We start from the raw sequence: 1,153,433 nt of genomic DNA, 5'->3' as shown, positions 1-1,153,433 counted from the left end.
AAAAAAAACAGCTTGCATCTGCTCAGGGTTTTTCAGACAATGGTAAAGCCTCATGTAAAGTTTACCCAGATAGCATATCTTGTTGTGCAGCCTTACGATGTGACGATTGCACAAGGCACCAAGGGTGTCGATTTTTACTGTTACCTCATTTGTGTGTTTTTCCCAAAGCTTTATTTACCTCTGGGTGTCACTTGTCTGTGACCTTTTGCTATAAAAACCCCTGTAACCATCATTCAGTGTGCTTCCTCCTTGAGTATCTCTATGGTGCTTACCGGATGAGGCCCCATTCATGAATGCTAATAAATAATCTTTGGTGGTACTTTACTCCAGTGTCGATTCCTCCTTACTTGTTTAGAACCCATGGATGAAGGGTGACCCTGCACCAGTGAGTTTTAAATAATCTGCTTACACAACACAGCCCATGGGACAAAACAGTATATAGGTTAAGTCTACAGAGCCCCAAAAGTAAAGACATATTTGTATCTAGGTAACTACATAATAGTTGTTTAAACATTAAATGATACCGTTTGGGCGACGAGAATATCATGCATTAGGGGGTGGCCAGTTTTAAATTCTTCGCATGTTAATGTAGGGTGGGTGGGAGTTTGAATAATTTCTACTGTTGGTGCAAGACATGCACAAATAAAGCTGTGCCAAGACAAATCAAAGGACTGAATCTTACAAACTATCCATTGCAATGACGCGAACATTAACCTGCCTGACGTGGATTGTCAATTTATTAGGCAAGAGAATTAAGAGGGGATTAGTATACCCAATACAATCCTATCAAAAATCACATCGTGAGAGATTCAGTTTGCTGAAAGTTGCGGCAAACATTGAGGTTAAAGAGTCTGAAGACTTCCTGTATCTAATAAATCAACGATTGGCCTGTTATCTGCTGGATTCATGTGTTTTACTCTCTAAGAGAGATTCAGCTCAAGTCTTCCTTAAACATGTGTGAGCCGCATTGTAAATATTCCACGCAGGTTTCATTTACCCTTGATCTTTAATAAATCTGCTTTCTTTACTTTCCCTGTAGCCAGTCAGTAGAAGCATTAGTACTATTAGGAGAGTCCACATAGATCAATGTTTATATTTATGTTTACAAATGCTGTAATATTTGGTACAATATGTAATTCTCCAGCCCTCCTTGAGTTAATAACTGCTTATATTCTGCTGTGAAATGTCAACAAAAAACTCTATGCAATTAGAAAAGAAAGTTAACAGGGATACACCGCATTGGGAAAACCACGAATGAATTTCATCTTGAAATTTTTATTTGCAAATGAGATCTGTAGTGGAGAATTAAAGCAGAGTGAGATTTAAGCATTAAGGCTATAAGAAGATATTTAAACGAATAATTCTGCACTTACTACAGGAGCAAATCATAGAGAAGTTGAAGCACATAACAGAGGAATATTTTCAAATTAACCATAACGGTGAAATTTCATTGCAAGGAGTGTGGGACACATATAAAGCCGTAGTTAGAGGAGTCCTGATTGGACTCGCTGCAGAAAGAAATAAGGAAACTAGACACATTATAACCCAATTAGAATCAGACATACTAGTTCAACACAGGAGTTATGAAGCAGCAACCCCTGAAATAGAACAAGAAAGAGTAAAAGATGAAATTCTTAGGAAGAAAATGAAATTGTCTTGCTATTTGGAAATAAGGATAATGAAAAGATGGGAGGCTAGTCGATTGCCAAATTACGAATATGGCAAAAATAACGGGAAACTCTTAGCGTGGAAAACTAAAACCGACAATAGCAGGAATAGAATAACAGCAATACATAGCAACTTGGTAGATGCGAAGGTAGAGAGCAGGATGGAAATTGAAAAAGCTTTTGAAGATTTTTTTCAAGCACTGTATAATGACGATCATACACCCTCAGTTAACATGGTAGAATTATATTTGAGGGAATCAAAGTTAGCAAACGTGGGAGAGGAGCTTAGTGAAGCATTGAATGCGGAAATTACATGTGAAGAAGTATTAGATGTTTTTAAAAAATTCAAAAAAAGGAAAAGCTGAAGGCCCAGATGCCATTCCAATGGAATTATATGTACTTTTAAGAGAAACATTAATCCCAAGATTAACAGGCCTTTTTAATAATATTTACCTGAAAGGTCTTGAGCTCCCTAAATCTTGGAATGATGCCACTAGTAGCCTAATCTTAAAATCAGGAAAAGATCCCCTCAGATGTGAGTCATACAGGCCCATATCACTCCTAAACTGTGATTATAAAACATTCACGCAAAAACTTGCTGTACGGATTGGAATTATTACTGGTAAACTCATACATACTGATCAAAAAGTATTCATAAGAGGGAGACAATTACATGATCTTACCCATCAACTAATCCGTGCTATTGATATAGCCACTTAAGGGAAGATACCACTAGCAGTTTTAACCTTCGATGCTGCTAAAGCATTTGATCGTGTAAATTGGGCATACTTGCCGGAAGCGATTAAACACTACGGTTTAGGAGGGAATTTTTTAAGAGTAATAAGAAACATATATACAGCACCAGCTGCAAAAGTACTTATAAATGGCAGCCTATCAAAAGCAATCCAATTGGAAGAGGGACGAGACAGGGCTGCCCCTTGTCTCCTCACCTTTTCAATCTGTACATAGAACCGCTGGCCAATATGATAAGGATATCTGAAGGAATTACCCCATTTCAATGTAATAGTTGGTCAAATAAAGTGGCATTGTATGCTGACAATTTAATGGCTTACACAAGTGACCTTAATAAGACCCTCCCCTTTAATATGAAGTTGTTAGCTGACTTTGGAGAAATTTTGGGCTATCAAGTAAACATTCAGAAAACAGAAATAATGCACTGGATAGTAGAAACTCCAATAGCGGAATCAAAAAATAGTATTAAGTATTTGGGAATAGAGGTCTCGAAAAATATTGATGAAATTGCTCAAGTAAATCTAAATCTAAGGATTAAGGAAATGAGGAAATTATTAAAAGCGTGGAGGTTCCTATCCTTGTCCTTTCTGGGGTGCACAAATGTAATAAAAATGTCTATTTTACCAAAGTTTACTTTTTTATTTAACGCTATACCGCTAGAGTTTAAGACCACCTGGCTAAAAAAGATACAAAATGAAATTAATGGCTTCATATGGACCTCAAAAGGAGTAAGGATAGCTTGGAGAAAATTGTGCCAGACGAAATACCGAGGGGGTATTGCAAGCCCAGACCTGCTTTCTTACTACAGAGCCTTTCATATTAAACATATAAGATTTGTTTTTAAACTTCATGTCGACTACTCTTCTTACTGGAAAGCCGTAACAAAGGAAGATCATTGTTTATACAAGTTTGGACATCCAAAATTCTTTAAGAAGATTAAACTAAAAGAACTTAACAATGCATACAAGTTATGGTATGAAATTAGAAAAATATGGAAGATCCCATATGACAGCCCGTTTGGATCTATTTGGAGGCCTCCAGGAACGCCAGAGTGTAAAAGACTCATTAGCAATCACACTTATGGAAGCAGGAATAACAAGATGGAGACAATTGGTTGACTCTGGGTCGCTAATAAGTTGGAAATCACTATTTGAAGCAACACAGGGTAAGATCTCCAGGTTTAAATACTATGTTACTGAATTGATCAACAAACCAGGAAAAAAGTTTAGAAACTACAGCGGAACTGGAGAACAAACTTTTAAGTGACGTACAGAAAAAAGAAATATCAAAATGGTATTGACATTTGATACAAACAACAGATGGCGAATTTACAGTCCCAGATGAAACATGGAGGAAGACCTTGTCAACCCAAGACTTGCATCATCACTTTTATGGCAAATTATAGTTTCTGCACCTCTCAGGAGAAATCATCTCTTTACTTTACATAGGTCATACAGGACACCGGAAAGACTCTCCAAACTAAACAACCAGGTGGTAAGGAAGTGCCCAAAATGTGGGATCTAAAGGCGAATGATATCCACATTTTTTTTCAGTGTCCCCAACTAGGAATCTTCTGGGAAGAAGTGAGTAAGGCTATTGATAAAGTCTTAGAAATAAACATCAAGGTAAGCCCACTAGCCATTATTTTTGATATTCTGGATAGCAATATTTCTATTACGGTATTAAGTAAAAGACAAAAAGTTTATTATTTCCTTTAATTATACTAGCAAGGCGCGAGATATGCATGAATAGGATTCTTACCACCCCCTAGGGTGATAGACTGGATTGGCTCAGTAAGGAAAGTTAGGATGCTAGATAAGCAAAGAGGGAACAGAATTAAAACCAGGTTTTGGGACCTATGGGATAAAAATATGAGGTAGGGTAGGGAGGAATGTCCAATGAATTCACACAACACGATGTTGCAGATCCGAATGATCGGCGTAGGGGCTCCATGACAGACATTCAAATTAATGTAAAGGTTTTAAGACGTCCCAATCCGCGGCACAACATCAAAGGGGGGTCTCCAGCCAAGTCGATCGGAATCATGAAAAGGGACCTTGTCTAACAGAACCATAAAAATCGCATAAATGAGGACATAAAGATTTTTTTTTTAATTCTGCACAGGCAGGAAACGTATTCTAACTTTTCAAAAAAGGCTGTATTGATCACCTATTTTTCAAATGGATTCTATTTGCAACATTTGTTTTGATAAACCTTGTGAGAAGTTGGCCTGGCATATGCTGTCCACTATTCTAGTGGGCACCTTGCACCAGTCCAAACGACCCTTATTGATGGTAGGTTTAAAGACAACCTATATAAAAAGCCATCCTAGTGGTAGCTGTGAAGAGCAGCCTTCAGGCTAAGTATTGGAGGAATGTAAAGCAGCTTGTTTTACCTGTCTATAATCTCATGAATGACCAAGAAAGGAGAACCACACCAGGTACATATATCAAATATATATATTTATTCTAAACACATCCCTCTAGTCTCTTTATGAGGCTAGAGGCAAAAGTGCATTTAATAAACTTATTTAACACACAGTAAATTAGTGCAATATATGTTGAGCCCTAGGGGCGTACCAAACCATATACTAAGAAAGTGGTATAAGAACCACGACTGACATAGATACAGGGCCTAGAACCTTTAGAACTGCTGGGGCCACCAGGAACCACCCACGGTAGTGACACAGGGGACCCACGGGGGACGCGTGCAGTGTCTAAACACAGCCGCGAATCACCATTAACTTCTATGGGGAAAGTCGCAGTTGGAAAATTACAGATTAAGGACACTTAGAAGAGGACTTGGAGTAAACCCCTTTAGAACTAGAAGGTTCAAGAGTCAACACCTGGAGCATCGGAGTATTTGAGTTACCTCAACCAGGGAAGCCGGGTGCATATTTGTCTTTTTGTGTCGGGTTTAGTCGGCGATTTTAATGGTGAGCTGCTGAAAAGTGCTGCAGGCGACCAAGTGGAAAGTGTCCGGGTGGATCCGAGGGTGGATCGGAGATCTGAAGAACCTGAAAGCAGAGGGCACAGAGTCTGGGTCACCTGCCAGTGACCAGGAAGATGATGAGAAGATGCCAACCAATGTCAGGTGATTTCAGGTGAAGAAGCTGAAGCGTGACTCTACAGCCACGAGGACCAGGAGGTGTCAAGGACAACCAGGAGCTGGGGTCGAGCTGTCCCACAAAGGATGTCGAGTGCTTTGGTGTCGGTTTCCAGATTGGACCCAAGAAGCCTTGGCAACAGCAACCCACATAAAAAGCAAAGATTGGCTTTGGTGCAGACCAGCAAGGTCTGAGGGACTCACCCTTTGGAGGGGAGTCAGGACACCTCTGGAGCAATCAGGAAAGCCCAAGAAACAGAAGAGTTACCTTCATGGGGACCCACCAGTCATTGGACCAGGGATCGTGAAGGGGCCTCAAGCAAAAAATGCTAGAAGCAAGCTCACGGAACACTCTCGAGAGTATAGGCCCACAATCTTCAGTACAGATGGTGCTCGGGGCTTGGACTATAAGTAGCCCAATGCACAACTTCGGGAAAGCTTGGAAAGTTGATGCACTTGTAAATGTGCACGGTGTCCAGGAGTTCTGGTCCCACATCAATCGTGAGGGCTGCCGGTCTCAGCTTTGCTGGGATCTTGTGTCGGCCTTTGAGAAGTCTGGAAGTCCATGTCCTGAGTCACAAATCCTTCAGGTTCTGGCGGGAGCCTTGGAAACGCAGACCAGCAAGATGCTTATTTGGTGCCTGTTTGAACAGGGGAGTCACTCCTTGACCCCAAGGGAGATTCTTCAGTCTTCTAGTCGATGTAGTATGTTGAAGTTCCCGGATATATGTTGCAGAGTTTTGTCCAGGTGTAATCTGAAGTCCTAAGGACTGGGTTCCCATACTTATACTAAGTTAGGGGGTTGGACATACTCTGGGGACCCACCTATTGGAGGATCTAGGGAGAGGGTGGCTAAACCCCTTTTCCTTTGTCCAGTTTCACACCAGAGCAGGGGCTGAGTGCCCCTGCAACCGGTTTGAACTGGGATATGCACTGGGACACCAAGTGTGCCCACAGCACTGTCTGAAAAGCATTCTCTGAATGCACCCACCAGGACCGGACTGGGAACCAAAACCGGCCCTGACAAAGTGCGCGGCCAGCCCCCTTCGCCGGTGGTTGGGGGTGTGGCCGAGCTCTTTGCCAGGGCCAGTGGCGTAACAAAACTTGAGGGGGCCCCCCTGCAAAAATACATGGAGGGGGTTGATATCTATCTTGGACAAATTGAAAACCTAGTTAACAAGGATAAAAAAAACATACTTCTACACAACATAAATACTTTGCTTTAAAAACAGTACTATATTAGTGTTTACATGAGTAATCGAGTGTAAATATACATTCTGCTCGTTATTAATGAAACGTGAGAATATGAAAACACATTAAAAAAAATCCTTAACACAATAAAATGTAAGGAGGTAGTCCCTCATATTATTATAATATAAATTGCTTAGACTTTCATAACAAATAAATTATATCAGGAGAGGCTAAGCACCTCAATCAGAGCGATTAAATACCTGATCAAAACAAAGCGGTCACATAGGTCCCACAGAGGTGGATCTTAGGTTAACCCTTTTCAATGGGACATGTGTGCAGTAGACAAAGTTTCGGTTACCTGTTCTGCTTTAAACAAGTTCAGGCACAAAAGCAGCCTTTCGGATTTTATTTAAGCTTATGCATAGTCCACTTGTTGCAAGCTTTTGGTCAAGCATCAAAGTGCGTTGGAACCTTGAAGGTGTAAGGGTGAGTGGCACTGGAAGGATTCTGGGCTTGACTCTTTTATTGCTGGCCAGTCTCAAGGGACAAGGACAACGCTAGAGAAACACATTTGGCCTGAAATAGGCTTGTGTTTAACTTGGCTTGCACACTATTCCATTAAACAATTTATTTTTTAATTATTTTTATCAGCATATTAGCAATATACAATTCAATTCAGGGCACAGATAGTAATACAAGTCAGGTTATTGTCCATTGGGTTTACACCCCCACAATAAAGATAGCATCAATGTGTCTCATATGGGGACCCGTCTCAAGAGTATACAATATGAATCACATTTGCATCAAATTGAATTAAGTTAGGAGAAAATGAACAAACTAACTTTCCCATCCCCCAGGGCTCCATCAATTATTCAAAGTGGAACTCAGGATGGCTCATGGTATTGCAAAGGAGACCCGCCATACCTTTCCTTAGTCAGCGTGTATGTCACATTCTCATTATCCACTTCCATATCCCCCCTCTCTCTCCTTTTCATTGTCCAGGACATGTACATCCAGGAGCTCCCCCGGGTTCACCTTAACCCACCTCACCTGGGTCGGCGCGGGCACTGGTCACAGTCAGATCATGGACCCTAGCTCTCCACCGCGAGAAGGTCATCAGCTAGTTTCTCATCACATATCACTCTTCTCATATGGACATCTTACATCCCGATCATTCAATCATGTCCCTCTGCCAGTCCACCGCTGGGGGTGGTCTCGGAATCAACCATCTAATCGCTGTGAATAGCTTAGTTAAGGTTAATCCAAAGCAAGGCAGATTTCCTGCTGAGTTTCCTATTTTTTTCCTTTCAGGTATCAGGCCCAATAGGCAGTGTCCATTAAACAATGTTAAAGAGAAACCCCTTTCATTGTGGACACCAAAAGAAAAAAGTACTTCAAATGATACGGTCTATGTTAAGGTTATCCAAACAAAAAACGTTTGTTCACGTGACCATCCTCGTGTCCATCATATGATCATTTCCAGGAAATATTTAGGAGAGGGGAGTCGAAGTCTTGGCTGGGACTGGATTCTTCTTTTCTGCTCATTAAGACACCGGCTATTGGTCTGACTCCTTTGCTCACTCTAACCCTGTGTTTACACCTCCAGAGTCCACAGGGATCCTTTCTGAGACCCCTGCCATACATTCAAAGGGTAATGCAAGTTACCGAGATATTAGAATCAATGTAATGTAAGTTAAGAAAAAGCTGTGGCTGAGCTCTGGCAGCAGGCATTGTGATGTCAGAGGTCAACTGTAACTTGCAGTTGAGTAGTTACATCATATAGATACGTTACAACTCGACTGCAATAAGGTAATTAGAGATGGGTTTTATACAGGGATTGCAATCTCACATGCAATATAATTGTATTAATGGGGAATGCTAAAAAGAGCCAGAAAAAGTCCAGTCTTTTTTAAATAGGGCCTGAGTGAAAGATTGTCTGGCTCACTAGTGCAAGCTGTAGGTCAGGGCTTGGCAATCTGTCAAAGTGAACAAAGCCATACCATTATTCTTACAATTTGATTTAATAATGGGTGGCTAAGGAAAATTCTCTGATTTGTGTGGGAAGTGGCAAGTCATCCACTATCTCTGTCAGTGGGGAACTACCCAGTGGAACTGCTGCCACCATGCAGTTAGTTCCATAACACTAATGCAGTCAAGGGATTCCCACCTGGAGAGAATCCCTAAAGGAGGGTTTAGCACAAGGGGCGGGAGGTCTGCTATCAGCAACTCTAAATTGCCTTCTTATTTTTCATTATAAAGCTCAAACTGCAGAGGTAGGTGTTGTAAATATGATTTTGATTTTACAGTGATGTGTAGTCTCTTCTTCATGTCATTGGTATTTCATCACGTCTAGAATACTGTGAATGTTCTCAGTTGTATTCTCACCCAGCTGGGATTCGTCTCGGCAGTTGGAGTCTGGTCAGATGGTGGGATGCATGTTTGTCTCTGTGCTGCAAATAAACTTATCATATCTTCATAAGAAGTGCCTACTGGATTGATTCTGCTATTTATAACAGTAGGCCAGGTTACAAAGCTTCGTCCAGCAACAGCTTCACAAGGTGAAACATGCCCATTGGGTCATCACGGTGTAGCCGCCTTAAGAAGACTCAATTGCTGCAGGCGGAGGAAGGTGTCTCTCAATTACTAATGTTAGGTTCATGGTTATCAGATGTTTTGAGAGGTTTCTCTAGGTTGGTTCTACTCTAGTGGAGTTCACAGAGCTTTTCTCTTAACAACGGATGGAGTAACACCTAGCAGAGTTCAATAGTCTCTGACTTTTAGGAGATATCAGGTGCTTAAGAAGGTGAAGGATATAGGGCCAGATGTACTAACCTATGTTGTGGTCACAAACACTCGAACTTACAAAATGGAAGAGTATGCAGCCACAAAATAGGTTTTTCTTATGTACAGATTCGATTTTAGGAGGCTTTAAACTTTTACCGATTCCTAAAACAAGATTCTGAATGGTTACAGAATCTCAGTTTGGAAGGAGCGTTTTATGGGCATCTCTTCCAAATTGAGATTCGGTGATATATCTATCAATGGTTTGTGACTTGAATTCTGGTTGCAAACCTTTGAAAAGTTGCTGACTTCCAAGTTGGGATGGTGACCTATTCGCAAAATGGTAGAGCCACTTTTGGGCCTCAGTAATGTACAGGAAGCTGGTGCTCTCTTCACTCTGGGCACAACAAACATTATGGAACAAGATGCAAATCTTTACTCTGATACAAACACGGTAATATATTTTTGCTGAGATTAAAAAAATACTAAAATGTATTTAAAAGGCAGAAACAGGGTAAGTCAAACCTACGGGGCTCCGAAAGCAAGGGTAAAGCCAGAGACCTTGGTATGTCTGTCGTGAGAGCTGAAGGGGGCGGTCCTCATTGCCACAACATTCTGTTTCTAAGTTAACTTTAAAGCAAGCTTTTGCTCCGCTCAAACATTCCTGGTGCATTCCTGGTGTCAACATAAATATCAGAAAATAGACCTTAGCACAGCTCACTCTGGCTTGTCAGATGGCTGAAAGAAAACATTAAATACGTCACTGCGTTTTAGGGCACAGCCTCTGGTGTTTGATGAAAAGGTATGCAGACGTATGAAATAGGCTCGTGCATGAGAGAGAAAGTAGAAGTTTTAGCCAGGGGTGGGGGGGGAGGGAGGGGGTGCAACACTGATTCCACCCCGATTGCTGGGCATGGAACAGACTACAGACAGACTCACGTGCGGGCGGCAGAAGAGAAGACGGGGCAAGGCTAGCCACTAGCCAGGGGCTAGAAATAATTCAATTATGGTCGGAGGTCGCACCGTACCTCTTAGTCGTCTCTAACCTCTGGGATGCTTCCTCGCCTCACCAGTTACGGCACGCGCACTTTTAATTGTGCGCAATTTGTGGTCATACCCTAACGGTGAAGAGTCAGACAGCGCAGGCGCGGAGGAGGGGACATCTGCACACTGCAGCGCCATCACCATTAACGCAGAGGGGGCCCCTCGAGCGTGCCCCTCCCCCGTTTAATTTATGAAGTCTACTATAGTGAGCTTCAGCGTATTTTAACATAAGTTATGTAACCTACGTAGTAATGAATTTCATGTAAAAAATTCAGAGACGGTCCCAGATGTCTGTGCAGTGCTTACTGGCTCGGTGCTGAGGGGCCCCCTGGAGCGTTGAGCCACCCCGCAACGCAGGGGCTGCGGGGGCCTGTATCCCGCCCCTGGCCAGGGCTGGTTTTTGTCCGATTTTGTTACAGGGCCGATTGCTGCAAAAATGGCCCTGTAACAAAAACATCCCCCGGGGCCCAAAACTGGCCCCCACCCGTGTGGCGCACCGGGGGATTGCTCGGTGCCCGTTTCGGCCAGTCCGGCCCTGGCACCCACCCAGCCCCTATACACTAAAACCTGTCTGGGAGGTGGTTACACCTCCCTGTGACAGAAAACCTATTGTCCAGGCCTCTCCTGCCAGAGTTTCATCCAGCAGCAGGAGGTCAGACTCGTGTCTGCGGCTGCAGCATCCATTTTGTGATGCTCGGGCTCTTTTAAACTATTACCGGTTAGATCAGTGTGTACATGTCTCTCCCTCTAGAAGGGTGGAATTCTACCCCCGCCGCCAGGACTGGCGGGGGGGGGGGTAGGATTCCAAAGTGTTTGACACCGAACACAACATGTTTCCATGCAGCCATTCCAAAGTTAGCATTAACCGCGAGGTTATAATGCACTTAAGAGTGTATTGTCTGGCTGCACCACAGAACAGCTACAGGGAACTGATTCTGAAAGCTGCAGAGGGGTCCTGCACATGCATGGGCACCCTCTCACACAAAAGCAAGCACTCTGCCTTCAGGATTGATAAGGCCTGCCATAGGAGTGACTTTTAGATTTATATGTGTCAGTGATATAAGGTAGATATAGGTAGCCTATATCTTAGTAAGGGGTGCATGAACCACCTTACCCAGGCTGCAGTAGCAGACCTGTGGTGCCATTTTGGAAGGCTTCCCAGGGGGTGGCATAATACATGCTTCAGCCCCTGGTAGGGCTCGAGGGTACCTATGCCCTTAGTACCTAAGGTACCATATACTAGGGACTCACAAGGGTAACCCAGTAACCAATCTGGAGTGTACCTAATGTACATGCAATCAATTTAGAGAGGAAGCAGCTAGGCTGGGGCCCTGAATAGCAGGATCCCAGCCAAACTAAGTCAAAAACCATCAAAACACCAGAAAAAAAGTGGGGGCAACCATGTAGTCAGATTCCACCTTCCTACAAACCTCTGACTTAATAAATGCATTTTCTTATGCTTGTTATCGAGTTGTCATTATATTTGCATAAATATTCCTTCAACTAGTTCAACAATTGTTTCTTTAACTGGTCTTTTGTGTGTAGTTTATTCTAATATTCTACTGATGTTAGTTCAATATAGGGTGAGAGGCCCCGTCCTTTTGCTAATCATCCCTCCTACTTGTGCTTCACGCTCCTTTTAGCTTTCTTGTTCTTACTTTTTTATTTTACTTGCACCCACCCCCCTCTCATAACACAAATCATCAGCATATTTATATATAATTTTTGTCTGACACTCAGCACTGCACTTCTACAGTTAACACAGGACAGATCAGCAAATATTCTTTCATTTAACTCTCCTTTTGATGTAATGGACAGGAGATGGAGTTCTTAAGGGGTTACAGAAGGCAGTGGTTAGGGCATGACTGTCCCAATAGGCTCGACCTCAGCCAGCCCCGAGTGGGAGTGTGGAATTACAATTCAGTGCAGCCTGTCTTCCCATCCATGTTAAGTGGGACATTGGACAGCAGGGAACTGCATGGGTGAAATTGAAACTACACATAGGTGAATCCGAGAATCAATTGCACGTCTTAGAAAAGTGTGAAATTCTCTGCCTTCCCACAGCAGTGAGAGTTGTAGCCTTTTTGGTTTGCCTACTCTAAAATAAAGATATTCTACTGATAGGGCTTGGCACAGGCATGGCAGATGTCCTCTTATTGATTGAAGCGTAAAAGCTTTACAGTTGTAAAAACTTTTAGTAATACTTCTCTAAATGCAAGAGATATTTTTAAATACAAAACATGAAATGAGTGAGAAAAAAATACATTTTTTTCAAAGATTCTTCATTAATACCTACAGAGAAGATGTTCTGATTAGGAACTTGGCACTTATTTGCTGGAAATAAAAGGGTAAGTGGGAAGTAACTTTGCATCAGGCCTTGTGCAAATCATCAATTATTACTTTGTAATGATTAATACCCAACTAATACTTAATCATTAAAACAAATGTATGTAATCAATAAATAACAAATTTCAACAATGTTGGTGCTCCACTCATATCCAAAAGGTCTTGCAGCTCTCAAAAACTGATAAAGTGCCGGCAACCGCAAAGCACAGACTGATCAAGATTAAGACCATCTCAGAGGTGGACAATGATACCAAAGCTAGCTAGCGTTTCCTGTTTCATTTCCTGTCAGTGAATATTACCTCACGTGTAATGACTGGGTCGAGGACAAGTAGGAGTAAGAGTAATGAGGATTACCAGTAAGTGATCAGGACATCATTAATGACTGCCATTAAATATGGCACAAACTCCTTTCATCCCATACTCAAATGAAAAATCTAAAACCACAAACCACCTGTCAATAAAATAAAACACCACGAGGAAACGCTTTGACCCTTCCGATCCCCATGTAATCTACCCTACTTAACATGCTCTACATCCGACCTGCACACTGAGAAAACTCAGTTACAACTGAAGGTTTCTTTATTTTCTGACAAACACCGTCCAAAGGACTACCTGGACATCATACAGACATAATTTCCAGCTGTATATCACACTTTTATCGGTAGGCAATCAAGTTTATTCTTATAAGTGTCAGCAAGCTCTAGCTCCAGATGATATATTGCTCAATAACATACATATACAAGGATTCCCCCTAAGCCTTCCCATGGGTAATAAATCCCTTGGCCTCTACCTTGATCATTGCCTTGTGTTCAAACAGTATATCAACCCCGAGACGGCTTGGTAACAGCTGCAAATCCTACAACAGATAAAGCGTTTCCTCCCAATAAGCACTTTTAGGCCCACTATAAAAGCTGCTCACCCTTTGACACATTGCTATGCCCTTCTCATTTGCTTCTCAAGGTCTGCCATCACGACCCCCTCATCCCACCCTATAATCTACCTATAAAACGGATGATCAATTAAAATATGACTGCCTAACCTCCAATCTCCAGCCCCTCTACTGGCTCCGAGCCAGTAGAGGGGCTGGAGATTGTCAAGTTACTCTGAAGGACATACAAGTAGCTAGCCACTCCAGTAAACCAGAATACTTAGGGGCAGATTTATGAGGCCCTTGCGCCACGTTTACGCCGCTGTTGCGTCACGCAAGGCGGCGTAAACGTGGCGCATCCCTACGAACGATTTACAACGTGACGCATCTAGGCAGATGCGTCACGTTGTAAAGCCCTGCGCCGCTTGTGGGCGTTCCGGCGCAGGGGGGGGCGTTCCGGGGCAGGTGCGCCTCGCAAAAGTGGCTGAGTGAAATCTATGAGATTTCACTCAGTCACTTTCAGGCCAATGCTGCGTCAAAAGCCTGCGCCTGCTTGAAGCAGGCGTAGGTCTTGACGCAGCATTGTTAAGATGGGCACCCCCGAGCCTTGCTGGAGCTGCGTCGCGCTTGCGACGCAACTCCAGCAATGCGCCACCTTTACGGCACAGATGCGTCACGCATCTGTGCCGTTTTTGCCCCATGGTGCGCCGCATCATAAATGCGGCGCACCATGGGTGGCGGAGCAGTGGCGCACTGTGGCGCATGTTAACTGGCGCATCCCTGGGGATGCGCCAGTTAACATAAATCTGCCCCTTAATTGCAAAACCATCTGGGGCAGATTTATGTTGGACTTGCGCCACGTTTACGCTGCCGTTGCGTCACGCAACGGCGCGGAAACGTGGCGCATCCCTGCAACCTATTTACAACGTGACGCATCTAGGCAGATGCGTCACGTTGTAAAGCCCTGCGCCACATGAAACCTGCTTGAAGCAGGCGTAAGGAGTGATGCACCACGTTATGTATGGGTGGCCTCTGTACATTGCAGGAGTTGCGTCGCACTTGCAACGCTACTCCAGCAATGCGCCGCCCGTACACCACAAGATGCGTCACGCATCTGCCCTTCCTTGCAGCATGGTGCGCCGCATTGTAAATGCGGCACATCTGTGGTGCCGCAAGGAGGGAATTGCGTGACGCATCAGTTCTGGCGCATCCCTGCTGATTTGCAGAGATGCGCCAGAACTCATAAATCTGCCCCTCTGTCTCTAACCCATAGCAGGCGACACAGAGAAGCAGCAGAGAAGAAAACCAGACCTTCTTCAGTTTCTACACCTGCAACGGTTCAGCACGCCTCCTAACGTCCCACCTAGTCATTGCGCTGTTGTAAGATATTTGCATGTCTCCTTAAGGGCACATTATAGTAAATTCACTCCAATTAACTTTTATAAAGGTCGAGCATAGCTCCTAGTGTCGGCATGAATCAGAATGTGCTTTCAGCAGCATCGGTTCTCCAGTGGGGCTTGGGACACAGAGTACAAACACCTGTAACAGAATAAAAAGATAATAACACGTACCAATTTCACAATCATGGTTTTAGATTTTGTTTGGGTTTTGGGCTTCGTTAAATGCGCTGAAGATCCGAATCCTTTGGCACCAGCAGCGCTAAGGATTAATGGCGGAAGTAATTGGCACCGACCGCATTCAATTAAACGAGATGCTGTTTGGGGGAGCTGGTCAATCCCCAGAGGCCCAACACACGCGCGTAATGAGGTAAAGTCACTGCTTTCTAAAAGCACTTGGCTCATTTGCCACCTGATTTGTAATCAGAGACAAATAGGCTTGCATGGGAATTGGCGCGCTCTGAACGCACGGAGGAATATAAATAACAGGGAAGTAATCCCCTTTACTGAGAACAGTAAAAACCCGTGTGCAGATGTTTTATCGTCTCTGTGCTTTCCATATGTGAGTTGTACGCCAACCTGAAATACATCCCCGCGCTGTAAACAACAAAAACGAGTTTTTTTCACAATCTAATTTATTCATACGCAATTCGTTTCCAGCAGCATCCACACATGTATGCCATCTTCGCATTGTTTCCACTTATCAGCATGTGCAAGGCAAAGCATAAATTCACTAGACCATCCCAAACCAAGATGGCTGCATCCTTCAAAGGTCTTGGAGAGCAGATGAGACATGATAGCAAACTATGGGGCATATTATCAAGAACAGCGTTAAAAATTAGCGACGAATTAGCGGCCGAAAACTGCCATTAAAGCGGCGATAATGGGCTTGATAATATGCCCTTGCAAATTCCAATAGAAGTCCATGTTCTGGTGTGAACATGGCCTTCTATTGGAATTCTCCAGGGCATATTATCAAGCCCATCATCGCCGCTTTAGCGGCAGTTTTCTGCCGCTAAACCGGCAATAATTTTAAGGCCGCCCTTGATGATAATATGCCCCTATCATCTTTACACATGCTTTGCTCTTCCACTGTGATAACAATCTATCAAATAAATGTAACAAACTATCACCAAATATTGCAAAACTAAGCAGCCTGAATAAGCCACCAATTGTCCTGATTTCTGTTGTAATGTTTCTTTAATTATAAATACTAATAATAATGATAATAATAATATTAATAGCAACAAAATGTGTCATTTCCTGCTAGTGACATAGATTATCAGAGCCCCCATGTTGCAATGTACAGTATATTCCAGTCCAAAATAAAACCTGCTTTTTAGGTGCATAGATCCAAAGGAAGTAACCCAAGAACAAAACGTCAGGAACATTTAAGTCTGTTCAGCAAAAATATAAGACTGGAATATGGGGCCTGTCCATGGTCATGCATACATAGTAAGTAGAAAGTGAAAAAAAGAGAGGACGTTTTCCTAATGCCTGCAAAGAGTTGGATTCAGCAGCCGTGGACGCTCTTTGCACTAGGCTAACTTGGTTGTCCGGAAATGACATCTTCGAAACAATCTGATGTAGGAAATTAAGGCCACACTACACAAAGATATGGACAAAGCAAAGTACTTTCAGTTTATGGAATAGGTTGCTGGCCCGTAAGGAGAAAAGGTTCAAATTACAGTCAAAGGGTGGGGGGGGGGGGGGGGGGGGGGGGAGGGGGCACCCTGAATGTCTAAGTCAGAATTTCAAGAGATGTAAATATCGAGGACAAAATATTAAATAAAAAATATTGAAACATTAGTAATTATAGATTTGTTATACCTAACTCCACATATATGTATCTTGACAACATATATATTTTCATGTTACGCAGATGTAGAGTTAGGAATAGTAAATTCATACTTACTCTATATGCACGTACCTTTCGATATTTTGGTCTTCGATATTTTTTCCACAATGTTGTTATACTAGGATATAGCCTCGATATTCTGTGATACAATCCAATCAAAGTGATTTTGTCCAGGATGGACCCTGGGTGGAAGATTAACGAGAGTGGAGGAACTGAAGATCAGAAAGAAGGAGAGATTATAGCAGGGCCTGTTACAGGGGAACAGAGAACAGGATTATAAACAAAAAGTGAGAAAAATGGAACTTTATATAAGGGCAGATTTCATAATGCAAGATGAGATGAGAGAAGAGAAGAGGGCATGGGGTACGAAGAAGGTTATATAAGGAGAAGGTTCAATGACGGGCATTGGTGATAAATCCAGGGCTCAAATAGGACGATTCATGATTGAAAAGAGACTAGACAAGTCTGAGGGACCTAGGCATAGGTAAGGGATGCAGGCAATGGCACGTGGAATGGCTGAAACAGTTCTGCAACATAAAACCCAAGACATAAAAACAATGAGCAGCAACTGGATGTTTCAAAGAGGAAGTTGTGGATTATGCTGTTGCACGAACCCAGAAGGGCAATGCTGCTGACTCTGGGAGCTTATTGTTGTTTTGGCATGGGGTGATGTTGGGAGGGCAAACCAGGTAACTCTATTTGCTTGAGAGTACTACAAATGCTACTTCTATCACCCTTCTTGTGTGGGGGCAACAGGTGATTCTCAGAAGCTAGTCAAATAGGGGAGACGCGCGAGCGCGCGACCAAGATGGCCACCGCCTGAAGAGCTCCGTCGCGTTTTCATCCCGTGTTTTCATTAAAACGATGAAAATCTGTCAGTTGCTTCATTTTTAGGAGGTCGGTGTGCTCCAAAAGCCCTTACCTGATCCTGGCAGCAGTTTCAGCCGCATTTCTGCAAGTCTAGTGAATTTTTCTGCCTCTTGGTTCCTGCTCCCAGTAGTGCTTCCAGTCACAGCCTGAAATCTCTGTCAGGGGGGCGGAGTGTCCTTTAGGAGAGGGCCTGGCTTTGGCCTAGCCACTCCCCCGATACAATTTAGCTGCTGCACCAATACTTTGGAGCTGTTTTGCTTCTTTTGCTTCTTTTCATACTCTTTGACTGCTATTTTTTCAGATTTTCGTAATTTTGAGCACTATTCTGATAAAATGGATAATAAAGCTCCTAACAAAAGAAAACAACAAGTTTCACCACCTCCTTTAAAATCGAAATTGGTAGAATCTTCAGAGCCTTCCTTATCTCTCATTTTACAAGAGATTCAAGCTCTAAAGGCAAATACTGACACTATTGCGACTGAAATTAAAATTGTGCGTAAGGAAATGGCTTGTTTATCGATGAAAACCTCAGATAACTCAATCAAAATCCAAGATAATAAAACCAAAATAGATGCCTTCACTCCACTTGTGGCGAAAATATCTCCGATGAGCTTGCACCTTCTGGACATGGAAAATCGAAATAGACAATATAATTTACGAATTTTTAATTTACCAGAAGAAGTTGAAGGAAATAATTGTCGCTTATATTTGGAGTCCCTTCTTCCTGGCCTTTTAAACCTCAAATTTCCTGAAAAATTCGAAATTGAATAGGCCCATCGAATTCCTTCACATCGTAATCCACATCATACCAAACCACGACAAATGATATTTAAGGTATTTCGTCATCATCATTTGGTTATGATCTGAAAGGCAGCAAGAGACATTCCTTCATTGATGGTTAACGGTCACAACATCTTTATTCATCAAGATTTTGCAAAGGACACTGTTGCAATACGTAAGGAATTCGCTGCTCTTCGCCCTCAACTACGAAGTCTTGGTTATAAATATGGTCTCTTTGATCCTTCGACGATGCGCATTTGGAAGGACTCATTCTCCAAATCTTTCCAGAGACCTGACGATCTTCGCCATTTTCTTGACCAGCAACTTCAACGTCCAATGGATACACATGATCCCCATCCTGACTCTTGAATTCTTGTTGTTCATTATCTGCTGACAGGTTTTTGAATTCTTATTTTACCTTGGGGCTCCAACGGTTACGGTCATGCTTGTAGATCGTGTGTGCGTTTCACGGTTCTTATTTCTGTTTACTGTTTTGTCTCTGTTGTGTCTTTTCTTTTATTTTTTCTCCTATCCTTCACATTTCATAATTCTGCGAGCTACTTGTACTCTTCAATTTCCTCTTCTTTTCTCTATCATCCTCTTCTTCTTCTCTTCTTTAACTCTTCACTATGGCTAATGTTAAAGTCATTTCATTAAATGTCAAAGGCTTACGACATCCAGTTAAACGTACTAAGATTTTAGATTATTTAGGTCGTTCTAAGGCTGATTTTTGTTTTCTTCAAGAGACTCATGTTGATGATAAAATATTAAATTATATGAAAAAGAAATGGGTTGACGGTATAGTTTCATCTCCTGCTATTGGTAAAAAAAATGGTGTAGCAATACTTATTGCAAAAAAGTCACATTGCCAAATATTGAGCAAAGTTGCTGATGTTGAAGGGAGGTATTTAATTGTATCAGTTAAAATTCATGACAATATTATCTTTTTGATAAATGTATATGGTCCTACTGCAGATGAACCTACGTTTTGGTCTACTCTTACTGCTGAGGTTCTTAAAATTGGAAATGCTCCTTTGATTGTTGCAGGTGATTTTAATGTAGTAGCTGACCCCTTATTGGATAGATTGTCACATTCCAAATTTCACACCTCTAAAGTTTATTTTGCTTTTAAACAATTTCTCCAAACCACGAAGTTAGTCGATATTTGGCGTCTCCATTTCCCTACAGACAAAAATTTTACTTTCTTTTCTAATCCACACAATTTGCATTCTAGAATTGATTATATTATAGTTTCACGACAACTCATTCCATCTATCACGAATCCCATCATTGGCAATATTGATATCTCCGATCATGCCATGATTTCCTGTATCTTAAATATCCAGTCAATACTCCCTAATCACTCTAGATGGCGAATGAATTCTAGCATTGTTCTCAATGAATGCAATAGACCAAGACTTCTATCAGCTATATCAGATTACTTTCAACTGAACCCTGAAGGCTCAACTTCTTTGATTAATCGTTGGGATGCGTTTAAAGCCTATATTAGAGGGACTGCGATTTCTGTTATGGCTCATGAAAACAAAACTTTTAATGCTAACATTGTTCGGCTGCAGAAACAAATAGCACATTATGAACGACTTTTTATTACCTCCAATGATTCAAAATATAGACATATATTGCAAAAACTACGTTACGAATTCAATACTATTCTTAGTAAAAGAGCTGGGGTCCAACTTTCCAAAGCCAAAGCTAAATTTAGTTTTAACGCAAATAAATCGGGTAGGCTTTTAGCTAATTATCTTCGTATTAAAACAGACAGAACTCGGATTGCTTCCATTCGTAATCCTACTGGTAAAGTTGCGATCTCACATGTAGATATTGTTAATGAATTTTTAGAATTTTACTCTACACTATATAATAAACCAGAGTTTAACGATGATTCTATAGTTGACTCTTTCCTTTCTACCTGCAATTTACCCAAACTTTCTCAAGCAGATAAACTAGGACTAGATTTACCCATTACAATAGATGAAATTTTATCCGCTATAAAATCCCTCAAACAAAATAAATCCCCAGGTCCTGATGGCTTACCAGCTGAATTTTATAAAGAATTTCACTCACAGCTTTCGCCCTTTTTACTTCAACTTTTTGCATGTTTTAGCTCTTCAGGAAAAATGTCTGGGTCCTTTTCAGAAGCCTTAATTATTGATCTTCCTAAACCAGATAAAGACCCCACCCTTGTTTCTAATTACCGTCCCATTTCTTTAATAAATAAAGATTGTAAATTATATGCCAAAATATTAGCTTCACGTTTATCTCCCATATTAGATTCTATCATACATTCAGATCAATCAGGGTTTATGAAAAATAGATATTCAGCTAACAACACCAGAACGTTATTACAAGTCATTGAACAAGCACAAACATTACATACTCCATCCGGTGTTATGGCTTTAGATGCTGAAAAAGCCTTTGATAAGCTTCATTGGCATTTTTTATTTCGTACCTTACGCTCGTTTAATTTTGGTGATACTTATATTCATATGGTTTCAGCTGTATATTCTGCCCCTACTGCTAGATTGTTTATTAATGGTCAAGTCTCTACTCAATTTTCCCTTTACAAAGGTACCCGTCAGGGATGTCCCCTTTCTCCTCTTTTATTTTTACTGGGTATTGAACCTTTTCTTGCTTCTATTCGACATTGTGATTTTATTAAAGGGATTAAAGTTAAAGATATAGTGGTTAAAACTCTGGCATATGCAGATGATGTGCTTTTGTTTATCAGTGATCCCTTGTCCTCTTTTCCTTCTTTATTAGACATAATTTCTAAATATTCTTTAGTTTCCGGGTATAAATTAAACTCCAATAAAATGGAGTTTTTTCCCTTAAATGTATATTGTACTCCTGATATGGTGACCATGAGGGAAATTAGTTGGCAAAAGAAAAGGTTGAAGTATTTGGGTACCCTATTTTCCTCTTCTAATAAATCAACAATGAATTTAAATAGTGATTTTGTTTTGAATTATATTAAAATATAAATCATCTAAATGGTCTTCATTACATCTTTCATGGTGGGGGCGAATGGAATGCATTAAAATGAATATTGCCCCTAAAATATTTTACACATTGACTATGATCCCCATCCAATTCCCATTAAAATTTTATAAAGCTATTGATAAACTTCTCTCCAACTTTCTTTGGAATAAAAAAGCTAAACGCATTAATTATAAAAAATTGAAGATGTTAAAAAATAATTCTGGTTTCGGCATTCCAGATTTTCTTCTCTATCATAAAGCTTTTATTATGAAACAAAGTGCTATTTGGCTTAACCACCCCTCTATACCTAACCCTCCTACTTGGTTCCTTATTGAAAAATCCATTGTAAATCCCTTTCCACTTCCCATTTTATTAACCATGTCAATTAAATCTTCCTATGTTCATAAATCTCATATCATTAAATCCACTAAACTCATTTTTAATGATCTTGATTCTATTTTTGAACACCCCATGTCTGCAACTAGTGATTTGTCACTATGGTATAGTTCTGTTATTACATTGAATAGACATATTAGTTTTTGGTCCTCATGGATCAAAGCTGGAATTTTTATCTTAAGGATATTTATAAGGATAATACGTTCATATCATTTCAACTGTTACAAACTACCTTTAAATTGGTGAATTCAGATTTCAGTAAATATGAATGTTTAATTAATTCTATCTTGGACTCATTTTCACAAACTATTCCCTCTGTAGTTCATGCTGATTTACTCACGTATATTCAAACTGTATCGTCAAATCCTCATTGTGTTTCTATTTTATATAAGAAATTATCTAATAATTTAGGTTCTAATATTAATGAGATTGCACAATTTTGGAACAATGAACTATCTCTTTCTCTGTCCATTAATTCATGGGAAACTATTTGGATTACCAATATATCTGGTTGGTTCCCTGTTTCTTTGTTTCAAACTAATTCTTATATTCTATTTAATTGCATGTGGACACATGTGCGTTTATTCAAAGCCAAATTACTTCAATCTGATACATGTTGGCATTGTAATTTACATTCTGGTTCATTACAACATATGCTTTTCACTTGTCCTTTAGTTTCTAAGTTTTGGACAGATGTTTGGGACATTGTTAAGAAGATTCTTCATATTCAAGAGGATTTAACATATAATCTGCTGATTTGCAAATCCATATTCTTATCTCATGATTTAACTACACTTGAATGTAAACTCTTTAATTTCCTAAATTCAGCTGCGTTAAAATCCATTACCTGTTGTTGTAAAGATGTTTCAAAGTTATCTGTTCATGCATGGTGGTCTTGGGTTATTTTTACGAGAAGAGGAGCGCAATTATCTTTATCCGGGGTTTGTCAAAACTCACCTTCTTTTCATTTATTTTGGGTTCCTATAGATATTTATTATCGAATTAATATCTAGTATTGTTTGTTATGGATTTCGTTCATATTTAACTATTGTATATAGTAGCTCAATTTATTGCCTGTTATTTATCTGATATTATAGGTTTCCTTCCCTTCCCCTCCCTCCCCCTTCTTTTAGTTGTTTCATTGCATTGCTTGTATTTATACTTGGAACCATGAATGTATTCTATTTTTCTGTATGTCTTGTTTATTGTTACTTATGATAAAAACCTCAATAAAATATTTTGAACACAAAAGAAGCAAGTCAAATACAGAAATATGATAGCCTAATATTGGTGATGCTCATTTGGAAGTACTTATCTCTTTTTATGTCAAAACAAATAAAACATATTCCTGCTGTTAGACTCCAAAATATGGATAAAGTCAAAGATCATCAGTACCGTGAGAAATTCGAATGCCCACGGATGGAAAAATGGAAAACTATCCATAGTTGCAAAGTAACCTAATGTCACATGTGGCACATTCAGCCAGTCCTGACTTTTTAGTTAGCAGCACAGTGCATGCTGGGATATTTTATCTAATCCGTGAAATGGTAAATTGAGGTAGATATCATAAAAGGACCATGTTGCAGGATGAAAGCGAGGACCGGTTGATGATGTTAGACATGGCACCCGGCTACAACCTATGCAACTTTCACACAATGCTGCTGTGCCTTCCTACCTGTGCCTTGAACATATGTGCTTGTACCCCTCATTAAGGGTGGGCTCTTTGGTCCCCATTTGATAGCTGTGTGATTTGCGTGAATCCTCTGAGTCTACCTTGGGCACAGAGATGGCAGCAACCAACATGGTGGCTTTTCCTTCTCTTACTCTTTACCCCCACTTTGAATGAAGCACGAACCAAGTACTGGCTGTCTTCCATGCCCAGCAGTGAGGCAAGACTCTATGCAGCGCTGAGCATGGAGGGGTTGCGAGCAGCGAAGATACAGCCTGACAACCACAAATGGGGTGCAGCGTAGACAAACTCCCAGGCATTTATGAGAGATCCAGTGAACCACAAGTATTCTCCGAGTTCCCTATGGCTCAGAACTGTTATCTAGCAGACTAGTAGCTTATATTATTAGTATATACTTATATACTAGTATTCATATACAGTTCTGATAAGTGGGAGCAGATTATAGCAAGCGGAAGGGAACATTTGATAATCTATTTTAAATTTAAAAATAATGTGACAATAAACGTTATACATTTTTAATAGTAAAGGTAATAATAGTTAAATATGTTTATTTATATTTGTGACTATTTTAAATAAGTTAATTTAACATTATTTCTTATAGGGTTTTATTTAAAGTCCCTACTTCTATTATTTTTAATGGGAGGATGTTGCACTGCCAGTGGTTGGTCTTGGGTAGTGCTGCACTTACAACAAAAGTGTAAGTTATTAAAAAAGTATAAGTTACTACAAAAGTGCAGTTTGTGAATACCAGAAACTAGTAAACTTACTTAAAAGTGTAAACGTACTTAAAAGTATAAGTTACCTTTTCTGAATCAGTCCCATAGTGTTTGTAATTGAACATTTTTCACAAGAGGGATTTAGTGTAGACGCTTAAGGTGTTCATTAACATGTGCCCTGCAAGAAAGATTCAAGCATCATCTGGCTGTCATGTCCTGAATGATCTGCAACTTCTAATGGTGTTATTTAATTAGTGACAAATAAAGCGCATTGCACTAGTCTAGGAGTGAGCGGAGTACTGCACAGATTGCTGTACAACCTGGCAGAGTAGAGGGAGAATTTTGCTTAATAGTTTCAGATCAAGAAAACCACCAGCTGATTATTTAGTATGTTTATGTTTAATTGGTTATAAAGTGCTCGAATGCCGAAGCGTCATGGCGCTGAGGTGTGAGGGTAGAAAATAAAATTATGACGAAGCCTATGTGGCTGTAAAAAGCCACGTATTAAAGCTCTTCCTGAAAAGCTGGAGGTTTGGCTGGCATCTCAAGGACAGGGGCAGTTTGTTCCAAAGCTTGACCGCACAGTGTGTTACAGCTCGGCCCCCCATCTAGCTTGTTTAAACTTCCACAGTTTCTATGAAACCTTGACTGGTCAATCTGAGAGCACGTGAGGGAACATATGATGTAAAAAGTTTTTGAAGATCAGGTGCACTACCCCCGTTTATTGCCTTATGTACCAGAGTTAAATATGTAAATTCAATGCGCTGTTTAATGGGCAGCCCGTGAAGTGATCTGATTCCCGCTGAGGTTGATTGTCCTCTGTGCAACCCCAGGAGAAGTCTGGCTGCCGCATTTTGTAGGGACTGCAGTTTTTGCAGATGGAATTTATCAATTTCCAAAAACAGTGCATTGGAATAGTCCAGTTCTGACAAAAAAAGAGCTACCATCACTGTTTTCGGGAGCTCTTGGGGTATGAAAGGTAAACTTTTTCTCAAAGTTCTTAAAAGGAAAAAACATGAAGAAATAAGGCTATTTACCTGCGCACCGAAATTTAGTTAGTTGTCAAAGATTATCCCTAAATTTCTAACCTTTTCGACTGGACGTGGGCACTCTCCGGCTTCCGACGGCCACCAGGCCCAGTTCCAAAGGGTTGGCCTGGCCCAAACTCCATCACCTCTGTCTTCTCTGTGTTGATTTTCAGATAACTCTGACACATCCAGGCCATGATATCAGTAAGGCAGGTGTGAAACCTGGCTGCTGTGGTCTCTGGCTGATTAGTGATGGAAACGATGAGCTGGGAATCGTCAGCATAAGAGACCAACCCAAACCCATGTCTCCTGACTAAGTTGGCCAAAGGAGTGACATACAGAGTAAACAGGGTTGGAGATAGCGCAGACCCCTGTGGCACTCCACAGGGGAGGCGAAAACTCTATGACTTCATGCCATCCCAAAACAGCCTCTGCTACCTTGCCCCCAGAAAGGAAGACAGTAGGGACAGGGCGGTCCCCCGACCCCTATATGCTTCAGCTGCTTGTGGTAAATAAATAATTAATTACCGGTACTATTTTTGACTATAATTAATAAATGGTTAGCTCAATAAATAAGAGTCAAGATACGAGGTAGCTGGAGTATACAGGCTTTAATTAAGCATAAAGGACTGGAACAGGACAGCCTGTACGGGAATGGGATGGCAGCTGCCTGGGGCAGGGACAAAGGAATGGCAACCAACTTTTAATAACAGTGCACAAGTATATATAGTTAAACAAAATACATAGCATTCAGTACAGTAGGCGTAGCAGTGGGCGGGGTTTGTAGCAGTCGCGAAAGATAAGGCATGAAGTAGGTGTAACAAGAGGTGTGTACAAGGCGGATACATAGACATGTGATGCAAACGTAACAGAATATGTCATAAAAGGGGTGGAAACATGGAGGGGGCTACCTAAGGAGCCGGGACCTCTGACCTAGTGGTGCGCGCAAGCTGGCAATGACGTGTTACCAGGAGGAGCTGGGGCTATGACTTCTGCACTAGAAGAGGAGACGAAAGTCTGGAGTGTCAGAGCGACATGTACCTAAAGCCTATCTAGTATCTAGTGTTTAGAGAACATGTTGATAGAATCCAAAAGTTATCAGGGCAAAGGCTAACAGACACTAAGACTGGTGCATGCATAATCCTATATGTAGTGTGTGTGCGAGGAATATTAAATAATACTAATACAGTATTTCTCTTACATGGAGACATAAAGGCCAGACCATGACGGAAACTATTGATGCGATTCAGTAGCTTTAGGAATGCAGAGAAGGAGGGCTGGACTGATAACTAGAATCATAACATACTCTTGGCAGACTGGCAGGCAGAGCCAGGCCGAGCCGGGCACTGTGAGGCATGAAAGTAAGCTAAGGGTCAGGGATACAGGTGGGGGCTGTATCGCTCCTCGGAGAGGGTTCAGGAGACAGGAGCTGAATCTGAGTCCGGGCCCTTTTTGAGGCCTAGAAACGGGGACAATTCAATGAATTAACGTGCACACTGTGAAACGTGGCAACGTAGGTTTACATAGGCCTGATATTCGTCGTATTCACGAAAACTGGAAACTGGCATACTAGAGATGGACACAACTATAATTGTGTCTTTAATCGATCATAGGGAATACATGCATATCGATCATGCACATATAACATAACATGGGGAACACGTAGGCACATATAACATGGCAAAATTTACTTTTCCACATTCCCTCCTTGTGCCCTACGTTTCCATCAGGAAACATCTATATTCATGATACCATCTATCATTTCATACAGTATCATTTGCTCGTCTCGAATTGTCTTGGAACGGGATTTAGAACGGGACTTAGGACTAGGAATACATGATGTAGCACAAATGCCGCGAATCGCAGGGCCACATTGTATACAGAGGCAGCAACTGAATATGATCATTACTGCAATACCTAGGAATGACAATACTTTCCATCCCCAGGCAGATATGATACTCCAGAGCCAACCGGACCATGTCCAGGTGCCTGGATTCTGGTGTAACTGATGGGCAATTTTATGAAGTCTGGTTATAGCTGAATAAACAGACGGCGCGTTATTAGGAATGAAAATGCAGCAACTAGATCCGATGACTCTACATGCTCCTCCTCTATCGGCCAGTATGACGTCAGGAACGAGACGATTTTGGAGCACGACAAATCTCATAGCAGATTGCTCTTCGGTTAAGTTACCTAGAGCAGAAGTAGTCTCATTCACTACTGCTTCAAGGGTTCTGGTTAACCTACGGATTAACTTACTATTCTGGACAGGTCCTATAAAGAAGAAGAAACCTTTATTGAAATCTTGATATTGTTCTAGAGCAGTTTCAGTTTGATCGACAATTGGGGACTCAATCTCCCTTCTATGTCTGACGTGTACTAGATGTGTGTTTCTATGATAATCTGATGGGGCTAGAAAAACTGGTGGCAGTAGGAAGGCAATGTAACATGTTCCATCCCAATCGAGGGGCAGACGAACATATGCGGTCTGACCACACACAAAATAAGAATGACGTGAGGCTTTGAAAATAGATTTCCCACTGTCACTATACTCGACAGTAGTAGTACATTCACTATGTCCTACATGTGCGGAACCATTATTTCTGACACATAATTCGCCTTTGACTGGGAGTACTGAAATAGCAGGTAAGTCTGGAGTAGTATCAGACTGAACATTCAGGACCATAAAATTCGAAGAATAATTACCTAAATTATAAACTTCATTTTCTAGATCTAACCCTGTTCTATGGGAGAGACCTTGCTTGTCTGGAAAACATGTTCTATTCAGGAGGGACATGTCATTTGAGGATGACGTTAACATGGACCATGCTCCACACGAACCATTATGTGAAAACGGATAAGGAAAAAGTGGCAGAACTCCCTTCGGTGTCTGGAAAGGGGGGAGTCGACCACACACCCAACAATTAGTGGCATTGCTGGTCTGGTGTGAATAGTGTAACATTCTGATGAATGTGTTATTTCTCATAGCAAGACGATAGGATAACTTGTGAGGAGGCAGATCACTAAATGTGTGCTCTACTGTAGCATTAGAAAACTTATTTACATGAGAAATTGGAAAACATAAATGCAATGCATAACTTGTGCAGGTAACCATAAGACTTAGAAACAATATGAAACTTAGAAAAACGATACATCTGATAGAGTTTTGACTAACTCTCTCACTATGGGGGTCTATCTCATACATGTCAGATACCTGTCTAACCGTTTCACCCGAGGGGGACTTAGACAATTAAACTGGCTGACTTATTTTACTAGACCGGAGCTTCTTCTTATACTCCTGCTGCGGAGTTTCCTCTAACAGGGGAGGCTTTGATTCAAAGTTTGTAGCGGGACAGTCCTTAGAAATGGAACAGTCTTTAGAATTCTGGCAGTCCTTTAAAATGGAACAGTCCAATGTTTTTATGCGACATCCATGGAATTTCTTGACGTGGGACAGGTGCACCCAGCCTTTGCGGCCTTCCAACTTCACGGCCGTGCGGGTGGTCAGAAGGACAAGTTGAGGTTGTTTCCAGCGAGGCTCCAGCGGACTTGAACGATCAAAGTTCCGGACAAGTACAAGACTTCCTGGAACGATTTCATGCGGTTTCACCTCGGTATTGTCTGGAAATGCAGCGGCAACCTGTGAACGACAAGAGTGTAGGGCAGACATCAAGGAAGCTAGGTAATCTGTCAGCATATTACTGGAAACATCGGTAATACTTCGGGGTCTAGGTGTACCCCACATATTTGGGGGGCGGCCGAATACGACCTCATAAGGGGACAGACCTGATCTGGAGTGTGCAACCATCCTCATGAAGAATAAAGCAACTGGCAGGGCAACTAGCCAGTCTACACCTTTCTCTTTACATGTCTTAGCAATACGGATTTTCAGGGTTTGATTATGTCTCTCTACGAGACCGGCTGCTTCTGGATGGCGTACACAATGAAACTTCCACTGGTACCCTAACAAAAGGGAAACATGCTTCATTAACTCAGATGAGAATGGCTGGCCGTTATCAGAATACACGACCCTAGGGAGTCCATAACGGGGGAAGAATTCACGAACCAACTGCCTGGCAGTGGTCGCTGCTGTGTAATCTGGAACTGGATATGCTTCTGTCCACCTGGACAAAGCGCATACAACTACAAGGACATACTTGAAACCTCGACATCGCTCCATCTGGATATAATCCATCTGGAGGACTTCAAAAGGGTGGTCAGGAGGCTGGAATCCACCTTGTTCCACCGGGACACTTTTACCTGGATTGAACTGACAACATATCATACAAGTACGGACTTTCTGCTTGGCTGCAGCTCGTAAGTGCTTGTTAAACCAAAGGTTCTGTATACTATCTAACATGGCTTTTTCTCCTAGATGTGCTGGACTATGTGCGGTATTGATAATGACTTGAACCATAGAGTCGGGGAGAAACCATGTGGCTTTTCCCTTCGTCACCCATCCCTGATCTGTCTGGACCCCTCCTTGTTCGGACCATTTCCTGATTTCTTCAGGAGTAGCATGTAACTGTATGTCTATGACATCTTGTGTAGGGTCCTTAACTGTCATACAAGTAGTCTGTTCTGGAGTGGATGTCTGTGTCTTGTTAACTGGAATGTCTGGTGTCTGAGCTGTAAGCTTGGCTGTTCGATCTGCTAGATCGTTACCTTGGGAAATAATGTCAGTAACTTTAGTATGTGCTTTGCACTTCATGATAGCGATAGCTGTCGGTAAATGTATTGCATCTAACAGAGCTTGAATGAGGGGACCATGCTGAATCTTGGTTCCATGAGAAGTCATGAAACCTCTCTCCTGCCAGAGCACTCCGAAGTCGTGTACAACTCCGAATGCGTAGTGTGAGTCTGTATATATGTTTACTTTCAGGTTCTTGGCACGTATGCAGGCTTGGGTCAGAGCAACTAGCTCTGCTGCTTGAGCAGACAGGGTGTCAATACGGTGTGTTTCAATGACTTCAGTGTCAGTAGTCACTGCATACGCGGCTACTAGTTCTCCTGTACTTGTTCTCATACATGAACCATCCACATAAAGTGTCAGGTCGGGATCTGGTAATGGAATATCTGTCAGGTCTCGTCTTGGCTTTGTCATGGTGTTAACTACTTCCACACAGTCATGTGTGGCAGAATGTGAAGTAACTGACGGTAACAGAGTAGCAGGATTTAAAACGTTGCAGCGTCTGATTTCTATGTGTGGCTGGAACAGTGTCAATTCATAACCTGTTAAACGTGCAATTGTGAAGTGTTGAGTCTGTGTTCGGTTTAAAAGAACTTCCACGGAGTGTGGAACTTGTACTGTCAGGGAATGTCCTAATACTATGGAATCACTTTGTCTGATAGCTAGTGCTGTGGCTGCAACTGACTTGAGGCACGCAGGCAGAGCCTGGGCTACTGGATCTAGTATGCTCGAAAAATAAGCACAAGGCTTGTACTGTCCTGCTTGATCTTGTGTGAGAACAGATAATGCTGTACCTTCACGTTCTGTGACAAAAAGTGTAAAAGGCTTACTATAGTTCGGTGTAGCTAGAACAGGTGCTTGGCATAAAGCTTTCTTTAACTCATTAAAACTAAGTGTATGTTCAGATGTCCAAGGGAGGACAGTCGATACGGCTGCCTCCTGTGTCGTTAACTGTATCAGTGGCTTAGCTAGAAATGCATACTGAGGAATCCATTGTCTGCAGTAAGAAGTGAGGCCAATAAAAGCTCGTACCTCCTTCTGTGTCTTAGGCTGTGGAAGACTCGCTATTAACTGGATACGATCTGGTGTCAACTGCCTACCCCACTTGGACAGTAAGTGGCCTAAGTAGATCACTTGCTGGACACAGAATTGAAGCTTCGAAGGGGACACCTTGTGCCCCATCTCGGCCAGAAAATACAGAACTGTAAGTGACGCACGTTCGCAGTCACGTTCAGAACGGGCTGTGATCATTAGATCATCGACATACTGGAGCAAGGCAGTGTCAGCTGGCATGTGAATGTTGTCTAGTTGTCTTTTAAGTGCTTGACTGTAAATACTAGGACTTTCTGTGAAACCTTGAGGAGCTTGTGTGAATTTATAGATCCTTCCATTTAAACAAAAACCAAAAAGGTACTGGCTGTCTGGATGAATTGGAACACTGAAAAATGCGTTCTTGAGGTCTATTACTGTAAAAAATACAGCTTCAGAATCAATAGCTGTCAATAGGGATGAAATATCTGGGACTACTGGATACTGGGGTATGATACATTTATTAAGTTCTCGAAGGTCAATCACTAATCGATATATTGGAGGTGCATTTGGATCAGTACGTTTCATGACTGGAATGATAGGAGAATTACATACATTGGAGTCAGTTTCTACAACCACTCCTTGAGCAATGAGCTCGTCAATAATTTTGGATAAGGCTGCTACAGCCTCAGGTGGCAGTCTGTACTGTCTGATTCGTGGCAAGACTATACCTTGCTTGAGAGTCACACGATGGGGTGTGATGTGCATGAAACCTACATCAGTTGGACCTTGCGCCCATAAATGCTGCGGTACATTGGATAATCTTGGATCAAAATCTCGTAATACATAGTGACCTTTAAAATCCCTTAAAAACAAGTGTATTCCCTCTGGGGAACAGCAAATAACTGCACCTAATTCTTTCAATGTCTTAATACCTAACAAATTTTCTGGACATGACTTCGTAAGTAACAAATCAGTAGTTCGGGACAATGGACCAACTTCTAGAGTAACTGGCTTTGATATCTCGTTAACTATAGGCTTTCCTGAAAATCCAAGGGAAACATTTCTAGAGCCTGAGAGCGGAGCCCCTGGAACCTCGTCATGACTGATAGTAGTCCTACTTGCCCCTGTATCAATCAAAAACTTTCTGTCTTTCCCTAATACTTGACTATGAACATAGGGACCCTCTTGATCTACAGGTATCTCGATGAGAGGCAAGCCTACCTCCCTCTCTAGGCTGTTTCATGAATACGGCTGGTACTCTGGATACTCGGACTGGGCATACTGGTACATCTGCTGTGTAACATGCTGTGTTGCAGCGATAGGCTGCGGTGCTGGAACTGTCTGTTGTGCATTCTGTGGTGACTGAGAAGTCTGTGAAACTTGCTCTTGTCTAGGCGGACGTGGTCTTTCTTTAGTCTTACCAGTGGCTATGTTGTGTTTCAGAACTGCACACTCGTTTATGAAATGACCTGGCTGTTTACAATAGTTGCATGTCCCTTTAACGGGAGCTGCAGGATGACTGGCTTGATTCGGACCCCTCTTCTGACTGTCTTGTGGAACAGATTGAGCAACTAGTACTTTCATTTTCGTGTCTTTCATACGTCTCCTTTCGTGTTCTTGCTCTTCCCTGATTCTGTTCTGGTGATACTGGAGCATCTGGAGCATCTGTGACGGGGTACTAGCTTGCCAAGTACTTTCGACTTTCAAAACTCGATTTTTAACTTGTGGACTTGAATTCTCGACTAGTTTAGTAACAAAAAGATGAGGGTATGACTCGCTACCTGTCTTCAAACCACTGTTGATCATAAAACATTTCTCGAATCTAGAATAAAAATCACTAGTATCTTCATCCTGTTTCTGTTTGCATGCTGAGATTGCATCCCAGTCTTCCTTTTTCGTGGCTAATAACCTTGGCAAAACCTGAATCAATAACTTTGGCAATTCTTTATATTTCTCCCCAAGACCGGTACCTGGTACTCGTATTTTATCTCCAGCTTCTAGAGCTGTCCAATCTATCTTTTTCTCTCCCACCTCCCATTCTTTTTCCTTGAGTTTCTCATATACCCCTGCGGGCAACAGGACCTTTAACATTTTAATAATATCTGGATACGTGTATTCTCCCATACGGAGCATGTCTTTTAATTCACGGTGGAACCCTGCTGGATCTTTGTCGTGACAGGGAATTAATTTCTTCATCTCTAAGAGTTCCATCTTTGTGATAGGGGTGTAAACAAATACTCGTTGCATTTCACCAGCCGGTGTCCTAACTGGATGTACTTCTCGTAACGGATGCTGTCTATCTATGTAAAATGGTTTACTTTCTGGAGGTGAGACGTGAACAAAATGCGGGTTCAGAAACGTTCTATATTTGTGGCGCTGTTCTAAAATGACACTAATTAAATCGGTACCTAAACCTTTCCATTTATACTGGAGTAACTCGTTCAGGACATCATGTAACGGACCTGGATCAGAATGTTGTCCCTCATACAGTGTAATGAGGTGCTGGATCATATACATACCCACCAGTCGCTGCTCGGCTGGGGGCAGTTTCAGAAACATTTGTGCCACTATTTCGTCTGGAAAAGTGGTAGAATCAGTAATCCATCGGACTGCTGATCGGGCGAGTTCTTGTTCATGCATGGTACTAAGTTCACTATAACCGATTCGTGATTTCAGAATGTGATCTGTAGCTTGAAATACTTGTTCTAGAGAACCTTGTTCTGGTGCTGGATGATGAATGACTTTCTTGTGTTCTAGGCGTAAATGTCGGTCTGGAAGTCTAGATTTACCTACATACGCTATTCTGGCGGTATTCTCGTCTTCTGCTTCTTCAGTATCAGAGTTACTTTCTTTCTCGCTTACTAGTGCCTCTTTGCGTTGTTCGTGTAACCTTATTATTTCTTTACGTATTTTCTTGTACATACTCTCTATACTACTGATGGTCCTGTGTTTACCCTCGGCTATATTATCACTCCACCTTGTCAGAACTTTCATTTCGGTCGGATCTTTAGTCGGACAATCTTGTTCCCTTATTAAGCAATTGATTAGAAACTTTAACAACATGAGCTGGGTCTCAGCTTTCCTGAGAGACATGATTTCGCCAACACTTTCTGGATCTTCTCCAGTACGGATGAAACGATACATTCTGTCTAGATCTTCTTTCATATTCGGTAGGGTGGCCAGATACTCGGTCACCCGTCTTACACGCAATGAATATAAAACCATATTGTCTTCGCCTGGGACTGGATCATAACAGCATTCGGTAAGAGCTCGCCTGATGTCTGCAACGGACTGATATTTGGGCGTACGCTGTAACGCACGTTCATGTAACTCGACTAACCCTATACGTTTATTTGGCGGCGGGGTGCCAGGAGGACCTCCTCCCGCGGCCCCTAAACTGGAATCGTCGACTAATACTCTTCGTGCTGGTAGAGTGACTGATGTAGCGGGAACTTGTACTATGGGCTGGACCGGGGGTACCGTAACAGGTGCTGTAACAGGTGCCCCGGTGGCTGGAGGAACAGGTATTACATTATTTACAGGAGCTGGCGGAGCAGGATTCGCATATTCTGGGACTGTGTCGTCCAAATAGGACGAGAGAAAAATATCAGCTGCGGTCGGTTTGTGACGTAGCTTAATCGGAACTAATGGCGGCGGGAAATTACATGGTGCTTCCGGGGTTGCTTTTGGCAAGCCCTCGGCAAGAAGAGGATACATTCCCTTAATGAGGGCATTTCTCTGTCTGTCTGACTGTTCGGATTTAACTTGTTCACCTACTTCGATTAATTCCCTTTCTTGGGCTCTTTCTAAGGATTCTCTACTTAATTCTGACTTTCTGATTTCTTTTTCGGTTCTTTTATGAGATTCTTTGCGCCATAACTCGATGGCATCTTTCTGGGACTGTCTGGCTTTCTTTTTCCATAATACTTCTTCTACTCGCATGATGCACTCGGCATCCCATGTACCTGATACGGGCCATCTATACTTTTCCTCTAATTGTTTGGTGTACTCCACCCATAAGTCTAGATATAATATGGCACTTATGCCATGCTTTTGATACATAAAATGACCTGGACTGTCCCTAGGCGGGACAGGAACTGCTTCTTCGAGCAGACCTTTTCTAGTTCTTAGCTGACGTAATTTTGAGAACAGAGGCATGACTAGCCTGGAGTCTGGACACAATACAATACACAAGGAACACAATAATTACTTGAAAGAACAATTCATTCATACCACGACATTGAAAACACATGGAATAACATTTAAAATAACAGTTCGGACAAGATACTACCTGAAATACTGAGAACAGAACACATGAATTTTCTCGAGAACAGAACTTACTAGAACAGACTAGATGCACTGCTGAAACAGTACGAAACTTACCGGTCCCATAAAAGAGACACGTCAGGACCCGCATCCACCTAAGTGGACACTTCGTGTTGGATCTGTGTACCCAAACCCACGGACCAGAGACAAATTAATTGACCCTGTCTAGATACTACCCCAGCAACGGTACTCACCGGGCAGCAAGAACGGAAGGCCTCGGACTGGACTGGACTGCTACGACGACGGACGGACGAACTTCGGACTTCAGTTACAGGTGGGCCTCCCGATACCTCGGACCTTGGACTCTCGGCTTGGGCTCTGGTCGGGACTCGCCGCGTTCCTCCACCGCCTCGTCTGGATGCTGGACCGCAACCTCCGTCTCCTCCGTGGGCCTGAGGGATACTTGAAGCAGAAATATCTGCCACTGCGCAGGATGGTTCCGTCACGACTGCAGAGGATCAGGGGGCTTGCGTGGCTTCTCCGGCGCGTGGGGAAAGGGCAAGTCCCTATTCGGGCACCATTATGTGGTAAATAAATAATTAATTACCGGTACTATTTTTGACTATAATTAATAAACGGTTAGCTCAATAAATAAGAGTCAAGATACGAGGTAGCTGGAGTATACAGGCTTTAATTAAGCATAAAGGACTGGAACAGGACAGCCTGTACGGGAATGGGATGGCAGCTGCCTGGGGCAGGGACAAAGGAATGGCAACCAACTTTTAATAACAGTGCACAAGTATATATAGTTAAACAAAATACATAGCATTCAGTACAGTAGGCGTAGCAGTGGGCGGGGTTTGTAGCAGTCGCGAAAGATAAGGCATGAAGTAGGTGTAACAAGAGGTGTGTACAAGGCGGATACATAGACATGTGATGCAAACGTAACAGAATATGTCATAAAAGGGGTGGAAACATGGAGGGGGCTACCTAAGGAGCCGGGACCTCTGACCTAGTGGTGCGCGCAAGCTGGCAATGACGTGTTACCAGGAGGAGCTGGGGCTATGACTTCTGCACTAGAAGAGGAGACGAAAGTCTGGAGTGTCAGAGCGACATGTACCTAAAGCCTATCTAGTATCTAGTGTTTAGAGAACATGTTGATAGAATCCAAAAGTTATCAGGGCAAAGGCTAACAGACACTAAGACTGGTGCATGCATAATCCTATATGTAGTGTGTGTGCGAGGAATATTAAATAATACTAATACAGTATTTCTCTTACATGGAGACATAAAGGCCAGACCATGACGGAAACTATTGATGCGATTCAGTAGCTTTAGGAATGCAGAGAAGGAGGGCTGGACTGATAACTAGAATCATAACATACTCTTGGCAGACTGGCAGGCAGAGCCAGGCCGAGCCGGGCACTGCGAGGCATGAAAGTAAGCTAAGGGTCAGGGATACAGGTGGGGGCTGTATCGCTCCTCGGAGAGGGTTCAGGAGACAGGAGCTGAATCTGAGTCCGGGCCCTTTTTGAGGCCTAGAAACGGGGACAATTCAATGAATTAACGTGCACACTGTGAAACGTGGCAACGTAGGTTTACATAGGCCTGATATTCGTCGTATTCACGAAAACTGGAAACTGGCATACTAGAGATGGACACAACTATAATTGTGTCTTTAATCGATCATAGGGAATACATGCATATCGATCATGCACATATAACATAACATGGGGAACACGTAGGCACATATAACATGGCAAAATTTACTTTTCCACATGCTGCACCAGAACAGTGTGGTTTATGGTGTCAAAAGTGGCTGATCGGTCAAGGAGCACGAGGACTGCCCTTCCCCCATCATCCACTGTCCTACGGATCTCTTCAGCTGCAAGAATTAGTGCAGACTCGGTAGAGTGCCGCGGACGGAAGCCATGCTGTGAGATATCCAGCAGGTTGTTTTCATCAAGATAGTCTGTTAGCACTCTACTGAGTTGTTTTTCTAGCACTTTTGCAGAGCAATAACATTTCTCATAAGATTCTAGAGATTCAAATGATACAGATCATTATTGCATGTGAATAGTGCTAAGATAAACATTGGGTAAATGTAACCCAAGGATTATATGAAGTTGGAAGGAGTTAGTCATGTTTAATTATATTTTTTCATCATGTGTTTTCATCTATATCAGTATTTCCATTTGAAGATTAACTATTACCCTTCAATAGCACCAGAAGTGAATAACAATCCACCAACTTGTCATACAGAATCCAGGTTAGACTTTAGTAACAATAAACGTATGGTGAACATACTTTTTTCTGCTGTTGCTACTATGTTGGATGAGGAAAGGCAAAGCAGAATTGTTATAGGTAATCAACGTTCTTGGCATTATTGTTACCATCTTGTTGGAAATGGCCCTCTCTGCGGGGTCACCCCCAAATTTGCCTTCCTCCACCTTCTTTTTGCTGAATTTGTTTTGTTACATTTGTGTCCAAAATGTACTCCCTTTCGATGGCGACTGTCGCCTTTGCATCTTAGGAACCAGTCCTTCAGTTCCATAACTGAATACTTCTCCCTTAATATCGATTCAGTTTTCTCCAAGACTACACTGTGGGAGGCCTTGAACCTCATGCTCAGGGGGGTAGATATCAGTTTTTGTGAGGGTAAGCGCAGGCCAGATCTCAGGCATTGACAAAACTTGAAGCACAGATGTTGGCAGTAGTAGACGTAGCTGTGTGAGGAGCAGTGGTTTGGGGTAGCGACAACTGTACCTGACCCAACAGAAATACCAATAATTGCTCCTAGACAATGCCAAACAGACATGGCAGGCCTCACAGAGCCGCATACATCAATGGGGCGACAAATCAAGTAGGATGTTGCACTGGCTGTGCCAGATTTCCCACGCGGCCTCCTCAGTGCCGGTGATCCAAGATACACAGGGGGGTTGATGTTAGGCCACATGGAAGTGGCTCAAAATTTTGCTGAGTACTATAGGGAAATGTAGGCTCAGAGAGAGAGAGTGACAGTAGAACAAATAATTAAATTCATTGAAGCCCTACCTCCTAGATCTCTGTCAGACGCTGCCCGCATGCAGATGGACGAGCCGCTCACCAAGGAGGAGCTGTCTATAGCCCTTGGCAGCTTCCTTCTCATATCATGGTCACAACATTATAGAAATGCTTGCAGGGCGAACCAGAGCCATGTAAAAATAAACAAATATGACTTTAGCCAGCAGGGCTTTGATTTGATTTGGCACACCAAGAAAGAAAAGAAAAGTTTAACAGCCGTCGCTCTTTAACATGTGTCCAATTACTGTCAAAGACAGTTGAATTCATTGCCAAGATCATAGGTAATCATGAGAGCCTACAAGGAAAAAATGTCCCTCAGTTTGACGTCCTGAAGAGAACCCTCTAATAGCAGTCACAGCCGGCATTTATCACTGGTGGAGGTGCGGGGGTCGCGCGGGGGGGGGGGGAGTAAAAGAATACATTTAAAAATGACCTGTCAGTCGACCGGCTGGGTCCCGCATTTTCTCGGCTCCAGCTTCTGTTCTCCTGCCTCCGGCAGTAACAGGAAGCAGGCAGCCTCCCTCCCCTCCCCTAAGCCAATCACAACGCTGCAATGGCAACATTATTATTGGTCGGGACAGCGCCTAGCAAGGCGCCTGTGAGGAGACCTTTTTCTACAAAGAGGCCCACAGGGCCGACCAAACCAGTCATGCTCACTCAGGAGCACACCACTCATCCACTGCCCAGCCCTCCTCGTAGAGCAGCCCCCCCACCTGCCCACCCGCCCCCAACCAAACACTTCTGATTTCTCTCAGAAAGCAGTGGGGTGACACTCCTCCACCCTAGTGGAGGAGCTGCCCCTGTCTAAAAGTTCAAGAGTTTGAAACACGTTGAATTAAAAAAAAACACCAGGGAGGCTTTTTCTTTAAAAAATCAACTGGTTTTTCAGGATCCCTGAGATGGACTTTGATGGGCTTTGTTTGAGAGTCCTTGTGTATAAAGCCTAATATTTTAAAATCGGCACAGCAATACCCCTGGGGTACATATTTGAAAAGTGAGTCTATAATATTGGTTGAGATACTTGAGGCTTGTTGATCTTTAAAAACGCCTGAACTGGGACATATTTGATGTTTTTGTCTATGTTGCCGTTTGTCTTGCATTGTATAATTTACTGTAATATTTTCATTTGGAAGACTGTTAGAAAGATGGCATTTTCTGCTCTCAGCCCAGTGTGCCTACAGCATGTCTCCAATACACGTCTAGGGTGGGTGACAGCTGGTCTTTGTGTATTCCCTCTAGACAGCCATACGCAGCGGGAGCTGAGGTGTGACTTTATTGGCAATCTACATCCTGATGGCCTATCCAGGGCAGGATGGGAGGGAAGAGCTGTGCACAGCCTCACATTTACACCTGAATAGGCTGTGTTCTGTCCCCACATACAGAGCTGCGTACCCCCCTGTAGTGAGTCTGGATCCAGGGCAGGAAGGAAGGACCTCGGTGCACTTCAAAGGCAACTCTTTGAAGTCTCCCCTACTTCAAAGGCACAACTGGGTACAAGAACTGGACGTCTGACCCTCCCACTTCTGTACACTTCTGGACCTGTAGATACTCTGCCAGGAAGGACTGCTGTGATGCTGAAGGACTGCCACTCTGCTGGACTATTGCTTTGTAAGAACTGCTTTCTTGCTGTGCTGGCCTGCTGCCCTCCTTGCCTAGGTGAGAAGGACTGAACCCACATCACTTGAACCCAGAACCAGAGTGACTCAAAGGGCTTGCTGGCTGGCCTCCTGATTGAAGTCTCAGGGACATAAAATATTCCACCTCACCTTCTACATTACCTGGACTCTGCCTTCTATATGTCAGCCTTGCAGAGTAGTGGCAACCCAGTCCTGGTGCCTTGGAAGTGGGTTTATAGTGATGCTCCAGCAGGATCCACTAATCACCATCGATCTAAAGGACTCGGAACAGGTGCATCCCCTCCACTGCAGAAGCATCATCAGAGTTACAAGGATCAAATCCGATGCACCACTGACTGTGTGGTGCATCTACTCCATTCTCGATGGATCATCCCCATTGCACAGCTCAGAGCAGACACATCGCCTTCCTCTGTGGACCGATGGCAATGCATCACCTCATCTACACCCCGCATCTCATCTTCAATGATGACGCAACCAAGGTACTTTGCAGTGGGCCACTACTGGTCCATGTATACAACCCTCACTCCATGTCGGTCGGCCTGAACTTTTGGATTAGACTGGACTAGGGGGATGCTGGGATTGCCTGTCTCTGGTGGGGATTGCCTAGGTCTGGTGGCTGCCAAGCTACTTGGGGCTAAGCATAGGTTAATCTAGGGTGTGTTTGTGTCTTACCGTGACTAGGATGGTGGTTCCTGCTTGGACAGGGTGCAGACCTCTGCCAACCATAAACCCAATTTCTAACACATCTCCTTTCTCTTCAGCAAAAGTACGAAAGGTTAATGAGATCTTTTAACCCATTCTCTGTAGTTGCAGCAAATATCACTCACAACTAACATATATTTAATGTCCCCGGAAAATAACATATAAAAAGAATGTTATGAGGCATTCTTCTGACAAAATAACTAAGGTTCCCAGTTATTTGAGGTGCATGGGAAAGTAAGTCAGAGTTACTCTTTTGGAGAGTTAGCATCTCACAATGGCATGTGTATTTTTTCAATTACTGCATTGAGTTTTACACTGGAATGAGGAAAAGTATCATCAAAGCTATTGAAGCATTAGTAGCATGCTACTAATGTCAACACCATTCATAAGCTAGCACTTTAGCTTACTATACTAAGCCTACTAAAATTATTGTCCTAAATTCTAAATCACAAATGCCACCTTTTACTGTCCAGCTCACTTCTGCACAGTACAAGGAAAAAAGAAGACAACTGGACTGAGACAGGTATAGTTTTCAATGTGTTCTGAATGGTGATGACTAAGGCTAAGGAAGAAAGAAGCCGGAGCTAGTCAAGGATGAGTAGAAACTACAAGAACCATGACATCTTGAAGACATTGGGTTATTGGTTGACCGGGTTGTGAACCCTGGTCAAGCTGCAACTGCAATCCTTGTCAGGGTTAGACACAAACAAACCACAAATTAGCCTGTGCTCAAACTCCAGGCACCTTGGCACAGAGTTGTCAGGTTGAATTTAGAGGCAAAGTGTAAAGGGAATAGTCTGTGAGAACTGCTTTGAATGAAGATAACTTCTGGCCGCTATTGTATGTGGGGGATTTCAGAGCTCTATGGCCTTTAAGTGTTTTTTGGGAAGATTAAAAAGCATTTATGTGTTAAGCCACGTCCAGTGTTGTGCAATGTGTAGAGTATTTGGGCAGCACTTTAGACAATAAAACAGTAACAACACCACACAAACAAATACCAGATTAGATAGAGCAAAATGTAATAAATAAAACAAAACTAAAATGACAAAGTTCCAATCGGTATAACCGGAGTTATGAATTTTTAAAGAGTAAAGTGTAAAATAACGGCTAACTAGTCGCCCTGGACCAAGTTAAATTCATAAGTTTGGGCTGCAGGTTGGAGATTAGTCCAGCTGAAGTTTTACCTTCTCTAGTTTTGTTCCAAGAGTTTTGTTCACATTGGAGAGGGCCAGGAAAAGGAAGGAGGCATTGCAGAAGTAAATTGGCAATGTGCAAAGAGCAGGCCAGGCGTCACGGACAGGTGGGTTGGTGCTTCGCGTTGGCTATCCCCCATGGGCAGTCCATAATGCTGTGTGAAGACATGGGTTGGCGGTAGCTCTCTCCAATTCTCAGTGTGAGTGCCATGGTCTCTGGACGAATGGGCCCGTTCACAGTCGTGAAGGGCCCAAAAGTTTGATTTGAAGAGCCTGTGAGACACACCAAGGGTCCAGGACCTAAGAAAAACTACTTTGGGGTCAAATGCGATGCAGCACGTGCAACGAAATTTGTTTTATTTATTTGTTTATGTACTTACCTCTGTGCGGCCGTATTCCGCAGTTTACTACCCTCTACCCTGCCCCTTCCCCGCCCCACGTCAGCACCCGGCAGCACGCCCACCAGGGCCGCTACTGAACCTATGGTGCCACTATGTTTTCCAAACTACATGGCACAGGATTTATCTGCTCCATAACGCAATAATTTGGAATAGCCAGCACTGCTGCTATTGTTTAACCTCAAATACAAGTCGATGAAACCAAGCAAAATAAACACCATTGTCACCTGGACACAGAAGGTATGCTTGAAATAGCATAAACCTCCTTCTGCATGGTCCTACATGCCCATTATTAATAACCACATCATTGGTTTACCATGTACATGAAGCAGAAATGTATTACGCACATGGTGACAGAGATATCATTTCACATCAAATACTTTCAAAGTATCTCTAGGGAAATATCAGCTTGTACATTAAGCTGCACCTCAACAGGGCAGTCAAAGCAACCTTCCATCATTACCTAAAGCCAGGCCCACTAGAATTATGCGATTCGGTGCGCATTTATGGACTTGCTGCATTTGCCACATGATCATCATCTGCTGTATAATAGGTAGATTTTACCCCCAAAAATTGTTTCTAGCTCAACGGAACAAAAGTTGCTAAAAATGAGGTGACGAGTGTTGCTGTGCGTTGGAAACACCTTTACAGGACTGGTCACCTTACAATTGATTATTGCTGTATTTGTATTTGAGTGTTAGGGCCACATGTGTCAAGCTATTTTGCATTGGCAAAAAATGCAAATTGCAAACTTCAGCCGTTTGCGCTTTCCTATGTAAGAAAGGCTTTGGCATTCACAATTTAGGTAATTGCAATTTTTAACGATTACCTAAATTGTGAACGCAAAAAGGGACTCACAATTTGAAATTCCCTAATGCACATGTAAGAAGCCTTTCCTAAATGTGAATAGGGCATTTAGGAAACACTATTATCATCAACTTCAAGTTGATGGTAACCATGTGCAAACTTTAAGAAATGCACAAAACTGCATTTTTCAATTTGGCATGTGGCTCACACATGTCCCCAGTGCATGTGTGTGCCTTACATGTGCACCTTTTTTTGTTAGGGGTGCTTCAGGGGAGCCTTAGGTCCTCGGGCACCCATGCCTTGGCATTACCTAATTTGTAATTACCAATTAAGTAATCGCAATTTAGGTAAAACAAGAACATTCTCACCTCTGGGCATTGAGACACATAGGAACGAATGGAGTCGCAATTACAAATAAGCATCCCCTAACTGTGTGTGAGAGTTTTTGAAGAACTCGCAATTAGGGAATCGCTTTTTCCTGTCTGTTTTGTTACATCACATTTTGCCATTACCAAATAGCTATTTCCTAAAAGTCGCCAATTGGTAAGCGTAAAATTATACTTTTATACATGTGGCCCTATTTCTCTTACTAATAAGGTGAAAACTTTGCCAAGAAACTGTTAACATGATTAAAAAAACAAATTAATGAAACAATATTGCCACAAAATGTGCCACATTAGGTTGAATAATTTGCCATATCTTGCCTGTCACATAACTCCAGTGGTCCTGCCTAAAGCTTATATTTGTAATGCAAACCATCAAGTGGGAGAGGGAAACCACATTATTTGGAAATAATTACCTTTCTATTGCAAATCTCAGCAGCAAGACCATCACAATGTATGAGTTATGTAATTGAAATAAAAGACATAAAGGACTCTGATATCAAAAGTGTGTATGTGTGCGTGTGTGCGTGTCTATTCACTTTCTTTTTGTGCCCATTGTTCCTGTCGCTCTCTTCTCCCCCTTTGCAGGTCTTGTATTACATCTGCATTTTAGTTTTAAACAAACTACCTTTGCCGTATGCAACTCTCGCTTGCATTTCCGTGAACATGAAATCAAGCTTTTTCTATTAGCATATTTGAGCATTTCTTTATTGAAAATGAATATAAATCATTTTGTTAAAGTATAATTGAATATATGAATTCAGTGATTTAATACACTTTTATTTTTGGTGTAATAGTACTATGAAATATTTTTGTAAAATAAATTTTTTTTGTGACAACCACAAACCGATCTTTCTCTGGTAGTTGAAAATGTGATTTATTATTTTTATTGTTAGGACACCAAAAGAAATGTAGGCATCATATTGCAGCATATAGGACCTGGATGCCTCATTTTAAAAGTTTATCATTTTTCAATCAGGGCATAAAGGGTCAGGAAAACCAATAACGTGAAAATTGGAACTGAGGTCTTTGTAGGTGTTGATGTTAGTAACTTGATTTGCTCAAGCGATATTTATCAACCCTTATTTAGTGCTTTAACTATTTTGGGGTTGGTGGTATCCTCTTGGCAAAACTCACTTCTTGAGGTCCTGTCCCTTATGGAGATGCAGCCCCTTGCCTTAGTGTCTAAAGAGGTCTCCACACCCCTCACGGCATTTGACCGCCTGTCACAGAAAGGTTTTGAGATGGACGTGTCTTCATTTTCTGAAAAACTGATTCCCCTGTTCCAACCCTAAAGACCTACTGAAATTGTGTTATGTTTTACAGTATTGGTGGTGTAATATATAGGGGAATATGGTGGGAGGTAAATTATTTTTTATTAATTAATTGTTTGTTAATTAATGTTAATTAATTTTCTGGAGTGGGAGGAGTAAATTATTCCCCTCTGCTTTCCAAAGCTTTCCCTACTGTTGCACTTGCTGGAGTGGGAATAGTAAATTATTCCTCTCTGCAATCCAACACTTTCCATACTGTTGCACTTGCTGGAGTGGGAATAGTATTTTTTTCCTCTTCACTATCTAACACTTTCCCTACTGTTGCACTCTTTGGAGTGGGAATAGTAATTGTATCCCCTCCGCTATCAATCACTTTACCTAATGTTGCACTTGCTGGAGTTGGAATAGTAATTTTAACCCCTCCGCTATCCAACCCTTTCCCTACTGTTGCAATCACTGGAGTGAAAATAGTAATTTTATCCCCTCCGCTATCCAACACTTTCCCCACTGTTGCCCTCCCTGGAGTGATAATAGTAAATTATTCCCCTCCGCTATCCAAAACTTTCCCTACTGTTGCACTTGTTTGAGTCGGATTAATCATTTTTCCCCCTATGATATCCAACACTTACACTACTCTTGCAATCTCTGGAATAGGAATAGTAATTTGTACCCCTCCAATATCCAACACTTTCCTTACTGTTGCACTCACTGGAGTGGGAATAGTAATTGTATCCCCTCCACTATCCAACACTTTCCCTACTGTTGCACTCCCTGGAGTGGGAATAGTAAATTTTACTCCTATGCTATCCAACACTTTCCCTACTGTTGCTATCTCTGTAGTGGGAATAGTAATTTTATCCCCTCCGCTATCCAAAACTTTCCCTACTGTTGCACTTGTTTGAGACGGATTAATCATTTTTCCCCCTATGATATCCAACACTTACACTACTCTTGCAATCTCTGGAATAGGAATAGTAATTTGTACCCCTCCAATATCCAACACTTTCCTTACTGTTGCACTCACTGGAGTGGGAATACTAATTGTATCCCCTCCACTATCCAACACTTTCCCTACTGTTGCACTCCCTGGAGTGGGAATAGTAAATTTTACTCCTATGCTATCCAACACTTTCCCTACTGTTGCTATCTCTGTAGTGGGAATAGTAATTTTATCCCCTCCGCTATCCAAAACTTTCTCTACTGTTGCACTTCTTCGAGTGGGAATAGACATTTTATCCCCTCCGCTATTCAACAGTTTCCCTACTGATGCACTCTCTGGAGTGGGAATATTAATTTTATCCCCTCCGCTATCCAACATTTTCCCTACTGTTGCAATTAAATGTATTTTAAAAAGATTAAGCATATTTTAATATTTTTAATTAATTATATATATATATATATTTTTTTAATGTTACAGGCGTATGAATATACATGTATATATATGTATTTATAATTTTTAATATGTTTCTAACCGTTTATAATGTATTCCAATAATTATTTATTAATATTATTAAGTACATATATATTATATTTTATATATACATGTTTAATTTATTTTTACATTGTATTTATTACTTATAATTGTAAACATTTTCTAATAATTGTAATTCTGTTTTTTTTATTATATGTATTATTTCACCTTATTTTTTAAACATTTAAAAAAACGATATTTTTAACAACGAAATTTTTAACAACGATATTTTTGCACTTACCATTCTGAAGATAGGAGTTAGATATTTTTTACAACAATATTTTTGTCAATATTTTTGTAGGTGGACATTTCTGTTGTCGATATTCTGTCAGTGATCCATACTGAGCATCGAGACCCACCATTGAAAATAAACTTTGTTTTACACCAGAGGTTGCCCAATAACCTGGGGCCAGGTGTAGGTAGCCTAATACAGGTGGGTAATGTCCGAAATTACCGAATTTCGGCCGTTATGACCCGTATTAGGCTTTTCAGATGTAGGAGGCCAGATTGAAGGATTCGGTAATTTACTGAATCGGTAATTTAAGGAATCTGTAAATTACCGAATTCTTAAAATACTGATTCAGTAAATTACCGAATCCCTAATGTAGGGAGCACTCAAATGAGTGCTTTTCCCATTTCAGGATTCGATATTTACCACCAACTACAAGTTGCAGGTAAATATCGAAAACCCTAAAAGAAGCAATTTTTTGCAATTCATAACACTGCCATGTGGCAGACATACATACCCTTAGGGCATGTATGTGTGCCAAATTTCACTTGCACTCACCAGCTCACATTTTTGGCGCCTCACCGGAAAAAGATTCTGTCATGTGGCTATTGGAGAAATATGGCCAGAGCTGCATGTTACCAGAGTATGGTGGGGGTCACCAAATTCCACCAATTCCGTGGGCCGAATTAAATATTTTGCCCACCCCTACCTGTAATATGGTCGCATAAGAAAGCAATAAGAGGGGGTGCCCATCACACATCCCAGAAGGGCTGGTAAGCAACCAGGAAAGGCCATATGTGAATCACTGCAGCCAGGTGACACACACAATGACAAACATGGACCTTGATTGTGGCAATTATCAAAAAAGCAGCCCTCAAAGAGTAGGCTAAGTTTCCAGTCTGTGAGAAAGTCACCTGTTTCCCAGGCCTTCCAGTCCAGGTGTCAGCTCACAAAAAAGGGAAGCTGACGATTGGCATGCAAAATGAAGCGGTACGGGGCAGATGTATCATCTCCATCATTTGCGATTCCTAAATAGCGTTTTTTAAGGAATCGCTATTTGGGAATTGCAAATTGGGATGTATGTAGAAATTCGCTATTTTTTAGCGATTTCTTAAAATTACTTAATTGCGATTAACAAATTGCTAATCGCAATTAAGGAATCATTTCCCATTAATTTCTATGGGCCTGGAGGCCCATTGGAATGAATGTGAAAATATTCTCAATTAGCGATTCGCAATTTGCTAATCACAAATTGAGAATAATTTCAAGGGTGCGGGGGTGTCTCAAGGACACCCTGCTGCACCTCTGAAATCGACATGTGTGCGCATATGGCGCACATACATGCCCTAAGGGCATGTATGAGCGTCACATGGCACCTTTACAAAATGCAAAAAGTGCATTTGTAAAAGAATTCGCAAATTACCACCAACTACAAGTTGGTGGTAATTTGCGATTTCTTAGTCAAAAATCACAAACCTGGAATGCTTAATACATTGCACTTAAGAAATCGCAATTTGCGATTTCTTAAATGCTTACGCAATATTGAGGAATCGCAAAATGTGCGATTCCTTAATATTGCGAGGCTTTTTGCATGATACATTCCAAATCCCGTTTTTTTGTCGCAAACGCTGCTATTTTGCGAATCGCAGCGTTTGCGACAAAAAAAACCTTGATACATCTGTCCCTATATTTCCAGAGAACCCCAAAGGCTGAAGATCACCTGGAAGATTTTGGGGTCCAGCATGTCACCTGTGCCATAGTTGGAGAGAGACCTCCATGTTAAAATACTCAGCTTGCTGTCATGGTGAAAATATAGAGAAGGTTAAACTTCTCAGCTCGAGTTTAAGCAACAGCATTACAAAAGTCACTTTCTTATTGTGTTGGGGGTTTTAGCATTTGGGTACAACAACAGCAATGTAAAAACAGCTGTATTGTTTACACTCATAGTACATAATGCAACTTAGAAGATTTCTGTGCATCTCTTTCTGTTATAAATGTGTATACCAGCTGAAATGCATTCATGAGGGGTTCAGTGGGTTTCTCTATGCTCACACCCACTTCTAGATACTTAACCCAAAAGAAAAAGAGGAATGAAGTTGGGCCCCATAGGCGATGGAAAAGTTGGTCCAGGGGGATAAGCTACAGCACTCCTAAATGAACCATGCTGGAGTTCTAAAGCTGAAGGAGCAATAAAGATGCCTTTAAATTATTTTGTACTTGTTACATTTTCTCTGTGTTAAAAGATAAGGGTCATATGGAAGGTTATGTCTGCAGATAAATTCTTTCTTATTCTTTTATGTGAAGTTTAGTGTTCATGTGTCTTGCAACTTGCAAAGTGAAGGGATTTTGTAAAGTTTGATACGTGTCAATCTTGCTGGGGACAGAGAGTGTGAGAGGAACGGCTGTAGGATGTAATTTATTTCTATCGAAGAGATAGTGGTTCACTATAGACTTATTTAAACATATATAGTTTCCCATCTCAAAATGCTTAATCTATCCATAATAAATGTAATTGCAGAAACCAACCAAAACTAAGAAAATACTAAATATGTTTGTTTTAATGAAGAGAAACCAAATCAAATAAGTCACTTGAAGGTGTTCACATGATGATCATACTATGCAGAAGGGGTGAACAAGTGATACTGCATATACATAAAAAGACACATTATTCTGGACTCCAAAAAGTATTTGTTATGGGGGGTCAATAGAGCTTATGTATCGTCTGTTGTTGACCGTGTCTCAGCCTCAGAGTTACTATGAGGTCATGATCAGGACAAGGGAGTGTTAGGTGAGCACAGGGTAATGGTCAAGGCTACAAAAAGTAATTAGTTGAATTCAATTGGTGACCCACAGTGAAGTAAAGGTGGGCTGGGCGAAATCACCAAACCTCAATCAAAAAGGGGTACAACTCATAATGTCCAGAATGTATCTTTACACCCAAGTAAATCAGGGTGCGGAGACATCTAATACTGAGGGGCCTAGGCACAAATTGCATGTTGTAGTACATTTAGTAGCATAGGGCCTGATTAGGATGGCGGGAGGACTCACATCCGCCCACCACCCTAACAGGGATGGGGACCGCCCGACATAGTGTCAGAGGTCCCACAGGCCGAATTACAATGCGACCGCCACGGTCCCTTCTGTTTTTTCTCTTGTGCTTAGTAAGCCAGCCTTATAGTATCGGAAAACTATGCATCGGATCCAACTGCTTTGTGGAAAGACTATCCTCATGTTCATATCCCCTTTCAGATGAAGTTTTTCTACATTTACCAGCTTGCATATTGGTTTTATGCTTTTTTGGCATCCTTAGGGTGACAAAAAAATTCTCCCCCTTCTCCCATTTGAGGCCAGACAAATAATTATACAGGGCCTTGTCCAATCCCGTCTGGATTTTAACAATGCCCTCTATCTCGGGGCACCAGACTATACCTTGAAAAAACTCCAGCGCAATCAAAATTGTGCTGCCCATGCGCTACTGGGAATCCCACGCAGAACTTCAATAAAAAATGGTCTAAGAACTCTACACTGGTTGCCTGTCAGGGATAGAGTGAAGTTCAAAGCTTTGTGCATTGCTCATCAGACCCTCTGGGAAACGGGTCAGAAATCAACCGCTCCCTGATTTCCCTTTACCTTCCCAACAAGGTGCTTCGATCTTCAACTGCATCACTGGCCAAGATTCCTAGAATCTTTAGAGCCAGAGCAGGCGGACGTTCGTTCTCGTATAATGTGTCAAAATTGTGGAACACCCTCCCTTTGCAGTTGAGATGTAACTCCAACTTAACTAGTTTCCGGAAACAGCTCAAAACTTTTTTATTTTAGCTACCACACACTTCCTGTTCCTCTGAAGGTACCTCTGTGTAGTTACAGCGCCTGGACGCCTCAGGGCAACTGTAGCGCTTTATAAATTTTATTTTCATTTCATTTCATTTCTAAAACTGTATTTCTAAACAAAGAGAAATGACGATATTCCTCAGCAGTTCGCCTTCACTGGCCTTACCTTTTTACATTGTAAGGAACTTACCTGCTGAATATGAATCATCTTGGTCTAGTACTACTGGTGCTTCATTATTTTTTTAGGTTTCTTCACCACACCTGCAGGCAATTTTACATCAGCAGTGAGAAATATCAGAAAGGATTTATGTTTGTTTGTTGTTGTACTTTATTCGATATAAAAATATCATAAAAGCATGTACAAGCATGGTTTAGGGATAAAAAGGAAAGAATCCATCATTTCATACGACTAGTAACAATATAAAATTTGTCTAAAAAATCCATTAAAAAACTTATGTAGTATGTACAATAAAAACATATATCATATACAGAGTAGTATATATACAACGTTTGGGCCCTTAGATCACTAGATCTTTCTGTTCTTTAGCAGCATAGTACGTATCAGCCAGGTGCTGCCCAAGTATTTTGCTACCGCACAGGTCATGCTGATGGAAGAGGCATCTGTTTTAGATGTGCGCAGTGCAGCCCTATAGTCCTTAAACCCCAGATTTGTACACGCAAAGAGGAAATGGGGGATAGATTCTGAGGGCGCCTGGCAACCGGGGCATCTCACTGAAATTGAACTATGATTTCTCCAGCCCGCTACCAGCTCGTTAAGAGGGAGAGTTCCTAGCCTGAACTTCATATAGAGCATTCTATCTCGTGGTGATTGTATAAAATTTAGATAATGTTCAAATTTAGCATCAGGCTTGTGCTCTAAAAAATGTTCTGTGAGGGTCCCCCAATTGGATTTTCAGGCCTCCTCCCCTTTTACCCATTCCCAGTATGCCTTCTTGATAATTTGCTTGGCTGGTGGGGTCTGACTTGCCCATGTCTCTCCGAACCCAATTTCTTTTACCAACTGCTTTAATTTACAGACCCATTTGATCTTACACCCTGTATCTAGACTAATGATCTCGCTCAATGCAGCGGCATAGTCGGCCAGTTCCGGGGTCCTTCTTAGGCGCACCCAATAAAGTAACGGTCGTAATCTTACAATCTCTGTGATGGAGTGCTTCCCAAGGTCCTTACGGAGCGGTGTTAAAGGGGTGGAGAGTGGAAGAGAAACCAGACCTCTGTAAAACTTGTTCTCTGATCTCTCTAATTTACTGACATTCTCGAATTCCCATAATTCCGACCCGTAAAGTGCAGAGGGCAGTGCTTTACCATCGTAGACCACGAGAGCCGGGCCTACTGGTCTACTAGATGAAAGCTGCTGCTCTCTTAAAATAGCCCCCTCCACCCGCTTATGGTTGAGGAGCATTTTGGCCAAATGAGTATTCCACCTCATCAGATTATTCATCCTAATACCCAAATAGTTAGCTATTGCTTTTGTTTTGGGATGACTACTCACTTTGATTCTCTCAATTGTTACTGTGGGATTTGGCTTCACCAGAGCAGATAATCAGGTTTTGGATCTCAACCTTGGAAATGTCAATGTGTTGGCTGTCAGAATCAGTATATTGGAATCAATTTACATAATAGCCTGGTGCATGTTGTACAACATCATCATGCATGAAGGGCGGAGTTGCTGCAGTCCAGGTAGACATCTCCACCTACTACAAAAAACAAGAAATTACATACAGTAAGACGAAGTCAGATGTTTTGTGATCATTCTGAGCCAGCCTCTCTTCAACACAACACCATCCTTCTCCATCCTGCTGCTCCTCACACTAATCTTCCCCACAACATTGCTGAGGGCCTTGAAGAGAAGGCCCCCCATTCACAGACCCTAAATTGGACATCATCCACAAGGGGGTCATTGACAAGTACCCTCAGCTTTATGGGGGTTTTAGTAACAGCTGACTAAGGCGGGCAAATACAAAAATCTGACAGGACATCACCACACACTGCAGTCACCACATCCTGTAGAAGAAGTTTGGCTGCAAATGCTCCAAGTAAAATTCTGAGACGGCACTATATAGGAGGATGCTGAGAGCTGCCTGGCTTACCCTCCATGCTCAGCTGGAAGAGTTTGAGCAGCAGAGAGATGGTAAGTATACTTTAGGACTATTCACTTAAGGATACACATGTTCTGAGAGTGGTATCCAGTCATGTGTTCACTTTGAGCTATGATTTACCCTTCCATGGTGTATTTAACATACGTTATTTGTGTGTTATGTGTGTTATGGAACGTTTTACATTGCTGACATTACATGTATACTAGCTTTTTAGTTTTGATTGACTCATCATCTAATTTTGACATTATAGAAATGTTGTTACAATTCTCTAGTTTGCTGGGATTATGTATCTTTACCTTACTTTATAAGTAGCATATATTTGTTATCCATTACATTATGAATTCACACAAATAATAATAATGTGTGAAATACATGGCTAAAGAAAGTGAAGAATTCATAATCATTTACATTGTTTTGTTCTTTGTAGAAATACACTTTCTTCTCAGGTAACCAGCGTGTACAAGAGGTTGAAAAGCATTAGTCAAATAAATACGCTCTTATCACAACACTTTCTCCTCTTTCGAAAACCTCTTTCCACAGATATTATAACAAATATTATTTCTAACTATTTTAAAGGCCACAACTATTAGTATCAAAGCATAGGATAGTGATATGTTTGTTAAAGAGTCCACAATATCAGCTCTTGTGTAAAGGATACATTATCCCTTTTATCTAAAGTGATGTTGGTATGCATTATTGAACATAAAGATTTCAAAATGTATCTCTTTTTCTCACTTTCCTTTACAGTGGATTGGGCTGACCAAGCTTTATCCCAGCAGGACCTGAGATAAGAAAGAAGTGTCTTGGCTGGGAGGCAGGCCTGAAGACCTTCGGACACCAGTGAGTTGGGGGAAGCCTCCACCAGAAGGGTTAGTGCACCTGTCCAAAGAAATACCTGATCTGCCGGCAAGAGACTCCGAGCTGGAGCTGAAGAGTTATCTTGGGGAGGCAGCAAAGGATGTGGACACCACCACCCAGTGCAAGGCAGATTTCAGGGTTCCTCTAAGCCTTAAGTAACACCAACCTGTTGTGTCTAAAGAGCAAGCCACACCACCATCTGGGCCTGTTCTCAACCTCTCTGTAACTCCAGAGGCCCCCATTCCACCTGGGCCTCAAACTGCACCCCCTTGCAAATGCATTATCTGCTCTTTCCAGCCCATCCAGAAGATCACCAACATTTGAGAGACACTTCTGCTGCCAAGACCCTCTGCCTTCTTGTGCAGCCCATCCCCTTCCCTTAGCATATGTGCCCTTGGCTGCTGTCAAGGGGGCCCTGAGGGCAAATGGAGAGGAACAAGAATGCATCTTTCTGGATATCCATGACTTAGTTGGAGAGGTCCAGATTTTCTGACAGATGGTCACTGAATAGCTCCAAACTTTATGCTCTCTCATGACCTCCTTGATATCAGGCTTTGCGTCACATCTGCCTCCCCAATTCGGCCTATCTCTTGTTTTCCCATCTCCAAATTATAACTTGTTCTATAGCTCCCCCTATGTTTCCTGCTAACCATGGGGTGTCTCATCCTGCCATCTCCAGCCAATTGACGTGTGGTGAAGACAGAGTGCAAGGATGACTAGGAACATTTGCCCCAAGCAAGGAACATGATTCTGACTCTCCATCTGGTTTAGGTAAATGACTTTCTTATGTTTTGGGACAGTGGACTCTTGCTGCTTTTAGACTATTCATGGACTATGGGCTTTTTTCTCTTTGGTTCTGGACTGGTTTCCTTGATATTATAGGACACGTTTTTATTATTTGCCCAACTCACTCAAAGTTAGCATAGAACTTTGATTTAAGACTCAATTTTATTTCATTTTGGCCCATTCTAAATTATAGTTTTTCGTTTTGCATATATTTCAGTGGCAGTCACCACTGTGTAGGTATGGTTAGGACCAAGTTTCTATTCAAAATAGATTTTTTATTTACTATTTTGTTCATGTGCTAATAACCTTGGCATTGTTTGAGTAATCTTCACAAAGCTTTTCCAAAAAGGGTTCTTCCACCTCAGCTCCTTTTGGAACGTTTCAGTGTGATTCGTCAAGAGGGGGGGAGGGGGGGAGAAAAAGGGGGCTGTCCTAAATTGGGATTCCCCATGCAATTTCACATAGGAACTTTAGCCCCAGCTAATGCCGAAACGTCTGAATGGAACTAAACCAAATTTTACAGAAACCTAGATCTTTACCCTGAAAGTGTGGTATTTGTGATCTGACACAGGAGTATCACGGGACCAGCAGGTTGAAGATAAGATCTGGTTGCCTGCCTTATATCAACAGAGATGTTTGGCAGGCATTCTAGGACTCAGTACTAAATCCCCCATCCTGAAAAAAATATATATGTGGCAAATTAAATTCTTATTTTTTTTAGAACAACCATATGACAACAGTGATTTTTGTTTTAAAAAATCAGGCTCACCCAACCCTTTTTAATTAAAATCTCCCTGGGGTGGACCAGGGACTGTGGGCTTGGCGTATTAATGATAAAAGGGGAGGGGGCATGCAGCCCCCTCCTCAAACCGTTAAATGTCCCCAGGGACCCCATTCCCTGGGGCCTCTGTAAATATATATTTTTGGGGGAGAGGACCATGTGGGCCCCCTCCCCAAGCCATTTAATGGCCCTGGGAACTCCATCCACTGAGACACAATATATTTTTTATTTGGGGAGGGGGCATCTGGCTCCCTTTTCAAGCCATATAGTTACACCCCGGGCCCCATGCCGCTGGACCTCATTTCTTAATTTTGGGGAGGATGCACGGAGCACGCCTCCCAAAGTTTAAAAATTTTCCAGAGGCCCAACGCATGCAATATCCAAAGGACACTGTGTTTTTCTTTGCCGGCGAGAACGCAAGCAGGGAACACAAAGTTAACTCTCTGCCCCTGCTCTCCTGGGCAGAGAACAGAAGTTTCCTCCCACCAGGGAGGAGCGGACACAAATGCTGCTTCTGTCGGGCAGGAGCAAACCAATGCAGCTGGCTCCTGCCTGCACCCAGTATGGGTGCTGTTAGGGGAGCCACCGTAGCCAAGGGCCTCTTGTGACTGAGTCACCCATAATAAAAAGAAAAGAAAAGAAGTAGTTGTTGTCTCGCTGTTTCACTATAAAAGTGGTGAGGTCATTCATCAAATATTCACTGCTCCCTTGCGGGAGCACCCCATTAAGCTTGCTTTGTTTTTTAAATGTTTCTTGTCGTGGGGCCCCCAGGGAGGGACAGGAGCACCACCATCCATTTACAAAAGTCTTGTGGGAGTTTCAAGGAGAACAACAGCCCCACATAAAAGTAAAAAAAAAAGCTGTGAGTCTCCTGGGTCATGGAATCAGGAGTATGATATTCAGCTAGAGTGGGAGGGCTGAATTTTGGAGCCTGATGAGTGTTAAAGAAAGACTTTAATACACATGTTTGGTTGCTTGGAATAAAAATGCTTTATTTTAAATATTTTTATGACAGTAATTATTATGCATTGCCATGTGTGTATTTATATTGATTACTTTGGAATATGGTTAGAGATAAATTATTGTGGTGACTTTATGACAAAACCAATGGGTCTGCTTTATACAGGTTGATGTACTCACACCTAGCTAAATTCAATAGAACAATTCTTTTATATTTTGATGAAATCTGCCTCACTTAAAATTACATCTCTTTATATTATTACTTTACGTTAAAAAACCTCAGAAAGTCACTGAAAAAAACATGTTTAATTCACTAAAAAAACAAAGGTTAAAGTGATTTTTTAGTTAGGTATTGTAATATTATCTTGCTTTACTTGAAAGAAAATCTCAGAAATTCACTGACAAAAGAACAAAGGTTAAAGTGACATTATAGTTAGGTAAAAATGTCAATTAAGCACACTGAAATTCACCAGTTATAGTTAACTGAGGTAACTACAACGTGCACCCTCACCATGCACTCCTTATGACCTCACTCATGACATTATAGGGCATGATCAATAAAATCACTGATATGAAATGTAAGCACTGATCGCAACACTGTGCAATGGTGAGAGTTATAGTTACCTAACTGGTGAATATATATATATATATATAGTATAACACCTCAAAATCCCAAAGGAAGCGGAACCTGCACTCAAATGGTTTTTTCATCTCGCTTTATTTGTAAAGTGGATTCATCCACGCTATCCGGCTGTTTCTCACAGCCTTGTTCATGATCACAGGCAAGTAATTTTCTCTTTCTTTAAATACACACTTACTCCACAGAACATGCCCATGGAAAGAGGACAAAGTTTTCCAATACCACAGTATGATTGTTACTAAACTCATGGCAGCCATCTTGGAACATGCAATAATGTCATCAAATACAATTAATTGCCCTCGAGGTAAACAAACTATTGTTCAGCAAACCAAAGATTACAATTGGATAGTTCCTTAAATGTATAAAGAAATAATATTTCCTTAATACAAACAATACACCTTGATGCATGTTTTTATAGTATACATGGACAGTTCCTAATTGTGAACTTTGTATTATACCTCGAGGTTTGTAAAGTGCAAAAGTGCTTTTTCATATCTATTAGATATTACCATACTATATTTCTGTATGTGCGAAACTTGCTTTGTGTCTACCTTATAAAGTGCAAGTGCCTTTAAAGTGCTCTCGTTGTTTTTAAAGTGCATGACCGTTCCAACTATGTAATTTTTGTAACCCTATTTCATTCCAAACAAAGTCCCTCCCCCCTCGTCTTCTGGTACATCCGTAAGTTCTAACTTATAATATAGGATAAATGACCTTTTCTAGTCTGGGTTAAAACCTTTTACTCATTAGGTAATAAAGAGAAGGGGCTTTAATAAATAGTTAACAACTGCCTCTTTAGTGAACTAAAGTGCTGGTGCATAAGTAATGTGTCCTCTTAAAAAATGTTTTATATTTTGTTTCATTTCTTCCATCTCTCTCACCTCTACTGATGAATGTGCAAACGTAGGTGCAGATTTTAATAAAGGCAAGTAAACAATTCTTTATCCATCTTAAAACCGTTAGGTTCCTTACTGTCCAATTCCAGGATGAAGTATATTTCTAGCTTTCTCAGTTTCCTTTCTCCATCTCCACCCCTTCTTTTCTACAGCACTTGAGCTAAACAGATTTATATCATTAATGATGGCTCACTCTGATGTTCCTTTTCAAAGTGCCTTGCTACCAGATAGCTACAGTCTTTATTGATGATGGCTCTTCTATGCTGCAGTATTCTTTCATGTACTGCTAAAGGTAGTGTAGTACTACCAACATATATTTTTCTACAAGGACATTTTAAAAAATACACTACAAAACGTATTTTACATGTTAAAAATCCTCTTCCTGTTACAGTTTTGTTGAACACTGTCTGGAGAGATGAGATATTTTACCCATGTTGGCATGCTTTACACTTAAAACATTTTTGAAATCTTTCTTTTTGTGTAAGCCAAGTTTGTTGGGACACCTCCCCTAGACAATCACTCCTAACCAGGTAATCCCTTAATGATTTTGATTTCCTGAATGTTATTTCTGGGTTCTTTTTTACTTCCTGTCCTATTACCGGATCTTCCTTTACAAAATGCCAGTGTCTCTTTAAAATCTGTCTTAATCTCTTGTATTCTGAATTATAAAATGTTAGAAATCTATGTGTACTATTCTGTCTCCTGTTCCTCTTTTTATGGGCTGTTTTCGAAGATTCAATTGTCTTGCTTTTTCTGATGCAGTTTTTAAAACTGAAATTGGATAACCCCTTTGGATAAAATGATGTTTCACTTCCTCTTCAATTTTATTATCATACTCTTTTAGGGTCCTGCATGCCCTCCTTGCTCTATAGAATTCCCCAAAAGGGATGCTTTTTATGAGGGGAACTGGATGTGAACTATTGGTGTGTACGTTTTATTCCACACCATTAGTGTCCTAAAAACTGTGTTTTCTTATCTGTCCCCCTCCACCCAAACCTTGATATCGAAGAATTCTATTGATGTTTTACTCTTGTGACCTACAAAATTCAAATAATTGATATTTAAATCACAGATAAATTGCTCTGCTTCCACCTCTGTGCCCTGCCACAGCATGAAGACGTCGTCAATAAATCTTGACCACATCAAAATCCTCTCAGACCATTGCTCAAATTTTGGACCCCTGAGTACATGCTCCTCCCACCAGCCAAGATGTAAATTTCCATAACTGGGGGTGAAGGAGGTGCACATCACTGTTTCTTGTTCCTGCTGGGATAATTCATTTCCAAACAGAAAGATATTCTTGGTTAAGCAAGACTCCATCATTTCTAGCATCTTCTGATTGTGAATCGAAAATCTCATGGGCTTCATTCTAAGAACGTGTTTAGTTGCTCTTAATCCATCTCTATGCCTAATACTAATATAGGGAGTGGATATATCCAATGTCATAAGAACCATGTTTTCTTCCCATTTCACATCATATATTCTCTTAAGAAAGTCTGCTGAATCTTTCAAGTGCGATGGAAGTGTTTTACAATTGTGTTTAAAAAGAAATCAATATACCAACCCAAGACCCAAATAAAGAGTCTAGGTATGTGGCTGGACTCAAAGCTAGACTTTAAACAACAGGCTACTGCCCTGTCCGCTACCTGCTTTGGCCTGATGCGGATGCTCAGAAAAGTGTTGCCTCTTCTTCCCTTCCAAGCACGTAGAATCATGGTGCAAGCCATCGTTTTGTCCCGTTTGGATTATGGGAACTCACTATATTTAGGAGCCCCTATTGCCACCACAAAAAAACTTCAGACGACACAAAATGCAGCTGCTCGACTCCTCCTAAATCTGGGCCGGCGCGACTCCGGTACGGCAGCTCTAAAGAAATTGCACTGGCTGCCCATCAAGGCCAGAGTTATGTTCAAATCCATGTGCATTATGCACAAAGCCATGTGGAAAACTGCTCCAGCCATGATTTGTTCCCTGGCAAACCCCTACCTTCCCAAAAGAAGTCTGAGATCTAGCTCAGCTTTCTTGGCCACTGTTATTAGAATCAAACGGGCAAGATGGGGTGGACGCTCCTTCTCCTGGAATGCCGCCAGAGCCTGGAACTCCCTGCCTGACACCCTTCGTGGTGAGCCTAACCTTTTGAAGTTCCGGAAGGAACTGAAAACGCTCCTCTTCATCTAAGTTGGCTCTCTGGCCTGCTCTTGACTCAAACAATATAGCGCTACGAGGCCTCCGGGTAGCATGCGCTCAATAAAACACTATTAATAATAATAATAATAATATCTTAACACATTTTCAAAGAGACTCCCTTGGGCTGATATTATTGGTCTCTCAGGTGAATTGTGTAATTATGAACCTTGGGAATCATATAGAAGACATGGATAACAGGGTGTTCTTGTTTTAAAAATTGATATTCATTCCAGCTCTATTGTTCCTGTTCCCTCCATATATTCAATTTATCAGTACATTTTTATTTTACTTCCTCATACTCCAATATTGTAATCCTTTTATAACATTCCTTGTTATTTAGTTGGATTATGGCTTCATTCTTATAGAGATCTTTCCCCCACTGAACTACATTTCCTCCCTTATCGGAGAGTTTTACAATTGCAACAGGTTCATTCTTGATTCTATATAACAGTGCGGGACATTTTCTGATCTTAGAATCTTTATGATCGTTATGATTTATTCATTCTTGTTAGAGTTGTCTCAAATCAAGTATGACACTCTCTGAATAAATATCCAAATTGTCTCCCGCCATCTGCGGTATATATCTAGATCGAGGTCAAAATGGAATATAATCCCTTGCTTGCAAAGCTAAGCCCAGTAAATGTTTTTTAAACATTGTATCTTCATTTTCGTTGTCATTCTGTAATGACCATATGTCTTCCAAAATTGTTAGATCGGACCCTGTTTCATTTGTTGGGACCAGTGGGAGAGGTGTCTCTTCTCTTTCGTGCTGATGGTGCGTTGTTTTCCTCATTGTGTGTAATTTCATCAATTCATCAATTTTGGCTTCCTTATGAATCTATACAGATTCATCCTGCTGTTGGCAGGATTAAATTCATTTTTGTAACAAAATGAGAAACCTAATTCCAAGGACTGTTTATCTTCACCGGATAGTTCTATTGAGCTCAAATTGATTATTGTATTGCTACTTGTTACTACTTGGTCTTTTGCCTTGAGTTGGAGTGCATTGATCTCACTGTTATTTCCCATTGTATTTCTTCTGCATCCATGGCCCCCTCTCCTCTGTTTCCTTTTCCTCTGGGTCTTCCTCGTCCTCTCGTAGGGCGCTAATCTGCTCTCTGATCCAATTGTAAAAAACGCAATTCATCTGCGTCCGTAAGCCTTGTAATTTCTGCCCTTTTCCTTGAGATTTCTTCCTGCTCAAATTCCGATCCTGTTGAAGAACCGGGTCAATCAGAACCGGCGGCGTCAGGGACACGCCCGATGTCTTCGAGTTCCACCTGTCCTGGCAAACAGAGACATGGAATACTTCTAGGTGGCGTCAGAGATCAAATTTATTAGCTGCAGCTAGTAACAGTGAACCAAGCAATACAACACGGTGTCCGACTCAGGAGACTGCTCAACTTTCGTAGAGCAAGACACTACTTTTTATGCTGTTTTCAATTCATTACGAATGCACACCCATTGCGGCAAATTCTGACTAATAGAAACACATTTCTATACATTATCACATTCCAAAAAGCTCACTTTACATTGTACCAACCCCACAAGTTAATTATTAGGACTGTCCCAAATTCGATTACCAAAAGCCGGACAAACCCATAATTGAAAGCACTACCCATGTAATGAAAAGACATAAAGAAAAGAGCAATTCAGATGTAGTGTAGGATAAGATATGTGCAAGAAACTAAAAGCTAATGACGTCCTGAACAATGATTACAATTATGGACAAGCTCAGCTAAAGAAACTGGTTTCGCGGAAGGGTCAGTTTCAGGTGAAGGGGTCAGCATCCTACAGTTCACTCGCAAGTCGAAAAGGCCCACGTTAAACTTTACATGGACAACGAGGCCCATGCAACTTCGTTCGTTCGTTTGTCCCTATGGCCTACGTGAGGGCAGCACAAAATGGCGTCGCAAACAACGTAATACAAAATGTCGTCCGGTTCCAAAAACCACGGAACCTCAGTCCCTCCTTTTGCCATTACGTAGGCAATGACCTACACTCACGTCAATCTGAATCCAGGTCTATATCTATTCTCATCAGATCATCAAGGTGTTGCTGTAACATCATCTTATTATCCTTCGCTTTTCTCGAGATGGGTCGTCTCACACAGATCGTAGCACAAAGGCCACAAATGGCAAGACCACACTGGATGCATAAGCAACACGAGAAAAGGATCGCTAAAGCCATACCAAGGAATATCAGAATCTTCCATCCCCATTTGGACATCAATTCCCAAAACCATCCCATTAACGACCAGTTAACTTCGTCCACATGTATAGACTCTGCAGACTTATGCAACTTCTGGATAGCTTGATACACCGTCGGGCATTATCTGGGATGAAAACGCAGCAACTAGATCCGATCAATTTACATACCCCACCTCTATCTGCCAGTATAATATCTAGAACAAAGCGGTTCTCTAATGTCATAAGGCGATCCGCTTGAAGCTCAGCAGTAATATTACTAAGGGCACCTGCAGTCTCATTTATAGTGGCCTCAACCACTCTAGTAAGCTGACGAATATTCCTACTATTAGCCATAGGACCCCAAAAGGGCAGGAAACCCTTAAAGAAGTCTCCAACTTCTTGTGCGACAGTATCTTTCGCATCGATAATACCTCTACCAAATCTTGTCCTATGGTAGTTGAAAGCAGCCGTGTACGTAGGGGGAAGCAAAAACGCTACATAACATGTGCCCGAAAAATCAGACGGCAACCATGTATATGCTCTGTCATAACAAACAAAATACGTGCCTTTCGCTGGCACGAACGGAGGAGATTTCTGGGACGTATAAACGTATGTGTGAACACACACACTCTTACCAAGCTGAGCTCTCGGATTCTGACCATTACCTTGCAGACAAAGATGACCTTGGTGGGGTACAATCCAAATAGGAGGAGATCTTCGCTGTCTCTCTTTCTCCGTCAAACTAACACTATATGTCGTCTTATTCCAACCAACATATGCTCGTACCTCATCTTTGGGGATAGCGTTATACGCGTCGATATCTCTAATCATATCAACTATTCCCCGTATCAAAGCATTATTACTCGCATTGTCTTTGACAGAACGTACAGACGAGGCTTCATTCGCATAGATAAACATTGATTGGAGTGCCCAAACTGACCCATTAGGTGAAAAAGGCAAAACCAAATATGGCATTCCATTATCTGTCGTATGTGGCATAAGACCACACACCCAACAATTCGTGGTATTTATAACTAGCTGATGCTGATGCAACATCTGTATAAACGAGTTGTTCACAAATTCTGATCTTCGTGTCTGTTCATGTTCAGGCAAAGTATGAAACTCATGTGGAGAAACAGTAGAAAAAGAAAGAGTAGGTTGCGTGGTAGATGTAAGCGGCAATTGTGTGACATAGAAAATACAACCCACACAAGCTAACGTAATATTCAAAAGCATAAGAAAACACATTATTAAAAAACATTTGCTATGGACCAAAATACACACTCTTATTTTAGAGTCATCTTTCTTAACAATTTTATCAGGATCAGAAAACTCCATCCTCTAACGTGCTGCTCACGGCAATTTTCCCTCTTCACTTAAGTGTGCGCCAAGATCGCACTAACGACCCTGAACCACAGACCTTGTGTCACTACGTGGCTCACCCCTTAAGAACTTATACCGTGACCCTGCAGCGGAGTGCGGAGGGTGACTCAAAAAAGGAAAAAGCAAAACAAAGTTTCCTGATCTGACAAAGTGTAAATTCACTCTATATAAAAAAATGATTTTTATTTGTCCATATGTACAGTCTTTCTTAGTCTCAAATTGTAGGGTTCTTTATCAGGCACAGTCTGATCTTTGAACAGAAGATCTGAATTGGTGGTGTCAATCTTCAAATGAGGAGGCACAGCAGCTTGCAGAACATCATCATCCTCTCGTTCTGACCGTGTCCATGTCAAATGAGCATCACTAAAGGGTACGAATCTCGGGACTTTTTCAGATTCAAAGTCGGCTATACCATCCCTAACCCACTGATCATACGGTAAAGGCAAAGGAACTTTCTTACAGTGGGTGGCATGCACCAAGTTCTTTTTGCCTGCTACTCTAACAGCGGTTCTAGTAACCGACAAAATCAAGTGAGGACCAGTCCATCTCGGTTCAAGATTCTTAGTGCGCTGGAAGTTCTTGATGAGAATATATTGTCCAGGTTCAAGTACGTGTCCTGGATCTGTAGTAGCTGTCGGCAAACTGTCATAGACCTGTTGGTGGAGAACACGTAATTTAGCAGTCAAGTCATGCAAGTAATCCACCAACATAGGGTATTCAATACTGCTGTATTCTCTCGGACGAGGCACACTCCAAACATTCGCTGGACGACCAAAAACTATTTCATACGGACTAAGTCCCACTCGAGAATGCACTGTCGTCCCTGTTGACAAAAGAGCCAACGGCAAGGCATCCGGCCTTGTAAGACCAGTGCTCGCTTGTACCTTAGCTAATTTCAGCTTAAGGGTACCATTGTAGCATTCAACAAGTCCAGCAGACTGGGGGTGATTTGCTGCATGGAACTTCTGATTTATTCCCAAACCAGCACACACTTTCTTCATGATTTGACCCACAAATTCACTCCCATTGTCCGACCATACAATTCTCAGCAATCCATACCTAGGGAAATACTCTTTCAGCAAAACCTTGGCTGTAGACAAGGCAGTATTATCCTTTAGGGGGTAAGCCTCTATCCATCTAGAAAAGGCACAAACAACCACAAGGACATACTTCAGATTATTGCACCTTTCCATGTGAATGTAATCTAGCTGTATCACATCAAACGGATACGTCGGAGGAGCAAAATGACCAGCTGGAGTTGGAGTTCCCTTACCAGGATTATACTGCAGACAAATCATGCAATGTTTCACCACGTTCTCTGCACATTTCGGAATTCCAGCATTCTGCCAAACTGGAGCCAACAACTTGCATATTCCCTTCGAACTGATATGAGCCAATCCATGAGCCATCGTAACCACTGGGAGCACATACGCATCTGGCAACAACCATCTCTGGTGCTCTGACAACTCAACCCAACAACCTGTAGAATCCAACATACCCGTAGTCTCTCTCCACGTACTCACTTCCTTCTCTGTAGCTTCAGCCTGAATCATCTTCACACTTTCTATTGTGTCTTCACACATTCCACCAGCCATAACCCATCTTGCTGGGCCTGCAACATACATACGACTCATCATGTCTTTCGCCGTTTCCTTCGCAACTTCATCCGCAAACGCATTCCCTCGACCAACATCGTCCACAACTTTCTTATGCGCACTACACTTCACGATTGCAATCTGCTTTGGGAGAGTTAGGGATTCCAAAAGTTAATTCACCAACTGTCCATGCAGTATTTTCGTGCCATGCGAAGTGAGAAACCCACGCTCTCTCCACAAACGCCCAAAACTGTGGGCAACACCAAACGCATACTGGCTATTGGTGTAAACATTCACTCGCGTTCCTTCCGACAACACACACGCTCTAGTCAGTGAAATCAATTCTGCTGCTTGCGCAGAATTCTGTGGTATTCGTGCTGTCTCAACAACTGTATGTAACGTTGTGATTGCATACGCTGCAGTTGTCTCACCATTCGGAAGCTTAAAACATGAACCATCAACCCACAGCGTACCATCAACATCCGTAAAGGGAGTATCCCTCAGATCCACTCTAGCTTTCGTTTCTTCCTCTGTACGAAGAAAACAATCATGCTGTTCTTGAGCATCCGTCTCTGTAGATATCGGCAACCACATAGCTGGATTCAACACATTACATCTTTTAATGTGAACATGGCTAGCCAACAGTGTCAACTCATAACCTGAAAGACGTGCACTAGTAAGGTGCTGAGTCTTAGTCCTGTTTAATAAGGTATCCACTGCATGTGGGACCATCACAATCAACGTAATATCAGGGACCATAGGAAACTGTGTCACGACAATCTTGTTGACCTCTCGAAGGTCGATCACAAACCGGTACACAGACGGCTGAGAAGCATCAGTACGTTTAAGAACAGGCAAAACGGGATGAGCCAAGATGGCGATCGGGATGGCTGCATAACCGCTTGGCTCCGTGAGCCCTCCCGCCCCGCACATATATCCTGGCGATAAACCTGAGCAGTATTTGCCAATTTAAGTAGGTGAAGGAATGCTTTCACTTACCATCTGCTTTTGAGGCTCCACAGCGCAGTAGACCCGAAGGAATGTCCCCGTCTCTTTGGCGGCCTTTGAGGTGCTGAGACCGGGATCTCGAGTGAGGAGAGTGACCGGCCGTGATTGCAACACCAGCGGCCTCTGGCTGCGATGGGAAGCCGGTCGGACAGAACCTGAGATCTGCGAGCCGGAAGAGATGATACCAACCCACTCCCAATAGTGGGTTGCCCTGCGGGAGGTGCGCAATAGCTGGGACAGAGAGAGTCCATGATGCCCTGTTCCCCTTCGGTGTGACACCCGGTTATGTTAACAGCCCCCACCGGGAACCGGTGGGTGACTCCCGGGCAGCAGGGAGCTTGTTTAGCCTTTTGGTGACTCTCCTTTCTGCTACCTGCCCCGACTGTTGAGATCCCGCTGTGGATCCTGCTGATTCCGGGGGTCGGACCCGATCCTTGAGGTGCGGTGGGGGGGAATGAGACCGTGACGGCTGAAATGGCGGATAATACTTTTCCGTGCACCCCTCACCCGGGCAGAGAAACCGGTGTACAAGAGAATCCCGGGGTCTGGCTACGCGAGAAAACGCCCACGCCCAAACTTATACTGGCTGCACTAACAACCCTGAAGACTGCCCTGATCCGGGAGGCCCGAGACTTGGGACAAAGAATGGCCGCCATTGTTGTCCCGCCATCTTGTAACGGCACGGATCGCTCTCAAGGAGGCACCGATGTGTCTGCCTCTGCTTCATCGACGTATTCCCCGGATGTGTCTACTTTCTTCGAGACGTGGATAGATTTGGCCCATGAGCTTACTGTGGATGCACTTGTGGCGCATGTGATTGTCTCACCGGGGCCTTTCTCTGATCGGCAAGTGGAGGAACAGCATCGGTACACGGCTCGGGGTTTTGGCGCTTCCCGCATCGTGTGCTTCCCTTTCCGTGTCTGGCACACTGTGTTCGGACTTGAGACTGTTGGCGGTGTTGACATTGTCACAATCAGACTTCCGCCATGCATCATCGGCGAAAATTCGGTGGCTGGGATCCTATGGAGCGGCGACACTGCCTGACCCTCCTGGTGCAATCGGACCCTTTGTGCTACTTTGTATCCTGTTTGAGGAATGGTTCAACGTTGGTACTATTGACAGACGAGGCCAGGGGTGAATTTGCTTGGAACATGGAGGGACTCATGGTTGGTTGATGTTGACTTGAGGGGCACTTAGCGGGGATGTCATTGATTGCGTTATACGTGATTGCTGCTATTTGTACTTCTTTTACCATTACTGTTTATACGATTTTTGCACGCGGAGGTGGGAGGGGCCGGATAACCAGATCGAGGGCCCTTCTCCTGTATATTTTCTCTTCTTTTTCTCTTTTTCTTCTCTGTATTTCGGGTTTCTTATTTAGGGTGACAGGCACGCTGCTGGGGGGGTATGCCGTAGCCTTTTGCAGGGGTGCAGGGTTGGGGGTTGGGGGCTGGGTTTGTTATTTTGTTCTATCTTTGTTTCTATGGCCCTTTGCCCTTTTCCTTTTTCGATGTCGTCGTCTTCCATGTCTCCCTTATTGTGTTTCGCCTTGAGGGGTGGGGCTAGTTCGCCATGATTGCTTTGTGTTTATTGCATCTATCCTGACTCATGTACCCCTCCCCCGTCTTTCTCAATCTGTGTACATCACTTGCGTAAAATCTTTTGCTTTTAGTTAGCTATATTAGGGATGTGTGTGATTACGCGACATTGATTTTCACTTTCTTTTTCGTTCTTACAAAATGAACCGTCTCAGATCCTTCTTATTGCATGGTACTTAATTATCTGATATATCCTGGATGCTACTCAGCCTTTGTACTCCGGACCGCTGTATGTTTTTATACTGCATTACTTGTTCATCGATTTGTATAGCGGCCGGCCGGAGTGGTTGTAGGCCCATGTTTGTATCTCCGTACTATAAAAATAAAGGTTCTTTAAAAAAAAAAAAGAACAGGCAAAACCGGGCTATTACACACGTTACCTCTCGTTTCTTCAACCACACCCTTCTCAACCAAATCATAGACAATCGCTAAAAGAGCTCTCTCACCATCACTCGAAATTTTGTATTGCGGTATGCGAGGCAATTTAGCATTCGACTTGAGGGTAACAACATACGGTGGAATCTGCAAAAGGCCAACATCATTTGGACCTGTAGCCCAAAGCGTATCAGGAAGCGAACACAATTCCAGTGGCAAACAATCCTTAGACTAATACATTGGAGAAATCACTTCCTTACCAAGGGTAAGTTGTACTCCCGAAGGAGAGCAATGCAATGTCGCATACAATCTTTTCAGCAAGTCCAAACCCAACAGGTTCTCACCACAACCAGTCGTTAAAATAAGTGGAGCTTCCAATTCACAAGGGCCAATGAAAAGGGACAAAGGACTAGAAAACGGATTACGAACTGGAGCGCCTGAAAATCCTACGGAAACATTGGTCAAGCCAGACAAAGGTGCGCCAGGAAGTTTAGAGTGCATAATAGAACTCTTTGTCGCACCAGTATCCAAAAGAAAAGGTTCTACCACACCTGATGTAATCACTTCAACATAAGGTCCACTCTGATCTACTGGAACCGACACTACTCCCTTACTTTGTCCTTGGCTGTCCTAGTAATCATTATAACCAGAATTCTCACCTTCGACATAGTAATCCTCAATATAGTACTGGGCAGACTGACTATTCGGAACATTCTGTCTGTCAAAATAATTCGCAGAATTCTGTAGGGAAGAAGAACGCTCATTCTGGGGGATCACACCACGTCCCCTACCCCTAGGAGCTTGCTGAAAACCACCACGACTTCTCTGACCAGACACACCATTCGCACGCTGTAACAAAACCAGACAACTATTCTTGAAATGACCTTCCTCTCTACAATAAGCACACTGATTAGGTCCAGGAAAGAATCGCTGAACATAAGGCTCAGGCTTCTGTAACAATCTCTGTAATTGCGGAGGTTGCTGAAACTGAGGCTGATTCTGACGAGGCGGATAAGCTTGCTGCAAAAGAACTTTCGTCTTTAAATCTTTCGTTTTCTTCTCCACTTTATCCTTCTCATCTTTATCTCTATTCTCGTAATATTGGGCAGTAGCCAATATCTGGGCTGACGAAGAAACAGCCCATGAACTCTCAGAGTCCTTCAACTTGTTGGAAAGTTCGGGAAGCAAATTAAAGACAAATTTATCCACGAACAACCTTTGACCACCTTCCGTACTCATGTCCTGACCACTGTGATTGATAAACGTCTCTTCAAACCTAGTGAAGAAATCAGACACACTCTCGTCTTTCTTCTGCTTGCATGCTGCTAACTTATCCCAATTCACTCGTAAAGCAGGCATCATCGTCTTCATCAAATTAATAATTCTACCTGGTAAGTCCGCAACTAAAGGATCAGGTTTAGCACCTCCCTCTTGTCTACCATCTGCAGCAACAATATTCGCCCAAGTATCTCCTAACTCTTGCGCATGATTCTCGTGACGAATTTTCGCCCACAAAGGTTGCGGAACTACATTACCCATCAACATATCGATGTCAGCTAAATTCATAATACACGCTTCAACTGTCTGGGACAACTCCTTGTAATAACCAGCAGGATTCTTACGAGGGTCAGGTAAGGTCTGCTTAAGAGCCAAGACCTCTGCTCTCTTCCAAGGGACATGTACCCATACTCGCTGAAAATGAGCCGGTGCGGCAACAATATTACGACCGGCATCAGCCTGAACTGCTTCCTTCCATACCAGAGGAACTTCTCTCATAGGAAACTGTTTAACTTTCCTCCTAACGAAGGAATCAGGTTCGTACAATGTCTGAGGCGGAAGTCCAGACCTGAAAACAAGTATCGTCTCTACTGCATCTATAACATCGGCTTCCACTATCGTCCCTCTAGCAAATTCGGACTGAACATCAAGTAGTTCCTGCGGAATCAAACCCAACTCACTATTTTCCCATTCCTGACGCAGAAACATACACATTACATCGAAAACATACCTTTGCTTAGGCGGTACCCATTGAAAGAAAACATCCATAATCGATTGCAAATTATACCTAGAAGCATTTGAAATCCATATACGAGCAAATAAATCTAACACAGCCCGTTCCTCGGGACCGGGAAGCTGACTACGACTCTGCTTACGTTCCGAAACAGGGGTCATATTCAATGACCCAAGCAATGGACTTAACAAGTTAGAAACAGTTTCTGTCATTCGTTTTCGAACAGAAGGAGACGAAGCAGACATAAGAACAGGAGAACAAGTATTTTGAGGCAAAGAGGGTGTAGGCATGAAAACAGTCGGAGTCGAAGATGCAGAAGTAGAAGGCAAAGGAGTTTGAGGCAAAGCTGGTAGTGATAGAGCAAGATTTTGCATCGCGACTTGCTCGATTCATGAACCTCGAAACCGTTGTAACCTCGTAACGAATTGTATGTTTTACTAATATCTTTTATTTCTGATATATATGTATGATAGAGAAGCTTGCTTATGTGTTTTACTAATACGATTAATCCGTGTTTTAAAAATGGCCGCTGCTTGACTTTCCTCTTCTGCGCATGCGTCAGTCACACTCTCGTGACTTCGTGTAGAGATAGTTTTGGAGGGAAAGGGTGCGCATGCGTAATAAGCAATAAGATGGCTATAACGTGGTAAAGCTTTGTGCTGCTGCTCTTGTGAAATTGTTTGTTGCACTCACCAATAATGCATAGTATATTTTTATAATGTTGAACCTAAAATGTGAAATCATGACATGTAATACATTCATTTATTTTTATGTACTAATTTGTTTTCGCTTACTTTTCATGTATCACGGGAAATGGGGGTCCAAATGGGTCGTGAGCCATTTTTGAAGGTCCTTTCTGCGCATGCTCAAAATGCGAGGCCAAAGACAACCTTGGACCGTGGAACTCAGCCAGCTGGCAGCCACAGTCAAGATGCTCCTGGGAGAATTACCTCTGACCCAGGAGGATGGAGCAAATGTCCCTATATTGTAACAAATGTATAAGTTTTCATTGTATTCCGTGCGACTTCTCGTGGGAACCCACATCTTGCTAGGCGGCACCTTAGGATGCAAATTAGGCCTTAGAATAGTCTGTTCTGATTGGTGTGTTAACCAAAGCCTACCTTGGGACCAACCAAAATTGAGGATTTCTGACACTTTGCAACATTGGGGGGTGGTACACTGTCCCAAAACAGTATAACTAGCCTAGGTTTAGCTAGAGAAATTGTCCGACTTGTCTGAATAGCTGACCTGTCACTGACCCAACGCACTCAATAGGTGACTTGATACAGAGGTGCTGCGGAGCTCTCTGTCCGAAATTTGACCATAGACTCTGAAGGTTTTACTGAACCTTAAGTGCTGGCGGAGATCTTTTTCTGGGAATTCGCTGACCCAATCGGGGTCCTGATCGATAGCTGCAGAGAGGGTGGAGCGCAGGCGTTGCTTCCGAACTGCGGGTGCTGGTCGTGTCCTGGTGGTCCTGTCCTGATCCGAATCTGGGTTTCCTGTCCTGTCCTGGGGTGTCCATTCTGCACCTGCTGTCCCACTGAGGGTTATCCTTCCTTGAGGGTTTTCCTGTCCTTAACTGACCCGTGGCCAGGGTTGGTTTTCACACCAGTCTAGGTAAATATTGCTCTGAAATTCTTAAAACTGCACCTTTCTATTTTTTCTGTCTTTGCTTCAATAAAGACATACCTTTGCACGTGAATAATTTTCCATGCTTTCTCCTGCAACCATTGCATTTCATAAAGTCATTTGCATTTGATTTCATAGCGTGTTCCTATGTTACCCTACCTTTTAGAAATCATTTTCTGTATTGCAGTTTGCAACTTCCTGATATGGTCTTGGTTTTTCTCTCAAAAAACTGACTAAGTAACTCAGATTTATAGCATATTCATCTTGCCCCTTATCTTAGTTTTCCTCTCACTTAGCGGGTTCCCTGTCGCACTAGTATTCTATTGATAAAGCTGTATGACTGCCCTTTATTTGAATTTAAGATAAACTTTTCAAAACTTCCAGTTGTCCGTGGTCATTTTATAAAAGTAAAGTCATATTTTGAATGGTGTATTTTGCTGCCTTTCCTTTTACAGCTAGCTCCCTGACCCATCGTGGTCATAGGTACCCATAACGGTGGATGGTAAGTTGGGTACACTGAAAATAAATCGAAAAGGAACTCACAATTATTGGTAGTAGATTGTGTGGGCACCTGATCAATGTATATGATAAAGTAAAGTATATGGGCCCGAAGCCAGAAGTGGCGAAATTATTGGTCGGGTGACCCGCGATCTCTAGCAGTAGCAAAGATGGCGACCCTAGAGCGGGTTGCGCATGAGGAGGCAAAACCATCTGTGGAGTACCGGGTGGCTGACCAACAGCAGGAGGTTGAACAACAAAGGGTGGAACAACCGGTGGTAATGGAGGCGCAGTAGCACCCTGCACATAAGGAGGTGGCAATCTCAACAAATGAGAGATCAAAGGATCTTTTTCAAGATCTTCAATCGCTTTCGGAGGAGAAGACGGCAAGGCCGGATAACATTTATCTATGGCCATGCATCGTTGCCTATCTAAAACTTCACTCGCTCGCTCCTCTCCATCATCCCTATACTGCCTAGCAGCTTGTATTACTGACATATTCTTATCTTTCCTGTCTCTTTTAGCCTGTTTAATTTCTCTCTGTTTGCCTTCCTTTCGCCAAAGGCGGAAAGAGTCAAACATTGCCGGCCGGGCTTTCTTCTTGAACAGCGCAACTTCCAGATTATCTAAAATATTTAATTCAAAACTACCTTATTGGGGCCATCGTAGAACACCATCTTTCCTAGTATAGCGGATCCATACTTCATTATAAGTAATAGGACCCACTCCGTGTTTTGAATAAAGCTCATAAGTCGGAGTTCCAACCGGAGGTATCGGGCACGAATCCTCCAATCGGGAATCCCTGTTGCAACCACAACTAAACCATTTCCTAATTTTGCTAAGACCAGGCATCTTATAGCTCACTAATCTAGCTTCAAACTTCAAGGGGTTATCGACAATCGATACACTCGCAAATATACGAGCCCCTCGGTTTCGATTGCTGCAGCAGCCGAATCAAACCAAGCCAAGAACTAAACCAAGAACCAAACAAATTTGTGGGAGCGACCCACTTATACTTAACCAAAATATCTGTCACGCCACCAGAAGACCATCTATCGTCTCGCTCTACAAATCATCTATCGAGGGTCCAAGACAGGGCGACAGTCAGGGCAGCAGTCCTTCGTAGCCGTCGGGAAAGCGGGAAGCCTCGCAGGTAACACCTTCGGTCCACGTCGACATGCAGGGGTCGATGAAGTGGCGGCCTTCCTCCAGAATTTCCTCACGTGGCTCCTCACGATCCTCGGGCTTGGACCGGTACCGCTGAAGTCGCCCCACGTTGGGCGCCAACTGAAGAACCAGGTCAATCAGAACCGGCGGCATCAGGGACACGCCCGATGTCTTCGAGTTCCACCTGTCCTGGCAAACAGAGACACGGAATACTTCTAGGTGGCGTCAGAGATCAAATTTATTAGCTGCAGCTAGTAACAGTGAACCAAGCAATACAACAAAGTGTACGACTCAGGAGACTGCTCAACTTTCGTAGAGCAAGACACTACTTTTTATGCTGTTTTCAATTCATTACGAATGCACACCCATTGCGGCAAATTCTGACCAATAGAAACACATTTCTATACATTATCACATTCCAAAAAGCTCACTTTACATTGTACCAACCCCACATGTTAATTATTAGGACTGTCCCAAATTCGTTTACCAAAAGCAGGACAAACCCATAATTGAAAGCACTACCCATGTAATGAAAAGACATAAAGAAAAGAGCAATTCAGATGTGGTGTAGGATAAGATATGTGCAAGAAACTAAAAGCTAATGACGTCCTGAGCAATGATTACAATTATAGACAAGCTCAGCTAAAGAAACTGGTTTCGCGGAAGGGTCAGTTTCAGGTGAAGGGGTCAGCATCCTACCGTTCACTCGCAAGTCGAAAAGGCCCACGTTAAACTTTACATGGACAACGAGGCCCATGCAACTTCGTTCGTTCGTTTGTCCCTATGGCCTACGTGAGGGCAACACAAAATGGCGTCGCAAACAACGTAAAACAAAATGGAGTCCGGTTCTAAAAACTACGGAACCTCACTGTGTCTGAGCTTATTTCGCTTTGCGAGTTCTCCTGTTGGATTCTGTTGCTGCTCTGCACCTTTTCTCTTCTTGCTGTATCAAACCGCTTTGCAAAGGTATATATTTGCCCATTCTCATAATCCAGTATGTCCCGCAAAAATTAGTGGCTTTTCTTTCCTTAATTCTTTTTTCATATTTCTCATATCACTCTTAAATTTAGTAACTCTAGCTTGAGCTCTTTCTTTATCCAGATATTGTGTTACTTCTTTTATTTTCTCAAGTTCTTAATTTCTTCCAATTTCCGCATCCTTAATTAAGATTCTTATCATGTTCATTGAACTTTCTGCATTGTTCTCTGCCCACTCCTTCAGGAGTCCAGGTGTAGGGTTCTCATTAGTTGGGGTTATCAAAATTTGCAAGTCTCTGGGTATCCGGGCCACTTGAATGTACTGTTTGAGTGAGGCGACCTCCCTCCAGCGTGAAATTTCCCTTTTCTTCAATTTTTCAAGCTGCTGTAAGTTTTTACCAACATCATTGTCCGTTACTTGTGTGGAAATCCCATACCCATCACTTTGTGCTCCAAGGGGGTGTTGAATCAGTAAAGAGTTTTAATGCCTCCTGCTCCCTCTCTGCACATTCATCTTCACTCATTATTACTTATTGCGCCAATGAACCCCCTCGTTACTCTGCTATTATTTCTCTCTCCTCGACTTCAGAGAGCCAATAGCTTCACACCTGACACCCGCTTCCAACAGCTTGCCTCACTTACCGGGAGTCCTAAGAATGCCGTCTTCATTGAGAATCCTCCAATTCCTGCCCCGGCAGTACTCTCTCCTCTAATCCATCGGCAGTCTCTAATGAGGATGCGGGCATGCCTGTCTCGTGGCTTTCTTATTGTTTTTGGTGTGGCTGCTACAGGCGTGCTTCCTTAGCATCAGTGGTGCCAGCCACAAGATGTCCAGCCCGTCTTCTAAAAATTGTATAACGCCTCATAATCCAAAAGGAAGCAGAACCAGCACTCCAAGGGTTTTTTCATCTGGCTTTATTTTTAAAGTAAATTTATCCACACTTTCCGGTTGTTTCTCCCTGCCTTGTTCACGATGACGAGCAAGTAATTTTCTATTTTATTAAATACATACTTACTCCACAGAAAATGCCCATGGGAAGAGCATAACGATTTCCAATACCACAGTATAATTGTTACAAAATATATATAGATATGACAGTCTCCTCCATCCACAAAGAAACTGCTGATCATGTCCACCTTGTGCATCAGTGCCCCTCCATGGGTTTGTGGAACTCATAATATGTATGTAAGTACAGCACAGTTCACAAATAAATCCAGGGCACTCCTCACAGTGTTAAATCCTTTAAGACCATGATGTCAAGGACAACCCGTTTCGGCCTTACAGCTTTTCTTAGGTAAAGTGCCTATTTTTTTAGAGAATATATGCCACCACCAATCAACATTTTATTAAAAGACAGAGAAAACATAATATGTTCAACACAATAAGCTCCACAATTACATCACATAGAATGAAATAAACATACAAATGAGAATCACAAAAACAATACAGGGCATTGATTGTGTTATATATACACATCCTGTTAAGCATAATTGCAACTTAGCATGTGGGGTCCATGGTTGAAACATATAAAAGTGAGCTTGATTATGAGACAGCCTGCATATAAGTACCAAAATGCATCTGTGTGGTGACGTGCGCTGTTCCTAATTAGAGGAACTAAATGCCGAAGATGGGCACAGCCTTGACAAATGCTGCGACATCAAAGTATACAAATAATGCAGAGTGTTGCAAACACAATCTCTCAAACATGGTTGAGGGACACATAACGTTCGGTACAAGCTTGAAAACCTGGACACGAGCTTGACTTCATGGTATTCAATCTGTGAGTACCGCATTGCATCTCCGTTGTGACTCATGCCACTGCCAGTTTGGGCAACTCAATGGGTGAAGCCCTGACAATTACTAGTGTATCCACTGTCAAATACAGTGTGTGTGGTATTTCATGTAACGTGGTTTGTAGGTGATGGTGAACATGTGTTTTCCAGCATGTGAGGTGTTGCGACTGCATGCAATTAGGGCTTCTGTTGCTAGCATACTGCACAAGGTGTGGGGACATTTATTAATACATGCAATTGAGTCGAAATTGGTATACAGGCATATATTTGATGTATCAGACTATAGTGCTGTAATATTGCTGTAATATGTAAACTGCATGATCAGTCTTACAATGGAAATAACCTCTCATTTTCTTTGTCGTTATAAGCAGTGGTAACTCATATTTCTTGCTGGCAACCTGGACTCTCTCGAAACCAGCTTTTCTTTTTGTTTTGTATTGACACCCAGGGCTACTCATCTCTAGATCCTCTCTCATTGATCTTGCTCTCCTGAATGTCACTCAAGGCATACGCAGGGCTAACTTGTCAATCACTGGATCCTTTCTAAATAAATACCAATATTTCTATATTATTTTCAGAATCACATCTTCCTGTCTATTAAAAGTCATGATTAGTCTAAAATTGGAATCCACTAAAGTCTCTTTCCTCTTGCTCCTCCTAAACAACAGTTGCTCCCTTGTATTCACCTTAGATTTACTTTTTGCTGCTTCAGTACAATCCTGTGAGTATTCCCTTACTAGAGCTTTGTCTTCTTTACACTCTTTGCTATAATTACTCCTGATTCGCAAACTCTCCCCATAGGGGATATTTTTAACCAGATTCTGTGGGTGAAAATTAGATGCATGCAGTAATGTGTTGCAAGGTGTTGATTTTCTAAATCGCCTAGTCTCTTATTTGCTATTCTTTACTTATATAGTTAGATGTAAAAAATTAACCTCTGTATCACTTACTGTGCTCATAAAGTGTAGATATAATTTATGTTTGCTGATCGTATCCATAAAAAACCTGGCACTTTCTAATGAACTCCTACACAGTAAGTAATGTTAATCAGTAGACATACACAAAAACAGTTTCTGCCCATTTTTTCTGATGCTTAATCTGTACCATCTGCTCCTCCCACCAGCTCATGTGCAAATTAGCATAGCTGGGGGAGAAGTAGGTGCCCATCGCGGTTCCCCTAACTGAGCACAAAAGCACTTTGTTAAAAAGAAAAAAAATATTTCCCAAATATCTTTGTATCATGATCAATGAAATGTTGATGTGTTTCCACAGTTTTATGTGGTTGTATCTATAGTCGTCAACATATATTCATCTTCCCATGGGATGTCACTTTTTCAGGAAGTCACCCATGCCCAGAATATAGGATAAACTAAACAACAGAAGAGGAATGCCAATACTGATACTCAATTTAAAACAAAAATTGATAACCCAAGTACAGGCCAAGGTTGAATACTTGTATGTGCTATTAAATAGCTGTTTATTCAACAATATTTCACTTATACACAATTTTTAAATTAATACTGCAATTCAAACAATATTGTATGACAACAATGAAACTCAGGACACAAAAGTGGAATAAAACCTCATACATACCATCACTCATTACTCTTCAGACATATCACAAACAAACAGCTTACATTCAAACATTCAAACTAGGTGCCCCACACAATCTGGAGGGTCAATACACCAATTGGTGAAGTACTAGGTCTGCTACAGAATAAAGAGCATTCCCTAATGTTCTAAGAAATACACTTATATACAATTCAATTAAATCATAAACTTTAAGACATAATCATCCAAATTCAAGTGTATACACGCAAATCAAGATGCAAAATAAATAGGCACCAAGACACAACCAGCAGACCCAACGGCCTACGCGTTTCGAATCCCTATCACTTTCGGGATTCTCTTCAGGGCCAGTCAGCTCTATAAAAAGAAACAGAAGAAACCATGTATCTAGTATCTAAAACCAAGAAAACTTGAGTGCGCTGTATAGAATGGCACGCTCCTAACAAAATCACTTAAAAAGTGATTCATATACTTGGGAGTATTTTCAAAAACACCCCCCAACACTGAGATTATTAGGCAGCCAGGAGGGTTTTCTCTATCTTTATAAACCTTTGGGATCAATTAAAATACAGGTGTCTTAGGGTGCTCAGTCCAGAAAAACTGATTTTCATTTGGGCTCAGAAGACCCTGATCACGCCAATTCAAAAATTCTTTGGTATATTTTCTTAGTACAAATTTCATTATAGTACTAAAAAAACTTATTTAACACAATTAATGATTCAATTGTTTATATCCCTCAGCCATATATTTATCCATTGACCACAACACCAAATTATCACCCTTGTCCGAATTCCTAATCACACATTCTGTTGTACTCTATAATTTATTTATCAGTTTTCGATGTTCCTTTGACTGGACATTCTCTTTCTTTTATTTCTTGTCCATATTCACATATAATATCTTAAGAACTTTGGTGACCAGCTCATTACATATACCAAGGCATCTTTGGGCATAGAAAGTTAAATGTCACCTATGAACTGCAGCAGTTATTGTGCAATTCACTAGGCTGACCAGGAAAACATAGTTTCAGACCTACATATGTAGCTTTTAACCCCCTAAATAGTACTATTAAAGAAGTCATCCCAAAGTAAGCCTTGTAGCCAACAAGGTAGATAGGGTGATTAGCCCCCAAAAGCTATTTTCACTGATAGGGCTGTAACTGGTTCTAGGAAGAAAAAGGTAAAGTATAGTTAAAAGGCTAATTCTGTATATCAGGCTTGGAACAAGATACAGAGATGGGTCATTCACAGTTTTTTATTTGGTAAAAAAATCAAATTCTATGAAAACATTGAATTTTTCATAAATATAGAGAAAAAGTAACTTTTTTAAAGTTAGACTTTCCTTGCCTGAAGCCCCTGCAGCGCAATTAGCACTCTCCTGTCTGCAGCTTGTCTGTCAGTGCTTCTTTGATGAGATTTAAAATGCTGCTCACAGAGCAGGGACAATGGCTTAGGCCTGGCAGGTTGCTTGGGGCATGATTGCAAGCCAGCTTAACCAACGCAGGAGTGTTTAGCAGTGTCTAGGAACCTCACTAACTTAAAAAGGACTGGGGAAGAGCTGTACTTTTATAGTAAGTGATATGAGAAGCCAAACACACTTCAGCATTTTAGACTTTAGATTCAGTGGAGGTAGGAGCTGGCCCAAGAACACACCCCTTGATGTGCCAAATGCTCCCTCCAGGTGAGGGAAGATTTTGCCATGTTAAATTTTACTAAAAATAGTGCACTGTGGGATAGTGTGCAATAAGGGAAACAGGATATACTGCAAATATGGCAAGGTGTGTCCTTGGTAAATGTTTGCCGACTGGCCAAGGAGTTTCAAGAAGTCACACCCAGATAATGGCTAGTAAATGGAACAAAAGTAACCCCTCACACCCAGCTCCACAGAACACTTTCTGTACCTGTGGCACCAGAGAAGAGGACAGGCCAGCGGTCTGTAACCTGTGAGGAGACCTGAAGTGCTTTTAAAAGTCAAGTTGCCAGTTATTCAATTTATCCAAGTCAAATTTTGCCAAGCAACTTTTGAGTATGTATTTTCCAAGACAAACGTAATGTTGGTATATTGACATATTGGGTAATCCAGGAAGGTATATGCTGAAACTGATTACACAAAAAAGAGCACATTCATTAAGACCACTTGCATTAAGTTTAAACAGGGAGATCCTACCCAGGATTTGGAACTGCAAAGTTTTCCAAGTTTTAACAACACAATTTAGATTTACACTACAATTAAAAATTCCAGGTTTTTTTTTCAATTTCTATCCTGAAGCAGCATTAAACATAAAAGAGAAAGAAGACTTTCAAAGAGTACATTAGTTGAATATCCAGGTATCAACAGTAAATGGTGATGGTTCTGTCTTTATTATCGTTTTACTTTTAGCCAATGCACGTCTATCAAACTCTTAATAATAGCACTTTAAGAGTCCTGTTCCTTTTCTGCACCTTGTTTATTTAGCATTATGTGGTCCGTAAACAGGCCACATCTTTTCATTCACATCCCTCAATAAGCTACCACTTACTAGCTTTCCTGCTTGCCTTCTTTACTGGTTCTATATAATTAGCATGAAGAACCAGCATAGGGGACATACCACTTCTGTGGCCCATTTTGAGTTCTACAATGTATACTCTATTTGTTGTTATCGTAACTCTAGTGAATTTTCAGTAAGCCTTATAAAAGTGCTTCCAACCACCATTTCATACACTAATGCACACCCAAATGGCCAATCAACTCTACAGAAAGTTTTGTCTTTACTTAAACTTTACATTTTCTGGGGTAGTTTTAACTCATTGAAAATGTCCACAAAATACAAAAAATCTTTCTGGGTGTCTCTTGCTATAACAATATTTTTAGACAATGTAATATAGATTATGTTTTAAAGTGATAGTGGTCTGCATGATGAATGCAATTTAAGGGCCTTGTTATATTTAGGAAAAATTATTTTATAGTGTTCTTCCGTGATCAGGGAATCTTCTTACCAGTGTGAATATACCTGAAACCTTAATAGGTGTTTCAAAATATCTAAAAGAAAACATCCCCTGGTCAACCATTTGGGTATGAGCCTTGTTAATTCTTAAATATTTTCTAATCTCTACCATCGTTTTTGTTCTCAACATGAGCTACACTCTCTGATAATTTCAGATTAGTTAAGTATTATTTCTTGATTTGGAATCAGAGCAGAGCTTCTACTGTGTATCCTGTAGGAGAATGTATTATTATTTGGAGTGGACAAGAGCTCAAAAAATAAGGTCAGCACCTGACAAATGTCACACAAATTAGATAACATAAACCTGTGATCAATCCCTGGTAATGTGACACAAAGCAGTCAGGCTTAAATCACAGCCAATGTGTAAAGTATTTAGACAGTGCATAAAAAGCAGAAAACATCACATAAAACAGAGAAAACGTCACATCTCATTTTAAAATATAGAGACAATTGTATGAGTAAAATTGTACCAAAATGACAAAAAAACAATAAGGGGACGAAAGATGTTGACATTTCTTTTAAGTCCCAATGCAGAATGGAGCTTTGTCACTTTTTGAGAATGAAAATTCTCTCTACGGATAATGCCTCTGAAACTGTAGCCAGCACTGTACTGTTGAAGGCCAGATACCCAAAGCAGGTTGATCCCAAGCCAGAATGGGACTTTTTCATTTCTTCAGAGGGGCAAAGATCTCTGTGAGGGATGAAGCAGAAATTCAATCCGACACTGTGGAACTGCTGGGCCCATATTACAGAAGTGCCCTGGGGGTGCAATGGACATTTGTGGCTGCTTTGTGAGCCCCCAGGGCACTAGGTATTACAGAAGGGGTCGCAGACACGCGTGCGGCCCCTTCTGTCATACCAGGGCACATGTTGCATCAGCGCTTTCTCAAGAGAGAGTTCTCTCTTTTGCATGGGGGTGTGGCCCTATGCAAATGAGGACATTTTATAACCTCTCCGCCTATGTCTTATTATGGATGCAGGCACAAAGGTAAAGAAGCTGTCAGGAGGTGCACTGACAGTGTGCCACAAAATGGTGGTGCACTGGTATTGCACCCCCTGAAGGCAACCCTCTGGAGGTGGTCAAGGGGGTCCTATAGACATCCCAGACAAACCCTTGCAGTTGGGTGCAGTCACTGCACCCACCTGCTAAGGGATCTCTCTCCCGTCTTTAAAGTGTAGGCGTGTGCCTCCTATACAGTGAAACACTGCTTTGAAGCAGCCGATCCGTATTTCAATTTAATGCATTCCCCCAGGGCAGCACAAGTGTGTGGCTGTGCTGAGGGCACCGCTTTGAACCTAAATGGGGCACATGTACCCTGTTTGCGCACAGTGCACCTGTTTAAATGTGCGCTATGGCACCAACAGGGAAAGTGTGCCCTATACGAAATAGGGATCTAGGTCAGATACTTTTTCCAACAGGTCCTGCTGAAGCTTTGGATGAAAAGTTTTCAAGTTTTCAAAGTTTCTTCTGGTGCCCAAACAAACAGAGGAGTACTCTTATAAGGCTCCAGGACCTCAGGGGAAGACACTTAAAGACTTTCAGGATGTCAGTCAGACACCACAGCAAATCCAGTCGTAATCTAGTTGGTCAACTGGGTGTCTTCACAAGAATGTCCTCTTCAGCTTTTTTATGTTCCTTGAGCAACCCAGGGGATCAGACTTTTGATCCATGGAGCTCTTTTTGTTCTAGAGTTTCAAGTGGAAAGGGTCCAACCTCCATAGGTCCTTCTCACAGGGCACAGATGCCCAATGCAACAGGTTCAGTCCACCTGATATCCTTTGACAAGTCAAGCAATGTTCTGAAGAAGGCCGATTGAGGGTCCAGCTTTGTAGGATTCACCAGCTCATGGGGGGGCAACCAAAAAACTCCTAGCTCTTCCCTGATCATAGAAGAAAGTGCTCCCAGGTCCTGGCCAACAAACATTTTTACAAGTTCCTCTTTACATTACTGCAAAGAGTCCACAATGCAATGTGTCACGGCAAATCCAAGATTATCAAAGTCTTAAACCACACTAAATTTGGGTTCTGAGAATTCTGGGTGTGTAGGGAGTGTACTGTGGACATTACTATTGTCCTCCCACACCTAACACTAAAATCCAGTCCAGTTGAAGCAGGCCCTGAACGCACAATATAAAATGAGACAAAAGGCTGGTAAGACAAAGCAGGGTCCTTCAGCAGCCAGACATGGGATACACAATAATTGTGATCTTGTCCTGTTTGATCCCTTTCAAGGGTGCAAAAGTTTAACGTATGCCTTTGACAGGCCTGTCATCCAGGAATTAACACTGTTGTTCAAAAAGGAGGGGCATTAGTCCCCACCGTGCATAATATGCTGAGCTCAGATGGGTCATATTTTCCCATTCAGGTAGACCTATCAATCAAAGTAGTCTATTGTGTGGCTCCTGGAAGGAATTTCACACCTTATTACAAGCAGGACAGCAGTTGCAGACTAAAGCTAAGTGGCTAGCCTACAGTGGATCAGGCAAGTAAATATAACGTTTCTAAAACATACTAACTAGTTCGAAACAAACTTTTAAAAAAACAGTTAGTAAAAGTTCTTGAACTTTTTCTGTAACTGGTTCCTACTGAATAATTGAGAGTTGGGGAATACCAGTATTTTCTATTAGAACAGCTATACCAAATACAGTAAATATAGCTTTTGGTGACTTCATCACTGTAGATATGTTAAAATTAATTTAGGGATATACCACTTTTAGGAACACGCGGCCACATGCATCATTGTTGCCGTTTTGCGATTTCTTACTTGTGAAAATTAAGGAATCGCAATTAAGAAATCGCAAAAGGCTATGCATTAAGAAATCGCAATTTTTTTTGCGATTTCTTAAAATTCCTTAATTGCGATTCACAATTTGCGAATCGCAATTAAGGAATCCCTTCCCATGAATGGAAAGTCATTTTCAATTTGCGATTAGCAATTTGCGAATCGCAAATTGAAAATGTAATTTCAAGGGTGCAGGGGGGGGGTCCAAAGGACCCCCCTGCACCCCTGAAATATAACTTTAAGTGCATTTTTCACACACACATGCCCCAATGGCATGTGTGTGTGTAAAATAAAACTTTCAAAAATGCACTTTTGTGCATTTTTGAAAGTTTTCGCAAACTACCATGAAGGTCAACTTCATGGTAATTTACCTCTCCCTATTTGCGAATTCGCAAATTTAAAATGTACATGCATTGCATTTAAGAAATCTCAAATTGCGATTTCTTAAATGCAATCGCAATTTTAGAAATCGCAACATGATTGCGATTTCTAAAATTGAGAAAAACATGATGCATTCCAATTTTGTCAATTGCATTCGCAAACGGCCGAAAATTGTGATTCGCACCGTTTGCGAATGCAATTGACAATGATGCATGTGCCCGTATGTAACCTACCTTATGTTCAGTAAGGTAATTTTAGGGGTCACTTATTTAGAGCTTAGAAGCTATTTTTTAGATCTGTAAAAAAGTGTATTTTTACAGGTCTGTCTGCAAATGCGAGATTGTAGGCTGCAGGGGACCAGGCCTCAGTGGAGGCCTGTGTCATGTTTTCAGAATCACAAAGTGGATGGCACAATATAGTACTTCAGTCAACATTTAAGTGACATTTAAGTTGACCTACAATAGGTGTATTTTTACATCATATACAAAAGACTTATAGTAAAATAAAAATGCCAAATGGGGTTTTGAGAAAATATTGACTTTGTTTCAGGGGTCAGAGCACATATACCAGGCGCTGGATGGCACTTTGCTGTTAGAGTACAAAATTACCAGCAGGTGAGTCGCCCCAAAAATTAAAAACTGGTAGTGACCACCCAGAAAGAGGCCCCTTTGCAGTATTTCCCTTTTTCTTTAATTGTGCAATGGTGAAAATGAAGGTCTGCACTCCAAATCAGTTGTGGTTTTAGCTGGGCAAAGCATAGTTCAATTCCTCTAGATGACACTTACCTTTTCTTCTCTGCACATTATGATTTGAATACCAGGCAATTGAAATTGTTCCAATGGGGATACCATGGTTGTCTTACTTTTAAGATGTCAGTTTATTCCTTAGCATCTAAATTATAGCTTATTGATCAAAAACCCAGCTATATATGAGTGTTTCCTATGAAGTTGTTCACCTAAGTTTTTCTAAGAAACTCCCCAACTGTGTGTGGATCTCTAACATTTTGTTAAGGAACTGTAACTAGCACCAGAGTGGGTTTGCCAACTACAATGTGCTCTCCAGTTAGAAAGCTGAGAAAGGAGAGCTGAAGGTGAAAAGGGACAAGTTTGGGATTCTGCTCTATTCTCATGAGGTTTTACGGACACAATCTTTAATCAGTTACGGAGCACTCTATCAATATAGCATTTTAATGCATTAATTAATTTTGCCCATAATTGACAGAACAGGAAATCTGGGCCCGTATTGCTGAAAGGAAGCATTTTCCCTGTTTGCTCCCTGGTGCACCATTAGGCAGGTGCGCCAGGTACAAACAGGGAAAGTGCACCCTATTATGAAGAATGAGCTGCCCCCAGGCCAGCCGCAAACTTGCATTGCCCTTGGGCAGCGCATTCAAGAGAAATGCAGAACAGCTGTTTAAAAGCTGCTCAGTGTTTCTCTGTGCAGGTGACAACCAGACTGCACTTTTAAAAGGGATAAGAGAACCCCGTGCAGGTGGGTGCAGTGAGTGCCTTGCATCCTATTGCACGGGCATGTCTGGGGGGCCCATGGGACCCCCTTTCATATTACAAGAGTACAGCCATTAGAGGGCCCACTAACAGCGTGCCATCTTGTTGTGGCTCATTGTCAGTGTACCTCTTAACAGCATGTTTGTTTCTGCTACCACGTCGGTAATACGGCACATGCGCAGAGGCAGTGTTATTCCCTCCTTTGCATGGGGCCACACTCCCATGCAAATGAGGGAATGCCCTCTCTTGATAGCAGAGGCGCTACATGTGCACCAGCACTATCTGTACCACAGAAGGGCCACACAAGTGTCTGCTACCCCTTCTGTAATATCAAAGTGCCCTGGGGGCGCAAGTGCCCCAGGTGCAAACAACTTTTGCGCCCCCAGGTCAATTTCTGTGATATGGCAACATGTGAAATTAGAATTTGAAGCTGAAATACTGTCTGATTCTAACTTTCTGCAAAGTAGGAACTATTTCCCCAGTGTTTATCAACCACAAGATATGATCTACGATGTACGATAACAAAAGCTAAATTAAGAGTACGAGGAAATGGATAGGGAGAGGATGGAGGAAAATAGACTACAGTGGAACAAGGCAACACATATAGTCAATTGGAGTACTGAAAATTTTTTCTTTGTACTTCTATAATGAGAAGATGGGTCTTCTCTGATTTCATGGCTACAAGTCAATGATTATTTAGTAAGTGTTCCACTGCTTTCATACTTCAGGTCTGTGGAGTAATGAAACAGAAAGACACAGGGGCATATTACCAACAACTAGCGATAATTATCGCTATGTTGGCTTAGGGGCTATAATTTTATCGCCCTGTAGCGACGATTTTTATCGCTTAGGAGCCTTGATATTATCAAGGTTTATCTCCTAAGCGATAAAAATCGGCCGAAATGCATGAATATCGCTGAAAAGTCAGCGATATTCATGCATTACTGAGCAAATGCTCTTAGCCATGTTATCCACCTTCCATTGGATAACATGGCTAAGAACTGCTCAGGCCAGGTGTTAGCTTTTGGAGATATTCGCGCTTAGCGCGAATATCTCCAAAAGTTGGTAATAGGGGATAGCGATGTTAGCGACTGTTTCCAGTCGCTAACATCTTGGCACGCCCAGTTTGCATGTCATTAGTGATACATTTCTCTGACATGCAAAGCGGGGCCCAAGATGGTCGCTATCTCCTACTAGCTGTCGCTAACTGGTGTTAGCGACAGCTAGGTAATAGGGAGATAATTTTTTCTCCGCTTTCTTGGCTTTTAAAGCCAAAAAAGCGGAGATAAATCCCTTGATAATATGCCCCACAGTCTTTGTGCCAGAAGCTGCACAGACCCTTAAAACATATCTGCACATCCCAAGTGAAACCCTATCCCTGATTCATTTGCTCCATCAGCCAAACCCTAAATCAAGCCCAAGGTGATTTGCCAAGCGTTGTAATGGTTTAAGTGTTTAAAAAGTACAATCTGACCCCATAGGGAGACGTATTATTTATTGTGTTATTGTTATCAAATCTCCTTTGGTAACTGATAGTCTACATGGCTTTTAATGCATGACACTGAATGGTGTCTTTCCGGGTTGTGGCTGACCAAGCAAGTTTCATGCACATTGTTTTAGGTCTGCAAATGAATTAGGGCCATATTATCAAGAAAGGGCGATACATTATCGCTACTTTTATCAGCAGGAAATTGCCGCTAAAGCGGCGATAATGGGCTTGATAATATGCCCTTGTGAATTCCCATAGAAGCCCAGGTAAACACCAGAACCTGGGCTTCTATGGCAATTCACAAGGGCATATTATCAAGCGGCGATAATGTATCGCCCTTTCTTGATAATATGGCCCCACGTAGTAGACATACAAGTAAATATGAGATCAGTGTTTTCTTAAATAATCAATTAACAACTTTACAAGAAGTCCTTTCCCTGAAGTTTCCAGAAAACAAGATTGAGGCAGTGGAAGGCCAACAGTGCATGAAAACGAAATGGGAGGCCTGCCCGAAGCACATTTTGGAGATAATGCTTGTAATGGAGTCTAATAAATTCCTCTTCCTAACAAAAGGTGGTGGCCTTGAAGGCCTCACACAGAGATTAAAAGCTTATAGGTCAAATCCCAATTAGACAAGCTGGTGGGAAGTAAGAAGTTGTGACAGAATGATCCTCTGGGGCAGAGCAGGAGAGACTTTATAGGCTCAAGGAATCTAGATTGTGGAGTTGAAAACAGAAGAGGATGCCATGACTATGGAAGATGGAATAGAAAAAAGAGTGCAATGGCTGAAAATCTAGTTACAACGAAGAGGCAGCTTAATGAATTAGACATTAGAAGAAGGGGTTATAGGTGTTTGCACATGAGAGACTATTCTATCAATCAATAGTTAAAGAGAACAATGAATAAGGAGTCCCGCCCTTAGGCCTATAAGAGGTGGCCTGACATGTGACTGTCTTTTCCAATGTCCTACCTGCAAGTAAAAGCTGTAACTAACATCTGACTGAATCTTCCTCTGCACAGTCTGCCTGTCAAATGGGCACCTGATATGAGATTGACTCTTCTTCTATTATATTGGTCTTTTCATAGTGTGTCTAGCACGTGATTGCCTTTACCCGGGCTCAACTGAGCTGTCAAAGCTGCAACTGACATGTGCATGACTCGCCCCCATCCCTCTTAGTCTTTAAGAGGGGAGCCTGCTGTGAGCCGACGCAGCCCCGGCCTTAACAAATTGTAAATGTGCGCCTATAATGTGGCTCATTCTGCTAAACCTCAACTGCCCTGTCAGGGGTGTGTCTCCCCTGACCTACGGGCTTGTGACAGTAATTTAATTTTCTGGTGTGTGGCGTACACTGATAACAGCTTATTCTGACTGAGCCCCCTCTCCCAGAGAACAGTCTTTCTTCCATCCCTGTTTGTCTCCAGCGCTCTCTTCTGACCCATGAGCACTCTTGAAAATGGGATATTAAACAGTGCATTTTATCAACCAAGATTGTCATGTTGTCTTGTAAAAAAAGAAAGGAGAGTTTATTCCTGAAAAGGATTTTCAACCTTATGCAGCCATATATTTTTAAAACCAAAAAATACAGCGCCGTGAAACAAAGAAAGCGCTGCTCATCATGAATGACATTTTAAATAAGGCACTGGGTAAGGGAAGTGATAATTGACACTTACAACTAATGCCAGAGGTTAGTTCCTATTCTTAGTAAAGATTCCAGGAGCTTTGTGAGACAACTCCAGGTGTCTCTGGCTTACAGATATGGTATTTCTTTCTCTCTTCCTTCTATCTCGCACTATTTGTGAACAGGAGATCCCAATGCCCTGAAGAGTCATATTAGTGAATACATCTTTTATAACCAGTGACTCAGAGGTCTTTGTGTGTTGCCACTTGATATGGAGGTTGCATAATATTTAATAAAGAAGATCAGTGTGTTGACTGATGCTCGCTACAATCTAGAGTTTTCCAATCTGTGGGTCACAGTAAGGAATCAATGTAAAGAAAAAAGTCAATTGCCTTTTTAATTTCACAACCACTTTCTTAATATTTTGGCCTTTAATTTGAGGATTTTAAATTAATTTTCTAAATGTTGGGCATATTTCTAAAACGTCTAGTCACAATGATTACGTTGAAAGCTGTCAGAAATGACCCTGACATTTTCAGATTCATTCCAAAACATCAGATGTTTTTTCAGAACAATTTCTTCTGCAAACATTGAATGGCATTCCACATTATCAGAAATGAATCATTTCAGAAAGAAATGCTAGTCCATACATATTCAAAGCACCTTGGGAGGAAGCTGCAGGCTCCTAAAGCGGCTGCCGGAAAAATGAGATAAATGCAGTCATTAAGAGAGCAGTCATGTGAGTTCTTTTCTCGCTAGAAGGCAGAGGTATTGTAGTGAAGGGAGCAAAGCCTTTTGTGTTCCTATCATAATCTCAAGAGCTGTCTTTGCTTCTAGGTTGCTCTCCACTCAACCCCCAGCAACGGCATCTCATTCAGCTGGAGTGCATTCGAAGGATGAGGACATGCAGGTCAATGGAATTTCTTTTTCCTTTGTCAGTAGAACTGTTTCAGCTTTTCATTCACTGTTGTATTTCTCTCCTCATGTTTGCCAAGGCTCTGATAAGGAAGTGACACGTATTTCTCAATCAAAAAAAGATAAAATGTGTCAGGTGGCCTAGAGTGCTTGGCAGAATGTCTATCTTCAAATGTTTGAATGGCATCCTAAACATCATAGATATTGTTATCAATCTGCTTGCGGAAGAGTTTAGTCCTGCTGTGACGGCCAGCGCTTCCAGCAAAGTCACTATTCAACTGAAGTACCTTATCAAATGTGAGTCGTGATGTCACAGCACCTCCCAACCTGCACGGCTGCCTGCGAGTTTTGGGAGCTCCCCACCTCTCACCCTGCCATTGCACCACCCGCAGGAGGAACTCTTCCATTGCTTCGGTTTCTCACATAGTGCCAACTCACACGGTGCCACAGTGTGACACACAATATAGGCTTCCATCACACGGTCTCCCGGTGAGGAGCCAATATCACACAGTGGCAGGGAAAACGAGCTGAGAACCACTGTAAATAGTGGTTTTTAGGTCTCGCCCTGCGATTGCAGGCCAAAGGCCTGCAGTCGCAGAGCGAGACTATTGTCATCATTCCGGCTTTCAAGGACTCAAGGGGAGCCGGAGAGGACAACAGACGCGCACGCAGCAGCAAGCACGCAGCAGCAGCCTGCCAGGATCAGGTCACGCGCTCCGATTCCGGCAGGCTCTTCACAACACACATACAGCCCCCCCCATACACACACACATACATACATACAGAACCCCCTCCCCTCCCGCATACACACACGCCCGCATACACACACGCACGCACACACATAGCAGAGAACCCCCGGCACTTACACACACATCCCCTACCTCGTCTCGGCGTCTTCGCGCTCCCTTGCCCCGCTCCTCTGGTGTGCGCGCGCACCACTAGTTTTGATTCCCGCGTCGGCTCCTCTGTGGTGCGCGCACCACAGGTTTCTATTTAAACAGCCAATCAGGAGGCAGAACTCCTTGCAGACATGCTCCCTCTCTGGTCCGTTGTCATTTTTAACTGCGTCATGTTTACCTTTGTCTAGTCCTTCTTTTATGTCTTTGTCTCTACACCCTTCCACCAGTTAATCTTTAGAGTAGAGCTTTTCTTGTCTGTGTTGCTATTATGATGTATCGCAAAAAAAAAAAACTAGAGCGACAGCTAGTAATGTAGCGTGGGCCTGCACTCAGTGCCCCATTGCGAGTGGGATTAACCTCTCGGCAGAGAAAGCCTTCCTAAGATGGCCGCTAGGTTGCACTCGCTCCTTAACCAAGCCTGGCGTCGAGCCCGGTGACGGCGTCAGAAAGAGACTCCAACCAGCGCCGTTCATGGTGCAAGATGGCGGCCTCAGGAGGAGAGTTTCATGCAACGTGATCAAGTTATTCGGCAATTAACATTGGTGTGCCGACCAGCAGGGATCGGTAGAGCCGATCCCGTGCCTTGCCTGATAGCCCAATGCCTTCGAGAACTTAAATGACAGGTAATGCTTAACTGAAGGAAGCGTCGCGAACCACCGTGGCACAACTGCCTACATTCACACGCTTAGATTGTGGGATTTAGATAATTGAATCACAACTGTCTGTTTAATATTAAAGCGAAACAGTGGCAACGCCGCGCTTGACCATACTTCTTTCAATAATCCTTCCTGTGCATTGTCATTTCATTCAAGCAGTCAATCTGGCACTGCTTCCTACTTAGAACAACATGATACTTCTGTGTAACCAGGGACTGGAGGCAGCGTTATGAGTCCTTGGATTAAAAAAAAAAATGCAAATAATGTTTATTGTATTAAAGACAACACCCCACTTACTTTATTTACCCGGGACTATACATTTAATGTCTTCAGTGACCCTGTGACCTAGTAGACATTGGTAACTACACAGCTCCAGCGAGTCTCGTTTTTGGGGTCTAGCAATTTGACGCTGTCACCAATACTCGCAACTTCTATTTCCACGATCATAACTTTGTATGTACTGTGTACACGTTACCTGGGGGGTTTGGGGGGGTATACATACGCTCCTTTTCTCCTGACATCATCTACGCATCTCATACGTCATCACCTTCCTTTCCATCTGTCTTTTCACTCTGCCCTGCTTGTTTGTGATGCATGTGTTCTGCTCTCGAAAATGCACATTCTTGAGGACGAAATTGCGCGTGGTTCTGTGTCGAGGATCCTGTCTATGCTTTGGAGATGGTGCAAACACGTCTATGTCTATGTCAACTGTGCCGGCATCTCATGCATATCCGTTGTTGTGGAGGAGAGGAAGTCTGCATCAGCCAGACTCTCGCACCTCCCCTCCCTGCATGCGCACCGGGGTAGGAGAGCATGGGTGGGCAGAGAGCAGGCAGAGCCAGGCAGTGGTGCTGAAGATTGCACGGGCGCAGTGACACATCCAAGGACAGGGAAGCACGGAGGGGCAGAGAGCAGGGTAGTGGTACAGAACCTTGCACAGGCTCGTGCTGCTGTGGCGCATATGCGGACAGGAGAGCATGGGTGGGCACAGAGCAGGTAGAAATGGGCAGAGGTGCTGAAGCTTGCACAAGCCCGTGCTGCTGTGACGCATCCTCGGGCAGGAGGTGGTCTCTTGTGGTGGGCAGAGAGCAAGCAGAGCCGGGCAGTGGTGCTGAAGCCTACACGCGCCCGTGCTGCTGTGACGCATTCGCTGGCAGGAGAGCACGGTGAGCACAGAGCAGGCAGCGCTGGGCAGTGTTGCTGAAGCTTGCACGAGCCCGTGCTGCATGACGCACCCATGCAGGAGAGCATGTGTCGGGTCGTCAAGCCCCATGGATGGGCAGGCAGAGTGGTGCTGAAGCTTGCACGGGATCGTGCTGCTGTGACACATCCAAAGGCAGGACAGCACGGGTGGGCAAAGAGCGGGCAGATCAGGGCAGTGTTGCTGAAGCTTGCACAGACTCGTGCTGCTGTGACACATCCATAGACATGGCAGGAGAGGAAGACGGGTGGGCAGAGAGCAGGGCAGGCAGAGCCAGGCAGTGGTACTGAAGCTTGCACGGGCTGGTGATGCTGTGACGCATTTATGGGCAGGAGAGAATGGGTGGGCAGAGAGCAGGGCAGTGGTGCTGAAGGTTGCATGGGTTCATGCTGCTCTGCCCGCCTGGTGGAAGCCCCTTGTTGCTGTGTATGACTGACGCCTCCTGCAGGTTGTGCGAGCCCCCGTGCGCCCCCTCCTGCTTTAATGATGCCTCTCTGACCGGCATGCACCAACAGACCCACCTGCTGCACTGGAGGCAGAGGAGGGGGGCTGACACTGCATCTTCGGCGCGCGCTGCCCTTGTGTGCATCTATCTGTGCCTAAGAACATGGCTGCACTGCAACAGCAGGTGTTAGTTCGCATTGATGGAGAAGAGGGTCTCACATGCCATCCTTGAGGCGTGTGTCTGTTTTAGGTTGTGTGCCTGCGCATCTGTGTGCAGCTGCCCCTGTGCTTCTTTGATGGCTGCTGACTGTCATGCATACTCGGTGGGGATCCGGCCAAGGGCCTTTATTGGCACTGATGCCGGCTGCAGACACTGTGCAGCGTGGCACGGAGACGTGTGTGCATAGGGGAGCAGTGACGTCACGAGGGTGCTTGGCAGGACACTGACAGCCTGTGTGTTTATTATCCACTGCATTAGCAGACGCTGTGTGTGATGTGCACTGTGGTCGGAGGCCTGGCACGGGTGCTGTGGTGGGCGGTAGACAGGACACCTTTAATGTGTGCCTGTGTTCACCCTTCTTGGCACTGAACTGAGGGCACAAGACACCATGCAGTGTTGCTGGCCGGAGTGGGGCCTGCAGGAGGGAGAGGGCGGTCGCCAACCTGACATTTTTGATTTGTGATTGTGGGAGCGCTCATGTGTGGCATCCCATGGGCTCCTGTCCAGACAATGCAAGATATGGAGTAGGGTCAGGCATTGCGCTTCGAGGACATTAGCGGGACGCCTGTGTGTGTGTGTTTGTATCCGGCCCACCTCCCCCGTGGCTTCATAGAGCGCCCAGGCACCTCAGAGTGTGTAACAGGCACTCCTGACCTGTTCACGTAATAGTGGCGGGATGAGGGGTCGCTGCTGCAGAGAACGTCGGACTGACCTTATGTTTGTTTGTGTGTGTGCGCGGGCGTGCACACTGCTCCTCACTGCGGGGGGGGGGTGTCAGACAAGTCCAGGAGGGGTCATCTCCCCAGGAGGGGTCAACTCAGGAGGACCAGGGACCCGCATGACTTAGTCACAAACACCTCTTTACTGTCAGATGAACCTCACATAAACAAGCATTTGCAATGAAATAGGTCTCGCATTAATAATGGTTGAGCTATCGGCATTGCTAAATAATGCAACACCATTAGCTCAAACTTTAATAATGCGAGACATATTGCATTGCAAATGCTTGTGTAACATGCACACACCACTCTGCCCTTGCAACACACGGCTGCTACCTCTCACTTGTCTTTACCTATGATACTTGCACAAGTGCCACCTTGCCCACGTAACGCTTGTTCCTGAGCCTGAGTGTCTAGCACTTATTGCAGGACTATACATCTAATTATACTCTGTTTTCTCTTATAACTGTACACTTGTCACTTTTCCTCTTGTGCACTTTTAACTACATGTATTTTTGGTTGCTCACAATTTTGACTACCTCATGTATTTTGTTTGCTCACAATGTCACTATTACCTTAGGTAAGTAACGTATGTTTTTGCAATCTGTTCTTTTGTAATGTTTCTCATTATGTTTCATTTCTGTTCCTATTGTGAAGCGCTCTGACGCCTTCAGGTAAAGTCCGCGCTATATAAAAGCGTGCTCTCGCTGAGAGCCTATAGCTGTCGGCCGACAAGGACTGCAGACAGGAGATGGCCACGCGCATTAAGACGGTAAAAGCTCACGCGCGCGACTCAATCCCAAGGCGCATGGCAGAGTTGGATTCCGACGCGCGTGACCCAATCCCAAACCGCGCGTCGGAATCCGACTCTGCCATGCGCCTTGGGATTGAGTCGCGCGCGTGAGCTACCGTAGACCGCTCACGTCACGGGCCTCGTATGTTTCAGTTTCGTTTTACGTGTGGCCGGTGGAGAGGAGCCAAGCGTCGGCGGCCGCAGAGGCATTGCTAAGTGCAGTGGGGAGACAGCGTCCCGGATACCAGCACGTCGGAGCCCAGGTAAAGTCCGCGCTATATAAAAGACTGGCCCGTTGCTCATTCGGTTCATGTTTGTTTTTGAAAAGGAAAGCTAGAAGCTGGTTTTGCCCCTCAGTAGAGACGACGACAGGCCAGGCACCTGAGTACTGTGTGCGTTTCTCCCCTGTGCCAGATTCCAACTTGTAATAGAGAGCCCTGGCATCGCCTGACCTTTGTGTGAAGCACGAGGGTAAAAACAATAAGTGTGGGAACTCACCCCTGATTGGTTGATTGAGGTTTTAACGAGGTCTGCTGAGAAGATTGTTCACAAATCAAGAAATGTTTAGTGAGTGAGCCATTTAGTGATACGTGAGCGAATCATTTCTACTCTCTTGCTACTAGCAAACCCTGCCAACATTTTTTTTGTACCCCTCTGACTGAAGTATCTGACAGCTGACTTGAGTATGTGCTTTGGTGGATGATTGTTCATGTTTTCATTGTGATTATGCAATTGCTCCGGCATCAACTTTGAAAACAAGCATTTGCAATGCAATAGGTCTCGCATTTACGTGAGTTTACACTATTAGCATTGTAAATTACAATGCCTTTTATTTATGTTTTAAAAACAAAAACAAAAATAAAAGGTATTGTCATTTACAATGTCAATAGCTCAAACTCGTGTAAATGCGAGACCTATTGCATTGTAAATGCTTGTTCTAGCTCGTTTTCGAGAGGCTTTGAACTGCCGACATCCATCTGGGGGTGTGAAAACACCACATGACATCAGCACTAGCCTCAGTAAGCTTTTTTTTGTGAGAGGAGGGGGCTTAGGGATGGGGTTCAAAAGTGCCTCTTAGGTACTTCTTGACACGAGGGTCCACCCCTTCAAGTCCCCGCCGCCTCCTCACACTGTGAGATTGTTCTTCAAATTGCCCGTATATATATATTGCTGCAAGGCCAAAGACACACAACGACTTGTGTCTCTTTACACATAGCACCATTGGCCCTTCCCATAATATGACAGGTTACAGGCAGGCCAGCAGATGTAGAGGAGAAAGGGCAATGCCTGCTTCCAACACTGGTCTGCCTGGCAATGCAAACTTGAAAAAAAGCGTGCAGGCGATCATCCAGCACCCTCAAGCCAGTGGAGATTAGAAGAGAGGCTAGAACTGCTTCCGACTGCCTGACTATCACATGCCAAAACTTGGACAGCCCCCAAAGCCAACAGTTCGAAGTGCTCCGGAAGACTTGTGGGCTCTGCCCGGTCATGACACATCAAAATGCTGGAGTGGAGCAAGTGGGCGCCTGCTTTGGGCGTTTTGTCACACTGCCACAATAGGCCAGACCAGTGACCTGGGACCGTATTACAGAAGTGACCCAGGGCCACAATGGGTGTTTGCGCCTGCTTTGCGCACCCCCAGGGCACTTTGGTATTACAGAAGAGGCCGCAGGCGCTTGAAGCTCTATTATCAGAAGGCATTCCCTCATTTGCATGGGGCCAAATAAGGGAATACCTTTGCCTCTGCACTCACGCCGTATTACAGACATGAGCGCAGAGAAAAAGAAGTTGTTAGGAGGCAGAGAAAGACTGACAGTGTGCTACATAACAGATGGTGCACTGTCAATCGCCCCTGATGGCAGCCCTCCCGAGGGGGTAAAGGGGGTACTATGGACAGTCCAGACATCCCCTTGCAGGCAGGTGCAGTCACTCACTGCACCTGCCTGAAAGGGGATCTCTAATCCCACTTAAAATTGCAGGCAGGTTACCGCCTGCACTGTGAAACACAGAGTGTCTTCAAAGCAGCACCTCCATTTTTCACATGAATGTGCTGCCTTCAGGGCGACCTGGATGCGCTGCTGCCCTGGGGGCTGTGCGTTCATCCTAATACAGTGCATTTTCTTTTGCACAAACAAGAAAAATGTGTTGTATGTATGATACGGCCCCAGATAGTAATGACTATCCCTGGATCAATGTGGATCAGAAGGTTAGGCAGGCGCTCTGTTGTAATCGGAAAGTCCCCTGCAGGGTATACAGTCATGTATCCCTGCCCTGAGAGCCCGACGGCATGTATGTATGGTACTCTCACTTTCATTTTTGGCCCTGGTGTCACTTAATCTAGCATGTGTGCAGAGACCTAGGTCTGTACCTTACAATGCGAGGCCCAGGATCTGTCCTGTGACCCACATGGGCACACCAACTGTACCATCAGAGTGGAAAGAGAATTATTGTCCCTGTCCCTGTCTTAGGTTTAGCACATAAGACAGTGATAGCAGCCTACTGTGTTTTATGATCTCATATAGTGGAGCAGACCTTTTTATCTGCATCAGTGAAAGTCCCCTCACTGTCCCCTCTTATGTAAAGTTGCACTCTTATGTGAAACCCATAACCTTGTGCTGGCATCCTATGTGTATGTCGTGTGCTTGTACATCTGTATCATGCATGTAGCACATGCATAGTAAAAGGATGGTGTGTGTGTAGGAGATTTAGGGCCATATGTATCAACATACCCTTTTTTCTTAATAGCGAATATTAAGGAATCGCTATTTAGAAATCGCAAAATGGTATGTATGTAGAAAATCGCTTTTTTTTTGCGATTCCTTAAAATTCCCTAATTGCGATTAGCAAATTGCTAATCGCAATTCAGGAATAATTTCCCATTCATTTCTATGGGCCAGGAGGCCCATAGGAATGAATGTGAAATTAATCTCAATTAGCGATTCGCTATTTGCTAATCGCAAATTGAGAATAATTTCAAGGGTGCAGTGGTGTCTCAAGAACACCCTGCTGCACCCCTGAAAATGACATGTGTGCGCATATGGCGCACATAGAAGCCCTAAGGGCATGTATGAGCATCACATGGCACCTTTACAAATTGCATAAAGTGCATTTGTAAAAGAAATCGCAAATTACCACCAACTACAAGTTGGTGGTAATTTGCGATTCCTTAAGGGCATTTTGGATTTTTTTTTTGCATCATACATTGCCTTTAAGGAATCGCAAATTTTGCGATTCCTTAACTGCAATCGCAAAATAAGGAATGGCAAATTTTGCGATTCCTTACTTTGCACCCAAATACTTTCATACATACCATTTTGCGAAAATGGGTTCGCAAACGCCGAAATTCTGCGAATTTCGGCGTTTGCGAACCCATTTGGCCTTGATATATATTGCCCTTAGTACTGAAACCAGTGTGATCCATTTTTGAATGCAAAATGTGGTACTGCAACATGACAAACCAGCATCAAAGGTTAATCAGTCACCTTTGTGGTGATGTTTGCTTTATGAAGAAGGTACACTAGTAATGTGATTTATAATAACAATGAGAAATAATACTGCAACAGTGGGCACTATCATACCACATCATTTGTATTTTCTCTTTTCTTGCCACATAATTTGTCCAATCCAGCCAAATAATTTGGCCCTCCATACCTGTATAATATCCGAGGCCCTGCGTATAGGGCGCCCTGCTGTTCAAAGTGTCCGACAAGTACCAGAATGCAAAAGTACAAAACAGATGTGCGACATGGAGCAATAGGTTATCTCTAAATATGTTTAAGAACATCATCTTATAAGTGCATGTGGCAACAGAGATACGATTGTTTTGCAGCTCTGCCGATTTGTCTTGTTTTTCTTATACTTTAAGAACCAAAACCAATTAAATACTTTTCAAGCCTGTTAACGTTCTGACGAAGGCTATTTCTCTCACCCACCACTTCCTGCTTTTCCTCCCCGCCTGCCTCTGTGGTCTTCCTATTTTTACCCACAGGCTGCTACCAAGTGCGTGGACAAGTGCCAAGTGAGAATTACTCAGGCAGCCATTATGCCTACCGCATATGAGGTCACGCTCCTTCTACCGAGAATTCCTTAGCGGCTGCAAGCTGGTAATTAGGCCCTAGTAAATTACAGTACTTCCCTGTCGTGTACAGAGATATTGTTGACAGTGTTGGTGTCCACAGAAGAGACGCGCTGTTTCTGTTTAGCCACTGCTATGTGTGTGTATTTATAGATGACAATGCACTTTTATCACAATATGCTACATTAAATTGAATTGTCCCGAACGGACCAAGTTTATCTTGCAGAAATGTGATATGGGGGTGCTATATTCAACTGAGCGACATTAAAGTATATATTGGGATAAGCATGTCAGGCCGTTTAATACCAATAGTTAATCAATGTTTTATTTGAAGTAAAAAAAAAAATAGTGCAGGTGGATTATTTTCTAGTGCAGCCATTGTTTGAAAGGAAAAACAAGAGACACTATGGAGGGGATTTACAAATAAGGCATGCAACCCAGTGCAGCCCCCCGCGAGGCTGTGCTGCATTGCGCTTCAGAGATATGTCTCTCTCCTCCCCTTTCCCTTGCGCCGCCGCGATTTCAGCGGCTGTGCGGCAATGCACATACCTTAGCGCCATAGCGCTAGGGTGTGTGCATGAGTCTAGCTTAGGTTTTGTACAGGAAGGGTACCCTAGTTGTACAAAATACTATGCTGAGTCATGATGGAAAGCTTTTCCCACTTTGTATGCGTGCTGCACAGTGCAGCACGCATGCAAAGTCAGATAAGCACAGAGAAATTGAACCTTTTCTCCTGTTAGAGCCTTCTTTGAAGGGGCGTTAACTTTTGGCGCAATACCATGTCTACAAATCTTTCCAAATATGGTTTTGCGTCAAAAGGCATGGGTGGTTGCATACAAACGCCCATGTTCCACCCATGTAACCCCCCTTGGCGCTAAGTAATGCAAAGCAGTGCCTCGTGTTACTTTGAGGGTGCTTTCCAGTTCAAAACACGTTTTGCGCTGGGAAGTACATAGCAAAAAAAAAAATTGCACTGGCTAGCATCACTTGTGTGATGCTAACCCTGAGCAAAATGTTTTTAAATCTCCCCCTAAAAATGGTGTAGTATAGTTGTTGGACTTGGCCCTTCTGGCAGGTTCACCCCTAAACTTTTTGCTTTGATATGTGATTTGGTGTTGGTTGTTTTTGGCTTCTGCGCACTTTCACTGTGTCCCAGTGTAAAGTGCTTGCGCACTCTGAGTGCGTATGGTGAGATTGGCCTGCCCTCCCATAGGAATGCATGGAGAATGTGTGTGTCCATGTTAGTTCCTGATGTGTGGGGAGTGCAGGGTCGAGTTTGGTATGTGCAGACTCGTGTGATTAAATGCTGCGCGATGATGTGCGCGCGTTAATGTGTCTAGTGTGGAAGTGCCACTTCTAGAAGTTGGCATGTCTGTGTAATAAATGTGAATTGGCTGTCTGGCTTGCGATTGGCTGGAGCTGGCTGGTGAGCCTGGCTCCAGGAGTCAGGATGGGTCTGCCCCGGTGGTGAATAGAGAGATTGACAGCCAGATGAGTGGAAGGAGTGCACCTGGGACCTGAATAGGGCTGGGCTTTCCCTACACAATGCTGGCTCCGCCCCCTGTGGTGCGACTGATGACCCTAGCCTGTCCAGTGAATGGGAAGAGGGGCTGAGCACAACAGAGTGCTCCAAAACCAGCTGCAACTGGTTTTTCCCTTAACCCTGCAGCCTAGACAAAGGAGTTAGGTGTATAAAAAGGGGCTGTGACCCCTTGCAAAATGTTCTCTTTCCTGATCCTAAGTTGAGGGGGGCCTGCTGCTGCTGGGCGCCAGGAGGAACCACCACTGGGGACTGCCTCCCTGCCTGGAGGGCACTGTGAGCTGGCCCCTGGGCCCAGCCTTTGCCCCCCAACTCCTTTTAGAACTTTGTCCCTGGACCTCTGGGACTTTGGTGGCCTCCCCCTTCTGAGAATAGTGAATTTGCACTGCTGGAGCAGTGATCCCGGCCCTGAGGGATTCCCCGGCGTAGGGATCCCCCTTTGCTGATTTACGGCGCGGTAGCCTACCCCGCTTATTTGCCGATTTATTATGTCCCGAGCGGGTGCCCACCCCACCAGGAACCTTGCCGCGTTATTATTCATCACGGGTACCCACCTCGCGTGATATCACAGTTTCTGAGGGTGCCTACCCCTCGGTAGCCCCAAGAAATTCACCGCCGCGGCTCGGGTGCCGGAGAGCACCAAAACCGGAAGTCAGGCCGAGTATTGCCTGAGGTGGGGCGGGACTTCTGTTTGTCCAAAGGAAGCCCCAGAAACAAAGAGAGGAGTGAGCCGCCGTCTCTCCCCGGGGCTCCCGAGAGCGAGGGAGAGCCCCGGGTGCTGCCCACACCGCAAAACCCACGGAGAAGTACTGCAGTGGCTGGCGGGGCCCCCGTGTGGTGGGAGAGTCCCGCGCTGCCGCACAACAGCCGCCGTGAGACTGGCCGGCAAGAGAAGATCTCCGACGACAGGAAGCCGGTGAGTGAAAGCCGGCTGGGGGAGAAGGTGGGAGGTCGCGCACCCCGCCGGTGCCGCTACTCGAGTGGCCCCACTTGGCAGTGGGCCGCTCCAACAGTGGGCATTGTTGTTGTTTAGAGCCTGAGAGGCTCCACCTGCACGGGGACATTTTGTTTATTTAGAGCCTGTCGAGGCTCCAACGATCCCGGGGGCATTTCTATTGGTAGAGCGGCCCCAACTGGCAGCTGGCCGCTCCCACAGTGGTGGCAGCATTTTCCTGGCAATACAGAGCCCCGTGGCTCCAACCCGGGGGCATTTGTTTATTTAGAGCCTCCGAGGCTCCCACGTGTTTGGGGCACAGTTGGTCCAGAGCCCACATGGCTCCCACATTGTTTTGGGCACTATTGTTTGTTGAGAGCCCCAGAGAAGAGCTAGGGAGCACACTGGTGCCCAGGCTCAGTTCCCCAGCTGCCCAGCACTAGTGGGCAGCTGCTACGTTTAGGCCTGTTCCCTTGCACAATCTTCTTTGGCTGCCGGTGCAGCCCGCCCAGACATTCGGGACATTGGGCCTGTAAGCCCCTGAGAGGCCAAGTTGGCCTGGGGTCAGTTCTGTGTACTTTTTGGCAAAAAAGTGATTACTTACCTAATGTGATTTATGCGATGCTTGTTGCCTGTACCTCTAAAATGTCTTTATGCCTAGGAGGTTGTTTTACCTAGTATAGTTATACTAGTGAGTTCATGGTGCCCTGCGTGATATATGCCTAAGGTGGTTAGGGTTGCGTAGGGTGTACTTAACTTTTACCAGTGGTTACTGGTTGTGTGCTACATTTGCTATTTGGTGCTACAATTATTCTATGTGCTAAATGTTATTCCTCTAAAGTGTTATTTCTACCAAGTGCTAGTTCTATCAAGTGCTCCTGACAGTGGTCCATGTGGCCCTGTTCCACGTATATAATCCCCTGTAAATTCTGCCTGTGCCTGTGGCACATTCTAAAGTGTGTGTTTATTATCTAATGTGTTTGGTATAATACAAAGGCTATTTTTATATATAAACTTGTGTGGAGTTTCTTTTGTGGTGGGCCTTGGGTGTTGCTGCTGGGTGCGTGTGCAAACGCTTTACACCTTGCCTCCGAGATAAGCCTGACTGCTCGTGCCAAGCTACCAAGGGGTTGAGCAGGGGTTATCGTGGCGGGTGACTTCCTTGCCCTGACTAGAGTGGTGGTTTCTGCCTGGCTTTGGCGCAAGCCTTAGCCAACCAAAAATCCCCATTTCTAACAATAGTACATCAAAAGACAAAAAGAATTGCTGAGAACTGGCAATTATCCAGGTACAGATTGGTACAGCCATGACATTACAATTGTACATAAGAGAATTATTATTATGATTCAAAACATTACTCCTTGGACGTCACAATACCCTGTTTCCTGCTCCTTCTTGCCTGACTCACAGCATATAACCATTTTAAAATGTTGTGTATGTTATTATTTATATTCAAAGAGAGGTGCAGAATGGGGAGTCTCCCAAAGCTGACGAGAACTGCAATGATAGGGTCAGAGTTAAAGACATGCTTCAGGTGAATTTGGCTTTTACTATTTTTGTGGAAGTTTATGTTTTGAGGGTGTGAGGGCAGCCAGAGCACCTCCAGTGTGGTCCCCATGAAAGCGAAGGACAGCATTATGGTCAGAGTTACCACAGAAGGAAGAACCCGAAGATAGAGGTGTGCAAGCAATGTCTGAGCTCATTTCGAAAAGAGACATAGGTTTTAAAAGATCTCTGCGGTTTTTTTCAGCTAATCGCAGTGTCTGGGTGCAACTGGCAGAGTCTAGAGGCTGGAGGAACTTTACGTGAGCTTCCACTACACCATAATCAACCTCTATTTATCTTGACATGAGCTAACAGCTCCTTGAAACAAGGGGAAGGAAAAGCTGTAGGTGGGTGAAAGTCGCCAGAACCATTTTAAGAAGTCCACCCAGGAAATGTAAATGTATGTATGTATTGCGACTTGTACAGCGCACGTATCACCCGAAGGCATCAAGGCGCTTGCCTTGGGAACCCGTCCTGGCTTTTTCCCTGTGAGATAACCCCTACTGGGTATCCCCAGGGTGAAATCCAGGCATCCCGCAGCGGGTGGGCCGCCGTAGTGGAGATTAAGCAACTATTGCCCAGAGTTGCAGCGTGGGACCCCATGATTAGAATAGGCACCGAGGCGAGAATTATCAAGTCCGTGGAAATTTTTGGGCTCAGGACCCTGCCGCGTCGGGAATTGAACCCTGGTCCCGGGCCAGACCTCTGCATCAGGGTGTGCCGCTCTAATCAGTGAATAAACAAAGTAGAATCCACTCAGAGTGGTGGTGATCCCTAACGTGATGGGGAACACACAGTGTTGTTTAAATGCCCCTCACACACCAACAGGCCCCTTGGTGTCATGCTTCATCATCGGGGCCTTCGCACCCCTCTACGGGATGCGGCGTGCTACGACTCGCGGGTACGCAGGAGCACTTGAAAGTGAACTATGTGAGGGGGTGTGTTGCTAAAGTGTGAGTGAGGTGAGGTGAAACAATGGTTAAAAGATACCTGGCGCGTGGGTGAAACAATTTTATTAAATCCCCGGCTGGTATTATTAAAAAAAGTGCAAGGCGTGGTTATAAGAATACGGATTAGGGTATTACAACCACTGTAAAATGTGTCAACATGTTTCGGAGCTCAGAGACTCCTTCTTCAGGACAAGGATAGCACTTACCCTCCCCTTACTCACATGTAAATGTAAAAGTGTAAAAAATAATTACAACAATGTGTAATATACCTTATATATGTAGGTGGGTGTTGTTGCGCCCAATTGGCGATGAAAACCTGTAGAGAGAAAGCATACATAAACACACTGGTCTAAGATGCACAGGCCATAGGAGAAGAAAACAACTTCTCTGAATACAACAGGGTCAATCCAAAAATAGTGGAACCCTGTAAGGAATAAAAAGGAAGAAATACACACACAAGGACATAACACAACGCTCACAGATATATATATATATATACACACACAGAACACAGAATTACTCTCTACTCTGATGGAAATAGAGCACAAAATAGGTAATTCACGGCTTACTTAAAGTTCTCAAATATAAGACCTCATGAGCCTGTGCGTGTTATTGGGGGATCCTTCCTTTCTGTTCAGAAAATGACCTATAAAAACATTAATATATGGGATTCAGTTTGTTGTAGGTACCAATGCACCAAAGCGCCAGAATCAAGCTCCTTTCTGTGACCCAAAACTCACGGTTACTGCAATGGCTAGTCGCCTGCCTTCCCTCAACGCGGCTCCGATTAAGTGAGCATGCATCGCGTCAGTACCCTCTTATGTACTTTGCCGTTTGGTCATTAACAATGGTAAATTGAATAATGAGGCCCGGGAGAAGCCCAAATACGGAATTAGTATACCGAGGAAGTCCGGTGCTGCGCGATTGGCCACCGCTATACACCGCGCATGCGCCTCCCCATCAGGATTAGTGTTGAATGCGCATGCGCGGAAAACAGAAGTCACCGCGCATGCGCAAAACAGCGGCACTGCCGCTAGGGTCAGAACGCATGTGGCAGAAACCTGGAGGTACAGCGAGCATGCGCGCTGGGGTGGAATGTCTCAAAATACATGAATATTCGAGCTTTCATTACAAGGTTACAAGAAGAGGCAGAAAATAGGCAGGGCTACGAGGAGATAATCCAGACAGTAGTTAGCCATATATTCTGGAAGGGGCAATGGGTTTTAATGTTGGAAATGGGGACTAGCAAAATGGACTGTGTCCACAAAAACCCAGAATTAGTTATAAATAGCCCCATCAGCTATGTCTTTCTTAATTCACAGGGGTACTGGCAGAGGAAGAAGGAGGGTGAGATTATCTCTATAGTGACAATATGACTAGATACAACCCAACATAATGATTCTCAGGAGTCATTTAGACAATGTTAAGTGGAATGACCCAATACAGTTTATCTCAAGAGATTCCAAGGAATGGAATCGTTAAGCCCAGTGGTATCAGTACCAAGACGGAACACCCATCTCTGTTCTTTTTCCAGGAGGCCCACATCTGAGGGCAGTTGTTCTATTATCGTCCACTGTAATTCGTTGACACAGTGTTGATTTTCGATAAAGTGGGCAGACATTTTTGTTGTAAGTTTTTTGCACCTGATGTTGCTTTTGTGCTCATTGAGTCTTACTTTCACTGGTCTCGTAGTCATTCCCACATACTCTTTTCCACAGGGGCATGTGATCAAGTACACAACGTTCTTACTGTTGCAATTAGTAAAAACACGTTGGTCCCACTTTGTCCCGTTTGAAAAAGTCAAAGACAGGCTTTTCTTGGTGAGATGGCAATTGTTACAGTTGCCACATGGATGGTGGCCGTGAATGCCCTGCAGTCTTGGCTAGTCACTTTTTTTAGGCAATGGTCTTGTATGGACAAGCATGTCTCTTAAGTTCTTACCCCTTCTGTGTGCAAACAGAGGGCATTCACGCTGTTTTGCGCATGCGCGGTGACTTCTGTTTTCCGCGCATGCGCATTCAACACTAATCCTGATGGGGAGGCACATGCGCGGTGTATAGCGGTGGCCGATCGCGCAGCACCGTACTTCCTCGGTATACTAATTCCGTATTTGGGCTTCTCCCGGGCCTCATTATTCAATTTACCATCGTTAATGACCAAACGGCAAAGTACATAAGAGGGTACTGACGCGATGCATGCTCACTTCATCGGAGCCGCGTTGAGGGAAGGCAGGCGACTAGCCATTGCAGTAACCGTGAGTTTTGGGTCACAGAAAGGAGCTTGATTCTGGCGCTTTGGTGCATTGGTACCTACAACAAACTGAATCCCATATATTAATGTTTTTATAGGTCATTTTCTGAACAGAAAGGAAGGATCCCCCAATAACACGCACAGGCTCATGAGGTCTTATATTTGAGAACTTTAAGTAAGCCGTGAATTACCTATTTTGTGCTCTATTTCCATCAGAGTAGAGAGTAATTCTGTGTTCTGTGTGTGTATATATATATATATCTGTGAGCGTTGTGTTATGTCCTTGTGTGTGTATTTCTTCCTTTTTATTCCTTACAGGGTTCCACTATTTTTGGATTGACCCTGTTGTATTCAGAGAAGTTGTTTTCTTCTCCTATGGCCTGTGCATCTTAGACCAGTGTGTTTATGTATGCTTTCTCTCTACAGGTTTTCATCGCCAATTGGGCGCAACAACACCCACCTACATATATAACATTGTTAGGTATATTACACATTGTTGTAATTATTTTTTACACTTTTACATTTACATGTGAGTAAGGGGAGGGTAAGTGCTATCCTTGTCCTGAAGAAGGAGCCTCTGAGCTCCGAAACATGTTGACACTTTTTACAGTGGTTGTAATACCCTAATCCGTATTCTTATAACCACGCCTTGCACTTTTTTTAATAATACCAGCCGGGGATTTAATAAAATTGTTTCACCCACGCGCCAGGTATCTTTTAACCATTGTTTCACCTCACCTCACCTCACTCACACTTTAGCAACACACACCCTCACATAGTTCACTTTCAAGTGCTCCTGCGTACCCGCGAGTCGTAGCACGCCGCATCCCGTAGAGGGGTGCGAAGGCCCCGATGATGAAGCATGACACCAAGGGGCCTGTTGGTGTGTGAGGGGCATTTAAACAACACTGTGTGTTCCCCATCACGTTAGGGATCACCACCACTCTGAGTGGATTCTACTTTGTTTATTCATAAAACTAGGGAGGCCGAATCCACTGACTCTCTCTCTCCCTCCTCTTGTTAAATTCTGCTCTAATCAGTGAGCCACACTCCTCCACCCTCCAGGAAGAGGTTGAGAAACATCCTTTGGCGCTACCAAGGAGGGAGCAGGGCCACAGCCAGTCTCCCCTCTTGGGACTTTGTGCAGGTTGCACAGCCCACACTGCCTGGGGACAGGGACAGGATGGAGACATTAAGGGGGCAGGGTTCTAAGGGTAGGGGTACATATTCAGGGAGTGTAGGGAGTTTCAGCCTCTTGCAGACTCCCTCTTTGGTCGAGAGGGAACACCTTTTTTCAGGGTGGTGTTCTTTCTGGATCATGGCTCAGAATCCTTATGAGGTGGTGAGGGAAACTGTGCATTTTATGCTATGCGGGTAGGGACAATTTTATTAGGCCACGTGTTCAGGGGCAAGCGTGGGTGGGTATGGTGGGGCCCGAAAACAAATGTGGTGGCAACTATCGCCACTAGCTCACTGACAGGCAATCATGCAGTGTTGATGCTACGGGGAATGCAGATCAAGTACTTATTCAAAGGGAAAATGTATTTATTTATTGCATTTCTAAAGCGCACTATCACCTAACAGGCATCTTGGCGCTCGTAACTCAGTCTGACCACCTCGGCAAGAACTTACTATCGCTAGGCCCTGGTTCTTAGGAAATAACCATGTTTTTAGATTCCTTCTGAATGGTAGGAGATCATTGATTTGTCTCAGCTCAAGAGGTAAGGTGTTCCAGAGCTTTGCAGCAGCGATCCCAAATGATCTACCCCCCGCTCTGACTTTTTTAAAATGGGGGACTTTTATCAATTTTGTTCCAGATGAGCGCAAAGTTCGACCAGGGGCGTACCATTCAAATTTGCGTTGAAGGGAAGTAGGACCCCTTCCGTGCAAGGCTTTAAAGACTAGGCAAAGTGATTTGAACTTAATACGTTGTATAACAGGGAGCCAACGCATCTCCGCCAAGGCCCCAGAGGCGGAGGACCATCTCGACCAGCCTAGTACCAACTTAGCAGCGGTTGATTGCATCCTCTTCATCCTATCCAGTAAAGATTTTGGAGAATCAAGGAGCAAGCTGTTGCAGTAATCAACTCGACTAAGTATGGTGCTCCGTGCTATCAAGGAGCGCGCCAGAAGGGGTAACAAAGGAAAGATCTTCCTGAGAGAGCGAATAATGGCCAAACAACAGCCCACCACTTTCGTGACATGCGCCTCTAGGGTAAGATTACAGTCAAATGTCACACCCAGGTTGCGAACTGTCTTAACAGGCTGGCCAAGGTTGGGAGATTCTGGGGGCCAGAAATTACTGGGCAGCACAGAGGGAGTCTTGCCCATAGCACAGTAAAGCACCTCTGTTTTAGCTACATTAACTTGTAGTGAATTTTCCCTCAACCACTGCAACATGTCTCGCAGGCAGCTATGAAACCCCTCTAAAGAAGTTGACTGCTCTCCCTCGAGGGAGAGAATTAATTGCGTGTCATCCGCGTAATTAACTATCTTGATGTTATAACGCTTGATGACCGCCATCAGGGGGCTCATATAAACATTAAAAAGAATAGGGCTAATGGCCGAGCCCTGTGGCACGCTATGTGAGACACAAGGATAGGCGGATTGTTAGGGGGAGAGGGACACTGCCTGCTGCCTCCCTAATAAAACGGAGTGGAACCACCTAAGGGCACAGCTCGTCACTCCCACCTCTCTCAACCAACTCAGAAGGATGTTGTGGTTAACCGGATCGAAGGCGGCAGACAGGTCCAGCAGAATAAGAACTGCTACCTGACCCCTGTCTGCTCGCCCCTGAAGCTCATCCATCACGGTCACCAAGGCCGTCTTGGTGCCGTGAGTCGGCCGAAACCCAAACTACTCCTCCTCCGGGAGCTTAGCTTGTTCTAAGTATGCAGACAGCATGGCACTCACCACCCGTTCTACTATTTTAGCAGGAAAAGGAAGGAGGGATATAGGTCTAAAATTTTTAAGACACTCTGGATCAAGGGAAGGCTTCTTAAGCAGTGGTGTCACCAGTGCCTGCTTCCATTGAAACAGCACTACTCCACCAGTAAGAGACTGGTTGCAAATTAGGCGGAGTGAGGGAAACAGCTCTGCATCAAACTCCTTCCAGATCTTAAAAGGCAACGGATCCAGGGGAGATCATGATGCGATACTGTCCACTACTTTAGAAAAATCTTCCGGCTGCAAGGGAGGAAGCTCAGAGAGAGAACCAGAGGCAGCCCTATCCATGCTAACGGTTGCTACCATCGCACCAGTGTCCTCCATGGCGGCTGACAAAACGTTCGCTCCCTCAGAGGGTAAGAAACCCTCCCCAGCTCCTCAATAATGTTGCCAACTTTATTATGAAAAAAGCCGGCAAGGTTATCACAGAGCACTTGAGAAGGAAGAAACTCATTTTTACAGCAGTCTGGGTTGGTCAAGCTGTTAATAATGTTAAAAATACTGCGTGAGCTATTTGGAGCCTTAAGTATCAGTGAGGTAAAGTAGTCGGCTTTCGACCTTTTAATGACCTTCCTATATTCTATGATTTTTGTTCGCCATAACCTCTTGTCCTCATCTACATAGCCACGCCTCCAACCCTTCTCAGCCCGTTTACACTCGAGTTTCAAGTTTTTCAGTTCCTCACTAAACCAAGGGGCAGAGGGTCTCCCCCTGCTCCAAAGGTGTTTAAGAGGCGCAAGAGAGTCAAGAGTCAAGGTGATTTTCCTGCAAAGGGCGGCATAGTTCTCCTCTACTTGGGCCTCCGGGGAGAAACAGTCTTCCACTGAGATCATCCCATCAGGAAATCTCTTCCGCATAAGAACCCTCCAATCCCTGCCTACAAATTCGCTCACTCGATTGCCTTCCCGCTTGTCCGGATTGGCCATGTTCAGATAGAATTTGACCAGAAAGTGATCAGTTCAATCCATGAGCAAAACTTCCCCAATGTACAACTGATCATCTTCCGCAAAAATAAGATCCAGCATATGTCCCCCCAAATGAGTAGCTTTGGATACTTGTTGACGAAGACCCAGCCCCTCACAAGTTTAAGTGATGTTGGCCAGGCCTATGTCAAGGGGCCCATTCAGCCAGAGATTAAAATCGCCAAAGATCAGCAGTCTCCAGTGTGTGGCAGTCATATTGGTAAAAATTTCCAATAGGAATTGCTGGAGCTGTGCACAAAAAGACCATGGAGGACGATAACAAATGATCCCTGTTAGGGACTGGCCTAAAGCACTCTTAATTGTAAACCGAAGGAGTTCAATCCCTGCAACCGTGTCAATATCAATGGTAGCCAGGTTCAGGGACTCTCTGTATATCAACCCAACCCCTCCCCCTCTCCCCCCCAGACTTGGTTATGGAGAATTTTATAGCCAGGGGGGCAGGACAGACCAAGGTCGACCTCGCAATCTTGACGAGTCCAGTCCAGGTTTCTGTCATGCGCAGCACTTCCAATTCATGAACTTCCAACAGTAGCTGAATTTCGGTCCTGTGTTTTGGCAGAGATCGAACGTTCAGCAGCCCACATGGAAGAAGGTCTTTAACCAAAAAATCAGACAAGGGAGGGGCGGTTTCTGCAAAACCGAGACCTCCCTTACAGCTAGCCCTTCTATTTATACTATGAAGTTCAGCCCCCGAGTACCGGAGCGGGCAACTTACTTCAACTGGGTTCCTAAAGACCAAGGAAGAGGCAGCAGGACCGGCACTGAGCGCGTCCTTAGATCGGACGGGCACAGACGGGCTTGCCTTCGGCGTGCCGCCGGCGCGCTCGCTGCACGAGTCTGCATCCGGTTCTATCCTTATGCCTCCTCCAACTAAACTGCAGAATCCCCTTCCGTGTCCAAAGCTCCTCCCCCCGGCAGTCCCAATAGTTAAAAACAATGCAGAGATTAAAAGTGCCCTCTCACGACACAACAATTAGTTAAAAGATACAATTATCTGAGGCAGCGCTAGTAACCCCCCTACCGAGGCAGCCACGAGTTACTTTCCAAACACTGCGTGCTCGCGCTTGCATCCGGTTTTATCCTTATGCCCCCTCCAACTAAACTGCTAAATGCCTAAAGGGCGGGACCGCTCGCACGGACGGTCCCCGCCAATCGGAATAGCGGCAAGAATAGCACCATGAAGAGGTGAGGAAAACAGAATCCCCTCCCGTGTCCAAAGCTCCGCCCCCCGGCAGTCCCAATAGTTAAAAACAATGCAGAGATTAAAAGTGCCCTCTCACGACACAACAATTAGTTAAAACATACAATTATCTGAGGCAGCGCTAGTAACCCCCCTACCGAGGCAGCCACGAGTTACTTTCCAAACACTGCGCGCTCGGGCTTGCATCCGGTTTTATCCTTATGCCCCCTCCAACTAAACCGCTAACTGCCGGAAGGGCGGGACCGCTCGCACCGACGGTCCCCGCCAATCGGAATAACGGCAAGAATAGCACCATTAGGAGGTGAGGAAAACAGAATCCCCTCCTGTGTCCAAAGCTCCGCCCCCCCGGCAGTCCCAATAGTTAAAAACAATGCAGAGATTAAAAGTGCCCACTCACAACACAACAATTAGTTAAAAGATACAATTATCTGAGGCAGCGCTAGTAACCCCCCTACCGAGGCAGCCACGAGTTACTTTCCAAACACTGCGCGCTCGCGCTTGCATCCGGTTTTATCCTTATGCCCCCTCCAACTAAACTGCTAACTGCCTAAAGGGCGGGACCGCTCGCACGGACGGTCCCCGCCAATCGGAATAGCGGCAAGAATAGCACCATGAAGAGGTGAGGAAAACAGAATCCCCTCCCGTGTCCAAAGCTCCGCCCCCCGGCAGTCCCAATAGTTAAAAACAATGCAGAGATTAAAAGTGCCCTCTCACGACACAACAATTAGTTAAAACATACAATTATCTGAGGCAGCGCTAGTAACCCCCCTACCGAGGCAGCCACGAGTTACTTTCCAAACAATGCGCGCTCGGGCTTGCATCCAGTTTTATCCTTATGCCCCCTCCAACTAAACCGCTAACTGCCGGAAGGGCGGGACCGCTCGCACCGACGGTCCCCGCCAATCGGAATAACGGCAAGAATAGCACCATTAAGAGGTGAGGAAAACAGAATCCCCTCCTGTGTCCAAAGCTCCGCCCCCCCCCGGCAGTCCCAATAGTTAAAAACAATGCAGAGATTAAAAGTGCCCTCTCACAACACAACAATTAGTTAAAAGATACAATTATCTGAGGCAGCGCTAGTAACCCCCCCTACCGAGGCAGCTACAAGTTACTTTCCAAACACTGCGCACTCTGTGCAGGTGGTCAAGAGGCAGAGGGTGGTCAATAGACGTGAGTGTGGAAGGTGACCTAAGAGTGGCTACACAAGACACAAGATCACAAACAACAAAAAATCCACATTACTATACTTAAGATTGACTTAAAGATGATAAAAGTTGCTTAGTTCAAGTTGATGATAAATGCGGCAAAGTTCTCAACAAAGTACATGGATGCGTAACGCAAAGTGAACAAAAGGCTCACAAAAGGGGAGATGCGCCGGTTCCGTGATCCGGGGGAAAGGATGTGTCGTGCCTCAATGCTTGCGCAGAGTAGGGGATGTGTCATGATCCTTACCGGTGCGGGGTTGATGCGTAGATTCTCAGCCTGTGGGCCTGGATGCAATGCGATGATCCGGTTGCGATGCGAGAAGATGGCACCCTTGAAGCGACGATGTGATGATGATGTGTATACGCCCTGGCAGCCTTGCGACAACTCTGTACTTTCGAGCTGTGGCAGGCCCTGCTACACGCTTCTCCAGTGATGCGATGATGACTCTCTCGATGGCATCACGCTTCTCCGGAGATGCGACAGCAGGCAGCTTTGACGAAGACTCGCTTCCAGGGAGATGCGGCGAAGGTTCGCTTCTCCGGGAATGTGAGGATTTCAGCTGCGGCGCTGACACGCTTCCTCTCAATGCATCGCGCTTCCAGCTCTCAGCGTCACGCAAATGTCTGTAGATAGAATTCCCAGCAAGGAAATTCAGAGGGGAACTGGAGATGAAGTCTTTTGTCCCTGAGACTTCAGCAGGAGGCAAGCACAAATTCAAACCCTTGGAGAATATTCTGTCGATGATGAAAGTCCTTAAAAAGTTCCTTCTCCTTTCCCTTGGCAATAAAGCAACTACTGCAGGCCAACCCAGCAAACAGCACACTGGCAGAGGGGCAGTGAAACTCCTGCAGCTTCCTTGGTTCTTCTCCTTGGCAAAAGGTTTCTTGTTCCAGAAGTGATCTAAAGTTCTTGCGACTGGGTCCCAATATTTATACCCCAAAATCCTTTGTTCTCTGAAGGCAGAGAGGCCTCTGCCTAGTAAAAAAACAGTTCCTGAGCACTCTGTTTACATGACTCCTTCCTTTCTTTCACTGTGCAGGGCAGAGACATGAGACGCCCCACAGGAGGTGGAGCTAGCATTGTAGAGGGAAGGCCCAGTCTTATTCAGGTCCCAGGTGCAAATCCTCCCTCCCATCTAGATGCAGATCTCTCTATTCACCACTGGACTGCTCCAGCCTGTCTCTGGAATCCCCCAGCCCTGTCACTCACAAACTCCAGACAAGGAATACACAACCTAGCAGAGGCAGGCCTGGATAGTTAGGCAAGAAAATACTTACTTTCTAAAAGTGGTATTTTGAAACACAGAATGTTAAAACCAACTTTACTAAAAGATGTATTTTATCATTCTGAGTTCAGGCATACAAAATTCGAATTTCTACGATGTTCCCTGAGTCAGTTAGGATTATAAGAATGTAATATTCTAACTGCCCATTCTAGCCTATGGAGAACAGGTAGCCTTGCAATAGTGAAAAACGAAAATGGCTGTAATTCACTACTAGGACATGCTACACACACCAGAGCATGTCCTACCTTATACTTCCAATGCACCCTGCCCTTGGGCCTACCATAGAGGTGTCTGATATGAAGCAAAGGGAAGGTTTAGAGACTGGCAAGTGGGTGCACTTGGCCAAGTCGACATGGCAGTCACAAACTGCACACAGGCCTTGCAATGGCAGGCCTGAGACACACCTTACAGGCTGCTTCTGTGGGTGGCACAACCAGTTCAGCAAGCCCACTAGCAGCATTCGATTTACAAGCCCTGGGCACACATGGTGCACTGTACTAGGGTCTGACAAGTAAATCAAATAACCCAATCATGGAGTCACTAATCAGTACATCAATTTAACATAGGGAGCACTTGCACTGTGACACTGAATAGCAGTGGCACAGTGCCCAAAGTATATAACCAGCAAAAACATATCAAAACAGAGGAGGCAATCCGTCAAAATCAAAGGGAGACTCACGCCAATGATGCCAGGTCTAACTCGTGTCCCCTTCAGCTGAAATGTGGGGAGAACTACCCTTCCCCATGGGAGATCTCTTCACTAAGGCGGAAAAATCTGGACATCAGCGTTGGCGTGTTCTGTACCGGGGCGGTGTTCCGCCGTAAAGTCCATACCCTGTAGGGAAATGGGCCACCTCACAACTTTGAGTTCTCAACGCTCATCTGCATTAACCATCTGAGGGGCCTGTGGTCGGTCTGAACCAGAAAGTGAGTCCCAAACAAGTATGGTCTCAACTTCTTCAGTGCCCAGACCACAGCAAATGCCTCACGCTCAATTGCACTCCACCTCTGTTCCTGTGGAAGTAACCTCCTACTGATGAAGGCTACAGGTTGGTCTAGGCCCTCTTCATTAATCTGTGATAGAACAGCCCCCACACCATGCTCTGAAGCGTCTGTCTGAACAATTAATTATTTTGAGAAGTTGGGTGCCTGAAGCACGGGTGCTGTGCACATGGCAGTCTTCAGGGCCTCAAACGCCTTCTGACAGGTGTCAGTTCAGTTCACTTTCTTGGGCTGGTTCCTGGAATTCAGCTCAGTCAAGGGTGCAACAATGTTGCCATACCCCTTGACAAACCTCCTGTAGTACCCAGTGAGTCCTAAAAAGGCTCTCACATGTGTCTGAGTTTTTGGGGGTTCCCATGCCAGGATGGTATCAATCTTGGGTTGCAGGGGCGCCACCTGGCCACTCCCTACCTGGTGACCCATGTACGCCACGGAACCCTGCCCGATCTGGCACTTCCTCGCCTTGATCGTGAGGCCTGCTTTGCGCAGTGCCATCAACACTTCCCAGAGGTGGTGCAGATGCTCTTCCCAACTGGCGCTGAACACTGCAATGTCATCCAGGTAGGCGGATCTGAAATCCTCCAGTCCAGCCAACACCTGGTTGACCAACCTCTGAAAGGTAGCAGGGGCATTCTTCATCCCAAAAGGCATAACCCTGAATTGGCAGTGTCCATCTGGTGTGGAGAATGCGGACCTCTCTTTGGCCCCATCAGTCAAGGCAATCTGCCAGTACCCAGATGTCAAATCAAATGTGCTGAGGTTCCGTGCAGCCCCTAACCGATCAATGAGCTCATCAGCTCTGGGGATGGGGTGCACATCAGTCCTGGTGACTGAATTGAGTCCTAGGTAGTCCACACAGAACCGAAGTTCAGGTGTGGCACCTGGTGCGGCAGCCTTTGGGACCAAAACCACTGGGCTGACCCACTGGCTGCTTGAGGACCCAATTACCCCTAAAGCTTGGAGACTTCCTCCTTAATGTAAGCTCTGACCTTGTCCGTCACTCTGTAAGCCTTGTGCTTTACAGGAGGACTGTCTCCAATGCCCACATCATGGACGCACCACGGTGTGACACTAGGAACCAAGGAAAATAGATCAGAGAATTGCCCCAACAGTTGGCGACAATCTTGCTGCTGATCAGGGGTCAGTGTGGCAGAGAGGGTGACACCATCCACTGACCCGTCTTGCTCTGTTGCAGACAGGAGATCAGGAAGAGGCTCTGTCTCCGCCTCCATTCCATCATCTGTCGCTAGGAGCATGCCCACTTCGAACCTTTCTAAGTGGTGCTTTAGGCGGTTAACATGCAGGACCCTCAAAGGGTTCATGGGAGACTGCAAGTTCACCAGATAGGTGACATCAATCTTGCCTCCACCACCTCAAATTAACCGGTCCACCAGTCCTGGAGCGCAAAAAGCTCTACAGGGGCCATGACCCAAACTTTCTGTCCAGGCTGAAGCTCAATCAGAGTGGCATTCTGATCGTACCACCGCTTCATTTCCTCCTGGCTGGCTTCCAGATTCGCCTGAATGAGATCTCTGAATCGCCGAGTCTGGTTCCTGAAGGCCAGCATGTAAGTATATACATCATGGGGAGGTTTCCTGGGAGCTCCCAGCCTTCTTTGACCAGACTCAAAGGTCCTCTTACCGGGTGTCCATACAAAAGTTCAAAGGGGCTGAACCCTAGGGACTTTTGTGGCACCTCACGGTAAGCAAACAGAAGGCATGGCAAGAGGACGTCCCACTTACACCTCATTGGTTCCTCAAGACCCATGATCATGCCTTTAAGGGTCCTGATGAATCTTTCAACCAGCCCATTACCTTGTGGGTGGTAAGGAGTGGTGAACTTGTAGGTAACACCACACTCCTTCCACAGAGACTTCATATAATTGGAAATGAAGTTGGTACCTCGGTCAGACACCACCTCTCTGTGGAACCCCACACGGGAGAAGATCACCATCAGTGCACGTCTCACCACGGGGGCTGTCCCTTTCCTGAGCGGAATGGCTACTGGGTAGCATGGTCCACCAAGACCAGGATAAACCTGTTGCCCATGGCTGTCTTGGGGCCCATTGACCCCATAATGTCAATGCCCGCCCGTTCAAAGGGGGTACTGACTACAGGGAAAGATTGGAGACGTGCTTTGTGCTTCCTTCCACTTTTCCCACTTGCCTGGCAAGTTTGACAAGTCCTACAATGAGTATCTGAACTCTTCCACGTCTGGGGCCAATAAAAGTGGGAGACAAGCCTTTTAAAGGTCTTGTTCTGCCCCAGATGTCCAGCTAAAGGAACGTCATGAGCCAAACCCAGTAGGAAGGCTCTGAAGGGTTGGGGTACCACCAGCACACGGGTTGACCCAGACTTAGCAACCATAGACTCTCTATACAGGAGACCATTCTCCTAGTAGATCCAATGTGATCCAGACTGATCACCGGCTGCCTGGATTGTGGCCTGTTGCCTCAAACCCACAAGAGAAGGGCACTTCTGCTGTTCTTCACAAACTCCTCCCTGGAGGGACCCCCTTCTTGCTGCCAATGGGTCAGCTCAGGTAGGTTCCCCAGTTCAGAAACTTGCTCCCCTGTAGGTTCCAGGGCATCCCCATCAAGGTCTGCCTCCTTCTGGACCGAGGGAACAATGGGGGCTGGTTTCCCACGCCCCCTACCTCTTCTCGTTAAGGCAGGTCCCTGGGCCATACTTTCAGGCTCCAGGGTCTCTTGAACACCCTTAGCTGCCATAGACCGAGTGGTCACACCCGCCCACTCAGGCAGACCCACCATCTCCAAATGAGCCTTCTTCTCCAACTTAACCCAAGGAGAGCTTTCTAAATCATTGCCTAACAGACAATCAACAGGCATGGCTGGCCTCACAGCTACTTGAAGAGTACCAGAGATCCCCCCACTCAAAGGGAACTTGAGCCACTTTGCAATAGCTACCGAACTTCCGTATCAGAGGCAGGTGAAGGAGTCACCCGTTTCCCTCGACCCTGGACTTCATCCTTACGTGCTCTGCCGGGCCGCTTTTCAGGCCCCTTATTCCCCGGGGTTGAAGCTGTGCCAGATCACGATATCTTTGGTGTTTGATTTCACCTCTCCCAATGGATGGCTCAATTCTGTTGCTCTAAGGTCGTTTTTCACTTGCGGCCCCGGTGCTACTAACTTTACTGCATCATTGATTTACATTCGTTTTGAGATACCTGGAATTTATTTCATTGTACTGCTTTTATTCTTGGTGCCCTCGTACATTTGGATCCCTTGTGGACCTATTCCAATATGCGCTACTCATGACCGATTTAACCCTTGGATTTTGAGCCACATATTTAAGGGGCCTCGTTATTATTGGGTTTGTAGAATACCCACACACAGCCTTGCTGCTACTAGGACCGCTTGTCAGGACCGTGTCACAGACAATATCTACTCCTTTTGTCTGTACAATATTTGAAGTGCGCCCTGATGAAGGAAGCCTCTACTGGCACTTGTCCGAAACGCGCGTCGGCGCTTTTCTTGTCCTTGTGTGTAGTGATATGGATGTGAATGTCTGAGTATGAATTTGGTTGTATAATAGGTATGTTTTGATGTGTGAGTGGATTTATTCTTCTGTCCGTTTAGAAGTGTCTTTGCGTGTCCTAGTTTTTAGACTGTTTTTGTAATTCTCTGATTATGTATATTTTTCCAAATGTTATGCATTATTCAAATTGAATCACTTTATTTATTATCCCAAAAAAGATCGTGTTGATTGTCAAAATGAAAATTAAAAACTTTTTTTGAATATATTCTCTCTTTCTGTGAATTGGTGGGCATACTGTTAATATTTATTAAACTTTGGTCTGTTCTATTTGGGAACACCCCTTTCATGTTGTTCTCTCCAGGGTCTCTTGAACACCCTTAGCTGCCATAGACCGAGTGGTCACACCCGCCCACTCAGGCAGACCCACCATCTCCAAATGAGCCTTCTTCTCCAACTTAACCCAAGGAGAGCTTTCTAAATCATTGCCTAACAGACAATCAACAGGCATGGCTGGCCTCACAGCTACTTGAAGAGTACCAGAGATCCCCCCACTCAAAGGGAACTTGAGCCACTTTGCAATGGCTCTCTGCGTTGTCAGCGGCAACAACTGGGAATAATGAATTGGGGACCACCACCTCTTCAGACACCAAGTGACACTTGACAGCTGTCACACTGGCTCCAGTGTCTCTCAGAGCTTCCACTCTATGGCCATTGATGGTCACCCACTGCCTGTATCTTTTAGCGTTATCAGGCAGCTGAGTTTTTGGGACCATCTCAAAGTCTCCTAATGAGACAAGGGACATTTCTGCGGGACCCCACCCACCTTGGGCACCCTTCTCCTACCCACCCAGGGCTACACTGGCCATATGACGGGGTGGTGCACGGGGTGGCACATACAGACACTTTTGGGGACACTGGGGATCATACCACCGGTGTCCCACCTGCTTACACTGAAAGCAGGTAACAGGCCCCCTATGAACAGGTTTACCTGTCGGGGATCCTGACTTCTTCTCAGGGGTAGGCTGGAAACCCTTACCTTGGTTCCCTTGGGCATTACTTTGGGGCCTTTTCTAGAACTCCCTCTGCTTACCCTTGTCCCCCCACTCTTCTGCTGGGACCCTGTCCACCTTTGGTGGAGTCTCCCACAAGACCCCTGTGGACCCTAATACTGATCCAGCTGTCCGCCTCCTCAGCAACCTTCCTAGGGTGAGTTAACTTGCTATCAATAAGGTGCTGGCGTAGCTTTGGAAACAATTAGCAGACAAGTGCTCCCTGCCAATGAAATCATAGAGCGCTTGAAAATTATCCACATTGCTACCCCTCACCCAACCATCCATAGCTCTGCAAAAGAAAGATACATATTCTACCCAAGTGGTTCCCTCCAGCTTCTTACAATTCCTGAACCTCTGTCTTTAGAGTTCTGGGGTCAAACCATATCTTGTCATCAGTGCTTCCTTCATGTGGGCATAAGACATCCTATTCTCACTGGGCAGGTCTAACAAAGTGTCCCTCCCCTCAGTCACAAATCGGCCCCACAACCCAGATTCCCAATCCTTCTCAGGGACCCTGTGGGCCAACATTGCTATCTCATAGGCTGCAAACCACTGCCTGATATCTTCACTGTTATGGAAATCCTTGATGACATCCTTGGGAATATATACCCTGCCTTCTGAAGGCACAGATGGTGTGCTGCCACTAGAGGGATTGATTTCTAAGCCCTTGGCCTTGATTTCTAATTCCCTCAATATCCTCTCATGTTCCATTCTCATTCTCTCTCTTTCCAAAGACAACCTGCTATTCTCTGCTTCCCTCTGACTTTCCATCCTAAGCTTAGCCAACTCCAGCTTGTGTGCCCTATTTCTCTCCCTGTCTTCCAACTCTCTGGGCAACAGGTCTTTGGAAGAGATACTGCTGCCAGGTGGAGAAAGTCCCCCTTCCCTGGCTGAAAACACTGGCCTATCAATTTGCCCATCTGCATCCCCAACTGGCTCCACCACAAGTTCATGGTCATTTCATGCGCCTTTTGGTAGTCATCCTTTTTAGAAATGCCTGGTGCAGCAACTTTTAATTTCTTGCAGAGATGCTTGAGCTGTTTTAAAGTGTAGGTTTCGAACCTCTCTTCCTCAAATTCAAGATCCATAGATACAACAGATGCTGGTTTGCTCATGGTAGTAAGAGTTGGGAGTATTCAGGAAAAAAAAGACATAACAGTCCAAGGAAAAAGATTTTACCAAAAAAAAGAATGTGGTCGCGTTTGGTCTGCACTCATTAGTAGTGTACACTAATTATTGTATATGAGTCACAAATACAGGTCCAAACCCTCACCGCTGACCACCAATGTTAGATCTAGGGGTCTCTAGTTGGCAATGGTGTTCACCTTTGTCCAAATAGGGACCCTTACTTCTAAGTCAGGATAAGGGGATTACACTCCTAAATAACCCTTGCTCACCCCCTTGGTAGCTTGGCTCGAGCAGACAGGCTTATCTCAGAGGCACTGTGTTAAGCATTTGTGAATATACACAGTAATACAGTGAAAACACTACAGATGGACACAACACAGGTTTTATAAAAATAAGTATTCTTTATATAGAATTAACACAAGACCACAAAATCCACAATACTATACTTAAGATTGACTCAAAGATGATAAAAGTTGCTTAGTTCAAGTTGATGATAAATGTGACAAAGTTCTCAACAAAGTACCTGGATGCATAACACAAAGTGAACAAAAGGTTCGCAAAAGGAGGATGCATTTGTTCCGTGATCCGGGGTAAAGGGTGAGTCGTGCCTCAATGCTTGCGCAGAGTAGGTGATGCGCCGTGATCCTTACCGGTGCGGGGTTGATGCTTAGATTGTCGGCCTGCGGGCCCGTTGTGATGTGCAAGATGGCGCCTGGATGGAATGCGATGATCCGGTTGCGATGCGAGAAGATAGTGCCCTTGAAGCGACAATGCGATGACGATGCGTAGACGCCCTGGCAGCCTTGCGACGAATCTGTACTTTTGAGCCGTGACAGGCCCTGCGACATGCTTCTCCAGTGATGTGATGGCGACTTTCTCTATGGCGTCATGCTTCTCCGGTGATGCGACAGCTGGCAGCTTTGACGAAGACAAGCTTCCAGGGAGATGCGGCGAAGGCTCGCTTCTCAGGCGATGCCACAATTTCAGCTGCGGCGGTGAGACACTTCCTCTCAATGCGTCGCGCTTCCAGCTCCCAGCTAGATAGAATTCCCAGCAAGGAAATTCAGAGGGAGCTGGAGATGAAGTCTTTTGTCCCTGAGACTTCAGCAGGAGGCAAGCACAAATTCAAGCCCTTGGAGAATATTCTGTAGATGATGAAAGTCCTTAAAAAGTTCCTTCTCCTTTACCTTGGCAATAAAGCAACCACTGCAGGCCAACCCGGCAAACAGCACACTGGCAGAGGGGCAGTCAAACTCCTGCAGCTTCCTTGGTTCTTCTCCTTGGCAAAAGGTTTCTTGTTCCCAATATTTATACCCCAAAATCATTTGTTCTCTGAAGGCAGAGAGGCCTCTGCCTAATCAAAACCAGTTCCTGAGCACTCTGTTTACATGACTCCTTACTTTCACTGTGCAGGGCAGAGACATCAGACGCCCCACAGGAGGTGGAGCCAGCACAGGGGAGAAAGGTACAGCTCTGGAACACTTTGTTGACATGATTCCTTCTCTCCTTTCACAGTGTAGGGCAGAGACACCAGGCACACTACAGGAGGTGGAGCCAGCATTGTAGAGGGAAGGCCCAGCCCTATTCAGGTCCCAGGTGCAACTCCTCCCTCCCATCTAGATGCAGATCTCTCTATTCACCACTGGGCTGCCCCAGCCTGTCTCCTGGAATCCCCCAGCCCTGTCACTCACAAACTCCATACAAGGAATACACAACCTAGCAGAGGCAGGACTGGACAGTTAGGCAAGAAAGTACTTACTTTCTAAAAGTGGTATTTTCAAACACAGAATGTTAAAACCAACTTTACTAAAAGATGTATTTTATCATTCTGAGTTCAGGTACACTAAATTCGAATTTCGACCACGTTCCCTGAGTCAGTTAGGATTATAAAACTGTAATAGTCTAACTGCCCATTCTAGCTTATAGAGAACAGGTAGCCTTGCAATAGTGAAAAACGAAAATGGCTGTAATTCACTATTAGGACATGCTACACACACCAGAGCATGTCCTACCTTATACTTATAATGCACCCTGCCCTTGGGCCTACCATAGGGATGTCTGATATGAAGCAAAGGGAAGGTTTAGGGACTGGCAAGTGGGTGTACAGACTGCACACAGGCCTTGCAATGGCAGGCCTGAGACACACCTTACAGGCTGCTTCTGTGGGTGGCACAACCAGTTCTGCAAGCCCACTAGCAGCATTCGATTTACAAGCCCTGGGCACACATGGTGCACTGTACTAGGGTCTGCCAAGTAAATCAAATAACCCAATCATGGAGTCACTAATCAGTACATCAATTTAACATAGGGAGCACTTGCATAGTGGCACTAAATAGCAGTGGCACAGTGCCCAAAGCATATAACTAGCAAAAACATATCAAAATAGAGGAGGCAATCAGTCAAAATCGAAGGGAGACTCACGCCAATGATGCAAGGTCTAACAGGAAGTTTCGTCTTTTTGGGCAGCATCCAGGAGATGCCAATGTCTGTGATGGATCTGCAATGGAGGAGGGCATACCACAAGTCATGAAGGTGGCTCGGAGGGGAAAGAAATATTGTCAAAGCAGAAGAATTGGATGAGATGTGGGCACAATATTGTTCCTTGAGATGAAAAGAAACAGCCATCCCTACAAAGGAAGATTTCAAGGGGCCGGAGACTGTAGAAGGATAGATGTTGAAAGAAGCATAAGCCGGCATGGAGCACAAAGTAAAAAATGGCAGTGGTTTCGTGTCCCAGAAGATGACGTTGTCCCAAAGGCAAGTAAATGTCTTCAATGGCCTTTTCTTTATTGAGGGATTGTATCACGATACATCTACCTCAGACATCTGGAGCATGGAGGGAATATCGTGGTGGTGTGGGAGGTGGTGTGAGACCGGGTGTGAGAGGATGGTGTGGAATGGCAGAGACAGACTTGTTGGAGCTGGATTATGGTGATGAGAGTGACGACTTGGGTAAGAGTGAGTGTGTAAGTGTGGTATTGTTTTGTGCAAGGGAGAGAAGGAAACATTTGGTGAAGGGCTCCGGGTGGACATAACAAAGAGGACTTTTTGTGCCTTTCAGAGGTCATTTGTGGATGAAAGGAGCACTGCCAGTTGTGCTGAGGAAGTGCAGAGACGATGGCAGCGACAGGAGAAAGAAACTGAAAAACAATATGTGACAGTGGTGGTCAGTTTGGGACAAAAGGGGAGATGGCTACATTAAAGCCCAAACAAAATATGTGGGAATAGGTAAGAATGTGATTGAGGTGGAGGGCCATGACAGAAAGGCCCCTGAAAAGAGTTTGTCAAGTCAGGAACTTACAGGTAATGGGAGCTTGAAGGTGAAGAAAATGATGTCTGATTATAAAACGCAACATGAAGGTAAGAAGGGTATTGAAAAGGAAGAATGTAAAAAAGTGAGGGTGGGGCGGACAGCCCACAGCATAGGAAACAACTGCAGCATAGGTGTATTGCGATGCCTTGAGAGTCTCATTTATCTGAAAAGACTAAAAATAAGATCTGGAAGTATGAATATGGGGATGTATTTAAATTGATATAAAGGGATTTGCAATTTAAAGAACGGTCCCATGAAGAGTGGGAGCTAGCAAAAAAGCCAAGGGTTCCTATAACGGTGGACAATTGGACATCTGCTTTTAAGATTTATGCTAGCATCCACTGTGAAAAGCATGAGGGCAGGGCAGTTTTACTTCTAAACTACATGGGCATAATTTGCAAGGCACAAATGCATTTTGGGGGATAAGCAAATGTAAAGCATCTGAGAAATGGAGAAAGAGCTATGCCCCTGATACTAAATTAGACTATAAATTGGCAAAAAGAAACTATCATGCGCTTTGTAAAGCTGCGCGAGTTGAGTATGTGACATCCACCATTACTAAAGCTTAAAACAACGCCAAAATACTATTCAAACTTGTAAAAGAATTATCGAGCACAAAGTGCTTGCCTAAATCTCTCGATCTCACTGAATCACAATGTGATGACCTTGCCAAGTTCTTTCTCAACAAAGTGGAAAATATCTATGCCACACTGAAGCAAGTTCAACCAGTTGATAGCCAACAGTACACGATGACTCCCAATCAGCCTATTATAAGTATTATCCCTCAGGCTAGAACATCTCTGACAGCCACTAGCAATCTAATAACATGGGCACCTCTAGACGTAAACTCTTTTAGGCAAATTTTGAATAGCTTGAAATCTGGTTCCCCCTAAGGACACTGTCCCTCTTTCTGTGCTCCAGAAATTTGAAACGCCATCCCTGATGTTAATTATGGAGTTGCTTAATGCCTCCCTAATGGAAGCCAAGGTACCATCTATGTGGAAACACACAATGGTTCTTCCACTTTTAAAAAAAAGTCAATGCTAATCCTACACAACTATCTAATTTTCGGCCCATCTCTTTGCTCCCGGCCTTCTCAAAAATGCCAGAAAAACATGTCAACATTCAATTATCATCTTTTGTTGAATCACATAATTTCCTACATAGCTCACAGTCCGTTTTTCCACCAGACTTCTCTACGGAGACCACCTTATTAGGTGTCACAGAAATGTTATACAACCGTGTGGATAATGGTGATACCGTGGAACTTATACTCCTTGATCTAAGTGCTGCTTTCATTACGGTCTCTCATGTGCTGCTCTTGCAAGATTTACAATCTTTGGGAGTGACTGCTGTAGCACTCAACTGGCTAAAAGACTTTCTGGTGGATTGCACCTTCCAAGTTTTCTCTCATACATCCTGTTCAAAAACGGACTCTTCACCCTATGGTGTCCCTCAAGGCTCTATTCTGAACCCATTGTTATTTATTATCTATGTTAGGCCTTTAGCGCTTATTTTTGAAGAATCGGGGTTCTCCCTTTTCTCCTACGCTGATGACACCCAGATTGTCTTCTCTCTATCAGCTGACAGAGCATCCAATCCCATCCTCTCTCAAATTGGGTTTGAGAAACATCGCAGGATGGATGCAAGCCAATCTGCTTAAACTAAATGGAGAGAAGACTGAGGTGCTATTACTGAGCAAGAAAAAGGATTTATGGGGCCCTGATATTGGCCATCCGAAATGGGTGTCCTACCCCTACCCAGTCAGCAGGTTCGGAATTTAGGGGTCATAATCGATGAACAACTTTCAAGGAGGCAGCAAGCGGTGAAAGTGTCGTCCACTTGTTTTACCGTCCTTAAATGGCTCAGAAAAATCCTCTGGATGATGCCATCTTCCACACAACGTACTGTGGTCCATGCCCTTATTACATCTAGGCTGGATTATGGCAACATTCTATATCTTGGAGCCAATAGGGATGTAGAACAAAAGCTGCAACTGGTCCAAAATGCGGCAGCCAGGCTGCTCCGCAAGGTCCCCAGAACAGCTTCCGTTTCAGGATCTCTTCGCGACCTGCATTGGCTCAGGGTCGAGAACCGATTAAAGTTCAAAGCCTTGAGCTATATTTTCAGAATCAAAAGTGGCAAAGCACCTCAATATCTGAATGCTTTAGTTCATCTTTACCTTCCATCATGTACTTTACGTTCAGCCACACAGGCTAACTTCACGGTGCCAAGGATCAGGCTGGCCTGCATGGGCGGCCGGTCGTTTTCTGATCTCGGCCCACTGATGTGATGTGAAGTAGAGCCTATCGTCTTGTCCTTCCTCTGCCCTGACAGGCGGCGCTGGGAAACCCTTGGGTAGCTGTGCGCCTAATAAGACTTAATTAACAATAACAATAAGAAGGTATGGTGAGGAATTTAGGGCATGGGTATGAACCCTAACAAACAATTGGGGAACATAGATTCAGAATTATGATTGCAATGGATGTCATCTGCACACTCAGTGGCAACCATGCATACAGCTAACGGGCTTCCAATTATATATCAGCCCTTTCTATATAGGCCCGTACAGTAAGAGGTTGGTCTATCAGGTAGAGGACATGGTGTTAATGCAGGAGAGCGTTGGGGGTAATACAAAGGATTTTGCCCCAGGAAATGTTTCTGTTACAAACACAAGTAATCTAAATGTGGGGGAAAACATCCACTGGTACAATGGAATAATGCAAATTGTTGAGCAAAAATTGGCTAAGGAATTGAAGTGGGGAATTGAAGGAGTGCAGGATGGTGGAACGTTTCTAGGACTGTCTTTCTGTAAATAGATGATCTCCTGTCTTGGGTTAGTGCCAAAAAAGGCAAAAGGAGAGTTTCCCTTATGCATCATAGCTGGAGGGGGATTCAGTAAATCACTAAATTGCAGAGGAGGAGAGGATGCTACTGTTACTATCCACCAGTGGAGGATGACATGAAGTTGTTGAGGTATGGGTGTCTGAGAGCAGAGCTTGCCAAAGTGGCATTCAATCAACATTTCATCTATTGCCTGTATACCTAACAGATTTTCCTTTGTTGGGGATGCAATTTGGAGGAGCCATATTTGTGGATAAGGTTGGGCTGTGCGACTTCATGCTCACAGTTTGAGATGTTTAGCACCTTTCGCAATGGTTTTCACAAAACACAATGGCCACAGGGTGGTGTGTCATTGCCCGGATGATTTTGTGGAGAGGAAAGAGACAGGAGAATGGCTCAGGGCACTACAGTACTCTGAGTGATTGGCACATGAATTGGGAGTACCCCTGACATAACTGAGGGATCAACAACATGTTTTATATTTTTGGGAATTGAGCTGGGACCAGTGAACATGATTGCCAAGCTACTGTCTGTAAAGTGCAGGAGATCTGAGTCTTTTTGGACAGCGTGATTGGTGCGAGAAAGATTGATCTGAGAACAGTTCAAAGCTACTGGGTTATTTATATCTTGATTGTAGGGTAATTAGGACAGGGATGACCTATTATAGGCAGTGAGATTTTGTGATGGCTAGGGCTACTTTGCTCCATCACAGAATGAGGATCACTATGGCAGTGAGAGCAGACGTGTGCACTTGGAGGGTATTTTTGGACAATTTCAATGGAGCATACATATATTTTTTGGATGATGACACATTTTGGCAGGTTCAGATGTTTTTCTAATGTAGCAGGTACAATAGGTTTTGGCATTTTCTTGAATGGGTGATGAGGTTCTGAGAAGTGGTTAGCACAAGGGAGGATTATAGCATTTTTGAGAATTGTCTCTCTTCTTGTAGCTCTGACTATTTGGGGGAGGAACTAGTGAATAGACAGTGAAGTTTAATGTTGACAATATGACAGTTGCGGGACTAGTGAACATGCAAAAAAAGCAAAGGACATAAGTTCTAAGACTATTGAGGCATTTTATGCTGAGGTGTTTGAAGTTGAACATTGTTTTTAAAGCAAGGGATGTGCCTGGAGCAAGCAATAATGTAGCAGATGTTTTGTCTCGTTCTCAGGGGCAGAGATATTGCTTGTTGGCCCCTGGAGTGAAAGAGGAGAAGACGGAGCTACCAACAAATACCTGGGTGTGGGGGGAATGAGAATAGTGTATTGGATATAGCATTCACCAAAAGTACTTATTTGCAAGCATGGCAGGAGTTTATACAATTTGGATGTACTAGACACGCTAGTGCTGGGATGTAGAAGGAGAGCAAGAAAGAGGGTTGATAAGTGTTGTGACAAGTCTAACAGAAGAAGGTTTATTGCAAGCTACCATTGTGGAAAAAGTGGCAGGGATATCTTTTTATGGGAAGTTGTGATGGGGTTATGGCCAACCTGCAGGAGAACTGGTGAGAAAAGTTATGTGCAGTATGGGACAGGAGAGAATGGCTGGAGCCAGATTATGGGAACTGGTGATAGTGAATTTGTTGAAAGAAATAGTGACAACTTTGCCTTTGTATTGTTATGATGTTTTTGAAGCACAGATTTTTTGTTTGAGCATGATATGGATGTTCTAAAAGTCTTTTTTAGTATCAAAGGCCTAATTACGACTGTGGCGGTCTTTTGACTGCCGCACTCATGGTGGTGGTCCACCATCCACCGCCTTACGACTTCAAAAATCATAGCAGCATAGGACTACCAGCTGCGCCACCCAGGGAACAGTTGTTCCCTGGCAGAGCTGTGCCACAATATAACATGCTCAGCTGGACTGGCGCCGTCACGCTGAGCATATTAGGAGTTCTGCCAGCCATTTCATGAAAACACTGGCAGGGCAGGAACAAAGGGGGCCCAATTGGGCCCCCATCCCCCCGTAAAGTGGATACATTCAGGAGGGCACAACATGTGCCCCTCAGTCGGTATTCCCCCAAAGTTGCAGCACGGCATGGACTTCACCGTCCATGCCGTGCTGGAACTTTTTTGGCGTCCTATTACAGTGCCTTTTTTCCCAGCACTATCATAGGAAAGGTGTAGGACCGTCCGCATTACATGATTTCAACTCGTAATACGGCAGGCGGTCCGTGTCGTAATCAGCCCCTAAGTTGTGAGGGGCAAAAGAAAGACCTAGGGGAGAGCACAGTGAAGTTTTTTGGAGGGACAAAGATTGAAAATATGTATGAGAACATCAAAGAATGATCTAGTTGGGTGGGGTTTGGTTAAAAATGTGAGAGGGGCAATGATATACCTGGTTCAAGAGTGGGAGAGAAAGTTGGATTGGCTGGGTAAACAGGGCAACAAAATATTTTGTCATACAGATGGGTCCAGGTTTACATCATCTAATGTGTTGGCAGTGATGAGGGTTGCTTTGCCGTGTCTGGGTTTAGACAAAGGACAATATGGCATGCATTTTTTTAGAATAGGTGCCACAACTGTAGCGGCCAAATGGGATTAACATGATGGGAAATACAGAGGATTGGGAGATGTAAGTGCTGTGAGTAGTATGTCAGAAAATGAAGTTGGGTTTGATAGTAGAACACCAATGTGTGTTGATTTCTATTTATTATTTTTTCTACTGCAGGATGGATTCAAGGACCCACCATGGCCATAAGGGTGACACGGATAATCAGAAATGTTTTGACTTCATTTTGTGGATCAGCAGATTTATGTCAGATGTCTTGTTTTCCAAGCATTAGGCATGTAGTAGTAAGGTGGGGAAGGAGTGGAATGGAATTGGTGTGCCAGGGGGGTTATTGCCACTGCTAGAATAATTCTTTACAACTAGTGGAGGCCCAGACATACTTATTATTCATTTGGGGAAAATAATGTGGTCAAATTGTCCGGTTTGGCACTACAGACACATGAAAAGTTAAATGCTATCCATTTACATTCTCAATGGTAGAGTTGTTGACTCAAACTTTTTAATCCATCACTTTTTGTTTTCTCTCTACACGAAAAGAGCAACCCCACTGGATACCTAACATCCACCAAAATAAATAAAAACTTTTTCCATTTGTCTACACAAGAAATAACCTTAAATCAGTAAAATCATGAAGGGTGCAGGATGTCCCAATACCAAGCTGGAGAGGAAGTCCCAACCAGAGTAAGGCTGAAGAGAAAATATATAGGGGCATGGGAGGGAGGTAAAAAAATATGGGAGAAGAGGATGCATCAAAATGCAAGCCAAAGGACAGAGGTCATGAATTTCTAGTTCAGAATGACATTCATCAGTAGTACTTTCAATTCTTTTTTGAAGGATGTGGTTGAGGAATTCAGTCTGGTTTCAGGAGGAAGGGAATTCCAAATTCTTAAGGAAAATACCTGAGAAGGCACGGTTATACATTTTCTTTCTATGATATTCTTGAGGTTCAACAATAAGGTGCTGGAACTCCTGGAGGAACTGCAATCACCAGATAGTTCCAGTGTTTGCACGAGGTAGAGGGGGGGGTGTTGAAATGTAGGGCTTTGTAGGTCTTGCAGGTAATTTTTTATGAAATTCTGGCCTAATAGGGAAGCCAGTTTAGTGATTTCAAATCGGGAAAGATGTGGTTATTTTGTACGGATCCTGGGATAAGCCTTGTACCCAAGTTAGAAGAGAACTTAGTTGCACCTGCTTGTAGCGAGGTAGACCACAAAGGGTTGAAATACCATAATCCAACCTAGAGATGACTAAAGCTTGAACAGCTGACTTAAAGTCATCAGGAGGGAAGATAGGTTTGATTTTCCTTAGGCTGCTCATTTGGAAGTTCGCTCCTTTGGTGGCGTAGCTGATGTGCTCCTGCATGTGCAAGTTCCTATCTAGTATTATTTCCAATGATCTTATGGAATCTATGAAGTATGGTAAACAGTACAGAGCTGTCAGTTGTTTCATGTATACTTGAATAATGGGAGATTGCTTGGGTGGGGAGATTAGGAGGAATTCCATTTTGAGGGAGATTAGTTTGAGATGGTTGGAGGTCAGCCAGTTTTGGGTTTTGTGTAGAGTTGTGTTGAGTGGCCTACTAATATCAGGAGAGGAGATTTCCAGATTCAATTGTGTGTCATCAGCATACATATGATTGTGGATGTTAGATGCTTTGCAAATTTCAGTTAGGGGCTCCATGAACAGGTTGAAGAGCATGGGAGAGAGCGAGGAACTCTGTCGTACCCCTAATGTGATCGCAGTGGAATTGGAAAAGGACTGATTGACATCAATTCTTTGTATTCTGTTGTGGAGAAATCGGGTGAACCAGTTTAACTCTGATCCAGATAGTCTCACCCTATATTCCAGTAGGTCAAGGAGGTGTCATGTTTGACCGTATCAAAAGCTGACGAGAGGTCAATGAGGATTGGAAGGTAGGATTCATTCTGATTCAGCCTTTTTAATGCATCATCAACTATGTAGGTAAGGGCCATTTCAGTGCTGTGACCTTGACAGAACCCAGATTGAAATTGGTCTAGGAGATGGAATTGATCAATGTGGTTACAGAGCTGTACATGGACATATTTCTTGAGGAACTTTGCCAGAGTTGGATTTTTAGCAATTGGACAGAATTTATTTAGGTCCTTGTGATCTGCAGTGGCTTTTTTAGAATTGGAGTAACCTGCCCTGACTTTAGGCAATCCGGAATCACACCTTGTAGTAGGGAAGCATTTGCTATTTTGGTCCAGAGAGGGAGTAAATACATCTTCAAGTCCTTGAAGAAATTCGAAGGTAAAGGATCACTGAAGTGGTTTGAGGGTTTCAGTGCTGTACGAATATTGAGTATGGAGGTTTCATCGAAGGTTTTGAAATTGCTCCAGGAGGCGCTGTTTTTAGGAGTGTTTCCTAGTGGAAGAAGGGCCTGATGGGCAAGTGGAGAGGTGGGGTTGATAAGGGGTGAGACTGTAAGTTGGTTCATTGCTGTCAGGAGATCTGTTTCAATCTTATTCGTCTTTTCAAGGAAGAAGGAGGCAAAATCTTCGCAGTTTGATTGCGAACTGGACACAGTTGGTGAGAGAGTGGGATGATTACTGGATTAGAGTTTAATTAATTCAAACTGTTTTTTGGGTGATTTCCGTTTTTGTCTAATTGAGTTCTGAAGAAATTTGCTTTTGCACTTCTTATGTGTTTATTATAAATGCTCCTTCTCATACTCAAGAGCTTAAGGTGTTCAAGTGATGGAGTGCATCGCCAAGATCATTCAGGTCATCTCAGATTGCATCTATCTGTATTAAAGCTACCATTAAAATAGGGTTTAGGGTCTTTGATTGACATTCTTTTTAGCTGTAAAGGGGTGATTGTATGAAGGATGTTCAACATTTGTTGTAATGATTAGTGAGGTTGTGGATCTCAGATATGTCAACAAGAGGAGGTAGGGTCTTGTTGCTAAGGGATATAATTTCAATCTGTTTTGCATTGTGAATGGCTCTTTTCCAATGTCTGTTTCCTTAAGTTGAGATCTTTTTGTAGTCCAAGATGCTCTGATGCGGCAGGTAATGTAGTGTGGTGATCAGTCCAGTCACATGGGACTATCAATTCCAGTTGAATGGAGTTGAGTTTAGAGATCGAACCCAAGATGTGTGTGGGGCTGTCGCAGATTTGAATCAACTTGAGGTCAGTTAAGAAGGTCTAGAGGATATTTACTGCAAGGCTATTCAAGTTGTTCCAGTGTAGATGTAAGTCTTCGAGCAAGGTCTGGGAGCAATATTGTTCAACGTTACATGAGATGATTTCCATACTTTGTTCGACAAATGAGAGGTTGTCTACTGGCAGATGGTAAATTGCGTGCAGTTTGCATACATGCCTGTTGTTATTTGTGATGTCTATGCATAGGTATTCACAGGAGAATAGAACTGCAGTGTGAGCCTGTTTCACTATGAGACTATTATGGCATATACAGGTCATGCCACCACCAGATGTGGTAGTTCTGTCTAGTCTAATGGTTTTGTGACTAGCAGGGACTGGGGTGTCCAGGACAGGTCCAGAGGAGTCAATTAGCAAAGTTTCTGTAAGGATTAGGAAGTCATGATTATGGACTAGGATGAGGTCAGCGTTGTCAGCTGCATGTTTCACTGCCGATCTGCATTTGAAAGATGCAATTCAAATGCTGATTGGTGTCAGTGGAAGTAGTGAGTGTGTGATGGGAACTTGCTTAAGGATGGAAGACTTTATAGCATTAAGGCTGTGTCTCAATTCTCTATGAGTGTTTGAGGTAACTGTTTGTATGTGGCCTCGATTATCTGGCTTGTCAGTGTGAGTGGAATTGTAAGCAAGCAGGAGGGAGTAAATGTCACTATCATTAAATAATGTTTCAATCTATTGGGTCTTGAGGAGGCATTTGGGTAGTGAGTAGTTTACCAAGTCAGGAGAAGAGAGGCAGGTTTGAGGGAGATCACCTCAGTGGTAGGGGGAGGGGGAGAGAATAGCTTTGTGTGATGGTGAGTTTAAAGTGCTTGATTGTGTCTGTTCATCCCTGATGCCCTGTTAGACCACCGATTGTAAGCCCACTCCGAGGTGATGTTAATTATTCTTTGTAAGTCAGCCTTGAGTTGTTGTAGGTCAAGAGTGATTCTCATTTAGTCTGGATTCGAGAGAGAAGTCTTGGATTGGGTCAAGTGGCTAGGAGGACACGTGGCCTTCCTGGGAGTGGCGTTTGGGTACTGCTGACCTGAGAGGTCCAATAGCATGGAATTAGAGAGGTGGTTAAACTTAAAGGGGGTGGAGGAGAACTGATAAACTAGTTATGTAGAGACACTAGGGTTGTATGGGTAATGGTGCTGATTAGAATGAGGGATCAATCTTCCAAGTAGTCAGCATGTGATCTATGGGAAGTGCCACAGGCAAGTTGATGGGGTGTTTGCTGTTGCATTCGACGTATGCGGGTAGGTACAGTGAGATCCACTGCTATGTATATCAGTGAGCAATGCATTAAAGGAGTGATAAGGGTGTTGTCTGGTTTGGCAGATCACAGTGGGAGATTTAGACCCATCTCATAGTGGTGATGAGTTGGGGATGTGTGTGATGCTCGCGGAGGAAGGAGTGAGGGGGAAAGAGGAAGAGAGTTGAGTAGGTGGGGATATGTGAATAAGGGTGCTTGTGGCTCCTGTGGATTGGATGAGGGATTGGGCCACCTTTGAGATGTGTCGGAGTCATCTCTAGGCATAGAATTCTTGATGATGGAGAAAATTTGATCTAAAAACCCCTAGGTTGCGGTCTGAGGCTTGAATGAGGATAATCCAATTGTTATATATGGATATGGTAGCGTCAACTCTGTAGGGGCCTTGTGGGAATTTCTTGGTAGAAGTGATCAGGAAACATGTGGAGTGCTTTCCTTCATTGCACTCTTCTCTTCTTGTAGAAGATGAGATCACTTATTGTTGCTCCTTTTTTCGAGCACAAATATGGATCAGAGATTAGGGTTTCTGGATAGGATGTAAGAAGTATGTGTTTGAGGCATTTGGTTGCATTTTTTGATAGGTTAGGCGGATACTTAGAAGCATTGTGGCCCACCGGCTTGAGCTTGGCATCAAGTACTCACTTCAAGGTAGGATCCATGTCTGTGGGGTACGACAGAACTACGCAAACCAAAGTTGAAGGGAGGAGAGTGAGACGGCTCATGTGGGAGGCAGGGGGTGGAGAAGATGGGGGGTAGGATGGCTGCAGTCAGACCAAACCTAAGCTAATGGGTATGGGTATTAGTTTATTTTAACTAGCACCTCTGTAGGCTTATAGGAGCTTCATAGCATTGTTTAACTTCATTGCTTCTTTTATCAGTTTCTGTACCGGTTGTCTGCAGCGCGGAGATACTCCTACGGGAGTTTATTCATAGCGCTATATAAGCATGCAAATAATGGGTCACCACAATTTTGGATTGGAAACCCCTAGCGACTATTAGTTATTGTTGTAATCAAAGACTCAGTTTAATTAGGAGGGGAGGGATTTTCTTCTCACACAGGTAAGATGGCAAAGTGTTGGACTCAGTCAAACTTAGAGGTGGAAGACAGTAAGTTAGGGCATTTTAATAAAGGGGCGCTCCAAGAGCGAATGTGACTCCAGTGCAGTTGCTAATATGATAGTAAAATACTTTACTTTTATCCAAATGTGTGCAGTAGGATACAAAGTGTAATGGAGATGGGGTTAAGGTAGGCTCATTATCCGTTACAAGATGGCCTCCACATTAGCAATACAAAAGGAAGGATGTGCAGGGCAGTCCTTCTTTAGTTTTAGATGAGGGGAAATGGTGGCCATTTTGAAAAGGGATCCACATGTGTCTGAGTAGAGATGGGAATCACAAGATTGAGGGCAAATCCAGTATACAGGCCCCCAACAAAAAGGAACAAGGAGACCAGAGCATGCAGGAGATAGAACCAAGTAAGGTTGCAGGAGGCATGGTAAACCCCAGGAAATGTGGGCACACTGGCCCCATAAATTAGATCAACTTGTGTCATCCGGTCCAGACCAGATCAATAGAGAGACGACTTCGCGGGGGAGAACTCTGGGCCCAGAAGACAGAGCACATGCCCTGCAACCAGGAACTCAGACCCATGGAGCATCACTTTATAGTCCCAGACAATGGCGCACCCTCCCACATGTTCCGCTAGGCTGAAGTGCTGCCTCGCTATGGATAAGGGAGCTCCCGACTTGCGACGTCACCAGGTACTGCACCTGCCAGCGGGAGGTGGTGGGCTGACGACTCGAATGGTAGGCACTGTGACTCAGATGTGTAGAGGCTGCACTCAGGCAGCAGTCCTCCAGGAAAGGGCCAAAGCCTATTGAATTCATGGGGTAGAGTGGGTGACCAGGAGTGTGGCAGAAACCAAATAGAGGAACAGTCTGGCTTAGGAGAAGATCACTCACCACAAGTCGGCTGCGGGGTGTGCCATGATGGTCCCAAGGGAGCCATGGAGGTGCTGGATCTCAGAGGAAGATCAGGGGGCAAAGGGTAGTTCAGCTCCTTCAAGGTTGCAGTGCAGAGGCCAAGAGAGCCCCTTCAGTCACCCTCGTGGTCAGGATCTCACCAATCAGAAGCCACCCTTAATGCTGGATCATTAGCTCAGAGACAGGGGACAGCAAGCAGGCTCAGAGGAATGACAACACAATATTGATGTTCGCCGCGTGCCGGCCAGCTCGTCAGAGAGCCCAGGAGTTGATGTAGGGCGAATACACCATGGGTCCCACGGTGTCAGAGGAACATCAACGAAGATCAGCACATGAGTAGAGCAGGTCTCAGGCATAAGTTTCCAAATCAGTTTGAAAACTAGAGATGTCCAGCAAATGAGTGGATGGGAAAGCATGAACAGGGATATTAACGGATATAGGATCTCAAGCCCAAGAGCTTTCTTAAGCAGCTCCAAATTCATCGGCCATCTTGATCCTTGTATGAGGAGTGGCACCACATAGTGGCCTATAATATCAAAGGTTTTGTTTCTTCTTCTATTCATTCATTATTTTCATATACTGATTCAAACTCTCAAGGTACCATTTCAACAGTAGACAAATAGCAAAACAGTTTTTACATATATTAAAATCGATGAGAATCATTCTTTCTTTTCATGATCTGAAAATGCCCTTCAATACACCATTGTTGGATGAAAAGCCATGGAGAGATGGCAATTCAGGTGGAAGTGACCACTCACATGGATCTTATAAGAATTAAAGTGCCATTTGGCAATGCCTAAATAGAAACTGAAGCTGTTCAATGTGAGGTTGATGGTGGCAATCAGGGAAAGTGTATGGAAATGTAGTAGTGATAACACCCCAGGAATGGATGTTTGGAGGCAATGTATTGACTGATGCAATGCACATGGCCATAGAAATATCAATTTATGAAGAAAGTGGTGCCCCAAGAAAAGAGAAAAATGAGGAGCCAATGTAGTGATGGCTGACTTATGTACCAACATGTACCAACCAATTGTGTCATAGTGTGACCAATTACATTTGTCTTGTATGTTTGTTGAAGATACAGGTCATTGGTTTGGATACATTTTGGGATTTGTAAACATACACCACCAGACATGGACAGGGTTGATCTCATCATAAGGGGTTGGAGTGATTTGTGATTTCTTGGTATTACTTACTAGACTGTGTATTTAATTTTTGGGTGTTGAAATTAAAACCAATATAAAGGATGTAGCAATCAAATATACGAACATCACCACAAATTAATTTAAAATGTTTTGGGGGAGACAGCACACCCAATGAAAAAGCTTTCCTAAATATTCCCTCCCCATCCAGGTTTATAATAAATTTCAAATGAAAGAAAGCTCAACATTGTTTTCATGGGCAGAAAATGTTACACGTAACACCAGCATTTCCTGAAAATAAGTACATAAGAGACCAGGGGCCAGATGTACAAGTCTATTTTGCATGCATAAATGGGTTTTGCGACCTGTTTGCACATGCGAAATTCAATAGGGCCATATACAAACCCTATTTAGCGAGTCGCAATTTTTTTGCGACTCGCTAAATAGTATTTGTGACTCGCTATTAGGAAGTGGCATTCCAAGGGCGTTCCTTCCTAATAGCAACTCGCTACCCTATGTAAGAATGCCACTCGCAATTTACCGCCCTCTTCAATCGGTAAATACCGAATTCTTCAGAATCGGTATTCCAGCACATCTGGAATATCTACATATCCACCCTTTAGATTTACCGATTTTTAATTACCGAATCGGTAAAATTCGGTAATTAAAAATCGGTAAATCTATTTTACCTACATCTGGGCCTTAGTGCCTGCAGACTGCTTCTGGGCCACATGACCAGGTGAGAATGCCAGTTGACCTTTATGTAGTCCTCCCAGACAGGCACACAATAGAGATACTGTGTGATGGCAGGATAGGCCATCTAGGCAGGATGGGGACAGAACCTTCACCTACCACACTTGTACTTCAAAGGGTCTCCACTCACAAAGGACTTCACACTAGGTCAATCCGCCCCCAGACCATCTGAGAGCAGGGCAGGGAGGCAGGACAGTGCAAACCCCTCTGTGGGGGGTCCTCCAGAAGTTTCCCCCACTTCAAAGGGAATACCAGCTATAAAAATAGGAACTTCAGACTAACTCTTCAGTTCACTTCTGGACTTGTGGAAGGACTCTCAGAGAACTGCCTGCTGTATGTGAAATTATGCTGCACAGACCAAGGACCCAGGACATCATCTATAATCCTCAGCGGGCCAAGCTTAGTCCTGTGCCTGGCTTGCAATCCACCGTGGCCGGCCTGAACCTGTGACTTTGTCATGGTTTTGTTTGATCAGATACCCTCATTTGGCTTTCTGTGCCTTTTAGCTCTACTTTCATCTAAACCTTTAAAGTTGATTATCTCCATTTTTACTGATTCTATTTTTGTCATTTTGGTGTCAAAAATATTATTTCAATTTACTCTTGTTGTCTAATTTGGTGTGGGATTTCTCTTGTGTTGTGTTCTCCCTTTATTACTGTTTGTGTGCTGCATAGATACTTTACATATTGCTTCTAAGGTAAACCTGACTGCTTTTTTGCCAAGCTACCAGAGGGGTAAGAACATGCTAATTTAGTGACTGTTAGTAGTTGACCCTGACAGGGATAGTGGTTGTTGCTTGAGAAGGATTTTACCCCTCCTAAACCAATAACCCAATTTCTTACATTTTGAAATTAGAGCTGGTCTGGGACCTTTCTCACTGAAACATGAATATGGCATGGCCATTGATAATCTATTGCTACATAGGAATGGTATTTGTAAAAAGTGCCTTTGATCTCTGACCACTCCTTGGCTGATGTGTTTGGAGCCTGCATATGCAATTCAGAGATCATTCAAAACAATTCATCTGGTCACAAGACAACTGTGAATGCTTGCAAGTTCAGTGTAAAGTCAAAAGTGCAAAATGAATTTGCTCGTAGTTTCCTAGAAAGAGAACAGAAGCCAATGTTCTCAGTGTGTAGAAGACTTGATTCAGTTTCCACATTTACCTGGGTTGGTAGTGGGAGCAACGTTCATGATGGGTTCATTGTTCCTGGCATTTCTGGCAACAATTGAAGGCTGTTTCAAGTTTATATTCCCAATTTGTATGCATTAAGTGCTTTAAGTTTGAGTTGGTAAGAGGGCAACTAGCTCCTAACTGGTGACAGCCAATAGTCAGAAATGCAGTCAAATAGGTTAATTGTTTCCTTCACTTCCAGTGAGATCAGGATCATCTTTATAGTAGGAGGAGTGGTTGAAGGTCTTGAGAGTGGGCTGAAGTAGGTTTTGAAACATGGGCCACTATTATGGAGCATGGACAGACTCCTGCTTCCATGTTGATGAAAGAAGATGGGAAGGGTGAAAAGGGACACAAGGTAATGATTTTGGAACTTCGTTGCAGGAAAGATTAAATCCTTTCCAGAACTGCCTAAAGTGTTTTAAACTCTTCTAGCCTGCTTAGAAAGATAGAATGATGATTCTATTAATCTTAGAGGTTAGGTTCAATGAACTATGGAGACAGACAGATTAAACTGTGGAGGCCAGTCTTTTGGGTTTTAGAGACAATCTTTTGAAATTGTGAAAGCTAGATGAGCATTAGAAACAGCATGTTTGTAATGTGAAAGAGCAGCAAATGGAATGGGACACGAGTTTGAGGAGCTCAAAAGGTGGTGAATAATTATGAAAGTGTTAGGCGAATAAAATGTAGGTACTAAGGCCACCACAAAGATTGTGAGAAACTAAAATATCCTCCTGAGAAAGTGAAACAGTATATCTGTGCCTTCAGAGGACAGCACTGTAGCTCCATTGAAGGCACTAAAGCTTTGCTGTACAGGTGTACAGTAGGGGAAGTGGTCTGACATCCATTGATTGGCAGCCTAATGTCAGTAGATCAACTATTTCTGGTGGCGTAGTCAGTGGTGGCTCCACCGGTGGAGGCTCTGTCAGTGAAAACATGGTGGCTCCAATAAATCTAAATAGAGTGGGTTGAATGATTAATTTGGCAGTCCGGATAGTCCACTACAAACATCACCACTTTTCTGTATGTCAAACTGCAAATAAGACCCATAGCTCTATAGTGTCATTGGGAATCAATGAAGAAATTAAAGCTTGAGTTTACGACAACCACTGGTCATTTCTATTGGGTATCAGATGGGCAGATAAACATAACTCCGGCCATTAAACTGGGTGCTATATCAATTGTATGGGTTGGCCCTTTTTTAACAGTATTGACATGAGCAGCAATTGGGCCACCAGTGTCCCTATTTAAAAGTTTTATTTCCATTGGAGTACTTATGATTTCTTTTAGAGACTGAACAAAAAGAGTGGAACTGAGAATAGAGCCAGAGTGCATAGTAGGCACTGGAAGTTCAGTTGGCAAAGTGAAAGCAGGCCTGTTTTCATGTAGCTGCCAGGGCTGTCAAGCACAGTTCAGCTCCTTCCTACCATCTCCTAACCACTGAGTACAATCCATAAGAAGCTTGAGCTTTGACAGATGCTACATCTAGCCAATATGCAGATGTTAAATGGATTAACAAATTCAGCCTGGCAGGAACACAAAAATCAATTTTGATATAAAAACTCAAAGAAATACCATATGTTCACTTTCTAATCAAAGTATGTAAACATTGTGAACATTAAATAAAAAAGCCATCTAATAATACATTTTTTTCAGGTGATGGTGCTGTTCCAGGTTTCTCCAATTTTAGCGTGGTAAGCAAGCCTATTGGAGATCTAGAGAGACTGAACTGAGAAGGAACAGAACCTTATTTTTCAGGCTTATTCTTAGTATACAAATCACTTGAACACATTATTATGACTCATGCGGGGTTTAAAAAATATTAAAGATGTTATCCAAATGGAAATAAACATTATTCTTAGCATTCATGAAAGGACAAAGAGATTGCAGTTATTAATGCAACAAACACATGTTTTTGTTTTTTTAGGATTTGTATAGCGCAACAGCTGCTCAATGAGTGCTCCAGCACTCTGCATTAATATCTGATCCCAACTTATAATGGGTGCTAAAAAGCAGACTCGAAGAGCCATGTCCTAAGGAGTCTCCTGAAGATCCGAAGTCTCTTGAAGATCCGAATTTGTGGGGTGCTGGCAGGAGGGGCCGACACTCCTCCGCCATGGTGGAGGAGCCAACCCTGCAATCTAGCTATGATACGAATCAACATTCACAACTAACTCTATTAGGTATGGAGGATGCTGCAGCACCTCCATATATCCTCAGCCCCAACAATTTTTAAAGCTGGTAACCCTCAAATGTACAAAGCATGCATGGTATTCTAATCTCAGATGAAATTGAAGAGTCCAAGTAATTAAGGCAGCTTCCCGCCCTGTCAGTATCACAGTATGTCATGGAAAAAGGTTTTTTGGGGCAGATGTGCGTAGGGTTTTGTAGGTCTCAAACGGCCCAATTCGCAGAACTGGGCCATTTGCAAATGCAAAAATAGCTTTTTTAATGTATAGAACCCTATTTTGCGATTACCAAATTACAAAATGTGTTTGTGATTCGGTTTTAGTAACGGACATGTAAGGGGTGTCCCTTCCTAGTAGTGACTTGCAGTGAAATGTGTTAATGTTTTGTAACCAAAGTGCTGTCGTAAAACATTCACATTCTACCACCTACTTCAAAAATGTGGTAACCCATTCACATGGGAACCTTTCACCTTTGTGAATGGTTGTAAACACGTTTTTGGGAGCAGGCAGTGGTCCCACGACCCACTGCCTACTCTTGAAAAATGAAAAGAAAACTTTTCACTTTTCTTTTTGAAATGCATCCCATTTCCATTTAAGGAAAATGGACGTCATTTACAAAACAAGCATTTTCAATGCAATGGTTTCGCCTTTGGAAAAGTTTGAGCTATTGGCATTGTTAATGACAAATTTTTTATTTATGTGTTGGTTTAGAAAACAGATAAATAAGTGGCATTGTCACTTACATTGTTATTAGCTTAATCTCTGCAGTCTCTAGAACTCCATAGCACTCCCTAGTTACTCTACACTCCCTAGCACTGTGCACTTCCTATCACTCCCTAGCTACCCTACGGACGAGCTCAGCAGACAGCAATTACTACCACCCACACACACACCCAGAGCCACACACACACACCCAGAGCCAGCCACACACACCCAGAGCCAGCCACACACACCCAGAGCCAGCCACACCCAGAGCCACACACACACACACCCAGAGCCCCCCACACACACAAAACCACTGGAGCAGTCACACACACACACCCACTGGAGCAGTCACACACACACTGGAGCAGTCACACACACACACTGGAGCAGTCACACACTGGAGCAGTCACATACACACACACACACTCTGGAGCAGTCATATACACACACACCCTGGAGCAGTCACACACACACACACCCAGGAGCAGTCACACACACACTCTGGAGCAGTCACATGCACGCACACACTGGAGCAGTCACACACGCACACACTCGGGATCAGTCACATACACACACATACCATTTACTAGCCAGCATAAACCTTGGAATTGTAAAGATAATGGAGTGCCAGCAACGCCTGCGACCTAGGATGCCACTAGAGCAGCGCTAGGGTTGGAGGTGGGGCGGACTTTCCACCTTTAATATGCTTTGAAAGCTTACACAATTGAACATAATGACAAATGAGTTGAATGCACCATTTTCTCCCAAATTGTCTTGGGCGGAGAATCCCTAAATGCCCCCCTTTGTAGTAGGGTGGCTTACTGGGAGCTGGTTTGAAAATTTGCCAAGGGTGCTTTGGGTTCCCAGTTCGGCCCCGAGGCTGGGAGAGGTACAGGGGAGGTGATTAACTCAAAGGCTTATCATTCGCTCCGTTGACAGGTCACGAGTGCTTGGCCTCGCCTAAAACACTGCAGGATTGAACCACACTACAAGCGTTCCAAATCCCAGCAATAGACCGAGAACACAATATTCCAACGCTGCACAGGTGTGCATAGCCAGCAAAAGTCTACTTACCACTCTATACCAAAACACATTTTAAACACCGAGCAGCATCATGCCCTCAGCAATGTAACAAAACAGAATGAGCAAACAGCTGCCACAGCACATTCACGCCGTCCGCCACCGTAACACAAATACAACGACTGACAACCCCATCATCCAACAAGACACCATAACCATACAGTTGGTTAAGTGTTAACTAAATAGAATGAACTGCATCCTCTCATGAATCTACAAAATAAGCCTTTAAAACAAAGTCATACCACACCCAGAAGAGCACAGCACCACAAGGCCCAAAGTGAACAGCAACCACAAAAATCTGTGCACTCCAGCCTATAAGGAAAATCTGTGCACTCCAGCGTAAGAAAAAGGACAAGTTCTTGAGTAAAAACGTAATACCCCAAGCATAACACTAAAGTTGTGAGACCATTGTACTCGTCTATTGCGTTCAAATATTACATTATCGCAGACTAAATTGAACATAAAATCGTCAGCTGCACTTTTCACACGGACAGCGGGAGGGGGGCGGGCAGGCACATGGACAGCGGGAGGGGGGCGGGAACGGGGACACGAACAGCGGGGGGGAGAAACGGGAAGGGAGGGGTGTGCTGGAAAATCTGTGAACTCCAGCGTAAGAAAAAGGACAAGTTCTTGAGTAAAAACGTAATGCCACAAGCATAACACTAAAGTTGTGAGACCATTGTACTCGTCTATTGCGTTCAAATATTACATTATCGCAGACTAAATTGAACATAAAATCGTCAGCTGCACTTTTCACACGGACAGCGGGAGGGGGCGGGCAGGCAAACGGACAGCGGGAGGCGGGCGGGAACGGGGACACGAACAGCGGGGGGGTCAGGAACGGGAAGACGGACAGCGGAAGGGGGGTGCGGGAACACACGGAAAGCACTCACCTGGACCTGGACTTCCTCCGGCGGCGGACTGCAAAGAAAGGAACAAAAGGCAGGCCAGGTGCGAAATCTATATCATGTAGCAGCACGTGCAGGTGGTGACAGGATATCGAAGGGTGAAGTGGGGAGATGAGGAAACAGCAAAGAAAGACCAAGGGGCAGCATGACCATGAGTCATTAACCCGAACGGTCTTCAGCATCATTCCACATAATACTGGCCCGGGCAATTCCCCATAGGATTACATTCCCTATGACAATGCCACGGTGTGGGGATAGATTGTGCTGTTTGTTTCTGAACTGAATACTGCTTGCGTCCCGATGGGATGACAGCAACTGCTGGGTGTCGTAATTCTTTTGTTAACTCAATATAACCCGTCTTCGGCCAATATCTTTATTCAGTCTCGTTTACAAATAACAGTTCGTTAGACCAATAATACATCACAACAGCAATACCCAAACTCTTAATGTATTTTTTTTTAAGTGCGCTGTGGTCATGAGTGATCATGCAGATGTAGGGGTTTTAAGATTTCTGCTTGTACAGCCGGAGAGCAAAGAATGCAGATAACATGATTAAGACTAGGGTCCATTAATCTAGACAGCTTCAACTAGCACCACTCATTTAGTACAACGCACTTGGTCCAAGTGCTGAAAGGTAAACGATGAGAAAAAGCCAATAGGGGTTCGCATTTAAGTTAATGTCGATAGCTGAGCGAATGCAACACTAAACGAGAAGCGATCTCACAAACCTCAGAATATGGACGGTGCTTCAGCCAACCACAGATGGAAAACAACTCTTTATAAACCCCAGAAGTTAAAAAAAACTCCCCAAAAAAATAATATTTATTTTTTGGGAACATTTGCTGAGAATCCAGGTTTCTTGGTGCAGCAACTAACTGTTAATATTAACAGCACATAGATGCAAATGTTGTCGGCCTTAGAAGGATGAAGGGCGGAATCATTCAAATTTGATTCAGGATGGTGAACTCTGTGTCGCATACTTGTTTATCAATCATTTAGGCATTCTGCCAGTCTGATTTTCACACCTAGAACATGGTAAAAAAAATTTAAGAACTCATTACATCTAGTATTACAACACAGACCGATCCCAAATGTTAGGAACCTCATCTCTCAAAGGAACGAAAATAAAATAGATAAATCCATTCTAAGGCAGAGCCTGCCCCTCGCCTTTTCTTTTGTAATGGATGCTCTGTTTAAGGAACCCTCAGAGCCCTGGGGCACTGGCCAAGCTTTCATAGCTGCACTTACAACCTCCACTGAAGCAGAGAAGTTGCAGACTCTAAACTTGATCAACTCTTTTCCAGAACCACATATCCCCAAGCGTCTCTGGGCCACTGTAGAGTAACCCTACAGGACTGTAGCCTGTCAAGCAGAGAGGTTGAGGTGTTCACCTCATTTTGGGGAGCATGTTCCACGGCGGCCATCTTGGATTAACCCAAACAGTCAAATGGTACTTTTAAAAAAAATTAAATAAATTGACAAGTCAAATGGTACTTTTTTAAAAAATTAAATAAATTGACAAGTCAAATGGTACTTTTTTTTAAATTAAATAAATTTACAAATGCTCCAAGTTGTCTTGTCAGCTCGTTGCCAGTTTTGGAGACAGCGGTGAACCGCTCATGCCAACCATGGAGACGTGAGGCCTACCAGCGGGGTGTGTCTGCAGTGCCACAGGGCCAAACAGAACCTCACGAGCAGGGTAAAACCAAACCAGGTTCGGTAGAGTCAAGTAATCCATAACCAACAAATAAAGACATTTGTCAGGATTAATTTCTGAACGAGCCAAGTCATAAGCTTTCTGAGCATCTTTACAAAAGATCATTATAATGCATCCGCTCCTGCCCCCCTCCCTCGGTCATCGCGGGTCGTAGCAGTCCTCCCGCGGTGCTAACTTTACTGGCAAAAATAACAAAAATGCTAATAACGCCGCCACAGGCTTGTCTCTTCCAAACGCTGTAATTAACAAGAGTTACCTCAACAACTGTACTCATACTGTCTAGCTTGGGGGATAAAAGGCGGAGTTAGCCCCTCAGGGGTCGCATTTGAGTGGCTGACAGAATAAATTATTTTAACGCAAAGTTCTAAACAACCGTTATTAGGCGCTTTCTGACTCAACAGTGAGGCCCTGTTTTTTCCTCGGTGTTTAATCCAGCCTGTTGGCATGCTTTCTCAGTTTTGCCAAACATGATACCGATTATAGTGAAAGACAGGATGATGTGCGAAAAAATGCAAAATGTTGTCCTGAGCAAAGCCATAATTAAAACCCAAATTTAGTGGTTTCAGCAACTTAAGCATTGAACCGCATCTCTTCCATTCGAAGTCACATACAGATCTCAGCAGCAGGTGGTTAACCCACTGTGATGTCTCGCAACGTAGTTTGAAAACTAGAATTCTAACCTTAGCTACCCCCATATGAATTAATGAACGGTGTGATCTTAGGCAAATGACAATGCGTACAGTGTGTGTGCCTCACTTAATTCTATTTACAAAACTGTTAGCTCTTAAAACACACTAAAAGCTGGCAATGTTGACTACAGTAAAACCCGACATGTGCCCGACTCCCCCAGCCGCCCGTCCTCTGAAGACGACACTTCACCGCGGGTTCTCAAAGACGAGCGAGCGCTGTTGACCCAAGCCCAGTGTCGCCTGATAAATCCTCGGCGGAGGAGGGCCTGCACACAGCATTCATCTGCTGATAAGGCATGTGTGGAGAAGAAACAAACATGCATTTCCCCTGGAACAGAAAGCTCGCGCACACTCCATTTACAAACTGAAGGACAGGCTGGCCTAAGTAAAAACCCTGCGGCGGGAGGTCAGCGCCGCACAATGAATTTCATCTGATGGGAGCGGCAGCAGAGTGCCTGGCGCGGGGCTTAAAAATAGAGTGCTGTGAAAGGTACTGGCAGCAGCCGGGCCTGCGTGACCCCGGTTCACACCTGCGCTGGATGCTGACCACGGGTGGGGGTTCAGGAGGGAGCAGCTGGGGGTGTTTTGGTGGAGGGGGGCAGGTGTGGCCACCTTTGAATCTTTTCTAATTCTTTTTTTTTTTAAATAACTCAGGAAATGTAATATGGATTATCTCCACGTCTCTGTTTAGTTTACTGATTATGGAACCGAAAGATGCAGTTTCAGACTTGCAGCTCACTTTACCCGTCCCGCCGTCAACCCCTTTGACCTCCGCTGGGTCCGTCTTGCCAGTTCTGGGTGGCCCAAGCCTCGCTCCCCCCCCATGCTTTTAAGCCACCCACGAGGACATGTGCACGAGGGGATAAGGCCCCACCCCCTTCTAATGCCACCAATTACTCCACCCTAAATCTTCAAACAGTGCCCACCTCTTCCCCTCCCCCAACAAAAGCTTCAAGAGCGGCTGAAATCCGGCTGACCAGTCCACAGGGACAAACGTGTGACGTCATTGTACCTAGAAAAAACCTTTTCGTTAAACATACTTAAAGAAACACAAAAAGGTTCTACATTATCGATCTCACGGCTCCAAGGGCAACTTATCCTCCAGACGGACTGCTTGGCAGCAGGACAACGGACCACCTCTGCTTGGAGTTTCACAAGTATGTACACTACCCAGGCGAGGCCTTTCCTTCTGAGCCAACCATGGCGACTAGTCACGAGCTCAGGGGGTCACACGTATGCCAGGGGCGCTTCCCCAATTACAGCGCTGACTTCCTAAAACACAGACACAACGGGCCCCATCCACACAGTGAGCGGAGCACTATGCCACGTCACGCGGGCAGCGCCTTGAGGAGTTCCGGTTCTCAGGGAGGCGCTATAAAGCAGTCTTCAGTGCCCAGGACAGCCGCACAGAACACGCCAAGGGAAAGGAGGGTTTTTCACCGAGTGCAGCGGCCAGGGAGGCTGTGGGGGTATCCGATGGGCAAGGTAATATGTCCCGTAGCATACTCGGGAAGTCGAGCGGCTTAAAGAGCCAGCGGGAGGGGGGCGGGCGGGCACACGGACAGCGGGAGGGGGGGGGGGACGGCAAGAAAGCCACTCACCTGGACTTCCTCTGGCAGCGGTCGGCCGCGGAATGGGCAAAACAAACCTAGACGCCAAAAAAAACTAAACCCCGCCCGCGATGACGATGCGAAAAGGGTGGAGAGGGAAAAAATTGCAGGAACGTCCACGAATCTGGTCCGGCCATGACGGACAGATCTCTGTTCCAATGGCTAGCCTCCATTTATGGAGCTAGCCAATGGAAGCAGAGGCGGGACTAAGCCCCACACTGTAGGGACATAAGATTTCTCCTGGGCGGAGCTAGTAGCTCCAGCCCCAGGCAAAACCTAAAAAACATAGCTTCTTTTAAAAGCATTCACAGACATGGTGGTCTGCTGACCCCAGCAGGCCACCAGCCCTGTGATTTTAGTGATTCTTAATGGGTCGCAAATTGTTACCTATTAATGAGGTAGGTCTAGCTCCGATCCACTAGGAATCGCAAACAGTGTAAAACACACTCTACTACATAGCTGTTTGTGATTACCTAATAGCGAATTGCAAAAATTCCTCTATTATGTAACAAACAGCAAATACAAAGCTATGTAAATCTGGCCTTTAGTGTTTATTAGCTACAGTTGGCAATGCTAGCAGTATGATTCACTTGCAAGTAGACGGCAGGCCTAAAGCTTGCATATGGAGTATCAGGGCCATATAATATTGCTTTCATGTCCGAATTCATCATCAGAGTTTGCACATATCTCATTCACATTTAGCCAGTATTCAACTATTTCTGTTTAGCTCTATGAACATAGACATGTTATTTGCTCAAGAGTAGGAGAGAAGAAACATCCACTCCAAAACCTATTGCAAACGTGATGAGCAGTTATTGTTCAAATGGAGATTTATTTATACAAATTTTATTGGCGTTGAGACATCGAGACCTTTGCCCCAATATACAAAGCATTTTCATGTATAAGTAAATTTTACATGTGCAAGCACCTTGATTTATGAGTACAAATGAACATAAAGGGCATGATTCACAAACTGCCCTTTGTAGTACATTTTGTAGTTCTACAAAATGTACTACAAATTTTTGCCCATATGTATATGTGTGGAGTCCTCTGCCCAGACTCCAGAGGTCCTGCACCAATATGTCTAGATTTTAGTACAAAAATGTGGGAGGGACGCAGGGGAGTGGGTGGGTTGATGGACAGACTTACTACTAAGGGGATGGGATTAAGGAGGAGTAAGAAGGTTAATGTAGAGTCAGGGAGGGTTTTAGGAAGGGATGTCACCCATCCACACAGGTTTTAGCCAATAACATTACTCTGGGATGGAGACATGTAACTTGTTCTTTTGTAGTAAGTTTAAACTTGGAGTTTGTTAATACCAAAAGTATTACATTTACTACAAAATGTAAATTTACTCAAAAGCGTAAATCAGGCCTTATGTATTCATAGCTGCACTTGTAAATCAATTTATTTGCATTTTATATATTTTTTTTGTGTGGGGTGGTTTGCAAAGCACTGCTAACCATCCTCTGAAGGACTTAGTTTAGTTTCTGGTAAGGGTAAATCTAGGAGTGGTATTTGCAACAAAGTGCATGTGAAGGCACCCGGTAGCAGGAAACTTGGGACAAAGACTGCTGTTAAACATGATCCCAAAATGTTGACAAAACCCTGAAAGCCCAAAAAGTATACTGCTGGTTTAAGGCATCTGACCCGGTAGCTATGTTCTGTGCAGGTCAGACGGTGCACGTTTTGTATTTGCACAGACCAACAGTTTCAAAGTAATTTCTAAATATCTGAGCACCACTGCAAATTTGTCAAGAAACAGTGCAGAATTACCTTGTATTAACATGATCTTCTCAATATATTTTTGTCGTTTACTCTTTATTGTAACACAGAAAGGCACCGTTTTGTTGATGCCTGGGAAGGGTTATCCCACACTCAAAATAACAAATACAGTGTTTCCCTTTACTCTCTGCTTCACCATGTTCATAATTGATCAGTCATCCAAATATTTGTCCCAAATCAGGAGATCAGCCAGCAATTTTGTACATGTATTCCATATTCTGTTTCTTTCTGAAATCAGTAAGGGCGCACATTAAAGTAACTCCCCTGTTATGCATTAACTGGCTTATCTTTGTTGGCACCTTTTTTATGCTGAGATACTTTCTTGTACTCTAACTCTCTAAAGGTAAAGATAAAACCTGTATGGTAATAATTTAAAGCATTAGATCTTAATAACATTTAGCACATAGGCCCGTACTAAGAGACAGGTTTTAAAAAGTGGTTGCAACTCATGCACCGAATTTATGTGACCCATCTCTGAAGTTATAATGTGACCTGTGTACTAATAGATCGCACTGTAAAATCTCCAGTAGCAGGGGGCTGTAGAACAACTTACGTAATGAATCATAATCAAGCAGGTTGTCTATTTGCAATCCCTGTGATTGGCTACAGACACAGAGATAGTAGCCTCCAAGGGCCAGAAGACCACCATCACTGCATGACCACCATCCCTGTGTTTTCCATCTAAAATGCATTTTTTTTAAGGTATCATTCTTTAAAGGAACCAGTGATGTCAGCTACCTCCCTCTCAGTCTCATGAGGTTGCCTACAGAGAACCAGTTCCCTGTAGAGAATCAGTTACCGCCTCCATTGGGGTGGGAGTAACTAAGGAATGGTTTGATCTAAATTGCGGTCAGAAACCATTGATACATACCATTGCAATTCGCAATTAGCAGTCAATGTTCTTTTCAGGTGCAGCCCATGCAGGTAAGAGCGATGGGCATGGTTAAGGAGGTATTTTGACAGACGAGGGTGAGGGAAAATTAATTATTTATTTATTTTTCGCTCGTGGTCATCTGTCAAATCCCACACCCCCAAACCCGGCCCCACTGCTCTTACCTGCACGGCCCGTGACTGGCTCTTTTCATGTTCCATCCTACATGTGATTCGTAATGGATTGCAAAATGTGTTTACCAAGTCAGAAAGGCTGTTCAAACTCACAAAGTGGGATTTGTAAATAGAAAAAAAGCTATTTTTCTGTTGCAAACTCTCTAATTTTGTTAATTACCGGATTTAAAATCACAAATTGGCACTGTGTATCAGGCCCGTCATACTAAAATGCCTGCAACATTGCTATCTCATCCAACATTAGAAAATGTTGCTCTTCTGTCTATTGTCAAAAACTAATCTTTGAAAATATTATCTTCTTAAGCATGAAAGTTATGTTTTCGACATTCACCGAAACCAAACACCCATGTATAACACTCAAAAGTCTTTATAATGCAAAGTCTGAAGACAATACACCAAAGAGGCAAACACGAAAGCAAAAACTGCCAGTGTCAAAAGTGAAAGATGAAACTTAAAAAAACTTTTTTAAAAACCCCTAACAGAGAATTATATATGAGCAGGATGATGACAGTGGTCTACTGGCAATTATATCAATGTCAGCTCATTGAGACAAATTCGCACCCACTTACATTCTTTTTCAGTATATAGTTGGCATTAATTCACACTAACCCTGTAGTGTGGTTCCTATATTCCCAATAGGCTCTGCGCATTGGAATAGTGTATCCTATAGATTAAACGTAGGACTGAGGTCGACTAAGTCTCTATCGAATATACTAAACTTAATAAGGAGTGTGCCAGCTAACTCAGAGGTCACAAGAAACTTTCTCGAATTCACAAGAAGGGATTGGTTTCTGACAACCGCATAAACATGACAACTTTGTTTCCCAAGAATAAGAAATATATTTCTCAGAGTCGTAGAAACAATAGATAAGTATTTCACTCAGTCAATCGTGCATGCTTCGTTTCAACAAAGTTGTAAAGAAATAGAGAGACGGGCGTTTTCAATAAAAAGGTTTATTGAACAGTCTTCTTTCTCATACAAGAAAAGTGAACTACTACAATCGTTATGCAGACTGCAAAGTATAATGCGTACAGCGAGAATAGTATTATAAAATAATACTGTAAAAGCATTATATGGTTTCTAAGCCATATAAAAATACATACATAAATAAACAGGCTAACGTACTCAACTGGTGCTTCTAAAATATGCCTATCCCAATGTACCTAACCTAAGTCTAGTACGCGAGAAGAAGTAAGTATTGTGTAGCATAGGTTTAGTTTTTCTTTGCCAAGAATCTACCAAAGGTATCTCTAGGTTCTAATTAGCTCCGTACCTTAGTTAGAATGAAAGAGGTCTTCTATCTCTGTCTCTGGACTCGATTTCCCAACACCCCGCAAGGGGAGCTTTGAAACACTGGAGCTGGATTCTCGGCAGAAGAAAGGCAGCCTCTTTATCAGTGCGTCAGCTGGAGAGTCGGCTTCCTTCTGCACTTGCTGAAGCGAGCTGCGTCGGGCAAGTAGTTTGCCATAGCAAGTGAAGGCATATTGATACCTTTAAGGTGTTTAGCAATGCCATAGCTTGACGTAAAGTCAGGCATATGACCGTAAAGAAAGAACCCCTAGGGAATAGTTGTGCTTTGCAAAGTGCATGAGTTCTTGGACAAATCAATATTCAAGCAAGGTGAAGTTCCCTAACTGCTTAAGCTGATTTTCCAAGATATCGTTGTGACGTTTGGTACGGGTGGAAGTAGCCATGCCTGTATTTGGGTAGCATGGGCTATGCCTAAATAAGGGATTGATTTCTATGCCTATATAAGGGCAATGTGAATTGTACCTATATAAGGGCATGAATTGGGAAAATTCAGTCAGACCTCTAAACGCCACACAACACCCACTCCACTTTCTTATGTACGACATTACTAAGTTCTAAACATATTAAAACATATCTAAACATGATGGGTAAAAAAAACAAAATACATACAAATGCATTGGTACTGGTTGTACACGAAAGCATATGTGCTGCACGTATTTATAGCAATGTTTCATTCAAAGCATATAGATGACATTTGAAAATGCTATCCGAATGAATCACGAAAATACATTTTATGAAATGGCTCTTAAATACAGAAGAAAAGTCGAGACCATTCCATGGCAGATTACATAAACTGGTTGTATATGGACAAGGTCAAATATTGTCGCTTGGAAGTTTTCAGAGAATTCTAGTTCTCTATGTATAGTCCAATTAACATTTTTTAAGTAAAATAATTCTGGAATTTAAAACATTAAAATCTGAAAAGTATGGAAATTTACCATAAAATGTTTTTGAGATACCTTTTGGTGACGTTGGACAATGTTCCCATTGGTTATAAGTTAATACATTTCTAGGATTTGCAGATTTATGCAAGAAATGATGACTATAGTGATTATAACAGTACATTTGTTCATAATCCGATGAACCTTCTAAGTATTCATGATTAGTAAATTTTGCAGACATTTATAAGTCTGACATCATATTATTAACAGTCTCAAAGTCCCAATCATCAGAAAAGGTACTAGATGAAAGAAAATGTCCCTCAAGGAAATCTTGAATTGGTGTAGTATTTTCAACAGCTCCCCCGGACCAAGAAAGTCATATTCAGTATTGTCCCAAGCTATACCACCAGGTATAGGAACGTCTGTGATGTTCACTGATGACAAGTCTCTTTGTTCTCGATGAGATGATTTGTGTGGCTTGAGGAGTAAGTTGATGTTCTTACTTGCTGTGTCCTTTTTAACATATCTTCCATTTATCAGCATTCCCAAAGAAAATACAAGACACAACCAAAGTAGAAGAAAAAGCACATCCAACACAATCCAAAGTTCAATCCATGGTGAAACCAGATAAGTCTTTTCTAGTTGATGAAAAAGTTCTGTTGCTTGTTCTTTAAAAGTTCTTTTTAGTGGCATCGTTTCAGGTTCGCTGGGATCCTCGGAAAACGTATCAAAGTTGATCAAATAGCCAGAGGCAGTTCTGTCAACTGTAGGGATTGCATCAGAATTCGTTGAAATCGCTGGAACCACATGATCACTTGTTACATTTGTATAGTCAGATGCTATTTCATTGTAGACAGGCGTTTCTTAACAAACTGTTTTTTGGGTCTCAACAGGTACAAGTTCCATGGCTTTGTTGCATAGTCGTTCTTTTTGCACTGTAGATTCTTCAAAGGTGATGAGTCTCTCCGTTTGAACCTCTTGGATAGTAGCCAGATACAGGCGTCTGCTACATCTTTGGAGTCCACTTGGCCTACTTCTTATGATCAGCCACATGATGTGGTTTTACCAGGTCAATGGACACGAACCTTTTCTCCTTTTTACCAGCAAGGGGCGGCAGTAATACTGTTTTTGATCCGTGGATAGCTAAAACACGTACTGGTTGTCTGTAAGAAGGCCCAAATTCCTTCTTGTGCGCAATCTTTTCTCTAACTAGATCATCAATCTTTGGAATACAGACAGGTCTTGCTGGGACGGATGGCTTTTCTTCAGTGGTCGTTGGCTTCAGGATTACGTTACTTTGTCTGGATCTTGTTTCATTTAAGTCCTGCAAAACAGCCAGACGTTCTTTGATATCAAAGGGTTTTTGTTCTACCACTGAAGTGTGACAATCGAGGTCTGGCACAATCATTCTAGTACCAAAAAGGATTTCATATGGAGTGATATCCCTTAGAGAACTTCTTGGCAGATTGTTAAGACTACGTTAGACACTTATTAGATGTTTGACCAACCCATCGACCGAGCCTAATACCCTAGCTGTTATAGATTGCTTTATGTCCCGGTTTTTCTCTCCACTACCGAATTTCCCTCAGGATGGAATGGACTAGAGTACCGCAATGCAACGCCCATATTGGCCATGGCCTCCTTGTAAGCTCGAGAGCTAAACGCAGGACCCTGGTTAGAATGTAGCCTGCCGACTGCGTATGTGCAGATAAAGACTCGCAAATCTTTTAGAACAGTTTGAGCGTCAGCCGAGCGTTGAGGCCACATCCAAATGAATCTTGAGCGCGAATCCACTGCGACCATGATATATTTATAGTTACCATCTTTGTAGGGGACCGCAGTGATGCAGGTAAACGCAAGCTAATTGTCAAAATCAGTACCTGTTCCAGAATGCTCCACAGGAACCGAATGGCTGAAGTAGTTCTCGCAGAGTATTTCCCAACTCCCCAATATCCCTAAACCGGAATCTCTCCGATGTTAGAAACAGGGGGGAAAAGGGAATGGGAGAGAAAGAGAGACTGCCACACTGGTGTCTTCACTGGTTATCCTCAACACTATGTGATGTCTGCACCTGCAACAATAAGCACACTTTTACTACAGTTCTATACTCTCTATTTATCTCTTGTCAAATAATCAATCCTTTATCAGATTCTCATTTTACCATAGTATGTGTGGTATATTGCTTCTCTCTTATTAAATCATTATATATTTTGCAAGTTTTGAATCAATAACTTCCTTACGCTCAGGAATGCAATATTTGATTACAACTTTGTGTCTCTTCTTCTTTCTTTAGACATTTACTCAAAAAAAAAAAGATTTGCTGAATTTGCGGATAAAGGTTGTAAGTACGATTTATAAATATATATGTATATGCTCGCTTACCAAACAGGACCAAAACAGCAACGCATGTGAAGAAGGTTTCCACTGAGCTCTTCCGATAAAACTGAAATTTCTCTTTCTTGAAAATTGCTTAGAATCTTGTGAAGTCTCTGAATGAACTGGATTTAGTAAGTAAGAAATGTGCCATACTAAAATGTCCCAATACTAGATTTGTAATGAGTTAATTCAAAGTTCAAGACCCACAGAGAAAATTAGGTACAAAGGAAGTATTTTTTCTTCGTTGCAGCTCCAGCAAAAATGAAATAATATGAACCTACTTTGCTGAGTAATAAACTCTGTAAACACAATAAAGGATACTCTGGAGGATGAAAGGTCTAGGAGATTGACCTTTTCTCAGGAACACAAACACAAATACCTCACCGGAAAATATGAAGCTGAGAGCGAGATACAAACTCGCGTTTCCAAGAAAAGAATATTCAACTGAAACTCTTGCGGAATGAAATGCAATGAAAGCCTCGTCGAGAAATGTCTTCAAATGATGAACGCAGGCTTCAAAGTCTTTTCAGGAATAGCAGCTGGCAGGAAATAATTATGTGGCGCACACAGAATTTAAACGCATCCAACCGGCTGAATACTTCAGTTGAAGTGCGCCGAGGAACAGGTGAGCGCGTGCATCACTCAACCTGTAAAACATCAGCTCTAGGTTAGAGCGCCAACTAGTTGAAAGCGCCGCCATGTTAGGGGTTGTGAATATTGAAAAATCAGCGCATTCTAGGATCCAATAAAGGAACTTGTAACTTACTGGTTCCAACTTACAGGAGAGTACAATAATGAATAACCCTGCTTAATCTTAAAGGTATAACCAGAGTCCTTATGCCTGCTTATTCCTGAACCAATCCTGACAGTACCCCCCACTAAAACCCCCTCCCTAGATGTCTGTGGATGGGTCTTGTGGAATTCCTTGATTAATCTTGGTGCATGAATGTTTGAGTATGGTTCCCAAGATCTTTCCTCAGGACCAAACCCCTTTAAGTCAACTAAATAAAATAGTTTGCCTTTCTTAAATTTAGAATCCAGTATTCTCTTAACTTCAAATTCTTCATCAGATTGCACTTGAATTGGTACTGGAGGGGAGTCTTGACTTAACGCTGTAGGACTTATTTTTATTAAGGAAACATGAAAAGTTGGATGTATTTTGAGCTTCCTGGGTAACCTAACCCTTACACTTACTGGATTGATCATCTTGACCACTGGATATGGACCCACAAACTTAGATTGAAATTTCCTATTACCTCTCAACCGCATATGTCGAGTAGAAATCCAAACTTGATCTCCAGACTTAAAGACTGGACTGTCCCTCCATTTCTTGTCTGCTTGCCTCTTTTGAGAAACCTTAGCCTTGACTAAATTCTCTGACGCCCTTCGATATGCTTCTTGCAATTTCTGTATTACTTCTCCTGATACGGGAACATCCACCTCAACCTTCCCTGGAAGCATGTTTGGGTGTCTACCTGAGTTTAGATAGAATGGAGAATACCCGGTAGAGGAATGAACGGAATTATTGTATGCAAACTCTGCTGTGCTCAAGAAATCTGGTCACTCACCCTCTTGATCCATTAGATAAAGGCGCAAATATTGCTCTAGATCCTGATTGACCCTCTCAGTCTGCTCATCAGTCTCTGGATGGAAACTGGTGGACAAACGAGAATCAATGCCTAGGCCTTTCAAAAAGGATTTCCAAAATCGAGACGCATATTGTGAGCCTCGATCTGAATCACCACTTTTGGGATTCCATGTAGTTTCACTATGTTCTGAATTAATAATATTGCTAATAATGAAGCATTTGGCAAGGACTTTAAAAGGATGAAATGACTCATTTTGGAAAAATGATCAACAAATACCCATATCACAGTGTAACCTTGACTGGACGGTAGGTCCACAATAAAATCCATTGACACTGTATGCCAGGGATATGGAGCTACAGGTAAGGGCATGAGATGTCCCTGTGGAATTTGGCTATCTACCTTTCCTTTCACACACTGCTCACAAGTAGCGACATGCTGTCTCACCTGAGCTTCCATGCCAGGCCAACAAAATGATCTTTTCAAAAGTTCCAAAGTCTTCTTAACACCCTTATGCCCTGCCAAAGGGTGATCATGGAACACTTTAATTACTTCTTTCCTAAGATCGTCATTAGGTACAAAAGGCTTTCCTTGAAAGAAGGCGTTTTCCATCCTTTATTTCTCGTCCTGGTCCTTCCATCTTCCAACATTCTAACTCGCCCTCTGGGAGATTTTCTTTGATTTTCTCTTCCAGTTTTTCATAACCTGTAGTGCTCACAATTTTCTCTTCTGGGATAATATAGCCTTCCTACATCTCTTCTTTACACTGGCCAACATTTAAGCGGGATAAGGCATCCGCCTTTCCATTGACGACTCCAGGTTTGTAGGTTAGGACGAAATTATAATCAGCAAAAAAGAGAGACCACCTGAGTTGCCTAGGAGTAAGAGTTCTGGCTGATTTAAAAAATTATAAGTTTCAATGATCAGTAAAAAATGTGAATTCATGTCTTGCCCCAAAAAGGTAATGCCTCCACTCCTGAAACGCATCCTTGACAGCTAACAACTCCTTGTCTGCAATGCAGTAGTTAATCTCAGCAACTGACAATTTTCGAGATCGATAAGCAACTGGATGGAGTTGACCAGTGTCTTTATGAATCTGAGATAAAATTCCTTCAATAGCCAGATTTGAAGCATCTGCCTCGACAAAAAATGGTTCCATCAAATTTGGATGCTGTAAAACTGGCGCAAAAGTAAAAGCCTCTTTCAATAATTGGAAAGCCTTTTCTGAATCTTCGCTCCACACAAATTTCTCATTCTTTTTTAGCAACCGAGTGATGGGGTAACTTTTTCCGAGAAGTTTGGAATGAATCGTCGATAGAAATTCGCAAATCCCAAAAAACTCTGTATTTCCTTGACTGTACGTGGAGCTGGCCAATCCTTTATAGCTTTCACCTTAGAGTCATCCATGGAGACCCCTTCTGGAGATAAGATGAAACCTAAAAATTCCTCCCGTGTTGAATGGAAAACACATTTCTCCAACTTCACAAACAGCTGGTTTTCAAGTAGACAGTTTAAAATAGCCTGAACATGCTTTACATGTTCCTCCATATTCTTAGAAAATATGAGGATGTCATCAATATACACTACAGCAAAGCGATCCAGAAACTCTCGTAGGATATCATTAACAAAATGCTGAAAAGCAGATGGGGCGTTGCAAAGACCAGAAGGCATGACTTGGTATTCAAATAATACGAATCGAGTTCTGAAGGCCGTCTTCCACTCGTCTCCTTCGGCCATGCGAACCAAATGATATGCCCGGTGCAAGTCTAATTTGGTATACACCTGAGCTACCTTAACTTGATCCAACAACTCCGAAATCAAGGGCAAAGGATATCTATTCTTCTTAGTGACCAAGTTCAAAGCACGATAGTCTATGCAAGTCCTCATACTCCCATCCTTCTTAGGGATGAAAAAAAGAGGAGAGGAAACTGGTGACTGAGATGGACGAATGAATCCATTGGCAAGAAATTGGTCTAGATACTCCCTTAAAAGCTTGTTTTCAGCTTCTGATAACGCATAGATACGACTGCATGGTAGCAAAGCTCCCGGTTCCAATTCAATTCTGTAGTCATTCTCTCGGTGGGGTGGTAGCTTCAAGGCTTCTTTCTCATTGAACAAAGCTTCCAAATCTTGATACTCTTCTGGAATTTTCTGAACTTCCACTGTACAAATCATTTGCGCCTGTTCTGCCAAACAAACAGACGGGGATGGTCGAGAGTCAATTTTATCAGAAAGAAAACAATGTTCTTCACAATATTCTGAATTCATTTCAATAGTTCGCTTTGCCCAATCAATCTTCGGATTGTGCTCAGTGAGCCACGGCAATCCTAAAATAAATTGAAATTGAGGGTCGTCAATGAGATTAAAATATATTCGACTTTGATGCTTCTCCGGACCAATCAATGTGATTTCCTCCGTATCAAAAATAATTGGACCCGAAGAGAGATTGGTTCCGTCCACAGCCCTCACAGGTTCTGGCTTCTCTTTTTTTGACAAAAAAATTCCCAAAGACTTAGCAAATTGAATATCACAAAAGTTCCCAGTAGCTCCAGAATCAATCATTACGGAAATCTTTTCCACCTCCTTCTCACGGAATAAAATCTGACTGGAAATGATTAGATGAGGAGCAGATGACTGGAGAGTATTCACTAACTGCTGGACACTTGGAGTTGTCTCTTTTACTGCTCCCACCAGAGCAACTCCATCTACTGGTGGGGCCTGTCTTTTACCCATGATGAATTCTTGGGTTTCTTTGGACATTCTCTAACGAAATTACCTGAACCCCCACAGTTCATACACAACTTTCCTTGTCGCCTTTTTTCACGTTCCTCTTTACTCAAGGGCCCTCGCACAGTGCCAGTTTGCATGGGTTCCTCAGCAGTTCCAGCTTCACTTGACTTTGATGCTTCTGATCTACTCCTGTCAAATCTGGGTGGCATCGGCCAAATTTCCTTCCGTCGTTCACATCTTCTTTCAGACTGACGCTGATCAATCTGCAGCACAAGATCAATTAATTCAGACAAATCAGTTGGCCTCTTTGGAATTTGAGCGAGCCCATCCTTCAACTCATCACGTAGACCTCTATAAAAATAGCCGCTCGTTTAGCCTCTGGCCAATTTATTTCTACAATGAGTTTATTAAACTGAGCCAAATAAGCCACCAAATCCCGACTTCCCTGTTTCAGATCCAACAACTCGTTGTCCGTGGCCTGGGAGATGGTTCTGCGATCAAAAAATCGTAGAAATTCAGTCTTAAATTCTTCAAAGTTGTACAACACAGGATCATTGGTAGTAACTAGAGGCATGGACCAGGCTGCAGCATCTCCACTCAGTAAGACAGCATGAACTCCACTTTAGACTGATCTTCTTTGAAAATAATGGGCTTGCACAAAAAATGCAACGAACACTGTGTGAGGAAAACCTAAGCCTTATGTGGGTCTCCCTGAAATCTTTCTAGAGGAGCTAGAGGAATGATTGGGGACAAAGCATGAATGACTTGAGTGGTTAACTCAGAAGTCGACGGAGTAGGTGAAAAAGAGGAAGATTTCTGCCCACTAAAATTTGGACTAGGACTAATTGCAAGCTCATCTATTCTTTGCCTTAAATAACTAGCCTCTTGGTTTGATTTTCTCACTTCCTCCCTAGTTTCACTTAACTGCTTCTGTAATCCTTCTAATATAGATGCCAACGTCTTGACATCAAATCCTTCAGCCATTCTGTTCGGGTAGAGATTGACAAGGGCACTTCAATCTGTCAGAATCAGTACCTGTTCCAGAATGCTCCCGGGAACCGAATGGCTGAAGTAATTCTTGCAGAGTATTTCCCAACTCCCCAATATCCCTAAACCAGAATCTCTCCGATGTTAGAAACAGGGGGGGAAAGGGAATGGGAGAGAAAGAGAGACTGCCACACTGGTGTCTTTACTGGTTGTCCTCAACACTATGTGATGTCCGCACCTGCAACAATAAGCACACTTTTACTACAGTTCTATACTCTCTATTTATCTCTTGTAAAATAATCAATCCTTTATCAGATTCTGATTTTACCTTAGCATGTGTGGTATTTTGCTTCTCTCTTATTAAATCATTATATAATTTGCAAGTTTTGAATCAATAACTTCCTTAATCTCAGGAATGCACTATTTGATTACAACTTTGTGTCTCTTCTTCTTTCTGTAGACATTTACTCAAAAAAAAAAAAAGATTTGCTGTATTTGCGGCTAAAGGTGGTAAGTACGATTTATAAATATATATATATAAGTATATGCTCGCATATAAAACAGGACCAAAATAGCAATGCCTGTGAAGAAGATTTCCACTGAGCTCTTCCGATAAAACTGAAATTTCTCTTTCTTGAAAATTGCTTAGAATCTTGTGGAGTCTCTGAATGAACTGGATTTAGTAAGTAAGAAATGTGCCATACTAAAATGTCCCAATACTATAATTGTAATGAGCTAATTCAAAGTTCAAGACCCACAGAGAAAATTAGGTACAAAGGAAGTCTTTTTTCTTCGTTGCAGCTCCAGCAAAAATGAAATAATATGAACCCACTTTGCTGAGTAATAAACGCTGTAAACACAATAAAGGATACTCTGGAGGATGAAAGGTCCAGAAGATTTGACCTTTTCTCAGGAACATAAACACAAATACCTCACTGGAAAATATGAAGCTGAGAGCGAGATACAAACTCGCGTTTCCAAGAAAAAAATATTTAACTGAAACTCTTGCGGAATGAAATGCAATGAAAGCCTCAACGAGAAATGTCTTCAAATGATGAACGCAGGCTTCAAAGTCTTTTCAGGAATAGCAGCTGGCAGGAAATAATTCTGTGGCGCAGACAGAATTTAAACGCATCCAACCGGCTGAATACTTCAGTTGACGTGCGCCGAGGAACAGGTGAGTGCGTGAATCACTCAACCTGTAACTAACTGGTTCCAACTTACAGGAGAGTACAATAATGAATAACCCTGCTTAATCTTAAAGGTATAACCAGAATGCTTATGCCTGCTTGTTCCTGAACCAATCCTGACACTAATGGTTTGCCTGAAATCAATAGGGGCGTCTGCGCAGGATGTTTCACATTAGACACTTTCATCTTTTGGCAGAATTCACATTCCAAAACATAGTTTCTGGTTTGCTTCCTCATGCGCAGCCACCAGTATCTCTGTTTTAATAACGATACTGTAGCGGAAACACCTGCGTGTGCAGAAGCGAACCCTTCATGTGCTGCTAAAATTAGTCCTAATCTATGTTCCATGTTTGGAATTACTCTATCCCCCACTCCAGCGATTCGAGCAAACTGAACATTATTTGCATCAGTTATGTATGAGTATTTGAATGGGAAGCCTTTTGGTAATGTTTTACCACTGTCTTTGCTTGAAGCATTGACAGCTTGCATTATATCGCGGTCTATTTTAGTTTTTGAATGAGTGATTGCAGCTACGGAAGCCGTTTGCACAGCTGCCTTTGCGGCTTCATCAGCCAATTAATTCCCTGGAACGCCATCACGTTGATGACTCAGTATATGTATAATGTGAGGCTTTTGTAGTTCTTGTCGTAACTGAACTACTTGTTCCCAAAGCAACTTATGCTTGGTTGTGCCACCTTTTGCATCTTTGAAACCGTTTTCAATCCAGTTCTGCAAGTATTCATTGTAAGATTGAATGCAATAATAAGAATCGCACACTATGAGTGTGGGGAATTCGCGATCAGTATTTTCAAGCGCCATCTTGAATGCTTGTAGTTCAGCTCGCTGAGCTGTCCAATCTCCTATAGATTGAGTTTTAGTGACCATTGGTCGGAATTTACCCTCGCGCCAGCGACCTTTAACAATCACGCACGCAGCACTATAAGCTTGTTTACCCACAATAGCTGACTGTGCTGAACCATCAGTATAAATGATACAATCATACATGCTCCCTGACAAATTCAGGTGGCCAGTCTTGTTCAGCTAGAAGGATGTCATAACCCTGAGAGACCTTCTCCTAAAAGAGTGCTCTTATTTTTCTAGTTATGTCCCCCTCCATCTGGAGGGTTACTTCATATAAGTTATGTCGGACGTTAACCCTGGTGTCTGAAGTTTCAACTTGGATGTACTCATTCAAGTCCACTGTCTCCAGACGATCCTTCAAGTTCTTGCGAGCTATGGTGACTTCTGCTGCGCTGTCCAACATCGTTTGTGCCCATTCCCCATTCTTGAGTTGTGTCCTCAAGATCCCCGGCTTGTCTAATTTTTAGAACTCCTACCTTCTTTTTTGAGTTTTCTTATTTTTTGCAACGTGTTGATCATCTTTGGACTTCACGCGCTCTTCCTTGTGTTCTGATCGTCCTCTTCTTTTGGATTTCTGTGATGAAGTCTGAAAGGTACGAGAGGAACGTGTATCAATATCTTCATATCTATCAGGTTTTCTCAAATTATCCCTATTCCTGAGTTTATACCTCCTTTCAGAGGGCTCCTTTTGAGGAGACCTTCCTCGGGATTGAGAACGCTTCTCTTTAGAAGTTTGTTTAGTGTTCTTCCACTTCTATTTAGGAGGAGCAGGAGTGTTTTTAATAAAGACTTTTTCAGGACTTTCAGTCAGTTGGGGTTTCACTGGTTTATCACCCAAACTGTCTCTACCTAGTTCTTTATAGGATTTTTCAGTTATTCTGGCTAGTTCCTGAGGTTGCTCAGTTACATCAAATTCTCTTAACTTTTGGCGGATCGCCACGGATGCTGCTTCACCTTTAATATTAGCTAATATTATTGTTGAGACCTGTTTGAAATCCTTCAGTAATTTCATACCTAGATTTAAAACGGGCTCTGCCCCGTATTAATTTTGAATCTGTTTCAGGAAGTCTGGTATTACCGCCATAGATGGAACACCATGTGTTTTGGTGTAGATTGCAGCAAAGACTGTACCCCAAGTGTCGCAGTCCTCCAAATGTGGTGCAATCCCCATTGATAAACAGATTGTTAGAATTCTGTGTTTCTCATGAGGGGTAGTATCAGGAAATACTGCCTCGATTTGAGTAATTTTTTGAGCCATCCAGAATGGAATTTGTTCCCGTTTTGCGGGTCATTTACCAATGACTGTTTGTATAGTCTGTGGTGTAATTTTATTTGTGTTCCCCTGGTAAGGGGTGTGTTGCGGAATCCTAATTGCCGTTTGGGTTGTAAGAGTCCGCATGCCATACTGGACCAATTGTCTGAATTTTAATTAGCTCCTTCAGTTGAACTAATAGCTCTTCATCTGTCATTTCTTCAATGGCAGGATGTGGTGTATAGCTGGCTAATACCGGCCAGGTTGCTCCTGGTCTACCTAGTGATTTATATGATTTAGGGCACCTTTAAAACAGAGCGCATGCTCTTGGTATGTTAGTGGAATTTCAACATCCTCGAAAGGAATGTACTCCGTTGGAGCTTCATCTTCTTTGTAGAAGTGAAACAATTTAGTTACTGGATTTGCTTCAGGGAAGACTACCCATGAATAGAATACCTCTGTCTGATGATATTCATGTTCCTCTATCACACAAACTACCCTACCACCTCTTGTTGATAGGTCATTTCTTATAAGTTCTATAGTGATGGCTCTTCTTAGATTTTCTGGAATGCCTATAACATCATCGTCAGCGTCATTAAAGCCTGTTGCATCAAGAGCTCATACAGCATTTTCGCCTGTAGCTCCACCTGCCTCAGTGCTGTTACCGTTATTCGACATTGTTTAATGAAAGTTGCAGAGCAAGTTTTCAAGGAAATAAAGATGAGGTGCACAATACTGTGGAACACTGTATCCTTAAACGTTGAAAAACCAAAAACTAATACATAGGATTTTCGTCCTACTCAGCTATGGTGGATATTTTATCCCTTTACCCACTCCAGACGTCTATTGGAGTATTTACCGAAAAAGGGGTCTCTGAGAAAAGCACAACTGAGTTACTTTAGTATCTAGCGTTAAATAAGTGCCTTACCAAACGTTGGGCGCCATGTAGTGTAGTTCCTATATTCCCAATAGGCTCTGCGCAATGGAATAGTGTATCCTATAGATTAGACGTAGGACTGAGGCCGACTAGACTCTATCGAATATACTAAACTTAATAAAGAGTATGCCAGCTAACTCAGAGGTCACTAGAAACGTTCTTGAATTCACAAGAAGGGATTAGTTTCTGCCAACTGCATAAACATGACAACTTTGTTTCCCAAGAATAAGAAATATATTTCTCAGATTCGTAGAACCAATAGATAAGTATTTCACTCAGTCAATCGTGCATGCTTCATTTCATCAGAGTTGTAGGGAAATAGAGAGATGGGCGTTTTCAATAAAAAGGCTTAGTGAACAGTATTCTTTCTCATACAAGAAAAGTGAACTGCTACAATCGTTATGCAGACTGCAAAGTATAATACATACAGCGAGAATAGTATTATAAAATAATACTGTAAAAGCATTGTATGGTTTCTAAGCCATATAAAAATACATACATAAATAAACAGGCTAAAGTACTCAACTGGTGCTTCTAAAATACGCCTACCCCAATGTACCTAACCTAAGTCTAGTACGTGGGAAGAAGTAAGTATTGTGTAGCATAGGTTTAGTTTTTCTTTGCCAAGAATCTACCAAACCTTTCTCTAGGTTCTAATCAGCTCCATATCTTAGTTAGAATGAAGGAGGTCTGGTATCTCTGTCTCGGAACTCGAGTTCCCAACACCCCACAAGGGGAGCTTGGAAACACTGGAGCATATGAACGTCAGGAAAGAACCCCTAGGGAATAGTTGTTCTTTGCAAAGTACCTGAGTTCTTGGACAAATCAGCATTCAAGCAAGGGGAAGTTCCCTAACTGCTTAAGCCAATTTTCCAAGAAATCGTTGTGATGTTTGGTTCGGGTGGAAGTAGCCATGCCTGTATTTGGGTAGCATGGGCTATGCCTAAATAAGGGATTGGTTTCTATGCCTATATTAGGGCAATGTGAATTGTACCTATATAAGGGCATGAATCAGGAAAATTCATTCGGAGCTCTAAACGCCACACAACAACCCCACGTGTTGCTTCTGTGTCTGTTAACAATCTAGCCAACAGGATATACTTGCATTAAGGACACTTTTTTAATCCATAAACTAGGGTGCACCCTTCACAGCACACACTCCGTAATTCGCATTTAACACTGTTAATTACTAACAATAGCCTGTGGGTAGAGTAGCTCAAGGTATGAAAACAGACTTCCAACTCAAAGTCATAATTCTAGAGCGTTATCTCTAAATAAGTTTCTTCACGCAAAGCATCAACACAACTTTAGGACAAATTCCATTGCGGGCCCATAATTTAAGGAGTCACAACTATGAATGGGCCTTATATTCACTAATCCTTAGTAACTGAAAACACAATCATTGGTGCCACCATCTTGCATGCTCATGTGCTTATGTGTCATTTTAATCAGAAAATCGACTCCAGGTGAGGAATACACTACCAGAGCGTTGACATAGCTCTCTTCTTGCCCCAACATTTCACATGTTGTGAAAAATAAGTATTGTCTGTATTAGTTGCTGTTTGATCCACAATGATTGTGTTGGATTCCCTATAATGCTGCCATCTAGCTAGTAAAAAGTGTCAAATCCTCAAGAGGCTGATTAAGTTACCCGGTTCGGCCATTACTCCAGTGGAAGGGGGATGGTGGGTGCTCCTCCTTAAAACAACACTTGGCTTTCTGTCTGTGTGCTGCACATGGGGAAACGAAAGTCATTTTGAAGAAGTAGAAATGGGATGCCTGCCAAAAATGAATAGGCAGCTCCCCCCACCCTCCTCTCACTGAACTAAGAAACAATCCCCAAGAGGTGCAGGTTTTAGCACAGCACTCAAGCCACACTTCTTGTACTGATGTTTAAGAAGGTACTTGTGTTACATGGAAATGGAATAATATATAGAGACAAAGCTATTTGGGTTAAAATCACATTAAAAAATCCATTACTGGTATATTTACCAAATATTTTAGATGTTTGGCGATTATCCGATCAGCGGATTAGTCAGTTTCACAAATGAAATTTGCATTCAGGCAATGATTTAACACCTAATTTGAATGAACACATCCATACCTGAAAGCAACTTCTCAGGTGAAACAAAGAGAGAACAATCCATTGTAAAAACATCTGTTGATTTAACCCACTAATTAGGTCATTTATCGTTCCACTGGACAGTCGGATGGTATAAACACCTAGGGAAAATACCTTGACCAAAATCATGGTTACTGTTCTTCCCACGCTTCAACAAATACAACATCTGCCATTAAAATCCTTTCAAATGGCTAACAACGTGGGGCAATACAAAAGTACAAAGCATACTTGCTATTTCAAAGAAGCAATGGTAAACAAAACTCAACTGCAAAAAATTACTTATTTTACCCATTAACATCTGTAAAAATGTATCCACAATTTAAAACAGCAACAACAGGAGCATTATCTTACAATAGCTGAATATCTCACGCTTTCCCTACACCATTTTGTATTCCACATTACGCAATTAAACCCTCTGTAACTCTTTCCTAGACACAGCTTTAGTTGTCATGCCAGCTTCATATTTGCCAAAAACGTCATAGTAAGAATGTGGAGTAAAATATACACATAAAGGGGCTTTTGTCAGCCCTCTTTATCCCCTCATGACTTTTTTGTCAGTTTAGGGCAGCAGTTGGAGCTGGAACTTTGGGGCATATTACCAAGCAATAGAGATAATTATCGCTATTGCTTGGTCAGAGACAAAAATTTACCGCTGAGCTGCGGCGATTTTTATCGCAAATAAACCTTGGTATTACCAAGGTTAATCGCAAATGCGATAAAAAAACGGCCGCAATGCATGAATATCGCTGAAAAGTCAGCGATATTCATGCATTACCGAGCTAATGCTCTTAGCCATGTTATCCACCTCCGATTGGATAACATGGCTAAGAACTGCTCAGGGCAGGTGTTAGCTTTTGGAGATATTCGCGCTTAGCGCGAATCTCTCCATAAGTTGGTAATAGGAGATAGCGATGTTAGCGACTGTTTCCAGCCGCTAACATCTTGGCACGCCCACTTTGCATGTCATTAGTGATAAATATCACTGACATGCAAAGTGGGGCCCAAGGTGGTCGCTATCTCCTACTAGCTGTCGCTAACTGGTGTTAGCGACAGCTAGGTAATAGGGAGATAATTTTATCTCCGCTTTCTTGGATTGTAAAGCTAAAAAAGCGGAGCTAAACCCCCTTGATAATATGCCCTTTGTTTGTTTGGGAGGAACTGCGAGGTGTATCTGTATTTCTGTTTCAACAAAATGTGCAAAGGACATCTACTCGTTATTCTAACATCAGGGTGACCAACTAGGACCAGTTCAATTTATCATGGCTTACCATTAATACACGTATTCCTTTCAGGCGTTCTCTTTTACAACAGTGTAAAAACCAATGTGTCATTTCATTGTAATCCCTCTGGTTACCTCCACTGAGCTGACAACTTTTGCAATAATGATTCTAGTCCTTGTTTTGCTGTGTTTCCAACATCTAAGCTACTCTGCTCTCGGTTGCTTGTTTTCATTTCTTTTTTTTTCTGTCGAGAAAGAGACAAAAATATCCTCACCATTTTCGCTCTAATTATTTTAAACATTTTAAAACCTAACCCGACCCTTATTAACCAGTCCAAATAAGATATATCCGAAGAGACCTTCAGGAGGACTAGACTGGTCCTAGCTATTGGATTAATATCCAGCCTTGTGCATTTTTCCTTCTGTTGCTTCTCAGCAACATTTTCCATTGAGCATTCATCGCTAATTCATTTTAGTACCAGGAACAAAAAATGTGCTGTCAGGAAGAAGTAATTCTTTCTTCAAAATGGTGCATTGCATGTCCAGGCTGTGATAGGCTACAATGCCAAAGGGTTTCTGACCTTCAATGATTAATTGATAATTGGATGTTGGAAAAAAGAGCAAGGAGGAGGTGGGATAGATGTCAAAGCGTAATCTGATGCCCAACACCTTTCGGAAAGACGTATTCGTCAATTACGCCTGGAGATCCTTTGGCTGCTGATGATGAACCTTTGCAAATTGAAAGTGACATAGAGCCATTTCCGAACAAGGTAAGGCTAGGAGGAACTGTTTGGGTTCGTCTAATTTTACATAGGCACTAAAATGAAAAGATTTTAATTGATCTTCTTTTAAAACACAATTACCCTTTGATTTTTGGAACACCAGGATTGTCATAACATAATTCACACATTGAAAGTGTTATTTGATCAAACATCATGTTCAACACATTTTTTTTATGAAGACTTGTTCTGAAAACTAGACATCAGATACATGTGCTTTGAATAAATGTTGACAATAGTTAGTAACAAGCATTTGTAATGCAATCCAGCTCACCTTTGTGACCTTATATGTATTTAGCTGTGCAGCACATTAGCCTGGGCACTGAAACATCTACTGTTCTTTAACATGGAGGGAAAGTAAGCACCAAACTGCGTGACATGCCAGGTATGGGAACAAATGGCGAGAACTATTGCCTTTCAGCAGGAAATTGTGTAGTCCAAAGCTCTGTTTTTAATATAAAATCAGGGCCTTTGGTTGTCATATCGCTGAAAATACAAGATTTGAAAATAATATTATTTTCTACGGGTGCTCGTGGAAGACAATTTATATGGACTGGAATCTAGAGAATGCCAAAGTGATTCTGGTATTTTACAGACCTCTGCTGGTCATTTTCTATCAAGAAAATTAAATAGAGGCAGTTGCCAGAAAAATAAAAAAAGAAAGTCCCACAGCAGAAAGCAATTCTGGTATTTTACTGACCTCTACTGGTCGTTTTCTATCAAGACAGTTAAAGAGAGGCAGTTGAACAAGCAGAAAGCAATTCTGGTATTTTCTTGATCTCTACTGGTTGTTTTCTAATAAGAAAGTTAAAAAGAGGCAGTTGAACAGAAAAAAAGTCCCTAAGCATAAGCAGACAAGTCCTAGGGCTGATCTCCAGAGCCCACAAAGTACATACACATATAAGTATATACTAAAGTGTATACAAGAGGTCTTGAATGCTCGACCTAATAAAAAGGGGTCTCAGGAAACAGCTTGACCACTGGGAATAAAGAGTGAAGCCTTTTGAACTGTGTAATGCTGGGAAAGGAAATCTGTGGATTCACTTCCTCTGTGGATTTGTGTACGGATCTTCAAAAGATTACTATTCTTGTCACATGACTGACTTCTTCTACTGTTAAAGAGGTTCAGAACTTGATTTGGCAACCAGTCGTATTTTGGGGTGCCTAGCCTTTTTTGGAGTTCCGGCATTTCCTTCCATTTCTGCATTTGTGTGCAATTTTGATGTGCTGGTTATGGAGGAAAGTCTACTATGATGTTGCTAAAGTGTAAACCTTTGATAACTGTTTTATTCCACAATTTGTTCATGTGGCCTCCTTGCATACCCACCTATTCGATTAAATAAGTGTGATGCTAATTTGAATGTATATTTTGATTAGTGCTATCACCAAATTCTGTACTGTGCTTCGATATTGCTATCAGTATATTCCGATGGCAAACAAGTGGTAGTTTAGGAGGAGGCACCTTTTGTACCATACTGTATACCGCACTATATATTGATACATGTATCCATATTTTGGTAGTCAGTAGTCTGCCTAGCTTAACATTTCCCGCTATTTCCCCAGGATTTATGCTGCCATTCCCTGCCTTCCGATAACAAAGCAATCATGTGTTTTATTTTATTTTAATACCTCATTTCCGGATGGCAGTTCATCCATAGTGGATGCAAATGGGAGTTTGATTAGAACAAGTATGCAAATGTCTCCACCAACGTTATTGTCTTGTTCAATATTTTCCAGGCCAAATCTGCATTCAATATACCCATGTTATGCCCAATCACGAAATCCCAGTGATAATTTTTAATCTAAGTACAGAAGATTACAATATGACACTTTTGCCCAGTACACTAGGTATGGATGAGTAATCAAAATCTACCTCCCCAGTACCAGTGTTGTTAAACATTGATAATAAATCTCCAAATGTTCCCACAACCGACCATCGCAATCCCTCTCCAAGAGGAATCCTCAGTAGCCCCTATATGCCACCCACTGTCCCAATACCATTTCCGTGGGTATCTAGGGTTTTGATATATCATCTTCTCGACTGCACAACAACAATCAAGATCAGTTTTCCAATCTGCTACCCACAGAGGATTCTCACCACCCCAGCCTCTGGCTATCTTTTTCTTCACCACCATGACTGCCACCATCAGCCATATTATGAGATACTTCAGCCATGTTTCTTCCCCCGTCATGTACAGTGTATGCCACCTAGCCTCCGGCGGAATAGTCTGCCCTACTATTGCAGTCATAATCTGCATTATCTTTCACCAATATTTTGAGATTTTTGGGACAGCCCGATAAAATGTGTAAGAAGGAACCTACTTCTCAACAACCACTGGTGGATTGGTCTGTGTTGCAGCATCATAGCTGAAGCGTGAGTATTCTTGAGAAGGAGAATATACTTGACCCCTCCAGAAATCCCCAAGGTGATCTATACCCAAGAATCCCCATTTGTGGAATCGCTGCAGATTCTCCACTTCCTTTAGGAGGTCGCTATCACACAGTGGAATCCTCTTAGTTAGTTTGCCTTCCCAATCAAGGAATTTAATGGCCTCTCGCCACACACGGACTACTGCTTGTGTGTGTGCCTGCAATTGCTATTACAGGTTTTTGCGGTACAGCACCGCAGGGTATTCTTGGTGTTCCATCAAGTGGTGGTCCAAACCATAGGCTAGTTCTTCCCTATTTGCAAACACCCAATCATTAATTGTAACCAGCTGGGCGGCCCAGTAATATTTCCTAATGTTGGGGATTGCCAGGCCCCCGCCGAACACTCCTCGCTGGAGTTTACATAATGCTAGCCTGGTGCTACCTCCATCCCACAAGAGCTTTCACAGCTCACTGTGTACTTTGTGGAAGAAATTGAGTGGCATTTTGTGGGGGGATCTGTAGGACATACAGCATTGCATGGCAGTGTCATCATTTAAAATAAGACAGCCCTTCCCATCAAAGACACCGGCAGCTGTATCTAGTGAGTTACATCTCTTCGCAACCTTTCCAGCTGCGAGAGTAACATATTGGCTAGGAACTCATCACCATTCATCGATATTTGCATACTGAGTGATTTAAACGTATGTTTTATTATATTCAGTATTTTGCCAGCTGGCCGAGATGGAGCAACCCGAGAGAAGAAACAGGAGGGACTTATCCCAGTGAATTTGGTACCCTGAATAGCTACCGAATAATTGAATTTTATGAAGTAATCTATTAACAGTGAAGTGGGGCGAGTAGCATACAACAGTATGTCATTTGCGTATAGAGATATTCATTCTTCCCAGCCACATTCACCCATTATGCCCGACACTAGTGGGTTTTTCTTGCCGGACCCATGCTGCCAGAGGCTCTAGAGCAAGAGCGAAAAGCATAGGGGACATCACAGTGATAAATTAATACTACACCAGGCAATAAACAAATCTTGCTGCATCTTTAATTCCACATGCATTATTATTGATTTGTGGATGTGGAGTGATGGACTGGTTACTCATATTACTGCCCACAATTCCATAATCAAGCCTTCCAGTATTCAGATCCACTTGACAGTCTTATAGCATGTTGTCCTAGAATGCTTTCTTTTTTCATCGCCCGTTTGCTGAGTTTTGAAGTAGAAACGTTACTCTGTGTGTCTGTTGCAAATGGGACACTTGGCAGCACTACAACCACAATTGTTCCACCCTATCCAGGCATCAGTAAGGAACAAATGTTACATTGGTTTATATCCTTTCAACCTTCCCTTCACAGTACGTGCAAGTATGTATGCACTCCTTACCCATTGTACTCCTTTCCATGAAGTTCATATTAGGTCAAGATGCCAGCTAGAGAATAACAGAGGGGACAGGTGTAGGTATTTCCCACAATTGAACATGGTCAGCAGTTTCTACACATTGTTGCCAAGTGGCTATGCCATGTTTGAAACTTCAGTTAGTTGTGGCTTTGAGGCCCACAACATATGTATGATGGGCCTATAATAGGAAGAATGAACCTACAGGTCCCATTTTAAAAAGCCCTACTGTCTGAAGGTGTCACAAGTTATATGGGGCCCTTGGCAGTATTGCCTACAACCATGAGGACAAGGAGGAGATCAGCAACCAAACCTCCATTTTAAACACTGAGGACACAGTTCTTTATTGTTAATATTAATAACCAAAAAGTGAACCACAGTATGGCAACAATTAAAGAAGGACTTGATACGTAAACATGGAGTACTGTATTTTTAAATCAAACTGGCTATGCAGCCTTACTGCACGTCCTTGGAGGTGTAAAGGTAGACTGGTCTACTTCCATGATGAAATCAGGAGACACTTTAGCCAATATATTAAGATGTGTGATAACCAGGACATTCTGAGCAGCCGTCGACTGAACGATAATTTAACACGATGGCTCTAGCGCTAATGTATGCGTGAAACAAAGTGGTGCAATGTTATGTAAAGCAACCCAAGCAGCAGCGATGATCAGTGTTTGAATGACTTTCATGTTAAAAGTTTTTTTAACTGAAAGTCAACCCTCACACTGTGCCCAAACCTCTTTGCGCCAACCAACCCCCTATTACTATGGTGGTTTGTCTCTGGAAATCTAGCGCAAAAAAACATCCGTTTTGATGCAACGCTGCATAATAGTGTGATCTGGCTTTACCCCAAATCCAACTGAAACCAGGCACCAGCAAGGGGTTAAGATGAACGACGATTTATATACGTGTGTGTGAAATGTGTGCTTTACACAATCATTCACCTTACATATCTATCCCTGTGCTGTTGTCTATACATAAACATTTGTACTGGCAGGTGTACCTTCAGTACAAATTCTATGCTTCACTTCTGGATCACCATTGTAACAAGTGAAATTGATGGCAGAGGCCTGCTGGCCAATCCAAAGATGCACAGACTCCAAAAAGGCCCGTAATCCTAATAATCTTAATGTAGTTTCCTGCTGTCTGGAATGACTATTGCTGACGTGTCTGGGTCCCACTATGCTTCATACCTAAACAGATGGTCTATTGTGTCGCTTTTAGTTATCCCTTTTGAAGGGTCTTCTACACCCGAATTGCATTGGGTAATTTACAAGACTGGATTCTATTGAAGATATCAGACATATTTTCGAAGATGTATAACAAAGTGATATTGATTTCCTTGTTGGATGCTATTACATGGCTTTGAATGAATTTAAGATTCAAACATTGAAAAGATTTCAAATCGCGTTGAACTTGGCCTTCTGGACTGCCGGATACAGCATTAACTTGATTGAGCCAACGGGCCTTTTTGAAGTCTGTGCATCCTGGGACTGGCCAGCAGGATTGCTGCCAGCCCTTTCACTTGACTATTTGATGCCCTACAGAACAGAAAACACACCAAGACAACAGGTCATCAGTTGTATTATTTTGATTAAATTCAGTTAATTTAATTGCGTGCATTATCCGGGAGTTCATTCGATCGCCTTTGGTACAAAGCCCAAGACTGTACAAGCAGATGTAGGAAGAGCGCTACCAATGATGTCATCAGCAGGTGAGTGACTATTGCTAAATCTGGTCCTATGCTATAGTCAGTACTTCATGCAATGCAATGCAGCAGTCTGTCATACAGCACTCCATTATGTGCAAGACAGTAAATCTGGGCGGTTGTGTTTAATCCCAGTAAGGTACTGTCCACATCACTCTAATACAAAACACAATATGTAACCTGTTGGGGAAAGGGTTAGCTATCATTTGCTCATTTGTATTTATTTGGTTATTTATTCATTTTTTAAACTTGCATTTTCCACTCCAGCACGTGTGGCAGATATCAAATTTGTGACTTCATTTAGATAGAAACGAATAGCAAACACTACATTGCAGTGGCAAAATGCTGGGAAAGTAAGTCCAGACTTCACACCAAGATACAATCATACACTCAACTGATATCAAACATTTATACAAGTCAAGTCAAATAACTTTATTTCGATTCCATATAGAAATCATAAAAGTATACATTTAAAACATTTTCTAAAAAGACATAGCAATTAATACACCATAAAATCACAATAAATGTTTACAGAAAATCACAATACAGGTTTTTAAAGCTAATTTCCGTCAAGACTCAGTATCTGTTTCTAATCACCAAAGCTGATCTAATAAAATTTAAAACAGCATTACATATATTTGCAGTTGACAGAGATAATAAAAGGTCATAAGCTTCTTTATAATAACACGTTCCAAATGATACCAATAATGGTTTGATAAAGATGTTTCTTGGAACCTTATAGAAAGTACAGAAGAGAAGAAGGTGGAGAGTATTTTGCGAAACCCTATTATTACAAGGACAACAGGGTAATTTCTCCCACCAACCCCCCTGCTTTGGAAATGCAAACAAAAAGTGTAAAGTGCCAAGGCGAAATCTTGTGAGATAAAAACGCCATTGCGTGTTCATAATATATGACAAATAGAATGGGCGGACTAGTCTTCCTCGTACACGTAGTACCTGATCATTTGTCTTTGAAGAACCTAGATTAGCACTATGGGCATTTTTGATAATTTCCTTAGCATCCTTACCAAGCATTTCAGGATTTGTAAACATATTACCCAAACCTATTTTATAAAAAGTCTCTCTAACATATCGTAACCACGGGATTTGGGTATAGTGGTCAAGTTTGAGGCAATCTTGAATGATATCTTTTGTGAATTTCAGTTCTTCAGATCGCCAGACTTTAGACCATAATGTTAAAGGTGCAACGTGAATGATATCACTTATAAACTCAATTCCAACTTCTCCGTGGCAAAATGTGTTAGATGTGCCCAATGGTACGGATAATAAACGTTTTAGAAACTTATTTTCCATAATTTGTATTTTTTCACAGGTTTGTGATCCCCAAACCCCTGCACCATAAGTCAAGGCAGAAACACACTTTGCTTTATATAGCGATGTAATTTCAGCTACACGTCGCTGGTCTAATTTCCTAGCGAAACGAAAGAGAGCTTCAGTTGACTGTGTAACCTTCTGAACCCGGGCTGTCAACAAAGGTTCCCAATTCAGTTTTTTGTTAAAAAGGTTACCCAAATAACAGAAATTATCCACTTTCTCAATAGTAGCATTCCTAACAATATATTTCCGTATTTTAACATTTTTTTGACCACAAGTCATGGCAAAAGATTTAGTAAAATTGACACCTAGATCTAGTTTACCCATAAACATGTCAAAAGCATTCAGACAAATCTGCATGCTGTTAGGGGTAAGTGCCATTAAAACAGTGTCATCTGCATAAGACAACATTGGAATTCTTTTACCATTTATCTTTGGAAAGTCAGCAGTCGTTTCTAATAAGAAGCCCTCTAAGCCATTCGTATAGACTAAAAATAAAAAAGGTGCTTAAATACATCCTTGTCGGACACCTTCGGTGGATAATATAGGTCTTGTTTTCTCACCTCCACGGCCATATCTAATTCTAACCATTGTAGCGGTATGTAACCTGCGAAGCAGGGTGACCAGAGGCTCCTCAAAACCCATAGAATCCATCATACACCATAATTTGTCCCTGCACACTGTGTCGAAGGCACTGGACAAGTCCATGAATGCCAAGTGTATAGAACCATTCTTGGCACCCATGTACTTGCCCATAATCAATGCCAGATTCAGGCACTGCTCACTAGTTCCTTTCCCCTTCCTAAAACCATATTGGGATTCTACAATAACCCCCGACGACTCTGCCCATGTTTCCAGCCGTGCCAATATCACCCTACCCATTAGTTTACATGACGAGTCTATTAGTGATATTGGCCTATAACAGCGTGGATCATGTTTATCACCTTTTTTAAAAATTGGGACCAAGACGGCCTCTTTCCAGGAGGTCGGAATAGGCCCGAGTATTAATCCCTTAAAAACATTCAAAAGTAGTGGAGACCAAACCTCCCGGTTATATTTAAAAAGATCTAAGGGTACTGAGTCAGGGCCAGGGGCCTTTAAGGACGCCCCCTTAGTCAAAGCTAGCTCTACTTCTGAGAGCATTAGTGATTCGCTAAGCTTCTTGGCTGATTCCATATTAATATTACAGGAATCATCCTCCTCCAAGGTGGCAGTCTGTAATATCTCTTTAGGGTTAAAGATTTTATTATAATGAGTTACCCAGGTTTCCTCTGGTAAATGAACTCGAATGGTATTTTCTTCCCCTGATTTTAAAAAGGGTCTATTTATTACTTCCCAAAAAAGTCTGTTGTCCCTTAAATTGACTGCTTTATCCAGGTCTTCCCATGCTTTCGTTCTCAGTTCATTTTTTCTTTTTCTGATTGCCTGCCTGTATTGTTTCCTAGCCAGTATGACCATATTTCTATCTCTTGGATTTTGGCGCAATGCTTTAGTTAAAGTTGTTTGAGCAGAAGAGCATTCAGCATTGAACCATTTAGGCCCCTGGTGTTGATTCTTCCCCCTATCTTTACGAGTAAATGGGTCGCTACATTTTCCATTAGTATCCCAAAACTCGTAATTATATGGTCTGGGTCAGGATTAGATGCTAGGCAGGTTTCTATCTGGGCCATATTTTCCTTAAAAATATCCATCTCCAATTGCCTAATAGGTACTTTATTCCACCTTACAGTGACACCCTGGTTCTGAGTATACACTATAGGTTGTTCCGGGCATGGTTTTAGCTCAGAAGTAATATTAAAACTCAGAATTAGGGGATTGTGATCGCTAGCTGGGTTTGCCTCAATTTTAAAATCTTTCAAGTAGCTGAAAAATCCCATAGATACCATTACAAAATCAATTGTGGTTGTTCTGCCCCCCGTGCCTTGGAAGGTGGGTATATTCGCAATACCCGAAAAGCTAGTCGTATCGAGAATACATAAATTATTGTTTATTACAATACTATTTATGGCCTCCCCTTGTTTTGTATGAGAGAAATGAGCCATAGGATGATCATTTAAATCCATCAGACCACAGACCCTGGTCCCACTAAACTTACATAATTCACAATTAAAATCACCTAACCATATAATGAGGAGTGGGAAGACTCTATTTCTCACCTTAGCAATCTCTTCCTGTAAATTATCAATAATTGCAGTTTCATTACGATCAAATATGTTATAATACCAATTGATAAGAAGAACAGTTTCAGTAAAAAGATCCTTAATGATGAGTAATTGATACCAGGGTGTTTCCACCACTCTATTGACATATCTTAAGTTATGTTTTACAGAGATTGCTGTCATAAGCCCGCCCTTAGCTCGCCCTGATTGCGATGGTATTGCTGGGACGTTAAACGCTTGGAAACCATCCAAACTCAAATCCACAGTGCTCCAAGTCTCCTGTAAGCAGGCTAAGTCAAAAGAATCTACAAATTCTACCCAGGCCGGATCTTCCAGCCTTTGGCGAAAGCCCGCTATATTCCAAGAAAGTACACGGAAATTGCCAACCTTCTCACAGTTACCCTCATTTTCCGCATGCAATCTATCTGGCAAGTGGGCTTGCTCACACCCATCTACCCTACACCCATCTACCCTATTTCCTATGTCATTAGTTCTCAAATCAACAGCCTCATATATATATATGTATCCCTATCATCATTTCCCACTTCCACATCATCATCGCCCGTATTTATAACTCTATTAGTAACTATGCTAACACCCCATCTTTGGTCCGGATGAAAATTTACACAAGTCTCTACACAATTTGTATCATCATTAGTTGTTATTTTCCTATCCCCACCTAAAATAAGATGGTGATTAGACGGAGCGTGCATAGGCATACAATCCTCCATAAAAGGGGGAAAGGTTAATCTATTATCCCCAGCTAATATATTTTGTTGTTTAGGTAAGTGCAGTCAGTCATTCAAATTCATTGGAGTCAAAGGATAGAACATGTTTGACAATGGAATATTCCAAAATTCCCTAGGATTGGTGGAGTAATGATTTTTTGAACTAGGGCACGAATTTAAATGGTTTACCATAGGGTAAAATCTAGCATTTCTATTGGAATAGGTGAAAGTTGGGTTATTTATGAGTGGTTTTTGATGATGGATGAAATCCAAACCATAACTCTGCCGAGGTTTGTTTATAGGAAGCATCATATTTTCAGGATAGAAATATGTCAGATTTCGTGTTGACACTCCACCATCATTACCACTCACAAACCAATCACTTATATAAGATACCACCCTATGGTCCTTAAAATTCACTACAATCAGCTCACCCTCTATATCCTTAGGACGTATGCCTACCCATTGGCACCTTCTAACTGATACAATATCACCATTCAAGTGTGCAGGTAATGGCCTGTTCAAACGCAACCAGTGAATCACTTTATTTTTTAAGCTTATGTTCGATTCCGTATTTCCCTCCGGAACAACTGGAACTCCTGTTAAAACAATAACAAAGCCAAAGGACTCTGGCGGTAATTGTACCGTATTTTTGTAGTGTAGTTTAGCTTTATTAGTGTAAGTTGTTTGTGGGGTGGATGTAATATTAGTTTGGGTAGGCTTCAAGACCATGGCGGAAGGTTTTTCTTTAGCCGTGGTTTTAGAAGCTGTATTTACTGGTATATCTGATGTAGGAGCAGGGTTTTTATTAATTGGAAAATGTTTTGGTTTATCAGGGGGGTTAAGTTGTCTAGTTGGCTTATTGATGTTTTTATCCTTAGAAACAGTGACTGGGATAATTGGTGTTACATTCTCTAGGGCCATAGTCTCAGGAAGGAGGCAATCTAGTTTTTTATCCAACCTTTTTAGTCTTTCTACAAGAGGAAGAATAAGATCCTTTAACAGTTTTTCAACCGCCTCCAGGAATCCATCGTTAGAAATATCTTTGTGCTCCATATCTACACTCCTTTGTATTGCTTCTATCCCCTCTGTTGCTATATCCCCTATGTCTACTGGCAAGGTTAGTTTAGGGGCTACCATTTCTAAAGGTTTCCACGGATTGGTATGCATAGTTTTGTTTTTCCCTCCCTTCTTCCTTCTTTTCCTAGCTGGAGAGGATACACCACTTTTACGCTTTTGGTCGTAATGTGCAGTAGTCGTAATAGTGGTGGGCGGAGAAGGAAGCAACGTAATATCCTCTGTTTGTATCTTCAAGGGGGGAGGTATAACATTACTATGACAGTGGGTATCAATTTCCGGGGGCAACGGACTATCAAGATCTATGAGGTTGTTTGATATTACCGGGGATAAGTCGCTCAAACTATCCACCGTCATATCTCGATCCCCCAGGGATGGCTGGCTTTCCTGAAAAATTAAAGGGATGCTATCTGTATTGAAAAGCTCAGCATCCATCTCCATCTGTTCTGTTGTGGCCACAGAAGGAATCGCTTTACTGGAGGAAGGAGCCTGTCTCTTAAGTGCCTCAACAGAGAGGCGCCGTTCCGCCCTTCTTTCCGCTAGTTATAACTCACGGTCAATATCCTTCGTTGCTTTTGAAAAGAATTTATCAAGAGGACCGAGTATAGAAATATTCACACGGTCAGGGAGGGGGTTAGGAGTTAAGGAAGACATTTTAGATAAATCTGTAATTCAGCGCAAAAATAACCGAATAAGGGTAGCAATCAAATCAACTATGATCAATCTGAAGAAGTAGACTCATCAGAGGGGTGGCCCAGCCCAGCCACCCACGGCCCCTGACGGCCACAGACGGTCCCGCCCTTGTCCCGGGCTTCTCCCGGGACGCTCCCGCGCCGCGGGTGATGACCTTGTCTTAAGTAGGTGGGCCGTTGGGTTGTAGGCGGGGCGTGGTGGACAGGGAGAGCGGCCAGGTGTCGTGAGGCGCGGTTTGCAGAGGCTTCTGGTCTTGGAAGTCCTGCCCCGCTCGCTCGCAGCCCTGGTCCAGTGCACGCAACAGAGTCAAGCTTCCTGGGTGTCACAGGTGCGCAGCGGGACCCGCGAAGCTGGTTCCGCTAGTTGTGAAGCAAAAAACGGGTCTAGAAGAGCCCTCAGCCAGCAACAGCAGTCGATCAGTTTACAATGGTGTCCCACGTCGGTTCCTCCTTCCCAGCCTTTTCAAGATTGTAGGCGGGGCGTGGTGGACAGGGAGGGCGGCCAGGTGTCGTGAGGCGCGGTTTGCAGAGGCTTCTGGTCTTGGAAGTCCTGCCCCGCTCGCTCGCAGCCCTGGTCCAGTGCACGCAACAGAGTCAAGCTTCCTGGGTGTCACAGGTGCGCAGCGGGACCCGCGAAGCGGGTTCCGCTAGTTGTGAAGCAAAAAAAGGGTCTAGAAGAGCCCTCAGCCAGCAACAGCAGTCGATCAGTTTACAATGGTGTCCCACGTCGGTTCCTCCTTCCCAGCCTTTTCAAGATTGTAGGCGGGGCGTGGTGGACAGGGAGAGCGGCCAGGTGTCGTGAGGCGCAGTTTGCAGATGCTTCTGGTCTTGGAAGTCCTGCCCCGCTCTCTCACAGCCCTGGTCCAGTGCACGCAACAGAGTCAAGCTTCCTGGGTGTCACAGGTGCGCAGCGGGACCCGCGAAGCGGGTTCCGCTAGTTGTGAAGCAAAAAACGGGTCTAGAAGAGCCCTCAGCCAGCAACAGCAGTCGATCAGTTTACAATGGTGTCCCACATCGGTTCCTCTTTCCCTGCCTTTTCAAGATTGTAGGCGGGGCGTGGTGGACAGGGAGAGCGGCCAGGTGTCGTGAGGCGCGGTTTGCAGAGGCTTCTGGTCTTGGAAGTCCTGCCCCGCTCGCTCGCAGCCCTGGTCCAGTGCACGCAACAGAGTCAAGCTTCCTGGGTGTCACAGGTGCGCAGCGGGACCCGCGAAGCGGGTTCCGCTAGTTGTGAAGCAAAAAACGGGTCTAGAAGAGGCCTCAGCCAGCAACAGCAGTCGATCAGTTTACAATGGTGTCCCACGTCGGTTCCTCCTTCCCAGCCTTTTCAAGATTGTAGGCGGGGCGTGGTGGACAGGGAGAGCGGCCAGGTGTCGTGAGGTGCGGTTTGCAGAGGCTTCTGGTCTTGGAAGTCCTGCCCCGCTCGCTCGCAGCCCTGGTCCAGTGCACGCAACAGAGTCAAGCTTCCTGGGTGTCACAGGTGCGCAGCGGGACCCGCGAAGCGGGTTCCGCTAGTTGTGAAGCAAAAAACGGGTCTAGAAGAGCCCTCAGCCAGCAACAGCAGTCGATCAGTTTACAATGGTGTCCCACGTCGGTTCCTCCTTCCCAGCCTTTTCAAGATTGTAGGCGGGGCGTGGTGGACAGGGAGAGCGGCCAGGTGTCGTGAGGCGCGGTTTGCAGAGGCTTCTGGTCTTGGAAGTCCTGCCCCGCTCGCTCGCAGCCCTGGTCCAGTGCACGCAACAGAGTCAAGCTTCCTGGGTGTCACAGGTGCGCAGCGAGACCCGCGAAGCGGGTTCCACTAGTTGTGAAGCAAAAAACGGGTCTAGAAGAGCCCTCAGCCAGCAACAGCAGTCGATCAGTTTACAACATTTATACAGTATTTGTCATCATGCCTTGCAAGATAGCCACCCCAGGTCCAAACACAGCCAAAGTATGCAACTTAAAACAGTTTCTGCTTATGAGGATGCTGATTGGTCATTGGGGCGGTCCCCCAGCTCTCCCGACAGTCATAAGCACTGGGAAACTGATATATCTTTGGGCCTAGAACTTATAGGCTGCATATTAGCAAACATTTCAGTGTTGATGTTACAGACAGTGGGATATGTAATCCAGCTAATGTACTCATCGGACCGTTCATCCAGTGAATAGCTATCTCTCATTTAGTAAGCATCAATAGTATTGCCACAAGACGTCTAACAGGTTTTGGCATCTTGGAAACATAACCCAACACAGCCATATCCGGAATGCATGGAATCGCATATTCATTCACATTTGATATTGAAAGGGCCAAGTTCCTCCTTCCCAAATTACAATAGAACTCACGGCTGATGGACCTTTATTGCCTGCTGAGAAGTGTAGAGGGGAGAAATAAATGATTTAAACAAGGCCACAAGTCGTAAAACCATGACTCTGAAGAATCACAGATTTCGACTTCCAAGTTAGTGGGTTTATTACAAAGCCAAAAACAACTAGATATACAAACATCTCATTACGAGGTTGTAGAAGTACATGGCAACTAATACAAATCCAAACCTACGAGCTAACTTTATGCGATGGATCATAAACAGAATGACAATCTTCAGAAGCAGAATGCAGGCAATTATAGCCCCTACGTCAAGATCCTTCTTCATTGGTGAAGTATGAATAAAAAGCATTAGTCTGTCCCTACATTGTCACTACCGTGACATCCCTACATAGCATTTCCCAGGCAAGATCAGCAAAAAAGGTGTCAGCCTGTGAAGTCTTCCTAAGAAGTACACTCACGTTGTATGGGTCAAGTAGCCAAAGCAACAGTGATCATTCCAAGATGCTCCTTCTGTCTCCTTCGATCTCCTCACCCCTTCTCCTGACTCCACCCCAGGGCACTATCCCTAACACAAAACACAAGAATGTAGAACACACCCACAGATCGCCTCATCTCACCAGATACTTCCCATAGGTGATTTTACACATGGTGTCGATGCTCACAGCTCCTGGCTCGATGACCTTGATTCCCAGGCCTCCCTAAATTAGAAGGAACACCATCTCCCAATTATCAACGTTCCACAAAAACAGTATCTTCTCCTCCAGAGCCTAACTCTCCTAGAACAAAAGACATTAGTCTAACTGTCGTAATTTAGCAATGATTAGGTTAAGCATTAGCAGAAGACATCTTGTATTTAGAGACTATCTTGTCCGTTTTCCGGAATCCATTTTGTATTTCTGTCGGCCATTTTGTTTGCCATGTGCTCTGTCCTACCTTCCTGTTAACTGCTCTTGAAATTTGCCTAGCGACAAGATATATTTATCCTCTTCTGCTTTGCAAATGCTCAGTTGAGCATACAGCTGTCTCCAATTTGTAACTGTCAAGATGTGTCCACCAGAATTAGCTAACTGTCAGCCCTTCCCACTTCTTGCAAGCACACTCTCTGTATGACCTTATATGCATTTGAAACCAACACTCTGTGCCTTGTACCGCCTTCATTTCAGCCCCTGTGTGGGTATAAAAGGACCAAGCTCCTTCTAGTCAGTGTGCTACCTCATACTATACCGAAGGGTGTTGTGTGAATGTAGTTCCACCTCATGATGTTTAATAAACTCTGTCTTTTCTATTCCAGTTTCTGTGCCAACTTCTTATTATTGGTCTAAGGACTCTAAGCAGAGAAGGGCGAATCCCTTACACTAGTAGGCCTGGCTGAGGCTTGCTACCACAAATTGGCGCTTCCAACGTGGGACTCATCGGTGACTCGGATGCCCGAAGGACTGGTCGAGATGAAGGATTCGAATCCCGCTTTGGACGTGATCACTGCCGGAGGAGACCCGAGTCTTGGCATCCATGGTGTTTTCCCTTTCTTTCTGATCTGACCATCCAGGTGGTGCCAGATCTCGACGGAGATCTCTTCTGTTGATTCGCCATGCAGTGACCATTTGGTCGATTTGAGAACTTGGCAGTAGGAACCTGGACACCATTTGATTGGTAAGAGCCGTTTTGCGGCACTTGCTGTAAGTTTGACGCCTTGGAGTGGTAAGGTAGTTTAGAAACGCTTACTGTGGCATTTGTATATGAAATTGGCCAAATATTGAACACGTCCTATGAATATGTATATATATGTGTTGCAATATATATAGGCAGGTAATGAGGAGATTTTTCTCTACTTCTTAGAATATTTGAACGGCGCCACGTACGAAGAGTACTTTAAGCGCTACTTTTGATTATAATACTGCATATTTTGCACTACGTTTGGCATGCCTGTTTCCAGCACACTTCATAAGATGTGTTGCTTTTGTAGTGGTACCAATTTGAGAATCGATGAAGCACAACCAGCCCCCCGGAGAGGACGCCTAATAAGGACATGTATGTTAAATATGGTATTTCGTCCATAATGTACAGCACATTGTGGAATAAATAAGAGATAATCTATTCACCCACTTGGTTGTTTTTATGAATGTATTTTGTTTTTTATTTATGTATGTAAATTGTTTTTAAATGCATGAATAAGACATACTAAAAAAAAGTTGTATCTTGTGCTAAAAGTTTTTTAACAAACCTATGTCATGTATGTATAAATAAATAAGATTCATACTATACTGTTTTTCCATTTGTCTGTCTTGTACACTGCTTCATTTTATGCCCTTATCATTGTTGTGTCTTATTGTACCTGATATCCTTACAGGACCCCGTAGTTGCCTAGGAATTGTTATTTGGAGAAATATTGTGCCCTGACCTAGGAACTTGCCACTGGTTTCAGGGGGTCCCTTTCTTATATATTCGGAATAAATACACCCGCAAGGATCCTGAGTGTAAGAGTGTACATGCGAAAGCATTAGAAAATAAAATTAAAGAGATTAAAGAAATTAAAGAAAGAGAAGATAGGGAGCCTCAGTTACAGGTAAATGGCCAAGACGCTATTCGTAGGCATCTTTACCCTATTCTAAATAAACCCTAAGATGACTCTCTCTTATTAGATCGTTGTCCACCTCCGTATACTCTTCCCTCTGCTCCTGATGAGTCAGATGAGGACTCTCCTACAGAGCAGGATAAAACGGGGAACATCCTTTACAACGCGGATGATACACCGCAGTTCCCTTACGACGCAACTTTTACTTTTTACTTTTAGATAGCCACTGCTGTCTCAGCCCTCGGGTGGAGAGGCGAACTGTACAGGACATTAAAAAAAAGCATCCGGCTTACCCCACTGGAGGAGGATATCCTAACAACTATACACCCCCACTTGGTCCATGGGCTGCCTGTTAGTGACGTCCGCTACGTGGTACCAGGTAAGTGGAATGAAAAGAAAAAGTGCGTGAAGAGATTGTCTGTGTTACACTGTCATAGTGATCATGGAAATTGTCCAAAGTGCATATAAATATATGGTTAGTCAGAGACTCATGTGTCACCCACTACGTAGCACCACAAGTCCCAGAATCCTTTGCATCAGAAAAGGCTAATACCCCCCCCATCCTATTAAAAACATGTGCACACTACTGATGCCATACATACACAGCCCAGCTAATTCAATAACTGTACATATTGACTGAAAATGTGCAATGACAAATGGAAATTTAAAATTAAGTTAATTAAATAAGTTAGCTAAAGACAAACATTAGCAGGGAAGCGCCAGTACCAATGTAACATGCAAATCAACTCTTGCGCAAACACGGATGTGTCGTGTACATAAGGTGGTGCACTGTGGTGCAGGGATAGACAGATGTGTGTTGAATCTGATGGTGTCTGGGGGGGGGCTTTGCTGAAGTTGTGTCGCAAGAGCTTTGCAACTCCAACAATGTCCCTGCACTGCCCATACCTAATGTGCTGTGCCACTCCTTACGTCTGCTTCAAGCAGGCGTAAGGTTGCGTCGCAGCGGCCTCTGATAAGTGATACTGTGAAATCATGTAGATTACACTGACTCACTTGGACGCGGCATATCCCAAAGGAGTGCACACCCTGCCTACCTCCAAGCTGACGTTGCGCAGGGCCTCACAACATGACGATTCACCATAGTAGCGTCACGTTGCAAATAATCCTAAATGTGTTGTCTGTTGTACACCACCGTTGTGTCACAGAAGTGATGCAACAACAGTGTAAATTCTTTTTCTAGGGGGTCGTAAACCTGCCACAAAATCTCCAAAAAGTACTTCACCCTGTGCCAGCCTAAATCACAAAGCAGATGGTCAGAGTATCCTCTGATGTAAATATGTCCAACACATATCCTGTTGTCCAATTTCCACTCTACCACGCCATTACATCCCCAACACACCACTGCTCCTACCTGCCCCGTCTGCGGCAGTTCCGCGCAATACTGTTATCACACAGAAGATATGGGCAAATCCCGAAGCGTTACACAAGCACATTTCCCATTTGTCAACTTTTCTCTCTTCTCACCCATTGACACATCCAGCCAGAGCACAGACACCTGCAGTAGCAGAGGTCACCGCATCGCATAGGAGGAATCGGCAACGTACCGAGGAAGGCATGTCAACCACACAAACTGGTAAGTCAAAGTGGACAGGAGATGGTCAAAATGCATACATCGTCAGAAGACGACAGAGGGACAAATAGTGCCCAGCTATGTAAGTCAACCATTTATGCTAAATTTGCTGCATTACCATTGGAGTTGTTGATGGACATTCACCTTTAACATATGACATTTGTGAACAGCGAAAGACAAATCATAAAATGTCTTGGCTCATCATACCTTTGTAAATGTGGTACACAACATGTATTACACCAACAGACCCAGAACGGGGAAAGCAATCCTGTAATCGAGGGCCACAACAAGTCAAAAGGGTGTACACACCATATTGTAATAGTGTTTGTAGATCTAATCAAGAAATAGAATTTGCACCGATACGGAAATGAAGACCAAACATTGAGATACCAGTCTCTGTAGTATTGACAATGCATACACTGTCCAACTTCTAATCTGTCATGCATACTTCATTCAGCACAGTCCACACAGCTGATCATGTATTGCGTACATTGGATGGATAATTTCCGGACATCAACAAAACACGATAGTGGACTTTACCTCTGGATTCGTAGGCATGTCATTGTGACATAGGTAGCATCAAGGTAGTGGGTCCAATCTAAGTTATATGTGGGATCACTCATTACATAATGTATGACACACTTCTGCAACGGTGGTGACCATGACTGCTTGTGCCCGTCCTGTGCCAGAAATTGAATGCATCACATGTGGCAGCAGGAATGTAAAGTTGCTAAACAAACTTATCATTGTAGGTACAATGTTGTCCTCCAGAACCCCAGACGCCCACTGACTTCTGCTGCTAGGTTGGACTTGACATCTGTCCAGGGACCACCTACTGCTCCGGTGCAGGGCCACGGTAAGTCAAGCTTGCTGAATGCTTATTAATTGTGCCTTTCACCTCCACCATATGTGTTGTACAACACTGTTATCCTGCATCACAATATGCTCACATAGGGCATTTGAAGACATGGCCAATCAGAGCCTGGTGGCAAATGAGATGCTGACACAAAATGTATGCCAAGTGTGTGCACAATGGACATACAATAGAACAATGTGGCATAAGAAACGTCCACAACACAACAGGCTTGCAATTCAATGATATGCTAAATCCCTAGCAAAATTAACATGGTCAAATCAATATGAAATTGGTATGGCTGAGGCACACACTGGTGCCAGTTGTGTACCTGTGAGATGGGTGTAGGGGCTGCTAAGGTGAATCTTCATGCAGTTACACCTGCAAAATGATTTGGCTGAAGGGCAACAGGATAATCCATTGCAGGTAGGAAGATTCAAAGCTTCTCACCTCATCTGCAATGTGTGATCTAAACCAAATGTTGTCTTCTGCTTGCCTCCCTCCTACCATATTCAAATGTATAGGTGAGTGTATGAAATATGAGGTTTGGATGTCTGCTGCACAAGACACCATCTGTTGTCATTTAAGTAGTACCATGATGTTGGAAATTGAGCATGGGAACAGAGAACACTCAAAGGATGGACATTAGTAATCTGTGTTCTCTCATTCAAAAATGAGCTGTGTGGTCTCATGGGTAGGGAAGCACAAATGGGCAACATCAGGCCCCTGACAACTGCACATCTCACACATGAACTCCTTTCTGACTTGTCAACAGACAACATTACACCCATGAAAAAAGTCAGTCACAATGGTAAGGGTGAAATCAGTAACCTTCTCATACAAGTTCGTCAGTTGATGTGTCATCTTATTGATGTCAGTGCTGCATGGCTGTAAGCTAGCAAATGCTGCTTGCGAGCAGGTGCCCACATGTTAAGTCAATGAGCTACACATGCTGCACATCGTCCTTGATTATCCACAAAGGGCTAATGAGAATGTAATTTGATCTCATAGCTACAATCTGTTGTACTAAAATATGGACATGTATTTCTCATCACAGGTGCTGACAGGATGAGACCACTGCAGCGGACACCATCCCGGGGGATGCATGACATCCTGGCTGCAGCTGTGAAACTGTCGCGCACCTGTCCCTCAGGTAAATCGGGCATGAGGAGTGTCAACAGCTTAGATTACAAAGCCATAACAGAGATCGAGATCCCCTTCTACATGGAATCAACAGTTTTTGATTACAAAGTGAAATACAGACCAGGAGTGACACATATGCATGTCTGTCATTTGGTGAGGCAGATCGTCGAGAATGTTGTTTCTACCCTCTACAGCTATTTCTACAACAACTATGATGAGACAGGTGCAGCAGGATACACCAGGAGGGAACGCAAAGGGACAGAGAGTTGGGGCTGGAGTTGGTGAGTTTGCTAGTATCATGTAGATCTCCGTGTAACACCTCAGGGTTATGGTGAGAGCGGCCATTTGTGGTGGTACCCTAACCTGATCACATGATCCTCATCTGCTGCTGCAAAGTGCAGTAAATACAACCCTAGTGTTGCTGCACATGTAATACCTGGTCAATGACTAATACAGTTGCAACCTCTGTGTTTCAGATGATGCTGAGGGAGAGGCTGACAGACCGACAACCAGTGCTGGCCGACGGGAAATCCGAGGTGAGAATCCTCTGTTCCTCCAGGCAGCAATGTCGGCTGCAACTCATGCCCAAGAGGAGGAGGATCAAGATTAAGAGGACGATGACTTTGAGGAGGATGATGAGTACATTTGTATTGACTCCGGGGATGACAATACTGACGTCCCGGCCTCACATCCTCTGACAAGCAACGCCCGTCTGCCTCCTCTCAAACCATCAACAACACGGCATACATCAAACCATCCACGGCTCCCACACATCCACTCACAGACATCACTCACTCACAGCCCTCACGTCCGGGACCGACATGGTGGTTCCCCTACCCACTCTTCCCTACGCAGTTTATCCCTGCCATTCTCTCCAACAACTGTGGGCAGTACCAGCCCTGTTGTGGACCTGGTATCCCCTGGGCTCCCTACTCCTGCCACCCCCCTGTTGTTGGACCTGCTCATCTCATCCCTGGCAGACACCAGCAGAGGGGGCCTGCACATGGCGATGGTGGCCAGTGGGAGCAGGACTTCTTCCGACAGCAGGCAGATGTGAGGCAGGACATTCGGCCATAGGGGCTACCCTGTCCGACATTTCTGGGTCCCTGCAGGACATGGCCCAATTCCCTCAGGTGGTGGACAGGGTGGGCCAAGCTTTGGATAGGATGGATAGCACTTGGCAGGAAATGTCTAGAAATATGACAGACCTGATATCCATCCAAAGGGAAGAGAGTGCAAGACACCATGCCTTGGCCATGAAGATGATGGAGGGCATGGTCAGAGTGATCCAAAGTCTACCTTCATGGCCAACGCAGGGAGGGGAACAATCATGTCGGCCTGTAGGACAGCACATCCCCACACCTGTAACACCAACTGCACAGCACCACAGCCAAGGTACCCAAGCACGCCTGCACCCTGAACAGGCACGCCCACCACCCCCAATACCTGGCCAAACACCACAAACCTCTGGATTGTCACTCCCACCACCCCCACTACCTGGCCAAACACTAACAACCACTGGACTGTCACTCCCACCACCCCCACTACCTGCCCAAACACTACCAACCACTGGACTGTCACTCCCACCACCCCCACTACCTGCCCAAACACCACCAACCTCTGCACAGTCACTTCAACCACCTGAACAACCAGCCCTTGTCCAGCCACAGACACCTAATGTGCAGACACCATTGGCACCTGCACCTCTTGATCAGCCTGGACAACACCCACAGACACGAAGGCGACAACCTCAACCTCACCCCTCACCGCGTTCCTCCCCCCCACTATTGCAGAAACGCAAACATGACTGCCATTGACATGGCCAATTTGTTTTGGGCTCCTTAGGAGTATTTTGACAATAAATATCTACTAAAGTAATATCTTGTTGTGTACCATGTCCCTTCTGACGATGTAGGCATGTGTGTGTGTGTGAGAGACAGGTACAAGTGTAACACATCATAGCAACACGTTGTAATGTGCATAGCATGTGACTTACTAAATATGTGTTTATATTTGGGAATAGACATTCAAAATGAAGTCAAACTAGTCAGACAAAGTATAATTCTGCAAGTTATTTATGTAGGAACACAAACAAACCGTCCGTTTGGAAGGGAGAAAGGAAAACAAATGATGATCTTAATGCAGAAGGAGAATGGAACTTGGATTTGGGTGGGGCAAAACAAATATAATATGTCAGGTAGCGTCATGGGAACCAGTCTATTCACAAGGGGATAAAGAAATCTTCGTCCAAAACAATGTCCCAGTCCAACAGTCAAGTGTCTTTCTGATCATCCTCCAGGACCACAATGTCTAGATCCTCTGGGTTGGACACATCCACACGGCTGGCTGATGCAGGAACAGGTCACCACATGGGAACGAGAAACACGAGGAGTATGGGGGGAAACAGGGTGGGACAACGGACAGGGGGACACATTGACGGTGGTATGGGAAGGCACTTGGGAGATGAAAGACATAATGGCTGTGTTCAGGGACTGGACTTGGGTGCCGAGGTTGTCCATAGATCGGACTAGGTCCGTGTTCAGGGACTGGACTTGGGTGCCGAGGTTGTCCATTGATCGGACTAGGTGCGCTTGCATCGAGCGTATCTCCAGACACACCTGTAGCAAGATGCGAGCGGACATGTCAGGTTGACCCTCGACCATCCAACTCAAGTCCCCTGGCACAGCCACGGTAGGAACAGCACCGGCACTGGGGGGGGGGACAGAAGGGATCTGGTGCCTCAGGTCCGGAGCGGATGGGTTCGGCTTGGCGGCTACAAGGAGGGGGACAGGGGATTGAGCTGGAGCCCCCGATGGCATGGGGGACTGTAGAGGTAGGGGTGGGCAGATGGCAGGCCCAGATTGAACGTTGGCCTGCCCCGGGGACACCTCTTCGTGACCCACTGGTGATATATGTGTGGGTGAGTGGACATCCCCCACATCATGGTCCGAGGTGTCCGGTCCTTCACCTCCCCTTCAATGTCCACAGCCTCCACCCGGGACATAGTACCAGTGTCGTGTTCTTCTTCATCCCGGGTGGATGAAACCTCCTGGCCTGCAGATGTTGAGGGCCCCTCCTCCTCCTCCTCTTCCTCCTCCTCCGCCTCCTCTCCTTCATCGCTGGTGGAAAGAGGGTTTAGCCGCCGCCGAACTGATGGTCTCCTTCTCCGGACTTGTTCCTGCGGATCTCCTGTCTCACCAGCCGTGCCTGCAGAAGTGTAAGCAAAATCCTGATGTGGTGGTTGTTCCATGCATGACGCTACACATACATAGAATAGCCTTGGTCCGAATTTGTTTGCCTCTGATCACACTGTATAGTTATCAGGGGCCGATTTACAACTTCTGGCGCATCTCCGCTATTCAGCAGAGGTGTGTCTGATGAGTTGCAACGCATCAGCCCACCCGTGCGTCACCCCTGATGGACCGCATGTACAAAGCGGCACACAGTGGCGCTTGGGTGGCATATGTGTGATGCATCCCCGGTGGAATAGACGGGCTTTGCTGGAGTGGCGTGGCAAGTGCGAACCTGCCTCCAGCACGGCTCGGGGGTGCACGATCGCTAACATGCTAAGGCAATCCTTACACCTGCTTCAAGCAGGTGCATAGATTTGACTCCGCTTGGCCCTAATAGTGACTGAGTGAAATCTTGTAGTTTCACTCAGCCACTTTTAGGATGCGATCCTGCACCGTATGCGTCACGTTGTAATAATCCAGCAGCATGGCGCTTTGTGTGCTCTGCCGCTGCGTCACTAAAGTGACCCAATGGCGGTGCAAAGAGGCGCAGGTGCCTTGTTGATCTGCCCATCAGTCCTTATGGACTTAATGGTGGTTGGGAGCACACTGCCTCACAGTCCCAGCACAGTTTGCCCCTTTGCATTCGGGTAAATGCTGTTTACAGTACTAAGTTACTCCTGAATCATGTGTGTTTGCTGGGAATGCTGCCAAGTTCCTCTCAGGTCACAGTAACACTCACAGGCACACAGCAAACCCAGATGATTTACTTTGCTCTCTGAAACTGCTGCTCTCTACTGATGAAGCGCTCATTCCAGGAACACGTGTCTAGAGATATACAGCAAAGTCAGCAGCAAATTTGGTGTATGACTCCAGATTATTCCAAAGTAAGTTTGAACTGTGTACTGCATTTACCAGGATGCAAAGGGACAAACCGTGCTGGGACTGTGAGGCAGTGTGCTCCCAAACCCCATTTTGTCCATGCACTTACATTACATGTATGCACACTGTCATATACTGATTTGAGTTTGACATGGACATCTCATGTGTATTATTGTGGCTTGCGCAACTGCATTATCCAAACCTCAACCTTGGCATTGTTGTGATCTGTGTGTCGTGTCACTACTGCATGAGCCAGTTCAACTACAAGTCCATCAGAGGAGAACATGAAGAGTCCAGATATAATAGATATTGCCCATTGATATGGATTTGCAGTTATTTAACGTCTGGCCAAGTGTCATCTGCTTTGTAGCATTGTATGGGACAAGACAAATGTGGGTCACACATCCACGTGGGGTCTGGAGTACTCCTCTAGCTACATTGTGTGTCTAGCCTTTTGATGTCCCCACACATCTTCGGACAATCCGGTGCCACATAGTGGCTTACTTGACTTACAAGGTAGTGCAGTACACTGCAGAACAGTGGTGGGCGGTTGTGACAGCTACCTGTACATGTAAAATGTCGTATAGGCCACTGAGGGTGAGACGTCTGTCAGTGGACACACCTTGCCAACCTATGAAAACTTGTGAGTGATGCAAGGATCTCAAAATCTGTCTTGACTGCAAGGCACATGATGATCTGTCTCAATTGGAATGCAACGCTACAGGTGCAATGCTAATCACAACAACCAATCCCCTATGGCCTGCCATGTGCAGACTGGACAGTCTCTGTACCATCGCTCATCCAATGCACACATATGATTGACTTGGTTCAATTGTAGTGGTGCTGGCAGAGCAGAATTCAATATGGATGCATGAGTGTGGCTCATTTACCCAGTTGTCATGAGAAAACTACAACTCCCAAAATGCACTCTGGCCTGTATAGTACATATGCCACAGTGTGCCTCTTGAAACCTTGTGACTGCTGCTTGGACATGGAATTGGCTAATGGAGGCATGGGACACACAATGTTACAGCACTGTTTCACTCACATCATACTCCCAGACTCATATTGCATATGATGCACTTACTAGGTCCATGCTGCTCGTGCTCCTCCAGCTGAGCATGGAGGGTCAGCCAAGCTGCTCGCAGGACCCTCCTGTACAGTGGTGACAGGCGAGGATGATGTACATTGTACTGGGAGGACAGACCAGCCAGCTCTGTAGCCTTGCTACGGGCCCACCGCTTCATGTCCTCCCAGCGCTTGCGGCAGGCCCTAGCCCTCCTGGTAGCCACTCCCACTGCACTGCAGCGCTCGGCGATGTTGGCCCATAGCCTGCCCCGGGCTGCAGTGCTCAGCTGGTGCTCAGGGTCCCCATATAGCTGAGGGAATTTCTCCAGCACCCCCTCCACCAAGATGTCCAATTCCCTGTCTGTGAAAGGGGGGGCTCTCTCCTCATATTCCTCAGCCATTATAGGGAATTAGGTCAGATGAGAGCAGCAGGATGCCTGAGGATCTGATCAGTGATAGAGAATGACTCAGAATGACCACAAAATGTCTGCCAACTACTTCCTGTGATGTATTTCCTGTCTCCCACTTCATGTATTACCTTGCCTGTATGAAAATATGTGTTCAGGTTTATTTTTGTAATTTACGGCCCGAAATCCTGGTTTCCGGTTCCGGGGCGTCGTTTACACGCACGCGCATTACGATGCGGCGCCGGAAACTACGATTTTGTGCCGTAAATTACGAAAATGACCCGGAACACATTATATCATACAGGAAATGTTATACAGGTAGTGGGAGACAGGAAATACATCACAGGAAGTATTTTGCAGCCATTTTGTATTCATCCTGGGCCATCCACATTCAGTAAACAAATCCACTGCCATCCTGTTGATCTGATGTAGGGGAAAGTGAAATTACAATGCAGGTGTGATTCATGAACATGTATCAAAAGGGGGAACAGTTCATTTCAAGTCATTTATGCACTGACAGGGGGTAGGGGGCTGACAACATCCATCCCACTTTCCTATTCTCATACTTTGCAGTATGGGACATGTAGTTCATATTGAGTACTCAGTATCAGAGTTGAATGAAGTGTTATGTAACATTGGTGTGGAGAAGTGTGGATATATCAGATACATATGGGGGCCGCTATACGAGCCCTGTGTGCACCAATTGCGCCACAGTATCGTAACTTTGGTGGCGCAGCTGCGCTACGCCACCTCCATGCTGTGGGCTATCTTCAACATGACGCATCTGTGAAATGTGTCATATTGTAAGGCCCTGCACCGCAGTTGTGCATTCCTGCACCGGGGGAGGCCTTCCAGCACACAAACACCTCCGAACAGTGGCAAGGTGAAATGTACAAAATTACACTCAGTCATTTTCATGGCCATGCTGCATCACAACCCTGCGCCTGCTTGTAGGAGGCCTAAGAATTGATGCAGCATGTTAGGCATCGGCTCGCCGCTTGCCTTGCTGGAGCTGTATTGCGCTTGCGACCCAACTCCAGTGGTGCTTCACCTTTATGACAGCATATGCTTCACGCTTCTGTCTATACTTGGCCCACAGCGCACAGCTTTGTAAATGCGGCACATCCATGATGAAGCAAGGGATGTCTGCTGTGAGGCACAATTACTGGGGCATCCCTGCTGATATGCAGAGATGCAACTCTTATTGTAAATCTGACCCATGGTGCATGAATTTCCCATGACATCATCACTCGCAATCTGGGCCCATCATTTGTGGGGGAGTCAATTTTGTAGTGGTCATAGGCCTGAGTATGCAACCTTTTGTGATTTGGTGACCCATCCTTATGAGGTCCAGGTATGTCTGTCAGGACATGCATTGTTTGTCATCAGCGTGAATAGTTTGCCTAAGGGATATCCACTACGCTGCTTGCTGACATGGGCACATGACCTGAGGCACAATCCACCTTTTGACTTCTGTCAGCAGCTGTGATTTGCATGCAGTTAGTGTGGTTTGCAAAGTCGTCTCAGGGTGGCATTTATGGACACTGTTGTGTCTGTCCACATTTCATCATTGACAACAGACAGCAAACCACATGTTGGCCGTGACACTACAGGTTGCTCATGCGAAATACGTGGCAACGAGCTGATCACGGACTTACATGCCCTGACGTCGGTCATGTGCAATAGCCCGGTCTCCACCATTCAGAGCTAGTCGAGGTTCGAGAGGCATGTGTAAGCCATGCATTAGAGCAATGTTGTGCAAAACACAACAGGCTAGTATGATCTTGCACACGACTACTGGGGAGTACAGAAGCACACCCCCTGTACGGTCGAGACATCTGAATCGCAACTTCAACAGACCAAAAGTGCGCTCGATGATGGCTCGAGTACGTATGTGTGCCCTATTGTACCTACGCTGAGTTACAGTGTTAGCACGCCGGTAAGGGGTGAGGAGATGTGGAGAGAGTGCATACCCAGCGTCGCCTGAGGAGGGAAGAAAGGGCAGTTGTTAACATTTCATTCTTTGACTTTCACAGAACATGATCTATACGTTCATACATGCAGTGTCTGTTGGGCCATGTATCTTATTGTACAATCATTACTATTGGGGGGCATTCAGACATTTCAATGACGCATATCACTCATTTTCAGTACTTGGTACTTACCCAGTAGCCACATGCTACCAAATTCTCCAGCAGCCATACACCGAGCAAGAGGTGACATGCGGAATATGAAGCTGTCATGTGTACTGCCTGGGAACACTGCATGCACATTGATGAACCTTCCACTGGCATCACAGACTGCTTGAACATTGATGGAATACCATCTGTGTCTGTTGCAGAAGATGTGTGCAATGTGGCGGGGTGGCTGAAGGGCCACATGGGTGCAATCAATTGCACCCAGCGCACGTGGGAATTGTGCAAGGAGATAAACATCTCTTGCTGCCCTTTGTCTCATGGCCAAAGTATATGGCATTTTGATGTAGTTGGAGGCTCTATCAGTGATGCATCTCAGTACCTGATGCAGGCACCGCGACTGGCTCGCCTGGGAAATACCCACATGGTCACTGATGACCCTTTGGAAGGACCCAGTAGCAAAGAAGTGGAGGGCAGAAAGGATCTTGAGGTATGCTGGTATTGCATGTGAGCAGCAGATCACAGAGTCAAGTCATCAATGGAGCGCACACCGCTAGCCCCTCCTCCGGATCGCCCCTCGGGACTTGTAGTTCTTTAGTGGATCACCCAGGTGGGTGCAAATCGGTACTTGTTGGACTGATGAATCTCTAGACCCGATACATGTCCCGGGTTTTAGGATATCGCCCGAGACATGTCTCGGGTTTAGGGATAACTTCCCTCATCAGTAGAGAAAGATCGTTAGGGGTGGAAGAGAAGGCCGCCACACAACAGTCAAAGGCCTCGATGCCAGAACCGGCACGCTGGTGCGTCCTCCAAGAGCCCGTCGGCACAAAGCTCAAGGGAGCCATATTGTGTTTAGTCATCAATGGAGCGCACACCGCTAGCCTCTCCTCCGGATCGCCCCTCGGGACTCTGGTGCTTGTAGTTCTTTAGTGGATCACCCAGGTGGGTGCAAGTCGGTACTTGTTGGACTGATGAATCTCTAGACCCGATACATGTCCCGGGTTTTAGGATATCGCCCGAGACCTGTCTCGGGTTTCGGGATAACTTCCCTCATCAGTAGAGAAAGATCGTTACGGGTGGAAGAGAAGGCCGCCACACAACAGTCAAAGGTCTCGATGCCAGAACCGGCACGCAGGTGCGTCGTCCAAGAGCCCGTCGGCCCAAAGCTCAAGGGAGCCATATTGTGTTTAGTCATCAATGGAGTGCACACCGCTAGCCCCTCCTCCGGATCGCCCCTCGGGACTCTGGTGCTTGTAGTTCTTTAGTGGATCACCCAGGTGGGTGCAAGTCGGTACTTGTTGGACTGATGAATCTCTAGACCCGATACATGTCCCGGGTTTTAGGATATTGCCCGAGACATGTCTCGGGTTTCGGGATAACTTCCCTCATCAGTAGAGAAAGATCGTTAGGGGTGGAAGAGAAGGCCGCCACACAACAGTCAAAGGCCTCGATGCCAGAACCGGCACGCAGGTGCGTCGTCCAAGAGCCCGTCGGCCCAAAGCTCAAGGGAGCCATATTGTGTTTAGTCATCAATGGAGCGCACACCGCTAGCCCCTCCTCCGGATCACCCTTCGGGACTCTGGTGCTTGTGGTTCTTTAGTGGATCACCCAGGTGGGTGCAAGTCGGTACTTGTTGGACTGATGAATCTCTAGACCCGATACATGTCCCGGGTTTTAGGATATCGCCCGAGACATGTCTCGGCTTTCGGGATAACTTCCCTCATCAGTAAAGAAAGATCGTTAGGGGTGGAAGAGAAGGCGCCACACAACAGTCAAAGGCCTCGATGCCAGAACCGGCACGCAGGTGCGTCGTCCAAGAGCCCGTCGGCCCAAAGCTCAACGGAGCCATATTGTGTTTAGTCATCAATGGAGCGCACACCGCTAGCCCCTCCTCCGGATCGCCCCTCGGGACTCTGGTGCTTGTAATTCTTTAGTGGATCATCCAGGTGGGTGCAAGTCGGTACTTGTTGGACTGATGAATCTCTAGACCCGATACATGTCCCGGGTTTTAGGATATCGCCCGAGACATGTCTCGGGTTTCGGAATAACTTCTCTCATCAGTAGAGAAAGATCGTTAGGGGTGGAAGAGAAGGCCGCCACACAACAGTCAAAGGCCTCGATGCCAGAACCGGCACTCAGGTGCGTCGTCCAAGAGCCCGTCGGCCCAAAGCTCAAGGGAGCCATATTGTGTTTAGTCATCAATGGAGCGCACACCGCTAGCCTCTCCTCCGGATCGCCCCTCGGGACTCTGGTGCTTGTAGTTCTTTAGTTGATCACCCAGGTGGGTGCAAGTCGGTACTTGTTGGACTGATGAATCTCTAGACCCGATACATGTCCCGGGTTTTAGGATATCGCCCGAGACATGTCTCGGGTTTCGGGATAACTTCCCTTATCAGTAGAGAAAGATCGTTAGGGGTGGAAGAGAAGGCCGCCACACAACAGTCAAAGGACTCGATGCCAGAACCGGCACGCAGGTGCGTCGTCCAAGAGCCCGTCGGCCCAAAGCTCAAGGGAGCCATATTGTGTTTAGTCATCAATGGAGCGCACACCGCTAGCCCCTCCTCCGGATCACCCCTCGGGACTCTGGTGCTTGTAGTTCTTTAGTGGTTCACCCAGGTGGGTGCAAGTCGGTACTTGTTGGACTGATGAATCTCTAGACCCGATACATGTCCTGGGTTTCAGGATATCGCCCGAGACATGTCTCGGGTTTCGGGATAACTTCCCTCATCAGTAGAGTTAAGAATTACCTTTATATGCAATGTTTCCGTTTCTTTATGTACCGAGGAGCCACCGATTTTTTAAAATTAAAATCGAATAGCTGTAAATGAAACCAGAGGGAATTAATTTAATGCGCTATGTCCTATTTTCTCACATAACTTTATGAGCGCTATATACCCAAGGTTCTCTTAGTGCGGGCTTACCTAATTACTCAATTTCACACCGAAGATAATAACATCGGCAATTTAAACGCAATGTTTGAATCAATAAAGTTTTCTTCTCCGGACCAACATGAAGTAACAGGCATCACGTGGTTTCCAGCTATTCGATTTTAATTTCAAAAAATCGGTGGCTCCTCGGTACATAAAGAAACGGAAACATTGCATTATAAAGGTAATTCTTAACCCCTATAGATTGATGAAAATCACATTGAGATAAGAGGGTCTAAATTGTAATAAAGGTCTTTCTTTCCCCTTCTCTGTCTGCCATTATAGTTACATACCATCTTACTAAATGAAAATACAGTTATCTGATAAACCCAAAATTAAAAGAAGAAAAGGGAAGAAACTGTTTTCTTGAAGGTAAATATCCAGTAATTACCTGTAGTATAGAAAATGGACACCCAAGATAAAGATCCAAATAATGGGGGATGTCTTTTACATTGTCTCCAAAGGTGGAAGTGTTCTTAAACAACAGGACTTGGACAAGTGCAAGGTTCTGTTCAGCCTCAAAAAAAGTATATAAAATAATCAACCCAACTAATAGTAATACTCACTTACCGATAATCAATCGTGCAAAATAATATCTTTGCCACTGACACAGCTGAAACCTAAGAGACCCACTAGCATGCCGTGTAGAGTGCCCAGAACCTGTTGTAATACAGAAAAGAAAACAAGGAATATAGCATATAATGCATGCCATGTAGAAAGTTCATAAAAGTTGTCTGATATGTGAATAAAACCTGTGAAAGAGTAGCAAAAAATTCTGTTAATGTGATTAATAATTGTATGTTTTCTTTGATTAGAGAACTGTCCTGAAGAAGGTGTTATTGCAACATACCGAAACGCTGCGTCAACATTTTGTTTCTTTCAAGTGATCTTTTATTTTAAATTGTTACTGTGTATTCACACAGCTTTTAATGTTTTGTTGTAATGGCACTTATATGCATTAAATGTGTTTTTTTTATAAATTATTAAATGGAAATGTTTTAATATAAAAAAAAATTGTGGAATAACTTTTTATTACAATTGTATAACTGCAACATAAACCGGTAATCAGTTGGCTCTAGTGGGCTCTGTTATCAGCTGCCAGTCCTCTCTCCGATACTGGGCTCTGGGGACTTTTGTTTATTTCCTATTATTGGGTTTTTCACACATTGTTAAACCTTTGCTAGCACTCTTGACTAAGAACACTCCGATTCCTCTTCCTTGGACAGATGAATGTCAAAATGCCTTTCGCCAGTTGAAACAAGCTCTTTGCTCTGCACCAGTGTTAGGCACACCAGATTATACGAAGGCCTTTACACTCTATGTACACCAGAAAGAAGGATGTGCATTGTCAGTTTTAGTACAGACACACGGTGACAAGCAGCGTCCCTGTGCATATTTTTCTGCAGTTCTTGATCCTGTTGCTTGTGCGTTGCCTGGATGTTTTCGTTCAGTTGCAGCAACAGCTGTGTCCATACGTCAGAGCGAAGGGATAGTTTTGTCACTCAAACTGTTGGTGCTAGTACCCCATGCAGTAGATGCCCTTTTGAATCAGACCAAGACACAGCATTTAACTAGTGCTCGCTTGACAGGATACGAATTGACACTGTTAGCACCTCATATTACATTGAAGAGGTGTGCTACACTAAACCCAGCCACTTTGTTGCCATATCCTGCAACTCAGTCTCAATCAAAGGAGCCTCATGATTGTATATTCCTTACTGAGGAACAGACAAAGGGTCGCATTGATTTGTAAGATACGCCCCTTCCAGATGTTGATGGGGAGCTGTGGGTTGAAAGGTCCTGTTTGAAATTACCGGATGGCACAACCTCAGCTGCATATGCAATTACCACACTTGAGACAGTAGTTGAAACAGCTTGCATACCACAGAAGTCGGCTCAAGCAGCTGAACTAATAGCTTTGACACGAGCGTGTGAGCTTAGTACTGATTTATGTGTGAACATTTACACGGATAGCCGCTATGCTTTTGGAGTGGTTCATGATTTTAGCTTAGTCTGGAAGGAAAGAGGCTTTCTTACATCCCACAGGATGCAGATAATGCACGGAGAATTAGTACATAATCTCTTGACTGCACTTACATATCCAAAGAAAGTTGCCATTATGAAGTGTAGCGCACACAAAAAGATCACTGACAAAATAGGACATGGAAATGCCTTTGCAGATCGTGTAGCTCACGAAACTGCAATACAGCGAAGCACTACATCTATGTACGTAGTAAAATCACAAGCTGAGCATTGGCATGATGCTAGAGAGGAAGTATTGGATATACAGAGATCTGCCTCTGTGGAAGAACTTGAGCAGTGGTCCAAAGAAGGAATGTTAGACGATGAGGGTTGTTGGCGTAACAAAGAAATGAATAAGTGGAAATTGCCTGCAGCCTATGTACAACCTATGGTTCAAATGGCACATGGGCTGGCACATGTTGGAGCTCTAGCAATAACGAAATTGCTTACACAAGTCTGGGAGCATCCTGAAGTTGCCAGCACAGCTAAAAGAGTGGTACAGTCCTGTTTGATCTCTTGGCAGTACAATCCTGGAAAAGGGACACAAACTCCTACAGAAGGGTTTGCTACACCAACCGCACCTTTTGAAGTTTTGCAGATGGATTACATCCAACTTGAACGCTGCAATAATCTAAAAGATGTCCTAGTGGTGGTATGTGCCTTCAGTAAATGGATAGAGGCGTACCCTACAAAGAATAATACTGCTCTTACCACAGCAAAGGTGCTTCTGAAGGAATTGTTGCCTAGGTATGGTGTCTGCAAAATTTTGTGGAGTGACAACAGACCTCCTTTTATTGGGCAAGTTGTTGATTATGTCATGAAAGGATTAGAGATCAAACAGAAATTCCATACAGTCTACCACCCACAATCAGCAGGATTGGTGGAAAGGTATAATGCTACCTTAAAATTGAAGCTGGTAAAAATACTGGCTTCCACGTCCCTAAAGTGGCCGGATGCATTGCCTTTGGCACTGTTATCCATAAGATCAGTACCACATTCACGATCAGGTCTTACACCATATGAGGTAGTATTTGAAGGACCAATGAACATTTTGGGAGTTCCTAAGCCACGCCCCATACATGATGTACCTTGTGTTCTGTTGAATGATTATTTAGCACGGTTAACTCATAGTTTGACCTCTATTCATCAACAGGTTCGAGAAGCTCTTCCTGACAGATCTACAGGTGAGACCCATGATCTCCGTCCCTGTGACTACGTGATGGTCAAGGTCTTCGACAGATCGAACAGCTTGTAGCCGAGGTAGCGAGGTCCGGAGCAGGTGCTGTTGGCTACAAGGACAGCAGTCATCAGAAAAGAGGGAAGAGGAGTTGAAGTCCATTCAGTTCCCCTGTATAGATACTACGACAATCAGAATTGGAATGGACACTGGTATCTACTATAACCATTGGTTATATTTGAAAACCCTCATAGACTCTATGATCTTAATGATGCGGTGTATATCTTTTATCCGCCCCTTATCCAGCGTCATGGCATAGTCATCGGGTAATCAAATGACGTGCTATATGCCTGCCTCACCCGAGGCAACCTCTGGTAAATGTAGAAGTGTCCAGAAATTACAGGGACATCAAATGAGGGATGATGCGTAGAGCAGACAAAAAGGTTGTTAAAAAACAGTGTCACACCAAAACCAGAATTTATTTTAAAGAGGTGGGCACTGGTGGTTAAAAGATACTGCGATATATAGGGTAACCGAGTTACTGGATTACCATATGTCTCTATAGGTAGGTCATTTACAACAAGGGGTGGTGATGGACAGAGTCTCTGAATTAAGCAGAGTACTCTCACCCAGTCAAGAGATCAGGGCTAGATCCAACACCGTTTTTTAGCTCATTGCACCATCCCAGTTTCAGAACCTGGCTGTATGCAAATTAGTCTGTCCCTGGCCCAGTGCATCATGGGAACAGGGCAGACCAGACTACAAAAGCCAATTCTTACACTGGGAAGGAAACAAGCTTCCGGGGACCGGATTCTGCCATTTCAGGCGTCTTCGGCCCGGCTTGCTTGAATCCTGATGGTGCAATGAGCAAGGGACTCACATCTGAGTATACCCTTCCACGCTTAGGGTGGACAAAATTATTTACAACAAGGGGTGGTGATGGACAGAGTCTCTGAATTAAGCAGAGTACTCTCACCCAGTCAAGAGATCAGGGCTAGATCCAACACCGTTTTTTAGCTCATTGCACCATCCCAGTTTCAGAACCTGGCTGTATGCAAATTAGTCTGTCCCTGACCCAGTGCATCATGGGAACAGGGCAGACCAGACTACAAAAGCCAATTCTTACACTGGGAAGGAAACAAGCTTCCGGGGACCGGTTTCTGCCATTTCAGGCGTCTTCGGCCCGGCTCGCTTGAATCCTGATGGTGCAATGAGCAAGGGACTCACATCTTAGTATACCCTTCCACGCTTAGGGTGAACAAAATTATTTACAACAAGGGGTGGTGATGGACAGAGTCTCTGAATTAAGCAGAGTACTCTCACCCAGTCAAGAGATCAGGGCTAGATCCAACACCGTTTTTTAGCCCATTGCACCATCCCAGTTTCAGAACCTGGCTGTATGCAAATTAGTCTGTCCCTGGCCCAGTGCATCATGGGAACAGGGCAGACCAGACTACAAAAGCCAATTCTTACACTGGGAAGGAAACAAGCTTCCGGGGACCGGTTTCTGCCATTTCAGGCGTCTTCGGCCCGGCTTGCTTGAATCCTGATGGTGCAATGAGCAAGGGACTCACATCTGAGTATACCCTTCCACGCTTAGGGTGGACAAAATTATTTACAACAAGGGGTGGTGATGGACAGAGTCTCTGAATTAAGCAGAGTACTCTCACCCAGTCAAGAGATCAGGGCTAGATCCAACACCGTTTTTTAGCTCATTGCACCATCCCAGTTTCAGAACCTGGCTGTATGCAAATTAGTCTGTCCCTGGCCCAGTGCATCATGGGAACAGGGCAGACCAGACTACAAAAGCCAATTCTTACACTGGGAAGGAAACAAGCTTCCGGGGACCGGTTTCTGCCATTTCAGGCTTCTTCGGCCCGTCTTGCTTGAATCCTGATGGTGCAATGAGCAAGGGACTCACATCTGAGTATACCCTTCCACGCTTAGGGTGGACAAAATTATTTACAACAAGGGGTGGTGATGGACAGAGTCTCTGAATTAAGCAGAGTACTCTCACCCAGTCAAGAGATCAGGGCTAGATCCAACACCGTTTTTTAGCTCATTGCACCATCCCAGTTTCAGAACCTGGCTGTATGCAAATTAGTCTGTCCCTGGCCCAGTGCATCATGGGAACAGGGCAGACCAGACTACAAAAGCCAATTCTTACACTGGGAAGGAAACAAGCTTCCGGGGACCGGTTTCTGCCATTTCAGGCGTCTTCGGCCCGTCTTGCTTGAATCCTGATGGTGCAATGAGCAAGGGACTCACATCTAAGTATACCCTTCCACGCTTAGGGTGGACAAAATTATTTACAACAAGGGGTGGTGATGGACAGAGTCTCTGAATTAAGCAGAGTACTCTCACCCAGTCAAGAGATCAGTTTCAGAACCTATGATGTCCAAAAACTGATAAGGAAGAACTGGCAGATTATCACATCGGGCAACTACAATTGGCCTAAACCAAGATTCGCAAATAGGAGGACCAAGAATCTTAGAGATGTGTTAGTCCACACACGCCCAAGAAAAAGATTAACGAAATTCACCATCAGAGATGTAAATATGGCCCCTGTAACTGGCCATTACCCCTGTGGGACTTGTGGAATTTGTACATTTACCAATACTACCAAAACATTACAACTTACGGAGAATTTGGTTTGGACTCAAAGACAACATACGAATTGTAATTCCACACATGTGGTATACTTAGTCACATGCCCCTGCCAACGAAAATACGTGGGGATGACCTGCAGAAAGGTGAAACTACGTATAGGAGAACACAGGAGCAACATTAGACTAAAGAAAAATACAACTAAGCTCTGTACTCATTTTGTAGAAGCAGGACACATATTCGATGATCTAAGGTGGACCATCCTGGAAATGCTCCATGATAAAAATAACAATGCAGAACAGATATTGTTCGAAAAGGAACAAAGGTGGGTGAACCGTCTCAGAACCCACATATCAGGGATGAATGACAATATTCCATGGCATCAGTTCTATTAGCCTGACTTTATACCAATGCACACTATCCGCGTAAGGAATAGAAGGATGTAATTGGCATCAAGATGATATATTCCATGTCAAGTATGTTTTTCTTACATTCTTATATTCTTGTAAGATTTATAATATGCATATGATACATCATAACCCTAGAGTTTACATCTGTACAGGACCATGTATCTTTACTTATGCCTTAGTTCAGACTAATGTAAGCGCGTTAGTGTCCCAGCCGAAATGTGCATGATCTACCTTAAACATATGTTACAGTGGGGTCTGAAGGAGAATCCATCTAGATGATACTATCGATTTCCCTTTACAGTTTGCTGCTACTATTTTACTAGAAGTAAATTAAATCTATTAGTAACTCCAGAATGATCTGCTTAAAATACCCAGAGAATATTATCGAGGCTAGTATGTGGTAACATAACTACCTATAACTGATAATAACCCGAAGGCTTGATACCAATCGCTAGTATGAATAAAGTTTTCACTTCAAGAGCCACCATCTTTAAGGTATTCCTGTAGCCTATCATTAGCCCCTCGTCTATTTTTGTGCCACTTGTTAAAGACGGGGAGGAGTGGCCACCCCCACAACCAGGGGCAGAGTCAGCACTAGGAGCAAACGATCTCCTGCACGTGGGAAACGAATGGCGTTTTTCACCAACTAAACTGCCGTTTAGATTTCCCGTTCGAAAAGGCTTAATGGGGCTTTGCTAGCAAATTCATTTTTGTCTCCATTACCTTAGCACGGACCACTCAAAAGCGACCCTCAGCACCCTGATGAGGAGGAATTTACTTCTAACAAAGGTATTTACACCAGGTACACGCTGACAGTATGATTGTTGTCATTATTTTCTATCACACAGCGTACATGTAGATCACTGCGCACTGCACTATTGAATTAAGCAGGCTGTATATATCTCCAACACTGAATTTTGCGCTACTGGTGTATAACGCTATACACTGAGAGCAATGTACGATCTGATAAGCTTCAGATGAGCCACATTATATAGACTTTGGCATACTTTCGCGAGATATAAATGCACTTAACCTCCTTGTGAGAGAAATGCCCCTCCAACCAGACCCAATTCTAATTTTGTTCAATTGTGACATACAGTGTTTAGACTCAAACCCATTTGCTCTTCTCTTCTTAGCTCCATTCTGTTCCAGTGCTTATAGTGTTTTGCACACCACCAAAAAAATGTTTTTTGCGAATCACAATGATCGTTTGTATTTGTGCTATATGCAATTGTGACTTTCTCATTGAAAAGTATGATGTTGGTTTATGTTCCCACAATGCAGGAATTTCAGTATGAGAATTTCATACGAAAAATTGGAAACGACACAAGTTGTGTGAGTACCACTTTTTTTGTATTGTCCTGACGAAAGCTCCACAGACCCTGCCGGGCCAAGGGGAGCTGAAACATGTCGACCTACCTATAGAGACATATGGTAATCCAGTAACTCGGTTACCCTATATATCGCAGTAACTTTTAACCACCAGTGCCCACCTCTTTAAAATAAATTCTGGTTTTGGTGTGACACTGTTTTTGAACAACCTTTTTGTCTGCTCTACGCATCATCCCTCTGTTGATGTCCCTGTAATTTCTGGACACTTCTACATTTACCAGAGGTTGCCTCGGGTGAGGCAGGCATATAGCACGTCATTTTATTACCCGATGACTATGCCATGACGCTGGATAAGGGGCGGATAAAAAATATACACCGCATCATTAAGATCATAGCGTCTATGAGGGTTTTCAAATATAACCAATGGTTATAGTAGATACCAGTGTCCATTCCAATTCTGATCGTCGTACAAGGACAGCAGTTCGAGTGACGAACAAAAAGAATTGGCTCCACACCACGCACTGCAAGAGTGTATCGCCCGCCTTGGTGGAACCTGCTGCGCTGACTGACCATCAAGAAATTCTAGAGACGGAGAAGGGTCAAGCTATCTCATCTGACGAGTCTAGGGAAGTCTTCCCAGACCACACGATTCCTGGAACATCGCGATACAATTTGAGACCGAGGAAAGAATCTGCAGTTTTGAACGAGACTAGTTGAGCTAAAGCCCTGGATTTGTGAAACAGAGATCCAATGAGGCAAGGGGGGGGATCAGCCCTGCATTAGTGTAGTGACACCCGTCTTGGCCCGTGGTGAAGAAATCAATGGCTACCCAAGGGAGAAGAGCTCCAACGATTGTTTTCAACAGGTTCTTAGAAAGATCGAGCATCGTTGTCATTGAAATGAATAGGAAAATGATTTGTGCTGTAGGGTTTGTTGTTGCCCTGGTGGTTTTGTCAATAACCGCTTGGTTAATTGAGAAAGTAGTTCCTGCTCGACAGCTTTTTGTTGCAACTACTCCAGCTCCACTGGAACACTACTATTACACTCTTCCTTATCATGAGCAGAAACATCGACAGTCCTATCTGAATAACACATTAATTCAGATGTTGCATCATACCCATAATGCTACAAATACTACCAATTGTTGGGTATGTGGGATGATACCTGCACACCAGAAGAAAGGAGGAACACCTTTTATTCCTCTACCATTTTCCCATAATGGTTCATGTCAAGCTTTGTATGCCCTTTTGTTTGCTTATGGAAAGCCTTCAGTAGGTGAAATCATGTTTCAATTAAATGAAGAATGTTATCAAGATGAAAAAGGTTATCCTCAAGCTAAAGGGACTAAATGGGAATGGGATGAATACCAACCGGACAATATTTCTACACCGTATGCCTTCACAAATGTGAGGAATATGAAGAACATTGGACCCTTTGTGATTTCTGTAACAAGAGCAAAAGCGGATTTATGTATTGGCAGTGCTGGGAGAATTCCCATAGGACGAAGTGAATGTATAACTACGCTGAACATTGAGGGTGTTAATAATAGTAGTTTTATATCGTCGCACAACACCTACTTTGTGTGTGGTAATAAAGGATATTATCAATTACCTGTTGGATGGTCAGGGGTATGCTACATATAATTTTTGTTACCACCTGTGTTTTTAGCACCTGCATCATATCATCTTGACCTGAAGTTGTACAATGATATTTCTAAGAATAGATACAAACGAACAACAAGTACAGATGAGATTGACCAGACAGATACCGCTTTGCAGCAATATGTTGATTTCAATTTGGGTTTGTTCTTCCTTATGGGTGCTGCATTGAATAGCAGAAAGATCAGACGATTGACTCGTGTAGTGGAAGCTGTCACCAATCAGACAGCTATGGCACTTGGGAACATTACGGAAGAACTGCAAATTGCAAGAATTGTAGCACTCCAAAATAGGATGGTGCTCAACATGATTTTGGCTGATCGAGGTAGTGCATGCCTCATCATCGGTAGCAGTTGCTGCGTCTTTATACCTGACCACTCACCTTCAGTTTATGACGCAATCTCCAAGCTGCATAAGATTGCTGAAACATTCACCCAGAGACTGGTACATGGACATTTTCAAACTGGATATGGACACTCTTTGTTACTTGGGGCTGGAAGCTACTGACTATTCTATGTATACTACTGGTGATACTATTTACATGCTGTACTTGTATACAATGTGGTCCCATGATTTGCTCCATGTGCATCACTGCTTGTACACCTGCCAAAAGAAATATTACAAAAGAACAACAAATGCTAAATAGTGAAGTTACTGAGATGATGAACATCAATGTACAGGATGCAGATCCAGATTACCCCAGACAGACAAATGTCTACAGAAAATGCTAAAAGGGTTGTCTGTCGTAATTTAGCAATGATTAGGTTAAGCATTAGCAGAAGACATCTTGTATTTAGAGACTATCTTGTCCGTTTTACGGAATCCATTTTGTATTTCTGTCGGCCATTTTCTTTGCCATGTGCTCTGTCCTACCTTCCTGTTAACTGCTCTTGAAATCTGCCTAGAGACAAGATATATTTATACTCTTCTGCTTTGCACATGCTCAGTTGAGCATACAGCTGTCTCCAATTTGTAACTGTCAAGATGTGTCCACCAGAATGAGCTAACTGTCAGCACTTCCCACTTGTTGCTAGCACACTCTCTGTATGACCTTATATGTATTTGAAACCAACACTCGGTGCCTTGTACCGCCTTCATTTCAGCCCCTGTGTGGGTATAAAAACACCAAGCTCCTTCTAGTCAGTGTGCTACCTCTTACTATACCGAAGGGTGTAGTGTGAATGTAGTTCCACCTCATGAGGTTTAATAAACTCTGTCTTTTCTATTCCAGTTTCTGTGCCAACTTCTTATTATTGGTCTAAGGACTCTAAGCAGAGAAGGGTGAATCCCTTGCACTAGTAGGCCTGGCTGAGGCTTGCTACCACATAACTAACAAAAACGCCTTTCTCCACCTGCAAAAGAAACGTGAGAACGGAACAAATTCAGCGTGTACATGAAATTCTCCAACGAAACCCTGACTTGAGAGCTCCCAGGTAAAATACAATTCAGGCCTACAGAAATCAGCCAACATAAGACTGAAACACATGTAGGCCTTTTCAAATACACATATGAGTGAACATTTCATTTAGGCCTTTCTACATCATTACATTGCAAAACCACATTGGATTCATTCTAATTACACACAACCTATAAAACTCTACACGTTAAATGAAATGAATCACTTCTATATGCAACTTTAATATGGTGCATGTCTAAATCATATGTGTTACATCACATTATGAGGAACTTGTTAGGTAAATCACATCAAATACTATGAATTACAATGTTATAACATGAACGCTATGTTGTCTCTTTTATGTGAGACTATACCTTTCCTACTATTTTACATGTTCACGTTATTACTGAACTTTTTTTTTTGTAAATACATTTTATTGTCATTTGAAAAACATGGCAAGCAACATGCAGAATATCGTAGCAATGTAGCACATCAATATATCGTATAATGGTAACTGACATTGGAGCTCGCCAGGGTAAACTTAAACCTCCCTCCGCCCTCATATCCCACCCTCTGTCAGTGCGCCCAAAATCCAACTTAAGAAACCTTTCCTACAGGAGTACCCTCCCGAACCCATAAATCGTCTTCAGTAGGGAATGCAAAGGGGGCAACATATCAAGACAAACCCACGGTGAACTCTTCCCTTCGGCGTGCAAGTGCAATTGGCAGTATGTCCTCAATCCCTGTCCCCCTCACTTTCACTTGAACCCTCTGCCGGGGTTTGGAGTGTTGTTACCAGAGCCACCCAAGCCCTGGCTGTTTCCAGGGATCTCTCATTATCTAATCGTCGGGCTTGCTGCAATCAGAGCACTCCCTCAGCCTGTGCCCAGCGAAGCATAGCCGCCCTCCATCTCAAAAAACTCGGGCCCATGGCCGATTTCCAATGCATGGTGAGCTCCCTCTTGGCCAGAATCAAACCCAGGTCATAAAATTTGCTAGTGACTTTCATTCGGGAGGTATGTGGGAACCATAATAATAGACAAGTGCCCATGTCCGCCGTCAACTGTCGGTCCGTTATAGTATTCAAACAATCCACCACTGCCGTCCAATAGTTCGACAAGCCCGGACAGGACCAAAACATGTGGGGGAAAGCAGCACCATCAGCTCCACATCTCGGACAGCACGAGCATTTCTAGTACCCTTCCAGGCGCGTCGAACCAATTGGGGCCATGTCGACTCAGGGATGGGTTTTCCAATGTCTGTCTCCCACCTGCCACGCAAGCCCTCCAGGGGTAATAAAGTTTCAGTCGATAGCCTCCTATACAGGCATGTCACAGCTTTGAAAGTACCAGCCGCCATAACCACATATTGGCAGCCCAGAGAAGTTGGTGGCTCAGAGAGCCCCATACTCCATTGCTTCTGAATGCCGGTGATCAACGCGGCATGAAGTAGGTAATCTCCCCTCGGGAGCCCGTATGTGTCCTGCAACTCTTGGTAGGTCAGTAGGATCCCATCTTTATATAAATCACCAACCATATGCAGCCCGAGATCTTCCCAATTAGCCAACGCCGACCAGCTGCCACCATGCGGGAGAGCGGTACACATTCCCAAAGGAATCTCCGGGGCATACGGCTGGATGGTACCCGATCATTTGTGGCACCGATTCCAGCAGAGCCGAAAGGTACGTTCTTCAAGGGTGAGTTGGACTAAGTCTATTTTCTGACGCATTACTATGAAAGAAAGTACGTGCCTTGGAATTATCCTGCCCTGCGGACCATCCGGCCCTCTAAACTCCTGAGCAACTGCCTGCGTAAGCCATTGCAATTGCGCCGCCAGGTAGTACCATTCAGTACAAGTCAGGAACCGCTAGCCCCCCTCAACCCTTGGACATAGCAGGGTGGTCAAGGCGATTCGTCGCCTGCCCGATCCCCAGATGAATCCAGTGGTCAACGAGCGCAGCGTCCGAAAAATCAACGCTGGAATCCATATCGGCAACGTGCGGAAAAAATACAATAGGCGAGGGAGCGCTACCATTTTCAGCAGCGCCACCCTCCCTGCCACCGAGAGAGGCAAGGTGCGCCAAAACCCCATGCAACTCTTTAGGTTCCGGATTGCCCTGTTCACGTTGCCTTCCAACAGATCCAGTTGAGAGTGATAAATATGGGTGCCCAAATACGGGAGACACTGATGCTCCCACCTAAGGTTCCCGGTGATCTGGGGTGTATCTGCTCTGGGGGATATTGGAAATAGGCAGGATTTTCCCCAATTGACCTTCAGCCCCGAATGTTGGCCAAAAGTATGTAGCAGGTGGTTGGCCCCGAGTAGTGACTCGTCTACATCCGCCAAAAACATCAGCAGATCATCGGCATATAGAGATATATATTGGGCCTCACCCCTCAGAGTCAAGCCTTCATACGCCTGTCCCATCCGAGCATGAGATGCCAAGGGCTCGATGGCCAGCGCGAACAGGAGGGGGGACAGTGAACACCCTTGGCGCGTCCCACGACTCACTGGATACGCGGCTGACATCGTGGCACCCGTTTTCACTCGAGCCGTAGCAGCTGTGTAAAGCAATGTCGTCCATTTCACAAACCGGTCGCCCAGTCCAAGCGCCCTTGGCACTCGGAACAGATAAGGCCATTCAACACTGTCGAAGGCCTTCTCTATATCGATGGAAAGTACAGCGGCTTCTGGTAGCCCTCCGAAGTCTTCCCCATCAGCCGAATAAGCCGACGTATACATGTCGCCGTGGTGCGCTGGGGGATAAAACCGGCCTGATCCGGGTGGATCAGGGCCCTCATGTGCGTTAGGAGGCGCGTCGCGAGGATCTTACTCAAGATTTTATAGTCAACTGTAAGCATGGATAACGGCCGATAGGCCGAGCGAGATCCGGCATCCCCCCCTCGTTTCAGTAACGGAATTATAAGCGCTTCCCGGGTGGTTGCAGGCAGCACCCCGGTGTCCCAAGCTTCCTTGTAAATAGCCTGCAGTTGTGGAACAAGGAGGTCCGCGTAAGCCGCGTAGAACTCGATTGGTAAACCGTCCACACCGGGGGTTTTACGGCAAGCCATATGCTTGATCGCTGTACAAATCTCGCCCTCAGCTATCTCACCCCCCACGCTATCCGCCAGTTCCGAAGCTAGACGCGGTATTGGGCCGCCGCTAAGAAACCATCAAGATCACCAGTTATGTCAGGGATCGCACTCCTATAGAGGCGTTCATAATAAATAAAGAAAGAATTGGTCGTTAATTTCTTTCTGGGAATACACCAAACGGCCCTCCATAGTGGACAGGGACAAAATCGGGGGACCGCGGGCGGCCGGATTAGCCAACCAGGCCAGTAGGGAGCCCACCTTATCCCGCTCAGCGTGAGCCCGAACAAGGTATTCCTTATGGTCAAAACAGCGGAGTCGTTCCATTTGCACCGCGACCTCTTCACGAGCAGCCAAGACCGCAACCTGAGACCCTGAAGCTGCATGGTTGGCGCACTCCGCCAGGCGTAGTTGATCCTCACTCTTCGCAAGATCCTGCAACAGAGTCTTGCGAGCCCCTGCCGTGAATTAAATACAATCTCCCCGAATCACCGCCTTAAAGGCATCCCATTCGAGGGCCCTGCTTGATGCCGTCCCCTCATTTTTGGCAAAGTAACGCTCCACACCTTCCTGCACTCCTGATTTAAAAACTGAATCTTCCAACGCCAGCGGATTCAAACGCCAGGTAGGAATCGCCTGTCGCTGGCTAGTCCATTGGACCGCCACCAAACAGGGATTATGGTCAGAAATTGTCCTCGCTAGGTATTCACTGTGGCGAGCCAACCCCTGTATATCTGGTGAGCATAAAACACTGTCTAACCGGACATGTAGGGCATGTGGTGCAGAATAAAACGAATAATCCCTCCCAGTAGGGTGGTGCGTCCGCCAAGTGTCAACCAGACCCCAAGTGTTTTGCCATTCCCACCTACCCTTCGCCGCTTTATGCACCGGGGACTGGGCCAGTGGTGGGTGTGACCTATCCAGCTCTACATCAACTACAGAGTTAAAGTCTCCACCAAGTAAAATCGTGCCCGCCAGGACCGTTGCCAGTTTACCTGATAAGCGTGCAAAAAAGGCCGCTTGCTCTACATTCGGGGCATAAACACTACAGAGCGTTAAGTCCCTCCCATCCAGTCGGCCCTGCACTGCCACAAATCTCCCCTCGGGATCCACCATTGTAGTCAGGGGTTGGAATGGCACTCCTGCTCTCACCCATACCAGAACTCCCCGTGCATACGCCGAAAAGGTAGTATAAAACAATTGGCCCCTCCACCTGCGCTGCAAGGCCCTCCCCTCAGTTTGATCCAGATGCGTTTCCTGCACAAAGGCTACTTGGACCCCTCTGCGCACTAAATATGCATGCACCTTGTGTCGCTTTATCATGGAATTCAATCCCCTCACATTCCAGGTTATACATTTCAGTTCAGGTAGGGTCCCCATTCAAAAGTATATCTGCAAATCGTCTGTTCATCAAATCCCGGGGCGCACTGACAATCCCAAAGAACCCCGTTCAACATATGAAAAGTTTATTGTGTCAAGAGTTGCATCCTATGTACAAATAATTGACTTAACTGCTAAAAGTGTTGAACGATATTCAGGTAAAAATAAGAGGTTTTCCTGTGTCTTTGTACTTTTTGTTACTCCCACCTCTTGACCACAAACAAAATCGGAGTACCCCTGTTCTTATTGCTTAATCCCAAAGAACCCCAACACAACCCACCGAACCCCCTTCCCACCCACCCCCAGAACAGGCTCTAAACTGCAGGCACCCATCCAAAGTCAAAAATCCCCAATTAAAGAAAGTCTCTGGTAGCCACCAGAGTCTCACAACCAGTGTGAGAGCGAGGGGGGCTCAGCACCTCAGGAGTGTGGACAACGAGGCATTCGTAATCTGATCACCCAACCTCTCCTATAACTCCCCTGATGTCCCACAGTCCAAGGCAGCCATCATAATGACTTCGAAGTAAAGGTGTAACAACCTGGCGTTCCCGGGATCGGGGACAGACACTCACAGAACACACAACAACTAGTTAGATGGAGGGTTATTTAATGAATAAACCAAACAAAGAGACAAATCAAATAACGTCGCTGGAACCTCCAGCCTTGATACGATACCCTATCACAGCACCGGAGTCTCTCACCGTCCTCCGCATGTACACCGGTCCCGGTGTACTCCAACGGAGGGCACTGTGCTAAATAGAGGCCGACAATGCCGCTCGACAGCTGTGAGGGTGAGTAGTACCAAACGTAAGTTAAGGGTGTTTAAGGGGCGTGGGAGTCACCCAGCCGAGTTCTCAACCACTAATCCTGCATGGAGGACAGGGAGCAGTCACTCCACCTGTTCCTCTAGATGTTGTCCTTAGCAATGCCCCAATGCACGGAGACGCCGAACACCTCCGTGGTGTGCGTCGTAAGAGCCTTAACCCAGATGTCCAAAAAGCTGAAGCAGCAGAGCGAGGCCGAGAGCAGCCGCTCTATCGCACTTCTGGTCTATGCTGTACTTTCGCTGAGACGCGGAAAACACCTCCCGGCATGCGTCTCAGCTTATGGCAATTCCTCGCAAGTACGGGGGCTGAGAGCATCTGCTCTAACCAACCTCCGTTAGGACAAGCAAGCGGTTGTTTGTCTTTCTGACAAGACTGAGAGCTACCGCTCCCACCAGTCTCCGTCAGGTCTCTGCTCACCGCTGCACTGACTCGTCCGAGTCGGAAGCGCAGCTCAGCAGGGGTACTGGCGGTTAGGATGAGTTTCAAAGACACGGGGCAGAGAGCGTATGCTCCAATCTTACCTCCGTTCTCCGTAGAATACTTCAACGGCCACAAGGTTCCTGGACTCGAAGGACTCCGCTGCTCGTTCCGTCGGTGTTGAATCCGAATATCTGACGCAGCGTCCTGTCTGACTCCTCCTTATGTGGACGTTTCTACAGCATTAGGTAATCATGTCGATACGTGTTATCTAACCTCGATTCGCGCTAAGCGTTATGGGATCGGTAGTTCGCACCACTTGCGGCGCGTTGGCTATGGCGAGGCACGCTAGGGGAAGGGGATTCCTGACAAAAGGCTGCCTCCAGTACCACGTCAGGCCGCAACCCTCAAAACCGCACCCCCCCGCCCCAGGCACTGAAGCACAGTCTCGTACTATAGCATGTCGAGGGAGGCGCAAGGGTCACTCGTCCAAAAGGCCATCCGCAGTCCGTGGCGTGACATGGGGCAGCGGTTGATCGCCGTTCCCCGAGCCCTCAGAAGTTGCATCAGCCGATCCCCTTCGAGAACCGGAGTCCACTGTAGCTGTAGAGGACATCGCCTTGGAAATGGTGGAAACCGCCTTGAGGGCCTCCTTGCGCTCCAGTTCCGTCTGTGACTCCGAGGGCATCCGCGCTGTTCGTCCTCTGTTCCGGCGACTCCGTCTAGGCTTGGGTGCAAAGTTCTGTAGCTCCCCCGGCGTTGTGCGAGCATCCGTCCCAGCTTTATAAGATTCCAACCAGTGCCACACTTCCTCAGGAGTATTATAAAAGGAGGATTTGCCATCTAACATTATCCGTAGGCGGGCCGGAAACAAGAGTGAGTATCAGATACCTTCATCTCGAGGCACCTTCTTCACAGCGAGGAACGAGGAACGGTGGCGCTGCACCTCAAAATAGTAATCGGGGTAGATGGAGACACGTGCATTATCCACTTGGTAGGGCCCCATTGCCTGAGCTCTCTGCAGGATCAGGTCTCTATCCTTGTAGTGCAGAAGGCACGCTACAACAGGGCGAGGGGGTCGCCCCGGCGCCGGAGGGCGGGCCGGAACCCGGTGAGCACGCTCCAGTGTGTAAAATTGAGTCAGGCCCTCAGGAGCAACCACCTCGCGTAGCAATGTTTCCAGGTAGCTCACCATATCAGACCCCTCTGTTTTTTCGGGCAGACCCACCACGCGTATATTATTACGTCTGTTGCGGCCTTCTGCATCCTCGGCCCTCTTTTCCAGTAATTGCACTCTCCTCTGCAGGTCTCCCAGGGCGGCGTCCGTCGCTTTGTGAGCCGGCTCCAGCGAAGCCAGCGTGACTTCGGCTTGCGTGACACGGTCCACCAGCTTCCCGTGGTCTGCACCCAGGAGCCCCAGGCCAGTGGACACCTGGGCGATGTTGTGATGTAGGGCCTCCCTCGTGTCGGCAATCGCTTTCAGTATCTGTTCCATTTGGCACTGCTGCAGCCCCGCCGCGGGGTCCCCAGATGGGCCCAGGTCACGATACCCGGATAGGTCCACCACAGGGTCAGGGGGTATCGCGCCCGGTTTCGTACGCAGTTCCCCCATCGCACCGATGCTCATGAAGCTCCCGGCCCCACGTCTGTGATTGTCCTCCCAAGTCAGGTCTGCCTGGAGCGCCCCCTGCACAGCAACAGTTCGTAACCCTGATCACAAACGCGATATGGCTTCCCCCAACTGCGGGCTGCACTCTGCCGTCCACAGATCTCCAAAACAGGCCCAGCCGGCCAGGTGGATCAAGGAGACACCAGACCCCCGCCAAGCCTCCGCAACCGTGGCAATCTCAGTCTATCAGCAGTACCGCAAGCCCGAGGGAGCCGTGAGGCGCAGGCGTGTCTCTAGCCACGTAGGTGGGTCCGCGTCTGGCAGTCAGGGCCCAGTACCCACACCATCAATGCCCGCTCGGGGGTGAGTCCTCAAGTCCGCTCAAAGAAAAACCAAAGGTGATGGAGGACGCCCTCCAGTAATTGTGTCCCAGCAGAGGAGGCGAATCCCCGGCAGCACCCCCGGGTCACTCGTATTCAGCCCAGGCTGTTGAGGGGCTTCAGCAGGCTGCTCCGCTCCCAAACCAAGGTCGCACGGTCAAGCGCCGGCGCGGCACGTATGGCCCCCGCGCCCAGCGGTCGCCGGCACTCAAGGACAGTCACGGGGTTGAGTGGGCGGGGCAGCTGGGTAATACCGCCAGTGACCGCGGCCAGGGTCCCGGGCAAACTCCCCAGTCTGCAGAGGCACACAGCACCGAACTGCAGAGGCAGCAGCAGAGGCCCCTGTGCTACAACACACCCCCACTGCCAGGGCACTCACTTCCGTCACAGAAGCCGGGCGGCTGCCGGGGAGAAATGTTAACACAACAAAGGAATATATGCAGGTGCAAATTATCCGTGATTATGATGTACACCTACAAATAACAGAGCACCATTGCGCTCCATCAGTCCCACCCTCTGATGACAAATGTCTTCACAATAAATCACAACTCCCTGAAGAAAGAGCCTACCTAACCAGAAGTTGTAGCCTGTCAGAACTTCTCTAGACTCTTGAGATTTTCATAGTGACTGTCCTGCAGTCTCTCCATTCTCCTTTCTCACTCTCTAAGAGATCTCTCAGCCTGTCCTGCCTTATGCCACTTATAGGCTTTCATACCTCCCAACAAAATAATCACGCAAACCACAACTATAATGATGGGCTTCAAAATATAACCAAGTAATCCTTTTTCAAGGTCAACAAACCAATTTTCAACCTTCTGAAACCCCTTTCCAACCTTGTCCCAAACACCCTATGTGGCCAAATCATGTACTTCATGATGGATCTCAGTGATATTACTTATATACTTCTTCGGATCCTTGCTGTTATCAGGTATACAAGTAAAAAAAAGGGGGGTTTCCTTTCTGTGTTCTTCAGTTCATTCTTAACCATTCCGACATAGCAGATATTCTCAATCAATTTTTACATGGCATGTAGAAATATCAAGTACAAAAACTCTATAGATTCCTCATTTCTCACAAATGTATTATTAGGAAATGACCTGGTTAAAATGACAATACACAATTAAAAACAATATGAAAACAATATACGATCAATGGCTCAAGTCAATAATATTACAACTCTACACATTTCTAATTTGAGCTATGAGTCTTTGCTTGCATGTATTACATAAATTTAACATAAAACATAAAAATTAATACAATTGTATACAATATAGTTAAAAATCACATGGAGTCCTTATGTCAAGGACTCCATGTGATTTTTAACTATATTGTATAAAATTGTAATCATTTTTATGTAAAACATACTAAGCAACAAACTACATGTAATACCATAAGTCAAAGGAAGATGATGATAATTAATACATTCCTCCACAGATGCAGGCAATTGCAGGCACACATAGCAATCTCTCACATCCATTGTGTTAACGTATTCATATAATAACTTGGCATTAGCATTAAGTGTGTAAACACCTTTAGACAAATCTACGTGTAACATATGACTTGTCTGAGCTAGCATAGCCTTTTCAGCTCCTTTGATACCCTCTTTTGGGCTAGAAGTAACAGTTGTAGTTGTCCCCTTCACTTCTACCCCTTCAACTCCTGCATCATCGGAAAATTTAACAGAAACAATAACAACTAAGGCTTTTACTATTATCACTCCTACTATAAGTGTACCTATCACACATTTGGACCTACGATTCGAATTTCCAGACTCCATCTTTTCTTATCGGTTTACACAGCAACAGGATTCACACAAACTCTCTTTCCTTTGCCTCAGATTGCTGTTCAATCAGTTCAAACACAGTTCATTGAAGTCCTGGAAATTTGGACAGTTTATTACACATTTTTAATTTATACAATTCAAAAGACTTCCTTAGCCCTCTTTCTTCTTCTACAGAAAGTCCCTAAATTTGTTCTTCTTCCACTCGGGCCTAGGTTATCTTCTTTAAAGCAACCTATTTACAGTTCGCAGATCAATCAACAGTCTCTAACAAGGTCAGAACCAATTTCAATTGAAACGCATTGCAAAATCTCAAGACGAGCAGCAGCGATTTCCTGAGCTAGGGGCTGAAATCCAAAAGTTGGAAAAGGCACATCTCGCAGAACAAAACTTGCACTCTGCTCAATATCGGAGCTCTTGGCATTGTGACAGTCAACACCCCCTCTACTTCCAGTCCAGGAACTATTACCTCAACATCAATTTTTAGTTCAGGGATCCTGCTGACCACTCGTGAAGACCTCAGCCTCCTGGTTCCCCCTGCTCCCCGCATCAGTAGCCAGATAAGTCCACTCAAGTTTATTTATCACAAGTTACAAGTTTGTCCTCTCTGGGGCGACGTATCTCTGACAAGGCACTCTTGCCCTTCTCGACCTTCTCAGACTCCCCAGTTCTTGTTCTGCGTCACCTAGCTCTGATTCAGACATCTCAGACACAGGAGCATGATCTCTTTCAGGTGCTAATCTCAGATTTAACCTCCTGTGTCTCACAGGCCACAACTCCTCTGCAAACTCTGTTCTTCTTCTCTGCACCCGATCGCGCACCAGTTCTTTCAGCTGAGTTTGACTCTATATCACTCACAACGTTACCGTCTCCCTCAGAGTCAATATCTGGGCCTTGTGTAGCGTGACCCCCCTCAGCTACCTCTGGTGGACAACCAGCTTCGTCAGTAACCCTCACAGCTAGATGTGTCCTCTCCTGCGGCCTTACAACCCCAGCTGGATTCTCTTCTAGGAGAGGAGCTGTTTCTTACAAGGGTTCTGAAACTCTGCCGGTGTGTGAGGCATGCATCCAGTTCAGCAAGTCTCCACACTTAACAGCTTTATTTGTCACTAGGATCACCTGGTATGGACCCTTCCAGGAGCATCAAGGCAGCTCTTCCTCACCTGCTTGTGAACGAGCACCCAGTCACCCAGGCATAGGTTGTGATACAGGTCCTTTGAGGTCGGGGCAGTCGCAGCTTCAACCTGGTGAGACACAGAATGAACTAAGTCAGCCAGTTATTTACAATAATCAAGTATCAAATCGTCTGTGATGTTTATCAATGCTGTAGATGATACTGCTGGCAAGCGCATTGCCATCCTTATCAGGATTTCATGAGGCGAGAGGCCTGGCCTCTTGTCAGGGATACCGCGGATACTCATCAACACCAAAGGCAATGCATCAGGCCATTTCAGAGACGTGGAAGAACAGACTTTCACCATTCTCATCTTGAGAGTTCCATTAATTTGTTCCACAATTCCAGATGCCTCAGGCCTGTAGCTACAATGCAGGCTCGGTTCAACTTGTAAGGTGGCACAAGGCATCCTTATGATCTCACTGTGGAAGTGCGTTCCTCTATCCGACTCCAATGAGGATGGAAATCCGAACAATGGTATAAGCTCTCTAAGCAATAACTTCGCTACTGTGAGACTATCACACCTCCTTGTCAGATAAGCTTCCACCCACTGTGAGAAAACACACAGCACCACCAAGATGTACCTCAATCCATTGCACCTAGGCACCTCGACGAAGTTAAGTTGGATTCTATTAACCCCTTGCATGCTTGAGCCACGGTGGTCCGGTGCTCATGATGAGCTGAGCTTGTCATTACCTTTAGAACGCTCACATGCTGGGCTAATTCCCCTGCTGTGCGAGCGTTCTAAAGAAACGGGTGTGGTCCTCATGAGCACACCAGCACTGTGCTGCATGACGAGCTGAGCTCGTCATGAGCACCGGGGCGCGGTGCGCGCCCTCCCACCCCACAGCACAGCAGGGGAATGTGCCCAGCAGGGATGGGGTTAAAGGGTCCCCCTGACCTTCCAATGTGACTCAATGCATCCACAGTCTTCTTTCCAGCATTCATTTGTTGACACGTAACACATCTTTGACACACTGATTCAGCAAATGCACAGAATCGTGGATTAAACCACGTCTGCCTAAACACTCGCACCATGGCATCCCTTCCGATGTGAACTGCTCCATGAATCTGTCTTGCAATAGGGCTCAGTAAATCATCTGTTAACACTGCTCAACCATCAGCTAAAACTCAAATGCCATCATCTCTTTTTTCACACCCTGCCTTGATCCACCCAGCTTCTTCCTGTTCTGATACCTCTCCCTACAGGCGCTTGAGCTCGTCCCAAGTGTCTGCTATGGCTAACATCATGCTGAGCTCGGTTCTTTCTGGGCTTTCTCCAATATACGTTCCTGTAAAAATGCACCCCTGTTCAGCACAGAAATGGGGAACTTCGTCTGCATACCCGTTTCCAAGTGTGACAAAGTCCTGCCCCCTCCTGTGGGCGGCACATTTAACCACAGCGATTTTCTTTGGACGTTGCAAAGCCTCTAACAACTGCCTCACATGCTCCCCATTCCTGATCGGAGATCCTGATGACGTTAAAATTCCTTCTGTGACCATAGCTGTCCGAAGTCATGAACCACACCAAAACCGTACTGGCTATCAGTGTAGATGGTGATTCGGATTTCCTCGGCAACCAAGCAGGCACGTGTCAAGGCAATGATCTCCTCCACTTGTGCGAAGTATACTCCCTATAAGCAAGCAGCTTCCACAACTCCAGAAATGGTGCACACAGGAAAAGCTGCTCTCAAATGACCCACGTTGTCCCTTAAGCATGAACCATCTACAAAGAACAGTTCATCAGATTCAGGCAGTGGTTCATCGACAACGGCAGGCCTTGGTTTGGTACAAACTTCAGTCACATCAAGACAGTCATGGTCCTCACAATCTTCACCATCAGCACTTGGCAAGGGCATCAAAGTAACAGGATTCAATACAGAACATCTTTTCAGAGTCACATTCTCTGAGGCAAGTATGACTTGCTCATAGTGTGTTAGTCTGTTATTGGTTAATTGTTGTATCTTGGTTCTCGTCATCAGGAGCACAACAGAATGTGGAACGTGGAATGTAAGCGAGTGACCCCTTACTATGCTTTCATATCTTTCAATGCTGACACCTGTTGCAGCAACAGATTTCGGACATCCGGGCAACGCTGAAGCTACTGGGTCTAAGGTAGCTAAGAAATAGGCAACTGGACTATGGACACCTCCAAGAGTCTGCGTTAATACTGAGAATGCCAGCCTTCTCTCTCATAGCAAAACAGTGAAAAGGACTTATTATAATCAGGCATTCCTGGAGCACAGCAAAGGCTTTCTCTCAGCTCCAAGAAGGCAACCATACAGTCGTTATCCCATGGTACCGGATCATTTATGTCCTTGTGTGTCAACCTCTGCAAGTGCTTTGCTTTCAATGAAAAGTTGGGTATCCACTGGCGGCAGTACCCAACCATGCCCAGAACCATCCTAACTTCCTTTTGTGTGGTAGGCGCAGTCATACTCATGATCGCCTCAATGCGGCTAGTGGCACCTTCCTCTTGCCTTTCTCAATCCGATGACCCAAATACTGAACCTAATTCAAGCAATACTGCAATTTGCTTGATGACGCCTTGTGTCCATTCTCTGCTAGGTGATTCAACAGAGCAACTGTATCAATCTTGCAAGCATCTTCTGTCTCAGACACAATCAAGAATCATCAATATACTGCACGAGAACTGAATTCTGTGTCAGTACAAGACTCTCAAGATTCTTCTTCAAGATCTGATTGAAAATTGATGGAATCTCTGTATACCCTTGTGGAATACGACAGCATGTTAACACGATGTTCCAGACGGAAAGCGAATAAAAATTGGTTCACCTCGTGCAAAGGTATTGAGAAAAAAGCTTGCCACAAATCAATCATTGTGAACCACTCAGCTTCACACGGTATCTGGAATAGGATCACTGATGGATTCGGTACCACAGGACAACGTGGAACTACAATCGTGATGACCTTTCACAGGTCCTGCAATATTCTAAAGTTTCCACTTGGTTTCTGCAATCCCATTATAGGTGAATTACAAGGCCTCCCCATTATCTACTTTAGGATTCCCTGCTCGATCATGAACTCAATTTACAGGGTTAATCCTTGCCACCGTTTCTGGCGTCAGATTGTATTGAGGTGTTCTTTGGAACTCAGCGTTTGGCTTGACCTGAATCTTAACTTGCTCAAACCCTTTGATCAATCCTATTTCTTCCCCAGTGAAATCCCATACTTCTAATGAGACGGAATCTCTCAAATCAAATGGTAAATCCTCAACTGTCAACACAGGGAACATCTCTATACAGAGATTCTGGTTTGCCAGTTTAAATGCAATGTTATCAACATTAGTCTGCAAGCCACTCCTTTGGGCGTGTTACTCTCTTGGATACATAAGATGAAGATTACAACCATCTACATTTACTGAAACTTTTTGTCGCACAAATTATCATTGAAATAGAGCTGTAAAAATACAGCACCCATACATCAGTGCCCAAGGAGACACCTACACGTATGTGTTGGTGCTACCACTGTTGTATTTCTTATACTCCTGAGCGGGGAGTAATCCTTGGAGCACGATATACCTACAAGAATTGATAATCTTTTGCTGTGCACGGTCAGACCCTGGTTCTACTTCATGGTACCCACATCCACTCCTTTCTTTGGGTCTACAGGTTTCCCTTTTCTCTGACCTGATGAATTCTGGGCCCCCCTCCGGCTGTTCCCCTGTCTTCGTTCCAATGTTCTTCCACTTGGCTGTGCCTAGTCCACCTTCTTTGCATTCCTCATTTAGACCAGCATCAACTTATCCTTGAGCATTCTGTGCTTTGAGTCTATTTTATCACTATAGCATCTGGCACACCGTAGAATCTCATCCATAGACTTGTTTTGCCAACAGATCAAATGCTGTTGGATCATGAAGTTAATTCCCGGGTAGTTCGATCTATCTTAACCCAAGCGATATCTTGGGACGAGATCTTTGTCTGTAACCATGTGATTGCCTGCTCAAACTTTTTCATAACCACAGGTGAAGGACCATGGGTAATAGGATCTCGTTATGGTTCTGACATTGGCCATTCAACTGCAATTTTGCAAGCTGACCATAAGTCATTGGGTACTACAATGTCAAACAATGTGCTCAAATCAATCCATTATACCTTTGAGATTTTAACAAAGCGATCAAGCTGCTTGTACCACTCAACAGGTTTTTCCCTCAGCTGAGGGAAATCATTCATGAATGCTGCCAAATTACTCTTGCTCCAAGGCACATGCATATACCCTCTACTCGGTACCTCTCGCAATGGGTAAGCCTATACTCCTGCTTTTCTCCCTACTGGAGGTGGCGTATCAACTATACCCTTCTTAACACTCTTCTTCTTGGACCACCTCTCTTCCCACTTGTCAAGCATGCTCCATGCATGCATCCCTACAACCAATTCTTGAATGCGTGTTTTCAGTCCTATAACTCTTTTCTCTTCCAATTCCTGATCACTGTTTTTTAACCTATGACTTCCCTGCAACATCTTCGTTTTGGACAAATCTACATCATACCTCCATGCTAATTCCGTCAATGTCTCATGAGCTTTCCTTGCTTTACGAGTCAAATCCTTCGCCACAAACAACAGCTCATCTTGTTCATAAAGTTCCATCCTTTCCAAAGGCAAGTTCCTGCTTATAATTTTGTCCGCTTCTGCCTTCAACCTTACCACATCTAGGGCCCGATGTAGGTAATTCTTATTTACCACTTCTTAAATACCCAATTTTACCGATTCGGTATTTAAGAAGTGGTAAATATGAAGGGGGGAGATGTAGGTATTTCCAGATGTGTAAATACCGAATCTTTAAGATTCGGTATTTACCGAATCTGGAAATACCGAATCGGTATTTCCTATTGATTCCTATGGGCTGTGAAGCCCATAGGAATCAATGGACAATACCGATTCTGTAATTAAAGAATCGGTAATTACCGATTTTAGCAAGGGTGCAGAAGGTGTCACTTTGACACCCTCTGGCACCCCAAATATAGGCTTGGGTGCCATGTGGCAGGCATACATGCCCCAAGGGCAGGTCTGCCTGTCATATGGCAGAGGTGTGCATGCACACATGTGCATGCACACCGGAATCGGTATTTTACCATCAAATTGGATTTGATGGTAAAATACCGATTCGGTAAGGCTTGTGGGACTCAGAAGAGTCCCACCTACATCTCAAATTTACCGAATCGGTAAAAATACCGATTCGGTATTTTACAGAATCGGTAAATTTACCGATCGGTAAATTTACCGATTCTGTAAAATACAGGGCCCTACATACCATTTCTGACATACCGGTCGGTAATGGCCGAAAATACCGATTTTCGGCCGTTACCGACCGACCTACATCTGGCCCCTAGTACTTTGGCCTTCATAGCAGCTTTAATTGTTCCCTGACTTGTTGTACTGCTTTGCTCCCCACTTTCACTGCTCTGGTTTCCTCATTGACTCCCTTCAACTGTGGACTATGAGACACTTTGACAATCCGAAATTCCTTGATCCATTCCTCCTCCTATTATTCTCCCCATGGGAACTCTAACTGGGGATTCCCACGTCCTCAAATCAGAATGCAAGTCTGCCAACGACACTCGTCTTACCGCTCTAGACTCAGCATGCCCTCTTGAAGAGTCTGCAGTAGCTGGCAATGGAGTACTAGCCTCTAAAGGTCACAAAAGAGAAACAATTCCACTCACTGTACCATTTCCCTCAGAACCAATACTTCTCCTGCTATTGGTAACTGTGTTTGACTACTGCTTCCTGCTTGACCTGGATTGTATACTGACAAATGGGACCAATAGTAACCGGCACTGTAAGAGCATCCGGTAACCGCGTAGCAGCATTAGCTCCACTCATCTACGTATCTCTCAATTGCTGTACTCCTATGCCCTCTGTTCCTGTTGGAATATTTCTCACTATTTTCACACTAGGACTTGTCTGCAATTCTCCTTTTCCTTCTGCAAGCGCTTATCTTCCCTCCTCCAACATTGGGTTATACGGAAGAAGTCGCTCCGCTAATAACCTGTCCAACAAGCTGTCATCTGTATCACTATCATCTTCTTCTTCCATCTTCTTTTGGCATCTCCTACTTTCACTAACATCGGGAATAGCCTTTCTCCTTCAGTGGTCTCTACTCTCCATTTTTTCGCCAATGCATCCCATTGTGGCTCTTATTGACTTTTTCACTCTTTCCTGGCTCCTGTCTCTTTTCCTCACATGTGCTGCTCTTATGCATGTGTGTAAAGCCTCAAACTGTGTTGGTCTGGGTGGAGGTTGCAATGAAGCATCACAGCCCTCAACTGGTACAATTTATCCAATCTAAAGAACCATAACGTGGAAAAACCAAATCTCCCTCCTTCTCAGTAAATTTGTGCCAATTCTGAAGCCAAACTATTGTATAGAGTCCTACATTCGTGGCAATATAATGTGCTGGTGTGTCCTCGGGGGTAGCAAAAAACAGAATATGAAAGAGGGTCTACAGGAGAATATATTTAGAGGGTAACTGGACATAATATCGACTACATAATATCGAATGGACAAAATATCGACGGAAAAATATCGACATTAACAAAATATCGACTATAGGAATATCGTTGAAAAAAATATCGACTGCAAAAATGACCCAAAAATATCGAATACAAAAATATCGACTTAAAAATATCGATTAGACAAAATATCGAAATATAGTGAAAGTAAAAAATATCGAGAAAATGTTAGAAAATATTGATTTTATAAAATAATATATATATAATATATAAATAAATAGTACCAAATGTTTAGGAGCGGGCTGTGGGTTTATAGGGGAATAGGGTGGGAAGTAATTTAATAATAATTAATTAGTTAATATATGTGTGGTAATTGTTTTAATTAGATTTTAATTGGTAATTAATTAATATTAATTAGTTAATTGTTTAATTGATTAATTAGCATATAATTTCATTGATTAATTGATTAATTGATTATTAATAATTAATATTTTTTTTTAAAAATTGTATATGATTTTCATTGATACATTGGTTATTAATTAATAATAATTAGTGATTTATTGTATTAAGAATTAGTATATTATTTACATTTATTAATTGCTAACACATTAATTATAATTAGTTAATGATGTAATTAATATATTGCATATCATTTAAATAAATTAATTGGTAATTAATTTATAATAATGACTTAATTACATTAATTGTATACATTTAAATGTAATGTGTTAATTAATGTTGATGTTAATTAATTAATTGGAATTAAACAATATTAATTAATCTAAATTATTATTATAGCTAATGTGATAATATATTTTATAATAGTTTTTTGAAAAATATTTTTTTTTTTTATATATTTATGTTTAATGTTGTGTTCATTATTATTTATAGTGTTCTGGCTTAGTTTCATAGTTTTTGTTATAGGTTAATTGTTTAGGGTTCTGGGTAATTTTGGTAGTCGTGAGTAAAGGTGTATTTAGTGGGATTTGGGAAATTTTTAAGTTTGTGGGTAAATGGGTATTTTTGAGGTTGAGGGTCAGTTTTCTGTTCTTGTGTAAAGGGCTATTTGTAGAGTTCAGGGTCAGTTTTCAGTTTGTGGGTAAAGGGGTATTTGTAGGGGTCAGGGTCAGTTTTCAGTTTGTGGGTAAAGGAGTTTTTTGGAGGTTCAGGGTTAGTTTTCAGGTTGTGGGTGTAGGGGTATTTGTAGGGTTCAGGGTCAGTTTTCAGTTTGTGGGTAAAGGGGTATTTGTAGGGTTCAGGGTCAGTTTTCAGTTTGTGGGAAAAGGAGTATTTGTAGGGTTCAGGGTCAGTTTTCAGTTTGTGGGTGAAGGGCTATTTGTAGGGTTCAGGGTCAGTTTTCAGTTTGTGGGTAAAGGGGTATTTGTAGTGTTCAGGGTCAGTTTTCAGTTTGTGGGTAAAGGGGTATTTGTAGGGTTCAGGGTCAGTTTTCAGTTTGTTGGGAAAGGAGTATTTGTAGGGTTCAGGGTCAGTTTTCAGTTTGTGGGTGTAGGGGTATTTGTAGGGGTCAGGGTCAGTTTTCAGTTTGTTGGGAAAGGAGTATTTGTAGGGTTCAGGGTCAGTTTTCAGTTTGTGGGTGTAGGGGTATTTGTAGGGGTCAGGGTCAGTTTTCAGTTTGTTCGGAAAGGAGTATTTGTAGGGTTCAGGGTCAGTTTTCAGTTTGTGGGTGTAGGGGTATTTGTAGGGTTCAGGGTCAGTTTTCAGTTTGTGGGTAAAGGGGTATTTGTAGGGTTCAGGGTCAGTTTTCAGTTTGTGGAAAAAGGAGTATTTGTAGGGTTCAGGGTCAGTTTTCAGTTTGTGGGTGAAGGGCTATTTGTAGGGTTCAGGGTCAGTTTTCAGTTTGTGGGTAAAGGGGTATTTGTAGTGTTCAGGGTTAGTTTTCAGTTTGTGGGTAAAGGGGTATTTGTAGGGTTCAGGGTCAGTTTTCAGTTTGTTGGGAAAGGAGTATTTGTAGGGTTCAGGGTCAGTTTTCAGTTTGTGGGTGTAGGGGTATTTGTAGGGTTCAGGGTCAGTTTTCAGTTTGTTGGGAAAGGAGTATTTGTAGGGTTCAGGGTCAGTTTTCAGTTTGTGGTTGTAGGGGTATTTGTAGGGTTCAGGGTCAGTTTTCAGTTTGTGGGTAAAGGGGTATTTGTAGAGTTCAGGGTCAGTTTTCAGTTTGTTGGGAAAGGAGTATTTGTAGGGTTCAGGGTCAGTTTTCAGTTTGTTGGGAAAGGAGTATTTGTAGGGTTCAGGGTCAGTTTTCAGTTTGTGGGTAAAGGGGTATTTGTAGGGTTCAGGGTCAGTTTTCAGTTTGTGGGTAAAGGAGTATTTGTAGGGTTCTGGGTCAGTTTTTAGTTTGTGGGTAAAGGGGTATTTGTAGGGTTCAGGGTCAGTTTTCAGTTTGTGGGTAAAGGGGTATTTGTAGGGTTCAGGGTCAGTTTTCAGTTTGTGGGTAAAGGGGTATTTGTAGGGTTCAGGGTCAGTTTTCAGTTTGTTGATAAAGGGGTATTTGTAGGGTTCTGGGTCAGTTTTGGCCTTTAGGGTCAAGGGGTCTTTTTAGTGTTTTGGGACAGTTTTGGGTATTTTAGAGTGCTGATGTATAGTTTAACTTAACAGTGATACATTACATTTATTACACGAAAATAGATATTATTATAACTTTACATTAGTACACTTTATTTAGATAAAAACAATTTATGTATTAGCATGTTTCCAGACAGTAGCTAGAGTGGAGTTGGAATTCTAATTATTAATTGGTTGGTGTCCAGCACCATCAGTAATATTACCAACACTGGAGTTGGATTAATAAAAATACATTGGTTAGTCTCCACCACATTTTATGGTATTACCTTGAGTGTAGTAGGAATAGTAAAATAATTTTTGCTAGTGTCCTGCAGCTTCTATGATTTTAGATTGACTGGAGTAGTAACAATACATATTAAATTGGTCAGTGTGCAGCACATTTGTATACATTTGTTCATTACTGTGTTTTAATAATAAAAAATTATGCAACATAGATGTTTTCAAATTAGTTTATTAAACAATTTTTAATTTTTTTATTGTGTACTACAATAAAATCAAAAACAAATATAACATCACATTTTTTTTTACTTTTATTATTCACACAATAACATCTTTACATTTATATACATGTGGTCAATGTAAACAATAATTTGGATTACTAGATTCTTTCAGTAAATTTTACATATTCCCATCAGTCATTTACAATTTAAAGTATTTATATAGAAATACATTAAACAATGATTTGTTATATATTTCTTACATTAATATTTAATAATGTTAATATTAAATTTTAATATAATAAAATATATAATACATATTTCTTTTTAACAAGTAACATGACTATTATTACATTTCTTAGGATAAATTGAAATACCAAAATAAATTTTCTGGGTGTATATTTCACACAATGTTGTTTTTACATAAAACATATAAATCGCTTTGGTTGTAAAGTTTATAATTGTATAGGGAAACAATATGTTTAATTATAATATCTGGTATTTATCAAATATTAGTAAAGCAATTATATAATTTTGTTATAATTAGAAATAATTATATAATCTTTTTTTACTAATTAATAAAAATAATAATTATTTTAATAATTATTATTATTATTAATTAATAAACATAAACATTCATTGATTATTAACAAAAATATATATATTCACAGATAAAATAGAGACTTTTTTCAGGCCATTCTTTATATACTAAATGGTTCTACTTGTTATATTAATAACAATAAATAAGTTATATTATTTATCATTATTAATTATTCCCATAAACATTTATAATGTTTTATAAAAATTATACACAAAATTATTCATATAAATATACAGAATAACTAAATATTTACATCTTTTATTCAAAGTTTTACATAATTATTTTATATTATTAATATATAATACATATTATATATTAATTTATATTAAATATATTATTTTTTGTTAATAAAGGAAAATTGTCATGAGTATAGTGTATTAATTTGTTACATTATACATGTGTATGTATTATATATTTTTTATTTCACATTGTTTATTCTATTATCCTTTTACACAAATGGGTTAAGGGGACTACTTTTTTACCGCGTAAGGTTATTGCGCTCCATTCAGGACTGGAGAAGCTCGCGGTTGGGAGTTGCTTCGCGTGGAGAGAGGTAAGGTTATTTTTTAATACAAATTATAAGTAAGTGGTCATGTTTGAGGGTGTAATCAAACTCTGTAGTGTTTTTTGGTGTATGTATTATTAGTTTAAGTAGTGTTTGGGTGAAAAGTCTGCGTTATAGATGTGTCGTGCTTTTTTTCCTTCAAGTCTAATTTTAAGTGTTCGGAAATGTCTTCTTACATGGTTAATGTTAATTGTTAGTATATTTACAAATGTGAAGGGGGTATTTGTGGGTGGCTTTCGTTATGTATGTTATTTTACAGGTTTCGGTTCCTCGCATGAAAACTACATGGAAGGAAGCGTGTTTTTTAACGGAGAAACAAATGTTTAAGTTATTATGCTTATATTTTGACTTTTATCTCCTATTTTTCGTGTTTGCCTGGAGCGGTTTTTTCACTTTTTAAACCTTTTTCTGGTTTTTTGGAGGGTTTCGAATCGGATTGATACTTTGATATGCGTGACCGTTTTTTTAAAATTGTGTGTATATAACTTTAAATCCTAACGTGTACACACTACTGTTTTCGGGATTTCCTGGAGCGTTTTTTTACGTTTTACAATTTATTTTCGGGTTTTTGAGGGTTTCCCATATTGGAATTGTAAGATATTGGATTGGATTGTATGGATTGATTTTTCCTTGATTGCGTCTCTCAATTCCAAAAATTGTAAGTATTTATTTTACAATTTTGATTGGGTGGGAAATGTCGATTTCTAATGTTATGTGTATGTTATAAAAAATTATAAACATTGCATATTTGTTACGAATTTTTTTACATATTTTTTAAAAGTTTGTCAAACAAATATGTTTTATTTATAATTCATTATATATGTTTATGACATGTGATTTTTATTAGTATTGTAAGAAGACATTCGTATATTTACTTGACATTTTTATAGAAGACTTTTTGCTATTATTGCCAGGTATTCTAAACCTCTAGTTGTAGGGTATAATGTGACTTGACTTTGAAGTAGTCGGAACATTTGTTGGGTTTGTTTAGTGAGTTTGGGCCCTATTTGTGACACTGATTGTTCCATTCTTAGTTCCTGATAGCTTTGTTCTTTTTTCAAAGCTTCAAGAAGGTTGTGGAATGTGGGTTTGCCTCTGTTTGTAGTTGCTTGGAAAGCATTATGCCACCCTTCAACACTGTTGTTGGTTTTCGCCTCTTGGTTTAAAGTACTGAGATAGACATTCCACCAAGGGATTTGGAATTTGGGCTGGCGTCGATGTCCTGATCTGTGCAACCTTCCCACCCAAGTGTCTTCAAAATAGTCTAGCAATGGTGTTAGCTTATCCTCATTCCTCTTATAATATGCGCTGTCAATTAATAAATTGTAATGTTCAGCAACATCTGTAACAGGGACGTAGGCCAGGGCTATTAACTTTTTAACTTGATAGGCAAAGGTGCTATCTGTAGAGTATAGTACACTTAAAGTAGATTTTTGGAGATGCCTCCATATACTCTGATTAAAATGATAATAGCAACCCTGGATTGCTGTGTGGGGAAATGTTCTCAAAATGCTATTTATCATAGCTAATTCGAAATCAATAATTATTTTTTCGGGAAAATAATTATTGATTTCCGTTTTGAGAACATTTAAAATTTCGGTGTAGGTTGTTTGCTGTTTGTTGGGTAGCAAACAGTAAATGAAAGGTATGTTAGAATGATGGTATAAACCGTGGATGGAATACAGTTGGTAAAAAGGTTTTGGGCAGGGTTTAAATGTTCCATCCATCATCCATTGGGGACACTGTTGGATTTTTCGTAAATTACTTGCAGTTGCAAACATAATTATTCTGTTTGTACTGCTTTCATTATCAAAAAGAATAAATTTATCTTTATTGTGTGTGATGGCCATTTCGGGTGAAATAATAATTTCTTCAAAACAAGTTGGGTTGGGTTGGGTTGTGCTAGTGAGTCGTTTGGTGCGTGCAATTGTGCGTTTCAGGGAATCAATAGAGGGTAGTTGCCCTGAAGCATGGTTAGGGATTTTTACCAGTTCTTCTTTAAGTATTTGGGTGGTGGGTTTGTCACTTTGTGTGCTAGCACTTTTAATACTTTCTAAGGCATCTCTAATTTCAATTTCGGTGACATTTGGGGGATGATTATGTTCTCTAGTAAATAGCACATTAGTTTCCTCGGTAGTGGCCCTCCCATAACATTTGTTGGAGTAATATTGTGTACACTTCCAAAAAACCTTTCTACCACTTTGTCTCTCCTGATTATACACATAACCCATGTAGCATAATAGCAATTTATTTTTCTGAGACATGACAAATTCTGCACCTTCAGTCATTTTGATTTACTTGTTCTAGGAAAGAGTAGAAAGAAACAAAATCAGTACACATTTTTTTACTTATGTGGTGCTAACATCATTAGTGATGCATTTATACTTACAGTTAATCAAAGTAGTAGTCACAGAAGCAGAAATGTCTTTTGAATGATGTTCTTGTATGTATGTCTTTATTTGCTGTTGGTATGAAAATATAGAAAAACAACGTTAATGTTTATATATAACAAACGTATTTCCTACTCAAAAGCAGTTGTCATTTTTGTCTACTAGTGCATTTGATGTAAACATTACATATACTTACTTGTTTAAATAGTAGAATAGTAGTAATTGCTGGAGTTCATCAATTTAGTACAGGTATGATCTGTAGAGTAGATAGAAGAAATAAAAGCAAAATAATATAATTTTAATACTGAACCGTTTGGAAATGTAACAGATTTAAACGTATACTAACTTCTAAATATGTCGTTTTCTTTGTTGTAGGTAGAATAGCTGTATGATGTATTCAGAATATCTGTAGAGGAAATATAAAATAGATAAGATGTTGTTAAGAAGATAGACTGTGTTATTTTCGGCAGTTTTAGAGAAATGATAAATATACTTACATTTTTTACAAGGCGATTCTTCTATATTGGTATATTTTGTGTAGGATGTTTTCATATGATATGTAGAATAGATGTATGATGTTTTCTGAATATCTGTAGAGGCAATTTAAAATAAATAACATGGTGTTAAGAATATAGTTAGCGTTTTTTGTGCCCACATTTTAGCAAATAACAATTATACTTACATTTTTCTGAAGGGTATTTTTGTGTTTTGCTATAGTTGATCTTGGATCTTTCAAATGATCTATAGGGAAGATGTAAAAAGCAAGATATGTTGTTTAAAAATGTGCATTAATGAAATTGGCCGTTTTATAACAAACACATCTATACTTACATGTGTAATTAGGTTAGTTTTATCGTTTTTGCTGTAGAAATAGCACCATTTCTGTATATCTGTAAATATAATGTCAATGAAAAATAAATACTCTTGTAAATTAGTGTTTAAACAAAGCAGTTGGTGTGTAACAGAGAATTATTATATACTTACTATCTGATTTTGCACATGAAGAAATATGACCATGTAATAGGAATTGTGTTGGAGTAGTTTCTATCAGAAAAGTAGGAAGACATGAAAATAAAATAAGTCTAAGAGTTAGGAGATGTAAGGAAAATAGTGCACTTCTAATGTAGTTTTCTACTAAAATGCTGTGTTACTTACTTGATTAATTAGCTAGTAAGCTGGATCTTTAAAGATGTTTATTCTGCAACAAAATCTTCAAAGTGTTGGCATCTACTTTCCAGATAGGTAGCAGCAACAAATGGTAGAATGCATGTAGCCCTTTTATAGTATATGTGTTTTGTGTGCTTTGATTTGATTGGTTGTAGGATGTAAGGAAGCATAGTATAGGCTAGTTTGAATTTTTTTAAGTTAATTGGAGTGTTTGTTGATGTGAGAATGGTGGTATGTGGTTGTTCCCGCATTAAAGCAGGTTCGTGTTTAAATGAAATATATTTATATGTGAAAATAAGTAATGAAAATGTTATTTAAATGCAAAGAATAATAGAAAATGATAAAATGCATGTAATAGAATGTATAGTAAATGTGGATTAATAGTAATTTTATGTAAGAAACAGGTATTATATGTGAAAAGTTTTTTTTACTGAGAAATGACTTTTATTGATGATAAAGATGGTATTTTAGAAAGAAAAGTGTGCAAACATGAACTCGATATTATTTTTTTAACGATACTGTGGTAGTCTATATTTTTGTAGTCAATATTTTTGTAGTGTTAGGGTTAATTTCATGTCCAACGATATAATTGTAGTCGATATTTTTTTAAGCGATATTTATGTATTCGATATAGTTAGTACTCGATATTTTTTACTCGATATTTTTGTAGTTTGTGTAATAAGTATAGTAAGTCGATATGTTTGTTGTCGATAATTTGTCAACGATATTTTGGTAAGTCGATAATGTGTCCGTCGATAATATTTCAGTGATCCATTTAGAGACCTATTTGCATCATATCCCCTAATCGAACTAGCAACAAATACACAAGGGATGCTAAAGGTCTGTGCGTGGCTTAAAAATGTCTGCTTGCTCAAAGATAGGTGCATGTAAACGCTAAGTCAAGTGAGAAGGAAAAAAGATTTATAAAGAGAAATATATAAAGAAATATACTCATCAGCCCACCAGGTGGCAGAAACTAGTTTCTACATGTGAGAATTTTGTGACCATGTCTACATTGTCCTACTACTCAATATTAAATATACGGTAGGCTATCATTTTTGGGCACTGTGCCACTGCTATTCAGTGCCACAGTGCAAGTGCTCCCTGTTGTAAATTGTTGTAATGGATTAGTGACTCCATGATTGGCTTATTTGATTTACTTGTCAGACCCTAGTACAGTGCACCATGTGTGTCCGGGCCTGTAGAGTGTGGAGAAGTGTGGCTCAATGGTTAGAGCGGCAGACCCTGATGCAGAGGTCTGGCCCAGGACCAGGGTTCAATTCCCGCCTCGGCGGCTCTTGGACTCAATTTCCCCGGACCTGATAAATCTCGCCTCGATGCCTAGTCTAATCATCGGTCCCACTCTGTAATTCTGGGCAATATCTTGCTTAATCTCCACAACGGCCCCAGCAGCGCTTGGATGCCTGGCTTCACCTTGGGGGTGCCCAGGAGTGGACATTTCACAGGAAAGCCAGGATGGGTTCCACAGCGGTATGAATACAGTGCTACGAGGCCTCTGGGTAGAAGTGCGCTATATAAACACAATACATTTACATTTACATTTACATTAGATCAAATGCTGCTAGTGGGCTTGCAGCACTGATTGTGCCACTCACAGAAGCAGCTTGTAAAGTGTGTCTCGGGCCTGCCATCGAAGAGCCTGTGTGCCGTCTAGTACTGCCATGTTGACTTGGTAAGTGTACCCACCTACCAGTCCCTAAACCTTCCCTTTTCTAAATGTTAGCCACCCCTAAGGTAGGCCCAAGGGCAGGGTGCATTGTAAGTGAAAGGTAGGACATGCCCTGGTGTGTGTGGCATGTCCTGATAGTGAATGAATTACAGCCAATTTCGTTTTTCACTATTGCAAGGCTACCTTTCGCCATAGACCAGAATGGGCAGTTTGATTATAACATCTTATAACCCTAACTGACCCAGGGTACATGGTAGAAAAATTAATTTAGTATATCTAAACTCCGAATGTTAAAATACATCTTTAAGTGAAGGTGATTTTTACATTCTGTGTTTGAAAATACCACTTTTAGAAAGTAGGTATTTTCTTACCTGACGATCCAGCCTGCTAGGTTGTGTATTGCCTGTCTGGTTTATGAGTGACAGGAGGGATTGGGCTCCAGCAGTCTGATGAGTCAGGGCTGGGATGATTAGAACCTTGGCTGAATAGAGAGTGGGGGGGCAGAGATTTTCTTTCACTCTCCTGAGCCCTCATAGAATAGAGAGTAGGGGGAGGAGATTCCCTTTCAGCTAGCTGGGCCAGGTCTGCTTTCAACAATGCTGTCTCCACCTCCTGCCAGGAGGCTGCACAGAACTGGTTTTGGCTGGCACAGACACCCTCTGCCTTCAGAGGACAAAAGATTTACTGGTATAAATATCGGGGCCCAGACCCCAAGATTTTAGATCACTTCTGGGAATCAAGACAAACCTTTGCCAAGGAGAAGAACCAAAGAAGCTGAAGGATTTGACTGCCCCTGTGCCAACATGCTATTTTCTGGGGTTGGCCTGCAGTGGTTGCTTATTTGCCAAGGAAAGGAGAAGGAACTTTTAATGAACTTTCATCATCTTGAAGAAGACTCTCCAAGGGCTTGAAGTGTGCTTGCCTCATGCTGAAGTCTCAGGGATAAAAGACTTCACCACCAGCTCCTCCCTGAATATTCTTGCTGGGAATTTTTTCAGCAGAAGCCTGCGTATTCTTGGGAGCTGGAAGCGCGATGCCACGAGAAGAAGCGTGTCTCTGTCGCAGCTCTTTGTCATCGCATCACCGGAGAAGAGTGTCGCCACCGCAAGGGTCGCCGTCCTATCACCGGAGAAGCGTGTCACAGGGCCTGTCGCGGCTCAGAAGTTACCAAGTTTGCTGGACGCCGTCGGGCTTGCACGCATTATCTTCACATCTTTGCACGGCATCAAAGATGCCCTCTTGTCGCATCGCACCGGATAGTCACATCGCATAGAGGCACCATTTTGACGCATCGCAACCAGAACGCAACATGAGATTGACGCATCACCTCCTCTCCGGTAAGGAGCAGCCGCATCGCCTACTTTGTGCAAGCACTGAGGAACAGACGCATCGCCTCCCCGAAGCAAGGAACACTTGCATCGGTATACCTGCGAACCTTTTGTTTAACTTGCTTGACGCATCCAAAGGTATTTTGTGAGAAACGTGTCGCATTTACCATCATCTTTGAACTAAGCTATTTCTACCTTCTAAAAGTCATTTTTCTTAATACTGTACTGTGGACTTTTGTCATTTGGGTTTTGTGTTAAAACCTACGTAGTGTCCATCTGTAGTGTCTTCACTGTATTACTATATGTGTTCACAAATGCTTTACACACTGCCTCTGAGATAAGCCTTCCTGCTCGTGCCAAGCAACCACAGGGTTGAGCAGGGGTTATTTTAAGAGTGTAGCCCCCTTACTCTGACTAGAAGCAAGGTTGCCTATTTGGGCAAAGGTGTAAACCATTGCCAACTAAAGACCCCCGGTTCTAACATTGGTGGTCATCGATGAGGATTCTGGACTTGCATTTGTGACTCATATACAGTGATTGGTGTACAGACCAAACGCAACCACATACATTTTGGTAGAATTTTTTTTCTCTCTTGGAACTGTTATTTTTGCTAAAGACCGCCAGTTCTTTTTGCCATGAGCAAAACAGCATCCAACACATCTATGGATATAGATTTTGAGGAAGAAAGATTGGAAGCCTACACTGTGAAACAGCTGAAATTCTTCTGTAGAAAATTTAAAGTTGCTACTCCAGTCCTCACCAAGAATGATGAGTACCAAAAGGCGCTGAGGGCCTGATTGGGAGCTAGAAATGCCCCTGAGCATGTGGGGGGCTGAGGATACAGATGGGCAGCTAGATGGGCCATTGGGTCCAGCCGTGGAGAGAGTACCTTCCCCGCCAGGCAGCAGTGTTTCTTCCAAGGGCCTGACCCCAGTAGAGCTGGAGGACAGAGACAGATGTCGAGGGCATAAAATGGAGCTGACCAAGCTCAGTAGGGGCGGGGTCAAAGGGTCCTGGAGAATAAGAAAATGGAGTTTGAAAAAAACAAGTTACCATTGGAAAGGGAGAGAATGATATTAGAACATGAGAGAATGTTGAGGGAGTTAGAAATCAAAGTTAAAAGCTTAGAAAGTAATCCCTTTGGTGGCAGCACACCATCTGTGCCTGCAAAAGGAAGAGTATATTTCCCTAAAGATGTCATCAAGGATTTCCATAAGCATGAGGATATTGGACAGTGGTTTGCAGCCTATGAAATTGAAATGTTGGCCCACCAGGTCCCTGAGAAGGATTGGGGAGTGGTGTTGTGGGGCCGCTTTGTTAGTGATGGGAGGGATACTTTGTTAGACCTACCCAGTGAGAAAAGGAAGCTTTATGCCCACATGAAGGAAGCCCTGATGACTAGCTATGGGTTGACCCCAGAACTCCATAGACAGAGGTTCAGGAATTATAAGATGCAGGAGGCAACTACCTGGGTAGAATATGTGTCTTTCTTTTGCAGAGCTATGGATGGTTGGGTGAAGGGTAGCAAAGTGAGTACTTTTGAGGAGCTCTATGATTTGTCTGCATGGGAGTACTTGTCTGGCAATTGCTTTCCAAAGCTACGCCAGCACCTTATTGATAGCAAGCTAACTAACCCTAGGAAGCTTGATGTGGAGGTGGACCGCTGGGTGAGTGCCCAGGTCCACAAGGGTCATGTGGGAGACTTCGCCAAAGGTCGGCAGGGTCCCCAGCAGAAGAGTGGGGGGGACAAGGGTAAACAGAGGGAGTTCCAGAAAGGGCCCCAAAGTAATTCCCAAGGGAACCAAGCGAAGGGTTGCCAGCCTCCCCCTGAGAAGAAGCCAGAGGCCCCGACAGGTAAACCTGTTCACAGGGGCCGCTCTAAATGTTTTAAGTGTGGTCAAATGGGCCACCGCTGGTATGATCCCCAGTGTACCCAGCGGGATCCCAATGCACCACCCCATGCACCACCACGTCAAATGGCCAGTGTAGCCCTGGGAGGGGAGGAGGTGGGTCCCCAAGGTGGGTGGGGTCCAGCAGAAATGTCCCTTGTCTCTTTAGGAGATTGTGAGGTAGTCCCTAGGACCCAGCAGCCTGATAAGACTAAGAAATACAGGCAGTGGTTGACCATCAATGGCCATAGGGTGGAGGCTCTGAGAGACACCGGGGCCAGTGTGACAGCTGTCAGTTGTCAGCTGTGTCTAAGGAGCAGGTGATCCCCATGCATTCTTCCCTGTAGTTGCCGCGGACAACTCAGAGAGCCAATGTGAGGTGGCTCAGGTTCCCTTTGAGTGTGGGGGGGTCTCAGGTACCCTTCAAGTAGCTGTGAGGCCAGCCATGCCTGTGGATTGTCTGTTGAACAATGATTTACCGATGAATGATCTACCTGTCGGCAGCGTTTGACACGGTCAACCATTCACAACTCCTGGATAGAATAAAAGACATCGGCATTGGAGGGTCAATCCTCCAATGGATCAAGTCATTCCTGACAGATCGCACCCAAAAAATTCAGATGGGGGATTGGGTGTCAGAGAAGCGGTCTATCCCCTGTGGAGTCCCACAGGGGTCGGCACTGTCCCCTCTCTTGTTTAATATATACCTCAGACCTCTTATAAAAAAGCTTGCCCTGATGGACTGCCAGGTATTCAACTATGCTTCTATATCGTAGAAATAGATAACACCCCCCAAGCTCACTCTCGGGTAAAAGACATTCTGCAATTTGTGGTTAGCTGGATGACAGCCAACTCACTCAAGATCAACCCAGGCAAAACGGAAGTGCTGGCTGTCACCAATGACAGCAACCCCTGGAACCCCATTTCTGGCTGGACGAGCTTGGTGATACCCCAGCACCAGCCTTGGTTGTGAAAAGTTTGGGAATCAAGACAGATGCCAAACTTTCTCTTGCCAATCAAATCACCACTGTGTTTGGAACTTGTGTGAGCTTACTTAGGCAGCTGAGGAGACTCTCCCTGATTCTCTCCTTCTCCCCATGAGGACAGTGGTGACTGCCCTGATCCTGGCCTGGCTTGACTATGGGAATTCGCTTTATATCGGACTACCGGACTCACTGCTGGGCAAACTCCAAGTGGTGATGAATGATGCAGACAGGTTGATATTCAAGCTACCCAGGCGCACTCGGGCTTCACCTTTACTTCAACAACTACACTGGTTACCCATCAAACAGAGGGCCAAATTTAAAGGCCTCTGTATTATACATAAGGCCCTGTTTGGACAGGCACCCAGCTACATCAAGGAACGCCTGGAGAAATATGTCCCATGTCGCTCACTAAAGTCCTCCACGGAGGGCCTTCTAAAATGCCCACGATTTAGCTACATCTCTAAAAGCGGCCTAGCCTTCTCATCTCTCTTGCCGCAACTTTGGAACAAGCTGCCAGGTCAGCTCCACTCTGAAAGCTGCCTCCTGCCATTTAGGAAAAGACTCAAAACCTTATTATTCACAGAAGCCTGTGCATAACACTCCCCCAACGATACAACTCTTCCTGGTGCTTCCGTAGATCTGCTCAAAGCGCTTAGAGACCTGCAGGTATGAAGCGCTGTACAAGTCTAAATTAACAATAACAACAACAATTTAGAGACCTCTCCTTGGGCTAAGGTGGAGAGAATGTCTCATTTAGAGATGTTGGGTCTGCCTGAGTGGGCGTGTGACCACTCGGTCTACAGCAGCCAATAAGGGTGTTCAAGAGGACCTGGAGCCTGAAAGTATGGCCCAGGTACCTGCCTTAAAGAGAAGAGGTAGGGGGCGCTGGAAACCAGCCCCCATCATTCCCAGGGTCCAGAGGGGGCAGACCTTGAGGGGGGTGCCCTGGAACCTACAGAGGTGCAAGTGGCCGAACTAGGGGACCTGCCTGAGCTGACCCATTGGCTGCAAGAAGGAGGACCCTCCAGGGAGGATTCCAGTGAAGAGCAGATGAAGTGCCCTTCTCTTGTGGGTTTGCGGCAACAGGCTGCAAACCAGGCAGCAGGTGATCAGTCTGGATCACATTGGATCTACTGGGAGAATGGTCTCCTGTATAGCGAGCCTAAGGTTGCTGTGCCTGGGTCAGCCGTGTGCTGGTGGTACCCCAGCACTTCAGAGCCTTCCTACTGGGTTTGTCTCATGATGTGCCTTTAGCAGGACATTAGGGGTAGGACAAGAACTTTGAAAGGCTTGTCACCCACTTTTTTTGGCCCCAGATGCGCAAGAGTTCAGATACTCATTGGAGGACCTGCCAGACTTTCCAGGCAAGTGGAAAGTGTGGGAGGAAGCACAAGGCTCCTCTCCAGCCCTTCCCTATAGTCAGCACCCCCTTTGAAAGGGTGGGTTTTGACATTGTGGGGCCTCTGGATCTCAAGACAGCCATGGACAACAGGTTGCTCTTGTTCTTGGTGGACAATGCTACCCGGTACCCGGAAGCCATCCCTCTCAAGACAATGACATCCGCCGTGGTGGGACGTGCATTGATGGGGATTTTCTCCAATGTGGGGTTCCCCAGAGAGGTGGTGTCGGACCGTGACACAAACTTAATTTCCAAGTATATGAAGTCCCTGTGGCAGGAGTGTGGAGTAACTTATAAGTTCACCACTCCTTATCACCCCCAAGGTAATGGGCTGATCCAGAGATTCAACCGGACCCTCAAAGGCATGATTATGGATCTTGAAGAACCTATGAGGCGCAAGTGGGACGTCCTCTTGCCATGCCTTCTCTTTGCTTATAGAGAGGTGCCACATAAATCCTTAGGGTTCAGCCCCTTTGAACTGCTGTATGGTCACCCTGTAAGAGGACCTCTGAGTTTGGTAAAGGAAGACTGAGAGAAAGCTCCTCGGAAACATCCCCAGGATGTATATAGCTACATGCTGGCCTTCAGAAACCAACCCCGGCGTTTAAGGCAACTTGCCCAGGCGAATCTGGAAGCCAGCCAGGAAGAGATGAAGCGGTGCTACGATCAGAATACCCCTCTGATTGAGCTTTAGCCTGGTCAGAAAGCTTGGGTCATGGCCCCAGTGGAGCCTGTGCACTCCAGGATAAGTGGATCGGACCTTTTGAGGTAGTGGAGCACAAAAGTGCTGTCACCTACTTGGTGGACTTGCGGTCTCCCAGGAACTCTCTGCGGGTCCTTTATGTTAACCGCCTAAAGCCCCACTTGGAGAGGTCTGAAGTGGGCATGCACCTAGCAACAGATGCTGAATGAAGGAGGAGACTGACCCTCTTTCTGACCTCCTGTCTGCAACAGAGCAAGTTGGGTCAGTGGATGGTGTAAACCTCTTTTCCACCCTGACCCCTGAGCATCAAAGTGACTGTCGCCAACTGTTGGGACAATTCTCTGATTAGTCCTCTCTGGTTCGTGGTGTCACTGAGTGGTGCGTCTATGATGGGGACACTGGGTACAGTCCTCCTGTTAAGCACAAAGCTTACAGAGTGACTGACTGGGTCAGAGCTCATATCAAGGAGGAGGTCTCCAAGATGCTTGCCTAAGGGGTGGTTGACTCCTCTAACAGCACTTGGGCCAGTCCAGTGGTCTTGGTCCCAAAGGCTGCCGCGTCTGGTGCCACACTCGAACTCCGGTTCTGTGTGGACAACCGAGGGCTCAATTCAGTCACCAGGACTGACGCACATCTCATCCCCAGAGCTGACTAGCTCATTGATCGGTAAGGGGTTGCCCGGTACCTCAGCACTTTTGATCTAACGTCTGGGTACTGGCAGATCACCTTAACTGATGGGGCAAAAGAGAGGTCAGCATCCTCCACACGAGATGGGCACCACTAATTCCGGGTTATGCCCTTTGGGATGAAGAATGCCCCTGCCACCTTTCAGAGATTGGTCAACCAGGTGTTGGCTGGACTGGAAGACTTCAGTGCCGCCTACCTGGATGGCATTGCAGTGTTCAGAGCCAGTTGGGATGAACATCTGCACCATCTCTGGGAATTGTTGATGGCGCTGCGAAGAGCAGGCCCCACGATCAAGGCGAGTAAGTGCAAGATCGGGCAGGGTTCCGTGGTGTACTTGGGGCACCAGGTAGGAAGCGGCACGGTGGCACCCCTACAATCCAAGATTGATACCACCCTGGGATAGGAACCCCACAAAACCAAGACCCAGGTGAGAGCCTTTTTAGGATTCGCAGGGTACTACAGGAGGTATGTCAAGGGGTATGGCAACATTGTTGCACCATTGACTGAGCTGACTTCCAGGAAGCAGCCCAAGAAAGTGAACTGGACTGACACCTGTCAGAACGCTTTTGATGCCCTGAAGACTGCCATGTGCACAGCACCCATGCTTCAGGCGCCCAACTTCTCAAAACCATTCATTGTTCAGACAGATGCTTCAGAGCATGGTGTGTGGGCTGTTCTTTCACAGATGAATGAGGAGGGCCTAGACCAACCCGTCGCCTTCATCAGTAGGAGGTTACTTTCACAAGAACAGAGGTGGAGTGTATTTGCACGTGTGGCATTTGCTGTGGTCTGGGCACTGAAGAAGTTGAGACCATACTTATTTGGGACTCACTTCCTGGTTCAGACTGACCACAGGCGTCTCAGATGGTTGATGCAGATGAGGGGTGAGAATCCAAAGTTGTTGAGGTGGTCCATTTCCCTACAGGGGATGGACTTCACAGTGGAACACCGCCCTGGTACAGAACACGCCAATGCTGATGGTCTGTCCAGATTTTTCCACCTTAGTGAAGAGAACTCCCAAGAGGATGGGTAGTTCTCCCCATATTTCAGCTGGAGGGGACACTTGTTAGACCTGGTACCATTGGTGTGAGTCTCCCTTCCATTTTTCACTGCTGTCTCCTCTGTTTTTGATCTGTTTTTGCTGGTTACATGCTTTGGGCACTGTGCCACTGCTATTCAGTGCCACAGTTCAAGTGCTCCCTATTTTAAATTGTTGTAATGGATTAGTGACTCCATGATTGGCTTATTGTATTTACTTGTCAGACCCTAGTACAGAGCACCATGTGTGCCCAGGGCCTGTAGATCAAATGCTGCTAGTGGGCGTGCAGCACTGATTGTGCCACCCACAGAAGCAGCTTTTAAAGTGTATCTCAGGCCTGTCATTGCAGAGCCTGTGTGCAGTCTAGTACTGCCATGTCGACTTGGTAAGTGAACCCACTTACCAGTCCCTAAACGTTCCCTTTCTACATGTGAGCCACCCCTAAGGTAGGCCCGAGGGCAGGGTGCATTGTACGTGAAAGTTAGGACATGCCCTGGTGTGTGTGGAATGTCCTGATAGTGATTACAGCCAATTTATTTTTTCACTATTCAAGGCTCCCTTTCCCCATAGGCCAGAATGAGCAGTTTGATTATAACATCTTATAATCCTAACTGACCTAGGGAACATGGTAGAACAATGAATTTAGTATGCCTGAACTCAGAATGTTAAAATACATATTTTAGTGAAGGTGGTTTTTACATTCTGTGTTTGAAAATACCACTTTTAGAAAGTAGGTATTTTCTTACCTAACCATTCAACCTGCCTCTGCTAGGTTGTGTATTGCCTGTCTGGTTTGTGAGTGACAGGAGGGCTTGGGCTCCAGCAGTCTGATTAGTCAGGGCTGGGCTGAATAGGACCTTGGCTGAATAGAGAATGGGGGGGCGGAGATTTCATTTCACTCCCGTGAGCACTCGTAGAATAGAGAGTAGGGGGAGGAGATTTCCTTTCAGCTACCTGGGCCAGGACTCTTTCAACAATGCTGTCTACACCTCCTGCCAGGAAGCTGCACAGAACTGGTTTTGGATGGGCACCAGCACCCTCTGCCTTCAGAGGACAAAGGATTTACTGGTATAAATATTTGGGCCCAGACCCCAAGACTTTAGATCACTTCTGGGAATCAAGACAAACCTTTGCCAAGGAGGGGAACCAAAGAAGCTGAAGGATTTGACTGCCACTGTACCATCATGCTATTTTCTGGGGTTGGCCTGCAGTGGTTGCTTATTTGCCAAGGAAAGGAGAAGGAACTTTTATTGAACTTTCATAATCTTGAAGAAGAATCTCCAAGGACTTGAAGTGTGCTTGCCTCCGGCTGAAGTCTCAGGGATACAAGACTTCACCACCAGCACCCCCCTGAATTTCCTTGCTGGGAATTCTGTCTGCAGGAGCCTGTGTATTATTGGGAGCTGGAAGCGCAATGCAACGAGCAGAAGTGTGTCTCTGTCGCAGCTGTTTGTCGTCGCATCACCGGAGAGGCGTGTCACCAACGCAAGGGTCGCCGTCGCATCACCGGAGAAGTGTGTCGCAGGGCCTGTCACTGCTCAGAATTTACCATTGACCATTACCATTGGCCGTGCATGCATCATCTTCACGTCATCGCACCGCATCAAGGACAACATCTTGTCGCATCGCACTGGATCATCTCATTGCATCGAGACGCCATCTTGTCGCATCGCAACCGGAACGCAATGCAAGATCGATGCATCACCTCATCTCCGGTAAGAAACAGATGCATCGCCTACTGTGTGCAAGCACTGAGGAACAGACGCATCACCTCCCCCGAAGCAAGGAACCGACGCATCGCTATCCCTGCGAACCTTTTGTTTAACTTGCGTGACGCATCCAAAGGTACTTTGTAGATATGTGTCGCATTTACCATCATCTTTGAACTAAGCTATTTCTACCTTCTAAAAGTCATTTTTCTTAATACTGTACTGTGGATTTTTGTCATTTGGGTCTTGTGTTAAGTCTATATAAAGAATACTTATTTTTATAAAAACCTGCGTGGTATCCATCTATAGTGTTTTCACTGTATTACTGTATGTGTTCACAAATGCTTTACACACTGCCTCTGAGATAAGCCTTCCTGCTCGTGCCAAGCTACCACAGGGTTGAGCAGGGGTTATTTTAGGAGTGTAGCCCCCTTACCCAGACTAGAAGCAAGAGTCCCTATTTGGACAATGGTGCAAATCTTTACCAACTAGAGACCCTCCTGTTCGAACACTTCCTTATGACACTCCACCAATCCCAATGTGGCTTTACACCAACCAACCTATCACAGCGCGGCACCCTCCAACATCACTCTTCCTCCTCACTCAGCTCAGCACAGTGGTTCATCCTCCTTTGCAAACTCTTCATTACATATTCATGCACCTCATTCATAGAAGCAAGTAACTGTCTGTCCACCATACGACCAGACAGTCACTTAACCAACTGTCTGTCCACGAAACAACCGGACAGTCTCACAAATAATTGTCTGCCTCACCTCTGGTAACTGTCGGTCTGCGAAACGACCAGACAATCACCTCAGACAGTCTGCCCACGAATGGCCGGAAAGTCATATAACTAATCGATAGGATCCACTCGCACAAGATCACTCACACACAGTGACCCACGACCTGCGTTGACCACTCGAATCGATGTGGTCCGCCCCTTGTGGACTATCTTCCCACACGACTCTCTCAAGCTCTCTCACATGTTCCTATCTCCCAGTGGGTTTCTCAATGATGCCTCACGACACTCACAATCACTGGTCAGACATTTACAGCTCTGGATGCCTTCTACACCACAAATCTATCCCGGGATCTTAGGCTACTTGTCGAGCCTGACATTAACACAAATCGTATCACATGGACCAAGTGCTTTCGGCCGGAAACCACAATCACTTGACTCTCAACCCAACTCCGCAAGACATCACAGAATCAATTAATCACTGCAATCTAACATGCACATCCCTATTCATACTCACTTAACCATGAACTACTGTTCCTGCTGCACCGTCACCATCCATCGGTCTCCGCCAACATCCGTCGTCCTCCGCTCTCAATTCTCCGACCTTCCATCCTTTGGATTTTATGGGGCTCTATGACTTACCTTTCCCTAATATTCCAAGCTTCTCCCCTCACTGCAGAGGTTACCTTCACTCGGCTACCAACTGAAACTGGATATACAAGCACCTCATTACGAGGTTGTAGAAGTACATGGGAACTAATACAAATCCAAACCTACAAGCTAACTGTATGCGATGGATCATAAACAGAATGACAATCTCCAGAAGCAGAACGCAGACAATTATAGCCCCTACATCAAGATCCTTCTTCATTGGTGGAGTATGAATAAAAAGCATTAGTCTGTCCCTACACTGTCACTACTGTGACATCCCAACATAGCATTTCCCAGGCAAGATCTGAAAAAAAGGTATCAGCCCGTGAAGACTTCCTAAGAAGTACACTCACGTTGTATGAGTCAAGTGGCCAAAGCTACAGAGCTCGTTCTAAGATGCTCCTTCTCTCTCCTTCGATCTCCTCACCCCTTCTCCTGACTCCACTCTGGGGCACTATCCCTAATACAAAACACAAAAATGTAGAACACGTCCACATCCCCGGACACTTCCAGTGATTTTCCACATGGTGTTGAAGCTCACAGCTTCTTGCTCGATGATCTTGATTCCCAGGCCTCCCTCAATGAGAAAGAACACCGTCTCCCAATTAACAACGTTCCACAAAAAATGTATATTCTCCTCCCGAGCCTAACTCTCCTAGAACAAAAGATGTTAGTCTAACTAACAAAGACGACTTTCTCCACCTGCAACAGAAACGTGAGAACAGAACAAATTCAGCGTGTACATGAAATTCTCTAATGAAACCCTGACTTGAGAGCTCCCAAGGAATATACAATTCAGGGCTACAGAAATCGGCAACATAAGACTGAAAAAACATATAGGCCTTTTCAAATACACATGAGTGAACATTTTATTTATGCCTTTCTACATCATTGCATTGCAAAAGCACATTAGATTCATTCTAATTACAAGCAACCTATAAAACTCTACAGGTTAAATTAAATTAATCACCTCTATATGCAACTTTAATATGGTGCACATCTAAATCATATGCGTTACATCAAAGTATGAGGAACTCGTTAGGTAAATCACATCAAATACTATGAATTGCAATGTTATAACATGAATGCTATGTTGTCTCTTTTACATGGCACAATACCTTTCCTACTATTTTACATTTTCACTTATTATTACTGAACACCTTCTAATTATCAAATGTTAACACAACAAAAGAATATATGCGGGCGCGAACGATCCGTGATTATGATGCACCCCTACAAATAACAGAGCACCATTGCGCTCCATCAGTATCACCTAGTATGTCCTTCCAGTAGTCCACAACATATCTACACAAGATGAAAGAACTCAGCCTGGGGCTGGTGACAGTAGAGACACTCATTTGATATGGTGTTGTTGAATTCGAGTAATTTAGCCTGTGTAAAGCATAATATTCACCCAAAAAAATAAGGTGTAAGAGTTTATGTTTGTAGTTCATGGATATTGGTTCCATCTGGACACAGCAGTAGAACAACTTGCAAATGTCTCATAGTTCACCAGGTACAAGGTCAAGCTGGTGCTCAATAATTATGAGGATTTGGGTGTATTATATGGTATGATTGCCATACGGTACCTTGTAATGCACTAACAAAACCTGTCTTGGGTCCAATATGGCTCATTTGCAAAACCTTTAGCTCAACCCTGGGCGATTGTGGCTTTGACAGCAAGCTTAAACAAAGGAACTAGTGTAAAGCATTTAGAAGCACCAAACAACGAAACTAGAACATCACACAACACAAAAGAAACCCAACACCACTTTATAAAAAATATTATTTTTTAATGATTTTTTAGAGACCACGATGAGCAAAATCCACCCAAGGGTTCTGGAGATATCGATTTTTAAATTAAAACTAAATCTCAGTTCTTTTACTTGCAACAGCAAACAAACATTGGTAACTGTAAAGTTTGGAAACTTAAAAAGATTGAAAGAGTTGTGATTGGCTACTCTGGCCCGACTATGGCAACCAAATCTGGCAGAGAGAATGTCAGGGGGGCTACTTAGGAGTATTTGGACTGTTATCTGTTCATTAAAGCATTCTCCAGTCCGGTTTGAACTTTACATTGCAACCACCACTTGTGGATGTCCTTGCAGTTACTCCTCGGTCCACTGGTCAGGTGGGGCGACTTTAGCCACTGAGGTCAGGGTCTGTTAAAGTCCTTTCTGAGCCAGTAGAGGTCCAGCTGCAGCTAGGCTACTGGTCTCCGTCTACAGCGGCTTCAGTGGAATCCTTTAGTGGAGGCTAGTGTCTCTCTTGGTGGGTCAATCTTTTTTTTCTTTTTTTTAAACTCTTTTTATTAACAGTGCTCATACTGATTGACATATCCATCCATTGGCCACAGTGCATCGTACAAACAGGCAGTGTAAAGCATAAAGAATATGTGTTATCAAAAGAGACTAGCTTAAATATGACCAATATTGTTAGGACTCTGATTAGATTTGTCATGGGCACCTCGTCGGCGAGTTCATGAAGCCCTACTACGGGGACTCAGACTAGCTTTCTAGTCCTCTCTCTCTCTCTTGATACGCGCAAGCATAAAGAATAGTCACATTTAGTCAGCATCAGGACAATCAAAATAAAACCCATTACCCCAGGCCTCCCCCATTCCCCTGTACCTTCTCCAAGGCCCCCAGACCATCTTCCATTTTTTGGGGCACCCCCTGCTCTTATAAATGGCCTCCTCTGCCCTCTGACACCAGTCACGGTCTCTCTCCCATTGGTCCCACTGCGGAGGAGCCGACATCCCCCAGGCCCTGGCAATGTTCCTCTTTGCCACTCCCGCCGCCATGGCCAACCAGAGTTTCCCATATCTGCTCCAATCGGTAGGCCCCTTTATCATTAAAAGCAACCATTTGGGTTCCCTCGGAACTGGAGATCCCACCACTTCTGCCATTATGTCCGTGATTTTGGTCCAAAAGGAAACAATCTCCGGGAATTCCCAAAGTATGTGATAGAAGGAGCCTTCCCGTCCACATCCCCGCACGCACGAAGAGGACTGGCACCCCCCCAAGAATACAGCAAGGTATGGGGATAGTACACCCGGTGCAGAATTTTAAGTTGCACCTGTCGGAACCGGACACTAATTGCGATTTCCCGTGAGCTCTGAAGGACGTCCTGCCAATCGTCGTCTTCCAAGGGGCCCAAGTCACGCTACCAGGTCGCCCTCAATGCCTCTAACGGGTCGGGCATGTTGGGTCAATCTTGACTCAGATGACACTCCCAGGTCAGGCAGACTTGGGTGCAACTTTTGGGTATCAAGGATCAGTCTCTTGGGGCGCCCAGCGGCGGTTCTCCAGAAGTGGCTACTGACTTGCTGAGTTGGGCAACTTCAGCTTTGATAGCCTTAAAGCTGCTTATTAAGGGTCAGCTGACACTTGGAGTCACTTCTTTGGTCTGGGGCTTGGGAGTGACTTTTCTTCAAGCCAGAAGCCACAGGAAAAGTCCTCTCTTTGTTATCCCAAAGTGTAGCAGGTGCAGCCTGTCTTTGCCAAGTCCAGGGGTCAGAAGGGTAGTAATGTAATTATTTGGTCTTTTTTCCAGTTCTGTACCGATCTGAGGTCAGGGTGCCAGGGCTGCCATATTTATATCCAGAAAGTGCACTGGTGGGATGATGCGGTGACTAACCAATGGGCTACCATGATCCCTCCTGCCCTTCGAGGACTTACAGCTATGTGTGGGATCCCAGGGTGCACTATTCTGCCGAGTTCTGAGATGTCTTAACCCTTCCTTGGATAGTAGGAGCTTGGTGGTCCACCCTACTGTTGCTACCTGTGGGCTACAGGACCATGTGAAAACCAGTGTGGGTACTGGTCTCCCCTCTCTGTCCCCGCTGCCAGCCTGTCCACCTGAAAAAAGGGGCAACCCCTCAGTACTGTGATTGCCATTTGCCCACCAAAGGCGGCTTTGCCTTTAAAGCTCGCCTTTTGGGTCAACACCCTGAGTGGTTTTCAGCAAGGGGGAGGTAACACCTCCCTCTGTAGCAGGCTACCATTGTTCGGGAGCCTGGGAGTCATTCACAAATGAGGGCAGAAAGTGGTCTGCTGGCTGGCAACAGTGTGAGGGCATGAAACAAGCTAGGCAACAGAGTGACAACTTACAAAAAATGCCTTTCCTTAAAACTGACATTACATTTGACTGGGCATTAAGTAGGATTTAAGGCCACAATTAGTCTGATACCTTGAAGTGCCCATTTTAGTAGTCCCATTCAGAAGTTAGCTGGGCTGAGAGGTCAGCCAGTAACTCTGTGTTAGGCAATGGAGCTACACACTTTTCCGCAACAGAATGACAACTTGGAAGTGTTGCTGTCAGTGCGGATTTAAAGCATATGTCCTGCTTAATAATATATAGCACCCTGTTTCAGGGCTCCATAGGCTTTCCTTAGTGGAGACTTACTTATGAAGTTAAGAGAAATCGGGGCTTTGCCAGTAGTTTAAATGGCAACGTCGAATTAGCAGTTGAAAACTGATCTTCCAGGCTGCAAGGACAGGCTGAGAGATATTTTGTACTTTTTCCCACACAGGGTGGCACAACCAGTACTGCAGCTCTGGAGGGACACTCTGTCATACACGTCTTGGATACCCTTGGTACCATATACTAGGGATTTATACGTTAGCTTATGCCAATTGGGGGTAGCCACTGCAACATACACTTTGGAAGGGGTTAAAACACTGGCATTGGGGTCTGATTAGCAGGCCTCAGTGCACTCTCAGAGCCGAAAAACCAGCAGCATCAGTTCAAACCTTTGGCGGTGATCACGCAAAGAGAACCATTTTCTTACATTTATCACCATCTTGTATGTCTGTGAAGCACAGCCTCTAGTGTATGCAAGGGTAAGAAGCTGTTTCCTTGTAAGGGGATAAACTCCTGCGGTTCCCCCTTTATTACGTCTGTACTGTGTGGTAGAGTCTAAAGTTTGTAAACGTGTCAAAAATGCTAGTCATAACTCTGTTTTTAAATTATTTAAGAGTTAGGAAAGTTCCATCTAAAAACATATGCCCCATTGTAGTCATGCTATGTTTAATGAGGAAGTGCTTTACAACTTTTTCAGTAGTTATGGTATGGCTGCATTGTCCAGAAGGGGAATGTTAAGGGAATATAGCATCTGCAACCCTGACCAGGAGCATAATATATGCCAAGCATTATTAGCAGCCTCTAACTGATCAATGGTATCTCTGGGATAGAACATATTTTTTACAAGATAAGGGCATTATTTGTGTAGAACTGTTGTCTCAGTTTTCACGATGATATTCAGTATGAGTGACTGTTGGGGGGTACCAGTAAATGGAGTTGGAGCAGGAATTCTTGAATTGTAATCTACGGGTATAGTCGTCATGCAAATACCGCCACTGAACATATGGACCTTTGTTTGTCGACGTGAAGAGGTCACTAGGAGTTAGCATGTACATGTAATGCCATAAACAGTGAAATCATTAGGCTCCACAGGTAACAAGAGTCGACGTAAATTTAGAGAGTTTTATTAACACATCATCCAAATAAAGTAATTTGACAATAAGAACTTTTGAATCTTAGTATAACCATTGCAAACTTAAATTGTTTAAAAAACAATATTTTAATATATAGAAAAACATTACAGGCACCAAAATTAAAACAAAGTACAGAATATCAAGAAAGTGTGTTACATAAAGGAAACCCCTAATTTAATTTAAAGAACGATAGGTTGTGAAAATATTTGGTTAAGCAAATAAGTATGGTATCCGCTTCAGAACACCAATTAAATGCTTCTGGTTAAAGAATAAGAATGCTCAGACACGAATCCTTTGTACTCAAATTGTGGAGATATGAAGAGATAAGAAAGATTTTCTCATTTCAAAGTCAGTGCAAAGTGTCCAAGAGACTGCAAGGAAGTCTTGGAATCCAAGCATCCCTAGTCTAAGGAGCACCCACTAATATAATTCAACAAAACACTAGGTGCAACATTTCAACTTGTTCCCACTCTCAGGATCCAATAATTCTCCTACAAAAGCTGGGAGCAGGTAAATTCCCCAGTTTCAGGCGTCTTTACAATGGTTCATACATGGTTACGTCCTTGAGTTGTTACACTGGCTCACATGAGTTGTGCTTCATGGCATCTTCTCCTTCTCCCAATGAGAACCTCACTATCAGTCGTTTAATAGATAACAAAAGCCTATTCACCTAGCTAATAGTGAGATTTTGGAAAAACACAGCATCTGCATTGGGAAGAAAAATAAAACTTCTTGTACAAAACAATTGCGAGAATATGTGATCGGGCCTCTTAGCCTTAAATGTGTAAAGTCAACATTCAAAATGATTTAAAGTTAGGCCACCATAATGAATTTGAACATGTAACTCAAGTGTTTACTTATAATAGCTAAGTGTGGTTGTCTGTTACAAATTGAATTTGCACATGTTAATAATCGATGTAATTTGCATTTTCTTAATGAATGTGTTTAACTTTTGAAAGAAAATTACACTCCATCAATGGAAAAAATGAATTGGGCAAAAAAAAAGCAAATAATAGTCGGGGTCTGGCAATGCCATTCTCCCTTTAACTAGCAGCAATGCCATAATCTCCCATCTCAGACGAACCTGTCCCCAATCAAAATCAATCTATTGCTTTCGGATCGCTACCATAACTTATAACACCTTTCTTTGTGTAAAGCACTTCATACAACTCTTCTGCTATTCATAAGTTCGGTAAATAAATGTTTTACTGTTATACAAGTTAATGTCATTTAATTGACCCATCTTGGAAGAATGAGTAGGCTTTATTGACATTTGAAGAGGTAAATTGCAGATTACCGCATGTTTCAACAATCATTGTACTTGTTAAATGATTTAATTGCTTGCAACTTAACTTCGTATTTTTTGTTCTGCTACGTACTGGTATGTACGTAGTTTCTGTGAATCTTTTGACCACCGAGCATCAAGCATAGCGTCGGCCCGGGCCAATAGGGCCCCTTTTAGCCAGTCCTTTTTAGGTCGAGGACCGTAGGCTGCGCTTGCGCAGTCTCGGTCAGAGATTTAATGTCTTCTAGAGTGGGGCTTGAACCCGCCCCTCTACTCCATTGGCTGGCTTCCTAAATGAAGGCCAGCCATTGGAGGAGAGGGCGTCACTCCGTTCAAGCCCTGTCTTTTTCCAATTCGAGGGCGTCTTTTTTCGCTTCTTTCTTGTTTTCTTTCTCTCCTCTTCCCATTGGCTGGAATTTTACCTTCCAGCCAATGGGAAGAGGAGAGAAAGAAAACCACGCCCCGAATCGGAAAATGTCAGCGCTTTGCTGAAGCCATTTCAGCTTGACCGCCGCTGGAGAAGCAAGGGAGAACGTCGGAGTCCTCCCCCTCTTGGAGACAGGAATGTATACATCATAGGCAGGCACAACATAAAGACATGGTTAACACGGAGCAGAAAGATAGCTGCGAAGCTATAGTCACACTAAGGCAACATTGGTTTGGATTTAATGGTAGAGCGGACGATTTTGGCTGCGTGATAACAGGCCGTCCTCTTTGTAAGATCTGATGGAGTTATATTGGCCAGGTATCTATGAATGAGACCGAACACTTAAAATGAATCCTTCCCTCAATTGGTTCAGCCTGGGGTGGGGGGTTACGTGGTCACATCTGCGCTGGCTGGTGACGAGGCACACTTCAGTATTCTAGGCTGATTATAGCATTCTAAAATGCCTTCCCGACCTTAATTATAGATTGTTCTCATAATCCGTACTAGAGATCAGTATGGATCCAGTGATCATTTGTTGATGCAAAACAGTAACAAAAGGTTTGCTGGGCACCATAGCGTCAAAGTTGTTTTTCATAGTCTACTGTTTGTACATCACCGCCGCTGCCCGGGAGAAAGAACACCCGAAGAACCTCACTGCCATCAGCCCCGGGGCCGCTGATACCACCGAAGAGGCTGCGCTGCCAGTGGTCCACCGCGAGAGGAAGTCGCGCGGTGATTGGGCCCAGCCGAAAAAGAAGAGTCATGTGGTTGCGGGGCTCGTCGACAACACCGCGCTGGGATTGGCCCAGCACCCGTGATGGCCCAGCTCTTGTGCCCCCATCCTCGAGGAAGCCTCCCTCGCGGGAGATCGACAGCCAGACACCGGAGGCCAGGGGAACCTCGTAGGGGAGAAGCCTATATCAGAGGTTTCTAGTAAGTCTCAAGGTGATGGTGAATAAACAAGTCAGAAAAGAAACAGGTTTGGATTTAATGGTAGAGCGGACGATTTTGGCTGCGTGATAACAGGCCGTCCTCTTTGTAAGATCTGATGGAGTTATATTGGCCAGGTTTCTATGAATGAGACGAACACTTAAAATGAATCCTTCCCTCAATTGGTTCAGCCTGGGGTGGGGGTTACGTGGTCACATCTGCGCTGGCTGGTGACGAGGCACACTTCAGTATTCTAGGCTGATTATAGCATTCTAAAAGGCCTTGCCGACCATCAAGGGTAATGGCGACCAGTAGTATGATGTCATTGCACTGACAGCAGCACCGTCGTGGGGAATGGTGGCAGTACTGTAACGTCATCGCACTGACAGCCACACCGTCGAGGGGAATGGTGGCCAGTAGTATGACGTCATCGCACTGACAGCCACACCGTTGAGGAGAATGGTGGCCAGTAGTATGACGTTATGGCACTGACAGCCACACTGTCGAAGGGAATGGCGCCGGTAGTATGATGTCATCGCCCGGACAGCCGCACCGTCGAGGGCAATGGCGGCCAGTATTATGATGTCATCGCACTGACAGCCCACCATTGTGAGGAATGGCGGCCAGTAGTGTGACGCCATCGTACTGACAGCCACACTGTAGAGATGAATGGTGGCCATTAGTGTGACGTCATAGCACTAACATTAGCACTGCTGAGGATAATGGTGGTCAGGAGTGTGATGTTTGGTCTACTTGGCTGCAATGGAAATGCTAAAAGAGGAGAAGGACAAGCAGCAGGTATGCATTTTCAAAATATTGGTGACTTTCTTAAGGTATTCCTTTACGTAGATACCATACAGCAAACGGCAGTGTTAGACCCCTCTGACTTCGAGAAGCCAAAAAGTACATTTGGGTTGTGTATTGAAGTCTCTCACTGAAACTAAATTTTGTGACCAGCTTCGTCATAGAAATTTACTGGCAGTTCTGAATCACAAAAGCAAGGTAATGTCTGATCTGATAGAAGTGTTGACTGCCCTGCTTGTGATCCGGTTTTCGTGCCTCTGTGCCCTGCCCTGGTTGTGATCCGGTTTTCGTGCATCTGTGCCCTGCCCTGCTTGTGATCCGGTTTTTAGTGCCTCTGTTCCCTAGGGCGTTACTGGGCAGAGAGCTCTGTGTGTGGCTCTGTCTGTGTGTGTGTGTGGCTCTGTCTGTGTGTGTGTGGCTCTGTGTGTGTGGCTCTGTCTGTGTGTGTGTGTGTGTGGCTGTCTGTGTGTGTGCGTGTGTGTGTGTGTGGCTCTGTGTGTGTGTGTGTGGCTCTGTGTGTGTGTGTGTGTGGCTCTGTGTGTGTGTGTGTGTGTGTGGCTCTGTGTGTGTGTGTGTGTGTGTGGCTATGTGTGTGTGTGTGTGTGTGTGTGTGTGTGGCTCTGTCTGTGTTGTGTGTGTGTGTGTGTGTCTCTGTATGTGTGTGTGTGTGGCTCTGTCTGTGTGCTGTGTGTGTGTGTGTGGCTCTGTGTATGTGTGGCTCTGTGTCCGCTAATACTCTCTACTACTCTCTAATGCTCACCTATTGCCATTGTAAATGACAATACCATTTATTTATGTTTTTAAAAAAATGAAAAAATGCCATTTGCAATGCCAATAGCTCTAACTTTAATAAAGCCGAGACCATTGCATTGTAAATGCTTGTTCTTTAGCCAATTTAAGGAAGCAGGCAAAGACGCATGATAAAGGGATCAGTGAAACTACAAGTCCCATCGGCTTAATGCTGAACCATTAAGACAGTATAACCAACTGAAATGTACCCTCATTACACGGGCTAGTGGACAGCAGCCCTGAAATCCACAGAACTACATTAGCTATTCAACAGGGGCATCATGCTCCCTTGGCTTTGGCAGCTATTGTGGGGTGGGGCTCTTTAGGTGCTTCTGTATACACCTCAGCAGAAATAATCTCATACATAACATTATGAAGGAATATATCTTCAATAGCAAGCGGTAGCAACGAAACAAGAGATGGGTAAATAGAAAAGGGAAAGAAGGAAGGAATATTCATTAGAGAGAAGGGAAGCATGGAAGGCGGAGTGGGAGGATGATTGAGTGGGTGGAGGATGTGTGTGTAGATAGGTGAATGAGTGAGTGGATAGGTGGTTAGAAAGGATGTCAGAGAGGAGGGATAGATAGCAGAGTGGTTGGAAAGGTGGATGGATGGAAGAATGGAAGGATGGATGGATAGATAGATGGATGGATGGATGGATGGATGGATGGATGGATGGATGGATGGATGGATGGATGGATTGAATGGGGAGAGATTGAATGATGCATGAAAAATGAATGGATATAAGAATGTAAAGGTGAAATAGTGGATATTAGTGAGTGAATGGTAGAAAGGATGTCAGAGTGGAGGGATAGATAGCAGAGTGGTTGGAAAGGTGGATGGATGGAAGGATGGATGGATGGATGGATGGATGGATTGAATGGGGAGAGATTGAATGATGCATGAAAAATGAATGGATATAAGAATGTAAAGGTGAAATAGTGGATATTAGTGAGTGAATGGTAGAAAGGATGTCAGAGAGGAGGGATAGATAGCAGAGTGGTTGGAAAGGTGGGTGGATGGAAGGGTGGAAGGATGGATGGATGGATGGATGGATGGATGGATTGAATGGGGAGAGATTGAATGATGCATGCAAAATGAAGGGATGTAAGAATGTAAAGGTGAAATAGTGGATATTAGTGGGTGAGTGTTAGGATGAAATGATGAATGGATAGATGTTTGGATGCAAGAGAGAGTGGATCTCTTGTAGGGAGGGGTTGGTTCACCTGCTTTGTGCCATCAGAGCTTAATTTCAAAGTGCGGGGTACTTTAATTTTCTGGCTGTTCCCTTGGCTATCATTAACCTAAAATATGTTATACCTCAGGGATTGTTAATAATAATAATAACAATAATAGTGTTATTTGTATAGCGCAAACAGCAACCTCAAACAGAGGTGTCCTTGCGCTTAGCGGCAGTCAGGTGAGTAGATTGGGGCAGCGTCTACCTGTTGAGATGTGTGTGCTCCGCTGTTTGCAGTGGTTGGCGTTAGTTAGTCGGTCAGTGAAACACCGCTGTAACGTGCAAGCAAAAAAAAATATTTCTCAAGTTCAAGTCGTCTGCACTTCACGTACGCTGCCGCTAGAGGGGGGGCGTAGGACAGATAAATGGGTTTCCTCCCTGCAGGCTTTCGCAGTCATATGTTCTTATGCTTTCACGCTGGGAGGAGAAGGAGGCGGCTCATCCAGCCCTGAAAAACACAACTCACAGCAGCTCTCCCAGGGCTGCGGAAGGAGGTGCAAGTCTCAGAGGCGGCGAGGTTTCCAGCCGCTGCGTTCACCGGAGAAATCTATCCTAAGATCGAATCCATCTTGCACAGAGGGCGGAGACATTCGAGCGAATTAGGGGATATTTCATCTGCTTGCCATTTGGAGGATTGCGCCTTCTTGCGTCTCTTTCACTTGTTTTTGTCGCTGTGTCGGGCTGTCCGGGTCCCTGGAGACCGCCTTTACTTTCTTTCATTTCTTGCGCGGTGGAAATTGAGATAACGCCAGCAGAAACATCGTGCCGGGAATCGCCAAGCAGGCTGAGGGGGAGTGAAAGCAGCAACAGGAAGGAGCCGTGGTGCAGGGGTGCTGCTGAGAGAGGAGAGGGAGCCCGCTCTCCCGCGCCGTTTCCTGCTTAGCTCCGCACCTGGTACAGTTCACACCCTGCCTCGCCCCAGGCGGCATCACCAACCCGGAGGAGTCGGCATGGCGTCCCCAGCTACCTGTACGCGCTTCACAGACGAGTACCAGCTCTTCGAGGAACTTGGAAAGTAAGGAAACTGCTGAGATATGGTTGGTTGGGGGGGGCTCCCCCTCCCCCTCCCCCCACTCTCAAGCCTGGTTAAACTCTGCCACCTATCCATAGAATAGCTCTCCAACAGCTACCCTAGCCTATTAGCTTTACCACCCTCGCACGCGTAAGATTTTCAGGTCCATGTGTTTGTTTGTTTTTTTGTTGCATTCTGGGACTTGCAGTTTTGTGTAACCCATTATAAAACCAGGACCACATGTCCCAGAATGCAATGAAAAAACCGGGAATGGAGTAGCTAGGCATGTATGGGCAAGGAAAAGGTGACCGTTATGCAACCCTATCCGAGTTAGCTCTTATCAACGCCTACCTGAGTTAACTCTACATACCGCCTCAATGTAAGAAGACCAGGCTGTTGGTAAAGTTGGGATTCAGGCTATCCTTGTAGTGGGCCAATATGATGCTGGTACGTGCCCCACAAATGGCTACACCCAAAAGCCATTGAAAAAAGGTAATTTTAGGTATAGCGTGGAGGTTTGTACCCCTTAATCCTGAAGTGATTGAGAAAGGTAAAAATCTTTTATTATTTAGTTTCTTTATTATATTTTCCTCAATACATTCTTAAGGATCACGAGAGACCACGTTGCTCATTTCAATCAATCGTTTTTACAGCTTTCACGAACATTTTTAAGGAATATTGCCTTGAAAAAGCCCTTGGCCAACTGGCCACTGGGTGAAACACATGTCTGCTGTTTTTCTGTTCCTTTTTTCAACGTTACGAGGTGTCGCAAAGAAAAATAAAATAAAGGCGCTATATAATAAGGATTTTTACCTAACTCTACCACCTTAAACTAGCTATCTGTACCAATGCCACATAGGTAGCTTTACTCCCCACCCGAGCTAGCTTTACTCCCCACCCGAGCTAGATTTACTCCCTCAACTCATGAGCCCTCTACCATGGCAAACCCACCAATTCTACCTCCCATTTGGATGTTAGCCATACTTTCTTTAACCCCTTCCGCGCTCATGACGAGCTCAGCTCGTCATGAGTGACTACGCTCGTACGCTCATGACGTGCTGAGCTCGTCATGTAACCCGTGTTTTTTTTGTTTTTTGTTTTTTTTAAAGCGCAGCGGGAAAACCGCTAGCGCGCATGCGGTTAAGTGGATTAGCTGGGTAGCTATACCACCTCTACCTAGGTTCTCTGTCCCCTCTACCCATGAGAGCAATATCATCACTGCCATGGTGCCTGTGCAACCTCTAGATATACTATCTATAACTCTCCCATTCAGTACTTCCATCTTTGTGTAATCAGTTCAACCTTTGCCCATTTAGCTCTGCCATGCCTACCCGGCTGGTAAAACGACTTCTAACTAGGCTACCTCTATGTCCCACCCCGGGTTAGGCCTACCACATGCATGAACCTGGGAATCTTAACCGTTGTTCATGCCTATCTGAATTAGCACTTCTGCCCCTCTCTGGTTATTCACTAAAGCCCATTATCATTGCTAATTGTTAATCGCTATTGAGGATATCTCTATCACAGCTACACATATTACTGCGCAATCGCTGTCTGAATGAGCTCTGTGAACCCACTCCCCCTTGATCCATGCAAGCTCTACCAGGGCTACCCTGGTAGTTCTACCACCCTTACACAGGTTAGGTGTATCCCTAATTGTATTTGCTATACGATCTATACCGGGGTCGCGCTATAACCCTTGCCAGGGTTGGCTCTACCACTTCAATCTAAAGTATCTAAATCGTCCTGTTACGGTTGCTCCTAAACCTCCCCCCCCCCCCCTCTCAATAATGTAGCTCTACTAGCCCCCCTCAGGTTAGTGTTACCTCTCCTAACTGGATTATTTATTCACGCTCCACCCATTTAGCGCTACTATACCCTCCCAGGTTGTGCTTCGACCTCTAACTTCATTATCTCTCTGAGCCCACCCACCCGGTTAACTTTACCATTGCTAGCCAAATTCGCTCACACACCTCTGTTCAGAGGGTGCTCCTACCCCACAACCAGTAGCTTTACCATCCCACCCTTGGTAACTGTACCATCCTACTTAAGTTAGCTCTGCTCCTCTATCAACTGTAGTTCTACATTGGCTACACTACTGGTTCTATTGACTACATCTTTAGCTCTACCACCCTGCCCCCGGTAACTCTATCACCCTTACATAGATTGCTCTACCGGCCCTAAAAGAGTACCTTAGCTACCTTTGAGCTACCCTTGATTTATGTCCGTTTGGAGCTCAGGTGCCCGTTCTTTCCTGAGGGAGTAGAGATAACCTTCTTTTCCGGTGTGCGCTCTGCCACCCAATCCCAGACTGTAATGTAATCCCGACTACCTCACCCCGTGGCATATGTGGGACACCAGAGCAATCCCAGGATGGTACCTGATGCCTCTTTTTCCCTTCATGGGAGCCTTAGTCCCTGCTCTTGTGGTTAGGGAGAGCTCTGCAACCCATCTCCCCCTCTCAGAAGTTATGCCCACATTGCTGCTTAATCCACCCACCCCAGGACATACATTTCACTCCTTCAACCCTCTCTTAACCAGGAAGAACCTGACGTGTCATATCCTCCCCTCCCTCGTATAGCATGCATCACCCCCTCACCATCCTCTTTCCTTCCCAGGTCTTTCGACCCTTTACCTGATTCAGTCGAGACACCATACCTCACAGAGTCAGGGGAGTGCCTGTCCATCCCACAATTTCCCCTATATTAAGCTCGTAGCACTCCACAACCAGAACCTGATAATTATTGAATGAGACTCCACCTTCATTAAAGTTTGGTAGGTCAAACATGGCAAAATTTAACAGGGGAAAACTATATGGTAATTATTGTATCATGCAGATTTTGGTGCACTGGAAACCAAAATCCTCATGATATTCCTCAGTAACTCGTAATACGTGCTAATACCACCAGCTAAATAACAAATCATGTGGTATTGTTATTTAGCAGGTGCGATAAATGACGTCTATACTTCTAATTTGGCCCTAAATTGGGCTCATAAACATCTGTTGCTGAGTATCAAGATATCCACAGCACGGTTGCAAATGCACTTGCGGCATTATTTCACGTCATGTGCTGGGTGAGCTGTCCTACCACACACCAGGTGAGGGGTTCTTGTGGACTGCACTCCCTGATGCAGGGGGAGCTCGCCCACTCCAGCCACCTGTGGTAGATTAGGCACCCCTGCTTGTGCAATGTAAATCCTCGCCTCCATTTTCTGCTCCAAGAGGAGCTCTTGGTCTTGCTCACTACAGCATGGTCAATGGGGATTCCTGTCTCTCTTGGAAGCTCTGCCCCACACTTCCCTCGGTCGTGTTAGGGGGAAGGAGGAAATCACGCATTCCTAGGTATTTCTTCCTATGTGCGTTGCTGCCTCCTTGGGAGTACCCCCTTAGAAGGACTCTTGGGCTAATTCTTCCTCCAGAGGGGTCTGCCAACCCTCCCCACATTTAAACGTTACCCAGAGTGGCTGTTCTGATTAAATGATGCAGTACTGGTTGACTAATTATGCAGCACATCATGGGGCATTTTTATTTTGACATTAACATCAAAGGCACCCACGGCTAGAGAAAATGCAAAGGTATCTCAAGGAAAAAAATGTTCATATTCAACACATTCTTTGCAAAAATCAATTCACCAATAAATAATACTTTAGTCTTGTTTGGAAGCACAGAGACACCGTTTTCTTCTAATTCCAAGAGTAAAACAGTTTGTGTAAAGCATACAATTTTGCACTGTGCAGAGAATAAGCTTCCATCTGCAAGCTTCTGGTGATAAATGGTCTGCTTATTTCATTGCGGGTATCTTATATGCGTTTTTAAAAGGGGTTTGCAATTACATGTTGCTGTGTCGTCAATGTGTGTGTGTGTGTGTGTGTGTTTTTTTTTTTTTTTTTACTTACTAAGAAACTGCTCTACAGAACAATATTGAGCATTGCATATATGCCATTTAAGTGTCTCACTATGAGGCGTTGTATGATTCAAGACTTTTCTAAGAAAAGATGTCACACGTTTGCATTTCTTTCTTGATTGAGCAGTGTCGAGAAGTTTCTGCAGTGTCATATGAATTTGCATAGATAATGAAATCAAATACGTCGGGGACAATTACTGTTTATTCCCACCCTGCTCGAACGGCTTTTTAAGTATGCACGATTTACTGCAGGCGAAATCCCAACCCCAGTCCAACAACTGGGGATGTTGATAATATATGGATACAAAGGTTAACTCTTTACTGCCTGCATACACCAAGCATCATGTTAGTTACCAGCTAACTTTTGCAGTGTAATGTCTGCCAATGTGTTGCAGGCGTGGCCTAATTCTTTCTGTCAATAGTCTGTCATCTCCCTCCCCAGTTCATAGAATCGTACCACAACCAGCACCTACACATCTCCTTAACTATTATACCTGCCCCCTCCCCCCCCCCCCTTTTTCTTGCTTCCTGTGAGGGCGTCTGCTTCCATTTGCCTCTTACTGGTGTATGCCGAAGCCCTATTTCCCTCATGGTGACTTTTTCCGATTCCTTCTCTACCCGGGATTCTGCAATATGTCTGAATGATGATCAAGCGATGCCTGCCCCTACCCCCCACCACATCCCGGAGGTGGGGTTGGGCATTTCCTGTCCACCCTGCTCTGTCTGGTCATGGGCCACATAATTGAAACTTGAAGCTGATGCAGTAGGTTTCACTCGGGGGCATCAGAGCATGCCTGTTGTTTTTATTAGTAGACGTCCACAATTGTCCCATAAACAAGGAACGTAATTGCGCATCGTTCGATGTAACCGAGCCCAAGGGCCCCATCCTACAAGTATTTGCTTTAATTTGTAGGAGTAGTTTTGTGCCAAGGGCCCGATGAAAGTATTTTTTATTTTGAAAAAGCATTATCTTCCTTCCAAAATGTGCCTTTAATTTAAAGCAGAGTGAAGGCGGGGGAAAGCGCGGTGGGAAGGGAGCCTGCTGTGTTTCGAGTGATTTATGCACGTTCAGACAGGCTAATTAAAGACATTCTCAGCATGTCACATAACCCTCCTCTAATAGGTGGGTACAGCAGCGCGTCCTCCATAGATGCTGACAGAGACCTCCTTCCCAGGGGCATGGACGGCTGCTGAGGAGAGGCCTCTCCGGGCCCGCGCGCTCTCAGACAAGACTGCCTGTGATGGGTCACACATGCTGGTCGAGCTGCCTTTGTTTACAGCCTCAGCCGGCGCCCTGGGCGGCTCCCGCGCGCGCTTCTGCCCACGGGGTCAGTGTCTCCAAGGGCTGCAGCGTGTACTAAATAACACATTTTCCGTTGCTGCTATTTTAACCCCCCTTTTTTGGCCGGCACCATTCTGAAATCGCCGGAATTGAATGCAGGCTGAATGGCGGTGCTCGAAGGAAGGCCTCTCCTGCCGTGACGTCCACGTCTCGCGCATGACGTTCAGGAGTCGCGGTGCGTGTTAGGGCACGCGCAACGCTCCAAGGAGGGTTAAGCGTAGGGTGACCAGGCGTCCCGGATTTGCCTGGACAGTTCCGGGTTTTCACCAGCTGTCCCGGCAAATTTCGGCAATTTTGACTAATGTCCCGGTTTTAGAGAGGGTTGGAGGACACCAGTGAGAGGCACTTATTGGGTGTCCTAAAGCTGTGCTAGTTAGCAGTTGTTCAAATGAAGCAATGTAATTAACAGGTATGCTGCTGGTTTTAGGAATTACAATTTATTTATTTTCGTAGGGCTTCTTCTGTGTTCCTGTCTTGATGAGCGTTGTCATTCTGCGCAGCACCATTGATGTGAAATTGTAGTCCTTCTGTTCTGTTTTTGCAAAATGTCCCGGTTTTGTGTTTCACAAGATCTGGTCACCCTAGTTAAGCGTGGTATTTAATCATGCCTTACAGATTTAAGTCTTAAGCCCATGGAACCCATCAATAAAACTGCTGGGATGATACGGGGCCTGCGAAACGTTGAGCTCCCTCTCTCTCCGTTATCAGTTGCACGAGATGGTTGGATGGAGAAAGGGAGCGGGGACAGCGCGTGACCTGGGACGGCGGTTTCAGCTCGTGCGCACCAGGGGACTTCTTTTCATCAAATGACTGACAGGGAGCGAGCGAGAGAATGACAGAAAGCGGGAAAGGGGGAACCAGAGACTACAGCAGCCGGGATATAAGCAGGACAGATAAGATCCTGCAAGTGCAAATGTGGGGGAAATGGTTCAATATGCTACCACCATGATTTTCTGTTGCTCCTGTGTCTCCGGCTCTGTTGACACCGCCATGCAAGTTTTGCTGTTGGACTGAACTGACCCTACCTGTGCCTTTCATTGCTTCAGACCTACTACATATGTTGATTGATGAGCTGCAATCACTGAATTTTGTTTGTTTATGTGCATCAATAAAGTTGATTATCCCCAAAAAAAAATCCTGCAAGTGCACGGAATATTTGAAAGAGGCCGAAAATAGAAGCTGGTGGAATATAGAGGCTCGAGTTGGAATTAAAACTAGACATAGCTGGTTGCAGCAACCTCTCGTGCTCGCAGTGGGCAGGTTCGCGGGCCTTCACTTACTTCAATTGAAAGGGAGAGTTGAGTGCCTGCGCTTCCTAGCCGGGTTGCAGTACATTAAAATGGAGAGTAGCCAACAGGTTGTCTGGGATACGGAGTACCTACTCCTTTTTTATATTTCCATTTCAAGCCCTGGCATTCGGCCACTTCTGTGCCAGTGCAAATAAACATGTCGCTGTGACACGGTTATAATGCAAATATAGTTAGTTATTCACACAGTAGAGCGAAAGCTACATGAGAAAAAACACTTTTTCCTGCTGTTCATCCACACAGTAACTTAAAAAGGGGACCAAGTTATGCCAACTTTACTCTCTTTGCATTGACTGCATGTAAATAAGCAGTTCTGTTAAGTTTATGTACTTGATGCACAAGCAGTTTGTCGTCTCTGCAGCATAGATTTAAGTGGTACGCTCCTGGTTGCTGAGCTATAAGAACATGTTTTTCTTGAAGATTCCCAAATACTGAAGAACTGAGGTGGCAAGTTTTTTTGTTTTGTTTGTATTTATGGCGGCGGCATCTAGATGGAATTCCATGCCACTGCATACACGCCAGCAATAGGACTTGCTGACCTTTTTAAAAACCAACAAAATGCTTGGATATCTCCTACCTCCTAGTTTTATCTCCTAGTGCCATTTGGCATTGTGACATTTTTATCAGTAAGGTCTGATTTGTTTTGTTCTTTCAGTACCAGTGCACTTTAGTCAGGGTGGATGTCATGCTTTATAAATCCTAAATGCAAATACAACGGCCCTTTCAATAGTTACTAGACCTCTTGAAAGTGATTTTACTAACCTGAAAGTATGTTTTTTTAGTTTTTTTAACAAATACACATGCATGATAGAACCCATGGTATAAATAATGTTTACCGACGACCAGAGTACATTACTATTTTTGATGAAGGTCAGGCGCCTTAGGACCAACTGGCGGCATCACCTCTGGTGAGTTATGGCGCCCCCACAAACTCAACAATGGTAATAAACTGCATCATGCACAGGGTTCATCTGAATATTTAATATATCTGTTAAACAAATTAACCACTGGGGATCCACTGCAAATTGAGAGGAAAAATTAGATGTCCTACGGTGTGAAAGTGGGTATGGACAGAGGCTCTTTGAAGGCCATTCATCCATAATCCATTTTCACAAGTTCTCCAAATTCCCCAAAGTCACATGATCCCTTTTGTTTTTAAGCCAGAGCCAAAAAAAGGTGTAGCTGTTCAATTATAAAGACATAGTGGGGAAATGCTGAAAGCTTCTCTAGAAATACATACCATGCCATTGCTTACCATTGGCATTCTGTTTTATAACTCAAATTTGCTTGCTTTCTATTCACTGGATTAAATTTTTTTAGGCTGTCCAGCACGCCTTTGGCTCTCCCATGGAGTATAGCCTGTTTACCACCTCTCTGATTGGCTACTTGTATACTTCCACGAGTGCTCGCTTTCTGGCAACTTTTTTTTGGGTGCCTTTTTTGGAAGTCAGATCATGAGTCCATGTGTTGCCCTTGTACACTAATTCACGAAGCAGCTGCTGCATTAAATGTGCTGTATTTCTGTGAAAAGTTTTCCTGTGTCCTGTTTTGCTGCATGACAGATTCTACTTATTCTTCAATCGGGCATATGTGTGAGGAACAATGTTCTTCTAGGATCTTTGTAATATATTTGTAACAATGCTCTCTGTCACTAGCAGCATAGCACGTCCTTACCATTCTTCTGCTGAATACATTTGCTACACTTCTTCTCTGTGCACACATGGATTTTTTACAATTCTTATGACTTCAGACATGTAATATTAATGCACCCACTCTGAATATTGTCCCAGTACCACTGGTGCATGGCAGTTGCCAAATATAATTCATGTTCGGGCCCTTGTTGGTACACTAATTTTCAACTATCTGGCACACACTTCTCAATTTGTACTTCAGCACTGAGTGTTAACACAACAGGTGCTGAAAAAGACTAGTCTTCATTAATGAAGCAAATATGCAGATTACTGTATTATCAGTAATTCACATTTCAAAAACAGAAGCTAATAGGATCCATTGACAGTGCAGGAACACATTCAGAGGACTTTTCATGAGAATCTAAAACTACACAGTGATGAACTCAAAAGCAATTAAGAAAGAGTGTGTGCAGACATTATAAACGACAATTGTTTTCTTCGCCACATTGCGCAGTCTCCTCATTTGATTAATATGGACTGGTTTGCGACCCCGCATCCACTGGCAGGTCCTCACGCTTCCCATATGAACGTGGTGGCTTTGGTGTCCTCGACTTTCAACTTTATTTTTATGTTGCTCAAGCCCACAATGCTTTTTTACTGGTATCACCCGACCCCTGGTTGCCATTTCTAAAACTTGGAGGATCCCAATTATCTCAATTGTCAATGTCCACTATATTACCTCATTGTGTGTCACAATACCCCAACGCTATACACACGCTTGCCACTTCTAGTTGGGCCTGGAGCAAACTGCTCTGATATTTGGATGGCAACAGCCTTTATTCACCACGTCTCCCTCTGTCTGGCAATCCCTGGCTTCCAAACACCTTAGAACAGTTGGTAGAGCGTGAACTGAGTGCCCATGGGTTGGGGACAATGGGTGACTTGTTTGAAGATGGTACATTTGAATCCACCTCCGCACTTGCTCGAGGGGGGGTGGGGGACAATCCACAACCATGGAGACCTTTGTATCTCACCATTTGCATAGCACGCTTTGCGATGTGTTGCCTGTAAAACCCATCTGAGTGGGCTTATTTTTCTCTACTTTCTCTTGCGATTTCTCCCCCTGGCAATGGTCACCTATTCTGTAAAATGTATCATGCATCTTTGCAATTAAGGCCTACCGGGATGGAGAAACCTAGATCAGCATGGGTGCGAGATTAAGGCATTTCAATTCCTGATAACATGTGGTACTATTGCACACGCAGACCAAATTCATTTCGTGCAACCATAATTCCAAGTACCTACGTAGGGCCTACACCACTCTGAATGCCCTTCTTAAATTTGACCCAACCAGATCTTTTTGCTGCCCTGGGTGCCTAGAGGATCATGCCGATGTGTTTTTCCTTCCACCTGACATGGATGTGTGGGGTAATAGCAACCTTCTGGGTTGACATCTATTCGATTTTATCCATAATGATTGGTCAGACCTTTGCACCTAATCTGCTAACGGCTTTATTGGGTTATGTTAGGCCGCTGCCATTGGGAGTACGCTGCTTCACTGCTATTGCTTTATTACTTGCCAGGAGGAAATCTTACTACATTGGGGAGCTTCCACATCCCCTGCGAAGAGGACATGGTTAAAAGATTTATCCTACTGTGGCACCACTTCTGAAATATATGCCTCTTTGAAACAAGCTACTTGTCGACCCATGGATATTTGGCAACCATTAAGGAACTATCTATTGCGGGTGACTTTGATCAAGATTTGGCAAGCTATTTGGACTATTATTTAATGGAGGTGCTCCTTTTTATGAGTGGTAGTGCAGAACTGTACCCCCCGAAGTGATACCTTGTTGCGTGTTTATATGAGATTTTATGTACAATGTGTATTGAAATTCAATTTTGCTTTTCTCTTCCTCTTCGTGTCTCTCTATTCTCTTCCTCTAGAGACCTATTGTACCACTTAGGTGAAAATTTAAAAATAATAAGCGACAATTGTTCATTATAAATCAAATCTACTCTTTTAGCTCCAACAGTTTTAGTGTCTCAACAAAGCAGGGGTTCTTTGTCAAAGTGTTTTTATAACATTTGCTACCTTAACCCAACCTGCTGCTTAGCATTCCTAATATTTACAGATTAGACATTAAGGGAATACGGAGATTGTGAGGTCTAAGATTCCTTTCCATCCAGTTCAATAATGAAGTTGCTTCCTTTTCACACTTAACTTGCTAAAGGTAGAGGTAGTACGCAGAGAAGGCTTACCGCAAGGTGTGGTAGAGGGACAGTGAATCAGATATAGCATAGCACAGTATTGTCAAATGTGTCTCTTCTAAAGACATAATTTAGATGGCAGTATGGAACGAAAACCTTAAAATAACTACACAACTCGCAGTCCACACCATATACATGCTTCGCTCCACCTTGCATCCACCTGTTTGCTGGCATCAATGCAGCCCTTGGCCTCACCACAGACTATACTTTTTGGCCACTGGCAAAATGTTTACGAGTACCCATGGTTTACAGCATCTCTAAAAACCATTGGCAAAGGGGAGCCCTAATGGCTTTGGCAGTGCTCGTTAACAGTCCCGTCCTTCCTACCCAGTAGCTGGTTGTATGGCCCCATCATCCCCACGCAGCACAGCATTTCACACTCATTTCTACAGCTCTCTGACAAGTATGCCTTACAAACGTGATAAATACCTTAACGAATCGCATTTCTTCTTTCCTCATTAAAGCGCAACCTTGTGTGCATTAGCGCTATAGATTTGAGGTGAAGGACCAATCGATGATTCATCTAGCCGCGGATATGCTTTCATGGCGCAGCTGATGGGATCATTACCACATTTCATTTGCTGCTGGAGCAGAAAGCGAGCGCTCTGATTTGGCTCCTGCTGGTTTGCCTTTTGGACTGTATTCGATGTGTGTCCTGTACAGGCTCTAACCAAGGCCTTGGTTTTCATTTCTGTTTTGAAACATTCGTACTTGTTCAGGCCTCTTAAATCCCGCCAATCTGAAACTCATTTGTATCAACAAAAACGAAAAAAAAACAACTTTTGGCAGGCCTGTGATACAGCTCTGACTCATTTCTTTTCTGGTGTGTTTGCAGGGGGGCGTTCTCTGTGGTGAGGCGATGTATGAAAATCACGTCAGGACAAGAGTATGCTGCCAAAATAATCAACACTAAAAAGCTGTCCACGAGAGGTGAGCGTTATTTACAGGATGACTGACATCTGCACACTGTGTTGTCGACGCATGGGTTTTTGGAGGTGTGGGGATGTTTGTTTTAGATGGTTGCATTCTAGGAAATCTGTGTTGTGTATAATATACTAAGAAGATGCCATGAATATAGTGCCCCTTCCTTTTTTTAAGGTTTTTAAAAAAAATCTGCAGCTGTCTGTCCTTCCTGTAGTATGCCATCACATTCAAAATAGAACTAGGGTGACCATATACCTCAATGTTATGGAGACGCCAAGCTTCCACTTTACTTTATGGTCTATTAGATTTAACCCACACCTGTGAATTAACCTCCCGTTGACCCGGAGTCATCTACTCGGCCCGTGCCAACCTCAATCCCCGTCTCCATTCTTTGGTCACCTCTCGATTTTTGTTACCATTTAGACCAGTTGCCCAATGCCAAGGCTTTCTGGTATTTATTCTACTACATGCCTCCATCTTCCATCAATCTAGCCATCCAGTCTCTTTTCCTCGCTCATGCGGGTTCTTTTTCATCCCTGCTTTCTCCCTTTGTCAGTCTATCTCTTCTTCCTTTTAATGCCTTTCTCGCTCTTCCTGTTGGTCAGAGTCTAATGATGAAATTATGAGACCCAGTCCCCAGAATTGAGTGCTCTGCCTACCACGTGTAACGACTGGAACCTATTAAGGCCAGCCTACAGCTAGTGCAAATTTGAGTAGTTTCTTTGCTCCACAGACGTGTAGACCCCCCCCCCCCCCCGACCAAACAAGAGATGCATTCAGAGTACTATTAAGCATGCCAGGAAACGCTAGTCCTCTGTGTTGTCTAAGAAAAGGTACATTTAGCAAACTATTCCTCAGGTCTCAAACAGTGGATGAATAGTTGGTGAAAAATACTATTTATGAGACAACTGCTTTAAAATATCACTCCACATTGGGCAGTGTGCCAGTTAATTGAAGATCACAACCTTAAGCAGGGTTGGTAATGGAAAGGAAAACATACATCTTGTGTAAGTGGTGTCTGGTGTTTGACCTCCCCTTGTTCATTTATGGCATGTCTTTGTCTGGGACGGCATTGCATTCCTGTGGTTTGTGCTATTGAATGTTCCAGGGGGATACATATATGCAAAATAACTGGTCCACAATTCCAATGACCTTGTGTACGGACGCAGTCTTTAGATTTAAGAACTGTCTCTCCGAGGTCTTTCTATGGTTAAATAGCAACCACCTCAGATGCAATAGTGCCAAGACTGAGATTATACCCCTAGGGTAAGACTTGTCCTTCTCCCCAAAAGATTGGTGGCCAGAAAACTCCGATGCCCCTCCTAGCGCTGTCTCTTCGGCACGCAATCTCGGCATCCAATTTGACGCATCCCTCAGCTTTGATGACCATGTTCGCATCACTGCAGGGTGCTGCTTTAGCCTTATTAGAACTCTGAAGAAATTCTTCGACTTCCTCCCCATCTCCGCCAGAAAGTCAGTCGTGGTTGCCTTAGTCCTCTCCCGACTCGATTATTGCAACGGATTAATGGCAGGAGTGAAGAAGTCCACCTTGAAGAAATTGCAAAGTGTTCAGCATGCGGCTGCTAGACTCGTTCTCAAACTCCCCAGAAGGTCCTCAGCCTCAGCTGCCCTCAACACCCTTCACTGGTTACCTCTTCACAAGAGAATCCTGTTTAAACTCTTATTCACTGTATTTAAAGCCACCAGGAAAGCTGGTCCCCTGTACTTTACCAAGCGCTTTACGTACTACACTCCTACGCGCTGCCTGAGATCTTCGGGAACCCACCTTGTCGTTATCCCTAGATTCAGGTTAAAAACGCGCGGAGGGAAGACTTTTTCTTTCCTGGCATCTAGAGCCTGGAACAACCTCCCCGTCAATCTCAGACTAGCTGCCACTGAGAGCCACTTCAGGAAACTCTTGAAAACCTGGGTATTCCAGCAATCCGACTCCTCAGTCTTCGTTGCCATTTGATCTTTTTATCACCACGTCTCCTTCCTGCACGCTCAGCGCCAAGATGCTCCTCCCGGAGCGATAGTCGCGCTTTACAAATCCCATAAATATCAAATATCATTTGTAAGATTAATAACACGTTACTTGTTTTTTCACCTTTATGGAGAGCTGCCGTTATGTAGGCTTTGGAGCAGAGCACAACACAATTGATCAATACAGTCTGCTATAGTAGTTGTCTTGCTAAGCACTCTAGATAGTTCTAGACCTCTGCTTGTGATTATGGGTCATGCTGTAGCATCCCATTTAAGCTTGTTTGTCACTGTTTTTCCAAGTTTTTACAATTGATACTGTTTCTTTCCATCTTTTTTTAAATTTGGTTTGGAACAAACAACACTATTTGAAAAAATGTTTTTACTTTGTTTACTAGGCATATTTTATTTATTGATATGTTGATGATTTTCTTTTTTACATCTGTTTTTGGGAGTTTGAAAAGTAATGGGATGCTCCAGTTCCAATTGAGAACCTGATGGACATTTTATGCAAACAACGAGCAGCCTCATTACTGTCAGTGAATAGGTTATGGTGGTGCTGGCCTTTCACTTGTATACTAGGGTTGTCGGAGACCTCAGTAACTCGGTGGAAGTTAACCCCTTGCATGCTTCTGATGAGCTCAGCTCGTCATGCAGCACGGTGGCCGTGTGCTGGTGACGAACTCAGCTCGTCATGGCCTCCCCTAAACGCCCACGCAGGGATAATTACCCCGCTGTGCTAGGCGTTCCATTGAGCGCGCGTCGCCAGCACACGGCCACTGTGCCTCATGACGAGCCGAGCTCGTCAGCAGCACCGCTGCGCCGCGTGCGGCCCACCTCCGCACCACGGGGGAATTAGCCCCGCGGCGATGGGGTTAAATATAATTCCCAAACCTTTCCTATTGTTCCATGACGAAAGGAGGGGCTTTCATTTTCTCTAGATGAAATATTGTTTGATCTACTATTTTCTAAAAGTTCTTGAGTAGAAGATGGGGTTTGCCAAGCCTAGGCACTGTAAGCCCAATTCAGTATCCTTTCCTACAAATGAGCTGTCCTCTCGTATGTTTTTATTTTATTTTTTCATAAATTACCCTCTCAGTAAAGTAACTAACGACCCCAGAAGCATACTGCTTTGTGTGGGCATTCCTATTTCACATGTTAACCCTTTGTTAACCCCTCCCCCTCTTTGCTCATCCCTCTTGCCTGTCTTTTACTCCATTACCCTTCTGCATGTTTTGCACTGTGGTTGTTTGGATCTGACTTCTACTGGATTGTATTTACCTTCATGTTCGTTTGATCCAGTCTTTCACAATAACTATTCCCTGTCAAATATCTGTGCACAACTAATGCTGCAGCCTCTTAAGAATATACCTGCATTTCTACCCAAGCATTATGCTTTCCTATTAACGGGCGTACCCAGAGAAGCAAGAAGCGAGCACCACTGAGGTACATGCACACGCTCGTTCTGCACTTGGGCAGGCTCAGGGGAGTGCCCTTTTATGGTCTGGCTTGATAGCACAGCTGTCACAGACCATTATGTGAGCATCACTAGGGAGGGGTTTTTCCTCTGCCCACATGTTGGGAGCCAGGAGGGCATGTTTTGATTGGACAGGAGTTGTGTAGAGTGCGGCTAATCACCTGAGGGGGTATCCAAGCCTTGAGAAGGGCAGTGTTGCGAGAGGAAGAGGAGATCATGTCTGTTTTCAACTGGTAGAGCCATGAACTCCATGAGGAAGGTGAGGGTCTGAGGTCTTTCTTGGTCATTCCAGTTCTTGGATGTGTGGTATGAGGAGGAGCGTCGTCTGCTTCTGGTCTTCTTGATATAAGGAAGGTGTGATCTTGCCTGAGATCAGATCGAAGGTGTCTGGTGGGTTGGTAGAAGTAAAGGTGGTGGTTGAAGTGAGCTCGACCAATGTTGTTAAGAGCTTTGTAGGCATGGGTGAGTAGCTTGAACTTGCATCTTTCCTGTACTGGGAGCCAGTGGAGATTGTTGAGGTGTGGAAAGATGTGGTTATTTCACAGGATGTTTGGGATGAGTCTGGCAGGGGTGTTTTGGGTGGTTTGGAGTTGGCGAAGGACATGGGCTGGATTCCGATGCGGAGAGCGTGTCCGTAATCCAGTCTACTTGTAATAAGAGCCTGGGTGACTGTTCGTCTGGTGTTCAGTAGAATCCACTTGGAAATCTCGTGTAGCATATGCGGGATGTGGAAGCATGATGAGGATACGGCGTTGATCTGTTTACTAATGAAGAGGTTGGTGTCAAATGATTTGGAGGTTCTTGGCGTGGTCTACAGGGAAGGTGGGGTGGGGTCAATTTCAGAGGGCCACCAAGAGGTGTCTCAGGTGAGTGTTTGTTATTTCCATAGGTGTTTAGGTCTGGCTTGACAGTGCAACTGTCACCTGACCTTTTTAACCTACACCAATAATATTCTACATTTCTTTGCTTCCATTCAAATACATATCCATTCCCAATGTATTTACTTGCAATGTTGTACATTACCATACAACATTTTTTAAAGCCAGAGTTATTGGCATTGAAAATGTTTTTTTGGCATGGGAGATTCACTAAATGCAAATGACTTAACACCTTTGTCACTGCGCCTTTGCAATATTGGCAACATGGCTGCCTGTGTAAACCGGTTGAGAGGTTTCCTGTCAGTAGCCCACATAGGAACTGACGAATATCCAGTGTGACTCTTCTAGCAGCCTCTGGCAGGGTGTAAAAGGATCCCAGGACACTTTTCCCCTGGTACTCCTTCATCGGTGTGTCCAGTCATGCACTGCACCCCACTGCTGGGGCACACCTGGCATCCTCTTCAAAGTAATCTGCCATCCTGCAGCAAAAGATGGACTGCTAGTTTCAAACCGCTAGTCCATGTTTCAGTTGGTGCTGTTCCCAGCACATGCGCCAACTCTCGGCTGCGCTGATGAGGGTGCCCTTTGTAATTATTTGTTTTAGAAACATGGTACACAGACTTGATCTGCATCCATTTACTTGAAACTACCACTGTTCTTTGTTGAGGGGACTAAAGAGTGGACAAACTTTAGTCCTGGATAGAAGGTGAGCTCCAGGCTTTAGTTGAGGATATCTGTTAAAAAGAGGATGGTGGAACCAGTTCTTTGTTTATGTGGACTCTCAATATATGTCCCGTATCGTACAGTTTTAAAAGACAGGCTGGACAGCCTGCATCTCTGAAACCATCTAGCAGTGCTTAAGGAAGCACTCTTGCCCAATCTAAATGCTGTTCTTGGTTTCTGCTCAGATGCCGGCAGCTAAGAGGTGGACTTTGCATCCAATGACCTTCCAGACCGGGACCCTTCTAGACACGAGATTCACAAAGGGTAAACAACCTTTACAACGCAACTTGTACCACGCAGTGCCTTTACAACGCAACTTTTACAACGCAAACCATTACAACGCATTGTGCTGGGGGGGGCGCTCTAGGATAGGGAATGTGTTTAATGTACTATCCAACACCTTCCCTACTATCCACGGGGACTGGAGTTGGAATAGTAAATTAAACAATTCACTATCCAGCGCCTAAAAACATTATGCGTTGTAAAGGTATTCGTTGTAAATACCGCGTTGTAAAGGCATGCGATGTAAAAGCATGCGTTGTAATGTCATACATCCTTCACAAAGTATTAGGGATGCTTGAAAACAATGTTTGCTTGCCCAGCCTGAAGCTGTAATTCTCTTTGAACTCTGATTCTTAAAAGGCTGTATCATTAAACCATTTTTGTGTGAAAACCAATTCCTGGTTCCAAGTACCTTCTTGTTACCATAGTAATGAGTGAAAATGTAGTGTGCCTTGCTAGCATTAATGTAGTACTCCTCATCAAAAGTTGATGACTATACATATCTATGGTTTTCTGCAGCAAATGCAAAAACGTATAATTAAATGAGTCGCTAGCATAAACAGATGAAGAAACACTTAAAGCGAATGTCGAAAGCACAATGCACAGTATAGTCTGAGTATGTTTCTTCAGAGGGGCCAAAGTACACTAACTGTGTGAATTTAGTACCTAACAGGACGCATCAGAGCAATGGGTCTGAGTCAGAAAACTGCCTTCCGTGAGAGGTGTGTTTTACATCTGAAAATCCAGGAATAAGTCAGAAGTTTGCAAAGAGCAATTCAAACCTTGTCACAGAAAAAGCAGGATGCTCTTTGTTTGCAATGCGAGCTCTGCTTTAAAAATTCACAATTAAATCTAGGCGTTTGAACTCATCGAATAGACATTCATGCAGTGTCACTTGTCAAATCTTTTTCTTCTTTAGTTATATTAAAAAAACTTCGACACAATGATGCTGAAAGAAACTAATTCCATGTTCTCTGTCCAGCTGTCCAAATACATTTGTGGAACATGGGTATTATTTAGTGTGCAGCAAGAGTTTATCTAAGTCATGTATGCTCTGCCCCTAAAACTAGCAACACCTTTGCGCTGCAATTTGCAACTAAATAGCTCACCGAGTACTTTAATTGTGTTGTGTTATGATGTATTATAGATTTATATTGTGCTTACTACTGCAGAGGATGCTTTGAGCATTTTGTGGACAGGTATCGCCCTTCTCCATGGAGCCCAGAGTTAGTTGGTAGTGCTAGTTAGAAGTGTTGTAGTTAGTCACATTATGCAACATTCTTCTAGTGTTTTACCAATTAGTTGTATGCTATTTCTAGTTTAGAGGGAAAGTTAGTCTCTCGTTGTTACTGATGCAGATACTTTGGTTATATATTGATTTGCATTCCTAATTGTGTGCCTCTCTGATTAGGGTTAATGCCGTACAGAATGTGTTACTTTATATGTCAATATTACTTGGCATAGTACACTGTGTCATTTGTTAGTAGTGGTATTGGTGAAGAATACAATTGTATGCATGTTGGGATAGGCTTTAGCAGTAAATCTGATGGGAGGAACTCAGTAGAATTTAGTTTGGACAATGACTCCGAATAAGACCGGAGGAGAGATGGCTTGATACTGGGCCGGACTGGGAACAGCACCAGCCCTGGCAGATTGCTGCTCGACCGGCCCTGGGGAAGGGGGGGCGGTGCGTACTAGTAAAAAGCACCGCTCCCGCTTTTGTTACTGGGGCCTGCAGCAAATGCTGCAAAACCGACCCCCAGTGACAAAACCACCCCCACGGCCAGAAAACAAGCCCCCACCCCTCCAGCTCACTGGGGAAATACCTGGGCCCTGGCTTGATATAATGAAACGTCTGACATAGAAGTCCTGGTCAATGTGTGAGAAGTTGCGTGCCATGACGTGTCGAGGGTTAGAAGCTGTGCCTGATTCAACTCTGTAGAGGCCCCAGGCACCCGAAATTTCGGTCCCCCTTGCAAATTATCTTCTAACATGTTTTTAATTTTACCAACCAACAATCACTACTGTACATTACACATACGTAGTTTGCACCTGTGTTTTAAAACATTTTTTTTTTAATAAACTGCCAGCTTCCAGAAGATGAGTTTTTAAGAGACGAACAGTTATGTGAATCTGATGTCTCTGGTTTATGTACTTTAAGTTGTTAATGTGTACATTACATTAATACAGTATTTTCTCTATACAGTATTTAAAGTAAAGTTTTCGTTTGTTTGAGTTCATTTTTTTCTATCTTTTGGAAACAATTTAAGAAAGCTTGATTGTAAATTTCTTTCAATATCAAATCAATATTATTTTGATCCGCCGTCACAAGGTCCCTCAAAGGAGTAGGGCCCCTAAGGAAAGGGTGCCTACTTTGCCTATTTGGTATTCCGGAACTGGCTAAAAGTACAAATCATTTTTTTATTGATGTTTTTTTTTATTTGTGCAAACCGAGTTGTATGCTTCAGACTGTGAGTTTTGAAAGTTGTCCAAATTTAATTTATGCTGTTTTGACCGCTGTAGATGTGCACAATAGAAGCAGAACTTCGTCTTTGTTTCCAGATGTGACCTGGTATTCCATTTTTGTTAATGATGTGTTAGATATGTTCTGGGACACAGTAATTATTTAGTCTTGTACAGGTGAATTTGATCCCCCTACTTTCTCTGTATTACACCCTCTTCTCTTTACCTGTTGATAGTGAAATCCTTCCTTTAGTTTATACTCTGTCATTTGGTTTATCCAGTTTGAGGATAGCCTGGGTATCATCAGTGTAGTTACAGCATGTGAATTTGAAAGCACAAATGCGTTGTGGGAGTGTTTTGATGTAGCAGTTACAATTCATAATTGATCCATGCAGAAATCCTTTTCGATGCTGAATGGTTTGGTGGAGAATGGATGGTATAGAGATGATGCTTTAAGGCGTGGATCAATCCACTGATGGATATTTCCTTTGATACTCATATCTTTTAGTCTGCTTAGTAAGATTTCATGGTGTACAGTTTCAAATGCTGCGGATAGGTCCAAGAGGATGGTTGCAGACACTCTCTTTATCCCCTGTAGTTTCCAGGTCATCCCAGATGGAGCTTAGGAAGGATTCAGTGCATCTTCATAACCGGAAGCCTGTGTAGTGGTCCAATAACAAGGAGCATTCATCCAGCTGTTTTGTAATCTGGGAGAAGAATGACCTCTGACCAGTTTAATTGTAAATAGATCTTCATTTATTGTGGTCTTTCAAGTCTATATTCTTATTAAGTACCGTTGTATGGGTCATGTGAGTTCTGAAGAAACATATTGAGCTAGGTATTAGTTAATGATACTACTAAGTGTTGGGGTTGTTGCTGAGATTAATAGTAACATTTTTGTTGAATATCATTATGCGGCAAGGGTCTGAGGGTGCCAGAGTTAGACTTTTTGATCTCACTAGCTCGTGGAATTCCATGAGACAGTTGCTAGAAGGAGGACAGACCAGTGTGTTTTTCTACAATGGGCTTCCTTTTTGGCACTTTTGAATCTGAATACTTTTCCTTTTATTTAATATCTATACATCTAATTATCTGGCTTTAGAGATGAAATAGTCATCTATTTAGATGCAGAGAATCTGAGATTGAAATAGTGATGTCACTATGCATTTGCAGTATGGATTGCAAAATTCTGGTAGAATCTTGTTTAGTTCCTTCGAAGGACGTTTGATGTATGATTTGTATTTCCTATTTTGCCTTCATATGCATGGTTTGTCCAGAAGGCTGTTGGATTTGTTACATGCTTTTTGAAGGGTATGTATTTGTCCTTTTATCTTTTTATAGCCTTATTCATCTATTTGGTTGACTGCTGTGTTTTTTACAGCCAAAAACCTCTGTTGAGTTTATCTGGCCCATCTTTGTTCTGTCTTCCCTCTTACAGACTTCAATTGCAGTGCCCCACAGATCCCTAAAACTTCTACCCTCTCTCACTGTGACTACCATAACCCCCTCCAAACTTGCACGAGCTCTCTCTATAGTACAACACACCTCTGGGCTGCAAAACAGAAGCCATGCACAGCCTATTTTGGTAATCGAGTGTCTTATCGAATAGGGTTGACCAGGCCCTCCCAGAAGAGACCTCAGTGGCCCTGATAGGGCTGGTAGTACAGAGGCAGGAGGTGATCTGGGATGAACAAGGACTCTGAGGTCACAGGTCCCTGACACCAACTCACAGGTCTCTTGACACCGACGCTTTGAACAGATGGCTATTTATACGAAGTTTCACTTTGTTTCCGATTGAACAAAGATTGTTTGCAAATATATAACTGCCAAATTATAATTTCAGTTGAAACAACTGTTGGCCGTGTTACAAATAAACCAGTGAGGGTAGAGTGTGCAGTACCGAGATGCACATTTTGTTAATTGTATACACGTGTTGGAGCACAGTAGAGCTAAAACTAGGAGTTCTGTCCTTGATTTGGAGAAGTACTGAAAGCAGAGCATATTCAGAGTTGCACACTTTTGTTTGTGTAGTTTAAATATTTTTAAATACATTTTCCACACTTGCACATTTAAAACAGAGTGTGGATTAACCCTTGCACCCGTAACAGTCAGCAGTTAATAGGAGACCTAATAAGGAAAGTTTCCATTACTCGTCTCCTACATATGGCAATACAGAATGGAATTTAAAAATGAACCAGAACAGGCGGATTAAGTTTGTTGATCTTGAGGCTGGACTGTAAGCTTTCTTCATGGCAGGAGTTTGTGTGCAGATATCTTAAGCACATTCTGGTCTGATAAACATTGATTTTAATGTGGCTATTTACAACCTAGTCTCGTCTTTGCAGGAGTAAGCCATGAGTACTCCTAGAAAACCGCTCGGTCAATTAGGTCATATGCATCTATTAATATAAGACCATGACGAGACAAGCGTTGATATCTCCATTCATCCACCAGAAACAAACGGAAATTTGAAATATCTAAAGACGACGGCAAGCCCTATACCTCACATGGCAGACAGCGGGTGCTTCAACTCTCAACTGCTCTATTTGTGCCAAGGAATGAACAAAGCCAAATAATCAAACCTCAGTGGATTCTGGATAGTATTGCCTAACCCAACCTGTATGTTCATTTACTGTCTAGTCCTAATGCAAATGCCTTACACGGTCTTCTGGTTTACCCTTTCTAATTCAATCCTTTATTTTCCATCACTCAAGATATTTTGAAATGACTTCCTCTTCCAGAATGTCTGCGTCAGAGTAGTTAATCTGTATTTTCAGTTCCCTTTTCACGAAAAAAGTGTTTTTTCTGATCAAACTCGCCCCCTTCTAGAATGATGGTTTTATATTATTCTTCATCTTGCTTGCCTATTTCTGGACAGTTTGTTATAAGTCTGCCTCTTCCTGGAAATGGTAATTCCATAACTGAAGCCATTAGGTCTGGGAGTACATTTATAACTATAATTTCATTTAATTCATTTCCAAATTTATTTCGGTTCAAAGAACCATAAAAGTACAATATAACAACAATTCAATAAAATACATAACGGATAAAAAGGTATCTAATTCCTTAAGGTACAGGTCTGTAATACCTGTAAATCATAAATGATCTGTATACAAAAGTAGAACACAAAATACATCTCCACAACAAGGTGATTCTGTGTCAACTGATACACAATTCATTGTTGAAAAATAGTTTTTAAAAAAGGAAACCAATTACAAGCGTATTGCATTTGTTTATGCTAAAACACACGAGTAAGTCCTTGTTCAACAAAGTCCAGTACGGCAAAAACCTCAGAAAAGGACTACAAGTAGGCTCTAGGAGTGTCCACTATGCTGACTGTAATGTCTAGCAGTATGCACTAGTTCGAGATACATGGGCGTTACCTACATAAAGTGTGAAGTGCATAAATAAGTGTTAAAACCTCAAATGGGGCAGCTTTTGTTTTGGTTAGGATCATTAACATATAATGTAGAAGTGAGATTCCGTTCAACAATAACACAGTATAAAATTAACCCAAATTGTTTGCAGTTATTCGCAGTTCATCATTGTGGGGTGTCAGATGAACTGTGAGACAGTAAAACATAATGTACTCTACAAATTTTAAAATTTGAATCTTCTCTTCCTCCGTATATGGCTCACGGCAAGCAAAAATCGGCTGATAACAATTAATCGTGAGCTCACTATTTAAAAAATCTTAGGGCCTCTGAACATTTTCTAACCCTCAAACCTAAGCTCATTGGTTTTTATCCATTTCTTTCTAATGACAGAAAAAGAATGTGTGCAGTGTTTTCTTCAGCAACTAATGAACATAAAGTGCATTTGGATTCTCTCCCTACTCTTTGACCAGGCAACCATTTGGCTATAACTGAGTTGATATGAAGAACCTCGTATCGAAACTTCATATAAAGAGTTTTTGCTAACTGGTATTGGCTTTCATCCAGATAAGGTTCAAAGCTTGGCAATGTATTGAAGGTTAGGAATTGTGTAGGGAGTCTTCCCGTTCTGCAATCATGTTGATCCTTATCAGTAATGAATTCCCAATAAATGCACTTTACTTCATTCTTAGAGTTTCCGATCAGTCCAGAAACTACTCGGACCCATCTCAAGAAGCTAATTACGCATGTGATGGAACCAAGGAAAAGTAAGCTGGCTGCTGTCAAGTTCCAGTAGCTCCTTCAGTCCATGTCTATGTAGTTTTTCTGTGACCCAGATTCTTATCCAGCATAATAGGGGTCTCAGTATGGCTAAATGTTCCAGCCTCTTAATACCAGTATCATGGAACAGTGGAATCAAAGGTCTATTTTGCGGGAGACATGGTAACATCCAAATCACTTTTTTCCCCATAACAATCCAAGTCGAATTCTCCCCACCCCATAGTTCTGCCCGATAAAGGACTGCTCTCCGGGCTCTATATCTATAAACATCCAGAGCTGGAGGGATCACATTGGACTCCATAGCTTGCTGCTTTTTAACAATTGGCATAGCTTTTTGAAGCCGAACTACCTTTGCCTTATTAATGTGAGGTTTCCATGACAGTTTTGAATCTATTATTATACCAAGATTACTGAAATTGGGAGCGTGCTCCAGTGGTGTTCGTTCAATCCCTATATCAGTCTTGAAGCTTTTATGTGGTCTGATGGCAATGTATTTTGTCTTGCTGTAATTTATTTCAGGGAAGTTTTAGTCTACGGTAGTTGTTAAACAGCAATATTATGTCGTCTGTTAACATTAGGGCACATATAGGGGCCCCTTCCAATTTCAGTGAATCAGGAGTGCTATTTTGTAAGTGGTGGACTACATCGTTGACATACAATGAGTGTGTGCCAAGACGCAGCCCTGCCTCACTCCCCTAATGACAGGAATGGCCTCTCTGTGTTCGCCCCCAGTACCCATTGCACTCTTGCATACTTTTCTTGGTGAAGCCGGGTTATCTGTGTCAGGATTTCTTCTGGTACACCTTGATGTTGCATTGATTCCTATTGAAGATCCCTTGGTACTAGGTCAAACGCAGCTTTCAGATCAATGAAAGCAACTTACAAATGCCCAGCCTTTAATTTGGAGTATTTCCAAGCTATACACGAAGTCTGAACACCTGATCAATTATGCTTGTCTTAGTTCTGGAGCCCACCTGGCATGTTGAGAGAATATTGTTCTCTGTTATCCAGTTGTTTAATGTATTCAGTATCTGCTTTGCATAAACATTTTGGAGGATGTCAATTAGGCTAATAGGCTTGTAATTGGCTGGATCTTCCTTGCTGCCCTTCTTGTAACTTCAATTCAATTTATTTATTTTGTTTTGGAACTCCGACGGAGGTCCACAAAAACAAACTAACAATTTAAAGACCAACCTTGCATACAGTACAAAATTCCTTCCTTATACATTACTATAACATGATACCAAACGTAATGTGAAATGTGCCAATATTGCTATAATACGTAAAACAATCGCATTACCGGCCAATACAATTTCTTGTATACATACTAAGTGATGTGCAAATGATGCAATGAATACATGAAGCAGTTAAGTAGCCAACCAGTTGATATTAAATCGAAACCAGAGTACTACTGTTAGACAAAATTCTAATAAATAGGCAAAAATGTTCTGAAAAATTGGTATATCTTAAAACAAGCCACTTCTTGTAACTAAATACATATATTTTTCTGCTGCTGTTTCTTGACATCTCTCTTGCTGTTAATGTTGCTCTGTATATTGAGTAGCCATTTCTAATTTGTTTATACAGGAAAACCTGAGAACACTTTTACTGTTTGCAGACTTGCATGACCTCACCTGAACCCTTTACTACTATTCAGGGTGTCTGTTTTCTATGTGCAAGTCTAATCATCTGACTTCATCAAACCTCTGCTGCCAGCACAATACCTCTCTCCCAGGCTCTTTAAGTGCCATACTCGCTGCGTACACTTACTCCACACCACACACTGCTAGTTATTTCATGACTCTTCGCACAATAATGTCTCCCCATAGTGCCTCCTGGCAGTAAATGTGGTTAGAGACGGATTCCATAAACCCTCTTGGATGGTATTTGAGCTTGATGGCATCTTCCATCAAGCCAGCCTATGCAATCAAGATGTAAATGGCTGGTCTCAGGCGGAGGGGAGCAGAATTAGTCCATAGAGTTTGTGAGGCCCACCCTGGGAATGGAAGGATTTCCCAGCACCCTCCACATGCTTTTGGGTCTCTTCAAGACCTGTCAGAGCCCCTCCATAACTACCCAGGATATAACCTGCTAAATGGTGAGCTGGTCAGTCTTTTAGAGTCAGTAGACCGTCTTTTCTAACATTTGCATGTTGCACAAGCCTATGACCAATTGGCCCCCAATGGTGACAGGCTATGAATCCTATTGAAAGGGATCCCTGCTGGTAGATGACATGGCCCGTCACTGGTGGTTGTTATTGTATAACCCGGTTCAAACTTACACATGTGCAACTGGTCTTTTGCCTTGATAAAAATATAAATTGCATAATCAATAAAGTGCTCCAAAGCGAATTGCACAGACTGCTGCTCATGGTATAACCGTACAATTAAAAAATGAGTTAATATGCTTGTTGCACAGTGCTCTGTGCATAACCCATGCATGAACAATGGTCTGTCAATTACTTTGATCTAACTAAATGGAGCACATTTGCTGCTGTTCTTATGAACCTAATATATCACTGTTATCAGTGGTGGCATAAATCCAAGTGATTTCCAGGCATGAAGACATGCTCTTGGGTGCCATGTAGGAGAGCATTTTCAGACATAAATACGCACATACCTAGAATAACTTCATTTTTGGTATTCTCTGTTTATATATTTTTTAATTGTGTTCATTGTAATTTACTGGAAGCAAGATTTTGACTTTTCAAAACTATAATTGGCTGCAACAGTGGCATTAGTTTACAAGCTTCCTTTGCCAGGATCACAACCATTTTCACTCTAGCCACATTGTACTTTTGCTTTAAGATGGCAATCGTTATGTTTAGGAAATAATAAGTACGGTGCAACATTTCTGTCCATAATATTATGGAAATGCGTCCTGCTACAAATTTTCCTCAGTCATGTTTGCAACATGGAAAGCATTTTAATCCTCAGAATACCTACTAGACTCGACCATTTATAAAAAATAAGTGTAGGGGCACACATCGCAGAAAGGAGGGTAATTGTTGATTTCAAAATGTATTATTTTTTCAATTAGTATTAGGGAATTTGTAGGGTACAACAGCTACTCAGTGAGTGTTCCGGCCCTGGCAAGAAATCGTATCCCCTACTAACATGTGATTCTAGAAAGCTGACCAAAACAGCCAGGTTTTGAGAGAACGCTTAATGGGCTGGAGGTCCTCTGTTGCAGGAGGGCATTCCGCTTATTTGCAGCCAGGTAGGAGTAAGAGCTATCGCCACACTTTTTCCTTCTGAATTGAGGAATCCCCAGTAGGACCCAAGTGACCTGGAAGGTTGGTAGGGAATAAATCTGATGGACAGATACTGAGGGCCACTGCGGTAGAACGCACTACGTGTGAAGAACAGATCATTGAACCTCACACGGCCCTTGAATGGCAGCCAGTGTAGTTCTTTCAGATCAAGTGTATGTGGACTCTCCAGGAGAGTCAAAACAGAAGTCTAGCAGCGGCTTTCTGGACCATCCGTAGTCTCAAGAGATAGGCCGGCAGACCCCAATATGTCGAGTTTGTGAAATCCAGTCTTAAAGTGATTAGGGCCTGGATCACTGTTTTCCTGCTGCAGAAGGGTGAGCTGGCAGAGGAACTCTTTCAGCAGCTTTACAAGTCCAAAACGGGAACCTACTACGCCAGCCACCAGAGTGGCAAAAGATGCAGCACTATCAGGTTTCACCTTCCGATTGCGAGCCACGGTAGTAGTGAGTGGCAGGAGACGGCGGGACATCATTTATCCAGAGGTTGTTGTCCCAGCTGGGCGGCAGGATCCAATGAGCAGGATTTGTTTTTCTGGTATTAAATCGAAGGCAGGTATCACGCACCCATTGGAACACTATGGACATGCATGTATCAAAATTGCTTTGAACATTAGGGGCATTTTTATCCAGGGTGAGGAGCGGCTGTGTATCCTCGGCATAAGATACAATTTGCACTCCAAATGATTTCTATTGCTTCTAGGAACTGTTCCTTTGAGTAATAATACTTCATAGTATAGACAACCCCAATCAATCTGCCACATTTTAAACCTGGTTAGTTTTTCATATACCAAGCATTGTAAGCAGATAATGCCTGACAGTATTAGTATAAATGGCATTTAGCCTTCCTTGTGTTATGTAACACTTACTATACATTGACTTTCACACCTGTATGATTCATTGCCTCTGTATAATATGGGGGTATGATGTGAAGCACTGATACCTTAAATTGGGATGAGTAGTGCTATAAAAGAAATTAAATGTGAGAGAGTGACTATGGATAGGTGAGGGGGCATAACCGCAGGGTGGTAGGTAGGAAATCGATGGAGAAAGAAGTCATTGGGGGTGTCCCAAATATAATTGATGGACTGGGAGCCACCAGTGTAAAAATCAACCCTGATCATACTTTTAGCGGCTTTCAGCCAGCCTTCTGTACCCATTTGTCTGCGGTCATTCACATTTTGTTCCACTTGGTACAGCATACCACATGGGACAGTCGGTCAGCTCACTGAAGCCATTGGCTAACTGCAAAGTGAGTGACCGCATTCTGCTCTTTCATAAGGAGCGCTTCCACACACAAAGAAATTTCCTACCATGCCTGGGAAAAATATGAAAATGCGTGCCTATTGAGATTTTAAAAAATGGCCAGCATTTTTAATATATATTGATGAGGGCTTAAAAGCTGCCCTGAATCAACAAGTTTTACAAAACCCATGACACAGCAAAAATTGACAAAGCCAAAAGTCCGGAACCCAATGCCTTAACTATTGCCTTTGCCAAGGCTGTTTTCTTATGTGTTGACCTGTCAAACTACAGTGACATGGCACAGTTTTTCTCCCTTCTATGTTTGCTTCCAAACATCATATATCATATGCTCATTGTGCGCTGCTCCCTATAAATTTGTTTTAAAAATCAAATTTTTAGTTAGTGCCATGTTTTTTGGTGCATGGGTTATAGCCATGAATAAGCAAGGATGTTGTGGTTTGCACATTCCTGTAACTAGGAAGTAAGCAGTGACAGCAGGTATGGTTCGTGGGTGGCAGTACGGGCCCACTGGTGGGGTCGCCAGAGGGGGTTGGAAGGAATGGTAAAAAAAAATTTTTTAAAAACCTTGCCGCGCCGGTCCCACGTCTGCTCCTACTTTCCGAGGCACAGGAAGCACAGAAAAGGCTCCCCTGTCCAATCACAACGCTGCGTTGCAGCGTTGTGAGTGTCTGGGTCTGACGCTCCGCAAGGGAATGGGAGCCTGGGCTTGTCCTCCATGCAGGCTGTAAAGCAACCTGCACGGAGAATGGGGAAAGTGCACATGACTGGTTTGGAGGGCCCTAGAGTGCCGACCGAACAGTCACTGTGCACTTCGGAGTGGGCAAACTACTCCTCTACAGCCCTGTTCCGAGTGCAGAGCAGCCCCGCCCACAAAGCAACAGGAAACATAAAATGATAATAACTCAAAGTTATTATCACTTTTTGTTTCCTTTGCAGTGCACTGCTTAAAAGCAGTGGGGCGATGCTCCTCCGCCACAGCGGAGGAGCTGCCCCTGTAATTTCTTCCCTGCGATGAGTGTCCTTGGTTTTACGGTCATTTCTTTTCTGCATGGACGACTGCCTACATATCCACTGGCTTTTGCATTTCATTTATAGGAAGTAACAAGAGAAGAAAGTGTTCTATAATCTGTATAGTATTTGGGAGGCATAGGCATTCTAGTTCTGTTTTATGGCACATTACTTTTTCATCACGGGGCAGTGGAAATGGAAAAAGTCAGAAAGCATAGCTGCCCTTTTTATCTGAAAATGGCTGTTTTTTTAACTGGTCTGTTTCTTATGGCTGTTATTTGTGGGGTGCTTACAGTCAGGTGTTGCAGACAGTGAAGCGCTGTACTTCAACAGGATGCAGAGGGTCAAACAGTGCAATTAAGAAAAAGTAGATCTCTATTATACTGAGGTGATGGTGATAATGGCCCTCTCGAGACAGGTCAGTTTGGTGACAAAAATGGGAAGGATATACAGCCAAGCAAGAGATGTTGGCTGCGATTAAAGCAGGGCTGGGAATCCTGCGTTGAGCACATTCTCCTGTTTATGTTCAAATGGAATTACAGGTCGGGCTTGCTCTTTCGAGTTGCAGCAGGCAAAACCTAGAGCCAATAGCTAAAAATGCCGAACATGGAAAAAAATGCAGTATTTGTGCATTCACTCTGTTTTTCCTGTCTGCAATTGGGTGCAAATTGTGTACGAAACGCACTATTTCCCACACATTGTTCAATCTAATTATCGGGTGCAAAATCCTTGTTGATGCTTTGTGGTATTCACATTCTGGAGCCTGTCTTTTAAAAACTGATGAGATTTATGGAATCCATAGTTGGAGCGACCATGATTGTGCATCATCCGCTTCCGAGATATAACAAATAGTGATTCTAGGGCTTGAATCTTGAAACATTAGAAAAGGGACAGGCTAAAACAATACATAGCACGCCAGTGGAGGTGGATATATTCCGGATAGGTGTGGCCCTGGAGACCAGGATCATGGAGGCTCGGGAGTAATACAGACATTTCTCATCGAAGATAGCTGTGCGTAATAAATACATGGAAGAGCCTTGTAGCAGGGGCTGAAGGATATAGCCAGTAACGTAAAACAGTATAGGCTGATTCAGAAATAGTGCAGCAGTCTGATCAAGAGATCCGTGATCAGACACCAGGTTATGCAGAGTTTGTGGTGTTGTGGGCAAAGAGATTGGAATATATGCTGAACCTGGTGGCAAGTCCTTTCCCCATAATGCCTTCTGAAGAAAATCGTGTGGATGACTGGGACCTACGGAATTAGTCAAACTCCATTTTATGAATTTATTTATGTAGCAAGGTGTCAACATTGTATTTAGAGTGATGTATCAAGGATGACAAATAACATTTTCGGTGAGGTGAGGTTAGGTAGTCCCTAGTTCAGGTCACCTCGACATTGAAGGATTTGTTGCTCATAGGGGTGTGGGAGGGATGGCTTAATGGAAGTGTTCATCCCATTCCTGAGTGGGGTGGTCACAGCATAAATCCTTACAGAAAATTTGGGAGTGCCTCACATTTAAAAAAAAAAAAAAAAAAATGGGAGACCTGGGTGGCAGAAGGAATGAAGGCACTCCAAATGTGATAAATCGTGACTGCCTTTTGAAGTACTCCATACTGGTGCCATCAATCGGGGGTCAGGTGAACACCTTTTGGTTTTGTTACTTCCCCCTGAAACATTTGAATTATCCTACACATTCATACATTTCATTTACCTTCTCTCTCCATGTAAGATCCCCATGTCCTCCAACTTTCCTTTAAAGACAAACCATGAATCATTCTTGTCCATAGACACAAATTTACAAAATTGAATTCTTACAAACTGGTTAGTAGAACAATTCTATTATGGAGTAACTTACAATGAGTGGCCAATTGTAGTAGAGCTGATTGGGAAAAGTATCTTCCTTGTGGCAGAAACATGACCTTCAAAGTAAGGCAAACAAGAATTGGTATGCAGTTCCCGAGTGGGTCAATAGGGATTGTAGTAGAGAGAGGTACATATAGGATAATGTAGTCCTATATCTTGGAGTAGGGTGGGGGGGGGGGATAATCCCTTCACAACTAGGACCCTTACACACCCAGCCAGCTAAGGGTCATTCTTCATCATTGGGTCTGCTCCTCAAAGTAAGGCACCAGTTTTGAAGTTTGATATAGATTCTGCAAGTTTGACATGCTCCTTTCTCGTTGTGCTTGTGACACAATCATGTAGTCCACAGTTTATTAGGTGCAACACGCAGGCTTTTTTACTTCTCTTGTACAATTTTGGATAGTCTAAGCTTTGGCTGGAAAACAAGAAATTGTGGCCACCACTAAACGTATCCGCCTGCATTTGAAGGATGAAATTTAGCCATTGATCACTGAAAACTGGTTACAACTCCAATTGATTTACAAAAACAACAAAAATAGGTTGACAAAAATTTCTGGCGGATACATTTTACCACCCTGAAGAAAGTTGGAGGTTTGGATACCCCTGCTGACTGCAAACTATAACCTTTCAGATAAACCAAACGGTGAGCCTTGTTACTGTCAGTCTGGGAAACTGAGAAGTCCCTGCAATTTTATTTATTTATTTATTTTAAAGTTTTATATAGCGCGAACTAGACCCGATCAGAGCGCTTTACATAGCACAAGTTACGTTTTTTGTTGTTGTTGTTTTTTTTTTTTTACATGAGGACACACACTTTCATTTTTTTAGGCACGGAGAGATTAAGTGATTTGCCCAGAATCACAGGAGGTTTTTGGCGTTGTTACTCGAACCTAGATCCCCAGGTCCGAGGTCGAGCGCCTTAGTCGTTAGGCCAACTCCTCTCCCCATAAAGTTATTATGCCCCAGTGCGCCATCAATATTTTTCTCATGCACCACATCTATTTTCCAAAATGGACCACATTTCATAGGACAATAAACATATTTGTATTTGCAAAACAAATGAATATAGAACATACCAATGAACATAAATGTATTCAATGAAAACAGGATATCTTTGTAGTCATTCAAAGTTTCAGAAATAAATCCAGAAACAAATCTCTCTCAGACAGAATTTCAAAAACATATGATGGAAGGGGCAGCTGCTCAAAGTGTATGGCAAGGTTCTCGTCCATATACAACCCGTTTTTGTATCCAGGTCAACAATTAGGTTTGATTCTAGGATACGCAGTAAATTCTCCCTGTCTCCTCCTCTTGTTGGCTTGTCAATCCTGTCAATGCCTAAGAAATCGGAGGCGATCTGAGTTACTTTCATGTTTTAGTTGGAAATGTTTGGCAGCAGGATAAGTTACATCATGGTTTTTTATGACATAAAGATGTTCCAATATTTTATTTTTAAGTGGGGATGTTGTACTTCCCCCATACCATAATTTGCATGTACATTCCAAAATGTAAATACAGTTGTCTGTTTTACAGGTAATGAATTGTTCAATACTCTTTTCCTTTCCATTGGGCAGCAGATGATATTTATGGTTGTTGCTATGCTTAAAAGCTTTATACTTGCCACATTTATGGAATCCCCTTGTATTTTTGAGCCAGATCTACTTAGTCGATCTCTGAATATGACTGTGTGTGAGTCTTTCTCTCAATTATTTCGTTCTCCTCTAGATAATACCTGTATGGGGTCATACTATGAGTTTTAACCCTAAATCTGCTCTTAAAACTCCCCAATGCTTGTTCATCAGTTGCTTAATATCAACTGATTTGCAATTGCAATCCTTGATGGCTCTAATTTGATTCCCTTGCTGATTCTCAGGGTTTTCTTCTATTTAAAGAGTAGATACTCCCTCTTTAGGGATGCCACTTTTTCGTTTGCTGATCTGAGGACCTCAATTAGTCATAGAACTGCATTCTATCTCATAAGATTTGTAATTGGAGCAATTAATTTTGGCATACAGTAATTCACCAAATGGAATACTTCATTTTAGGAAGGTTCTATGATGACTGCAATGTCTACCAAGGGTGAAAACGATCTGCTGCCATGGAGGTACTTACCAATACTCATTTAGATTCCTGCAAATCTCTAACTAGGATAACAAAAATAGATTATCACCCCCCAGAAGGTTGACCAGTCTAAGAAAATACACAATCTCTAGCATCTAGTAGAATACCTCACACTTTAGTGTTGAGAAGCAAACTGAAATACGTGAGTTGTCATCATTGGGAGGCATCTTTTGGATGTATGCTACAGTGGTCGGTGATATCACAAACTTTAAATGGCATGCTTTTCAGGAAGCATGCGGACTTCATAACGATAGTGCCAGCCAGGTGGAGGCCTTACTGGTAGAGCTGCGAGGGTTGCTGTTAATGTTAACAGGGCAGTATTACTAGGCATTACAGGGTCATGTGTAAGTTGAACACTTTGTACCTTGGAAATAACCAACACCTCCTCATCTGAGCTGTTCTTCATCCCGCCTAGTTCCTCTGCTAGCTCCTAGTGGAAGCATGGAAGTAGTGTGTAGTTTATCATACTAAATGTATACCATGTGCTACTAATCATGATATGTCTGCCCCAGGTGTACTTTGTTGAATCTTAATGTTAATGTAAAAAAGTTGATTAAAATAACACAGGAGATAGGGAATGGTACTAGAAACCACACAAAATGATTCACCAAAATCCAGGGGCATCTGCATTAAGAAAAAAAAAAAAAAAAAAAATATATATATATATATATATATATATATATATATATATATTTATTTCACTGAAAAAACCATAGGTTTCACACCAGTTATAGTTAGGAATTAGCATTTAAAAAACCCTATTAAATTCACTGAGAAAACCATAGGTTTCACACCTGTTATAGTTAGCTGGAAGTTTTACTCGCATAAAACCATTGAAATTCCCACGTTATAGTTAGTTGGACTCACTATAACTTGCGCGTGCAATGCACTGCTGATGACGTCACATATTACCTCACTCATGACATGGCTCTACTTCTACCGGTGGAGCAACACCTTCTGTGCGTCGGCGTGAGCAGGAGATGATACCAAATATTCAGCCTGCTTTTAATCGGGCTATATTAAAATGCCGAAAATGTGACCATCTTCTTTGCTATGGGGAGCAAAGTGTCACACTCATGGTTCGAGCTCTCGAGAACCACCGCTGCCATCCCCAGGCCTAATTTTCTTTTTTTTTTTTGGCTCCTGTTGAGCTGTTTCCAGTTCCCTGTTTTTGTTAAAAAAAATGAAGAAAAACAAAAGTTTTTTTCAGAGCTACTTCCAATTCTCATCAAAGAGCTGTGTTCTTAAAAAAATGAAAAAGAACTACCTCCAATGTATTAAAAAAATGCTACATTTGTAAAGAAGTCTGTCATTGTTTTTTCTCCAGTGTATGCTCCCCGGGGCGCGTACCGGGCGCTCCCCTTGCGAAAATCGATTTTTTTTTAATTTATTTTTTATGCGGCGGGGCCATTTATGACCCCCGACATCAAACCTAGGGGGTCAGGGGGGGTCTACCCTGCCCCCTTTTGGTTATTTCCCCCTTTGTTTTTGCCACCTCTTGTCTCGATCCTACCGAGACACAAGATGGCGGCCGCTCCGGTCTGTTTGGAATGTTGACAGACACCCGTGAACCAATCAGCTTTCCGTGCGCAAGTCGCGTGGCGCGCCCGAAGCGCTCCCCAGTGCGCGTACCGGGGCGCGCTTATAGATATATATATTTTTTTGAACCTAAATTACTCAAAATCCTCTGGAGCACATATCTTGAGACATAGCAAAGGCACATCGGGCTACCAGTCCCTACAATTTTGCCAAGTTTGGTGAAAATCCATTCAGCCGTTCGAGCAAAAAGTGAGTCTGACCGCCCTATGGAAATTAACATGGGGAAAACACATTTTGGGACCCCCTTTTTATCTCGGCCCCCGCTTGACTAATCCCCCCCAATCTTTCAGGGAAGGACCGGAGCGCCGCGAGGCAAAGTTGAGGACAATTTCAACCGGCGCCAAAGTTATTCCCAATAGAATGTTGCGATTTCCCTATTGAAAACAATCCTACCTATAACTACCTACTGGCGACTGCCAGTAGGATATATAATATATTATATATATATATATATATATATATATATATATATATATATATATATATATATATATATATATATATATATATCCTACATCCTACTGGCGGTCGCCAGTAGGTATATATAGTTAGGATTTTTTCCCTATGGGATTTTTGAAAATTCTATGTCTAATAACTTTGGCGTTTGTGGACGGAATTGGCTGAAATTTTCAGGAAAATGGCACATTTTGTTTCTGAGCAGCCCTTGAAAATTTGGGGGGGGGGGGGGTTCGTCAAGGGGGGGCCGAGAAAAAAGGGGGGTCCCAAAACGTGTTTTTAACATTGAGTTTTCCATAGGGCGGTTGGCCTCACTTTTAGCCCGAACGGCTGAATGGATTTGCACGAAACTTGGCAAAATTGTAGGGACTGGTAGCCCGATGTGCCTTTTGTAGGTCTCAATATATGTGCTTCAGTGGATTTTGAGAAATTAACGTTAAAAAAAAGATATATATCTGTAACAGCGGACCGGGCAGCGCTCCAGTTCGTGTACTTTTCGCGCAACGGAGCTTTGTGAAGCGAAGCTGATTGGAATGTTTACAGACGCCGGAGAACCAAACAGTCCGTAGCGGCCGCCATCTTGTCTCTCGGTAGGATCGAGAGACAAGAGGAGGCCAAAGCGAAGGGGCAAATGACCATAAGGGGGCATAGTAGATCCTCGCTGACCCCCTAGGTTTGATGTGGAGGTTTTAAAAGGGCCCCGCGGGGCAAAAAAACAAAATAATAATAATCGAACGGCTGAATGGATTTGCACGAAACTTGGTAAAATATTAGGGACTGGTAGCCCGATGTGTCTTTGCTAGGTCTCAATATATGTGCTCCAGTGGATTTTGAGAAATTAACGTTCAAAAAAAGATATATATCTGTAACAGCGCTCCGCTTCGCGGAGATAAAATTATATCTGTATTACCTAGCTGTTGCTAACACCAGTTAGCGACGGCTAGTAGGAGATAGCGACCATCTTGGGCCCCACTTTGCATGTGAGTGATATTTATCACTAATGACATGCAAAGTGGGCATGCCAAGATGTTAGCGACTGAAACAGTCGCTAACACCGCTATCTCCTATTATCAACTTTTGGAAATATTCGCGATAAGCGCGAATATCTCCAAAAGCTAGCACCTGCCCTGAGCAGTATTAAGGCATGTTATCCAATGGGAGGTGGATAACATGGCTAAGAGCATTAGCTCGGTAATGCATGAATATGCTGAGTTTTCAGCGATATTAATGCATTGCGGTCGTTTTTTATCATATTTGCGATAAACCTTGATAATAGCAAGGTTTATCTGCGATAATTTCTGACGATGCTTAGCGGTAAAAAAATCGTTGCTAAGCATCGTTAGGGATAAATATCGCTTAACTTTGGTAATATGCCCCAACGTCTGTTAACGTTCGATTCGAAGGAAATCAGGAAGTGTTGAAAAACATTGTCTGCGCCATCTTGCCTTTTTTCAAATGCCACACTTTTGTCGTGCACGGCAGTCATTTTAGATGCCTTGACCAGACCCACTCTGTGCACGCTGTCGATCCTTAGCATGACTCCCCACCCTCGCAAGCATCTCCCCCAGGCAGTGGTCACCCCCGCTCTCTGTCTTATGCATGGGTAATAAACCACCCCCCATCTGCGCTGCTCTTCCCTGAGAATCACACCCTGTGCCCGCCCGACACCTCCCTTTCGCCCTATTCACTACCGCACCCTCTGACACTCCTTTTCCTCTGTGTCCGATTGTCCAGGCCGGTCCCAGGGTATCAGCTAGCCCTGCAGATGTAGTTTATGGCCCCAGCTGTAAAGAATCACCCCTCTTCAAAGGAGTTATAGTAGATCAAGGCCCACACTCGATGAGATCCGTCACAGCAGACGCGTTCCTATTATCTGAAAACCATCCTGTATTGTGATTGGGGAGGGGACCGAGCCTGAAGCTGAAGATTCCAGGGATGACTCTTTGTACATCAAAGTTTTTACAATTATGTGTCACATTAAAAATATATAGCACTCCAACAAAGTAGTAAGATTATAAAACTTTAATAACTTATAAATATATACAAGAAAACAAAAACAGTAATAACATATAAACATTTTTAGGGAAAAACAACGAAGTAGCGGTCGGCTGTGCGAATAGTCCCAACGCAGCACAACGTCCAGATTTCTGGCGTGGGGCGTCGCGGGGGGTGGGTCATCAGTAGCAAACTGCTGTGCGAATAGTTCCAAGGCAGCAGAACGATGGCACCAAGGTGATGTCCAGTAAGTTGCCGCACTGGTTTTGGTATCCTACAATGCTGCTCTGAATAACGGCGTGGGGCGCCCCGGGGGAGGCGGCGTGAACGGGCCTCTCCAGGTGGAGTCTCATCTGTTGTAGTGGGGCGCCCCTTTACCGTTTCAGTTGCCATTCCGTCCGCTTTTGGTCCACTGTGTCAAAAGCCGCAATTCAGCTGAGTTGCGCCCACTCTTGCGGTGCAGCGATAGGCGGCTGTCACAGGACTCTCAAAATGGCGGCAGGCTCTTTCCTTTTTGGGCCTGGTCCACTGAAATGGCCCTGGGACACCTTGGAAATCGGACGCTTGTCTGCTAGGTCTTGGACCCCATTCTCGAAAGTGTCCCCTCCGCCTTGAGGATTCATCAAAAGTTTTGGGGGCCCCCGACTCCTGTAGGCTTCTGGTGGGGAGCGGCTGCCATGATTGCTCGCGGAATGACCACGACGGAGCTACGAGATGGTGGTGCTCTCATGCTGACGCCAGCTTCAGTCTGAAACATCCAGAAACAAGGTGGGGCTTTCATCGTTTGGGGAAAAAAAAAGTTTTCATCCAATGAAAAGTGTTGTTTTTAGGTCATATGATCAAGCCTTCCATCATTAGGAAACCAAAAGTAAAATGAACCAATGAAAAGTTTTATAAACAAGTCACATGACCTGTTATGCGGCATAGGGTATAAAATGCGGAGAAAATACGTTGGCACGTGAGGCGGCGTCAGTAGCGGACCGATGTGCGAATAGGCCGAAGGCAGCGCAACAATATTTCCTGAATAGTAGACACCACAAGGCGCTGAGATGCCAAGATCCGGATGGCACCGAGGTGGTGTCTAGTAAGTTGCCGCACTGGTGTGGCAATCCTACAATGGTAAAAGTCGGCGTGGGGCGCCCTGTTGGCCTGTGAGATGGTGTCAGTAGCGGACCGATGTGCGAATGGGGCCAAAGGCAGCGCAACAATATTTTCTGTATGGAAGATACCACTAGGCGTTGAGATGCCAAGATCCGGATGGCACCGAGGTGATGTCTAGCAAGTTGCTGTACTGGTGTGGTCATCCTACAATGCTGAAACTCGGCGTGGGGCGCCCCATTAGCCTGTGAGATGGCGTCAGTAGCGGACCGATGTGTGAATAGGCCGGAACCAGCACAAGGCGCCAAGATCCGGATGTCACCGTGGTGGTTTCATAGTTGAGAGGTACTTCATCTGCAGTGGGGCGCCGAGATCCGGATGGCACCGAGGTGATGTCTAGCAAGTTGCTGTACTGGTGTGGTCATCCTACAATGCTGAAACTCGGCGTGGGGCGCCCCATTAGCCTGTGAGATGGCGTCAGTAGCGGACCGATGTGTGAATGGGGCAAAGGTAGCGCAAGAATATTTTCTGAAGAGGAGACACCACAAGGGGCTGAGATTCGGTTACCACCGAGGTGATGTCTAGCAAGTTGCCGCACTGGTGTGGCCATCCTACAATACTGCTCCGAATAACGGCGTGGGGTGCCCGAAGGGGGGGGGGGGGGGGGGCGGCGTGAACGGGCCTTCCTAGGTGGAGGCTCGTCTGCTGTAGTGGGGCGCCCCTTTACCGTTTCAGTTGCCATTCAGCTGAGTTTCGGCTGCTCTTGATGCTACAGCGACAGGCGGCTGCAACAGGACTCTCAAAATGGCGGCCTGTTCTTTGGATTTGGGCCTGGTCCACTAAAATGGCCCTGGGACACCTTTAGAACTCGGACGCTCGATTTTTTTTTTTTTTTTTTCCCTTTCCTGTACATGCAAAAAAAGGTAAATGCCCGGTACGTTACACGCTTCATCTGCCACGATGAACTCTCCAGAGGAACCGAAAAAAAATATAGTTATGGTAACTATACCATGCATCGTCATATGGAGAGGTGGCACCAATTAATTATAGTGCTGCATAAAAGAGAGATTTGGAGGAGAACCCCTGACCTGCTAGTACATTCATCAAAGAAGTGGCACTGACAGCATCAGAGGCAAGGGAAACGGTCCCAAATATTTAGAAGAACTTTGGAAAGATTAAAATGACATGTTTAGATTGTGGCAAATTAATTTCATGTGGACAGATGAGTGTTACTCTAATAAATACAGCATATGAACATCATCATAGTCTATGGTTGGTAGAGACATTTTGACTATATCCTGGACCTGCCCGTCCTCGCCCAAAATGGCGCCGGAATAAATGGGACTCGTAACTCCTTGTTGTGTACTGGTTGCAGAACCTTGAAATCACGAGATATGTATGCAGTTTTGAAGCACATGGCGGGCGGGGACGAGAATTGATTGAATATTTCGACATCCCTATTGATATTAAGTTCTGATGTGTTATTGATTACTGTACTGTTGAAAGTTCGAATTAACGTCACCCATGGTACTTGCCCGCAAATGTATATCTAGATAATTTTATTGTAACTGGCCCTGTCGTATTTTAATTATAAAATGTACGTCCACCGATTCCGTAACTGTTAGACACCTTAGTTCTTGCAACCTAATGGCCCGCCCGTTACGTTCCTCTACAGTGTAAATGTCTACTCATCATATACGATTACAGTTTGCTCCGTGGCCGGCCCACGTGGTTATAGGCTCGTATTTGTATAATGAAATTTTCACAATAAAGGTTTTTAAAAGAAAACATGGTAGTAGTATATACATTGGTAAAGTTTTTAATAATAGTCACTGTTTTAGAATCAGTAAAAGGCAAGTGAAATAAAGCAGACCAATTACATGAAGGGTAAAAGGTATAATTCGAAGGAACGCAGTAAAGCTAAATGGTCAAGGGCTGTTGTGTTTTCTACTCCTGCAACATAAAGTGATCGATAAGAATCTCATATTCAGGCGTATCGGCGACTAAGACAGCAGGTCGACCCTCTTTTGCTCAACGGCTCCGTCATGGGACGAAGAAACGCCCTTTTTCTCGAAAAAAGAATATATTTTACTTGCAGGACAGTTGTAAATTTTCCGGGAAAGTACATTAGCCTGGAACATTATAACATATATTTAAGAAAAAATAATGTTCGGAAGTAATAAAAAGCGTAATTTTTAGGTCATATGACCAAGCCTTTCATCATTAGAATAAGAAAAGTAAAATGAACCAATGAAGTTTTATTAACAAGTCACATGACTTGTTATGCTTACGTTACGCGCTGCGCGCCCCGGATGACTTACGGATGCGCTAACGCGGCGCGTCATATGACGCATTACGCGACAACGCAGGTCCAGAATATAGTCAAAATGTCTCCACCAACCAGCGGTTGGAACACAACCCCTTTCAGCAGGCTAAATAGTTCTGTTAAATGACAACAGAAGGGACAGGCAACAAGAACCATCAGTCAAAGAGGGGAGGGCTAGTTCTTCTCTACCGGGTTACATTGGGGCGCTACCGGAACTGATCGAATTGGTAGTCTACAGTGTTTCTGGATATTCAGACTGAAGTTGGGGTTAGCATGAGAGCAGCACTATTTCGTAGCTCCGTCGTGGCCATTCCGCAACCAATCATGGCAGCCGCTCTTTATCGTTATTTTGGGCGGGGTGGGTGGCGGAGCCAAGCTGTTTTGCAGCCATCATTGTGTGGAGTTCAGTTCATCTCACTAGTTTTGTATTTGTCATGAGGGGTTGTTCCTAATGTTTCTATTTTAGCGAGGTCAAAAAGAGATCCCATTAGTGGCCTACTGATTTTGCTCGATTCCTTTTCTTTTTTTTTTTTACACGATTTTTCGTTCTCTGCGAAGACTAAACAGAGTATTGCGACTCTGTGTTTGTTTGTAAATAGAGAAGGAACCAAAGAGAACCAATTCTAAAACAGTAAATACTTGGATAACAATCAATCAAATGGAGAGAGAAGCAGGCAAGACGTATTACAACGGGGGCAAAGGCCTGCGTTAACTACCTTTCACTATGTGCAAAGAGAGAGTACTCCTAATAGAAATGAGGGGGGGGGGCATCATTCAAAGCAGATCAGTGTGCATAAACACGAAAATGTTTTCACTTACCACGTACTTGACATTCGACAGCTTATGATATTTGCTATTAAAAAACCATTGAAATTCACTGAAAAAACCATAGGTTATAGACCATATATAGTTAGGAATTAGCATTTACAAAACCTTGAAAATTCACTGAAAAAAACATAGGTTATAGACCATATATAGTTAGGAATTAGCATTTAAAAAACCTTATTTTACTCACACAAAACCATTGAAATTCCATATATAGTTAGTTGCACTAACTATATATCGCGCACCCGCAATCCACTGCTGATCATGTCACATATTACATCATTCATGACATGGTCAGTGACATCACTGATGACATCACTGATGACATCTCAAATGACATCACTGATAAGATCACTGATGACATCATCCAGTGACTGTGTGTTTCTGTAAAGTTTAAATATGTTTTACATATTGAAGAATGAGTAGATGTATAAGTGTCTGGACGAAGGATTTAGTAGGTGCGTGACTGACTGTATGAGTGAGTGATTAAATGTGTCTCACTGAGTGCATGGGTTAGTGACTAAACTGTCTTAATTTGTGCATCATTATGTCTCTTGTTCTGTAAACTGCTGCATGTGTTGATCAGTAGCTATATGATTAACTATATGGGTTATTGATTGATTGTCCAAGTATTTGTATGGGAGACTGAGTGTGTGTGTGTGTGGCTGGCTGGGAGGTGTGTGACTCTGTGCAGATCAATGTGTACTTGTATCAATGATTGTATAAGAAAGTAAGTATGTGTTAGTATATGTTTGAAAATGTAAGGTGCTCTATGTTTAACTGTATAGACAAGAAAATGGAAGTGTGATTGATTCTTTACAGGACTGACTAGGTGTGTGAGTAACTCCATGGATGAGTGGCAGAGTGTGAGTGTCTGTATAGGTGTATGAGTGCATATGATAGTGTTGTAAAGATGAGTGATTGTATGTATGAATGATTGTATGGGTGAATGAGTGAATGTGTGTGTAGACGTAGGAATCAGTGAGTACGTATGTAGTAACTAGTATTGGTGTGTCAATGGTTTCAAAAATTATACTCTGTATTTAACACTGGGTGAAACGGAGGTTATATTAAAATGTGAGGAGATGCATTGTATTGTCACATGAATGATATCATCAGTGATGTGGTCATTGATGTCAAATGAGATGTCATCAGTGATCTCTTCAGTGATGTCACTGACCATGTCATGAATGATGTAATATGTGACATGATCAGCAGTGGATTGCGGGTGCGCGATATATAGTTAGTGCAACTAACTATATATGGAATTTCAATGGTTTTGTGTGAGTAAAATAAGGTTTTTTAAATGCTAATTCCTAACTATATATGGTCTATAACCTATGGTTTTTTCAGTGAATATATAATATATATATATATATATATATATATATATATATATATATACGCCATTCTTTTCTCCACAGTTTATTCCAAAGAATAACGAGAGTGAGCCCAGATTTTGTGCCAATTTCTCGGTGATTTATTTATTAATCACACCAGCCATCCGCCATAACGCGTTTCACCTCCCAAACGAGGCTTGATCACATATATGTATATGTATATGTATATGTATATATATATATATATATATATGTGATCAAGCCTCGTTTGGGAGGTGAAACGCGTTATGGCGGATGGCTGGTGTGATTAATAAATAAATCACCGAGAAATTGGCACAAAATCTGGGCTCACTCTCGTTATTCTTTGGAATAAACTGTGGAGAAAAGAATGGCGTATATATATATATATATATATATATATATATATATATATATAACACTGATGAAGCCTAACGGGTGAAACGCGTATGTCTAAGGGGGCAGGGGGAGTCTGCCAAATCTTTTTGAGTAAAAATCCGACTTGGAGTGCCGTCTATCTTTGACACCCGACGAAATTTGAGTGAGTGGCGAGATATAGATAGATATATAGATATACTCTTCAGGATTAATATGCAATCGAGAAGTGAATTAGACTGCGAAAGCTATATACTAGTTCTTTATTTGAAATTATTATAATTAGATTATTGATTCTATTAGGCAATGTAGCTGTCTGGACCAGAAGATGATCCGTGCGGTATTGTATCTCTGCATATCTAGAGCAAAGCAGGCACCATTCACTATTAATAAGTTCTAGAAAATGAAAACTGAAGCCTTTTACTAAAATTGATTTATGATGTCATCACACAGTGATAAAAAAACAATATGGTGAAAATGTGTCCCATTTTGGTCAGAGAAGATCGAAACCTTGCCAGATTTCAAGATAACGACTGACCTTCACACTTCGATTGTTTATGTGTAGATTTATCATATATGGAAATTTTGTACTCTGCGCTTTCTTGTGCCTGTGATGGAAGATCTTGGTACTGCTCATTGGAGACTCCTGGAAGCCCCATCTATCCATCTTCAGTCATTATAACTGAAATGACACTTTGGGTATCTCTAGTCAGTTGTAAATAATGAAACTTTCAAAGTTCCGTGGTATTTGGAAGAGGGAAGTTGCACTAATAGTATAAACGCTATTCATGTTTATTAATAATTTGATGAAACACTGTATCCCTAAGTGCATGTTTCACTTTTATGTTTGTCTCTACATATTGTGCTTTCTAGAGTGTTCTCGAAATGAATACATCCACATATGCATGCCAGTGTTTTGTGCTGAAATGAGGAAGATATTTACATGTGAACAAATATTTGGAGCACAGTTGGTAAACATTGTTTGCTGAAATGTAAGGTATGGCGACAACTGGAGGAGGAAAATGCATTGGGCCTCCTATTATGGGTTTGTATCTCCAGGCTCTAATGGTTTACGATTTTTCTTTTTTTGTGGTCTGAGCATCATTAATTAATTCTTTCGGTATATAAGTACACACCTATATCTGATAAGCTTAAGGCACATTTACAGCCGAAAGCTATCCATGGCTCATCTAGACACAACACAGTCTCTGAGTGGCTACAGGCACAGGAGCTGTGGTTTCTTGGACATAAATGGTGCAAGAAGTTTAACTTTATGGCAGGCTTTAAGGGCTACCACTGTGTTTGTGTGAGCATGAAGTTACTTTATCCGTCCGGCCACAGTTCACTGATTCAAAGCTAGATGTTTGTGAAATGACTGTTTGCTAAATGAGATGGTTGCTTGTGGGTAAGGACATGTATAGCAAGTTTGCATTTTCTCTATTGTCACCATTGATGTTTTGCCTCTTTCTGGGCACTATTGTGACTGGTTTTGGAACTCTGCTAATTTTTAGCACTGGTAAAGTGCACACACTTCCTTTCTAACACATGCTGTACATTGAAATTCACTATTTTGTCTATTTAACGTCCCTGTAAATGGTGCCTTAAGTGTGCCTTTGTGCTGCAGCAACATATGATGGATGGAATAATGAATCATCAAACATTAACCCCCAGTCAAGAGATCTGGGTTAAATCCATCATTCTTTTGATCACTACGCCATCTCAGTTTGGACCCAGCCATATGCAAATATGTTTTGACCCTGCTCCTCATGTGTACAGTCCAGACCGAACTGTCAAGCTGGGTCCTCCCTAGACCTGAAATAAGCATCCTGGAACCAATTTCACGGTATCGCCCCTCATCAAACAGTGTGCCTTTGGCATGGAAAGTTAATTGTCAAGTGTGGGCTGCAGTGTGTATTTATGTCGCACGCATATGACAAAAATGTATTTCTAACGAGAACACCGCGGTGCTGTGAAGTGGATTGGTTGCAATTACTGACCCACACATATTATTTTTCAATCCAATGTATGAAACATTATTTTTTACAGCTCTAAAATGGCTTTCTTTTTCATATGCATTTTTTGGACTACATAGAAATACTGTAATCAAAGAGATACAGAGGCCTCAAAGGATAGATTTCCGTATTTGGTGTTCTGACTAAGTGCATGGCAGCTACCATTTGGGGATTGTTAGCCAGATTTACTCCGATTTATGAATCTGAACAGTCACTTGAAATGTTATCTACATTTTCTTGTAGGGTCATATTGGCTCAGGGAGGGGCCATGCAACCACTCACACACCCAGCCAGTCCCCCACACACCTATGCAGTCTCTCACACACCTATCCAGTCACTCACACACCCATCCAGTCACTCACACACCCAGTCACCAACCCATACAGCCACTCGCACACCTAGTCACAGATCCATGCAGCCACTTGCACACCCAGTCACAGACCCATACAGCCACCCGCTCACAGACCGATACAGCCATTCCCAAACCCACTCACACAGCTGTTCACACATCCACTGACAGACTCACACTGCCACTCACATACCCATTCACAAACTCATAAAGCCACTCACAAACCCAATTGTACACCCACCCAGCCACTCGCAGGCCCACAAGCCACTCGCAGGCCCACACAGCCACTCGCAGGCCCACACAGCCACTCGCAGGCCCACACAGCCACTCGCAGACCCACACAGCCACTCGCAGACCCATACCCACGCCCACTTGCACATCCACAAAACCACTCACAGACCCATACAACCACTCACCCATCCACTCTCAAAGGTTACAGGGATGTTATTGTTAGGAAATAACATTACAAAACCATAGAAATTCACTGAAAAAGGGACTTTATAGTTAGGTTCAGATTTCACTCCTACAAAACCATTGAAATGCAGCAGTTCTAGTTCCCTGAGCTAACTAAAACTTACACCCCCACAATGCACTGCTAATGACTTCACATATTACATCACTCATGACATAGTCAGAAACATCACTGATGACCTCTCAAATGACATCACTCATGACATCCACACACCCACTCACAGACCCACACACCCACCAAACTAATCGCACACACCCATCAAGCTAATCACACCCCCTCAAAACCACTCCCACCCATGAAACCACTCACTCATGAAACCACTAACAGACTCATACAACTACTCACACACCCACCTGCACACCCACTCACCCACCTGCACACCCACTCACACACCTGCACACCCACTCACACACCTGCACACCCACTCACACACCTGCACACCCACTCACCTGCACACCCACTCACACACCTGCACACCCACTCACACACCTGCACACCCACTCGCACACCTGCACTCCCACTCGCACACACACCCACACAACAAACCCCTCACACACCCATACAAACCAACCACTCACACAACCAACCACTCACACAACCAACCACTCACACAACCAACCAACCACTCACACACCCACACAACCAACCAACCACTCACACACCCACACAACCAACCACTCACACACCCACACAACCAACCAACCACTCACACACCCCCACAACCAACCACTCACAACCAATTACTCTGACAACCAACCACTTGCACACCCACACAACCAACCACTTGCACACCCACACAACCAACCACTTGCACACCCACACAACCAACCACTTGCACACCCACACAACCAACCACTTGCACACCCACACAACCAACCACTTGCACACCCACCCACTCGCACACCCGCACAACCACCCACTCGCACACCCGCACAACCACCCACTCGCACACCCGCACAACCACCCACTCGCACAACCAACCACTCGCACACTCGCACAACCAGGCACTCGCACAACCAGGCACTCGCACAACCAGGCACTCGCACAACCAGGCACTCGCACAACCAGGCACTCGCACAACCAGGCACTCGCACAACCAGGCACTCGCACAACCAGGCACTCGCACAACCAGGCACTCGCACAACCAGGCACTCGCACAACCAGGCACTCGCACAACCAGGCACTCGCACAACCAGGCACTCGCACAACCAGGCACTCGCACAACCAGGCACTCGCACAACCAACCACTCGCACAACCAACCACTCGCACAACCAACCACTCGCACAACCAACCACTCGCACAACCAACCACTCGCACAACCAACCACTCGCACAACCAACCACTCGCACAACCAACCACTCGCACAACCAACCACTCGCACAACCAACCACTCGCACAACCAACCACTCGCACAACCAACCACTCGCACAACCAACCACTCGCACAACCAACCACTCGCACAACCAACCACTCGCACAACCAACCACTCGCACAACCAACCACTCGCACAACCAACCACTCGCACAACCAACCACTCGCACAACCAACCACTCGCACAACCAACCACTCGCACAACCAACCACTCGCACAACCAACCACTCGCACAACCAACCACTCGCACAACCAACCACTCGCACAACCAACCACTCGCACAACCAACCACTCGCGCGCACGCAACCACTCGCACAACCAACCTCTCGCGCGCACGCAACCTCTCGCGCGCACGCAACCTCTCGCGCGCACGCAACCTCTCGCGCGCACGCAACCTCTCGCGCGCACGCAACCTCTCGCGCGCACGCAACCTCTCGCGCGCACCCAACCTCTCGCGCGCACCCAACCTCTCGCGCGCACCCAACCTCTCGCGCGCACCCAACCTCTCGCGCGCACCCAACCTCTCGCGCGCACCCAACCTCTCGCGCGCACCCAACCTCTCGCGCGCACCCAACCTCTCGCGCGCACCCAACCTCTCGCGCGCACCCAACCTCTCGCGCGCACCCAACCTCTCGCGCGCACCCAACCTCTCGCGCGCACCCAACCTCTCGCGCGCACCCAACCTCTCGCGCGCACCCAACCTCTCGCGCGCACCCAACCTCTCGCGCGCACCCAACCTCTCGCGCGCACCCAACCTCTCGCGCGCACCCAACCTCTCGCGCGCACCCACCCTCTCGCGCGCACCCACCCTCTCGCGCGCACCCACCCTCTCGCGCGCACCCACCCTCTCGCGCGCAACCACCCTCTCGCGCGCAACCACCCTCTCGCGCGCAACCACCCACTCGCGCGCAACCACCCTCTCGCGCGCAACCACCCTCTCGCGCGCAACCACCCACTCGCGCGCAACCACCCACTCGCGCGCAACCACCCACTCGCGCGCAACCACCCACTCGCGCGCAACCACCCACTCGCGCGCAACCACCCACTCGCGCGCAACCACCCACTCGCGCGCAACCACCCACTCGCGCGCAACCACCCACTCGCGCGCAACCACCCACTCGCGCGCAACCACCCACTCGCGCGCAACCACCCACTCGCGCGCAACCACCCACTCGCGCGCAACCACCCACTCGCGCGCAACCACCCACTCGCGCGCAACCACCCACTCGCGCGCAACCACCCACTCGCGCGCACCCACCCACTCGCGCGCACCCACCCACTCGCGCGCACCCACCCACTCGCGCGCACCCAACCACTCGCGCACACCCAACCACTCGCGCACACCCAACCACTCGCGCACACCCAACCACTCGCGCACAACCAACCAACCACTCGCACAACCAACCACTCGCACACCCGCACACCCAACCACTCGCACACCCGCACACCCAACCACTCGCACACCCGCACACCCAACCACTCGCACACCCGCACACCCAACCACTCGCACACCCGCACACCCAACCACTCGCACACCCGCACAACCAACCACTCGCACAACCAACCACTCGCACAACCAACCACTCGCACACCCAACCACTCGCACACCCAACCACTCGCACAACCAACCACTCGCACACCCGCACACCCAACCACTCGCACACCCGCACACCCAACCACTCGCACACCCGCACACCCAACCACTCGCACACCCGCACACCCAACCACTCGCACACCCGCACACCCAACCACTCGCGCACACCCAACCACTCGCGCACACCCAACCACTCGCACAACCAACCAACCACTCGCACAACCAACCAACCACTCGCGCACACCCAACCACTCGCACAACCAACCAACCACTCGCGCACACCCAACCACTCGCACAACCAACCAACCACTCGCGCACAACCAACCACTCGCACACTCGCACAACCAACCAACCACTCGCACACCCAACCACTCGCACACCCGCACAACCAACCAACCACTCGCACAACCAACCACTCGCACACCCGCACACCCAACCACTCGCACACCCGCACAACCAACCACTCGCACACCCGCACACCCAACCACTCGCACACCCGCACAACCAACCACTCGCACAACCAACCACTCGCACACCCGCACACCCAACCACTCGCACACCCGCACACCCAACCACTCGCACACCCGCACACCCAACCACTCGCACAACCAACCACTCGCACACCCAACCACTCGCACAACCAACCACTCGCACAACCAACCACTCGCACACCCGCACGCCCAACCACTCGCACGCCCAACCACTCGCACGCCCAACCACTCGCACGCCCAACCACTCGCACGCCCAACCACTCGCACGCCCAACCACTCGCACGCCCAACCAACCACTCGCACGCCCAACCAACCACTCGCACGCCCAACCAACCACTCGCACGCCCAACCAACCACTCGCACGCCCAACCAACCACTCGCACGCCCAACCAACCACTCGCACGCCCAACCAACCACTCGCACGCCCAACCAACCACTCGCACGCCCAACCAACCACTCGCACGCCCAACCAACCACTCGCACGCCCAACCAACCACTCGCACGCCCAACCAACCACTCGCACGCCCAACCAACCACTCGCACGCCCAACCAACCACTCGCACGCCCAACCAACCACTCGCACGCCCAACCAACCACTCGCACAACCAACGACTCGCAAACTCGCACAACCAACCAACCACTCGCACAACCAACCAACCACTCGCACAACCAACCAACCACTCGCACAACCAACCAACCACTCGCACAACCAACCACTCGCACACTCGCACAACCAACCAACCACTCGCACAACCAACCACTCGCACACTCGCACAACCAACCAACCACTCGCACAACCAACCACTCGCACACTCGCACAACCAACCAACCACTCGCACAACCAGCCAACCACTCGCACAACCAACCACCCACTCGCACAACCAACCACCCACTCGCACAACCAACCACCCACTCGCACAACCAACCACCCACTCGCACAACCAACCACCCACTCGCACAACCAACCAACACTCGCACAACCACTCATACCCATATAACCACTCATAAACCCAGTCACAGACCCATACAGCCACTCAGACACTCACTCACACAATGATACAGTCACATAGCCACTCATGACATATGTTCGAAACAGTGTCACTTATTAGTGGCACAAAAAGAATAGTAATTTAACATATGCAGTAGCTTAGTTTATATCTTTAAGTTTCAGAAACTTTACATAATGCTTACACTCACTGGACGATGTCATCCGTGATGTCGGTGTTCATGTCATGAGTGATGTAATATGTGCTCTGCGGGGTGTAAGTTATAGTTAGCTCAGGTAATTAGAACTGCTGAATTTCAATGGTGTTGGATGAGTGAAATCTGATCCTAAGTATAACGCCCTTGTAATCTTTGTTGTTTTTCAGTGAAAAAAATACACACACACACACACACTTTGGTCAGCCATTGGGTTATTCCTATGCCATTCTCATTTGTCTCCCACCCACTACAGGATTGAGTTGTGAGCTAGACCAATTAATCCATTTTAAGAAATGTCTCTTGTCGCCGTACACATTATTTGGCCTGTACATCACCAAAAGCAAGTTTGTAAATTGCGTTATTCTACAGCACCAATTAACATTTCATCAACCATTTACTATTTGAGAGGGGAAAAAGTATATCCTGTTGTAAAACATTAATTCCCTAGCACGTGGGTGGCTTTTTGTTGAAAAAAAAAAAGTTTATCTTCTTTGGCAACGGTGGATTTTTTTTCCTGGCATAGTTGTATTTGCACCATTACACACCTGCAATGATGACCATATCATTAGGTGCCGTATTGCATAGTCAATGGCATTTTCCTTTTGACAGTGACAATTTAACATCCACATACTAAAATTTGGTCTCCAACTCTCTTTCCAGTGAAGACTAACTCCCCTTCTCAATAAGCAAAAACTGAAGCACTTGTTTGTCTAAATCTTTCCCCATCAATTAATGTCTTTGCAGATTACTCGCCTTTGCCAGTTGTTGTTTTCATTGTGGGCCCTCTTTCTATGAGTTCATATGCTTTTGTTTAGTGTTATTGAACAATTTAAGGGGTTTTATTCCTTCTTTTCATCGGCCTTGTTTTACCAGAATCATCAAATCGAGGCAGGCTTCTGTTTCAGGATCCAGTCCGCAGGACATTTGAAGGATTGCAAATCTCCTCCCATTCTGTCATTCGCAACACTATTGATAAGTGAGCTAATTAACGTGGCTGTCAGCAGCTGAAAATTAGTATATCACGTACATCAATCAGATGAATACAGGAATAGCAATCTAAAGGTGCCTGCTGAGGTGTGGTGAACTTTGACGTCAGTAGAAGTACTGCAATCCTGTGTAATCAATCCGTAGTGAAGCCGTCCTTTAATTGCTGCACAGGAAAGATGGGGATGCATGCCTTCGAAACTGAGCTATTGCATAGTGACAGAGCTCTGTGACGATCAGCTTTAGGCTACTCCACAGGGGAGAAGAGAAGAGGTTCTACAGAGAGATGAGTTACAAGAGGGACCAATGGTTGTCCTGGAATGAGTCGTAAACGTTTAAAATCATGATTCAGATCTTCTCTAGTAAAGTCATCCTTTTCTTTGAAGGTACCTTGATGAGATGGCTTACCAAGCAGCCAGCTGAAGGCGTGCCTGTGAAGTAAAATGTATGTTGGTGGTAGCACAGTCAATGAGTACTCGAAACTTGGAAGTATGCATTTTTCCCTGCCTTCAGTACTACACATTACACTTTTGTTTATGCAGATTTGCCCTTTGCGACAAGAATAGTAGTAACATTTGGAATTCATTACCTCTCCACATAATATGGAGTGTTCGCCATTAAAAAAATTCTCTAAAATCTATCCCACGTCCGTATGCTCTTGTGTTAAAAAGACGGTAAATGGAGTGCATAAATTTGAACTGCATAAATAGTTCTTCTAAATCCCTCATATTGGTAGCTGTTTAGTTTAAAATATAACTGAGAAATGACAGATTGAAGAACCAGAATAGGGTGGCTGAGTGCAGGCATGTGAGAAGAGGAGAATGTTGCAATGTAAGAGGTAATTTGTGTTTAATTACTTTTTTAATTGAAATTGCTGAGGCACGCATGAAATGCGAAAGAAAATGACAAAAAGCAAGTATTGAAAACGTTTACTTAGGTCTTGGATCAACAGAGAATATGCCAGCCAGAAGGGAGAGACAGTGACAGCTAGTAAACACTTAAAATGATAAGAATTGTAACCCACTCTGTACAGGGTGGAAAAGATTTTGAGAAGTTGGAAATCTTTTCAGCTGTCTACAGTCTCTCGTAGTTTCTGTGGTTCACTCCTATTTTGAGATGTAAGGAGTGTGGTTGGTGCACAGATTCACTCTTCTCCTTTGTCAACGTTCTATTTTTAATGTATACTATTAAAGTTTGTGACAACTTCTAATGGCGGTATTGTACTTAGTCAGACGAGGGATAATGGCTTCAGAGGTTCTTTCTAATCTTGTCCCTGCCAGCATTTACCTTCTGCCATTTTGTTAGACCTCACCTGCTCTTGCCTGGGATGGGTATCCATGTTTGAACGTTTGACTCGCACTTGAACTGGTGTACCACGATTGACTCTTGGTACATTCATGCTATGTAGAATACTGTTGCGTGTGCTATTTATAACCTAAAAATACGAAGAACAGCACACCATTTTCTCTCGGGGAAGATGTCCATTGGGGAACTAACCGTGGTTTTATGCAAAACTGAACCTTCGTATGTAAACACACTTTTAATTGAACAGACCCCCCAGGATATAGCCATGGATTAGCCAATTTAGCGGCACAAAAATGGAAATTTAGCGGCATTTTATGTGCCCATTTTTCCTACAACAAACACAGATATCTTAGCTTCATGTTGTTAAATAACTAAAAAAACTATGTATATTTGGTTTATTTACAGTGTAGATACTTTGTTTCCCTCAAAGCAAAAGACTGCCCGTCAGCAGCCCAGGGCAGCAAAACCGCGTTACAGGCATCCCGCGTTGTGTGGGACAAGGCGGTGCTTTATAGCGTGGTGTCAACGCCTCCCCAATTTAGCAGCTGTACCCAATTCAGTGGTGGTGCACCCTGGGACCACGAGTCTCACCAGGGCGATGCGGCGAGCGCAGCAGGTTCCCCTCGAAAAGCAAAAGACTGCCCGTCAGCAGTCCAAGGCAGCAAAACAGCGTTACAGGTGTATTTATTATGCCATTGTAAATCTACGCATCTACGCATATTTAATTACCTTGTCAATATAGTGATAGTATTCTTTAGTCCATATTGATGCAGCTCGATAGTGAAATTAAAAAACTATACTGAGGTACCACACTTAGTCATATATACTCACCTTGATATAGTGGTAGTAGATATTCTTCAGTCAATACTGCTGCAGTTCGATACTAAGAAACCCGACTTTGTTCTACAACACCAAGACAGACATGCACTCTGACTAGGCTAGTCAGTGAGTACATGTCTGTCTTGGTGCTAGTCTAGGGTACGTCGCTGAGAAGACTCCAATGTTTGGCCCCAACCCCAACCCCAATGTTTGGCCCCAACCCCAATGTTTGGCCCCAACCCCAATGTTTGGCCCCAACCCCAATGTTTGGCCCCAACCCCCACCTCCCACCTACTCGTCGGGCTCCTAGCAGTCCGAGCTATGAAGCGTCAAGGATGGCTCATAAAGCTAAAAAAGCACACACAAACTGATAAATAAACTATATGATGAAATAACCCTGGATGTTCACATTTATGCAGTGTACAACTTTGTAGATTTAAAAAATAAATAGAAAAATGCACAACAACATATTTAACTTTAGATCTTGCATGTCTTGTGTTTTTTGTTACCGCGCTTGACAGCGTTTTCTTCCTATCTGGTGTAGCGTTTCTCGTGGCGCCTGAGGTCCTTATAATAAAATGTCAAAAGAAGAGCTGGCTAGATTTCTTCAACATTCCTTCTGTCCCCGGCACTTTCTTGCTCAGCGTTTAGCATCTTACCAACATCTCCAGAGACTATGCTCCGAAAAAACAGCATTTCTAAGAAACATCTAAAAGTTGTTTTTGCATTAATCAGACCCCCCCCCCCCTTCCAGGATATAGTGGCATGGATTAGCTTTTGTAAAAATGCCGCGAATTCTGCAAAAGTGCCGATTTCGCGGGCACTTTTGTAAAAATCGGGGCATTTTTACAAAAGTGCCGATTTCGCGGCAAATTGCGAAATACTGGAGGATCTGAAGAAGGTGCACAGCCAAGGCAGACTCTGATCACAATTGTTTGCTCACCCTTTGACGCCTTCTTCATTGTAGAGCGCACATAAGCCAACACCTCTTAATAAAAGCATTTCTGTACATTTACTTTGACATACCTTACTTGTGGTAATGAACCATACTTTCACTCAGTTTTGTTTTGTGTGCACTTGTTCTACAGCACTCTCCACCCCCTTTCTCCTTTAAATGACGCTTCTGGAGTACTACTTCATGAATATGATGTAGCCACACTTCAGATTCGCTAGTTTTATAGGAGCGCAATGTTTGCTTCAAAAACACTCAAGTTGCTGTATGTAGCGTCAAGGTATGTGCCTCTGAGACCTTCTCAATTTGGAGTAGCTTTTTGAAGTGTAATCTTTAAAATAGAAAATAATTATAGGAATGGAGTGTGAAAACCCATTCCCTTACGGGACTTCCTGCTAAATAGTATATTAGTGTAGGCATTACGTTTATATCCTTGTTGATATAATAACATATTATGCATAAAGGCAATGCTAGCAACAATTCAAATCAATACTCCTTTCAATTAACTAGTGATATTTTACAAGCCAGCAACAGGGGGTGGAGACTAATGGGTTATTTGAGCTTTAGGATTTGACAATTAAAGAGCAGTTTAATATCACAAAGTGACTGTGCGGAGGATGCGGTGGCAGGTATTTATTAGATTATTTAATGTAGGGTGTAAGTTATGGACAGAACTATATTAGGAACCAAAGTCGTAAATTACTTTAAATAGGTGGTCAGTTGTCTTGAAATAATTTTAAATTGTGAATTCTGGATGCTTCCTTAGTCCACAGTAGTGGTGCATTTCAGAGGTAGCTGCTGGATTGCACTAAGGTATGCTGAATTTGCAAGTAGAAGATCAAAAGGGAAGGGCAAGAATTCAGATACACATATCCGGACATATGCATAACAGTAGGCAGAAGAAGTGTCTTTATATGGAGAGTGACTGTGAATTGGATGTTTTGCAGCTTATCTTTCATGACTAAATGTCTATTGTGATTGTGAGTTCTATGCTTGAATCACAGATGTCGCATCACTGTTATTTATAAGACCTATTATACCAGTTAAGTTGCCTCTTGGTGATACAATTTGTGATCTTCGATGGTTTGTCAATGCTAATCCGTGTCCCAAATATTCTCGTGTGCTTGGTTGTATTTTTGGATACCAGAAAAAAGAAATCTGTTCCATTAGTGTACAGATGTATGTAGATGAACCGGATTAGATTCTTCTGTGTGACTGAATACAGAGTGTACTAGTGGCTTGTTTTGTATTCCATTAGTCAGGAAAGAATTACACCCTACAGAAGATTGTGGTATTCACCCTCATTCAATGAGGCAAATGATTTGAAGATTTTTTTATATAGAACTGATGTGCTGAAACTTGTGTGTAGAATTCAAGCAATTGCCCTATGATATCGAGTAATAATTAGTAAGCACTTCAAGGTGCTAAAGTATTGTTGTAACCCGAAACCTTGACTGACACCAAGTAAAGGATGCTTCGAAATGGAAGTACATTTTTAGTTACTGTAGGTCCTATGAAAAGTTGACAGGTGTAAATTGATGGTTAAGTATATGCTAGAAAAAAACTTAGTCAACTGTATGAAATGCAGCTGAAACCACTGCCAGTATCTGGTCACTCACACCAGCCACAATTGAGTGACATGTATAGGTTATCAAATGGGGGAAAAAGCCCTCTTGTATCCCAAGAAAAGAACATTATACTATGCCTCCTTTATCTCCCTTATTCTCTATCCTTTCCCTTTTCTCCCATTCTTATTCTCTTAGCGGGACAGAGGATAGGGGGACAGGCAAACATATATACTGTATAACTGTATTCTCGACAAACACAGCCAGTTTGGGCTGCCACCCTGTAAAGAAAAAGCGTTGATGACTATATGTGTAAAAGAATCAATAAAAAATTATGTTGAAATTAAAAAATTTTAAAAAACGACTTGATAGAGTCCAAGGCAGTTCTTTTGATAAAAAAATCAATCGCTGTTGCCTGCCTCCGCCATGTCTAATGTACACCAGGTCAGTGATTGCTCTCCTGCTCAATGTGGTCATTTGGGTTAAAATTTGGTTTAGAAGTTGTGTGTTTGTGTACACAACAGCAAATTAGACGCGGTAAAGGACTGTACTCCAAAGAGACTCTGTTAGGGCACATTTGCTCTTCTACAACTAAGGCTCAAGAGCAGGTGGCTCATAAAGTTGAGTTATCCTTCAGCGATAATGGATATTATGATTTCAAGCATGCCTCACAATGTAACGTAGAATTCAATTTACAAAATATGTTTGTGCTTCAATATGTACTTCCATCACCTGGCACGTACGCTAGAAATATTACTTTTTCGGTCTTTTCAATATGCACGATCATTGCTCACTGAGACTTTTCAATTCAGTGCATCAGCGTTTTTCAAATGTCTTGACCCTGAGGGTGTCTTGATAGTTTTTCTTACCTGCTGTGGTGTGCATTATTTATATGAAAACAATTTATTTTAGGACCTTTGCTGGCATTTCTCTGAATGTAGAGGCACAGATGCAGAATTTCTTGCCACATTTGTGATTGGTAATGATGTGCATTAATCAGGTGTGGGTGGGGGCACAGTTTTTTTGCATTTAGCTGGAGGATAACTGTTTTGGAGTGTATGCCCTTTTTATTTAACCAAAGACTATGTCCCCCCATCCACCTTTTTCAATCTGCTTCCATCATTTCGCAGAATACATTGTGTTGTAAATTACATTTTGAAAAATGTTATTCCCTCTCAATGTGCAATAAATGGATCTAGGTAAAATTACTTTAAATGGGTTGTTTAGGTGGGAAGAACCTATACATTTTAAGATGCTGATGAAAGTATCCTACACAAACGTACTTCCAATAAAGGTGGGAATCGCAACTAATCACACATTTTGGAGCACCTTGTACTCAAATAACATACTTTGAAGGTTCTAAAAGTGTCTCCTCAAGGAATTATAGACTAAGAATAATTTTCAACACTTTTGCTTCACAAATCAGCTAGTTATATTTTAAATAGAAAAATAAACAAATAAGGCCTGAAACACAGTGCTACTTGCGCACCAAAGTAACACTTGGGTGCTAAAATGTGTGTGAGAGCACCAAATGCTATTTTGTGAATCAAAAATGGCAGGATTTCTCCCTCTGAGATGCAGTTTGCTCACATAGAAATCTCACTGTACTGGCAAAATATCCAAGTGAGCAAATCTCCTACTATTTTACCGTTTGTGGGCGTACCCAAATCGATTAACCAGCAAAGGCTGGTGAAGGCACACACACTCAATAGTTTGTTTCCTTAATCCGAAAACACTGGCACATTTACTCTTGTCCTTGGGAGAAGTTAATTGGTTTGTAATCAGCCCCCCCCCCCCCTTTACTTTATTGGAAAATGCCATCACTGACCCTCCGTCATCTCTGAGTACAAACGTAGCCCACGAGCATCATAGCAGCTGTACAAATGGAGGGCAGCAGACAAGACAATGAGGAGTAGTAGCAACATGCAGGCTGGGCATCCGGAGGGTCAGATACTGGGATGACCATATTTTCATAGCTGCTTGTTTGCTTTTAGTGCCAAGTCGAATCCTGAACGTTTAACAAGGGATTGGAGAATGTATCTCATGCATATCGGAAAAGAGTAGATTGGTAGTCCCTTGTGCAAAGCAAAGCATGACGCAGAGTGATGTGACATTTGAGCCTCCTGCAAAATAGCAATTACTGCAGCATTATGTGACATTGTGATCAATAATCCTTTTGCTTGTAGGATTTTCTAACATGTAATCTATCCGTAGTGCAGGTCCTAATGCTATTCTATCAATACTGACAGATACACTAAATGGCGCGATCGGTTTCAAGATACTACACATAGAGAAAGAACCGAGCCATAAAAAATAATTCAGTTATTTAAATAAAAAATAGTGAGTTCCTAAATTCATTAGGGAGTGTGCAACTTCATATGTACTACCTTTAACTACATTTTAAATTACACTTTTACTTTTGTGTAAAATCAACAAAGAGATGAGGGTGGTGGTCGCTCCCAATTAAAAAAGCATCCGAGATTGACCGACTAATATTATGCCTTTCGGCTGTCCAGACAAAATGATCCTGTCATGGACGGCGATTCACCAAATGTTAGGGTAACACAAATTCGATCTTTCAGCCTTCGGGCCAGTGTCGACCTTTGAATCCTCATTAACAGCCTCCTGTCTGCTAATGAGTTGCTGGGGTTAGAGCAAGGTGTCGAGACTACAGAAGCTGAAGAGACCTGTTTACAAGTTCGGATGCTTCTTTTCACGAAACCAAGACAGTGTTTTGCTGAGGCAGCAGAGGGCATGTAAGACATTGCAACCATCACCCCTAAAATGGCGCAATTCTCTTTTAGTATAGCAGATCCTCAAGATCATCACTGAGGCAAAACATTTATTTCTACTCCTTTAATGAGGCATGTCGTAATGTATTCTCTCGTCTGTGATATCCTGTGAAGGGCAGGAGTCTACTAGGTTAAGAGAGCAATTGTAGAACATGGCATGTCATGGTTTCCTGCCTTAATCACTTGACAGTCACCACTTACGAATAACAGAATAATGTATTTTATGCTACATGAGCTGCCTGCATTGTGCAATGTGTACATTGCTGATCTTCGCACATAGCCCTGTGGTCCCTGGCCACCAGTATACCGATCAGTTTTGTGTTGGCAAACCTATTGAATAATTGGCTTATGATATAAAAGTTGGAGCCACTTTCTCCTCGAGTAAGTTTTGTATATGCAGTTGCAGGCTTTCTCTGGTGTTCTGAATAGGGTGGGCCTGATAACAGATGAAGAGTCCAAAACCTTTGCCTTCTCAAGCTCCCCATTAGATCCATTCCCCACAAGAATTTGGAAAGATAGAGCTGATGAACCCTATCCAGTGCTGCAAAAAAATCTGTACTCCATCTTTAGTTACACGAGTGGTACGAGCCGCTTGGAAAAGAGTGCTTGGTACACCTCTGCTGAAAAAACCTCCAACGGACGTTAAAGGCCTCAGTAATTACTGTCTGGTTTCTCTGCTCCAGTACTGGGTCAAGATTTTGGAAAAGTATATCACTACAATTCTGGTGGGCTTTCTGGACATAACGATCTGCTTGAGCCAGAGCGAATGGGCTCTAGACCAGCCGATGGAAGCAGCCTTGGTCATGGCAATGGACCATTTAAGGTTGAGGGTTGGCAGTGGTCATATAGCAATTTTGATCTTGTTAAATTTATTGGCTGCTTTTGACACAGTCCACCATAAAATCCTTTTTAACAGATTAAAAGGAGGTAGGAGGTGCCCCCCGTTTAAGTCCGAATTTAAAGAACTTGCACATGGGGTACCACAAGTATCAGCCCTAAGCCCAATTGTGTTTAATGTCTATCTTCGGCCATTGCTGTCCTTGATTAAATCTTTTGCGTTGTCTTTTTATAAACTATGCGGATGACACCCAACTAACTCGATCTTTAAATAGCAATGATACCACAAGCTTTAAAAGTTCCATGGCAGCCTCGCAAGATGGTTAATTGGTGCAGCGATACACTTAAATTCAATGGAAGCAAGACAGTATTTTTTTGAACCTCCCCTGTTAAAAGACCATATCCACTTCCAAGCATGTTTTTGCCTTGGAAAAATGATGCAGATTTAATAACTCTATCAGTCCGAAATCTAGGAATCTAATTTGACGAGAAGGTTTCTATGGAAGCGCATTTGAACACAACTGGAGCTACCTGCCATGGACTTATGAGGTATCTTAGGAAAATCATTGCCCTACTACCTCAACTAGCCAGGAAACTGGTAGTGCAGTGTACACTTATAAGAAGATAACAACATTATTGTAACTCTTCTGCTAGGAGCCCCAGTTGATCTCTTCAAAAGACTTTAAGATTCAGGTGATGGCTGCTAGACTAGCTCTAAATAAAATAAGATGTGACACTGCATCAGGCACCCTAAAAGAGCTTCATCGGTTACCTAATGAGGAAAGATGCACCTTTCGGGCAATGTGTATATAGTTCATAAAGCCTTGAATGGAACTGGACCAAGACTGTTACAAAAGAAAATCTGCCAATACAGACCTTTAATATCATCCTCAGCAAATCTGGTCTGTACCAATATTTTAAAATGCTAGAATGGGTGGTAGATCCTTTCAGGTCATGTCAGCTGAACTTTGAAATAAGCTGCCTTATGCCTTGAGAGAGAATGTGATCCTGCTGAGTTTTAGGAAGAGCCTGAAGACTTGGCTCTTCCCCAAGTAGATTAGATAGGACCCTAATTTTCTTTACAAATCATTTTGAATAGTATTTACCTGCATTGACTGATGATCAGATAGCACCAAAATTCCCGATGGTTGCACGCTGCACATTATAAATATTTAAATATATATAATCGTGCAAAGTGTTTGTCGACCCAAAAGATGGATTCCCTTATTGAAGTTAGACATGGGTGCCAATACACTAACAGCAAAAGAAGCCACCCACATAATACAAGTAGATTCACTCTAGGATTTGTAGTGTACATTGATTTTTAGGAATTCACAAATCCTCCAGTTTGTATGTCTGGAAAGCTGCTCCATGGAAAATATATTAAAAATTGATTGATGGAATGCTTGAATTAATCTCAGCCACTGGTAATTACTTCGGTGCCGCATCCCATTTCATCTTTATTTTTTTTCTTCCATGCCACCTCAGATTAGACCCAGGGCAAATAAGACTTGACCCTGCTCGTATAGTAATGGTACAGTCGGAACTGCCAGGTTATTTCTGAACTGGAACATAAGCAATCCAAGACTGGCTTCAGCCTATTTGGATCTTTTCAGTGTTTACCATCTAATTGTTTCTGTTTCCCTCCTATTGTTTGCTTCTCCGTCCACCAAACTACCTTCCTTCCCCACTTTGTGTTGCTTTCTTGTATGTTTGATTCTCCCCCCTGCCATGCCCCAGCGTTGCTCATCCTCATGTGCAGTCTCTCCCACCTACTGTGTTCCCCTTTGTTTCTCCCACATTCTTCTCCATTGACCCCCCCCCATTCCCCCCCACCCCCGCAGATGGATATATATATATATATATATATATATATATATATATATATATATATATATATATATATATATATATATATATATATATATATATATATATATATATTTATATATATATATATATAATATATTTATATATATATTTATATATATATTTATTTATTTATTTATTTATTTATTTTTAAAGGTGCCCATGCCATTGAAACCGGTCCCAGGATGCTTTTTTTTGGTCCATGGAAGACCTGGCTTGGCAGTTTGGGCTGGACTGTTCTCATGAGGAACAGGGTCAAGACTGCTTTGCATATGGCTGGGTACGAACCGGGGTAGCTAAGTGAGCTAAAGAACAATGATGGATTTCATCCAGATCAGTGACCGGGGGGGTGGGGGGTGTCTGAAAAGTATCAGTGCTCCGTCTGTCATCTCCTTATGTTTGAATGCCATTTTGTAGACACGCATGTGCAATGACTTATGCATGCATGCATTAATGTAATTATGTATGTGCGCACCAACAAAATGATACCGTTGCTGTGGCTGCATCTCTATGGGTTGTGGGTTTGTTTTTTTAACTTTTGCCCATGTTGCACATAATCTTAGTAATGCTGTACAGCAAAGCCATTGGTACCAAAAGGTGAGATCTATTGTCTTTGCCAAAGCTTGTGATATGTTAGTAAGAGCACTCTTGAATGATGTGTGAGGGAAGATTTGAGTTGAATTCTCAATTTCTTTGATGCGACGACCCATACACTATATGTAGCCACTTAGCATTGATTACAGTAGTTTTATATTTAATTGGGCATTTAAAAGAACTTGAAACTTCTTTTGGCCAAGTGTTATATCTGCAGATTCTTTACGAATGCACATCAGTCCGATGGGAGAAACGCACCACATTCAAATGGAAACCTGTGAAGAAAACAAGGTTTCCCAAGAGAGCAGCCCAGGTTTTGTGTCAAGCAGTTATACATCACCTGACTGCCTCCAGAGAGTTCCTGGACCGTCAAAAGTCCCCAAAACAGTTCATGAAGTCAACCTATGCAGGAGGAATTTGATAAAGCTGACAGCTTCAGAAATGGTTCCAAAATTACTGTAATGAGATCCCTGGAGATGGGAGAGTTCTGGTTTCAGTACAGGAAACCTCCCCTTGAGGGACTAAATGAATGTTGTCAGAAAATATTACAACAAAGAGACAGTAGAAACTTGTTTTCAATGGCTGCATACGACGATGCCCTGCTTGTACTTGACTCGGGGGAGTTCTGTCTTCTGATTCTTCTTGACCTTTCTGCAGCCTTTGACACTGTTATTCACAGCACTCTCCTAAACACTTTAAAACGGAGAATGGGCTTGGAAGGCACCCTGCTTAAATGGTTTGCTTAATTCCTATCGGACAGATCTCAAGTGATTAAAATAGCGAACAGCCTTTCATCTTCATTGACGGTAGGTCAGTACGTTCCTCAAGGATCTATCCTCACACCTACTTTGTTCAATCTTTATCAGGAACCATTGGGAAATCTCCTAAGCAAATCTGGGATCCTTTACCATCTCCATGCGGATTACACTCTAATCTACCTTAAGGTGTCTTCTGCACACGACATCTCAATCCTTAACACTACTCTCAGCACTATTCAAAACTGGATGTTGGCTCATCAACCATTCTGAATCCTTCCAAAACTGAATTCCTCCTCCTTTTTACCTCACTCTCTCCTCTTCCTGTTCAATCTTAGATAGATAAGCTTAATTTACTTAACATCAAACCTATTGTTATCGACAGTGCTAAATCCCTTGGTGTCATTCTTGACAAAAGGCTTAATTTATTCTCCCACATCAATTCTATTGCAAAGCATGCATGTTACCAACTGCGCCTTCTCTGGGGGATTCGACGTTTCTTTCCGGAGCAAGACTTAAAAACATTGGTTCAATCTCTGGTTCTCTCTAGGTTGGACTATTGCAACTCTCTTCTTGCTGGCCTCCCAATATCCCACCTTTCCCCTCTTAATTTCATACTCCATTCAGCGGCTCGTTTAGTTTTTGTGGCCAAAAGAGGTGACCACATCACTCCCTTACAGCTTTCTCCCTTACGGCTTTCTCTTCGATGGCTTCCCATTGAAGCATGGTCAAGACTGCCTTTATCACCCATAAAGCCTTGCACACTTCTTCCCCTCGATACCTGGCGAATAAACTCAAAATCTCTGGAGGCTCCAGACCTTCACGTAATGCAGAAAATGTATTGCTTGAGCTCCCCACCTTCAAAAGGGAAAGATCGATGGCTCAATCCTTCTTCGGCAATGCGGTTAGAATCTGGTCTTGCTTTCTCCACCTCTCCGTACCCCCACCTCTATACGGACCTTCAAAACTGACCTCAAATCTCTTCTCTTCCAACGACACTTCCAGAATGAATACATCCCTTTTCATGTCCCTCAAGGAAGTTCTTACAATGTTGTTATTAAGTAATCTATGCCGGCACAATACTCATCCTTATGTGTTTGTTTTCTGTGTGACTGCCACCTATTGTTTTAATTTACATTTTCATTAATCTCCTTTTTATCTGTAACTTGTAAATATGTACATTATCCTCATATAACGTACTGGGTTCTATTGTGAAGTGCTCCGACACCTTTGGGTAAAGTCCGCGCTATATAAAATTGCATAAATAAATATCTTAAGTTCTCATCTTTCACTATACAAATTCACCACTAATACTTTATGGGTTCCGGAGTAGCGTGCTACTTGCCGAAAAAACATTTTGCTGCCTTGTCAGGGGTAGTAAGCGCTATTTTATAAATGCAATTACAATACAATATTATAGAATCTGTCCTCTTGGTAAATGGCTAAGTCAGACTGTGTAGTTGGTAAATGCAAACCTTTAAATGTGTGGCCTGCATCCTATATTCTTTAGAGTGGCTAGTGTCCGGCAACCTGGTTAGTTGATGGTTTTACCCCATGTACTTGAACCATGTAGCCTAATAGTATTACCTCTTATACTTGGGTGACATATGTCCTGCACCAATGTACACATATGCCAATACTGCTTACACTTGAACCCTGTACTACTGATATTGGAGTTATAGTTGCCTTGCACCCCTATAAAACATATACCTCTACTCCTTGCATAGGAGATTAGTGTTCTGTATGGCTGTAAATTGATGTCTGCACCCAATGTACCTGAACTCTGGCATTGAAGTGATCAATGTCATGCACTCCTATAAAATCAATCTTTGGCACATGCACTTTAAATATAGGAACCATACACCTTTCACCCCAAGACTTGAGTGACTTTTCTATGTTCCCTTCACTTTATCTTTCTTATCTGCATCACTCTTTTTTGTTAGTGGCCCATTGAAGTAAGCCCTGCTTTCATACTTCTCTTATGAACCCTCCCCAATTTCAGTATTTCTGTTCAACAACCACTTTGCATGTCATACCTGGAGGTGCAATCTTGTGTGTTTTGCCATATAAAACCTCACCAGGACTAAACGCACCATACACCCTCAAACTATTTGTGCCTTTCAGGTCCGGAAGTGGAGCCCAAAGTAGCCCAAGCAAATTTTGGCAGGCCAGCCCCTGCACGTAGCATAGAGATAGTATAGTAAATGATGACCTACAGTGCACCATGATACTACAATCTCTGTTGGGGCTCTTCAATGATTCCCTCACAATCACCCTTCAACAGTTCCCCCTCATTTCTCTGTAGCCCCTCCCTCACATGTATTTCATTTGTTTATAGCACCTCTCGTACCAATGTAGGGTATCAGAGCAATTTACATCACTCACATACATGGAGACAATCAAGAATTCCTGTGTAAACCATAAGATAAAAGGGACTAAGAGGTGTAGGACTCACATGTCCTCTATTCTGGTAGGCATTTTTAAAGAGTGTTTGGCCTGGAGAAGCACAAACCCAGGATTCAAAACGTTACACAGTGGTTTGGGTTGGCTTTGCTAATACGAATGTATTTCTACCCAAGTAAACCAATTCTAACAACATTAGGATAATGAAAAACTGGGGAAAGCACATAACCTTCTAACCTGTACCATGCAGTTTGCATAATATTCAAACTGTAAATCATGAACTGCAAGTAACAAGAGGATCGCTTTGAGAAAAGCAGCAACCCACTGAGCTGTGAACATAAAATGAAGTTCTGTGATCTATATAGTACACGTTCTTCTTTGCAGCAAGCATATTAACCCTCTGCATTAGACAAAACGCCAATATCTCTCCAGCAGAAAAATGAATCCCCAGAGATATCTTGACACTTATTGTTGCCTGAAAACTGCTGAATATTCAGGGAACTCTGAAGTGGGTGCTTTTAAAACCTTAATATATTTCAAAACACAGGGAGGCTGGAATCGGAAGTGAGTGCTGAGTGGATTATGCTGACCTTCTAATTGTGTTACTGGCCCCCAGTAATAGAACAGGCCCCCCTACTCCTCCAGCCTCCCAGAGAAACCACTGATGCTTGGTGCAGCCAGTCCGGCCTTGGAGCTTCACGGGTATAGAACTCAATACAATATCTACTTGTCCGTGGGGCAGCTTGCATCATAAATCTGCTTGTCCTGTAACAAAATCCCCTTTTGGTGCCATGTAGTGCGGCGACAAATTATAGCAGCAATCTCATTGTATAACAGCTCTGATATAATCTCTCTGATTATGCCAGGGCTCATACCATAGTAGTGGTTGAATACTTAAAATCCCCTTATGTTGCCACGTTTCTGCAGATCTACATATTTGGGCTGAAGGTAGTGGTACGCAATAGTTCCAGAGTTAGAATGCTCCAACTTGCATGTTTTAAGGGGTTTCAACAACTCTTCTCTAATCTTTTCCCATACTGAGAAATGTTAGAAATGTATCCTGACAATGGCAGACGTAAACCTTCCGTAGATTTGGGGAAAAATGTGGTTGGAGGGAAAGTAAACTTGAAAACACTCAGATTTTCGCATGAGCAAATTTACTCATGCAACTTTGCTCATGCTAAAATGCATTTCACAAATATTTTCTAGGAGTACTATTTCTTGTACTAATTCATTAAATTATTGGGAATTCACAAAAGCCATATTGCTGCACTTAATGCAAGGACATATACCATGGCTGCACTTTTGAGACTTTCTTTAATAATTGGGCACCAAATTTGGTCTGGCATTGACCATGACCTTTTGTGTTTTATTAAAAGTCTGTCTCTCTATTTCGGCTGCCTTCACTGTGAGTTACCTCATTCTGCTCTTTCACAAGGAGCTTATCGGCACAGAAAGTAGTTTTGCTCAGTGCCGGTAACTACTGTGGCAGTGTGTGCATTTTGAGGCCAAAAACAATTTTTGCTTTTGACAATGTTTGTTATAATGGTGAGAGGCCGGCACCTACCACACCAATAAGTTTTTACAAAAACATGCCAAAACAAGTCACACATTGACAAAACTAAAAAGCTGATCACAGATTTCAGACCTACTGGCTTTACCAGTGCTTGTTTATTTGTTTCCCATAATGTTATTGAAACTGGTTACAATGATTTTTCATTATATTTTCGGGAAATATTAGCATGCATCAACACATGTTACTAAATGATGCTGCAAAGAATGGTATCTGAAATTTTACAGTAGTTTAGCTAAATGTTTTTTCCTGCTTTCATTTTTTTTTATTTGATTTTGAAAGCAAAGAATCATCAATCTTGCATTCATGCTTCTGCAAATATTTGCATCAAGTCAGAGATTATTCTGGGAGCACTATACCTAGCCTCATATTGCTAAACTTTGAAAACGTGTGTACCCATTTTTATACTGGATCCGCTGGTGGTAGTGCAGTCAGAGCTTACAATAAATGAACCATAAATACAAGTTTGAACACCGTTAACATATGGACAAAAATATTCCCTTCACTGCAGACAGTGCCCTACCCTGATCCATAATGTGGTACTGCAAACTGGCAGCCAGAAAGTTTGTGCTGCAGGTTGTTGGGCCTGTTTGTCCCAAGAACAGAATAGACATCAACTTGTTACCCTTGACCTCAAACAATATGTCCTGAGTGTCGGGTTATAGGAATTCCACATCTTTGAGTCTTTTGGCATACCAAGTGTGTTACATCTTCCTTTAACCCTTTGAGCGTGGCTGTAATTCCCCCGCCGTGTGGGTGAATTCCCCACGTTCGCTAATCGGACGGCCCCCGTGATGCCGGACGGCCGGGGGCCGTCCCATGCATGCAGCGGGTTAACAAATGAGCCTAATTACAGATTATTCTCCCTGCACTTGCAGTCTCCGCTTGACCACCATTATAGAGACTTGCATGGATCCTAATGACTATGCTACACCTATTGCCGCTCAAATTATCCATGCCGCCTTCATATACTCACCGGTCACCAAACACTTCTCACAGAGAATGTATTATTGCACTGCTCACAAAGTAAGTCTCTAGTGACTACCTGCATTATCATCTTACTTTTCACCACCCTCTTTTAAATACCTCAACCGTCACTGCTCCCTGTAGGCCCCATCCAGTCATTCTGAGTGGACACTGGCGTCACCCTATACCACCTCAAAAACTCCCTCCCACCTCTCTCCTTGTTTCTATGATTACTCCCTCAACAACATTGCTACCACCCCACTCACACCCTTGAAACCATCTTGATCTAGAACTTATTTCTAACACACGTAATAGCACTCACCCACACTGGATCCCTCCTAGAAATGACCAACATTTTGTTGCTTATCTAGCAAATGCAGAAATTCTGCCATAGTGGTTGAATCTTTGCATTTTGAAGGTCCTTTTCAAATAGTAATTTTAGACAAATCGTAAATATATGAATCTGGATTAGGATTTTACATTTGTTAAGTTCCATTTTTATGCACCTTAATTCTTCCCTGGTGTGCAGAAATATTTGGGCATCAAAACAACTGTTCGAGGAAGGAGGATGGTTTTCAGACCCTTTCTTGGGAGTCTGCTCTGTGCATTGAGGGAAATAACACAAGTAGATTCTGCAGCCTAGGGCTGTTTATCTGTGCATTCTTAAAGGCAAAGTCTGTCGTTCATTTTTCCATGTCTTCTCCCCGTAGTATTTGTGCCTAATTGATGGTGTGAATGTTTCCCTAGAGCCTTTTCTAGCAGGTACTTATGTTCCATAGCCATAACATATAATGGGATGGAATGTGATATTGTGGGCAACAGGCGTACGTCATGGGACTAAACATGCTTTGTTTCCATCAACTAATGAATAGAGTGTGATACCATGACGTGAAGTAGACTGACGTGAAGTAGACTGTATTCATTGAAGATCTCTTAAGGATGAAAAATTCTTAGGTAATTTCCATAGTCTCCCAGTCTCAACCAAAGCACCATGGGGTGGGAACATATGCCATGTTTCTCATTTGCACTCATAGTGGCAGTGTATAGCTAGCTGCATATCAATGAATAGACTTAAATGCTTAATTGGTATGTGCAGAATCTTAGTAGAAGAACCTGTGTACTAGAAGTTAAGCAGGCATATAAGGCATGTCAAATGATAGCATCTTAAAGTTCCATACTATAGTGAGGACCTTAATAGTCTTCAGATGGAAAAGTTCTATTAATTTATTTGCAGAACACCATTCTCAGTGAGTTCCTATACAATTATTTTGTGAAAATATCATAACGTTCTACAGTTGTCATTGTTTTTATTTCTATCACTTTTTTCATAACGTAGTGCAATACTATTTTTTGACCTCATCAGTTGTGGTGCTTTAGGAAGGTGTTAAGTCTATGGTCTGCAGTAAGATTGTGTGAATTGCTCACACTGCATGTGTTTGCTTTTTTGTGCTGTCCACGCATGATTAGGAGAAAGCGTGAAAGATGGGTGTGACAGTGATGACTAAATGTCGTGGGTGCTACATTACCAAACCGTGTTTTTTTTACTGATTTAAACCAAGCCCTAAAAGCTGTGGTGTTACATATGCTTGTTTTGATTCTGTGTAGCATCTCTTGCATGGAAGGGCTGGGGGCTGAGCAGGTTACGTTTTTGTTTTGTCTTTGGCCTAGGTGAAATGCAATTATTTGTAATCTTTGTAAGTATTTGAAGTTAGTTTGGTGGTGTACTCTTGGCTTCACACATTTCCCACAAAAGCACTATGCTTTTTGGCACACTGGTGGGAAAAGTACATGTACCTTTAAAGAGATGTTAGGAAGGAAATACGGGGCAGGTTTAGCCATACACGGTGTCCTCTTGTGTAATAAATAACTTTTGGCCTCCTGATGTATAGGCTGCAGTAGGTGTGGCAAGAAGGAGCCCATTTGTCATTTTCTGGTCCAAGCTGGATGTTCTGGAACATACTTTAACATGCTCCCTATATTGGAGTGTGTGTGGTGATAAACCCTTTCTATGAGTGTTTGTGGATGATGGAGCGCATAATGACAATTTCCCATCAAATTAGCTAACGCTATGGAATCTCCCAAATATATTCCAGCACTTCAGTCTCTATCACAGTTTGCAGTAACATTGTTTCTCTGCAGAAGCAAATCCTTGTTCCAGGACTTCAGAGTCTGTCACAGTATGCGATAACATTGTTTCTATGCAGAAACTTTCCATGTCCCAGCACTTCAGTCTGTCACAGTATGCAGTAACACTGTTTCTCTGCAGAAGCAGATCCTGTCTGTACTTTCAAGAAGCTGTGTGCTGCCCCCAGTGCTTCTTTTCAGGATTGGATGGGCTGATGTTTTCTCAGCCCCTCCAGACTTGTCAACAGCATCTGGGTTGCTGAGAGTTCATTATGTCCACGTATGAAAGGACATTTGTCTTGGACTAAAATCCTGAATTGATCGCTGTGATAAAGGAGATTGTTTGTTTCCTGTTTTATCGCTGCTCACACAGAACTTCTCGAAAGTGCACAAAATCTACAAATCGAGAAAGAAGAAAATTGAGTATAATTACTTTAACATAGAATGCCTGCACAGGTTTGTTGGTTTACAGCTTTCGCTTAAACGGTATTGTTTTACCAACCCGTGTTACCATCAACATATGTTCAAGTATATTACGATTTGCTCACCACAAGGAAAATTGAAACTGAATGCTGTGCCATGTCGTAAAAGCACTTTGGATCTGATGTTCCAAAGAGTTCTTACCATGTTGTGTCTATGGGGAAATTGCATTAGTCCATATGGGCCTTTGAGTGCCCTCTTCTTCTTTCCAAGCGTGTATCATTATAATATAAACTGGTGGATTAGCCTCCTCATGCTTAACCTGTTCATAAAAGGAAAAAAACATCAAAAGATCAAATTCAGCGCCTGTTAGCTCTGCGACAGCCCAATCGATACCAAATGGAAAAATGTTAGTTTGAATAATGTGCATTAAACCGAATACATGCTTATCGTATTTAATTCATTATTTCCACTTAAGGTAAAATGTGGCTTTACGTCTTCACGAAGCCAGTAGCCATACAATGCCCCCATGCATTCAGTATCTCTGCTCATTATCAGGCTTTCAACTCTGAATTGCTTTGAGTGTCTTTGACTCATTGTATGGCTAACGTGCTGGCAAGCCATTAAATGACACCATTACCATCTGCCACTGATCTGCAGAAGTGAAATATCCCGAGGTTTACTCTTTAGACAGTTGTGCCCCCTGCCTCACTCTGAAAACACATTGTTATAACTTGGCACTCAAATGCGCTCTACTTAAAGAGTAAAATTGTACGCACTTTATCCATGCAGTGGCACACTTAAACTGTGTGCACACCAGCAGCAGCCCATGCAGGTAAAAGCGGTTCGGCTGGGTGGGGGGAGATGGTACAGACGACGAGGGAAAAAGAATTATTTATTTAATTTTCCCTTGTAGTTGTCTGTCGAATTCCCCCCGCCCTAACCTGCGTCGCCACTCTTACCTGCATGGGCCACTCCTAGTACACACAGTGCCACTCGCAAGGAATAGCCATGAATGTGCGGTTTTGAAGTCTGCGCCTGTCTTGAAGGTTGGGTGCCAATTGAATGATTCAAAGAGTGCCTGCAGATGAGGGCCACAGGCACATGAAAGCTGCCAATTTTCTACCTGCTCTGACACCGTATCCAGGGGCATATCTAAGCCTCCCCCTCCCCCCCCCACACACACACAGTGCGGGAGGACCCCCGAGCTCCAGGGGGCCCCCTCAGCACAGTACTATGGCCTGAGACCTCTGGAAGAAGTCTGGCAGGGCGCCCCTAAATACATTTAGCTGCGGGGGGGGGGGGGGTGCGGCTCAAGTTTCATTACACCACTGACCGTATCTACATTTCACAGTTGGTAGCTGTATTAATTTCCTTTATGCTCAAGTTGCCCAAAAAGTCGGTTTGTGTATCGCTTTGCAGTTTTGGGTAGATATTAACTATGGTCTACACCATGGATACTCCAAGTACAGCCCGGGCCGCATGCAGCCCTGACCTTTACATGCAACCCATTGATCAACAGGAGCACGGGCTGCTGTTTGCTCCAGTGACCAGTAACAATAAAACAGTGATTAAACAGATATGCAATGATTTATCTCAAGGTTAATTGGTGCTAAAGAAACGTTTAACTTTAGAAACACCTTCACTTTCAAAGACATTTTGCAGCAAAAGTGTAAAATTAGGAGTCTGTTAAAAATTAAAAAGTGCATTTAATTAACATGCAGAACCTTTTCACTTTAGTAAAATTAATTATATCCGTGTGTTGAGCAGTATTAATTAAAAGTGATAGTTTTCAAACATGAATTTGAAAACATTCATTCTTCCCCCTGCCAACAAAGCAAACTGTGAACTAAAGAGGCAAGTTATGTGCATTTTTTTGGTTGGCCCAGGTTCTTATTCTATATGAACAACATTATAGTTTATTTAATCAAACACAGGTGCAGGCTTCGTACATCGCACACCATGAAATCCTATATTTTTCTAGGTCCTCTTATATGTGATAATGAAGAAAAAGGAGGGAACGTGAAATAAAACAATTGCCTAGGACCACACAGTTTATAAAAGTGGGGAAGCTAGGATTAATCCCAGGTTTTCTGGTTTCACATTGTTCAATCCAGCCACTATGTGTATATCCTTCACTTCCCCAACACCTAAATTACCACCAATCCCTCCAACCTTGTTGCCTGACCGCCACCCTGCTGGTATCAATGGGCTCTCGGGCACATCACAGATCAGAATTTTTTACCCTTAGGAAAATGTTTGCAAGTACCCATGGGCTACAGTAAGAACCAACCTCTATTAAAGAAGAGATAAGGAAAACTAAACTGTAGAAGTTGGTCGGCAACAACTTGCTCATATTTGACACTGAATGAACAACTATCTAATGTACATTAATTTAAATAATGCAATTTCCATCTACAGCACTTTTGGACCAACATGCACACACTTTATTTCTGTTAGCATTCCAGCAGTGATATTGAATACTGATGAAGAAAACAATCATGATAAATGGACTTGTCTATGACTAAACAATGGTACTCATTTATAAGATACTGAATGATGGAAGACCGTCATGTCCCTGACAAAATTCCTACCTGTTGCCGACAGGTTCCGCACAAGTGCCTGCAGCAGCCTCTCAGGCCTCCATCTTAATCATGTAACTCAAGACCTGATGGCCTCTGTTTTAGTGGACATTAACATGCCGAGCAGCCAGCGTTCTCAGGTGAACTGAAATGTATTGATGGTCACACGCTCCAGCTCACCTTTATCCCCACAATAAGCTCAATGCAGTGTGGAATTGTGTGGCTCTTCCCAGTGTAAAAAAGCAGGTGTCTTGTTCCCATAGAGGCCGCCTCAAATTATAGTTACTGCTCAACAAATATAGGGCTTCAGGCGATTTATTTCAGCCTCACAATTCTGCTGTTCTATTTTTATTTTTTAGCGAACCTTTCTTAAATGTGGAGTTTTACTTCAAGATTCGACTGAGAAGCTTGTGGGCCTAATTACAAAAAGTGGAGATATCTTAAAAATGGATTAAAATGTCGCACAGGTGCAGCAAAGCAATTTTTCCATACAAATGTTGCTAGGTAAACGCGTGTGGGGGGAAAAACGTGATCTTTTTTTCTCTTCAAACTTGGACCTTTGGAAGTGACTGTTCTTACCACATTATACGCCATTCCTATGTATGAAGCACTGAATGGGAAGGGAGTACTGCATTCCCCCTCCCTCATCCCATTACTTTAAGTTGTTCCCCAGACCATACATACTACCTGGCTGCAAGTATAATTGCATATTTTGTAATGAGGACTTCAGACCTTGCTGCACTGTCTTCATGAAAGGCATAGGTGCGACTCCTTACTGTATTTCTTAGAACTGGCTCTAAAAGATGCTTCTCTTTAGAACAACGTCTAGGTCTGACTAGAGCTCTCAGTTGCGTAAAATGAAGAGCGCGCCCGGAAGGGGGGCTTGGGGGGGGGCAGCCGACCCCTGGGAGGTCCCCCCCCCCGGGCTGTTTGGGAGGGTCGGGTGGGGGCCATTTTGAAGCAGGCCAGGGGTTTGGGCTTCTTTTGGGCTATTTTTGGTTGTGGAGGAAGCCCAGCCTATAAAGGGCTTGGGCTCCTCCCCCCGGCCACCATTTTAGGCTTAGATGACCTGGTGGCCGGGTGTTAGAATAGCGAGTTTTTGTGTGAGGTGAATTTTAGTGCGTCATAGTCAGGTTTGTCGGATTATTCGATGGCAGGCGAAGATTATCGCGTCCTTGAGGCGATCCGCCTCCTTAGCGAGGCGGGCCGCTTGGATCTGGTGATTGGGGAGCGGCAGGTCGAGCAGCCGCGTCCCCAACGTCGTGCATCGGCGGGAGTGTCCGCCGTGGTGGCGGCGTGTGTGTCGCCCAAACGTCGACGGAATGAGTCGGTAAGTGAGCGGGGCCGCTCTCGTTCTCGCAGAGCGGCCCCGGCGGTGAAGGGGCAGCGGGGGAGGGGTGCGGGGAGCTCGGAGCCCAGCGCTGCAGGGTGTGTCACAGGGGAGCTGGCGAGTGAGGGCCTCAGGCGGGCGGAGCCGGTTTCAGTACCGGTGTCTGCACTCCAGGAGCGGGCAACTTCTGCGCCTTCTCAGCAGGGTCGCCGGGCCTCTGGTACACGTGGTGGTACTCGGCGCTCTGCCTCTACCTCGGCAGTGGCGCTTGGTGACGTCGCTGTGGGGGGAGGGGCGGAGGCCTTTTCAGAGCGCGACGCGCTGTTTTTTATGCCTAGGCAGAGCGTGTCTGTCAGACCGGAGCCTGATTCTGTGGTTTCTTGTCAGGAGGGGCTTATGCAGGATGTGTCACTAGCGCCGGGGGTGTCTAGGGGAGGGCTTTCCTTCAATAACCCTGGGCCTCATGCAGTTTCTTTTACGTCTGCTCAGGAGGTTGGTTTTTCTTTGGAAGAAGGTGGTTGGGCAGGTTACAGTAGGGTGCCTTTTAGCCCTTTATTGTTTTCCCCCCCTTTATCTGTTAGAGGGGAAGTTTTTTCGGTTTGCAGTGGTTCTGTGGGGGAGGGTGAGTGGGCGCAGACTGGGGGTCATGAGGTTTCTCCCAATTTGCGGCCAGGTGTAAGTGGTGGTGATTTTGTTTTTCCTCAGGTTTCTTCTGTTTCTGGGCCTGCAGATGAGGGGATGGTGGGATCCTCTACAGTGGGGGGTGATGGGGGTGGGGCTTCTTCGGGGGTTAGGGTTCGGTCTTTTGAGGGTCTGGATGTGTTTCCCTCTTGGGCTGAGGGGCTGCGTGATGCAACGCGGTTTGGTACTGGGGTAGCTCATGGTGAGGTGGGTTCGAGGTCTGGCGTGGTGCATTTCCCGGGACTACAGGTTGGCGGCCTGAATAGGGTGTCAGGTCTTTCGGAGGGGGCGCCACAGGACGGCGTGGCATTGGGTTCTCAGGTTCCGGGTACGGCGTCAGAGTTAATTCTGGCTTTGTTTGACGGCAGCAGTGATGAGGAAGTTTGTGCCCCTTCTCCCCCTCCGCTTCGTTTGAGCGCGGCTCTTAAGAGTAAGCGGCAGGTTCCAGTTGATTTTCAGGGGGGTAGTCAGGTTTTTGGTAGGGTAACTGGGGACGTGTTCCCAGCGGCTGGTTCTTTAGGCAGTTTGGACCCTGGCACATCAGTCCGGCCTTTTTCTTTATAGGATAGGGAGCAGTCGGGAGCAGCGGACTTGGTAGGGCGGAAGGCAGCCCATTTGCGCCAAGGTGAAAAGAGGGTGGAGCCTTGCGCGGCACGTCCCGTCACAACGAGGGATCCCGTCGTGGCCACTACAAGCAGGTTAAGCGCGACCTCAGTGGCCCCAACGAGGGATGTCGGCGCAGCTGGTTTTAGCAGGTCACGTGCGATCTCACTGGCTCCACCGAGGGATTACAGCGCAGTTTCCAAGAGCAGGTCCGGCGCGACTGCTTTGGCTCCGCAAGGTCTTCAGAATTTCTTGCCGGTGACAGGTGTTGGGATTGGTAATGATGGTGGGGCATACAGGCGGGTACAGTCTGCCTCCCCGCCTCGCTCTCATGTCAGGGTTGGTAAGGCCCGTGATCGTTCACTGACCCTTGAAGAGGTCCGGAAGGAAGTGGTGTTACCTGCCCCCTCTCAGTTGGATGAATCGTTAATTCTTGACTATGATGAGGATAGCCCTGAGGAGGGCGAAGTGCGGGATACTGTGTCTAAGGGGGGGCAGTCTCATGTGTCTCTTAGTTCTTTACAGGCACCGGTGGTGCGTGGGAGAGCGGAACGGTCCAGGCCACGAGCGCTCGGCCCCTCAGTGAGGGCTCCTCGGACGGCGGATGATGTTTCCCATGTGGAGTGGAGAACGGAGCCAAGTCAGCCTCCTTTGTTACGTCCAGGTGAGAAGGTGCAGCCTCAGGTTCAAATGGTGTCTGTGGGGTCTGGGGAAGATTTAGTCTCCACGGGGTCTGGGGGTAGGTTATACAAGGGTCGCTATGTAAAAGACCAGGGTGTGGGTACCGATGGGGTTGACAAGGGGGTGGCGGCTAAAGTGGACAGTGGGACTTCTACGGTCGGAACTGACACAGGTAAGGTTGTCCATAGTAAGGAGTTGAAAATCAAGAAGTTGCCCTATATGGGCGTCACTAAGCCGTTGGGAGCTCATCTAATGTTGAGCACTAAGGAGAAAATTTGGAATGGTGAGTTTGTGGAACTCCTAAAGTTGTTACATAGGGAAGTACGTGCTAAAGAGGGTTCCAAGGAAGAGGAATACGAATTGGCTAAGCGGCCTAAAGTCCCCCTGACCATCGAAAATTGGACGGCGGCGTTTTTAATATACGCCAGTGTATACTGTGAGAAGTTTCCTGAGCGCTGCGTTTCGTTGTTCAAATACATGGATGTGATTCGTAAAGCTCAAATCACTAGAAATGACTTTGCTTGGGCACAGTATGATGAGGAGTTTAGGGCCCGTATGGCTTGGGACCCTGAGGCGAAGTGGGGGGAACTAGACACAGACCTTTGGCAACACACCATGGGTGCGGCTTCTAGTGGTAAAACGATCTTTACAGCCAGTGGTTTGCCGTTACTTTACCGCCCCTTTCAAGCGCGACCCACCCGGGGAGGGGTGGGGTCAGGTACATCAGCACAGGCTAATGTTGGGACCTGCTGGGACTTCAATCGAGGGACATGCACTAGAGAGTTTTGTAAGTTCCGTCATGAATGTTCACAGTGTGGGAAAAAGAGCCACCCGCTTTCTAGATGTTGGGGACTCAGACCTCCGGGTGGGCAACAGTGGTCACAGCAGGGTTCCACACATCAGGCCACTTCACAGACACCTCAGGCTTCCAGGGGAGGGAGAGGTTCATCAGGTGTTGGGCCCAAAGGCTCGTACGCCGGTTAATGTGCTCCATTTGTCTGAGGCGCTACACGGGTATGGGTCTGCTGAGCTGAGAGAGTTTCTGGTGTCTGGTTTCAGAGATGGTTTTCATCTGGGTTATGTGGGGCCTCGTGTGAGGAGGTGGTCAAAGAATCTTAAGTCGGCAGATGAACATAAGGATATAGTCCAGGAGAAGTTGAACAAGGAGGTGTGTGAAGGCAGAATGGCAGGTCCTTTTGATGATTGGCCTCTGGAAGAGTTAATTATTTCACCAATTGGGGTGGTTCCCAAGAAAGACCCGGGGCAATTTCGGCTTATCCAACACTTGTCGTGGCCTGAGGGTAGTTCTGTGAATGACTTTATTGATGAGGAAGCAGCTTCTGTTTCATACTCTTCCGTCGATGTGGCCATGTCTTTGGTAGTGGCTGCGGGCCCTTCGGCTCTAATGGCAAAATGCGATATTAAATCCGCATTTCGACTGCTTCCAGTCCATCCTGAAGATTGGCCTCTTCTGGGTATCCAATTCCTTGGGAAGTGGTACGTGGATAAAGCACTGCCAATGGGCTGTTCCATGTCATGTGCGTTGTTTGAAACGTTCAGTACGTTCTTACAATGGTACTTCACACAGCAATCTGGTCACACTTTGGTTACTCACTATCTAGACGATTTCTTTTTTGTGGGTGCTGCCGATTCTTTAGACTGCCAGAATGCGTTGGTTCAGTTCCAGTCCCTTATGGTTCATTTGGGTGTTCCTTTGGCTCCGGAGAAGACCATGGGTCCTTGCGCGACCATGTCTTTTTTGGGCATTGAACTTGACTCTCAGTCCATGCAGGCTCGTTTACCCCTGGATAAGAAAAGGAACATGTTGGAGTTGGTTGAACAAATGTTGCCTAAAAAGAAAGTCATGGTGCGGGAAGTGCAGGTCTTACTGGGTCACCTTAATTTTGCATGTCGGGTGGTCAGGGCGGGCAGGACTTTCTGTAGGCGACTGGGCAGGGCTCTGTCTGGTCGTTACTTGCCACATCATCGGGTTCGGCTGTCGGCGGGTGTCAAGGAGGATTTGCGTATGTGGGTCACCTTTCTGCATTCTTTTAATGGAGTTCCTCTACATAGGGAAGTGGATTGGATGTGGGATGTGCAGATCTTTTCTGATGCGGCTGGTAGTGATGGTTTTGGACTGTATTGGCAAGGGAGGTGGTGTGCTCAGCGGTGGCCCGATGCTTGGAGGAATGGTGGCCGGAGCATTGCCTTTTTGGAACTGTTCCCGGTTGTTGTGGCAGTAACGTTGTGGGGCCAGGATTTGGCTCACAAGAAGGTTCTTTTCAGGATTGACAATTTGGCTGTGGTTCAGGTGATCAATAGACAATCTGCCAAGGACGTGCAAGTTCTGAAGCTGCTCAGGGTCTTTGTGTTAGGATGCCTTAGATTTGATATTTGCTTTAGGGCACTACACATTCCTGGTGTGGACAATGACATTGCGGATGCTTTGTCTCGTTCACAGTGGGAGAGATTCCGTGGGCTGGCTTTGGAGGCAGACGAGACGCCGACTCCCATGCCGGAACATCTGTGGACGGTAGGCAACACAGGGTCTTTCAGCTGGTGGTAGGGTCCTTAGCGACTTCCACAAGAACAGCGTATGAGTTGGCATGGAAATAATTTTTGGCTTCTGGAGCTGTCAAAAGGGACCTGTCGTGGCAAAGATCAGAGGATGTGGTTCAGTTTATGTTGGGTTTGATGGACAGGGGTTTATCCAGAGTTACTATTGCTGGGAAGTTGGCGGGTGTTTCCTTTATGGGTAAATTGTTCTGGGGTTACTCACCATCTGCGGGGGAATTGGGCAGGAGAATGTTAGAAGGGTGGGCTCGGGAGCGGGGTGGTGTTCCGGCGGTGAGGTCTCCTTTGTCTTGGCAGAGGCTGGCTAGTGTGGTGTCGGTTTTGCCGGAAGTGTGTAGAGACAGGGCTGAAGCTTGCCTGTTTGCCACCTTGATGGTCTGGATGTTTTTTGGCGCCTTTAGGGTGTCCGAGTTGTTGGGTAATCGGTGTTCCAAGGGAGTTCTGTGGGGTGATGTTCGTTTGTCTGTTAGAGGTGTTCATATTTGGCTTTCTCATTCCAAAACGGATCAGAGAAATAAAGGCAAGGGTATTTGGTTGGAAGCTGTTTCTTCCGTGGAGACTTGCCCTTTGCGCTGGGCGCGCTGCTGGTGGGAGCTTTCGGGTGGTGTTTTAGAACATAACGTTTTTCAACACTTGGATGGTTCTGTGGTCACTACATACCAACTGCGCATGGTGTTGCGAAAAGCGCTGCGTCATCTTGGCTTGGATGAGTCTCGTTATGGCACACATTCTTTTCGAATTGGAGCTGCCACTGAGGCTTTTCACAGGGGTTGGTCACGGGAGGACATTATGCATTTGGGGCGCTGGACTTCAAACTGTTTTCAGCGCTATGTCCGAGGTACGGTTGGGGATGCGCCTGCGTCTTCTTCTGTTTTGCCTTTCTGATACTTCTTTTTCTTGCAGGTTCTGTGGCTGGTCCTCGTTCCGCTGTCCTGACGATATGGATTGTGGGGCACTCCTTCGTTAAGAGAGCTCAGCTTCAAGCTCGATTGAGTTACTTTGGTGCTATGCTTGGCTTTAATGAACGTTTATTTAATGTTGTTTGGAAGGGACGGGGGGGTATGTTGTGGAAGGATCTTATTCCGGCTCTTAACTCGTGGTTGGTGGGAGGGGTTTGTCCGGATATTTTGGTTTTACATCTTGGAGAGAATGACCTGTGTTCAGTTAAGGGTGTTGTTCTTCTGCGGACCATGAAAAAGGATCTTTCTTTGTTACACCAGCAATGGGCTGGGTGCCACGTCCTGTGGACTGAGTTGATCCCAAGGAGGTGCTGGCGCAATGCATTGAAGCCTAAAGCTATTGACAAGTCCCGCAGGAAGATTAATCTTGAGGTGTCTCGGTTTTGTCGGGACTTGGGGTTTGGCCGGATTGTTCATAGTGACATTCGGTATGATGCTGTGCCTTTTTTCCACAGTGACGGGGTTCATTTATCCCGGATGGGGATGGACTTGTATCTTTTGGAGATTCGAGAGGTTTTGTCCCGCTGTTTGACGGTCAGGAATGCGTTGGTTTAAAGTACGCGTTTGCCCCTCGTTTTCACAGGTTTTGTTGGCTGTTTGGGGGGGCAGAAAGGTGGGTTTCGTTGTCCTCTCCCACTGCTTTCTGGGTGGCGGATTATTTTGAATTGCCAATTTTGGGCACGAGGGGAGTTGAGATTTTGGAATGTAGATTTTGTCAGGGGAAGTTGTGCAGGTGGAATTCGGGTTTGGAGGCATAGGCTGGGGGATCTGGTCGGGCTTTGGCTGTAAGTGGGGTTTTGAGATATGGTTTTGGGGCCTGTTGAAGTTATAAGGTTGTAATGGGGCTGTTGTATGGTTTTAATATGTGATGGGGTATGTACGGGTGGGGGCGGGTTTGACTGAGGGTGAGGGGCGGGGGTGGGTGTTTTGGGGGTTGGAAAAACAATTCAAACAATTGGTAAAGTTTTAGATTGTTAGGCGTTTGCCGAGGATTCGTTGTGTAAATGTGCACCTGTTTCATTAAAGCGGCCTTTTCCACACTCTACTTGGTTTCTTGGTCTGCTCACTCCCCCCCACCCCTCCCTCCCAAGGGGGGCTTGGGGGGGGGCAGCCGACCCCTGGGAGGTCCCCCCCCCCCGGGCTGTTTGGGAGGGTCGGGTGGGGGCCATTTTGAAGCAGGCCAGGGGTTTGGGCTTCTTTTGGGCTATTTTTGGTTGTGGAGGAAGCCCAGCCTATAAAGGGCTTGGGCTCCTCCCCCCGGCCACCATTTTAGGCTTAGGTGACCTGGTGGCCGGGTGTTAGAATAGCGAGTTTTTGTCCCTCCCTCCCTCCCTTATAGTTTTTTCCTCCTTTGTCTTGGTTGCATCTCATGGGTTTTTTGCTGATGCTGGCTATTTTGCCCCCTCTTTTTTCCTTTTGTTGGGCGCAGCTTTTTGGTACAGGTGGACATGGTGGTTTTTTGTTATTGTTCTGTCCTTGTCGCTTGGAACAGGTGCGGTGCGGATTATTTTGAATTGCCAATTTTGGGCACGAGGGGAGTTGAGATTTTGGAATGTAGATTTTGTCAGGGGAAGTTGTGCAGGTGGAATTCGGGTTTGGAGGCATAGGCTGGGGGATCTGGTCGGGCTTTGGCTGTAAGTGGGGTTTTGAGATATGGTTTTGGGGCCTGTTGAAGTTATAAGGTTGTAATGGGGCTGTTGTATGGTTTTAATATGTGATGGGGTATGTACGGGTGGGGGCGGGTTTGACTGAGGGTGAGGGGCGGGGGTGGGTGTTTTGGGGGTTGGAAAAACAATTCAAACAATTGGTAAAGTTTTAGATTGTTAGGCGTTTGCCGAGGATTCGTTGTGTAAATGTGCACCTGTTTCATTAAAGCGGCCTTTTCCACACTCTACTTGGTTTCTTGGTCTGCTCACTCCCCCCCACCCCTCCCTCCCAAATGCACATGCGTTCCTCGTGACACACCCCAGGTGCGCATTTCTTCGATAGATTTTTACAACCGAGTGCTCCGGAAACGAGCTCGAGGCTGCGCGGCCGACACGCAGGTGCTGCCGCGCGGCCCGTGTTGCATATTCATGTTGCTACTGGAGCAGATGGGTAATATCCGTTTTGGGAAATCAGTTGGGATTCGGCCAGCTTAAGCTCTCATTTGCATTTTAACCTCTTCAGGGTGTGTTTAAAAATATATATATAAATTAATAAATTAAGCGTGGCCGTCATGAGAAGGCTGCTTCTCTGGGCCTCAACATCACTTCGCACTTTTCAATAATATTTGTTTTCCGGTGGGGTATTATGAATTTGTGCTGTTGGGTTAGGCTAAAAAAAAAAAGTGTGTTTTTCTCTTTAACACTGCCTCGTGTGACTAGTGTGGCTAAAAATATCTTGAGACGCTAGTATGAAGATTACGGATTTTTCTGAAGAAACATCTTGTAGGAAATCTGTGGTTTTATTTTGCTGCAGTCCTCGGCGCCGTGGGCCGCTTCTGCTGGCCGTCAGTCACATCATCGTGAGCGTCACTTGAGGCGCTTGTATCCGCGCGCAGGAAGGTCGCTGCCCTTCGCCCTCTCGCTGCGTTCGAAAATGGCACCGGGGTGATAATGACAACACGGCTGTATTCCCCGGCACCTCGCTTCCCCTCGCATGCTGTCATGCAGATTTGCCATCAAAATCGGTGCCTGTTCTTGACAGCCGCGGAGTGCATCATTGTACAGCTCCGAAATGGCACGACTGCATTCATTTCTGCTGCTCGCATGAGGGACGTGGAACCATCTTAATAAATGCGTGTGTCCGTCGTTGAACTGGTGAATGCTTACATGTTTTGGTAGTGGATATGACTGCATTTGTGAGAATAAAAATACATTGAAAAACATGGTTTCCATGATCGAATGTTCCCGCAGCAGTTGTGGTTTTTTTTGGTGGGGAGGGGGGGGGGGGAGGCTTCCGCGGATTTGTGTCGGAACACAAATCCCACACTGCAGATGTTTCAAAGGCTCCTGTCTCAGGTTTCACTTCGGTAAAGGGCAAGGTCATTTAAAGAAATGTGATATGAGCCTATTGTGTTCATGTTTTACACACTGAACATTGTGCATTGGCAGTGTCGCTGTAATTTTGCATCAAGGGGCGACCAAATTGTGCAGCAGTGTTAAATAACTCAAGAAGCAAGAAAAGATAAATTGTGCAGCATATTGCAGTATGTTTTGTGGCAGAAATAGTTATTTTATTTTGTCATTTTTACACATGTTGACGCTATCTGGGCTGAGTTTCCATTCACCTCATTAGTATCAGTTTATCATATAAATACGGCATTCATTGAAAGGTGACCTGTGCAAAGGGCCTTCTGCTGCATGACAACGCCAGTTGAAGTGTTTTAGTAACTTTTAATCCATTTGACCGAGAAACTTTCTTTTTGTTAAAATCTGCAAATAATGTAGTTGGTGACTCTTTATGTGGCAAGTGCACCTAATCCTTAATTATGCTTAAAACCTATCAGAATCAAATAATTCAAGTGCCCCAGTATATAGGAATGCAAAACCCTTATGGACCTCTAGTGTATGTGAAACTTTCCAGACACTCTCCTCCCAGTGTCAGATCTGGGATGAATCCATCATCGTTCTTTAGCTCACTTCGCTTCCCCAGTTCAGACCCAGCTATATGCAAATCAGTCTTGACCCTGTGCCTCATGGGAACGGTCCAGCCTGAACTGTCAAGTCAGGTCTTCCATGATTCGGAATCAAGCATCCTGGGACCGGTTTCGGGGTAACACCCCTCATCAGGCAGGCTAGCTTGAATCCAGTACTACCGTTAACATCCCACCACAAATTTTAGTTTGGTTCTTCTTGCCAGTAGGCCTCTAGTGAGTTTGAGGGGGTGGTGTTTGAAGACTTTAGTCACTATTTAATTGATTAGACTTCAGTGCCTAACCCCTTTACTGTGTAGGAAATGATACCCATTCTTGGAAATGTTTGTAACTTGGACATCCATAGGCTTATTTAGATCTAATTGTCCGGATGTAGGTTTTTCATTATTTTGGGCAATGAGTGAAGATTTTCCTTGGTCGAATGCACTGGGGGAGGGGGGAGGGGGGGGGGGAGGGGGGGAGGGGGGAGGGGGGGGGCGGAGGGCAGGACATCAGAAAAAGGGAAAATGTGTGGAAATCTGCTCCGGTAGCACCTATATCAAATGTTATTCCCTATTCTGACTTCAGAAACTAACTCTGTAAGTCTAGTATTAAAGAAGAGAATGCTGTGATATAATATCATTTGTAGTTTTACTGCTCTGATTGAACAGATAGCCATTTTGAACAACATATGTTTCTTGTCTTAACATGGTCTGTGTTGGCTTGTCTGCCTTCAGTCAGTGACGGCTCCTCCACTATTTGAGCAGTGCAAAAATAAAAATAAAATGATAATAACAAGAGGTTATTATAATTTATTTTTATGTGTGGGACTGGAGTCCGGTATGGGCGAGGCTGGGCTCACCAGAGCAGAGTGAGGAGTGGTTTGCTCTCTGTAAGTGCGCATGGCTGTTTGGCCGGCCCTCCTGGGACGCCCAAACAGACATGCACACTTAGCATTTTCTCCACCTGGCTGTGTTGCACAGCCCAATAGAGAACATACCGAGGCTCACAGGCACCGCCTGAGTGGCCAAACAGGCCACTCCGATCAATCATGACGCTGCTCAGCGACGTGATTGCATGGGAGAGTCTGCTTCCTGTGCTGCCAGTGCAGATGAAGGGGATCAAGGAGAGGCATGTGGTGGCGAAGGTAAGTGTTTTTTTTTTTTTTGTATCCATTTCCCCCGACTCACCACCCCCATTCAGTGGCTGCTGACTCTGCCTTGAGTATGATTTGTTTATACTTTGTAATTGATGTAACTGAGCAGCCGCTGATTGGGTCGATTTGTCTCCTTCCTATAAGACCTGACCTAGGAGGTGCCAGAAAGCTAAACTGTATTCACTGCCAGGGAAATAGGGTGTGTCCAGGCCACACAGTAGAGGACCAAAGTCTTGGTGTCATGTTCATCTCTATCGTCCACACACAAACACGAAGTCTGACCACAGTGAGGACAAGTTTTTATCACATGACATCGCTTCAATCCACTTCTTTCAGTGGTTGACTTTGAATCAGATTTAATCACTTGTCCCTGTCGATTTACATAAATATAATTTAACTGTAGGTACATCTTGATGAAACATTTGGTTTTTATTGTTGAACAAATATCAGCAAGTGCATAATGTTTTTTTTGTAAGTTTTTTATAAAATTTTAGCTGACTCCAACATTTAACATCTGCTCTCTGTGACATTAGTGCCGATTATTGAGATTCCATTGAAGACATCTGTGATACCCTATAACCCAGTGCACAATCTAGCCCCCCAATTCCTGTGGAGTTGAAGTAGTTCCTCAAGCATGTGACGGTTAATCCTTCAGATCCTCTGCATTGTTCTTATTTTGAACTAGAGCATACAACATCCGATTAAGAGTTTTCATCTTTTTGGTGAATATGGTTTGGTCACCGCATTTTTTGTTTTTGTGTATGGATTTTTTCATTCTCTAAGAGCACCTGCCGCATTGTGTGTGTATGTACTCTCACTCTTAAGTGCTGAATAAAACACCAGGAACAATTTAATCCTGTGTATCTGGGTTGCTTCCTACTTAAAAGTCAATGTTGCAACAGCTAAGCAAGTTTCAAATATGTCAAACTGACCTCTTATTTTAAATCAAATAAATTGCCAAATACGCTGAGGAAGCCCTCACTATTGACTCTACCGCTGCTTCCTTTTCATGCACTGCATATCCTGCATTCGGTATTTTTATACAAAAATACCCTTAACAATTTCTAAATTGTATTTACTACACTGGTCATCCACAGGACGAGGCCATGTCACAATCATTAAAATTGCCATACATTCCTTTTTGCCAAAGGTATAGTTATATTGTTAACCAATTCTCACTCCTGGTTGAAAATATTTTTTTTGCCACAATCAACGTGATTAGGGCTGTTAACAAGTAGATTCTGTGTTGTTCAGACTCCAACAGAATACTTTTGAACTCTGAATGGTTTCTTTGTCCTTTGTGCCTGTAACCCTGAAGAGCAATGTAAACTCTCTACACCTTTTTCACTTTTCACTTTTCACCTTTCACTTTCCTGTCCCATTGTGCAAACTTTAACATCTCTCCACGTTCAAAAATACTTTGTCTAGAACCGGTCTCAGCAAACAATTTAGGGAATGTGTTTGGAAGCATAGCTGGACCAGTTCTTCCAGCCCACACTTTAAGCCCAAAATCTGATATTCAAATTTATCTTGCACTATTTTCCTGTTGTTCATTCGTGCTTAAAATGCCTGATCAAGTTTAATCCTTTCATTCTACAACAAGAGGCAGGGGTCAACCCATATGCAAATCATCCCTGGCACCGCTCCCAAAAGTGGCAATACAGCTAGAATTTCCTGTCCGTGTCCCCTCTTTATGGGAATTCAAGTAACCATAGACTTGTCTTGATCGGCTTAATTAGTGAGGTGATGTTTGGTTCCTATTGCACAGTGAGCAATTCTCATGAAATGTAGATATTTTTAATAAATCCAGTAAATAATTACCCACAGATTACCTCTGCTTTTCCACGGCCTGGTCCTTATGCCCTAATACAATGAAGTGGGAAGGGTATGCCCATACGTGGGTCCCTTGCTCGCTGTGCTACTGGATTCAAGCTAGCCTAGCTGATGAGGTGTGCTACCCTGAAACTAATCCCAGGAGGCTTGTTTCCTGTCCAGGGTGGACTGGGCCTGGCAGTTCGGGCTGGACTTTTCCTACGAGGAGATGGGTCAAGAGTGATTTGCATATAGCTGGGTCCAAATCAGAGTGACATGGTGAGCAAAAGAACAATGGATTTAACCCAAATCTCTTGACTAAGGGTGAATGTTTGATTTGTTAAGCATTCTGTCCATCATTTGTTTGTGCAGCACTAATACAACAAAAAGCACATTTTCTACAAAAGCAATGCTATGTTAAATGTAACCATGAAATCCAGTGCCCAGATGTATGATCTACTACATGACCTAAGACGTAGCTCCCTGATTCAGTCTGTCCCTAGGATTAGGGGTGAATGAAGAAGTAAGTTAGAGGTCCCTTCAGCCCCCTACAGCATTGTTGCTCAGGCTCCACCCAGCCCGACCCGCTCCAATGTTTCTTGACCCGCACAGCAGAAAAGCAAGAATTAGCAAAGTCAATAGGTCTGGCCTATGTGACATCTATTGGCTTGGTCATTGGTTTTTTTATTTATTATTATTTAACCATATTGTGTAGCAAATAGCTTTACTGTTTGGCTTTGCCAAAGTTTTTTTTGCAATGTTGTCCAACAACAGCATGGTTGAAAGCTTAAAAATAATAAGTGATAAGATGCGATCAGCTTTGACCATGTCAGGGTTTTTTTTTTTTTTTTTACATTCAGGCACACTGCTGTACAACATGGGTAAAAACATTGACAAAGGCAATAGATCTTGCATAGGCAAAATAGATTTCCTTTACCAATGTTTGTTCACAAACACAAATATGCTTAGAACTTGATGTCTGTGCGTCTAACTGACGTATCCTGATCAATAACATCTGATTTTCTTCTGCCAGTATAAAGGTCGACAGATCATCCTAATATTGTTTATGTATGTGCATCTGTATTGAAAGGCCCCTAGTGTGATGAATCGTAACTCTGCTCCACTGATGCACAATAGTTTATAGAGACTATGTAGAAACGTGTTTGCTTCTTTGTTTCTTTTTCTTCGTGCGTTGGTGACCGTAACACAGCGATATACCATCATCGGGTCACTTTCACTTGGCATACTTGTTGACCATCTCACTAAAGAGACCAGGGATTGAAGAGCATGACAATACCTTCTGCTTGAGTGGAATTGTTGGATGCTGGTACATGTCAGTCATGTGAGCTTTAGTTGACCGGCTGTGGCCTCCAGCACTATTATTAAGGCTGGCTTAATGCAGGCCACATTAACATTCATTTGTTCCATCAGGAAAAGGGACTAATTCATGGTGTCTGGAATTGTAGGCTATAAAATCACTGAACTGAGAAGATATGAAAGTGCGAAGCGTGGTATGTGGCGTTCAGTATGTGCATCATAGGAATATGTTGAAAAGTTTTTTCACTGACGACACCATTAAAAATAAGTAATAATTGTAACATGTTTTTGGGCAAAGCAAGTGGGTAGAAAGACTAGCGAGGGAGCAATGCATGTAAAATGGAGAGCAAGAATGGAGGATTGGTGACTTGAACTGGAGTGCCAAAATCGCTAAACCACTCTTGTCCCTTGGATGCCACCACAGGACGGACGTTGATTCTGTTCTTGGAGTACACACAATAAGTTGCACAAGCCAGGTGCATGCAATTCTATTAATGTTAATCATGTTGTCTGAAGTAGAACACCTAGAGTGCAGATATCTTTTCTACTCATTCTCTGTGCATGCAACTCAGGTGCAAATATGAAACTGTATACTACAACAAATATGATAAAGCAACACTAGCCGTATATCTGCATAGATATTTCTTGCCTTTGATGAGGGCCCTGCAGCAATTTCAAGTGTCGTGGGGCATTTTGAGACCCACAGTAGCAGTTAAATATCTTGGTGATCTGACGTCAATGCTAATGCATTTGTCAAAGCCTTACAGAGGAATTTCACAGCCTAAACTGCTGTAGACCTCTACTGGTCAATTACACGGTTAATTGAGGGCCACTACACCACTATATGGGCCAATCATTTGGTCATCCGGGTAGGGAGGCAGCTATTATTTTGTGCCATATTATCTGATGATGTCTGGAAATGCATAAACCCTCATTCCTTCCATGAGCAAGTTGTTTTCGCTGTCATTGCTGATCTAGATATCCTCATGTTGTTGTAGGCTTGTCAATTCAAAAGGCCTAACTTCGTTTCATTTTTGACAATGGTGGCTTCTCCAACACCAAGCACACACCTAAGTACTGGAGGCATGTCCAAATATGTGGGAGATAACGGCACCATCACAGGTGCAACATGGTCCTCTGCCACAGTGAGGCGACTCCCCACACTCCACATGAGCCCTGTGCTAGTCAATGAGGGTGAACTGTGAGGTCGCTAGAGAAGAGAGCAGAGAGTGCTGCCAGATCGTCGCTGAGGAAAGGCGGAAGGGAGCAGAGCGGTTACGGCGTAGGGCAGAGTAGCGGCGGAGGAGCAGCGTGGCGTTTATAGCCACCAACGGGACCGGGACCGGGAGTCAGCACCGGTAACCGGGACCAGAGAAACTCTGCGGGAACGAAAAACTCTGCAGCTCCGCAGCTTCTGACCATTCCCCAGCCACAGCTACAGCCAGCTACAGTCACGGGACACGACCAACCGAAGGGTTAAAGGGTCAATCGGCTAACTAACCCCCCCAACCGACAATCCAGCCCAACCCAGCACAGCCTGTGAAGTCGATGGCGCCAAGCAGTACCGGGCGGTACAAGGCTGCACCGGGCTGCACCGGGCACATACCAGGACTAAGCCGGTGAGTGCTGTGTGCCAGGCAAGAAAGCGTATGGCCCAGCCTCCTCAACACAATAAAAACTCCTGGTGGATGCAGTACACTACCAATCGGAGAAAATGGACACCCAACTAACGCTATTAGACACGCTGGCAGTATTCGTAGTTGCAATAGATGGAAAGCTGGGCACGCTAAACTCTCTTCTCCAGAGTAAATTTGATCAACTTGAGGATACCAAAAGGAGAAACGTTATTGAGTGTGAATGTGGCCCAATCATCGATAAGCTGGCCACCCTGCCGACATTAATGTCAGACTTATGCGGTGAGCTCAAACGATCTGCCGAACATAGTCAGAAGATCAGCATTGACGCACAGGGGTGCCCAAAATCAAACGATATCGGAAGAGTGACTACTGCAAAAGCAGGGGTGACCAAAGTAGACAACACCCTCAGTAAGGACACAGCTGTCGAACGGCATGGCAAAACATCGATGACTGGCGCCCAGGATTATCCCAGGATGAAAAAGTCAATTGAGGACCCAGGGGAAAATAGAATGTTTTGGTATATAAGTAACCAATTTTAATTGGTTGTGCTTTGCTGCATCAGAATAAAACGGTATCAGCAAGCAAAGCACCACCACTCATTTTTATTCGTTTTTGGTGTGGTGTGTGTGGGGTATCGTTACGTGTATCTGTACACCTGTTTATGTTGATCACAATCTGTGCTCTGTCTTCATTTTCTCATTATTCTCACGTCCGCACTACTTTCCTGTTGAGTGCACGTTTGTCTTTTCACAAATAGAGAGAGTCGCCGATGATGAGAAGTGGGTATACCGGTAATCATTGACCGGGAACCCCCTCGGGTTGTTCTACCGTGAGGTACTCTATGTCTCACAACTTTTCGGTTGGTGAATGTTTTGGTCCTCTGTGATTTATTTATTTTTAAGTGAAAAGAATACATCCAGACCTTTTTGTGTATGTTATTGGACATATTCAAGGTAGGAGTGATAATTCATATCCCTACCCGGTCTACGCAGAAGTAGGATGTTTACATGGGCGAGGCACTAATTGTTTGAAGGAGAATAGAATGGAGCCAACAAAATCTCTACCAGTGGGTGCTGAAGACGACGCCGATACAAATCAGAAATTAAACGCCAAACAGAGGCGAGCGAAAAAACGCAAAGGGAGGAAATACAAGCTTTGCTCGAAACGTGAAGGCTTCAGGCAACTCTTTGGGCAAATTAACCCCGCAGAACAAAGCACGAGCAATCCTGCAGAAGCAACAACACCAAATCGTGACCACGATGAAACGAGTGGCGCATCTGAAGATCACGTCCAACTAGTAAACACAAGCTCAGCAATAACAGCAGCTGATCTACAAAGTGATCAAGCTGCTCGGCCTCTACACCCTGGGTCCACCACTTCACGGGCTGTCTCTGGGTCACGGAACTGGCAAACACATAACATCCATCCTTGTATAAAATCCATGGGAAACCCAAAAGCCTTTATAGGCTCAAGGGGAGAAAAAACATGAAGACAAGATCTAGGACTCACTGAAAACCAAACACTAGCCACCACCCAAGCAACCGTGCCAACTCGCCCATGGGCAGACCAGACAATGACAACAACTGCCCCCATAGCCCTGATTTTAAATACGCATCATCCACGCTGCGAAACCTCAAACCTCAGTATGGGAGCATAACCGAGAGGGATATCGGGCATTTGAAAATGCAACAAGTGGCGCGAAGCAGACACCATTACTAAATACGGACGATGTATCGGGGGGGGGTGAAACCAACCAAGAGAGATTCAGATGCCATATGGTTCACCCCGGACTATACATCTAAAGGAAGTCACGACATCCTCCATAGAGGCAATATCTTGCGATTATTGGCCCACTTCCCCTCACTGTCATTCGTGGCAAGCTCTGACCTGAAGTCTATTGAATTTATAGATGCGGAAGGCACAGGAAAAGAGGCGACTAAGGCGATTTGGGCTTCGGCAGACCTGGCACAAAAGATCCTTACGGAATCCGAGACCTTTAAAAACTGGGGCATCACGATGAAGCCTTGCACAAAGCCAGGATATCCGGATGTACTGTGCTCTGAGAGAAGCCGGAACTCGAGGGAGCACGCAGATGGCAGTAAAATCTCGGTTCTCAGGGGTGCTGCCAATCTGCCAAGCTGTATTGGCAGAAATGGGTTCATCGAATATGCTTTCGGGGAACGACAGGGAAGACAAGCTCCAAATGGGTGGCAGGAACAAATACGGCTTGTGAGAACCATAACAAACAGTAACTGACATGCGGAGCGGATAACGGAGCCCCCACAGAATCAATTGTGTATATGCTCGTGGAATATAAATGGCCAAGCCGCCAAAATGCTGAATTTGGATTTCATAGACTATATTCGATCCTTTGACATAATTGCGCTACAAGAAACTTGGCTTGCCGAGCCCCTGCACCTTCAGGGGTACCTACGCTTTTTCTCTGGCGCCAAGAGCTTAGCCAAGTATGGGCACTTAAGAGGAGGTTTGGCAATATATGTAGCTACAACTAGCTTTGTGATGGCAAAGGAATCTGGGCCCTCGGTGACAGCTGCACTCGCAGTTAACCTGACTTTGACAACAGGCACAGGCAAAGCAATTAACAACTGCACCCTGGTCAATGCTTATATTCACCCCAAAGGAAAGAAAAAAGCAGCGGAGGACCTATATGCCTTGATAGAGTGCATCACGGGGGAAAAAACTGCGAACCTAGTACTCACTGGGGACTTCAACCTCAATCTCATGGGAATAACACAAGAGGAGGGTATTATGGCACAAAACACATCTTGGACCCTTCCACTACAAGGAAAGCCACAAACAGCCAAACAATCAAAACTGGGAAAAAAGGTACTTGAGGCATTAGAAAACTTTAACATCAGGGCACTAAACGGCAGGTTTGCAGGAGATAACCCGCCAGCCTCAACTTTTCATTCAAGAAAAGCGAACAGTACACTAGATTGTACCTTCATGTCACTTCCACTTTTTCAATACATAATATCCTATCGGATAGAGAATCAAATAGATAGCGATCACTGCCCTCCGGAAATCACCATGGACCTTGCTAGACCAACTTACGAGTGTTTGACGGCTCCTAAAGAGTCCATCTATACCGTAAACTTTAGAAAAATTAAGTATTCGGCTGCAACGGGTGAAATCTTGATAGGACTGGCAAAGCAACATTACATGGAGCGTACAGGCCTCAATGAAGTAGCGAAATGGGTGCAGTTTACTACCACCCTGGGGCATCATGCAACAAAGCCCAAAGTGCGCACAAGGATGATCAAGCTGGGTATCCTTCCCCGAGCACATAGAGGGAAAATTAAAGAAATGAAAAACTCAATCTCTAACCTAATGAGAGCAGTACAGCTGGACCACAATAATAAAGGGAAGTCGGAGCAACTCACTAAATTAAAAGCTTCACTAAAAAAATTAAAGTGGGAAGCAAACGGAACTATAGAGGAACAACTATGGGCAACACTTCATGAGGACATAAAAAAGAACGACGGGGCAAGGTTCTGGAAAACAATAAATTCATTAACGCACCCTGCAAAAATAGAGACCACATCAGAGGTAACCTGGGCTGCTTATCTCGATAACCATTTTAACCGAGACCTGTCGGCAAATCAGAACATAAGCGAATCTATTTCCGGACAAGCACATGATGTTGGCAACACGCCACAAAGGTGCCCAATCAACCAGGACACGGTGGGTGATATAGATCATATATCACTGCAATCCAAAATCAAACGGCAAATAAAGAAAGGAAGAAGGGAAGGTGCGCCGGGTCCAAATGGGATCCCGCCCGTCCTCTTCAAACAAGATATGGACTATTGGGCAGCGGCACTTGAATCGCTTTTTTGGGAGGTCAGGTACACTAACATCCTGCCAGACTCTTGGAAGGGCTCCATCATTGCCCCCATATATAAAGCAGGGGACAGGGGCCTCCCTCAAAATCACCGGCTAGTTGCCTTAATTGATAATGACGCAAAGTATTTCGCGGGGCTCATACTGGAAGAACTGCAGGCATGGGCCACGAGGAAATCTTATACCTGTTAATCAAACAGGCTTCGTCAAAGCAGTGGGAACAACAACAAACATATTGACTATGGGTATGCTTATAGACAAGGCCGAGACGAAAAAAATGCCCCTACACCTCTTCTACATTGATTACAAAGCGGCATTTGACAACATCAACTGCAATCTACTATGGACAAAACTAAATGGCTGGGGCATCCCAAAAGTTTTGTTGGAGCTGTTAATCAACCTACATACTGACACCTGGATTCAGATCAAGGTGGGGGACGGCTCAATGCTCTCAAGGCGGATACAAACCAACAATGGCCTTAAACAGGGCTGCGTATTGGCCCCCACACTGTTCAATCTGTACCTGGGGGACTTGGCGCCCCTACTAAACAACTGTAATTCACACTCGCCAAAATTAGGAGGCCTCAATCTACCATGCCTCTTATATGCAGACGACCTGGTGCTAATAAGCCATACAAGAGTAGAGCTCCAAAACCTCATAAATACGACCCAGTGATATTCCGAGTCAAATGACCTAACCGTGAACCTCGAGAAAACGTAAACCATGACAATCAGTAAGAAAAAAAAGAAAGTCTTCTCGTGGTTCTGGAATAACACTCGCATCAAAGACACCATGTCGTACAAATATCTAGGTGTGAAGATAGACAGTGGTGCCCAATTCAGCGCACAAAGGGCTAGCATAAGAGGCAAAGGCCTTGCACTGGCAATCGCACTAAAAACACTAAACCACAAGCTCTCCGGCCCTTCTCTAACTCCTTTACTACATGTCATACGCGCCAAACTGCTACCAACACTAACTTATGGGAGTGAGGCTCACCGAGGCAGAGATGCCATAACACTTGACAACACAATCGTGTCGGCATACAGAATTATTTTCAGCCTCCCAAAGCGATCCTCCCCAGCACAGATCAGACTGGAATTTGGAATTCGGTTACAGCTTTTGGCACGACAGGGGGCATATATCTGCACATGGACAAAGTGAGAAAAACGACCGAAGGAACCCTGAATGAATATTTATGGAAAGAGCTAGAGCAGACCAAAAACTCACCAGCAGCAAAATACTTGGCAAAAAGCTTAGAGAACACCGGGCTGGCAGAGCTCTGGGCGTCCTCTGCAGATCATAAAACACTCAACAAGCTGGTAAAGAAATCGATCCAGCTACAGTCGTGGGTGCAGGACAAAGCCACCCTATCAAAAAGATCTCGCGCATGGATGGTATTAAACACATATCAGACTGTAGTGTAGTTCCTATCTTCCCAATAGGCTCTGCGCATTGGAATAGTACCTACAGCAGTAAAGGCCTAGACCAGACGTTAAGTAGGTCTACTACTGTCGATACTAGACTTAATTTTTGGGTTTGCCAGCTAAGCTCAGAGTTCGCTAGAAACTTTCTCGAATGTTCAAGGAAGTATTAACTTCCCTGATTAGACAAGAAGGGATTTAGTTTCTGACAACCATAGAACATGACAACTTTGCTCTCCCCTAATCAAGAGTCAATCTCCAGAGTCGTGTGAGCACAAGGCAATTATTTTACTCAGTCAGTACGTGCATTCTTAGTCTCATCAGAATGTAGAGAAAAGGAAGAGACGGGCGTGTTCAATAAAAAGGTGTTATTTATTGATCAGTCTCTTTTCTCATACATGAGAAATGGATCGATATTATTGCAATACTTATAGTTAAGTAAAGTGCATACATTAAAAGCAATAGTATAAAATAATACTGTAAAAACATTGATATGGTTTCTGAGCCATATGATGTTTAAAATGATTAAAATATATTTACATACACATATACATTTGACTAAACGTACTCAACTGGTGTTTCTAAATACGCCTACCCCGTGTACCTGACCTAAGTCTAATGCGTGGGCGGGAATAGAAAGTTACAGTTTAAGTTAAGTTTGTTTTTGCCAAGTGAAGAACTAAAGAATTCTCTGTGAGGGGTTATTCAGTTCTGTACCTGGAAGTTAGGATGAATGAGGAATGGTATCTCTTTCTCTGCTCTCGATATTCCAGGCTGCCTGCGAGGGCTGCCCAGAAGCGCCGGTGCTGGGTCTCTCGGCTTGAGATAGCAGCGCGTCTCTCAGCGCGTCAGGAAGGCGGGGCTGCTGCCAGCGGGGTCTGCTTCTGCTCTCGGCTTCGGCAAGTATGGCTGCTCCGTCTTGTCACCACGCGTGTGTTTGCATAGGGCAAGGTCGGCAATATTTATACCTTAAAGGTGCCGAGATTGACGTAAGGATGGACATAGGTACGTCAATAAAGATGTCATACGACTTGCTCGTTAGCACATTCTTTTGCAAAAGTTCTCTGTGAAATCAAAACAATGGCCGCACGGATTATCCAGGTTGTCATAGGTTTGATTTGTTATGAGAACGTCGTATGCCTTATCAGGGGCTGGAGGAATGTCGCTTGTCTAATTAGATCTCAAGCGTTATGACCTAATCAGACAACACGTTCCTGTGCCGTAGTGTGACTGCGTCAGATAACGGTATCTGCATCATGGGGGCTGTTCTTGCCTCATGGGCTGACTGTTAGTTAACTTGATAGTTAGTTTAACCAGAGTAGGGTCAGGAATAGGGGGATCGATTCAGAACCTATAGAAATACACGACAAGACACAAGCCTCCCAGCCTTATTTCGGTCTGGGTTATGCAAAAAAAACCAAATTGTCTTTTTTAAGATACAGACTGGGCCTGCTACCATGCATTCAGCACCTTCCTCACTGGCTGAGGTTGAAAGCAGGAACACTGTCGGCTATGCGGCACCGGGGCAGAAGATATGCTGCACCTGCTATGCTTGTGTGAGGAATTGCAAGAAGAAAGGAAGCTTTTGCTGAAACGCCATTTTATTTTACAGGGGGTACGCACACGAAGGAGCGCAGTGCTAACCTGCTTCTCAGCACAGGACCCTCAGCTGAGCTGCAGCTTCGTGAAATTTTTAAAAGCAGTTGGAAAAAAAATTACCAAAAATTGACCCATGAAAACTCAATAAATTAGGACATCTGTTTTAACGCATATAGTGGAAATTTTCTATGTCGCAAAATTTATGCAAAACACGAATGGACTAGCAGGCCTACAAAGTGGATTGGAAGCATAGTACGGCCCAACGTAGGTGGCCTGCAAACAAAAATGTTCTTTTAGTTGAATATTTATTTTTATCTTGTTATTGCATAGCATTGGTCTTAAACGCATGTCTTTTTATGCTGCATTTTAACTTTTCTTATTGTGTTACTGCATCGCATTGGTTTTAATTAACTGTGCAATAAACTTAAACTTAAACTGTGCTAGTCAATGGAGCTGGAGGAAAAGGGAATAGGGCAGCTAACCACACTAAGGTGAAGAGACTGTATGATCCAGTCTGCATAGCGTAGAACGCAGCTGAAGAGAAGGCACTTATCAAGACATCTGAAGGGCTTAAGGACTTGTGCGATAAATTTGCATCACTAGTGACAGAAAAGCTTGAGCCCATCTACAGCTCTAGGCAATTGAGTCCGAAATCAGGAAATTAAAAGACACTGTGTCTCTGAAACCTGAATTGCCTGAACCTTGTGTATTGCCCCTCCCGCTACTCTGGTAGACGATTTCCTCATGTTCCCCAAGGGTGGTGTGGTGGAGGTTCTTCCTGGAGCCATGGTGGCAGCTTCTGACACCGGGGCCACTAGGGTTAGCTGGCCCCGCTGGCAAACCAGTAGGAAGGGAGTGTTGCTAAATGGAGACAACTACTGAGCTAAAGAGAATTGGTGAGAGGGGAGACGCACACAAATGCTGATTCAGGTAAAGGCCTCGAGTCTGTCTCATTGAATCTGCCCCCAGATGCATGCCCCAATGTTGCCATTCTGACCAATGAGCCTTGCATACCAAAGGACTGAGGAATCAGTTTCCCAATTTAAAAACAACGTTATACACTGGCTTGGCTCTCATGATGGCTTCTCCCCTTTGGAGGTGCATCACATATTGATGGTTATGAGAGTGTTTTGGCCCTTGCCCAAATCAAGTAGGGGTAAATGTGTTGTTGTTAACTTAAGAGCCCCCTCTATTGTCTACAATCTCCTTAATAGCTGTAAGCACCAACATTGGGCTGGTCCGAATAGTTCTCTCCAGCCAATGGGTTTCTTTTAATCACCATCTAAAGGGTTGATCTAGGTTTGCCCAACGGCGTGCTTCCGCTATCCATTATAGTTGGTCACTGGGGGAAAGGCTGGGGCCAGAGGCCAAATCCTGCCACAATTGAATTTCCATCTTCTCTAGCAGCGATTGATTGATGCCATATCAATCAGACGGGTCACAACAGTGCTGGGTTGAGAGTCCTTTAAATTTCAAGCAATAGACCTAACGCAGAGGGAAACACCTCTGTGCCCACTGACCTGGAGCATGATTCTTTGAATGGCGTCCAAGGAAATAACCCAGGCACAGGTAACATGCCACCATTTGCTAGCACAGAAGACCAACCCCTGTTTGGCATTATTGACACCACCTTGCAGCACTCTCAACCTCCACTTCTCCCGACCCTACTACTAAGCTGGAACATCGCAGGAATTGAGGGCAAATTAGGGGATCCTGACAGGGGCACTTTTGTAGATGGCCATGACATGTTTATGTGAAGAGAACTGGGCATTAGACCAAGTGACCAGGTGTGGATACAAAAGTTCTAGCTTCCCACCTATTAAATCTAGTGCTAGGTGCCCTTCTGGTGGATTACCAGTATTGGTTCGCTCAACCATAACTTATGCTGTCACACCTCATTATGTGGACTCTCCTGATGTCCATGGGATAATCCTTGCCCGCCCTAACTGCCAGGCACTTATGATAATCAATGTCTATAATCGAAGTAGTAGCAGGAAGCGAAAACGTTCCAATCGGATAGTGTTTTAGTTTAACATTGCAGCACTCGCCATGAGTTCATAGCAGTGGATTTTAACCTCCCATTTGAGTTGAATAATCTGGCAAGTGAACTGTCAAGAGAAACTCTATTTAGGGTATACTGGACCTTGTCTTCCCCACTGGAAGCCGCATTTCTGGAGCGGCGCTCCAGGTTGTGGATCTCGCCCTTGCCCATGGAATATGGGCATGCAATGGGCGATTCCCTTCCAACAAACTGCTTGCACCGACATTTAGAGGGGACCTATACAGTAGTGCGATTGATTACATCTTCTTGGACGTAAGGCATTGGAGCAATATAGATGACATGATGGTGGTGGATGAAAAGAAGTAATGTTCCTTCCCCTGCCCGGTAGCCAATGAGCACCACCCATGCAGCTCGGAGTCACAAACAATAAGAGGAATGTGAAATGGGAATAAGTGGGTTCCTCACTCAAGAGACTCCAGGTCCTATACTCCATTCTGGCCACCCATATGGGTAACCTTTAAACCAATTTGGGGGGAAATTCGTTGATACTAGCGGAGCACAACTTGGTATTCAGCAAGTTGAGGAATCTCCACACCAAAGAGGATAGAGGGTGCCCTAACACAATGCAGACCAAGAGGTGGTTTAATGGCCAGTGCAAAAAGGCAAAGGAAAACCTGCTCCAACTATAAAAGAGGGGGATATGCAGGCCAAAACTAGAAAAAGGGCCATTTATCAGGCCACCCTAAAAAAAGCAAAAAGAGCTTGGGAAAACGGCATCTGGTCAGACCTGCTGGATGCCAACATAGCTAATGACGAGAAATTTTTGGCAATGGTCAAAATGAGCACTGGGAGGATAGGTAGCCCAGCTGAAAAATCTATTCTACTCTGTGATTGGGTTGCCAACTTTGGGAGTTTGTACTCTTCCCCCGCTACCCCATCCACCCCCCAGAGCCTGGCCCTGCATGTATGGACCTCCACGATGCTAAGCCACAATTCATTCCCCCAGTGGTTTTCATTCCCCAGTGGTTTACACCATGGAGTAAACCAAGCAAGCCATTTCCTTCAAGCCCGGGAAAGCTCAGAAGCTTGACCATAATTCCCACTGACATGTCCAAATCAGCCCCTGGGGTGTGGGTCTCCTATATTAATGTGGTCTTCAATGCCATCGCGATGGAGGGGAAGAGGGTGGAGATTGGGCCCATCTTTAAAAATGGGATCCCAGTTTGCCCTCAACTACTGCCCTATCAGCCTGATTGACACCTTGGAAAAACATTTTTGCAAGCAGGTACTAGGACGGTTGTTTGAGTGGTGAGAGGAAAATCACATTCTCTCAGAACTGCAAGAAGGCTTCAGGCAAAAAAACAGTGGGGTTGAGCAGGCCTTTTGCTTTTCCCTAGTGTTGAAGGGATTCTGCTCTGGATCTGAACTCTGCTTGGGACCATAAAACATCTGCATGTAGGGACTGAGTCATCATATCCTATCAGCATCTATGGGCCAGAATCGGACTAGCTCATAGTGCCTCACTTGCCCTCGTAACCATTCCAAAGGGACCAGTGATTTGGCACACCAGAACATAATACCAGATCATAATGCTCCCGACCGTCTCGGGATCGCGGTAGCAGGTCACCCACTTTCTATCGCTCACTCATACTTGTCCATAATAAAAAGAAAATAGACACAAGGAAAGTTTATAGCAAATGCAGGTTAGTAATATCATTAGCATCGCTATTATACCGTATACAATAAAGAGTCCTGTCATATTATCTGACGGATTTGCCTAACCCACCCTCACAATGAACGCTAAACAATTATAGCTCTCTGGGTCTGGCAGTGGACCCCATACCTTAGCATTCATAGATAGTTGCTCAATATCCCAGCTGATATAGCTCTTTTGCCTCAGTACCTTTGCGCTGTCTGCAAGTCTACGTCATCTGTGTGTTTAGAACATGTCCTGAGTTATATGACAACATGTGTTTTCAAGAGCAGCCGCTGGGTGTGTCTATTATGTCTAGGTGCTAGTGTCCGACCACAGGGAATAACAAAAAACTGTGTTGTTTGACCTTGCTAGGCTGTGCAGACTAAATTCCAGGAAAATGACAAAAAGCATGTGCTAACTATTTGTGAAAATACAATGTGTCACAAAAAACAAGTGAATGCTTTGGTAACTTGAGCAAAGCAAATGTGCCTACAATGTGCATAGTTAGGCTAATCTAGGGAAAATGACAATGTTGATGTAGGAAACACACAACACTAGTAAAGTGGAAGATGGTGGACCTTACCAAGGGTGATCTCTATGTGGCATTTAATAACCTCCGCGCCACGTTTGATCTTGTATCTAGAGGGAGATTATGGGAGGTGCTTCGTAGGATGCCACCCCTGATATCCTGCACTTGATTCAGCTGCTCCATAAGGGGAACTATGCAAAAGTAAGATGAGGTGGGAATGGAGAATTGATTGAGGCATTCCCTGCAAACCAGGGTGTCAGGGGTGTGTACTTGCCAAACCCTATTCCTCCTATATATTTAGAACTGTATCACCTACCTATTGGGGTGCGCCAACGACTCCCCAGCCCTGATGGGAGAAAAAATACCGATGCTCCTTTTCGCTGATTTGTTGCTTTCAAAAACTAAGATGGGCCTTCAAAACTTGATTGAAAGCTTCAGCCAATTCTGCAAAGACTTATGCCTTGATATTAACCCCTTCCATGCTGGGCCGATTCTGCTCCTGTGCTGCAGATTTCAGCGCGGGTGCGGTCATGACGGCCCCCAGCCGTCATCAGCACACGAGCACTGTAGTGCATGACGGATGGGGGCCGTCATCAGCATGCAAGGGGTTAATACATCCAAGACCAAATATATGATTTACACCTAGAGAGGCAGAGCGAGGGAGGGGGTCATCAAGATGGGATCTGAAACTGGCAAGAGTCCAGCAGTTTGAATATCTGGGTACTGGGCTGGATGATACCAGGTCCTGGGACCCAAAGATCACCGTGAGCAATTTAATTGTGATACATCGAGCTGCAGCCGTACACAGCTGCCAAAAAAAACAACCTAGTCCCCTGCCCGTGTGGCAATTGAAATTGACAAAGTACAAGCAAGGTTGGGAGCGCACTGTGTGGGGTGGAATCATGAGGCCATTGCAATTTGAGTGCCTTGAGCACAGCAGAAAATAATTTCAGAATGTTCCTCCTAGGCTGAGGGAAAGGTACACCGTTGGTACCCCTTTGTCTTGATTTGGAGATCAACAAGACATCGAACGCGTTGAAACCTGTATTGTTCTGGGTTTGTTTCTCAATACCCATGAACTGCACCACCTTAGAAGAGGCCTGCAGGAAGTTATTGGCTTCAATGGGGTGGAAAACGTCAAATGGCTGGGGTTGCTCACAAATGCCTGCATCGAGCTAGAGAAATTTTGGACTGAGCCCCAGTCTATTCTATGCTAAAGGCAAAAGAATGGCCTGGGAAAAAGCTATTAGCAGTAGGGACTGTTCATCCACGCCAGATTTCTTAACGAGTGCTTTTCTACTCTACAAATCCGTAACCAAGGCAGAGGAATTTCTGAATTTTATCCATCTGGCGCATGCTTGATCCCTCTTCCTCCAGTTTAGGTACGGGACCCTTGCAGTGGCAGCTTTCACTGCAAACTGGGCGAAGCAGAAGCCGGGATCTGACCATTGCTTCTACTGTAAAATTGTTCAAGAAAGTGATGAGCACTTGTTGTTGTTTTGCCCCCACTATGCCAAGCCCAGAAACAAATGGATCGTCCCGTTGTGCAGATCGCTTAGCTTATAAATTCGATCGGAAACTTTTTTGAATATGCAAAAGCGACATCACCTCAATTGTGGTTGTGGCCATTTCTAACTTCTTGTACATAGTTATAGCCTGGGCAATTAAAACTAAAGCACTATTGCTAGCACAAGCAGTCGCGCCCTAAGAGTCCTATGCATGATTTTGAGTACAGGATGATGTTCATTGGTTGATTATGCACTGTATGTGATTTTACAACTTTTAGTGGTGTTTAAAAGTTTACATTTTTTTATAGTGTTTAAATATTGCTTACCTTTTGTTGATGATGCCACAGATTTCTCGAACTATCAAATAAATGAACTGAGATAATGAACCACCTTCTGCTCCCCCAGCTCTTTTTATGGCATTTCTTTTCTTTTCAATTCTCCATGTGGAAGCCAGTTGGTATGTTAACTTTGCCAAAACCAGATCTTGAATTGAGGATACGCTTAGACACCTGGGAATTGTTCGTCTCTGAATCATCACTTCATGACCTAATTAGAAGCAGAGCCCTGAGGAGTATGTCTATTTATTCACCGTTGGAAACATCGTGAACAGGGAGAAACAATCCAAGAATCTTGGGAGGAGATAGTAGTTTGCCGTCTCCCTGCTGCTCCCCTCTCTATGCAAGGTAAAAGTCATCATGCTACCATTATCCTGTAGAGGGCAGTATTGTCAGCGTGCATCAAGCATCACCTCCACTTCATTTCAAATGGCCACCATCCTTTACTCTCCTTTGTCCATCACCAGATATGTAAGGGAGACAGGAGGTTCTTCATCAATGTCTATTAAAGCAAAGTGCTGAGCTTCAGCATCTGTTTCCCGACTTCTCAGGAACAGTTGACCCTGTTGGGTGTATAGGCATGCCAGTTCAGCTCTGTAATCATGAGGAATTCAAAATAGTTTGTAGGCTGGAGGGAGGGGTGTAAAACCCAAGGAAGGTTTCTGGTCACCATTGGTCCTCTGACCTAGCAATAACTACCTCCACTTGGGTCATTCTCCAGTCTGATTCATTCTGCTCCCTGACTGCTGTATATAGGATGGGTTTATAGCAATACCAATCCTCTAGGGAATAGAAGAAATCCCGGTGCCTGACTGGCTTTGACTTGCATTTTTTCTTTTAAATGCTTTCAATTGCATTTCAAGTATAAAAACAAGATGTATGTTCAGTATACCACTTTCTTTTTAATGGGAGGACATATAGAATCTAAATATTTTAGTGTGAGTCAGTGTGCCGTACTCTTGCACTCCAGGCATAATATTGAATTCCATGAGTGCTCTAGGAATATCTGTGGCTTACTCCTGGAATTTATTATTTAGACCTGAATAGTCCAACAGTACGTCACAGAAAATGATTTGTCACTCGAGTCCATAGTTTAAATAATTGTACATCAGCTCGGAGCCTTCATTTTTTAAAAAAGAAATAAAAAATAAGTTGGGCATGGTATATAGATAAAACTGGCACATCTGACTGGTCTTCCAAGATCATTTAAAGAACTCCAGGAAATTCTTAAATGTGGTGTGCTGTTGACTTCTTATCAATGTGGGTTGCTAAGCAAGGGAGGGTCTGTCTTCTGAAACAATGCAACAGAGAAGCAAAGGTAATGCTACAGACCACATAGGTCTTTAAGAGTAGTTATGAACCTGGGCAGAATGACATTACTGCTGTATTATTCTGTCCAATTCTGTAATCAAGGCTCTTTGAGGCATAATCTTTGCTCTGTTTCCACATCTTAAAGGTGGTCTAATTTTCCTAGAGATGTGAAATAAATACATTTAACTTAGCTAGATGCCCAAATAGCTAGCCGCAACCAGTATGAATGGTCCATGCACTAATGCGATTCCTGCTGGGTAAATGACCAACACAATTTCATGCACTAAATTAAGTAATTTGGGTTTCCATTTTTGGTTGTCTAAAAGCAGCTCTAACATAATAAGATGTTTATCTGTATCATTGTGAAGCTTGATGGCTATGTGCCTGATTTGGTTCCTTAAGTGGTGGATAGAAAGTCCCTTGGAGTTAGAGAAAGCGAAAGCGAATATCCGATACCAAAAAGGTAAAAAAAAATAAAACTTCAGCTTGGACTCGGTTCTAACAAAAACAGGTAGATGAACATGAATTCAAGGCAGTTTGAGATGGAATATTTAATCTGAGTAGAAGGCAATTCCATGAGCGATACTTGCATTTATTTTTCTCAAGGTTCTGTACAAACAGATCGGAGTATTTGGAGGTTACAGCAAAAACACAAAACCCTCGAGTGAAACCTAGACTTGTACCGCAGTGGACGCCCAATTTGTTTTGTATGTTTTATGAAAGATAGATATTTCCGAGAGTGTGTTTTATACAGCATCTATTCTACTGGACGGGAAACAAGAAGTATAAAAACACTAAAGCATTTGAAATCTAGAAGAACTACCGATTTGACTGGCCAAAAAAGGTAAAGGTCTGTGATTTATTATTTTTTATTTTTTTATGTGTGCACTGTGTATGTCATTCGTGCCTGAAAAGTATGTGAGTTTACTTTATCGCATGTGTAGAAGCAAAATATTCCTTCCATAGAAATGGTATTGGTCCATTATCGTGTAAGACACATTTGTTTCTGTAATTGCCTACTTTGCAGAGTGTGGCGGCTCCAACCCCAAGAGGAGCCAGTAAATGTAATTTACAGTAGCCTTACTATTAAATTAAAAGTTAGATTAATCTTCCTCTGCTACTAGGAGATGATTAGCATTGTGCTTGATTGCACACCTCAGGGAATAAAATTGCATATGGCGTGTTACAAATAATAGCAGAACCTTAACTCTGCCTTGTACCTCTGTGACTGACATGATGTTCAATATGTTCAATTATGTGGTGAATGCGCATTGATGTCTTTAAAATGGTTTAAGTGAATTAACTTTTGAAAAGTTTAAACGTGGGCCACAGTTTACTTTACAGAAGAGCTGGGCGTAAACTGCAACTGAGCTGTAGAAACAAATCCTACTAGTATATAAAATGCATATTCGTATGTGATGTACAAGGAAGCTGTGCATTGCCTGCACAATCAACACTGTTCACATGCACAAAACAAAAGCTATCCAAACCAATGTGTTCTGGAACATGGTTACAATCCAAGTTTGCGACCACTGATAATCTGTCCAGCAATGATTTTACCGGGTACAAAAATAAAGGGAAAGTGGGCCTAATTTTCTGCTTGAGTTGTAATCAATGGCACCTTTAGTACACCAAGGACACAAGACAGCACATTTCATCTTTGGCATTATTATTACCAATTTTAGTCTAGAATTCTCAAGCTCACACAACTTTAAATCTTCACGGCCTTCAGTGGGGCTTAACATTTGATTGCCATTAGGGTTGGTTCTATTGAACTAGACCATAGTTGCCCTTTAGAAGTCAATTCACATGATCCCTACTGTGCCTGGGGCTACCTTGATCTTTAATTCTAAAAGCTCTTGCCTTGGTACAGCTCTTTCCTCTTTATTTTCGTTCCATATCATTAACTGCTTCCTGTACTTGCCAGCATGTTCTGCTTACCTATTCGATTACGAATTGCTCCCTTCGCCCTACTTACAGTGAGCAAACACCCCGAAATTGCCAACAATCCCATACTTAAGAATACCAGGAACGCCCTCCTCAAAGTAAACCAGAAAATGGATGCTAGCATTAAAAACACTAGGTGGGAATCGATATGGTTTAATCCTAAAATAAAGTACAGCGAGAAAACGCTTAACATGCCCTCCTGGTACAAACATGGCATCTCCACCCCCAACCAACTAAGCAACCAAGACACACACATCGACTTCAACACCATAAAACACACACACACACTAAACGACCTTGAGCTCTACAATTTCCTCAAAATAAAGGTGGCAATCACAAGAGCAGAACTTAACAAAGCGACCCCCCCCCCATCCTACAATACGCAGCAAACCTAAATAAGGTAGGACACCAGACGTCCCACCTCAACAAGCTCCTAAGCCCAGGAATATCCAAACTCAATAACAAAACTTTAGAATACTGGGAGTCACTCCTCCACAGGCGTCTCACTGAGAGGGAAAAGTCTAACCTCTGGACGTCCGCATCACACAACGAAGTCACCACCACTCTAGCACAAACTAAATTCTGGCTACTACACAAGACATTCTGGACCCCCTCCCGCCTAGCGACAATAGGGATACGAGACAGTGACGAGTGTTGGAATTGTAACAAACAAAAAGGGGACCTGGCACACCTAATTTTCCACTGCCCTAAGGTCAAACGATTCTGGAACAGAATAAGCGACTTTATAAACCACGCTCTAGGGCTCTCAATACAACTAGACTTCCACGGGTTGGCCACGGCCTTCATGGCCCCATCAATCCAATCCAAAGAGGACAGAGAGCTGATTGACCTCCTACTCACAGCAGCGGTCAAGACGGTCCTAAATAACTGGAAGGACACATGAAAAGCATCCTTCAGGGTTTGGTTCAACTGGATCACCTTCCTGCGGGGGGCGGACACCATAACCTCAAACCACACATCAAAAACCTGCACAAGAGGCGAAATGTGGCTCTCCCTAGACAACTACCTGTCCTCACACAAGCCCCCCTAGGTTGTCATCCAAGGGGGATAACACACCTACACAAACCCGCAGGCAGGCGGAAAGCCTGGCCAACTCCATCGACACTCGAACAATGTGTTTCTACCGCTTTCTCACTTTCTCTTTTTCCCACTTTCCTTTCCCCATCACCTGTGGGTACATACACAGGCCACTGATAACGCCACACACTGAGTATACGAATGCAGCACGCATGCTCTCACAAAAGGCCGTATGTAACCCAACTGGCATATAATGTTGTCAAGCTTTTTTCCCCCTCGAGCGACCTATACTGTACTCCTGTATACTGTATCTTGTATATAAAACTCTTTCTCAATAAAATTCACTTGAAATAAAAAAGAATTGCTCAATTCCAAATTGTTATGAACATTGAGTTCCAGTCGTGGGTATCTGGCGTAATGTGTCTTGGGTAATTAGAAATGGGTACACATTTCAGAATAGTTTGCGCATGTTTTTAAGAAGATTCATAAGTGTATATGATATGCATTTGTATACATTATGCAAAATAAATCTGAATTGTAATATTTAAAAACTATGTAGCTTGTGCGGAGTTCTTTCCTCAGAATGAAGATGGGCGATACTAACAACTGCATGTCCCTCAGATAATCGTAAATTATTTTCTGCATATTCTTATAAATTAAGATCAACTCCTTATTCATTGTGGTTCCATAAAAATAATTTGTCATCCTTTTGAAATGTATTCATGTCTACATGTTGTCTTGGTAGGACAGAGACAGTTGTCCTATGTAAACAGAATTGTTCAATTCACTACAATTAACACAAATTTAAAAAATGATGCTTTACTCTGGATCTGCTAATCCAATATCCCCCTCCTCTCCCCAGATCTGTCTCTCCATTGGTGGGCTTATTATTTGTCCCTTTTTGGTAAACATTTCTAAGCAAAATGGTTTTAAATATAAAATTCAATACACCAAAGGTGACGAAATAGCAAAATCAATCCCTTTCAGTCACATAAGCATATACGGTGAGATCTAGAGACAAATCGAGGCATCTATCAACCAAATATTGTACTTCTCTTCTGCTCAGTTTTCATGCAATTATATTTTCATGCTCTATTGAATTCTTGAATGATGGATGTGAGTTGCCTATTTACGCCTCTTCTTTTGCCACAACCGCATCTCAGTCTTTACATAGGCTGTGCAATGAATGATGCTCATCTCAATCTTGTTTAAACTTTTTGTGAACTTTGAGCTTTATGATAACCTTTTTCCAATAGTATTCGGTTTGAAACCTGATGGAATAGTTCAAACTAGATGTTCTATTGGGATGGGAGTGGACATATTCTACAGCAGTATCTTTCATACCAGTAAATTGCCTTCCAATAATCCTCTTTTGGCAACTGTAAATTGATCCTTCTGCAGTGTGATATGTTTCCCAAACAGTTCCAAAAAACTATAGACCAAAATGTGCAAGAATACTTCACCACATTTGGATACTTAATAACAACCTGGGTGTCTTGACTTTAACTCATTTGTGTTGACATCAAGGAGCGAACCAGTACCACTAATTCTATGCATGACTGAAACTGATGCCCCTCTCACCTGCAAATGAGGATGTAGACATGGAGAGGTATTAGCCTGACAGGATCTCCCCTACAGCCACAGGTTTTCCCTAAAATTTCACCTGGCCTATACCCCCATAGAACTTTGGGGGTTGAACCCAGACAGGGTAGCAGGACTGGCTTGATCTTGTGCCACCACATCCATGAATTAAATCGCACTAAGTTCCAAAGCTCCAAAGACCATTGTAAAGCTTTGAGAGGTTCACCAAATGGCAGACACATAGGCTATAGCAACACCCTCTTTCCAGAAGAAGGTTAACTGACCTTACATCTGGTCCCAAACAAACTCCCAAAGATAGAGTTGCTCCGCAATATACAAGCATGACCGTTCAGGTGCTGAATGGTGCTGTGACTCAAAAAGCTCTCTGGACTGTACACCTGTAGTGCAGTATCAAATGTAAGTGTTGCAAACATGGATGAATCTGGGGGGTATGATGTGCGTACGGTGGTCTGGGATGAGTGATACCTATTTTGTTGTATTGTATTTGGATGCTGCCACTTTCTAAGCAGAGGGCCTTGTTGTGATTCACTGTATGCACTTTTACTGATTGTGCAGAACAATATATATATATTTTTTTTTACGTGTTGCTGGCACTGAGCTATTGATACTCTTGGCTTCAATACAATCAAAATAAATGTAGGTCCTGTGTGCATAAATTAGATTAAAACATCTACTGAAACAAAGACCTTTATTTCACTACATGAAACAAAGGAGTTAATGAGAAGTGAAGCATTATGCAACAGCGTACTCCATGCTGCCCATATACCTCCATTATACAGTACAGCCTGCTGGAAAAGTAGAAATTTCTGGATAATTTAAGACACCTACATTGCAACTGTTCATAAGGAACAATATGCCATTGGTCATACGCGGGAGAACACAAGGCATCTCAACACCCATTTTAATATATCTGTCTCTGCATGGACAGGTAAAGCCACTACATTACACTTAGCAGTTTGTGGTTGATGGCCAGTCTGTATAAGTGAAATAGACTGAAGCTTGAGCCGCCCAAACAGAGATCAAGAACGACCTCCCTAAGAACAAGTTAACCGCTGAGACAAAGGAAAGGTCCAGAAACAGCCAGCCCAATAAAATATGGAAACAAATGTGAATGATGGGGAAACGTTCTATCAGGCTGTGATGACTCGCAGCAAACACATAGATTGACATTTACCTGGAGACGGATAAAAAAAAACAATCTTGTCTAATATTTAGAAAACCCTACAAGAATAAGTCGCATCCATTAAATGCATAATTGAGACATTGAGATTAACTTAATCGGATGCGGTTTGTGCAGAGTTTCTGAAGGAGTGGAGGTAAAGGAATGAGAGGTGATAAAATTGGAGAAGAAAGTTATTGAACTGCAAATTAAGATGGTCAATTTCAATAGAGCTAGTATTCTGGAAGAAAAGACTGAGGTTATGGATGGCCACTCCTGCCAGAATAGACTCAGACTGCTTGAACTACATAAACTCTGACGTTGAATACAGGAAACTGATTTTGGTGGAATGGATGAAGACTCGCATCAGTTTTTCAAACTGTATATTTATTGAAATGACATTCTGAGCCTTCACATCCAAGCCACTACCTGGTACTCCGTCCTAACCCCGTGGTGAATGATAGTGTGCTAATCAGGCTCAGAAATTCATCACATCTACTGAACTTCTGAAATTAGGATCCAGTGATGTTCCTGGCCAAGCAAATGTGCCATGTACTGTACGAGGGACCAGTGAGATCAGAATTTCTGAATACACCCATGTAACCAGAAACCAAGAAAGTGGTGAGAGGCTTAAACCCAAACTATTTTCTAAAGGCATAAGCCATCTGATACTGTCTCCAGCTAAATTGAGTGTGTTCGGTGTAGTTTTTTTCACTGATTCCCACAGAGCTATAGGGTAGTGAAAAATATGGATAGCAGTACCCTTTTTTTGCAAGCCGTTCCTGCTTGTGAACAAAACAGTAATGGTTTGATAATATTGGGATGAGAGCTGATGCTTTTTCGTGACATGGATATGCCCAGGTCCCCATCAAAGGCACAGATTGATAATACTGGGAGAGTGGATACTTTTTGCTGACATAGATATTTCCTTGCCCCATCAAAGGCACTTATTGCTCCATTAAATCATTGACTGAGGAAATAATGAACTTCAGGTTGTTTGATGCATGTATGGGAGACTACCCCGGACTGAAATCCTGCATGATTAGAATTAATGGCAAGTTAGAAAGCTCAGAGCTGAGATAAATTCAAAGTGGAGCTCTATTCGCTATAAAATGATCTTTTATTTCCACTCTACTCAAGCTATATGAGCACAGCAAAGAGAAGGGTAGAGTCCCTGCGTCAACAAGAGCGGTAGTGGTCCTAAGGTTACCTAAGTTTGGAAAGTGTCCTAAGAACTATTTCATTTAATATTTGCCTGTGCCTCAGCAATAAGGTCTTTAGTACACTGGAATGGGTTAGTCCATAATTGCAACGAGACAATATAGGGAACAGTAGGTTTCCTTCCCCATTTGGCATTAATTTGTTAACTTAATATATTATCATGTGAGGAAAAAGTAGAGATCTGATGAGGACTATGGAAATGTCTATCTAGATTAGGGATCAACAACCTTTCCAATAATCAGAGCTACTTATGTTCAATGAAAATCTACCTAAAATATTAATATTCTTTGCCCAACATCAACTTATAACTTCTTAAAATGCATGCTTGTTTGTCTCAAATACTACTTTTCAATGTTGGTATCCATATAATAACTCAACCAAGCAAAAGCTTTTCATTTACTCGGCTGGGCTGCACACTGGAGTGCTACGTATAGGTAGATTGAGAGATACCAGTGGCTCCTGCACTACTCTTCGGAGAAGCCATTCTAGATACTAGAAGGTGTCAACTCCCTGAGGCAGGGTTTTCTTCAAGTCACTTCTTTGTAGGAAATATGGACCTTAACAGACTTTGCTGTCTGTAAAATCATCAGTAAAAGAGAATTCGGTAAGTCCTATTGGATAAATAGAAAGTGCAATGAGGGGCCAGGAAGAGTCTCGGCTATCTGTAATTGTATTTGTATTTGCAATTGAGCTGTTCGAGTGAGCAGTGGGGATGCAGCATTGACACAGACCTTAGTAGCTGTTCAAGTGAGAAGATATCTTATTTGTGTGCAAGACTTTGCTGACTTGTCCCTCACCCATAATTTGATTGTGCAGGTCGTGCAGATCTCTGAATTAAATGGTAAAAATACTGTATGCGCCCAGTAGTTAATTGTGAAGGTAAGCAGTTCACTATCTCCCAGCTCTGTTACTGCAATTGAGCACAAGCATTTTTTGCTACCAGAAAGAAGGATGTATCTTCAGGTGCACAAGCATATTTAGCTGTACTAACACTTCAAAACAAGATAGAATATTACAGTAAATTCCCACTGTCTAAGGTCAGGAGGGTAGCTGTGGTTAAATTGTCTCCCTCTCAATCTTCCTCTATCATTTTAAAGAATTTCCACTACACATGATTCACCTGTAGTGAGTGTGGAAAGAGCTTTGCTTACTCAGGAAAACTAAAGCTCCCATCAGCGAACACACACAGGAGAAAAGCCTTACTGCTGTAATGAATGTGGAAAAAACTTTGCTCATTTACTATCACTAAAGAACCATTTGCGAACACATACAGGGGAATAAAACCATACACCTGCAGTGAATGTGGAAAGAGCTTTGGTAAGTTCTTGCAGATGAAGTGAACCTGATGGCATGCAGCGCAAGGAGCCACTATCAATGGCCCACGGGGACAGCTGGTAAGGAGCAGTGAGTCTCCCCTTCCCTCCCTGAAAGCTGCTGCACACATACCAGCACCTGCTGATGCCTGACTTTAAGATGGCGGGGCACCATCCCCAGCCTGTGGCACCATAGAGATCCATCGGGGCTGTCTTGGTGCACCCAATGAGGGAGCCTGGGGGGGGGGGGGGGCGCAGACACCAGGACCTGCCTACGGAGAGTGAAGCCCACCAGCACCTAAGAGAGGGGTCCACCGGTGGTGGGGACCCTTCCGGCTTGAACGCGACCAGGGGAGTGATTGAGCCCTCTCCCGACCCCGTTCACCTTAAATGACACTTGACTCAGACATCTCTCCATCGGCAGCTGAGACCTAGACATTTTGACTGACGCCCGGTGGTGCTACCACTCGAGCTAAAGGGAGGCTTTCCCTCCTTGACCATCACCTACCCAGCCGGTCTTTGGGCAAACTCTTCTGCGTCTCTCTTCTGAACCTTTCTCCCTTCTCCTCTTCACCGTACCCCCTACCCCCCTCCTCTCTATTCTTCTTCTCTTTCCCTCTATTGACTTTTTCCCTCACCGTCATTGCTCATAGTTCCCACCCTGTCTATCCACTGACTTTCTTATGTGAACTTTCCCTCGTCAGTTGAGACCTAGCTATCTGACTGATGCCCGATGGAGCTACCTGTTTAGCTATTGGGGTGATGGGCTGTGGATTCCCTCCTCAGACGTCACCTACCCAGTCGGTCTTTGGGCAGACTTCCTTTCGTCTCTCCTGCTGACTTTTCATCTCTCCTGACATCTTTTGCCTCATTCTCCCCCTTCACACTTCCCCCATCTGTTTGTCTCACCTTTCTTTCCTCTCCCAATTTTCTGCTTAATTTTTGATGTAATGTGTATTTGTTTTCATTCTCTGTAACATTGTGTAGCCTATTGTAAAGGGCTCTGATACCTACGGGTCTAGCCAGCACTATATATAACTCATAAATAAGGTCCCTTTGAACTTCTATTGGACATTTGACGACGCCCCATGGGCGTCAAAACTGTTTGTACTCACACGATGCACGAGCAACCTTGGCCGATGCCCAGTGGAGCTGTCACATGTAGCTAAAGAGGAGTCTGGCCCTGGTTTCACCCCCTCGGCTGTCTCCTACCCAGTTGGACATCTGACATTGTTTTCCTTGTTTCTCCCATTGTGTATTCCCTTCCTCCCCCTCCCCCTCCTCCTCCCCCTGTGACTCTGATTTAAGTGATGTAACTATGTAACCTGTAACTCATGTAAAGCGCTCTGATACCTCCGGGTCTAGCCAGCGTTCTATTAAACTTTTCAAATAAATAAACAACCATATTTTAACTTTGGTATCCAACTGAATATAACTATTAACTCATATGCTCTCAGTTTTAAATACGGGGAATATGCTGATGATCAAAAATTGTTGGGGCATTAGTATTCTCCAACTTGCATGCGAGCATTGTATAGGTGGAAGTGAGGAGACTCTTGCTTTATATAGGGGTTAACTTACATGTAAAGAAAGAAAGGGGACACTTGCAAGTGTGGAGACTTTAGTGCAAGTATTCAGCACCTTCAAAGTTTAAAAAAATTTTTTTTAAAGGTTTATCTGACCAACAAGGTGGAATTCTTGACAGTGATTTGGAAACCAGCCATGGAAAGTAGTAGTAAGTCACGAGTAAATGCAAATGCCTGCGAGTCTTGTTTTTAAACCCTAGACTGTATCCGATCAACTATTATTTGGGTTAAGGGTCCCAGTTGGGATTTTTTAATAGTGACCTATTTGAGCACTGTGTAGTGTAAAACTGCCCCACCGGACATTGCAAATAAAATCATAAAATATGTTGGGTTCAAGACTGATAAGGATTGGAGGAATGCACTAGGATTATGTTTCCCCCTCATTAATCTGTTTTTTTGACAAAACGAAGTGAAGACTGGGTGAAGGATAAAGGTATCACATTTTGTATAGTAAATGTGTCCCAAGACTTTAGCGCCTTGGTGGAAGCATGTAAGAATATTAGCAAAGTAACACATTTGTGGGGTTATTCAGCCAGTACAGCAGAAATGCTGAAATTATGGCCTGGGTTGGATTGATCAGAACAAACAGCTGCTTGATCGTATCGGGGTTGTGGTCACCAGTGATGACATCCTACATACCAATTCCATTTTCTGAGATGTTATGGATAATATGCTATTAGATAAGGGTGTATCAGATCTCAGAAAAATTAATGAGACAAGAATGGAAAGAAATTGCAGCTCCTGATTATTTGGTAAATCCGCATGAGCTAGAAATGTGTTTAAGGAGTGTTCACAGCCTTATTAAATTGATAGAGGTTTGTGGTTTAGAGTCTGCAATTGTGACGAGTGAAATTGTAATGCTCCAGATGTTAGTGAAGTCCCCCCTACCCCCCCAACTATGAAGGGGCCTGTGGGGTTTCTCAGTAATGCTCACTTGTGACGTGAAGGGCAGGCCAATGAGGGTTTAGTGAACTTTGTGAACCATGCTATAGATTGTAAATATTTTAAGTTTAAAATTGTTGTGCCAAGTATATTGATTATTGAACTTCTCCTCTTTGCTAAAATAAGATTTTTTTTTATGTTTATTTCAATCTAAGAGCGGAGATGAATCATTAGCTTGAATAGAAACTTGGATGAATGCATTTAAGGCTGCATTTGCTTTTCCTAACCTAAGGTTAGTTTTTGCTGGTAACATAAATGCAAAAATTATAGACTCCCGGCCCTTATAAATGAAGTGCCAATGTTTAAAGGATACCCAATTTAAATATGCCAGCCACATGTTGCTTTAACGCAAGGTTTGAAAATTAGGCATAGTTTTGAGGAGACCGTTTCGAGAGTGTTGATTGAGCTTTTCACAGACAACCAACCTTCAAGGCCAAAGTTAATGAGAGGAAAAAGTTAACATCCCATAGACCATTTATACTTTGATAATTTGGAAATGAATCCCATCATTCGCACCCTTGAGGTTCTCTGTTGGGGTAATAGTGAGCATTCCCTTCTAGGAACAATGTAAACATTCAAATGAAGTCATATGGGGTGTGGAAATAATCCACAGAGAATTATGATGATTAGACCTGTTAGGCTAACAGCAGATAGGGAAGTAAAAGCTTGGGAAAAAGTAACTCTAATTTAAAGGAGCAGTCCAGATGGCGATAAATTAGTAGGTGGGTGCCTAGTTGAGAGCTTTGAGAATAAAATGTTGGAGATTTTTCACTCTATTTCAAAGTTGAAATCAGTGGGGAACAAAAGATTAAAAACTACTGAGTTTCTTACGTAGAGAATGTAAATCTAGGCAAAAATTGGTTAGACAATCCCTTTGTTTATATATTTTTATTGTGGTTTTCAGCTTCATAGTTAATTTGTATACAGGCCATAATTCACAGCACTTTAAAGTACATTGTTACACGTTTGACTCACATGGGCACAATTATCTCAAGTTTTATGTATTTCTCTCCATGCTGCCTGGTCCTCATGTAACAGTCGGTTCACATGACTAGTGAGCTGGTCACTGGCACTTCTCAGTTATTGACTAGATATCATTTTAAATTGATCAAAACAACCAATCAACAGGTAGTAGTATCCTTCCACATCTTCACACATCCTGGCCTCCGCAGCGTCTCGCTTCCCTCCCTATAACACTCATGAGTTTGGCAGTGCCCCTGTTATGCGTTCTACAATCTCTCTATTACTGGGCTGGTTCATGATCCATTTCGGGATCTGGATACTCAAAGCCATCAATAATTTTCCCAATGTGTCTGCCATTCGATGCTTTTTAGAGTCATTTTGGTCTTCCTTTTTTAGTATCAAGCCCTCCCTTTTGACCCATCTCCATACATCCCTTGACAAACACTTCATTGAAGAAGCTTTGTTCGTCTTCCATTGCATGACAATACACCTCTTGGCCAAAACGAAGGCCTAATCTAGAAACCTGTTACTAGCCCTTTTGATTTTAGGTCAATGAAACAGAGCCAAGAGGCAGGCCTCTGGGCTACATCAAACATTGCTGATCAAGGCTATGTTCATTGATCTAACTACCCTTTCCCAAATAAGGAATAGAGGCCTGGAACTCCATATCATGTATACCAAGTTTTTATCTTGAGTGACCCACCTCGAGGGAAGTAGTTTTTACAGGAAAAAAGTAAAGTAAGCACATTGTATTTTATAAAAAATATGCATAATGAATATAGGACCTTCATAATAGAAAAGAAGCGATATAGATATGGGGTGGGAATTGATTAGGAAAAATATCCAAGCCATAGACTTTTTGGAAGTTGGTAGCCAAAGGCTTCCTGCCTACTAAAGAGATTCAGATGGTCTGCGAGGTATACATAGAGAAATTGTACACTGGCTCATTTCTAGACCCAAAATGTATTTACTACCAGGACAATGATGTCTGGAAAACTTGTTCTTTTAACATAATTGACATTAAGAAAGGAATTGCACTATTAAAGAGGAGGTATGCTTTGGACTCTGAACGCATTTGTAATATGGTTTACAAGATGGTTATTGAATTATGTGGCAAGTTTTCTTTGCACTTTATTTTAAGAACTCCATCATCCAAAAACCTAAAAGAGGTTATTGATTTGATCAGTCTTTAAAAAAATTGATGCAAGTGACCTGAAGATACATCTACTAATCGTTTTGGCCAATGTCTTTTCTAAAATATTAACAAAGGTGACAATAAGGGAATTAGAATATTGGGCCCATAACTGAGGAAAAAGCAAGATTTCGAGCAGGGTTTAAACACTGCAATTTTATTTTTTTTGCTCTGAACTATATTGTGCATAAGGGAATATTCGCTAAAGTAATTCGTTTTATAGCTTTAAATATGCATTTGATTAAATGGATTTTATTTTACTGTGGGTAAAATTATATTCAAAGGGAATTCTTGCAGGTTCAAAAGCAGTATTCGCGTAGCCACCCAGAGATATAGGCACACTTCTTTGTGGTGGAAAACAGAAGTATCTAAGTCCCTATTGGGAATGAGTTTAGGTAGGGAAGCATCTTGGGAAATGGGAAAACATTCACTAAGTGATCTTGGTTAAGTAGCTCGTGGGGCTTTTCTCAAATAGTTAGAAAGGAGCAACTTAACTGTTTATTGTATTTGGGAGACTATGTAATGTAAAAAGAAAATTTAAAGGGATGAAGAAATACATTTTTTGAATTGTATTGTTAGGAAAATAATTCTAATATCAGTAAAAACAGATTATTGATTACGGGTAATTATTATGTTTGTGAGATTGATCTTTAGTTCAATGTTAGGTTAATGCTTGAAAGATCTATTGTGTGGTCAAGCTGGATTTTACAATTAGTGAAAAGTGAAATCTGTATGATTTAGTTTGAGATATGAATTAGATTGTAACTCCTGGAATGGAATACAATTGGAATCTGTAGGCTTAAGAGTAAAAATATTCTTGTTTACTTCAAGAAATTGAGAATTGAAGAAGAAATAGCTTGATACTTAGCAAGTCGTAAATGATTACTATGGATGGTTCACCTAGGATATTTGATTTGGAGAGTACTGTTGTATATTGGGGGCTTTTGCAATTCTTTTTTAAATGTGTCTGAAGAATCCGCAACGATTTCGTACATATCTTTTTATGTCTGCACTTCTTATTTAGAGAAAGGAAAAGGAATCTGTAAACCTTGGCAAGTCAGTGCCTTTGAGTATCATTTTACCCAAGAAATTCCACAGGCAACATCCGCTGCAGTGTTATTATTCTTAGGAGATGCAATTAATAAGATTAATCCAACAATGTTTTAAATTAATAGACGTTTTATGTTAGTTGTATGAGCTTTTTTGGTATACTTTGTTTACTTTAGTACAAAATGATTTAAAGTTTATATGAACAATTATAAGCTGAATAAATAAATCAGAGGCGGATCCTCCATGGGGGCGTTAGGGCGCCGCCCCACTGCTTTCTCGCCGTGCGAGAAGGCAGAAACAAATAGTAGAGAATTACCATTTGTTTCTGCCTTCTCGCACGTCGAGAAAGTAGAAGTTCCTGCTCGAGACAGTGGGAGGGGTTACTCGAGGGCAGGGGGGAGTGGTTTTCCCCACTGTTGTTAATACTGTCTGTTTGGCAGCCTGAGAGGCTGTCCAAACAGACAGTATTAACTGTATTAATAACAGCAGGGAAAGCCGCTCCCCCCTGCCCTCGGGTAACCCCTCCCACTCTCCCTGTTCTCTGTATGCTGCAGCATACAGAGAAATCACGTGGTGTTGGGGCAGCCGGCCGAACCAATCACAGCGCTGTGCTGTGGTGGAGCCGGAGGGGAGGGGGGCTGCCTGGCTTCCTGCGTGACGAGTCTGATGACTAATTCAAGAACAGACGGCGGGAGTCGGAGCTGACTTGAAGGTGGGAAGCTGGAAGGTTAAGGTAAGTAGTTAAGTTTATTGGCTTGTGACTGTTTTATTATGTATTGGTAATTGGGCTCTGAAATGTCTTCCTCTCCACATGAAGCGGGAGGCCCCTCTCCGTTTCCTGCCCTTTGATGCTCACTTTCCCTCCGTGTCCCTCTGTGCAGGGCTCTATGTGGCGGAAAACTCCACACAGGGGAAATGGAATTTCCCCGTGTACAAAATGCACATCATTTTTGTTTATTTTTTCCTCCTTGGGAAAAGTATTTTTACTCATGGAGAAACCCCGTCTCCCACACCCCAATCCGGGTGATCCATTTAATTTCCGTGCTGGAGAGGGATTTACACCAGCCCTTGTCTGAAGTAAACATAGTAGTTTCTGAATCACCACAATGTACTTGTTTGTGGGGGTTCACAAACTTCCAAATCTAACAATCCACTGGAGCGCCCTAAATTCCACCTCTTGAGTAGGAAAGGTTTGGAGAGCTCTTCACTCCTGGCAGAGATATGCACACCTATAAAAGTGCTAAAACCTGCCAGGAACCTCTTTGTGAATTCCTGCCAAGCGTAACTGGGATAAATTGGCTCGCAAACCTACATTAATGGCTAAATTTACCTCTGTGAATAGGCCACATGATTGACCTATGGATCAGCAGTGTAACGAATGAATGGTGCAAGAGTACAGGGGGAAGCAGCTTCATTGAGAGGATTTTGACAAGTGATTGCTGAATCGAATTGTTTGTCTCGTATCATTGCTTTAAATGGAAATATAGAAGTTACGTTTAGTCAGAAGAAGAAAAGTGAGTATTTATTTGGGTGCTTTAGCATACAAATGGTTTCAAAATCCAAAGTACGACATAGCATTGTCAAGCTAGGTGGTAAATAGGAAAAATAAGTGGGGTTTTAGGAAAGAGCTTTTGTATGCCAGCAAAGCATGTAGGGAGCTCACTACAGCTGTGAAGTGCTCTGGGAGCCATAAGGGGTGAAGAGAGAAATAGCTGCAAAGTATCGTCAATGCTTTGCTTGTGAATACTAGAGAGAAGCAAGGATTGTAAGGGTGTGTGTGAACTCAAAATGAAGCGTGCATACCACACAAACGGACTTAGAGTGGATCAATATTTGCAGTAGATGAAAAGCACTTGCGTGTGTAAGCTGCGAATTAACGGTATTAACCTCTCTTTACACATCTGCAAAGGGCTTCTAGTAACACAGCACACCCAGAGAGGAGAGAGAAAGTTGGAGAGGGCGAGTCAGGGGAACAGGTTCTTCTTTGATGGAATACCAGATGAAAATAAAGCGTATTTAGATTTTAGCCCATTACTACCTTTTGGAGACAAGTTCATGGGGAGCCAGGAAACTTATTTGTCGATGTTTGTTTTGGTTTTCCTGGCTCTAACAGATGGTGGTTGAATGATGTCAGTCCTCGGGGCGCACACACGGCTGGGGGCAATTGCTGAACGTCTTCGCATGCAGTGACTAACAGCCTACAACAACTACAATATCACCAGTGTCTGTGGGGAGGTTGCTTGTATTCTCGGGTCTGTGCTAAGCACCCCCACCTGCTCAGAGGCCCAAGCAAACGTGGTAGTCTGTCACCAGGCAATGTCAGGCCTAAACAGGCTGTAATAAAGGAAACCTATTGAGTGCAGTGCAGGGAAGGGTGAGTGATGTCTGTGTGAGTGCAGGGAGAGTGATGTCTGTGTGAGTGAAGGGTGAGCGCAGTGTGCCTGTGTGAGTCCAGGGTGAGTGATGTCTGTGTGAGTGCAGGGTGAGCAGTGTGCCTGTGTGAGTGCAGGGTGAGTGATGTCTCTGTGAGTGCAGGGTGAGCAGTGTACCTGTGTGAGTCCAGAGTGAGTGATGTGGATGGGTGATTGCTGGTTTAGTAATGGGGAAGGATGTTCTCGTTGTTCGGCCTCGCTTGCTGCACTCGCTCGCCACAGTGCAGTATTTACGCCTCCGCCTCACCACTTTCAAATGTCACCAGCCGCCACTGAAATAAATATTGAATTGAACATACATTTATTGATGGTATTGGGTACAGGTGCTGTGACCGAAGCCTGCTGGCTTCAGTAGGGACACATACATCATCAGTGGCTGAATGACCTGCACATAGGGACAGTGGCTGTACAGTCAGAATTGGTACATATAGGCCAGACTATAGCAAGCAGGCACTGGCAAACAAGTCTGGCATGTGGGCAGATGTATTACGCCCACTTCACGACTTGCAACACAGACCGCTTTCTTCCGAACATCCAGCTGTTGATAGGGAATGGTGAGCTTTTAAAAGCTATAAAACTAGAATGTAGCGGTTAATGTTTTGTACAGCAGTTCTGAAGTAAAACTGTAGGTCCCTTGTAGGGGAAGACACTTGAAGCTGTATATTAAATATTTCTGCATTATTATTAATTTATTAAAATGAAGGAGACTTATTTTAAAAAAAATAGATAGAATAGTTATCTATTTTTTTACACCTTAGGCTGGTACATCAAAACCGGTCTGTTTTTATGAAAAATCGCACTTTCACTTTTCTTCATTACTTGAACAAAAAAAAAATAACCAAACTATTTTGTAGCAGCGTTAATGCCATTTTGTTCTCACTCGGGCATTGTTTGAAAAGACATTCCTTTTCATAACTGTCACTCACTGTTTCAAAGAGTCGTAGGCAGTCACTGTGTATTTTTTTGTATTTCAATTATGCGTGCCCTTTTCACTGAGAACATTATGAAAACATATGCCGGCTTTCATGCTGCTTGTCATCACTTTCTTTGCTTTGAAAAGCTAAAATGAGTTTAGTAAGTTTGAAAATGTCTATAGTCAACACAAAGTTAAATGGTATTTGGGGAGTAGACCGATTATTCAGTAAGGTTTAGTTGAATACTTTTCCCCACCTAGAGTGACCATGCTTCTCTACTCTCTGGTACCCCGCCCTGTAAGGCTCGGCCTTGAATCAATCACAGCAACAGAGCTGTTGGGCGAGTTTAACAAATGTCCCATTGAAATGCATTGAAAACAGTCAATGTGACACACCCTCAGACTCTTGCACAGAGATAAAGTATGTTTTGGCAAGCCGACTTACAGCTGTCAACGCAATTAACTGCTAATTTTGGCCCTGGATTTCCCTGAACACTTCCAAAACTGGCTAGACCTTACATTGGAACAGTGATGAAACAGTGAATATTGCAGTTCATGTGACAATAGATGCACTCCTAAACTGTGCTAGGTTGGCAGGAGATTTGAATGGAAACGTGTTGACGCATGGACTGAGGTGGCTATTCCAGTATGTGCACTTTGACATTCTAGAAGTCCACAACATTTCTAGACCAGCTACAATTACAATACTGAAGTGTTGTTACTCGAAATTAGAACTAGGCATACAGATATTTTGATTTGATTGAGAAAATTGCTGTCCAAGAGTCCAACGCCACAACGAACCCTAGTTTGCATGTATCTTTCTGTTTTTATGGTTCTGCATAGTGCAGAGTCTACAAGTCGGAAGAAACAAGGAAACGTGTAGTTTCTGCTGCATTGTCAAGAAGATTAAGACATGGGTACGCATTTTAATGTTTATTGTGTAAGTCACATGGGCATAAATATTGGGCGCCATTATTTATTGAGTGTAATATACAGTACTGCCTAGAGACTGATCCATCTCTTTTTAGGAAGTACCCAAGTTATGTGTTTTTGTTCAAGAAAACCAACTACCTTTCTCACCATTAATAATAATATTAGAATAAAGAAGCTGGTTGATTTACAAAAAAAGTTGTAGTTTAAGTCTTCATCTTCTGTCTGAGACTTTTATAAAATTATTTTTGTAGAAATCAAAAAACCATGTAAATCTAAAAATATTGAAGATTTGTTTTTTTGGAATGTCTAAGCAGACACCGGCGTTTTTTGCACCAAAGTAAGATTGGCTGCCATTTCTTTAGGGTCTAGGTGCGAATGTACCATAGCTCCTTTTGTTTCTTACGTGGAAAGTATTTTACCACATGGAGAAATTGTCTTTTTCATACCCAACCAGAAAATATTGGGGATGGTTGTTCTCTTTTTCACAAACTTGATTCTGCCTTTTTGCACGTATGTGTGATAATTTGAAAGTGGAAAGGTCCGTGAATACCAATAAAACTTACTGTGTGGATGTTCAATGTCTTACCCATGCCCCCTAGGTAAAATCCATGTTAAAACCCTTCTGCTCAACCTCTGATTTCAGAACATCGGCCAAGTTTGCTGAATGTACACAGACGGTTTATTATGCTAGCACAAGTTTCCCTGGATCTTGGTTCACTGACTCACTATGTGGCATTTGTACTGCCAGTGAGGACATTTTTGTGCACTCATAATGAACTTAGGGGCACTGAAAGTTTTTGGTTTGAGGCCTAAGCACCTTATGTTAACATTTTGTTATGATCCACATACTATTAGGCGAATGGACAAACTAGAAATTCATTACTTAAAAACCATTTCAAGTAGTTCTGTTTAAAATATATGCTTATGCTGGCCACAAAGTGGCAATATCCCACCATGGAGTGCATGACCATTTGTATAGACCTAGCTATCCACACTGGGATCTTACTGAAATAGTTGAAAAATGTTTTTAATGTAATTTTTAAAGACCATATGTAGTGATATCAATAAGCTTCTTTTAAATGACCTGAAGTCATCTAACGCCGGCGTATAATTTTATGAACACTCCAGCAGCATCCACCTTTCGATTTACATAGCATTAACTCTGCAAGTATGGTGAATATTAATATTGTTAATCGAGCATTAATAGAACATCTGACAGAAGACCATTTGTAGATGGGGGAAGTCCCTGTAGAAAGCTCAAATTCAGTTTTGAATATTCATGAAAAGGAGGCGGAAAGTAAATGGGCATTCCATGCTAAAAATCTAAATTACTACATCTAATTATACTCCTCTTGGCACTCGAGATATATAAGCATTTATATGAACATATTGTGGCAGCAAAAGCAAAATCAAGTCACGCACACTTGCCCTTTTAGGAGCAATTATGTTTTCAGGAAAAAAAACCCTATGCATTAAACATAGACCAAATCAAGGCATGCCCTTTGTGCTGTGGTTTTAGGAGAGTAAATTGGTCAATAAAATTACTCGTAGCACCCCTCTGTTGTGGTCAAAAGGTATCTGATGCTTTCAGCGGTCTGTATTTCAGACGCCTAGACCGGAGTGTAGGGTGGCCTCCTCATTACATGTCCTAGTGGAGACCTTGTTTCCAAATCTTGACATGTGTGACAACCGAATGCATTCTGGGTGTTGTAGTCTTGCTGTGCTTCATTGAACTATTTAGACTATCACATTTGATAGCAGTGACTTGTAAGTGAACAGCACAGGGCTGGAAACATGGTGCCTGGGAGAAAATGGATTGAGATGGACATCCTAAGTGAAGGCCTTATTGCTGGCTGGCAAAAAACATTTGTATTGCATGGCTGTGGTTTGGATGAACACAAGGTGTCAGACTTAAATCTGACAAGTCTGGGGTTCTTATTTACGTATAGGAGAGACTCTTGAGATCCAATAAACTGAAACTTTTCCATATCCCTCCTATTCACAGGGCCAGAAATGGAGGCAGATCCTGCGCGTTTTTGGCAACTAAGCTGTGGAGTGCACTCCCCCTTAACATGAGAAGCAGCCCGTCTGAAGTTGTCTTTAGAGAGTTTTCAAAAACTCATCTTTATGATCCCTGCTACGACAGCCGTCAATCCTTTGTCTCCTCCCCTCACTGAGTGTTCCTTTCCACTAGCACGCGACACCGCCTTGGAGGTAGCTGTGTACTCTGTTAATGGGATTGTATTGCATTGTAATTTGCATTTAGAAAGAGCATACTACTCATGAGGGGGCACTGAAGCATTCTATGGCGACTAGCATACGACTCTGGATCACAAGGCTAATCATGAATTTAGAGACTTTTAGTTAGTGGTATTGTCTTGTGTTCTTGGATGAACCCTTCCATGTTTTACTCCAATTTGTTTGTGGTGAAATCAGAGGTGATTAGATGGGATCGCTAGCACAAGTGAGGGGGCTTGAATGGGATATGTTAATTAGACAGGGTAAATGAGGATTAGTGTATCGATAATCACAGGCCAATGATTACCATTTAGGATGAAGGAAGAAGAGTAATTGGCTATGGGGGGATGTGGATACTTAACACAGGTATGTTCTGAAAAGTAGGTAATAGGGCTTGCATTTTTGTGTATTAGGTTAACAAGGATATGAGAGGCAATTTTGAAAAGAAGATTAATAAATGAGTTTTAGCCTGTTATTTCATTATGTCCAGTGTAAGCCTGTGGTAAGTGCAAGAGTTTGCGTTGGTAATTTAGTATTTCCATTAATAAGTCGGTGCCCGCAAGATGTTCAAAAGACATTGATAGGCCATTTCATTGTAATATTGAATTCTTCCACATCCCACGCTAACATTTTTCTGGTGCTGTTTCTCACCAAAGAAATGCCCTTCCCCTTCAAATTTGGTTTTTCAAGCACTCCATGAATGGTCTCACCACCAGTCCAGCCTCTGCTTCAGACAATATTCCTTTTCTTCTCAAAATACATTTTCATTTTCCATCTGTTACACTACTGATGCACCAGTCCAACAGCAGATATGCTTCAATATAAAGAATGTCATATTCTAATTTGAGAGCAATGCTAGGAATGTTTTTCTGACTTTTCCTTGGGCTACAGCAGATTCTCCTTACGCAGCTACCTGACAGGTTGCTATGATATACCAAGCCAGGCATATCCTCAAAGGCTAGTGGTTCTTGCGATCATATATCACACCAATAGAACAGCATCCCTGAACCCTTATTTTGATGCCTATTTAAGTCTGAATTTGCCTCCTTTTTGTAAAATGAATTGATCTTGGTGGACAAGCATTTTTTTTTATCACTAAGCATCATAGGCATGATGTTGGAAACCTACAATTGTAAGCAGGAGAAAACACACGGGTATGAATTCCTTGCGGCAGTGTGTAGACCCTGGCATAACCTAAAATACCTCAGAAAGCCATGGTCGTTGCGAACACTCTTGCCACATTGTTACAGCTCTTGCATTGATCAGAGAGACGTTATTTAAAAACTGATAAGAATGGGGAGTCTGCTTGATTGAATACGGTGAGGTAGAAAAATGTGCCTGAATTCTGAAGACTGTATAAATGTCAAACTCAGTGGCTAATTTAACAGAAAGCAACATTTCGTTCACTCTTATGAAAGCTGCACTTGGCTATAAGATTATTAAGCAAGACAATTACTCGATTTTATTTATTAATTAACGTTTTTCATATTCAAAAACACTTTCTCGGTGAATCATGACTAAAAAGGTCCAGAGTGTAGGGTAATTTCGGATGAGGGTGGGAGACTGTCTCTGTGTGAGTTCATTCTCTGGGTGTGTTCATTCTCTGGTGTTTCTTACTTTAACTTCCACACATAGCAAAATATAAGTTACCGGTTTAGGAATGTTGTTCCTTTGTACTGATAATTCTAAATGTACACTGAAATAAAGAATTGGAAAAATAATTTCTACTGATTGGAATAAAATATATTTTAATGTATTCAATGTAATGTTACTTCTGGTAGACTATTCTTACCATCACTAGAAAAATATATTTCATTAAAATAAATTTTACATCCATTGCTTATTGTTTCAAATTAGATTATCAGCAACTTAAGTTGTTTTAGAAATTTTAAATATTCTCGGCCTATATCTCAGAGCAATTATACAAAGTTTCATAAAATAGATTAATGAAGAATGTAGAGAAATAATTGTTTTATACAAAAAAAAATGTTGGTACTCTGATTTCCCACTATGTTTGGCTGTCCTGGCTCTGACTGAAGCGACTCTATATTTAACCGCAGATTTATATTGCTAGATTACCAGTGGGATTGGTATTAATAATGGACGCCATGTGTTACCAACCTGTCTTGTGTAGTCTTATTAGTAATATACATAGTCATTCCGGAGACAAGTACACAATAGAGCAGGACCATGAAAGGCTTAACAGGAAGTCAGTCACTGGTGTTCTTGTTTTTCTTCTTTTTCTTTTGATAAAAATGAAAGCTGCTGCAAACTCCCAACACAAGAACCCATTAAAAGCAACTTTCTTGGAAAATTAAATGTGCCAGCAAAATGGGTGCTTCAAAGACCATTATAAATGGGCAGTGATGATTACTAGTTTATTTGTTAAAAATTAAAGTACTAGAGTATTGATTATTACTATTGAGCCATAGTGTACTGTCAGATGGTGGCACCAAGTTAGTAGATTTATACTACATTGTTCTGGTATGAGCGAAGAGTCCTTTTACATTTGGCCACCATCTACACAGTGGTGCTTCTGTATGGAAGAAGGACAAATGCATTTTGAAAGACCAGAAATATCTGTCTGACAACCAATGACCAAGAATTAAAATAACATCAGCCCATAAACTTGGCCTGACGTCTGGTTATCTGTTTCTAACTGTACTAAGAACCATCACATGTAACTTTAACTGGTGCCTTCTTAACAGACTTCTGCTGTTGGGCCTCACCTGATCTTTAAAAAAATAATTCTTCCCATGCCCAGCAGCCCTTGAAGTTTTATTTAAAATCAAGTGAAAAAATAGTTTTCCATTCTGATTAGATGAAATCGGATGACTCCGTTCTGGATCCAGATGTCCAGTATGAAATATAAAACAGTTGTTTTCATGATTATGCTTAAAAAAAAGAACAAAAAAGGCTGTAGCATTGGGACCCTAGTTAAAGACATCTTCTACCCATGCACCATTTGAACACCTATCGATTCTAAACTGAACCTTCTATCCTTAACTCTAGCAGAGTAGCTTCACTCTTTCTAAAGGTATGACTTAAAGTGCCAAGAGTTCTATGGACTTTGCTTCAAGCAGCCAGGAACAGGAGAACGGGTAGAATTACATGTGTTTTGGCTTGCTATCATGGTAGTGCTACAGCTCTTTTAGTTCATTTGACAATAAATTACCACTGTCCTCTATCATGATTTGACACACACGTAGACTTCTAGCTAGCATTGTCTGCTCTCCGGAAATCAGATCCTCATATGTCATTTTTGGAACAGTCTTTGTACTTGAAAGAATAGAGTCCTGCCTCGTGCTAATCTTTTCCAGTCCTCTGTTGGTGCCAATTTTTGAGGGTAGATGGGTACTGTTAGTCCTGTGATGAGGGCAGTTCTATGGGATTTTGCTAGTGGCAGCTCCTCTCGGTTGCAGAAAAGATACTGTGATGTGTGCTATTCTCTGGTGCTGGACAGCTTTCTGAGTCTTGCCCTTTCTGACACCCGTACAATTGGAGCTTCTGTTTTTGTAGGAGGCCCGCTTCTGAGCCTTTGTGAACCCTGACCCTCGCCAAATTAAGATGTTCATCTCAAGATTACCACTGAAGCCAATAGGTGAATCCAAGGTGATGCGTCGCAGTTCTGGTTTTGGAACATTTGCTAAAAGTGCTCCTGTTTCCTGGGTATAAAAGTCAGTCCATCTCTGAATACTCTGCCTTTTAATACATCATGTTATTTGTCTTCATGTTCTTCTCTTCAAGTCCTGTTTTCCTGCATCCTGCTTTTAGTTCTTAGCTTCATTCTACAGCTGTCTTAGATGTTTCCTGCTTCCTAAACATCTTTGATATTTGCATCTGTTTGAGTGGATTTGACTCTTACACCTTTGTTTAGTCGGTTTAAGATTCACCAACTACAGTGCGACTTGGCGAGGGTAGCTATTTTCTTCTAAACATGGAAAAAAGGAACTTGTCATTCAAGGGAGATCTGAAAGATTTGATGCGTGATTGGCAGTTTTGTCTGGGCATTCGAAACTTAATTGTTGATTACCAAGCATATTTTCTGAACCACTGGGTTTCCAACAAGTTCTTTAACTATTTTCTAGAAATGTATCTTTGAGCGATATATAATCGTTGGGCACGAGTTGGAACGTGGTTAGGCACTGCTCTGATAAAACATTACCTCCAACTACTGTTAGCTTGGCGACCTGCGTGTATTTTATTTGAATATTTATTTTTTTCCACTCGTGAAGAAAATGGTTTTGAGATTTAATTGGAAAAATCAAACCTTATCTCGGAGTTATTATGCTCTTGGATTCTGAGAAAACGGTCTCATGCTATGTAGTATTAAATCTACACGTCTTCCTTTCCCTGGAAAAAAGTGATTGATTATGATTTTCTCTGAAAGAACAATCTTCTTCTTGCTTCTCCTGCCTCTTCTTCAGATTTGTGAACATGTTGTGAGTGGAATAATTTATTGCATCTGACTCTTTCACAATGCAGGCATTCGAAGCCAGTTCTTCAGCTGATGCCTGTTTTATTAGAAACTGCTTCCCGCTTTACACTGGCTTCTCTGGGGACAGCCAGCCGGAAGGGAGAAAGGGTGGGCCTGTACTGCTACAGCAATGACCTCAGCAGTAGGGTCTGAGAGTGACCGTTGCCGCTACTCAGAAGACCAGAATAACACTTTCTCAGATTAAATAAAATATTTAGAAACCTAAAGCCATGAATGACAGACCTATGAAGACCCAGAACCATGAATTTTGGGTGTAGCTCATTGTGACTTATGATTAGGGCTCCCGGTTTTATGGTATTTCCTTTTTAGGGCTCGGCCTACGGACCACGAAGTGGGGCGGAGCTTCGAGCTCCTAATGCTAAAGAAGAAAGAAAGGATCTCTAGGGCTCTGAACAGACACATTCCTAAGTGTATTATGTTATCTGCCTAGTGATTCGTCTTCGCTGTGTTGTGTATGTAGTAGCGTTGACGTGATAGGCTGTAAGTAATTTACGCGTGCCCGATGTGGCATATTGTGTGCGAGAACGAGCACGGCAGAGTGATTAATCTTAATTACGAGCTGTCAGAGTGCCCGTGTAATGCAATCCAGATGGTGCGAGCGCGTACACCATTGAATGCAACAGAACAGTGACACGGTAAGCTCGCAGATGTCCTCCCTCTCTCCTCAGCGCCCCTCCCACCCCCTCTGAGTCGGGAAGCATGGCCTGTGTGTACTGGGTGTACGCAGGCGCGACGAGGGAGCCCCGTGGAGGGAGGGGGGGAAGAGGAGGAGGATGCAAGACAAGCGTATGGGATACCTAACTGTGAGCAGCCCGCACCGGCTGCTGCCTTATCTCTGCTGCTACAAAAGGGGTCTGCCCTGCGAGACAAGGGGCTCTTCCGGAGCACGCAGCAGGGGCTGAGGGGCCCCCGCAAGCAAAGGGCGCACTTGCCCGTTCACAGATGCATCCCCGTCGGCTCTGACTGGCCGGACCTGGACTTTTATGACTGTTTGCAGGGAGCGTGCGGGATGAACGATGCCAAGCAGGGAGGTGAGTCGGGCTCCGCGCAGGAATCCATTGCGGGGGTGCTCAGTCTTAATTCAAGGACGAAAAAGAGTCAAGATAGGGGATACGTGTAACTGCACAACACCGGCCCCAGTAGGGGCAGTGTTGTGAGGGGTGGCTTGTTCTGCGTGACGTCAGAAAGGTGTGCTGAGCTATCCTGCTCCGAGCAGTACTCCATGCACCTTTTTGTAAGGAAGAGAATAAACGTTTCGCCCCCTCATTGAATGAAATGCCTGTTCTGTCTTGTGGCTGCTGCTTCATGGGGGAAGGAGGGGTAGTGCTACTGCAGTCTCCATTCAAATAAAAGAGGACTTACATATGCTGCCCAGGAAAGTGGGGCGGACATGCAAACAAGTGCGTGCGGTTTTCTTTCTTTTTTCCTCGCTCTTTGCAGCATCTAAGAGGTTGGGGTGCAACAAACCTGGCACAATCATACCTGCCAACTGTTGTGTGCGAGTATCTCATTTTTTGTGTGTGCAATGTTTACAATTGTTGCATCCTTGCTTAAAAATGCGAGTATTTCAATGTTTTAGTTATGCGAAGTGTCTTCTTCCTCCGTGAATGAAAAGGAAAAAAAAACATTAACACACGTTAACGACCGGCGCCACTTCAGTCGCTCCTAACTGGATTTTATTAAATGTTGACTATTGTTGCGCTCTCTTAACTTGCATAGCCAGGTATTGAAAGGTTGGTATGCGGTTGCTGCTGCCTCCGTTGCTTTTTTTTTTCTTCTTTTCACTTTCATGCAACTTGTCGGCGCTGGCAGTGGGGGAGAAGTAATCTTAGCTCCCCCTAAATCCCTTTTGCAAAGCCCCTCCTCTCCTGAGCACCTCAGAAGGGGGTGAGTAAGGCCTTTTGTTCCTTCAACATCAAAAGCACAAGGGGGAGGGATTAAGGGAAGGCGCCCTTGAGTCACAGATCTGGCCTTGTCAACCGCCTGTTCCAAGCTATCTTTTAATGACTTGTTTCTAGAATGTTATTCCATGGGCATTTTTTTGTAGGGTCCCCGGACTCGCAACAGGCTCTAGATTACAAAGTAATTAATCGACGTTATTTCTCTAAAATGTGATCCTGCCAATCACAAAAGGTAAGGTGCGTCAGCATGTTCACGCCAACGCAGCTTCCATCTAACTTTGACAAGTGTGAGATCGACTTTGTTCATGCTGAGCGATCTTTTTTTTCCTGGTCTTGCTTTGGTGACCTTGTCGACTCTCTAAATGGGGTGTAATTTTAAGGCTGCTGGCAGCCTTTATGTTGAGGTCAGTTTATTTAAATTGGGGAAGCCGCACCGAGCTGACGCTTGTGAAACTGGCACCTGTCAAACAAAAATAAATGTGCTTTTGCCAGTTGTCCTGGGAGTAACCTTGGGTCACGAGCCATCTCTGTAGTGTTAGATTTTTAAACCTATGTTCGCAGCCCTTCTAGCCTACACGTGTACCTTTTTAGAGTTTTGGAGGCAAGATTGGGTTAATCTTGATTTCTGGGTTAAAAAGTTATGCGTTTAGTCGTGTGCATAGTTAAATGTGGTCTTCTCTAGATGCTGCTCGCTGGTAAATCCAGCCTCGTGCTACCGGTTTTCTGCATGAGCAAAAAAATGCACTTGATTAGGAAGGAGTACTAAACAGCTTTACAGGGATAATTGACAGTAATTGGTCATCAAAGCAGAAAAGCTAAGGATTGACCGGGAATGGACCGTAAATCACCCTCTTGCCTCTTGGGCCGAGGGGTGGACATCCCTGTGTGGCAGGTTTGGAGACAGATGTTAAGGTATGTGAAAAAGTCAATGCCTCTTGTTACAAATGAAAAGCATAACCCACTTTGCTTTGCATTCTGGGATGAGAAGTTCTGTATTTATTATGGTACAAGGCTACCAGTACCAGAAGGCAAAACATGAAAAAAGGAATGTATAAACCTTAATCAAGGCCACTGGAATTATGCTGTAGGGTAGGGCCACATTATGCACCAGGGCTGAGTAAATTATGCGGCAAGAAAAGGCTAATTATGCAGCACATTTTGGGATAGTATTATGACATATTTTGTCATTTTTAAAGTTAATACTGTCTGAGCATAGGTTTGCACCTCATTAGTCAGTTTAACACCCAAACACAGCAAGAAGCTACAGAAATGTGACTAGTCAACTTTTGCAAAGGACCTTCCACTGTGCAGCAACACTGATGCTGCGTTTTAGTAACTTTTGACCCGTTTGAGCTAGTAACAAACTTTTGTTGTTGTTAAAATCTGCAGATTATGCAATAGATGATGGATTATCTGGCAAATGTAGTACATTTTTAGGTCTCGGTGAAGCGAGCGAAGCTCGCTCTCGCCAAAGACCTATAGTTAGCGTGTCAGCTTTCCAGCAGCTTTCCAGGAGGACAGCACTGGCCGCGCGCGGCGATTTGTTAAGGTCACGCGCACGAGAACGCGCTCGCGGCCAGGTGCTGTCCTCCTCGAAAGCTGCCTCCCTTCCCCGTGCAGGGCGGGCTGCCGCGCTGCCTGCGGCGACCCGGAAGCATTGCCGGCCAAAGCGGAAGCACACAATAGCACTTTTTTTTTATTTTATTTCGCCGCAGCGCTGCTTTACTTTCACACCCGCGCGCCAATGCTTGTTCTTCTCACATTCAAATGGGTGCGGAAATCCTGGTTTTAGGGGAAGCTCGTGAGAGAACTTTTTGCATCCCCAGTTGTCACAGCCTACCCAGATTACGTGCTCGTAGTCCTTCCGGGGGTATAAACCTTACCTGCTCTACAAAATTAAACTGGGTTTGTTACTACGCTTTACACTTACGTGTTTACTAAAAATCACAGTCGCAGAACAGTGAGATGCATAGTGTACCGGCCTTGTATTGTCGGCATTTCTTTCCAGTGGAGGTAAGCAGCCCAGCCCCAGACCTTCGGCTTGTACCGATATTTCTGCATGTTTTTCGCTCCCAGTTTTCCAAAATCGTCGGGACTCTATCTGAAAACCGGCCGTGACCACATCCGGTAAGAGGCAGCACGTTTAACAGTCTGCATATGACTTGAGTAGTGATTTTATTTATACTGTGCTTAATCACTTAGTGATGAAGACATTCCATTTAAGGTTGTAACCTGAAAGTTCTTAATGCTAAAGGATTTAGTTGCATTGGGAGATTAGTGAACAGTCTAGTGGAAACGTCAGTAAGGCTTGGATATGTGTATGATATTTCAGGAAATTACCTTTTTAGCCTTTTCAAACGAGGAACTCGGGCATAGGATGTGGCTTAACGGCTAGCACAGCCGATTTTGAAGGGGTGGAACCAGGTTCGAGTCTCTGCAGGGAAGCTCAAACATCCTGTTCTGGGCAAATCATATAACCTCCACGTGCATATAACTGAATGCGTCCATCTGTAACGTAACTGGTGCTTATGTAAAGCGCTTGATACCTTCGGGTCATACTCGCGCCAGCTAAAACGGCAAAAAAAAATGGTATCTTTAATGTACCATTACCAGATGTACTAAATGTCGTTGTGGCCAACTTGTTTCAGTCATAGATATACGTGTTTTTTTTTTTTACCAGCCCAGTGCATTTTAGGTAGCCGTTCCATCAACTCTCTCCCTCACTTCTCTCCTCCTCCTCTTTTCCAAGCTGTTTCTCCTCAGATGCCTTCAGAGTTACAATATCTAACTTAATAATTGGACCCCAGACTTTTTCTTCCTTTATTCTATTATACAAATTCATGTTCTTGACAACTTTTCTTCTCGGTGGGGAGGCTTATGGAATGCAACAACTTTTATCATGTTAACTGTTGTATCTTAGTAGGCATAAAAATACATTAATTTAAAAAAAACATAATTCCAGACATTGCTTAAATTGATTCTGATCTCTTTGTTTTATATAGCGCTTACTACCCCTGAGGAGAGTCGAAGTGTCCCAAAGAGAACCAGGGTCGTGTGTGAGTAACTCTGTGTCACATTTAAGATGCGCGTGACACTGCACTCGCCGTGTTTTCATGAATGTAAAGCATGCTGCATGCGTGATTGACAGGGCACCTCATTCATTTTAATGAATGGAGGAGATGCGCGGCTCTGCACCCAGTGTTCGAGTGGAACGGTCTGGAGGCTGTATTTCTTTGTCAGAATGTGTCACGATGCACCCCCAGTCTGTGAATAGTTTTCGAGTTTGTGTAACATTTCAGTCCCAGTATTTGAATTAATTAGGTGTGCTTGACACAACACTACCCAGCGTTTGAATGCATTACAGGATCTGTGTAATGCTGCACTTCCAGGGTATATGTAAATGCATGTTCCTAAAACTACTACAGTAGACAAATATTATTCTATGCAGTCAAATAATGTAATTTACTGAAATGAAAAAATCAAAATATGAAATAAACACACTTGAATTTCTTAGAGCCTTTATCATGGGGCCGAACAAGAACCTGACTGTGCTCAACCCATGAATTCGCTTGTTTCCCATCTATAAGCAGTACAGCTTCAGAGCAACTACTTCTCATTCGTTGAAAAGGAACAATCTGCATCCAGGAAATCTGGGCATAACATCCTGGTTTTGAATCTTACTGCACGAAAATAAGCACGTTCCGTTAGTTTCTGGCCCTTTTCCCATGGTAGATATCGGCAAGATTGACATGCCAACATTATGCACGGGGAAAATGGTGCTTTTTGACAACCTTTCAAGTGCTGTCATTGGCGTTGGCGCACACATTGCAAGGAGGTACAGCAGGAGCAGTGGCACCGGGCCGACAGGCGTACTGGTGCACTGCACCACATTTATGGGTGCCTTTTTCTACCCAGCCATAGGGAATGGGTCTGTTTTCAGTACTTGCATTAGGACCAATGACACACTTGTTATGCCACTGTGAACAGGTCGGATTTCATACAGGGATGCAGAGAGGATGAAAAGCTCTGTGGTCCCATTCAGTGTATAGCTTTGATCGACGGGAACATTGACAGGCTGGTCTCGCGATGTTTTTACTGCTGGCGGAACTCTGCTCCGGTGAATGAATGTAATCGGTTCAGAGCCGTGAAGAAATCCATTCCATTCCACGTTTATTTACCATTGTAATGCCATGAGTAAAATTGCACCATGAGACTGGCAGAAACACAAATAGTTTTTAAATAGAAAAATGTGACAAATCCAGGTTTTGACAGCTCAGTTGGCTATCTCGAGAGAACAAAGTGACACTCTTTGATAGTCTATCTTTCAGCTTCAACATTCCTCACGGCGCTGTGACTGCCCGCCCTTCTGAGACGCCGTAGCCCCCCGCCATTACACAGCGGAGCTCTGAACCCGCCCGCGCACGGGCACTAAATTGAAAGCAAGAGGCCAAGTTAATACAGGAACATTTTAAAAGCAGTAAGGCGTCTTTAAAGCGAAACCCTAGCCTGGGTGTCACTTAACCTTTCTTCGCCAGTCCCGGGCGGATGGGAGCCTATGACTGGGGCTGTCAAAAGCAGATTTGTGAGAGTAGATGTACTCACTCAGGATGGGGTGGCATCTGAGGCAGGGGTAATAGCAACTTTGACATATGGCACTTGTGTTGGGCTGTTTCTCTGCTTTTAGCAGTTGTGTGCCCAGCAGCAGTAGTGCCTGCAATGGTAAGTGACAGAAGTCGATAGCACAAGTGGTTGATGTGATGATAACAAGTGTTGAAGCAGAGGGGGTGGATGTGGTGACCACAGGTGTTGCAGCAGCGATGGTGGTCATGGTGGCTATACGAGTGTCAGCAGATGTGGTGCTTCCTGCCATGTTTGCGGTCCATCTAATGGACATGTAGGTAGGTGACTTTGAGCGGCTTGTGGCTCATTTTCATCGTCCAAACTCGCCTCGAGCCCCCAAACAATGGGACAGTCTCGCCCCACACTCCATCCCTCGCCCACACGCCATCCCTCGCCCACACGCCATCCCTCGCTCCACACTCCATCCCTCGCCCCACACTCCATCCCTCGCCCCACACTCCATCCCTCGCCCCACACTCCATCCCTCGCCCCACACTCCATCCCTCGCCCCACACTCCATCCCTCGCCCCACACTCCATCCCTCGCTCCACACTCCATCCCTCGCTCCACACTCCATCCCTCGCTCCACACTCCATCCCTCGCTCCACACTCCATCCCTCGCTCCACACTCCATCCCTCGCTCCACACTCCATCCCTCGCTCCACACTCCATCCCTCGCCCCACACTCCATCCCTCGCCCCACACTCCATCCCTCGCCCCACACTCCATCCCTCGCCCCACACTCCATCCCTCGCCCCACACTCCATCCCTCGCCCCACACTCCATCCCTCGCCCCACACTCCATCCCTCGCCCACACTCCATCCCTCGCCCACACTCCATCCCTCGCCCACACTCCATCCCTCGCCCCACACTCCATCCCTCGCCCCACACTCCATCCCTCGCCCCACACTCCATCCCTCGCCCCACACTCCATCCCTCGCCCCACACGCCATCCCTCGCCCCACACGCCATCCCTCGCCCCACACGCCATCCCTCGCCCCACACGCCATCCCTCGCCCCACACGCCATCCCTCGCCCCACACGCCATCCCTCGCCCCACACGCCATCCCTCGCCCCACACGCCATCCCTCGCCCCACACGCCATCCCTCGCCCCACACGCCATCCCTCGCCCCACACGCCATCCCTCGCCCCACACGCCATCCCTCGCCCCACACGCCATCCCTCGCCCCACACGCCATCCCTCGCCCCACACGCCATCCCTCGCCCCACACGCCATCCCTCGCCCCACACGCCATCCCTCGCCCCACACGCCATCCCTCGCCCCACACGCCATCCCTCGCCCCACACGCCATCCCTCGCCCCACACGCCATCCCTCGCCCCACACGCCATCCCTCGCCCCACACGCCATCCCTCGCCCCACACGCCATCCCTCGCCCCACACGCCATCCCTCGCCCCACACGCCATCCCTCGCCCCACACGCCATCCCTCGCCCCACACGCCATCCCTCGCCCACACTCTATTTCTCTCTCGCCCTCCCTCTATCTATCGCCCTCGCTATCTATCCTATCACTACAGCATCACTCGGGGGCACCACAACATCACTATGCGCTACCAAAATGCCTATAAGTACAACAGTAACTTACAATATTATTATAATATAATATTATTGCCAACATTGCTTAATATTTTGCAACAGCTATCATCTTGCAAATCATCTTTATACACCAACACCATGGGAGAGGTGTGGCGCCGCGGCCAGGGCGACTGACGCTGGAATCTGGGGACCACGGTTCGAACCCCGGCTCCGGCGGCAGGTTAGCCCAGCACCATGTGACTCTGGGCAATAGCTCACTTAATCTTCCCGACGGCCCCCAGCGCCTAGAGACCCTTACGGGTGATTGTGCGCTTTACAAATGTGGACTTTACTTTACTTTAATACAGACTTTGCTAAAAATTTAATGCAACACATTGTCATATACAATGCCAATAACTCAAACTTTAATGCTGCGAGACCTATTGCATTGCAAATGCTTGTTAATTATGCAAAAATCACAACGATCGCACAATCTCATAATTTCAGTGGCCTTGCCATAATGTGCATTTCCACTACGAATACAAAAAAGACATTCAGGGCCCCTTTCTGCCAACCTCTGAAATGTAGATGAAAACATTCCCTCTCCTCTCCATGCCCTGTGATGACCGTGCATATCTACAGGCTGGCGATGACAGCGCATATCTACAGGATAGCAATGACAGTGCATATCTACAGCCTAGCGATGACAGAGCATATCTACAGGCTAGCGATGACAGTGCATATCTACAGGCTAGCGATGACAGTGCATATGTACAGGCTAGTTAAGCCAATGCATATCTACAGGCTAGCGATGACAGTGCATATCTACAGGCTAGCGATGACAGTGCATATCTACAGGCTAGCGATGACAGAGCATATCTACAGGCTAGCGATGACAGTGCATATCTACAGGCTAGCGATGACAGTGCATATCTACAGGCTAGCGATGACGGCGCATATCTACAGGATAGCAATGACAGCGCATATCTGCAGGCTAGTGAAGCCAATGCATATCTACAGGCTAGCAATGACAGCGCATATCTACAGGCTAGTGAAGCCAGTGCATATCTACAGGCTAGCGATGACAGTGCATATGTACAGGCTAGTGAAGCCAATGCATATCTACAGGCTAGCGATGACAGTGCATATCTACAGGCTTGTGAAGCCAATGCATATCTACAGGCTTGTGAAGCCAATGCATATCTACAGGCTTGTGAAGCCAATGCATATCTACAGGCTTGCGATGACAGAGCATATCTACAGGTTAGCAATGACAGCGCATATCTACAGGCTACTGAAGCCAATGCATATCTACAGGCTAGCGATGACAGTGCATATCTACAGGCTAGCGATGACGGTGCATATCTACAGGCTAGTGAAGCCAATGCATATCTACAGGCTAGTGAAGCCAATGCATATCTACAGGCTAGTGAAGCCAATGCATATCTACAGGCTAGTGAAGCCAGTGCATATCTACAGGCTAGTGAAGCCAATGCATATCTACAGGCTAGTGAAGCCAATGCATATCTACAGGCTAGTGAAGCCAATGCATATCTACAGGCTAGTGAAGCCAATGCATATCTACAGGCTAGCGATGACAGTGCATATCTACAGGCTATCGATGACAGAGCATATCTACAGGCTAGCGATGACAGTGCATATCTACAGGCTAGCGATGACTGCATATCTACAGGCTAGCGATGACTGTGCATATCTAAGGCTAGTGAAGCCAATGCATATCTACAGGCTAGCGATGACAGAGCATATCTACAGGCTAGCGATGACAGTGCATATCTACAGGATAGCAATGACAGCGCATATCTACAGGCTAGTGAAGCCAATGCATATCTACAGGCTAGCGATGACAGTGCATATGTACAGGCTAGTGAAGCCAATGCATATCTACAGGCTAGCGATGACAGAGCATATCTACAGGCTAGCGATGACAGAGCATATCTACAGGCTAGCGATGACAGAGCATATCTACAGGCTAGCGATGACAGAGCATATCTACAGGCTAGCGATGACAGAGCATATCTACAGGCTAGCGATGACAGAGCATATCTACAGGCTAGCGATGATAATGCATATCTACAGGCTAGCGACGACAGCGCATATCTACAGGCTAGCAATGGCAGTGCATATCTACAGGCTAGCGATGACAGTGCATATCTACAGGCTAGCGATGACAGTGCATATCTACAGGCTAGCGATGATAATGCATATCTACAGGCTAGCGATGACAGTGCATATCTACAGGCTAGCGATGACCGTGCATATCTGCGATGACCGTGCATATCTACAGGCTAGCGATGACTGTGCATATCTACAGGCTAGTGAAGCCAATGCATATCTACAGGCTAGCGATGACAGAGCATATCTACAGGCTAGCGATGACAGAGCATATCTACAGGCTAGCGATGACAGAGCATATCTACAGGCTAGCGATGACAGAGCATATCTACAGGCTAGCGATGACAGAGCATATCTACAGGCTAGCGATGATAATGCATATCTACAGGCTAGCGATGACAGCGCATATCTACAGGATAGCAATGGCAGAGCATATCTACAGGCTAGCGATGACAGTGCATATCTACAGGCTAGCGATGATAATGCATATCTACAGGCTAGCGATGACAGTGCATATCTACAGGCTAGCGATGACAGCGCATATCTACAGTATAGCAATGACAGCGCATATCTACAGGCTAGTGAAGCCAGTGCATATCTACAGGCTAGCGATGACAGTGCATATGTACAGGCTAGTGAAGCCAATGCATATCTACAGGCTAGCGATGACAGAGCATATCTACAGGCTAGCGATGACAGAGCATATCTACAGGCTAGCGATGATAATGCATATCTACAGGCTAGCGACGACAGCGCATATCTACAGGCTAGTGAAGCCAATGCATATCTACAGGCTAGCGATGACAGTGCATATGTACAGGCTAGTGAAGCCAATGCATATCTACAGGCTAGCGATGACAGAGCATATCTACAGGCTAGCGATGACAGAGCATATCTACAGGCTAGCGATGACAGAGCATATCTACAGGCTAGCGATGACAGAGCATATCTACAGGCTAGCGATGACAGCGCATATCTACAGTATAGCAATGACAGCGCATATCTACAGGCTAGTGAAGCCAATGCATATCTACAGGCTAGCGATGACAGTGCATATGTACAGGCTAGTGAAGCCAATGCATATCTACAGGCTAGCGACGACAGCGCATATCTACAGGCTAGTGAAGCCAATGCATATCTACAGGCTAGCGATGACAGTGCATATGTACAGGCTAGTGAAGCCAATGCATATCTACAGGCTAGCGATGACAGAGCATATCTACAGGCTAGCGATGACAGAGCATATCTACAGGCTAGCGATGACAGAGCATATCTACAGGCTAGCGATGACAGAGCATATCTACAGGCTAGCGATGATAATGCATATCTACAGGCTAGCGACGACAGCGCATATCTACAGGATAGCAATGGCAGAGCATATCTACAGGCTAGCGATGACAGTGCATATCTACAGGCTAGCGATGACAGTGCATATCTACAGGCTAGCGATGACAGCGCATATCTACAGTATAGCAATGACAGCGCATATCTACAGGCTAGTGAAGCCAATGCATATCTACAGGCTAGCGATGACAGTGCATATGTACAGGCTAGTGAAGCCAATGCATATCTACAGGCTAGCGATGACAGAGCATATCTACAGGCTAGCGATGACAGAGCATATCTACAGGCTAGCGATGATAATGCATATCTACAGGCTAGCGACGACAGCGCATATCTACAGGATAGCAATGGCAGAGCATATCTACAGGCTAGCGATGACAGTGCATATCTACAGGCTAGCGATGATAATGCATATCTACAGGCTAGCGATGACAGCGCATATCTACAGTATAGCAATGACAGCACATATCTACAGGCTAGTGAAGCCAATGCATATCTACAGGCTAGCGATGACAGTGCATATCTACAGGCTAGTGAAGCCAATGCATATCTACAGGCTAGCGATGACCGTGCATATCTACAGGCTAGCGATGACAGTGCATACACTCACAAGGAGACCACAGGCAGCAGAGGTGCAAGCTTCTCACACTCACAAGAAGGAAATCACAGGCAAGTGGTGCAATATTCTCACACTCACAAGGAGATCACTGGCAGTACACACCACATGAACACACTCCATAACACATAGCAACAATACATTGGCATTTACAATGCCATTAGCTCAAACTCAAATAAATCCGAGCCCGATTGCATTTCTAATGCTTGTTTAACATTTCCATCTGTATTTTTCCATATTTATTTTTAGGCCACCTTATTGGTATTTATCCATGCTTATTTTGTGTTTCGATCATAAATGAAGCTGTTTAATGGTATATTTCCACATGTATTTGATTGAAAAACTTGCACTCCTACATTAATGCCTGATGCATTTTAGCAAATTAAGCAGCCAAATATAACAAAACACTATAGCCACAGGTCAATATTAACATTATATCCAAATGTACGTTAATATATCCCTGTATTTAGAACTGTGTAATCCTCTCTTTTAACTCCCCATGTTGTCCATCTGTGAAGCTGTTGGCCTGTAATTCACGGAGGACAGCGTGGAGAGTCAATTACAAAAGGCACAATTTTCTGAATTTAAAAATAAATACAGGCAGGAAAGACATTGTGTATTTTTTGTCTGCATTTTTCCTGGAAAAATCAGTAAAAACTGGAAACTGGGAGCCTTACTTATGATGCATTTGGACGAAGGAAAGACTGGTGCATTTTGCATTGTGTTACACCATGTGACGTTAATTTTTGTGGTTAGAGAGGTTGCCAGAACTTGATGGCGGGTGCAGAAGATCAGTTTATTTTGAATGTTTTTTTCTGTTTTTATTTATTATTGCTAAAAAAAAATAGACACAAGAAAATTCCAAAATTAATAACGATGCCAGTGTGCCAACTTAAACTGATAATTCCAATCTTACATTAACAAATTGTTGTTCACTTCCCTCTTACAGTAAAATGAGTGTTTGCCTGTATAATGATTTCCTTTATATTCCTTCTTGCAAAACGGACTGCGTAGGTGTCTTCAGGAGAAGATAGCTGGCGGTGAAACCTGAAAGGAAGCAGTATCTTGCTGCGTTCCTCTCAGAATCTCATTAGGCAAATCAGCCCTTTGTGATTGATTGCTAGTTGATGAGGAATTCGATACTCCAGGGCTGCTTTAATTGCCAGTGCATTACTCCTTATTAGCAAGAAACCTGAAGGCGGAAAAGATTCGTAGCCAGGAGGAACACATCTAACATCCCTGTTTTCAAATCTTTTTTAATAGGTGAGGTGATCTTCACCCATGGAAATCTGGTTTTTAACTGCAATACCTTACACTTGCCTGGAATTCTTTAAGCTACAGGACAGCCATGCTAATGCTGTACTGCAAAGCGTAGCGTCTCTAGATAGTGTTGCACTATGAATCCCGAACTGTCCTCCACATGCACTTGCTACCACTTGTGAACCCTCGGGTGGTCTTTTCCTGATGCGTGTACTGCTCGCGCCCAACAACCACTGGTAACTACTCTGGGACGCTTTGTAAGAAGGCCAAGACCTGCTTGGGTTTGGTTGTGGTCTTCAAGAGGGTACATGGCTGGACTGCCCCTCTTTGATCTGGGCCAATTCTCAATTGCATATGGTTGGTCCCGATCACTAGAAACAGAGTCCGCGAGACCAGAATGCTTCCCTTAGTAGTCAGTACAGGGGATTATTTTAAGGATTCCACCCATCACATGTTCCTTAAATTCCATTAAAACCCTTTATAATGAGTAGTTTTCAATTGGTTTGTGGTGGGCATAGAAAGATATATTTTCTGGTTGTTTGATTCACTTCAGGGACCAACCACATGCTAGAAATTTCCATGCATGGTCCTCAGCATGCTTCTTCTAATCAGCCTGCTATGTAAATTTCTTCTAAACTAGAATAGCTGTCTGACTGAGGGATTGGAAACTGTCTCACTGGGCGTCCAAGGTGATTTTGCAATAAGTAATTATCGTCAGTTAGGTAAATAAGTCCATATCTTCTTAAATTGAACAACAGATATATAATGCAGCTTTTTGCATCATTAGTACCATAGACTATCGATGTTATGATTCTTATACATGAATGGGTACAGATATATTGCTACCTCTCATAATGCAATGAGCATTTTGAAGTACTTATCAGAAGGTAGACATTTTATTGAACCTTAAACGTCAGACTACATTTAAAAAAGTGTTTGGCAACCAAAGATTGCATCTCAAAAAAGGAGGAGGTGTCTGAATGTAATTATTAATGCTCACTTGACACCAGTACATTACACTAAGTATTAAAGTAAAAGGAAATTTAAAAGTAAAGACGATGTGAAATGCAAAGAAGAGAATGTTAAAATACTTATAGTCTTTGATTGCAACTGAAACTGACAGATTGGTGAGTCACCTGTGAATTCCAGGACCTTTGTTCCACAAAGGAGCACGCAAGCTAGGTGTTATCAACTGATTTTGGTATCCCACATGTCGAATCAACCTATAGTTTCAAAACAGATGGGTAAATCTACAATGTGAAAATGTCTCAATTCCTGGGTGGCTGCACATGGTTCGCAGAATTACACTACTCCCTGAGCAGAACACTTGCCCAAATGTGTAAATTCGTGGCATTAATATTTATGCCTGGGTTTGCAGCACATTATTTATGCACCCTGCACGTAAATATTCATTGCATGAGACTGCGAGAGGGTTGCTTGTTTTCCCCTAGTTGTCTAACCATCCGGCTTGATGTGTGCCATCCAGAGACTTGAACTGGAGGAGTATGACAAAGCACGCTCAATAAGACGAACGCCATTTTGTGACTGTGTTGCACGGTGGCTAGAGGGCCACAGGAAATGTACTACCAGTAACTGACGTGGGATTCCCCATCTGTGAAAAGCTTAACTTTAGGCGCAAAACTCAACTTAATAACATTTACCTGTAAGAGATGTATCTATCATCTCCCATCAAGTATGTCACCTCAGTACTTCCTTCCAGGTGACAGCATCACATTTGTGTGTATTACTTCTTAGAAAAATAGAGTATTAAGGCACAGATCTCGAAGCAGGATACAGTGTACAGGGGTATCTTGTTGTCAGTCAGGAGAAAGAGTGGCTTTGTTAGATGCCTTCTGAATTTGTATCGCTCCAAGACACTTGGCAGCTACAGATAAATCACCTGGGAGAACCAATCACTTTTATCCATGGACAAGATTATGAGAGTACTCCTGGGGCTGTGTCATGCAAAGTGCCCCAGATTAACAATGTGCTCCTGTGCCTATTTTCTGCATTACAGAAAGGGCTGCAGATGCTTGTGCAGCTCCTTCTGTAATAGAGATGGCACCAGCATTCATTTAGCTCCAGTGTGATCCCACAAGGGCATTACCTCATTGCATAAGGGTATGCCCCATACATTAGGGATCACTTTGTCTCAACTGCATTATAGATGTGAGTATGCGAGTGCAGAAGAAAAGGAGTAGTTAGAAAGTGCACTGACTGGGCACCAAAAAGAACTGGCAGAAAGTCAGTGTGCCCACAGAGGGTGCCCCTTGAATGGGGAAGTAACTGATGCCTCCCAAAACATCGCCTGCAGGTGGGTGCATTCACTCACTGCACATGTGTGCCGGGGAAACTCTGCTCCCTTCAAAAGAAGGCTAGGTTGCTGCATGCAAAGTGGAAGGCAGACAGGCTGCTTCGAACAAGACTGTTGACCTTTCACTAATGCACTGCTTTACGCACAGTTGCGATTTTGTTGATTTGCTGGGAGCCGGAGATGAACTGTGATAGGCCACACTTTATGCCGCCTATACTCGGCACGCCCAGTTAAAGATGGTGCCCGTCAAGTCATTGCACCCTATAAATAATACAGGCCCTGGTCATCAAAGACCTTGTTTTATAGTCCTTTGTTAATGCACCAGTATACTTCAGGAGGGCTGCACCTCAATGAGCCAGTTGTAGTGCATTCACTTATGGTAGTGGTTTGTAGAAAGAAGGAATTCCCTGAAGTAAGTTGTCCTTGATAACATGGAGCCCTCTGGCAACCTTCTCATTGGATCTCGTATTCTGCTACATGGAGCCCTCTAAGAACATTGATTGCACTGCCACATGTACCTGTTAGAAGGAAATTTTACTCTCGGAATTCAAACACGAGTCAATAGCCTGAGCAAACGTTTATGGGTTTCAGTAGCATTGTGGATTCTGCTTCAACCTCCCTCACATATTTTCCTCCCCAGAGCTTATACTCACTTTGAAACTGAGGCACTGAGAGTTCCCACTAAACAAATCCATTTACTGCAGTCTTCTGCTGCTTGAGTGAATCTAGCTCTATGGTTTATATCATGTTAGAAGGAACTGTGTGTCCAACCATGCCAGCATGCTAGGCTGATTCACTCTCTCCAGGAGTTCGCTCTTGATCTCAGTCCCACTAAAAATGCCAATACGACACTTGGAAACATGTTTTTAAGTGCCATAGATTTTAATAAACCATTGTAATAAAACTTAGTTGGACACCTATTTTTGGGAAATGAGTAACTTCAGCACTTACTTTCACTGCGACTTGCTGTTGGTATGGAGCTGATGTTGTTTTTGTTGTTGTTTGGTCTTTTTCAGTAATGTCATCCATGATGTCACTGACCATGTCATGAGTGATGTAATATGCGAGGTCATAAGCAGTGCATTGCGGGGGTGCGAGTTATAGTTATATATATTTATTATGTGTATATATTTATATGTGTTTTAATGGGCTGTTATGCCCTCTGGTAGGGTTTTGTCATCATTTGCTTGATGGACCATGGTGTGGGTTCTAGTCTTGATCCAAAGGAAGGTTACAGGAGCCTCCATCCCCTGGACAGCCACTGGTTGTTCACATAAAAGTAAAGTTTCCCACTTAATTGCTGTTATTTAATTTGTTTTATTTCAATCGTGGAACTACCAGGAATATTCCCTCACTTATATTATGGCTTGCTCACTACAGCATTTCCACGTTCGTTCCAAGAGGTGGACCAATGTATGTGTGCTTGCTGAGATGGACGGTGTGTGGGAGGTGCAATAAGCATAGAGCAGTGAAACAGGAGAACATGTAAGGTCTGACTGGACAGTCCGGTCTGCGGAATGGGCACCTTTGAGTAGGCCTTGTTTCACATCTGATTGAGATTACCCTAAGTATTTATCTTTGCAGCGCTTTTACCATCTGTGTTGTCATTATAAAATAGTTAACCGGGGATCATAGGCTCTTTGAAGATTGTTCAGTGCATATTAACTGAGTTGTATTCCACAATATTCTACGAAGATCCTGAATTTTGATAGGCTAACAAGCAAAAAGTGTACTTGGGTTTTGTGTGCTTTTAAGATTAATTAGATATGGGTTAAGTTAAGGGCTGTGATTGTCTCCCCACGACGGTGGAGTTTAGATGTGGTTTATGGATTTCCTTGTGGATTCAAGTCCTAAATCCTCTGATGATGATTGACTGGAATCCCTTGTACAAACTACTTCTGGAGACATGCTGGTGACCAAGAAGTACAATATTGAGGCTCCATACCGTTCCTCACGAGGCCATGCTGCTTCCAGGAAAGAGATCTAGACCGTAAAGAAAAGTTCAATGCTCCTGTAGTGAAGGTGTGACCAATCTCTTTGGGGCAGAATCGGCTTAGCTAATGTGCAACAAGACCTCTGTTGTCTTTTAAATTTCTCGGATGTTGTGGCTATTCCTTGACAGTGATTTATTAGTTCAAAGGATGCAGTAGGTGACAATATAGGGTGTGGTTAATATCTGGTCACCTCTCCAACTGACATGGTCACGCTTGCTAACAATTTACTTCCCCTTTTTAGAAAGGTTGTAAGACTGTTAACACAGGTGCCCTATTGGGGACATATTCTCTATGTGCACCACTGTCACATTCCCAGCCCTTACAGTGAGGGCCCTCCCATAAAAAAAAACCTGAATTGCTAAAACTTGTACATTTACATGGTATTTCCTTTAACCAGCCTCGGCCTTGATATGACTTTAGAGCTCTGTTGTGCCAGCGCCCTTGGATAGGACGGAGTCCGCTGAGTGAAGTAGGTCAACACTGTGTCGGTCTGTTGGGCCTGAAAATAACAACTCTGAGGCATAGAGATGGGTTTACTTGTATGCATACGCAGGTGGTCACCCTGGTCCCACCTGGACTTCCCATATTTATTATCTGTGGCCCATGTGCTCAAAGGGCTATACCAAGAGCTACACAACATGGGGGAAGATTACAAAAAAAAAACTCGTGTTTGGGAACGAAGTCAACAGGTCCGTTAGTCCAGTTACATCAGTGGACTAAAATTACAGGGCTCGCCTTGCAAGCTCTTAAGTTAGAATAGTAAATTAAATGTTTTGTGGCAATGACCAACGGAGGCAAAAGTCCTTGTGGACTTAAAGCTAGTGAACCGTTAGTGCGTCGATGGTAGAACGGAAGTTTAATTACAGGTGCTTTGAAGCAGATACCTGGGCTGAAGGTCGCGTCTTCTCAAGGTGTCCCTGTTAGTAAACAAGAGCGCCGTATCGGAGGAAAAACTAGGGTTCAAGTACAGGTACATTTTTAAAGCTGTATATTTACCATTGCTGTTCAAAAAACGAGAATGCCATTGGAAGTATTTTTTATAATGGCTATGAAATCTTTGTGTATGCCGTTCATCTTCCGAAAAGGAAATGGCGGGCGCCTGACAGCTGGTCGAGATGGTTGCACATTGCTAACACTCCGAATCCTCGATGGAATATAAACCCTCGTCTCTCTCTTCCGCCTGACCACATTCGCCCTACAGCCCTGCGCCTTCAATGGCGGAATACGTGCCTCCCTGTAGAACTATAATTTACTATTTGGAAGCACAACCCACGCTGAAAATAATGATATGCTGGAGGCCCGCGTATCTCCTTGACGCTCCCGTAGGATCACTCGACGTCGGGACTCTGACGTTCCGCGTTCTTGACTCGGTCACTGTGCGCCCTAATGGATTACGTCTGACTGATAAGCTCCTTAGTCAGGCTGCATATGCCTGTTCCTTTATGGCTGCTCTATGGAGCTATTTATAGATGCTGCAGACTGCAGCGAGCGCGCGAGCTTGCTGCCGACAGAGCTGGCTGGCATTGTCATCTTTTTATTATTATTTTTTTACTGTTCCCTCCGGAAGACTGAGACACAAGCCGTAGTAGATTGTTTACCTTTGGAACCGGCTATGGCTAAAATGCAAATATCTTCTTTCAAGAAATTGCCATACTACGGGACGTTTCCCGATATTTGTAATGTTGCTTAAGTAGCAACAATGAGTGGCTCTTTGTGTTTCGAATGAAATCATTTTTATTTAATTTGTTTGGTCATACCTGAGATTTTGTGTAGTTCATGGTGGGCGTTGCAGTAAAATATTCAGACAGCACGGCCTGGAGGAGAGCATGGTGCTCACAGGCAGAGGCGCAACTAGAGCCAAATTTCGGGGGGGGGGGGGGCTAAGAAAATTTTTCGGGGTGTGCTGACCGTTTAATCAGTAAGCAGAGTGGAGCTGCAGGGGCTCTTAGAAGGGATGAAACAACTGCAAGGCCTAATTAACATTCAAATGGTCTTTTAAAGACCTGTGAAACGTTCGGGTATGGCTCTGTGTGTGCCTGGGATCTGTCCCATCCCGGGATGCCACACAGCACGGGGGGGGGGGGCTGAAGCCCGGTGAGTTCAATGGGTGTTGCACGCCTGCTCACAGGTCAGGGACTGTAGTCTAAACCGCAGGGAAGATGAAAGAACATTTCGGTGTAGGAAAAGGATACATGAGTCCAGGGCTCGAGTCGGGATACCACACGGGTGGAGGGTGTCCCCCACTTATTTTACCGGGTGGACGCCGTCCCCCCTGCCCAAAAGCGGGACTTTCAATTATGGCGTCACTTGCCCACACGGCCGCCGCGTCGATCTCCCTTTATCCAGTGACTCTAGAGTTCCGCGCAATTGGGATTTTATTACTATTATAATATTATGCATAATGCAAAGCAAGGACAGTTGTAAAACCAGGACTAGCTGACATTGCCCACATGACAGTGGAAAACTTGAGAGCTCGAAAACTGGGGCAAGTGGAGCCACACATTCACTCTTTGGCCTCTCCCCTTGGGCGAGATTGGAGCTCATTCAGAACGCTGCTCATGCGCTGGCTTCTCTGATGCAATCGCATCTAAGGGGTGAGCGAGGGGAGGCAAGTAGTCTGATGGTGCTTGCCACCTTTCGTGACGTCACTTCCTGTTGGGGCGTCGCTTCCGGTGACACCACCTAACTTGGAGAGTCCCCCCACTTCTTTTTTTAGGACTTTAACCCTGCGTACTGCTATTGCGAACTTTAAAGAGTATTAACCCGAGCCTAACTTAACCGTGCCATTGGACGATTCACTACTATCATGGTATCTTTTTATGGTTTTATTAATCTCTCTACACTGTTGTAGAACGAAATCAATCCAACAAAGCAGAAAAGGCCGGGAAGGCCTAATTTGTTTCATCATTTAGTGTAGATAGTTTTGTCGCCTTTTGAATTATATTCAATGTTATTTTAATGGAGAAACCACATTGTCGGGATTTTTCCATCTCAAAAGTATTTTAACCAATATAGCACGTTTCTTGCATTGCAGATAATTTAACTACAATTTCCTTACCGTGATTGTACGTTCCATTTGAGCAAGATACGTCGTCATTCTACGGCAGGAGTGACCAGCTCAAGTCCAAGAGGGCTTGGCCCAAGTCAGAGTGTCACATACCCAATTTTATATTAATTTAATGACATTTAAATAGAAATCATTTACTTGGTCCCTTGATATCCTGATGATCTTGCATGAGTTTGCCATACCTGAGCCTACATTCCACTCCTACTTTGTCGCATACTGTGTCTTCCACTCATCCTCTGTTTTTGTTTTTATAAATACAAAGGAACAATGATAACGACCTGTGTACCTCTTTTGATGTAAACTCTGCACATTGTTTTACTCTTGCATACACATTGTGGAAGTTTAACAAGCTGACAACGTGCAAAATCCCGGAAGAATGTATTACATCTACTGTGCACATCTGATTAGTAGTTCTTACTGTTTCTTCCAAAATTTGGCATCACTTGGAGGCCTTTCAACAAAAAACAATAGAAACAAAAAATAGTCCACATAAATACATCAAGTCGACATTTGAAGTATTCAGGCTGTAGTGCGGACTAGAGGCTGACCATATTTTCCCAGAAGTAGGTCTGCCTAACTCGAACGGTATCTCGCATACTCACAGACTTTATTAATTAATGATTGTGAAGATTGCCTCATGTGATTGGGTAGATTGTGGGAGAGGTGTGGCGCCGCGGCCAGGGCGACTGACGCTGGAATCTGGGGACCACGGTTCGATCCCCGGCTCCGGCGGCAGGTTAGCCCAGCACCATGTGACTCTGGGCAATAGCTCGCTTAATCTTCCCGACGGCCCCCAGCGCCTAGAGACCCTTACGGGTGATTGTGCGCTTTACAAATGTGGACTTTACTTTAGGTGGGGTAGCCTACTCAAGATTGTTCCCACCATGGCCTTGCTTTCTTGCGTGATAGTCCCGCCCATTAATCCTGGCAAAAGCACAATAAGCCATCATTGCGGAATCCCCTTTCCATTTCATATAGATGACTTCACATGCTCAGAAGTGGGAGGGTGCAAGTGGAGGGAGGGTGGGAAAGGGGCATGTGCTCATAATATCGAAGGCAAAGCTCTTTCAAAGATGGCTATTGGCTTACTGCCTGCATATGGCTTCGACCAACTATATTTAATGCCATCTTCTCTTTGAATTTTTAGTAAGACATGATTAACCTAAAGTTTGTATGATTGACATATATTTGATGTTTTAAGTTTATTTCTTATGGGATAGGTTGAGGGCCCCTCGTCACTTTTTTTTTCCTGGCAGCCATATTTCAAAGCTCTTTGCTGGAGTGTCGGGGAAAGGATGAAGATAATAGGCCACCCTGTAGTTTGAAGGTTTCCAGCTACCTGTCTGTTATTGTTATTTAAGAATGTGTTACGTCTATTGACTCGTTACTTCTAGATTGGTGTGGACACAGCACCCTTGTGATAGGCAGCAGTTGCTATTTTTTGACACAAGGTTCTTCTACACTGGTCTAATACAGACACTCTTGTGATAGGCAGCACTTGCTGGTCTGTGGCTGTACCATTTTATCCTTCCGCAAGTCTTATATTAAATTGGTGCTTTCCCTGCAGACCTGTGCTCAATCCTGTGTACAAACTATTGTCTGCCTTTTATTGTTCAGTCACTTCACAGTAATGGTGCAGTAGGCAGTATATATAATTCAGAATATTGTAAAGAATATTGCAAATATTCCTCAGATCTATTACTGGTAATAAAATAAAATAAGCCCAGTATTTTATTTAACTTTGAACGTATTAGCTCCTAAGCCTAGGATTCTGTTTTCCTAAACATTGTTTTTTCTCTTTATTCTCATTTTAGCCTTACTTTAATTTTTCTGATATCTTTCAACATTTTGAATGTTATCAGACCCGAGGGAGAGGGTCGAATAAAAGACTATGAAATATCTAGAGATACAAATGTTATCGGTGATCATTTTTCTCAACTTTTAGCAGCTGCATTCAAATTTTACCCATATTGTAGCCACAATGCAGCTAAAGCCAGATAAAATGTATGCAGAGCTGAGCAAACTGTCAGTCTTGGAACAAGTTCCTAGTTGTCAGGCTTGAAAGACCGGTTTTGGAGCTTATAAATATTAAATATGTGGCTTGGCCTGAAAAAAGGGTCTGCATTGAGTCTAGAAGAAAAAGTAAAATAACAAACAGTCTAAATAAATTCAAGCAAATAGAAACAACACGTGTTATAATTTGCAACATTAATAGGCAAATGATAATTTCTACACACAGCTGGAAAGCTGCACAATTTTTTGTTTCCCATTAAATTTAAACAACTGATAAAGCAAGAAGATAATCTGCGAAGAGTACATTCTGCTAGTTGGGTAGGAGAGCTGGAGTCCATCTCTATTGCTTACATTTGCTAAATAGCAATATTATAAGATGTACCCACTTCACCGTGTAGAAGTGTGCATCAATTTATGTAGGTTCAGTAAATGTCTAACTGCAGCAGAGGTGTTTGTCTGCAGCAGAGTTATTTCTTTTCAAGTTATGAGCAGGTTCAGTGCACCCAAAGCAACTACAGTCGGAAAAGTGGGCAGACCAGTTGGTGCCAGTGTGTTTAAATAAAATGAATCCATCCTTGAAGAGTGATGCTTGGAACTAGTTTTTTATATCATACCCAGTCACATGTACCCGCCGTGCCTGCGGGCTATGATTGCGCATAGGGTGGCTCCAGAGTCTTACACAGCTATGATTATATCAGATTATCCAAGTGTTGCATTGGTACTCTGTCTTTATGGCTACAGAGTCTTCTTCTGATTCGGCTAATTTTGCCGTAGTTGTGCCTGAGACGAGGAGTTTGGGACTTCAATGTCCTTCCCATTGATGATAAGATTTCTGTCTCGCAAAGGTGCTGGTATAAGAAACCCAATATTCTGCCCAGGTTCTGGTAGCATTTATGGATCCTTAGTGGCCCATTTTACATCACTCTAATCACCTACCTAGGTTTGTTCTGAATTCCGTAATCTTCGTATATCTTTATTAAGTTTGTTTAAGTCTGTAAAATATTCAAAACTGACTTCAGTACTATGGCTAATTTTTCTTGTAATCCTTCAACTTCATTGACTCAATTCTTTATACCCTTAATGCCCTTGCCAACAACACAGCTCCATCTTACTCTATTTTCTACCTTTGTGTACCGAGTCCCTCATTTTCTGAACCTCCTAATCTTTAGAAGTGACAATCTTTATCAGCTGGTGCAAATTAGTCATCTGTATGTCACCTGGTTCGTATTTATTGATTCGGATTCCCATTCTGATTTCCGAATCTCTAACCAGTATTTTTTTTACCAAAATTGAAAATAATCCCTCATTTTCCTCTACTCTCGGAGATAAAAACACCCCCCAAAAAATTTTGGAATCTTCCCCTCGTGACTTGGTAGTAGATTGTCGGGAAGTATAGTGCACCCCTCTTTTTCTATGTCCACAAAAGCTTCTCGTCCATCATAAATGAAGATTACTAGCACTTTCAAAATTTGGGAAAGCCAGGGCACCAAATTCCAAGTTGCACGTATTCTTCTAGTTTTTCTGTTTTCATTGGCTCCTCGATCTGCCCTATCATGGAGACCATGAGCATTGTGCATTCTCAGTGTGTTGGCACAATAGATTTATTCTATCCTCTGTAGGGTCTTTGAATCGAGAGCATGGCTTTCTGGAGCAGATGAAAAAGCATGAGATAACTGTGTAGGAAAACCTTAAAAATTCACTAAAAAAAAACAACGGTGAATAGGTTTATAGTTAACAAATAGAATTTTAAAAAACGTAGAAATTCACTAAAAAACAAAGGTTACAGGAAAGTTATAGTTAACAAATAGAATTAAAAAAAACCTTAGAAATTCCCTATAAAAAAAAAGTTACAGGGACGTTGTTAGGCTGACATTTTGCTTGTACATAACCTGAGAAATTCAGCAGTTCTAGTTACCCGAGTTAACTATAACTTGCGCCTCCGAAATGCACTGCTTATGACCTCACATATTACATCTCTCATGACATGATCAGTGATATCACTCATGACATCTCAAATGGCATCACTGATTACATCATCCACATCAGCTGACACACCCACTCAGACCCCTATGAGCCATACCAGTACTTACACAGCAACTCACTAATTCATAGATCTACACTCCAATCCACATGCTCACCCATACTACCACTCACACACCCGCTCAGTCACCAATGCAGCCATTGACATATCCACTCATATGCCCATACAGGCACTCACACAGACTGAGTGAGTCGCCCATAGAACTACTCGCACACCTACACACTCACCCATACAGTCCATGATACACATATGTATTAACCCAAACAGTTACATACACATCCACTTACTTGACCATGCAACTAGTAAAACACATGCTCTTTAACTTATACAGTCACTGACAGAATCATGCACTCATCCATGTAGTCACTCTCCTATTCACTCATCCATGTAGTCACTCTCCTATTCACTCACGCATACATCCACTCATATACCCAGTCACAAACCTATACTGCCTTTCACATACAGTTACTCACTCATACTGAAATAAGCACTCAATAACTGACACAGCCATACAGATACTCACTCACCCATACAGCTTATCACACATGTACCCACTACCTCATACAGGCACTGACTCACCCACCCACCCACTCACCCACTCACTCACTCACTCAGGCAGGCACACACACCTCCTCACCCACACAAAACGACCCCCAGACAAACATAGAGATAGTCAACCAGTCAACCACTCATATAGCCATTCCTGTACCCACTAACACACTCATGCACCCACTTAGACATCAACTGACAGACAGATACATCTTTAAGATTTTGAACTCAACTTCAGCTCTGACTGCTGAACGGAATCACACATAATTTAGCAGAAAGCTAGATGTTGGTCCAGAAAGCGTGCTTTTTGTGATTTGGTGTAAACCTTTGATTTTTTGGTGTGAATTTTTAAGGTTTTTTAAAATTCTATTTGCGAACTATAACATCCCTATAACCTTTTTGTTTTTTTTTTAGTGAATTTCTATGGTTTTTTAAATAGCAGTCTGGCTTTCAGAGTGGTGGGGAAAGGGAGCTGGGCCTCCAACCAGCTCTCAGGAATTCTGCTGTGTAGGACTTACAGGAGGTACCTGGAGGGCTTTGTGGCCCTCAAGGTTCCTCAGGAGTAAAGTGGACGTTATCACCAAAGAGTAGTGCTCCTGGAGGCACGTTTGCAGAGTGGCGGAGAAAGGGGCATGGCCTCCGAAGACTTCTTAGCAATCCCAGTGTGTGGGACTTGTTTGAGGTAACAGGAAGGGTAGTTGGCCCCCAATGACGTCCTTTGGAGCCAACTACCCCTCCTATTACCTCCAGTAAGTCCCACACAGCAGAATTGTTGCGTTCTGAAAGCAGGCCATGCTCCTTTTCTCCACCACTCTTCAAATGCGCCTTCTGGGGTACATTGGTTGGGGAATGAAGTTCCCTTCGCTGCTGAGGGTCCTTTGGGGCCAACTAGCCTACCTGTTAACTCCAGTAAGCCCCGCACAGTGGGATTGTTGAGAGGTGGTCGCAGGCCACTCCCCTTTCTACTAAAAAAGGTGGAGGTGTCCCAAACAACGAAAATCCCCTGTGGGGTTGAAAAATGGAAAACTCTAACACCCACTGCACTATTTTACTGCACAACCATCAAGTGTGTATCTAAAGTCTTGTATCAATACGCAACATTTCTGTAAGACCTAAACAAAATGACAGTAAATATGAACATTCACAGCTTCTTAAAGTACTACAAGAGATACATTTTGCATAAAATTGCACATGATTTTATTACATTTGATGGTTAAAAAAAGATTTTTTTACAATTATCAAGTTATATCCAGAGAAATTACAAAAAATCGGTACACAGTATACAATATATTGCACAAATAAATTAAAATGGTTCAAAGGAGCAATAGTCTGGGGAGACTATCCAATAAACGAACAATTAAAAATATTCTTGAAAGCAAAAGTCGACGCGGCGTTTCGGTTAAAAACCTTTTTCAGGACAGTTTCTATAAGAAAACACAAAATTACTTAAGCAATACTAACAACATACGTGCAATGTCTTTAAACAGGTATAAACAATCTGACTGCCGTGCACTCGCATATCGAGAAAACTCTATGCAAAAAGAAGCTCTATGCTATAAGAGTCATGTGAGCCTCTTTTTTTCACAGAATGAATACTAGTAACACTAATAACAATCGGTGGCCCCTCTGATGCAGCTCGGACTCAACTGATCTGTTTATAAGGTATATCACTATGCAATTGTGATTAAATGAATAGGATAGGAGCATAACCATGTATGATATGAGATGAATTCAAAAATACTCCTTTGTTTTTACGATTTTATAGACACTATCAAGCACAACTAGATCCAGCCCTATCATTTGGGCAAGTTGTCGTCTTAAGTGTGGACCTATATCAGGACACCATTTTAATACTTGATCTCAGTTATCAACCTGAGTATGACACAGAAATTCTGTTTTGAGGTAAGAGAGCCTTACCTTATTGATTACATTCTCCTCTTTTTAATTGCGTATTAGCACCTTATTTTTGCGTGCTATTTTTAAATGAGTTTTCTTGATAGTGTGATATCCCACTTGTCTACTGGCACAACCATCAATATAAAATAAAGGATGTATTCCTTATATTTGAGTAGTCTGCACAAATAGATTCCATCTAGTTGGCTGCTCCTGTACAGTCATTCTACCATTTATGCATGACATAGTGCTCTTTTGACAAAACCTAGACAATAACAATGATCAGGGCGGTACTTTGTGAGCATAGAGCTTCTTTTTGCATAGAGTTTTCTCGATATGCGAGTGCACGGCAGTCAGATTTGCTTATACCTGTTTAAAGACATTGCACGTATGTTAGTATTGCTTACGTAATTTTGTGTTTTCTTATAGAAACTGTCCTGAAGGTTTTTAATCGAAACGCCGCGTCGACTTTTGCTTTCAAGAATATTTTTAATTGTTCGTTTATTGGATAGTCTCCACAGACTATTGCCCCTTTGAACCATTTTAATGCATTTGTGCAATATATAGTATACTGTGTACCGATTTTTCTTTTTTTTCTTTTTTCTTTTTTTGTAATTTCTCTGGATATTACTTGATAATTGTAAAACTTTTTTAACCATCAAATGTAATAAAATCATGTGCAATTTTATGCAAAATGTATCTCTTGTAGTACTTTAAGAAGCTGTGAATGTTCATATTTACTGTCATTTTGTTTAGGTCTTACAGAAATGTTGCGTATTGATACAAGACTTTAGATACACACTTGGTGGTTGTGCAGTAAAATAGTGCAGTGGGTGTTAGAATTTTCCATTTTTCAACCCCACGGGGGATTTTTGTTGTTTGGGACGCCTCCACCTTTTTTAGCTTATTCTCCTGGTCCCTGAATCTTCACATCAGGGGGCCTCCTATACTTTCTTTGTCACTCCCCTTTCTACACCACTCTGCAATCGCACCTCCTGGCGCACTACTATTTGGGGGATGAAGTCCCCCTGTCTCCTGAGGGTCCCTGGGGGGGCAACTAGCCCACCCGTTACCTCCAGTAAAAAATAAGGGCATGCAGCATGCCACTGCTAGAAGATATGAACCATTGGCGATGCAATTGTAAAACCGTGTTGGCAGCAGACTAAATGGGAAAAGACTAACACCAAGAGGGATTGCCACCAGTAATGGCCCTGATGCCAGCCATCGCCCACCTTCTTTGGAGATCGTGCATGTAGGGCCAAAATACCCCTGTTTGAGGTGACAAGGTATAAGTTTATGAATAATCACTCAAAACACCCCTCCATACACTATCATCTGAACTATTTATTTTTCACATCTCTGTGCAAACAAATAGGAATGCATCATCCACGTGCCCAGCTTTATCTGGTGTCACATGAAATTGATTTCGTTGGCCAGTTTAAATGGTTGAAAAACGTTTGTTTCAAATACTACTCTTTCCCAGTAGGTGGTTGTTGCTACATATCCAAGGTAGAAATTTCCATTTAGGTGATGGCGAATTAGTCTCCGAGATGCCGAGTGATGCAAGGTTCTTTCAAGGTTGGATGGACTGATGGTTCCTTAGTCTGTCCGGAACCTTAAGCAGCCATTAGGGAGCAGCACACTCTTTGCTCAGTCATATACAAAAAAGTTTTCCTGCAGAGAAATTTGTCTCATAAGTGCTGTCAGGCCCTGCAGTATAGGGATATTACATATGTTGTTCTTCATGATTGCCTACAAAACCTTAGTTTTTTTTGGGACAAAATAATTGCAAATTGCGATCAAAAGTACATTTTGTCACCATAAAAAATAAAAATAAATCGTCATCAAACTTGTCCAACAGGGTTTTTAAAAAAACTATTATCATTGTAAGCTTATGCCAGAAAAATGAAAAAGAAAGCATGCCACCTTCTGAATGTGGCAGCCATATGGCCGCAATACAAATGTAATTAAAAAAAGTCATATCATGTTAAAAACCGTACAGTGCATCCTAACAGGCATATGTTGAAAAGTTATAGAAACCATTTTTTGTTTTTTTGCACATCTCACGAAAGTATATGGTTCTTGTTACTGCAAAGAAAAGGTACTGTTAGTTTTGAAGTATTTTAACCTGAACTTCTAAATTATAGGAAGACTGAAAACCATGCAAAAGGAGAACGAATGGAAATAAGAACGCATTAACAAAATAAAGTATTGGCCAATGAACCCTGGCACTAAAGTGCAATCATTTCAGGCGTACTGGCACGTTATCAGATCAAATGTGACTCATTGCAAGAAGCCATGCTTGATACTGTGGTGAGCAGAAGCAAAATGTGAATAACAGTTGAACAGGCATATAGGTGAAGGCCCTCCAGGTATATATTTCTTTTTTTTCCATGATTTTTATAAGTACATGAAGCTGACTTGTCAGCTAACGCTTATTCTAGGCCAGACCCGAAACGCATTATCCTGAATGAAGAAACATCTCAATGCCCCTGACGTGCAGTTGATATTGAATCATTTCCCGGGACTGACAATGGCTGCCAGTCCACTGCTGCTCTGTGTTCAGTAACTTGGCACAGGTACTCAATATAGCACAGAGGAATATTTGTCTTCATTGTTTTTTTAAGAAGGTAGCTGTGACCCTGCATAGCGTCTAGATATAGATAGGTGATGGTTAGTAAAAGTGGACATGCACTTTTTTTCTTTCTTTTTTAGCTTGCTAATCAGACCTGACTCCAACCCCGTCTTCGAACAAATGCATCTCAGTGGAACTCTTCTACTTTGGTTATTAAAGAATCAAAAAAATCCTTATTTCTGTACTGCTAAGCAGAGGTCTGCACCTCTGGGCATTGGTAAGCATCCTCTGCGCGACGAGCAGTGGTATTTCTTTGAATGCAGCTTCATGCTCAGTGACCCACAGGGCAGCCGAGCCCATTATCTCGATGCTCTGTATGGCCTTACTTGCAGCATCCGAGAACACCAATCAGCGAGGTTTTGCTCGGAGGATAGAAGAGCTGTCTTACATAGCTAATGGGAAGAGCTGGCATGAATGTCTGTTCTTATGCACAATCCCGCTTTTCAAAATATATGCAGTTGTGCAAATTTTGAAGAAGACACTACTTGGAAAGCGCTACAATAAAATGTGATTTTTTTTTTAACACCACTCTCTCTTTCTGAAAAAATGAACAGCCTTTAATACACATGCCAAATCAGCTTAAAGAAGGAATTGCTAAAAATCTTTTTACCTCAACGAAAAACACAAAAAACTGATGGAAAATGTTTTGCATTCGCTCAGGCACCTGCAAGTACTGAGACCACATCACACTCCAGTGCCTTTTTACCCACCTCAGATTAGACTCATCCGTATAAAAGTCAGACTTGATCCTGGGCACTGAGCTCTGTCAGTGTGATGCCCTAATTGTAACATGTATGCGCAGATGTGGGCTCTGTGCTCATTGTGCCACTGGATCCATGCTGCACCCGGCTGAGGAGGCCCAATTAGGACGACACCGCTTCTGGACAGCTTCCATTACCATTCAGAGAGGACCTGGCTTGGCAATTTGGGTTGAGATTTTCCTATTGGAACAGAACCAAGGTTGATTTGCATATGGCTGATTCTAATCCGAAGTGGCATGGTGGGTAAAAAAATCATAGACTGGAATTTGGCTCGAGTGATTACCAGTGGCTGAAATAATAATTGGTATTCCATCCATCACTTTTTTGTATTTCTCGATGTGTCATCCCATAGGCAATCGCATGAACGGTGACATATGGGTGCCTAAATGTCATCGCGCATTCATGTTCCTACAAAATGACCTATGGGTTTTGCCAGTGCTGGTTTCATTGTCTTTTTATTTAAAATCGTTCCCCATTCCCCTGCCTCCTCCCTCTATCCTCTTTGCCCTCTTGTCCAAGCACCTTTGATTTCCACCTTGTCATTGCTGTTTATTATTCACCAATAGACCATTTCGAGTTTCCCTCTCCTTGATGTTTTCCTTTCCGCTGTGTGTTTTTCTTTTGTGGTCTTTCAAATAGAAAAGCTGCATTTGCAGAGGTTAGCTCATTGTCTCTCTGGTGTACTGTCCACTCCTGAGCGTGCTTCATTCCTGCATGAGAGCAGCGCGATAGAAGGTAGATTGAGGCAGAGGAAGGGGTATCCCCAGGGGCAGATAGTGTGCTAAAATAAAACGGTGCAAAGACATGCAAGCCAGCCGCGGTCGGTAGTGGGATGACCTGCAGGGCGGTGACGTGGGGAGGGGGAGGGTGGGGGGTAGTAATGTATGGATCGCATTTGGTGATGCAGTGCACGCAATGAAATTAGTTTTATTTATTTTATATGTTTACTTACCTGTAAAACTCCGTAATCCAGACATTACTACCCCCCACCCTGCCCCTCCCCACGTCACCGCCCTGCAGGTCATCCCACTACCGACCACGGCTGATGCAAGCTTCACAGTTTCACCTAAAGAAATCTAGACCTGCTTTTTGTTATCAACAATGTGCGCGTGCGAGTGCTCCGGGGATCCTGAAACAGTTGCAGCTGTCCAGGGGTATTCATTGAAAATTTATTTTTACGCAAATAGCCATAGTTACTGTATAGTAGTATGTCTTCTACTTTAAATATGCAAGGAGCAGACAAAATGGATCAGTAACCTACTGTATTTAATGCTGAATTCGCAGGCCACACCAGGCCATGCGGACTCTGCATGTTTATGGCAATGTCTATGGACCGAGAAGTCAACAGTGCCTTATTTATTTTGGCATGGGAGCCCACCTCGGCATCAGATGGTTCACTAAACCTGGGACTACATCTGTAATATGGGCTGCCTTTTATGAGGCTTCTGAATAAATCATGCTGCGGAAGCCCTTCATTTTACGAAAAGACAGTTGTTGTTTGTTTAGACGTGCTTCTACTGTATAAGAGTATGTATAAGGAAATTATGGACTAAGCACAGAATTCAACGAAAAAGTGGTCTGTCCAAACATGAATTGGCCACATTTAGAAAGGAATGTACCTTTTGACCGAAAGTTACTCACAGAATGTAAGTTGTCATCCATCCTAAAAGAGGAAGGTATCGAACAGCACACTTGTACATGTTGCATTTTTTTCTGTGCTGCTGTATAGTAGGCACTGGCATTTTCACCATTCTGGTCTATTTTTGTTTCAAAGTACAATTAATAATCTGCTTTCTTTCTGGTTCCCTGAGACACTGGTGTGCACTCACGGCCCTAGGCCACGCACAGATGTGATTGCAATAACCTTGGAAAACGGGCCCCACTTCACATGGCTCACGCAAAGCTGGCGACCAGTTACAGTATGTGGTTTCCTGTTATGCACATCACACAATCTATTTTACACTGTAGAAAAGCAGATGGTCAGTCCCACATGGACATAGCCTGAATGCCAAAGCTCGTGGGTCCAGTCGTGTAAGCCCCACCTCAATGGACAAAGAGTATCTGACCTGACTGTGGGATCATGGTCATTACATGTATAACCTGCCATCAGTGTAGAATGTGTTTCTAAAGAAGGTGTGAGGAATTCAGATTTGCTACTTTGTGAAGAGATCCATTGCTTAGTTTCCTAGCTGAAGCCTATTTAACAACGATTTGGACTGTAAAATCTATTCACAATACAATTGACTCCTAAAGCTGAATAGTTCTGCTTACCCACATCTGGAAGTGTGCCATTTCAATATACTTGCACTTGTTAATTATATCCACTGGTATCTGAGATCACATACTTGCAGCAGGCCCCTCATTGCACATTCATATATCTTACTAAAGGGAAATCCTGTCCCATTTAACGTTCTACCATTGCAGGAGTGAAACTGAGAATGAGGGTCACTCTGTTACCCAAGGTTTTGTCAGCCTGAATTCCTTGCCTCCCGGAAAAACGTGGACCTGAATAAGTAGTATATCGAGAATTAATTAATAGCGTTATGATAGCCAACGCCTCCACATTGGCTACAATGGAAATCGTTTCTTAATTTACTATATATTGCTATATGGTCAAAAACATAATTGCAGGAATTCTATGTAGTGCACTGCTGTTCATAAATGAAACACTGCACATCCCTCAGTTGGTTGTAGCATTTTAGATGTTGGCTAACTTTAACTTATAACAGATGGCTTAAATAACCAACTCGAAGGCTTTGCCTGGCCCGCCTCTATTTACCTTTCATTACTCTGGTGTAGTACATATTCACTCTAAGCCTTTACTAAAGTTATGAACTTGTTTTCAATAACTTTTAAGTTGAAGTTGTCTTTAAGGTCACTCAAAGCTCGGGGGTGAAAGAAGGACTGTTATCCACGTTTTACCCTTCAACATTGTGTGTTAAGTATTTGGGCAAAATTATTAGCCCCTGCATTCAACCTTAAGCAAGCTCAGAGAAATAATAGTGGAGACAAACACAATATGGCCTCCCCTCCATCTCCCTTATATATGGTATAAAGTTTCCCCTGTCACATGTTAGGAGTTCCTTGACCATATAGTGGAATGAGGCAGAAGTCAGGCTTGGGAACTCTGAAGTGGCTTGCAATATATATAAAATGTACGGCACAGGGTATTTTCTTCCTTATAATACATGGTGACATCAACATCATTCCTACTAACTACTTTATTTATTTTATTTATTTATAAAATTTTATATATTAACAACCAATACTGTAGTATGTCCGATGTGATTAGAGCGGGCAATCGCTCCTCTTGTTAAATCCTTTTGACGCTATGAGGAATAGAAGTGAACTCTAATCGGAAATTGAGCACTTCAGAAAAGCAGTAAGTGATTTTTTGTAAAATTATATTAGAATTCGTTGAATGCAAGTCAGATTTAAAAAGTCCTGAGGCTCAGAATGAGTAGATGTAGCCAGAGAGATTCTGTTTTTCCTGTAATGACCTTCAGTGTGCATAAAATAAACATGTCAAAATATCTCCTTTCAAATCATCATGGTTTGTTTTAGAAAAATAGACTCTAAGAATGTAAAGTGAGTTTTTGCTTTCTTTGGGTTGTGTAAGCTGCAGCTGTAATGATGCTCTGTCATTACGATCTTACAGGTGATCAGAAACCTCAGTAATCGCCTGTAAGAAGGATATTAGAAATACATTTTATACAGGGATTGCAGACTCTCGTATATAAATAAAATACCTGGGCTCCCCTCACCCACCCAGCTACTTTCTGTGCTTTTCCGTGTTACCCACAGCTAGGCTACCTGCTCTCCAACTGAGAGTGAAGAGCAAGCTTGATGCTTACAGCGGCTCTGAGGGTTGCTGGTTAGTGCAACAAGTTTTTCACGTCAGTAGTGCAGGTCTGCAAAGAGGTAGGTAGTACAGTGTCAAAACTTTAATTATGGTGCAAATCTCTGGTTAATTTTCACTTACAGGCACTTTGATTGAATTGGCTCTCAAAACGAAATATTTCAGCTCCATAAATGGGACACAGCAAGTAAACGATAACAAAAAACGCACAAAAGAATTATGTAGCACTGTTTTGTGTTTTGTCAGTCAGAATAACTTTATTTCGCCAACGCAATGTAGGCATAAAAAGTATAATACATATAAAATGAAAACAGTTCAGAGCATTACAACACACTTAAAATACCAACACATTTAAAACAAGCATTGGAAATGCAATAGGTCTCGCAGTAGTAAAGTTTGAGCTATAGGTGTTATTTTTTTTTTGTTTTTTATTTATGTGTTGTTTTTTCTAAATAGCTAAATTAATAGCTTTCTTCTTTACAAAGCCAATAGTTATAATTTTTGTAAATGTGACACCTCTAGCATTTGTAAAGCAACATGTTTTGTATTAACGGGACTTATATGTGACTTATATGTATTGATATAAAAAAAATCAATGGCTTAAAAAAACAATTAATAATTAATACGTAAATAAAATGGATTTTATTTTATATTGCCAATAGCTTAAAGTTTATTAAATATATTTAGTGAAGATGCTGTGGTTGCGCTGAGTGAGGGTGAGGGTGAGGGAGGGGTTGAGGGTGAGTGAGGGTGAGGGGTTGAGGGTGAGTGAGGGTGAGTGAGGGTGAGTGAGGGTGAGTGAGGGTGAGTGAGGGTGAGTGAGGGTGAGTGAGGGTGAGTGAGGGTGAGGGTGAGTGAGGGTGAGGGTGGGTGAGGGTGAGGGTTGGTGAGGGTGAGGCTTTAATTGATGGAGCCCTTTGAAACCTTGTGATGACATAGATCTATGCTACTTGAGAGGCACTGTAAGGGTGTCAGCTGCTGAGCTGTGGAGTGCGTGATTGTAATGGACACGTATAAAAATGTTTGCACGAGTTACAGTCTGATGGTGTATTACAAAAAATCTATAATTTGAAAGCGCTTTTTTCTTAAACCTATTTTTTTTTTACACATTTTGTGACAGCCTACCGTATTCTGGTATAATGTGAGTTTAAAACAACTTCATTTTCACAATGCTTTCTGTCACATTCTGGGCCCTCAAAACACTAAAAATACACAAGTCATTCTTCCCCACAATTGCCTAAGAGGTACGTCCAAAGGAATGAGTGGTGTCAACAGAGATGCATTTATTTGTAACGAGCTGTAGTGTAAGTTCACATGCAGCTTGCAAAATGCATTATTTTTAAGGCATGGCGATCAGACTTTGAAAACCAAACACCGAGACATTGCTGAAACACAGAAGCAAGACCACAAGTTTGCATCAATTGAGGGCCACAGAACACCAATGTAGAAAACAAACATAAGGAGTAAATAAATGCAAACTTTTACACATCAGATCTTCTCAGTTAATTATTTTCCGTAGAGGGCTTCTAACTCATTCTGCACTGGAGCGCATGACAAATCACCTTTGTTCACTCGTTTGTCTACTTGCTAAATGTACTGGCTAGAATGATGTTGAAACCCGGGACAGTCCCTACACATTCGGGTCACCCGGATACCCTGTGGTGTGGATCCTAATTAAGGAAATGCACTGCAGTACATGCTAAACAGGTAGATTTCTGTATTATTTGCGCTTGCTTGCCAAGAAATAAAGTTGGGACGGTGTCATGATGTGTGTACATTCTGTCAAGAGGTGGGGCTGATAGAAGTATATCTCATTTCAACAGCGCAACTACCATAAATCAAAGATAAGAGCTTTATTTCACGATTTTTGCCGTGGGAAATTGTTTATTCAACTCGTCGGTGACACACCACAGCGCCCACTCGTTTGTTTACTACTTTGCAGCCCTCGCACGCATCTGCGCTCTAGAACCACATGACCGGGCTTGGTAAGAGGCCAGAAAGGCAGACAAAATACACAATTCGCTCACTGATCCAGCGGCCACGTTAAAGTCAGGCAGGAAATTACATGTCCCATCCTTCAACAAAGGAAACAAGCATTTGCACCGGAGGCCAGTACTTACCAGCATAGTCCTAGGTCTGTACCGCATTGATGCTGGCTGCGGGTCGGCGGCTCTTTTGCCGAGGATGATCTTCAGAGCTGGGAAGAGAGCAGTGGGCTAACTCGGGAGGGGGCGGAGCGGGTAAAATAAACAAACGAGACGGAGGGAAGAGAGGGGAGGGGGGAGGAGAAATGCGACACGGCGGGAAGGGGAGGGGGCGGAGCGGGTTAAATTAAACAAACGAGACTGAGGGAAGAGAGGGGAGGGGGGAGGAGAAATGCGACACGGCGGGAAGGGGAGGGGGCGGAGCGGGTTAAATTAAACAAACAAGACGGACGGAGGAGAGGGGAGGGGGGAGGAGAAATGGTACACAGCGGGAAGGGGAGGGGGCGGAGCGGGTAAAACAAGACGGACGTGCACGCGCTTTTAAGCTCAATGCGCATGCGCATTGAGCTTAAAAGTCACGGGCACTGCAAGGAATTGCCACGATTCCTTGCAGTGGATCAAGAGTGGATAAGCCCCCATAGTCTCGCTTGCTCGATGCGCATGCGCATCGACAGGCGAGACCTAAAAAGCTATTACATTTGAAAGACAAATTCATAGTTATTTACACAATAATAAGTGCATTTCATTTGTAAATATAGAATTTTAGCCGGTTATAGATCTCTTTTTTTTAGTGCAGATAAAAAAAAGGACGCTAAAGAAAAACAAATAAAGGATCAGATAGTAGCTGGAGATAGTAGAGGGCTTCCCTGCACTGGTTAAAATTCATTTTGCGCATAATGGGAATAATAAAAATTTCTTTCATCATGGTAAAATGTACAAAAAAACAAAATGTCTGTCATCCTGTGCAGATCGATTATCACAGGTACAGAATGGGAGGTCAGAACCAACATAGATATCACGGGGAGAACCCAACATTAACGGGATGTAATTTAAGCGAAACCTCACCAGAATGTACCTATGTTGCAGATTAGTAACAAAGGATAGATATGTTAAGTTTGAATTCATTAAGTTTATGCTAGGGGCTGCCAAGTAGGATTTAACTGTTGACAAATTAATGTTTTTGGTCTCCCTTTTTTCCTGTCGGTTAGAAACAAGTCTGGTTTTTAAATCAGTTTTGGATATAGAACTGCAAGTGATAGGATCCAAAAAAAGATAATGTAGTCCAGCCGCCTTCAATGTTGATTCAACGTAAATTAACCAAATAATATTGCCCGGTCCATCTAGTTTCAAAACATCTTTGATAATATCTCTAATCAGAGCAAGGGTCTCTTTTCGCCATATTGAGTGCCACATTAGAACAGGGGCCATTGCAATTATATCTGTCATATAAGGGGTCCTCAATTCCAAGTGACACTTCTAATTGGCACATGAGTTTGGTAGTGAGAGGACCCTTTTCAGGAAATTATCTTCAATATTCTGCAATTTTGTACAATCTTTCATGCCCCAAACAGCTGCCCCATAAGTGGCGGTGGATAGTCTTGGCTTGATATACTGTTTTTATTAAGTCTATTGGTTTTAAACAAGTCTTTTTTAATAAACTTACCTAAGGCCCCAATGTTTTTTTCCATCTGAATTCCTCTGTTAACAATAATTCTTTGCCACTTTAATTGAGCCAAACATAATTCCTAAATAGTTAAAAGAATAGACCACCCCCAATTTTCCCCCGTCGGTTGTAATTTGCAGATGATTTTGATGTTTTGAACCTGCTACTAAGATAAATGACTTTTGAGTAGTTAGCTTTCATGCCTAGTTTGCACATAAATTTAGTGTAATCCTGGACTAGGCGACGCAGTGCATTACTAGTAGGAGCTAAGAGAACAGCGTCGCAGCATATAATAAAATTGGGACCTGCACTGAATTATGTTTATATCCATATTTATTGAAGGTGATAAAATAGAATAACAAGTTTTGGTTAAATTCCGTTTAGAAAGTTTATAGTAAGATGTAAATCTAAGGATTCTAAATAGAAGTAACAAACTCAGTTGCCATCTCATACAATAAAAATTTTACCGTTGAATAGTAAGACGAAATGTTACTACAGTCTAACAAGTTATACCTAAGATATAGCATTCTAGGTATACTAGATCGTGGTTGTATTGGGGAAATGGCACAAAGAGTTCTTGATGCATACAATTGAAATGCAACACTGTTAGAATGTAAAATAAAGGTACCCTTCTTGTAAACTCATCAAAAAGAATTAACCTAGAAAACAGAATGTGAGTGTTAGCCACTTTATTTTATTTAGTGGTGTACTTTCTCACCAAGAAGCAACAACTAAGTGGAAGTTGTATATGTTGCCCTCGATAGCAAGGTGTTAAGGGTAACCACACCATGTCTTGTTTAATAGGTAAACACAAATTTGAAACATTCACTCTATTTAGTGCGGATTTGTAAAATAATGAGTGATGGTTCATGAAGCTGTGCTCCGAAGCCCACGGCCAGTACAATTAGATGTTGAAACGCTGAATACCAAGGAGGGTACTCTTTAACTACTTTCTCTCTTTAATCTACTACCAGACATTTCCTGCCCCTTTAACTCACTCTTGTAGGTTCCTGCTTTCTCCCTTTATGATGTTTATTCGATCCTTCTCATCCTCACTCCACGATTTGCATGATTTTCCCTCTCTTACACTCTGTAAATATCTGATACTGAAAAATAAGTGCTGTCCCCAAAAATAAGTGTTGGTGCACACCACTGGCTCAAAATAAGCACTGACTCTATCTAATTTATAGTTATGACAAATTCCACTCCACCAGTCTCTACAAGGTACACAGTTTTCAATCTTCTAATCCGTACTAATGTGAAGAAATCTGGCCACTCCTCTTCTGGTAAGATAGGAATAATTGTCTTTTCAACACAGCTGTAGGATGAATTTGCATAACCAGCACTAACGAGCACTGGCAGAGCCAACTGGTTTCACATGTAAGACCTGTTGGCTTTGTGAATTTTTTAGTCATGCTGTGCAGCATGGCTAAAAAAAAGGCTTCCACATGCATGAGCTTGCCTACAAAATGACACCTTTATTTTCCCTTTATTTACCAATCCATCATAGAGCTGTAAGAGAAATGTAAAAAGTAGTGGAAGGACTTTTATAAACACATTTTTTTAAATTAAACTGATGTGGTTGGGGAAAAGAGGATGTGTCAACGCGGTGTGCCGGGGTGAATCAACGCGGTGGGCCGGGGTGAATCAACGCGGTGGGCCGGGGTGAATCAACACGGCTGGTATGGGGATGAATCAACACGGCTGGTGTGGGTATGAATCAACACGGCTGGTGTGGGGATGAATCCACAAGAAAGGGGTGAATAAACATGGCGGACAGAGGGGTGAGTTAACAGTGCGAGTCAACACGGCGGGCGGGTAGGTGAATCAACAGGGTGTTCGGGAGGGTGAATCAACACAGCAGGCAGGTGGGGGTTGAACCAACATGGCAGGTTGGGGTGAATCAACATGACAGGCACAGGGGTGAATCAACATGGCAGGCATGGGATGAATCAACATGGCAGGTACGGGATGAATCAACATGGCGGGTGAGGGAAATCAAAACAACAGGCAGGGGGGAAATCAACGCGGCGTGCAGGGGGAAATCAACATGGTGGGCGAGGGGAGAAGAAACGCATGGGAGAGAACACCCAACCTCCTGCCCAATGACTCATTTTCATATAAAATCTTTGAAATACTTTAACCCTCATGGTGCTAATATACCACTATGCAAGAACTTGATATAATTTGACCCAAAAAAATGGGGGCCCTGGGGCATTTCCTTTTAGTCTCTGAGCTACTGCATGCTTAATTTCTGTAATTATTTGCACTTGGTCTGTGACTGCCAGTGCTCCTTCAGGCCAGTCTTTAGCTCAGTCTTTCATTTTTTGCCGCCCAACACTTCTGCATAATGATTAAAGTGCTCATCACTATTTTCTCGCACACAATACATGAATAGGACTTTTGCTCTTATCTTTTTCTCATAGGGTAATCTTTAGTCCCAACAGAAATTTTTTTTTCCAATTAATAATGTGAATTGCACTGTCCAGTCTTCTTCTATCTGATTCCCCACTGTATCTCTCCGGATTCAAACTTTAAATAGGGCTTCAATATAATAATGCGTTCCTGGACGTAGACTTTTTGTTTCAAAAGAAAACCCCTGGTATTAAAGGTTTAATCTTCTTTCTTCATGATGTAAAATGTGCTATCGAAAGATTGAACTATAGTGTATATAATTGGGGTGGGGATGAGTTGTGACGCGCGGCCAGGGCGACTGACGCTGGAATCTGGGGATCCCCGGCTCCGGCGGCAGGTTAGCCCAGCACCATGTGACTCTGGGTAATAGCTTGCTTAATCTTCCCGACGGTCCCCAGCGCCTAGAGACCCTTATGGGTGATTGTTCGCGCTTTACAACTGGATTTATTAATTAAAAGGTCAGGGAAGTACACCAAAGGCTTGCTGAGCTCCTTGTATAATGACTTGCCTTTCAGACCTTAGTGTCCAAAAAGTCCTCTCTCACCTCAGCAGTGCAAGTAATGGGTCTACAAGAGGAGGGCATTAGTGCAACATTACCTGAGGCTCTCACTGAAAGCATTTGCCATGTTTATGTTCACATTTCCATTAGCAGTGTTTACGCACACTGATGTACGTCCTCTTGTGATGAAATGGCTGCTAAAGCAAAGGCCTCATGCTGATGGAAATAGAAGAGGCGTTGACACGAGTTAACTCACGTTGGTGCACTCTGGGCTTCAAAGTCAAGAAAAGGCATTGAGCCGTTTCCCAAAATGATGGGGTCTCCCTTCCAAATGCAATGAGGGGCCCTGAGACTCCATATCACACAGATTATCACTAGCCTCGGGCAGAATAAAAAGTCCCCTGAAGGATTGGGCCCTTTGGAAGGTTTGAGGGGCCCCAACTCCGCAGGGGCCTTATTACGCCCCTAGTATTGATGTCTAGAGTGTGTGCTCTGATTATATAACTAGTGCGCCAATAAGTACTACTGTTAACATTGAGTGCTATTCTTAATGCTTTTTCTAAATGTGTAATTATGGGTGACAAATTATTTTCGAATATGAGTGATTTCTAGAACACATATAGTCATAACCGAATGTTGCACTCAACACAATTATGCTTTGCGGTTTAGAAGTGTATATTAATGTAGTTTAGCTATGCCACATTTTCACAGACACCATTTAATTCAAATGGATGCTGTTTTTGTGTTCTGCTCATCTTGCTCCTGCTCCATTACCCCTCCCAATCAATGTCGCTATGCATATTTTTTCTCTGCACTTTTTTGCGAACAGAGGACACTGTGTCACATTTGGTTATTTTCTTAAGTGAACATGTTTCGTGAATGAAACTTTCCTTGTGTGCCTAATGTAACATTCTGAAGGACACTCCAACTGGAAGATCCGATTAGGCATGTTGGGATACCAGTGTATGAGTCCTTGTATGAACTTGTTTTATATTGTGTCGTACATCTCTGGAGAGCGTTTTCGCTGTGGAAGGTGATGTAAGTTAGTGTTAGAATTATTATTGTGACAGTCTCCATTCCGTTTTGCCCAATAAATGTTATCGCTAGTCATGCCTTGCGGAATTTGCAGTTTTTATTTATTACCTATTCATAAAATGTGTATAAAGGCCCTTGATTTTGGGGGTGAGCCACATTATTTTCTTTGCTACTAGAGATGCTGTCTGTTACCCTTATTATTTTTGTTGCATATTGGGACTTAAAATAATTCCCCTTTCGGGCTATATACTCTGTATCTAAGCCTTCAGGGCATTTCCCTGCATTACTTTTTGAGATTTGGTGGTCGAAATCACGATTTTATTACTTTGCTGAATTGTGGGCCTGATTTTGAGAAGAGTGGCTACTCTTATTGCAAGATCAAGGGTGTAGGAGCCAAACTGGAAACTATTAATGTGGGGGTGATCAAAATATTTGGGGAGCAGTAAAATATTGGGTTTCGGTTTCCATAATATAAATTGGATTGAAATTGAAAAAGTAACATTACTAAAGCACTGAGATACGTGCACCTTTTTTCAAACATTTGGCTACACCCTTACAACTTTTAAATATTTCACATTCACATAATTCCGCACGTTCCACTGTCGAAGATTCGGGCCGTGCTCCTGGGCACTATGTCTTCACTCTCGCGAGGTAGAAATGAGATGGTGCAAAGAAGAAAACCAGCAAAGAGATTGTGAAGTGTTTGGTTGGTTTGCTTTTCACAGAGACCCATCTTTGATTCCTATGTAAAATTTAAAGCATTTTAATTGTAAAATAAGAGTTTGAAAATGTTCAGATGTACCCAAACTAAAAGAAATCTAAGTTGTTATGATTCTGCTTTGCTGAATTAACTAGTTTGCTGCCTTATTCTTTTAGCGTGAGATAATTTGCATTAATGCATGTTTTTAATCTTGACAGGCGTCAGCGCTTGTCACTCTAGTGTAGATGTACAAATTATCAGCATGTCTTTAAGTGTTTTATGTTATATTATATGATGTAAAACATCTTTTAAAGTAGAAGTGGTGATGACTTAATGATGCCCAGAGTGAGATTTGTTGACTCATTTCTCACACCTTGTATAATGAATTTCACAAAACTGATTTTTTCAGCTGCCATTGCTGGTTATTGCAAGGGTTGATTGTGACATATAGATGTATGCCCCTTAACATCCAGTCTTCTCCTGATCTGTCTCCAGATTGAAACAAAATATATTTTTTTTAGCTTGATCTTTAATGTGTTACACAAAGAAATATGTACTTAAAATTTGCTTGGATAAGCAAGTGCTTGCTCCAACAATGTATTGTCTTAGTGTGAATCACATAGCACGTTTTCTATTAACAAAAACAATGTCGGTCGAAAACCGTGATCTGGCAAACCGATACACAATGGACCGATACACATAAGCCCATAAGACACATAAGACCATACATTAGTCTGACCCTGAATGTATCAATTTGACGTTTCATCACTGGGCTCACAATTTGTGTGTTACCATAGTCACGTTATGAATATAAATAGAAAAGGTCATTAGTTTGTGTCCCCCTTCCCCGGGTGAAGCCCACACTTTGGACCATAAATGAAAGGTTTGATGGATACTTCTAACTGCAGATTCCTGTCCTTGTGTATACCTTCAGGCACCAAAGTGAAACTGTTTTTTTTTCCAAGTACTTCTCCCACGTGCAAGCTGGTGGCATTGTGCCACTCCGTGTCTGCTTTGTCCCACCCCAGAAGGGATGCCGGTGCTACATATAAGGGCCTCCCCTACAAGCTGATGACACTTCCTTTTTTTTCACCTTCGGATTTGGAGCCAGAGTTTTACCTCATCATTTGACCATTTTTTTCTCAAAATATTTTTCACAGCGTATAAGAGAACATGTACCTGCATAAAACTACAGGGTTTAATTAAGTCTTGTAGGAATTGTCATAAAGTAATGTCTGTGATGGATCCCCATGAGGTCTGCCTCTGGTATTTAGAGTAAATCCACGACTAAGTCTACCAAAAGCTCCACACAGATAAACCCCAAGGTGATCTGGTGGTGTGAAGCCAAACTCTGTAGTAAAACACTGAAGGACGGTGCATAAATTCCACTTCGCGGAGATGTCGAGGGTACAGACCTGATCTCTAGGCCATTCCCACAAAAGAACTTTCTCACATTCAAAATCACCAGGTAAGCCCAAAAAGAAACACAAGAAAATGAAGCAGGATTCTTCTCCATCCCACCACTACCTGAGAAATTGTGGAGGAGTCAAGTTACATCTCTATCTCAGTCCAAGTGTCCTACTGAGGAATCGATTTCCCAACGTGTACCAATGCACCCGAACTCCCAAGTCTGTCCGAAATATTGCACTAGATAGAGGATTTCTAATAGGCCATGTTGTGAATTTTTGCAGCCCGTCTAGCTCCCTCTGATGCGCTTCCTGTCATATTAATGTTGGCAAATCAGTCATTGATGGAGTCTGTACCCCTTGACCCCTTAGCAGGATCTGCTCCAACTCCAACACACACCCAGACTTTGAACCTGTTACCACAACCAATGCTGGTTCCCATCATGTTGACACCGGCCCCAGAGCTAGAGGGAGAAACACTTATTTTATCTGACTCTGAATTGAATCCAGAATGACCTCAACCGAAATTGCATCATGCACCAGTGACATTGCAACTGGTCCAGCCTCATTCTGACTTAGGAGGACACTACCCATGCTAAGGAGCACCCTCCAGTCCGGTCTGGATCAGACTTTGATCAAAGCCAGGGTAAGCTAGGAGATGGAGCTAATGCCCAATATTATGAGGTCGACAACTTGTATATAGATTTGCAGGAGGGCAGCGGATTGGGCACCTCCCCTGATGCTTGTTTGAATTCCTCCCCTGGTCTCAATTAAATCAGCCTCTTTTGCTATGGTCATGCAGCCAATGTTTTAGACCTACAGATACTATCCATTGTGATCAAGGCTAATGTGCGACAGTAGATCTGCAGCCCTGACTCGATTTTTCGGGAACCGCTTCTCTCTTTTCAATGAAATTATCCTGGACATGTTAATGACCATCTGGGTCAAACTGCCCTCTGATAATACCATGATTCAGGGCAACTGTCCTACCTTCACGAAGGCCCCCTCCTGGCACATTGAGGATGCTGATTTCCTCCTCATGAGGGTGATGGTCCTCACTTCACAGTGGCGCTCATATGGGGGAGTCACAAACCTGCACTGCACAAGGGCGAAGGCCCTTACTTCACAGCCCTACCTGCCACATGAGGGTCACTGGCTTCATCTGGTGCAAGTGGTTACACACCACAGATCTGCCCAGGAGATACTAACTTCTTTACTTAACATCCTAAACCTGACCGCCTATTTATCCAGGCATCTAAAAGCAGGCTGAACCTAAACTCCTTTACTGCAACACCCCATCTGCCCCCCAAACAGGCATTCAGAAAATGGATGCACTCGACTCCTCCATCTCCATGACCCGACAGGTCAACACCATCGCCTCCACCTGCTTCAACACCCTCCGCATCCTATGAAAGACCTTCAAATGGATCACCCACGCACTCATAACCAGCCGACTGGACTATGAAAACACCCTCAATGCCTGAACCTGTGTAGCCTCCACTGGCTCCCCATCGAGAAAAGAGTAACCTTCTTGATACTCACCCACGCCTACAAATGCCTCTACAACACTGGACCCCAATATCTCCACAACAGAATCTCCTTCCACGTACCCAAGAGGAACCTCCGATCTGCCGACCTCGCCGAACCCCCACGCATCCGCAGAGCAAGAACAGGTGGAAGAACCTTCTCCTACATCGCAGCCAAGACCTGGAACGAGCTGCCGATCAACATCAGACACACACCCACCCTGCACATCTTCAGGAAGACCCTCAAGACCTGGCTCCTTGAATGACCTGAGCTGTTCCCCAGCACCTTGAGACCCTCATGGGTGAGTAGCGCACTTAAAATACCAGATTGATTTGTTGATTGTCAGTCTTGCCCTTCATTTAGCCAATGCAGCTGCCTCTTAGGAAGATACCGGCTTGCAGTGTGGGGTAATGGCAGTGATATCTTGTCAACAGTCCCTGGTGAATTCCGTGTCAATTTAGTGCAGATCATCCAAGATGGCCAAGATGCAGTGAATTATGTAATTCGTTCTGGACTGGACAGTACTCACTGCATAGGCAGATCAGTCCATACCAGCATGGAGTTTCGGCACCGCACATGGATGAGATCCACAGATTTGTTTGGGTGATGTCAGTGTCATTGTTGGGACAGAAAAGTCCCCTGCTTGATGATAGATGTGTACCCCTGTGCCCCTAAGTTCCACTGATATTGGGATCATTGGTATTGATTTTTGGTCATGGGTGAACACGATCATGTGTGTGCCTATTACCTAGGCCCGCCGCATAGTAATGTGGTCTTGTAAGATGGGGAGGGGAGCACCAAGTGCTACACAACTCTTGTAAGGTTAGTCGCCCTCTACAGCTCAGTGACACAAGCGCGACAGTGGCAACATACACGCTTTGTGTTCAATAGTAATCAGTGGTGTGGACATGCCTTTTTTACCTGTGTCACTGGGTTGGAGACTACTGGCCCACTCAAGTAAAGAGCCATGCTGTGCACTTAACTCACCATTCGCATGCATAGTGTGTATGTAGTGCCAGAGTGCTTGTGATATTTGTGTGTGTGTCCAAAATTTAGCCATTCTGTTGGAGGCAGAATTAGATTTGAACTCCAAGGGTAGCAGATTACATCCAACAAATGGGTTCCTCAAATAGTGCAACAGGGTTACACCCTGCCATTCTTTTCCAACCCACCGCATATACCACCTGCACCAGAGAGGCTTTCAGAAGATCATTTGCCGATTCTGTTGTAGGAAGTCCAGGCTCTCTTGACCAAAGGAGCCATAGACTGTGTCCCTGGTTTGGAAGTAGGGACTGGATGTTACTCTGGTTTTTTTTTGGTGGGGGCTGAAGGAGGACGGAGGCCTTCATTCGGTGTTAGGCTTGGCCCTCTCAACTTCTTCCTAAAGGACACATTAAAGATGCTTACACAGACCTAGATCCCGGAGACTCAATGATACGTCTTGATCTGCAGGACACATGTTTTTATATTCTCACCTGCAGTTTCACAGACATTACCTGTGGTTCAAGGAGGGTCTTTTAGCCTTACCAGAGACCCATAGGTGTTCGCAAAAGTTATGATGTTGGTTGCAGTGTATTTTCTGAGGTTGGGTATACTAGTCTTCCCCTATCTTGAAGACTGAAAGCTGAAGGCTGGCTCACTACTGTCTGATGCAGACCACCTCCTGATATTGGCGAACCTCCTAACAGCTTTGGGTTTCTCGATCAACATGCTGAAGTCGCACCGGACTCCTTTACAGAGGCTCCATTCTGGAAATGGTGCAGTTTTTAGTCTTTCCTCCAGTTCAATCAGTCCAGGACATTTAGGCTATGATGCTCGTTTTTCAGCCTTGGTACTGGATGTAGGAGAGTAGGGTCTGCTATCCTATGGTCACCCCAAATTTTTGCTTTTTGCTTCACTGGTTTATGACTTAATGTGGCTGTGGGCCTGCTAATCAGACCCACAGCCTGCTGTTCTCTCTCTAAATTGTTACCCATGTACTTTAGGTGCATAACGACATTGGAATTGGTTCACCTTATTGGCCCCTGTAACAGTGTACCCAGGTACCCAGGGCATAGGTGCTTCCAAGGCCTACCAGGGGCTGCAGCATGTATTATGCCACCCCTGGCCTGGCCTCCATATTTGGCACAACTGGCTGATCACTCAGCTGGGGTAAGTCGGTGTAACCACCCCTTACTTAGGTGTAGTATGCCTATACCTAACCTAAAATGGACACATATGTTCCTATCAGCCACTCCTATGGAAGGCCTCATCAATCCTGGAGGCAGAGTGCTTGGAAATATGTGAGATGGTGCTCTGGCATGAGCTGAGCCTGTCTGCAGCTTTCGGAACCATGTCCTTTAGCTGTTTCATGATACTGCCATACCATATACTCTTAAGTGCATTATAATCCTCGCGGTTAAATGCTATCTTGGGTTTGGCTTTATCAAAACTTGTCGAGTAAGGTGTCATACGAATTGGAATACTACCCCCTCGCCAGTTCTGGCGACGGGGGTAGCATTCCACCCTTCTAGAGGGACACGACATGTACCTAGCCTGAACCCCGGTTAAAGTTAAACAGAGCCTCAGCATCACAAGATGGATGCTGCCACCGCAGACAAGTCTGACCTCCTGCTGCTGGGAGTCCTTCCAGCGAGGGCAGCTTGGACAAAGGGTTTCCTGCCTTGGGAGGTGCTAGCACCCCCCCAGACAGGATTTTGTGTATTGGGTAGGACAGGGCTGAATAGAATCAGACATGCCTGGGGCACACAAGGTGTCCCTGTGCATAGGCCAGTTCAAACCGGTGCTGGGGCCTTCCAGCCCCAGTCCTGGCGCGAAACTGGACAAAGGAAAGGGGGTGTAACCACCCCCCTTCCTGGTTCCACCCAGAGGAGGGACCTAGTAGGTGATCCGGCCCCCCAGATTCGAATAAGAGTGGGAGCTGTGTCCTGAGACTTTAGATCATCCTGAATCAACTTGAAATACAGAAGAAGACTGGACTTCGACATTCTGCTGCTCAGAAGACGGAAGAGAATCTCCCTTGTGGCCATGGAGTGACCACCCTGTGAACACAGGCACCAACCAACAACTCGACGTCTGCTTTGCCGCCGCCGCCTCCCGCCGGAGCCGGAGCCCAGAGCCTGACAAGACCCAGACTTCTCACAGCCCGATCCACAGTCCCTGCAAAGAAGGGACCCGTGGAGGCATCGAGAGACATGGGACCGGACCTCTGCAGTGCAAATTATATTGCTAGAAATATTGTAGAAGGGAGTATACCGCTTTCTTACTAGGAACAAAGAGCATCTGGCCAACAGGCAGGGCCACAAAGACTTGCCATTTCAGTTAGGCATTTTGGCCAGGTTTATCTTCACCAAAGTCGGTTTTGGTTTTTCATTCAAAAATATTATCTTATTTTCTTGAAAGCTCCTATTACAAACATAGATGTTTCTAAAACATTTCACTTGGTAACCCAGTTATCTTCGGTGTTTTAAAAACTTCACTTGCACTATTCAAGCTTCCCACTGAGTACATGGCTTTTTCAAGCACTGGAGGTGTGCCTTGCAATGGGAAAAATTTTGATGCGGAAAGTTTACTATGCATGTCCGTATGGTGTATCCTGTTATGCAGGCATATTTTCACCATGGAAACCTCAGGCCTCCTCAGAAAAGTAGAAACACTGAACGGCATTAACTTATTGAGCTTGCATTTAGAAAATCCCTCTTCTGTCGTGGATTTTGAGCTAGAAGTTAAATCGAAGAGTCCCAATTTATAGATGCTCAACACAGCAAGAACCAACCTGATGTCGGAGGATAAAGCTCAGCTGCTAATCTAAACTGCTACATCCCTCTTATGTTTTGAGACGCGAGTTGGCATGAAGTTAATGAGAACGAATTTTGCTTTCATCATACGTCTGGTGATAGAAGCCAGATGCCCTACTCTGCTCTCGTAATGTGAAGATGCCGAGACGTTTTGCATGCTGGGAAAGTTTCACTGCAGTTCTGCCAAGTGGTTGCAGTGCAGTTCAAAGCCTGGTTGCTAGACAACCGAAGGCAGGGTACCTGGCTCCCCGGATGTTGCCTCTCTTCTCAAGATGATCGAGTACCCGTGTGAGGACTCCGGAGCTGAAACGAATGTCTGCTTCCCTCAGACTGTTGAATAAGCTAGAGCTACGCATGCGTACTTGCGTGCTGACGTGCTTGCGTGCAGGCTTCCTTGCTTGCTTCATCTTAATGTATTGTGCAGTAGAACGCCACGAGATATTTCAGTTCAATTGTGCATCCATTTGGCAAGCAATATATATTTTGTTGAAAAGACAGGCCTCTCAAAATCCCTGGGACGTGATCTGAGTGTCCTGGTTGACTTCAGACGGCACTACCTTGATTTTGTGTATGTTTCCAGCACGTTGTTGTGAGTCTTTGCAGGATTTCTGCCCAAACGCACTTCTAGAAGTGAATGATGGTTCACGTTGCTTAATTCGCATTGTTCTGTAACCAGAAACGCACAACTCACGTTTTAGCGAAGGTGGTCTGCTGTTAATTTATGTAGGCCTCTCTTTCACCCTTGGATTAGGAATCAGCACCTCAGTCAAGATGTCTGCTGCTTTCATCAGCTCCCTGCTTCCCTACTCTATTTTAACATGTATTCTTCCTCTTTCAAAAGCACTAGCATGGGGGAGGAGGCAGTTGCTTACGCAGCAGCCCCTGCGCTGCTATTGGGCACTCCTAAGTGACCTGCTTTATTGACAGCCAATTATAAACCCTCTCGAAAAAACTGTTTTAAAACCTAAAATCATAAAAAAAATGCACAATATTGTTTTAGAAGATATTTACATGCTGCTTATTTCCTTCCGTAAGATGCCAAATCTGCTTCAGATCGATGACCAGGCAAAAAATATAAAATTTGGAAAATCTTTTTCTGTTGAAGATGGGGATTCCAGGGAAAAGAAATATTTGACATGATGCTGACAAATGGTACAAATAGTAGCGATTGGTTTGTGTGACTGGACTCTGGTTTTTGAACAAAAGATTCAGGCTGCAGCAAAATCTTGTTTTGAAATTTGATCCATTAAGGATTTTCTAGAGATATCCTGCTTACATTCCTGAACCAAAAAGATCTTAAACACTAGTTTAAACCCTCTTTCTGCCCCCCCCTGCATCCACAGAAGCAAGAGTGGTGGCCTCATCTTCTGACCCCTGGCAGCCACGTCCTGGAACGGCCTCCCCCTCCACCTCTCCACCTCTGTATCCTCCTCCCTCCCCTACCACCCTGCAGACGTTCAGGAATGACCTAAAGGCCTGGCTCTTCAACTAACTCATCTCCGCAGCAGCATCCCCCCACACGCACCCCCCAGCACCTGGATACCTTCAGGGGTGATGAGCAGCGCTCTACAAATCCTATTTGAATGATTGATTTGATAGTTGTGCCAGCTTGTGTAAAACACATCCAGTATAGCTCTTTAAGCTACAGGTCTTTAGTTTGAGAGGGATGGTAGGTTTGCCAAGTTTGAGAGGGATGGTAGGTTTGCCAAGTTTGAGAGGGATGGTAGGTTTGCCAATGTCCACAAGGCAAATTTGGAGCCTCTTTTCATTCAATGTTCTAAGGAAGGCCACTGCTCATGGTGGCACTGTTGGCGGTTCTCAGTAATCTATCCCTCTCTTATTCACCACACAAGTCATGCTGGGAGGGAAGCAACCCGACCTGATGAGGTCCTCCTTAGTTCCAGGGTGCTGTTTGGCTGATTATAGGGAGCTCCCATCTTCTCATGGCTAATGACAAGAACAATTCTTAATTTATATTGCACATTTTTCAACGTGTCCCAAATAGGCCTGCACGTTGCTGCATTTTCCTACATTGCAATGGACAAAGTTACATTTATTTGGGGAAAAAAGGTGTTGACATTCAAATCCTAGATGTTTTCATTTGGATATACAATATTGTAGAGCAGCGAGCACAAGTAGTAATAGGTAGTGCAGAGAGGCAAGGGAAGAGTGCTTCTCAAGCACAAGTGTATTACCCCACATGGAGGGTCTTTGCCATGGACTATGTTAATTCTAGGATTGATGTTGTGTGCTTGGGTATCTGACGCTTTGTTGGTGTACTGGTTGGAATGAAATGGTGCAATATGCTGAAATGGTTAATTTGTTTTGTTCTCACCGAAGGGTGGAATTGTATTGAAATCAAGTGGCCTGGATTCATGCCCAGATAACACCACTTGAAGTACTGTTGAGGTTTTAAGAATTCCAGAATATTAAACATATTTTCCCTGTGCAATAAAGTAACATCTGCTTTTCTGACATTTGTGTTAGCTATAAATCGGATTCATTTGAAATTAGAAAAGGAATTTTAAGAAATCATCCTATAAAATTCACTGAATCGTTTTTTGGTAAGGTATCAAAATAGAGTATGAGGTGCCTCAAACATCTGTGATATTGTTTTTGAAACTGATAAAACATGTGGCATCAGGTGCCCTATGAGTAATGACCAAAACAGCATGAGCAATGTTCCTCTGCTTCTGTTTGTTTTTTGTTTTCTTATTTGCAGCTAATCCATAAAGTGCCAGGTTTGTATAGGAATGTTTTTTTTTTGTTTGGTGGAGCAGAAAATATGTATTTCAAACATGCCTACTGTAGGGGCAGGGCAGTATGATTCTACAGTGATGGTTATTGCTGCTTGAATTTAACTGGGGAAGCAATGCACACTTTCAAACGTATATGGTTAGTTCCACAGTACTAGCATGCAGAGGGTCATTGCCATTATGGCTTAAGGTAATTATTTCTTCCCTCTGTAATTCAGAGCAGTTTTCTCCTCTTTGTCCAAATGTTGCTGTCTAGTACATTGTGTGACTGGATGCTCTGGAATGGTGCCATTTAAGTCTCAGGCATTTGGTGGCTTTTCAGGTGAGACGGCTGAAAGGGTTGTGTGTGATTTATGTTGGTAATGTTTGCGGTATTAAACATACTTGAAATATGCACTGTCAAAGCCAAAGATTTTGACAACATGGCAGTATTTGTTTCCCGCTATGTGTGATGTTGTAGAATGCAAGCTAGTTTTTGAGGTTACCCTGGTTGCATAATTCTTTTGTTTGAATAATAAGGCTGGATTCTGTAGTAGTTAATCTAATTTGACGAGTCGTTGCTGCTAGGAGCCTACTGCCTGCTACAGCACCCATACTATGTAAATATTCTTTACTTTCATGGTTCTAAGGACTGTTTCCTGTTGTGTTTCTTTTTTTTATTGAAGGGCCACACACCGGTTTTGTGGCTATGGCATTTTAGTGATTGCCCTCTGCTCTGTAGATGTCTGTCATGCTAGTGATTACTTCAATACAGTTTTGGCTCTTGCTTTAATACCAAAGTAGACTAAAGTTGCAACAATGAATTATGTTGCTTTTGGACTACAACAGGATATGTGTCCTCTCACCTAGTGATTTAGGGAAGCAGGCAAAGTGACATTGATTGGCTGAAGACTGCCCTTTTGTAGTATTAGTCCTAGAGAAGGATGTTGTGGTGTTTAGATGGTAATACTATTCTTGGGGTAGGGATAAGATCATTGTGAGGGAGTCTAGTCTGACCTAGAAGGAAAAATGCAGGCTGTGCCAGATGATACCCAATCTCCCGAAGAGGGATGTAAAATCCCTAGGAAGGAAAGCTTCTGGGAATTATGCCCAACTCTACTCTTCACTTCTCATTTATAATGAGATTCAACATCGTTTTGTCCCTCCTCACTTAGTAATCCTGTACAGACGATTCCCACAAGAAATATATGGGTTGTAATGTTTGAATTAAATATAAAGCCGATAGAAACACCTAATTGAGAGCGTGAAGCAATGTGTGAATAATGTACAAGCTCTGTGGATGCGAACACTGTTTAAAAGGTGCTTTTTATGGGAAGAGAATTAATACTGTTGCATTATCTATGCCGTGCAAAGATATACTCTATGCAAGAAAAGGGCACACCCTCCTCTAAAATGCTAAATTAGCACTGCAGCTCCCAAGGGTCACTGGGAAACCGCTCAACAATATTAGGCCACAAATGCACTTTTTTGAGTGACGACTAGGGTGACGACCCCAAATCTACTAGTTACAATTTTCAGATAGTAGAAAACCAGATTATCGAAAAATATATATTTAGATGTGGGATGGATTTAAACCGAGAGATTTATATGGCTGGCTCGGTTGAAATGAGTGGATAGATGGGTTTAGATGGTAGTTGAATTTTGGCAGGTGGACAGCTATGGCAGGGTGGAGAAGCCATACATTGATGGACGTAAAAGTATGGATGAAGATGTATTGATTTGGACTGATGTTTAAATGGTAATGTAATGGAACCGGGGATGTAATTTTTTTTGCGTAATTTCATTAGGTTTTATCTAAAAGAAAATGTTACGGTGCAGAGCAGCTGGAACACAGGTAGCAAGTACAAATTATCACACTCCACCGCCTGATTGCATGAGTAAGTAGCATGACTACTCCAAACGATAATAAAAGGAAGAAGCATTGGCAAAGCCAGTTTGTCTTGCATATGAGACCTATGAGCTTTGGCAATGTTTTGTAGCCATGCTGTACAGCAGTGCAGACAATTTTCAGTGTCGCCAAAACTAATTTAAAAAAGTGCTATGACGCTGTCAGGGCAAACATTACTTTTCTTAAATGCATTAGTGCTGAAAGCATCGTAGTCTTGTTGTTGTTCTTCTTATCATCATCTAGCCATGCTGCATAGCAGCCAGACTGCTATACAGCTTGGCTACAAATCCTTGCCAAAATGGGCAATGCCCATGCTGTGCACACGGATAAAAGGCACTGGCAGAGCCAGTTGTCTCAAAAGCGAAACCTATTCGATTTACCAATGTTTGTTAGATTTCGGCTCCACAACCTTGTGATTGTGAGCACATTACGTTGATCTTCCCATGCGTGGAAAAAAAAATGACATTTTGCAAAAATACCCTATTAAATAAATATAGCAATTGCGCCCATGTCTGTCTTAGTAAAAATGCACTTAGAAGCAGATAACCTCTGTAGTCACAACAAACTTCCTTTTCAAAGGGGAAAAGGGATGCATTGAAGTGAATGTGGCCTAGTTAAACATAGCTTAACATCGTAAGAGGTTCGACAAGGATGGGCAGGGAAGAAGGAAAAATAAAAGTAGTACTCGATCATAGCGCAATCAGAGGACAGCTATCAGGTTGAAGCACTTGGTCCATGCACCAGCCGATAGAGTATGTGAAGCCAGCATGGGCTGGCCAGTTAGACGGCAGAAAATAAGAGCTGCAATTATGCCAACAAATGTTAAGTAATGGACAGGCTGCAAGACCCTTGTTGTCTACAATATATGTGAAGGTGAGAGTGCATGCACTGTCACAGGCGAGAGGGCATGCACTGTCGCAGGCGAGACCTAAAAAGCAAGTCTAATAAAATGTAGCGCCCCTCCCCCACAACAATTAACCTGTATCCACCCATTACACCTCTAAACCCAAGGAGAGAGGAGCATTCTGCCTATCCTGAAATCATCTAGATTGTCAGTATTGCACCCATCAGTCCACTGCCAACCCACCAACCTTAGTTGACGAAATGGCTACTACCCCAGTAAAAGGAAAACATGTTGTCCATCTCAAACAAAGAGTCCAAGGCCATGAGGCGAGGAGGAAGCAGACTCCTCTGGAGGCTAAGGCACATGATTTATGCACAGGTTTCCACTTCGTCTCAAAGTGTTGGCGGTGAGTCCCTTTTTTCCCATTGAAAGCTATGGTGAGTTTGGCCATCCCCAGACATTGTGTTACCATATACCATTCACTTTGAGACATTGCTTTTAATTCAGTAGGCTACAGGCCTAGAAACGTCACTTCCGAGATGGTGTGGAGGGGCAATGAGCAGGTAGAGGATATTTAATTTAAGCAATTATGCTACATTATTAGTTACACAATAAGTAACATGAGGAAAAATAAGGTTGTTCCTGTACTGCAGTTAAACGGTAAATTATAGCAATGTCAAATTATCTGTGATGTTACCAGGTGAGATCTGTATTTTTTTTCGTACATTACAATCAGAATGTCTGTGTGAGCATCTTTATAATTTAAATCTTAAATCATCATGGAGATTACAGATCTTTCTAGTGCTAATAATGGGTATTTAGGCCAGAGAAAGTGCAGCTGAACAGGCTGCTTTATCACCATGCTTCGATATACAGTCTGAAGGTTTGCAGTTGAAACGAGCATTGGCAAGCCCAATCAATAGGTCTGATGTTGAGCGGCAGATGTTTGGCTTGTCAGTGCTAGTTTTGTCTTTTGTTTGTGTAAAACGTTATTGTTGGGGAAGCTGCTGGGCCTTCATCTTGCTAAAGAAATAACATACAAATATTGTCAAAAGGCAAAAGTGTTTTTTTGTTGTCTCAGAATGCACACAATGCTACAGTGGTCCCTGGCACCTAAGGGCACTACTTTGTGTGTGAATGTGCTTCTTGTGAAAGTGCATGATGTGGGTACTTGGTTAGCCAGTGGCAGAAGTGGGCGGGGGCCACACTGCCCTTGCTGTTTGCTGTAGTGGACAAAAAAAATGTGAACGACACAATAACAGGCCAATGGATAAACATTGCTGTCTGAAAGCCCCTATAAGTGAGTATATTATACATATCACTGTTGTAAAATGAGTCAAAAGGTCTTGATTAACAGCAGAACTATTGATTAACACCAGAACTAAAAAAGCTAATCACAGAGTATGTGAGGAGTTACATCTCACCCCAAAATGGCTCTGTATCACTGAAAATAGCTGTGTTTAAATGATGTTCACGTGTTTCTTTTCCACGTTAAATAACCTAGGAGATCTCCAGTGAGATTTTTCCTCCCGATCTCAATGACATGCTCTCCACCCGCACACTCCATTGGAGACATCCGATAGTTTGCTAGTGCAGTGACACCTGGGCCCACTTCACCAAGTTTATGGCTCTTTTGCTACTAGACTTTTTGCTCTTGCTTGCATTAGGCCCAGGGCACAAGTCCTAAAAAAAGAAGTGGGGGGACGCTGATGTCACGACAGGAAGTGACGTCACAAAAGGTGGCTTGCACCATCAGACTCCTTGCCTCCCCTCGCTCACCCCTTAGATGCGATTGCATCAGAGAACCCAGCGCGTGAGCAGCGTTCTGAATGAGCTCCGATCTCGCCCCAGAGAGGCCAAAGAGTGAATGGGTGGGTCCATTTGCTCCCAGTAAAATAAGTGGGGGGACGCCATCCACCATCGTGGTACCCCGACTCGAGCCCTGGTTAGGCCCTATTGCACCCTTGCTACCTCTGACTCCAACTGAGGCACAGGAGGATGGAACCTTGGGCCAGCCCCATCTGCCGAAATGTTTTACGAGTGTGTGCGCACGCTACTAATGTACCACGGATGCAAACTCTAGGAGATCAAATTTATTTTGTAAAGCAAAATGTGATTGTTATGGTGATTCCTGGAAAATGTGCCTTAAATAGAGTCTGAGACTTGTCAAACAAATGCTCTCGTTTGTTGCAGCAAGCCTGTGGACTTGTGAAATGGTGGTGTGATAGATGCTGGAATCTAATTAATGGTACCCAAAATATTCCATTTGCTGATGCGTGCATTGCTGATCTAGATGGGACACAGTTGTTTCGTGTGCTTGTTTGACTTTCATGAACTGTGAAATAAAAAAGTGTGGTAGTAAAGCAGCGGTGCTTGCGCCAATCACGGAGGCCGAGTGGGTAGTGCAGGGTGAGCTGTGAACCGTCAGGAAGGGGGCCTGACGAAGTGCATGCAAGCTATAGTTTTAGAGTCTTCCCCTGAACTCGCACACTGATGAATATTTTCTTCATTCCGGTGGACACTCCAAAAATGCCGCCCTTCCCCCTGAAGTCTATCTCCCTATGGGCGTGCAGTGTATTTGGCGCGCGCCTGTTAATCTAAACATTTGCAGCAGCGCCCGGGTCTGTGTAACTGTCTTTGTAAGGCAAGTTTAATAAGCTTGTCACAATCCCTGCCGGCCAAACAATGGGAGCAATCTTGCCATCAATCTAAAAATACCCCGGGCGCACGCGGCCCATGTTCATACTTGTGCTGTGTTCCGGGAATGCAAAGCCCTTGTCCTCGAGCATCGCTGTGTAGCGAGCGGGCCGCCCGGAGCGTGGCGTGCAGAGCGCATTCCAGCGCGCCCACCGCAATGCACGTTAGAATTCCGGCATTGCATTCCAGCACCGTGCCACGGGTATCTTTGTAAACAAACAGAGGTCTCTGCCCGACAGCCGTCTTTCCCTGTTATAGCTTCGGGAGATATCCAAACTACCATTTGCAGGATGTTCTGCTCATTTTCATTTCAAATTACCACTTTACGGAGAAACTGGGAGGGCGAATGCAGAGGGCAATTTGGATGGTTATAGTATGTAATGCTTAGGGGGACTTTGGTATACAAAAAAGTGATGGATGGGTTGCGTGAATTAATCTCAGCCACTGGTAATAACTCTGGCCACATTCCAGTCCATTGTTGTTTTGCTCACCATGCCACCTCAGTTTGGACCTAACCATATGCAAATCAGTCATGACACTGCTCCAATGGGAAAAGTCCAGACCGAACTGCCAAGCCAGGTCCTCCCTGAATCCAGATACAAGCAACCCAGGACCAGTTTCACCCTAGTTAGGGCTCATCAGCCATGTATAGCTAGATTCCAGTGACCGTGTGCTCGAGACCTATGTCTTGGCATACCCATCCCACTTAGGGCGACTCACTAAGTATACAAGAAGCATTGAAAATGCAATAGGTCTCGGATTTATTTCAGTTAGAGCTAATGGCATTGTTAATGGCAATGTTTTTAGCAATGTGTTATGGAGTGTATGCATGTGGTGTGTAGTGGAATTATGTGGGTTGGATTGGAATTGTTAGTTGTGGAATTGTGTGGCGTGAAATTGTGTGGTGTGGAGTGTATTTGTGTAGTGAAATGATGTGGCATGGTAGAATGTTGTGGGTAGTAATTATGTTGTATTGAGTTGTGGGATTGTGTTATTGAGTGTAATTATGATAATGGTATTTTGTGTTGTGGAATGGTATGTGTTGGAGTTTAGTTATGTGGTGTGCTGTAGAATTTTGTGGCATGATGTGGAATTCTGTAGTGTGGATTCAATGTATGTGGCGCAACACTGTTGCAGCACCCGTAGCTGCTTGTTAAAGAATCCTCTGCTCCAGCTACTATTAATGAGAAGACTTTTCCAGTCCTGAGTCCTAGTTCCATTGTAGGCGGTGGTGTTTGTCATTGCTTTGCTACATTTTGCAACCTCTGGTTTTGGAATGCTTTTTTAGAAAACTTGTTTCCAGTTGGCTGTACCATGCCTTCAACCGCTAAGTGTTCTGCCTTATGCCTTAAACTATCTGCATGATTTCTGGTACACACAACAGATAGGACAAGACGCCTTCCGTTTATGAGTAGAGCTAGCTGATGCTCGGAAAGATCAAGCCTACTGATAAAATGCTTTTGAACCCCTGAAATTGTCCGCTCTGGCTCAACTTCATGGTAGAAGCACTTATTAGGGGTTTTAAATTGTTACAATGCAGTCTGTGCTTTGAACACCGCGTACATCACCACTCAACCCACAACGCCTACAGCACCACTCAATCCCCAACGCCTACAGCACCACTCAATCCCCAACGCCTACAGCACCACTCAATCCCCAACGCCTACAGCACCACTCAATCCCCAACGCCTGCAGCACCACTCAATCCCCACCGCCTACATCACCACTCAACCCGCAATGCCTACATCACCACTCAACCCGGAATGCCTACATCACCACTCAATCCCCACCGCGTACAGCACCACTCAACCCGCAATGCCTACATCACCACTCAACCCGGAATGCCTACATCACCACTCAATCCCCACCGCGTACAGCACCACTCAATCCCCACCGCGTACAGCACCACTCAACCCGCAATGCCTACATACCCACTCAACCCGCAATGCCTACATACCCACTCAACCCGCAATGCCTACATACCCACTCAACCCGCAATGCCTACATACCCACTCAACCCGCAATGCCTACATACCCACTCAACCCGCAATGTCTACATACCCACTCAACCCGCAATGCCTACATACCCACTCAACCCGCAATGCCTACATACCCGCAATGCCTACATCACCACTCAACCCGCAATGCCTACATCACCACTCAACCCGCAGTGCCTACATCACCACTCAACCCGCAGTGCCTACATCACCACTCAATCCCCACCGCGTACAGCACCACTCAACCTGCAACGCCTACAGCACCACTCAACCTGCAACGCCTACAGCACCACTCAACCTGCAACGCCTACAGCACCACTCAACCTGCAACGCCTACAGCACCACTCAACCTGCAACGCCTACAGCACCACTCAACCTGCAACGCCTACAGCACCACTCAACCTGCAACGCCTACAGCACCACTCAACCTGCAACGCCTACAGCACCACTCAACCTGCAACGCCTACAGCACCACTCAACCTGCAACGCCTACAGCACCACTCAACCTGCAACGCCTACAGCACCACTCAACCTGCAACGCCTACAGCACCACTCAACCTGCAACGCCTACAGCACCACTCAACCTGCAACGCCTACAGCACCACTCAACCTGCAACGCCTACAGCACCACTCAACCTGCAACGCCTACAGCACCACTCAACCTGCAACGCCTACAGCACCACTCAACCTGCAACGCCTACAGCACCACTCAACCTGCAACGCCTACAGCACCACTCAACCTGCAACGCCTACAGCACCACTCAACCTGCAACGCCTACAGCACCACTCAACCTGCAACGCCTACAGCACCACTCAACCTGCAACGCCTACAGCACCACTCAACCTGCAACGCCTACAGCACCACTCAACCTGCAACGCCTACAGCACCACTCAACCTGCAACGCCTACAGCACCACTCAACCTGCAACGCCTACAGCACCACTCAACCTGCAACGCCTACAGCACCACTCAACCTGCAACGCCTACAGCACCACTCAACCTGCAACGCCTACAGCACCACTCAACCTGCAACGCCTACAGCACCACTCAACCCGCAACGCCTACAGCACCACTCAACCCGCAACGCCTACATCACCACTCAACCCGCAGTGCCTACATCACCACTCAACCCGCAGTGCCTACATCACCACTCAACCCGCAGTGCCTACATCACCACTCAACCCGCAGTGCCTACATCACCACTCAACCCGCAATGCCTACATCACCACTCAACCCGCAATGCCTACATCACCACTGTGAGAAGTTGGCCTGATGTGCAGTGTTCACTATTCTAGTGATCACTATATATCAGTCCAAACAACCCTTATTGATTGGTTGTAAGTCAACCTTATAGACCAGCTATCCTAGTAGCATGGATACGAGCAGTCTAAGGCTAAGACTCTAGAGGGCGTGTTAAGCCAGCTGTTTTACCATCACATTACCCCTTGAACACCCAGTGAAAGGACACCACACAAGTGTTATGAAAATAAACAGTGTATTTATTAGAATCACAACAACCCTGTACTCTTTATGAGGACAGGGTGCTAGGCACACAACAAAACTCTTACGAAAATACTTAAGTTAGCACGCTATACACAAATGCCCGAGGGGCACGAAAAACCATATACTTAAAAAGTGGAATGCGAAATTACTAGCAGGTAAGTACAGTACTAATAGGCTTTGGAATCGCTAGGACTTGACTATAGAATCGTTAGATTACTTCTAGGAGACCTAGGGGACTCGGGTGCAGAGTGTGCACTCTCACGCGGGATGCGGGACAAAGTCTATGGAGGCTAGTAAAGGCAAAGTTAGTGTTCACGGGCGAACCCGACCTGGTAGGAAGAAAACGACAGTGGATCCTGACCCTAGGATAGTGAGGCTATGCTGGGACACCGAAGTGCCGAAGTTACCTAGCCCAGGGGCTGCAGCTGCATAGGTCTGAAAAGACGTCGGGAATCTCGTTGCCGGACCAGGAGCCTGGAAGAAGGAAGTTGCTGGCAGGCGACCAGTGAAGAAAAGTTCGATGGATCCAAGCCTGGATCAAGGAGGAAGAAAACCTGAAAGCAGAGGGGACCAAGTTCTTGAATCACTAGCCAGTGATTAAGTGGGCACCAGGATGGCACCGGGCGAAGTCACCGCAGTCAGGTGAGTGGGCGCTGCTGGGCTCTGCAGTCTCTCGGACCAGGAGGCGTTGTCGGCGACCAGGATGGAGGTGCGAGCTGTCCCACGAAGGTTCTTGCTGTCGACGTCGCTGGACCCAGGATTGGGCAACAAGTCTTGGCAAATGCAAGGCCCACGCGGTGGACCTAAAATGGCGTCTTAGCCGGACCAGGAGGGTCCAGGGTACTTCTCCGATGGAGGGAAGCAAGGGCCAGTCTGGAGCAACCAGACTAGCAGCAGTGTTGTCGTCGGGCGTCGTTCGGAAGGCCACAAGCCAGCGGGCTAGTAGCCAACAACGCGATGAGCAGCAGAAAGCAGAAGGGCCCCACGCCGATCGTGGAGATGCTGGGGGGCTGCTCTACGGTGCTGGAGCTGCTCAGGGTGGGGGCTTCTCGGACCCCAAAGCACTCACCAGGAAATTACTCGGTGGGCTTGCTGTGCAGAAGTCGTGCAGTCTTGGCGATGGCCGGTCCCTCGAGGTCTCGTCGCACCCACGGTTCTCAGCTGTGCTGTAGAGGTGGGTAGAGGTCAGAGGTGCCAGGGAAGCCGGGTCTCGTCGAGCTGGGCAGTCGGATTCCGGAGGAAGGACGTGCAGCAGACCGCAGTGTTCTTAGATGGTGCCTGCGGATGCAGGGTGACTACTCCTTAGCCACAAGGGAGAAATCTTAGGAAGAAGTCTTGAGTTCCTTTCGTGGAAAGTAGTTTCAGGATTCAAAGATGATCTGATTTGGAAGGGGGCCAGTTCCTACCTTTATCCTGTAAAAAGGGGCTGGCACGCGACTAAGTCCTGCCCTATGGGTGGGACTAGGAGGGGGGTGGTTACACCCACTTCCTTGGCGGGCTTTTCCCCAGCACAGGGTCTGGAGTGACCCTGGAACTGGTTCCAGCCAGCCTATGCACAGTGAGCACCGGGGTGCCACATGCAGTCACCTTCCTCCAAAGCCCTGCCTACCTACAATACACAAAACCCTGTCTGGGACGGTGCTGGCACCGCCCCTGGCAGGAAACCCTTTGTCCTTATCTCCTGCTCTGGGAGGACTCCCAGCAGCAGGAGGGCAGACTTGTGTCTCGGTGGCAGCATCCATTTTGTGGAGCTGAGGCTCTGTTTGACTTTAACCGGGGTTAGGGGTTACATACATGCCGTGTCCCTCTAGAAGGGTGGAATGCTAACCCCGTCGCCAGAATTGGCGAGGGGTTAGTATTCCAATTCGTATGACACCTTACTCGACATGTTTTGATAAAGCGATACCAGAGTTGGCAGATAACCGCGAGGGTTATAATGCACTTAAGAGTATATGGTATGCGATATCATGGAAACGGCTAAGGGATGGATCCCGAAAGCCGCAGACAGGCTCAGCTCATGCCAGAGCACCATCTCACACGATTCCAAGCACTCTGCCTTCAGGATTGTTAAGGCCTGCTATAGGAGTGACTGATAGGAGATCTGTGTGTCCATTTTAGGGTTAGATATAGGTATACTATATCTAAAGCAAAGGGTGAGTACACCACCTTGCCCCAGCTGTCGTGCAGCCAGTTGTGTCAGTTTTAGTTAGTCAGCCCAGGGGTGGCATAATACATGCTTCAGCCCCTGGGAGACTTCTGGGTACACCTCAGCCCTGGGTACAGGGACTTGGAGAGGGCCCAGTGCCAATTCAGTACCTGAGTACAATTTGGATAGAGAGAACAGCTAGGCTGTGGGTCTGATTAGCAGGCCCACAGCCAGGGAAAGTCGTAAACCAGTGCAGCAAAAAGCAAAAATCTGGGTGATCATAGGATTGCAGACCCTACTCTCCTACAACCACTCAACCCGCAATGCCTACATCACCACTCAACCCGCAATGCCTACAGCCTACTCTCTACTACACTACTACTCTCTACTACACTACTACTCTCTCCAACACGCTCTCTCCAACACGCTCTCTCCAACACGCTCTCTCCAACACGCTCTCTCCAATGAATGAATGAAGTAAAATTTGTATTGCGCAACTTTGCCCAAAGGCATCAAGGCGCATAAGGTGGAATAGCTGAATAAAAGATAAAGCTGGAGGTCGCCTATAGGTCTACTCCACACTCTCTACTCCACACTCTCTACTCCACACTCTCTACTCCACACTCTCTACTCCACACTCTCTACTCCACACTCTCTACTCCACACTCTCTACTCCACACTCTCTACTCCACACTCTCTACTCCACACTCTCTACTCCACACTCTCTACTCCACACTCTCTACTCCACACTCTCTACTCCACACTCTCTACTCCACACTCTCTACTCCACACTCTCTACTCCACACTCTCTACTCCACACTCTCTACTCCACACTACTATTCACTGCTGCACCCTCACTGCTGCACCCTCACTGCTGCACCTTCACTGCTGCACACTCTCTACCACACCCTTTTACCTAATTCACCAAGCACGCAAACGCCGGCGCTTCCCACGCTGTGCATGCCTGCTCTTTAATGCTAAGCTTGTGTCTGACTGTATTGCAATTGGTGCAGATTTAAAAGCTTTAGAATACTTTGGTTAAAGCGCACGCTATATAAAAGTGCAAACAAATAAATAAAACAAAGCCTACCTGTAGCATGTCCGTTCTTAGTCTGCGATGCCACGTGCCTTCGGGTTCCTGTACTGATTAACTGCACCTGGCTATGGGAAACATCCATGGCAGGAATAGCGTGTTGCAGGGAAGACACGGGGAATGTAGAAATTGCCCTGTGGCTGCACCGCGGGGTAACAGTGTGAGGGCAGGAAGGCAGGCTCTCGGTACAGCTACGCCATGGCAGTGTAGTCCTCTGTGCAGGTATGGCATGGGGGTTGTGTTGGTCGATGGAAAGTGGTGAGGAGGTGCTGGTTCGGTATGCCTGCTTCCTGATCTTGGGCAAACCACAGTTATACAAAAAAAATTAGTTAGGCAACCCGCTGCAAGGAGATGTGCGATCACCATTATTGAACGTTTAAAAAATAAAAAAATAAACAATTTGGGCAAGCTGCGTACAAGAAGATGCTTGGCTGCCCTCATTTCATGTAAATAAAAGACGGCTCTCCAATGGAGGAGTTTAACAAAATTAAAAGATAAACATTACCATCTGTTTTTCATTTTAGATAGCACGAACTTGACACAAACGTATCAGCCCGCTTTACATGAGCACCAATTGCATTACAGAGGGACACATTTTTCAGCACCAGGAGATTGTGATTAGTCTACAATCACAAAATGTTCGAGCCCCCGCCACACTCGAACCTGGTTCCTCCGCTTCTAAGTCTGCCACCGCTGGGAATGCAACCTTGGCGTTACATATAAACTTCTTGCCGAATGTGGCGGCGCCCAGGTTACAAATAAGAAAGGGCGCCGTGCTAACATGTTAAGTGCAGCACCCGGCATAGGGGATGCTGTTGGCCGATGGTAAGTGGTGAGAAGGTGTCGGTTTGGCATGCCTGCTTCCTGATACACTGACCTTGAGCAGGCCACGGTATCAAAAAACAAGTGCAGATTTCAAACCTCAGCGTGATGATAACATGCACCAGCATAAACAAAGGCTTCACGTAAAAAAAACACACACAAGCTGAAGTATCTGCTTGCAGAGGCACTCTAAGCTGCTTCCGCAGCGGGCCTCGGACGTGTCGAGGGTCACACACACACTCCAGCTGCCTTTTGTCTCCAGCCAGCGTGTGTCCGTGGGGGCAGGGAACCTCATGTAATCTAACTGGCTTGGTATTATAAAACAATTATCATTTAGAAACACCTAATGGGGGCGTAAAACAAGGGATTTTTGCTTTACTATGGATCGGCAGGCTGAGTGAAGGATTAGTTCAGAAGGGGACGAATTAACATAGCGAAATCTACACAATTTTTTGACTAAAAGGAATGTCTCTATCACAAAAAGGGAAGGCCGCCATGCCTGCTTACAAAACCGCCTCCGAGCAGTTTAGCCTCGCCTAGTTTGTGTTTTGAGCAAAACAAGTGTCAGCCTTGCATCGTGACTTTTGCATGCTCCTATACATGAAACCTATAATGCTCAATGTTTAACGAAGTTGTTATTAATTAGCACTACAGAAAAAACATCTGTGCATTGTTGGCACTTGTTTGTTTTGACCCTCCTCGCAGGCCCCATCTCTCCCTTCCAGAAACTTATTGTCAACTCTTTAAAGTTTTCAAAGAATAAAGTATTCTTTCCATGTATTGTTTGTTCCAAGCAGGGCTCAGGTGCCACAAAGAAGTATGACAGCGTCACTGTTTGATGTATTTTTCATTAGGGACAGGATGAACCTTACTTTGTTTACAAGGTATCTCCGTTCGACAACCCTGCTGCTGTTTACACATGTTCCCTGGCATGTGAAGCGCGCGCTCACTTCCCATCCTCCCTGACGAAGAGCCGGATCCTCACACTGCCTGGCGAGCTCTGCTGTTTTCATGGCACACGTGCCTGCTCTCCATACTTCCTTCCGCTTGGGAAACGCGTGTTTCAGGAGTCTTTCTTGTGTGAGAAGTGCTTGGGACGACGTCATGACGCAGAATCGTGAACACTAATAATCCGGACAGTGACCGTGTTACCCATTTACTGCGCTAGTCATACGTGTAGCTTTAGAAGCCATTCATACGCGTGCCTCTCCCCAAAACATGAAGTAAATATGCACATTCATTTTAAGCTCATCCCCGTACATGAAACTTTTACTGCACAGCAGATAAAGGCTTGCTACAGTGAAATGGGCTATTAATCAGTTTAAGTAAATAGCTACTTAAGTTCGGGTCTCGAGGAAGATGCTGTTAAAGTTGCAATGAGGGTCTTCTTACTTGGAAATGCGGGTTCACCGTAAACTCTTAACATGCCATTTACTGTTCTGCATTTAATTGCGGAAATATTTTGTGCACAGCAAGCATAGTTTTTTTTTTCACGGTATGGTGAAACCTCGTGAGGATCAGTTTGGGAAATTATTCATTTATTTATTGCTAATCAAGAATACATATTTTCACAAGAAAGCAAGCAGCACTGAAAGCAATCGCTTTTGGGGAAAAAAACTTAGTCGTGTGCGCACCACTGCGAGCATATGTCTTCAATTATCGCGTCCGCGTCTGGCCGCGATAATTGAAGACCTATGGCCTTGGTGTGCGTAATGGACACCAATAGGCCATGGGCGGAGCTACATGGCCGCCCATGGCCTATTGCGTGTTCTCTTTTAATAGTACACACACGCAAAGGCCAATGAAAATGGACCTAGGAAATAACACGCACGAGCTGAGTGGAATTTCCAGGTCCATTTTCAAAACCCCGAGAAAAGGACTCTGGCTGCGCGACACTGCTGCACAGTGTACGCTAGGCCCGAGACCTAAAAAGGTGATGGATGGAATGCTTAAATTCCAATAGCCACTCTTAAATACTCAAGGCGCTTCCCAGTCCATTGTTATTTTGCACATCATGCCCCCTCCGTTGTCGGACGAGTATGCCTAAATGTGGGTCCCATGTGCACGGTCACTGGAGTCAAGCTAATTCTGGCTAATGAGCAATGACTGGGGCAAAACCGGTCCTGAATTGCTTGCGTTCCGGTTTAAGGAGGTCCTGGCCTGGATGTTAGGGTTGGACTGCTACCAATTAAGCAGGGTCACGACTGATTTGTAAATAGCTGGGTCCAAACCGAGGTGCCATGGTGTGCAAAATAACAGTGGACTGGTATGCAGTCCGAGTAATTATCAGTTCCTGAGATTAATTTAACCATTCCATCCATCACTTTTTTTTGTCTACTTTAGTGTGTCGCTCCAAATGGAACGCATATGCCCAGACGTTGGTCCCCTGCACACTGTGTTCTGGAATCGAGCAATACCTGGCTGCTGAGCCTTAACTTGAGTGAAACATGTCTTGTGTTCTGATTCGGGGAGGGCCTGGTAGTTCAGGCTGGACTGTTCCAATTGGAGCAGGGTCAAAACTGATTTCCATATAGCTGGGTCTAAACTGAGGTCGCATGGTGTGTGGATTAATGAGGAACTGGGATGCTGCCACAAGTAAATTCCAGTTGCTGAGATTAATTCGAGCTTTCCATCCATCACTTTTTTGTATATTTTAAAGGGACTTTGGGGCACACAGTGTGGACATTTATGCAAAAATAGGCTGTTTGAAATTTCTTCTTGTGGCTAATGTGCAGACTAGAGAAAGCCACGCCTAAATCTGGGCTTCCACTTTACCAACAATTGTTCAATTCTGGAACAATCACGCCATCTTCCTGTGTCTGTTACCGCAACACTGAAAGGCCTGTCTTCCACTATGACTGAGAGGATTTATTGCCCAAGAAGGACAAACCGTTATCTAAGGTGGTGTGGGAAGCTGTGAGTATAGGTGAAGCAAGGTATTCCCTCCAAGACAGTGTGAGAGGAAGTTATGCAGAGGAGCTGTTGAATAGTAACTCAGTAAGGCATGGAAGGAGAGTTAATTCTATGCTAGTGAATCTTTTCTGGGTTTCAAACCACAACTTAGGAGACAACAGTTAGTTTGAGTCCCCATATTAAGGGTTTGATTACCATAGCCAAATTCAGAGACCGAAGATCTGTGCAGTGGACAATTCTGCCATGGAGTTGTATGACTCAACATAGTGTCCCGTCTTCAGCATGAGTGACAGTGTCTCCTGTCTTCAGCGTGAGTGACAGTCTCCTGTCTTCAGCGTGAGTGACAGTGTCTCCTGTCTTCAGCGTGAGTGTGTCGCCTGTCTTCAGCGTGAGTGAACTGAAATGAGGTAGCTGAGTCAGAAGGCAGGGCTAATAATATCCCCACAGAAGTAATTATATTGATAAGGGTTTATATTGATGAGTCTATTTCACACCCAAGAGTTTTCTGTGTAAACTAATGCTAAGAAATGTGGATTTTAGCCACCCAAGAAAAGTCTAACGTATTAAGTAAAAGGTAATGTAGATAATTTCTTTTTTGTGGAGTTTCTTGAGGCCGCATTTGTGGACATGCTTAACAATCTGTTCTGGATACACTGAAAATGAAATTCTGTGCAATTAAGTCAAGTATCTGAAGTTTCCTGTTAAGTAATTCCCATACATTTGAAATTGCAGCACCAGGTGAAATAGTAAGTACTGTGTAACTGTGCCACTATCGTCAAATGGATATTCAAGCAGATCAGAGGACAGAATAAGTAAACAATTTTTCACTAAGAAGCAGAAGATAAGTGTACTAATGTAGTGTAGCCCTATTGACTTGGCTTTTGGACCTCTGAAATTATTAAAGTGCCTGATACCACCAAATGATTGGCGAATCTGGAAGGAGAATGTTGGTATTCGGCCATGTGGTACGTTCAGTGGTTAGGTTTGAATAAAAATGGTTACCAATGAATTGAACAGCAGACAGAAACTGCATATTAAGCTCCACTTGTATCTAGATTAGGGATTTAGATGTTAGGCACAAGAGAGTCTGATACCTGTCATATTAGCACAAAAACAAACTATGAAAAAATTTCGATTTTACTTAACTATGTAAATGTTTTGCGAATACTCAAAAAACTGCCCTGGATCCAGCCCTCATGGACCTATGTTGGACTCTGCTGGTAGAGACTAAGAATCTAAAAAGCCATGTTTTACTAGTTGTTCTGCCACAAGTGCCATCCAGATTGCCTTTGTGGCACAAACAGCTTCTCACTGTCATTACTTGAATGCTAGCTCGCACTCAAGTTACACCGTGGGTAGTGAAATAAACTCCTCTGAGCCTGATGTGACTAAGAGGTACATATGGGTGATCTTCGTCTCCTAGTATAGCACCATGCTATGTGATGGTATGGTCACTGCTGTCTGACAGGTATATAAGTACCTAAAGTGCAAGTCTGTGATTCTTTCATCATCACATGTCTTGTAGGAATTTAGGAACCTTGAAGGTGTGATATACACTGACCTGTTTCTATACGTTAGGTTTGTGCAGGGCTGCAACTCATCTGGTTCCCCCGCATGGCCTTACAAAACCATATTTATCAGAAGTTTGGATGACAGTAGGTTAGCATCTCAATAATAACGAACCTTGCACAATGTGCAAAGGTATTAACTTTAGCCATTGTGTGATGAGGGTTAAAGTACCAGCAGATCAAAGGTGCTATGGGCCGTAGTGCAAGCGAGAAAAATGGTTCCGCTATCTTCAGTGGAGAAGTGTGGCTCACTGGTTAGAGGAGGCAGACCTGGAAGCAGAGGTCAGCCCGGGACCAGGGTTCAATTCCTGGCTCTGTGGGTCTTGAGTCCTAAAATGTCTATGGACTCGACAATTCTCGCTCCGGTGCCTACTCGATTCACGGGTTCACACTCTGTGACTCTGGGCAATAGCTTGCTTAATCTCCACAACGGCCCCTCGCGGCGGGATGCCTGGCTTTCACCTTGCGGATACCCTGCCGGGGTTATCTCACAGGGGAATACCAGGACGGGTTCCCTAAGCAAGCACTTAGAAACCGCTCGGTGATTTGCGCTATATAAATTCCTGTACATTTCTCCTTTGATGGGGAGGTAAAATGCAATCCTAATTGGTGTACAGTGGTCCCTTTATACCCCTGCGCTTCGGTGGCACTTCATCTGCAGCACTTATGGGAGAAAGGTGTGCAATTCACAGAAGTTGATTGGAGCAGGAAGAACAAGAGATGTGGCCATATCTCTCAGCTCATCCTCATTTGGACTCTCCAGCCTCCAAACCAGAAAACTGTATCCATATACTTCAGTGGTAACACCTCCCTTGAAAACCGTCCTCACACACCCGCATTTTTAAGTTTCACCTGAACAGCACACATGCACTGTCAGCGAAATCTATGGTTATTTTTTTTTTGTAAACGCTTACAAACTGGCATAGACCCCCGCCCATTACTTACCAATACTTTCCATTGGTTGGCTTCCACATTTCTCTCATTGCTTTGCTTCTTATTGGTCATGCCTTCTGCTTCCTCCTGTCTGCTCACCGTATCCTGTTTTCTTCCTTGGGTTTCTGTCCCAACCGTGGAGCATGGATCTATCACAGCTTCCTGTTTGCATTCATTGGCCTTCCACTGGTTGTGTTCTGCTCCCAGAGCTTTTAATAAAAAAACTTTCTGCCATGCACTCTATAAGAGTGCATGGCACTGTACAGTCCCGCCTTCTTCCTCCTGCTGTTCGTTGTTGCTGGTCTCTCCTCCTACCTAACAGCTCCCTGGTATATCTCCTGCGAGTGACCATCTCATTAGCGGGCTGTGGTAGAAGTGGCAGAAATTTCTTAAGAGATCTTAGGACACCAAAACATTGTCCAACTAGTTTTTTTTATCTCGGTGGTAAAACTGAGATCCTCATTAAATCAGAGCCCCAGATTTTTTACAGGTAGGACCTCTGAATTGGGTAAAGGATATTCAGCTGGGCAAAGAGATTCCTTGAATTGAGAAGGACAGGTACCGTACTAGAGGATTTCAGACTTATCCTCGTTGCACTTAAGCTCCGCAGCATGAAGCCATTTAAAAACCGCCGAAAGGCAGGCTCTGGCCTGAGCCGGAGAAGGGTCATCTTTACTCCAGGTAAAGAGGAGCTGGGTGTCATCAGCGTAGGCGATGACCTTAGCCCCCAGCTCCTCTACTAGATAAATCAGAAGTCATATAAATATTAGAGAAGAGGACTTAGGGTAGAGCCCTGAGGAACTCCGGTGGACAGAGCTTGTGGCGTAGAGATGAACGGGGGCAGCCAGACTTGCTGTGAGAGTTAGTCCAAAAAAGAACCAACGCAGCGCAGACCCTGTCACCCCAATGTCAGCTAACTGCAAAAGCGAGTGAGGGACGTATCGAATGCCTCAGAGAGGTCTAATAAAATCAGAGCCGCTCTGCCGCCAGCATCCAAACACTCTCTGATGTCCTCAGTCACTTCAACCAAGGCTGACTCAGTACTATTTGGCCCTAAATCTAGATTGAGCTGGATGGAACAGGCCTTTGTCTTTCACGAAGGCAGTAAGTTGTCTATTTACCGCCTTCTCACAGACTTTAGCCACTGCTGGCAGAAGTGAAATTGGTTGGTAACTTGTAGGAATCAAAGGATCAAGCAATGGCTTTTTAAGCAAAGGCAAGAGTTTGGCTTACTTCCACGTCAGTGGGACAGTGGCTGTCCTCAGGGATAGATTAATCGGAGTGTTAAACTCTATGTAAACTGTCTCAGCCACTGATGCCAGCAGCCTGGCCGCGCAGGGATCTGATGGTGAACCAGATTTAAGAGCTTTTACAATTGCCAAATCTTGCAGAGTGATGGAGGAAAAAGCAGAGAAAACAGTGGATCCATGTGGTCCCCCCTACTGCGGCCGACGGGACAGCGCCCTCAGCTGATAGTCATGGTTAAAATGTTCTTTAATTGCCAGAATGTTGTAGATTTAAAAAAAAAAAAAGCTCGATAATTTCTCACACCAAGCGGCCAACATAGGAGGAATAGTACTTTCAGCCGTGGGTGCCTGGAAACTCTGTACAATGGAGAACATTTCCTTAGCATTATTTTTTGAGAGAGCAATTCTCTCAGCATAGTACTGCCTGCCTGCAGAATGGCAGCATAATACAGTTTTTGAGCTTTCCTCAATAGCCCTTTAGCCAGGAGGCAGTAGGATTGAAGCCAGCTCCGCTCTAATTTTTTAGCATACCCTCTTCTGAGTTTTGAGCTCCTCGGAGAACCAAGGTTTCGAAGGGGAGTCTCTACTCCGTCTGGGGGGGAAAGGAGGAGGAAGAAAGCTCGGCCGCCTGAGTGATCCAGCTGTTAAAATGTTCCCAAGCAACCTCCACATCTTGGGCGAAGTCTGGCTTGGACTCTGCCAAGGCTGATCTGAAGGCGTCGGGATTGATTTTGAGCACCAGTTTGTGCTTCGTGGTTTTTTTTTTGTGAGGAGAGGGTCTTTAAGACACCAAGAGAACGGAATAACTGCATGAACAGTCCAGGTTGTGCTTCGTGGGTTTTTTTGTGAGGAGAGGGTCTTTAAGACACCAAGAGAACGGAATAACCGCATGAACAGTCCAGGTGACTTTAAAATGGGGCTTAATAATAATGGGAATATTAGAGCAAATAGTGTCCAGGATGTGACCTCCACAGTGGGTAGTGGAATTTACCCATTGGGATAGCTGGACCAGGTGTTAAATCATTGAATTCCCTCGTTTTCTCTACCTCAGTACAGTCTAAATGGATGTTTAAATCCCTGAGAAGAAGAAAGTGGGAGAAATGCAATGAGCGAGGAATAATAATGTTATCCAATTCTTTCAAAAAGGTGCCTGCAGAACCAGGAGGTCTGTAGACCAAAATACCACCCAGTGAGAATTGGGGGGAGATGGTAAGGGACAAATCCAAAGCCTCTCCCTCTCCAATGCTCACAATATCACCTCCTTGAAAGGACCGCTTTCCCTATACACCACTGCAACCCCGCCTCCTCTGCCCGTTGTGCGAGTTGTTGTCTTTGTTCTGCAACTGTATTATACAGGAAATTCCCCAGCAGGCTTCATAAGAGGGTGACTGGAATATTGTGCCCCCCACACACTCACTCACTCACTCACTCACTCACTCACTCACTCACTCACTCACTCACTCACTCACTCACTCACTCACTCACTCACTCACTCACCCCCCTCCGCCCCCAACGACAAACAAAACCTGTGGAGGCGCTGGTTCTAACGTTAATCTCCAAATTCCGTGTGAGCTTGAAGGCGGCACGTGTTTCTGCAACATGTTTTTAGAGATTACTTCTGTAACCCATATCCATGCAGTCAAAGAGCAGCATCACCCTCGGGCGGCTTGACACTGCTATGACTAATAATGTTAGCATTCTTTCCTGCACAAGTAATGACCTGGCAGTGCTGAAGCAGAGGGCGGCCGGCTGTGCGCCAGGTCACCTGACTGCACACACACTTCTCTTAAACAGATTCTCTGTCTTCAGGCCTTGTCTTGTGGTTTCTATGCCGCAAAGAGTCACTGCAGCCACACCACTGAAACTTTGCATCGTGCAATAACCGCAATGTGCATTCATTCCCACTATTTTTGCTGATTGAATTAAAATGAATGTCTCAAATGTCATTTACTCCTAGGAAACGTAGGTGGGAAACTGATTTTGACTCTAGAATTGCATTTTATATGATAGGATGTGGGCAATGCATATTTCTCGCATTTTGAAATGGCAAATAGGCGTCTGTTTGAGGCATAAATTACAAAAATAGTGCAAAATCAGTTTGCTATGAATGTAATGTATTTTCATGGGGAAAAATCTTTGTTAATTTTTCTAACTAACTTAAAAAGTTTTGTAAGCAATAGAGATGTCGCCTATTGTCTAGCACTCGATTTACTCCGTACTTGCCCTGGTGTAAACACTTTTCTCTAATAGGAGCAAACCTATTTTGCTCCGTTTCTGTTCAAACTAGCAACTAATAATTTCTAAATTCCACAATTTAATGATCCAACAATCTGCTTTTATATTTCACCCGTTATCTTGATTTCATGACTTTACGACTCATTTTTAATCTTCCTTATTGAATATTACTTGATTTCTATTAAGATAAATTTGATCTTATATTTATCATCTCTCAGATATGGTGATATAATGAGATTTATTCCATATTGAATTAAGTTATCTACATATTTATACTACTATTACAATGTAATTGTCTTAGAAAATGTTGTATCGTACTATATGTATAAAATGCTAATACGAAATTTCAACACAAAGTAGTAACAAAGGATTCGATCTGTGTTTTGCACCGGAGACGTGGCCCTGACGCAATGGCAGTATGATCCATATGTAAGGTACAGATGATATAAATCTGCATATTGTTAATAAAGTACATTTGTTGTAATGCATTGGTGTTGGCCTGGAAAGAGGTGTGAAACCAGATTCTTTGAACAAATGGGCACTTCCTTCCACACATCAGGGATGAGACAAGACTTCTACCTATATGGTTATAAGGTGGCCCTAGCTTGTATTTACATAACAGGAGGCATCCGTTTGGCACATTAAAAAATGTTCACTCCTTAAGTAAATTATTACAGCAACATATGTACACAGTGACATACTGATGCCATCCACGAAAGAAACCGTGCCAGACCACACCCGTCCTAAAACACAAAAGCCACAGATGTGAGCAATCATCTTTGCTGTCGATAATATTCTAGCAAATAATTTTACGTTTGCCTAAATTGCCTTTCTTCTATGGTGTGTTGTCTTCTATTCCCTTTGGATTTTGAAAATTGTTGTTGAACCAACTTCTAACTTGTAATTGTAATTTATGTCTTTGGAATTTGCGCTCTCGTCTTGTATAGCACGTGTTCCAGTGGTTGCTTTTTGTCCGGTGCTCGCCTGGAGACCCATGTCCCTCAGATGTTGTGCGGTACGGTAGCATGTGTGGTAGACATTTATAGTGTAGCAATCTGTTCTTGTCGTTCGGAGTCCCCTCTTTAAATTCCCTGCAGCAAAATAGCCAGTGGTCCTATGTGATTTCTTCACCTAGGTCAATCTCCCATTTACCCCTCGACCCTCTGTTATTTCCCTGCCTGGTGTGAAATGATCTAGTGTACATATAGATGCCCAGCCAACACTGCGTGTCAGATACATGTCGGCAGCACCATATGTCTAACCGTTTGCGATGTTGCTCAAGCTTCAATAGATGCACAGGAATATATTGCAGCTGTGACTAGTCACCATTTTTAATCTATCAAGTCCTTGATCAAAGGTAAAGTCTAAGTTTGCGCCCCAAACGAGTAACCTGGAATCTAATCTTGCACATCGTGTCATGACTTCCTCGAAAAACAAGGGTTTTTAAGGTTGGAACCTTTTACATTGACAACCGTGACAAAGGTATTTTCTGGAATGCCTTGTACAGTAGTGTAGCATCCCTCTGGACTCCTGTTTAGGCAGTCTGGAGATAGATACATTGTCGCCTGCTAAATGGGCTAGATTTCCTGTCATCTACATGCACCCTCAGTCTATTTTATCATTGTGCGACCTAGTTGTAGACTGAAGGTATAGCCCTTAAGTATATCTAGGCCATACCTTTGAATGCAGTTAACTGTTCGAGGTATGGGTTTTGACAGACTGCTCTGCATGCCATTGTATGTATTGTGGTTTTCCATTCACACAGATTCAGGGCCCCCAATTGCTGACCAGAATCTCTACATTTTATTGGAAGTCATCCTGCTTCCAGAGGATTTCAGTGTGGCTCTATTTAACTATCGGCCTTCTATTGCCTTGATGGACAGTTAATCTCACATTTTATTGTCTTATAAACTATTCTCCCAGATGTAATCCCATTGTAACCTCTGTGGTATCAAAATGTTATCACATAGCCAGCTATCTCGGTTGTTTAGAGTGTTGTCACTCATGGTTGTTGAGTTGTGAATCGCCTTTACTTGTCTCATCCACTGTTTACGGCACCTTCTCCACCTTATTTTGTTGAAGAATATAGTTGTCTGTTTGGAGTCACTAAAGACATAAACCCTTTCCCTCTTTTTTTCTCGTTTCTAACCTTTAATGTGCCTCTTTTTTTTTTTTCTCGTTTCTGACCTTTTATTTTTCCTCTTTCTGCTCGTTTCTATCCTGGCTCCTCGGGCCCAGATACCCCTAGGTATGACAGCGCGGCACTGTACAAATGCTCATTGGTTGATTGACCGCAGGTGCTTGCTCCCACCTCCCACCCATTTGCCTGCCCACCACTCTTGGGGTTTGTCAGCTGCCACTGATCCTAGGGGATAGCCACCTGCTTACTTTTTTTTTTTTAAACTAAGGTGAAAGCCTGTGTTACGTCTTGTAACGATTGTTAAATTAGGGTAGAACGACCTGGTGATTACATTGTGTTGCAAATCTTTTTTACATGCAGCCCCAAAACTTTATCACTGCCCCTATAATCATCTATTAATTAATTAATTTAAGAAATTTGCTGTGACTGGGCATGGCAGGGTGTTTGGTAGTTTTCTGGGTCCTAAGGAATGGTGGACTCTTTCTACCACAAACACCTGTGATAATTGGGATTTCGCGAACAGGTCAATGAGTATTGTTTCTAAATATATTTTCAGCTTCACTGTTGGGGGTTGTCTCATGGACAGCTTTGAGGCATCCCTTATTTCTTATAGATCTGGCCTCTAAATATTTGCTCTTCGGTTTAAGGAGGTCTAGGACTGTCTCCATCTTTAATTGCTTTTTATTTCTGATCACTGTTGTCATGTGTGCCATATATACAACCAGGTTCGGACTGGTACAAAAAATTGGCCCAGGCACCAAAATAAAAGTGGCCCCCATTTGTGACCCAGCCAGCTAAAAAAGTGGTACATATTTTTAAATGAGGCCAATTTGAAATTGTAAAGACACACTGTTTTTTTGGGGTTTTTTCCAAGTTATGGAAAATTGCATGCATTTGTGTTTGCCGAAGGCAATGCTTGAGGTAATATCAGGGAAATAGGCAGTAAAACTGGCCTACCTGGCTGTAATCCAGGCCACACACAGACCTTTCAGACCAGCCCATTGGATGCTGCCTGATTTCCCTCTAGGCCAGTCCGACCCTGTATACAATGCCCTGTCTTATCCATGTGCTCTGTGCTTATCTAAATTTGCTTAGTGAGGTCAGTTTGGAGTATCAGTGTCTCTATCTTGGCATTCTATAGTGGAGTGACTTTTCCTTATGTCAAGAAGTGGTGCTTAGCATCCAGATCCTCCAACCCCTCCAACATGAGCCATTCAGTGTTTTTCTCACACTCTATTGAGAGCATAATTTTTTGGCGTTAAATTAGTGTTTTTTGATGTGATGTCTGCAACGGCCTCCATGCTCCTTTACCTTCCCTGTCTGCTACTATCATGCCATTCACCTGGAACTGCCCCGCACTCAGGAGCTTCCACTTGTGGATCAATAAGTAGCAGGCAGCTTCCACCTTTTGGTTGAGGTCCCATTCGCCTGTACGCCTTCATTGTGTTCCAGCGAGTTCTCGACTGTTTGCAGAGAGCTATTTATTGCATTGAGCCATGCCAGCATTTGTTGACTTCACTGCCCCTGCGCTGTTCATTTACTACAAAGCCAATGTCACTCTCTTACTGTTGTGTAAGAAAGAAAGATCAACGGTGCCACAAGCCCCGTGCTCCACAGCACAAGCTGTTTTTGAGGTCCGTGCCAGATCCTTTGATCAGACAGATTCATTGCATGAACTACAGTTAGATCAGCAGAGTCCACCTTCACCAGGGCAGTTGGTAACCACCGATGTGCCCCAATACGCACTCCTTTTAGTTTTTGGCCATTTGTTTTTCTTTGCGCTAATGTGGAATGTTGCACTCCTATGGTGTGTCCTCAAATGGACCTAAAATAGACTAGTATCCCTTTAAATGAGGTGGACTTTGGTGAACTTGATGGGAGTTAAACACAGGCTCCTTTAGGAACAGGAGCAATGTTTGGTCAGGTTGGATGCATGCAGATTTGACTTTCGGGATGCACTCGTACGTCACATGGTATGTTGCCATTCCTGACACCAGACAAAGATAGGCAAACAGTAAGTAGGCATCTTTGAGTTGCATATCAACCACCGCCTGAACTTACACCAACCCTCCAGACACCAACTCTCTGCCTTCCTCGCCCCTACGCACACTCCTTGTATCCGCGGAAGCTACAATGGAGGACGCTCTTTCTCCTACCTCGCCACCAAGTCCTAGAACGACCTTTCCCTCCACCTCCGAGCAGCGTCCTCTCTCCTAGAATTCAGAAAGGGACTCCAGGCCTGGCTTTTAGACTGAACCCAGCAAGAACCTAGCACCTGGATACACGCACGGGTGATTAGCCGTGCTCTACAAATCCCAACAGATTGATTGACTTATATCTGCCTACGCGATAATCCTGTGTTGTTGTTTACAGCTACAAGAGTGCAGAATGAAGCAGCCCACTGTGTATGTCCACGTCTCGTGGGAGAGTAGTTTACCCCATGAGGTTTCTTTTTCCTTCCTAAACCGGATACAACTTCTGTTTCAATGGTCCCGAGTCACGCTGTGCTGTGGACTTTGCACAGGCGATAGCATGTACAGTTGCTGTTATCAGGGCCGAGTGATAGTTGAAGATAATCAACGCTCACAATGGTGTTATCTCGGTTCTGGTTTTACAGCAAAGCACCTGCCTTCACAAGATTCGAGCTGTGTACACATGCGTGCTTTCTGTGTTGCAACTGTTGTCCTGTGCCCATAGCAGCGCCGCCACGCTCAAGAGTTGTGAACACACAACCGATAAGGTTATTACATCATCTCTGAATGATGAGAACTTCTAAAAGAAAATTATTAACTCAAGCAAGTGGAAGGTCAAAATGTGGGGGTATTTGAAAGCATAATCGAGTACTATAGAATGATAATATAAAGGACTGAATATTTTCATCGCTTTGATGTTAAATAATACTCCATTAACTATTAATCTGCAATGGAAAATAGTAACCGAAAAAATATGGCACCTGAAAAAATATCACGGACTCTTGAGTTACAAGAGATGGGAGAAAACTGGTTTTGTAGTTTTTCAATGCATCTAATGTCTATAAACAAAATAAAACGTAAAAAAATGGTAAATGCATGTACAAGTTTATTTTGTAGTATTATTCAACAGAAGTCAAGATGCAGTAATATAAAGGCAAAGTAGAAAATAATGAGGTATCGGGTGGCAGATTGTTTGAAAATGTCTCAATTAATTCCTGGGAGGACTGATTGCACATATTTGACACTATTAGATTGCAGCATGTTTTTTTTCTTTTTAGTAGCACACGTTTGCGATAAAAAAAATGTGAACAAATTAAACATCACTGCACCTACTGGCTTTGCCAATACTTGTTTAGCGTGGTACAGTGCTGCGAATGTTTGGGAAATGTCACTGCACCTACTGGCTTTGCCAATACTTGTTTAGCGTGGTACAGTGCTGCGAATGTTTGGGAAATGTCACTGCACCTACTGGCTTTGCCAATACTTGTTTAGCGTGGTACAGTGCTGCGAATGTTTGGGAAATGTCACTGCACCTACTGGCTTTGCCAATACTTGTTTAGCGTGGTACAGTGCTGCGAATGTTTGGGAAATGTCAGACTTTAATTGTTTGAAGGCCATAATTTTTCTGTTCAGCAATTATTTGTATAACTTTCTATAGTTTGTTGCTGTGTCCAGGCACACCTCTAGTGGCATTAACTTGAACACTGCCATGCACTGGCCTTAAGCAGTGACTTACAAAGCAAATAATCAGTTATTTGCTTTTCCTTTAAAAGGGACGTGCATGTTGTTGGATTTCTCATCTTTAACCCAAGAGCATGACAAGTTCATTCTTCTGTTAGAAGGTTTTAACTTCTGTGCCATGTTTCTATTCATTGATCCTCCCTGAACAAGCAGTAAATGTTTGTTTATGCTTATGTCATGTTTCTGTTTTGCATTATAACTGTATTGTGAGACCGCGAAGCCCAGCACATATGAAATAAGCCTTCTTCTGCGCTTCCGCATTACGGGACCAAATTTAGATTTCTCAGAGAAGCCTTTCTGCACATGCACGAATCATGCTCTAGGAGTTGCAGTTCAATTTAAAGGAGTAATTCCTTAATAATAATGAAACTGGAAATTGATAGGAAATGCTATGGGGCAAGAAGGTGCCTCATATTGTAAATTAGAAATGAAAGAGGAATCCTCTCTGGAGTGTAAAAATGAAGAACAAAAAAAGGTGTCTGGCTCACATGGAGGGCTGTGGACAGAAGGGTCAACCAAGGTGGCTGATTGGTCGCTGTTCTGTTAGGGCAGCAACCTACCAAGTGCTTAAGCTCTTGCATTCTCAGTTTTAGGGTGCCTGTCTGCCTAGGGTTTAAGTAGTGACCTGACTAAAGCCTGCCCAATTAGCGTTCCTCTTCCATTTTGGCGCAAGAGACCGGCTTGGGCAGCGAACCCCCTCCTCAAAATGATGCTCTTTGGACCAAGCAGGCGTTGACAAAATCTGAGCCTTTGAAGCTTGAGCAGCTCCTGTTCAATTCACCAAACTTGACTGCACTTCCACTTCTTTCCTTGCTCATGAGGGATATTTGTACAGCAGTGGGCAGCATCCTGTCTTTTAAAAATGTCCATGGCTACTGCACACGTCGCCAACCTCCATTTTTGCTTCTTTGGCGTAGTTTTATTCATTTGACAGCATCTCTGCCTTGTGTATGTTGCCCTATGGATTACTGGGCCTACTCGGATTTCCCCTTCATTTCTAGTGTGCACATCCACAGCACCGGCTGCCCATCTACTTTTTTGGTGCGACGTAGTTTCCTATATTTTCAGTCCACCTATACTTCCCTTATGGACATATATATACCTGTACTTTCACTGGAAATGTAGCACTCTGCTAGCCACCTATTTCCCTGAGGCTCACCGTTCTACCTTTTCGAGAGTGCGCTTTGGGCCCTACACTGGGTTCTGAAATGTTATATGCTACAGTCGAATACAGTCAGTCACACTGGTTTTGTGCTGTGGGGTTGCAGAATAGAGGGCTATGAACTGGCATAAATTAAAGCTCTATCCAGCCATGGGCTCTGCCCTTGTCTCGTATCAGTGGAATGTTCTGGATTGACATGACTCTGGGTTCTTGAGGACGACTACAAGAGTGCAGGTAACTTAATGCACTGCACAGTACAATGCACCCGCTGTGCAGGAATAACTCCTGATGTCATCAAGGAGGTAATGTATTAAAATGGAAGCCTGTGGCTCTGCCAAAGAGAGGGCCACACCCAGCCCACATTTTGTTAGTGGACCTTTTACTTTTTTGGTTTCCTGCTTGGGTTCATTACTAAATATCAGCAGCGCGTCATCACTTTAAAGCAAAATAGTCTGTCTTTCTTTTCACCAAACGAACGTTTCAGGACCGCCTAATCCTTTCCCACCTAGTATATTTTGAGCATTGTTTGTCAGACTCGTTCTTTATATGTTGCCCACAAATCTAACATTTTGCCTAGCTTTCAGTGAGGTTTCTCTGCACTCAGACAATTGCCAATCGCGAGTAATAGTGAAGCTATTTCCAGGCAACCCTAGCAATGAAGACACATGGGAGGCTTTTGGGGGGTTGGAGGTGGTGAGTGATGGACGGACACGTTTTTAATTCACATCCACTAAACTCAACTCGGGCTACCAAACCCCGTTGTCTATTTTTATATTGCACGGGTAAAGGTCAGAAATGCTTTTTTTGATACAAGGCTATCCGAATTGATGAAAACTAAAACTGATATGTTTGATGCTAATGCAGTGAGGCCGCTTCAGTGCACAAGGTAAAAATGCAGCGACCGGAGGTTCAGTAGCCGTTCCTTGATGCAGGAACATTTTATATACTGGCCTACACCTACCGTCGGAGGCAGGGTGGGATTCTTGGGTGCTGCAGTGGCTAAATATGCTCCTGCACCTTGTTTCCATAGAGACAGAAATTGTAAGTAAGGAATGTTCGCAGGGAGACTGTAACTAAATTCAGAGCTGCCTAATGAGATGATTCCGGCACCTCTGCGATCTGAACACAGTGTGATGTGCCAGGTGCCTGCTGTCGCCAGTGCCTGGGCTGTGACGCACGAGGCCGGCATCATGGCGGTCCTGGAAACTCTTTAATACTGTGGGGGTGCACCAGTTTTCTCTGCTAACTTTGTGAAAGGGGGTAAAGTCCACAAACAACGAAGTGCATAGTGCGTTTATCAATATTCTGTGCAGCATTTTCATTATGCGTGTTTCTCGTGGTAACTTATCTGTTAAGCTCTTCGCATCAAGAAACTCCGAATGTCTGCCTGCCTCATGGTGTTCTACGCAGCTGTCACTCAAAGTGGACATCAATACTGTAGCACCACTGGACGGTCGTGCCCCTCACCCCTCCCCCCACCCCGCATCCCCAGTAACAGGTTACAGAAGCTCATGTTACCCCCCAAGAAGGCACCTGCCTTGCAAGACCTACCTGCTAGTCTGGGTGCATGTGAAGGTCGGGACACTGGCGCAGTTGATATGTGTAGAGACAATATAGGGATAGGGCTTGGCGCACAGTAGGTTATGTGGAGGGTAAACGTGTCTAAGCAAATTAAAGTAGTTTCCAGGTGCTCCGCAGGTGTCGCATCCGTTCAATTGCGACTTCAAATGACTAAAAGTGAAGTGTGCTCCAGCAGTGTAGGCACATCCCTGTATAGGGCACACTGATTCGGTCTCAGGCACCCTGTGCCATAGAGTTCCAATTGAATATTCAACAAGTGAAAGATGGTTTTGCAAACAGAATTTATTCCATAAGGTTCATATTTTTCTCATATGAGTCGAAGAAGTGACGTTAAGATCATGGTATTATACAGTGCTCCGATGCATTTCGGACGTTCCGTCCTTTGTCAAGGAGCTCTACAAAAGATGCAACAGAAAAAAGAATCAAAGCAAAGCCTTCGCGGTAAATGTGCAATCATTTACGTGACAGTGTGGTTAGAACGACTGCGTGCAGCCCAAACTGAGGGTGACCGATGGAAAAAGATAATGATACGTGAAGAGTGGGGGTGTTCTATTGGCGGGTTGTGTTTGGAGGGTGAAAAACGTGCTTCTTAAGACTAAGCCATAAAACATGCATATGTGAGCGTGACGGACTGATCGGTTGAAGAGTGGTATTCGCTGAGGTGCTGCTTACATAAGGACGTACATTTGCATTTGAGTGGAAAGCATGCATGAGGTGCCACAACGTTTCAGAACATATGAAGATGCCGGCTGAAAAAACATGCCTGGTTATCTCGGGGAAAAGTAAACAGTGAACGTGAAAAGGCGGATTCTAGCGTGGCATGGACTGCCGCGCTGTTTGGGAAGTTAGGAAGGTGTGGGTACTTACTTCAATATCGGGTCGTGCAGCATGCAACGAGTCGGTGTCGGCTGTGCGAGCTCGGCTGGGAGATGTGCAGTTAATGTTTGAAAATAATGATGGAAATCGACGAGGGACTACAAGTGAAGAAAGTGTGTGGTGAACTAGCATAGTAATGACAGCGGCCATTTTAAGAAGGCTAAAAGGACTAAAGAATCAATGAAACGTGAGATTAAACAACAGCAGAATGTCAGTGCAAAGCAGTCAATAAGCAAATATTTACAAATAACAACTAAGTTCTGTGCGGTCGTTAAGACCATATGGTTTTTGAGACTGAAGTCTGTAAATTTTCGAATTTTGATCAAAGAACCACCTATCTTTGCATACACCAGACCAAGGAACCTTAAGGAAATTCTTTCTAGACCGATTTTGACAGGAGAAACCACACAACACACTGGCACACGCCCTTGTTACCACTGTAACAACTGTAATAACATCATTAAAGGTAACAACATCAACCACCCAATGCGAGGATTCAACATTAAATTGAATGTGGATGCAACTTGCGACTCATCTAATTTGATCTACCTCTTGAAGTGCCCATGCGGCAAAATCTATGTGGGCAAGACCAGCCGAAAGATCAAAATTCGACTTAATGAACATAAGTCCAATATCCGCACTAAAAACCCCAAATCTAATGTTGCCACCCACTTCAACGAGGCTAACCACAACGTGGCTCAACTCAAATACCTAGTCCTTGAGTTGGTCCCTAAAACAGAAGGGAGAGACAATAACAAGACACTGCTCCAACGCGAAACATCGTGGATTTACAGACTTCAGTCTCAAAAACCATATGGTCTTAACGACCGCACAGAACTTAGTTGTTATTTGTAAATATTTGCTTATTGACTGCTTTGCACTGACATTCTGCTGTTGTTTAATCTCACGTTTCATTGATTCTTTAGTCCTTTTAGCCTTCTTAAAATGGCCGCTGTCATTACTATGCTAGTTCACCACACACTTTCTTCACTTGTAGTCCCTCGTCGATTTCCATCATTATTTTCAAACATTAACTGCACATCTCCCAGCCGAGCTCGCACAGCCGACACCGACTCGTTGCATGCTGCACGACCCGATATTGAAGTAAGTACCCACACCTTCCTAACTTCCCAAACAGCGCGGCAGTCCATGCCACGCTAGAATCCGCCTTTTCACGTTCACTGTTTACTTTTCCCCGAGATAACCAGGCATGTTTTTTCAGCCGGCATCTTCACATGTTCTGAAACGTTGTGGCACCTCATGCATGCTTTCCGCTCAAATGCAAATGTACGTCCTTATGTAAGCAGCACCTCAGCGAATACCACTCTTCAACCGATCAGTCCGTCACGCTCACATATGCATGTTTTATGGCTTAGTCTTAAGAAGCACGTTTTTCACCCTCCAAACACAACCCGCCAATAGAACACCCCCACTCTTCACGTATCATTATCTTTTTCCATCGGTCACCCTCAGTTTGGGCTGCACGCGGTCGTTCTAACCACACTGTCACGTAAATGATTGCACATTTACCGCGAAGGCTTTGCTTTGATTCTTTTTTCTGTTGCATCTTTTGTAGAGCTCCTTGACAAAGGACAGAACGTCCGAAATGCATCGGAGCACTGTATAATACCATGATCTTAACGTCACTTCTTCGACTCATATGAGAAAAATATGAACCTTATGGAATAAATTCTGTTTGCAAAACCATCTTTCACTTGTTGAATATTCAATTGGAACTCTATGGCACAGGGTGCCTGAGACCGAATCAGTGTGCCCTATACAGGGATGTGCCTACACTGCTGGAGCACACTTCACTTTTAGGCAGTTGATATGTGCACACCAGATTCATTTACTTGGCGGTGAATATCAGGTCACCTCTGTGAACTAACCTACACAATTCAACTCGAAGAAAACTTTCAGAGGGAGTTTAGACACTGCCGTGTCAAGTTTTCTTTTTCTGGAAAGGACAAGTTTTTCATTGTAGAAAGTAGATAACTGTGTGAGAGTGCTCTTCTGTGGCCCCCCAAATTATTTGCCGCTTCTGCACTTTGCTTTGAACATGCCTCGTATTTTAGCTTCAGCCCAACCGTGCTTCTGTTAAACGTACCACTCAATAACCCACGGGCAAACTACATTGGTAGTAGGTGGGATGTACTTACCCCCAGGCACATGAGCCATGACGTGTGTTATCACTTTTATTCAATTGTACTCCGAAATTGTCAGTGCGCGTGAGGAAAATACCAGGCAGCACTTGTTGCCTATTTTAAAGATGGCTTGGAAGGAAGTGTACAGTTTTCTCTGTCTTCTTTGTTCTTCCATTGTGAATGACGTTCCGGCACAGACATTTTAAATTTTACCAGCCAGGCCAAACACACACATCCTTGGCTCAAATTGATCCAATTGGACTATCCAAAGCAAGATGAGCTGCCGGTTTACCAGATGCGCGTTTCTCACCATTGATGTAAAAGATATGACCGTTTGACAGGAAAACGTAATAATTGAACCCACACTTCACACAATAATTCATTGTGAAATTGGTGTATTGTGTCCTCTGACTATTGTAAATGTTTTTCTTTTATAGAGATGTTTAGGTGTTTACAGTCCATAAATTATTGATTTCTGTAGTAGAAGGCCCTCCACATGTTAATGCTCACTATTTCTGGAATAGAGGGCCTTACCTATGTATTAATAGAAATGAAGAGATAACACCAACCGGATATAAGCATTGATCCATATTGGCTAGTATGTGGGAGTACAAAGACTTGGGGGCTTGCCTTTCTTCGTGTTCATTTTTAAACCACTTCTTAACCCATCCAGCAAGCACCTTAGGAAGAATGGTCATCAAATTACTACGTAACCGTTAACCAGGAACTAGCAATCTTTCCAACATCACTCATTACTAGGCACTTAAACACAACATAATAAAGTCTTTATTGCATTATTCGTTAAAACCATTGCAATGCCATACACAATAAAACATTCGTGACATCCATAAAAGGTACACAAAGAATCATTGTCATTAAAAGCATTGTCATCTTCATCCAAGAAGCAGAGAATCCATATAAGTCAAATGAATAAAGGAGTTTCCAAAGGAGGCTCACTTCCTGCCTTATAGCTTAAAATGGGCCACTAGGCTTTAAAGCTGGGTGAATCGGCGGCAGGAAAGTGTCGATAATGTGCGCCCTAAAGTGGGGCCTGCTTCCAAGCGTACCTGCACTTCCCCAGGGCTTCAAAATTACTTGAAAAGTCTGGAAGTCCATTGTTAGTCTCAGTGACCAAAAAGTGCAAGAGCAGAGCATAAAGTGCACTGTCGTTGTAGTAGTAGTGTGCAGGTACTGCAATAAAAGTGCTTCGGGACCTAATGCAAGAGATGTTATGTGCAGTATCCACGGATGGGGGCAGAGTAGTGGAGTCTAAGTTAAGTGCTTTCTCCGGCCACATGTGCCTTCTTACAGATGCTGACTAATAGGCGAGGATTAAGGGCAGTAGCCCATGGGAGCAGACCATTAAGTGCCCAAGGCTGTTTCTGCCAATCCAACCCGTGTGCCATTGGGAGGTATATTGTAAGCAAGCAGTGGCATTAAGGATTGTTATCAGTTTAATTGTTCACCATGTGCCCTTGACTTTGGAGGTGCAGCTTTGGGAGGATATTTGATGAATGCATGCCTTATCATTTCCTTAACTAGATTTTAACCCATGTTATGGCTAGTTGCCTTCCTTTCCTGCAACACCTGGGGCCCTAGCCTCAATCTTTTTCCTAACTCTCTGGAGGAATTGCACCATTGCACATTTCAACCTTATGTCCAATGGTTCAAAGCAGGCCATCTCTACCTCCCTGCAGCTTCTTTTGCAGCGCTTGTTCCATGTTCTTTGTAGGAGCCCGCGCCGGTCCTCCATTAAATGGTGCACAGGAAAAGGATGGAAATGATATCTTCCTGGTCAGGGTCACATAGCTGACCGTTTTCTTATACTTCCTGACTAATCCATACGGAATAGGGTATTGAGATCGGTAGTACCCCCAGCATATGTTTCAGGAACTGTATTTTGTTCCACTCGCTCTAGGGTTCTATTGGGTAGCTATGGGGTTTCAGCTTGGTGTACCTGTGAAGCGTCATCCAGCCGTGTTTGCGTCAATACAGATAATCCTTGTCCTCAAGGAATGACCGCAACTGTGTACTTGATTTGACCAGTTTTTTAAACTCCAGATGGCTGATGTGTAAGTCCCAATCACTGGTTAAAGCAAAAGTACTCAAGGCCTGTAGCAGTTAAGTTCTTTCCGGGGAACTATGCCTTGCTTGTAAATGGGATAAAAGGTACTGGCCCAGGGAGCCCTCCATTGACAATTTAAGTTTGTGGCAGCACATCATAAAGGCCGCCTTCTGTGCAAAGTGACTGTTTAACGATCCCAAACTCCAGCCTGATCTGGGCAGGTGATGAGTATGAGGTTAGCTCGCAAGTCAACCTATAAATATTGAGTAACCTTTTATCCAGTGTTGCATTGTCCCACCCCTAAGTGCCTTGTTTCCATAGATCAGGGTTGGAAGAACCTTTGCTTAGGCCACCTGCCGAATCGACATGAGCGTTGGCCTTTTCGGTTTTCTAAAGTGGCCTAAGGCAGAAAGCCAGTGCATTGCCCTTCCTCCTAATTTCTTCAAGTTGTTCACAGTACTTCCCATTTTCTTTAAAATAGACTCCAAGATACTTAAAGCTTTTTGCCAGCCCTATTTTTCATAGTCCAGAAACCACGCGGGCTTTTGCGTTCTAGAGCCTTGGACTGCTAAGATTTTTATTTTATTTCTATTTGTCAGTCCATTCCTTGAGGGGGGTAGGCCAAGGTTGCATCAAGAAAGCACTGCAAGCCTACCCTGGTTCTGCTAATCAAGACCAGATCGTCTGCATATAGCAGATAAGAAAGCTGAAAACCCTTTAGTTTAGGTGTATGCGAGTTAGCTGCATTAAGAGTCGGGGTAAAATCTGATAGGAATGAGTTGAATAGTCTAGGGGCAAGAACGCAGCCCTGTTTAAGGTCTTGCATGGTTTTGAGTGGCCTGGATAATCAAGAACATTCAGTGGTACGCAGAATCAATTCCATGTGTCCGTGGACATAGTCCCTTGATAAATGTGTGATTACAGGGACCGTCTTGCCCCTAATTGTATGATGCCTAACAGATATGTAGGCCATTTCAATCAATAACAAGGAAAAAGTCCATCAAATTGTCTGTATAATGGCGTGCATGCTTTACTGAATTTATGTTTGAATGCATGTAATATTGGTTGAAATTAGCAACCACACCACATAGAGATTACTTACTGGTCCTGAAGAAAGCCAACTGACCACCGGGTATTAAAATGGTTGAAACATGTTGACCATAGATGGCCATTGTCCCCTGTGGCATCTCACTGTTTTTAAGCTTGCCAAAGGACCTTCTGGCTAAACACGGTATTAAGATCCGGGTGGCAATTTTAAAACATTTAGCCCCTAGGTAGTAGTTTAAGCGCTCTGCTTACAAACATGATGAGCCCACCTACCCACAGTAAGTGAGTAGGGCGTGGATCTGATGGTGAAGCAGACCTCAGGTGGTACCTATGGTTGAGGAGCCAACAAGAATATCCGATAGATGTGCTGATCACACTGATTCAAATGGGTGTTGATCTCGCCTTCTGATGAGATACACTATGGGCTACACAACTATCTCGCAGAACATAATGAGATGTAAAAAGATTGACTACTCTCTAGATTGTAATTGCTTTGGGCCGAAATGATTTAATGTTGCTGTTGTAGAAATACAGACCAGGTAGCAGATGCAAGATTTATTCGTCTCTAGTGTTGTCATGAGTACTCTACTACCTATTCTTCCAAATCTGAATTGTGTTTCTGGAGAATATACCGGTATGCGTGACTTTCACAAACTCTTCATTGTGGCAGTTCAGTGTTTCTGCCTGTCTGGTGCAATGTATGAGAAGGTGTATCTAGTTTTTCTGCTCAGGTTACATTGTTAACAGTCCAGTATGATGGTCTTAGTATGGGACTACAGCTTCTGAAACTAGCTATTGGTTGCTTCTATTTTGGATTCTTCCTGCAATTAAAAATATTGCAAGAGTGTAGCTCCTATTAAACATTCTGTGGCATTTTGTTTTGTATTTTCCTTTGTGTTTGTCTCTGTGTGTTCTGTTTGTTAGGTATTTGTTCAGCATACGTGGCTGGAGGTTTTCGATTTCTGGTTTATGTACCTAGTGCCTCTTTTAAGGTGTTCTCTGTGTGCAGATCATCACTGGCTACGAATTGAGGTCTTGCTTTACTGAGTTTCTAAGTATTGGGACCGAAAAGATTTGTTGTTGCTTTTCTGACCGTGCACCCAACACTTTTGTAGTTATTTTTCTGTGTCAAATAAGAGAGGGCGTCACTCTAGTTCTGTTGACTGGCTTATTTTGGCCTAGTGTCCCTCTTGGTGCAGCATTTTATGTGAGAAGGTCTCTGTTCTTTGATATTGTAGAGGGCAAGTCTTCGATATATCCATTAAATAATCATATTGTATTTGTCAGTGTTTTTCACTGACCAGAAGTCGCAGAGACAACCTAATTGTATCAAAGGTGGTGATATTGTATATGTTCTAACCATTTTAGCTATGGAAAGTTTGACTCCAGTGCTTGTTCTGGGTACTTGACTAAGTAATTGCTAGCACAAAAGATGTGGTGGAAATATTGAGACTAGATGCAATATAATAGAGTTGTCTTGATTGCAGAAAATAAGGAATGCCCAGCCAGAGTTATCATGCATAAGAACTACTAGAATAGAACTAAGTAATTATAGGTACAGTGAAAAGAGAAATTAAATTATGTAAATCATACATATCATCAAAACTTTAAATTCTCCCACCAAAATCAATAGTTAATTCCTAAAACACAGTTTGTTACTTGTAGGACAATTATAAGAAATGCATGCTATAAGTGAAGTAACCTGTAGCGAAAGAAACAAGGTACTCATGCAGTAAAATCAAGTGTCTTTGAGTTATGGAACCATTAAACTTTGTTATGCCTCTTGGTTCACAGTCTTTGGGACCTTTAATCTTCAATATTTCAAGACACCTAAGTGCTTGGGACACCTGTTCAAAATACCCACACCCAGACCGATCTTGTGACTGAGGTGGAGGCAAGGGATGTTTGCTTCCTGGTGGAAAGTCAATCAATCAAGGCACTGAGGGGAAAAGGGGGGTCCACAGGTCTGTTAGCTGAAGAGCCAGGTCTTGAGGGTCTTCCTGAAGATGTTCAGGAAGGGGGCGCGTCTGATGTCTGCCGGTAGCTCGTTCCAGGTCTTGGTTTTGATCTGAGAGAAGGATCTTCCGCCAGCTCTGGATTTGTGGATTTGCGGGGTTTCGGCCAGTGCGAGGTTGGAAGATCTGTGGTTTCTTTTGGTAAATTAGGGTGTAGGCCCATATCCACAATTGCTACACACAATATTCAAGGACCTCTTTGAGTTCTGGTTCAGTCCAGCATGCATGCCAGTGTGTTTTGCAAGGTAAGATCAGGGAACCCTTGAGTATTGCTTGAAAATACAACTTCTTCCACCTAAGCCACACAGAGTGGTGATGGGTCTGTGCTCGGGTCACACAATACGGAGAATAATGGGTACTGGAAAAGAGAAGTTGGGGCCGGGCAGCCCACACAGATAAACAAAGAATGCAAATGTTGTCCCAAGAAGGGAGTGTGCTCTCTGCAGAGTCATCATTCAGCTTAGCTCCAGGTGCTTATGCAGTGCTCCATTGGCGCTTGGCTTCAACGTAGGCTGGATGAGTAGATGGTCAGGACAGCAGAGTTTCAGCATCATACCAGGTTGAATTGTAGAGTGGAGGAAACAGGCAGCACACAACTCCACTTTCTGGAAGCACTGCAGCAAGATGTATGCAGCTTTCTGTTGTTGGAGATCTTCCATTTGTTGGAGGAGGTATTCTGCTCAATAGGCACACCGTATTTTCCTCCTGAGCCAGTATTCCGCTGTCACTCAATGCCACTGCATCTTAAGAGTTAAAAATCAGACCAGTCAGGTGAAAATAGTTTCCCTACTCGGAGAGCATGTGGACCACTGCTTTCATTGCACTGCCCACAAAATGTCCCCCGGGGAATGATACCTATGTGACACCAGGTAGGTAATTTATCCAGAGTCTGCTGAGGAAACAAGGAGAGAGAATGAAGTGGGGATAGGGTGGGTGTTGCTGCTTTTTTTCCCTCCACTGACAGTAGTCATATTTGATCTTACATTAACCCTAGATTCAAGCAGGGCCGGACTGGGACCCGAAATCGGCCCTGGCAGCTATGCTGCAAAAAACGGCCCTGTAACAAAAACGGCCCCCTGGGGCCCAAAACCGGCCCCCATCCATGCGGCCGACCGGGGGATTGCCCGGTGCCTGCAACGGCCAGTCCGGGCCTGGATTCAAGATAACTTCAATGGAAGATGGACTGACGTCTATGGTGATCAGTCTTTTTTTGGCCCCCATTCCCATATTCACAGTCAATCATGAAATCACAACTTTTAGATAATGATCTGACAAAAAAATAAAAAAGGGGCCTGTTAACACGAGGTCACTCGCCATTACTCCTGGGTGCAGCCTCTGTACCACCCACAAAAAGAACTTTTGATTGACGGAATGCAGAACAATGTCAGACTGGAATGGCATGGCGAGCAAAAAAAACGATGGATTTAGGCCCAGATCTCTGTACTTGGGTGAATGTATGACATTGTTCTGCATTCTGTTCATCAACTGTTGTTTTTGTATTTCTCACCCCGAGTTGGACGGGTATGCTCAGACGTGAGTCCCGTGCTCTCCATGCCACTGGAATCAAGCTATCCTGGCTGGTGAGGGCTGAAAGCTCAAAACCGGTCCAAGGATGCTTGTTTCAAGTCCAGGGAGGACCTGGCTTGGTAGTTTGGGCTGGACTGTTCCTATGGGGCACAGGGTCAAGACTGATTTGCATATGGCTGGGTTCAAACTGGAATGGCATGGTGAGCCAAACAACGATGGATTTCGGCCCAGATCTCTGTACTGGGGTGAATGTATGACTTTGTTCTGCATTCTGTCCATCAACTGTTGTTTTTGCATCTGCAACACCCAGGCCCCCTTTAAAGGAAGGGTTAGACCACAAGACTGCAGGTTGCAGACACTACCCCAGGGTACCTCTTTTCTATGGTCTCCCAAGTGTCCCCCCCCCCCCCCCCCCAATGCAGGATATATGCAGATATAAAAAACTGCAGGAATCTGACATCTAGCTAGTCATTTAATGACTTCTGTATTTACAATATGTTGAATTCATTGCTTATGTTTCCTGATATCAAGTGTTCTGTGCATGGCTGACCATCCCCTGAAGTCCTTCTAGCTAAGGTCGGTCACTGCATATTCACAAATATCTTGGAGCTTGTAATAACTTGTTCTGTTTATTGTGATGGTGCTACAAGGACATATAAAAGAAGACCTGCTTTCCAACAAATAAGTCATTTTTTAATGAAGTTTGGTTCATGCGTTGCTTTGGTCTATATGCAAATTGCCAAGTGGAAATACAGTTTATTTTTCATTCAATAAAAAGACTTTTCCAAAGGTCTCTCATTCGTATGTCTTTATTTCCTTTTTTTCTTCAGGATTTGTAGATGTTGTAAACTTGCAGGTTGTTCTGTACAATTTCTTCTGCTTCTGTTTTTTATTACTCCCTGAGGCAAAACATCAGTTGAAATGAAACCCGGCATGAGATTGTCGTTTTGATTTGCAGCAAACTATTTTTTGATAGGAGAAAGATCAAAGGCCACGCTGTCTACACGTAACCAGTTGTTGCGACTTTATGCGATGCCATTAGTTAATACAAAACTATCCGTCCTCATCAGAGTCCAGCTCGGTGTTCCACAGTCACTGCAATGGGTTCAAGTAGGCTATTGCGAAAACCAAGTGCTTTTTAGGTTTAGAGAGCTCTCATCAGTTTCTTTCTGATTGGCCATTCCCTGATTTTCTTTGGATTTTTTCTTATGACCTTTTACAATGTCATTATTGATAATTTACATAAAGTAGAGCGTAGCCTTTTTTAGTTTTTCTTCCCAGTTCTTGTATGGCCTGGATTTTTTTAGTGAAAAGAAAAATTTAGTGTTTAATGTGGTTTACGCCTCCAAGCAGCATCATCACATTGCATTGTTGTAGTTGGTTTGCACCCACAGAGGTGACGGGATGTGTGAGAATGTTCTACCTTGTGCATCAATTGATGCTAAATTCACAGTTGCATTACACAGTAGATCGCTTGTGCTGTCAGAATGTCTCCCTTCTATCTCCCTGCTAAGCTACTGCCAGCAAAGTCAACCGGACTCAGGCAACCATTTCTGATGCCAATAGACTACATGTAATAGTTGTAAGAGTTAATTATTGCTACAAAGTAAAGACTGTGTGTAACTTGAGAACCACAGTCAGGTCAACTCAGATCACTGCAGAAGGTACTATAATAGTATTTACAAGCCAAAATCACAACTACACATGAAACAGCTCAACCAATAAAATCCTTAAAGAAATTTACAATCCTTCAATTCTCCCGTCTCCTGGTCCATCATCCATCAGTATGATCCACAATCACTGGAAAAAAAATCCATACCATGAGTGCAATTCAGGAATCCTTTTAGGAATATCCTAAACATCACAAACATTGTTCTAAGGCCTTGGCAAACATGTCCTGCCACATGAAAGACACCTGACACACCTTGGCAGTCAGTCAGTAGCCCACTCATACGTAATGTCAGAGTGGAATCACATTGTACCCACTAAGACCAACATCTAACGTGGAGCTTTGCCAGAACTGTGTACTTGTATAGAAATGCTTTTGTGACCTGGAATACCATAGCACCTAAATACCATGTACCCACATGGGAGTAGCAAGTGCTTGCGTAAACAGGTATGCTACAGAAATAAAATAACTGATGACCCTGCCTGGAGCCCTATCTTTTCTTGCTCTGAGGGCAGCAAAGTGCAGAGGCCCCACACTTCCTGTTCAATGATGTAGGAAGTGCGACTGTTCCACTCCAAGCCCTCATTGCTGAACAGGATTCGGTGTTTAGGGCAATTTCAATAAACTGGCACACCTTGCACCCTGCTTCTGCTCTGTGTCTAGTGTTTCTTGACCCTGAGAGCTTCCAAAAGTGAGCATTACATGGGGGCAAATAGTGTGCTGTCCAGCGCAGTTGCTCTGACTGCATCTACGGGTCAATATGCTGCAAAAGCTCAGCCCCCACCTCACAAGTTCATTGTTAAGAGTAACAGTTGCTGCCAAGCCCAGTTCCAGAGTTGCTAAATATTTTATTTTTTGCTCAGCGCACAATACCTTTCTGTATTTGTTTGTTTTCAACTTCTGAGTTAATTTACAGTGGCATGCATGTATCTATCAGTACAGATGTGACAAGCGAAACAAAGGCAGGAAGTCTCTAAGACAAAATATCCTTCAGAACTTAAGGAGAAGGTTTACATTTTCAGATTGTTCACAAGTCGGCCTCTGCATTTAATTTACTGACTCTCTCTCTTATTCCTTTGAAGTGTGTTCAAAAGGAAAACGTTTAAAGTCTCTCAATGTCTGTCCTTTAGTATTTTTGTCATTTTGTTTACATGAATCACTCTATTTCCTGACCTGCAGCTTGATGTCTCAGTTCTTTGGAATGGAGCATTCTTGAGGTGATTGTGTTTACAAGAGGCACTTACTATAACTTCACTAATGTTTCTTTCGGCAGAAGGATGATATTTCAATATGAAAAATAAAGCAGGAAGTTATCTATATGCTTGTGTCCAGTGCTGATACAACAGGTTCAGATCAATACCCTATTTTCAGAATAGCCGTATAAGCTAAATTTACATAAAATGAATCTAAATTATATCTTGTTTACATATTCAGTGTTTATGCTAAAATGTTGCCATTGATTTGGCCCACCTGAACCTACACAACTTGTTTGACACCCAGCCTTGGATTGTTGCCAAGGAAAAGGATTACTGCCAAGGAAAAATGTGTTTGATGGTACTAAAAGCATAAATACAGACCCCCTCCCCCTCCAAAAGAAACATAGAATCTGACTTCAGAATTCTACTCTCAGAAATAAACCCAAATATTGAAAATCTAGACGCTGAGCTGTTGATCAACCTTCACATTAAAGTTAAAATTATGATTCATTTTTTCTTTTCAATTGTAAATTAGTAAAATATTGTGTCGCTTATGGATTTGTTTGGAGTTTACTTGACTACTTTTAGGTCTCGTCCAGGCAGTGCTTGTGCTGTCTCTTAGAGACATGCTGTATCTATGATACGGGCTTGAAAAAACTCACATCTTTTTCATTGGTTCCTGTCCTTTAGAAATGCTGGCTTTTCACTAGTGCATACATATACTTAGTAGTCCTTCCTTTTGTAAATTTGTATCCTACCATGAGGACTGCCCCTCTTACAGTTGTTCTTACTGTTCAGAATATTTATACATAGAGAACTCTTCTTTTTTTTTTTTTAGTTTGCCTGCCTCTTTGCTCCTTAACTGTTCTTTTTTCTTATGCAGTGAAACTTCCGTTGCAACATATGCTTGTTTAGCTTTATCTCCCAGTGCCCTCCCTCAACCCTCCCTCAACAGTACTTCGTTTGCTTCATATCCCTTAATCTCCCCATTCCCCCCCCCTCCTGCAACACTACTGAAGCAGGCGCCCACCACTCCTCCGAGGCCACTGCCGTTTTGCTTGTTTTTCTGGTACGTTACAAGCGCTTTTATTTATACAGTGCACCTAGCCATGGGCTCTGTACAATTAAACAATCAGCCCATTATTCCAGGATGTTGAGCCTGACAACAGACTTGAACCGGGATTCCTAGCTCACCAGTCGGCAGCTCTCACCACTGCACCATATCCTTTGCCTAGCCATGTTGCAGGGTGGAGTACCATATGTGGCCAAAAGAGGTCCCAAGGGACCCCTAGTGACAGCTTGTGGTACTGCACCATCACAACACTGCCATTTTCACTCCCATCGCTACTGCACCTCTGTAGGTGTACTACATTAAAAAAACACAACCGAGTTCTTTATTGCCGTTTATAATGACAATAGCTCCAACCCAAACAAATGTGAGACCTATTGAATTTCCAATGATTGTTTATTATTTTTAAAATTCAAATCGTGGAAATGTCTTGGTCTCATGCTTTCCGTAGTAATTCAGTGGGTGTCTGCAGACCTCCGAAGTTTAAGAGTCGTTAACTTAAGAGAAATCTGTGCTATTGAGTATGAAGATAGAAACCCTTAAAAATTATGCTTATCCAAAGATGAGAAGGGCTAGAAATAGAAGTGTCAATGCACGAAGTTGCAGAAATCGATTTCCCTTAAATTATCTTGCATCTTTGACAAAGGAGATTGAAATAGGCAATTCTTTAAAGCATTTTCTTTACCCTTGGTTGAACTAAACCAGCAGATAAGACTCTGAATGTTTCTCTTTTTCTTAGATAATACTGGCTTACAGAGGCATGCATATTTAATACATTTTCCAATCTTGAATTATGAGTATTTAGATCTAAACGTGGTGGACCTAAAGGTGGTCTTGTGGCATGACGCCTACCGCCAGTGGGCTACATGGAGGGACAGACTGGTTTTCAGTGTGCTTAAATTAGTCACTAGCATTAGCTTAACTGAAGATAACTGAACATTACTTTCTTTACATTATTTATCTCCCCTCTGTGATGATAATAAACCAGCCAAAGAGCTTGTAGATATTCAGATTAGCCCCATTATCCTACATTAATATGGAGTAACTGTAATAGCAGGTGACTTAAACTGTAATCTTATAGAACTAATTGATGATAATCATGATGTCTATGTATGCAATGACATTTTGAAGCCCCCAGAACTGTTAAATGTCCATGTAGATTGATACTGCCCTTCTAAACTTGTCTGTGTCATGGAGTAGCACTGTAATATATTTTGCCTTGCTGAATAGCCATCACTTTAACTTGCGGCAGAATTGGAAATTGTTGTTCTCCCGGAGGTTGGCCATTTGCCTCTAGTATACAACCTAAAAATGAAGGCAGATACTCTGGTCTTCAGTTCCCAATTAGGAACAGTCTCAGATATTTGGTCCAAGAATGTTGAACGCGGGTACTCGATGGTTCTCTGAAATTAGCTGCATGTGTGGATCTTGGCCAACAGAACATATTTTAAAAGTTGCTTCTACAGGATCAACGTCTGGGCTAGATTTTTTCAAAATCTAGTTGAATATCTGTATCTCTTTTGTTGCTGCTTAAGGATCAAATTATCTTTTTCCCGAAATCGGTTTATTGCAAGTTTCAATCAAAATAATATAATTAATTATACCGTTGTATCAAGGTTGGAAAAGTAAAAGTGATGATTAGTATAAAAGAGAAACACAGCAGTTGTCACTCATGTTATGATGTGTCTTTTACATCTTCAGCTGTGTATGTGCTATTGGGGAAAGCGGTTCTAATGTCAAACGAATAGTATCTCTGTTAATTTTCCCTCCACCCCTCAATTGGATACGTAAACCTCTTACTGCAAAGGCAAAACGGGAAAAGCACAGACTGACAGACGAAGGGACAAGTGTAGACAGGGGCGGGGAAGGGAACAGCCAAAAGGCTGCTTATAATAATAATGGCTGGACGATGTAAGTTCTCTTGTGGAGACCCATTCTCTAGTAGGGATCGATTCTCCCTGCCACCTACCTCTGAAGGGGTGAAAGGCAGGGAGGACAGGAAGTGGGCCATCTTCCGCCAACTCCATCTCATGATCAACTCCTTATCTTTATACTAGACCAAGAAGTGTTGCTGGAAGTATTAGATCAATCCAAAAGTGATTGGTATAATCACGATTCTAAAAAGCAATAACACTTCTCACTAAAACTGGTTACTCTTTTAGCCAAATAACAATGTAAACAAAAGACCAGAGGTTGTAGCAAAAAGAAATACAAATCAGATATTTGGTCTGCTAGATGCTTGACTGATGGGCTGTGGTGAGTGATGCGATAAACATGGTGTATGATAGAAGGTTTTAAGGGGCTTACCAACACCACAAGACATTTGTTCACCTTTGTACAGGTCTCAAAGTGGGAAAACACATCTTTAAACTTTATGGACTTGAATCCCAAGGGCTGCGATTATTAGATTACCTTGCCCTGGTCTCATGGTCAAAGGTTATTGGAAATTTAGTCGGGTGTAAATTCCTCAGGAGACCAAGCGCAATCTGCTGTCTTTAAGATAATTCCCATGTTTGGTCTTATTTTCTAACCCTTATGTAAAAACGTTCACATTTAGTTACTTATGCCTGCGTCCTGGAAAGGGTGTATACTACTTCCTAACTACAAAAAATCTTATTGTTTGAGGTTAAAAACTACTATTAGCCATGCTGGATTGTAAGGGCATATTTTATGCCAAAAAATACTCCAACAGCTTGAAACCTTGGTGATTACTGTAATCTGATCTGATCCCTCATATTCAGACAAGATTCACAGCACGTACTTCCACTCTGGATAATTGTCTGGCACTCGGTGGGCTAGTGAATTCTACCATGCGGTTGAATGGCCACAAATTATTTGCCTGGTTTGGCAAATACAGAGACAAGCTTTACTGGGGTTTACTCTAAGCTCAGCAGAATGGCTATTGATAGCAAAATAGTGCGTGTGATCCAGGCTCTTTATCTTGATGCTGGACTCCGAATACAGATGAGGCCAAAATTACTTAATCTAAGATTTAGTCAAAAACAAAGCTAAAGAAAAGCAGCCTCTTGATCTATCTTTTTCAATATACATGACACTGATATGATGGCTCAGCTTTTGTGGGATAAATAGCTGCCCACCTAAGTTCCAGAAACATAGGTGGGCCGGTTGTCTTGTTCCAGTCCTGGCTCATGTTTGCGATACCTATCGGTATTGAATGAATGTAAGAATTTAAATAATTTCCACTGTGTGTCCTAGTTCCAGATGTTAAATCTTCAATCTTAAAACTTGTATTGCAAGACGTTTTGTATTAGAGATCAGAGATTTTTGTCTAGCAAGATTACTCTATTCGGAATTCAAGGATCAACCGAAAAGCTACTTGTCACGTTTGTCAAAGTTGCTTGAACAAGTAGAAGTTGTGGCTCTTTGGAGACATACTCTGTTTAGACGCTTATCTAGAAATGTTATTAAGGGGGGGGGGGGAATAAAACTGACTGGTCCACCTAAGGTATCTAATTTGCATATCTGCACTGTTATCTCGGTATTTGTGATTAAAGACACCTCACTTTTTCATCTAGGTTTAACTCTGAAATTCGCCACAGATTTTCAGGTTGCAGTTTAATCAACTCAAACTTTTAGATGATATATAATAATGTCACTAAGAGTGAAAATAAGTTCTGACTCTTATATCTTGATGAGGAAAATATTCATCTATTAACTTTGTGCCCCGGTCTTGCCAGCCTTAGATACCCCTGCTTAAGAGACCCCTTCATAAGGCAGGCTGTAAAATGATGAGTTATGGGTCTGTCAAATTCAACACGAAGGCTTGTAAATTTCATGAACAAAACAACGACTAAGCTTAAGTGCTGAGGTTTATTTTTTTTAGCGTTCTACTACTTACCAATTGTTGTTTGAGCTGATTTTGTTCCACACAAAGGTGGTTACTAAATTGACTTTTATGCTCTATGGCTCCACCATTGCTATGCCCTTCCTTATTTATTCCCAACCCTGGACGAAAAACGCATTCTTTTAGTGATCAAATAAATTGAGATAGGGCCAACTTTGATGCATGGTTATGACAGACTCAGAGTCTTGTGACAGCATGTGTTAAATATTCATTTGCTTTGTTTTATCTGTTTTGTTTGAATAATGAACTGTACAAACTAATTGTTTATAATATTGTTAATGGTTTTAATTAAATTTGACTATAAAGGCCCTGCACTATACTAGCATGTCTGAATTTTATGTTCTCCGTTTATTCAAATTAAATTTAAAAAAAGTTGGTTCTAACCCATACTTTGATTCACTAATAACTTATTATGTAGTGCCTTCATAAATATTCGTAAACAACTGATTTTACTGTTAATCAACTTATGTTACCCAATTTACCCAATAAGGATGGAAGACTGAGTTTGCCTTGCTGAGATTCAAAATCACAACCGTAAACTCCTAATTGTTCAGTGTTGAGCATTCAGCTCACTGAGCCATGAAGATGGCTAAAGGATGTTGAACTTCTCAGTACTCAGTAATTCATTGTATGGGCTCAGGTCCCACTTAGTGCAATGTGCTTTACACTTCTGCACACATTTCCATCACTCTGGGATTCCACTGTGTTTTACTGTTGAGAGGTCCAAACCACAAGACTGCTGGAGAAGCACCTCCATGGTTTTTCGAATGCTCCCCCGGCAGAATAGTGAACTCTACTGGATGGAACACCATCCCTATTTACCAGGCTAGAAGATACTGTTATTTTTGTCTAATATAATGAGGGGTACATGTATTGTAAGCTGTACCCATGTAAGAGATGTCTCCTGTCCCTCAATGTTAAAACCTATTCAATTACCCAAAGCAAGGGTACTTCACTTTCCACTAGGCCAAATGATTCAAATACAAAAAAGTGGCCCTGTTATGAAGACCAGTCCTTGCAATTGTGATCTTTATAGAATAGCTTCCTATGCATTCTGCATCGTGGAGGCATTGAGTGGCCTGGCTTTTCCCTTTAGCCCTCACCTCTGCCCAGCAACAGCCGGTGAGGGTTTCAATACGCTGCTCCTGTGTATTTGCTGTCTTTGCCTCCCTATCTTTGATTAGGGAAAGTCAGAAGTATGGCACCACACGAGGTCACTGCTCCCAACTAGAGACTATGAGCTAAACAAGGCATAACCCCCACCCCACACACATGCATTAGCACAGAATTTCAACAGTGTCTGACTTTTGATAAGTTTTAGAGACCTGAGCTCCTAATCAGTAAAGCTGTGGATGTTAGACAGAAACTAACACAGTGGTCTTCAAACTCTTTAATGCCATTGCCCCAGTGGAAAAGGAAAATCTGCCCCTTTCAGAATGTTTCACCATTATTCGTCCATGTTTAAATACATCTAGAATTATTTAAACATTGCAGTGGAGTTCTCATACCATTTGAAAAATGGAATCAAATACATGCTGTTTGGGTCTGGAAGTCGTTACAAACGTATAAAAGTATCCACAGTGTGATTATTAGAACTGGGGGTGGGATTTTGAATGAATATTTGGAGTCCCTTCCCTTTGGACACAGAATCCCAGCTAGGATATAAATGACTAAAGATGTTAATGATGGCCTGTTACAGAGCAGTTTACTGCTGCTTGCTTAAAACAAAGCATTGTTATCAGCATAATGCTTGTTTTGGCCAAAGCCTGGCGCCTCCTCTGGGATAACTTGAGGCCCCCTAGGGGGCATGCCCACCAGTTTGAAGACCCCTGGACCAACAAGACAGCTCAAGAATAGTGCTTGCCTGAGTTGAACACTTTTAACTGATGATGATGTCCAGAATGGATCAGGGTGGGACATGAGCCACTGCATGCAGATCCTGTGCCATATCCGGTCAAGAGGAGCCAGTTTACAATGACCTGAGGACAGGTGCCAAGGCCCAGCTGAGACTGCACATTCCCCAGGAGTCTGGCTCATGGAAGAGCCAACCAGGACCCAAGCGAAGCTTCAGCTCTGCAATGCAGAACAAAAAGCCCCAAATTTTCTGGTATTCAAAGAGCTCAATGTTCTTCATTTGAACCAGGACAGCTTGTGTTCCATCCCATGCATAAACATGATCAAGGTGAACAGGGAACAACTTGAACCATCTTGCAGCAAAAATACAATTCTTGAGTTATTGCTGGTCAAGATTTGGTATCACTCACCCTACACTAGGGTGCAGTGGACTCCTGCTATGTGATTCTGTCCCAGTGGATACATTTGTGCCCTTGGCTTTCCAGGATACCAATAAATCTGGTGGTAAGAGATGGGACAAAGGAGCCAGCACTGCAAAATACCCATGGCTGCTAACTCTCAGATGCACCCTACGACTTAGAATCTCCAAGTGCCCTTATTGCTAACTCTTGAGCATCACAGTCTCTTTCCAACCTGAAGCATCTCATTGGATTATAGAATGCGGTTGTGCTTGAGGCTATGTGATTGGGTCGAGTTCGGCAATTTGTACTTGGCTGTAGTTCTCAAGGGAGCTAGGATAAAGTCCAGAAATCCCAAGATACAGTTGTTGAAGTGACACTTTGACTCATTGACAGACCTGTTACTTTTAAACATAGAGCCTAGTTCTGATGACCCAGCAGGATCCAGAGACTGGAAAATCTTTGATGAACACCCCCTAGGCTTGTATGTAGCCCAATATACACATGCTTGCTTTCTTCCTCTAAAATTCTACGTCATAAATTAGCTCTTGGATCACATTCAGAAGGGCCAGGGACGTATGGGCGTGTGTTCCTGTTTCTTCTATTAATTGCTCTTTATCAGGGTAGGTCAACAAAATGACACTGTACCAAATTCTTTGTGTGCACTTAATGTGTGCCTTCTAACCTTTATCAACTCCCAGAGTTGGTCTGGACTGCATGCGTATGCTAGCTTCGGGGAGTCTATACAATAACTAAGTATGGGCTGTTCAGCTGGTGAACAACAATTGTGTTACCCCGGGATAGCAAAGAAACAGAATAATCACAAATGTTGTGCATTTGTTGCAAATGATCATCTTTTGTGATTCTTGCAAAACATATCTCTTGAGGTAAGCAATATCGGGGTGCTGATCACCTTAGAACACTGTTGGTCAGACTCTTAGCACTTCAGGAGCAACACAACGTTCCCACCATCATTCTTTCTTCCAGGGTTTAGTTAGCAATTACTTTCAGACTGCACCAGCATCCTATCAAGAGAAGAGTGCTGCATGCAAAGCACAGGGCCTGCAGACAATCATAATTAATTCGCTGTGTTATTATGATACTTAAGTATTCCTGAATAATTATCAAGCATCTTCAGAGTCCATTAGCTGCAATCTAAAAGGCAAAAATGCATGCCAAAAAAAGTAGGGGTGGACCTAAAACTAGACCTAGATATGGCGTACAATAGTGGTACACATTCAAAAATTCTGTAAAGCAAGGATGTGTGTATGATGATGGGTGGACACCCCCCCCCCTCCTTCCACCGCTTTACATATAGGGTGCACAGTAAATGATTTTCTGCGGCTTTCTCCTTGTTGAAAGTATCTGTCACTGTACCCTTTTGGTCTCCTTTGCCATCGGCATGCTGCTTTTATTTAGCACTTCGTTTCGATTTTGCTTAGCCTGCTTTCTGAATGTAACCTGATTTTGCTACACGACCCCCTTGCAATATTATCAATTACATTTGTAATGTTTGGAGATTGTGGTGTGAGCAAGAAAATGCTTTGTGTTAAAAGATAGTATGCTTTGCGAACCTGTTGGTTTTCACACCTAATTGGGCAAGGATTGAGTAGGATTGAAGAATAAACTATGCTCTCTGTAAGAATTTACCAGCTCTTCCCAGAAGGGCGTAGATAATTTTAATAGGACAGTGAACATTTCTTGGCTGTCACAGCAGTGCAACCATTTAACAAATTAGCATGGAACTGTTTGGGAGGCCTGGGCGGAATTTCAATCACACCGGGGTAATCGGAGTAATTTCGGTACTTCTGCATTACTCTTTGATGCAGAATTACCGATAATAATGCAATTATGTCCGCTTGTGTAATTGAGTAAATTGGTGGGAAAAAATCCATTGTGAGAGAACTTGCAGCAAACACAAGCTGCTGTTAGTACTGCTGGTTGTTCTGTTGCATTTAGTTCTGTTTTCTTGGTGCAAAATTCATCTTCTTGTCCATTTTGGACATGAACCTGCATTTTCTGCTCCGAAACTAGCTCTAAATGTTGGGAGCAAGTTAGGGGAAAATCCCATCCCAGGTGCATATTTATGCCCTGTTGCATTTAGCACCATTTCATAGCCCAAAATGCATGCTTGCATCTCTTTTGGACTTGAGGGTGCATATTTGTGTTTAGAAAATCGTGCTAATGCAAAATTGCTCTTCTCGCGTAATTCTGCGTGAGTATGCTACATGGAATTATGCAAGTTATGCCCAACCTCTGATATTGAGGGTGTGATCTGCTTGACATCATTATTATCAGTTTTCATCAGAGGAACGTCTTGGACAATGAAGAAATTGTATGCTGGACTTGTCTGGCAGTAGAAAATGATGCACACCTGCACTTAATGTTTTGTGCTTTGACCCACACATTTAATGCCTGACATAAGCTCCCTTTTTAGCCGTTTCACTGCCCGGGTTGTGCAGTCCTGTGTCAAATAAATTACCCCAGGGGCCAAATGTCCATTGTAAGGGAGCGGGTTATGCTCCTCCCCCCTCCCTGAGCCTCTGTTGGGCCCCAAGTACCCATGCCCTTAACTGAATTCTAGATCCCCCCCACCCCCCGGCCTCTTTTTGGCCTGGGGACCTCATCCCCCCAGAGTTATAATAACTACAAAATGGAGAGTGTGGGTATGCATTGCCCCATCTCTCCTAGGGAGAGAACTCCACTTTACTCCCGCCTGGGTGGGAGTAGTATTTTCTTTACTGCTACCACCATGTAGGAGCAAAGAAATGGTACCAGCTCCCTCCAGTATGGTGCCTGCTGGGGAGCCGTCGGGCCCTGGGCTCCCCTTATAGTCCCGAACATAATATTTTGTGGGTGTCCTGGGGCCATAAAGGCCAGAGGGATGGGCTGCCTGGGAACCCATGGTGGCTCAGGGAAGGGGACCATGCACCACCCTCTCCTTAATAGAAGATTAAGGCCACAGTGGATGGGGTCCCATGGACTATAGGTGCTTGGAGTGGAAGACCACTCTCTGCTTATAAAAAAAAAAAAGTTATGGGTGTAGTGGTTGGACACTGGGACACCCAATATAATTTTTTTTAAGTGATTTATAATTGCAACACTGTTTAATGTTGTGGGTGGGGGTGCTGCAGGAAGTGAAGCAGCCCCCGCAATAACATTAGACAAAATAAGTCTGCAAGTCTCCTGGGTCCTTAAAACCATAACTCCCAGGAAAAATTAACATATTTTTAAAAGAACTCCTAGCTGAAGCTTTGGGCTCTTCATCTCAAGAGCAAGGCCCTTTTGTGGTTGATTTTATGATTTCATTTTGTAGGCTGAAAAATGTTAAAATAAAGACATGACATGTTGGTTTTTCTGTTTTTTAGTCCACAAACAGCAAAAATAAAAACTATGATAAGACTCTCCGACATGGTTTTAAATATATTAATAATAATCATTGTTATTAAACATTTTATAATAATCATCATTATTAGACATTACATTGTTTGAATGTCAGAAATATGCATTAAAGTACGTTAAAAATATTGTAGATTTTTGGAGAAAGATGATTATAGGCACACTTTTTATATTTTAGTGTTGTTGCTAGGCAGAGAGTCAGCAATTCTACCTGAGTGCAGACAAGACCTGCAAGACTAACCTCACACAGCGCAAGCCAGAAGGTGGTGTGTGGCGTGGGATTGGCTGCTTGCAAGGGGTTGAACACTTGCAAGGGCTTAGATACAGGGCCTGTGTGGCGGAGATTTGCTTGCTGTGAGGGGTTGGCTGTAGCTAGGCCCATCAGTAAACCCCCATCTTTGGCTGTGTGCGGCATGGGCTTGGCTTTATGTATGTTGGTAAAATATTACTTTACGTATAAAAAAAAAAAAACCCTAGACATTCACTGGAAATTCCAAAGGTTAAAGTGATATTACAAAAAGTCAGTGGCGAAGTAATGTTTTCAACAAAAAAACCCACAGAATTTCACCAGTTGGTTATCTATGGTAACTATAACCTATGCCGTAAGGCAGCGTTTCCCAAACTGTGGTCCGCGGACCCCCAGGGGTCCTTGAGACATTCCCAGGAGGTCCGCAGGACTCGAGTGCCTGTCGTCGTAGTGAAAAATGAAACGTCCTTGCGTCCTCACAGCGCACAAGAGCTGTGAATGTTGGCGCAGGGGCGGCGAGACCTCAACAACAATACAATCGGGAGGCGGGGGCAGTGAATGGGCAATCAAGGGGGTGGGGCCGCAGGGGGCACCGCGGCTGGGGAAACGTGTGGAACAGAAGTCAAAGAGGCACAAAAACAAGGAAAAAAACGAGTGGCACAGAAGGCAGAAGGGCACAAAACGAGTGAAACAGAGGGCAGAAGGGCACAAAAAACGAGGGAAGAACAAGTGGAACAGAGGTCAGAAAGGCACAAAAAACGAGTGGAACAGAGGGCAGAAGGGCACAAAAAACGAGGGAAGAACAAGTGGAACAGAGGGCAGACGGGCACAAAAAATGAGTGACACAGAGGCAAAATACAGAAATATAGGGGCTGCTAAGAACTGAAGGTAGAACGGGCAGAGAGGCCCAGGGGCAGCGAGGGGGACAGAAGGGAAAACTGGGCAGAGAGCACGGGGACAGCGAGGGGAACAGAGGGAAGAAAAAAGGGGCACGGACCACGTACAGGCAGCGGGGGAAGATAGACCACAGCAGTCACAGACACAACAATGAAAATACAGGCAATACAATAAAAGCAATAAATCGTTGAAAGGCACATGTGTATAGGTTACCGTTACTTGGCAGGCAGGTAAAAATAGATGCAGCCAGGATCAGCAGTAGGATTTTCGTGCTGCTGTCTGATTGCTCACTTTCCACAAGCCCTTGGGTAAATTATGTGTGCTGTCAAGCTTTCATATTCAGACATATCAACCTCTTATTCTGTGTAGCCTTTGCAGTTTGTTGGCAAGGGACGGGGCAGTGGGCATCCTAACAGGAAAGGGGTCATGTCAGGTGCCATGCGAGGCCTCTCTGAAATATGCTTTAACTGCACAGCTCACCCCTTGGTGGTAAAATGTTGTTCTGCTGTCTGTGACTAAAGAATGTCTAACAGGGGTTTATGGTATTTGGCATAGCATTGTTCCATGATCTCGCTGAAACAATATGCCTCCTGTGCAGATACCTTCCTGCCATCTCTTGCACTTCCATGATGAACTCCTAATATAGGCCTTGAATTTGCTCTCTACACTGGACTCATCGCTTTGTGCACTATCTTGTTAGAATTTTCACAATATTCGTTGCTCCTTGGGGCATGTCTTTATTATAAAATGCTTCATAATTGTATATTTTAGACCTTCTTAAACTGTGAATAGGTAAAAATGCTAATAATTCACAATCATTCAACCTGTTGCTGTAAGGAAGGGTCACCACTCCAAGGCTCTGGAATGAGAATGTAGAGGTGCTGCTATGGCTGAGAGCAGGGGACTTGTACCAATAAATAATACACTGCTGTATGCATACTTGTCCATGCCAATAGACCCAATTCAGGCTGTCTCCCTCTTGAAATTGCCTCTGCTTCAAAAGGCGTTTTTAAAAAGAAATTTAAATTGTACAAATTGCTTGGGGGTCCCTTGCTTCCAGTAGTGATTCAGTGGGGGTCCTCAGGAGAGTCAAAAGTTTGGGAACCACTGCCGTAAGGTAACAATAGCTCAGGCCCTCACCATGCACATCTTATTATCTTACATACTACATCACTCATGAGATGTTCTTTGACATCATTGATAAATAATGTTTATTCATTTTTAGTAGAATACCATCCAAAACATTTGCATGACAACCAAAGTAGACTATTAACACGGGGGGGGGGGTAGTAATAAAATAAAATGGCATAGGTTGGGGCTTAAGGAAGCACTCGGCCACATAACATTTCCACATCAACTATGCTGGCGTGGCTATCACATCATTGATAAGATCACTGCATTATTTGAAATTGCTTCATTGATGACTAAACTCTGCATGGTAGGGGTGTGAGTTATTTAGGGAATGAGTTATAGTTACTAGTGATAACTAACTTGTGTATTTAAGTGTTTTTTTCAGTTTAAAATGTCACATTGTCACTGAAATTTTCACATGTTAATATCACTTTAATGTTTTTTTTTGTGCGTGTGTGAAAAGGGCGTACTGGGAACATTTTGCGAGTGGGTCTATGGGGCAGGGAAGGTTTTAAAGCTGCATCTTTTTTGGTATGTTAATACATAAAGACGTGAATTACTTTGCCCATCCTTGAATCCTCAATTTCCATTCAAACCCAGCCTCTCCAGAATGGAGTGGACCTCATGTGTTGAGAGCAGTAAGCATAGTAGAGGATAAACTCCAAATATTTAACTCCAGCAAGGATTAAAAATCCAAGCAGGTTTGTGCTCTCTACGTGAAAATATCAAGGTAGGTCTGCAGATGTTATGCTCTTCCCTGTAACTTTCCTCCTGCTCCCCACGAACTGGAGCTTGCTGCGAGGGTTCGGATTACTAGCTTTCTCCTCTCCAATCAATACATGCTTTTATGCGGTTTATCTAAAAATGCATTCTGGAGATCAGACGGGAGCAGACTCCCGCCTCCCCTGCAATTAAAGAAATATTTTGAGAACTTAATTAGTTGTGGCAAAATATCCGTAGTTCGTTTGGCAGCATTTCCCATAGGTGCAATGTTTGTTTGACTTGTGCCCCATCATTATGCTTAATTCATTATTCATAGCATCGGAGTATTCATTTTTCATTTTGACAGAACGTGTGATGTGTGTGTCAAGCAGGCTTCAGCAGTTTGTTGCTCACTGTGCTAGCGCGCGATCTCTGCATGCCCAAAATAATGTTGTTGTTTATAGCTGTAAAAAAATGCCCTTCTGTAAGCGCAATGGACTTAATCCATTTAGAAGAAGAGTTTTGGAATAAATAAATGTGATTGCTCCCTTTGCATGGATGTCTTGACCATAGAGCTCCATGTCAACGGAAGACCCTGTTTTCAGCCCGGGACTTTTGATTTGTGTATTTTATGGTAGAAAGATTTGTATGTGTTCAACTGTTGGTGAGGATTTGCAGCGCTATATAGTGCGCTATATAGTTTGGTATCTCCACCACACGGTCTTTAGGATTTTGTCACAGACTGGAGTCTGATTTTTGGCTCTCTAAGCTGAACTCGCAGCAAAGTAAGTTGATATGTTTCCTTGTACTCATTATGGTCATTCGTAGTGGGTAGGAGTGTTTGTGAGTGGTGAAACTTTACGACCAATGGCAGGAGAACTTTCCAAAGGTGGGGCCTAGCGCCAGCCTCAGAGTGCATTTGGCATGGCATACCAGTGTCAGGGTGGTTTGGAGCACTTCAACTCACTCCCCCTCTCGGTCCCTTACTTATTTTAGTTCCCAGACTCTATTGCCTCCTACTTATCTAGACCCACAGATGCTAGGTCCCCTTATCTTGTCCTATGGAGCTTTCAACATACCCCATTTTCTCTCCCCAAGCACACACTATTCTCATTTTCTCACCCACATTCACTTCCGCCACTCACTGTCTCTCCCTTTTTCTCCTGTTTATCTGCCCTATACTCAGCAATGGATGCCAAAGCAAAGATTGGTCAGACATAAAGATAGACAATAGTACCTCACCAGTGTTTCATAATAGAACCGAACTAGAGGGGATCACACTCCCGCAAAAAGAGCTCTCTTGATTGTGTGCCAAAAGCACCTTCTATGGAACAACGTTCTGTTCCAAAGGGTTTCTTGGTGGCTCAAAGGGAGCTTCAAAAAGTTGCCTCTCAGCCAATAGTCAGCAGTTTGTTAACTGTAGATGGCTACATTTAATGGGCAGGAGGGTGTTGAAGGTAAGACACACCTGTCAAACGTATACCATATGTACAATATGATTTTATGATTCCACTACAGAAAAATACTTCTCGGACTCCTTCCCTTTTAAGTTCTTCTCGACTTGAGGCCTGATATCACAGTGCTCTTTATTCATCTTACTGAGATTTCAAAAATAACAGCCATTGGCTGCCCTCTATAGGGGGCTCAGCGCCAAAGATGGTGCATGACGTGCTGTAGAAGCTATGGTGGTACTAGGAGAGGGTGGGATGGGATGCCAGGTACAGCCAGGCAGTGGGACTTATTTCCTATGAGCTCAGATCTTTCCAAGAAGACGACAGAAAGAAGGTCAGCAGGAGAAGCCTAAACAGCATGTAGGCTCAGAAATAATGCATATGCCAAATGTTCTCAGCGGCCATTAAAGGAAGAAGAGAGGAGATATTGGGCTGGGAAGCAATCCCTAATCTGCAGGAGAACATGGTGCCTTTCCTCCCCAGGGGGAAAGTCTGAATAGCATAGTTGGGAGTGCTCCATCCTCACACTTGTGTGCTGTACCATGCTTACTTCCCTGGTATGGCTGGTGGGTACTTTTGTGAGAATCGTAACAATCCAGGAGAACATGCGTTGTTAATAAAAGCTCTCCTGCCCACATTTAGAATTGATGTCTATCTAGAAAAAGCATAATTATATTTCTTTGTTGTACTTTAAATAATGGAAATTTACACTAGTTAGATCTCTCCTAGCGTTTCAGCGTGCAAGCATTGCACGCATAGCGAGACATATTGGGGTAGAGGGATTTAAGGAGAAGGACTTTTGCTCCCGCCCATGCTTTGTATTGGGCAATGTCAATATTTATTTAAAACCCTGGCTTCTGATTGCTCTTCAGGGTTTTTGGTTACCGCCATGTGGCTTTTTTGTGCATGCCCTTGGGACACGGAGTCTATGGCATCTCTCTGTTTTATGGTTCTTTCCTTATCTGATGAGGCATGTCAAAGGAAGGTTCAGGCAGAGTTCAGCAAGGCATCTGCTTTCCAGGTCTTCACACCCTCCTCCACCCCCTCCCCACTCTTTTTGCTGTTCCTCCCCCTCCCTCAAGTGCTCTGTGGGGCGCAACAGCGACCGCTTGTTAACTCTGTCATTCATGTCTCCATTGCTTTATCTATCCTTCACTAAGTTTCTAGGTGCATTTTTCTCATTCATCATTCCACAAATGCACTAAAGATAGCATTACTTGTTTTAAAACTGGCTTGTGTAGGTGTTGAAGTTTTCTAGGTAATTGTTCCTGTGTAAACACCCTTGAACTTTGAGCTGGGAGAGCATTCATATCGAAAGCGCAAGTATTTATGCAAGTTTCGGTTTCATTTATGAGTTACTTGTTGCCCGTGGCTCAGACTGCAGTGTTCACCTTCCCAGACGGACGCTCGAAGGTCCTTTCGCGGTTTGTTTCACGGGGCCCAAAAAAATTGTGAAAATTAGACTTTTTCTGTCGATTTGTGCGTTCCGTGGGGATGTAAAGGGTTTAACTCACCCTAGAAATGTTTGCGTTGGGAGTTTCAACGAGCTAAGAAATACTGAAGGGCGAGTGTGAAAATCTTTCATTGGACATTTTTGTAAGCAGTATAACAGACTCTCAGATGCGTCACTTGTCACAACATTTAGGAGACACCAAGACACAAAGTTTTGCTCTGAAAAATACTGATCCTCATTTTAATGCAAACTGGAAATTAATGGACTTGAGGACATTTTTCAAAATGCTTGGGCACTTAACACTTACATTGGTGGACTGTCAGTCCATTACATATGTCAACAACAAAGATGATGAACAAACCTATTCTGTACATTTTATCTGCAACTTAATTGTTATGACTTAGATTGAAGCTTTCATTTACTAATGCCTTAAGCCAGTGAAGACTATGCATGATTGAGACTAACCACTCCTCTCCAACCAAGGTAATCATCTGAAGGAGCCAACCATGGTGTAGAGCTAAAAGGCCATGTCTGCCTGAGGGTCTCAATCCTGCCCTCAACAATCCTTTGGGGCCACAACATCTTTATTTGTCACTTATTTGGCCATCAGACTTATTTTTTAAACTGTCTGTTATACCTTTTGCTTCTGTTTGTAAAGAGGAGGAACGGGTGTGTGTGAAACCTTCGCTTCACCACCTTGGGTGAACGCATGCATGAATACAGAAGACTTGATGAGCATGGCACGACTAACCGTGAGCATAGCCTATACACCAAACACCGTGCAATTGAAAGGGATGACTTTGGCAGAGATGGACAGAGGAGAGTTGTTTCCTGCTACTGGAAGGGGGAGGACTCTAGGAGAAATACTGTGTATAGAATTTGGTGGCAACTAAGTACGCGGCTAGGGAGTGATTAAAGCCCAGCAAAAGCTAGGCTTGTGGTGTGGACCATAATGTTACTTAAAGCATTTCCATTATTATTATTTTTTTTTTAAGAGCACGAATCCAATTGAAATTAAAATCAAACAGTTATTTTACATGAAGTATTATGTAGCATGGACTAGATCTGAGTGCTTTACCTTAGAATAGTTAAAATACATAAGCATTTTAGTTTCATTACAATTGTTAAATGTTGCAATCAATCCTTTGAGATAGTTAATGTAGAAGTTCCTATAGTCTTTTCAAATCCTCGGCTTGTCCATGGCAATCTGGCAGATGGACCACACCAAAGATGGTGACCTAAGGCCTTGAACTGTTTGATGCAGGATCAACCCATCTTTTATCTGTGTTGACTAGTTTTTCCGGTTAGTCAGAGTGTGAAACATAATCATCTTTTGTGTGGAGCACTTTTTTGATGAAGGCCCAAATTGTAGGACGGGGACGTATCAACATTTAGTTTGCCTTTTCTCTTGGTGGGGTCGCCTGGTACCAGAGCTTCCACCAGTCTTGCCCTGGCATACCTTCTGCAGTGAATGATGTGATCAAGCAAGAGGTCCAGAAGAGTCCTCTCACATCTCCTCAATTCTATGGCATGTCTTGAAAATACATTTTTTTTTTATTTATGGTCAATGTATGGTGAAAGTTTGCCATCTTCTGCGTTGATTGTTAGAATGGCAGCTGATATGAATTGTAGATGGTGTCATGTGGATTTGTGATACTGAGCTCAATTCGTCTTTAAAATTACATTACAGATGCTCATGGGTAACATTTCCAAGTAGATGAAATAGTAAATGTGTAACCACTATATTTCTGTTTGAGCATTAGGCAAAGTTCTAATCAATCAGGCTGATAGATGTGTTACTATATTGTGTAGATCTAAAAATTTGAAACGTTTTTGAAATAAACCACAAAGTTTGAAATTCACCAAAGACTGCCTATGGACCTTTTTATAAAAAAAAAAAAAAAAAAAAAAAAAAAAATGTGCACGAAACCATTACTTGAATAATAGATTTGTGACTATTGTGAATCGAGGCGGTCCTTTCAGGATAGGTTACAAAGTTATATTTTCACAGAAAAGTTCACTAGCACTACATTGGTCGTTTTGTTAGAAGTGTTTTCGGTTACCTGTGCCGTGAAGTGTTTTTTCCCTCCTTGGTATGCATGTCTTTGTGGATCATACTGGATGCTAAATAAACAGTTTTCTTGGAATCACTTCTCTATTACTTTGTGGTGCATGCCATCAATGTTGTTTGTAATATTTATTGATTGCCCAGGGGTTTTTCAGTTGCGACATCTCCAGAGTGCCTATACTTTGCAAGACTGGGCACAGTCTGCCATATGGTCTGGGAGTCATGCAGCACCTTATCAGGTATTATCGAACAGCGCCCCCCCCCCCCCCCCCCCCCCTCGGCTACAGTAGACACGATGGCAGGTCTCAAGCGACTCTCCTACCCTTTTCTTGCTTATGTTGCCCTCCTTTTGTTGTATCCTGTGTCCACAGTTGATGCAATTTGTACCATGTCTGACCTATTTACCTGCAGATCAGTGGTACCCCCTTTTTTGGTCCAGATTCATTTCAATATTTCAGAATTCATTGTGATGCATTTGCATGATGCAAAGAGTAACATCTTTGCAAAGAGCCCCGGTGGTAATACTGGTTTCTGGAGTCTTTTGAAAGCAATGTATGAATGTGTCTCTGCTTCTTTGAGCAATCTGAGATGTGCTTTTGCTAAACCACTAACTGAAACATGGGTCAATCTCACTGTAGTTGCCGTTCATCCTGTTTTGGTGTCCTCTTGGTCTTTTTGCACACTTTAACAATTTAGCGAAGAAATATTTTATAATTCCACTTGTTAGAGCAACTATGTGATATACAGTCTAAAATGCCAGTGTTGACTATATTATGTTGGAAAATTAAAGACCAAAATACTCTCGTATGAACCGAAGTCTAATAACCGATTGAATGATCAGAAATCACTCTTAACATAATTCTATTCTGGATCAATTTTTGGATCCGCTTGTGCCAAAATGACCAACTGAACAAGACGATTGACTTTTTTTATTTATAAAGACACTCTGTAGAAGATAAAATATGCCTTTATACCTCTACAGAGCCAACAGAATAGTGGGATCATGGTACCACAGAGATGGACACACTAATTGTGCACATTCAGGAGGGAGGCTCAGTTCGGGATTGCAGTGGAAACCATAACATTAGTCTAATTAGTTAAGGATGCTCAGACTCTAAGCTGCTAATGGCGACAGAGGGAGCAACAGTGTTCGTGTTTACAGTACTGTAGTTTGTTCTTGGATAAACATTAAATGTGTGCCTGGCATTTACAGAATACATAAATAAACTTGTATCTTAATCCATGTGTGCTCTCAGAAAATTAGAGTACTCTTCATCTCGTGTCTGGTCCCAACATGCACATCAGGCTGTATGATTGAAATTAATTTAAATGAAAAAGATATTAATAAAGTCCGGCTTCTACCCAAGGGTGCCTAGGCGCTAACGCTAGAGAAACTGCAGAAGCCGACCCAAGAGAAGACATTGAAAAGCCAACTTTTTAATGCTTTCCTAAAAGCAAGCAATTGGTTTTCCTTTTTGAGAGAAGCCGTTCATTGCAAATCGGATACCAATTGTTTGTGCCACATACCCTATAATGTCCGGAGGCCGCTTCAGTTTTCCAATTATTTAAATGTTAAATGCTAGCTATGTAAAAATGTTATTCCTTATAATTCCAGGATAAGCAACTGAAATGTCTAATGCACCAGTGCATCTGCGACCTGGCAGACATTTTTAAAACCTCCCAAGAACATTATTATGGTACTGCTACGCTGTCCTAAAATGACAGCCTTCGATAAGTCAAAGAGAATCCCGAGCAAGACCATTGCCTCCAACAATAGCAAAGAGTGCCTCTCTCCTTCAGATGCTTGGAGCAGACAAAGAGCTGAACTGCATCCCAGTTATCTGAAAAGGATAATCCTTGGCAAATTTGTGCAAGTTGATGGCATCAGCACTCATTGTTAGGTCTGAGCTAGAGACTGTTGACCGTCTTTGTGAAATCAGCCCACTTATGCCATTGGCTTTCTTGCACAGTGAATGACCATGTATTGCCTGATTGCATGTGGACATCTGCCTAAAAAGGTGTGCTTCAGTCCAAGCTCTGGAGAGAGTCAATACTATGCCAATGCTTAGTTTTCTGTACGTATTTTACACTGCTTAGGTCTCGCCTGGCGAAAGCAGCGCATGCGTTGCTCTCGCAATTGCGAGTACCTTTTGGAATCAATTCTGCAGAGGGCTTTCATGCATGCGTCTGCATGGACAAAGATGGCTGCTCTCGCCATTTGTCCACAGCAAACAGCATGCGCGTGTCCGTAGGGACAGTGGACAGTCCGCCGCCATCTTGCGATGCTTTTGTTGTCATAGCAATGAAAATGCCGCTTCCTGTATGCCGCTTCCTGTATGCAGCTTCCTGTATGCAGCTTTCCGGCCGCTTCCTGTACGCAGCTATGGGGTTCGAAGCTGCAGTCATTCTCTTTCAATACATGTATAGCCTCTTTTGCAATTACTTTAGCATTGCAGCACTATCTTAATATAGACATCCTCTTCGAGCTTTTCTGGGATTTTCATCCAACACTTGTGTATTACTTTTTCGTTTGGTTAGTAGAGACTTGCTCTATATCTAGTTTAGTAATAGACCAGATTGGTTAATGTCTAAATACAATAGGTTCGGTCACGCTCTAGATCTTGTTTACCTGGATTGGGTGTGTTTATTGGAGGATGTTGCAGCACAATTCAGGTTTTCATGGCACTGGTCTGTGGTGGAGTAGGGCTCCTATGCTGAAGGTGAAGACTGTAGATTTCCTGAGAGGCCTTTGCCTCTGAAAGGACGGAGGCCGCTGCGGGGCAGTTTGTGTGAGTGCCAATGGTAGAAAGCAGGTCACCACCCCCTGTCACGTGACAAGAGGCAAAGCTGTCACGAAAGAAGGGGTATGAGGAACAGAGCGTGAGGAGATTGTTTACTGTAAACTGCATCGACTGTGTGCTTCCAGACGCCCGGAACCGAGCGCTACAGATAATTCTAGCCAATATTTATGATCCGCCTCTTTCTTTGCATTCCACATTTTGGCAGATGAGCGGACTGAACACTCTTGGGGGTGGGGGGGGCGGGTGAGAAAAGGTTTGTTTAGGTTCCTTGAGGAGGGAAAATATTGATCATTTTACACACTCCAGGCCTATGGTACATCTGTTTGACTCTTAGGCTATGCTAATTTACGAAGCTTTTTTCCTGTGAAGATTTTACAAAATGACACAATATTACATACTTCTAGCGCATGGTGTGGGATATGGGTATCTAACAGGGCTTTATGTATGTGAGAACATACTTCATGGGGGAAAAAGTGCACACGACACAGACGTGAGACTGGTTCACGCAGAACATAACTTTCTGGGAGATGTTTTCCAGTCTCCTGCAGGCGTAAAGTACACAAAATCACTCAGTGTGAAATTTTGAGGAATTTTTATAACATGGAATTTAAAAAGTTTGCTAACTTCAACCACAAAATTAACATTTCATTGATGGCAAGTGTGTAATTGTTGTTGAAAAAAGTAGGAATATGTTAACTGTTTGTGAACTCTTTTTACCTTCATATTTTTGTGTTCTAAAATACAAATGTAGACTTTTATAGCTCCATTCATCCTTTCCGCGACATAATTAAACAAGCATTAAAAATGCAATAGGTCTCGCCTTTATTTAAGTTAAAGCCATTTGCTTTGCTATACAATACCATTAGCAAAGCAAACGGCTTTAACTTAGTGAAAGGCAAGACCTATTGCATTTTCAATGCTGGTTTTTTGTTGTTGTTGTTTTGTTTTTAAACTGCTGTCTTTCTAGGTTACAGTAATTAAAAATCAGTAGTACTTTCTCTTCACACCAATAACAAAAAAGGGTTATTTTAGGAAGCACCCATACTGTTATGATAAAAGGATGAAATCAATAATTTTTTACATTTTTTAAATTATTAATGGTAGCATATGGTCACATGTTTGGATGGCGACATATTTTCTTTTTTTCTTTATTTTTAAGGGATATGCTAGCAATAAATATAGTCGGACCACCTTGCCTAGAAATATTGGCTTTCTAATGCTTGTTGGAGATGAGAATTTTTTTAAATAATTTGACATTGACCCAGAGCAAGTGAGAGAAAGGCAGAAAAGAGAGAATAAAGGAGGACGTGAAAGACTGACAGGGAAACTGTAACATAGCCAGAAACCAAGGGTGAAAATAACCAGCACACGTGAAATAAAGATAGCAGAAGTGGAAGGTGGTGGAAGAAAGAGATACGAGGAGGGAAGTCAAGATTAGGCAGGCTTGGTATTTGGCAATCCTGGTATTCTGTTGCACTGGCAGCTAGCTTCTAAGAAAAACTAAAGTTCAAAGCACTTTTTTCTTCCAAATTATATGGAGGGTGATTGAATGAGAGGTTTGCTTCAAAACGTCCTTGGTACAGGGCATCATCACATTGCATACAAAGTTCTTATGCTCAAACAAAAAAAAGCCAATTTATTCTGTTATTGCTGATCTTCTCAGTTGGCATCTTACTATTTCTCGCATCTTTTTCTCCCTCTGTGGCCTTTCTAGGATTCTTATATGATGCTTCCTTTTCAGTGGTACAACACATTAATACATTTGCCAAAGCAACGAAATTCCACTTTTATTCCCCTTAAAAAACAAAGCTTTCGTTATCCATTTTGTTGACCATGTTAATGCTGGTTGACACGCTTTAATTATATCAAGTCTTGACTAGGTTAATGCTGTCCCAAAGGGTCTGCCATTATCGTAGCTCAACCACCTGAGAGGCAAAACTCCTATAATCCTGAAAAATGTAGGATAACAGTACACCGATCTTGTCCACTTCATACTGACCTTCGAGTTGGTCAAAATGTCTAGTGGTATAAAAAATCTGTGTAGCAAGAATACACGGTTCTTGGAAAGTGCTTGTTACACACCATCACATACATAATACCGATCCTTAAGTGTGGAGACAACATTTTAGAACTTCCTACCGGTCAATTCAACACTAGGCTTATATCCAGTTTCAGACAATGGAAAAGAAATCTTTTTTTAGAATATACTTCCCTAGTGAGTAGTTTCCATCAATGGAAACCACATCTATTATATGCATTTTATTGCTTTCCTATTCAGGTGAAGACTGCTTTTCCTTGAGTAATAGTTTGCCCACCATGGTACTAATTTGTTAAATGCGCTGTTAAAATGTCTGTTTTTAATCGTTACTACTATAGGTATATTAAACACTGCTAATAGAACCTTACAAGCTATATTCTGACAGCCTATCCTTCAGAATCAAGAATATCTGAAGTTTACATTGAAACAAAGTATTAGGCAATTTGTAATCATGTTAAGATTGGACATTTTACCTTTAAATAATCTTAAAAAGCATTGGTTTGACAAAGGAGAGAAGTCTGGAACATGTTGACTCTGTAGGGGTGGGATTCAAGATATTAAGCATGTCTGTCCCTGCAAGACAGTGACAGAAGTTAGGATTCGCTTTCTAAAACCTTTGTGTTTCAAATATAATGTATTTAAAGTCAATGATTTGATTGCCTTAGCAAAGACATCGCCTGATGCATTTGTGTGCTACAAGCTATGTGTTTTTCAAATCGTTTTTACTTCTGTATTAACAGTATGCTTGTATTGAGACTGACACGTCTTTTACTTGTCCTTTAATTGATTATTTATAATCATATATGTTGTTGATCTCTGAGATCTATATCAATTAAATGTGAATACTACAAAAAGTCATAGTAACCGAGCACTGTTGAAAACTCAAATAGAATTGAGTAGCACCAGCATGCCTACACTGCATTCTTCTTTTTAAGATTTGGTATACACTTAACCAATCTTGTATTCACTACAAATTGTTTTTTGTCTGCAGATCACCAGAAATTGGAGAGAGAAGCCCGAATTTGTCGCCTTTTGAAGCATCCTAATATCGGTAATTTTAAAAATAAGTCTTAATTCATTGTTACTGCAGATCATAGCAAGACCATTTGTGATGTTTACTGACTAACCGCTATGAGTGTTATTTGATCCATGTTAATGACATGGCATTCGGTATATGGAGCTAGCTATGTTTTCTGCCTCAAAAAATGCTTTCATGTTGCTTTTTAGTTACATTTTGGGTAATCTGAGCAGAGAGGCTAGGAACTAATGTCCACAGAGACTAACTTCCTCAAATATATAGTTGAGACTGGCGATATTGTATTCACACCTCCCATTTTGTTATGGTGGTGAACGAAGTGCTTTCACCTTAATTTACAGGGAGGAAATACAGTAGTGCTTACTTGTAAAATATACTTTGTGATTTTTTTGAGACATGAGTGGCGTACGTTTAGAAAGCAATGCAAAACTCCAAGAGAATTTAAGGTAATTTAAATTGAAAGCATGCATGCGAGTTGTTCCTTTGGCTTCCATTTACCATGTAGAGTTGTTGTGGAGATCAGAGTGAGATCATAAAAAAAGATTGAGGTGAGAGATTCTATTTTATAGATATTCTACTTCAATAGTTCCAACTTTTCCTATTTATACGACGTGTTTTTGAAGAACTGCACCCAAGTCAAAATTAAAATCCCTCCATTCACCTCCCTGACCGCCGCAAGACCTGGTGGCATAATGCCCGAGGGTCCAGGTGGGATAAAAGGAACTTGGAAGTCTCCAAGCAGCATATCCACCCATCAATTATCCTCAGTAGGCAAGCACATGTCCTATTAGTTACTCCCAAAAGAACACAGCAGCAGGTGGGGATAACAGAGGGAGCGAACCCGTGCTTTTTATCTCACTCTGTGTAATATACCATTGTTTAGTGTACACCAGGCAAGATGGGAGGAGCTCCCACTAAAAAGAAAGCATGACCAGTTGATGGCAGTGTAAGGTAAAGACTACACAGATCTTTTTCTAGATCTCATGACCTCGGATTTTGCATCAACATGTCATATCAATTTTGGGTGTGAGCTTGGATCTTTCCCATTGACAACTATCACTAGGATATATTATTGAAGTTTTGGAGAAAATTTGCCCTTTTCAGCATTGAAAGGGCTTATTGATGAATCCTTGTTTGTGAGTCTTTAAGTATCAGAGACTTAAACATAATCACAATTGAATCTAAAGGAATCCACATCGGAAATCCAGGCAAGAACATCCACACTGCATAATCCATACATAAAGGTTTGTTTAAATTAAAAAATTACAGAAGGCAAAAACATATTAGTCAATCAGTTCAAAATTCTCATAAATGCAGATGTAAAAATATCATTGGTAGTGAAAACTAAGCACCAATCTAATCAAAGTCAGAACTGGTTATGTTCTAGTGCAAGGCAAATACTGTGCTGATCTGTCAGGATCAATGCAACTAAGGGATTTCAGCCACCACAATTGCACTCAGGTCAGCTATAAGGACCTTACGAGTCCCAAGTGTGGCAGGGTATGCTCAGACGTGAGTCCCTTGTTCACTTGGCCACTGGATTCAAGACAGCCTGGCTGATGAGGATTATGAATCCGAAACCGATCCCAGGATGCTTGTTTCCGGTCCAGGGAAGACATGGCTTGGCAGTTCGGGCTGGACTGTTCCCATGAGGCACAGGGTCAGACTGATTTGCATATAGCCATGTCTGAACTGGGGTGGCTGAACAAATCAAACACTCACCCCCAGTCAACTGATCTGGGTTTAATCCATCACCATTCTTTAGTTCACTCAAACGCTCCGTCCATCATCCCCTTTTGTATCGCTTTGTTCCCCCTAAGTGTTGGTTATGCTCAGACGTGAGTCCCTTGTTCACTTGGCCACTGGATTCAAGATAGCCTGGCTGATGAGGATTATTAATCCGAAACCGGTCCTAGGATGCTTGTTTCCGGTCCAGGGAAGACATGGCTTGGCAGTTCGGGCTGAACTGTTCCCATGAGGCACAGGGTCAGACTGATTTGCATATAGCCATGTCTGAACTGGGGTGGCTGAGTGAACTAAAGAATGGTGATGGATTAAACCCAGATCAGTTGACTGGGGGTGAGTGTTTGATTTGTTCAAACGCTCCGTCCAGCATCCCCTTTTGTATCGCTGGGTGCACACAATACCTTTCGCTGACAAGATCATCAGTCTCTGGTTCCGGGACCCCTGCTGGTTTCCACTCTGCATGCTAGTTTCTCTGGCAGCGTGTGGAGAAAGGAAGGTGGGGCTCAGGTGTGATGCGTTGCTCTTGATTCAGACTCCACTGACGTAGGCATTGCCCCGACAATGCTTAGGGAAAGGAATGCAGCAATTGTGTGCGACACTCTGCTTCTTCGTCTGGGCTCTGCCGCCACTCTTTTCCTTTACACCTCCGTCCCTTTCTTTCCCAGCGTGCAGCCCTCCAATCCTCGAGGCTCCTTCTTCTTTCCACCTCCCCTGGTCGCAACCTGCTCCTGCACTATCACAGTGCCCACCATGTGGTGTCTTGATTGTTCAGACTCCACAGGTTAGTGCCCATCTTTGCCCCTACATCACTTTAAACACCTTTGCTCTTAATACTCCGAGCCTAGGCAACATTGTTTGCTATTGTGGTTCTTGCATCCTCTCTGCGCTACACTACCTCACGTGGCCATTGGCTGCCTGCTCCTAGCCGTTTCTATCCTCTCTGATTGGCTCATCCCCTTGCCCTTCTGGCTTCTATGCTGTCACCTTTAAGACCATATAAATCTCCCTCTACGGTCCACCTTTGAATTGTACTATCACTTTCCCCATACATTGTAACCTGTAAAATTGTAACCTGGTCCTGATGACGGCCTAAAACTGTTTAAAGGCCGAAACGCCTTCGACTTCTACAGCGTAATGCACAGCGCCTCTCTCATGACTGCTCAAGAAAACGTACTCTGTTCTTAATGTATCAAATGTATGGGAACCACTAAGAGTACACTGTATATATATTACGTCTTGTTTTTGCGCCTTTTCCCCACTGTATATTCCCCTTCATGTGTCCACTGCGGCATTCACCTACTCACGAGCCCTTGTGCACAGGGTTGTACAGGTTACATGACATTTAATGTAAAGCAGAGTGTTTATAATTGTTATTTTGATTGCATAACTAAATATATGTAAAAAGCATTTCCTCAATCAACGTTTCCTGGTTCCTTGTCTCTCTGCTCCCCTTATTCCATGTTTGTTGCAATTTATAGTGCTTTCTTGTAAATTGTCTACTAAACAAAACCCTTTGAGACACTGTTGTATGCTATACACCACTCTGAATGAAGCACAGCTTATGGGATCCACAGGGCACAGAGCTCAACTGCAGATTGGGGAAAGCACTGGTCTTGGTTCATGGCGCGCCGTGCTCCACTGGCAGTGTTCATAGGAGTCACTTCCTTTGAAATGGTCAAGCGCCGATCTTTGCAGGGCTCAGCTGCTGAACTCATGGATAGCAGAGTCCGGTAGCCGTGTAGATGAAAATGAAGTCTTTGATGGCCCTGAGACTTTGTGAACAGGGGGCAAGCCAACAAGCCCTTGAAGGTACTTAAGCTTCTTCTAGAGGTTGTAGAAATATGGTTCTGTCCTTCTAATTGCCCAGGCAAGAGGCAGCAGGCAAACCCAGCAATGCAAGTAGCAAAGTGGCAGTCCCTCCTACAGCACAGCTCCTCTTCCTTGCAGATTCAACTCTGGTCCCAAAGGCGAACTTAGTACATGATGTCAGAGAACCAGTACTTATACCCAGTACTTATACCCATGTTAGCCTTTGAAGTATGGGGGACCTCGAAGAAGGGCCTTTGTAGGGCACAAGACCCTGCCCTGCTCCAGACTTCAAATCCAGGGGACACGAGCCGAGTCCTTACTGGAAGACAGGCACCTCAGCCTAAGTAATTTCGATGAGTTGAACTCCAAAACAATACAAAAAAAACCAACACAAGTATTCCTCAAACAAATGCACAAATTATTACATATTTTATTGAATTGACAAATATAAAATATGGACATTTTAATGGAATTAATAAACTGAGGATACCCATCATTCACAGTGTATTCTTTTTGAAGCACTTGTAATGGCTGCTCCCACAAATCAATCTGAGGATGCCTGCCATCTTAAGTTTTAGCCTCTAATTTCATATTCCTTCACATTTACAGAATGGGTTAAAAGTTTTCATTTTCCATTTTGTTAGAATATTTCATTTTCTAAGCAGTTGCCGATCCCCTGAGTGGGCCTCATGGACTGCAGTGGTCTCCAGACCATAGTTTATAAACCACTGGTCTAGGGTGCTGCAAACCCTATTAATTAGCTAGATCCGTCACCTTGAAACTTTCTCTGATGGTAGTGTGGGGGCCTTTGGGTGGTCATTTTTAAAGGGAGAGTGTGCTCCTTGTAGAGGACAGCAGGACAGTTAATGTAGTCTCACTGTGAATGTTCTAAATTAGACCGGTTATCAGAGCTTTTTAAGGATAATAGTTTGGCTAGATTAAACACTTTTGTTCAAGGTATCCCAGAGCGTATGGGGCCAAGTATTCAGAGAATTCTGCCCCGTGATTTTGATGGTGCAGTCTGGGTTGCGCAGAAAGCCACCTTAAGCATGTTCTCAGATTGTGATCCAGAGTGCAGAGAGAGTGAATACGTACTTATTTTCGGGGCAATCTTCACATAGGATTCATAGACGTGCAGAGAATTGTAATGTGATTCCTTCCTCCACTAGGAGCACTTGGAGCACCTTCAGATCAAGAAATCTGTAGCCTGATATCTTTTTAGCTAAGATTCATGCAGAGTCAGCTCACTTAGTTCTCATGCATTTGCAGCTTTAACATTTATTGTTGTCATGGCTTTGACATAGATCGATTTCCAGTACACTATCTGTGAGACGGTCAAGGTTATGGTGAGCTGTACCTGGTGATTTAATTATGAACAAGCAGAGCCTTCTCAACAGCATGAAGTGATGGTACTTTGGAAAACTGCAACAAGTTGTTGCAAGAAGGATGTGTCTCAGCAGGCTTCCAGATCTTTCCATTTATTTGTGAGTCCTTTTCCCCAGTACCTGAAAGACCTGTGAAATGTTGACTACCCTTGGGGGGGGAACACATTTAGCATTAGTTTGGCGTTTGTGCCATTTAAGTGCAGGCTGCCCTACTTGAATTATTTGTAGATGGGGTTTAGTAAGAACCTGATCTGGAGTAACTGTGTTATCTTGAGAATTTATTTTGAATTGGCAAATGTTGATATTTAAAAAGAATAGCACAATAATTGAGCCTTCAGCAATGGCACAGTTTGTTTTCTACCTGATGAAGTGTATGGTCCCATTGTGAATTTCCGGTGACTGATTTATTGAAAGGCGTTTATCACACTCTAAGCATGTATCTGTAAATCTAATAACCTGGGATGGTGTTTTATGGTCCTCCATATTCTATCCAACTGACGGGTCAAAAACTTTACGGTGACTAGGGAGATTGTGTTGCTGTGAAGTTTGAAGCTTGAATAATAGTTGTGTAGACTATTGTGTGTCTCTGCTAGTTCTTGGGGTTGCACAGCAAATACAATTAGGGAACGATCATCCCAGATTCTAAGTTCCTGCTCCGCTGTTGGTTTTTTCATGACCAAGAAGATTGCAGAACCATTTTGTATTGTTACCTGTGTCAACCATTTAACTCACAAATACCCATTCATGATTCCCACCCATCAGAAATACAATCATATTTAATCTACTGACCACACATCTCCACCAAATGACACTGACCGTCTGTGATGGAAATATTTCAAACATTGCATAAATATCATCCCTGGACTTCTAGAAAGTTGCATGATGTCATATAAATATTTACATTGTGTGCTGTGAAAATTCAGAAAAAAACAATAAGTGGTGCTATTATGGTGTGCCATAGGTTTTAATTACCCCCACCTTAATACATTTACGTATTTGTTTATTTACTTATTTAACATATTGTTATGACTTTTATGTCTGTTACTTTAACATTAGAGCCTTGGAAATGGCATTTCTTGGTGAGTGTTCAAGAATGTTGGTCAGTTACTGACAGAAGCCTGGGGTGAACACCAATCGACTCTGTATGCTGTCCTTTAATCTATGGATCAAACTGTCTATTCTACTCTTCCTGGAATTATTGTGACAACATGTATTTGTATAGTGCTGATCACAAAGTATAGGCTCGCTTTACATAATAGTGACTTGAGAGTCCCAATATAAATCAGAACAGGGAAGGGGAGAAGCTAAGAGGAGGACAGCATAATAGAAATGGGAGGTGGGTTGGAAGCAAGATTGGAGACATAATGGATAGGAGGAGGGAGTGAAGATGGCGAGTAAGTAAAATAGTAAGAAGTTGAGGGAGCCTCAGAATTAGGATGAGGGTATGATTGAGAATATTTGGAAGAGGGGAACACAAGGGGAGGCAGGTGGAAGGAGAAGGAATAACCTGAGGAGTATCGGAGGAGTTGAGAAGAAGGGGGAGGGGAGGTAAGTATCTCAGAGAGTGGAGTAGAGGGCAAGGAAGAAGAGGTGGAAGTGGGTAATAGAGGGAGAGAGACATGGGAGTTGGAACAGAAGTGGGTGCGGTGGAGGATGGAGTAACGAGGTAAGGACGCGAGAGGAACAGAATAGAGAAAGTAGGTGCAGGGCGATTTTGAAGTGTGAAATATGAGGGAGTGAAGCAGGTAAGGAAGTTAAAGTTGGAATGGTAGGGTGATAGCGTAGGGAGGTACCGAAGGAAGGCATAAGATCATGGAGCAGAGGAAGTGATGCATGGGGATGCAGAAGGAGGGGCAAGGAGGAGTGTGGAAGGTAGGGGCAAGAAATTGCTGGCACCGGAACCAAGGGAGAGGAGGAAAACCAGTGTCCCAGAGGTGGGCATTCCAGGACAGTGTGGATTATCGCACCTCTGGGTGTGAGATCGATGGGATGCAGGTACTGAGAGGGTGACGCATGCCACACTTTCCTTCTATGACATTTGCCCTGGGGGTTGGGATCCCCTTGGGACCACAGCTTTTATTATTTTATTTTTTTTAACATTTATTTTGGCCCCACGGTGGAGGGGGCCCCACATGGTCTAGGCAGGCAGAGTATCCCTACTCTTCCGACTTAGTACCCCGTCCTGAGTTTTTTTTTTTTAACTAATTCTCAAAGTCCTGTAATGGCTTCCTGCAGCATTTTTCTTCAAGTTGCAGGATGCCAATCAGAGCGTGATCTCCCAAGGGAGCATGTCTCCCATGAGAGTGAAATGGCCCATGGGGGGGAAAAAAAGCCCTCTGGGCCAATCGGAATGCTTTATTTTTCAAAACTGGATTCGAGAGACTAGCATGAGATTCCCTAGATCCCATTTATGCAGATATATATAAATATTTTTGAGACTTAATATCTCAAAAGCTACTGAACAGATTTACACCAAATGCACACTTTCTGGACCAAGATGTACCTTCCTGTTAAATATGGTGTAATTCTGTTCAGCAGTTTTTGCGGTACTGCTGTTAAAAACAATCATTGCCGTTGTCCATGTCTTTTAGCCATATAAACAAACATTTTCATGCCAAATACACACTTTTTAATTTTGGTATACATGTAGTAATTCAACCAAACAAAAGCTTATAATTTAGTAGGCTGGAATGCAAGCTATACTGCACCTAATTATAGGACCTAAACATAAGGACCCAACTATAACGTCACTTTAACCTTTTTTTTTTTTGAGTAAACATAATAATCTTATAAATATATACATATAATATCGTGATTTTTTTAGTTGATGATAAATGGGACATGACAGTATATGAATGTTATTTATGTGGTGTACGTTCAAACTATTTTTTCAATACACGAGATTACAATTTAAGAAAGCCAGTGATAAAATAATTTCCCCCAAATCACTAGTTTGGTCATCTGTCTAAGCTGGGGCTAGAGCCTAGATTCCTAGACTTCCAAATCAGCAGCTCAACTACGAGGCATAAGTGATTATATCTGGAACCTTGGACAGGTAACCATTTTATGATGCCTTGCAGCTAATTAGGAAACGTTCTTCAAACTTTTATATAATCCAGTTTTTATTTTCTATGCTTGCTAGAAGGTCCTTGCAAATCATATTTTAATACCCACTGCCTTAACTACCTTTGAAAACAAGAAGTAGCAGAAACTGACAAAAAGGCAACATATTAATTTTAATGACAAAAAGGAACCAAAACAAGCACTGTTCCACACAACAATGACACGAGTTGCACAAAAATAGGCGGACACAGATTATTTAGCATGACCTAGAAATTTAAATATTAACCTTTTGAAGCAGTAGAGTTAGTGACGAGGTCATTAACAAAGAAAAAAGTAGACCTGAAAACATTTCCTAAAATGGCCGCTGTGTATGGATATTAGTAATTGGTCCATGCTTTTGGAGAGGGCTAAAGACAGGAAGAGGCATGACACATGCATGCCTTGGACAAATGAGGAGGAAGACTAATGGAGCCAGCAAATGGCAAGCTCATGGCCAGGCTGAAGCGCACAAAGTAGATTAAACATTTCTCTTTTCAGAGACAGCGCATGCACTGCCTGAAGACAAGACGTAAAACAGGCATTTCCTATGGAAATGCTGACCTAACTATAACTAACAATTGGCAACCGCCATTGGGAAATACATATTAGATAGGATAGATAGGATAGATAGGATAGATAGTACACTGGCGGTATGCAGGAAAGGTGTTTCTATTTATCATTATTATAATTTTTTTTACCTTAAGTGAAAAAGGTCACAGGTCTTTCAAGCTGGGACATTATATATTCGCTTGATGTTGGACTACAGAGAGAAACATGAATGCTTGCAGATCACAAGCTCGTTAGCTTGCATGTCTGCATGAGTGAGAATAAGTGACGAAGGTATAAATAGATAAGTGCTCTTTCTTGCGCTCCAACCTGAAACACAAATTAAATAAAACATTTCTTCTAAAATGTGCTTAATGAATGTGTGAAGCATTAGACATAGAGAAGAACTTGGCAGGTTTTTCTATGCAGGTGTACAGGTCTAATTTGCATCTGATTACACCATGCTTCACGTTTGAAATTAAGGAAGGGCTTTCTGTAAACACATAGGGCCTCTGTGCTACAGTAGATCGGGGAGCAGACAGGCTCACAATTGAGTGCTACTTTAAAACCATAAACAACCACATGAATTGGCTGAAAAGCCAGGCAGTTTGGAGAGGGAAGGGGGTTGTTTAGGTGCATGAGCTACCTGAGGTGGACTTGTATTTTATACAAGATTTAAAAATGTTGAATTGCAAGGTCTAACCATGAACTCTACTCCGAAGACCCCATGGTAGCAAATAAAAAGACCATGCTAGAAAAAATGAAAAGTAACATTTCTCCCTTATTCTGCCATCTAATTACTATGGAGGAGTTTATCGAGGAGCATTGGGTGCAGGCCAGACTTTGAAGTAGGATTACAATTGGGGACGGGGGGGGGGGGCACCTGGTTCGGTATACCTCCCCGGAAAATGTGGGCGACTGGTGCAGTCTAAAGAAATGAAGTCGCCAATGGACTATTTTGCTAGGGATAGGATTACATATGGAGCTATATTTGTGCTACCAGCCACCATTTTAGGGGCATCTGTACAGTGGCTGGTAGTGTTTATCAGGAGGAAGAGTTTTTTCACAGCCCTCCAACCCCAAGGATGGTTTTGGAAATAGAGTGTCTGTTTTGGGATAGTGGGGCTGCAGTTTCCTTGGAGTGATGTAGGACATATTTTGGGGAACTGGTGCATATGATGGTTCCGCGTTTGGTTATTGCTGGGAGCAGATGCTTGTAGACTTTTGATGAGAGGTTTCAGTTCTTTCAAGTGGTTTGAATTGTTGTGGTATCTTGCAAATGCAGGAAGCTAAAGATTTCGAGTGGGAAGAAGCAAAGTTGTTTTCTAATTTATCATAACAATCAATCGGAGCATTTGTAAAGCGCACTACTCACCCGTGAGGGTCTCCAGGTGCTGGGGGGAGGGGGGATGATGCTACTGCTCGAATAGCCAGGTCTTGAGTAGTCTTCTGAAGGCTAGCAGGTCCTGGGTCTGCCCTAGGAGAATGGGGACAGTGTTCCAGGTCTTGGCGGCGAGGTGGGCGAACGATCTGCCGCTGGAGGTCGCTCTTCGGATGCGGGGGACGGTGGCGAGGGCGAGGACGGCGGAGCGGAGCTAGCGGTTGGGGGTGTAGAAGGTGAGTAGTCTGTTGAGGTATGCTGGACCGGTGTTGTGGAGTGCCTTGTATGTGTGGATGAGGAGCTTGAAGGTGATCCTCTTGTTGACGGGGAGCCATGTGAAGTTTTGTGCAGAAAATGAGGGTCAAATCAGGGGGAAATGTGGGGAGTATATTTGGGGGTGAGGAGAAGTGGCAGAATGTTTTTCACTATAACGAGGTTCTTAGTTTTGTAAGGCAGTATTGCCTAGGGTTGGGTAATGTTTTGGTGCTGCGCATCTACATTAGTAAAGCAGCCTTTTTCAACACTGCAAGTGGTCAGTAGTACTTTTTTGCAGCATATCGCCCAAAATAGCAGAATTAACATAGCACTACACTTTTAGCGCAAACCAACCAACTAACCCACAGCCTTAGAGATATTGCTTTTTAACTTTACCTTAAAAATAAAAACAATAAATCCAACTCTAAAATAAAATGGCCCTTTCCTTGTAATCTTCTAGTACAAAAAAAAAATGTTATGGTTGTGATTTTGGGATATGGGAGATGCTGCATTTGTATCATCTGGCCTGTCTGCTCATTCTTAGATCTAATTAGACAGCGCAGCGTTGCCAGATTATATGTGAACAGCATAAGAGTTTTCAGAGTAGTAATCAGAGGGGCTTATGCTTAAGCTGTGTGTGAGCGCGTGTGTGCGTGTGTGCGCGTGTGCGTGTGTGCGTGTGTGCGTGTGTGTGCGCGTGTGTGTGTGTGTGTGTGTGGGTGTTTGTAATTAATGTGTGTTAAATATTGACTGTGGATGATGAGCATACGATTTAATTGACCTCGTCAAATCCATATTATAATATTGCTAAAAAAGTATATAGCAAATAAACAAAGCAAATAAGGTTTGTGTTGGATCTGAATGTCAATGTTGACTTCCTGGGCAAGAAGATTCTTTACCTTTTTGTACTTGTGTGTTATTAGTATAATAGACGATTGGGTTTCATCTGTTTTTCTAGTGTTTTCATGACTTTTTTATATTGTAACCTACTGGGGACAAAATATCAGCAAGTTCTTCCGTTGTGAGCTCAGGAAAGTGTGTGCCGTGGTGAGTCACTCGTTTTGACTGCTACGAGGCTGGTGGCCTTTTTCAGTCTCCACAAAACGTAACTTTCCTTATTAGTGATCTGCATTCAGTTCATTTTATGAATGAACTACATTTTCCATGACAAAGTATGAGGGCTGGTTATTTTGCATGTTCCTGAATTCTGCATTATGTATTTACACAATCAGTGTGTTATCTGCTCACCAGGGGCCGTAGATAAAACTGTTGAAGTAACATGCAACTTTTAATGGGATATGGGTTAAGTATGTGTGTGTGTGGAGTTAGTACGCTGTTGCTCCATGCCCTCAACATGATATAATAAATCCAACTGCACATAATTCCCACTTACTTTAGCACAGAATGACCCCATGTTATCAGCACAGAAAAATGGATTTAACTGTCAATTATATATTCCCCTATGCGATTTGTGTATACGCTGGATGGACACCTGGACAAAAGCGGTATAGGAACTAGCCCCTCTGCACAACAACAAGGTTCCTAATATGCTACGTGACTAGTGCTACTGAACCCAGGCAGAGAAAGTGGCCTATAAAATGTAGAGGGTACCCCAAAAACATAAGAAGATGGAGAAGAGATGGTATACCAAAGATACTTACCATAATTCCTGTAGGAAAAGGAAATGCTTATGCGCCAAATGCTTTCAGTTTATCTGGCTGTGTACAATGTCTGCAACTGTTAGTTCCTTCCCTTTACTTTTCCGTTTTCATGTTAAAATAAAGATTTGGACATTTACATTTTGCATATTTAACACCACCTAAATTTCACTATGCTGCAGGATTTTTGTTGCCTTCTGCAAGGCTGCAGTAATGCACATATTTTCCAAGCTTCCACAATGCTACTATAATACAAGAGCTGCATTTCAATATTACCTTGTAATCAGATGTGAAAAGAGCTGCAGATCTAGTGACCTACAGACCTGCATAACGAGCTGCTTATAAGAGTGTCCTGCCTCAGCTCTGCATTCTCGAAGCGACTAGTAGCCTGGTGTTGTGTTTCTGTAATGACAAGCACATTGTGACAGGGCATGTCTCACTGCAGCAGTGACCTGCCCATCACACTGCGAACAGGGCTTATTATTTCTATAGTTATCAGCTGCTTCGCACAGTGAGCAGGGTGATTGGATGATAGTTGACCATTTTATACAATCTTGCTGTAATGCATATTTATTACTATCATCCACACTGATTCATCCATGAAAATAATATCCAAGTTTCCACAAAGTTGTAGAATTGAAGGGGGTTATTAATTTGTGAATATTTATTCTTCCTCTTGTAAAAGCACACTGGTTAACTCTCAAAACAGTGAAAAACTATTTTTCAAAATCCATCACACTGGTCAAAGTTTTCAACTTTGAATTATTCTGCTTTTTGGAGTTCAAAATGACTCTTGAGGGGGCCGGGCTGCAGCTAACGAGGGCCATCGAAGTGTGGTAGGCCTTTATTAAACAGACTCTGAAGCTGTTGTTTTTGGGGCAAAGTCTTTCATTTGCATAAATTTTGAGATTGCTTCACCCGTGGGATACATTTTCTGCCTCACCCTAGTCCTAGGTTTTTCCTTAGGACTTACTCAAAATCTACCAAAGAGGCAAGGCTGGACTTCACAAAGTCGAAAAACATTACAGCTAGGTCCTGTTGAACCAATTTTTGAGCTCAGCAAAAGGCTCCAAGTGGGTCAAACCTGATTTTCGTGCCTGATAACAATGTCTTTTCTGGGGAAGTGTCAGCACCTTGTCACAGTCCTCTGGAGGTAGTAACAAATGACTAATGTCAACTTTTATCCAGCTGCTGGAAAACTCACTAGTCACTGCTGCAGGACTGAGAGCCTGACCAGTTCTAAACTGCTTTGCATTCATTCAGGCAGAGCAATGTATGCTTTCTTTAAGCTACATTTCCACCAAAGGTATCACAAAACGTCTTCTGTCACCACTGTATTATATTTTACTGACTAAGTAGAAATAACATAATTTTTGCTCTAGTATTTCTCCTAGCAGATATTTTAAATAATGATTCTATTCAAATCTTGGCCTGTTCTTGAAAAATGCTGCTCTACCTGCATAGTGAAAACATATTTTAGACCATTGTTCACAGTGAGGGTGCATTATCCCCTGTGTGTAGCATTGAACATCTTTGTATATTCAGCACCCAGCCCTGTGGGTTTACAAAGCATGGCTTAGCTAATGTATAGAAATATTTTTCTATAAGGCATACGCATATTTTTGTGCCAAGTCTTACTGCATTTCGTGCTCTTAAAGGCCCAGTGAGCTTCTGATTGTGCTCCCTTAATCCCTTGTGTGCTCAGGACGGCCCCCGACCGTCCTCGTCATACTGAGCTTGTGCTCAGGACGGCCGGGGGCAAATTCCCCACCTGTCCGGAAGAATTCATTAGTGGGCGGAGTTCGGACGGCCCCCGGCCGTCCTGAGCACAAGCTCAGTATGACGAGGACGGTCGGGGGCCGTCCTGAGCACGCAAGGGGTTACGCCCCCTAATTCCCCGCACCGCTGCAAAATTCACACCGCAGGGAAGGGGTTAAGCCAAGCTAAATATTTTTGTCACATGTGGGTTATGTAAATACACACTGCAGCCACAAATGACATTTAATGTCCACAACGTTTGTGTACTTCTTGCACCATTTATTATGTACTTGTACAAGAGTTAAATAACCCACTTAGATGAAGCCAATGCACAATGCCTCTCTAGGGGAAAAGCACACACCCTCTGTCACTGTTTAACGCTGGCATAGCACAGAATAAGACCAGAAAATAGGGTGGAGGTGGGAGGGCCGGTGAGAGGACCACAGCAAACATGATATTCTTTATTGCATGTAGTAATACACATTTGTGTTCTGTCTTCAGAAAAACCAATACATGTATTTATCCATAGCCTCTGATGCTGTTATACTGCAGTGCAGCACATATTTAAGCAATCTTTACAGTGCCACTTAAGGATTTCGGGCCAGAATCCAGGCTACCAAGAGTGCAGCCTGCCTTGGGACATGCCAGAATCCAGGCTACCAAGAGAGGACAGCAGCCTGCCTTGGGGCCACTGAAAATAGAAGCATCTGAGTGATGCCCAGAAGGAGACCACAGTCTCTAGTATTGGTCGTGTGAGACAGTTAATATCTCAATCTCTCCCGCCTACCATCGCCGACCACTCAGCACCAACAGGTCTATTCTTATTTTCTCTAAATATGATCCCAAAACAACTGTGTTATGTCCCTCCTTTCCCCAAAATCTCCACAATTTCTTCTCGCAATATCATCCTTCCCAACTTCTCACTCACTCCTTCCCCAATATCACCTCTTGAGGTATTGTTCTTTTCCCAAACTTCTACCTTTTATTTCTCTTGACTTTTCTCTTTCGGTTTATTCCTACTTTCTTTCGATAATTTTCTTCTGGTTTTTTTTACTAATGTTGTATTCCATTCCTCAGCTATCCTAGGTAATCTTCTCTTCTTTCCTACTCCCCCACTCTCAATTCAATCCCCTGCAAGTCTTCTGTCTATTGATTAGCTATGTTGACTGCTACTTACCATGAACACAGGTGAACCCTCTTTGTCTCTGACACAAATGTTTAGTATCCAGGCGTTTAAAGGCTTTCTTGTGCTCCAAAGACACTTTTGGCTGTGGTGCCTACTGCATATGCTCGGCTGCTGAATGAGAACACAAGCCAACTTTTACAATCATCAGTCTAGTGCCTTCAGGACTTAAATTTCAGGCACATTGACCACATGTGTCCTGGATACATGGATCCACCTTGTGCCTATGATTAGTCATCTAGCATGGTCCGCTAGCAAATCATAAAGTCACACTTTCATTCCACCCATGCAGGATCTGCAGCAATATTTAACAATGATCCCTCAGCCCTGGCATTAGTAGCTGTCAGTTTGCCTTGCACTCTCTTTTTAAGGTTGCATCCTACTGTCTGGTTTACTCAAGACATTGTGGGAGCATTCAGAAAGTTGACCTAGGAATGCATTCTGCCCATTGATTGCCATTGGCTTTCTGGTTTGTAACTCACATTTTCTGGCATTCCTGGCATTTTATTTGCTTTAGGCTCTCCAGGTTCAGTTTGTCCCTCCCAGTGCCTAAAGCGTGTTTACCATTTTCTTCCACGAACTCCCTTTCTCTAAACAGGCCTTTACATCTTGTTCTTATCTTGTCACATTTGCTGTGCATTCAAAGAATGAGATCAAATATCAGGTGCTGTCTTACAGGGCTCTTGTTTATTTTTCTTTCTCCGACTTCAAAGTGAGAGGATTTATGTGACAATCTTGGTGGATACTGGGGGTCGGAAAGAGGTTTCTTTTAGCACACTGCAACATTTAAATGAATTGGGTAAGTATTTCAGAATATGTCAGAATCAGGAACACAAATGAAGCACAATTTTGTTATTTCTGAAGTGGTTTGGAAACAAATACTTTAATATAATTAAAAAAATCATTACACTAGGTGATGCAATTTCCACACATTTTTGTTTGTGCATTGTCTAGATTTATTAGAAATTCTGTATGTCTGTGCAAGTGTAATTGTCATTTCAATTGAAAACTCAACTCCACTATACGCCACTCTGCTCTGCACCACTGCACTCTACTTTGCCCCATTTCACTTTACACCACTGCAAATCACTGAACTATGCGCCACGCCACTGCACTCTATGCCACTTCACGCTTCGTCTCTCTACTCTACCTTGTACTACTCTACTCCAGGCCAATTAACTCCTCCCCAATCCAATCTGCACCACTGCACTCTACACTACTTCAGTCTAGGCCACACCAATCTACTCTACACAACTTCACTTAATACCACTGCCCTCAGCACCACTGCACTCAATGCCAATAGACTCTACGCCAATCCACTTTACTCTGTAACACAACTCTACACCCCTGCACTCTAAGCCAATCCACTGTATACCACTTTAGTCTACACTGCACTACTGCACTCTATGCCACTGCACTCTATGCCACTGCACTCTATGCCACTGCACCCTATACCACTTTACTCTGTGCCACTGCAATCTATGCCAATAGACTCTATGCCAATGCACTTTACTCTGTAACACAACTCTATGCCCCTGCACTCTTGTCAATCCACTGTACACCACTCTAATCTACACTGCACAACTGCACTCTATGCCGCCGCACCCTACACCACTTTACGCTACGCCATTACACTCTATGCCACTCATAGCAACTGCACTCTACTCTGCACCACTCCACCCTATGCCACTTCACTGTACTGCGAATCTATAAACATTACACTACTGCACTCTATGCCACTTTACTCCATGCTACTCCACTCTGCCACTGCTCTCTGCTCTCAACCACTGCACTCTATGCCAATGCACTCTACACAACTGCACTCTGTCACAGCACTCTGTGCCACTGCACTCTACTCTGCATCACTGTACTCTATGCCTCTGCATTCTAGAACGCTGCATAGTATGCCGCTGAATTCAGTGCCACTACACTCAATGCCACTATACTCTGCAACACTGCCAGTGAGTGCACTCTACACCAGTCCTCTCTACTCTATGCCACTCCTAGCGACTCCACACTTCACCTCTCCAATACACAACACTCTCTGCCACTCCACAACACTCTACTTTTCGCCATTCCACTCTACAACACTCCAAGCAAATCTCCTCCTTGCCACTAACATCTAGCCATGCTGAACAGCAACCACTCTTGCATAGGTGAGACCTATTGGCTTTGCCAGTGCTTGTTATATAATATGGAGTTGTGCTACAGTGGAGCGTAAATGAACACGTAGAAGAACACTGAATATCTTCGAGTGTAACAGTGCCTCTGAGGTGAACGTGTGCTGGAGAGTTTCAGTTCTGCGACAGATTTGCGGCATCGAGGATTAGTGTCTTTCCGACAGCAGTAACCGAGCCCTCGCTTTTAATCAAAGCAGGAAATGATTGTGCAGTTGTAAAACAAAATTGTACATGTAGGATTGTTGATGGAAAGGCAGATTGCGCGCCCTTGTTCTCAGCTGACTACTGAGGAGCGCATAATCCAGTCCATGATCACAAGACCGATCTTCTTCTGTAAATTGGTTTTTCCTTTCGCATGGGGCTATCTGACCAGGCATCTCTCTTGGATAGGCCTTATGTCGCAAATAGACAGGGTTAAGCCTGTCATTACAATCCATATATATTTTGCCTTTCTCCCACCCACTTTGTTCCCAACCACGTTTGAATTGAGTTTTATAAATTGTTGCTGCAGATTTTCACATGAGATGAACTGCAGATTGCTGATTGGTTAAAAGCATGCTTTGGCGTGGCTCAACTATTGTTTTTGGATTAATCCTTCTTGATGCCCTTCGTAATTGCAGGAACTTCTTAATGCACAATCCTTGTTAATGTAATAGTTTTTTTAATGTGGAAATGTACATATTTGGCAGGCACCCCCTTATAAAATAAATAAGAATAATAGTGATTAATGTGCAAATAGAGCGTGTAAATAAATAATAAAAACTATAAAGGCATTATCCCGCTTGGTGAGACTGTAATAAAACAGCAGTGTATTAATTTTTATTAATACGCCTACCATTTCTGCAATTGTTACCTTTATTTCGCTCTCTGCAGAGTGTATCTCCCCACTCATGTTAGATTTTTAGGTCGAGACTGGGCAGCGCATGCGCTGCTCTGTGAGGCATGCTGTACTCTAGTATGGACTTGAAGCTCCGCCCACCTTTTCAGTTGGCTCCTGTTGCTGTCCTTTCTTAATAGCTGCTTCTGATTCGTTTATAGGCTTGTTAGTCCCTCCTTAGTAACGCTTACCTGCATTTGTAACCTCCAATGAGGACTGGACTCTTTACTTGTGTGGTTACACAATATGTTTTAATCTGTGAACACTATTTTCTTCAAGTATTTTGTCCTACTGCACCCAAGACATGCTTTCCTGCAACATTTTTATATATTTAACCAGCAGGGCACATCCCGGGTGGCACAAAATGCTTTTCTCCTGCCTGCTGTTGCAAGCAGGAATCACTTTTTTAACATTTGTTTAACCAGCACTGCACATGCAGTTGCAGGCAGTAAATGCTTTTTGAAGAAAGTGTTTAACCAGCACAGCAAATACCATGCGGCACGCCTCAGTTGGATTAAAGGTGGCAGCATGTATTAGTTTGTTCCCTGCGTTCCCCTAACACGGGTGCTTGCCATTACCAAGAGTTTTTTTTTTATTAAAAAGCACTTCACAATATGCTAATTTTAAACGCTCCTCCCTGTGTCTCTCAACCCCCCACAGCCCTCCAACAACCCTTGGGCCCTGCCCCTCCCTCATACCAGGTGAATGCTTCCAGCCACTATGTGGTGATATCTTGTTTTTTTAGATTCCTGGAGTAAATGGTTCACACAGAGCAAACTGTGCTCCACGCAGCACAAAATGCTTTTCTTCTGCATGTCTCTTCCGCAACGTTTAAAAAAAAATGATTAAACCAGCATGGCACTTACCGCTTGCCACGCCTCAGCTGTATTAAAGGTTGCTTAATAGGTTTCACAATTGTGACAGTTGAAGCTATTGGCATTGTACATAACAATGCCTTTAATTTATCTGTTTTAAAAAACCATCACATAAATAAAAGACTTTGCCATTTTTAATGTCAATAGCTGAAACCATGTAAATGCGAGACCTATTGCATTGCAAATGCTCGTTGTTGTTTTACAGGTTTTCCCCGGTGAACTTGACATCTTTGAGCTCACCGGGCTTGCTCCATAGCAGAGTATAGTTTTTTTTGGACAGTACCCACACCCAAAGTGTTCCTTCACCAATTGTAAAGGCGGGCCACGATTCGCTCAACAGGTAAGGGGAGAGCCACCATTGGGCAAGAGGCCCATATGGCAATGACGCAGGAGGTTTTCGAGGGTCTACCAAGCTGAAGAGGATTATTGAAGGCAGTGATCCTTTGAACTGGATCCTGTTGTTTTGCAGTTATGCTAGTTTGTCATAGGTTTTATTCCACCAGAACCAGTGCTATGCAGTTGCCTTCACTTAATTGGTGGCACAGCCAGGCGAAGGGAAGATAATGTACCAAGAATGAAGTCTTGTGGGCAAGTTTAAACTTAGTCTCTCCGAAGCCACAACAGTCCCTTTGGAATACACTGTTTAGGCTGTTGCACATGTCATCAAAAACTTGAAGTTTGTTCAGTCGCCTTAATCGTGAAGACACCAAACTGGCTCCTCTTCCAAGCCTTCATCATCTTAAAGAAGACCTCAAGCATTACATAAATGTTTGGCTCATACAGAGTTAGTTGAGATTGAGAGAACTTATGTTTATTCTTGTTCGGGCCTGCATATAAATGCAGTGACCCCTACATTTGTTTGACAATTTTAATCCATACATTTAATTCCAGATAAATGTCAAAAACAAGATTGGATTAAGTCCACCAACACAGAGGTTTACGTACAGAATTGCTATTCAAAAGGGATTTTAACCAGTCCTATCTCTCTCTCACACACTCACACACACATTCATACACTCGCACTCGATCTCTCTCAGTAACAATATCAGGACAATGTACAAATACATATAAAAGAAATATGAAAGTATTGGCCGAGTACCTAATTATTAGGTGTATTTTTGTGAGGGAGGTAAGGACAGTGTTTTCAGAACAAGGTCTTTGGAGTATTTTTAACTTAAAAAAATGATTTGTTTCTTGATCAAGATCAGTGTCAGCGGACATTGCATATAGCAGCATTAAACCTGTTGCTGGAATAGAAGACTGTGCATCTTGTAGGAAGTGGGAAATTCACACTAAGATGGATAGCAAAACACATCTGTAATTGGAGTTAAGAAAAGTGTTAAATCAGATAAGGCAACTGTCCCCGTCAAGCAGGAGGGTGCTGCGTCACCATTCCTGTCAACTAGTAGGGCTCTTGCTCGACGGGGGCAGTCACCTACTGCTTTTCAAAAGTAACATCTGATTTTTGTCTTTAGGGTTCTCAGTTTGCTGGTGGATGATTGGCTTTGCTTTTTGGGACTGACTCCTCGTGAACCCCGAGAAGTAGCGGGCATATCAAAGCATCTAGAAAACTTCCGCTGACTAGATTTTGAGAGATTTATCTATTGGTAGTCAACTGGATTAAAAGAGAGCATAGGCATGAGTTGTTTAGGCCCATACTGATTGCATCAGTGTTTTATGTTGTACCATTTTTTCTAGCCTTAAAAGTTCCAAATACATATTTGTGCATGGTTCATCTGGATTTCTGCAATATTTTATCTGCCCTTGCGGTCATATACACAAAAAGACAGTCATTTATAGTTGTAGTGTAAGTACTGATGTACACGAATACAAAAAAAAAGTTATGCCTTATTTCAGTTGAAGTACAATGGTATCTAAGACCCTATGGTGGCACTAGTAGTAAATTAAAGTATTCACCACACACAGATACTTTCTGGAAACTTTCCAGTAGTGCAGAGAAGAGCCTTGCATTCTTTCAATCCCTTCAGAAAGGCTTGGCGTGCACAGAAAAGCTCCCTCTGGCTGCTATCTAGGGCTTCCTCCTCAACCAGGAACTGCTAGCATACCTGCAGCATAAGCCCAGAATGAAAAGAGTAAGAAAAAAGTCTGTCCTGTGTCCTTGGTAGTAGTGGTTTCATCAACCTTTTCCTTAAATCCTCACCACATTTGCCTGAGCCTTGTGGAGCAGTTCTAGAAATATACGAATCCTTCTTCCCTTTGGATCTACTACATCTGCCCCTTTGCAGCTTGCCTTCAGATTTTCTCCGGCTTTTCCTCTATTCATAAAATCTTTTGAGAACCAGGTGGAGGTTTCAGACTCTTCTTGATTTTCAGCTGTGCAAATTCTTCTATGAAATCCCTTCATGCAATTGTTGTATTCTCCAGGTGAGGCATTAATGTCTTTTTGGTTGACCTATCGTTTTCAGGTATACAAATATTTGTGTAAATGGGATCTGGGGATGATCCGACCAAAATAGTACATTGGATCATTTACATTAAAAAGGGTCTTCCTTGAGGTTATTAGATCCAGAGTGGCACTTTTACTGTGTGTGAGGCTTTCTCCATGTTGTAGAGTATCAGTGTCAAGAAGAAACAAGCATTTGCAATGCAATAGGTCTCGCATTAGGAAAGTTTGAGCTATTGGTATTGTAAATGGCAAAGTTTTTATTTTTGTGTTTTTGAAAATAGCGAAATTAATTGCTTTGTCATTTACAATGCCAATAGTTATAACTTTCGCAAATGTGATACCTATAGCATTTGTAATGCAATATGTTTTGTATTTACATGACTTAGATGTATTGATAATACAAATAACAATGGCGTTTAATTTTTTTAAATAAACATTTCAGAATATAGATTTTACAGAAGAAAGGCACTGACAAGTGGCACTAGAGAAAGAAGATAAAACGAGAGGGGAAGCGAAAAAAAAAAAGAAAAAAGGAATAAATCAAGAAAGGAAGAACGGGAAAGGGGCAGAAACATAGGTAGATACTTGAGATATAAGAAGAGAAGGAAGGTGGGGGAAGTAAAAGGAATAAAGAACAATGGTGAAAGGAAGGTGGAAAACAGGGGGTGGGGAAGAAAAGGGGTAGAAGAAGAGAGGAGTGAATGGGAAAAAGATGGGTGAAAATGAAACATTTATGGAGGGGCTGAAAGAACGTTAAAGCTTCTTGCTACAAGATACTCAGGCAGATGGAGCACAGTAAATCAGAAAAAGAAAAGGTGGTCTCCTGGAAAGAGCAAGGACTGGGGTGTGAGAGGTGGAGTGTAATGAGTAAGTGCTTGGAAGAATAGCACCTCCCCAGACGCTATGGTCAGGTTCCCGGTTCAGACAGGAAGGAAGGACATTGCTACAATCAGTAGCAATGTCGACTCTTTGGCCTTTCAAGATAAAGGGTTCCATTATATAATTTTTTTAAACTAGTGCTGATAATAGTAGTGACTGTTGGGGAATGGCAATGGGGTGGGAGGAGGAAGGGGGAGTTGGCGCGGGGCACGTAGTCAAAGATTAGAAAGGATTGGACAATACTGATTTTGATTTATTAACCAAATGCACCTTTAGGAAAAGTCCAGCGCCAAGAGTGATGCTCGGGCCTCCATCTTTGATTTTGTAACAGAGCAGACGCACAGTGCAGCTCCCTCGATAAAAAAAAGTTAATGGCGACAGCATAAATGGTTGACAGCAACAGGGCATTGGGACAGGCAACACCAGGGCTTGCACAGCACTAACTGGCAGCTTACAGAGAAGACCAACTCAAACCCTGTGAACTGGACATATTTCACAGTTTACACCTTCGATGGTTTACAAAATAAAAGACGGCCCAGATTCTGATTAACATATACATTCGACAGTATGAAGACAGAGAGGAGAACACAAAACAGAACTAGGTTAGTCCTGTAATATAATGCAGACTACCTTACCAGCTAGGAGCCAGATCAAGCACTGGCAAAGCCAACAGGTCTGGCATTGGCCACCAGACTTTTAGCTTTGTCAATGCAGCTTTTGTTTTGTCAAGGTTTGTGCAAAACTTTATTGCTGGGGATGCTGCTCTGCCCTCATCAATCGAAAAAAGCAAGCATTGGCTAAAAGTAAAAATATATTTTTGTTCTTAAAAAGCACAGCTTGTCATGGGGTCTCTGGCACCTAATAAAACCTCTTTGTGTATGGACATGCTAATTGTAAGAGGGCAGACTGCCATCACTCGAAATGACATTAGCCAATAGCTGAACCATTGCCTCCAATACCTATGTCATTGTGGAAGGAAGAAAAAAGTGAATGACATAATAAACAGACAAATGGATAAAGACAGCTGGCTGAAATCCCCTGTAAGTAAGCTTGTTTATTATATGTATCGTATTAGTACAATCAAAAGATCTTGGTTAACGTCAGTAATACAAATTACAAGAAGCCCCTGAAATTACTGATATGGCACGCAGAGCGGGGAAACAAAACCAATACACAAATAACCCACCAGCTCAATTTGCTTTAGAGAAATACTAAAATGCATAATATGAAATTATACAAACAACAAAAGCATATATGTATCATGGGAGTGACCGTAGACCAGAATCCAACTTAAAAGGCCAGCTATTCATACATGTTCAGACGCAATCACACACACACACGCTCAAACATTAATATCCTTCTGACCCACAAATAATCTAATCCTCAAAATGTACAGAAATATCCTCAAAGGACTAGTCACGTTTATTTTTGTGCCCATATTACCAGACATTCTGCGCAAGATAAAAGGTACCTCAACCATGGAGAAATATCTGAAGAGAAGAGAAAGTGCATCAAAAGCTTCATCAGCATTTCCTTTTTTCTTCATGTGTTTGTAGGTATTTTGTATTCTTTACACAATGTACTTTTTGGAAAAAATACCTTTATGAAATTATGATGAATTATGCAGACTGTTAATAGGACTGATATAAAGCAAAAATTATTAAGATATGTAGTAGTTTGTTGATGTTAAAGAAAACATTTCTAATTCAAAGATACTATAAGTTTTTGTTCTGCTCTGCTTTGGTCATTGTACCGTTTCGCATCATGCATTAGTTATCGGTCTAAAGCAAGTTGGGTAGGCGGGCTATTTGTGTATTGGCTCAGCAAACACCAAGAATAAAAAGCCCCATCTCCTTTCCTAGACACCACAGACCAAAGGTACAAAACAGTGTTGGAAGAAGGCAAAACAGTACAGCTTTATAACACATTGTAAGTCTGAGGTCACTCGCTGCCCCCTTTATTTAGTGTGCTGGCTCTTTAAGGCTCGTTCAGCGTCAGATGTAAATGTGGTCAATGGGCGACCTTGTGCTTCTGCGGCCAGACAACCTCGTTTATCTGCCATGACGACACTAAACTGAGTGCGCGTTTGGTAACAACCCTTTTGCCCCATCCGAGCATAGTTATTCTACTGTGCTTGATATTCAACTCACGATTGTCTTATTTGGATAATTGGGTGCAATGTAAGATGCAGAACAGCACTTCTAGATTAACATTCGGGGTGGATACAATTGGCTCCCTGGGCACACGCCAGCGTTCTGTTCCTTCTCCGTATAATGATGTTTTCCTTTGAAGGGCGGTGCATAATTACTGTGAAAAAACCGTTATTGCACAGATGCAAGGAAGCCCTTTGAAATAAATCTCTGCCCTGGTGAACGAGGCAGGAAGACAGGCAAACACGGAGGAGACGTGGAGCCACTTCCTTTGGGCGGGACTTCCGTCTTCTGAAGTCCCGCGCACGCGCCCACGGAGTACCTGAGAGCGGGGCTCCCATGCCCGAAGGAGAGCCCCGGCTACCGAAGCCCTGAATGGCGGTAAGTGGGGCTTAGTTCTAGGCAGGAGGGGGGTGCGCTTGTGTGTATGTGTGTATGTGTGTATGTGTGTATGTGTGCGGTGGCGGGGGGTCTTTGTATGTGTGCGTGCGTGTGTAGGTGCGCTGGTGTGTGTGTGGGGGTCTGTGTGTGTGCGTGTAGGTGCGCTAGTGTGTGTGTAGGTGCGGCGGCGACGGGGGGGGTGTGTGTGTGTGTGTGTGTGTGTGTGTGTGTGCCTGTGTGTGCCTGTGTGTGCCTGTGTGTGCCTGTGTGTGCCTGTGTATGCGCGTGGCTGTGTATGCGTGTGGCTGTGATGTGCGCATGCGTGAGTGTGGGTGCGCGTGCAAGCAGTGTAATCCAGCCGAAGAGAAGCGCGTGGCAGTTCCTTGTCCTTCATTCCCCCGAGTCAGCTAGCTATAAGTCTCCACCTGGACGCATCCTTCGGATGCGAATTCCAGGCTCGACCTAAGAAACACATTCACAATTATTGTTGGGATCTTCCCAGTGTAGATTGATTCAGGGTGATACTGCCTAGGATATAATTAGTTGGGTCTTGATCAATTCTGTCCAATCTTTGTTGAAGTTATTATCACAGGGAGTGGTAATTGTCAAGCCTGACACGGGTCTTGTGAGCAGAGATTTCCAAAGATGGGCATTGGAGGGAGCAATAGTGAAGAGTGGGGAGTTTTTTTGTTTTTTTAAATTCCAACTTCTTGTTGAGAACACCTAACCCCACCACTGTGCTGTCTTTGCAGTCACACTTAGATTGGAGAATTGTGGGGAGGGAGAAGGATGTTCAAGAAACTGAAGAGTCCTTATGCCATGTTTCTATTGGCAGTAGGATGTCGAGGTCAGGATTCAGGGTGGTGTCCGATCTCAATGAGGTGCATGACTACGAAAGTGCAGTTAATCAGTATGAATTGGCAAACTGTGGGTGGAGTTGGAGGCGGGATTCCTTGCTGTTCAGTAAGTTTTTGAATTTGGTTGTCCAGTTAATTCTTCTACTGTGGTGTAGCAGTGGTGAAGCCTGTGGTTAAAGAGGACTGTGATGGAGAGGTTGGCTCAGCCATTCGCTAGTTTGAAGATGTCACCTGTGATTTCATAGCTTTCAACAAATTTGCATAGTTAGTCATTTTTGAATGACGTTGATCTTTGCAAGGGGTGTACTTCCAAGAAATATGGTTAATTTGGTGAGGTGGATGTAAATTTCCTTTTTGCCTGACTAGCTGGTTTGACAGGGCAGCGATCTATTGATAGATACATTGTTGCCAATACTTTAAAATATACATGGAATATGCTTTGACTCCACCCACAGGACTATAACTCTCTAGTTACATATCATTTACTATTTGGCAGACCAGTCATTTCCCTTACTGGGAGTTTTTCCATTGGAATGCATCAAGGGATTTTTTACATCTGAAAGGTACACACACTGATCTCTATTTTTGTCACTTAATTCTTTATTTCCTAGTGTTTGCTATACAAAAAAATAAACTCTTTTGTTTGCTAATTTTACTCCATCATTGGCAAAGACAATAGGGCTAACATTGAATTGATAAAACGCATTTGTGCAACCAATGCATGTAATCTTAATTTATGACTGTTTCCATGTGTTAGATTTATACCAGACATGGCTAATGGTTGTTTTATTAAAGTTTCTTGAATTGTCTTTGTTGTAACTCAGCAATATGTAAATTATCGCAGAAACTGGGCAACCTTGAATCACCCAAGTATATTTCAAGAGCAACTTATAGAAAACAAATCAGTCGAATTAATGAATATTATAGTTGCAAATTAAACTAAGATAAAACCAACACAAAGGAATAGAAGCAAATGATGCACAGATCTCTTGGGTGTAATGCCATCAGTGATAATGTGACACAAACGGGCAAACTAATAGCGAGGACATATACAGACTCGGAGCATTTTGCATCCTGAAAAGGAATTTTTTGTTGCCTAATGTGATGCATTCTGTTGCAGTATTTCCCTATTTTGACAAATATAACTATTGTGTGGGCAAACGTTTAACCTTATTATAACCAGTGAACATCCGAATACAACTATCAGCAACTGAAAGGTGGCCAGTTAAACTTTGCAAACTTTGTGCCACTGTGCAGCGCCACATTTAGCTCTCCTTTGTATTGTATTTTATTTAAACCTATTTATAGCGCGTACCCCTATGTGGGTTGCTGAGGCACTTGCCAACATGGGAAACACTCTACAACATGTAGGGTGTTTGGTTGGAAGTGCATTGTCTTTGTTTTGATCCAATGTGAGTAGTGTTCCATGATGTGCGTGATGACCCCCGAGGTGCGGTTTTCATGTTATAGGACTTGGCGCTTAGCCGTCTGAGGAATTAAGAGTTGTGGGAGAGAGGCACATAGTTTATGGTTTTCAGTAAGCTGACAACGTTTAGCAGCTTTGTAGGTCCCTTTGTTATATTTATTTGTATCATGGTCCACTTAGATGGTATTTCACTAGATTGTCCATTCTGAGATTTTTTTTTCTCAAAGTTTAAGGTCCTTAGCAGATGTAGGTTGGAGGTAGAAATGTTGCAGACATCTGCTGAGATAGACTTTAACATGATCCCTTATCTTGAGACTTTGCATCCGTTTGAGTTAGAAACAAACCGATTTTGTCGAAATCTGCAAATTATGCATCTGTATTATGTGGCAAGTGTGGTAAATCCATATATTCAGAAAAGAGCACATCTGCAGAATTCCAGTGACTCTGCTTTTAACTTTTGCATCTACCCACGGTCTGCTGATCCCATCACCTTTTTAGGTCACGCGTAACCGCGCAAAAGCGCGGTCTCGCCAAGACCTATTGTCAGCGAGTGATCTTTCCAGGAGAGGGGACAGGAGCTGGCCGCGCGCTCGGAATTGAGCGGGCCACGCGCACGAGCTCGCTGAGGCCAGCTCCTGTCTCCTCTCCTGGAAAGCTGCCACACAGCCACACCTCCCCCTGCACGCATGCGAACAAACAGAGACAAACACACACACGAGCGCACCTACGCACGCATACACACATACAGAGACCCGCCGCCTCTGCACACACACAAGCGCACCCTCCCTCCCTCCTCCAACCTCCAACTAAGCCCCACTTACCGGCTTTGTTGACTTCTGCAGACTCCGCGGGGCTCTCCCTCGGGCATGGGAGCCCCGCGTCACCAGCACTGCTTCTCGAGCCATCCGTGGGCGCATGCGCGGGCTTCCTGAGTGCGAACTACAAACGTCTACGCTCCGACGTCATTTTGTAGTTCATCATACGTCAGGACATTGCGGCGCATCTGGGGAGCATTCGGATTTTAAATCCCTACACTCGTTTGCGGAGGTGCGGTTTTGACTGACAGACTTTTTGGGCTCAGGTTGTCACCCCTTTTGAATTTTCCTAGATACACATGCCGCACGTTGCTTCTGTACAAAGACTACAGACGCCATATTGCCGACATCACTTTGTAGTTCTAAATACGGGTGCGGAGCGGTGGCTAGTTCCGAGTGTTGCTCGTTTTTACACAGTAGACTGCTGTCCACTCCCTGGGGTGCTATCCTGTGATCTTGAACAGGCGTTTTGTGGTTGGCATGGGAATGTGCACATTTAAAAGGAACTTTCGGTTGCAATATCCACGTTTTGATTGTCCACTGAGAACAGATACTTAGTGGGGCAAAGCAGGTAGTTGAAAGTCGAATTTTGAAAACGTATGTAGGCACTCCGAAGTGCTACACCTGAAAGTTTAAGTGTATATATTGACATCCGATGACACATTCCTTTGCATTTATTAGAAACTTTGTTTTTTTGTATTGGCAGATTTAATGCATCTCAGTGGTTCATAATTTGCACCGGTCTTTATACGCACCCTCCAGGTTTTGGTACCTTTTTATTTGATTGAAGAAGAAAACTAGCATAGGGTGTATTTTATTTGGTTTTATTCGTACGGTAGTGTTCTAATATAGTGGTGCCTGACCTCGAAAGGGGAGTGAGTTTATTTCTTTTTCCATTGGTTTGTGCCTCTCTAACGTGAACTTCTGGAGTGTGTGTACTCTATGAAATACCTAGCCCATGAATTCCATTCCCCAAGCGCACACATCACATCTTCTGTAGAATTGACAGGTGTACTTTGACTAACAATGATTTTTTTTCTTTTCAGGCGGGGACATATTGTTTATTTATGTTCTAGCATGTTGGCCGTGTGCCATGTCATTGAGTTTATTAGCGATGTGCACTAATCCTTTTTTTTTTTCTACCAGTGTCGACTTGTGCGAGCTGTAGTACGTCCTCAGAGGTAGAATATAGGCCGCCCCTTTCGAGTGTGGCTTCTGTGCACATTTGACATTTCTAGAATACTTCTATTTGTACTTTATCAACTTATTATCGAGCACAAAGTAGATTTGCCCTTATATTTTGCTTTGGGTTTGCAAATCATTAACGTGATTGTTTGAATCAAATGCCTTCGGCTAGGCGTTTGTTTTTATACAGACTGCCGGTTTATTTAATGTTTAACATAGCTTCGTTTACAGTATTCACTGCCTGTTTTGGTGTATGGTAGGTGTCACCTCATTTGTTATTTTTTTTTTTCTGTAGTACTCCTTAGAAATGAGCAGGTTGTACCCCGCGATTTCACCCATTTGTTAACTTCCTTTTTTCTGTTTTGATACTTCTGAATACTGTGATCACGAGGCAGGGGCTTCATTCATGTCGGGTGCATTTTATAGATCCCTCTTTGGGAAGAGGTCCATGTCTGACATGAACCAGCTGGTTACTTCTTGTTGCCTGCCAACTGTTTTCTGAATGCGCCGGGCAAATTTTTTACAGGCACACACACCACCAGCCATCAGTGCACGCATCAATTGTTAACACATCCACAATTAACTATTGTAGCAATCGCAGTATGGCGCACTTTACTTTTAAACATGTCAGTGCACGCTTTTCCACCATGCACACACACCACCAGCCATCAGTGCACACTTTCAACAGGCACACACACACCACTAGCCATCAGTACACGCTTTCATCAGGCATACACACAACCGGCCGTCAGTGCACACTTTCAACAGGCACAAACACCACCAGCGGTCAGTGCACGCTCTCAACGGGCACAAACACCACCAGCGGTCAGTGCACGCTCTCAACAGGCACAAACACCACCAGCCGCCAGTGCACCCTTTCACCAGGCACACAGCACCAGCCGTCAGTGCACACTTTCACCAGGCACAGACACCATAAGTTGTTAGTGCACAAATTTCAGCGGGCACAAACACCACCATCCGGCAGTGCACGCTTTCACCGGGCACAAACACCACCATCCGTCAGTGCACGCTTTCACCGGGCACAAACACCACCAGCCAATACAGAGTTTGCAAAAAAATTCATGCAACACATTGTCATAAACAATGCCAATAACTAAAACTTGAATGCTGCGAGACCTATTGCATTGCAAATGCTTGTTATTATCTGGCTTGAAGAGCGCAGCTATTGCCAGACAATTGTGAGCATTACTAGAGTTGGGGGACAGGAGTACATGTTTTGGTTGAGCAGAAGTAGTTTGCTTCCTCAAGAAATTGCATGCCCCTCACACAGCTGTGGTCGTTTTGCTTATTTATCCAGCTGCCTGGGTTGGACTTACAAGGGCACTCACAAGGCATTGTAATGCTTTTAAATGTAAATAGATAACTAGATAATTTATGCTTTTCTCTGGCTGCAGCACAGAAGGGAGGAGGGCAGTCACTAACTTACATTGATTTTAGGGTCTGGCTTGACAGTGCAGCTTTGACTTGACCTTTTAATCTACACCAATATTATTTTGCAGTTCTTTGCTTCTACACAACTACATATTCATTCTAGTGCTATTCACTTGTAATGCTTCACATCACTGTACAACTTTCTTTTAAAGCCAAACCTGTAGATATTGCCAATGTTTGTTATTCATACGCCACTGAGAGACCGATCTTTCTGATACCCTATAGGCCACCTTAGTCAACAGCTGGAAAACTAAGACTTAAGACTTTGCCTTGTGAAACAGTGGAAGCCGAACAACTATTTGAAATATCTTCACCTTATACATGGAAGTGACAGTTTTATAAACGCAAACCCCCTTTATCTGGCATAGGGACCTAGTAATGATCCCTACGCCCAAGCTGTGGTCAACTAATCAGGACTGTCCATTGACAAAAACCCATCTCAGACTAACGTAGTTCTGAAAATGGATTATCATTTTAAAATTGCTCAGTAACTTCTTTCCTCCTTTGGTCATCACCCATAAAGACCTGAGATCATGCCTAAGCTATTGATGTGAACTGTTCTCAGGCCTCCCACATCACTTTGTTTGAAGCCTGAACTGTGTGACTTCCATGGCAGTTCATCTCTTTCCACAGCCACAGACAAGCCCATTTACAAGGTTGGGGCTTGATGCACTATTGGGATCAAGACAAACTTCCATCAGGGCCTTGTGTACTAATCTTGTGAGAAGTCTCACAAGGGCGTATGAGCCAAAGTGCAGGTCGAACCATCAAAAGAATTGTGATGTAAATCATGGTACACTTGTAGAAATACGTATACTTTGTTGATTATATCACTGCTCTAAGTGATGCATCTTAAAATTAAGTTTCTAAACATGAACTTAACAATGCAAGAATTCTGCAAGCTGAGTGCCCCGAGTTTGCCATGAGTGAGCCATGAAACAAATGTGTATTTGTGTGCACTGCACTAATGGCCGATATTGTTATTGCAGTTGGAGTAACACTACAAACCTTACACAGTTGGTGTCTTTACACATGACACACCTTCAACTTGAATCATTTCTATATTTGACAATTTAAAAAACAGCATATTTCCTTGGTCACACATTCTACAATTTGGCCACTGGCCATCTCGTGTATCCCTACAACACTAAATAACATTGCTTTGTTAATTTGCCTTTCAGTAATTAAATCAGTCCACTTATTCAACAGAGCAGACTGTCAAAATACACACATCCGATTTTAAATCAGTATGATACTGGATAAAAAAGGTTACTAGACAAAGTTTGGTAGAATTTAGAGGCAAAAGCACAAACGGCAACGAAGAAAAGGATGGCGGGGCAGAGCAAGTCCTTTAGCCACGCCAAGCTCGGGCCCGGCTTGGCTCGCTGAAATATTAGTTGGTCATAGTTGGTCATAGGTCATCTAAGAACTATCAGCCCTCGGGAAATTCACTGTGAACCTCTTCAGATGTGGCAATGTCACGACAAAGGTATTTAAATATAGATGCTGATATTTCTACAATATGTCAAAGAAGGACAACTTGTGACACAGTCTCTATTATGGCAGTCACTGTTCACAGTAGGACAGACAGGACTCACAATATGACCATGGTGGCCAGTATTATACCAAGAACTGGATGCAAGAACTGAGGCAAAGTAGGGCTTATAGCTGTGCTCACACATCACAGCTGCAAAAATGCTTGCACAAACACACTCTGAAACATGCAGGTTTCACCAAACCCACAACTCCACTCCTACCCCTACTACACTACTCCTGCCCCTACCCCATGCCATTCTACTCTCGGCTACTCCACCCTATGCCATTCTTCTCAACTCTAGGCCCCTCTACTCTAGGTCCCACTACATTACTTTACGACACTCTACTTTGCGACACTGTGTACGCTGCTCTCCTCCATGACACTCTACTACACTTAATGCAACTCTACTCCACAACACTCTACTAATGCATGCAACTCTACTCCACGACACTCAACTACACTGTATGCAACTCTACTCTATTCCACAACACTCTACTACACTGTATGCAACCCCACTCTGACTCTACGATTCTACTCCACAACACTCTGTGGCACTTTATTCCACACTACTCCCTTCCATCCATGACACTCCACAACACTATACTCCACTCTTTGCCAATCTACGCCACTCTTTTCACTCTCCTCCGTTCTTTGCCACTCCACTCGATTCTACTACACTCCACTCTCCTCTATGCCACTAACTGCTACTAACTTTTAGCCATGCTGAGCAGCAGCAAAGCAGGTGTACAACATGGCTAAAAAACATTGGCAAGGCCAATAGTTCTTGCAATGGTGACGTATTAGTTTTGCCAATGCTTGTTTTCGGAAGCAGATCACAGTTCTCGAAGAATACAACAGAAGTAGTATCCAAAATTGAAGTTACTGTACCTTCCGTTTCCTCTAAGTCCTGAAGGAGGCCTTAACTTTAAGTGGATTTTTGGGGAGTAAGCCAGCGGAGAGAGTGGATAAGTGCTGAGATATTCTTAATTCCTTTGCCTCCCAATCGGATATGGATCCACATTGTCAGAGCATGCCTTAAGCTTGTTCTTGTTATTGGAGTGACACTACTTGTCACCCAAGGAAAAATTTGTTTAGGCTGTAAAGAGCTTTTTTTTTTTTCTTGAGTGCAAATCTTGACTGCATTTATAGTCCATGTAAAGTGACAACTGGGACATTGTAGTCTCCATTATATCCTTGACTGAGCCACCAACAGTTCTATAAGGCTGCTTTCCTATTAAGTGGCATGCTCCAAATTTCTGTACAAACAACAAATTCTACCATTGCTGCAAATTGTCTGGGCCAGTGACTTCTGCAGAATACGGCAGTATCCAAGAAGGGCCTGTGGAGTGTTCATTCTTCTCTGCATAGGCCATACAGTTTATTAATGAAGGTCACTTTAAACGAATTAGTTATCCCAGGACATGATACTTCTCCTGCTAGAGTGGTGCTTCTTCCAAAAGTACAGTGCAAATCCAGGCACAGAACTAAGAGCACAAATTCAGGTTTCACCAGTCAAAGTCTAGAGTAAACAAATAAGAAACTGAATTTTTCAAAGTAAGGTCATGCTTGGGCAGGTCTCAATGCTTCACCTGAAACATAATATTCATTCCAAATGCTTGACATTTACAGAAACAGTGGCAGTTAACATTTTGAACTTGTGATTCTTGGCACTTCATCAGTGCTTGGACTTGAAATCAATTACTCCAGAAACCCGAAAATTGGGGGAGGTGGCAGAAAAGTACTCTTTTGGCGTCATGAGGAGTACAGTCCATGTCAGTCAGCTAGTGCAATATATTTGCAAACTAGCCTCCCCCCCCCCCCCCCCCAAAAAAAGATCAAAATGCAACAAGAAAAATCGTGGTAGTTAAGCTGTCGAACGCACTGCATTTTAATCTAATCTAACAGGCTAAGGCACCTGCTTTAAAGATCTGTGTTCCCAGCAGATTTATCGGCCATTTTGTGGAAAGGTCTGTGTTGTGGTTAAAGGACTTGCTGGGCATATTCTGTGCTATATCTGGTAAGTGGTTTCAAACATAAAACTGCTCAGACTTTAATTGTACCTGCTTTAGGGCACAGCTTGTAAGGACACTCACATAAAATAGTTCCGTGAGTTATGCGCCCGCTTCAAAAAGCTCTATGTAATTTGCAAAAGATAAGTTTAAAATGTTGACATTTTAACACGATCTTTAGCTATTTCAAGGTTTATAGGATAGATTTCTATTACTAGTAATAAATACCTGTCAAAAAATCTGTGTTGCATGCTAACGAAATGTTTTTTTTAATGAGTAATAGGACAGCATGCAGGTAAAAGTGACATTCTTTCTGAGCAGTCCTACATATCTTACATGATTAAAGAGCTACTTGAAGTAGAAAACACTTTAAAATGTATGTGTTCCATGACACCTTAAAAAGTGATATCTGTGTTTCCTGTGATGGGCGTCTGCCTTAGTCTGGTTGCTAGGTGTGAGGTTCCATCCACACTGCATATAATGTTGTTAATTTTAATTGTTTAGTACACAGTACATAGTAATACAGTTTCCTTGTGTTGAGATAAAACAACCGTTGAAATAAACATATTTGGCAGAAACAAAATCAGGGTCAAAACCAACAAGTAAATCGGGCCACAGTAGCAGCAACAAAGGATGAGAGGTTATTGGGTGAAAAAATACATGTTCATATCCTCTTTGTTTGCCGTAAGCAACTGCTGGGTACTTCTGCCACTTATGTTCCCAGGGAATAGAGCATGCCAATAAAATTAGAAGATTTGAGAATTATTTTGAAGGAATGTGGAATATCCTATAACAACTGGCTATTCAGCATTTCTGGTAATCAGATTCACAATCCTATTAGAGTTGTGTTTGAGGGCGGTGCTGTCCCATCTGTGGCCCCAGCAGTTTCGGGGAGACCGAAAATCCGTGTCAAGAGTGTGCATGTAAAACTGAACTCTGGCCTGAAGAATCGATATGGTGTGGGGCAGCATATAAATGTCAAATAAAATGGTGACAAAATTGATCCCTAAGGGGGAACCGTAGGTGATCAACAAGGGTTCTGAATTAAATGATGGTAAAGCCACTAACTGGGTCCTGTCATTCAGAAATGATTTAGCCAATCCAATACCATGCCCAACAATCTGGCTTCATTTGGCATCCAACTGCTCCTAGTCATGTCAGAGCCCAGAGGAAAGGGAGTATTAAGAGTGTGAAATGTGTGAGCCTTTTGCCTCCCCGCTTTAGGGAAATGAAGGTAAGAATCCTCCTTGCCCGTTTCAAGAGGCTGCTCCACATGGCCAAGTACACACTGAACATGTTTGGGGACCACTACATGTGTGCTGGTGTTGGCACTGACTGGGAAATGGGGAGGACGAATTTCAGGCGATTGGCTGGAACCAGATTGCAGCTCAAGAACCGTTGCAGAAACCAGAATCTAGCTGGTTCCCACTCTATTCCAGTATGGCCTCTTGCTCCAGTATTAAGGGATCAGATGCGAGCAATAGCTGCTTTTGACTCATTTTCCGAGGGCACACCTATGTCCACACAATTATACTTCAAAGCATGACAAGAGTACAGTAAAATAGGAGTATGAACAAATGAGAAACAAATCAAAGCAGTGTTCAGAGTGTTTTTTTCCACCTCACTGAAGAAGGGAAAAGCTGTAGCTGCTCATAAACGCAGAGTGACAACTGTCCTACGGGAGAAGAGAGGAATACCTTGCAGACTGTGCTACTGTGGTTGTATTACTGAATGTTGAATAGAAAACGGATTCTCCAATGCAAGGCACTTAACTGAGAAACCTAACAGCACCATTTTTCTGGCTCAGACACAATCACTAGGTGTGATACTAAAGTGTAAGAATTTTTCCACACAACAAAATTTAATAGGATTATAGAGCTGTTCCTGGAGCAGCGTTGGGTAGAGTGCATTTTATAATTAATATATCAGACAACAAAGTTAATTGATTCTTCCACCTCTTGTGACTGCGAGCCTGCAGTGGGGTGTGAACCCCTCCAATAATACCAATACTCCCCTACTTCGATATAATGGCCAAATATATTAAGAGACAGGCCGCAACAACGGGCATTCGGATGCTCACTTCAGATGCTCTAGCCCTATTAGATGCCAACGCTCCTACTACACACCTCCTTCACATTGTACGGAGCTCTGCTCAGTCCTCTGTGTGAATTCTTGGCTACTTCTTTCAGATTGCCTCAGTTGTTAGACCTTATTTTGGAAAATTGTAATGCACAGAGGTTGATCTCCAACGTGGTTAGTAGCTCCACCTTCTTATTGATACTAAGCACCAGTCTAGCATCAAAAATGTAATCTCCTGTCACCCAGTTGTCTACTATAGATTACTCTGTGCCTCTGAGAGCCTTAATGTCCTTATGGTGAGTGCTTTCTTCCCCCTAACCTATTGAACATGTGCAGGGCAGTAGTAGCAGTCAAACTGAGATATTCTGCTACAGCGTCCTCCTGCAGATAAATGTAGGAGCATCATGCATTGTGTTCATTGCTTGAAATTGACTCAACAGTCAATTCAAGAGTGTTGCATAAGACAATTCATTTTCCCATGATCCGCCAGGCAGGAAGGTATCTGTGTCCACTTCTTACCCCTAAAGTGTCACATATTCACGTGTCAGAAAAGTATAGTTTCCTATTGCAGTTATAAAGAATTCTGGTTTACAAGACCATTCTGGCGTAAAGCACCAAGCACAGAAAGATGTTCTTATAGAGAGTACTTTGCAATGCCAGTCCCAGGATCCAGGGACCCAGGTGCAAACGCCTCCAAAAGAGGCTCGATCTTCTCAGTCTTGCAAGAGTGAGTTCTCATGGCTTTTTGCTGCTGTCTCATTTGTCAAACTGGTAGGATTCTGAACTTTTGCAATTTCAAGAAATTAGTACTCAACTTTCCACCATCTGCTTTTCTTGTGAATTCAAAGCGTTGTAATTGTTTTTGTCGTTGAGGGCCACAAGAACTGTAGAAATATACAGAATCTTTGTTTCGGAGACAAATCTTGCTGCTGCATGTAGTATTTCCAGGCGAGGAGTGTGTGTAATTGGCGTAGACGGCACTAGGGACTATTACAAGTGTGAGGTCTTTCTCTGGAATGAGCAAGTTAATTTACGGAATTAGTTTCAGTTGGTACTGAGCTCTCTAGGCTTAGCGCCTTTGTTAATTCTATATTATAATTATATATAATAGAGTAGTAATACATTATAATGTAGAATGTATGTAATAGCGTACTTTAAAATTATGTATGCATTTATATTCTATAGATTAAATTTAGACTGACATACATGCATTTTAGAGTCCCCCTCAGTGGCTATTCTTCTATTAAAAACTGGTATGCTAAAAAATTTCGGATGGAATTTAATTTAATACAATCGTTCCAATTAATTCTTTTTTCAGTTAATGTTAAGTGAAGGTTTGGGTGTATTTGTGAGGTATTATACATTGCACTATGTGTGAAGGAGAGCCTGCTGTTAAGTTGAACATATGAACTTCAATTCATCTTTACTTATATTTGCATGCGTTTGATGGCAAACACTAACTTTGAATCCTGGAGTATTTTGTTCAGCTAGTCTTTGCTGAGGGCTGCAAACATTATATGCATGCCGTTAAAGACCTCAAATTGCTCAGGTGCCAGCAGGTTACTTGCTGAGTTTAGTTAAACTGTCCCTGGATTTAGAATTTTAGACTGACCAACACACATAGGGTAAATTAAGAATGTAATTTGCATGGTAGCTCCTTCATATTCTGTTAAATCAATCTGTTTCACTTCTACTGAGTGGGTTGGGGCTGAGAAAATCTGTTTTGTAAGTAATAGCTCTTTCAATACTCTTTAGTATCACCAGGTGAGGGTTTTGAGGGACTCTTTCGTTTTTCGTACAGTAATTCTTCTCTTTCTAGAACCTTACTTCCACATTTTAGCTTTAGTAGTGCTGTAATTTGTAGTCCTTGTAAACAAAAAACAATTCCCAACAGGTATTATTGACAGACAATTTCAATTATGTATGCTTAAAGACATTACTGAGAACAGAGACAAGGAGTCAAATTGGATTTTGAAGAAAGGTGGTATTATTCACCAAGGACAAGGGGTATTAGATGTACATTTACAGTTAGGAACAGCACTGTAAAGATTAGATCTTGTGACAACCCAGTGGCACTTGGTGCAAGGTGCTATATACAGTTTAAAGTGAAATAAAAAGGTGCAAGTGCTTAAAAAACAGCATTTGGTGGCGCATAGAGTATATTGTATACATCAATTACAGCTTCAATTACAGTACAAGTTACAGTCACTTGGAAAGGGTTAGTTTCTTGTAAGAGCTGAATGTGTCATATGCGTCTTTTAATTCAAGCTGTGTGGTCGACGGCGTTTCGATCCCCTTTGGTCGGGATCGTCATCAGGACGGGGTTGTCGATAATTTGTAGTCCTACATGGACGTTGTTCACTGAATTTGAATTCAGATGCATGATTATTCAATTTTGTATCCAGGTTTTTTCGTTTATGAAACCTAGAATTGGCATACTTTCTTTACATGTTTGTTGGGTTGGAGAGTGTTTTTTAATTTGGTAGAAGAACATGAGTGACCAAAGAGTGCCGCCATTGTATATCTCGCTATGACACCCCTCTGAGGTATGAGAACTCTTTGTTTCGTGTCCTACTGATGGACCATCAGACTGTGGAGAAATGCTAGTCTTGATGGCTAGCTTGTCGGAAAATGAGTTTTAGACTATTTCCTCAGTTTTTTGTAAACAATGAAATACCTGGTGCGCTTATATATCAACCATAAACTGAAGATTGTTCAAGGGTATGAGAGAGGGTATTCCATTGATTGATTTAAATTCGTGTATTTAACATGGTTAAAACATTTATTATGATGAATGTCCATTATTAAGCACACGCGCTCCATGCAGAGTGCAGGCCAAATATTTAGATGAGCGTTCGCTCCTCCAAAGCAACAACGTATGTAGATTAGAGCCGACTTAATTTTCAGAGTGAGGTGTCTTAATTGAGTGTACTGGATTTCACCTTACGTTAACAGTACAAACTGAGTGTCTTCATTTCAAAGTGCAGTTTCTTTTATCTTGCAGTTTTTTTTACTTTATAATATGGGACCTGACTCGTTGTACTAACTTGCTTGCCTTTGATTTATGTTACTTAAGCATATAGTGCCTATTCCTAAGTTGGCCCTTTACTGAGCAGTGTTTGTTTGATGTCATTACCTTTAACTGAGAGTAGAACACCCTTTTCCATGAAATGTGTTAAAATATACATGTTTGTTTGTGTGATTGTATGTTTGCATGCATATATGCATTAGTATTTCTGTGTGATTGGGTTATTTTTCATGCTGCTGCTTGAACATACTGAAAGTCCCGAACATACTGCTGGGAACTAGTGAAAACTACAAGGACACCAGAGTAGCTTCCACCACTGCCACGAGCAGCACCCCAGTCTTGCCAATAAAAATACCCCGTTCCATATGTATGCAACAATCACTTTATTTAACCCCTCCGCTGCGCCGATCGTTCTGCGCTGGTGCGGAACATTCTGTTGTGCGGGCGGGTCCGGACCGTTCAGCGGACGTGCGCAGCACTACCGAGGTAGTGCACGCGACGTCCGCTGAACGTGCGCCACACTGAAGGGGTTAAGACAGGAGTTTCTGCTGCTTGAGTATGCATTGCAAAATAATATTTTCTGTAATCGTTTGTTTAAAACATAATACCATTCTGCAGTACCAAGTCATGAGTAAACACTGTTGACATGTACACTTATAGAGTAACTACACTTTAAAAGGTGCACATTTTACATAGGAATTCTAGCAACTCTAGGCGTTTTGGCAGATATTTTTATTATACTAAAAATAATATATTATATACTTAGTCTTTATTATCAGAATTATTGCGCATGTAAGGTCCAATTAACCCTTTGAGATTATGACTTACCAATGCTGTTCAGAAACAAAACGCAGCAGGTGGTGCATTGCTCACTGAGCAATCCTATAGGTTTTGAGCCCAATGATTACCAACCTGGAGAAGGAACTGGAATTAATGTAAAAATATTCTGGGCACCAGTTGGGCCAACTGTTGCCCTCAAGGCCACTGGCAATCATTTATTTTAGCTTGGTGATTTGTGTTTCAATCGAAGTACTACAAAAATGCAGTTTCATAGCACCCAATTAATCAGAGGATTGCCCCTTAAGCTTATCAGGTGGTAGCAGTGTATGCAGTCATTTTATTTGTTCCATTGTTTCTGCTACAAATGTAGAGCTAAAAGGAGCCGGATGCAAAGAAAAATAGGATGGGGTTGTCCATTTAACACTTTAATGGGTCAATTTCAGATTTCTGTAAGAACTTCAACTACTAGAGGCAGCGTGCTCCAGCCACCAACATCTGATAACAAACAAATATGAGGTACACTAGCCAAACAGCTCAACAGTATGGAGAGATAGCAGAGAACATAATTTATGAATAAATGATTCTTTGCAACAACATACCTACACTGAATGTGTCTGTGGCATGCATGTATATTTAAGATTTACACGTATGCATCCATTTATGCATGGAAGTATGTGCATATGCATGCCTTTCTGCACAAATGAATACATGCATGTAAAAAGATGTGCATTTTGTTTTGCAAACATGTACATACCCTTTCTACAGTCAAGTGTAATTGCATTTATACACACAATTGTATTCCTACAGGTATCATACATGTGCATGCGTTTCTTGAAATATCATGCATAAATCTGAATTGATTCAGACTTCACACTAAACACTTTTGCTGTAGTTATCAGGGACCAAGCAATTAATGCTTGAGTATTTCTTGAGTATTTTACCGTACCACACCGGCAGGACTTAATTAAAAACGTTATTGCATTCCCATCAAATGTTTTATTAAAGTTACCTTTAAAGTATGCCAATTTCCCAATTTTTTTCTCAAACGTTTTCGGGGTGGGGGACCCTCCCGAACCACCTTTTTGCTCTGCACACTTGCTCGCTACCCTTGCTTGGTAAGTCAAACTAGTAAACAACTTTTACGCTCCTCCACTGGTGATAACCCCGAGTGTTCGTTTTTGTGCTTTTAACCACTTTCCATGCGTTTTGCCCTAAACAAGAGTAAACGTTAAAAGGCGGTTATAAAGCAAAGCATACAATTTCTCATCGTTTTCAGTCTCGGGCATATTCATATTTGCTACTAAAACCAACAGTGACTTTTCTTCAGAGATTTCCATATAAAACACATTTCACTTTGTAGTACTATTCGAAACATTGTCCTTACGCGAAAGAAAACTTTGCGTCAATGCTTTAAATCCCAACTTGTATGTGAGGACACATGAGAATTTAGGCCATCTTTGTGTAAGCCAGTGAAATCTGGATGCCTGCCAGCGAGTCTTTTTGTTTATGCTGATTTATAAGCTTGACAATGGGAAGGATCGCTCTTGTTTTTCATTTTTAATGTGCCAAATATAACTGTCTACGGGTGGAACACAAAAAGCCTTTGAAAGCATGCACTAAGCCTCAGGCACGTTATTTCTAAAGGCTTTTAGGTATGTGAGGGATTAAACCAGGCAAGAGGCCGTTAATAGTCAGAAGCCACGCTAAATATATCAGACATTCTAAGGGCCTCATGGGGACTTCCCCCTCACCCCATGATTTTTTAACTGCTGAATGTGTTAACCTACACTTGGTGATACAATTGGGCAGAAAGGAAGGGAGCATTTTGCCTTTTCGGTCAATCGAATTTGGTGTTCCCATTTTGGTCCTAGCTCATCTGCTGAAGATCCCTTTTGATATCCTTGCCCTAAGTGGCCTCAGATCTCAATATCTTGCTGGCACTTGATATGTTTGTACTTTATTACCGCTTTGTCTTATTTGCAAGTCTAGCACTCGCAACCCCTGTCCGTAGTGGGCTTGTATGTCTTTTTTGTCACCTGATCTGCTTCCATCTCTTCCATCTTTCGTAGTGTGGTGGATGTGGTATTTGGGCCCTAGGCCCTCATACTAATAAATGAGGTGACGCAGACACACTTAGTTGAGTTGGATAACTGGCCCAGAGCACGTGCGCTCGACCCCTTTTATCTGACTGACGCCTGTGGTGGGTGGGTGTTCAGTGTGTGTTACAACATGCTGGAACACTAGAACGTATCCAGCGCGATACTACAGTCGAGACCTTGAAAGGAGAAAGCCCTGAAACAGGATATAATAGCAAAGGATTCGCTATATCAGTGATAGCATCTCTGTAGCTGTGGTTAAGTTTGATGTATTAGAAGTGAAAAGTAATTTTTTGGTTTCCTGATAACTTTGTAATTGTTAGAATCTACACAAAACGTTCCAAAAAAGTGTGTCCAGTTTGGAGTAGGCAGGCATGGCAAGTTATGTGCTGCTTAGTCAAGCAAGGGGCAAAAATCGAAAGTGTCGGTTACATTTCCCATTTTTACTCTCATTGGATTCTTTGCTCACCAATATAGGAAAAAATTACTGAACAGAATTACTCTAAACTGAGCATGGAATTAGAACGTTATGCAATGAAATTCCTGTGATTGGTCTGTAAATCAGTTCAGTAGTTTTTTCAGAAATTAGCGCTAGAAAATCATTTTTGTTGTCTTCAAATTGAGCCACTCTATAAATCAAGATCATGATATCTGAACTGTTAGTGTGGATGTTCCTAAAACACGAGCTTGCATATCATCTGGGGACCCACATTTTGAAAACGTTGGACAAGGCAACTGTTTCCTGCTTCATCCATTTTGGGCTGTATACCCAAAACAGAGTTTGTGGACACTTGAAAATGTTCTGGTCCGTGAGCCAGTTATAAATGTTCACCCTTGATATCACGCTTTTTGGCTTTTCATCAGCCCGAAGTAAGACTGTAACTGTGGCAGGAAGTTTGGTTGCCATTGATTGGCTGTTCAGACCTAGAAGAAAATGTTGTAGCAGACATTACAAGACAAAGGTACTTGTTCCCACATCCTGGAAAGAAATAGTCTTAAGAAGGTGGGTCATTGCCTGGCTCAGTTTGGGGGGCCCGAAGGATACTCACTCTGGTTTTAAAATGAAAGAAAACTGCCAAATCTTGTGGTGGGTTTGTAAAACCTGAAGATTCCAGTGCGGCACCTTAAGTCTGTGAACCAAGGTCAAGGGTCCCTGAGCCAATGGTAAGTGGTCTTGTGCCCTTGTTCGCCTTGCTGCAGGGTTCATGTATACAGCCACAGGCTTGCCAGCCCCATAGATGCCCAGAAAGGGTACACAAGTTAGTGAGGGTCTGAGAACGCCAAGACTGGGTTAGCAACCACTAAACAAAAAACAGGCCTAGCCGTAAGCCAAGACCTGTAGCCAACCCTGCTGCACAAACACAAAGGCAGAGAGTAACGTACAACAATGCCCCGTGGCCATCCTCCACTTCCCAGTCAAAATATGAACATTATCTTATCATAACACAGAAAAGAGCAACAACGTTTTCTTCTAACAAACACCACTTATACAAAAAAAGTCACAATCCATCTTGTATTCACCCATTGCCTAGGCCTTTCGACAAAGGCTATCTCTGTCGGAAGCGGAGTGATGTTTTTTCCCCATCATAAGAATTGCAGTATGACGGGGCAGCCCCCAGAGTGCTGTTTTATCACGTTTTGAATGCTGAGCAATGTATACTCTTTCTTTCACTGTAGCTCGAACTGGGTCCCAGTACAGTTGACATTACTGATGTGCAGTTATCCGTAAAGAGCGGACAGGTTTGCCCTAATTGTAAATGCCTCAATGTTATAGCCCTGGTGTTTAATACAAGATGCCAGGAAAAGGCTAGCTCATACTTTTTGTTTGTTATGCTTCAATGTAACTAGCAGGTATGAAACACATGAATGAGAATGAAAAAGAATAGATGACAAAAGTCTCCAAGAATAGATCTAACGAGTCTTTTGAAGAAGTAGTTTGGCTGATTAATATTTTATAAGCCAGCCTTTCAAAATGAATACAAACCTTCTGATCTGAACAATTTAAATAAGGCCTCCGTTGGCTCCTGGGAAGTCAAAGACAGAATCTTTTGTGCACCATACCGAACTCTCGTTATATATAAGAAAAACAATTTGCCTCCAGAAGTGGGGGCCCTTCTATGAACTAACCTCCTTGGCTCACAGATTTGAAAAACACCCACTCTATCCTCCAACCAAAAATCAAATGGTGGTATGAGTAGGCAGCTCACTAGCTATCCAAGGCAGAAATATTGGTCACAGTTAGTCCAGAACTCCCTCAGAGACGTGTTAAGGCATGGGCCAAGTGGGCCTTGGCATAGGGCTCCAGCCTTTCAAGGGTCCCTCTGATAGAGCCAGCTCTGTTCTGCAGAGTCTTGCCATGATGACCTTGAATACTTCTTGAACTACTTGTTTTATAATACCGTTTTCCTTTAATTTATTTTAATGTGGGTGATGTGTGAGAGTCTGTTACACACATTTTGCAAAGGAATGTTTTGTTTGATTTATGCTACATGCTTAAAGTTCTTTTAGATCAAAACAGGACCTCACATATGAGAAATGGGAAGGTGTCATCAAGATTATTTACGGTACTTTTAGTGAGCTGCTGCTGTTACAACATTGAAAACACACACCACTACCTCTGAATATTAGATGTAAACACATTTAGAATTTGGAACATTGTGCCTGTGCACTGTCAGTGACAGCGGCAACAAGGGCATGAAAGAGCTGAAATTGGAGCAAAACAAAACCGTTCCCAAAAAGGCCCCTAAAATACATTTGGCCCAGGGCACCCAGAATCCTTAAGATGTCCCTGTTCCAGATGAGCCTGCCCACCTCTGGAACACAGAACTGCTGGTAACAGAGTTATTCAATGATCGTTTTAACCATAAATAACAATAACCATAAATATTAAAGTTCAGCAAGCGGCAAACTGAATACAAGCATCAGCGAGTTGGGGGTAACTAAAATCCAGCGGCATCCACTAAGCCCTACCTGGGGCGCACAAAATAAATGGATTTCACAGTAGCCTTTTGGTATTTTGTAAAGCACCTTTAGATTCCCCTACAACCAAGCATTATCAAAGTACTCCCTCCACTGAGGTCGAGCTTGTCCTGGTATTTATTATACCAGGATGAGACCGGATTATGAAGCATGCCACTAGAAGAGTGGGTGAGGGCCCTTTTACACTATAGGTGGGTACCTGCCAGGTTGCTGTATTCAAAACATTATCTCTCCTCCCATCTCCCATTTAGTGCAATATATGTAATGACATTTCGCCTTCATGCAGCATGTAATGATAGTCAATGTTCAATCAGAGATCATACCTTCGAGTTAGCTTGAATTACCAGCTGTGGTTCATTTCAGTCTCCCAGTATATTACCTGACTACATAATATTGTCACTCCATGGCCTTCAACACTTCAATGCCCCAGTAGTGCAACAGATAATAAGGAATGGACCCAGCTCAGGATAAGATCAAATGTTTTTGTCTCCTAATTCATTTAATTTTGAGCCCACCAGAGGAAGAAACATCTCTGCTGTACACTACTCTTTTATATGTAACATTGCTGTAGTTTTTCCAGCTACTGTGAAGACTTGGCTGTTTCAAGCTGTTCTTCTGACATTTGCAGTGATCTGGAATGAATGTGGCAAGGGGATTAGGCTGACAACCACATTACTCGCAACAATATCTGCCTCCTCTTAAATCTTTAATTCCCTGCAAAGCATTTCTTAAGCTTTCTTGATACTACATCAAGAAATCAGCCTGTTTTTTCTCGTTCTCACTCGGTCTGCCACTCTCAGTTCAAAAGAAGTGGCAAAGACTCAGACCAAGCCCTGGTTTTGTTCTGTGATGAGGGATTTCTTATCTTAACATCAGACTTAGAGATGGGAGTGATATTGCTGCTGGTCCCTTGTTGCCCCTTTAAACCTGAAGAAAAATATTTATTAAGAAGGCAATCTTCTTTAATATCAAAATGAATTATGTAACAGATACTGAGCAGAGTTGAACATTTGTGCTGTTTGATTTACCTTTTTTGACAAAAGTGTTTTTGTTTCTCAGTTTGATGTGTTTAGGCAATCTGTCTTTATTATGCATCATTTATAAATTGCATGCAAGGGTTGTATGGTGTCACAATATTGTCTTGATTTTTGAACTCTGGACCAAAAAATTTACAGGAAAAGGAAAACCGGTAATCTAAAAAGGCGCATTTACTGAGTGGTATACACACTTACACGGATACACTTTCAAATATAGATCAAAAGAGCAGATACCTTCCCAGAGATAAACAGCAACACAAAAGAAATTTGGTGAATGGTGGCCCATGTTCCTTTTGGGGCACTGGTGCTGAAATGATAGACCATTTCCAAGGAGAACCTCAACCATCAAGCTCATTACCTTGAAGGAAATATTTTGCTAGATGTGCAACAAATGCTGAATTCTAGAGTTGTAAGAATGTGAACCAAGTCTGATTTGCAAGCGGGATTATGTGCCACTGCTTTATGGGTTGTCCCATTTTTTATATTTCTCTTATGGTATGTGTTAGTCTCCTAGTGCATGTTGAGAGGGGCCTCTTGGTAATGACGCACGGTCACGAATAGTGTTGTTAAATGTACTTCCAGTAAATCCCCAGCCCTCAAATTACTTAGGAAGGATGTTATCTGCTTCTTGACTAGCTGATTAACATCAGTGCTTGTAAATAATATTGAGTGCACATTCTTGCCTGACTGGCTTACAGCAGAAAAGGCTTTCATCAGTTACAACTCTCCTAAATATTAAAGCTACTTCCAGATGAATTTATGCTGAGGGGGGAGCCATAAAAGGGTATGATGATTTCCATTTCCAGCCCAAACATTTAGGCTACTTGCGCTGTAATGTTTAATGGACAGCGCACAACATTTTATTGGTTGGAATAGATGGAATTTGATTCTTATCGCATTATTTTCAGAATCAACTAAAGATCTCTCTTCATCCTAAACCTGTCCTCCCAGCACAAGCTGCTTCTTCTGGACACTTCACTAGGATATTTTGAAACATTTTTCTGTCAAACAATGACTCACAGGCCCAGTTTAACTTTTATATCTGGTGCGAATCAAGACATTTTGTTTTTAATAACAATATACATACTATACAGAACTGCCTACTGAGGCTTTCAGTAAACCTCTATATCTATTCGTCTGCTGTAGTATTGTTCACATTTTGCTTCTGCCCACCACAGCATAAAGCACTGGAACACAGGGTCAGTCAACTTCAACTGTTGGCTTTACCTGGCTGCGACTACATTCTGTTCTTGCACAATGTGTGCATCCTCAGAAGTAGTCCCCTCCCCCCTCACTGCTGGGACTACTGAACCAGTGTGTGGGCAGACACAATCAAGACTTTCTGTGGTTTATTACATCTTTCGGTGGCAGAAGTATAGTAATCAATTGATGCACATCTGTTCACCAAGATTTGCATCAGTTGTTTAATACACTTCAACCATCAACAGATTTAATACAGCACAGAAAGACTTGACTGTGTCTGTCCACTGCAACAAATTTCTTCTTCGTCTTTTTATTTTATTTTACTGTGAATTGGTCTTTCTATAGAAGCAATGAAGTTGTACAGGGGTGTGATGTATACTGTTCTAAACATAACTTTGAGAACTAGGCAAGGCTTCAGGCGTGTTGCCATGCTGGAGTAGTTTACTTGGGCACATGACTTCATGTTCTGTAGAGCATTCATATTACAAGCTTGAGATGAATGTGTGAAAGCATATTGATGCATGTCATGTTTGTGGGCTGCCTTCTGGAGCCTAAAGTAAAGTGTAACCTGTCTTCAAGGAACTATCCAGGCATTGAGCTTAATTGGTGAATTCCTCTTGTGACATCCTTGTTAGGTCCTGTGTTAAACATATAGGGTTTTGGTCCAGAAAGCCTGACCTGCTCACAACTCCTTTCTGGAATAACATCTGCTCTCTCTTACAAATAAGAAGCAACTCCTTCCTCAATCACACCTCTTTTGCTCCCCTCACAAATATGCCGCACCTATGTGCCCCGCATAGTCTTAAGGTAATATTGATTTCACAAAAAGGCTGGAGTCTGCTTTAGTTGTACATACACTGCTCCTAGGCAGACCTCAGAGTCTTCAAGTAGTTCTATGGTTTAATTAGGAAGTGGTGTCTTACTTTGGGTTCACCAATGCGACTTCCAGGTAGATATTACTGCCTTAAGGGACATGTGTGATTGACCTAAGAAGATTTCTTATGTTGGTTGCGCCTGCACTATTCCTTGCTGGAATTCATAGCCTTCAAATATTTTCCGGTTAACACAGAAGCTGTATCTTCCTCTGATCACATCTAGGTCGCCCCTTGGCTGCACCTCAGGCATTCAGTACTTCTGTGGTTCAACTGTGAATTCTGTCTTCCTTTGGTTGCACCTAAATGGTATTGTGAGTGGATCTACTAGTCTTCTTGTAAAAATCCTATTTAATTGGTGTGCTATTCCAGATGTCACACTTGTTCTGCATGGCTTCAATTCCACTTCATTTTCTCTAGGGAAGCTGAATCTACCATTTGTAGACATGCTTCCAGCATCACGCCTGTATTGTCTGTTTTATAACCTGCTTTGCCTGTAAGATATTGTTAAATCCATAACTTTCTAGGTCAAGACTCCACTTCCTTGCATGCATGTTTACTTTCCAGATCGGCTTCCTGCACCAAACAATTGTCCTCTTTTTTTCCCCCCCCTCTCAATTGGTTACCAGCAGGATTTCCCATCTCTCCCCCACACTTCCCTAGTATTCACTCACCCTTCATCTCCTCCCTACTCCATTTCTCAAAGGACTTCTCTGACTGTAAATCTAATCAGTAGCACAGATACTTCTGCTTTGCCCTTATACAACCACTAGCAGCCCGTCCCGACGATGTCCGGGTATGAAATACAATGTGTGTAATGTGTGTATTCAGATACAGTCATTCGCGTGTTCCCCCGCTTGAGGCCCAGCTGCAGCCCTGGTTGATGTTAGCAGGCGCGTGTCCCCCCGCTTGAGGCCCAGCTGCAGCCCTGGTTCATGTTAGCAGGCGCATGTAATTAGTGTAGTGATCCGCCGCCTGAGCCCAGCTACAGCCCTGGCTGATGTTAGCAGGCGCGTGTAAATTGGTTTAATGTGATAGTTCAGTAACAGCGCGCATGAGAGGTTGCAGTAATTGTCCCCGCAGACACGCTCAGTCGCGTGTGCCCCCGATGAGGGCCAGCGACGACCGTCTAACAATTAGAATTGTGTGAGTCTTGAATGATTGTTTCCCGCTGTTCTTATTTTCTTATGACCCACACCGACGCTCTTCGGCCCGAGTGCTTTTTAGACGCACCCAGGCCAAGCCACACACTGCGTTCGGCCCTTTCAGACTCGCCAAGGCACACACTGCATTCGGCACCCCCAGTAAGTGTGAGACAACGGGCAGTCCCCCAAGGGAGTCTTGCGAGTGGTTACTTACCATGCTTCGAGGTGAACGCCTTTGTGACGCCCCCAGCACACGGCCACAGCAGACGATCTGATTAATGTACGACCCAGATGGCATGAAGTGAGGAACGTAGCACACGCCCCCAGCGTGCCCCTTGATGCGGCGCAATTGCGTAATTGGCGCTTCACATGGCATGAAGGGAGGACACACGCCCACAGCACGGACACAAGCCCACAGCGTGTGTCACGGCCCCAGCGTGTCACGCCCCCTGCGTACCCCTTGATGCGGCGCAATTAACACAGAAGGTTCTGTACCAGAAAATATTAGCCCAAAGACCATCTAGTGAACATATGTCTTAATAAAGTGCTACTTATCAGTTTCACATTCCTCTCTGTCAATGACTCCTATATGCAGTGCCAAGTGCACAACAACAAAGCTGGATCCCCCCCATAGACCCTAATACACTTTACCAACAAGGTCGAACTTGCCTATAGGGCAGTCGGGCAGTGCCCGAAGAACTGGTCCGACAGCATGTGGGCTGTTTTTATGGCTGTTTGAGGGGCTATTTTATTGTCTGCGGGTCCAGTTTTTACTGTTGAGTTCACTGATATTAAACAAGCATTGCCTACAGCAAGCTCACATCCATGCAATTTTGCGTACCTTGCTAAACTCCTAAAGCATGTCTTTACAAACTCAAAACTGCCCCAATTTGTAAACATGGGCCAGTTTTTTAGCTATCTAATTAGTCAATAGGATGCACTTTTATTTGCGTGTCCGGGCCTATTTTCTGTCGCAATTCGACCCTGTGTCACAGTCATGAAGACGAGACTGGCTTCCTGCAACCTTAACACAGATGAACAGTGCTTCGTGGCCACCCGTTGATAGCAACATGCTACTTAAATGCCGAGTACAATATGAACGTGCTCCAGAAAAAAGAACAGGCAGACATATTCTGCTACTCAAAAATATATGTAAAGTTTTTCTCTTGCTAGATAGACAGACTGACATTGCAGGTCCCTTAATCTTGGGTAATTTAATAATCCATATCATTTAGATGTTGTGAGCATTAGTGGAGCAAAATTTGTTGTAGATCATAATTTAACAAACTAAGTGAAATCGACTGTACTTTAAATGAAGAAGCACAAAGCAATCACAACTTGACCTTTTCACAAGCACAAAGTCGGTGTTTCGGGTATTCCTTTTTTGCCAGGTTATTATTTAACACAATGTTGTCCAGTTCACCACCAAACACGCCTTGGATAACCGTATGATCACGGTTATAATTTGTGTACAGTTTCCATTCATTTCAGAACAAAGTATTGAAGTGATGAATGTGCACATGTGAAAATGTCTAGAAAAGTGAGTTATGGTTGTCGAGAAACCAGCAAACGTGATCTCCTCAGCATCCTAACATTCCCACTGGGTCCATAGAAGCCACAGTTGTGAAACTTGTTGTTAGGAGCGGATGCAACAGCTGGAAAAAGATAAGCGTCGGAGGGGAGGGGGGGAAGTAATCATATGTGAACAATTACGGATAGTTGCCTCGCGGCTGGGCGTCCAGACGTGTGGAATGTTATAATGAGCGCTAATGGAGGGATTTGTTTCTGTGGGAAATTGCTCTACATAAAAATGTATGGAGGGGGTGGGGCTTGTCATGCTAATGCACCACTGGTGCTTCAAAAAGCTAACTAATAAACTTGAAGTCACTTTTTAATCTTTTGGTGCAGACATGACTGTATCAGTTGTTTTCCGACCAATAACATGCAGCATGTTTGCTATGTTCCTATGCCTGAATTAGGAGCAGTAGGCTTTTAGGATAGATTTGACAAAAAATGATTATTGGTTTGTGTGTGTCAAATTGTATACTACAATAGCTTACTAACTGGCAATAGAGATTGGGTCCGCACTGTTTCCACCTACAAGTGATATCTTTATACTGTGCACCAACTGCTAACGAGCAGGTCGTTTTCTACTTAACCCGTTTACTGCTTCGAATGTTCCGCGCCAGTGCGGAACGTTCGAAGAAACGGGTGCGGCCGCGTCGGCCATGCGCAGCACCAGGGAGGTAGCCAACGGCCGACGGCAGCAGCAAACGGGTTAAAGTGGATGTTGAAAGCACCTTGTTTTGGGATCTTTAAGGCTTTTTGTCATCAAGACACGTATTCAGTCAATAGAAGATTTTTTGAGAATGTGTGGACTGAAATATTTCAACACATTTCTTGTTTCTGACATACCCAACTGCAGCTTCAACTTAATCCTCTACCCCGCAATGGAATGAAGGCAGGGACTGGACTGGGTGACTTTCTCTGCCCACCTGTGAAGGACCAAAGATGATGCGACTTGTGGTGTGGAGTAGGAAAGTTTTCCTACCATTTGAGTTGTGCCCACTGCAGAGTGGTGATATGTAGCTATCTCATGCACGACTACCAGTCTAACGCTGCAGCATTGAGACTGCTACCATATAGATCGTATACAATGTTCTCCTGACCACAGATAAAGGCGACCTCTGCCTTTGACTCAGTCGCTCACCCTACCGTCCTGCGCACCCTGGAGTTTTGATTGGGATTTACTGGTAATGGCCTTCACTAGTTTTCCTTCTTCCTTTCTAACTGACACGGCTTCATTCATATGGGCACCTTCAGGTCCCCAAGAACCCTCGCCCCAGTGGACCCCCCAGGGCTTCCATACTTATTGCTCTTCAATGCGGTCATATGGTACGTTGAAGTGTAATAAATCTAAACAATTTGTATATACATCTCTCGGATGAAAAAGCCCTAATACACAGTAATGCTGGAACAATTGTCAGAGATGGGGTGCTGCTGTCTATGTTGCGACACTTGAGTAGTAGGGGGTTGTGATAAATCGAAGCATTTTGCAGAGAACACGTTCAGCAATTGAGACCTACTCATTCAGCAGGAAAGTGGGGCGGGAGCAGTGTGTGTTGAGTGGTGCATTGCTTTAGCAAATTGTCCCATATGACTATTGCAAGAAGTGGTAGTGTGCTGTCATTTACATAGAGCTGTGAATTAAAATGGTCCCTGAATTTGCATCAGGCATGCCAGTGGTTAATTAGTAAAATAAAAGGAGCTGGGCTCTCCTCAGGAGGCAGCGCTAACAGGAGAAATGTGCTGGTGAAAACTGCCTCCTGACTAGAGCCCTGGCACCTTTTATTCTGGAGAGGGCTTGGCCCAATGGCTTGAGCTGGCGATTTTGGAGCTGGGGAACAGGGTTCGAGTCTTAGCGTGGCTCAACATCCTGTGATTCTGGAGAAAATCATGTGCCTTCTAAATACGTGTGTCCTTAACTGGTGCTATAAGCGCCGGTGCCTGTACTGAGCACCGGAAAGCACCGTCTCAAATGAAGCACTGAGGCATGCTGTTTTCCAGCTAAATCTATGTGTGGCGTACATGCAAAAATGTTTGCAAACTTAATTTCTGTGCATATTTTGTTTGTGCATCAGTATTTAAAGTTTGTTGTGTTTAGAAAATATTTTAAATATCCTGTACCCCAGCAAGATTATCATGTAGTTCATAGTGCAAAATTCCCTTTCACTCAAATCTGTGATAGAAAAAATATAAAAACAATCTCTGTGAAAAAAGCAGCAATTTGTCAGAAGACGTTGCCTAAAACATAACCTCTGTCTTTGAAATCACAGCAAATGCCACAAGATAAATACAAAAGTTCAAAGCATCTTTATGGCTCATGCTGCTGCTGGATTCCTGAAAGGTTATTTCAGGGGTGCTACAACGCTACAGCGACCCTACTTCCAGTGCCCAATACAAACAAAATATCATTAGAGACTTTCTGTAAATTTCAATATTTGTCATACTCAATTGGGCTCTTTGACCCAAAATGTGCAGCACGTTGTGCAGAAAGTCTCATCCAAGCAAACTACTACATGGAAAAAATATATGCTCCTCTACCAGAAACTAATTAAAATTAGGAAAAAGATGAGTGAGGCTCAGGGAAGCTCCTGATCGGACTCTTCCAGATACTCTTGGATTATGACTCTCCTCAACATATGAATTTTGATGTTCATACCGCTTGATTTTGATAAGTCTTACAATGCAGTTCTAATAAAGAATTAGCCCTTCCAAGTGTCACACATCTTGTGTGACACTAACGCATTTTAAGTTACATTAACGCATTACCACATGTGAAATGATTGTCACGCAAATCAGCATAATTAAAAGTTGAGTGCATTACCGTTTTTTATAGTTTGTAGAGTCTGATATTTCGTTAGGGTACAGAAACACAAAGCAGACGGGGCACAGCAGCCTATGAGAGTTCGGCTATGTTTTGATGGTTCACCCCGATTGGACGGTGTTTTGCTTGTATTAGGTAGGTAGGCTGACCTGCCAACCTCCGACGGCACTAATTGGTCCTTATAGGACGCACGTGCATGCAGTCGATTGGCCTGCTCAACACAGCGAAGTTTACTAGTGCCAGGTGGTCCATGCAGTGTTGGCGACTGAAAGGCTCCAGTCGGCGCAGGCAGAATGTTTTCCATTTCAAAATCTTATTGCAACCAGCCCTGGCCACTAGGAATTGCTGCAACCAGAATTATACTGAAGGACAAGGGAGTCCTCCTTGACACGTGCCCCCTACCCGTACTAGAAGGGGGGAGGGGAAGAGGGGAGGGACTGTTCTCCAGGGGCTATTACGGTAAGAGAACGTGCCGAGGCAGGGCCTGAAGGCTCTGAAGACTGCCTGCCAGCCACGCCATGCCCTCTTCATACGTGGGAGTTGTAAAATTGCAAAGGGCTCTAGGCCCGCATGTTGGAGAGCAGCAATAATGTGGACACGGACACCAGATAGGGGTAGTGGGAATGGCCACGAGCACGTGCGCTCGGCCCCTTTTATTGGCAGCGTCATGTGACACCATGACGTCTGTGGTGGGTGTGTGTAAAGTATATTACATCACTCCTGAACACTAGAACATGTCCATGCTAGGAGACTACATCCCTCCCATTTTTTAATCGCAAAAACCCACATACAGAAATCAACCTGTGGGAAAAACAAACTGTATCAGGATGCAGTAAAGTGTTCAACTTCCGCTGAGTCCTTTTATCCGCCGCTGCTTGGAATCACAGATGATCAATCTGCTGCGGGGAACATCAGTTCACAGTGGCACCGGTTTGGGGTGCTCGATGGAACCAATCTGTTGACGACACTGTGCGACAAAATTGTCCTCACAGTCCTTCTTTTGCTAACTTCCATTGCGACGGGTGCAGTTAGAGTTCTTGTCGTTCGCCGGGGAATGATGCACGATTTCCGGTCTCGGCCTTAGCTTCACTTGTAGTCTGTGTCCTACTTGGCAAAAGGCAGATCCGTTGCAAGGCATCCCTCTCACCAGGATGACCTCTCTCGTCGGTGTTCCCCTGCCACGGGATATCCTTGAGGTCCTCTTTTCTCGGATTTGCCCTGGGCTGGATGTGCCACATCAGATTGTTCCTACGCCGCCGTCAGTGGGGGTATGGAGGAGACGATGTGCCTCACCTCAGATTCCGCAGCCTCGTCCCGAGGTAGCTGTTGGTTTCTGTCTTTGCTTGCGATGTCGTCGCCCTCCCCGGACCTTTCGGATGGGCGTCGGAGGACCATCTCTCGTCGCGGGGACTTGTGTCCCGGAGGCCTCTGCCCCTGAGTCACCACGGCTGGCATTTGTCCAGTGTCCGTGTGACCCCAAAGGTGGATGTCACAAACTGTCTCGCTTGCTCCTCTCCGCAGATCCTGGGTGTGCGGAAACATCGTCTATCAGCTGGTCTTCTTTGCCACTGGTGTTCTTCCGGCCTCGTGTTCCTCGCACCGTTGTCCTGGCACTTGTCGCCTTCCTTCTCTTCGGGAGTGTGAGTGGTCTTCCTGCACTCCTCTCTCTTTCCTTAGTTGGTTCACTGTGGGGACGTTGCTTCGCACTGACTTCTCCTTCCACTCTTAACTGTGGCAACAGGCCACATGGATATACTTCCTTCCTTTTCGCGGCGGCAGACGTGCCACTCAGATCTCTCCCTTTCTTCCTTCCTTTTCACAGTGGCAGACGTGCCACTCAGATCTCTTCTTTTCTTCATTCCTTTTCGCGGTGGCAGACGTGACACTCGGATCTCTCCTTTTCTTCCTTCCTTTTCGCGGTGGCAGACGTGCCACTCTGATCTCTCCTTTTCTTCCTCCTGCATCGCGACATCACTTGGACCGATCTTGTGTCTTCTCTCCTGACCTGGGTCCTCCATGCAGTGCGCGCACTCTGCATGTGTACCCCTGGTCTTGTCCCCATCGGGGACACTTTCTCCTTCTACCTCAGCAGCCAGAGTTGGTGTCGCGAACCTTCTTTTCTTGATTCTGGTTGGTGACGTTCGGGGGTCCACGTCCGTAGACCTTTCCATGGTTGAACGTCCTGGACCGTTTGGCGGTCCACTTCTGCCGATGCCTGGCAGGTTGCCTTTGGTCGTCCTGTCGGACTTTGCGCTTCAACAATCTTTTTGGGGACCTGTCGCGGGTCGGCACTTGATGGGCGATCATTCTGCGGATCGGCTCCTGGGAGGCGCCATGTCGTGTGGTCGTCCGCGATAATTGTTCTGCGCGATGGCGTTGCATGCGCTCTTCTTTCTGCTTGCGGTGGCTGTGCGTCGCCACGTGGCGCGTTGTTTGCGCACTTACTGTTCAGGGTTCTTGGACGCCTGTTGCGTGACGTTGGGTACTTTCTGCGTTGGCTGTCGTCAGGTACTTGCTGCTTTGGACCGTTGGCGGGAGTAGTTGATGCTGCGGTGAGCGCCTGTGGCCACAAGGCGTCGCTGCTCTCTCCGTCCTTTGGTCGCGGCAGTCTTTTCCCTGGACGTTCTTCCAGTGCTTGGCAGTCGTTTTCTCCAGACGTTCTGTCAGTGCTTGGATGCTTAGTGAGGCGTTCGTGCCTCGTCCCACGTCGCGTTGGAAGTGGCAGCTGCCGACTCCTTGCTGGTGTGTGTGGGTGTCTTCTGCGCTGTTGCGCACTTACTTGCTGCAGGAGTTTAGATGCTTTCCCTGGGGGAGCTACTCAGTCTGTTGTGCAACGCTTTTGCTTTTGGCCACTGGGTGGCAGTGTTGCTGGATATGGTAGCAGCCTGTCTTGTGGCTCGTGTCTTCCCCTGATGTGCACTCTACTGTCTCTCCCTCACTCTCGGTGCACAGGGAGCTGGAGCTGCTGCTATGAACCGGTGAGTCTCTTTTATTTGCATCATGCTTTTGGGGGCAGACAAGCACAGGCGCCCCATAGTTGAATGATTGCTGAACAGTTCATTCATGTCCGTGTTTGGGCCATTGCAGTGTTTGCTCACAGGGGCACATGTTCAGGTTCTTGCCGGGTGCACCGGCACTTTACATTTAGTGGTGGGGGCACATAGGAGTGCCTGTGCGTGGAAGTGAGGCACTGCTGGGGGTTTTGCCGGGCGATGTGTGGTCGTGCGGGTGCCGGCTATTCAGATCCGGTTGCACGGAGGGCGGGTGCGTGGTGCCCGATTCAGGGCACAGAAAGGCGGCAGTCACTTTTCCTTCTGTCCTCCCTGCCCGCGGCGGCGTCTAGCAGTCCTTGCGCGGGGGGGGGGGGGGGAGGGAGTGTTGATGCTTCCCTCAGGCGGGGGGGGGGGGGTGGGGGAGCGCGTCGCTCCAGTCACTCTTCCCTGGGCGGGTGAGCTCCGGCTCTGCAGTGAAAACGCTGGTGATTCTCCGGCCCGGCAGGCCCCGCTCTCCGGTCTCCCGCCGCAGCAGCTTCACCTTACACACGCTGTGCGGCGGAGACCTGCCATGCTTGTCGCAGGCCGCGGGTGGGCTCCGCTGGCTCTGCAGTGTCTTTCCTCGCTGTGGTGCTACCGGCGGGCCGCGGGTGGGCTCCGCTGACTGCTGACTGCCCGGACCACGTTGCGAGGGGGGTCAGGAGGCGGGTAGCTACTCCGCTCCTTCCCCCTCGTTGTTCTTGGTGATTGCGGGTCCGGCTGCACTTTCCCACGCCGTCTTTAGTCTCTGTGCCCCACCGCTTCTAGTCACACACGCGGCGGGGCAGGGGACGACTCGGGCAGGCCGCGGGTGAGCTCCGCTGGTCCTGCTTATTGCTGAGCATTAGAGTTAATGTCTATAGCGGCTGGGCTCCGCTTGGGTGCACAGTCTCCTGGGGGTCACTTCCCGCTCCCGGGCTCACCTTGGGCCGGCGGGCCAGGTCCTTGGTTGCGGTCGTGGCGGGTGGGCTCCGCCCGGCCCGTGCACCTCTCCGGTGGGGGTCTCTGCCTCGCGGCCGTCGCAGGTGGGCACTGGGCGGTCCGCTCTTTCCTGGTGGCGCTGGATAGTGGCGGTCGACGCGGGTGGGCTCCGGTCGGCTTGCTGTGGGCCTCCCGGTCGCTGCTAGGCTCAGACGTTCCCACCGGCTTCTCAGCGCGCTGCGCCGTGCTGCAGGGGATGCCCTTCAGGCGGGCAGCTCTCTTCCCCTGTTTCTTCTGGTTGAGCTGTTGGTAGTGGCACGCATGGGCTGCACTACCGGCCTCGTCGCCAGTGTAAAATTGTAAAGGGCCCTAGGCCCGCATGTTGGAGAGCAGCAATAATGTGGACACGGACACCAGATAGGGGTAGTGGGAATGGCCACGAGCACGTGCGCTCGGCCCCTTTTATTGGCAGCGTCATGTGACACCATGACGTCTGTGGTGGGTGGGTGTAAAGTATATTACATCACTCCTGAACACTAGAACGTGTCCATGCTAGGACACTACATCAGTGAGTATTTCTCTTTTGATTCTGATCACTTTTAAGATAAAAGAGCCAATACGTAGCGCTATAATACAGTGCTTCCCCTGATCACTTGTTAATTTTGCCTAAAAAAAGAAAAACATTCGAAGATTAAATTGTGGATCCTGCGTTGATTTGTTTGTGCTAAAATGGAATTCTATTTTAATCAAAGAACAATCAATAAGAGATTCTGGTCAAGGATCAGAACATACATTCAGAGTGATCTCTTATGCTGATGATACTCAGCTGATATTTTCCTTTAGCGATCACTCTGACTCCAGCCTCTCCAGTTTCCGCCATTGTCTTGGCGAAATCTGTTCTTGGATGTCCATGAACCACTTGCGACTTAACACCGATAAGACGGAGGTTCTGTTTTTTAATCAAAAAATGACCATCCCACCGTCATTATGGTGGCCAACGATTCTCAACCCCCCCCCTACCCCGGTTCACTCTGCCCGCAATCTGGGGTTTATATTTGATGATACGCTATCCTGCAGCTCTCAAATCAATAAGGTTACTTCGGCCTGCTTTGGTAAATTAAAAATGATGAGGAAGATCTTTCCATTTTTGCCAATTGAGGCACGCAGAACTGTCACTCAGGCCTTAATTACCTCCCACCTGGACTATGCCAACAGTTTATATGCGGGGGCCCCTCTATACCAAATTGAACGTCTCCAGGTAGTTCAGAACGCTGCAGCAAGATTGATTGGCAATATCCCTTACAGACACCCTATCTCAGCGTTTCGTAAAGAGCTTCATTGGCTTCCTATAGCCAACCGTATTAAGTTCAAAACGCTTATCCTCGCCTTTCGAGCTTTGAATGGAACTGGTCCAGATTATTTAAGAAAGAGACTGAGATTGTCCCACTCGGTTAGGGATCTTCGTTCCAACAATCTGCGTCTCATGGTTGTGCCAAGATTCCGTCGCACAAGAACGGGTGGCAGAGCTTTTGCTGTTCTTGCAGCCAAACATTGGAACAGTTTACCTATTGATCTTAGATTTGCCCCATCCGAAGCGCTGTTTCGCAGACGCCTGAAGACGTGGCTATTTTCATCTATCTAGATTATTTCTTCTCCCCCTGCTGTCAGTTTTTAGCGCCGGGACACCCCCGTTGGGGGTAGCCGTGCGCTTTATAAAATCCGTAAATAATAATAATACATTGTTCACACCTTCGCTCCCACTGTTGCAGAGGCCTAAAGGAGCTGGGATCAGCTACTATAGTTATTACAAGGAGATCGGGTTGACTGAGATTCGAGGTTGTCCCGTTACGAAGATATAAAAAAAAGTTGAACAGTAGAAGAGAGACACACAGCTGACATGGGGCAAAATAAGATGCGAGGCAGGGTACCATTCTCCCTATTTAATCCGTTCAGAAGAGGCAGAGTAATGCTTAACAATGAATGAGTTACACCTTGAAATTCAGACCCTTCTATGGAAAGAAAGCATGCCGTTCCTGCCTTAAAAAAATCGCTTACTGCTGCAGATTAGATATAACGCAGTTCTCTGTGGTATGCGGAGAGGTCCATCAGAATGTCACTGTGCTAGCCTGCCTTTTTCGGACTGGCAACTGTCTGCAGCACATCACAGCACTGCCCAGTCTAGGCAGCTGTCTGCAGTGAGAGTGACTCCACAGACTGCAGTTACAGGGCACAGGCCGAGCAGCAGAAGTTATTTTCCCAGCACTGACTTCATTGTTAAGTCAAAGAGAACATGGGGTTTAATGTTGCTCCTGGGAGAGATCAGAGATTTTCCCAGTTCAAGTTGAGTTACCAGTAGCTTAAAGGGTTAATGTGCCTGCTGTAAAGAACGTGCATCATGCATATCACAGAACCCACTGTTAAAAAGGATTCATTTGGTTAGAAATGTATTCTGATTAGCAAACCCAAATCCAACTTCTGTGGTACATTTTCAATCCTCAGTTTGTGCTCCTCCAGATCAAACACTTAAAATATACAGCACAGTTACACAATTCTTTTACTGTACGATTAGTTCACAAGGATCCTAGATGGGTGCCCTTCCATATGTTTCCCTCGTCTTCATGGCTTGATTTTGCTTGCGAGAAAGTGTAACTCTTAGTCGTTGAAGGTCACTCATAATTACACTGAAATTCTGAAAATGTCACACACAGCAATCTGGAACCTTGGCAGCTATGAAGAATCTCTATCCACAATGTAGGCTGAAGCTGATCTGAGCTCTATGGTATTTTTATCATCACTCCCCTACTTCTCTCCTCGTGAAACCTTGTCCCTTAGTTGTATCAACTTTATCCCATTGTCCTAAAATGAATGATGATCTATATTACAAGTTCCGCACGCTTCTAGCTTGTCACAGGGCCCCTGTCCACCTAGGATTTTCCAGAGATTGACTCATCAGTCACACCCTTAATTTTCAAGCTGTTCAATTTCTCCGGGGTCACAGTTGTTTTGACTTTGGCGTGAAACAGGCACTTGTAAGACACTTCTAGAAAAAGCCTATTTTAGACCGAGGTGACCTAGGAAACTATAAGCCAATTCCTCAGGTCCGTTTTCTTATGAATGTCTTGGAAGCAGCATAAACATACACAGTGAAATATGTGTTTGTTATTGTTGAGGGTGAGAAAAGGCCATGCCTCGTGGCAGGCAAAGCCTTGAGTGGTTATGCTGTGCGTCCCCAATGAAAGGTAATATCATATTATTTTCTGCGCATCTTCAGCTATTGTTTATACCATGTTGTTCTTTCATGCACATTCCTTCTAAGCATAGTTTATCATTCTAGTTTTTCAAGGCGGGATCCCGAGACCCGAGTTAGCTTGTTTAACTGACCATAACTAGCCAATATCATGAGTTTGTAAGTTTAATTTCTAACTCAAAATTGCACTTTCACTGTTGTTTTTCAGTGTACTTTAGGCAGATTTTAAAACTTGTTACGGACTGATAACGCTACAGCTTCACCTTAAATCAGGTTTTCAGCGAAAGTCTTGCTCTCGCGTGTGTGTGTGTGTGTGTGTGTGTGTGTATATGTATATATATATATATATATATATATATATATATATATATATATATATATATATATATATATATATATATATTGCATACAAGTTGTCCTGTCGCAGCGGGAGCGCTATTCAGTCGGTGCCAGCGATGGGACCAGGGCAGTATCCCATGATTGTAGAATACCAAAAAATCGCTGCACACACCTTGAGATAAGTTGCAGTTTCTTTATTGTTCAAACGTGACAAACACCCTACGCGTTTCGAACCGTAGTTCCTGATCACGGTAGCTTGTTTGTGTAGTCCCTTCATTATTTCTATACTTTTGGGCTCCTAGGCACACCCATATTTGGTTAAGGCATGCTGGGACATGTAGTTTAACTTAATTTTGTACCATACTTGTTTGTGTTGGTGTCGTGAGTTTTTGCAGCGTTGGGGCGATGTTTGGCGTTACTGCATGAAAAGCGTGTCCCCAGTTTACTAGGACAATAACGCTTTATGACGCTTGTGATTCCACGTGCGTGTATAATCAACTCTCTCTTTACCTGAGGGTTGATTCAATGCGTAACTTTATGGAAAAGCATCCATTTAACAATAACGGGCTGAGTGCCCTGCGTCCCCAATTCTGGCAGCTGCTCACGACGGCCACTTTTTAACATCGGTTATTGGCACAAATTGAAATAATTTTTGAAATTTTTAGCTCAGTAGACATGACTATGACAAACAACAATACAATCGTTTGTGACTAATAATAGGTAGAGTCCATGAAGGATTAAGTCGGTCGCATGGTTATCATAGGTGAACATGAAGTTCTTCATCGCCGTTGAGGCCAGCAGGCTGTTTCGTTCTAAATCTGATGATCAGTTTAGACTCTAGCCGTCGCAGTCTTTGAATGCGATTACCACCTCTTTCATGCTGTGGTACACTTGCGAGTCCAAAGTATCTCACATCCAGCCACGTTTTGTTATCATGATTTGCTAGATGTTTCGCAATGGCATAGGAGTGGTCATTGTTCTGAATGGCACGAATATGTTGTAGTATCCTTGTTTTGATGGAACAGGTTGTGCTTCCAATGTAAGATTTGCCACAATAGCATTGGATCATGTAAACAACAAACGACGTGTCACAGTTGATGTTACTTCTGATTGTGAAGTTCTTGCCCGCCGCATCTTTTAGATTTTTGATGTTGCGTCCTATTTTGCATGCTTTGCAGATTGTGCATTTGTTAAATCCTTGTTTTCTAATGTCAAGCCAAGATTCTGGTTTTTTGATTTCAAAATGACTTTGAGTTAGCTGATCTGCCAGGATTGGTGCCCTCCTGTAGGAGACAAGGGGATGGTCTCCTATTGTTGTTCCAATGTCTGGGTCTTTACGGAGTACATGCCAGTACTTCATCATAGCTTTTTGTATCCTGTAGCTTTCTTTGCTAAAAGTCATAATCATCCTGGGTTGATCCGATGTTTTATTAGCTTCAACATCTTGTGTGGCAACAATGCTTTGTTTGTTTATGAGAGTGTCTTCTCTTGATTTGCATCTTGCTTTGATTTCACATGCGTTGAGATCTGATGTTTTATAGCCTCTCTGTTTGAAGCGTTCTCTTGTCTCCTTGAATTTCAGTTCCATTTCTTTTTCCTCGGAGCAATTCCTTTTCATCCGCAGGAGCTCACCATACGGAATGCTCTTCTTCAGTTTTTGTGGGTGAAAGCTTAAACCGTGAAGAATGCTGTTGGTTGCCGTTTCTTTTCTATGCACGGTTGTTTGAATCTTTCCATCTGCTATGTACACCTTTGTGTCTAGGAATACAATTTCTTTAGCACTGATGGTGTATGTAAACTTTAGCCCCACTGAATTTTGGTTCAGGATGTTAAAAAATGTGAGGAATTCTGCTTCGGTGCCCTTCCACAAGAGGAACAGATAGTCTATGAAGCGTAGCCAAAGGGCTACCTTAGCCATGTGATGGTCGTTTTCCTCTCTCCAAGCCACACTCTTCTCCCACCACCCCATGGTGAGGTTCGCGTAGCTTGGAGAGAAGGAAACTCCCATGGCTGTGCCACAGCATTGTTTGTAGATGGTTTTGTTGAAAAGAAAGATATTGTTAAACAGGCACAGTGTGATCATTTCTATGATCATTTTCGAATGTTCTCTCTGGGTAATTGGTTGTTGGTCCAAAAAGTATTTGATGGCTGTCAGACCAATGTCGTGGTTTATAGAAGTATACAATGACACCACATCGATGTAACTAGCAAGTAATCTGGCCGCCATTCAGTTTCCATTAAGGTGCGGAGAAAATCGCCCGTATCTTTTATGTAGGAGCTTAATGTTGGTACTAATGGAGCTATGAAATAGTCCACATAGCTGGATACGTTTTCATAAAGGCCACCGCAGCTGGAGATTATAGGCCTCCCGGGAGGTTTGTTTAAAGTCTTGTGTACTTTTGGTAAAAAGTAGATGGTCGGGGTAATTGGATTTTCGACCATGAGGAATTTTCTCTCTGTATCGGTGATTAGGCCTTTTGCGTACCAGCCATTCAACTTAGTTTCCAATTCATATTTCATGGTTTCTATTGGATTTTTGGTAAGTACTGTGTAATTGTCGGTGTTTTTCAGTTGTCGCATAGCTAAATGGATGCTTTTCCATAAAGTTACGCATTGAATCAACCCTCAGGTAAAGAGAGAGTTGATTATACACGCACGTGGAATCACGAGCGTCATAAAGCGTTATTGTCCTAGTAAACTGGGGACACGCTTTTCATGCAGTAACGCCAAACATCGCCCCAACGCTGCAAAAACTCACGACACGAACACAAACAAGTATGGCACAAAATTAAGTTAAACTACATGTCCCAGCATGCCTTAACCAAATATGGGTGTGCCTAGGAGCCCAAAAGTATAGAAATAATGAAGGGACTACACAAACAAGCTACCGTGATCAGGAACTACGGTTCGAAACGCGTAGGGTGTTTGTCACGTTTGAACAATAAAGAAACTGCAACTTATCTCAAGGTGTGTGCAGCGATTTTTTGGTATGTGTATATATATGTGTATATATATATATATATATATATATATATGTATATATGTATATATGTATATATATATATATATGTATATATATATATGTGTATATATATATGTATATATATGTATATATATATATATATATATATATATATATATATATCCTTTTTCCTCCCCTTCCGAAGAAATTCACAGGCTACTCATGATGCTTAAGTGATTTTATTAACACGAAATCAGCAGCTCCCTACCGACGCGTTTCGCCACTAAGGCTTGGTCACGGTAAATGTGATCATTTGCGAAGTGCTATTTACATATTCAAATCATAAACATGAAAAGAGGACTTTCCTCAATCATTCCCGACTACTAGGTAGTCTCCATCTTGGAATGGTCAAAATTCAACTACATGGGTATCGCCACATTATGCCCTAAAAATATCAATTATAGCACTATATTGGCTCATAATTTCAATCCATTCATGAATGAAACTTACTTAATATCGCCCAAGTGGGCAGTCATATACAACTAATATACAATGTATATAATGAAAATAAACAACAAATTATGTGGAAACATTTTCAACAAAAATCTAGCCCATGTGGGCGTATTTGAGCTGCAATAGTTACTGATCAAATTCATTCCAGAATTTCATAAGTCTTGCCCAAGTGGGCTGTTTGCTCGTGGCTCTCCTTGTTCCAAAAAACGTTATATTAGTCCTCCAGATCTTATTACATGTTCCTGTATGAGAAAAAATGTATCTTTTAAAATCCAATATACCTAGCATATTTACATATTTAAAATTTATAAAAAGAGATGTCAAAACCGGTTACATTTCACAATTCATCCTAGGTGGACTGCCATTTCCTCACTACAGTTCATCCCAATTGGATGTAAAGTCTCAAAATCGATAATGAACTTCGATTCTAGGATTCTCAACTGTCGCAGTCTATCACCCCCTCTTACATTCTCTTTGACTGCAGAGACTAGGAGCAGCCAGGAATGGTTGTCAGTTTATATATATATATATATATATATATATATATAATCTATCTTGTACTCCGTTTGACGCTGCCGCATCCCAGTCACACCCCCTGTACTGCAAAAACGGATAAGTCAGACCCAGATTTCGTGCAAATTCAGTGATTTATTCCATAAAGCAGAATAACACCCAGCAAGCCCGCATGACGCGTTTCGCCTCTAGCCAGAGGCTTGATCACATGATACATTGCTTGAAAGTGATGAGGGTACTTACAGAGCATGTACAAAGAGGGGTGGCGCTAGTTGTTTCTGGCCTTCCCTCATTTAACCTTATAATAGCCAGTGTGTTTAACGACTTATTTTTGCATAGATGGCTCAGTGCCAAGTATGTGTGTATGTGTATGTATATATATATATATATATATATATATATATATATATATATATATATATTAATATTCGCGCTCCTGTTTCCTGCCGATTTAGGGAGCACTCTCAGACGGGTGCGTGATGCGGTCGCAGGACCCGCAAAATATGTCGCTCAGGGTTTCCACCTTGTTTGCACTAGAAACCACGCACTCCAGGGGTAATTCTCAAAGATGTCTTCATTTCATTTGTAACAGACACGTTTCGGCGCTCCGCCTTCCTCCATGTTACAAACATTGTGAGGAGACGCCATGTTTTATTACTCATCGCTACGTGCGTTCATAGTGGAAACAAACAAGGGACTCTGATCAAATCGCCATATTGGGTGATCTACACATTTTGCATCATGTTATGTTTTCCGTAATGGATTGCACTGTAACTTATTTTCCATACGTGTAATTGCGCTACAATTTGCTATTGTCATTTCACAAGCAATTAAATTCTTGCATGCACATTTTGGTTCATGTCAAACCATTATGGTATACACGGCTTAATTAGTTGTAGCGTCATAAGTTATGTTGAAGTAATTTGGTCTTGCCGATACACAGCTGTATGACATAACCCGACCTGGGGAGGGACCACCAAGATGGCTGTGCCGTTATTTGGAATTGCTGATTATACATCAGGCAGGCAGTTTGAAATGTTTTTATGTAAAAACTATGTAGCTAGGCAATAGCAGTCACCGTGGAGAGAGAGAACGCCGGATTCGCGGCAAGTAGACCGAGCAGGTTTCCAGGAAGTTTTGTCACACTTTAGACAAACCGATTTGGTTGATGAAGCATGACATAAATCAAAGCATATTTTACTTGTCAAGTGACTGGGATCCCTGCTTTGTTCTACAACTATAGTACGGCCAAACTCTGGCGATTTAGTGTTCAGGAATTAATGTAATCAAGCCCCGTCCGAACTGGAATTTATACAGATACCCTTACCGGGTTGGAATTATCACCGGTTAAGAGGAAAGATAACACCAGCCTTGATTAGAAGGCAGCCCTGGAGAGTCAAAGCAACAATTGTTTTGATGAAACACGTGTCGGCTGGCGCAGTGTAACTCGTATATTTAAAAAAAAAAGGAAAAAAAACTTCACAAACAAGAAGATTTGGGATCGAGTTTTTTTAACATTGTTGCATGATTTAACCATTTATGTATCTGTATATGTAACTTTAGTGTGTGCATAGGATTGTGCCTCATAGTCAAGGTGTTGTGCAAACATCCCTAAAGGGGTAAAGGGTCCCCCTTTTCCTGTAGCACCACTATCACAATTGACCGAGCCTTACAGGCATTTTCAGAAAATATTGCAGAGCGCAATTAATCCCTACGATAAGAACCTTGTCCGTTGTATAAACCGAGTTAAGACCTTGTCACGTGGAAAGTATAGAATACTGCAACCAGGAAGGTACCGTTGTCAATACAAGATACCAGTGGACAGTGCACCTTAGGAAACCGAGTTTATACATGTCCTGTCCATCTTAGGCTGTGGAGTAATGCCTGAGCAGTGACATCCCAAAGTGTGAGAAAGACCGGGTAAATTCTTTGCAGCTGCCAAAAATTCACCCGATCTTTCGTGTGTGGGTGGGTGTGTGTAGGTGTAGGTCTAGATATGCATAACATTTTTGACTGAATGAAAAGATGGAGAAAAGGCTGACCCCCAGGATACTAATCTTCCCAAAGAAAAGCAAGGAGCTCGTTAGTTAAGTACCATCCAGTCTGCCTATTTCACCTTTGGATTCTTCTCGCCGTTTGCTGCTGTTCTTTTGTGTTTATTAATTTTCAGAGCTGCAGTGAGTAAGGAACCCCATTTGTGTTTTCAAAATGACTAACATTGCAGTTTCCACTGAAATTACTTTGATGCAAATTTGTCTAGTGCATGTTCTGTGAGATGAACGGGAAAATCGGTTATTTTTCATAACGAAATGTTTTTAGTTGTTGATTCTATGCTCCTGGGAGTTTGTGTAGCACATAGTCAATATGTTTAGCCCACCTCCAGCTATCATGAGTTGATGTAAGCTGTAGCCTCTACATCTGGACACATTGGTCCTGAAAAGGTGTTACTAGTGATGTGTGCTGAGAAGTGTTGTGATGTGTAGTTTGGTAAAGCATTCCCGTTTCCAGTTTTGTCCATTCTTGTCTTGTAATATGCCATCATTCCTTTTGCTCTCCGGTCTCCCTTATTCCATTGTTTTTCTAATTCCCTAAAATAGTACCTTTCACCGCGTAGGCCTCCAATCCAGTTTTACCAAGTAATGTCTCATCAGTGTACTTATTCTTGGTACTTGTATTTAGGCAGATGTTCGCTCCTTTTCAAATATGCCTATTGTGAGTTGTTTACCTGTATTCATGTGCTTCCAGCTATGTTCCTTATCACTTCTTTATCTGCCCTCCTGTGTCCTTTGACACCTCTTATCTTTTTAGTCTTCAGGATTATTTAATTAATCATCCTGGCTGGTTACATTTCTGTTAAGACCTGCTTTTTTTGGGGATAATTTTGTTACTTTTGTTAATAGACAAACTCCAAGTTCAGGAATCGTAAGAATGTTAATGAATTGAATTCATGTCGGAAACTAGTACATGTCTCTGTTCGGTTGCTCGCACATTTCTATAGCGGTTTGCATTCAGGATTTCATTATTTTCTAAGGAATTAAGCATGCGCAGGAAGTGGACATGGGGAAGCTTATAGTAGTTGTCATCAGAATTAGATTATATTTTGGTTTTCTTGGATAGAAGGGTCTGATTACTGAGAATTTTATATGATAACATGGAAAACTGAACGAAAATGTAAAATTATCTTTTCAATTTGAGGGATACACACTGATGTGAGCGGTGACCATGACAAGATTTTTTAATAGGACTTTGGGTTCCCCTCAATAATCTGCTAATTGTGCAAATGTAAATAAAAAGTAACATTTGCAGCAATAAACCTCTTGTTTTGAGGTGTAGGTTTGAGAATATGGTGAAACATTGAAAGCCTGCAGTGTTGATACAAAAGTGCACAGTGGTTTGACCAGTACGTCTGGTTCTGTTAGGCGATAAACTTCTCATGATGCTTTTGTGTAGTGTTGGCATAGAAGAATGAAGCTTTCCATTAAAGGATGGAGGCCATGTAAAATATCAAGCCTTTTCGTCGCCTGATGTCTCTGGAGCTTTCTCACTGAAGATCGCCTTTGAAACTGGAGTGAAATGGAGGGCCAGGAAGCCCTCATTGTGCTTCCCACTCTGACTGCATTAGTGTGCCCCTACAGTGACAAAACCAAACGTCCCTTGAATAAACCTGAAGTTCCACTTTGCTGGGAATAAACAAAGAGACTACCTCAAATTTTGCTGAACCATGCTTGGGGATTCAGCTGTGCAGTTCATTCTGAATAGAAAAAATAAGTGCATGCTCCCCAAATTTTAAGAGCCTGCCGCCCGTGGTTGCTGAAAGCCAAAGCTTCCTAGCCTGGATTCTAACTTCTTTCACCACCTTACCCTTCTTGTCTCCTTAGCTCACGCGCTCAGGTCAGTTAGTTCTCACCGAGGCAGCGCGAGACATGTTACATCTACCATGTGGGCTTTCATCATGCCCATCGCTTCTCATTCGTTCTTTTGTGCTTTTCTAAATTCCTTTCCTTTCATTGGTGAAAGTTGCCATTTGTCCTGCCTTTGGGTTTGTGTTTTTAACTTTCATGGCAACTGCCCCTTTACATGTCCCCCTACTCTTATGTTTCTTTACGGTTTGTTCGGCGCACTCTTTTTTTCTTTGAATTGGTCTAATGCCATTTATTGCTTGTATCATTTTGTTTCTGCCTGTGTTTTTGAACTGTAGTTCACCCGATCCTGTACCAGTTCACCCAAATGGAGTTCAACCTTTGCCATAGTACAGACCAGCATTTGTAATTTTGTTTCCCTTTCGTATTTTGTTTCGATTCACCATTGTTTAATTTTATTTGTTACAATCTGCATGTTTTTTGTAGGCACGGGGAGAGCTGACAACGAGACTTGAACCTGGTTCCCCAGTCCCAAAATTGGCAGCGATGTATGTTATGCCACATCCTCACAGACTTCTAACTTGAAAAGCAAACTTGTTTTGCTGACTGTATCCATTTTGGAGGCCTTTCTCATAAGTGCTTCTTAACAGGTGGTACCACTCCTGGGTATACCCACTGCCAATTATTGGCCAACGCTAGTTTGTTTCTACCATATTCACGTGACCCAGCTCTAGTTGAATCCCCATGAATCTAACCTACCAGGAAATAAAGAGGAGGAATGGAATTTCAGAATAACTAAAGTGGCCATCTTAGCACAGGCATGCTTACAAGAACAGTTATACTTCAGATGTCTACAAATGAGTAAAAATTTGTATTCCAGATATATTAACATATTTCTTCATTTGCATAACTAAGTGGTTTGTGATAAATATAGTAGTTAGGCTCTTTGAGTCCTTCAATCGTCATTGATGTTAATGCTTTGTATGAAAGCAGTCTTGTTCACAGAGAAGAACAGACCCATCAGATCTATGATAAATGCGCAATGATAAACGGAATATGATATGCGATAGCAGACACCTTGATTATTATATAGTAGAGAAGCCTAAAATGCACCCAGAAGTAGATTTCAGCTCCGTGTCCAACTTTGCTTGAAGACCATTTATTATGTAAAATTATGGTACTCTTTGATTGAGGCGTCTGAGCAGTACCTGTTGACAACATCTCAGGATGGCAGTGTTTAACACTGTCAGAGCGAAAGAGGTAAGTAGCATTTAGTGTTTGAGCCACAATCATGTGGGGATACGAGAAGCATCCACCTTGGTACAAGGTTTCATTCAAACTTTGAGGTAGCCAGGGCTCAGAGGGAAGGCATATAGATTTTGTTTATGATCTGTTTATTGCGTACAAGCAAGTAAAAAAATTACACATGTCGCAAAAAATGGAGGGCAAGGGTGGGGAAGCAACAAAAGATGGGTCACACAATAGGCAATCAGCTTCGAGCCCGAACATAGGATTCAAAAACAGAAATGTAATGAAAGCACAGTGACTTCCCAAAACACAAGGGTCAGCATTTAAAAGAAAAAAGACTTCGCCACACCCCAGGGGGAAGCCATGGAAGGGGCCAGAAGGCAGACGTCCAGCTAGATTTCCATTGTCCAGTATAGAAATCACACAACAACAACAACACAGCCAGTGAGTCAAACAGTTGGTCAATACTAGCAAGGTCCAGTCAAGGCGAGGCTCCCCACCCACTTGGAGAATACAATTCGTACTGCGACAATGCCAATGCACTTTGTGTATAAAACAAAACCCATCATATAACAATAAAAAGACAGAAAGAGAAACCTAAGAAAGATGAGGACAGAAAGATAAAGAGAACAGCGAAAGAGGTGTCCCTCAAAGGGGGAGAGAAGGGAAAAGCGGACAGAAGAGGATGCGCCTGGGAGATGGGGAGGAGAGGGAAGAGCCAAGGCCCAGGGTGGAGTCCAGTAGTCTTAAGGCCCAAAGGGTCTCCCGGATAGACCAAGCAGATCACTCAGCGGAGGCCGGTCTCATGTCACGGGAGAAGGGCTCCAGAGGATCTTCGATGAACTGCAGAGCCCGCAGTCTTGGGGGCATGAGGTGGGAATGTTCAGTTTTAGTAAGATAGTGTATAAACGGTCGCCAGATGCGGTCAAAGCACGTGTCCGTGTGAGTGAGGCGGGCCGTAAGCAGTTCCAGTGACAAGACATCCCACAGCCAGAGAAACCATGCAGCAATGGGAGGTGGGTGGGGTCGCTTCCAACAGGAGGCAGTGGAATGTTGTGCCTCTCCGTATAGGTGGAGAATCTACGAACCAGGGACTCAAAGGGGGTGAGCTGTCGAGTCACCTCCAGGGAGCACGCTGGGGGAAACAGGCAATGACGCAATTGACAGTATTGCAGACACGCATTATCTGTGAGATGGAAAAATTGTTTACCCTCCGCACCTTTGATAAATGCAGAGCCCTGAAAAAAATCCTGGAGAACACGCCAACACTCTATGGTCCATGAAGCTGGGAAGCAGGAGGGAAAGCAGAATTGAATGTTAGCGGGGTACTGGTGGAAGGAAAGGTCATAAGGCCCCGAGAAAGCGGCAGTTTATCCCACATCTCCAAGACCATTCTCGTTGGAGTCGCTAAGTAGGCAGTGCGAGGGCGTGCCTCATGCGGGAGCCAAGCATATAGATTTTGAAAGCATATCCAGCTACAGGCAACCTTGCACTAAATGGGAAACGTTTATTTGGGTGAAATAATCCACATTCCCTTTCTTCCTAATGAGACAAACGTATTTCACAGAACTGAACATGTTTGAAACAATGGACCATTTTTGGCTCTATTTACAAGGGATGTGGCTGTAGCTTCTTAGGTTTGCTTAGTGCCTGGTTGCCTTTCTTTCCTTGTGCTAACTGATTTGCAGTGTGCCTCTCCTGGCAGTCTGTGTGGTGAACATCCCTTGTGGGCGACTGCCTATTTCAGCCTTCTCATGTGTTTGGTTTCTCACCTTCGATCCCCTGAATGCCAGATAGATCATCTGTGGGACGGGTTGCCTTCACAGTTTGCTCGTTGATCTCATCTACTCTAGCACTTTGTGCCCAGTTACCGTTGCAGAGTTGTCTACGCAGCCTGATGCCTTCCACAGGCATCACTTATTGCAAGACACCTTTCCATATTGCTGAATGCTTTCCCACAGTGCTCTGGGTTTTTTATATTTTTATTTCCTTCTTCGGACTCTACGGATGACCATTGCCACCTCTGGGTGGGCTCAGGGCTTTAAGTGGGCTGGTTCTTGTCGGTGCGCAGCACTGGCAGTTCTCAAAAAAAGGTTATGAGACGGGTCTGTATTAGGCTCTCCATTTTCACTGTCGCTTTCAACGTGAACATATGACCTCAGTGAGGTACCACCCTTCCCCGGCCCTTGATAGTACTTCAAGGCGACTGTTTTATTCTGTATGCAGCCACAATCATGAGCGGTAGTCTTTGGGAGAGGCTTGAAATGTTGTAAGAGCCTCTTTATGTCACTATGAGGTTGTATGGGTGCATTGTGAAGGTTTCTGGCATTGGTAATGTGTTGTGTTATGTTTTGTTGTGTAGGCATTTCGGTGAGCTCAGATGTCTGGAGCCTTCAGGGTATATAGTCCAATCGTGAAGAGTTTTGATGGACATTGAGAGGGTCTCTGTAGGACTAGGTGGTGTGTTGGGACAAAATAATTACACTACCCATAATACCACTCAACGCAACATCATTCAACTTCTCATTATTACGCTCTGCTCAATTCTACATAAATACACCCACATAAAACCACTCTATGCCACGTACCAACAATCTACATCAACACACTCCACACAATGCCACATAATTCCAATCGGCATAATTTCACTGCACCCCACACAGTTCCACGCCACACAATTCAACCCCACACATTTCCATTCCACACCACATAGTTTTACACGCCACATAATTCAAATCAACACAATTACAGAACACACCACATACATCCAATCCACACCACAGAATTCCACATCAAGCCACAGAATTCAACAGCACAGCATATAATTAAACTCCACTACATACCACTCCACAACCCAAAATACGTAGCCACAGAATAACACTCGATTGCACACAATCCCACTCCACATAATTCCAGTACACTCAATACCACATAATTACTTTCCACATAATTACACTGCACATCATGCCACATAATTCCTCTACACAAATCCACACCACACTATTCCATATCAGACAATGCCACAACTAACCATTCCAATCCAACCTGCATTGTTCCACACCACATACATCTACTGCGTTCCATAACACATAGTACAAAACAGTAATTTACATAACCATTAGCTCTAACTCTCCCAAAAGCGAGTCCTATTGGATTTGCTAATGATTGTTTATCCCTACTTTCTCTCTTTAAGCCAGTGACCTTGCACTGCATACTCCTAATCCTTCATCAGTAAATCTTTTGACATACTCCTAATCCTTGCTCAATAAATCTGGTCCTTTTGGGAATTTACCTTAGGGGCTTACAGTAAAGAAGACATTCGTGCTGTTAAGACATAAACAAAATGGATATTTGAACAGTCCTTTAGCAGTCCAATGTAAATCAGAAACAATTCTGTTTTACATGCCCAAGCCATTAAGCGTTTAACTTGTCTGAGCGGATGAGGACAGGGCGCTCTTCTCTGATAGTCGAGCTTATAATATAAGCCGGAATACTTTTGAAAATTGAAATAGCTTTATGACAAAATAAAAACAGCACAAAACATTTTACTGGATTTTGCTTATGGCTAAAAATCTGTAATCTGTTTATAATTGACTGTTTACCCATGCAAGACCTTTTCTTCACCTACACAAATGCATCCACATGAAGCCTCCGAGATGCCGTAGCAGCAAACTATAGCAATGCTCCCTTCAGCCAACACCTGCCCCAGACATGTTACAGCTCGAAGCAAGATTTACATGTTGCATTGCAGAGCTCTCAGTTAAAAAATGCAGAAAATCAAAACCGCTGCATCTGAAACCAGTGGGCTTTTTTGAAAAAAGAAACAAAGGTTTTCCTGTATACCGCATCTACCACCTTCTCCAGTTACAAAGCAACATAACATTGGTAAACTTGCACTCTAAGGATCCTTTCTCCTGTGAGGATTGGCCAACTACCTTCCAAGATGTCCTTTTTTAGCTCATTGCTTAAGAATTTCAATATCTGTCAGAATCCTGCCACAGATCTTGGCATTTATGCACACTTCTGTGTGAGGCTTTCTTCAGTGCTATTTCCCCTGCCTTACTGGCTTTGCCAGCCCTGGATTCTGTGAAATGCCTTGGAGGTTGACTGGCGTGGCCTAGTGCTTCCTGGGCTGATACAACTAACACAAATAGTTGCAGCAGCTCAAGGGGGAATACTTAATGCTGTATCCTGACCCCAAACCACGATAAATGAATTTCCAAGTTGGATACTCACAGAATTACTGTGCAAGAGGGAAGATCATCCTTATGGAAGAGGAAGCCTCACACACATAATTGTGTCATGCTTCATCATCAACAACCTCTCCCCTCCCTGGTAGGACAGTGCCACTAAGGCGGATTCGGCCTCCTTTTTGACATGGGATGCGGCCCCAAGTGATTGTTAGTGGATGAGAATAATTCAAGCATGCTTCACCTTGTTGTTACATTTGATGCCTGATGCAGCAAAAAGCGGGGGTAATATTCTTACCATTAATAACCTATTTCAATAACCACCTGTCTTTCCCCCTCATAAACTAACTTTGGCCCATACCCAGAATAACTGGGTCCTCCGATGAATCTTTGGAGAGATGTTAGGGACTGAAAATTGTCAAAACGGATAATATCCCCCTTATGAGGACCTACAGCAAGAGGAATATTCTACGCACAAACTGAATTTTACAAAGCACAAATCGCATTAACAATATTAATCAATAATGACAAACTCGGATTACTGATCAATTTGCTTTTATCTATTTCTTAAGCATATTAATGGTCCATCAAACGATACCGCATTGAATCACAGATCATCACACAGGAGAAAGTAAGCAATTCACAATAACATCTCATGTAATGAGTATGGGTGAGTGGATAGGAGAAGAGAAAAAAGAGCATTGTAATAAGATAAATACAATTACAGAGTTTCATACGAACCTAGAGAAAACTATAGCATAGATTGCTAATAGTCTGAAGAGCTAAACCTCCGGCTGGAAGGGAAAGCTGGGTAACCTCACAAAGGTATGAGGAGCAAAGTTAAAAAGTCAGGATCAGACCGCAACAGCCAAAAGAGGAAGCTTAAGGAAACAGCGTCACTCTCGCCTCGACACTCAGACGCTTGCTATCAAGGAAATACTCACACACAAGAATGCTCTTCTCAAGAATTCTCTCCCCCAGAATGCTCTGTAACACTAGTAGTTATACCCTAATTTGTTAAAGCCAATCCCTAACTTGTATCAAAAGTCCAAGCATTTCACAGTTCTCATTGGTCCATAAACATAGGGTGTTCAATTGCACCTAACTTTCAAAAGTTCTTTGTTAGAGCCAGGCTGTCGTCATCGTTCTTCAGCAGAGGAGATCACGATATTCTCCTTCCGAAGCTTGCACATGTTTTGAAAGCACTTGCAATATTTTACTAGAACATTTATCTACAAAACGAAACATTTCCCTGGACATTGAGGAAGTTCTGCAATTATCTCTTCCATGTAGCCATCGACAAGAAAAATAATATAACAATCATTACGAAGGATAAATACAATTCTTTTGCAGGCTACGCTTAAAAAGCAAATTAATCCCAGCAGTGGTTTGAGGCCTTCTCTGTAAAACGTGCCATTCTCTAGGAAAAATAAAATACTTAATTATTTGTTCACTTAAAAAGCTCCATTACATTACTCATTTTAGTTCTTTGTTTTTTAATATAAATACTATTCTCAACCCAGTATTCTATGCAATTAATATCACTCATGTAACACATTTTATTTACTTTGCACGAACATTATTTCTCTGCTACCTTTTATGATGAGATCATTTGCGGCCTACAAAAATAATTTGTAATTTTCTCCCGCACATTTCTCTATTCCCTTTCCAAGTACTCTTGTTAATAACTTCACATATAAGGAGGTTTAATCTGCAGGTTTATTTTGCGAAAATCCTGCTCCATCGTGCCCTAAGTGCACCAGGTATGCCCAGACTTGGGTCCTGGGCTCACTGTATCACTGGAACAAAGCTATACCTGGTTGAAGAGCCCTAATAAGGGTGAAACAGTGCATGTATTCTGGTTTAGGGAGGACCTAACAAAAGTGTCACAGTGGGCGGAAACATTTTTCTGAAATGTAAATGTTCACATTTACCAGTTTATGCTTTTGTTCTCTACATCGAAACATTATTCTGTTGAGAAATGCTTTCCCATTCAACTCCTGAAATTGTGGAGGTAATAGTGGAATTTTTACCCGCAACCTGTAGACCTACTCCAGCATTTTCTACCTGAACAATAGAAGCCATTGGAACAAAAAGTTACAACTTTACTCCCTTGGTTACCCCTTTGTTCCCTGTAACACTTAAGTTGTGATTGGTTTAATTTCTATGTAGTCTTAGATTTTCATCAGTTTGTAATGGAGTTTAGTGTCAGAAATGGCCTCGTATTGAGTATGTTAATCATAAGTTGGGAATTCTGACAAAATTCAACCTTTATATAGGTGTATGTTACTTATCACAGCAGAAAAGCTTTTGTAGGTCTACAATACGCTTATAACTGCTAAAGCCTTTTTCAAGTTCAGACCGTTGTCTGAACCAAGCGAGGTTGGGGTAGTTCTGGAGCAAGAGCGAGGACTATTAAAGTAATAGCATTAGTGCAGATTAGTGCCAGAGGTGTATACTTTGCTTAAATTTGGGTGAGAAATAGGCTGCTACTGTTTGTATGAAACTAGCCTTCCTGAGGGTAAGTATTCTGCCTTGAATCAAGTTTTCTCGTAGACCACTGCAGGGCTTTCAAGTTTAGATATGTAATTTATTGCACTGTGAATGTTAAATGCGGACACTGTTTTTGTGCAAACTGCCCATGGCAGCCTCCATTTCGGCTAGGGAATGGTTGGAATGTCGAGGCAGAAGAAGCACGTAACAACCGCTGTACCATAGATCAGATGACCCTGTTTGAAGACTATTCATTTTTAATAATCTCTTTGGCAGTAGGATTTATGATCCCTGAAGGTGCTGCTTGCCCATACCTCTCAGATATGTCATGGAAAGATGGGAAGGGCTTCCAATGCCTAATTCTGAAGTCCAATAAGCAGTCGAATGATCTCCCTACTGCTCACAAAATAGAATTTTCTAATTTTAGGCGTTGTGACGGTGTACAATACCGCTGGGGCTTTTCTCATTAATGCATTCTCTGTAGGTCTGAAGTCCACAGTTGCCATGATAGAAGAATAGTTATTTTGTATCGCCAGCGTCCGTTTTATGTGTAGACTGTAAATACATTTGAATGAGAATTTACCCAGTAACCCTGTAGATTATGGTCCGCTGCATTCTTTGTTTAGACCAACAGTTTACTCAATCTTTAATTACCTTTGAGGACGCGTATTGATGTGAAGTACAAATCTTGTGTAAATGGCCTCTTATGTGTCTGAAACTAAAAATTGCATGTCATAGAGTTCAGTTTTGCATTTGTTAGTCAAGATGGTTTGCTTGTTGTATGTGCAGATTGGGGTTAGCTGAAGTAGAGACCGCATAATTTGTGTTGCTGCCGGTTTTGTGATTATGGGAGATTTTCCTAAAGATCTAATCTTTGATGGAAATCTTATCAATAAACCTGGAATACGGTTTTTGACTTTGGCTAATCCTATGCGAAAGATAACACATTCACCATACATATTCCTCATTGACATTTGTGTCTGTTGAAGTGTACATTATTTCAGCTTTCCGTTGGTTCGACTCAACCTCTACACTTGGCTGACCACTAGAACCAAGGTGATGGTCAACTTTTTTAAAACCCGCCATATTACCCAAATTTCAGAAAATATTATTTGAATGTCGCTCTTTAGGAGAAGCCTCCAATAATGCTGTAGAAATGCTATCCGTAGAGGCCTGAATGCGGTCATCATGAATCAAGGGATATCGGAAAATTAGTACTTCACCCACCTTTTGTGACATGTCATGAATGACTTTCAAGAATAACTTTTACTTCATGATTCTCCAGCTGTCCTCCACCCAATAAATTGTATTTTGTGATAAAAACACAACCTGAAGATGCTTTCCCTAAGTGTTCGAAGACCTGCTTTTTTCTCTAGTGAGAATTCTCAGTTTAAGGGTTACCCAGCACAGTTTGGACAGCAATCTGCTTTTATAAACCCCATTTCATTTTGTCCATTAATAGATATGCTTCAATTACTGTCATTCATCGATACACTTTAATTGTACCTTTACCATCCATTTTTTTCCTACTTCCAGGCAGGGACCCACTAAATACACCGCAGTCATGTCTTAAGCCGAAAAGAGCAGTCAAACCCAAACTGATGTGCCACGTCTCCTCTGAACGGGTACATACCTAAAACCAGACCTGTCTTGGCTTCATCAGCTCTCAATAGCAAGTTGTTGCCAGAGTCCCTACAGCACAGTGAACAGAGCGATCAATACCTGGGCTTATCCATGCCTCTTAAGACAACCTATTAAGAAAAACCTGATTAATGGAAAACACTGAATTAATTCTAGCCAATGGTACCTTCTTTGAGAAGCATTCTTTTACATTGTTTTTCTTTCTGCTTACTGTGCCATTGTAGAGACGACCTTACGATACTGTTTAAGCCATATCACTTAGGATATGAAAGATCGAATGCTGGACATTTATGAATAAAGCCTTGAAAATGTGCAAGAATAGCTCTTAATGCACTTTTGAGAAGTAGGGCTGTCAATGCGAAGTGGAAGAGTGCCTACAAGACATAAAATGTTACAGGTGACCTGGCACAGCACCCACTATAAAGTGGCGCACAGACCAAGGTCACCCTGAAGGCCTCAATTAAGTGCCCTTATGCCCACTAATAATAGTGCAGGCTGAGCTAACAGGCTTCATTTTGCAAATGGTGCAAGGGAGTGCAGTTATCATAAATAAGTCACTAGAAAAACATTTCTGGTCAATCTAGGTTCAATATAAACACTTAGTGTGTTAATTAAGACACAATGTAGTGGCAAGCCACGTAGCCATTTCTTATTTGTCAGTAGAAGCCACTTTTAATACAAAGGCATTGTAGGACCATTGGTGAATATGGCATGCCTGTTACCTGAGTCTCTGCCCAGTTAGAAAAGTTATCTTCTGTAATCAGTCTTGGCAGTGAAGGCGACTCACTTTTGTTCAGGGCGGGACTGGCCGTAGTGGGCAACGGGCGTTTTCCCGGTGGGTTGCCAGAATGGGGACTGTTGTAGATCCCTGGGGGCCATTTTTGTTACCGGGGTCTGTTGTGCAGCATAGCTGGAATATCGGCCTCCTGCAACAAAAGTGGCCGACGCAAGGCTCTCCACTAGCAATCCCCCCACACACCCCCACCCCAGGCCGGCCAAGCTCTTTGCCAGGGCCAATTTTGGTTCCCAATCCGGCCCAGCTCTTGTTGTACCACAATCCATCAGATTAGGCAGACGCCCCTTTTGGAACAAGTCTGACAAACCTAGAAAGTCCTATGATGGGGAAGGTGCTTTAGATGAATGATGCATGGTAATCAAATCCTAGCAGTGAGTCTCGTAACAGTTGTTTGAATAACTCATTAATGGACCTCAGGTGCTTTTGGGAAGTTTGTGTCTAAGAGTTGATGCGGAACATGTCTTCATGAGGCAAAGATTGTTGAGTCTGTGTTTGAAGGCAACTGCTAGATTGCAAATTCTGTGAGCAAGCAGAGTAATGAAGAGATCAAGAAGGTTGCACCTTTTATCGATCAAGCTAAAATTTACACTATTGTGTCACTGCAAACAAAGCCTTCTGGGTATCAGCCATGTATTGTGTGCAAAAAACAGCAGAACTCAACATCAGATTACTACATTCCACTGTTTGGGAGTCGTATCTCAGGTTCAAAGTCCTCTCCTTAGGCGTTGTGCCCAGAAATGTGAATTCAATGCACATTGCAACTTCAATTGCTATGGCCTTGTCGGCATCCCCCTTGGTACTGCTTTACCAACTAATCTGACAATGAGCAGAAAAGTAAGTCAAGACTCTTAAAGGAGCATGCATGCCCTAATAGCATGTTGTTAGGGAGGAGGCTGGTTCTCTACATCCTGGTAAACCGATTTCTAGACTCTGCAAGCAAGCATTGTAACTCAGTTGCAGCATTTCAGAACTCTGAGGTGGTGCAGATTGTAGAGTAGTATGGCTTGGAACGTTACTTGGATATTAGTTATATCGTTGGTGCAAATCTAGAGTCCTTAACTGACCAATCAAAGGTTACACAGCAGGATATGGAATTGCATCAGGGCTCTGCATTCACGCACTATTCACAGGCTTGTACACCTACGTTGAACTGTTTATAAACAAATTAATATGTGGATGTACTTTGAAATATTCTCATCCACAGAATTAGGATTTAACCAGATATGTTTGCCTATTCGAGGATCGATGATTTGAGGATCATATAAAGAAATTATCCGGGACATGCTTCGCTACCTTGAGATTGTTAAGGCGATTCTTTCCATTACTCCCTAGAGAGGCCAAGGAGACTGTTGCCCGGGCACTCATTTTAGCAAGGTTGGACTATGCGAATGCTCTGTTTAGCGGCATTCCGGCGTATTTGGTTAAACGCTTGTCAGTGATCCAGAATGCCACTGTCCGTCTCCTTTTTAATGTCCCAAGATGGAAGAGCGTTCGCTCTCATATGTTTAGTCTTCATTGGTTGCCTGTGCCACAGCGCATACTTTTAAAAACCCTGGTGCTCTCTTTTAGAGCCACTCATGATCAAGGACCTGCCTATTTGAAGAAGAGATTTGCTCTCTATGCTCCCACAAGAGCTCTTAGGTCGGCCTCTTTGTTTAGAATGTCACTGCCTCGCTTTAAGCGAACCAGATTAGGAGGCCAGTCCATTACGGTAGTGGCAGCACGCTCTTCCCTTTCACCTGCGGTCCATCCAATGTGTTGCCCTTTTCAAAAAAAGTCTGAAAACGTATCTTTTTAGAAGTGTGTCTTAAGCTGACTCTTGCTGCCTCTCCTCTGCTCGTTCCCTCGCGCCAGGATACGCTCAAGTAACGGAGCGCGTTATAAAATGATTTATACATTATACATATACATATTCGGTAAGTAAATTTGAATTTAAATGTATAACTTTTCACTTCTGCCCCATGTACACCATTGTGTGACCAGAGTACCATGAGCATCAATAGATATTGCCTATTGTGTAGGTTAACATGAGCATTGTCATGAGAATTTTTTTTGTAATCCCAATAGCCGGAGCTGATGCATAGCTTACCAACTGGTTATATGTACATTTGTTTTTGGATTTATGAATAGGCTAGACAGGTTCCGAGTGCCAGGTGAATTAGTGACGTGATTGGCAATCCCTTGGTGATTAATTTAAAAGAAACCAGACCACTTGTAGACTTCTTTTTAGGGCATATAGTCTGCTCACGAATTCGGCCATGGTAGAAATATGAATCCGGGCTTGTGCCATCTTTTGGAGTTCAGTTGGCAATGACTGGAGAAAGTTGACCTATCATCTGTTACTGCAAGCATATCCGGTAGGAGGCACCAGTTATCACATGGGGATATATAATGGACATAGATCTTTACCTGTGTTTGAGAGAGTTCAGCACCGACCAAAAATTGCTTGGCTAATAAGGAAGGATACAATCCTCATACCAATCATTGCTTCCCACTATGGCCTGAATTTAACCTTACTACAAATGTACAGTGGTATAATGCTTTGGTATATTGGCGTCACTCAGGAGAATAACACACAACATGTATTTGTTCATAAAACCACTTATTTGGAATACGGTGCTGTAAGGTGAGGAGATCCACCAACCTCCCCAAAATAGCGGTAAAAGCCAACAAAATATACAAAGCAATCCTCAGCACACGTCTTGGTTGTATCAACAATTCCTTAAGTGCACGATGTAAGCACAAATTATACACAAGTTATTTCAATTTTTGTTTTCTTTTTTGTTCTTTTGGTCTTGGTTCAGACAGCCAACACGTGTTTCGTCGCTTTGGTTGTCTGAAGCAAGACCAAAAGAATAAAGAAAGAAAATAAGAATTGAAATAACTTGTGTATAATTTGTGCTTACATCCTGCACTTAACGAATTGTTGATCCACCTATGAGGTGTACTGAGGATTTTTTTCTGAATTTAATCTTGTCCTCATTACAAGCATTTGAAACTACTATCATGGGCCTTCTGTGGGAAGCTCAGTTCTCCAAAGTCCCTTACCCTCTCCCCACCTTCCCCCTTTACATGTGCATTCTCAGTATTACTATAGGCTATAACTAACGCCTTTTTGGCACTTTAATGCAGTTAATTTGATTCGCTCACCTGAAGCCGTTGGTACAGTCTAGCTAATATATCCGTTTATGAAGAATATATGATCATCCTCTGGTAAATTATCTTCTCTCGGTGCAGCACGGCTGGATGGCGGTCATTGCCTACCTTCGAATAAAAAGGAAGTGCCTACGAAATGATCCTTCACCCATAATCGCCTTTTCACCTTAGACTTTGTGCGAGTGTTGTTTTAAAATGAATATTCATAAAGGGACAGTTTTTCACTTGTTTTAATATCTAAACAAGTATCAATGGTAAAAAAAATAGATGGTTTGTGGATGTTAGTAAAGCCACTGGTAAATTATTGCATACAAAGACGCTAATCCCATTTGAAAGAAAGTTTGAGTGCGAGTGACTAGAGGCGAAGAAAACAAGAGAATGGCGTTCACCAAGAGGTGGCAGATAGTGCGAGCTGTGCCCCAAGATTATCTCTGGTGCTGTTGGTGTCAGAGCATTGAAAAGTTCTGTTATAAGTGGCTGCGTATCTCGGGTTTCTTATCATAATTCTTGCTTTTCTGCTACAAAGAATATGTCCAAAAGGGAAGTAGATTAAGATACCATGTGGGGAAATATTTATAACGGATAAGATCATGAAATGGGTGGGCCAGTGACGTCTAGGGAAAAATGCCATATACCATTCCATTCTGCTTCCTCGATGTGTTGGAGTTAAGAATGGTTACATAGGCCAACACACATGTGCATGTATTCCAAAAATACATGGGCAAGCAAGAGGCTGAAGAGAACAAAATGTCTAATTTGTTTCTCCTTGAATAGACATCCGGCTTGGTTGACCACTGAGTCCACACCTACCAAACAAGCCAGCTAACACTAACCCATCTGTATACATGGAATCAGGCCATGAACAGGCTCTTCAAACCCCATTGCATGTCTGATCCAAAGAGCCTAGGGAAGTTTCTGTGCAAAGCAACAGGAGACCACTGTTTACTCTTATCCTGCCTACTCCTACTTACTATTACTTGCAATTGGCGATCCCCCACCACAGTGCCCTTAATCTTCTCTGGGCATTTTTTTACAAATATATTTGCTGCATGTAGAAATGTTAGATTTGTGACGTTCTATACTTTTAGTTCTTTTCCTGATCTTCCATGTTAAGCCACATGCTTCCATGAGGCATCGATCGCAGTAGGTATTTGACATTTACACTGTCAATTTTCACTTCCTCATGAAGTTCATGCATTTCTAATTTGAACAACGTTGTCTACCCAAATTTGTTTCAAGGGAGCGTTTAAGCCATCCTGCTCATTCCTTCCTCTAATTTTCTCAAGGACAGATTGCAGAATTTGGCACCATCAGTGCTCGCTTTCCTGCCTCACTGAGTATAAATACATTTAGCTATTAATTGCGGTCTGTTTCAGCTAAACACTAGCACATTCAAGATGTTGCATGTGGTGCTTGGCCTGCCTTGCTGGTACAGATCCACTTCCGGAAATGTGTTGATTATTGCAAAAGGAAGTACTAGCAGTTGAACACTCCCATTCTCAACCTCACATTTTTCACAATAATCTGAGTCGCATTTCACATTTACCATCTTTTCCGCCCAGAGGTTTATGGTAATGTAACGTATGTAAAACATGTACTTATGCATTCAGATAACCCCAGGGTGGATATGTTCTAATGCCATCTACAATGTTCTCGTTATCCTAGTTTATATTTAGAATTGTTGTCATAAGTGTTTAAAAAGAACATTTATCCTGAATACGCAGTGGAATGTTTTGTTGCTTGTCAACAGTACTTTGGCGGCTTCTTTTTTATATAAGAAAAACATTTGAATATTTAACCTAAGTGTCTTGTATTGATGCTGTTCTAACTACGCGACAGAAGTTGTTTTTTTGTCCCGAAGAAAGTCATTAAAATGAGTGTGCTGCTGTTGCTAAATTATCCATCTTCTACACCTTTTACTTTTGCTACCTTTTCTCTGTTTCTTCATTAATTAACTTCCAATGTGATCTCCACCGTTAATTTGTCGAACCCTTGCTCACTGTGCCATGGAATTCGAGTCTTACCTTACTGAGGAGGCCAAGCAAGCCCAAAACTGGACTGGGGCTGCTTGTGTTTCCCATCTTGAGGAGACTTGGCCTGGAAGTTCGGGTAGGGCTGTTCTAATTGAAACAGGACCACGTCTCCTCTGCATGAGGCACAAAACCTTCTGGGGTGGAATAGTGAGCACATAATGGAATAGAACAAGTCCCCAAGTATTTACCAGTGGCTGCGATTTAATTTAAGCATGTCACCCACCATCTTTTCTGCTTTTCTATGTATCTAATGGCCCTTTAGTTCAAACAAAGATTTCAAGGGTGGTTTGCTAGAATACTATGTTCATAAATATTGTGCAATAATATTGTAACAAATATTTGCAACCAGACTGTCTTAGGGTTAAGCATATATTGATATAATAGGTTAACTTATACTTAACTACATATACTTATGTTGATATTTTGGTCGGCAATAGTTTTGCTAATATATTCATGTAGCACAAAATTTCAATAGCCCAGTACCATAGGATTCTAAGGTAGAGGAGTTGATTGACCTGCTGAAGACACTTTTTCATATGTGTCCAACCTTTGACAAAGGAAAGTTACTTTGGTTCACCGGCTGCCATAGCCAAAGGTTACTTACCACAAATTGTCAAGACCACATTAGCCCAGTGGGTTTAGTGAGATCCCGTAACTTTATCAAAACCTTGTGTTCCAATAGTTTCAGTGTTCAGAGGTAGAGATCATGCAGAAGTTTTTTAATAGGCAATTGACACTTTAGGAAATGTGAACCTATTAAATTTTCTCCGCGAAGTATTCGTTCACGGTCTTATTAGTCCTAGGCAAAAAGAAAAAACTGGGAGCTCAGATTCCTATGTATCACCAGGTACTGGTACTTCAAAGGTAATGTATTTTTGGTACTTGCCACCTCCTTTTGGTCACAATGGAGGCCAACCAGCCCCTGTGAGGGACCCTGGTCCTGAATGTGGAAGACCACTAAATCCTTTGGCATCACTCCTCATGGCTCTTGCCTGAATCTTGCTTCAAATTAAATTGACTAGTACCTTCATGGTAATCACATGTGATATTCTCTCTCAGGTTTGTTAACTTTGCGTCTACCCAACTTTTATGTCATATAGATCACGAGGGAAACCACCATAGCTAGTACTGGAATACCGCCTTGATATGGTACAGAATGATAAGTCGCCAGAGGATGTGTGGAGTAAAACATTTACTGATAGCAGTAAAGCCAACACAGATGCTTTACAAGGAATCTTTATGAATGAGTGCAAGTGAAAAGATGTAACCTTCTAACCATAGGAAGGCAGGCAACAAATCCAAAATGAAATGGGGTAGAACAGAAGTGTACAACAGAAACCAATGTATGCACATTAATCAAACATGCTCCCAGCTGAGAAGCACATGGGTTTAGCACAATTAATGAACACCTTCACAGTCAATGAGTCCCAGAAGAGATAAACTCTTAAAGGCTTTGTGGTCCGAGAGCAGCCGATGTGGCTTGATCACGGGTTTTGGAGTCCCAGCTGAAGTTTATTTATGGCTGAAAAATATGCTCATCTTAGAAATCCTCAACTCTCTGCCAGACATACTGACAGGTGAACACCCACAAAGGGTTTTTGATCAGGCAAGGCTTGTCGCCACTGTGCCATGCAGGGCTTATTTATTCTCTTACCTCTGTGGGAGACTTGACATTTCCCCTCTAAATTTTCCCTTCTCACAGCCCCCAAATGTCTTCTAAGGTGTAAGCGACTCAAGGTCTCCTGTTGAAGGCATGCTATACCTCTCCATAGGCCTCCATTCTTAGTGCGCTTTTGCCTTTGGGAATCCTGAGATGCTTTACGTTACCTCTGCACGGCCCTAAGTTTGCCTGCTAACTCTTTCCAAACTTGGCTAACTACAGATGCCTTATGCCTATGAAACATGAATCTAAACAATGAAAGTCATACAATTCCTGTGGGTTCGTTTCAGTGAACAAATAATGCCCATGTTAAACTACACATCTGCCATCCGAAGAGCCTCGAGGATTGCATCCTACTTTAGGATTTAATCACACATCTGGTAACCCCCCCCCCCCCCCCCCCCCGGAGCCGCATCCTCTGCCGCATTCAGGGTCTAGAAAGGCCATAAAAGGCTTCCCGAATCTGATGCAAGAATGTTGTCCTTTCATGTTTCAAGGGACAAACGTCATACTCCTGTCAACAAGCATGAGGTCATAAAAATTACCTTGATACATTTTTATTTTTTATTTTTGTTTGTTTTTTAGACTTGAAAATGCACTCCTTTCTCACTTCCCCACCTGGCCAGCAGCTCCTGGTGTAAATGAACAAAAATATTGTGGGCACAAAACAATACTTGTTTTTAATTGTAAATATATTTTGAACACAACTCTCAATAAGCGGTGGTAGGAAGTCACTGTACAAAAACAAAACGCACCACTTATATTACTTTGTGGATAGTCTAAGTACAGGAAAGGAGAAAATACTGGGCAACTAGAAATACAATAATTAAAAAAAAAAAAATAGCATGCATTGGAAAATGCGTGATCACTAAAGACAAAAGATAGCTTGGTAGGGCAGTGTGGCTCAGCAAAACGTAGGGATTTCCAATGCTGGTTTTTTCTATGTATTGCATAGCCCTATCATCAGCTTGAATGAATGCTAGTGAGCATCCTGTCTTCCAATACTGCATGTTATTGCTTACTCCTGCAGTATAGTAGTTTGTACACTTCAAACACAAGTGTCCCCTTTATATAACACAACAGTGGTGAGGTTACGGACATACTGCTCACCTGTAAACACACTTGCCACAGTATGGTCAACTGATGCCAAGGCAGAAACCGGCTAGATCAGCAGGGAGAAAGACTAGTCGCACGTTCCTGGCAGAGGAAGGGATACCTGGTGCAATTGATGCATCTATCTTCCCCTGTATAGAACTACAGCTCATGCGCCAAAGGCATTGCTTAGTTAACTCCAAACACCGCAAACCGTGGTGTCTTTTTAAGTGTTTTCCAATACAGATGTTGAATCATTAAACATCAGTGCACCTTGTGTTCCCATAATTGTTTGTATATTGTCCAATATTTATGAGCTAAAAAATTCTGGTGGGAGAAGGGACAGTAATGCTCAGTATTTTAAAGAAATTCCCAGCGATAGTTTTGCACATCCTGTTTCAGTTAATTGTCCTATGCCCTATTTTCTTATCCCTTATCTGCACGATTTAAGAACAATACTGTGTGTTGTATGACGATGAATAGTTCCTCTGGTCATGATTTGTATTTTGTAAAGGTCCACTTGTCTCCAGGGGAAATCAGACAAAGATCTAAACTATATTGGCCATGCACCTCTGGTTTTGTGTTCATTGAAACTCCTTTATCTGGGAGGTGTGAATACCGGTTTAATGTTGCTTGGATATCTAGAAGCTAGTAGGATTTGCGTCATTTGCACAACCGTATCATTTCGCTACTGTCCTCTGTGCAAAGATCCTCGAGCTTTTTTGAAGGATCTTGAAACAAATGCAGATATCCTCATCTTATTTTCCGTGCACGTGCCTAACCAAACAAACATCTAATAGTTTCAGCCATACTTGGAGCATAGAGTCACATTAACTACAGATTCGCGTTATTTCACCAGACTCAGAGTTGGTGAGCAAGAGTTCTCACTGTTGTGATTCCTTACAGGAAGAGACTTTTCTGCTGATATTCAGCAGTTCCTCCATAAACAATCTGGAATGAAAGTTCAAGGCTAAGCTTGCCAAGTCCATGTTCCTGAAAGGAAGCCTTTGGTGCTGTGGATTGGACCGGCCCCCAGAGCACGCTCATTGGTGTTGCAAATGTTCGGGGTTGATCCTCTCAAATGGCTGGTTGTGGTGTGTACATACATTTCAGTGACACTGTACCCAGGAGATTGTGGGAAGCTCTTGGACCCGCTGGTTCTCACTGCTCTTGTTTCGGGTTAGGGCCCACTGCAACCTCAATATAAGATTTCTCCAGGGCTGACCTTGTTCATTGGTATTTCGAATGCTATTGGAATCAGGCGATCATCCCAAGGGCCTGAAGTGAAAAGGATGATATTGGTCCTGCCTGGAAAACAGGTGATGATGAGCTCCAACAAAGTCAAAGGGGTCAAGAATAATGCAGAGGTCTCAAGAATAATGCAGAGGTCATACACATTTACCCATTGCTCTGATGCTATTGACACTTATGAGTGTGCCTCTTATTTGGCACGACTTTTGTACTTTGTTCAGTTATGCACTTTCACCTGTTTATTGGTTTACTTATGTGTAGGTTTGGGCATTGGCTTTTATGCTTTTACTGTCTTACGTTTTCAGTTGACTAGTCTCACCAAGTCTGGTCAGTAATTATTTCTTAAACCTATTTATTGTTTCACAGCCCAGGGAAACATTTTCTTGCCCGCGTAGACAAGGACGCTGATAAGAAGCACAAATATTTCCTATTGGGGCCGTGATTTTTGCACCTTGTCTGCAAAACCCACAGAGAACTTTAGCACGGAGCTGGAAATGTGAGGCCACTGACCAGAACTATCACAGGGCCAAGGTGCCCCAGAATACTTAAAGTGCGGATCTTAAGCCCAGCAACCTTGAGAGCTATGTTTTTTTTTTTTTAATAATGACAGTCCTTTACGTATTTAGTTTTGCGTCTATAAAGCGACATAGGTGAGTTTAAAGGAAGGTCCAACAAAAACATGAAATACAGTACATTTTAAGCACGTTAAACGCTTCTGTTCGGTTTAAACCAGGGCTGTCAATTAAACTTGCATTTACCAACCTGCATAAAATTTTTATCGGCATTACTAAACTAACGTTTTAACAATTAAAATCGCCAACATCCTACATGTGCCAACATTTTTGACCCGTTTTTTTTTTCCTGAATTTTTTATTGAGTTGTTGAAAAAGTTGCATGACAAACACAGCGCCCCGAGAGCCGGAGAAGCGGTGAGCATTAAAATGACAATTACAGTGTAGATGATTCAAACAACCATTTAAAGGAAATAGCTACTCTACATCCCCCTTCCCCTCCTCCCCCACCCAAGCCCCCTCCCCCCCTGCACAGAGACTAAACAGTCCATAAGTAAAAGGCACATCAAATATCGAGCAGTGTGTATACCACATCACCCGGGTTCAATGTCTAAAGTTCGTTCATCAGGGTCACTCCGTGGCGGCGGTTCCAGCCACAGCCCTATATAATCTGCCCACCTCTTCCAAATCTTATAGTGTTTCCGGGGGCAGCCCCTGGCTTCGAAAATCGGGTGCTCCAGCCCCATGTAAAAGTCCAGTCCCCTTTTCCATACTCCCAATAGGGGGGCCCTGGGGTCTTTCCAGGCTCGGGCCACATCTTTCTTGGCCACAGTGAGGCCCAACAGCAGCAAGTGTCTTTTCTAAATGTTTCCCCCTACTTGGTCAAATACATGAAGGAGGCCCAGCTGTGGCGTGCGGGGGAGTTCCCAACCCAGCACCTCATTCAGGCAGTCCCACACTCCCGACCAAAACCTCTGTAGGCCACCACACGACCATATTGTATGTAAAAAAGTGCCCCTCTCTCTGCCACATCGCAAACAATCTGGGGACGCTATCATGCCCGCCCTCCAGTCGTTCCCTGGTAAAGTAGGCCCTATGTAAATATTTGAACTGAATGAAGCGCAGGTGTACTGCAATGGCCGCCCCTCGCGGAGCCTCAAGTGCCTCTCTCCAGTCTTCCTCCTCAAATGCACCCAAATCATTCTCCCACTTGGCCCGCAGAGCATCCAGGGAGGTTGAACAATGTGTAACTAGTGTTTGGTAAATAGACGATATCTTCTTATTTTCCAATTCCCCCATAAGTACTTTGGCCTCTAAGGGGCTAAACTCGGGCAATGAGTCAAGGCCTTGTAAGGTGGGCGTGATAGCATGTCGGAACTGTAAATAACAAAAGAACTGGGTCTTGGGCATGGCATACTCGTCCCGCATCTCCTGGAACGACTTGAGGGTCGTGCCCCTGACGACGTGGTCTATGGCCGAGATGCCAATCGCGTCCCAGCCACGGAACCCCTGTAGGGACAGCAGTGCCGGTAGTTGCCCATTCTGCCACAATGGGGTTTCCCTCGTTAGCCTGTTCCACAACCCATGAGGCAGAGTGCTCCACGCCATATATGAAACACAATTTGAGTGACCACCGGAAGCTTCTTCCTCCTGGCCGCCGAATAGAGTAGGACATGTAGTGTCAGGATCCATTAGGTACCTCTCTAGAGCATAGGCCGGATCACTTCGATCCCCATACCACCACTCATTTAGTATTAATAGGTGAGAAGCTTGATAATAGGACAGGATGTCCGACGTTGCTAGGCCACCACAATAAGTGGAAAGGAAGCATGTGCGGAGCGCCACTCTCGCCACTCTCGCCACTCCCGCAGCCCAGAGAAAGTGACTGAGTGCCGAATTCACCTGCCTGAACCACTGCGGTGGAATCTGGTATGGATGGTTTTGTAATTGGTACAAAAGACATGGGAGGGCTACCATTTTAAATATGGCCGATCGGCCGTATACATTCAGGGGCATGCGGGAACACGCAGCCATGTCTGATCGGACACGCTCCCATACAGGTACGACATTGCGTGTCCAGGAGACCCCACGCACGTCTGTCAGGAACACTCCCAAGTATTTAAAGCCTCCCGTCGCTTCCTGCAGTGCCGCCGCCCAGGGTCCTAGGCCACGACGCTCCCCCAGAACCCACAGCACCGACATACGCAGGTTCAAGTAGAGACCCGACACCTCCCCAAAAATTTGCATGATATCGAGGACCCGTGGCCCGGATCTGTTCAGGTCTGTAAGAAAAAATAAGACGTCAATGCCCCGCATCTGCGCATCAATCCGGACCCATGCCGCCAATGGTTCCATAGCCAGGGCAAAGAGGTAGGGCAAGAGGGGGCACCCTTGCCTGGTGCCCCGCCCTATAGGGAAATTGGGCACTGCCCCGGCCACTCTCACTGACGCCGTTAGATCCGTGTACAGTAGCTGTAGGTACGATAAAAATCTGGGTCCCAGATTCAGACGGGACAGGAGTGCGCGGAGATAGACCCAACTCACCGAGTCGAAGGCCCTATCTATGTCGGCCAGTAGAAGAGCTGCAGGATTTCCTGCTGCACGGGCCGCCTCCACTGCCACCTGCGCGCGCCTAATGTTGTGTCGTGTTGCCCTATGGGGCATAAATCCGGCCTGGTCCGGGTGGACCAGATCAGTGATATATGGGAGAAGGCGATTAGCCAGCGCCTTTGCCAATATTTTCGCTTCGGTGTTCAATAATGATATTGGCCTATAGGATTCGGGCCGGTCAGGCGGCCTCACCGGCTTGCAGAAGACTACTATTTCGGCATGTCGCCAGTCTCTTGGGAGCCGGCCACACTCTCTAGCTGCTTCTAACGCCCTACCGTAATACGCACCTAATTGGAGGTGAAATTTCTTTAAAAATTCGCAAGGGAACCCATTGGGTCCGGGGGCCTTGCCCACATTTAATTCCCCGAGGGCTGTAGCCAGGTCCTCCGCCGACAAAGGAAGTTCAAGGCGAGCCCGCCCTTCATCCGAGATTGATCGTGGCGGGTGATCAGCCAGGAATTTGTCAATGTCTTCCGCCGAGAGCACCTCTCGGGGGGCATATTGGGCCTCATAATACCGTGCGAAGCTGGCCGCTAAGTCCGTCGGGGCCATCATGGGCGTTCCCTTTTCATCCCGAATACATGGCAGAGACTGCGCGTGAAAAGTGCTTTGGCAAAGTCTGTATAGCATCGTGCTAGATTTGTCGCCCCACTGGTAAATCCTGCTCTGAGTCGCCAACCACAGCTGTCGAGCCTCATCCGACAGCAAGGAGGCATACGACTGCTGCACCAGCAGTAATTGTCTCACATCTTCTTCACACCCGTCAGCGTGGCATTTACTTTCTTGGTCACTGACGCGATCCGCAGCCCTCGCTATATTTTCCCTGCGCGTCCTGCGGGCTGCCGCACACCAAGCAATGTCCACCCCGCAAAGCGTGGGCTTCAATGCCTCCCAGAGGGTCATGTCATCAGTATCGCGGTTGTCATTATCACTCCAATAGTGGGCAATAGCCTCCCTCATGTGGGTCTGAAAGTCCTCCTGTTGTAGATGCCATGTGGAGAGGCGCCACCTAAACGGCTGCCGTCTCTTATCGAGGAGTAGGTCAATCGTCACTGGGGAGTGGTCCAACAGGCCAAGCAGTAGAATGGTCGTGGAATCCACCCTCCCAATCCAGGCATGGGGTACAAATAAGTAATCTAATCTGGAGAAGGACTTGTGTACTGCCGATACATATGTATATTCACGATGTTGGGTGTGTTGGTGTCGCCATGCATCCACCCATCCCATCCCTCTCACCATACCATTCAGTTTAGTAGGTGCATCCGACAGCACCCCAGCCCCCAGTCTGTGTTGATCCATCCGTGCATTCATCACATCATTCCAGTCTCCACCCACCACTGCCATAACATCTGGTATCTCGGTCCACACACTAAACAATTTTTCAATGAGGGCACCCTGCAGCGGAGGTGGGGTGTATACACTCCCAAAGACTATCGGCTCTGTGCCTATTTTGCCCTGTACAAACACGTATCTGCCCTGTGCATCGATCCTCTGAGTTTTTTGAGTATAGGACAGCCTACGGTGCACCAAGATGGCTACTCCTCGAGATCCCCTCACAAACCCTGCATGATATATTTGCTGATATCCATAGCGCTGTAAACTGAGGGTCTTAGAGCCCATAAGGTGAGTCTCTTGCAGCAGCAACACATCTGCCCTATCTCTTTTCCCTTGTCTCAGGACAGCCCCTCTCTTTATCTTGTCCAGCATTCCCCGTACATTCCAGCTCACAACACGCAGTGATGCCCTCTGTAGGCTTGATTCAGAAGTGTCAACCGCCATTCGCGAGCAGAAAAATAAACGACCTGAGCTTTCGGGGCCACACACACACTTCTCGCTTCAATTGGACTTGAAAGAACACTGTGCAGTTTAACGCATCCCAACCCACCCCCCGCCCCCCTGCAACTGACCCCCAACAGACCCTCCAACTCCCATCCCGTTCCCAGACACCTTGTCAACTTCCCACCTGCCCCCCACCCCATACCTCAGTAACATTGAAGTACCTGTCGCGGTATAGATGATCTCCATCCCCCAACGGGAGGCTAGAGACCCACTATCCCAATGGATCCCCATGAACTACCCACACAGTCCCAACTCACCCCCCGCTGAACAAACTCCTCTAATGGAGAGGTTTCGACCGCCCTCCCGTCTCCGTCCCCCAACCCACGTCTCATAGCCCCCCAGTTACTTATAGCATAAGTGTCATAGTCAATGGTTTGCAAATTAGTTCCATCGCCCAAGAGATGGATGTCGGCCCCAGACCACTCACAAGGGCCCGTTTCTATAGACTGCCAAGTGTCCTTGGGGCTCATGCGTCCGGATTCTGATTGTCTGTGGTTTCGTCCGCCTCCGCCGCCCCAGCATTAGAAGGAGGATTCTTCTTGGTGCGTGATCTCCAGTTACTCCTGCTCCGTGACCGCCGGGGGGTCTTCGGGGGCCCCGCCGTGGATGATGAGTCCGAGTCTCGACCCGGAGGGGCATTCACTCAGACTTGAGTCCGGGACTGGAAGATCACTCGTAGGCGGGCCTGGTAAAGCAAGGCATATTGGATATTGAGGTCCCTCAATCACGCCTTAGCCGCAGTAAAGGACTGACGTTGCTGCTGAACCAGTCTGGTGTAGTCTGGGAATATGAGGATTTTATGGTTCTCGAACAACAAAGGCTCCTTCAGTCTCGCTTGTCGCAGGATTGTGTCCCGGTCGTGATAGTTGAGCAGCTTGGCTATCACAGGCTGCGGGCAAGCTCCAGTCGGCGGCTTCTGGGTCAGTGCTCGGTGTGCACGTTCTATTATGAAACAGCGTGAAAGGGACTCTGGAGGGAGCCATCCCTCCAACCATTGGGTCAGAAAGGCCTCCATGTCTCCCTTCTCGCAGCCCTCCGGAAATCCTACGAACCGCAGGTTGTTCCGCCGAGCACGTCCTTCCGCATCTTCCGCCCGCAGTGCAAGACCTTTCTGTATCCCTTCCATGTTGGCCACCTTCTTCTTGAGTGTCACCACGTCGTCCTCTACTCCTGTAATTCTGGTCTCAGCCTCAGTAATGCGGGCCACAGCGTTACGCAGGTCTTGGCGCAGCAAAGTAACGTCGGCTCCTACTGCCCCTATTTTCGCATCTAGCATATCTCTAGATTGCGTTATTGCTGCCATGAGGGCTGCATTGTCTGGGCCAGACCCTTGAGGGCCTCCGGATGCCCCGGCTCCTCCTGGTGGCCCGGTAAATTTATCGATCGTGACCTGTTTCGAGGTCCCTCCACTGTTGCCACCCCTTGTCATGGTCGCTACTGGATATGTGCCCAAGGTTCAGAGCCCAGCAGGGGTGTAGGCTGGTCGCCCCAACCTCCCTGGTCGCAGTGCCACGTCCGAGCCCCTCCCGCTGTCCGAGCCACTGGGGAGGGTATCTTCCACCCACAGGGTAGTCTGCGCCGTCACTCGTGGTGTCGCTTTCTCTTCGCCCCAGTGGCACAGCGACTCCTTAACTCGCCACGAACGATTGTTCCATACCCAATGCTGGGGGCACCTGTGTCACCACTCTGTCTAGGAGCCACTCCAGGGGCACAGTCGCTCCCCCCAAAGAGCCCGGCAGGAACCGGGTCCACGCCGGAGCGTCCGCCCCAGTCACTAGGCCCTCGACCTCACCACCGGTTCATTGCCATGCAGGGCCCAGGTCCCACCCTCGCTGTCCTCCGTCTTCGGTGCAAGCCCCCGCGGCCCGATGCCGCCGTCGAGCGAGGGGCTGGCAATGGTGCGTCGCGTGTGAAATACAGAGTCGCTGTTGGGCTCAGAGTATCGCGCTCGCCATTTTAACAATGGGCGCCACCACCGCTATCTCTGATCTGCCGGTGGGCTGAGGGGGGAAACACACAGGAGAGCGCCTCTGTATGGTCTACAGCGCAACAGTCCCCCCATTCCCCCGCCCCCCCGCGGTCCGACACGACCGCCGATTGAGGCCGACCCGGCCCCTCCCGCAGCCCCCAGCGCGCAGTCCGCACAGCCTTTGTGTCCCGGGCGCCGCAACGGCGATGTCGGGAGCTCTGTGTCCTCTGCGAGGCACGGGTTACTCACTGCGGACCTCTGTGCGTCAGGCGGAGGGGTCCGGCCACTGCTCCCCGTTGGTCCCGGCCGCGCCGCACTTCTGCCCGGGGACACCCGGACTCTAGGTCCCTGCTTCTGTGGGTCCGGTAGGCCTCTCTACCTCAGGTCTCGGGACGCTGTTGGGCAGGCGTCTGAGGCTCCGCAAACCACCGTCGGGGCTTCCCCACCACTTCGGTCGCTGATATATATTTGTAGAGACATCTCAGGGTTGGGGAGACGTAGGATAAATGCCGGATAAATCGTCGGCGGGCCGGAGCTCTATTAGGCTGCGTCCGCCATGTTCGCCGCCTTGGCCACCTTTGCCCCGTTTTTAAACCTAATATAGCTTTTAAAACCAATTAAAATTGTACTTAAAAAGCATGGTGTGTTGAACTCTTTCTGGTAACATTAGCCTAGGAATGATTTTGTATATTGATCTGTAGGCCTTCTGCAGGCTGAGACATGGCCCTTTATTCTTTCAATAAGTGGCTGAGGGAAGGCTGTTTTGTTGTTCTCTCCCTGATCTCTGCCAATAGGCACCGTGTAGTGGGATGAGAGAGGCCTTTGACTAGAGCAACGTCTGGAAAAGAGCCACGTATTTCTTGTAGTCTAAGTCACAAGGGACTGGTTTTTATGCTGATATTCACACTAAACAAGAGCCCTTTTCACAGTGATCTTAGCAGTCTTTTATACATAAAAGTACCTTGCATATTGCCAAGACTTTGAGAACAATTCACACAAGCAAGAGTGAGAGACCTTCTCATGAGTGCAAGTTCGCTGCAGACTTGAAAGAAATGAGATGCACATTACTGAGTGTTTTTCCCCCTGATGTGTGTGCATTGCCAATGAGAAACAGCAGTGCTCTTTTACTTCTTTTACTTGGGAAATTCTTAGCTATGCTTCTCTCCACAGTTCTGAAGACTTATTGCACGGAATTGGGCTTAAAGGTCTTTCGTGGTTCATAGTAGCTGATCTACAAAGGACTGGCTGGGATATTGCCCTAAGGTCTCTAAAATAACAGTTGGGTTCCTTTAAAGCTGCCTGGTAACCCTTCCAATTGTCAAGGTGTCGGGAACCTGCCTTGCCATACTTAATGGGTTCTCAGTCTACGGAAGCTACAAAGTTCCTGAAATAAATCGTCTTCAGCATGGACTACAGATTAGGGGTGTGGGTATCACCAGGCTTGGGTTCTGCATCTTTGAAGCAATGAAGTCTGAAAGTAAGTCTGTCCAGAATATGGGATACTGTCTAGGGCACAGGATGCCTGTGGCCAGAATGAATCACTATAGGACATGCACCAATGCTGCTGTCCTGTATCCACCTGAGATGTGTGTTCCAAGTCAAAACAAATTCTGGTGGCAAGCAGAGATATAAGTTATGAGAAAACGTAAGTACATATATTTACCTCTGCAAAGCGCTAGTGCAAACACCTTAGGGAGCTTAGCTAAGTATATGGAGACACCCCATGCATAAGCCACAGTTGCTCGCTCTGCAAAATAAATATGTGAGTGAAGTTGACTTTTCTGACGTTGGTAAAAAATCTGCTGCATACTTGATGAATTCCCCTTATGCCCACCACAGCCGAGATTTAGGACTTGCTAATGACTTCCACCCATTTTCATTTTTTTAAACTTTTTATTGAACTTTGTTCATCACATGATTGCATAGATCCAAATTTTGTTCATATGTTACATAAATTGCATGTATGTAGATTCCCAGCGCGCATGACAAATCCTTGATACAGTAAACTGGGGCACTTTTACTGCCCGACTCCTACATTTCTTGCAGTACAGTAGATGGGCTCCTCACTTCAGAGACAATCAGAACATTCCCCCCTTCCATTCACTCAGCCATACCCTATGCCCTGGCTATGTTGCACTTGTCCTCTTCCGCCGCCAGCATCAGCCAGAGCTTTTGATATCTCAACCAATCTTCACCACCCATTACCGCCAACACCTGCCACTTGGCACACGATGGAACGGAGACTGATACTACCTTGGACATTACTTCTACAACCCCTTCCAGAAGTCTTGTATTATAGGACATGCCCAGAGAGTGTGAAAATAGGTCCCTTCCTGACCACACCCCCTCAAACAATCAGACCCACACCCACCCATTTTCTTGAACACTGTTTTGATGAGAAACTACCAGCCAGCGTTGAGAAATCTGCCGCTCGAGTAAAATTCTACCCGAGCTGCAGACGACAGCTCGCACTGTGCGAGATGCAGTTTTCAATGATTGCACCGGGCGGACAAGCATCCGGCACTGTGCAATCGTCGCGAACAGCGCACTACCCATTTCACATAGCGCTACGCGTATCCTGCGTAGTGCAAGGTGCTCTTAACGTAGCTACGCGTAGCGCAACTTTGCTAACTACGCCCAGGGTTAATTTTAATTACATTGCGAGGAGAGGGGAACCATGCAGTAGACCTGTTAATCCCTTCTCAGGCCTTGCACTTCTCATATAATTTGCAGTCTGCAAAACTGTCTTCAGAAAACAGTCAGTCGCACCATCGCCCTGAGGAAAGTCCCTTGCCAAGGACCACAAGCGAGCTGCACGCGGCTAAGCGGGTGACTCAGCTGATTACAAGGCATGGTGGTGCGCTCAACACCACGTTTTATCATCTAAGCTAGATAAAATGAGTAAAAACGTGTTGGGTGGTATTAAAATTTAAAGCACTAAAGAAAACGTGTGCAGCAGAAAATCCTACATTAAATCCATCCACTCGTTTTGGTACCTAAAGTGGATAAAGTTGTATCTTTATCCGTAGAAGGTGTATGCATAGATACAACTTCATAATTTATTGGCGGGGGGGGGGCAGGAATATTATTACTCCGAGTATCTGATTTATAAAAGTCGAAAATGTACACTCCTAAGTTTACGCTTTCACTTGTATTAAATAGCCGACTAATGTTGCCATTCTCAATTATGGAAATATTTACGGAAAGGCACATTTGAAACTTCAATCTTTATTTTCTTAACAAGGTAACTATTTTTCCACATGGAGAGGTTTTCTTTCCTGAAAAGGGATATATGGGTTGTATTTTGGTTTTGGGTGGGAGCGCAGTATAATCTTTGTATTTGTGGTGCACTGATTTGGACGAATCAAAATACTTCCCTGAGAAACCTTATAAATGATATTGTCGAGTACAGTGAACTCTGCATAGGCATTGTCTAAATCTGGGAACTTGTGGAAAGGCTGAAAGGGAATAAGGGAAAGGGAAGCTCTTGTTGGTTCTTGCAAATTTTTGCATACACCCATGGGTGTTGTAGATTATATGGAACTACTCAGCCGACCCTGTTATGCCACAGGTGATCTAAATGGCCTTTGCATACATTGCTCTGATAATGAGTAATTTCTAAATTAACTATTTTGTACAACTGCATTTAATCCAAATAAAACTGTGATCAGTTCAAATAATGCAATTGACAAGCGTCCTATGACAGTTGTTGAACTATATGAGAAGGATCTATAATTATTTGAGCTTGCCTGGTCTAATGGCACATACCCTCTCTGAGAAACCGAGAAAAAGGAATTGGCATGGTGCTAGCAAGTTTAAAATAAAGGTTACATTTCCTATAACTGATCTCTTGACTCACTTGAACCAAAGTCCCCCTAAATTCACCCTGGTTACCATTTGGCAGCATAGGTAAACACAAGGCTTAAACACTGCAGTAGGTAATTCAAGAGGCAGCACTCTTTGAACCAAGCCTATAGTTTATGAACGCACTTTCCAAACAAAAATTATGAAAGAATTAATGGATTCTACTTTTCAAAAAATTAAGTATTGACACGCCATATTTGGTAATAACGCTGCAAACCCCAATTAGAGTTTACGAATAGATCCAAAGGCACTGCAAAAGGCTTTCAGTTCTAGGTTGGAGACCTCTCAATCAGACACTGAATGCCACCTAAATCCAGCATAGGGGAACATTCTCTGCCATCTTCTTGTTGCTACAGACAAGGTTGCCTTCACTTCCTGGAGCAGTTCCTATGAATTCTCGTGCTCTGATGTTTTCATGTGTTATTGATCCACTAAAGAGACTCTGTCCTAGTACAAGGAAGTTTCTATAATTTTTCTTCCACCACATTCCCAGAGGCATCTTAAGTTTTAAAATACATTTTCTCAGCCCTGGCAACAAATATTTCTTGTGCAAAGAGCACCAGAAGTCAAAGTATTATTAATTTACTCATAAATGGCGATCAAGCCGTGTAAAATATCAGTTCATTTAATATAGCATTTTGCACAAGCCCCTTTTTTTTGCTTCGCTTTTTTTTAAATCGCCGAATACCACAACCCCTCCAAATTTACCAGGTCCATGCGTGATGTGCTGCTGCAGTCCAGGTTTCTTTCTCTGACTTCTGTGACTGGTAGACTTCTTTATTCTATTATATAAAGGGACTCCAAGCCCCAGAATTCACAGGGAAGAAATTTGGATAGGGTGGGGTAGATTGGCGGGGGTAGTGAGATAGATTGGGGTGGAGTGGAGACAGGGAAAGATTGGGGTGGAGTGGGGTAGATTGGGTTGGAGTGGGGTAGTGTGGAGTATGCACGATGTGGTCGCACACTGCCATTGCAGACAATATATTTTCAATTAAAATGACCATTTAATTTGCCATGAAATACGGTTTTACTGCACACGCTATAGTGTGCAAATGGCATCACCTAGTGTATTGATGTTTTGATGGTGTTGAAGTATTTCTTTATATCACACTACAGAATCACAAAAAATATGCTTCATTTGTACCAATTCAAATATATTCGGAGAGATCTGCACCGTTTTTTTGTGCTAGAATAAAAACATTCTACACCCTTTAATTTTACATGGGTACTAAGCAGGATTGTCCCATAAATTCTCACACTTTGAAGTCAGAGAAAGAAAAGCAAACACCAAGCTCCATCGAAAGACAGAGCGTGACATTTGTCCTCTGCCTTTGAATGCATAGCAAAAGTGACCAGATAAGAATAAGACTTGGAGGCCTGTTAACAGAACGCAAGTTTGTGTAAGAATGCAGTAAAAAAAGTTTTGAGCTACTGGAGGGACGGACTTAAAATGGACTGCCTAAAGCCAATGAAGCCAGCAAATAGATTACAAGAATTTACCAGTTCCATACCCAAAAAAAATGGTAAGAAACGGGTGGAATGCATTCCTAGGTCGACTTTGTGATTGTCCCAAAGTTGTCTTTAGCAAAACAGACCGCTGTGCTGTCTGGTAGGCTTCGACCTAAAAAGAGTCTCTCCTTTCAATCAGTGTTCCACTACAACTCACTCCTTTGAGTAGGCGCTGTAACATAAAGATTGTTTCTCTTCCAGGATAATCTGAAAGACTCAATGAAACTAGGAAGTGTTGCAATGGCAATGCACTAATGAGATCTCTGGATTGTGGAATTTATGCAAAAATGGTCATGGAAAGCAGTTCCATATGACTACAAACCGACACTACTTAAAACTGGTATCCGTACTTGTGAACAGGCCGAACTGCATTCTTTGGAGTGAAGGAGAAGAGCTATGGTTTGATCTTTTTGTCCTCCTTTGCCTTTAGATGTTCAATAAAACTGTATATTGGCACTTTTTTTTTCTCAACAAAAAGGAAAGATCAGATAATCATCAAAAACTATGAAGCATAGTGTTATTACTCTATTCTTATACTATTCTTTTTGTTTACTATGCAATATATCACTAATCCTGGTTACTCTATTTTGTGCAATTTTCCAGTTATAGCTTTATGGTGGAGACCCACATTTTGCTGTTTTCACTTTGTGCTTTTTTTTATACTGTATGTAATGTTAAAATGTTGACTTTGCTGGTAATGGTTAAGGGATCAAATTCGCACTCGCCCACCCCTTTTCTGGTCATCGTTCATGTGTAGGGAACATGCTTCATTACAAGGAGTATGATTTTTGACTGTCTGGCCTGTGACAAAGGCCTTTCCATCTTTGGAAGCGATTGGCCTAAGGAATATCTTCTCTGGAACAGCCCCACGCGCTGCTCTAGACAGGAAGCAAGCACACGCTCTATTGATAGAACACTTATAAGCCAGGAGTTTGTGTGGAAGCTCAGACACCAAATGTTGTGTGCTATCTGCACTCTAATCCTGGGGTCATTCCCACCAGTAACTTGTGGAATACTAGTGGGAGCTGGGAGTGCTCTCTATTATTTCGCTTCAGAGCTGGTACAATTAAATACTCTTTGTTTTCTGCTTGGGCACCAGCATAAACTTGACTCGAGTATGTCCCTGAAATAATTTGTCTAAAGAATCAATGGTTAATTTTCTCTTTTTCTTTGATTATTATAAAATGTATACCGAAAAGTTTTTAGTTGTTTTTATGAGACTTTGAAACTTTCGAAAATGCTTCCAGGCCTTTCCTTTTTGCAAGAGTTATCAGATAATTACATTTGCCTCTTCGTAAGTTTGATTCTTCAGGCAGCAGTAAGGCCTAGGAGCATTATGCACTTTGATTAATCATGTGTATCTGACTTTTAAATTATCTGGTTTTATTCATGGAATGATTGTATGTATTTTATCTGCGTTTTTATGAATATGGTGGATCATTCAACTGGTATTATTTCTGTATACTGTTATGACTGTTTTTCAGCCAAATAAAGCGGATTGTGATTTTGACTTTGCTGGTAAGGAAAATGAGGAGAGAGGGGGCATAGAGGTGGGGCCAAAAACATTTGCTTTCCAGTTCCAGCTTACATTAGGCTAAATCTTAATTTCTTTGTTTTACTTGTGAAGAAAGCTGATGGCATAGCAGTGGCATCATGGAAAACAGATTTCCTCTGCACATAGCAAAATAGAGCAAATAGCAGAGGATTCATTGTGGTGTTTCACCTGCAGGACTACCAATACTAGACTATTGAGGGTACAATTCTTTGAAGCACGCTTTCATCAAAATGTTTTTTTTTGGGGATGATTGTTCTTCGAAGACCCAGACCATTATTGCATTATCCGAGGCGTTACATGTCCAGAAACAAAGTGTGCAATAATATCTGGGTGCCGAGCAAGAGTCGCACCACATAGAGATGTGACTGAACTTACCATTTATAGGAGGGTTTAACAGTGGTTATTAATTGGGTCTATCAACTATGGGAATGAGCCTGCTGGTAAATTAAGCAGAGAGGTTAAGTACTGTAAATGCTGCATCAGTGTATAATGCAGGTATATGAGGGATGGGTCTGTGCCATGTTTTTACTATAACTTATCTTGGCTGTCTACTGGCTTGCGTTTAGATTCATTCTTTGAAATGTTCTCTTTTGTTGATATGGTGACATTCTGGCATGGATGTAGTCCTTCTGAACTTAAACTGGACACATCTGACCATAGACTGTCCTTCCTGAAACTAGGAATGTGCTATACATTCAGTGAGAGAAAAATGCCATCCTACAAGGCACTGTACCTTTACTCAAGCGACATCAGAAGGTTGGTGGCATGCAGAAAAAGAGGTCATCTAATGGGCAGAATCTGCAGGTGGGAAATTCCATAATGGCGAGAGTTTTTTTTTCCCCTACTGGTCATTGCCACCTCATTTTCTGAATTAACCACATATTGCAGTTTTCTAATTTTTTTTGTTTTCACTGACCCGGTAACGCACTGACTGACTTGTGTATAACCTCTGTGCATACTAAAGACATTAGTTACTTATTGGCAAAATCTTGAAAGAACTACTGTATAATACATGTTTATTTATTTGAGAAGAAACAATTGCTGGAGTGGATTCGGCGAGTGAATTGTGCATTTAGTTGAGCTCGGGGTTAAGTCCCTGGTGAAATACGGAACTGAGACTTGGAGCCATGACCTATCTATAGTTCACAAAATATGTTTAGCCATTTATGAAAAGTGCAGCCTTCCAGTTTTCCATCCTTATTCTGCAACTTCGTTTTAACGCCCGTCACAGTGCTGTGATACTGAGAGGCATTGTAAAGATCTGGGATGCGTGCCGACTCCATTACGAGATTTTCTGGAACCCAGAGCATTTCCCCGCTGCCTTCAATTCAGCTTTTGTCTCGTTTCAGCGAGCAGTCCGTTCAGCAGTTAATTTATCTTCAGCGTCTTTTCTTTTTGCTTCTTCCTATCTGCCTCTCTCTTCAATCCCCTTCAAGTCTTTTTTATCCCTTTGGTCTTTTACCCCCTTCATGTGTGTCTGGTTTTCTGTGCCCTCTTTCCTTTCTAATGTGCTCAAAATATCCCTGCCTGAGTGGCTGATGGGTAAGAAAACCGCAGTCCTGGTGCAGGAGACAATGTTTCCATAATTGGTTCAACTGGATGGCATCTTATTACAGTTGAGGTTTGATGGCGTGACGCAGCAGTAATAAGCACATAATTGACAAACCATTAGTGGGTATTGTCTGGCGGCCTAGAAAAGGGAGGAGCTTCAGAATTGTATTTTTGAGAAGTGTCAATTAATATTAAAAATACGTTCTTGTGTTTTCATAGGTAAGTGGTTGTGAAATGCAACTTAGCCAAGCAGTAGGAGACGTAGGATTGCGGGGGGATGGTCTTCAGAGTCTGTAGTTTGATTTTCAAGACTCGCAGCCATGGCCGCCATTAACAAAGGGTGGTGGGGTCGTGTGGGGGGAGGGGAGGGGGGGGGGTAGAAATACATTATTTCTAAAAATAAAAATAAAACTTACCTGGAGCTGCGGGCCGCCTCCAGTGTCGCGGTGCACTGCTTCTCCTCTCCCTGGGTCCCAGCAGCCCCTGGTACCCAGACTCGCATCCAATCCCCGTGCTGCAGAGCAGTGCGGGAATTGGTCTGAGCAGGCAGGAAAGATGCTGTGCTCAGACCAGGGAGTCTTCTGCCTGAGGCAGCCGGCCTAAAGACATATGTACACTTAAGGAGTGGAGTGCACGTAGCTCTTCTCCTCACCCCTCCCATGCCTAGGCCCCACCCCTCCCAACACTGCCGGCTAACACGTCAAATGCAAAATAATATGATGCAAGAACATGGTTTTATTTTAATTTGCTGGCTCAGAGCCAGGCAGTGGGGCGACGCTCCTCCGCCATTGTGGAGGAGCTGCCACTGAAGAATCCTCACCCCCCCCCCCCACCTCTCCCTTGTTACTTAGTTTAAAACCTACACTGGGGACTGAAGAACAGATATTGCCTATGCTCTGAAACCCTATGTACTATGATGCTAAAGGAACTGGTTGCAGGAGGACATTTTGATCCTCGACTAAACGTCTTAAACACCGTAAGAACATTTTTTTTTAATTTGGTTTAAAAAGGAACTTTTTGGCTGGAAATAATGGCCTTTCTTTGTATGTACTTGAAAGTAAAGCATGAGTCGTTGTTAATCTAATGATTTTATGCGCGCATTTCCAACTTTGTTTCTGAGCATTACCCTCCATGTCAGCCAGGTGACTGGCCTACAACAGGCAAATGTAAGAGCATAACCCCAAATATCAGGGTCATAATGTCTGTAGGTCCAATGGTCCCCTCTCTTTCCTTTACATTAGCGCATTTAGTGATGGTCAGGTCTCATTTAATGAAATGCATATTCTCTGTGCACAGTTACTATGGTGTGCATATTTATTGTTTTATACATTTGTACATCGGATGAATAGTCCTGTGGAGGTCTATTACCAGAAAGTGGCATAATAGTTGTTAATTACAACACACAAAGTGGCAAAAAGTGTTGTAGCAAACACTGAGTAAAAGCACAAATGATCATTATTGCAGCTGACTCACAACTCAACACAAATTATCACTACTTCAGCAGAGTCACAACTCTTGGCATGAAAGTGGCACGATGCGATTCAGTTTGACAGACTGCATCACATGACACACAGCAGGTGCTCTGGAATATGAATTCTAATGACCAATTTATGGTGCATCAGTTCTGGTTACCGTATTCTTTGGCAGGATAATGTCGATGGCCGTTATACATCCTGGCACAAAATCTATAATAAGTGGTGTTGGCAGTTCTTTTTTATTTTAACACATATTTTATTAAGGGTTGCAGATCATTGATACATATGACAAAGAATGAATTACAGTTTTGGTTGTTCTTGCATTCGGATGAGGGAGTAAACATGTCCTTCTTAATGTTCCAAACATATTATTATATTGCATTATAGTGCCTAGATAGGCAGCACCCGTACTACCAAAACCAATGCAATCACATATTAGGTACAATACATCAAGCATTATCAGTGTGTTAATTATCAATATCGAACTATCCTCCCCCTCCTCAAATTACCAACTCTATTAACAAGGGACTTAAGAAACTCTGCCGCTGTGTTGTAAGGACCCCTACTCGGATATATAATACTACAGGGTAGCCTTTGCCGATATAGGTGGGAAGGACAGGAGAGTAAGGGGGGACAAGGGAGGCAGAGGGGGGGGGGAGGAGATGGATGGTAAGGGAGGGGCGGGGGAAACCTGCGGCCATCACAAAAAACACGCAGATCGTCGCATCAATAATCAGTGATCATCTGAGTGGACCTCCAGCGTGCCCCCGGAGTCTTCCAACAACTCCTCCTGAGTTGGCAGTCCTTTATCACATTTTATTCTTTTTCAGTTTAACCCGTTAACCGCGGCAGTTTTTTCACGGCAGTGCAGCGGTTTTAAAGAACGGGCGGGGCTGCATCGGTCTTTAAACGTGCACAGCACCAGCCAGGTAGTGCTCCGATTTTTCACGGCAGTGCAGCGGTTTTAAAGAACGGGCGGGGCTGCATCGGCCTTTAAACGTGCACAGCACCAGCCAGGTAGTGCTCCGAACGTTCGACGGCCAACGGCAGCACTTAACGGGTTAAGGAGTTCCAGAGTGAAATGTTTCAGTGTATCTTGCATCAGTCCTCTAGTTGGGTCTTGTAGTAGTCTTATCAGTTTCAAGATGTTTCTCATTCCACAAGAGGATGACATTTTGAAGACCCTCCATCCCCCGCAGTTGGGAGAAGGCACAGACACATTTTGTCACATTTACAGTCTGTTCCAAACCTGAGACATTAGTGACACCAAGAATGCAAGCCAAGGCCCTCTTTGCGAGGCGACAAACAGAGCACATCTTATGATTTCCAACCCGATAGCAATGCAAACTTCCTGCCAGCAGTGGAGTATCATTAGTCTCTGCAAACCACGTGGTGCGAGGTGGGGGCTTCCGAGCTCGGGGGCCCGTTCCAGCACTGTGCATAAGCAATTGGCCCCTGGCCTAAGAGCTGCTGACTGGATCCAGGGGGTGAGGGAGATGGGGTTTCCATGTACTTTACAGGGTCCTTCAAGTTTTGTTATGCCTCTGCACGCCATTTAATTGTAAGCATGCTGTTGCTGCAGCATGTCCGTATCTACAAAATATGATTCCAGTTCATGGAGATAAGTGTATCCAGCAGAAACCTAACCCTGAATTGTGGCCAAACTCTCTCAGCAAATATTTTGGGATTTTATCCTCCAGCCTAGCCTGATAAACCAATGTGTCATCTGCATACTGGGACAACATATGAGTTATGTCCCCTACGTTTATACCCTATACTTGAATTTGGTTTGCAATGTGCATAGAAGGGGATCAGTAGCCATTGGGCACTTTGTCTAGTGCAACACTTCAATTTCCAACTAAGTGATCCATTCATTGGTTCCACTCTAGCTCGATAATGCAGGTATAACAAGCTACCAAACTAATATTTTGGGGCGAATTCTGTCATATCGAACGCAAGAAATTCCAGCCAACTGTGTCAGGGTATGTGTTCCAGTTAAGTGCCAATTAAAGTGAAAATATAGAAGTACCTCCTTCTGAAGTAGCTACGCATTTCCTGTCCCAAGTGATTTGCACCAAATTTCCCATGACCGTATTCGGGTTCGACATTTATGCTGAGTGTAGGTCAAGCACATGGGGCAGTTATCAGACAATATTCTATCTAATAACTATCTATACATCCATCACGCAGTCCCCTTGTAACAAATATATCCTGTCTATTACATGAACCGTAAGGTGGGAAATGAAAACAAAAAATTCCCTCCTCACTCTGATGCTTTCTTGCAAGTCAGGTCAGTGATTGTGATGAAAGTCTGTGTTCTGGCCTCAGCCTAGATAGAATGTGGCATTTGGGTACTCTGTCACACCAGATATCATGTAATTAAAATCTACCCAGACTGTCCTGTCGTTAGAGACCATATACCATTAAACATTGAATGTTCTGCTCTGGTAAACCCTCAGTACTCTAAATGGTCTGCCAGTCGCAATCTGGATCGTCATTCCTCTTGCCAAAGAATATGAGTACAAGCCCTCCAATGCCTAGCTAAATGTCTGTCCCAGTATATCCAAGCACATTTCTTTCAGCAACACTGTTCCAAAACCCTGCCGTCTAAGGAATGAGAGAGCTTTGTAACACTTAACATAATAATTAAGGTACCATAATTTCTGGGAGATCAACTTAACTAAGCCTGCCACCCACAGATCACATCAGAGACTCGTAAAAAGTCAGTCCTGGACAAAAGGTTGCCGCTGGCCACCCAAACCCCTGCTCCTACACAGATGGCTCATCTGTCTAATGAAAACCACACATCTCACCAGCCCCCATCCACAGATCTGGGCCACAACATAGACTTGGTCCCACCACAATGAAGTACTAATTTGTCCACCATGATAAAATGGAACAAGTGGATAACTACCCCCCACATCCCCCTCCGGTCCCACTGATATCCCTCCCTCCCAACATAAACCAAGCCCCACAAAATATAACACAGTGGTGGAACACATATTCAGATGGGTCCAGAGTTGCTCACCCAAACAAGGAGTCTCAATAGCACCACCACCACTGCATCCAGCAACGTCCAGACAGGACCCAGGGAGAATGCTACCATCCATTGTTATTATTGTTCTACGTTTAAAGAAATGCACATGAAGTGATAATGTTTCAGAGACGTTGAGTTTAACCATGCCATTCTGCAACATCAGACAGGGTTAATGTTCAACCCTTGCGCACCACCACTGTTTCGGTAACGGGTGACAGCGTAATCTTCATGTTGTACGCACTGCTCAAGAGAACAGCCACAGATGTCTACCTGTCCCTTCAGTCGCTCTAGTTCTGCAGTGTTTCTCTCAACCATCCAACCAATCCTGTACCATCCCAGAGACAGGAAAATATGCAAAATACCATCCTCTATTAATCTCTCAATGGTGAAGAATTTAGATAGACCTTTAGATTTCATTGTCTCAAGGATCCATATATAAAAAAAGTGCCCTCAGCTTTGATGTAAACCCCAGAAATCAAAGGTGATTACTTTGGAATCTCCACGCTGCTTCATCCACTTTAGCCTCTAACAATCTCAAGGTCTCCTTTAGTTTGATTATGGAGTTTTTCATCTGAAGCAAGTTGTTAGAATGGCCTTCACTACCTCCTTTGTTGCTGTGGTTCTTTCTGTCACTGTGCACAGCCAGATCAGTCCAAAGAATTACTATCTCCACAGACAATCGATTTTAGTTTCAAGTGTAATAATGTAAGGAACTTTATTCAGAAAAAGTAAAGTTATTCCTTTGGTGTAAGGTTACTATTTGCTTTTCACAAACTAAGTGTAGTTATACTTGTAGTATCTCAACTGCTGTGGAGAAATAAGCACATTAAAAGATAGGATAGTCTCTGTATTCCTAAAAATACTACACGTAAAACTACATTCGTAGTTTGGGAAAAGCAACAAAATAGTAAAATTACAACAGAAGTGTAAGCTTACCGTTTGTAAATAACGCCCTGGGTCTCGGGAGATCCGCTGGGGAGAGGGGCTACTCCCTTAGAAGACTCCCGCAACCTGGTGGCTGAGGAATTCACTGGCATTACTAAACAAGTGGTGTAGTGCATAATTTTATCAGCGTGTGTTGTTATAGTTCCCTTCCCTCAGACCATACCTAGAGCATTGTCGGTGACACAAGCAGGGCACCCTCCTTTAATTGATCAATCATGCACAAGCCTCTCAGTGCAGTCCTAGTGGTTCTGCCTACCCGAACAGTCCGTGTGTGCCGCATCGCCCAGCCAGAGTTCGGTGTAGACAGGGAAACCAATGTTCTGTGTTCCCAATTACAGTAGACCCAACAGGCAAAATAACTGCTTAATCCTAGTTCAAGAAAAATTAGACCCCACAGCATTGACTCAAGCTCTGTCACTGGCAGCAAAGGATCCAAGTATCTGCCCTCAGCATCAAGATGGGCACTCCACTCAGCAGAACCTTCAGCATACCCCCAGAGCAGGGGCCTAAGCAGGCCTCCATTTCAGCTACATCATCACCTAGAGTGATGGACTGTGTCCAATTCACAATACTGCTCTCCTGAAACGCTCTCGCCAGTGCATTGTCTTTGCTAGCCACAGTAGGCCCCACGTTCCGGGTATTCACCAGGGTTTTTACCATGTATTCAGGCTTCCTTTCTTTTAGTGCACTCTCATACCTGCCCCATAGCCACTGCCAACAGACCAGGACCACCGGCATGCAGCAGGAGCCTCCAACTGCTCCCTTACCTGAACAAGTCAGGGGTACCATCGTCTTCTCCTGCCGCACAGGGCATCACAGGTCCATACATTGGTCTTCATGGATCCGGGTTGCGTCCTTACTCTTTTCAGCACTAGCCTGGGACATGGCCTTGATTCCCTTCAGCTTACCTCCACCACCATTTCCGCCTCCATCAGCCGCCATGGAGGCAACAGTGGGCCAATAACCCGGTCCGCTGTGCCCTCTTTACAAGAGTATGCTGCAGCAAAGGCAAGCAATGGAGAGCGTTTTAGGCTGCTGCAATCACTCACTCCAGAACACAACACTGGCAAAGCTAGCAACAGCAAAGCAACGACTGCCCCTTCTGTCCGCAAGAGGGGACATGACAGACGGGTGTAAAGTCTTTGGACCAGGATATCTGCAGCGGTTTCATCAGATCTGGAGTCTCAGTTTATCGGCCATATTGCCTGCCGCGATCTCATTTTCCAAGTCTTATTTCTACACAACAGGAGGGATTTTGGGTATCTATAAAACTGAAAGAAATGGTAGTATTGATAAACCAGACATTAACACCTTGACCGCGGCGCCGTAGCCGCGCCCTGTGCTGGACATTCCAGAACAGGGCGCGGTCGTGACGGAACCGTTCTGTCATCAGCACAGCTCAGCCGTGACTGATGACGGAACGGTTCCGTCACCAGCATGGAAGGGGTTAAATAATAACAGCAGATGTTTTAAATACTTCAGACAATATAAACATTTCTATTTGTAAAACTAGTTTCTTAGACTAATTTACAAATATATCACGTTAAAGGTACTTAACATTGTAAATATGCATTTACGGCACTTCCATTTCTCAACACCATTTTAAGATATCACCATTGCTAGTAATTACAGATTCACCTACATGATAAAACAAAATCACTTCCTAATATAATATAAGGCATATGCATAACAGTAACCACAAATAAGTTGCAAAAAATAATAGATGCAAACAGCAGCTACGCATCATTTCAGTCAACGTGTATGTTCAGTCAACATGTGTGTAATTTTATTTCATCCATATTTTCAAAATGATGTCCAAATTAAATAGACTGAGAATATACACTCTGTATTTTAGAACACATTTTAAACAATCTAAGTTCATGTTTTTATTTATTATTTTTAGGTTTTTTGGCATTGCCCCTATCATGTTATTAGGCAGCCAATCATTGTGTGTGTGGTGAGTCTTACTCGTTTAGGATGGCAGGATGTCTTTCACAGCACAAAATATGTGCGAACGCATAGTTCATAACCAGCTCAGGGTAGTTCTGTTAGATTCTGTTTGTGCAATATAGTCTGGTTACTCTGGGAACCATTACATATTGGATGTGTTTACCGTGCACTACGCAACCTGAGGGCTGCATTAAAGTGCGGAACACAGCCCTTTAAAAGATAATTTAACCTTGTTAAACTATTGGTATATTTCATAATCTCCCTTCCACATTTGCTTCCAGAGCCCATGGCTGTTTAGCTAATAATTCTGGAAACCTGATTTAAAATGCGCAATTTGACTGAATTGCTGAAGAGCCCTTTTAGGTGGATGGAGAACACCCCACGCTCGGTGACGAACAGAATGGTCTCGTCCTGGGTGATTGAAATGAAATGAAGCCCCTTGGGGGCGCTGGTAGTTCTACCTTGTCTGTTCAGCTCGAGCAAAGCCTGGCATGGTAGTTATTCCAGTCATTTAACGGTTCCCTCGGTGTTCCTTCTGTTCTGTCAGCGTCGGTGCACCGGAACAAAAGGCCCGTGAATTACGTGCGTTTGGTTTGCTGCATTTGCATTTCCCAGCTAATTATGACGGTTTGCGTTACGGACTGTCAATGGTACTTTACGTTTCTTCTCGAAAGGCGCATTTTCTACGGATGCCTGAAAGGCTTCAGAGATGCTCTACCTGCGCAGATGAAATGAGATTATCTCTGTGGATCAATGCCGGCTGCCCACGCTCGCTTGGTACGTTAATGAGGAGCACGTTTTATTGCGTATAAAAGCCCGAGATTGAGTGTAATTAACAGGCAACGGATGGCAGCTATTACTACAAGAGAAGAACATGTGGGTAGCTGCTGGGTGTTTGCCTGAGTGAGCTGAATGACACACCTTAACCTGCCAGTCCAGTGCTTAAGCTGCAAAAAAATAAGAAAAATAGGGCCCTCCTCAGAACGTCATTCCAGGTTGCACCACCCATTGCCTCTGGCAAGGCTGGTTTTAGCGCTGGTGGCACCCGACGCAGCAATCATTTTTGGCGCCCCCACACCCCATCACCACCCCCTCGGATTCTCTCACTACCACTGGGCATAAGTGCTCCTCCTCCTCTCTCCAATCACAAGTTATTGTTTAAGGCAGCGCCCCCCTTGAGGTCAGCACCTCCTCCACAGGTCAGCGCCCAGTACGGCCACACCAGTTGCACTGACCTAAAGCGGGCCCTGGGGTAGTGCTGCCAATTACAGCACCAACACAATTGCTGTCACTCTTACAAGTGTGACAATTTAGACTATTCGAAACCCTCACAGCTCTAAGAATGGCTTGGCAGCAGGTATTAGTTGTTTTTAATGTATATTGAATTAATAAACACCTACTTTGCTTACTTTAAATTGCACAAACCACGCCACCATGTGGTAGCTGTCAAATGCGCTGGTGTTGTTAATTAAGTACCAGTGCCCAAAACCACTTGCTCAAATTAAATACTGTTTTGCTCCAGTGTGGAACTCATTGTTCAACATCTGAAACCCCCTTAGTGATGTTTTTGTGGCACTGCTGAGTAACCATTGTTTTTTCATCACACCCGTGGCTAATTTAAGGGATGTGCAAATCTGGACTGGCTGTTGTGCTGCTGGTGTTTTCCTTGTATGCTGCAGACTAAGGGGCTGCTAACGAAGCATAATGGGCTGCCATGACCCAGTCTTGCTCTCACAGAGTAATTCTCTTTAGGCCTACGCCTGTATATGGCTGATGTAAATATTTTTGCTAGGGCGGAAGTTGTTTTCTAGTGTGAAACTTGGCAAATGGGCCTCTACGGCAATGTTGGCATAGAGCAGCCAGAGCTGCCTGACCAGTGGAAGATCTAGACATTATTTTTAAGGGGGCACACAAGGGTCCACGGATGAAACTTGTGCGGCCACCTACAACAGGCAATCATGAAGATTGTCTGCACATGTGTAAATATATATATATATATATCTGCAAATACCTCGCAGCAGCGCTCCTTACAAAGAGACTCGAGGCAAGGACCAACTTTTTCTCAGCATTCTTTTATTCAGCCATTAGGTAGTGTGTCATGACGCGTTTCGGCCGTCCCAACGGCCTTGGTCACATATATATATTTACCATTTTAAGCAGACTGTGAATTAAATACTAATAAGGTCTACTGAAGGGCTAGTGCTCTTAGAAGTGTCTCAATCGCTCCCTTTCAACTCTTCACAACACCTTCTTCTGCAGTCTCTTGGATAGACACTTTTTTTCCTGGTGCCTTTCTGAAACCCTCCACTTGTTTTATCACGCATCTCATCACTTTCCTCTTAGGCAATCTCTTAACTCTTCTCCACATTGTTCCTTGCATCTCTTTCCCTTCACCTCCCCCCAACACACAACGCACCCATTCATCTGTAAGCACTGCGTTTTCTTTATCTTTTGGCCTGTCAGTATTTTGACAGTTGTGTACTTCCTTCACACACTTTTGCATAGAATCACTGTTACAATTGGCCCACCAGACCATTGCCATGGGCTCCCCATAGGAGGCAAATGATTCGAAGAGAATATATACTAAACCCTTTATGATCCACTGATGGGCACTGGGTGGAGCTCACACTGGCTTCAGCCCGAGCTCCACTGCTCTGAATCGTGGCCCATTAGAAACACCCACCCCCAACCTCAACTCACACAGATACATAGAGGTAACTCTTTTCACAGTCTGCACAATACAAGATTGATACGTTGCTCGAATAAAACTCCAGAAACACAACATCCTGGAAAAACAAACACTCTTAGGGAAGGCCAGAGTAAGTAAAACATGATTTGTAACATCACTGTTTTCAGGTTCAGAAGTCCATTCTGGTTTTGCCTGCTGCAGCTATTGCCAGGTAGTAGGGCACACAGGGTGGGCAGAGGCACCAGCCCCACATGCCCTGCCTACCGACACCACTAACCTGGACGAGTATTTGAACCTATATCAATCCAGAGATAGTTAAGCACAGATGCGTAGATACTTGGATTTCTCAGTGCTGTAAGTCATAACCATAATAGAAAGGCGCTAAGGTACTAGACCCTCTGAAGGTGTGCACACACCAGGTCAAAAAGTGGGAGGGGTTCTGTCAAACAGATTACAGTTCCTGATAAAAGTATATATCCTCTCAAATACTCATCTTGCTATAGAATGAATGAATGAATGAATGAGGTGGGTCTTATAAGGCGCAACTTACCCCAAGGGCATCAAGGCGCCATCCATAACAAGATGGACAGACAAAGCACCAAGGTTTTACAGCCCCAGATCCAAGATTTACGAGTAAGCCTCCAGAAAGAGCCAAGTTTTTAATTGTTTACGAAACAGACACAGCAAGGGTTGGGAGGCCAGTTCCGGCAGGAGGGAGTTCCAGAGCCTGGGCGCCAGAGTGGAAAAGGCTCTACCTCCTCATCTAGCTTTTACAAATCTCGGAACGAAAGATTTTTAGAGGAGCGAAGCACTCTACTGTAGTGTAGTTCCTATATTCCCAATAGGCTCTGCGCATTGGAATAATATATTCAGCAGTGTAGACTTAGGACTGAGGTCGACTAGGTCTCTACTGACTATATTAGAGTTAAGGTTTGCCAGCTAGCTCAGAGGTCGCTAGAAACTTTCCCGAATAAACGAGGAGGAGTTTAACATCCCTGGATAGACAAGAAGGGATTAGCTTCCGACAACCATATAACATGACAACTTTGCTCCCTCAGAATAAGAGTGTATCTCTAGAGTCGTGTGAAAACAATAGACAGCTATTTCACTCAGTCAAATGTGCATATTTAGTTTCACCAGATTGCAGAGAAAAGAGAGACGGGCGTTTTCAATAAAAGGTGTAATTTATTGAGCAGTCTTCTTCCTCATACAAGAGAAATGAATTGCCACAATTGCAATACTTTTAGTAAAGTAAAGTGCGTACAGTAAAAGGAGGATTATAAAATAATACTGTAAACGCATTGATATGGTTTCTTAGCCATATGATACTTTAAAATAGATAAAATATATACATACATATATACATTGACTAACGTACTCAACTGGTGCTTCTAAATACGCCTACCCCTGTGTACCTGACCTAAGCCTAATACGTGGGAAGGAGTAAGTAAGTAGCAGTTTAAGTTAAGTTTGTTTTGCCAAGAATCTGACTCAAGAATTCTCTTCAAGGGTTTAGTCAGCTCCGTACCTGGGTAATAGAAAGCAGAAGGTCTTGAATCTCTCTCTCAGGATTCGATATCCCAGTAACCCGCGAAGGTATCTGGGAACACCGGAGCTGGATTTCTCGGCAGGAGAAAAGACAGCGTCTCTCTCAGTGCGTCAAAAGAGGCGGGGCAGCGTCCGTGGGCTCTCGCATCAGCTGGGCTCTCGGGCAAGTAGATAGCTGCTCTGCTCCAAAACCACCACCGTGTTTGCTAAAGGCAACATTGGTATATTTGTACCTGAAAGGTGCCGGGTTTGACGTAAGGTTGGACATAAGACGTCAATAAAGATGTCACTAAGAACTGGCCGTTCTTACAGTGCTTTACAGGAGTTCTAGGATGAAATCAAAACAAAAGCAGGGGGGATTTCCCAGGTTGCTGGAGGTTTGGTTTATTTAGAGAACTCGTTGTGCTTTTCTAGGAGGCCGGGGAAGTAGCCTTGCTTAATGTGACAGCATGTGCTACGACTGAATATGGATAGGATTACTATGCCGTTGTAAGGAGATTATTGATTATAACCGGACAAGGGCATAAAATAGAAATATCAGTTTAGGCTCCTGGATAAAAACACAATACTACTAGGGCTGTAGGGATGAAAAAGAGAGCCGATGCCTTCAGAGCCAGAGCCATAGAAGGGCCCATGGGCGAGACCGAGAAGTTTGAAGGATATCCTCGCCTGGACAGGAAGCCAATGGAGGCCTTTCCGAGCCTGTGATATTGAAGCAAGTCGAGGGAGATCCAGGAAAATCCTGGCCGCGGCATTCTGTACCATTTGAAAGCGATGAACAGAGGACTTTGTTCACACCCCCATATAAAGCATTACAGTAGTCCAGTCTCGAAGAGACAAGGGCCACTGTAGCTTGCTTTCGGGCATCTGGAGAGAGGTAGGCAGCAATCTTTCTGAGGATCCTGTGATACCACTACAGGTGGACACTGTCCTACTGACTTGTAGGTCAAAGGAGAGAGTGGTATCAATCAGGACCCCCAGATTTCTGGCTGAGTGGGAGGGGACAGGACAGTCCCCTAGAGAAGCCGGTCACCAACTGCAAGACCAAATGTCTTGACTACCTCCAAAAATCAGAACCTCTGTTTTATCTCCGTTAAGTTTCAGGAAATTCCGGATCATCCATTGGGCAACTGCTTCCATACAAGACCTGAACTTCGAAGCTAAATCAGCCACCGACTGGGTGAGAGACCATAATTTGGGTGTCGTCAGCGTATTTCAGCACCTCAAACCCAAAGGATCTCACAACCGAAGCAAGGGGGGGTCACATAAATATTAAACAATAGGAGACTTAAGGCTGAGCCCTGAGGGACCCCACATTGCACGGGCTTGGAGGGAGACAGAAATTCACCCAGCTTGACTCTTTTGTTCCCTTAGATGGAGAAAGGAAGTCAAGAGACTTAGTGCCGTGCCTCCAACCCCTATCTCCCCCAGCCTGGAAACCAAGACCGAGGGGCACAGGGTGTCTAAGGCTGCGTGAGGTTGAGAAGGACCAGAAGAGTGGTATGGCCCATGTCGACCCTAGTCCGGATGTTATTAATGACAACAGTGAGAGCAGATTCGGTGCTATGAACACTTCGGAAGCCATGTTGCGAGATGTCCAGGAGGTTGGAGTCTTCCATGAAGGTGGCAAGGTGGTGATTTAAGTGAGCCTCCAGGATCTTAACAGGGGCCGGTAGCAAAGAGATTGGACAGAAGTTTTTCAAGACCCCGGGGTCCAGCGAGGCCTTTTTCAAAAGGGGTTTTACGACTGCCATTTTCCAACAAGAGGGAAAAATTCCCTCTGCAATAGCCCGGTTCATCACCTCAAGAAGAGGGGGAACAATAACCTCCCTACATGACTTCAAGATTTTTAAAGGGCATGGGTCCAGGGGAGAACCTGACTTGATGTTATCCAGTAGGTGATTTATCCCATCAGAGGTGAGTGGCGGGAAATCAAGGAAACTGGACGCTGGCTTCATCACCGGAGGGACAGCCCTTTAAGCAGAAGGTAGAGGGGCGCTAACATCCAGTTCTGTGTTAAGGAGTTCGAGGGATTTATAGATGTCAGCGAGTTTAGTGTGGAAAAAAGTTGAAATATCGCAGAGCTCCTGAGATTCAACTATCGGATCCATAATCTTAGGGACAGAAAGGGAGTCGATGATATTGAAGAGATCTCTAGATGATTTTAAAGATGCCGTCAAATTGGGATAATAGGCCTTTTTCTCCTCCGTTATTGCTAGCTTTTATGCTTTGAGAAGCAGTTTGTTGTGTTTTTCCAGCGGGATCGGGATGGGCATGCCATTTCTTGTTTTCTACAGCACCATTTCTTGTTTTCTACAGCACCGTCTCAGTCCTCTAAGGCGATCAGAGAACCAGGGCATGGAGGGACTCTTGCGGGCACAGTAGCACTGTTTGGCAGGAGCCAGAATGTCTACAGCTCTAGAGATGGAGTTAGTCAAACCCATTGCTGCGCAGTTTACGTCATTATCAAAGGAAGGTCTAAACTCATTCATAAAAGGGGCCAAAGTTTCATTGCTAATGTGCTTAGTTTCGTCTGAGTTCCCATATCTTAGAATCAGAGGGGGACAAGGAGGGGTGAGGAATATTCAATTGAAAGGGCACTGCCAGATGGTCTGACCAGGCCAAAGGTATCGGGATTCCTTTCTTAAGCCTGCTGTCATTTGGAAAGATGCCATCAAGCATATGGCCTGCTAAGAGGGTATAACCGCCCACGAGCTGAGTCAAGCCGCATGCGGCTAAGGAGTCCAACAGAGAAGTGGTGTCTTTGGAGCTAACATTTTCCAAATTAAAATCGCCTAAAAGAGTGAAATTGGGCCTATCAAGGAAAGGTTCAAAAAGATTAATCGGGTCCTGGGTAAAGGAGGTTCTAGGGCCAGGGGGCCTATAACACAGGATACATGAGAAGGAAACTGTAGAGGTGGAGTTTATAGAAAAATATAATGCTTCAAAAGGGTCGGAAGAGGTAGAGAGGAAATCAGACTGGCAGGTAAAGGAGGGTCTTGTGCAGTATACCTAGAACACCCCCTCTGCGCCCGATTCTGTCTATTCTAGTCCGGGCATAACCCGAGGGAATGGCGGCAACTAAGTCTGGCCTGAGGAGTCCGAGGCCTAGGTCTCAGTGATTAAGACCCAGGAGGGTTTCCTTTGCGAGACAAAATCATTAAATGCAATATTGTTTTTGGACAACGACCTAACGTTGATGAGAAAGCCTACCTCTTTTACTGGTGGAATACTCATCGGTGCTTTAGTAGCTGCCTGCCACCTTTTAGGATGTTTAATCTTAGTGTAGCCAGAATTACAACTGCAGCTAAGAGTAGAGTGGATTTCAGCAGGAGATAAAGTGTGTTGACACCGTTTAAACCGTCTTAACGAGAGTAGAGTATTAACAGAGTAAAGAGTACTTCCTACCGGTAAGATGAAACGGGGAGCAGCCCGCCTGGCGCGGACGGGCGCAGACGGGCTTAACTTTGGAGTGACTTCGGCGCGCGTCCGCTGAGCGCAGCCGCTGAGCGCGGAAGGAGCCATCCAACCTAAATAGGGTTGTGCCTAATTGTGGCGCCCCGCGTGACCCTCTCTGACCAATCGGAGCGGGGACACCAAATGTTTGCCGTCGCGCCCTCCACACAAACGGGAACACCCGTGATGGACCGGGGCGCTAGGCAGAAGAAGCGTCAGGTAGGTAAGGCAAGAAAGAAAGCGTGGTACAGATTTTAGAAGTCACAGTATAAGTCACAAGTGGTTTAAAAAGCGGCGAAGTTTAAAAGCATTGTAATCATGCAACAAAAACAAGTTTACATAGGAGTGCTTACAGCCGAGGCATCATAATCGTGCACCCTTGCAAGCAGCGTGAAAATGTAACCTTGTCGAATTGAGTGGAGTTAATTCTGGTTTACTCTCTCAGCAGTTTATTCGCACTCACTAGTGCTCTTTCAAATTATTTCCTTTGTCAGTCCATAGAAAAAAAACATTGCATTAAGTAGTGTAATGAATGTGTTTATTGGTTGAGCCCAAAAACTTCCAATACTTTTTAATGCACTTTTCATAGCCCAGTATCCTGGGTGTTTTGTCGACTTGTGTTTAGCCACATTCCTCCCATCAATGGCTCTGGAAAGCACATGAATAAAAAAGTGGTTCCCCCTACTACAAGACTTTGACATTTTAACCTGTGGCATACAATACCCTTTTGTGTTTCTGCATGCTTTTTAAATATGTTTTACATTTTCTCTGCCTTTCTTTTTAAGCTTTGGTTTCATTTTGTCCACAGTATCTTCATTCACATTTTCCCCTATTTGCTGATACCTGTTATTCTGTAACTTTTAATATATTTTTCTATTAAAATTCTACAGCAGCCTTCATTTTGTATTCTCTGCCCTTTTATCCCTCAATCTTTTTGCCATGTTTGCAGCTTTCTATCTTATACTTTCATTTTTCCCTTTCTCACATTTTTACGTCTCGTCTTGCGTTGCAGCGCATGCGCTGCTCGCTCGGCTAGACCTAAAGTGAGAGAGATTTGAGAAGGGGACTTGAAGCCCTGCTCATCATTTTCATTGGGTCGTGTCAGCGTTTATCCTAAATGCTGGCTTCCCATTGAAAATGATGCTTTTTTGCCACTGCCCTTTCTCCCTTTCGTCCGGCCCATCCAGACTGGCTCGTCTGCTTCACCGCTGTCGTGAAGTTCTTTCTTATCTTGGGGGGGGGGGGGCATCTGTTTCTAATTAGCATGGCCTTAGCGTGGCAATGCTAATTAGAAACAGATGCCCCCCCTAAAGATAAGAAAATCTACAGGCACTAACCTGCACACTGATGTCTCCTCGCTTCAGTGTCACCCCGCCCCCCCCCTCCGGAGCACACGTCCGCTCAGAGCCTCTCCTTGCTTTAGCACCCCGCCTCGGAGAACATGTAACTTGTTCATCTAGATAACTGGCGGACCCTTCCTTGTCCTCTTTTATCTGCACTCCGTGCTTTCTCTAAATAACTTTTGTGTCTGTGTGTTTATTTTGCTTTTATCTCCTCCTCTTTCAATATTTGGTCTGCTCCAGTCTCTTCTCTTTTTCTTCTAACCGATTATGCTACGGATTCTCCCCCTTCCTCCCATTTTCTTTACTTTCAGTCTAATGCTCGATGTTTGCTCCTTCCCCTGCCCTGAAGCTCTCTAGAAAGGATTTGGAAGTCCTGGAATTTCAAGCAGCATATTCAAAGCTACCATAAAAGGGTGAACATGTAAAGTGTATTTCTGCACAAAAATGCCTTCTTCAGGTGAAGTGGCACCTTCTGTACATCGTGCACATGGTGGTGTGGGGCACGGTCTACTTAAGTGAACTTTCAGTCACTCCAACAGCGCAACATAGTGGGTCTATGCCTGTGTTTAAGGACTCCCACTGCTGCAGATATGGTCTGCTGAAACGACGTGAGATTACGTTTTATTCCAGGATCACACAGTGTGGCTAACGAAGGGAAGCGGAGAGCCACAGCCACCAGACCGCATCTTAATTCAGCGTTTGTCAGGTTTGTAGCGCCGCGCGGCAAGCACTATAGGAAACTATAACAAAGGAATTGAACGTGCCAGCCACCTTTAAGATTAGACTGTGGTCAGTAGTGAAGTAGACTCTTTTAAACGCTCACCAAATTAGGTCTGTAGTTTCCAAGGCAAGGCAGTTGTACTAGAGCGCCACCCAGTGGCAGTGCCCAAAAATAGCCTTTAGGTGTCTGGGGACCGGTACTGGACTACAACTTTATTTTTGGCCTGCAAATATGGGGAAAAAAGCCCATGCTATAGTTCCTTCCAGTATGGAGAGCCTGGCTCCAGTCTCGTTATTTCAGCCAACAACCTAATGCATTCTGGGAGTGGTAGCATTGATTCGCTTCCATCAAGCAAACGGATGAGCTTGAAATAGATGGGAAAATTAAAGTCCGGCCTGGAAATCAGGTGCCCCAGCAGGCAAATAACAGTCCAAAGAGCCCACCACTCTGAACGTGATCCCACTCACTGGCTGAGGAAACGATAGAGTGCCTTGTCACTATTCAGACTTTAGGTACTATATCAGGTTTTACTCCCAATATGTGAAGTCTCGCCTAGGTCCCTCGTGTATCTGTCTCTGGCGGTATTTCATCTATAATCCCCCCCCCCCCCCAACAGCACCAGGCCCACCCCCGCCAGAGCCCATGCCAACTGCAGTCTTAAGTAACCCTACTCTGTCAAGGTTTCAGACGACGTGCTGATGCAGGTCCGGGCACCGTGCCAGCCCCCCCCCCTTCCTCCCCCCCCCCCTCCCCTCGTCAACTCCCATTGTGCACCCTGCACAGAAGATGTGTCCGCATTCTTGTGCAGGCGGCTTGTTGGAATCGGTCTCCCTGCAATCACCCACCCAACCTCCCTCCCGCAGAGAGGAGGAGCACCCAAACAGAGCCCCCCTTGTTCCCGGGTCTCAAGTGCAGGGCAGACCTTACCCCACCCATTGGGAAGTGCTGCCGTCTGAGCAGAAGACAACGCAGGCCTCGCCAGACGCACCAGAAGACACTGTGTCTAACAGGAGGAGGCACCTCCTACCCTTGAATGCAACCGTCCACGTGCGACTATTAACACCCTGCAGGGGCGTGCACCCCACTACACGCCGCACATGCTCATCCAAGCGCATTAACGATAGCTCAGCGAGTTAATGCAGCTGCGGCAGATTAGTACGTGCCACCTCGAGCCAGCCGATGGACGCGTTTTGAAATATACTTAAGAATGCAAGAAAAGCTTCAGAAGTGCTGTGTGTACTATCAAGGGTCGGAGTTAGTTCACCAATGACATAATGGTTGCATACTGGCAATACATAGATAGTACTTTACACATAGCGGAGAGCTGCATACATTTACCTTACGTGTATTTTACATGCAAGCCTGATGGAGATGACATTTTGCCCAGTGGCACAAAATTATTGCTCAAGTACAGATTTTTTGTTTCAGCAATTTGCCACCAGACACCGTATTCTCCCTGAACCTCATCAGAGAAAGGTTTTAAAGCCGTCGAGGGTAATACTGTCCAGTGCGTGCAGTGGGTAGATATATTTCTGCCCCCCTCGCCCCCTTTTTTTAAACTCCAGCAGGGCACTGAATGAACATTGTACGATAAATAGCTCATTATCGGATAACAAGAACATGGTTGGTAAAGCTGGTTGTGTGGCTCTGGGAGTTGAACTGCCACTGCAGAACTATATAGTGACGTGGCCTAGAGTTCAAATCAATTTCAATGCACCTAATTTTATCAACATTATAAGGATGAAATCCAAAGTAGAGCCGAGCTGGGTAGGAAACCAGCAGTGGGCCCTGTAGCGCTCTTTATGTGGCCTTTCCTAAAGTTAAATGATACTGCTTTGTGTGCTTCAAGGGATAAATTCCTCCTTCACCCTGGGTTGGGTAGTAATGATTAGGGCTTAATGGGCTTCTTACACCCTTTCACCCTGCTGCACCAACGATACTCCATCCCTACCACTGGTGTCTCTATGTATTAGTGTGTCTGTCTCATGGGGTGCATGTGTTTCTCAGCATGTGCATGCATATGTTCCCGTTTGTAGTGTGGTTTCTATGTATGTCTGTATGCGAGGGTCAACAGGGGGTAAAAGACATTGTCATTTACAACGCCATTATATGATTAATGCTTCAAGAAGGGAGAAAAGAAACAATAAAAGTTTCAATGCCAATAGCTCAAAACAATGTCATTGCGAGACCTATTGCATAGTAAATGCTTGTCTGTATTGTTTTTAGGTCTGGCCTACGGGCAGGTTTTGTTGTATGTATGTGTGTATGTATATGGCATTTCTATATTGTAAACGTGGCAAAGAGACAGTGATGGACTATACATCGTGAAATACCAAAATAAAGTTGTAGTATTAGGAGTGGAAACTGGGTTGTGAATGGTTAATGCATTGTGATGTTGTGCTCTTTAACCTGTTAACCACCGCCGCGATGTGGGCGTTTTCTGTGCGGGTGGGGCCGCGTAGGCCGTTGGACGTGCGCAGCACTACAAAGGTAGTGCTCGCGACGGCAGCAGGGAAGAGGTTAAAGAAGTGTGTGTTCGATCTGTTGTTGAAAGGCTTCTTGTGTGCAATACTAAAGTCCAGTGGGCGCTGGGTGGGCCTTTGCTCACCACTGGTTAGCTTTCTTGTCTGTTTCATTAGAATGCTTCCTTTTTTTTAGTTCAGTAGTTATTACTGCATAAATCAAAAATACTAAACGCCTGTACAAAGATATGTCAGTAATGTAATATATGAAATGTAGTAAAAGATGAAAAAGCAAACCGCACTATAGAATTATAGTGAGTGATAAATCTGATTACATGGGCACCGAGTTAGATACATTAATAGAGACAGGCATGAATTACTAGAAAGAAGATATACATTTTAAAATCTGCTTGGTTCTTATTCAATGGCTTTCTTTCCTCCACTTGCATTTGTCCCTTCCCCGAACTGTAGCTCATTTGCCATCCTTTAGATTTGATTTGACGTTTATCCTTGCATGACTGAGGGCCGGATAGTACTTTTTAATTTCTTCAAGCTCATTATTTTTCCTATTCTTTATGCTTTCTACACCCTTTCCTGCTTGGCATTCAGTTACTTGTCCCCCAAAACCCCACCCACACCAATGACCCAATTCTTTACAGTGGTGCGTCACTTCCTTTTCACTGCCCATGCAGCAGCACCCTGCTGCTGCACCCTGCTGCTGCAAGTGATTCCATCCATGGGAATGGTAGTTGAGTTACTATAAGTCCACCAAACAGCAGCTGTCTGCAACAGCGCATTCTTGTTGACATTCTATGTTGACACATCATCTTTCGCTCTGTCCAGTGCCAAACTCCACCTGGTGCTTGCTCGGGTGCAGGTCTACAGAGTCAACAGGCTTCAGTGCTGTGTCCCTGCCCCCTTTCTCTTACAGCATACTATATCGTCTTCTCTGGGGCTCATCTATTTCCTTTACATTGCATTACACTAAACATCCCCATCTAGAAATGCTGAATGCCCAGATGCAAGTCGGAGCAGATCAACTATATCCTAAATGTTCATATGATGGGTCAATAAATGCCTAAGTTCTGGAGAAGTGTGGCTCAATGGTTAGAGCGGCATATCCTGATGCAGAGGTCTAGCCCGGGACCAGGGTTCAATTCCCGCCTCGGCGGGTCTTGGGCTTAATTTCCTCCGACCTCATAATTCTCACCTCGGTGCCTATTCTAATCAGGGGTCCCACTTTGCAACTCTGGGCAATAGCTTGCTTAATCTCCACAATGGCCCCAACAACGCTAGGATGCGTGGCTTCACCTTGGGGGTGTCCAGGAGCGGGCACTTTACAGGGAAAAGCCAGGAAGGGTTCCACAGCAGTATGTGTACAAGCGCCGAGATGCCTCATGGTGATTCGTGCGCTATACAAGTACTACACATTTACATTTTATTTTTTACAAAGTTAGCATTTTGGCAATTGAAATATTTGATTTTTATTTTACATTGACAGATTTCTTCCTTACCCACAGTGTCAGGAAGAGCTGACACTTTGATTCAGCCTTTGAGCAGCATATGGTCTACAGCTTTATCCTACTGCATAGCTGCATCCCTGACAGCTGTTTTGTTTGCCGCGTCACTGGCTATTGTAAGGTATTGGATGAGTTTGTGCATGGGCCCAGAAAGAGCTTCTACTTCAAAGGGAACACACCGAGTCACACATAGAAATGTATGCTTTAATTCATGCATTTTAGTAAATTTCCTTTGCGGGAGACTCAGTCTCAATAGTGGTCGGGCCGAAGTACAGCCTATCTTGATGACTGAGCGCTCCCTTTCCCCATTGGGCCCTGACCAAGCGTTGCAGTGCCATCCACGAGGATGACAAAAACATGGAGCTCAGCTCTTGGCTAATTACCTATGCCTTGGAGAGTCCATGCATGACGTTCTGTAAAAATGACATAGATGATGGCCCAGATGTATGCATTTAACACATTTTGGGTTACGCATTGCCTTCCCATATAAGAGGCAAGTTTTGCTTGGTTTAGTATTTCCATTTAAGGCATCAGACGAAATTTACCCAGTGCTTAATTTAAGCTTGAGGTTGCTGGTGGGAAGCATCTGCACTCATTTTTAGAGACTAGCACTTATTTTTCCTGATTGAACTTTTCCGGAGAGTAAGAGCAGGAAAAGCACACAAAATGGAAAGATGAAGGAAGAAAAAGACAGATAATCTGCCACCAAGGGAGAAAGCAGGAACCGGCAAGGGTGTGATAAAGGGACAGGTAGTGGCTGATAGTGAGTTAGAGGCCTGAGGTGGGTTCAGAACTATGCTACCTTGGTATTTGGTGCGATGACTTTTATTAGCGCCAGCCGCAAGCATCTGTGCAGGACTTTGGGCAACAGCAATAATTATTTTACAAAATAACCACACAATGTAACCTTCCACAGACACGGAATTGATTTAAAAGTTAATTCGAACTTCAGACTGATTTACATAAAACACTTGGAGATTTACTTCTTTAAAAATGTTTTCTGACCTTAACAAGACCTTTTTTGAAGCTAGGTACATACATTAGTAGTCTTCTTTATTTTGTGACCTGATGGAGGGAATGCTGGCACTGCCATATAGAAAACCTGCACTTTTGGGCAACCGCAAAGGTGTTCCTCTGATACCGTGTCACATCTTTCCTGTCACTGCCCTACACAATCCAGTCGTACATGCCTCACACATAACCCTATCACAATGGTCTTGTTTCTTTTACTGTATGCACACTTTACTCGTCTCGCCCTCCTGGACACGTTCCACCATGTCTCTTATTTTTGCACACATTCATGTCATTGCTGCCACTATTGGACACACTTGTCTTGCCTGGTAATTGTGTAAACATTTCCCTTACCCCCGTCATCATTGGTCTAGTCCCTTCTATGATTGTTATTACTGGGTACAAATCCGCTATATCACTCACTTCTGTAGTTATTTAATTGTATAGGATATGATGAGGCACCTTTTGAATTTTAGAATGATATATTTCACATATTTGATTCAACTTTTGTTCTTAAATCCAAATGGGTAGTCCAAGTTCATCAACTGTTATACCTATCATGTCTTGGGTTTTCTGGCATAGCTGTCTAACCAGATCTACTGTACAGAAAAACCCATAGAGGGGGCTTTAGTTAACTATATGAAATCATTCTTAAATGTAGTGCTGCCTTTTCTATACTGTTGAACGTGGCTACTGGAATTATGCTGCAGGGGAGGACCCAATTATGTGGTTGGGATGACTACATTATGCGGCTAGAAAGTCAAATTATGCAGCATACTATAGGACATTTTTTGATAGTATTACTTAATTGTTTTGTCACTTGTAGACGTTAGCACTGAGTGAACAAAGGTTTCAACTCAGCACCGGTGTAATACCCAAATACAGCAATAAGCAGCTGAAAAGTGATTGGTCAACCTTTGAGAAGGGCTTTCCACTGCGCAGCAACACGCAGCTGCAATTTTAGTAACCTTTAATCCATTTTAGAAGAAGGAAAATCGTTTTTGTTGTTAAAATCTGCAGATTGCGCAGTAGATGATGGGTTATGTGACAAATGCTGCAAAGTCATAACCCTGCAAAAAACGCAGCAGCCGCAGAATTGCTTAATTCCAGTGGCCCTGCTGTTAAATTGCCCACCAGGGCAGGGGTTGTGCCAAACGAAGTCAGCTGTGTAGATCTGTGGAATAAAATAATTTCCTAGATTTGTTAATGTACTTCATATTTTTCACTTGTGTACACATTGTGACTTGTTCGCTTTGGACACATTTCTACTATTTCCACAATTATGCACACAATCCTGTAATGCCTCGGTCATTCATTTTTGTTTCCTACCTAATAATAATCTACTCCTTCTCGTGTTTGCCACTACTGCACACGATCCACTTATTATTGCCACTAAAGCACACTAAATTAAACACGACTGTAACAGTTTTCTAGCACCTTTAAACACTTTTTTGGGAAAGCTATGTGAATGTACAATCCCCTATTGCAACACCCAAGTGCAGGCAAAACCTTCAGCTCCTAAATACTCTAAACACCTTGCATGAAAATAAATGACCCATCCACAGATAGAAAATAAATTGGATGAAAAGAAAATAAATTGGATGAAAAAAAGAACTGCAGAGGATATCTTCATACTGAAGTCGCCTCTGATCAACAGCTCAGCACCTCAGCAAAAGGAAAGTATTGTAACAGTACCACCAATAAAGCTACCAACAGCAGCAGAATACCATTGGAGAAACTTGAGCATTGCATCAACCCCTTGCCAGACCCACCTATTCCTCACTCCACAGAAACTTGCAATGCCATTAACATCTGTAGTGAGAAATTACAGGAGACGCAACAGTACATTGAGATACCTAGCCTGCTTAATTTGTAATGGCCATCTCTTCCTGTAGAATCCCGCAATATTCAGCCTTCAAACCCCTATCTCTCCCAGATCTCACTGACCTACTCAACTCCCTCAAAGCCTCAATATAGGAAAATTATGTCTTACCATGGTCCTTTTTCAAAGCTCTCCCTTAGGATGCTCTTACCCTACTTAACATTGTCCGTGCCTCCCTCACTCTGAGATTTTCACGGAAGCTCTCAAGACAGACCTTTCACTCCTACAGAACCCTACAATAGACACTGATGACCTCACCAGCTATCAGCATATCACTCCACTGCCATTCAACAGCAAGATTATTGTAAGGAAGTCTATATTCAACCTGAAGATCACACCAATGCTAACTCTCCTGCATGCCCACAATTCTGACTTTAGATCAAGCTGAGGCATGGAGGCCACTACTTTGAACATCTAAGATAATGCCTTCTGAACCACAGTTGAACATGACCCCTCCTTTTGGAGGTTACTGGACCTCTCAGTCGTCTTACATACAGCCAGCCATCCCATCCAATCATACGCAATCTGCAGTCTTGAAAGAGATCCTCTTGCAGTGTCCTGCACTGATTTTCTTCCTACTTTTTCAACCATTTCCTTCAGGTCAGAAAAGATCACTGTCTCCTGTGGAGTACCCCAGAGTTCCATACTGTCTCCTAGCATCTTCAGCCTTCACATGGAGTCGATTGGTGCTCTACGCGCAGATACCAGCATCAAGAATCACCAGCATACCGACGATGCACAATTCTCTTTTAAAAGACTTCTCTGCTTCAGGCATCCAACACCTCAAACACTGCTAGAATATCATCCAACTAGACCTGGATATCAAATGCCTACCTGAAGCTCAACCCAACCAAGACTGAATTCCTGGTAGTTTCCAAAAACAGCAAACATGATATAGTGCACCCCGGACACCAACCACACCCTCACTGAATACATTGCCAGAAACCACAGAGTGTCTGGTACAAGCTCTTTCAAATAAAGTAAGTAATTTCTTCCAGAAAGGATCTTCAGAACTACTTTTGAAGCCCTCATACTCTTGCATCTTGATGGTGTTCCTGGTCTCCCATTTATACAATGGCACAATTTAGGGGCATCCTACTCTCCACAGCACATCTCACACAGGCCCCTAAATGATACTATCTCCCCCATCTTGACAGAACTCCATTGGCTTGTCTTGCCAGTCCACATCATCTTCAAAACCTGCTGCTTCGTTTACAAAGCTGTCACAACCAGCACCCTACCTTATCTTGCAGACTATGTAAATGTAAATGTAAATGTCATGGTACTTATAGAGCGCACTGTCACCAGACTGTCACCTTGCGGTGTCGCCTATTCGGCTTCCTGGCGCTGATACTCATACCGCTGTGGAACCCCTCCTGGCTTTCCCTGTGAAGTGTCCACTCCTGGGCACCCCCAGGGTGAAGCCAGGCATCCTTAGCGCTGTTGGGGCCGGTGTGGAGGCTAAGCAAGCTATTGCCCAGAGTTGCAGCATGGGGCCCGTGATTAGAATAGGCACCGAGGCGAGAATTAACAGGTCCGAGGAAATTGAGCCCGAGACCCCGCCGAGGCAGGAATCGAACCCTGGTCCCTGGCCAGAACTCTGCATCAGGGTCTGCCACTCTAACCATTGAGCCACACTCCTCCACTAGCCCACCATCTCTCATACAAACATGGTAAAGAGTTTTCATTTTTATGTTTTGTGTCCCCTGCTCTTCCTTTTGATGACAACGGTGCTGATCATGTCTACAGAATCTCCTAAGATTAGGAAAGTAACCAGAATCCACGAGCAATGGATCCTTCCACCCAGGTTCCTTCTGGAACACAGTCTTGCTTTAGTATTTGCTGTTTAATTTTAGCTATGACGCCCTTGTTTCAAAAATCCTTATTTTCATCACCCTTACTTTGGAATTTGGTGTGCTGTAACTCTTATGCTCACAGCTGTGGCATGGCCCTGTGTCATGTAGGGCAACCTCAAGTCAATCTTGCTTTTAAAAATAAATTGTGCTGAGATTTTTGAGCCCATGCTCCCAATGTCAAAAGCAAGACTACAGGGTCCAGAAATCAATGTACTCTTGACTAAAAATCAGTGTGTCATACATTGTTTAGAGCTACTGTGGTTCCTAGCAGGTTTCAGCCTAATAAAGTGCTTTATTTACTAAATTGGCCATGCTTGTGGATTTTGACGTTTAGTGCCTACATTGCATATAGTATACTTGTGACTGGGTGCCTTATTTATGTAAATTTTAAGATGCAAATGTCTTACCAACTTCATCAGAAACTGCAGACACAGCAGTTGGTGTCATAGACATTTGTGAGTAGAATATAGCTGTATGAAGTTGGATCAAACTGCCTAGAAGGCTGCCAAACAGTTGCCTCCTGTCCTCGAATCTTGACATAATACTTGCAGTGGTGGGTTTTCATCCTTATTATTTTACATCTGGTCTAAAATCCATAAGTAAAAGATTGTTGACCGATTAATGTTTCTAAACCGCAGATTTTTTCCTTTGCCTATCCAATAGCGCCAAGAAACCGTTGGTGAACGTGCGCTGAATAAATTCTTTTATCATATCAATACCACTGTATTTCCGTAAATGGTCTCTGGGTCAGCCCTCTTCATCTATTGGCCTGTTTATCTGTCATTCCCAGTTTACGTTCACCAACAACAGCATAGGGCAATGGGTCAGTCCACTTCACCAATTGGCTGCCCAAAAGAAAGTGCACCTCAGCACTACGGCTAGAATGCCAATAGTTTCTTCAGCAAAATGTTATTTTCTCTTTCCATCTGTTTTCCTTCTTTTGTGCTTATACCAAGTCGTCACTTTATAATAATTCAAAGCCATAGTACTTTTTCTTTATGGCAATAAGAATTCTATTCGTCTGTGATTAACGTAATTTTTTTTTTACATTTGTCTGCTATGAAGCAGTGCCACATTCCATTTAAAGTATAATGCAGTGGTAATTTATTTTTAAATTAACTTTTTTTATTATAAGCAATTTTCCATCAGGATTACTTTGCGGCATATTTTTTGTGGCTTATGATTGCAATAAAAGAAAAATACAAAACTATTATACCAGCGCGTCAAGCCAAAACCAATTACTTGTGACTATACTTTTATTAAAAGTATTCTGACCAGTTGAAAACGTTCACATCAGAGTGCATAGCAATGTTCATTTCCAAATAAGAATTTCTTGTGTGTGTGACTTTTTCAAGGTCTACTGCTCCTTGTAAGGGAGACAGTAAATATAGGGAAGCAAGGTATGCGTGGAATGATTTATTTTCGAGGTGCGAAGTCACTCTAATACTTTTGCTTCAACACCTTGATTGTGCCCGCAGGCTAAGCTTTTCTGAGAGTTCGGCTAATGTCCAGGCCTTTTTTACTTGTGGAACGAATAAGAGACTGTATCTGCTAGACCTTAGTGGTTAACCCTGTGTTTGTGGAGCCAGCAAACAATCTATTTTCTTCCATTTTATGCATCATGATTTGAGTCTCGATGGCTGTGGGGGAGGGTGGGGGGCAAATGGAGCGAGATTCAGTGGACAAAAATGACTTTTCGAGTGTCCCCCTCGCTGCACCTAGAGTGCGAAACATTCTGTTATAAATTTACAAAATGCATAACAATCATTGCTCAAAGCAGAACATTCATCATACGGGTCCTTTCAGGCAGGGATACACTATACTGTTCTACAAAGCTAAGAAGAACCATTTCTCTTTCAGACCAGCAGAATGGCTGAGTTGACTGCTTGCCTCGGAATCGTGGTTGACGGGTTAATCAAGTTATTTTCCCGCCCTCGCTCTATCCAATCACGCTTGGCAAATGAATTACGAAGAAATGGTGTAATAGTTACACCCGTTATTTGCAGCAGCTATTACATGCTACATGAATACGCATTGACAAAGCCAGTACGTCTGGGTTTAATGTGCTAATGAATGGAAAGTCGAGCATACACAAGTGTGCATGCATTTGCAATAAGTTCACAGAAGGACAGGCAACGAGAAATTGCTCAGGTGTCGAAAGCATGCACTCCATTGGAGGTGAAAGGATACGTCCAAACAGGGAAAACACCCTTGGGATAAGCCAATATGTTATTGGCAGTGACTCAAGAAAGCGTGTTTTTTTGTGCCGTTTTTTTCATACTTTGAACTCTATGCAAGGGCAGTGGAGGCCGTTACATAAACACCAGTTATTACTCTCGGCCATATTTTATTTTTTATCGGGCTGGAAGATTAAGTGAATTGCCCAGAAACTCAGGATGTTAAGCCGACGCTGAGACTCAAACCTGGTTCCCCAGTTCCAAAATATGCAGCTCTGGTTGTATCGCCATAACCTAATCGTTAGCAATAGACCAGAATCGCATTGTATATAAATCGAAAACATCTAATTGCACTATCAAACCCAGAGCTCAAAAAAGGCTGCAATTATTAAATGTACTTTTACAAATCAAACGCAGTTAAAGAATACAGGCTTTGTGTTCGTGGTTCACACCCACCTTTAGAACTGCATCTCCCAGGCACTTCAGTCTACACAATTTGGAGCAACGTCCGGGTTTAAGTGAAATGTTCTGAAAGAACATTTCATCACCTGCTCCTTTAGCTTGTTCTATTTCGCCTATCTATGCAAGCAGTTTCTTATAGCCTAAAATGACATTACATTTGAACAGCTGTCACTGCAACAACTTACATTGCAGTGAAGCAGGCGTAGGTGGTGTGGCAGATGTGAGAACGTGCTTAAATCACCCATTTGCTCAAGATTGGTTTAAGGAGAAAGGAATCTATGAAGAAAATGTTTACCATGTAAAGAAATAGGAAACAAAGGGTGGGAAGGTGCATCCAGAGGCGTGTAGGGAGTAGCTGAATTCTGGACTTCACTTTCAGGGAGAAAAGTAAAAATAATGCACACTTTATTCTTTCTCCCACAATCTAAGGTGTGTTCAAAAAGAAGATGGGTGTGCAGAAGGCGCACATACTAGCGTGCTAAGCTTAACGCATTCTACGCAGGGGTAAAGGTTAATGTACGACGTGAATCGACACACAAACGGAGTCCATACCAGGCAAGTCGGGGCAGGGTTGCAGGATGGCGCCGAGACCAGGCGGGGGTTTATCAACCGGCTGCAGCAGTATCATAAACACAGGACAAGGAGCCTGCGGGTGCAGGGTGATTAAAGACAAGATGTCAGTCAATGGTAAGAAAGATCAACCGGATGCATTCCGAGCACGCCAGGGCAGGGTTGCAAGCCAGAGGCATACACCACTCGGAGACTCCGCTCAGATGGGGAGGACAGAAGCAGCACATCAGATGTGCATAGTAACTGAAGGCTTTACAGTGTACCCAGCCAAGGGAATCCATAACATATAGCTCATCTAACAACAAAAATACACCTTTCCATTTGTCGATTTGTTCTTTCTACAAATTCATGTGTGTGTGAAGCTAAAGATTGCTTTGGAAATGTTGCTGTAATAATGGTTCAACCGTTAGTTTTCTTACTTTATAGGCATTAGTTAGTTTTCAGATTTCCTTTCATAGGTTCCCTTCCTTAGATCAAGGGTGGGCCTCTAGCCGTGGCATTGCCGTGGTCCCTCACCATACTACATGCCCCCTCCTCTCATCCTTTTTTGGTCGAGTCTGCACATGGCCTGTCTGTTGCTAGGCGTATTGTTCTTACCAAGAACATAGAGGGAGGGGCTTGGAGCCCACCCATTATAGTGGGTGTGTTTTCAGGTCATCTTACTCTTGAACATCTCTCTTCCCCTGCTTTCCACGTTTCTCAGTGTTTGCCGACTGCTTCTCCCCTCTCTACTCCTTCTTGGCTCACCCATGTGCTTCTCCACATGCTGTCTATCCATCTGTGTTGCTTCCCCCCTTTCCTGATGTTGCTGTGTCTCACCCTCCCGTGTTGCTTTCCCATTCCCCTCCTCCCCCCACCATGTTGCTTTGGCGTTACCTCCCGTGTTGCGTCGGTGTTCTCTCCCAGTCACTCATGTTTCTTTTGCAACCCCTACATGCTTTGGAAAAAAAACACTTGTTTTTATTAACTGATCCAACTCAGATCGTTAACTGAAAAGGAAAAAAATAGCTCCTATGTCATTTTGTAGGTACACACAAGTGGTGTGTGCAACTACTCAATAGTGACGATGTCCGAGGCTTTAATAAAAAAATGTATTGTAGCTAATGCCAGGTTGCACAGCATCACAAAAACCATTGGTTTAAGGGGAACTCCAGCTTCTCAGTGGAGAAGCGTTGGCACCCACCACCATGTTGACAGACATATAGAAGAGCTGCACAGATTCTCTTGACATTTGACATTTTCACAGGCAAAGTTTCAAGGGTTGGGTGGCCTGGGCCCCAGCCAACTATTGTGACCCCTACAAATGGAGGGTGAAATACTCATTTGCTGTTTCCCATTCTGTGTGCAAGGGAAGAGTGTGTTGTGTGTGGGTGAGACAGTGATGTAGGGGAGTTTATGATGCAGCTGGTGTTTCAATGAAGTTGGTGCTGCACTTGTTCTGGTTATCTAAGGAATCTTTTGCTGTCATTTCTGCATAGGAAGGACAACATTTTCATTGTTTCTCCCTGTGTATTTCAGCAGTGGTACACCACAGCTTCCAATAATATGCTTGTTCTGAGTGTGTGACAGAGGTTGCTTTTCTACCACCTGTCTGTGATGTACCCGTTCTGTGTGTGAAAGAGAAGCTTGACCAGGGCTGGCGGCATTGCTGCTTATCCATGTGGGTGAGTGGATCTTTGACTGCTACTGTCAGTACTGTACCTCATCTTTGCATGGGAGGGAACCTTGCACTGCTGCGGGTTGTGTTGTACCAGTCCTGTATGTTTTAATCCACCTATAACACTGTCCGTGCCATCCTTATTCAATAAATGTGTTTGGTGTACTCTGCCCCGGCACGTGTCCATGTGTGGAAGTGTTTACTGCTGTTGCTGTGCTCTGCATTCTACTAGTGGAAGCTTGAACGTCTGCTGCCAATGAGGATTCAGCGCTAGTGAAGCTTGAGTAAAGTTTTAAGTATACAAAAGCCAACGTTCTTGCATTTACAGTCAGACGTTTGAAAGCATGGGCTAAATGGGCAATTGCTCAGGGCCCCCCATCTTCCAAGAGCCCCACAGGGAAAGTGTACATTCTGTCTATTTCACTTCTGCCTGCTAGGTCTGTTTCACTACCTCAGCCACTCTCCCTACTGCCTGCACCTCTTAATCAGGCTCTCTACCCAGCATCATTTTAAGGATTTTTGTGCTCCCAGGCAAGGCATATTTCAGTTATTTTTGTGTGACCCAGTTACTGAAAGATTAATATATAATTCAGTACAGTTTGGGATTACAGAGGCTTTAACTAGCATATGAAATGCATAATTAATTTCCCCGAACAGGGGCCTTCAGTGTGTCTTGCGCAGGGCTTCCAAAATCCTCAAGATGATATTGCATTTACTAGTGCTTGTTCTACCTGTGCCTGCTATTTTTAGATGTGGGACACATGTGTGAACAGCGCTACTTTAACAGGTTCTTTTTTGTATGGTGGGGGTGTAAGCAAATCAACGTGCTTACTCCTGTTTTTCTCACAAGGAGAAGATGCGCATGGCAGTTATTCCAGTAATAGAAAATCTGCTCCCACTTCTAAGGGCAGGAAATGATCTCCTGAAAAAACGCTGTTCAAATCCCTGCTTGCCTAAAGTACGGTCCCGCAGAGTGCATCTGTTATCTATATATTATTATGCCAGGGTGAACAGGCGTCAGATTTGCTGGGACAGTGCCTGGTTTTTAGGTCTCTCAGACCTAGCGTTGCAGTGTGCATGCGCTGCTCGCTCTGCAAGGTATATTGCAATAGGGAATGTTTCAGAAGTGAGGTGGAAGCCCCGCCCCTATCTTTCATTGGCTGGCATCATCGTCCATGGTAAACGCTGGCCTCTGATTGAAAATGAGGCTTCTTAGTCCCGCCTTGTTACTGCCCGGTCTCATTTTGGGACGGCCCATCAGGACTGGATCTTTTACTTGCGGCGTTATACTGTCTCCTTCAATTAGTCTGTAAGCACATTTTGTTTTTCATTTGGCTTTGGTAAAGGCAGCCATGTGTTTATTTTTCTATCGGGCTTTCACTTTAACTGCTATTGAATACTTTTTCAGGCCATCCACATTCTCTACTAAGTGTGTTTAAAATCTAACTGGCTCCACAGTGGAATGCACATGCAAATGTAACAGTACGCTCCCTCTATAGAACAGCACCCTTCTCAGTTTCTACTTCCCCCTACTCTGTTGCTGCTTGATGGCCAGGGCCACTAGAATGATGCAATTCTGATGTACAAGCTTTTTTTTTACATAATAATGGGGTTGTCACAATAACCAAAATCCTTTCCAATTTGCAGATTTTAGCCCAAAACAGTTTCTATCTCAAACTGATTTAAAGTTATTAAAATGTAGAAATGTGTTACCTGTTAGTGAGTGGAAGGCCCTTCTAAAAGTTTGCTGCAATTTGTTGTTATTCTTGTACTAATGAGGTGAAAACGTTGCACGCTGTGTAACATCATGCTATTGTATCATGTGGCGCTTTATGCCGCATAATTAGCATTTTGTTTTGCATACTTTTTCCTACCATGCCACCAAATTAAGACTTCCTTTGTTGCAGAATTCCAGGGGATGTGCTCATAGCTGCCCTTGTGATAAGAGAATGCCTAACTGAGCAGCCTCTCTAGTCATTTCAAATTATTTAGCTATGGCACCTTCACTGTTTCCCCACGTTTCTCAAAGTTATTTGAGTAAGTGCATATTTCGAATAATTGCAATTATCCTTATACCATTCATTCTCAATTGGGTCCTTCAAATATTTATCATTGGCTTTCCAACATTGTAGTGTCTTTATTTTGCATCTTTTTTAAAACGGTGACATTCTAGGTAAACCATATAATCTGGTTTAGTGTATTTATATATCATTAACTCTACCACATGGTTCATCTCACCTTAACACATCAGGGCAGAGCCATGAAATCATGTCCTTCACCTTTGGACCGGCCCTTGCAACACAATTACATAACACACCACATATACAATGCACACCACACAATTCCACATCATGCCACAAAATTCAACAGCACAACAAATAATTAAACTCTGCTACATAGCACTCCACAACAGAAAATACCATTCCACATAATTACACTCCATAACACACAATCCCACTCCACATAATTCCAGTACACTCAATACCACATAATTACTTTACACGTTTTCCACTGCAAGCAATGCCACATAATTCCGCAACACAAATCCACTCCACACAATTGCACACCACACAATTCCACAACTTATTATTCCAATTCAACCCACATACTTGCACTACACACCACATACATGTGCTCCATAACACATAGGTAAAAGACATTGGCATTTACAACACCAATAGCTCTAACTCAAACAAATGAAAGACCTATTGCATTTCCAATGCTTGTTACAACAGCTGTCCCTGTAGATTTCGGCATTTTTGGCTCATGTCCCAGTTTTAAGCAGGGCACAAGTCCTTAAAAAAAAGTGGAGGGACTAACCTGTTAAGGCAGTATCCAAGTGAAATCATGAAGCGTGACAGCACAACGCATGATGTCACGACTCGTGATATTGCACTTGAAATAAGTGACCTCACTGGATGTGACATCACAAGAAGCGACATCAGATATTAAGCCTCATATATGTTTATCAGGTATATCATGAGTGTATTTAAGCACACCCAGATTTAACAAATGAGATTTGGCGTCGGGATGTGCCAAAAAACGGGCGCAATTCCGACAAAAAATCTGGGCCTCCGCTAATATATATTTTTAAACCCTGTCACAAAGAAATTGGCAACAAGGAAAAGCATGGTAGTAAATCTGTTCTGCTTAATTGGCTGAAAAAGTCTGCATTTTAAAATGTTATGGGTTAAGGCATCTGCTGTAAAGGTGCCCAGTAAATCTTAGGGGATAGTAATAATGGTGAGATAACTATGGAGGTGAACGTGTTTGTTGGAAAAATCTTTGTTTTGTGAAGTCCCAGATTTGAATCAAAGTAGCATCGCAGGTTAATGCTTCTCTGGGAAAGCACATCATGGATCATGCAGATGACAGATTTTTATTTTATGTAGATAGTAAAGTGGGTTACTGCTTTTAACACAGAGATCCTTTTGTTGCATGCAGTTCATACATTGTTATCCTTGTAATGTAGCACAATGAGCTATAAAGGACATGTGACTCCTATACCTTGTAATCTTGTCTCATGTAACTCATCTTGTACATTGACAATAACTCATGTACATGTGTAAATCAATGTATATTGTGTATGTTATGTAAAAAGCTCAGGCACCCTGCATTGGGTTGAATAGCGCTATAAAAGAAATAATAGGGCTACTGAAATGGTTATTTGTGTAAATACTGGGACAGACCAACACATCTGACATTCTTACAGTGCATGCATCTATTATATACATGAAATGAACCAAGGCAAAACCATGCCTCTCTTAGGTACTTGTGAAGAGATAACCAGCTGTGTGCCTTTTTTTTCCCTCTCCATGGCATTTACATTTAAGTGTGAGGTTCCAGGCCACCTCCAGTCATGATATTCAGACAAAAGGAGGCCTGATGGCCCCATAACTTTGGCCCAGCTAGAAGTGAAAAAAAGCTCCCTCGCTGCCTACTCGTTGCTGCTGGGAATGAAAGCAGACAATGTATAGGTGCTGCTGAACGTATCCATTGTCTTACACCAGGACAAGTGTTTGGTTCTCAAGCTCTGGTCACTCTATATTACGCGCTTGTATCTTATGAATGCTAGAGAAACCTGTTTACCTGAGGCTTTACCTGTGGGAGACAGACATTTCCTGATGTGGGAACTTGGCACCAACAAACGTGTCGCCTTGTTGCCAAAGCCGCAGCATGCAAGGGCAAAACATTACATCAGGGATTTGGTTTCCCGGAGTTCCGGTTCATCCCATTGGTGCGTGCCAGGAATTGGCGTGTGGGTGACGGGCACTCCCGCATCCAAAGTGTGACTGGGAAGAGCAACAGCTGTAGAATGAGTTTTACTGCAATGTCTCAGCTTCCAGGTCTTGGAGATTTGAACCTACCTTTCACGCTTCAGAACTTGATGAAAGGAGTGGCAGATCTGCCAAGCTATAAATGTGTATTACACTAGATTCTTCACATTCAGGCTGAAAAGTGGGTCGTGCATAGGAGGCCTCATTAGAAATATTACACTGAATTAGGCTCCAAATCAACCTGGTGCATTTAGTTCCAGCCAAGATTTTGGCGATCGACTTCGAAGTTACTGTGGAAAAATAGTCCTAATGTGTGTTCTGCCTATTTATGGCAGTTTTGCTCATCTTTTTACCTTTAAGGTAATAGGTGGTGGTAAAACGGTTAAATATGTGTGTTTACAGTGAACTCGTGATGTGTTGTTATGTTATGTTAAAAGATTTTATATAGCGCGACTAACACCTGAAGGTTTCTTGGCGCTTGTGCTGAGGGAGCGGAGAAAAAAAAGTGAGGAACAAGACTAATTGTAGCTGGGTGGGTGGAGCAGAGATTAATTTGCAAATAGATAAGTGCCAGGGCCCTTGCCAGGAGGCCAATGCAACTTGCTCCACCCATTGCCCCTGCCAGCGCTGCAAATGACAGCAACAGACCTACTTACCATCACACTCGTATAAGTGTGACAATTCAGACTATTAGATTATACTAAACGCTATAAGAATAGCATGGTTGGCAATTATTAGTTATTTTCAATTTATATTGAATTAATAAACCACTGTTGATGGACAGTGCCACCATGAGGCAGACTGTATTAAGCACTGGTGTTGCGATTAAATGCCAGTGCCGAGCCATGGAATCTACTGGTCAAATTAAGCACTGTGACCCGTTGCAATCATCCATGTAATGTGTTTTTCCACCTGATTTTGTCCTTTGTGCACACCTTGGTGTGAGCATCAGTTTAACATTTGTTTATTGAGGTTTGTATAGTTTTGCAAATATGTGGTGTTTATAAAATGCAAAGGCGCAGAAATTCTCCACAAATACCATACCAATGGCACAAGAGTGCTATGTCATAAATGAAAGATAGGTAGACCGCACTCCTTCCTTTTCACATTCAAAAGGTTTTGAACAGTTTTAAATGGTGCTCGAGTCAAGCTTTGCGTGCATACTCAAGTGTGCTGTCCCATTAGCACGAGTTGAATAACCAAGAATACCTGGTGCTATGCACATATTAAGGAAAGCATTGCGTAGTGTATGCTAGTCAGTGGAGGCAGATTGGGGCAGCGGTACCCCGAGTGCCCGGGGGCTCATTGGTTTCTCAATATCTAGAATCCATCAGGCAGTGTAAATAAGCAGCCCAGGAGTATGTAACCCATGTACGTGGGCAGTAGCGGCTGGCCTCGCGGTAAAGCAGAAGTGTGGCATTATTGGGGGTAATGGGGTGGGGGGGCGGACAACAAAATAAAAAAGAAAATATCTTGCCTTCTCCTCGCCGATCGCCACTCTAGCAGTCTTTTCCTTGCTGCTGTGTACGAGCGGAGGCTCGGAGGATCGCAGACTCCCCACGGCCAAACCCAGCACCTCTCTCATCGGTCCAGCATGAGAGTAACGCTGGGATTGGCCTGAGAGGCCTTGTTTTCCACTCTAAAGGGGACTGGGAGTATACGCCTGCTGTTTTTTTACAGCCAGCAATGCAGCTCGGGTTGGGGAGATGTCAATGCGCATGACGGTTTGGCCGTCCTAAAATCAGACACTCATGCGTACTGATACTGATAGCAGTGCTGCCCACCACTCCCCTTCTGTTGACGCTCCTATGGCATAGCGGAGGAGCCGCTGCTGCATGGGGGGGGGCTGACTTGTGCTCTGGTGCATTGCTGAAGCCTCCTGCTCGTGCATGTCATTGTGATTGATTCTGCCTGCACCAGTTATCTAGGTTAGCTGAAAATGTCTCTCGCTGTCATTGACACTGGTGTCTTGAGGTTGCCTGCATATAGTGTCTTATCACAGGGAAGGACGAGGCCAAATATAGCAGCTGCCCTTTGGTTGGCTGGATCGTTTGGAGACTGGGAAAGAGAGAGAGGTGTGTTTTTTTCTTCTTGTAGGAGTCCACGATGCTTCTGAAAAAATGAGCCCGTGTTCACATGGGCATTCACACAGTCGAGCAAAAGGCTCAACATCTTTAATGTGCATCTTGCTTTGAATATTTCTTCAGATCACAGCATCTTTTAATCACGAAGGATGATAGTGAAGTTATTATCCTAGGTCTTTATTATTTATTGCTCTTGCTGCCAGACAGTATTTGGTACGTAGAAAGCTGTGTAGATGCTGAGAGAATTAAGATAAGACCCCTTTTTTCATAAGATCAATACATTTCCTGTAATAAAGTTTAAAAACTCAGCCTACAAAAACACTAGTGAACTTGGAGAACAAAATGCTTGCTAAATTAGGATTGTGTGTATTCAGATCGTCTGTTTCAACTGGCAAGGTGGTTCAGTGTGTGCCATATCGAGGAAGCAGTGGAGCCTTGTACAGGCAATGGGAGGAGAGTGCAATTCAATATGCTCCACAAGAGTGGACAGGGGTGGGGGGCATGGCGAGTGAGGTACTGGGTTTTTAAGAACCGGTACCGAACCTACAGAACCGGTAACCCAGCGGTGCCAGGGGATCAACACACCAGAGACCTCGGGTTCTCCTGAGTCAGACCTACAGAAACCTCAGAGTCTTCCAGGTGAAGTCAAAGATTCGTTTATTGGCTGCAACCAAGGTGACAGGGTCCTAGAAGTACGATACAAGTATATTCAGGAGACTGCACACTTTCACAAAGTCAGGCTTCTCTTCTTATACCTAATATTCAGCCTTGAGCAATACATTCCTTGGATTCGTGGTATTTCATTTATGGTTACTGTTTACAAAAGAAAAGCAGAGTCATGATGACATGTACATATTTCACGTCGTGCTGCTCATAACAAATCATCCGGCAAGGCCCAACATTTCATCAGATATCGCTGGACCCCTAATAAAAACGGTCACCTCCCCATCATAAAGCAAGTGAAGGAAAGGAGTGGAGAAAGATGTGAGCGAGATATGGCAGGTGTGCGCGCTGAAATGGTTTTATGGCTGGTTGAGCCTAGATGCTATCTTGCTCGGCCACTGGGAGGGAACTGACCTAACGAGCTCGGCCTGGGGCAATGGTTCTAACTTGTACTGAGGTCAGAGAGAAGTCGATTAAGGAGTATGTGTCCTTGTGGAATCAAATTCAACTGGATTAAGGCCTATGTAGAGGGCAACATGCAGCTAAGGGTTTAGAAGGTAAATGACGATTTCGAGGTGAAATCGTCACTCGAATATGCCGAAAATACATGTACTTGACGTACTCGTCATTCTCGGTCTTTTGATACCAAATTCGTCCTATTTCGACGAAGTTTTTATTCTCGAGTCCAGAACTATAATATGAACCCAGATTTTTCAGAACCACAGACCCTCCTTTTGCCCTTACATAGGCAATTAATCTATCCTCATGTTAATCTGAGTCCAGATCTATATTCCTAAAGTCATTGAGATGTTGCTGCAACATCATTCTAGTGCTGAGCTTGTGTCTTGACACAGGCTTCCTTACACATGATGTAGCACAGAGGCCACATATTGCAGGAGCACACTGTATGCATAGACAGAACAGGAAAAGAATGGCTAAGACCATCCCAATGACCATCAGAATTTTCCATCCCCAGGCAGATATCAGTCCCCAGAACCATCCCATTAATGACCAATCTCCTTTATCCACATATATAGATTCGGAAATCTTATGTAGTTTGGAGATGGCCTTGTACACTGTTGGAGCATTATCTGGAATGAAAATGCAACAACTGGACTGGATCAATTTGCATACTCCACCCCGGTCCGCAAGTATTACATCCAAAGCGACCCGGTTCTGAAGGGTCATCAGTCGATCCGACTGGAGCTCAGCAGTCAGGTTACTAAGGGCACCTGCAGTTTCAATCACGGTGGATTCAACTACCCTTGTCAATTGCCTTATGTTTCTGCTGTTAACCATGGCTCCCCAGAACGGCAGAACACCCATTGCAAAGTCACCAAATTCTTGACCTGCAGTGTCTTCTTTACTCAAAACACCTCTAACTACCCTTGTCCGATGGTAATCCGCCGCTGCTGTGTAGGTGGGAGGTAACAGGAATGAAACAAAACATGAGCCCGAGAAGTCAGGGGGCAACCATGTATAGGCTCTATCATGGCAGATAAAATAAGTACCCTTTGCGGCTAAAAAGGCAGGGGAAGTCTGAGATCCAAAAACATACGTTTCTGTACAGACACTCTTCCCTAGCTGAGCTCTGGGATTCTTACCAATACCTTGCAGACACAGGTGACCTTGATGGGGTACGATCCAGATAGGGGACGATCTCTTGGCTTGCTGTTTTTCACTTAATGTAGTGCCATATCCGGTCACATTCCAACCTACATATGCAAGTATCTCATCATCCGGGGTATCTTCGTAAGAAGTTACTTCCTTGATCATGTCAACTATACCCTTGACTAGGGCGCTAGTCTTGAGGTTGTCTTTTACCGAACGTAGGGGTTGGATTTCTCGTGCATATATGAACATTGTCCTATATGCCCATACTGACCCATTGTGACTAAATGGCAGGACCAAATATGGGATACCTCTATCCGTGGTGTGGGGCATGAGACCACACACCCAACAGTCGGTTGTGTTCATCACAAGTTGGTGTTGGTGTAATAGCTGAACGAAGGAGTTATTAATGAACTCTAATCTCCTATTTGATTCGTGGTCAGGCAAAGAGTGGAAAGAATGAGAGGAGACAGTAGGGGTAGGTATGGGTGATGTGGTGGGCGTGAATGTCACATGAAATGAGAATAAAACATAGCTTATCAAAAAGACCATTACGCTAAGTAGCATAAAAATACACATTATTATAAAAATTTTCTTTTTCATTGTTTTCAAAAGTCTCTGCTTAAAGTTCATTTGTTTGGCAGTTCTCTCCACATCAGGAAACTCCATCCTCTCTAAGGTGCTGCCCGCGGCGGTAGGTTGTTTCTGCTAAAGGATGCTTCCGTCAGTCTAGGGTGACTCCCTTGGACCAACTGGAACCAGCGACCTATTGTCGTCAGCTGCACCCAAAAGTCTTTAATCAACCGCGACCCTAGCAGCGGAACCCGGATGGCGGTTCAAGAAAAACAAAAATAAGCAAGTTACCTAGATGGGAGAATCTGCACTTTCAAAAATAGGATTTTGGAAAAAAAACTTAATTTTTATTAGTCCACAGGTTTTTCTCTCGGATCATAAAATAAATCACTTTTTCTTTGGTCTGTTTTTCTCGGTCGTAAATTGTAGCGTCTTTTCCCGGGTACTGTCTGATCCGGAAATAGTAGCTCAGGTTCCACAGAGTTCAATTGTTCTGATGGCGGCGTAGTTTCTTGAAAAATGTTCCCACTTTTACAATCACGTTTAGCTTCTTTTACGCGTTCATCAGTTGTGCGCTTTGAGTCAGTGCCTCCTGTTCGGACCCATTGGTCATGTGGCAGAGGGAAAGGTATCTTCTTACAATGGATCCCGTGGACCCAATTGGCCTTCCCCTCCACTTTAACAGTCGACCTTGTGGACAGGAGGACGAGGTGTGGCCCGGTCCATCTGGGCTGGTCGTTTCTTGTCCTCTGGAAATTCCTGACCAGCACCCAGGAGCCGGGGTCAATGGAGTGACCCGGTGTCTCAGAGACCGGAGGCAAGGTGTTGTGAACCTGTTGATATAAAACACGCAATTTAGCCGTCAATTCATACAAATAGTCAAGCAAAATGGGGTGTTGCAGCTCGCTAAACTTCGTGGGCCTAGGCACTCCCCATATGTTGGCTGGCCGACCAAAGATTATCTCATAGGGGCTGAGTTTCATTCGCGAATGCACAGTCATTCTGGTGGATAGGAGTGCTAAGGGTAGAGCGTCAGGCCATTTAAGACCTGTGCTCGCTTGGATTTTGGCCAATTTAAGCTTAAGCGTGCCATTGTAACATTCCACTAATCCAGCTGATTGGGGGTGATTTGCAGCGTGGAACTTCTGCCTAATGCCTAGCCCTTCACACACTCTTCATCACACAACCCACAAATTCACTTCCGTTGTCCGACCAGACCATTCTAGGCATTCCGAACCTGGGGAAGAACTCTTTCACAAGGGCTTTCGCTGTGGACAAGGCAGTATTGTCCCTTAGGGGATAGGCTTCTACCCACCTTGAGAAGGCACAAACAACCACGAGCACATATTTTAAGTTGTTGCACCTCTCCATGTGTATGAAATCTAGCTGCAAAACCTCGAACGGATACGTAGGAGGTGCAAAATGACCAGCTGGAGTTGGGGTCCCCCTACCAGGATTGTGCTTCAGACATACCATGCAATTCTTGACAACATTCTCTGCACACTTGGGAATCCCTGAATTCTTCCACACTGGGGCCAACGACTCGCAAATCCCTTTCGCGCTGATATGGGCCATCCCATGAGCCATTGTAACCACTGCAGGTACATATGCATCGGGTAACAACCATCTCTGTTGCTCTGTCGATTCAATCCAACAACCATTTGCATCCATTCTCCCTGCACTTTCTCTCCACATGCTTAACTCTTTCTTCGTGGCCTCAGCTTGGATGGACTTTACACTTTCTATCGTGTCTTCACATATTCCAACATCACCAGTCCATCTTTCTGGGCTCGCGACATACATTCGGCTCATCATATTCTTTGCCGTTTCCTTAGCAGTTTCATCAGCGAATGCATTTCCACGACCAACATCATCAATCACTATCTTGTGTGCACTACACTTCACGATCGCTACTTTCAGGGGCAACGTCAGTGATTCAAGAAGCTCATTCACCAACTGACCATGCTGAATCTTAGCTCCATGCGAAGTCAGGAACCCACGTTCTCTCCACAATCGTCCAAAACTGTGAGCCACTCCAAAAGCATACTGACTGTCAGTATAGACAGTCACTCTCATTCCTTTGGATAACACACATGCTCTCGTTAAGGCCACGAGTTCAGCGGCTTGAGCTGAACCATGTGGTATTCGCGCGGTTTCAACGATTGTGTGCAAAGTTGTGACAGCATACGCTGTAGTCACGTTACCATTTGGGAGTTTAAAGCAGGAACCATCCACCCATAATGTACCATCACATTCAGCAAGAGGAGTGTCGAATAGATCAACTCTCCCTTTTGTCTCTTCCTCTGTTTTGAGGAAACAATCGTGCTGTTCTGAAGCATCCGATTCCTCAGTAACTGGTAACAATGTGGCTATGTTCAAGGTACTGCATCTTTTGATGTGCACATGGCTCGCTAGTAGCGTCAATTCATAACTGGACAGTCGAGCACTAGTTAAATGCTGTGTCTTGGTCCTATTTAACAATGTGTCTACTGCATATGGGACCATCACGATTAGTGTATTATTCATTACTAGACCTGCAGACTGTCGAATAGAAACAGCTGCTGCTGCTGTGGCCCTTAAACAACTTGGCAATGCTCGTGCCACCGGATCCAAAGTTGACGAAAAATAGGCGCATGGCCGCTGTCTATCTCCGTATAACTGAGTCAGCACGGACAATGCACAACCCTCCTTCTCGCGGACATATAATGTGAAAGGCTTACTGTAGTTGGGGTTACCTAACACAGGGGCCGAACATAATGCTGTGCGTAATTCGAGAAAACTTTTCTGACACTCATCAGACCAAGGAATGAGATTGGGTGTATTTGTACACGTTAGTGCCAATAAGGGTTTGGCTAATAACGAAAAATTTGGAATCCACTGTCTACAGTACGATGTAATGCCCAAGAAAGCGCGTACTTCTCTCTGCGTTCTTGGCACATGCAATTTCGCTATTGCCTGAATTCTTTCTGGGGTCAGTTTCCTTCCCTCCTTCGATAAGAGATGACCTAAGTAGGTCACCTCTTGTCGGCAATATTGGAGCTTGGAAAGTGACACCTTGTGATGTAGATCACATAGATGACGCAGTAGTGCCAACGTGGCCATTTTACATATTTTCTCAGTATCCGCAGCTATGAGCAAATCGTCCACGTACTGTACGAGAGTGGAACCTTTGGGCAAAATCATTGTGTCGAGCTGACTTTTCAGAGCTTGACTGTATATTGAGGGGCTTTCACAGTAGCCTTGAGGAGCGCGTTTAAAGCGGAAACTGCGACCACCTAAACTAAAGGAAAAGATATCCCTGCTTTCCTCAGCAATCGGGATACTGAAGAAAGCATTCTTCAGGTCAATCACCGAAAACCAGGATGCAGAGGCTGGAATCATAGTCAATAATGTTGTAATGTCGGGGACAACTGGGAATTGTGGCACCACTATCTTATTTACTTCCCTAAGATCAATCACGAATCTATACACAGGTGGCTGAGAAGGGTCAGTTCGTTTTAAAACAGGCAGAACAGGACTATTGCAAACATTTCCTCGTGTTTCTTCAATCACGTCTTTCTCAATCAACTCATAAACAATCGCTAGCAAAGCTTTTTCGCCCTCATTGGATATTCTGTATTGGGGAATTCGTGGCATTTTGACATTCGATTTCAATGTTACAACATATGGTGGAATTTCTAAAAGACCTACATCATTCGGACCAGTTGCCCAAAGAATATCTGGAAGGAGTGCCAATTCTGCTGGAAGCGTATTTCTCGACAAATACATTGGAGAAACCACTTTCTTACCTAAAGTCAGTTGTACTCCTGAGGGAGAACAGTACAAAGTCGCATACAATCTTTTTAGCAAATCTAATCCTAGCAAATTTTCACCACAACCTGTTGTCAAAATAAGGGGTGCTTCGAATTCACAAGGACCAACAGAAAGAGATAAAGGGTCAGAAATTGGATTTCTAACCGGGGCGCCAGAAAAACCTACGGAAACGTTCATTTCGCCAGACAAAGGTGCGCCAGGAAGTTTGGAGTGCATAATAGAACTCTTTGTAGCACCAGTATCCAACAGAAAAGGTTCTGACACACCCGATGTAATCACCTCAACGTAAGGTCCACTCTGATCTACTGGAACTGAAACAACTCCCTCTCCTTGTCTAAGGCTGTCCTAGCAATCATTATTCTCCCACTGCTCATTTTCTGTGTAATACTCATCAACGTAGTATTGAGCTGTCCTGTCAGATACGTTATTTTGCTGGTCAAACCTGTTCATAGAGTTTTGTGGTGGAAGGGGACGTGTGTCCTGAGGGGTGTTTCCACGCCCTCTACCTCTAGGCGCTTGCTGACTACCACGACCTCTTACGCCAGAAAATTCATTTGTACGTTGCGGCAGGGCAGGACAGTCATATTTGTAATGACCCTCTTGTTTGCAGTATAAACACTGGTTGGGACCTACGCGGTTTTGATTGTAATCGAATCTCTGTAAGTTCCTCTGAGGCTGCTGAAAAGTGTTCTGGTAGTGATTCGGACCATTATTATTTTTATTACCACCACCACGTGGAGGATAGGCTTGCTGTAGCAAAACCTTCGTTTTCAGTTCTCTAGTTTTCTTCTCTACTTTATCTTTCTCATCCTTGTCTCTATTCTCGTAGTACTGTGCGGTAGCTAATATCTGGGCTGAAGATGAGACTGCCCAAGAACTTTCTGAATCTTTTAATTTCCTACACAAGTCTGGAAGCAGATTGTGGACAAATTTATCGACAAACAATCTCTGGCCACCTTCTGTGGTCATATCTTGACCGCTGTGGTCAATGAATGTTTCTTCAAATCTGGTGAAGAAATCTGAAACAGTTTCTTCTTTCTTTTGCTTGCATGCAGATAACTTATCCCAATTTACGCGTATTGCAGGCATTATCGTTTTCATGTAATCTACTATCCTACCAGGTAGTTCGGCTATCAGGGGCTCAGGCTTGGCACCACCAACTTGGCGGGCATCTGCAGCAGTAATATTAGCCCACATGTCACCTAATTCCTGGTCATGATCTACATGACGAATTTTTCCCCATAAAGGCTGTGGAACAACGTTCCCGAATAACATATCGATATCGGCCAAATTCATTATACATGATCCAGCAGTTTGCGACAATTCTTTATAGTACCCTGCAGGATTTTTACGCGGATCTGTTAGTGTTTGTTTGAGTGCTAAAACTTCAGCTCGCTTCCATGGAACATGTACCCATACGCGGTGAAAGTGGGGCAGGACAGGTGGGACAGCTGTCGCGTCACCCTCTCTCCACTGTGGGGGAACTTCTCTCATAGGGTATTGTCGTGCCTTTTTCCTACTAGATGCACTAGATTCCGATGGTGACCCAGAACTACTTCCCTTACTTCGATATGATAATAGCATTTCAACTGCTTTTTCTACATCGGGACCTACAATCATTCCCTCTCCAAACTTAAATTGTACACGACACATTTCTTGTGGGATACATTCTTTATCATTGTCTTCTAAATCCTCGCCAAGAAAAACACACATCTGTTCGAACACATATCTCTGTGTCGCTGTTTCCCATTGATGGAAAACTTCCATGACAGACTGTAAATCATATTTTGCAGTGTCCATGACCCATTTCCGAGCTAAACCATTCAGGGAATCTCTCTCTGGATAATCGGGCAGTTGACTTCGCAACTGTCTTCTTCCTATGTTAGGGGTCGTAGCAGGCGACCCGAAAAGGGGTAAAAGAAGATTAGTAACAGTGCTGGCCATTTTCTGCCGAAGGGAAGGTGAAACTGAAGGACAAACAGATGAGAAAACGGGGTGAGATAAGGCTGTGGTAGAGATGGCAGAAGAGGTATGAGGAATAGATGTGGTACTAGGCAAAATCATAGAAGGGGCATTAGGAGATGTAGAAAGTACAGTAGGCAAAATCGTAGAAGACATAGATGAAGCAGAAGTGGTCGGTGGGCCTGGAGGAGGCTGCACCGAAGAAGTAGGAGCCAGCTGAAGAATAGCTGGTGAGTGCTGTGGAAGAGCCAGAGGCGCAGCTTGTGCAACTAAAGGTTGCGGGGGTGCTGTGGCATTCTGCGCATAGGGGGGTGGCGAAGTTAATAATTGCGACATTAATTGGTCTTTTTCACGCTCTTTTACTGTCCCTTGCTGGAGAGACGGCAAAACTGGATAGCACTTATCTATTGCCATTTTACGTTGCCTGTGCAATTGCTCATTTATCTGCTCTTCCTCATTATCTTTAAACTGCACGGCAGCTTGCATTACTGAAAGTCCCCCTTCTCTCTTATTTTTCTTAGCTAATTTAATTTCTTTTTGTTTGGCTTCTTTGCGCCATATGCGGAAAGAGTCAAACATCGCCGGCCGGGCTTTCTTTTTGAAGAGTTTAACTTCAAGGTTGTCTAATGTTTCAGAATCAAAGCTACCATATTGGGGCCATTTTAAAACACCATCTTTCCTAGTGTATTTAATCCATACCTCGTTGTAAACGATGGGGCCTACCCCATGTTTAACGTACAGCTCGTAAGTCGGAGTTCCAACTGGAGGAACCGGACACGAGTCCTCCAATCGGGAGTCCCTATTATTACTACCAAGACAAAACCAATTCCCGAGTCTAAGACTAGGCATCCTTTTTCTCTAGTCTAGTTCCAAAACTTCAAAGGATTTATCGATTACGATATTGCTCGTGAAAACACGAGTCCTTCGGTTATGGTGCTTGCAAGTACCAATAAAAACCTTTATGTATCTCCAAGATACCACAAAGTAAGTCCAACTAAGGACTAGGAGACGCTCCACTTATACTTAACTGAAAAATATCGATGGCTTCACCAGAAGACTCGTCTCAGCGTTTCGCTCTACCGAAAATTTCAAGGGTCCAACATCAGGGCGATAGCCAGGGCAGCAGTCCTTGTAGCCGTCGAGAAGCGGGGAACCTCGCAGTAAAGACCTTCGGACCACGTCGACATGCAGGGGTCGATGAGGTGGTGGGCCCTCCTCCGGAATTTTCACACGAAGCTCCTCACGATCTTCAGGCTGATTGGTACCACTGGAATCGCCCCAAACGCTGGGCGCCAAATGAGGTACTGGGTTTTTAAGAACCGGTACCGAACCTACAGAACCGGTAACCCAGCGGTGCCAGGGGATCAACACACCAGAGACCTCGGGTTCTCCTGAGTCAGACCTACAGAAACTTCAGAGTCTTCCAGGTGAAGTCAAAGATTCGTTTATTGGCTGCAACCAAGGTGACAGGGTCCTAGAAGTACGATACAAGTATATTCAGGAGACTGCACACTTTCACAAAGTCAGGCTTCTCTTCTTATACCTAATATTCAGCCTTGAGCAATACATTCCTTGGATTCGTGGTATTTCATTTATGGTTACTGTTTACAAAAGAAAAGCAGAGTCATGATGACATGTACATATTTCACGTCGTGCTGCTCATAACAAATCATCCGGCAAGGCCCAACATTTCATCAGATATCGCTGGACCCCTAATAAAAACGGTCACCTCCCCATCATAAAGCAAGTGAAGGAAAGGAGTGGAGAAAGATGTGAGCGAGATATGGCAGGTGTGCGCGTTGAAATGGTTTTATGGCTGGTTGAGCCTAGATGCTATCTTGCTCGGCCACTGGGAGGGAACTGACCTAACGAGCTCGGCCTGGGGCAATGGTTCTAACTTGTACTGAGGTCAGAGAGAAGTCGATTAAGGAGTATGTGTCCTTGTGGAATCAAATTCAACTGGATTAAGGCCTATGTAGAGGGCAACATGCAGCTAAGGGTTTAGAAGGTAAATGACGATTTCGAGGTGAAATCGTCACTCGAATATGCCGAAAATACATGTACTTGACATACTCGTCATTCTCGGTCTTTTGATACCAAATTCGTCCTATTTCGACGAAGTTTTTATTCTCGAGTCCAGAACTATAATATGAACCCAGATTTTTCAGAACCACACGAGGAAATCTTGGGCCAAGAAGCCCAGGAAAAGGGAGGCTTCCTGATCAGTGCTTGATGAAATGCTGTTTGAAGAGATGCATCTTTAGCACCTTTCTCAACTGTAGAAGAATGTTGGAATCCGTAGGGATGGTCTGATGCTATTTCACATATTAGGTGCACAGATACAAAAACCTTGTTTGCTGAATCTTACATTTTCTTTTAATTTATCATTACCCTGGTGATATTGCTCGTTGGTGTGCCACGGGCCACTGTAGGTGTTAAGATTGTTGGCCTTGTTGGAGGATGCAATGCTCTTTTACTGCCTTACATGTAAGGCTGCATTGAATGACGATACGGCAAACGCTAGGTGGGAGTTAGTTGATGTTATCCAGGGACGGTGTGATCTGCCTGAATTTCTCAAATCCTGAATCACCTTGGCTGTGGCATGCATGGTGCACGTTAGTGGGACTAGAGTAGATTCTTGGATGCCATTGAGTCCAGTGCAGCTACCCTTCAGATGATGGAGGACCCCCAGCTTGGACTGCGGTCCTAGGGTCTTCTAGAGGTGCGAGAGCTGGTACCAGGCAGCTCGGATTTCCTGTAACAATGCACATCGTTGAAGGAGAGATCGCTATACAGGATAAAAGTGTTTTTTAGCGCCTGTGGCTTGTTGCACGAAGAAGAAACCTGGATTTACATTCAAGAACGGGTCTTCTTCTCACTAAACAAAATCACCACATTTTTGCTTTCTCCCAGCCCAGAGGATTCCATGGCCCAAGGCTACATAGCTCATGGTATACAGGCATGAATATCTGTGTGTTTTGTGACCCATGAACATAGGTCGAGGAGTAGAGCAAACTTGACTGTAGACCACTGCTCCAATAGCTCTCCTGGTTTGATTCAGCTGGTGGACGATGGTCCAGAAGAGTAAAGAGTGAAAGAAAAAGGTGTGAGAAAATGATGAAGCAATCTCTGCTGAGAATTCGTATGCTCTGCACCATGAGAGAGAAGCAAATGGACTCCTGAATCAAAGTATGGAGAATAAATGGGCACTGCAGATTCCACAAGCTAGCATAAAGTAAAACTGTTATTTTATTTTATTGAAGACCTGAAGCCAAAAAGCATGGATTAATGTATCTAATTCTTTGGCATTAAACCAAAATATCAAGATAAATACAAAATACTGTAACTACTACGGGGAGGCAAACGGCACTATCAAATGTAGTGAAAAAACTGTTTAAAAATATTTCAATTTATGTGCCCACTAATGAACTATATGCACCTTTCCAAGTATGATCATATAATGCCGATTGAGAAGGTAATGCTAATATGTGGCATTTTTGCCTCGGTTTGTACCTCAATTTGTAAACCACATAATTTACTGCTATGCAAATATTGTGAAGCACTCTGTGGTCAAGTTAGTGCTATATATAGCTCAACAAACAAATAATTAAATTACCATCCTTCGATAACCCAGTTGGTCATAAGCACTGTGTTTAAGTGTTTCTTGTCTTATATTGTAGTCTGCGCTCTCCTCCTCTTCTTTAAACTGATGATGGTCCAGACACCATTTTTTGACCCTCAAATCTCCTCTGTAGTTCTTTAAAAGGTAAATTCCTTTTGCACCTTCATTGCACATGAAACAAGCAGGCAAAGTTATTGGGGGAGTAATGTACATAGAGAATTAATTATTCTTTCTTTTTAGACAACTTAGTGTTTTCCTTCTCATTACCTAGGAACATCTTGGTTTCCTGGCAGCAATTTGTATTTTCATAGTAGTTGTATTATTAGTGATGCATAACTAATTTTAAAATGAATGTTTTTTTTATTATGGAATCATGAGCAGTCAGCAATTTTTGATATACTAAAAACAGGATGGAATACTTTTTTGAACAAAACGGATCGAAGCACTTTCTGGGATAATTTTCTGTTTATAGACTGCTATAGATCATTGTATGAACTTTAAAAGAACATTGTGTAAGGCCCAGAAGGATTACAGGATTTGTGTATTTAAAGACTTCGAATTTCCATAACAGTCCACGAGGGTTTACATTTTTTAATTTTATGGACTGTTCACCTTAAGCAGCACTTTTCTTGGCACTTAAAGAATAAATAAATAGAAAGAAAAATAGGACTCTTTTTGGTTGTCTTGCTCGGGGACTGAGCGCAGTGGAAGGTCAAGTTATCAAAGAGGCTAAGAAATGAAACTTGTGGTTTCCTCATTACCACAGCTTTCGCCAGAACAGCCTTCACTTGAATGACAAAGATTAAAGGTAGTGTATGTGTTTGGCAGCGCAGACGAATGAGGTGTGCCTGGTTTTCAAGATACTGTGAAAGAACCAACTTTGCTGACTTGTTTTGAAACTGAGTTCCATTTTCTATATGAACAACATAGTATCCTTTATTCCTACTGTGTGTATAACTCGCCAAACCCATCTAGTTTATGTTCAAGTGCTTACAGGAATGTGTGGTTTTGGAGAAGATATCAGACAGTGAGAATTACTTCATATCCTAATGTCTCCATGAGTGGTCTGGCATAATTGTAAGGGTCTAACTACAGCAATCGTAGGATTATAGCCCTGCAAGATAAAAAATAATAATCTGAAGATAGCTCGTTTTTTAGCAAACCCAAACGAAAATAAAATTCTGGTACTCACATTAAGGTTCTCTACCAGAGATGCTGTTCAGAAAATAAAAGCAGAAGAACCTCTCATTGTCTAGCCCTTTCTAGAAGACGTTACACACACTTCACATCCAGTACACTAGAATACTTGGCAGCTGGGGTTTCTTTAACTTGGTGTGCTTTAATACTTTGCATGCAAGTAATGCTGTATTTTCCTGCTAACAGAAATGTCAAATTATCCCATGAGATGAACCCACTCTAGAGAACAGACCCTAAGCCTCTGTCTTCTTTGTAACAGAAGTCCAAGGAGTAGCTAATGAGTCATGCAGGTGATGAAATGGGATCAAAGTGTCTTTCTATTGAAGGTGGGAGGTGGTGCTGTCAGCATCCCCAAGATATTATGCAGGCTAAAGACTAATTTGAAAAAGGTTTAGATATTCCCTGTGGCTCTCGGTGCATTAGTCAGAACACAGACTGGTTTCAAAGAGGTACAAAAAGAAAAAAAACAAGCCAACAAGCCTTCATTTATGCACAGAAGATCCAAATTGTAATCCTTGTTTTTGTCAGGACTGCCCCAATCCTGCTGCAATTTACAAAAGAACGGAATGCACAGGTCTTTAAAGAATACTGCATAACGGCAAAGTAAGAATTCACCTCAACCCTCAAGAACCCTAGAGTTATGCTATTTAAATACCACATCCATCCATCCATATCAGTGCACTATATATTAAGGGAGGTATGAAGCTTGGTATAAGGCATCTTCCCAAAACTGTGCACACAGAATAGGTTTGTCTGAAAGGCATAGTTTGTGGTTGTTGTGACTTTGGTGTAGCAGGTAGAATCGATTGAGTGGAAGATAGTTTAGTTGCACAAATTATCAACGTTTGTGCTGGGGAAAGGATGCTTAACTTGTGCAGTCTGCAAATCAAGACCCTAGATCTAGGGCTGGTCTTTGTTTCACTTCCGTATTGTCACTGAAGGTATGTGGTAAGGGCGCCAACATACCAGCCCAGGAGTAAGCGCATAGCCTTTCAAAGCCCATTACTGCTTATGCTCCATTAGATTATTTCCAGCTGGAGAATAACTATTCTTGAGGATGAGCGCAGGTATATTTTAATAGGTTCTGAATTTGGTTAGTAAGAGGAAAGATCTCTGGCCAAGAGCCAATATAGTCTTTGGATGTGTCTGGAATTTCGATCATCTGTGCCATTTGGGGGGCGGAGGACCCTATTTGTGTGCCTCTAGAATGAGGTATGTTCATCATAGTATTAATAGCAAAGATCTTTTGTGAAAAATATTATACTGTCCAATCAGAGGTTTGGTAAGTGACTACTTTACCTTCCTGTTGGAGCATCGTGCATTAGAGTGAATTACACGGTTTCTTTAAATGAGCTTTTCAAAGAAAAGATTGAGCTAAATATTCATGATGATTTACATGTAAAAATACCTTAGCTTGAGACGCTTCTCCCTGTTTCATTGGTTCCAAGATGGATCCCAAACTGCTTTTCTGGCATCAGGTGTAATAATGTACGGGCAATTCTGTAATGTTTACTACACGCATGTGAGATAGCAAACCAGTTCTTGTTTGATGCCTTTGGAAAAGGCATGAAATCTGCATAAATGAGACTATACTCACATGAGTTTTTAGTGTTTGTAGAGCTGTGTTTTTAACTTCAGAATACGTCTTGCTAGTTGTATTTGATTCTAATAATATCCGTCTGTCTGCTTATATCTGAGGAGCATTGAGAAAATTGATTTAGCCATTTTAACAGACCAACTTTGGGGCTTCCATTCTTGTTCTGTCCCAGGACAGAAAATCAATTTAGCAATGCAGTTGCTTACCTCTTTTAAAGCTTTAAACTTAAAACTCTAATGGGAAATCAAAACAAGAAGTTCCTTTTAACTTTACACATTATTTACCGCCGAGGAAGGTGGCCATGTTGTTCATTTATCTCCGTATAAAGCTTCTTTCGTTAGTGAGTTTAGGATACTGCATAGAGTTGAGTGATCATGCTGATAAGGGCTTGATCATTTTAAGTTGACAGAGTTTGCATGAATATAAGAACATTTGAGCATCCATTGGAGTGGATACTTTGAAAAAGGGTAAGAGCGGTTATTCCACAAAAAGAGGCAAACAAAATAAGGAAGGCCTTCCTAATAGGAAACAAACAAATTCCTGACCAAGATAATGTTAGCCGGATACTCCCCAGGCAGGGTGAAGAAGACAAGGTAGCACATAGGGAATGGCGAAAGAACCCGGGGCACGGTGGCATGGAGGAAGCACATGAGGGAGAGAACAACATGGGGGTGTGAGGGATGAAGCGCACAGGGGAGAGAATAACCGAGCACAGGGGAGAAGCAAATGACAGTGAGCACCATGGAGCGAGAGGGGGGAACAATATGGGAGCATTCAACGGAGAACAACTTGAGGGGCAGTGGGAGAAGCTAAGGAAGAGAACAGAGTGTGGGGGAGAAGCAGAGGAAGAGAAAAACATGGGGTCTGGGGGAAAGCGAAGGAGAGAAAAACATAGCAGAGGGTGAGGAGTCACACAAGGGAGAAACCAGGTTTAGTGGGAGACCGGTGGAAAACACATACACTCTTGAAGTGCTTAAGCAAAAAGGAACTAGAAGGTCCCTAAAAACGGTCCGGGAAAGGAAACCAGTAAAAAGGATATGCTCCAGTGGATGGAGACACACAGGATGGAGAGGTCAAGACATCAATTACAAGCGAGAAAATTAGAGTGACACTAAAGCTGACCAAATGGTAAGCAAAGGGCTAGCTTTAAACCCCTGCACATTTTCAGTAAGCTGACAATAGGTTTTTGTCAACTAGACAGCTGTGCTGTATGATTGGCTCGACCTAAAATGAGATACACTGGGCTACCTGCAGATTATCAGGATTGCTCTACTTCATTACAATCCAGAAATCTTTAATACACTTCTATTGTGAGACCTAGAATTGTGGACAATGGCAAAAAATACGATTTCCCTCCATCTGACTGACTTTTGGCAACACTATGAAATTCGTAACAAAATCATGGGAAGGCATTTAATGGTTTATCATGCAACTTATGTACGACAGTGCATGCTTTTGGGTTTTTCATTGGCTATAGCATTCCATTTGATGAATTGACAAGCTTGTTTTATGCTCCAAACTATGCAACTTGGATATCCCAGATTCCTTGTTGAACATTATTATTGTATTTTCCAACACATGGGTAGTGTCAACTTGGGTCAGAACTCTTATGTCTCTCTCTGCTTGTCCATTGGGGCAACTGCAGTATACTGATCGCATCATACTGATGGATTATTCTTAAGCTGGTTTGCAGTGCTATTTGTCAGCACTCTATATGGGATAAAGTACACCCTGCCATAGAGTAAAAGCATGTTGCAAGTTAGAGAAATTCCTTTAGGTTATGGAACTCTGAAGTGACTTGCAATATCCTTATGTACAGAAGGGGGTACTTTATTCCTTATTGCACATGGTCACACCATCAGCTTTCCTACAAACGACCTAAATCCTTGATGCGTAGCTCTTTCATATGAGCGAGAGCAAGTTTACAAAAATGAAAAAAATAATACAACAGATTCTCTAGTGCAAAATTAAAAGCATCGAAAAAACTGAATGTGATTCAAAACAATATTGGAATCAGTTGAAAACAAGTCAAATTTATTTATTTTTAAAGGTGCATTGCTCCCAATGTGTAGAAACATGCATAAAGATTCTAACTTTTCTATAATTTCCCAAGGGATGCAAAAAATAAACATGTTGCCATAAACATCTCCTTTCCTCTTGTCACTGTATAGCTCGGTCAACGTTTCGTTTTCATTACTTAAACAGCAACTTTAATTATGCTCCATGACCTAACCTGCCTGCCTTCTTGGCTGCTAGTTATGGCAGCAGTCATTTTGATGTCAGAACTCAACTATAATAAATGATTACGGGTGAGTGCTAATGTTGAGAGAGCACAAATCTGAAAAATGTATAAGTACACCATATTTACAAGCACGTAGTGTTAGTTTAAAATTGTATTGCACACAAGTGTTATATTCACAGAGTGAACTTATATAAGTGAGTTTAGCTAGCATAGAGGTACTTATAGCAGTATGAAAACTAATGTAGAAATGTTAGAATGATGTGAAACCTCACGTTTCTCATGTTAAGTGATTGTGTGTAAAGGAAATGAAACCTAGCAAACCAATGAGAATGTGTAGGCCGCAGGGCAATTCACAATAAAGATAAAGTGCTGCTGAACTGATGTGAGACGTGGTTAACATTGTTTTCTAGGAGTATTTAATCATAGAATTGAAATATATGTTTTATATAGATGTTGCATTATACTATAGTAATACGTGTTAGTTAAAAAACTGTTTAAACCAAAGAAAGGAAATGTTTTAGAAGGCAGAGACCCGCTTTATGTAAATCAACTAGGCCTGAAAAGACCAAGTCATTCCCTTTGATCTAAAATGTGCTCGTTAGGGGAAAGTTGTGCTAGTCACTAACTGAGAATCCTTATACATGTTTTATGGTCCGAGATATGGTGGAGGTTGGAATTTGAGGCCCACAGTACATGTGTCTGTCGCAGGTGCGAGGAGCCCTAATCAGTACTATGATGAACGGTTCCTTTGTTCAAGAGAGCCAGGCGCAGGCCTGGAGGAGTCTTCAGGAATTTTAGGGGGTACTGTCTCGCTGAAGAAGAAGCCTGGGAAGCAAGGTCAACTTTAATGAAGATTCCCGAAGAGCACCAGTACGGAGTTTGCCGCTCAAAACTGCACCACGTGAGAGGCGTCCCCAGGGGCGTTCCTATTGGAAATGTGATTTTGTATTAGGGATAGCACCCGGGGTGGAGTTAGGGCAGATGATCTGAGAAGCCTTAGAGAGCGGATGGGTAGGCAGATAGAGAACTGAAAGAAACCAACTTGATTCAGAGACTAAGAGAAGTGTGTGATCTTCTATGGAAGTCACCACTGCTGACACCTTTTTGGGTAAAGATCTTGTTAAGTAGGGATGTCACTTAGTCTAGTGTAGGGACAGACTAACTTGTATTTTTTCTTTTCTGTAAATGACTCTCAAGTTGCAACTCACAGCGATTCTTGCAACCCTCATGGTCTTTGAAGTATTTTTGATAATTTCCTTTTGTCGATTGAGACTATTCAGAGAGTACCTTTTTGTACTAATACCTGTATACCTTTTGAATCTTATTCTGAGATGTTTGTATCTTCAGATACTTTTGGCTTTGAATTAAACTTTTAAACCTTTTCCAGTGGTAAGTGGTTCTTTAGAGTGGTTTAAGTTCTTAATTGACCAACCTAGTAGTAGATTGTCTTTTACTCAATGACAGGTACCAACGATTCAGTCGACATGATTAGGGATCTGGTAAGGTAACTAGAGACCAGAAACCCCGCGTTAACAGTTGGTAGCAGTGTAGGATGGTTATCTTCTTGAGGAGGGTAATCTAGACTAGGTTAGCTTACCCCAAGGCCCCTAGAGCTAGACATCGAGAGATGAGCAGCGGAAGAATCGCGTGCCGAAGAGGGTGCTGATGGACGGTGCGAGAAAAGCAGCAGTATCGGAGGAGAGTGAGTATAACAAGGGTCATGCGTGAACAGATTGCGGTGTTTTGTGTTGTATTTGTATTGTAATGTCTTGCGGAGTTGAATGCCTGTAGTGAGATTGAGAGAAGGTTGTGAGCGCGCGCAACCTGGTAAAAATCTTAAGTTCGAGGTAGAGCTTAAGTGGTCCGGGTGTATCGAACACTCAGAGTAGTTGTCAACCATAGTACGGGGGACATGAGGTACCATTTATCGTCCGTGGAACCGAGATAGGGGGAACGTGTGTGTGTGTGTGTGGGCAACGGACGCAGGTCGAAAGTTGCCGTGTGTAAGTAACCTATCAGAGAAGGCGATTGTCTGGACGTAAACGGAAAGACATTTCGTCGGTTAAGGTGACAACTACAGTTAGGCTGTGGACGTGCAGTCGATGAAAGTTATCGCTTGGTCGGAAGTAATCATTTTTCAGAGTATGAATGGGACGCATGCATGCACGCGGAGACGAGTTGAGAAAGGAGGGGAACTGCTGCGAAGGGGGACGAGTGACGTTGGCAAGAGCCGCGCTGAGATAGGGCGGTTAGAGAGGAGCCGCGACGTGATAGGGCGGTTGGAGTGACGTCGGCAAGAGCCGCGCTGAGATTGGGCGGCTGGTGTGACGTCAGTGAGAAGTCGCGCTCTGATAGGCCAGTTAGCGAAAACAGTGCTGAGATTGGTGGATTGTCATCAGGAAGTAAACAAACCGGAGAAAACAGAAACTAGTAGACTGAAAATGAAGTGTTTTAAATGTTTGAAGGATATTTTTAAAAGAAAAAGGAGAGAGTCTTTTTACGGGCAAGAGGCACCGCCGGAGGGTACACCGGCTCATTATATGGCAGCGAATGTTGGGTTGCATACGATATTATGGATTGGAGATTGGAATAAGCTTACGGAAGGGAATGAGGAGATGCCGTTCCCAAAGTATGGGACGTTTAAGTTAGAGGTGTTACATCGGCTAAAAGCAACCATGTCCGCATTGAAACCCCCGCCTAGACCAACCCAGTTTGAGGCCCTTAATGCATGGATTAGGGCGGCGCACGACAGGAATCTGAATAGGCGTCAAAGGTTGACGCGATCGGTAAGAGCAGTGCGAGATTCCAAATGGAATGAGGACGCCAAGAGGTAGAGAGTACAGGCTATTGAGGTGGATAAGTTGTACACAGTGAGAGAGGTGGCAGGAGGAAAGAACTTCATGGAAGAAGATGAGGAGAGCGACTCGGAAGACAACCTGATAAATAGATTACTGATAAATAGACCGCCTCCGAGAGTTGGGGAAATTGATAGCAGAGCACTCGCAAGGGAAGATGGGGCTGCCATAGAGGGGTATGTACCACTTCCTACATCGGAATGGACACCTATCAAAGGTGGGGAGACACCTCAACATAGTACGGCACAGAGTGTAGTCGGAAGGTTTGTGGTACAGAAAACGCCAACCGCAGAGAGAGCTGAAACTTTTGGATTACCAGATGCTCTCCAAGTACCCGTTACCATAGGACCCATAGTATCGATTTACAACCCAGAGAATGGGAGAGAGGAAGAACAGATACGGTTAGAGAGAGAAAGAGTTGAGATGGAAAGAAGAAATAACACGACAAATGCCTGGAAGCAATTGCCAGAGTCAGTGAAGTGGAACACACCATTTGAGTCAGCAGTGAGTCCCGCCGCAGATCAGGGGGGTCAAAGAGGACCGATGGACCTAAGGGGACCACGTCCGAAATCCTTTAAAGAGTTAAGAGTTGACTTGAGAGAATGGGATGGGTCCGCAGAAACACAGAGCAATAGGTCAAGAGCAGAAGCTGAGTGGGGAAATCGAGGCAACGGGACAGTATCTCACTGCGGGGCTAGCGAAAGCAGTCAGGGACGTGAGGGTCAGAGTCAGGAGAACAGAGGAGTAACACGTCCTAATGATGGGAGGGACCAGCAGGAGCGAGATGGTAGAAGCATGGAGTGTGAAGAGATGTCTCGGCTCTTTGAAAAGGGTGGAGACCAAATGGTACTAGCATACAGAGGTAGGTTTAGGTGCACTCATCATGCACCAGGGGAGAATGTGCAACACTGGAATAGGGGGAACAATGAAAGATCTTGCCATACATCGGGTGATCAGAGGTCACAGACCAATTGTGGAGAAATGGGGAATAACGGAATGTCTTACCATGCACCCAGGGAAATCAGGCAGGATGGGGAATGTGGGACTAGGAGAGAGAATGGAGTGTTTCATCATCCCCCCCGGGAGGACGGAATGGCATGGGACCTAGAGAGGTGGGAGCATGGGAGGACTCCCCTTAACTCGCCTATACCTAGACGTAGAACTAGGAGCTGGGATGGGAGAGATGGAAATGGACCCCCTAGAGATGGTATACTGAAAGCTACAATAAAGGCAAAAAGACTTGATGTCACCAGTTTAAAATCTGATTTGGATGAGATCATAGATGGTACGTTGGCTTTAGAAAGGATCGACTTGTATGAACAAGATGAGTTGCTGTTCATAGCGAAAGATGTTACTCGAAAGGCAAGAGCGACTCATGAGAAACTGTCTGAACTGGCAGACAGGTACATGGTAGATTTGTCCAGATCAAAGACCCTACAGAGTAACTATAGGTTACAATACTCAGATCAGGATTTAGAGGAAAAAAGGACAACTGGATTGAAAACACACATAAGGGAACTAATAGCAGGAATAAGAGCGTGGAGGGATCTGGACAAATGGGAGGAGAGATGGTCCAAAAGGGGAACTGTTAGGCGGTGTGCGAATGGGACGTCTCCTGAGGGAAGGTTGATGCAGATGGAGGCATTCCCTTTGCGAGAAATATCGAATGGGAATTATGTACATGTACCCTGGAGTAGAGGAGATTTAGCTGCATTTACCAACTCATTTCTGAAGTTAAGGGACAATCCAGTAGAGTGGTATAAGCAGGTAGAAAGGTTTGTAAAGATCTCGAAAGTATTGTGGATTGAATTGAACACTTTGTTTGACATTGTGGTCCCATCTGACTTGTGGACATCGTGCAAGACTAGTGTTGAATGGCCAACTACTGAACCAGTAAGGGATGCTCAGACAAATGGACCGTCTGAAATTGTCATGCAAAAGTATGAAAGGGTAATAGCTTGGCTGAAAGATAAGGTACCACCCCAGGACATAGATTGGGTAAAAATAGACCGAACAAGACAAGAACCAAAGGAGACAGTTCATGAGTTCTATGAAAGGTTGTTGAAAACATTCAAACAATACAGTGGACTCGATGTAATGGATCCCAAAGATATAGGACAGTTTGTGTCAAAGTTTGTTTTGGGGTTGAGACCTGATATTTGTTTGATTCAGCAACATTTAATTTGTTGGCAAAACAAACCACTAGATGAAATGTTAAGGTATGCCAGATACTGTAGCGATGAGATGGATTCTAAGACAAAGAAAATGAAGGAGAAGCTGATGGTGGTGCAGATGCAGTCAGCCGGAAAGGGTGGACAGCAGAAACCGGGAATGGGGACAATGGGACGGAAGTCGAATGGTCAGAACAAGGATAGTGAAGAAAGTCAGAGACCTAGAATAGATTTTGCCACTTTAAAGAAAACGACAGTGTCACCAGTGTCACCAGGTGGGACATTGGAGACGCGAGTGTCCCTCTAACCCTGAAAGTGGAGAACTAGAATTAGAACAGGAAGTTCCGGAGGTTCCAGTTCAAAGGGCGACAGTCCCAGGAAGCAAGGTGGTCAAAGGGGGGACTTCGGCTCCACGAGCTCAGTTTCCACAGCCACCAAAGATCGCGACAGGGGGAAAGTCTATAAACAAATGCCTCTTTTTATTGAAGAAGAAAAACGTTACTACATTGACCCAATGACCGGTCAACGTGTGAACAGAGAAGAGGACTGTACCCTCGGGGCAGTTCTAGAAGTGGATCAGAGAGGGCCATTTGTTGAGGCAGAGGTAGCAGGGTGCCCGATGACATTCTTGGTGGATACCGGAGCTACTCGATCAACTCTGAGATCAGCAGTGGTTCCTGACCTACCAATGTCGGGGGAAACAATTCAGGTGGTTGGAGTCGCGAATAGAAGAATGACTAGTCCTTTGACAGAACCAGTGTCAGTGAAAATAGGGAATTACACAAATGAACATCAGTTTGTGGTATGTGATTCTAGTCCTGTGTGTCAGTTAGGGAGGGACACCTCAGGGTGTGGAGGTACAGACCGCAGATGATGATGCTACCTTTAAGATTGCCAATGAGAGAACATGTATAGAACTGTATCCTACTCTGACTGTGGAAGACCTTCCTTGTGACTTAAGAGATGCTGTCTCAGCTGAAGTATGGGATTTTACTGGGGAAGAGATAGGACTGATCAAAGGGGTGGAACCAGTGAAGATCATGATAAAACCAAACGCTGAATATCCAAGAACGCCTCGGTATAAACTGTCCCAGGAAACGATTGCAGGAATAAAACCTGTGATTGATTCAATGATTCAACACGGAATACTGAAAGAAATCGTGGGTAGTCCATGTAACTCCCCGATTATGGGTTTGCAGAAACCTAGTGGGAAGTTCAGAATAGTTCAGGACCTTCAAAAGATTAACAACATTGTGGTTTCATGTTGTCCAGTGGTACCGAATCCATCAGTGATACTGTTTCAGTCAGTCAGTCAAAATATCTTTATTCGACTCATTTACAAGTCATGCAAAGCTTTTAAAAACATTTCATACACAAATTTAAAACATTTCATATGTATTAACAATTAACACTAAAAAAACCTTTTTCATTGCAGTGAGTCTAAACATACAGGCAATAAGAGAAAAATGGGACTAATTTAGATTCTTTTTTATCCTTGCAGCCGCTACCAAGAAATTGGCCATGCAGAAGGTAGAATATATGTTGGATAGAGATTGTAGGAAAAGCAGAGCCGGCCTTACTTGTGTAAAGCCACTCGCCTTCAAGAGTGGTACCAAATATTTTTTCCTTGGCTCTGCATAAAACCGACAAAACATGACAAAGTGCATGGTATCTTGCACTGCAAGGTCATCACAGCTGCATGGAGTTGCTAGTTCCGGCTTTTCCCATTTGTTAAAAGTGCCTAGGTAAAAGTGTAACAGATTGAACCTCAATTTGATCAAAAGGAACCTATGAAACGGGATTGTAACACAACCAAGGTAAGGCGCCAAAGAGGGAGAATTAATAAGTAAATAATGGCGCCTCACTGACGGTTTCATTAGTTCCTTCTCTTCATGAAGCACTCTTGCCCTTTCCATAAAATTGGTTTTGACCAGATCAACATCCTGTGCCTTAATATCTTTGGGTGAGCTAAAGAGCTCTGGTCGTCCCAAATCTGAAAACGCCTTCTGCAAATAGGCCAGCCACGGGATCTTTTTGGAATGGTCCAAGTATAAGACATCCAACAAGATCCTGTGGTTAAGGGGCAGATCTTCATTAAGCCATGTCTTTAGCCAAAAGATCAGGGGGGGCATATTTAGCCCGTCAGTAAGGTAGTCTAGGCCAACCTCCCTATGTATTGAGTAGGTGGGCGTGGACTGTGGCAAAGAAAGGAGTGACTTTATAAATCTGTTCTCAGCTCGCTGAATAGGTTCCAGGTTTACATAACCCCATAGAGGTGAACCATATGACGCGAGAGAAACAGATTTACTCCTGTATATTTTTAATAGTGCTTCCATAGGCCTAGCACCTAACCTACCCGCAAAGGCCATGAGGGCAGATGACGATCGCGAAACCGCCAACTTCTTTGCCCTCACCTGAGGGCCCCAAGTTCCTCTTTGGTCGAATAGGACCCCGAGGGAGGGAAAAGTAGAAACCCTAGATACTATGTCCCCTCTGCAGCTAAAGGTTTTTGTTCTCTTTTTACGGCTTTCTTTGCCCACTACCATTGTGTGTGACTTGCTGACATTAATTTTCAGATCAAGCTGGTCCATAAATTGGCCAGAGGCGTTGGAGACCAGTACCCGTGCGAGCGATTAGCACGGCATCATCCGCGTACAGGAGCGCTGGGATTTTAACTGCTCCTGCACGCGGGATGTCAACTTCCTTCTCTTCCAAATAGGTGCCCAAGCCGTTGATATAAATGGTAAAAAGCAATGGAGCCAATATGCAGCCCTGTCTTACACCTTTCAAGGATCTAAAACGAGACGTACACCTACCCTCGTTTGTGACCCGCACGGCCGCAAAAAGTTCCTGATGTAGGGAGGCCACAAACTTTACCAGGGACTCCTCAATCCCCATCTCCAACAGAATTTTCCATAGCTTGGACCTGTTAACCAGGTCGAACGCCGAGGAGAGGTCCATAAATGCTAAATACAGGGACCCCCCCTTGGCCACCGTGTATTTTGAAATAAGCAGATGTAAATTGGAGCATTGTTCGATGGTGCCTCTCCTTTCTCTGAACCCATACTGGATTTCAGACAGCCCTCCGCAGCTCTCTACACTATCCCTCAACCTGGACAAAAGCACTCTACCTAAGATTTTAACGGAGGAGTCCAAGAGGGATATGGGCCTGTAGCACCCAGGATCGTCCCGCTGACCCTTTTTAAAGATAGGCACGATGGTTGAGATGTCCCAGGAAGATGGGGCACAGTTACTGTTTACAGCAGTAAATACATTGACCAATACCTTTGCCCACAATTTAGGGTAATGTATGAAGAAGTCGGCTGGCACCCCATCAGGCCCTGGGGCCTTATGCTTGGTTGTGGCTATGATAGCTTTCTCCACTTCGAGACTAGTAAACTGTAGTGGGGTAGCTTCTAAAAAGGCCGGCAACGTATCTTTACTTGCCCCGTCATTTTCCCCATACACGTTTTTAAAGTGGGTAAGCCACTTGTCATCAGGGATGACACAATCCATGACCTCATTCTTTTGGTCGGAAAATAGAGGATGTTTGATTATTTCCCAAAATTTGTGACTGTCCTTTCGGACTGCCACAGAAAGGAGGTTTTCCCAGGCATCTCTTTTAATTGATTCTTTTCTAATTCTGATTGCTAACTTATAATTTTTCCTTAGGCTAGCAATTTCGTCCTTTACCCTGGTTTTTTTTTTCAGGGCGGCCATCAAAGATCTATGTGCCTTTGAACATGCGTTATCAAACCAGCGCATCATTTTCTGTGACCCCTTTTTAGGTTTGGTCAGGAGATCCTGTGCCACCTGACTACAGATTGCCTCAAAAGCACTTATAACTTCATTTCCTGGGGCACTAGGGTTCTGACAAACCTCCACCTGATCCATAATTTTAGGGAATACTGCTGCATAGAAGTTATCTGGTGCCACCTTAGCCCACTTAAGTCTCCTGCCCTGGTCGGAGGTACGCAAAATATGGTGGGGCCTCACTTTCCCCGGAGCTGGACCCATATGGTCTCCCCATGCGACTTCCAGCAGAACGGGATTGTGGTCACTAAAGTGGGATGGTATAGTGCGATAGGCCGTCGCTCTATTCAGGATGCCCTGTGACATAAAGATGTAGTCTATTATAGTTCCCGGGTTGGTGCCGGTAAAGGTAACTGTTCTTGAGCCACCCTCTAGTTCATACAGGTTGAAATCTGCCAAGAGGTCTTCCAACTCTTCGCCATCTGTTGTATGTTCAAAATGTGGGAGCTCAGGGCCCTCTCCCCAAACCTGGTTAATTGGGCTACAGGCTAGCTTACAGGGATGAATATTAAAGTCACCTAATAATATATATTCTGTGTCACACTGTAAGTTCTGACTGCCTGACCTTAGTAAAGCATCTAAAATAGCAATATTACTGCCACTGTCCTCCCTTTTCTGTGAGTTGTAAAAGTTAATATATAAGGACCTTGTGGCACAGTCAATGACTCTCTCTATTATGAGGATGTTTTGAGATCCACTACTGATCACTTGTAGAGTACCCTTCAAAGCGAAGGAGAACAGCATCAGTAGGCCGCCCCTAGGTCTGCCAGTACGGCTAGGAGTCGCCGCCAATGCGAAACTACTATAACCGTCCAACCAGTAACCTGTAGTTATGTCCCAAGTTTCCTGGAGGGCAATAATATTGTGGCCCGAAACAAAATTTACCCACTCCTTATCGTCCCTTTTGGCATTTAGGCCAGCGACGTTCCAACTTAGTATTTTACAGGTATCCGTAGTGTTCTTCACTACGGAGTTGATTAATAACACTCCTTCTCCTAGTTGCACAAGCGGTGTTTCTATAGCCAAACGGATACTTTCTGGTTCTACGAACATGGACTCGGCATAGGCATTGTCAAATCCATTTACGTTTTCTAAGTAGGAATCTTCATTGGCCTCGGCCTGTACTTGGTCACAAAAAGTTTCCCTTTCCAGGCAAATTAGTGTATCGCGGTCAGCCAAACTATATGGCTCATGCCTATTTAGACCTTTCAAAGTGCCAAAGCCCCTGTCACTAGGCTTCATTTGTGGACGAGAGAGTCTTGGGCCATCATATAGCATATCTATACCCCCCCTACGTCAGTCGCAGTCATTTAGATTGGCCAGTACCCCGTACCTATTCTCAGTTCCGAACCCCCAGGCCTGTGGTGTAGCCCCTAATCCCCGGCCAAACACAGCTGTGTCCCACCTGGGTAAGGGTGTGTTAGGACGCATTGGGAACTGCTCTTCTCCTAACCAGGCTCCATACCTATTTCCACAATTCCCCCAATCTGTCCCCATGCCACCCAAACCCCCCAATCCCCGCCTGTTCTGGATGTTCCATAATGGTCTAGGGTTTTTAAAAGATGTCATGTTCTGTTGGTAATTGTAAAACCCTGGACCAAATCTGTCTGACGGACCAAGGCCATTCCCATCGTACATTGATCTAAGGCCATCCCCCCTTCTGTTACAACTTGCTGCCCCCCCCAGTCTTGAGGTGTTTGAGTGATCCGCATGTTGTCGCTCAGTATAAAATTTTTTTAATGTGAGGGGGATAATGGATCCACTTCTGCGTTGGGGTGGGAGTATATTCTGTAGGACATTCGGGAGTACTGAAGCATTTGCAAAATTTATCACTATACAATCCCCCTTAAACTTTTTTTGCTTTTTCCCAATCCAGGACATCCTCCTTGTTAATACAATATCCTCGGCCAACTGTTCTTTCCCATGCTGTGCCATATGCATATTGCTTGATAGCCAATGTAGGGCCTTGCTTGTCAGGGATGTGGTGGATTCCGTTTGACCAGGGGATAAGGTGGGGGCATTTGCTAGAACCAGTACCACCGGTGAAGCCTCGACTATGAATTGTGGGGAATCGTCCTCTAATGATGTCAGTGTTAATGTGGTTGGTATAGGGGGTGGTAATGTAGAGTCCTCCCCCGCCACCTCTCCACCAGTACCCTCAGCTGGTACTTGTACTAGCCGAGAGGGGGCCGGTGGGCCTTCAACTGCTACACTGCCTCCCCTGGTGATGTTATTTCCATTCACTGGGTCTGTTGGTTTGGAAACAATGGATACTACGTTCTCAATTTCTTCAGCTAGTTTGCCTTGCAAACCACCCCACTTTTTCACCTCAGCAGTTAACCTATCGATTTTCCCAATCATCGGTTTAATAATTGTTTTAATTTTCTGATCTATCATATCTGATATCCTACAGAAAAGTTCATCATCTATAGCTTGTCTAGCATTCGTATCCTCAGACTCTGATCTATTTCCCTTTAATTTTGGGGGTGTATTGACCCTTTTCCTTCCCGCCCGTGCCCCCCCCTCTTTTAGGTTGAATTCTTCTGCATGTTCTCACCACCCTATTAGTAACCACAGGAGATAATAATTCATCAACGAAAGGGTCCATATGAAGCTCTGGATCAGGAGCTACGTTTGTCTCTAAATCAACCAATAAATCTGAGCCTTGATCAATGCATACAGTATCAGGGGGGTTACTCTCAAGAAGATTTATACTTTGGTCTAACTCGGAATCCTCACAAGTATGTACACTCGGGACAGGGCTCCCTATGTCGAGCACAGGGGATTGACTCAGACCTAGCGATTGCCTTCTTTCGGTGTTTATTTTCTGTATCACTTGGACCAGGTAATTATCAAGGGTATTACATGGTTCTGGTGCCACGGGGGCATTTTTCCTAGGCATGGTGACCGATAGTGCTATGGAACCAACAGACTTACACCAACAATATCAGTTAGTTCAGGTAGAACACAGAGCACAAGAACCGGGGACACAGTTTCTGTTTTACGGTGAATGTTACACTCTAGCAATAGGTAGTTTACATACGAGAATAATTGGGCCGGGTGGATCCCGTGACGCTCAACCAGGGGATCTTGCCCAGTCCAGTCGCTTCAGGTCACTGAGGGCCACAGAGGGCCCGCCCTTTGCCCGGGCTTCGTCCCGCGCAGCGTCGTACTCCTAAATTTATAGGCCAAAGGCTATTGGGCCGGATTGTTGGAGGTGGGGCGGGGCGGTCAGGGAGAGCGGGGCCAGGTGACTCGGCCTCTAACACCGGGACTCCTGGGAAGGCGAGTCCCGGTATGCGCTCGCAGCCCTGCAGCCTCAACAGACCCCACAGGCACAGCTACAACACTGGGTTCAGCAGAGTCAAGTAGGTAGAAGACGAAGCGGGACCCGCGGAGCGGGTACCGCGAGGTGTAGGTTTAAAAAGCCTTGCTTTCTTTAAAATTGCAGCAGCGTCGGTCTCAGGTCCGGGAAAGCCTTGCTACTTAAAATGACTGCAGCGTCGGTCTCTGATCCGGCAAGAGTGTCCCACGTAACAGAAGGGCCTTACCCCTTTTCAGATGCTGGAGGTGGGGCGGGGCGGTCAGGGAGAGCGGGGCCAGGTGACTCGGCCTCTAACACCGGGACTCCTGGGAAGGCGAGTCCCGGTATGCGCTCGCAGCCCTGCAGCCTCAACAGACCCCACAGGCACAGCTACAACACTGGGTTCAGCAGAGTCAAGTAGGTAGAAGACGAAGCGGGACCCGCGGAGCGGGTACCGCGAGGTGTAGGTTTAAAAAGCCTTGCTTTCTTTAAAATTGCAGCAGCGTCGGTCTCAGGTCCGGGAAAGCCTTGCTACTTAAAATGACTGCAGCGTCGGTCTCTGATCCGGCAAGAGTGTCCCCATACTGTTTCAAATACCATTCCAAGCTGAGTGGTTTACAGTGATAGACCTTTGTCAAGCCTTCTTTTCCATCCCATTAGATGAGGACAGTCAGTATCTTTTCGCATTTAAAATGGAAGATCGCGCCTTAACATGGTGTCGAATCCCACAAGGGTTAACAGATAGCCCTTCGATCTTCAGTCAGCTGTTGAAGAAGAACCTTGAAAGTCTGGTACTGCCACAGAACTCTGTTCTGGTCCAGTACATAGACGACCTACTTGTTGCGTCAGAAACAGAGGAAGCTTGTAAGGAAGACACCATTGCTTTACTGAATCATTTAGCTGGGAATGGACATAAGGTATCTCCGAACAAATTACAGTACTGTCTGACAGAAGTACAGTATCTGGGTCACCGAATAGAGAAGGGGAAGCGCAAGGTGTCTCCAGACAGGATAGAGGCCATCATGAAAATGAATGCGCCAACGACACAGAGAGAAGTTAGGATGTTCTTAGGAATGGTTGGTTACTGCCGACAGTGGATAGCTAACTTTTCACTGAAAGCAAAACCTTTACAGAAACTGACGCACAAGGAGGTGAGTGATCGGTACCCTGGGACAACGAGTGCCTAATGGCGTTCCTACAGCTGAGAGAGGATTTGTGTCGTGCTCCGGCTTTGGGAATGCCAGATTATGAGAAGACTTTCTCATTATACTGCTGTGAAAGAGAAGGATGTGCGTTATCAGTGTTGGTGCAGGTACATGGGAATGCCCGTAGACCAGTTGCATATTTTTCGGCTACATTAGATCCGGTAGCCGCAGCGTTGCCCGGATGTCTCAAATCCGTTGCTGCAACAGGTGTCAGCATTGAGAGGTGTGAGAACATCGTGATGGGACACCAATTAGTGGTGTATGTACCGCATTCTGTAGAATTGTTAATGACCAGGACCAAGACGCAGCACTTGACCAATAGTAGGCTCACGCGCTATGAGCAAGTTATTCTTGCTGCAGAGAACGTGACCCTTAAGAGGTGCTCGGTCTTGAATCCTGCTACATTGATGCCACTTCCAAATGATATAGAAGGCGAAGAATGTGAAGATCACGATTGCCTAGACGTGACTGAACTATGCACGAAGCCCAGACCAGATATTGTGGATGAGCCATTGATCGACCCTGATGAAATTTACTTTGTTGATGGCTCATGTTTAAGAGACGATACTGGTCGGTTGAGAGCAGCTTATGCTGTTTGCACCATTACTGGAGTTGTGGAAGCCGCTTGCCTGGAAGGAGTACACTCCGCTCAGGTAGCAGAAATCATTGCATTGACACGTGCCTGTATAGCAGGTAGCAAAAAGAGTCACCATCTATACCGATAGCCAATATGGTTTCGGTGTAGTTCATGATTTCGGGCAATTGTGGTCTCAGAGGGGTTACATGACCTCCTCTGGTTCGCCAATCAGAAATGGGGAATTTGTACGACTGCTGTTAGAAGCATTGCAAGGTCCAGCTGAAATTGCAGTGGTTAAGTGTATAGCTCACACTAAAAATACAGATTTTGTGTCACAAGGAAACCGATATGCAGATGAAGTTGCCCGCTATTGTGCGGAGCAAGGGTATACTTTCACGGAGGTGGAAGTAGGCGGGGCAAAGGAAAGGACAGAAATCAATATGATGTTAGAGACCGTAGATACATGGGAAGATCTGAAACAAATGCAAGAAAATGTACCTGAGTCAGAGAAAAGGTCCTGGGAAGCAGCAGGTTGTGTGAGAAGTGAAATGGATTTTTGGGTTTCAGCAGATGGAAGAGCAGTGTTACCAGAGGAATTAGTGAATCCAATGGCACGACAAATACATGGTCCAACACACTTAGGAAGGGATGCCATGCTGAGGGTATTTAGGCAAACTTGGTATTGCCCAAAGTTCAGGATTGCAGCAGAAGCAGTCTGTAGGAGATGTGTCACATGTCAGCAACTGAATGTAGGGAAAAGAACACCAGTTACCATGAGTCACATTGGGAGGTCTGGGGGGCCTTTCAACAGAATGCAATTAGATTTCATTGAGATGCCTAGAGTCAACCGCCTTAGGTATGTGTTGGTGGTCGTATGCATATTTTCCAGGTGGGTCGAGGCATAACCTACACGTAGGTGCGATACACTCACCGTAGCAAAACTGTTACTTAGAGAATTGATCCCGCGCTACGGGGTGCCAGGCTCTCTGGAATCTGATCGAGGAACACATTTTAACAGTGAAATTGTGAAAATGCTCTGTGCCGCATTGAACATTGATCAGAAGTTGCACTGTAGCTATCGACCAGAGGCTTCAGGAATTGTGGAGCAGATAAATGGGACACTAAAGTGTCGAATTGCCAAAGTGTGTTCTTCAACTTCCTTGAGTTGGCCAGATGCTTTGCCTTTAGTGTTGATGAGCATGCGCAGCACACCCGACCGGAGGACAGGTCTCTCTCCACACGAGGTGCTGATGGGGAGGGCAATGAGGCTTCCTTCTGTACCAACTGCGACACTATTAAACATTACAGATGACCTGATCCTGGATTACTGCAAAGGACTGTCTGACGCCATTCGTTCTGTGTCCTTCCAGGTGCAGGCTGCAGAGGTCCCATCTTCAAGAGAGTTGTGCCATGACCTGTGCCCAGGAGAGTGGGTGCTGGTGAAGAAACACGTCCGGAAAAACTGCCTAGACGTGCGCTGGAGAGGACCTTTTCAGGTCATACTGACCACGAATACGGCTGTCAAGTGTGGAGGCCTGCCGAATTGGATACACGCTTCCCACACCCGAAGAGTTCCAGCACCCCTGGAAGAAACAGCTCCTCTCACGGATGAGAATCCAGCTGAAGACGGTGAACCATTAGAGGGGATCAGTCAAGCTGTGGGGGTGTCTGAAGAAGTTGGGAGCGTTGCAGATCCAGAAGAAGGGCAAGGCGGTAGCGAAACTGAAGCTGCAACAGAAGGAGAGAGCTGTTGTGAATGTGACTTGGAAACAGATCAGGAACAGAGTGATCAGGAAACGAGCAGGAGGGAAAGCAATAGGAGAACAAGAAGTGGGGCAGCTACTTGGCCTGAAATAAGGAGGCCGAGCCTGAAGCAAGCTCAAGAAGAAACTCTTGCTCCTATATCCGAAGATTCGGATCTGCAAGAAGGTGTATCGGACCAAGAGCAGGAGGGTCCAAGGAGATCAAGGAGAGTACGAGTGCCTAGCAGAAGATACTCTACACCTGAGTGGACCTACCTCGCTACAGATGTCCTCAAAGGGGCGCAAAACTGGGAGGGTGAAGAAAGTGACCCTGACCAGAACTGACCCCTTTGTAACTGTGGACGTAGAGTTAGTAGTACCAGGAGTGGAGATCGAAAAACTACTAACTCTTAACTTCGTCTGTCCCCTCGTTCTAAGCGAAATAAGAAGGATAATACTAGAGACAGTCGAATTCCCATGTTGTTGTGCGAAATGTCCAATAATTGAGGGAATCCTTCTTCGTATGGACATATATGAGGATGTGGTGGAACTTCTGGGAACACGCATAGTTTCAGATTGCTAAAAAGACTTTGATAAAGAACATTTGTTAATACATGATCAAAAAGATAACCTAGTGCCAAATGGAAGAAGACAGAAACTATGGGCTTCCATGTTAGTGGATGGAGAAGGGCTAGTGTTGTCTATTGCCACAGAACTTAATGACTGTTCTTGCGGGAGAGAAATTGTCAGCTTCCAAGTGTGGTTCAAAGAAAGACATTGTGGTTCAATTAAAGAGAGTCTTTGTGCAAAGCAAAAAGGACATTGAGAAGAAGTAAGAGACTTTGCTGAGAACGACAACCAGAGCTACACTGTTTGAGATCATGGAGACTGGCAACCCGAACCGCAGGGCAAAATGCATAGTAGGCACACTTTTAGTGGTAGTGATTTCTCTTATAGTTTTAGTAGTTACTATATCATATATAGTGGGACATGAGAACGAAACAAAGGCAAGATCAGAAACAAATAAAGAATCAACACAAAAGCCTACCACTGTTGCTGAGGTAAAAGGAGAAAACACTGAGAAAGAAAAGGCTTTGCTAGATGCTGAGATCAAAAGATTACATGTTGACGAATCACAGGGGAACTTTAGGTCAAATGCTTATGCCAAGTTGCTCTACGAATACATTGATGTCATGGAGGCGAGGAATTACTACGTTTGTATGCAATTACCAGCTTCTGTGGATGAGGGTATCAGATACCATCATCTTCCATTGACGTATGGAATCACATGTAGTTTGTTGTTGCGCATATTCTATGGACGAGATGGGTTCGAGTATTATTTCTCGAATTTTGACTCGACATTGCCAGAGGTCCCAAATTATAAGCATCTGAATAAGTGGGACTATTACAAGTGCGAAGACAGGTTACAGAAATTTTTCATTCCATGGAAAACGTTAGATACTTCACATGCCCGAAGAAATAATCTGACTTGTCAAGTGTCAGAAATTGAGAAAAAGTTTATAGGGCAGGTGGATACTAGATACAGGAGGCAAAAGATTCTGAAAGCTTCAGGACAATGGGAAACAGATTGGACCAAGGAAGAAAGGATACATCAAAGAAAGGGTAGCCTTGGTCCAATTGCTTTAGACAAGGAGAAACGGGGGAAACTGTGCATTCACAGAAGTTACTCCTATTATGAGAATATGTTTGTAGGTCAAGTCAGTTGTGAACATGCTTTCCAATTGGAGTACTACTCCAAAGACTTTTTGAAGGAGATGCAAGCAATCCCAAATGTATATTTTGTATGTGGAAGAAATGCATATGTGAAGCTGCCAGATAATTGGTACGGATCATGCTATTTAGCAATTGTCTTCCCCAAAATATACCATGTTGAGAATTTAGAAACGACAAAGAGAGGAACACCAACAAGAGGGAGAAGAGTTTTAGGTGCTGAAGGGGTAGTTGGGGATGTATTTGGTGCTGCATTCCCTCTCTTGGGATTGATACTGAATGACATCAAAATTAGAAGATTGGCTACAGTCGTAGATAGGTTATCTGCCAGTACTGCTAGATCCTTAATGCTGGTGGAGGGAGAGATGCAATCGATAAGGGCAATGGTTCTTCAGAACCGACTTGCTTTAGATGTTCTGTTAGCCAAGGAGGGCGGAGTCTGTAAGGCTTTGAAGGTTCAGGAATGTTGCACTTACATTCCAGACAATTCAAAACCTCTAGAGAAGTACATACGAAACATTACTGCGATTCATCATGAAATTGAGGATCTGACAAAGATAAATGTATGGGAAAAAGTAGGTCAAGGAATGGGTAAAGTTGGAGGTTGGTTTTCCAACCTAGGAAAGGGTATCATTTGGTACATATTGAAACCCATCATCATAATTGTGATTTGTGTAATCACTTTGTGGGGATTGGTGCGACTGTACCAATGGTATAGAGCAAACAGGTTGCAGAGATCCATGAGGGAACAGGAGAAAAGACTGACTGCGATGCAGGATACACAATATAAGAGTCTGAAGGCTCTAGAGACAATGAAACGAGGGGGTATTGCAACAACTTCAGTCTGAAAGATCCTACATTTTAGGGATGTTGTTTTGATGGTGATGACTCCTGAAAGTCATTAAAGGGGGGACTGAGAGAGCACAAATCTGAAAAATGTATAAGTACACCATATTTACAAGCACGTAGTGTTAGTTTAAAATTGTATTGCACACGAGTGTTATATTCATAGAGTGAACTTATATAAGTGAGTTTAGCTAGCATAGAGGTACTTATAGCAGTATGAAAACTAATGTAGAAATGTTAGAATGATGTGAAACCTCCCGTTTCTCATGTTAAGTGATTGTGTGTAAAGGAAATGAAACCTAGCAAACCAATGAGAATGTGTAGGCCGCAGGGCAATTCACAGTAAAGATAAAGTGCTGCTGAACTGATGTGAGACGTGGTTAACATTGTTTTCTAGAAGTATTTAATCATAGAATTGAAATATATGTTTTATATAGATGTGTTGCATTATACTATAGTAATATGTGTTAGTTAAAATACTGTTTAAACCAAAGAAAGGAAATGTTTTAGAAGGCAGAGACCCGCTTTATGTAAATCAACTAGGCCTGAAAAGACCAAGTCATTCCCTTTGATCTAAAATGTGCTCGTTAGGGGAAAGTTGTGCTAGGCACTAACTGAGAATCCTTATACATGTTTTATGGTCCGAGATATGGTGGAGGTTGGAATTTGAGGCCCACAGTACATGTGTCTGTCGCAGGTGCGAGGAGCCCTAATCAGTACTATGATGAACAGTTCCTTTGTTCAAGAGAGCCAGGCGCAGGCCTGGAGGAGTCTTCAGGAATTTTAGGGGGTACTGTCTCGCTGAAGAAGAAGCCTGGGAAGCAAGGTCAACTTTAATGAAGATTCCCGAAGAGCACCAGTACGGAGTTTGCCGCTCAAAACTGCACCACGTGAGAGGCGTCCCCAGGGGCGTTCCTATTGGAAATGTGATTTTGTATTAGGGATAGCACCCCGGGGTGGAGTTAGGGCAGATGATCTGAGAAGCCTTCGAGAGCGGATGGGTAGGCAGATAGAGAACTGAAAGAAACCAACTTGATTCAGAGACTAAGAAGTGTGTGATCTTCTTTGGAAGTCACCACTGCTGACACCTTTTTGGGTAAAGGTCTTGTTAAGTAGGGATGTCACTTAGTCTAGTATAGGGACAGACTAACTTGTATTTTTTCTTTTCTGTAAATGACTCTCAAGTTGCAACTCACAGCGATTCTTGCAACCCTCATGGTCTTTGAAGTATTTTTGATTTCCTTTTGTCGATTGAGACTATTCAGAGAGTACCTTTTTGTACTAATACCTGTATACCTTTTGAATCTTATTCTGAGATGTTTGTATCTTCAGATACTTGTGGCTTTGAATTAAACTTTTAAACCTTTTCCAGTGGTAAGTGGTTCTTTAGAGTGGTTTAAGTTCTTAATTGACTAACCTAGTAGTAGATTGTCTTTTACTCAATGACAGGTACCAACGATTCAGTCGACATGATTAGGGATCTGGTAAGGTAACTAGAGACCAGAAACCCCGCGTTAAGTGTCATGTCTGAAAGTAATTTTATTAACCGTAATAGATTGAGTTGGGATTGGTCTTGCCATGGTCCACCTAATGCTAACAACTCAGTTGCAACTTTGAGCCTTGAAGGGTGTATGGTTCTCATACATCTCAATTCAACACTTCAAGGAAGTGGCAAAGAGACACGTGAAAGTGCTATTACATTTTCATGACTTAACTGTATTAGTTGCCTGAATGCGCAGGATATTTTGAATAAACGTATGCGCCCTACGTGTTTCCACCTTATTTTTACAATACAGTCAACCAACCCACGAAATGTCAAGATCTAATGACAGCTTTGTGGTTACATTTGCTAATATTCACTTAATGTTCTTACCTAAAAACGTAGTAATACAATATGAATGGCTAAAAGAAGTTGACACTTCACTCCTTAGAGGACAGATACCGTTTGGGTGGCATCAGCATAAGCTTTCCCCATTGCTGAATGCATACAATTCACGCTGCAGCAGTGCAAGCTTTGCTATGTCACAGAACAAGACCAGCATGGCAGTGGCAAAGCAAGCTTCCACTCTCAAAGAAGGCAGCCAGTGCCCTCTTCCATCCCCCACAGAGCAGCTCCCCCAGGGCGGACCAGTGCAAGCTTCCATCGCTTGCATAACATGTTCAGTTAAGGCATGTCTTGACATGCAGGTTACAGACTAATCACTGGAGTATTTAACTCACTGAGGAGAATTTATAGGTGGATGATGGAGTGGGTCTGCAAGCACTGACGCCATTCTCTCCTAGCTGATATTCCACGTCCGCATCCTAAAAGGCCTACATTTGCCACACATTGAGAAGTAGCGATTAAGTCACTGATATTCAGAGCAGCCTAAGTAACTATACTCTAGGTAGGTACGCAGGTAGTAGCCTCTTCAAAAAGCTTCTGAATGCGTGTGCATCACGTGCTGCGTAAACCCAGCCCTTTAGGGTCTCCTCTTCAAAATGTTAAGGGCCTCTAATGCCTTTTGCCATTGAGGCACACATCAAAGTTCTTTTGTCTCGAATAGTTCCTCAAGGAGGGAGATCATTTAATGTGTCCTATCCTAAGTGTCCTAGTTTGCCCCCCTGCGGTTTCTAGGCACCATCACGGTGAGCATAATTTCCTGTCCTGTAGACTGTTGTGTGCACTGAGGTGGTACAGAACATCCGTACCCGGCTGCTGAATCTCAATCCGCTGTTGGGTCCTCGTAGGCTTGGCAAAGATGTTCATTACTAAGTGAGTCATGGCTGGTTCTGGGCATTGAATCAGAACGAGGCTTACACGAGGCAGGTGCCGCTTTGGGTATTGGCTAAACAGAACACGCGCTGCCAGCCAAAATATGACTATGTCAGAAATCAACATTCGCTTTTTGTGTGCTGCTCTTGGATATTTTGAACTAATGTATTTAATCTGGCATTGTGGCAATTTACCATCTGGGTTACTCTTGGAAGAGGAGTTGTTGTGTTAAGCGTGCGCTCCTAAATGGTTGTTATTTCAGCCCTACTTTAGAAAATCACTCCCACCCTCTGAAACATATCTCAACAATGCAGATGAGCACTCCAAAACAGAGCGCTAAAACACTCTAGCCGCTCTGGGTGCCTTCAACTCAAAGGGTTAAAATACAGGAACTTCGAACTGTTGGCTTCCCGCTTTTAGGAATTACGTCGCATCTCTGTGCGTGCTCATTTGTTTTTAAACATGCATAGCAAAGTTGTGCTCTGTTATTTATGCCTGGAAAAATACCCTTTTAAGCTTAGGGGCATTAGATAGAACTGCCTACAAGACATGTGATCTATTTATTTTAAGTATCTAACGGGCTGTGTTTCATTATACCACATATTTCCGTAATTCACTAAACTGTAAGTGCTAATGTAATTTGAGTCAGTTCGTCAATTCTTACATGGGTGCATTAATTCCTGGAAGCTTCCAGAAGCCAGCGTTTTCTCACGGAAAAGTACACATTTGCCCCAAGTGCTTTCATAAGGGAGCTGAATTGGATGTTTTTTTTTAACTATCTAATGTGTGGCCTTGTTTGCTCTTGCATTATCTGAGATTGGATCTTTATCCTACTCGGTGGTCTTAACTCTCCTTCTCAAACTCACCCACCCCACCCACATCCTTCATGCATGTGCCGGTAGAATCATTGTCTGATCTGGGCTAGTCTGCACAGTGATAGGTCTGGTGGAACCAGGCCTTCTCATTCACATCTTTCCTGACAACCCAGATGCCGTTCTGAGGGCAGGGGGCTCATGCAAGTCTTGAAGTCGCTTTCTCACTGGATAATTTCCCATAGTGGTTAATGGTAGTCTATGCCTGCTCGTATTGGTGTGCGACCACAAGTGATCTACAGAATGCTATTCTTCACGACTTTCATTAATGCTCTCACACCACATTTGTGTGGTTTCTCATGATAGGTGTTATAAGGCACCTTCATTTCTCGTTGTGCAGGTCTGTGACCATATTGAAAAACTTTGCATTACTAGAAAGTAGTAGGGCAAAGCTAGTCACCTCGTTTTTGCGGCCTCTGTAAAAAGTAAAGATCCAAACAAAAGTTTTGTCCCCGGCATGAAATTGAGCAAACTAATTCCCCACTACTGTTAGTCTGTTTACGTTTATGAATTGGAGAAAATATATCTTCACCACTTTTCAAATCTATAGAATAAGCCTGTGTTTAAGGCAGAATGAGTCTTTCATATTTTAAAGGTTGAGCCTGGGCAGCGCATGCACTGCTCTACGAGGCATGCTATATTGGAGTATGGACTTGAAGGTCTGCCCACTCTCCGTCCATATTTTTCATTGGCTTGTGTCTTTGTCTTTCGAAAATGCTGGCTTCTGATTCGTCAATAGGCTTGTTAGTCCCTCCTTAGTGCCGCTTTGTCTTCAGTTGTAACCTCCCATGAGGACTGTCTGGCCCTTTTACCTCTGAAGTTACACGAAATGACTTATTTAGTCTGTAAACACTATTTTCTTTAAAGAGTTTCTCCTACATGCTTTCCTGCAACATTCAGCACACCATGCGCACTTTCACTTTCCAAGCAGCCCGGGACAATGGCAGCCACTTCTTTGAAGTGAAATAGGTCTTGTATTTACAAGAGTTTGAGCTATTGGTATTGTAAATTACAATGCCTTTTATTTATGTTAATTATCAAAACAAATAAATTAAAGGCATTGATATTTACAATGCCAATAGCATAAACACTCGCAAATGCGAGATCTGCTGCATTGCAAATGCTTGTTGATTACAATGGTAGCAGAGAAGACATATTTGAAGGGATTTTTTCTGTATTGATACCCAGATCCAAAAACCTTTCAGTAATAGGATATGTAAAAAATAATTTTGGGCATTTTTGCTTCTATAATGATAGAAGCAACAAACAGTGTAAACATTATGTAGGAAGGGAGGTGCTGGTGAAGAGGTCATGTATGTACGAATTATGTAACTGACGAGGAATCTCCAATTGACCTTTTTTTCCTTTTTTTATCTTTCTACAGTGCGCCTTCATGAAAGCATATCAGAAGAAGGATTTCATTACCTTGTCTTTGATCTGTAAGTATGTGTTTCACATTTGTATAATCATTGCTTTTGCGAAATTAGGCAATTATCCAGAACAGACAAGACTTGATGCTTTTCTGCGTGGGATGTGATTGGCAGCTGTTGTGGTCGTCGTGTTATATCGCACAGAGCACTATGAAGGCATACCTTGATGTAGCAGTGTAGGTGATTATTAAAAACTTTGGTGGTAGATAACACTAGCCGAAAGTCTTTTTTTTTTTTTTTTGCCTAAATATTATTCATTTTTCAGGTGCTCCTTTGGAAATTAATATATAATCTCTCATGCAAGAGTAATTCAGGATGTACGAAAACTTTAATCTGGTCGCTCATCTGCTGTAAAGTGCCATATCGTCTCTATCTTTAACTTCTGTGGCATGCATGCCTTAATTATTATGATTTATTTTTAGGCCAGGATTGGCGACACACACCACATTCACAATACATACACTAAGATTTTTCTTATTTGCTATTTTCACGCGTCAGATGTTTTTAGCTGTTTCCTAAATTGCAGAAGGGTACATCAGAGACGTTTTAAGGCATGGGCATAGTGTGCTCTGGCCCAGGGCCCTAAACTTTCAGGGGGCCCCCATAGAGCCATTTCTGTTATGCAGAGAATCGTCCCCTGATGACCTTGAATAATTCTTTAACAGATTGTTTTAATTACTCTTTTCCTTTAATTTATATTTAATCTGGGTGATGTGCGAGAGTCTATTATAGACATTATGCAGAGAAATGTTGTGTTTATCTTGCATGCAACATGCATAATGATAATTTTATGTAGATCAAAACAGGACCTCATATATGGGAAATAGGAGGGGGTCACAGAGATTATTTGTTGTACTGTTCTTGAGCTGCTGCTATGTTATAATATCAAACACGTGTCTACCCCCAAATATTAGATGTAAACACATTTAAAATTTGGTTCAGTGTGCCTGGGCTCGGTCAGTGACCTGGCCAAAGAGTACTAGAAAGAGCTGAAATTGGATCATAAATTCAAAGCCGTTCCAAACGGGGGCCTCCAAATTACAGTTGGTCCCGGTCCCCCAAAATCCTTAAACTGTCGCTGGGGTACGTGCTGCTTTGATTCTTAGAGGGAGTGTGTTCAATGACTTAATCACTAAATCTGAGAAACTTATCCCACCCCAGACGGCTCTTAATTTTAGGACATGCCATGCATTTCATGTAGCTGGAACGGAGGGTCTGTACAGCCTATACGAACAGAAAACCTTCCTCAAATAGTAAGGGCCTATGTCATGAAGCGATTTGTAGGCCACACACAGCGCTTTAAAAGTTACTTTTTCGCCCATAGGCAACGTTTGCAGCTGCTCAATAGCTTGAGAAACTTATGAGTGTTTGGGAATTTTCATCAGCAGTCGCGTGGCAGCATTTTGCAGTGCCTGTAATTTGCTCAAGTGTCTTCTTGGATGCCCAAATATGGGGCATTACAGTAGTCCGTTTTAGCGCTAAAGAGGTGATTACTGTTTTTTGTAGGTCAAAGGGAATGACCTGCAATGTCTTTTCAATGTTCTTAGAGGGTAGAAACATGCAGAGGTAGTTTGCTTATATGCTCTGAAAGTGTGAGGTTGCCATCAAAAATAATCCCTAGGTTTCTAACCTTGGAGACTGGAGCAGGTAGGGGTCCTAATTCCTGAGATCAAAAGGTGGGATTCCAGAAAGGAGTGTGTTTTCTGAACAATAGAACCCCTTTTTTCCGGAGTTTAATTTGACAGTTGTTGCCAATCCAACTCAACACTACCCGCATACAAGATCTAAAACAATTTGCAACCTCTGCTGGATCATCAGAGACCAACACTACAATTTGTGTATCCTCTGCATATGATACAGTGGAGAAACCAAATGATTTGATCCGTTTGCCCAGCCGAGCCACATATATATAAAAGAGGGCCGGACTCAGACCTCTCTAGCTTTGTGACTAAATTGTCCCTGTGTCAAACAAACTTGCATTCTGAAAAGCAACCAAACCCGAGCACAGGATAAGGATTAAACCAGTGGCTTATAAAAATAACCAGACAAATACAACACATATAAAATATAACTTTTATGACCTGATTCCACTGAAGTAGATAATGTCTCGCATGCTCTGTGAATCTGCTAATTGGATGCATTTGAATTCTTTTGTAAATTAGGCATACCTGTCTCATCACCTTTTCTCCAATAGTTGGAAAATATTATGGCTACTTTTAGTTTGCTGACAAAGTCTTGTTTATACTTTGCATTCCAAAAGTTCAGTTGATACTGTCATTCTCTATTAAAGTATCTCTTGCAAGATCAAGAAGACTGAGGTGTCTCCTGAGTGATGAGCAAAATATACCTTGAAATTACTCGTATATAGTGTTTACATTTCAAAATATCAAAAAGAAATAGCATTACTAACATGAGGCAAGGGTGCATAAATAAGTTAGTGCTATTGGTTTGTGCACATGAAGATCTACTGAAAAACAATAATTGCATAGTTTCAAATGAAGTTGCAGAATGTCTGATGAATCTTAAATATAAGAAGAAAATCTGCCCAGACAAGTTTGGATGTCAGGTCTCAATACCCAACCCCTTTATTGCAAAATACTGCCTGTGGAAAGCAGTCCGGATGTAGCCACATTGCCTAGAGTGGTGAATACTGGACTACTCTCTCTCTGCTTCCTATGGAAATCCTTCATTGTGGTAATTCGTAAAGGGTCCATCCTTTGTAGAGAACAGAGACCTTTTGAGGCTTGGGCAAAGTGGGTTCTACTTTATTTTAAATGAGGATGATTTATGCAAGTCTATTACAGAGATTTTTGCAGAGAAATTTTATTTCATGCAATATGTTATGTTATGTTATGTTAATTGAGGCTTATTGAGCGCACTAACACCCGAAGGTTTCTTGGCGCTGACTGGAGAGGCATGGGAATGAGCAGAAAAGAATTTATTCAGGAAGGGTGAACAGAAAAGTCTTAAAGAGTTTCCTGAACTGAAAAAGGGAGTTGCTAGATTTAATAGTCAGAGGAAGGGTCATGGTTTCATTTTCGATCAAATCAGGACCTCACATATGAGAAATGAGTGTCGCAGATATTTGCGGTAATAGTAGTGATCTGCTGCCTTCCAATATTGAACACACATGCCACTATCTCTGAATACTAGATGTAAACACATTTAGAATTTGGATGAGTGTATCTGTACACACTCAGCGACATGGCCAGAGGGCATGAAAGAGCTGAAATTGGATCATAGATCAAAGCTGCTCTAAACAGGTGCCCCAAAATCTGCATAGCCCAGAGCTCCCAAAAACCTGAAGATGCCCTGGTAGAGAAAAATGGTTCTCTTTATGTAGCCCTAAATCGCTAGCAATAACCTGTCAAGGAGGCTGCAGTGAGTCAGCGGAAACTGTTGCTGTGTATTAGGATGTCAATGCTGTATGAACATTCTGTTGGATTGTTCATCTTAATAAGCTTTATTTTTTAACCACATGGCTGCTAGAGCTATTCCCCTGCTGTGCTGGACAGCAACCAAAACGGGTGTGGTCATGACGAGCTCAGTTCGTCATGAGCACCTGAGAGGTATATGCCATGACGAGCTGAGCTCGTCATGAGCACCGAACGGGTTAAGACCGGTTTTAATTAAATATGGAACTAGTTCACGGGAGGCAGCTATAATGTTGATCAAATAAGTGTCCTTTAAGTGCAGTAAGAAGATTTTTAAAGAGTATAAAAACATAAATGTTTTATTGTGTGTGTGTGTGTGTGTATATATACACACACACACACACACACATTTATTCTGCAAGTGCTTCATTTATCTAATGATTTTAACATGTTTGTAGAGTCGTTTTAGGAAGCCTGGTCTGGTGGCTTAGTGGACTAATGCGTCCACTATAAGGGCCTGTGTTTAAACTCGTGGTTACAGGTTCAAAACCTGGTGGGTCCACTCAGCCCTTCATCATTCTGAGGTTGATAAAATGAGTACCATTGAGTTGGGTAACAATAAACATCTGTTATTCAGCTCCTAGATACCCTTGGGTGAACGTGTGCTTTACAAATGCATGTTAATTTATAGTTATGTATTTTCTTTACTGATTGGTTGGAAAGTGTTTATATCATATGCTTGACAGATCTATTGTCTAAACATTTGTTTGAATCTGAAACGTATGAGGACTAATACCAAATATCTTGGTAAGTCTGAAGAAGTGCATAGGTTAGAGGTTTAGAACATCAGGAATGTCTCAAATTGTCCACCAGCTCTCCCACTAACTTGGATAGCGAGCAAGAATCAGCTCGATTTAATTTCTGAAACTTTTTTGTGTTTGTATATTCTGCATCAGCTCTATGCCAAAGTCCTTGCATTTTCCTACCAAGCTTTTGAATCTAGTCTGCAAACGCCAAATTTGACAGTTTATCATTATGTCACAGATTTGAACTAGGACACTCCTCTAAATGCAAATGTGTTGTAGCAACCCTGTCAGAGGGCATGGAGTATTACGCTTGACAGTGTGTTACCCATTTTCCATTTTCCTTGTTGGGGAATCATGACTCACCGTTCACTAGCAGTAGTCACGTTTGACCAGGTGTGTTAACTAAAGTGTGTGGTTATACATATCTGTATATTCTGTGATAAGCGCTCATAGTAGTACAAAATATAGTAATGCAAATCATTGTTTAAGTTCTACATTTCAGTTGTAGTAAAAGAAAACTTGTAATAGTAATAAGGTATGATAGGTGGTAGCACATCTTGTAGTGTCTGTACTTTGTATCGGTGGCGGTTCGCCCGTGGGGGCGCATTGGTGGTGAACCAAAAACGTGGATGCCCTCTACAGCCGGCTGGTGGCAAGATCATGCTGCTTTGGGCTGAAAGGAAGCTTGTTTAAAAGGGCTTCTACTCCGTGACACACCGCTGTAACCATAATTTGCTAGTGTACAAACAGTCTTGATCCTTGCACTTTAAGTTGAGCCAAGGGTGCATATGGGAGCTTTCCTAGCGCCCAAATCCCGATTCTCCTCTATCAAAAAGGTGTATGATTATTGTTTTAATTCAGCCTCTGCCAATAAACCCTCATGGTTCTGAAATTGCACATTAGGATTGATTTTTCTTTTTAGTGCACTCCCGTTAAATAAATTATTCATATCCCCCCCCCTAAGGTATATTGCGCTTACCTGCACATCAGTCTAAAACTGGAGGAAAGAGGCAGAAAACAATTATGCGAAACATTGGAATTCACCTTGCATAGTGGTTAGGTATAGATTTTTTTCAACAACTTAACCGCCATCAATATGGTAAAAAATAGAATTATCATCGTCTTACAAGGAAGAGGACGATACGTGTATTGAAAACTCCAACAATCCATAAATATTTAAAATGTAATAAATGAGCTAACACAATGCGAAACAGTAGAAAGGGATACGTACTGCAGTAGCAGCCACAGTGATAATTTAGGATGTGAATTTAAAAATAAGGTGGAACAATAATTTGAAAGAAATATGAAAAGTATAAAAACAGCAAAAAAAACAATGCAATGTGTCACCAAGCAGATTACGAATATACAAGATGGATATTGCACAAAATCACATTAATTTTTAAGAAAATATATAATTGAGAATTTTTATAGTAAGATTAATGTTTTATTATTCATAACATATGGTAAATTATATCTTTAAACAGAATTGCAACATCTAAAAATAGCCATTGCTTCCACGCACAATGATGCTATACGAGTGATTCATCTAAGAGCAACAAAAGAGTCCCCCAGTTTTCTTATGTGCGTTTCAGGAAGGCGTGTTAAATACTTGACCATCCACATCCAACCAACACCTGTTTCATATTAAAAAACACAATTTCTATTACCTTTTTTTGTTTATTTGTATGTGCTCAAATGAGACTGTATTATGGCTATCCACTACAGTAAGCCTGCCGTGTCCAGCCCTACACTTGCAGAAACCGGGTCCACTGAGTCACTCTTTTCTTTGAGAAAATCTTCTCATGGTGTAAACTATGTTCAAGGCAAGTGTAGGCATCTGCCTAGAGTGTCAACATCAGCTAGACACCAAATGGTCTCTTGAAACCATGCATACCCCTACCCCTACCGTACCCCTATTCATGGAAAGTTTAGCGTATGGAAAATAATTTACTTTGCCGACAGGAGGAAAAAGCCTTAAGTGCAATCCCTTTCGTCGTCTTTTATCTTGGAAAATGTTAGACCTTCCAGCTCCCCACATGTGCTCTAGTGCTCATTTGGATTTTGGGTAGCTTAAAGTCAACCTTGTGCATTACATGAGGAGGATAGAGTGAGTACAGACGGTCTCAGCACATGTTAGATGTAAGTATCTGGCGTTGGACTTATTGCGTAACTCTTTACTGGATTCACATGTTGTGCATTATTGTTCCATTTTATGCTCGAATCTAGAAATTTCCTCTTCTGTTCTCTTTTTTTGTGTGAGTGTTGTCTGCCACCATTTAGTAGTATATCCGCCCCCTTGTGAAATCAGGCGCCAACCCTGGAGGCTAGCTTCAGATTCATTTTTCCGCTTTTGAGTCTGTAAGAAGACGCTGAATCTCCAGGCTTGACGAGGACAATTCGGGGAAGTATCGATGGACAATTGAGGAGAACTGTTGGAATACTGTTAAAGGACATGTACTAGGGAAGAAATATCGAGGACAACTTAAAACAATCAGTGTTCACTGAACAAGGTTGGTGTGCCATGGGGATATCGACCATGGGACTAAAGGATGTGCATGGGGCAGGGCTGGAATCATTGAGGGAAATGGAACCCACCCCCCATTAGTCTGTTCCAAATCCCACCATCAATTTGCACAAAAAGACAATCACAAGTTCTATTACCTCTGCTTCGTGAGAGACCATAGCTTCAAAGGCTGCAACGCTTGCACCAAGTTGCAGCCAAAGACACACTGAACCAAAAAAAAGCAGATTTGGGAGCCATTACCCTTTGATTTAGAAAAAAAGACCAGCCTTTGCTCAGCAACCTTGAACAAAAAGAACCAGACATGTACTGACACAAGGACACCACTGGAAAATGGCCCTGGAAAGCAAGTTTAATGCTGAGAGGTGATCAAGATTGAGAGATGGAGGAATATATACAAGACAAATCCTATGCCCGCTCTTGACACCGAGCAAAGTGTGCTCAAAGTTAAAATGAAAAAGTGACTCCTTAATGCTGAGATCGGTGAGTTCCTCCTGAAATATTGGAAGTTCAACAAATCCCTAACATTTAAAATCCCATCGAAGTCAGTAAAAGAAAAGGTTCTCGAAGAAGAGCAGGAGAAACTACCGCCACCAACTTCAACTGAACCACAAGAGAAGGAGCAGGAAGTCTTCAGGGAGGAGATGTATGAGCAGGATGTTTCTCAAGACCTAAATAGTACTGAGGAAGAGTGGCAAGCCATCAATGCTGATTTTCTAGAGAAGACTGTTGAATCCTACCCTTCAAGACCTTAACATCACAATGTACAACGCAGTAATTACAAGAACTGCAGACAATTATGGAGTATAGTTAGAGGAAGAACAGTTGTGGGCTTGATTTTATTCTGAAAACCCTTTTGCCATCATAAAAACGAAGAGCCAAAATCTTTCTATGCTCCCAAGCATTCTTGATCAAGGAAGAGAAGCTTTCAGAGACCCAGAAACATGCAAGCCTGTAACTCCAAGGGTGGAGAGAAAAAAGCAACGTGGCGGACTCAGTGACCACCACCAGATAGAGCAGTGTCCCAACATCATTGGGCTTTTCACCAGAAAAGGAAAGCTATAGGTCGGGGATGGTAATGATTAAAGTTGCTCTATAAAACACAAAAATAAACAATAAATAAGAGAGCAGGTGCCATGGAGGATTCGAAATTCAAATGTGCTCCTTAACCACTATTCCAATCAGCAGTGGGAGGAAATTGGGGAACTCACGAAGCAATACAGGAAGTGGACCAACTCCATCGTAGAATAAGGCAAAGCCTTCTCCAGCACCTGCTTCAGGTCTGCCTTGGATGCCACAGTCATCACAAGGAGATAACAGCAGTAGTACTACCCTCAGGAGATACACCTAGCTATAACTCTCCAGCTTCAAACACAAGATGCAGTCTATTATCACTTTCTTCACAGGGGAACAGAGGTTTTGGAACTGTGGTCAATTAAGCCCTCCAACAGATCAAAGGATAAAGAGATAGCAAAGGCTATGAGAGCCCTGCAGTTTTATAGGCACATACGAGTGATTGCTTATATAAGATGACCATTGGGAAAAAGGAGAGTTCCATACTTCGCTGCCACAAACTTCATACGAGCAAACAAACATTGCAATCAATACAACCACAGTGGCTATTTCCTGCAACACCTCAGCACCTCTTTTGAAGCCAGGGTAAGGGCCCAGCCCACAGAGGGGTGGCCTCATCAAGCAAATGACTTGAGTAAAGGAGAGCTTCACCGCATAACATCAGTGTTGGGCAATGCAGGCTGGTTCCTCCAGGAGTGGACGCTGATCACCTCCGAAGAATGGATACTGAACATTATCCAACACAGTTACTGTTTTGAGCTCCTAAAACACCACCGAGTGTGAGGCCAAAAAAGAGACTGCATACAAAGTAAGAGCTGCAGCAATTGCAACAGGATGTAGAGGAACTTCTGCAAAGAGGAAAGAGAACAAGCAAGGAAACTAGTATATCTCCTGTGCCATAGACCTACGAAATACTGAGACGAGTTCTGGTTCTTGGACAAATCATAAAGATGCATTTCAAGATGATGACACTTCAGGAAGTCATTCCACAGCTTCAGAAAAAGGATTACATGGTAACAATAGACCTCAAAGATGTCTGTCTTCACATGCCAATGAACAAGAAGCACAAAAGTTTACGTTGCTTTTTTGTCAACCAGGTACACTGTCAATTTAAAGTACTTCTTTTGGTATAAAGCCATCACCGATGGTGGTCTTTGCAAAATGCCTGGCTGTGGTTGCAGCATATCTGCGAAGATGGGAGATACATATATACCCCTAGTTTGATGATTGGCTAGTAAAATAGAACTCATTCACACAATGCCAAAGCAGCGCCTAAAGACAGTAGTCATGCATATACTACCCAGACTGGGGTTTTCAGTAAATCTGGAGATATCCTCCCATATACCAGCTAGGGTGAGTATTTTTGGGATCAAGGCTCAACTCCAGTGAGACAAAAGCCTTTGCTGCTGCCGCCAAAAGGATCAGGAACAGAGCAAACTCTTCTTTACCAGAGGGACAATTTCTGACATTGAGGGCTGTCAGTAAACTAATAGACATGATGGCTTCATGCATTCCATTAATACTGCATGCTAAAATACATGAGTCCAATTCAAGATTGAATACAGAATTAATGGTGGCAAGCAACAGGGAAGTGGGAAGATCTAGTGGTTGTTACTCGTACAGTACATAAGGGCATGGCATGGTGGAACTTGAGCAGTGTAGCACTAGGTAGACCTTTTGTACAATCCACTCATTCTGTTACCAACAACACAGATGTTTCCCACACGGGATAGGGATCACACCTAGGGAACCTGAACATCTGGGGGTTGTGGAAAACAAGGGAAGCAGTAAAATACATAAATGTGTTGGAACTGAAGACTATCTTCCTGACTCTAAGGAAACCCTCAGCGGACCCCAGCGGACCCCACCGACCTCAAAAACTACAGACCCATCTCCCTGCTCCCTTTCCCAGCGAAAGTCATCGAGAAAGCCATCAACAGCCAACTCGCCACATTCATTGAAGAACACAACATCCTCGACTCCTCCCAATCCGGCTTCAGAAATAACCACAGTACGGAAACCGCCCTCCTCGCCGCAACAGACGACATCCGCACCTTACTGGACAAAGGAGAAACAGTAGCCCTCATCCTCCTCGACCTATCAGCGGCGTTCGACACAGTCTCCCACCGCACCCTAATATGCAGACTCTACGATGCAGGAATCCAGGACAAGGCCCTCGACTGGATCTGCTCCTTCCTCTCCAGCAGGACGCAGCGGGTCAGACTCCCCCCCTTTCCTCTCGGACCCCACACCTATCACCTGCGGAGTCCCCCAGGGCTCCTCCCTCAGCCCGACGCTCTTCAACGTCTACATGGCTCCACTTGCCCCCATCGTCAGAACCTACGGACTCAACATCGTGTCATATGCAGACGACACTCAGCTCATCCTCTCCCTATCCAACGAGCCCAACACCGCCAGACGCAACTTTCGAGAAGGCATGGAAGCCGTCGCCAAATGGATGAAAAACAGCTGCCTACAACTAAACACCAACAAAACAGAAGTACTCCTCATGGGCCCAAACCCCGACGCCTGGAGTGACACCTGGTGGCCCACCGCCCTCGGAAACCCGCCAACCCCCACAGACCACGCACGCAACCTGGGAATCATCCTGGACTCCGAGCTCAAAATGGACCGCCAGATCAACTCTGTCTCATCTTCCTGCTTCCACACCCTCCGCCTCCTTCGTAAGACCTTCAAATGGATCCCCCTCAAACACCGAAAGACAGTCACTCACGCCCTGGTCACCAGCAGACTCGACTATGGCAACGCACTCTACGCCGGAATAAACAAAAACCTCATCCGCAAGCTACAGAACATCCAGAACGCCGCCGCAAGACTGGTCCTCAACCTGCCAAAACACTGCCACATCTCCCAGCACCTGCGCACACTCCACTGGCTCCCCGTCGAGGCAAGAATCACCTTTAAGATGCTCACCCACGCACACAAGGCCCTCCACGGCACCGGACCAGCATACCTGAACAGCCGACTCAAATTACACGCACCCCAAAGGACCCTACGATCAGCCCAGCTTTCCTACGCTGTGGTCCCCCGCACCAGAAAGACCAGATCGGGAGGCCGCTCCTTCTCCTTCCTCGCGGCCAAGGCATGGAACGCCCTTCCGCTCCACCTCAGGCAGACAACATCGCTCCCCATCTTCGCAAGAAACCTCAAAACCTGGCTCTTCGACAGACCCCCTCCTTGATGGAATGGAACCTGCACCCCCCCAATTCCCCCCCCCACCCCTAGCGCCTTGAGACCCTTACGGGTGAGTAGTCGCGCTTTAACAAACTCCTGATTGATTGATTGATTGATAAGGACTTCTCAGGCACAGGTGAAAGCGAAGACACTACAAATTCAGACTGACAACATGGCCTCAAGGATTCTACCTCAACAAGCAAGTGGGGGACATGGTGTTAGGTGCTGTCAATTATAGCCCAAGTCTTTTGGAAATAGGCCATTCGAAGACAAATAACCTTTATGGCAATACACCTACCAGGTTTACATAATGTAGAAGCAGACAAGTGAGCATGTCACACTAGTGGGAGATAGAACATCAAGAGTTGGAAAAGGGTTGCCTGCATTGGGGTGCACCAGATGTTTATCTGTTTGCAACCCCAGAAAATGCCAAATAATTGTGTCCAGGCACTCATACCACCTGACACAGGGGACTATTCTGTTGATAGTTTGGTCAGGGAAGTTTGTGATGCTGCCTCCCCAAAACCACAAATATCCTTTGTGATAACCAAGAAGAAACATTCCCCTGATAAAGTAATATTAATTGTCATACAATGGGCAATACAAGCATGGTCCTCAGACCTCACGGGGCTATTGCAGGGGAAGTAACAAAATGTCCAGCCCAGCAGGAACTCCTGTCAATGGAAAATGGACAGATGTTTCACAAAGAACCAACTGGCCTCCTCAGTGGAGGAACTTGGCTCTTGAAGACCTAGAGATTGGACATTTAGGGTTTCCCAAAAGGAGGCATATATGTTCTAAGGGAAGACAGAAAGCCAAGCATAAGGAAATGCTGTGCCGATAAGTGGCAGTTATGACCATGTCATAGGAGAACACAAGACAGTGCATAAATACCTAATATATTTGCTAGAAGAGAACTTAACCTACACTTTCTTAAAGTCCACCTGTTGGCTAAAGAAGCATATACAAAGGACACATACTTCACAGTTTGTCTCAATATGTAAGTCATATGGCGATTCCTAGATGGAGCAAAGAGAATAACACAATCTGCACTAACAACCATTTGGAATCCTAATGCAGTGCACGCTCGACTCATGGAGGAGCTGTTCCAGCCACGTGTTAAAGCAGGATAACAATTTTTAATACTAAAAACAGCATTCTTACTAGCAATGACCTCATTATGCAAGGCGAGTAAGCTGTAAACACTAACCACACAGGTTCCGGACCAGATGTGGCTAGCGCCCTGCCATCCGGCTATGTCATTGTTAGACAAGATGGAGATACTGGGAAAGGTGGCGGGATAGTGATTATTCTTAAGGTTATCTATTCCTGTCAATTGGAAGCTCTTTCATTCCCGTACTGCGAAGCCGCACTGTTCAAACTAGCGGTCACCTCCCAACTGACATTATCGGGAATGGTTATTTACCGCCCTCCTGGTAAATCTACCCAGTGGCTATCATCGTTTGCTGAGCGAGTAGCCCCATATGCCCTGAAGTCCGCCAATTTCACCATTTTGGGGGATCTGAACCTCCATCTAGAAGACACTCAAAATGGCTTAAGAAGAACGTTCCTATCTGACTGTGAGGCCATTAATCTAATATTACGCAATCAAGGTCCTACCCACCAGGCTGGCCATTTACTCATATCCAATATCCCACTCGGTTGCACTTCTCCTGCTCTCCCCCTTGATTGGTCCGATCACTTTGCCATTTACTTTAGTCTGGTCGTCGAGACTGCTAAGGAAACTCCTCTCTCTGGCCCCATGGGCAGCTACAGAGCCTGGACTAAGCTGAATATCCCTGCGTTTAACGCCTCACTTTCTGCTAGCCGCCCTGATACAAAGCTAATGTGTACTTCTCTGAATCAGGAAGTATCCCACTGGCTGACCTCTAACACTAACCGCCATCTGCCGCTATGTCCCAGACGACCTATTTCACATCTTTCTCCAGCCCCATGGTTTACGGACGACCTGAAAACACTGAAGTCCGAATGTAAACACCAGGAGAGATCTTGGAGAAAAACATATGCTCTTAGTGACAAACTGACATATCGATCAGCACTCAGGCAGTACCACCGAACCTGTAGAAAGGCGAAAGCCTTCTATGTCTCGGAGTCTATCAAAAGGGCCATTAGTCGGCCGAAAGCTCTTTTCTCAATGGTAAAGAAGCTAGCAGGTTTAAATACTTCCCCCCCACTCCACCTGCTCTAGGGGAACCTGAATGCAATGAAATCGCAGACTTTTTCATATCTAAAGTCGAAACATCTATAACTCCCTTTCATCGGCTCCTCCTGGGACACCTCCTGATTCCCCCCCCATTCTGGATATATTGGGTTCTCCATCTCCGGAGGTACAGATCTCGGAGTGGCCCTTGTTAGACCAGAATTTGTTTCTCGCCTGCATGGCTAAGGTAAACTCAGGCTCTCCCTTGGACCCAATTCCTATGGAAATCCTTCGACAGTTATCTCCTGACCTACTTTTGGTTATTCAAGAGCTCTTGAATTCTTCACTGCGGGAATCCATTGTCCCGGATGAATGGAAAGGAGCCATGGTGGTTCCACTTTTAAAAAAAAAACTGGCGCAGACCCCAAGATGCTTTCCAACTTCCGGCCCATCTCCTTGTTGCCCATGTTCTCAAAGATCCTGGAGAGGCACATTAATATACATCTTACCTCTCATGTGGAGACTACAGGATTTTTACATCCGTCCCAATCTGGGTTTCGCTCCCATTTCTCCACAGAGACTACCCTCTTGGGGTCACTGAGAATCTACGCTCTCGTCTCGATCAGGGCGAAACCTCGGCGCTTATTCTTTTAGAATTAAGCGCCGCATTTGATACAGTTTCGCACCCTATCCTTTTGAAAGCATTGAAAGCGGCTGGGGTGACTGGTCCTGCTCTGGCCTGGTTGTCCTCTTTCTTGAGCCGCCGGTCATTTCAGGTTGTTTCCTCTGACTCCTCTTCTTCTGACCGTTCATCTGCGCATGGGGTGCCGCAGGGGTCCTCACTGAGCCCTATGCTCTTTAACATCTATATGAGGCCCCTGGCAACCATCGTGGAAGATGCTGGTCTTTCCCTCTACTCATACGCAGATGACACTCAGATTATTTTCTCCCTTTCCTCGGCTGCATCAAGTACTTCATCTGTTCTTAAACAAGGACTCAGCCGAGTGGCAGAGTGGATGCAGGTGAACCTCCTGAAATTGAATGGAGACAAGACTGAGGTGGTTATTCTGGGCAAGCATAAGCACCTCTGGGGCCCCCACCATTGGCCGTCGGAAATGGGCCCTCCACCCCTTCCAGTTACGCAGGTACGAAATCTTGGTTTTGTTCTGGATGACTCGCTCTCCATGCAGCAACAAATGGTCAAGGTGGCGGCCACCTGCTTTTCCATCTTAGGGTGGCTTCGGAAAATCCTCTGGATGCTCCCAGTCTCGACAAGGCGCACTGTGGTTCAGGCTTTGGTCACCTTTCGCCTGGACTACGGCAATGTGCTTTACCTTGGAGTCACCTTGGAGATTCAGAGGAAACTCCAGCTTGTCCAAAAGTCGGCTGCACGCCTTCTATGTAAGGTCCCGTGGAAAACTTCCATCAAGACTTACATTGGCTCCGCATCGAAAGCCGAGTCAAATTCAAAGCCCTCTGCTTTATGCATAAGATCAAGCAAGGGTCGGCTCCGGCCTACCTACAGTCTCTCGTCCAACAATACTCCCCATCTCGTCTTCTTATATCCTCATCTCAAGGAAACTTTTTGATCCCGCGTTTCAAACTGATGAGAATGGGTGGACGCTCCTTCTCTTGTGTGGCTCCCAGGCTGTGGAATTCTCTCCCGGTCACACTGAAACTTGAGCCATCCTTGATGAAATTTCGCAGAGGCCTTAAAACCTGGCTCTTCCCTCAATGATAACTGCTAGTTTTTACCTTAGCGCTATTTCAAGCGGCGCCGGGAGACCCCATGTGGGTAGCTGTGCGCCTTATAAATGTAATTACAAATACAAATACAAAACCCTACCAGCAAATCTACATACCCACAGGGTCATGTGACCGTACCCTTTTAGTTACTACCAAATGTCATATCACATTTCCACAACAACCAAAGCTTTCGACTGCCCGGGTTTTTCCAAGAACCCAAGACACAAGCAGAAAAGCCTCTCCATGTGCTTCACATCTGCAGGGTAGTTGTACTACCTGGACAGAACTAAAAAAAGCAGGAGAGGTAATAGATTCTTTGTTCCTGGTGCACCGCCAAACATGGGCTCACAAATAACAAATGTACAATGGCTTAATGGATAGTCCAAACCCTTCAAACGTACTACACAGAGACCAGAATCTAATTAGAACAAAAACCTGGATCCCACTCAACAAGAAAAAAGGGGAAGCCTCTTGCCTTCTTAGCAAAGGTTTCTTTAAAGATTTGTACATATCAGCTACTAAGTTGTCATTACACACCTTCGTTAAACATTATGTGGATACTTAAGTTCACAAGGAGGCACAAGTGGGTCAAAAGGTGTTAAAGCATCTTCTTTGCATGCACAAGCTCATTTTGGACAAGCTAATTTGAGCTCCGCCTCAATGAAAGAAAAGGAAACTGGTATAACATCAATGCACTGCTTGTGAATCTAGAAAAGATTCACACTGCAATACAAAATGTGACCCTCACACATCCTCAGAAATGGGGTGGCCTACAATCAGTTTTAAGGTGGAATTAAAACTCTACCACACAGTATGCAGGAAGCCCATACAAACATGGACACAGATTTGCCTGGGGGGAAAAGAGTGCAAAGATGGCAACCATGTACAGAGGATTCCGCGACACGCATCTGATGTCACAAGGAGATGGTCATCTCACCAAGTGGTGGTGAACTATGCCTGTGACAGGGAAAAAAGAAGCAAGAGGACAAAAGAGGACCATTCCGAACCCAACCGGTAGATGCCAGAATAACGCACAGCATCTGAATCCGAAACATTCTTCAAGTTTCAAAATTAATCCTTAAAGGTAAGTAACCATTTTATTATTAAACTTAAATTTCATACCTGTTAATGGTTGAGAGCAACTCAGAAGAGAAAGTAGTTGGAAACCTCGTGAGGCGATGGGATACAAGAATTTGAAAGATTACTAGATAAAGTCTACCAGAAAAATGTGTTAACTTATTGCCAGAATTAGAGCAGTCTAAAATCAGATCATTACAGCAAAATTTTAGGTGTAGTTATTGCCTTCTATTTTTTTTATAAGTTTGAAGGAACTGTCCAATTTCTTGGTATTGTATCGTTGTATAATGCAATCACACCCTTTCAGGTCCTAGTCAGCTCACTTTCATTATTCTTTTCACAATAAAGTAAGATTTTTGGTTGAGTTTTCATCTAGGTATGCCATAGACTACTAAAATATTGCCCCTAGGAAAAAAACTCTTTTTGTGATTTTGAACTATTATCCATGGTGAACTGTATGCAATTAATATCAAGGAGTCCATCTTCAGGTTTTGGTAAGGCTTGTCCTGGAAAACTCTTAACAGCTGATAGAATTACTAACTCTCCTAGCATTTGTAGATCTTTTTCTCACATCTTGATCTGTGTCTAATGATTTTAAAGTAGTACCACTTGAAGGACTGCTAAAGAAACCTTAACAGAACCCCACTCAATATCTATCTTCCTGTATGCCTCTAAACTCCTGGATTAAGTTCTTATGACTCAATTTCAGAACTGTGTTAATGCTTACTAGGAATTGTGCTGGAGGGTTTCTGACCTAGCTTGAGCATCAATATTATATATAGTCCCATCTGTTATGGACAACCTTAACATAATGGTCAATGGTGGTTGGGTGGGAGTACAAATCCACTTGGATTTCTCTGCCACCTTCAACACATTTCACCATCCATTCAGTATCCACCATTTCAGTGATTGTGCAGTCTCTGGATAGTCGTAACATGGCTAAAGTCCCAGGATACACACAAATGATGGATGGAATGCGGAACAATTCAAACATTCACCCTCAGTCAAGAGATCTGGGATAAATCCATTGTTCTTATGCTAACCATGCAGCCCCATTTTAGACCCAGCCATATGCAAATCAGTCTTGACCATGCTCCTTGTGTGAACAGTCCAGCATGAACAGCCAGGCCAGGTCCTCCCTTGACCAGAAACAAGTATGGTAGAACCCATTTCGGGTATCACCCTCATCACCTGGCTAGCTTTAATCCAGTAGCACAGTGAGCCTGGGACCCACATCTGGGCATACCCGGCACAATTTGGGCAACAAGGCAAAAGACACACAAATGATGGATAACACTCATATTTAGTTAGGCCAGTTCATCTCAAAGCATAGAGTGCTCAATGCCGGTCTTTGTCTAAACCCACAGTAATTGAAGCCTCAATGAAAGCGATCCATCCAGAATGATGCAGTTCTAACATTATTTAGCCTCAAGAAGTTCAATAACATCTCTGATCATTTGAGAAAAAGTCACTGGCTCCTATTTATAAGACTATCTGTTTAAAAGCAGCTTGCTTGTTGTATTGAATTTTGCCAAGCCATTTATTAGTTCTGAAATCCTTAGTACATACTGCTGTTTGGTCAGATAGGGATGTTAGGTCAATCTAACAAAATGTACTTGTTTTGTTCTAGTGTCGCAGCCTAGGTGGTGAACTCCACTCCGCTCATGGAGTTTGCGGAGTTTTCCACACTCCGCGTTACACAGAGCTCGCGGAGTTTCAAAACACTCCACTCTGCATAGTAGAGCAGAGTTTTTTTCCTCGTTCGCAATCATCAAGTTAGCAAGCGCGAGGGTGGAAAATCAACCTTCCGGTGAGATTTCTCAACGCGGACGGTCCGATTTCTCATTGCGGGTGGCCGTGACTGCTCGTATTGAGAAACTCACCGTTCACGTTCAGAAAGCTGCAGCTTGAGCAAAAATCTACTCGAGAGGCAGAAAGGAAGCAAAGCCTGCTTGCGCTGTGCATGGTACCATTCGCGATGATTGCCCAGTGCGGACAAGCACCTGGCACTGAAAATCACTGCGAACAGCATTTATCTAACACACTCCACCGCTTGCGGAGCTCTGCATAGCGCGGCAGAGTTTTTTATTGCACTTCACGGAGTTCCATGTAGCAGATCTCCGAGAACTTCGCCCAGGCTTACTGTCACTGCAGCCAGCTGTTTTAAGCATGTCATGTTCCCTAGCCCAAACCTTTTAGGAATATTTTACTTCGCCAACTATGCCTTTTTAGTTTGTAACACTTTTTGCTTTCTAATAATTTTACATTGCAGCAAAATCAGTATGAATCAACTTACAGTATTCACTTACTGTATGCTAAATTGATTTTTAATAGAAAAAATTGCCAAGTTACGTGCAGCAGCAGAGCACCATAAACTCACATATGCGGTTTTAAAATAGTGATAGTTAGAGTCCAATTAATAGTTTTTTCAGTGTTCCCCTATTTTTTACGTAGTTACATTATCCTACTGCTAAATGGCTGATAACTCCTCGATGGTGTAGAAGTAGAGAGGTGGGAATAATTTTTCTTCTCAACACTTTCTAGTAGTAATGTTCCTTACCTTGGTCTCAGATTCCTAAGGAGGTGCACTCTAGAAAACCAAGGGGTTAGATAATTACATATCCGCACTGCCCTGGTCCTTGAGGGATTCAAGTACAACCCTTTGTCTTCTGGTTTCTTGACGCACAGAATCTTTATCTAGTCCAAAGTTTAAGCAGGAGTGTTAAACTGGAACAGTTTATAATACCAAAAAACTTCAATGTAAATAGAAAATGAAACCAATGGGGAAATCCATCATACACCTCAAGCAGAAATATGCATTTCCATGATCTTGGTGCTCCTGCAAGGCAGCCATCTACACAGTAAAGGGGCTGCCTCCGTTGGTCCATAAGGAATGTATCTGAGCCACATAACCAGGATGGAATACATGTGCATGAAATGTACTAAATGGAAATTACAAAGCAAGTTGCTAGCCTGAAAACCTAGTACAGGTCTGACCTTAGTACACCAAGTTGGACTACCCTGATGTAAAGGTTCCTGCCAGATTTGGAACTAGTCATGCCAAAGGAGCATATATTCCGACTTTTGTAGAAACAAGGACTTGCTTGCTCTGCACTGTTTACAAGCAAAAGCTCAGATAATTTCAGATATTTGCTTATCCATTATTCGTACTTTATTCCAGAGTTTTATGTAAAATCTATTTGTTTAAAGGATGCTGGGGAGTGGGGAGATATCAGGAATTAAAACTGTTGCCAACTGAAGTTTTCAAGTTTTGCTTGGTAAATCACTAGATAATCTAAAGACAAGTAGAGATTGAGTTCAGCACACGGGGGAGAAAAGCATCCAGCAGTGAAATTAGAACCTGAAGGCAGACTTTGAAAAAATGTTGGAGACAAGGACATTTTTGGCTTGCTGCCCTGTTGTCAGAAAGCCTGGTATGGAAACAAATTCCAAGGATGATTAAAAGTTTTACGTTTAAACGGAATGTGGAAGATGAGCTAAACTGAGACATGTTTTACCGGATAGAGAGAAAATTTTTCGTTTGAGAACACAACCCAAACCCACCATTGATCCTGCCTACTAGTCTCCAATCTGACCCCGTTGATTGACGGAGGCTCTTTCCAGATTTTCTTCTGCATGCAAAGGCTCTGAAGGATGTTAAAAACGAATGTGCTTTAAAACTGCAAAGGGGACCTACTAAATTTAGAAGGAAGAAATTGCTGCAGTAGTGGTTGTTTCTTTAATTACAACTTTTTCACGGCAATGAGTGGACAACCCCAAAGGATGGGCTGCACGCTGTGCACAACCTCCAATTTGCATTTGTGTGCAGCCGAACTGGATGTGCCTGATACAGACTTGGGATGTGTGACCCGTAAACAATACAATTGGCTGGACTTTGGTCAACATACAATCGTGGCATTCCAGTTCACCTCCACCCCTCTTGCTGTTAGGTCGACCCAACTGCCAGGGGCGGGATCCTGAAAACTACTCTGAGGTTTGGTTCAGTCAAAGATCGCACCCAGCCTAAAGAAAATCTTCTGTGCTTCCTTGACCAGTCTTTATGCACAGTTTCCTGGACGGGTGTACCATCGAGGGAGGGACGTTCACAATGGGCATGGTAGATGTGTGCCTGGTCTTTAGTGGTGTGCATTCAGTGTGCAACTCCCAAGGCATTTCTGCCCAGGTACATTAGTGAGAAGGAGCTTTCACACCGGCAAAGGGTTTCTCATTTGCATGAGGCGTGCTCTTTGCAGATAAGTGAGTGTTCCCCTTGTCAGTGAGAGACTATCTCCTTTGCAGTTGAACTGGCACCTTTAACACCAGTTCAAGAGCAATCTAAGTTACTGAGGGGGATGCATATGCAACTGCATGCCCTGTGTAATTCTGCATTCTCAAATCCAGAGTGCTGTATTAGCGCTGTTTAGTTACCATAGCAAGAGAAGTGTATTTCTGCTATGAAACAAAGCAGAAACCGTGATTTTCAATCTAGCAACCTGTGTGGATCCCCAACCCAAAACTGGAGAAAAACGTCTTCATAATCTTAACACCAGCATATCCGTGACTAACAACATTGTTTTGTCACTCCATGCCATGCTGTCTCTTAGAAGCTAAGTGTTAACGACTTGGGGTACTCCTTTGACAGGAAATTCAGTCAAAGAAGAAATCAAATTGCCTTATTTTGCAGAGTTTTATTGAAAGGTTTAGCTTGTTGCATTTTGATTACATGACTTTACAGTACCTACAAATGTATTGACTTTCGGGGGAAAGCATGGCATTTTTAGAGAGATGGGAAGCTAAATGTGAGAGAGAATGAACACTGGTTATTTGTGTTGCTCTCTCTCGGGCTACCAGATGTTGGTAGTGTCCCTTGGGTGTTCCTGGTTTTGTGTAGTACACTGTGCCTTCTGTGATGGGAGCAACCATTGTTAATTCCTCCTAGGTCAGCAATCTTTAACCTGTGATCAGGGGACCCCTGAGAGGTCGACGAAGCATGCGCAATGGCATGCGGCTGCTTAGAAAATGAGATAAGAATAACATATTATTGAAGTGTATAAATAAAGAAGCAAATTATATATTGAAAAATGTAAAACATTCTGTAAATGTGAAGGAGTTTGGAATTGGAAGCTAAAAATTAAGTTGTCCCCAGATTGATTCATGGGAGCAGTGCAAGCGCATCTAACAGAATATAGTATGGACTGTAGGCGGCATCAATTGAATTTAGAAAAGCTCCATAATTCACTTGAAATTAAAGTTCAATTTGCTTTCTATTTGCAAATTTAAATATTTAAGAATTTATGTATTTTTTGATGAATGACTGCTTCTATATTTTTGTGTTTTGTTTTGTGGTTCAATTCAGCGTAATGGCTTAAGCGGGTGTCCTGGATTCCAGTAAAAACTTAGCGGAGGTCCTCGGATTTCGATAATTATTTAGTGGCAGTCCCCAGGTTCCAGTAATGATTGAGTGGGGGTCCACAGAAGTCAAAAGGTTAAAAACCATTGTTCCCGGTCATAATTTCATGCTCTTACAAAGCAGTGTGTAAACCATTTTCAATGATTCCATTGTGGCCCATAATCTGGCACAGTCATTTATTTATGATCAGTTGTTGCAACAGCATTCATTTCCTTTCTTCCTGTGGTTCTCCTTGATTTTGGGTGGCCGCAGTTCCTTATTTTTGCAGAACATCAAAGGCTCATCTTTTGGGTATTGTTATGCTGATCTGCGCATTCGGGTAAATGTGCCCAATATAAACATGCTTGATGTTGAGGTTATGGGGTATTGTAGGTGGTTCTTTGTTGATTGTAAATATTTAGTTATATTGGAATTTTCTTAACTTATTTAAAATAGTCAGGAAATGCATCATTGTTCAATTTGCTTCCTCTCCTCCTTAGCAGGCAATGTCCTACCATTCCCAGCTTATTTAAAAAGGTTGAACTCTTTGTGTCCTGTCTAAAAATCCAGTTTTGATATCTTTAATAGGGGGTAGCTGAAAATGTAATGCCCCACTGGTGCAATAAATTAGCTTTCAGGATGGCCCAGACTTATTCTACAGATAAAGTTGTAAAATAGCATGCAAGGATACAAGTTGCTCAGTTGGAAAGCAGTTTTTCCCTCTCTCATACAAAACTATTTTGTATGAGAAAGATGTAAAGGGAACTTTGAACATTATTAAGTATCGAATAAAACTAGATGGCATAATGTATGAGCACACATTAATATAGATCCAAGTCAAATCATGTAAAACATTTTCCTTTAACAAAAACATTTTATAATTGGAATGTTCCCACCACTAAACTACCATGTGGCGACACTTGGCTGTGTAGGTAGACTTATGAAACGCCTAAAGCTACTCAACATTCATGTCCCGTTATTTAGGGCGGGAAGGAAGGATAAAGTAGGAATAGCAGAGTTGCAGAACATTGAACACAGTTGGAGGGGGAATGCCTTCAAATAAACACTCCACCTAGACTTATGAAACTCATGCTGCACAGAGAGGTCTAACAAGGATCAAGTCTGGACCAGATTTAGAAACATTTTTTTCTGAGCAGAAGTCCTGTGCATTGCCTCCCTTGTTTATGGACTTTGTTTTTTTCTTTAGTGGATGTTGGCATCAATGTAAAGTACCACCTCATTTTCATTAAATCAGAATCTTAGTAGAGCTTCAGAATGTTTTGTTTATTGGCGCTCATGCAGTGTGTTTCTGGCCCTCCAACGTATTGCTCATTTCTCAGATCTAGCACTCCATTGTGAATCTTTTGAGGTACGAGTTTGTGGTTTGAAAAAAGTCTCTCCCACACCTCTCTCCCATTTTCTTTGGAACATTAGGCAGTACAGCATCTTACTTGTGATCAGAATAGCATGGCTTGTGAGTCTTTTTGATCTCGGCAACATCAATCATTTGCAGAATGCCATATGTCCATAGAGCAATGAGCTCACAACCAGAGCAGCTGGACCCTCACAGAACCAGAGGGGCACAGAACCAGTCATGCCCAAGCTCTCATCCCACAGCTGTCAATTTGACCGCTCTCTCCTTCACTCCTGCTGGAGTCTCCCAGCACTAAGGGAACTGTTTTGTATCCTGTGCCTCCAGTCAGGACTTCTGACTGTCCATGGAGCTGACCCTTCACCTCCTCGCTCTTTTTTATGTAACAGACATGGCACCGCAGCTCATCCTCCACCATATTGGATATAAACTGAGTGTAGAAGGGAAGCCCGGGTGTTTGTTTGGGTTTGGCAAGTGATTTTCCTACTAAAAAGCACACTGCCGCAACCAGTAATAGTTTAATCATCCGGAGAATCTAACCAGCCATCTCTCCAGGCCTGTTAGCTAGTGATAACATCAGAGCAGTTGAGACAGAAGCTCAGTGGTGCATGTCATTCTTCAAGTCTGGCCAAATCGACACATATATATCACAGAAGGCCTGTAAATGACTTGAAAGAACCTCTTTACTCCTTCACAGACTGACAAATCACTTTAGCTGAAATTCATCTGTCGATTCCAAATCAAAGTCTGATAACATTTTCTGCCTCCAATTGCATTTTTCGCTCAATTCTCCACACGTTTGCAGAGGTTCTGCAACCACCATCCTTTGTGGAAGCAGGTTATCCAATGGCACCTTCAAATCTCTTCAGTGTGGGCATTTTCCTTGCTCTTCATACCATACAAACTCTAGATGTGCTTAGATCTGCTCTTCTTCTTTGGCTGTGAAAAGGGGATATAACCGCTTGGTGGAAGAAGGCTTTATTTAATTGTGTAGAAACAAATAAAGTATGTCAAAATACAGACATGGGGCATCAGTTGTAATTGACTGAAGCGTTTGAGTTTCCTAAAAGATAAGATCTTCCTGTTGCTGGCCTCATCCTTGCCACATTTTTTTCTGAATTGATATGTTTGCCATACTTTTATGAAATGCACATTTATCCTGATATTTCTAAAGAAAAAAGGCAAGTACCCTAAAGCACCTCCTACTCTGCTAGGTATTTAATGAATGCAAAAGGAACAAATGATGGACGGAATAATGAACAATGCAAACTTTCACCCCCAGTCCCAAAGATCTGGCTTTAATCCATCGCTCTTGTGCTTACCACACCACCCAAGTTTGGAACAGTCCAGCCCAAACTGCCAAGCCAGGTCCTCCAAGGACCGGAAAGAAGCATCAAGGGACCGGTTTGAGGGCATCACCCCATATCAGCCAGGCTAGCATGAATCTAGTGGCACAGCGAGAAAAGGACCCACGTCTGGGCATACCCTTCCCACTTAGGGCGGCAAAAGCAAAAGGAACAAATGATGGATGCCATGCTGAACAACGTAAACATTCACTCCCAGTGACAAAGGTATTTAATATACAGCATTGTTTTAATTGTTCTACATAAGCAAATAAGACTCCAAATTATTTTAATTTTGAAAGGCTGCGAGTTCAAATGGTGGGCAAAAGGACCAAGAAGCAGTGCCCCCAACGTCTGTTGGTGAAAGCAATGGACATGTATCCTGCCTTAATCGTCTGATTATGGTTGCCATGTCAGGCAGTACTCTTAAAGCGATGACTAAAAGAGCATGCCTGGCCATACATCATTGTACCAGACAATTTTGAAGATGATTTCTTTAAAAGGCAGCCAAGGGAGGCTCGGTCTCACCGTGGTAACATGAAAACTCCTTGGTATCTTTCTGTTGATTCCCGCTACCGCATTTTAATTCATGTGGGACTTTTCTCAACAGGGCTTTTGGGAGGTCTTGATAAAGGGAGATACTATCATCCATTCTAGAGCCAATAATGTCTGAGACTGCGATTTTCCTGTTCACGAAAGTGAGATATAGCAAAATTAGCTTTGATTTCTCTTTGTGGTAGAAACAAGAGAACAATACTGCAATTTCTTGCATTCTCATTGAGAGACCTGAGACAAATGTAATGTGGTGATTGTTTTACTTGGTGGTTGGTTTAGGTTGCCTGTGGTAGCTGGCCAGCAGTGCACAGACCACAGATTTATGAGTTCCTGGTACGGTCTTCAAAGAGAAGCCTCCCTGATTTCATGTGTGTCCTTCATGTTAACATGCAATAAAGGATTTATATTGCAAAGTAAATAGTGTAATCTATTTAACTATGTTAATATTATTAAACACGTTAAGGCAATATTTTAAAAATGCAACAAATCCCAGTATAATTCTTTTTTTTTTCTAAATAGTAAAAACACACCGATTTTTATTGAAATGTATACAAATCAGTGGACTTTGTGTAGTGGTGGTCTTTGTCTAATAAGTAGTTAAGCACCAAGAGTGCATTATTGTGTGGGGAAGTCCACTGTAGATTTTGCCTCTTAATAGTGTCAGCATGTCACACTCCTGACTGCTTGCTGTAGTTTGTTTCTTAGGACTTGAATTCTTGACTTTTTCTCACCAGAATGAATGCCTGATGCAGTACAGTGCCATTCCACCCATACACAACTGCACCAGGACTCCTTTAAAGATGGCTTACTACAGCGTCAATAAATCTCTGTAATTATTAATTAGAAAATGAAATGCTGCCACCAGTTATCAATATGTGCCGCAGAGTTACAGTCCAGGTCACCTGCTCTAAAGATGGGCCATTATTAATTTACATCCCCATGTGTTTTATTAGTAGGACTTTAGTCAGCAAATATAAATATTTTGCAAAAAAGGCTTTAGAAAATCCTAAGTAACTAACACAGCATCATGAAAAATCTTAAATTGGGAATGCAGTGTAAAAAGTGGAGTTTGAATATATTTTTAAATGTACACAGTAGAAAAATTCACACAAAACGAACATAACTCTCATACAATTGGGGCGATATATATATATATATATATATATATCAAATCTTCAATCAGCTCGTGCAAAGAAGACACGGACCCCAGGCTGCAGTAAGGGAGATTTTATTCAACCTCTCAGGCGACGCGTTTCGAGCAACTAGTGCTCTTGATCACACACATTATATATATATATATATATATATATATATATATATATATATATATATATATATATATATATATATATATATATATATATATATAGCGCAAACTAGACCCGAGACATACATTTCCTCTTTTCTTTGGTTGGCAAACCCCGATGTTCTATGATGGTCACTAGTGATTAAGAAGGTTGTTATATTAAGAATCAATAAAATATGTAATTTCTTTTCTTTTTTTTTTTTTAACTAGACCCAAGACATCGGGTATCAGAGCGCTTTACATCAGCACCATTATCGTTACTGATGGACACACTCATATTTGTTAGGTACAGGGTTTGCCCATGATCACAGGATGTTGAGCGTCCTTGCAGAGACTCAAACCCAGTTCCCCAGCTTCAAAGTTTACTGCTCTAAACGTAAGGCTACATCCTCTCACATACCTCCTGCTTGGGAATTCAAACCTACAGCTGAATTCTTGTTTTCCAGATTTTTCATTGGCAGGCTGCCAGGGCGGGACTGGGAACAAAAACCGGCCCTGACAAAGTGGTCGGCCGGCCCTCTCCCCCGGGGGGTTGGGGATGCGGCCGAGCTCTTTGTCAAGGACGATTTGGTTACAGGGCCGATTTAGCAGCTTTGCTGCTAAAACGGCCCTGTAACAAAAACGGCCCCCAGGGGCCATAAACCAGCCCCCACCTGTGCGGCGCACTGGGGGATTGCCCTGTGCCCGCTACGGCCAGTCCGGCCCTGCAGGCTGTGCTATGCTGTGACGCAAATTATCTCCCTTTGTTCCTTGCTTCCTTTCTATTTGAGGTTTACATGCAAACCAAGAAGACATATTAAATATAGAAATAATATCAAAATATGGATACCCATAGATTTAAAATTCATAAACTAATTAGGGAATTGTTTCCTTTTGGTCTCAAAAAGGGATAGATTCAGTAAGTCTTTTTCTTAAAGTGTCTTAGCAGAAAATTGGGGAATAATTAGCAGGCAGGAGTAAGAAACAACTCCTCAAATTGTCTTACAAATCAGGCTCTCAATAGTTGATGCAACAATGTGCATTTTAATTAAAATAACTATTTGTTAACAGGTAGATAAGTAACTTTCACATATCAACAATAGCAAGGCTAGTAAACATATGCTCTGAAGATTTATAGGAGTAAGATCATATGTACTTGGGTATATTAATAGATAACATTTTATTTTCAGATATACTGTAAAATTAAAAGAAACTTTTAAACATATTCAGCCGTGTGTGCCATGACATTTTAGCAACAAAAGCCAGCGTAAGGCGTGTAAATCATAAAGTTTTCATATAGTCAAGGTATTGTCAATGCTGGTGTGCAGTGACATATGGTTTTAACATATTTAGAATACTGCTGATGCCTTGGCGGATGCTCTTCAGAGATGCATACTAGGTGATAGTTATTATACCTTGATTCTCCAACATAGCACACATGTTTGTACAAATTTGAAAATAAGAAAAAAGCGTAATAGAGCCTGCCTGGTAGTAATTTCATTTACCAACTTTAAGGTTCTTAGATATTAACGTTCATAGGCAAAAGTATATACTAATAGTACATAATATGGTTTTTGTCAAGGTACTTCAGTTTGATTTTATTTTCACTGCTATTATTTTTTCAGTCTAATTTACCAGTGTGTCGTGATTTATTTTTATTAATACAGATAAACGACCCAAAACGTATGCTTTACTCCCCATTTATGTTTTTTACAACTTTTGGTGAAATGATCGATGAGGAAACAACTATTTTATCCTGGTCAAGGCCTTTTCTAGATATAAAATTTATACGTATCAAGGGGTGTTGAGGAGCTTCGGCCCAGTCTATTAGTATTACCAGTAAATTAGAATGTGCAGCAGTGATTCTACCTTGAACAAAACCAATCGGAACCAAATAGTTATTTTTGTACTATGACAAGCAATGATCATTCTAACAAAATCTTATCTCCATTTTCCAGTTGGGGCTATCTCAATCGTGTAATCTGCTGGCTATGGGCTTGTTTAGTTGCATTTTTCATTAAAGATCCTGTATGCAGTATCTCTTGTCATAGCACAGATTGTTTATTGCCTAAGTTTGCATCTGGTTACACATGTGTCTGCTCTAAGTTGAATTTTGTCTGCTTGTCTTTGTCTATCTGTGAGTGTGTGTTAGGAATTCCTGATTGAATATGCGGATAATTGCTTTTCAGAGTGTCCCGCACAATCATTGTGCTAGTAGTCCCTACAGTGGCGTGGACCTTGTATTCAGTCATACTAAAAATGGGGCTCCCCGTATTTCCATGAACAAGGGTAATGTGCATGTAGGAATGTGTTCCTCCAAGAATTACTCAAAACAACAACTCTGACAACACAAAGAAAATGAAAGACGGGCGCCAACATGAATGATGGTTGATTTTATATTTGAACAGACAAAAGTAAGGTTATAAACTTATCATCCGACTTAGTCAATAGTCAGTGATCCAAGTAATGACATAGTGCAAGAGGGCGTGATCCAATATCCAAATAGGGGAGAAAGTATCTTTAGAGCCTAGTACAAGCCATATACTTATTTGGAAGTAATCTGTTATTTACTATTGTAGATGAACACTAAAAACAAAAACAAAGGCCTTAACTGTAGGATTGTGCCAGTTCCATGGATCAGTCAGATCCAAAATGGTCCATCAATATTGTGATGGCTTGCCTGGGTTTTAGACATTCGGGTAAAGGCACTTGAGATTGTGGTACTTAGAATCGAAATTGTATACAGTTAAAATATCTTAGAAATACATATTCCCCAGGTTAATTTGAGAGGACTTCCGTATTTCAGTAAAAACAGTGCGATAGTCTTTGTTAGGTCCATATGTAGGACTTAGATTTAGAATAGTTATTCCAATGTTAACCTGTAACCATTACCTCCCAGTCTGCCAGATTATGAATAAAAAATAGAATTGCAGTGCCTTTAATGGATGCATTGAGGGAGCAATCCTAGGTACATTTTGTCCTGACTCACTCGTATAAATGCTTATTGTTTTTTTACTAATCTACTTTCTTTTTAACAGGCAATAACCGGTTTTAACCTACTTAATTCTTGAGTGACCCATTTTAGCTTATTCCTATATATGTATTCACTGAAAAATCCAAAGGTTAAAGGGACATTATAGTTAGTTGAAAATGTCAGTTAAAGCATACTGTTTTAAACCAATAAAACCATAGAAATTCACCAGTTTCGTTATTTCAAGTAACTAACTCAAGCCCTAATGTAACTATAACTCGCAATGCATTGTTTATAACCTCACACAGTACATCCCTCATAATGTGTTCTTTGACTTCGTTGAGAACATGATGGCAACATCTGAACTAACACTGATAACAGCACTGTGCATGGGGGGTGCTAGTTATAGTTACTTAAGGGCTTGCGTTATAGTTACTTTACCTGGTTAATTTCAGTGATTTTGTTTGTTTAAATTGGTATGTTTTAACTGACATTTTCTCCCAACTATAACACTACTTTGCTCTTTGTTGTTTTCCCTGTGTTGGATGATTTTCAGTCTGTATGAGGAACTAAGCCTGTATTAGAAACTAATTTTTAGTTCCCCCAATTGACTTTCTTTGACAATATTTGAATTAGTTTTTATCTCTCAACTCCTAGTATTCCCTCATTTTCTTTTTGGTGTTTAGTTAATGTATTCTTATTCTTGATACTCAGTCCTAATTCAGGCCTCTGAGTAATTTCAACAGTTAGTGGAGATGCCAACGCGAATTCCTGAAAAAGAAACTCTTAAGCTTGGCACCTAAATGTAAAAAATTGGATACCCCTGAAAGATTAGTTTGCCTACGCAGTGTCCCACAACTACTTTGTTGTGATTTCTTAGTTGGAGCATCTCCCTCCTCAGCCTTACACAAGTGTAACTAAAAGCAGCTACTAGCTCTTCAGCATACAAAGAACATATGAGTTGGGGTTGACAGAACATGCAGCTCACGGGGAAATGAAAAGTTTGTATAGTTTAATCTTTCTAAACCTTTCAGGGTATAAATTGCAGATCTATATGATGCTGGACCAGGAAAGTGAGAATGAGGTTTCTTTCAGACACGCCCTCTTACGAACAAAAAAGGATTCTCCCCTGTCATAATTTTCCCACTTTATAGTCATCTATATATTACCAACTTAGCCAGTGAGTCAGCGGCGAACTGTGTGCTTTTAAACAAAAGTAGTTGACCCCAGTAATAGAGATGTTAAAGTGCAGAAGATCTGCGATTGATTGTCTGCCAAAAAAGGTCACGTTCAAGCAAAAGTTTATGCCACAAGGACCTCTCAGAACAAGCTGAATCAGACCTTTTCCTTGTCGCCTTCCTGTCTTCAATCCTCCAAGTAAAACTGAAGACAAGAACTCTGTGGTAACATGTTGGTTAGTAATTACAGCATTTTAAAACTTACAACATACTAGTAAACGATATTCGCAGTTATAAAGTGCTTGTACTGTTAACTGGTTCACAGTGTCGGCACAGTAACAGAGGCACCCAGACTCTGGGTGTACTCAGCCATAATGTGAGGGCAAAATTAATGTGAGATACTATTTTAATCCGATAAAATGATATTGTGAATATAAATTGATTTTGTTGTTCTCACTATTAGAGCAAAACGTGTTGTCATTTAAAGTAATTCTGTATGCAAACTGGCAGTGCCATGGTATCATGGTAACCAGTGTTTTTAGGCTATCGAAGGGGGACAACTCGAAATCTATTTCTATAATTTAAAATCTGCGTGTACAAGCAAACCGGACAGAACATTAATGCTGTTGTGAAGGTCACCTATAAGCAATTTTCTCACAGAACAGTTTGCCAGTGTGTGGGGCTACATTATGTGGATACGGGAGTAACATTGATTCAGTGCGAACGCAATTGTAAAGCTAAATCCAACAAATGCATTAGGGTTCTAAATTAATTGTAGAACAGCAATTATTTTCATTTATTCTTCCAACAGTATTAATTTTAACTAGAATATTTCAATTATAATCTTGCAGACAAAACTGTGTTGCTAATTGTAGGCTGATAACGAAATGATTATTAGAAAAACATAATTATGGTTAACAAAGAAAACACAAATTATTGTTGTATGGATGGCAAAGGATGCATTAATTAGATTGGTTAAATATTAGGATTCATAAAAATTGTTCCAATCCGCCCTCCTGCCTCCCGTAGACATAAAAGCTTCAGATCTGCTTTGGGTACATTCGTCAGTGTTCTTTGTCACCTCGTCTTCTCTGCTCCCTGCATCTAGCCCTATTCACTTGGCTCCAAGAGCATCATGACTTTAATGTGTTGAAGATGTTCCAGGGAAGGGGGGGGAGTGGATATTGCCATTATGCACAGTGTTGATAACATTTTTCACTAAGATGCAATGTTGTACTAAGAAAGTTAGGTGTTGGCACAATTTCTACCCTCCTTGATTCAGTGTTGCCCTTAAATATTGTGATACCACTTATTTTCAGCAGTGTTAAATATATGCCTCGAGGAGCAAACCTGCACCAAATACTTGTCTTTATAACCCTCCCATAATCCCATGCAATTCTTCAGTTCTACTGGCCAATATGGTAGAATGTTCAAAAAGTCACAAAATGTTCTCAAGCGCTGAAAGTGGCCCTCTAAAAGACAATTTGACCATCTGGGAGGTCTCCTGTGTCTTGTAAAGCAGGAGTCTGCAGCCCAAGGGCTAATCTTTAAGATGCCCCTCTATACAAGGGGTGCCAAAAAAGGCCCACACCCTTTAAGAAACAGAACCACCCATCTCTTGGTTCAAAATCCCTCCCTGGTCATGGTTCATTTGGTTCCCTTCCTAGCCCTACTCTGGCAGTTCTGTAATGTGATGAGCATTATTTTCCTGTTTTGATGTCCGCATTGCAGCCCCCCAATGTAACTATTCTTCACATGTCCGCTAGAGAGGAAAGATGTACTTGACAATCTCGTCACTTGAAGGCAGCTCATTCATTACAACAAAGCAATTCATTTTGTGCAAGACAGAAGCTTCCAAGTATGTTGTTGAACTGAAGCCCGTGGAGTGTGACTTTTATTAGCCTTTCATAATACAGTTTGGCAACTTCTAATTGCTGTAAATTCGCAGGTTGAGGATCAGATGCTGTGTGCCGTATTGGATTAGGGCTGGAGACCAGCGGCTGAGATCAGGCGTCAGCAGCGAGGGCTTACCTCTGTTACACATCTTGCTGAAATATGGACTGGGATAAGGATATTTACAAGTTTGTATGTAGGCATTGCAGCTGTCCATTTATTGAATTATTTTATGGCCAGAACAGTTGAGAAAATGTGTTTATGCACTTCACTGGTAATAGAGGGCATGCTGTTGCAATACTAAAGTGCAGAACAAATTCTAAGTGTACTTTTCTGTTTAACTAAGTACAGTATGCCCTAACAGCTTTGTGATGTGATCAGGATATTACATATATTATTCACATCCTACCTTGTAAAGAATGATTAGAGTGTTTATCCAGCCAAGTAGAAGAACAAAGGGTGCAGTACATTGTCTTGTTATCAAAGTCCTTTAATAACATTAGGGCTTGTGCCATATATTTGTAATGCTGTAAAGAAAATACTGCAGTGTAGTGATTAGGTGCTTAGGTGCATACATCGTGTATACAAGTATTGAATTTCCTTTTATGTAGAGTAAGCAAAATAGCTTGAAAATTAAGGAGGTATAGCACTTCTATCTTACATACAATTAACACTCCGCTAATTTGCATGTAAACTGTCCAAATCCTCAGCACACAGCTTAATTTTGCAACCTAGCACCTGATAGATATATATTTTTTAATGTTATCTTCGGCTTTTAGAGATAGTTTGGCGGAGTGTGACTGAAGGCACAAAATATTTATTTGGTGTTGCTGACCACATATAAACAGACCATTTTCTGTTAGGGCCAGCTTGATCAGAGTTGTACTTTTCAGGGGAAACCGTAAAAAATGTTTTTCTTTAATCGAGGCATCATAATGCAAGTTTCAAAGTTAGAAATGCATATTGTCAATGTACATAATCAGTTTGTGTACCTATCTCAAGCCATTGTATTAAGAGTCTGTGGCGCTCACAGTCGTAAGATATAAAGTATGAAATTCAAGAGGATGGTGTGGGCAGGCCTCTTAAGAGATGTTCTATAAAATTAAAAGCGCAGGTGATGTAGACTCCTAGTATCAGGAACAGTAGTTATTTCTAGTAAAATATTAGAAACATGTATTTTTTTCAAAGTTCTACACTTTTTTAACCAAGATTCCCATTGAGTAATAACCCAATGCCAAGTTAATTTATTAACATAGAAATCTCACTTAGTGGTACACTTTATCTGCAGGTAATCTTTTAGCCCATGTACCATAGGTTTATATACTGCCTACTGAGCAAACACCACCACAAATATCTTGTTCATATTCAACACCTAATGTGTTTTTTCCGCTTAATTGTCCAAGGTCCACAACTCCACCTGGAGGCCAAGCGGGGTGTAGTCACGAAGGGCTAACTCATCTCCATAATACAATACTGAAACATTAACATTACTCAGTTGACTAGAGTTCATCCATACCTTTACCTGGATATGGGGAAGGTCACTCATATGTGGAAGGGGAGGGGGAGTGGTGCATACTTTTATCAAGCTATATTGAATCTTAATTCTTTTAGTGCTGAAGCTACTGCAACTCAGTGCTGCACAGTTTCCAGAGTAGAGTTCAGACGTTTACAGTCGTGTTACAGGATACAACTCAATTAAGAAGTGTGTTTCTTGGCCTGGAACTCATGACTTTGTCAAATTCTGTTGTAACATTGTTAAACGATATAGTGGTGCCGCCCCAATCCTTTTAGAATTAATTGGAATGATGCATTGCGCATGGTTGATATGTCCCATAGAACCCTCTTTGAGCACAGAGGCCTTCTGCTATGGTGTTCTCTGTCCCGCCATCTAACAGCACATGGTCCCAAAAGTGAACTGCGTTGGGATTACTACTTAACCAAAGCAGAACAAAATGCAGTGGGTGGCACGAGAACCTACGGGAGCAGTGACAGCTTTTCAATGAGGCTAGGAAACGCTCTCTCAGGGATTGGTTTAAAGTTTTAGAAATCTGGGTGAGAAGAGCAAAGAAAAGCATATTAGGCCAAGTGGGAATTAGAATAATGCAAAAGACCGAATAGATACTGAGGTGCAGGACTTGCAACAAGAGCTTTAAATCCCTGGACTCCTTCATTGCTGGTTACCTCTGCCCTGCCATGTGTCCCTATCAGGGCCTAGATTAACACACATGGGCACCTGTTACACAATACTGCACTGCATTAAGAACTCGAGCGGTCATATGAAAATAACGCGTAATAAACCATCACTCAACATGAAAACCGAATAGATTGATGGTGTAGCCATTGGCTGCTGTCAGCTGTTTCATTTCAGTGGTCGAGGAGGGGGTCACGTTGTCGGGGATGGGAATGCTTTCTTTTTATGTGGCTGGTGGTTGGGCAGGAATGCTACATAGAACCCCCTTCTGCCCTTCAGGTGGTCATTAAGCTGCGCTTGCTGGTGCATAAGCACCACAGGAACATAGCAGCTAATTTAAGGTTGTTTGTTGACTATCATATTTCACAAAATGTTGTTATCTGTAATATACCTCATTACATGTTCATAACTGTCTTCTCAAACCATGAGATAGTGGCAGGCAAAATAGCTCACATAACCACAACGAAAATCTGGAAATGACTCGTGTAAGCGCACAGAAACCTTGCCAGCTATATAGCTGCTACATCGCTGTGGCCAAGGTGAAATGCCAGGCATAAGTCATAGCTGCAGTTCTAATCAGTTATGCAGTAGGAAAAGAGATGCACGAACCAGGAATCTGATGTGCCTCTGATGTTCAGATGCTTCTTTGTAAACAAATGCTGTATACCTTTATTTTGCTCCCTCAATGCCACTTCTTTCCTTGGCTCACACTTCTTTAGGGTGAGCCCTACATTAACCTAGCCCTTTTCCAGGGTCACTGTCCTCTGGCCTGGCTTAAACCTTTGATTTAAAAGTACTCAATAGGAACTGAAAGGTTTAAGGAAGCCCTTGCCTTCAGTAGGTCTAAGCCAATCCTTAAACAATGCATTACAAAATAAAACATAATACTTTAGGGCCACTGTTGAGCCAAGTAACTTGGCGCCAAGAGTTAAAATGCGAGTCAAAGTAGAACACCAAACCCACAAGGAGTCTGCCATAAATAGTGTTCAAGAAGGTTTCTTTACTATATCACTGTGGAGAATGAGGGTTTCTAGTCCCAGTCCTGCTAAACATGCATGGCCCAGACTACCTGCTATAAAAAATAAAAACAAGGATTTGCAAAACCAATCCATCTCACCGTTGGGATTTGTTGGGTTTGCTGAGGTTTTGCAATGCTGCACAGCATCACTAAAAAAATAGGGGAAAAAGCCTATGATGTGTCCAGCCATGTCATGTATGTGCGCATGCCTACAAAATGATGAAATCGCTCTATTTATTGTGAATTACCAATCCGTAAATTAAAGGAAAACCATGCATCAGTGTGTGAGAGGAAACAATATGGTGGAGGGGGTTAGAATCAGAGAGCAGAGGTAGGGAAACAATAGGATGGTGGGGAAAGCAACAATGGGTCGCGGGTGGGGCAAACAAACTAGAGGGCGTGGAGAGGGAAGATAACGTAGAGAGTAACTTGAAGCAAGGGGACAGCAAGCTGATGAGACCACAGTGTGGAGCTAAGGGGCGAGAAGCACACGGATGGGGAAGAGCATATAAGGGCATGTGCAGCTCCGAGAGGGAGTGGGGAGAAGAACACCACAGAGAAAGTGAAAAACGAGCATGGCAGAGGGAGGAAGTGCATGAAGGATCTGCTGGAAAACACACACTCTTGGGGAGTGCTTATACAAAAAGAAAAAAGTGGCAACTGAAAAGTGAGCAGTGAAAGGGCACAAGTAATGCAGCCATGCTCCAGGGGAGGGACAATGGCACAAGGTGGAAGTGAAGCCTGCACAACTAATGACTAAGAAACCAGCAAATAAGAATGGCAATTAAGCTAACCAATGGTAAACAGTGGCTGGTCTCGAAGACTACTGTAAGCTGAAAATACATCTCACAACAGACCGTGCATGCTCTGTCTCGTAGGCAAGACCTTAAAACAGTGCCCAAGTTCAGCAAGACTTGCCGATAGTCCATTAGCCGTCCTTAACGACTTCCCTTCAGTTGTCATTCACCCAACACCCGATTTTACTACAGCTCACACCCAATCCACAATGCCATCAACTAATGGGGGTGGCGGCGAGCACGAGGTAGGTTTTCTTTTTGGTTTATTTTATTCTGCCTTGTTGTCGTCTGTCGCCATAGCTCCCCCTGCTCTTACCTGCATTGGCCGTCACTAGGTGGCAAACTCAGGGATCGCCCCAGTCGGCAAAAGGTCTAGCTATGCCACTGACTAATGCCCCTAAAGTGCGGGATGAGGTTACATGATGTGACCTACACAAACAATGTCAGCTTGCAACGTGAGGCACACTCTACAGTATATGTCTGATAGATTATTTTAGCTGCCTGTTTTCTGCAAATAGACTTTTTCCAGGAAGTAGAACAGTGACACATTTTGAAGAAAGTTTTGTCCTTTAATCATGTATGATGCTGAAAATATCTTGCTCTAAATGTAGAGGCTCCTGTGATGGGCAGAGCTGTGACTCTGTCGGGTACCGCCCACTGACTTTGACTCGATGCTGTGCTCGCCTTACCAGAAAGGTACGACTCAACGATAAATGGTTGCAATCAGGGATGAGTCTCTTCTTATTTTTAGGTCTCATTTTTACTTCTTTGGTTGTGGTTTCAGGCCACAGTTACAGGCAATTGTAAGTCACTAGTGCAAGAGAAAGTTGTGTACAAGACAGGGCATGTTTTATTCGCACGATTCTGATGTCTAGCTAGACTCATTCTGCTGGTAAAATGTGTTCTAGCGCCTTGCTTTTGCCATTTACTATTTTTTTCAGTACATTACAAACCAATTGAGAAGCAACGTATTTGCACACGTATTCACCCTTTTTTTCCATTTGAATTAGTAGTTCAGTTTGGCTACTGGCTAATTAAATAAACACATTCATCAATGACGTTTTTTGTATATGCTCCATTGCTTCCTACTCCAGCTGTTGCAAATGTAAATATCCAGCGCCATTCATTTATTCAGGATTGAGGTTTTGGAAGAGGGACTTATGGAACATGTGCTTTCAGTTCTAAAGATCACACGCCAGGAGTGAGAGCTCAGGAGACCACAGGAGCCCAGTCTGAGGAAAGTTCCAAAGGTGACATATACCATTTTACCACTGAAAGGAAGTACATCTGTTTAATTTCTGAGATGGTAACCCCTAACCAGACCTTCATTAGGGTTTTGAGTGAATAACCCAACTTTCCTGCTGCCAGTGGGGGAATTATTAGCAAACTGAGGGTCTAGCCATAGGCCTTCAACTTAGCTAAAGCTTTAATTTTCCCTATATGTGTAGAATACAAGTACACAAGTAACAGACTGGCAACCCTTCTCCTACGTTCAATGTGCCTGCAAAAATCCTACGTGTTTAACACAATCATCACCATCTTGAAGTCCTTTCTTCCAAAAATAATGGAGGCCTATCGTGGACATATTGCGGGCATTCCTTGTTGCATTTTGTTTGTCACTACCCTAATAGTGGCCTATCCTCGACATAATGTGTGCATTTTTGTCTCCAGTTCGATTTTATGTTGCATATTAGTGTCCCATCCTTGGCATTTCATGCACATTCTTGACCGTAATCTGTCCATCATTGACATTACGGTGTCATTCCTTTCACATATTGTCAGCATTTTTGCATTCCTTTAGTATCTCTGGTAGCAGTGACCTATCCTTTATATACTACTGTTCAACATAGTTGTGGCTATCCCTACAGTTTAGTGGCACTGCTCAATTGTCCCCATACTTCATTTATTGTGGCAATTCCTGGTACAGCTGCCCTTGCCTGACACAATGGTTGTGAAAATCACTACCATCTGTGGCCAGATATTTCATGATCATAATAAATGGACATGAAACGTAGAATCTGACTGTGTGACAGTAGGGTTGATGAAAAGATAAACTGAAGTTTCTGGCTGGAACATACCACCTAATATCGAACTGTCCCGTTGGGACACAAAAATGGTGATTTCATGAACATGTTGATCTGAATTACATCTATTTATCCAAACTATTATAGCTAATGATGAAATATCTGGAGTTTTAGTAACTGGATAGCTGGTGTTTGACAACATGTACGTATTACAGTGGTATATTTAAAAGGCTAACCCCCCTGAGTGCAGAAGTCCTGTTACCAGTTTTGGTTCCAATGTATTAGACAGCACTTGCTTTCTTAATGGCTTGTGTGGAGGCGTGCCCTGTATATTGATCAATCTTGATATGCTGTCACTACTGCTCTATTAATGACCATGTATTATTGATGCAATCTATCTGATTGGCCTTGTCAGCTGTATGGGGGTAGGCTTTGTTCTACAGCAAAGCGGCCACATTGCATGGTGAACAGCAACCGCACAAATCCCCTCAGAATCACTGCAGATATGTTGGCGTGCACACAGCGATCTTGAGTTGTAAGTGTTCTGTATGCAGTTCTCCACATCACCCACATACAGGCCTGGGTGACACTTCACGTCTTTTCCTGTCCCAGTTGCATTCCCAATATTAGTCTTTTTTTGTGTGTTCCACATGCTGGGGACAAGCAGAGCCTCTCCTCCTGCAGGGCCAGACACACTGCCTAGTAACTTGAAGCCTGCTCAGAGAGGGAAGCGGACACTCCGCTGCTGCCTAGTACACTCAGCTGTCTGTGCACTCTCGCCTCACCTCTGGGAGACAGCCTGGCATGTAGAAACCAGCTCTGGTCTCACGGTAGCTCTTTGAGTACTCTGTGGTGCACTCCTTTCCTTGGTTATGGAGGCTTCATAAAACTGTACGAAAGTGGAGTGGTTTTGGTGCCAATTCTATACTGCTTTTTATGACTGAATATGTTGGTCAACTGTCTAATGTTCTTGAATTAGTTTGAAGGTTGTTTTCTGGCTGTGGTGCAGACACAGCCTTTGCGCAGGGTGATGGCTCTTCTAGCAGGTAGTGTTTATGCTGGTTCCAAGCAGCATTACCCAAAACATGGGTTCAAAGTGTGAAAACTGTGTGAAGCTTCTCCACCTGGCTCTCACCAGCTGTCATGTAGTAGCAATGATGGACATAGAAAGGGGAAGGCCCTGCCTAGACACTTTTTCGCCTTTAACTGAAACTGCTATCGATGTTATAAAGGGTTTGTTCTACTATGTGATGTTTATATTGTATGCCTTTATTGCCACTGAATAATGCTTTTTCAGTTTGTTTCAACATTGCCACAGTGTGCCACATTATGATGCAAATGTGCTTTTTTTGCCACAAAATGTAGTCAACCCTGCTGCATAATTTGGTCCTCCTTAGGTGCATAATACCAGTGACTGTAGGGTAGGACAAAATATACACTTGTGAGGGCTAGAATGCAAAAATGAAGTGAAGTAAGGTTCTGTATATATTTTGGAAATGGTAGGCCATGTAGCATTTTTTTTTTAAACAGGATATTTTAACCACCTGTTAAACATATACTTATTTAGCCAGTTTGTATGGAAAATGTGCAGAAAATGTCATGGTCTTGTGACCGTTTTGCTTTTAGTTATTATGGGGTGGGTAAGGATGCATGGCACACCACAAAATTATTGGATTCATTAATTCCTGTGCCTTTTGATTTGTAGGCCATTTGTATGTAAATTGAGCTGCAAGATGCACCAGTTGGTTCTGTATTTCAAATCTTTTGAGAGACCGGGCTTCCCCTTTGGAAAGCTTCAAAATCATTCACTCTGCAATCTCACTCAGTTAAATTCATGAGTATTTACTCCCCACCACTGTAAGGTTTCACTATTAGACACTGCTACTATCAAATACTCATACATGCTTTGTATAACACATGACTGCACGGTAATTCTCGAGCATTGGAGACGCATTGGAATTAAATGTGTGCTGCAGGAGTCTAGTCTTGACAACTAAACAGCAAAGGCACTTTCCTCCATAGTAACGGAACAGTGAGCTGAAAATATTAATGTTTGATTCTCCGTCCTGTGGGATTTTGAAGAACCAGTAACTGCAACCCTTTAGGGCATAGGGCATACCATAAATCCATTTTGCGACTGGGCTGCAGTGCCATGCTCTATCACCCCTCCTTCTGTACCCAGCTGGCACTGCTTTCAGAACGGGGGTACTGAGATTTGATTAAGGCTGGCAAAAATGTGTTCAATTCTGCAATAAAGGTAAGTCATGATCTTTGGGGCACCTTTTGACCTGTGCTTTATTTTGAGTAAGTCATAAACCCTTAAACACTATTACTCTGCCAGTGACACATCCACAATGTTTGTAATTGTAAATTGTGGTTGTATTTCGCTTGCTTTCCCTTATGTGACATTGAAACAATTCTCAGCGACTAGTACGGTACTCCAGAGCCCAAAGATAGATGCAAATAGTAGGAACAAATGAATCCAATTACTAATCGGACATTGCTTCACCTCAAAACATTTTCATATCATGTAGCATTCTTTACCAGCCACTTCCAGAAACACGTGCCCCTGCCACCTACCTCTCCATATTTCCTACATTAATTCCACACAGCCATTTTGCTTTACCAAACGATTCGTAGAAAAATAAATGCATATAATGAATCCATGCTTCATCAGTCTTTTCTTTGTTGGGCTTACATGGAAAGGCATGTTTATGTGCAAATGCCCAATTCAGATATAGCACTTTTATTAAGGGGATCCTGATTCCAGGCACTCCATTGCTATTAAAGATAGGATGATGGGGTTCAGGAATATCGATTGATTATATACAAGTTTACACACTTTTGTAAGGTGGGGTAATGGGACTAGAACTCTGGTTGCCAGATTCCAAAGTAAAGTGGTTAAGGATTTATAGCACTTTGAGCCACACCCCATGGTTTATTCTAACAGAAAATACTTCTTGGCAGTCATGGTAAGGCCAACATATATAGAGTTGCGAGAGTACTCCAAGCCAATTAAATTTTCAAGCATAATAGATTTTAAGCTTGCACTTCAGCGTGAACAATAGTAAATCAAAAATAGCTTCTACAATGCAAAGCGGTTCAAATACAAATATTGCTTTGTGTATATTAAGTACAGATGAGCTAAAGAATGACAGTACACGTGTAGTCGTTCATGAATCCCAAGAGATGAGAGTATAAAGCCAATTGAAAGACGTGAGATGGAAATATTCCTGTGGGTTGATCCAGAAAGAAATCCGCAGCAGACCTCAGTTTTCAGTTACTGAGTTCAAACCTTCCATTCCCAAGCACAATCTTGTATCGAGAAGTTACTATACAACTTCTAGAGCAAGGGTGCCTTAGTGGCACTCAAAGACCGCACCACGAGCAACAGCCATGACCAACAAGCCTTCCCTTGAGCTTACCGTCAGGGAGAACTAGAGCCTCTGTTCAACAGGCTTAGCAAGAAATGCATGGTGAGTTCCAAGCACTCACTGACCCCAAACTATCACCCCCACTACCCCAAAGCACCCTACCTGTTCGCTTTCACCCCGAGCCAGGCCTCAAAGTTGTTGCCAGCCCAAGTGGAGAACCAGTTCCTCTTTCACCTATTGGTCAAGTAATGCATGTGAATGCTTAGTGAGTCCATCCCTTGAAAATTCTATCCCAAATCCTCAGTGTACCACTAAGCAGACATCCTTTCCTGAACTTTAGAACTAGAACCTTTCACCTTATTTGGAAAATACATGCATACAAAGCCCACCCACTTCATGCTTTATCTAATCACACCACCATTATAACTCCTTGTGTTTCACCAGTTGTATATCCTCTAGGTATGACTTAGATCATATTTGTGAATAGCCCCAAGTTGTTCATGAGGCATTTCTTCTCATTCTACAATGAGTTTGTAGGCCTGTGAGATAGTATCCTACCAGTTCTATGTAGGGCTTAGCTAGTCGATCATTTAACATCTGGTAATGGAGGATATTGGAATGATTTTCCTTGCTGTAGTGCTAGATTTTCAAGGTTTGCTTTTGGACATTAAGCAGTAAGATGAATCTTCCCAGTTACACTCAGCACTCATTTCTGTCCACACGCTTTGTCCCATTCAGCATATTTTGTTTCTCAACTTTGAGTGCCAGGCTCCTATAAATTGGTGCTGGTCAATTTAGTACTCCTTTGAGCAATTCTGAATGCTAGAAAAACCAGCCCACACCTGCACAAAGATACAGTGTGAATAGAAGTATTCTTAACATACAAGAACTACCTGTCCACTGCTTCTCTGTAAAACATCCCTGCTGCCCCATCTAACCCACCCTGCCAACTAAAGCTATAGTGGAGAGCAACCAAGCAGTCCATAACCGCGTCTAATTAATACGAATACAATTTTGTCAGTTTGTAGTCTAGTCCCTCCCTCCCCTGCCCTTTTCATGCACCTTATGCATATAGGCTGGACTGCATTATTTGCCTCTATATCTCATTACCCCATGTTCAGAGATGCTTTCTGTGTTTAGATATGTTTTCTAGATTATATCCACATGCAGGATTGGTATATAAGCTATACATTATGTTGCATAGGTTGTGCTGTAATTATTCTCTTTCTATGTACATTTTAGTCTATAGGCTGGAATTACCTTTTTCGGACCATCTGTGTTTCAAAGTACACCCATAGGTTGGACTGTTCCCTTCTGTGATCATCGCATATATTGACTGGTATCTTTGTCACTCTGTTTGGCTCTGCGGTTGGGCTGTAATATCTGCCCCTCTTACATGTTACACTCCTGGTCTGTCAACTCATTAGGCTGTGCTGGTACCTTTCCTTATCATTCTTGCACCGTGGACAGCAAGGCTGGGAAGCATAATCTCTCAATCTGTGTCACATCTTAATCCCTTCAACTGCATTGATCATGGCCGGGCTGGCCGTAGCCCGCACCAGGCATTTCCATGGTGGGCTGGAGGGGTGGGGGCCGGTTTTGTGCCTGTGGAGGTCGGTTTTGCAAAATCAGACCCCTGTAACAAAAGCGTGAGCGGTGCTTCTTGTTAGCAAGCAACATCCCCCACCCTCCCTCCCAGGGCCGTGCGAGCAGCAATCTGCCAGGTCTGGTTACTGTTCCCAGTCCGGACCTGGCATTGATGCTATGGAATACATCCATAGTCCAGGGTGCCATCTTCATAAATCGAGGGAACACGAGATGAAGCATGGTCGCTCTATCCACTTGGCAGAAGTTGAATCCAGTTTGACAAAGTCCTTTGAGACGGAACAAAATCAACAATATCAGTGGACAGACTGTTGCCCTCTTTCAAATGCTCACCAAAAGCACATAATAAAAATGTCTCGCAGGAAATAATGGCATTATATTAAGCTTTCTTAAGATTACATGCAATTTCAGGAAACTCATCCTGTTATGTTTCTAAAGCCCTGCATGGACAATTGACCTTGCTTTACAACTACCGAATGCCCTCTCTCCTTTTCGACTATCCAATGAACCTTCTCATTAGCTGCTATCCTTTGTATAAATCACTCTTCTTGTGCTCATCCTGCCCCGTCACCTGCCCCTTTGCCTTTGTTTTCCAGGACCTATACCTGCCAACACCTCAATCCATAGATCACAACCTTTCTTTTCCTTAAACCCATTAATACCCCATCTCTTCATCCTACCAATCATATGTACGATGCCTCCAAGTCCCTAATAACGATGTCATCTTAAATTAATTTACAACAATAGAAATCGAAGTAAATACATGGACTGCTTTTTCTGAGTGCAGAAGACTATACCCAATAACCAATTACCCACTGGATTTAACCACTATCTGTGGGTTACAGAACAGTATACTGGTTGTTGTAAAGCACGTTTATGACACATTAGTGGTGGTAAGTGTTATCTAAAGGCAATTGAAATAGAATTGCACTGCGCTACATGCACGAACTGCTGGCTGTAGATTTGTGTTGTAAAAGCACATCTCTTCCCATTTTGTGTATTTTCTATATGCCATTTTTAGGTCGAGGACCGTAGGCTGCGCTTGCGCAGTTCGGTCCGAAGATTTTATATTTTTTAGTTAGGGGGCTTGAACCCGCCCCTCTTCTCCATTGGCTGGCCTCATAAATGCTGGCCAGCCATTGGAGGAGAAGGGCGTCACTCCCTTTAAGCCCCGTCTTTTTCGGATTCGGGGCGTGTTTTTTGCGTTCTTTCTCACCGTGACGCCGTCCGTCACTCAAAAAAAACCACGCCCCCAGTCTGAAAAGATCGGGGCTTAGCTTAAAAAATGGCGAGCGCTTGTTCAGGGGTTTACTCAGTGTAGTTTTTATTACTCAGGTTCTGACTTGCTGTGTTTAAAGTAACCAGCAACAATGTAATTGACTGCCCAGACTGCTGCTGCAACCGCGTTCGTGCACGACGATTCTCCGCTCCGTGGTAGGCGTGGCTATGACGTCAGTCAAATGGCGAATACAGGCATCCTATTCGAGGACATCTAGTGGCGGGTGACGTAAAGTGGGTGGTTGACCAGCCCCTCTTTTGCCATGTGGGATTCCTGTTGGTTCATCAAGCGCTGCTGGAAAGGAGCCGGCGTCCCGTCCCAGCGAGGCTCTCCCGAGGGAGAGAGCCCCGCCCCCCGCCAACAGAAGCCAGCCCAGCCGGCCGCACTGGAAGAGGAGCCCCTGTGAAGGGGGGGCTCCACAACGCGGCGCGAAGGCCAGAGGCGGCACCAACAGAAGACCGGCAGCCGGAGTCCCGGTGAGTGGGGCTCCGTTTGGCAGCACTGGGGGCATTTGGTACTGAGAGCCTGCGAGGTTCCCACGAGGCTCCTCCTGATTTTGGGGCCATTGTTCACTGAGTCCCCCGAGCGGGACTCCACCGAAGGGGGCATTATTTTGTTATTTAGAGCCCTGAGGCTCTTGGGGACATTTGTGTATTCTGAGTCCTCCAGAGCCCACAAGAGGCTCCAACGTCTGGGCAGCATTATTGGTCCGAGCCCACGAGAGGCTCAGGGGCATTTTGTGTTTGTATATCAGAGCCCACAAGGCTCCGACGATCCCGGGCATTCCTGGTGGTAGAGCGGCCCCAGCTGGCAGCGGGCCGCTCCCCCAGTGGTGGCAGCATTGCTTTGAGAGCCCACGAGGCTCAAAGGGGGCATTTGTTGTTCAGAGCCACGAGGCTCCTGAGGCCCCAGTTATTTCTTTGAAGCCCACGAGGCTCCAGCATCTTCGGGGGCATCTGTGTCATTTGGGGAGCCCACGAAGGAGGCTCAGAAGGCACGCTGGTGCCAGGCGCAGTCCCTACGGCTGCCCAGCACTTAGTGGGCAGCTGCTTCGTTTAGGCCCCTGCATCCTTCTGTGGCTCCCTGCGCAGCCTGCCCTGACTGCGAGCAGCGATGAGTACCCATGCACGCTATTGCTGGCATGGAGGGGTATATTAATGCCATGACGAGGGACCACGACTTCCTAATAACGAGTACACCTGGTCTCGACTGTCAAGGCGACAGAATGTCGGTCTGTTGGCCCTTTCAATTTAAAGGTCGGAAGATCCCCCTACCCGTGGCTGCTTTGTCACAGGGGTTCTCTTCACACTGACTCCACAAGTGTTATTGCGAACTTTAGGTATTGGGGAAACTGTAGGGATAGATGTGGTTGTATGAATAGATAGACTGCAGAGGAAAAGAAATAGTTAAAACTACCTTTTGGGGATCCTACGCATTTTATTCCTGTCCCCTGTATGGAGAAGACAAAAAGGCAGGGGTTAGTTGATCCGATATTAGAGGTCCCCATCATATCAAGTACACTGTCTGAGATGTGAAGCCATTCTTTAGGACGATACTCCACGCTGCTAATACAGAATACAAATTGGAATGAATTGGAAATTACAACCAGTGGTAGATACATATTTGTTGGAATCCTCTGGGGCTTGAACCTGCGTTTCTCAAAAGAAAAGGAAAAAGCACCAACATTTTATGACAAGACTTAGAACAGTAGTGAGAGTTAGTTGTCTGGTTATCCAGTCATGGGGACCGGGCCCAGTGTGGTACCGCATAGTGTAAGTGGCGGGTAGACCCTGCACACGCATGACACTTGTAAGAAAAAAAAAGAAGCCGGGGTTCCTATCTGCTCTGGTTGAGCTTCCCGTCCTGTAAAATAATAGGTCCAATACACCTCAGACAGCTGTTCTGTTTTGTAGAAATTTGACTCCGAGTACTTGTTTGACACAAACAGCAGTGTCTGTGCTACACATTCATTATTTGTGTGTCGTGCAGGAGTTTGGGAGTGAATTAGAATCAGAAACTTTCCCCTGTCCGTACTAGAGACTCAAAAATGCGATACTTCCAAGACAATTGGCAATTCCTTTTATTGAAGTTGTGCCTGGCTGGGAGCATAACGGCCTGCTCACATCTTGTCACCAAACTTAGTAGTCCCCAGGGTAGCACATATGTGTCACGCATGTCACTTCACTAGCTGACCCAAAAATAAACTAGAATATGCAAGTACAAAAAATACAAGAAGGTAGTGGTGGTAATATGCAAGTGTTTTACTTTAAAAACCTCTGTAAGCCTGGTCGGTATAAATGTTTGGTATGTTATGTTACCTTTCATTCATAAATCTCACTTATACCAAAGTGTCAAGTAATTTTATTCAAAAAGTGCTCACTACGTCTGATAAAGTGTTAAAGCACAAGCATTAAACTGCTCGTAAACACAGGGTTAGTGGTTAATTCAGTGGTTATTGGTTATTTTTGGTTGTTAGAATTAGTCTTGTGCTCTCAAGGAAACCACTCCATGCATTTCCTCCAGTTTGTGGTAAATTAATAAGAGATAGGTGTGATCATTAGTGGGGGATATGTGAATCATGCAGAAGGTAGCAGGATTATTAGATGGACTGAAGGAGAGTTAGGTGGTATGGGCATGGCTATTGACGATTCAGAAATTGTGATCCTTGATATGAGTCATGGACAATTGGCAGACAAACAATAACAGAAAGGGACACATGCATATGTCTTAAAGATAAGTGTACTCAAAGGAGGCATGCAGAGGATGGCCTTCAAGGAGGGAGTCATTTGAAAGGGGTGACAAAAGGAGAGGCATGAGTCTGAAGTTTCAAGTCAAGGTACATTTTTGATGCAGGACTTAAGGAGTTTAGAGGATGCCTTTTGAGGTATTGTAAGAAAGTGGCTCTATATATACTGGACCAGAGTAAGGTACAGTGTTTATAGAGTCCACAGTCCTCAACAAAACACTAAGAGAATGGTAGGGTCAAAGGGATAATTTAACGACCTGCCACAGTTCTATTCCCCAATCTTTACAATACCCATAACTTATTGAAATGGGGGTCTCGCAAACAAAGTGCCAACACTTGTTGGCACTTTGTTTGCAAGACCCCCAGTTCAATAAGTTATTAGAGTCCACAGTCCCCAGAGGATTGGCAGAGGCTAAAGTTAGATATAACCTTACTCTCTAAAGTAGTAGCTTGGTCAAGCAGTAAGGCAGTATCGGAGGACAGTGTAAAGCATTTGTTGTACACACTCAGTCAGCAAATGGTCTCACACACTCAAGAACTGAACTCTAGGCCAATTGTTTTGTATCAAAATATATCGTTGTTTAATTTGAAGAACCAACAAGGTATCAAAATATACTTTTTCAGAATGAGTTACTTTAGTGAAATACTTTTTGAAAAGACAATCGGCTTTTTGATTACAATAGTTACATTTGTTGCAATAGGCAACATAATTTCAAACACACAAGCTATTAAGCTATTGGCAATGTAAATGACAATGCCATTTAGTTATGTTTAAAAAAAAAAAAATCATGAGCAATGCCAATAGCTCTACCTTTAATAATGCCGAGACCATTGCATTGTAAATGCTTGTTTTCTTTAAGATTGACTTGATACTGTTATTTTGTAATAGATGTATTTTTCTTTCCCATTTTCTGTTTTTTGGTTTTTTTTTATTCCTTCTGATGCATTGTGTTTTTTTCTAAACAGAGTCACTGGAGGCGAACTGTTTGAAGACATAGTAGCAAGAGAATATTACAGTGAAGCAGATGCCAGGTAGGCATTGGGTCCCAAAAGGGTTGTTCAAATGACTTAAGGGCGGGTTTTTCATTTCTAGCAGAGTACGCCAGCGTGTTCCATACGTTGTGTGATGTTGAAACTGTGGGCTCATGTGTTGTACCAACGGACAGGACTAAATGGTGGAAGAGAGAGTCTTGACACTTCATTGGATACCGTTTGAATAATCTTAATTCAATGGTGCTTAACATTGATACAAATGTTCACTATATGTGCTATATACTGCACCTGAAGTAATATTTGACCATTTGTTGTTGCCACAAAATCTCCATGTCCAGGATGCTACAGAGCAGATCATTTTTGAAAGCACCTTTTTGCTTTGTTACAGCTGTCCTGGTTTGTAGTGTTACAGTGGTTTTGCTGTACACACAGAAGAGCATTTCAACTGTTTAATACATCTGGTAAATTTCTCGAAATGTTATTATTTAAATTCATAAACTAATTATGAGTATTCCTAGTGAACATTTATTTTTATACAACGCTGATTTTCTTCACATTGTCGCTCCCCAATTCAAAATAGCCGAAAGATCTCATATTTTCAACATGAGCCTTCGTGCTTTCGCTTTTGATTGGATACTCAGGCTAGAAGTAATGGTCCACCATTAACCACCACAGGATAGGTTAAAATTTTGGCCAGGATTTATTATAGTGCTCTCGGTGATCTGGACCTGAACTTGGACCTGAACGTGTGTCTTCTAGGTATCTTATGAATTCGTTAAAATGTAAACATATATCAATCTCTTCCCGAGTCTCTAGGAATCCCATTATCTCTCGAGTATACAGCCACCACACCAATTCATTTCTTCACCAGATTAAAAAACTCCTAGGTGACGGAATACCTAAGACTGGAGTTTGAAGGTACTAAAACTCCGACAAAGCTGCTAGGATTCTAATGGTAGGATGTGCTCTTTAAAGATCTTTACTGCAAAAGGTAATGGCCTGGTATCATAGCTGACATTCGGAGTCTGCCCAAATATAAATAATCAGACTAGAACGTGTAAGGTTCTGTCATCTCACAAGCAAAGATCTGCGTGGTGATGTCTGCTCCCAGATGGAATTACTCATATGTAAACATGTCCACGATTACATGGTAATATAAACACTGGCAAGTTTGTCCATCTGTCTGAAAGCAGAAAATAAATAAATGTATAGATGAGCAATGCTCATTAGCTGAATCTCATTTACTTTGCTGATTACCTGGGAATTGTAGCAAACAATATAAAAAACAAAAGATCAATTCTTCATTAGAGACGAGCCCACAATTTGGATTCCACACCAGCAGTCTTTTATATTTAGTTTCCTTTTTTCCCCTCATTGTTTCACTACTACTTAACTCTGTTTGTTAATCCTCCTCTAGGCTTCTCCCAGATTTCAATAGTCTCAGTTACATCTAGATGATTGACTCTTAAATTCATTGTTAGGATAAGCTTTTTCCTGGACTGGTGTTTGAGGTTCCTAAAAACATTGACCTTTATTCGGTCGCTATGTGTATTGAGTTTCTACAGCAATTTAGGATTTTCGTTTACCCTGTTTTGATGATAATTGATTCGGAAGTGTGTGCACAACTGAAGAGTAGCATATCAATTTACATAGATATTGGATGTGGCAGTGGATTCCCAGCATCCACACGATCATTGAGCTCATGGAAGTTATTTGGTTAAATGAAGGAGGACACTAAATGTACCTGTGGCTGAACAAGGATCTTCTATGCAAAACCTAAGTCCCAACATCACTTAAGATGTGACAAATGAATGTCATCTAAACAAAAGGTTTTTGTACTACGCATTATGCAGGGCATGTGTTGTTTTTATCACACATGAAAATGTGTTTTTATTTCTTTTGTCAATTGCATATGGATATGCTTTCATAAATAACATGGGATTATCAGGTGCAAACCCCCTGACTGCCTCCCCTAATATGTGCCATACAAAAATCTCAATTTCCTTTAATTCTGTTCATCCCAATTCACATGTGTTTACCAAGGAGGCAGGTCCTTGACAGAACATGGCACTTTTAGCTGCAACACTACCCACAACATGCCCTTTATATATCATTCTCTGCTTGGACTACACCCTCACACCTTTTATGTCACTGCACCTACCAAACAATACTTAAATCCACCATTATCTAAACCAAAGCAAGAAAAGCGTTTTTTCCTTGTGTGAATTCTAATTATACCCATGGAGCATATAGATATGACTGGAACTTTTTTCCATAGGCACAGGCTGCCAAAACACCGGAAGCACGTATTAACCCCTTCCATGCTCATGACGAGCTCAGCTCGTCATGCAGCACAGTGCTCGTGTGCTTATGACGAGCTGAGCTAGTCATGACCACACCCGTTTATATTGCTGTCCAGCACAGCAGCGGAAACTCTCAAGCAGCGATGAGGTTAAAGTTGGCAAAGTCTATTTTTGTGAGTTTCTTCTTTTTCAGTGTTTCACTTCTGTTTCCAGAGGTTTACTGTAACGTTTTCAATGGAGCTTTTCAAATTAGACATCAGTATGGTGAAACAGAAATTTCTGGATATTAAAGGATCAAAATATTACAAAGATTCAGAATTATTCTCCTGTTTGTGGAGGTGTTTTGAGTTGCAGATATTAATTTCAGCATCTATGTAAGCCTCATGTGATGTCAGAAGAATTGCAAGACTGTTCAGGAAAATCTTTACAATTGAGTTTAAACCTTAAAAACAGTTGAGGAAATAGCATACATCAAATGCATTTTGTTGCCTTGGGACAGGGCGATCACATTTTGGAGACTACCAAGAGCATGAAAGGTTAGAATTTAGTGTTCGAATTAGGGTAAAGGAACTTCTGAACAAACATTTCTTTTTATAATAGTACCTACTCCACAGATTCTCTCCACTCAGTCACAGCATAGCTCATAGCGTCCTTACAGTATTTTGGATTCATTTATTTTTGTTCTAGCTTTTTCTTCACCCACTTAGTGCAGTAGCATTTTTTCTAACCATCTAGGTTTCTTGGTAAATGATCGTGGGTTAGACCCATTTGGCTAGTCCTTGAGTTTGCTAGCCATGGAGTTAATTTTAAAGAATGCATATCTGAGTAATACACAATTATTATTGTTACTTGGAAAAGAGTATTTATTCTTATGTATTAGGGTGCCTGTAAATCCTTGATGGTCTGATCTGAAAAAAGGACTTTGTTTACCCATAGTGTACTCTATACAAATCCTCAATAATGTTATTGGCACATTCTCTGCTTCCAATCAAAATCAATGTCCACTTTTGATGATTTCCTTAAAGTGATGAATATACTCCTCAGTTCGGACTTAATAATCATAATACATACCACTAAAGCTTTCCCTTCAACCAACAGGGTGTATGGTATGAAGTATCTTGCATTACAGTTCAATTTGGAGGAGGAATAAATATGGTTAATATCCTCTCAGACATTTAGACATGCATTAATGCTTATGAAACCTACTTCTTGCTTAAAAATTAGTATTGAATCTCAATTCAATTCTGTCTTTATTCAATCACAGGTAAATAAATCATAAAAGAGCACATCATAAAATACAATAACAATAATTAAAACGTGGTTAAAAAAATGAAAATGAGGGCATCGAATAAAGTGCATCACTTTCAGTATAAAAATGCCAACGGCTTAAAAAGAGACAGTAAATTCATCTAACACCAAGTGTGTAAGTACCATAGATGTATTAAAAACAATGATGAATTCAGAAAGATCAAACGCAGTAACAAATGGGATTAAAATAACATTGATTTTTGCAGCCATTCAACATTTTTCAAAGGAAGTAACCTTTTTGCATGCAAGGTGGCACGGAAGTTGCTGCAGAATTATCAGCACAACTCTACATCTTCTAATATTTTGGTTTCTCAATAGTGGAATAAGTGCTAGTGCTGTTTAGTCAAGGAAGCATAGTACTTGCAAAAGAACTACAAAGTGCAGCAATGACTAGGAAGAGGTTTCATCACACAGGCATAATAAAATATTAACATGTGAAAATTGACAATCAGGAAAACATACCAGCCACCTCATTGATCTAGTTTGAAATCATGGTAAATCCTCCCTTTACCAGGAATTCTGAACAAACACCAAGTAGGGGGCTATGGTATCCACTGTTTGAACGAGAAAAAAATATCCGACAGAAGTTTTCATTAGCTTCTCCCTCTCTCGATAGTCCTCTCTTAACAGTCCTCTCTATAGTTGAGAAAGCACTCATTTTGACACTCTTTGTCCCTCTTAGTGATATTTCCTGCGTTGTCAAAAATGTATGGGTAACCTAGGACTAAGGGTGGTCTCTCTAACATATCTGATCCATGGAATTTTGGAACTGTGATGACAAGAGAGGCAATAAAGGATAAAAAGATGATTAACATTGTCGCTTTCATTTTGCCAAACCGAGCACCATAGTAAAATCGAGGAAAGGCTAATTTGGTCCTCAACATATTCTAGGCCAAGCTCCTGATGTACAATGTAGTGGGAGGTGGGGAGGTGGAGAGGTGGATGGAGGAGCACCCAACAACCGTCAACAGACTGTTCTCTTCTGCTTGTACCCTTGCTGTATCACTATATCCCCAAACCCCTGAGCCTTTAACCAGGGAAGGGAGACACTTCCTCCTATAAATTTCTAAACTGGGGATAATAGGACTTCCCCTCAAGGTGGTGACCCATGAGAAGTCCCAACAGCACAAGAATACCGATTTACCCTACTCGCAACACATGGGGCCCAAGAACAAACCTTGTCAAACATCACCACCAGGTAGGGAAACTGGCTCACTCTAGCAAAAGATTTGCCACTTGTAAAGATGGGGAGAGTTTTAGTGTTCTTGCCCTCTCATGTCATGATGTGTGTCTTTGAAAGGTTTGTCCGCAAATCCAGCTCCTCCATAAAATTCGTGAAGGATGTGACCAGCTGCTTAGGGCCAGTTTCAGCCCTAGCCAAAAGCATTGCATGATCCTCATAAAGGAGAGCCGGCATTGGCTTATTACTCACTAAATGTTTCTCTGCCAATTTATGAAGGCTACTTCTTGCTTAAAATTTCTTATCTTATTGAATCTCAATCCTACATTCTGCATTCATGTAGACACTGCTACATTTAGCAGGTGAGGTAACTGAAGCACATGAAAATAAAATGATTTGCTCTCACACCCACAACGTGGACATGTAAATATGTAAAGGCCAACACTATAGCCTTATTAGCAGGATTTACATCCTACTGCTTTACATCTAGATCACATGCCCAATTTAAATTGAATTGAACAGTTTTCTGTTTTTATTTTTGTTTTTTTACTACTGAAGCCTAATTCATCATGTTGAAACTCATACAGGACATGGCCAACCATAATTGAAAGTGCATTTTAATTAGAATTCTTATTGCAATTGATCATCATATTGTGAACCGTGGCATTTACAAAGCCAAAATTAAAAATTGACTTTGACAGAATACATTGACGTCCGGTGTTGACTCGGGTCTTACTGTCAAGCTATGTTAAGCCGACCTTCTTCAACCTTATTGTTAGATAATTTTCAACTTTTAAATTGAATATTTTGAATAAGTTCTTCTAGCTTAATTGTCATTTTTCTTGCTCCTAGAAACTAATGCCACTCAAGCTTTGTTTCAATGTTTAGTCTCTTGCATATCTCATTAATCAGTATCTCTGTATGTTCCCATGCAATTCTTCAAGTACTATCATTGTAATTATTAAACCTTTAGTGGGTTAAAACATTGGTAAGCATTCAAAGCACACAAGTAGAAAAGAATGCTATCCTATAGCAGCAGTCATGCTCACCACATCTTGTTAAAATCTCTGTTTCTTACTATATCCAGCTACCTGTGTCCTCCTTCAACCTCTTTATTTTTTACCAAAAAAGATTGAGATGTGAGGAAAGTCCACATTGCAAGGAAAGTCCAGTCAATCAGCCTTTTCTAAAGATTTGTTTAGTCATTTCTTCATATTCCATTTGATTTATTAAGTGCCGATACAGGGTTAAAATAGTCACACTAGAAACTTATAACCATGCATGGATGCGAATAATAAAGGAGCACAGTTTGCCATTAGCCTGAATAATGTACTTATAGTAACAGCAAGAGCAGAAATCACGCTGTCAAAGCCAAAATATTTTTTCAGATTGTAAGTTTCTTTTTTAAGAGTAAGTTATAATAATATGGGGGACACAATGTGTTGAAGAATCATATAAAATTTAAATGAAATTGTAGACTACATTCTGTACGGACAAGGATGATTTGCACACTGCTCATCATGGATACTGGAGATTTACTCTTTAACATTGTTGTTTGAAAACTGAAACTGTAATATTTATCAATTATTTACATTGATTTAGAAAACAATATTGTCAGTTATCAAATGTATTAGTAGTAACAGCATTTATAGGCACTGTTGAAAATATCGCTGCTTTTTTGTCATGAATCTATCCATATTTAGGATTTGGATGGGGAGTTCTGTTTTTTAAAGACAAAAGTGGATAGTCATACTGCAAACCACAATGGGACATTTTCATAATTCCCACTTGTGACTCTTGCCTTTCCCCAAAGTCATGGTTAAGTCATAGAAACATTTTCATATAAAATAGGTTTAGAATGTCAAAGCATTTTAAGAAAAATCCACACTGTTTTCTGTCCTTGGCTAGTAACTAAATCCTGAAAATGTAGCGTATTCTCACTTAAAATCATGTCTTAAAAAGTTTACAATAGAACTTTCGGCAATAAACAGGAAAGTCAGGAACTTTTGTATACCCATGTTTGAAATAATTTAGGGTTTACACTTAAAGAATGTTAATACCTTTTTTTAACTTCTGTTTTTTTCTGTAACAAAAAGATTGAATACTAGAAGCAGCTAAAATATTTTAAGTAGTCTCTCTTAGATTCTGTACTCCTATTTCCCTGTAAGTTAATTGGAACATGTGTGATCAGTCTGTTAACAGATCTACAAATGCTTTCAACTGTAGTCCATTTCAGCAAATGAATTAGTTTTGACCTCTCATCATTTTTTTAATCTAGATCTCATCACAAGTATTACTGGCCAACCCATTGTTGTTTGTGTTAACTGTACACTTCGAGTATGCTTTGTTACCCACTGCTCAGCAGGCATTTGAATGCATACAGATTCCAATCTTGAGGTCATGTCTGATATTGAAAGACAGTGTTCGAGGCATATGAACTGTAGATCGTATATTGATGCGTAGATCGCCATCTGGTGTTGGGCTTGTACGTTTGCACTTTATTTTTGTCTTGAAAGAAGTCTTTGTAGTCACGAGGTAGGTGACTCCTCCTTAGGACAATAGTGTGCATAGGCATCGACTCCATCTCCAGATTGTTTTTTTCCGCCATCTGGTTAGGATGCGATTTGCTGCGCTCCGGGTCGGTGTCGGTTTCGAACCCCCTTCGACGCTCAATCCCTTTCCACTCGACTGTATTGTCCCGATCGCGTTTCCCTTTGGGCCTATCCACGCCGACCACTCCTGCAGTTAATGGAAAGGACTCCTTTAAAAAAATGCCCCTGGTGTGGTGCTGAGCTCCCACATATGGACTTGCACAAGGTTTGTAATCGCTGCCTCTTTCCGGAGCATGAAGACAGAAACTGCATCGTTCAGGTCGAAGAAAATCATCCATGACCGTCTGGTGCGACGTCAAAAAATGTCTCGCAGAACCAGCTCGATTCCAGATATCTTCGTAGCAGATCCCAATGTCCAGCTGGAGCAACAAGGTGATAAAGAAGACATCTTTGTCTCTGAGGCCGACAACTCCGACGTCGAAGAGGAGACAATCACCCCGGTTTATCGGTCCGTGAGTACCGAAACCCCTCTCCCAAAACCCAAACCTAAGGCTCCGGCAGCATGGTTCAGACGCCCCACCCTCGGGCCCGGCTATAAAACCTAAAGATAAGCCTTCCGGCTCGGGCTCGAGCCAGCCCCATTCCGGTGCAGACAAATCACCTTTGGCACCGAAGCACAAGACCAAAGATGTGCCACACTCTAATCCGTCGGCACCAAAAACAGCCTCAACGCCGAAGTCCTCGACATCGAAACATACCAAGGACAAATCTTCGGACCCGAAAAAATCTTCGGAGCCACAAACTCCTATAACAAAATCTAAGGAGTCCAAGACCCCACAGAAAGCCTCAAACTCTGTTCAAAGAACATTCGGACCCAAAGTCTTCGGCACTGAAAAAAGACATTTTACCCACACAGTCTATACCTGAGTTTTCGGATCCGAAACTAAAAACTCTTTTTATTGACCCATAGACTTGAAAAGTTGTCGCCAAACCTCAAAAAAAGAGGAAACTGGACACTTCGGAAGAATCTGAAATACCCTTGAAACGAAAGGAGATCAGTACTATCACCTCTCCTCCTCCTTTTCCTACTCCAGCTGATCTAAATCTTTTAATTTCTCCACCACACTCCCCACAACATACTTTTTCATCTCAAACACTAGATGATGAAGATGATAATACTGATGGGGGTGTGAATATAGATCCAGATGGGGATGATGATGATGCACATACCTTCCCACACAACGTAGACCCTTGGGATGACTACAACACAGATCCCAACCCACATAATGACCCGGATCTCTAACCATCTAGGCCATCACCCCAGACAACAATATTGGGTTTGCACAACTAATCAATAGGGCTGGCCAATACCACAGGGTACAATTACATTCTGATCCCTTAGAAGAAGATTTCTTGCTTGAAACCTTTGCACCCTCGCAAAAATCCATGCACACCCTGCCAATGTTAAAAGGCATGCTCAAACATGCCCCAGGCGTTTTTAAGGACCCTGTGAGAACCAAGATTCTCAACACCAGGATAGACAAAGTATAAGGCAGCTCCCACAGAGTACAGGCGACACCCCTCGTCCTCATAAGGAGTCCAAACTAATAGACTCATCTGGTAAACGTATTGCATCACAGGCCGCAAACCATTGGCGGATTGCCAATGCCCAAGCATTATTGGCCAGGTACAACAGGACTCACTGTGACGAGCTTGAACAGCTCATGCAATCCCTTCCTGACCAGTACAAACAAAAATCCAATGACCTTATACAAGAGGGGACATTAATCACAAACTCCTCAATTAAATGTGCGCTCAACATGGCTGATACCGCATTGCGTGCCATTAACACTAGTGTTGCGTTACACAGGCACGCTTGGGTCCGAATCTCTGGATTCAAGCAGGAGGTGCAATCTGCTATTCTTAATCAGCCCTCTGATCAAGAGCATATTTTCTGTCCTTCAGTCGACACATCTGTAGAAAAGATGAAAGTAGATACGGACACTGCTAAGGCCATGGGGCTTTACAATTGCCTTCCTCAAGAGGTTCTTTTTGCCGCTCCTTCTACAGGACTGGCTCCAAAACCATTGGCTCAGAGCATCCCTCTTCTTAGTATAAAAGCCCAACTCAAACATCCTCCAAAGGATACTTTCACAGAGGCTACAGAGGTGACAATGATAGGAGAAGAGGTCACAGCAACAATAACCGCAACTCCCCTACCACCAAACAGTGACCTCTCTGCACTTCGCCCCGATCATCCCACTCCTGTCGGGGAATGTCTTTCACAGTTCCTACCTGTCTGGAATTCCATCACAACAGACAAGTGGGTAATACAAATTATCCAGTCTGGTTATTGCCTGGAACTCACCTCTACTCCCTCAAATGTTCCTCCCAGACACCGTCCAATGTCCTCAGAACATCTGACACTTCTCAAACAAGAGGTTCTCGCTCTATTACAAAAACATGCAATAGAACCAGTCCCCTTGCCTCATCTAGGCACAGGGGTTTACTCCCTCTATTTCCTTATTCCAAACAAGCATTTGCAATGCAATAGGTCTCACATTTGTGAGAGTTTTAACTATTGGCATTGAAAATGACAATGCGTTTTATGTATGTGTTTTAAAAACTTGCAAGCGGTAGTAAACACGCACTTTACTACTTATAGTCGTTGCTTACGAGAACCAAGACTTGCCGTAACTGTGCCTCATTTACTGCCAGACTTGATTGTCGTAAGCATGGACTACAAGTACAAAGTGCTGATTTACTCACCCCTTTCAGGTTTTCAAAGGACAAAAATAAAATGTATTGTCATTTACAATGCCAATAGCTCTAACTCTCGCAAATGCTAGACCTATTGCATTGCAAATGCTTGGTATTCTTAGAAACTGAGTGCAGAGATCTAGAAAGGGTACACGAAGGAACAAACTTCTTCGGTGGAAACATTTACAGGTGGTGCAAATAGTGAAGGGGCCCAATCTGGTAAATGCATTTAAGATTGCCATACAAGATTTTTAAGATGACTACATTTACCTTAATGTTGATATGCTAAAAATATGGCATGAATCTGGCCCTCCTGGACTGACACTGGAGAACCCTATACAGTATGGCATAATTTTATAGTAGAGTTAGTAGAAACTATGCAATAAAAACAGTCATGGGAATGCACTGGTCTTATTTCAAGATGAAACTATAAGTATCGTTATTTGCAGCGCCATCCCACCAGAATTAATAACATAAAAAGTACATACTCTCACAAGACCTCGACTCCGGTGCTTGACTGTTCTTTCTATTACTGATAGGCATCATTTACACTTCTAGTTCTACAGAAAATGGTATGAACACTACCAAGCCTGGAATATATTATTCTAGACAGTAATATCCCGAAGGAAAGCAGACTTTTCAAACCTGTCCGCTATTTCTTTCAGATGATGCGTCCAGCTGGCAATGTTTTACATTCGAGTGGTGTACGATCACCTGCAATTTAGCCTACTAGGGGGCATCAAAGGCACCAATACATCCCTGCCCTGTAAATGAGAAGGGGAGGCTGGATTGACCGCTGTAGAGAGGTGCCAAAAACTGGGAGCCTCCCACATGGCGGCCGGCAGCGCACACGCTACTTTAAAGTTTTTGAGGATCCCGGGCCTTGAACATTGCCTCCAAGGGACGCACCCTGTTGCAGAAGGCCGGGATCTTTTAAAGTGGTGCCTCAAGCATGTATATAGATCGGGGCCCTTCACTGTGCTACCGCTGCTAGTGACGTAATGCTATTTATTGGCGGCACTTCATGGAAGCATTTTCCATTTCTATTCCATGATTCCTTAAGTTAAGAATTGCACATCGAGGCACTCCGAACATTAGTTTACCGAAACAGGTTTCTGACGGGTTCGGGGGGGGTGGGGGGGGTTGTTATCAAAGTTGCTGTACGGGATTATTACGCTGCACAGGCAAGCACACGCACGGGCTCTTGTCCCCCGGGAGTCTCCCTAAAACGGGTGAATGAAAAATACGAGCCCGGGAGGCAGCAGAGCTCGCGGGGGTGGAGGAGGGCCAGGAGGTTACCTCACCACAGCGGCTCGGAGGGAAGTGAGACTGCGTGCCCTTCTCTCTCCACCCAAACAGAGGCACATGATCCATCACTACAGGCCCAATCAGAGAGCCGGAGTGGCGCGTGGTGCAGGCATGAAGGCAGCATGACCGAGCTTCAGCTTGCTGAACTCTTCCTGAACCTTCCCTGGACAGCCTCATCAGACAAGCTGATAAGAAAAGTATTCATGACAGCATTCACGCCGGCCGGCCACAAAGCAGGAACTGGGGTCAGGAGGGGCTGTCCGAAAAACGGACAGGGTGGCACCCAAAAACACTCCTTTCCATTGGGAAGCCAGCATTTATCATAAACGCTGACACTACCCAATGGAAAGGAGGGGCGGGGCTCACAGTCCCTTTTAGAAATCTTGTATTTACAAGATCTCTCAGAGGCGGGCAGCTTCACTGCCATGCCCAGCCGAGACCTAAAAAGGACAGCTTCTCTCAGGCCCACATTGGATCTCAGAACGCCAAACCTCTACATTCAATCAAAATACTTCCACATGGTCACTCTCCAACAGATGCTCGCTCTGCTTCAACAGGGCGACTTTCTCTCCACTCTGGATTTAAAGGATGCCTACTTTCACATTCACCCTGCTCACAGGAAATCTCTCAGGTTCGTGGTAGACGATCAACACTACCAATTCAAAGTCCTCCCATTTGGGGTGACTACAGCACCCAGAGTCTTCACCAAGTATCTTGCAGTAGTTGCGGCCCACTTATGAAGACAGCACATTTATGTCTTCCCTTATCTGGACGACTGGTTCATAAAAGCCAAGTCACACAGCAGCTGTGTGCAACACACACACAAAATAATCCAACTGCTTCACGACTTGGGATTCACAGTAAGCCTCACCAAATCCCACCTCCAACCGTCCAGCATACAACCATATCTATGGTCAACAATAGACACTTCAAAATCTCTAGCATACCCCAACCAAGTCAGGATAAGCACCACACAAGCTCTTATAGCAAGATTTCAGCCTCAACACTCACTAACAGCTCAAGTATTCATGCAGCTAATCTGGATGGTGGCCTCCTGCTTTCTCATCGTCCCTTATGCAAGACTCCAAATGCATGCCTTACAGGAGTGTTTAGTACAACAGATCTGGTGTTGGTGGACAGCCGCACACATCGCTCTCTGCAGTGGTGGAACACACAAAACCTTTCCAAAGGGCGGTTGTTCCTCCAACACAGATAGTGCTAACAGCAGACGCATCGCTCACCGGCTGGGGAGCTCATCTTCAAAATCATACCATTCGGGGCATATGGACCCCTCAGCAAAAACATTTCCACAGAAATTACCTGGAATTGTTAGCAGACTCCCTAACGTTAAAGTCTTTTACACTTCACCTCACAGGCAAAGCTGTGTGGTCTTTACAGACAACATGTATTCCATACAAAAAAGGGGGGGACACACTTTCTGCAGCTTTCACACCTAGCTCAAAGCATATGGAGATGGGCCATTCCTCAAAACATATATCTCCTTGCAGAACACCTCCCAGGAGTACAGAATCAGATTTCAGATCTTCTCAGTTGTCAAAGACCGCAGATCCACGAATGGCAACTTCATCCTCAAGTCCTGTTTCCATTCTATCAAATATGGGGCCAACCAGATATAGACCTGTTCGCCACACACCAAAATGCCCAAACTTCGCATACAGGTATCCAAACCCATTGTCCAAAGGCAATGCGCTATGGATGAACTGGTCAGGCAAATTTGCTTACTCTTTTCCGCCTCTCCCACTCATTCCGCTAGTGGTTCGGAAGCTCAAACAGTATTCCTTCACAATGATCCTAATTGCTCCAATATGAGCCAGACAGCCATGGTTCACAACCCTATTGGAACTATAAGTAGTTCCTAATCAAAAGCTACGCCTCTCACCCAAACTTCTCACTCAGAACCATGGAGAGATAAGGCATCCAGATCCCAGTCAACTCAACCTTGCGACCTGGCACCTGAAATCTTGGAGTTTGGCTACCTCAATCCCCCCCAGACTGCAGGAACATCATTAAAGAGGCTAAACATCCTATCACTAGAGCTTGCTATGCCGCAAAGTGGAAAAGATTTGTAATTTACTGTACAAATAACCAAATCAACCCACTAGATACTTCTATTCAAAACATAATCTGTTACCTTTTGCATCTACAACAATGTAACTTAGTGCATAGATCCATTAGTCTACATCTCGCTGCAATAGCAGCCTATCTCCAAAACAGTCAACACTTGTCGTTGTTTAGGGTACCAGCTATCAAAGCTTTTATGGAAAGACTTAAAAGAATAATTCCACCTAGAGTTCTACCCTCTCCAGTATGGAACTGAAATGTGGTCCTTACCATACTCATGGGTCCCCCATTTGAACCTATGTATAAATGCAAATTAAAATTTCTTACATGGAAAGTAGCTCTCCTGTTTGCGATCACCTATCTCAGAAGAGTCAGTGAACTCCAGGCATTAACCATACAAGAACCATTTCTGCAAAACCATCACAACAAAGTGGTTCTTAGGACTAACCCACTACCTAAAGTTGTGTCTGCTTTCCACCTTAACCATTCTGCAGAACTCTCAGTGCTTTTCCCTCTACCAGACTCAGTAGCAGAACAAGCTCTTCACACCCTAGACGTGAAAGGGGCGATACTTTACTACATTGAAAGATCAAAGTCCTTTAGAAAGACTAAACAACTTTTTGTGGCTTTCTCCCCACCTCATAATGGCAATCCCATCTCAAAAACAGGGATTGCAAGGTTGACTGTTAAATGCATCCAGATATGCTATGCTAAAGCCAACCGCAACTTAACCATTCCCCCTAGAGCTCACTCCACACGTAAACTAGGGGTATCTATGGCATTCTTAGGAAACATTCCCCTAGATGACATCTGTAAAGCAGCAACTTGGTCTAAACTGCACACCTCCACAAAACACTATTGTGTGGATGTTCAGGCAAAACAAGCTAGTATGGGCCAGGCTGTATTAAGAACACTTTTAGAAACCACTGCACCAGATACAGGTAGCCACCGCTAAAGAGGTAACTGCTGTGTATTCTATGCATAAGTACAGGATCTACAGCTCATATGCCGGGAACGAAAAATGCTACTACCAGTATGCATCTGTTCTTGGCATGTAGAGCTGTATATTTGTATACGCCCACCCACCTCCATAGATACGTCTATCTGTTCCAGTATTATCTTACTTAGATACATTACACACGGACATCCTTTTCTATTTCTTACTAACTCCATCATAACCCTCCATGGCAAAACAATCTGGAGATGGAGTTGATGCCCATGCGCACTATCGTCCCAAGTAGGAGTCGCCTACCTTGTGACTACAAAGACTTCTTCCAAGACAAAAACAAAGTGCAAACCTCCAAGCCCAACAACAGATGGTGATCTATGCATAAGTATGCGAATCTACAGCTCTACCTGCCAAGAACAGATGCAGACTGGTAAGTAGAATTTACCTTGCCATTTATATGCATGTACTTTTAGGGATTGACTGAATAATTGGTAACGGATGTTACCTTCTCTTGTTCATAGGTATTCTTTTATAAATTGTCCTAAGAGTACAGATATATCTTTATAGCATTCAGCAAATAAGTCCCAGTGATATATTTGGAAAATATTTCCAATTTAATATCCGGAATTCTAATGGCATAGTTCTGTTAAGGCCAATAGAGAAGCAAATAAAATATAATAGATGTCTGTTCTTTTAGCTGTATACTTGAAATACCCAGGCGCAGTTGATTTAACTCAGTTGCACCATTGGCTTTTCATGATTATTTGCCTAATTTTCTTGTACAGTTCAAAGGACCATTCTAAGATCATAACTTAAAATTAAGACATACTGATATAATTCTCAGGAGGAACAATTCTATGGACCCTGTTAAGCTATAACTAACATCTTAGGAACCATCAGTCTTTCTTCAATTATTCCCTTCCCTCCATGCGGACCTTCAATGGTGAAAGTATGTTGTATCAATAACCAACATGTGATGCACTGGAAGCGTGCTAAACCTTATCAAATGACTATTATCAGGAGTCTTTATCACTTAGAGTGGTGTATCAGAGTGGTCATCACAATTTGCTCTTCCTCATATAAAAACACTGTGTAGTGTACAGTTTATTAGAACAATAGTGTTTGTCATGTGATGGTGAACAGCAGCATCTGTGAACTTGTTGATACTTGGACGTACAACAAAACGTTTGTTAGCAATTTTACAGTACCCTTTTGGGTCTGTCGACTTTAAAATTAAAACTGCATCCAGCATACTCCACTTACATCTGTAAGCAGAAAATATAAAGCATGCTGTGAATGTAAATAAGCATACAAATAGAATGATGCTGGGAGAATGTTCCTGCAGATCTGCTAATATTCTAACCCCATTTTCGAATTGTTCCTCTCAGTGATATATATTTGGTCTATGTTTTACAGGGATGTGTGATTAGGAAGATGCACATACCAACAGTCTTTGCATCTAGGACAACCGGATATATTTGTCGAGAAATAAAAGGATGTAAATTACCTTGGCAGATAGTTCATTTTTAGGATCTATTTACTTTTGAATTATTAAAACAAGTTGACATACAACAACTATACAGTGAGACACAAAACGGTGGTAAATTGATCATTCTGTCCTTTTTTTAAAAAAAAACATGTTTTAAATATAATAACAGGCTTAGTTCATAAACATGATCCTACTGTAGTACAGAAAAATATAGACTAATGTTTTGCAGCTTTCCAGCTTTGAATTAGATTTGCAAACAATGACAGATTTAGGTTAAGTAAATGAAACCACTATAGAGGGAAGGATTTATTAGGCAGCTGAAAAGCTGGCAGAATGTTCCTGCAGTAGGCCTATATAACAACTCCTTTCCTCCAGGTACTAACATACAGCCCTTTGTGTTCCCTAACAGGTGATTGGATAGTAAAGTCACATTTGTTGTACTTTGTTTAACCTCTTGTAGTGGGAGGCAGTGTACATATCTTGAGTCCAAACCAATTCTTGAATAAATATCAGTTACCTGGCACTTCATCAAGATCCCCTCCACCCCTTAGTCTGTGCTACAGATAAAAGAACAAATTCTGTAGAATCCTTAAATGACAAGATCTATTTGAAGATCAATTCTAAACTAGCAATGGTCCAGCTGCACCTGAAAATATCCAGCAAAAGCAGTAATATGTATGTCTTTGGGGAAAAAGTGTTCCTACTCATGACAAAAAAACAGTGTCCTTTTCACATGAATGTGAGAGCAGCCCAAATTGGAAGCAGATTTAGACTACATCAGAAATGCTGATAATATGGACTGCACTACCATTTGTAAGCACTACTAGTCTTGAGAAGGAAACAAGAATTGGAAGCAAAGACACTGTTTGTTAACCTCACAGGTAGGGCCACATCTGTCACTGCTCTTGTGTGTATGTTGTCTAATCTAGTAACCAGTATATTGAAAAAATGTATAAGAAAGTATGATCTGGCATATGCATGATAGCCTGTGCATTCTAAATGCATTTTTGTTTAAGATGAATTCATAGATTGAATTTGTTAGACTGAATTAAAATACCTATATGGAAATTGAGGTCGTTGTGCATATTCAAAATCATTAAACGTATTTGCAAACTTTAAGTTTAAACTCAATTTCTTCGTTAGGAGAAAGCCCCTGATATAATGTAACCATCTTTTCACGACTGACCCTTGTGTTTTAACCGCAGTATGTGTATCTTTGTCAACAATAACCTTCCAGGAAAGTGACTTTTTTTATCACGTGATCTTTCCAGGAAAGTGCATTTGTTTTTTGTTATTTAGTTTATCTGCACTTTGTGTTTTTGTGTTATGCTTGACACAAAGGAATCTTGTAAAAAGTACATTCATCACATGTCGGTTTCAGTGTGAATGTTTTCTTTATAATTTCTGTTGGAATAAGAAGTTGTTTCAGATTTATACATGGATTGTTATATTACAAAGTTCTCTAACATCCACCTTTTTATATTAAACACTTGTTAGTTTCCTTAAAGCTCAATTGAGGTTCCAGAAGCCAGATCATTCAGCTAAACACAGTGAAAAAGTTGTGCACTTCAGACTTTGCAAGGCTCTTTCCGCATTCTGGTCTCATTCCCTCCCCTGACTCTGTCAGGTTTCGAGACCTGGTGATCAAAAATCAGATCCGGCTCCCCGGCAGATCCTCTGCCACTTGCCCTTCTTCACCAACTCTGCCCCTCTATCTCCCCTGGTCTGCCTCGAGCTAATTAATCGATCTCTGAGCTCAGCGTCCGTCCCCCGGGCCTGGAAGCACGCCAAAGTGATCCCAATATTAAAAAAGCCCTCTTTGGATCCGAGCGACTCTGGAAATTATCGACCAATTTCCCAGCTTCCTTTCCTGGCAAAGCTGGCAGAATCCAATGTCAATTCAATCCTGACCGAATTTCTTGAGCTGAATGCGAGCCTTGATATTACCCAGCACGGTTTCCGGCCACGGCATAGTACTGAGTCTGCCTTACTTACCGTATCAGAGAGCATCTGAGGGAGCCTGGACATTGGGGTCTCTGCGGCACTGGTCCAACTACCTACAGCTGAACGCCAGTAAGTCCGAGATTCTTCTCTTCGGCAGGGACCGCGAGCTGTGGTCAGATCAGTGCTGGCCAGATCGCCTTAAGCCCGCCCCTCCCCCCAAGGAGGTAGTAAAAAATCTGGGCATATGGTTTGATAACAATCTGTCCTTTGACAAACAGTCATAAGCCGTCGCGGGGACTTGTTTTGGACTTCTGCGCGGTCTCAGACCTGTGCTCGGATTCTTTCCCCCGAAGGTGCGACAGACTATTATGCAGGCATCTGTAGTGTCCAGACTGGATTATGCAAACTGCCTCTACCTGGGTGCCAATAAGGCGAGCATTCAACGTTTGCAGAGGGCACAAAACGCGGCGGCATGGCTGCTGGTCGCCCTGCCTAGATCGCACTCATTGTCCCAGGTCCTTCCCAGACTACACTGACTGCCAGTCAAACAGTGGATCGAGTTCAAGGCACTGTGCTATTCCCATAAGATTCTGGCACGCCAATCTCCGCCAGGGTTATTCCATCTGTTGGAGTACTATAAGCCAGGCCGCTCACTTTGCTCGGCAGACCTTGCCTTAGCCCGCGCTCCCCGTATTTGGAGAGCGAGAGCCGGCGGCCGCTCCTTTGGCCACTTGGCCGCCAAACTCTGGAATTCTCTACCTCTCTCGATGAGTAATACTGAATCATCTGGCATTCCGCAAAAACTTGAAAACTTGGCTCTTTCCCCGCAAGTAAGTACTGTATCGCCAGCTCTTCCTGGCCCTGCTCCCAGGTGTCTGATAGCTGAGGCAGCTATGCTCTCTATAAATCCGAAAAAATAAAAAATAAAATTCTCTAACCAGCATTCTGGTAGACTTGTTAAAAGTATAGCAAAAAAAAACTCCCATTCATCTTTTATCCTTTCATCTGGATTTTTACTTTTTCTAATGCCTTTTCAAAAACTGTATTTATTAGTTTTCACTTTACATTTATCCACTTGAAAAGCAACTTGCTTTGTTCAGAGATGTTTGATCTACATTTCTCTTACTTGTGTTTGTTGTTTAGCTTTGAGTATCTCCAATTATGAGGCATCGTTAAATAGGGGCACCAGTACACTATTATTACTCCATAGAGGAAGAGTTGTAAATGCTTAAATTCCAGCAGACTACAGACCAGTATCTGTATTACTGTGACCGTGTGCTTTAATGTCTCACCGTTCACAAATGTAGTCAATATCCTTTGCATAATGAAATCGCTTCTGGTCGTTTAAGGAAGTAGGAGATTGCACTGAACAATACTTCTGAGTGCACATGATTACATGATACACCCCTACCTTCATGAAGAAGCAAAAAACCCACTGCCAAATTTAATATTCCCCTTTTCCGTGCTGTTTTCTTCTGAGTTTAAAGCAAAATCTGCTTTTCTGTCCCCAACACAGTTATAGGTATGGTATAAAACATTGTTTTTGGTCTAAACGGATTGAGACCGTTCCTAAGGTGTATCCTAGTTAATTGTTGGCCAGTAGGTGCACTGGCCAGATTTTAGGGATCTATAGATCAGAGTCTGCTCATTTCTTTCTTTCTATGAGCAAGTTTGAGGCTTGATTGTAATACACTAGGATTTATTTCAAATCATCTTTATTCTTACTCTTTTAATATCTAGGTGAAATTTAGATTGTGTAAAATGGTATTTCTATCACGATATGTGAAAAGAAAATATTTATCTTACTGTAATCTAACATTGGCTGTTGCAGACACCATAGATTCTACATGTTGAATTATATTCATCATTTGTCCTGTCCGTGAAAGATTTACACTTTCGAGTTATTTCACTTTAAATGTTACGTTTTGCTTCCTCTGATAAAATGACTCATTTGCCAGTCTTCAGCCAGCTACTATATATATTTTTAGGTGAGTAAAGACTTGGTGAGGTATTGAAGTGTCCTTGAGTGCGGCTCAGTAAAGATTACCTAGAAACATCTTCACTACTTGCTGATTGTTAGCAGATAATTTCGTGTTGGCGTTTGGAAAGTAGAAGTTAATATTGAGTTATTATAAGTTATTGTTTTTTGCTTATTGAAATCCATATCTTCTACTAATTAACTTCACATAAACATCAATTGGAATCCATTTTGGGAATGCCCGTAATCTGGAGAACACCAGATGTGTTTACTATAGATCGTATGTAAACTGTTTGGACTTGAAAGGTAAGAAACAATTATGAGACAGTACTGTTTCTTACAAATAGCACAAGTGTCTAGAAACTTTCCATCCAATATGGTGATACAAGACTTCAAGATTACAGATATACTTTTACTTGTAAGAGATATAGACATGGAAATCAAGTAAGCTGTTTACAATTTTTCTATTTTTGCATGAGGCATGCAGCAAAGAGTTAGCCTATAGCTGACCTGTTTTGTCAACAAGACTATCAAACCCATTTATTCTGAAAAGATATTAGGAGATGGTTGGAGTTATTTGCAATGAGAAAGGGAACAAAGTGGTAAAATATGCCAAGAAGTTTACACATTTTTTGTTGTAATTGGTACTTTATCAGGATATTGTCTGCATAAAATCAAACTGGTATACATATTGTTCAAGGTAAGGTGCATCCGTGTGATAATCTCCCTAAGTCATCACTGCTTCAATGCACAGACACTGCGCCTGAATGCAGTCTGTTTGGATCCACGTTGTGCTTAGATCAGTTGATTTGGTATAAATTAACTTTTTTTTTTAAAGCTCCTATTTGAGCTGCCCCAATTTTCTAATTCTTGTAAATTCTTGTTATTTTCTAGTAGTATTTGCTTTCTCTTCTAAATGGTTTAAAGCAAAGGTATAATAGCCACAGCCACAAATCGTGCTGCAGTCTCCCAAGGTTCAGTTCAGACTTTTTCAACTACTGAGAAGAACTCCTTTCTGAATGAGATTTGATTCATGAAGGTCTTGACATTAGCATTTCAGCTTCCCTCATCTCTACGTTGCCTTTCATAAAATCTTCAGAAACCTCAAAATATTGCCTTTGTGCAACTGACTTCCATCAAAGATGTGGAGGTTGGTTGAGTCCATTCAACCTAGTCTTTCGGTGTCCACTTCTTGCCACAATGCTGGCTTGGCTAGCTATTGTTGCTGGATCAGAAAATAGTGTGTTGCAGTGCAGGCTATTTTAGCTACTGTGTCTTATAACATTAGCCACATTGACAGTGGATTTAATCACCAGCCAAGCGGGTTAAATATTTTTTGTGTTTTTCGTTTTTTGGTGATTACAAAACAAAAGAATGGAAATTTCACACATCCAGTGAATAGTTGAATTTGGACATCTCATCTTTTGCGGACTTCTTTGAGTTTCAGATGTGCGGTCATATTACATTGTGGTTGAAAACATCAGTACTGCTCTTAAACAACATCCTATAATGAAGAGGAATGCAGCCTCCACTACCATTCAATACCTTATCCAACCATTTTCTACGCCTGATGCCTAGTGTCGCCAGTGAAACTGTAGCAAACCACACCCCTGCCTTCATCCTTCTTGGTTACCTATTGGCAATAATTCATGAAGTAAACAATAGTCATGATGTTTGAAGGGCTGTTCTCTACCTATATAACCAAGATGTCGACAGTCATTCTCATTTAATAGGTGCTTTCTGTCAGTGACGTCTCGATAGATAGTGGTCACTGTCCGCTCATGATGTTACTCAGAACCGAGATGCTTTCCACCGTTCACTAAATTAAACAACGGTTTCTGTTAGGCATGTGGAGTAAAAATATGCCCCCTCCTGTGCAGTTGTTTTGTTATACTTTTAGCATGTTTCAGTTGATTTATCAGGCTTCTGGACTCTCAATGTCTTTATCCAGGTACCCAACAAGTAGGTAATCTGAAAAGGTAAAGGATGATAGAGAAACTACCTTACAAGTTAGTAACTGGAGATTTACCCTACATTGACAATGAAATCGAAAATCTCTTTCCAAAGAGTTTTGATATTGTACATGTAAAACAAAAATCACAGTTCGTCCTTGTAACACCAGAGTACAGTGATTTGATTTAATTTTTCTGAACATAAAATAAAACATGAAACATTTCATTTTAGTCATCTGACAACTAAGTTTCATGATGTGAGCCCAGATCTGCTTAATCGTGTTAGAGATTTTAACTTTTGTGGCCCAGAGTGTGTGTGATTTACCCTCAGATCTCCCATTAGTCCATGTTGTCCCTTATAAGTTAACACGCTCTGCCTTTATAATAATGTCAATGTATTCAAAGATTAATTATTGTATTATAAACTAACCTTAAAATAGCACACGCTCGACCGTTTTGGCAGATTTGGGCCCCTATTTGTTAAATGTAATTTTCGTTCGACCTGATGATGTCTTCAGTATACCTTGTTCAATGTAAAGTTGATTTATGTTAAGATGAGTTGATTTTAATTTTGTCAGTTCAGTGTTAATGTGCATTCAATGTGATTACGTGCCTTTAAAATGTTTTCCCTTCCATTTTGCCCTTGTATCTTTACAGTCATTGTATTCAGCAGATACTAGAAAGTGTAAATCATTGTCACGTAAATGGCATAGTTCACAGAGACCTTAAGGTCAGTATAGGGCGGTGCCCATTAATTGGACAAAAACAGGTTTTCTGTTTTTTGGGGATTGTTGGGGGTGAATGAAGGGTGTGGATACGGTGGCAGGAGCTAGCTTACGTCGCTTAGCTCCCGTCACCCATTCTAATTCAATTATCTTGTGGAAATGGAGCATGATTTCTCTTTGCAGTTTGCCAGCTCAATACGTTTGATATGCATCACGGCCCGGGGACGTAATTGCTTATTTAAGGAGCGCATCTTTAATATTAATACACGCACGCAAATTTGCATCGTCACATGAATTATTCCAATGTTTACATCTTTATAAAACAAGAGTGGGGGGAGGGGGAGCCAGAGCTGCAGCACTCATTCATTGACTGAGCACCTGGCCCCTCGCTTGGCTTGTGATGCATGTCATTCTGCAGATGGATAACACTAGCTGTGCTCTGAGACCATGAGTCGCTGCAGCAGAACAACTGGTTAACATACTGCTCTCTCAGCTACTAGATAACCCCGCAGCCAATGACAACAGAAGAAACCTAAACCGTGCAGCCAGAAGCCCAAAGTACAGTAATTGATTTGATGTTCACCTAATTGCTGGTTCCTTCACTGCATTGAGCAAGGCCAGTGGGTGTTAACCAAAAAGAGGTACCTCTCATTTAGTCTCCCCCGAGGGCCAACAGGAGTCGCTTGAGGAATGTGCTGCTTGTGTAAACAGTACATTTCGAAACGTTTGCACCTGGTAAAACAGCAGCTCCAGGTAATTTGAACCCCCCCCTCCGAATTTCGAAGTAAACCACCTGCAAGATTTATGCTCACATTGAGGGGTTTTAAAGATTTTGATGTGGCTGCTGTTCTCCCCCCTAAAGCCGGGTGTGCCCGAGTTGAGCAGTATTCCCCCAGTTGTTCTCTGCTTGCATTGTTTTTAATCCAATTTTACAACAGGTGTCAACAGGCAGTGAGTGTATGTGTAGAACTAACACACGCCCCCTGGTGTTTGCATGCAGTCATTGCATTCAGCAGATCATGGAGGCTGTGCTACACTGCCATCAGATGGGCGTAGTCCATCGGGACTTGAAGGTGAGTGGCGTCACTGGTCACAGCTTTGGAGATAATTTGATTTCTGCTGATTTGGCTGCAGTTCTGCTCGCAAGGAAGGCACGCCCAAACTTTTAGCAAAGTACACATTATGCACCAAGGTGTGCAGTACACCTAGCATAGTTGCAAAGGCGCCCCATTTCTTCTGTGGCGACTTGAGGCAAGCCTGTTATTTTTTTTTATACTTAAGGGTTAACTGATCCTAATGACCCTGCTCTGCTTCCATTTTCTCAGCCAGTTACCCATCTGACTTATACTTCATTGCAGGATATTTTTGTTGGGAGCTCTTCATGCTAAGTGAATTACATTATTTTGCCAAATGTGTAAGGTCTACATTCATAATTTTTCTTACCACCCTTTAGTCAATTCTTTTATACAAAAAATATAAGTTATTAGAACATTGGAATGTTGGGAGCTCCATTGCAGACAATGGAGTGCTCCCTGCTTCTACGGGCCGGTAAAGGCCCGCAGAGCAACATTCCAATGTTTTACAAAGGCTTCTCGAAGTTCGAGGGGATTTATATCCCCTCGAGCTTCGAGAACCCTTTGTTTAATTTGTTAGAACATTCTGCCCTCTAGTGGAAGAATGTTCTAATAGCCTTAGAGCCCTTCGTAGCAGGGCTATACCAGCTATTAAAGTCCCGCTGTTTCGTTAAAGTCCCTCGCCTTCGGCTCGGGCCTTTAACGATTCAGCGGGCCTTTAATAGCCGGTATAGCCCGCTACGGCGGGCTATAAGGCTATAGTAAAACATCCTCTGTGCTGCAAGTTCATAATAAACAATCTCAATTCCTAGTGCAGAACCAATACATCATTGAAATCTTACTCTATTATAGAAACATGTAGTTGAACAAATTGAACATTCTTTCTTTCCAAATGAATTGATTTTATAAGGTTCCTTGTTTTCACAAGTTATAGCCAACATGATTTTATGATTCGCCATCTCTTCATCGTTCATTGAAGTTAAATTTGAGATATTCTCAAACTCTATAAAAAAGAACTGTGATTAACCTTCTACTGTATAGCATCAAGTGGAGGACTGATGGACCGTTGTCAATAGAGGTAAGTGTACCAGTGGTTCTCCAATTCAACAAATCAGAACATATTTCCCCCTTATCGCGCCAGGTATGAAAACTGTACTAGTTTCATAGCTCATCTGCATTTTCATTAATAATTTAAGTAAGCCTCCTACGTCCAGCCGACTGCAGAGAGCTATGAAAATTAGTCCAGCGTTCATATTTTGAAGATTTAAATTCATTAAAAGGAGTATCCAAAGTATGTTTTATTCTTTTCCCAAAAGGACAAATCATCTTCTGATTTGTTGAATCAGAAAACTAATGGTGGACTAACAAGTGTAGACACTGATCTGTCATTCCTCCACTTCATACTACATTATAGCGGGTTTGAAGACACAAGAGAAAAACAAATCACATAGTTCATTTCTGTGGAGTTTTTAACAATATCTCAAATGTAATTTAACCAAGAGGAAGCATTTCTTAAGTATGAAACATTTGTTGGCTGTATCCTGTCAGAACTACAAACTTCAAATATAGACTATTCATTTGGATTGCCAAAAAATGAAATAAAGAAGGTTCAAATTGGTTACCTATGTGTTTACACAATAGATTAAACATTTCAATGATGTAACGGTTCTGTATTAGGAATGGATATACTTTTTTATTAATTTAATGTACAGAGAATGTTTTATGAACTTATATATTTTATTTAAAATAATTGAATAAAGAGTGCTAAGAAAAATGATAAAGGAATTCCTTGTATATTTGGTAAAATGGTTTAGCTCACTTAGCAATAAAGAACTCCCTGCAAAAATATGTTGTATTTGTGTTATACACGTATTGGTGTTATAGACAACACCCAGCCGAAAAGTTAGAAGCCAGCATAAAAACATTAAAGGAAAGTTTGATATACTGTGAAATATTAACTCTGTTCTGCCCTCACTTGTTAGTTAAAAGGTCAGGCTCGACAGTGCAGTTGTATGCAAGATGTAGTCACTGATTCTTTAAAATATTCATAGAGTGAGCTTTGGCTCCACACAGAGGAGCATTACTTCCTTACCTTGTACTATTGCCTATTTGTGCATCACTATGCCTTCAAGGAAGCCCTTCCTTTGGAATGCATAAGGGGCTATTTTACATCAGAAAAATACACTGCATGGCACTATTGTGTTACATTAAATTCTTTATCCTCTAAATCCATTACATACAGAAAGGAATTCGCTTTTTGTACTTTTCCACAGCATTGACAAAAGGGAGGCTTTATTGTGATAAACAGCATCTGTATATACAGCGAATGTAAACCGCATTTGTGAATGTCGCTGTTAACATCCATTGGCACTTTGAAACCAGTGCTTGTTCTCTCAGCAGCAGGACATTGGGTTTCAGAGTTATGATTCAGCCTAGAATGAGGGACAGGAAAGAAGAGGCTAATGCTGCACTGAATGTTAAATTGTTGTGTAGCCCCCCGTCCCCCAGTAGTCCTAACAGATAAATAGATGCATGGCCATGTGGAGCAGCCTGGCAGTTTATGGGTTCCTGCTAAGTGCATTGGCAGAAATAATCTAGTTGTCGTGGGGATGAAGGGGCTGTGCACAGTTCATAATAGGCATGCTTAGAAAATGTGAAAATTGTGGCTATTTGTCAGGGAAGATATTAGCGAACAGCAGGCATGGTGCAGAGAGCTACTGGGGGGAAGATTGTGGGATGAGTATGCCAGGCAGTAATATCGTTAGCACGGCTTTGGGCATGCAATTTGTGTATTTGCAATATATTTTGGTGTAAGGTGCATCAAATATCACCTGCAGTCTGCCAATTCCTAATGCGCATGTGCCTCTTTGCAATCAGAACTGCAGCCAATCTTTCTTGATCACAGTGAGGTGTGTACAAAATGGATAGATTGTTGTTGATTTGGAAGACAAAATAATTTGCTATAATGTGTCGCGCGATCCACAGATATGCAAATATGGCTACAAATGTGCAAAGTTCCCCTGTGATAAATATGAAAAGCATACAATTTGCACTTTGATCGGTCTGCTCAAGGGCCTACACCTAGCCAAGCTGGACTTGCCACAGGGCGTAATGGCCTGCTTGTGTACTATGTAATAGTTAGCAACTTAAACCAGGTACTGTTTCATTTGTGATACCTTATCACATTCTGCAAACATGACAAACATATCAGATGCTATGAAGATATTTTCTTGGTGTCTGACCTCATTTTGGTAGGTTTACATGCATAGAGGTGAGGTTGAGTCTTAGAACAGTATATCTGATTCACGTTTTAAGTCCCAAAAAGGTGCTTGCCAAGTATTTCTCTCTTAATGCCAGATCGATAAGGCAAAACAAAGCCACTGTGCGTATATGTGGAATAGATGCACTGATCCAGAAACTATAACCTTGTGACTAGGTGACGTGTTCTAATTAAAGGGAGAGATAAACTCTGGATCCGGGGAGGTAACTTATCCAGCTAGCTCGAACTTATTAATGTAATGATTCCTTCAGTCTGAATATTCCGCCCGAGACCTTGCCCTTCTCTCAACATTTAATGTTAATTTTGAAAACCTACGTTAGCTGCCAATGCCATCCTCAATTGTGGTAATGCAGCACCGCTGGCTTAGATTTACTAGTCCCCTTTAAATCTCTTCACTCATAGCTTTAAAACGAATGAAAACAAAAAAATCATCATATAGATGATGGGCAGTTACCTACAGGTTTAAAGGCAGTACCGACGTGTCAGCTGAAAATAAATAAATAATGGCATTACAAGTAAGAGATTGTCAAACAGCAGGCACAAGTAGTGGCATATTACAGATGGGCCTGCAAAATAAACATGCTCATTTACAGCATCTTGGTCGACTCTGTATGCATGGCAGGGCTCCATGTTTTAGTGTTTGTTCTGCTTGAAAAACCTCTTTGATTGAGGGTCAGTTTTTGCAGTACCTTTCCGGTTACTACATCTTCAGGATTCGGGCAATCATCACAAATCTAGTTTCAATGGAGCCTTTGTTTAGTGCTTGTTGGGACAAGGTTGGAATACGGACTTGTTCCTCTACCCTGAGCACCTAACTGCATGTGTATCTGGCCCTAATGTCACACTAATATAAGCACGTGCTAGACTTGCCCCTGTCTATGTGGAGTCCTGGATCTGTCTTTTGACCTGAAGGAGCCAGAATCGCAACCACTATCATAGGTATAGGGCATAAATGGTGGTGGCCACATAATGTTTTAGAAGGATCAATTGTGTGACCAGACCATTTATTTCAGTCACTGTTAGGGAGGTCTACTCTAGTGGCGCTCTTCAGTAAAGTTCTAATTTTATGTCCATGCGCAGAGCCTTGCTCTGGCATCCCATGTGTATGTCAAGTGCATGTGTAGTGCATCTAACTCGTGGTGATAAACCATGTGTATAGTGAGCCTGAGTGACGGGGGCCAGTGGGATCCATTTTGAATGACCCTTTTTTGGAATAGACAGAGGGCGAGGTCTGTACTCCCTGACAATGGTGGTCTAGTGCCTGCATTCCAGTCACTGGGGGGAGGAGACCAGATGCTAAAGTGAGGAGGAAGGCTACCTTTGGAATTTCAGTGGGGCCTTTTTGTTAGCAAGGAGCTTCTGTTCAGTCTTCTGCGTACTGCCGTTTCATGGATTGTACCTGGTGTGGGTGGGGGTGGAGTCTCTTTTGGGGAAGGTGAGAGCTTCTAATTGAAGCTTTTCCTTTTGTCTGTCTCTGATTACTTTTTCCGTTGGGCTGATAACAGTCAGGTTCAGAAACCGGACATCTCTTTGCGCCTGTGTTGTGGGTGCTACAAGTCAGAGACCACCCCAGTGATATCTGCTGTAAGAGGCATCACTCTACACAAAAGCTGTCTGGAGAGCAGCCTGAGTAGGCAGCATGAAAGAACCACCCCAAACCAGTTCTGCAGTTTGGGACAGCGGATCCACATCTGTCCATAAATTGTGTATAAAAATGTGACACCCAAACCACCCCACTTTGTTTCAGCTCCAGGTTTAGCACCGCCAGGGAAGAGTGCTCTGCAGACTACTGCTGTGCAACCAGGGTTGGTGTCTGCCTCACAGCCAGTCTCTGAGAGGTGAAGGGACATAACCTGAAGTCTACTATTTCTGTTGAAGTAGCTGTCAGCCACTGCTTTATGGTGGCCATCCTTCTCCTAACAGAGCTATTCCAGCCTAGCACAATTAGCCCCTTCCCAAAGGCTTGGGGGGAGAGGACTGGGTGCACATCCTTTAAGGGACCTGTTGGGCGCAAATGATAACAGAAACATGGATTCATGCTCAGGTCATCCGGGGGCACCCAAAGCTATACAGTCATCCCAGGGATGAATTCCAAAACCTACTCAGGATTTGATTGTCAAGGAGTGTGCTATAGGCTCAGGACACACTGCAGCTGTGAAAAAGCAGTTAATTGGTGACCCTAGTTTGTCCTCCTAACTTCAAAAATGTAGATGTAACTTTAAGGATTTTAACTGCACCTTGGTATTGTGACTTCCTCCTCCTTAGTTGCAGCACACTATAGGACCGTAAACCTGCCCTACTGCCTAGCCCCAAAAAATTCCTGACCTGGCAACAGCACTTCAGTCCTCAAAACAGACCACTCTCCCTTCTTGAATTCACCATGCACCCGGCGTGCCTTCAGCTGCTTGCAGGGTGCTTGTGTGGCAGGACCAATTCACATTAGTCCAAGGAGGACCCCCTTCCATTATGGTCCCCAGCATGTCCACCCCCTTCTAGCCCCACAAGTCAAGAATGGGTCCTCCACACTCAAGACCAGGGTTAATGTGCCTTGTGGGTTTGCAATTTTCCTTCTCTGGTATTCTTCCCTGTGCAGGGATTTAAAAGAGGAGGTGGGGAGTTCTAGAAGCTGGGACTCCTCCTGAATCCAGAGTTGAAGCAGCATCACCTCTCTTCTCCTAACAGGCATGTCCAGGGAGCAGTTCATTGGTTGTCCAACACCCCTGAACAGAATTCTGTGAAGAATCTAGATGGCTGCTCAAAGGAAAACCGAGACAAGTGCCTCTCTCTGGGCCAAGCTGAGACCTCACATCTGTTTGTTTTCCCTTCAAACTTCACAGGAACTCCCCTGTGGTGACTGGAGCCAGAGGTCTACCTGTTGTCCCTTTGTCCTATGAGGGAAGAGCCTGCAAGTGCTTGTCAAGGAGATGAAGCTAATAGCCTTCTGGAGATTTCACAATCCCTACCTCTTCCTCTGTATAGTAATTAGCTTGATTAGGGAGGTTAGCTCACATGAATTCCATTAAGGACCAATTTTATAAGTGCATAAAGGAATGCATACTCAATGTAAAAGCAGTTCGTACGCTACAAGATTAAAACTTCAGCCAAAAAGTAGGCCTTAGGAAGCCATAGTCAATTTACACTGAGTCTCATCTGCTAACGTGTTACCTGTGTGCTGATGCCAGGTTGAGTTAAAGAAGCATTCCCTCTCTCATTCTCTACACTCGTGCATGCAGATGTGAACATGAGGCATGTGCAGTCTTCTCCGAGCTCTTTACCTCAGTTGTACACAGGCCCTACCTCATTTCAAAAGATTGGCACTGACTGTTGCAACTCCAATCCATTTTTTAAAAGTTTCCCTGGGTGACGCTCTATTAAGGAGACTCTCAGCAGAGGTTCCAAAGACCAGAGTCCTGTGAGCAAAAAACTGGGGCGGGGGTTATGGATCAGAATTTACATTCCAGAGAGTTTGAGAAACCTGCAAATATCTGCTCTTTTTAGTCATACTTTTCTCACTTGTGCATAGGTCCTTTCCTGCTGCCGTTTACACAATTGTATCATATAGGCCTGACATAAGATCTTGGAATGTAACTCCGGCCGCCTATCAAAGACCCCATTCATGCTTTTCCTGCGGATTGCTTCACTTATGCAGTGCGATTTCATGCTTTAGGCACATCAGCCTTCAGAAACCCAGTAGTGATGGATACTCTCCTGCAAATGTTGTTTTCCAGGGTATTGATACTACAGAGGCTACTGTCAAGTGACAGCGCTTACCATTTGGCACAGAAATCAGTTTTATTGATCCAATAAACAATATATCTGTGCTTGTCCAGACTCAAAGTTCTAGATCTAGTTATTATTCACTACATCAAAGGATGTAGAGGCAAATTTGGTCATGGAAGAAGATCCTCAATTTGAGTTTATTTCTACTAGTCATTTCTCTAAGTATATAGTGACTTATGCAGATGAGACACTGTGCCACACCGCTAATTAAAGAAGGGCCATACCCACCGTGTCACTGGCACTCGTTAGTTAACCATCTTGAAATGAAGCAACCAAACCTATTGAGTAATCCACTATTCTTGGGATAAATTGTCTTTTTCTCACCAAATAGTGACCCCTATTAAATGAAAAAACGAGTTGTTGATCCCTTTCACCTTTCTTTCCTCACAGGATCGACATACTATTTTATTTAATATAATAACAGTTTCTTTTTTTATCTTGACCTCTTTCTTCCAAAGCCTGAGAACTTGCTTTTAGCTAGCAAATCCAAAGGAGCCGCAGTAAAGCTTGCAGATTTTGGTCTCGCCATAGAAGTTCAGGGAGACCAGCAAGCCTGGTTTGGTAAGTATGTTTGGCTGCAGTAGGTCTTTTGTCCTTGTTTTAGTGCTTTGTTGAACATATGTTGTACTTTCATTTCCCTTTTCCTGTACTTGGTTGCTATTTATAAGCCCTTCGTCTTGCATTATTGAAGATGGGCAGTTTGCAACCTCACATGAACGTTTACATCTGAAGTCTACCACAGACTGGTTACCCTTTAAGAGAAAACACATTTCTGATCTTCACCTGAATAGCTTCCTAGCTGTTGGTGTGTCAGTGTAGAGTATAACTCATTGTATGTGAACATTGCTTTGTAAAATGTATGCTGTGTCCTAGAGTTGCTGTGTTTAACATGACTGTTAAGGTATGGTACTGTTCCTGAAATATTAACTGCAATGGAGTAATGCAAGCTCCTCCCACCCCCACTAAAGAATGTTGTAATGGGCCTCTGCTACTATTATATCTCATGTGTTCATAGAACTTTGGTTGGGGCGGGGGGGGGGGGGCGCTCTGAAGGAAGTCCCTCCACCATTGTACCTGTGTCGCAGAGGCCTGCTGTCCACGCACACCTAGAGTTGGATGTGTATTTTGGAATTTCTTGCTGAGGCTGGCTGTTTGTGAGTGCTTGTATGTTGTGAATGTTTGTTATAGTCATGTGCAATTATTTTAATCTCTCAAGTTTTTGGCGAAGCGGGCTATCTGTTATGGCAGGGAAGTAAAAACAGCACAGCGTTACATAAGAAATCGGTAGACTTTAAACCATGTATGTACCTTCCACAACCTATCGCTGGAACTATTTCAGTTGAAACGAAAAAATGGGTGCAGAAGTGTCCAGGCGCTCAATGGGAGACAGTTAAGTTGGTTAGGAAGCTTAGTTGGGCAAATACACATTATAAACTATGTCGAGTGACCAATTTAGGCATGTGCTATGGTTTGCCATCGATGTAATGTTACAAAGGCCGCAGACGTGTAGTGCAGCATGCAGGGGCAGTTAGTGACATAAATGTAAGGCGGGGCGCTACATACATTTAAACACACATCCCTTATAAAATTACAATAAAACACATTAAAATAAACATCAAAGAAAGAAAAAAAAGGTTACTTACCTTCTCCTGCAGCACATCCTTGGTGTGCTCCAGACTCCTCCAAACTTGAGGTGATATCACTCAGCCAACTAGCTTATCCAATCCAGACGCTGCTGTCATGCTGTGTAGCCGCATGAGGGAAGCATATGGATTGTCTGGTGCAGTCTGCCTAGGTCTTCCAAAATGCACTGGAGGCCTGTGACTGCTCACCAACCCAACTGTCATAGACAGCCGGGTCGGAGAGGTTTGAATTGCGCATGTTAAGCTGGCCGGAGTGAGACAGCCGACCAAACCTACATGCGCACTTCAAACCAAAGTGGCACCTCCTCATTGCTGTCCACCAGCAGCAATGATGCAGTGGCCCTGCACCCACACTCCATTCTGCAGAGTAAAAGATAAAATGGTAATAAAATGATTTATTACCATTTTATTTTTCACTGTTTCTGCAGCAGTGTGTGTGGAGGGGGAGAGTGACGCTCCTCCCCTCCTATGGAGGAACTGCCGCTGGCAGCATGTTGGGAACTGGGTTAATAGATTTTCCTGTTGATGCACTCTAGTGTGTGATCTCTGCTTCCTCAATGAAGTTCCGAGGCAGTCCACTCAGCTGGTCTTTATTCTGAGAATCACAAATGGGAAATGTATTATATGGCTTGGTTCTCAGGTGATTTAAAGGAGCAGAATAAGCAGTTTCATGACTTTAAATGAAAATCTCCTCAATTAAGGATGCAAGTGTGTATGTGAAATTGTTTGTAAACATCCATGAAAACCAATTAGTGTATGATGTGTATCCTCAATATACCACGCTGTTTAACTATGCCATGCCTAGTGACATTGGATTTCTGGCAAAAAGAACTTTACCGTATTGCAAACTTTTTTTGTGTACACTATTGCACTAGGCGTCAGCATAGTGAATAACTGTCAGGGAGTTCGCCAGGGTTTAGGCTCCATGTACAAAAAATCCTTGACGGAAATTGAGACAGCAAAAGAAAAGTAGTGTCCTCTTCTTATCTGCACACCATCCAGGCATACATGTAAAATGTGTATATGAAGGAAGTTTCTACTCTGCTCCGTTCCTCAGCAAAAAATGGAAAATGCCTCCTCTCCTGGCAGCTACCCATGATACTTCTGCTCACTGTGTTGCTGATAATGGCACATCTTTTCACAATGAGTAGAAGTTCGAGTTTCAAGTCTCAGAGATTCTACTATGATGCTGGGACTGCTGGCGGCACCAACATATCCCTCATACCCAACAAATCTTGTCCCGTGGTGTTGATAACCACACCGCTGGTACTTAATTCATTGCTGTGTTATTTGCATAGGTGCCCCAATAGACCAGTGCCCACACTATATCTACAACTTGGGAACATAACCAATCAGCACTATCCTGACCCACAGCATAAACACCTCCATCACGTCTGTCACTTTCCCGGATGAACGGAAACTTGCAGAAATCAACATCCTCCTCACAAAGCCAAATGGTGAGCCGAATCATCTACCTGCTCCCTTATCCAGCCAAAGGGACTGAGAAGTCCATCTACAAGCAACTCACAACTCACCTCGAACTTCATCTTCTTCTACTACTAAACAATCAATCAGGATTCAGAAAGAACCACAGCACTGAAACAGCACACATCACGGCTAACAGCAACATTTGAGTCATTCTGGACTGAGGAGAAACAGCAGCCCTTATCCTGCTTAACCTCTCTGTAGCCTTCGAAACGGTCTCCCACAATACCCTCCTCAGAAGACTCCAAGAGATTGGCATACAGGGATCTGCTCTCAAATGGATCTGTTCCTTCACCATGGGAAGAACCCAAAGGGTCAGGTTGCCACTCCTCACATCAGAGACCAAGAAACTGATCTGCAGAGTCCTACAGGGATCGTCCATCAGCCCCACCTTTTTCAGCATATACATGTCCCTACTTGCCGACAAGACCTCACCGTCATTCCTACACGGATGATACCCAACACATCTGCTCCCTGATTGACAAGACAACCACCACCAGAAACAACTTCTCCACTTCATGACCATGGTAACAGACTTGTTGGAGTTGAGATACAGGCAGTTGTTCGCATCCAGACAGAAGTTATGGTCTTCTGCAACAAAAATGTCCCCATTGGACTCCGCCTGGTGGCCATTGGAGATAGGACCCACACACCACAGACCACACAAGAAATCTAGGGATCATCCTAGATGACAAGCTCAACATGACAGCTCAAGTCAATGCAGTGAACACCTCCTGCTTCCACAAAGCGCCTTAAGACCTCTTTGGTGATAAGTGCGCTATATAAGAGTATTTGACATTGACATGCTGTAAAAGATCTTCAAATCGTTGCCGCAGAACACCGAAGGACCATCACACAACAGGGTGGACTACTGTGCCACTCTCTATGCCAGAATCTCCTAGCAACTCCTACACAGACTCCAGACCATCCAGAACACTGTTGCAAATTCGTACTCAACCTCCCATGCCACACCCACATCACACTGCACCTCATAAAGCTTCACTGACACCCCATTCACAACCCAGCCAATTCAAACTTCTCACACACACATTCAAAGCCCTACGAAACACAGTACCAGAATACCTGAACAGCCACATACTGTCACCAACCCACTAGAAACCTATGCTCAGCCTCACTCTCACACACTTCCTGCATTCACAATAGCAAAACTGGAGGTCACTCACTCTCCTACATTGCACATAAAACATGGAACAACCTCCCTCAACACACTGGAGCCTCCTCCTCACTTCTTGTTATGTAATGATAAAGGGACTTCTTAAGCGCACGTACACCAGGCGGTTTCATGGTGCAAGAAGCTGTGGACTTGGCTCTTCGTATGAGCACCTTGGGGAGCACACACCTAGCACCTGGATATCCTCATGGGTAATTATTGCGCTATACAAATCAGCATATTTTAACAAAGACAAAGGAACCCAATAAGTAGGCAAGGACCCTGGGTATCAATTATTTTCAGGAACACTGGTCCTTGACTGATTTATATATAGAAAAAGATAACCTATAGACCTTGATGGGTACTATACATTTTTTACTGTCCAGCCGGACAAAGAATTTTATTAAGCTATGTATTTAAGGAGTATATGAATACATACACTGAGACTCATTTGAAGACAATGGACCCAATCCTGCATCCAATTTGGGAGAAGATGAGGGTTACATAAACAACATAAAGAATACAAAAACATACATATACATGGTTTGAACAGGCAACAAAAAGGAGCAATGGTCGCTTGGTAGAATCATAGTGTGGCAAGCTAACCATCAACAGTAACCACCACTTAATAAAAATGAAGGCAGAAGTGGTACTGAAGATTGTCGACGGCGTTTCGATCCCAGGCTCTTATATTAAAGGGATCATCATCAGGACTAAGAAAATACAGTGCCTGGTGTTTTAGGAATAATGCATATGAGGGAAGAATAGGGGGGTAAAAAAAGGAAAAACAAGGTATTTTGTCATAGAATGTACTAACAATAAGAGTAAACATATATATATCACTCAAAAGGGACATGCAGATACCTGGTTCGACATGCAATTTTCCGCTCAATTCACGGCCTTATGCACCGGCCTCACTCCCCTGTCAATCGCAGCCTATAACACGGCTTTCCTGCCTCTCCCGCTACGCCCGGCTGGCTTCTTTTTTTTTTTTCTTTTTCTATCCTGGCCAATGCTAAATGGCCTCCTTTTGCTCTATTCCTATACAAACATTCTTTCACTCGCCCGTTTGCCGCTCATTGCGGTGGTTTTAAAACAGTCACTCTTTTATAAATTTAGCTTGAACTTTCACAGCCTATACCGACGAGAATCTTTCACGAAGAGTTTATTGATGTCATTTAAGCACATGATGCATGTTTTTGCTCAATCATGCGAGCCACATAGTCTGTTTTCTTTACTAAATAAGTTATCGTTTTGCAATACGTGTCACAACACCAAAATGCATGTCGAACCGGGTATCTGCATGTCCCTTTTGAGTGATATATATGTTTACTCTTATTGTTAGTACATACTATGACAAAAACCTTGTTTTTCCTTTTTTTTCCCAATTCTTCCCTCATAGGCATTATTCTTAAAACACCAGGCACTGTATTTTCTTAGTCCTGATGATGATCCCTTTAATATAAGAGCCTGGGATCGAAACGACGTCGACACTCTTCAGTACCACTTCTGCCTACATTTTTATTAAGTGGTGGTTACAGTTGATGGTTAGCTTGCCACACACTGATTCTACCAAGCGACCATTGCGCCTTTTTGTTGCCTGTTCAAACCCTGTATATGTATGTTTTTGTATTCATTATGTTGTTTATGTAACCCTCCTCTTCTCCCAAATTGGATGCAGGATTGTGTCCATTGTCATCAAATGTGTCTCATTGTATGTATTCATATACTCCTTAAATACATAGCTTAATAAAATTATTTGTCCGGCTGGACATTGAAAAATGTATAGTACCCATCAAGGTCTGTTATCTTTTTCTATATATAAATCAGTCAAGGACCAGTGTTCCTGAAAATAATACAAATCAGCATAGCATAACATAACCAGCTGTGAGGAAGAAGTGGGGGATTCCCTACTAAACAATTCAAAAGGGGGTGGTGATGGACAGAGTATCTGAATTAAGCAGAACACTCCTACCCAGTCAAAAGATCAGTGCTTGATCCATCACCGTTTTTTAGCTCACTGCACCATCCCAGTTCAGAACCTGGCTACATGCAAATTAGTCTGACCCTGGCCCAGTGCATCATGGGAACAGGGCAGACCAAACTACCAAGCCAATTCTTTACTGGAAAGGAAACAAGCTTCCGGGGACCGGTTTCTGGCATTACAGCCGTCTTCGGCCCGGCTTGCTTGAATCCGGATGGTGCAGTGAGCAAGGGACTCACATCTGAGCATACCCTTCCACACTTGTGGTGGCCAAAACGATTCAAAAGGGGGTGGTGATGGACAGAGTATCTGAATTAAGCAGAACACTCCTACCCAGTCAAAAGATCAGGGCTTGATCCATCACCGTTTTTTAGCTCACTGCACCATCCCAGTTCAGAACCTGGCTACATGCAAATTAGTCTGACCCTGGCCCAGTGCATCATGGGAACAGGGCAGACCAAACTACCAAGCCAATTCTTTACTGGAAAGGAAACAAGCTTCCGGGGACCGGTTTCTGGCATTACAGCTGTCTTCGGCCCGGCTTGCTTGAATCCAGATGGTGCAGTGAGCAAGGGACTCACATCTGAGCATACCCTTCCACACTTGTGGTGGCCAAAACGATTCAAAAGGGGGTGGTGATGGACAGAGTATCTGAATTAAGCAGAACACTCCTACCCAGTCAAAAGATCAGTGCTTGATCCATCACCGTTTTTTAGCTCACTGCACCATCCCAGTTCAGAACCTGGCTACATGCAAATTAGTCTGACCCTGGCCCAGTGCATCATGGGAACAGGGCAGACCAAACTACCAAGCCAATTCTTTACTGGAAAGGAAACAAGCTTCCGGGGACCGGTTTCTGGCATTACAGCCGTCTTCGGCCCGGCTTGCTTGAATCCTGATGGTGCAGTGAGCAAGGGACTCACATCTGAGCATACCCTTCCACACTTGTGGTGGCCAAAACGATTCAAAAGGGGCTGGTGATGGACAGAGTATCTGAATTAAGCAGAACACTCCTACCCAGTCAAAAGATCAGGGCTTGATCATCACCGTTTTTTAGCTCACTGCACCATCCCAGTTCAGAACCTGGCTACATGCAAATTAGTCTGACCCTGGCCCAGTGCATCATGGGAACAGGGCAGACCAAACTACCAAGCCAATTCTTTACTGGAAAGGAAACAAGCTTCCGGGGACCGGTTTCTGGCATTACAGCCGTCTTCGGCCCGGCTTGCTTGAATCCGGATGGTGCAGTGAGCAAGGGACTCACATCTGAGCATACCCTTCCACACTTGTGGTGGCCAAAACGATTCAAAAGGGGGTGGTGATGGACAGAGTATCTGAATTAAGCAGAACACTCCTACCCAGTCAAAAGATCAGGGCTTGATCCATCACCGTTTTTTAGCTCACTGCACCATCCCAGTTCAGAACCTGGCTACATGCAAATTAGTCTGACCCTGGCCCAGTGCATCATGGGAACAGGGCAGACCAAACTACCAAGCCAATTCTTTACTGGAAAGGAAACAAGCTTCCGGGGACCGGTTTCTGGCATTACAGCCGTATTCGGCCCGGCTTGCTTGAATCCGGATGGTGCAGTGAGCAAGGGACTCACATCTGAGCATACCCTTCCACACTTGTGGTGGCCAAAACGATTCAAAAGGGGGTGGTGATGGACAGAGTATCTGAATTAAGCAGAACACTCCTACCCAGTCAAAAGATCAGGGCTTGATCCATCACCGTTTTTTAGCTCACTGCACCATCCCAGTTCAGAACCTGGCTACATGCAAATTAAGCATGGGCGGATTTTGCGGATCCACGATTCGCGGATTTAGCGGATCCACGGATCGTGGATCCGCAAAATCCGCCTATTTAGCGGATTCAGCGGATTTGCGGATTGGGGGCGGGGCTTCCTCGAGTGTGTGGGCGGGGCCAAACGGACGGGGCTTCCACGCGAGCGCACATGCCTCTTGTGTGTCTAAAAGGTCAGAGACCGATCAGAGCAGCATCGATGGGATATTTGGGAAGAAGGCACATCTGCCCAGCCTCCCAACGCTCACGATTTTTTTTGGGCTGATGAATGAGTCACTACATTTGCGCTTCAACTAGTTCCAGCGACCAAGTGTGTGTTACTATGCAATCGCGCCGAAGTGCGCAGGGGTCCCTTTAGTGAAATGTCCATCATAGTGGGTAAATGGCGGGAAGACGGTGCACACCTCGAGTGTGTGGGCGGGGCCAAACGGACGGGGCGTCCATGCGAGCATGCCTCTTGTGTGTATAAAAGGGCAGAGACCGATCAGCAGATTAATTTTTGGGCTGATCAATGAGTCACTGAATTAAAGCTTCAACTAGGGCACATGCTTTATTGATATCTGCAAGTGTTTCCTGTGAGGTTTATTTTTTTGTGCCAGGACCGTCGTGCCCGAATGAACCCTGCCCTTCATATTTACTCAAGAAGACACCACCGTTGAAATAATTTACGATGGCGCCGGCAAGCTGCCAGCGCCATCCTGCAATAGTTACTTAATTAGCTTCAACAGGAAGCTCCAACTGTTAAAATAAAGCAGGCGCTCGAGCCCCTGCTGTATCTTATCTATTAGAGCTTCCTGTCGAAGCTAATTAAGTAACCATTTGAGGATGGCGCTGGCAGCTTGCCGGCGCCATCGTAAATTATGCAGGCTTGAACTTTTGACCGCAAAATCCGCTCCGATCGCGGATTGCGGATTCTCGGTAAATCCGCGAGAGTTCGCGGATCGCGGATTTACCGAAAATCCGCAAAATCCGCGATCGGAGCGGATTTTGCGCTCATGCTTAATGCAAATAGTCTGACCCTGGCCCAGTGCATCATGGGAACAGGGCAGACCAAACTACCAAGCCAATTCTTTACTGGAAAGGAAACAAGCTTCCGGGGACCGGTTTCTGGCATTACAGCCGTCTTCGGCCCGGCTTGCTTGAATCCTGATGGTGTTCTGCTTAATTCAGATGCTTTGTCCATCACCACCCCCTTTTAGGAATCGTTTTGGCCACTATAGGAGTGGCAGGGTATGCTCAGACATGAGTCCCTTGCTCACTGCACCATCAGGATTCAAGCAAGCCGGGCCGAAGACGGCTGCAATGCCAGAAACCGGTCCCCGGAAGCTTGTTTCCTTTCCAGTAAAGAATTGGCTTGGTAGTTTGGTCTGCCCTGTTCCCATGATGCACTGGGCCAGGGACAGACTAATTTGCATGTAGCCAGGTTCTGAACTGGGATGGTGCAGTGAGCTAAAAAACGGTGATGGATCAAGCCCTGATCTTTTGACTGGGTATGAGTGTTCTGCTTAATTCAGATGCTCTGTCCATCACCACCCCCTTTTGTGAATCGTTTTGGCCACTATAGGAGTGGCAGGGTATGCTCAGACCTGAGTCCCTTGCTCACTGCACCATCAAGATTCAAGCAAGCCGGGCCGAAGACGGCTGCAATGCCAGAAACCGGTCCCCGGAAGCTTGTTTCCTTTCCAGTAAAGAATTGGCTTGGTAGTTTGGTCTGCCCTGTTCCAATGATGCACTGGGCCAGGGACAGACTCATTTGCATGTAGCCAGGTTCTGAACTGGGATGGTGCAGTGAGCTAAAAAACGGTGATGGATCAAGCCCTTTTCTTTTGACTAGGTATGAGTGTTCTGCCTAATTCAGATGCTCTGTCCATCACCACCCCCTTTTGTGAATCCCTACTAAACAGTCACTCCTACCTTCGGCAGGAGTCTTGACCAAAGCATTGGTACCACTTTCCAGCACCCTGATAAATACCTACTTCTCAGTTCCTGGTTTGTCAGCCAATGGTGCTTAAGCAGTGTCTGATATTTAAAGTAGGTAGCCTGGTTTACTATTGTAGTGGTGTTAACATGCTTTTTCCCACCTCCCTCACATCTGAACCCTGTGTCATATTACCAAAGTTTTTCTCACTATCTGACCGCCTGTTGATGGTGAGGACTCTTGTTATTGCTTTCTGTGCAAACATTTACAGCAATCCATAAATCTGCCTTTGAATTCGCCACAAGTCTGTGAGTCAGGCTTTCTTTGACTAATTCTAGGCAATGTTTTGTTTTTCTGCTTGGTGAACAGTTATTTATAGACTTCTTTTTTTCCACTGACCATATGCTTCTTTTAAGAGAGACATGTAATTAAATTAATATCTCCCATGCTGTTCTTTTTATCTACTCATTCTGTTTGGTCAGTATTTTTTACATAGTACAGGTATGATTGTACAAATAGCTCTTTACTCTTATGACCCAGAATTGTGGAAAAGTCAGCCCATAACGCACCTGATGCCCAGGCTGCTGGCGCAAGATGCCTCTTAGTTCCCATCTTGAACAATTACCAAATAAAGAGACGGGCGCTGGAAGCAGGAAAACAAGAACAGAGTTTTATTTCTCATGAGGAGAGCCTGTCATGTCGGACACTCGCATAGTGTCTTCAGGAGGTGCTCTAACAAGTTTCTCTGAGGCTTCGTCTTTTATACACATGTTTATGATGCACAAACATTCATTATTGCAATAAAGACGCTTTGAAGTAGGAAAAAGCATGCTTGGAATCCCAGCTTCAGGCCTATTCCCATACCAGTCGCTCAGATGTCATCCTCCCCTCCTGAATGTAACAATAGATTGTGATCTCTCAGCCGGTCATTCCTACAGGACACGAGGGCAGGAGGGGATGATCAGATCAAAGGTTGGGCAGGCGATAAGATCGGGCACTTCGGTTGGTGTATCACGGTTTTGTTATGCTGGGCAGAAAAAAGGGGGGGGGTGTACATCCACGAGGCTTGGTCTTAGGACTTGGGACCGGGTCGAAAGGCCAAGTGCAGCTGGGGGGGGGGGGCTCGTCAGCAGAGGGGAAGGGTGTTCTTGGGAGGAAATGGGGGGGGTGTGGGTCAAGCAGGAGTGTTACTTCTAGAGCAGGGTCACGCAGAGGGAGAGGGTTTTATGGCCGATGCATGAGCAGTGCGCGCAGGGAGGGGTGCCGGGGGTTTAACAAACGGGCAGAGAGGCCATGGTGCCTAAAATGGCTGTGTACGTGTGTGCATGGGTCTATGCTGGCGGGATAACACAGTCAGTGATTCGCGATATCCGTTCTGCTTACAACAAGGGGTAAAGTGAACACAAATGAACGCCGCTTATGTGCATATACATTGCCATTTTCAACAGTCGCCGCTTTTTAACATAAGTTAGTTCATTTCGGTGTTTACCCCAACTGACGGAGTGTACATATAGCCATGTGTGGCCAATGAAATAGCGTTTGTCAATACTAGCAGATTGCGTGTAACCATATGCAGTCGATACGATTGGCGGAATGCGGTACATATGAATTTACATTTGTTGGGTTATTCATACAAGTCTAGAGATCGGCATAATACTTAGTCGGGGTCAATCAAGAAAAAGGTTCCGACACATTATAGAATCAGGTTCTGACTTTCTCTCCGGTGACATCAACATACAGTAAAAAGTGCTCTGATACCTTCGGGTCTTGTCAGTGCTATATGAGACTTTTGGAAAACTAAATACATGAGTGACCGATGTAACATTTTTGAAAGCAATACAAAAATGGTTGAGGGAGGAATTCAGTTCGATACAAGCAATTAGTCAAGGGGTGGGTAGAAAGTTCAGGAAAGGGGGTCTTCGTCACAATGTCTTTTTAACAGCGAGCCATCACTGGTAGGCTCTGGTAGTCCGTCTTCTTTCGTTGGCGCTGTTGAGCACCGGCGGTGGAGCTATAGGTCCAGCTCGGATCCATCCTTACGCGTTGCAGGGTGCGATCAGTCCCCTGCTGTTAGATCACAGTCCTGTTTCCTAACTGATCTTCTTAGGGGTGCCTCATGCTGGGCACCTGCGTGTCTTTCTTCTTCCGTGGCAAAACCTTATTCTATCTAAATGCTGCTCTTCTTTTCTGAGTCAAAAGTTATGCGAAAAGGGTGATGTTGTTGAATAATCGAGGGAAGAGAGGGCGGAGCGGGATCAGATCTTTGAACACACCAAGGGACCAAGGGAGCAAAGGACGACGAGCAGGCAGGCCCATCAGTCGGGCTCAAAAGGGACGGGGACTTCAGGCACGAGTGGGTCAGCAAATCGAGGGCTTCAAGGCAGCCCTTCATTCCTTCATCTGCCGAGTTTGAGAGTGGTGCCTCGTCCCGCGCCTCGTTGCTCTGCGACTCCACCTTTGGTTGAGGTCACACGTGCTTCATGATCTGTGGCCAGGCTGTGCGTCACGTCCAGCTCCTCTCCTCCGGTGATTGTATCTTTGAATGGGTACAAAACAAGTTTTAGAAAAACTGGCAGGAGAAGACATTTATACATCTCAATTCCGTCCCCAATCCTAAGTAGGTGGGGGATAGGTTCATCGGTCACAGTCAGAAGTCATCACTTATGGAGTATGTAGGAGGGCATTTCCACTGAATTCGTAAGCCTATTTGGTGTTCATTCGTGACGTACGTGGAGAGAAATCGGACTCCCATCGACAGTGTATTCTATCAAACTCGAAATCGAGTCCTTAGGTAGAGACTCGCCTTTTTTTTAACCCAAGTACAGAAAATCTTACATTTCCCTTTCTGGGTCGGCTAACTCTTGCAAGCAGGGGGGTTATCATCATGAGAGGGGGGCAGAGGCTAAACATGCTTTTCTTGGGGAGCGACGGTTAATCAAGGTCATCAATTACGCTTCGGGGATAGCTGATATGGAGCTGGGGTCAATCGGGAGAAGCGAGGACGCTTTGGACAGGGAGCTGGGGTCAATCGGGAGAAGCGAGGACGCTTTGGACATCCGCACTTAAGTGCAGAGGGGGGGGGGGCAATCTGGGCATTGGGGATTGCATTTCTAACGAACTGAAAAACAGAAGACCATTGACGTTATAGTCCCCCTATAAAAAGGCCAGATTAGGGGACATCAGTCGTCTTACCTGTCCTTTCTTTTCATTACGAACTCGGGTTCTATCGTTTTGCAGAAAGGAGAGGTAGTAATATGGCAAGTTACAATGGTTTTAGTTTTGCCGAACACCTTTGTGTTCGAAGAGACCCAATTGGGGGGGGGGGGGGGTGGTGTGTGTGTGTGTGTGTGTGTGTGTGTGTGTGACACACACGAACACACACACCAACCAGCAGGGGTTAAGTAATACGGAAACACAGGCAGAGGGACGACGTAGATCCATACATTACATACACACAAACACAGGCGGGGGAGACAGTACATGTATCATATACAAAAATCCGAGATAGAACAGTTATTGGCCAAAATGATCTCTTCCTGTATGCTGCGCATCCTAAGCTCTTTTTACCTTTTATCGTCGGCTGCCTTCACTGGTGGCTTTGGTTGCACACACTTACACCTTTGTCAATTGGTCAAGAACTAACCTGGTCGGGCTAATGCTCACGGTGGGATTCTCGAATCATTATTTTTTTTTTTTTTTTTTTGCAAATGTGTTTCCAGGCTGAGGCAACAGTGGGTGTCAGTTGGGAGAACAATGGGGCAGCTTTGAGTTTCATGTCTATGAGGGTGCGAAAAGGAGGTAGTAGATTTTAAACATTGGCAACATTCCTAGTCCTCCAGGCGGAGGGTACTTGGGTAAACCTCACCTCAGAATATTCCTTAAACTTTTCCTATTTAGTTAAACGTAGGAATTTATTCATTAGTGCACGTCATTCTTGGTTGTATTATTCGGGGTGCCAAGCGAAGTCATATTTTGTAGTTTCCGCTTCAGGCTGTCCTCCCAAGCGCTAAGTTCAGGGAGAGAAATAGTCATTGTTTACTCGTCGTGTGTAGGCACCATAATCAAACCCCTTTTTCCCATCTCTTCGTCCGCTAGATCACCATTTTTTCGACTTTAATCGACGTTCCGATGTGACCTGCAGAAAGAGGGAAAAAGAAGGGGGTGGGGGCAGCATTTAAAAACACATTAGCGCGCATAAACCCGAAAAGGCTTTTACTTACTACATACTCGGCCTATCTCCACGGGATGCAGTCCCTGCCAACTTGGCGTTTAAGCCCAGGTGGACCGTTTAGTGTGGGAGAGATGATTATCGGAAGCCTGTGGATAGCATAGGTCGCCCAAGAATGGTATTACGGATCGTGTGCAGGGGGGGGGTCAGAACAAAGGGCAGTCGGTGTAAAGTGGGGGGGCGAGCTCGTGCTCTCCTTTGAGGAAGAGGGATAACCTACAGTGGTACGGGGTCGTTGTCGTTCATACTAGGGGGGTCAGGTGGCACTCCTTCGGGGCGACTTAGGGGCATTTTAAAACAACTTTCCTGATACAGGTAGCATATAAAGTATAGGCTAAATACCAGGATCTTTAGCGGTTGCTTTAGGCTGTACAAAAATGAAAAAACACATACAACAAAAAACCTGGACCGTTCATATTTGCAATATTTCTGAGTACTATACTTTTTTTTATTTTTTTAAACCTTTATTACGCAGTATTGGCAAACAAATACGGGCCTACAACCATCCGGCCGGCCTCAACATCTTGTAGGTCAAAGTAGCAATCTATATGGCGACTCGGTAGCAAATCGGAACAAAGCACAATCATTCTGAATTACACTGAGGACATGCGTAATACCGAGAAGTAGGAGAAGTGAAGGTTTACACTTTAAAGTTTATAAAGTATAACGAAAAAGTAGGAGCTGAGAAGGATCGAAGTCAATATAATCCGTCTAAAACAGAAGCGGGCGAGGTACATCAACAGAGATCCATCAAGTCGTAAAGCTAAATCAAAATGGCGGCATACAGACAATACAAAAGGATGAACAATCCCACAACACGTTACTCGCCAGTCGTCACCCGCCCCGCATCGATCCCACCCACCACCCAAGAAAGAGAGCAGAAATAAGAATGTAGAAAAAGAAAGAGAAGGCCCATAGAAACGGAATAGAGAAAACCCCTTCCCCCCCCACCCTACACGCATGCAGAGGCTACGGCCACCCCCCCCCCCCCAGCAGCATGCCTGTCGCCCCGAAGAGTACCCGAAATACAGAAATAGTAAAAGAGAAAAAGAAAAAAGAATCAGTGAAGATCGGAGGAGGGCTAAACAGTTGTAAACAAAACCATCAACATCAGTAGTCCCAGCTGCCCCCCCCCCCCCGGGTCCAGAACCCAAAGCATAACCAACGTCCAACTCCCCAGTCCAGCGAGCATTATCCATTCAAAACAGGCAGCAGAAGGCAAAAAAGGGAAAAAACATCATCAACCTTGTCCCCTCCGATCGAGCGCGACGATGAGGCACCATCGTAGCGCAGCCATCTTGGATGGAAAAAGCAGATAAAACGACAACCACAATACAGAGCTCTGTCCACCAAGGTCTGTCCACCTCAATGTCCCGTGGTCGACGGCTGCACAAAACAGGGAATTACACAGCAGCAACCTTCGAAAAGCGATCGGCCAAAACAAGAGTAACAAAGTCAGGATAGGGCAGAAAGACACGCCAGTAGGACACAAAGGAGTAGTCCGGCACAGCGTCCCAAAACTATTCCCCAGCCATTGCACCAGCCCAGACACTCCACACTGCAGCTTAACCATAACAGGCAATACCACGGCTGGGTCCTCCAACGTCTCCACGTAGATCTGGGTAGGCAATTCACGGCAGCCAAGCACAGGGTGTGGCGAAGCGGTCATAGCACGAAAACCAACACGGCCAGTTGCGGGCAGAATGGCATCAAGTCGGTCCCCCAGGTCCCGGGCATTAGTAGATAGGGTAGCTCGCAAAGTACCCAAAGCGCTCAGAACATCGTCAAGCGACAGAGACGCCGCAGGTGAGGCAGATGCAGCAGCTTCCCGCACGTGGGGCTCACAAACATAAGCTTCACCCCAAAACTGGTCGTCGACATCCATCGTTAGTAGCCGGTCAGCACTCCGTAGAGCAAAGCCACATTGGGGGCCCAGGGGCCACTCACTCCGTTATAACACCGCACTCAGTTGCGGTGCAGCGCCGGTCGCCATAGATACCCTTAGTGCAGCCCGGTGTCGGCAGTTGCGAGCGCCGAGCGCTCGGTCCAAAATGGCACCCACAACAGCGCTGGAAGGCAAAGAGGCATTCAAAGCCGTCTACAGGCTGGGGAAAGGACACAGTGTAGCACCGTCCGCGGGAACAGTGTTGCGAGCGTGAAGGTGAGCTGGGCGGGATAGCATGTTGCAGCGAGACGAGCAGTACTGCAGCCGCTCTCCGTCGGCCGACCGCGCGCCGTCGTGAGTGGGAGCTGTTGGTGTAATCAGGGTCGGCCGCCCTCGCAGAACAAAGACCCGGTCACCGCCAGTCCGCCCAGAAAGGGACAAGGACGTTCCGCCGCCTCTGCTGCAGGGAGCACGCCGGGGAGCGTACCGTCGGAATCAGGACAACTTCCTGGATCCGAAACATCAACGCGGGCACAGGATAACCGGCAGGATCAGTAGCCCTTCGGAGGGAAAGCGAGAGGGTCGGCGGAGCCGAGGGATCAGGCGGCCATCATGGTTGCAGGCTAGGCTCCTCCGAGTACTATACTTTTTAACCCTTAACTAATCGAGCTGAGCCATCTCACCTGTATTTTAGTTATATCGGAAATAGTGGTGATTTATTCGAAACTTACCAATCTACGCGTGACAACTACGTTTGCTTTTTCCAAAAATCTTTAATAAGAATGTCGGTGCACAAATACGGGCCTACAACCCCGTGGGCCGGCCACGGAGCAGGCTGGAACTGTACATGTGGGGATACTTATTAGTGGAAAACCTAATGGAGTCGGTGGTCGTTGATTTCATAATAAAAAGTGCGACAAGTGCAATAAAATCATATCGAAACCTCAGTGTGAGCGAGTATCATAAGTGTTGAAATTCGAACTTTCAATAATCATGATGCACCAAAACTTAACAACAATTCATTGTCCGAATGTTCAATCAGTACCCATCTCATGTCAATTCATTGTCCGAACACATAATCAGTACCCATCCCATATCAATTCATTGTCCGAACTGACAGTACACATCCCATATCAATTCATTGTCCGAACATATAATCAGTACACATCCTATATCAATCCATGTGTTTAAAAAACTGCATACATATCTCATGACACCAAGGCTGAGCAATCGGGGTACAACAAGGAGTTGAAAGTTTCATTTGTACCGGCGCCATTTTGGGTGCAGCCAGGCAGATCCAGGCATAGTCAAAATCTCCACCAACTCGTGGTTGGCCCAGAGCCTCTTTCGGCAGTCCAAAAGTTCCGTTAAAGTGCAACAGAAAGGATCGGCGGTATGAACCATCAGTCAAAGGGGGAGGGAGGCAACAATTTTTTTTCTACCGGGTCATACTGGGTTTTCACCGGAACTGATCCGAACTGTAGTCTGCAGGATTTTAGTCATTCAAACTGAGGCTGGCGCCAGCATGGGAGCGCCGACATCTCGCGGCTACATTTTCATCGTTCCGCAGGCAATCATGGCAGTCATTCCCCATCGGGGGGTGTCTGCGGGGGTCGGGGGCCCCGTGGCTCTTATAGAATCTTCAAAGTCGAGGAGAACACTTCTGATTGTGGGACTCATTTCTTAATTAACAAGCAACCGGGCCATCCCTTCACGCCGGGCCCGCTCCTGCAGGGTCGACCGCCATTTTACGAGTTCCAGCAGTCACTGCATCACAAGAGTGGACGAACCCTTGTCGGGTGAGTGGAGCGTTGGGGGTGCCACTGGGGGCCTCCACCTGGGGAGGTGGGAGAGGCTCGTTCGCACCACCTCTCCCTCCCAGCGCACCCCATGCAGTTTTTCTCGGCGTTGACATTCATGATGGCCGGACCAGGCGATGAGAGGGGGGGGGGTCGGAGGCATAGGCAAGACATCACCCCCCGGTGGCCTGCAAGGCGCCGCTTCAGGGCCGAACGGGGAGCTCATACCAAGCCGGGGCTGGACCAGGAGATACGAGGGGGGGGGTCGATGGCATGAGCAAGACATCCCCCCCGTGTTGTCGCAGCCATTATTGAAGAAAGAAGAGGAGGGGACGCCCGGATCCTGTCGGCCTCGGCTCCTCTTCTGGCCCACCTTATGCGACGACCTCCCCGGCCGACGGCCGGCAGCAGGACCCGCCCTACTCGTGCCGAATATCTTGTCTTCCGGATGGGCGTAGCCGCGAACCTGTTGCACTTCGGGAGTTTCCAGAAGGGGGGTAGGTATCTGCTGACTTGTATCTATCTCATGTTACCGTTATTGGGGCGTGGCAGGCGGTGGGACAGACATGTTTGGAGCAGTGAGGGGTGGCGAAGCCTAGTTGCCTCGTGGCCGTCGCGATGTCAAGCTTGGCTTCTCTCACCATTTTCATGTTTCTTATTACGGGCTTATTTCTAACGTTTCTTATTTCTAGCGAAATCATGTATTTTATCGTGAGCTATTTCTAACGTTTTCCTATTTGTAGCGAAATCAAAAACTCATCAGTGGCCTACTGATTTTGCTTTCTTATTTCTTTCTTTGTTTTTTATTTTTTTTATTTTTTCTTTCCTTTCTAGTGTGTTTCATGCTAAAGTTTCTGTTAACAGGATACGGTGATTACTTCGTTATTGTTGCATATGTCCTTTTATTAGGGGTGCCCTCCGGTTGAGCCAGATGACCTACCTTTAATAAATGGTCCGGGTGGAACTAGTTTACCAATCAGTGGGGAGTAGATAGGCACGAGAGATTACAACGGGGGACAAAGGTCCACATTACCTACCCTTCACTACTTGCAAAGATTAGACAGAATATTTCTTTTCTATGTTATTTGCAAACAGGGAATGCCTCGAACGAACTATTCCTTGAACAATAAAATGTCCAAGTAATCAATCAGTGGGGAGAAAAAAATGGGCATGACGGATTACAATAGGGGACAAAAATCTGCATTACCTATCCTTCACTATCTGCAAAGGGGGGCAGAATATTTCTATTCTTCCCTGTTTGTAGACAGGGAATATCTCAAAGAGCAATAATCGATAAAAATCGATAACAAACAATCAGTGGGGAGAAAGATAGGCATGACGGATTACAATGGGGGACAAAAGTCTGCATTACCTATCCTTCACTATTTGCAAAGAGAGAGGAACGTTCCTATTCATCGCTGTTTGCAAATAGAAAATGTCTCAAAGAGAACCAATACTTCAAGTACAATCAATCAATCAGATGCATAAAGCCTTCCTACCAATCGGACGTAAAGACGTCCTACTTAACCTTACCCGGACCGGACCGTGTGGGCAATTCTTCGCCTTCCCTTTTCCAGCGCCCGATCGTTCTCTTTCTCCATGTTTTTACCGCAGCATTCCTGTGGGATTCCAGTCAGGACAGTAGGTCACTTGAGAGAGAGGTCCGTTCGGAATCGGTAAAGTTCATTCAATCGGCAGCCGGACGAGGGCCCTCTCAAGGCAGGTATACTCCAATCGTTTAGATGTTCACCCCATCGTCTGGACCTCTCTTACCAGACCTTATGTCGCTGATGGGCCCTACGTTGGGCGCCAATTGTGGAAAAGTCAGCCCATAACGCACCTGATGCCCAGGATGCTGGCGCAAGACGCCTCTTAGTTCCCATCTTGAACAATTACCAAATGAAGAGACGGGCGCTGGAAGCAGGAAAACAAGAACAGAGTTTTATTTCTCATGAGGAGAGCCTGTCATGTCGGACACTCGCATAGTGTCTTCAGGAGGTGCTCTAACAAGTTTCTCTGAGGCTTCGTCTTTTATACACGTTTATGATGCACAAACATTCCTTATTGCAATAAAGACGCTTTGAAGTAGGAAAAAGCATGCTTGGAATCCCAGCTTCAGGCCTATTCCCATACCAGTCGCTCAGATGTCATCCTCCCCTCCTGAATGTAACAATAGATTGTGATCTCTCAGCCGGTCATTCCTACAGGACACGAGGGCAGGAGGGGATGATCAGATCAAAGGTTGGGCAGGCGATAAGATCGGGCACTTCGGTTGGTGTATCACGGTTTTGTTATGCTGGGCAGAAAAAAGGGGGGGTGTACATCCACGTGGCTTGGTCTTAGGACTTGGGACCGGGTCGAAAGGCCAAGTGCAGCTGGGGGGGGGGCTCGTCAGCAGAGGGGAAGGGTGTTCTTGGGAGGAAATGGGGGGGTGTGGGTCAAGCAGGAGTGTTACTTCTAGAGCAGGGTCACGCAGAGGGAGAGGGTTTTATGGCCGATGCATGAGCAGTGCGCGCGGGGAGGGGTGCCGGGGGTTTAACAAACGGGCAGAGAGGCCATGGTGCCTAAAATGGCTGTCGTGTACGTGTGTGCATGGGTCTATGTTGGCGGGATAACACAGTCAGTGATTCGCGATATCCGTTCTGCTTACAACAAGGGGTACAGTGAACACAAATGAACTCTGCTTATGTGCATATACATTGCCATTTTCAACAGAATGACCCGAGAGTGGACAGATACCTGTAGAGTTTGCCACAGGCATTTAATAGAGATTAATGAAGCTATATGTCGTGCCGAGGGCCATCCAATCAGGTGCATTGTAAACCAGATTGTTTGTGTCTCCGAGACTATGTTTGAGCGCACAGAAACACCTCTTTTAATTGTGGTTGGCACTACCTGTTGGCTGGAGATGGGATGGGATCTTTCTTAGAGGAAGGCCTGCCTAGCAACATAGGATGTATTTAGGATGCATTCTACACTGATAGAGATGCTTACCATCCTGTATCTACCAGAGGGGAAATCGCGAATAAGTGCCTCCGACCTGCTGTTTGATATTTATTGATCATGTGGATACAGTCACTGTATTTTCAATACTCTGAAAATGTGTTCCCATAACCAATATTAATTGAACAAAAGTATACATAACAGGCGAAATCTTTGAACCAACTTCCGACACACAGAACTGTTCAGAGTAATATAACACTTTATCACACTCCGATAAACCACCACCTCAATTTCTAACTCCAACAGCTACACCTTAGTTGGTGTAATGATTTATAGACTGTCTAACCCTCCCTCAGTGCTACATTCATGAACCAATCTCTCGGTGATGGAAAAGTTGCCCTTGACAATGAAAAGCTTCCTGAACAGTTAGAAATCAAGTTGCCGCAGTCCACAATCCAAGGAGTTGGGAGAGTTAGACATCCTAAGACTTAACTGGTAACCTCCCTAATGAGAAAGATCTAATAATGAAACAAAGGTAAAAACATATACTCCACCTAAGCTAAAGGTGGGAAAAGGCAAAACTTTTTTATATATATATAACCCACACCCACTCTAGTAGTGGCATACTTCATCATCAGGTGTTATTGCAGAAATTCATGGGACAAAGATCAGTATTGCCAGGAGTCATAAGACAAAAGATGCATATGGCTCAAAATGTTTGAAACATTACCCGTTTGAAAGCATATGGACACAATATGTACCTATAAATCAGAATGTATGAATGAAAATAACATATCTTCTGTTTTTCAGGTACTTCGGATACACAGCATGTGCACCTAAGTATTTTTTGCATGCACAAGTTTATCTTCTGTATGTAACGCATTTACCTGTAAAATTGGCAGCGGTGAGTCACTGGGGGAACTTTTTTCCTGCTACTGCCCTGAAGAATGCCCGGGCCCTGTTGAGGCCAATAGAGTGGGGCAGAAACATGTTGGCGATTACAAATTAGGGTCATAGGTCAACAGTATCCTTATTGCCCCTCATATTCATAGTTTTAACTGGGCCTAGTAACCCTGCGAATAAAGGGATGCCTTTGGGTGAATGAGGACATTTAAAAAAAATTGACCACCTACAAAATCTCTTCATTGAGCTCCCTGGATTATGGTCGAACCCACCTTGACCTTTAGGAGTCAGGGTGAACCCAATGATAAAGCATGGCCACTACTAGTGTGGGTGAAGGTTATATATAAATACGGTTTTGCCTTTCCCCACCTTTGGCTTGAATTTTTCCCTTTGTTTCCTTATTAGATCTTTCTCATTAGGAAGGATACCAGTTAAGTCTTAGGTTATCACATAGAGAGTATTGTATCCCATGTGCTTTCATAGTTGAAAGGATCTCTTTACCCTTCTAGGATCAGAACTTGCACTCCTGATCTAAAAGTGTGAAAGAGTTAGACATCTACATTCTAATCTACATTCTTCACAAGACAGTCCATACATGGCTCACTGACCGTCATGTTCTTACAGAGTCTGCAGAGGCTTGCAGCAACCACCAGGTGGAGCTCCAGGCTTCTACTCCTAATCCCATACATTGAATAGCGCAGCACACATACTTTCCAAATGTTTGATTTACGTGTCTCCAAAAAGACAAACCTATAAATGGCTAAGCTAGAAAATCACTAAGGAACAGCAACATCTAAAATGATTGCCCTAAACTGACCATTGGCAGTCTCATAATCCTTTTGAGGTACATGTATTTCATAAACTTAATAAAATGTTCTCAATTGCCACTGAGATCTCCTATTTTAGTGCACAGGTTATATTCACAACATCAGCTCCCTCCATGTCACAGATTACTTTAGCAGTGCATTAAAAGCTTAAAATACTATTTTCCAGAGTATTTTGTCTACACATTTCGCGTGTCTGTTTTCTAGAATTTGGAGATCACTGTGCCACATGAGCCACACATGAAAGGGTGCTGTGCCACATATCAGAAAATACATGTTCTCCGCTTCATTACGTGCCTATATCCTAGGCTGCTACTCAGTGTGACGACTTAGAGAAACCTAGCTTGCATTGGGTCTCTCCTGAATTCACAGGGGTTCCACAACTGATGTTTCTGTTCCAACCCCCTTGAGAAGGCCAACATTTTAGAGATACATTCAGAGGTTTCACCATTGGCAGCCTCACAGGCACAGTGCATCGTAATTTCTAAGGCTGTTGTCCGTGTGCCAGCTAATTCTGTTTGCTATAATGGTTCCACTTGTGGTTAGAATTATCCTTGTATTTGTGGTGTATTTGTTAATGCCAAGGCCTGCCTCCTGGTGCATTGTCTCAGGCAGCCTAGCACACCAAGCGGGGCAGCTAACCATCTCAGCCAATAATAAGTAGTTCTTTTTGTGGTTCTCCTGCTGGAACCTTTTGCAATACATCTCCAAAGTAGCCAGGCTTCTATGGATAGCAAGCTCCACAATCATCATAACCCCTAATCCCCCCATGGCACCTTTGTACCAAGCTTTCCCACTTTTTCAGAGAAAAGATCAGGAAAATTTGCACCACCTTAGAACCTCAGCCTTTTCCCCTCCACAATCACAGCCCTCTTGCTCATCGAGAATAACCCTAAAACACCACCATCACCACCTGGCACACCATCATCATGCTTGAAATCACAATGACCTTGAGCTCCATCCACTCAGAAGCACCATCAAAATCCTGCCCATACCACCGTTCTAAAAAGAGACTGAACCCCATCAGTGCAGCTCCTTCAACACAGCCACTTGCCCAGATACCTGAAAACATGTGTCAATACTTTAACTAAATGAGCTCAAAATGTTGAGAAGCAGGAGCAGGGCTGTGTGAGTCCCACAGCATTGCAGGACAACAAAGAAAATCTTCATAGGACAAAATTCTAAGTCAAAATCATAAAGGCTTATTCAAATTTAAGAGTTATTACAGAAGGCGCAAATAGTTAATTAGATTCAAAATCTACATCAATAATGTGTCAAATTAAGCCAGTTACCAGAGATCATTACTTTAGTTAATTCTCCAAAGTAAGTACAAAGCTAGAATCAAAATATAGTTCAGCAAAGGACTTGGAGAAACCTACTAAGTTCAAAAGTCAAGAAAAGTCTAAATCTAATCCTATAAAAGGACTGAGATGTAGTCTGCCGCCAAAAAAGAGCCAACAATCTAAGTACAACGTCAGATAGCAGTCTGCCATAGTCTGGTCCGATTCGAAGACAAGAAAAGATTGACACGCATACCACAAAAGTTTCAGACAGTGAAAAACTAAATACTTCACAAGGTGAGATTTCGCATTATAGGGGTGTACTAACAAGGATACATTACATGAACCAGTCAACACTGAAGAAATTGTGTTATGAGAAACATAAGATAGATAATAATTTGGAACCCTTTACCCTACAAATAAGGGGAATGGCATTGCATTATTGAAGTAAATAAAGTGCAATAAACCATTTAAGCAATGAATGAAGCACAGTTGTGCCCTGGACAGCAAACCTTGAAATTGTTATTTGCTCGTGAAACGCAAATTAATACATTTTATTTACAACTTCTAGAGCACCATTAAATGACAATCTCCTTTGTTTTCTTAAATGGAAAAGAACTCCAGCTAGAGATGTGAACTAGGACATTCCTTCATAGAAAATAAAGAAAACACTTTTTGTCTATAAATTAAAAAGTGCAAGTCAGTGAGAACAGGCTAATATCTAGTAATGTCGACTTAGGCCTTGCAATGTGATATTCAACAACAGCTAAATAGGCATTATTTTCTCATTATTAAAAAATGCTCCCACTCGTGTCACAATACTAGCCCTCTAGTAGAAACCCTCAGGATCCTCCAAACCACTGGCGAACTCCCAGCCGATCTCTTTCCTACCCTACACTGCTAATGGTATGGAAAACAATCATCAAGGTGGACTAGCTGACCACCTAATAGAGAGACACCTTCTTCACCCTTCCCAATCTGGATTGATGCCCAAACAAAACACCAAGACCACCCTCACTACCGCCACAGACAGCATCCGACCGACCAGGGACAGAGGAGACACAGCAGCCTTTATCCTACTGTACTTATCTACCCCTTTGAACACAGTCTTTCACACCATCCTCATTAAATGCCTAACAGAAACTGGCATATAAGGCCACCCCCTCCGCTTGATCTACTCGTTCCTCACCGGGCCTACCCAGCCAATCAGATTAGCCCCCTAAAGCTCAACTGACACCAACTTCCTCAGTCCACACGGTACGTTTTGCTAACCTCAAGGTACCCTAGGATTCAACATCATCTCCTATGACAATGACACCCAGTTCACTCTTTTCCTTTTAGATGCAACATCTAGCGCCTCGACATACTTCACCGCCTGCATGTCCGAAGTCGTCGATTAGATGAAACCATCTGTCATTGTCAACACAGACAAAACTGATGTGGTACCTTGCTGTTGAACTCCATCTGATGAACAACAGATCATGAGTCAACATCCATATATCCATCAGGGCTGCTCCGGGACTGCTACAATTTAGGAAGTAACTAATATACACCTCATAAAAGAACACCACACTATGACACATTAACAGCTCACTTCCAAAACCCATCTTCCCATATGCAAATAAAACATACATGCATATTTGAGCAGCTGATGAGTACCTCAGATTTCTCTTCAGGAACCGAGGAGTGCTCTCTGGTAGCTCAGGTGCTCACTTTGTGTAGGGGAGACCTATTGCTTTGTGCATTGGGAGCATATTCTTTTATTGATCATCCAGTGGTGCTGTTCATGGTTGACCAGTACCCTGTTACCTAGCCAACTAACCAGAAATAAGACTTTTGTGGTTTAGGGTGCTCACTTGTACCTTTAAGCTGTTGCTTTCACTGGTCAGATTGTGCCATTTGTCCCAACTCGATACACTACCTTTTTGCTATGCAGGTACCATGTGTACTATAATTTGAATTGCTTTTATGTTTTACCGTTTTTGTACTGTTTAGATGTTTGACCATCTCTATTGTTATAAACTGTCAACTTTGCAGCCATTTTGGAAAGAGACTTATCCTATGTTGTGTTGTTGATACTGGTTTGCCAACTCCCAACCCTTTATAGACCCAGTAACATTGTAATTACTTGTTACACACCGCATCAGCTATATTCTGTTTAAAGTATTCTGAAAGCTTCAGGAACACTAGAACTGTGTTGAGATGAACGTGCATTACAACTACGCAAACCCTATTCCTAGTGCATAGTTAATGGCCCTGGGTTTCAGTGCTATGTTTTTTCACTGTATTTAGTTTAGTGTTTTGTGAAGTATATCTCCTTTTGGAACCCAACATTTGTTACATATGATTAGATATGAGTTTTCTTGCAAAGGTGATAAGTGTTTTTTACTATATGCAGATGAGCCTTACACCACTTCCTTGAACTGCCTTAACTGCTCGACTCCTCACGGAGACCAGGAGGTTTAGTGAGGCTAACCTTCCACAACAGATCCTGACTTTGGAGGCCTAGTTATTAGAAGCCCCCTTTATCAACCCTTTTCGAGTGCTTAGTGGCACCTGCATCTGTCTGTCCTCAAAACCAATCCGAACACCATCGCAGGACCCTAGCAAGCAAATCTTTTACTGGCAGCATTGGTAATCCTGTTTCTTGCTCAGGAAGGTTGGAAAAGCTAAGTTGAATAGTATGCCCTTTATAAATCTGACCAGAGATAGAGATAGTCAGTTTGTAAGGTTGATGAATTCTAGTGAGAGATGGCTGCTCAGTGCAGTCATGGCAACCCTAGGCTTTGTCTCCAAACTATTTAGCAAACTTGTGTGGGGCAGTTAACAGTGTCTTATTTTTGAAGCCCTGAACCCTTGAAGCGACTTGTGCATTGAACCTGATAAATGTATATGAACAGTCTTGAATACAGTTAGCTTGACATTCTTATGGACATTTGCATGCTTAAGGGCAAGATTGTAGTAGCTCCAATCTGGTGATGACCTTGAGCTCCACAGAGACCATCTGTTCTCATATGTGAATTCATGTGAAGCCAGCTGAGTAATTAAGAAAATAAATGGTGTGGGTGATTGTATGCGTTTAAGGTTCAGGCATAATAATAATAATAACTGATGAAAACATGATGCATAGTCGTATAGTCTTATTTCTGAAAATGTTTGCTGCAGAAAGTGTACTTTTAATGCAAGCTGGAGATGAAAAGTTTAACGACTGAACAAACCAATGAATGTTAACCTATTGGAAGATGAGTGGCCTGCACTGTAGGATCTCAATGGCATATGGTTCATACAGAACACTTCTACTAATGCCTACTGCAAATGATTGCCTTCGAGCAAAACACATCACACGGGTATTTCTAAGGATTCTAGTTTAAAACCATGCCAGCCACAGATAATCAAGAGTTGTCACTTTTATGAGGCAACCGGGTCTGACACTACACTGCTGACACTTCATTGCTGAACAAATTCTTATTGGAAGGAGAAGTTAAGGATTATTTGCTAACCTGACATGATCCCAGCACAAAAAACATGTTTAGCTCATTTCCAAAGAATTCCCATTATTGCACACAGGGATATGTATAATAAAAGAACCTGTGAACATTTTATGGGGGCGGGGGTATGGATTTCCAGACCAGCCCTTCATGCAGTGCTATCGCCAGGATAATTTATTATTTATTCAAGACTTTGATATAGCACTAGCTAGACCGAAGATAACAGAGAGGTTTACAATAGTAAATGTTCACATCAAAAACAAGTATAGGCAGAGCAGCTGAGTCACAGCACTGAAATCAGTGGTTGAGCACGAGGGAGGAAGAATAATATCAAAGGCCAACCTGACAGCCTAGTTGGATGATAGATAGTCCGCTAGTTGAGATGCCGGTTCAGGAGAAGGTCCTTCAGTTGTCTCTGGAAGTTATAGAAGGAAGTATTCGTTCTGATAGCATTCCAGATTTTATGGGCAAAGCTTGAGAAAGAGCGAGCCAGTGTTTTTTGTTTGTGGGCTTTACGCGCAATGAGGAGTAGGGTGTTTGAGCTCTTAGGTATCTCATCTGACTTGCCTCTTTTAGTTTTGAGGCGAGGGAAGCTAGTTTTTCAGTGTGAAGGGCTTTGTGGGTAAGACCAGCGGTTATGAAGTGGCAGCAAGCGTCAATTGGGAGCCATTTCAGTTATTTCAGGGCGGGGGTTATGTAGTCCTATTTTTTTTTTTATTCCATTGTGGCTGCCGCATTGACTGTGGTTCTGAGGAGGGCAAGGTGGGATTTAGCCGTTCCTGTGAGAGTGGCGTTCCTCGTAGTTATTCGCTTGAGTGACAGATTTAAGAACATTTGTTGGCAAGTAGGGTTGGATTGTGTTCAGAAGTTTCAGGTTCTTTAAGGCTTTCTTCACACTATTCTTTACATGATCTTTCTTGATCAGTTTAGGGTCCAGTGTGATTCCTAGAAAGGTGACAGAGTAGCTAGGGTTAGAATTCAGTTTAGAGAGTCTATGGAGTTTTTCCATTTTTGCATCAGGAGGATCATTCTGTCTGTGATATGAGGAGAAACTCGTTATTGTCTTGGTTGAATTTTAGGTGGTTCCGAGATAGCCAATGTTGGACTTATTTGAGGGTGGTACTTGTTGTCTAGTGAGGAGATTTCCATGTAGAGCCGAGTGTCATCTGTTTATTGATGGAAGAGGGAGGTGTTTGCTTGGTTGAGGATGTTGGTGAGGGGTTTTGTGTAAATCTTGAACAGTGTGGGCGAAAGGAAAGAGCCTTGAGGGATACCCTGGGTTATTATGTCGTATAAGACGTTTGGTTGCTTAATTTGATTTGTTGAGGGCGGTTTTGTAGAAAGGATGTGAACCACCATAGAACCGCCTCATCTGCACTTAACCTTTTTTTAGAGGTAATCCAGAATAAACTTTTGGTCAACTGTGCCGAAGGCTACTGATAGGTCTAGGAGTAGGAGCAGACAGCATCTGCCTGTATTCAGAGATTTGTGTAAGTCATCTACTATGTTCAAGATAGCTGTTTTCTTGCTGCAGCCTTTCCTGAAGCATGATTGGTGCAGGTCCAGGATATTGTTGACACATCTCTAGAGTTTTGACTAGGAAGGAGAGGTTGGAAACCGGTCTGAAGTTCTAGAAGTCGATCGGGTCAGCTCTGTTTTTGTAAGCATTGGTGTGACTTGACTGGGTTTTGAGACAGTTTGTCATCACTCCAGTCATAAGGGTCTGTATATAATAATCTTAGTCCAGAGGGACGCTAGGATATGATTGAGTTTTTTCTTAGCAGGGAGGCTGAAAGGGGGGTTCCGTTAGGTGGGTGGAGGGCTTAGACGTAGTCAGCAGGGCAGATATGTCAATCTCAGAGATTGAGCTGTATACCTTCCAGCTTCTAGGAGGTAAGTGGATCCTTGGATTCAGTTGCATCTGTTGTCCTGTGGCGTGATCATTGCTGGAGTTGCTGTGGAGAGAGGGAGTGGTGTTATGTTTATTTCTCGGAGGGGGGATTCTCATTGTTTGACTGGTTATAGTCATCAAGGGAGAGCTTGATCTTCGTGATTTTATCCTTATTGAAATTGGTGAATTTGTCACACCGTTGTTTGTATATTTGAGTATTTTGTAAGGCTGGCTTGGAGGTTTGTTGATTGATGATGTTGAAGATCTCTCTGAGGCAGTTTTTTGCCTCATCATGAGTGTTGCAGAAGGTTTTTTTTTATTCATGATGTTTTCTTTTTGACATATTTCCTGTACTTCGTCTGTAGCTGTTCAAGGTGGGCTGTTGATGGCTTGTTCACCAGAGTCGTTCAGACGCTCTGAGCTGTCTTCTGTCAGTGTTACGGTCTTTGTTGAACAAGGATCTCGAGGGTGTGTTTGTCAATTTTGTTTTATTCAGCAGGGCCACTTAGTCCAGGATGGAGGACATTGTTGGGTTGTAGCGAGTGGTAAGTTCAGTTGTTGAGAGGTTCTTTGATGAGGGGAGTAGTAGTCACAGCATTGTTTCTTCAAGGTCCACTAGAGGGACTTAACTTGCCTTATGTTTCTCATCCATTGGAAGGTTTTTTGTGTGTGAGTTGGTGGGGGTTGAGTTTGAAACGATCACTCTGGCTGTGCTAGAGGTTGTCTTGCTATACGCACCAATGCTGGGGTGTAAGAATCTGGCCCATAGGTTGTTAGTCGTTTTCAGCTCAACATGTCTGTTGGTTGGAGTTATCTAGTTGCTACATGGATGCCTCTGGGTAACCTGGCTGTATGTTTTGGTTGCTCAGTGTGGAAGAGTGTTTTTCCGCCTTTGTGGGTGAGGATATGGTAGAGACCTTGGTCTACCTGTTAGTTGTATTGTTGACCCAGTCAGGCTTTATGTTGGGTTGAGTGAATCCTAGCAAGGTTCCTATCACCCGCAGTTCGCCGGGGGATGTTTCCTGTGCACTGACCCACTTACTGTAGTTGAGTAGTTGCTCCTTGTGCTGAGAGGGTTGTTTGTTTGAAGGGTCTAGTAGGAGTCTCTGTGAGTCTGTTAATATACTGAGGCTGCAATTGCTGTTGGGTGATGATCTGTGGATGGTGTTGGTAAGTTTAAGCTAGTGGATTGGGGTTCAAGACGGGTGACTGGAAGGTGTCACTAAAAAGTGAGTTAAACACTTGAAGGTAATTGTCCGCTGCTTTGAAGATGGTTTGGCCATTTTCATGAATTGAGATGGTAGATTTTGCTTTGAATGAAGGGCGGGTGATATACGTTTGAGGCCATAGAGAATGTAGTGTGAGGCTTCGACTGTCTTGAGGAAGCAAAATGCATTCCGTCATTTAGCTGTGCATCTTATGTGGAAGATCATATTGTTCTTAATGACTCCTTTTGAGAAGCGAAAATCGGAGTCAGATATGAGAATTTTACCGTCACTCCTTAAAATATTGCGTTTTAATTTTTTTGCTCCATTTTTGGATAGGTCAGTTGGGTAGTTGATTCCGGAAGGGAATAGAGTGGGAGGAAATTAATTATTGTGATCTGACATCTTTCTTTGTTTTTGAGGTCAGCAAGCCATAATTAGTACTTTTACCTGCAGATGGCCGTAGTGGGATAAGATCCCGAGGGAAAGCAAAAAGTTTGGGGAACCAATTCATGAGTGGGTAGGAGTTTTGACTGCTTCTCGAAAGCTGAGAGCTGTTTATCTGTATGTGCCTATTTCATTATGGCTGCCTCGGTTTGCGGCATTGTCCTGATTGGAGAAAAGAGTCCAGTCCTCTCCCAGGATAATTTCTGTCAATACCTTTAGTGTAAGGGGTAGTTTCAGCTTACTGTTAATATTGTGTTGCCTGTTGTAGTCTGCACAACATTGTGATATCACAAAGCAGTGTTGGCTTGAAATATGTGTAATGTCTGCCTAACTTTATTTCTCTGTGCTTTTCCCTCTACAGGCTTTGCTGGGACACCAGGTTACCTTTCACCTGAAGTGTTAAGGAAAGATCCATATGGGAAGCCTGTTGATATGTGGGCATGTGGTACGTCACTTTATATCCAGGCCTACTCTGCAGAGAAATCGCACATCTTTTTGGTTTTCTTTAATCTCTGAGCTCTTCCTGACAAGTTAATGCATGCTTTATTTATTAACTGTAAATCTGTTGGCTGCAGTTTAATTAGCACCGATTTCTTCTGTGACTGTGCAAATCAACTGTGTTAACATAAGAGAGTCACGTGGTCCCTTTGGTTCTCTGAATGTCAAGCACTCTGCAGCCTGGATATTGGTCAACATTCGCAGACCGTTGCTCTCTATAGCTCTCTGCAGATGCCGCCCCTTATGGCCAGTGCAAGTCTGTACACTTTTGACAAAAAAGTTGTTCTCTTCAGAATTGAGCTGTGCATCCTACGTGTGTGTTGGGGGTTTGAGGGACGTATGGGGCTTTGTCTAAAGGAAGACTTCAGTGGCTGCCTCATCCACTTCTAAAGTGGTTCCTTAAAACCATAAGCATTTTACCAACATACTTGGCCAAAGTGCTTTTGCAGCGAAAAGATGGACATCTTTGCTATTTTGAAATGTTAAATATCTTAATATGAGTAAATACAAGGTAATACGAGATGTTCACATTTGTTCAGATTTTGGTAGCATATGCCATCTGTCCCTTCCCCAGAAACCCCTTACGGTATTTTAAATGTCACCTACTGGATTTGGGAGAATAAATGAACACAATGTTCACTCTTTTCTTTAAGACTGCTCGTCCTTTCCTGCAACCACCTAACTCACCTTGAATTGATTGACTCTCTTGCAGTATTTCATCTTACATGTTCCACACCCGGGTTAAGCCCTACACCTCGCTCAAAAGTAAATCCCATCTCTACTCACTTATTTGCTTGTCCTCCCTTGTCAATTTTATGCTTATTGGGAGGGGGAGGAAAGCAGTCAAGCTTTAACCCCTTGGCATGCCAAATTTAGAGCAAATTGGTCAAAGAATTCCCAAATTATAAGTGTGTCCCAAAAACCTGGAACGAAAGTACATCAGCATTTAATGTACAATGTTTTTTTTGTGGTTTGGTTAATTTTCAGCCTGAGTTAGAGGTATAAGCAATAATGAGCTTGTCCAGTGTATATGCACCAGTTCTCATCTTTTGTTCATCTTTACAAATGAAAAATAACCAAAAGGTGCACACAATTTGTGCATCTGTGCTTGATGCTCACCGAGCCTCTCAAAGTTTATGAAGATTGGGAGGGGTGGGGGGGGGGGGCAGCATTGCAGCAGGAAATCACTGGGCCGGACCACTTACAACAATGGCGTATGGCTTGGATTTCTTTTCTTCTCAGCCTTGCCTCATGACCAGGAAGGGGTAAAAGTATGCCTTTAACCATCTCTCCATGTTCAGAAGCAGAATGGAAGTATTTTCACAGTATCCTCCTAGTTTTGCCTCATGGTGGGGAGGATTTGGTAAAATCTCCTGCCTTCCCCAAGGGTGGGGCTGTGGATTTGTGGCAGTATGTCCCAATCCCCTCCTTGCCCAAGGACCAGGGGTACTGGCCACCACAAAAAACAACAACAATAAATTGAGTGTTGGCGGGGTTATTTTGTACAACCTTTTCCCTCGCAGGTGAATGTTTATTATAATATGCCCTTTATTACTCCCTTCGCAACGTGGCAGAGTCAGAAAGGAGTGTGACACAAATAACAAATAAAACAGATCAGCTGTTCGTCGTTAATGTGCTGCCTTCACATTTACAGAGTGCCTGTAATGCGCCACCTTCACCCTCTAAAAAGCAAGGGGGAAGAAGGGCTAGGACAACAGGCAGATGATCTGTCACACTGTTCGCAAAAGGGAACTCCACAACCATTTGTAGGTGACCCACTCCTATAGAAGAAAATTTAATTCCCAAAAAAAACTAAAGTTAGAAGTGGAGCTAAGAATGATGGGGTATCAGTAGGGGCTACAGCACCAAACCTATAAAGACCTGAAATTCACAAGTTAACTCACATAATCTCTCACCCCTGTCCTACACTCTTACCAATGTCAAATCTTTACACAAACGAAATGCCATGTTACACAATGTACAATATTAGGAATTACATATATAGTAGTTAGACATGTGTAGAATTCACTTGTTGAATGCAAAAAACATGTAATACCATTATAAATATCCATAGTGCCACAATACACTGGCAATAAGATGTGTGTTAAATGTACAATAACTTCAGCACAGACATACTCCTACCATTGTCAAACAATTGTTCACACAAAATACCATATTAAACAATGTGCAAAACCATACATTTCATCCACAAACTAAACATGGATGGAATCCAAATTTCTAAGATTAAATCCTGCCATACCGTCATACTGTACCCAAAATAATGTTATGCACTGACTCACAAGTAGTATGTTAAAACGTATAAACACCGCATGACCATAGCAGGCAATAATTTCCTCAATGTCAGAGGCCGTCAAACAAGTACATATATATATTTCCCCAAAAAAAGATTATGCAATTTTCAGTTATATTCAATCTCACTCCATCCACATGAACAAACTCCTGAATATTCTCAGTCTGTCAATGCTGTCTCATTTCCAACTTTCACAAATGATGGCTAGAGTGGGAGTTAAGTATACGTGTTTGTGATGGGAAATTAGGTGAAGGAAGGATCTCAACTTGAATTTTATGTCTTTCCTGTAGCCATTATTCACATTTTCATGAAATGTATCTTCTGTTTTATGGAAATAGGCATACAGTGGATTTAACAATAGTACAGCAACATACCTTTTTGCTCGCTGTTCTCCAATGCACAGTCTTACAACCATAATCTACATTTCCCTAACCTATACACTGGAACACATCCCATCCCATCTTAATTGTGGACAAAGGAGGAGCCAGTAGGATAACCTATGATTTTAGACAGCAGGCAGAAGAAGAATAAGAGTGTAATACAACAGAGAGAAAGATCAGTGTGGGATACGAAGGGGAAATCTGCTGTCAAGAATAAGGTGGGAGGTTGTTGTGATTTCAGAACAGTCGATACAATCTCACATTCCATTGTATATCAGTCAGTAGATTTGTAGAGTACTTCTGGTCATCCATGAGGGTATCCAGTCGCTGAAACCATCTAAATGGTTACATTTTGGTGGGCGATGGAGTTGAGGGCATTGAGAGAAACCTCTCTCCTATAGTCACTCGTCAAGAGTCCGATTTGGAATGCCCTGTATATGCAGATCTCGTGGTAATATGCCATATCACCCCAGTTAAATACTTACATGCTTTAAGAGGGCTGAAGGCGCTGATGTGCTGGGCACAGGGTGAATGTTCTGACATGGGCACTTGTATACAGAGGAAAGGTTCCTTAGTTTTGACGAGGCACATGAAACAGAGGGGACAATTTATAGTTTTCTCGTAACTGGAAAAAGCTGGTAGGGGACTCTGATTAGTTTTTGTGTTGTCATATTGTAGACATGCAATCACTGTCTTGTGTAGCGTGTTGCAGATTGATGGCTTAGATACCCTAATTCCGGTCAAACAAAATGTGAAGACGACTGTGGTAGAATTATATTTCTGAATGGGACTGAGTCTTCAGCAAGGTGAGATAGTGTCTATATTTAAACCCATACATTTTACATAAAAGTAATCCAGCTAGTTGAACAAATGACAAAAGTGGCAAGAAAATAACTTTAGTCCTATGGCCTGACCTTGTAAAGGAGACTCAAGTTACAGTGAAGAAGTAATGCTGAAGGTGCAAGATGTCATGTGATCTCTAGTGGATAAAAGGATAAAACACTGCTGTATGGTTGTGTATAAGTGGCCAAGTAAAAAGAAAAATAACAAATAGACTAGTCTATGCTTGGTCTTGGCCAGGAGACTTATTGCCATTGGCTTCAACCTGTCCTCGAATGGTTAGTGCAGAAGGATTACATTTGATGAAAACCCAGAATTACAAACCTTTGAAGACTGGTTTTCTGTCACTTTTGTTGATGTCCGGTAAAGTGGACTCATGTTCTGTAACAGAACGGAACATTTTACCTCTTTACCAGAGTAGGATATATCTCTAAGGGGAAATAATTTGCAAATGTACTTTGGATAACCCAGATGTGCTTGAATAGCCTTATTTCTTTATTACATTTTTTTGAACAATAAAATGATTATAAAAATGAAATATATAAAACGCCACTGATTCTCTTTCTTTCCCTTCACCGCTATTTGAAAATCACACAATGGGTCACTCCGGCGGTCAGCACTTTAAGTACTCAGGGATGAGTGGGTCTGATTCATTTTCCAGTGGGGTGGATGGGGGTGTGAAAGAGAAAGGCATGATATGAGGATGTATTCATGACCTGACATGTTTTGACTTTCTAATGCATTTTAATAAAACTGCAGGTTCAGTCGAAAGAGACTAACTCTCATTTCTGATTGTAGGTATTCCCCAACTGTTACATTATCTCACTGACCCGCTTAGGACAGAAATGGCAGATAGGGACCCTGTTGAGGCAAATGCGGTTTTTATTTCGAATAGAGTCCCAGGGAGCACTCAATGCCATACATTCACACGCTTAATGGACTTTGAAACAGACATTAAAAAAATATTTTAAAAAAACATTCATATAAGCACTAAATTTTTCCAAATTCACAATTGAAAAATTGTGCAAATTACATGGAACGTAATTGTGAATATGAAAAATGGGGTGCTTATTTGCATACATAAAAGGCGGATGAGCTGAGGTTTTATAACAAGATTGAAATAAACATATTAATTGACAAGGATTTTAATTAAAAAAAATATTTTCTAATGCTTGTTTGAATGTCAATTGAGCCCATGGCTGTCAGACCCAGAGTGAATGAATGCTTCCTGGGACTACTCCTAGCATCAGGAGCAGCTATTCAAAGTTTTGTTATGTGTACAAAGGGAGCAGCATACACTCCGTGGAAGCACTACAATTAAGTTTTTGAATCTGTGAAATAAGGAGTGCATTGTTGGAAAAAACAGTCATTTTTGGTTGAGGTATTTTGCTACTGATGTCCTGGGTTCTGTCCTACTATGGCTCTGCATACTGGGATAAGTACACCTTCTAAACACTTGGCTCAGTAGCGAGGGTGAGCAGTCCAAGGAGTCTCAGGTGGTTGCGTTGGGGATAGAGATTCAGAAACTCCACCAATTACACAATAGTTGCAATAATGTAATGTCCAGCTCAACGCTTGTCTTTTCAGAAAAATGTAACTATTGTCATCACAGCAGACATAAATGCAGTTCATATGGAATACGTTAATCTACCAGGAGGCCCCCTGGGGTGCTCTACGGCGTGAACCATGGAAGTATTCACAATTAAAGCTCATGAGAAGTCTCACTGTGTTGTAGAGGAGACGCTTTCCAGCATTCTGTCACCTGCCGGTCAGCCAATAACAAATTTCTACTCATTTATTGTATGAGGATAGCAATGTTTAGTAAAATATCCCACCAGACTGGACCAGCCTGTCTCCATAATCTTTTCACAACTGTCTGACATGATTTCACTTTCATTCTCACACCATTATCCAAATGGCAGTTCTCAGAAAGGGCTGACTACACATCTTTGGCTAGAGTTACACAAGCCTCCTCAGAAACGCAGGTAATATGCTTCCACTCTGTGGAGCTGTTTCACAACTTCTATTCTTTACCATGTCAGCCCAGAGGCAGTTCAACATGGATCCTTCTAATACTAGCATACAAACACACTCATGAACAATATGTCTTTCCACCATCTATACATTCGACATTCACACAGATGTCAGCGGAGGGTCTGGTCATGACACGAGTGGAGCTTTGCTCAAGCTGGTCTTTAGGTATCACACTCATATTCCTGAACAAGAAAAAGGCTTGTCCAGGTACTACCCACTGCCAGCCATACTCACTGCTCACTGTACATGATCAGGCACACAGATGTTAGCCTCATGCCCATCCAGAGTATGTTTTTGGCATCCATCCATAACCTTGGAGCCAGGATGAAATAGTCGGGGTACCAGATTCACTTGAGGTACCAGATTCACTTGAGGTAGGGTCACTTGATGCATGGATGCACCTCCTTAACCATGCAAGGGTGTATTCAGAATAGAACATTGTGTTGGATAGTGCTAAATTTTTGGGGTGACATTAAACATCTGCTATTCAGTGTTAAGAACTCTTCTGGGTGAACATGCACTTTACAAATGCATGTCATGTTATGTTAATTTTTCTTTCCTTACAGTACTCTGCTTTTCCTTCTGATTCCATTCCTGTCTCTGTGTTGCAATATACTCCTTGCAGTGCTCTTCTTCTCACTCCTTCATGTTGAACTCTTCATGTCTTACAGTACGCCACTCATCACTTCTTGAAATTAAATTCCCCAGGCTTGTAGTACTCTACCCATGACCATTTAAGAATCACCACCTCATTTCTTAAGATTACACTCCTTACTACTTGAGGTTCTACCCCTTCATCTTTCATACTCTGCTCTTTACTCCTTATGAATCTGATCCTCCTACAGGACTTAAATCCTTGTTTTACAGTATTCTACTCATCACTGCTTTCAGTACCTTGCAGCTCACTTCTTGAGAGAGATTTCCCCACTGCACTCCACTCCTCATTTTATGTGGTTCTTCAGATACATCTTAACATGTAGAAATCCCTCCCGAAGGATGTCATTGGTATGCATTATAACTTAGACTTTAATGGTGGACCTGGGGAAAACTCATTCAACTAAATGTTGGTGAACGTGTGCAAGGCTCATATTAACCAGTGAATGCAACTATTTAAAATCTTTCGTTTTTTTACTATTGCAAGTGAAGTGATAGCCCCTGCCTCAAGACTTAATAATCTGTTATTTTCCCTCTCTAGGTGTCATTCTCTACATTCTCCTGGTTGGATACCCACCTTTCTGGGATGAGGATCAGCATCGGCTGTACCAGCAAATCAAAGCTGGTGCCTATGATGTACGTAAGGGTAGATTTTTTTAGATGTGTTGGTGTATTGTGAACATTGCAGCAGAGTACAGTGGGCACTGACAATTTGACTGATGCCTTCATTTTATATTTGCTGATGGACTGAAGGGTTTCTCTGAGGTAGTTTTTTTGCCATTTATGTTGACATATAGTGGACATATTTGGCTGAGAATAATGAATGTATTGTACAACTCTGTATAACACACCTCTAGGTACACAGAATAGTTAACGTGATCTCACTGTAACAGTACAGCCCTCTAAGGTGGTAATTCATTTTTTATGTTTATTTTTATTAATGATGAGAGGTGGATTTGAATGGCAAATTTTCATTGTTTGTGTGAACTCTTCTACTTGTGCATACCACCATCAAAAGTGCATGAAAGTAGTATAGGTGAGTGGGATGCAGCAATTTGATATTCCTCCTTTGACTCTCAAGATAGGGAGAGCAAGGAGCCATAAACTTCTCAGAGTGAGTGTGGGGGCAAGAGCTCAGATCTGAAGACAACCAACAATGTAATGTAAGCAATGTAATGCTTATCTTTTATGAAAAAAGACTATACTTTAATTACATACCAAATGTAAATACTGAATAACATGATGAGGGGCACTATAGAGCTGTACTCGGTTACATCAAACAGTGAAGCGCTACCTTCCTCCATCCCCCATTATCTCATTACTCCTCTTTTTCCTGCTATGGTTCAGTTTATCTCTACAGGTTACAAATCCGAAGCAGGCAATAATTAGGCCCAGGTGCAGACAACTCAAAGTTGTCCCACATGTTAGAACAGCAACTTTGTTCTGTCTCTTTCAGTTAGAAAAGTCTTGTGTGATGTCGCATTCTGGCCCATACATGTTGGTTTCTATACCCCGTATGATGGCTAGGTCCCACGTTGACCTGCTTTTAATTGTATTGAGTTACTTCTACGTAGCACTTGTGGTCTCCCAGCTAAGTTTCTTTGCAATGGCCTCTCTGTTGGATACAAAACCCTTTGGCACACACTATGTACAGGTTATATATTGAAGTTGTCACATTTTTATATACGTCCAAAAATAATATACACTCGAGTAATTCCAACTCCACACAAGTTTGATATGCCAAATCTTGGACTTCAGGAGTAATTTATTTTCAGATCATGTTCAATGTTTTATCGCGCGGCTGTGCTTTATATTGATTACAGAGAGACACAAAGCCCTGATGAAGTCGATAGAGTTCGACGAAACACGTGTTGGCTACTGGGAATAATCTGATTTTTTGAACATTGAAAATGATCTGCAAATAAATTACCCCTGAAGTACAAAATTTGGAATATCAAACTCTTGTGTGGAGAGGGAATTACTCAAGAGTGTATATTTTTTTTACGTATATAAAACTGTGATAACTTCAGTATATAACCTGTACATAGTGCATGCCAAAGGGTTTTGTATCCAACAGAGAGGTCATTGCAAAGAAACTCAGCTGGGAGACCACAAGTGCTATGTAGAAGTAACTCAATACAATTAAAAGCAGGTCAACGTGGGACTTAGCCTCCATACGGGGTATAGAAACCAACATATATGGACCAGAATGCCACAATGCCTTCAGTATATAACCTGAACATAGTGTGTGCCAAAGGGTTTTGTTTGAATTTGTTCAGGACCCCTGGTTACAGTGTCTGATTGTGAATGTAGGATAAACATTCCTCCCTTATGTGCACCACTCCCTAAATCAGCGATTGAAAATACTGTGTAAACTGCCAGGTGAGGGTCACTGACTAATCCTGCCATTATCACCCCCCTCCCGCTCTTATTGCTGCCTCTCTGTTGTAGTTTCAGCCTTCAGACGGATCCTGGTTTATCACTTTGGTGGTGGTGCAAATTTCGTTTTGCTGCAGCAGTAAAATATCTTGCGCCCACTACTGTGTGCATGGAGTTACACAGCAGACCGTTGAGTATTCTGTGTAGCACTGCTTTACTAGGTCAAGAACAACTTAGAACTGAGACTAAATTAATTGGTTTGGATCACACTTTTATGAACTTTTTCCAGACTGGGGATGTGGATCCACTGTCCGGTGCTTCACACTTGGGTTGGTTCTCTTTGAAATGACATTTCCAGGTGGCTCTCCAGACTCGGCCTTTGTGCCAATTGATGTCTCTGCATGTAGAGATGGAGAAGGGTCCAAACACGCATACTCAAAATAAGGGTACAATAAAGGGCGAGATATCTGCATCTGACTGGTACCAGCCTTACTGAAGCTGTAACTGGAGACTGAGAAAAGGGCAGGCGCTGCCTAGAAAGTTCCTTGCATTGAACAACAAAAATTGCCGCCCCACATCATGCCCCCTACAAGGCTCAACATGGCCGATTTCAGGAAGAACTAACTAGCTTTCCTTTTCTAACAGGGCCTTAATTAAATTTCTAGAAGGAGCCCAGTGCCCATCATCCTCTCAGATGTCTGGATCTCCACCCTCTAGAACAGGAATGCAGGCAACACACTTCCACTGCCTGGATTGTCTATCCAGTTCCTCCATCATGTGCCAAGGACATCCAAAATGGATCCCTATGTCCCCAGTACTCAAACTCGTACAACACAGAATTCTCCCAGAAAACACGTGAAACACCTGATCTGCACCCATACACACACCTGACATGCACACAGGATCTCTGCCCAAGTTCTGGGCTTTAAATCGCAGCAGAACTTAATATGTGAGGGGTGGATACATGGCACTCATTTACGAAGAAAAGGGCCTTGTTACACTATAACTTCAAAAGCTGCCACAACAACTTTATTTCATAACCGGGAAAGGGACTGTAGTCCACAGCCTAGATTGAGGGCATGTTTGGTTTTCCCCTTCCTGGTCACAGAGCAGGTCCTGCTTCTTGCATTGTCAGGGGCAGGCCTCGGAATCTGTGCACCTGCTACATTACTGTGCCAGGGTCGAAATAAGTCAGAATACCAGTTTCACATGCAGCCGGGCACCGACGGCAGGGACACACACATTGGTTTGCCATTTTAAAAAATATATATCAAAAGGTAAGTCTTGTAGGTGGCTTGATTGATCTAATCTTTAAGATTACTTCACCTCCATGGGACCAAAAAGGTACCACGCAGTTGGATTCATTGGGGTTATGAGAACGATTATAAAACCATGCACAAATAAAAGAATAACAGCCAGATTTCAAACCATTTATGCAAATATTAAATATTGTAAGGTTTTACAATAACATAAAAAGCAAAGTGGCAGTGCTGTGGGTCTCAAGCATTGTATAGTGCGTATACAAAATACAGTAAAAACCTAAAACTAATGGCTGCCACATTGTAATGACAAATAAAGCCGGAGCAAAGGTATCCTTGAACAATGCTGCCCCATGTTGGCAAGCTCTTTTTCAAGACTTTTTTTATTGCAAACAGCAATACGTAAAAAAAAAAAAAAAAAAAAGATGCCATTTCAGCTCCTTAAATGCACATTAATTGAATGGCGTCTGTAACATTTTAACATAGTACCCTTAAATGTAGACTGGGAATGAAGTTTCTTGAGATTTACTTTAGGTTCTGGTTGAACACTTTTACATTCAAGGCAGTTCTGTATTTGTGTGCGAGCGTGCAGCTTGTTATAACATGATCGCACAACCTCAGCCCAAGTAATTTGATAAGAATTTACAAAATTGGATATCTGGGGCACAAAAATCTGTTTGTTTTCAGTAATAAGGCCTAAAATATGTTAAATTAATATTTGATGAGGGTCTCAGGTAGCATATTTGAGTACCTTGTCATGTGATCCCATTTCTTTATTCCGAAAGTAAAACATGCATATCCTACATTGAGATAACATTGGTACCTTCATTAAACTGTATTTTCTTAATGTCGTGAATATTTCAGTTTCCATCTCCAGAGTGGGACACAGTAACTCCCGAGGCCAAAGACCTTATCAACAAAATGCTCACAATCAATCCCGCCAAACGGATTTCTGCAACAGAAGCACTCAAACATCCATGGATCTGTGTAAGTAATTCCATTTTACACTATATACTATTTTAATATGTAGCTCCTCACTGTATTATGTAGTATTTTAGCAATGAAATTAGAACAAATCTGGGCAAATAACAGTAGGAAAGCAATCCATATACTTTCACATGGTATTTAGAATTTGAGAAATAGAAAAGTTATGCAAGGTTTGTGTAAATAGGTGATCGAGTGGTCATGTCATCTCAGGGGAACAACTAATGGTCTGGGAGTGGTGGTGGTGGAGGAGCAAGCGAGTGGCCACGTACTCGGTGACGGGGCTGATGGGAACACCACCCTGCTTACCTTATGTTGGGAGGAGTCACCAGAGGCAGGTGCTCTTGTGCAGCGCAGGATTCCTTCACTTCAGCTTAGTGAAAATGTACCTTGGTGCCATGAATTTAGTCTCAATGCTGCCAATATTAGCCTAGATGAAACCATGTCAACACATTTGTTGTATTCTGAATATTGTTGTCGCATGACCCCATCCATTCATTCTTTATGACCCCATTCATTCTATCCGTGGCAGTTGTTTTTGCACCCAAAACATTTCAGACCCATTCTTCCAGTGTGACACCATTGAATTCTCATGATAACCTTTACAGTGTTTCTGATAACCTATTTGTGCTGGAGTTCTCTGTACAAGCCCTGACACAGTCTGATTGGTCAGCACAGAATTGACATGACTTTGACAAGGAAAAAAACATATGGGACATTGAAAGGTCCTAGTTGTTGCTACTGTTATTAGCTTTGCCTCCTGCTCCATTGTCTGCCCTGGAATAGGCTGTTAGATGGGAGTGGGTGGGGGGCTAGACACCTGCTTGTCCGTTTGTATGTTAGCTGTCATCTATACAAATTATTTTATTAAATGAAGGAGTGTTAGATTTTATTATCAAGGCATGGGAATGTCTGGTTGCAAAAAAAGTAGTCAAGCTGTTGATTTGAGTCATTGGAGTTGAGAATGGTAAAATGGAGACAACTTTTTTGAAAAAAAAAAGTTAACTCTTTTTATCTAACATTTGCATCATTATGATAAATACATGACCGTGTATATATTTGTTCCTTAAATTGCGTAACCTATAGAGCTCTAAAGGAACAGCATCTTAGAAACTACATGACCGTTTACATTTTGAATGTCCGATTTCCAACTTCTAGTAAAGTCTTGCCTTGGTCATTATACATTTTTACATTCCGCACTGAGGCCTCAAGTTCCCCTGTAGGATTTCCACGGTCCCCACACTTTTTTTTCTACTTCTGCGGGCATCCTCTCCCTTTATAAATTACTTGCTCCACATTCTGACACCAGTCTAGGTCAATCTGCCACTATTGTATAGTTGGGGGGGGGGTCTGATTTCCCCCATGACCTGGCTACATTTCTTTTTTTAGCTACCCCCCAGAGCTAGTGCGACCCAGATCTGAAGGCACCTTTTCCGAGGGTCGTCTCCTGAGATATTTAGTAGTAGTTCTCTTGGGTTCACTCGAACTGTGTGAGATATGACTTGGGTCATTATAGTTGTGATTTGGTGCCAGAAGGTCTGGCCGATCGGGCAGTCCCAAAATATATGGTATAAAGTGGCTTCCAGACCACACTTTCATAAGCAGAGTGGGGTGGATGCTTTCCCTAGTCTGAAGAGAATGTGCCGGGAATAATAGGAGAAATGGAGTATCCTTAATAGAATCAGCCTAAACCAGGTCCTAATTGCTATTTCTCTTGGGGCTTTTATTGCTTCGGTCCATTCTTCATCATCCATATCACCAAGATTTTCTACCCATTTCTGACAGAGGGCTGATAGTACATCGGGTGAATTGTTTAGTAGCTTTTGTACGTCAAGGAAATTGCTTTATTAGACAGTGGGTCAACTATGAGCCTGTCTTCCAAAGGGGACAGGTCTGGCAGTGAGTCCCCCTTCGCTTTCATGCTGTCGTAGTGCGTGACCCAATTGTACATATTTGTACCTTTCTTTCGCTGACAGCTCCTATTCTCTTGCAAGGTCTGTAAATGGTATTATGGCCTGTCCCCTCCAGATGTCTTTTAAGTGATTAATCCCAAGTGCCCACAATGCTGGAACCCTTTTTAACTTCGTACTTCTCAAGGTATCACTGCACTATAGGTTTTTTTTCCCCTCATTAACCTATTGCGCCATCCCAGGAAATTGGTTGCCTCCCACCATCCCCTGACCCCTGAACAAGTGTAATGGGGCAGCGTATTTTCTGGTTGGTTCCTGCTGATCCGTATATACCCAGTCATTGATAACTGTGAGCTGTGTTGACCAGTAGTATAACCTGGCATCAGTCATATACTCCTTTTTGCAGTTTGTGTAGCGCTATTCTGGGTGCCGCTCCCTGCCATAGGAGCGTTCTAACCTTCTGCTCTATTTTATGGAATATATATCTGGGGGTATCGGAATGGTGTATTTTTCCATATATATAGGAGATGTGGAAGGGACATCATTTTGTACAGCACTGCCCTTCCCGGCAGCGTGAGTGGTAACGTGTGCCAATGAGTCACGTCTTCATGAAGTCATTACAATTGAGGGTGCAGGTTTAGTTTGAGGAAGAAATGAGACACCTTGATCATCCTTAAGAGTGTCCACTGAGCATTTGCACCCGCTTCTTCTTAGCCAGTGCTCAAAAAAGAAAAGAGGGTTATTCCACAAGTTGCTTGGGGCCAAGTTAAATAGTATACAAGTGTATATTTTATTATTGAATTTGTTTCAGATTGAATTTGTTTAAAAATATTTTTTTTTCCTTTGCAGCAACGCTCTACTGTGGCGTCTATGATGCACAGACAGGAGACGGTAGACTGCTTGAAGAAATTCAACGCTAGGAGGAAACTAAAGGTAGGAGAAAAGAATGTGCAAGAGCAGCCATGTTTTAATGTATGTTCTGAACCCATATGAAACCAGATTTGCCATGCAAACTAACTTTTACAATTTTTCTCTCCTTATGTATTTTTGTTTGGTATGCAATTCAGAAATGTATCTGAATTTCAGTGTGTAGCATGTTACGAGCAAAGTTACTATTTATGTCTATTTCAAGCTTCAACAATGAGAAACCCTTTCAAAGATAAATGCTCTAACTCTAATGCCCTCACATTGCGGAAGTATCAAGTTTTTAAAGCTCAAGGAATGGAACTGCATCCTCTTTTCATGTGATATCAACTGAAAAGAACTATGGTGCTTCGTTTTGCTTGTCCATTCATTTGTGTTTGAGTACATAGCAGAAAAATTTCCTTTGCGGATTATTGGCTTGTTATTTAGGGTACTCAACTTAGTCTTACTTTCCATAATGCTTCAGCATCTATATTTCCACAGCCGCTGCAATGCACATCCCACTTGCCCATGCAGATTACCACATAGTCTTTTTTTATCTCCGTATCTCTCTGCTTTGTAACACGGTTTCCCTAGATGTAATAGCACTATTTTTCTCTGCAGGATAAAATGGCATCTTCGTAAAGAAAAAAATACACCCTTGCAATGTTGAGCTGCCTCTCAATAGTATGGAATTGTATGTTATATTACTGAGAGTATGTCTAGAAACATGCTACTGATGCAATGTTCCATGTGTTATGATACGTCAAAATGTTTCTAAAGCGCTCGAATACCCATGGGTGTCTTGGCGCTGGTTTGGATGGCAGTAATGTGAGGGTATTGGGCGACTAGAGGATAAAAAAACAGGTTTTTGTTTGCTTCCTAAAAATCAATAGTGTGGGGGCTGCTTTAATGTTCATAGGTAGGCTGTTCCATAGAACCGGGGCTTCTGAAGCAAAACCACTGCCTCCCCATTTAAGCCTCTTAAAACTGGGGTGCGACACAGTCCGGGGAATTTTTAGAGCGTAGATCTCTATTTGGTATGTACCATGAGGGGGATTTTTTGAGGTAGCTAATACCTAGATCGTGCAAGGCTTTATAGGTAAGGCATAATGCCTTGAATTTAATGCAATTATTTACCGTGAGCCAGTGGAGTACCTTAATGGAGACTGAAACTGGGTGGACTTGGGCAGGTCTAAAAAAAGCCAGGCTGCCGCATTCTGTACGCTTTGAAGTGTCTTCAAATGTTGTTTTAGGAGCTTAATAAAGAGACCATTACAGTAATCTAGCTTTGCTATAATTAGTAAGGAAACAACTGTTTTTCTGGTGGTTAGAGGAATAAAAAGAAATATCTTTCTGATGATTCTCCAAGTGTTAAAACTGGTGGAGACAACTGAGCTAATATGTTTATTAAAGTTCAGTTTGTCATCTATTGTTATACCTACGTTTTTTGCTTTTTGGACTGAGATTCGGAGGGTTCCCAACTCTGCTGGCCAGCATGCTGAGATCCAAAATTGAGGTTTGTTACCAAAAAGTTTCACCTCAATTTTCTCTGAGTTCAATTTGAGACAATGCCTTCCCATTCAGTCACTAACAGCTCACATACAGTTGGGAAACTGAAAGATGGTTAATTCTGTACAACACAATGTATGTGTCCTCTGCGTAAGATATAGGGGAAAATCCAAAAGATCTGATCAAGGAGGCCAATTCTGAAACATAGACATTGAAGAGCAGAGGGCTTAGAAAGGATCCCTAGGGGACACCGCATGGAAGTGAGGAGTTAGATGAAAATTTCTCCATCATGACTGAGTGTCTTCTGTTTAGAAATTATTTACGTACGGCCAAGGCTTTATCAGCAATGCCCAATTTTTTGAGACAGTTGACAAGAGTGACATGATCAACCGAATTGAAGGCTGCCGACAAGTCTAGGAGGATGAGTGCTGCAGAGCCCCCTTTGTCCAGGAAAGTTCTTAATTCATCTGTGATTTTTATTAATGCTGTCTCTGTACTATGTTCGGCCCTAAAGCCGAACTGAGAGAGATTCAACAGATGATTATCCTAAATGAACGGTGTCAATTGAATGTTGATCAGTTTTTCTACGAGTTTGGCTGGAAATGGTAGCCTAGAGATCGGGCAGTAGTTGGCTGAGTTGTCAGGATCTAAGTTTGGTTTCTTTAGGAGTGGCAAAATAGAGGCCTTTTCCCAAAGATCAGGAAAGATACCTGTGCTAAACATCCCATTGAAGATGCTGGCTAGAAAGTTAGCAATCTGAGCTGAAATCTGTTTTAATATGGAGGGGGAGCATAGTTCATAAGGTGATCCTGAATTGGTGGAATTAAGTAAGTGAAGGACATCTACAGGGGAAAGAGATGTGAATTGGTTGAGGTTGGAGGGAGGACTTGTACTGGCTGCAGCTTGGACAATCATGGAACTAGCGCTAGTATTGAGGTCACAGGAGGTAGAGAATTGACTGTAGATTTGTTCTACTTTGCTACGAAAATGAGTAGCGATTTCCTCACAAAAAGATTGACTAATGTTATTACTTTTCGTCTGTGGGAGTTTAGTTAGTTTATTTATGACTTGAAAGAGTTCACTGGCGGAGTTCTTTGATGCTTCTATTTGCTGTGTAAAAAAGGATGACATTTCCCTGATGGCTGCTTTATAGTTGGTTAGGGAGTGTTTATATATTAGTTTATCAGCTGGATTCTAGTTTGATTTCCAAATCATTTCCAGTTTTCTAAAATTTAGTTTTTGGAGTCGAAGAGCATCTGAAAACCAAGGTGCAGATTTTTTAAGTTTGTGTTTATTGCCGCATTATTGTGGAACTGCTTTCGAGATGGCCGATTTGAGCCACTTGGTGTAGGAAGCTGTGGTCTGATTAGGGTCGAGCAACTGGGGAAGCGTTGCCTGAGCCAGGTGGTGGTCTAAAGTGTCGAAATTCGTTTTAGACCAGAGGATGGAATCTATAGCCCTGCTTTGAGTGAGGAGCGGAATAGACAGTTCAAAATGCACTGCTTTGTGGCCAGACCATATAAGGGGAAGAAATTCTTTGACAGAAATTACATTTTTATTCGAAAAAAATCGTATCCAGAGCGTGACCACCATTATGAGTAGACTGATGTATTAATTGTGGAAGGTTGAAAGCATTCATAATCTCCAGAATAACTTCCATGTCTTTATCCTCAGTACAATCTAAGTGGAAGTAAAAATATCCGAGTACTGTGTAGTTGTTTTTGCATCCCCCCCGCAACTAACATATGAATTGACTGAAGAAAGTCATGTCTAGTGCCTGGGGGGTGATACATGAGAAGACATTTAAAGGAGGATTTGTTAGTTCAAGGTTGAAGGATAACATTTCACATTCAGAGTTAGACATGAAATTGATTTTAATTTTAAAATGATCTCTGTAAATTATCCCCAGACTGCCACCTCTTTTTCCCATTCTGCCTGCTCTTTTCAGTGAATAGCCTTGTGGAGTTGCTATTGGCAGGTCACGGCTGGAGTGATCATTAGCCCATGTTTCAGTGATGAAAAGGACGTACAGGTGTTGATTCACAACGAGCTCTGCCATCTCGAAAGCATGTTTTACTAAGGACTGTGTGTTGATCATGGCCAGGTGGTACTTGTGTGAAGTAAGATGCTGAGTGTTATTAATGTGACCCTGTTTGACACTGGGAGAAGAATTGAGGTTGGAGATATTAAAACCACACTTGTGGCATTGAAGACTGGAGAGATCCTGACTGAGAGCAATTTGGGGGCAACAGGAATCGTTTTTTCTGAAAGATAGTCCTACCTGACCACTTAATTCTATTTTCTTTAGTTTGGGGGAAAAAAGGCTGAATTTATGGCGCTTGGCACGATTTTGGCACTGACTGGTGCAGGCGGACTTGCCCTTAGTGCGCCTTGGGGCTCCCAGCGGCGCGTCCGCTGTGCTTGTCCCGCCAAGCATGTGCATTTGTACCTGGCCGGGCTCTAATCTGACCTTTGATCTACTGCCCAACCGGAAGTCAGGCAAGTCAGGTGTGGAAGAGGAGTGTCCGCCTCCCTCCGCTCAATCGGCAATGCTGTGGCGGACCAGGGAAGCGGAGATGGTGAGACTACTTTGCTCAAGGCTGTCGGTGAGTGATTTTAGAATAAACACACCGTGAATAAAAGCCACAAATATTTAAAATGATTAAAAGCAGTAAAACTAGTGGGATTAAAACCAGTAGAACCGATAAAACAATTAGTGCAAAAGTGCACTTCCTCTGAAGGAGACGTCCAGACTATGGTTAGGGGTCCCTCTCACCTTCTGCCCCCACAGAAGGTGCACACTTGGAAGTGGAGAAAGAAAAATATGGAGAGTGGGGTCCTAAGGGAGTAAGAGTTTATAGACCTATTTGTATCTTGTCCCCCAACTATACTATCAAAAAACACGAAAGATACAATAGGTCTAGTGAGTTATTATTGTAGTCAGTGCTTGTTATAAATCTGCAGACTTGTACATACCAAGTGGTTATCTGAGAAACACAGGAGAGAAATCAGAATAATCTCTACTTATGAGTAAAGAAACCCATCAGCACACCAGTCGGTGGAGCCTCATCATCTGGGTTTTGTGGATACGAATGATGTCCGTTGGTCTACTCCTCAATTAATTCAATGAGGGTTTTGATTAGTGGATCATCAGACTTATGAAAGAAAACCATCTACCAGAAGATGGGTGTTTGAAGGGCTGATAGGATAAATTGCAGTGCTCAAAAGAAAACAATATTCGTGAAGGAAATAAAAATACCTGTTTTGATGACTAGAAAGCAATTTTAATAGGGGTGACCATCAAAACGGTATGTCTAAAAGCAGAGTGAATATAGTATTTTGAATTTTTTTTTACTATTCATCAGAGATAGAACGTGGTCAACATGTTTCAGCCCCTTCGGGCTTTCGTCAGGACCTATGAAGTACACTACTGCAATTTTTTATCAAAAGACGTGAAAAGAACAGACCTACCAGTGGTATGGTCTCTTTAATCCAAGAGCTCTCCTGTGAAATCAAACACAAAAAGAAAAGGCAAAGAAAGGTATGTATCATACAAAACAGTTACTCAAACAGGTATTTTTATTTCCTTCACGAATATTGTTTTCTTTTGAGCACTGCAATTTATCCTATCAGCCCTTCAAACACCCATCTTCTGGTAGATGGTTTTCTTTCATACGTCTGATGATCCACTAATCAAAACCCTCATTGAATTAATTGACGAGTAGACCAACGGACATCATTCGTATCCACAAAACCCAGATGATGAGGCTCCACCGACTGGTGTGCTGATGGGTTTCTTTACTCATAAGTAGAGATTAGTCTGATTTCTCTCCTGTGTTTCTCAGATAACCACTTGGTATCTACAAGTCTGCAGATTTATAACAAGCACTGACTACAATAATAACTCACTAGACCTATTGTATCTTTCGTGTTTTTTGGCACACTTGGAAGTCTCTTTTATATCATAAAAGGGTAAAAGTACACTCAAGCTGGGGTGCCTCATCCATTACTCACCAGACTTGCCACCCTCTTCCATGGTTATCCTATAGCATAACAAGCTATGATATTGACCTTCAACTGTAATCTTTCTACAAGTGTGGTTTAGAGGTTGGCAGAATGGAACAGGATCTTGATTCCCCATCACCGGTTCATATCGTATTTCCAACATTCTATTATTGCAGTTAGCCAGCACTACACATACAGATACAATCTAAGGCGTATTATATTGAAGCTGGTGGTCATTCATAAAGTATTGGCTGGAACCCAACAGTTTTATTTTTTTATTTTCCAAAAAGAAAATCCCATAAGAGGACTTTAAAAAAAAAAAGAAAAGAAAATGTCTGCCACCCACCCCGCCGTGGAAGTCTATTCCCAGAGTGAGGGGTCATTATTCCTTTTTAGCTGTCCCTTACCGACGGCGTTTACCTGTTGGTCAGTTAAAATAAAAAATGGCTATATATACGGCCATCCTAATTGGCCATGCAGATATATATCTGTTTCTCTTGTGGCCTTTACACCGTTGGGCCATCTGAGGGGTTTGGCTACAGCAGTGACAGAGCAGTTACTGCCATAGCTGGACCTATGGTCCGCCCACATCTAAATCGAATGGCCGTACCATTATCGTTGCATTAAGCATACTCCATCACTGTTGCAACGGATTAGGTTTAACATCAATATAAATAGGGCCCTTAGTACTTTAACGCCACTGGGCCCATTTTCTTTAAAACCCTTTATCTCCTAGCATTACACTTCAGGTTCATTTACTTGGTACTCCAATGGATCTTGCTTCATGCCAAAAGGGGTCAGACATAGGGGATCCAACCCAGTTATCAAATGAGGACCACGATTGGGTAACTACCTACAAACTCTTAATTAGATTTAAATATATAACTCTCAAAACTAAATTACACAAATACAGCATTATCACAGCTAGACTAAATCGAACTAAGATCATGCAAACCAATAATTCGGGTAATCCTAAGCAGAATAATACCATTAGTGTCTGCTGATCAGAGATCTGTCTATTTGAATTCCGAACCCTCATTAACATCCTAATTAGAATGCACAATCAATTATTGGAGACCAGTTAGGTTTATCAAGAATCTTAAGGAGTGAATATATCAATCTCTGGCATTTAACATTCAAGAGTGCAGGATAATCAAACCAATTTACTTGATTGCCATTACCAAACGTCTGGAAAAGTTCGGGAAGGGACATGAACCATAACAGCTCAACGGTACTCTCCCGTGTGGGAAAGAAGCCCAGTAATAGCACAAACAGCATATGCATCAGGCAAAGGAAAAGCTGATAGTGTCTGCTCGGAAGTTCCACAAAGTAATAAGAAATTAATAATGTGTCTCAGTCCGCAAGAAGGAACACACACATCACCTTTCCGTCACCTTCAATGTATAAAATGACCTCAAGTTCTGGGGTGACACCTCCTGGGTCACCTCATCTGGTCTGACCACTCAGTCCACTGGTCAGTTCGTTTAGGGTTATTGCCAAGCAGCATGACAAAAACACAAATTATAGCAAAAAGGTGGTGATCATCACATAATGTATAACTTCCAAACAATAGTCCTTTTGCAAAACCACATGACTGAGTTCAAGAGGACATTTTCTCATAACAGATGTTCCCAAAGTAGCAAAATTGTTGCAGACGGTCCTCGTATGCGAATGGGAATTCTCCCAATGAGACATATTTTCCCTTCACATTATAACTTTACGAAGCCTTTGCATGGGAGCAGAATCAAACAAGTAAGGAAAATGCAGGCCTAAGTTGAATTTGACTCATAATACACGGAATATAAAACAATTAAAAATGGACATTTCATTCATAATCTTTGGATTCTATATATTTTTCAATTTATTTGCACTCATAAAGCATTTTAGTTTCACTGTACTTAACATGTTAACTATGACCTGTTACTGTGTTTCCAAAGCAGCAACATGTAAAATGATTTCAAAGCATAAATTATTATTGTTTCGAATAATTCACATTAGTACATGTATAAAGATTAGTCCCTAAAACTTTCAGAGCTTTTGGTTTTAGTATAGTCGTGGTGCACCTTTCTTTCCTTTCTCATTTGATGCACAATTTCACATATTCAAATATGAAGTTTCGAATGAGCCCTAAGTGGCACATATAATATCCTCTAGGCTACATTACCTGCATAAGTGCTTCATAAGTGTTTAGAGCAAATGAATTTATCACTTAACATTATCTCTACTATGATTTGAAAAGATTCAATACTAGTTAAGGGTGCCACCAAATTGTTATTCAAATGACTAATTCTCGTCTAATTTACTCTTGTCTGCATACTTTTACGATGCAGTAACTTAGTATTCAAGATTTTCTCATGTTTTTTGTAATTTATAGTTAACACAGTTGGTGACCGTTTGTCATCTTTTCTCTCAAATGTGTCATAATCGGTTTTATGTGCAGTTTATCTGCTTCAATCAGTACCAAACCGAATCCCAGGCTCCCTACCAATGTTTCAACAGTCACTGAAGGTAAAGTAATATTTCCTGAATATCTGAATTCCCTCCTTGCTGGGGTCCTCATGGACTAGTTTTGTGCCTTTTCTCTATTGGTATACCAAACCAGAACTTGTACTTACCACTGGCAGACCACTCTTTCACCAATTAAGTCATCTGGAGAGCTGCCCCCATCACCAGGCGATTTGGGACATTCATGCACCTTTCTCTAAATGAATGACTGCGCAGTCGGGGGCTTCTCCAAAGTCTTTCCTTGTAACTGATTGTACTACAATAATCATGTGCTTGCTCACTCTTGTAAATCAAAGTAACATTTTAAATAAAGTCTAATTTCAGTGGGAAACAATTCGGCGTTGTTGCCATGTTTCATTGCGACATTTAAAAAACGAAAGGCTCAACTTACACAGGTTTATTATGACGGAGCTGTCGCAGAGAGAACACTCAGAACGACACACAGACCAGCTACCATCTACACAACATGACATATTTCAGAAATTATTGCACCAGTGATTCCCTCTTACAACAGAGCTTTCCTTGAGTTCGTGGGCACCAAATGCCCTGTCATTGTTTTCACAACACTAAGGGGTTTGGGCGGACTTTCGTCCGCCCACCACTCTAGTGGTGCTGGGACCGGCCACCAGTGGTGCGGCTGTCCCACACCGGCAATTTAGGGCAGTGGCATCCCCATCTACAATGCTGTGGATGCATCTTCTGCATTTGCATGCACAACGAGACAGTCACCACGCGGTGCCTGGCACATTGTGCATGCAAATGCAGGGGGCACCATAGGTACCCCCCTTGTGCACCCCACCCCCCAACATCCTGGGGGCCCGCAATGGGCCCCCACATTCAGGGACCGCATGCCTTTCCAGGGAGGCAACACCCCCATGGAAAGGCACATCTCCGCCTGAATTGGAATATGGATGGCGGTGTCGTGCAGACACCGCCACCATAGTCAACCCCTTTTCCGCCCGGTCAACTCGTCGATAAGCGGGAAACCGGCAGATGGTCTTTCTGTCTGCCGGGGTCCCTCCGCCATCGTAATTTAGCGGGGGAAATGGGAGGCAGGCGGTATATAATGGGGGGTGGATCCCACCGCCATATGGGCGGTGGCGATCCGCAGGCTATTGTAATAGACCCCAAAGTATGTGCACATTCAATCACCTATTAGTTTCCAGTCGAGGCATATAATAAAATAATCACTGAAATTTTCAGAAATACGAAATTTTAAATAATGTGTGATTTCTTACTACATCCAATAAGACACTTTGGAACATCAGATTTTTACAACTACTGCCCTGACCAAAAATATTCCTCAAATTTTCGACTGTTCTGTAAGCTATCTTCTTTGATAAAATTATTATCCACAGGAATCCCTTTTCTTGGTTTCCATAAATAAGCACGTTGATTGCATATTGGATACACTGCTAATGTCTCCTTTCTGGTTGTCAAATATTCATTCTCCGCAGATACTTTGATTTAGTTTAGTTCATGACTTCACTATGCAAATACTTGAATTCAGCATATAAAAAGAAAATAACTGCAGCTCAAAATGCAAATTGTTTTTTATGTTTTTTCACATTTGCTCTCATAAACCTGCTGTCTCCATCAAACTCGCTTTAACACTGAACTTCTTTTATTGAGCTCAATATTGATTGGTTGTTGTAATTATAAAGGGATCCTCCGAAACAGTCACCCGGCTTCCTGTGCCATTAGCACTTTTTTCCCATTTACTTTTACACCTATATAATCCTGTCCCTCAAAAAATAAAACGGCCTTCTCTGATATAGAGCTGGTAATTTTACAAAATGACCACTACCCTCTTCTTGTAGAAACAAATGAGGGGACTTCATACAAAGGAGGCCCTATCAGCATGTTCATTGGAAATGGTGCTTGATAGAAGCTTTTTGCATTTACAACGTCACATGGCAGTCCGAGTTTGAGAGAAAATAGGGAAACCGCTGTGTATACCTAGGTACCAGAGTGTTTTTTATACTGTTTCCAGAGAAATCTCATTAAATTTAATAAATCCCTTAACTTGCACTCATTTAAGTGCTTCACAAATGTAGGCTTTTGTTCAGAACATTTTACATCCTTTATAATCCTCCACTTATTGGCTGATGACTCCCTACTGAATTCTTGCCAACTCACCGCATGGTTGAAATTAAATCTCCATCTTTTTCAGTTTAATCCCCGTCATCTTTAGTTATTTATTTCAGTTTTGCAAATTGGCTGCTTTGACTGTTCCTCAGTTTCTACTCATTAGATCGGTTAACCTATCAAAGAAATATATTCCTTAATTACTCCAATGCTTTTGTTAAAATAACAAAAGTTGTGAGTTTGGGTTTATTTTACTTTGATTCAAAGTGTGTCTATTGAGAGCCCCGGTTAGAAGGGCTTTGGAACCCAAAATTGAGCACGACAAAACTAATGTTGAATTGTGCATATTGAGGAATATATATACATATATATATATATATATATATATCGGACAGGGATGATGCAACCTAGTATTAGGAGCCCAGAGCGGCCGGGAAAAAGTGATAGTGCCAATTGCTCTGGGTAATCTTGGAAGAGTATTGTCTTGAAGTAGGAAATTGGAGGTGGGAGACAAATGCAGATTTGCTGGAGGGATTTTTGAGATGTGTATTTGGATGCATCTGCTTGTTTTTTTTTTTTTTTAGCCTAGGGTGTAGGCAAACAATTCCCTGGGGACTATTTCTTTCAGTTCACATTGGCTCTATGAGTACAATGCATTTTAACTATGCGAGTCTCCGGAGTACCCTCAATCAGTTCCCAAAACACATTAGTTACTGATTACAAGTATAACCGTTCACATTATGTGCACTTTACATTGTAGTTGCATCCTTTAGTTGTGCGTTGAGATGAAATAACCTTTTCTTCTCAAGTAAAAGCACTGGCTGTGCAGTGACTTATTGGCTTGTTCTTAATTGATGATTGGCTTCTGTGTGGCTGCCCCATACAGTCTCCCTGAGTTAATGCGGTTGAGTAGCTCTGGTCTCTCAAAGTGAGGGCCCAGATCATGTAGTATGGGATCAAAGAGTAGGTAGAACCAACAGGAAGGAAACTCAAGGTCCCAGGAACAGATACTGTTTCGTAGTTTGCTAGGTGAAACTTTGTATTTTTCTTGGCATGTCTTTTTAACAATAAAAAAATGAACAAGTGAAAAGTCCCATATATAATTTTTGCAAAACCAAAAATTGCTTGATTTGCAAAGCTGTGAGTTCATCATAGGTGTGCAAATATATGCATTTGAAAGGAAAAGATCTGCGATCATCAGCATTTGTCTGACTATGGTGAATTGTCGTCGCTGGCAAAGTAAATGTTGGTAAGTTTGTCATTCTACAGAATGCCATCCCCAAGACCTAGTAGTGTTGTGGGCATTTCTTTATCCAGGTTATATAGTTTTATCATCATCAGATTGCTACATTTCACCTTGCAAGAATAAATGGGGTACCTCCTTCTGAATAGAAAGGGAGTACTGCCATTGTTAGGAGTGTAGAGAAGGGATTTCTTCTTGGTGACATATTTCCACTTGCTGGAAAAAAATAGAAAGTTGTATGTACCAATGACTGATAGTTTTATTTCTGTATGTGCACATATCTGCCTGCTGGCAATGGACATTCTACATACTAAATGATAGAAATGTCACTACCCCTGGAAATTGAAAGGTCGTTGTTTCTATTCTAGAATGCTGCGAGTTGCTAAAACTTTGTTCTCAATATCTATGCATCATATGGGAGTAATTTACAATGTTTTCACCCCTTGCTTTGTGCATCAGGTCTACTGTGGCCCATTTATTAAATCTAACATTCTAAAATGTGGCAAAAGTCACTCTGCGTCAGTAAATTCTTTTCATGATGTTGTTCCTCACTGCTTTTGCAGTTACAATATAAATGAGTAATTTCCGATCAACAATTTGCCTTACAGGGGGCTATTTTGACAACTATGCTGGCGACTAGAAATTTTTCAGGTATGTCTTCCTCCTAAATGTGTTTTAATTGTGTTGTTGTCTATCTATTTTGAGTACAAAATGGTTTGATAGAAGAAGAGAATTTACTGTGAGACATAAGATCGCTTGCCGTAGGAAGATGTACTTGTTTTTGCTTTCCGTCAAACGTGTCATCTAACTCATTAACGAGCAGATTCAGGCAGAGGAAACTTCCTGAAGAAACACTGAAGTTGTCATTTTGTCATATGTGACCTACTTGATTTCCATGATCAAGTTTCCTTAGACCCTTCATGGTGGCTACTCATTTATTTGAAGGGTTATTTATATTCCTTGATAACTAAATCCAGCACTGTTTTTTTTTTTTGGAAAGGTTATCTCATGGTTTATAACCTTCAAAAAATGTATTCCAGGGATACTGTTCCATAAGCGTAAAATGTTAACTGACAGTATTTTCCAGCAAGTGTGAGTAATTTATATCTTACATTTCTTTCACCCTTACAGTGTTTTCGCTTTCTCTGGCATCCTGATGTTAGACCATAAATTGCCACTTTCTGCACTTGTCAGTAACTGGTTTTCTGCTGTACAGTGCTGAAAGCAGCGTCTTGCAGTTGTTCCAGTACATATAAGGGGCTCTTATCATTCAAGTAGCACTGCAAAACCACATGTAAGACAGCCTGTGTAAGGGAATTGGCTAAGGCATTTGTAACACCTCAAGCAAATGCCGTTTTAATGGTCTCTCCTGTGAAATGAGAAAATGTTTTCGGCCAGAGCCAGAAAAATCAAATTCTGAAAGGCCGAATGTTCCACAGTTTTACTCCTTGGGTCTCCATTTATGAGCAATGACAGCAATGCATACGCCTTGAGATAGACACACAGGCCTGCAAGCTATCAGTTGGCTGCTATTGCTAAATCTATATCCTAGCATTTCTAGAACACATTCTATAGATTTTTCGCTTTCTTTGGGAGTCAAATGTATTGATCTTCCTTAATGATGTCAAGGTCCAGTATTGTGGAATCATATTCAGGTGCTGTATTAAGTGACGGTTGGACTAACAACTAACCAATTGAGTAAGTATGTCTGTGCCTTCACAATGATGGTTCTAGATGGGTACTCCAACACACTTCACATGAAAAAATGTACAGTCTTTTCATCAGTCACATTTTAGTTTGATGTGAATCTGCATTTTTAAGGTGGCCAGATGACTAAATCTAATGAAGAATGCAATGCTCCTGGCCTTGGCTTTTATTTCACAAATGATTGTTTTCATCTGTATTAGCTAAGTTCAATCAGCTATGGGGAAAAAAGACACAAACTCGCAAAATGCTTTTAATTTCAGCTAAAGCACAGGACTGGAGCACTGCATTCCTGAATCACATAGACATCTGGTTACTATGTGTATGGTGGACTGCCTCAAGGGCCATTTTTTATACATAGCCTATGATCATAGGCCTCGTTGCTAAACATTAACCATAGCACCCCCATATTCATCTAATTCAGAAGGTGCTTCATGTTGAAGCCAAGTGTTTCTGACCAGAAGGGTGCTTTTTCAATTCCTCAGTGTTTCTGTTGCACAGAGAACACATCAGATGCATTATTGCCAAAGCTCATAATTTGCCTCTATGGGTGCCCAAGTGTTCAGGAAAGTCAACTTTGATTGAGTGCTCTGTACGCATCAATTGTCTTCTCGTGATCAGTCTCCATTTTCATTGCTACATGAACATCCCTCTCTCTCTGACATCAATCACCTCAACTTGAATTCCACAAGCAAAAAAATCCCTATAACAGCCTACTATATTATTTGTTAAAAAAATTTTTAAAAATGGAAGAGCGAATAGGTTTTCCTAGAACCTACGTCTCTTGAAACACCCCCCTTTTCCAAAATCGGTTTTATCCACACTATGTGTGGGAGGGTATACTCAGACGTGAGTCCCTTGCTCATTGCACCATCAGGATTCAAGCAAGCCGGGCCGAAGAAGGCTGTGATGCCAGAAACCGGTCCCCGGAAGCTTGTTTCCTTCCCAGTATAAGAATTGGCTTGGTAGTTTGGTTTGCCCTGTTCCCATCATGCACTGGGACAGGAACAGACTAATTTGCATATAGCCAGGTTCTGAGCTGGGATGGTGCAGTGAGCTAAAAAACGGTGATGGATTAAAACAATGATCTATTGACTTGGTAAGAGTATTCTGCATCATTCAGAAACTCTGTCCATCACCACCCCCCTTTTCCAAAATCCATCCCTCTCTCTCTGACATCAATCACCTCAACTTGAATTCCACAAGCAAAAAAATCTCTATAACAGCCTACTATATTATTTGTTAAAAAAAATAAAAAAACATGGAACAGCGAATAGGTTTTCCTAGAACCTACGTCTCTTGAAGCATCAAAAAGAGGAGTCCTTGATGGAACATTTCAGATTTCTGTTTTCAGTTCTCAAGTCATTATCTTTCATTGCCGTGCATGCGTTCTGATACTTTCTCCATAATGACGTGGTTGTTAAAGTGTTTTCATTTTGTTTTCTTTTTCTTCCTTTTATGTGGAATGTGTTTCATGGGAGGTAAGGTCCGTAGCTCTTGGAAGAGACCACTGTGTGCTTCTCCCAAGCACTTGCCATTGTTTTCCATTGAACTCTCAGCTCTGTCCGCTAACCTCACTCCTCCTTTCTCTGCTTGCCTCTCTATTAATAACCACCTTGGGGTTGCTATACCACGCATCGCCTTCTGGCTTCAGAGATCACTTGGATTCAAGGCAAATGTTTTGCTGTCACCCTAATTAAACTAATTTGTTCACTTTGCTGCTGCTTGCTGCATATGTGGGTGTGGAGAGGCGATGACACGCTTTTAAAGAGCACGCAATCTTTATATGAATAACATCTGTGAAAATGAGAAATTAATCAATTTTTAAATCAAATTGAGGAAAACAGATTTGCTCCCACATATCACCTTGTAGTGCAATATTAGCCATTCAGAATGAAATGAACATCAGATTTAGCAAATCGTGGACAGATTGTATTTCTAAAACAATAAAAATAAAGCCCAATAAACCCTCAAATATTGTAGCTCAAAGCCATCTGAGCTTACATTTGAGCATGTACATGCAGCCATTATGTCTTGAATTGCAAATTAAATATAAAGGTGTCCATACCAAATATAGATCAGGGTACAGGTATTTAGACCCATTTGCATCCCCAATACTCCCATCTAGTGATCAGTGGTAGCTGTTTGTATTAAATAGCCCACAGAATTCAATATTTGCATATGGCCCTCTTGTTCTCTACTTAATCTGATTTTGATTAGATTTTTTCTCAGTCTATTTTTGAGTGTAGCTTATGTACCCGCCAAAAGCTATGCTCCTGCTGAAAATAATCTCTCATTGTCCTATAAACTGTGGCCAGGACTCTAGCTATAAAGTTTGCAAAGTAAAAGCAATGTAGTTGCAACTACTGAGATGCTCAGACTGATTTTATTCCAAAAACTTGTGGCCACACATGGTTTGTATTAAAGCCAGAGTTAGTGGTGGTGGCCTTTGTTTTAATTCAGTAACCAGACCACAGAACATTGTAATAAAACTTGCAATGAAAATTCATCTTTTTTGTGATTACTGAATTTAGGATTGAGTCTTACAGGACCTCATTCATGTTAGCTATTTCTCTTCAACTTCACACTCCAACATGAAGTCACTCAAATGGTCGCTTGCAAACAATACTGCAAGGGCTGCACGTGAACATTTACTTAGCTATTTTTGGGGGGATCTGATGAGCTTTTCAACTCACCACTCACATTTGCCAGTTAAATGAGAAACTTGTAGTTTTTTTAGGGCAAGTGAGCAATAGGGAGTTAGGAAAATTGTGATTAAAGAACAGTAAAATGACACAATTTTGTGAAAGACAAATTACCACAAAAAATATAAAGAATGCATGCAAACCTAATACATTATTTTAACTATATTTAAATTGGGGTACTTGTATGAATAGGATGTAAATAGAAGCCTAGCTGGTACCACAACATTGAATTCACATAGCGTGAAGATGATCATCATTAAAAATCCACTAAAGCCTTTAAAACTTTCTCAGACACCACAAAGAAGGAAATATAGGTATGTCAAAAGTTTGATTTTTGAAAAGGAGTCAAATAAGTTATTAGACTAGATGAAAATAACTGAAATACAACTTACTGGTTCTAACCAAAATCTAAAAATAAAGAAAGCACATGATTGGAGTCGTACGATTGGTTGTTTTGTTATGTTCACAAATTAAACTTTCAGAAATGTTGATCCCTGTGATAAATACAGTTTTCGTTATCATGTCTTATCATAGTCTCTTTAACACCTCGTAGTGCGAGCTGCAGCGAAAGCCAATTAAATTCTGCAAGACAGTACTAGGAATGCCCTTTTGTTGTCACTGATAGCACAGAGAGCAGCGGAAAACAATTCTCTATGGCAAAACTCTTTTTGTAAGTGAAATATTTAGAAAGATTTTAGGCTATTCAGTTATGTGTTAATTGTTAAGGTATTGTTAGTGAATACTTGTAACACTATATGACTAGTCACTGACATTGAATTTGCTATGCATTTACAGCAGCAAAGAGCTTACTGAAGAAACCAGATGGAGTAAAGGTAAGTCTAACTGATAACGCTTAAACTTATTTCTTTCAGGCTTTCTTTAGGCTTGTCTTACCTTCTTTTTGCCACGGAAGATGTGACTACAGCTTGTATCCATCTAGGTTCTACTCATTGTCCTTCATTTGGATTGTTAATGGGAAGAATCTGTGATCTGTGTCATAGGAGCTGCTTCCCTCATTGATCAACTACCCAAAGGGAGACCCACTGTTATTACCTAAGCAGTCTAGTTATTAATTTATGGCGTGATCTATGACTTTCTGTGAAATGTGGCACCTGAACATAGCTGGAATATTGATCAACCATGTTATTTTATTAGGAGTTGTTTTAACACTCAGCTGATAACTTTAGTGTTCATCCTAATAAGCCTGTAGTGCTTGGGTCAAGAATATTCCATGAAAAACTCAGTCTCCCAAGTAACACCTTTTGTTTCAGTTTCATAGCTCTTGGTTACAAGTATGACAATAAACGATTCTGTTTTTGTGAAATTCTGGGTTGGCTCCTTTATGGCCAGGACCTTGCCTTTGCTATTTAGTTATGAATTAACCCGTTCCATGCGCGAACGGCCCCCGGCCGTCCATCGTCACAGTGGGCATGTCCGGAGGACTGCTTGGGGCCGTCCGAACCCCGCCTACTAATTAATTCGCCCGCAGCGCAGCAGATTTTGCACCGCAGTCAACGGGTTAAATAAAAATATCATAGATTCTGATGAGCTTGACACTAATAGAGAAATTAAACACACTCTTTCTCTTGTTCCTTTCTGCCATCTGCTCAGGACAGAATGTAGCCCACACACCAACATATTAACCAGGAATTGGAACGTTTTGAATCCATAGCATGGGCAATGCATTTTTCCTGCAGTCCCATGTTGTAAGAACGCAGTATGAATAATGCAAGTGTCATAGCTCTTTTGGTTTTCATGACTGATCCAGCCCTCAAGGATTGGCTTTAAATAGTTTCTTTATTTGTCTTTAAGAAGTTACTGTATTTTCCACCAAATATTTGTTTCTTCAGAGATTATAACTTATGTCCATGCTTTTTATCCCTGGGATTCCGGGCAGACACTCTTCAGGGCCAGTACTACTTCTGTAAAAGGATGATGCTCTTCTGTTCTTCTCTTGTAGCTGCTCAAGGAACAAAATGAACAGATAAAGCCTTCCTGATGGTAGTTGCCGCTACCCTTTTATAATTTCTCTTTCATTCCCATTAGCCTTTTAGAATCACTCCCATAATTCTTATTTTGCGTTTGGTTCCTGTAAATTGTCCCCTCTCACATATTCTTAAAAACAAACTCCTTGACAGGGAACCCACCTCTCGTCTTCAGTTTTTTCAATGCCAAATTTGCTTTAAAGGCCCATTTCGCCAAGGAGCTCATGGTTTCCCACTTTACCTCAGCCCTCCCGCCATGAGGCCAGCCTGAAGTAGGGGAGCTTTTACCAGGACAAATGCATGTGTGTTGAGACTAGAGAGATTTCTCAAAGCTGGCTCACGAGTTGTTTAAAGGCTGTGTGTAGCCTGTTGAACTATCTTGTTAATTCCCAACCTCTGCCAGGGGAGTAGTTTAAACCAGTGCTGCATTCCCTAAATAAGAACTTGTCTCCTGTTTCTTCAGTCTTGCTCGCCCTTCTCTAAAGATTTAGGTGACAAAGGGGAGGCTGGAGAGTGCCGGGCAACCGAAGACTCTCTTTTAGGGCGCTGGGTATGTATTTTGTTATGACAAGGCACACTGAACTAATACTGGGTATCTACATCTTCGTATCCATTTGGTTTTACAATAAAGTGGAGTTGTGCAATTCATTTATATATTCATTTACATTACAGTTAGCTTTTAGGGATTTTAACAAAGGGTTCTGTGAATGAGTGTGGTGCTAGTGACTGGTTCTAGGACTACTCCTCAAGTCTGCATTTTGTCCTGAACTGTGAAGCTTTAAAACCTCTTGAGTCGACCATAAAGCTGCTCCTATGAAATCCAATTCGGTCTGTGTAAGATTGCATTGTTGCTCAGTCTAATAAGTATTTCAGGATTCAGATTTTAGAAATTACATTTTTCATGGACTATATCAGAAATGAGCTAATCTGCATAGACTGTAATTTATGTACAGCGTATCAACACTATGACAATCATACATCCAAAATAATGAAGGGGTCTCAAATAGGGTCCTTATCTCAAAGCAAATACTTTGGGTCATATAACATAGTAGGTGCATACCACCTTATTTTCAAATACCTGGATAGGACGCACACACTGCATAGTCCTCTTCAGGCAGCCCCATAATGTGATGCCTCTTTTTAAAGGCTTGCATAGTAGAGCAAACCCTAGGTGTTTTAACTAATTTGGTGTCCCCGTATTTGATTTGGCTAATCTAGTTTTAAAACTTTGTAAAGCATCTGTGAAGATAGTTAAATGGCTTAACAGTTCCCAGCTTTTCTTGGTAATCATAGAAACACTTCCTGACAAAGTCTCATTTGCTACCATATGATGCATGCTGAGCAATTCCTAATGGACTCTTTTGCAGTACAGAACTATAAAAATACATTTAGGAGTAGGTGTAGACTACTTCCTGTTTGCCAGTATTCTCACATTGTTGGTAAACATGTTGGAGAATAGCCTTCCTATGTGTCTTTGGGATATCACATTTTTTAGTAAGTAACACTACCATTATAATTAAATGAACAGGTGACTAGCCCACATCCCTGACACATCACTTAGTTGGCTTTAAAAGGATCGGTAAGGTAACCCTTTAGGCTAACTGTCTCAATTGCTTTAACTCTATTAAATGGAGATCTGTGAACTCATGTTTATCTTAATCTTTTAAGTACAGCCTTCAGCTAGAAAGATTAAACAATTATTTAGTCATACCTTTCCAGCCTTCAAACCCAATTGAAGTTGTGTGTTAATTATGGTTTCCTCCATCCAGGTTTGCTGACTGTTTAAAATCAACCACCCCAATAGCTTGCATCTAGCATTGATGTTGACAATGGCAAGTTTGACACTGGATTGAGTTGGTAGCTTTTCTTCGAATTTAATTTAAAAAGTCCTCATGTCAAAACTGACCCCAGTTGTGATGCCCTCTTTCACCACTGCACTACATAAGGTGGTCAAGGAGGCTGGAATAAATTCCATAACAATTGCGTAGAGATCAAGAGGTAACATGTTGTGGCCATAGGCTTTGCATGCCTTTATGATAATAGTGACCTATATATCCTAAAAGGAAGCTAGAGGCCTGCGATCTTCCTTTATCAATAATGCTGTTTGTGACCATTTCACATTTACAGTCTTGGGAAACCCTCTAAAATGGGCATTCTACATAGTGGCTAGTATTCCTGGTGCCGGAGGTATATTTAAAAGGGACGTTTTTATGCCAAAAGTTATAGGTGTTATTGCTAAATATTGCTGTCTTCCTATTTTCCCTATACTTTATAAAAGGTCTTTTTTCCACCATCAGTTTTAAAACCCTTTTGTGGTTTGCAGTGCTCAGCACTGTTGGTCACAAAGGCATCCTCCCTGAATGTTTAATGAAATAATTGTCCATTATTCTGTCACATATTCAGTTTACTGTATGTGAGAATGGGTTGTTGGTTAGGGGGAGAGGTGAAACCATACTCAAGCAACAACTACAGTACTGGTCAGGATGAATCACAAAAAGTCACTTAATTAACTTGAGCTTAACTCTCTAGCAGCTTAGCACAAAGGAAGTCAGGCTTAACTTAGAGGCAATGTGTAAAGTATTTATACAACACTTAAACGGTGATAAAGTGAAGTAGAACCAGAGATATGCAATTTCAGAGATGTAAGGTAAGCATAGGGCCTAAAAGCACCAAACGCCAGTCATGGTTATCTGGTTGTGCAAGACCAGGTGAAAGTCACAAGTGAAGGCTGACCATGTTTGGGAAAGATACAGGGACCATATTTGTTCCGTTGAAAAAGTTAACTTCTAAATTCCAGCTTGAAGAGTTCTATTCATGGTGAAGGAGGCCAAGAGGAGCAGAAAGAGTGTTGCAGATGGTCATAGCTGTAGCAAGTAGATCCAGTCAGGCATTGAGGCCGGTTGTTGGAGATTTTTTTGCAGGTCAACACGTGCTGTCGATGCGGCAACTTGACGGGTGGAGCTTTTCTGGTCAGTCATCACTGACTGCTCCAGTAGCGGGAAGTGTCTGGTTCACCGGAGTTTCACATTAGCTGTCGGCGCGGGCGGCAAGACCTTGTTGGGAATGAGCCTGTGCGCAGTTGCGAACAGCGAAAAACTTCAGGATTTCTTCCATTCTTCAAGGAGTAGCTCAACTGATGCCACACCAAAGGTCCTGGACCTACAAGTCACTTTTTGGGGAATAGGGACTCAATCTATCGCTATCACTTATTAAGTGTAATAAGGTAACCCATTGTTATCCTATGGGAGTGAAAAAACTCATTTTGGCATTTTTCACTGTTAGGATCTAAAAGCCTAAAATTATATGTCCATCTTTTTAAATACAATGCACCCTGCATTAAGGGCTGTTTGGGGCATACAAGAGGAGTGACTTATATGTATTAAAAAGGAAGATTTAGGCATGGCAAATAGTTTACTTTGCCAGGTCAAAGTTGAATGTTTAAAACGACACACACTGATGGTAATGGCTGGCCTGAGATATGTTTTAAAAGGCTACTTAAGTGGGTGGCACAATAAGTTCTGTAGGCCCACTAGTACAATTTAATGTACAGGCCCTGAGTACATGTAGGACCAGTTTACTAGGGATTTACAAGTTAATTAAATGTGGCAATGGGCTGTAATCCAATTTGATCATGTTTCAAGGAGAGAGCATGAGCACTTTAGCACAGGTTAGCAGTGGTAAAGTGTACAGAGTCCTAAAGCCAACAACAACGGATTAAGAAAACAAGAGGGCTCAGGCAAAAAGTTTAGGGGTGACCCCGCAGAGTGCTAAACCCCACACTATAAGACAACTTGTACAAAAGGAGCGTTGCAGGAGTTTCAGATGGTATTAAGACAATCTACACCTCTTCCACCAATATTCCCACTATGACCAAGTGGGTCAATCTAATACCTTCACTGTTTCCCACCTCTGTATTGCAAAGTTCTCTTACCTCAGCATTATCTGGCCTTTTGGTATGTTCAGAAGGAAAACAGTCATGAGTATAAGTTATTTCACTGAGCACAATTTACTGCTACAAATGAGTCTGAAGGGGTTCTGTAATTTACCAAATATAGGCATTAGGCTGCCTTCCTTCTGACTAAATCAGTCCCTGTGGGACATTGCATTTTCCACCTATATTGATGGACACCCTAGACTGATCCTCGTGTACAGTTTCTACAACCAAGACACTGCCAACAGGTGATAAAACTGCCTTTTGTTATTGTCTTGGAGGAGAAAAAGAAAATGTAACCCATTCATACCCTGTTTTAGACATAAGCTCTTTTGAGGAGAGTAAAGCTTTAACTCCTGTGTGTTGAGCTCTTAAACAGGCTGCCCATCACACTTAGTCATGTTTACTGACAAGTTGTTTTCTTTGGACAGGTGTAACTTTTCAGTGATTAATTATTATGGCAGCATCTCATGGAGGAGCTTTTCTCATCATTTATCAAGTATTGGTCCTATGTGACAGTCAAATGTGTTCCAGTGGTTGACGTCCAACATTTAGGATTATCTTAGACGAGGGTAGTCCATTTTCCTTTTCAAGAGCAACCTTTGCACTAGTGCTTCAGAGTTTTTACAGTTTCGGATTTGTTTACGAGTTTAGTTTTGTCACTGATGATGGAAAGATTGATTTGTCTTGCACATATCTATCGCTTAATTCAGCAGTGACTAATGAAAAAAGCCAGCTCCTTCTTGTTACACAGCTGAATGGAAATCAGTCTCCACATATGGATATGTACATCTGACTCAGGAGCCTCTCCAAATCTGTGTCCCCAAAAAGTATGCCCAACCAGTACCACCCCCTCTTAATACCCAATAAATCGCATTGGTCACACCCCTCTAATAGGCACTCCAAGTCTCTTGCTTGTCTAATGGGGATAACTCAACTCTTAAATTAGCTAAATTGCTTGTAAATGTACTGGACTGGTTACATTTGAAGAAGGCTGTTGTGGGCACGGATTCATTCAATGCATTGCCCTGGCTGGGCTGCAGCATTTCCATGCTTCATGCAGGCTTTACAATTTTTATAGATAACATTTGCCAGTTGTCACTTCTGTGTGATTAGGGATCCTACCAGTATCATAATTAGAGTTTCTGCTGTGGTCTCCACATCCCTTGCATTGGTGTCCTGCTGGCTTCCAGTTATACCAACATACTTCTTTTGGATATCTCCTTATAAATCTGTACTCTTTAATCTTCATGATTTATTGACATAACCTACTCCACAATGTCTCCAAATATTACTGCTGCTAGCTGATGAGCATTTCCAGTCCTAATGATTGTTTTTATTTCACCCTGATGTAAACAAAATGACATTTTTTCTCGGTGCTTTCTCTGTTGGTTCAGAACCAACTCCTACTGTGTACACTTAGCAGATGACCCGTGAATTGGCTAAAGAATGAACTCATTGGGTTTAATGCAGTGGATATGTATTCTGCATTCATAACTGTTCTTAATGGCAATGTTCTAATTCACATGGTTACACTTTTAGGCCAAACTCATTGTAGTGACTCATTTATTGATTAAAATGCTTTGCAAGAGTTCACACTCATAAAATCCAATAAAATGTTAAAAACATTGCGAGCTGTCCATTTCACGTCATCTAGTCATTAAAAGACAAGAGTCCCAAGTCGCCTTCTAGTACTTCAAGATTTAACAGCACTTTTTCCAAATCAGAGAAATCAAAGTGCTGTCTCGGTTTCACTTAAATAACTTTAAGTTGGAACAATAAGGCAAACCAGTGATTTACAGTGAGAATTGAGTCCTCTGATATTCGTGTAGCCATATTAGTAGATGAACTGCCAAATTGCGGTGAAATTACCTTTCCATGATCAAGAGGTTAAGGTGACTGTAAGCCAAGGGAATGAATGCCCTTTTTCTGAATTGAAGCATAGAGTGGAATTCTAGTAATAACCAAAGCTAAGACACAGCTACTGTTCAGACTGACCTCTCATTTAAAGTTGCATAGATTGATTCCCGACAGATACATTATTTAATTAGTAAAGTATTACCAGTTTCTCTTTGTATTTTGGCTTAATAACGGTCCACATAAGGACTATATGCACACGTTTGCTATTCAGAATTCTGCAAATTTCACCGTAAATTTCAAAGTTTCTTATTTCAAGTTTTGAGTATACAAGAGTAGTTGTTGAAATTGATGCTGTAATAAGGATGAGCTAGAAATTCGGCAAAAAAAATGGAATTTGTCTTTCAAACAATCTAGAATATTGGTTTCATGTAAGGATAACATGGTTAAGTATTTACCATTACCATTCAAGGTAGTGTACAGTTTCTAAAAACAGTTTTCTCTCTGCATAGTTCTAGATGTGTGCCTCATCTACAAATGTGTGGTGTGCTACTGCCCACCTTCCCTGCTGCCCACCTTCCCTTCTCTCTCAAGTCATTTAAGTCCTTTTATAGCACAGGCATGTCTTTTTTTTTTAAGCTCTTAGCTACTGAGATTAATCACTTAGATATTTCCTTGGTATGCCTGACATTTTGGTGGCTATAAAGCTAGAAGGCCTGAAGGCTATCTGAAAAAAGTATTATCTGCCAGTCCTCAGTATACATAAGATGATACTTGACTGGTGAGTGTAGACGAGCAGATACCTCATTCAAATACTGTTGCAGGTTATAATCCCTTACATGCACTGTTTTAGGCTACATAATGTCCTTTTACTGTATTATACTTATTCTGTATTAATTGGAAAACCTACTCCCACAATGCTTATTCTTTGTAAACCTTTCATTTCCCACGCTCCCCTAATCTGCTGCGGTCTATGTTCTTCCAGAATGCCACTCTTTCCTTTTTGATTTCAGAATGCTGGTGCCTCTCCTTCTCGATTTATTGTGTTTTATTTTTTAGTAAATAGCAAGAGATAGGGATGGAGAGGACTATTTCACCCTCAAACGTTTTCTATGCATTTAGCTGTTGATTCCTTGTTATACGGTTGTTCCTGTAACCTTTTCTTCCACAGATTACTCTTTGCATGTGGAGAACTCTGCTATCCTACCCTCTTCACTTTGCATAGTCTGCTTGTTTTTAAAGTATTTCAACATTTTAGTACTGCTTGATTCAAAAGGCATAGCCAGTAAAACCATCTGAGCTGTATCAGTAGGAAATGAAGTAATGGAGTATTTGCCAAGTCTGAGTGGCATGGTGTGAACATCAATGCCCCTCCACCCCCCCCTTTTTAAGAAAGATGTATCATTTAAGCAGAGTGGTGTATTAAGGTTTTTGAAATTGTTTTCACTGATATTATCCAATTTGCATAACTTGTATTTTTCCTTTATCATTTTGTCACCCTAAAGGCTTTTTTTTCTTGTGTGGAGTTTGGATTTACTCACTCTTTTCAGCACCAGCCGTTTTTCAATCCCTCCTTACCACAAACCATTTATCGTTCTTCCCCCTCCACCTTACATAAGGTTTTTCTCTTAAAATAACATTACTACTGTATATACTCGGTGCGATGATGTTTCAAACCCACACAGTCACATTTTCTTCTCCTTCTTTCTCTCTGACTGGTCAATTCAGAAAAGGAAGTCCAGTTCGAGTGTTCAGATGATGGTGAGGATCTTTATCTGCCAGATTTTTCTTCCTCCACTTGTGTTAATTTCAAAATTAGAAATGAAGTGGTTGCATTGAGATCTGTTATCCAAACTTTAGAGCCTGCCAAATCTCAACTTGTCCAGCAGGAAAACATTGCTATTTGTGTGTCTCTTATATCTGAACTGTTGTGTAGTAGTACAGTACTTCAAGCAATGTGTTATAGTATGCTGTTTGGTTGTGGTGTCATAGGTCGTCTCCTACAAATCGAATTTTAAACAATAGTTTAACATGCGTACCATTAAGCATGAATGCGGTAGGTGACCTCAGTGTGATACACAACCAAAGAAGCTTGAAAATACCTTAAATACCATTGTTTTCCGCAAACAGAACATAGCTGTCATTGATGTAGCAGGTGCAGTGGTACAATGGCTCAGATGTGAGTGTTGAACTGCATGCTAGTTATGGCTGTCTATTGCAGCCTTAACAGGGGCTTAAAGGCCCATGTTCGAGGTATGTATGGCTGTAGATACACATGCTGTGCATACTCCTGCCATCTAGTGTTGGACTCGGATGTGTGCAAGTCGTTTTGCTTCATAGAATTATTCTCAAGCCACGAGGGAGTGTGACTCCCCCTCTTGCTTGCAATGTGCATGGTCATAGGCTCTATTGTTAAAATGTTTTTTTCTGTTGACGTGTGCTTGCATGCTTCGGATCAACTCCATCACTGTGATTGTTATTGAGTTTCTTGTTCCCTGTCTCTCCATCGGCATAGTTTATGATCGCATTGTCCCCTTTCCTGCATATTGGGTCGGCGTTTCCAGTTACCTTTCAGAGCAATCTGCCGGTGACTCCATTCCCTGGCCAGGCTTCTCTTCGTGAGTGCAGTCTACTCTCAACATGTCTTCTCTGTGAAGGAACGGGTGCCCTTTTGATACTGCCCGTTGTGTCATGCAAAATACTCCTGGGCTGATCTCCACCAGGTCTGCAATCTCTGCCTCTCATCCAAGCATGAAGAAGCCGCTTGCGAAGTATGTCAATCCCTTTGGCTGAAAAAGACCCTTCAAGACCACTGGGCCAATGACGTTAAGATGTTGCGCAGGTGCACAGAAAATATCCCAGACCTCTTCTGCAATCAGGAGCTTGAAGGGGAACATCAACCCAAGCCTTTGGCCGCTGATGAGAAGGCTTTCTCACATGAAGTAAGTACTGGCTCTGATCTAGATATTCAAGATCTCCCACCGGCTCAACAGATCTGGAATACAGCTCCACCTCGACACCACTCAGCTTCTGCCCCACAGAAGCACGTTTCTGGGCCATCACTGCCATCAGAACATGGTCCACACAGACAGTCCACTTTGGATACCATGGCCAGTGGCAGCATGGCACCAAAGAAAATCTTAAAACCAGAGCCTTTAGTGCAGCCTGCTCCCGGCTCAGCACTGACCCGACCGTCGATTCTGAAATAGTCTGTCTCTCATTACAAGTCAATGTTGGTGCCGAAACACTTGGCTCCGATCAGAAGACCAGCCCATAAACCAGTTGACTCTGCCCCCCAGAAGTTAGAAGAGCACTTTGATGCCCAAAAAAACAAATTGTCATCCACTCTCAAATGGGCCACATTCTGATGCCAGATCGAATACCTTCCAAGAGACAGCATAGTTTTGAGGCAGCTCTAGAGCTCCATTCTCTTCCAAAGAAGTGGATAAAATAAGATAAAGCTATTCGTTCTGTTCTGGACACCAGACTGCCTCCACTCTCTTGCACTCCACCCAGACTTCAAGCATTGCCTCCTCCCCATCTTCTTTGCCAGCCATAGTATCCTACTCTCCACAGGGGTGACCACACTCCGACACAGGGGAACATGCTGGGGGGGGGACACTTATGATGTACCTCCACATGGAAACCCTTAGGACTCATATGATGTAGCTCTCCTTGTGGATACTGATCTCAACCTCTACCCTGCCCCACCTTCCCCACCGGATGATTCTTCCTCTTTCAGCGCCAGGACACCTCCGGGTAACAGTGCGCTTTAAAAATGTGAAAAATAAATAAATAAATACATTTCAATGAGATTTTATGTAGGTCAGCTGCTTATCACAACATAGAGCTGTATTAGGCGCCCCTTGAGGAGGACTTCCTATTTGAGTCTCTGTTCTTGCACATCTCTCCCAGCTATATTTGCCTATGGTAAGCTCAAACCGGCACCTGATATTTTCAATGAACCGGTTAATGCCACACAGTTTGAAAAAAATATATATATATAGTCAAGTCAAGTCAAAATTTGTATAGCTCACTACTCACCCAGAGGGTCTCAAGGCGCTTGAGGGAGGGGGGGAGCTTTACTTATCAAATATCCAAGTTTTTAGTTGTTTTCTGAAGGAGGGGTGGTTCTGTGTGAGGCGAAGGTGGGTGGGGAGAGAATTCCAGGTCTTGGCCGCTAAGTAGGAGAAGGATCTTCCTCCCATGGTGGATCTTTGGAAGCGTGGAATTGTGGCAAGGGCTTGATTGGACGATCGAAGTTGGCTGGTGGGGGTGTAGAAGGACAGGCGCGTGTTGAGGTATTCGGGTCCTAGGTCGTAGAGGGCTTTGTGTGCGTGGGTGAGGAGGCGGAACTTTATTCTCTTGTTGACGGGGAGCCAGTGGAGGTCTTTCAGGTGACTGGAAATGTGAGCTTGGCGGGGGATGTCTAGGATGAGTCATAACGCCTCCCTTAAGACCCTCTATATATAGAAGCAAGATTCCCTAGTGGTTCCTACCACTCGTAAGAGGGCAAATGCTTAGGCACCAGCAATGATCAGGATCTGAGCCAAACCGAGATCTACCACTCCTCCCCCCAATCACACAACATCTGTTGGGGGTGGCTGCAGGTGTTCTTCCCTGCTTGGCAACATGTCACCTCAGACAAGTTGATTGTTAGACATCATCCAACTCTGTTGCCTCCTAGAACCTGTTCCACAACACCTACATGGCTCAGGGAATGTATTCCCTCCTCTTCCTCATTCCACCCTCACGACCATTCTGGACCTTAGACCCAGTAATTGAGTACATTCTATCAGAACCCTTCTAAATGATCACCCTTCAGAATGTCATACCTCTATTGTAGCAAAGCAACTTCATGGTGGCACTTGACTTCAAAGATGCCTACTTCCATATTCCGACTCATCCGGGGCATTGACATTATCTCCAGTTTGTATTCATCAGTACCAGTTTGTTGTTGCCGTTCGGGGTCACTGCCACATCCAGAATCTTTACAAGATGCTGTGCAGTAGTTGAAGCGCATCTGCAAAGCCAGGGCACCCATGTTTTTCCACAGCTGGACGATTAGCTGATAAGAGCCCAACTCGACTATAGTGCCATGCACTCACTCAAGCCACAATAGAACTTCTGCACAAATTGGTCTTCACCATCAATGCTGTAAAGTCCCGTCTGTAGCTCCTTCAAGTTCAACCGTATCTGGGAGCTATCCTCCGTGCAGAGGTCAGCAAGGCATATCCCAGTCCTGCAAGACTACAGTCTTTCGAAGCCTTGTTGCCGCTTTTTTCACCAATTCAACAGGTAACAGTAAGGGCAGTCATGTACCTGCCAAGGATGATGGTCTCCTGCCGCGCCATAATACCCCATGCAAGATGGCACATGTGTCTGCTGCAGGAATGCGTAACGCAGCAGTGGTCTCAAAAGGAGGGTCATTGGGAAGATAGTGTTGATCACCCCCACACCTCTCTGCAATGGTGTAACACCCGCAACTTGCTACCGGGCAGCCCTTTCTCGACCCAGTTCCTCAGATCACTGTCACAATAAACACATTCCTCACTGGGTGAGGGGAGCACTTACAAAAGCTGACTGTCTAGGATCAGTGGGGGGGCCCCACTCAGACCTCCACATCTAATATCTGGAACTACTAGCTGTCCATCTTGCCCTCATGGCCTTCCTTCTCCACATAGTGAGCAAGCTGGTCTTTGTTCTGACAGACAACATGACAGCTATGTACTACATTTAGAAGAAGCAGGGCATCTGCTCCCCTCAGCTTTCTCAGGTAGCTCAGACCATCTGCTGATGGATTTTCCACCTCAAGATCCACCTGTTGACATAATACGTCCCGGGAGTAGACAACACATTTACCGACCTTCTCTGCAGGATGTAGCAATACGTCCACAAGTGGGAACTCCACCTGGCAGTCCTTCTTCACTACTTCCAGCGATGAGGGGTTTCCGGATGTGGACCTTTTTGTCACAGCGGAAAATGGAAAATACCCAAACTTCACCTCCAGATTCCCACCAGACACTCCATGGGCAATGCACTATGGATGAACTGGTCAGGGATATTTGACTATGCTTTTCCACCTCTCCCCCTCATTCCATTCCTGGTTCGGAAGCTGAGACATATCTCCCTCACCTTCCTGCTAGTAGCTCCCACCTGGGCTATACAACTATAGTTTACCACTACCTTGAACATTCAGTGGTTCTGCATGAGAGGCTGCCCAGGGAGCCAGACCTTTCACACAGAACCATGGAGAAATCTGACACCCTGACCCCAAAAGTCTCAACCTTGCCATTTGTGGCTCCTGAGGTCTTAGAATATGGCTATCTCAATCTATCCCCAGAATGTGTGAACATTGCAGGTCAACTACTTGTGTCTGCTATGCTGCCAAATGGAAGAGAATTGTCTGTTACTGTCTCAAACCATATTGATCCTCTGGCAGCCACTGACCAGAATATTGTTGTCTTCACCTCCAAACAGGTGGTTTAGCTTTCACTTCTATTTGGCTACGACTTGCAGCTGTAGCTACCTAGCTCCAAAACAGGCAACACGTGTCGCTATTCACAAATCCACTCATCAAAGCTTTTATGGAGGGACTCAAAAGGGTCATTACTTCCCGGATTCCTCAAGCCCTGGTTTGGAACTTAAATATTGTCCTCACAAGACTTATGGGTCCCTCCTTTGAGCCTCTCCGGTCATGTCCCTTACAGTTTCTTTCTTGGAAGGTAGCTTTTCTGGTAGCCATCACATCACTAAGATGTGTTAGTGAACTTCAGGCTTTACCTTTAGAAGAACCTTTCTTTCAGTTGTATAGAGATAGGGTGGTTCTGCGTACCAACCCTAAATTTCTTCCAAAGGTGGTAGCTCCTTTCCACCTTATCCAATCTCTAAAACGGTGGTCTCCAACCTTTTCGGTAATAGGAGCTACTTCGGTTCAATGAAAATCATCCCGAGCTACTATTTGTGTTGAAATAGTGACCACGTCAGACAAAATTACAGTAGTGGCCATCCTATGCAGGATTACCACCAATTTTAAATGCGTCTGCGTGATGTATGACAGCCACAACTGCAATGCCCCTGACACCAAGGTAGTACTATTAATAAGTATCTTCAAAGCTGAGTGATTTATCACTCAAATAACTGCTTTAAATATATTGTGAAAATCTGTTTTTCTGAAAACATCTGTTAATGAGTTCTGAAACTACATACATATTCATCTCACGCGCATACTTTACAATTTGGGACCCATTAATTCAACCAAACAAAAGCTTCTAATTTAGTGGTCTGGGAGGCACACAGGAGAGCTACTTGTAGTTAGCTGGAGAGCTACTAGCCGCTCATGAGCTACACTTTGAGAAGCCTGCTCTAGAACTTCCAGTCATCTTTCCACAACCTGACTCAGTTGCAGAAAGGGCTCTTTATACCTTAGACTTCAAACTAGCCCTAATGAGGTATATACATAGAACAAAACCATCTTGAAAGACAAGGCAAGGGTTTGTTGCTTTTTCTGAGCCTCAAAATTGAAAGACCTTATCAAAATCATGCATAGCCAGATGCATAGTCAAATGCATCCAAACCTGTTAAGCAGTAGCTGAATGAGTTTTGCCTCCTTCCCCCCTCAGAGCCCATTCCACCAGAAGGAAAGGGTGTCTATGGCCTTCCTTGGGAACATCTCACTAGCTGACATTTGTAAAGCAGCTACTTGGTCTAAAAAACACACCTTCACAAATCACTCCCATGTAGGTGTCTTAGCCTGCCAGCAAGCAAATGTTGGCCAGGCTGTTCTACATACTCCTTTTCAGTCCTCTGCAACATCCACAGGCTAGTCATCGCTTAGGGTAGAACTGCTTTTCAGTCTATACACAGCATGTATATCTACAGCCATACGTGCCTCAAATGCAAATACTTACCCTGTAAACATCTGTTCATGTCAAGTAGTGCTATAGATTCACATGCACCCACCCTATTCCCCAGATACCTTCGGTTGTTGCAGTTGCCATTACTTTCTGATTCCCTTGCATGGTCATATTTCTATTGCAATCTTTCATGTGTCCCTTTGCTCCAGTCATCCTCACCCATCATGCAGAAAAGCAATTTAACAATGGCGCTGATGACCGTGCGCATTGCAAGCAAGAGGTGGAGTCCTACTACCTTGTGACTGAAGACTAAATCGGAGAATTATGCACAGCATGTGAATCTACAGCAATTCATGCCACAAATAGATATTTACAGGATAAGTAAAATGTTCCTTACCTTGCTTATATTAGGACCAATGACTCCTTTTCCACAGGCTGTCCTCAGTTACTACTACTCTGCATTCTGTCTACTAATGTAAGTTCCCAGAGTCTGTAAATCACAGGTGTACATCAGACTTGGTGCACAGTAGAACTTCTCACTCTGCTTTGCCTTTACCTGTAATTATTGCTTTCTTTATTGCAGCTAATTCTAATCATCTGAGCAGAATAACTCCACATTAAACTCAATGTTCTGTCTTTTCGAAAACACATCCAGGCTCACTAGGTCCTTCATAAAATCATCCTCTGACAAGAGTCTGGTAGGCTACCCTTACCAAACACCTTGTTGGAGTAGTGGAAGGTTGATGATGTTGTAATGCACACAAAATATCTTGGGCAAAAAGTAGTAAAGCTCTCCTCATTGAGATGCTTACCCCTGCCATTTTTTCTTTTCAACTTATGGGTGCACTCTATTTAATGTGCATTAGGAAGCAGTGAAAGTACCCTTTGGGAGCCAGCCATACATTTTGAATATTACTTGTGTATTTATTTTTCAATTGAGGTTTAGATTTTCTGAAGCTTTTTAGGACCTCTCATTTGACATGGCCAGTTAAACAAAGCTTCAGATTTAAACAAAAGCTTCACTGCTAACCGCCTTTTTAACCAATTTATGGAAAATGGTGTCCGGTCTGAAACCAAACAGTTTGTACCTAAAGGTAAAGGGCAAACGTTTACATTTTAATGACCATATTTTCATATATAAATATCATTTTGATCTTCAATTTAATTCATTGTAAGTGAAAAGTGGCCACAAGAATTATGTTCAATTGGTGCTCTTTCATCTGAATATTATACAGAGGCTTGACAAAAAATAACTTTAACAGATTCCATTGATCACTCAATGCCTATCCTTTAAATAATATTTTACTTTTCAGGATAAACTCTACCTCATTTAAACAGAAATCCAAAATAGAGATAACCACCCTTAAGATTCCATACTGGTGAAACTCCAATATGGTACTACTTCAAAATCGTAACAATCTATTTTCTGTAAACAAATGATACAAAAACACAAAATAATGCTACAAGTTGGATAGGAAAGCAATGTTAGATAAAAAATCAAATGAGAGAGTCAAGCACAATGGATATAAGAGGATGCACATAACCTAGAGGTAGTGTAGGGGCACCAAGATAAGGTTAAGTATAAAGGCAGTAGAGTACAGCTATATGTAGGGCTGCTTGGTGCAATATGTGGGGTGGTACTAGGAAGGTGTAGATTAACTTGTGGATAGGCAGACCTAGAGATATTTGACTAACGGTAGAGGTACAAGGATTTTGATAGGACAGAGGTACTCTGGTATTGGTGAGACATAGTTACTAGCGTGTAGTTGAAGGGAAATAGTCTAGTGTAGGGACAGGGGCAGGATACGAGGGTAGTGAAAAAACTGATGATGGAGAAGGTGACAACGTTGGTGTATTAGAAGAGGGAAGGAGAGAAGAAGAGTAAATAAAGAGGGAAGGATGTGGGAGTGGTTCCACTCCCACTGCCCCCTCAAGCAACACAGTGCTCAGTTGCCAAGAGAAAGTAAAGGAGCATTGGGATTCCCCATCAAAACTAAGGTTGATTTTTGACATCCTACTATGCCATCTGTTAGGAAGCATTTGTGGGAAGTGGGATTCCTGAAAACGTGTCTCCACAACAGGATTGCTTACGTTTGTTTTTCTAAAGAATCATGTGTAACCAACTTAAACATCATCCGCACAAATGCTTGACAAGCCAGTGAAACCATGAAACATCGGAAAACTGAAAAAATGATTGTGGAATCCCTATACTTTAAATGTCTTGTTTAGCAATCGTATTGACCAATTGTTTGGAAAAGAGAGAATGTTGATAACTGAAATAGCATTAGCATCAAAAGTAACGTATTTTGTTTTCCCTTGCATGCAAAGTACTATTTGAACTCTTCTATCCTTTTTCATTTAAGCCCTTCAAATAATTCCTTGCTTAGTCAATCTGTAAAGGATGATGGTGTCAGTATTGCCTGAGTCTGTGTGCAAAAGTTCCCAAGGAAGGGCAATGTCGCACTCGTGTATTGACAATAGCATTTCTTCCCATTATCAACGTATATCTTTACTTGCAGGTTTTTTGTTTTGTGTAACAGACCGTGTGTTTTTCTTTATTTCTTCATTTTGACATTTTTATCTTTTGTGCACGTCAATATCTAAATTTCTAATATTTTTCCTGACACTGCTCAGACATTTGCCCATACAGCAAACACATGATGTTTCCTGTGAAGATTATCTCTCATAATAATTTTACTATTGCCTTGCTTTGTTTTGTTTTTTAAGCCTCACATAAACAACTTTGAAAAGAACGACCTTCCTGATAGTTAGATGTACCTGTGCATACTATTCTCTAAATTGAACCAATATGGCCTTTTATGTCTACTTCATACACCAGACAGCAATAATGTTTCTATGTCTCAAACTAGTGCAGTACGCAAAGGTCTTTGTTAACTTGGTCTAGCCTGTCCAAGTGGAAACAACCATTAATGCATGTTTTCTAGCAGTTTGGGGACAGCTAGAGAGACTTATGACCAAGACATTGCCAGATGTGCAATTCATGCCCTATTTCAAGCAGCACGTAGAGTAATGTCATTCTGCAGTTCTAGCTATACAGGGTTCTCTTAGGTAACTAACCACAACATGGTTATGAATATGGGGTGCCCTCTTGGCTCCCCTTGTAATAATCATTAGTTAAACAGTAAGAACTGAGAGCACAATTCTTATGGAAATTCTCAAATCTGTGCATCCACCTCTAACAGCTCGTAGGAATTCATACACTGTTCTGGATAAATGAATGGAAATCTGGGTCAGTCACAGGTTTCCAGGCCTGCTCCTGAAAAACCTTTTGACAAAGTTCACCTTTACCCGGCCAAATGTACCTGTGCATGTTTGCTCATGAGAAAATCTACTGTTAAATTCACTTTTTTCTGTTCCTTTTTTCCATGGGAAATATTTGTTTTATTCATGGGGCAAACCATTTTGCCTACACCGCACCAATTTTTGGGTTGTTAAAATTCTCTTCCCGACCTCCAAAGGAATTTACTTCTTCATCTTGCTGGGAGTACTTTCTTTTCTAACCTTTTCAGGGGCGAGATCGTTTAGGAGAGGGGTTTTTAAAATTCAAAAATGTTTGAGTGCTGATGAGTTCATAATAGCCCTGACATCACCACTCCCAACCCCTGTGAGTAGGTCTGACCTCAATAAAAACGTTTTTGAGTTTAAAAACGTTTATAACTTAAACCCACCTTTTATGATTCAGAAAAAAGCTGTTTGTGTTTGTAAGCCAGGCTAACACATTCAAATAGCTTTTTGAATAGGGCTGGGTCTAATAAACTAAAGTTGACCTAGATTGGCATAAACAAACTCTAGCTAGTGCTGCTGTTGCGGAAAATAATCAAGGCATAACCTTATTTGTTTTGTGCACATTGTGAACATTAAATAATAGGCAACCCGTAGTTCTGTTTTGGTGGAATGTAATTTCCTCAAGTGAGCCGATTGGAAATTTCCCTCTAATGGAATACAATGCCTCGGAGTAGACTCCAACAAAACTGTGCTCCCCTAAATGTTGTGCCTTACTGGTTGGCAGATACTATTAATTCAGCCCCTTCAGCCTTTGACTTCTAGTAAACAGCAAACTGGAAGTTGGGCTGTTAATTAAGCCCTTCTCTCCCCTCTAGAACAAAATATTTTAAAAGACATTAGGGTGATCCTTTGTTCATTCCCTAGGTGAGCACAAGACTACATTACAAGTAGCTTAATGGATTTTCTGCTCCAAAGGTTGTGCAGATGGGACTAATCCATGGGAAAAAGACACTTTTTTCAGTATAGGAAAGGTGATTCTGCTCAGTTCAATTAAGGCCTTTTACTCTGAATTATTTCTGAATTGAATGTTATGTAACTGTTGTTGAACTATGCTGTTGTTTAAAGGGAATCTTCATAGCAGTTGTTGCTTTGATTATTTAAAATGACACAGAAAATGACAAAGGCGTTCACCCTTGTTAGCAAGCTAATGAGCCAAGCACATCCGATGCACTACAAAAAATTGGATATTTCAGGCTTTTTGTACGATTGCAACCGCTGCATAAGTCACAAGCCAATGATTCCAAATGATATTTATAAAAAAGGTATGTGATCTTTCCTATCGTATCCCACCAAATCCACTACCCTTGAACAAATCCAGCAAATGTTCTTCAGGAAGTCCATAAAGTATTCTTTTGTACTGTTTGATATCTTCTAGTGCACTGATTTAAAAAAAAGTACATTATTGATTTGAACAAATACATGCCCGGTAGAGACATTAACCTATTTTATTAATTTTCAATAAAACCGGCATTTCCTCAGTGAAGAAAACATTGTTGTGTGATAACCAGGAAATCAATTAGCCTTTTTATTTGCTATGATCACTTGCAAATTGTGTGAATATAGCAAAACATGATATACACATGCGAGGAGGTATGTGAAATTGATCTTGTTTTGAACTGAGACTACAATATTGACTCAATAATTGTGTAACCTATGGTTTTTGCTTAGTGAGTAATTAACACATATTCATCTTCTATTGATAGCACTTGGAGATGTGTTATTGGATAGATGAAGATGTTAATTATCTTGAAATCTCACTTGTCTATCGTGGTGTTTTCTTAGTTCTACACAATGACCCAATCTATAATCCTAAAGCACAACTCTTGTTTTGATGTAGCCCGATCAGCTTTACTTTACCTTTTAAGAGTATACTACAGGTCCACCGTTCTAGGGCAGTGGGCCTGTCGTCTGGAATTAATATAAATCATGTCATGGGCAGTTGATTCCTAACTCGATGAGTTCTGTTTTTAGAAAATGACAACATTCTTGTGGGTAACATGTACTACTTGTTGAATGGGGTTAAAAAGACACTGTTTTTTGTTTTTTTAAAGATCGCATCTGAAGACTGCTCCGTTTAGCCTGACCTAGCTAATATCTTTTGGAAAGTCTGAATGTTTGAACCAAATTAATTTTTTTAATTATTGAAAAAGCTCAGAAGGTTATACCACTACTCAACCAAGTTATGCATATGTAATTATGCTTGCTGCACTGGGATCAATGCAAAACCCATCTCGCAAAACACCTTTAAGGGATAAATAGGGTTTTGATTAATTTGAAAGGAAACAAGGTTTCTGTTTGAAGCGCTGATAGCCTCGAGAAACATTTACATATGAAAGTTTGTCCTAGTGTGCAAATGCAATTAAAAACCACTTTCCTCCACAAGTCAAATTGATCTACTGTACAGTACATTTATGTAGAAATAGAAGAGAAGCTTATTTTGTTCATCTGTTGCATATCATGATCTAAGATTACAGTCAATTGTTGAATTTTTGTAGGATGTCGGATGCATCCATTTAACTACAATAATTTGAATTAGTTACATTTTGGAACATTGTATCTTCCATTTTAGATCTTTCTATAATGTAAGGGAAAGAATATTTTCATATCTTCATCAGTTTTAAAATACCTTTTTGCTAGATGACATCCTGACTTATAATGGTGCCACCGTAGAAGGGAAGCTGAACCTTTATTTTGTTAACACATGTCTCCCACGGGAGAAATGATATCCTTCTTTCAAAGTTGTTTATATTTTTATTGCAAATGTCCAGTTTATTAGAGAATAACTTGCCTCAAAAATTCATATTTGCTTATCAGTATTCATTCTTCCCATTTGAGCTTTGTTGTATAATTTGGCTTTTCTCATCTCCAGGGCCACCATACATTGTCGCTGTAGGATTTCATTCATTATGTTTTTGACCGTGGTTGTGTTTTTCTTTTTTGTTCTAATCACTGACCCTATATTCAATTGTTAATCTTACCTCATGTGATCGCTGGCCCACTTATACATTTTCAAATGGTCAAAATTGCATGCATCATATTCTTTGATCTGCATTTATTACGACTCTTTAGATATTTTTGTACTGCCTTTAAATTTAACTGTTTATTTTTACTAAATATACAAATATTAACATAACCGCAGGTGTCCATTCCTCTTTATTAAGCCAAAGATGTAGCTATTTGGGCAATCAGCAGCGATGTATGCTCTAGTCATTGTTTTGGTGTATTTTCCCCTTTGTGTAAATCTTAAGTAGGGAACCTTTTCCTTATATTTAATAGGTTCTCATGCTTGTTTAAGTGCTTGTTATTGCTAAATTCATTGTATGTAAGAACATATGAAATTCTTGAACTACAGATTTTTTAACATGGTTCATCAATACACTTTCTTAAATTTAAATTGCTAGGCATAAACGTATTTGGTGATCCTGTGTTCTCAGGACAAAACCTGTGTGTGAAGTCAGGGAAAGAAAAATGTTCCTTCAAGATTTTGTTTAGACAACAATTTCTAATAGCCTTCGATGTGTTAAGGAGCATGCATGGCATAGGAAATCTTGTCCTGTATAATGCAAAATGTGCTGCAGTTGCCTTGGGGAGTTTCAACACATCCAAAAGGTGCCATGATGCAGTGAAGTGATGCAATAGAGTGCAAAGTAGTGGTTGCAAATAAAGTAAAAACTGTTGAGTGAAAATTAACCTAATTTTTGTTTAGAGTGCCATATACATTATGCAAAAAAAGCAAGCAGGGAAGTTTGGGTAGTTTCCATGTTTTTGGCGGAAAGTATGCCCTTTTTATGGAGTACTCTACAACACCACCAGCACTCTAAAACTGCTCACCTCAAATGTATGATTTTTTTTAGCAAAGTTGAAAGCATAGAATTAACAGTGTCATCCATGCCGAACTAGAAAAGTGGCAATGCCTTTTGTGCAGCACAGTCTGTAAGCATAGGTTAGCTAGTGCCATCCATGAAGAGCTCAAAACTGCTTTGAATTGGTAAAATACCATGCAAGCCAATCTGTAATGAATAAAAGCAACCTCTGACACACGTGTTACACTCTTAGAGCTGGTCAGAGAGAGGTATAGCAACGCTGTTGGCCCATTACATTTCCCAATGTTGAATATACATGGTATGAACACTTTTGTACTTTGAATCTTGTATATACATGAAAGAATTTTGAAAGGCACTTTTTAGATGAGGTTCTTACAAATATCCCTATATTTAGGTGGGAAGGGATTTTTTGCATACTGTGAACAGTTCTTGCTCACAGAGTCATTATTTGTGCATCAACAAACTGGTGAATTTGCTGCATTACATGTGCACTGTTTCCTCACTGTAAAATTCTCGATGAAATACCAGTAATAACCATAGCAGTGAAGGATTACCTTTTTCACCTAACTCAAACAGTGTTAGTAGTGTTTGTGTGTCAGTAGAATGTTCACCTGTATTTTCCGGATACCACTTCTCTTTTTCTGAGCCTCAGGAGGTGGTTCTTATACTCCTGGAGCACACTCTGGAAGCTCCCATCTCTTCTCAGGTGCACCTGGGAATGGAGCTAGTGCCACAGGGGAGGAACAGAAATTAGGTCAATATTGAGAGGTGAGTCTGTTAGTTGGTACCAAGTCCTGCTTTCCGTACCAGTGTAGGAGCTTTTATGGTGTCCCCATAAGACTATATCTTTGGACATTGGGCACTTCCAATGACCAGTCTAATGTCTCTTCCCCTCTGTGTACTATTAACAGTCCCTTTCACAACACTTACTGCTTCCTCCCCACCGGGGAGAAAAAAAAGTAATGCAAACCAAACCACTCCATTGCAATAATTGATTTTAGAGCTGCATTAGAGTCGCAATTTTGGCATTGATAATAGGGCATTTTCAGATAAGTATTGATTGGGGTGGGACAGGGGTGGGTTGCCTTGTGACTCACTTGTCCCACCCAGTGGTAAATTTCTACCTAGGATTTACCTCCTCTCAACCGATGTTGCATAAAGAAATCAAACCCACAAAGAGGTTAATGGCTACTACTCAGTTCCAAGAGTTTTCCTAATTATCTATTTTTCACTGCAGGCTGTGTGCATATTTTGTGCAGAATTGCTTGTTATGCAGGCCATGATTGTTTCTTTGGAGCAAGGTGGCATTATAGTCTTCTGTGTAGATATCAGAATGCTAATTCACAAAGTATGCAGTAATATGGATTCATGCTGAACATTCTGAAAAACTGACTGCGCAGATTGCATATAATACAGATGGAAGAAATTGTATCTAGATATAAATGTCTGTTCATTGATATAGATATATATACACTAGCTGAGATGCATGAAAGTAGTAATTAGTAGTTTGCGAAACAAACAGGAATCCTATACAACATTGTTTTTATTTGTGATACCTTGTAGTAACTTTTCATTAAACTGGTATATTTTGCATGGCCATTGTCCAGACTATGTAAGGCACAATTGTATACAATGAACGTCAAACTAGTATACACTCTAGAAAGGGACCAAGCCTGTCCTCTTGCTAGTATTTATAGTTTAGCCAACCTTTGTGTGTGTGATTGTATGCTAACAACCTGAGTGTTCTAAGGCATGTCTTTCTATTTTCTGCACATCTACAGATAAACAACAAAACCAACGTAGTAACCAGCCCAAAAGATCCTACCCCAGTGCTGGTATACCTGTACTTTTCCTTTTCCCCTCTTCAAACGCCTTTTATTTGTTTGTTCCTCTGTCATTTCCCTTTCTGGCTTTTAACTTTGTGTTTGCTTTCTTGAGATCTGAAATGGATATTGTTGTTGCTGTGATTTGTTTGCGTGGGAGGGGGGTAAACTCCTCTAAACATGTCATTTTATAATGTAACAGCCTTGTAGCAATTGTTGGCAATGTGGTATTACTAGAAGTACATGTGTGTAGCTGAATCCCTTGCATGTTTTGTTAGTCGGTGGGTACTGTGTGTTATGTTGCCCTTAGCTCTTCAACTGATGAATGAGTTTGACATTACTTATGTGTAAGTGTTCTATTTGGATTTGTGACCCACACAGACATCGAGAAGAAGAGCTAATTGGACTGTAACCAAACCAAAAAAAATAAAGCAGACCTTATTCGGATTTCAATCTCTATTTTGCTTTTAAATGTGTCTGTTGGTTGCACCGCTTTACCTTTTGGGATCAAGAGGCACCAGATCATTCATTGCTTATTTAGATTTCACTTTTCTACCTAATTTTAGTATTTGTTAGGTAAATGTTGTAAATGGAACTGTTTGTGAACATTTTTGGTAGAAACGTCTGTAACCAATATAAAACTTTGATTTACTGGATTTGTGAGAGAAATGTAAGATCGTCTTACTGTACACTTCCTAAAGTTGCAGAGCTTAGGTGCAGCAAGGTTGTCCTAAAAAATATGATCTTAACCAAGACAGATCACATTTTCCCTGTCCCACCACTTGGACATCTAGAACCAGTTCAGTGAGGAACAGAAGTTAATACCATTCAGGAAAATCTACACGTAGATCTTTTTTTTAAACAGTCAAGACCCAGAATAAAGACCGTAGACCCTGATTTTAGTTCTCTGGACTGTAATGCAGACTAGTATAAGTGTGCATTAATCTGTTCTTTGCCAAGACTCAGTGATGTGTATTTCTGGCCTTGTCAACTAGCCATATGGTAAAGGAGATATCAAATGGTCCACATTGCTTAGACGAGTAAGGGCACAACCTGGGCATTTTTGGCAATGGTACTGAAGAAAGGATCTGCTCATGGAACAAGCAGCAATCCTAATACATCCCATAAAGATAAATGTTTTCAAATGTAATGAAATATGGTGAGGCTAGGATTTTAATGAAATTTGAGCCAGCGGAAGTTTGCGATTACTCTTTTCTTTGACTCTGAAGACCAATCTCTAATATTTTTCATCTAGTAGGAGAACAGTGTGAGCCTAAATAGTGATACTATTGGTTTTCTTACGTATCAACTCTGTTTCTAGTCTTTCAATATGAAAACTTTTTTTTTTAAACATTAACATTTCTTAGGAAGTGCTACATTGCAAACATGGGACAATATGCACATAGATGTTAATTTCTAAATTTTTGAGCACACAGGTGCCACAATAGATATTTATTCACTCAAGTCATACAATGCACTGCAGTATACAGATACATAATGAGGATACACCAAGGAAGTATTATACATTCACAAAGGATATCTCCCTGGATAGGTTCTTTTAGTTAAAAAGTGTAGGTTTCAAATAGAGCATCTTTTTAAAGCGATCATATTTCTTCAATTTAATGCCATTTACATTGAACATACTCTAGACCCTACGGAATAAACCATTTATTTATGTTTCCACATTCAAATTGTCAAACCATGGCAAACTTAATGTTCTTGACATGTGCTAGGCAGCAAAATAACTACCTTTTGAGTCTGAGAACACAGCAGAAAGTAAGCTGTTTATGCTGAAATATAGAAGCAATTAAAACTGTTTCTTCATTAACAATAAGGAGGAGTGTAAGTGATCCCACTAAGATTTCCATTTTACCTTTTTCTATTTCATTTAATGTTCAAATGATGTAGCCTATTTTATTTAAGTAGTTGCTTTAATAGGGCTTTTGATTTGATTTAAAAATATTACTGTTTGGGGAATGTTATGTCTGTATTTCAGCTACCATATCATTGCCAGTATGTTTGGGTCCACGAAACAGACATTGTTCGAAGATGTGGTATCCTTTATCTCCTATAATATATCGGCATTCTTTGAGGTAATGAAGCAATATGTTTATGGTCCTTCTCATTTGTGCATACTAAAAACTGTCTACAGATCTTTCACTTCATTTCATATTTTGGATACGATGAACAACCTTTAAGCCTGGTTATTTGTTTTTCAAATTCTCATAACCCTATTGGTTTCAAAATTGCTTACGTATATGAACAACTGCTTTAGTGACCTCCAGTATTTATTAATATCAAAACACCACTGAATATGCACTTCACATTGAGCATTAAACACTTCAATGTCTTGCTAAGGTAACTAAAATTATGGGAATCATGATTCTCTAATCTTCACATTGTGCTTTATTTCGGTGAGAGCCTGTAATGTCTCTCAATTCATATTCATGATTCACTGTTTCGGGCTTATAATGTTCGGAAATCAGAAGCATTTTTCTGGAGACAGGCCTTATAACGGAGCAAATGAATACCCCCTTGCATTTTAGATACGTTTCAGAGCACTTGAAGCCAGTTAATGTGGCTTACCTTAGCTAAGTAGAAAAACGAAGACCTAAAGCACAGCTTTTAGGAATCCCAGAACAGCTAGTGGCATAATTGAAGGTTCAAGGTAATGCACTAATTAGAATTGAGCATAGACTATCGTTATCTTGACCATTGTCGACAAGGGATGCACTGTTCATAAATTCCTACACTTCATACATCTAATGAGATTAAAATTTTTATGCAGCCTATCAGAACCTCTTCACTGATTAGTAGCACATTATTAAAACCTCAGTAATTAAGCTTTTAATTTTGTTGACTGCAATCAAGAGTATGAGCTCTAGATTTAACGTTTTCTGCTTCTGGTAGTTTTGGTGCAGTATTGTGAATGATTCCACTTTTCAGCCTTGTTCGGCACCTGAAGGTAGCACAGTGGTTGGCTCCCTGCCCTTACTGCATAATACACTTTTTTTTCACAAGAGTATAGTTTTAATTCACGGAATTAGGAGCATAGCCTTTAGTAACTATGTAGATAATTTCATTCATTAAGACTTGTGTGGTATTAACCCCTTTCCACACATTTTTCCTGGTTATCAGTCGGCATAGATGCAATCCCATGTCGGATGTGGCACTTACACATTAATAAACCTAGTTGCACTGAGCAAAAATTGAGGTTTAGAACACAAAAAATACTCTGTCAGCCATTTGAAAAGATTAGGATACAGAAGCATTTAATTTCCACATCTTCTACATATTTCTATCAGTTTTTGATTGCGACAACAGAACCGACTCCTGCAACTCTCATGAAGCTTAGATCTTTAGTCAAGAAGTCTTCACTCTGGGAAGGCACATTTGATCTTTCAAAGGGCAAAGCACACTCAGCATGGAGTTTAAAGGAAACCTCTAATTTTTCGAGAGGCAGAAAAATAATTCAAAGTCAATTTGCATGTCTTCTTGGGGTACAAATACCTCTATTTATTAAATTATAAATTATGATGGATTGAGTGGTACTTTACATGAGGAAGGTGGAAACAGCGGAGGCCGAAATTGGAGTAAGGCACTTAAATGAATATATCTGTATCACCTTCACTTTTCACAATGTGTGACAGCAGGATGGTTTGTAGAAATCATATATTTGAACAGGCAGATCAAGGACCTTCAACCTTAAAAAACTATAAATCCAGAAGGACTTTTACACTGTCAATTCTGTTCGAGTCTATCAAGCTGCCCCAGTGAAGCAACTCTTCTAGAGGATATTGCCCTCCATCACCAATTTAAAATGTAAAATGTAATTTTTTATTCTAAGTAACATCTGATCGATTCAAACAAAGAACCAGCTAATGCTGAAATAGAAGTGAACATTTTAAATGTCCTATAATTCTAACCTTTAGTCTGTACTGTGCTTTCCTAGCCAAGCTGCAAGCTTAAGAATCTGTATGAGAGATCACAGTTAAAATATAACCGAGGCTCATGGTACCAGCACCGCTACTGATCATTATTGCGGATTATTTAAAACACAAGCCAGTGAATTTCCATGGTAGGTTGTTTAAGGATTAAAGTTGTAATTCAATCGAAGATTCACATGCACTTCTAAAACATACATGTGAAGCACCATATATTGATTGATTCCACCAGAGACTCCTCTCTTAGAGCTTACAGCTTTTATATGTCAAAATGGGTTAGCGTTTATACAGATGAAGATATTGTTTTTCAAGTTTAAATTGGAAATCCAGCTTCACAATCTATTGTAAAAAAAAAAACCTTCACCAAGGAAGGAGAATGCACATAGTATTTAACTTCACTAGTTAGGATTCTCATTTCTTTAGATTGCCGTGTGTTCGCAATAGACCTTCACATCACATGCAAGTGGGGCATGGTGGCATTTCTTGGAAAAACAAAAAGTTTCAATGGTAGAAAATGCTTCGAGGAATTGCAGATAATACTTTAACATATCTAGAAAGATTGTGCAGATCACAGTGAATTTCAGTTAGTGTATGTAGAGATCTATCTCACTCATGTCACAAAGAACCACACCTCCGTATGAAATACATGCTATGTTGGGTCACCAAAAGTTTTAGAACTGTGATTCACAGTCAAGGAAATAATACTTATTCGAAATATTTAAAATAAAAGGTCTATCTTAGGGAGTTTAGAACCTATTAAGTAGCTGTGATTCAAAAAGAATAGTTAATAGATATTGCCAAGGGAAGAATAAAAAAATGATGCCTTAAAGAAAAATTAAGGCATTACAACAAGGTGTGAGTTAGGGTGCTACAGATAGAGCATTTGTTAGATCCGATAACTAAACCAATGTATTAGAATATTAGTACCTCCACCAGTGCCAGCATTAGTGGAGTGTTCATTATACTACTTTCAAGAATATAGTATTTATTTGATCTTGTATTTAAAATTATTTTCTCAAATAGCAGTGTTTCATAAGCATCTAATTATGCTCCGCAAACTCTGCTATCTTGTGTTACTAGAGGCCATTAATAGAAAAGTCTTGATCCAAGTCCTGAACTAAGTACTTGCAATAGATACATGTCTCATTAGTTGTACTATCAGAACAATAACATACATTGCAACTTTGAAGCAGAAAACTGATGTTTATCATCGTGACACTTCACACGTTCCGTAGTGGAACTTGATTCTTACGAGAAGCATTAAGTGTCCCACAGAAGCCATACTCTAGCTGATATTTACATGTATACCTCCCTGAAATACTTGTTATAACAATAACTTTCATGACTGCAGTTGTACCAGAACTCTTTGTTCGGAACTACTGAGAAGGTGAATCAACTGAATTAGTTTAACAAACCCAACACACAGAAGATCAGTCTAGTGAGCTACACATCACAGCTGAACACACATGAACTAGACCTTATGGTATTGCCTGTAATGGAATTTAACTTAATGTTGCCAAGAGGTTCACATGTTAAACTGTGGTGTACCCCTGGAACTTCCCATTTCCTGTCTTTTGGCGACTCTAATTATACTACACTTCATTTTACATATGATCTTATGTAATTGCTTAGGAATATTCAAGTTGCTATGTTATCAGCCATTAAAAGTATTCACAAGTTAGGGACTGCAGTCTTGTGGTCACAGCAACAACACTGATGCACTGCTCCGATCGGAGTTGGTAAAGGACTTGCGTCAAACATCGTAAATGTGTGTGCCTATCTTGGTCCCTTGAGCGTCAAAGCCTTGCATGTAGATGTTGCTGATAAAAAAGGTCTCTTTGCATGCTGCTGTTGTAAGTAAGATGGCTGATCCTACAGGCTCAGCAGCGAGGAGCCTTCAGTGGAGATCTTTTTCGATGTGTGTTCTGTGACGCCAGTTGGCTTTGCTCTTCAGCGCGGTGGCTCTAATGTTATTGCTGGCTCGTATTGCTCTCCCTCACACATTTTGAGACTGTACTCACCAACAGGAACTGTTTTTTCTCTATTTTGTTCTCACTCAGGAGCCCCAAACTACAGTAATCCACAACCCTGCTGATGGAAATAAGGTATTCAGAAAGCATCAACTCCCATCCTGCTTTACAAATTGCACATTTCATCTAACAATTTTAACAAACCAGAGTGCACATTTTCAGAACCCAGCAGGGATTCTCTGCCTTGAAAGCGCCGACTGTTTTGCGTGCTGTCAGTCCATTTGATTGGATTATTAATTAGCTTCCAGTAGCAAACATAAATGATGTGAGTGGGAGGTTGGATTGACAGCAGAGGGTTGTGCTAACTTTTCTGGAGTTCAGATTGGAACACTTTAATGTCATTTTCATCTCTTATTTTTTGCTCGGCATGTTTGTGCACCATATTGTGATTTGGCTTCTGCATGGATGTTTTGTATTCATCCGCCATAAAGGCATTTAACATTTTAGAAATATTTTCATTTGTGAAGCCTTGATAGGGGTGCATTTTCTACTTGATTATTTGTCGGTAATTCTGTGCATTATTCCTCAATGTCGATTGTGAACAAATCTGCATGTAAAACAAAAGGAAAAAAGTAGAAGCAAAACCATATAGTTTATTCAATAATGCATACTGTGTCACTAGTGGCATATTTCATAACACGATAAAATGGAAGTGAGGCGAACCACAAGCCTCATTGATAAGGACATTTATGGAAAAATTTATGAAAAGAATATTCATGAATATTTTGATTTCCTGGGATTACTTGATTATGGCACCAATGTTTCACCAGGACTGCTGTGCAAGAGAAATCTCATTATTATTATTTTTACTGCATCTCCGATTTTAGATCAAGGAAGGTTGATGCATGTGGTTTACTTTTGGGAAATGAATGATAGGGTCATTGGAGGAATTCCAGGGTAAGGCATTTATTATCAGTCCTTTCATCGAAGATAACACAGACTAGAATTGCAGAAACACCTGAAATGTGCATTCTCATAATCAACAAATGTAGCAAAATGTAAGTGAAATGTAAGAAAATTCAGAGTTAGCAGGAAATCTTGTTGGGGCAGCTGGTTGAAGGGGGCAGGGAAAGAAAATAAAGCGGGCTTTGAAAACCACTGCACTGGAGAAGGGTCACAGATGCCTTATTTGCTGCTTCGTGGTTAGTAGGCCTCCTGTGCTTCAAACAGATAAATTCTATTGAAGATGTGTTGCCATAGTGATCTGTGTTGATATAAGTGATTTGCGAAAGGATCTGCAGTTTTAAAGACAAGAAAAAACAAACGTTAATATTTCTACTGCCAGTACCTTAGATGTTTCACTCGACAACAGAGAACATCCTTAAAAATTGGAAAGGTAAGGGTCCCTAATATCATTTAGCTAACCTATGGCTAACTCCATGATTAGGTCAACTGCTTCATTTCTGGCCAAGAATAAATGCATAGCACGGCAATTTTCAAATGGCTGTTTATTAGGGTGATAAATTGCCTTAGCATGAATTGACCTAAATTCACAGATGTCATTACTTACAAATAATATATATGTGTCTTGTGTTCATGAAGGCTTGGCGCATGCTGCCGTTTCCCTATTGGGGCCAGCAATGTATCACAACTCCTAATTGTAATGTTTTTATTGTTTTTGTGTTGAAAATATTTATTGAGAAAAGGTTTGTGTGGACAAATCACATCAAAATCAATCATGTCAAGTTGCAAAGTTTTTGATATTCCAAATAACTAATTTTTAGAAAGAAATAGAAAAGCAATACACTCCCAATTAAGCAATATAAGACACGCACAATAAATTAATGCTGTTGATACTATAAGTAACAGATCTATTTCAATCCTCCTCCATTGAAATAACTCCGTCTCATGAAAAGATGGTTCTACAGAGAATGTCCAATTTGAAGAACTAGTTCTACCTCATGAATCAAGTTATGTATGTTTTAAATAACTTGTTTTTGTAACTCAACCAAACCCCTCTATACAAGGGGAGAACAGATTAATTCAAACTTATATGGGCTAGCATTATCCAATAATAGGTCTTCAGTACTCACAAGGGTTTTATAAATATTTGTGTAGGTGTCTGTACTGCATTTAGTAATTAAAAAGCAATTGTGGAAATAGATGGTGGATACTTCCTTTCATTTTAGATTTTCAAATTAGACCATGTATTATCGGGTATAGTCAGACTAATATTAGTCTGTCACTAAAATGGAAAAAGCAATTGTACGTGATTTAATGATTTTTGAATCATTTACAAGCTACATTTCTACCAATCAAAATTTAAGTTACTCTAAAGTTACTGGTGAGGTAATAATTTTTGAAAAATCTGGACAATACCTTAAAATCCAACTTCAGTTAGGAACAAGCCAGATATTTCTTATGTTGAGCAACTTTTCTCTATATTGTCAGCAAGCACTATGACAAATACCCCTGAAGAATTAATATTGCAATATAGATTTAATAGAAATATCTGCATAAAGATTACTGCATGAAGATGGCAATGTGGACTCCTTAATGAGAATTAGAAATACATTGTCAATTGTATTAAGAATCTTGTAGTTCTCAGTATATTAGTGCAACCTTATGACATCTTTTATTACCCATTTTTTATATTGTAACCACAAATATTTACCTCACCAACGTGCATTATAGTAAGACTGAAAATATTGTGATTAACACCTCTATGGTAATATTTTTTTTTATTTCTTCTAACTAAAGTAATAACTTATTTTTAAAAGAAATAATTTGGGAAAATTGTGGAAGCAAAGCAAAAAAATATAATATTGTGTATGCACTAATCATTTTAAAGGCTTTACCCCTCCACCTCTTGAGAAATGCAAAGGTTAATTAGGCACATTCTATTCAGCTGGTTTCGAAATATTACCATAAGTGCACAAATTTAAGACGGGGGGGGGGGGGGAATACAATCTTTGCTTGCTACAGTGGGTACATTCTAAAATGAAACCGTCAGTCAGGGCTGAATGCATGTATAAATAAGTACATTAATGAAAAGAATCATAAGAAACCAGGTCAACTTATTTTGCCAAAGACCAAAGGGACGATAGCGCAAAAAAACCAAAAAACAAATGTCTGTTAGGAAAATCAGTCTGGTCCACATAAAAAGTGAATGGTTTACCTATGCCAAACACTTAGCTGGAACCCTTGCAAACATTTTGCAGCCAAGCTTAATTGAAGGGATTGGTCTGTTGCTGGTAACCCTTCCACAATATTTTTCAGGTTGCAATATAAGAACAATCATATCTTGCTTAACAAATCCATAAATCTCACAATCTGTCACAAATTGGTCAATATGTTTAAGGTGGGGAAGTAAAATACCATTAAAGGATTAAAAATTAAAAGTATCTCTTGAATTTTGTGAACCAAGTGCTTTGGCATGTTGCTTAGAGTTTCTGGCAGTACCAACTTCCGATCGGAATAATTTCCGATTGAATCTCGAAAATCTTTATTGAGATTTGAAGATTTTTTTGATGTTTCAGTTGAGATAAAACATCAATATCTTTTTCCACAACAACATGTTTATGCACGAGTGCAAATGAACGTCCTGAAATTCCTTGAGTATTTTTGGCCAAACAAATCAGGCAGTTCAGTCTATGTCCAATCAAAGTTATTCGTTTTTCCTTGCTTCATTTAAAAATAATTAGCTAGCTATTTCCCTGTCATGTGGAGTGTATACATCTATTATGATTCATTTTAGAGGTAAAATAATCAGCCCTTTTACTTAAAATGGATTTGTATAAATATTCGAATTTTTTGAGGAGACTAAATAACATCTCTGTAGAGGAACTGCTTGTCATTCATAATTTGTTCTATTTGCTAATTTTCCGAATTGAGAGGTTTAATATGCTTTAAAGAAAACAGTAACGCATCTTATGCAAGGAACATAAATATTTAAAATGGGAACATTGAAGTGACCTTTTAATATGAATGCCCAAATCCATTATACATCTGAAACAAACCTTTAATCCAACAATCATGTGCAATGATTTTAAACCCACTATTAAATATTATTTTTACTGTGCACGATAGGAGCAACCAAGGTAGAACATCATGCACTACTCAAAGAAGTTATCAGAGGAGTTTCCTGCAGTTATAAGATACATAATGTATAATATAGTCCACTTTTCCATGAGCGTGCATTTTTAACTCAACACTTTAGTCACTCTCTGTTAAGGGTTTCCAGTTTTTTTTTACAAATTACTGTTCGTCAAAACAAACATTTTACATAAATAAAATGGCAAATTAAAAACAATACAAAAGACTTGTTCCCCTTGTGTACAACTCTACACCAAAGACAGAAAATTGGGACAGAAAATCAAGGCTAAATACCAAATGAGGATAAAAAACAAGGAATACAAATTGTCTAAACTAGTGTTTCTTACCTTACCTGTAAAAATAAGTGATTCCTATAGTAATCCCATAGGCCACCCTGCTCAACAAATCTTTCCTCTGATAGACGTTTAATTCAAAACCCTTTGTAAATTAAAAAACAAACTAGTATGAACCTCTAGAATTAATCTCTATTAAAATCATAACTATTTGGCTTTCACAAACTAAAGAAATCTTTAGTATCCACAGTAGTTTAAGGACTGCAAACTGCAGCCAGTCCTTGAGCGTTTCTACACAGTCACTCTCTGATGAGCTTTCATATTTCTTCACCTCATGATCAGGAACCTTTTGCATTAATTTGCACACAGCCCAACAATATTGCCATTCATTAGGAAAGCTGCCAATGTCTGCTCATCTGTCTTTCAGTTTTAACACCTATTGAAGAAAGCTTTGATTACTCTAGAATTCTTTCTCTTACATCATGCTCAAGGTTTGACCCTAGCGCCGTCAAGAATCTAAAGTTATGGCCTTACCTTCTTTTCCCTAAACTTAGTTGTTAAACCATTTTTAGATATAGGCCAAGTTACACCCTTCTAGAAACAATTTCTGGTTCTTCAATTGTTAAAGAAACCCACCGCAAATTCTAAACTGCTTTCTAACTTTAGGTATATATCTCTGCTCCTTCTAAAATCTTGGAGTCTTATGTGAACATGAAACTTTCCACTCCCCTGGAATCTATGCATTATGACAATACTCATAAATAAGGCTTTTGTCCTGTGTTGAGCACTGAATCAGTTCTAGTAGGCTTTCTGAAGTATGCTTCAGTTGGATCTTTTTCCAACAAATCTGTTAAACTCTTTTTCATGCATCTGTCAGCTCCTTTCAACAAGGTCTCCTACCGCATATTATCCTTTGCCTTATTGAGGGTGAGGGAGGAGGCCATGCCCTTGAGTGGGTCTCTTCTTTTCTCAGGTCCAGGCATTCCTCTTCTCTTCTTTTTAGTCTGTGTAAATGCTTTTATTGTGTTGTCCATGAGGCTCGCCACTCAACCTCACTTTGTACAATCTTTACGTCACAACTCAAGTGGCTATCATCTGTCCCTTTGGTTTTATTTATTTTTCATATGCTGATAACTATCCTATCATTAGACTTGAAGAAGATATGCCCACTCTCCAGTTTAGATTTCAGCATTGCATGTCCATTATAGTGGAATGAAAGAAAAAGATCTCGGAGTGAACTCCTCCAAAACAAGGCTTCATCAGTTTGGACAAACTTCTATTTGGAATTTGAATTGGTAGCCTGAAGAGTTTGCTCCATTACCAAATATCCCCCACCACTTTTCTCAAATTCCTGGGTGTTAATTTTTACCCAAATATATTGTTTCAGGAGCACACCAGAGAAATGGTTTCTACTTGTTCTTTTCTCCTTAATGTCTGGGAATAAAGCTCTACCTCTCATCCCAAGGGTCTGCTGGAAAACTACTGTGCACTCCACCATCCAATATAGATTGGTCCTTTGCAACGTTGTCTTCTTAGGGAACCCCCAGAAACAATTATTCTGGCTTTTGATCATACAGTATGCAGCCGTCCGCCTTGTCTTATGGATCAAGAAACATCTCCATTGACTTCTTGTGGATAAGAGGTGTATTTTTAAACCCTTATGCCTCTGTCATCAGGCAATTCATGATCTAGGCCATCATTTCTTGAAGTATATGTTCCTCAGATACTCCCAGTTGCTTTGGTCTGTATCTGCAAACCTTGTAAGCTTTTGTTGTGTGAAGAAAACCTCTATGGCTAGCCGTTTTTTCGGCTTCACTATGGAAAAAACTGACATTTTCCCCAACACTGAACCCACCATACTTGATGTTCATTAAACATCTTAAATCACATTTATTCTCTTTTTAGCCTGTCGCGCTGATTGTGGAGTTTTACATTTATCACCATGACACCCTCTTGGGTAGCTTCACGCCTTATGAAATCTGTCAATCAGACAGCCTAAATCATTCTAAAAACCTGTGTAATGTAATCATATTAAACGCTCAAAACATTGTTATACATTGAATGCGTGCACAAACAAAAAGTTGCGAAAAGGATATAAAATTAGAAGGGTGCATCCATTGTACTAAGTGATTACAATTAAGGTAGCAGTGAGGTCCAGAAAAATATTTGGGTCCCCCGCTGAAAAAGAGTTGCGTAACAGCACAGTCTTAAGAACTATAATCCAAAGATCTCAGCCTTGGTTTAATGGCCTAATTCTTTCAGAATTACAAAACTCTTTAGCAAAATATAAGAGAGTTTGGTGTGATAAAATGCTGTCAGTTCATTGTGGTGTAATGCAAAATTACAGAATGCAAGAAGGGCCCCCTAGTCCCCATTTCTCAAAGATACTTATTGACCTTGGCCCAATTCTGGTCCTTCTGAAGAGTCGGGTTTGGCTGCTGACTCGGTCCCCCATCCCCCCACCGCAGGGGCTTATGTTACACTCTTGAATAAAGGTCATCAATGTAGTAGCTGCTGTATGAACTAATGTCATGCTTAGCTAGTAGGATTTTAAAAATCTGTCTAGATTTAGAAGTGCTTAATCAATAGCTTATCGTGAGCCTTGTCTACTTAAATAAAATTTAAATAAACGATCTATTGACTTTTTTTATTAAGCAGTTTGGTCAACGGATAGCCTGATGGAAAATATACAGCAGCTTTCTGTATCTAACATTAATCTGTGGATCAGAGATTCTCTGAAACTGTTTGCCTTAAAGCACTTCCAGCGCTGGCTCTGCCTTGGACAGACCATTTTATGGTGCCTGCCCAGTGGCAGTTTGATGTCCCAGTTGCATCGGCCCCCAGGGTATACACCGTGGAAAGAGCCTGGTCCAGGCTCCCAGTGGATACCTGGGCGGTACATCTGGAGGCGTCCCGGCCTCCCCTTGGGTCCAATCCGTTAGTTGCCGATGAGAAATTAAACATCTGGCTCACCAACTCGCTTGATGCTCTCCTCCCCAAGAAGAAACAACTCACCAGGGGTAAGAGAGTGGGATCTGCGCCCTGGTACACATTGGAGCTGAGAACTTTGAGGAAGGGCTGCAAGAGGTTGGAGCGGACCTGGAGGAAAGATTGGAGCGAAACGAGCCGGAGAGAATATCGGGCGGCTCTTAGTACCTACAAATCTGCTATTCGGGTAGCTAAATCTGTGTTCTTTGAGGAGAGAATAGGCTCTGCGGCCAACTCCTCAAAAGAATCGTTTAGGGTCATCAAAGAACTCCTTAAAACTCCCGAACCTCAGGTCATTCACGATGACCCCGGTGAGAAATGCTCCGAACTTGCTTCCTTCTTTAAAACTAAAATAGATAACATCTTGGCATCTCTCCCTCGGCTAGCCGAGGAGACCCCCTCTGGTGGTAACCCAGAGTCTCAGCCCAGGGTGCGGCCAGTGGGGTTGGTTTCCTTAGGCCCTGTTACTGGGGAAGAAGTTCTCACAGTTCTGATGACCATGAAAAGTGGCTCCCCTAAAGACCCTGCACCTATGAAATATCTTAAGCAGGTAGCCCCCACCATCGGTGGCCCAGTGACGGATTTGATACATTTATCTTTCACCCAAGGAGTGGTGCCCCCTAGTTGGAAGGGAGCGGTTGTCAAGGCTCTCTTGAAGAAGCCTAATTTGGACCCCGCTGACCTTGCCAATTTTAGGCCTATTTCCCTGCTCCCCGGCCTTAGCAAGGTGGCGGAGAAGTTGGTGAATCGTCGCCTCTCGGGCTTCCTGGAGTCCAACTCCCTTCTGGGTGACTCCCAAACGGGCTTTCGCCCCGGTCAGGGGACTGACACTGCCCTGCTGGCAGTCGTGGAGAATGCCAGGAGCATTTTGGATTCAGGGGGATCGGTGGCAGTGATCCTCCTGGACCTCAGTGCGACATTTGACACCGTAGACCATCAGGTGCTTCTCCAACGGCTGTCGGGGGTGGGGGTCTCTGGGATGGCCCTGAAGTGGTTTGCGTCCTTTTTGGATGGCCGGACGTTTGAGGTGTGGGAAGGCCACGAGAAATCATCATCGGTCCCTCTCCAGTGTGGTGTGCCACAGGGCTCATCGTTGAGCCCTACTTTATTTAACATTTATATGGCCCCCCTGGAGAGTGTGATACTGCCCCTGGGTATCAAGATTATCAGCTATGCTGATGATACCCAGCTGGTGGGAGGGCTCACCCAGTCGGCTTACCATCCCGACCGGCTGCACACGTGTTTGGATAAGATCTTCACGTGGATGTGTAGCTCAGCACTCAAGCTTAACGGCTCCAAAACGGAACTGATGATGCTGGGGAATTCCCCTCCCTCCTTATCTCCGAGCAGCTGGCCTAGCTGCCTGGGAGCGGCTCCCCCCCCAAACAGGAGATCAAGAGCTTTGGGGGTGTGGTTGGAGCAGGACCTTTCTTTTAAGACACACGCAAAAAAGACCGCAGGCGTGTGCTTTGGTCTGCTCCGATCAGCCCGGAAGATCTTACCTCTCCTCCCAGCGGCCTCTAGGAGGTTACTTATCCAGGGGCTTATCATCTCTCGGCTGGACTTTAGTAACGCGTTGTTTCTGGGGGCTCCAGAGGCCACCCTAAATAAACTGCAGCAAGTGCAGAATGCGGCCGCTAGGCTCCTGATGGACCTTCCCAGGCGTCAGTCTGCCCGACCTGCGCTGAAGGCGCTGCACTGGCTCCCTGTTAGGGAGAGGGTGAAATTCAAGGCACTCTGTATGGCCCATAAAATCTTGCAGGGGAAAGGCCCACCTATCCTACGGGATATGGTTCAATCATATAAGGCTCCCCGTTCCCTCCGTTCAGACCATCAACATCTGCTACAGGTCATGAGGGCAAGGAAGGTAAGAACTGGTGGCAGAAGATTTTCCATCAACGTGGCCATCTTGTGGAACTCCCTTCCTCTGCACTTGCGCTCGGAAACAAGCTTCTTACGCTTTCGCAAGCTGTTAAAAACCCACCTGTTTCCTGCTTAATTCCTGTGTCGCGTGTCATGGCGTCTCTCTCTGGATAAGCGCGGGGACGCCCAAGGGTAACCAGGCGCGGTATAAAACTCCTTAATAATAATAATAATCATGTCATGTCATGGTGACTTAAGCCATGCTCCTTCAAAAATCTACATTTTCAGCTTTAATTTAGTCAGTGCTATCTGTAACCACTCTGTTTTCTGGAAACAATCCATCAATAGAAAACTTCCACCTCCTATGGGTTCCCTTTAGGGGGAGTGAAAAGGCGAGTGGAGTCCTCCTGCCACTTTGGTTGCTGTTGAGACCCTTGGATCACTTGCCATGTATGCCACAATGTCTTCAACACTATTAGTCTTAGGAACATTTAGTATATATCTCTATGTACCAACGAAGCTTGCATCATAAAATTTGACATATCAACCCAGTACTTTGAACAAGCATCCCTGCATGGGAACTCATAGTTCCAAAATATCTGCATTAATTGTAAAACCATATCCCAAAATTGAACTGACTATATACTCTAAGTCACCGTAGAGTGAGAGTGTTCATTGTAGATGATGGAAAAGCTAAGCAAAGCGCACATACACAAATAATGATGAATTGGGTAAAATGCCCAGGCTCATAACAATGAGCAGTAGACCTTCAAGATGCCCAGCAGCAGATAGTAGAAATACCTTAATACCACGCAAGCACCAGACAGGCTCTTTATCCCTTCGGATATTTCCCAATCAGAGGGCAGATTTTAATGCTCAGTGGCTGCTGCCTAGGTTCCAGCTCCTCTAGGTTCATGGATAGGGCACAGTAAGGGTATAAGGAGAGCGAGCGAGCAAGCGAGTATGAATGAAGAGAGGAAAGAAGGGGGGGTTGTTTGAACATTTTTGCCAGGGATGCTTTTGGTTCCAAGTCCAGCCCTGCAATCAATCGCCACCTACTTTACAATACAGATCAATTCCACAAGCAACCAGAATCTAAATATTTTACATATCTATCCACACTACTTCGGTCCTCAACAATGCAGAAAAGAGGGTGAATTTTATCCGTTTTCTCATCAAAAGTGAGTATAGCAAAAATACATAATTTATCAATAAGGGTAATACTTTCTAGTATCTCCATGCCTACTAACTAGCCCATCGTCAAAAATGGAGCACCAATAAGAAATAAAAATCTTTATATCAAACTGCATCAGCAGAAGAAAATGATAACTGTCCACAATGTGTGTGGAGCCTAAACACATTTCGCAGAAATGAAATGCTGTTGAGGCATTTTTGAGCCATTTGCCATAACAGCGCTGTGAGAAGTTGGCCTGGTATATGATGTCCACTAATTAAAGTGGGCACCTTGCACCAGTCCAAATTACCCTTATAATGTATGAGGTCAAAGATAACCTTTAGAAATCTATTTTAGTGCTTAATGTTAAAGGAATGCAAAACAGCTGGTTTTACCAGAATATCACCTCCTAAATTAATCAAATGAAAGGAGAACCTCACAGTAGTTATATAAAAATAAGTATTTATTAATATAACACTCTCTACTATCCTCTACACGAGGATAGAACACAATGCACACAATACGAGATAAATAGAACAGTTGTAAGTAGCACAATACACAGTGCGCTCCAGGGGGAGACCAAACCATATACTAAAATAGTGGTATGACCACCACGACTTGGGTCAAGACAAGGTCTGGAGCTTGTAGAATCGCTAGGAACCCAACGTGAGTAGATAGGGACCCCACGGAGGACGGGTGCAGTGTGCTAACATGACCGCGGGATCTGTACAATTCAATGGGGAAGTTGCGATTACAAATTTACAGTTTAAGAAACCTTCTAGGAGGACTTCGAGCAAAGCCTATGGAGCTTAAGAGGATGGAAAGCCACCCCATGCATGGATACCGTAGTACCAGAGTTACCTATCCCGGAGGAGCCGGGAGCATAGGTCTGGAGTGGTGTCGGAAACCACCTTCGTTCTCAATGGAGGGCTGTGAAGAAGTACTGCTGCCGGGAAGGTAAAAAAGGTTCAGTGGAATCCAACCCTGGATTCTGGAAGGGAGGAGCCTGAAAGCAGAGGGGACGGAGTCTGGGTCACTTTACAGTGACCTGGGGCTCGGTAGACGAATGCCCACGGATGTCCGGTGCTTCAGGTGCGAAAAAGGGTTGCTTGACTCTTCAGCCATGGGGACCAGGAGACGTCGACGATGACCAAGAGCCAGATGCAAGCCAATGCACAAGCTCAGGAATTGCCAACAAGCATATGCAACTGCAAATGGATGCAGTGCACAGGGTTTGGGTTATGCAGATCCCACGAGGGATACTGGCCTCAAACTTGCTGAGAGGGAGATCAACCTCTGGGACCTTCGTAACCCACCGCCTTTCTTGCTGAAATCTTCGGAGTCCGCAGGAGCTCAGGAGCAGCAGACCGGTCAGTTACGTTGAGGTGCCTTCAAATGCAGGGGAGTGACTCCTTCATCCCAAGGGAGATTCTTCAGTTGTAATTAGTGCACCACAGGTCCTGCACAGACAAAGCTTTGGCTGGAGAGGGAGACTAAGTCGGACCTAGTCGAAGTCCAGAGTGTCCAGACAGTCAAAGGTCAGTGGTTTCTTCTTGTAGAATCTTGTCCACGTAAAATCTAAAGTCTTACAGCCAGGTAAGCCCTTTTGCTCCCACTGGAGGGGGTTGGACAGACTCAAGGGACCCTCCTAGGGGAGGGGAAAGGACAGAGAGGAGGTTTCTCCCATGTCCTTTGTCCAGTTTCGTGCCAAAGCAGGAGCCAATTGCTCCCAGAACTAGTTTAAACTGGACTATCCCAGGGACAACAAATGTGCCCCAGTTTCAGACTTTCAGGCACTCTGTGTGCACCTACCCAACCCCAATACCCTAAATCCTGTCTGGGAGATGTCACACCTCCCTGTGACAGGATACCTATTGTGCTGCCTTCCTTTGCTCGAGCTTGGCTCAGCAGTAGGAGGGCAACATCCATTTTTTGCTGTCTGGGTTGAGAAGGCTGGGACTGGATAGACCAGTGACTACCAAGCTCGCTTCTGAAGGGTGGAATCCTACCTCCCACACCGGTGGAAGTATTATTGGCACTGGATAGACCAGTGACTACCAAGCTCGCTTCTGAAGGGTGGAATCCTACCTCCCACACCGGTGGAAGTATGATTACAAGGTATTTGACACCAAACATGGTATGTTTCTATGCAGCCGTTTTTGAGATGGCATTTACCACTAAGTTGTAATGCACCTCTACTTATATGTCTGGTGGAGTCACAGACAACCCGAGAGAATGATTTCCGAAGGCTGCAGAGAGAAGCTCTGCTCCTGCAGGGGCACCCTCTCACCTAAAAAACAGGACCCTGCCTTCAGGATTGGTAAGGGCCTGCTATAGGGGTGACTTATACGTTTTAAGTGTAGTTGCCAATAGATATAATGAACCTATATCTAAAATAAGTGTTGCAAGCAACAGCTTACGCAGGTTGCAGTAGCAGACCTTTAGTTCCATTTTGCATGGCCTCTCATGGGTGGCATAATACATGCTTCAGCCCAGGGGCGGCCTCAGGGGTACCTATGCCCTAGGTACATGGGTAGCATATACTAGGGACTTATAAGGGTACCCCATTTTCCAATCTGGAGTGTACCAAAGTACTTGCATCAATTTTAGGCAGAAAGCAGATAGACTGAAGGTAACCGTTGCTGTCTTTTAGGAAAAGGATCATTTTAAAAGCAGCTATGTTAGTTCATGAAGAATTTTGGTCCCTCCATCCCCTTGTTTGTTACATTTGCATCCGTGGAATTTACTGGTAAGACTCTTAAAATAAGCTACTATAAGTATCATTCTGGCTCGGATTTTCAACCGAGGTTCCTAGAAACGCAAGTCCTAGAGGTTTTAGGTGCAGATATCTGGACAAACTCACAGGTTTGCACAACGTCATAGCATTTCATAGCCAAGGATACTGTGTAAAAGTCCTACTATTCGTTGCTGGTAATTCACACAGCTATACATCAAACACATAGGATGCTGTCGTCCTCCGAAGGAGAAATTGAAACTGACCGTTTTTCAATCCATTCCATGCCGTTGTTTTAATGTCAAGTGCACAATTGCCCAGGACCCCAACTTCCAAGGGGCCCCGTGGTAAATGTTCAGAGTGGTGCTTTGATCTACGCTGTTGCATCAAGAATGCCAGCTGTGATGTGGGGTTTATTTGTGATTACTAATGTCCATGGGTCAAAGCTACAACTTCAAGCACTATGTGAATATTTTGAATTTTAATATTAAGTACTGGTCTGCTAAACATCCTTCAAGTTGCTGATACTGTATCTTTTCTATAATGCGAGCAACAGGCAGTCTAGACTCTGAATTCCATGTAAAATTTGGTTGTTGCAAGCTAAAAAATAGAGATCCAAAAGCCAATAAAAAAACTCCAACAATTTCTCAAGCTTTCTTTTGGTGCTATTTGGCTGACAGATTTAAACTTTTTTAAACTAGGACGCGCAACAATAAACAAAAGTTCAACTTAGAAATTAATGATTTGCCGTCAAGACTGCTTAAATTAGCTGAAATGCATAAAAATTCAACGTTGTTCCCTGCGGGGGGCCCCCTGAACTGTCTCTTGCCCCAGACCCCAAAAATCCTTAATGGGGCACTGCATCAAAAGCAATGGTGAGGTATAGTCACTGTTGTAACGGTGATGGCATAGTCTTAACAATATGAATGTGTTTAAGTGTGATCTAGCAATAAAATGGGATACACTCTGGGTCACCAGTAGGGTTGACAGATCTCTCTATTTCCGCATGACAAAACATACTGTGTTATGAACATTCCTTTTTTTTTTTTACAAATTGCATTTTGTGGTTTTTAGTCTTGGTTTTCTTCACTTTAAAAACCTGGATGAATACACCTGAAAATAATTTCGGTGAAAATTAAAAGCCAAGAACACAGTACATGGTGCCTGCTTCACAATACCATTGTAAACCTAACTTTAAGTATTCTTCTGAGAATGCATTTAATCACAAGATAACATATGTGTGCCAATCTGTAATTACTCATGTATAATTACATCTATAGTAACGTGGATCCCACACAAAGTTTGAAATAGAATTCCTATTAACATTAATATGGGATGTTCCTAAACTGGAGATAGCCACCTCTTGGAAGCACCAAAGCGGAGAATTGAAATCTCCCAGTTAGCTCCTCGGTTTCTCATCCGTAGTGCTGGCATCAGTGTCGAACGCTGGGAAGGTAGTCCCTAATCTTGCCTCCCAATACGGTCCTTGCCTAACACGAAAAAGCTGTTCTGTGGTGCCTCAACACTGAGCACCGCTTCGCTGCACTCCACCCCGCCCCCCAGGTGTGTCAAGTAAGAGTAATAGCACTTGACCATTGTGATAGGTTGCTGGAACTCTTAGGTCCTCTTCATGATGCCTTCACTTAATCACACAGGATGGAGTTGTCCTGCAAACACTGTTTGGTTGCAAATTGTGTTGGCTTCGTACTCAGTGTCAGAATGTTACGGCCATTCGCATTTCATTGTCCCCCTTCTAAGAGTCACACGTGTGAATTTTGTATGTTGGAATAAGCACACTTGAGTGAAACTTATTCTGAGGTACTGTGTCTACTACATCAGGAGATGGTATCTGCGTTTGGTAAATGTATCCTGGAATGGAAAATCCATTTGTTCTGGTCGGATATCTACAAAAGACTACGTAGTACATGTAAATAAATGTACTACTGCTTAATTGTATGTAATGATTGCTTAAGAATACCCAATAGTCCATTCCACACAATTGAGGGGCATGTGGGGGTGGTAAATTAACATTTGGTTTACAATGAATTTTTGTCCACACCCTCAGTCTGAGTTTATGGGCAAACTCCTCTCTGACCCTTTCTCACACTTGAAATGGTCGGCGATTTTTCCATGAAAAGGGTTGCAATATATGCCTCTCCAGTGCTGGCATTGGAATGGAACACTCCCAGACATTAAGAGGTATAGGAGAAAGGATTTGTCCACTGGCGTAAAATGTTTTCCGTGGGAAAAAAAATGGAATTGCACAGTGAAGTTGTCTTTTGCCAAATGCACAGTGACACCCTTGCATAAATCTGCATTGAGTAAAGAGCAAGCTATTTATTTATTTAGTTTTAAAAGCGAATTTCTCTGTTGTACACCTGGAACGCTGCCACCATCATAAGCATTATAAAAGTACAGTTGCTGTGTTATACAAACAGGAAGAATAGGGAAATGTGCGCTCACGCTGTACTTTTTACAGGTGCGGATTTTTGATTCTAAGTGACTCTGGCACATGGGGTCCTGCTGCAAAAAGAACAGATGATGGACAGAATGCTGAATTAATCAAACATTCACCTGTGGTCACAGATCGGGTTTAAATCCAAAGTGTTTTTTGTACGCCATGCTGTTCCAGTTTAGACCGAGCCATATGCAAATCAGTCTTGACCCTGCTCACCATGGGAACAGTCCAGCCCGAACAGCCAGGCCAGGTCCTTCCTGGACCAGAAACAAGCACCCTGGGACCAGTGTCGGGGTAACACCCCTCATCAGCCAGGCTAGCTTGCATCTAATGGCGTAGCGAGCATGGGACCCACGTCTGGGCATACCCTACCCACTTAGGGCAAAAAGTGCTGCAGCAACAAATGATGGACGGAATGCTGAATAAACAAACATTCACCCCCAGTCAAGAGATCTGTGTTAAATCTTACATAGACCAAAGAGGCGCGAAACATGTCGACCCGCACTCAGCTTCACTAGTGACTTGGGTACATTACTGATCCCATGAATGGCACTAACACTTGTTTTCTAATCTGACAGGGGAGTCTATAGAATAAAGATGTATGACATCTCCTAGCCAGTTTTAACCTACCATCACCACACTCCACGTTGGGCACCCTTGCACTCGTTTGATGGCAACAAAAGCAAAAGAGATCTACTAAAGTGACCCTTTGGGGGACCCGTAGGGCATTGCAGCGCCAGCCTGACGAGGAGCACCCGCCAGATGATGAAGCATGACATCCAAAGGGATGTGTGAGTGCAACAAAAAAGTCTTGTTTGACGGTCTCCTCTGATCGGTCTACACCTCGCTATTCGGGACAGTGACCCCCTCAGGCCTTGACTTGATTATAGTTTTGGAGCACGGGCACTGGACCTTCATCTGCTCCTAGCCCCCTCTCTATTTTGATACATGTGCAATTATGACCTTTTGGCTCACGTACTCACAAATTTCTATAAACAATTGAAAGTGACTTGCCAACCTCCTTTTGGGGCTTGCTCTTTCATTGCATCAATTTTTTTAAAAGGGGTTCGCACAGATTCAAGCTGCTACTGACCAATATCGCTCATTGACTCCTCTGCCAAAATCTGGGAGGGGGGGAGGGGGGTGATCCATAACCAGATCATAACTTGGAGAAACACCAATAATATTCAGGACTTTGAGACAGTATGACTTCAGGGGGGCTTTGGTAAAGTAGAGCAGTGCCTAAACCTACATCTTTTCTTGGGTAAGTACGTGGTTGCTAGGCAATGCTCGCTGTACCTTGGTTTCATGGGGACCTGTGTAGGGCATTTGTTGGCATGAACAGTTCCAAGGTATAGTCTACATTGTTTAGTTTGGGCCTTAATGCCCCATTAGTATATTTTGTAAATTTTTTCCACCTGAATTAGTCTGCTAGAGAGATGGTCAGAATCGAGACTGCAATGAATCTTTTGTTCTGCATAGAAGGGTACGGCAGAGATGCATTCTGGCACCCTTTTTATTTATTCCCTACAGCAACAGTTGGAACAATTACCTGTTACCCAGCAGGCAACATGTCCCATGGAACGGCAAGCAGCTGGTGCCTGCCTTACTCCATGCTGACAATGCCGTTCTTCTAGCCCGTGCACTCCGAAGTCTTCAACATCTAATACTATCCTCCACCTTTTTAATGACGTCACTGGATATGGGGAATCACTATTTCAAGTCTCATGTGATGAGGTGTGGCACCAAGAGTAGCAATATGACACCTATTCATGTTAATTCCAACACACTTTCAGTAGTATCCAGTTTTCCATATTTGGGCAATTGCTTTGATCATAAGGGCTCTTGGTCCACTAATATAGCAGAAAACTGTTTTAAATTCACAGTTTGTGGGTGCCCTTTTTAACTTGGTTCACAGGTTTGGGGGGAAACCTACAGCACCCTTTTTCTTGAAATGTATTGAACGCAATTTGTTCCTGTTGCAACCTACAGCGCAGGCGTTTCGGGATATGCTCCTGCACAAGCCTGCCAATTGAAGCAAAACATTTATGCTGCAGATTGCTGTTGCAACCTCCTGGGTGTCCGCACTTTGCATGTCATGAGGAACACGACCTCACATACACTGAGGACGACAATAAACTTGACACCCTACGTTTATGGTTGGCGATGTGGAAGAAATTTAACCAGTAAATTATCATGGACTGGCTTAAATGTGACCAGTGGACGAATAGCCCATGGCTGTCCTATGTTAAAGCACACCGCGTTCTCCTTAGGTAGACATTCCCTGTTCTCTAACCCCATTAGCACGAACAAGTCTGACAAGCGTTTGATGAATCATGCTTTTTATAGGACAGGTAGATGACGAGGGATGCAGTCGAGGTAGTGAAGCTCACAAACTGGCAATTCATAGTGTTACAAACCAGTACTTGTATCAATGCCAATCTGTTAGTATACAGTCAACCACCGGAAAAATTATCTGTTTAAGTTTATACTAGGTACCATTCACAACCTGCTTTGCTTCCCTCTGTGGAAGTACGGGGTGGCTGTTATCCTTTACCCCAAATATTGCTTCAATTTATCTTTTTCTGCAAATACTAGGTCATGTATTTCAGTCATTTTTTATTAGCTATATTGAAAGCCCATCACTTTAGCTTGTGTAGACCGGCCCTTGTTTTTCTTCAGAGACTGAAAGACCAGTCAATTTGCGTTTCTTTGGGATCGTTTTAAAATGCGCTGTCCATTATTTAACCTTATGGTCAGAGGTTCAAATGCCAGCGAGTCCACTCAGCCTTTCATCCTTCTTATGTGGTAAAATGAGTAACATTGAGTTGGGTAACAAACATCTGTTATTCTGCACCAAGATATCCATCTGGGTGAAATTGAGCTTTACAAATATACGTCATGTAAGCAAGATTTTCGCGAACAACATTCTAAAATCACAGGTTAACAAATAAGTGGGCCATCTTATGAAGAAAAACAGAGGGGGCAAGGTGACACTAACACCTTATACATTACAACAGGGAATTAAAAACATCTTTCCATGCGGTATTACTGCTGGATTTCGCCTCACTCATCGCTCTGGTCTCCAACCCAGCTCTTCTGTTCGCAAAGTGGCTTTCGGGGGCATGTTCACTCAGAGTTTTGATTGCCTATTTCATAAACTATAGTAACTGTGGTGTGATTTGACCTAAGACACCTGACGGTCAAGATTTCACTGCAAGAATACACGTGTGAATATGTAATAATCTGAAAATGGGCTTCAGCCTGAATTTGCGTGGCTCCAGGAGTTTGGGTGAGATTAATACAATATGGGATAATGATTTTGATTCTGCTCCTCATAGCCGACAACGTCCGTCTGGGCCAGTCTTTAGTCTGCCATACCAATGGGCCCTTGGAGGGATTATGCCAAATCTATAACGCCTCAACTGTCTTTTTTAGTTTCAATGACCACAGCTGTTTAAAATAGGCTATGATGTCGGTGGAGTTATGAAGTGCAAGTGCCAAATTACATTGTGACTTATTGCCGAGTTCTTTCCTATCCTGGATTCCAGATAGCAATTTCACCTGTTTGTTCAAAAGTTTGCTTAGGAAGTACTTGGTGGAGCGCTATAAAGAGGACTTCAGCTCCTAGTGCCTTTAATGAATCTTCAGAATTTCCATGGGGAAGATCCTTTAGTAACACAGGCGCATAAAGTACTTTTTAGAGTGTCGGTTTGCGCCCCTTTAAGTTTAAACCAGCAAGAGTGGTATCTGGCTTTGATCGTCAGTTGGTATTTATTAAGCTAAAACTCTAAACGAAGTTGGGCTTGAGATGTTGCATTGGGTAGAAGAAATATGTAGCGATATGAGCTTCACTGAATATTATCAAGCCACTTCGCAAGAGTGTTTCTGAATACTACCATTCCATACAACAAGGCTGGGGTTAATTTACAGTCAATAAGCTTGCCAAGATCAGCCACATTTAGCTGTTTTAACAGTCTCATTAAGGATATATTCAATTGCAAAACGTATTTTTGATTACCTGTTTTTTCAGCATGGTGTTTGTTGCCCCTTTCATCAAACCATTAACCTATGTATTTATAGGATATGACTCTTTCGATTGTTTTATTTTCTATTCACCGTTGTCCTGGTCTCTGGAACTTCCAACCAAAGGAAATTATCTTAGTTTTATGTGTATTGAACATAAATGAGTTACTGGCACAGTAACCAGCTAAGTCATCCAGTGAGCGTTGTAACCCTACTGCAGTCTGATCTAATAGAATAATGTTACCTGCTTATTGTAGGAAATAGATACTCTTCCCAGCCAACTTTACTGGACATTCTATAGGGGATCAAAAAGATGACAGGAATGTCAGCCAAACATAGGTTAAATAACAGGGGGAGTGATGTACATCTCTGTTTACGCTGTTATTTGTCATATTTTTTTCGGATGTATTCCATTCAGATGTCCAGTTTACCTTAAACCATGTGTCCGGATAGAAACATATTATTGCTCTTAACTGTAGGGTCGGGATTTCCCAATTGACTAATTTGGACCACAGTTTACCTCAATTTGCATTGTTGAATGTGGTAGCAACATTCATAAATGCAGCATGCAATGTTCTTACTTTTTCTTTCATTGCTTGAATCATCAAGATTGTTAGGGAGAGCAAGTTATCTATGTCACCTCCTTTCTCAAACCCAGTCTGGAGAGGCGGGATCAAGTGTTTTAGTCATCCAATTTCCCAGGTCTTGCATAGTATTTTCCATCTATATCTCTGAGCACAATTAGCAGTTTTTATGGGATCCCTATTTTTTTCAATGGGGACCATAAGTGTGCCCACCAATTCTTGGGCATAGAACTTGTGGCTAGGTAGTTGCTATACCAGGGGGCTGAAACGGTGGTCCATTGTAGCTCCTTTATTTAACAAATGTCTGCAGGAATGTCATTGGACCGGGCCCCAGTCAGATTAGACTATCAGTTTGTATCCTCGACTTAAACTCTGATGATTATATTTTGATCGGAGATAAACTTTACCACCTGTAGATTATTTGCAGATTCTCTTGGTTGTGCTGGCATAGTTATCCACATATAAGCTTGGTTATGTTGGCTGACCACTCTGATGGTGAGATATTGATTACATTAGTCGGTTTATGTTGGGTAAAACACTGATTAATTACATTCCTGAATTTCCTAGTTATTTTGTTTTCCTGCTTAATGAAGAGCTAATAATTGTCTATCTTCTTAGTCCCTTTTTGGTGCCCAGGGCTTTTTCCTATAATCCGCTCTAATACCTTTTATGCCTTCCTTTATTGAACAATCATCTGGATGGTGCTTCTTTACCTCATTAGTTTCTTAAACTGACTTTTCATGAGTCTAATCTCCTGATTTTGCATTCTGTTCAATATATGTGTACTTAGCAAATCTGGGCAAGAGGTCAAGCGCGGACTAGTGGGGTCCCCTGATGGTTGTCAAGTAAGCCAGTTGCCATTGCACAGAAGGCACTAAAGATTGAGTTTTCTAGGCAAGATGACTGACTGCCAGCACTAAACAGGAACTCCCGGCCCAACAGCATTATCCTTAGCCATCCTGCCACAACAATGATGTAGTCTTCCCTGGCAGTATCAGAATTGACAGCAGTGAATTCCGAGGCACGGTTTGCAGTCCTCTGACTCGATGTATGCAGAATATGCTCTCGTTTACCTCAGCCGCCCTGATCGCTCAGTGCGGGTGATGTTTGGGATCATTGATGATTTTAGGCAAGCATCAGGTCTGTGTGTGAATAAACACAAAATGATTATTTCCCCCCTGGGGCACTTGAAGGGTTGACTGGCAGTGGATCTGCCTGAGACTAGGCTACCCTGGGAGTCTGAGAGCTTCCGGTACCTCTGTATTCAGATTGCGCACATTTAGAAGCTTAAACACGACTTTAACATCGGCCGAGTGCTCACCTACCTGCATGCCTCCATTGGTTTTTGGAATACGCTGCTGCTCTTGGTTATGGGTAGGGTGGCCCTCCGCAAGATGGACCTTCTTCCCCGCTGCCATTATGACCTTCAAAATTCTTTCCATGATATTCTGAGATCTAAGTTCATGGCCTTTAATAGCTTTCTGGTCTCTTAGGTCTGAGCGGGGCGAAAGAGTAGAATTAAATGTGAGCTCTTGAAGGTGGACACCGATAAGGTTGGCCTGGGACTCCCCGATCTCAAACTGCATAATATGGCCGGACCACTGCTACATGCTGTGCTATGGTGCGCTGAGGGCAGTAATCGGGAGAAGCGACTTTTTGCCAGACTGGTGGAGGAGAGTGATCTCCCCAGACACTTGATGAGTGGGACACAAGTCCCGGGGGAGTGCCAGTACATTCTGCGGCAGGGGGCCATGATTTGAGAGATGGCAGTTAAACGTATGCTGAGGAGAGGGGTGGCTATATGCAAGGCTGCTTCCATTCTGGTGGCTGTGGCCTTTCCACAATGTTAAAATGGTGATGGATCTGTCCCAGTGGATGCCAGATGGGCCAGCGACTGGCCCAGTTCCCGCAGTATAATAAGCTATGCCGCACAGTCCGAAAAATATGGACAGACTTTCCGGCTGAATCCAACATGCTCACGATCATCTTGGATGTAGGATCTGACAGGGCTGATCTACCGACTGTATGCATCACTGAAGGGGGATACACGAGCGGCTATGGAGACAGTCCGTAATGGGTGGAATGATGCACTGGAAGGCCTGCTCACTGAGGGGTAGTGCAAATGTGCATGCGCTCAGGTTCAGGAGATGGCCTGTAATGCATTCTTTAAACTGACTCCATTCTTTTACCTGCACTGCGCCTGCCTCATGCCACAGTGATTACAAATGATTTTTTCCAACTAGGGCCAATGGGTGCCCCAGGTGCGGAGGGACTCCGGCTTACATTTGCATATGAAGTGGGATTGCCCCAGATTTGAGGAGTATTGCACAGAGGTAGTTTAAAGCCTGCGCACATTGAAGAACACCCAAGTGGAGCGAGAGAACCTGCACTGCCTGCTTGACATGTTGCCCACCCCTGCTTGGGGGAGGAAGATGAGGTATAATTTTGCCTTGTTGGGCGTGGTACTGGCAAGGCCACGCATTGCAATACATTGGGCTAAGCCTGCACCATCATCACCGGACTGATGGCTGGTGGACCTGAGGGAGTGGGCTGTGGCTGAGAAATGCAGGCTGAAAAAGTTGAGTGGATGAGCATGTGGAGCATGACCTGGGGCTCTGGGGCGAGTATTGGTACGTCTGGAGAAGTTAAGGATGTGGCGTGCGTCTGCTGATGGGGATGGTGTACTAGAGATGGCTAGTGACAAAAGGGAAACGAGAGAGGTTGTACCTGACAGTTGTTGGAGACGTTTTTTTTATTTTTTATAAGCTATTGGCTGTGTGTGGGGTAGGGAAGCCAGAGGTTCAATAATGGAGGGGGGCTGCTTTCGACTCGTGTCACTCCCCCACCTTACTGCCCTTCCCCCCCACCTTTTCTAATATTCTCTTCGGGCCCTTTGGCATCACAATAGTATTTCAATTATTGCAGGGCTACTTATGTCAGATGGGACCTTATGGTGTGTGGATAGAGGAAAACTCAGATGGATTTGAGCAAAGACTGGGGGATATTTCGAGGAGAAGGGTTATTGTTACTATCCAGTCAGCTAGCTGCTTCTGTTTTGAAATTTTTTCCAGTTTATCAAATTTGGGGACGATTGCTCCCCTTTTTAATGTAGCTTTTGTGCATTCGTTATTCTTACCTGATGCTTGTGGAATAATGTAATTGACACAATATCTGTTGAGCAAATCGAGCATTGCAAAGTTTTATAATATTCCCTCTGTTAAGAATATCCTCCTGTCCTTGAGAGTGATACTCCGGACACAAAATCACACTGGCGTCCTTCGAGTGTTGATTAGGGTTCAATCCAAAGCCCCTTTTTTCTCCATATAGCCCAAGGGGCTGTGTGTCCTAGTTGCTGGGACGTCTGCAATTGCACTCACTCTGCTTTATATACCCAGGTCTGGGTCCCCCTTCTTTAGTGTCATTATGGCAAGAACTGACCTCTGCTTAATCAACACAGTTAAATATAATGTTACATATTCTGGGGCATTTAATATTGTTTCCGTGACCATCCTATTGCTATTCACATAATTATGGGTGCTCATTATTGCTTTGACTTCCTAGTTTTCTCTCATCCTTTTGGGGTGATTACTCTTATGGGTGGAAAATGCTGTTCCATTTGCTCAACGACGTGTAGGTTGGGAGGTAGAACAGACATTTATTTTTGTACTTATGTTCTACAAACTAGTCTTGTGGTGATTGGTGACCGATGACTAGCTTTTGGGGCGACTGATTATTAGTTGTACAGGCTTTGTCGTTACTATTTCTATCATCCTCAGAAGGGGTGGGATTAGTACCTTATGCTTTGGCCTCTTTATGCTGTTTGAGAATTTGTTTAAGTACCTCTTCTTCATTTGATTGAACTTCTATCTCCTTTAGTTTGTTATTAGTTCCCCCTTTTTAGGTCTCGCCTGCGTGGGCTGCGCGCATGCGCAGTCTCGCTGGAGAGATTTTATAATTTTGGAGGGCTTTCATGTATCGGGCTTTAAGCCCCGCCCCTCTTTCCCATTTGCCGGTGTCACCGTTTATGCTAAACGGTGGCCAGCCATTGGGAAAGAGTTTTGTCTGACGTAGACTTTTCTCTTTTTCTGCCGTCCCTCTTGGACATCCTCGCCTGCTTTCCTTCTGAAGTAAAAGGTTTCTTATCTTTATGGGGCCAAACACATGGCCCCATAAAGATAAGAAACCTTTTACTTCAGAAGGAAAGCATGTGAGGCCGTCGAAGTGGGACTGCAGAAAAAGAGAAAAGTATACGTCATGGCGTGCGCTTGTTGGATTCATGAAAACGGGTTTGTGCACATAAAAGACCGCAAATAAATATAAATTTGTAAAAAAAAAAATGCTATTAATAGGTTTCATTACGAGAAGGCCTGACAGGGGGTACGGCCCATGGTTGCTTTTTGGTAGCAGCTGGCACTGCTGCCAGTCAATCATCACGTCTGCAAAAGATGAACCGTGTGCCGTGTTGCTAGGTAAAAAATAATTTAGCGGCCCGATGCATTCGGAAAAAACACCCGAGCTAAGTGTGTACTAAGAAATCCAGGCACGGCTCGGATGACTCTGCGACCCGACTTCCCCCCTTCACCTGCCAGGATCAATGTGTAAACTGTTTGAACCCCCCAGAAAAGTGGTAGCATTTTTACAGCGTGAAATATCATTAACCGCTGTGAACACGTCTATTGTGTCAAGGCTGCCAATCACCTGAGCGGAGACGCAACACAGCCGCGGCTGTAGGCAGCAGAGACCGATGGGTGATGAGGTATGCAGACAGGGAGCAAGCATAAGAGTGGTGAGCCTGGACTGAGACACAAAAGCCTCCATCGCCAGACGCAAACAATAACAGATTGTGGAACTACTCTTTTATGACACAGATGAAAACTCGATCAGATCTGTGAAAAAAATCTGAGTCAGAGAACCATGGAGGTGACGTCACTACACTACAAAAGCTCCATACTCCCTGGTGAAAGCGAAGCAAAGTGGTCCCTCCCATCCACTGGAAGAACAGTAAAATACAGAGCCAGAATGGGGTGCATCGTGCTCCCATCTACCCTGGCGCTGCTGCTCCCTGGGTACCATGTGACACTGAGAAATGCAGACGTCACAGCGGGGCAGTGCATGGCATTGGGTTGTGGGGGGGCATACCTATCAATCCACACGGTGCCCCTGTGTGACACACTATATCGGCTCCCATCACACGGTCACCCGGTGAGGAGCAGACATCACACTGTAGAAGGAAAAACGAGCTGAAAACCACTGGGAATAGTGGATTTACAGCTAGTTCCCAGAGGCTTTAAACTGCCGACGTCCATTAAAGGGATTCACCACAGGACATTGGCTCCAACCTCGGTACTTTTTTCTGTTTTAGAAGGAGGGGGTTTGGGCGGGGTTGGGTTCAAAAGTGCCTCCTAGGTTCTTCCCGGCACGAGGCCCCGACCCCCTCCTCACACTGAGGTTGTTCTTCAGGTTGGCAGGTATGTGCTGGTGAAGTCCCCAGGAGCAAGGAGCCACTTGTTCAGCTTGCGAGTTGTTTTCTGATACTGTGGTAACGGAAGTTTGCACCATATGCCATCCTATCCTGTGTAGACCTTCCTTCCACAGTAGACAGTCAGTTTCTGGCACATCCAACACCCACACAATCGAAGTGACATCCAAGATCCCATGGCCCGTAGCTCCCTAGATAAGTCCTGGGCAGCTGCTGGGTGGAACGTTCCCTGAGTACCTATGGCTGGTCGACGAGGGAAATCGCATCCCTTGATCTATTGATCCATTGGGAGGCAAATGCCCTGTCAGCAACAATATGATTTTATTTACCACTGCAACTCTTTTTGTTGTACTCCCGGGCAAGGTCTGTTGATGCCACTGGGAAAATCCATGCAGCCCCTTGTGACGGTGCAAGGTAACTGCGCATCAATTTAGGTGGGGCAGCAAATGCCTTGGACACCGGAGGGCCAGCTCAGTGCAGACAACTGTTCACAGCATCCTTCTTCACCACTTCTTTCTGGACAGAAATCCACCTTTTACTTTTGCTGAGGGCGCCTTAGCTTGTGGGATCACACAACACTTACCACCTTGTCTGCCCTCTTTCGATGTGTAGGGCAGCCCGAAAATTGACATGTCAGAGGAAGGAACTCCATAAAAGGAGGTGGTTTGTTCCCGCCTGGCTTGTAGCCTGGTTTCCACAGAGAGAAATATATATATGAATTGGTCCTCTCCCATTTGGGCGAGCAGCTAAACTTCGAATATTCCTCCTGTAGTGATTGATGCTGAATCCCTTCCCAGCACTCTCAAAAATATTTAAATACTGGTCCTTCAAGCCAATATTTGTACACGTTCGAGTTCCTTCATGGCTTCTGTTCCAGTACACTTTGGACAGTGAGATGCATGCTATGCTTTCCCCCTAGGCTGAGACCAATCCTGAATAAGAATCTGTTTTAAAAAATACCTTATTCCTGGAGGTCTTTGTAGAAGACCCAAAGATCAATACAAATATGCCAGTTACTGGTAACGGAGATAAATCAAGTTTTATTCAGTTTCGATACCAAGTTGGAACTTCATTGCTATCTCACAGAAAACGAGCATTTGCAATGCAATAGGTCTCGCATTTGCAAGAGTTTAAGCTATTGCCATTGTAAATGGCGATGCCTTTCATTTATGTTTGAAAAACCAACACGTAAATAAAAGGCATTGACGTTTACAATGCCAACAGCTCAAACTCTCACAAATGCGAGACCTGTTGCATTGCAAATGCTTGTTGATTTTCAACACCATCTGTTAAGCATTCTCCTTCAGTGGGTTTACCTGTTTGGTTGAAGATCTGGAAGAACATCTTGCCCGGTAACTGTTGGCCTGATTGCCTTTGCCTTGCCAGTTTTTCTTTTTTTGTAGTTTTTTTAAGTCGCTTTATGTTTTTCTTCGAAAGGTTTGTTCTTCTTGCATAGCCTCACCTCTTTTCTTTTTTTTTTGGTCCTCATCTCACCTTACAAGCCTCTGCGGGTCTTATGAAGCCGCCTTCGTTATCTGTCGCCCCTACGGCTTACCGCACTCGCTTGGGTCGTCCGACCAGTCCCATTGTTTTGTGAGGGACCATGGTGTAATCATAAGACCAATGATGTTACAGTAATCTTAAGTTCTTGCCCCAACTCACAAGGGGTGCCACATGTTCGAGATCTTATCCTCCACTCCATCATACTCCAGTCGTGCCATGGAAAATGCAGCTTTAAGCCAATCCTCCCTTTGTGGGGGTTGGGGGTCCTTCCACCTCTTACACACTTCCCTTCTTGCCAACAATATCAAGTTCAATAGTAAACCCCTATCTTTCTGCGAAAGGTTCTGGCTGAGGCAACCATCATCTCCAAAGAAAACCAATTGCATATTTATCTCAATGTTGGTGTTAAATATGTCCAGTAGGTTGTCACCTACCTCAGCCCAAAACCTTGTAAGTGTTGGGCATTCATAAAAAATATGTAAGTCATTGGCAAGAGGCACTGCACATCTGGGGCATTTAGGGACAGGATAAGGACGAAGTTTGCTATTTTTGCCGGGGTGTAATAAAGTCTGTTTATAACAAAGAAATGATTTTTTTAGGCAGGCGGGTTTAACAAATCTGTACAATTTCTTCAGTGAGGATTCATATAGAAGGTCTGCTGGTGGCCCGAGTGGGGTTCCGGTCCACACTGCAACAAGGGCGGGTGTCTCATGGTCTTCGGCCTCTAACAAACTATTGTACCACATAGAGATTTACTTTTTCAGTGGACGTGTCCCTTGCAGCAAGTCTTCGATCTTCCTATTTCCACTGATCTCCCGCTTTTCTGCCTCATACCATGTTGTTAACTGTATGTACTTGAATCTTGAGAGCCCTGTGCCAATCTTGGCCCTAAGGTAATCCCAGGGATATATCCCCCCCGTGTCCAACAGTTCAGACCAAATTTTGACACCAGCCCTCTTTAACGGCAGTGCCAGACTATCCTGCAAGCAATCCGGGGTTCCTGGGGCATCCCATACAGGGGCATTATCAGAGTAGTAACCAATGCCCCAGCTACGCCTGAGCCTGCACTAAATCTCCAGGGATGTCCTTAAAACCTTCAAACGAACCCTCTTGAAGAACCTAGGTGATCCAAATTTATACAGAAATGCTTCACCATCTCCTACCCCTTCTACCCGCACCATTTCGCCTAACAACCTCCCCCAGGCTGATTCTCCTGGCTTTACTAATAGCATCCGTATGCTTTTAAACTGAAACGCTGCTGCATATAGCCTTACGTCTGGGAGCGCTAACCCCCCTTTTTAGGTCGAGCAGACCTACCCTCAATGCGTGAGCATTGATGGTGTCTGCTTCAGACCTAATGTTAACCGTATTTAGGAATGTGGACAGCAATGTGCCACGCGCTTTTCCTTTCCAGTTTTCACCGCGGGAGCGCGCGTCTGAGCCGCGCTTGCGCAGAGTAACTCACAGCCCCTGCTCACACACAGACACAGCCAGCCCCCACCCCTCTGCATGCACGCACACACAGGCGCGCGCACACATACACACGCACACATACACACGCACACATACACACGCACACATACACACGCTGCTGCCCCCCACCCCCCTGCATACACACAGACACGCATACACACGCCGCCGCAGCCCTCTGGCGAGATGCCGGCACTATCGTGGTGTCCCACACTGGGGACTCCAAATACCATGGCCCCCGCAGCCCGCAACATGCTCAAAGTACCTCCTGTCCCCAGAAACGCAAGCACGGAGCCCCACTCACCGGGACTTCTACTCCGCAGGACTCTTCCGGGGAGCCAACGTGCCCAGTCAGGTCCCGCTTCGGGGCTGCTTCCTCCGACGTCAACGGGCACAGGGACACCGGCACTCCGCTCCTTGGCTTCCCGGGCGGACGCCGGCTGCACGCAGGGCTCTCCTCTCTCTGCACCGGAGCCTTGCGCCAGCCACTGCAGCCTGCCTCCTGGGAAGCTCCGGTCGCGTGTCCGGCCCCGCCCCCGTCCCAACAAAGGTTGCCTGGCTTCCTGTTGAAGCCGGGCTGCGGCGGTGAGTTTGCTTGTTGCTTCAAGCAGCGCAGTAGGTCAGTTCCAGGCGGGGTATTGAAGGTGGAGGTCCTGCCATATGTAATGTTAATAAATCCTTCTAAATCTGTAGAGGTGCGCTCATTTAGAAGGCTATGATGTTGACATCTGACCTCCTCCATAGCTGCATGAAAGAACAAGATAACATTGCATAAGTTACTTTAGACTTTACATGCGCTCTGTTTGTTGTGTCAATGGGAACCCCTGTGACTCAGTTTGTCTCTTCTGGGTCTTATAATCGGCATTCAGCAGGGAGATTGGGCGATAAGAGTCTGCCTTTTTTGGATCCTTGCCTGGTTTCAATATCAGAACTATTATTGCCTCCTTCCAAGTTTTAGGGGCCTTTCCATCCAAACCATAGATTGAATTAAAGGTATCTCACATGGGTTCTAGGAGCTCCTCTCTTAGATGTTTATAAATTTCATTCGGGAGCGCATCTGATCCTGCAGCTTTTTTATTCTTAGATTTATTTATCTGAGCTACGATCTCCTCTGATGTAAAGGGAGCATCTAAGTGGTTTTTGCTTTCTTCCGAAAGAACTGAAAGTTGTTTGTTACTGAGAAATGACTGAATCAAACATGGTGGGGGGGACCAGGTCTTCTCTGTACAGTTCTGTACAGTTCTGAGAGCATAGAGAGAAGACAAGTCTCTATATCTTCGGTCTTATTTGAAATTTCTCCGCCGGCGTTTATTTTAAGTTCTTTTATGTCATTCCTAGCTCGGTCGGTTCTGGCTTTCCATGCTAATACAGCACCAGCCTTTTCTCCATATTCATAATTCTGCATCTTACTGGCATCCCACTGCGCTCTACATTTGGCTTCTAGTCTCCCCCTATATTCTGATCTTGCCTCTTCCAACTTCCCCAAAATGTGCGTGAGTTGCTCCTGGTCCCCATTGCTGGCTCCGTCTCTTTCTCTCTCCAAGCCACCTATCCTCTCTTCAATACCCTTTAATACCCCTGCTTCAATCTTGTTCTTATAACAGATGATGCCATGGAGTTTCCCCCTGAGCCAGGCTTTATAGGCGTCCCAAACTACATCGGGTGTTGTTGAGTCGGAGTTCAACATAAAAAACTCCAAGGTCGAATCCTGTACTGCGGCAATCACATCAGGGTCCTGCAGCTTGGTCCTATTAAGGGTCCACCTTGATGGCCGCCGCTGTACCTCCTCAATCTGATATACAATATGTAGAGGTGCATGGTCAGACAGATGACTCGGGAGAACTGATATCTCCCCTATGTTGGCTAATGAACCTCTATCTAAAAGAATATAGTCAATCCTGGAGGAATGACGGTACTTTTTACTAAAAAAGGTAAAACCCTTCTTGTTTCCCTTTATTTCCTTCCATAGATCAACTAGGTCCATATCGTGGATCATATTAACTAATGCCCTACGTACCTTGCTGCCCCTTTATAATGACTTAAATTAGACCTATCCTTAAGGGGGTCGATCAGAACATTAAAATCTCCCCCTATCACGTATGGTGGTGACTCCAGCATCAATATCGATTGTAATTTGTGGATATAATCTGGATCATCCGAATTTGGACCGTAAAAAGAGGCACAGACTATCACGATTTTCAAATGCTAATGTAGCAGTCAACCATCTACCAGATGAATCTGACTGTGCTTTTTTTATATCGCATGGCGTCCCTTTTTTAATTAAAATGGCGACCCCTCTATTTTGGGCTGTTTGTTTTGAAGCACCAAAGCTCTTTACCCAAGTAACTTTTGAAAAAATCGCGATGCTTTCTTCATAGCTCAAATGTGTCTCCTGTAACAGACATATTTGTGCAGTTGACAATTCTAAATGTTTAAGGATAAGCCTCTGCCTCCGAGGGCATCTTAAGCCATTGACGTTCCACGAAATAAATATTGCCCCACTACTCCTTGAAGTCACCCCTGCCATCCTCCTCTTTTCCTACCTGTCATTGTCGACCCTTTTGTGAGGCAAGACTCCACACAGTTACATAGAAGGTTTAGATGAGGATGATTTTTTTTTCTTTTTTCCCACTGCTCCCCCACCACGTGCCCCCCCTCCTACCCAACCCCCCTCCCCTAACCCCATGCCCTCTCTGCCCATGAGGAACCCTCCCTACTAAAAGGCGAAAGCCTATTCAGCCATCTATCCCCTCCATGGAGCAACCGTATGATCACAGTTATTGTTTATTAAAAAAAAATCCTACTAGTTGCACATTATTTTAGTTAAAGACCCACTTAATCCGTCTTAGTCTATTTCGCTCCCTGCCCCTCTTTCCTGTCTCTAATCTTGGCTATAAGAGCGTCAGCTTCCTCCCCTGACCTAGTCAGGTGCGTGTGGTTGTTCCACATTACTCTCAGCTGTGCCGTAAACTTCAACTGTGCCTTAGCTCCTAAGCCATTTAACACCTCCAGTCTTTTCCCTAACTCCCACTGCCTTCCTGCAGTAATATGTGAAATGTCCGATCTTATATAAAAAGTAAAGGGATTGGAACTGTTGGAGTGTATGGAGCCTACTTTTAATGCAGTGGAGAGAATCTGTTCTTTTATGGAGTATGTCAAAAAATTAACCAGAATTTTTCTGGGTTTCTGCTTTGTAGGATTTCTCTTGAAGGGGTCACGGTGCACTCTCTGTATGTCATGCAGCAGGTCCACCTCTGGCATATCTTTTAAAACAGTCCCCTTCAGTAGAGCTATGACAAACCCCTTGAAGTCCCCCCCCCTCCTCCAAGGACTCTGGCACATTCAGGATTCTCAAATTATTCCGACGCGAATAATTTTCCAAGCGTTCAATGTCTTCCTTAAGCTCTTTATTCTGTGCAGACAGCTTAGTAACCTCCGCCTCGGTAGCTCCAACTCCATTGCCTCAGTCCTGAGAGTAACTTTGTCTACTCTCTTAGTCAGTTCTTCACATGAAGCCTTAATTGCTGCTTGGTTAGCCTCAGACTGTAAATCTGTTGGCCATCTCAGCTTGATTAATTTCAGATACCTTAAACCTACCCATGATTTCTTCCTTCATGGCCAATAGAATATCGACCAGCGAACCTGCATTACCTGAACTATCAGAGGGGTCAGACCGAGATTCGGATACATTTTGTGCTATGCTCGACAAATCTGTGCTTCTGACCAATATTGCGGCGCACTGCGTGTCCTTTGGGCCTTCTTCCTCTAGAGCCGAATATCGATATCTTAAGCCGATGTCCGCATGCACTATTACCTCTGCATCTACTGGGGCAGAGCAGTTGTCAACGCAGTTCCCATTGATACCTCCCTGTATTGGTCTCTTTAGGGTGTTTATCTCTGGGTTTACCTCTGAGATTGCTCAGGTGGACTGAGAGCACTTAGGGGGTTGAGTGCCCTTACTATTCTGTACAGGCTGGATGTCAGATGCTTGCTGGGCTGATTGGGTTTCCAAGGGGGAGCGGCTGGAGGCAGAAGTTGTGGTAATGGTACTAGACATTACTTTATAGTAAGATTTAAGTGAGGGGGTAACTTTTATATTTACTTTTGCCACTTTTGCCCCTTTATTTTTCCCCCTACTTTTGATGGTTTTGGGGCTTAAATACTCTTCAGAGGTGTTTAACTTAGTTTTCCCCCTTCTTGCCCGCTCCTTCCCTGCCAGAATGGGGGGTGAAATGCGTGGTGGATAAATAGAGTTTCCTTTGGATGTATTAAACACAGTCCTGGCTCTTAATGTGTATCTGTTCTTTCTCTCGGGGGACTGACTTTCCTCGAAGCTACTGGCCCTTGTTGTACTCTCTTTGGCGTTTTTGCCCTTGTCACAGCCTCCCTCTACATCCATGCACCTTACTAAGTCACTCGTGACGTTATTAGCTCTGAATTGGTGGTAATTTAATCCTTGTAAAGCGCAGGCACATATGTTGCTCTCACCACCTTCTCCCCCTCGGTTGCTCACTGCCTCTGCCTTGTATAATACACAGCCCGCACAGCCAGCACTGCTTTGCCCTCGTATCACACTACTTGCAGTTTTTACTCTCCTCGTCGCCTTGGCTCCACAGACCTTCCCGCTGGCTCTGCCGCCGCTGACCCGGAACACCAGTAGTGCAGAATCACGCCTCCTCCTCAGCCTGGCCGCCTCCTCCCACAGCCAGTGTCGACTCTCAGAGGCGTCGCTGCCGCTCCGATCCCCGCCCCAGCTGCGCCCGTTTTCGCCGGTCTCCCCCCTCTGACCCCTGCTTAACCAGTGGCAACCATGACTTGGAGGATTCGGGGGCATACTCGACCGGCTGACGGTAAAGTTCAATTTAAATAATTACAGTACAGGGAAGTATTGCGGAGTGCAGGAAATAATAACGTGGGTCTTTGTAAAGAATGCATTTCTACGCAGGAAAACTAGCTACTCCATAGGAAAGGGAAGGTGACCACGGCCGTTCAGCTGGCGGCCGCCATGTTCCTCGTGACCTAGCCTCACCTCTTTTGATGTATCACAACATCTTAGTTGCTGAGGTCTCAATGTGCCTTATTTGAACGTTTTGGTAATCTCTACAGTAATCAATCCATTTTGAGGTGTGTTAGCCATTAATGTGGCTGTTCCTTCCTGGGGCTCCACTGGATTCCCAATTTGTAATTCTAGTTGATGCAAATTTCCCCTTTAAATCTTGGATTATTCTTTCAACGATGTCGGGTAGAATGGACAGTTCAGCAATCCTTTGTCGGTACTAGTCAAGGTTTCTGTATTCAGATTGCACTTTGTAAACTAGGTTATTCCGATCAGTCAATTTATGATCTGTAGACATGGTGTACAATGCTAAGGTTTGGAGCACAGAAATCTGTGTTTCTAACTAAATCTCCATGCAGCTGTGCTGAGCTCACCATTGATGACAAGACTGAGGTAAAGGCTGAACACCACAGAGCCTGATGATCTTGAGCTTTTCCGATGTTACTCAATTGATGTGGTCCTTCTGAAGCAGCGTTGCCTCTTTAGCATATTTGGCGACATATTTCCTGTAATTTCCAATTGGAGATTTTCCTGGCCATCATCCCTAATGCCACACAATGCCCCAGTTTAGTTCTTTTGCATGGTTGAATTCATGGCTGAATCTAATTCAAAACAAATCAAAGGGGAGTGAATCCGCTATTACACCTCTCCTAACTAGGGAATTATCAAGGTTTTTTTTTAAAAGGACTCTCACCAACTAAAGTTCTCTATCAGCATACTTCATCATTGTGTCCTCACCCAGAGCACCTAGTGTGTATAGGTAGGCTCAGCCTTCCAAAGGAGGGAGCACTTATTAAGGGTGTTGCCAGTGAGATCTGTAATGTAAAAAACTACCAAGTATCCAAGTGCGATTTTTTCGGTCAATGGATACTTAAGTAAGGTTAAAAATAAGGAAGATGCCTGTGAGGATAAATTAATGGTCCCCTGCCTCGCGATCAATAAGGGTCTACATGTTTCAACTGCCTAAGCCGGGTCTTGTGACTTTCCTCAAAGCATATCCCCATTATCCTAAGTGTGAGGAAATACCCTATACTCCGTGTTCCTCCACTAATAGTGGTATACAAATGTATTGATATGTGCGAAGTGAAAACATTCATTCATGCATCTCAGAGACTTACACACTCTTAGATTTACTGGCTTGTGAGATACTTCTGTAGGGGGCCCACTGAGGCCCTATTGGCTATATTGAAGATGGGCAACCCATGTAGTCACACATTTTTCAAGGAACCGGCCTGGCTTTTGTACCTAAAGAGACCTCTAAACCCTGCATTTTCAGAGGGTTGAGCCCACTCAGATGCCACTAAGTTTTCTGGGTGAGGACTTGATGATGAAGCATGCCACTAGAGAACTTTAGTGGGTGAGAGTCCTTTTTAAAAACTCTAAGGGATTTCTCTGTTAGGAGAGGTGTAATAGTGGATTCACTTCCCTTTGTTTGTTTGTATTTGGAAGACCAGTAGATTCATTCCCCATACGTCTGTCTCATCTATTTGATTCTTTATATGAATATATTTCCATACATAGTGTCACTTTATACTTGAAAGAGAATGCTAACCACTGGTCATTTTTTCCCTCCTGCCAAAAGATCCGCCCCCACTACCATGATGCTGTGCTTCTGGGTCACTTGGGATCATTTCAGGTTTTTCCATTTCCCCTTCTTTGTCAAACATATTACCAGGTACACTTGCATATTGTATTTGACACTAGGTTCCATGTTGTGTTGGAGATCAAAGCCTCTCCTGTCCCTTAGATAAGCTGGAAATTGAGAGGCTGGTTCCTTGTGATTGTTGGTGTAAGAGGAATCACCTGATCTTGGGACTGGTGATTCCACGCCGAGGCCCTTGCCTGGTAAAATTGTCATTCGGTCTCTCATCCCTGCCGAATTCTAAGGTAGGAAAGAATCCATTATGAAGGGGACCGTTGGCTGAGCCATCTAAATTGCTCATTTGTATATCTGCCCGAGTGCTGCCTGAGGACTATCGGAAGGACCTGCCTATTGGGGTCGATCAGATTATACTTGTTTTTATCAGGTTCATAACTCTGGGTTCCATTTATATCAACATCACTTTGAGGAGACTGGAGCATTGAAATACTCCGCTATTTCCTTTGATTTTACTTCCTTTGGTGATCCCCCTCCAACTTTAGGGTCATTAACGTTTGGTTGCTGCCGACACTGGCAGGACAGGATATCCAAGATTTGTTTTGACACTAATATGCTTGCAAGAGTAACATACTTAGTTTTCATACCGTCTTGCTTATTTGAATCTCATTTCTTCACAAGTTGGCGGTTTCAACATGAAGTTGCTCTTTTATGCTTGACGCCTTCTAACTTCAGCTTTTTAATAGGATTATTAAAGCTATATTTAGATTAGCCAGAAAACTGCAGAATACATCAATATTATAAATGTTGAGCCTATACTGGAGCAAGTGTATTTCCGTAGACTTATACGGTACCAGGCTGTGGGGTTCGAGCAAAGCTGAGATTTTTCAAACAGCAGAAAAGAGTTTAGTTTGTTGACTGCTCTCTGTTCCATGCTGTACAGCTACCCTAATTTGTCATAAAGAATTGGTGCTGACATTTCTAGAAGACCCTCTATTACTTTGGGTCAGAATTTGGGCTTCACCTGACAATGTCTTGACCAGAACCTCACTAGATAATGCTACCAAGATACCATGGCTACCTTATGTAAAAAAAAAAATTTAAAAACACCCTTACGTCATTAGACCTTATGGATCTGAATGACAACCCCTCCACGCTTCATCCCAAATACAAATTGTTTGTTAAACAATTCTATCTGAGTCATTGTATGAGCACTCGTCTGGAAAGTGCCCAGGTTATGCATTCAATCACTAAGGGCCTTATGTATGAACACATTTTCCCATAGACCCAGAATGGACAAAACCCTTTGATACATCTGGCCCTAAGTATGCCTGCGTTTCTACAACATGCAGCACTGAGCTCTATTTAGGGTGGATTGAGAATAACACACATTGACACTGGCTACAATAAAAATTGGGCACATTGAATTTTTTATTTACCTTTCCAACTGCAGAGTTCAGGAAAGTGGACCTTTGGCCATGTGGGTATGATGGGATCTTTAAACCGAGCACGTTGCATTCTGTACCTGGCGCCGAGACACTACTTTAAAGTACCTATTTTACGCATATCAAATTTTAGAAACCACAAGGAGGGGCTCCTATATCTGCAATACCTGGGCTTGAGGGATTTGTGCTTCTCACTATTACATTTCATAAAATATGCCTTTTACATTCAGAATCAATACAGAACAGATGAATTTTAGAATACCAGAGTTGTTTTGACTTTTTTGTCTTTTATTATAAGGGCATTAGATACAGAACTTTTATATTCTGTGTTTTTTACCTTTGTGTCCCACTTTTATGGCCTTAGGCCGAATGAAGATTATTTTATTTGATTTTCTTGACGCCTTCGTTGCCTTTCTGGGGTCCTGTGACTCCAACAGTCATTCAGCACATGGATTGCACCCAATGGGACCACCTTTTGGCAGTCTCCTATTATCAACTGTACTGGGCAACCAGTCACCTACTTATTGTCCTCCCACCATGGACAGAGCCACCAAGCCACTGACACCACCGCCTTAAACTCACCTCCACCAGCCACTCGCATGCACCAGGTGCTCCCGGTTCAGGCAAAAACATTGATAAATGATAGACGAATGATACTTTAAAGCAGACCTAAATGATGCAATCAATTAGATCAATGGTGTATTAAGGGCCCAACGTACTCTACTGCAAGTAAAGAAGTTGTACCTCTAGCTCAGTTGGGTAGTAAGGCAGCCAATGGGGCTTATGCTGTAGTGGGCTCCTAGCACACTTGGGCCCCAGTACCAACTGCATCTGCTTCTCCAATCATAGCTACATCACTGAGTGTGATCAAACTGTTAGTAATGCATTTGTTATCGAAGACATTGACCTAATAACTATGAAGCACAGAACTTTTATATTGGCTTCTACTTTTTATAATAGCAGTGAAACGGAGGCCCTTCTGTTTGGAATTTGTTGGTCTGAAGTGCCCATTTTCTTCACATGGTGTATCACAAATAGATGGTGTTCTGAGATGGAACAAAACTACCACCCAACACAGTCTACAAAATTCCATTGGACAACTGGGTTTTCAAAACATGAGAAGGTGCTAATATTTTTTTCTCCCTAAAAGCTCCTTGGATTAAAACTGGATTTAACTGCATTTTAACCCACTGTTAAAATAACATCCGTATGTTCTCAAACTCTTTATCCCCTCGTACATTTGGCCATCAACATAAAATGTCTGTCAGCCCAAACCCTACTCTCAGCATCGCAATATCTCCACTGTATATGTTCTGTTCATATATTCATTGTATGATTTGTTAAAAATGGAAAGCTCACTAATGCCACGAGGCACTGTTTTGCTATAAAAAAACAATTGTCAAACAATGATCATGTTGTGTTTCCCTGCCATTTCGTCTGTGTGGATGGTTTGTAGTAAGGCAATTATGTCTGACTCAATATTAGGCAAAGTGAAGATTTATTAGCTATGCAACACATTGCTGATGGTCATCGGAAAGGTTTATAGGCCTTAGACCTGTAAAACCCATTGTTTGATCGATAGATTTTCTTTCTTGAGCCTTATCGGAATGGCAAGATTTTTCTTTTTTAAGATCCTGCAGCAGACACAAAGTGTATGAGAGTCAAAAACAGGAACATTGTAATATCTCATTGTTGTGGTGACTCTGCAGCTTCCATGTGGTGTAGAATGCAGTGTTGCATGGTGATGAACTACTAATACAAGGCAAAGTATCACTTTTGGTACTAAGAAGACTGTCCACTGGTGAGTCCTGAAGATGTTTGTATTGTTGATTGTTTTTTTTGTTTTTTTTAGAAATTGCAGTATTCACTGGGACTCATTTACCCTGATAGGAGGTTTCTTTTATTATGTCCAGATCTGTGAGTCTTTGCATCCTTTTTATGGCAGGACTTAAATATTGGAATACTTTTTAAAACGCTATTCCTTCAAAGTAACAACATTGGATTTCAGAAAAGATTAAATATTTTAGTTTGAGGGGTCATGTACAAGTAACATGGGTGTTTCAGAAAAAGTCCATAATCACCACATTAGATATACATATATTTCGTCCGTCAATCTGAACTAGTTCAAACAAGCTGTAATCCCCTGGAGCACCATAAATTATTAGTCACCTCTGAAAAGGTGAGACTTTCCATCAGAAATAGGATGCTGCAGCTACATGTCTGTCTTGGGAGAAAACCCATTTAGGCTGGACAAGAATCAGGGTAGCAGGAAATTGTGAGCTGCGAATTAGGTTTTCCTTCACATTTGCATACGTTAGTTTTCTGCTTGGAGGAATACAAAACCTCAAGCAATAAAGTGACGAGCTCAGTGTTCCTGACTTCCAGCGATCTTTACAGACCTTATAGGTTTTTGTTGTCATCAATGTTTAGAGCCAATAGTAGACATGAGTGCCCTTGGCATGGATGGTCCTTGGTGGCTCATTATAGTGGGCTGCATCATGATCTGAACTAGTTTAGTCAGATCAGCCCAGGAGGCATGCAGTGAAGTTGTACTGTATTTTGCCTCTACACTATTTTATGTCTTACTGTGAAACCATTTGTGCATTAAGCAGACAGTCTCAACATTTACATAGGTTTAAAGGAATGGCAGTGTAGTTACTTCGTGGACTAAATGATGGAATCCCAAAGATTTTGTCCAGCTGTCAGCCTATCTATCTAGCTGTGTACCTTTACATTTAGAAGATTGATAAGATTAATGCAGAGTGAGTTGGTATCATGAAGACACAAGTTGGTAGTTAGATCTCTTATCGGGCACTCAGGTAAATAACGGGATATTTGACTACCTAATGGTGTCACTTGTGTACCATAGGAACATTTCTGTGTCATAGCAGTTTAGCATTGTTTGATTAGTAGGACTTTGACCTTTGTGCCTGGAATGGCGTGATTTGACTTGAATGAGACCGGTTGGCTCCTCTTACTAGTATTAAAGTCTGACCTCTGATTTTGGATGAGCTAGGCCATGACAAAGAGCTAGTACTGCAGACATTGAAAGACTCTGACCGTTTCAGATGTGCTCTTTATAATGGTCAGCTTAGTACCAATCATAGGCCTCGCTTCTTCCCTTTTCACAGCATTCTTTGTTTTATCAGAATTGATGAAAAAACTGTTGGGCTAAATCAGAATTCTCTTGTACAAAATTAACTGATATTGTTGGTGCTGCCTATAAAAAATGATGTATAATTATTAATAAATCCAATGAAGACTTGGACAAGTTAATGATGTAGAGTTGATGTTCTCCGTAATTGTACAACCCGAAACTTGACATCTACGGTATGGACTAATTTACAAGGTCTTGAAAGGGAAACGCAATTCAGAAGACACTATGAGCTTTTACAAGTATTATGTGAAAAATTACTCTGTACGGAATTTCAGTTCTTTGTACTATTCCATCTGCTCATGCCTTCTCAGAATTCGTTCTTCTATTTCAGTGCTCAATCTTAACAAAAATGATGATATTGTTGCTTTTATGATTCATTTGTAGCCCTCATTAGGTAACTGGCAAGAACCTGGAGCCTTATTCACCTTTTCTCTTTCTCTCTCCTACATAGTAATTCCATGTGGAAGACTAATCACTCTTGGAGTTTGCCCTTGAATACTTCCTCCCACTGTTGGATCCTCTATCCCCACTCCACCAACCCATCTCCTCCCCCACCCAATAAATGAGGTATACTAAGGTCTTCTGCCATCTAGTAGACAAATCCTTTCCATAACAGTGGCTTGAAATTATCTTTCATTAAGGGAATTATGACACAAAGTACAATCACTGCGTTCTGTCCATAATTGATGGTGTGTATGCACAGGCAGTTTTCAATGGAGCAAAGCCCAAAGAGGCGGGCCAAAACCATCAGCCTCACCACACAGAGGTTTAAGCCACAATGTTGCATTTGGGTGTGCCAAGGGTGACGGTTGTTGCCCGCTTTTGCATGCCTTCTTACATTGCAAACTGCCTGTGTGTACTTTTAGTCCTAGACGGACCACTGTGACAATATGATATTGCGGCACGTGGGTCCGAGTTCATCCATTTAGGGTTTCCCTTCATGGGTTTCCTATATGGCTCCCCATGTAAGTAACACTATTTTGTTTGAGTACTTGTGCGGGGGATGCACTTTCGCGTATTGCAGTTATATCAGGTGTCCCTCACATTGTATGATCCTGATGAGACCCCAGATCCTGTAGTAGTTTGAAACCTCATCGACAATATCAAACACATTTTGCAACCCAATCCTTTGAATGGTGGAAGGGTTGGTTGGAGATTTCTGTGTTAAACAAATTGAGGTTTGTTTAGATTTTGGAAACCCTTGGTTTTAGTTTTGTCTGACAATGTAAATTTTTTTTTAACGTTTGTTTTGGGGTTTGGTTTCTCATGGGACACTTTGTAATGTGTATATGTTTTTGGACAATATACTCTAAATATTATCACGTATGTTTTAATGTTTAGAATTAAAATATATGTGTGATCTCACTATTGGGGCTCTCCATAGATAGGTCCTACTACAGTTTCATTCATGCGATTCTGCACTTGTTTAAGTATACACATATTCTTCCATTAGGAACCACTGCTATGTATAAAATGGTTTAAAGCCTTGGTTCTTGTTGAGGGGCTTTTGTTTTTAGATAATAAAATTCAACCTTAATATAAAATATACAATTACAAACGCCATAAACGTTTAGCATTAAGACTGTTAATGTGAAGAATATGAACATAGCATTGCGTTTTGTGAGTGAGTTATGAGTTGCATGACTGTTGTGCAAGTCATTTGTTTTCTAGCCCTAACTGGCGAAATTCTGTATTTTCTGGGGTTTTACTTCGTAGCCACTGTTCTGCCTTTGCTGTTTAAGGCTCCTCCTTATTTCTCAAATAGAGTTCATTTGAGAAGGCTACAGTGGGATATGGCTGTTATGCAGACATGCATTAACTAGGCTGATGGATGTATCCAATTGGTCGTAGTTCTGTATTAATAGCAAACTTTTCACAGATAAAGGAGATTCAGAAATTAAAGCCCTTGTTGCTGTCAAGAGTCTGTGCAATGCAAGATCTAGCATAGCCAAGGCTTGCCCTTCTGATTTCTTAGTAGTGATAGAAAAAAGTGTTCTTTGTCAATTCTCTGAGATAGTTCAGCATCAGTTTGTGGATCGTTTAGGACAGCAAAAGTTCTAGGGCGGCTTCTGGTGCTTGTATTGATATTCATCCATGATTGTCTGTACAGTAAGATGGAACTCTTTTAATATGCACTGTTTTTTTCTGTTATGCAAGTAAAGTTAAGTGAATTGTGGATTACAGCTTCTAACTGTTGCTTAACGGATGCCATCATTTTTAAGTAAGATCCTAAAGGCCTCAATTGTTTGATGACTGTTGCTATTGACCTACCAGTCATACCTCCATACGCTAGCATCTAGGGACAGATAATTATTATAAAAACATATACCTTAACGCTTTTTTTCTTGTTTTTTCCAAGTAATGTTTAAATGGGGTTAGGACTCCCAAGGGTCATTGTTATGTCAAAGGAACCATTTGAAATGTTTTTTTTGAGGGGAGCATGATTTCTACATTGGCTCAGTTTCTGGTTAGTTTGGCTTTAACGCACTTGACTAATTTGTTTTGATATATCCCCAACACGTTGCTACATTGACCCTGTACAGGTACCAAAGTCCTGATGATTACCCACTTTGAATAATCCATAGTGGATCGACCTGCCTTTTCAGTTTCAATGAGATGATTGTACACAAAATATTTAATTTGGATCTGAACAATATGATTGTCTATTACCTTTTTCTTTTCCAATTCACTATTTTAGAAGCATGCTGGTGTTCTGATTTGAGGCGATACTGTGTTTGTACCAGAACCTCATAGCCCCGAAGTCAAAATACCGCTCATTTTTGCCCATGAGTGAGCAAAAATGCAAATTGGCATACAAAATAAGTAAATAACATTTCCTGTAAGCTGAGAATATAACATTTTCTTTTTTTGTATCGGAAAAAGAATAAGGAAAAAAATGAGTACTAAACATACATGAAGCACTGAATTGAGGCTTTTCCCTAGTGTTGTGCATTCGCATAAGAAATCTAAAAGATAGTGGTATCAATCAGAAATGGAACACATTCTGCAACGGCAACACAATATAATATATGTATACAAGTAAACAGTCTGAAATATTTTACTTTTTTTGTTAGGGCCTTATTTCTTTTTTTACACAAATACTGAAAAAGGGGGTGCCAGTAATCCATACTAATATTATAAAGAGAGAGCCCAAACCTTTGAGGCGGGTAATCTCAGTAACCACAGCACCAATCACAACACCCAATACAGCATTGGAAAGGGCAGTTGCAGCAGAAGGACATAGGCTATGCAGACGGCCACCATATACATATATATATTTTTTTAATTGTTTTTATTAATGCTTCAAGAAATAGTGGTGTTCATCACAATTATACAGTGCAAGACATACAATTGTACCGTAGGACACCATATACATTTAAAAGGTAAAAGAACTGTGCCAGCAAAGTAGTCCCTTGTGGGCGTGTCTGCGTTGTGCTGTGGGCGTGGGCTGGGGGCATGACTAACGCTGGGGGCGTGTGGTACGGCCATCCCATCGTGGGCGTGTGCTGGGGGCGTGACAAACGCTGGGGGTGTGTGTCCGCCCTTCATGCCATGTGAGTCGTACATACAAGCGCCAATTACGTTGCTTCGCAGCATCAAGGGGCACGCTGGGGGCGTGAGAAACGCTGGGGGCGTGTGTCCGGCCTTCATGCCATGTGAACGCAATTGCGCCGCATCAAGGGGCACGCTGGGGGCGTGAGAAACGCTGGGGGCATGTGCTACGTTCCGCCCTTCATGCCATGTGGGTCGCACATTAATCAGAAGATTGTCCGCTGGGGCCGTGTGCTGGGGGCATGACAAACGCGTTCAGCTGGAGGCCTGGTAAGTAACATTACTGCAGCCTCTCCTGCGCGCTGTTACTGCACTCTCTCATTCAATGAAATTAGACGAGCCTGCTACCATCAACCAGCGCTCTAGCTGGGCTCATTCGGCGGATCAGTACACTAATTACACGCGCCTGATAACATCAACCAGGCCTGCAGCTGGGCCTCAAGCGGGGGTACACGCACCTGCTAACATCAAACCGGCCTGCATCTGGGCCTCAAGCGGGGGAACACGCAAATGAGCGTGTCTGCGGGGACAATTACTGCAGCCTCTCCTACTCGCTGTCACTGAACTCTCTCATTAAACGGATTTACCTGCAGCTGATAACTCTTATTCAACGTCATTACACGTGCCTGCTAACATCAACCAGGGCTGTAGCCGGGCTCAGGCGGCGAATCACTACACCAATTACACGCGCCTGCTAACATCAACCAGGGCTGCAGCTGGCCCTTCTCCGTCCCTATTCTAATGAAACAAAAAATGTTGTCTACTGCGAGATTTTAAAATAAATTGCCCTTGCCAAATACACACATTCTATTTTATGCCCGGACAACGTCGGGACAGGCTGCTAGTGTAGTATAAACGTGATACATGTAATGTCAGCACCTCAATCAAATTGTCTCGAGTTTCAGGAATTACGAAAATCTGAAGTGATAAACTGTATAATAAATTTACATTATCAATGACAGTAACTAGTCCGTGCCCTGTAAATGTGTGTGAAGAAATAAAGGAGAAAAAGGAGGGATGAAGGTGGCAATAATGTAGAACAGTGGCCTGTAAGACACTGACAATGCGGTGAGGAGGTGGTTTCCAGGGACGCCCGTCTAGCACCTCCATAGGGGATGAGCGGCCATAGGGCCCACGATCATGGGGATCCCGTTATCTTCAAATGAGTCACCAGCTGGTGATAAGGCAGTAAGGAAATCAGCTAGTATGGTCTCCCAACAAGATGTAAGGCAGTTTATACAAAGGCCTCTCCTACTTTCTCTGCACAGAGCATTTCCCTCAGCCTGAGCCCAAGCTTGCATTGAACTTCCCCAGGCACCGACCACGAGGGGAGGACGGCTTCTCCACCTGCGAGTGATCAAGCGCTTGGCCAGGAGGAGCCCTTAATCACTGAAGCAAGTGGTGGCCTTATGTTTTTTGTCCCTGTGCCTCAGACCCAAGAGGCTCACCTCCCAGGTATGTAGTGTGTTCTGCCCTGTGCAGTTCAGTTAGTGTGTGGTCATGTCTAGCTAGTGGTTGCAGAGTGACTGGCAGGTCCAGAGCTTCTAGAGGAGAGTAGCATGGGGCAGGACGCAGCTGGGGGTAGGACACAGCCGGGACAAACCGCATCAGTAATAGAGTAGTATTGGTTTATTTTGTCAGAGGTAAGATAAGCCCTATGTGTTATGTAGAATTGAAGCGTGTGGAATAGTGTTGCATGGAATAAGAGATGCTTATCCACTATAGAAGCCCATTTCTTTTCAATGCAGGGGCGTCGCAGGCCTGTCTCCTATTGGCAGTGTAGGGATGTAAGTGCCAATGCCACATGGATGATGGAATCTTTTACTTTTAATGTGTAACTAGCCTGCTGTTTTAATCTTGAGCACAGTGGTAGGCAGTGCCATCTTTTGAGTGTCATAGTGATGCGATTTCAGTGATCATGTTACGGTTTTAAAGGCAGAGGTCAATAGTAGCCTTGCAATAGTGTCATGCTCAGTATCCTTGAGGAATGACTTAACTAGTTTTTAGTAATAACTGCACTTTCTTCAAAAGTTATTTATCAGTTTCAGAAGAGTTTTACCCAGCACTGTTATAGAGAAAACATTATTTTGGAACGCGTGTATAGAACAAAGGTCCTTCCTCACATTTCAAATCTGTTGAGGTGCCATGTGTTCACAAAGGCATAGCTGAGATATTCTACATTGAACGTTGATAGGACTCACTGCAGCTTCGATTGTCTCTTCGAAAAGAATGACATGGTTGATAAAACTGTGCGTCGATGGGTGTGGCCTCAGCAGCTGAGGTTTACTGCTTGAGTTTGCAATCCTTCATTACGGTGCTTTCTTTGCTACTTGTCTTAAAATCTGATTCATTGACAAACCTACAACCAGCATTTTGATTACAGAGTGGCTCTCAACTGAACAGAAACTACCTTTAACTACTACATCTTGGTGAACAGGCAGAAGTTAAACTTTGGTCAAAAGCAGTCATTAATACTGGTTACAGGAATGGTTTCATTAGTGAAAGAGTTATCCAAACTGGCATTCTACAGACTGCTGCAAATGATGCTGGAATTGAAAATTAAACAATGGGAGATGGAAATGGATGAAAGAATAACGTTTAACAATCGCAGAGGCAGACATTTTTTGTTTGTAGGTTTTATCTTCATTTTACCCATTATAATGTAAACACGTCCTACAAGGGTAATTTGAATTAGGTAATATCATTACTTGCTTTTGGCTAAAGGGCGATCTCTACAGTAAGCAGTGTCAGAGGGTGTTTTTCTTGCCCTGATCACTGGAGCTTGAGGTATTGTATTTAATACACACAGGAGCAGCCTCCCAGTCAGCATCTGTATTCCAAACATATTCAGGTGGACATGCCTTTGAGGACTTGAATTCCTTTAATGGCCCACAGAAACACTTCTGTTCAGTTAGACCATGACGGGAAGGTCTGTGAATCGCTGTTGTTGACTTGAATGACCGCTGTTTATTACCCATGATTTAGGCTTATTTATTTTGGGAAATAAAATTTTAAAAAATGGAAACAAATTGGGACCGAGTCATAAAAGACCTTAAGAAAAAAAGCCATGATGTGTATGTTTATGAACGTCTATTATCTAATCCCTTGGTGTCCCTGAAGGATTTGCAGGATTCAAAATTTGACCAAAATCTGCAGCTTTTTCCATGAACATTCCTTTATTCATGGAAACCCCTGTGGCTAAGTTTTGTTTCTGCAGGAGCTCTTTCTTGTCTCCTTGAAAGTGTCAAACTAATCTTGTGTTCAACACGTATCAAAGGTCTTTTATATTTGTGGTCTTTTGAAAATGTTAGGAGTCGTTTTTAGGATAGAACAAGCATAATGGCTCTTTGTATCCCTTCTCCTTTGAGGTTTCTCTCACCTGATAAATATGGGCTGATAAGTTCAAGTTCAGAAATTTGTATAGCGCACTACTCACCCAGAGGGTCTCAAGGCGCTTGTGGGAGGAGGGGGGGGGGTACTTTACTTATCGAATATCCAAGTTTTAAGTTGCTTTCTGAAGGAGTGGTGGTTCTGTGTAAGGCGGAGGTGGGTGGGGAGAGAATTCCAGGTTTTGGCCGCTAAGTAGGAGAAGGATCTTCCCCCCCATGGTGGATCTGTGGATGCGCGGAATAGCGGCGAGGGCCTGATTAGACGAACGGAGTTGGCGGGTGGGGATGTAAAAGGACAGGCGCGTGTTGAGGCATTCGGGACCTAGGTCGTAGAGGGCTTTGTGTGCGTGGGTGAGGAGTCGGAACGTTATCCTCTTGTTGCCAGTGGAGGTCTTTCAGGTGACCGAAAATGTGAGCTTTGCGGGGGATGTCAAGTATGAGTCTGCTGAAGCGTTTTGGATGCGTTGGAGTTTTTTCTGTAGTTTGGCTGAGGTTCCGGCGTAAAGGGTGTTTCCGTAGTCCAGTCTGCTTGTGACCAGTGCGTGGGTGATCGTTTTTCTTGTTTCGGTGGGGATCCAACGGAATGTTTTTTTGAGCATGCGTAGGATGTTGAAGCATGATGAAGAAACGGCGTTGACTTGTCTGGTCATCGAGAGGGAGGAGTCCAGGATGAATCCCAGGTTGCGTGCGTGGTCCGTTGGTGTGGGTGCTATTCCCAGGGCCGGTGGCCACCATGAGTCGTCCCAAGCAGAGGGGGATGAGCCTAAGATTAGGACTTCGTTTTGTCCGAGTTCAGTTTTAGACGGCTGTTCATCATCCACTCGGCTACATCTTTCATTCCTTCGTGTAAGTTGGTTTTGGCGGTGTTTGGGTCTTTGGTGAGGGAGAGGATCAGCTGGGTGTCGTCTGCGTAGGAGATGATGTTGAGGTTGTGTTGGGGCGCGATGGATGCAAGGGGCCTCATGTATACGTTGAAGAGGGTGGGACTGAGTGAAGATCCTTGTGGTACGCCGCAGATGACTTCGGTGGGCTCCGATCTGAAAGGGGGGAGGCGGACTCTCTGGGTTCTTCCGGCGAGGAACGAGATGATCCAGTCCAATGCTTTTCCTTGTATTCCGACATTGTTGAGGCATTGTATGAGGGTGCTATGACAGACTGTGTCGAAGGCTGCGGAGAGGTCGAGTAGGATGAGGGCGACTGTTTCTCCATTGTCCAGGAGTGTTCGAATGTCGTCTGTTGCTGCGATGAGGGCGGTCTCGGTACTGTGTTTGGCTCGGAAGCCGGACTGTGCGGGGTCGAGGGATTTGTTGGATTCGAGGAAGGTGGCGAGCTGACTGTTGACGGCTTTCTCAATAACTTTGGGAGGAGCGAGATGGAGCGGTAGTTCTTAAGTTCAGTGGGGTCTGCTGTGGGTTTCTTCAGAAGGGCGCTGAGTTCGGCATGTTTCCAGCTTTCCGGGAAGGTAGCGGAGTTGAGGGAGCAGTTGATGACGTTTCGGAGATGGGGTGCGATGATGGAGTCTGCTTTGTTGAAAATGTGGTGGGGACATGGGTCGGTAGGCGATCCTGAGTGGATGGAGTTCATCAGGTGGATGGTGTCTTCAGTGGTGATTGGGTCCCAGGCGCAAAGGTTGTTAGAGGGGGGATTTGGTTCGGGGGTGGGTGGAGTGGACTGGTCTCCGGACTGGTTTTCAAAGCAGTTATGTATGTCGGTGATTTTGTTGTGGAAGAAAGAGGCTAGGGAGTCGCAGAGGTCTTGGGATGGGGTGATGTCGTTCGTGCCGAAGGTGGGGTTGGTAAATTCTTTGACTAGGTTGAATAGTTCCTTGCTGTTGTGGGCGTTGTTGTCAAGTCGATCCTTGAATGCTGATTTCTTGGTGGATCGGATCAGTTGGTGGTGCTTGCGGGTGGCGTTCTTGAAGGTGGTGAGGTTGTCAGTGGTAGGGTTTTTTCTCCAGGCTTTCTCGAGGGTATGACAGAACTTCTTGGATGTCTTAAGGTCATCGTTGAACCAGGGGGCTTTTTTGCTACTTTGCTTGATTTGATGGTTTTTCAAGGATGCTAGTTCGTCGGCGCTGTGGGTGATCCATTGTGTGAGGTTGGTGGCAGCTTGATTAGGGTCAGATGATTTGGCAGGAGGGTTTTTGTGAAGTGAAGTGAGGAGCTGGTCGGTGGTAATTTTGTTCCAGTTTCTTCGGGGGATTGGTTGAGGGAGGTTGTGGGTCGTGGTCTTTTTATAGTTGAAGTGGACGCAGCTGTGGTCCGTCCAGTGGAGAGCTGTGGTGTGGTTGAAGGAGATGTTTGCTGGAGGTGAAGATTGGGTCGAGTGTGTGCCCGGCAAAGTGGGTGGGGGTATCAACAAGTTGTTTTAGTCAGAGATTGGCCAAGTTGTCCAGGAGGGTGGTGGTGTTGCTGTCGTTTTTCTTTTCCAGGTGGAAGTTGAGGTCTCCCAGTAGAATGTAGTCCTCAGAGGGGAGGGCGTGTGGGCTGATGAAATCCGTGATGTCTTCGCTGAATTGTGTGCGGGGTCCTGGTGGTCTGTAGATGAGGGTGCTTGAGTGTGGTTTTGGGGTCGGTGTGGATCTGGAAATGAAGGTGTTCGGCGGCTGTGAGGTTATCATCTGAGCTGGTCGTGATGCGGATGGAGTTCTTATGTACGATGGCGATGCCTCCTCCTGTGTAGATTGTGCGGTCTTTTTGGATGATCTTGTAGCCGTCCGGGATGGCGATGGCGATGTCGGGAGCTGATGAGGCGTTCATCCAGGTTTCTGTAAGGAAGGCGACGTCCGGCGAAGTGGTGCCGAGTAGGTTCCAGAGTTCAATGGTGTGTCTGTGGACCGAGCGGGTGTTGAGTAGGATGCACTTCAGGTGGTTAGTGTCGGCGTACTGTTTGGAGTCTGTGGATTTAGTGTGGGTCCTGATGCAGTCGAGTTTGCAGGGGTGGCAGGTGAAGGGTCCATGGGTGTGTCCTGGGGCGGCTTGGTAGCATTCTTGGAGTCGGCCGTGGTTGAGTGCTGAAAGGGATGCGGCATCATACGTTATGCGGGTGGAGTGGGATTTGCGAGGACCAGGGGGTCGGGCGCTGGGCGCGGTCCAGGCGCGGACGGGCGCAGACGGGCTTACCTTTGGCGCACCTTCGGCGCGCATGGGGCGCGTCCGCTGCGCGCAAAAGCATCTGACATAAGTGAAGATTGGAGGGGGCGGAGCGAGGGAGGAGCAGCTGGGAGGCGGGAGCGGGGTGGAGAGGACGGGCTCCGAAGCACAACAACAACAAAATGGCAGCAAAAGTGAAACCGGAACAGGATGGGGCACAAAGTAGGGATACGCTGTGGCCAGTGGCACCGGCACAATCAGGTACTGATGAATGTATTAAAATCAGTGATGTGAGCGCTACTATTACCACTGCACAAAACGAGCAAAACAAATAACAATCAAAGTATTCCCTGTTAATTATTAACGGAAATACAACACCTGCAATTCCAGTTCAAAAGTCCTGTATTTTTTCTAGATTCAACTTGTATAGATGGCAAGGAGCAACTGAAATGCGGAGTTTAGAATTATCTCGAATATTTATACTTGGGTTCTGCCTTCATAATATTTTGAAGCCTTTTCTTTGACATTTTTTCAGTAAAGAGTCTTGATCTCAAAATAAATATTTAAATATACAGCTTTTGAAATTGTTGTGCTGTGTGAAGCGTAGGACTGTTTCCGTACATACTCAATTAAAATATTTGTGTTCATATTCCATTATAAAGCAAATATATTCATGATTCTGGATCAGTTTTAGTTTTGTTCGTTTTCACTGAAACAAAAAGATTAGTGCATACATTGTAACAGAATACATGGATATTTTTGTCTAAAAAGCGTCTAATGTTTTACAATTGCTACTATATCAATATGAGGAAATTAAATTGAGGGAGAACTTGCCTTAAACGATAGGATATACGTTTTATGTTTGAGACACGTCATGTGACGCGGTGTTTCTCATAACCTGCAAACCGCGCATTTCCAAAAGAAGTGCCCCACTCCTTGTACCGGTGTGCAGTTCACATAATCATCTCGAGACATTTTCAGGTCTACTGAATGAAAAGAAAGCCTGTGTCTGTGATATCAACCAGTGCTGCTATGCAGTGTTATTTTTGGGGAATAGGGCACATTTTCCTCTTGAATCTGGCTCCTCCCACCTGAAGGCCTTCTGCAACCTCTCCTGCTTCGTTGGATGCTGCCTTGTGAATAGATTTTGCGTTTGGCAGGCAGTCCCAGCATGCTCTGCTTCCAGGAAATGCCCATAGTTTGAGAATAGAAGGGATCTCAATGTGATAAGAAAAGCAAGCAATATGGCATTAGCAAACTATTTGCTCATTAAAACCTACTGCGATGGCTGAGTTTCAGCCACAGAAGTACTTTGATTTGCCTGCTCTGGATTTTTTGATGCACAGAAATGCAAGGATGGGAGGACACACTTGGCCCCCCTTGTTGTACGAAAAAGACATATGAGAATTCTCCTGAATTAGTCCTTCCTTTTGCAACTTTTTAAGCCATGCTGTGCTCTGATGTTACACCAAATAAGAATATGCTTAAGGTCCCATCACAAACACTCTAGTGGATTGTGCTGCCTCTGGAAATTCCCAAGAGCTAATTGCATCACACTCTAAATACACAAAAATCTCAACTGTCATTGTAATCTGAAAGGGTGAAGCAGTTTGCTGTACTCTTTATTACCTCCCTAGTCCCCAGTACTGCTCATTATCAACTTCAAGTTAATTGATCCAACACAAAGGACTGCTATGGTAGATTTTCAAAAGCAGCTCACAATTTGACTCTTTGCTCTGTTTCTAAATTTTGGGGGCTGCTGATGCAGTTCTGTTCATAGGGCATCACCTGAAGCTGATTACGTTATTGTCCCTCGGTGTGGTCCAACCCATCAACATCTTTCCAGTAGGTCACTGACCTTTTAGTAGCAATTGCAGTGCTTAATTTGCGCCAGTGGGTTCCGGTGCTCAGCACCAGCACATAATTGTCAACACCGGCACGTATGACAGCTGCCACATGAGTGCGCTATTTGTGTCATTTGGAGATCAGTAGAACAGTTGTTTATTAATTCAATATACATTAACAAAAATGTATAGAAATTGAGGCCATTCGTATAGCTTTGGGGGCCCTCAAACTCTCTTCGTTGTTACACTTGTAGCAGTGTGATGTGTGGTAGTTGTGCCGGTACGGTCATTGTCTGCAATGGCAGTGGCAATTGGGGTGCAAGCTGCGGTGACCTGACAAGTATGTAACACTTCTTTTTTCCTTTTTATTACAAATTAAACATAAATTTCCTAGAATTAATTTAGTTACAGGTAGAGCATTACTTGAAACTAATAACACATTATTGCATTCAAAAGCCAGACTTCATTCGTTAGGTAAATGTCTGAGATAGCTATATTATGTTTCAGTACACTATGAGGATTTTGGCTAGTGCTTATGAAATATTTTATAAGCTTATTTATTTTACTCCTTCAGTTGTTGAAGTCTATTTATTGTCCTATTCTTGAATTGCATGTTGATGGTGCAATGCATATGCTCTGAAGGACCCTTTGACATTCTTATCTCTTTCACTTCCAATATTTATGGATTATGCCCTTTTATGGCACAAGGTGTTTGTTAATTTAATACATAGTATTACAACCTTGAATATCTAGAATGTACTACCTGTGTCAAACAATGTATTCATTGCTTGTTTCAGGTAATGCCGATTATAAGTGTTTAATTACTACATCTTATACCTTACGTAGTGTATGTTTTCATGGTGACAAAAAGATAGAAAATAAATTGACAGCGTGTGAATATTTCTTAAATGATCATTTATATCAATCATCCTGTTTTAATGCTTGTTAGTACTTAAACACCTGATATGCCATACCTGGATGCTTTTATAAATAATGAAACCAAATTGATAGGGACTGCACTCACAATTTGCACAATCTTCCTACCGATTTTTTTTTTTATGTAGTGCCTGCCAATATTATTCACAGCTGTATGTCACAGAAAACGTTCCCTTCTCTGTGAACGTAATCCAAATGTATTTTTGTTTTATCTGATATTTCTGTAATTTGTAGGTCACTTGAAGGGAATCTTGCCTAGGCATTAGATAATTGGATGGAACATTGAGCAATTATTGAATCTTTAGTGTTTGGAAATGTGGGCTTCCATTTGTTAATCTATAGTTCATCTTTTAACTCGAAATACTTTCCTTTTCACGAAGTTTCTAAAGGCATACAATCAAAAAATAAAAGACGGCGTTAAGGAACGATTTTACTTTATAAACTTCAGTGTAATCTATACATCTGAATATGCGGTTATTTAAACTGTTGCTGCTTTCTGAGCTCAAAGCAAACCTCGAAACATCTCAGTATATATTGTGGACTTGTAAAAAAATGTTGAGCCTGTCAGTGACCTATCAATTCAGAATTAAGAAATGTGAAGTCAGATTGTATTACTTCATACTCTGTTTGCATTCAACTTCAATAAATGTCATTCATTTCAGTTGAGAGCTTTGCATTTGATTGCATTAAAGTGCAGGCACTAATAAACCATTGAAGCTGCCTGTAGGTGTGTTTCACTACTTTGGTGCCCCCTGTCACTGACCTGCAACATTTTCATATCTGAATAAACTATCCAGATTATTTTTCCAAACATTAATTTGCTGGGAACAGCGACCACCTCAGTGACTTGCCTGATGAGTGTAGTGTTCTGAACCTCTGCCTAGTAAATTGCGCTAAAAATGAACAAGCATTGACAAAAACCAATGTATCTGGGCAGGGTTTAATGCGCCAACACACGAGAACACGGCTATTCACAAAAGCCGTTTACCACATTAAAGCCCGCCCTATCCCCTTTGCCAATGATGAAGAAAAAAGTAGCCAAAACGATTGCTTTTTTTGCATGGAGTGTATATATGGAGATTTGTTATTGAATGTGACAAACACGAGTGTACTGTTTACGTGTAAAATAGTCCTTCTTGCATTCCAATGGAATTCTACAGCTTTTCAGCAATTGGATGTTTATTGTACAACATCCGAGAGAGCTTGGTTATCTAACGAGCGCTTTAAATACCACATTGTCCTATGGGTTGCACCGTTCGATATCTAACTTTGCGCTTCCTGCTCTAGTGATTATTTTTTTTACCTGTATTTCTAATGGGAGATTCTGACCGAGTCATTGTCAATCATTATTAACACTTTACTTTCCGTGGCGGAATATCTCAAAATAGTTACTGAATCAAGTAGGTCTAGTAGGGAAATGTTTTGGCCTTCTCAAAATGCTTAGGAAATTTCTTCCTATGCTTTCTCTTGATCAGAGGAACATTACTGTGCAGGCTTTAATAGGCTCTCGCTTGAATTATGCGAATGTGCTTTCTCGGCTTGCCGGAATATCTCCTTTCACATTTGCAAATAGTGCAAAACTCGGCTGCACGAGCCATTTTTGGCCTCCATCGGAGAGCCATTGCTACTGATCTTCTGAAAACTCTTCACTGGCTCCCTATCCGAAAACGGATTGTTTTCAAGGCGCTTACGCTTGCTTTCAAAGCGCTCCATGATTCCGGGGCCAAATACATCAGGAAACGGCTAGCTTTCTACCAGCCATCCAGATCGCTGAGGTCAGCTTCGCTGGCCTTGGCGTCTGTCCCGGGGATTAGACGAACACGCATTGGAGGTCGCTCTTTTCGACGTTTGGCGCCCCAACTTTGGAATGCTTTGCCAGTTTCCTTGAGAAGGAATGTCAACTTGTTAGCTTTCAGGAAGGATTTGAAGTCCTGGCAGTTTGTTCAGTAGTACTTGCCATTTGTTCGCCTGTTCCTGTTTCCGCATTGGGTTTGAAGCACCGGGACACTCCTCGGAGTAGCTGAGCGCTATAGAAATCCCATTTTAACATATCATAACATGGTATTCAAGTGCAGGTTAGATGACATTATCTCTGCGTCCATTTTTTTCTGTTTGATCCATTGCATTCAGCAGATTTTGTTATTCGAGCAGAGTACACGAATTACGCACTTTATCACTCTCACAGATTTTACCGCTGTGGATAAAAAATGGCTTCCAAACAATAAATCGTGTTGCGGTTTTCATGATTAATTTCCTTTCAACGAGCTATCATGAAACCGAGCCTTGATCAATCAAATATGGAGCATTTCGGTCTTTGCCATACATTAGTTTAATAGGCACGCTATGAAATGAAGTTGCCAATCGTGTTTAATTAATGCAGCTTTGCCACAGAAACATATTTATGTGCCACCACACCTCACCTCATGCTATTCATGCTATTTATGTATAGCCTCGTTGAAGTTTGAGTACTGCAACATATATTCATGTCTAAAACCAGGTTTTTATTACAAGATTAATATTAAAATGTGTTTGTTTCTCGAAATAAAAATGAGCCACACCTACCTGTTCCTCGTCTTTGAAGCATTTCTCTTTCAGAACAGACCCTTCAACTGCTGGTAGTGAAATTCGGTCCTCTGACCCCTCCTTCCATAAGGAGGCAGCCAGCACCATGGGCTTCTGGACTACCTTTCTGGTTCTTCTGAGACCTTCATGACCATTGGCTCTCCTGTAGATCGGGCGCTGCAGGAGATCGCTCCATGGTAGTCTCCTCTCTCAGAGCAAAGTGGGTTGCTATGGCAATGAGGATCACAGTTTATGCTATTAGTGTTCCTATGTGTGACAATGGTCCCAGGTTGAGTAGAAGTAGAGGATGTCAATTATTTGGGTAGGATCAAGCTGCAATATTTAAGCCGTTGTATTGTCATACATAAGGCTTGTGAGTTATCTGGCACTGCAGGTACCAAGATGTGTTGAACTACCCAGCCGACAAAGATATGCAGAAACCATGAATGTGAAGTGGGTGGCGCTACTAAGCGGGAATGGGCTTTCTAGTTCTAGGTTAGCATTTCCTTGTGATGTCCACAGCAATGATTTGTGGGTTAGAGAAAGGGAAACATTCTATCAGGAAAGGCCTTGTCCATTCTACTACTACATCTGAGTCAAAATATATGAAAGCATGGAGTCAAGTCAGGTAAAGGCAAAAATGTCAAAAACTCAGTTCCTCCTCTTGTCTCAAAAAGGAGGTTTCAATAGATTGTGCTTGCCCGGGGTCTATGGTAGACCTGAGTATTTGTCATCAATTCACTTAATCTTTAATGGATCATGGTTCCACCCTCATCATGTGAACAAGATTGTGAAAAAATAGGCAATTTTGCACGACGGCTTGTGAAGGAGAACATGTGGCTCCCATAGCTTCAGACCATTATCAGAGTTGGCTCAATGTAATGTGCCTGATCACGCCAGAAAGGATTGCTGATAAATGTGTCATTCTCCTGGACTACAAGAACTCAGGCTATTTAGATTTTACTCCATACTGACATACCCTCTTCTCAGAGCACTTCAGTCTCAGCCTTTAGAGACGTTAACATGGTGCAGTCTAAGGTTTCATACAAAGACAACGTTCTTATTAATGCCAGGGGCCACAGATGGAAGGTTGGGTAAACTGTTTTTCATCAGTTGAACAGATTGCCATTTTTACCAACCAGACAATCAAGCCCAAAATATGGATCTTTCATACCTTACAAGACAGTGTTATTTTTATAATACTATTAGCAGTACTGTTTTTTATTTCCTAACCCTCAATGAAGTGACAATCCAGTCCTTGAACACGAGAAGGATTTTCTGTTTGCATTTGTAAAAGCCAGCTGCATTCTTTAAGTCTAATAACCTGTTTGTTACATTTGGGGCCTAAGTAAGGACTATAAGACCATAAAGCTTATCTAGTAGTTTCTCTCAGGAGATGGGTATGTCAAGTGTTTCTATGGAGTCTTCAGTAGCACGATTACTGAATGCATTGCAGGATTCATCTATAAGTGGATTAGTGGCCACCTCGGCAGGGGTGCAAGTTGTTCCAGTGGCAACGTTTTCTTAAGCTGCATCATAATTTAATGGTGTAGACCTCCAGTGGGAGATGTCTGTTCTGCCAGGTTTGAATACATGTAAAAACGGTAAGTAAAATTGTAGGTCATGGTGTTTCTTTGTGATTGTCCTCTATTAACAAATGGCTTTGGAGGTCCTCGAAGGTAAGAACCAGGTCAGCAATCAGAGAGCTAGGGATAATGCCAAGATTTCTTGCCAGTAATTAACTAACTTGTGGTTCTAATATTCTTTGCTCCAACCTTAACCTGAGTGTGGCGATCTGGCTGTAGATCAAGCACGGAGGTTGCCAAGTCTGTCAACCTGGTTAGCTTCACTCTAGGGCCAGATAGAGGAGACTCGCATTTCAATAGTTACGGTAGTGTTCCTATCCTGTAGGTGGAATCACCTCACAGGTACAGACAAGGAAGAGTATGACAAGTAAAAATGTTGATTACCAGTAAACAATCTGTGTATTTCCATGTACTTGCTAATGAAACTTTGTCATTCTGTGGAGAGGTTTGTTTTTTGACATAGGAAACGTTTTTCTGCACCCTTTTATAAAGTGACTTTTCTAATCAGAATCCTGCCGTTTTACATTGAGATATATCAACCATCATTAACACGTTTCACCACTGTGGCTTTATCTAAACTAAGCTGTTGTTTGGGCTATAATGAGATTTAGGTCCTGTTGCAATCACTTCCATCGCGCCCATCAGGCTTTGCTTTCCCATACGTGCATAGATGTTCCATATCTTCAGCAGTTTAAAATGGTTACTGTTGTGGCTTCCACTCTATACATTTTTGAGGCCAGTTGATATTATTCCATTTTTGCATGTCGAATTAAAGCCGTATGTTGGACTGAACTGTTTTTCATGGAATTTTAGTGGTGCGTTTTGCTTTGACATTGGGTAATCTCAATATTTCTGAATCCTTTGGCATGAGAATTAAACATTCACCTGGTGGGCAGTATGACCACCAACTTACCATGATGTTGTTCAGAGCATGTATGACTTGTACCAGTTGCCTTCCTTTAGGTTTCATTTTCATGTTTCCTTCTTGACAGGAATCCACAGAGAGCGTCAACACGACAATTGAAGATGAAGATGTGCGAGGTATGGTCAAAGACGGAAAGTTAAATAAAGTAGTGCACTGTTAGCTGTGTTTTGGTGGTACCTATTCTTTACAAATAACTTGAGTCGGGAGGATCTACTTTATATTAAAGCATCTAAGCTCAAAACAAAAAGCAGGAATTAGTTCTGTAATGGAATGTTGGTGGCAGGATTTTTTTTAGTCTTGTCCCTAAAATGAGAGTGCCATTTTTGGCGTTGTCCATGTCCATGTATTTGTCTGAAGATGTAAGTACAGTAAAGAGGAGAAGCCAGATACATATTTGGACTTGTGCAGTGATCTTGCAGGCCCTGCTAGATTCCTTCTAGTTTAAAGCAAGCTGTAGAAGTTAAGTGCTATTGGCAAGCATGTATTCCTTGTTGGTTGATAGTTTCAACCATCTTATGCATCAATGCAGTCTTACTGTTTAATAGTATGGAATATACATTTGAATGTTGAGGGCAGGGATCTTTTTGGGAATTTGATTTTCACCCACCAGGCTACTGCATGCATGCCACCATTTTGGAATGCTCACAGGAGATTTTGCGGCAAGAATGTTGACACTGGTACTTGCCAAATGACTTGCATAGAATTTATGCACTTTTTAGGTGCCCTTGGTGACAGATTATAGCTGTGTTCAGGAGCAGAGTATTTTGTTTATCTTTAATATGTCCAGAAAATATACTTCACCACAGGCGGGATTTACACCTTTGAAAGGATGTGATGGTATATTTTACAAAGGAAGATATGGTGTTGGCCAATTGGGTTACCACAACAAAGGAAGATATGGTGTTGGCCAATTGGGTTACCACAATGAGTTATACTATCAGGACATCATGTGTGCATTCCTGAGCTTTCATTTGACGGCCTGATTGGTCCTGGTAGTTGTATCTTTTGAATTCATTGGAATAAGGCACCTGATGACTTTGAGTTGAAAGAAAAAAAAATCTGGGCTGTTCCGATGCACTCTGGCTACATTTTGCACAACTGAAAAAGAAGCCGATTGATAGTTTCTGAGTTGTTTGGAAATTGAAATGTTTTTCACTGGCACCGCTGAAATGTTATGATTTTTCTCTGCTTCCGTTCACTTTCCCCTCATCATGCAAAGTTCCTCATTTGAATTTGTAAAAAATATTTGCATGTGTATTTAATTCTGTTCAGATGCCATTGTTACATCCGTGCCCTGCCTGCTCTAACTAAACTCTGACTACTGGTTTTCTCCTTTCTTAAAAAATTGTCAGTGATATTTTTCAAAAAGAATCCATTTCAAGTAAATTTCAGACAATTCCTTGATGAATTCCACCCTTCCTTACCGTCCTATGATCATTGGAGCACTATTAAAGGCGGAATGTCTTTTAAATGAATTATTTTAAACTCCTTTTACATGAAACTTAACTTTGTAGGTAAAGTCCGGCCTTGTTCTGGCCTGTAAATGTGACAGTCGTAGGTCTCTGGATGGATGTGATAACATTACAAAAATGTGTTATTCTAAACTGAGATGCGTGACACTTGTCAGGGCTGCCAGCCACATAACTCAAGAACAATGATCACCAAATAAACAACCTTGTGGCCACCACTACAGTGAATTTCATGTGTACCTGTTATCAATATTTGACACCTTCCATTGCTATCCTCAGTGAAATGCTAATACGGGCCTCCACTGAGAGAGGTGAAATCATTTGGAAAGCAAGTAGACCAATTGACCATAAGCATATGGGGTTTAATGTAAGAGCAAGTTACCACCATCACAATACCTCTTCTATATAATCTGAGTCTTGTATTGAATAGAATCTTTTCGAGCAGAAGCCTTTGTCAAGCCACTATTGCTTTTCTTAGGGCAGTAATACACTCTAATAGATACCTATCTAAGTAACAATTTAAATATTGCAAATAATGCCCTAAAACTTCAGCTAAACCTGGCTACATTTTTTTTTTCTTCTGGGGAAAATGAGAACTTGTTTTCCACCTTCCCCAAAATTAGAGTGCATCAGATGTAAAACTAGACGAAAACTTTCAATGCTTAGGACCTGTCGGGACGTGCCAATTTTTCTTGTTAAGTGACATGTCACTTTGGATCTCTTGCCCTTTCAGATGATCTGCACTCTGAGGTACAGCTTGTGTTACTGCGTTTTCCTTTGCTTTTCGTACAAACTTTTTAAAAACCATTTTCTATGAATGATCAGAAATGTCTCACCTAACAGTGCCCTAGATGTAAATGGCAGCAAGTAATCTGACTCACCGCCTGATTGAGGAGATCAAGCTCAGAACCTTATTAAAGGATGGGGTGAGGGTGGTTTCTTGAAATCCTCTTAAGAGGTTTTGGGCCCCAGAATTACATGAATAATGGGTGGTCTGACATTCTCGGTGGAATGAAAACTTGGTGGGTGGTTAAGATATGGTAGAAGGTATATGGAGATCAGTGTTGAAGTTAGGTGGATCTCAAATAGTTATAGTGAATACAACCCTCACATCTTTATCTGTGCTCAAGTGGCTGTAATTTGTGCACTGCCCTGCTAAGTACCCTGAGATGGCCTGCCTGGCATCAGGAAGAAGTGGAGCAGCAGGATTTAGGGAAGGATGTATCCCAGTTGAGGAAGGAGTGGCATGGATTGTGTGTGAGTTGACAGCTATTGAAATCAAGTTTGAGTGCTAAAGTGCTGGATATCCGGTCTCCTGAGAATGAACAGCTATCCTAAATTCCATGCGATGGTAATGATTCCACTGGCCCACCAGTGTTCATTGCTTCTTCACCATAAATCTAGCTAGAGTGAGCTCACTGCCTTATTATAACCACTAAACAAGTATCAATACTAATTAAAGGTTTTTAGTTTTTCACTCACCACTTAATCTTTTATTCATTGCTCTTATTATCTGGCACCACTTAACATGTTCTCACAGTCTATTCTTGAAATGACTCTTAATGATTTGGAAATGGTCTTTGTTATTGTCTTAGTACTCTGTTGGTTCTTTTCATTATTACCTACTTCTGCCTCACCTTCTCCTCTTAGAAAAGTTGTGCCACCTTTTAGTCTGCAGGGTCTTCTCTCTCACTTTAGTACTACTGGTGTGCATAACAGTCTTTCTTTTGATGACCTGATTTCGTAATACACCTTTTTATTCGTTTTCAAGGATAGAAAAGCAATTGCATCAGCTAATAATTTGAGACCAGATTGATGCTAATACAATATCTTAAACATGTAAACAGCTAACACTCCTGGACATTTCTTCTGCATAAAAGAAAGGGGACAAATTGGGTTTAACAAAAGTAAAGAGAACTTTGGGGATTAGATATGAAGGGTAAGGGGGGTGCCTGTAACAGCAGTGTTGAATAGAGGATTGGGCTTTTGGTGACTGTGTCGGTGGAATTGATGGCCCCAGCTACAGTTGTAGGAGTTGTAAAGTGAGGGGGGCCTTTAGACGGCCTGATTTTGGCTGAGATGACGCTGTTGCTCGACAAAATGATACCCTCTGCTTTTGCAGAATTTTCTTCTGCTTGTTGCAGACACAATATACTTCCATTATCTCTGACCTTTGAAAAAGTGTTATTACTTTTAGAAAAAAAATGTTTTAGGATTCTTCTGCCAGGGAACGGATATGTTGTTGCCACGTTAGATGAGTGAGAAAATAAATGTATTTCTGTTTCCTTTGTTGACTCTGCAGGTCAAACAATAGATTGTTACTTTTCTTCTCCCCAGTAAGCTGTTTTGATCAATCTTTGTTCCTCTATTCCTCGTCCAGAAACATCCTATGGGGACTGTTATGCTTGTAAGCTGAAAGAACTGTTTAATGGAGTCTAAACTTAAGACACCCATCCCTGGCACTAAGTAGGCCATTGAGGTCATTAGCAATTCCAACTCTCAATAAGAATCCTGAGGCATATTGGTGCACCTTTTTCAACTATACAGAGAACATAGATGATCTGTGTTATAATCAAGGATGTACACTCGTATGTTATGAGCGCCATGAAACCGACTGGTGTCCGTGCGCGGTAACCAATCCTTTTAACATAACATAACATATGGTTTAAAGCTTAGTTGTAGATTACAGATAAAGTCTCTCCAGACCAGGAGCAGCATCCTGCTGTTCAGCCCTATTCACTCAAACTGTCAGATCATCCAAGCACAAACACTCAACATTCCAACCATACAATGACCTCACTCACTGGCCGAGCAGCAGGGAACATCAAGGTTACATAATATAGCAAGAAGCCACACCACATCTCCCCCTTATGAAAACTATAGAACATTCAGCAGGACGAGGGAAAGCAAACTCCACAAAACGTCCAACAGTACTATAAATACCACCCCAACTAAATAAACAGAAAAGGTTAATCAAACATTCTCTGCATGACTTGAATGCTCCAAAGGGATGTATGATGGTAAAATCCACAGGCAATCAATACGTCCCACAAATATCCAACACAAGTGTACAGATAATTCAAAACGTATCTGTACATTAATCAGGGAACGATTACTACCTGTTCGCTTCCACAACACAACCCTCAAACAGGACTGGATCTTCTTCCACAATCTAGTTTATTGGGGTTGTAACCATATACCTCCATCACCATACAATTAAACAGGACTGGGTTTTTACCTACCCTCTATTGCATTTGGGTGTAACAACGTACCCCCTTAACATTGGGCCTAACACACTGCCCTCACATCCTTAACTTCTTAGGAAGGATTGACCTATATAATTGGGGAATAAAACACCCCCCTTAAAACATTGGGTTAAACATAGTCTCTTCATCCTAAATCCCTTCGGAATGATGGTACCTCTACCCTCCGGGCTTAACATGTTGCCCCTACATCCTAAACCCCCTAGGAAGGATGGTCAAAAACAGTCCCACATATGGACAAAAAGACTAACCTCACATCAATAAAATATCACTTAACGCACTCTCCTCCTTCTACATAATAAACATGACCGGGAAACTAGTGTCAAGACACTAACATGTGACTCTAGCATTCAACCTCAAATCATACATCGCTAAAATGTAGCATGGCTTTGAAACTTCAGCACACTATTCACAGGCAAAAAGTTTGGTAATTTTGGTAGGCAACATTTTGCATGGCACTGTGAAAATCAATTCAATGCAGCATTATTAATTAATCCCTGCAGTGATAGGCACACATTTAAAATTGGCACTTCCAGTGCATCAATCCCACCTCTCTCTGCAGGTACTTGCTTCCTGAGTTCAGCTGCTCCTTGCCACCAGTTCGCTCCGCACCAGTGCTTCTTTCAAACACGAGCAGTTTCAGTGCAATTCACGTAGATGAATGAGTGGACAGTTGGAGTGAATAGGGCTAAGCACAAACACTCTCACATTCCACATTCCAGCCACTGGCTGAGCACCAGGAAACATCTAGACTGTAGGGAGAATGCATAGAATAGCAAGAGGCTATTGTATCATAACATAACACATGTATTTGTAAAGCGCACTTATCACCCAGGGGTCTCAAGGCGCTGAATAAGAGATGTTTACTGTTACCCAACACTATGGTACTCATTTTATCGACCTCAAATGGATGAAAGGCTGAGTGGACCTGCTGGGATTTGAACCTGTGACCATGAGGTCAAACACAGGCCCCTGCAGTGGATGCATTAGTCCACTAAACCACCAGACCCTGCTGTAGATGCTTTCCATTGCCGCCATCTCGCCTTTTGAGATTAGCTATTGGTCTTTCAAGAGCCTCCATGTCTGTATTGATCGCTTTTCTCATTGTGATACCTCCCTGGGTGTGTCACAGGCGTAATCGTGTAGAAGTGTCCAACTTTATTTCTAGTATACCGATATCACAATAGTTTTCCAATATTTGCCAAATTACGTAATATGTTTGTAGATCAGGGCAACAGGTTCCTCAGAAAACTGCTCTTGTTTTTTAACATTTAATTATTTATTTGAAAACTAAGCAACCGTTTAGTGCAATCTGGTAAACTTTATCTAAGTTCTTACCCTGCACCACCTCCTTGAACATTGTTTGACTTCTTGTCCTTGGTACCATGCCATTCATGTCACAGATCTGAAGCCTTGGCACTGGTTGGCAGTATAGTAGTGGCAGGACAATCAACAAAACTGTCCATGTGCCTCGAGTTTTCCATATTCCAGAGAATAACTGTAACAATATGTCGAGCAACACAAAACTTCTCTGGGTGTTTATCTCAGACCAGTAAACCTCTCCAGTTACATTGCCCTCTTAAAGTGATTCTACTTCTGGCTCACATCTTTAACTAGCAAATAGGAGCCTTGGGTTCCACTGTGGAGATATCATGCCTGACCCTTTATAAAGCACGTGATTTCTGTAGCATGGGGATTAGCAGTGCGGTCAGAAAATGAGTCACCCCACTCATTGTTGCACCTTGTTCACTCTTTTCGCTTCCTAAGCTCGCTTTATTTCTCGCTTCCCAAGCTCCTGTGGACTGGAAAAATACCAGCACCTCATTTTTTACAGATGCCTATTTTTTGGTTTTTTGTTTGTAGTGTATGTTTTTTTTAATTTTGATTATTTAGCGGCCAGCCTATACCATGCATGTTTATGCATTAAGAATAGGGGGAGGCGGGGGTGCTTCGAAGCCGACCTCCCTGCAAGATTCCCATTTACATGCAAAAAGGTTAGTTTATGCAAAGCAAGCCTTCAAGTTCAGATATAGGAGTGTAAGATGAATCTCATCCTTCTTCTGAGACATGAGGCCAGGATCCTTCGAAACAACGTACATCTTGTCCCAGGACAGAGCAGGTACTCCGGGATCGGATGTTCCTGGCCAAAGTGCTCTGGTGATGATCCAAGAACTCTCACAAGTGAAAGCATCTGAACAAAGGTTGAAACATCATTTTAAATTGCGTTTTGAATGTTTGATGAGGGACGATAGCATGGGTGAGAAGATGGAAATAGATGTTGAGGTCTCTTCAACATTCAGTTGCTGAAGCATCCCGGCCATTAATGGCCATTTCTTGCTCCTATGTGTGCCAGATTATCATTTCAACGAGAGGGTCCTTGAGCCTCACTTGAAAGCCCCATGCAATACCTGTGGACAGGGAACCTTATTAGTTTTATATAAGGAGGATTTCAAGATGTATTTTGCTTGGGCTAGTTTCCCTATTACATATTGCAATCATACCATGATTTAGTGTAAGGCAGGGCAAAGGAATAAACACACCTGCTTGTTATCAAAAGGAAAGTGTAGCATCCTGCTCATTAAGTTCATGTTCCATTGTGAAAATTCTATACACAACTGTCAAAAGTCTCATCAGAATGTAAAGAGCAAATTAGAAAGTAGCCCTTGCAGCTGTGTCTTGCCTCTGATCAGAGTCAGCCGGAGGAGTCTGTTCTAAAGCAACAACTGCTTGTAGTTTCCTCTAGAAAAAAAAACCCGAATTAGTGTAGTTTAGCTGTCAGTTCCATATAACATTATAGGAAGGTTGGTAAAAAAAATTGAGCATTCGTTTTTTTCAGATAATCATAAAGCAAGTGTATAAACGTACACAACTACATTTCATGTGGGGTTAAAAAAAACAAGTTAATCAAAGTCTTTCATCCCTTGACTGAATTTTGCATGTGAGCGGTGAGATAATATTTGTGTAGAAGTGCTGCCAAATGGCGGAATTCTAAACACTAATGCTTCTGGGTATGCCAGGAGTCTCATTTCTCAATGCATCAAAATGCCATGAAGTTGCAGCGTCATTTTGCCTCAGACTTACCAGGGCTCTATGTGCCTGGAGGACCACATTGTCTGAGATTTCTTGACATAAAAAAAAAGACTCTGAGGTCTGGCACCAAATCTGGAATTTATTCGGAGCATTGGCAGTGAGCTGTCAGGAAATGTACTGGGCATTCTGTGCTCTGGCATCTGAACAGACATTTTTGCATACTTTCCTTCACACCCCCTCTGCTCATCCCCTCCTAAATCGCACTGCATTTCTTACCAAGTTAATGACTTTTTGTTTATTTCAGATCTGTTCTCGATTTGCTGTATATTGTTTACATGCCATTCTCAGTTCTTTTGTTCTTTCCTTCCTCACACCCGCATGCCTCTTTACAGCCTTCCAAAGCGAGTGCGCCTCAGGGAGTTTCTGCTGTACTCACCGCTCCTCCTGCTTGTCTTCCTCCTTCTCTTCCATTTCTTCCTCCTCTTCATCTTGCTGGTCGCCATCTTTGCTGTGTCCCAGTGACTGCTCCATCTGCCAGGTCCTCCTGAAGATCCTGGTCGTGCTCTACATCTTCATCTTTGTTTGCTCATATATTGTGTTTCTTTCCATCAATTCAGCGGCCAAGTGCTCGGACAATGCAATCTCAAAGAGCCACTCTGAATCCGAGCCTTCTCAGACCACTTCATCTTCTGTCCAGTGTAAGTTGAGTGCCCGTAGCTGTAGCGTTAAGCCGAGGGGATTCTAGGCTGTGCACTGCGGAGTTGGTAGACCAGAGTTATGAAGAATTTCTCTGCCACAGTTTGACGGTCTTTACTAACTGAGATTGACAAATTCAAGATTTTCAGATGTGATCCACAGCTGTGTACTCTGCTCTCTCTGGTCCCTGTTAAAATTTGTTTTGAAGTTGCCAGCAGCCCACAGCCAGATCTTCAGCTATTTCAACACACTTGCTCCATGTCCTATCATGGCTGTCATGCAGTGCAGTAACAGAGGTCTGTTTCTTTCTGCATGATGGCTGATTTTATACAGCCGCCTTGTCAATCTCTCCACTATATGAAAATTTGAAAAACTTGATTGCTGTCTCTTATGTCTTCTCGTGGGGAAAACCTTTTTTTAACTTTGAATAACCTTTTATAATTTGGCAGACTATGACTGCCTCTGCTTAGCTAAAGGAACCATTTAGCACATTGAAGATCAGTGAAACCAAGAATCAATAGTTTGTGCAAACTTTATTAAACACTTTAGAAACAGAAATACAACTGTATTAGAATGCTACATAAGACTTTAGCTCCTCTTGTTTAATTTTATTGAAACTCAGACATGCTGAAATGAATATGTACTACACAGCATTATGACTATCGGCTATTAATGATAGAAGGGAACAATAAAGACAATATTCTCTTGCTGCAGTATTATGGGGGAGCTTCACAGAAGTAGTTGATAGTGATGAGCAGGAGAGTGGCTAACATGTCGTGTGTGTGTTTATATTGCACTAGCTTTGTCAGTTACTTGGCCTTGGGTTTACAATTGTAATTTGCCCAGTGAGCTTTCTCTACTGCATAGCTCGTCCTGGCTTTGCATAAGAATTCATCTTCTCACTCTGTACTGGACTTCTTCCAAAAACGTTTACTCTGCCTATCATAAAATGGTTATTATCTGTGCATGTTGCAGATCAAGCCAGTACAGTATATCTCCAGTGGTGTGGAGTGGACTTTGAATGTGGTGGGGCATAAGTACCAGTGCCATGTTACACTGATTATGTGAAGTGAACATGGGGCCAATTTCCTAGATGGAGGGGCAGAAATTTCACCCTAACAAAATGTGAAAAAACAGCCACATGGTGCATTTTGGAGCACAGATTCTCATAAACGGGATAAAACTCCGAAGCTTCTTCTGGAACACTAATGAAATATTCCCTTAATGTTGTAGTGTTGCAGATTGGCCTTCTCCAAAAAATCCTGGAAAGAACAGAAAGAAAACAGTTAATTTTTCATGGAAGGTCCCCTAACTTGCCAACAAAACTTATGGTATTATCAGTTATAGTTATCGAGGTTTGGAATTTCAGGTGCCCTATCATTTGTGAAAATGTCTTTGTCTTCACTTTTCCACATTACCATATATAGCCGACATAACTCATCCCTCACCAACCATCTATCCATCCACCCCCAGTCATCCATTCACACCCCCCACTCATCCTTCCACCCCCACTCAATTGTTTTGGCTAAAAAGCCACACAATGCATAGAAGCATATCAAAAGAAAAAACACCTTATATACAAAAACAAACTAAAAGAAAAAGTTTAAATTCGAACCAAAAAAGAAAATTTCGCCTTATGGCGAGTTTCAGCATAAAACACTGAAACATGGAACGAAACCCCAGCTTGCAGCCATTCTGCCCATATATATTGTAGGGTTTTCCGGTAGGCACTAACCCTTTACACCTCCTTAAGTGTTCCATGCTGGTAACAGCATGGTGAACTTTCTGTATGTTTCAGCTAGAGTATTAAGAAGTGACCTGACCCACAGCATGACAAGACGTAAAGCATTTATACCTAAAATGCAGTTCATACCGAGTTCGCATCTTAATGCTACTAGTATGGTTTCTTCTCAAAACAATTCTCATGTCTTAGAATGTCATTAGTTTTAGTGCACACCCATACTTCTGCCTGAGGTGGCAAGAACCTTTGCTCTGTAATGCTAAATGACTGCGCTTATTAAATCACCTTCAAGTTATTTTTGCAACTTAAAACCACACCAGTGTTTTGTCTTAGACTGCACTCTGCTTTTATCCTTTGCTAGTTCCAGGATAGATTTTGGTCTAGCCGGATACCCAGCTAGTCAAAAAAGTTTATGCTCTCGAGTAAAACTCAATTTATGGAGATAGAAAGTTTGTGTGTATTTTGAATTTGTTCCCCCAAGTACTTGGTTTTACCAATGTGAATCACCAAGTTCGTTTCTGTATAGTACTGTTCAAACCGCCTCAATCTATGATGACTTGATATCTCAATACGTTGCAGTAATACAGAATCTACGTACAAAAGGATAGCACTTATTTCTCTTCCCTGGATGGGCATGTCAAGATTCAGACTATCCTTCTGGATACCTGCTAGCTAGAAACATAAGCTGAAGAATGGAGAGGACTTTACCTTGTCAGACCCCAGAGGGTCTTCTGAATACTTCAGTGACACGCTCATCTCTCATTTTAACCTTTGCTGTTGTCTGCTTGTGCAGGCGCCACTGGACAAAGCCATGCAATTCGTATCCCCCGCCATCTTAGAGAAAATCAAATATTGTTGAAAATCACATCTCGACTTTTCCTTTCCTAAACCAAACCTGTGCATTGCACACAATATTGTTCCTACCTACCGACTCCTGTTTGCCAAAATCTTACGATCGATTTTTCTGCCTCCTTAAGCAGAGAGATCAGGAGATAGTTTGAAGAATCCAAGCAAAGACCTTTTTTTGTAGAGAGGTTTAATTATAGCAGTGCTTCAGGCAGTCCATGACAAAGCCATAGCAGAAAATGGCATTACATGCTGATGCAAGTTCCAGGGCCCAGGTACTCATATTTGCTTGAAATAAATCTGTTGGAGCATTATTGGGTTTTTGAGCGGATCCTTAATCATTTTCACCACAAAACTGAGGGAACCAACTAGGTGATGAATACAAATAACCAAAATGCCTTACCTATCTACTAGCTCTCATGTGCTCCTCAAGGCAGTTCTATCTCCCAAGTGTCCCCATGCTGCAATTTCCCAAAAACATTTACTTTTCTTGTCCAAGGCTGCTGATTTCAGTGCATTCCATTCTCTTTGCTGAACCTGCTTTTTTCACCCGATTAGGTACTTGTATTCTGTGTGTTGCCACCAAGTCTATTTTACCATCAGGGCTGATTTCAGAGCCTCTGTGGTCTGTTTAATAATAGTTTCCGAAACTCTCATCAGCTATAAAATGACTGACATTTATGCTTATTAGTTAAACTTGAGATCACCAAGGGTGAACAGCAGAAGGCCGAGATGAGCTGTTATCAATCAGTCACACAAATGTCTGAACCGTGTGAAGCACAGGGAGAGGATGAAGCCTAATGGCTGGAGTGGTAGACTTCAAAGCTGGGGAAGTGGGTTCAAGTCTCAGCAAGGGATGCTCAACATCCTGTGATTCTGGGCAAATCACTTAGTCTCCCCGTACCTAACCAAAAAAAAATGAATGTGTATGTAATGCAACTGGGGCTCATGTAAAGTGCTCTGATAACTTCAGGTCAAGTTCGCACTATATAAAACACATCCCATGGCTTTGTGCTAAATTCTGCTTCCACCACCATTGGCTACACATTGTGCCATATAGACATAGTTGTCATCTTACCATCTTGATACTCTATGGCTATTTGTGAAAACAAGCTTTAGAACAGCTAGCATTTGCTCCATGGTTGCCAGATCTTCGTTGTTGCAATGCTAAGTTGGTCACAAGGATCTTGTGGTCACTTTTCACTTTTCACCGCATCTCTTTCCTAACATGATATTTTAAAGTTGGATACAATGGGCCTCTCAGCAGATTTCCCTCAAAACATACGTTTCAACTAGCTAAAGGAACAGATCGTAATGTGTCTCTAGTTGGAACGCTAAATACTCAGCATATATTCACTCGGGAACTCTGTTTTAGTTCGCAGCTATGCAATATATATTCTTGATTATACCCGAGGTGTTTCAATGTTAAGATCTTGGTAAATCTCATCTACACTCTAAAAATGATCACCTGTTAATACACAAAACAATCAAAGAGCTCTTTTAATAACAACCGTTTGTTTATTCCCCCATGCTTCTATTCTTGATAATGCATAGACTCATTGAGAGCTAGACTTTTAATGAAGTCAGATTGTGACCTCACGATGAACTGATCTCATGCTTTCAAGTAGATGCAGCATCAAATGCTTCAATACGCCCATCAGAAACTTATAATCTGTTGGAACGTTAGATGGACAAAAAGAGAGCTTGTGTAACAGCAGAAAGTTGTTAAACGTAAACATCGGGTAACAGCACTGTGGGAGGAAAATAATACTCACTAGGAACATTATGCAACATTTAAAAAACATGCTATGGTTGTACAATACAATGTCATTCAAAATATTGTTCCATGCAACAATGACCCTCATTGTAGCAAAGTCATTGGCTATTGACTTTGAGCATACAAAGACTGCATTCATCATAGTTATGTTCTGAAATAAAAATACACACCAGATCATCTTTTGTAGTGGTAAGAAAGAAATATTAACTTTGAAGATAGGCAGTCCATATAAGAGTGTTTTTTTAATTAACTCAGCAAGATTCTACAGCTTGAAAGGATAACATTCTAAAGGTTTTTTCTTCGTTCTGTCTTAAGAATACATCGAATTTGTAGTACTAATCTTTATAAAGCAATCACCCAAAGTTTTGTTGTTATTAATACTCCGTAAAATGTACAAAGCTCTTGTCCTTGATGATATGCAGTCACTCAGAGCTCAACCCCCTGATATCCAAAATGTAGCAGCTATCTGTTCCTGGTAATGCCTAGGGTTACTCAGAGCTTTTGCTTGCACGTATAGTCCAAAAACATATGGACACCTAGACCTTAGATTCAAAAATGCCCTTGTCACTTAAAGCTTACATCCTGTTGACATCCCAACTCGCATTAAGCTCTACTCTGGATTATGTTCAGACTCACTCACTGTCACTGATGACTAATGCTCATATAGATTGCTGCTCTGTTAATGAGTGTATACCGATTTGTTCACTAAGATCTTTGTTCTTGATAATACACAGAATAGTTCAGAGTATTACGCTTGACAATGCATAGACATTGGCAAAATCATACAGTAGAAATGAAATTCATTTTTGTGCTCTGTTCCCTAGGATATTTTTAGTCGATGGTCTGCTTCATTGTGGGAATGGTTGGGCTCTTATGTTAGATGATTTATTTCTATCTGATCAGGGGTTTATAAAGCACTAGATGCCGATGATGGAATCAGCCTAATACTTTCTTGGGTGAAAGGGATTAGATATCTAAGAAAATAAACTATTTGCATGGCTGAGACCAAGTATAATCCAAGAGAGTGATAATCCAATTCTTCCATAAAACTCCTTGAAAGGGTTCATTGTGAAACTTTAAAAGCTGGAAATAACCCAACCAAAGCAAAACATTTTTGGGTGGTTCAAGATGATGACTATACATTTTTGAAGGAAGAAATATTCACTTGCAATGACTGTCAAGCTGGCTGAGAGAACTCATGTCGATTTGAAGAATACTTTCTTTAGACACTTACTTGTCTTGGGTTATTCCCAAGTCTGTGGTGAAATCCTTAGGTGGTCACCTTTGATTATTCGAATTGCAAGGATGCCATTTTAGAGCTGTGAGTTTTGGGTCTGAAGAGCTATTCCACGAAATCTTTGATAGCTTTTGGAGTCATTGAAAAATAGCTTCTGACCACATGTGTGAACTTATTCTTTAGTCTTTTGCATAACTGCCGCCCTCCACCTCCTCCATTGTTGGTCCTGTTGTCACTGATGACTGCTCCACAAAACCCTCACTTACAAGAGACTTCATCTTAGTGAAAATTGAACTGTTCTATCTGTTTGAATGATAAATTCTCATAAAAAAATAGATTTCTTTTTGTACTGCTACATGTAGTTTGAAAATGAAATAAGAGATGCAAGTGATGCCCCTTCCAGAATGTTATTTAGCCTTAGAGACGGTTCGCCCCAAATTAAAGCTTCTGTGCTGATTTGTTGGATCACAGCAACATTACTTTTGTCTAAAACACTTGACCAATCTTGCAGTTTTGCACCTCAGTACCATCAGTAGTTTATCAGAAAAGGCTATTTTATGTTTATTGGTTGCTTGCTTGACCGTTGGCTATGCTAGTTAATGCTTGGAACACAGATGTTTCAAAACAATAAATTTAAAAGGCATTTGTAGCCGGTGTTTTCCCTACTGAGGGGTGGTGCAACACCCCCACACTGCTATTTCTAACTACTTTGCTTAAACGGCATTGGGCCACCAAATGAGTCCACCTAAAGGATAGCTGGAAGCACCCAAAAAGGTTTCCACATACGGTTGGTTCTTGCTTTCTTCCATTGGCGGATTTTGGGCTGTGATGTTTTTTACATTCCTGAGGTAAATTGTTGTCCTCAAGTCACTTCCATTCGTTTAAGGGTTCAGGTATTTCAAAGCAATAGTTGCTAAATAGTCTCTTCTGTGGGACAGCTCAATAGATAGAGCCTCAAAACCTGAATTCTTCCGAACTCACCCAAGTCCACTCGGGGAAACTCCAATAGTTAAGAGTAGTACTATGGTTCAATGTTTACTGTAAACCGGGCTGGACTGGGAACTCAAAGCAGACTTGGCAGTTTTGTTGGGCCAGCCCCCAACCGGTGGGCTTGGGGTTGCAGCAGGGTGCACTGCGGCTTTTGTTACTGGGGCCGATATTGCAGTATTGCTCCAAAACAGGCCCCTGCAGCTGCCAAGCCAGCCCCCACTTTTCCTGCCTCCCAGAGAAATGCCTGATGCCTGCTATGGCCAGACTGGCTCTGTCTGTGAATCTAGCACCTAGTACTAGGGAGCTATAAAGGCATAACGGTTGGTATCTTTGGCCCTGAACACACTAGGACGTTCTAGTTTTCTTTCTAGATCATGTTTTAAGTGTCCTTCCTACTAAAGTTTTTTTGGTTTTACCTTCTAAAAGTTGAGCACTGACTAGACATTCAATTTATTAACTGTTATCTATTGTGCCACCCTGTAATTTGTATTTCTTAAGTCCCTGCACCTCCTAAATCAGGCAGTTACCTTGAGTGAAACATGTGATAAAAGGGAGTTCTTACTCATTGAAATGGTGTGCAGGAGTGTTGTGGCCATAGCACAAAAATGGCTAACGAGCTTTCCAACACATTGAACGGCCCAGAAACCCCCTACTATTGACTGTTCCTACAGACCTGGCTTTATAATCTAAAACATTTTACCTAATGCATCTATAATCTCTACTATTTTACCCCGTTTTTCTTTCTTTTTTTAAATCTAGTTGTCGGTCTTGAAAGTACAAAAGACAAACATTTCAAAAACTAAGAACAAATCTCATACATAGAAGACCTTTAAGTGTCATGCCATATTACCATAAATCCATACTCCTTCTCCCAACCGCCTTTTCTTCCTCAAAGCCCCCCTCTATTCATTCATCCAATTCCCCACTCCTTCCGGCTGGATCAACCATTTATTGAGTTATCAATTCTGAGAGAACTCCAGTTCGTATTAACCATTTCCAGCTTTTTCACAGAACTCTCTCCGGGTGCTCCACACTTTCACAAACTTCTGCAAGCACCCACTCACAATATGCAATATTTCCTCCACCAGCCCATATTTCTATTCAGTTGTGCAAGGTGTGGGGTGTTCCCATTTCATCAGTGTCTTATCACATGTCCTGTGCCCTTCAACTTCACCAGATTACCGAATATCTAACTGTATTGTGGTTGACTCAGTTAATTTGCATGCCCAATAATGACATCTCACATTTGTAAGCCATAGTACTCTCCATCTTTTGGTTAAACCCCAGCTAAAAGTGCTGAATTCTCGGGCATCCCCACAGTGTAAGAAAAGAGAGTATTGGCATCACCACACCCCCTGAGACATTTATCATTAGCAGTTTTCTTAACTTTGCGCAGTAAGGTTCTTATATAGTATACCCAATGGAGTATTGGGAACTGGCCCAGCCTGAACCCAGCCCTGAATGGTACCTCTCTGGATGCTTGCATGCCTCCACCCAATCCATATCATTAAGTCCCTCCGGCTCCTGCTCCCATTCTCTGTGAGCCCAATAGAGCTATTGTTAATGAGTCTGCTGTAAATTTGTGAGACAGTATGCCTGCGAACCTGAGCTGACAACACCCTAAATTCCAGTGTGTCTCTCCCTGGACTTTTTCTAAATAGATCTTTTATTTGGTCAATGAATTGTTTCACCTGTACTGGAGCTCCTCAAGGCTAATATTCTGCCCATGACCAATACACCTCCAGTTCAGATGTTCCCAAGTGGCCCCACTGTTTGAAACCTTCCAGTTTATATAAATCGGGCAGCAATACGGAGTCCCACAGTGTGAGCCTTCCCAATCATCCAGTGGTTCTTGCCATGTTCTGATAACTATTGTAGTGTGAGTTTGCCTATTCGTTTGGGTCATTCCACCATCCAATGCTGTAGATATCCTTTTGGCTCCATAACCCTTCTATCTGCCTGGGCTATGGGATCCTCTTGTGGAATTCAAGCAGTCATTTACCACATGTATATGGGCGGCCCAATAATATGTATATAGATCCAGGAGGGTGATGCCCTTTTCATAGAGACTCCAACAAAGCATCAGCGTCACAATCCTCTGTTTTTTCCCATTCACAGTAATGTCCTACGAACACTATTCATTTTTACTAAAAGGATCTCTGGAATTCAATATGGGCTGTTTTGAAGCCTGTATGAAAATGTGGGCTAACAATTCTTGTATAGAGACCTGCTCTCCCAACCATAGAGATAAGGAGCTTCCTCCAGTGCTCCACATCCGCTCTGAACTCTTGAGGAGGGATATTAGATTTTGTTCTAGAACTTAAATGGGCAATCCCCTATGGCCCTAGGCTTCCATTCTGTAAGGGGGAAACAAAATTGATTTATGCCACTCCACCATAATCTGTTTCATTTCCAGAGCCCTGTATACTGAGTATTCAGGGTACGCTAAATATGAAAGATCATCAGCATATAGGGAGACAATTTCCTCCCAATCATAGTCCCACTTCAGCCCAACTGTTCCAGTGTCGGGGAGAAAAACAAATGGGGAAGGGTGGGCAATCCAGGCCTGACCTCCTGACGAAGAACCACAGATCATATCACCCACTCACACCCCGGCTACTGGCCCTTTGTTTTAGGACTGCTTGCAGATATGGCCACTTTAGAGAATCACATGCCTTTTCAAGACCTAACACCAAGAAGGCTGATGAGTCTTTGATAGTATGCATTTTTGCAACATAGCCGTCTACATTTTTGTCTGGCCTTCCTACAGGGCATAAAACCTAAGTGGTCCACGTGGATCAGTTTGTCAATTACTGTGAATTACTATTTGGTTGGCCAGAACATTGGCCTGAATTTAAATCTCAAAGTCCAACAAGGAGATAGGCCTGTACGAGACACACTCCTCGTCAAGTTTACCAAGGTTATTTGTCAAAAATACATCCAATGACCTCAAATCCATTCTTGAACTCCCTTCCCTTGACTGGCACCATATAATAGTTGAATAATAAGTTCTGCCAGTTTAAATTCCAGGCTTTTGAAGAAATGAGGTAGAAAACCATTTGATTTTAGGGTCTTTCCTCTATTCAGTTGTTTGATCGCCTCCCCAATTTTGGTTACACTGATCTTGTTCTTCAATGTATCCGATCATCCCGCATCAGTGAGGGTATCCAGATATTGACCACAAACTTCTCTAGATCTTTGTTTTTTCTCACCCCTGGCTCTATCCAGTGCTTCCAGATAGTTCCCAAATTCCCCACAATACCAAGTGCCTATTCCACCATTTCAAAATCAAAGGAAATGATGGACGGAGCGTTGACAATGCAATCACTCCCTCCCAGTCAACTGATCTGGGTTTAATCCATCACCATTCTTTAGCCCACTCTGCCACCCCAGTTCAGACATGCAAATCAGTCTGACCCTGTGCCTCATGGGAACAGTCCAGCCCGAACTGCCAAGCCATGCCTTCCCTGGACCGGAAACAAGCTTCCCAGGACCGGTTTCTGGCATTGCAGCCGTCTTCAGCCGGGCTAGCTTGAATCCAGTGGCAAAGTGAGCAAGGGACTCACGTCTGAGCATACCCTGCCAACTTATGACGAACAAAGCAAAACCAAAGGAAATGATGGACGGAGCGTTGACAATACAAGCACTCACCCCCAGTCAACTGATCTAGGTTTAATCCATCACCATTCTTTAGCCCACTCTGCCACCCCAGTTCAGACATGGCCATATGCAAATCAGTCTGACCCTGTGCCTCATGGGAACAGTCCAGGCCGAACTGCCAAGCCATGCCTTCCGTGGACCGGAAACAAGCTTCCCAGGACCGGTTTCTGGCATTGCAGCCGTCTTCAGCCGGGCTAGCTTGAATCCAGTGGCAAAGTGAGCAAGGGACTCGCGTCTGAGCATACCCTGCCAACTTATGGCGAACAAAGCAAAACCAAAGGAAATGATGGACGGAGTGTTGACAATACAAGCACTCACCCCCAGTCAACTGATCTGGGTTTAATCCATCACCATTCTTTAGCCCACTCTGCCACCCCAGTTCAGACATGGCCATATGCAAATCAGTCTGACCCTTTGCCTCATGGGAACAGTCCAGCCCGAACTGCCAAGCCATGCCTTCCCTGGACCGGAAACAAGCTTCCCAGGACCGGTTTCTGGCTTTGCAGCCATCTTCAGCCGGGCTAGCTTGAATCCAGTGGCAAAGTGAGCAAGGGACTCACGTCTGAGCATACCCTGCCAACTTATGGCGAACAAAGCAAAACCAAAGGAAATGATGGACGGAGCGTTGACAATACAAGCCACCACCTGTTTTTTCTTTATTCCACCATTTCCCCTGTACCCAAAATACCACCTCTCATCCATCTCTGGCTTGCCTCCCTTCAAGCTAAGTTTGCTTAAGCCCTTCACGCCCGTTCCTCTAGTAACATGTATTCCTCCCTTGCTATTGCAATTTAATGTCCCTGTTCGTTTGTAGGCTCAGCCATCTGGTCAGTATTCCAGAGCAATTGTTTATGATCAAGTTTATGCACCTTATCCTACCCTGCCGTCCAACTACCTGTAACTTATGCTACAACCTGCACCCTTATCACCGCTTTGTACACTTCCCAGAGGGTTACCTCAGAATGTACAGTTCTCTTGTCACCTGCAAAGTAAATATCAGTAACCTGTCTTAAGCCCTCTAGTGTCTCATTTCCATAACTCCCACATTCCCAACTTCCATCTCGAGGCAGCCCCAGACCTGGTTGCATTATTTTGGTGCATAGTGAAGTGATCAGAAATGATGTGCACTAAATTCTCTCTTTAGGTAGGTTGTGCCTGTTTACATACATCCAGTAGCTCCATGTCTCTAGTAAACTCATGTAGACATTTCCTTTTTGTAATTATATCCAGACGCTCATTTAATATTAAGTGAAGGTCACCTCGTATAATGTGTAGTGTGTCCCGGACCTGCAGTAGGAACGTTTCTAACTGCTTCAGGACCGTGGATTACAAGCTTGGTGGGGGCTCAAAGGGTGGTACTGTAAGTGACACCCTATGGCGTCTCCCTGTTAGTACTACAGAACAGCCCATTGGGTCTACCCAAGGACATTCATTCATTGCCAAGAGTGTTTTACCGGAATAATATTCTGCCACCCCTTGATCCCATTGTGAACCCTGTGTGTGCGCCAGTACTTTGCATTTTTCCCTGCCTAAAAAAACACGGTGATTACCTGGCATATGAGTTTCCCAAAGCAGATTCAGGTCGGGTTGTGTCTTGTGAGGAAATTCGCCACCATCCCACTTTTTATTGTATAACCAAGGTTGTCCACGTTCCACGACAATAACTTTTGTTCAACTCGCATATTTCTGGTAAATGATAACACAATTGTTTGAGCCAGTGCAGTCAGAGAACCACACTACTGTGGCTGGAACCTACTTCTTGTCTGCTCCCCATCATGGTAAAGCTACTTTTTCTGATTCCCCCAACCCTATTACCTCCAGCAATGGTCTTTGAACTACTCGCCTCTACCAATGCCCGAGGTGCCTGTCATCAACCCCTCCCCCATTCTTCACTTCATACTTAACCTAGTAACTATGTTTAATTCACTTTACCCTAATGATCACATGCTCCTAGCTGAGGTAGGGTCGAGCGAGTTTCCTTAGAGTTCAAACAATGAAGCTCCTACTTTCTAATGCATCGTCTCTCCACGTGTCCACTTAATCAATGACCTCTCCTGCAGTACTTCTGTTGTACGGCTCAGTTAGGAGTCAGGTGATGCTTCATGGAAGTCAGTCCTGGTGTAGACTTTTGCCCATCATGTCTCTGATGGCAATGGAATGGCCCTCCACAAAAGTTACAATTCTGACTTTACTCTTTCCAAGATCTTAAAGTCCCCATCTATCTCAGTGGAGGTTCAGGATTATCAAGTGCTGCTCCTCCATTCCATCCCATCATTGCCACCAGCTCACAGTTCTTTTTGGTGCCAGCCTCACAAAAGGAGTACTTGTCTACTCTGTTGGATTGTGTGTGGCCTTGCTGCCCTTTTCGCATGGCCTCAATATCAGATTGTCCAGTATGACTGTACAGAGATCGGTCCAATCCGCTTCAAACTTGGTGACCCTTTCTCCGTTCAGTTCGTTTAGTGGTAGTGATTCCTCCTGCCCTTTGTTTTGCAGCAGTTCAGCCACAGACGAGCTTTTTGCCTGAACCACCCTCAAATGCACCCCCTCAGCAGGGATAAACAGTGGTTCCTCCAGCCTCTGTCTCATCCCATGTTTATGTGGGTCCAAACATCAGTCTTTACCCCTCTTCCTTGAATATTGCATGTCTCCTCCACTTCTCTGACCTGTGGGCTTTATATGTAACATAGAGTAGGCCCACTTCAGCAGTCACTCATAGGCTGATGGCCCATTCAAAGGCAATGCTCCCAGCTTCTTCTGTCCTCCACTCCATGTCGACCTAAGGGGACTAGGTCCTATTCCACAACACTGGTGATGGCGAAGGCCAATAAGTCCTTTTAATTTTTTTCCCTCAGTGCTGCAGCAGATCAGTTGAGCCCCCTGGACCCATCCTCTTAACTTCCTTCCTGCCTGCTTTGCAGGACCTGCTCTCTGGCTTTAGGGGATCGGTGCCCCATCTCACTGCAGTCAATGTCACAGCTGCTGCACCCACTCGCGAGGGGTTCCACTACTGTCTCCAGCCTCTCTGGCACCAGGCCCACACATATACACTCCTCACTTTGGAAAATTGCATTTTAGTGGAACTTGGTGCTAGCATACTACCTTGCTTCAGCGGTCTATCCTACCTGCCATGTTTTTCTAAACTTTATTGCTAAAAAAATCCTATGAAGCAATCCTGCAACGGCTTTGGTCTTTCACTATGCTCAGTGGCTTAGGTATTTCTGAGTCCTAGAATATTTATATGATGTTGCCAAAGACCAGCACCCCAACTCTGAAAATGGGTCCAGCACCCTTTTATGCATCACACTCAATGTGGCTCAGGAGGCAGTGCTATGACTGAGAAAACTAGTTCTTGCCAATGGAGAACATCCAATTTACTGGGCTAAAGTAAAGCTTGATAGATATAAAGATCACAGCCAACATTCTTCCACACAAACATATTATTCATCGTAAGGTGGTACAATAAGCCCAAATGTTAGTGCTGTCCATGAATTTTCAGCCGCAGAGGTCGTCAAAGCCAGCGCTGTTGATAATTTCACAACAGGCTTTGAAACAGATGAGGTTTAGTCTGTTTAATGGCATATGTTTTCAAATTTATGATATTTTTAAATCCATAGGAAGTGAAGGAAGCTGTGGGAATGGAAGGCACTGTTGCATGTTAGGCCTCTTGTACAGTTGTTGCACATTTCTGGATTCCATTGGTCACAACCTTTTTGTTAGCGGGCGGGTGGGGAAGCTTCAAAATGCCAGTGAGACCTACTAATGCTATGTGTATATGTGTAAGTGGGCATGTTATGGGAGTGATGTCAGGTTGGGTTATCTTGTGAAGTGTCTTCTTGGTCAGATGTTTAGTTGTACAGTGCCTTGTCTTTTCATTGTCTGGGCAGAAACTGCAGTGCCATTAGACTCGGGCTTCTCTGAGTAGCTTGTGAGCTACTGGGAGCTCTCCAGATACCGATAAGTAGCTCTCATGTGGGCAGCCTACCCTACTAAATTAGCAGCTTTTGCTTGGTTTAATTAATATATGTAAGGAAAGTGAGCATGTATTCGAGATAAAAATTTGTATATTTTCAGAACTTTTTCAGAAGATGATGTTTGGAAAAAAGATGGTTAAATTTGCAAAATAGATTTTAAACGAATATATGAATAATAAATCATGTGGCATCGAGGAGAACATATACTCCTATTACCTTGGGGACAGGGGGCAGCTATGACTCTTATATATTACCCATAAAGACTCATTTTTAACATTACTGCTAGCAAACCCTGCCTTATGCACTGAGGTGATCACTGCTGACAATCTTCCATGGGGTGCCACTAATTTAATTGTCTGATATCCTTATTATTACAACACTAATGCTATTCGTCCCTGTGGTTAATTGTCATTGAACATAAGTATCTCATACTACAGAAAAGTTTGAAACCCTTCCATTAGACCCTGAACGCTCACATGTTGCTGGACATTTTCTAAGTGAATCCAAGTCCTTCTTACACTTTTATTCTCCAGTTCGCATTCGCCTGGTACATGTAGGTAAGCAGGCCACAAATAAATCACTTGGTGAAGATAAGCATAGTAGTGCCAGTGTAACAATTTATCGTCCACAAACATGACATTTGTACAAGCTACTTGGGATAGATTACTGTAGCTGTTTCTCATGATGATACTTCAGGGTGGAACTGAATCAGCTAGGGAGAAGTGTTCAGTCTCGCCTCACACTTAATGCGGTGAACAGAACGGGTTCATGGGTGCAGGGTTGGGTGATGACAGCCCATGCTCGTCTGAAATCAACCCAATATCCCACAGTCAACTGGGGAAAAACGGCAAGAGCGGCAGAATGACCAGGGTCGGACGGGCCTATAGGGTAATCAAGCAGTGCCTGATGGAGAGATCTGACAGTTCAGTGTGGGCCTATTTTATGGTCTGGTTTTTACAGTTGATTTCTCTGATCTGATATAACCACAAACATTATCCCCAGCAAACGTAAATGCTTTACTAGCTCACAACTGTCCTGATATGCAAACGTTGGTCATTTTTTTAAAGTCGGGCTTGACAGTGCAGCTGTCGCCTGACTATTATGTGAGCATTACTCGAGAGGGACTTTGCCTCCACCCACATGACGGGTTCCAGGAGTACAAGTTTTGATTGAGAAGAAGTTGTGTTTACCAAAAAAAAGTGCTTGCCCTCCATGCAGCTGTGATAATTTGTTTATTTTTCCAGCTCCATAAGCTTGAAATTTCAGGATCTACATATGATATGGGAATGCTATTAAAGTGTCTTAGATAGCTAGATTGTTGTTGTTTTTCGCTGGTAGCAGCACAGATGAGGGGAGCACAGTCCTTAACCTACATGGATGTTTAGTTCTGACTTGGCAGTACAACAGTTACATGGCCTTTTAACCTGCACCAATATAATTATACTGTTCTTTGCTTTCCCCTAAATACATATTCATTCCCAGGCTATTTACTTGCAATGCTTCATAGAAATTAATTTATTATCTCACTATACTAATTCATCATTAATCCTTTTTGGGTTCTGGAGTAGCTTGTTACTTGCCGAAAAAGCGCTGTGTGCCCCATCGGGGGTAGTAAGCGCTATATAAATGCAATTACAATTACAAAATTGCCATACAACATTCTTTTAAATCCAGACCTATTGACATTGCCAGTGTTTGTTTGGCTATCCGATTCTCTACTGAAGACCACTTTTATTTTAGTGGCAGTGCCTATTTCCTGTCCCAGTCTCACTCTGCTGGTCACACTGGCTATATGTGCACTTGCGTTCTAATAGTCTCCTTGAACTTCTGCAGCTTTATGTTAAAGCACTCCAAGTAATCGGGCAACCATTTTGAGACCAGATATGGGCTTGTCCCAAATTGACTCTTATGGGAAACTCAGAGGGATTTTTGCATTAAGCTAAAATGGTCGCACTGCTCCATCTCGGCAGTTTCAAGTTAAGACTACTGTCGAAAACGCGAGGAAAAGTAGGGGAAATGTCACCATGTGCAAAGGCTGTGAAACTGATTCTGCTTGAAACATTTCAGGCCCCTCTTCATGCGCACATCCGCTTTCACTGAAAAAAAAAAAGCCTGTGCTCGGCCATCTGGCTTAATGCGTGAGTCACTTGGAGGAGAGGATATTCAGACTTGCATGATCTGCAACCGGGATGATAATCGGTGTGTTCCAAGAGCAGTGGAATCTGGGTCAAACTCCGACTACCCGGAGGGGAACTAAAAATAGATCAATCTGTACAACGCCAGCCTGGGACAGTGGAAAATGCCAATACCTTGCTTCAACATGGTGAAGGTGTTCCTTCTATAGCTGAAAATTGTGCTGGTGTTTAATGTGCTTTTAAATTCATTAAGACAACATATAGCATTCTAAATCCTGTCCGAGCACAATGCAGTCACCAAGTGTCTAGCGGCCGCGTACAAATAAAAGTGGCATCACTTTTGGTCGATTTCGCATAAATGTAATATTTGTCCTCTGAATTCTTATTTCTGTCGTGAATGTTCTGAAAGTCTGGCGACCACTTGTCAGCCCTAAAGCTTGGTTTTTTGACAGAATTACAATCCAGTTAATCACTGTAAAGTGGGTAACCTGATACTAACCGAGTCCTCACAAGTTAAAAGTGGAATGAACCATCAGACCGTTCAGTGTGCACTGTCTGGTGTGGTGTCACTTCCTTTTTTGCGATATATTTAGTTCTTGGTAATGTGAATCTGTTCGGCACATATGCAAATTTCCACACAGGTGCCAATGACCCCGCCTTCAGAGGTAATTTGGGTTCTGAAGCAACAATCAATCATAAACCGTGCTTAATGTGTTGTTATCAAGTGCTGGAGTCCTACATTTTGATATCTAGTTCTCTTTCATCCCTTCTTTCTTTCCTTGTCATTGTTTTTCCTTTACTTTTCTTCTGTCTCCTTTCCTCCTTTAGTGTTTTTCTTGCTCTGGGTCAAAGTTAGGCCTGTGCAAATTTGTTATGCTAGCATCATCTTGTGTAATTTCTGAATAGTGCATTCTGTGAAACATACTACATTTCTGCCAATTCTTATGACCTCAAATTTTGCAGGACTTTTGCCAGTTGGCAACCGGTTCGAGCGCAAAATATTTTGCAGGGAAATCTTTTCCTCCATTCAGTCTTTTGCTATATGTAATTTCACAAAATTATCCTAATTTTTTCTAAAAGGCACACATTTTGTACATTTTTATAGGACCAAATTGCCTGAACATTTTAAAAATGTACTGAGAGTGATCGAGCTACAGAGAACTCTGAGTGCTCCTACTTGAACTGCTGAAAGATGCACATCCAGGAAGCTAGTGCAAAGATAGCCAAGCGTTTCTATCCTAAAAGCTCCCTTTAAAAAATTGGGCAATCATTTGATGCTTGCAGGGCCGAACTGGGAACAGAAGCCAGCCCCGGCAAACCACTCAGCCGGCCCCCCTGGGGGGGTTAGGGGGCCTGCGTCTGAACTGTTTGCAAGGGCCTGTTTCCGATGATTTTGTTACTGGGGGCCGATATTGCTGGCCCCCGGTAACAAAACCGGCCCCAACCCTGGCAGCCTACAGGGGAAACACCCGGTGCCCGCTACAGCCAGTTCGGCCTTGGGTGCTTGTTTATCAGAGAATCTATTTCCTGCTACCTGTAGTATTGACAGTGCGACCAGTGGCAGCTGCCACAACACAAAGGTGGGAGACAGGTGGGCGGGGGACTGGAAAGGAAAAATAATAATTTTTAAATTCCTACCTTTTCCCTGCAGCCCTGACGCTGATGGCTGCGGAGGCCTTGGAACTCTCCCAGCAGTCTCTGGGAAGGCAGAGGCTGCTCAGCCAATCGATTGGTCTGAGCGGCCTGTTCTGCCACTCGGACTCTTCCCGGGAGCCTGTGGCATTTCTCGAAACCCAGCTGTGTTTGTGTTGGAGAAATAGAAGTGCGCATGTATGTATGGCCGGCCTAGGATGGCCGGCCAAACATACATGCGCACTTCCAAAAGTGCCACCACATGCCTGTCATGGCCCTTCCCGGCCCCCCTGTGCACGCATATCAGAATCCGTCAAAGAAAAATAAAATTAGATTGTTTCATTATCCTTTTATTTTATCTCTGACTGACTCTGACGAGTGGGGCGATGCTCCTCTGCCATTACAGAGGAGCCACCCCTGAGTGCAACAGGTTTGGGATAGACACCAAATTAATGGGATGTGCCAGAATAGCACTTTCAGAATGTTGTCTCTACCTGGTTATAGAAGACAGTGAAAATGTGACCCTTTCTTTGGATGAGTTCTGGAAAAAGGTTTTCTCAGCTAGCACAAGTGGGCAATCATTGCCTAAGGAATGGCTCACTCAGAGGTGGGAGGAGAAGAGTGTGGTGGGAGAAGCACTCATGTGTTTCCCAAACTATGGATCCCTACCCGATTTTTTTGTGTGCCTCACGAAAGTTCAAGCAGTAAATAAAGATGCCTTTACATTTTGTATACATCTTGCCACATTTGCTGCGCTTCAAAGACCAAGGGCAAATGTCTGGGTATGTCTTCTGACAAATTGCTGCTTAGAATTTTTTTAATATGGGGATTGGTGTTTACAAACTTTCACTCTGCAGGCAAAGAAAAAAAAGTGAGAGGAAATCTTGCTGTGGTACAGGAAGTGTGAAAGGAAGGGCAGTAAAAGGCAACACAACAAAAAGTAAATACCTGTAAATAAACTGTGCACATTCAGCAGTTAGACAACCAAAAATAAAACACATTTGTTTATAATTCTGAAGTGTGATGGAAACAAAGATTTTAATGAGAATCAAAACCAATCAAGGCACTTTACTTGGTAATGCACAAATACTAAGTATGCATTGAAACCAGATTTCTACGCATTCTTTGTGTGTAATATAGTTTTATCAGTAAACCGGTATGGCTGTGCAAATTCCATGGCCTTTTCAATTTAACATTTGCTCTCTGCAAAAGACAGTGCGCTGCCACACAATGCTTTAGCGGCCCTCCTCGTCCATTAAAATAGGTTGGCTGTGAAAGTTTGTTGTTCTAAAAATTGGATTGTGACTCTAAATAGCTTGATTATGATAAGCACTGCACTACACAAACACCCGTGGTTCTGGATTGTTAAATACAGCACATGGACATGGGTATTAAATTGCTCAAAGCCCAGTTACTCACCATTTCCAGTTGTGTGAGATCCGAAACCATGCAGGACGCAGAACACATTCGTGCCAATGAACAGCAGGGTAGGGCCTCTCCAGATCTCTCCTTGCAGGTTAATTGAATGTTAAGGCTTTGTGTTTTATAGCTCTATCAGTGTTTTATGTGAGTGCTGTGTGCTAATTGTAGGTTATACATTGCGCGCTTGGCAATCCAATACCTTTACTGTTTTTTAAACTAATTGTGGACAATTAAGGGAATTGGTGAACGCTGCTGAAGCAGTATGTTAATCACGGTTATATTCCCACTTGCAAAATAATCTAAGTGCAAAAAGGAACACCAGAAAAATTCGAATATGATTGCAGCTAAATGAATGACGTGCAGTCCCTATGAAAAATGCTTAAAACATGTTCATTGTACATTCTAGGGCAGCAAGTCTTTTAAGTAAATAAAGTATAGGGTTTACATTGTGAGACATTTCTTGCTTTCAACACTAGTATCGAGGGATATGAACCCTAGTATTGAGTAATTTTTCAAACTTATATTGAAGAAATATTACTTATTACATCGCTCAGTTCCACAGGGCGTTGCATGTCACAGCAATAGGTTTATTTAACAAAATCTGAGGCAGGTTCCTAAGTGGAAAAACAAACTAAAAATAAAATAAGCGTAGGACAGAAATGAGGTTGGAGGACAAACCTGGATTGTTGATGGCCATAAGATTAAAAATATAAAAAGGCCATAAGCAACATTAACAACAAATCCAATTGTATGCTGTCTCAAGTGGGTTATTATTAAGTTTGTGTTGGCTTACTTAAAATATTTAGTAAAGGCTCCATTTGAGGACCACTGTAAAAGTACTGCTACTTCTACAACCGTTTTATCAACCAAAGGCACCAAACGCTGAATTGGGAGCGAGAACACTCAAATCTCAAATGAGTACCCATGTTAACATGACATCTAATGAATTAAACCTAAGCAGGATAGTGGTTGTATAAGCAAAAGGATTTTCATCTACCAGCCTTTACCGGTTGTTAGATAATCCGATTCCTCAAAAGCTAGTGATCATGCTAGTATAGCTGCAAAACCACTACCTTGTGTGTTTTGCTACTACTCTGGAGTAACAAAATCACCACCAAACTCATAAAAGAGCTGAGGTACTAAATGTGAAATGTCAGAGTCCATCGCTGCCATGTCGAGGGTAGTAAGAAGATATTAATATTGAGAAATGCAAAAAAAAGAGAACTGTAAGAAATAAATAATATGACACCAAGGACTTCTGAGTAGTTTGTTAGTCTTGATTTAAACATTAAACGGCTAAACTCCCAGCTAAGCACAAAAACTTATGAAATGTTCAAAAGTGAGTGAATAGCAGTATGCTTTGCTCCTATGAATAATGAACAGTGGTCCAGTCGGACAGACAGGAGGATAGGCTAAATCAATTAGCATATCCTGATTCAATTTTGAGGACCCAAACACATTCTTCTAGAGGATAAAGACAGGGAAGAGTACACACAACAATATACATTTTTCATCAGACACAAAGAAATATACTTAAATGTATGAATTTCATGTTGTATTAATAGTCAGCAGTATAAATGCATTATTTACATATGGTGGTTGCTCCAAAAAAGTGTGACAAGGTGCATTAATTGATTTAGACTATCCTCTTCTCTGTCCGACTGGACCACTGTTTTATGTATCACAATTTACCCAGATCCTTCAGGTTTTGTGAGTTACCCCGTTGTTATGTAATGCCTCTGACTAATAAGGCAGGAAATTAAATCGCAAAGGCAAAGCCTAACCAAACAAACCTGTAATATAAAGTCATAGAACTTAATAGTGACCATTTTAGGGAGTGCTATGGAAGATGTACAAAGTTCATATCCGTGACAAATAAGTTCCAAAATTAAGCTATTAAGAGGAGCCAATATATTTATATTGCTAAAAATGAGTATGATCCAACATTGCTTGCTGTACCTGACCATTTCCTTATAGTTTCCATGTTGGGTCTGTGAATAACAGTAAATCTTTCATCACAAGTGTAACACCTACTCCAACAACGTTGCAGCATGAGGTCACATGGCTTAATTGATGCCATATTGATGATGGCACTGGTGAGGTACAACGTCTATATCCTTAATGGGTACGGACCGTCAGCAAACCAGCAAAAGATGTCAATATTTGTATATCAGTAAATGTGTAAAGTTTGAACATAGGCACATAAAGCTACTAGGTATTGCAGGTAACAGGAAGGGATTGAAACGTCCCCTTCTGTAAGAAACACGTTGGCTGCTAAATCGTAGATCTATTAATATATGAAAAATAGGAGAATTCAAAAGAGAAATACAGTGGACTGGGAGGTGTTATTATATTTACAACATTACACACGCATCAAAAGCAAAATCATTTGCTTTGTTTTTGATGCCTGAGTGATGTGCAGTGGAATAAACGAGTTCTGCCTTTATTTTATCTTCCACTTGATAGAATTGAGTGAACATATTTACTCTACTCTTTAAGACAAAAAAATGCCTTTTTCAAGAAAAGCATTGTTCATGGATTGGAATTTTTAAAATGTTTATTTTATCAGTATGACCCACTTAAATTAATTCATAAGTAATTCTTGTGTTAGTTTCAAAATGATTTTTAAACATTCTTATTGGCAGTTTTCATTAATAAAAAGTACAACACCGTGTGCCATAGCACATATAGTACAAAGTAATAAATATGAACTGCAAGTGAGCTAGAACCAGTCCCAACATGCACAGGCAGTTAGAGTATGATGCGAGTCGAGCAAGTTGCATGGCGGAAAGGCCACATGGTTAACCCTCCACCCCCCCCCCTTCTGTCTGTCCCAAGAACAAAAAGGTACCAAGTCCCATCTCAAAGGGCCGTATAGACTTAAAGTAGGGTTCAACATCTCCTTACAGTGGGGAAAATCGTTGGACTATCAGTGGAAGAAGTACTGCACTTTCCATCATGGTGTGAGCGCCAGAATAGGTCTCTCTTCACTCAAATATGTGACATGGGGTTTCCATTGGTGCTCGAATGTCATGAGAGCTTTGTACATTGCTCATCCAGTGCTCCATGTCCATCATCGTCCATAGACGTCCGTTCTACTGAATAAATGGAGGGGTGTCTGGCTTTTTCCAGTTATGTGCTATGGTGAGTGTTGCTGCCCCTAAACATTGTAAACACATTTTCCACTTTGCCTTCAGCAGGCCTATCAGGTGTCTAGGTTTTCATCCTAGAGCTTAGTTTCCGGGTTGACAGGGAAGGTCAAGATCTCGCAGAGCAGCAAGGCCATCCCTCCTCAGAATGGTTGTATCTTTGGGCAGTTCCACAATATGTGTCCCCTATAGTGCCACATCCCCTCCAGCACCGAGATGATGTGTTACAATACAAGTGGTGTAAGCGCTCAGGGGTGTATTGCCACCCAAGTCATACTTTCTAGTGAGTCACCGGACTGTAGGTGGACAAGAAGGAGAATTGTATGTCCCTGCGCAATCTATCCCATCCCTTAGAGTCTATAGGAGTCCCGAGCACTCACTTCCATTCCCCATAATGTCATCGGGCCTGTGAGGCCTCTTGTTTTAGAAGGAGCGTTGATATTTTGCCGCATGTGCCAAATAGTTTGGGGAACTGTAGTACAAATGCAGCTTTGGGTCTGGTGGCTCCGGCTTCTGCACGTGTCTTGGGTTGGGTAATCCAAGTAAAGAGTTTCATTTAGCGTGGCAGCTCCGAGTCTGGAAGGTTGTAATTGTGCTGGCATTGGGGTATGGTTTTGATTATGGTTGCCTTGTAGAGATCAGCTATAATTTTGCACCCTCACTCCAGCAAAGGAAAGCCTGCTCATCAAATGCAGGAGGAAATATAGGATAACAGTGAATCGGCATGTGTGTGTAGAAGGTAGGATTCTAGCCCCTGAAGGAACCAAACCTATCCCATGACCACAGTCTAATAGCGATCAGGGTGCCAAGATGAGCATTAGGTCTGTGGTGCTCTCCAGCAACACCAAATTACACAGCAGTCTGCGGACAATAGCATGGTTCATTTGACTTGGACTTGTTAAATCCCAATCTTTCACTATATGGAGGCTTAATTATCAGCCAAAGTACAACAAATAGAACATCAATGTTAAAAAACAACAAGCAACTATTCTCCAACCACAAAATGTTGAATCTCATAGATATTTAATCAACACTTGAACACTTTTGGTCCAGCAAATGTTATGGATAAAGTATTTGATCCAATGTATGATCAATTATATCAACAAATGCTAATAGGATTTTGTGTATTTTTATTAAATATCTATGAGATTCTAAATATTGTGTTTGGAGTAAAATTGGAATGTTTTTTACATGGGAGTTTTATTTTTGTTCTTGGGTTGATAATTAAGCTTTAACATAGCGAAAGATCGGGCTTTAACAACAAACCTTTGGATTGGTTTGGCTGAACCCTTTCCCCTGTGACTTCGTGAAAGGCGTTACTCTCTAAATTGTTGATGTGGTCCATTTTCCACCAGTTTTTCTCAGAGAGCATGGTTGACCACTCCACCACCGGCCACAATTGTGCAGTTGCATAATAGTGAGGGACACTGGGAACCACAAGTCCGCCCACCTGTCTAGTTTGAATGATGAGTGCGCGAGAGGGCCGTGCCCCATATATATATATATATATATATATATATATATATATATATATATATATATATATATATATATGACATGAGTTTTTGTTGAATGTGCTTTTTGTTGAATGTGTTGATGTAACAACAACATACATTTATGGAGGGTCAAAGGGGATTTAGAGACCACACTCTGATACGGCCCCAACAATACTAAACGAAAATGAGTGTCAGAGGGTCTGAAGTAACAAGAAAAAGAGCGCTAAATGTACATCTACAGAGGACTACCAGTAACATACTTCTTAAGAAATTAAAAAGACAAGGGTCACCCTTACATTAAACCCAGCTGGTGATCATATGAGGATGCCCATCAGTCACCACACGGAACCGCCCTTCATCGTTTGGGTTCCTCCTAAGACCACTGATGATGTTATCTATTCTATTTCTCATGGAGGGCTATGATTGTAAAAACCCTCTCATGGTCAAATAGATTAACGTGGTCTTGCTTTTCAACGGAGAGGATGTTAAGAAAGGGGACTGATTTCGTAGTGCAAAAATTAGTGAAAAAGCAAGAGAAAATGTGTGTGAAATAAAATTGGATGAGGGGGTGCTGAACGTAGCTTTATTCTGTTGCTACCCACTCTACCAATGTTAAAAAAGTAGACAGGGACAACCCAATTAATCTTGGATCATCTGATGTATTCTAGGGTCAACATGTTTCTGCAATGGTTTACATGAGTTGTCATTGCTTTCATCAGGACCGCTATACACTATTTGCTACTACGAACTAGTGCTCTTAAAGAAAAAAGAGTGCTCAAAGTAGTGAATAAATTTCAAACTCGATACTTAGATCACCTGTATCCACTAGATGTCTGTATCGGTGATTTCACCATTCCAAGTTGGATATTGCTAGAAATAGTGAAAACATGAAGTTGTTATATTGTAGTCTTATAGACGAAACACAGCATTCCTGTACTTGTACACACTTACTTCGTTACACTTATATAATCCTAGTGGAAAATAAAATTCTCGCAGGCACAATCATAGAGTCATCTTATATAGTGCCAGAATCTCAACCTCAGATCGAATTGTCAAAATAGCCAAAGGAGATTAACATCTTACACCACTTGGAAGATGTATAGACCTCACCCCACCTGGCCACGGCTCAGGGTAAAAGGGGAAGCACCGCTCTGTAACAAGGGGCAAAAAACAGCAAAGCTGAAAAAAGCCACTTGTATCTCATGTTGTCAGACAGTCACAAAAAAGCGCCAAAAGCGTTATCTAATATTCCACTCACATGCCGAAGTTAGCCTTATAAAGAAATCTACTGAGCTATCGTGGTTTATCAAAGTAACTCTCTACTACGGCATTACTTAGTCATACTGCGCACCCCAACAGAGAATAGATATTAAGGCTTGCTGGGAGAGCAGAAAGTTAATTGTGCGCCACAGTGCTCGGGCTAGCTCTAGTATTTTGAAAAGCCCTCAGTCCTGCAAATGAATCTCACCGCTATATGTACATGCAGACATATATTCTACGCAGCGCTAGTAACGCACGGACACGCATCTCACCTCTCCGTCGGTACTTCGTGTCGGCGTCTGAGCCGATCGGGGAGGTGGGGGAGTCTGCCTGAGCTGACGTATATAACGAGAAGCGTTATTGGTCAGATGCACGTCACGTGGGTTAATGCGTGAGGCATGATTGGCTAGATTATAAACCAATGGAAGTGAAGTATTCTCGTTGTTCGAAAAAGTAAACAAACAAAAAGAACTCTTGGCATGTTTATTCAATCGGTATCTAAGCAATCCGGCTCAGCGCACGCTAAGTTTAGTGAAGCATATCCTTGCATCGCGTGACTGTTACCTATGTCACACTTATTGTTAGATGTTAACTATTTTACGGTAATAGAGATAAGCTCTAAGGACTGTGAGTGGTGAGTTCGCGCCCTGTGTTATCATACTGGGTATTTTACTAAGTATTTTTAGGACAAATATTACCAAACCGTGTGTCTCAGGTTATGGATGGCATACACGGAAGTGATATGTATAATGTCTCGGGTCTATGAACGCAGTAGAGCCAGAACAACAATCACAGCTTAGGCTAGGAAAGAAATCAGTAGCTGGAGAAGAAATCATAAACTAGCCCATGGTATGTCATCATTAAGCCCAACAAGGTTGGTGCCCAATTTGAATACCCACTTTTGTTCTTTCAAAAAAAGATAATTGCCTATGTCAGTGATATGTGATGGGATATTGGGCTGTTCGATCACAGTCCACTGGAATGCAGTGGATGGATGGCGTGCCTCAAGAAAGTGATTCGTCAGTTTAGTGGCTTGCCTCTTGCACCTGATGGTGCTCTTGTGTTCCGATATCCTCACTCTGATCTTACGAGTGGTCATCCCCACATATTTCAGGCCACAGGGACATGTAATCAGGTATACCAAGTTGTCACTATTACAATTCGTGAACTTATTTTGGATCCACGGCCGTGTTGTGCCTATATCTATTTCTGTAGATTTTTTTGTTTGTGTTGATGTTACATGTGCTCTACCCAGATCGGGAGGGTCTGAAATAAATAAGGAAGGCGCCGAAACATATTCAATAGGAAAGCATTCATTCTGCCCAACCAGAAGACCGTAAACCACCCCCATTTCTGGAGGTCTTCAGTGATAGCTGTAATGAGAGGGGATAATTAGGCTGAAATAGTTAGGCAATCCGAGGAGTTAGCTGGACTCTAAGGTATCAGATTGACGCTTGCCGGGAACTGATAGAGGATGCAGGGTGGACAGTTACGCAACCTTGGTAGCCTTCAGTGTCAGGTAAAGAATTTCGGACTTATTGAAATTAATCTTATAGCCTGAGACTTTTCGGAAGATCTCATGTAACGTTACCACCACCGGGAGTGAGGTGCATGAGGTGCCTAGTTTTGGACCCATGTTGTCAGCAAAGAGGGAGATCTTACATGTTCTCAGTCCAAATCGGGGCCATGAAACATCAGCCGTCTGCCAAAGGGAACATGCCAGCAGTTCTATAACGAGGGCAAATAGAAGGGGTGACAGGGCGCAGCCTTGTCTTGTGCCTTAAGAGATCCAAAGAGGAAAAGAAAGGTGTTTGTTTGTTGAAAGCTACTCAGATGGTGGGCCGGTGGTAGTAGGAGAGTATCCTGAGAAGAAAGGGTGGACCCATGACCATTTATTGAAGCGTGAAATGCAAAATGTTCCAGTCTATCCAAACAAAAGACTACTCGGTATCGAGGGATAATAGTATAGCTTGGATCTGTTTAAGGGTGGCCTTCCTGACCAAATGAATAGCCATTTATGTTATCATGAGCCTGCCTACCTGGAATGAAATGGCTCTGGTCCTGTCTTATTAGTGTGGGAAGGACCTCCTTTAAGCAAGTCGCTGTTATCTCGTATAGAGCTTGGTGTCTATGTTCAAAAGGGTTGTGGGTCTATAGGATGCACAGCTTTTGTTGTCTGTATGGGGTTTATGTATCACCACGATCAGTCTCGCTCATGGAGTGACCGTACCTCTGGTGGCAGAGTCATTGAAAAGAGCGTGGAGTCTGCGGATCAGCCGTGGGGCCAAAATGTTATAGACTCTCACAGTGTGCCCCTCTGGCTCCAGAGTTTTGTTCAGTTTCTTGGTTCGGATCACAACCATAACTTCTTAGGAAGGATCGGCCTTCCAGAGAGTCTTGCTGAGCCTCCAAGTCTGGGGAGGCATAGACGATCTTAAAAAAAAAAAGTATCCCTTAAGCGTGCCACGCGTGTATGGAGGTGTTCATAAAGGGAGCAGAATTTGTCGCGTTTGGCAGTGTCTTCTTGGACTGATGCAGCAGAAAGGTTTAACATTTCTTTAACATATTCCTGTTCTGGCTTTCCCCAGAGGAGCTTGGCTAAAGGGATTCCAACTTTGTCAGGCGAGATGTAAGAGCGATTGTGAAGGTAGAGTAGAGAGAGTTCCGCTTTGTTGGTGTAATGCATGCATAGTTCGCCCGTAGATGTTGAGTGCTGTGCAATGGACCCTGAAAGTATTCAGCCTATAAGTTCCGAATTTCATTCTCAAGTTTCTGGACCTCCAAGGTCTTGAGGAGTTTGCGTTCTGCTGCTGCCGCTACTAAGAAAGGACTCTTGATAACTACTGTAAATGTGTCCCAGACCCTGGGAGCCAACACCTCACCTCTCCCCATTATCTTTCACTTTTAATGACTGGGCCTCTCAAAAGGGATAGGTTTAGTTTACAGTGGCACCTCCGCTTTCACCGACCAAGATGAAGCCATGCTGTGACCGGGGCACGGTCCGAGACAGATACACGCCCTCTTTCTGCCTCTTAAGTCATTTCTACCAAACATTACTTAGCTGTACATAGTCAATCCGTGAATGTGTACAGTGTACATGTGATTAGAAAGTGAAGGCTTTTGAGGTGAAGTGTAGCTACCACCATATTTCTCGCAGGCCCATCTCTCCCAATAGCCGCTGCACAGAGAAAGTGCCATAGTGGGAGGCTTGTCCACCCTCCCTCTCTTGGTGTTGATCAAAGACCACATAAAAGTTCCCAGTCAGAATGTCACCTTGGGCGACTCTCACAAATGTTTCCAAGAAATGTATGAAGTAAGAGTCTTGTGCTGAGTTAGGGTTATAAATAGTGGCCAATACTGTCAAGAGAAGGTTGTGTTTTAGATATAGTGCTACTCCTCCTGGCTGAGGATTGGTAGCTTATGGGGTATGTGCTGTTTCAACTTACCCTGGTCCACACGTAATAGGTGAGTTTCTTATAAGCAAATAACATCGGGTGCGTGGCGCCCCAGTGCACCTCCTATAGCCTCCAGATTATTCGGGGAATTCAAACCCCACCCATTAAGTGATACAATCTGTAGCATTTCACTGCACTGTGCAAGTGGTGTGTGCCTCTGTGAGAGCGGTAATGGTCAATGAAAAGCTGTCAGTGTAGTGGACCCGGTGAACCCATCTCCCTCTCTTCCCGAACAACTCCCCCATCATAGTGAAAACTAGAAAAAAACAGAACATTAGTCAAACTAGAGCACAGCAAATTCATGGGGCACATCCGCTTAGTAGCACTGCGCCCCACAAGCAGATACCCCTTTGAGGGGCAGGAAGTCCCTCTCTGCGCCAGGTTTGGGCACCCTATCCAGGGCTCTCTACCAAAACTGATCCAGATTGCAGAAGAAAATTTGTGGGTCTCCCTTCTGCCCCATTTGGCCACATTAAATATCCATCCCAGGTAAAGGAAAAAGGCTCTCAAGTCCCTCTGCGGGCATAAATACCTATTCTCAGTTATGACCCCGAAGCATGGGATTTGCAGAGTGCCCCCCGTTAATAGAGCGTGGAACAATCCGTGACCTTTTCAGACCCCCTTCATGGGTGGGTGGGTCCTCCGCCACCCCAGGGTTCCAGCAGAGTCCAGACGCAAGTGACAGGAAACTCTCCTCGACCACATTCCACAGTTTGGCACCTGGTGAGACCAGAGTCGACCTTGATCTCCAAGGGGTCCTGCCTAAGTGTCCATTGCAATGAAACCTTTGGGCGGCTCCGGGCTCTGGTTATTTGATAAGAATTAATCAAAGGGCCTGCATAGCACACAGGCAGCAGCCAGGTCAATGGACCTCCTATTGTTTCACCGATTTCTCCTGCCTCTACCAAGACTGCCCAGTACCACTGCTAGAGATGTGAGGGCGGCATGGCAGTGTATCTCTGTCTATGCCCAACGAGTTGGCAACTGGTTCTACCTCCGTGACCATATGGCGCTTGCCAATAAGTTCAAAAGAGAGGCTGTAGGTGTGCAACCATCTGTAATGGATGCCATCCTCTCTAAGTCTCTGTATCGCTGACACAAAGGTCGCCGACACTGCTGCGTGCTTTGGGAGATATTCTGTAAGACTGTGCAGGAATAGTTCTTAAATCTCACTTTGTCTACCTTACAGGCCTCCTGGAGAGCCTTCTCCTTTCCCAAATAATAGTGAAATTGTATCATGGCGTACCGGGGGCTTTTGCGATTGGCACTGGGGGCGATAAATCTGGTTGATTGTTATTTCAGGGTGGCCATACCCCAGTAGCATGGAGAACATCGTTATGACAAAGTATTCCAGACCAGTGTCCAAACTCTCCTCACTGAGGCCCTGCAGGTGAAGGTTCTCTCTCTGCAAGCCATTTTCCTAAAGTTTATCCAAGGCCGACTTTAGGTGGCTTTCCATAGCCGTGCGGATCTTCATTAACGCCGGTGTGGGCTGTCATTGCAGACTCCAAGCATGTCTCTGCATCCAAAACTCATTGCCACCAAGTCAACATCAGTGCGAGATTCGCAGTTTGAGTACCTAAGTCAGTTCAGAGGTTGGCTGGAGACTATCCAGGAGCTTCGAATTTGTCAGCGCCATCGCTGGGCCTGGGGTGTCACTCCGCTGCGTCTGACTCTGACCGAGATACACCAAAAGAGCACCTTTTGCCTTAGGTTTCCTTTTAGAGGTCGTGGTGAGGGCCCCTGTTTATTGAGCACAGTACCTGATGCTGGGCGTCCCTCGTCAGGCTCTGAGTACAGTCCTAGTTGGGCTTTCGAGACTCTAGCGCATTGCCACGTGTACTATTCCTCCATTTATTGCTCACCATAGGGGTGTTTGCTTTCTTCTGAGTGCCGTTTTCCCTTTGGTGGGAGTGTAAACTTAGGCAGCCCCTCAGTCAGCACCAGCCACTTAACCCTCCATCCTCACCCAGGGAGCAGAGTTGCAGCACATCAGGTTCAGCACCTTCCAGGAGGCCTGGGGTGCAGCTCGTAGGCAGGTATCCACACTGCCCTTCAATACAGTGAGGGCCCATTCTTGCACTCTGCCTGCTCCTCACATTGTCCGGGCAATCCATCCCCTCTGGGCGCCTCTACATGGCAGTCCTAAGTTGCTCGATTGCAGCCTAGTCGTCACGAGTCGTCCAGCGCAGGCCAAAACCCGCTGGCCCTCAGCCGCATGGCACACTCTTATCCGGTGTGGCTACCATGTAAAGGAACTCCACCGCGATCAGCTTCCTCCAGCCCAGTGGTCCCTCGCTGGCCCATGGGTACCGCAAAGAAGTACGGGGACGGCGGTAGACCCCGATCCATGCTGCCATGGGACATGAAGCATTTAGTTTGGTGCTTCACTTATCTAAGGTCGCCAAGTAGCTGTGGATGGTGGGAGTGGTGGTGAGGAGCATCTCACTGCTCTGCAATCTTGTTCATGCACCTTTCGCAATTATTTTTCCCTAGTTCTGCGCTCACACAAATATTTTTTTGTGATAAGGGCTGGAGCAAAACCAGTTTCTTTCATTGCACATTAGACCAGTAGCAAAATGGTACAAATTAATTGTCTCGGATTGTACTTGCACTGGTTCAAATTTTTCATCAGATAGTCGTGGATTTCCTTACAAAATATGAAATGTACTTTCTAACAGAGTGTCCGTAGTGTAATTAACGTGGTTAACTTTTGTCCATTAGTCTTGGGTACACTCATTTGCTTGATAGGCTTACCCTTTTTATGCATGTATCTCTTCACTCATGTCTTTGTCCTCGGACATCGACCTGCAGAGGAAAAAGGCATTAGTATCAAGGAGTTAACTATTATTAACATACTAGCACCAGGGCTTGGAGTGGGGTGAAATGACCCACTGTATCCTACTTATGGCTGTTTTTTAGGTACAGTCTTCAGTCAAATCAATCAGGTTTTTTATTAAGCGTGACTACTCACCCGTAAGGGTCTCAAGGCGCTGGGGGAGGGTCGCAGGTTCCAGTCCATCAAGGAGGGGGTCTGTCGAAGAGCCAGGTATTGAGGTTTCTTGCGAAGATGGGGAGCGATGTTATCTGTCTGAGGTGGAGTGGAAGGTCGTTTCAGGCTCTGGCCGCGCGGAAGGAGAAGGAGTGGCCTCCCGATCTGGTCTTTCTGGTGCGGAGGGACCACGGCGTAGGAGAGCTAGGCTGATCGTAGGGTCCTTGGGGGTGTGTGGAATTTGAGTCGGCTGTTCAGGTATGCTGGTCCGGTGTTGTGGAGGGCCTTGTGAGCGTGGGTTAGCATCTTGAAGGTGACTCCAGCTTTGATGGGGAGCCAGTAGAGTGTGCGCAGGTGCTGGGAGATGTGGCAGTGTCTTGGCAGGTTGAGGACCAGTCTTGCAACGGCGTTTGGATGTTCTGTAGCTTGTGGGTGAGGTTTTTGTTTATTCTGGCATAGAGTGCGTTGCCGTAGTCGAGCCTGCTGGAGACCAGGGTGTGAGTGACGGTCTTTCTGTGTTCGAGGGGGATCCATTTGAAGGTCTTACGTAGGAGGCGGAGGGTGTGGAAGTAGATCTGACGGTCCATTTTGAGCTATGAGTCCAAGATGATTCCCAGGTTGCGTGCATGGTCTATTGGGGTAGGTGGGCTTCCAAGGGCGGGGGGCCACCATGTGTCGTTCTAGGCATCCGGGTTTGGGCCCATGATGAGTACTTCTGTTTTGTTGGTGTTTAGTTGTAGGCAGCTGTTTTTCATCCATTTGGCGACGGCTTCCATGCCTTCTCGAAAGTTGTCTGGCAGTGTTGGGCTTGTTGAATAGGGAGAGGATGAGTTTGGTGTCGTCTGCGTATGACAATGTTGAGTCCGTAGGTTCTGACGATGGGGGCGAGTTGAGCCATGTAGATGTTGAAGAGTGTAGTGCTGAGGTAGGACCCCTGGAGTCTCCGCAGGTGGTAGGTGTAGGGTCCTAGAGTAAAGAGGGGAGTGTTCTGCCGGAGAGGAAGGAGCGGATCCAGTCGAGGGCCTTGTCTTGGATCCCGCTAAGCGGTCGAGGAGGATGAGGGCTGCTGTTTCTTCTTTGTCCAGTAAGGTACGGATGTCGCCTGTTGCAGCGAGGAGGGCGGTTTCCGTACTGTGTTTTTTTCATAAGCCGGATTGGGAGGAGTCGAGGATGTTGTGCTCTGCGATTAATGTGACGAGTTGGCTGTTGATGGCTTTCTCAATGACTTTCGCTGAGAACAGAAGCAGGGAGATGAGTATGTAGTTTTTTAGGTCAGTGGGGTCTGCTGAGGGTTTCTTCACGAGGGCGTTGATCTCTGCGTGTTTTCAGTCGCCAGGGAACGAGGAGGTTGATGGTGTGGCAGAGCATGGGTCCGATGGTGTCGGCGGCTCTGTTGAAAATGTGGTGGAGGCAGTGGTCCGTGGGGGCCCCGGAGTGGATTGACTTAATCGTCTTCAGTGTGTCTTCGGTGGTGAGGTCTGTCCAGTTGTTGATCGCTGGCTTCAGGGTGTCGGGGTGGTTGGTGAGGGTTCAGTGTGTTGGTTGTCTTCGTCGAAGTTGTCGCAGATGCTCTTATTTTTGTGGTGGAAAAAGGTGCTGAGTTAGTTGCAGAGGTCTTGTGAGGGAGGGATTTCGGTGGACTCGCTGGTGGGTTGGCCGAACTCCTTGATGATGATGAAGTTATTTGCTGATGTGTGAATGAGTGGAGATTCTGTCTTAAATCGCTTTTTCCCTAATTTTTCTGATGAGTTGGTGGTGGGTGTTGGTTGTGGCTCTGAAATTGTTGTGGGCTTCTGTCGATTTTCTGTTCCTCCAGGCCTTTTCGAGGCAGCAGCAAGTGCGTCTGGACTCACGAAGTTCGGTGGTGAACCATCTAGCTTTCTTGGCCTGGGTGTTGTTTTTCTTGAGGGGAGCTATGGTGCTGGTGCTGTCGGAGATCCATCTGTGCAGGGTTCTGGCTGCGGTGTTGGGGTTGTCGTTTTCCACGATGGTTGTGGTGGAAATGCTGAGTGATGAGGTTAGCTGGTCGTCTGTGATTCTGGTCCAGTTTCTTCGTGGGAGCAGGTACTGGTGTCTGTGGATGGTGGGTGTCCTGAAGGTAAAGTGGACGCATCGATGGTCAGTCCAGGGGGGCGTGGCTACGACACCGCCGAGCATGGACGCCTGAGCCCTGAGCTCCGGGTCGGTCTCGGTGATTATCCTGCTAACTGACCCCCCTGGCGGCGCCACCGCCCGGGATTGCTTCCTGATCGTAGCGGGACACCCTAGCGCTGATCTGGAGTGCACTGGGTCCCGTGATTGCAGACGCCTGAGGCCTCCGGAGGGCGCAGAGGAGACGGCCGCCGGCCATTTTACTTGGGCCTACATCTTGCGGCTGATCCCCGGCCTCGATTTCTGCGGGGCCGCCGGAGACTGTGCAGCTGCAGGCGCCCGGAGGACGGTGTTGGTGGGTATCCTGCCCCGATCGCGGGAGATCACCCGCTGGGACCCCGACAGGCAAGCTGGGCACCGGAACGAGGAGTGCCGGACCGCTGGTGCTGCGGAGCGGCCCGGGGGGACTTCGGGAGCGGAGGCGCCCATCAGCCGTCAGCGGTGAGCGGAGCCGTGGGCCAACCGGCGCTCGGATCCTGCAACGTCCCCAGTGAGGAACGCCAGCCTGGTGCTGGGGGGTGCTGCTCTGACTGCGGTGCTGCCGGGCAGTGGAGGCGAATCTGACGGCGGTGCTCGTTGGGGCCCGAGATTGTCTTCGGGGGCCCCCTTGTGGCCCACGGCGGACCTTGGCAGCGGTGATCTTGGTGCCGCCCCGCAGACTGCGGGCCTGGGGGTGCTGAGGACGCCTCGGCCGGCCCTCTGGCCGGCCCTCTGGCCCTGAGTGGGGATCTGGGCCCACTTTGCTGACACCCTGGACTTTTGCCCTGGGCCCTGCCGACCATCAGGAGAGGCCTGGAGCGGCGTGAGGTTGCTGGTGGCTTGGGCTGGCGGCTGCTGGGCCGCGGAACTGAGGGAGTCTTGTTGGGGTGTCGGGGGCCGGAGACCGGCGGAGCCTGCTGGCTGCCCCCTCCCTTCTTTTCCCTTCATTGTGTGCGACTCCACCATTTCGCCAGGTTTGCCGGCGGGATAACAACTTTGGCCTTCCTTGCAGGACACGTTGGGCTGGCCCTGCTGTATTTGGCGTCGAAGCAGTCGCCGGCTAGTCTCCATGGGGAAGCCGCGGAAGGGGGCGGGCGCGGCGCCGCCGGACCAAGTGGAGGATTCTCTTGACGCTCATGATCTGCAGCAGACGGGCGACCGGGCGGCTGGGCTGCAACAACAACAAATGGACCAAATTCTTAAAGCCATAGGGGACACGAGAGAGGCGCTGCGCCAGGACATCGCCCAGGTCTCCACGGGCCTTGGCCTTTTGAAAGCGGACCATAACAAGCTTGCTGACCGCGTCAAGGCCGCAGAGCTGGTAATAGGTACATTGGAACCGGCCCAGAAGGTGTCGGATGCCACGTTGGAGGACTTAACCCGCAGGGTGCAGCAGTTGGAAAGGAGAGCGGCTGACGCGGAAGGGCGCAACAGGCGCAACAATATCCGCGTGGTGGGTTTACCCGAAAATATTGAGGGAGACGACATGGTTGCGTATTTGGAGGCCTGGCTGCGAGATGTGGTGGTCCCTGAAGGTTTGACGCACTTCTACACGTTGGAACGAGCTCATAGGGTCCCAGCTCGCCTTCTTGCCCCGGGACGACCTCCCCGGCCTGTGATAGCTCGGCTACTCCACTTCAGGGACCGGGACATTATATTGCGGCAGGCCAGGCTGGCTGGTCCTTACAAGGTGGATAATGCATCTGTGTCGATATTTCCTGACTACTCCCAGGAGGTCCAGCGCAGCCGTTTCTCCTTCGTCGCTGTCAAGAGAGCTCTCCGCGATGAGGGTGTGCAGTATTCTCTGCTGTTCCCGACTCGCCTGAAGGTACTGGTGGACGGAGTGGCGACGTTCTGTGACTCCCCGGACGATGCTTGGCAGTGGTTGGAGCGGTACTGAGCGGGCAAGGATGGCACGGGTGCCTGGACGGGGAATGCTGAGGCCCGGTCGAAGCCGCGCAGGAGCAGGCGTAATAGGAGGAGGGAATGGAGCAAGAGGTCCCCCTCGGCATCACAGAAGGACCAGGAGAGGAGGGCTGCCTTACAGGCGGTCTCGGACATCTCCGGAGCAGTGCCTGAGACTCAGGTGGCGGACTCAGGGTTCAGGTTGGGTTCGGATGAGGCAGAACCGGGTGGCTCGGATGAGGTCTCGGACAAGGACACTGGGGATTTGCCTCGGATCACCCCGCAGACAGCTGATGGACTGCTGGATGAGTGACCATGGGCAGCTGAATAATGGACAGTAAGGGGGTATGCTGGCCCTGTGAGATGGCACGTTTTGGGCGGATGGGGTCCTGCTTTCCGAACGGATGGGCCTGTAGCTGTACTTTGCTCAGTGTGGGTGGTGCTGGGTCCCTGGCCTTCTTAGTGGGGGGTGGCGCTGCTGGGAGGGGGATGAGGGAGGTCTATTCTTAGGCGGGATCGACCTTTCCTGGTGTGACGGGTTTGGGCTTTCCGACCGGCTGGTGGGGAATCACCCCCTCGATCTCACATAACTTGTGAGTCTCTGGTATTTCCAGAGTTTCCCCCGTACTCGGGGGTTGGGTTTGGATGGGTGACAACTGTTTGATGCCTGTTCTGGGGGTGGGTGGGGTGGGAGTTGGCTGGAGTTGTTTTGGGGTTTCTGAGTTTCTGGGAATTGTCAGTGTGCCGGTGAGACTGTGGGGGATTGGCCTTTGCTATATGTCCGATGATGGCGGCTAGATTAGACTTGAAGTGCATCACCTGGAATGTGCGGGGGCTCAACTCCATGAGAAAAAGATACAAGGTTCATGCGTATTTAGTCCGGAGGGGGGGTCCAGGTGGCCTTTTTGCAGGAGACGCATTTAACGTTGGCAGAAGGGCAGGCGCTGCAGCGGCGTTGGAGAGGGCAACTCTTCTATACTACTTACTCTGCGCATGCTAGGGGAGTGTTAATCTGGGTGCGGGCGGGTGTCCCCTTTCAGTCATTGACCACTAGGGTGGACCCGGAGGGGAGGTTTGTGGCAGTGTTGGGGAGGCTGGACGGCCGGGATGTTGCACTCTGCTGTGTTTACGCCCCTAATTTTAATCAGGCTGCGTTCTTCTCCATGTTGTCCAACCGGTTGCCGGATATGCTCGTGGGCACGGTGTACATGGGAGGGGATTTCAATTCAGTGGCAGATGTTGAGATGGACCGTTCCCATCCACCGCTTGCTCAGTCGGTGGTGCGTAGAGTGGCCAAGGTTCGGAGGGACTGGCAGGATCGGTGGGGACTCCAGGACGCGTGGCGGACGTGTCACCCCACGGATAGGGACTACTCGTTTTATTCGGCGCCGCATGACTTGCATGTGCGTCTCGACACTTTCCTCTGCTCGGGGGGGGGGCTCAGCAGCTTACGAGCGATTGAGAGTACCTGGCGCGGACCATATCGGACCATAACCCTTGCCTGCTCACGGTCCTCTGGTCCAGACGGCGACAGCCGGTTCCCACGTGGCGGTTGAATCCGCTGGCGCTGGAGGGACCCGGTCTTCCACGCTGAAGTGCGGGACTGCGTCAAACGTTACTTCCTTGAGAACTCGGGCACCGCGACCACTCGAGCAATGGAGTGGGATGCCTTCAAGGTGGTGGTGCGCGGTGCGTGCCTCTCGTCCTCGTCGGGGGTTCGCCGGACGCTGCTGGCTGATGTTACGCGGGAGGAGACCGCTCTGCGGCAGGCGGAGAAGTGCGACCACGGGGTAATAGGGAGGCGGTACTGGCGGCTCGAGAGCAGGTGGCTGTCCAGGTGGAGAGGCTCCGCTGCCATGACTACCGGGAATACATGACCCGAGCACATGCGGAGCGAGATCGGGCTGGCTCGTTGCTGGCGTGGTTGGCCACTCCTGATACCAGGGGTACGCCGATTTTGTCGCTGGCTACTCCGACGGGGGGCCTGGTCCATTCGCAGCAGGAGATAAACAATCCGTTCCGGGATTACTACGCGGAACTTTATCGGAGCAGGATGGCAACTTGCCCGGCGATGCTGGATCCCTTTCTTGAAGAGGCTCAGCTGCAACGGCTGGATCCGGAGCAGGGTGCCGCGCTGGGGATGGCTATTACGCTGGGGGAGATCAGAGCGGCTATTAAGCATATGGCCAGGAAGAAAACGCCTGGGGGGGACAGCCTCCCGTGGAGTTTTATGCTGCGTATGTGGATCGCCTGGCCCCTCGATTACTCCAGGTCTATGAGGAGGCTTGGGAGCAGGGTAGGCTGCCGGCTTCGGCGCGAGAGGCGATCGTAGTCCCGCTGTTGAAAAAGGGTGGCCTCCCCACGGCTAGGACGGCATACCGCCCGCTGTCAATGCTCACGGTGGACTACAAGGTGCTGAGCAGGATCTTGGCGACACGGCTGACCGCCCATATGTGCTCTTTGGTGCACCCGGACCAGTCGGGTTTTATCCCCACTAGGAACACCTCGACATGCATACGGCGCCTGATAAGGGTCATGGATGTTGAAGGGGAGGGCCCCGCGGGAGCGGCCGTGCTGTCGGTTGACATCGAAGGCATTCGATAGTGTGGAATGGCCTTATCTGTTCTGCGTGCTCCTTCGGTTCGGGCTGGGGGATGGCTTCGTCCGTTGGACGAGGCTGTTGTATGAGTCGGCCACTGCTAGGGTCCGGACGGGCCGGTCCATATCCGCGGCGTGCTCGGTAGGACGGGCACTAGACAGGGTTGCTCATTGTCCCCGCTCCTGTTCGCCTTGGCGATTGAACCGCTGGCAGCACGGGCCCGCCAGGGACGGTACTTTTAGGGGATACAGTCGCGCGGCGACTTGCATTATATCTCCTTGTATGCCGATGACCTCTTGTTATACCTGCCCGATGTCGATGCATCGTTGACGGGAGCGCGGGCTTTGCTCCAGGAATTCGGGAACCTGTCGGGCCTCCGGGTTAATTGGTCTAAGACCTGCCTTTTCCCCTTGACTTCCCGTTGCGCCCAGCCTGCGGTACTGGACGGCCTACGTTGGGAACCGGATTGCCTGCTGTATCTTGGAGTGCATATATATCACACCCATTCACTCCTTTATGAGGGGAATGTGGGCCGGGCCATGAGGGGCATTAGAGGTAGCATGAGGTTTTGGCGCGTCCTTCCGTTGTCGGTGGCGGGACGAATTGCGTTGTTGAAAATGGTGGTCTTGCCGCGCCTCCTATATTTTTTCCGCACGCTGCCGGTGTGGATACCGCCATCCTTTTTTTGAACTTTGAGGTCCGAGGTGATAGGTTTTATCTGGGGCACTGGCAGGCGTCGCATAGCCCTGAACACCTTGCTTAGATCCCGGGAGGAGGGTGGCTTGGCAGTGCCAGACTTCGAATGGTATTATTTGGCTGCCCAGCTGCAGTGGCTCACGCAGGCGGTGGCGCGGGAATTTAGAGGGCCGGATGGACCGCAAGGTCGGATTGTGCAGCGCCATGTCCTGTCCTTTATTGTGCTCCAACAGGAGCTTCGGTTGGAGCAGCTGACTCTTGAGGAGCGTACCCTTCGCCGGTGCTGGCTACGTGGCCACAGGCGGGTGGGGTGTCGCGCCCCGTATGCGCCGGAGATTCCCTTGGGTATGTGTACTGCCCTTCCGCATGGTGGGGATTGGTCGGCACTTGCCTGTTGGGAGGACCTCGGTGTTCACATGCTAGGGGATCTATATCGGGACGGCACCTTGATGCCGTTCGGCGCTCTGCGGGAGGCCTTCGACCTGCCGCGGGGTGACTTCTTGTTACATGCGGCTTTGGTTACTGGGATCCAGAGGCGCTGGAAGACAGGGCTGGTGGAACCCCCCACGTCGCTGGGCTGCCAGTATGTCGTGATGGCGGCTGGCACTTATAAGGCCATCCCATGTCTGTACCGGAGGCTGGCGCTGGCTGATCCTCCTCCCCTGGACGGGCTGCGAGAGCGCTGGGAGGCCGACCTTGGTCGACAGATACCGGAGACGACCTGGCCTCAGCTTGTACGCAGGGCCTGGAAAGGCACCCGTAATGTTCGGTTTCAGCTGGTCCAATATTACACACTCCATAGGGCGTACTTGACACCGGCCAAACTTCAACGGATCTTTGGAGGTGCGCAATCGTTATGTCCGCGCTGTGCCGCGGAGGACGCTGACTTTGCGCATATGTTGTGGACGTGCACAGGGCTTGGCTCCTATTGGATTGATGTTTTCGCTTGCCTGAATGCAGTTACGGGTCATCATGTGGATGTAGACGCGGGCGCATGCCTGTTGCTCTGGTTTCCCCATACTCCTGCCACTAAAATCACTAGCAAGTTTTATGATTTGGGGTTCATTATGGCCAAGAGGGAACTTACTCTACATTGGAAAGCAAGAGGGGGACCTGACTTCCAGAGGTGGCGGAGGTGCTTTGCGCAATGGGCTGCGAGCGAAGGTTCTCTCAGACTGCAACTAGCTAGGCGTATGGCTAACGATAAGGCGCTAGATACTGCCAGGGCGTGGAGCGCGCTAGTGACGGATTTGCAACTACTCATGGAGGCTGATGATGGTGGTGAGACTGGAGGGCCGGCGAACCTGGAGGGGGACACGGGGCAGGGGGGGTGGAGGCTGCAGTAACGGAGGAGGGTAGTTAGACGGGGAGCCCGGATACAAGAAGAGAGCGGACTGCTTGGGTCACTGGAGCCTCAGACCGGAGTGAAGGTCTTGTGCTGCACTAGACAGCCCCTGGGCTCCAGCGTGGACACGGACTGGAGGGGAGTATCACCTGCTGGCTATAGGATGGAATTGACTAGTTATCTCAAGAGCTTAGAGGCACACTGACAAGGGGGGGGTGGGGGTAGAGAGGGTGGTGGGCAGTCTTGGATAGGGACGGTTATGGGGATTGTTGGAAGTGCTGTAGCTGTATGTGTTCAGACTGCGCAGGATTGTGAATTATGATTGTATGCTGTATGCACAATTCTAATAAAAAAAAGTTTACACAAAAAAAAATCGATGGTCAGTCCATGGGAGTTCGGTGGTGTGGCTGAAGGTGATGGAGGGTGTGTCCTGCTGAATGCGTGAGTTCGGTCACGATCTGGCGAAGTCCAATGTTGTGGAGGATGTCCAGGAGGGATGTAGTGCCGGGGTCCAGTTGTTTGTCGAGGTGGAAGTGTAGGTCTCCTAGTAGGTTGTAGTTGGCGGACGCGGAGGCATGCGGGGGAGATGATGTCCGTGATGGAGTTGGTGAAAAGTCCACGGGGTCAGTAGATGAGGGTTCCTCGGAGGGTGGAGGTAGGGCTGGCCAGTATCTTGAAGTTACGCTGTTCCATCAGGTCTGTGGGCTCGTCTGGAAGTGTGCTCAGATGGAGGGTGTATTTGTGGACGATGGTGGTCCGTCCTGGAGATCTTGTATCCTTGGGGAATGGCGTTGGCGATGTCCTGTCCTGAGGTGGTGTTGTCCAGGTTTCGGTAAAGAAAGCTACGTCCCGGTTGGTGCAGTCGAGGAGGTCCCAGATTTTGGTGTCATGTTTGTGTAGGGATTGAACGTTGAGGAGGATGCATTGCAGAGTCTTCGGTTCAGTTGTGTTCTTGCTGGCGGGTTGCGCTGGGTCCGTGGTCTTGGAAGTGCTGCAGGTGTGCCAGCAGCTGTGACAGCTGAAGGGTCCGTGGGTGTCTCTTAGTGATGCTAGCTTGCAGTTGCTGTTGTGGCCTGGGTTGAGAGCGTGGAGTGCCGCAGGGTTGTAGCTTTGGCGGGGCAGAGATCCACGGTTCCTGCGCTGGTTGCAGTCGGGTCGCGGATGGGCGAAAACGGGCTTGCCTTTGGCGCGCCGGCGTCACGACCGCTGTGCGGCCGCGCAGGATCCGCCATTAAGTAGGGGTCGGGGAGGGCTGGACAGCTGGGAGGCGGGAGCGGGGAGGGGAGCTGGATTGGGCCAGTCGCACTAGTCGGGCTGGGGGGGAGGGGCCGCGGGGGCATCGGCGGCGGGGAAAAACGGGCTAATAAGTCAAAAAGAGAAAAGTATAAATAAGGCAGCAAAAGTGCAAAAAAAGAGTGGAGGAAAGACAGAGGACACAGAAGGAGAGTAAAAGGGGGAGATTGAGATGAGGTTAAAAAACGGAGGAAAGACACAGAAGCAGAGTGAAGGGGGAGATAGAAGTGAGGGGGAAAAACGAGTGAAAATGGAGAGAAAAAGCAGAGCGAGAGAATGGAGACAGAGGTCCACTAGACCACCAGGGATGAGGTGCAGGTGAAACCTGCAGGTGGAGGAGGGCCTCGAACACCAACACTCTAGAGTGCAGGGCCTCGCGGAAGGCCTCACCTAATGGTGGAGCTGTGAGGGAGGGAGAGCAATTTCACATTTTGCTTCCACTCACCTCAAAATACCGCATTTGGCAATGGGTCAACACACTTTACCGATTGGTTCCATTCACTTTCAGTGACTGCATACAGGCTGTGCACATTAGGTGGATGTGAACAAATACTAAATAGTTCCTTTCTCTACAGTTTCAAAAGTGGTTCAAACTGCTTTTTTAATTTTATTTTTCATATAAACTTTAAATACTACTTATTTTGCCTGCATTCTTTTTATTTTTTTTTATTAAAGTTTTTTATAAAGTGTTTGTGAAATTGTAATATTGTAGTTGCCTGCACTTTGAGTAATTGGTTAGGTGGTGATCTATTCTTGAGTACTTACCAATTCATAATGACAAAATGCATGGCACAATGGAGAGGTATGTTTAAATATAAAAAAAATCCCTAGTAAAGCAGCTTGGTAAATGTTTTTTTTTTTAATTGTTTTTATTGAATAAAACAGTGGCAGTTATGACAATAATCATACATTAATGTTACTTTCAATCGGCAAAACTTAGGCAGTCGAACAATTCTCAAGACATTAGTCATACATTACACTTCTCAACTGACTGTTCAGGTCCATTTATGCATTGCATAGCTAGAGTTCTCCATCTTCGTCATCTCAACTATCAATGTCGTCCTCCGGCAGCAATTCGCATATATCTCCCCTGAAAGTATTCCAAGGTGCCCAGATTTTATTCCATTTACGCAGGCTTCCCCTGGTCGCATATACTGTACGCTCTGTTACCATAATCAGGTCCATATTCCTACACCACAACGATAGCGTGGGGGGGGGGGGGGGTCTGTCGCGCCCCATCTCTGCGCTATCTCTCTCTTTGCAATCATGAGGCCGTGTGTTCCCCATGTTTGACCAAGGCGAGTAAGATCAGTGGGGTCCTATATATTCAGAATACATTTTCGTGGTTCAGGCAGGAGGGAAACCTCTAGTGTCTGTGAAATAGTGCGCAGGACCTGTCGCCAGTATTCTATTATAGCTGGACATTCCCACAGTGTATGAAAGTGTGCCTTCCTCCCCGCACCCCCTAAGGCAGAAGGGATGCGACGCCCGTTGCATCTTGTGTAAAGTGGTTCTGGTATAGTACACACGATGTAATATTTTAAGTTGCACCAGTCGGAACTTGGCAAATATGCCCACCTCCCTAGGGGATGCCAGGGCCGCCAACCAATCCGTATCATCCATATCTCCTACTTCTTCCACCCACGATAAGTGTAGGATCGGGCAAGTTATTAAGTAGTTTTCGGTACGTTAGGGACGTTGCGCGTTGTTGCATGAAATCTGTGAGTAGACGGTCCTCCAATGGCGAGGCCTCTGGGATGTCAGTGTCAGCTGGGAGTGCCGTTAGCAAAGCATGTCTAATTTGTACGTATCTGTATGTTTCAGTCGGACTCAAGTCCTATTGTTGTTGGAGTTGAGCAAAGGGAATCACTGTCCCCTTATCCCAGCAGTCTCCCACCGTGGCGATCCCAATATTGTCCCATTGTGTGAAGCCTTTGCTTTTTCTCAACTGTCCTAGTGCCTTGGTGTCCCAGAGCGGGGTGAGTTTAGTGATCGTCCCTTTCCACTCCAATTTCGCCTGTGCTGCATACCACAGCACAACTGTGTGTTTTGTGAGCCCTATTAGTTTTGCGGCCAGACTTCTTTGGTAAATGTTTTTTAAATGTAAAACGCTATTGTATGTATAAGATGCCATATTTAGGTAGCTGCATTTTTTAATACTTCACTTTCTCCTGGCTAATAAACAAAATAAACATTGCACCAGCTTGCCAAGGGCAATACGAATTGGCTTTGCAAATGCTTGTTTTTTTTGTTTTTTTACGTCTTGCATTAGCAAAAACATTATAGTTTTACCAAACTATATAAAAGATAATAACTTGTTGGGGTTTTCAGCCAGCCCTCTGCCTCCATTTTTCTGTTGTCATTCTCATTTTGCTTCTGCGCACAACAGAATACTGCATGGATCAGAGGGTCAGCCCATTTCAGCCATTTTCTAACTTAACAATAGGTGATGGCATTCTGCTGTTTAGGAGCACATCCGCTTACAAGGTAGTTCACTTCAGCTCTAGGGACTACTAAGGTAACCATGCTTTTTGAGATCAAGTTTTTTTGCTTGCTTTTAGTCAATATTTTAATATTGGCTAAGGCATGGCGGCTCCACCAAAAATAGTTATACCAAAACCATGAAAAAACAAACATTGACAGAGCCAAGATCCAGGCAGCCAGTGTAGTTCAATTGGCTTTACCAGTCCTTTTTATACTATACTATACAGGGACAGGAGGCAGTTAGATAATTTTACTTGCTTGCATTCGAGCTATGCATTTCTTGCTGCCACTAATCAATATATTTCAGCCAAATAAATGCACATTTGTACTTGTGCAAGTCCAGTTTATCCACCTTTTGGTATGGCTCGCAGCTTTGAATAAAGCATTGTATTGTTGGGTTTGCAGGCCGCCGCAGTTCAAAGGGGGACTGCCTGCATGGAATAGGCCGACATAAAGTAATAAACATCAAATAACAAATCTTAGCCTGAGCCTGACAGGTTCGCTATAGGTCAGTGCAGGATGTGAGAATTTGAGGTGGTTGCTGTTCAATTGGGATTTGCAATATGGACTGTGCTGCCGCACATTTCTTCATGGAGGCATTTTTGTCGGAATGGAATACTGTCATTTTAGTGCAGCTTAATTTTCTTGACATTTCATAAGTATTCTAGTAAGAGCTCTGAATGATTTATAACCTTCCTGTACATGCCGTCGGTGATGCGATAGTCAATTGACGATCGTTGGCAGCTTAGGAAAAGAAAGACATGGTTTCAGAAAGGAAATTAACTAGAAGGCTGGAAGGGTTTTTAAGGCTGGATAATATGTTTGCAGTTATGACACTTTTTATATTTAGACTAGGCATATAATGTGACAGACTAAAATCTAAAATTCAAATTATTTTGCATTTGGTTTAAAAGTAATTGCCAGATCTGAAATGTCCATAACAGCCTCCCATTGTGTCCTGAACTACATGTAGCAGTTTTATACATAGTGCCCTTCGGTCGCAACAGCCGCATGCACACGTATTTGTGGTTTTTGTGCACAGTGGTAATACAGAAGGGACCGCAGATGCTTGTGCAGCGCCTTCTGTAATGCTGATAGCGTTTGCACATGTAGCACCAATGCGATCTTCATATGGCATTCCCTCATTTGCATGTTGGAGCGGCCCCTAGAAAATGAGGGAAGCACTTTGTCTCTCCAACTACACCATATTATGGATGGGGGCTTAGAGGTAAACATGCCCTTAGGAGGTGCGCTGTAAATGTGCCACGAAAAAGTGGTGCTGTCAGTGTGCTCCCTGAGGGCTGCCTTCGGGAGGAGTAAAAGGAGTTCCCTTGACTCTAACCTAACACCGCGAATCCACGGAGCCAGAGCAGGCGGAAGATCCTTCTCTTACATTGCAGCCAAGACCTGGAATGAGCTACCGGCAGACATCAGACGCGCCCCCTTCCTGAACACCTTCAGGAAGACCCTCAAGACCTGGCTCTTCGGCTAAACAGATCTGCGGACCCCCCCCCTCAGCGCCTTGAGACCCTCAAGGGTGAGTAGCGCGCTTACAATTCCCTGATTGATTGACTCTTCCCCCCATGACATTCCACTGCAGATGGGTGGAGTCACTTACTGTACCAGCCCTTGGGGGTTCCTCTAACCCCTCTTTAAAGTGCAGACTGGTTACCGTCGGCATAGAGAAACGCGTAGCAACTTTTAAGCAGCTGCTCTGAATTTCCCTGAATGCACCGCCCAGGGGATTGCACATTTTGTAGAAGCCCTGGGGGCAGTGCATATATTGTAATAGGGTGCACTGTGCTCCATAGTGCAAACAATGACAGCGCATCCCATATGTAATGCAGGCCCTGTTCTCTTGCCTTCAGGTTGTACGATGGAGTACTGGTGCAGGCACTGTCGATGTGGATTAGGTTCTTGGGCTAACAGACAACTGACTCACTTAAGTAGAGGAATGCTGATGGGCCATTCTAAATGTGACAAGTGGGGGTAGGCAATATTTCCACTAACATAAATTTAATAGCTGCAACCCAACACTTGCTTGCCCCACTTTGAATTGGATCCCATTTTAAGGATTTGCAGCAAAATGCTTCTTGTTTCAACCAAAGGTGCCCCCACATTGAAAGGGGTTTCATATCCATTGTCTGCCAAGTACTACTTCAAGTGTTTCATTAATTTTAACATTTTAGTGGGACACCCTACAAGTCAAACAGTAGTAAATGCTCGAGTCAGTCGCAGAGCATATAAGGGGAGGACTCAATGGCCATTGCAAGAATATAATCTACCCAGTTCATTGTATAATGGAGGAATGCATGGTTGAAATGCTCCTTTTTAGGTTTCGCCGGCACAGCAATTGTGCTGGGCTTGTGAAATCTATTGCATTTAATATAAATCTCACAAAGGGCTTATATCCAGCCCCATTGCTTTCCTTGCGATTCATTGTTTCGTGTGTATGCCACTTACTTTTCCTCGGTTTATATTGACTGTAGCATACGGTTTTCTGCTGATCCTTGTGGTTTTGTCGTGTTCTTCTCTTATCAGTTTTCAGGCGACCAAGTACTGTTTCCATCCACTTTCGTGGAACTATTTTGTTAAGATTTTGCATGCGCATTGCTTAAGTTAGGTTCTTCTCCCTCCCACTGCTTTCTCCGTCGTCCGCTTGCTCTGTTGATCCCCTGTTCCACGTGGTTTTTGCTTGTTTTCTTCTGGTGCTCGATTCACCGTTAAAAACTTGATTAAAGGATCGCCACTTGCCAGCATACTTCATTGTGACCACCTGGTGTACTAGAAATGGCACTATGTAGTTTCACTGGCAGTAATGCAATTGAGGCGCACCTCATTTGACAATGTAATCAGATTTAGGTCATGAATTTGCGGAGTAAACAAATATAATTCATCAGCATAATTACATTTAGGGTTGGTGCCTCTCAGGACAAAAAACACCCTACTACCTAGGTGCACATATTCACAGGGATATCAAAAGATAGTCCCTGAGTAATTCAAACTGTATAAACCAATATCCCGGCACTCAATTGTAACAATTTTTATTCTTTAATCTATAAGTAAGTAAATTGTTACAATTGAGTGCTGGGATATTGGTTTATACAGTAGAAATGGCACTATGTAACACCTTGGTGAATTTAACTTTACTTTACTGCACAGTGACACTTTCTTTAGCAGAGTGCAATGGGATCTTCACTGGTGGGTTGCTCAGGCTAAACCAACTTGCTGAAGTACACGTACCTAATTAACCTGCGATTAACCTGGTGTGCGAATCCCCGCTAATGACTCGCAGACATCGTCGCTTACCGGCAAGATAGCTTAGAAAATTGCACCAAATTAATGCTGAAAAAAACGCTGCCTCAGCGCAGGTCGAGTCTTTTGCTGCACACTTCAATAGTACAGCCTCAAACAGAGAACTCCAGGTTCTGTAGCCGCCGCACAATCACTCTGTTAAGCTCAGACACGTTAGACTCCTTTACATTGAATCTCCAAATCTGTCTTTCCGTACCTTCATGTTGCCCATTGCCCTCTTCCCTGTGTACTCCTCTCTCCAATAAAGCCTACCTCCTTTTTTTTATTTTATTTATGCAATTTGAATAGTAATTGATTGGGGTTATTTTGGATAAAACAATGCCTCTACTCTCATGCACAGAATTGCCCCCCAACACCCTCAAAAGTCGATATACAACATGTCTTTCAAGCCAAAACACATCACATACAGTGATAGCTTCTCTGCTGCAGATATTGTGGGCAGGTGATGCAGATTAAGCAAATGTAAATTGTTTACAAAGATGAACTGTGACGAGCACGGCATAGCTGCTGTTCTACGATCAAAGTCACACTCCTGAAACAATCAATCACCTTTAGTCTACTTTCCAGCTGAGGCTGGGAGCATGTATGCTCTATTTCCTCCATGGTTTACGTAAAAAGATCATGAGAGGGATTTGGCGAAGTTTTTCTCTGACTCAGCAACAGTGTTGTGCACTGGCATGGGCAGTAAAATCTTCTTAAAGTAGCCTAAGTTTACTGCATAGGCGTCGCTTCTTCACCATCAGGCCTCTCCTATCCACTAGTACACTGGAAAACCCGCTGGTCGCCACTGTAAAGATGAGCTGAAAGCCACCGGTATGTTGAATACTGATATTATTTAATACTTTTTACCTTAAACAAATTTTTATTGAAAGGAAATTGTGGGTAGGACTATTGGCTTTGACAATGCTTGTTGCCTTCTTGTTATCACCACTCTCCTTTGATTGCATGCAGCCCACTGTTGGTGTGATCTTCCTATTCACTATCAGGCACCTTCTCGGTACTCTCTTACAATAAATGGAACACATTTTGGAGCACTTTACATTTTGTTAATCCTTCAACAGTGCTTTCTCATGCGATATTATTTTTAATTCATTTTCTCTCAGCGGCACCCAGTCTGGCATTGAGTTACTTGACCTTGCTCTTTTTCTATTACTGTTGTGCTTTTTATGTACAGTTTATTGACTTGGTTCCCAAACCCAATGAATGCAATCTCTGTTTTCTACAGTTAGAATAACGTTTTTGGATTTATCATGAACAAGGAGTAAACATGACCAGGAACCAGCATTAAATCATCAATACACCCGAGAGACAAGCACACTTACTGTTGACCTATTATCAACAGCCTCACGATGTAGATTAAGTGCCATGTAAACAGGACTATCTTCAATGAGGAGGAACAACAAACCACCGTAACAAAGCCACCACACTGAGTAAACTCCCATGGCCCAGTAAAAGCCTATCTTTCAATTACTAGAGTGAATATATTCAAGTACAGGTAGGCAAACATAGCTATAGGTGAGTGGGTTGGAACCTTTTCAACAGATTAACATTTCTATTTCTGAAAGAGCTAGCCATACTACATCTAGTATCCCTTATCTCAGTACCAACCTCCTATTTGCCGATCGGTTACAACAGATGGTTCAGTAGATATCAGAATAGTGATAATAAAAACAGTCTGCCATAACTAGTATGGCCTAAATAATGTTTATGGAAATATTGTTCCAACAGATGCAGACCTTTTGTTACTGACTGCAGTGTGGCAATATGTTTGTAAACCATATTTAGGATATGCTATATTTGTCAGACGAAACTGAAGTCGCTATTTTGGAGAGGTTTTTAAACACTTTATGGTATTTTTGCATTATGAACAACGTGCAAAATAGTGGTCTACACTCCAATTTACTGTTGTACACTGCTACAATGCTATTGCCTTTGAAACGATTTTGATACGACCTGTTAAAGTGCATTTTCTTGGCTTTTGCTAACTAGGCCACAGCTACTTCTCAGTGCCAACTTGTTCAAAATGGATGTCACCATCATCGTTTATTATTTCTGCAGCGCACAGTCGAGCAAAGTTATGCTTATTTTTTTACTAGTTATACTGTTCTTGAAGAAGGCTGTCTAGCATGGGCTCAAAATTGTAACTTTCTTCAAAATCCTTCCTATGCTGCACCCAATGGCAGGGGGAAAAATCTTACTAAATCAAGTATATTTATGTATGAATGCATAGAGGTACTAGATTTATAGTACTTTTAGCTGCACTCTTCCTCGCTTTTTTGCCATCTATGTGTTCCTCTGTTCTCATTGTCTTCTTTCTCATTTCAGTGCAACTCACAAACCACTCTCCTGTTTCAACCCCATGACGTCTTATGCCACATCTCCTATCACTGACCACTTTATAGCTGAGACCTCTGTGGATTGTAAAACTTTGAAGGGCTGCACTCAAAAACCTTCATTCATGCACCACTCACTCTACATAGAGAGCACTCACCCGATTCTCCCTGCACTCATACGGTGCTACCACAACTCTTAATATTAACCCCATAGGCGAAACCTAATGCATTTGCCAATGCTTGTTCATATAGATGCTTTTTTTGTTTTTGTTTAGAAGGGTTTATAAATACTTCTCCCAGTGTCTTGAACTATTCAGATAATAATTCACCAATCAAACAGGAAGTGATCAGATAGAGTTGGTGCAATAGTTAATAAAGATAGCTTAGTTTGACATGGCCGATCATTCTTAAGTTGTAAAATATTGTAAATCATTAAGTGAAAATACAGGGACAGATGTGAGTACTGTGTGCAGCTATGGGTTTGGTTCACTAACCTCTTCTTGATCTAAGAAATATTTGATGTATCGGAGTTGGGTTGTGGTTACTGCATGATATATTTTAAGCTCCCAGGCCCACCGATCTGAGAACCGAGGAATGCCTAGAGGAGCTTTTGGCTAGCCTATTTTTGTGACTAGAGGATTCTGGGTGCTCATTTTTTGTTTACAAAATAGCGATGGATTGAATGCTTGAACTAATCTCAGCCACTGGTAGTCACTCGGGTCGCATCCCAATCCATTGCTATATTACACACCATGCCACCTCAGTCTGGACCCAGCTAGATGTGAATCAGTCCTGGTCCTGCTACAATGGGAACAGTCCAGCCTGAACTACCAAGCCAGGTCCTCTCTGAACTGGGACACAACACTTTTGTGTGTTCTTTAGTGTGTTTCCCTAAGTGGCACAGGTATGCCCAGACGGGGGTTCTGTGCATACTGTGTCACTGGAACATAGCTGTACCCGGCTGATAAGCCCTAAATCAGATTGAAACTGGTCCTGGGTTGCTTGTGTTCTATTTCAGATATGACCAGACATGGCAGTTCGGGCTGGACTTTTCCGATTAGAGCAGGGTCAAGACTCATTTGCATATAACTAGGTCCAAACTGAAGTGACATGGTGTGCAAAATAACGATGGACCGGGATGCAGCCCGAGAAATTACCAGTGTCTGAGATTAATTCAAGAATTTCATCCATCACTGTTTTGTATACTTCCGTTTGTATAGAGCACACATAGCTTCTTATTGTTCTCCTATCATGCCATTGTTTTTCATTACCTTCCATATTTCTCAAGGTTTTTCCCCCGATACTTAAAACGTTTCATGGTTGTGTCCCTTTTGAATAAAACATCTTAAGTACCATTTAATGCTAAGCTTGAGAGGGCATTTGTCACTTTTCAGCTACAGGTCTTCATTAGAACTACATCTAATGGATCCTCGCCAGACAAGTCTTCCCATTATCCTTGCACTGAGTCCGCGCTGGTTTCCATTTAGAATAGCTTACTAACCATTTTTGATTCGGGAGGGCTCTCCGTTCATTAGCACTGTATTCTACTTTAAATAGTGTAGCTCACATCTTTCCACTTCCGGATCTAAATTCATGTTTTTATCTGTAGCAAACCTTGGGGTCGTTTCATTATTTATTAAAAAGAGAGCAGTGGCTGAGACTGGATGATTCGTTGTCCTGGTTTATTATATTTCTCAGGCCGGAAGTCTGTGTTTCCATTCCTAGGCATGTGGCATTCAGGTGTATCTTCCTGGCCCTGGTAACTGGGACCAATGATCTCTGGTGATTGGGCTTGGAGGCAACTTTCTCACCAAGCGACCCAGTGTTTATGTAAAACTTAATTTAAATGAGAAATAAAATCTAGCTAGAATTTTAAAACTTCATTTGTTATGCATTTTTGTTTTCTCATACTTGTTTGTTGCTGCATTCCAATAAATGAATCCCTAAATAGTTTAGGCTTATGTTGGAATTCAGACAATCATATGAACCACCAAGTGGGTCCATGCTTACATGACTACCAACGCGGTACACAAGGGGGTGGTGATGGACGGAGCATCTGAACCAATCAAACACTCACACCCAGTCAAAAGATCTGGGTTTGATCGGAAGCTTGTTTCCGGTCCAGGGAAGGCATGGCTTGGCAGTTCGGGCTGGACTGTTCCCATGAGGCACAGGGTCAGACTGATTTGCATATAGCCATGTCTGAACTGGGGTGGCAGAGTGGGCTAAAGAACGGTGATGGATTAAACCCAGATCTTTTGACTGGGTGTGAGTGTTTGATTGGTTCAGATGCTCCGTCCATCACCACCCCCTTTTGTACCGCTTTTGGCCGCCTTAAGTGTGGCAGGGTATGCTCAGACGTGAGTCCCTTGCTCACTTTGCCACTGGATTCAAGCAAGCCGGGCTGAAGACGGCTGTAATGCCAGAAACCGGTCATCGGAAGCTTGTTTCCGGTCCAGGGAAGGCATGGCTTGGCAGTTCGGGCTGGACTGTTCCCATGAGGCACAGGGTCAGACTGATTTGCATATAGCCAGGTCTGAACTGGGGTGGCAGAGAGGGCTAAAGAACGGTGATGGATTAAACCCAGATCTTTTGACTGGGTGTGAGTGTTTGATTGGTTCAGATGCTCCGTCCATCACCACCCCCTTTTGTACTACATGACTACCAACTCCATGTTCAGGCGAGAAGCACTTGTTATTTCTTTGAGGAAATGTATGTAGGCAGCAAAGGCCATGGTGTATGTAGGACTTAAAGGCCTTCTCTCCATAACGGAGAGACTGAAATGCAGCAGGTCATCGCAAACGTAAACAAACCCTAACTTTTCGCAACTTTACTGTTGTGTATCATATATGCTAACGCGGGATTACTGGTTACTAATTTTCTTACCAAATCCCCAACTATGTCGACTGAATCGTTGGTACCTGTCTTGGAGTAAAAGGTAATCTTCGCAATAAGTCAATCAATTTAAGAACTTACACCACTCTAAATGACCACTGACCAAAATTAAGTTTTAAAGATTTAATATAAAGTCAGAGATAACTGAAGATACAAACTTCTCAAAATGAGATTTAACAGGTAAATTGGTATCACTATAAACATGAACTTCTTGAATAATCTAAGTCTGAAAAACAGAATAATAAGTACAAGCTCGAAAACCATCAGGGTTGCCAAAATGGATACAAGTTGCAACCTCAAAGTCATTACAGAAAAGAAAATTTAGGTTAGTCTGTCCCTACACTACACTAAATGACATCCCTACTTAGCAAGATCTTAACCCTCTAGGTGTCAGCTGTGGTGACTTCCTAAGAAGATCACGCACTTCTCTTTGTCTCTTCTCTGATAATGGGTCTCTCCTGATCAGCCTATCTGCCTACCCATCCGCTTCCTTAGGCTCCCAAAATCATCTGCTCTGCTCTCCTCCCGGGTCTCTTTCCCTAATACCAAATCACATTTCCAATAGAAACGCCCCTTGGGACGCCCCTCACGTGGTACATCTTTGCGCGGCAAACTCCATGATGGTACTCTTGAAGACCCTCGTTATAGTTGACCTTGGTTCCCAGGCTTCTTCTTCCGTGCGCTGATACCCCCTGAAATTCCTGGAAACTCCTACAGGCCTGCGCAAGGCGCCACTGAACAAAGTCCCTTTCATTCGAGCTGATTAGGACCCTCGCACCTGCATACAGCTCGTCCTGCAGTGGGCCTCAAATTCCAGACTCCACCATATCTTTAGTCATAAAACACTCTCAAAGCTCGGTGCTGGACACCTCTCGACCTCTTCTCTAACGAGCACATGACGATTTACACGACATGACATTATCTCCTCTGGCCTACTTGATTTACATGCAGCAGGTCCCTGCACTCTTAAAACGTTAACTTGATTTAAACAGCAAACATTCTTAACTAGCATACGTTTCTAAAATAACACATCTATAAAGCATATACTTTTAACCCTAAGTTCAATAGTACATTTTGGAAGAACCATGTCAACTTTATCTCACATTAATTTAGCAGCACGTTCAGGTTTGCTGTGAATTGCCCTAAGGCCTACACATAATACTGGATTTTCAAAGTTACATTTAATTCGGACATGATTCTTTTAACATGAGAACATGAGGTTTTCACATATATTCCAACATTTCTACATTATTCTCACACCGTTATAATTATAGTTACTCTACTTAACATTCTATGCATTTCACCACTGAATATAAGACACTCGGTGTATTTCACTTCTAAATATAAACACTCTGGTGCAAAGTACATGTTAACTAACTACGTGCTTGTAAATATGGCGTACTTATACATTTTTTCAAACTTGTGCTCTCTCAGTCCCCCCTTTGATGACCTTCAGGGGTCATCATCACCAAGACACTAAAAATGTAGAACCTTTTAAAGTGAAGACAGGGCAGTACCACTTCTTTTCATACTCTCTAATGCTTTCAGACTCTTATATTGAGTGTCCTGCATCGCTGTCAACTCTTCTTCCTGTTTCTTCATAGCTCTCTGTAACCTATTTGCTCTATAACATTGATACAAACGCACCAATCCCCACAAAGTGATTACACAAATCACAATTATGATGATGGGTTTCAGTATGTACCAAACGATACCTTTTCCTAAGTTGGCAAACCAACTTCCAACTTTACCCATTCCATGGCCTACTTTTTCCCACACATTTACCTTTGCCAGGTCCTCAATTTCGTAGTGTATGGCAGTGATGTTTTGTATATATTTCTCTAGAGGCTTTGAATTGTCTGGAATGTAAGTACAGCATTCCTGGACCTTCAAGGCCTTACAGACTCCTCCCTCTTTTGCTAACAGAACATCTAGAGCAAGTCGGTTCTGAAGAACCATTGCCCTAATCGATTGCATCTCCCCTTCTATCAGCATCAAGGATCTTGCAGTACTGGCAGATAGCCTATCTACGACTGTAGCTAACCTCCTGATCTTAATGTCATTCATTATCAATCCTAAGAAAGGGAATGCAGCACCTAGTACATCTCCAACTACCTCGGCTGCACCCAGCCCTCGCTTCCATCTAGTTGATATTTCTTTCTTAGGCGTGTCTAAATTCTCAACATGATATATTTTAGGGAAGACAACAGCCAGATAGCATGATCCGTACCAATTATCTGGTAACTTCACATAAGCATATCTTCCACATACGAAATATACATTTGGTATTGCTTGCATCCCTTTCATAAAGTTCTTAGAGTAATACTCCAATTGAAAGGCATGTTCACAATGGACTTGACCTACATAAAAGTTTTCATAATATGAGTAACTCCTGTGAATGCACAGTTTTCCCCGTTTATCCTTATCCAAAGCAATTGGACCAATACTACCTTTTCTTTGATGTGCCCTCTCCTCCTTGGTCCAATCTGTTTCCCATTGTCCTGATGCTTTCAAAATCTTCTGCCTCCTGTATCTAGTATCTACCTGTGCTATAAACTTTTTCTCAACTTCTGATATTTGACAAGTCAGATTGTTCCTTCGAGCATGTGAAGTATCTAACGTTTTCCATGGAATAAACCATTTGTGTAATCTGTCTTCGCTTTTGTAGTAGTCCCATTTGTTCAAATGCTTGAAATTCGGAACCTCTGGCAATGTCGAGTCGAAATTCGAGAAATAATACTCTAATCCTTCTCGTCCATAAAACATGCTCAACAATAAACTGCACGTTATTCCATATGTCAACGGAAGATGATGGTATCTGATACCCTCCTCCACTGAAGCTGGTAATTGCATACAAACATAACAATCCTTTACTTCCATGGCATCAACATATTCATAAAGCAATTTAGCATAAGCATTTGACTTGTAATTTCCCTGTGACTCGTCGGTGTGAAGCCTTTTTATTTCTGCATCTAACAATGCTTTGTCTTTCTCATTGATGTTTCCCTTTTCTTTAATAATGGTAGTTTTCGGTGTTGATACTCCCTTATCCTCCTTAACTGCGGTTTCATCCCCTTCGTGTCCCGCTAGGAATGAAACAGTTACCACTAAAATTATAAGAGAAACCACTACTCCTAAAAGTATAACAGCTATACATTTTGCCCTGCGGTTCGGGTTGCCAGCCTCCATGTTCTCAAACAGTGTAGTTTTTGACTTTCTTCCAGCATTCACTTCCTCTCCTTTTCAAACAAAGTCTTTCTCTCCTGCAATGTCTTTCTTTGAACACTTGGAAGCTTGACAATTTGTTTCCGCAAAACAGTTCAAAGTCCAGTAAAAATAGACAACCCTAGCCCTTCTCCATCCACTAAAATGAAACCCCTATCACTTTTCTTCTTCCACTCGGCGCTAGGTTATCTTGCAACAAGTTTTTACAATTTCTTTTCAACAGTCTTATTTTCGTCTGAAGTTATGTATGACTCAAGGAGTGACACTACTTCTTCATAAATGTCCATCCGAAGTATCATTCCCTCAGGTTCTGGGCAGTTCGTACCACAACATGGAAAGTCAACTTTTTCTAGGATTATTCTCCTTATTTCGCTCAAGACAAGTGGACGGACAAAATTGAGAGTTAGCGTTTTTTCAATTTCCACTCCTGGTACTATCAGTTCTACATCCACAATTACAAAGGGGTCCGTTCTAATCAAGATCACTTTCTTCACCTTTCCAGTTCTGCGCCCCTTTGAAGACATTCACAATATGGTATTAATCCACAACAATAAGCGCTCCTAGCATTTCTACTACTCGCTCAAGCATTTCCAAACGAAGAAGAGTTCCCTCCAATATTGGATATCGTGAACAGCAAACTGGAAACTCCACTGTCTCTAAAATCAATTTTCTTATTCCACTCAGGAGAGCAGGATGAACGATGTTGAGTGTCAGCAACCTTTCGGTCTCCGCTCCTGGCAGTAGAAACCTTATTTGCACTGTGATGATCGGGTCAGTTCTGATCAGTTCCACTTCCCTGATCCTCCCTGTTCTGTGTCTCCCAGACATCTGCAACGAGGTAGGTCCAGTCGGGAGTAGAGTATCTTCTACTAGGCACTCGCACCCTCCTTGATCTTCTAAGACCCTCCTCGGCTTGATCCTGGATATCTTCTTCTGGATCTGAGTCTTCGGATATAGGAGTAAGCGTTTCTTCCTGGGCCGACCTCAAACTTAGCCTTCTTCTCCTTGTTGGCCAAGTGGCAGCTCCAAGCCTTATTCTCCTATTCCTTGTCCTCCCACTTGGTTCTTGGTCGCTCCGATACGGATCTGAGTCTGAGTCGTATTCACTTCTGCTCTCTCCTTCAGTTGCGTCTTCTGTCTCACTGCCGTCCTGCCTTCGCTCTTCTTCTGAATCCGATGCGTTCCCAACTTCTTCCGACACCTCCTCAGCTGCCTCAATCCCTTCTTGCGACTCTTCTTCCACTTCCGGGCTTTCGTCTGGGATGGGAGCTGTTCCTTCTAGAGGTGCTGGAACTCTTCTAGTATGGGATGCATGGATCCAATTTGGCAGCCCCCCGCACTTCACCGCGGTGTTCGTTATCAGGATTACCTGAAAGGGCCCACGCCAGCGAACATCTAGGCAGTTCTTCCGGACGTGTTTTTTAACTAAGACCCAGTCCCCTGGGTTCAGGTCATGACACAGGTTCCTCGCTGCTGGAACTTCAGCCGCATGCACCTGAAGGGACACAGAATGGATGGCGTCAGACAGTCCTTTACAATAATCCAAGATCAGATCATCTGTAATATTCAATAGAGCAGTAGTTGGAACTGTAGGAAGTCTCATGGCCCTCCCCATCAGGATCTCGTGGGGAGAGAGACCTGTCCTCCTATCAGGTGTGCTGCGCATGCTCATGAGCACTAAAGGAAGAGCATCTGGCCAACTCAAGGATGTGGATGCCACTACTTTAGCCAATCTATTCTTCAAAGTGCCATTCACTTGTTCCACAATTCCTGAAGCTTCTGGTCGATAACTACAATGCAGCTTTTGATCGATATTCAGTGTGGAGCACAACATCTTCACTATTTCGCTGTTAAAATGTTTTCCTCTGTCAGATTCCAAAGAGGCAGGCACCCCGAAGCGCGGTATCAACTCCCTGAGCAACAATTTAGCCACTGTGAGTGTATCGCACCTACGTGTAGGGTACGCTTCAACCCATCTGGAAAATACGCATACAATCACCAACACATACCGAAGGCGATTGACTCTTGGCATTTCGATGAAATCTAGTTGCATTTTATTGAAAGGCCCCCCCGACCTTCCAATGTGACTCAGTGTGACTGGTGTTCGTTTGCCTACGTTCAGTTGTTGGCAGGTAACACATCGCTTACATACTGATTCTGCTGCTATTCTGAATTTAGGGCAATACCAAGTTTGCCTAAACACTCATCATGGCATCCCTTCCTAGATGTACTGGACCATGTATTTCTCTCGCCATGGGATTAGCTAATTCTTCAGGTAACACAGCTCTCCCATCTGCTGAAACCCAAAAATCCATTTCACTTCGCACACAACCTGCTATTTCCCATGCCTTTTTCTCTGTTTCAGGTGCGTTCTCCTGCATTATTCTTAAATCCTCCCAAGTGTCTACAGTTTCTAACATCATACTTAATTCAGTCTTTTCTTCTGCACCTTCTATTTCCACCTTTGAGAAAGAATAACTTTGTTCCGCACAATAGCGTGCGACTTCATCAGCATATCTATTACCTTGTGACACAAAATCTGTATTCTTAGTATGAGCTACACACTTCACTACCGCGATGTCAACAGGACCTTGTAATGCTTCTATCAGCAATCGCACAAATTCTCCATTTCGAATGGGCGAACCAGAGGAGGTCATGTAACCCCTCTGAGACCACAACTGCCCGAAATCATGAACCACACCGAAACCATATTGGCTGTCCGTGTAGATGGTGACTCTCTTTCCATTTCCTGCTATGCAGGCACGAGTTAGGGCAATAATCTCTGCTACCTGTGCGGAATGTACTCCTTCCAGGCAAGCGGCTTCCACAACTCCAGTAATGGTACAAACAGCATAAGCTGCTCTCAACCGACCAGTATCGTCTCTTAAACATGAGCCATCAACAAAGTAAATTTCATCGGGGTCTGACAATGGCTCATCCACAATATCTGGTCTGGGTTTCGTGCATAGTTCAGTCACATCAAGGCAATCGTGGTCTTCACATCCTTCGCCTTCTATTACCGTAGGTAATGGCATCAAAGTAGCAGGATTCAAGACAGAGCATCTCCTGAGAGTCACGTTTTCTGCGGCAAGTATAACTTGCTCGTAACGCGTGAGCCTGCTATTGGTCAGATGCTGCGTCTTCGTCCTGGTCATTAACAATTCAACTGAATGTGGTACATACACCACTACTGGATGTCCCATTACAATACTCTCGCTCCTTTCAATGCTGACACCCGTTGCAGCAACGGATTTGAGACATCCGGGCAACGCTGCGGCTACTGGATCTAATGTAGCCGAAAAGTATGCAACTGGTCTACGGGCATTACCGTGGGTCTGTGCCAAGACTGACAAAGCACATCCCTCTCTCTCACAGCAATAGAGTGAAAATGACTTCTCGTAATCTGGCATTCCCAGAGCCGGAGCACGACATAAATCGTCTCTCAGCTGTAAAAACGCCACCAGACATTCTTCATCCCATGGTACCGGATCACTCACCTCCTTGTGCGTCAGTTTCTGTAAGGGCTTTGCTTTCAGTGAAAAGTTAACTATCCACTGTCGGCAGTAACCCACCATTCCTAGGAACATTCTAACTTCTCTCTGTGTTGTAGGCGCATTCATTTTCATTATCGCCTCAATCCTCTCTGGGGACACCTTACGTTTCCCTTTTTCTAACCTGTGCCCTAGATACTGTACTTCTGTCAGACAATACTGCAACTTGCTCGGAGATACCTTATGTCCATTTTCAGCTAAATGGTTCAGTAAGGCAATTGAATCTACTTTACAAGCTTCCTCTGTTTCTGACGCAACAAGTAGGTCATCTATGTACTGTACCAGAACCGAGTTCTGTGGCAGTACTAGATTCTCAAGATTCTTCTTCAGCAACTGATTAAAGATGGATGGGCTGTCGGTGAATCCTTGTGGGATTCGACACCATGTTAAAACGCGATCTTCCATTTTAAAAGCGAAAAGGTACCTGCTCTCTTCATCCAATGGGATTGAAAAGAAAGCCTGACAAAGATCTATCACTGTGAACCATTCTGCTTGACATGGTATTTGAAACAATATTACTGATGGATTCGGTACCACGGGACAACATGAAACGACTATGTTGTTAATTTTTCGTAAATCCTGAACTATCCTAAACTTCCCGCTAGGTTTCTGCAAACCCATAATCGGGGAGTTACAAGGACTACCCACGATTTCTTTCAGTATTCCCTGCTGTATCATTGACTCGATCACAGGTTTTATTCCTGCAATCGTTTCCTGTGACAATTTGTATTGAGGCGTTCTTGGAAACTCAACATTTGGTTTTACCAATATTTTTACCGGTTCTACCCCTTTAATCAATCCTATATCTTCTCCTGTGAAATCCCACACCTCTGACGCCACTGCATCTCTCAAATCTTGTGGAAGATCTTCTACAGTCAGAGTAGGATATAGTTCTACACAGAATTTTGAATTGGCCACCTTAAAGGTAGCATCATCGTCGGTAGTCTGTACCTCCACTCCTTGTGGGGTGCAGTATATGGTGCAGTTCAATTTGCACAACAAATCCCTTCCTAACAGACATACCGGACTCGAGTCACAAACCACAAACTGATGTTCGTTCATGTGGTTTCCAATTTTCACAGACACTGGTTCTGTCAAGGGACTAGTCATTCTTTTATTTGCGACTCCTACCACCTGAATTGTTTCCCCTGACATTGGCAAGTCTGGAACTACCGCTGATCTCAGAGTCGAACGAGTAGCCCCAGTATCCACTAAGAACGTAGTGGGACACCCTGCCACTTCTGCCTCAACAAATGGCCCTCTTTGATCCACTTCTAGGACTGCCCCGAGGGTACAATCCTCTTCACTGCTCACCCGTTGTCCTGTCAATGGGTCAATGTAATAACATTTTTCTTCCTCGATAAACAGAGGCATTTGTTTAAAGACCTTTCCTCCCGCTGCTATCTTCGGTGGCTGTGGGAATTGGGCCCGTGGAGCCGAAGTCCCCCCTTTGGCCACCTTACTGCTTGAGACTGTCACCTTTTGCACTGGGTCTTCTTGGACCTGTTCTTCTACTTCTAGCTCTCCATTTTCAGGGTTAAAGGGACACTCGCGTCGCCAATGCCCCACCTGGTGACACTGATGACACTTTGTCGTTTTCTTTAAAGTGGCAAAGTCTATTCTAGGTCTCTGCCCTTCTTCATTATCTTTGCTCTGACCATTTGGTTTTCGTCCCATCCCCTGCTTCTGCTGGCCACCCTTCCCAGCGGACTGCATTTGCACCACCATCAATTTCTCCTTTAGATTCTTGGCTTTAGAATCTATCTCGTCACTGCAGTACCTCGCATATCGTAAAATCTCATCTAGTGGTTTGTTCTGCCAACAGATTAAATGTTGCTGTATCATCAAACAAATATCAGGTCTCAACCCCAAGACAAACTTTGACACAAACTGCCCTATATCTTTGGGATCCATTACATCTAGTCCACTGTATTGCTTGAATGTTTTCAGCAATCTTTCATAAAACTCGTGAACTGTCTCCTTGGGTTCCTGCCTTGTTCGGTCTATTTTTACCCAATCTATGTCCTGTGGTGGTACCTTATCTTTCAGCCATGCTATTACCCTTTCATACTTTCGCATGACAATCTCAGACGGTCCATTAGTCCGAGCATCCCTCAATGGTTCAGCATTTGGCCATTCGACACTAGTCTTACAAGGGGTCCACAAATCAGATGGGACCACGATGTCAAACAACGTGTTCAAATCAATCCACAATACCTTCGAAATTTTAACAAACCTCTCTACCTGCTTATACCATTCGACTGGATTGTCCCGCAACTTCGGAAATGAGTTGGTAAATGCAGCTAAATCTCCTCTACTCCAGGGCACATGTACATAATTTCCGTTTGATATTTCTCGCAAAGGGAATGCCTCCATCTGCATTACCCTTCCCTCAGGGGTCATCACATTTGTACTTCGCCTAACTGTGCCCTTTTTCGACCACCTTTCTTCCCATTTATCCAGTTCCCTCCACACTCGTATCCCTGTTACCAGCTCTCTTATGTGTGTTTTTAATCCAGTAGTTCTCTTCTCATCTAGATCTTGGTCTGCGTACTGTAATCTGTGGTTACTCTGTAATGCCCTTGTCCTAGACAAATCCACGGCATATCTGTCTGCCAAATCAGTCAGTTTCTCATGAAACGCTCTAGCTTTCCTAGTGATATCCTTTGCCATGAACAATAACTCATCCTGTTCATACAATTCTATCCTTTCCAAAGGCAATGTTCCATCTATTATCTCATCAACATCTGATTTTAAACTGGTAACATCAAGCCTTTTTGCCTTAATTTCAGCTTTCAAGACACTCAATTTAGCTCCTCCATCCGCATCTCTCCCATCCCAGCTCCGAGATCTACGTTTAGGTATTGGTGAATTATAGGGAGTCCTCCCCTGTTCCCATCTCTCTAAGTCCCATGCCTTTCCATCTTCTCGGGGTGGGTGGTGAAACACTCCTTCATGCCTCCCAGCCTCTCTCTCTCCATCCTGGCTAGTTTCACGGGATGCAGGGTAAGATGTTCTATTACTCCCTCTTTCTTCCCTACTTCCCTGTGATTCCTGATTATTCGAGGCGTGGCGGGACCTATCGCTGTTCTCCTTTCTCCAATGTTGAACGTCTTCCCCAAGTGTATGATGAAGGCACCTAAACCTATTCTGAAAAGCCCGTACCGCCTCATCTCCTCCTTTCCCCCAGAGACGGGACATTTCCTCACATTCTACAATCCTAGTATTTTGTTCCGGCTGTTCTCTCTGATTTGTAGGACATGCCTCCCCTCTATTCTCTTGACTTTGGCCTTCCCGGCCCTGACTGCTTTCGCTGGCCCCACAATGAGATACTGTCCCATTGCCCCTGGTATCCCACTCTGGTTCCGTCCTTGTCCTGTTACTCGGGGATATTATGGACCCGTCCCATTCCCTCAAATCAGCTCTTAACTCTGAAAAAGATCTTGGCCGTGGTCCCCTTAGATCCATTGGTCCTCTCGGACCTCCCTGTTCTGAATTGGGACCGACAGTTGTGTCTAATGGGGTGTTCCATGTTACCGAACCTGGCAATTGTTTCCATGCATTTGTCACATTATTCCTCCTTTCCATCTCAATCCTTTCTCTATCCAATTGCCTTTGTTGTTCCCCTCTATCTCTCTCAGAATTATAGATCGAAATTTTGGGTCCTATGGTAACAGGCACTTGAAGAGCATCTGGTAATCCCACAGACTCAACCCTTTCTGTGGTTGGCGTTTTCTGCACCACAAACCTTCCCACTACACTCTGTACAGTGTTGTTTGGAGGTGTTTCTCCACTTTTGATAGGTGTCCATTCCGATATAGGGAGTGGTGTATATCCCTCTATGTCATTCCCATCTTCCCTTGCGAGCCCTCTATCTTCTATTAACTCCACTCTCGGAGGTGGTCTATCCATTAACAATCTGTTTATCAGATTGTCCTCCGACTCGCTTTCCTCGTCTTCTTCCATGAGGTTTCCTCCTCCTGACACCTCCCTCATCTGGTACATTTTCTCCACCTCAATAGTCTGTACCCTCCAACGCTTTTCCTCCTCATCCCATTTGGAATCTCGCACTGCCCTTACCGATCGCGTCAGCCTTTGTTGACGCCTGTTCAAATTTCGGTCGTGTGCAGCCTTAATCCATGCATTAAGTGCCTCAAACTGTGTTGGTCTGGGTGGGGGTTTCAATGAGGACATGGTTGCTTTTAGCCGATGTAACACCTCTAATTTAAACGTCCCGTACCTCGGGAACTGCATTTCCTCATTCCCTTCCGTAAGCTTATTCCAAGCCCCAATCCACAATATCGTATGCAGCCCAACATTCGTTGCCATATAATGAGCTGGCGTACCCTCTGGGGGAGCCTCTTCCCCGTAATAATGTTCACTTCGTTTACGTTTAAAAATCCCTTTCAAACACTTAAAACACTTCATGATTTCTCTTTTCTCCGCGTTTGTTTACTTCCTGATGATATTCCACCAATCTCAGCCCCGTTCTCACTAACTGGCCTATCCGTACGCGACTTTCCTCCGACGTCACTCTAGCCGCCTAACCAGAGCGCGGCTCTAGCTAACGTCACACCAACCGCTCAATCAGAGCGCGGCTCTAGCCGACGTCACCCGTCCCCCTTCGCAGCAGTTCCCCTCCTTTCTCAGCTCGTCTCCTCGGTCATGCACGCATCCCATTCATACTCTGAAAAATGATTACTTCCGTCCAAGCGATCACCTTTCTTGACTGTACGCCCACAGTCTTTCTGTAGTTGTCACCTTAACTTGGCAAGATGTCTTTCCGTTTACTTCCAGACAATCGCCTTCTCCGATAGGTTACTCACACGCAGTAACTTTCGACCAGCGTCCGTTACTCATACATTCACTCTTACACTCCCCCTATCTTGGATCCACGGCGGTCAATGGTACCTCGTGACCTCCGTACTATGGTCGACAACTACCCTGGATGTTCGATACACCCAAAACCACTTAAGCTCTGGCCTGAACTTAAGATTTCACTAGTTCACCCGTTTACCAGGTTACCAGTTTACCAGGTTGCGCGCGCTCACAACCTTCTCTCATTCACACTACAGGCATTCAACTCCGCAAGACATTACAATACAAATACAACAAAAAACACCGCAATCTGTTCACGCATGACCCTTTTTATACTCACTCTCCGATACTGCTGCTTTTCTCGCACCGTCTGCACCTTTCGGCACACGATTCTTCCGCTGCTCGTCTCTCGACGTCTCGGGCCTTGGGGTAAACTAACCTCTCTAGATTACCTTCCTCAAGAAGATAACCATCCTCACTCTGCTACCAACTGCTAACGCGGGATTACTGGTTACTAATTTTCTTACCAAATCCCCAACTATGTCGACTGAATCGTTGGTACCTGTCTTGGAGTAAAAGGTAATCTTCGCAATAAGTCAATCAATTTAAGAACTTACACCACTCTAAATGACCACTGACCAAAATTAAGTTTTAAAGATTTAATATAAAGTCAGAGATAACTGAAGATACAAACTTCTCAAAATGAGATTTAACAGGTAAATTGGTATCACTATAAACATGAACTTCTTGAATAATCTAAGTCTGAAAAACAGAATAATAAGTACAAGCTCGAAAACCATCAGGGTTGCCAAAATGGATACAAGTTGCAACCTCAAAGTCATTACAGAAAAGAAAATTTAGGTTAGTCTGTCCCTACACTACACTAAATGACATCCCTACTTAGCAAGATCTTAACCCTCTAGGTGTCAGCTGTGGTGACTTCCTAAGAAGATCACGCACTTCTCTTTGTCTCTTCTCTGATAATGGGTCTCTCCTGATCAGCCTATCTGCCTACCCATCCGCTTCCTTAGGCTCCCAAAATCATCTGCTCTGCTCTCCTCCCGGGTCTCTTTCCCTAATACCAAATCACATTTCCAATAGAAACGCCCCTTGGGACGCCCCTCACGTGGTACATCTTTGCGCGGCAAACTCCATGATGGTACTCTTGAAGACCCTCGTTATAGTTGACCTTGGTTCCCAGGCTTCTTCTTCCGTGCGCTGATACCCCCTGAAATTCCTGGAAACTCCTACAGGCCTGCGCAAGGCGCCACTGAACAAAGTCCCTTTCATTCGAGCTGATTAGGACCCTCGCACCTGCATACAGCTCGTCCTGCAGTGGGCCTCAAATTCCAGACTCCACCATATCTTTAGTCATAAAACACTCTCAAAGCTCGGTGCTGGACACCTCTCGACCTCTTCTCTAACGAGCACATGACGATTTACACGACATGACATTATCTCCTCTGGCCTACTTGATTTACATGCAGCAGGTCCCTGCACTCTTAAAACGTTAACTTGATTTAAACAGCAAACATTCTTAACTAGCATACGTTTCTAAAATAACACATCTATAAAGCATATACTTTTAACCCTAAGTTCAATAGTACATTTTGGAAGAACCATGTCAACTTTATCTCACATTAATTTAGCAGCACGTTCAGGTTTGCTGTGAATTGCCCTAAGGCCTACACATAATACTGGATTTTCAAAGTTACATTTAATTCGGACATGATTCTTTTAACATGAGAACATGAGGTTTTCACATATATTCCAACATTTCTACATTATTCTCACACCGTTATAATTATAGTTACTCTACTTAACATTCTATGCATTTCACCACTGAATATAAGACACTCGGTGTATTTCACTTCTAAATATAAACACTCTGGTGCAAAGTACATGTTAACTAACTACGTGCTTGTAAATATGGCGTACTTGTACATTTTTTCAAACTTGTGCTCTCTCATATATAAATCCCCCATACAAGAACACAAACCTATTCACCACTGATGTAGATATGAATGCAGTCTTCTTAGCCTATTCCCTGCCAACTCCAGCTCTACTCCATTCCGTGTCCTGGTAACGTTACAACCACTGGTTACTCCAGAACTTTGCAATATTTACCTATAGAAAAGCTTTTCTTCGCCTTAAGGACACCCGGGACAAAGCAATGCGTAGTTGTGAGATATTATCCCTACCCATATGTAGAACTATCCATCCTACTCACTGGAAATATAGCTTTTTCGATTCTGGAAGAGATAAGCCACAGTATTAATGTGCTCCTACAGGATCTGAAAATGTAAATGAGTTTCTCTACCGTAACCTGTTGTTTACCTCTAGTAGCTTGGCCTAAGCAGAAGGCAATCCTCAAAGAAAGTGTGTAAGGTATTGCATTTCATTAGTGTACCAAGCAATATAGTTTAAAAATAAATAACTTTAGGAGTCACATCAAGATTAAATAAAAAGATAGACATTTAAGACGACAATTGTCATATAAGTGAAGAAAAAATGAAATGAGTGTTATTAATGGTGCATTAAAATCAATAGAACACTGCACAGTAAATAAGGGCCCTCCAGCGATCCTGCTCAAATTAAGACACCCAAACATGCAGACCTATTAGAGTTCACAATGGGTTTGTGACTGTGGAAGATTTTACCTTTATTTTAATGAAAAAAATAATGAAGCCAACATTTTCAAGCTGGTCCAGCTTTGACACTGTGCCCTAGTTCGTCTCTAGGAAGTTTGAAAAATATTGTGTTGGCCCTTGGGGAATCTTAGACTAAGTAAGCATAACATAGGAATGCACATGGGTTGCTGGTGGTTCGACTACCCACTCATACATTGTATTACCAGACTATGAACATTTTATGGCAATCAAGATGCTCCTATGTGAGGAATCACAGGATGTACCGGGAGAATACTACACAGTTTTGGCGATTCTTTGTGGGAATCTTTGTTACACGTTTTATAGGCATTGAAAAGCTGCAACCAGAGGCAAGACAATTCGGTTGTCTCACTAGGTGGTGCCTTTATTAAATGGATGCTCCTTATTCACCCTACTACTCTAGAACCCTGAAATTTGGACCCATTACACTGTCCTGCAAGGAAGCAAAATATGCTGCAAACTAAGTTTTTTTGTCTGAGAAAAATGACATTCCTTGTTGATGTTCATCCATGGGTCTTCTGGATTGGGACTAGTGACCTGCGCCCTTTTAAACAAAGATATCTGAATATTTCCCTTCAATCGACTGAGATTACTCAAATTGGGCTGCATTGCTCCTTTCTAAGCCTCTTCATTCCACCATAGTCTGAGACTGAGGACAATCGGGAAATGGCATACACTGTACTGTTGCTCGATTTCTCCCATTTGACTTGAGGCCTGACACATTCTCTGGACTGTTAGTATGAGCATGTTAATTTCACACTTCAGTAACTGTGCTGTGCACATGTGACTCCACAGTAAAATTGGTTCTCTTGTAGTCTCCTTATAAAATGCTACTTGTTAATATCTTACATCTCAACAGTCAGCCTTGGTTCCTGACTCCATGGCATGCCAGTTCCACAGTGGCAGGTTTTTTAGTGAAAGTGAAGGAAAATACCATTTATGCACAGCATTCATTAGTTGGGAAATGTTATCGGGTCTCATTCCAGTGCAGATGCCCAAACTCTAAGGACCCATGAAATGAAACAAGCTCTCGGCATTGCTGGGGCGGGGGAGTGGGAGCGCATTCCTTTGAAGTCTGATGCCAAGGCTCAGACAAATGGCATTCCTTTCAAGTCTGATGCGGGGGCGGGGAAGCAAATGGTGAGCGCGCGCCCGGCGCACATGCGCTGGCCATAATCCGCATTCCAAAGCCCTCTGGCAGCATTTCCTGGAGCCCCTACATAAGTCTCGCCGGAGCAATGCTCAAGCGCATTGGCTCAGGCGAGACCTAAAAAACTCTCCTAACACCATGAGCAGTGGGCATTTAATGCACACAGGAGCCCAAGGACAAGAGGGTTTGGTGTAGCCACCCGAGTATTTATAAACATCTGACTATACTTTGTTAGTGGGCTCCTGTAACTGCTTCGATGCGGTGCACATTTCCCCACTGTGTGGGCGAATTCCACGCATGCGCAAATAGGACGGACGTCCGACGTTCACGCCCACCGTGACGTCAGATGGCCGAGGGCCGTCAGATGCACGGAAGAGGCTATGCTCAGTTACAATGCTTTTGTTTCATCACAAATCTTCTGTGCTATATTTACAGTGGAAGTCAACATGGCCTTGTGTGTTTTTGATTCGTCCAGACATTCAAGAGGTTCTGGAAATATCATAGATCAATACTGCTGCACGTGCACCTTAGAGGCTGTCCCTGGGCTTTTGATTTGATGACGTTATAGGAAATTGCCATTTTCTACTCTCTGCTTATGCGCAATATAAAAAAAGAAGTCCAATCGTATATTGTGGTTTTTTTTTTATTTGTTTTTTTCTGAAATCCTTCTCTTTCATCTTTGGTATATGAGAAAGTGTTCGGAGAAAAGACAGATTGCTGAGCATTTCTGGCTTATTTCTAGCCGTCCCTATTGCAATGGAGTGAAAAGCACTGGGGGCTTGATGGACGTCTGCTTTCAACTTGGGCGATATGCCCTGAGGCAGTGACAAAGCTTTTGCTTTCCAGGTCAGCTTAGCTTTATTTATTAAAGCAAAAAATCCAGCATTTATACAGGCTGTGGATTGAAGAGCCCACACGCTATAAGTTACCAAAGTTCAAACAAGCAATTTCTTGTCTTCATGGATCCAAATGCAATTACACTTCTTTATGCAGTCGCTTAGTACAAAGAATAGTAAAGGTTTTATCTCGGGATTCTCAGCAGTATTTGAAAAATGAATTTCATTCCAAACTATCAATCTAATTACACACAATTTCCTATTGTGTATATAATGGCTGATGATCTACAGTGTTCAATTTGTCCCATTGGTAGATGGTAATGGGCATCAACACTCATTTTGGGGACCAAGAGACTATTTTCTATGATTAGATTTTGAGCAAGAGGGGAGGAAATGGGAGAAAGGGTAAACATTTTGGAAATAAAGTCATGAGAAGGAATCCAGCATATGCAACCTTTTTTTCGGTATCTCTGCCGTTTGACAGTGCCAGAGGTTGTCATGTTCTGAGGTTGTCCAAACCATTTGCCACCCGTCTATGCTAGGGGGGGCTTATGGTGGCACTGTGAGCTAGCTGGTCTCTAGGACAACATATGCTGCGAGGGTGCACAGATCAAGTCTGGCACCAATCCCAACATTTATGTTGCCCAGCAATTGCACAGTTCCTACTGGAAAAATGGAAACCATATGACATGGCGCCCAATGTGGTTCAAAAACGTTTGCTCAGAAGTTTGCTTATTTTTCTTGTTATGATGCATCTGACCCAGCCTCCTAGTACTATAGGCTTACACCATCACCTGCACAGAAAAATATGCTAACAAACACCAAGCTGTTTAGAGTTTGCCTTATACCACAACAAATGATTTTTTTTAACAAACTTCATGTCTTAGTATGCGAAGATAAAGGATTTTAACACACAACATATTTCCAGATTTGCACGTTTTGAAAACTGGCACTAGTTTCAAAATATAGGAAGGAAACACTCGACACCATGCTACACAATGGCATGTACAATTAATCAGACACAAATTGGAGGGGATGGTTAGTGTGGCCATTAGATACTAATGGATGTCGAGCATAATTTCTGGGTAACACCGAGGGCTTTAAAATTAGTTGACCTGACCAGTGCTACGTGCACACAGAACACTCAGTGGTGGTAACATCTTACACTGTTAGGAAGTTGTGCCTTGATTGGCCAAAGACCTCAACACTGTCTCGGGTGAAAGAACATTTATTCCTTCTTTCTAATGACATGGAACTGCGTGACTTCTTGCTAGATCCTTGAAACCCACGTCCAACACACTATTTGTAGGCATTATACAATGAAATATGGAAGATTCTGGTTTGCCTTGCTTGGTGTAGATGGTTGTGCGGCAGTCTTTGAGCCATGGCAATGAAGTAAAATTCATTTGGTATTATGTCAACACTCTTTATTGGAGTTTGAAATAGAGCAGTTAAGATTTGTTGAAGGGTGAGAAGGAAACTATTTAAAGTACCTGAACGTGATTGTCATTCATTTTGGGGGGGGTTTGAGCATACAGTGTGAAAGAGTAAGGCATGTTGCTTGATGTGAAATCTAGGGAGATGGATAAAAGGCAGACAAGTTCTAGAGAGGATTAACTCCAGATTATTTGTAAGGTTGTGAGTTATTGTGGCTACAGTGGAAGTAATGTTACCTGAGGAGGATTAACCATTACAAAGATGTTGATGAGATGAACTTTGAGAAGCCATTAAGAATTATTTGTTGTCATGGGTCTGAAGTAGAGATAAAAGATGTATTAGGCTAAGCAGATGAGAGGGAGAGGTATACCCAAGTGTTCAAAGGCAGAAGTGGATGATGTCGGGAGAGGTGAAAGGTGTTTTGTGTGCAGTGTTGGGAGTGTGCAAGGTTGTTGAATGACTGATGCCATCTTGGATTTCCTCATTGAACAGTGCTGTGTAATGTAGCTTGGTGATCAATGGCATCTGTCAAGAAGAGATGAGATCAGAAATTCAGGGGTTGTGTTTTTTCTGCTTGAGCGAGTGTATGTCAGTCATGGAGAGTTGAAGGGTGCATTAGTTTCTTTGAGGATGAAATGTAACATTATATTAAGTGGATGTGTGTGGTTTGGCCACTGTGTGAGAAGGGGGGTTGGTGCGGATGAGAGGATGTAGCAAGGCCCATAGTGGCCTACCTTAGTAAGCTTATACAGGAGTACCAGCCCACAATCTTTACTGGCCCCAAAAGGGAGTTCTCAAGGACAGCTTCTTGGGCCCTTTGCTGAGAATAATCTGCACATGTAACTGAGATGATTTCATGTAACCTATTAGAAAATTCTGGAAGTTGCTCTTAGCAATAGTGGAAAATGCTACATGGGCCATGGTGATCAGGCTTCTCTTAGTACTTAATCCTGCCTAATGCTGTCATGAGAGAATCGCTTGACTACTTATGTGTGTTGTCGTATAAAAAATGCACTGATGAGTGCATTGGAAAAAAAGAAAATCTACATTTGAGGCATGTGAAGCTATAGATGAACATGCTTTGTATACTACTGCCATCTAGGTGTTTGGTCTGGATGTGTGCAAATTGTTTTTCTTCGATGAAGTCTTTCAAGTCACGAGGTGGAGTGACTCCTCCTCCTAGTGATGATGTGTATGGGCATCGACTCAGTTGTTAGATTATTTTCTTTCCATCTGGTTGGATGTGTGTTCCTGTGCTCTGGTTCGACACTGTCACAGTGCTCTTTTCGGTTCACACAGTGCCTTCCACTCCATCGGTATTGTGTTTGATAACACTTTTTCTTTTCCTTTGCGTATCAACGTTCATATTTCCATCAAGCTGGGTCCATATCATCCATGGCCCCTTCAGGGCCTCGCTCGTCTGGGCCCACTCCTGTCTCCAATATGTCTCTCAAGAATGCCTCACTGGTGAAGGAATGGATGCCTTTTCGGTACTGTCCTCACTGTCACGTGAAGTACCCTCAGACCGACTTACATGAGGTCTGCAATTTTTGCCTGTCACCAGAACACAGTGAAGCTCACTATGTGGCTTGTCACTTCTTCCTCTCCAAGAAAACTCTTTGTGGCCGTTGTGCACGTCTGCTTGAGATGTCTCGGAGGAGCATGAAAGAAACACCAGACATTTTCGATCCAGGTGACATAGAGGGAGAACAACATCCTCCGCCATCAACTGCAGAAGAAGTGGCCTTCTTCATAGAAGGCCACTCCGGATCTGACCTGGAGATCGACATGGAAACAACTAGTCATCCAACCACTTATGGACTGCATCCTTGCCCGCCCTTCGGCTTCTGCTGCTGCTCCACTGACCAAAAGACAGTTGTCATTCCAAGAAGTCCTGGACACTCCATTCCCTGCAAAAAAACATGCAAGAAGGCAGATAAGGCTTCTAGTCCCTTACCTCTTACGCCACCACCACCCATTCCACCTCCTTTGCCTTCACCCTCCCCACCTCATTCTCCAGGGTACCCACTTAACATTTCACCTCAGGAGTCTCCACAATCTGATGGTGGGGGGAGGATACATTAGACATTCCTCCCTAGGGCAACTTGTGGGATACACATGACATACACCTGTCAGGGACACTGACCCTGATGTCTAACCTGCCCGCCCCGCCCCGCCCATCCACTCCAGATGACTCTGCCTCATATAAGGAACTCATTGGTAGGGCTGCCTCCTTCCACCAGTTGGAACTTCATAAGGAGTCCATAGAGGAGGACCTCCTTTTCGTAACACTTTCTTCCACTTACCGCTCCACCCAATACCTTCCAATGCTCAACGGCATGCTTAGACATACCACAGAAATTTTTATAGACCCTGTTTGGGCTAGTGTTATAATGCCCAAGGTGCACAAAAAGTAGAAGTCGTCCCCCTCTGATCTATATTCGAGGTCAACTTCCACCAGACTCATTAGTCATTACCACAGCTCGTAAGTGGGCAAACTCCCAGGCCAGCGGAGATGTCCCGCCACCACATAAAGAGAGGAAGAGAATAGAATAGCAGTGCAATCAGCCTATCATTGGTGTATTGCCAACTCTATGGGTGGGCCTCCTTGCAAGGTGTGACTGCGCCCACTGGGACAAAATGGAGAACCTTCTCCAATACCTCCCTGAGTAGCACAGAAAACAGGGCCAAGAACTGGCATGAGGAAAATGTATTTAAAATGTATCCATTTGCTGTGCCTTGGTTTCAGCTGACACTCCAGTTAGGGGTGTCAACTCAAGCATTCCCCTACGAAAGCATGCATTACTTCATATTTCTAGGTTCAAACCAGTGGTTCAGCAAAATCTACTGTAATGCCATTGGACTGTGAGCAGGTATATATATGATAGGGGTCATGCCCAGATTACCCTCATCTACCTGAGCAATAAACATCAACGATGTAGAATCAAAAAAAAGAACGGTATGGAGGGATCCATCAAAAACATTCGTTTTCAGCCAGAGTACAATTAGTTACCTTGCTAGTCTCAATTCTTATTAAAGATAAATTAATTTCTACTATTACAGCTTGTGTACGTTTCAAGTGACGGGGAAAAAACTGTATAGTCACAACAAACTAATACATAGAAAGTTTTCATATATACACAATGTACACTTCATTACACAAACATTTAAATCACACTCCTGTATATGATACATTACATATATACAACATGTACAGCATATATCAAACACATACAGATATCAAAAACCAGTAGATCAATAATTAGTTCCCCTACTGAGAACAAAACAAACAGCGTGTACACTCTGAATTCAGAGCAATACACTATAAGGAATTCCCTATTGCGCCTGAGGGATAACACCTCAAAAACTATTAAAGTGGCGCTTTACTTCATTCACACAACTCTAAGTGATGGGACTCCTTTGAAAATTTCGACGCTGACGCGTTTCAGCCAGAGATTCCTTTTGGCTTCATCAGGACAGGGGATTCAATATTTCTGAATGGGGTGTTAGCTCTCTAGGAAATACAAATGGCCGGCCGGGACCTAGTCCACTGCCGCCTTGCCGACAATGGCCCTTAAGCCCTTGCGTAGATGTATTCCACTCTTATAATGTAAAGTAGCGTCAACAATCCACTAAGTTTTAAAGTTGCGAGGATACCCAGGCACTCAATACCTGCAGCCACGCGGTCCCGTCACGAACACAAAGTTGCAGTCGACTCGAAACAGCAAATTTCCAAACAGCGAGCATCTCTTTGGCCCTCGGGTGGACCAAACTTTGGAGAAAACTCAAAAAGACCAAGTTGGCAAAAGCAATGTGGGGGCTTGGCAAAAGCAATGTGGGGGCGCTACAAAACACCACTTCCCTGTAGCTCCTTTCACCACCCCTCCTACCATGGAGATTCGAAAACAACCTCCTCTGACACCTGCGCCTCTTACCAATGCACCCATTGTCGGCACACCTGTCCCAGGGGTTACTGTAGGGGATCCTACAGGGGCAATAACTCCAGAGGCAAGGGTAGTTCTACAGAAGGAGCTAGTCCCGCCAACAAACCCTGACTTTCCTCTTCTTAAACCGGATCACTTTACCATTCTTTCAGGAATACGATCAGCACCATGAAGAAACTGAAACGGAAGCCGTTTTTTGGCCAATGCAAGAACGTTGTGCTTTGTCTAGCTGCTCTAGGCTCTTGTTTTCTCCTATTGGCGCTTACTAAGGCAAAATACAAAAGGGGACTCCCAAAGGCAGATTTTTCAAGCTCCAAGGTTATTACTTTAGTGGCAAATGTGGTATCCTCATTTCACTCTGTCCTATCAATATCTGGTAGCATTTTACATGATTTACAGTAAACGCCGAATAATTAAGGAAATATGTGCACAATATTACACGGATATTTGTAGTTACCAAAGTCTATTATTGGTGTTTTTGTGTAGTTTAGCTTGCCTTTCATTTGAGTGGAAAAACGTAATCCCCACAATTTTCCATATACTTTCAACAGTTTTTTTTATTCAAAGTGTATCCAATGCAGTGCTCGAGCCTAAATGTAGAGGTTGGATTGATGAAGATTGTCACAAAATATGTTTGTGCAAGTTCGAACTATTTTTATCCCCACATCAACCTGCGACATACCAAATTTCTAATTTCATCTGCATCTCACTTCTCATAGCGCCTTCCCCCTTTCAATACCACGCTGAACTAAACACTACATTCCTCCATCAGTAGTTCGGAATAACAAATTCCTTTTGGATTTGGTGTGCACAGAAGTAAAACCTCAAGATAAATGCAGAGTGCCCTGTGAAGTAGGGTTGTTCTCTTGCCTCTGCTCTCTGATCCAAATGATTGCTTAATGGGGAAAATTTGGTTGTACACCTAGATTTCTGATGTCAGGATTAAGCACGTAGGAGCTGTAGAATCCTGTGAATTAGTAAAACATTGCTCGTGAAGGGAAAACGTGTGCTTCTTTCTCATTGTTTTCTATAGATGAGTGGGAGCTGCTCCTGCGTCAGAGACATCACGCTGACAAGTCGAAAATAATGCAGATTTACTCATAATTTAAATGAGTTATTTTTGGTTTTTGATGTATGAGGGGGTTGGAGGTCAGGGTTATTAGGAAATTGTATGTTTTTGATTAGCACCTTTGGCAAGAAGCATCTTGGGCAAAAATGAACTTTTAGAACATGAATACAAATCTATAATACTTAGAGTGCACAGAAAAATGTGGGAATTTAGGACTCTTGGATAAGGAGGGAAGGGAGGTGTCTGATAGGGCTTTGCAGAAATAAATTTGTGGGGGTAATGATGGAATGGAAATCCTATGCTTGAGGAGTGAACGAACGTGGTATGGATGGCCATACAATCGGTGATTGATTCATATTCAGCTTGATTAAAAAGTCACCAATCTGTCATGTAGACGTAACTTTCTCATCGCAGCCCACCTTTCTCCTCGCAGCCCCTCAGTCTGCTCGCTGTAGCCTGCCCTTCCCCTCAGGGTCCCTAAGTCTTCTCGCTGTAGCCTGCCCTTCCCCTCAAGGTCCTTAAGTCTTCTCGCTGTAGCCTGCCCTTCCCCTCAGGGTCCTTAAGTCTTCTCGCTGTAGCCTGCCCTTCCCCTCAAGGTCCTTAAGTCTTCTCGCTGTAGCCTGCCCTTCCCCTCAAGGTCCTTAAGTCTTCTCGCTGTAGCCTGCCCTTCCCCTCAGGGTCCCGGATTTGCCCAGACCGTGTCCTGGCATGTTTAGTTTAGAAATAAATGTCCTGGTTTCTGAGAGAGATTGGATGAGAGTGCACATTATCATTTTAGTAATCAATTTAGTGCATGCTCTCGTTTTCACCAACCATCATTTTACATAATTTCAAGGGTCTCCTGCTGGGCTGCTTCCCCTTATACACACAGCACAGAAGGCTTCAAAGGAGGGTGAATCAGTGGCACATGAGCCCATCAGCCAAGGCCAAGCATGACTGGTCATCTATAGGTGTACAGGTTAGCAAGAGGTGCTTCAAGCTCGCCGGTTGGTTTAGGATAGAACGCATTATTCATTGAAAGATGCCACCTTTATGGTTTCTTGCTAGAGAACAGGTTCAGACTGGTGCATATGAAGTAAACCGCCATTACTTTTTAAAACCCTGGTATAGATTGTTTAACTTCTAACGTGTTACCTTCTGCCAGATTAATAATTCAAAAACTTTCCATCAACCTCCTATTTAACTTTGTATTAAATTATTTTTATATGTTGGTTAGTCTCCATTTTATGAACTATCTAATGCATTTAAAACAGGAAGTGCAGTCCTGTAGACTTATTGCAGCAGCAAAGTTCTAATATTAGTGTTTTTTTTATTACGTTCCACAAACTGTAAAATGCCGCCTACACAAATGCTGCAATGTAACTATAGGACGCACTTGTTTACATCTGCCACTTATGTGGTTGAAGACAGTTCACAAAATGGAGGACAGCCTATGTGAAAAAAATATATATATATATATATACAAAAACGAACGAGTAAACGATTTCACGATTTGTGTTAGTTCAAGCATTTTGAAATACCCGGTTTTATTTGAAGAAAAAAAGTTGTCCACGTAGACTTTTGGAACAGAACTAATTATTGTAATTGTGCAGTAACTAATGCTATTGAATAGACCGGACGGTCTCATGTGATTTAACTGGTTATATATCGTACTTTTATTTATAGCTCGTAAGCAGGAGATTATTAAAGTCACAGAACAACTGATTGAAGCTATCAACAACGGCGACTTTGAGGCCTACACGTGAGTAGCTCCTTAAGTCAGTTTTGAGTTTCTTTCTAGTTTTTTTAAATACTTGCATAATTTTCACTTTTGCTCCCTTTTCTGTTTCAAATTCTGTTGGTTGTGGAAAACTGCTTTACATAGTGCTTCATTCGAATGTCCCCTTCGGACTCTAGGATATTTGAGAGTCTGGTGGTCAGTTGCCACAGCTGTGAGGAGCGTCTGTGGCTGATGAGGTCTCAATCCTCCTAATCAACCTGTGTGTGCACTCACTGGTTGTGTCTGATTCTCTAATAGACATGTGTGTCTCTCCTGTGGGATTCTTCATAATTGGTGGTGTTTTCTTGCTTCATGTACTTGCCTGTCGCACTCACTGCTACTTTCTCATTGAAGGTTATTACAGCTGACATCTCTGTAAGCAGAAACGTTTTTATTGCAAATTTCAGCCTGTGCATAGTGGGGTGTGATGATTGAGTGAGGCATGAATGGATGTACTTGTGATCAGTGAGTTTCGGTTGTAATGTGGCTCTGGGTTTTCTTCGACGTGGGGTTTGAAGAGGATGGATGAGGGTTTAATGAATGTATGTTTGGTATGTGCAATTAAATGCTAGGGTATTAGAAGCATGTATTGGAGTGCATGGACTGTGATGAGTGTGAGGGTTTTGAGTAAATGTACTCGTGTATCAGTTTGTCCCCATGTCTGTGGTACGTGATAAGTCTGATGAACCATACTTGTATGATAGTGTAAGACGTGTGGCAGTTGTCCTGAGAATGTGGGTGATGTGATGAAAATGTAGTTAGTGATCAAAAGCATGGAGAGTGTGATGGACATGGGGTGCTAACAGAGCATGACTTGAGTTGAGTGTATAGAGACCATGGTGTCTTTAAAGAGGGTGCGGTCTCGAATCATGGGGAATGGGAGTTTGCAAGCGGTGATGAGCAACCATTTAGTGTGTGGTTTGAATGGGGGGATTGTGGGTTTAAGTAGACTGCTTATGGGTAAACGCGTTTTGTTACTAAAAAAAACTTTTAATGATAGAGGAATTCGAACTTGTAGATCTGCTATCATAAGAGGACTTGGTACAACAGATGCTCAGTTGACCTGCAAAATGATGAAATTTCTATTATTTTATTAGAAAAACCACGTGGCACGGACAATACAGTAATGTCTAGGATTTTTTATTGTAATTTTGCATCTAAAAGATTTTCAATGTTATTCTTTGCAAATATCTTAACTTGACAACAATCTGACGTTATAAATGTATGAAGATATTTCATTTGCTTTCATAAGGACAATATTCCCGTTTCCCATGATAAACAATTAACATGTTTTTTTGCTTTTGATACACTTTTAATCATTTTATATTGATTCCGTATTTGTAGTAAAATATTGTTATGGTTTTAATTAACTTAAACAATAAAGAATTGAATTGCTTATGGTATGAAAAGTGCTATGCCCTATATGAAAACCTTAACATAATATTTGTGATGCCATCTGGGATTTTGTGAGATCTGGGAAGCGTTCCTAAAATCCTTGAGGTAGCAGTATTACAACCAGTCAGTCATTGTGTTCATATCTCATGAACTCTCTACCAATGTGTCATTTTTCCAACTATGAATTTACAGTGAAAACAAGGGTCTGCATATAAGGAGACTTTCTTTATAAAGTTGTATTCACTTAAATCATGGATATCATCATAGATTAATCTAAAATCTGTGGTCTTACTTGTTAGGTCGCAACAAAAAATGAGAACGAATATGATAAAAAGAATTAACATGAATAAGATTACTAGTTTGTAAATCGGCTTAGTTACAATTTTAGCATCGTTTTCATTTCCAAAATGCTTGGATAACTGTTCTGGGATTAGAGTAGTCTGTCCTTGTTCTCAATTTCTTCATTTTCAGTCTACTTCAGCTTGTCAGCGGAGTTCAAGACTCTCCACTGCTTTTCACATTAAAAATATAATATCACAATAGCTACTATTGGGATCTCTTTGGGCACACTAATTTCTTTCTAAAATAGTGCCATGCACTGTTTTAGTATCATTTGCTGAATGGTTACATGTATGGAGGATAATCACTAAGTTAATATTGCACTAGTTTGAAGCGAATGGTTTTCCTAAGCGGAACAATCCTGTTTTTGTGCAGTTCTACCCTCTAGAGCACTATTCTTTGATATTTGGAGATTTGCTTCCTGTTTTGATATGAACAACATCTTGTTGGAATTTTCGCAATTTTTCTCCTCTGACTGAACCATAATGTCTGAATTGCCCCTAGGATTATTTTAGCAATGTCTGATACAAAGTTTAACTATGCGAGGACTCGAAAAGGCCAAAATGAGCAACACAAGATCAAGCAACATTTCTAAATTGTAGGCACCCAACTTCATCCTGTAAATCCATGTGGTTATTTATGGCCAGCATTAGATAGGCTTTGGCCTGAGCATTCCACCCTGCGTTGCCAGCTTCCACCCATCTGCTCAATTTTCACAGAGCACTGCAGTGGTAGTAACAGGAGTTCCCTGCAGTCTTAGAAGTCTGTGATTGTACGCTCCCAAAGAGGAGATTCTGAAAATTTCAGGTAATCTGGGTGTGTTGCTTGTCCAGTGTGCCCACTTGGCGATGCGTGTGTTGTGAGTATGTGTGCCAGAACTAAAAGCCCGCCAGGCCTGAAAAATCTAGTGTGCAGTCGTAAGCTTTGCTGCAAGTGAAGTTAAAACTGGTAAAATCCAAGGTTATTTTTTGTTTTAGATTCAAGTTATAAGAATCTTTCAAATAATGCTTTTTTGCAATGAATAGGAGAAGGGTTTTATTTGTAATCGCACTCAGTTAGGTAAGGTGAAGCACAAGAAGTCAAAGAAGCTTTGTCGCTCTTCACCTTCCCCTAGCCTGTCGCACGACACGGCTGAGGTTGTGGGTGGTACCACCCCTGTGGCTCCAGCGAAGCCTAGGCAGGCCTACTTGCCCTTTCCGGGTCCATCGGCAACTCCGGCCCAGTTGCAGGAATTCCGGTCAGCCATGGCTCGAGTCTTTGGGCCATCTGGCCCCATCGGCACGCCTTCGGGCCCGCGGGTCCAACAGGGGGTCCTCGCTCTTCGTCGTCGGCTCTGACCCCAACCCCGTCGACAACTTCGGTCTTGGCACCGGGAGACCCCCATGGATCCATCCATGGATCACAGCTGATGTCAGTTGGCCTTGTTCGACCTCCATCGACGGCCGACTCCCCGGCCGACACTGTCCCCGGCTTCCACCCCGACGTGGAGACGGTGCCGGACCGGTGTCGATCGATACCGATTCCAACACCGTTAGCGAATTTCTACCCCTTTCTCCATCCACCTCCCTCTTTTCCGCCTACCCGGCAGGTTAGGCAGGAAGGGGAGGACTGGGAGGGGGTCTGAGGACCCTCTCCCAGCCCAGGGCGAGTTGGACCCGGACTGGAAAGAGGATGTGGAGGATGCAGGTAACTTGGATTTTACTCCAGAACCTGGCGCACTGTCTCCTTCTACCGTGGCTACGGAGAAAGGTGGTACGTATTCTGTGGTGTTGTGTAGAGCAGACTAGGCTCTGCACCTCGAGCTACCTTCAGTGTCTGTCAGGACTAACCTCCTGACAGAAGTGCTCCGGCCAGCATCTTCCTCTATGGAGCCGCTGCTGCCCTTTAATGACGCACTTTCAGACGTTCTTTTGGGCACCTGTCCAGGCCCAACACAGGGGCTCCTGTGGATAAGAATGTGGCCCATCGCCCGGCCCGGGCGACCCAATTTTCCTCTCCCAACCCCTGAGAGCTTGATCATCCAAGCCTCTGCGTCCCCAAGCGCGTTCCCTTCCGCACCTCTGGACAGGGAATCCAAGAAACTGGAACAGTTTGGGAAGAAAACGTTTACTTCTGCCAGTTAAATGCTGTGGTCTGTGAACACAGCATGCCTCTTGGGCCGTTATTTCCATTCTGTGTGGGACACGGTTGCGCAGGTGCTGCCTCAGTGTCAGGAAGAGGCCTGGACGGTGCTCTCCCAAGCTATTGCTGAGGGGAGAGATTTGTTGTGGTTTTGACACCGCTGACTACCTGGGCAGGGCGGTTTCCATGACAGCGGGGCTACGCGCCACTCCTGGCTGAGGACAACTGGCTTTTCCGGGTATGTCCAGAACACTCTAATGGACATGCCCTTTGATGGCACTCACCTTTTTGGCAACAAGGTAGACAGTGTGCTGGAGCTCTTTAAGGACTCACGGGCTACAGCCAAGTCCTTAGGCCTTTCGGCCACGCGCACTCCTTCTGCTTTTCGCTCCTTTCGTGGCCAAGGAAAGTGTGCCCAAACACGTTTCTTTCAGAGCCACTGGCCTGCGCAGCAACCGTCTCAACGCAGCCGTAGACGTGGGACCCGCAGAGGTGGGTCATGGGGCCAGTGAGCGGGTCAGTCCACCACCTCCCCTGCCGCCACTACTTCCAAACCTTCCTAGTCCGGTGTTTCAGGCCCACCAAACGCCAGTGGGTGGCAGGATTGGCCATCACCTCCCCCACTGGCGCACAATCACCTCGGACAGGTGGGTTTTGCAGATAGTCCGAAGGGGCTACTCCCTCCCCTTCGAGACTACCCCTCCAGCAATGCCACCTCAGTACCACAGCATGTCGGGGGATCACTTGGTACTGCTCCAACAGGAAGTTGCGGCCCTCTTGGCCAAGGGGGCCATCAAGCGCGTTCAGACGCCAGAAGTAGGTCGTGGTTGTTACTCCCACTACTTCCTGGTTCCAAAGGAGGACAAGGGCCTGCGTCCTATCTTAGACCTTCGGAACGTCAATTGCTTCCTCAGAAGGAGAAGTTCAAGATGCTCACACTTGCTCAGGTCTTGTCTGCCCTAGACTCCAAGACTGGATGGTAGCGTTGGACTTGCAGGGCACCTATTTTCATATGCCCGTCCTGCTGGCTCACCGGCGGTACCTGCGGTTGATGGTAGGCCACAAACACTTTCAGTTCACCATGCTCCCTTTTGGCCTTAACTGCACCCCTCTGGTGTTCACGAAAGTGATTTCGGTGGTCGCAGCTCATCTGCGCAGTCTTCCCATATCTCAATGACTGGCAGTTGAAGGCGGGCTCGCCCCAGGCAGTTGTCTCCCACCTCCAGACTACGGCCGACCTCCTGCATTTGCTGGGGTTCTCCATCAACATGCCGAAGTCGCACCTGGTTCCCTCTCAGAAGCTCCTCTTTATCGGAGTGGATCTGGACACAGTGCAGTTTCGGGTTTATCCTCCCGAACAGCGAGTCCGGGACATTCAGGCTATGATTCCGATCTTTCGCCCCTTGTCCTGGGTTTCGGTCAGGATGACCTTGAGGCTGCTGGGCCTCACGGCCACCTGCATCCTGCTGACCAATCATGCCAGATGGCATATGCGGGCTCTGCAGTGGGACCTGCAGTTCCAGTGGGCACAGCATCAAGGGGACCTGTCCGAGTACGTCCAGATCTCGGAGGGCACTGCACAGCAGTTGCAGTGGTGGCTCACAAACCAACATTGGGTCAGCAGCAGATCCCTCTCTCTTCCCCAACCGGAGCACACAGTGGTGACGATGTGTCCCTCCTGGGATGGGGCGGTCATATGGGATAGGTGGGGATCAGAGGCCTCTGGTCTCCGGCGGAGTCCAGGCTCCATATCAACTTTCTGGAGCTCCGGGTTATCCTACTTGCACTGAAGACATTACTTCCCTCTGTCAAGGGGATAGTAGTGCAGGTGTTCACAGACAACACCACCTCCATGTGGTATTGCAACAAGCAAGGCGGGGTGGCGTCGTGGACCCTATGTCAGGAGGCTCTGCATCTCTGGACATGGCTGGAACGTCTAGGTATTTCCTTGACAGTTCAAGACTTGGCAGGTTCCTTGAACGCCAGGGCAGACAAACTCAGCCGCAGGTGCATGATGGATCATGAATGACGGCTGCACTCGGAGGTGGAGCAAGGTCTCTTTCAACAGTGGGGAGAGCCTTGGTTAGATCTATTTGCCACCGAAGCGAACACGCAATGTCATCTCTTCTGCGCGTTGGAATTTCCAAGGCGGCACTCGCCGTCTATTGTACACGGTTCCACCTATACCACTTCTACCCAGAGCGCTGAAGAAGATCAGGCATGTCCGGGCCCATGTCATTCTTGTGGCCACGGACTGGGCAAGGAAGAGTTTGCTATTCCGAGCTACTCCGTATGAGCCTGGATTCCCCGATCCGACTGCCTCTTTGGGAGGAACTTCTGTCACAGCTACAGGGGACTGTCCTCCACCCGAACCTGTCCAGCCTCCACCTACATGCGTGGAGATTGAGCGGTGACAGTGGATTCCATTTGAGTTGCCTCCCGAAGTCTGTGATATCATTCTGGCAGCCAGACGTCCCTCCACTAAATCGGTATACGCCTGCAGGTGGAACAAATTTGTGGCATGGTGCACAGCAAAGGCTGTGGATCCCCTTTCTGCCCCTCTTTCACAAGTCCTTTTGTACCTTCTTTCTCTGGCCCAGCAGGGCTCTGCCCTGGGCACTATTAAGGACTACCTTTCTGCTATTTCAGCCTTTCTCAGGCTCCCTGATCAGCCCTCTCTTTTCAAGTCCCCTGTTGTAAATAGATTTTTTGAAGGCATTAAACACCTTTTCCCTCCTATTCCATTTGTTCTGCCACAGGCGCCAAGAAAGGTCGGGCTGTACACAAGAGGACTATCTCCCGGTGGGTTGTCTTGTGTATCAAGGCTTGTTCTTCTCTGGCTAAAAAGGAATGTCAGGTGGGGTTGCGCGCCCATTCTATCAGGGCGACAGCAGCTACTACTTCATTGGGACGTGGACCTCCCTGCACACTTTTACAAATCATTATTGCCTTGACAGTCCAGTCCGGAGAGACAACTTCTTTGGCTGTTCTGTTCTCCTTGACTTTCTGGTGTGATCTTGGTTCGCAGACCCACCACCGGGGTTGGTATTGCTGGGGTTTCTATTCTAAGGTAAGGAATCTATCACTAACATGTTTCTTACCGATGAGCAAGTTACTTACCTTCGGTAATGATATATCTGTAAGAAACATTAGTTAGTGATAGATTTCTTACCGCACCCCCCATCCTCCCCGTTCTGCGAACTGATTTCTAGGGTTAAGGTCATCCCTTTCAGGGCCCTAGTTTCAATGCACCAGTGGTCAGTGTCTTGCATGGCTCTGTGTTCCTGGTGCGGAAAGTCGTGTACAGAACTGACGTCAGCGTGCATGGGCATGTCTAAGTAGCTCCAACGATGTCATCTCGGCCACTCCGACGCCAACAACATACGCGGAGCCGCACAACATCGCCTACCGACGCGCAGGGGTACTGCTGACAAACTTTCTGGATCCAGTCTGATGCCTGGGGGTAATTCTAAGGTAAGGAATCTCACTAACCAATGTTTCTTACAGATATGTCGTTTCTGACGGTAAGTAACTTGTTCTTTAAGTGTAGTTTGCGATTCAAAGTGTTTCATAATCCATTACATATCTTAAATTAATTGGGTGGATCTCTTAGGAAAGTAGAAAAGATAGGGTGCGTAAACGGTGAGAGTAGGCACTGGCCACCTGATATAGATTTAATAAAGAGTTGCACAATTTTGATGACTTTTTGGGGAGTATGACCTATGTATGTATTCATATAAGTGTGTGCATGTATTAATATATATGTGTGAGTATGTATGTGTGTGTGTATGTGTGTGTATATATATATATATATTCACTGAAAAAACCATAGGTTATAGACCATATATAGTTAGGAATTAGCATTTAAAAAACCTTATTTTACTCACACAAAACCATTGAAATTCCATATATAGTTAGTTGCACTAACTATATATCGCGCACCCGCAATCCACTGCTGATGATGTCACATATTACATCATTCATGACATGGTCAGTGACATCACTGATGACATCACTGATGACATCTCAAATGACATCACTGATGACATCACTGATGACATCATCCAGTGATTATGTGTTTCTGTAAAGTTTAAATATGTTTTACATATTGAAGAATGAGTGGATGTATAAGTGTCTGAATGAAGGTTTTAGTAGGTGCGTGATTGACTGTATGAGTGACTGATTAAATGCGTCCTACTGAATGCACGGGTTAGTGACTAAACTGTCTGAAAGTGTGCATCAGTATGTCTGTTGTTGTGCAAGCTGCTGCATGTGTTGATCAGTAGCTATATGAGTGGCTATATGGGTTATTGATTGGTTGCACAAGTATTTGTATGGAAGACTGAGTGTGTGTATGGCTGGCTGGGAGGTGTGTGACTGTGCAGATCAATGTGTACTTGTATCAGTGATTGTATAAGAGAGTAAGTATGTGTTAGTATATGTTTCAAAAATGTAAGGTGTTCTGTGTTTAACTGTATAGATGAGAAAATGGAAGTGTGATTGATTCTTTTCAGGACTGACTAGGTGTGTGAGTAACTCCATGGATGAGTGGCAGAGTGTGAGTGTCTGTATAGGTGTATGAGTGCATATGATAGTGTTTTAAAGATGAGTGATTGTATGTATGAATGATTGTATGGGTGAATGAGTGAATGTGTGTGTAGACATAGGAATCAGTGAGTGCGTATGTAGTAACTAGTATTGGTGTGTCAATGGTTTCAAAAATTATACTCTGTATTTAACACTGGGTGTAACGGAGGTTATATTAGAGTGTGAGGAGATGCATTGTATTATCACATGAATGATATCATCAGTGATGTGATCATTGATGTCAAATGAGATGTCATCAGTGATGTCATCAGTGATGTCATCAGTGATGTCATCAGTGATGTCATCAGTGATGTCATTTGAGATGTCATCAGTGATGTCATCAGTGATGTCACTGACCATGTCATGAATGATGTAATATGTGACATCATCAGCAGTGGATTGCGGGTGCGCGATATATAGTTAGTGCAACTAACTATATATGGAATTTCAATGGTTTTGTGTGAGTAAAATAAGGTTTTTTAAATGCTAATTCCTAACTATATATGGTCTATAACCTATGGTTTTTTCAGTGAATTTTCAAGGTTTTGTAAATGCTAATTCCTAACTATATATGGTCTATAACCTATGGTTTTTTCAGTGAATTTTCAAGGTTTTGTAAATGCTAATTCCTAACTATATATGGTCTATAACCTATGGTTTTTTCTGTGAATTTCATTGGTTTTTTAACAGCTAATATCTGTAGCTGTAAAATGTATTCTTCTTTAAATCCAAAAATATATTTTATATGTTTATGAATAATTTTTTTTTTTAATATTTTTTTTTCTTCGTTCCCGCTTCGCGAATCGGGAAGCTTCCCGTTAGCTGACCTTGATGCCGCGAAATAGACCGCGAGCCGGTAAACGTTTCTTTACCGCAACTGCCGCGTTAGAAAACAACATCGTGACGCCTCCCGTCCGCATGACGTTTCGCGTTGTCGCGTGATACGTCATATGACGTGCTACGTTAGCGAACTCGTACGCTTACCGAGTCGCAAAGCACAGGTTTCTGGAAGCAAACCGGGAGGCCCTGCAAAGCGCGTAACGTAAACACAGCAGGTCATGTGACTTGGTAATAACACTTTTCATTGGTTCATTTCACTTTCGGTTTCCTAATGATGTAAGACTAGGTCATATGATCTAAAATGAACACTTTTCATTGGTTGAGAACTATTTTTTTTTCCCAAATGGTGAAAATCCCTCCTTCTTTCCTCACTCTGACTTTCATCATTGTGAGAGAAAGACCCTTTGTTACCAGTGAGCAATGGCTTCTTTACTAGCTTCAGCTGGTGCTTCCCCACCACCTCCACCACATCCAAGGAAGAGTGGACCACCTGCTAAAGTTATAATTCAGCAAGAAGAGGAAGAAGAGGAACAGGACGACCTAGATAATCTCCCTATTATGGCCAGAAGATCTGTTGTACCGGAAGTAACGGGACCAGAGGGCAGGGAGATGGTGCCAAATATACAAACGAGATTTCGTGAAGTAAAACAAGTCTGCGTACATTGCAGTGGAATCATTTGCTACGCAGAAAGTAGCATCACTCTGATCAACAGAGCTATTAACAATCATGCTCATGTTTGTCCGAAACTCCCCAAACAATAAATTCTTTTTTTTGTTTTCTTCCTCCTGTTGAGCCCTTTACAATGAATCGTTTTCGTTGCCCCCTCCGAAAAAAAAACAAAAAAAATATAAAACTGTTCAGAAAAATTCAAAAAAAGTAAAAAAATGTTCAGAAAAATAATAAAAAAAATATAAAACAACAAAAACAATTAAAAAAAAAGTTCTTTTCAGAACTACCTCCCCGTTATAAAAAAATTGGTTCAATATTTGCAACTGTGCCAACCTCTATTTCTCTTAGTTCGCTTCCCAGTTCGCTCCCCGGTACGCGAACCGGAAGCGAACCAAAATTTTTTTTTTATAAAAAAAGAACAGTAAGTATAAGGGAAGGAAACAGACAGTTATGTTAAAAGAAAGACAGCTATAGGGGAGTAAACTAGAGATACTATTACCCGTAATCCACTGCTGATGATGTCACATATTACATCATTCATGACATGCTCAGTGACATCATCAGCAGAGGATTGCGGGTAACAGTATCCCTAGTTTATTCCCTATAGCTGTGTTTCTTTTAACATAACTGTCTGTTTCCTTCCCTTATACTTACTGTTCTTTTAAAAAAAAAAATTTTAGATCTGTCAGAAACAGTGAAAGTAATGAAATATAAAAGACTACGTAGAATATGAGCACTGTATGCAACAACTTTGACACTGACAGAAGCCTCACCTTCTCCATGCCTCCTACACAGTTCTACATGTACATCATAAATGCAAACAGAACAGAATTAATTATACATGTTAAATGGTTTATTTTTGCTGTTCTCAGAATGTATCAAATTTCACTAAAACAGTGACTTGAAGGTATTCATCATATAACAGCGGGGAAAAAAAAACACAATCAAAATGATTGTGTTTAAAAAACCCATACATTACAAATCAGAATTCAGAACTCCTTAAAGTTAACTTACTTTCCATGACGGCCAAGGATGTCCTATGAACAGCTTACACTCTGTTGTGCTGTTATTACTTTCAACCCGCCACTTTCTGAAAGAAAACCTCCATCGTTTTCAAAAACATGTTACATACAATAAATGACTTCTCGCTCTCTACCACACGATTCCACAAGGCCAAATCGTGTCAGAGCCATGTATAACTCTTGGATTTCTTGTAAGCCAATCCCGTCTTTTCGCATTTCCGCAACTTTCAGAATTAAAATGTTGAAGATCATTTACACAATCCTGGACTAGTAATATCTTCCCCTTCTTGCTCAATCATGTTCTACATTTCCTATCACACTGATACTGCTTACTATGAAGCAGACTTACACTACCTTTATGACTAGTACAATTATTTAATTCTCTACATCACTTTTAATCACAAAGCAATGTAAAACAGTAGACAGCATTGCAGACTTACATTCCCTCTACTCCATGTTTTGATTCGCTGCTTCAATTAGCTTATAAAAAGAAATAGTTTTTCTGAACTCATTCAAAGTGCACGTATTTCTCAATAACGTCCAGTGTTATGGTAAAAAGTTATGTCTCTGTACTACACTTATCCTCAAGGCCAAATAGTGTAGGAGCCATGAGAACTTCTTGAAATTCCTCAGAGCACATCCCGAGATTCTTTCCCTAAAATTTTGGTTTTAAAAACACCAGGTAAGAGTTTTTAAGGTCATATGGCAATTTTTTTTTGAAAATTAAAACAGAATCATTGCAGAATGACCAGCCATTTCTACACTTTAAATAAGCTGTATAATGTCCTGATGTTATTGAAGGACCATCATGATATATAATTGCTACAGTTACAAAAGTCCTTCCTGATATTGACAACTGTGAAGCCACAACATTTTTAATTAAAGTTGTCAATTTTGTTCCATCAGGCCTACATCGTTGGAACATTAAAATGACATACTGGCCATATGTTCGTATAAATAAAGTGGACATCATTTCAGATTTACATTGGCTACACTCCATGTTGTGATCAGCTGCTTTTACTAGCTTATTAAAAGAGACTGATTTACTGTCTGGCAAAGTTAAATATATAAATCTTTCTGAGTCTACACTAGTAGTAGCTGATACCCTACAGTTCTCGCAGTCATGCTGCCATTGATAAGAAAGCCCAAACAGGTGATCTACATCTACACCTTCATCATGCAATACATCAAGCATATACATTAAAAACTCCTGACAATCTTGCTGACTATTTTGAGAGAATTGTGTTTGGCCTGAACATCTGTCTAACAGATTTCGAATTTCAGACACACTTTCTATGTTTGTTCTATCAGTGCTACATTTCTCTAACACAGAATTTAACAAACTGCAAAATCTTTGATCCGAATTGACCACAATCTGTTCTTTTAAAGTTTCTAGAGAAAAGACAACATTAACCACTACATTAGCATAGCAGTTGACACCAGAACTGTTTTCAAATTGAAAACCAACAACATCTTCAACAGAATCCTTTTTGTTTCTGCTTATAATTTCAGGTTCATCAACTTTTCGTCTTTTTGCTACAACCTCCCCAGTATTGGTCACATTTCTTCGTTTCCGGCCTACCACACGTTTCTCAAACAAAGGATACTGAGGCAAATGTGACGCATACTCTCTTCTCAACCTATTGTATTCCTTAACACAATCTAGATCCGCACAAATGTTTGTGACATCACACTCAATCAAGTACAATCCCGATAAAGTTCTAACTCGTGACAATGCCACATATGCCATACCCTCCTTGAACACAGAACTGCCAATATTCACCAATGCACAGTCTACACTTAAACCTTGCGATTTATGGATTGTCACCGCATATGCCAAGCAAACAGGAAACTGCTTACGACGAACATATAAGTCTTTTACAAGCAAAAATCTAGCAGAACAACGAGCAATTAGCTGTACTTCCTCAATGCCATCAAATTTAATTTTTAAAAATTCAATTCCATCTCTATTTCTGTATTTCACAAAATCAACAACATTACCCATTGATCCATTTACCAGACCTCTTTCAACATGTAAATTCCTTCTTAAAATTATACGGCAGTTCAAGCACACATTCAGAGTCTTTTCAAAACCCGCAGTTTTAGATATACTCTTCTCTAATGAATCCAATTTTGTTTTCAGATTCTCAGACAAAATAATTGTTGATCCCATATGCTCTACTCTGTCAATAGCTTCCAATTTCACAATCTCTTGCTTTTCTAAATGCAACATTTTGTTGTTGAATTTGGCACATTCTGCAAGAGTTGGCATCAAACATATTCCAGATTTTTTCTCAGTAACTTTCTGAAAAATATTCTCAGGCACAACATCTTCGTCTGGATATAAATTTGTCAGTAATCGTGCATGTAAAGCTTCTTTCCCATGCTCGGTCACTTTTCCAATTCTAACATCTTGTAGAATAGTCTTGTAAACTTCATCCTTTGCCTGACGCATATTTTCATGCAGTTCAGCATAATTGAAGTTTAACCATATATTGACGTTGCCAATACTCCCTAAGCACTTCCTGGTATCTTCATGCGTGAGCATTTTGAACACAGGTTGCCCTTTCACTGGTGTCAGCTGCAGAAGATCTCCAAAAACAATGATGTGTTTGCCACCAAATAACACATCATACTCTGTTTTGAGAACTTCTTGCATTCTCAAATGCACAAAGGCAAGCATGACATTGGAAACCATGCTTACTTCGTCAATGATAAGAAGTTTCATTTTCCTCAAGACTCTTGAAACTTCAAAACAAGCATCTCCAGATAGCTTGTGATATTCTAATTTGTTGTCATGCTCCACTGGCAGCATCAGTAAACGATGTAAAGTAATCCCTTTAATGTTATGTGCTGCCAGTCCAGTTGGAGCGGTGACAACACAAGACAGCGATGACTCTGTCCTTTCCTGCAAATAACATGAAATTGCTTTAATAAGGAAACTTTTTCCAGTTCCCGCTTCTCCACTCACGTACAGTCGGACAGGCTTCAACGACGTACATGAGCACTCTTTCTTATCATGACTTAATCCATGATCAATTTGCATGGTAAGTTCGTCATATATTTTCCTCTGCTCAACGTTGAGTTGTCTTTCCAACTCTTCTAAGTTAACCGCATCCTCCTGAGCATGTGCCATGGCTCTTTCCACTTCATTCATAGCAGTGGCAGCTTCATTTTCGATAAGAGGTCCTCCTAGTGGATCCTGACTCAATGAAGCAGAACTCTGACTGTCCTGAGAACTGTCTCTGGCAATCTCGGCTGCAATCGTTGCTTCCTGCTCAATTTCCACATTCAACATTTCTACATATTTGGGAAAAGCAGGACATTCTATGGTCTCCTTGGCAGCATTGAAAGAGTCTTCGTAACAGAGGAAATCTCCAAGCAGTTCCTCTTCTGCACGCCAAGGCTTAAAAAGTTGCAAAAGTGCTAAATAGAAAAACTCCTTTTTTTCAGGAGATTCGCCACTCAATTTTCGATGGTTTATCAAGTGGCATTTTCTTTGCTTGACCAGACATCCCTCACTTCCTATTACAGCATACACTCCTTTCTCAGTATCTTCTTTGATGTTCCTCTTGAATATGTAATTTTGCAGAACCTCATACAGACAAACATTCTCGAGGTGACTGCTTCGATTTGGATAATATGTATCCAACATGTTGCTCTTCAAAATGTCGGTACTGTTTGGCTCCTTTTCCGCCAAATACTCAATTTCCCGCACAGGTTTCAGAACTCGATTACGCGTTGCAGCAAGACCAACACTCGCCCAAACGATACTCCTGGACTTGGCATAGAGACTTGCTGAAGACAACCGGTCAGAACATTCGTAAGCTCCGATTTCTCGATGCGACAACATCTTCAGACTGAAACTGTACAACTTCTTGCTGAGGCTCTTTTCATGGGAAATGTCCTCCCACATATCCTTCAATTCTGTCTTCTCTTTTTTGGTGATGTAAGATGTCACATACCTAGCCACAGCCATACAGTTATCAGCCACAAACTGTATATCCATGTTAGCATTCCACATGGACAAAATCACCGGGTTGTAGTCGTTGATGTACTTAGACTCTTCGTTCCTCTTCAAATTGTATGTGTTTTTAGGTGATTTCTTCATCACATTATGTCGCAGCGAAGACATCAAACTGTTCACTCTTCCTTTAGAAATCACCGATCGTGGAAAGCCGAAACGACATTTGGTGTAGAACTTGTCTTTGTTCCAGAATTTACGACGACAGTACTTTCCACATCGATGGCTTTGGAAACGTAGAACTTTTTCTCTTAGGCTTTTTTTCTCCTTTGCGTTTGGAACAGCACACGTAGAATACTGTTCTATGAAACTCATCACTGAGTCGTCTGCATCCGTTCCAAATTTAGGTGCATCCTTGATCCACAGCAACATATGTATATGAGGAGCACCTCTTGCTTGGTACTCCTTTCTCCAGAAGAAATCCAACACCTCTCCAAGAGGTGGATTCTTCTTATTCATGATGAAAGACATCATAGCTTCAAATCTATGATTGAAGTACCTGCATACATTCACTGGATCCAAAGAGCACAGTTCTCCGGGTGTCTTGAATTCGATATTTTCAATGTTTCCATTTGCCTCTCGTAGAAATTCAAGTAAGTCTTCCCAGCCATACTCGGCACAGCTCAGAGTGAGGAACCATGTGGGAGTACCTAAGTTCCTCAGCATACATTTTAAATCACCATGACGACGGTACCAGTACTCATTAGTACCACGCTGACACGCCATGAGATTAATCAGGTGAGAATCCAAAATACTGTCTTGGACATTGACTTTATCCATAAAGTCACTTGCCGAGATGTTTTGCATGTGTATACCACTTTTCAAGATGTGGTTCACTGCATATGACAGTCCAGACAGATCGCTTTCAAACAGGAGATGAAACAAATAGGGAATGCATTGTCGAAACCTAGCATCTCCTGCATACAATCGCAAAGTCCGGTATTCAGAAGCAGGAATTTGATGAGGTCGCTCATCATATCTTCCTCCCTGACCTGTTGGAAAAAGCTGTGGGAAACACCGAGCTTCCAAACTTTCCTCCCAAACACTAATGGGACTCCCTTTGGCTTGTTTCATTTGAAACAACTCAATAGCATTCCCCATGACTTCCTTGGAATGCAAAGGATGAACACTATAATGTTCATATATTTCTTCACTAGTACAGGGTTCTACTTTCTCAATTTGACCAGCACACAAATCGCTATCCTCTTCCTCACTTACTTCCTCTTCTGCAACATATACATTTTTATAGTATTTATTATATTTTTTCAAATACAATGTTGCCCTTTTGACTTTCCTAACATCTACTAAATCTTGCCATATTTTCTTATTCTTTGTCGGAACCCCATTAACTAAGATAACCAGAGGTTCCTCTTCCACTTTTTCTACTCCAATTGTGTTAATGTTTTTCTTCAAATCTAGAGGCAAATAAACAACTCTTCCCTTTAATCCTCTCTGTAAATCTGATGGAGGCAATTTCCCTGTCTTTGGCTCCATTCTTACAATAGCCTGAAAGGGATGGATACTTTGAATCAAAATAGATTCATAAGTATTTAAATCCTTCAATTCAGAAGGAATTTCAACCAATTCCAGATTATTATGAACTGCTCTAGCAGGCATCTGGTTTTCATTTAATTTGTTACAACAATAAGTACACACACGTTGATCCAATCCCAAATCAAAACAATTTTCTACCATCAAGTATGTTGTAAAATCCTTCCATTCACTATTATTTTCCCTTTCACTTTTTCCATATAAATCCACTAACTTAGTCTGATTCTTATAATAAGTGCGTCGACAACACACACAAGTGAAATTTGGCCTCTCACTTGATTTCACCTCAAACGTCGCAATTTCCCTCTGGAAATTATCTGTACTGGAAACCTGTACACTATCTTCCACATTACTCTCTTCTTCTTGGTCAATTTCAACATTCTCCTCTTTACTTCCAAAGTAACAAAACTCAATTTCTTCACATATATTCTTCACATCTATTTCAGAACCATGCAAAAGAGCAGCGCATAATTGTTTTAGAATAATTGCTGGACTCTTAGCATAATACAACATTCTAACTAATTTCCTCACTTTATTATGATGCACTGCTAGCATCCTGAAATGATGAAAAACACTCTGGCATACTCTCCTGGAAAGACAAGCCAGTGAATGACCATGCAAACCTATCACTTCTCTCACTCTGCAAGGATCTAATTCTTGCAACAACTTCATTTTCTGCTTCAAACTTTTCTTACTAAATGACCGTATAAAATCACAAAGCAAATTGATGGAATCCTGTCGTACACTGCAAATACTACTACACTTCCAGGTGTACACAGGACCCTTAGGACGTCTCCCTAAAACCTCATTACCTAACACCTCTTCTATCTCTGTTCTCACAAGTTTTTCTTTTTCAACTGGACAACCATCTTTCACTTCATAAGCTCGACCACTGGTGTCAACTGCATGCACCAAATCATTATCCTGGAAATAACTCTCCTCATTAAAAAATGCCTCAGAGCTTGAACTATGCATCCATTCTCCAGAAAAAACTTCACAAAAATTACTACGATTAACTATTCTCTTCCATCTACTATTTCTTTTGAAATCATAAATTACCTTGTTTAGCTTCCTAATTCTATTGATTGTCAAAATAAATAACTTACGTTTAATTTCAAATGCCTGATCAATAACTTTCTCAACTATTTTTTTTCTCTTATAAAAAACCACTTTCTGCTGACCTTTCTTAATATTTTTTAACAAATTCCCAATTATCCTGTTGCGGAACATTCGTTTACGAATATCCCTAAACTGTTGTTTCCTTCTACTTTCATGCATAGAGTTATCTCTTACTCTAGCAGTAACATTTCTCATTGGCCTTTCCTTACCATTTGAATTCTGTCTCCTTTTCTGGAGTGAAACATTTTCTATAGTAATATTTTTTTTACTACACATATTTCTTATGACTGTTTTTCGACTCTTACCCGGTGCTTTCTTGGTGACTTGACAAATCTTTTTGTTAGGACTGCTGCAATATTCCATGCTCCTGCTGTCTTTGACGTTTTCCAGCCTTTCTTACTCTTTCTTTGCTAGGCATCCTAAAATCTTGAAATAATCTGCAGTTGAATCTGTGGTAAAATATAATAAAAAATGTTATTAACCACTATTACCCAACAGTAAATTAATAACAGTCATCAAAAACTTAACACACTACTTAAGTATATAATATACTGAAGCCTATCTCCAATTTTTCACTGAACAGGACTCATCTCTTCTTAACCTTGGATAAACCTCACCTACTCTGTGTCCCCTGCACATAATTAAATGTAAAGGGGCAGATTTATATTAACTAGCACATCCCCAGGGATGCACCAGTTAACGTGCACCGCTGCTCTGCCACCCACGGTGTGCCGCATTTACAATCAGATAGGACAAAGCTACATCAAAACCCTGCGCCTGCTTGAAGCAGGCATAGATCTTGACGCAGGTAGGCTGAAAGCTAAAGCAACAACTAAGTGTCGTGTGCAGAAGTTACAAAAAAGGAAAAATGGCGTTTAAACCAGTAATGAGACCATGCTAACGTAATACAGAGTAAAAATATCCAGGATCTACATCAGTTTGGGGTTCACGAACCTGGCAGGTACAAGGCACTGAGGCTTTCCACCGTGCATGTCTCATCCCAAAACATATGTTGTTTGTGAATGAAACAATTTCCCAGACCAAATGCTTTGGATTGGCTACTTCTAAAAAATTAAACACCCCTACTATCCCGGAGTTAGAGGAATACGATGGTTGGAGTAATTTTACTCGTTGTCTATTAAAGATTTACAGGCCCTACTCCGTAATTCTTCCTTTAACATTTCCAGTATAAATCCAAAAGGTTGACTGCTTTGGCAACGTGCCTTATCCACGGTTTAATAACGCTGCCTTTTGCTTTATATAAGTTTTCAAATTGTATGAAATATATACCAATAGGTCGTTATTAACCTTTAGGTAGTGGTTTTCTTCATCAAGTCTGGTCGCTTCCATACACATACAGATTTTCAAAGATGATCAAGAACTTTATCTGAATGGAGAGGGATGCACTGAGACGCCAGATCATTCACTAATGTGTAGGCACAGACAGTTACACGGTTCATGCAACAAACACCGACCAAATATGGCTTGCGTGTTGCAAGGCACGCCAGTTCCTGCTATCATCCCCACGTTCAAGTTCTTCGAAAATGGTAGTTATTTGATGCTCAATAATGAAGATTGTTCTGGGTTAATTAAAAGTATTCATTTTATCGTAACAGTAAATGAACGGGTTATTTGCTGCAGAAATGTTCTATTTCCTCCCACACATGAACATAGGGAGTTTTCAATCTGGCCACAAATACCAACCTTGGGAGCACATTTCAACAGCATGGCAAGAATAAGAGCTCTTTTGTCTCAGAGAGAGGTGGCCTTGAGTTCGGCCCGTGAAACTTTCGTGCTTCACATAGCGAACACCCGTACAGAGGTGCAGACCCTTTTAAATACAGATTCGACTTTGCATTTCAGCAAGATTACCCATTCATTTCCATGCAGCAGGAGGCCCATAGGAATGAAGGTGCAATTTGCGATTAGCAATTACCTCATCGCAAATTACGAATTTTTCCGACGGTGCAGGGGTATCTCAAGAACACCCTGCTGCACCCCTGAAAAAAAAATTTGGGGTCATATGGCGCACATAAATTTTGAAAACATTCCTTTACCTCAAAAACGATTTTCAACTCATAATTTGAAAACACTGCACATGGGGAAATGACTTAAAATGTCCTTAAGACACATAAAAGCATTTTTTGATTGCCTTTGCAGCATGTTTCAGTCACCTTTAACATGCCTATGTAACGGAAACATTCAAAATCTAAATTTGCCATGCACAGGTGGGAGCATATTTACAAGCAATTTGCTCCACAGACAAACTTCTTACATTGAAATGGGAAAAATAACATCAGAGACTCTCAATTACCTTATAAAGAAGCAGACACCATTATGTCCTTCTCATCAATATTAAAACCATTGCTTTTTCTCAAAAACGATTTACAAGTCATAATTTGAAAACACTCCACAGCTCCTATGCACATAAAAGCCCTGTCAGTACTAATACTTCACATTTTCTCCAATTACAATTTCTCAAAGAAACAAAATCTATTTGTGAAACACTTGAGACAAAGCAACATTTGAAAAACACAACTTTCTTCATAATTTTCTCCTTAAAGCACACTATTTTCTATCTAAATTAAAGAAATTTTTTCTCACCTTAGCAAATACTTTGAGTTTCAAAACAGTCTCAGAAACACACCAATTTGTCTTCAGCAGAGCAAAAGGTATGCACTCCAGAGTCTGCAGCTATCAAAAGCACAGAAATGCTGTAATTCCTCACACAGATCTCTCATGTCACCCAATCAAAACTCTTCCCTCACTTTTTTTCAAAGCAAAACCCTTCCCCCCTCTGCCCCCTCTCTGCTTTTTCTGCATAGCAACCACCTCTTGCAAGACCTCTCACACAACAATGTTGCAATTGAACTCTGAACTCTCAGTGCACCTGCATATCCAAAGCATTCTTTCATTTAATGATTTTTTCTTCGCCACTCAAAATACATCTTTCAACGAACTCATCCATGCACACTAACTTTCTGTTTTCAGCAATCAAAATCCACCAATCACTCTTACTGCTTCATTAACACAGAAACTCCTCAGTTTTTTTCATTTTACACTCTCATTTTTTCAACTGCCATTTCATTGCCACACTTCATCTGACTGCAGGAGAACCTTCTCTCGCCATGTTTTCTGTCTGGATTGTTGGACATAGCTACATCTATTGGGCTCAAAGGTACGCTGAAAACAGGAATTTACCTAACCTCAATTTACAAGATGTGGAAATTAAGTGGTTTGGCCACAGAGGATTAAAATGTCACCAATTGATACCATTGGTGAAAACCTTTATGCATTTGCCAAAACCTGACCTGTTAATTGTGCACTGTGGAGGTAATGATTTGGGCACTTTGACTGGGGTAGGTCTGGAAATGCTTTTAAAGGACACCTTTGAGCAATTGATGGCACTTTTTCCTCAGACTGCCTTGGTATATTCAAATATATGCCAAAGACAGAAATGGAGGTGGTCGAACCAATTTTGTCCACAAATTGAGAAATCGAGGAAGCATGTAAACAAATCTGTTTCAGCTTACATGAGAGACCATGGAATGGGCTCCCTGTACAACAATAACTTGCGTTACTACATGCAAGATATCTACAGAGGAGATGGAGTTCACTTCTCAGATGAGGGCAACAGAGTTTTCACTCTGAATTTAAGAATGTGCATTGGTACCTACTTATAAGTACCTAAATGTACCATAAACCCAAAAGCTCTTCTCAGAGCTACCCTACATCTGATCACTCACAATTATTATTGTACTCTAACTTTTTTCACTAATTTTCAAGAAAGTACGCTCCCCAGAACGCTTCCCGGTTCGCGAACCGAGCGCACTCCACGCAAAAAAACTAAAAAAACGGTATATATTTTTTTGCCCTGCGAGAACCTTTCAAAGCCTCCACATCAAACCTAGGGGGTCAGGGACGATCTACTATGCCCCCTTATGGTCATTTGCCCCTTCGCTTTGGCCTCCTCTTGTCTCTCGATCCTACCGAGAGACAAGATGGCGGCCGCTACGGACTGTTTGGAATGTTTACAGACGCCGAAAAACCAATCAGCTTCGCAAACCTCCGTAACGCGAAAAGTACGCGAAGCGGAGCGCTGTTACAGATATATATCTTTTTTTGAACGTTAATTTCTCAAAATCCACTGGAGCACATATATTGAGACCTAGCAAAGGCACATCGGGCTACCAGTCCCTACAATTTTGCCAAGTTTCGTGCAAATCCATTCAGCCGTTCGATTATTATTATTATTTTTTTTTTTGCCCCGCGGGGCCCTTTTAAAACCTCCACATCAAACCTAGGGGGTCAGCGAGGATCTACTATTCCCCCTTATGGTCATTTGCCCCTTCGCTTTCGCCTCCTCTTGTCTCTCGATCCTACCGAGAGACAAGATGGCGGCCGCTACGGACTGTTTGGAATGTTGACAGACGCCGGAGAACCAATCAGCTTCGCTTCACAAAGCTCCGTTGCGCGAAAAGTCCGCGAACCAGAGCGCTAACCGGTCCGCTGTTACAGATATATATCTTTTTTTAAACGTTAATTTCTCCAAATCCACTGGAGCACATATATTGAGACCTACAAAAGGCACATCGGGCTACCAGTCCCTACAATTTTGCCAAGTTTCGTGCAAATCCATTCAGCCGTTCGGGCTAAAAGTGAGGCCAACCGCCCTATGGAAATTAACATGGGAAAAACGCGTTTTGGGACCCCCCTTTTTTCTCGGCCCCCCCTTGACGAACCCCCCCCAAATTTTCAAAGGCTGCTCAGAAACAAAATGTGCCATTTTCCTGAAAATTTCAGCCAATTCCGTCCACAAACGGCAAAGTTATTAGACATAGAATTTTCAAAAAACCCATAGAGAAAAAATCCTAACTATATATACCTACTGGCGACCGCCAGTAGGTAATATATATATGCTGCAAGGCTCGTCGTCTTCAAGGAGACGAAAAGACGAGGAAGACCCAGGTTCGGTGCAAATTTAAATATTTTTTTTTGTGCTTGCCATATCGTCACGACGCGTTTCGGCAGATCCCTGCCTTGATCACATGACGGTATATATATACATATGCTCAACTAAATAGAACTCTATGGCAGTTCTGTGAGTTGCAGATTGTGGTCCTAACCATGAATTACAGATTTCAGTTTAAAGTGCCATAACTGCACTTTAACTGTGTTTTCAGGTCAATTTCTGAGGTTATTTTTTTGACTAAGTTAAGATGTTATCACAAACCCAAACTTAGCTGCACTTAAATCTTAGTTATTTTGTTTTCAGTGAATATTTGTTCTTTAATAAAATACACCTATGAGTTTCCCTGTCCCCAACCCTTTGCGGTCATTTCCCACAGCTGCACATGACCTCAGACCATGTGCAACAGGGGTTGGCCACATGGCATAGTCTTCAGAAAGGCCCAATGTCCAACCCTCCACTGAAGCCAACCCTCACTGCCCTAAGCTTTGGATGGATTTTTCTAACCGCAGATTCCTCACCTTTTAGTACTCGCCAGGTGCCAGACTGGATCTGGAAACTTCATGCACCAGTGCTCCCACATGCTGTTAGATGGTACCACGCAGGTCAATGCTGACTCCATATGGCCCTGGTAATGACCGAGAGGTGCTGTGCATAAGCACTACCCCTGTGCATTGACTTCAGTTCCTTTCTTCCATCCCTTCCAATGTGGTTCTGGAGTTCCGCTCCAAATTTTAACAGTTTACTGACAACTTAAACAATTTCAAACTCGCGTGGTAGGAAGTAAATTCCTTATCAGTAATAAGTTTCAAGTATGCCATGACTACAGGGAGCACATTCTGGTCACAGAGCCACATGAGGTGTTTCTTTTGTTTCTGGGTGTGGGCCATGCCTTCAAACTGTGTGCAATAAATGTGCCCCGATGCACCTTCAGGTGATTTGAGACCAGGAGGCGAAGTTTTACATTGCTGTAATTTCAAAAAGAACTTGCAGCTTCAGTGTAAGTCCCGCTATTGATATAAGTTGTGAACAGGGTCCATGATCTGAGTTCTCCAATAAGTCCAACTCCAAGGGCAAGGGGACTCAACCCCACCTCACCAGGCTGATTTAACAGAGAAGGTGCGAGGATATCACAATTTAAGTCACACACTATGGAGGTCTTCAGCCACTGAATCGATTCCTGCTGGTCTCGACACGCCCCTAATTTCCCAGGGCATCATTGACCCCGCTGCAGATTTTTGGTGTGCTTCTGGCTCTCTCTGGTGTCTCTTGGGCCCCATGGACCTGCAGGGGCCCACTTGCTGGTTACTGCTGGCAGGGGATAAGACCAGAACCTGGTGCCAAATGAGTCCTTTCTGAAGCAGTATTTGTAGGTTTTCGATTTTAGCGACACGCAAAAACAAGGGAGAAAGAAGCAAAGACCTCCTTACACCGTCTCAAGTTACACAACAAATAGATACGGTCTGTTCTCCCTTGGTCTACATAGGCTTAGAGCCAGTGAGAGTAGACCTGATAAATTGGTTACATGATTTTTGCAAGCCCAAGATTATGAAAATAAGAACGTACAGCTTACTCACGGGCCTGTGAGAAGCTTTTGTTGGTGCATGGTTCAAGATTCAAACTAAACCAGCTTTGGGGGGGGGGGGAGAAACTGAGAAACTTCTTGATACATATTTCATGTGTATCAATTAAACTAAGATACATAGCCTGGAGCAGCATTACTTTTCAACATTTTTGATTGTAGCTGTGACAGCTAGGGCTTGCTTTCTGCTCTGTGGATGAAACCTTAGCAGGGACGTTATTAGGCTTGACGGTTTCCCAGGGCATAGAGGAAACATGCTGCGTGAATTAAAGATTTTCTTTCAAAATACAGAACCATTTAAAGACCTCCCATATTGCCCCAGGAACTAAACACCATGCCCATCACACCTTTTAATTAAGTTTTCTTAAAGAGCCTGTGAAATCGAAGTACTCAACCTTCAGGCAAATCACCAGATTTCTTCAAGGACCCTTCTAAGCAAATCAATATTGATTAATAGCTCACCATCCAATACCCCTTTTGAATCATAAATTGGCTTTCCTCTAGAGTAAGGACCTTTTAATAGAGATGAGGGAAGTGTTCTAATCCCACCTTTCCCCTCATCCTCTTCTGTTTTTTATGCAGTGTTAGACCTCATCCAAGCTTAATAAAACTGCATTTGTCGTCCTATTTTGTGCATTATTTGTTTACTTATCCTACCCTTCTGTCATCCAAACAAATACTTTTTCATAATAAGAGCTATGGATGTGCCTGCCTAGCACAATTCAGTACATTGTGAAGGAGCAATGCTATGATAAAGCATGGCTCAAGTGTCTGTAGTGGGGTCTTTTTTAGAAGTATGAGCAGCCCATCTAAGTAAAGAGTGTTGGCTTGTGGAAAGGGCTTCCCTCCGTGTTAGGATTTCACAGGAGCTTAACGGCCCCCGTGGCGCGTGACTCCTGACTCACTGGAGTGGACCCTCAGCGCCCATGCAATGCCAGTTCAGTCTGGCAAAATAACGAGCAGCAACTGCGTCTGCCTGTCAAAAGTCCGTTGCACGAGATGCGCTTGGCAGTTTTTCTGAAAGAAACACAATTGCAAAGTGTATTGACTTTTATTTTTTTGCAATACAGAAAATTCCAGGGACCAGGTGCCCACGTGACTGTCACTTCACACATGAGGGAGAGTAAGAAGAGAGAGAAATAGAGGGAATGAATCGCTAGGGAATGAGTAATGATGAGGAGACACCACGCCATGAAGAGTACAGAGAGATTACGACAGACGGCAACTATAAAGAGTTAAGTGAGAAAGACAGCTGGGTGGGAACACGAGAGAAAGAGTGAAAGCGATGGTATAAAGAGATAGGTGAGCAAAGTAGCTGTATGTGAGCATAGAAGAGAGTGGAGAGAAGCAAGAGACATTAGAGAGTGAAGAGGTAGCTAGATAGAGACATGCAGGCTATAAAAAAACAGTAGAACAGCAGATGCCTAATAGAGAGCAGTAAAGAGGCTATGAAGAAACGAAGGGGGAGAGCAGAGCAAGGGGAAGTGAAAGGGGAGAACGTAAATGGGAAATACAGCACTTAGGCCCTGATTACTAGTGCCCCAGGGGCATATTTGGTATTTATTGCACGCAATAAAGTCCAGCAACCCTGGGTTTGGAGAATGTATTAAGTGCCATAAATAGCACCTCTTCAGAGTTTTCTCTAGTGATAGAGAATAGCTCACACCAAAATCTTTTTGTCCTAGTAAGTACTGCCACCCATCAAACCAGTCACCATGAAGCTGCGCAAAGATAAACTATGGGGACTAGATTGGTTGGGATATGTTGGGGAGCCCCCTCATCATACATTGCAGGCCCCCCAACTCCTGCCTAGGGTTTTGCTGCACTTCTTGGCTTTCATTTTTTTAAAAACACACATTGTAAAGCTGATGAGTTTTAAACTGAAATTTTTAAACTCCATGAAAATAGAAATAGGTTTACCCTGAGTTAATATTAAGCGTGCCGCTACTTTAGGGCTGTGTTACTTGAGCCTAAGTTATGCCATTAAACAGGGTGAATATTTTACACCAACATTCCAATCCCAGTCCCATTCTCCAACCACCCAGGGTAATCTCCCGGGGATGGATAAGGGATTTCAATACCTGAATGCATTCAAAACACTGGTCACATTTCCAACTCTTCTTCCACCCACCTGTGGTGACTTGATTGAGGTTTTTCCAGTTACGGAACAGAATACTTATGCCACATTTACTGGCTTCCTGCTTCTGATGTAGATCATCAGCTTAAAAATTGCTGGCTGTATATTTCAGAGTTTTTGTTGTTTTTTTTACTTTGCGTTCCCACTTTTAAGTATGGTCTGCAGTTTTTGGTGCCTCTGCACCATTTACTGATGTGTTTTTCGTGCAATTTATTTTCAGTGCATCACTGAAGAGTGGTTACATTGGTGATATGACATCTTCAGTACTGCAGCTGCTCAGGAAGTCTGTGATCTTATTGCATGTTAGCAACTTATGATTAGATCCCATTCCCCATACCCAGGGTCTTGACTATATGTCCTTCCCAGACAGACTTACCAGACTGGGAAATGACTCCCGAGGAAAGAGGTGTCTGGCATTATGCCAGGTGGCAGGCCAGTTACCCATCCTAGGAGTTAAGAGCTTGGTCATCCTGGAAAGATAGGGCTCTGATCTCTCCCTTCCCCATTGGAAGGTATTCTTGTAGAAATTTCCTGTTTCAGCTCTCCAAACACCTGTATGCAAATGATAAAATGGGAAAACCTTGCTGCCCACTTACTTCCTGTTGACTGGGTCTTCTTCTGTTTTCTGACTTAGTCTATCTCGGCTCCAGTAAAGCGGTCTGTTCCTTTTTAATCACTCGCTCAGTGCATGTTTCTCCACTACCTCCGTTGGCTAAATCTACAGTGCTAATGCAAGAGAAAGCACTCTTGAGACGTATCCTTACTCACCAAGCATGACCCATGGGAGAACCAAATAACAGTCCCCTCTAAAGGTCCTACTCCACTGGGTCCTCCTTTGCTCGGTGCCGGACTGCCTGGGCTTGGGCGACCAAAAAGAAGCTGTCCAGGCAGCAGGGCAGCCTGGATGAAAAAGAGCTGGGTCAAATAAGGGAACCCAAGCTCCTTCTCATCCAGGCTGGCAGGACAGGCAGGCCAGGCTTTTCTGCATGTTCACCCTGATTTTATTGTGTTTTGCTGGACCCTATAATTTTGCTGTCATTAGAATTCTGTGAACTTTAACCCTGCTAACCAGTAGTATGGTACCTATGTTTCCCCTTTAAACACAGTTCAATTCACATGCTCCTAATTGGTATATTAAACCATAAGTCCCTAATTAATGGCACAAAATGTACACAAACACCTGAAAGCTTAATACCACCAGTAGACTGGAGCACAATTTGTGCCATCAATATAGTGGCAGTGAAAACAGGGCTTCAGGCTTTCTACTGTAGCCTGACTGTAAGAATGAAAAATATGCACTGCAGCCTGTCAAAATAAACCCTGTTTGACAGATAAAATCCTCCATTTTACATATTAGTTAGTCACCACTGTGTAAGCCTTAAAGCCTACAAGATAGGGTGCATGGTAACTATAAATGTAGGACATGTTGAAATATAGTGTTACCATGTCTCTACAGTGTGAAGAATTAGAATTGTGGCCGGCCAAGGTGTCCTATGTAGAAAACTAGAGTACAGATTAAAAAACTAAATCTATCTCGGAAATGGGACCAACTGAGAAAAATAATTAAACCATTCTTTTTAATTATTACAAATCCAATTCAATGTTAAGGTTGGATATTTTATAAATATTAAAGTAACTTTTACAAAGGTACCCTTAACCCGCCTGAACTGTCAGAAGCCTTACTAGCATAAGTCTCTCTTGGCTTTCAGGCATTGAATAGTTGTGAAATGTCACCATGGAGAAAAAAAATAGGCTGAAAGGATTGGGCAGAAATGACTTCTCTGAACTCCACAGAATATGCAGGGTGGGTACTGTGGGCATCCTTTTTGCCAGTATTGTGTCAAACCCTGCTTGGCAGGTCTTTTGAGTCATTTGTAACATTTGGCACACCCTTGAAAGGGAGAGAATGGCATGCCAAGACAATCTTGTGAATCCACTGTCTGGTTGCTGGACTACCCTGCTTGTGTCTCACCAGACCTCTGCCTCTGGGTTAATTGTGGGTACAATGCCTGCTTCAAACATGATTTAAGTGTTTGATATGGGAGAACACTAGCATTGAATACACAAAGGGGGTATAAGGGGAGGAGAAACCCAACCAACAAAATACTTCTCCCTAGTCAATGAGAATACACACAAAAAGTACATCCGGTCATGTGAAGGGGAGGAAAATTGAACGTTGGAGATCAAAGGGAAAGCACTCCTTTGTGGACAATAATCTTACATGAGGGTGATAAGCTTCATCATAGGGTTTCCTCCTCACACCAGGACCCCAAGGTACCTGTTGTGGGCTACAACTCTCCAACAGAGTTGCAGAGGTGTTTTTGTATTAGATGGGCAGACACTAGCATTACAATTGTACGATCCCCACCCACACCCTGACCCTCAGAGCCCAAGCTTAATGGTTGCCATTATTCTTTGAGGTGCTTAGTCACCCAGCCCAAATAATAATCCAATTTCATACAATAGGAATGCATTTTCAGGCTTGTTATCTCAGTTACTATCTTAAGTAAGGTGCTATACCCCCTTGCGGTATTTTCTCTTCCTTCGGTTGGAGTTCTCTAATGACTACCCTCCTAAGTATACAGTATACTGTAGGCATTGATTCGACACAGATGCAGATTACTTCAAATACCCCACTAATCAAATGCACAACTCAGTCTCTCTTTTTACCCCTTGCTTTTAAATGGAAAAAAGGTTTAAGTCTAGATGGCTGACTCGTCTGCACGTTCTTATAACTCGTTCTGGTTCAGGTTAAACCCCTGTGTTACCTACTTCTTAGCTTTGCAGTTTTAGTGATGCAGTGCATATGAATCTTGTAGCCTACCTTGCATTGGTAGCGCACTTCTGCAGGAACTCCACAGCACCCTTTCTTTGGAACAGGGACTGCTGGATGAAGTATGTGTGGCAGGCCTACACAGCACCACTTGCCTTCAACAGAGGAGTCCTTCTTGGCCAGGAGCAGATGGGTGCTCATGTACGGCAATTGGAGGTTGGGCCCCTATAACAACTTTCTGCTTCAGTGGTGACTCGTTTCTTCTCATTGAAATTGGCAGAGGTAGCATCAGTCTCCCTGGCTCACAGCGGGTTGCTGCTCGACATGCAATGCCGCAAAGGGCTCATTCCTGGTCAAGAGGAAGATCCCAGGATTGGTCGTGGACCCATTGACGTGGAGCTATCTATCTTCATCACAGTCCAAGTCGTCCCACTCGGGTAAGTCCCACAAAATGAAGAAGATTAAGAAATTGAAGAGGTCTTCAACTTCACCCTGTCCATCAAAGTCATCCGTCTTCACACGAGGCCTACCTCCACCATGGAGCCTGCACCTGGGCCATCTCCACACCTCCCCAAAATTCTAGAAGCTGGATCAACCCCCGTCTGACTCCAAGAATTATATGAGGCCATGCTCCTCATGTTAGGATGACCCGGTCTCAATAGAGTGCCTTTGGGCCCTGCAGGTTTGGAAGGGGACCCCAATGGGTCCCCACCAGAGTTCTGCCACCGCTCCAATCAGGCTCCTTGGAGCTATAGATTGATCCAGACCAGCAGTGGCCCTATTCTTTTCCATTCTTATCACCAACACAGAGCTGGAGGGGCATTGTCTGAATCCAGTGCCAGCTGGAGCCATACCGTTCAGGTCAGAGACTGAACCCTTTCATATGGGCTAGGATTTGGATGAGATTGGGAGGGGCCACCGGACCCTGAAGAATACCAGCCTTTAACACCATGCGCGCTGCGGGTTTTCCCGCTGTGCGCATGAGAATCGCGGAATCCCGCGGTTCATGACGAGCCTAGCTCATCATCAGCGTACGAGAGGTGTACCTGATGACGAGCTGAGCTAGTCACCAGCGTGGAAGGGGTTAAACCCCCATATGGACTGATGTGAGTATCTGGTAAATGCCAGTGGACTGGATACCTTCAGAGGCACTGGCACCATGGCTGCTTAGTAGGGAGCCTCATTTGCAATAGTGGTGTGGGTGGTGGCCGAGGTTCTGGACCTTAGCCTGCCTTCTGTGGCAGTCTTGACAGCAGTGCTTCAACCTGGAATTACTCCCTTGGAACTGCTTAATGAAAAACATACAGCCGTCATGCTTGGGATAGGTCCAAGTCCTGTGAACAGGACAATTGACCGCCACCATCAAGCCACTCACCTAACACCCCACCCCGGGGTGCTTGGTGGTTCAAGCTTCCACATCCGTGTAAATCCTGGTGCATTCCCTACCACCCCATTGGATAGAGGATCCAAAAAGGTGGACACCTTACGCAAGAAAATGTTGTCTTCCGCCAGCCTAGCACTGAGGTCTGTAAATACTGCTTTCCTTTTGGGGAGCTACTCCCATTCACTTTGGTATTTGGTTGTGCAGGGGCTTCCTATGGTCCCGGAGGAGGCCTGGCTATACTCTCACAAGTTATGGAAGACTGGAGAGGTGCAGTTAAGTTTACAGTCTACTGTGGGCTGGACACAACCGGCTCGCTAGGCAGAACAGTTTATTTGCTGTTGGCATCACAGCGCCACTTTCCTCATGGAAATGCCCTTTGATTGCTCCCTTCTTTTAAGAGACAAGGTGGACTCGGTGCTGGAGTGCTTAAAGGATTGCAGAGCTACGGGCAGGTCCTTAGGCTTTATCATGGCCTTTTGTCAACCCCATTCCGCCTTTCAATTCTTTCATGGTCATGGAAGGGGCTTCCATCTGCATCTTTAACCACCCAGCCACCACAGTACGCAGGCTTTCCAGCATCTGTGAAGACGAGGAAGCAGCATCCACAGACCCCATGAGTTGGGCAGCCAGAAGTCAGGCCAGCCCACCCCCCTCCCCTCCCAGCAGCCTCTGCCTCCAAACCACTTAAGTTTGTCCTCAGACCATCATTGGCAATCAGTGGGAGACAGGATATGCAATCACCTGCACCACTGGAGGTAGATAGCATCTGACCGCTGGGTTTTCCAGATTGTCAGACCGGCCTACTCCCTCCCCTTCATGACTAAACCTCCTCCCATGCCACCCACTTGCGATAGACTGATGGAGAACCATCTCTCTTTACTCCACTAGAAAGTGGCAGCTCTCTTGGCCAAGGGAGCTGTAGAGAGGGTGTTGATGCCAGAAGTAGTTTGTGGTTATTATTCCTGCTACTTTCTGGTGCCCTAGAATGACTGAGGCCTTTGTACTATCCTAGACCTGTGCCATCTCAATTCCTTCCTGAAAAAGGAGAAATTCAAAAGGCTCACACTCGCTCAAGTTCTGTCTGTCCACCACTACGGGAGACTGGATGATAGCACTGGATTTTCAGGATGCATACTAACGCATTCTCCTCCTGCCTGCCCACAGGCGTTACTGGTGGTTCACAATGAGCCAGGAGCGCTTTGTATGCCATGCTCCCTTTTGGCCTTACCAGCGCCCCTCGGGTGCTCACCAAGGTGATGGCGGTGGTCGCAACTTATCTGCAGAGATCAAGGGTGCCAGACTTTGCTTAGCTTGATGACTGGCTGTTAAAGGTGGGCTCAACCTAGGCAATAGTCTCCCACCTCCAGACTATGGCAGATCTCCTGCACTTGCTGGATTTCACTATCAATGTGCCAAACTCGCTCCTTATGCCCTCTAATATGCTCCCTCCCATCAGAGCTGTTCTGGACAAGGTGCAGTTTCTGGCTTATCCTCCCAAATGGTGAGTCCAGCCTATTCAGGCTATGATTCCATTGTTTCATCCTCTATCCTGGGTTTTGGTTAGACTGACTCTGAGGCTGGTGGGCCTCCTGCATCCTGCTTGTGTCACATGCCCGCCGGCATATGCAGGCTCTCCAGTGGGACCTTAGGTTCCAGTGTAACTTTAAGGTCCAGTGGGCGAAGCATCAGGGGAATCTCTTTGACATGGTACAGATTTTGGAGGGTACTGCAAAAGATCTGCAATGGTGGTTAACAAAGTACAGTTGGGTCAGTGGCAGAACTCTCTCCCTTCTTCAACCAGATCGGACAGTAGTGAAAAATGTGTCACTCTTGGGATGGAGCGGCCATCTGGGAGAGGTGGAGATAAGAGGCCTCTGCTTCTGGTGGAATCTGGACTCCACATCAATCTATTGGAGCTCCGAGTGATCTGGCTGGCATTGAAAGCCTTTCTATCCCCCATCAAGAGAAGGGATGTCCAGGTGTTCAGGCACACCACCATGAGGTACTGCGACAAGAAGGGCGGCTGGGGTCATGGATCCTTTGTCAAGAGGCCCTGTGCCTCTGGACATGGCTGAAACTGCATGGCATATCCCTTGTGGTTCAACACCTGACGGGCTCTGAATACCAGGGTGGACAAACTTAGCCGAAGATGCCAAGTAGATTACGAATGACGCCCCAATCCAGAGGTGGTGCAAGGTCTCTTTCACGATTGGGGAGAGCCTTGCTTAGATCTGTTCGCCACCGCTGAGAACGCGTAATGCCAGCAGTTTTGTGTGCTGGAGTTTCCAAGGCAGCTCTCGCTCGGAGATGCATTCCGTCTAGAGTGGAGCTCAGGCCTGTTATGTGCATTTCCACCCATACCACTCCTGTCCAGAGTTCTCAAGAAGATCAGGAACAGCCGGGCCCAAACAGTGTACCCATTCTTATGAACGGAGAGCACTAATTGGGTGTCATCTGCAAATGAAGTGAGAGCTAACCAAAAAGATTTAATCAACCGTGCTAAGTCGGTAACATAAATGTTAAACAGTGAAGGGCTAATAGAAGACCCCTGTGGAACACCACACAGGAGTGAAAAAACTGGGGAGGCAAAACCGCCCAAGCTGACTCAATTGAATGCTTTTCGATAAGAACGAAGTCTACCAGGATTTTGCCTTATTCCCAATGCCTAGCGCAGAGACACAGTTGATCAGCAGCCCATGATCAACCTTGCTGATAAATCCAGTAGCACAAGGACAGCCGCTCCTCCTCTGTCTAAAACAAACCTAATCTCATCAGTAGCTTTGATAAGTGCTGTCTCCGTATTATGGCCTTTTCTAAAACTAAAGGTTTCCTCCAACAGCTTATTTTCATAGATGTATTGGGCAAATTGATCGTTCATAACTTTCTCAGCAAGTTTAGCAAGTAACGGGAGACTCGCACTTGGTCGATATTTATTGGTGTCCTCTGGGTCCAAGTTAAGTTTTTTTTAGCAATGGGAGAATAGAGGCCTTTTTTCATTGGGAGGGTTAGATGCCTGAGCTGAAAATAGTTAAAGATATTTTTCCAGATTAATACTTATGTCTGATGTCAGTTTCAGAACAGACGGGGGACACGGATAAAATGGTGAGCCAGATTTAGCAATGCTCACCAGATCAGTTAGTTGTTCTGAAGAAACTGGCCCAAATTCCCTAAAGGAGAAGCTATCTAACACCTTGCTATTCAGATCCACTGACTCGTAACAGCGGCAGGGGCATTAAAATTAGAGTAAATTTGATCCACTTTAGCCTGAAAGCTTAAGGCTATGGAGTCACAAAATGCTTGAGTTGCTACATTAACATATCTACTTGAAGGCACCTCCCCTTTAAACACTACCCGAAACAATTGTTTAGTAGTCTTGTGTGGTTTCTATTTTCCTTGTATAATAACTTCTCTTTTCTTTTATCAAGAGGCGTTTATAGTTCGCCAATGCTAGCTTATAAATAGATTTCTTCTGGCTGTCATACTCTAGGCGCGAATGCCTCTCTTGTTTCCTGCACCGTTGTTTCTCTAGCCTCAGAGCCTCTGAAAACCAAGGGGCTGAGGGAGTTTTTCTGTTTTAGGAAGCTGTTTTGTGAGGAACTAATTTAGCAAAGGTGTTTTGAAGCCATTCGGTATAATTTGTAGTGGCCTTTCTTTGGGTCTAAGGAAAGTTCTGGCTGCGTATTGGATAAATGCTATCTAAGAAGAGCATGCTCTAAACCACTCCAAGATCTAAATTGTTTAGGGGATCTGGCCTAGTGTATGAAGAAGTGGGATGCAGAATACAAATCTCAAATAGTACTGCATGGTGATCAGATCAAGTCAGAGGAAGGACCTCCTTTACCGTAATCTGCTCATTGTTAGTAAGTACGCTCTCTAGGATATGTACGACCATATGAGTTGAGCTGCTAATTTTGAGAGAGAGTCCTATAGAATCTAACTCAGTGATTAGGGATATGGAGTCCTTATCTATGGCTTCTAAATGAAAATTAAAATCCCCTAAAATAGTGAACCTCGGTTCCCCTGCAGCGGGTTCAAGTAGATTTCCCACCATTGATAGAAAATCTCCCCTAGGGCCAGGCAGGTGATAAAGAAGGATCCCCTTAAATGGTTGATGGCTTGAAAGCATTATATTAAAACGGTGTGCCTCGCATGCTGTTGAGGGGACCATCTCTCCTTTTACCACTAAAGTATTTTGGTATATAAGATACAGGCCTCCCCCTCTTATCTAAAGTCTATCACATCTATACGCAAAGAAGCCGGCCATGGAGGCAATACAGTAGTCTGGAACTACTGACGGGTCAGCCCACATTTCTGTAATAAATAAGAGCTCAAGATAAGTATCCAGAAGCTCTGCTTTTTCATATTTATGCTTTGGAAGTGAGCGTGCATTGATAAGGACCGCATGCACCTTATTTTCCTTAATCCTATGAATAAGAACGTTACTGGTAGAAGATTGTACAAAGTCCGAATGTACCCAATCTTGGGCCTTCAATAAAAACCCACAAGTGGAGCAAGATACTCTAGCCCTCTAGAAGGTCTGCTGGGTTTAGATGCGTGCAAGCATGTTGAAATGACTTCGCATGCTTATTGATGGCGCACAGTTCCTTGCTGGTGTTGCGCACTATACATTACATCTTACCTGATGGGAGAGAAGCACGGGTTCTGGCAGTAATATCCAAACAGCTAGACCGCCAACCTCCCTGTGTGGTCTTCACGAAATGGCGGCTAAAAGGAAAAGGAAACCACTGTCTTCCTTCCCGCCACACAAACAGCACAATAGTGCCGCGGTGGTCCAGGAAGACGAAGAACTGGCAAAACGGCAAAGGAAACTGCTGGGGTAAGTTCTACTCTAATCCCCATATGCCCAGTACAACCATCAAAAAATGAGGTGCAAATTAACAGAACCAAGTTTTAAAAGTGTTTTAAAAGTTTATGAAAACGTATGAGAGTTACATAAAAATCTAAAATTAAGAGAAACCACAATTAGTAAAACAAAATTAAAACGAAGCACTAATGCTACTGATGGCACCTCCTTTAACGAGAAATACCCAGCAAAAAAAGGAAAGTGTCTCTCTTTATATATTTCTATATTGTCTTTTAAATATCCACTCACTTGCATCAAAGATTTTTCTTAAGATTTTAGGTTTGATCAAAATAATTATTTATGGCCCACTTGAATCATGACATTTTTGATGAAATAAATGCCATGAAATGAATATGAAAGTGATAGTTGTCAGTAATTGTATCAGCTCTGACCCGCTCTTTCACAAACGCCACTGCACGTGACAGTACCTCCATCCGTATCGACTACTCCGTGAGTGGTGAAATGTGCATGTGACTGGTTCCCTCTTGGGCACCATGCCCTATGAAGATGTGTAGCTGACTCTGCCCCACGCCTACCAGCCTTACAGAGGGGGATCCAAACTTGCCTCGGCTTGCATCACTTTATCCCCTGTGTATTCTTATATGTTTAGGAGGTGCTATGCATAACTGTTCGATGAAAGATCCGCTAACATTTTGCATGAAAACCACCCAAAAATGTTTTTTTGTGATGCAGCACAATGAACTGGGCCTGCATCTTTTAGGAGTGCGCTGCACTTTCCTTTAGCCTCCTTGGATGGGGTTGAGAGGAAGCTGGAAAGCCTGGCTTTGCTGTGTGATGGAACCCAGGACTGTCTGTCCGAAGTTGTCTGTTTATATCTGAGAGTCCTAGAGCAGCTGAGCCAAGTCATTTTCCGTAGTATTTGTACGAGGTATTTGTTTATTAGAAGTCGCAGGACCAATCATCAACTTTGTGCTTCACAAAAGGTCAGATCGCATGCGGGAGAGTTAAAAATAAAATAGGATAGGGGATTTCAAAATAATGTAGGATTTCACATTATATAAAGTTAGAGGTCACGAGGAAGAAAATAAGCTACTTCCAATATATACTGGTATGATATTTCAGGTATTACATCAGTTTAGTTCAGCGGAACTTAACATTTTGATTTCTGTGGACCCCCACTGAATCACTACTGGAATCGGGGGAGCACTGCCTAAGAAATCCCTATGATTTGAACCTCAACATAATACAGAAAAATACAGAAACAAGTAAACACCGAACCTTGAAGTTACAAACAAAAAAATATACAAAAATCTAAAGTTAAATTTTAATGGAAAGGTTGGGATTTTTTCAATATTTGGTTTCGTTCCAAAAAGACTAAGCGGTGTGGTAGACTCTAGCATATCAGTTTTGGCTTTTTTGTCCCTAACGCTTGTTCTCTTTTTGTTGTGCATGCCAGCACTCCATCTGAGGCTGACAATCATCAGCACAAGCTTCAGTTTGCTATACTTGTTCTGCTCCTACTAATCAAGTTCAGGATAGCAACTTAATGTTTAGCCTCTGATTTCTAATTCCTTTACATTTTAAATGTTTACGTTTTGCTGTCTTTGTACATCCATTATTAATCTGCTAAAATGACTTAATGTTCCAGTCACTAACCCCTCCCCCCGGGTAGGCCTCAGGGACCGAACCCCCAGGGTTTCGCGCACCACAAATCAAGAACCTTGATTCACTAAGTTTTAAATATTTTATTAAAAATATGTAACTGGTGGTATAGAGTTGCAGACCTTGGATGCACTTTATTAAAAAAAAAATAAGTTTATCCCAAATGAAGCGCTTTTAGAAGGAGTGTAAGATTTCTTTTTTAAAAGACCTTTCACAGCTTGGCAAATTGAACGTTTTGGCCATGAAAGCGTGCAAATAAACGATGTTGTTACCTGACATAATGTTGCTACTTAGGGAATCAAGATTGATAGATTTGTTATGCTAAATGGAACAAAACGTGGTATTGTTGGAAAGCACACCTACATATGAGTAATGGAGCTGTCTTTTAAGATGCTGTGTGAAAAATGAATAGACGAAGTAGCGAACTCTGAGCAGTGCAGACTGCCTACATTGGCAAAGCCTGTAGGTCTTGGTTGCCTGCCAGCCTTTTGACTCAGTCAATGCTTGTTTTATTCTGATGTCGGTTTTGTAAAACTTTATTGATGGTACAACTACAGGGCCCCTGTCACTGTATAAATATTTTTGTCTAAAAGCATAAATACTTTTTTGGTCTAAGAAAAGCACACATTGCCATAGTAGTCCCTGAACTGAATTGCTTTGTGGGCGTATGTGCTGCTTCTATTAAAAAAAAAAACAAAAAAAAAACCAGTATGCTGTCACTCACAGTAAAGTTAGCCAACGGCAGAAGTGGGCTGATCAATTGCCCCATGGTTATTCGCAAACCTATTGAAAAGAGGAGACCCAACGCACATTGTTTCTGTCCACCGAGGGACTGGACGGCCACCATCTTCCTCTCACTATGGACAGGGCGCAGTTCCAGCAGGTTTTTAAAATGCATGTCATATGCTTCTCCACATGTCGTACTCTGCACACCACAGTGTCGACATGGTAAAATGGGTAAAACAAAACTTTTAACCCTGTTGCTCAAAAGACATGGGCTGCCTGTGTTGGATCAATGTTTTTCTCTACCTTCATTGTTCCGTTTAATCAAATTTTCCCAAGAGGGTACATTTGTATTTATTTGTGCAGCCCTGCACACTAGCGTTCCTTGTCATAGGTCGCTCTGTGTTTTGCCAGCCCTGTCCGTAGGCTGGCAGTACAATGGGATACTAATCACTCTCATTAGGCTCTTCGGATGCACAAGAAGCCTTGAACTAAAGTTCATTGTATTTTTTGCATAAGCTTTGTTGAGATGGCGGATTTGCATTTGTTTATATGGGTGACAGGTGGGAAGAGCGGCTCAGCTTAATCAACCTCTTTTTATCATCGTTATCCTAGGAAGAAAGTAATAACGTATGCTTCTAGTTGGGGTGCACATGACTTTGTGAGACAGGAGCTAGCATTCAGTGAGCTAGACCTACTTCAGTGAGCTAGACCTTCTCCAGGAAGGGGTTAGCCCTTAAGGCTATAATGAAAATGGGCGACTGGGGCCAGTCTGTTCCTGCATGGATATGTTACAAAGTTTGTTGTCTCCTCCCTCCTATGCATTAGTATAGATCAGCCACGGCCGGCAGTGGGAGTAAATGCAGGGTGGTGACGTGGGGAGGGGGAGGGGCAGGGTGGGGGGCGTAGTAATGTATGGATTACGGAGTTTTACAGGTAAGTAAACATTTAAATAAATAAAACTAATTTCATTGCGTGCACTGCATCGCATTTTGGGATGCAGTGTACTCAACGAAATTCGAGATTTTTGGTAAGAAACGCTTTGAGTGGGGTTCACATTTAAGACCTATTGCATTATTTTAAATGAAAATGCATTGCTACTACTTTTGACTGTAGCAACATAATAGAATTTGACTGTTGTGTTGATGAATAAAGCAAATTAGCTCGATTCATTGGGCATTTTTTCTCTCCTCTCTTCAGAAAAATCTGTGACCCCGGGCTTACTTCCTTCGAGCCTGAAGCTTTGGGCAATTTAGTGGAAGGAATGGACTTTCACAGGTTCTACTTTGAAAATGGTAAGTTTTCACAATCCATGCTGCCTCGCTACCAACTGGAGGAGAACAGACATTGTCCTTATTGCAGTTTGCCAGTCAATGAGTCCTGTTCAGACAAATTGATTTGCTCTGTTTATTGCAAGCTGAAGCAAGATGTGCGAACCAGGGGCATGTAAATATATTTGGAGGCTGTACATATGTTCTTATTTATTACTTCTGTAAGTACGTATCTTATTGAAACCTTGAATAAGGGCAAAGAAAAAAAACTGCAGATAAGTATGAAAGGAAAACAGAAGTGAAACTAGTTTAGAGTCAGTTATGCTCGCTTAGGGGGGGAAGTTTGCTTATGGACCATCTTTGGCATGGGAGACCATGGAATATTTTAGCCAAGTCTACAAAGTTTATATGCAGGGAATATCTATTTACAATTATGCCCCACTACAACTTCTAATTTTCTTGATAGGTTTGTAGGGATTTCTCTTTGTATCTCATTCTGGTCATTCAGATTCGTTTGTCCAGTTAACTGGTGCATGCTTCCGCTATCAACTACCTAGATCCAAATACGGCCAGAAAATATGGAGCTTTGCTGTAGTGTGTACTACTTACATTTAGAGGCTGGATTGTAGACATCTTCTCACATCGAACGTTTTGGTGACTCCTTTCGCCGCTGATAGCCACCTGCTTTATTACCTTTTTTAGGGGGCGAGGAGGTGACATTTCTCAATTGAAGTATCAAAAACATGCCAATGCAAGTGAACAATGCTCATAAAATAGTTATATAACAAACGCAATCTAAGGCCATTGTAATTCAAATATTGTTTCCTATCTGGGTCATCTGCATCAATATGATCTACACTGACAGGCGCCTTAACTTAAAAAAAGTTGGTAGGGTATTTGCAACTGTTCACACTCAGAGGGTCCTCCATAGTCTACCCTGTCATCTAACCCATAGACACAGTGACAAACCTAAATGTAAGTAGCAACCCAGTACGTGACATTTGTTGTCAGTCATCCATCTACTTATTACCGTGTGGTCATCTCTCCCGGCTCAAGTTCTACCAGCTTTGGAGCCCTCCCACATTCAACATCGGGAGGCAGGAGTGATGTGCTTAGCATTTCTTGTTTGAAATCAATGATCATTTTTTGGTGGTAGTAGCTGTTAGTTTTGAGTTTGATTTATTTGATTTGGTGGTTCATAGTATGTAGCACTTTGCTTTTGAAGTGAGAACACTAAGGGTCGATTTGTATTGTGGTATTCAACCTGTATGGTATAAATCTGTGTGAATGGTGGAGAGCATGATTTTAATGTGCCATCAACATCTTGTTTTGTGTTAATCTTTATAGGTTATTTTCTGTAGCGAAAGTAATTACTCTCCTGTGGTTCTTAGTGTTATCGTACATGAGGAAAGGTTCCTCGCAAAGCATAGTAGTTATATTATGTCGAATATTTACTTCTTGTTGTCTTTTAGGAGCAGCAAAGATATTGGTTAGTTTGTTAGTTGTAGTTTAATTTATTTGGTTATTTTTTTTGGTGCTTGTATTTCTTTTCTCAGTTTAATCCTTATATGGTGGATGCTAATTGGTGTATGTGTTTATGTGTATTTATTTTAGAGAGTATATTTATTTACATGTATTTAGCTAAAAGCAATGTTTTAATTATACATTATTTTAAAAGATTTGTATTAGTTGGTTGAATTTTATTTTCATATTAAATGTGGTTGTAATGATATCATGTCATTTTAATTTATTTAAAAATTATTTTATTTTGTGTGTATGTATTAAATACATTTTGTGAAATACTTTAGGTTATTTAGTGATTTAATGCAAAAAGAACCGATGATGGACGGAATGCTGAACAAATCAAACATTCACTCCTAGTCACAGATCTGTAGTAAATCCACAGTTTTTTGCTTGTTGTGCCATTCCAGTTTGGACCCAGACATATTCAAATCAGTCTTGACCAAGTTCCTCATGGGAACAGTCTAGCCCCGAACTGCCAGGCCAGGTTCTCTTTGGGCCAGAAACAAGTATCCTGGGAACAATTTTGTGGTATCATCCCTAATCAGCCAGGCTAGCTTGAATCCAGTGGCATAGCGAGTAGGAGACCCACGTCTGGGCATACCCTTCGCACTTTAGGCAACAAAAATGTTAGTGGTTTAAGACATTTGAAATTATGTAATGTATATTATTAGTTAATTTGCATATATTAATGTTGCTGAGTCCTAATTTCGATGTTATTTTCGATATTTAAGTAATATAAATAATTGTAATGACAATATTTTGTATATCTTTGTAGTCGAAAAATAGGGGTATTTTAGATATTTATAACAGCAATATTTGTATTTTGTGAGTAGAGGATGACAATATTTTGGTAATCAATATATATCGACAGGTGTGTGGTATTTAACAAAATGTCTACTTGTCCATTGAACAGGTTGCTTCATTAATCTATTTGTCCAGTAAAAAAAAATGCCACGTAGTGCAGCAACAAATGATGGCAGCAATCCCATTATATCAAAGCTCTGATATTAGCCTTTCAGATTATCCCAGGGCTCATACTATAGTAGGGTTTTAATTCTAGCAATTTCCTTATTTTGCCACCTTTCCATAGATCTGCATACTTGGGCTGGAGCTTGCGTTAAGCAATAGTTCCAGGGCTGTAATGCCCTTCTGAGTCTGTGGAAACCTACTAAATTCCATGTTTTAGTGTTTTTCACCAGCTTTTCTCTAATCTTTTCCCATACTGAGAAAGGTTGGAAATTTACTCCTGACAATGGCAGAAGTAAAACTTGTTTCAGAGTTGGGAAAAAAGGGGTTGAAGGGAAAGTGAACTTGTGAACGCTCAGCAGATTTTCGCATGAACCAATCTACATCTGCATATTTGCTTGTGCTAAAAAGCAGTTAAACAAATATTTTCGAGGAGTACAATTTCCTTGCCTACTTCTGTAAATTATTTTTAATTAATGAAAGCTGTAAGTCTGCATTAATGCAAAGACATACATCATGGGTGCAATTTTGATACTTTCTTTAAGAATTGGGCCCCTAATGAGGTCTGAAGTTTACCAAGACCTTTTTGTTTTTATTGAAATTATGGCTTTCTCCTTCTCTGTCAAACCATCGATTGGCTTCCACTCTTTCACAAGGAGCATATTGTCACACAATGCAGTATTGTTCAGTGCCAGGTAATACTGTGGCAATGTGAGCTTTTTGAGACCAATGTTTGTTATAATTGTGAGGGCATGACAGCTCCCCCAAAGATTTACAAAAACCATATCGAAAAGCAATACACTGACAAAACCAAAAGGTTCACCACCAATATCAGACCTATTGGCTTTGCCAGTGCTAGTTATTTTCTGGTTTCCTATTATCTTGTTGAAACTGATCGTACTGATTTTCCATTATGATATTTTTTAGAAATCCTAGCATGCATCAGCACATTCTACTAAATTATGTTTTAAAGAAATGTTATACCAAAGGGGATGATGGACGGAGCTCTTGAGCAAATAAAAAACTCGCCCCCAGTCAATTGATCTGGGTTTAATCCATCATTCTTTAGCTCACTCCACCACCCCCGTTCAGACATGGCCATATGCAAATCAGTCTGACCCTGTGCCTCATGGGAACAGTCCAGCCCGTACTGCCAAACCATGTCTTCCCTGGACCAGAAACAAGCATCCTGGGACCGGTTTCGGGGTCATAACCCTCATCAGCCAGGCTATCTTGAATCCAGTGGCAAAGTGAGCAAGGGATCCATGTCTGGGCATACCCTGCCAACTTAGGGCGAGCAAAGCGATACCAAAGGGGATGATGGATGGAGCGCTTGAGCAAATCAAACACTCACCCCCAGTCAATTGATCTGGGTTTAATCCATCATTTTTTAGCTCTCTCCACTATCCTAATTCAGACATGGCCATATGCAAATCAGCATGACCCTGGGCCTCATGGGAACATTCCAGCCCGAACTGCCAAGCCATGTCTTCCCTGGACTGGAAACAAGCATCCTGGGACCCTGTTTCGGTTTCATAACCCTCATCAGCCAGCCAGGCTATCTTGAATCCAGTGACAAAGAAATGTTAACCACTGTTTTACAGGAGTTTAGCAAAATATTTTGTTCCTAGTTGCAGTTTTTTGCCAACATATTATTGTGAAAGCAAACGCTCATCAATCTTGCTTTCAAGCTTCTGCAGATATTTTCATCTAATTAGAGTATTCTGGGAATATTCTGGGAGCATTGTATGTAGCTTCATATTGTTAAACTTTGCAAACGGGTTTGCACATGTTTACACTGGAACCACTGACTGTAGTGCAGTCCGAGCTTACAACATTTCCTTTAGAGTACTCATCCTAATAAGAGAGGCTTTGTATTAATGAACCATAAAGCAAAAACCAGGAAGCAAAGGGTTCTATTTGTGCAATAAGTTAAAACACATTGAAGAGTCCTTTTGACTATTAGGAGTATTCCTTCCATGTGTGAAGTAGAAGTAGTCAGTAACAGTGCATTTCTCATGCTAGTTTTTTTCACTGTGGTAATAAACTGGAATTTGTCCTTTGCACTGTAATAATAAATGTGAGCTCCCACCCCAACTCTAATTTCACTGCTATGGAATACACATATCCACAGACAATACATAGCTGGTAATGGTGCACTCCAGTCCGATATTGACCTCAAGGAGTTCTGGTGATGTTATTAGCCACTAGGACAAAGAATTTGTAAATTTAACCAGAGACCAGAGTGTGCAAAAAAGGGACATGTTGCACATTGAAATGATAAAGGTTTTTATACATGCCATGCTCATTTTGGGGGTAGCTAGCTGAAAAAGCTGTTTTCTTCAAATGTCAGTTTTAAGTGGAGAGCATCTCCTTGATATGGAACACTCAACAATACTGACACTTCAAATGTGCTCTTTGCAATTGTTTGTTTTTCTAGGAAGGTTTTTAAGCATATGAATAACACAGTGCCATCCACGCCAAGCAAAAAAATGACAAATCCTTTTACCATTCCAGACACAGGTAGCTGATGTAGATGGCACTGTGCTAATCCTATGCCTAAACAGTGTGCTAGAAAAATACATTTGAAGTTAGATATGGAGTGTCTGTGGTGTGGTAGTGTGTTCTGTATACTTGTGAAATACCCAGGGTACCCTGCTCTTTTGCGAATAGACAGATATGGAATCATTATTTATGATCTTTTTTTTGTTTCTGAATACCTTGACTGTGTAGCAAGCTCATACACTTTATATTCAGGTCTAGAACACCAATTTGAAGGACTAATTGTAATAATTTTGAGCAATTGTGTGTAAAATGAAGTGTTAAAAATTTAAATTAAAAAGGCTAGCAATCATGTAGCATTAAACTGATGAACGTGATGCCATAGCAGAGAGTCTGAAGAATAATTGGGAGCTGAATGGGGTACATGAGGAACATTTACCTTTGTCATTTTCATGCAACATTTCATGCTGGATTTCCAACTTAGCATATCTGATGTGCCAATCTATCGCGGTGCATAAAATAATTAAAGTGTGAAACCAGGAACAGAATACGCTCTTTGTAAAAATCACTGTCGCCTTGAACTAAGCGAATGTTGAGGATCAGTAAATTCTTAAGTGCTCAACACAAATACATCATGTGTTTTTATTGCTATACAAATCTAGCCTCCATTTCAATTACTTGATTTTTCATCTGCTGAGCTATAGATGAAAATTGTTTTTAGATACACTAGCTGGAGAGTAAAGTGACAGAACTTAAATTTTGAGATTGTTGCAGTGCAAGCGTGGTAATATGTATATTATTCTGTGCTTATTCTGCTTACTACTCTAATTGTACTGGGCCCTTTACGATAAAACAATCTACAGCATCTCCATTTACCACAAAGGCAATGATCCTCTGACAAATCTTTCTCCACCGATAGGAGGAGTGGAAATTAGGGTTGCCAAATCACCTCGCTAGCTCTCCAATGAGGACCATTAATTGACAGCCAACTCACAAATAAGAGATCAGATTTAGGCGCACCACTCTTAAAACCATGTTGTAGAAATAAAGAATAGCATCGGAAGCACTAAACATTTAAGCGGGCTTTATCGAATGGTTATCATAATGAGTTTACAGAATTACAGAATCCCACCACCATTAAGTCAGAATGTAAGTTTGTTGTCTAACAGCTAAAATCCTAAAACAAAGGGGAAAGGGTTCAGTTTTAAAGTCCATTAAAGAGCGAGTCCATTAGCATAGAACTAGAAAAGAAAGTGAATGAAAAATGAAAATGATTCGGCAAAGAAGATTTCGGTCAGTCAGCTACCGACTGTAGCCATCAGCAAGGAAAATACATACAGTAAAGGAGCCAAATTTACATTGTGGGAAGCATAAAACCCATCTGATGGAGCCCATTCTAAACTGGGACAACAAACATATGCTCCCAGGAGTCCTGGACCAAGTTAAATAAGATGCTAACCCCAGCGTGGTTTGTACAAGGCAGTATTACCTAACAGAGGGCTTCATAAGTTCTCTGTCCTTCCTTTGGGTCCTTCTATCTGATGAAAAACGATCCCAGATCCACCTATTGTCCTTCTTGCATACGTCGGTGGGACTCTCAAAAATAAATGTGCAGACAAGAGCCGCAGTTGTGTCCCTGACATATTTAAGCCAGAGATTTCGTGTCTCATAAGAGCAAGAAAAGCAGTCTTAAAAGTATCTCTCGGTTTAGGCTAGCCTGCTTTTTTAGAGCAAAATGAGCGCAATAGCAAGGGGGGAGGTGAGTTTGATCAAATCCTTAACATAGTCCATTCCAAATTCTTGGTGGGCAGGAGAGTGTGCTGTTGCCAAGGGAATCATCAATATGCACTGGCAATCTGTTTTCTACTGTTTGGATACAACCCAGATCACTGTAACCCCGTACCTTACTCCATAAGATAAAATGGGTATGCATTTCCTATTGTAGATCTCAATTATAGGTTGTATGGGCTTTTTACCTATATATGAAATAAGGTAGAAATAAGGTAGAAGTTCATATCAACTGCTTGCAAAAGTCTATTTTTCTTTTTGGTAACACATGGTGCCCATGTGCAAGACCTATGGAACATCAAACCAACATATGCTCATACAACAAGATTTGTGTTTTTGGAGCCACAATCCATAATTAAGGATTTAGACAAATTAGTTTCCATGTCTTTTTCATGAAGGAAACCAAAGTGTGACGCAGTGAATTAAGGCCATTGACTATCCTGACAAGCAACACAGCATCATTTCCATACAGAAGCATGGGAATGGATTGTTTTGTTTACCACTGGTACATCTATCCCAATGTTCAAAAGGGTGGTTTCAAGGCCATTTATATCTTGCAAAAACAAGGTTGGTGCCAGCACACCACCCTGTCGGACATCCTGCTTTACTGAAAAGAGAGCGGTCCACATCCCTCCCTCCCTGTATCTCAGAGGCAACCAAGTCCAAATGTAGGGATCTCAGGAATGTCACCAAGCCCCCTTAAGACCCATTGTAGTTAAAATACATCACAATTTGTATCTATTTACCCTATCAAAAGCTCTGGAGAGGTCCATAAATACTTTATGGAGGGAGGTGCGTTGAGTGAACTTAATTTTACGAGCTAAAAGGTGCAAGCTTAGACATTGTTATATTGTTCCAATGCCTTTCCGGAACTTCTATTGGGCCTGGTAATTTCTTTTATTCTCCTTGGACCAGGGCAGCAGTAGATTCAGCACAATTCCCCCAATAATCTTAACCGTAGAGCTGAGAAGGAAAATTGGATGGTAGCATTTTGTATCCTGTGCATTTCCCTTATTAAAATATGACGCAAGATGAAACCCAAGAGGTTGGTATGCCGCCCATACATGCCAAGTTAATAAGATTTGTGGCAGAGGGGCCCAGAACCCTGGATTTTCCTTGTATAGATGCATGGGGAGCCCATCGGCCCGGGGTCGGTTTTAGAAGGGCTATTGAGGATGGCTTCAAACACCTCCCCAGAGAAGAATGAAATATCTAGTGGCAGGTCAGGACAATCAACGTTTTCTCTGACCTGGTTACTATCATTGGTGTGATAAATGTTATCAAAATGATACATCCACCCCTTAGGGCCAATATGCATGTGGACTCTGTTTGATGCACTACATTAAGGAAAGCAAGCAGGTACTGCCTTCCTAAAGGCTTGGGATTTTATTGTTTGACAGGCATTCGTCAATTTTTCCTATTGTTCGAACGTTGTCAGCCTTCCTCTTTTTTAGCGACAGTGTGTATTCCTTCCTGTAACCTTATTGCTTTCTTATCTCTGGGGCTGCAATATAATTCCCTCCTCAGATCATTATTCACTTCTCTAAATGGCTAGTCGAATCACAACTTGTTATGATCCGAACTATTACAAATATGCCTGGTGAGCATGGGCCTATTATTGCAGTTTATCTCACCAAAGCTACCCAAAACTACACTGGGGCCATTTTCATCTGAAAGATTAGAATTAGTCAGACCCTTGCAACCAGCCATAGTTTATGCAGGATAAGTGACATGTTTATAGAGTTCCAGACTAGTCTCCGTACAGCGTCTTTTGTAGAACTGGGCCTCTTGTGGACAACTACAGGCTTCAGCCCTTTCTTGGGGATTCTTATTACATCATTATGGGGTTATGATCGCTATATACTGGGAAGGACTTTCCCATTAAAGACATAGGTATGCATGTTTGTAGAGGTAAAAATAGTTGATTATGGAACAAGACCTCCTACCTGTATGTGATGGAACCTCATAAAGCGTTCATTGGCATATCCTAGATCATATAGCGCTAAATAAGTAAGTAAAAGGCACCCCAGGAGTCCATATTAGAATCAAGGGTATGCTCTTATTGGGAAGAAGAGAAAGTACAGTTTTATTTATTTATTTATTTTGGAGATTTATAGAGCGCATGGCTGCCCGGAGGCGTCCCAGCGCTATCTGAAATCCACTATGAGCTCCAGAGGTGAGGTCAGGAGGGGAGAAGACGAAGTCAAGGGAACAGCCATGTCTTCAAGGATTTGCGGAATGACAGGAAATTAGGTTGGGCCCGAAGGTCCAGTGGAAGAATGTTCCACATCTTGGACGCCTGAAATGAGAACTGCCGGCCTCCAAAGCGTGTTTTCTTAATCTTGGGTATTTTGGTCAGATGGGCGTTGGTTGAGCGTAGAGTTCTGTTAGTCGTATAGGGAGTCACAAGATTTTTCAGGACCGGCGGAGCTTTTCCATGCAGGATTTTGTGGGTTAGGCACATGGCCTTGAAATGCACCCTTTGCTCCACCGGGAGCCAATGGAGTTCTTTGAGCGCAGGTTTGGCCGAACACCATTTTTTTGTGCCTGTAAGAATTCGGGCGGCCGCATTTTGCACCACCTGTAACCTAGCTATGACTTTTTTTGGGGAACCAAGATATAAGGCGTTGCCATAGTCAAGTCTAGACTGTACAAGACCCTGAATGAGCAGTTTCCTCGACTGGAAAGGGAGGAGTGGGAGGATCTTACGGATGGTGCGGAGCAAGCCAAAGCATGTACCTGCGGTTTTCTTAGCCTGCGTACTGAGGGTAAGTTTGTCATCCAGCCAGATCCCCAGGCTTTTGATATCAGTTTTAGGGGTTGGTGGTGGGCCCATACTGGGAGGCCATAGAGACTCTGAGCGAAAGTGGGCCTGGTTGCCCAATACCATTAGCTCAGTTTTGTCCCCGTTGAGCTTTAAGTGGGAGTCGCTCATCCAGCTGACTATATTCTCCAGGCAGGAGTATAGATCAATGGTGGGAGATTCGGACTGGCTAAGGGAAACGACCAGCTGTGTGTCGTCCGCGTAGGTCAGGAGTTTAATGCCATAGGGGACGACAATTTGTTCACGAGGTGCCATGTATAAGTTGAAGAGTGTAGGGCTCAATGAAGAGCCCTGAGGCACTCCGCAACGTATCGGGGTTTCCCTAGAAATGCAGTCTCCCTCCGCCACCTGAAAGGAGCGGTTGTGGAGAAAGGATTTTAGCCATTCGAGGGCCATCCCCGTGATGGCGAGGTTTTCCAGGCGTTGGGCCAGAATGCTATGGTTAACGGTGTCGAATGCTGCACTGAGGTACAGGAGGATCACTGCCACTGATCCTCCTGCATCGATGATTTTCCTAGTTTCTTCGACGACCGCTACCATCGCCGCTACAGTGTGACAAAGGTGGTAAAACACCTTGCTTAGCATTGAAGTTACCAGCCAGTAAAGGAATAAATGGTAATGAAAATATGTTCCTATTGACAACTTGGTCTATAAAATCAAATTAATTATAAAAGTTTTGATTATCCTTAGCAGCAGTCATTATTACGAAAATGCATTAAGACCAAACCAAATTTGGATCCGCACCTCAAATCAAAGACCTGCACATTACCACCTCAACTGGAAGCATCTCTATATTTAATTAGGTGGAGACTTTAAATCAGAGGTGGCCAGACCCCCTTTGGCCCTGAAATATTCCAGCTCAATAGTTTCAGGTTAAAATTAGCTGAGGATGCCAAATGAGAAGTGAAATCACAATGCTGCCTCCCCTCATAAAAATGACAGGATACTAGTGCAGTCTCATGGGCAACGACTTCAGCAGATGGGTCCATACATCTATTTTTCCCCCAAAGACGATTCAAAGCTGACTGGAATGGCAGGTGGTGGAAGGTTATTAGTAGTGCTATGTGGTAAGCTATCAGACTCTGGCGGATGTTGGGGCGGGATGGGGAACGAGTGGGACCAAGTCATAACCCCTTGGTCCAGCTCTCCCCCACGTTTTCAATCGTTGTGCTCCAGACCATACAAAACCATGGATCTATTTGCAAAGAGGAACTGGTCAGCCAAAACCTCTGCCGAATTCCACGACGTTCTGCACGCAGGAGGAGTATTGCTAGCCCCCTATTGAGCTCAATGGAATAGAATCACCAGCACTGAGCAGAATGTCTCATCAGCACACAGCCATTCTGCATGGCCATGAAGAGGGCAGGTTCAATGACGTGTCACTCTGACAGGCACAATGAGTTGGTAACAAGCAACTACAAATGAAGTCACATAATTAAGTATAATAAGTGTACTGTACTCCCCCTCTTCCCCAAGTCTACATGCACCACTGCGTACTGCGCCTCCATGTCACTCCTCCAGTGGCTCAAAGGGTTAAGCAGTAACCACCTGAGCTGGCCCGCGTTATTTAATTTACCAAGGCTGTCTGCAGTTTGAAGTGTTGTACTTTGAGGCTGTTGGGGGGTGGTCAAGCATGCTGTGCAGCTTGGGACTGGGCTGGCGCACCCACACTTGAGGCCTGTTCCCACCTTGGGGGTCTTCTAGACTTCAGCGTGGCTGCGGATCCCGCTGGCAGTTGAATAGTATTGGGATTTACTGCACTGTGCACCCTTAATCTGGCAGGTGGCTGCGCGGCCTTTGATGGAGGCAATAGCCGCTCCCCGAGCCAGTCCGGGACACTGCAGCCTCATCTTCAGCAGGGAGCAGAGAGATTAATGGGAGGGAGGAGGCCATAGGCTCGCTCCGATGTCGTGTTCCACACACGGTAGAGACCGGGTTGCTCTTGGAGTCAGATCGCGTCAATGAAGCTGCTGAGCCCTTTTTCCTTTTAACTTGCACTGAAGTTGCTATACCTTTGCTCACTGGGGTGAACAGCAAACATGCTGAGGCCCGTGATACAGTAAATAAAACCCTCCACTCCACCGATAGTCGTCAGAGTTTGCTGAACTCAGCACGGAGTGGCAAACACTCTGCTGGCGCAGTTTGCTGCCCAACCCTAGTTTTTCAACTGTCTCCTGACGTGGGTCCCCCAGTGTCCTCCCGGGGCCCTTATCATGCGCAAGTAGTCAGCTTGATCAATAAATCCTGACTCAAGCTGAACAGAGCCAAAACAGAACTTATAATGCTTCCAAATAATTCTCCTCCCTATAGGGCTCTAAGTTGGCAGGTCGGTCTGGATCCCCCTTCTGCCCCGAAACCAGCTGTAAAAAGTATGGGAGTGTGGTTAGAAAATACTGTCCATGGAGACCCAGGCCACTTTCCTCTCTGCCATCTGTATTGGAAATCTGCATATGTTGCACAACATTTTGCCTCTAGTTCCCCAGCCCTTAAGGAAGCTGGCAGTCCAGGCTCTGATTCTCTCGCACCTGCATTACGGCAACTCATTCTAACTGGATGCCCCCAAGGCGGTAATTTGTATACTACAAATCATGCAAAATGCTGCCTCCTGGACGCTGTTAGGTAAGCCCTGGGTATGCATCAGCCAAACAGGGTTGAAGGGAGCTCTGTTGGCTTCCTGTTGCTCAAAGAATTTAATTTAAATCCCTTTGTACAGTACACAAAACCCTTCCTGTATGTGGTTCAAATATCTCCAGGCAACTAGTTACCCTTAGTCCCCCAAGAGGCTTCTTAGAGCCACTAATTCACACTTGGCCTCCGTCCCCACAATTAAGAGGGATAGAAGAGGACGGTCTTTCTTTTTTAAGGCGGCCAAGCTCTGGCTGAAAATCCCTTAAGACAGCTTTTTAAGAACTGATTTTCTAGGTGACTCCTTCGTTCTCCGTTGAGCAGTTCTCTTCTCCTGTTAACCCTGTGAGTCGCCATGCGCTCTATAAATCCCATAGCATTGCTGGTGTTTTGTTTACACTGATCTAGCCTATACATTAAAAGGCTTTAAATTATTCTCCCTAAAAGAGTATTGCCACTTGGCTGAGGGCACAGATCTGAAAACATTATACATGGTTTTGATTAAAATGACACCACTTTATAAAAACTGAAGTAATTCCATAAATGATGATTCTAATTCCTTTACATGTAATGTAGTCTCACATAATTTATTGGTTGGTCAACTGCAGGTACTCCAATCTCCTTTTCTGGTTGCAGAGTTAATTATTATGGTACAGTTTTTGACTTCAAAACACCAGTTTTGGTAATGTATCCTGTTGCAGGGTTTTTTTTTTTTTTTACATTTTACCACTATTATTAAGGATACATACACTTCATTCCTTTTTTAAAAAAATCTTTTTGTTTCAAAACAAGAAAAATAGACAGACCTATCCGGTGCCACATATACATCCAATGATAACAGGGTGAATTGGTACAAAAACAGGATAGACATAGAGCAGCGAAAATTCTTCGAGAGGCCCGCCTTATTAAGCACAAAACAACATTTGCATCAGTGTAATCGCTAAACAGTTTAGATGCGGATTCTAAGACCCTCCCACCCATAAATCAAAACAGCAGGAGAATCATGGCAACCAGACATTAGAAGTTAAGGATCAAAGTCAGGATATTTCGCAATATTACGAATAAAGGAAAGACTAAGAAAAAAAATAAAAAGAAGAAAAAACCATATGGGCGATAACAAAAAGAAAACAATAAACCCCTCCCCCCACCCGGCACCCCTGCAAACGGCTATCGCCTAACCCCCAGTAGCAGCGTGCCTGTCGCCCCAACTAACTAAGTTCTAAAAGAAGAAATCTACCAAAGTACAAAAGAGAAGTGGAGGAGGGCATATTCGTACGGGCTCCCGGTCACCCCCGCCCCCCTCCCGCCAGAACCAAGAATCCCCAGATTGAAGTCAAAAAATCTATCGGAGAACAAATATGCATCTCTACAAGGGAAACTTCAAACACCGCCCAGCCTTCCTAAAGCATAAGTTGAGCAAATCCCGTGCCCATCGATACTTAAGTCAAACCCAGTCTTTCAATCTCATCCTTGCCCCTTCCGATCAGACGCATGAGTCCCCTCCGGACAAACCACCTCTTCCACAGGACAGTTCGAGTATGAAGAAACTGTAATATAACTCAATTCAAAACAAAGCAGAAGAACGAAGGTGCCATGAACACCGTCAGGTCCAGAGACTCCCTTCCCCGGTATGAACTCCCAGCGTTGATTCGTCCGCCATCTTAGCTGCTCCGATGTATAGGGGAGTGACGCAGTTTCATTCCGATAACAGTTCTCATCAAAAGTCTCTGGAGTGGGAACATAAATTAGTCCTTCCATAGTCTGCAACGATCGTAGGCTTAACGATCCATTGGTGGCATCGAGCTTGTTCTCATTTTCCAAAACACTGGTCAAAGGCTCCGACACCTCACACAGTACGGGGTCTACTTCCTCCATCAGAGTGGCCATCTTGGGTATCTCGGTCGTCACCGTTTCTTGTAGTGGAGTAGGGTCCGGTTCAATTCGTACCATCTCAGACAAGCTCGCCACCATCGTCTGAATGCGGCCTTCGACGTACACATGAATTGACCCAAGGGCTGCCAACACAGTTCGTAGCGACGGGTCACTCTCGGTCCGTTCCACCACTCTTCGATCGGTGACGGTCATGATTGCTTCGCCCAGCGAGCTCGATCTCTCAGAGGGAGACGGGCAAATAGGGAACGGTAGACTGCAGAGGGAGACGTATCAGTTGTTCCGATGATCTCCTAGGACCTCCACCGGAGGCGGAGATCCCGACCCAGCGAACACCAGCGGGCCCTTTACCCGGTCACCGGGCAAGACCCCCGTCCACAGCTGCAACCGTTGGGCTGTCACCCCTCCTCCGACTTTCACCAAGGCAGCCGAAACGTCATCCACATCAATCCGAAAAAGCGGAAAAAAAACAAAAAATGTTCCCCACTCCGGTAGACCGGCAATCACACCACCACAGCCGATGTTGTTTAACTGAAACCCGGATGGGCCAGTACTCGAGATCGCGGCTTCCGGGCAGATCTAGGCCGCAAACTTCCACTCGACATATCTTCGTCAGCCGAACAGGCAGAGAGCTCGGGATAGCACCATTAATCTCATGGCAGGATCATACACACGGTGGCTGGGCGCAAGGACAGGATAAATGACCGGATATTCCGGCGGGAGTCAGAGGTACGCGGCCATCTTGGTTGCTAGCGTCGATGAGGCACCTACACTTCATTCCTAATGTAAAATCATACGCTAGTAGTTAGAATAGTAAAATTAGCAGACAGTGCATTTGCAGCAATCGCAAAGGGTTACAGACTACGAATTTAATGTATTCTGTGAACGTTCTCCCTAATCGGATGAAGAATTAATGGCTGCATTTTTGGCACCCCTTAGTAATTATTTATTTATTTAGTTACATGCAGTTTTATATATTACATGCAGTACTCAAGGATGACAAGGAACTTTACATCAGGAAAAAATGATACTCAAGAGAATCATAGATGTTATGAAGTTTCAGAATTATGCAAAAACGCGTTCTCAGAGAATTAACACCACAAGATAATATATTTTCTGATTCTCATTGCCATATACCCAACATAATTCACAACTTAGGACCACATGACTGTGTATATACGATATGGAAGTTGAGTAGTTTCTATTTGGACTTGATGGCCTGCATTGTCCAATCCGGGGTCCCGTGGAGATATTGTTGTAGCTGTAGATGTTTCAGTTCCTCCTTGAATATCTCAAAAGAGGGGTTTGAACCATGGTGGTTCTACAAACAAGGGTTTCGGGGTACGTATTGAGAGGCTGCCCCAACATGGTTATTCTGTGCCATGTATTTTGGGGTTAGCATGTGTGTGGAACTGTGCCCGATGTAGGCCATTTTGATTACGCGTCTGTTTAGGAAGCTATTGAGGAGTACTGGGGACCGAGGCCTGAGGATCGGTTGCCTTTGGATGGAAAGTCATTTAAGAGTACTGAGGACCAAGTTGAAGTGATAAAGGTAATACATAGCTGAAAGCGATCTCACTATGATGAGAAGGGCAGACTTATGACAAGTTAGGTGTAGGTTGGGGGTACCTATGGCTAAATAATTCCCATAATATTCTTGACATGTCCAGTGATTATCACTGTTTTAAAGTCCCATTCTTTTATGAATGGAATTGTTGTTTACTACAAGTATAACGAGTGTGCTACTGAAGTACACAACCTCACCTAAACAACGCCCTTTGCTGGACATTGTAGGTAAAGTACATGGAAACAAATAAATAATGGTTTTATGCACTCCTTGCTGACAAACTCTGGGTTTGCCATTATTTGCATGTTACTCCAACAGTGGTGCCTTAAAAGGCAGGGGAAGGGACAGCCGCTTCTGGCTTTAGAGTGACAGTGCAAATACAATTGAAGAGCAGGACCTGAGTGCAGGCGCAGTGAAAGACCCTTCAGTACTGTCCCTTCTCACAGTACTATGACTACTTACCAATCGGCGTCTTAGTCTGGAGTCTGTGAAAAGGCTAATGCGTGATTGCAAATCACTTTCTTGTCTGCCGTTGAAGGGAACAATGTAGACTGTGAATGCAACTTTCCTGACGTCTTTGTACTGTTGCTCTTTTGCTTGCAGGCAGGGCCGGCTTTAGGGCAGTGTGACCGGTGCAGCCGCACCTGCTGCTGAGTTTGAGGGGCGCGAAGTGTTTAGAAATAACACCTGCTGCAGAGTTCCTTGTGTGTTTAGCAGTTTTCACCAAACAATAAAAATGTCAAGATAACTCTGTTGATTACTTGGGTTGGGTAATAATAAACATCTGTTATTCAGCACCAAGATAACCTTCTGGGTGAATGTGTGCTTTTCAAATACACAGTTTAAGGTTACTGCTTTTGTCATGATATCCTTTTGTTTTTTTCAGTTAATAAGGTACAACCCTATTATATCACAGTGACCTATGAACTGTCGTTTGAGTATAAATACATTCTTATTAGTATTGCCAACCCTAACCACTGTGGTATATTTTTTATCTCAGGAGTCTGTGTTTTTGTAGACCACTCACTTGAAAACATACTGCCTACTGTATGGATGAAATGACTCCTACAATTTGTAATCTTATCCTATGTAAAATTTCCTATAGGCGGATTTAAATATGGGTTATTTATTGTTTCTGTATAGTGTGTGTGTGTGATGTGAAGTACTATGATACCCAACTCTGGTATGAGTAGCACTATAAATCAAATTAAATGCATGTGATAGGACCTATGGAGAGATGAGGGGCACTGTTGGAGTGTGGTAGTGAGGAATCCCTAGAGAAGGTAGTTATTTGGGACAAGGTGCCAAAAAACACATGGTCACACAGGATGCCACCAGTGCAAAAGCCGGCCCTGCCTGTAGGACAGGTCCTAGCTGAACGTAATTGTTTACTGTGGCTCTTGCAACCATACAGAGCACAGTCACTCACTGAAGGCAGCATGGAAGATAGATCACCCGGGGCCGAATAGTGGAGTCTTGCGACTCACGTTTTAAACCCACTCCGTCATTCTGTACTGCAGAGAGCACAGTTTTGGTGTGGTTGCATTATCTAAAAGGCATCCTTGGAAAACACTATAACACACTGCAATTAAAGTTAAAATTGAATGTTAAACAATTAAACCAATTTGTGTGACTCTTTTAATCCACTCTCCTAAGATTTTAGTGTAACACCAGAGCCATTTTATTACAGAAGGGACTGCACAGTCATGTGCTTCTCTTTTCTGTAATACCAAAGTGCCCCAGGGTCATACAAAGCAGGAGACTGCTAACTATTGTAACCAGAGGTTATTTAACATATCATGTCCCCAGGTGTTCATTTGCTCAAATGCAACTTGTTATGACAGATCCCTCATGCTTTCACCCTGTTTTTGCACAGATCTGTCAGGATTGATGTTATTACTTTGATATGATAAACATCAAGCTCTGTGATAATGATTTGAGGTTTTTTTTCTTCCTGGGCATGGCCTCACTCTGACCACCCTTAATTAAAATGTTCATTTTGCCAAGATCTTTAATTTTTTCTTGCAGCGCTGTCCAAAGGCAATAAACCAATCCACACCATCATTCTAAACCCTCATGTCCATCTCATTGGAGAAGATGCTGCCTGCATTGCCTACATTCGCCTCACTCAGTACATGGATGGCTGTAGCATGCCAAAGACCATGCAATCGGAGGAGACTCGTGTTTGGCACCGCCGGGATGGCAAATGGCAGAATGTTCACTTTCATCGTTCAGGGTCACCTACAGTACCAATAAAGTAAGTAATATATTCAAGAAATGTTAAACTTATTAAGTGAACATATGTTTACACATGCAAGTGTTCTCTGTAGGAAACTGCCCTTTCTTCATTATTTTGCTATCCTGACACTTGAGGAGTTTGCAGGGGTTGCTGCTCCCAGTGGCGGCTAGATGGAAACCATGGCAGGGGTTGGGTGTGGTTAGAAAAATATAAGAAAAAAAGAACACTTACCTGCTCGACAACCGCTGCCGCCTCTCCTCCATCCTTGCTGTTCTTCTGTCTCCCCACAGCACCCAGCCTCTCAGACTCCACTAGCCAATCACAACGCTTCTGTCCCCAGCTTGAAAGCAGTGTCATGATTGGTCTGAGTGCCGTGGTTCGGCAGGTTCCATAGGTAATGGGAGCCTGTACATGTTTTCCACACAGGCTGTGCCATACAGGTGGGTGGAGAACATGCTAAGTGTGCATGACGGTTTAACCGGCCGAGGATGGCAGACCAAACAGTCATGCCCATTTAAGGTGCACGTTATACCACTCCTCCCTCTGACACGACAATACTAGCCCCGCCCCACCCCCAAACGTGGCTCAAGCTCCACAAAAAAAAATTATAATTACGTTTTGTTATCATTTTATTTTTCATTTGCACTGCCCTCAGGGCAGTGGGGTGATCCTCTTCCGCCTTAGTGGAGGAGACGCCGCCGCTCCTCTATTCCATATTACCTGAGATGATACCCTAGGTAACTTTCCTTCCACAATAGCCCAATCAGCTGTTAATTAGTCAATTTTCTGTCAAATTCCTTCAGCTGTAGGAAGACCCTTTTTCACCTTGTAAGCTACTAGCTCCAAATATAGTGATAGATAAAATATTCATTGCATAGAATCGTGAAGGGTAATTGAAAGTGCAAAGGAAACGGACCGTCTTTATCAGGAGATCAGTCCTCACTATCAAATGCTGGTGAGGGTTTGGGAGAGTATGAAACTTTGCAGAGTAAGAGTGTGCTTGAAAGTTCAGACTTGCCATCCTCAGCGGGACGGGTTAGAGGTTTCCTGCAAAACTAAAACAATGCCGCCTTATAACCTCTATCAGTGTAAAATATTTAATCTCCCCCCTGTCCTTGACATTCTGAATTTACGTCAGTACTGACTGTTGTAGATGTAACACAGAACCGGTTGGGAGCCAAAAGCTGCCCTAATTAAGGCATGATGTTGCAGTCTGCAGAGGCCAGTCAGTCAGATGCGGCCAGAAGGATATTATACTACTTCCGGATATCAGTGCTTAATGTATAAAATAACAAGTGCTGGGGTCCAAAGTTTTTTCTCAATAGCCCACAGCCTGCGCTGATTTATCTTTTCATTGCCGAATACCAATGATGTCTAGTTTAGATTCTAACTCATCCCTCTTCTACCATCCAGACACTCCCTGCCCTTTTATTTCACTCTTGCATGTTCATTTTCATCCCTGCTTTCTCCCTTTGTCCTTTTTTTCCATCTTTTTCCTCTTCCTCCTTTTGTGTTTCTCTCTTTTTATAGCTGTGGCTCAAAGTCTTAGGAGGAAAATTTAGTGCTAGTCATCCAATACAAGTGCTGGTGGATCCCACCTGCGACAAGACCACTAGCCTGAATTCAGCACTGCGGACAATTCAAAAGAATTTTATTTGGGTGGAAAATTGACCCACTTTTCTCGTAAAAACTATCCTAGGAGGGAAATTACAGAGAAGTTTACTGTCTACTTGGTATTTTCTCTACCATCCATCAACCAACGGATTTGATAAGCACACCCTGGATTTAAAGGGAGAAATGATTGTAAGAGTTGGAGCTCCATTCCACACCTATTGGATTTATGCCTTCAAAGTGAAACCTAATACAGTTATGTCTTAAGGCAGGTCCTTAAAGCAATCGTTTCTGCCTCTCAAATGCAGGCTGAACCTGGAGCTTATGCTTTGGAGCAGAAAGGCTGATCATGTGACCCACTAATCTTTTCCCTTTTTATCCTGACCATGTGTGGGATCCTGTCTGAGGAGTATAAAAAAGATTGTGGAGAGTAATACAGCAGAAAGATTCTCCCTACTTGGTCCTCCTCGTGCCTAGAAGGGTCCAAATTCCAGAACCCCTGCTCTTTATTTCTCATGTACAAGTCCCGCTATCTGGGACTTGTACATGATATATATATATATATATATATATATATATATATATATATATATATATATATATATATATATATATATAATTGTGTTTTTTTTGTTTGTTTTTTTCCACAAAAATCTTTTAATTTTGTTGAAATGGGATTTCCTTATTTTGTCAATTTTCCATAATGATGTTTTGTCCACCTTCTTTTGGTGTTCTCCATTATGTGACCTCATCAGATTGAGCTACTGCTTGACGACCTCTGTAACGATGCTAGTGACCTTCACCACAGCTCTGGGCTGCTGAGAGAGGTTCTTTTGCTCCTACTTAAGAGCAAATCCCCTTGTGTTCAGTTTCCTTCATGCTCTGCGTAGTATAACAGCATCATAAGAGGATCAACATTTCTGCTCATAATCTTGGTGCTAAGCAGAGAAATTGCTTTACCTGTATCTCTTTCTATTATCTTTCAGCTAACAAGTGCCACTTCCGCACCCTCCGCACTCAAGGCAGCTGGATGGGCACGGGAGGCTGTCCTCCATCAGCAGGTTTTCCTGAGCAGCGCATGACTTTCCGAAGGCTCCCCCAATATCATTCATGCTGCTTCATTGTGGACTCCAGGCTGTACATTTATTCATACTTGAGCAAAAGGGTCGTGGGAATACGTTATTAATTGTTGCGCAATTATGTCAAGGCATCTACATAAACCTTTCCCGTCCATGCACTACTTCTGTAACTTGTCTGTGTGTAAGACAAGGTTTGGAACACGTGACAAGCCACAATACCGTATTCTCTCTAGTACTTTCAGATTTTTTTGTTTCTTTCTTTGTCTTCTGGGGTTATTTTGTGGGCCTTTCTTGTATGAATTTGAGAATGCATTTCAGTTCTTCACTGACAGCTTGGTTACTTCTGTGTACAGTTAATCCAGTAAACATCCTGTCTGGACAAACTCTCAGAGCACTGATATATTGACCTAGTAACAGATGAGACCATGTTATAGCTCAAACTGAGCCAACTAAGAGAGTCCATTCCAAATACTGGCTTGCTGTGTTTACACTAACCTTCCATTCAGTGGACCTGCTGGCAAGACTCTCTGTGGACTGTCCATGAATATATGCAGAGGTTGTCCCAAGTCATCATACGTAATGTATGTCCAGTGAAACAAATAAGGGGCTAACAAGTGTCTGTTACTTGTGGTAATTGGTGGCGAGTAGATGGAGGGAGATTTGAGGTGGTGGTTGAGCTCGAAGGGAAATAGGTACAAGTTACAATGGCATTCAGGGTGTACAGTCATTTTCTTTTAAAATGGCTCTCGTTTTAGGTTTTTTTTGTGGACACAAAAATTATCAGATTGCTGGCAAATGTTTATTAATGTTTGTCATATAATGAGCCTTGGAAAGTTTACGCTTAGGGTATGTGTACTGGGTGACAGTATTTGAGCACGGCCATCTTCAAGCCACGCGTGTTTTGCCATGGATGGCTCCGGCCGTATGCTTTTACCGATCGCATCTATACACAGCATCGAATGTTAACACAAAATAAAATATTGTAACTCCACAACCTGTTTTTTATATCTCAATAGACTTACTGCATACAGAGTCTGCAGGGAATGCTTTCGATGTCTGTTTTATATTAATACTTGGTGAACTGGACTATTTTTGCTTCTTGAGGAAAAATGCTATTTTTTTTTCTAGTTACTGTTCTTCGAGCGACGAGGCTAACGGTTAACTGCATTACTATAGCGTGCATGATATGTTTCAGTCTGTGATAATTTTGGTGTGTTTGATTCTCAGCGATCTGCTGTCGGATTACTGAGAAATCAACAAGCGGGCGAGGGCCGGGGTGAATATCAATAATGAATTTGTATTATTTCAACTTGGTGTGTAAAAGCGATTCTTTACACTTTCGATGTTGTTAGCAAGTGGATGTAAATGGATTCAAGCAATCACAGTACAATATAAAACGATTTAAAGACTATATAGGTATATATCAATAATCCACCCTCCCCATGTGTCGAGTCATGTTAACCTGCCAATGAAACATGTGAAAAAGTAATAGCCTCCCATTCGTTTACAGTACGTCCTTTTTGATATATTTTCATTATTAACAACTGTTGTAGTATCTGTGCATTTTAAACAAGTGTGTAGGGAGATGGAGGATTTTTTTTTAATTCTAGATATCGCATGAAGTGTTGAAGTATTACTGTCGACCAAGTTTGTCTTCCACACTAATATCTGAGGCGGAATGCGTCACCAACCGTCACCTCCACAGTTAGATTTTGCTATTACCTGCCAATTTTCGGATGCTGCGGTTTATCACGGGACACAATGTACATAGTCCTTGCCATAATGGTTCATGACTGATTGATATATTTAAGGATAAATAAAATTGTGTTTTCGGCTGATATTTGAAGCTTGGACATTTTCTTCTTGTCATGACGTCGAGTGGTGCATTAGTGAACTAACTCATATTCACTCCTACCCCAACACTCACCCACACCTCCATTTCCCAACCACAGAGACTTTGTGAATTGTTCTCTAAGGTTGTTGTAAATAGATGGTACAGGACAACGAAGTATGAACAGGTAAGTCTCTTTTTTGATAGACAACTGCTGGGATTGGACCGATTCCCTGCTGGCCAGTCTTCAACTGCCCACCCAGGAATGCTCCACATTCAAACAATGTTGTGGAATCATCGCACAGCTGTGCGGTTCCACCATGAGATAATGATAACAAGCAGGGAGATCATTACAACTGAAATCTTTTCCATAGAATACTCTTAAAACTCGCTTCTTAGTCTGTCATAGGAGATGTTTAAATGGAGAAAAGGCAGCAATTTTCATAGAGTAAGATTTGAGAAGGGGGTGGTGGGAGCAAAGCGACAAGAGAAATATTTGTGGTACTCACCTCTGTCCATTCTAATCACAGGTTCACCAACTGACGTGGAAGAGGCCACTCTTTTTTTCTCCTTTTTATTCAAGACAGCTTAGATTTCCAATTTTTTTCAAATATTCCCTTTGCCTGTCAATAAATGAGTGGGTGCTTCAAGGGTTGAGGCTATCACAAGGGCTGCTGTCAAAGTATGCCCCATCCCACAACCCACTTAATGAGTTCATGGGCACCATTCGACTTTTCCTCGGCCAAGTTACTTAAGGAAGAGGACTTGCAAAAGGATATGGCAGCCTCACAGGCTGTGTATAGGATTTTACTAGATTAATTTGCAGCTGCTGAACAGTCCAGAGTTGAGCGTTTCCACCCCATAAGCACAATTGACTCCAATGATGAATAACCCAAACTAAATACTGCCTACTGAGTCTCTCAACCCAGGGCAGGTGACTATTCTACCTCTGAAACAGGTTGCACACAGGTAAGGGAAAGGCACTAAATCACATGAAAGTATATTGCATGGCAATATCAAATCCAACTACATCTTCCTACCACTACATTGTGAGGTAAGGATAATTATTGTTTAAGAATAATATGTATATACTTAACGTCCAATTTGATTGTACATCAATGAAGTGAATATAATATAATTCTACGTCAGTATTAACCTCTTTGATGTGCGATAGGAACTCGCACCAAACTCCATTTGCACTAGTACAGTGAACATAAAAGTTTAATCGACTGTAAAAGGACTTTAATTTGTCGAATTACAGTGGTTTGTCATTTGGTGTCATTGTTATCCAGAATACAATGGAACCTTTGCATATTGAGTTCAGTGGATCTGTGAGGAATGAATCCAGACTGATCCGGGTGAGTGAGCTTTGAATGATTCCCTTGCAGTATTAAACATATGTGGTGCCTTTATTCCCCCGTAACGTGAAATATCAGTCTTATTTCAGCCTTCATCAGATTGATTTCTATCCTGGCATCTGAACTCAACTGCTGTAGACTTAGCGCTTTCGTAAACTCTTTTATATTTGTCTGTCCATTCGCTGTCTATCAAGTGTTATAGAGACCACAATAGTATTTAGCAAAATACTATACAGTTGCTGCTTGTCCCATCACTAATCACTAGTTGGCAATTCCTATCTATCACCATTATGTTGTTATTACCAAGCCATGCAATTAACATATTTGCCTAATATCAAAAGATTACAGCTTCTTTAGGATATGCTGTGTGATCAAACGTCATTACCAACTAGTGTGCTTTATTTTTCCCTTTTTGCGAGTGTGATACATTCAATAGGTGAAATTGTATTCCCAATGTAGTCTGTCCTTAAAGCCAATGAGTCTTCCAGCATCTTTGCTAACTTTTTCTTTTGTCTTTAACTTTGGATGTCACTTCCCTCTCTAAAAAGCCATTTGTTTCTCTCAATACTACTTCTGAGAGAACCAATCCAACAATCACAGAAGTAGCAGTATGTTGCTTCAGTAACCTACTCAAGCTCCTGCATATATTGTAATTCAGCAAAATCTATTTTCCAACACTGAATATATCTGCGTGCTGGTGCCCCTCTTACAATCCGTAGTGGTGAATGAACCCAGATCCTGCTTACTGCATCATTTTTCTGTTTTGTTTACTCTAGGCATTGTCGCATGAAGTGTGAAATAGAACATCTCCAGATTGGATATTATTATCTGTTGGAATGAAATTAGAATTGTTGTAACCCCTCTTCAGGCAGTCCTCAGTGGTGAAGCATCTACTCTTCTAGTGGATGGGCACACTAGAAATATTGTTATCAGACCTATCCCATCTCTCCTCGATGAACCAAGCGGATATCACCACTTAGTATGACAGTACGTTCTAGTAATTGCAATAACAGGAACACTAGCTTTTCATGGAAAAAATGTAGTTTGGGGTGAAGTCTAATTTAATCTAGATGAAGAATTGAGTGCATTGGAATAAAGGAGAAGTGTTCTGCCCCCTCACTTGAGGGATGCCTGAGTTGTATGTGAAGAAGCTAGGCTTCGAATGGATAGTCACAGTAGAAAGATTCCTGGTTAGCTCCTACCACCTCTTATCCACAACCCGGATGAAGTCTCCACTTCTGACTGAAGTTTCTGGTAATTTCAGTACCAGAAACCCTAGCATTTCAAGGAGTAATGGCTGTAGTCTTGGTGGGAGATACTATGAAAGGATGCCCCTCTTTCACCATCCCAGACACTGCATTATAACAGCATTGTGTATCCATCCAGGATCCATTTTACACTGTTGTGTTAGGTCGATAATATTGTAGGTTTTGATCAACAACTTTGATATACAACCATAATATAGGTATCTAGCCATTCATCGTCTCCTTCCGCATGATTCACTTGTGAGCCTTACTAATTTCACATTTTCTTGATGCAGTGCTATCTGCATTCTTTGTCCTGTCCCAGCACGTTTCTAGGTATTCAGTCTAAAGGTGCCTTCATATTGCCTTACCCAAAGGCTGATGCTGCCACATGGACAATGCTGTTAGTTTTGCAAAATAATCCACTACTTAGATATTAAAGCCTTCCCTTTAACACTGCACAGTAAGTGAGGGAAATAGCATCAAACGTAACGAGACTGAGTGGTCAGTACATCAATAACCAAATTCCCTTCAGGCATGAGGTATACCTCATTCACCCCAGTGCGATTTGACGCTTTCTTCAGTTTGTGGCAATCTCGTTCTTGATTGTTACTAGTCACTTAAATAGGTCTGGTGATTTTATAAACATTTATCCATGGACCCAAAGAAGTTTATATTCGTGTAGACAGCATCAGTTTTTGAACAGCGTGTCCTTCTCTGTGGTACTTTCACATTCATTTCTGTTTTTGTGCAAAGATTGCACTGATAGGCCAAAATCCATTACCTGCTTATAATATCTAGATGGGGGTTGCTCTAATCAAACACTCAAAACTTGAGCTTAGCAGATGTCAACAGGGATCCCCCACACTCTAGTCAGCAGATCATGTACTGCTTCCAAAAAAACAAGCTCTTTGGGCATTACCTTATTGTCTGGAAGAAAGTTACGACTGTCCACGTTCCTTGAGAAATAACAACAAAGGGAATCATGCCCCCAAAAATCACTGTGTTCACTGTAGTACATTCTGTGAAAAATCTTCAATTGTGTCACACCAGATCATATCACTAGCTTATTTTGTTTATTTGACATAGTTTTATATAGCGCGTAGGCGCAGGGAGATTAAGTGATTTTCCCAGAATCACAGGATGTTGCGTGTCCTTGCCGAGACTCGAACCCGGCTCCCCAGATTGGAGGCAATCACCCTAGCCTTTTGGCCAACTCCTCTCCCCAGATCTCTTGGATACATTAGTGCCTTCTTCCATTCAGAATATTCTAACGTTCCAGCACCCTTTCCTCATTCAGGTCAATTGAATCCGTCGGCGGTGTTAATTAGTGCTCATTACATTGACTGAAATGACCTAAATGTTGGTTAAGTGGTTAATCTGGTGTTCAACTCTCCATTGCAGTTTGAGCAGCTAGTAGTTGAAGATACCTAAATAACTCCAGCGTTTTCAGTCTGTACTCTGTTTTGAGTTGCTCATCATTGCACCAAGCATCGTGTCCTATCTTTAGAATCCTTGCAATCATGCGGAGTCTCCCAGATATTTACTATCACATAGTGGAACATTTTAAGAGAAGATATTGTCCCACGCTACCAACTTTGTGTCAAGTTTACACAAATCTATTACAGATATGGTGGGCTGTGGAAGCATCTCTGTTTTCCCTTGCCTCCATAAATGGCACATGGGCATCCCCAAATAGCCATTGCATGATTGTACAATAAGAGAGAGGGTTCCTGGAACGATACAAATGCCCACTCACTGAGCTCTAATATTTAAGAAGTCTGGTAGCACTTCAGTATATACGGAAATGCTATACTCTCTTCTTTTGTGATTCTGCTGAATGAGATGAGGGATTTCCTGATGCAACATCCCTTCTAGACTACGAAGCAAAGGATCTTCTAATGGTTTTGAAACTGTAGGGGTCTAGTATGAAGTGTGGGCCTGGCAGGGTCTTCCAGGTGATTTGCAATGTAACATCCTTGGTAATTATGCTGCTCTCAGTCTCTTAAGGGAATTTTGCAAGTAGCTTCTTAGGCCCTCCTTTCTCCTGCAGGTCAATACTGCAGTGGTTCCTGGACATTGCCTTTTCCATTAGTTCACTCTTGTTTGCAGCTCCATGGGTCTTTATCATGGTTGGATCCATGTTCGCCTTTAGCTAGCGAGGATTTGGCTTTCCCCTAAATGGGTCTCTAGTGTGGCTCTGCTGACTCTGCTTCTCCTCTTTGCAGCTTCTGGTACGATATGGCCTCCTGCTGAAATGGGAGTGTCTTGAGTTTTTCTGATTTGAGATTGGCCTATTTTTCTTCTTCTTCTGGCAACTTGTAGGTATTCAAGCTGCATCCTGTATCATTTCTGTGTGTTTCTTTTTCCTGTGGAAGGATTCCTCGTGTGGTCGGCTGTCTTCCTTTTGTGAGGCTGGTCATTTCTCTTCCCCTGGTCTTTGAGGATTCGTCTTTGGCCCCTTGGCTTTTGCTCAGGTATTGAAATAGGTTACCTATTTTATGGCTTGTCTTCATCTCACTGGTGGGCCACAGACAATATTTTTTTGTGGTTCCTCCTCGATCCTGCAATTCCCTAGCTGGAATAATCTACATTCTGGTTAACTACGTGGTTTTGTGGTCTTTCCTGGTCGGTGGTTGTCTTGCCTTAACCTTCTTTAATGGGAATTGGAGGTTTCTCTCTTCGGCCAGTTAAGGGTAAAACATTTTGTTATTCTGTGTTGGTGAACCCCTCTCTCCGAGTCTTTTGGGACTTTAAGCTAGCTCCCGCTCACATAGCCTTTCCCAGGTCAGGTCATTTTGCACTGTGGATCAAGGAGTGAACCACCACAATCTTTATTAGCTCAATCCCATTGTAGTTGTGTTGCTATCAGCCTCTGCTGCCAGTGGTATCAGCTAGACTTCCCTGGCAACATTAGGTTTGAGATTTGGTGGTAGCCAACAGCCACTCAGCTGCTCAATATCATCAAGTGATGGTCTATTCAATATATCATTTTAACTGATTGTTTCCAGCTTCAGTAAATGCTTATATAACCGGCTGCAAGGGACTTCAGCATTTATTAACAGATCAATTTAACAATACAAGTTAATGGGTAGAGATCAGGTGTTAGCCTCCTATTGGTCAAAATTCACTATCCACGCTATTTCAGGTAGGAGTTTTTCCAGTGATGTCTATGCAAATTGCCCCTACTTCAAGCTTTAGGTTCCTAATGGTTGTGTAACAGCCATCATGCATTACTAGGAGCTGAATTTCAGAAATACTTCTCTTGCATGACCGTCTGAAGATGGGGTTGTGATCAACTTCTCTACATGCAAACCTGCACTCCCGGAATCTTAGGCATGATGTGAATCCCTCACACCTCTGCCACAACTGTTACCTCTTTCCAGTTTAAAATACACTCCAATATGGAGCTTGCAGCATGGAATGGAAGGCGGGGAGGAGAACTTTATTTTTCTTTCCAGCCAAGTTTCTCTTGTTTGATACCCAGATGAGCTATATGTTGGTACAGCTTGTCAATTAAATATAACAAAATGCTGTACAAATACTGTCCGAAAATCTTAATATCTCAACCTATAATCCCAAGTAGCACATATGCCCTTCCAGCGCATGCTAGCCTGGCTGATATTGGGTGTTACCCCAAAACCGGTCCTAGGTCCTAGGATGCTTGTTTCCATTCAAGGGAAGACCTGGCTTGGCAGTTCGGACTGGACTATTCCCATGAGGCACAGGGTTAAGACTGATTTGCATATAGCTGGGTCTGAACTGGGGTGGCGAAGTGAGCTAAAGAACGATGATGGATTCAACCAGATCTGTGACTGGGGGTGAGTGTCTGAAAAGTTTCAGCTCTCCATCCATCATCTCCTTGTGTTTGCTTTGTTAACCCTAAATTGGCAAGGAATGCCCAGACGTGTGTCCCTTGCTCACTTTGCCACTGGATTCAAGCTAGCCTGGCTGATGAGGGGTGTTACCCCGCAGCCAGTCCACGTATGCTTTTTTCCAGTCCAGGAAAGACCTGGCTTGGCAGTTCAGGCTGGACTGTTCCCATGAGGCACAGGGTCAAGACTAATTCGCATATAGCTGGGTCTGAACTTGGGTGGCGAAGTGAGCTGAAGAACGATGATGGATTCAACCCAGATCTGTGACTGGGGGTAAGTGTCTGAAACGTTTCAGTGCTCCCTCCATCTCATTGTGTTTAATATACTAAGCTGGGCTTGGGTCCTAACCTAATTTTGCCATGAAAATAAGAGGCCACATGGGGTTTAATGCTCCTTGGTCGGAGGCCGAGCCAGTGGGTGGATTTTTCTGGTACTAATGCACCCCAACCTTGGATTTCTATCCTGTCTGCAAGACTGAGCTGTCCATACGCTGTAGAGAATCAAAGGACATTTTCTGAACTGGGTTGCCCTGGTTCTTTGGTTGTTACCTTTCATATGGATTTTACCCTGATCGTCCACATAATGTGAAAATGAGCTCTTAACTGGCATGCATATCTTCATTAGTCAAAAGACTGTTTTCCTTGGATCCTGTATGGAAGAAGGGTGTGATGATATTAAACAAGCTAATTTTATTTATGTACTGCACGTATGCTGCTCACGCTTTCGCAGGCTTATTTAAATAGTGGCAGGCAGTTTTTACAAGGGTATTCATAAAGTCAATACTGCACAGATTATCTGTATACCAAGGAATTAATAGTGCATCCTTATTCAAATAAAACCTTCCATGGACAATGTACAGAGCTACATATTCAGGGGCACAGGTCCTGCGATCTTTTAGCCCCAACTAGGTGAACTATATAAAGAATCTGCCAAAGATCAGAAGCTGCTACAGCCTTGCTTTGGACAATATTCCAGGGCTTCATCACTTGGCCTTTTCGAGGACAGACCCATGATGATGGGGGCCACACCCAAAGAATGACTAGCCAAAGAAAAAATAAGATCTTGGGCAAAGGTAAATTGCAAAACATGCAAGTGGAAAACGCAGGTTATGGATCAATAGGCTTTGCAATTGCTCACTGGGGCTATCACCTTCCAAATACAAATTCCAAATCTCTACTCTACATTCCTATTTTCGACAAACTCCACTACCATCTGCAGGAGATCAGAAGAGAGAATCTACCTGACTGTTTCAACTTTGGTGCAGAATACACAGTGATCAAAGTCAGTTTCAAACAGCAAGAGTGGGTCAGTGGTATCTTATTTGTTGTTCTCAAGCATTCAGAGTCAGTTCCCCCTGTTCTGTATGCGCACGGATGTAATCATTTTCTACTAGAGATTACTTCCAAGATGGTGTTATTGCAAATCATCCCATTGGTGAATGAAAGTGATTTTCTAAATATCCTGGATCTTCAGGGCATCTATTTTCATTTGCCGATCCACACTTCCTACCAAAGTTTCATTTTTTTCTATGAGAGATGAGTATTACGAATTTATCACTGCCCTTTATTTTGTCTTTTGCTCCATAAGTATTTGAAAAGCTATTGACTCTATTGGTTGCCTTTCTTCATGCTCAGTGTCTTTAACCGTTCTGAAAGCTGGATAAATGGCCAATTTGTACTCCTTTTAAAGGCTTAAGAGGATACACCCGTGGTATACCGTACACTGCAGAGATGCACCTTCCTATTAAAATAGAAAAGTCCCATCTTGAATAAGCCCAGGATGAATGTATGATGGTGGTATCACGCAAGCAGTTACCACGCATGCCTTTCCAACGCTGTCATTTCAATGCATGTGTCTTTACCACGCATGTCTTTACAATGCATATGCCTTTACCACGCATGCCACAAAAATGTAAGTATTTAACAGGTAAGTATAAACCCTTTATACTTGCCTGTAAAATACTTACATTTCTGTTATAAAGGCATACATTGTAAAGGCATATACATAGTAAAGATTTTACAGATACATATAAGCCCTAATTATTTGAACTGCTGAACAGAATTGCACCAAATTTGGCAGAGAGATAGCGCTTGGTCCAGAAAGCACGCTTTTTTAAATGGTGTAATTCTGTTCAGTAGTTTTTGAGATATTTAAAGATTTACAGATATTTGAGAATTGTGAGATCTGATTGGCTGCGCCCTCCCAAGCACAAGCTTGCCTCTGCTTGGCTGCCAACACTTCAAACCAGGAAGTGTTGGCAGCTATCTTGTGACTCGGTACCAAGGGAGAAGACAAAAGGTGAGTAAAACATTAAAAAGAAGAAAAGAGGGCAGGGTAAAAATACCCTGACCCCCTAAGCCTGCTCAGGGGGTCCCACAGGGACCTCCATGCTAAAAAAAAAAAAAAAGCATTTTTTCCCCTTCATTTTCGGCCGTAGACACCCCGGGTGCGCGAACCCGGTCAAAAATGAAGAAACAAATTATGGGCGGGCTTCCGCGCTTCATTTTTTAAAGCCCCCGGGTGGGCCAGTCCCGGGGGCAATGCTTATTTATGTGTATTTGTATATGCTTTATTTTAACAACTTGTATCAAAAAAGATTCAAAAGACAAGACATTAAAAATGAGGTAGAAAGGTGCAAATTGACATATGATACAATAAAATAGTCCACAAAAGTGTACACAAACATACATGAAAGTGCACTAATAGATCTAATAAATACTACAGTTGTCAAGAGCTGTACAATAGGTACTATTAAAAATGCGTAGTTAAAGTGAGTGATTTGCAATAAAACTGTTATTAAAAAGGTACGAGCAAAATAATCCTTTGTGGCATAAGCCTCATAATACATGCAGTATGGGACCCACCAGTACATGCCTAATAAGACACCTATGTTGGGCCTACTTTCAAATAATGGAAGAGGTGCTTTAATCTAATATAAAGTGCCAGGGCAGGGATTATAAATCCAGTAGGGGGTTGAACAGCCATCAAGCGCTTGTGTATTTCTCTGCAACTTCAGGGGTACGTTAAGTTACACCTGGCAATGCTTTGCGTCTAATTAGCCGGGCATGGCTAAGGAATTTGGCCACACCACACGCAAAGAGAGCTCTTGTATCCGACAGATTGGTTCTAGCCATTTAGACCTAGGTGCTTTATACGCCGGGCAAGCAAACATGACATGTGCAAAACACTCCAGCGGGGCTCAGCAACAGGCACAGTCTTCTGATGTCTGTTTCTGTGGGTGCCATTTTGCGGTGAATGCGACTGGGAGCATGCCGAACCTAAAATGAATATACAGTGTCCTGTCCCTTGGGAAATGAATGAAATCTAAATAAAGCTCTAGCCGTATACTCTGCTTATGGAGGTAGAATTTTTCCATCAGTCTACCCACATCAGGTTTGTTAATTCCCTGGCTAGCCACCCTCATCCAATACATCAGTTTAATCTCCTCTTTACTTGGGGTGTCCTGCCTGTCCCAATGTTCTTGCAAGTCGGTGTCTTCCTGATACTTGAGATCCATCTAATTCTATGACCGACATCTAGTTGTATGACCTCAGTGAGTGCCTCAGCATGTTTGGAAAGTTCAGGGGTCCGCCTAATATGAGGCTAAAAGAGCAATGGGCGCAGCTTTGCTATATCACTAATTGACCTCCTGCCCATGTTGAGCATTAAAGGTGTCAATGGCATGTTGCGGGGAAGCATCACCAGGTCCCTCAAAATCTTATGTTCAGATCTGCAGATGTCCTCAACAACATCAAACCCCCATAGCTCGGCTCCATAAAGAGCAATGCGGACTGCCTTGGCGTCATAAACTTTGAGGGCCGGTGCAACTGGCCTACTCTGTGAGGAGCGATGTTCTTTGCCTAGTGCTCTGGCCACATGTTTATGGCCCATAAGCATTTTAGCTGGGTGGGGACTCCACAACATTTTATCAGAGAGCCGGACACCCTGATAGTCGAAGGTACGGACTCTCTCCAGGGGTACCCCACCCAGCAAAAGATTGCTTCTAAATTATTTATGCGGGTTAAATGCCATGAACTTAGTCTTTGGGGTATTGATAACCAGTCACCAGGAGTCACAAAAAAGTTGGAATCTGTTAATTATTCTTTGTAAGCCTAATGGGGTCTTGGACACCAGCAGGGTGTCGTCAGCAAACAGTCGGGTGGGTACCTTGTTGCCTGCTAGGGTTGGTGCATCAGCTGGATCTTCTTTCAAGAAGCTGACCACCCCGTTCATATATAAAGAAAACAGGGTGGGTGCCATAACACAACCCTGGCAGACTCCCCTGTTAACTGGGATCCGCTCAGTCAACTGGCCTTGTGTCCTCCATCTCTCCTGGGCATAATTGCCCTCTTGGAGCCAGACCAGCAGGTTAAGGATAAAGGGTGGAACACCCATATCTCCAAGTGTATGCCACAAATTATCCCTGGGTACCAGGTCAAAGGCTATCTTTAAATTGATGAATGTGAGATAAAGACTGCCTTTACCAATCACTACTATCTTCCAGTATATAAGGAGCAGCCTGAAAACTTGGTTGATCGTTCCAGTGCTGGCCCTAAAGCGAGCTTGGTATTGAGAGAGGACGTCTTCGTCTTCTGCCCATAATTGAATCCTCTGTAACAAAACTCTACCGAAGACCATCTGCATTGCGTCTATCAAACTAATTGGTCTGTAGGTCGAAGTGTCTTCTCTGGCACCCTTTTTATTAATCTGGACTACCTTGGCGCCCTTCCAGGACCCCGGTACAGGGCTACCACTCGCAATAGCCTTAACGAGGAGATGGTGCGTGGCCAGTTTGTGGTATCTAAGAGGAACAGCTCTCCAGGCAGACTATCCAGTCCAGCTGCTTTGGCAGGGACTATCTTCATTAGAGCGGAATCAATCTCAACCAGGGCAAAAGGCTCAATGTCACTATCAGCGTTAGAAAGGTTGTAAAGGTCACATGGCTCCTCAGATGACATAACCTCTGGTGCTGAGTAGAGCTTCCTAAAATGGTGGTGCCAATCATGGCTCGGGATGTGGTTAGGGATTGAGCAGGCATCTTTCTTATTTCCCCGAGTGACTAGGGTCCAAAAATAAATGGGTGTCCTTGTTTAACAAGATTCCTTCAACTTCTGCCAGTGAGATTCGTCCCAATCAATCTTTGCTTGGTGCAAAGCTACTCTGTAGTTCTTCCTGGCAACTTTGATCAGGGGGTAGTTCTTATCTTTGATTGCTATTGTTAAAAGCTGACGTTTATGCCTGCATTCTTTCGTATACCAGGAGTGAGGCCCTTTAGAGGGTATATTGGGCCTACTGCTCTTGCAAGGGACTAAGAAGTAAGCACTCAATTGCTCCACTGTGCGAGAATGGACAGTGCTAGCATCTACCGATCCGCATGGATCAGAGACCGCGGTCTGAAGGTCCCGGGTACTCCGGGCCAAAACTTGCTGTAGGCCAGCTATTTTAAATTCATGTAATGAGACCTTGCGCCATTTTAGGAATCTTTTGCAATTAGAGGGAACAAAAAAATGCTTATTTATGTAGCGGGCCCCCACAGACCTGGGGACCGCCACCTCACCGGGGCTTAATTTTTTCTGCATTGGAGGGGGGGGGCACGCGGCCCCCGTCACATCCCCAGGGCTTATATTTAAAATGCGTTGGGGGGGGCTCCTGCCCCCCAGCCCTCCCCACCCCCCCACGCTGCCTGGAGACTGCCACCTCACTAGGGCAATCTTTATTAATGTGCGGGCCGCACGGGCCCCCCAAGCCCTGGGAACTGCCACCTCCCTGGGGCTTAAAATAAAACAAAATGAAGTGTGGGGGCTCCTGTCCCCACCCACACTGCCGTCGGGACCACCACCACCTCCCCGGGGCTTTAAACAGTAAGGGAGGGGGACCGCATGGCCCTCCTCCTGGAGCCCTTGATGGCCCTGGGGACCGCCACCCCACAGGGCCGGCTCCTGGAATGTCCAGGGGTGCCCACCCCCGGGACATTGCTGTCTGCAATAATAGGGCTGTCATTGCAAACTCTGCTTTGTATATAGACGCGAGAGCAGGAAACATGCTCTCGCTTCCAAAAACCAAAGCAGATTGCTTTTTCACAAGGGGCGTTGCATGTCAGCAGCTCCCCTTGTGCAAAAGCAATGCCAGCTCCCGCAGGAGGCGGGGAGCCGGCGTGACCGTGGGGGCATTGGGGCTGCCCCCACGATCCCCAATTCAAAGGGCCAGCCACGTGGCCACCCTCCCCTGCAATAAAGAAATAAATAAACAGAGAAGCCAGCCCCGTGGATGGGGTCCCAGGGGGATGTGGTCCCTGCGGCCAGTAGTGGCCTATAGAAGGGGGGCTACTCGGTTCCCCTTCCCAATAGTTAAATTTTGAAAAGGAGGCCATGCCCCAAGGGATGTGGTCCCGGGGCCGAAATTGGCCTCTGGAGGGGGCTGTGCAGCCCCCTTCCAGTTTTATTATTATTTGTTTATAAAAAAGGGTTAGGCCCTGGAGTATGGGGTCACCAAGGCTCCGAAAATAGTACAAGAAGGGGGCCACACAGCCCCCCTTCCAAAACAATATTTTTTTTAAAAAGGCATCTCGCCGGTGGCCCCACCCCCTCCCTGCAACATTCTGCAAAGGCGTCCCCTGGTGCATTGTAAGTTGGGTAATTAAGTCCCCTTGAATACTGAGGGTACCTGGGGGCCAACTATCCCACCAGGTATCCCCAGTAAGCGCAAGAGAGCTGGATTGCAGAGAGGTGGTCCAAGGCTGTGCCCCTTTTTACACCACTCTGCAAACGTGCCTCTTGGCACACTGCTATTAGGTTGATGAGGTCCTCAGCGAATCGAACAAAATAATGTTTGGACGATAAGTGGCCTCAATTGAATTTAGAAAAGCTCCAACCTTTCCATTAAAGTTTATTTTTTTATACTTGTTTGAGAATTAAATAAACTATTTAATAATTTGTGTATTTATTTTTTTTATAAATGATTATACTGTATTTTTTATATATTGTTTTGTGGTTCAAATAATTGAAAATGCTAAGGGCACGGACCCCAGTAATGACTCAGTGGGAGTCCCCGGGTTTAAGTAATGATTCATTGCGGGCCCTGAGTTCCAGTAGTGATAAAGTGGTGGTCCACAAAAGTCAAAAGCTTAAGAACTGACACGCTGGACATAACCTTAGTAACTCAACAGTGTGCTGGGACCTTCCGTGGAATGATCACAAGGCAATTTCCTTTAACATATCCAGCAGTGTATCTCGCTCTTAGCCATCCTCATTTACGTAGGATTCTGATTGCTGTCCTTGATCCAAACTAGACATTCTAAAATTCAAAGCTACCTTGAAATCGTGTCAGCCAACACTACTTGATTAAACAAATGGGTCACTGATTCCTTGAATCAAGCTGTGTCCAAGAAATTAGGTAGGTCCTTTCACGTCACCCCCTCGGCACCATGGTATATACTGACTTGAAGCTTGGAAAACGTGTAAGTACATAAAACTGGAAAGAACGTGGGAGCGATCATGTAGTCCTGATGCTTAAAGAGAGTATAGAGTAAAACTAAAACACTACAAGGAATTGGTATATACTACCAGCACTACTTTTTATAAGAATCGTATTTTCACCGCAGCCAGTCCAATGAAGGCTCTTGCTGCTGTTTTTAATGCTTAGGTCTCTGGTGATGCCTTTGCCCCTAAAACCATTCCAGCGAATAACTGTGCTCGAACCTTTTTAAAAAAATATTCAATATTTTTATTAGCTTTTGAATTCTAAAGGACAAACTGTAATTGTAGTATTGTACTTTATAATATTGTGCTTGCCTATGTTCTCCAAGATACATGTCATACAGTGTATTCTTTTGAGTTGCTCCATGGTGACCGAACCTCATGTTCGGACAGTTGTATGAGAGTTGGTCAGTTTACCTGACACAGCCTACTGGATGGATGGGACCTTCACTCTTGAAATAAACTTACTTATGTTTCAACCCTGGAACCTCCTCTATTGATTATTAACTTGATTGTACACTGGCAACGAGCTAAGGAAACCAACCCCAGTGCATCTTTAAGGATTTAAACTGGTGTTTTATGGGGAAGAAGTGCAGGTCCCAACATCTACAAGATTCTCTTCAAAGAACAACTGGAGCAACTTCTCCACTTCATGGTTCTGAAGTTGCCATGTGAGTAGGTTACCCTTTTTGTTTCCTCTTGGTATTTTCTTCTTGGGGCTACCTCTGCTTTACTGTGCATTGGGAGCATTTGCCGAGCATCTCACTCTTTCTAGAGCCTAGTTGGGTTGGGATGTTTCGGCACTGGCTCATCCACATGCTCTTCTGTGCCTTGAATGTTTGAGGGGCGAACTCTCTCTGGCTGTGGATTGGGAGCACTCACCGCACTTCTCACCCTATTAGAGCTACCTGGGTTCTAAGATTTCAGGGCGGGCTCATCCTCCCCCTTTGTGCTGTGTGGCCTTTGATTAACCGGACATCCTCTTTGCTGCTATTCAAAGTTTGTTCCTACTGGAAAATTAATGCTTATTTCCCTAGTTGTTGCCACTTCGAATGGACGCTCTGCTGTTTTTTTTTTGGTGTTTTACTCTGCCTACACTATTCCTGATCTGAGCTGCCCTAACTCTTTGGTGCATTAGTTTCATTTCTACTGTGTGGTGCCTCGCTTTTGCCTTTTGCTTGCCTGCTAAGTTCCACCATCCGCGCTGCTGCACGAGACCCTTGTCCTTTCTTTTTTTTAAATTGGTACGCGCATGCTGTGTTTACACGCCCTGCTGAGCAAACTCATTGTCATCTTTCAAAGTTCGTGCAGTCCTACTTCACATGCTGCTGCGCAAGACTTTTGTGACAGCAGCCTTTATAATTTTGAAAGGCAACACCTCACTGTCATGAGTCCTGGAGTGCTGGAAGCGCATGTTTTGGTATGTTCTTCTTTGTCTTTGTTGGCTTCGACGCGTGACATACTGGATTGCTAGGAGAGTGCGTAACGGCGCGCAGCCACTTTCAACGCTCTCTCCTCACAGCCGCGCGTTCAACACGTTACGCTCATTACATGGCGGACATCTTGGTTAAACTACTGGTTGTAGTGTAACCGGTTTTCAGGACTCCGACTGCTCTTGAGTACGCGGTCGCAACTGCAACCACCCTCCACCTAAAGTAACAGTTTGGTAACAAGTAGGGACATCTTTGACTCATGATGTAGGTGTTTAACATTTTGAATGGCATATCTTTATTTTAGCTTACAAAGCTAACATTCCTTTACTCTTTCTTTTTATATACAGTACAGTACTCTTTCCAAAGTGATTCCACAACACTTTATACTTGGTGGACCTTGGTAGTTGACATACATTTGTTTTTATTTCTTGAAGGTTTATTATGAATGTCATTTACTGACAACTATTTGCATAAGTTACCACTCTGCATTCTTTTACATTGGTTTAACATTTGTAGTATAGCCATGCCAAATATTACTACCTCAGCGTTTTTTCTTAACATCCCCTGGTGATCTGCCTATTAACACCTTCAGCGCGGCGCGAATTTTCGCGCTGTGCTGAAGGTTCTAATGAGCCAACGGGCTCATGACGGAACGGTTCCGTCATGAGCACAGCTCAACCGACGCTCATGACGGAACCGTTCCGTCATGAGCATCGAAGGGGTTAAAAGGCCTAAATGGAAAAAAGTGTTTGAAAGGTACGCTAAGGTGTGTGGAACCAATCTCAGTGCAGAGAGAAGAACTGCACTTCTCTTGCATTGTCTTGGTTTGGAAGGTCAAGAGGTGTTTAATCACTTACCTGAAATAGATGATCCAAACGTATGAGTTTGAAATGTGCATGCTAAAGCTTGATAGGCCTTACTTACCCAAAGTAAGCACAATACTGGAACGCTATAATTTTGGTAGCAGAACTCAGAATGAAGGGGATTATGTAGAGAACTATGTTACTGCCTTAAGAAAATTGGGTTTGTCATGTAAGTTTGGGGCTTTATTGGAAGAAAGATAAGGGATCAGTTCATGTTGGTTTGCAATGTAGATAAAGTTAGCTCTATGGCAGAAAGATGACCCCCTCGTTAGATAAAGTTCTTACAACCGCTAAGCAAATTGAACATTCACTAAAGTGTGTAGAAGGTATAACTAAGCATGAACCTTAGACCAATGTTTTTCACGTGATAAAAGGTTCTGCCAAATAATTTTTGGGGAAGAAAATGTATTATGATAAACCTGAAGTGTAAAACTCTCGCACTTTTCAACCTAAGTGTTACAGGTGGGGGGAATGTAGGGCATCTTACTAATGACCAGAAATGTCCAGCCCTAAAAGCTACTTGCTTGAATTGTAACGAAGTTGGACTTTTTATCACAGTGTGTAAGGCTAAGAGAAACAAAGGCAAAGTCAACGTTATTTCACATGAGTGACCGTGATAGTGATGGCTGTTCTGAGTTTCATTGTGGTCTAAATGTGTCACAGGTGACAGATAATGGTAAGAAAGGTCCTTTGGACGAAGTGATTGTTGAAGGAAGGCGTACCAGAGTATTTTTTGATTCAGGAGCTAAATTCCCCATTGTCTCCAGACAAGTGTGAGACTGAATTCAAAGAAATCAAGGAAATGCTCAAAAGCACCCCTAAGTTGAGGAGCTTTGATCCTTCCAAGAAATCAGTTCTTATCACTGATGCTAGAATGAAATAATTAGGTGGTGATTTGCAACGAGAAGATGGTGATACTGAAAATGTTATATTGTTTCTTTTACACAGTCTCTGAGGGGCTGTGTTACGCTACTCGGTTACTGAGAGGGAGGCCCTTGCGGTGCACCGGGCCGTGAAGAAACTAAAAAACCTCTTGTGGGGGACCAAGTTTGTTGTACATTCGGACCATAAACCCCTCTGTGAGGTTGGTAAAAATAAAAGGTATTGATGCGATTTCAGGCAGAATCTCCAAACGGGTTGTTGCTTTTCAAGGCTATGATTTTGAAGTGTGGTACTTGCCTGGAGTCAAAAATAGGATAGCAGATACCCTTTCCATATTAGTACCACGTGATGATAAATTGAATATTGACGTAGATTAACTAAATGAATGGGTGTGTAATGTTGAGAGTGATGGTGTGAAAGAAAGCAGATAGCGTGAAGTGTGCCTCAGACAAGGAATTACAAGAACTATTGATGTTACTTAAGGAAGGTTGGAACAATAATGTTAAGGGTGTAGGTGAAAAGTACTGGAATGTTAGGCATGAGCTTTCGTAGTGTAAAGGACTAGTATTTAGAGGAACTAGGCTTGTCCCTCCTGTGGTGCTTCATCATGAGTTGTTGGACTTGGCCCATCAAGGATATCAAGGCATGTCAAAAACAAAAGAAGGGTTTAGACTAAATTACTAGTGGCCCGGAATGGATCTGCATGTTGAGCGTCTAGTGAGAGAATGCATATCTTGTACCTTGAGTGAGAAGTGCCTTAAGCCCAGAGTACAACCCATGGTTGTCAGACAGCGCCCCAAAGGGCCATGGGAAGAGATAGCACTTGATATTTGGGCCCCATACAAGTCAATGGAGGTGATGTTTATGTATTCGTACTCATTGATATGTATTCCAGTTGGCCAGAAATTAAGCTCACTAGGGGTATTGATACGAAACATGTCATCCTGTTTCTCAAAGAATTGTTTGGTAGAGAAGGACTGCGTGGAATCTTGTTAACTGATAATCGAGTCCAGTTGGACTCCAATGAAATGGAAGAATTTTTAAAGAGGTGGTCCATCGAACATAAAAAGTTTTCCTTATATCATCCCGAGACTAATGGCATGGTTGAGCGCTTCAATCGAGCCCTAAAGGAAACCATTTCCATGGTTAAACAGAATAACCTGGACTGGAAAGAAGAGTCAAATAAAAAAGTAGAGATTTACAGAGTTTCCCCGCATGCTGTCACTGGGAAAACTCCTTTTGAATTGTTTAAGGGTAGGTACCCGAACACGTTCATTACACCTCATTGGGTCAACAAAGCTGCCTCAGAAAGAGGGCCATTGGTTTCCGATGGTAAATGGAGAGTCAAAGAGGCTTTAAAAATTGATGCTCGTCAGCTAATTTTTGATTTAAAAAATCTGTGAAAGTTGCTCCTGTGAGAGTAGGTGATTGCGTTATGATTAGAGCTCCTTTTGGGAGAAAAACTCCGAATTTGTTTCAGAAACCACACAAAGTGATTAAAGTTTTGACAAAGGCCATAAAACTGAAGACTCTCACATTTGGAACCTCAAAAGAGTTGTTGTTGTTAGGAACAATTACCTAAATCATAGTGCAAGTAATGGTCATTCCTCGGACTCCGCCTCGCCATCTCTAACAATATCGGCTCCAGGCAACAAAAGTACGTTTGTGAGTCCACAAAGAGGAAGAAGAATTGCAAGACAACCCTCAATATTTAAAGAATATGTCATGGAGAAATATGAGAGATGAGATCTCTTCTTCAATTCACGATAGTCCCTCTTGTATTTGTTTTCATTTGTTGTTTTTCTTTTAATATAAAGAGGGAAGGTGTGTAGTATTGTGCTTTATAGTATTGTGGTTTGCCTATGTTCTCTAACAAGCTTGTCATACAGTGTATTCCTTTGAGTAGCTACATGGTGATGGAACATCATGTTAGGACTGTTGTATGAGAGTTGGTCAGCTTAACTGACACAGCCTACTGGATGGATGGGACCTTCACTCTTGGAATAAACTTACTTCTGTTTCAACCCTGGAACCTCCTTTATTAATTATTAACTTGATTTTACAGTAATACAATAAAAACAAATGCCAGCGGGCAAGGAACAGAAGACAAAAAAATAAAAAGTACAGCAGTCATTAATAACAGTGAAAGCAGATCGAATAAATAGCGGGGTGTGGAGAGCATGGAGGTCCCCAAAATCAGAAATCATGAATAACAGCAGAGTCACAGTGATACATTCCCATCCAAAGAAATCCTGGCACCTCTCCAACAATCATTTGCCTTTTTTTCCTTTTTTTTTTTTTTCCGATTAACTCATTCGCTACACTTCAAACAATCCGACAGAACGGGTGACCAAGATTTGGGACGGACTTTCCCAACGTTATCATACCGTGGGGACCTAGTCGGCCACTTAATTGAGAACAGACGACTACTACTTTACCTATCTAGTGGCCAACTACCTTATTGGCCTTTTGTGGAATTACTTCACTACATCCCAATGATGGGTTAAACTCTACGGAATTTTCCTCCACCTGATAGCCCTGATGAAGTTCAATGTGAACCAAACGCGTTGGCTGAGGAGTTTGTTTTAATTGGAATTGAATAAAAGAATCTTGAAATAAGAATTGGAGCTTTCGAGCAATCCTTTTTGGTGCACCGTCCTTTATTCATATGAACTTTGGGATCTGCTTTGCAGGAGAGTATTGGTGCGGCATACTCTGGACGTACTGTGCACAACATATGGACTTACGAATTATACTTTTAAATATTTTGTGCATAACCTTGGTCAGCCGCTTCTTTCTTTCTAATTAATCATTAGAACCATATCAGAGGAGACAGACAAAGTAAGGATACACCAGAACCCAAGAGCATCGAAGGGGAGTCTCTTGAATTCATGCTTGGTGCCCGCAACTTGGTGGTGGGCGAAGGTAGGCCTGAAAGTGGTTCATCTACAACAATAAGGCCCCTACAGTCCACAAGGGGACATGCCAACAAAATAGCACACCGTTCGAGTAGAATAGGCACCGTCCTCACTCCCCTAGTCTCTTCCTTATAAATAGCTTCTCTTTTACCGTCCACCCATTTCACTAATTCTAACCACCATCAGCATACATCTGGACCCGGGCGGATTTCCAACTCCTAGTCTGTTGTCCGAGGACAAGGATAAAACCCAAGCCCAGAAATCTGTTAGTAATTTTCATAGCTGCAGTTTGGTCATGTACGCCCAAAGTGCACAATCGTGGCCTAAGTGTGAAGTCTCTGTCCATGGCCCCCCGAACCACCTGTAGGATGATGTCCAGTAAGGTAGCAAAAGCAGGCAGGACCAGACCATGTGGAAGAAGCCAGGCTTCTCCTCCGCACACTCCGAGGTTGCAGCAGGGAATATGGTGTGTGTGCCAGGAAGTCAAATAGGCCCTGTGTAAATAGAGGGATAGGATATGTTTAAAGCAGGCATTTCTGGTACTGTAGGGCCGGATACTAGGACAATCCTCCATGGCGAGTCATTTACAGGCACCCCCAAGCCATGACCGGAAGGCTGTGAAAGCTGTCCATGCACTTCCAATACAGCCATATAGAGTAATGTGACTGCTTTCATATGCCCCGTAATAAGGAAAAGTTGGCATAAACACTCGTATTCCAGAGCCCCGCCACTCACATATTTTGGTCAAGGCTCCATGAAGTGGAAAATGACCCACTAGCAGGTCGTAAAAATTCTGGAGGATGCAATTCACCTCCTGCAAAAAGATTGCCCATGACAGCAATCCCGGGCTCTGGCCACTCATGGAGTCCCAACCACCTCCCCGGACACCCCTCAGCATAAAGCCAGCAGAAGGGGGAGTTCCTGGGTATATGGTATCTGAGCACAGGTCAGGTCCTCAGTATGAATCATCCTAGCTCAATGTGAAGGCGCTTTGTCCACTTGATAAAGGCAAAGGGTAATCCCAGACTCATACCAGAGTAGCATAAAGAAACTCCCAATGGAGCGAGTCAAATTCCTCCCTAATATCCACAGAAATGACCAGCGCCTCTGCCGGCAACTGTCCTTGCTTATTTAAGGCCAGGAACAATTGACAATTATTAGGCATACTGCTACACGTGGAAATAAAGCAAGTCTGGTCAGGATGAGCCAGGGGACACATAAGGGAGAGTAAACAGGTCGCTAATACCTTACTCAAAATCTTGTAATCGGTTTTTAGCATAAAAAGCGGGTCTTTATCCTTCTTCGGAAGAAACACAATAGCGGCCTCCCGCAGTGAGGACAAAAGTAAACTACTCTGCCGAGTATCATTGAAGACGGCCACAAGTCTAGGGGTAAGGTCCAAAGTATACACTATGTAGAACTCTATCGGTAAGCCATTGAGGCCAGACACCCTACCCTTCGCCATTTCCTTAATTGCCCCCATACTTCTAGTTCAGTAAAATCTGCATCCAGTTGATCGATCACTGAAGGCTCAAGGGACACTAGGGAAGCATCTGCAATATGATTCAGCATATCCACCTCACTACACTGAGCCCCCAAGGAATACATATCCCTATAATGTATAAGAAACACTGCATTAATCCCCTCCTGCATAAAAAACATCTCCTCATGAGGGATCACCCCGGTTGCCTTGTAAAAGCCATACAAGCATCCTGCCCGAGCTATCTCTCCGCGTGGGCTCTGGCTACTTACTAAGCTTTATGATCAAAGTGTTGTACGCGTTCGACCAGCTCAAACCTCTTATGCCACTCCTCCATCAGTTGACCCCTCCCATCCGGAGTCCCCTAAAGCCCACAGGCTAGACCATCCAACATCACTCTCACTACTGGATATCTGAAAGCAGTTGGGTTATTCTCTGCACTTTACTGAAAATGCAATATTCTCATATCACCACGTTCATGGCCTCCCGTTTCACAGACGAGACTAAGCCAGCATTGTTGTGCCACTATTGGGAAATTTGCTCTCCTAGCAAGACCTGAAAGACCTGCTCATCAAACCGGTTTGAAGTGCCCGGTATGTACGCTAGGTCTAGGTGAGGACCACTGGAAAATGTACAATACGGGAGAATGATCAAAGTACGTCTTCAATAAATACTCTACCCCAACCACCCTGCCATAAAGCACCCTGCATGTATAAAGTCTATCGAGTCAAACCTAGAGATCATGTAGGCCTGACCAGTATGACTGTACACAAGCTTCCGGGTGTTTCACTCACCAACAGTCTATCAGACCCCACTAGCGCCACGCAGGGGTGGGTACAAACTATCTAAACTCAGATCCACTACATGGTTAAATCACCCCCGCTACTCTTCAATAGGGGACCAGTAGCGACAACCGCAGGGCCAATCCAGTGAGGAATGATGGCTGTTCCACTTTCGGAGCACAGAAATTCATTAGAACAATATTCCTACCCTCCGGACAACCCAGCACCAAGACATAGCCGCTCTCTGGGTCAATACCTGCTTTTTGCCACCAGAAGGAAACCCCAGGTCTGATCCAAATAATACCACCCCATGAAAAAGTAGAGTACAGGTGACCCCACCAACGCCCCTGAAGAGCTCAGCCCTCATATTTTGTAAGATGGGTCTTGTGGAGGAACTCGATATGCACTTCTCTACATTTGAAATAAGACAGTACATTATAACACTTAGAGGTGGACGAAAGGCCCTACACTTTATGTGATTAATTTAACTTGTGTTGTCATGAGTAGTGGGCCAAGAAAGGGAAGGGACACACTCGGACCCCACCGTCATCTGCCCCATATTAAAAAGTGCCCCACTGTACCAAACTCACAGCCTCATACGCTCCGCCACCAAGATAAACCCAAAAAAAACCTAACACTCTACAAGGACTGAGACATGCATCCATCCGATCTAAATGCAACATCCAGGAGCCACCTAAAGGCCCCAGATAGCAAACTAGATCCATAACTGAAATCTATGCATGGGGAAGGAGCTGCCAGCAAGAGGTTGAGAAAACTCGAGGAGTAAAACTGTTAATTGGGAAGTTTCCCGCAAGTCCCCTCCCCCCGACCACCCAAACATGAATAGAGATACCAGCACAAGAGAAATTAGCCATATGCCCAACCCGCTCTCATAGTACAACAAAGGAACAAAATAAAACATCCATGGGATGCCCCTGGGTAGGCGACTCAGAGCAGATCATCTAGAGACCCCGGGGTGACCTCAGTGGAGTATTCTCGAGACCAGGAGTAACAGGGTCTTCTGAGTCCGAAGCAGAGGTGAGGCATTCCTGGGGCAGGTGCTGAGAGAAGCCCTAGCCAGCCTCCAAAGAGGCAGCGGCCTCAACTGATCCAGGGCCACCTGCATTTTAGTGGGGACACCCTCCTGCTTTGAGATCGTTGGCACCTGTGGCAGAAAGATCACCCCAGTTCCAGAATCTCAGGTTGCAGTGCTCTTGTCAAAGAGTTTAATCGAGTCCCATGCCACAGACTGGTCCACGAAAGAAAGTATTTTTTATTCTGCAGTCTGCATTTGCATTCGAGCAGGGAAAAGCAAAGAAAAGAGCACTCGGGTCACATTGATTTTTCTTCCCCGCAAGGAATGACGCCCTCTGCGGCTGAACCTGGAGAGGGAAAGTCAGGATACAGAAACACCTTGGCATTGTCTACCACAAAGGGGCTGTGTGTGTAGGCCTGTGGCAGGAGATGGTCCCTATCCTCGAAATGCATGAGGCAGGCCACACCCAGATGCAGTGGGGCCCTAGGGCAAGGTATCTGCGCTGGCACCCTGTGCGCCTGCTTCAAGGCATAGGATCTGGGGATGCCCTTTGGGGCCAACACATCTTGGAACCAATACTACAGATAAGACAACATAGTCACCCTCAATACGTTCAGGCATTGTGGACATTATTGTGATGGCCACACCATCATGATCCTCAAAATGAGCAGCCAGGTGTCAAGAGCCTGGCTTCATGAGCCATGATGTGATTGCCCGCAGACTTAACAGCTGGGGTCAGAGTCTGCACTGTTCCCTCTAGGGTAGTGACCCTCTCCAAGACCTTCTGTGAATACTCTCGAATAAGGCCCAGCTCCACGGAGAGAGTTAATTTTACCCTCCAAATGTTCCCCGGATCCGTCAATGGCAGCCAAAAGTTCCTCAAACTTGTCATCCATGTATGCCATTTCCCCACCACCAGCACCCTGCGTCATCCCCTCCTGGTGGGTGCTTGCGGTTGTCATCCTTGGATCGCTGTTTGCACCCCATGGTCACTTCAATGTGGACCGAGGGAGTGCCGAAAATTAGGCCACCGCACACGACTACTCCTCTGCAGGTGGAGCGTGCTGCCTCGGCATTGCTTCATCCTGAGTGGTCTGGAGCTCCCGCTTCATTTGCTAGGCCCCCACCACTGTTGCCACCACCCCCAGGGTCTAGGTGCCCACAACACAACTTATCTCCATGCCTGAGGGTGACATCAACAGCACTGTGCGGTCAGGGATGCTATGGCAATCGTGGCTGCTGTAATCAGCGTCGGGCCACCATCCCAACTGTCAGCAAAGACTGGGAGCAGGTGCCCAGCGCTGCACACTGGCACTTCTGAACAGCTGCAGACAAAGTCACGGGGCCCTCACACTCATGTAAACCCCAAGTGAAGTGGGCAGAAACCCTGCTAAGTTCACAGCTGCAGGCAAAATCCAGTGCGGCCACCACTAACAAAGAGGGGCCGCCTATTTAGAAATGCTCCAGCTTCAATGCTAATCTTCTCTGCAGTCCCCAGTTTAGGCTTCACATTCCAAGTGGCTTCTGAGTGCTCTTCAGGGGTCCAGGCTGCCCCACAGAGCTTTCCCCATTGGAGCAGGGAGGAGATTGCGGCTAGAAGTGGCTGGGTGAATGGCGGGTGATGAAGAGCTCTGCTGTCCTGAAATCATGGCCAGCTCCCCCCTCAACTGCGCTTGAACCATATTGTGTTTTTTCAGGTTAAGGTTTTGCTTTTCCTTTTCACTGACTCTTTCCATTTCACCAACTACTCTCCATATAGCTTACTCTGACATCTGCCATTGCCCCTCAACCCACTGGTCCACCTTTGACCTTGTTTCTTGTGAAACTATTCATACTCAGTTATTCTCCATTAAGTCAGTCTTCGTTAGATCCTGTCCCTACTAAGATTTATAGGGGTATCGCTGAAGTGATCAGTCTTATTGCATCCATCTGCAACCAATTCTTAACTTTGCGCAGGGTCCCTTTCTTATGCAAGATGGCACTTGTTCCTTTGCTGAACAAATTCACTTTGGACTCTGAAACTCTTTCCAACTACCGCCTGATCTCGTTTCTCCCAGCAGTAGCAAAAATCTTAAATTGGTTCAATGCACAACTCTCACAATCTGCTCAGTTCCTTTCAATCTTAGGCCTTCCCTGAGTAAGGAGGCCATGTTGATTGCTACCAGTAATCACATCTGCATAATCATGAATGAGGAAGGCTCTGCAACACTTGTCCTATTAGGTCTATTATAATAACATATTGGGTACACTCTCATCCATAGATAGGATCCCTCAGGCCATTCTACTCCTTTTTAATCCAAAGATGTGGAGTTCCACAGGGCTCAACCCTCCATCCCAATCTGTTGTAACTCCATGTGACACCTCATGCAGAGATAATTTTATTCTTCAGCTTTTGTTTTTACACCTATGCTGATGATACTCAGCGTATTCTTCACCCGGACAACACAGTGAACTTTTGAGACCGCTTCAACTCCTCTATGTTGACAGTTGCTAAATGGATGAACACCAGCTCTTGGCGGCTGAATTGCAAAAAGACTGAAATTCTGGTTCATGGAGACTGGACGTGATAGTCCTTGTTGTTATGGCCTAGTGGCGGTTCCTTCGCTATGGCGGAGGTGCGTAGCCTCACTGCTTTCGAGCTGTGGAAAGGAAGTATAAAATGATAATAATAAGTTATTATCATTTTATGTTTCCTTTGCGGGCGGGGCTGCTTGGCTTTCCGGGCAGGGGAGGAGTGGTTTGCCCACTCCCAAGTGCGCAGTGACTATTTGGTCAGCCGTCTCGGGCCATCCAAACCAGTCATGCGCACTTTCCCCTTCACCATGCTGGCTGCATTACAGCCTGCATGGAGAACATGCCCAGACCAATCACAAAGCTGCCTTGCAGCATTATGATTGGCTTAGGGGAGGGAGCCTGGCTGCCTGCTTCCTGTTCCTGAAGTTGGAAGCAGGAAAGCAGGCGCAGGACCAGAGACACGGGACCTGGAACCGTTGGAAATGTAAATTTTTATTTCTTTAGCTCCCTCCAGTGATCACGACCCTCCCTTGCGCAACACCCCTGTGAACACCTCCCGCGAACCATGCCGGCTGCCACTTTTATGGCCTCATTCTCTTCCATCCTTACTCTGAAGATCTTAAAACGCTTTTTACCTCTCATTCCTACAACCTTCAAGCAACAAGTAGTCAAGCCTCTGGTGCTAACTAAGTATGCAGGATTACTGGAACGCTCCCTACGTAAGCCTTCCTTGCTACCTATCACATTAATTACAGATTATAAAAAAAATGCGCGGCTTCTTCTATCCATTCCCAAACATTCTTGCAGTTTGTTGTATATCAAAAACTTACATAGGCTTCCCATCCAACAAAGATGCATTTTCAAGGTTCTTTGCTTTTGTCATATGGCTGCCTCGCCACACACAGAAACGAGACATCTTTGTTTTTCGAGATATTCCCCACTCTACACCTTGTGCCCTTTTTTGGCTTTCCTTGTTACTGTTCCGAGGTTTTGCATGGAATGGTCTTCCTTTTGCCATCCGCTCTGAACCCCATCTTCTCAAATTTTGTAGGATACTAAAAGCACATCTGGTACAATAGTCTCTGCATTTCAGAAACGTTATTTCTTACAGTGTTTGTACCAGGATACCGTCTGGTAATTGCACACTTTACAGATTAATTAACCCAACAAGAGTTGATGTCTGATGAGTGTTTGGTTTCATATGAGCTGGAGGTGTGTTTTTCTGCAGCCTTTCTTGTATGTTCAGATAGAGGAAGCATTTTGTTGGTTGTGTTCTTTTTGTGTTTATTTTATATTTTGAAGAATGGGGCTTACCATTTAGGGGCATGGATATAGTGACCTCTACAAAACAGTGGCATAACGCAAAAAGATGGGAACCCCCCTCCACCCCACCTAGAATGCGATGAGTGCCCCCTGCCTCTCCACTATCACACAGATATTCATTGGCCTTGGGCTGAATGGACTCCCTTGAATGGATGGGGCTCCTTGGAGGGTTTCGGAGGAGGAGTGGCCAGTGCCGCTTAGGCCTGCATTAACCCCACTTCCAAGGATCGCTTTCCTGTATTGGGATCCAAGAGGGAATCCTGTTATTTCGAACATGTTGGCAAAATCAATAACGATGCCTTTCATCGGATTTGATCTGTGCAAGAATGAAAAGGTCTTTAGTACTATGGTTGCACCCTCTCTATAAAAATACTTGCAAGACTGGCTTGGGAATGATTATAGCAGTGCTTAATTTGAGCCTGTGGTCTCAGCACCGTCACTTAATCAACAATGGAGTTTTTCATGAACACCAGATAAGGGGACATTTAAGGTCGGTATGGGTAGGTGAAGTGATTTGCCCAGAATCACTGGATGTTTAGCTGATGCAGAGACTCGAACCGGGCTCTGTTTTAGGTGGCGCTAGCAGGAGATGCAGAAGGGCTTGTGCAAGCTGCCTCCTGACAAGAGCCCCAGCACTTTTTTATTTTTTATTTTTACAAATTAACCACTCATTCATGGAAATGAATGTGCAGGGTATTGGGTGTGCATATAGTTTCCTATTCAGGACTATGTGCGGGTAGTGGTTCTCTGAAATTTTCTTCAATGATGTTTAAGCACTTTCGGTAACTGACCTGTTTGGTCAGTGGTACCTGCCAAGAAAGAAAAATTTCTTTCTAGTGTCCCCTCACTCACCGGGGTTGCCCCACGGTGACATGCTTCATCATTGGGGCCCTCCCAGTTCTCTACGAAAAGGGGCGTGCTGCGACTCACGAACTACGCAGGAGCACTGTTATGTGAGAGACTATGTGTAGTGCAAAGTGGTGGAGTGGGTGTGGGTGAATTTAAAAATACCGTGCTTAGTGGGCCTCAATATATTTATTTTGCTCCTAGTCAGGTATATTAAAAATGGGGTGATATCACTAATAACCAACCTATAATGGGGATTGGTTCAGTGAAAGGTCGATATGTTTCATGCTACCCCTAGCATTTCTTCAGGACCATGTAGGGACCAGCCCTACATATGCCACTCCAATGTCCCTAATTAGACAGTGATACTAAAAACATTTAATGTATGAAGCATGCGTTCGTAATAGAATACATACGTTTTATAGTTTTCCAAAAACTGCAAATAGAAAGCACACCATTAGTAGCATTTTATACCTCCCTTATGAGGAGGGTCACATAGTGTCTTCTCATGACGCACGCCTCATGTGCTATGGTGGAGATTTGCACCATATTGGCGCGTGCAGGCTCTCATGCCACGTAATGAACTATAGTATTTACAAAAAAGAAGCGGTTGTGAATTCACACATAAAAACAAGACAGGACTTGATGTGACCAGGACGATAGACAAACAAAACACATAATTAGTGCAAAGACATAATATAAGCCAAAAAAAATGTTTCACGATATTTACTTGATGCTGTGCTAAATGGCACCTCATGGTCTCTCTAGGGGTTCGTTTTCACCTTCTGGACTCAATGCTGGATATCCATTATTGGGTTAATGAGGCAGAAAAGTAGAGAGATCGATAAGTATCTACAGCCTCGATCGTTATCTAGATTTTTCCGTTGTCAAAGTGTCGGGTTATCTATACCAAAGGTTTTACTTACTTCCTTACTCGTGAAAACGTGAGGAAATACCTAGAATCAGCTCCCCCCGGGACCGCATCTTACTGAAACACCCGCGCTCGCTCTGTTAAATATCAAAGGAGCTTCCCGGTTTCTTCTACGGGCCGCTAGACCGCGAAGGAAAGGCGGCCATCTTAGGAGGATGTAAATGCTTGGTATAATAAACGTTGTTGAAAGCAGGGGAAAGTTGGTTTGCGACTGCTATGTTGCAGTTGCGAAATCGTTCGAAATTACTTTAAAAACGATACATATATACCAAGGGCCAGAAAATTTATAATAAAAATATTCCCAGTGCATTTTGACAATTATTTGAGGTTTGTCAATAAGGTTGTAGATAGTGTAGCAAGAAACAAACTCGAGGATCTCATCGGGAATCATGCTATATTGTTGGAAAAAGTTACTTGAAAATACTCGTGGTTAAGCCAAGTGAGTAACTCTCGTCACCAACTTGTTTTATTTGTTTATAAGGCAGTGGAGGTATTGAGTTAGATTCAGGTACTTAGGAGACTATCACATCACAATGGTACCTGCAAGGTACAGGATTCAAAATAAGGTGCTTATGGATGTATAGCCTGTCGGATGACCACCATATTAGATCGATGAATGGAAGGGGGGCCATACAGGCATCCTAGCAGTGGTGTATAACTGCTAGCGGTGCGGTTGTTGTTATTGTTGAGTAGCTGTAAAGTAAAAGTTACTAAGAGGTTCAGTTTGTGAAGGCACCCCACGGGATGTCATCATTTAGTCTGCAGGTGTCTGTACGTAATTTGAACACCCATCTTTGTTCATGTTCGTGGAGTATTCTTTCCTGATTTTCCCTGGTTTTTACAATCTCCAGAACCACCCATGTCATATCGTTGGGTGTATAATTCTTCTCTATGAAATGATTAGTCATGCGTGTAGTAGCCCGTTTGCACCGGATTTTGTTCCTGTGCTCAACAATTCGTGTGCTGATCTTCCTGGTGGTCATTCCAATGTAGTGTAAATTACATACACATGTTATCAAATACACTACACCACTAGTGTTGCAATTAGACATTTGTCTCAAATGCCAAGTGGTATTGTCATTGAAAGTGATGATTTTTGTAGTAGATGTTAAATGACATACACTACAATTGTTGCAAGGATAGTGCCCCACTGGTAGTGGTTGGAGTCTGTTGGTGGCTGTTGTCGGTTTCGGACGGGTGTGGACTAAGTGGTCTCTCAGATTTTTCCCACGGCGGTGACTAAACATTGGTGTTGGTATAGTCAAGTTCCCACTATTGACAATTGGCCAATGTTTTTTCACAATTCTAGTAATCTGATCTGATACTTTGTTGAACGTTGTGATACAGATAGGCCTTCTACTGTCAGCCACATCTTTCTTTGGGTTCCAAAAGTGCATCCCTGTGGTTATTACCAGCCCTCTTCTTGGCATTGTTTATTAGCTTCGTTGGGTAATGCCTTTCTTTGAGTTTTAGACTCAGATCGTCAGCTTGCTTGAGATAGTCCTTCTTCTCCGAGCAGTTCCTCCTGAGCCTTAGGAATTGTCCAAAAGGCAGGTTCTGTTTGAGATGTCTCGGGTGAAAACTTTCATAGGTCAATAAACAGTTTCTCGCTGTGGGCTTAAAGTGCGTGGTTGTTGTTAATTTGCCATCGCATGCCAAAATGTTAAGGTCCAGGAAAACCAGGGTGGACCTACTCATGGTGTTGGTGAACTTTAAAAACCTATCTTGTTGGTTCAACCACTCAAAAAACCGAGTTGCCTCATTCTCATTTCCGTCCCATATGACCAGAACGTCATCAATATAACGTTTCCATACGTTGATATGGTGTCTGTAAGGATTGTTATCATTCAGGATCTTAGTTTTTTCTAGATGGTGTACGTACAGACCCGCTATGCTCGGCGTGAATGTACTGCCCATACTGGTCCCGTGTTGTTGACGGTACAGGGTCTCCTCAAACCTACAGAAATTCTCGGTCAGGGGCAGACGGCAACACTCTAATACCACATGTCTGGGAGTTCTGAAATTCCATTCAGAATCAAAAAGGACCTCCTCCAATATTTCAAGTGTTTCATGCTGAAAAATAAAAGGCTCATTTCTGACAATCAGTCCTCTCGGGGCAGTACTTATTTTGAGGTACTCTGCCATCATTACCCCGTGAATCAAGAGACACTTCTAGAAGAGATACACACTTTAGAGGTACGTCTAAAAACATTCCAGACTCTGAGCGAATTAAAGAAGTCAACTTTTGTGCCACCACGAAAGTGTTTCAGAACACCAGTAACCTGGAACTCCAAGCAATACAGGAACTATCCAAGAATAGCTCTCTAACTATAAACCCTGCAGACAAAGGAGGGGCAATAGTTCTACAGGACACTTCAGACTACAGGCAAGAATGTCTACGACTCCTATCTGACACTAGGAACTATATCATCATAACGGAGGACCCAACCGACATCATAAAGGAGGACCCAACCGAACGTTTAAGAATATCTATTGCCTATCTCTTCGACGAGTCATTGGCTAATGATTGGATGAGCAAAAAAGAAACAATTTATGGAAAATAAAAAAAGTCATTCCATATTTTTCCACAATTCCTAAAATTCATAAGCAAATGGTAAAGCCACCAGGCAGACCCATAGTGTCTGGTATAGGTTCCATTCTTGAACCTCTTTCAAAATACGCTGATGCTTTCCTGAGACCTTTGGTGCAAAAAACTGACACCTATCTACAAGATACAAAAGATGTCCTGTGTCTACTTAAAGAACTCAGTTTTGACCCCTCATCTAGCATTCTTATCAGTCTTGATGTAGAGAGTCTTTATACGAGTCTGCCACACAAAGACACACTTGAAATATTGGAGGAGGTCCTTTTTGATTCTGAATGGAATTTCAGAACTCCCAGACATGTGGTATTAGAGTGTTGCCGTCTGGCCCTCACCGAGAATTTCTTTAGGTTTGAGGAGACCCTGTACCGTCAACAACACGGGACCAGTATGGGCAGTACATTCGCGCCGAGCATAGCGGGTCTGTACGTACACCATCTAGAAAAAACTAAGATCCTGAATGATAATCCTTACAGACACCATATCAACGTATGGAAACGTTATATTGATGACGTTCTGGTCATATGGAACGGAAATGAGAATGAGGCAACTCGGTTTTTTGAGTGGTTGAACCAACAAGATAGGTTTTTAAAGTTCTCCAACACCATGAGTAGGTCCACCCTGGTTTTCCTGGACCTTAACATTTTGGCATGCGATGGCAAATTAACAACAACCACGCACTTTAAGCCCACAGCGAGAAACTGTTTATTGACCTATGAAAGTTTTCACCCGAGACATCTCAAACAGAACCTGCCTTTTGGACAATTCCTAAGGCTCAGGAGGAACTGCTCGGAGAAGGACTATCTCAAGCAAGCTGACGATCTGAGTCTAAAACTCAAAGAAAGGCATTACCCAACGAAGCTAATAAACAATGCCAAGAAGAGGGCTGGTAATAACCACAGGGATGCACTTTTGGAACCCAAAGAAAGAGATGTGGCTGACAGTAGAAGGCCTATCTGTATCACAACGTTCAACAAAGTATCAGATCAGATTACTAGAATTGTGAAAAAACATTGGCCAATTGTCAATAGTGGGAACTTGACTATACCAACACTAATGTTTAGTCACCGCCGTGGGAAAAGTCTGAGACCACGTAGTCCACACCCTTCCGAAACCGACAACAGCCACCAACAGACTCCAACCACTACCAGTGGGGCACTATCCTTGCAACAATTGTAGTGTATGTCATTTAACATCTACTACAAAAATCATCACTTTCAATGACAATACCACTTGGCATTTGAGACAAATGTCTAATTGCAAAACTAGTGGTGTAGTGTATTTGATAACATGTGTATGTAATTTACACTACATTGGAATGACCACCAGGAAGATCAGCACACAAATTGTTGAGCACAGGAGCAACATCCGGTGCAAACGGGCTACTACATGCATGACTAATCATTTCATAGAGAAGAATCATACACCCAACGATATGACATGGGTGGTTCTGGAGATTGTAAAAACCAGGGAAAATCAGGAAAGAATACTCCACGAACGTGAACAAAGATGGGTGTTCAAATTACGTACAGACACCTGCGGACTAAATGATGACATCCTGTGGGGTGCCTTCACAAACTGAACCTCTTAGTAACTTTTACTTTACAGCTACTCAACAATAACAACAACCGCACCGCTAGCAGTTATACACCACTGCTAGGATGCCTGTATGGCCCCCCCTTCCATTCATCGATCTAATATGGTGGTCATCCGACAGGCTATACATCCATAAGCACCTTATTTTGAATCCTGTACCTTGTAGGTACCATTGTGATGTGATAGTCTCCTAAGTACCTGAATCTAACTCAATACCTCCCCTGCCTTATCAACAAATAAAACAAGTTGGTGACGAGAGTTACTCACTTGGCTTAACCACGAGTATTTTCGAGTAACTTTTTCCAACAATATAGCATGATTCCCGATGAGATCCTCGAGTTTGTTTCTTGCTACACTATCTATAACCTTATTGACAAACCTCAAATAATTGTCAAAATACCTTGGGAATATTTTTATTATAAATTTTCTGGCCCTTGGTATATATGTATTGTTTTTAAAGTAATTTCGAACGATTTCGCAACTGCAACATAGCAGTCGCGAACCAACTTTCCCCTGTTTTCAACAACGTTTATTATACCAAGCATTTACATCCTCCTAAGATGGCCGCCTTTCCTTCGCGGTCTAGCGGCCCGTAGAAGAAACCCGGAAGCTCCTTTGATATTTAACAGAGCGAGCGCGGGTATTTCAGTAATATGCGGTCCCGGGGGGAGCTGATTCTAGGTATTTCCTCACGTTTTCACGAGTAAGGAAGTAAGTAAAATCTTTGGTATAGATAACCCGACACTTTGACAACGGAAAAATCTAGATAACGATCGAGGCTGTAGATACTTATCGATCTCTCTACTTTTCTGCCTCATTAACCCCATAATGTATATCCAGCATTGAGTCCAGAAGGTGAAAACGAAAAATGGAGGCTAGCCATTGGAAGAGATTGGCTGTCAATCACGCTTTCCCTGTGAAAACGCGATTCTGGGTCTTTTTTAAGCCCCGCCCCTTGTTGCCGTGTGTCCCGGGCCGCGCTGTGATTGGCTGCAGGCCCGGGACACCCCCGTGACGTCATTTCCCGGGCCGCGCTGTGATTGGCTGCCGGCCTGGGACACCCCCGTGACGTCATTTCCCGGGCCGCGCTGTGATTGGCTGTCGGCCCGGGACGTGACTTGTTTACTTTGCCTCCACTTCATGTCCAGTTTCACTCCTTTATCGGGGAGCAAATATATCGGTTCCAAATATGTAAGTGAGACTGAATGGTCTGGGAGAAGAGTCTGCTCTCTACTAACCCTATTTCCTTCGCAGCTCGCCGAGTTTAACGGCCGCCTGACAACCAGGCGCCGGCTCAGTGAGTTGGACGAGCAAAATCACCCAGTGAGGAACCAGGAATCCCCCCCCCCCCCCACTGATGAGAGGCAGCGACGTGCAGAAGGTAAACTTAGTACTCGAGGACGTACCCTTTTAGCAATATAGCTTCAGCCAACGAAAACCTGACATACGTTCCTCTGCCAATAGCAACTCGCAGAGGCACCGTAGAGTACGGAAACCACAGCGCCATACGTAACCGACAGAAAATGTTGTAGCCAATCAGCAGATGTGAATATTCCAACCAATCCGCCGCCCCTCCTAGCAAAAGAGACAGTGTTGCTTCTATTTGATGACGAGCAAATGCTTGCCATCGCTGTAGCCCTTGTTGTACGTGGTATTAATATTTTCTGTCCACTGTCGTTTATAAATTAGCCCTGATTTCTGTTTATTTTCTAAATGTGCCAGTTTGGGTTTTATTTAAAGACAACTGGCATCTCCTATGAATGACAGCATCTTATGGGTGTACTAAATCCGCCAATCGAAACTCGTTGTAAATTATTTGCTATGTTATGTTAATTTCGATTTATATAGCGCCAAATCACCGAAAGGTCTCTTAGCGCTTGCATTGGGAACCCGTTCTGGCTTTCCCTGCGAGATAACCCCTACTGGGCATCCCCAAGGTGAAGACCAGGCATCCCATCGCGGTGAGGCCGTAGTGGAGATTAAGCAAGCTATTGCCCAGAGTTGCAGATTGTGAACTCATGATTCGAGTAGGCACCGAGGCGAGAATTATTAAGTCCGTGACATTTTGAGTTTAAGACCCTGCCGCATCAGGAATTGAAACCTGGTCCCGGGTCTGACCTCTGCATCAGGGTCTGCCTCCTCTAACCAGTGAGCCACACTTCTCCACTTTGGCCAATTATCATGGAGCATTTTACGAGGGGCGGTCTCACAGTCAAGGAGATAAGGCTTGCGAATTGAAGACTTTATCTGAAACTAAAATAGGACACAGTGCGAGGGTACGGCTGCGGCCATCTTAGCATGGTTGGTTATCTTTTCCAGCAAAATGTTAAAACCCTAATGTGTGGCTGATTCTTTCTTTAAGCACTTAGAAAAGGAAGTGCTTCCATCCCACCATGTTAATATCGTATTTAAGAAAATTGCATAATTATCTTTAATGAATACATTGTAATCAGTATACACCATCAAGGGGAATAGACAAGTGTATGAGTCCCTTGCCATTTTGTACTGTTGTCTTTACCTTTATTGATGTCTATCCAGGCCCTTTAAAGTCCTACTTGCAAAGGATGGGTATTTATGGCTGTTTGGAGCCTACTAAAATATTAGAGATTGGGCTCGTAGCGCACTCGTTTCGGTAGGAACTGTGCGTGTTTTTAACTTTTTTTGAGAGCAGATTGGGCTTGTGTAGATTTCAGGCCTGGCAAACACCGCTGGGTGCTCCCAAGCCCCGGCCCTACTCGCCGTAAAATATGGACAGAAAACGCCCGTTAAAGGAGCTATAACGGACTGTCCAGTTACATTCTGGACAGGTGGTCATTCTGATACGTGTGGGTTCATATTTATAGTTGAGAGGCGGGCGGTCTCTAAGAGGTATGGGTGATTTTACCGGGTTGTGGGGTTGAAGAAAATCGAGCAGAAATGGGGTGAGAAATGGCGCTCGAGTGCCCTGGGGTGAGGCTAAATGTGTCAGTTTAATAGGAAGCTGTTGTGTTGAAGCGATATCGCTCGGTCTAATGTGCTGTGCGGGGCTTGCAAGTTCGATACATACAGGCGTAGGTGTCTGAGATGAGGAACATGGTATTTACATGGAGGCCGGGTAGCGGATCACCATCTTGGCGGGGATCGGGCTCCGACGAATTCTAAGAATGATTTTTTTAGAGGAGGCCTGGAGGGGTGCTCTCAGTGAGGGAGGTGTCAGGTCTTCGAAGAGAAGTGGTTGATTCGAGGGCTAACAGGTCAATAAAGGATAACTAAGTAACTGGACGAACATTTCTCACCATATGCTTAAAACCCTGCTGTATACGTCGAGGTTTGTGGTTGAGTGGACGGGGATGTCAAATTAAGGTGCTCATGTACAGGCACACCGTGTGTTCTAGATACAATTAGTTTTGATAAATGTGAATGTGAGTATCTGCTAGATGACGCCGTGTTCACTCTTCTGTCCACTTAGACACAGACTGGCCAGTAACACTTTGTGTACGATATTATTACATCATGTGGCTCGTCTACTGTTCATTCCTAGTGGTACTTCTGAATGAAAGGTGTCTCTGTATGGAGGCCTAGTTTTGAGAAAACATGGATTGTGGACGATCTCCTTACTTGACATACTGAGTTGGTGTCTGCTGGCGGTCTGCTCAAAGAAACCATCTTTTCAGCAGCACTTCTTTAAACCCCCAAATATGGTTGAGTTCGTAGCGTGCATTATAACAACGCTCTCTGAAAATAGCATGAGTAATGACAGACCTTACTGAATCCACCTGTTTATTTTATTCTAGTGTGGTCCTTGCACCAGCTCCTGTCACAGTATGAATTGATATGAGGTGTATACCATCTCTTCTCTTATGTGTAAGCTGACATCCTAGCCATCTGAAGTAGATACTTTGAGCTAGCTATGTCTTTTCAAAGCAAGGGGTACCGAATACACCCCAACCTGTAGGTGTGCTGGCAAATGTCCAATTTCTGTCTCCTTATATGTTGTCTAACAAGTGTCTGGGATAATACCAGGCTCAATAACACCCCACCTGGTTCCAGGACCTCATGAGAAAGTTCACATCCCAGTGTTTCTATCCTTGTGATTGACTGGAACAGGATGACACACCGCACTCGCATCTATGCTAAAGTAGAAGCTATTATTATGCTTCTACTTGAAACACAGCCTTCTATAGGGGCAATTAGGTCATGTGCTGTGTGCTTGATGCCCGTTACCTCCCCTTATGTTGTCATTCTAGAAATAACAAACGCAGCCTTTAAGTCATTATAAACACACACATTGACATTTCAGGACTCTACGGTGCGCGGGGCACTCTAGAAATAATTTATAACATGCTGTTTGATGAGTTACATCACCGTGGTAGTTTATATGTGATGTACAAGACCAGCTAAGACCCCTGTCACTCTTCGGACATTGGTGTGTGTTTTATGCGTATTGCATTGATCAGTCACGATGTGCATTAGGCCTTCTAGACCGGTGACAGCTTTCTCCTCATTGAATGCTGTTTGTAAATCCAAAGGGCATTAACTGTAGAACGCAGGCAGTCCACCTCACAGGAAGTCATTCACAAAGTCCCACTGCAAGTTAAGGAAAAACTCATAACCCGCATATTTCACACACTAAGAAACGAAGATCTACAGACGAGACCGTAGTAAAGATAATTGGCAGGTCATGAGTTAATACTGGGTACAGAATCATGTTCTAATGTGTCATGCTAATCGCATATGGTAACTCCCTAACCTGATTAGTGAGTGCTACAAGATAGGCAGCGTTCCCAAGGAAGAATACAGAACTAACCAAGTGCCTGCATGTGTTGCGGATGTGCAGCGTTCCTGTGGCAAGGAGTGTTCAATACTTTTAAAACTCAGGTTTGCCCAGGAATGCTCGGGGCTTGCAAAGAGGAGGCGAGGCATTGGACTGAGTGTCCTGAAGCAGCGATTCACTGGTGACTTATTTCTGGAGCGTTGGGAAGTGCTCCCAGTGTAGTTTTTTAAAAACTGCTTACAGAAAAACGACGGTTCTTAATTTTCACAGAGAATTTAGTGCACAGTTCACCCGCACATCGTGTTTCAATCTTAGTTTGGCAGACGGCAAGAGACGTGTTGAGCTGGCCTTCAGTTCAACATATATGTCTGCTAAATAGTTCCGCTTGGTATTGTATGCCTTCTTTGGAATGCCGACTTGCGAGATTATTTCCACAAGGAACAGTTAGAACGTGAAAGCTGAAGATTACTGAACAATTCTTTCCCGACTGGAGGATGCGCCGGGACACTTATTTTGAAAACCATATAGTTTATAATGCTTTTTTATATGGCTATATGTGTGTTATTATTGCCTGGTTGCCAATTGGCCACACTTCATTAAGGGCAACTATTCTGCCATGTTCTTTACAATACTAAAAGCAGCAAGATCTGATGCATTTTGAGTTGGTCTGTGTACATCTCAATAGAAACAAAATATGCCGATGAGGCTTGAGTGCTTGACTTGTAGTAGATGGAAATGTCAACTATTATTCATGAGGCACTTTCTTTCCCTACAGTAATTATGTTTTTATTGCATAGTTGGTTGTAAATAGTTGTGGTTCTAATGTGCTTATTCATAGTCTTAAAAACTATGTACTGGGGAGGTGAGCTGTGTGGACTGTGCCATACAGCTTGTTACACAGTTAGTATCCAGGCTATATTAAGATTCTGCATGACTGAAATACATCCCATTCCTGCTCTGTGCTTTTAGAAACTAGACCTCATATTGGCTCCTAAGCACACTGTATCGTTTTGTTGCTAAGTTTTGATTTCAGTAAGTTTCTGGCAAAACACTTCAAAATTTGGCTTTGCTTTTACTGTTTGGCTTGTAATTCGCCTCTTTTGATGTATCCAAACTTTTGGACAAATACTAAGCAAAAAATTATCTTGGCCTTCACCTCGCCGTAATTTTCCAGGTAAACAAGCGTAATGCTGTGCTTTTTGCTGCACTTTGAAATTGTGAGCAGAACAATAGTAGATCCCGCAGTTGTGTGTGTGTGTGTGGCTCTAGGTGTGTGTGTGTGGCTCTAGGTGTGTGTGTGTGGCTCTAGGTGTGTGTGTGTGGCTCTAGGTGTGTGTGTGGCTCTAGGTGTGTGTGTGTGTCTCTAGTTGTGTGTGTGTGTCTCTAGGTGTGTGTGTGTGTCTCTAGGTGTGTTTGGCTGTAGGTGTGTGTGTGTGTGTGGCTCTAGGTGTGTGTGTGTGTCTCTGTGTTTGGGTGCAAATACAATAGGTCTCGTATTTGCGAGAGATTAAGGTATTGGGATTGTAAATGACAATGCCATTTATTTATCTCTTTTCAAAACCAACACATAAATAAAAAGTTTGTCATTTACAATGCCAATAGCTCTAACTTTTTCGAAGGCGAAACCGTTGCATTGTAAATGCTTGTTTTTATGTGTGAATTCACAACCACTTCTTTTTTGTAAACACTATAGTTCATTACGTGGCATGAGAGCCTGCATGCGCCAATATGGTGCAAATCTCCACCATAGCACATGAGGCGTGCGTCATGAGAAGACACTATGTGACCCTCCTCATAAGGGAGGTATAAAATGCTACTAATGGTGTGCTTTCTATTTACAGTTTTTGGAAAACCATAAAAACGTATGTATTCTATTACGAACGCATGCTTCATATATTAAATGTTTTTAGTATCTCTGTCTAATTAGGGACATTGGAGTGGCATATGTAGGGCTGGTCCCTACATGGTCCTGAAGAAATGCTAGGGGTAGCATGAAACATGTCGACCTTTCACTGAACCAATCCCCATTATAGGTTGGTTATTAGTGATATCACCCCATTTTTAATATACCTGACTAGGAGCAAAATAAATATATTGAGGCCCACTAAGCACGGTATTTTTAAATTCACCCACACCCACTCCACTACTTTGCACTACACATAGTCTCTCACATAACAGTGCTCCTGCGTAGTTCGTGAGTCGCAGCACGCCCCTTTTCGTAGAGAACTGGGAGGGCCCCAATGATGAAGCATGTCACCGTGGGGCAACCCCGGTGAGTGAGGGGACACTAGAAAGAAATGTTTCTTTCTTGGCAGGTACCACTGACCAAACAGGTCAGTTACCACAACATGAGCTAGGTCTATGAACCCAAAAACTTGGATTCTTGGTTGTACAGTAAGTCTCTGGAGGGCGACCTAGTCTCTCATTCCTCCTTCTCCCCCAGTATTTTATATGTTTAAGCACTTTCCTCAGTTATAGACTGTCTCCTTTCCCTGCAGGCAAAATCAATGTTCTTATTATGTCTTCTTTGGTGCAATTATGCCCTCGTGCCTTCTGTGACCTGCCCTGTTGCAGATGTTGCTTTGTTTAATTTTCCTTTGTTTATTTGTATGACAGGCAATAGATTAGTAGATATTTCTGACTGTTACTTTGACATTTGCTGCTAAACTTTGCTATTTCGGTGAGATGAGTACTTCAGGTATAGTGTTCTTATTGTTAACCCAAGGTTTTGAGAGTAGGGGGCTGTTTGCTGTTTTTAGGATTGCCTGTTTTATTGTGCTTCTATTGAAGGTCACACATGCCATCGCCTACATCCAACAGGTCGGTGAGGGAGCAGTTCATGCAATCCCAATTAACATAACCCCCATTTTTGTCTCCACAACAATCCCAGTTACCTAGCATAATTACAGCTTATAGGGTTGATTCGCTTTTGTGCCTTTCTTTGCAACATAGGGCGTAACTCTACAAGGCCACTATGAGGTTGACTGTCAGGGAGGAGGTAAGAGTTTTCTGAAGGGGTATGTGTAGTTCTCTAAAGTAGCAGGTGCAAATGTGCTTGCTGATCTTCCCTGGTATGAGTGGACCTTCTTAGGGGGGACTGATTAATGTTGAAAACTTAGAGTTTGTGTTCTAGACAGTATGTAAACATTTCATTTCCATAGACTTCCCAGAAGCAAAATATCCAGATGTGGTCCCTACAGTTTTCCCCCTAGGAGCAATATTGATTGAATTGTTGTAACTAAGTTTATTGGCACTTGTTTACCAATTTGCGACTTCAAGGAGCATTCTCCAGGGAAGGGAAGATCCTAGAAGACCACTTGCAGATGTTGAAGGATTTGGATCCCAAACATTGAATTCAGAGATTGTATAACACTGTCCCAATATCGTCTTGATTTAGGGCAGTACTACAGAAGGTAGCAAAAATCCCTGTTGCATCAACCCCCTTCCAGCAGTGCTCATTTTAAGCAAATTCCATGCATGTATCTTCTCTTGAGTGTGGTTCCAGTATGTGACCATTATATGTTGGGTTTCATTCCTTTTCACATAGCGAATTGATGTGCGGGCTTTGTTATATAGTCAATACCTATCAATTTCACTCAGCCGCTGCCTCTAAACAGGGCTATAATTGGGGAAAGACTTAGTGACTATGAATCTGCATGGTGAAAATATAATGTACCTGTTGCATCGTCCATCTTTCAAGGCAAGCTTAAAATCTGTAAGGTATTTGGATGCCTTTATCATTGACCAAGGGTCCATCTCCAAGAGTCCAGACTCTTTTTTTGTTCTCTTCAAAGTATGGAATTTTCCCCTCACTGATCATGGAGCCTGCTGTCATAAACCTAGCCTCTCTCCAAAGTTGGCCCAATTCCTATCAAAGCCTGATGAAAACACTACATTGTCACATACCTCCAAAGTGAGTCCCTTCTTGGCACTCAGCTTTGCTCATTCCTATTAATGTGCACAGCATAGCCCTCAGCATGTCCTTTTGTCAAACTATACTTGGCAATGTGGTTTGTTTTCTGTTTTTTCATGCTAGTTCTTCATTGTTATTGCTTCTCTGTGATTTCTATGCCGACATGATACCTCGGTGCTACCCATATTTAGCAGTATGTGAAGAGGCATCTCAAAGTTAGATCTATTCATGGAAGTGTGGAGGGATGTTTCTTCAAACCTTTATTGTTGATGCTTGACTTCATGAGGGTTGGGGACCACTATATTTGCTCCATTGCCGTGGGCAGATCTATTTACAATTTCCAAACTTTGTGCATCATGCTTGTTGGTGCCAAAACCCATCTGGGATACTAAGTCTCAATGTTGATTCACACCCTAAGGGTGGTGTGACTCCAACTGAAGCACAGGCAATAAATATATTGTATGAGGGGTCTACCCCTCAGGCTGTATTGAGGATGCACACATACAGTAGCCAGTCACAGGAAAGCCACCAGTGATGAGTAATACAGGCATTTGCAAGTAATTGTTTGCCACCGAGGGCTGTACCGTGTTTGACGCACTTTTTTCAGAGATTGCACGCTGTTCACATTGGTCTGAGGCTCAAATACCTTCATTTACAAATACACTCTAGTGACTCACAAAATGTGAAATAACACTCTTAAATGGAATTAATGACAGTTAGTTTCACCAGCGTGACATATACTTAAGTGAATACATCTTACCACTGGGGCAGCGTGTGGGTTTTTCCTCTGCTCATAGGCACTCGACAAACACAAACTCGCAGTTTTATGGGTATTCAACCCCTTCTGATAGTTTCTTTCGTGGAAAAAAACAGCACTTCTCCTGTCAAGGGCAAAAGTAAATGCATTTTCATTGAGAAAAAGGGGAGGTTGCCTCTCGTAAAATTGTTAGAACTGTAGAGGAAGTGGTTTCCGCAGGCTTAAGCAGTTTCCCCACAACGAAACAAAACTAATGTTATTCATCAGACACTCACGGATGCTTTACATACACGTATATAAAAGTGTAAAATAACATTTCCACATGGAGAAATATTTAGGCATGTGAGCACACTTGGGAGGCTGCAACGTTTACGCCGTTCCAGGAATTCCAAAACTGAAGAACGTCTGAAATGTGCACACATATAAGGCACCATTGTGTGAGCACGTTTTCAACTTTTTTTTTGTAAATCCTGACATCTCAACGCACAAGAGTGATACAAGTTCTGGTGGCCTCCTTTTAGAATAACTTTAAAAAAGTAACATTGACAAATGTAGTAATTGTCTGAATATTTAAACTCTTCAAGCAGGGGCAGGTCGCTGATCACGTCCCACCTGAATACAAGTGAGGCCACATTTGCTCAGCTCCCTGTCCCCGCTCAATATGCATATATTAATGGGCCGACCCAGAAGAGAAAGGGAGTGACACCTCTGCCCCGTTCGTAAAAGGGAGGTAATGGACGCCCATGTGCCTTCAGAATGTCCACTCAGCAACCACTGGGCCGCTGGAGGCATCCGAACAACGCAGAAACCACCCAAATCAGCCCCAGGCTGCTAAAAAAAAAGCAGCCCACAGCTGGAACTCTGATACCGGCCCCTCAGGCATTGCCCAAGTGCCCGCCTTACCAATCGGACACTGGCTACCGAGAAGCTTGTGGGTTCGGAGATTCAGGTGTTGTTTTGCCTTTATATGATCAACATCAGCTATGTTGTACAAAATAAGGATAGTGCTGCAGTTAGAGCATGTTATTTGCAACATGGAACCTCAGTCTAGGACTGTCCCTATTATTCAGGTGTGATGTGGTAATGTTAAGTAGAACATGGTGTAGCCTCCAGCGTTTACTGGGTGCAGCTCCAGAATTCATATCACTATGTGCATTCACGCATAAACCATATAGAACCCTTGTTCGTGTTTGAAAAGCTTTATTCATAATTCATAGGACATTAACATATCAGCAATACATAAAAAGAACCATAGACCAAATATATGAGTAAGCTGATATCTGCAATAGAGGAATAAAAGCATTTTCGGGATTTTACTTAGGAGGGAAGGAAAGAGATGGAAAGAGAAGTAAGAAGAGGGGGGAAGAGGAAGGTAAGGAGTACTAATAAAATAGATTATAAGCATAAAGCAGTTCGAATCCGTAGAAGAAGAGAAACGAGCTTAAGAAATAGGGGAAAGAAAGAGTCTATGATAAAGAAAAAACATAGATTGAGTGAGAGAGGCAGAGCTAGATATTTTTAAGGATCTGATCCAGAGTTTATCCCTGAAGATTATAGGCCATTCGCATCCTAGATCTGATTCCCAAGCGAGTTCTACTTTAGTTTTGTTACTGTCTGGATTGGGGGCCATAAAGAATTTGTATATAAGAGAGGCCTTGGGAAGAGTATGGAGTATTTTAAGAAGAGAGGGTGGAGTGTCCGGTGTGAATGAGGAGGGAAGAGAATAATAAATATCAGTGATGATTGCCATGAGAGTAGTAAACCGTCGAAGAAAAGAGCGAGGGCAATGGAATAAGGCTTGAAATTGGGGAAAGGAGCAGGGGAATAGACCATCAAAAAGATGTTTAACCCATATAATACCCATCTGAAAGAGACACGTTAGTGATAGATTCCTTACCTTAGAATATCCCCAGGCGTCAGACTGGATCCGGATATTTTTGCGTAGCAGTACCCTTGCACGTCGGTAGGCGTCGTCTGCGGCTCCGCGTCTGTCGTCGGCGTCGTGGGCGCCGTGATGACGTTGTCGGAGTACTAAGACGCCGCCTCCGCGTGCTGACGTCAGTTCTTCTTTTTTCCGCGCCAGCAGCGCAGATCCGGAAAAAGTGGTACCTTAGTCACTTTTTGACTAAACTTTTTTGATCTTTTGATCATCCTTTTTCGAAGTCTTCGACTCCGAACAATGCCGGTAGGGATGCCTGGTTTTAAGCCCTGTGAGGACGACAAGACCTGCTCCGACTGTCGGGCCCTGACTTCGAAGGCTAGGCGGGAGCGGTCCCATAAGCGGCTCGAACTCCGGCAGTCGGCCCCGCGCCGAGAAAGGTCCCGGTCCGGACGGAGGTCGAGGGATCGGTCGCGGGAGAGGAGCCATCGGAGCTCCGGGAGTCGACATCACTCCTCAGGGTCAAAGTCGTCCGGTAAGCACAAGAAGTCGAAGAGATGTCATCGCTCTTCCGACTCCCCCCGACGCTTGCGCGACGCGGCGGGGGTTCTGGTGACACCGCCCACGCGGCTCTGTCGGAGTCGCAGGCGCCGCGTCCGGCCTCATACCCTCCGGTCCCTGGGCCTAACGCGGCGCCGGAGGAGATCGAGCGGTTCCTCATGGCCATGAGGTCCCTCTCTCCTCCGACGGGCTCCGCGGTGCCGTCGGGCCCAGCGGACCCGTCTGGGGGGCCTAGCGCGTCGGGGACTTCGGTCCTGACGCCGTCGGGTGCTTCGGCTCCGACGCCGCCGGCGCCTTCGGGACCGGCGCCGCAGGGCCTCGCTGGATCCGGTTCCGGATACGGGTCGTCGCCGGTGGACTTAACAACCTCCCCGGCGCCGACCCCTCAGGTGTCACCCCCGGCGCCGCCCGAGGGCGGCGCCATCCCCGATGCCGCCCTCGACCAGGTTCCGGCGCCGCAGCGGCGCCGCTTCAGACGCCGTTCGGAGAGTTTACTGTCCATGAACCGGCCCCATCATTTTCTAACCCTGAGTACCAGGAGATGGGTGATGAGGAGGATTGGGAGGGGTCTGAGGACCCTCTGGCACGTGAATGCCAGTCTCAGGACTGGGCAGGTGAACTTGGGGAGGCCAGTGGTATTGACACTTCGCCGGACACTGGCTTTGTCTCACCTCCTACCGTGGCTACGGAGGAGGGGGCAACCTATAGTGTGGTGTTGAGGGCGGCCAAGGCCTTGGGCCTTGAGCTCCCCGTCGCGGCCGTGAGGACTAACCTCCTCACTGAGGTCCTTAAGCCGCAGTCATGCTCAGCCGAGCCTCTGCTGCCATTTAACGAGGCCTTGACCGACGTTCTTTTGGGCACTTGGTCCAGGCCCGCTACAGGTTCGCCTGTAGATAGGAACGTGGCCAGACGCCACCGCCCGGCCCAGGGCGACCCTTGTTTCCTGTCCACCCACCCCAAACCTGAGAGCCTGGTGATCCAGGCCTCAAATTCCCAGACTGCATTCCCGTTGGCGCCGCCTGACAGGGAATCCAAGAGGTACGAGCAATACGGCAAGAAGGTATTCTCCTCCCTGAGTCTGGGACTGCGGTCTTCCAACACCGCGTACCTCTTGGGCCGTTACACCCACTCTCTGTGGGAGACGGTCACGGATGTGCTGCCAGAATGCCCGTTGGAGGTACGGGCTAAACTCGGCTAAGCCCTTGTGGAAGGCCGAGATGCGGCACGTTATTCGATCCGGTGTGGACTGGATACCACCGACTCTCTGGGCAGAGCGATGGCAACGACGGTGGCGATTCGTCACCACGCCTGCTTGAGGTCCGCCAATTTCTTGGCTGATGTCCAGAATACGCTCATGGACATGCCGTTTGATGGCCGTCGCCTCTTTGGCGACAAGGCAGACCATGCGCTTGAGCGCTTTAAGGACTCCAGGGCTACGGCCAAGTCCTTGGGCCTCTCGGCCCCGCGCCAGCAATCGGCTGCCTTTCACTCCTTTTGTGGCCACGGAAGGGGTGTACCCACATGTGCTGCCAGCCACGCTCCGCAGGGTAATACCCAATGCAGTGGCGGCCGTGGAAACTGCCGTGGCGGCGGTAGGGGACAACGGCGAGGTCAGTCCACACCTTCCCCCGCAGCATCTGCCTCAAAACCCTCCTAGTCCGTGCTTTCAGGCCCATGTGACGCCAGTGGGTGGCAGGGTTCGCCATCACTTCCTCCACTGGCGCACTGTCACGTCGGACAGGTGGGTCCTGCAAATCGTCTGAAGGGGCTACTCCCTCCCCTTCGAGGTGACCCCTCCAGTCATGCCACCGCAGTACCACCGCGTGTCGGGGGATCATTTGCGGCTTCTGCAGGTGGAAGTTCGGCCCTCTTGGCCAAGGGGGCCATCGAGCGCGTTCCTGGGCCAAAAGTAGGGTGTGGTTGCTGCTCCCACTACTTTCTGGTACCCAAGAAGGGCAAAGGGGGCCTACGCCCTATCTTGGACCTAAGGAACGTCAACGGCTTCCTCCGGAAGGAGAAGTTCAAAATGCTGACACTGGCTCAGGTCTTAGCTGACCTGGACCCAGGAGACCGGATGGTAGCGTTGGACTTGCAGGACGCTTATTACTACATCCCCGTCCTGCCGGCTCACCGGCACTACCTGTGGTTCACGGTTGGCCACGGGCACTTTCAGTATACCGTGCTCCCCTTCGTCCTTACCAGCGCCCCACGGGTGTTCACAAGGTGATGGCGGTGGTCGCAGCTCATCTGCGCAGGTTAGGGGTTTCAGTCTTCCCCTACCTCGATGACTGGTTGTTGAAGGCGGGCTTCCCCCAAACAGTCGTCAGCCACCTCCAGATGACGGCAGACCTCCTGCACCAGCTGGGGTTCTCCCTCAATGTGCCGAAGTCACACCTGTGTCCCTCACAGAAGCTCCTCTTCATCGGAGCGGTACTGGACTCAGCGCAGTTTCGGGTTTATCCTCCCGAGCAGCGGGTTCGGGATATTCAGGCTCTGATTCCGATCTTTCAGCCTTTATCCCGAGTCTCGGTCAGGTTGACGCTGCGGCTTCTGGGGCTGATGGCCTCCTGCATCCTTCTGGTGCATCACGCCAGGTGGCGGATGCGGGCTCTGCAGTGGGACCTGAAGTTTCAGTGGGCCCAGCATCAGGTCAACCTGTCCGACCACGTCCTGATCTCGGAGGGCACTGCGAGACAGCTGCAGTGGTGGCTCACGGACCGCGATTGGGTCAGCGGCAGATCCCTCTCCCTTCCCCAACCGGAGCACGTAGTGGTGACGGATGCGTCCCTCCAGGGCTGGGGAGGCCACATGGGAGAGGCGGAGATCAGAGGCCTCTGGTCTCCGGCGGAAGCCCAGCTCCACATCAACCTTTTGGAGTTGCGGGCGATTAGTCTAGCACTGAAGGCATTCCTCCCCTCTGTCCGGGGGAGTGTAGTGCAGGTGTTCACGGACAACACCACTGCCATGTGGTACTGCAACAAACAGGGCGGGGTGGGGTCGTGGACCCTTTGCCAGGAGGCTCTGCGCCTCTGGCAGTGGCTGGAACGCCAGGGCGTGACCCTGGTGGCTCAACACCTGGCAGATTCTCTGAACGCCAGGGCGGACGAGCTCAGCCGTCGGTGCATGATGGATCACGAATGGCGTCTGAACTCGGACGTGGCGCAAGGCCTCTTTCAGCGATGGGGAGAGCCTTGGTTAGATCTATTCACCACCAAAGAGAACGCGCAATGTCATCAGTTCCGCGCGTTGGAATTTCCAAGGCGGCACTCGCTCGGAGACGCTTTTTGTCGCGAGTGGAGTTGCGGTCTGTTGTACACCTTTCCGCCTATACCACTTCTGCCCAGAGTGCTGAAGAAGATCAAGCGCGACCGGGCACAAGTCATCCTTGTGGCTCCGGACTGGGCACGAAGGTATTGGTATCCAGAGCTACTCAGTATGTCAGTCGATCCCCCGGTTCGTCTGCTTCTTCAGGAGGACCTTCTGTCGCAGCAGCAGGGGACGGTCCTCCACCCGAACCTGTCCAGTCTCCACCTCCATGCTTGGAGATTGAGCGGCAACAGTTGAGGCCATTTTACTTGCCTCCTGAAGTCTGTAACGTCATTCTGGCAGCCAGGCGTCCCTCCACAAAGTCGGTATACGCCTGCAGGTGGAACAGATTTGTGGCATGGTGCACAGCAAAGGCTGTGGATCCTCTTGCTGCCCCTCTCTCTGAGGTTCTTCTCTTCCTTCTTTCTCTTGCCCAGCAGGGCTCTGCTCTGGGCACTATCAAGGGTTACCTTTCTGCCCTTTAAGTCGTTCTAAGGCTGCCTGATCAAGTCCCCTATTGTAAATCGTTTTCTTAAGGGCATCACACACACGTTTCCTCCTGTTCCGTTTCTGATGCCTCAGTGGGACTTTAACCTTGTTCTTACGTTTCTGATGTGCGCTCCCTTTGAGTCACTTCACAACTGTTCTCTCCGCCTTCTTACTTTGAAGACTGCTTTCCTGGTTGCCATTACCTCTGCCATGAGAGTTAGTGAGTGGGCTCCAGGCCCTTTCTTGTACTCCTCCTTTCCTTTCTGTCCATCCGGACAAGGTTGTGTTGCGTACTAAGCCATCTTTCCTGCCCAAGGTTGTCACAGCCTTCCATATCGGGCAGTCTATCACCTTGCCAACCTTCTTCCCGCCTCCGCATCCCTCTAAAGAGGAAGAGCGGCTTCACCGTCTGGACCCAAAACGTGCGCTCTCATTCTATTTGGATCGCACACGCCAGTTCCGGGTGGATGACCAGCTCTTTGTTGGTTATGTGGGCGCTAAGAAGGGGAAAGCGGTGCACAAGAGGGCCATCTCCCGGTGGATCATCTTGTGTATCCAGGCATGTTACTCCTTGGCTAAAAAGGAGCCCCCTGTTGGATTGCGGGCTCATTCCACCCGAGCCACGGCGACTACAACTGCCCTGGGCCGGGGAGTGCCCTTACAAGACATCTGTCAGGCAGCTACGTGGGCCTCGCTGCACACGTTTGGAAGACACTACTGCCTGGACAGCCAAGTCCAGAGGGATGGCTTCTTTGGCCGTTCTGTCCTCCAGGACTTTCTGGTGTGATTATTGGTTCGCAGACCCACCACCGGGGTTGGTATTGCTGGGGTATCTATTCTAAGGTAAGGAATCTATCACTAACGTGTCTCTTTCAGATGCACAAGTTACTACTTGTGTAACGATATATCTGTAAGAGACATTATTTAGTGAGAAATTCCTTACCGACCCACTCATCCTCCCCGTTCTGCGAACCAATATCTAGGGTTAGGGTTGTCCCCTTACCAGGCCCTAGTTTCAATGGCACCAGTGTTTGTTTTTAACATGGCTCAGCGCTTCTGGCGCGGAAAAGCTGTGTCTAAGAACTGACGTCAGCACGCGGAGGCGGCGTCTAAGTACTCCGACGACGTCATCACGGCGCCCACGACGCCGACGACGGATGCGGAGCCGCAGACGACGCCTACCGACGCGTAAGGGTACTGCTACGCAAAAAATATCCGGATCCAGTCTGACGCCTGGAGATATTCTAAGGTAAGGAATCTATCACTAACTAATGTCTCTCACAGATATATCGTTACACAAGTAGTAACTTGTGCTTTAATCTCCATGACTTCCAAAAAATGGGTCTGTTATTCAAAAGGATAAGCAAATTATGCCAAAGAGGAGACTAAGAAAGATTCACGAGAAATAACAATAGGGCAAACCAGAGATTTCAATAAGGAACAGATATGTCTAAATAAGGGAAAAGAGGTCTGGGCGGTTTTAACAGAAAAGCGGATAATTTAATCAAAAAGAGTGAGGTAGCAATAAAGTTTTCTCAATAAGGAGCCAAAGAGGAGTAAGGGCGGAGGGTTCCAACATTAGCCATGTTGAGGCTTGGCGAAGGGATAAGGATTTATGGTAAAGACGAAAATTTGGAAAGTTGACGCTGCCATTAAACTTCGGTTTACGAAGAGAGGATAAAGCCATTCTGCATTTTTTATTCTTCCAAAGAAAAGTAGTGAGGAAGACAACATTTTGTAAGAGGAAGGATTTCAGTCTTATCTGAGTTAATTTTATAATCAGAAACGAATGAAAAGGATTCAAATTCAGACATTAAAGGGGGATAAAAGTTTCAGGGGAAGAAATAAATAAAAGAATATCATCTGCATACGCAGAGAGTTTAAGTGATGGGCACCGTAAGGAAATCCGGAAATGGAATCATTATTACGAATAGAAGTTAAAAAAGGTTCAAGGGCTAGGACAAAAAGAAGAGGGGATAAAGGACAACCTTGCCTGACACCACGCCAAAGGGGAACATAGGAGGAAATACGATCATTAACTAAGACCGAAGCCTTTGGAGCAGAGTAAAGTAATGAGACAAGCAATATGAATTTAGGACCAAAGCCATGCCAGTGAAGCGATGTAAACAAAAAAGACCAATCAACTCTATCGAAGGCTTTTTCTGCATCAACTGAAATAGCGGCCAAAGAAGAGGAAAGAGAGGGGGATTTATTTAAGACGTTGAGAAAAAGGCGAGAATTGTCGGATGTTAGCCTCCCTTTAACAAAACCACATTGCTCTTTACCAATAAGATGGGGCATGAGGGGGTCTAAGCGTAGTGCAAGCATCTTAGCAAATAGTTTGTAATCCACATTAACAAGGGAAATTGACTGGTCATTTTTAGAGAATTGGGGATCACAACCATCCTTGGGGATAGGGCAAATAGTGGCTTCCTGAAAAGTTCCTTCTGTTTTGCCATTTGAAAAAAATGAGAGAAAGAGAGTTAAGAGCTTGGGGAGCAATAGATCAGTAAAATATAAATACATTCGACAGAAAATCCATCAGGACCAGGTGATTTTCCTTTAGTGAGGGTACTTAAAGCAGTGGAGAGCTCTTGAAGTGAAAGGTCTTTTTCAAGATCAAGGAGATTGAGATGTGAGTTAGAAGGAGAGGAGAGCGTGTCAAGATAGTTTTGAATGAGAGCAGAGGAAGGAGGCGATTCTGGTGTATAAAGTTTCTGATAAAACAATTTAAATTTGTCAAGAATTTCCTGATCTTTATACAGAAGGGAGTTATCAGAGGAATAAAAAGAATCAATAAGGGTACGTTCCTTACGGGACTTAAGGTAATTTGCTAAGAGTTTACCTGCCTTATTACGACCTCCATAGTAACGAGCGCTACTACGGAGGAGTATTGACGATGCATTGTTATTGGTAGACTTGTTGAATTCAATCATAGCTCGTATCAGTTCAGGTGAAACAGAAGAACATGAGGAGGTATAGAAGGTATGCTCCAAATGCTTAATATGCGCTAAAGTAGATTTCTGTTTCTGAAGGAAATCATGCATTTTTTTTTTTATACCAAATCTATGATGAATGCTCTAGCCGTAGCCTTAAAGGAATCCCATATGATATATTGGAAAGAATCCGGGTCAGAATTGAGCTTGAAGAATTCCTTAGTAAAAGAGCGAAAGGAAGAAGAAAATAGAGGGTCGCTAAGTAGGGAATTATTATAGCGCCAACAAGAAGATTTTAGTCTGGGAGAAAGTAAATCAAGGTCTGTAACAAATGGAACATGGTCAGAAATGACAATAGGCTCAATAGACGAAGATAGTAGATTTTGACATAAAGATTGTGAGAGAAAGATATAGTCTAGGCGAGAAAGAGAAGCATAAGGAGGAGAGAAGAAAGAGTAATCAAGAGCGTCAGGGTGAGAGTCTCCAAGAGTCCATGAGATTTGTCTGAAAAATGGCCTCCAGAAACTGTTTGTGAAACTTATGAGGAGTAAAGCGGACTGTGGATTTGCGGTCAAGAAAGGGGTCAACAATTTGGTTGCAGTCACCACATAGAATGAAAAAATCATCTCAAAATTGAATACACTTTTCTGTGATCAAAGGCCAAAACGTATTATCAGGTTGTGTAGGACCATAGACATTGAAAACAGTTAGAGGAACAGAATTAATTAACTTTTCTAGGACCCATCTACCATCCGAGTCATTTTCTTGTGATACGATTTTACATTTCAACTTCTTATGACATAGGATGACAATGCCTTTCTTTTTATTGGTAGTTGGGGAGAATAAAACCGTACCACCCAACTTCTTTTTAACTTAAGTGATTCCGATTCTGTTAAATGCATTTCCTGTAAGAAAACTATATCTGGAGTATAAGAAGCTAGGTGGGAAAGGATTCTATGTCTTTTAATGGGATTATAAGACCCTTTACATTCCAGGAAATAACTCTGAATATTCAAATATAGATATCCAAAAAGGAAGACTGAAATAACCATACCTGAAGGGGACAAAAAGAAGGACAACGAGGCAATGGCGACACATGACAAGACGAACCAACCACAATGGGATACCGGACTGCATCAGGACGTGGAAAATGAGATAAGGAATATCATGTGAGTTGAGGGGACAAAAAACAACTCTATAAGAGAAGCCTAAAGAAACAGTTAACATAAGGACAATAGCATGAAGAAGCATGACTAAATACCATGAATCAAAAACAGTGGTAAATCTGAGAGACATGTAAATACTTTAAATCTAGTAACTACGAAAGAAGTAACCCAGAAATAGAGATAGAATAGTGCTAACATTCTATAAAAAGTCATCAAGGACCAATCACTGTATAATAGATAAAGAGAAAAGAATGCAGAATATCACCAAGAAACTTGTAAGGAAAAAAGAAGAATTAAATAATCAGCCAGGTCCATGTTTTATTTTGGTAGGTCACTTTGAAAATACATGGATGGAATAAACCATATCTGGCACCAAGATCACGAAGATTCAGGAACTCCTTTCTTCTGGATGCAATAGCATTGGAGGCATATTGAGACAGGAATACTCTCTGACCCAGCCAGGAAATGTAACGCTTAGATCTAGCTGCAGAGAGGACTGAAAGAAGATCTGTGAATTTAAAAAAAAGAATAATGACATCACGAGGTTTAGTTGGAGTAGTTGAAGAGGAAAGTCTAGCACCCAGTCTATGAGCTCTTTGGATGCTGAGGGAAGTAGACGATGGCATCTCTAGAAGTTTCGGGAGGAGAAGAACGACACAGGATCATCACCTTCCAAAGATTCTGGCAGACCATATATACGCAGGTTATTCCTCCTGTTTCTGTTTTCTAAGTCTTCAGTGTGTTGTTGGAGGCTGAGGACCATTTTTTCTAAAGACGAAATTCGTTGGGAATTGACCTGTATTTCTGAAGTTTGTTGTTCCAGTGCAGTCATTCTATTATCTATTGTAGTCCATTTTTCCTCAAGAAATTGCATTTTATTGTTGGTTTCCTCCACAAACGGCTGTAAGACGCATATTTCTTCTAAAAGTAGCTCCATAGAGATGGCAGATGGTGCTTTGTCAGGAGATGGAGGATCCTGTTTCAGACGTTTAATCGAGGAGATAGGCGGAGAAGATTTTCTTGGAGTAGATTGAGGAGTCGAGGCACGATGAGAGGATACCCCAGCCATTTCATCTGAAATTGGAGTAGAGTTCGATGCTGATGTAGAGGAAGGTGAAGAAGTTGCCGAGGAGGTACTTTGTGTGGAGACAAAAACAAATTTCGGTTTGCGCAACCTTCCCATAAGTAATCAACGTATAATGCTTAAAAGAATAATACCCAGATATATAGATGTTACCAAAATGAAGTATTAGTCGAGAAAAATAACTCTGGGTGCGTACAACAGAGATATTTGTGATAAAAGAGCAAAAACGGCCTTAATACTTCGAAAAGATAGAGCTGAATAGACCAATATGAGTCATTTGCAGAAGGTGCTAAAGTAAAAGACCAGTTCCCAAAAACAGTGAACGCTCCAGGTAAAATAAATTCCATGTTCCTGTGGAAGAGCGTGAATTAAAATAGTCACATCAGCGAACTATTACCGCATCACCATTTTGAGCAGAACTGAGAAGCAAATGGAACGTAGCAAGAAACATCAGTATTCTTGTTTAAGCACACGTAGAATGAAATGCTGTGGCAACAAGTGAGAACATGGAGCAGTGCAATAAACGCATGGAACAGTTCAATAGTTGCATGGAAGCATTTGTTGCAAGAGCATACACCTAAAATGGTGGATATCGTGAAGAAGAGGCAGCAATAAATAAATTACTTGATGTGCAGTGCACGCAATGCACAAAAGTACAGCAATTGCCTTTCAAGCGCATATTCTAGGTGTTAAGTGAACAAATGGAGCTCTTGAAGAAGAGAACCTTCCAATTTATGCCAATGGAGCATTCACTGAAAACGATGAGCCTCTCAGTACCAACAACCATTACAGTCCATTAGTAGAGTGTTCAAGTTCATTGAAAAAAAGGGCTAAAATATCAGACTGCCTGTTGAAGCTTGATGAGGACTGCAGTAAGTGTTGAAGTAGTTCCTTTGCAGTGAGGCGCGTAGCTGAATAGCGCTAATGGAGATGTGGCGGCCACGCTCTTAAAATGGCGGGGGCAGTGAGGAGATGCAGGCAATATCGGGAACCAGACCAGATCAAGCGAAGTGCGCTTAAAGATAAAAGAACCTCACCAGAGGCACTGCATCTTACGATGTTAAATAGGGCAATTTCCAGGCAAAAACGCAGCGAGAAGCGCACCGGCAGGCTCCAAATCAGCCCCGATGCGAGGAGCGAAAACTCTAGGCGGCCATCTTAATTGGCACATGACCACGCCCTCCAATATAGAACCCTTGTTAAGAGGCTTGTGCCAAAAGGAACTGAGTAAAGCGTCAATATGGTCAATAAAACACACTTGCCCCTTGCTGTTCATCCTTTATCTTGTTCAGCTCATGGCTACATTTACACTTTTGCAATATTCTCACGTAAGGCAGCAGGCTGGACTAGTCAAACTATACCTCTTTCCTTCTCCTGCAGATATATATATATATAAATTATATTTTATGTGCAGGACTTCTTTTACAGTCCAGTCAGAATCTTTATTCATACTTGTAGCAAACCGGTTATGGTAAGGATATTAAGCTTTGGATGACAAACTCTGTGACAGCTATGTCACAAGACACACACACGATTTCTGGAACTTGTCTGTGTGTAATTTCCTTTATTCTCTTTTGTCAATATGTGCCAACTTCACTTCGCTTTGTGTGTTTATCCGTTCCCTGGAGCATTGTCCTTCCACTTCTTGCACTTTTGAGCTACTTTTGAATTTTACTGAAGCACTGCATGTGTTTGCAGGATATCTCTCTCAGGTGCTTCTACCACCATACAGCTCTATGTTGTTGCTTACCCCCTCTCATCCCTCTCCATGTTGTTGGTAGCCCCCCTGTAAGACATTTCTGTGTTGTTGCTTGCTCTCTCCCAACATCTCCATGTTGTTGTCCTCTCTCACTCTTCCATCCTTATCCTTGTGTTGATTGCCCTCTCCCACCTTGATCTGGCCTGTTGCTTGCTCCCTCCCATCCCTTTGCTTGCCCTCTCTAACCCTGTTTTACATTATTACTTGTCCCCTCCTGCCCCCTTCATGTGTAGTTGCTTATCTCTTCTCATACCATCCTGTGTTGTTGCTTGCTCAATCCAGTCCGATCCTATTGTTGCTTTCGCCCTTCCACCATCCTGTCCATACTGTGTTGTTGTTTGCGCCCTCCCACCCTGTCCTCCATTGTTGCTTGCTACCCTCCAACCCTACCGTACTGCCAGAAAAGCACAAATGTTAGCAGAGGCAATAGGTCTCACCTTCTTGGTCTATTGACTTTGTTAATGCTTTTAGAAATGCTGAATAGCAGTGCGGCTGATGTGTAGTATAGCTGAAAGTTATTTTTATAATTTAGTTTTTTAAGCACTGTGACACGGTTGGCCACGACATAGTGCTTTTTTTTTATTGTGTTCACAGGCAGCGCGAGAGGAGCTAATCTCAGAGTTTTTAGTGCGAGCCCGGCACTTTATTCTGATTGTATTTAAATGCTTTTAAGTACGTTTCAAATACTGTTATTACTTGCCTTTTACCGTGTTGCCTGATATTGCACTGCTTCCTGCACTTCCCCTTGGTCCCTGGTCCGACGCGGCTGTTCTGGCCGTTTGTTCGAGGGTTTAGGCTCCTCTCCCTTGCCTATCTCATTTCCGGTGCCAATAGATTTAAGGCACATGTGCTCAAGGACGCGCCAAAGGCCAGCCCGTCTGAGCCCGTCCGCTTCCGGACTGCGGCCAGCCCCAGCCATGCTACCTACCGCAATAAAAATACAACAATCTCCTGGACACGAGATGCCCTTCGCAGTCTAAGGAAGACGGCATGCCTAGATCGTCATGATATCGATCTAGTCTGTACTGTACTCCCTTACTCCTGTAAAAACTGTAGCGTCATAGGAATGAACGGCAACACAGAAGCAGCACCATAGAACACGAGGTTAATGATCTCAGGAGACAGAATAAGAGCCTGCCTTATCACCTGCAGGTCTCTGCCTAAACATGCAGAACACATATTGTTATTGCTATTTAACAATGATTGGGATATTATGTTCTAGACCTAACCCTGGCAAAAATAGGTTTCCAGACCGGCTCGGAGTCTAGCGATCCCGCCAGATTTTAAAATATGTTGTGCTAATAGACCGTGAGATAAAAGGGGTGGCGGGGCAGCCATCATTGTGAAAGATGCATGGGAGATTTCCTTTTCAGAACTACACAATATGGGCTCAATTGAAAGACTAAATTTCTTCTTAAAGACGGGTCCTACATCCTTTCTTGCAGGACCTTTGATCTATAGACCACCTGGTTTTGTTCTTAGTCTAACTTTAGATCTCTGCAATTTCTTTAAAAAAAAGTTTTATTCATCATGAGGAGTAAACAACAAAAAAAAGAACAGAAGAAAGACCGAGCTTCTAAAGCTTCTAAAAAAAAAAAAAAATCATGCTACATTGAACAAATCAACAAATGAGAAATAGACACAAGAAGAAGGAGGGAGAAAGAAAAAAAGTACAATATTTTTGCTAGGACAATTACAGTACTGTTTTGGTCTAATTTAACATAGGACCCCGAATTCGATAAAACTTCTTTCCAGAGCGAACACCTCTACTTTTGGCTATAGCCATCTCCCTTTCAAAGATCTCCCTTAACATTGCCCACCATTCATAAGCTTTGGGTGGGAGTTTGGATATCCATGCGGGGGCAAGGCGAAGTCTAACTGTTGCTATAATAATCAATATAAAGGATCTTAATCCCAAAGCTACATCTGGCTTATTGCCAAGTATCAGTTCTTTATCCGTTAAGTATACATTAATTTTTAAGCGATTTAGTTATTATACAAAGGACATCCTTCCAGAAATCAGTCAAGCCTGGACAATTAATGAACATATGCATGATGTCAGCAGCAACCAGTCTGCACTTGGCGCATTTACATTTGTCATTCGTATTTATACCAATGGGATCTGTCCATTTAGCTATTCGTTCTGGAGTATAATAGAGCATATATACAGTTTTGAGCTGTTGCAACTAGATGCCTGCAATTTCATAGTAAAGAAATCCAAACATTATGCAAATTATACTGTCCTAGGAGACTTCAATTTACATATCTCGGACCCTGACTGTGCTCATGCATCCCAGTTGATGATGTCACTAGAGGGCACCAATCTCACTCAGCATGTAAGCTCCCCTACCCATTGTGCAGGCAACATATTGGATCTGTTTTTTTCCAATATGCCGTCCTTGGCCGTTGAGTCCCCACAGCAAATGGTATGGACATACCACTTCCTAGTCCCTTTCTAATTGATTAGAGAAATGCCACAACTTGTGGTTGAATCCATATTTTGCCTAAGAGGAATTGGAAAAAACTGACACCAGAAACCCTACTGTCGGAAAGCCAACCTCAACTCTCCAATGACCCTAACACTGATTCCATTACCATAACCAGGTGGATCTCTGCCGCCTTGGACAACCTAGCCCCAGCTAAGCTAGGTGGATCCCCCAGAAACTCTGTCGGCCCCCTGGTTCTAGGAGGTACTCAGAGTAAAATAAAAGCAAATGTAAACAAAAAGAACTCATTTGGAGGAAAGAATACTGTACTTTCGCCAAATTTATCTACAAGGAAGCTCTAAAAGAACTTCAAAAATCGATGAGGGCGGCTAGAAGAAACCACTTTGTAAATTGAATTAACAGTCTAGGCAGGGCTACCATTTTTAGAAGCGCTACTCTTCCTGCCACTGAGTTTGGCAAAGTACTCCAAAACGCCATGCTCCCTTTGATCCCTCGCACCGCTCTGTTCACATTGCCCTCCAGAAGATCAACCTGCTCATGATAAATGTTAGTTCCCAAATATGGCAGACAGCAGGGCTCCCACCGTAATCCATCCAGTCTGTCAGGCGTCCCCATCGCCCGATGCACCGGGAACAGGCAAGTCTTCTCCCCGTTTACACACTTCCCTGAAACCGTCCCAAACCCCGCAGCAACGCCGTCGCCCCGTTAAAACCTCGTCTGGGGCAGCTAAAAACATCAGCAGATCATCTGCGTAAGCGATATATAATGCACGTCTCTATGCATCTCCAGTCCAGCATAGTGCCTCCCAGATCAAGCTCATACCGCCAGTGGCTAAATCGCTAACGCGAACAGCAGCGGAGATAGCGAACAGCCCTGTTGCGTCCCTCGTCTCACTGAACAGGGTGGCGACACCATCCCTCCCGTTCTTATCCGAGCCATCACTGATTCATACAGTAAATATGTTTGTAAATGTGTTTGTATTTATATAGCGCACTTCTACCCAGAGGTCTCGTAGCGCTGTATTCATACCGCTGTGGAACCCATCCTGGCTTTCCTGTGAAATGTCCACTCCTTGGCACCCCCAAGGTGAAGCCAGGCATCCAAGCGCTGCTGGGGCCGTTGTGGAGATTAAGCAAACTATTGCCCAGAGTCACAGAGTGGGACCCATGAGTAGACTAGGTACCGAGGCGAGAATTATCTGGTCTGGGGAAATTGAGTCCAAGAGCCGCTGAGGCGGAAATTGAACCCTGGTCCCGGGCCAGACCTCTGCATCAGGGTCTGCCGCTCAAACCATTGAGCCATGCTTCTCCACAGTATTTGAGTCCATCTCACAAACGCCTCCCCAATCCCAGCTTGCGCATCACCTGGAAGAGAAATGGCCATTCCAGACTATCAAATGCCTTCTCTATGTCCACTGAAAGAATCAAGGCAGTCGACCCCAAGTCTTAACAGCTCTCTAGAATTCGGAGTAGCCGTCTCACATTGATGGACGTGTTACGCTTAGGTATAAAGCCCGACTGATCCCGATGTACTAGCTGGGACATATATGGGAGTAGGCGGGATGCCAGTATCCTGCTTAGGATTTTGTACTCTGTTGTCAACATTGAGAGCGGGCGATATGCCTTCATATCTGTGGCTTCCCTTCCAGGTTTCAGAAGGGGGATGATAATAGCCTCCCTAGTGGTCTCAGGCAGCCTCCCTTCTTTATGCACTTCCTGATATATCACTTCCAAACACGGAGCTAAGCAATCACGTATTTGGAGTAAAATTCTATAGGGAGGCCGTCCATCCCAGGCGTCTTGTTAAAGGCCATATGCTTAATCGCACTCTGAAAAGGGACACCCGCTCTAATCCACACCAAGGCGCCCCTGGCAAACGCCGAGTAAGTCGTGTAGAATAACTGCCCCCTCCACCTCTTGTTGCAAGACGCTCCCTCTGACCGGTTAATATGTGTTTCCTGAAGGAGAGCTATATGCACCCCTCGACGCACCAGTAAAGCATGCACCTTGTGGTGCCTCTGCATTGTATGAAGCCCCCTCACATTCCAGGTAATACATTTCAAATCATGTAACAACCCCATTTGTCAAACATTTCCTCCCACACCCCTCATCGAAGAGCACACCAGTGGTACTAACTTCCCCAACCCTTCCCCCCAAACCCTCCCCAACTCCCTCCCCCCAGAACAGGCGCTACAACATTAGAACCCAGCAAAACTATTGCTCAAATGCTCCCACAAAACCCCTAAGGAGCTGAACCCACACAAACTTACGGGAGGTAAGCCCTAAGCTTCAGAGAGTCGGACACCTAGTATCCCACCATCCTGCGCTCAACCCCCCCCCTTAATGCTGATCCAGCCCGTTCCAGGGCCATAGAGCTGCGAGACCTCCTCCACATGTGTTCCACAGCCCCCACCTACTCCCCGGCTCTCAATAGTCAGCTACCAGCCAGCCAAGTCCGTAGCTAGCCCCTCCTTCCACATCCAGCCCCCCGCTTAGCCCACTACTCATGTCCAGCCAGAGTCTACATCACCCATCTGCGATCTCATCCACCGTCCCAGCTGTCACATGAGGCAACCTCAGGCTTCCAGCATCCGATTTTTCATTGTCCTCTTCCAATGACCCCGCCCCTCTGATTTCGTCTCCGCTGGAGATGGTCCCCCTCCCTCTCGAGAGATAGCCGTGATGGCCTGCAAAGCGGCTGTTCTCTCCTTCTCCATTTGTGTCTGTTGGCTTTTGGGCCGCTGGGGGACGTCGCCGATTGCGCCGCAGTCTGCGCAGCTGAGGTCCCTCTGTGCCTTCATTCACGCCACTTCCTGCTTCTCCGATTCCCGCCTTAAACATCTCCAGCCAGTCCCAGGTCTCCTCAGGGCTGTCGCGGAACGACATCTTGTCATCCACAGTTATCTTCAGGCGCCCCGGGAACATAAGCGAATATTGAATGTCCTCGCCTCGAAGTGCCCTTTAGACTGCCACAAACGACACCCTGCGACGCTGGACCTCAAGTGTATAATCCAGGAACAATGTCACCTTGCTGTTGTCTACTGTTTATGGGCCCGCTGTCCTGGCCTTGTTCAATAGGAGATCTCTATCCTTGTAGTGAAGCAGCCTGGCCACCACCGGCCTTGGCTGTCTCCCGGGGGCCAATGGCCTGGCTGGCACTCGGTGGGCTCTCTCCAGTGTAAAGAAGGACGACAGTCCTGCCGGCGCGACGGTCCCCTTCAGCCACTCCTCCAAGTATTCTACCATGTTGGAGCCTTCCACCTCTTCCGGCAGCCCCACCACCAGGATGTTGTTTCTTCGGTTCTTCCCTTCAGCTTCCTCTGCCTGCCGCTCCAGGGTCTGCAACCTGTTTTGAAAACCGGTCATCTGCGCTGCCATCGACTTTTGAGCCGGTTTCAGGACTTCTATGGCTATCTCCGCTTGTTTCACCCTGTCGGCCAATTTGGCGTGCTCCGCTCGGAGCAACCCTAGGCCCTGAGTCACATGCGCTATGTCCAGTTGCAAGGCCTCCCTGGTGTCCGTTATGGCTTTCAGTATTTGATCGACCTGTTGCTGGAGCATCCCTTCTGGGCGTTGTTGCGATCCCTCTCGCGCCTCCGTGGTGGCCGTGTCGTCTTCCTGCTCCACTGGTCTTGAGGCCGTTAGACCATCGGGACCCCTCTATGAGTCACCTCTCTCTGCGCCGTGCACCGTTCTTCACCTTCTGTCAGACTCACACCCCCCGTCAGGGTTGACCTCCAAGCCCGGTCAGGCCTCGCCAAACTGCAGTCTCAACCCTCCAGGGAGACTTCTCTCTAGCTGGGCATCACAGGCTCTGCTCCAGCAATGGGCCCCACTCCAGGCCAGCGGTCTCCAGCTGCGTGTCTCTCTCGTCTCCGTAGGTCACAGCACCACTTCTGTGCCCACTCCTGCCAAGCCCGCAGCACAGCCTCTTAGTTGTCCCAGCTGCGTGATTGTTCCTCATGCCTCACTGCTTCACAGTATTCTTGCCCTGGTCTCCTCTTGCTAAGGTCAATCTCCGGTTACTCCATATGCCTCTGCTCCCTGCCCATCGTTTTCTCTTCGCCCGGCTAGGCCCAACCAGCTGGCCAAGTGTCGCCTCTTCCTCCGTCCTCCAGACTCAGTTGAGCCAATCGTTAGCTCCTCAAGAGGGGAGGGCGACCCAATGTACTCATCTAACCCCACTTGGTCGGCAGTTCCCTCCAATCGCCAGGCCACCCCCTGCTGAGAGCGTACCGTTCTCGAGGATTCCTCTAATAAACAAGCAATTGTCAGGGGCAAGCCAGCTGCCTATTTCAACAGCTCCCCTGCAATGCTAGCCCCGCCGGAGAAGCTCTCCTACAGGTCTGTCGCCCTGCTCCAGCTCTCCTCAGTTGCTGTCCTCCACTGCCTCTTAGATTACACGCCACCCCAGGGCTCCAGGTCCCGTCCACCCCGCTGAACTCCACCATCCGCCACAACAACAGCAGCTCCGTGTGCCTTGCAATACAAGGACGCTCCTTTGCACAGCAAGCAGGGTTCCCTCGCAAGCGACTCCAATAGTCTGCCCCGCCTCAGGCCCGACTTGCGGCTCCATTCAGGTGCACCAGCCTTGCTTTCCCCCTTCTTCGGGGCAGCCACAGTTTAGCCAGAGGGTCAGGGCAGCCTCAGCGTCACCAGCGCTGCAGCCTGTCTGCCGGCGGGCGTGACCCGCCCCTCGTTGTGCCCTCATGTGCTTCCAAGCCTCCGTGAGGCTGCTGATTCGACTTCTGGGTAGGGGGGGCCTTCCACCGCTACGCCTGCCCCGCTCTGCGCCGCACCATGGCACAGTCCTTCACCATTTCTCCGTTAGGCGTTCCGGACACTCAACAGCCGTGCAGACCCCCCCCCCCCCCAGACCCGCCCGTGGCTCTAGTTCTCAGTCACCGCAATTTCTTCCCGGGTCGCTCACGCCGCCATTTTGCGACCCCTTGGCCTCTCGAATCTTCAGGATTCCAGCCGCTTGAGAGGCGGAAAACACTCGCCCCCTCCAGCGATTCCTGTCTAGGGGCCACGCTGGTGACGTCCTCGCCCGCCGGCAGTCCCCTCCAGCACCCTCACTTCGAGCCTCCGTTGCGGCCAGCAGGGACACAAATCTCCAACGCCGCCATCTTGGGTCCGCGATTCGACTCCCCCTCTAGCCGGCTGATCGCCCGATCACACAGCTGCATGACTCGCCCTCTGGGCGCTGAGTCCTCGAGGCTCTCGCCACTGTTTAAGGGCTTGTTTGATTTCATCAAGCTGTGTATCAAACAGGTCCTCTTTGTCTATTGGAGAAATCTTAGACTTACTGTGCAGCCTTTCTCTTTGGTCTGCGCAGCACCATAATGTGATGTTCCTTCATTTTAATGCATTTTGCCATGAGGCTGATTCTCTCCCTGTTCCTGAAATCTATTGTCTTATATTTCCCTCTCAAGAAAGCTTTGAAAACCATTCATTTTAACTGAGTAAGTACAGGAAGGGTATGCTGGTATCTGTAATTGGTTTTAAAACTATAATACAGAATTGGGCAACAATTGCGCTTTATATGCTCTCTAAACATAACATTTAACAAAGGCCGGCAATAGACACTATAATAACAGGGATGCCCAGAATATTCCAAGAGTTACTGTGGATATGCCAGGGCCAGCAGGACCAATGGTTGGCCCCATTGATGAAGCAAGAGATACTGCTGAACCCTTTAGACAAAGCACAAAAAACATTTTGACACGTTTGAGAGAAAAATGTCAAAAGTGCACAAATTGTGCTAACCATATAGTGAAGTATTTGAGAAATAGTTCATGAAAAAACTTCGCTATTGAAGAATCCATCCCTTCAGACTTCATAGAAGGCATTGTCAGAAACATTCTATCCAGCAAGGACTTGTGCAGATCAAAGAGCACTGTGTATAAGCCACGATTGTCCCACAAAAAATCCATGCAAGCAGCAGTCTTTGGAAACCACCAGTCCCAAACGAAAGTAAGAGACACCTTGTGGGGCAAATCTTCACACAAAAGTTTTTAGCTCGTTCCTGGTCCTGAGGAGAACGCCCCCCAAAAAACCATGGGGTTCGAAACCCATAGACCACTTCTTGTCCAAACTAATGTTTACTAAAATAACTTAACCGGTTAACCCTTTCTTTGCAGAATATACAATTGTTGAGCTATTTGGGTTACCTGAGTTACACAATGTTTGGCATGAGCCCTTATTGGGGTAATGCTGTTTTTTTAAAAGCTCTTTGGAAAACAGTCTAGACTTGTACTTTCCCCAGCCTGGGCTTTCTCGTCTTCTTTCACCCTTTTTCTTCTTTTTTCACTAAACACAATTCGTGCTTTGGAATTAGAGCAAGTCCACTTTTTGACCCTTTTATGTCACACAGGTAAAATAAAAAATTAAAAAACCAAATTCCATGTGGGATATATTTTTGGGTTGCAAGATTTCTAATCATTCTTACAAAAGTAATGATGTATGTGAAGAATTTATTAAATCTAACATGGTTTAAAAATATTTACGTGTGATTGTGAAGGGTTTTATGTTTGAACTACATATTTCCATGCGTGAGTGCACCAAGTGAGAAAAGGGTGCTGCACGTTTATAATCAGACTAAATGCTTTGAAACATTTAGAGAATAATGTTCATTCATGTACTAATAGGACGTACTAGAAATAATAATGTTTTATGTTTTGAAATGATTTTACACGTTGGTACTTTTAAAATGCAGTAATATCTCATGGTTACGCATGCCAATTACAATTAAACTAAAATGCTTTGAGTGCAGATAAGTTGAAGAGAAAGATAAAAGGTCTTAAAGAATTCATAGGTAATGTATATTTCCATTATTTTATATTCCGTAAACTAAATTCAATATAGGCATACATTTTCCCTTATTTGCGTTCTCATGGAAAGGCTTCGTAAACTTACACTGTGAACTGAAACAATGTCTCATAGGGAGATTTCCCATGCACATACTAGGACTATTTGCAACATTTATGTTACTTCGGGAACATCTCCCTTGAGAAACTCATCTTCAATTTACTCATGTGCGTTTGCTGTAAGGCTATTGTTCAGAAATTAAACATTCTTCATGGTTTGACAGCTTACGTGATGATCACCACCTTTTTGCCATAAGATGTGTCTTCCTTATGCTACATGACAATCCCCTTATACGAACTGACCAATGGACTGAGTGGTCTGAGGTGATACAGGAGGTGGAGGTGTCACCCCAGAACTTGAGAAAATATATTATACATTGGAATGACGAGGGAACCCCACTCTTTTTTTCACAGATCAGCTTGCTCTTTGCAGACTGAGAGACACATCATTCGTTTTTTTGTGGACTTTATTGGCTTTCCTTTGAGTGGCATATATGCTGTGTGCACTATTTCCGGACTTTTTTCCCTCATGGGAGAATACATTTGAGCTGATATGGTACATGTCCTTTCCTGAATTCTTCTTTTAGAACTTTGGTAATTGATTGCCCACAAAAGATACATGTATTTACTCTTCTAAACTTACTGATAAAAATATAACTTTAACTAAATCCTAGTTCTGTCTCTCCATGATACTTCTCAATATTGATTGTGCATTCTAATTGATTATTAATGAGAGATGGGAATTCAAATAGAGAGATCTCAGGACAGCAGCAGATTATAATGTTACTATTCTGCATAGTTCTAACTGAATTATTGGTCTGCATGATTCTAGTTCGGCAGAATATCTACAAGAGATTTGGTCTAGCTGTGATAATCCTGTACTTGTATAGCATAGTTTTGAGAGTTATATATATGAATCTAATTAAGAGTTTGTAGGTCAGTTACCCAATTCCTGGTCCTCATTGGATAACTGGATTGGATCCCCTATATCCGACCCCTCTCGGCACGATTCAAGATCCATCGGAGGACCAAGTATATAAACCTGAGGTGTAGTGTCAGGAGATACAGTGAGACAAATAAATGTGCCCAGTGGTGCTACAACACCATCATATCCTGTAGGCTCATAAAGTGTTAGGAATTACCAATATTATTCTAGAGCGTACATTGTACCCGAGATGAGCACCAATGGTGTAACGTAACTTGAGGAGGGCCCCATGAGAAGTACACTGAGGGAGGCCCCATCCCTGGCACACCACCTACAGCTTTTGCTGAGGGTACCCCCCCTGGAGCTTGGGCCCGCTCCCCCAGGGGCTGCGGGGGCTTATGTTATGCTACTGATGGGCACTGTGATGCCTTAAGTGTCCACGATATACCAAAAGGTACTACCATTATATCAGGGCCACCATTAAGCCATGGATGGGGACCACTGTTCCATGAATATCCACCCTCTGGCAGGAATTACCACATTTATTCCATGGCCAGCACTATACCATTGGTGGGGATGATAATGCTAAGATTGCCCACTGTAGTGTCTTAAAAAGAAAAGAACACTGGAACTCTTTTGGTTACCACTGTACACTGTAGGCTTGTGACATATGCTTTAAAGAGATGAGTTGAAGGCAGGTTTAGAATGTTGAGTTCTGACTTACATGCACTAGAATAAAGATGTGTACAACTGCTCTCCATGTGTGGTGTGGTTATTAGTGAGTCCCAGGGGATGGCAGGATGCTACAGATCTACAATGTTCCATAAATTGTTACTGTTAGGTCAGAGCCAATATTATACCTGCAGTGTTTCTACCACACTCTCATACATACATATACATTGACACAAAGGTGCACATAGACACACGAACATGGACACACAAAAGGAGAGCAGCAGTATTTATTTTTATAATATATACTTTTCTTCTGATAGTTAACTGCTCCGACCCCAATGTGTTGCATGTTACCTAACATTCCTTGGTGGTTGTTACTCCAGAGGCTCATTCCTGCCATATGGCAGTCAATGTATAATATGCACTGTGTTTACAGTGCAGGGTCCTATTGTAGTCTTCTGATTTGTCATTCATACTTTAAGTGTGATGCATGGCCCAGTATTGCTTTTGGACCACTAAACTGCCCTGGTAGAGAGTGGCGGCCACATTTCCAGGCCCATCTTCTCTAACAGAGAGTTGCATATACTGACCTTAACTATACAAACTGTGGGTGTCCATAGCTGCCAGGTTTTCTAGATCCATGCGAGATGTGCTGCTCGAGTCCAGGTTTTTTCTTTGCATTATGGGGCTTGTGGACCTGTTTATATTAGAATAAACAAGACTCCAAGTCCTAAATTCAGACTAAAACCTGGACTGGGGCTTCCCATCATGCATGAACCTGGGGACTGTTGACCCCCAGACATATATAATGTGTTTCTTCTATGGTCTCGAGATATGTGGCAGAGACAATGTTGCACAGCTTCAGGCTTTTGGAGCGATGGAAGAAAAGGTGTGAGGACGCAATCAGCAAAGCACCCCTATTTTCAATACAAAATCTAGGACTAAGTTGAGATCATCATGTGAGTGTACAAAATATCACTGCAGTCCTGATTCAAAAAAAGTTGAACTTTGGGGAACACAAATCTGTGATTGGTGGAAATGTATGTTCATAAAACGCAACTATGAAGAGAAAACTTTAGCTACGATGGTGGGATTGGTATAGTTATAAGTTCTGCTTATGGGCAGCATTGTAACATTTCTCACAGGGGCACTCTACAAAAGCAGGTGAGCAACTACAATCTCTCAATTGTTTAGGTCTTAATATACATATTGCAGGTAGTTTTTCACGTTAGAAATTTGCACACATTTGATGGAAAACATCGACTAAGTAGCTTTACTCATGCATGATGGTATTTCCTTTATACATCCTGTTGGAAATTCTGCGTACATGCATTTCATATGTTACAGCACTATAGGAAATCTACGGCTTTCAAAAAGTCTCTAGAGTGCAGATGAAATTTTCTGTAGGTCCCTAAAAAGTATGAAACTTACTGCCAACATTGGAGAACATTGGAGAAACTAAGCTGAAGATTTGCCTTTGAGGGATATATTGAATCTATACTATGGGAATTTGAATGGTAACCAGCGGGTACTTGGGACTGGTTAACACTGTGACCAATCCAGGCACAGATTTTTCTATGTCCCTCTATAAAGCAGACCAATGAAGTAGTGGTGAAAGGTCACAATCTGCCTATGTCAGGCTAGAGGTATCAAACCACAGTCTAAGACTCACTCTTCCAGATGACATTGACTATAACTGTTAGTAATTGGATGTTTTCGTTCATTTATTTGGGATGTTTATCTAAAATTATTTCATATCGTTCAAACATGGCCTTCATTTAGGGGTCTTAAGGGGTTGCAGCTGTGACCCCTGGCTTGCCTCTTGCGACCCCTAGCAGTACCTGCTTAAAGGTACCAAATCAGTACCTAGCACAGAAGATAAACAGTGATCTGATTAACAGTGTTTACTTTCAAAAGATCCCAAGAATTTACACTTTAAGTTAAAAAAATAAATTGTTTCAGAAGTGTAATGTCCACTCTTAATAATCCAAAATAAAATAAAAAAATACACCTTTAATTTCATTGCTACAGTCGATCATAGTGAATATGTGAAAAAATTTACTTGAACAGAACAGTCACCTCTGTGTTCCACAAGTTTAATAGTTCCTTACAAACGATGATGTCGGACGACGGTCCTTCTCCTAACTCTCTGCAAGTCCTGCACCTCCAAACTTCTCCCTCTCCCCTGAAATTCAGAAAGGGATTCAAGTCCTGGCTCTTCACCTATTCCCAGAGAGAATACAGCTCCTGGATACTGTCTCCGGTGATTAGCTGCACTCTATAAATCTCGACTGATTGATTGATGTCAAGATGTATTAACTCCTTAGAATTGCTGGATGCTTATTTTTTGTTATAAGACGTATTAACGAAAAAAGCAGTCAATCAAGCTAACAAAATTGTTCATATGCAATGTGTATGTTATAGTCTCTACAAATTCGTATTAATGGGCCTGACCACTAAAAATGTTTTCAATGTCTTGTTTTTTGTGCACCCCGTGATTTAGCTGACCTTTTTTCTCTTTGAGATATACACTAGGTTTCAGGGGCATCCATTATTATAATTTCATCAAGATAAAGATCTTATGACATCCTTCAATGTCAAAGGTCATATAATGCCACTTCTGGTGATGTCACTGAAGTTAAGCAGAGTCTGTGAAGTCACTTCTGCTACCCCAGGCGCTTTGATGAATCTGCGTACATGCGTTTAAAATGGCATCAGTTTGGAATTTAGAGAAAAGTTGAGAAGTGCCCTGAGGTTTTGTTGCTAAGGACAGGCGGGCGAATGAATACGTTATTTTTATCTTTAATGACTTTAGCCTTTGTAGATGTATGGTTGGAATGGCAAGAGCCTTTAGTCGTGAGTGGCCTTTTGCTCTGCATAGCCAGCCAGAAATAGTCCATGCCAAGCATTTGTGTTGCCATTTTTAATTATTCATTTGCGAGCAACCCAGGCATGACACTTCTTTACTTGCTTACATCAAAATATGGAGAAATATTACCACTAGCCAATGTTTAACAAAAACAATAGGTTACATACACACTTCCAGTTCAACCTTCTTGGTTTCCGAAAAGCAGGATTGTTTTAATTGTGGATAAATTACAAATTTAGTATTTAATGAATGATACTTTAATTTGGACAATATATTATTTGCCTAAATTGAAACAGGCTTCAAAATGTGAAGGGGAAAAAATGCTTACTGTAAGGGCTTTGGTATTAGTGTGCTAGGGGAGACTCCTAGCATGTATGGTTCAGCAACCAAGCTTCAAGCCTGGGAGGCCTATGGTTTGCCTAAGGCAGACAACTGCAAGGAGAAAGTTAGGCACAGCCCCTTAAAGAGACAGTGCTCGATTATGCAACTAGGGGTGGCTACTTAATGTGTGCAAGCTGTTAATTGTGTTCCCTTTTTGTTTGTTTGACAATGCATAGTTTTCATGAGATAGAAGGGCATAGATCTAAGTATTATTACTAACGCCCGAGATGGTGGACATATCCTGTCATGAAATCTTGGATGGCTGTACAGCAGTAGAGTACAGACAAAATCACAAAGGATTAAACCGAAGTGCCTACATTGATTTATTGTTCGTGTATTTATAGCCAATCTCATTTTAAAAGCCAATCAGTTAAAGAGCCAATGATTTCCACAATAAATGGAAGCCAAGTAACTTCTTGCTAGCTAGCTGAAGGTCCGACGCCCAAGGATGAATGTCCTATGCTATTTATGATTGTGGGCCCTTTAATGCACTTTGTTTTGACTGAGAGTGATCTACCGGTTTATAGAATAATTCCAAGGCCAGTAGCTTGGATTATGTCGTCAGTAGTGTCATTAATAATGTCCTTTGAGAAGTCGTCAGTGATATTAGTCAACATGTCAAGCGTGAAGTAATATATGAGGTGATAAGCAGAGCATGCCTGGGGCGTAATCTATAGTTAGCTCAGTAAACTATAAGTTGTGAATGTTAGTGTTTTTTGGTTTCGTAATGTTAGGTTTTGTGTTATTTGGACACCTAACTATAACGTCAATAGAACCTTTGTTTTTGGTTTCGAGAATTGTAGTGTGAAAGTTGGAGTGGGTATATGAATGGTTACATGGGGGTTTGAGTGGCTGAGTCAGTGATTGAGGATGAAGTCATCAGTGAAGTCATCAGTGATGTCACTAACAATGTCATGAGTGTGGCCAGGTGGTGGACCCGAGAGCTGATTCGCAGGACTCCCATTCTTGAACGGTGGCAGCTATGGACATTGGAGATACCAGCTCGTAGCCATGGAGCACGCAAGTTGACTTATCCCACCCCCTTTTTTCCTTTCTTTGTCGCTTTGTTGTGTTGTTTGTTTTACAGAATTGTATTGACTCTATTGGGTCGATCAGACAAGGGAGAGTTATATGTCCCTTGATTGGATTGGAAGCCTAGGTTGAGGGGGGGTGCGAGGGAGGGCAACAGACCTTCTCTTCCGACGGTCCTGATTCCTTGGAAGATGGGATCGCAGGGAGGGAGAGGTGGGGCGGGGGTGGTGGGGGAGTTCTCACAGTTCTAAGTTTTGGACAGTTGAGGGTTGGGGGGGGTGGGAGGGAGAGGGGGAGGGGCGGAGGGTGGGGGGGAATAGGATTTGTCACTATGAACACATACACTGAATTACAGCTCTCTACACTGATACAGCGCCAGCTCGCAAACTCACACAGTATGTTGCGGGATGTCGGGTAGGCAAGGGGATACACAGAGGAATTCTCAGTATTAACGTGGAACGTGAATGGCCCAGGTAGCAAACTCAAGCGGGGCCTGGTCAATGCTTATGTGAAAAGGGTGGGCCCGGACCTTGTTCTGCTACAAGAAACTCATCTCCTGGGCACCAAATGTGGGTTCCTATCGAGGGGGCAATATAAGGTCCTCGCACATGCGGGCTTCACGAAGGGCTTGAGAGGGGTGGCCATACTGATAAGGAAGACTCAGCCGTTTCGGGTGGCACAGATCTGGGCGGACACACAGGGAACATATGTAGGGGTGAGAGGCACTTGGAGGAGAAAGGAATACACGATTATCTCGATGTACGCCCCTCCGAAACTGCAGGTAGCCACGTTACGGGGGGTTATGGATATCCTTCTCAACACATCAGATACCATACAGGTACTGGGAGGAGACTTTAATGACGTAGATAGAACGGGAGAACGATTACGGGATCAGGCCCAGACCCCCCTCTCTAATATGATTAGTTCATTGGGGTTGACGGATGTATGGAGATGGTTACACCCGGTGGACAGGACATACTCCTTCTTTTCTGGAGCTCATAAGGTCTATTCCAGACTAGATTACATCTTTATGGCCCGGCATGTTGTCTCAAGAGAAGATGTAGCAGAATATAAAGCCAGGGGGATATCGGACCACTCCTAGTGAAAGTGGGGCGAAGGACGCAGCAGTGACAGGGACAATGGAAATTAGCGGCCTGGGATCTGCAAGACCCGGTCGTACTAAAGGGCCTGAGGGCGGATGTAAAGGTGTACATAGCTGAAATCTGGGCTCGATCTCGTCGAGGGTAGTCTTCTGGCCTTTAAGACGGTCCTGAGAGATAGAGCCCAGAATAGACTAGCAGAGAGAAATCGGGACACTCTGAGAGAGCTCGAGGCGCTAGAGGCCCAGATCCTGGAACTGGAAAGGGAGTGCCAGGGTGGCAGGGGTAGGACGCTGCTTCGGAAATTGACTGATGTGCAAAGGCACTATAGAGACGTGGTGACGAGAGAGGCCAAAACACAGGCGTTGGCGACATTGCATCGCCTCTACGATGTAGGGGACAAGTCAGGCAAATTACTGGCCTGGCTAAGTAGGAAAGAGAGAGACGCGCGGTGGATTGATCAAGTTAGAGACGACCGAGGAAACCTCGCGGTGACAGACGGTCAGATTGCGGAGGCGTTTGCTACGCACTATCGACAATTCTATGGGGCGAGAGATCTGGGGACACAGGAGGAGGCTCTGTGATATATGGAGCACATACAGCCCGCGGGACTGGCAGATGAGGACCTACAAGACTTAGAGGCCCCACTTACAACTGAAGAAATTAGGAAGGCCATAGCTAAGTTGCGCACGGGGAAAGTTCCAGGCCCAAATGGGTTCCCGGCAGAGTTCTTCAAAAAAACGAAAGACCTCCTGGCTTGCCACCTCCTGGGGCTGTTTGAAGAAGCGACCCAAAATGGAGTACTCCCCGCAGATCTGCGTATGGCCACGATTATTCCAATAGTTAAGGAAGGCAAGTCGCCAGAAGATTGCTCCTCCTATCGGCCTATCTCTCTATTGAACATCGAAGTAAAGTTACTGGCAACTATATTCGCTACCAGGTTGAGACGTGTGCTCCCAGACTTGGACCAGACGGGGTTCCTGCCCGGTAGGGCCACTAGATTTAACCTAAGAAGGACTCGCAACTGACTGCAGGAGGTGGGTAACAGACAGGACCCACACTGGTTCCTCTCGCTTGACGCGGAAAAAGCGTTTGATGCAGTGCATTGGCCATTCCTGGAGAGCGTTCTGGTTAGACTGAGTTTTGGCCCGCTGTTCCGGCAGTGGGTACGACTCTTGTATACCGACCCCAAGGCAAGGGTCAAAGTGAACAGGGTTTTGTCACGGGAGTTCCCAATACAGCGGGGAACAAGGCAGGGATGCCCTCTGTCTCCGCTGCTTTTCATGCTGACAATCGAGGTGTTGGCAGCGATGGTTTGGCAACACCCGGAGATCAGAGGCTTCAAAGTGAGCCCCAGTGGGGTGGCAGAGGAAAAAATATCATTATACGCGGACGATGTCCTCCTATATGTCACGCACCCAGAGACAACGATACCGGCGCTTTTCTCAGAGCTAGAGAGGTATGGAGCGCACTCGGGGTATAAAGATTAACTGGCACAAATCGGTCCTATATGACCCTAGTGGCAAGGAGAGGTGGACAAACCTCCCGGGCAGGCTACAGACGACAGTGGAGGGTTTCGTCTATCTTGGAGTGTTCGTGACAATGGATAGGAGACGCTCGTGTGATAGAAACGTCAGGCGGATAGTGCGTAACTTTGTAGAAGACGTGTTAAAATCTAGATTGCGATGTAAACATTATCGGCGCCATCTTGTCCCTTTTAGGCTCCTATGTGCGCGTAAGTAGCAGCCATTTTGAATGCCATGGCCTCTCTGCCCACTACCGATAGCCAGCGCGTCTCTCTCTCTCTCCTTCTCTGACCCCGCAAGCATCCCCCACACGCTGACAGCCCACGTTCTCACATGCTTGGGCCATAAACCACCCCTTCAGCGCGGCCCTGCCTCGGAGCCACATCCCGTACCCGGCTAACACCTCCCTCCGTCCCTTTGATGATCACACATCCTTTGATGAACCCCCTTCCTCTGTGCCCGATTGTCCGGCCCGATCCCAGGCCATCACCTAGCCCTGCGGATACAGTTTATTTCCCCTTACAGTAGGAAGCTGTCCCTCTTCAAAGAATCTATGACTGATCAAAGCCCCCACCCCATGAGATCCGATCAGCCGCACACATTCCGGGAATCGACGGAATGTCCTGGTGTGCGATAGTCATCACCCACTGTGACCGGGGTGGGGACTTCTACTGTAAATGTGTGTGGGAACAGGCCCAAAGTGAGGATTTCGAGGATGTCTTTCCGTACATCAAAGTATTGACAAGAATGTGTTTCATGTAATAAAGCAATAAACCTGTGTATAAGAGGCCAGGCCTCAAGGATGCGTTTAGAGCACCTCGAGAAGATACCCTGTTGTCTGATTTGACGTGTTCTGCTCCGTTGGAATAAACTCCTGTTTCCTGCCTTCCAGTCCCCAGCGCCTGCCTCTTTATTTGGTAACCGTGAGTTGGCTGAGAGGCGGCTAACGCCGGGCAAACCTTGAAAAGGGGTAATCGACCTGATCTGCCTGACCCTTTTTCTACAATTGGCGTCCCAAACGTGGGGCCCATCGGCGACACGTGGATCCAGTGGGAGAGGTCCCGACGACAGTGTGAACGACTGCAACGATCGGGAAGAGCTCCTGCCCGATAGACCCTCGTCTGGCAGCTGATCATCCGAACTTCACCGGTTCTGAGCAGACCTCTCTCGAGTGATCTACGGTCCTGACTGGGAACCATCAGGAGTGCCACAGCAATTACGGAGAATAGAGGACGATCGGGCGCTGGATTCGGAAGACAGGAAACTGTCCATGCGGTCCGGGTAAGGTCGTGTAACACGACGAATTGCGAATTGATTGTTTGATTGTTTGAAAATACTAGTATTACTCATTTGATTGTTTCTGAGAGATTCTCTATTTGCAAACAAGCACAGAGTCGCCATACTCTGTTTAGTCTTTGCAGATAGTGAAGGGTAGGTAACGCAGGCTTTTGCCCCCGTTGTAATCCGTCGTGCCTACTTCCCTCTCCATTTGATTGATTGTTATCCAAGCATTTACTGTTTTGGAATTGGTTCTCTTTGGATCATTCTCTATTTACAAATAAGCACAGAGTCGCAATACTCTGTTTAGTCCTTGTGAATAGTGAAGGATAGGTAACGCAGGCTTTTGCCCCCGGTGTAATCCGTCGTGCCTATTTTTATCCCTCATTTGATTGATTGTTTGTCCGAACATTGATCGTTTGGAATTGGTTCTCTTTGGGTTATTCTCTATTTACAAAAAAGCACAGAGTCGCAATACTCTGTTTAGTCCTTGTGAATAGTGAAGGATAGGTAGTGCAGACTTTTGTCCCCTTTGTAACCCGTCATGCCTATTTTTGCCCCGTTTGTTGGTAGTTGGTTCAGCCCGGACCGCTTATTAGAGGTTAACCATCCGGCTCCACTGGAGGGCACCCCTAATAAGGACATGTTTACGAAATATGGACTAGTCGCCGTGGCTTATAGTAAGCTGTGGCATAAATACACGAGAAAGGATCGGGAAAGTCAGTGGCCACTGATAGGATCCTTTGATAACGACAAAATAAACGCGCTGGAAACAGCCCTTTATAACAATAAGACAACGCCCACTATGCTCGATAGCTTCGGCATGTGGCGCAAAGAAACAGAACAGCGGAAGAAGAGAAATGAGGTCAGGTTAGAAAAGGAATTACGCAAAGCAGCTCACCTAGCCGCTAACAAATTGAAGGTAGAAATAAAAGAAAGAGAGGAAACCAAGCTAAAACAAGATTCCGAATCATCGGGCCAGTGTCCCGTCAGGACACCCTCTACACTTTACCCCGAGCTACCTTCAAAACAGCGATCGAACGATGATTTACTACTAGGTCCCCCGATCATCTACATGCCCCCTCCATATGCCCCTTCCCAACCCTTAGCGCAGCACCCGCAACCCCCAACGACAGGCGAGAGTAGTGCTGGAGCCTCGGTCCTCATGGCCTCTGCGCCGACTGAACCCTTCGTACCCAGCGTAGCACGAGCAGCGACTTCAAATGATCCCGAAGCTGGGAGGAAAGACCCTGCTAGATCGAATAGATTAAGTAAGGATGAACGAGCTGGGATCGATAAGATTGTAAAGACACTGGTGGTGCGAAAGGAAAGTGAGGATTATATAACGGATATGTACAATACATATGCCAATAGCCACAGACGACACTTTGTCGTACGCCTTTGTTACCATACCCTTAATGCCTATGAAGACTGATACCAAGGAAAAGGCCCTGAAAACCTAACGACTCTGTATAGGAAAGTTGATGTCGGAGATGGGGACGAGTGTGATGTGGCGAACCTCTTCACGCGTACGCTTGAAGTTTTCCGCCACCTCACGGAACAGAAACCAGAGACTAACATCACGACTCCTGCAGCAACTGAAACCGGAGTAGAAAAAATTGACACGATGATGCCCATAAAGGAGGCCGCTCCCTATTGGGTTCCCCCACGAGGACAGGGAACACACGACGATATTAACCACCAAGATGCGAGAGGGAGGGTAGTTTACAACTGGGTTTACCAACCATGGGATCGGCAAGACATCCTGACTTTCCGAAAGTCCTTGCCTGATCTGCGAAAGAACCCCACGGCCTTCTATACAGAATTAGCCACCGCTTTGGGTTCAACGATTATGACCCTAGCGGATATCGATTTGTTTTTCGGGCTATGTCTGCCAGCTGATGTGTGGAAGCAAATCCGGAAAGTCGACCACCTTGAGCTGTTCGGACATACCTGGATACAACTCGGTAATGTTGACAAACAACGGGAACCGGGACAGAAACCTTTGAAGGCCATTCTAGACCTACCAGATAAGATTGTGCAGAAATTAAAAACCCTAGTTCCAGAAAGAAAGGTGGACTGGTCGATGGTAACGGCCTGTCGCCAGAAACCCCAGGAAGACGTATCAGAATACTTCTCCCGGTTTGAAACGGTGTTCTCCGATTACAGCGGCCAGGACATGACCACTGCGACGGGACATCACTTGTTTGTCCAGAACTATGTGAAAGGCCTGACACCAGAAGTCTCGCAGAAACTACAGACTAGCGAGAGTAGTTGGGCGGCCTCCAAGCCCGCAGCTATCCTTCAGATGGCTCAATACTATGAGCGACAAAAGAACGAGAACGATCAAGCGACTGAGAAGAAGAAAAAGGACTTGAAAGAGAGGGTGATGATTGCTCAGTTGCAAGGGGTGACTATAGGAAGGGAACAGTATAGAGGAAACTACCAGTCGAATGCTCCTAGAAATCCACCCCCTAGAGACCGCACACCCTCACCCGGCGCTCCACGAACAGACCTCGATGAGGACCAGTGTGCGTTTTGCAAAAGATATGGCCACTGGAAGTCTCAATGTCCAGTTCTGCAAGAAGCCCTCAGAAATAAAGACACAAGAGAGGCGGGCCGAGAAATAGAGGACAGGGACGAGGGCACACAAACGACACCAACAATGACAGACCTGGCAGACCGAACACGTTTGACCGTCCCCGACAGAATCAGTGCCAACAGTCTGACTGCGACAATGCCCACGACTTTGCATAGGACTGCCAAGGGCAAGGAAGGGATCCAGTCGAGCTCTATGTTGACCAGCAAGGCCCTTATGTCACCGCGAAGGTCCTAGGTACGAAGTCTCCATTTCTGGTAGATACTGGTGCAACACGTAGTGCGTTGTCTAAACGATTGATTCCCAGGGCACCCTTGTCTGGCTCACATGTGACATCAATAGGTTTTGATGGAACGCCCTCCACTAATCCCTTGTCCACACCGATCTCTTTTAACTTGGACAATAACACCACTGACACGACGTTTTTGCTCTCCTCCAACCCCCCCCACGCCATTATGGGACTTGACTTATTGAAATATTTTCGAGCTACTATTAGGTGTTCACAAGACGGGGTTCGAGTCATTCTGTACGACAACCCAACACTGCTCAGATCTTGTCGCACACAACGCATGTTTTCCATCACTGACGCTGACTTGTCCTTACTCGACACCCTACCTCTGTACCTATGGGCAAAGACTGACTCGGACGTAGGACGCATGATGATAGACCCTGTACACATAACTGTTCGACAGGATGCAGTACTCCCCAAGCTCCCACAGTATCGGATATCGCCCGAAGGCGAGAAGGCATTGGTAAAAATCATCCAGTCTCTGGTAGATGCAGGAGTGGTAGAAGAAGTAGTTAGCAATGTTTGCAACAGCCCTATCCTACCCATTGTGAAGAAGCAGGGTGAGGGAGATGAAAAAGCTTACCGCTTCATCATCGACCTACGAGAAGTCAACAAAGTAGTTGTACCTCAGTACCCTGTAGTCTCAGACATCACCACCATTCTGACCCTGATTCCTTCCACTGCCACCACCTTCACGGTAATCGATCTCAAGAACGCATTCTTCTCCATCCCCATTCACTCAGACAGCCGCTACCTTTTCGGCTTCACTTTAAAATCCCGCTCGTATAGATTTTGCAGAGCACCCCAGGGATACACTGAAAGTCCAAGCATCTACAGCCAGGCCCTCAAGAGACAGCTGGATGCAGTCCAGTTGCCGGATGGAGTGGTGTTGATACAGTACGTCGATGATATCCTTTTGGCGGCCGACACCACTCCACTTGCAGTCACAGCCACCATCCAACTCCTGCACTTCCTCGCGGAAAATGGCCACAAGGTCTCCAAGAAGAAGTTGCAATTCTGCCAACCTCAAGTCACTTACCTAGGCCACCTCTTGTCCAAAGACGCGAGAAAACTCACACCCGATCGAATTCAGGCTATTCTAGAGACCCCTATCCCTAAAACCCCGAAGCAAGTCCGCTCTTTGGTAGACCTCACCTCCTTCTGCCGACAATGGTTGCCAAATTTCAGCCTCATTGTGAAACCACTACTATCCCTATTGGCTAAAGATGTCCCCTCCCCACTCCCTTGGACCCCTGAATGTCAATCCTCCTTCAAGGAACTACGAGACGCCCTTTGTTCAGCACCCGTCCTAGGAACCCCTGATTATACAAAGCCCTTCTCGCTCTACACTCACGAAAGGGAGGGATGCGCTTTGTCTGTCCTGACTCAGACCATTGGCACCAAGCAACGACCATGTGCCTATTTCTCTGCCACTCTTGACCCTGTAGCAAGAGCTTTGCCTGCCTGCCTTCGAGCAGTAGCCGCTGCTGCTGTCTCTATCCGACAAAGTGAGGGAATCGTACTCTCGAATTCCCTCACGGTACTAGTGCCTCATGCTGTTGACACCCTTCTGAACCAGACCAAGACGCAGCACCTGACCAGCGCACAACTGACTGGGTACGAACTGACACTGCTCGCACCTCACATCACGTTGAAACGATGCACCACACTGAACCCAGCCACCTTGCTGCCTCTGCCTGAAAACGATCCCGATGTGCCCCCAATACACGACTGTGTGACCCTCACGGACGAACAGACTAGGAGTAGAGTTGACCTCCGAGACACTGCCTTCCCAAACCCTGACGGAGAGCTATGGGTAGACGGCTCTTGCATTAAACTCCCCGACGGCACCACCTCAGCTGCCTATGCAGTTACCACAGCCCGAACTGTAGTTGAAACCGCTCGCATCACGCAACGATCCGCCCAGGCGGCAGAACTGATTGCCCTCACCCGAGCATGCATCTTAGCAGCAGGGACCACAGCAAACATTTACACCGACAGCCAGTATGCCTTTGGGGTGGTTCACCATTTTGGGCTCCTTTGGAGGGAGAGGGGATTCCTGACTTCGCATGGTACACCCATCTTACCCCGAGATCTGGTCTCCGCCCTGATCGAAGCTGTCCTCCTTCCCAAACGACTTGCAGTCATCAAATGCCAGTCACACAAGAAGGTGACAGACATCATTGGACAGGGAAATGCACTAGCCGACATCACTGCCCGAACCACAGCTGAGAATAGGACGACGACACGCATGTACGTGACTAGGTCACAAGCAGAGAAATGGACAGACGCTAGGGACACTATTAGGGACATTCAAACGGCTAGCTCACAACAGGAATTGACTGAATGGGCACGGGTGGGACTGAAGGATGATGAAGGTTGCTGGCGGACACAAGACTCGAACAAATGGTTACTACCTGATTCATACTTGATTCCCATTCTGACTATGGCACACTCCCCTGCTCACATAGGGCCAGCCCCCATGACCGAACTTGTCTCCAAAGTCTGGCACAATGATAAAATCGCAGACTCTGCCAAACGACTGCTCCAGCAATGTTTGATATGCCTACAACACAACCCTGGGAAAGGCACTGTAGTACCCCGGGGAGGGTTTGGTGTTCCCAATCACCCATTTGAAGTCCTGCAGATGGACTACATCCAGCTAGATAGATGCCAAGGCCTGAAGTACGTACTAGTTGTGGTGTGCCTATCCAACCCGTGACAACACTGCCATGGCTACCGCAAAGATACTACTAAAGGAATTCTTCCCTCGTTACGGCCTCTGTCGAATTTTGTGGAGCGACAATGGCCCCCACTTCGTAGCCGAAGTTATCCAACTCATCTTGAAGGGGTTGGGTGTAAAACAAAAGTTCCACGCAGTCTTCCATCCCCAATCTGCTGGACTGGTTGAACGACATAATGCCACACTGAAACTCAAATTGGCCAAAATAGTGGCTACCACAGGACTGAAATGGCCAGACGCACTCCCACTGGCATTGCTCTCAATGCGTTCTACCCCCACCAAACACCACTTGACACCTTACGAGGTTGTATTTGGCCGGCCTATGAATATCTGGTCTGCACCAAAACCGACATCCATTCATGACGTCCCGGACGTCCTAATGTCTGATTACTTATGCCAGTTGACTAAAACCCTGTCTGTTATCCACCAACAGGTGCTGCATGCCATCCCTGATGCTTCCAGGGGTCCCGGACACACCATCCAACCTGGGGATTTCGTTCTGATCCGGAATTTCCAGCGTGCTAAGAGTCTGGAACCCCGGTGGACGGGCCCCTGGCAAGTCCTCATCACCACCCGAACAGCACTTCGAGTGGAGGGAAAACGCAACTGGGTACATGCGCACCACTGCAAGCGGATCTCCTCGACTCTGACGACAATCGAAGACGTGGCCGCCCAGGAAGAGCTCCTGAACAAAGACCGACCATCACTGAACTGCTATCCAGACACAGAGACACTCGAACTGGCAAAGATTCCCGATCCCACTGTGCCATCCAGAGAAGGGTATAACCTGCGACGAAAGGAGGGAGCTTCAGCTAAGCAGACCACTGACTAAGTCATAATTCTCAGAACGGTGGCCTAACACTTCTAAGGCTGTCAGGAGAGAAAGCCTGATGAAGTTGTGGTTCTGCCCACTACCGAGCACCTTGAAGATGATGGAAGCGCCCGATACGAAGATGATGGAAGCAACCGGACATCCGAAGACCCACTATAGGAACCCGAAAACTGACCGGTTGCACAGCTCAAAGACTATTGCTCTTCTTATCACTCTTCTCTTTTGCCTCCTCCTCATGACTACCTTCTGGATCATGGAAGAGAACGCACCGGCACATAAGACATTTCTAACGACTGCACAGCCTACCACCATGAAAGAACACTACCTGGTCTCTCTTTCACCTCAAATCCAAGAAAGGCGTAAGGAGTTCTGGAACAACTCCTTCGTACAGTTGCTGCACCAACTCAACCTTGCTGCAAATGCCACGAATTGCTGGATCTGTGGGTTGATACCACATGCCACCGGACATTCCATCCCCTTCATCCCTTCACCTTTCTCTGTTCACGGCTCATGCCTTGCTTGGCTGATCCTCTTGCAAGAGAGCTACAGAGACAATGCCACTTCCAGCAGAACTATGGCCCATTTCTTTCATGAGGTCTGGCAGAACAAAACTAAGAAAAATACTGCACCCTTCTGCCCACAGACCTCCAATGATTCTATCCATATGGACATCCCCGTCAACGAGCGGATTGAAATGCAGGTATTTAACAATCCGACCAGACCCACTTTCTCCTACCTCCGTAAACGAACAGCTGCCACCCTGACTGTGGCCCTATCTGTCATCAACGTCACAGGCCTTATGTGCATCGAAAGGGCTTGGGACACAGCTGGTAGGCCGCAGCACTTGCCACATCGTCCGAACCTTGGACTCCATTGATCCACCCTCTTTCGTCTCCTCACCGAATATGTACTTTGTTTGTGGTACAAAGGCCTACACCTGGCTCCCCAAAGGCTGGGGGGGCACCTGTTATATTGCCTTCGTCCTTCCTCCGACCTATGTGCCTCCAGCGAACCATCACAGACACAAACGAGCCAAGGACATTGAACAAGCCGACTCTACTGGAGCACAGTTCCTCGATGCAATAAAGGGACTCGTTCCACTCTGGGGTCCGATGGCGAACAGTCGTGCCATCCGAAATTTGACCCAGGCAGTTGAAACAACAATGAACATCACGGCTGGTATCCTCACGAACAATACAGCCGAGCTTCAGGCGGTCCGCTTGGTGGCTCTTCAGAACCGCCTTGTTCTAGATGTGGTTCTGGCGGACCGTGGAGGAGCATGTCGTATCATCGGGTCCAGCTGTTGTACCTACATACCAGACAATTCACTCTCCGTTTACAAGGCCATTGAACACCTCCACAGACTCTCCTCAGAAGTTCATCAGGAACAAGAAGGATGGTCGCTTGGGAGTTGGTTCTGGAGTACTGTAAAGGACTGGGGATGGAGGTTGCTCATGATTGTACTGATACCAATCGTCGTAATATGCGGACTCTGCCTGGGTATTCAATGCTTGCCACCTCTGTGTTCACTATTTGCTAACTGTGTTTGCCCTAAGACTCCAAACTTTGAAGCTGAACGCATGAAAGCTTTGTATGATGTAGAAATCCGTAATATGATGGGGATAGACATAGATTGACAAGCTGGCTAGATATGTTGAAAAGGGAGGACTGATAAAATCTAGATTGCGATGTAAACATTATCGGCGCCATCTTGTCCCTTTTAGGCTCCTATGTGCGCGTAAGTAGCAGCCATTTTGAATGCCATGGCCTCTCTGCCCACTACCGATAGCCAGCGCGTCTCTCTCTCTCTCTCTCTCCTTCTCTGACCCCGCAAGCATCCCCCGCGCGCTGACAGCCCACGTTCTCACATGCTTGGGCCATAAACCACCCCTTCAGCGCGGCCCTGCCTCGAAGCCACATCCCGTACCCGGCTAACACCTCCCTCCGTCCCTTTGATGATCACACATCCTTTGATGAACCCCCTTCCTCTGTGCCCGATTGTCCGGCCCGATCCCAGGCCATCACCTAGCCCTGCGGATACAGTTTATTGCCCCTTACAGTAGGAAGCTGTCCCTCTTCAAAGAATCTATGACTGATCAAAGCCCCCACCCCATGAGATCCGATCAGCCGCACACATTCCGGGAATCGACGGAATGTCCTGGTGTGCGATAGTCATCACCCACTGTGACCGGGGTGGGGACTTCTACTGTAAATGTGTGTGGGAACAGGCCCAAAGTGAGGATTCCGAGGATGTCTTTCCGTACATCAAAGTATTGACAAGAATGTGTTTCATGTAATAAAGCAATAAACCTGTGTATAAGAGGCCAGGCCTCAAGGATGTGTTTAGAGCACCTCGAGAAGATACCCTGTTGTCTGATTTGACGTGTTCTGCTCCGTCGGAATAAACTCCTGTTTCCTGCCTTCCAGTCGCCAGCGCCTGCCTCTTCATTTGGTAACCATGAGTTGGGTGAGAGGCGGCTAACGCCGGGCAAACCTTGAAAAGGGGTAATCGACCTGATCTGCCTGACCATTTTTCTACAGACGCAGCTATATGGAGGCTACTGCCCCTGACACTTCTGGGTCGCGTGGCCATGTTCAAGATGGTGACGCTACCTAAATTCCTGTATGTGTTTCAAAACGAATATTACCCTCTCCCATGGCGAGTGTTCCGAGATATAAACTCAGAACTACGGACCTATCTGTGGTTGGGTAAACAGCCTAGAGTAGCATTGTCGACACTACAGAGGCACCAGTATAGTGGAGGGATCTCTCTCCATGATGTTGAGGCTTACTACTGGGAAGAACACTTGATAACGGTTAACGACTGGGTCCACGCCTCAGCCACTCACCCCACATATGCCCTGGAAAGAAGTGTTATGGGTAATCGGCCATATACTCACTATTTATATGGCGGTAAAGGGAGGGGTCGACTACTGCCGGCCACTAGACTGACGTTGACGATATGGACTAGAGTGACCAGGATCATAGGATGGGAGAAAAGGGTGACGAGACAAACGCCACTATGGCACTGTTACTGGCTACAGGACCTGTATAAATTGAAGGGATTCAAGAAATGGGACAATATTGGGATATCAACGATAGGAGATGTGACTGTGGGGGGTGTCTTGAAATCATTCCCAGTTTTGCAGACAGAGTTCGGACTGCTTCCCACGCAATATCTAAAGTATGCTCAGTTGCGTCATGCGTGGCAGGCTGAGGGGGTACCAGAGGACACCCTACCCGAATATGCCCCCTTAGAGGGTAGGTTATTACAGGAACAAGTACCTGAACGGGCAGTCTCGCTCACCTACAGGACTATTATGAATAACCTGCCAGACGGCCTGGACATCCTTAGAGCTAAATGGGAGTGTGATGTAGGAGAGATGGACTTGGTAGACTGGGATACAGTTCTCATACATCCGAGGGAGGTAGCCATTAAATCTCGGCTGAGACTCATACAATTTAATGTGCTGCATAGAACCTACTTTGATAGGGTACGGCTATATAAAATGGGGAAGATAGGAGATACGAACTGTCTCCGATGTGGCCAAGACTGAGGAGATTTTTTTCATATAATCTGGTCCTGCCCAGTGATCCAAGTATACTGGGGGGAGATTCTGAAAGAATTGGAAGCGGTGCTGGAGGCCCCCTTGCCCATGAACCCCAAATTAGTCCTCCTAGGTATGACTAACGATGTAGATCTGGCGCATCCACTACTGATCTTCCTGGCCTTGGTAGTGGCTAAGAGATGTTGCGAAATACTGGGGGCGGACACGACACCGCAGATTGAGGAATGGAGAAGGGCTATGGACCTCTACATGACGGCAGAAAGGGTCACATATAAGGCAAGAGGCTGTCCCAAGAAATTTGGAAGAGTTTGGAATAAATGGAGGAAATATCATGGCCTTGATGGGGGATTGTGAGTGGGAAAGCAGGGATAGAGCGCTCTCTGGGTGTAGATGGCTCAGAGGGAATTCGGACACGGACATACTGAAAATGTTGGGGATAGAATCATTGAGCTGGAATGAAGAACAGACGAGTATTATTTTGTGCAATATGGCGGGGAGGGTGGAGGGCTGGAGGGCAGTGGATGTTGATTGATAAAGACATGAATGTAATGTTGTTACTGGAGAAAAATGCAAATTAAAATATTTTTAGGTCTCACCTGGGCGTGGCAGCGAAGCTGCCCCGCCTCTCCGAGAGATCTTGTAAATACAAGACTTCTAAAAGGGACTGTAAGCCCCGCCCCTCCTTTCCATTGGGTAGCCTCAGCGTTTATGATAAACGCTGGCTTCCCAATGAAAAGGAGTGTTTTTGGGTGCCACCCTGTCCGTTTTTCGGACAGCCCCTCTGGACACAGTGTCCTGCTTTGCGGCTGCCGTCGTGAATACTTTTCTTATCAGCTTGTCTGATGAGGCTGTCCAGGGAAGGTTTAGGGAGAGTTCAGCAAGCTGAAGCTCAGTCATGCTGCCTTCATGCCTGCAGCACGCGCCACTCTGGCTCTCCGATTGGGCCTGTAGTGACGGATCACACGCCTCTGTTTAGGTGGATAGAGAAGGGCACGCAGTCTCGCTTCCTTCCGAGCCGCTGCGGTGAGGTAACCTCCTGCCCGCCTCAACCCCCGCGAGCTCTGCTGCCTCCTGGGCTCGTATTTTTCATTCACCCCTTTTAGGGAGACTCCCGGGGGGCATGAGCCGTGCGTGTGCTTGCCTGTGCATCACAGAGAGGACTGTGAGGTTCATGCAATCCTTGCACTGGAAGATTCAACTAACCTAGTTCTAAATTATTGTTCACATATTTCGGAAGAATGTTTGTTTTAATTTATTCTAGATTAGTCACATGATTCCAACTTACTTGACCATTAAAGCAACATGTTATTGTCTACAGCAGCATAGGTCGCTGAGTAGTCCAAGAATATGTTGTGTGATTTTCTTCAACTAGAGCAATGCGTAGATGCTTTTACAATTTGTTGTTCCTTCTTTGAGTCTGAATCTTTGAGTCTTAATACCCGAGCGGCCCCTTCCCACAGCACAGTGTATTTCCTCTGTCCGGGTTGCCGTGAATGTACTTTTTTTGTTTTATTTATTTAGTGCCCCGACTCTGAACAGCAGGCAGCCTTAATGTTGGTAGGTGTAAATCGCTGTGGGGCGGTGTGTTTACCGGTGAACTTACATGCTTGGCTGACACCAGGGTCGTTGCCCTCTCCCTCCCTCCCTCCCGCCTTTGTATGTGCTCACATTTTGAGGTTAGACAAACAACTTACAGGCTTGACTCCAGGTCCTATCTACAGGGCTGAAGCATCAATCCCTCTAGCCAGGAAAGCATTAGCTGTTCAGCACCTCTACTCTGGCCAGGGCTTCCATGGATGGGCTGGTGGCCCATCCTGTGACGGGTTGGCAACCAGGTTGCAGAGACTTTCGCTACTTTGTCGCCATTTAAGAGGCTGTGCATTTCGGGTCCTTGTGTGGTATGACTGATGAGCTCTGCCTTGTCCTTAGCGGTCCTGAGTCCTCTTCACTCAACGAGAACATGTCTTCTTAGGTTGGATCTCCGGTGGGTGTGGTAGAAGTGTACCTGCTGTATCGGTCCATATACCTATTCAGTTTCATCGGGTTGCTCTCTCATATTCATTCACCCCTTCCGTGTAAAACGCTCAGTGTCCTTTGTACCCACGCCCTCTTGGGCTGTGCATCTTCAAGCCTTGTCCCTTCATGCAGTGAAATGTGCTTGGGGCCACCATGGCATGCCGTTGCTGTCTGATGATGCTGACCTAAAGAAACGTGTTGATGTCTTCTGAAAGCGGCACATGGCACGACTTGTCCAGCTGAATTAGTAATGTTAAGTGCTGTATTGACTGTAAATCTCAAACGGCAGTCAGTCCCTGTAAGGTATGTAGGGACGGTGGGGCTTCCTGGTGTATTCTGATCTTTGCTGTCTTCCCGCAGCATTAGGCAGCAGGGCGAGGACCCTTCATTCCAGTGTCTCTGAGACCTAGTCCCCATCGGCGTGGCCAACCCTTCTTGACCCCAGTTTTCCACGCGCCATCCTGCAGAGTGTTCCCCGATGAGGCGTCTGGGCGATGTGTCCGCGTTGTTTTCAAGGCGCTGAATGAAGCTGTTCTCGTGCGCGCTGGGGCCACAGCTAGGATGACCAGAATTGTAAAGCCAAAAACCGGGACATTTCCTAAAAGTAGGACTACAATTTTCTTTCAACCCAGCGCATATAATGACAGTGCTCCTTAGCAGAGAATTATTGAAGCGGTAGTAAGAACATGCACAAAATTCCATTTATAAAGCCAGTAGCATGTCTGTTAATCAAAGTGCTTTCTTATAACAGTTGCTAACTATCCCTGCTTTGCAAAACATATAAAGATAGCTCCCACCGTGTTCACCCGACCCTCTCTAAAAACCGTGACACGCGCTTAATTTCATTAAATCTGCCGGGACACCTGCCGAAAACCAGGAAGCCTGGTCACCCTAGCCACAGCAATGTCTGTTCCTTCCTTCAGCATTGATGCATTTTTCATCACTCCTCTCAGTGGCTGGTGGCGTCTCAGGATAGAGCTGCGTCTGTAGTTTTCATTTGTTGTGACCCCTCCATGCCCCTTGGGACCTGGTGATCTCATAGTCCTGAGGTAGAAGTGCTTCTGGCTTTCCACGATCAATATGTTGTTGCCTGCAGCCTCTCGCATTCTGCAGAGAGCAGAGCATACCTTCTCAAGGGCTGGATTAAACCCTCTGCGTGAACCCGCAGCCCTACTCTCTTTCCACAGATTTGCCCTGTGACGCCCGCTGGTGAGGGTAGATTCAACCTTCACCTGTCGCCCTGTGAGGGGAGTCAGCAGCTAGTCGGTGCACTCCCATCTTACTTTAGTTGGTTTCATGTTTTTATAAATGTAAGCCACAAAACTGTGTTTACTGTGCTAATGAAAGATGATGCTGGTGCCCTTGCCTCCTCCAGCGCTTAACTTCGGGCCCTGCCTGCTGGATCTCTTTAGGTGCTCATGGGTTTGGATGACTAGTGTTGGGGTAGGTTTTCTTTTGAAGACTGTTTTTTAGGAATGTTCTTTTTGGCTACAAAGCAAGTGCCGTCATCCTGAATTGCTAGCAGTGTGGCACTCAGTCATCAGTGTAACTTTAATCTTGCAATTGAAGATTATAACTCGGATGTCAGCGTGACATCTGAATAAGGTTCTGTGCCCACACAGCCAGATTGCTAACAGATGTTTCAGGTGACTAAAGTCATTGCAGACCACCAGTGTGTGTCGACTGGACCTATTAGTCGTCGCTGCCATCCTCGCCCGAAAGGGTCCAGTCAGTAGTTGTGGAAATAAGGCACATCTCGGTACAGGGGTGGGAGAGTATGTGCCTCCACCGCACCTATTGTACCAGATTTGGGTGTAACAAGCATCTAGTTGTTCGAGTTAGTTTGACAAGAAGTATATAAACAAGCATTAAAATGCAATAGATCTCGCCTTTCATTAAGTTAAAGCAATTTGCTATGCTATACAATGCCATTAGCAAAGCAAATGGCCTTTTCCTTTTGTTAAAATCTGAAGATTATGCAGCAGATGATGGATTGTGTTGCATATGCTGCAAATCCCCAATTTTGCCGAAAACGTTGCAGACTCAAAATCTCATAAATCTAGGGGCCCTGCTCAACACCAATCACAACATTATAAGCAGACCATGAGCTACTGATAACAAAACAATAGCACCCGTGAAAAATGTCTCTAATTTAGTGAGAGTTATCATTCAAATATCAGTTCGACATATATGATGCAAATGCAGCTGTGGCATCTCGTGGTCCCTTTGTGAATCCCTTCATCATTGATGTAGCATTTAGAATGTGCTGATGTAGGTGATCCAGGGATTCTAGGGATGACCAGTTTACATCAATACATTCTAAATGCTACATCACTGATCAAATGGAGATAAGGGTGATGGTTTGCCTCCCTCTCTGTGAGGATGACAGTCTATTCATGGATTTACGAGATGCATATTTCCCATGTTATGGCATTGAGTTCTCCCCCCCTCGACCATCAGTGGAAGAAAGTACTTCTCTTGCTGTGGTCATAAGATGTGATTCTGAGGTACTGGATTTACAGCTATCCATGAAGGAAGTTAAAACTAACTTCCTAACAAGTTATACAGCTTGTACATTCATCTTCTAAGCCATTATTGCCATTCAAAGAAGTCCTGGCCGGCACCTCTGAATGACTTCCTAATGACCGGCAATTTGAAGATGCTCACTATGTCCAGACTCTGTCCGCCATGGCTTGGACCTGCAAGACTCCTACTTTTATGAAATAAAATGAAACAAGCATTTGCAATGCAATAGGTCTCGCATTTACTCGAGTTTAAGCTATTGCCATTGTGAATTACAATGTCTTTTATTTATGTTTTAAAAAACAAAAGCAAAATAAAAGCATAGCCATTTACAATGCTAATAGCTCAAAATGCGTAACTGCGAGACCTATTGCATTGCAAATGCTTGTTTTAAGTAGCAATGGTCTTTGTAAAATACGGTGGAAAGGGGGCAAGGCTCTCAGAAATCCAGCTGAGTAGGACTTATAGAAAGTACCATGAGGGCTTCTTATTCCCCAAGGTCCTTTAGTATCCAAGACAACTTTATTACACAACAAAAAGTGTACCAGGAGATGTGTTTACAGAGTGGTGCAGAAAGGGAG

At 43.6% G+C, this 1,153,433-nt stretch overlaps 1 protein-coding gene across 17 annotated transcripts; it reads left to right on the top strand.

Annotated features, from left to right (window-relative positions):
- Positions 1-258,044: 258,044 nt before the first annotated feature.
- Positions 258,045-1,063,431, top strand: CAMK2D (calcium/calmodulin dependent protein kinase II delta). 17 transcript variants are annotated; one of them, XM_078676742.1, is made up of 22 exons: positions 258,080-258,704; positions 269,993-270,087; positions 506,998-507,057; positions 688,515-688,569; positions 736,501-736,566; positions 758,990-759,062; positions 767,649-767,751; positions 798,449-798,532; positions 805,346-805,440; positions 809,307-809,429; positions 812,186-812,269; positions 824,201-824,243; positions 828,800-828,834; positions 837,503-837,535; positions 852,542-852,595; positions 858,588-858,632; positions 916,373-916,421; positions 924,685-924,765; positions 1,001,889-1,001,964; positions 1,040,906-1,041,000; positions 1,058,691-1,058,919; positions 1,061,499-1,063,431. In XM_078676742.1, exons 1-22 carry the CDS (start codon positions 258,640-258,642, stop codon positions 1,061,500-1,061,502), a joined length of 1,647 nt encoding a protein of 548 aa, XP_078532868.1. In that variant the 5' UTR covers positions 258,080-258,639; the 3' UTR covers positions 1,061,503-1,063,431. The 17 variants fall into 17 exon arrangements, with proteins under 17 accessions (XP_078532877.1, XP_078532882.1, XP_078532868.1 ...); XM_078676740.1 differs by having other exon boundaries at positions 828,797-828,834; XM_078676744.1 differs by lacking the exon at positions 837,503-837,535.
- Positions 1,063,432-1,153,433: the final 90,002 nt, after the last annotated feature.

Source organism: Lissotriton helveticus, chromosome 2_1 (assembly GCF_964261635.1).
Source record: "Lissotriton helveticus chromosome 2_1, aLisHel1.1, whole genome shotgun sequence".
Lineage (NCBI taxonomy): Eukaryota > Metazoa > Chordata > Amphibia > Caudata > Salamandridae > Lissotriton > Lissotriton helveticus.
This window is presented reverse-complemented; position numbering and strand designations above follow the sequence as displayed.

What these genes read in the sequence shown, in the direction of transcription:
- CAMK2D (XM_078676740.1), top strand. Translation starts at nt 258,640, where the DNA reads ATGGCGTCCCCAGCTACCTGTACGCGCTTCACAGACGAGTACCAGCTC. An exon ending in GGCGACTAGAAATTTTTCAG is followed by an intron (nt 824,244 to 828,796) that starts GTATGTCTTCCT and finishes ATGCATTTACAG; the next exon opens with CAGCAAAGAGCTTACTGAAG. An exon ending in CACTTCATCTTCTGTCCAGT is followed by an intron (nt 924,766 to 1,001,888) that starts GTAAGTTGAGTG and finishes TTTTATTTATAG; the next exon opens with CTCGTAAGCAGGAGATTATT.